The sequence below is a fragment of the Phalacrocorax aristotelis genome, chromosome 4 (assembly GCF_949628215.1).
Source record: "Phalacrocorax aristotelis chromosome 4, bGulAri2.1, whole genome shotgun sequence".
Classification (NCBI taxonomy): Eukaryota; Metazoa; Chordata; class Aves; order Suliformes; family Phalacrocoracidae; genus Phalacrocorax; species Phalacrocorax aristotelis.
This window is the reverse complement of record NC_134279.1, coordinates 71,242,508-72,395,940: the sequence shown is the minus strand read 5'-3', so window position 1 is coordinate 72,395,940 and position 1,153,433 is coordinate 71,242,508. Positions and strand designations below refer to the sequence as shown.

Below are 1,153,433 nucleotides of genomic sequence, written 5' to 3'. Positions count from 1 at the left end.
CTCAGTACTATGCAAAATAAATGTTGTGTTATTAAAATATTGCCCATTTAAAAATTATCTTAGACAAGGTTCACATTTCCTTTAAGAACATACTGATATTTAATTACCTGCCACGTTTCGGGGTAAAACGGCTTGAAAAATAAGTTTTGCAAATATTGTTCCAAGTTAAGAAAAACCTGTAACGCCTACCAGCGCTATATGTGTAAAGATTACTGTTTTTCTTTTCAGCACAAATATTAAATTGCTTCAGTGGTATAACTAAGCTGTAAAAAAGCTTGCTTTATTCTAAAGGGTGGTAGCGATTTACAGAAGTTTGCCAGGCTGCTTTCAGAGGCTGCTCTTTTTCAGTTTGCCAGGATTTACTCATGTATCTCTCTTTTTCTACAGCAGCTGTTACAGATGTGAAGGAAAAAAAAAACCCAACCCAACCCAACCCAACCAACTAACCAGAAAAACACCACCGAAAAAACGACTCCAAAGAGGGCTCCCTCAACTTTTACACCATGGTCAATCTCTCTTTGTGGTTGTTTAGCCTCATACCAGTAACACTACAGACATGGATTAACAAGAAATCAGATAACTTTTCCTTAAAAAATTCTCAGAAGCGCTCAGAAAATTTACTGCAACAAAACCAGCAAAAACTTAGACCATACATGTGGACCTTTTGGGGAAAAAACGTGAAACGATGGTATATATTTATCATTGCACCCCTCGTCACTTCCTCAGACTCTGCCCACTGAATTTTCCTCTTCATATAACATCTGACATCCCAAACCACTGAGAAACTGTAAAAGGCTTTTCAAAACATCAGAACTCCCTTAACCTGCCACAAAATTTTCTCTGCTTTTCCCTAAATGGGGGATTTCATTGTAGGATTTATGGGCCAGAATGGCAATATTTTAGTACACCAGAATGGTGATATTTAACCCCAGAGGAGTAACACATTTCAGAAGTTGAAATCTTTCTGTAGAGGCACAGGTGGCAGCTTTATGCCCCTAATGTATGCAATAGCTAGTTTTCCAGTGGGATATGCAGCTTGCAGGAGGTGACCTGCATAACTTGCAGTGGGAAACAGAGTACTGGTGTCTAACCGCAAAGCCTACCAACGTGATGGACTTTCAAGCTCAGATATTTTTATGTACATAAAAAAGGTATTTGGGAGCATTTCTGGTGGTTTAGGTGTATTTTCCTGTGTTCCTTGCATCTGAATTTATAGATGGGAAAGAAACAGCTTTCAAGGTAAAACAGCTAGAAAGGCAAGTATAATTAATGGATTTCAAGCTCCAATTAGATAACTTGTGGTAGGCACGTCATGGTGTAGTGAGCTTAACACCTGAGTGAGGCAGGATCCGTCATTTTGCTACCTTCGATTAAAAAACCTGCCCCATGCTCTCGTAGATAAACCTAGACAATACCATGAAATAACATGTGTTACTACACTCAGAAAGAGTTCATTTCTCCCATTGCCCTAGAACTTTATGGATTACATCTGCTGGACATGAGACAAAGTTGAGATTCTTTTCACTTATTCAAAATTAACATTGAAATTTAGCTAGTAACCAAAGGCAAAACCTTCATTATTCTGAAACGGGCTTAAGACTGTGGGGTTGAAAGTCATCTCACCTAACTTGGGATCCGTACTGCACAGCACATCGATCCTGGTCATCTGAGGCCCTCTTTACAGGAAGGAGCCCTTATAGAAAATATTGTTAGGATACAACTTTTTGGACCTCTACTTTCTGAGTAGAGGAAAGCTGCTGTTTCTTTCCCTTGATGCTAAGGGACATCTAGACAGGTAGCTGAGATGAAACAACCGTCAGTCTATGCAACACCAGCCCTGGGGTGTACTTCCTTCCACAGAAGGACAGACCACTTGGCACTACTGCTACAGGGCTTCACATCTTCTTGACCAACTGAGATGTTAGAAAGTCATCTTCAAAAGCATTAGCACTATACTTTATAGCTTCACTGTCTGTCTTTGACATTTAAGATCTTACTGAGAAGACAGTTGAAGGCTTCTTGTTTTCCTGTGTGTTGGGTTAGTTGTTACGGTTTGGTTTTGGTTTTTTCCCCAAGATGCTTCTGGGATTTCAAGCAGCAAATCGCATGCCCGGCTATTTATAGTTATGGAGGTAGAAGATCGTTTCATAGTGGAACACAACTTCAGATGGAGGCAATTGAGAAGTCATTGAACTTAGCAGCTGTGCAGCTGCGTCGCCAAGCCCCTTGTGCTGCCCCATTATTTTTCTTGGCGACTGCTTCCTCTAAGAACTTGTTTTTTCCTGACTATGCCTCAGTTGGCTGTTTGTGAGGGCTTGGCCAGTGTTTGTTGAAGAAAGAAAGAGCAAGCAGTTGCTTCTGTTATTCTCCAGAGATCTTTATAGGGAAAATGCTGTTTAATATTGACATATTCTCACAGTCTCGGGGGGAGCCTTTTCACAGAAAGGGGGAGGAAGAAGAAAGGAGGATGGAGGGAGACCTGCTCTGTCTGACCTTTCTCCCCTGAGGATAAAAATCAAAAGAGAAAAAATAAATGTCTTTTTCCTCTTTTTTTGTTTGTGACTGTTGCAGCCTGAAGCTCTACTCCTGTATCCATGCTCTGTGCTCCCCAAGCATTAGTTCACCATTAGTGAACATACTGTTGAGGATTTTTAGTGGAAAATTGCAATATAACATTCCCTTGCATGTTTCCCAGAAGATAAAGAATTGGATCAGCCAGCAAGACCTAAGCAACTCTGCCTTAACTGCTGGTGGTTCTTCTTTCTGCTGAGGTTTACACCCCATGGCATGTCCTGTAAAGTTCTTCTACAGCAAAACGCCACCAAGTGACACAAGCACTGGGAAGGTCTGGGTAAAAGACCAAATATACTATTTACAGAACACCAAAGTTGAAAAAATAATCTCCTACTGTGGGAAGAGGGATGGTAACAAACACAGACCTAGATGCTTTCCCCAGGCATGGGGAAATGAAGTTAAATGAAGATTACAGAAACCCAAGTATATAAGGGGAATAAAATAAACATGCCATACCCCCTTTCCCTTCCCTTTTTAAGTCTTCTTCCTACTTCAAAGCAATCCTCAGGCTTTAGTCCTATACGTGGGTACAGAAAGCGTACCCACACTGTCCATACACGCCCTCTCTGGGATAAGCTCTCAACCTTGCATGTCTTTGAATACCAGTTCCTGGCTGGTGGGGCCTACACAGAGGCAGCATCACCTTCTATATCCTGCAGTGTCTTGCAGGTAAATAAGCTTTTCATCAGCCCACTGCCCTAGTATTATGCTATGGACTTGAAATGCTCAGCACAGCACTCCAGACTTCAGAGCTTGGGAAGAAAAAAAAAATCCTTCCTTCCAGATTTCTGCTAAACCAACAAAGCCTCAAGCAAGAAACAAGCAGTCAAAACAAAATGAAAAGAGTGTGAGATTGCTGTCTCGGATGTATGGTGGTACAGAACAGCTGGTGCACAAGCAGTGGAGAAGAGCAAACAGAGCTGCTGCTGTGGAGGGAGAAATGTGAAACGGCCCCTCTGGAAGGAGCCGTGCGGCAGAGCTTTGCACAGACGAGCTGGTGCACAGGCAGTCACAAGAGATGTCTAGAAAGGAGGGGATGCAGGTTGGGTGTGTGGTTGTGCGGAGCAGCTTGTGTAGAACATACCGATCAGCAAGCAGAGAACAGGTTATGCAGAAGAGCTGCTGTGCACTGATTTTATGTGTGACATTTCTCCAGCTTTTTCAGATCCCCACAGGCCAGAATTCCTGGAGGTGCAGCCAGTATGACTGCTGGACCGTGCCTGTGCAGCATAGCAGCCACAGCCTTTTACACGCAGGCAAAGCCCAAGACTCATTCACCTTTCGCGTCATGTCCGGTTCCCTGATAGAGCTACAGGATGCCCTGTAAGGGAAAGAATTGCCCTGTTTGCAAATATAAAGTGTCTCTCTCTCTCTCTCCAGTGACATATTTTTTAACTGATATCAGAGGTACAAGTGCAATGGAGCACTTGTATAGTGGGGAGGCGGATAGACAGCCACAAATAATCACCCATAGAAGCTGCTCGTGGTGCTCAGGGAAGGTGCCAATGTGTGTCCCACGCTGACTGCAGCCTAAAGGCTCTCTTTCCATTATCGGTTCCTCTCGGGGAGAGTCACTGCTGTTTTGGGATGTTACCGTTCCCTCCCATCCCAAACTGCTCTGAGGCTACAAAGATAAATATAAGATGCCATCCCTGCAGAAAGGGGTCTTCAAGTACCTGGCAGCTGATGGGCCCAGTGTCATGCCCATCTAATTACACAAAAGAAACTAACAGACGTATCTTCTTTTCTTCAAAAATTACCTCCTAAGAATATAATTTTTTCTTGTAATTCTGCACTGTTTCCCTTTCTTGTTTTCTGCTTCACCCACCCCTTGCCTTCCTAACAGCCCCCATCTCTGTTTACATATGGTATTATATTATGCATGGTGTTACCTCATTCCTGTCTTCTTCTACTGTACATTGAGCCTGAGAAGTTGTCTTTAACTTACTGAGCCGCACAGCAGGCACCGGCGGGCAAGCCCGGCGAGGGGGGAGCTCCCTGCAGGGGTTAGGTCGCTGGCAGCGCTGCACAGCTCCCACTGCAGACCCTGCCGGGCTGCAGCGTAGGAACACCCTGAGACGCTCGCGTCTCTTGTATTGTCCTTGCTGAGCTCTCCTTATTTTGCTGACTAGGCCTTGCAGAAATAGTGGGGAGGCTTTAGAAATCTTCATGGTAATGAGTGGTCAGACTAATGAATATCAAACTATTCATCTTGTTGACCCAACCTCAACTTGGAAAAGCTCTCAGTTTCTTTGAGAGATCAAGATCACACTTCGGTTACTTTTTTCCTTTTTTCCTGGCCGACACAGCCAGTAACTGCTTATAACACAGAAGTTGCCTGAACATTTGGTTTTAGACACCCACTGCCATTTTACTTTATTTTAGCCAAGGCACAAAGACAGCAAAGGTGTGTTATAGACTTGAAGTTAACTGCTGGCATCAGCAGATGCTGACTCTATCTCGAGACCAAGCAATTAGCCTTTGCCGCCCTGGCCAATGTCAGGGGGACGAGCAGCAATAATAAAGTCTACTCTTGTATCTCAGCAGTTAAGGGTCACACCGCAGCTGAAGTGACACAGACGGTCCTGCAGCCAAGGGAAGTGACACAGCTTTCTTTCTAAAAGAACCTCATACGATCTTTATTCCCTCAGAAACCTGCTACAACGCAACAGCACTTGCAGACTCTTAACACGTGCGAGCTCCCTAAGAGTTTCAGAGAAAGCTTAGAAACAAGGAACTGTTGGTAGAATACAACTGCTTCTGATGAGTAAGAAAGCAGGCTTTCTCTCCTCCATAGTGCCACGATTAAAAGGCCAAGGCACTTGGCCAGTGCCAACAACAGTGTATTGTTTTAGTTTTAATGCTGCTATGTCACTGACAGACTCTATTCAGTATTGTTGTAATGAGGTGTTACGCAATTTATTTCAAAATCATTACTGTCTTATCTGGAAGTCAAAAAGTGTCTCTTACGACATGAGAAGCTAATTGCTCTGTGGGTCTTCTTACAAAACAATTTGATGGTCAAAAATCTGAGGTTACCAACAAACTAAGGGAAATATTTTGTCTAATATTAATCAATAGACACAAACACCCCTCACAAAATAGAACACAAGATTCCTAACATGGTACAACACACATGGGTAGGCTTGACTTTAGCCATGAGAGCATCCCTCTACAGCTATGGCATGCCATAACTATCCTAAGTTCAGAACATGCTTTTGCTTTTTGCAAGCTTGGATGCCAAGGTTGTATCTTAATGGAAAGGAGTTGATCCCTCTGAATATGGAATACTCAGCAGGTACAACTAAGTATCTTCTGTTGGAGGGGTGAAAACAGCTCTTCTTTTAGTGACAGCATGGGCATCACACCATTATTAGACATGGGTTATAATGCCATGGAAAGAAACAGTGTTCATTTTTAGGAGGAATATACCCCATCTGCCTTTCAGCTGTAGAGTTGCAGTCACAGCCAGACCGCAAGCGATGAACAGATTGCTCTGTTCAGCATGCCTGGTGTTGTACAAACCCAAAGGTGCAAAGCTTGTCACAAACAAGTCAGCTGGTAGAGCCAGAAAGTCTATATGCAACAGGAACCTACGGAGAAGGTTCTAGCTGCTCCAAAGATACACTTTAATGCAAAAAACAGTTAAAGACACAAGAACTGAGTCCAGAAAGCACAGCTTACTGTAGAAAATGCTCCAGATAGGGACGCTCCTCTGTCCCTTTGGGAACAGTAGCAATATTTGCTAAGAAAGAATATAGTTGTGTGGTTTAGATACCAGGGAAATCTGGATTTAGCTCTTAGCAATTTCTGCCCCAGGTTTATCACATAAAGTCTGACACGCTCTAGCTGTCAAACAGGGTTAATAGCGCATCCTTTCTGCTGCTTGTCACGTACAGGCAGAATTGAGGACAACAGGATCCCAACTAGATTCTCTCTATATGACATCAAAGCACAATTCATAAATATGGAAAGTGTAAATAAATCACTTGTGTGCAAAGGATTTCTAAACATAGCCTATATAAGGGCAGAATAATTATACCATAGGGCTGCAAAGGGTTTTCATAACATCAGGGCCCAATTTTCTGTCAAAAAATTTTCTCTTGGGAGAGTCTATTCCAGTCTGACAGAAGAGGGAGGGAAAACATACTTGTTTAAAAAGAGGTTTACACCAACACAGTACTTGTGTAAACTTTAATCTCCTTACAGTAGAAACATACACCGTACAAGCCAAAAGTAGTATAACAATTTTACAGCAAAGCTTACCAGTAAAATGCAAAACTAATTTGTATCAAATTCTTAAAAAAAACTGTGCACTTTCTCAAACTTAACTTTGTTCAGCACATCGTTTTGATTTATATAAAATAAGGCATTAATTCTATAAGAATCATTTACTATATTCCAAAATCGCATGACCTAGGTGTAATACTCTATAGCCTGATACCATTTTTGTTCCTTTCGATATTTACAGATTTAATCTACCTGCATCGACACGTAGCACACAAGCACTAAGAACAAATACAAGCTTTGCCAATACTAGTTTCACATTGAAAAAGTTATACAAAAAAAGCTCAATTGTGCATTGCAATAGCTTCATCCTACTGCAGCCATGACTGTAGTTTAAGAAAAATTTCCCTTTGCGGCACGCTTCCTCACTTCTGGTAGTATTTTGGTATTTCAAAATGCAGACCTGGATCTGCTCTGAACCTTCAGGAACTGGAAGTGGACCCCACTTCTACCAGCTACCCAAGACTTGTTTTCATCCTCCCCCACCCCAGAACAGTTCTTAAATTTCTCTGTAAGTTACATCTTCTATAAATGGCATAACTGAATTCATTCTAGCTACTATGTACAGAAATGGCTCAGGCAATTAAGTTAGTCCACCTTGTCATTAGTCAACAGGAAGTATAATTACTGTAGCTGTAAAGGAGGTATCTAGTGTTCCAGAGTAAGTGAGTTTAATTATGGTGAGAGCTTCCTCAATTCTATTTACATGACAACTTCAGGCTCAATGTTAAATAGCAAGTCATCATTTCCTCTTCGAACTTCAAGTAGTAGAGGTGATTCATTCATCACAGCCTCTTGCAGGTCACTGGAAGTCATCAAAGGACGCCCATTGACTTTAACAATAATATCTCCATCTTGGATCCCTCCTCTGCAGAGACAAGAAGGAAAAGGCAGTAAGTATGCATTCTATGCAGAAAAAAGTACAAAGACTGTTCACCACCTCTTTGGCCGATGTGATAAATTTTCACTTTAGTTTCCATTGAAGGGAAATTCCACCCTTCTGACTGCAGAAGAATGATCGGTAGTACTCGCTAAACGCAACATTAGGCTCCCATTAATTGAGGATTTTCTTCTAAAACAGCAAAAACACACAGACAGTAAAAGTAGTTCAGCTTTCTCTTTGTCTTCCACAGGACTAGAGCAAAGGAGAAACAGAAAAGACTTTTATCCATCACTGACTCACTCCACTCCATCCACTTGCAAACATGCTTTTACTCTCCAGTATGAGTTTCAAACACCAGGAATCAAACCACTCTCAAAATTTCAAGACAAACAAAGTGTACCAACTGAACTCCAGGTAAATTATTTCTCTCTTGCTGTTCAAATGTACTCCAGAATAGCTGCTTTTACTGCCTTTGCATTTTCTTCATAATTCCTAAAGTAATTTTTAGAAGTGTCTTATTTTCCAACTGTTCCGTAGAAAAGTCTCTCTTTTTAACATAAAACATTGTCTCAGATAATAGCTCTGACAATATCTTGTGTGAATGCTATCCTGTTTCCTGTTTAAACTCTATCCAAGTTTCTATTTATTAATCTTCAACATACCTTTCAAAAACATAATTTGGTTCATTGTGTTTGGGGTGTTCTTTAGATTTGCACTGTTAGTGTTTATAATGTCATTTAAAAAGTTCTGATATTGAAATATTTCACTTTTGTAGATGTGAGTAGAATCTTAGCACAAATATTTTAACCTTTTTTTTTAACCTAAAAGAACAATTTTTAGTTGTTTAAATACAAATCAAGACTGGTAAGAGAAAGTACTTGAATAGAAATATTACCTACTAGCATCTATTTGGAGATCTATTTATTTATGGTGAAGAAAATAATGTGCTCTACATACCTATGAGAAGGTGAGTTTGGAACAACTTCATGTACATAAATTCCACTTCGGACATCAGGAAAATCAGCATTATTGTGTTTCAGTTCTTCCACCAAGCTAAAAGAAGAACAAAACTATACAGCATTTGTTTCCACTAAAAAAGCAGTAGCATTCAAAATTTGTTATTTTTTTCTCAATTTTTTGTGACCAAAAATGAATGACTTAACAGTTAATTGTTTGCCCCTTGTTCTTGTGATGAGAATGTGGGGGATTTGATTTTAGAAGAGTCAAAACTACTTACCTGTGCAAAACATGCTATATTTAATGGCCGTGTACACCTCCTGCAAGAACCTGACTTTTGCTATTTGTAGCAGTAGCAGGGAGGGCACTGTAGAAGAGCACAGGGACAGCAGTATGGAGAGCACCGGGACAGTAGTACTCTCTGCCCTAGGTGCTGCACAGGGACAAAGGACATTCCTTCTGCAAAGAATTAATGCCGGTGGTGGGGCAGAAATTTGCTAACGATTTTGCTGCTTTCATTTTGCAAGTCATTCTTAATTTGTCTTTTGCCTAGAACAGTACAGCTTTTGAAAACTTCTGTCATCAGATAGATCAGAACTGTGAGTTTTCCAAGGAAACCAGCTTCCTGAATTGTTTGTGCGTCTCTTTCTAAAGAAAGGAGACAGGAACCAGCTGCAAAAGAGAGACTCTAAAAACATCCTCTCATTTCTGAGGAGACGACCTCATTTCAGGTCTGTGTACATTGTGGGTTAAAACCCTCTTCTAGGAAGAAAGGGTTTTAAACTTATGATGGATAGCTCTGCAGTCTGCCATGAAAACCTGAAGTCCCTCAGACAGAAAGCAAGCCAAAATGTCTGCAACACAGCTTCACTTCATTTGGTTTTGTACTGAGGAAGCTAACAATTAAACGACTAAAGCGAACACTCTAAGGGAAGTAGTCTTTTCCTGAAAACACGCCTGGATACATCTTACCCTGCTTCATTAGACACCACAAAAGCAGTAAGATCTCACATAGCATTCACTTCACAGTTACACAGAGAAACATTCCAAGTTTCTCTCCATAGGTGGTGGCCTGGTGATGTTAATGCCATTACAGAGATTTGTTCCAGCTGAGGATCTGACCCTTTGGGGAGGACTGCAAGAGTGTAACTCAATAAACAAAGACGGCTTTACTACTACGCCAGCTGGAAAGTGTCGTTTTGTTTTGTAGTCTACTGCCACGTCGGAAATGTGCCTACTGCTAGGAAAGAACACAAGTGTAAGAGCCCTCATTTGTTATCCCAGAATATATCTGGGTAACAGCAAGACAAAGCAACGTGAGAGAGAAAAGACAGTAAAGAACCGGAGTAAGGTGTGCATATTCTGGCTTTATTAACATGGAGACACAAAGCTTTAGTTCTGCACTTTACTAACTACTTTCTTTCCAGTTAATGGTTAGGCAACAAATCTCACATCATATGGCCTCCACTGGCACTGATAAAGCTACTGCCAGCCCGCCAGGCAGCTAATCTGACATTGGCACTCATGGTATCTGAAAGCAGCTGCTTGTTTCAATCTCACGTAAAACCTGGTGCAACTCCAGACATCCTCCTCAAGAACCAAAACCGGTGTTCAGGCTCTTCCTGATTTCTCGGCTACCAACAGAGCATCCACTATAATCAGTATTCAGAGAATAACTGACAGCGATTTTCCAGGTCTCAGAAAATATGTTTCACCAATATGATTAAAGTATTTGCAGACCTCCTCGAAGCTAATACACAGTTCTGGATTCTCTGGAGATTTGTAACGAAAGCTGAATGATGAAGTTCTGAACCACTATTGATGACATCTTGTATGCATGCTTGTACAGATTACCTTTCTAAGATACTTACGCAGGTGTTATTGTCAGCATTCTGATGCCAATGAAACGTTTCTTCCCATCTGAAAATAACACAGTGGATAGAAATTTAGGCAAACACTGACAAAAATAACTACTTTGATGACCCAAAATACCTCTCAATTAAAACAGGATGTATCAGCTTTCCACAAAGCTAAACAGAAATCATACACATCTACACTAAGGTAATTTTTTATTTTGGTTAGCCTTGATGTCCCTTCAAGCGAGGGTAAGAGGGACACTCGTTTACACTCCATAAGAGTTTTCCATGTGAGTTTTCCTTCAGGACGTTCAGGAAGATTTCCATATTCTAGTATCACATGACCTCAGTAAAAGGAAAATTTCATAACCAACTACCATCTCGTCTGAAACTGGTCAAGACAATTTAATCATGTGGTATTTTCATTAAAATGTAGAAATGGGAGTTAAAGAAATTAAAATATCCACCTTTCAGAGAAAGGACAACCAAAAGACTCACACTGATTCTAATGCAAATGGATTGCTATTTCTACCCCAAAGAATGAAAAGCAAGTTTTAAAAAAACCCATAGACCTCAGACAAAATGATCTGAGGGCTGGAGCACGTCTCCTATGAAGAATGGCTGAGAGTTGGTGTTGTTCAGTCTGGAGATGAGAAGGCTCCAGGGAGACCTTATTGTGGCCTTTCAGTACTTAAAGGGGGTTTATAAGATGATGGGGACAAACTTTTTGGCAGAGCCTGTTGCAATAGGACAAGGGGTAATGGTTTTAAAGTAAAAGAGGGTAGATTCAGACTAGATAGAAGGAAGAAATTTTTTACAGCGAGGGTGATGAAACACTGGCACAGGCTGCCCAGAGAGGTGGTCAATGTCCCATCCCTGGAAACATTCAAGGTCAGGTTGGACAGGGCTCTGACCAACCTGATCTAGCTGAAGATGTCCCTGCTCACTGCAGGGGGGTTGGACTGGATGACCTTTAAAGGTCCCTTCCAACCCAAGCCATTCTGTGATTACCTAGGACTTTACAGAATTTTAAGTGGTGAAAATTCACTCCTTTAGGAACAGTGCCACATTTCTGTAGTTGGCTTTTAGTAGTCATTCTACTGCACAGCTGTCTTATGAAAAAAATGCAGTTTGATGACTTCCTGAAGGGAGTGCTTCAGTAGTTAGTTATATCCGGTATGAAACAATATTTCCCCTTACTTGTTCCAGCATAACTACTTCACAATTTCTTTGAGCTTCTCCGTGTTCTCATGTGAGGAAAACATTTGAAAAGGAGATGTACGCAGTCTCTAATTCTTATTCTTTCCAAGAAAAATAGTCCCAAGTAAAGGAATTAGTCCTGAATCTTACACATGTCCAATATTGCCATTAGTGCGAGTGAAAATGCTGACTGCTAAACATTGCATCTACTATACTCTGAACTATCTTACATCTGTAACTGTCATCCCTGTTTTTCCCTGAAATGTTCTCTCTCTCCTCTATTTTAAAGTGAAACTAATGAGATCAAAATCAGCTACAGTAGGACTGTCATGAAGAAGTCCAATTACTCAAAAATGAAGTCTCAAAAGCTTTGGGCATGGCCGTGAACAAGTGTGCTCAGAGTTCTTCTCTAGTCTACATGGCATAAATGTAAGTTTTTACTTTTTAAAAATATCCAGACATGATTATTCTCCCACCTGAAAATAATCCCCCATCCTGCAACGTGGACGGTTAAATTATGAAGCTGTCTTCATGAGACACATAGATGACGGACCCTCTGATGACAGTTTACTGTTTGCATTAAACAGCTTGCTGCTGGTCGTCGCCTGTGTGATGTAGAAATATGCAGAAGCACAAAGCATACTCTGGGGGCTGAGTTAGGAATGTTTATGTCAAAGAAAAATGAAAATGAAAGAGGGTCAAAAGAAACTGATCTGGAAGAAACAAAACAGCAAGGAAGAGATTGGGCAAGAACGAAAGGCCACAGCAGAAATGCCTCTGATCTAAAAAAGAATTATTTCCCTAGTGGCTCATGACACATGTAAAAATAAGGCTTTGGGGGAAAAAAAAAATCTGGTAACTACAGAATTATTCACAACTGAAAGTCTCATTCTACCTTCATCTTTGGGCCTGCTGGGGTATTATTTCACTCTTGTTCGTGCATTAAAATTCAAACTAGTCTTCAGCCCTCTCTCCACAGTAAGTCTGCCATACTGCAAATAGCAGTTCGTACTATAACATCAGCAGGTGATTGGATAAAGTAAAACTAATAGCTATGAGCTATGGGTTATTTGAGCAGCAGAGCCTAGATACGTCCCCTTCCCACCCTCCAGCCGTTTTGTATGTCAGAATACAGGTAAAAAAACTTGATGCATTTTGTTTTAGAGAAGTCCATTCCATTCAGTTTAACCCACGTCAAACATCTTGCACAAAAACCAAAAGTTTTCATCAACAGTGATTACAAGGCATATAATTGTCCAGTTTATTAGAAGCATTAGAGACTGAACAGGCACAGACAACCAGCTGTAGTGTTTTATCATCCCCAAAGGACAGGTGCTTTGATGTCAGGGTTAAGTCACATTGGCAGACAGCATGTGGCACCTGGAACCACCACTGTCCTATCACATCTGCTCTGTGAATAAAAACTCTCAAAACCTGTCATTCTGGCAATTTATGCAATCATCAGGCAGAAGAAAAAACAATTAGGAGAACTGGAATAAAGTGAGGTCGTAAATCTAAGAAGCATGTCACCAGGGTGAAGTCCCAGCAGTAGTTAGAAGAAGGTTAATATGTTGAAACAATCAGGTTGAACAAATGTGAAACCTTTGCAGCTTAAAGCTGGAGCAGAGCACAGCAGAGAGAGATATTCAAATCACATTTCATTTCTGTAAACACCAGACTAACTACTGATTCCAGTGGTACAAAGTCAAGCAAACCAGCCTCAACCACTAGTTTAAACTTAAATCTGTTTTACGTTAATAGAAGGTGACAAGCAGCTGACCCCTAGTATCTAGCAGCAGTTCACTGTTTACAGAGATTTCTGTTCCACAGTAAGGAAAGCATTCACTTTACTGTTAAGCTTTTCTTTTCTTTTTATTGATGCTTGTAACAGTGGAAATACAAACCAGACAAACACAGGCTGAAGGCAGAAGTGCTTGAGACTTATGAACTGTGGCAAAAAGGACTGATAAATCCAAATTAAGGGGTCAGGTACTCAAACTCTTACGGGCATGAGTAACTCTGGCACACAAGTATCCCCATTGCAGTTGATTTCGCTGGGGTCAGGATATCACCAACATCTCTGAGTGAAGAAACGAATCCTGCACTTGTTATTCAAGTGGCAGGCAAAACTCCCACTTCTCTGCTCACTCCTTTTGCACTTAGATCATCTTGCAGATTGCATGAGCAGTCCTGAAAGCATTTAAGCATGATATTCCACTGCCAAACAGAAACCATGAAAACAGCTCAAGTCTATAGTGCTGAATTACGTGCAGTTTACCTTCCACATAAAACGTATAGCTGAATTAATCCGTAGTCTGAATCTACACTCAGCAAGCCTCCTAAGCAGCCCTCATGACTACTGGTAATAATTACCAGTAATAATCATACATAGGTAAGCATATAGTTTCAACACAACTAATAAAATGTTCTGGGGATGTAAACAAGGATTAATAAAAATAAATTGTTGGGTGTGGCCAATGCAGAACTCCCCCATTTCTCCTTGCCCATCAGAAACAAGTTTTATTCATTTTCTGCTAACATTGTATAAGAGGCCAGGCTGACCTCTTAGGCTCAATTTTCTCTTCAATAATTTGTCAAATTGCTAACTTACTGTGTTCTATCCTAGAGGATCCATGTCTGAACACTTTCTAGTTTTACTGTTCTGCTCAAGACTAAACTAGGAATAGATGGCAGAGCCAAGACTGAACCTGAGAAATTCCTATGGGATACTAACAAAAGGTTTTTTTTTTAAAAATAAAAATCAGTCAATGCTTAAGTAAATAGATGTCTTCCAGAGGCAAAGACAGAACACACAGATGGTTAAAACCAAGATATAGATGGAGACATAACTTCATGCACCAGTTTAGGAATTCCTAACTATAAAAGGAGGTTAACATTATTACTGATAAATCCAAAATTCGTAAAGGCTTTCAGACCATTCAACAGATAAATATCTCTATGCAGAGTGTAGTAAATCTTTGGTCAAAAATACATTAGGTATTATTACATATTACCCATGTAAGAGGTAATACAGAATGTTTAGATAGTAATAATCAGTGCAAATAATTCATTCAAATGCCATCCGCTCCTTCTTTTTCCCCCTCTCCGTTCCTGTACTTCAGCTGATCATATATTTGCAGTTACATACAATAGATGTGACTTCAGAAATATATAACTTGTAGTTATCTGATCAACTGAGATTTAAAGACTCAGGTCAAGCTTATTAAACAGTATTCTGAGTATCTCCTATATGTCAGAGAAAATCTAGAAAGAGCAGTTTCCTAAGGGAATTTTATCATCGTCAGGCAATATGATATTTAGAGCAAAATGGCAATACCCTTAAACTTATTTTTATGACCTAATTGTACCATTAGGGTGGATCCCACTGAAACTACTGAAATGTAATTGGAGCAAAAGAAAACATGATAAAAACATCCCAAAGATTCTGCTTACATAAGGAATTTATGTCAAGAAATAACGCCTACACAACAAACCTGAAAACTATTACTAAAGGCCTAAAAAATGCAAACTAAGTCTCAAATACGGTGAAAGTATCTCCTAGAAATTCTCCTTCTCTATGCACCAAAGGCTTTAAAAGACTGTTCTTCTCCCTGCAGCAAAAGTACAAGAGGTACTTCAGACAAGCAAAAAAAAATTAAAAAAATAAAATCTTTAAAAATTGCCTGTGACCAGGGTATGCCAAGCGATGATGGTCACACTGATGCTAAGAGTAAGTGTGAATCCTTTTCCTTTGATTAGGGGATTCATTATGATGAAAAAAATTAGACAGTACGTTACAATCACAAGATGAACGTTAATCTTTCTCTTTTTTTTTATTCCTTCTGGTTTTTTTTCCTCTTAGGGTTCCATAGGCAAAGTTATCTCTAGGCCATCTGGATGGGCTCAGCAGGTTCATCATTCTCTGGAGGCAAAGGTGCCTGAAGGAGCAAGGTGGCTGATTTCAGTGATGGCATCTCTAGCTTTCACTGACTTTCCAGCCTCAGTTACCAGGAACCCCTAGCAGATGACGGGCTTTCGGCACGAGGCTTGCGTTCATGCCTCTAGAGCCACATCTGCAGCGTGAGCCATGGTTCCTCCCCATTTTGAGATGAGCAGATTAGTTCTGAAGGGTAACATCACTAATGATACAGACTTGCTTCTCTCAGAAACCAACAGTTAGTAACCTGGATGAATAAATAGTTTTTTTGACTAGTTGGCTGAAACAAAATTGTGTCAGCTACTTTGAAATGTACTTTTCAGAACGTAATTTAACAACTTTTTTCAACTCCCCCCCCAGTCAACACGTGAATACAATCTAATTTGGGGAATTTGGCAAAACACAGATGAGGGGACCCATCAGAATTGTGATGGTCTCAAATCTACAAGCAGATGCATAACTTTTAAAACCTCTGACTAAGGCAAGTTTCAGAAATAACAGTATCTGAAGGAACACAGAGGACAATGGTGTAGGGAAACAACCCCTGGCATCAGCAACTGGATGAACTCAGAAGACAAGATTAATATAAAAAAAGATTCAAGAGAAGCGGCAGCCAACAGTCATGCTAAAAGATGAGGAGGATGTGGACAGATAAATTGGCAAGCAAAAGAGAAAGGAAGGTTTGGCCTGGATGAAGCCTTACTAGATCAGCTTTGGCTGCACTAGGTGCAGCATGCAGTATGACACCTAGTTTAGTGTGACAGATATGAGACAGGCACAGAAAAAAGTCCAGAATACTGCAGTTGTCAGTTGCTGGTATATTTAGACTTATATTCTCTTTGGTGCAGAGGCCTTTCTTTTTTCTGCCTCTCCCCCATGTATTTCTTCAGAAATTAGTACATAGCCCTTCTACCACTGGGGTCTGGGAGTCTATCTCAATATCCAATTATACAGCACTGACGTAGATGACCATGGCAAAATAAAGCTCACCCACTTATAGTGCACACACTACACTCCATCCATGACAAGTGTTTTAAAAAGTTTTTACCTTATTCTCCCCAGTACGCCTTAATCTCCTTTTTGCTTGGACAATATGTGAAAGAGGAGGATAAGACTCATTGAACAAGTCACCATCTGTTCTCAAGATCATTTGAGACTGTAATGACTCATCTGTGTCCTCACTACCCTCAGAGGTCCTTTTTCCCAGATTTATACAGACACTGTCTACTCTTTGGAGGTTTGAGCAATAAAAGATCTGTCCCACTTCTGTGAAATTGTTTGTATTTCCAAGTCCATGGTGTTCTATACTGTAAAATAATGCTCCTCCTTTCAGTAACAGAAACCCAGACCTGTGTCTTTTGGTATTTCACCAACAGATCAGGAAAATAATTGGAAAATGTCACTGTTTCTTGCAGACCTTACCTTTACTTTGTTTGTCATGCGACTCTGTGAGAAACTGAGTGATGCGGTCTGAAGGAATAGCAAAAGAAATGCCAGCTGTGACCTTCAGGGTGTTAATCCCAATCACTTCACCATCCTGTTGAAAGATAGCACCCAATTAATTTGCTCCTAAGTGACAGGGTTCAGCTCACTGCCTAAGTTTAGAGTGTTGTAATCACTCAAGAAATAAACATTACTTCTAAGGGAGGATCTGGGCTCTGATTCACAATTCCTCTCACATTTAACTGTGATGGCCAGAGAGATTACAGTACAGTTTGTTCATCCAAGGTCCATCCCACCACTCGGCAAGAGATTACCTCCACTGAGTGAGCAGTGGAGTCACTACTACCACTACAGCCGCAATTCACTGACCTGCAAAATCAGTGCTGGTTTAAAGCAATCTATTTTAAAATCAATTGTGCGGATTAACTAGGTCCCATCTTTGCCCTGCATCCCAGGTTTTATAGTGTGAATGAGCATAACTGCTCCTACCAAATCCCATTTTCCTCGCTGCTGTATACTAAAATTTCCTCTGCTTTATGGTGAGATGTTTTTCAACAGTGTATGAACCAAGACCTGATTTGCATAGTTTGTGTTAGCTTCACAGTATCTGCCTGCCATTAGCTTGAATGACTGGAAGCTAGTAAGACCTATGAATCTTATTTAAAAAAAAAAAAAAAAAATTTTAATTTCTCCCACTTATTTCAAACTAGCTCTTAAAACAAACCAAACCAAACCAGTCACTTGGACTTACCAGGTTAACTAGAGGTCCTCCAGAGTTGCCGTACTGTAAAAATAACATAAGGGAACACTTAATAAGTAAGTGCTATTACAAAATAAATTGGTGCTTCACTGTAGGAAATGCAATTTTTATTTCAAACAGTATTTTGTTCGTAAGTAAATGAAAGGCAGCGGGCCATTTCTCAGGCAGCACTGATGGACACAATGTTAATCACAGAAGATTACAGCTAGGTCTTACCGTACACATTCACAACCATACCACATCTGACCTAATGATCAGATTTTTTTTTTTCTTTTCAGAAACAGGCCTTAAGTTAGGAGCAGGAACGTACCACTCCAAATAGTTAGATCCTAAGTTTAAAAAGAATCATTAAATAGTTAAAACAAGCATTTTGATTCTTCTAAAAATTGTCAGAACAAGGTTTTGAAATAATTAAGTGCCATTTAAAGTTATATTTCAGTGAGGTGCATGTATGGTTCTTAAGCAGTTTTATTCATCACTTTGGTTTGTAACACTGTCAGTCTCTCTTATTCTCCACCGGAGAAGAACACGGTGCTTTACATGTTTAAATCACAGCATATTGCTATGAGGTAGATACTACTAAGGATTGATTTAGTAACCGCAGAATGCAGCCCTCTCTACGGAGGGCATATATCAGCTCTGAGCAGTCTGAAATTGCCTAATACCTACTGGCCTTCAAAGGAAACATCCAACAGGACTACAGGAAATGGGAGTTGGAAAAGTTCCTTGTCCATCTTCATGCTGGCTCAACAAGTTTGTTTTTGATTGATGCCAGAGTTTTCAAGTAGGTCTACTGAACAGCCAAGAGCAGCAACTTACTACTCAAAATAAATAAAAGCTAAGTGATGCATGACAGCAACATGAGCCGTATAAACTGTTTACACTTTAGATAGCACTGGGCAAAGCTTGTAAATTCTCAGAAGAAGAAAACAGGCATTAAAGTTTTTAAAACATCTTCAAAGTTCAAGTTTAAACAAAGAGATCATTTCTTATGTTGCAGCTTTCCAGTGACCAGAGGCTACACACTTAATTTTTAGGTCTGACTGACAGAAAGAAACCACGATAATGATTTTTCAGCCTTCCTCAGTGTATCATCTTTCATTCACTTGTCCTCTACTTGAAGGATGCGGTAACAGATCTTCAGCACATCAGTATAGCTCCATTTAGGAATGCATGGCCCTGTTTTCTCCTGCCCCATGTTCCTGCTGTTGTAGCATTTTTCAGAAGGCAGCTGCATGCACATTCCTGCAGGAAAGTCTTGGCTGAGCCACAGGAATGCTCTGAATAGACCAGCTCTCAAACTCCTCCCATTCTCAGGAGAAAACTAGTGCATTAGCTAACACAAAGCATCACTATGCCAGGGACTATCTTCATATTTTGTGGTCTCAAATGGCAAAGCAATTCAAACATATTGTCATTTTCCTTACCTCCTCTGCTATCACTATTCCATTTGGTCTAGCATTATCTGAAACACTCTGTTATCCTTGTCTAAACTTGCTCATTAGCTTTTGAGGGCAGTGAATGCCTAAGTACATACAAGGAAGCAGTCTGATCTTGAGGAATGCCTATAGGCGTGAAGTCAAGAATCCCATGTTCTAATTCTGTCTCTGCCACCAATTCAATGTGCGCTCCCAAGTAAGCCATTTTGCATAAGCTTTCCTATTCTCTTTTTATAACTGAAGGAAGTTATTTCAGTTAAATGTCTTAAGAGGTTTGGCTCCTGGATCGTATAGAAGCTTTTTGAAAAAAGCTCACTTTTATGTCATATCTTAGCACAAAAAGTAATTACTCTTTTTTTCCATATTTCTCTCAACAAGTCTGGGATGATAAATATTTGTGAAGTGCTCTTTGTGTGTAAAATGCTAAGCACTATGGCTGATTATGTCAAATTTGATATTGAGGTCCAGCAAATAAATGCTGAAAATATTTTCCTTTCAATGTATAACAGATTTAAGCTGTAAAATTTCAGGCCATTTTCTACCTCAGATATGCGTGCTTTTTTAGATATGCGTGCTCTTTTTAGAATCACCACAAGTTATATGCACATATATGCTCTGAAGGGATATTATTTTCATGTATTTCTATAAAACAGGCAGTGCTAGGACCCTTAACTTTGAACTGTATCTCAAACTTTATGTTATTTTACATCTAGATTCTTACTGGGAGTATGTGATGTGCAAAAGGGAAACAAGAACAAGAACTAAAGAACCTAACCCTCTCCTTAAGTTCTTACCTGGGTGTCCTGTCACTGCATTCAAGAAGATACTATCAACTTGTCTACTCCGTCTGATTCTAATGCATGGAGATGAAAGAAACTTTGGCTCTATTCTACAGCTTGCTTAGCCAGATCAGCTGAACAAGCAGAGACACAAATGTATTGATTTACTACATTCAACCATGTGTTACTGCACGAGATCTACAGAATGAGAAGGGTCTGTCATGTGTAACATCTTCACAGACAACCTCAAAGAGGGCAGTTTTATTTAACATACTTTTCACAACATTAATACCTGAATACAACTTACAGACACTGCGCAGTCTTTTGTGAAAAGAGGAGCCTATCGCTGACTTTAAACAAAGCTGCTTTTATTTAGTGGATTAATCTTTGAGAGCACACACTTCCCTGCTGAATAGGTGGGGATTTCAAGGTCCCACGACTGTGAAGCTCAGCTCCTCACGTACCTACTACTTACATTGATAATAGCATCTGTCTGAATGTAATCCATATCCGAGTCCCGCAGGCCAAGTTCTTTGCCATCTCGCTGAGCAGTGCTGACAATACCTGTTGTCACCGTATTCTGTAAGGCAAATGGACTTCCAATCGCCACAACAAATTCTCCTGGCCTCAGATCAGCAGAGTGTCCCAGTAACAATACTGGTAGTTTTTTCTTAAATAAGCACAGAAAGAAAGAAATAAACATTAGTTATACCTGAAAATAACCTGATTGGCAAAAACTAGCAAGAAGTTAAGAACACACACTTTCCATTATGAAAGAGCCGCTCATTATCATATACCCAAAACTGACACCAGGTAAAATTAGTATACTGCAGGGTGTTACTGCTTTAAACTGTCTTCAGCAACAAACTGCTAGCAGCAGTACCTTTCAATTTCATCCAGAAAAAAAAAGCCAGCAAGATTCTGAAACAGATTTCCCTGCCTTCTAGCATATTGTTCCCTCCTCCTCCTCAAAATAGCGTACAAACAGCTATTGACCAGCCTGCCACTCTCCCTACACTATGTACCACCTTGCAGTCCCTATATTGACACAAAGCTAGAAGGATTACCCAGTACAGCCTGGGTCTTCAGGTAAAGATAGAAGAACCTGGCCACATATTAACTGAGCTGCATTTTTTTTTCTTTTTTTTAGCACTTCCTAGCACAGAAGACAGTAATTTAATTCTAAGATATGATTTCCAGGCCTACAGAAACAGTTTGTTCAGTACATTGTTTTCTTCAGATATATTTCCAAAGAATCCCTAAACATATATTCCAGCCAATCACTCTGTGCTAAATGGAACTGAAATAAGGCTCCCAAATTCATTCACTCATCTGTATATGTCGCTCACCTTAGGGTGAATCTTTATTGTTGCAATGTCAGATTTCTTGTCAATGTCTTTGATGGTTGCTTCATAGGTATCTCCATTCTGTAGCTGCACTTTCAGTTGTTGCCTCCCTGATACAGCATTGGTGCTTGACACCACGTGGGCATTGGTCACAATTAAACCAGAATCAGACATAATAAACCCAGATCCACTGGAAAGTGGGACATTTCGACCAAAGAGAGGGTGCCTGTACAGAAAGCAAGTAATTACAAGTCATAAGGGAAGTATAACTTAGAGAAGATTACACTAGAAATCATTTACCACCTTTCACCCTGCAAAATAGAACATTTGATGACCAATGTTACAACCCTTACAAAAATTAAATTTAAAAAATTGTCGAAGAAAGGACCCTTTTCTGAAAATTGTGACTGCTTTTAGTCAGTCAGGGAGATAGGAACTAAGGTTTTCAGACAACCCACAGGGTCCTTTCCCTTTGGTTTCCAACATTATCTTTATAGGCTTCCTTGCAAAAAGGCTAGGTGACAGAAGGGAAGGAGGAGAAGCCTATCTGATCCCACCGGTTGCTACTTCTATACAGGAAGAAAATTACAGGAGATAATAGGGCTGACAAATAGACTGATCCTCTAACGGGAAAAAGGGAAGAAGAAGAAACCTTGCAGCTGGACAGAGGAGTGAAAGAAGAGGTGACATCTCAGGGAAATCCTGAAGCCCAAGTGTAGACTGGCAGGAAAAAGCATGCCTAGAAACTGAAAGGCCTGGGACCGTGAAAGAAAAGAAATGAAAAACACTAACAACTGGTAAAACTTGGTGGGAAACAACATTTGCTGCAATACAGACTGTTAAAAAACTTTATAAACTGTTCAAAGTAGTATGACTTTTTTTCTATGAACAATTGCTGCAATGACCTCAGATTTGCTAAGGGAACAGAAAGTGCCTGGGCAGAAGATGATGAGAAAAGGTCCACAAATTTTTCTTTCTTCCAAGATGTGGTCCTTACTAGGAAATTGTTTGAAAGTTCTGGGCTATTTAGCAGTAAGAATTGGAGCCAATCCCAGGCAGAAGGTAGTATCACAATCAGCGCCCACCAGGCTGCTGGACAAACATTTACTTATAGGGAAAGAACAAACAATCTTAACCACATATGCAAAGATCTTGAACACCTTCAACTGTAACGTTCTCTCAAAAGACCAATCACCACATACATAAAGCTATGTCTCAGAAAACCTGATTATCTTGATTTTGCATATTAAGAAAGCATATAAAAATTCTCCAATAAATTCTTAAGCCTATGCAAAATTGAAGTACCCCAAGCAGAAAGATATTCAGGTAATGGAGTACATACAATATCTGGAGTAATTTGTTCTGACAGCTGGTTGTTTTGAGCACTCAGTGTTAACCCTGCCTCTCAAGTTGTTTTGCGCATTCAATGTTAAACTTGCCTCCTCAGCTCCAGCGTCAGTACACTGAATATGGGTATGTTATTATCAGCATATTTAGTACATTTATTCCTATCGGAAACCACTTCTGTGTTTAGATAGGTTACATCTGGTCAACACGTTCCCTGTTAATGTTGTCCCTGCCAAAATAAAATCAATTCTCATTTAAAGTGGGATAAGCAAAAAGGAACTATATTTTTTCCAGCTTACCTTCTGGATTTGTTTTTTTTTAAACTGAGGCAATAAACATAATCCAACAAGGAACACATTTTAGTGAAAGCTGAAGAGACCTCCAAACACAAGATAGACTTGTTTAATGGCAGATAATATGTATTGTACAGTCCTGTAAAGACTCTAAGCCCAATAAAATTGATCTACTGAACAGGAACTAAACACACAAATGGGTGGTTCTCTGGACAAATGAGTCTGCTGTCATGTTCAGAGTAGGCTGTGAACTTCAAGAATTCAAAATGAAAGTTAGTACACTGGAAAATCTTTGTAGACCTTTGTTAAACAATGCAATTTAAACATGAAGAATTACAAGTGTTACCTGAGGAAAAGTTCAATATGCACAACTGCAGGTGCAATCTTTTCCACCACATCTGCTATGAAGTTGAATTTGTATCTTGGGCTGCTGGACTGTAGGTGACCTATACTAGCAGAAAGAATTGGATATGTTAATAAGGCAATACCCTTTTTTACCAAGTAGGTGAAATAAATATACTTTGAAATGGTCTGTTTCTCCCACTGAGATAGTTTCCATACAGGTATTGGAAAACGAATCAAAGTCATTAAGATTTGTTCAAAACTTATCCAGCATTTTGCTTGATCCTGAGAAAATAAAACATCAGCATCACTTGGCTATAAATTATTTGACCTTCTTAGAAGTCTACAAGACTTGTCTGGAGTATTTTTCTCAACTACTAATTATGCAAAACACATAGGGCCATAGGATAAGTCAGGTTGGAAGGGATGTCAGGAGGTCTCTAGTTCAACCTCGTGCTCACTGCTGGGTTGGCTACAAAGGCAGTCCAGGTTGCTCAAAGGCTCTGTCTAGCTGGGGCTTGCAAACCTCCAAGGATGGAGACTCCAGAACCTCTCTGGACAACTTGTCCCACCACTTCACTGTCCTCCATGAGGTAAAAGTTTTTCTTATATCTAGTCCAAACCTCTCTTGTTGAGACTCATGTTTCAACTCATGCCCATTGTTTCTCATCCTCCCCCATGCATCACTGTAAAGAGCCTGCCTCCACCTTCCTGATAACTTCCTCATGAGTACAGAAGGCTGCTGTTAGGTCCTCCTGAAATTCTCTCTCCCTCTAGGCTGAAAAAGCCCAGTTCCCTCAGCTTCTTCTCACAGAAGACATGTCTAGCCCCCCAGTCATCTTCATGACCCTCTCCTGAACTCAATCCACTTTGTCAATGCCTCTCTTGTATTGAGAGGTCCAAAATGGATGCGGTATTATAGATGTGGTCTAGCAAGTGCTGAGTGACCTAGCTGCAGCATTTCATTTGGGAACTGCATTTAGAACCCAAGTTAGGATTTTTTGAAGTAGACACATTAGAAACCTATCGTAAATTATAACCTTTGCACCTAAAAAGTTTTGCAAGTTCACATTTAAGCTGTCATAAGCAGCTGGACATAGCAATAGATCACTAAATACTAAGCATTCTGACAGAAGCCAGTGTGGTACTATGTTAAACAGCACTATACACCGCATTTATGAACACCGAGTATCACTCCATGGAATAAAGATCTCAGGGAAAAAAGCCCAAAGCATCCTGGCTTCTAATGTCACAACATCCTGCCTAGCTTCTAATGTCACACAGCACAAAGTAGTAATACTGTTTGTGCTAGAATGTCATGCTTATCTGCAAACCCCAATACATGGCGACATACCACCACATATGTTAACCATATGCTAGGGGACATATCACCACACTTAAACAGCAATTACTCATTTTCGCAGCCTGATGCTTTAAAATTAACTATGGGATCTAGGGAAAGAAGTAAACAGGTTGTAATCAGATACAGCAAAAACATTTTTGGCTTTTTTTAAATCTGGTGCAACAGCACACTATTTATGCCAGGAGATATAATTCTTTTACTGCCACTTAGTCAGGAGGGAGAGGCTCTAAATTCTTACTTCTAAACAATATCAACTCTTCAGAAGTGACGCTTTGTGCCATCATGATTTTCTCTAACTTCAACTCATGCTGAACTTACCACACAGTAGATCTTGCATACCAAGTGAACACCTGATCTTAAGGGTTCTAGATTTGCCTATTTCTAGATCACATAACATAGTAGTGAATCCAGATACAGATCTGTCTTTTGAAAGTACATATTTTTCTTTTATCAGCTGCCCTTTACTCAAGTCTTTAAAAGGACCTTAGGTAGGGGGCATCACGCAAAAGATAGATACACAGAACAGAAAGGAGAGAGAAGTTTAAGAGAGAAGAGTTCTAATACATTTTGGTATTCTGTGTAGTTCTTAATTCAAAGATAATTTTCACTAATCCATATCTACAGATATTTACTGACCACTAAACCTTGTAACTTTTAAATTACTTGCATTGAATGTAAAAATTATAGCACAATGGTGTCTAACCTATTTACAAAAAAGATGTCTCACTGATCTATTCTGTTCTTTGAATGAGTCCATAAGATAGTGGGTGACAGAACTAGTTGTTACAGTTCCTACCCTCTCTCAGAAGGCTTTCATAGTAAGTGCTAAAGGACCTACAAAGCCAGAAAGCGAGCGGCTTTACATTACCACAGTATCCAGAAGACCTGAAGCAAAGACAGGAACTTAGGGAATAGACACAACACTGGTAGCAAGGAAGAAAGTACTGAAGAAACCAGATCAAGACAAATAGGCATTTCTCCATAAAAGTTCATGAGTTCTTTTTCCTGTTACTGGACATGGGATTTACTTCTGAGGAGAAAGAAACCATGCTTACATTTAGCAAGCTAAATTTATATGATAGGGTATAAACAGAAGGAACAACTTGGCAGGACTAGATTCAGTCTATTAATTTTATGTACATTCTCATGCACTCTGAAAAATTCCTCTAACCAATTAAATATGCTTGTTTCACTATTCAGTTTAAAAGTGACACTGCAAACAGGAATCACAGAGGACAGTCAAATGTAAGCACAATATACTGTTATTTATTTTGCTTACTGGGCCACTGAAGCCTTGATCGTACCTTCAGTTCACAAGCAGCTTGCCTGATTATGCAGTATATCCTTTGAAGTCTATCAACACAACCTCAAATGCTTGCATACACAGCAGTGTTCACTGACAGGTTATAACATTATCATTACATTTATCTTAATAGAAATGACTACACATCTATGACAGTTGGCTAGTCCCTCAGCTGATGAACTAGCACAGAAGAGGGGAGGGGGGAAAGCATGGTGAATATAGGCTTTCAGTCAGTGTAAATCAGCATAGCTCTATGTGAGGCAGGGCAACTAAATCCCTTTTCATCTGCTGAGTGCTGAACTGTTCTGCCCATACCAAATTGCTGCAGCATTGCACACGGCCAAAAGCAGACAAGGATGCCTGCCAAAGAACTCAGTTTTGCACTACTCCTGAACCAGCCACCGGGAAAACATTATTTGTGGCAGTGGCGTTCCAGGTAATATTTGGGGAAGGCAGAGAGAAAAAGTCTGAAAGAGGTAGTGGATGAATGTAAACGTGGAAAGAGTGGAAGAAAATAAAATGCAGCAATGCAGAGAGGAGACTAAAATTGAAGCAAAGCTTGTCTTCTTTCCATACCATAGTGAAAGCACTTCTCAGTCTGCAGAAGTCCAGAACCTCTCTGTTGGAGTCAGAAGACAAAAATACTCAAACCTGAAGATGAATCCAAAACTGCACTATATATTGAGGGGAAATTTGAAACAAAGGAGGATCAAGAATAACAGACATGCAAACTTTATAAGACAGGTGTAGCTGAAGATCTGCTGGCCTGATCAGTGAGCTGTTCTTACTATTGCCTGGTGGAGGCTAAGTATTGGTGAAAACTGACGCACAACGTTGAGATGCCTTCATAGAAACTGATCTTTCTTAAATCATCTTCTGTAAGCTAGGAGTGATAAGAACCTTTCAACACATTATATGACATCCCAAAAACTCAAACTGTGGATTAGGAAGATGTAACTGCAAAGTAACATTTACCCTCACATATACAGCCCTATTTAAGGGAACTGAAAAGTTAGTTGTTATTAATAACATTTTAATGCACAATTATTAAACTGTTGGTCTTCCTCAGAAGTTCCCAATATACTTTAGAAGGAATTGCAGCCTGAGAAACCAAAGAAGGCAGCAACATCCAGTATTGTCTAAGTTGTATAAGGTCACCCTGAAAACAAGCGTTATAACTGTTGTAGTAGAATCAGGGCTTTATGTCAGACCTTTGATCTATCCTTTAATTTGCATTAGTTAGTAGACACTAGCTGCTGCTACTGTTCTTACTAAAACATAATATTAAATATGTGCTTTTTTCTTTCTTGTTTCCCCCCCACCCCAAGATAACTCTTGCTGTCTTGCAGAGTTTCATGCAGCTCTCAGACCTCTGCTGGACTGTGAATGTAAAAGCTCTGAGTTTACATCAGCTTTGTGTATTTTGACCTATTGACCTACTGAGATTTGCCACATATTTTTTCAACGGTCTCTCAATAACATCCATTATTTTCCATGTTATTACTGCATGTCCAAAATCATCTCACACTAACCAAAGCTAATTTATCTTGGCAAAAAGCTGTAATTTAATCCGATTAGCTATCTGTTGTATAAACAAAATATCAAAGGTACTCCAACCAGGTTGTACACGAAGTAAAACCAAATTTATACTGCACGAGTCTTTAGCTGTCTACACGTTTCTTAACTGACACAACTAGATTTTCCCAATCTGCTCCATAGCCACAAATCAACAGCAGATCTGAACCCCCATCCTATCATTTCAATTAAGTGATCAAATCTTCAGAAGCTCTCCAGCTCCTCTCACAGAACACTCATAATCCAGATTTGGATATAAGTGCATAGACTGGAGTTAAAGGCATTCAGCCCGTTTTGTAAAAACTTACTTTTCCAGTTTTACGGGTTCCAACTACATTGGATTTACATGGCTAAAGCTACGTGCCTGTCAGGTAGGAGTATCCTTATTATCAGTTTAAGACTTTTCCTGGATAGTAGTTTCATCTACAGGCTATGCGTTCATTTAATAATGTTTTATTTACTTTCTTGCAGAGACAATAGACCCACTCCAATCTCATTAGCACTGCTGTAAAACAGGAACAACTCCAACAAATTTGTAGAGTTAACCTAGTATGAAGAGAACCGAAAATAATTTCAGCAGAAATAAATCTTCATAATCCCACTGAAGACAATAAAGCTAGACCTATTTACATTTGCAAAAGACAAAGTTTCTGAATATCTGCCAACTTGCTCCTTGTAGAATGAAATCAAATCACATTCAATGCTTTCTTAAAGACAATACATTATATTAAAATCCACAATTTTATATTCATCAAGAATTTGTGAGCCTGAGAGACTCATGCTTTTAAGGTTGTTCCCCTGTCCCCCTTTTAAAACCAGCTTCAGAAAAGGTCTGTATGTTCAGCAAAATTATTATGTCTAAGGGAGGACTGCAACCTGGCAGATCTGATCACCAGGGATAAACACTGTCCCTACTGTGCTTTCATGTAAAGAAATGAAAGACAAATAAAAGATTATAATGTCTCTGCTTAAAAAACAGAAACATCTGCTGGAAACATAGGTTCACGGGCAGCTTTTCTGATGAATTCAGCATTAAGATCAAGTTGCATAGCTGTGCACTGACCATAAAGCCTTGGTGAGTTTAATGTCACATTATGGTTCAGGCAACTTGTTTATACAATGGATGTCTACTGTGCACAGATGAAAACAATTTGGTGAACTAACACCAAAGTGGCTTTCTTGTGCAGTGCAGCAATCACAACGGCCAGACAGAGACAGACTGGCACAAGCCTTCCAGCAGACACTTCACTGCCTCACTGAATTCAGACGCTTGTTATTCCTCCTTCCCAAAAAACTCTCATAAGGAGACACAATGAGAACATCTCTTTCCTGTTAGCTATTCTACACAAAGCAGAGAAGCACTATACTCAGAATATTTACCACACTCTGTGCAATATTCATCCTCACCTGCAGGAACTCAAATCAAAATCAGACATAAGGAAAACAATCAGTAATGGAATGTGACTAGAGTTTGCATTTCCAGCCAATACCTTGCAGTGCATTTCCCTAAATACAGCTGGAGGCAGCTGTAAGGCTTTGATGACAATTAAATGAGTAGGAGACAACAGTATCTCTTACCGGGCCACTTTCTCAGAAATGCAAATAACGATTTGCTCAGTTCTTCCTCTGTATCCAAGGCTATGTACAGGCACAGTCCAAACACCCCACGTAGAACTGTATGCAATGGCTCTGCTCATGCATTAACCGGGTTTTAAACATTTCTTTTGGGGAACTGAACTTTTAGGCTCATATCTTGCAAAGATTTGACTGACTCGGGTGAAGCTTTACATGACAACCACTTTCTCACAGTAACTCCAGTTAAACAATGCAGACGACAGACGTTCTTATACAGAATCCTGCAAAGGATCAGTGTCAAAGCTAAGGTACTTTTTTTAACTGGAACTTCTTTCCTCAAAGGTTTTCTAATCAATCTTCTAGTTTTCCTTGTTGCACTGACAAAACGTCACCCCTATTTAAAAAACAAACAAACAACAAACTATCTTTCGCTTCCATGTCCTAGGTAAGAAAATACAAATATTTTGACATCTGAACTGTCTTCACAGAAGCCATTAGCAAATTAACATTGCAGTGAATTATTAACTGTACTAAGAAAGCTGTAATGAAAGATCATGAAGAGCCCTTTGTGCAAGAAAGAGTCTGACATAAACTGGCCATAGATTGCAGATGACCTTGTGAATCCTTTGAGTGAGGAGTCTGACACTTTAATAGGTAGATACATGGCATTGTTAAAACTTAAATTTGCTGCAGTGAGGAACAGGGCTCTGCAAGAATGCAGCTTTGATTACAGAAGTTGTCTTCAATAAATGTTTATGCCATTGCTTATGCGCTAGCCTGTAATAGCTTGTCTTTCCCACACTAGGGGATGGAAGGCAGGAGAAAGCTAGCTGCTTCAGAAAATTCCCATATATTAAGTTCCCATATATCTAATGTTGAAGAGGAAAAAAAATAGTATTTGTAGCATATAGTTTAAATTTGCCTAGGAGTTCTGTGGACTGTTCCTGTTAATATCTCAGAGAAGTCCATTGGTCTGCTCAGATGTATAGGGCTAACTGTATGAGTAATAGTTTTCAGGACATAGACATACTGAAGAACATCAGTGATAGAGGTCCTGTATCCATCTCCATGCAGTACACACCCCCTTTAGTACACTGCAACTAAAACTTGCAATTTGGCATGGTGTTCTTCAAGATAATCCAGGCCTTCAACAAGGAAAAAAAATTAAATTCTGTCAGTTTGGGAATATTCACTCAGTCATCCTGGGCACTTCTTTCCTCCCCTCCTTTCTGCATCCTTTACTATCCATTAGGACTCTTTTTTCATGCATCCGTGTTCACCAGACTTCTGTCACTAGGAAACCACAGTTAAGTTTTCTCAGCCTATCTTGGTTTATCACAGCCAGAATCTAACTTAGCATCAACATAAGTAACTGGAAATGGAGAGGAGTAAAGATTTCAAAAGCTGCTCCTCAGGGTCGTTGCATGTTCTGGAAGTGGCCTAAGCCACGCTATGTAAGGCTGCTGTTACCTGTTGTTTTAATATATGCATGGTTAAGTAAAATTGGATTTACTTCATAACTAGCTTAGCCCTTCAAATTCTGAGTCATCTGAGGCCAGATTTCTTTTGAGAACAGGGAAAAGAGAGAAACTCGACAGTAATTTTAAACTGCCGACTTTCTTCTAAACCTCTCATTACAGCCATTGCATATTATTGTTTAAAAAACAAAACAAACCACAAAAAAAAACAAAACAGAATTGAGTTCTATTCTCGGCCTAACCACCAACTCAGTCTGACCTTGAGCAAGACACTTGGTTTCTTTGAGCTTCAGTTTATGCAGCTGTAGAATTGAATAAAAAAATTAAAACTTAACAAAGAACCAGACGCTTCATCTAAGCCGGTGTTTTCTGGGACAAAAAAATAAAGCCAAAATAAAGAGAACACTAAAATAGCTGCTTGGAAAAAAAAAAAAAAAAGAAAAAAAGTTACCTCTACCTCACAGCTCCAGATTCCCAAGCCTATTAACAGTAGATTCAGGAGGAATCCTTAAAGACAATGTCATATATGGCAAACCCCAAGCACTAGCGAGCCCTTAGATGCAGGCTAGCTCACTCGTTTTGGTTAAACATTCTGATTATTTCATGTGGATCAGTTCCAACCAAATATTACGAGTACTAAAGCTAATGGATACTGATGAGAAAAGGAACAGGCAAACAGCAACATCTAGCTACAAAACACTGAAGAGCCTGATCATTGCAGCTCCAGGCAGGCATCTGGAGCAATTCTTGGCTCTGACAAGACAGTCCTAAAGTAACTCCAAGAATATCATTTGACCTCCTCCCTCTCTGTGACACTGTTCACCTTCTCTCAAGAGCAGGATATATAAAAGGTCCCCTGATTACAGAAAGGCTACAACAGTAGCCCTTTGCCCTCTGACTCCTCTCAATAATTTTGGCAAGTTTGCCACCTATGAATACACAGAATGGTTAGTGGTCTGCTTGACATAATGGAAACACTAGTGCATGATTTAAAACTCCATTATGCATATGACTTTTCTTTCCAGGAACACCATGAGAATGGTAACAGAAGCAAACTCTTAAAATAATGCATCAGTAAGTATGTGAAAAGATATTAGCAGCATTAACACCTCCATAAAGTGACCCATTTTAATACTAAAAAAAAAAATTACCAACGTGACTACTAAACTTTCTGAAGTTAAGCCATTAAGCCTGAAGTTACCATAACATATGACAATACCCAAAGTCAAGCAAAGGCCTTAGCACGTTACAGGAAACAGAGGACCGTTTGATACCCTGACTGTCAATATTTTAAACCGTAAAGGAGGTTCACAGGCATTTTTTTCCCAACTTTGCATTCTGTAAGACTGCAGAACTTCTTGTGAAAAGAAAACAAAAGTGGCAAAAGACTATGTTTTAGGTGTTTTATATACTGCTTGGTGCTTTTTCTGCCCTGTTTGAGCTATGTGGCTTTAAGAGTCATTTTCCACCTAGAGATACCCATCAGGTGAATCCAATTAACTTCCCATACCCCACCAGGAAAGGCCCCGGAGCACGAGTGCTCCCGGGTCCCCACTCTGCTTGTGCGGGCCATGGTGCAATGGATCTGCAGTGCAACCCGCAGGGGTGACGCCACTGAAACGCCTCAGCAGTGAGCGCTGATGTTATGAAACCAATGCGGCGTTGGCGGGACTAGAGCAAACTTGTACTGCTGCCCTGCCTTGAGAGGACGTAACGGCGGCCCTGACAGCCTAAAGCCCTCCACCGAGATTGCTTCCATGACGCCAAGCGCGTTTGCCTCCTGCTCACAGGAGCGGTGCAGCAACACGTGTGCCGAGGCGTCCATGGCCACGCTACCAAGGGGAAACCTTCCAAACCTCATCTGAGGCCTCTACTCCACATTGAGAGTGGTTTTTGACCCTCATTTTGACCCACTGCTGAGGAGAATTTTTGCCGTTCAGAAGGAGCCTGAGCACACAGTGATCACGGGCAGTGGGGAGAGGTGCCTTGACATTGTAGCCTCTTACCTGGAGCCACCGAGCCGTCGCAGGTCACTGAAAACCACGGCTTTTCGTGCCCTGTAAACCAGCACACCCCGTGCCACCCACCTGCCACCCTCCGCCCCAGGAGGCCGTCACCCCATCGGCAGGCCCCGTCATGCTCCTACCCGATTCACAGGCTCCCTTCTGGACCTGGGCGACAGCGGGCAGGCCGTGCTGCAGCGCCTTGCGGCTCACCGCCTTCAGCTGGCAGATGTTGTCGTAGGTCCGGCCGTCGCTGCCGCACACCTGGGCACTGAGCTTGCACTGGCAGACCCCCTTGGCGAAGCGCTTTCCCATGGGGTAGCGGCAGTCGAGGCTGTCCCCGCAGGGCGGGTCCTCCTTGCGGCCGCAGGAGTCCCCCTCGCCCGCGGCGCAGATGAGGCAGCAGTTGCAGCGGTCGGGGACGTAGCCGCTGGGGCAGCTGGGGCTGGGGCACTTGGAGACATCGCAGCGGGTCGGGCACTTGGCTCGGGCAGCCGAGAGCTCCGCGGCGCCCGGGCTGCAGCTGAGGGACAGCAGGAGCAACGGGCTCAGCAGCGACACCCGCATCCTCGGCGGGCTGCTAGCGGGCAGAGCGGCGGAGAAGGGGTGCGAGCCCGCCCGGCTCGAGGGGAGGAGGCGGAGGAGGGGGAGAACGTGCAATCGCAAGGGAAGGGAAAGTCGGGCTTTATGCACACACGGGTGGGGAAGTCCCTTCTGCCCCAGCAGGGCTTCTGCAGGCGGAGCGGGAAAGAGCAGCTGATGGAAGAAAGGAGGCTGGAGTGTAAAGCCGCAGAGTCAAGGCCAGCTCAGTTCGTCCGAGGCGCGGCAGCTCTGCTGCTCCCCGGGACTAGCTCGCAGGGCTGAGGTGCCGAGCCATGGCCAAGCCGCCGCACACAGTGAGCGCCGTCCCCAGGCGGCCGCGGAAAGCTGTGAGGACGGCGCCGAGCGGGGCGGCAGGGTTATATGTGGGACGTGCCCGCCGCCGCCTCCAGCAGCCGCCGCCGGAGCTCCGTGGCGGCAACGACGGCCAGGCCCCACCCCGGCCGGGGAGGGACGGCTCCCCGCGGGCGGGTCGGGGGGGGCCGGTCTGAAGGGGAGCCCTCAGGCGGGCCGGACCAGGCACAGCGGGCAGGGTTCACTCCCCTCCGCTGCGAGGGGGACAACGCCCGTCTGCTGGTAAATCACCGCCCCGAGGGGGAAGAGGCAGAGGGCGAGCCGGCTGCGGCGATCCGCTCGACGCCGCTAGTTGTGGGTGAGCGGGGTGGGCTAAAAAATTGCCAATAAATACATACATGTAAGAGAATTTATCTGAAGAGAGCGGTTGTGACCTATGCGAGAGCTGGGGGTAAGAAGCTGGCAGCCATTTTGTCTTCCCTCATGCTCGTCTTTAATGTCAGCGTTAATAAGGACATCTGTCACCACTGCCAAAGGATAATTGGGGTTGGGCCCCTGTTGTGATATCAAACACAACAGCACTTGGACGTGGATCCCTTTTTGCAGGTGATGAAGGCGAGACACATGGACCTGAACGTACCCCCTGGTAGCCACTGGCTCGTATGTAGCATCACAGCACGTTGTGTGAGACATTTTCCAACAGCCAAATGGGATCCGCTGGGCTCCCCACCATTGTTCACTTCAGCAAAAGATTTGGTAGCTTCTATATGACATTAATTGAACCTGTTGCCAAAGCCTTAACTCTTGAGGTTTGGGGTTTTTTTTAATCTATTATTAATCTCAAAGTAACTGTCAGGTGGAACAGAGCATCTGTAGAGCTCTGTTAACTAGTCACCCAGACAGTCTTCATAGCATGCACAGTAAACCCTGCCTCTACGTGCCATCCTTATCAGCAAAACACATTTGCTCTGAGGTAGCGACTAGTCATAACTTTAAAATTAATTAATCTAGGTATGGGTTGAGTTGACTTCCAGAAAAGTTAAACTGACTTAAGAAAGACCTCTGACATAGCTCACCCAGAGACCATGCCAAACTTGGCGAGTCTTACTTGGTGCATATGAAACTTCCAACCTTGACTTCTGCATGCAGTTCCCCCTTCCCTCTTTTTCATGCAAGGGATAAAAGTCATGCAGTCCTGGAAGGTACTACCTCGGTTTCTCCTGATGGGATCCCATGAACCAGGTTTAAGTATGCACTATTTTCTGACCATCTGCATCTGGCTATAGGGTCATAAAAAGGGAGAAATTATGATGCTGCCTTCTAGTTAAGGACCTCTTGAATGCAGTAGGTAGCATCCAGAATCTCCTGCTATAGTGAGTGTTTTATTGCTTCCTCTGTTATAGGGACAGAGCTGGTCCAAGACTGGATTCTCCAAACAGCTGCAGTTTCACTTATGGAAAAAGAAGGTATACGTGATAGCTAAACACATTACATGTCTTGGGCTTAGAAAACTGTAAAATTTTGCTGTAGAACACATCTTGTCACTTCTCTGAAATATAAAATTTACTAAATAACTTTATAGAGCAATATCAAAAATACAGAAAATGTCTGTTTTGGTATAAACTTGCCATTTAAGGAGACAGTAGACTAATAAAAATGAAAAGCGTTAGGTCTGAAACATGGATCAGAAAGAAACAAAAGCTCTGTGTTTATGTAACATGAATATTTTCATTATTTATGATTACCTTAGTTACGAGGAAGAGGTTGGGGAAAATGTTTCAAATTACAAATAGCAGTCTGTGAGTTACTGCTGAACTACAGAATCTTTCATAGCTGTATTGGTATTCCTATTAATTATCTCTTTCTGTAGTCAAACTTGGAGACTTCACACAGGTTATAGGATAACAGGACTAATATGGACAGATAAATAGAACAACCGTGACTGAAGAGTTTGCAATCTAGGATGAGTGTAAGGATTTTCACAGAATCTTTCATAATTGGCTTATCAGTCTACATCTCATTAATTTAGAATGATAAAAAATCTGAAAAGCATCTTCTGCGGATTGTTGTCTTGCAGACAAAATAAAACAGATGACAATTTCTCTCAGATAAGCATATGTATAATATTGCTGCTGCTAGGACTGGGTATTAATTATATTCTGAGGGATGCCGATCATGCTCCTCTTTATTATAGAAGATAAATATAAAGGACACATCAGTCTGTGCAACCATTTTTTTTTTCTTTCAAAAATCATTATTCCAAAAACAAGAGAGTGATGCAGAGACTAAGGCTAGGAAAAAATGGAAGTCACACCAAGTATTGGGTGTTCCTCTTGGAAATAGTGAGTACGAGGGCTCATGGCTTGATGCTGCTTGTTCAACACCTTTCACTAGGATTTGAATTCATTCAAAATTCAAATGTGGCACTAAAAGCTATTCAAATGATAACTCATTCAGTAATAGTTCTCCATCACTTGGAAAAATGACCGTTTCATGGGTTCTGAATCACTTCCGTCTGTTGGAAATGATGCTTACTGCATAGCTGGAAGGGAGGTGCCTCAAGACAAATCCAAAGCAGTGCAGGAAATGTCACTGGTGACTCAGTGGGTCTCTGTCTTCTCTTTTGAGGGCCAAATTGTAATTTTATGCAAGTCCCAAAGGACAGTGAAGCTCATAAGAGAACATCAGTTTACTCCAAAGTTCACCTACTGCATGCTAAACCCTCTTCTTCCCTTTCTCAGAACAGGAAGAAAGTCCTTGCAGGCTTTTTATTAATTGTCCTGGTGTGCCTGGTCATTTGCATCTCCTGGTGAACATGCAGGGCAGGTTTATGGTCCCTGGCTGTCACTACTTCTGTCTGGATGCGTATGTGTCATTGGAGCCATGGATGCCGGTCTCTTCTGTGCTGTGTAGTCCACATAGATGTGACAGAGAAGTAGGGTAGCACATGACACTGCACAGAATTAATAGTGAAATGCCTTATCTTAGTGCTGCATTAGGGATCTCTATGTTGCTGGCAAAGGAAGTGCCGTTTAGATGATGTATGAATCTAAATTTATGACACTGTAACCATTAAAATGCATACTTATTTGCATGAGTATAAGAATATTTTCCACTCTGTCATGTCCCAATCCAAACTGGGTAATTACGTATCAGCTGATTTAAATCTCTGTCTCTCTCAATTTAAATCACAAAGTATTCTATTTAGCGCACTGTCCTAAATCCTATTATTCTAATTCATCTCTGTGTATTCATAAGGCTTGTAGGTTTCTTCGGAGTGTATTTCTGAGTAACTCAGATTTCTTGTTATTGTTTCCTTAATATGGTTAAAGTTCAGAAACATTCACTTCTGTTATAACCTCACTATAAAAATTGTGTAAGTTAAAGACCACTCTGACCTCGCAGTTGAGTTCTCTAAATTAGGAGCATATGTTTAATATTCATCCTCAGTTCCTCGTAGGAGTATTTTTAAAAGAAGTCCAAAGCACACTTTAAACTGGAGTAATAAACACTGGTTATTTATCAGATTGTCTGCATCTCATTTCCTGAACTGAAGGGCTGAAGTCTGTTTGCACTCCTGACATTGCAAGTCTCACAAGCTGATCCAAGAGAACATCTGTCACTTTGTTTTCAAGACTGGACATTGCAGAAGAAATGTGGGGGGAGAAATAAGACTTTCACAAACACATCACTTCAAGCAAAGTGAGAACTTTCTCGGCTGCCTTCATAAGCCAGGCAAGGTGTGCATTAGAAAGACCCTTTCTTGCTCTTTCACCCATCTCCTACTACTGTTAGTAGCTGAAAAGCAAGGGTCATTTTTCTTCTTTGTGTTTTGCTGAAACTGATGCCAATAAATAATTTTAGGAAAGTGTTAGTGAGTCCAAAAATGTATTCAAGAAGTACTCTCATGGTATACTGAAAGCAAATTAAAAAATCGAGCTTGTGCTCTAACATGAGACAAAGCTACTCTGAACTCATTGCATTTGGTGCAAGATAAAAAAGGTAGGCTTTTGGCACAGAGACAGGATTATTTGAAGGAAATGCCACAGCCTACTCTGTTCTTCACTCTCTTTCCAGCCAAAAGAATAGTTTGTGTTTGTATGTTTAAGGGGAGGAAATTCAGACCGTTAATAACAGTACTGGCCTAGAAATAATATGCTTGAAATTCTGTCACAGTCTCAACAAGTCTTTTTCTAGCTGTAGAAGGGGGAATTTTATCTACAACTTTATCATTAAATATGAGGTTTGCAGTGAAAAAATAAGTGTATATTTGAGCAGGTGTTTGGGATCAAGGAAAAAAATCTTGGTTTTTTATTAGAAAATACTGATTCATGAAAGAAAAAGGTATCTGGAGGAACAAAGCATGACAACTTGTGTTTGGAAAAGCTGTTTGATGTGTGAGGGTGTGTATAAGGAAATGGGTAGATCTGGTCAAAATGTGTGTTTGAAGAGGGAAGAATGGAGAAAGAAAGAAAGAGTCTTCCCCTCCACGAGATCCAAGAATCAAAATTTTGGTAATTTTTCTGAGCTGGAGAAGGCTCACATTCAATTTTCTGATTATCTGGTCAGGAGCCGGGACTTGGCTCTGGTGTTTTGGTGTTGAAGGTAAATATTGATGACACCAAGTTGAGTGGGGAAGTAGCCACTCCAGAAGGGAGAGCTGCTGTGCAGGAAGATCTGGATAGGCTGGAAGAGTGGGCCAGCAAGAACCTTATGAAGTTCAACAAGGACAAGTGTAAGGTCACGCACCTGGAGAAACATAATCCAGGAGTGCAGCACAGACTGGGGTCCACCTGGCTGGAGAGCAGCACTGTGGAAAGGGACCTGGGGGTCCTGGTGGACAGAAAGCTCAACATGAGTGAACAGTGTGCTGCTGTGGCCAAGAAGGCCAACAGGATGCTGGGTTGCATCAAAAAGGGCATCACCAGCAGAGAGAAAGAAGTCATTATCCCGCTCTACTCAGCGCTTGTCAGGCCACACCTGGAGTACTGTGTACAGTTCTGGTCCCCGCTATACAAAAAGGATGTGGACAGGCTGGAAGGGGTCCAGAGAAGGGCCACCAAGATGATCAAAGGACTGGGAAGCTGCCATACGAGGATAGGCTGGGAGAGCTGGGTTTGTTCAGCCTTGAGAAAAGGAGGCTCAGAGGGGATCTCATCCCCATGTACCAGTACTTAAGGGGTAGCTACAAAGAAGACAGAGACTCCCTTTTTACACAGAGTCCCATGGAGAGGACAAGGGGAATGGATACAAGTTGCTCTTGGGGAGATTCCGATTGGACACCAGAGGGAAATTTTTCACAGTGAGGACAGTCACCCATTGGAATAATCTCCCCAGGGAAGTGGTTGACTCGGCCATGTTGGACACTTTTTCAAGAGTCGTCTGGACAGGGTGCTGGGCCATCTTGTCTAGCCTGTGCTCTTCCTAGAAAGGTTGGACTAGATGATCCTTGATGTCCCTTCCAGCCTGGGATTCTGTGATCCTGTGATCTGCTCTGGAAGATTCAGTTTTGTTATATAGAGTGTTAGAAGCCTTAGTTTTGTGCAGAAGTAAGATGACAAGGAATATCAAACTCATTGTCGTATGCAGATTTCCTGCTTTGCAGGCCACCTTCCTGTAGGGGCTTCCATACCATTCCATTAATTGGCCACAAACGTTGTGTGAAGGGCCATTTGGCAGAGCCACAGGTCTGGAGCTACAACATGCAAGCCCAGCTAGCTGCCAAGAGGGGTTTAGGTGGACTAGGCAGACCTAAGGCCGAGTCACTGCTCAGCAGGATACGTAAGTTTGTTATTCTCTAAAAGTGGTGCCATACCGTTCCTTACCTCCTATTAGCTTTCCAGAGGGAGAACAGTGACACCAACTGCTATCAGTTCAGTATGTGTGGGGCTATCTGAAAGCAAGAGAAATTTCCTTCAATTCAAATGACCCATTAGTGGGTTCTTCAGAAAAGACCTGTTGGCAGACCCACACTGCATCTGCTCTAGCTCAGATTTGTGTGTGTGATTCGAATTTGTGGAACCAACAGTTGCATGGAAATGATCATGAGTCATAGAAGCTCCTTATTCTTCTAATAAATGGCTGTAGTGAATCGGAGGAAAACATACAAACATAAATGGGATTTTGCTCCTCTGCTCTGTGCTCCGCTTTGCTGTTCAACAGCTGCCTAGAATCTCAAATAACTTCATCCCACCTGATGAGTCCCTGGACTATACATATCCTGCAAGATCCTGCCACATGCGAAAAGGATTGCACAGGGCATTAAAGAAAGAGGAATGAATTTGAATGGAATGAGTTAAAGGGAAAGAGTCACTTTTAGATGTTTCCTACTCAGCTGGGCCCACTACATTTCACCTTAGGATGCTCTTAATGATCTATCAGAAGTAAGCTAGAAGTGCAGTTCCCAGTAGAGTGAAAATAAAGTCAGTTTATAAGCCTCCAGAAGACCATAAAGTCATTCTTAACAGACATTACGCTTAAGAATATACCACATACATCACAAACCTAGTATCATCTAGAATAGAATAATAGGAATTGCGGACTGAGTAAAAGCTTTGGCTGTCATATAAGTACATACCGACATTACTAATATTTTTGATACCATCTTTGATAATATTTTTTGTAAGCAAATGGTGAAATTAAAGTCTGGGTGAAACTTCATGATGTATAATTTCTTGGAATTCTGGTGACCAAAAAGAGTCATCAGTCCTTCAAGGTCTACCTGAAGTTGTGTCAGGCATTTCCGTAGGAACATATCTTGAGTCCAGCACTGTTATTATTATAACTGTGCCTGACTTCAAGCAAAAGAATAGAAAAATAGAGATTTAAAATTATTTTTTTAAGTGGAGAAATGTTTTCAGTAAATAAGATGCAATTCATTAAGGACAAGTGCAAAGTACTATGCTTTGGCACAAGTAATGAGCAATCCAGTAATGAAACAGGGACTGACTGGTTCAATACAGTTCTGCATACAATTTTCAAGTGTATGAGAGACCGTCAGCCTACACATTGAGGGGGAAAAACACACCAAAATCACCCAAGCTTCTCCCCCTTGTTGAAATGCATAGAACCTTTGTATAACTTACCCCTCTCAAAAAAAACCCCACCCTCATATTTCCTCTTTCCTCACTGCTGGTAAGGTCTCATTTGGAATTCTGTGCCTAGGTTTGCAATTGCTGCTTCAAAAAAGATGTGAATCAGTTGGAGAGAATCCACAAGAGTGTAAAATCATTAGAGGTTTAAAAATATGACTTACAAGCTGAGCTTGAAAAATCTAAAATTGTTTAGTCTAAAACAAAAGAAGACAGAAAAGGGACGTGATAAGAGTATTCAAATATGTAAAAGGTTGCTGAAAGAAGAGGGTAACAAGCTCTTCTCCATTTTCACTGGGGTAGCTCAAGAAAAAAAGACTCAAAATGCTGCTAGGGAACTTCAGGACTGATGCTACGAATATCTTTTTAAATATAAAGGGACTGATATTTCTAAATATAAAGGTAGCAAAGCCCTGGAACTGAGTTTTGTGGAGAGGATGTGGAATCTCTTTGTGTTTTAAGGCCTTCTCAGTAAGAAATCTTGCATAGTTATTTTTCAGAAATTGCTCTAGAAAGAACTGATCCTGCCTTGGGTAGGTAGGATCTTGAACTCCTTTCGTACTTCTTTTTCTGATTTTGTGACCATAATGCAGGCAATCTGCCTGATTAAAGAGTATATAATCAGATAGCAGAAGTCCTACAATGAATTTAGGAAGCTCACTCAGAATTTCAAGAAAAAAAAAGAGGTGGATTAGAATTAGAAATGAATAAGGATTCATTTAAGACTCTTGCAAACTAGTAGTTTCAGTAGTATGATAAAACCAGAAGGCAAAAGCCAAATAGAAATACAGTGAGATTGAAAGTGAGAATGGTTGTACAGCTAGAGTTTGAGGTCTAGGGATGATCAGAGGATAAAATGCTGGGGGTGGGGAGATCAAAGAGAAATATATAACAGATGGGAGGGTGGGGGAAAGAGAAACATTCCCTCCAGATGGCATGTATTATATCCTGGAAAGATTGGCAATTAGAGAATCTTGCCAGGATGAGGATGTACTGTGAATAGAGGTATACCAAGTGTATTATATTGAATTCTATTCAGCAAGTAAGAAAAGACTTCCTGTAAATGAGTTACTGTTTTAAATGTGCAAATTACATGTATTAATCCAAACTGCTCCCTTTGTGCTATCATTATTGGTATCACTAGATACTTAGTATATAACTATGGATATTCTCTAAAACATCACGAAATCTACCTCCTTCTGTCTTCCATCTCTTCTCTAATTCTTCCTGTTGATACCATCCCATTTTCTGTGACTTTTTTTTTCCTTGCTGGCAGAGTAACAAGGTTCAGGGGCCTGCAGATTTTATGGATCTTTTTATGGTAGCTTGGCATTGTAGAAGGGTGGTGTGGATGTCGCTGGATATCAGCCAGTCTTTCTGTGAGAGGGTCTGCACAGTGGGTGCCAAGAGAGATGAGGATTGGAAGACTGAAACAGAATTGTAGAGTTAATTACAGAAACATACAGAATTAATTCTAGAAATCAGAGTAAAAAGTTTAAATTAATGAAAAAAGCTTTATCCTACTTAATCCATGAAGGGACAAATTGTTCTATTTCACTTGGAAAAGGTCAGGGAATTTACCATAAAAATAGTGCCTGCCTAGGGTACATGATGCTTTTCTCATCAAATTTATCTAACTAAACAATCAGTCCAAAGGAAGACTGCTGAAGAAGGGTGGAGTTAGGCGCCTTGCCAACGTCAAGTTTTCAAACTCTTGAGCCTTTTTCTAAATATTAATTTAAAAATTAATTATCTATATTTTTTCTTTTTATTGTCTTCTTTTTGTAAGTCTGGGAGTTGTGTTTTTGAGCTTCCCTCCATGAAATGAGAGCTAGAAATTTGTCTTATTATGGAATGGAGACTCTCAAATTACTGCAGTAGTTAATGTTTAAAGAATACCACCACATTTTCAAGATTTACTGTAAAATTACAGGAGTTGGAAACTTTGATTTAAGTTAGAGGCCTAGAACTTGAAGGTAAGTAGAATTACTTTTCAGGAATTAAAGAAAAAGTCAACATAAGCACAATGAGGAAAATTATAATGCCACCTGAATTCAACCCCTGTGAGGGCTGAATGATGACAGAAGAGAGGAGCTGGTAGAACTCAATAGCCAGGGTAGGGAGGTGATAGGATGAGTGAAACCATAAAGTGGAGAACAGTGGGTCAAGTGTGGAGAAGATAAGAACATCAGTGTGGTCTTTCCAGGTCGGTCCAAAGGGCTGGCGTCCTCTCACTGATGGTGACTTACCACCGGCCATTGGAGAAAAATAGAGCAAGCCTGAACTGTCACTTCTAATGCTAGAATGTGCTGGTCATTTGGGAGCAGCATTTTTCTCACATCCTGCCACCACTACTACATTCTAAACTACATTTAAACTCTCTGCCTAACTCTGCGACTCAGACTAACTTTGAGCAAAAGGGCTAGACTGTAAAGATGGTTGTTAGACCTTCTCACCCAAGCTATGGGAATTGCTAACAGCTTAGCCCTGTGAAATAATTGGCCAAAGCAAGTTAAGAAGACAGGTGTTACTGTTAGACCAAGCCGTTTGCCACAGGGTTTTATTTGCTTACCCTGGCCCGTTCTGTATGATGTCAGCACACAAAGAATGTTTTGCAGATAAAGCAAATAGCAAATGATTTCATGAGCTTGTTTGTGACAGATGTGTGCAGTGTGAAGGAACATTGTAGCACAAACTACAGCACTCGTCAAGATCGTGTTATTCCAGCTCATTAATCACATTTCTCTGGTTTGTCTCCATGGATGACTATCTGTGAAAACTCACTAGCTGTCATGACAAGGCTTTCTGCTTGCCACCCCCTCTACATAGATGCCTGTTGAAATTCTGCGTATCATTATCGAAGCCACACTGAAAGACAGATGGGTGTTGTACCTCTTTCATGTCTGCGTCACACTCCTCTTCCATGCAGGGCCAAGAGCTGCCTTGTATTTGAAATCTCCTGCAGTTTTTCATGATGAAAAAAAAAGTTTTAAACAGTATTGTCACCAAATTATTTTTATTAATGTGCTTTTATCAAATAGGTTAAAACCTATTCATGCTTTTTTTGGTGATGACTGGATAAAAGAAGAGCAAATAATAGGCGCTCTAAGTTAGATGGATTTGTATAATGAAATTACTGAATCATATTACTACACTGAAATCAGAGCATAAAACCTATTTGGAAACGTGCAGACCTTAAGGGTATTTTTTATGTGAGGGAGGAAACAGAGGAGATGCTTGCCTTCTCTCCACTCCGAAGACCCCAAGGGAATGTATATTTACTGCTATCCCCAGGACTTCTGTGTGCTCCTGGCCCAGTCTTTGGAAAATTTTACTAGTCAACGAGTCATGCATGCCTGTTTTCTCATCCTTTACTTGTCATGGAGCAGCTGCATTTCAGAGTTGTTAGGAAAGAGCAGTGACTACATACAGAAGAGAACAAGAGAACAAATGGCACACACTTCTCCCTGTTTAGCTGCCATTCAGTCAGCTCAAAGAGTCTCAAAGCTTTATGTTCCAGTCCCTCTATCCCCAGCTCTTCCTACTATTCATACAGAAGGAAGAAGGCACTGCACTAATCCACAAATCCTCTGTTAGTAGCTTTCAAAGGCGGTAGAGGAGGTGCTTGGCATTACACAGTGCCACAAAGATGTGGGCAACTGAGAAGAGATGGAATTCCTCACAACCAGGTAGCTGAAAATTTTAGAACAGGCTACATGTGTCATTGTTGGCTGGCAGTCACTGCAGTGAAACAAATTCAGGACTGAAATTACTTCTGCGTGTGAGGTGTCTGGGTGTCATCTTTGACTGCACATTTGCCTAATTCTTCTCTTCAGAAGATCTGCTGGAGGAGGAGGAGATGTAGTCATGTTATATATAGCAATATACTCATTGGAGAGCTCATCCTGGAAGCAAGGAACAGAATTCTGGACCATTCTCACCCAGAGGGGATTTCAGCCTGCATCTCCCTTTTTTTTTTTAGCAAGCTGCTGGAAGTTGGCTTTGAGAGCTCCCACCGTTTTCTCTGACCATAAAAATGCAAGGGTCCAGATGGGAGATGGTTTCTAGTCTATTGTATAGGATACTCAGCTCAGTGTGATAGGTCTAGTAAAGTCCTCTAAATACTTATGCTTTTGCTGGTACACAATATTTGTGCACAGCAGTCTAACAGTGCCAAACAACTCTCTCTCCTTCAGTGGCAGGATTTTTTTAAAAATCGGGTGTCTTCCTACCAGCCCTTCCTGTGACAGCCTGTCTGGTAGGTGAGTTCTAAAATAAACCTATACTACAAAATTGCACTATTTTGATAATTTTTGTGTGCATGTAAGAAGGAGTAAGACAATGTTTTTGGTTGTGGTTCGTTGTTTTGGTTTTGGTTTGGTTTGGTTTGGTTTTTTTCATTTGAGTGAAGAATTAGAATTCCATGCTGCAAAATCATAGCAAAGGGTTGAGTCCTTAGGAAGATATTTGGGAGCCAATATGTAGACCATGTATCAAAGAGTAACTTATAGCAATAATGGCTTAATTACACTTATACAGAAGAGCAAAGGTTAAGAAGGAGAAGACAGGTATCCTATAGACTGTCCCCACAGGAGATTTCAGAGGTATTTGCTGTTGGTGCAGAACTCTGCCATTTTTGCTGTGTGATTCCCTCAGCCCCCTCCCATAAGTATTCCCAGGTGGGCACACTGCATGACTCCTCCCTACCACTGGCTTCTTGTGATACACTCATTCTGCTCACTTGAAATTCAAACTTCTTATTCCCATCCCAGTCTCTGGAAATAGTTATTTCTTTTCACCACATCCAAACAAGCTCCTCTTGGCTCCTCATCTAATCTGCCACTAGCGACTTCCACAAGTTGTTGAGAGGTTGTCTCATCACAACTACTGTGTTTAACCTCAGCTTTGTCTTCTCATCTGGCTGCTTGAAGAATCTCTCTCCCCCTCTCCTTCCATTCCCCCACATTTAAAGAGGTGGCTTTTATCCCAGACGCCTGACTTGGATGCGATGAATGTCACTCAAATAAATTACATGATTTGTTCAAGTTCAGTCAGTCCCTTTTCAATCTATAGCTAACTTTCCCAAGGTTTCTGTATAAGGATCTCATTTTATAGTTTTTTATGTCAGACTGAAAAGTTTTTTGAATGGCAAAATATTCCAGAGGATAATGAAGAAACTGCTCCTAAAGGCGTACATGAGCTAGCTTAGGGACTACTAAGGGAAGTTGCGTCTTTCGGTGCAAACTCACACTGGTATCTCAGACACTTAGTGAAGTATCCCATAGTTTTTGTTTGCCAAACTGATCAGTCATGTCTGCCTGTTGTATCCAGTCTCCAAGGTATAACCAACCCATTGAATTGTGACCATATTTGTCCCTACATACCACACTGAAGATATTTTCAAAAGTTCTGCTTGTGTATAAGCAAACCTGTCCTCCTTTTTTTTTTCTCTTTTTGAGTATTCCACATCTTACAATATGTTTCACAGAAAAAATGTAAATGAAAGTATTTATCACATTGAAATGTTTTTATCAACAAATGGGAACTCATCTGGTATCAATATTTAGTAAGTAAATATAATTTAGCAACATTAAACTGTTATTCTCCCCATTTTTGTAGTGCTCTTTTGAAATACACTAAGTGACAACAGTCTGTTTTTTTATTGTAATTGATGCTTTCATTTAATCAGATGCTTTGTTATTAATCAGCATTATCTAAAAACATCTGCTGTGGTCAGAATTACTTGGGATTTAGGTTGCTTTTTGATTTCTACTTCTGTCTTTGGAGTTCAAATAACTCCCACTCACCCAACAGCATCAAAACCAAACTGGAACAAAACCTCACCTGCTTCTGGTGAATTCCCCAATGCAAAGCTGACAGGAGATCTAGAAGGGAGTTGATTCTAGGGCCAAATCCTATGCAGCTTTTAGTTGGTAGAACTCATTTGAATTCAGAGGGCACCAGGAGAGATCCTGGCACCCAACTCTGAGGAATGCAAAACTAGTCCCAAAATGTTCTGGACTTGTTTTACTAGTACTGTATAATCTGGCCAGGATTCCGAGGTTAATGTCTTTCCCCTTGTGAAATGTTCCACGAGATCTTTAATTGACCACAAGTCACCAAGAGTCTGGTTTGTTTCTCAGCAGTACAGTGTCTCTTTGAAGCACATCGGGCAGTAGTTTGGTGCCGACTCGGAGGGAAGTCTGCCATCTTCTGAATCACTACCACCGTTTCACTGCAGCACCTGGCAGTTTTTAGAGATCACAGCTTCCACTCAGATTTAAGCCACTCTGAGACAGCACTGATTTACAAGATCTGGAGTGATCATAACGTAACCTTGTCTTGTGGCTGCTTGAAGAAAGTGCCTTACAATTTAAGAAATCTTTAAATCAACAGCTGATAACTAGGTCCTTTATTTTACAGGCAGGCTAAGATTTTCAGAGTATGTATATGTACAAGTTCCACAATACAAATACAGCTTTTAAGACACAGCTAGAATGATCAAACTGAGTTAGCTAGTAAAAAGGCAAAATGTATAGGGAACTTAGATGTCATATTAAAAAGTATGTCTCTTCAATCTGCCAGCCGCCCCTTAGATACCTATCTGTGGTTTACAGCTGTACTCAGTTTGGTGGAGATGCAGAAAATTTTATGAGCTGGAGAGGCATAACAGTTTTCTGAGGGGAGAAAATCCTTATGTATCGATCTGGAGGCACTGGCAGAGAAATGAAAACTTCAATGCAGTGTTGGTGGTCAATGACAAAGGCTCTTTAGCTTTTTTACTGTTATGGACTTTGAGTTATAGAAGAGCAGCACGTTTAGTTCATTTGATGAATATCTTCAATGAAGTTTAAAGTGCAATTCATTTGATGAAATGGGGGTGTCTACAATCAGATTAGACAAATAATTTTCCGTATTTTACTCATATATTAGTTCCACTGATGTTGAGATTAGCCTGGACACCCGAGTTAACATGCAGACATGTACATTGCAACGACTTGGGACTCAACTCAGTTGCACACATACAAATCTACTGGCATTGGAGCTGCTCCAGGGTATTCCATCTGGTCTGCAAAAGGTCCCCGACACTCCAGAAGGGCATGGCTCTCTCATATGCCCTGTTGTACCCGGCAGCCCTGTGCAGTTGTGTTTAATACATGAAGGTGTTAAAAAATCACAATCTGCACTGATACTTATGAGTTCAGTCCTAAGTTAGGTGAGAGGAATCACATGCATTGTGTCTGGTTTCATTTCAGAGCTTGAAAAGGATTTAGTTCATCTTTCACAGAAGACACCGGCAGTCTTTCCACAGGTTTTGATGTGCATCAGCTCAGCTATGTGTAATAAAGGTAACAGCTTGGGAGACTGAATAGCCCTCCAAACTGACTCTACCTGGACTAGATTTCTTCCTTTTAATTACAAGTGAAGCTAGTCAGAATCAAAACTTACTCTCATTTAATGGCTGTTTGCTATCTCAGTCTTGTGGATAGGTGTCTGCATACCCAGTAAAACCAATGAACTGGCTATGTATCCAAGACTCAGATCTCATAATACAGTAAATGAAGTTTGATTCAGCTTGCTAGCTCCGAAGTTCTGTAGTGGGACACTACTTGGTAGTCCCAGTAGGCCAAGCAAAGGCCAAACAGTCATGGCAGTTACCCTAACAGCTGAGGGTTGAGGCATGGCAATTACCCGAACAGTTACAGTTGAGGCGTATTGTATAGTGGAAAGATGTTGATGTGATGAGTCCTGATGAACCTTTTCAGGAATTTCTGTCAGAGACTAAGCATCCACATCGCTTATTGGATTCAAAGAAATTTGAGAGGGGCTAGAGCATTCCTAAAACATGCTAAACCACCCAACAAATCCACTCTCTCACTGAGGCTTCCCACTGACTCCAGTATGAGCAGGAGTGAGACTCAAAAGCATAATTCTGCTGCCAGAACTCTCAGAGCAGAAGCTGTTTACAACCAAGAAAGTGCGTTATATGAGTTGAAATGCAGTATGTGTCATTTTCCTGTTAAAACTTCCTTACGCATATAAACTTGTGCTTCTTGGCATGCATACAATTGTACTGTCCTGACCAAGCTGAGTATCTGGCTGCCTGGTTCCTGATAAAGCCTCTTACGATTCACACAGTTGGTATCTTTACGCCGATTTTCTTTGGCAAGCTTGTTTTCACTAGGCATGTTCATGTGCACACAGAGAACAATGAACAGCAGGCACCATCACATTAATCCTAAATTCATGCAAAAACTCAAAAAGAAGAATATGCTCTTAAAAGGAGACCAATATATCTTTTTCCTGTTGTTGTAACTGTATTTCAAATTTGGTTTCTCTTTGACAGAAGAGAGAGTAGTAGAACACATAGGATTTATGAATTGTCCCTAGCAAACTTGTTTCATATTTAGCTACATTTTTACATTTGAAAATAACGTCTGCTCCTTTCCTCTTACTCAATAAGACTTTTTAGAAGAGACTAGATGCCACACTTTTCTAAAAGCCGAGTATAATGAAACAGCTGAAAGAGAAGCTTAAAGGAAGGCAACTGAAAGAGAAATGTATTCCCCACCATGACCATAACTCATAGCTATATTCTGTGAGAACTCTAACAAGCTAATCCATCTGGTTTTGGTTTTCAGTCACAGATGAACTAATAGCCTCTCATTTAAGTTACTGCATGGAACCGCTATGAGCTTAAAGAAGCATTAGTCATTTTATTTGCATTCAAAGAGTTCTGTTTTTCTGAATGTAAGGAATATCTCTTCCCTTAAGAAAGGAACATGTCCTGCATAGCAAGTATTACCAGAGAGCAGGAAAATCTGTGTTAGCTAAAAAATTGATTACATAGACTCATTTGGGTTGGGCAAGGATCCTCCTGTGTCATCAATTCCATTCCACTCCACCAGTACCAAACTGATGATACCAACTGGATTGTGGGATGGAAGAAAGTATAATTTCAGAAAGAAAGAACCTAAAATTATTTCAGTGTTTGTGTATGAAATTAAGGGCCTTGAACTGTTCTGATATATCTCCTGTAGAAAACACTAGCAAGATTTGCATGATTTTTGCCAACGTTATCCTCAATATTCTAGTTGGTATTCAAACGATATATTTTTATTCTAAATATTTGTTGTCTCTCTTCTTTTTCTTTCAAGAATGTTGTTAGAAGCCCTTCAGCATGTAGTTGTGAGTAGATTACCTGAGATGTAGCAACCATACTTTAGCCACAGAGCAAAGAAGGTAATGTTTGCTTCAGTTTGCTTCATTAAGGTCTGCAGCAGTTAAGGTACCTCACTTACAGAAACAGTTTTAACTGTGGAACTATGCATCCATTCAAGGAAAACCATACTGTAAGAAAGGAACTTTATTCACAACGGGCCTTCTCCTCCAGCGACTGTTTCAACTCTCAATCAAGTCTATCCTAGTTTTTCCATTGCTTCCATCTGGCATTGGCCTCTTCCCTGATGAGTTTGAAACCCTGATAGATAGGACAATATTTATTCTATGCACTAATAATTCCAAAAATTGCCATGTTACAGTGGAGTATAATGAAGAATTTTGCTGAAGTAGGAATTCTGGTCTTTCATTTTGGTTTTGACCTAGAAATTATCTGACATGCTATAGACAGATAAATCATTTTTTGATTGTATACATAGTTTTAAATAAGCTCAAGCAGCTGTTTTTCAGTATACTCTCTATTTTTTCATATTACACTCATTATCCCTTAGTCCAGTGCTATCATTATAGATTTCGTAGGAAAGCAGAGATTACTTAAAAAAAATTTAAATGACAATATCCTAAACTTACCGCCAATATGTTCTTAATTTAAAAAAATTTATTTCTCAGAGGCTGATAAAGCAGCACTCAGCTAGGCTTGGTAATGCGTTTCTTTTTATTCAACATATATCTAAGCCAAAATATATCTTGTTTTCTTGTAGATAGAAAACCAATCAGATGTGTATACATGGCAATACATCCTTTTGTTTCCCAGACTCTTTAGGACAGTAAGCATTTTTAGGACATCGTTGTGTAAGGTCTCAGGGAAAGAGACTGTGTGTGAGAGAAAGCTGCCTTACGCATAACTTACGTCAAAGATGCCCAGACTGTTGAATGGAAGGACAGAACGAAGCTCTGAATTTCTGTAGCTGTAAACTTCTGTGAAATAGTGACTTCTCCAGTCCATGCTATGGTACTTATGATGGTCATTTGGGGTTTTTAGAGGTTTTTCATTTTGTTTTAAGGGTTTTTTTAAATATGTTCCTTACTCAGTCTGCTTTCACTGGTGGTTCTGTGACTTTCTTAGAAGCTTCAGTATGGTGTGACTTTTGCGGCCCACATCTATCATTAGTTGCTCTTTCTAATTCTTACTAGTTGTGTCACCTTTTGCTATTAGGCTACAACTGTTTAGGGGAGGGGGTTATGGCCTTCAATCTACAGAAATAATTTTGTGGGCATACCCGGGAGTACATAGACATCTGTGTCATGGAATTTATTTTCAGAGCTCCTAGGAGCAATTTTTGGTTCTCTTTTCAGGCTTCGGGGATCTGTATTCTGTGTGCTCTCTACTCTGCTACAGTCTGGGTAATACTGGTAGGGATTCCAGAAGCTGCTTGTGTGAGAGGTTAGAAACTCATTTCATAAACTGTTATGCTCACAACCAGCTTCATAGTTCTCCCCTACAGAAAAAGGGGTTTCTTTTGCTTTCCTTTAGGCCTCATGACATAGGTCAAGATTTTCCATGGACAGACGTCATTGGCATTGGTATCATTTCATAACTCAAAATGGCTCATAAGTCCACAGAAGTTTTCATTGGAGAGAGATCAGATTATCCCCAGAAACCCATTTTTATGAAACCCACAGACAAAATATTCTTGAAGCCATCTACTTTTATATACATGGCAATAGCCATTTTGCCTGAGAATACACTTGGAATTCTTGGATTTTCAGGTTTCAACCTAATGAAAAAGAATAAATATTCAGTGAAAGAAGAAGAGGGAGGAAAGGAATTTCTTGATCTTCACTCCTCTGTCCTCACTATGTCACCAGTTCTATAGAAAGGCAAAAAATTGTGCATATTTATAAAATGGAAAATTATACTAAATACTTCATTTTCCCAATATTTTATTCACTTTCCTTTTTCACCAGAAGGAATGTAATTTTTAATTCAGAAATTATTTTCAAACAATTTCAGATCAAACATAGTGCTTACAGTAATAGACTGGCTATTCTTACTAACAGGACCAGGACCACATTCTCCCTTATGCCACATAAGGGCAAACATGATGGTTGCAAACCGTAGCCTCAGTGTTGTCTTTTCAGTTGCTAGTATCGGGCACAAATATACGTATCCATTAAAATTAAAGGAGCTCAGAAAGAGGAATTAGAAGATAGTAATTAGGATCAAAGGCTTCCGACAGGCATGTTCTATAAATAACAGCAAACAAATAAAAACTGAATGCAGTAAATAAATTCTAAATTATGTCTGCACCTGTGGAAGAGAGCAGTCAGCTGCTCAGCCTGTAAATTTAATATTATTTTGTTCACATTAAGCAAGTCTCCATTTTTGCAGACTTGCTTCTGAGCTTTGCCATTACCTCACTGAGGATTTGTACCCACGGGTGTGTTTGTGTTTGTGTAGCAGTGGAAATTTTTTTTCAACAAGTATGAAAATAAAGCCTGCGTGTTTTTCAATTTTGAAAATATTTTCGTTGGCAATGAAAGTGATAAACTCAGTGGCTAAAAATGGTGTACTTTCTAGGGTATATTTCTTGGTTTATACCTGAAATAGGACACCAAACTCGATGACAACAAATCTCTCAGCTGGCAATATTAGTACAGTAGCATGAACTCTGCTAATTAAACAAAAGAAAGCTCTCAGTAGTCTAGATTTCTGGAGGTACGTAGCCATACAGATAACTTATTGCACATGTTATTGATTTGATACTATGGAGTGGTTGATTATATCCTTGGAAACTTCACAGTGTTACTGAAGTAATAATGGAGTCACTGAAAAAGCAGTTGTCTTTTAGTCTTTAAGGGTGTTTGCCTGAGTTTTCATCAACTTCAAACCACAGTGCCCAAAGCTGAAAGGCCAATGCAGGCCAATCAACAAAGCCAACTGGATGTGTAATGGAAGTTTACAACACTGGGCTCATTGTACTTTTCATACAGCTGAGACCCAGCAAAGATAGGCATATAGTAATTTCCCCGCTGTTTTAGTGGTGTGACTTCGTCTTCCGAAAGAAAACATTTCTTCCAATAAGAACCTGCTTTTGCAACTGCAAAGTCCACGTATGTTTATCTGGGACCTTCGGAAAAGTACTAAGATACTCAGTAGTGGTGCCCATCAGTTTATGGTAAACCACAAAGCCAGAGAGACTCCATGTGATTTCATAGTCTTATTGGTCTATTAGGAACATACCGATAGAACTTCCTCCATTTTCTATTACCTCTTCTCCAAACTTGACAGTGCCTGATGGTTAAGGACAGCAACCTCTTTCAGTTATTCTTTTTAAAAGACTGATTTATTAAGGAAGTTTGAAACTGCTTTCTGGATTGAGGTGTCAACCAAAATGAGCAAAACACTAGCAGACCTTGGTGGGACTTAGACATGAGGTTTGAGCTTCTTGGGGTAACTATTGTTACACCACAAGAAGAACATCTAGTCAAGCAAATCCGGTGGCCAAAATTGTGTCTATGGACTTCAGACTGCTTTAAGCAGCTGATAAGCATGAGTTTGGAGGACTGGATCTTTGGTGTCAGGTGCCTAATTTCTGACCTATTCATTCATCTGACTAGCCCACATTAGCGGGCTAGAAAATACTTTGAAGTATTTTCATTGAGGATGATGGGTGGAAAAGAGATGTAAGCCAGCAGAAACACATAACAAGAAAAACTACTGGAAAAGATTCTGTCATGCTTGACCCACTATTGAATCTGATTCTTCACGATAAATATTGTAAAATTTTAGAAGTAGCTGCATTTTTCAGTTAAAATTAACAACTCTGACATTCTGCTGAAATAAAATTGTGCTTATAAAACAAATCTGCTTATAAAAAGTATTTTGGTAGTGGAAATGGATTGCTGAACAGACCAGTAAGATGCAACGGATGTTATATTTCTGTTCTGAATTACGGGTTTAAGGTCCAAGACATTAGTGACAGTTGTTCATTAGCCTACACTCCTCTCTCAATCTTATTTCCTAGTGGACAGGCAACTGTATCAGAATCATCAGTCTTGGTAAGTAAGTGTTTATGTATCAGCCTGAAGACCAAACTAACCTCCCATAAACTGAGAAAGCCTTTTAGCATTAGCTTTGCCACTGTATTTCATGCTGTGCCTGTGGAGATAAAGAAATTATGTCTGTCTTTTTTGCTGTCATATCTGCTTTCATTCACAAGCACTAAGCTTGCCTGAGCACAAGAATAATACAATGAAAAAGCTAAATCTTCCAAAAAAGATTTGTTATTGTTTAGCTTGGGTAGACCAAAGCCCATTCAGTCACTGTCGGATACAGGATTACTTACTAAGCATCTATCCAGTGTTTTGGTATAACCACCAGTCAAAATCTCTTCTGAACTCTTCAGCCTGATTAAATCCCATGTACGCTTACAGCTTTGGCACTGGCCACATACACATCAGCACTGACAGTGCCAAAGAAATAGCTATACCCTTACAAAATTGAAAGAAAACAGGTTTCCCCTATCTCTCACTCTACTGATGTAAGCATGGTTTGTCCCTACAGAACGTAACCAAATGAAATAATGCCTTTTTAGTTAGTGGTTGGACAGCTAGACATGAAAGAGTCTGAATCACCATCTCCTTTGGCTTATATCCACTAGGCTCTGGGACATTTACAGATGGAGGTCTTTTGATCCCTCCATAGCTTAAGCTGTTCTATATTGTCAAATTAAATCCTGAAAGTATGCAAATGCAAGGGATCAGAAGGATCTCTAGGGATCCAGTGCAACCCTGGTGGCCTGAGGCAGAAATAACTACAACCAGGATACCAAATATAAAAAAAAAAAAATTATCTAACTTGTTTATAAAAAGCTGCAATGAAGGATACTCTCCTTATGTAACAGATCCTGGTACTTCATTACTCTATTATTATGAAAATACACAATATAGATCCTTTCCCCTGCAGATGAGAAGAGCTATCTTCTCTGTAAGAGGCTTTTACATTGTGAAGATTGTTATATCTGCCCTCAGTCTCTTCTAGCCTAAACAAACATTGTTCCTTCACCCTTCCTCAAAGTTCATATTTTCTAAACTTCTTATCAGCCTTACTGTTCCTATTTGTACTCTAACTTGTCAACAACTTTCTTCTGTTGTGTTGTGCCTAAACTGGATACAGTTCTTCATTCAAGGTCTCACTGGACAGAGAATAAATTTCTCTGTGTGTTGTCCGTGACACTTCTACTGATTTGAAGCTTGCCATTTTTGCACTACAGCCAAAATGTGTATTCATGTCTGACTTGTCACCCATTACAATCCTTCATCCTCTTCTGTCACCAGGTCAGCTATTCCCTGTTCCACATTTGTCTTCCATACACAGGTCTTTAACACAAGTTTCCTTTCTCAAAGAGATTTGAATTCTAATCCTACCCTCAGTAGTGCATTTAGCCCCTTAATTTTCCATCATTGGCAAGTTATAGACATCCAGATTTCTTCAAAACATGTAAAAAGGCCCCAAATTACCTCTCTGAAGGCTGCTGTTTGAAATCCTTTCCATTTTGATAGTATGAAGTCCTAAAAACTTATTTTCAAATTTTTAGTAAATCACACATTTCCATTATGCATTCTTATACAAGAGGATGTATGATGTGACACTGTTTTACATAGTCTGGCATTTGTTACTTCACCTTCATCCACTGTCCCATTAAAGGACTTATCCTGGCAAACTCTGCCAGTTTACCATCATCTTGGTATTTCCTACTGCCAGTGGCATGCATTGTGCCTTGTTTTTATTAAATCCCAGTCAGAGGTCCTTGGGGTTCCAGAAGAAAGGTGATTACCTTAATGTTTGCTACGGATTTTGCAAAGTATAAGGATAGTGGTAATCTAGGAATTGCAATGTCATTGTCAAATCCAAACCGCAGAGACTGTGCTTTTCTAGTGGGCTCTTTATATTAATAATGAAGTCCATCCAAGAGTAAGCTCTTGAGATTGAACCAAATTTGGATGTTCTTTGGAAAGGGTGTGTGAAAAAATATGTAACAAAATCTTTTATTTTAATAAATTCAATTATAAGTACATAAACCTATTTCTAAGTGATGATTTAAGCCTCTGTAATAAGGAAATGGTTTATTTGCATGGTGAGTTCTTCAAGACACTTGTATTAGTTTGTTTTTAATCATGAAAGATGAAGTTAAAGAACGAACATGATTTTAATGTACAGTAGAGTATGGACTAAATGAAAAGTGATACTTGACTCCACCCAGCAAAGAAGAGCCACCACCCCTTAATGGACTGAGCATTTGAAAGGAAGAAAATTAGCTTCAGGTTATGTTCAGATGTTTTCTAAAGTTGGATGAATGTAATTCATTTTGTTTCCCACCATTTATTCAGAAATATTGCCTCAGGATATGGGTGATTTTAAACATTGATATTCCACCACACCCTGTAATATGGGATACAGCAACTAAGCATGATAGTAAAAATTCAGATGTTGGCCAAGATTGCGTGCATATCTGAGACATTTGTACTCGGCTGACTGAACCTGTAGGCCTGGGCACCTCAGGGGTCGTAACTTTGGTACATTATTCCATGAGCTCTAACAATGATCTTTGTTTTCACATATCTCTTGCAGTGTCTCAATCCTCCTTCTACTGTATGAAAATGAGTTCAGCAGTCACTTTAAGCAAAATAAAAAAAGGGCTAAAATCTTAACATGAATTGTATGTTTGCAAAAATACAAACACGAAGAATTTCTGAGCTGGAGTAAAGGAACAAAAGTACCTAAGATCTTGAAAATAGATTTATTATACCAAATCTTCGTTCTGCAATCATCCATCTTTTAATTTTTTTTTTTTTACTTTTTCTTGTACATTTTGTGCTTTTTTGAAACGTGATTTTTACCAAGAACTGCACATGGGAATGTAGCTAATGAATGCTTGAATCTTACTGGCATACACATTCTTCAGTTACCAATTTGAGCCTCTTTGCTTAAACTGTGGTACGGGTAGTACAGGAGTGGGTTTAACGGCCTTATTCTTTAGTTGCTATGGCATAACTAATCAATATAATGAGAAAAAAATTATACTACTTTTGAAGATGCAATGAAGATATTAAAGATTCATTGCTCTCCCGTGCTTGCCCAGTGCAGAGATTTAATTTTTTCCTGTAGTCTGAAAGGAACTGCTGCATAATTTATTCTAGAGATTATGCTTGATTTTTTGTGGAGTAGAAATAAAGTCATTAAAAGCAGTGTAGTAATGCTGTATTAGATAAAAATGGAAAAAAAAACCAAAACCAACAACAAAAGGATCTCCAAGTGTCATGAGACTGTTTTTGTTACATTCAAATTCTCCAAACTACTTTGACCACAACGGAAGAACACTGCTGAATATCCCACACACATTGTTACTTCAAAAAAACACCAGATGCATATTCTGTTAGGTGCTCAAAGACTATTTTAAACTAGCTGAGTGACATCGAAAATATATCTGCTTGCTTAATATGAACCTTTCTATTAAGCTGTTTCAGCTTTAAGTTAAAATTTCTGAAACTACAAAAGAATATGAGAAAGTATGCCTCGATACACTTTTGAGAAATAAAAATAATTCACAATTTCCCTTACATTTTCCCTTAATTCAGGGGAACTGAAGGCTCACTTTTACAGTTTCCTGTCCTCCTAATAGTCAAAATTAAATGCAGGATAAAGTTATCCTCCCATTGACAGTCTCTCATATAGTCTAACTGATAGACTAACTGTGCAAGGATTCTGCAGAAGGTGACAAAAGAAGTGAGGAAGATTCCAAGCAGGAATTATGAAAATCACACTCCAGTAAAATCAGCCAGGTATTAGCTTCATGAAATTGTAAATAAAGCAGACAGTATCTTGGCTTATGAATTGTGGAATGGGAGAAGTCTAATTACAGAAATATGAATCAGCCAATGAAGGATTATAGATTTTTTTCAGAAGATAAAAAGGTCTGTAAGATCTTGAACTATAAGGAAAGTGAGAGACTGGTTTTAGAGCATGAACTTGTGACCTTCTTCCAGAGTCAGACCTCTCTAATGGGTCTTATAAACCAAATCCTGTAAAATGTGTCCTACTCTGCAGCCCTCTTTCCAGTAGAACCCTCATATTTTGTAGAACAGTAAAGGGGAGGGGAAGGTCACTGAGAGGACAACCAAGAAGAAGGATGGATGTGTAGGAATATGCCAAAACTTCTGTGTCCTGTGGAGAAGTGCTCCTCACAGTTTAGTGCAAACACAGCGCTGAGGAAGTCGCTCCAGTTTGTCCATGCCCACACAACCTGCTCCCCCAGACTCTCACACGGGAAAACACAGCCACACACCAGAGCTGCTCAGCAGCTATCAGATGGGAGGAAGATGCCGTCTCTCAACCCGCGTACACTCTTTGTTTCCAGGAGTCCATTCGACTTGGACCTTTATGAAGGACCTCAGCACTTAGCTTTAATCTCCTGTGGCAAGAAAACGTCATGTTAGATGTTAGATCTTTAGCCAAATCTCAAATTCTTAATTTCTTAAAGACCCAGCTCTGGGGCTTTATTTCAATGGAGCTTAGCTGATTTATGTGAACTTAGAATGTGGCGTGTTGTCCAAATCAGAATTCCATGTCTCAGGAACTGAGTAAAATAAAACCTTCACTTGTGAACACAGAGGTCTAAAGGCAGCAATGTAAATATTTCTAAATGCTCAATCTAAGTTTATATTAGATTTAATTTGTTATAAACCATATCCAGTGTATTTAATACAGGACTAGTTTATCAAAAGTCCTTTAAAAATAGAATAGAGTTCAGAAAAGACCAACAAATACATTTGGGTAATCAAGGTATAGATTTTAAAGTGAAGTTCAGAAGCACTAAACAATCAGCTTGCAAAACTGCAGATATTTGCACATTACAAAGACCAAAACCATAGAGAAACACATTCAATGCACTGCTTTAAGTTTTACCTCTTGCCAGTTAAAAAGGATGTGTTTTGGGCTGTTTAACAAAAAATAACAGAGAATTCTGAAGCTTGTAATATATGATTGCTGTGAGTATGGGAGACTGGCTGTGATACAGCATCTTCAAAAGTAGCTCCCTTCCCACTGTTATTCATTTTGAGCAGAGGGTAAGCTTTGTTCATACTCGTAGAAACAAATTTCTTATTTTCTGTTGGAAGTCTCATAGCTTTATTTGCTTCACCCGTGTTACAGCATGAAGCGTAGGCATGGCAGAGCCTGCTCACCCCCACAAGGTGCAAGTAGCTCAAGCTTAGTCAGTAGGCATACAATTTTGGTAGCGTGTGTCAAAACATCTTTCCTATGCAAGTTGCAATTTTTTGAAAGCTTGTGACAGGAATACTTTTTGATAGGAGAAAGCCCATTCCTAAAACAACCCCACTTTGCTGGTAAATCGGTGCTCCTGGTCACTAAAGCTTTATAGAGAGCAGGTAAACAGACTTCGTTTGGTTTAAAATAAACATTGACCAATTAGTGCACTTTTCTCCAGACTCATTCTTAGAAATAGGATTGATTTTTTTCCAACATTAACTGGTATGTGGCAGACACCCAGGATTCAGCAAGGGTGATGAAAAGTCTGGCAGACCTAAACCCAAGTAAAAATGGTGTCTAAAAAAGGAAAGCAGCAGAGCAAACATAATTGGCAAAAGGTGCAATAAGGACAATGTTTCTCTGGTTTAATAAGAAAGTGCCATCGTCTGTTCAGTGACCGAGAAAATCACAGATGCAAATTTATACGCGTTGATCAACTGATAGGCAGAAAAAGGGAGCAGATAATCTAACAAAGTGATTCTACCCCAAAATTCCACTTATCTGTGAAAGAAGATGTCAGAAATAAAGACATTTAAATTAAAATATATTAGTAAAGGACAGATTTTAGGCTAAGATACTTGCTGACACACACCTTGGTTTTCTTGAAACGTCTTGTAGGTACAAATCTTTCAAGATTTTAAGAAACCTATAGTTATCAATAAGTAAAATAAAGTGGGAAACTTGAAGAATGGCTGCAACCTCGGATAATAAAGGAAGAATAATATTATAGTCATATAATTATCATTACTTCATAGTGAACAATGTATTTACTCAGCTGTATGATTGCGTGTAAGACTATTGTTATCTTTGGTATGCAGGAAGAACAGAAAAAATTACTTTTATACAATTTATAATTGACAGACCTACAGCAGAGCATAAAAGAAAAACACATTTCAGATTACTTAGTAAGCAATATACAAATGTTTTTTCTTGAGTTCAGTTCTGCATGAATTTTAACTAAGTCTTTATACTGGCTAAATCTTGACCAATATGAGACAAAGCTTCAGGATTTAAAGAAAACTGCGTTGCATATCACTTTAATCTACCAAAGAAGTAAGTACAGAATTATGCCAAAAATTAAAAATTCAAGAAGTAATAGCTTCAAGGGAATAATTTCATAGATAAAGTGGATGTATTTATTTTATTATCCCGTTCCTTTATGATTTGGATGCTTCTGCATAGTTAGTACTAACATGGTTTGAAAACTTTGAAAACACAAGGCAAAATATCCTGACCACATTTTACAATGATGCTCAGTAATTCAATTCTGAATTGAGAATATAATTGCCTCAATAAACAACAGGCTGTTCAAGGCTGAAGATACTCTTTAAAGGGAAAGTAGACTAAAAGCAATTAAATTACATTGGAATTTCAAGCAAATATGGATACTTTGCTGCATTGCCACTGAAAAACAGTGTAGCTGTATTTGGAAATTTTTGTATGCTATTAAATGGATATGAATTCCTAAAGAGAAATTATGAAAAAATGCAGAAATTAACTTGAGGGTTCAGTACTTCACTAGACCTAAGCCCCCAATTCTCCTAAAAACAGTGTTGTGTCCCCCCCGCCACCATTTATTCATCACCAATGGCCAAAATGTGCAAGAACTCCAGAAAAGGGGGCAATATTTTGGTTCAAGGTCACTTTTGGTCACTTCTTAGGTGCTTCCTTGTATGTCCTAATAGCCACGTACTGTCGCTTTCCGACGTTACAAAAAGTGCCCAGTTACACTGGTACCATGTTAAATCTCCTTCTCAAGGGACAGAAAGAAACAGATGTGTTGTGTCTCAAACACATAACTATAGCTTATATTAGAAAAGACAGGCACACAGAAATGTATCTGCACTTTAAGCAAAATATGAGCAGGTGGATAATGGTCCGTAATTCTCGATAGTCTTTCCCCATTTGGGGATGGATTGGCTCCTGAGAGGTTTCTCTCTTCCCCAGTTTATAACCTGGCTGATAGAACATAAGCATCTAACACCAGCCAGTGGTGTTAGAATTACTTCAGGAAACATTCAGAAAGAATCCATGTTATTTTTAGAAAAAGCAAAAATGCTCCATTTATCATTCTTGTTCCAAATTCCAAAAAAGTAAATATTTTCCATGCAATGGTGAAATTCCCTTCTGTTGACTTGGCAAAGAGAGGGTACCCCAAGCAGACTTTGTACATCTGCTACATCAGGAAAAACACCTGCTGAAAATTTTCGAGAGTTTCCCAGCACACAGCTCTTTAAAGTAATTCAGCATCTAAATGGTGTATAAGCTTTATGATATTGTAAGTCAGAGAGATCTTGTTTAGTTTGCCTTTTCATGCAAAGATAAAATCCATTTTGTATGTCAGTGCACTGCAAAATCAACTTAACCTGCCACTCAGTGATTAAAGTGCTTGATAGAGATAAATATTCTGGGAAATTAAACATTTTCTTCCCTTTGTTATCTGAAATGGCAAATGAAGGCAGAAAAGCATTAGAAGCAAAGTATTTAGAGGAATATCTCCTTCGCACACCAGCAGAGAGTAACAGCAGGCAGGCAATTTATATTACATGGGAAAATAGCTACTGACTTTGCTAATATCTTCGGTACATTTTCAGAAAAAGTGGTTTGCTTTGTAGGTGAAGTGTTTTGAATGTCACTGCCTAAGAATACTGTAGCACCAGGTTCATACAAAGCAATTCGTAAGGCATTTCTCTTGGCAAAACAAGCAGCTGTCAAAAGTTGACCATTTTAAACTAACACCAGCAGTTTTCAGCATGTGCCTGCCTCTAACTTCATTTACTAGGCTTCTCCTCTACCACAGTATTCTGTATTTGTGCTCCAGTTTGTCTGTTACCAAATAAAGCCACGTACTACCTCAGAGCAGCCAACTTTCTCTGTGTTGTCTGTGGGCACGTCAGTTAACAGAAGCGTCAGCATTTCAAAGTAGCTTAGAATTATTATCTTCAATTCTTTTTGCTCCCTGCAAGTGCTCTGTTCCTCTCTTGGAGCGTATTTCCTTTGCAACAGAGCACACAGATGCTTGTCTGGGCAAGACCTGCATTTCTCCTGTCCTAGTAAAGGGGCTTGAAGCCCTAGCTAGAATCTAGGTAATAATTTTTGAAGGGTTTTATTGAGTGGGTTTTGGTTTGGGTTTTTTTTAAGAGGTATTATATTTTAGTTAGAAAGGAAGGGTAATGGAAGAACAGTGTGCTACTTTCTCAGGCTTTGAATTCCTTTCTTAACCTTCTGGACTGGAGGCCACTGATGCAAAGCGAGAGAGTGCCACCGCGTGGCTAGAGGCTCTCTTGGCTGGCAAACTCTACAGCTTGGTCCTGCAAAACATGAAGTGTTAAGACTGAATGGATTAGAATCATAGAATCATTAAGATTGGAAAAGACCTCTAAGATTAGACCCTGAAAAGAACAACATAAAGCAGGCTTAACATCTGAGGAGGCCAAAGTTGCAAAAATGGGGACAGGAGAAAGCAGTGGAGCTCTTTAGTACAAAAAGAAACTAATGGAAACCCAACAACCAGGAATCCTGGTGCCAGTTTCCATTCCACAGACTGTATTTTAGGCAGTTGCTTAATGCAGACCTTTCAGAGCATGGGTGATGGAGCCCAGCCTTCCTTTACTGTGAGTGAATTCCGTAGCCATGAGAGGACAGGGCTGCACTCCCTTTTACACATACCCAGAGAGCATGCAGCGTTTGGCATGCCTTTTTATCCAACCAGGAGAGATGGAGAGGACGACAGGCGCTGAGCCTATGAGGAGGATACGCTCTACTTTCCTCTTCAGAAATGTGAGCTTCTACAGGCAGAGGAAAGCACAGGGGTTGAGGTCACCCCTTTCCCGTAATTAAGTATTCTGTACCATGGTAGCATCACTACCATTCCCTTCTTTGTAATTCCATTTTAAAAATGAAGGGGTGACTCTTGGCAACATATGTCATTCCTGACAAACCACCACAAGTATCTGGCTCTATATCTGATAGGGTTCTACATATGGAGCTGCTCATGGGCATCAGTTCATGGCTTCCTGGAAGCAGAAATACCTACAGTGCATCAGTACCTGCAGAGCTTTTAACAGCTCAGCATGGCTTTTTTAGCTCATTAAGAGTATCAAACTTTTGCTGCTGACTAGCTATATAACTAGTTCTGGTTAGAAGCCCTCTGAATCTACATCTGCTTCCTATGCCCTTTTTTCATTTATCATTTAAACATCCCATCCTGTGGGGGATGAATTTGCAAGTAACTTAGCACTGTTTGACACATCCTTGAACTGAAGCAATGCGGCAGTAAAAGACAGAAACAGGAATTTGGGAAATGCCAGGAAGAATTTAAGTAAGCAAAACCAAATGAAGTAGCGCAAATAGAACAGCCTATTAGAACGTAGCATAAGGCGCGCGCTTAGAGCTAGCTGACAAATAACAGAAACTGTTTGTGCGCGTGATCGCGTGAGGAATGTGTCGAAGAGATATATAAGCAATGAAAAGCTGACAATAAAGGTCTTCTGCAAAACATCTGTCAGGAGTCCATGACATTCATCCCTGCACCATCCCTCACTGTCTTTTCTAACAAAAGCATAACACTGCAGTGGTACTCTTGTTACACCCTATCCAGGAAACATCTAGACTCCATGCTGTTCTGCCTTTTTGCTTCATTAAACTAGAATAATGTTCTACCAGATATCTAGCTAAAATTGATCATTTACATAACAGCTATGGGAAAACAGAGTTTTATAATATCTCAGATAATCAGACTGCCATTTATACAGCTTGCACCAGGAAGCACGCTAGCTAAGATTAATCTCACCCATCTACAGAATTCTTCATTGTAGACAGTTGACCATTCTCTGAAGCTGAGAGAGTAGGGCCATCTGACAGGTGTCTCCTGAAGGGAAGATGAATCCCACCACTCCTGATTGAAGGGAACAGAACTTAATGGTAAAATCCTTTACTCAGATTCAGTTCCTCCCAGAATCTGTAAATTCCAACTTTGCTGTCCAAGTGCATTGCATTTGTTATTGCAGAATCATAAAATGACATCATGCTTCCTGGAGAAAAAGATATATTTAAAGGCCTAACAGGTTTTGAAGCCTAGAAGAACCTAAAATGCCATTTATATATCTAAAAGGAATGTGGTTCTTTGAAACCCTATGCCTATGACTCACTTTAAGCACACTGAGTAGGAAAACATAGAATTGCTGTGTCATCAGAGCAAGGAGAGAATTCAGGTACTGTCTTTTCAACAGCGACATACAATTTTTTTATGCTGTTAAACTGGCTTGAAGGGAATGCCAAAGAAATTCAGTGTGGTATACACTGCCCAAGCACAATTTAACAGTAAAGGGTGAATTAATAATAAAGGCCTGGATTGCTATGAAAACAAAAATTCTGTGGAATCAGAACAACAAGATGAATTAGTAATGCAAGAAAGGTAGGTCTTATCAGCAGAATTGATTCTAGATTAGGAAGTGCAGCCTCCCTCCCCAGAACATAAAGAGACTGCCTGTGATTACAGCAATCAGAACGAGACAGATTATAATTTTATCTACTTGGAAAGCCAAATGAAATGGAAAATAGACTGCCAAGCACTGAAAAGCAAGTTAATGAACGGAGAGCAACACCCACAATTTTCCCAGCTCCGCAGAGATTATACAGGACTTTTGTTGAGTTTTCAGGTCAAGACAACGAAGAGAATATGGGATAATTAGTTTCCCATGCTTAGTGGGACACTATTACACCAGTCTGAATCTGAGTCTTTAAGCAAGTTCCTAAGGCACCCTAAAAGTAAAACTTTCAACTCTAATGCTTAGTTCAAGTCTGATTGTGAGTGTCCAAAAAAAATTGTGTGCAGAATTGCTTTGAGCAGTACACGCATTTCTACAATCAAGACATTAGAGGTCTGATTCACTGCCCAACATAAAGCTTTATTCTTTAAAAGCAAAGTGTCAGATATATTTAGCGATGTTGCATATTTAAAAGCAAGGCAGTATCACATTCATTATTTTTAGCCATCTAATCCTCAGCATGAAACTGAAAACACAGGAGCACTTCAGTTCTCTTTACAGTATCAAAAGAAAAAACAAAAACAAAATGCTTACTGTACAGGGAGCCTTCTAGAAATAGTAAATATTAAGTGTTTAACCTCAAAGGTATAGAGCTGAAACCCCAGTACACTTTCTGGACCTTCAAGCCCAAGTCCAGAGCTGCAGAGAGTTACCCTGTCTACCTAAGACATCAAATTTTCTCTTCTAGGTAATTGACAGGTCACAATTATCATGATAGTGGCAACTATCTGTTATATAGACTAGTGCTTACAGTACTCATGGAGGAGGATGATGCACTTCCCTCCTCCCTGGAGAGTATCCTAAGTGTCAGTCTGTCTAGATTATATAGATATTATATATATTATACTAGATTTATATATGAAGTATCCTCTCTCCTTCTAGGAAGTCGAAAAACTAATGAAGAATGCACAAGGTCAAAAAGACAAAAGCCAGATAGCTGAATCTATATATGGGAAGTGATCAGAGTGCGCTGTGAATGACAGATTTTAGGAAAAGAAAGATTCTTAGGAAAAGAACCAAAGCAATGGCACAGACCGGAAAAACAAAAAAACAGGTTGTGTTTCCCCCACCCCCACCCCCTTTCTCCAGGTTTGACAGTGTAAGCAAATAAAATATAATATGTAGCCAACAACCCCTAGCTGGTTTCTGAGTCTGTGTGTGCATCTTCCAAAGACACTTCCGTACTTCTATTCTGTGTAATGTCTCTTAAAAATAAACTGAACTAGCAGTTTCTGTATGAAGTTACACAGAACGAAGAGGCATCATTTCAAAGTGTATCTGAATATTTAATTACAAGATTATCAAACTTTTCAGATATTGACCTTCCTTCTCAAAATATACAGCATTATTTAGTATTTACTGTCTACCATAGCTTTGGTATGAAAATGTTTTGAGGCACAAAGAATTTAGAACTATCAAAATTAACAATCGAGAATCTTTGCAATGAAAGTATAGTATGTTTTCTGAACATAATTAGTTATATGTAAGATGGTAGGAAATGCTGTAAAATAAGTCATTGCAGACAATACTGGCAGTTCTGAAAAGGGTCAGTTTAAAAAAAAAAGGATAATTTGTCTTTGAGAAGAGGGAAAGAGGGCCATCACACGACAACTGAAATCCGCAGAACTACAACTTACGTATTACTAGATACTTCAGTTCTAGTTATGCACATGTTGTAATAAGTGTTTTCAGGACTTTGAAGATAAATCTTAACTAGTGCCCGTAAGTACTGCAGCAGATGAACTTCATAGGAAATGAGGGGTGATGTCTGGGGAATGGGGTCAAACCAATTCTCAAATACCCCGCATACTTTTTTGACATCAAGTAAATACACTAGAGCTAGGTCATACAAGAACTAGATCATGCATAGATAGTCACAATTTGTGTAGCGAAAAAACACTCCATAACACTTTATTAAATATTTTTCATTGCATCTATGCATTCATCATTTTCTAGTATCCATCTAGGCAGAAACTGATAGCAAAGAAAAAATTAGTTAAAAAGACAAAAAGGCACTATTGGGTTTTGGGTTTAGTTCACAGGCTGATTGTTAAACAACAAGTACAAAGCTGTATATCTTGGAGACAATGAAATGTAGTTCACTGTCACATAAACTGGTGATTTACTCTGGGATGCTGAGCTCCAACTTACAGCACGTGCATAGTGACACATTGAATGTATTCTTCATCCTCCCACAAAGCCAGTGCAATATTTCTCTAGGTACTTCTGTAGTTAGAATGCATTTTCCAAATATGCTTATGAGCTCTTGTAGCACTGATCAGGAGCTAGATTTATTCTCCTAACATTCAGCTCTGTTGCAAAGGTTCTTGCCTTTTGATAGAAGAAGAGAGAGAGTTCCCGATCCACAAGGAAGTTATGGTAGATAACTGCAAGTCTTGTGTAAATCTTGAGTTGAGCTTTTTTATTTCCCAGGTCCATGGCAGCAGCAAGTGCCAAATGATAATAGCCTGCTGCATCAAAGGGATCCTGAAATAAGAGACACAAAGATAGTACACTATGTAGTACAACCGGTGTAAGAGGACATCCAAGCTCAGTTGATCAGGTATCACATGAGAGTAACAGAACTTCAGGAGGTTTTCCCACTTAATTATTTACATTCTAAAGGCATAAAACCAGAATGTGGTAAAACCTGATATTATGAAACATTAGTCAATGTATTGATTTTCTGCAGTTTTTGGTATTTCTTACCTTGAGGTCATAGAATATAATGTCTCCTAAGATCAAGTACACCTTGACGTAGTACAGTGTTTCCTCCTCAAACTCCAGAGGAGAGGAACAGAGGGACAAAGCCTTTAAATAAAAGTGTTCAGCTAGTTCACAGTGACCCAAACGATGATGGATGGCAGCCAGCCGATGATAAGCTATTCGTTCATTTAGCTGATTTCCTAATAAGATAATGTATGAGTCAGGATAAAACCAAAGAGGTAAAGCAGTCAAATTGTCTCAAACCAGAATACATCTATGCTATTTTTTTGTTTTACTTCTATATGGTATTGCTGGTCTTTTATGGATCAAAACTAATTTTGCTCAGGAGATGCATTGCCAAAACTTGCTCTTTAAGAAAAATCCCACAGAATTCTTGAATTTCCCAGGGTAGGATTTGACAGTGTCTAGGATTTTCTTAAGAATTAATAACTACATTAATCTCTCCTGTAGATATACACACCCTGCACATACTTACAAAAAGTACAAATAGATTCTTTTGAAAGTGTAGGAGCTAATGGAATTAAAAAGACTCCCTCACCCCTCCTAGGAGGTACTTTACATCAAAAGCTTTGACAAAAAGGATGAATTTTAGACTGATCAAAATGACCTGTCTCTGTGTGTATGGAAGGGTGAGAGGGTTCTTAATCAGTTGAACTGCTCTCAGATTCAAAGAACAGTATTGTTTTGACCACTTTTCTCTAGGTCAGTTCACCAGCAAGGCACTGTGCAAATCTGAAAGAAATATATGAAGCTCAAAAGCCTCTTGATACAATATTATTCATTAGTATTAGAGCTTAGCTGTGAGAACACTCAGTTTGGACTTTGAATCCCAGGTTTAATTCTGTGCCCTACCAAAGGTTTTCTAACTCCAAGATCATATGGAAGAGAGAGCAATAAAAGTTGTCATTCTGGAATAGAAGCAAAAATAGCAGTGATAGTATCATTATGAAATCCTGACAAGGAACCTAACTGAATTCAAAGGAAGAAAGCTTGTTAGCGTTCTGCCTTATTTTGGAGATATCAGTAATATTCAGCTGTAACTGAGATTGGTCTTACCTAAAGTTACACTGAGCATAAGAGATGCTCTTGCATATTCCAGACTTTCCTCATAAGCCTTCAGATTCACCAGCAGTTCCACTAGTTTATTGCATAATCTGAGTTCAGCGTTTTTGTTGCCAGTTTTAACAGCAAGTGGAAGAGCCCTGTCCTGAAATGCATAAAAACAGCTTAGGTACTGCTGAACACCAAGATGTGCACTGACAGGCTTCCATTTATGTCATATCAAGCAATTTCTGGTTTTACTTTCCTCTTTGCAGAAGGCATATCTTATACCACAGTTGCAGCAGGTGAAACCTACTAACACCATGACAAAGTACTCAGCTGCCATAGGTTATAAACTCCTGAGAGGATCAGCTTTTGGTTCAGCATTTGTAGAACACCTGCTGTGATGGGAAGGTAGTCAACTATCAATGCAGTAGAAAAATTGCACAAACCCTGTAGAAAGTCACTGCTTTCTCCTTTTCCCAAGTACCATTGAAAAATATGTCTCCAGCAGCTTCAAACAATTCCATTCCTAAATTTGGATCTCCTGTGTGAAGAGCAGCATTCTGAGCAACCTGAAAAGAAAACAAGGAATGGGAGAAGAAAAAAAATCTTGGTTACTCCTTAGTAAAAAAAATTATAAATATTAGGAGCTGAAAAAAGATCTTGTAAGGCCACTGTAAGACAGGAAAAGCTATATTTTGAGACCATGCTTGGTCTTCTTGGTACCCTGGTTTTGAGGAGGCCAGTGGCAGATGCTGAAGAAGGAACATAAGGACCTGGGCGCACGGTGTTACGGTCTCCCCGTTTCTGGCAACAGCACCCTGCCCCCTTTGTCAGCACATGGCACTCTAGAAACCAATAGCACATTTGATAGCTGCAACATTAAACTTGAATTAAATTGCACTTATCATAGAAATAAATTCTGATTGCAAGTTAGATATTGCTAACAGTGCAGATTTAAAAGCCTTTGAAGTGAATTCTGTAAATAAATACAGCTCCACTATCTTGTTATTCTGAAGTAAATATATGCCATGTTAGCAAAAAGGACTTAATGAAAGGCAGTATGCATCCTCCCCAAAGCAAGGATACCAGGACACTCATAACCGATAGGATAAGTAGTAATGAGAAAGGGAACTTGGACATGAAACAAGCTGAAGAATCTTTGGTTTTGGGATCTTCAGTTTTTGAGTTGCTTTTAATTAATACAAGGCCAGCTCTCTACTGAAGCGCAAAGGCAGCAATTCTTTTCAAGCCTATTTTGGCTTCAGGCATGTAAGGACTCTGTTGTGTCACACTTTTGGAAGTTATTTTACATGCAAGTTAAGATGTGATGACTTGCACAAGTTACTGGCAGAGCAATCAACCTTTTCGTGGGCAGATTCCTGCTTTGAGGCTTTCCTCATGGAGAGGCACTGACTGCTCTAAATATCAGGTTCCGTACATGCACAGTATGGAATGCCCATGCATGTCCGTGGCCCACTCCTGCTCTTGGAGGAAATAAAGCAGATGGAGAAAATCATCCCACATGCCGATTTGGCTTTTGTACCAACCAAATGACTGACCTGTGGGCTATCAGCTAAGATCATTTAGTAAAAGAAAAAAAAAACCAACAAACAAAACTACAGACCTATAACACAGTCCCTTCCTGTAAGCACATTTATTCAGTTTCCTGATAAGAATTGAAAAATTTAACTTAGTGGTGAGAAAAAAAGGTCACTAAAGTAGCCCTAAATATTGTGTCTGAGTTTGTTCTAAATGTGAATGTTTCCTATGTTTTCCTGCTTCTTTGTAGAATTTTTTTCAAAACATCTTAACAGATATGTGATTATTTTACTTAGAAATCACGTTTTTGTACCACTCACACACCAGCCAAGACTCAGACCTTACTGTATCAGGTTCTGTATACTTCCCACACAAGGCAGCACTGTCCCTTACAGCAGGAGAGAAGTATTTTTAACCCCTTACAAAAGCAAGAAACTAGTTCTGCAAATACTTCAGTGAATGGCTAGAAGCTATATAAACAGAGTCAGATCTGGACTGCAGTGCATCTCTGAGGAAGACTCCACATCATCCAGTTTCAGCAGCCACCAGGGCTGGATTGCATTTCAGGTCACCTTTCAGCCTGTGTTAGCACAGCAGTAAAAGCAGCAGCAGATCCAAGGTTGTTGCGGGGGGACCAAGGCGGGCGAGCCACATGCCTCCTGCCTCACTCTTGCAAAGGCAGCAGCAGCTCCAGCTGGCTCCATGCCGTGCTATGCACAGCCACAGAAGGAAAGCTTTAGAAGCTTTGTAAATGCTTCCTCAAAAAGCTGCTCTCTTTTTTCCTGGGGATCTGGCCCACAAGCCAGCATGCTAGGATGATTATTTTCTGTTATCCACCAGCAAGTAGCATGCATACATGGTTCAACCACTGTGGTGCTGTGGAGCTGCTGGACAATGATGAAATACACAGAACAAACAGAGCAGGCACTAAGGAAGGTCACTGCCCAAAATCTTTCCAGAGTGAAGCAACAGCTTAAAGTGGAACCAGTCACCAGAAAATGCTGATGCTTTCAGCTGTTATGCATTACATAAATGGTGCTACTATATGTTCAGAACATCAATTAGCAAAATCTCTGGGATTGTTATATTGAATTACACGCTCTATTACCATGCCACTTGCACCATGTTGACAACATGTGCATGACTAAGTGTTGACAACATACCTGAATGTAAAGATCCACAAGCTCATTCTGCCTCAGAATATAATATATCTTTCCTGCCCGTAGCCAAGCATATGCCTCTTTCTCTTTTTTCTGGAGATCTATAAATATTCCAAGGCTTCTTTTGGTATATTCCAGAGCTGACCTGTAAGCCCTGAAACAGGGAAACTGCTGATGACCAGGGGTTCTTCAGAACTGGGAATGTTTTTCTTCATAATGAAAAAAAGCTTTATGTTAATGCAAAAAACCAATCTGTTTCCTCTATTCAATGCACAAGTATGATTTGTCAGCTATATTCCATTATAACTAGCAAGTCTGGAGAAAAAAAAGAGGAGGAAAAGACCAATCTGTGTTTCCTGTTAGATCATTATCACATTTTATTATTTCAGGATAGTGTATTTTAGATGCGTCCTTCACCTACACCTCAGGCGAGTGACAGATGGGGAGGAAAAAAAAAACCAAACTTTCTTCATCTTTATCATTATCTTTAATGATTATAATTTATAACTTTTTTTCTACAAACCTCAGAAAAACTGTGTCTGTAAATATTTTTTTCTAAATATCACCTAGACCTCAGACTTAAACACAATTCTAACTAATCAGCATTTATGGAAAATCTTGGAGGAGGACAGACAAGACATGATCACTTTTAGAAGCATCTAAAATTATCAGATGCTTGGGCAGAGCAAACTTCTGTAAATGCAAGGGCACTGTGTTCTCTGAAGAGTGGTCATACTTTTCATTAGAGAAATCTGTCAGACTGATTGAGCTTACGGTGCTTTATACCAGGCATAGGAGCCCCACACTTCTGTATTAAATCCTTCTCTAGCTGTCTTGTGATAGACCCCCATCACCTCACCATGACTTGGTGCATTTTCCTACAAGCACAAGACACAAATATATTAAAATAACATGAACTGCGCAGTTACAGTGGATCTTTACACAATGCATCTTTAGAACAGCCTACTTAGACCTCCAAAAAGATCCCAAACAAATCTAAAATTAATATGCTCCCTAGAATCTCACACTACCAAGACTTCAGTTCTGTCTTCACAAGGTATCTTATATGAGGGTTGGGGGGCAGTTTTTACCACTTGCTGATTCTTACAGGAATTGAAGAGACCTGTCACTTTTTATACTTGTGAGAGGAAGATCTACTGAACAAACCTGACATTTCAGTCTTCTCTTCTTTGCTAACAAGCTGCTAACATGAGGAAAGGCAAAATATTTAAGAGTAGTCTAACTCATTCTAATTACTGAATGCCACTTCCATCCCTCCGTCAGAGTTTTTGCTTTTACAGCAGACAGAAGCATGTACCAATCCATAACGCAGCACAGCAGCTAGAAGAGGTCAGGCTGTGGCCCTGACATGGCCACAGTAATTTACAATGGAGGTGATGACACCAAGGACCACGCTGTTTTCATTACTTCATCATAGACACGTATCCTTATTACTTGGGACTGTTAACTCAGATTGTGAGACTATGGTCTAATATCATATTGAGTATATGCTATTATCAGGTAGTCTAAGGTTACACAGCAAACATTATTTGTGAGCCAGGCTTTTAGGCAAGGAGCAGGGAGTCAATGATCCTTATGGGTCCCTTCCAACTTGAGATACTCTATGATTCTATCAAACTCCATGCACTACATGCACACAAAGCAGCAGCTTCTCCAGCTAGTGAAATCCTTCTGCAAATTCCAGGTATTTTGAAGTCTTAACCAACAACTTTGTCTTCAGCCTCTCCAAAGGATTTTCACCAACTATCTCATTGAACATCAGTGAACAAAGCAAAATAAATTAGGTGACATATTAGGAAAGTAGAGATGCTTGGACTGCATTCACTTAAAGCTAAAATAAGTGTCTACTCTTCCCACAACTAAGGATATTGTTTCAACCTTTAGTGGCATGCTTGAAAATACCTAAATATAAAGTGACTCCCTGAAGTGAGGTACAGTAAGAAAAAAAGTCAAAGCTTCCTTAAAAAGCACTTTAAAACTTGTCTAGAGAAACCTGTAAATTTCCCCAGCACCTGTTAGTTACTATACATTGATTTGTGCAGTCTGTTTTTTCAATAAAGCAGAGCAAAAAATTGGTATTCTGAAAATAAGAGCAGTATAGAAATTGCTAGACTGACACTATGCAGTTTTGCACATAGGATTTGTGCTCGCTTAAGTTTTGAAAATACCATTTCCTCAAAGAAAAATACTTACAGAAAATTTTGTCTGACTTCTTTGCAATATGTCATTTGGTTTCTAACTGAAAAATTGTCATGTAAAAATCAGCCCAAACAAGTCACCTGCCAGCAATAATCCTAGAGCTATAGCAATCATCAAGAGTTGCATAAGTCTGTATGTTGTATAACGTATAATTAACATGTATAATTGTGTAATACTTTTTAACCATATTTACACAGATTTTTAAAATAATTTGCCTCTTGAAGTAGTGCTAATCCCTGCTGCACATATTGTCTCTCTCTCGAGATAGTAGTTACTTTAAAAGGAAAAAAAAAAAACCAAAACCCACAAAAAAACCACCAAAGCAAACCCAAGAGAAGTCTTCACCACCACTGGACCTTTCAACTCTAATAGAGTGTATTGGAAAAGCAGAGTGAAAAGAAAAAAAATCTGTCATATTCAGCTCATATCCAGCTCTGGAGCCCTCAGCACAGGAAAGACATGGACCTGTTCGAGCATTTCCAGAGAAGGGGCACAAAAATGATCCGAGGGCTGGAGCACCTCTCCTGAGAGGACAGGCTGAAAGAGTTGGGGTTGTTCAGCCTGCAGAAGAGAAGGCTGCAGGGAGACCTTATTGTGGCCTTCCAGTACTTAAAGGGGTCTTATAAGATGATGGGGACAAATTTTGGCAGAGCCTGTTGCAATAGGACAAGGGGTAATGGTTTTAAACTAAAGGAGGACAGATTCAGACTTGGTAGAAGGAAGACATTTTTTACTGTGCGGGTAATGAAACACTGGCACAGGCTGCCCAGAGAGGTGGTCAATGTCCCATCCCTGGAAACATTCAAGGTCAGGCAGGACGGGGCTCTGAGCAACCTGATCTAGTTTAAGATGTCCCTGCTCGCTGCAGGGGGGTTGGACTGGATGACCTTTAAAGGTCCCTTCCAGCCGAAACCATTCTATGATTCTGTGATTCAGCTGTTGCAAAAATTGAGATCCTTTAGCATGACAGAAAAGTTACAATCAGAATAAAAGCAAAGTCATCCAGCATGTCTTACCTTTCTGTTCCTAAAGACAAATAGAGCTGACTTATGGTTTCCAAAATTTGTCCCTCCAGAATTTTGTTGGACATCTTTCTAGCTAAAGATAGTTGGTATTCATTGTAGATGACACACTGAGCCTCATTGGGAACAACTGTACTGTAGAACTGACACAGCAGTTTAATTGCTTGTAGTTGACCTAGGAGAATAGATTGGAAATACTAACACGAATCTATATTTTAAAATCAAATTTCAATTAGTTTTAAAATACTTAATTTTCACTGTTTCACAAATTCAGCACTGTCAATGAATAAAAATATAGAAGTCAAAATAAGGAGATTCCACTGCCAGTTTCTTCACCCCTGAAGTTAAAAAAAGAGGTCATTTCAAATGATCTCCAAAATAAAAGAGTAAAACAGTCACCTTACCTGTATAAGCTGCTTTAATCATGGTAGCGAGAATAAATAAAGCATGGGTCTTCTAAATACAGCTATTTTATGCAAAAGTAATCCAGATTACCAATTGTTTTCATACCTTTCAACTCAAGTCTGGTGCTGTCTGTACTACCAATGATATCATGACTATTGTGAATATTATTAACGTAGAAATCCCTAGACATTTTACTAATTAAGTTACTTAGAGAAAATGAAGTGGTATGAAAAAGCTGTCATTTCTGACAAACCTAAGTACCACTAGAAGAGCAAGCCCACATGTATTTATTTCTTCACCATTACAGGACAGAGCAAAGATTTCAGCTATTGAAAGTGATTATCACATAACTGGACATAAAACGTTTAAGGAACAACTATAACATACCTATATAACAAACACTCCCCAATAGGGTACATTTCGTAACTTTCAGAGGAAAAAATGTACTTACTTTCCAGGTGACTTGTCTCCATTGCAACTAAAAAAGCCCATTCATAATAAAACCTTCCTTTTTCTCTTTGAGTTCCACGAACATAGTAACATCCCAGCTGAAGGAGAACTTGGGTAAAGTCTTGGCCACAGTCTATACTTGGAAGTCTGGAGAATAGCTTTACTGCCCTGATATAATAACGTTCTGCCAGCTTACTGGCAGCTGCCTGCAGGCAGAGTGCCCCAAAATTAGCCAGGGCTATAGCTTGGTTATGGGTCATATTAGTCTCTTCTGAAAGACGCAGTGCTTTGTAGTAGTTCTCAGCAGCTTCTTTTGTATTCTTTGTTCTTTTCAAGGCAATAGCAAGCATATTGTAAGCACTGCCTAATTGTTGAGGATTGCTCCATGAAGAGTCTACAACAGCATTTAAAATGGCTAAAGCCACATCATGTTGCCTGTAAAGAATGTATAGCCAAGCAAGTGAAACCAAACAGTTGATAGCTTCCTCTGGCTTAGCAGAGACAGAGTCCAGTGCTTTTGTCATGTAAACAATGGCTTTTCCATACCATTTGTGGTGGCTGTACACTTTTGCTAAGCTAAGATAGATAGTGCTGCATAGTCCTTGCTGCTCATTAGTAAACACAGAGGGAAGTGCTTGTATGAGGTAAGGTGCCGTCTGGGATGGCAGTATTTGTCCCAGTTTTCTCACGCTGTAGAGCTTGGGTGCATTTCTGATGACTAAATCAATCCTTCTCAAGGAATCCATTAAAGTTCTGGAGCTCTGGGAGGAGGCAACCTTTATGCAACTTAACACAATGTGCGGCAAACACTTTTCATTGTAGGACTCCGCTAGTTTGAAATAACAGTTGTTCGATAAGTTGTTTTGTAAACCCAAGTCATTAAGCAACAGTTGAAACCTTTCCAAGAATGGTAGTGCCTCTTCATGCTGTTTGCGTGCACTGTAATGTTTTGCCAGTAGAAAGCATGCCCTTGCCTCTGCATGTTTGTTCTGGCTCAAAATTGTCCTCTTCAGAGCATACTTCAGAATATCTGACTCCAGGTCAGCACTGCAAACATAGTTGGGAATTCCCATGAGAAGAGATGTAGCCTTGTCAAAAACATGAGCACATTTTTCTTTGTTCTTCTGTGTCAAGTAGATGACCGATAGGTTTGTATAAAGAGCAATTATGAAGTACAAATCACTAAACCCTCCAGCTACTGCTCCCAGCGCTTCCTCAAAATACACCCGAGCTTGAGAAAACTTCAGCTTTTTAACACTGAGCCTGCCTAAGAGAAAGCATAGCCTTGCTAGTGCCCAGGACATACCTGCCTTTTTTGCTGCTTCCCTTGCTAATCTAAAAAAGCTAACCAGTTCTTCTTCTGCTGAAAACCCGTAGAACATGCTATTGATAAATGTATAAGAGAAATCATACAGGTTTTTGAAGTTTCTCACATACTCTTTCCTATTTAAGAAGGGTAACAATGACTCAAAGACATCAGATGCTTGAACATCTTGATGTATGTGGAAGCAAGGTCCTTCAGGTGGAGGAGATCCAGCTTCCTTATTTGGAGAGCTAGCAGGATCCTTTCCTTCAGTAGTTGGCTCTTCTGCCTGAGCGGCCTCCAAATTCTTTAAGTTCTTCAGGAATTCTTCAACCTTGCTATTCTTGCTAGTGGATCCTGTACTAGAATGTGAAGATGGAATTTCTGAAATTCAAAAATAAGTTACAGATCACAACTTCACGCATGCCTACAAAGATCTTTGATAGTCCAACATAAACATTTAGCAGTAGAAGATGCTGTTAGGAAAACATTATGTAAACATACTGCACGTTAACAGTATGTCTAGGAGACAAGCCAAAGGTGGGGAAAGAGGGAGATCGAGAAGAATCAGGGAGGAACAAGAGTGGGAGGCTAGAGAAGTAGGGGTAAATGGGACTTTCCACATGTAAGCAGGTTGCTGATCAGTATGCTTGCCTAGCCAGGCCCTGTGCCCGATCCAACACTAATCCAACTGAAGTCCAATGTTAGTTCAAACTGGTTTGTGTCTGAGTGTATACTCAAAAAATATACTCTGAGTGTATATTCTTTGCTCTTTCTGTGTGTGTATATGAACAAGAGAGATCTTCCAATGACTTGCAGTTCAGACTAGCTGGTAATCAGGAAAAGGCCAGAATCTGGAAAGACCCAAGGTCTGAACTGGAGGCTGGATAAAGGGCCCAAGGTCAGGGCATGGATACTGGATGGACTTAAGGTTTAAGGGAAATGTGATTTTGAGCATGTATGCGAATTGAGTAAGGGTATGCCCATGTCCTGACAGAAAGCTAAGGCAGGTTAGCTAAGGGGGGTGAGTAAAACTGAGCTATTTGAGTTGTTAAGTCTTGTGGGGGTGCCGTGAGGGTGCCTGCAAAGGTCCTGTTCTCCTGTCCACATTATCTCTGTGTGGCCAGCCATTCCTGTGTAATATAAGATTTCTTCTTTCAGTCAGATACCAACTTGATTCTCTGCTGGCACATCTTAACTTTCTAAAAATTACTAGGTTTGTGGTGATTGATGTGGTCATTGATCTAAATTCTCCTAGTATTGATATTGTTGAATATCTAACAAATGTGAGAGAGACAGACATGCCATCACTTCTTTAGTCCTCCCACTGTTATCCAGCCAAAGAGGGCAGGGACTAGGGATGTAGTTTGCAGTCACAGTCAGTGTAAGGCTTACAGCTGCATATCAACAGGAGCTTATTGAAGTTGCAGATTTAGAGCTCAGTTTCCTTAGAATCTCATTTCTGAAACTGTTCAGCAGAAAAATAAATATAAAAATTGGTATTTAGGAAAATGTAGTACAATACAAGTAATGATAGTGACAGCTTAGCAACTAAGTGACAAAGGGAAATAATTCTGCATCCTCATCAAAATATCTCCTTTAGGAAATATAATTATGGGATGAAGTTTTCTAGCAGATGGAAAATTTGCTGGAATTCAAAGTCAGCACTTGCCAGGTGCCCCATAAACAGTATTTTGCCCTGTTGAACAACATGGAGGGGGGGTGTCAAGGGGTGGTACGCATGTGTCACAGCAGTAAAAATAAGTTATACAGTTTGTAATTGGATAGCAAGGTCCAAGGAAGACATCTGATAGTGAAAACCCACAATGACTTGCAACAAAACTTAATGAGAAGCAGTTACATCAAGATCTAGGAAAGCAAACAATGAGAGAAGAAAGTTAGAATGCAAAGACACATTAGGAAGAAGAAAGCTGGCAAAGATACCAAAAATACCAGAAGTCACATTAATTTTGTGTAAATACTGTATGCATATGAAGTATTACCACATTCACAAGCTTTCTGAAATTCTGGTTCTTCTAATTGGTCTGTAAGAAGGAAAGAAGTCATATTAGTTATGGTATCTTAGCTCTTTTTCAGTTTTAAATATACTAAAATAAGGCTCTCTTAGTTTAGAATTCATCATGTCAGAAGAATTGGCTGCGTCCTGGAAATTTAAGAGAAGAAATTTCTAAGTCTGACCCAAAGCTAAGAGATACAGGGACTTACCCTCCTGCTGATGCGATTCACAGATTTCTACATGGTTATCATCATGCACCTACCACCGCTCAGTACGGTGAGGAGTTAGAATTAAAGCCAACCTGTTCTGCATGAGGGATGCATCACTGCTGCATTAAAATACAAGTGGGCAGCATAGATACAATCATTGCCCACAACACACCCCTAAAATGAGGTAACTAAAAGCCCTTAATGTTACTGAAATAAGTTTAAGCGTCACTCCCAGGATGGGAGGGGAATAATTATTTAGGGCAGTTTGCATAGGTAAGAGTGTTAGACTTCTTGGTGGTTCCAATGTACTGTTTTGTGGCATGGCAGCGAAAAATCCCTATGTCTATCTTTCCTTTTAAAAAGGTTTATCTTTAAATTCTGTAGACATTACTACTAAAGATCTAATTTTAACTGTTTAACATAGCACATCTGTAGAACATTTAAGAATTACAATTGTGTAGAAGATATTTCTCAAGGTATTTCAGTTGTCATGTTGCATTTCAGGATTATATTCACTGTCTTTCATACGCTAGGTGCAATAAGTGGTACTGAGTGTATGAAGGATATATCTAAAACTAGAGACTCTCAGAACTAGGTCTATTTAAGCTAATGGAAGGCTATTTTACTAGCCTTTAAAAATGACCTTTCACTGACTGTTTACTTCTGGATCTACTTTTTTTAGATGCATTCCAGACTTTGGTGGACAAATGCCAGAGATGTTTACAATAGTCATAATTTAATGCTCTGAATGTCTAATTGGGGAAGTGCTCAGAAGTAAATATTTCTCCTTAGATTGATGCAGATGGAAGGAATTGAAAACCCATTTACTCAGATCTCACAACAGAACATCAAGTGAATATTGAAAACACTTCCTCTGGGTAAGTCAAGTTATATTGATCAATTGTGCGATTTAAGAGAAAAAAGTGGTAAAGATAGTACTATTAGCTGGGGAAGATGTGAAAAGAAGTTGGCACTTGTAAAGATTAGGGAGGAGATGAGATGTGGTGAAAAATGTGCAGCAAGCAAAAATAGCAGTATGTCCTTTAAGCCTGTGAGTTTTAGTAACTAAGAGATCTGAGTTTTTGTACCCAGGCTTTTCATTTGGGCAAGGAAGGTGAGACATGGAGTTATTTTGCACACTGACGTGAGTTGCATTTTGCAGCTCAGGTCTAACATGCCTTATTGTTCACACACACACCGACTTGCAGAATTAAACCAATGCACCCAAGTCAAACCTACACACCAGCTCCTTTCAGACTGAAGCCCACAGGCCTGTCTCTTAGGATGCCACTAATGGAGATAAATCTTCATTAGCTATTTGGCAAGCATATGCATCACCACAGAACAGCTTGCGGTGGGATAAGAAATTGCTGCTCCTGTTCAGTTCAGCAAGAGAATTATATTACACTACCTTACACTAAGGCTGTAAAGGTGAAACCCCAAGATATTTCAAAGCAGGTGTAAAGGCTGGAATCTCATTGAAATAGGAAAAAAACCCATATAGCAGGGATGTAGGAACAGCACATGTATCTTCTACAGTAAAAAGGAGTAAAACTCATACTTACCTATTCGATACACAGAGCAAACATCTGTGATGGAGGTTTGTTTCAACAAATGTATCACTTCTTCCAGATTTTTTTGTTTTGAAAAAAAAGATAGCTCTTCTGCTTCAAGAAAATCCAGGTCTTGTGGCCTGAGAAAGAAAGGAGTGACTTTGAAGGTGTCTGAAAGCAGATTTGTCTTGAGGAGCTCACTGCATCAGTCGAATTGGAGCTTGTTAGAGAAACTAATACAGTCTTTACATTATAGGTCCTGTTGTGTTCAAAGTTAGTATCAGTCATATTTATATACATACAAACTGATAGTAGCTATGATTGCAGCTAACAGTTTCTGCCATATCAGAATGTTTTCTGCTTATCTGTGTCATGGTATAGCATTTTATGAGAAAGATCTGTGCTTTTAATAAATTCTAAGAACATTATGATATTGGTTAAAGTTACACATTAAATGGACCTGCAGATGACATTTAAGAACTCCTTGTTTCAGCATGAAACAGTCCAGAGATAAATAGGAGAAGCCTATTTACATGGTGCCAATGTATGCTGAAATGCACACTTTCTAAAGGTTGCTTTCTGCATTAGGAGCAATTATTTTTAAGAGGAGCCACATCTGAAAGAAGTTATGGCCTGTAAATGAGGGTACTAGCAGAAACAGAACTTGGACATTTGATAAAACAGTAAAACCGGAATCTTCTGCCATAGTAAAACTTCTTGGATCTTGTGATCCAAAGAATAAAGACTGAACCAGGTATAACTACAGCAACCCCTTTTCACAGTAGGGAACTCAGGTACAGGCTGACAACATATTCCAACATTTAAGCAGACTTCATATTCGAATTCCTTTGCATTTTTTTTGCCTGATACACATTATGACAATTCTCAAAAAAAAACCCAAAACCTGAGTTTAACTTTCAGCACTTTAAAGCTCAAGAGACTAAGTCTTCTTTTGTTTTTTAGTTAAATACATATCACTTACTTATTTTTAGATAATTCCAGTTTAACATGAGCTGTCTTCACAAAACCTATTTGGCCAGTAAACACATGTCTTCCCAGAAACCATTCCATGCATTCAATGAAGTAGCCAAGGATCTCAATTTTGTCCCCTTCCTGGAAACTCATCTCTTCCAACACAATGCTTTCATAATTCATCACAGCTAGACAGGATCCCATTGCTGTGTAATAAGGAGATTAATATTTGCAGATAAAGTAATTTAACAATACAAACACACTTAATAGACTAGCAACTCAGCAGAACAACATATTTAGCAAAAGACATTCCTGGAACTCGTGAGCTGCACCATCTGATGTGGCAAGATTTAAAGCATCCAAACCTAATCGGTTTGGTTTGAGCCATTAGAATTATAAATAACAGCATAAAAATCCTAATTTCCCAGCCATTAGAAGGCAAAGTCTAAAATGTTTTCAAAATTCTAGTGAATTCCATCATGAAGCAACAAAAAGACAAGTTTTAAGTCCCTACTTTCCCTCTTCTAAAGGGCTCTGAACAAGGGCCAGAGTAAGAATATTTGAAGCAACTTATAAAACCCCTGTTGGATAAATACACCTGTCAGTACAGTATTAAAACTACACGTGTGGCAGAAAATAAGCTATATTTACTCTCTAACCTCAGATCCTCTGTATACATTTTATTTCTCTGGCAGTATTAGATAAAGCAGTACACATATGAAAGATCCATTATGGTTACATTGGTGCATCTTCTTATTTTAAAGTTTGTCATCAAATCTACAGATGCATCCTCAACTTACTCTTTACTATTTTGTGCACCTACTTAATACAGTATTTTGGAGGAAAAAGGGAAGAGATAAGCCTTTAGAATTTAAATCAACTTAGGCAGATATTTATGCTCTCACTAATTTTACTGCAATGTAATTTTGAAAGATGCTTTCCCATCCTATACAATGGAAAAAAGTTACTGAACCCTTTGGACTCTGTCCTAACAAAAGCAAAGAATAAGTCTGGTAGTTTTTTTAATGCTGATGTTTGAATGGAATTTCTTACCAACTTTCATGGTGGATTTAGATTCAGTTTTGTATGTAAAACCAATAGGATTAGAATATGCTTTAAGAAACCATCTGAAAGGAGAAAGAGAAATTGAAGTCAGCATATAAAGCACGTCGCTAAATGTTGTGACAGTAACAGTGACACTTTAAATCCATTTGAAAACAGATTATCTTGCTCCAACAACCAACAGTTATCTTTGAATTTCAGCACTGTCCATGCTGTAGGATTGCTTGAGGATATGGTTTAGTGGTGGACTTGGCATGATAGGTTAGCGGTTGGACTCTATCTTAAGGGTCTTTTCCAACCTTAACAATTCTATGATTCTATGTAGGCAGAGCTATGTTTTGAGTAATATTAGTAGTAAAAGAAGTGTTACTTCAGTTAAACAAACCTAGCTGAGAAAGTCATGCTATTTTTCCCTGCCCAAGGACAACAGAAAAATTCCAGCTTTTTAACTACCAAGAGCACCAAGAATTAATGATTTTCTGGTTATTCCTGAAGCGAGTCCATTGATAAGTCCACTGATGTAATTTTGGCTTTTGAGCAATTATGAGCTTGGACATGAACTTGAAACAAACTGCATTAAGGAGGTGGATGGGTCCTGTTAATAGTGTTGAGTAAAAACACTGCTAGCATGTTATCATCCACATTTCCAAGCATCCCACCTGTTACTATCCATATTTCCAAGCATCCTGAAAAATGAACATTCTCACTTTATATTATCCTTGAAACATTAACAGATTTTATTCCAGACTCAGGGGAAAAAAGCAACATCTAACCCACAAGATGGTAAACCACCTTTAAATACTGCTCCGCAGGCATCTGGATTAATTTCAGTTGTGTAGTATGGAAGGAGATAGAGCATTTGTTCCCAGTCCTAATGGAAGATGGATGGTAGCTTCTTGTTAGCTACCATTTAGAGACACCTATGTTAAGCAGATATGTACATATGAAACATTCATATGAAATAGGTAGCTAGAGTCAGGTACCTACTGATGAAAAGGGATCAATGGTTCCAGAGAAGGATTAGATGGCACAGTCATGTCACCATTCACAGATCCACCTGTTACATCATCTGTAAAAGCCCCGGTCTCAAAAAAAGTGTTTATTTCAGTGTCTGAAGCCAGTATCTTTCTGATCAGGTTGTCAGGACATAAAACAAAAAATGCCCCTAAAAAGCAAGCAGTGGAGCAGATGTCACTTTATGTAATGTTTTAGTGTCATACAAGCTTTAAAACTGGCTTTGAGAGCATCAGTAATATTCAATTAGAGATTGAAAATCTGAGATGTCACAAGAAGTTTCTTTCTGATTGTCAGATATTCATACTCTTCTGTCTAGTTTCTCTTTCAGTTAAAAAAATGCAGAGCTGAGGTGTTTGGTGAAGTGTAGAACCTTCTTCTGCTGCAACATTTTGCATGTTCCTGTTGCAGTAATCAATGATCCATCTAGCCTGTCTTTCTGTCTCTGACAGTGGCAGCAGGTGATGCTATTTAGGAGAAGCACATGAGCCTGGCAACTATCTGTAATCCCTCTCCTGTACATTTCCAGGATCTGCAGTAATATTAAGCAAGTTGGAATGTACATCCCTCCTTTATCCTTTTGATATCCACTTACGGACCAGTTGCACATGAATTTCTTTAATGCCCCTATGATCCTACTGAACCCATTCTGTTTGTTCCTTTCTCTTCTTTGGTGCATTTGGAGTGAATAGATTTAAATTTCAACTTCCTTCAGTATTTGAATAGGTCTTAATATTTGATTTTAGGATTTTAAAGAAAGGTGCTTCTCTAAATATAGCCATAGCATGTACAGTTTTCCTTACCTTCCTGTACTAGCAGGCTTCTGTACATCAAATGTAATGATTTTTCATTTATACAGACTTCAATGCCTGTTTCTTCCTCTTCTTGAGAGCAGAGCCAGAAAGATTGATCTAGGAATAAGTTCTCCATGCAATGATTTATAAAACCTAGAAAAAAAAATCCAATTTGGTTTTTTTTTGCTGTTTTACAGTATTATACAAGAAAATAACCTTTTGGAAAGTCAGACTGGGATGGGCACTCTGATAACTCCATTATTGCTTAACTCAGAACGCGTAACTAGTATTGGCAAAGTTACATCCATTAAGTCATGTGCATAACAGCTACTTTTAATGCTTAGCTCTCACAAACTACACCTAAAAAGGTCCACAACTTTTCTGTGCCTAATCCTGCTGAAAAAGCAGACCATGTCCTCCCCTTATGAGGGTTCCCCATAGTTTAGCTATATTTGAAAGGTTTGGAGTCTGAAAGAGGTAATCACTAGCAGGCTTTGAGCAACAGATGCATAGCACCACTTAATAACAGATGACTGGAAATAATCTCAAAAAATAATCTCTTCATAAATTTCTGTTGCCTGATTCAGCTGTGCCAATTTATGCAGATTCTGTGTCTGGGTATCAGATTTCTGGAATTTCTTTGGGACAGAGAGGATGCTGCATACCAGAGTCATGCAAATCACAAGAAGGTAGTACTTGATCTTGGAAACTAGGACTCCTCACATCAGGACTTAGGGTTTGCAAAGCTATATGGTAGGTATAGGGAGATCTGGATTGGGGTATCATAATTAGCATGGTATAGATAGCAGATTATTCCTTAAGGGGCCAACATTAATACATTAGCAAATCCTTTGTGCAAAGAGTTACGATGAAGAAGAAAGGTGGGCAGATCAGTAATTAAGGTGCTACTCTGCTATTTGGAAGATGCTGAATCAATTCCCTGTTAGCCACAGCCTTGCCCAAGAAGAAACAACTACTTCTTGTGCTTTCTTTGCAAAATTGGATTAAAACGGTATTTTTTCTGGTTTTCTAAGAGCATTTTAAAACACAAAATAGCAAGTAACATGAAACTAAGAATTAAATTCATTATTTTATATTGGCCTGATGGTAACAGGCAAATTCATAGTAATGCACACAAGCTCTCCATATGCAGAAAAAAAATCAGGTGAACAAAATGGAGACAAAGATCTGATTCAAAAGCTATTCTTCAGAAAAGACCTGGGAAGTTAGATATTAAAAATGGAACTTAAATCAGTGACATCACATTGTTAGAAAAGGCATGCTCAGATTTAGAAACAGAACAGAAGCATGCAAAGCATATGAAGCAATCTTTGCTTTACTTGATACTTCCTTTGAAGCCTTACCAGCTCTGTCCAGTTTGCTCACTATTATTCGGGAAATATGTGGAACAACTAGAAGAGTCCAGTGGGAAGCATGATCAGAGGTCTAGAAAATACACTCTGTGAAGGATTATAGGAATTAGGGTTGATTTGCCTAGTAAAAACAACACCACTGAGTGGAAGTGCGGGTTAGAAGTCTCCAAACAGGTATTAGCATGGTGCAAAGAAAGAAGAGTAACCTCAACACATCTACAGTGAGCAGAAAAAGCTGTAAAAGCATTTAAGTTGCAGCACAGGTTAGACTTTAGGAGAAAACCATGTGGGTTGGCATAGACTGCTTAAGAAAGAAGATCTAATCTGATTAGGGAACTTGGACAAGACATCTGCCAGGAACAATAGCTGTTATCTGCTTTGGGACAAAGGCACGTTCTCCTGGATGTTGGAGGGTCTCTCAGCCCTATCGCTAGTACCCAATTCAGGAACATTACTTACTGCAATTAGAAGTTAAAGAATCTCAAAATCTTGTTCAACAAGTTCCCAGTCAATCAGGAATTATGAATGAAAAAGTATATTGAAATGTTTTATGGTGAAACAGCTTTACCCAGTGAGTAGTAGGTTAGGAACTTCCATATTTCTTCAAAAGTTTTAAATGTCACCACAATTAGATCTTGATCACTATGAATAGACAGCAGTCTGGCAGAGAGCTCCTAAAAGATCAAAACCAATATTTTAATTACAAATATACTAGACTCAAGCACAACTTCTCACTAGGTAAAACTTATGCTAAAATGCTACATGTTAAGGATTAAAAAAATCATCCAGGATTTTACCTATATGAGATATCTGCTCTTTTCTACCTACCTACAATATACAGTGAGCCGAGTTTTAATCTAATTTCCTACCAATTGTACCAACAGTTCCAGTAAGATTAATTTACAGAGGAATTAAAACCTCAGAACTGACCACACTGAGTGAGACTAAAAGCCTGTCTGGTTCAGACACATCTAGGTAAAGCAGCCCGTATTCTCCATTTACAGCATGAAAGCCAGGCAAGCATCTAGTGGTACTTTCCAAGAATACTCTCCTAGCACAGAGCAATTTGCAGCTTGGGAACTGCCGTTCCCTGGTATGTGGGTGTTAATATTAAATCTGGAGTTTTTTTTTTTTTTATAAAGGCACAGTAAAATCCTTTTCTCCTCAGAGAATAAACAAGATGCAAAGCTAACAGGCATAATGCTACTGTATTATTTCCCAGTACTGTACCCTTGCTCCCCTCATATCAAAATTGAAATGCATCTTAAAACAATTTAAGGACTGGTCAAGAAACTGATCCTAAATCTGGGGAAAGAAATTGTCCCTCAAACATTTTCTGTAATCTGAGCAAGATGGAGCTGATCCACTATTTTGATGACTGTTATGTCATGATTTTACAAGATCTTGGAATTAATTCTGTTTAACTTCCATCTTTTCAATTCATCAACATGAACAGATTAAAATAGTAATTCCTTTTTGAAAATAGAAGTTCAGCTTAAGCCTCTTCAACAGGCATGCCTCACCACTGCTTTGATCTTCTGCATGCCCCTTTCTACACTAGATTAAATATTAATGAGAGCCTGAAATCTATTAATAAATTGCCAACACATACTAAAATATCTCAGCCTCAAGGGCTTTATGCACTGCTGAATATCAAAACAATATTCTAAGGAAACTTATTATAAACCTTGCTTCCTTCAAAGTCCTTCTCCCAGTCTGTTTCTAATAAGGCCACAAATCTAGTCTATTTATAGTCTAGTCTAGTATATTTTAGGACCTGGAGGTGTTGGTTGGCAGCCGCCTGACCATGAGCCAGCAGCGTGCCCAGGCGGCCAAGAAGGCCAACAGCATCTTGGCTTGTATCAGGAACAGTGTGGCCAGCAGGAGCAGGGAGGTGATCGTGCCCCTGTACTCGGCACTGGTGAGGCCGCACCTCGAGTACTGTGTGCAGTTTTGGGCCCCTCAGCACAAGAAGGACATTGAGTTGCTGGAGCGTGTCCAGAGAAGGGCAACGATGTTGGTGAAGGGTCTAGAGAACAAGTCTTATGAGGAGCAGCTGAGGGAGCTGGAGTTGTTTAGCCTGGAGGAGGCTGAGGGGAGACCTTATCGCTCTCTACAGCTACCTGAAAGGAGGTTGTAGCGAGGCGGGGGTTGGTCTCTTCTCCCTAGTAACAAGCGATAGAATGAGAGGAAAGAGCCTCAAGCTGCACCAGGGGAAGTTTAGGTTGGACATTAGAAAAAAGTTCTTCACCAAAAGGGTTGTTAAACATTGGAACAGGCTGCCCAGGGAGGTGGTGGAGTCTCCATCCCTGGAAGTATTCAAAAAACATGTGTAGATGCAGCACTTTGGGACATAGTTTTATTCTATTTGTATGCTTTTTTCCTTCTTCTGATCCCTTCTCCCTTTCTCTCTCTCTGCCTAAACAAAAGCCAGAGCAGAGCAGCAGGAGTACAGACTGCTTTCACAGCCACAAAATCAGCAGGCTGGTGATGAAAAGTTCACAGCACATGAAAAGCAAATCATGTAGAAACACATGCATCTGAGACTCTCATAAAGCCATAACCAATTAAGATTTCAGTGTTTGGCTTGCTAGTGAAGGTGGCCAGAACTCATGGCTCAGACAAAATGGACACCAGAGGTCAATTGGTATCATCCTGCTTTTTCATCAAGAGGAAAGAGGAGGCTTTAAATTCTATTTGTAGCAAGCCTCATTGTATATAGGAAATCCATCCTCTACAAGCAAACAAATTAAAGACACTAATAAAAATATGCCGACCTTCTTGTATGCTCTTTAAAGCTATGGTTGTTTAGCCCTAGGAAGTCCAATATTTATGCTATTCTCCTTCAGACTTCCTCTTTGGCTTAGCAGTGGGCTTCCTGGGTAACCCACATGCCAAATGACTACAACTGACTGGACACCAAAGTGAAAGAGTCAATGAGGGCAAATTAAAAAAAAATAAAATCAGAAAACCATGATGTCCTTTGATGTAAATCAAAGCAGAACATATTTAAAATAAAAGCTTTCAATGCCTTATTTAGCTGGATTCATTTATTTTACAACAATCTGGTGTTCCAGTCTTTGTCAATGATTTAATATTTCTAATGTCTTTAGATGGTTTGGGGCCATGGGAAACTCTGGTCACTCAAACTCAAACATATAGAATGTAGATGGAAATGGGATCCAAATATCTCACAGATTATTCCAGTAGCACAGAGTGCACTCTCTGAAAAAATAAATTCATTCCCAAGCAATTGACTTACACTGAAAACTGCCATCACCTCCCTGCTGTCATTTTCCAGAAGACGGAGCTGCCCTCTGAGCTGTCTTTGGAGTCTGGGATCAGGACATCCACTCTTCCGTCTTACCATTGTTAACTTCAGGGAGATGTCTGGAGAAGGATATCCATTTACAGTGCTGCAAGTTTTGTAAATCAACCAAAAACTTTGGAGAAGCAGAAAATCCCTCAAAATCATAGAATCCATGTTAAGAACTACTTATTCAGCTTCAGAGACAGACACATGGAAAACTGACTTACTGAATGTTTCTTTTTCATTTTTATTATCCAGTAGAGAGTAGCCTAGCATGAAACACAAGATTTTTTTCAGTTGCATAATAAATGCTACAGCTATATAAATGAGAGTGATGTGAAAGCCTGTAGAAGTTTTGGGAGCAACTGACATCCTTGGGGATGGAGAAGAGAGGAGAGAAAAAACAAGCAGATTGGTAATTTCTCAAATTAGACAGCTCTTTGGACCTTGGGAACAGGCACAGATTTCCAAATATCCCATGCATATTTTAAAAATCAAGGCAAGTAGATACTGGAATTGGAAAAAAAACGTAGATAGTTCAGCATGTTACAACTGTTTATGCTAATCTTAAATTCATGGTTATCTGACACATCCCCCCCACTACTTCAGAAGGCTTCTATAAATTGAATATTGAAACAGCTGTTTCTCAGCTAAGCTGGTTGAACAGTACCAAGATAAATGGTCCAACTAAAAGCTCACTTACCTGATTTCCCCAGCACATCTGAAAGAAGCCAGATACCTGTTCTCAGATCTTGACATCTGTTTATGAGAAGCTTTTACTACAACTAATGGTACAGTTTCAGATAGCTTCTCTCAGATAAAGAGAATCTTCAGTGAAGCTGCTTTCATTCTGCATGTCTGTTAGTTTAACTCAGTAACAGTAAATCATATTCACAAGTTTTCAGAAACCAAGATGGGCACATAATACCCACTCAAGAAAAATTCCAATTGCGAGTGTGTAGAACAGGTCACACTTCCAGCAATAAATGGAGGAGTTGTACATCCTAATGTATTCCAGCTCCTGAGTTTCACCAGGTAAAATAGATATTTTTCACATTCTAGTCTAATATGCTGCCCCTTAGTTTTCAGAGGACTTCCTATGTATGTATTCAGGAGGTTTTTTTTACGACTTGCGCCTGAATTATTCGTTACTTTAAGGCCAAGAAGGGTGGCTCAGAAATACAAAGCAGTGCTACTGAATTACAAGACCTCTCTGTTTAAGCTGTGGTCATATAGTCAGTTGTTAGTACAAAGAACACAAGCTTGAGGCCTTGAACGTTACTTGGATCACCATTAGGTAACAGTATTGTTGACCTTTTCACTTTACCTGAAGCCATAAAAGATACTGGCACAGAAGACTATTACTTAAAAACTTAAAATTTTTTATTACATAATCAAATTGACTCCAAGTTAATTTTTTTTTCTACAGTTACATATGTAAGTCATATAAAGGTTCATATTACTGAAATAATTACATTGAATTAAAACAACTGAAATTTGGCTGTTTCTGCCAAAAGAACTATTAATAATCCCTTTTGGAAATGAAACATGGTCCAAAAACCCATTGCACCTATGGTAATCTTCCTGTCTGCTTCTGTGAGCTCTGATCCATACCCCCGGTTAAGAATCACCCAAACTCTGTACAGAGTGAGACATACACATATATAAGCAAAAATAATAGAGCTACAAATAACCATATTCCTAGGGAGACTGTCTACCACTGATGAGATTTGTTAGGTCAAGCCAGAAAGCAGAGTGGATCCCACTGGTTTTTTGATGGTTATTTCTCTTCCCCCACAAGAAAAGAAGGGAAATGTGACTAGACACTCAATGCACAGAGCAGGCCATGAACCCTCCAGAAGGGAAGCCTGTGGTACCTACTTACTGAGGAACTGCACCAATTGCAACTTCATTGAAAATACAGCATTAAATAAAATTTACTTGGAAAGGCCACAAACTTAAAAATACAACATTTGAAGAATTGAAACCCATGCATAAAGTAAGCAATAAACTTTTTATTTGTTTTTTTTTTTCTTCATTAGCAATTATCATATAGTACATAATTGTTTCTGGCTTTTATAGCAGTTAATAAGTTATTTCTCTCTTTTTATGAGAGATTCTCAAAAAATCTTATGTAGAAGTTGGACACTTCACAGGTGAAATATGTTATAAAGTTACAGGAGTGATGACTGCAAGTGTTGTTGACCTAGCTGTCTCAATTTAAAAAAAATGTAAGCAGTGAGAAAAACATTATATTTATAAGATATGATGAAAACAAAGGTCTTACCAGTTGGAAAATTCTCCACTTGACTGGGAAGGGTCCTTGAACTGACATTCATGCATTTTTCACTTTGAGAACATTCTATTATGAGAAACAAAAGGAATGGGTTAAGTGCATTTTCTAAGGCCATATAAATCACAGTGGAAAAACCCAAAACTAAACACCCCGCACTTTCAAAGCATTTGACAAATTGTATAGTTACTAAAAGAAAATAACTATATTTTTTTCCCCTTCCTGCTATATAATTCCTAAAACCCACAAAAAGTATCTGAAGATCATTTCTCTCCTACTGGGAGGAAGTTAAATCTTGATTTCGTCATTTGGATGCGAAGCTTCAAGATGATGGAGACTTGGTGAAAAAGTTTCTCAGGAAACTGAAGTCTCATTTGGGAGGGAGCAAAGATCAGGCTTCATCTTCCCTGCCCTTACACCTATACTAAAAAGCAGCTTCCGCTGAAGCTTCAGTGATATAAATTGGCAATGATACGAGTGCCTTGTACCAATTCATACATAGAGAGAAATAATCCTTCTCTTTGTTTGTTTCAAGCTTAATACTTGGGAGGGGGTAATGTGAAAACAAGTGATTTGAAGTTTCAGAAAAATAACACAAATTAAGTACATTTTATGTTAAACTGCTTTTCTTTTTTTTTTTGGCCCATATTTCTTCCAGTCCTTTTGGAAATGATACATTTTCATGCTAAAGAAACACAATGCTCCAACGAAATCCATTTTCTCAAGGTTCCCTTGGCAAAAGACAGTGAAGACAAGACTTGATATTTCTATGAATAGAAGTGGGAGAAATAGATCTTCAAGTTTTCAAAGAAAATTTCTGAGGCAATTTTCACGTATCCCAAGACATTTTCCTCTGCAGCTCTGCTTTTAAGATAACACTTGTAATGTAGTAGCACACAGTAATTTCTGAGTCTTCTGCATCTTCCCTCGAGTGCATCTGTTGATGTTACATGAAGTGTCACACAAATAAATAAGGATACATAAACACAGAATTCTCCTATTTCAGAAAAAAAGTAAGCAGTAAAAACAATCTTCAAGGCCTATTATTAGCATATAGTAGAATTAGAAATTTGAGTTCCCTAGCACTGTTTTCTGTTGGGTGTTTGACAGGTGTGATGGGTATTTTTATTTGATTCTTTTTAATCTGGACTCAACAATATTCATTTTTTTTTAAATTGAAATTTGATAGTAAGCTCACTGCAGTGTAGGCTGACTGTATTTAAGGAACATTTTAAATTTAAAGTTCCGCACAACTTCTGGGACCATACTTGTAGTTCTGTTTTTTCTTGTTTTAGACACAAGTACAAAGAGAGCAATTGATAACATATTGTCAAAGATTTGACAATCACTTTGATGATCGTTCAACAGTTGATAAGGACAAATAATTAGCATGTTTTTAGTATGTGAACTTGCCATTACTTTTGATATTACCAGTTATGGACTTTCCTTGAAAGGTATTTATCGAGACATGAATATCAAGCAGGTAATATTTTATTTAAAAACTAAACCTAATTTCTATGACATTTAGGAGAAAGCCAAAACTAAGAGCAAGCATTTTATTACTCATGGGAGTTTAATTACAAGTAATAGTTTGCTATTAAATTTGGGTAAAAGCATGAGTTATAAATAAAGTGCTATAATTAGATTCAAAGACTTAACGTGAACCCCATGCCCCATTCCTAATTAATGGTATGACTTGCATACTTCTTGGCAAGTTGAAGAGAAACTTTACACTGCCCTGGGATGCTTGTACCCCTATTCTTTGGTGTCAGCAGAGCTGCAGTTGTGAACAGAAAGACATTGCCTAAGCCATAGGACATATAATTTAAGATGAAATAGTTTTTCCATGATTGCTTGAAGTATTTTCACATTCAGAAAGCTCTCAGGCCTACTACAAAGTAAGAGTGTGGCCCCTGGTTTTGAGACACAGCTACCTAAGCCACTCCGCCCTTCCACGGAAAAATTGTTTCCAGCTTGCATGTTTTTACTGCATGACTATGTTTTCATTTGCAGAAAGATTATTACGTCTTTTGATGAAAAACAGAAATCTAAGAATTTTAATTAAAATAGAAGCATGCAGTCTAACTTATCTTTTTTTCTATAATTTCTAAGATTCAGAAGCAAAGTGCTAGACAAAGAACTGGTATTTCAGTATCCTAGCTCTTGGGTTGTGATAATTTTCATCTCAGCTTGTCTTCAATAATAGATAATCCACTTGTCTACCCAAAGCTAATTTCAACATAGGTCTAATCTATATTCCAACAGTCCACTTCATGCAGCATTGTCATGGAAGAAATATAGCTGTTTGTTTTGTTGCTTTTAACAGTTTTAGATGTATTAAAAAAAAGCTCAGCTGAAAAACACGTGACAGTCCTCTGCTTGTGCATAGCAAGCAATGTTTAAAGAACACAGTAATTTAAATACAAAGAAAAGTCAAGAGCAGAGTGACCAGGATATATTAATCGAGGTCTTACCCATTTGTTCATGCAACGCGTCCATCCTGACTCCATCTGGGACAGCGCTGATGCCAGCATTGGCCTCCGCATGTTTCCAGTCAGACCTTCCCTGCTCCATTTCTTTCCTCTCCAAGTTCCTGTCTTGATTTCCCTCTGGACTAGGGATGATAGCATTAGCGCCGAGCACGGACGTGCTGCCTGCCTCTGCTGAACTCTCCATAATTTGTAACTCCTCACAGTGATGCAGTTAACATTATTCAAAATCTGAGGGAAAATTCAATAATATATTTTTTTAAAATGTCGGAATACATGCACATAGTCAAGAGCTGTCCCACTCCTGCAAGATTTATTTTTTAATTATAATATACATTAAAGTATTTTCTTTAGACTTCTTTGAGAGGAATTGTTGTGCGACACCCAAATTCATCCCAGAAAAAGCTCCTGCAATCAGGTGGCATCACTGCTTTAGCAACAAAGCAATAGATTTGACTAATAGGAACAATCCAAGGCCTGAAGAGAAATGTACTTGTGCCCACTTGCAATTATTCTTTCTTGGCCGGCTTTAATGCAGAGCCTCCAAGGGACAGCATCATTCACATTAACAGAGGCAATGCAGCGGAAAAACATCATTTTCTAAAGGTGATGAGAATGGAATGGGTACTGCATGCTTAATTCAAACAAGCAGGAAGGTTTTTATAAATCCAGCTTTTTATAAATCAGCCAATGCATCCACAAAGGATGTGACTCATGTAGCCAGCCCATATCCCACTGATATTTAGACCCTTTTCTTTAGTAGGCTCTCACATGCCCCCTTTAGTTGATTTCATAAAGCCACAGGATATATTTTGCTTTAGTCCTGTCACTTGGACTTAATCCAAATTCCTCCATGCTTACTGCAGCCATACTCATTAATGGTCTGCATTCATTATGAGTATACAAACTCATAATCTTTGTGAAATTTCCTCATTTGATTTCCAGCAGAAATTGGTGATAACCAAAACTGTTGATGGAAATCTGCCAAAACCTCAGACTAGTGCCCAGTCACCTAGTGTCCCCTTACAATCTGCCTTTGGACTGGTCTGGAAGTTTCTTCCTTCTCTGTTCACCATGCAACGGGGTATACTGAAGCACATTGTTCTGGCTTGCTCCTTCACATACATGCCTTCCAACACTTCTCGCCCACCGAGCTTCATGCCATAGATCCCTAAACCTGAGCAAACCGAGTGCCAACAGCAGCATGAGCTCCTAGCTGTCTGCCACGGTGGGCAGGAATGCAGGACAAGGCAGTGACCTGCTCACACAGCTTTCACACTGTGCTTGCAGTCATTGAGACCTTTAGCCCATGGAGCACCTGAATAAACAGTGAACTCTATATAGACAGAAGCATGTTATGGAATTATAAAAAAATAATGAGGTATACATACAGGTGGTATGACCAACACAGAATATTGAAGCCTAACCACGTTTGCCACAAGCACATAAGTTAACGAAGTATGAAGAAATCTAGGCTGGATATTGTCTTAATGTTTTCATTGTCCCATTTTGCCATTTATTCAGAAGTGCCTATCAGAGTGGTGAGGCTGATTTTTCAAAAGATGCTTTGTGGTATAGCATCACAGTTCTCCATATAAAGTTGTGTGTATAAATTCATATATACCTATGAAATACAGATAGTAACTCAAACACAAGTGATTTTGATGCCTTTTCTCTGAAAAGAATATTTCCACTAATATATTTAGTTAACATTCTAGTTCTAACTTCAAGTCTAATCACACTTTTTCAGGCAAGTTAGCAAGAGAAACTGAGATCTGATGACCTAGTTATAAATTATTAAAAGTAAAGGCCTGCCAGAAGCCAAACTCACTTTGCTAGAGATATGCTTTTCCATTCATATAGCTGATCTTTTCCTTAAAGTAATGACAGTAGCTAACACCATTCTTTTCAGTACTGTACCAGGATTGTATCTAATGCATTGCAATTCTCACACTTCAGAATTAAACACTCTTCTGCATATATTTTGCAAATACCGGTATCTCCTGTTGATGAAGATGTAAATATTGTGGTATTAAGGATAATTAAACTCCAAAGGTGGTTGTTTCAATTAAATTGTTCTATGAACCCAAAGCCAGTTGTTATTTTTAGACCAGGATTACCCTTAATCCCAGAAATGAAATTCAGAGTTCAGAATTTTTTTTTTCCCCATCAGCTCCTATCTAAAAGAAGAAATATCATCCTCAGCAAAATTTAAGGAAACAAATGTACTGTGACTTGAATTCTTAGAATTCCATCGAGTTGGAAAAGAGATATTGATTAACTTTTCATGTCTTCTGCATCAGTACATGTTGGTAAGGGTAACGTATATAACAGGGTTGTGAATGAACCTATAAGTATGGTGTGGCAAGAGCAAGGAGGACACCTGAACAGATCAAAATGGGTATGACCTGTTTAAGAAGATTCAGTCATAGTACCCTGGAGCCTGTCAAGGGAAAAAAAAAAAATGAGTGAAAGAAAAGCAAAAGTTCTTATCAATGTTTCCTCTTGGCTTTTCCAAGATACACAGAATGAAAATTAAAATCGCAAACCCATTTTTAACAGTCATGCTCCCCCCTACAGATTCCTTTCCCATCTTTAATGTTTGCCTTACCTATCAAATGTCAATTTACGCAGCTCTGTATAAGCACCGAGAACAAGATAGTGAATAACTTTCCTGTAGCTAGGCTCCCAGTCTACCTAGGCCCTTTTGAATTTATTTAGCATCTAAATGTATCCCAAGTAATAGAAATTTGGTCCCAAGTGACAAAGACATCACAGAACTTTGCACCACATCTCTGTCCTTCTACTATTCACCTTTGACCATCTTATAAGTATCCCAAGGAGCAAAACTGTAACATACAAGCAAAGGTGTGGTACAACCACCATATTTATTATGCTGATGCTTTCTCATCAATTATTAAACCATTCCAGTACAAATTGAAACAGATTCAGTGGCACCAAACCAGAGAAAAACATTCATCCACTATAAAACAGATTTAAAGAATATTAAACTTCAGTGCTTAAGTCACTCATCATTAAAGACTTTTCATAAACCTATAATGCTGACTTACCATTATACTTACTAGCAACAAGCCATTTGTTGATAGCAACAAATACAGGATGAAGAAATGAATTAAAGATCTAACACCTTGTAAAGTAAGTTTGTCTTCTAAACCTAGTTCTTACAGTCTACATTTATGTGCACTGACAAAGCATTTTTATTTATAATTTAGACAATATTATTTTATATCACACTCTGAGGCTTGACCAAGAAATTCATATTTGCTGGACATTATCCATAAAACTTAATGATCTTCCCATTTTTTCCAAACCAGGAGCCAACCTTTATTCAAGAGCCATGCAGGCAAGAGGTGGCACTCCTCACCGGTCTGGGGGAGCCTCACTTTCTAAGGCAGGCACTCACAGTGGTGATGAGTAGTGAGAGAGGGGAGGCAGATGCTGGACAGCTCAACAACTCCTATGGGAGTGCTACCAGGTTCACTGGTGTCATCCCTCCCCATGGCCTGAGCTCCTTGGACATGCTGCCCCACACAGAGCCATTGGTAGCACCTGTCCAGGCTTACAAGGCTCAGAAGGTCACTCCACCTTCCCCATACCTTCTCACAGGGCACCACAGGTGGGAAAGGTCTTCAACACCCGTTGAAGATGTTGAACATGAGACACTTTTTTTCCTACTGGAAGTTAAATAGAACAATTTCATTATCACACTTTTCCTTCTGTTGCTGCTTCCTTTTCATTGAGTGCTTTATCTCTGTTTTTAAAGAACAGCTAACCAGAAGAAAAAAAAAAAAAAACATATAGCTTGACATTTTCTATTTCCCTAGCTATGCAGGTTGAGTGTTGTTTTTTTCCTCTGCTTTTTGTTGTTGTTCTAAGAGGAATTGTGGATGACAGGAACACTTTCTCTCTCAACTCCTTCCCATTAAAAGGGGTTGAAGAGGAAAACTAATAACATCCACTCAACACGTTCTGCCTCTCTCTAAAGGTGTTTTTTTAAGTATGAGAGTAGGACCCAGTATATAAAAATGGGTTATATTTGAATTAGTTGCCTAAAACCTGCATGCAATACAATATTTACCTTTCATTCACTATCTTCCCTCTAGGAGGCTCAGGACAACTTACTAACCCCCAGCTTCAAGTAATCAATGGCAACTACAAAAATTGAAGTGTTTACAGAGATGGAAATCGAGACAAGGATTATTTGCAGTCATACAGGAGTGCTATAGAAGTGCTGGAGAAATAGCCAAAGAGCCCATAGGTGAATGTAAAGTTGAATTAATTGATCCTAAGATTATTTGTACATATTGGAAACATCCTGGACAGGACAGGGTTACTGCCATTGCTCCTCTGTGTATCAATTCCTTTCTCACCCAAAGAAAATGAGTATCAGCTGCTGTTTGTTTCTCTCCTTATCTCATCTCACCTGAGCCCCTGGAGGATCAGAGGCAGCTCCTAAAATTTAAGTCTCCCGATTCTTTTAACCACTACTGCTGTACCTGAGATAGTACAACTCTGGTTGCCCCCAGATTGTGACTCATCTCATGCGGTGTGTTGCATTCCTCCAGGGCTCCAATCCAGGCAAGACAGCTAGGGGTACCTGCAGTGCCTCCATTTAAAGGACATTTGACTGTGTGTGCACCCTTGATCTTCCGCTCTGCTTCATCTCCTGTACATCCCACAAGTCATGCAATACCTCAGTCTTGCAACAGTAATGCCATAAGGTAATCTAGGTGATTTTCCCAAACTGATGCTAGAGTAGTCACTTTATTATTCCTTCTCCCCAGTTTCAACTCACATTTGTTTCTCATCTTCTGTATTAGTCTACAAATATATTACAGCCAAGATCATTATAAACTTTGTCCTCAGAGAGAGTAAATCACAGCCTTGATCTCTATGAAATTCAGTGGCAGGCATGGATTTAAAAAAATCCACACTATGTACTGTGTAGGCAACACTTAACACTTTTTCCTCTATTGCTGCTATGTATTACACAAAAAGTAAAGCAAATCTGTAATTAGGGTAAACAGACTTAGGAACCTGAATACTCTCCAAAAATGGAAGATCGACTCCTTTATCACTGAAGTAACTTTAGGTTAGTTAGCAATTCTTAGTAAACCATGTTGCAAGCTCACAGTTTGCCTGCAAACAAAAAAGTCCTACCAAGCTTCAAAGATGCAATAAATCCCCATAGAAGTTTTAACCCACTCTAATTTTCCTCATACCTCAGTAGCACTGAAATATGCTTTCCACTCTCAATCCAGCTCTGTAAGCACCACAAGTCCAAAATTTCCAAGTTTAGATATTTAAAAAATGTAGATTAAAATCCACAATTTCATAGCTGATTAAAAGTTAGCCTAAACTTTAGGGCTGCTTAAAAAAAAGGCAGATCACTATTTAAAAACTACAAAAGGCATCTGTGAATCTCAATACTTCATTCTGAGGACTAGATTTGAGAGAGCTCAGCCTGTGGCAGCTAATGTAGAGGAATAAAGTAGGAGGAATGCTTTTGTTACTGAACAGCAGCTCAGCTTACAGAACACTACCCAGAAGAGGGAACAGAGCAGCACAGGAACTCCCAGCACATACTCATAGCCACGACAGATCATATTTACACATGTTTTCCAGTCATTTCATTATTGGCACACCAGTACTGAAATTATGTCCCTTTGGCTGCAGTTCTAACATGCTGACAATAAACCTACAGTCACCACAAGTACATAAAATACAGCAAAAGAAGGACATGCAGATACAGAGCACAGGAGTTCTCCTACCTTTTCCAAGCCTGATTTGCTATAACATGCTGGTAAAGAGCAAACAGATCCGTGCCTTCCTCAGCTCTGCTCAAAACTGACTCGAGCAGAGCTCTTCCTGTTTGACCTTCTTATCTTTCCTGTTGATTGCACAGCCTGGCTTGGATGTGGCAAGGACAAAAAGTTGTCTATTAACCTATACTGTTAATTCAAAACCTATTTTTTTTAACAAAAACAACACACACTCATGAGCGTGGAGTTGAGCTGCTAAAGCTCATTAGGCAAATCAGAAATGTACCAAGTGTGTTGGAAGGTTCATTCACACACTCCTGCTTTTTAAAGCAATAATTCACGTTGGCATTTTGCATTAGTGGCTGAAAGACTGCATGGGACACATCCAGGCCATTGTGCTAAGTGAGCATTGTTCAGACAAAGTAACAAATAGTCCTTCGATGGAGTACCAGGCTTTGTTTCCCCTTTGCTTTTGATCACAGAATTAGATTTCTTGCTGTCATTCCAGCTAGAAAAAGCCTGATGAAGAGTTGTTTGACAGCAAATTCACTCTGATATGCTTGCTTTTAGATTGCAGAAGTATAGAGTTCTGCAGATCTATCATGCACTATGCAGCCATGTAGTATTAAGTATCAGGTTTTGGAGTTAAGCAAGTCTGTTGTGGAGCAAGTGCAGAGCATATTTTCTGTGTCACAAGGCTTTAGCACTGATCCAGATGCCATATCCTAAATGACCCACAAAGGCAAGGACAAGAGAAACTGAAAATACTCTATCCTATTTCAGACCTGCTTGCTTTTTGTCCTCCACACCTTGAGATGTTTTTATATTCTCTTCCTCCCTAACAGACCGAAAGTTTTAAATACAGTTAGTCACAGTTATGCTACTCTTCTTATAGGTAAGCACTGAGTACCCCACATGCCATCAGCATGGGCTGCATCGCAGCAAGCGCTACAAGAGAAGAGAACGAATAGCATCCACCCCAATACTGTACAACCTCATCTGTACGTCTCGGGCATCTCTAGTCAGCAAAATCCCAACGTTTGAGATACCAGGCCATTGGACTAGTTGTGTGTATTGGCAAGGGGGGTGTTGTCCTGAGACACATCATACAGTTGGAGAGAGCCTGTGAGAGTGGGCAGCACTGGGAGAACATAGTTCGAGGTGACGGGTTGTCCTGCACAGCACTGCTTGCTTCCCTCCTACAGCTCCTGCCAGAGGAATAGAAAAAACTGACCCTTCAAATGCCTTAAAGACCTTAGTCATGACTCCTGCTAATCTGTGTCAAGGAACACGGACTTAAAAGCTGGTTTTTGACTTTATAAATTAAGTATTAATTACAAATCATACCCTCATTTACCCTACTCCATCCCGTCACACCACGTTAACATGAATTATAAATGCTACTTCACACTGATCGGGCAATCTGTTCCTGCAGTACAGGAACAGTTCCTCCACCTTTCCAGATATTTTTAAGTTGGAAGGTATTCAAGTCATTGTATAAATCACAACTAACCAATCATCCCACAGGGCTCTCCTCCCACTGGAATTAATTTGATATTGCGTTATAATGCAGTACACAAAGCATGCCACTTCAGGTTTAATTAATTTATGTAGTAGCTATGCCAACAGCGCAAAATGCCACACTTCTGTCACCATTTGTGACTAATTTTCTGAGTTTCATAATTGTCTAAATCTTTTAATCACATTTATTTAATTTGTATATTTAAGGGTAATTGTTGGTCACATTTTATAACCTCAGTTCTTCACTGGTATTCCTACCACCTCTTTTATGTGGACTTAAGGTAGTTTTGAAAACAAACAAACAAAAAAAAACACATCAAAAAATCATCTAACCCTATATTTTTCCCAATGAATACCAGTCTTCTATCCTCTATTTCTCTGGCCCAGTCGCTGTAGAATCCACCACCGATTAGTGTGTCCCTACAATCTTCAAACAATACAACCAATTTTTATTTGAGAAGTGAAATTAGGAGATGCGCAACTTGCTTTAAGGAAGCAAGTACCAAAATAGCAAAACTGAACTTCAGGCTCCTTAGCTCCCTTTTCATTTTTTCATTACTTGCTTCTTCAGCTGCCCTCTATGATTTTACTCCGAAGTATATTTCCTCACACCATGTGTGGCACTTTGATTCTTGGGGCTGTCTTTTAACATATAGTTTAAGGGGAAACAAGGAAAACAAAGTTTTCAGCTTCAGGGTAATGACATCAAAAGTTGGCCCTAGAGTGGCTGTTGTCTTACTAGAACAGCACCAATCTGCATTACAGAAAGTTAAACGAGTGACCTTATTGAAGTGAACAGCTGCTCTCATGAAATAACTCCAGAGACCAATATATTGTAGCAAACAGGAAAAACACAAAGGCAGCACAGAGTGGCTTCCATATTAGTAATTGTACTCCTTATACTACATTTTAATCACTAGAAATTGTGCTGCCTGTTCAGGTTTCCTTATCCTAAAAAAATAGGCTTGAGAATACTTCTTTAACTATTAAATTTACATGAAGACTTGATCTCCCTGTTTATGTTTGGTTGTCCCTGATCTTTTCAGGATTAATAAAAGAAGCTGCCAGGCGGCTGAGGAAGACATTGCATGTTGAAACAAGACACTTCCTCTAATTGTCTCTCTCTGGCATTGCTTTTCGTCATCCTGTTTGTCTGCCCTTCTGCAGCTGCGTGTTTGTCTGACCACTTTTCATGACAGCGGCTTGTTTTAGGAAAACCAACACATTTTAATAGTAAGGCCAAGTTATACCTTCCAATGTAACTATTATTCCATCACAGTTGGGGACATACCTATGAAGGAATAGTCCACTGCCAAAGGGACTAACTTTACCATGTGATCACATTGAAATGTGACTCTGACTATTTACTGATAACCGTATCAGATTTACGCAAGAAGGGGTCATCCTACCCACTTTACTAAATTCTTGTCTGCTTTCTTTCATCTCAAGTCCACTAAATGTTAAAAAGCTTGTTTCCCCTTGCTGAACCCTATCATAGAAAGATCCTCTTCTGCTTAATCTTTTGCTCAAATTAGCATTCTTCACTATTTACAGCTGGCGTGACAAGCTTGAAGTCACACAAGATAATACTTCCTTGGCTAAATTAGTCTCTATCAGTTCCTATTTCATCCAGTGTTTGAGGTACACTTACTTAAAAAAAAAAAAGTTTAATGCAAGCTGAACTGCAAAGTTCACTGAGAAGTATCAGCTGAGCTCCTAGATGTGAAATCTATCCAGATGGAATCGTGAACTTGCAGTAGTAACCTTTTACTTAGCAAACTTAACCAAATAATTATATTAATTTTAGCAGGATTAGCAGCAGGGATGAGTATTAGTTGTGTTATCATGTTCACACTATAGTTACACAAAACTTCCACAGAAATAGCTTTAGCCATATGTTTCCTTTTGATTAGCATGTTATCTCTCCACAAGAACTGTAACATATAGTTAGCTAAAGAGTTAAAGTGTTTTCTCATGGAGTCCTGACATCTTTTCGTCTGTCTGGTCGGAACCCAGATAGCTTTACTTCCCCCAGGTCTTGAAAACACCACCCCAGCTCCACAGCCTGGTTCAGAAAGGAAAAACAGAAAACATGAAAAGAAAAATATACTGCCATCCATCTGTACGGAAATGCTGTCGCCTTGTAGTCTGCAGGAAAATGCTGAGTCAAAACATCCAGCTGTTACACCACTTAAACAGCTCCTAAACTACGTACCCAGCTCACTGAATAATAGCTAAGCTTACTTACAATTAACAAATGTTAATAATAGACGTTACTGAGCTTGTTATTTCTCAGCACAAGCTGTAACACAGTACACACCTGACAAAGGATCATCCTATATTTAGCAGCTCCCGAGAGTCACTGGTACTTACTTGAGGATATTTTTGGCCATAGCCCAAAAACCCCAACATGCTCCTACCGAGGAAATGATTCGGGCTGATATCCAAATCCCAGCAGGCAAGAAGGTTGTGATAGGGTTCCCTGTTCTGTCTCAGCCATTACACGGACCATAGGCCTCCATGTATTAGAGAAAGAAAAGCCTTCTAAAACAGTTTCATCCACTCAGAATAAAAATTGATAATTAGTACTTACCACTTTGAAGAACAGTCATCTCCTTCCCTTACTCTCTGGGTCACCAGGATTTACTTCTGCCCCACAAGGATAACAACCTCCCCTAATTAGGCACAAGCTGAGTCACACGTGGCACAGAAAGCTTTTGCTTCTCCATAACCAAAAGCAAAAACATTCAGAGAGCGTATATTCACAAACTCCAGTGCAGGGAATGAACTCCCCTCCCCACTCCACTTTTTTTTTTTTTTTAATTTGAAAGTGAAATTGATTTCCTTATACTTCCTCTTATCTACTGGGATTAACAAACCACCTGGTAAACAAGGCTTCTAAAACATCTGATAAGGCCTTAAAAATTTAGGTAATACATGTTGATACAGAAGCAACAATACTGTTCCACAAACCTCCAACTATTGAAAGGGCAAAAAAATTCTACACACAGTTCAATTTACACATAAACTACCATAAAACACCTACTTTAAAAAATTGTGTTTTTTTTACACTCCTCAGGGTAAGACCCACCTTTTATAGCCTTGTATGTGATTTAAGGGAAAATGGGTATTTCCTTTGATAATCAGGTGGATTGATTTGTCATTAAAGGTTAACTTTTTCCAGCTGCTTGGAGTTTGCAAGTAGAAAGAAGAGTTTATGCCTAAGGAAAGATTTGTACTCTTCTTCTTATAGATAGCCAGGAAATACTTATGTAATGATATATTGATTTGAGATCATTTATTTTGTTGTTTGAATTAATTTGGTATATTTTTTCTTTCTGAGACATCTTTTGTTTTACATGTTAAGCAGTCAGAAATGGGCAGTAATCAAGTTTTTTTTCCTGGGTGAGATTTCTGTCACAGTTTTCCTGTTAGCTTTTAGAACAGTGAAAACTATGTCAGTATATCTGAAAACGTTTATTGTGAGGACTAGAGCAGAAAACCATGGTTCCATGATTTAAAAAAAAGAAGGGGGAGGAGCAGCAGCAATGAATATTTAGCTCTGCTTCAATCCTTCTCCCTTCTAAGGATTTGCATAAATGTATACTATTTGAAATATATATTTCTATATACAAACTCACACTTTGTTTTTTTTTTTAACTGGGGTGCTAAAGCACTTCAGGGATGGATAAAAAGGCTTTCAACAGAAAAGCACTTACAATCCTTAGCTGTACACTGAAGCACGTAATTTGCAGTACTGAAATTTTACCCATCTGCTTGGTGGTTCTGCTTAGTGCTAGAAAATGCAGAGCGAGGGAACTTTATTTATGGCATCTTGAATATACATGGAATACAGATATTGCCTGGCTAGTTCTGGTATCGAGGAAGTAAATTTTACTTACTTAGGTATCCAAAGTGGAGAAAAGATATTTCAGTATGGATTCAATGGAAACAAAGGCTCGCTTTTGCCTCTGCTGATGCTCTGTAGAAGAGCATGCCTGAAGGAATAGCTGGGGGGCCCAAAAATATAGATAGCCACCAGGCCAGAAACGATCGTAGAATTGTGATTTGTCATCGCAGAATCTCTGTGCCATTCATGAGGTGCAACACAGTTTAGTGTCAGTAGCTTCTGTGTACAATGGAACGAATAGCGGTGGTAGGCATGCCAGGTGAGGGTTTTCCCTTTGTTCAAGGTAGCCCAAAGTTCTGTCTTCCTATAGTTTGGGCGTAACAACTCCAGCCACTGAAATGTCTACAGGATAGAAAATCCTATATTGATAATTTTGACTTTAACAAATAACTGTAAAAGTCTGCGTCCGTGTAAAACTAGCAAAGTAATCGGGATTTTTCCAAACTACTGCTGCCCTCTAGTTGAGACCTGAAGAAGGGCTCATGTGTGCAAAATGGTCTCCATTTTTTGCAGCTTTATCTGTAAATTGAAGTTACAACTTCTAGTAACACCTTTCTTCTTATCTGTGTCTTTTTAGAACACTTGGCCACAGACACCACAACTAAGTATATAAAAAAGATGGTAATAAACATAACAAGCACAACACTTTTTGTTTCTTAAGTATCCAGCCTTGGCACGTTTGATGCAATATTTCTTAGAAGAAGAATAAAGTCTTTAAAAGGTTCAGTGCAATCAACAATCTTGAGAAATATGAAGAAAGATTTTATATTTATTAGAGAAGATCTGAGGCACAGTGGAGCTTTTGTCAATATGGATCTGAAAATTGTCAAAACTCTAGATGCTTCCAGTTTAAATTTTGGCCTTTGAGCCACCTTACAATTCCATTTATGGACTTCTGATTAAGTGAAACATACTTCCACTTCCCGTCACAGACAATAATGATGTTAAGGTGTGAATGTGTGGGGGCACGCTACAAAAAGATTCTTAACAGTTTTAAGAATATGCAACTAAAAAGAAAAATTGTAATAAGCTCCGTTAAAATGGAAAGTATGTGCCATATCCATTCATTATATTGAGTAATATTTTTTTCCATTTTTTCCCATGTTTGGGAAAAATACTATATTTCCATTCCTCCTTATTTTCTAGTTGACATCTGTGCTTGTGTTATCCACAAACCTCACCTAAAACCTTTAAGTTAGCTTTTAGGTAGGCTTGGCCCAGGCCATTACATCCAGACTGGAAGGCAATACTGATAGTATGAGGCAGCTTTAATGCAGCTGGAGACATAGACAGGAGCACTCAGCCACAGCTGTGTTTTTCTGGGGACTGATGTCTTCGTGCCCAGGTATGTTCCCTGGCAGAGCATGCTGAAAGCTTCTGTAAACTGTTGTGCATCTTACTGGGCAGAGCTTCGCTTACAGATAGTGCTGTGTGGGAATTTTATCACCCAGGAAAAGTCTAAGTTCTGCTAACGTGATAGCATGATACTGTGATACTGTTTTGTTGGGTTTTTTTTGTTTGTTTGTTTGCTTTTTGTTTTTACATAGAAACAGTGTTAGAAATGCAATGTAGGACAAGCAATAGGAAATCAGCATAATTCATTTTGTACTGCAAAACAGAGCTAAACTGACTCAGGGCCAATGGATTGTAACATCATTCACTTGAAGTGAGACGCTCCAGCTTCACATAAGAGCAATTTTCCAAGGAGTCGCATTTGCAAGAGATCACGATATGCTTAATAAGTGTTACTGTCTTGCAACAGGCACAAAAGGGACAGTATTATAGTTCTCGCTTGTTTACTACAGAAAGCACAACATTATTTACATATTTACAGTCAGGAGTACGGGTATCACTGGTTACACAGACTGTGTAACATTGCACTGAAATCCTTGCAAGCTTCATCTGCCGTTCTCAAATTAAAATTAAATTTTTGCCAATGTTTTTGCAAGTGTAGTGATTTTTACATTATTCATGCTTTGTCTTGGCTCTTCCCCAAACCACCCTTTGCATTTGTATTTCTGCACATTTCATTGCTGTAACCTGGGTGCTTGTCATTCTTGTGTATAAATTATATATTGATGCTAATCATTACCTGGTAGACTTCCTGTCATATGCAGCAGTCTGTGATATCAAAATTTATTTGTTCTGACCAACTTCCCAAAAGCTGACCGCTGACATCAGACAACAGTCCTTGATTGTCTGACTGTAACAAAGATTTCTTTCATCCTCTGCCATTGTTCCCTTTGATGTTATTTCATTCTTTCTGTTTTCAAAGTTTGCCTGGGAGTTTTGTTTGACCTACTGATCATAATGCATTTAGGCTTGTAATGGGTAACTGATGTCTAAGTTATAACTGCTGATGCAATATTTGTACTCAGCCTACGATGTGAGAGGAGCTTTGCGTAAAAGTTGTTACAGACATCCTCATAGCGCGATGCAGACATCTCAATATAGTGCTACGTTATTATTTCATTACAGCTGCTTCATGCTAACTCATTATTTATAAACGTGTACTTCTGGCTCACTGAATAGTTGGCAATTTATTTGCATACCCAGAATCTCATTTTAAGATCCCAACCTGTTCTTCTGAAACTTCAGACCTCACTTTTATTTGCTGACAATGTCATATCAATACGACAGACACAGTAAAGTGGTAGAAAAGTGACTACCGTCACACAAACAGGTTACAAACGCAACTGTGGCTTACTTTGGCAGCTGTCCCAGAACCAGTTATTCCCTGATATAGTAGCTTTAATGCCAAAAAGTCATAATTTAGATTTGGGATTGGACATAAAATTACACTAGTTCACGCTAGTTCAGGTCTAATTACAGGACTGTAACCCAGGCAAAGTAGTCCAGCCCTGAATTCTTGAGAGACATATGACTCAGAAGAAAAAAATAAAGTAGAAATGTTTTTAACATAGAGATTTTTAGGGAGGTTTCTTCACACAAAAAAGAATCAGTAAAATCAAGAGGGATCATGATAGAATGTCATGCCAGGTTCTTAGTCTTCTGTGATACAAAAGAATTGCTATTTCTGAAGTATAGGAAAATGACACATTTTTGGAAATTTATGGAACATATTTGTACAGAGTTTGCATGGCAAGGTTTTGGTAGCAGGGAAGCCACAGGGGTGGCTTCTGTGAGAAGCTGCTAGAAGCTTCCCCTGTATCTGATAGAGCCAACACTAGCCAGTTCCAAAATGAACCTGCCACTGGCCAAGGCCAAGCCCATCAGTGACGGTGGTAGCACCTCTGGGATAACATATTTAAGAAGGGGGGAAAAGCCCTGTGCAGAAACAACTGCAGCCAGAGAGAGGAGTGAGAATATGTGAAACAACCCTACATCACCAAGGTCCGTAAATAAGGAGGGAAAGGAGGTACTCCAGGTTCTGGAGCAGATATCCACCTGCAGTCCATGGAGGTTAATGGAGGAGCAGATATCCACCTGCAGCCCATGGAGGTTAATGGAGGAGCAGATATCCACCTGCAGCCCATGGAGGTTAATGGAGGAGCAGATACCCACCTGCAGCCCATAGAGGTTAATAGAGGAGCAGATATCCACCTGCAGCCCATGGAGGTTAATGGAGGAGCAGATATCCACCTGCAGCCCATGGAGGTTAATGGAGGAGCAGATATCCACCTGCAGTCCATGGAGGTTAATGGAGGAGCAGATATCCACCTGCAGTCCATGGAGGATGCCACACCAGAGCAGGTGGATGTGCCTGAAGAAGGCTGTGACCCTGTGGGAAGCCCATGCTGGAGCAGGCTCCTGGCAGGGCCCATGGAGAGAGGAGCCCACACTGGAGCAGGTTTGCTGGCAGGACTTGTGACCCTGTGGGGGACCCATGCTGGCGCAGTCTGTTCCTGAAGGACTGCACCCCATGGAAGGGACCCATGCTGGAGCTGTTCATGAAGAGCTGCAGCCCACAGGAAGGACCCACATTGGAGCAGTTCATGGAGGGCTGTCTCCTGTGGGAGGGACCCCACACTGGAGCAGGGGAAGAGTGTGAGGAGTCCTCCCCCTGAGGAGGAAGGAACATCAGAGACAACATGTGGTGAGCTGACCACAACCCCCATTCCCTGTCCCCCCTGCACTGCTGGTGGGGAAGAGGTAGAGAAATCAGGAATAAAGTTCAGCCTGGGAAGAAAGGAGGGGTGGGGGAGAAGATGTTTTTAATATGTGGTTTTTATTTTCTCATTATCTTAGTCTGATTTGATTGGTAATAAATTAAACTCATTTCCCTGAGTTGAGTCTGTTTTGCCCATGACAATAACTGGTGAGTGATCTCCCTGTCCTTATCTTGACCCGTGAGCCTTTTGTTATATTTTCTCTCCCCTGCCCAGCTGAGAAGGGGAAGGACAGAGCAGCTTTGGTGGGCACCTGGCATCCAGCCAGGGTCAAAGGGTCAACCCACCACAACATTTGAGGGAAAACTTCTCATTTAAAACATAAGCACTTCAAAATAAATTACTATAAATTGTAAGTTTACTTTTGTCTTCCAGAAGGTATAACAGTTGTCAAAAGACAGCAGCTTGGAGTGAATATGAGCCCAATAATTAGAATTCAGTTTAAAAAATAAAGACTACAAAAGTTTCTTATGAGCTTAAGCTCAGTTTTCAGGACTCTAATAAAGGCATGAAATACAGAGATGCACAGTAGGATTTACAAAAGGAAATCTAATTGATGTGGGTTTTTTTTCTGATTTTTTTTCTTCAGATATCCGTTTAGGATATTTTTAGAAGGTTTTGAACAACTAATAGTATAGCTGGTGTGAGCTGACTAATCGTTCTTTAAGTATTGCTCCAAGTTGTTGTTTGACCTGAATATCTTGTGATACCATGTTATCTTTGAACATGGAGCCAAGGGCCAACTTCTTTTCCTTCATCAGGTTAAACATCTACTTGAACTTGTGTTCTCTATACTCTGTATCTGGATTATATACTCTAAGGAGAATACTCTGCATTAGCATGTAAATCACTTCTGGCAACTGGCTGTATGACAGGGTTTTTTCACGGGTGGTTTTTTTTGCTGAAGAGAGAAAGGTGGTTCTTCATTCCCAGTGCAGAAGTACTAGTTCCTCTCCCTCTTGCTGGACCCTCCATCACTGAGATGCTTTCAAAGTATGACCCCTTTCATACTCAATTGGCAATGACCTAAAAAGATTTGCAGGCAAACAATCAAATAAAAACTAATTTTTTTTTGTACTGAAAGCCCATGGTCTCCCCACTGTTGGAAAGTTCAGAAATATTAGAAACAATCCTTTTTGCTTGCTTTAGCTGGACTTTTTCAAGAAAAGTAATAAAAAATATTGTATGACACTCTGCTGTGAAACTGAATTTTAAAATACCAGTACTAGTAATTGAATATTACCCCAGGTGAATTTCCTGAATTTTGAAGGTAATAAAAGGAGGAAAAAAAAAAAGGGAAATATTTTTGATGTGGTTAACTTCACTTAAATATGCAGGGGGGAAAAGGCCCCCAAGCTTCCTGGCTGCTTGAGCTACAACAGCTTCTGCAAGAATGTATATTTTGCCAGTCCATAAATCTGCAGTATACTTAACATACAGAAGCACACTGTCAAATATAATGCTAGTATATATTAATGAATATACACTATAGTGATTGTTCTGGTTTGGTTTATATTTAAAGTGCTTGCTTTTTTTTTTTCCTCCTTTAAATGAAGCCATATACCCTTACTTGTCAAGAGAAGATATGTGAAGGTACATCCCCTTACTTGTCAAGGATGCATTTCTGATAACTGGGATGGTTAGCCATTCAGTAGATACTGAAGATCTTTTTTTTTTTTTTTTTTTTCCATTACAGCTAATGTAATAGAGAATGATGCGTGAATGTACTTAGCACGTGCAGTTTAAATATACCGGGACAGTAAAATGCAGTATAAGTTCTTCCATAACACTGTCCAAATAACATTAGCGCAGAACTATTAGAAACTATTTGTATACTAAAAGGTAAACTTTTTTGCCTTGCATAGAGTTTTCTAAGCTCTTCCACAAAATGATGATGGTCTTGAATTCAGGATGACATTGAGGATGTGGAGGAGGAAGCAGGATCATCAGGATTGCCAAGCGCCAGTTCAATTCCTGTAATGGCAAAAGTGGAGCGAAGTGCTGACAGTTTAGAGGCTGCCTTTTCAGCCGCCTTTGCAGTGGCTGGACAAGCTGATTGCTTTTAAAAATGAAAATCAGGAGATGACTGCCTACTGGCCTGGGAGTTGGATTGGTAACATGAGACTGAATCTTACACTCATCAAGGCACAGTATCTGCCCATTCTCAGGATGGATCATTGTCCTGAAAGGTTTCGGCTGTTTTGTCTATGAGACTGCATGCTCAGCATAAACTGTTGAATGTAAAATGCCTTGCCAACTCATTCTGGATGGTTTCCTTTTGCTATCAACCCTTTCAAACCAACCTCCTTAGCAGAAGAGGCAATGTCTTTCTGGAGAGCAAGGATATAATCAAATCCAACAGAGTTCAGAATAAACTCTGGCAACTATTTTTGCCATAGATATTCTGAATTGTAGCCTCTTCCCAAGTAATGGTAATGCTGTCTGTGCCATCCATGATCTTAAACTGTCTCCAAAAATCATTCAGGCAGGGCTTTTCCTTACATCTTGTCTCCTGGGTAAGCTTGGAGAAGGTCTCTTTTAGACAGTAGGCCCTGGAAGTCATGATTACTCCCTGGTTCACTGGTTGGAGTAACAGGGTCTTACCAGTGGCAGAACAGGACTTTTCCACTGGGTCATGGGGTTTCTTCATGAAGCTTGTGGCTAGTGGCATTGTCTTAAGCAAGGAGAATTTTGAAGTTCCTGACCTGTTTCACACAGCGTTCCCTAAAGTCTGGCACCATGTAGGCACTTCGAGCATTTGTGTAGCAACCTGGGCCTTTCAGTTGTTTCCATGACTGGTAGAGAGAACTTCCAAAATCCTCTCGTAGCCCTGCAATGCATAAGCAAAGGCTTTAGGGTGCAGTCTCCCTCTGCACTGCTGCTCAGCAGAAACATCCAACTAGCTTTTAGCAGCCTTAAAGCCCAAAGCAGTTTCCTTTTCATTACACCCAATATCAATTGCATGCTCACCACCTTCAATACGATCAGTTATGTCTAATTTAGCTTTTAAAGCAACATTTCTGCCTAGCCACAGGCTTGCTAGCATCACTGAAGATTGCCTTGATGGATATTATATGCAAAGATAATTCATGATTAAAACCACAAATTACAGTGATGGTGGAAGCCAGGTCTCATTGGCCTGAATGCAGAATGAACAAAATGGATGCTGCTGCATGGCCACAACTGAGATGCTCTACGCATTTCTACTACTGTGATACATAACATGCACCCACACGTGGATATTCATGCATTAGCTGTGTCTTAATGAAGTTCTACAAGGCCAGCTGCAACTCAGCTAGCATGCTTCAGTACAGCTGGGCAGCTCAGGAGAGCTTTTGATGGGAAATGGGTGGTAGAAGGTTGCAGGATGGGAAACAGGTAATTTTGGTGCTTAGGAAAGCATGGTGTTGAACAATCAACGATGCAAATGCAAAACAAATGACAAAGCGACAAAGAGCAGTGTGGTATTGAAGTCACATGTCGCCAGTTTTAAGGAATGACTAAGCAGAGTAGGAGTGAAGGGGTAGTATAGATTCATGAGTGACACAGAGAAAGTGCATAGGGAATATGTTTGCTATCTCTTCCACTATGAGAATGAGTGGGCGTCAGATAAAGACAGCAAATAGCAGTTTCAAAACAAAAGCAGGTGGTTCTTCACACCACACGCGATGCTGTAGTTGCTTGAAGCATGCATGGGTTCAAACAACTGGACAAGGTAATGGAAGAAAATCCATGGAAGAAACGCCTGGCTCAGGAAGTGCAGTCAGCAGGTGTTCACTGCTGGTGACTGTCGGAAATGGGAAATGGGGCTGGCTTGCCTGATCCCGCACAGCTGCTCTGAGTGCAGGTCCCCATTCATCCCAATGGCAGCGATGACCTCCGGGGGCTCTCGATTCATGTCAGTAGGACGACATGAGAGCCATGCTGTGCTGCTGCACTTACACAGAGATCACGATTCCCCTATCAAATCATGACATGTAAGTGCCGCTGTGGAGCTCATCTCACTTCAGGGACTGGTGTGCTTTGGGAAAGTTGGGTAGGTTTTTATGGTTCCAGCTGTTAGTTAAGTTTTAACTTGTAGATAGCTGTCGGTGGGAAAAAAGCATAATAAGCATGCTGATATAAATGCAAAACAAGCCCTCACACCCCTCTTGCCTTGCGCTGCTCCTGTGGCTGCTCGCCGCCCAGAACCCCGCCTGGACTCGGCATCAGCGGAGCTGTGCGACACCACGCGCTTACGCGACTGCGGCTGGCTCCTTCCGCCGTTGTTACAGCAGGTGTTTGGCGTTTGTTTAAAAAAAATCACTTCTTCCAAGCTATAGTAGATTTTCAGACTGATGAAATACTGAATAAGCTGGCTTTAGTAAGACGCTGTGTGTCCTGGCACTTTCAAATATGACGGAGTAGTGAGTTCACCTGCCCCCGAAAGCACCACCTTCCCCTCCCGCACACCAAGACTTGCTGCCAAGCATCTTTCCGTCTTTCTTCATCTTTCCGCTGCGCCCAGCGGCGCTGCCTGGAGCCTAGGCTGGGCCGGGGGACAACGCCAACACCCCCAGCGGCCCTCCCCGCGCGTTCCGGGGCCGCGCTGGAGCACCTGTGCGCCCGTTTGCTTCGCTCCGGCACCGTACAAACCGAGCGCAAGCCGGGCAGCGACACGCCGCCCTCACCCGCGGGGTGCGGGGCGTGGGTGGGTCGCCGCGACGGCGCGCACGTTTCTGCGGGTGCTCGGGGGGGGGCTGCAGCAGCAGCTCTGCCCGCAGAGGCGGCGCGGCGGGAGCCTCCCCCCGCCCGCAGCAAGGCACGGAGGGGGATGTAGTCCGCGGGGCGGGGGGGGGCGCGGAGCCGCCTACACTTCCCAAGGTGCCCGCCGCGGCGCGGGGCCGTGCCGCGCGGGGCCGTGGGTGCGCGGCACCTGCCGGCGGGGGCGGAGCGCGGCGCCGCCTGCCCCGCTGCGTGGCGGCGCGGGGGGGGGATGGTGCCGGTGCCGGTGCCGCCCGCGGGGGCGCGGTGACGGGCGGCGGCGGCGGGAGCGGTGGGGAGCGGCGGCGGGCGCGGCCCCTCCTGCGCGCCATGAGCACCGGCACAGGTAGGCGGGGGGCAGCCGAGCACCCCCCACCCCACCCCACCCCTTGGATTTTGGAAGGGGACGTTGCCGCCGCCCCGGCGGGGTCCGTCACGTTGCGGTGCGGCTGCTCGCCGGGGTGCGGGCAGGGGGAGCCGGCTGAAAATTGCTAACCTTCAAAAAAGAAAAGAACGAGAAAAGCAGAAAAATGCGTGTATGTGGCTGCGTGCGAGTCTCGGCGGGGAGCCGCCGCAGCCGCGGGCGCTGCCGGGCGGGAGGAGCTGCGGCTGCCGCCGCCGTGCCGGGGCGGCGGGACCCGCGCCCCCGGCGGGGAGCGCCGCGGGGTGGGCTTGGCCGCCCGCAGCGGGAGGCGCCCGGGTCTGGGCACCCCCGCCGCCGGTACCCCTCGGCTCGGCTCGGCTCGGGTGTCTCGCCCCGGCCCCGCAGCCGACGTGTGGGTGAGGGCGCTGGCAGGCTGCCGCCCCCTCCCCGCCCGGCACCGGAGCCCCGGCCGCCTCAGACGGGAATATCTGGGTTAAAAGCTCGCCCTTTTCAGCTGGCCGAGATACCGTGGTGATAGAGAAGGTGACAATCGCGGAGGTTTCATGGAGCCCTAGCTCCAGGATTGGCACCCGGAGGGATCCAGTTGCTCAGGGCAATACAGAAGTAATTTATCATGTTACATGCAGAATTTGGGAACCGACTTGGAATTGTATTTTCCAGCGATTCAGCATTCATCTGTGTTGTGTGGCAGCGGGGGTGGTTACTTCAGAGTGCAGCTGATCGCAAAATATTACAGTCTTTAAGGCAGATACAGGGCTGTGCATGGGGAGAAGGGGGAGGCTTTCAGAGTTGATTGTGTATTTCATTTCTGAGGGTAACTGTAGCTGCTAAATATACCTTCTACCACAAGACTAGGGAGAAGTTGAATAGCTACAATTATGTGGTGACTCTGTATGTCAACATGCTTAATCATATCACATCCTGACGGCGAGCCAGATGAGAGCCTAGTGCAAACAAAGAGGAAAACAAGCTCCCTGTTAGAACAGTGCAAGACCCAGGGTCAGACACCTGCCAGAGACTTCAGCTAAAATGTAGTTTGGCATTTCCTCCTGGCTGTTGAAAATGTAGGTGTTCCCATGTGTGCGGATCATCCACGCTCCGGCGTGGTCTGTGGATGAAACCTGCGCTGCCAGCGTGCCGGTCCTCTCCGGGCAGGGCCCGGGCCAGGCAGGTGTTCAGGAGTGCAGGTGAGAGCAGAGCTTCAGGGTGGATTGAATCATGTGCTAGAAATCCTGAGTCTGTCTTCTGTCTCTAAAGGGAATTGAGATGGCTAATGCAGACAGTGACATCTGCATTGGAGATGATTAAACTCCAGCACAGAATCCTGTCCTTAGTTGCTCTTCTGTAAATTTGAACAGAAGACGATGAAATGCTGTGAAACATTTAAATTCTGTAGCAGTAGAACTGAGGCTGGTAGAGAGAATATCAGAGTCCAAAGCTGTATTTCTATAATATTTAAAATGCCAGTTAAATAGGTTGCAAAGTTATAAACCCAGGAGAAAAGTTGGTGCATACAGTCTAGTGCAGAGGAGACTTGACACAATTCTATCTCAGTAATTGCACCAAACATGGTGTAAATGAAATAGCAAAAATGAATGGTGCCAAGATAAAAATAACATCCTGGGAAAAAAAAAAAGAGTGAAAAAACCCCCCGAGAGTTCTTAGCTCTCGTTTGAAAGTATAACTGGCAGTTTTAGGAGTATTGGTTTTACGTATAGGTTTAGCTTTGATGTTTCCAAATTTTGATTTTGCATGTCTATGTGGACTATGTAAACAATTTGCAATCAGTTTTTAAGATAAATTAAATGTGAGGTGCTCACACCTACTCTGCAAGATCAATGGAAATTTTCCATTAACGTCAATGGGGCAAGTATTGCACAGCATATTTGACTAAAATCACTGTTTCAAAAAGATTTCCACCAAAATTACTGCGGAGAGGCTGTAATTCAAAGTTTGGTGTTTACTGTAACAGAAGGATGTTTCTGGTTCTGCGAAGTAAATAAGGCTGCAATGTGGTATTAAAATTAGCCCCACATGAGGTTCAAGGAGTTGCTGCACTGCTTCGTAACCCAGGAGAAGTCTCCAGTCGTCCTGTTACTCTTGAGGTGGAGTAAACTTTCATGGATTTGTGCTTGTTACTCCAGAAGCCTTCGCTCAGTCTGTGTCGCCTCTCGCCGATGCAAGACATCATCAGCTATCTCTATCAAGAGGGTTTCATGCAACCCGAGACCCTCTGCCATTTAAACATAAGATTTGGCTTTAGATATAGAAATGTGTGGTTTTGGTAAACGTGATTTTGTTTGTAATATATAGATACAGGTAATATCATTTAGAGTGGCCCAGTAGTACATACTTTGAAACACTGTTCTGTATTAAGGGACTGCACACTCATGCTATAGTTTTAAATCTAGAAAGCGTATGATCATGTGGCATAGTAAAACACACCTCAAATGCATCATTATGTGTGTTGTAATTAGATTGTTTCCACACGTGATTTTCCTCAGCTGACTTCCATATACTTACCATTGATCTTGGCTGAAACTGTAAGAAAGAGCTCATTCACTGCCCTTTACACCTGTATTTGTGTGGCATGGCTGTCTGATATTGTCAGACTAATATTTCAGTTCTTTGCTGTCCTGAGATCCTATCAAGAGGAACGGAGTAGGTTAAAAATTTGAGATTGAGAAAATTAGTTTTCCATCAATTCCCAGAAATGGTGTCTATTATTTAAGTGCAAAAAAAAAATGACTTGCAGAGCTAATTACATACTGGGTGAATTAGATTAGATCAAATTAAATGTCATGACACAAATTCACATGGCTGTTTAGTTTTTAAACTATTATATTAGAGGGAAAATTTGATTGCGTGATCAGAGATCAGCTAATGGAGCGTCCCAGCCCAAATGGGGGACGAACATAGTGATTCTGGTTACAAAAGAGGTTACGCAAGTTGGTCACGCAAGGTCCTGCCCTGCTTGGGAGAGGCTTAATTCCTTTTCAAAGTTCACATGCAAATATGCCGATAGGAATCCTCTCTGGAGAGAATAGTTCGACTGTTTCAGACTGTAGTATATTTTTATAGTTAGATACAGTGTTTTACTTTCAGCCTGTCTTTTTGAACACCAGTAGCGCATTGGATTACTAGATACGAGCAGCAAGAGGCTGACTTGCTCTGCAGTTCTCCAACTAATAAATGTGTGCAGATTATAACGTGCAATCCTCCAAGTTTTGTAATTAAACAGAAGAACTACTTCATTTCATTGCTATTTTGGCCACGTTTCCTTGAAAAAATAAGCAATGACATGTATTTCTTGATGGCATCTTTATCCTCTGGAGTGGAATTGCATATAATGTATATAATTTTTTAGACTGTAAAAAACAGGAGGCCATATCTTAGGGTTCTTTAAGGTTTTTGGTTGAAGATTCTTCTTCACAGCTCTTTAGAAAAAGATGTTAGCTCAGTGTATGGCATCGTGTTCTTGGGGTGAAACAGGCCAGAAGAGATGGTCAGGTGACAGTACATCAGCTGGTAACCCCTGACTGCAGGACATCCTGGCTGCCCTGGGCCTTCGCGTGCATCCCCAGCACTGCAGCAGGCCTCTGGAAAGGTGGCTAGTTCTGCTTCAAAAAAACCCAGATATTTGGCTTTCCGAGCGAGGTCTGTTTCTTGCCGAATTGTCTGTTTGCAGTGCAGCATCTGTACAGTAATGAGTATCCTTCGTGGCTGCTATCTGTACACATCTTACTGCCATTTCAGTCTGATGTTGAAGCTGGTATGCTTTCAGTTTTGCTTCTCAGGACGTTAATGGCTTATGTACTTAATGCCCAATAGTCAACTTTGTCATAAAAACATAGAGGGCTAAGAAATGTGAAGAAAGTTGGAAAATGAATCAAAGCATGGCTATTGAAGTAACCTTTCCCTCTCTTACCTTGTATGCAATGGGCTGCCCAACACGCAAGGAGAAGTGAGGAAACCCTGATTTTAATTTTGCCTAATTTGACAAATCATTCCCCCTCTACACGACACAAATTCAGGCTTTTACTAGTGGGAATGCATCTGTCTTGACTATTGTTAACTTTAAGCTCACAGCTGCATTTTCCAGTCCCGCTGGTGCCATTAACTCACCTTTGGACCTTGGGTTCTCAAACCAAGCATCCGGCACTCACAGTAATGAATTAGAGGCTGTGGGGATGGGCTGTGCTGCTTGGGGCTTTTTGAAGCAGAGCTCCCTAAGCACCTGATGAGAAGGGGCCCAGCCAGCAGAGCTGTGTCCCCACACGAGCGGGGCAGCGAGTGCGCCTGGGAGGTTATTGGGCAATTTGCTGGTTCGCTCTGTGCGCCCTTACCTATAACCTTAAGGCAAATATTTCTGAATTTAGATTATTTCTTGTGTCAAGATCCATTAGCAGTGTGTCAAGGTCCTCAGCTGTTATTGTCTGAAATGTTGGGATGTTTTTTTCACAGCTTATTAGTTGATGTTCGTGCTCCGAAAGCTAGATGGAGTATTGTTTTGCATGAAGCACGGTTATTTATTTTTCCATTTCAGAAAAGGAATGTGAGAGGAATATAAACTCCATTCAGTGAATATTTCTGTCTGCTTTAGGAGCCATTTTCCTCCCTTTCTCTGCAAAAGCAAATAATTTTTCTGCTGGCATTAGTCAAATTGGTCAATAACTCTATTTCTGAGATTCTTCTGATCCTATAGGACAAGTTGCTGTATCTGGAGTTGAAGGAAAACAAAGTCTAAATGCAGCTGGCCGTGAAAAATAAACATTCCTGAATTGTAAGGTATCACTAGTGATATTTTAAAGAGACTTTAATGTTCTTGTAATACAGATTATTTTTTTTTTGCTACTTAGAAACTGTTATTTTTAGGTTTAAGTAATACTGTCCTTGTACAACAAGAACAGACTGCAGTTGCTCCCTATGGTGGATATGAGGAGCAAGTGTGGTATCTTGGTTGCCGCTCACAAATACAGCATCCAGTTCCTTGGAAGTTTTCAAGTATCTCTTTTATAATCTCATTTCTAGCATGGGGCATTCTCCGATACTTCAGAAGAGGATGGAATGTGCTTGTCCCATGTTCTTCCTCTTCCCTCTTGCCTGTACATTTGAGCTTGGGGGTGGGGTGGTGGGAGATAAAGTTCCTCACCTGTACTGTTTTATGGATATAGTAAATGTGGAGCACTAAGCATACAGTAGTTGTGTTCCTTCAAGTCTGTTTCAGAGGATGACAATGTAGAATCAAATCCCTGTGATATTGTTTGTATGGTGAAATCCTTGGAGAAGTAGGAGGAGTTAAAGTTTGATGCATATCATATGAAGAAGAAGCCACAGAACCTGTTCTCCTTGAGAGTGTCATGCAAGAGCTTTTGTCATTTAGAAAATAGGTCATATACCTCCTACCCCTCACAGGTATATGTGACTTGAGGATTCATGGATAGCAGGGAATTTCAGAAGTAATATAAAAGGCAGTTTACTAGTTGATATCTAAATATATACCAGGATCTTCTCTGCTGAGCAATGCTAAGTGGGACTAAATGAACAGGCAACTTTATATGCAGTGATTGATTTGAAGAGTTCTTGATCACAGACCACTAAAGTTTTTTCTTAACTTATTTTTACCTCTGTCCAGAGAGTTTATTGAGGAACACTTATAAATCCCAGGTTGCTTCAAATACTGCAGTTTAAAATGATGTGAATGCTCTAGAAGTAATGAAAAAATAATTTTACAGTTTCCTGTTTATTTTCATCTCGGTTACTTTCACTTACTTTGCTCTGTTTACAAATTCTTCATTCTCACTTCCTGTTGGTGCTTTCAGTGTTGCAAACTTAGCTGGGACCTGCAAGTCAAACAGGTATTTCTGTTCTTCACCTCGTAACAGACTGCTGAGGATTTTTGGTGGAGTTCAGCTGGCAAGTTTGGCTTTACGGAGTCGTGTAGGGCTTGCCTCGCTCTGGTCTATCTTTTGGCTTTGCAATGCCAGTGACAACAAAGCAATCACTCGGTTACAATTTCAGATGCAACACGGATACAGAGGATCTAATCTTTAAGGTTGCCTATATAATTGTGTAAGGCACAGAGACCAAAGGAAACCATAGGAATGGGCTGTGTTGCCACTATTACCCGTGATGACAGGAAGACGGGAATGGAAAACGGTTTGCAGCCAAATCCTGTAACCGGGATACAGGGCAATCGGGAACAGCTGGGGCTGCGTATGTCTGTCCCGTCAGTTGTAGTGAGTGTCTGGCAGAGAATCCAACACCTCACCCCTGTGACTCGCACATATGCTCTCTGTTCAGCTATCTGTTAACCTGGCTGTAAGTCATGCTCTAAGAGTGCCAGTTGTAGGGTTTCTGATTGCGGTTGGAGCCTCGGTGTTCTTGGTGGTTCCTGTCCTGCTCAGACTAAATAAAACCTTGTGCTCTGCTGTTGGCTTTGGAGCAGCGACAGAAGTGTGCCTGACAGCAGGTAATGCTGGTGATGAGAGCAGAGTTGGTTTGTGTGCCAGCTTAAACCTCTCCATGACTAACAGTGTACACTTAGGTAAAGCGTTCCCATCCACTTGGTGAACAGAGTCCAGCCCTTAACCCTACAGTGGTTCATGCAGCGAGTGCGATGAGAGGAGCTGCTGTGTGCATCCCTCGAGTGCGGGGCCTGCAACAAGAGGTGGAGAGGTCTGCTGTTGTTGCACCTGGAGAAGAGAAGGCCAAGGGGAATTGAATTGCCGCCCTCAACCCCCTAATGGGTGGGTAGAGGGAAGACAGTGCCGAGCTCCTTTCACAGGTGCATGGAAAAAGGGCAAGAGGCAACAGTCAGGAGTTGTAGCAAGGGAAATTCCTGCTGGTTGTAAGGAAAAGAAAAATCACAGCGAGAGTGCCTGAACCCTGGAGGAGGGTGCTCAGAGGGGCTGTGAAATCTCCAGCCTCAGAGATTTTCAAAATTTAATTGGCAAAGGCCTGCGCAATCTGACCTAACTTTGAAGATTGCCCTGCTGTGAGTTGGACCTCTTGGCATCTGGTCCAAAATTTTCTGTGGGTATCTGAAGCCATCATTAAGCTTGGCTGCACAGCTCTTGTTGGGTTCCTACAGAGATCTCTACAGAGATCAGATTAATCTTGAATGTTTTGCATGGCCACTTACCAGCCAGTCTTCCTGGGTGTGTTTTGATGGCTCATTCCTGCCGTGGAAAATTGGAGGAAAACTAGTGTAAGCTTCGTGTGTGAACATTTGTAAGCTCTCCTGCACCAGGGGAAACAGGGCTTTATATATAGTAATTTTCTTTATGCTGTATTTATTGTCATTATTTAAGATCGTAACACTGTACTGTCTCAGATTAAATGGCTGTGTGGCCCGGTAGCCTGCGTCCAGCTGTGCCCATCGTCCTGACCTGAGAACAACCAATAACAGTGGCTAGTTATGTCCATCTTGGTCTTGAATGTTTTTCAAGATGGTACCAAGTGATGCATCACCTCAAATGCTGAATTTTAACTCGTTTTTGGTAGCATGGCCTGAATTGCATTGTTTGCCGAAAGCCAGCATAACAATAAACTTCTATTTATAGCTTAATAGAGCTACCTAGTTACATTGCCGTAGATTTGACTGTGTCTATATTATTAACTGGATTTTATCTAAGACTGAAACCTAGGTCGTGCTGACGACTCTTAACTCCCGTTACTTCCAAACTTTGGAGTGAAATAATCTTTTTGGACTGAAGTGATATGCTGCATTTTCAGGAAAACTGCTGAAGTGATAGGCACCCATTTCACATATCTTTCCATAGATCTATAATTGTAACTTGTGATATGCCTGAGCTTTTTTCCAAGGTCAAGGCTGATTTTTCCGTGGGAACAACGCAGTCTGTGTCCTGTAAAGAATGAGACTGACGTTAGGGTGATGCTGTCAGCTCTAAAGAAATGCTCGGCTGGGCTTTCTGCATCTCATCTCTGAAGCACATAAGGTCTACATAGATCTAGAAGCATGCCATAGTCATGCCTACTTTAGAAAGCAGCAAGCAGCATGAGCTGCAAAGCTAAGCTGGCAGAAGCAGCCTGGCTGTTAAGGAAATGCTGTCAGAAACTGCCATAACGTTGGTTGGAGACTTGCTTGATTTACCCATCCTGTTATGAATTAGAAAAAGGCAGCTTCTCAGAGCCTTTCTAAACACAAAGATACTTTGTATTTTTGGGAATATATAGGAATGCTATATATGGGAGGCAGTCCCAGCTTCAGTCCTAGCAATTTTGATCTCATACATGTTTCCTAGGTGCTGTAGTGATGCATTTAATAGTGATGGATGCTTTCAGTATAGCTGTTTGCACTGTGGACATCAAACAGCTCACCAGTTTAAGTTCTGAAATTCATCTTTAATTCTGGTTATTTGTTTAAATTATTTTTAGGTCATATTTATATTTATCAATATTTATAGGTCAAATTTAGTTGCTAAACTGTCTAATCTTCTACTGCTTCTCTGTATAACTGGTTGTTTTCACTCACATATCCCAACACTAAATTGTTTGCAAAAGCAGAGCTGTCATCCCTCAAGACAATAAAAGACAATGAACGTATCTCTTCTCCCAATAGCCCATTTCTGTACTAATCACTCTGCTTGCTTAGAAAATGTGGTACTGCTTTATAATTTTTTTTTACTAAAAAAATAATTTTCTATTTTCTACAAGTGAACCCCATAATGTATTATAAGGAGCTGTGCATCCAGTGTTGCTTACAGAGACCTTAGCAGTGGCTAAATGGCAAACCTTGACGTGTCAAAGCAAGCGTTCTACTCTTAGCCTGCTCTGTGGCTCCGTGCTGTGGATCTGGGAGGCAGGTGATGACTCTTGTGCTGGAAGGCAAAGGACTGAAGTTTAGCCCCTATGAATTTTCTAGGGAAATTATGGTAATTATGATATGGAAAAAAGTTATTATATGGAAAGTATTTGCATTGATATTATGGTACTGTGAAGAATTAACAGTCACCAAAGAACCTATATTGGTCACAGGCTATTTGGCATTTCAACTTCACAGCTATGTATAGCAGTTGAGCAGTAGGGAGGGAGGACTTGGGATGGACAGTAAGAGCTATACATCCATGAGAGTGTTGTACTGACCCATAGACAAGTCACCCTATGTGTTTCAGTCCTTTTTGTCGCTAGGCTGCAATATCCTCTGCTGCTTCTGAGATGACCATTGCATCTGGCTGTCAGCGTTAAAGTCTCTTTTTGTCAACTTATTTAGTCTTTGTTGCATACTTCTGTGTAGGCATCCTAAAATGTTATGCCTTAAAGAAATTGTTAGTGCAATAAAACATTGGAAAACTTTTAAATACAAAAAATGTAATTAATAGAATAACTGCTGTTATATTAATATTCCCTGTATTTCATCTGATGGCAGTTTATGTTGTTTATAAACCTTTGGGAGGAGATGCTGTCTCTGGCTTTGTGTACTATATAAACAGCTGTACTATTTTTAGTCCCAAAAGATGACATCACGTCTTTAGGAAAATCCTGCCATATTTTGCAGGAACTCCTTCCTTTTTTGGTAGCATGTATCACTTTTTACATTTATGTTCTCTGATATCTAGGTTTCTTTTTGGTAGAATTTCATTGTGGTACTGTTGGTGCTGCATTTTTTTTGTAAATATATCTAGCTTTTTAATAGCGTTTTTGGTCAATTGACTGCAAAGCTCTCACATGAGAAGGGAATTTTCCTGTACAGGAGAACTGGGAAGAGATTTGTGACCTGTGTTTGGTAGCATTAGTCAAGAGGAAAAGAATCTGAAATACCAAAGTCTGAATTCAATGTTGTGTCCATTATGTTACTCTGACTTGCATGTATAAGGGTTAATACATTTGGGGTAATTTTTGGCATTGGCATGAGTGGCTGACATTTGACTACAGAAGTGAGAAAGGAAAATGAAAGTGTAACTTGTTTGCCACCTTCCACTAAGTTTTGAAAAATAATATCTGGTCCTTAGCTTGTCCAATAGCTGAGGGAGGGAAGAGTTGGGCTCATAAAAACCAACTGCAGCAAAGCTAGTTTCCTGCTAACTCCATGCCCCAGGCAGCCTAAATATTCCCCCCCTTCTTGCTTTTTGCTTCTCTCTGGATTATATCCATGAGGAGATTTCATTCCAAAAAGAAATCAAGATTGCAACTGATGTCACCCATCAGATAAGACTGCACATATAAAATACTTTAAAAAAAACAACCACCACCACCCAAGAGCCTAACCTTGGAAAATGTTTTCCTTATTTTTCCATGGTAAGAAAAGGCTGCACATACTGGCTGCACCCAGGCTGCAAGCGTGCAGCCCCACCAAGGAATCTGTGCAGCCCACAGTGATGCCTGTCCCAGCAGACCCCTGCCAGCAGCTGCCACTGTCACTTGCCAGTTGTTTAAAGCTCTTTAGAGGTGACATAACGTGGCAAAGAGATAACATGCAGCTCTTTCCTCTGGAGGCAGTGTTTCCCCGAAGGCCAGTGTTACAGTGTGCAGAAAAATGGAGAAATCCCTGCTTTTCTCTCCGCTCACCCACCTCCCTTTCCCAGCCAGGCAGGGAAGCTGGGGAGGGAGGCAACTTTCCAATTTTTCAATTTCTGCAGCTTTCATCAGTCACAATTGCAGGAATACAATAGGTGATTTGGAAAATATTTGTGATCCATCCCAGATCAGACCAATAACACGTGTCAGCTTTTTTATCTCCTGGTGACCTGAAAGCTTAGTTATTGGGGTGAAGATTATTTCAGTCCTGAGGGCTTGTACTGAGTCAAGCTTGTTTACTGTGCACATTTGCTTAGGTAAAGGGGAACCTACTCCAAGGCTCACATAGCACTTCTGCTCAAAAGACATCGAAAGAACCAAATTCATGTTAAAAAAAATCTGCCCGAAGTGCACTACACGTATTGTCCCCTAATGCTCTGTGTATGGCGACATCAACTTCCTATGCTCTTGTGTTTGTCATCAAGTTTTGATCGTTCCATCGTTCCAGAAGAGCGTAGCCACCGGTACGATGTAGTACTGGGGGAAAGAGCATCTGCGTAACGAGAACCGTTCCAATGAGATGCGGAGCAGACAGGTCACACCACGGGGTGTCCGCTGGGGACCAGCACAGGGTGTTTATGAAGAACTGCGTTGCTGAACAAACTCATTTCAGCTTTTGTGTTGCGTGAAGCCTTTTTCCAGCGTTTGCCCGTTGTTCCAGAGGTGGCTCACAGTGGGTCGTGCCTGCACCTGCGTATGGGTTGTTGCATTCTTGTTGGTGAGGAGCGGTCATTTGACCACCATCAAGTTGAACGGGCCTGGTGTAAAGAAAAACACAAACAGGCATTTCTTTGCAGGAAATCCTCAATATCGTACAATAATGGGCTTTAACGGGGCTTCAGAAGTGTATGTTTCAGAAGCTATATTTGGAAAAGTATATTCCAAAATGTGTTCAAACGTATAGTTTATTTTAAGGAATTAATGAGGGTTATTTTCAGTGCTGTTGACACAAAGCCACTGGTGAGACAGCAGCCAGCCCTGAAGCCTACAGCTCCCGTAGGGAATGCTTGTCAAAATGCGCCGTGGCAGAGCATCAGGGCAAGGCACGGGCAAGTTGAATTCATCTTACATGTGCCCAGTGAGTCTCAAGAAACCAGAAGTGCTAATGCTAGGGCTGCTGACTTATCACAGGAGTGCAGCGACATGCAAGAGGATTAATTTTACTAATACGTGCTTATAGTTTGTCATGCTAATAAGGCTCTGCAACATCTGATGCAAATCCACAGGAGAGTTGAGTTTAGTAGGCATTATATTGTGCCTTTAGTTTGAAATGGACATTATTCATGTTTACGGCTTGGAATTCCTCATTTGTAGTGCTCATCACAATGTTTTAAAAGTTTTTCTAAAATTGATTCCTTAAAAGTGTTTGAGATAAATAATTTTCAAATTCAAGACTGGATACGCTCTTTGTCACCTGTAGTCCCACTGAAGCATAAGGAGCTACGTACTAATATAAGGAAAAAAACTTCATGCTGCAGTTATTATAAGCTGCCCCTTACCTTAGAATAGAAAACATGTAGGATCTTTTTTTTAAAAAGTTTGATTCAAATAAGAATATTTTCTTCTTGTGCAGACGGACACTAAAATGTTATTCCTTAAAGCTGAGCCCCCAGAGCCTCCTCAGCTATGAACTCTTGTGCTGCAAATTATTAACAGAATATGTTATTCTGGAAGTTCACATCTGGTTTATGTCTTTTAATGCAAATGAGTTGTAGATAAAATATGCTAGGACATTAAATGTTTATTTGAGATAATAGTTCTGTTTATTCAGCTTGAGGAGACTAAAGGTGAAGTTAAGAGTACACTTAAAAACATAGGAAGCAAGAAAATAGGTCTAGAATAAAATTATAAAAGATTGCTGTAGGTTGCTGCATTGGTACATTAACATACTAAACTATTTGGAGTGTGACACATTTTCCACATCAGAATTAAACAAATAGCGGCTTAATACGTTAAGTCGTTTCAGTGACATCTGCTCTGTCAGTTGCCTACAGGCTGGAAAGTTAAGAATTATGGCAAAAGATAGGGGGGCAGCTCCAACAGCTCAGGATTTGCTCCAGGTGCTGGAGGGCTGGGGGCCAGTTTTGGCTCCCTTGAAACCAGTCACGCTGGTGAGGTGCTTTTACCCCTGCCTTGGTTTACTGCGAGATGCTCAGCTACAGACATTGTCAGTGCTGTCCTATTTCTCCCACTACAGCCATAAAATGGGTAGAGTGGAATGAAGGGGCCATTTCTGGTGTTTCTGAGAGGAATATCACTTGCTGTGGGAGTATTTTTTATTTCTTTCCCTAATATTTTTCCCTGTCATTGGGGCTACACCAGTAAGTGGAACTGCCCTGCTTGCTTTGTCTGCTATTCCTAGTACAGTGGGAAGGCGGCTTCACAACAATATTCATGTGATTGGTGTTCTTGCTCCAAAGCAAAGCATTGTAGTGTATCTCTAGGACTTTAAATGATCTTATACTATTTTTTTTAATTACTGTAGTATTACCAGTTCACCAGGTAGTATATAAGCAGAAGCAAAAACCTTATACATATCCCTGAGATCTGTCAATTAGGCCATGTACACACCCAGAAGAAAATTCAGGGAGAAACTGCAAGCAGTAGCATCTGTATTCATAAAGCAGTATACAAGTTGGAGCCTCTTTTTTACCATTTGGATTTTGTTTATGTTGCCCATACAGGAAAAGGATAAGGAAACTTTTTAAAATCTTAAAAACCTTTAACCTTTTTCTTTAACCTTTTTCTGCAACTATGACAGCTAGAACCAAATTAAAATAATAAAAATAATAAAGAGCAGATTGCTGCATAGTCACTTATCTCCCAGTGATGGTATTTAATTGAAAACGTCAAGTATTTTAAGGCTGTGATAAAATTGTGAGACTTAACAATACTTCTTATATTGCAGTCAAAACTCCCAGAGCTCCTATGTCAGAGTCAGCCAAAATTCGAAATGCAGCCAGATTAGCAGTGTTAATCACATTGCCTGTTCTTTAAATTGCAAGGAACCTGTGCAGGGTGTAGAGGCTGGAAACTGGATGCCTGGGCGGTAGTGCCTGTGACCCACAGGATATGTGGTTAGGCGGGATTGGTATGTACTGTCACAACAAAATCCCTGCTTCTAAGGGAAATTGCAATGTCAAATGTGTAACTTTGTAAACCAGGTTGGTTTCTTTGTATGTGTGGTGTATGCAGAGATTTAAAAAGAGAGCTTGACTTCTCCGCTTCACTGTGACTTTTTGGTGGTGAGATCACTGAGGTCATTGTGTGTCTAATATTTGCTTTGTAGGATTGTAATGAAATTCCTCCTGACTTCTCAGGGTCAGTCCCTGGGCCAGGCTGCTGCAAATTTGAAGGCAGGCAGTGTAAATGGAAATAGGCATATTTGTTGTGATTGATAGCACTGTGGGACAAGAAATCTATTCTGACATTTATATCTGGCAAAAAAAAAAGTCATTCATTTAGCCATTTATATATGAGTGTGCCTAAAATTAGCTTCCTTTCTCTTAGAATCCAGTGGTCTAAAGCTACATGTTCAGATCAGAAATGTTGATGACCCTGGGACATCCCAAGTTCCTTATGGGAGATCCAGAGAGAAAAGTTTTGCTTTATTACTTATGATATGTAGTATGATATTGTGATGGATGGTGGCCTCGTAAAAAAATCTGGATGGGCGAAGATACTGCAAGTTAAAGGTGCTCAGCAGCACTGAACACCAGGCCGCTTTTTGATAGATGCTAAATATGAGTTTGAAAGGCTAATTTTAATTACCCTGCTTTAAAGTGTGTGTCCTCACTCACTTGTGGTGATGCTCATGTTAGAGAGGGATTTGAGACAGCTGTGTTTTGCTGTCATGCCTGGGTCCTGCCACTGGGATGAAGTGGAGCAGGTCCATGGATGGGCTGCCTGGACAGTCAGGGGCTGGGTGTATGAGGAGGTGCTGCGGGAGCCAGGCTCCTTCAGGAGGCTGAGGGAGAAAATCACGGTCTTTGTCTTTGTGTCCCTTCTGGTGGGCTGTAGAGAAGGCAGACCCAGGCTCTTCACAGAGGTGCACGGCAAATGGACGAGAGTCAACACCGTGACAGCTTGTAACATAGCAAGTTCTGATTAGATATAGGGGGAAATGAAATTCCCGAGAAGGTGGTAAAGCACTGGAGGAGGTTGTCCAGGGAAGTGGTGGCCTTCCATCCTTGAAGGTTTTGAGGTCTGGATGGGACAAGGCCCTGAGCAACCTGATCTAGTGGGATCTGTGCTGAGCAAGAGGCTGGACTAGATGACCTCCAGAGGTGCCTTCCAACCTGAATTTTTCTGTGGTTCTAAATATAGCATGTGGGAGCGCTAAACTTGACTTTGGCATGATTAAAATTACATTTAAAGCTAGAGCAGGGCAGCAAGGCAACACTTCTGGGACTCTCACGCAGCACTTCCAAAAAATATAGACACACGTACATTTCCAATGGAAACTCAGTTATTCTGTAGCATAATGATTTGCCAGCTGAGAATTACATGACTGTTTTAAAACCATAGCTGTGTCTCAGGGTGTGTGTGATGCTTAGGTGTACTTTGTAAGGGGTCAAATTTAATTCTCCAGGTCATAAAATGAACAGCTGAATGGCTTCAAGGCTTCTATTTCCCATTCTGTGACAGACAATTAAAAGATCTAATCTCTTGTACAGCTAACCTGAGAATAAAGACAATACATCCCCAATATTTTATAGATTTTCTGCATAGTACAGTACCCAGCTTCTTATTTTTAATTTAATACATTGTTATTACAACTAGGTCAATTTTAAGATAGTGTCTTGATTTAAATTTGAATCTTGGGACCGTTACTTTCTTGTGGACTGAATGTAAAATATAAATCTCATTAGCATAAAACTGTCTGTAAAATGATTGTAAAAGATATTGAAGAACAAGAGCTCTTATAAAGATTAGAGCAATTTCAAGTTTAAAAAAGTAAAATTTATTTGATAGTTACTAATTATGTGCATACCTCATCATACAACTAGTAAATGGATTGACACATAACAGAGTTTAAGATTAGCATATAAGCATTAAAACCTTTGAGTAGGTCTGAGTGCGTTTGAAAGGTTTTCGATCAGTGCTTTAAGTAAAATAATTTTACTGCGTGAGTAGAAGAATACACTTTAAAGTGATTGTTATAATTCTACCTTTGTACAAAAGTAATCTCACTGGTTGAAAAGGGAACGTACAGAATGAATGAAAAACTATCTCAATAGTGCTCAGACTGATGATTATTAGTTTCTTTTCGATCTTTTTCCAGTTTCTAATGATTATTAACAGCCCAAATATGGGAGTAGGAAATCTTCTGTCAGTCTGCTGGAGGATCTCTGGGGGACTGCTGTTATAGCTATAGCATCGGGCACGCAGGCTGCCGGTCTGGGAGAACAAAGAGATGATTTACAGCAGCAGGGAAGGATAAGGAAAACTGCTAACTGGAGATCAACTGGAATTGGCCCGATCAATTTGTAAATAAGTATCGGTTACATCTATATAGGTATAACTGTACGAACAGTCAGTCAGTAATTGGACTGATGGCATGAATTAGGTGACGGATTTGACCTGCTATTGGAAAGAAAGTCAAACAGAGGCTTAAAAGCAGCAAATTGTAAAGCACAGTAGAAAATACTCTACATTTACCTTACATCTATAACTAGAGGTGCAGGGATTCTGCTGCTTTCTCAAGTGCCATGAGTGCCTGAATGGCACTTTATTAGTGGTGTATTTATTAATAAAGATAATATTATTACTATGTGTATAGAAAACCTCCATGACACCATCTTGACCAAAGAATATTTTATCAAAAAAAAAGATAATAGATAGCAATCATAGAATGGCACAGTATTGCTGTTTTTTTTTTGCAGATGGTTAGCTAGAATTTTGGGCACTTGTTATTGTTTTGGTTAGAAGGAAGAATTGACAACTAATGCAGGTATTCCTTGCAAAATTAAATTTTCTTAAGAAAAGAGCATGAAGAAAGACCATTTTTGTTGTGAATAGCGGGGCCAAAGAACAGGAGGCAATCTGCTGATTCAGAAACATCCGTTTCAGCTGTTTCTCCACTCCAGAGAACCTGTTGCTCTTCTCTTCCTGTTGGCATTAGTAATTGGTGGGTTTTGCCTCTCCCCGGTCCTTCTGCTCTGTCCTCAGGGCGGTACCTGTGTTTCCCAGTGGTTCCAATATGTTCATATGCAGAGGTTTTCTAGTGTTTCACAGGCCTTCCTCTAAAAGGGGCGGCTTTCTTTTTCTTTCTTTCTTTTTCATTTTATCTGAGTCTCTTTCACTTGATATGAGTCTATACTAAAGACACAGCTTGAATGTCTATTTAATATCTGGTTACATCCTGAATTTGTGTAATCAGAATCTGGAAATAAGTTTGTAATGTTGTAGGAAAACTTCCTTCTTCCATTGCCTAATTTTAAGGCTTAATTAAAGATGGTTCATTTTTGTCATGCAGTGCTACATATTGTTAATTCCTGCCCGAGAGCAGTGCTTAATATCTTATAAATACATTTGCTTTGAATAAAATATATTTGCGTGTAGTTTCATACACAATGTTCTGGCTAAGAGTTTTTGTTTGGGAATTACTAACTTTCTTCCGATTAAACTTGCATAGCTATTGGCAGTAGCATTTCAGCAAACAAAAGCTGACATCGTATAGGCATGCAAAGTAATTATGATCCTTCCTCCAAAGAGCTAGCAGTGTGACCTGCCAAAGCCATCAAGATAAATATCTCTGCAGGTCTTTGACTGTATATGTAGGAATATTTCAGTTGACTTCAGTACAGCTGAAATACTGTGCTAATATTTTTCATTCTTTCTTGATGTTCATATTAGCATATGCTCTACTAGTATGAGCATCCAGAAGTATGAAGGACCATTAACGGATTCATGTCTGCAGAGAAAAAGCAAAGGAAGAGGCTAGGAAAAAGGCTAAATAGCCATTAATTGGGATAATTCACAATTAAAAGTTCATAATTATATAGAGGTACTTGAAGGGGGGAAATAGCACAGAAAGGAAGAAAATGGTACAGTGCATTGCTGAAGTAATGGATCAAAAACTTGATACAGGAGTGTTATCAGCCTCCCCAAATTGTTAGAAAATCTAACTTCCAAAAAACATTATATTTGATTAAAATTACGTACGATTCTGAAATAATTTTGCGGGGGTTAGAAAGCTGTATTTTTCTTTTCCTTGTGAAGGATTAGATTTTCCCATGTTTACAGGGCTCCCATGCTGGAATCACAAGAAGCATTGATGAGAAAGATCAGGAGGGCTGGCAGCTGAGTGACAGTGAGATCTAGAAGATTCAGAAATGGTTTGCGTAGGAAATAAAGAAACTCACAATCCCAGCAAAAACTTTAAACAAGCACAGAAAACAGAGCTGACAGTTATCACTCGGGTTTGGATTTCTCTCAGCATTAGGTGTCTAGCCTGAGCTAGTCCAACGTTGAGTGGAAAGGAGGCACTTCCAGAGGACATTCTGTGCCTACAGCGGTGGTGGGCTTCATGGTGGCAGTTTGTCTCTTTTATGATAGTGGGAACGTATCTTTAACTACTTTCCTAAATTTTGGAACCTGGAGTTAGGTGAGATGACTCCCGCCCTAGCAAAAAAGAGAAGACTGAAGTTTTACCTAATCTGACAAACTGAAAACTTGTTCCTTTGACAATTAAAATTGCCGTTGGAAAAGATGCCATGTTAGTCTTCCTCACAGTGCTTTGGAAATATAAAGCTGTCTAAAAGCACTGTCATTATGAAATCAGTGATATCGTGGTAAAACCTGTCTGCCTTGAGTTGTCAGCGTGGTGTATGACAGTGAAACTGTGACATGATGGGGGTTATCAAGCTGTATGGCTTGGGGCATAAGTGCGTGTCAGTCCCATCTTCCAGACTGAAGTTCAGACCAGACTTTAAACTCTATTTCAGCTACGGACTAAAATTGAGATAGCACTGGAATTTCTGATGCTTAGCAACAGAGTATTACTAATGGAGTAGCTTAAAGGGATGGGACAAATTTGTGGTTGATAGTATGAAAAATGTTGTTAGAATGACTGAGTCTGGAAGCTAGGTCAAATTAACCGTTTCTGCAAGTCATGGTGGCTAATTTAGAGTTTCATGCTTTTGGCACCTAATGTCTCACTGGCTTTTGTAAGCAGGTTGGTTAATCAGCAGAGAGAAGCACTTCCAGAAGATGTCTCATTTTGCACAGAACCAATGACAGTTGTAGCTAAAATTATTACGAATGTAAGGATTGAATCGCATTAAGGAATTGCTCCCAGTTCTCTATTTATTAAATGTGTTAGCCCTTCCCGTGTCCTTTTTCTAGCTCTTATGTAAGAAACTGTATTGCTGAGATAATTCAATCACATCCTATCATTTTTCATACCCTGAGGACCTCATCAGTCTTTTCATGGAGTTGAATATCATGCTTTAAATATGAAATTGATATTCACTTCTTCCAGCTTGATCAGATTAACTTTATTAGACTTTGTTTTTCTTAGGTAGTTCCTGGTGCTATGTTCACATCCAGGTCTTAAGAGAGTATCCAGAAAAGCAAAATAAGTTCTAGAAATTCAGGCCTGTTCCTATAGAAACACTGTTAAAAACAAATAGGTTTTTGTAAAAAGTACAACTTGTAAAAAGAAAAAAAAAAAAAAAAGGTTTTGATGTACAGATACTGATAGTGCTTAGCAGTGCAGAAAACCTAGTCATACTAGAGAGAATGTTGATTTAATTCATTACAAAGCAGAATTGTCCTTTTTTAATTCGGTGAGAGCAGGGCTGCCACTCTAAAGGATAGAGAGAAATGGGTTGCCATAGAAAGGGTATTTACTGCCTGAGTCATTGTTTAATTTATGAATATTTGGACTGGGAAGAGAATTATCTTTGGTTATATTCTGTTTTAGAAATACTGGAAATGTGCTGTGGTAGCATGGATCACCTGCTGTTTCTGTGTGTTGCACTAAACTAAAGTTGGGCTTCTCTCTCATTAAAACCTGTATTTTTTGTGTTATACATTGGGAGTAGAGCAGAGCGGATTGTGCCCTGATGCTTCCTTTATATATGGTCTGCAGTTCGGAGAAGTAAAAAGAGCTCCCATATTTTCACAGCCCTGCAAAACAGTAAGGGAGACTCACCTCCTCCAGCTCCACAGGGAGCCGCAGAGCTGGTGGAAGGACAGTGGGATGAAACACTGCTCACAGGAAGAGGAAGATGTCTGGGAGAAGGATCAAAGATGGGGAAAGGAGGCATCAAGGTGGGTCAGGGAGGAGCATTTGTGGGGAAAATTGAGAGAAATTAGGGATAAACGGGGCTGGCTGCAAGGCAGCTGCCAAGCAGTGCCCTTGCCTGGCTGATCCCAGCGCCTCATGGCCCCAGTCTGTCCTGCCGTCTTAAACTGTGTGTGGGTTTGGTGGGGGCGTGTGTGCTTATTGGGGACGGGCACCCAGCATCATAGCTGGCTGTGCACAGGAGGTATCCCCGCATGCTGTGGTCCGCCTGATTTGGCTATGCATTTTATCCTGCTTCTCCACAGCCAGCCAGCTGGCTGGGCAGCAGTCATCAACGCGCAGACCAAAACCATATATAAGCAGTCATCCTTTGTGGGGTAGTGGAAGAGAGCTTGAAGTGGTTAAGGAGGAACAATTGTGAACACAGCCTCAGGGCCACACATACAGCGAGAAAGGGATGTGGTAAAACATATAGGTGGTGTCATGAGCTGAGTCCATGAACCAGGACAGCTGTGTCGGTGATGGCCCGACAGATTCTCTCTTGCTTCAGTGGGATATAGGTCAAGGAATAGCATCCTGTGTAATTGTCGTCTTAGTAGGTTGTTATTAAAGACTTGAATTGGTAGGATTATTGGCAATTGGAGCAGCTTGCAGCCAGATGAAACGCCCCATTTCCTTCCTTCTACGGAGGAGGAGTGACCCATATCTGCCTGGTGGGGTGTGCGGTGGGGCTGCCAACCTCTGCGTCACAGCAACTTGCTCAGCTTTTCTGTGTTAGGGACAGAGATAAAGGCTTCTTTTTAGACAGAGGAAAAGAAACGTTTTTCTAATGTTATTGCAAAGGTAGCTGGTGTTGACCAAGCCTTGGCTACAATTTTAGATTAATTTTTAAATTAATTTTTTGCATGGAATGTGAGGACTTACTGGCTTCAGGCCAGTGAAACTAAAAGCTAATTTAGATTAACAAAGTACCTCAAAACAGTTTCTTTTGCTTTCTCTTGTTTTGACTTGAAAATGTTCTTTGGTAGTTTCCTCCAACCGTATTTTACAGTTTCCCCCCTTGGAGAACAGAAATAAATTTCTGAATAACACTTTTCATCATAGAGCACTGCATTTTTTTTGCAGAATCATAGACCAACTTGGCTTGGAAGGGACCTCAAAAGATCACCTGGTCCAGCCTGTCGTGAGAAGGGGAACCTAGGAGAGGTTATCCAGCACCGTATTGCAAACCTTCAGCAATGGGGACTCCACCACGTCCCTGGGGAGGTTGTTCTGGGGATGATTGCTCTCACTGTAAAAAATTTCTCCTAAGTCAAGATGACACCTCTCCTGGTGCAACTTGCACCTGTTGCCCCTTGTTTTCCCCATGTGGCTCCTGTGAAGAGAGAGCCTCTGTCCTCTTTGTAGCTGCCCTCTAAATACTGGAATACTGTGATGAGGTGCCCCCTGGGTCTGCTGCTCTTTCTTCTTTTTCAGTGAGTTGCGCTGAGTAAATACAGGCAATGTGAGGACTGTGGCAGCTCCTGTTCGTGCTCACCACAGCCTCACCCTGTCATAGCACCGGGACCAAACCTTGGCCACCAATTTCCCTCACCTCCTCTACACTTAAGGTCTCCATGCAAAAGGAACCTGGGTACAGAGGCTGGATGGGGACTAGTGGGCTCCAGCATCTCCTGCCCCCACAGGGCAGACCCCACTATTGTTCCCTCAGCACAATGAACAGAATTCACCTGTTTCTACCCTGTTAAACTCAGAGGATTTGACATTGCATTTTCATCCATCCTTCACTGAATTGCATTTTTGTATGTTACCTGGGAAAAATGGCATGTGATACCTTTCTTTTATAAATAATAACCAATTTTATCAGATGGTGTTGCTTCTTCCCCTTCTGTCTGCAAAACGCAAATATAAAACTTCAGACCAAAATATTCAGTTTGACATAAAACTTATTTGCTGCCTGAATAAGGTGGCAGGTTGCAAAGCAACCCAAAACTCAGTCAAAAAGTGTGTTGCATAGATAGCTCAAAAATGTATCCGTCGACAGTAGAACTGCTAGTTGCAGAACTGTGCAAGAAGTAGCACAGTGGCTGCAGGCTCTGGGGTTGTGTTTGTGTGAATATAACACATTTCTCCTGTGAATGCAGTGTTGAAAGATAGTAGATTGCAGAAATTGTGTAGCCTGCTTGTGAAAAGGGAGGCAATGTGCTGATCTATCTGATGGGGATGAAGCACTGTATTTGTATGGGTGTAACTGAACCTAAGAAGAAATTCTCATGCTGTGACAACTTCAACAGTTAACTAATTTGCACCTGTTTAAAGTAGTGTGACTTCAGCACCAGCACTTAAACATGTCAGTACCTATATATATATTTGAAGTTACTGTATGATTGCAATAAACCAGTGGCTAATCCCCTCTTAATGCCAAATTAAGCAGAGCAAATAAACCAGTTCAGTTTTATATGGTAACATAATTATTTAAGACATTTTTACATGCCATAGAATAGAGCATAGAAGGAAAGAACCTTTGGAAAGGTCCTTAAATCATTTTTGTAATCCTTTATGGAATACCATTTCATATAGCATTAGTGGAAAGTTAGTAAATTTTAATTTAATTAATGATTGGGGGTGATTCATTGTGGCTTGGCTGGCAAAATGAACTATCGTTTTTTACATTATTTTCTCTTGTTTTTGCTTTTTGCTGTTGCTATAACAAGCAGGCATTGTTACTATTACTTCGTTTGTACCAGGGAATGGAAAGAGAAATGAGCCATGGAAATTCCTTCTAAACTGTTTTCCCCAGTTCCAAACATATGCTCATTTCTGAGCCAGGGAATGTGCTTGTTCCCTTCCTCCGTTCGATGACACAGATGGAGAAATATCAGCGTGAAGAGTGATGCTGAGCAGGGGTGCAGCCCGGTCAGTGCTATGGACCTGCAGGGGGGAACTAGCACCAAAACGTCGGTTTCTGATCTCAGGTCATGGCTCTTTAAAGCTTCATGCCCTAAAGTTGAGGGGACTGGCAGGAATATGACTTGAGTAACTGGTGGAGGTGCTAGAAGTGATTATCAAGTAGCCAGGGAGCTGCGGAGCAGTAAGAGACACAGACTCCATTAGACATAGAGTCCATTAATTCTTTCTTAAAATTTTGGAACTACCTATGCTGGAACTGGGCAGTGAAGAATATAAATTAATTTAGACATACTTCAAGGAAAAAACTCTTTCTGCTTTATTTCTTGATATTGAAGTGAGCTCAGATATATAATTTCATTTCAGATGTTACTGATGAGAAATTGTAACCTTAGGCAAACGGGAAAGGCTGAATTTTCTCGTTGTGTGGAGTGAATTGCTAAGATCAAAAGTTGGCTGAACTGAGAACAGAAATGAATGCTGTTGAAAGTCTTCCACTCAGATCAATAATAGTTTTACTGGTGGGCTTCACTGAGAACAAGGTTAAGTCCAACAGTATCACATTTTCAATGATGGCTTCTTTTTTTATATTTTTTACTTTCAGAACAGCATTCCACATTGTTGACAAATTCCTCGGTAATCACCAACCCAAATGAATGTATTTAGTCTTCTGGATGTGACCTGCTGCTTTGCAGCTACATCCCTTTATAGACAATGGGATTTGGAAAGCAGATGGAGAAATGTTTTCTGACATGGTCACTGCGGGTTAAACGCAAGGATTAAAGTGCTGGGAGTCGGGTGTGTGCACATGGGTCACAGAGAGCTGAAGATGAGGACATGTCTGAAATCCCCTCTGCCCTCTGGGGCGGGTTTCTTGTTCAGGGCTTTACGCTTGGGATTCACAGTCTGGATCCTGACGCTGGTTTCAGTGTCTCTCTCCTCACCTTTGTAAGCCTGAACAGAGCTGTCTGTGCAAAGGCAGGGGTTAGACTCACAGCAGCTCGACCCCCTGCACCTCGAGTACTGCGTGCAGTTTTGGGCCCCTCACTACAAGAAGGACATCGAGGTGCTGGAGCGTGTCCAGAGAAGGGCAACGAAGCTGGTGAAGGGTCTGGAGAACAAGTCTTACGAGGAGCGGCTGATGGAGCTAGGGTTGTTTAGCCTGGAGAAGAGGAGGCTGAGGGGAGACCTTATCGCTCTCTACAACTACCTGAAAGGAGGTTGTAGCGAGGTGGGGGTCGGTCTCTTCTCCCTAGTAACAAGCGATAGGATGAGAGGAAATGGCCTCAAGCTGCGTCAGGGGAGGTTTAGGTTGGATATTAGGAAAGATTTCTTCACTGAAAGGGTTGTCAAGCACTGGAACAGGCTGCCCAGGGAGGTGGTTGAGTCACCGTCTCTAGAGGAATTTATAAGACGTGTAGACATGGTGCTTAGGGACATGGCTTAGTGGTGGACTTGGCAGTGCTGGGTTTACAGTTGGACTTAAAGGTTTTTTCCAACCTAAATGATTCTATGTTTCTAAGTGGAATTTGCAGCTGCGGTTCCCTATTGGATCTAATGGGGTTAAATGCACCCTGCCAGTTTTTCAGATTTCCCTAATTAGGAGAATATAGACTTTTTTTTTTCCCCCCCAAAGAGGGGCTTCTGCATGTGTGTGTGGCCATGCAGGCCTGTCCTGGTGGTGCCATGTGTCAGAGACGGGCTGAGATGCACAGCCTTGCAGCAAGGCAGCCCAGGCTCACGGGGAGAAATGACTTTCTGGCTTTCCTCCAAATGTGCCAAGGACCTGTTGTCATGTTTTCTTGGAAAGCAAGGAGGGTAACTCTTCAGATGGAAGATCCTCATTCAAATGGAAGATCCTGAGTGACACTGAGTAAAAGCATTCACGCTCAGGATATAAGCTACAAAGAAGCACCTATAGCTGCTTTACCATCTGCTACATATGGAAAATGGGGGGAAGCTGAAGGCACTTTCTTGCAGTCCTCAGTGAACAGCTGGGAAATGGGAAGTGAAAAATCAACTTGCTCTGCCTTTGGATGTGCTGAGGAGCAGGTGTGAGAAGGCTGCTGAGAAGCGGGTATTCGGCCTTGTAGATTTAAACTTATGTGTGACATTTAAGGCACAAGTCTTTCCTTAGACTTAATCCAGGGCTCTTAATTCTCAAAATCTTCCTTTTTTTTTTTTTTTAGGGTTTTTATGTGCATTCATTTCTGTTTCTTTTCTTTATAAGACACTTCTGAAGTTAAATTTCTAGATTCTAACAAAAGCATGTGAGAGAGCAGGTTGAATCCTTTTTTCTACATAGCACCCAACCCACATTATCACTTGATAATCTTGAACAATAGGCAGCTTGTGATTGCAGAATTATGGCAATGTCTGTGTAACTTTGCAGAAGAGAGCAAAGCAATAAAGATCCTTTAAGTATATCTGATTACTTAGTTGATACTTCAGTTTATTTTTCGTTTAAGCACTCAAAATTTCCATTGATTAAAAATCCAGGCAATTTTAATGGTCATTTTGTACATAATATGAACATTTAGTGGTCTCTTTCTCTCTTTGTGTGCATGTAGCATCAGCCTACACAGACAAATCCATTTTTAAAAATTTGCTCCATGCATTAATTTACTCCCAGAATAAATACCCAAGAGTGATCTTGGCATCTTTGCAATGCCTGTCATCTTTATCACACCGTTCATGATCCCCAAAATGTCAAATTAATATTATAGTTTAATTCCGCTCATATTAAAGGATATAAATTAGCTTTTCTAACTTTCTTGCTTACTACATGCAATATTTGACCACACCAACTGATATTTATTGCCTCATTCTCCTTCTTTGCATTTGCTCCCATAAAATGCTGGGCTCAGATTCTGGGTTTTATCTCAGCGGTTCTTGTTACAGTACCATTTCCATTGCAGCTGGGATGCCTTCCCTTAATGCAATACGTCCCATTAACCTGCTTGCTTTCCCAGCTTACCACCAGGTATTCAGCAGATGGTTTAAGTTTCCCTCTCGCACTCTCAAGTCCTTTCTCCGATTAGTCCCTTGTAGTGCCTGACCTTTTAGAAACTAATACCTTTTGTTAATTGCTTGTCCTATCCTTATTAAATGACAGTTTTGCTGCACTAAGTGGCACATGTCAGCCTATAACCTCTGCTTAAGCAGGACTTCTCTTATCAGATGTCTATGCCATTTGTTACTGGCCATCCGTATCAGTTTCAAAAGGTCAGCAGATTCCCTGTGAGGCAGGTTCATTTCTGAAGGTGTGACCTGCGGTACCATCTCTGTGGCTCTGATTGTCCCTTCGCTGCTAACCAGACCATATCTCTTTACCCTCTGTCCTGTGTCACTTTGAAAACCGCTTTCTGGTTGTGCTGTTACTGTCACCTCGTTATGAGGCGGGGTTGGGAGTTTTTTTCTGTCCTCTAAGGATTCTCTTGCACCCTGCTTATGGGTTAGATATACCACTTTTTCCCATCACAAATCTCTGCTAAAAGCTTTGCAGGCTTTATGTTTGATTTCTGCTCACTATTTTATGTTTACGGTTTTCTGAAGAATACTAGGTGGTGCTTTTATTCTAGTTGGGGGAGTAAAAGGGGATAATGCACCCTTTGGTCTGGATCCAGGTCTGCTTCTGAGAGGTCCCTCCTGGGAGAAGGGAGCGAGGAGTGGGAGGAGTTCTGGTTTCATTCATCCGACTTGCTGGCCAGCGGATAAGGGCTGCCATCACGAATTTCAGGGCTGAAGGAAGTTGTTTGTTTCCAAGAGATGGCAGGGAGCAGAGAAGGACTCATGACTCACATACCTCTGGAGGAAGCACAGCAGCCTGCTCTCCGTTATGCAGAGCTCAGAGTGGTTTCTCAGCCTGATCTCACATTTTAAGTTTTCCTGCTTCATAAATATGCAGCGCTGTCAGTGTCTTATACTTCAGTGCCTTGTAGTACAAGAGCCCATGAATTGTTATTTTTCTCTGACTTGCTTCTGTGTGTGTTTCAGTTAAAGACATCCATGTGTATGGCTCATTGCCGTGCTGCTGAAGAATGATGTTTTCTCATGCATGGACTTGAGGATGGAGGTGTTTGAGAGCCAGAAGTTTAAATTCAGGCTGTTTCTGAGCAGGATGGGTTTTGGTAGGGTGCGACTGGTTACTGAGGGCATGTTTGGGTCACTCTGCAAGTCCATGCCCAGCAGGGATAGGATTGATGCAAGAGAGGCTGGGCAGAAAGTTGGAAGGCATGGGTTTAGCTGTAGAGATACCATTTATCTGACTCTATCTCATTAAACCTTTAGCCTTTTACTGTTCATTTTCACTTCTACAATGGATTCACCCTCTTTATTTGGATCATAAGTGCCTGAGGGTAAGGACTGTTCAGCAATAGTGCCAACATTGAACACAGCAGTTCAAGTAATAAATGATGATAGTTTAAAGGAAACATGTTTCTTAATTTTATTTTTGTCTTAGTGACCACAGATTGCCAAAATCTGTATCATTGCATACAGCAATATACTTAATTTTGTCGCATGCTTTGTTTGTTTGTTTTATTCTGATCATATTATCCTCAATAGAAAATCCAGATAAACACTAACCTGGATCAAAACCACAGTAAGTCAAAAAGAACATGAAGCAGCCCTACAGCCGGTTATTGTGACTTAGAAGGAAAGATACCTTAAAGCATACTGAGAAAAAAAAATCTGTGAAGTATGGTGATTTCTTGTATTTTCCAGCATTTTCAAAGTAAAATTCATTAATTGCAGACTGTTTATGAAAAGCAAATTTCTTAATCTGTATTGAGACTGGGCTCTGTAGTCTCCATTTGCTATTAAGCAGTCATATATGAGGTTGGTTAGAAACTCAGTGAGCGACTTAAAGTCCAAGAACATAGATTTGAGAATCAGAAGATCCTGAGTTGGAAGGGACCCACAAGGGTCAGAGAGCGCAACTCCTGACTCCAGACAGGGCAACCTAAAATTTAAACCAGCATGCAGTCCCTGAGCAGTACAAGAATTGCTGTATGCAAGCAGGTGCATGCATGTATTGCAAAGTCCCTGAATCTCAGGTGGCTTTTTAGTTCTGATTTTTGAAAAAATTCTCGATTAGGAAGGACTTCATATTTTACAGTGAAGGAAAACATCTGCGTTCTTCCAAATTTAATAAAACAAGCAATTGTTTCTGAAGATTTTCGTAGACAGGCTGTGGAAAAAGCTCAAAATGGGTCTAGTGAGGCGCTGTAAGCGTGGGAGAAAGGAGCGGGATCAGACCATATACCATCACCTTCAGTTACTATTGACGTTAACTTTTAGTGAGAAGAGAGACGTGAGTACAGGTACAGGAAAAAAAGTGAGTTAATTGGGAATAAATCTGAAATATTTAAAAAATGCCCTTTACAACCAATGGTACCGTAGGCTATAAAGAGTTTGCAGCCAGCTAATCCATTTCAGCGTGGCCTAAATTCATTGCTAAGCTGTCTGGCTGCTGTTTGCGTTCACTGATGTCTTTGCATTGACCTCGGTAAAGTAACCTTTGTAAAAAGAAACCTGAAACAGAGGACAGGCGAGGGCATTGCTGTGGCTACCAGAACTTCACTTGAAGTTGTAAGAGGAGCCGTCACTCATCCTTTGCTATAGCAAGGGCAGTGTGCTGTTACTACATTTAAAACAAGGGAGTTACAGGTGTTTGGCGTGTGTTGATTTGAGAAATGAGGTAAAAGCTATTCTGCTTTCTGGATCGTTTGCAGCAGGAGTGTCAGCAGGCAGCGTCTGAGCTGCCTCGCCGGTGCTGCTGTCGCTGCTGTCCCTTGTCACGCTTCCCTGAGTCAGTCCATCACGCTAATGAAGCGCAATAGTCTCGTACTTTGTGCCCGCGAAGCCCGTGACTGGTGCTGGAGTTTCACAGCATCACCATCAAAACCCTCTGGGCTCCTCAGGTATGATTTTTCCTTTGCTGTAGCCAAGTGGTGAGACCGCAGGGGAGGCACAGGGATCACACCTGGAATTGTCAGCACAAATTAGTACACTTTGTGACTGCGTTATGATCGTATAACGTCAAAATGTGGGTTAGATAACATTTAGTCTTGAAAGCCTGGTGAGCGGAGGGAAAGGCTGTGTTAGAGTGAAAGCGCTTTCACTTTTCCTGCCTATTAATTTACGTTCCTTTGGAGCGTTGCTATTTAGCAAAGTGCCTTCTGTGTTTCTGCCAAGCTGAAGTAGCCGTTGGGAAAAACTAAGTAGGCCAAATCCTGCAGATATCTGGAGGCTCAGCCAGGGTGGCTGACGATCCAAAAGAGCGCAGCGAAGGATTTGGCCTCGCATAGACAGCACAACAGCATTGAACAAAATATTGCCATAAGGTTTTCATGCCAAAAGTCAGTTGCTGAAAGACAGTGCGTATATAAGAATTTTTAAAAAATTTAATAATTCATAGTTTTGATTCAATGTGCGGAACCTGGGATCTTCAGATGTGCTCTCTGGGTCTCAGGCCATGGCAGCCGGGGGCTATTTAAAGTTACGGACCGTGCCTGGCGTGGCCCAGGACAGTGGGGGACTCACCGTATGGATTTCTGCAGTCAGAGCTCCTCAGCTGTCCTTGTAGAAATGCTCGCTCTGTTCTCAGTAGTCAGTACTGGACAGACAAATGTTTTGTTTCGTATCCATTACAAAATGGATATTTTCTGTAAGTAAGAAACCAAAGGAAAACATTCTGAAACTTGGGGGAATTCTTGATTTATGCTTTAGTTGATGGGCACTTCTGTAAGGTCTATGTACTGTCAGCTGTTTCTGGCTTCTCATCATGAAATATTTTCAAAGTTGATCATAATTGCATATAGATGCTTTTCAAACATTGATGCTTTTTGTTTAAAAAAAAAAAGCCTCCATCCTCTATTTGGGGAGTTTATATAATGTATAATGTTTATAATATATAATATGTTTATAAGAGTCCATGAGTTGGTAAAAACTTAAAATAATTTGCAAGTTTCACTAAGCCATAAAATTTGCACTTTATTCGACATAAATAAGACCTTTTCTTTCTTTTTGAAACAAAGAAACAAAGCAGTATTTCAAGTTTTAAAAAATTATTTGGTTTTTTTGATGGAGATTGGAAGGTAGTGAACGTTCTGACAAATGATTCAATGTTGGCTCTTGAAGTTGATGGACACTCAGCCTTCAACACGCATGCAGATTGGATCAGTCCAATATATTTCAATATGATTCAGTGCAAAATATTCTTCAACCTGCGCAGCATGGTGAACTCACTGTGCTTTTTGTGCACGGTGCTACGCAAGCTGTGTTGCTTTCCCAGCCCTCCCTCAGCAGCATCGGAAGCTGCAGAGACCTGTTTTCACATTTGCACCCTGACTAGTTTCTGTTTGTCAAAAGAGAGAAAAATACTGTTTCTTTGCTATTTGGTAGTGAAGAAGGCAATGAGTGGATAAAAGCTGGTGAGCAATGGAGGGGGGAGAGGGTTTTGGCTGCTGTGATGCCTGCAGGGGAAAAAAAAAATATCTGCATTGTGAAAAAGCGAGGTGAAATCCTGTTCCTATCCCAGCAGTTTATTCCAGGTTTAGCTAGCTTGTTCTTTAAGCCATCAGTCCCCTTTCCAATGCACAAGTCACATTACTGCCTTCATACAAATTTAGTCCAAAGTGAGTAAGAGCTCCAGATTTTAATCTTCATGGAGTATTCACACGATAATTGGGCAAGCAAGTATTGCTCTAAATAGCTCAACATATTGCTGTTATTCCAGTGATAAACAGTCCAACTCTGTATGAGCAACCGGGAGAGATTTTTGGCTGCCACGTGTCTCACTGACCACCTGCGGGAGAGAGACATGCTTACAGCATCTCCTTCCGAAATCAGTGCAGCGCCCTCCTTGCACCAGGGGGAAGGGACCGCCTGGATCAGGGGATGGCTAGAGGGGCTTCCCGGCTACCTCAGCCTGTATTTTTAATTTGTGGTCAGGCAGCTTGCAGGTTTTCCTTCTTTAAGCCCTTTTCCCCAGGTGCCAGCACCAGCCTGCAGTGGCTATGGAAGGCGGCATCACTCCACGCAAAGACAGCCGTTGCTGGCACATCCTGCGTCCGGTGTCCCTTTGGGACCCTGCCAGCGGTGGCCCACCCCGTGGACGTGACAATATTTAGGCTTCTGCAGGATGCTATTTTTACACGGCGGCGAGGTGTTGGCTCGCCTCCCGCCTGTGCGTGGGTGCTGCAGGAGTCATCTGACCCCTGGGCGCGTTGGTGTCGAAGCGGCTCCCGTGACGGCACGCTGCTGCAGCACCTGCTCCCCCGCCACTCCGGCTGAGCTCCTCGCCGCCGGCCGGACACGCAGCAGCGGTGCTTCTGGAGGCAGCTCCCCTCTCGAAGGGAATTAATGCGGGAATGCCGGAAGATACAGGTACAGTGTGATGACTCCACATTTTGGAGACCCTAGACATGAAGTGAGTTGTTTTTCACCCGGAGCTGTGGTAATGAAATCACTGATACTGTTGTGAGAATAATTATTCTGTGTTCATGTGGAAATGCAGCAGAGTGGAAGAAGATGGTTAAACATTTATTTTAAACTATGCTTTGTATTCTTTTAATTATATGAATGATGATTTGGAAATTACAATGATACCGGTGCTTAGCTGACAGCTCAATTTGAAAACTTTCCTCATTTTATTTAATTTAAATTCACTTTAGACTTTATATTAGATTGTAGGTGGAAAAAAAAAACCACCCCATTGCTTTATGCAGATATATTGGAGTGTTGTTCTATATCCTTCCCTGCTGTAATCTTGCTAAACCCATACAAAAACAGTCTTTATATTGCTGCAGTACTGGGACCTAAAATTCAGCAGAGGTTTTTATTAACTGCCTTTGTCTCTGGTAAATATTTTATTATAATAATGAGGGCAGGAGGTTAACTCGTGCTAGGCTTGTTTATGTGATGTGAATTTTGCACTGAGCAGATGGTGAGATCTGGAGCTCTCGTGCTGGGTACTTGTGCTGTGTTGCATCTCTTGTGCATGGTTGTATTCACATTCTGCTGGATAACACCCCTCCTTCATCTCTGACCCCATAAACTCTGTAATTAGCAGCAAAAGCACAGGTTGCTTCAGTTGTACTGTCTGCCTGCTGTCCTGTATCATCTGTATGATTCTGTTTTGATTATGGTCTCCATAGGAAATGCTGGAAAAGGTGTGCAATCCTTTCCTCAGTGCCAATGGAAAGGCACCATAAAAGCAGTTGTTTATAAGTAGCAGAAGCAGGTATACAGTTCAAAAAGGAATGTGATTCTTGAACCGTGTTATTTTGTATTTCGGGGCTACGTGAATGAATTCAGTTAGATAGAGACCTATTGGCATAAAGATTTATTGAATTTGCTAAATGGTCTGTCTTAGGGTATAGGAACTAAAGAGAGAAGCAGTAGTAGTGCTTTGCTGTAGGAGGCACAGCAGAGGTCTTGGAAAGAGCAGCGAGCATTTCTGGGGGAGCGGCTGGACGTTCTCGGTGCAGAAAATCACCGTTGGGGAAGCGAGTGAATTCATGTGCGCTGGCGTGGGGACAGACCAGCCCTCTGTACGGCCAGTTGGCGGGCTCGAGGGGCTACGTAATGTGGACATTCAATGCAAAACTTCTTTGGCTTTCTCTTTATCCTTGTGATCTTCCGCTTTTTTGCGAGATGTATGGAAGAAAAAGGTATTACGTTATAATGACATGGCACTGCAAAACATGCAGACATGTTTGAAATGGCTTTCAACACAAGCTGCTAACTGAGAGATATGGTAAAACAGGTTACCGCTAGATATGTAACGTGCGGTTGCAGAGCATCTGTCCCTAATGTGTCTGCTCCTCAGGCAGGTTTGGTGCCTGTCGATTTGGGCACACTGAGTTCCCTCCTGACCTGGTGCCTGGACTTACCAGGGTGCACAGCCAGGCAGGGCTGGGGCCGGGGAATTGCTCTTCCCTGCTGCCAGGCATGGTTGGAAGTGTGGATGGGGAAGGCTTGTGGAGTGCCTGTTTGACAATCGTGCTTCTCATCCTTTCTGTGGAAGGACCATCGAGGTCTCAGGCCCCCACAAGGCTCAGTAACGAATCACCAGTTCTTAGGAAAAAGAAGAGAAACCAAAGCCCTTTATCTAAAGTAAATTTGTAGCTCACACCCCTGTAGTTCTCTGATCACTGTATGTATTACTTATTACTGTGTTACATTATCCTTACCCCCACACCAGCACTGGAAGAACTTCTAGTCACTGTATTTTACATGCAGGGAGGGAGCAGGATCCAGCTTTAGGCACTTAAAACCAGGAATAATGCTTCACGGGATATTTAGAGGCACTTAAATGCTTGTTTCCTCTGCTTCGTCTGGATGTTTTTAAATCCAGCCCTGAGTGTTTTGACTGAGGTGACACAAATGTTTGGCAAAAAACCAACTTGAACTCCAATCTCTGATTCTGGTCGGGTGCTGCTGCACTCATCTGCTTCTCCTTTAATCTTGCTCAGAGAAGATTGCAAATTTAATTCCCCTCTGGGCTGCTGTGAACCACACCCTCCCTAAATCGCTTGATACAGCATTTCAGCAATCAGTACTTTGTCCTGTTTCTCAAATACTTAGTAAGTGGCATTTGGGTCTCATATTTGTTTATTTTGATTTTCAGTCACCACCTCTAGCTACAGAGGTGAAATGTTTCAGTGGCAACACAGAGATAATTTTCTGCTAATTCCTTCAATCAGAAGAATATCCATTATCAGAGCTGTGCATTTTTGGTTCAGAGTTGGAATGCAGCCTGAGTCTTTGTTGAAAAAACCTGAACATTTTTATGAACTAAACAGCTGATATTGGTAATTTTAGATATCAATGTCTTTTTGCTCAAACAGAATCTTTCCGTCTCATAAAGTCAGTGTTGTAAAGAAGAACATTCCTGGTGAATTTATAGAGGAGCCAAGAGTGCTGAGAGCTGCTAAAGAAAATTGATGTAGCTTTTCTGCTGATGGAGGGTTGCTGTTGATGGCAAACGATATTATATTTGTACGAGCCTGAAATGAAAGGCTTGCACTTAGAATCACAGAATTATAGAATGGTTTAGATTGGAAGGGACCTTCAGAGGTCATCTAGTCCAACCCCCCTGCATTGAGCAGGGACATCTTTAACACTTTTTTAACGCAACCTCAAGAACAGGATAAAAAAATTCAAAATAAAACACAAAAAGAACACGGGAGGGGGACACCCACCCCCTTTGGTTTTCCTTTTACCGTTGTCTGTAGGCTCTGGTTCTGCACTATCCATCCAGGAACGTTGGTGAGGAATTAGCACTTTCTCTAGATTGAGAGGTAATTTGGGGATTACAAAAACTTGCTATTTAGGAATAAAATATTTATTCACATAAATGTTGTCTATCCATTCAAACTACACCTTAGTTTAGTTCAGAGTTTGCTTTAAAATGTCTATATGAAATGTCATGGAACATAAAGCACCTGTCAGCTCTGGGGCCCCCAGAGTAAGACAGACATGGACCTGCTCGAGTGGGTCCAGAGGAGGTCCACGAAGATGATCAGGGGGCTGGAACAGCTCCTGTACGAGTTGAGGCTGAAAGAGTTGGGGTTGTTTAGCCTGGAGAAGGGAAGGCTCTGGGAAGACCTTATAGCAGCCTTCCAGTACTTGAAGGGGGCCTACAGGAAAGATGGGTCAGTAAAGCTCAGTAAAGGTTTCCATGGGTCTTTATGCTAAGTTAAACCAAAAGGCACCAAACTGGAAAAATCATTAGGACTATGTCGAATTCTGCAGTTTCTGGCCATATGTTTCTTCATCAGGTCTGTAATCTGCCATGAAGATTTTTCTCATTTGGCTACATGAAGCCTGATAGCAAAGGGGTTTGTCATCCTCTGCAGGGACTGGTCCTAGATGGGGTCTTTTGCCAAGGGTTTGATTTCCCTCAGTGCTTTGCTCACAGCAGAGAGAAGATGATGAGAGCACAGTGACATTTTCCATCCCAGACTCCAGAGTGGAGCATGATCAGGGACTTGTGAATCTTCTCCCTTCTGCCACTGCCATCAGCTTGTCTTGTCCTGTTTCCAGAACACTCCTGTCTCGGCCAACTCGCCTCCTTAACCCTGGTACCTCAGCCTGGTTCCCAGTGCTGTTAAATACTCCTCACGCTAGCAATGCCCAAGGAGCTGGGCTTATTCAAAGGGGGATATTTTTATGGATCCAGTGTACCTTTCACAAAGTCCATCTCTGTCAGGCTTCAGCCCTTACTCCAAAGTACTTCCAAAACCAAGGTGCTATGCTTTCTTTTTAACATTGAAAACCAACATATTTTATCCTATCCCTTTTTTCCACCTTTATAAAAAAGTTTAAACACTTTGTCTGAAATTTTCCCTAAAGAAATGAACTCGAGAACACCAAACCTGAAGAATGTCAGTATAAATGGTTGAAGTTTGGCAAAGTTGTAAGTGCACTGAAAATATCATTTTACAGTACCATGAGGTTGATAACCTGCGATATCACTGTCCTGTCTTCCCCATGATACTTACAGCAAGCGAGTATGTCTTGAGCAACCCATATAGAAGTAAATCCTAGGAATGTGTCTTATTTGACAATTTATTTATCAAACCATTGCTAATTCAATAAGCCCTACTTTATCCACAACTGCAGAATTATGTACTGCGTAGGCTGTTGGAGAGAGGTTGAGTCTTGACATCAGAAGTATGGGAGCACTGGACATTTGGCAAGACCATCGGCAGTGATACCCCTAGCAGACAGGTCTCGTATGCTGACGAAGTGCTGGGGAAAGTGTTAGCTAGTTCCTTTCTTGCCGGTTTTTGTCCTTGTCAAAAAGTATGTGCAGTCTGATCTTTTTAGGGTTTAAGGATTGGTGGAGATACCTCTGGTAGAGCAAAATGCAGTCTGGGGGAAGGGAAGTTTGGAGAATCAGGCATTCATTTGGATTTCTGTTCAGAAAAAGTCATTTAAAGTGAAGAAGGAAATTTTTCATTTCATCAAATTCTGCAGATCAGGGTATAATGTAAGCATTTAATTTTTAATGACTCTGTAGTCAGTTGTGATCCTATGAATAGTCTCAGATCATTACGTTCTGTCAGTAATCACTATTTCATTAATTAAATATGTTTATTTTACTGCTTCAAAGACTGATTTTGATGCATAAGGGCATAAAAGTAGAATGCTGAAAATTGCCATGTAAATATATTTCCTTAAATGTTTTGAAACGTAAGTTAAAATTTTAAGTTGACTAATATAATTAGATTGCCAAAATTGTGTCAGTAGTTGCAATTTCAACATAAAGCACAATATATTTTAAAATATTCAAATTTAAATTAATATATTATTAATTACATCATTTTGTTGTGCTAGATGAATAAGTATTTAAAACTGTCTTCAGAAGCACAGTTTTCTAATGAGCCCAAAGGCACTGTATTCCCACTGGGGTTTTGTGTGAAATATTGATTAGCTTAGTTCTGAACTGAGAGGAAAGCAAAATAATTATTCATCTGTCTGCAATGCTTATTTTAAATATGGTTTGTGTTACTTCAAGATTAATGGAAGAATTCCAACAGAAATACTACATCTTTTCCTTTTTAATTTCTTTTATAGCTGAGTTGTTGGGGTTTTTAAAATTCTAAATCTTGATCCAGAGACCTGAAGAGAAGCAAATGCACTAAATAGTCCTGCCCTGTAGCTCTGGACACTGGGCACCGTATGGAACATGGGAAGCAAAACTCCGTTTTCTGTCACTATGCAACAATTTTCAGTTTGCAACAAGTTTCACAATTGTTTCACAATTCACAAAACAAATTTTCAGCAATTTTTCAATTTTCTGCTGCTTTGCAACAAGAGTGGCATCGAACTCCTGGGTGCAAGAAAACAAACAGAAAACTGAAGCTTCCTCTGGAAATGTGAGAATATTTTCACTTTAGGGAGAAGGGGGTATGTTTGGTTCGGAGGGCCACCCTCGGCGCCCTTTGGCGGTGCATCCGGGTCCCTCCAGCACATGCTCTGCACTGCGGCTGGGACTCCTTGGCCAGGTTACTGCCCTGCCCATGGGACACACCATGGCATGAGGCTGCAGCCGTCTGCGTGCCTCTGCACCGGCCAGGAGCTGATGCCTCTGGAGAGATGCTGTTCAGAAAGCCTTAGCCATGGGAAGAGTCAAACATGAAAAAAAAAAGTCATAATGTTTAATCATTCCAATCAGAATTTTGTATTTCAAATATAACTTTTTAGGCCAGAATGTTCTGGGTGTGGTCATCCCTCTTTAAGACAAGTCTTCCATGAATTATTAAATGCTACAAATTTGATGCTCGTTAGTAATTTTGGAGAGAGCAAACCTTCTTCATCCGTAGTTATAAACTTTTAGCAGCTACTCTGCTAAATACCTCAGGAGAAGGCTTTGTTTTGGTTTCTTACAGGATTGATTCTTTTTCAGGGTTGGTAGTTTGTTTTGGTCAGGTTACAATAAAGAGAAATTCTCATGTCGAAAGTTATTGCAAAGTTCAGAGTGTCTTCTGTTTTCTTTTGAGGAATAAGGCAGATGTTCATATTCGCTTGAACCGTGTGAGACGTTTGCGCTGCGTAAATTTGGGCATCTGCTGTTCTATAAACTTCTAATTGCCTGTAGTGCTGCGTTGTTTTTGTTGGAGATGTACTTAATTGTAGCCAGGGCTTCAGCAAGAACTCCAGAGTTCGCATTGCCTTGAGCAGGACTTTCTGATAGTCCCAGGGTGCGTAATTTCAGCAGACAGGGCAGAATGCTAATGGGTGGTGAATAACACTACGGGCAGCTCAATATCGTGTATCTCCTTGGGAAGAAAACTCAAACGCTTCACTGACACGAGTAGAAAGAGCTGGTTTGTGCAAAACTTGCAGAACCTCCCCCAGAAGACTGGGTGGAAGGCTCGGCATCTCATTGAAATACTGACTCCTTAAAGGTGGCGGATGTGGAAAGGCCTTTTAGGTATCACCACAAGGTGCTGGTGATGGTGATGAGGTGAGAATAGAGAAGGAAGAGTAGCAAGGTCGGTTATTAAAGAATAAAAGGTGAATGATGCTCATTTACTGATTTTGGTATCATCTGTTAACATATGTGTTCCTAGTGACAGTACCAACCCTGCCTTTTTATATCAACCCTACCTACGGTGAAGGTATAGACAATACTGGTTTTCTTTTTTTTTTAATTACAGTAAAATTTGAGGGGGTTTTCCCATCTCTTTTTTCTTTCAGAAGCCTTTTTTTTTTCTGAAATAGCAACTCTGATATTACAGTAGGAACAGAAGCTAAAGAACTCAGCCAATCTGAGTTAAATCAAGCCTCTTACAAATTGATTCCTAGTGTTGTAGCAGTCTCATGCAAAAAATTACTTCCCAATTTTTTTTTGAATGCTGATGAAAGAAAAGGGTTACACAGAAGTGACATTCCTGAAGGGAAACACATCTGATTACCTTTTATACCGAGTGTATTGACCTATGAGAGGTTGCTCCATCTTCACTGGTTGGTTCCTAAGTTTATTTTGAAGCTAGAATTTTAAAAACTTCAATCACTTTGAAATAAACAACCCAACCTTAGAATAAGCATGCCACATTAAAGAAGAATGTAATTAAGTATGTAATTTACTTAAAAAGCTTGATATATTTTTCTGTTATTAGTTCTTCACATAGGTAAAAAGGCAAGTCTATTGAGTTACAGTACAGCCAGCTTATAATTAACTGCCTTGATGTTTGCTCTCGAGACTCCTAAGTACACTGCGATAAAATGATGCAAGTACTGCAGCAGAATTACAAGAATAAAGTCATATCTTACCTGTTCCACATAATACATTGGAATGCCAATTTATATTGTTATTATCATCAGCCCAATATATGCAATTTCTAATTTACATCACAAGATGGCAGCAAATTTTTAATTCACTTAATATTTTACTAACCTAGATAGACCTAATGTCTTGAAATTATGCTTTTTTTACAAAATGACAGCCCCCTTTGTTTAATGATCAGATGTATGTGGTATTTACAGAGATGTCAAAGTTTCAGAAGTATGAAGTCAAAACATCTACAGAAGTGTATTTCTCTTAAAAACAATTAAAAAGACTACTACCTTGAACTTTAAGGATCAGTAGCTCACAGTGTAATGGTTACTAAATCCCATTAAAGGTATTTTGGATAAAACCAATAGCTTTTACCTACAGTCTTTAATTTATTGAAGGGAAAATGCAACAAAGCATTGTTCTGAGATTCAGGCGGAGGCTCTCAAGACTTGATCATGTGGATTCTTTCCTCTATAAGCAGTTCTGATTTATGTTTGAAATGTTTGCAGGAGTGAGCTTTGAAAGTTATGAAATGAGAAGCGTGACTCAGCTCCTTTAGCAGATCTTTTCTCCTCTGCTAGCCAATACCAGAAGTTAAAACTGTTTTATCTGCTTGACCTGTTTTGTCCCAGGTGTTAATCATCATCATTTGTAAGTGTTGCAGAAGATGCATCTAATGGCATTTCAAATGCTTTATCTTTTGTTTTCCCTTGCAGTTTCACAACCACAGGCTGTACATAGCCAACTGGAGAAGCCATCAAGTACTGCAATTCTCTGCAATAACTGTGGAAACCCATGCAAAGGAGAAGTTTTGAGAGTTCAGAACAAATATTTCCATATTAAGTGCTTTGTTTGCAAAGGTAAGTGTTAGTGACAGCTGTTCCTGTAGGGCATTAGCACTGGGCATGTGACTTTGTCGTCCTGGAAACTTCACAAACATATTTTACAATCCAATCCATGCCTGAAAGGATTTACTGTAAACTCTATGACTGCTTACTGTAAGATTATAAACATTATAAATCCTAAAAGTGGAGTATGTTTTGAATAGGTCTAAGTCCATGGAGTTTACTATAGAGTTGGGAACTCCATAGGCTTGGGAGAACTGGTAGTGAAACGGAACGGTGGGTTAGGAGGAAATTAACATTTACAAAGAAATTCGGTGGGTAGCCCTGTCCCAGCTTTCTAATGCATGCCATGGGGTGGGCTGTGGCCATGGCCAGGCCACCTCTGTTCAGACTCTCTTGTGTTGGACTGTGATGTTGATATCCCAGTGTGACCCGCTGTGTTTTTCTATTTTGAGGGGGGAACTACTTGGTTGCTCCAGGTTGGTCCCTGACTGTGGTCTAATATTGACACATTGTGAATGGCAGAGGGGGGGTCGAGGGAACAGGGAATTAACCGATAACAACACCCCTTCTGTAGACACTTGATTGTTTGAAAGATTATCTGGAGGTTGCAAAGATCTAATTTGTTTTGAATGTACAAGTGAGTACATGTTAACTGATGTTTACTGGACAACCTGCTTACTTCGTTATTAAGCAGTACTTCAAAGGACATTTATTAATCGTTGTAGCACAGCCTAGAAACATGAGCATGGCTTTTGTCCCAGCTGTGTTAATGTGACTCTTTCAATTTCTATTTAGAGGAAAGTGTCAGAAAGAAAATGGTCATTATCTGTCAGCTATGCTGATATATTTATAAATCCCATGGGATTAAGGATATTCAATACCTGAGTCAGTCTCTAGTGAGTTAGATAGGATTAAATTTTTAGCTCAATAATTGTGTTCTTGGCAAAATTACACAGCAAGAAAAGTAAGCATAGTGCATTTTCCTGAATAGCAAAAAGTTTTTTGGTCATCTATTCAGAACCAGAATGGAATTTAAATACAGCCCGTACATACATCTTTCAAACTCTCTTAAAGCCACCTGTTCTTCTGGCAAATTTTATTATCAAATTAGTTTTTCAGACCTAACTCAGGAGGAGACCAGCTGATTTGTTATTCAGGTGTCTTGTCTCCTGCATGAAGTCTCCGTAACATGCTGGTATGTGCTCCATATAATCATCTTGATGGAATCCAAGCCCTCTTTTTATATAGATCTGCTATGAGAAAACATTGACAAGTCCTGTGGAAGGAACGAGACACAATTATACATCCACATTTTCATTTCATAGGGCATCTCCTTCTAGAGGTTGCCAGGTCACCTGCAAATGCAGCAAGTGGATTCTGAAGCTATTCACTGATCCCAAATTTAGGCAGTGCAGAGGCTTTTTTTCCCACCCCCATGCAGAAGATGATGATGAATGTACTGTAGAAGCTCTATTAGCCCTACCTGTCTGTAAGAGATAAGGAGTTTGCTCGCTTCAGGCAAATCTTGGATAAAATGAAAAAAAAAAAACCAAAAACACAGTGTTAACAAGGAAGAATCAGGGTAGTGTCTGTCAGCCTCCCATCAGACTCAGCTGGCACAGGAGGTAGTGTCAGAGACGTGTGGTTAAACTGCTTCTTTGTGTCATGGTTCATGGAGTGCTTATATTCCTCCTTACTAATCATTTTGCTAAGTGCTAAATTTATACATACGGTTCTTTTTCCCCCCCTCTTTATTTAAATGCCATAATTCCTTTTATCACTTTTCAAGGGTTTCTGTCAGTTTACTGGCATCCTTCTGGTACCTGATTTTGTTTGTTTCTGGGTTTTATTTGTTTCTTAAGAAGTGTAAGTTGCTTTCTAGTGTGAATTTACCCCATTGTTACACGAGAAGAGCTTAGGAACAGAACAGAGCACTGAGCATACATTTCACTAGCAACATAAAGGGGAAAAAAATCAGGTTAAGGAAATGCAATTTGGGTTTTTAATCGTGCTCAAATCAATGGATGAAAAAATATAGTTAATGTGTTAGGATTTAGCAAAAAAATGGTACTCAGTTCTCCTCGTCAGTTGAGCACTTACCTCCTTTCAGCCTTGGAGGAGACATTCGTGCCACGACCCCTTTTCTCAAGCCCTTTTCTTGTCATGCTGCTGGGCAGTGGTGCGTGGGCAGGGTGACGATCCTGGGAATATATTTACCTTACAGTTGACTCCTCCCTGTGGTGCATTTATTTTGATGGTGCTCAGCAATGCAGCTTGCCCACTCTCACCTCATCTGCCAAAGATAGCACCTTGAAAGAGGCAGCGTGTCCAGCATCCAGCGCGGCCGCAGGACAGTCCCAGGACAGATAATCCCGTGTGTGGGCTGGCCGCATTGCCCTGATAAGCTGCCTGCCTGCTTAGGTTGACTGCCTCCATATTAAACTACCTGATAGCCTTGATCAGAAAACCTTAGACAGTTCTAAAGCTGCAGGAAATTACATTCCTTCTCACAGTATTTACAGAGGTGGTGGAGATCACAAACTGACCAAGAGCGCATGAAGAAGAATGACAAATGACCATGTCCTGAGAGGGTGCCTAGAGGTATTTGAGGTCTGTTTGAATGACTTGATCAGTGACAGATGGTATTACGCTGGAAGAAGTCACACTCACCCTTTTGAATATGTGTGAAATGTGAAACTATTTCTTTGATAGTGTTGGATAAATTATGAGGTTTCAGGGGAGCAGAGACATTTAATTGTTTCATTTTTATAGGGTACAAAGGTAGTTTTGTATGTTGCCGTACTGTCATCTGGTTATTCCTATGGGGACTGAGTTTCAGAATGGTAACGGCAAGTATGTAGGTGCCTTTTGTATTTAAATTAAATTATATAACCAAGGAAGGTTAGTATAAAGTCACTAATTCCGATCCAGTTCTTACATTCCCCAGATAATGATTCTAAAATGTTCTAAGAAAAATTTTAAAAAATCGAATAATTTTTCTTATTATTCAGGATTGAGATACATATCCAGATAAAAAAAATTTAATAGCAATACTGTGAACATCTGCTAGCTGTGCTCAGTATCAAAGTTTAATATGACTTATGGAGGTAAATAGGCATTCTAAAGAAGGTTTATACTCATATCTATTCATATATATTGTTTCTTGTTAAAGTACACATCTACTCTGCTAGTAAAAGGCTATAGGGAATGTGCCATCAAGTCTAACTTTAAATTTTTCCTCAGTCTTAACTTGAAAATATCTCCCATTTTAATCAGGTTTAATGAAAATGCAGTTATAATAGAAGTAGATGCCTTTGAAATACAAGGCAAACATTGCATTCAGTAGACTTCAAGGGCTTTGGTTCCCATGTTTGCCAATTCTCTTACCGCTGTAATGAAAGCACCAAGGGAAATGACAAAAGGTGATAAAATATTGATGACTCAGACTATCAAATTAAAACAGATTGTGTTGTCTAGTTCATTCTGAGGGTGTCTGTCAGGACAGCTTCTCATACAGGGCATGGCATTAGGCAAATACTCACTTGGAGCTCGATTACAACAGTGTAATTTAGTGAGCGAGCGGAGGCAGAGACTAGTGCAGAATTGTAGACAGGAGAGATGTAGGTCCTGCAATTATATTATTCTGGATAGCCTCTTTGATCTTTCATAAAGATAGAAATTACCTTGTTTTAGGAGTGTTTGTCAAGTATTTCTTTTTCTGCATCCTGACATTTCCAAAGCAGCAGTAACCTGTGTCAAATACAGTAGTTAGGAAATACTGGAAGCATGAATCAAAGCCCAAGGTTCTAGGGGGTCTGGAGAATTTCATTACTACAGCTTTATATAAAATCAGAAAGTATACTTTACAGTATTTTATATAGTTGCTCTAGCAGACCAAATAATGGATAATCCATAGTATGTTTGCAGATCTGTTTGCATGCAAAAATCCTGCATTCTCCACCCTCATTAAATGGGGAAAAACCATGCAATCCTGCAAAAAGCAGTTCCTTGTACAAGATTACTTGTATGTGAAAAGTACAATAACTCGCATCCTTGTCCTTTACTGGTTTGGTCGTGATGAAATGAAGCAAGCTTGCAATCCGTGCCACAGATATTAAAACATGACCATTGTGCTATAGCAGCTTTGCTATGTATGTGTCTGTCTTGTTTTACTCCTAATCAAAATTCCCTGGATTGCTGTCTTGCTTTGGATGCAGCACGTGCAGTCTTCCACGTTGGCATCCCTAGCAGTTTCAAGTATGCATTTTCCCCAATTAATTTTCATCTGTTTGTTTAACTAACCTGTTAGAACATATAACATCTTCAGCTAGAGTTGGGTATATGCTTTTGTGGGTCAGGGTTTCTGACTCTTGTGGCACTACAGCTTCCCGGGAATTGTGAAAAAGCCCTGGGCTGGATATATCACTTTTATACCATTTTTTCAGTAGGGCATACAACACAACCCAGAGTTACATCATTTATTGTGAAGCCATGTTAACAGGAAGGAGTAACACAGAATATATGGTGAAAAGGTTTAAAAACATCAAGTAACTTGGCAATAGGAGTGATTTGTTTGTTAGGTCAAATGCATCTCCTAGGATATAAATATGCTAAAGCTATGCTGTGTAATCTGAGGGACTCATGTTTGAACATAGCTACGGGGTTTCACATTTCGGAACGGGAGTCATTTACGGGAAGCTCGCTAGTAAGATTTCTGAGTCCCAGCTTTTGGCCAAGCAGTGGCGGCTGATGGCATGCATGGTATCTTAGGCACTGGGGATGCAGCGTAGGGGCTCCTGCTCATCAGGCGCTCTCAGCAACGTGCTCATTGCTTCCCCAGTTTTCAGTCCCAGATCATATTTACTCAGTATAATAGGAAAAACTGTGTTTTTGATGCAACACTCTGAGTCTGTCTTGGGCAGTACCAATGTCACATTAGCTTAATGTTTTATTTCATTGAAATAATGATAATAATAATGGCAATTATAATCGCTTTTGCCTGTGCAAAACGTTTTAATGCAGTGGCCAATGGTTCTATGTTGTGGCTTTGAGATTTTTAAACTTAAACTTTAAAAATCGTTAATCACTAACTTTCTAAAAGCAGCTCAATAATTAAAGCATGAAAAAAGATTTAATCAGTGAACTCTCACAATCACAAAGTAATTGTTAATTTTTGTGTTGCTTTGATCATACCCTTGTTAGTTGCAACCTTTCTTTGGATTCATGAAGAACTTTCTGCAGCCCCTCATATCTTGGTTGTACACTAGCCACATTGGCACTTAAGCGAAAGCTTTATTTCTTGGCATATATTTCATCCAGAGTCTGATTTTTTTTTAAGAGTGTGTTTCATAAATTTTTATAATATTAGTAAAGTGCGGGGAAGGGACAAGGGAGAAATCACAGTTAGGAGTATTGGTAAAGGAATATCTTCCTAACATTTCAGTAAAGGTTATCTATTTGTCCACCACAGGAAGCCAAGACCACCTGGTTTCCAACTTGACTTATCTCATTGAAAGACATGAAATTTCTGGGGTTTTAGGTTTTTAGGACATAGTAAAGCTATACATACTTTACTAGTCTTTATACCCAGGATATTACATAATACCCCTGCCTTACTTTCTTACTAATAGGCAAGTACAGCTTTCTTTAGTCTTTTAATTTCCTTGCTTTTCTCCTTATTTATATCATTCTAGTCCAGAGGCTGAGAAGCTATGCTAGAAAGTTAAGTGCTCATTAAAAACACAGATAGGATTTTTGAAAAAGTAATTGCTGAAATTTATGGGGGATGATCCAAACTACAGATACAGCCACGTGCAGAAGGTGTTTGCGTTGTGGAGGGCTGGTTCCTCACTGGGAAGAGCTACCTGGGAGAGGTGCTTAACCACGCTGGGAATGCTGAGGTAGATTTACACAAAGACACCAAGTAAGTGGAGAGTAGTTAAACACACCCTGGTTGAAATCAAAGTAGAACCTGGACAAAACTGAATGCATTTTGAAATTATGCCTGACGTTTGTTCAGTAAAGTTTTGGATGGTAACATAAACTTTGCAGCAGTAAAGTAGTTATTCAGTTAAGGCAGTTTTGAGCATACATAATTTCAGCCCACATTAAATAGTGTCACCCCCGTGAAGAGCCTGTAATTCTTTCGAATTGCTCAAGTTCTCTTCCTAGGGTGAAGTTTTTCCCCACGCAAAAAATGTCAGTGCAGGAATGCAGGGGGACTTTCTGTCTATTACGCTCTTTCACATGGGGACACAGCAGAGATAGAGTCAGCACGCTGGAGTAGTTACTGGGCATTTCAATGCGCTAAGGTGATGTGAAGCCTGCCTGGAGACCCAGAGAGAGTTGTTGCATAAAATTCATCACTACCAGACTGGTGTTATTCCACCTCCTGCTTTCTGTGACTCATTAACACAAGACCATCTGCCATATCTGTGCATAGTCAGAGCAAGCACTTAATTTGAAAACCTGTAACTGGCACCCAAAGCATCATTACAAAAAAATCAGAAAATATTTAATGTTGTTGCTTTACATGTTTCTCGGGGGAGGGGGGGGAAGAAAAAAGCAAATTGTTTTAATTAGTCTGCAAATGACAGCAGTATTTTATCATGAAGGCTAAAGATGCTATTAGGTTCAAAATGGATTGCAGCACTTAAATCTCTTTAGCATGCTTGTAAATCTTGAATAACAGGTGGATTCCTTAAAATAATAAATCAGTATAAACCAGACAACTTTTCCAGTTTTCCTGGGGGTTGTTTCAGTAGCTTAGAACAGCCTCGTACATAGTGCAGTGAGGATCTCTCGCACCCTTAACATTGTAGGAGAGCTTTTATGGGGCACTAACACTGTCTTTAAGCTACTGGGAAATTCTACTTTCCAGAAGGAAAATGGAAAATGGAAATGCAGTTTCTAGCGTAAAAATGGCTAGATATGTAGCTCCCATAAATTATAGGAGTCAAGTTACATAGTGCACAGGAAATTCCCCAAACTCTCCTTCATTTTAATGAGTACACCTGAGCTGTTAATGTTTTGTCAGCCTCGTAAGAGCATTCTGAATCTCTAAGGGTTTTCCTGCACTGAAGTGTGTACTCCATAAATTAATTTATGGGTACTGTGGCCAGTCTAGCCTGAGACCTTGTGTAGATGTGCTGTAGGCTCTATCCTTTATAGCTCTGTCAATGGTACACATGCATGGTGAAGCGTTGTAAGGTGGATAAGATATAGCCCACAGTTGGCTGTATCTTACCCACTCCAGAAAGTTCTTCTGGTTTTCCTCTGGCAGAAACTGTCTGCCTTCCTGTAGTTCCCGGCTGGGAGCTGTGGAAGGGGCCAGCAGGTCTGGCCCAGACTTTTTTGGTGGTGCATACTGCTTTTGTTTGCCCAGGACTGAACAAAATGAGGTGAGATTCCAGTCCTTGAGCTTATAGCTGATATTTCAGATTTTAAGGCTAAAATGCTACTGGTGACTGACAGGACTGAGTAGTCTTGATTTCCTGGACAACTGCTTGGAAGGCCTTTGATACGGTCGCTCCTGCCTAGGAAGAGTGATTGGATTGTATGGATTATATACCATTGCATCATTCCTTCTGTCTTGCTGCTGCCTCTGCACTTATCGACAGAAGTTTCAGGCGTGAATTAACCAAGAGGGTGAGTGAGATGATATTCCCATGCAGATTTTTGATGGCCAGCAAACTTCCAGCTGGAGAAGACTTCTCCAAAAGCTTACCTGGACTCATCCGCACCAGACCATGCAACAGAAAGAGTATCACAGTCACAGTTATCTTCTGGAAATGGGCTTAGACTGTGTCAAATTAATTGCAGTTCAGTTTGAAGATAAATCAAATCTGTAGCTGTGGAACTTTGCCAGGTGGTTGCTATTGCCTCTCACAGGCATCATGGCCGGGAGAAATGTTCCAGGTGTAATCATCGGCTTTTGGAGAATGGGCTCCCAGGCTGCATCAGCGGTGTACGAAGACATGCAATTTAGCTGCCAAAAGAGAATTACATCAGCAGCATACTTACTACGTGTCAGTCTTGGGATCTTAGTCAGCCACCAGCACCCGTCTCAGGGATGGAGGAAAATACTAGAAATGGACATAAAGCCTCAGTGCTGAGGTAGAAAACTTTCATTTAGCTCTGAGCAAGCAGAGGTCTTTTCCTTGTTTTCTCTGTAACAGTGTTATGAATGGGTCTTTGTTCCTTCTTTTATTTTCAGGGTCCCTGGCTTTCTGTCCTGTGTTGGATTCATGCCTGGTTGATTCCGTCAGGCAACAAATGGGACAGAAAAACAGACTTCATACATGCAGTTGCATGTAAGCAAACTGCTTGATTGTCTGGCAGGCTGAAAGCAGAATGGCACTGTTTCAATGACAAGACCACCAGTGCATTTTACTGTTACAGCCTGCTGTAGTGTACAGCAGCACAGCAAGCTGTCCATCCTCCAGAACTCTCAGGACACAGCCAATTTTTCAGGCCCAGCACAAAGCCAAAGAATTAATCTACTTTCAGTAGGCTCATTTTCCAGCAAGGGAAATAGAGGTTCATTTTCTAGTCGTACAGTGCAAATGGAATACTGATGACATAAAATAGCAGGGTAGCAACATGCTTAAAGTGCATTAATTAATTGCTGTTGCTGCTATTTATTTTTATAGGCTGTAGGCAATAAAGAATTATGGAGTTAGATTGACTGTGAAATCACACAGCATAAATGACAGTGCTCCAGGTGCTGTTACAGACACCAGGCTGGGGAGAAAAGTAGCCTGTTTCTAAGCAAGTAGAAGAATGTCTGAGATCTATATGAAGTATTTTGGTGTCAGGTAACTGCACACCATCTTAATGAGTGGAATTACTGTGTTGTCAGAGAAGCCGTACTGAGGTACCCTCCTCAGAAATGGTGTGTATAACTTCCATCTCAAGTCCTGCAGCCCATCCAGGTACTGGCTTGCTGCCAAATAACATAAGAGGAGACAAACACTTACTCACTACTTAAAAATTTCTCCTAAAGTCATAACTGTTCAGGATAGGGCATTCCCTTGGTATGCAGGCTAGTACCAAGACAGCAGCTGAGTTACTCGGTGTGAGTCTCTTCATTATCATAAGTGCTATGTTTGCAGTGCTTTTCTTGTTTCACTAAGATGAACTTCAGTAATGGTTGGAAACTGTTTCTAGGTTTTAAATAACCCTACCTCCAGATACTCATTTTGGATGACAAGCGTTGGGTAGGAGTGGAATTGTGACATAATGCTGATTTCCTTCCTAGGAGGGTAAGATCTGGTAGTTGCCTTCAGACATGTTCCCTAGACTTCCTCCAGGTTTCCTTTCCCTGATTTCTTGTCTCTGCAGGTGTGCAGGATGATCTTAGCTGGGCAGTGTCTCTGTCCACGTAAACAGCAGGCAAAGGGCACAGCATCTCGCCTGAGGGATGGCTAATGGGTCTGTTTTCAGATCTAGTCTTCTCAGCTTTAAATTGGGACTATTTTAATATCCAAGCCAGTATTTGACTGGTTTCTCCTCTGTTCAGCTGGGTGTCGAGTTAAATTGTATCAGATGGTTCAAAGGGTGCAGGAGCACACGAGGGTTCATGACTCGAGTTGCGGCTGGTGGAGCATAGCTAGCGATGGGGTGATGTGTGAAGAGCAAGGGAGGAGGATTTGGATTTTGGAAAAGCTGTGACTTCCCCCAGCCTGCAGAGTCAGTGGGTAAGAGGAGGGACTTCTTCCTGTGCCCAAGATTCACTCATGAGCTAGATTTTTCTTCATTCATTAGTAAATAGAAAGACTTTGCAGAAGATAGCACCTTTTTGAACTGTCACATACGTGATCTCTGTTAGGGGCGTATGCCAAAACAAGATGGAAAGAAAGGGCCAAAAGCCCAACGTGCTCAGTTTTCTGTGCCAAAAAATGCATTAATGGACTCTGTTTCTTAGGAGTTTTGCTTATAGCTAATCAGTTGAGAGGGAACTCTAGAAGAACTAATGACCATTGACAAGCATTGAGATTAAGGGGCCAAGTGTGGCATCAAGGTCTGATACAAATTATTTTTGAAACTTCTTGGAATGCTAAAAGACTAAAAACCTGTATCACTGATACATATACACAGTTCTGTTGTGGCTAAGCCTGTCTGAAACCTTTTCGTCCCAGCTTTTTTCTCTGAACACATATTTTACAATGTACTTAATATTTTTGCATGAAAAGCCTGTTTTCGTTTAAAAGCTGTAATGAAAAAAATATTTTTCTGTAGTATGGCACATGTAAGATTGCTCTAGCTAAAATCTCCACAAGTTATGTTTTTAGTGACATAAAAGCAGCTGACTTTACAAAAGAAACATTCAAGTAAATTATGGTCCTCCACCATAAAAATGTTCTTACACTAAACTGAATCATTAGTCGTACTGACGTACATCAGGAGATTTAATAGCCTTGCTGAGCAGAAGACGTTATCAAATCTCTGAAGAAGAATAAGCATGTTGGCCCCTAGTCTCAATTCAATTTGTTACAGATCTAATTGGTTCCAAATAAATTTATACTATAACCTATTTTATGTTAGTTAATTTCTACTACTGTATTACACAGAAAGAAGTACTGTCAGTGAAAAAGAAAGAGCTTCTTTCCTTATTTCCCATGCATTTTCCACTGTAACCATAGATTTCAAGGACTTGAAATTTTGTGCAGTATCAAGGAATAGTTTAATAAAACTACTAGGTATTTGTTATATTGTAATGTTTGCTAAGTGGTGATTTTGTGGAGGAAGACAGATGCATCTACTTAACTAAGTAGAAGCATTAAATGGAAGAACTGTATTTTTGAATGTTAATATTTATTTTTTATGGTTGGTGTTAGGTTTAAGGTACTTGAACTCTAAGAAAGTAAAAAACCCAGGGTTTTTTCCTCATTTCATCCAAACTTGTTTCACATTTGCCAGTTTTTATGGTTTTGTGATCTCTTGCTCATTATCATTTAAAAAATAGTCTCTTTAAGCTAATATTTTAACCATATCTCATAATCCCTTGTTAATAACGGTCAGACATCATTCCAAAGCTATAGAGATCCGAGGCCTTTTTTTCCATCTTTTCTCTTGCTTACTGGGTTGCTGTTCCACAACCTCTTTCCTGTGATGGTTAGAAACACTTGTATTCATTTGAGCCTCCCTTTATTCATGGCCAAGGTTTCCTCACTTGTTCTTGTGACAACATTCTCACTGGGTTTAAATAGCTTTTCATCTTTTCTTTAACTGCTCTCTTTAAACCTCAGATGTATGTTGAAATATTAGTTGTTTCCTAAGTTGTTTTTTTTTGTTACGCTAAACAAGCCAAGCTCTGCTTGTCTCTCAGAATAGGCTTTTTTTTCTTTATAGCATCCTGATAGCCCTGCTCTGCTGTGAATCAGTCTTTTGTGAAAATAACTGAGCAAGATATACCCTGTGTGCTCACAAGGTATGCTATCTTTAATACTAGCTAGCTCTGTGGGCCCTGCTTGGCCCAGTGCATCCTTACTTATTACTTCAAAATATGAATGAGTTGTAGTTGTCCTGTGATGGCCAATATTTGCAAGCCTCTCTTTCCTTCTGCCACTCAGAAGGGAATTTTTTTGTTGCTCCTGTTTGAATGAAAGACGATTCACTTTGTGCATTTAAAGTAAATCACTTCTCCGTGTCTCAAGGAATCCAGCTCCCCTGCTATCCAGGTTGCCTTCTGCACTGATAGTGCCTATGTGCTTTGGGTCATGAGTGCACTTCACTGTCATGGATCTGCTTTGTTGTAGAAAGAGCATGGTTCCTACTGGCATTTCACATAGTCATTAATCAGCTTTACTAATAGCCATCCTTGAGGCTGTGCTTCCTCGTTCTTCACAAACCACTGTCATCTCCACCTTGGCCAATTACCTAGTTACAGTCTTACCCTGTTAATTTTTTCTGTCCTATCTATTGCTCTAGAGCTACAGGTAGGTGAGATATACAGCACTTGGTTTATCTAGAAAGTTAGGTATCTTGAAATAGCTCTGTATTGTTGAGCAAGTATGTTGGTAAGTTGTTTTTCCTTCTCGTGGCCCACTTCATTTCTTGTATGAATGTCACCCTAGTGTAGTTAGCAAAAGCCACCAGAAGAACCCATTATTTCATCATGGAGTTCACTTGCAGTGTACCTGCTATGACTGTCAGGCTGAATCAGTTAATATTAACTGGACAGTACAGTAACAGGTATTAGCACAACTTTGGTAGAAAGCAATTCTTAATCTTCATTTGCTGTTCAGATGAGTGCGTGCTCTGCTCATGCTTGCCTGTGCCTAATGGAGTAATTTGTATTCGTCCTTATTGAATTAGGCCACTCGTGTACAGGGAGGTCGAAGTGATGGCAATGCAGAGAGGGGCCTGCGTAGATGGCGCCCAGCTCAGCTTTTATTTTGAAGTCCAAGTATCTTGTTTATCTGGCAGTCTTTGGGTAAACAGTTTCACTGCAGGGTTTCCTGAGAAGACAGGAACTAAGTGCATTAGTGCAAACTGCTTTGGACTAATACAGAACAAGCCATAGTAATTGTAACCTCGGTGATGGAAGAGAGGAAGGCAGATACCTTCAGGGTGAGACAGGGTCCCATCAAACACCAATGACAGGGCTGTCACCAGCCCCTCCTGCCCCGAACCTCAGCATCGGGGGCCTGTTAGCGGTGAGACAGGGCCTGCGTGGCCTCCCTTAAGGACCCACGTCAGCAGTAAAAACATACAGATTTGCTTGTGCTTCCCACTCATTTTAGCAGGTGAGTAGTGGCAAGAGAGCACGACAGATGAGTGGCAGGTAACTTGTGGGTACAGTATCAACTCTTCCTCTTCCCCTTGTTATGGAAGCCCAGCCCCAAGTCCCTCTTGGGTGGCACAGACCAAAATGCATAGGTCGGTGCCTGCCGTGTAGCTCAAAGTGGCTCTTAGCGGCTTTGTTCAGGTGCCCTGCAGTAAGAAGTACTACTACTGGCATAAGGAAATATCCTGTAGGGACGTAACCGCTCCCTGCTGGCTTCAGAAACCCAATTAAGTCCTTTAGCTTGTTTCTCTTATGATCCACTCTACAAGTTTAAACACTGTATGATACAATTTAGAACAGCTCTAGTGCATCATTAGTATCAGCTCAGCATGCTGTTCAGCATCATCTTAAATCCAAAGCTGATTTGTGCTTCCGTCACACCAGTACATACCTAGGTGAAATATATAGACTGAAACTCATAATATTCAGCAAGTCATGCCATATTTTTGAAAAGTCTGTTCAAAACACATGTCCTTAGTAAAAATTAGAGCAAGGGTTAGAAAGAAAAATGTTAAAAGCGAATGTGTCAAGCCTGTGAGATAAAGCACATGAACAATGTACTGCAAGGTAAATTGTCCAATCCATAGTTGTTGTCCATGACAAATGCAACTTAACTGGAATTCTTTTGACTTACAAAAAAGTAACCCATGGTTTTTCAGTTCTTGGTCATATCCAAACACAGTTTCAGCATGATTGTTGTTTTCTGTCACTTAGTGGTTGGGGCCATCTCCAGGGAGAAAGATCAGGATTTAAATACCCACTCAGGGTTTAAAGAGGGCTTTGAGCCCAGGCCTCCTGTGCTGTGGTCTAAGAAAGATGATAAAAGAAGGGCAGGTGATGGGATGTGTTTCTGAATGAATGTCCAGGATCCTATGCGTTCTTGTGGTTTCTGTGCTGTCAGTATGTGTTATTTTGTGCCTTGAGCATGCCTGCTGGACCCATTTCTCATAGTTCAGATGCAAGATGACAGATTGCAGACAGGCTTTGGTGTGATGCTTTGGTGTGAGTTGGGAGGCTTGACATTCAGAAACCAAAGTGCCTGTGGACTCTTAGGTACCTAAGCAGAAATCTCAGTCTTGAACTTTAAACATTTAGGTACTTTTGCTGTTTTGGGACCAAGGCACTGAGCAGCTCTGCTCAGCTGTACATGCAACCCAAATTTGATAAGCAACATTCCCACTCTCCTGTGTGCTGCATGAGAGGAGTGACACTGCCGCAGTCATCTGTTCAGCCTCGTTTCAACATAAGCACTGCTTGCTGCTGGAAGGGCTTCCCTACATGGGCGTCCCCAGGAGCAGAAGTATGTAGTAAAAAGTGTGATGCTGTGAATTAAAGTAGTAGTCAGCACAGCAGCAGAATCACAGAATCACCATTTTGAATTCCAGTTCTCCTTATAAATTAGTTGAAGTCTGTTTTCAAAGATCCTGGTCAAATATGGATGAGGATCATCACCTACATCTCTATGTTACTTCAGCCAGCCTGTTGTATCTCTCCTCTCCAATCTTACGTGTTCTCAAAATGCCAGCCTAGCTCCATCCTTGGTGCAATGGAGAAAGCTGCTGGAAAGTCTCACAAGTCTTTGGTTAGGTCTCACAAGCCTTTCGTTAATCAACTTCAACCCTTTCCTACAGATTTAGCTTTAAAAATATAAATGGACTCTACTTTTGCCAGGAGCAGATGGTTTGGGATAGCCCTCCAATTCATGCTTGGTGAGTGATGTTTATCAGGTAAACATAAGATCTGATTTAAAATAAGGGATCTTGTAAACTTGTGGAAGTTTACAGCAGTTGATATGCGCATCAGACCCTGGGTTCAGAGGGAGCAGTATTTTAACCACTTTTTGTGTCCAGGAGGAATATCAGACAATTGTAACCTCTGAGAGATGTTTCTTTGTAACATTGGTGCTTTAGATTTTGAAGGTTTGTATCCTTTATGCATTTCCTTTAACCTGTTAAATATGACGGCCGTTGTATATGCTAGTCCAGAACTCAACTCCTAAAGGCTTAACTCTGTACTAGCAGCCTCTGCACTGAGGTTAATATTTTTACAGGGAATAAATCCAGACCATTAGTGTACAAAATACATCACTGATGTAATTTACTCTGAAGGTAGTGTTTTTCAAATGCACAACTGTTCTGTGATCATAAGCCCATATATTGAAGTGCTTAAATACTCCACTGGGAGCCATACTGGTCATAGGTGAAAAATCAGCATCGTCGTAGAGAGTGAGCTTTGCTTTTCAAGCCTTCTGAGTCTGCCTTTTCTCTTCCTGCAGCTTGTGGATGTGACCTGGCTCAAGGAGGATTTTTTGTGAGGCAGGGCGACTACATCTGTACTGTGGACTACCAGAGACTCTATGGCACACGGTGCTTCAGTTGTGATGAATTCATTGAGGGAGAAGTGGTCTCAGCACTGGGCAAAACCTATCACCCAGACTGTTTTGTGTGTGCTGTCTGCAGGTATGTTTTCTACATGAAGTTGTGTTTCATTTAAAAACTAGATTTTGAAAGACAACCACCCAGCATTCAAACTTGTAGCCTATAGATGGAAAAAAAAAAATAGTTCTGTTTTCAATTTTCTGCTCCTTAAAAAGTCGTAGAATTTTTTTTTAAATCCAAATTCTGAGCGCCTCTTTTTGTTTCAAATGCATTTTCTGTTTTATGGTAACTTATGTGTGAGGTTTTCAAAGTACTTGAGAAACTGCCATTGCCTGTACTGTCAGACCTTTAGCTCCAAATGTTGCTTTATTTCTCAGGTGTCTGCTATTTTGTCTTTTGTTGACCGAAGTTACAAAGGATTCAAATGCCAGTGCCTGAGTCTTTGGTGAGCTGAGTGGATGCCATATTAATAGATTTAAACCAAGGTTTCACGGTGCTGCTTCCCAGAAACATCAAGTAATTTAAAATAGGACAGCAAGGTCTTGAACTCACAATCACTTGTGTACATGCTGGATTTCACCGAGGGTCTCCAGCAGCTGTGGAGGTGACGAGTGACACAGCATACAAGGTTCCCCAGCAGCCTCATAGAGTTCAGCGGGGATCGTTTCCCCTGGGGGTACATGCAATGTTGCAACCCAGTGTTGGTGGGGATGTTTGCAGGCTCTGCAGTCCAAGCGATTCATGTCCATTTGACCTGCATCTTAATCCTCCTCTCTGGAAGCAGCACAAACAAATCTGTTGAAGGCTTCAGAAGAAACTTTTAAGTCCACCACACCTCACAGTTATAGCAGTTTGGAGCAAATGGAAATGCTGTAATAATTTTTATGGTTAAACTTGAGCCTTTAGCAGGACAAGAAAAGTAACCCCACGTTCAAAGGGAAACCACAACGGGGCACTTACGTACCGCACTGTAGACGCTACGTGTACTGGTGCCACATTCAGGTGACTGTGCAGTCCAAAACCAGCATGTCCGTGCCCTGGCCGTCTGCCAGCCAAATCTGCCCAGCTCGTAGGGCTGCCGAGCTCTGATATCCTCCTGTGCTGATGCAGAAGCAGGACTCCAAATTCCAAAAGAGCTGTGTTTCATGGCGGGATATCAATTTAGTATATCAATTGCAGGAATAATTAGCCATGTTAAGGGGAAGGCTCTGAGACTGACAAGCCTTTATTGTATTAAATTCTGTCCAAGTTTTGCTATGTTTAATAGGAGATATTTTCCTCATGGATATTTTAAACAAACATGAAGAATAAAGATAGCAACCCTAAAAGACTCTTTTTTTTTTTTTTAATAGGAGGGAAAATATTTAATTGGCTAATTGTGGCTCTCTTGAGTTAACTGCTGGCTGCACATGCTCTTGACCTTCAGCCTGTCAGTATTACAGCTCTTCTGCAAATGAGCACAGCTAATTCTTGGTACCTCTCTTCTTAGCACTAGTACCTTCTGTAAAGTGAAGTACTTCTTTGTTTAAGAAAGAAGGAAAACTAGTTGATTTCATTTTCCTGCTAAATGTGCTTGTTTCCTCAGCCACACCATTAGGGTTTCACATTGAGGCATAAGTTATTTACCTGCGTGTTACTGTACTTAGCACCTTGGTACCTAACTTAGGGTTCAGTCAGGCCAGTGGATATACTAAACTCTTGCTGTATTTAGCCAGTCCTTCAGCTGATAGTTTGATGCTTGGTGGTACAATTTTTCTTGTTTCCCTGGGAATTCAGAACATTTTTCCGTGACTAAACTACTTATTCTTAGGTACCTAACAATTCAGGTGAGCTGAATTGCAATACAGTGAAAATACTGACTAGAACATGCTACAAATATCATCTGTATTGAAGACAAGCTAAAGCTTTTAAAAATGAAGTTCCCAATACAATTAATTTTTAATATTTCATATTAAAAAAAAAATCAGAGATGTTCCCTAACCTTCTGTATACCTAAATAGTTGGATTAAAAGCTGTTTCACTGATGAAGTTTCTAATTGCTGCTATCTAAAACTTCAGTGGAAAGACTCAGATTTCCTTCCATTGCTTTCCTTAGAAGGACACACAAATTCATGTTGTCTTCATCAGAGCCAACTAATGCCCTGCTGACCAGCAGGATTCAATTAGTGTCTCCCACAGGGATTGTAACGCTGACTCGTGGTACAGAGCAACAGAAGAATGCTGTCATCTGTTTGTAGTAAAAACACTGGACCCAGATCCTCAACTGCTTTAAATCAGCATTGCTTCAATTACCCCAGTCTTCGCAAGCCAGACATAATTTATGTTTTTTATGGGAAAGAGTGTCCTATCTAAACATCATCAGCATTTATTTTATTGAGTGATATCCTCAGTAAAAATAAAGTGGGTAGACTGTAAATACATGTGGTTTAAGCAGAAAAAATAACCTTTTTGTTTTTTTAAAAAAAATGCAAAAGAACTGAGCCATTGGATTTGAGGTACAGGATTGTAAAGCACTCTACCTTGATGGTTTTTTTGGTGGGAAGAGTCAGGAGTACCACTTGTCCTCATTTCTTACACATGGGCAGAAACGCTAAATAATGGGCCAAAAGCACGTCGCCTGAGGCAGTTGGCTGATGATGCAAACTGCATCTGACACTGACTTTTACAAATGAACTTTAATGTGGGTGCTCTGTTAGAAATCTGACTTCCAGAACAGTGTAAACTTGAGAGGTGGTGGCTGCCCGACAGTGGAGCTGATCCTGCTCTAATGGAAACCAAGCAAGGCTCTTACCAGCTTCAGGAGGAAAACTTTGGCAGCAGAAGGCACTTCACACTTGTGACAAGGGTCTTCAGAGTGGTGCAGGGTCGTTAAGTGCTTTAAATGAGCACTTTTATAACCTGTATTTCTGTAGTCTGAAATAACGCTTTTAAACTGTTCCTGCATTGAGTAGTAAACCAGTCGCTGTAGCAACTCCTTTTTTTTTTTTTTTCTTATTTTCAGAGAAGATAAGATTTGAATAGAAACTGGTGGGAAGTGTATATTGCTTCAGTGAGAAACTTTAATGTACGTACAGCTAGCTGGAGCGGTGGGGAAAAGCCAGTAACACCAGCCCATTTGTTTTCTCGAGCTCCCGGTATTACTACTTTTGAATGCCGTGGTCCAGCCTCACAGAACGGAGCTGTGTTGCCTCGTGCCCTCTGCACTGCAGTGATGAGCTGCTGCCCTCCTCTGTGAAAAAGCTTGGCTGTCAGAAACCCAGCTCACCCTGGGCATCCCTTGGGACTCGGATGCTGTTGCCCTGGGCTGCCCCAGGTCAAAGTGTGAAACAAATGAGTTAGTATTCAAAGAAAAACTGACTGTTGAAAGTACAGTATAATGTATCATCTGATTAGATTGTTTCTTTCTACCTTGCATTGACCAGCTGTCTCTTAAACAAATTCAGGTTGTAATTCCAAGTTTGCTCTGCTGGCATAAAGATTGAGGGTTTAGCCCCTTCTTCCAGCACTGTTTATAGTCCAGTGAAACCGTTTGTTGCCGTTGTGTTTCACGATGATAATGCCTAGAACTAGGAATGAGTAGAAGAGTAACAACATAGATTGAAAAATGTTGCAGGTTAACTGCTTACTCTGAATTCCCAGGAAGCGGGTGAGCTATCTTATTCTTACAGTTTCATTAATTGGAAGGCGCTGCGTCCTCCAGAGGGCTGCCAAAGACATTTCCTCCAAGAGGTTCACGTTTGTGAAAGTGAAATAGAAAGAGGGAGAAGATTAAGGTGGTCTGTATCAGCAGAAGCTGAGTTTTATTAAAATTGTGTACGCAGCTCTTGTATGGCTGTCAGAGACAGGACTGTACGGCTCCCAGGAGTACCTTAGGCGGGATGGGAAAGGGCAGGAAGTTGAGCCTTTCAAAAGGCAGTGGGTGATCGTACCTATGATAATGCTTTTGAAAAGGGAATTTTCAGGGGAAGTCTTAGTATAGTAACAAGTTATATAAATGTATTAATACATCTATGCAGACTGTACGTACATAAAGTCTGCATAACGTTGTGCTATACAAAGACTGTATTTGATGTCAATGTGCTGATACGCTGTGTGTGCACGGGGTGTCAAAAACTGGGTTTTGGTTTTACGGGTTAATGTAATTGGTAAAGTTGCAGGTGTTATTTATTCACCCAGTTGGATGAATGCATATAATCATTATCCATTTAATTTCAGTATTCTTATAATTAAAGTTTGGGATAATATAGCTTTTTGTGAGATATAAATGATGAAGAGAGGACAATTTGACTCTTACTTAGCTGGGGGGATAAATTAGCATGTACATTCCAGGTTAATAACCAAACGGGTACATGTTTGCTTTACAGAATTTGGGTATCTGAGTTGAGTATTTTGTCTGAATTTAGGAATCTTTGTCTTGAAACAGCATATTGACAGAAGTTGAATATGTGCCATGCAGAGGTGAATAATGTGTGGAGGGGCGAGAGGCAGTTATGCATTCTTCAAGGGCTTTTGTGCTAAATCCAGATCTAAAACTTCTCTCAATCCATTCGTATTTATGTTACCTTCAAGAAAGTAATTCACTGTGGCCAGGCAGTGGAATACAAAAATTCAGAAAACTGAAAACTTTTTTTTTTTTCCCCCCAAGAAAGGGTTTTATAGTCCTACATACAGCACTGCTAGTTCTAGAAAGATGCTGAGGGCCTTTGTGTATGTGTGTTCTAAGAAATTAAGACAATATTGAAAATTAGTAATTAGCATTCAGTTTGTTCTGGAACGTAGCAATTGTGTCAGACTTCTCAAATATGCTAAACCTTTTTAATTGCTCACTTCTTCTAGTGCTGCTGAATATTGAAAGGGTTTGGTTCCCACTTAAGCAGCACTGAGTACTTAAAGCATCTCATGAAGCAGGCTTCTTCATCTGGATGTTGAGGCCAAAATTCTGAAACCAGGCTGAGTGGTCTTTTTGGCTTTTTGGTTCTCAGACAAATAGATTTATCAATATATGGTGCTTCCTGAGCAAAGGAGTATTGCTATCCTGCCCTTCAGGTATATGCACGGAGCACACCTATAGCCCTAGAGTCATGTAAGATGGAGGGGACCTGTGGAGGTCCTGTGGTCCAGCCCCTGGCTCAAGGCAAGTCCAGTTTGAGCAGGCTGCTGAGGGCATTGTCTGCTCACATTTTAAATATCTTAAAGGATGGAGATCCCACAGACTCTCTGGACAGCCTGTTCTAGCATTTCAGCATGCTCATGGTAGGTTTTTTTCTCCTTATATTGAATTAGCATTTCCTGTGTTCCAGCTTATGTCTGCTGCCTCTTGTCCTTTCACTCTGTACCTCTGGCAAGAGCCTGGCTCCAATTTCATATACACGTCATCAGGTACTTTTAGACAGCAGTGAGATCTCTCCTGAGCATTTTAAGGCTGAACAAGTCAATCTCCCTCAGCCCTTGCTTATGTGTCCTGTGCTCCAGCTCTGGACCTAGCAACCTCCACTGGTCGCCCTCCAGTAGATCTTGTCCTGAAGAGCACAAAAATGGTACAGAATGCTCCAGAGACAGTCTCTTGAATGATGAACAGCAGGAAAGATCACTTCCCTGGTCCTGCTGACTACACTAGTGCAGCCCAGTACAGAGTTGGCCGTCTTTGCCACAGGGACAGTCTTCTGACTCCTGTTCAACTTGATGTCCCCCAGCACCGCTACATGTCTTTATGGTTTCCAGCTGATTGGCCCCCAAGGTGTACTGGTGCATGGGGTTATTCCTCCCTGGGTGCAGGACTTAGCAGTTGCCCTTGTTGATATTTGTGAAGACAGTAGATAGGAAGTAATGTCCACTTTGTCTCATCAGGTTTAACACCCTGGGTCAAATTTGTCCCTGTGGAGCAACTTGAGGGATGTGATTGTTAGAGAAGTTAGAGAAGAATTTGGTCCTGTAGGTCTTCAGGCTGCAGTCTGACATTACACCTGACCCAGTGTAACTGCAGGCTGTTACTGAAATGGGTAGATCTGTTCTCCCCACATCCCTGGCCATATGCTTATGTTAATTTTCTTATGTCAAATTTAGTTGACTGTTCAGGCACAGAGTCAGAACTTAAAGTCAGCAACTTAAAGAACAGAATGCCATCTGCCTGCTCTGAAAAAAAATCTAATATTTTCTTTTGGCAAAAGCTTGAATGACATGCCCACAGCTGCATAGGTTGAGGCATGGTGCAGAGAAGGATGAGACCAGGTCCAGAACTTTCAGTGTCAGCAAACAGTTACCCTGGATTAGGCTGGTGGTGGCTTGATGTTTTACTATATAATTTTCTTGGTCAGCTCCAGTCATTTCTGGATTTACAAATATTGTAGCAGGTGGACAAAACGAAATTCGTTGGGAAATATATTTTAGAAGATGTATTAAAATCCTACAAGTCGTTTCAGAGAGCTGCTTTAAAGATGTTCTTAATTCTAATTTTAAAAATAGATTATCCAACTGTGAAAATCACACTGAATATTTTTAAAAGGATAAGTAGCTAATTAAAACCCATACCTAGCAATGTTCCGTGGGTGACTGGTGGTGAGATGTCATTATATTTGAAGGCAGATACACTGCTCTTAACCTACAATGCTATATATAGTCCTGCTCACAAGTTAAAGACTCAGAAACTGGAACCTTGTTAACTGAGTGTTACCACCTTCTGTTGTGCCTTCACTCGTACCAGCACTGAAATCTTTGAGTAGGGCTGCTTGTGAAAGGGAGAGGTCAGATGTTACAGAAATAGTGGCAAATGTGTTGTGTGTGAATTCTGGATTCCCAATGAACGAAACAGAGAAGCAAATACCATGACTGAATTACAAGTTTAGAAGACCAGTGAGGGAAGGAAACATCTGCCTGAACCTTTGGGTGGACAGCTTCCACGGAGGATTTCCCTGCTTTTAGAATCACAGAATCCCAGGCTGGAAGGGACCTCAGGGATCATCTAGTCCAACCTTTCTGGGAAGAGCACAGTCCAGACAAGATGGCCCAGCACCCTGTCCAGACGACTCTTGAAGGTGTCCAACGTGACTGAGTCAACCACTTCCCTGGGGAGATTATTCCAATGGGTGACTGTCCTCACTGTGAAAAATTTCCCTCTGGTGTCCAATCGCAATCTCCCCAAGAGCAACTTGTGCCCATTCCCCCTTGTCCTCTCCATGGGACTCTGTGTAAAAAGGGAGTCTCCATCTTCTTTGTAGCTACCCCTTAAGTACTGGTACATGGGGATGAGATCCCCTCTGAGCCTCCTTTTCTCAAGGCTGTACAAACCCAGCTCTCCTGGCCTATCCTCGTATGGCAGCTTCCCAGTCCTTTGATGATCTTGGTGGCCCTTCTCTGGGCCCCTTCCAGCCTGTCCACATCCTTTTTGTATAGCGGGGACCAGAACTGTACACAGTACTCCAGGTGTGGCCTGAGAAGTGCTGAGTAGAGCGGGATGACGGCTTCTTTGTCTCTGCTGGTGATGCCCTTTTTGATGCAACCCAGCATCCTGTTGGCCTTCTTGGCCACAGCAGCACACTGTTCGCTCATGTTGAGCTTTCTGTCCAACAGGACCCCCAGGTCCCTTTCCAAGGAGCTGCTCTCCAGCCAGGTGGATCCCAGTCTGTGCTGCACTCCCGGATTATGTTTTCCCAGGTGCATGACCTTACACTTGTCCTTGCTGAACTTCATAAGGTTCTTGTTGGCCCACTCTTCCAGCCTATCCAGATCTCCCTGCAGAGCAGCTCTCCCTTCTGGATTGACTACTTCCCCACTCACCTTGGTGTCATCAGCAAACTTCATCAGGCTACACTTGATGCCGTTATCCAGATCACTTATAAAGATGTTGAATAACATTGGGCCCAATATCGATCCCTGGGGGACTCCACTAGTGACAGGTTGCCAGTTTGACAAAGAGCTATTTACCACCACCCTTTGGGTGCAGCCTGTCAGCCAGTTCCCCACCCACTGCACAGACCTCTTGTCTAGGCCATAATGCATTAATTTCTCCAGGAGGAGACTGTGGGGGACCGTATCAAAGGCCTTGGAGAAGTCCAGGTAGACAATGTCCACTGCCCACCCCATGTCAACCAGGCAAGTCACTTTGTCATAGAAGGCCACCAGGTTTGTCAAGCACAATCTGCCTTTAGTGAAGCCATGTTGGCTTTTCCCAATCACGTGCTTCGTTTGACTTGTGATGGCCCCCAGGAGGATTCATTCCATAACTTTCCCAGGGATTGAAGTAAGGCTGGGCTGATGGGCCTATAGTTACCCAGATCCTCCCTCGAGCCTTTCATGTAGATAGGGGTAACGTTTGCCTTCCTCCAGTCCTCTGGGAGATCCCCTGTTCTCCACGACTTCTCAAAGATTATGAGAGCGGCCTTGCGATGATGTCAGCCAGCTCTCTCAACACCCTCGGGCGGATGGCGTCAGGGCCCATTGATTTGTAGGGGTCAAGCTCCTGTAATATTCCATGTACTAACTCATCCTTCACCGATGGTGGGTCAGTGTTTGGATAAACCAGCAATTTCATTCCCAAAGCCTGGGACCCAACAGTGCTGGTAAAGACAGAGGTGAAGAAGGTGTTGAGGACCTCTGCCTTTTCTGCATCATTGGTGATTGATTCTCCTTTTCTGTTTAACAGTGGGCCTATGTTTTCCTTCTTTTTCTGCTTGTGGTTGACATACCTGAAGAACCCTTTCTTGTTATTTTTTATGTCTACAGCCAGTTTCAATTCAAATTGGGCTTTTGCTTTTCTGACTGCATCTCTGCACTCTCTGGCTATGCCCTTGTAGCTCTCGATGGATGATCCTCCACTTCTCCATTTCTGGTGTGCTTCCCTTTTGGATTTGAGTAGACCCAGGAGGTCATGGTTGAGCCATGGGGGCCTCTTGCTTCTCTTACTTCCCTTTCCTTTGTAGGGGATAAACTGGCTTTGTGCTTCCAATAGAGTTCTTGAAGAATTCCCAGCTCTCACTAGCTCCTTTGTCTTCCATTGAAGCCTCCCCTCGAATCCCTCCCAACTGAGCCCTGAGTGAACTGAAGTTTGCTCTTCTAAAATCCAGAAACCTTGTCTTAGAGCTGACCTTCAGCACACTCAGCAGGATCCCGAACTCCACAATATCGTGGTCACTGCAGCCAAGGCTATCACTAACCGAGATATTACAAAGCAGGCTTTCTCGGTTTGTGAATAGCAAGTCCAGCCGTGCCTCCTTCCTGGTTGGCACTTCTAACATTTGTATCAGGAAACAGTCCTCTGTGCTTTCCAGGAACTTGGTAGATGACATGTGAGCTGCCATATTGTTCTTCCAGCAGATGTCTGGGTAGTTGAAGTCACCCATCAGGATCAGGTTCTGTTGGCCAGAAGCTTGCTTCAGTGACCCAGGTATCTCTTCATCGGCATTGTCATTGTGGTTAGGAGGTCAATAGCAGATGCCCACTGTGAGGTCCTGCTTGGAGACAACCCCCTTGACTTTAACCCAGAGCCATTTGATAGAGCAGTCGCAATCACCATAGTTGACTTCGATACATTCAAGGTGTTCCTCGATGTCGAGTGCAACTCCTCCACTTCTTCTACCTTGCCTGTCTTTACGTAAGATCTTGTAACCATCCATTGTGATCCCCCAGTCGTTTGAGGTGTCCCACTATGTTTCAGTTACTCCTATGATGTCATACCCTTCTGAGTGGGCAGAAGCAAGAGAGCAAGGTATCTTACAGATGTGAAAAACTGAATAGAGAAGTGAAATTGTTGCCCTCTCCCCTCTGAATGGAAGGGCATAGTGAATAGTTACTAAACTTTCAGAAATAGGAAAGCCTCCACACGTGCCCACCCTGAAGGAGGCTCTGTGGCATGCTGTGGTGCCTCTGAGCTTTGGCATGATCTGTGGGTATCATCTACTTAGCTCTGTATTTGTGCTGTAGCAGGACAATTATCTTATTCCTCTCCAAATTTTAACTGTATCTTCTTTCAAGATTGTTTAATTGCCTAACGAAGCTGAGCCAGTTCAAAGTGAGTGGTCCCTACTTCTACTTTACTTGATACTTGATGTGTCTGTTTCAGATGGGCTTCTGTGTTAAACTGGAAGTTCAGCTGGGTTTTTGTTAGGTAAATCATGGAGTCAAAAAAGATATTAACTTTCCCTCTGGCTTCTGCTCCTAATCTCCTAGATACAAGAATGCTTAGCAGTTGTGGTACTTATTCAGAGCAGTGATTCATTCGTGGCTTCCTGGACATCACCGTCTCCAGGATTATTAACAGTGCAAAGCCTGCCGTTTTACTGAGACCTCTCACAAGAGTCCAGCTGGGCCATTAGCTGAGTCCCAGTCTTGTTCCTCATAAAGAGTATGGCAAACCATACTTGATGGTAATATCCTGCCCAGAGCATGCAACTGTGCGTAAGAATGAAAGATATTGGGGTCACTGTGTGGCAGCGTAGTTGTGTGATTGTATCTGTGGAGCAAGTTACCATTTTTGTGGGGTTTTAATTCAAAATAGATTACCAGTGGTCGTAATAAGTATACGATGTCTGTAAATTAAGATGAGATGTCTTCCTAAAAACACATAGGAGGTCAATTAAAAGTTCTTGACTCAGTTCTGGAACCGTTGAAATTCCTTGGCTTGTGCCTTTCCAGGTCAATCAATAGTGCTTAGGTCTAGACTTGATTTTGTAACATGTTATTAAAATAAAAACATGACTAAATGGTGTCTTTCACATTTGCAGTAGAAAACTAGGACAGCATTTGAATTTTATCACTCCGTTGTTAAGACAGTTTTTGATAATTAGTAATTAATTTTCATTATCTTTATATAAGTGTATCACATTTGGTAATTTTTATTCAAATGAATATATGTTAATGTCCAGAGATCCTTTCCAACCTCAACAATTCCATGATGTTCATTAAACCCTTTTATTATTCCATATATTAGAAGGCTTTGTGACTTTAAGCAGTATACAAATCCATTGCAGATACAGTTATGACCTAGAAAGAATCTTTTTTCTTCTTTTAAGTACATAACAGGAGTTTGCTGCTGTTGGATTGCTGCAAGATGGGACAGACTTGTTGCTCACTGGAGCAGTGTGGCTCCCATCACGTCCTGTCTGTTGTACCAGAGACAGTGTTGTCTTCTTCTGATCACGTTATTGAGTAAGGTCCAGGGTACAAAATCCTCTCTTGAACAGGTGGAAATTTAGGATCATGGTCTGTCCTAATATGGCGTTGGGCCTGTTTGTTCCAGAATCACACATGGAACATTTAGTCATTTCAAAGAGCAGGACAATATTAAAGGTTATTTCCATAAAATATTTTTCCTTAGCTTACCTTTAGGTAAGTAAGAAGGTAGCAAGTCTTTGGAGTATTAAGTCATTAGTGAAGGACAAAAAAAAAAAAAAGTGAAAAGCAGAATTCATTATCAGTTGTCCAAAAATACAACAGTATTTAAACTCCATGTGTCCTCATAATTTTTCAAGTATTGCCTATGGTTCACAGTGGATGACGGTGTTGAAGACACATTTAGCTGGTTTAAAATAGATTTTAGTAACATTATTTAGAAACAAAGGACAGCGTTGCTTTTGTTCTTTTTTAAAATAATAAAATTCTTTTAAACACAACACAAATGTAGAATAAGCCACTCTTGGGTGGTTTAGGGAGCAAAATAATGTTTATGTTTAGCAAGAAGTATCTGCAGCTTTTGTAGTGAAGACAACCTCTCAATCGGTATGGATTTGATAACGTTTGTGGGGGGATGTCATGCGGAGTTTTAATGAAATGGTAATGAAATAATCTGATCATATGGACTTCGCCATGAGGCAGAAGGCTTGCATTATGTTTGTGGCCCACTGAAGCCGTATTTTGATAGCTCACTTGTGATTTAGTTGGACATGAGCTTTAGGTGGAGTGAAATGTGTTTCTAAATCCTCACCATCCTTTTCTGTATTATGAAGTGATTTGTCCATCTGGTCCTCTTAGAGAAAAACCTCAGCAGTTTCTGTGCCCAGACAGGAAAGCTTATGGCATAAATTTTTTTGTTTTAAGGACATTGATAAAAAGGAAGGATTTAATTAAATATAAGGAGAGCTTTGTTGAATAGAGCAAACGAGTAATGTAGACGCTTAGGGTTTTATAACTGGGATATATTTTCTCCTATGCTAGTTCACTGACATTTACTCTCTGAGCATATAGATTAAGAGAAGGACTTCAACAAAGCTGGGAGGACAAGTGCTGTTTTTTTAATGTATAAAAGTCATCACTCTTGTGCAGCATTTTAACAACATAAAAGCAGCTGCATCTGCCTGTACTTACTCCCTGTAATACCGATATTGTTTTCATTCTGTAACTGATCCTGTTAGTGATCAACCCTTGCTGATACTGTATTTCTTAGATACACAAGAATTTGGACTTGAGGGCTCAGTGTGCTTTTGTACCTTTAGATATTTTTTTTCTAAGTAGCTGTAACATCTGTGTTTCCAATTGTCTGTTTGATCCTCTAGCCTCCAAGTGGCTGAAAAATTGTGAATGAAAACGGGGCAAGTAGAGAAAAAGAAACCAGAGTAATAATCAGGTCCTTTATGGGAGGATATTTAATTTTGATGAAAGTGTGAGACTGTAACCTGTATGCTTTTGTTTCCTCTGTCGTAGGCTGCCTTTCCCCGCGGGTGACCGGGTAACTTTTAACGGTAAGGAGTGCATCTGCCAGAAATGTTCTCTGCCCCCTTCCAGCAGCACCGGCTCTTTCCCCGTACAGAACCTGCGAAGTAAGTAGGGGTTTCTGCTCCTTTGTATTGGTACTTCTTAGTCTTCACAGGCTTAAATAACACAGTTTTATACTGTTACATATAGGTGGATTTTTACCACTATGCTGCTTAAAAAGGTGTCAAGAAATGGCAAGTTTCTGAGAAGTATGATATTAAAAAGAAACACAAATGTTGCCATTATAGGGTTAACAATACACAGAACATTTGATTAAAACTGGAGTAAACCAAATTATTTGGAGAAAGGCATAATATAGATGTTAATATTTTCAAGGATTTAGTCTAACTCCAGCTAAAATAAAATCCAACATGATATTTAATCATTTGTAAATATTCCAGGGTTGCTTCAGGTAATATCAGTGACATGGCTGCATGGCTAAATACTGCACAGGAAGGGTTAATGTATGCAGCGTGACCAGAGGGACGTTTGCCTTGACCTCAATACTGTTGTGTACTATCAGAAGATACAAACACTGCAGAGAAGAAACGTGGTCTTTTCATAACGCTTTTTTTTGCAGCAGATCATGGAGTGCCATTGTTGCTCTGAACTCTGTTCCTCTGCTCACTTGTTCACAAGGGGCTGTCACACTTTAACATTTGTCCACCACCTATATGTAATCAAACATCGACAGAAATTCAGTTAAACAGCACAGGCAGAAATATCTTTAACGACTGTCATATAGCATCGAACTGGATTCGGCATGGCTGAGGAAAGACCCCATAGATTGCTCTTCTTTGTATATAAGGAAGCCGTCTCACTTCAGGGAGAAATTTTTCCTTTTTTTTATTTTTTTTCTTTTCCCTTTGTTTTTCCCCACATTTCTCTTTTTACCACCAGAAGTTTTGGCCATCTCCTTTCTCCAGTTTGTCAGCAAAAGTCGCTGTGTGAATGCAGTGAGAGATACTATGCTGATTTCTGTCTTGCTAATGCTGTTCTCTTCTGGGGAGGGGGTGGCCTGCTTCCTTTTCTCACATATTCCAGAGATGGATCATCCTCAGCCAGCTTGGCTGGCTGCATTTGCAGATCCATACTTTAATGGCCTATCATCTGTTTGTCTCGTCATATGGGAAAAGTGGCTTTGACTTTAATGGAAATTATTTGCCTGGTTGAGTACTGACAGAACAACTTCATTTGATTATCTGTGATACAGAATCCTCTAATGTACTTACACTCCCTTTCTTTGTACGCACACACCCACCATAGAGAGTTTTTCTTGGGTTGCATTTCCTCAGCTCCCTCAGGTCACTGCACCAAGCCTCCCCAGTGCACGGGTACCTGCAGTCCTCAGCAAACACTAGCCTCAAAGAGAAGGAGCGCTGGAAGCATATCTTTGTGGCAAAACCTGGCTCTGGAAAACAAGTTTAGCTTTTCCCTGAATAAAATCTTAGAGGTGCAAGTATTTAAATGTCAAATACAGGTCTACTTTAAAAGTAATTAGAAATGGAGGAAATCACGCTTGCTACAGGTTTTTGTGGATTCAGATAAGTCTTCGTTCAAACGTGGATATCTGCTACAGTGTAGACTACACTTCTAAAATGATTTGATTTGGTCTTCACCTGAGACTTACCAGCTCTGCTTCTCAAATGATGTGGTGATGGGAGCGAGCTGATAGGTACCATGGCTTCTCAAAGGGCAAACCGAGGTCCATATCTGGTCTGCAAGTAAATTGTGCTATGATGTTGCCAGGATCCCAGATAAATATATGACCTGTGTAGACTATGTCCATTCTTACCTCTTCCTTACTCCATTTCCCCAGTGTCTTGCAGTGCTGCTGCAGGGCAGCATCTTCTGATTTCCTGAAGATGTGCAGCACCCAGCTGGCCCAGGAGCTGCAGAGCTCCTGGGAAATCGGGTAGCAATGGTATAATGCCGCCTTGGTGTGGGGAATAGAGCTTTGATGGGTCAATGTGAGGCACTGCAGCCACAGATACGTGGAGATGTGTGCATGTGTATGTAGCAGGAGATGTCAGAGCCTGACCAATGACAATATACAGAAAATTAACTATCTAAAAAGATAATAAAGAATTCGGGAAACATTCAGATTAATATGTAATATGTGAATGAGCAGTGTGTATTAACAGCTACTTTCCAAGCACTTAGTAATCCTTAGGCTAGAACTGCTGTTTCAGGAATAAATAAGCAGTGTCAGACATCTTGGTTGGACTGGAAAATTGAGGGTCCAGGATGGCTGGCTGTAGCTGTGCTACATATTACACAAAGCAATAAAGTGTGTTAGTGTCTCCGTGTTTTAACAACGGTCTTCTTGGAAAAGACCTTAATTTTTAAACGAACAATTCTTTTTACAAAAGAACAGTAGTGCACAAAAACACAGGAGTTCAAGCAAGCTAAGTCAAGGACCGAGTAATATGCTGACCTGCGGTTACGCTGGTTTTGCTCTTGGCTCAGAATTGTCTGATACGCACTATGTTATTCATCAGCCTATTTATTTCTGACTTGAGCTCAAGAATGCTTTTAGGAGATCTCTTGGGACTCACTGAGTTCCCAGCATCACTGCCCCTTCTGACCAGTCCTTCTATTTTCATCCTCCCTGTTTGGTTTTGACCTCCTTTATGTATTACACTTGAAAGAAATGAGGAATGTTGAATATTTGCTTTTTTGCCTGAGTCCTTGAATTTTTTCTTATTATATAAATACCTAGATACCTGTTTTGTTTCTTTTATAAAATGCAAACTGAAAACCTCTTGTGGCAGTGTTGATGTTGAAAGAGTACTCAGGGAAGAATATCAACATGTAGCAGCAAATTGATGTGTTCTGCAGAGTTATTGGTTGAAATTAGGTGAGTCAACAAAGGATGCTGCATCCAAGACAGGAAGACAAGGACATTGCATCAATAGGCACTGTTGACATAGCAACCACAATATTTGTTTTTAATTATCTGGAACTTAACAGAGAAAACAGCAGTTAGCAATAAAAAAGTAGCTCGCAAAATGCTGCATTTCTGGTCACCCAAGCTTAAACCAGCTGAAAGGTGAATGACATCTGAGCACACAGTGTTGTATTAAGTTTGTGAAATGAACCCTCAATCAGTGAGATTAAATTAGATTAACAGATGAACCCCTGGTGCAGGGGAGATCACAAAAAATTCTGATTGCACTTAAATAATAGACACTGCGGTATTTATTGTCTTGTGGGACTAAATCCAGGCACACACCCAAATGTTCTCTTTTATTAGCAAAACTCAAATGTTCTGATCTGCGGTGCACGCGCTTTTGTGCTGGGCTTGTTTCCACATATTGGTGCTCTACAGGGTGATATTAGAGAGACATATTATTGCTCCCTTAATCCATTCCAAATCCACTGAAGGAAAATAAGAACTATCCTTTATTGTTGTGTGCTCAGAAATTACACATTTACAATTGCACTAACAGAGTGTCTCATTAGGGTCATGTAACCAACTAAACGATCTTAAATCAGAAAGTTTTTAAAAGGACTGTTTAAATCTTTTAATGAGATCCTATATTTGAAGTTCATTCTTAATAACTAGATAAATCTTTTTTAATGCTTTTGTGTATCTTTGTCTTCCATGCAAGACGTTGTTGTGGGTTTTTTCTCTTCTGGCATCTCTAAATGACTCTTCAAACGTCTTTTGGGGTTTGTCTTCTCTCTAGCAAATTGTTGGTATACATGAAGAATTCCTAAAAAAAAAACCCCAAACCCCATGTTTTCACATAAAATGGAAGACATAATCATATGGAGATACAATCATATGGAGGATTAGAAAAGGAAGCTCAGAGGGGATCTCATCACCATGTGCCAGTACTTAAGGGGTAGCTACAAAGAAGATGGAGACTCCCTTTTTACACGGAGTCCCATGGAGAGGACAAGGGGGAATAGACACAAGTTGTTCTTGGAGAGATTCCGATTGCACACCAGAGGGAAATTTTTCACAGTGAGGACAGTCACCCATTGGAATAATCTCCCCAGGGAAGTGGTTGACTCGGCCACTTTGGACACCTTCAAGAGTTGTCTGGACAGGGTGCTGGGCCATCTTGTTTGACTGCCCTCTTCCTAGAAAGGTTGGACTAGATGATCGCTGAGGTCCCTTCCGTCCTGGGATTCTGTGATTCTGTGATGCTGGGTCCTGAGAAATTGATACTAGAAAAAGTTTATTACTGATGTTTATCCCTGTTTTTCCACATAATCTGAGTATTTTAACATAAAAAAATTATACATAGATCAGAATCTGTAGAGTGAAGAGTGAATGAGAGCTGGACCCTGTAGGGTGACAGAGGATTCATTTAGGATACAGAGAACTAGGTTCAAATCCAGTGTCAGTGTAGCTTCCCTAAATGGAGCCATCGCTGGTGGACTGTTGGCATGGAAGCTAATAGTGGATTTGGCTTTTACTACTATAATCAAATGCATCTGTCATTAAAAAAAAAAGAGCAACCAAGCCCCCAAAAAAGTCTTGTCCTCAATTACTTTTTCTGAGGAGTATAGCTACTTCATGTATAGCCTGTTTAACCAACATAGCCTAGCTTGTGTTATCCAGTTATGAAACATTTTGCATTTAATTTTCCGTACAACTTTTTGGAGCTTTATATAAATTAATTTCTAGAAATAATAAATATATAAGTGAATTTCTAGAAATAATAAATATCTAGCTAGCCATCACTTTCACGTGTTGGGGTGTCACTACTACTCAGGAATTGGTAATGCCTCTCAAGTATTGATGTACTTTTCCTGGTTATAGACGTTCACATCAGAATTTCAGCTTAGATTTTTCCACATCGGAAAAAAAGATTTTTGGACTATGAATAAAGCTTTCAGACCCAGAAGCAAAGTCTAATGTGAATGTTCAATTATTTGTTTTATTTGTCAATTATTTGTCTTTTTTAATTAATTTTATTGGGCTGATTTGTGATGCTTGAAAACTTAACCAGCAAAACTTACATCTTTTAAAACATTATAAATGAATTAAAATAAAACCTAAGCCACTAGGTAACCTAAGTAATTAGTTTTGTCTTTGAATGGTCCTTGTCTTCCACCAATGTTAGGACAATGTAAGGGCAGCACCACTTGCCATCCGTCGGTGAGCAGCCAGCAGTGAGATTTTAGAGCCTGCACGAGCTGTTACTAGGACACCGATGGGTCCTCATACCGCAGTAACCAGTATTGTTGCCGACCATCTGAAGCGTGTGATTCGCTCATCCTGGATTTTTCTCTTGCAGATTGTGGGGGCTGTGGTTCAGAAATAAAAAATGGGCAGTCATTGGTTGCCTTGGACAAACACTGGCATTTGGGCTGTTTTAAGTGCAATACATGCGGCAAGCTACTGAATGCAGAGTACATCAGCAAGTAAGTTGAGTAGATGAGCATTTCCACTTGTTTTCAACATTCTTTTAGTACCAAATAATTAATTCAGTGTTGCATATCCTTTAGTTTGTGTTTATCAGTGTTTGGAGATATATAAACATTAGAGAGTATTACCTAAATTATTATCTAAATTGTATTAACCACAGAAAAATTCAAATTAAGAGAAGTAGAATATGTCCATTTACCTGGAATAGCTCTTGCCAAAGCTATAGAAAGGCAGTGGGTGGAGTATGCCCTTAGTTAGCTATGCTTGACTTTGCTCTATGTGATGCTGTAATGTGAACAAGCAGCTATTTTCCTTTCCATGCGTTTCACATAAGCAAAACTCTTTTCAAAAAGTTCTTATAGGAGGTGTGTATCATGCTTTTGTGCTGCTCCGGACACTTGTGCTGTCAGATTTGGACTGATTGTGACGACAGCAGTCAGAGGCAGCGCAAAACACACACGCAGACCAAGTCCCATGTCAACACTCATATCAGTCTGGTGAGATGCAGGGCTTTCACTGGCCAAGGCACCTGGGATTAATTTCTTCTTCAGAGAAGGGTGTTTTTATGGTGAAGTTTTCAGCTGAGTAACTCAATCACCAGCACTCAGGGATGATGGAGTTCCAGAGCCGATGTCCCATTGACATGCAACAATTCTTTGGATTTGGATTAATACAAGTATAACATCTAATTTCACAGCTTGCACTGGAGGCTGAGAAAACATTATTTAATAAAAGGATGTTCTTAAGGTTTTGCATTACCTCAAATGTTATGCTACTCTGCTCTAATTTGGTACAGTGCTTTTTTTGCTTGTTATTTAATAATAAAACCTCCATAAATTGTACAGATATAGTTATTGTGAAATCCTCTTCTTAAAAAAGCTAAATGCCAAACAACATAACTCAAGAGAAGAAACGTCCTTGCTTCAGGGAATTAAATTAATTATTGTGATAACTTATAGGTTAGTCTCTAAGCAATCCAACTTGTATGCTATAAAATTAATTTTTATGTTTCTCCAGGGAAATGTCCAATCAAATTATGCCTCTGCTAATGTATGTGTCTGATCATGGGCTGTTTAGCATAGCACACTAAACATATTTAACTATGTTAAATATGGACCACAAAATGAAGACTGAGAGAGTGGGGGTTGTTCAGCCTGGAGAAGTGAAGGCTCAGGAGAGACCTTATAGCAGCCTTTCAGTACTTAAAGGGGACTTATAAGATGATGGGGACAAACTTTTTGGCAGAGCCTGTTGCAACAGGACAAGGGGTAATGGTTTTAAAGTAAAAGAGGGTAGATTCAGACTAGATAGAAGGAAGAAATTTTTTACAGTGAGTGTGGTGAAACACTGGCACAGGTTGCCCAGAGAGGTGGTCAGTGTCCCATCCCTGGAAACATTCAAGGTCAGGTTGGACGGGGCTCTGAGCAACCTGATCTAGTTGAAGATGTCCCTGCTCGCTGCAGGGGGGTTGGACTGGATGACCTCTAAAGGTCCCTTCCAGCCCAAGCCATTCTGTGATTGTATGTTTAACTTGTACTTTGAAACAGAAGAGTCTCCAGATTATTCTAAAGCAATTAACTTTAATTCATTGGTTTAGTGGTCTAAATGTGAAGTTTTGTAAAACTGTGATTTAAACATAAAATTCATTTCAGAGCAGTAGCCTGATTGTTCTGGTTCTGACTTTTTAGAGTGAAAGCTAAGACTCTTGGCTTTTTCTTCACACTTTTAAAATTGTACATTGTCTTAAATCACTTGTGGTGAAATAACTGTTCATATCATGCACGAGTGTACTGCAAGATCTTTTCTGCTCAGGTTGAAGTCTCTTAGTCATTACTGGCTTCCACAGAGCAGGTTCCTGAGTTGGTTAATCCCTGACTGTCTTTAAACAAGTCTAGTCAAGAATGTCAGTAGACTTACGCAAGTGTTAATCAAAACTTGGTTTACAGTCAAGATAGTCAATTGAGAAATTACTCTGAAGTCTAAGCTATATACAATGAGATGATAAATAAAGAGGGAGGGACTAATACGTAGAAATAAGTATTTTTTCCAGAGTGCGAAACACACAGAAGAATTTAATGAGTAACAATATCGCAGTAAATGGTGTAGGAGTCTCAGAGGCTGAGTGTTGTGATGGGGGGAGAGGCAATGGCTGAATTCAGTGACAAAGCAGGAAAGTGGGATCATGGTAGACTCTGAAGGGCCAGAATACTTCATTAACTATTCAATTCTTTAGAAAATTAATAAATAAAAGTATCTGGGAGAGGAAAAAGTCCATAAATAACCTGTGAAGTTTGAAGCATTAACAAATTTTAGCTATATAATCTCCCAGTAAACCTGTAAGCCTACCTAAAGCAGTCTCTGTATGACCTGTTGTTCTTCCCTAGGGATGGCATTCCGTACTGCGAAATGGACTATCATGCTAAGTTTGGTATCAGATGTGACAACTGTGCAAAGTATATCACAGGAAGAGTGCTTGAGGTAAGGAGAACCTGGCATTGAAACACATCTCAAAGTGTACAAAGAGACTTGCTCTTTTGGGTGTAGTCATATGCTCACAAATGAGCATTAATGCACCAGTTGAATGTTACTTTTGTGAAATATTAGGAACTTTTTCTATAATACTTTTCTGTTTCTTCTCTTATGGTTTGATAATACACATGCTCCCTAAATGGGTATTTGTGGTACTGGAGAAAGTTCAGGCAGCAGAAGTAATAAGTGAATGGTTTATCAGGCACATTTTAATATTTACACTAAATTCCTTTGTAAATTCTGCTCTTTGATTCTGTTTTGTGTTCCCCAGAGATAGGGTGAAGCCGCTGAAAAACTAAAATGAATGATTTGAAATGTATTTTTGCACCCAGAAATGAGTTATGTTGTAGGGTTTTTTTTGAGTTTGTTGCTTTGAAAAGCAAGGAGGTTGTTTTGGGTAGGTGAATGTTTATCCTTTAAGCAAAAGAGATTTCCACATAACTGACCCAGAGTCAGGAGTGGATATATTCCTGTGATCTGAATGGAATTTATCCTTGGATTTAAGTGTATGGTTATCTAATCAATATTATAATTTATTCACTCTTTCTTTCTGCCTTTTCCCTGGATCTTGTGACCCCTTAGCAGTACTGGAGTTAGGAAGAGGTTCCCCAGGTTGCTCAGTTCACCCCTTTTTCTTTATCAGTTAAGAAAGCCTGGGGAAATCCCAAAGGACTTCCCCCAGAGAAAGGTCTACTGGGAGCTGTACGAAGACTTAACTCTCCAAATGGTGGATAATTATAGCTGTGGAAGGGACTGAGAAGCGAGTGGAAGGAAACAGTAACTCCATACTAGATGGCATGGTATAGTGTTAGGGTTAGGCATGGGAGGCTTTTCCATTATCAAATGTTTTTACAGGCATCTCAGAAACAGACTTCTAATAAGGGATTTGAAAGAGTATAAAGACAGCTTTCTCACTATTTACAGATGGCTCTCTCAAGTGGGAGAGGCAAAACAGGAAAAAAAACATTAAAAAGCATTCAGAAATGTAAGGGTGACCAGTGGAAGCTGCTACGTGTTTTCAGAGATGCCAGCCTTTGACACTGAATGAAAGGTGGTAAGAGGGGGTGGGCTTTGGGGGTGAAGCTAATTAACATACATTTGATGTGATAAAGGAGAGAGGTGAATGCAGAGAGAAGAGTGTCATGGTAAAAGCTATAGTAAATTTGGGGTGCGCTTACCCATAGCAGGTTACAGGGCATGATGTATACTAAGACAGAAGAACAGAAGCTCCAATTTCTGTACTGACTCTTGGCTTCACAATACTGTGTTTTTCTGTCCTGGTTCTTGCCTTGAAATGTCTGTACAAAAATACTCCTTTTATTTGGGAATATTTTACCTGCAATGTGGTTAAACAGTAGTACGTGGTGTGGTGAGATTAAGAACTGGGTCTCTTCTTACTTTGGTACTGATGCAGGCTGGGAGCGACTTTGGTTGAAATCTGTGGCATTTAAGTATGGAAAAAACACTGATGCAAGATTCTGAAACCTATTTAAAAGATGAGAAAGGATTTTTGCCATCTGTAGAAGCACAGCCATGTCAGATAGTGTAATTGTCAAACAGGATGAAGTTAGTGTGAAGCAGGCAATGGATTTGAACAGGTACAATGATATTTAATGTTTGGAGGCTTATTACAACAACCTGGAAACTTTATGGTCTGTAACCTTCTTTCCATAAGATAGTTTGTATAAAGCAGTATGTTGTTTTGTGTGCAACAAAAGTAATGAACTTGCATATGGGTGAATGTCGTATGTCCTAGTGTTCTGCTGTCACGATAGGTCCTCTTCTTCATGACATCTCCCAAAATACCTGTTCCCATCCCCTCTGTTTCCTCATGAAATACCTCAGGAGCTTTCTTTACATTTCCGCTGCCTGTTTGACATGGTCAAGAGGTGACACACAGTGTGAGACTCCTTCCATGGTGATCAGCCATGTGATTTCCATGAGCCTTTGGACCTCTGTAAGGGATCACTTTAAATGGCCATTGAGTATCAGTGTTGACTGTGGAGAGCAGTCAGACGAGGAGGCAGCAACGCACACCTCATTTCATTAGGAAGGTACTCTAAAAGGCATGACCTAAGCAAACAGGTTTGAAAGAACACAGAGACCATATATGTTTCTAACACGGTTAAGTCATTTGTTGTTCGTCTGCAGCAGATGAACTGGTTTGAAAGGCCTGGAATTGGGGCTGATTCTTCCACCTCTCTGGTATCAGATTCGGTGTGTGTTTGTCACTGGCTGGGTTGATGATACATTTGTGTATCTCCTGGTCAGGAGGACAGAAAAAAGAAAAAGTTTTCATAGCTGCTTTTTGTTTTAAGAGGTATTTTTTTGTGGAAATGTCTGGAATCCTGAAACATTTTTCGGAACTTCAGTATTTCTGTTTCCCATCTTGAATATAATTTGGAGATACACAGAAATAAGACGGCAAATTGCTATTAAAGTGGGGGAAAATCCTGACAGCAATACTTATTAGGCAGAGGAATATTATCCCAAGGGAGCTGCTGGAAGCTATCACTTAGATCGTATTAAAACAAGATTGGACAAGGCACTGGAAAATCTGCGTTAGGAAACAGTTCTGCAATGACAAAGGGAGGGAACTATATGACCTAATAGGATTTTTTCCATCTCTGATTTCTGTGATAATGTCAGGAGGACAGCTGCTTCCACGTTTATTCTGTGCCCAGATTTTATAATGTTGTCTCCCTTTCCAACACTTGTTCATTTTAAGTGTTTATTCAGCAGAGGAGGAAGGGAAGAGTCAACTAGTGTGAATTACTGATAACTTGTAAAAATATGGCTGTTTTTGTAGGTTGCCAGCCAAATACAAGGATGATTTAGTTACTTAAATTCTTTCTTTAGCCCATTTTCTGAGGGCCAGATTCATTCCATGCAGTAAATAGGCTTAAACACAGGGTAGGTCTGTTTATAATTCCTTTCTTGTTTCTTTCTTCCCTTCCAGTCCACCTTGGCTTGTCCCCAGTCTCCCAGGGAACTTGTACTGGAAAAGCTACAAAAGGGGCTAAGCAGCTATTTTACGGAGACCATAAGTTCTTCTAATGCTTTTAAAGGCAACAGTTTTGCTGTTCTTTTTACAGGAACCCTGCCCACCAGTGCTTTTATGGGCAAGGTTTGCTTTGCTCGTGAAGCACAGGGGACACTGTTTAATGCAACGTGAGTCCTTTCCTAGAAACTGCTATGCTTTATCCCTGACTATATATATTGATAAACCTACCATCTTAAATGGTGAGAAAGAGGTGGCTGGAGTTTACTTTATAGTTTGACTTAAAATGCAGTGCAACTGAAAACCTTTAGGGAGGAAAAAGTGTTTATTTTAGTGTTTATGCTATAGCTTTATTTCCAATCCAGCAATAGCTAAAAATCATGCAATAACACAGAAAATAGACACATTTTAAAATAACAAGCCATTTTGCTTTTGTCATGTTGCAGTCTATTTCTCTGCATTTGGCACTAAAAATAGTTCTGTCTTCTTTTTATCACAACCGTTATTTATTAATTAAAATCACAACTTGTGCTAATGAGCATATAATAAAAATAGACAAAATAAGTGTAATTGCCATTTTCCTAAAAATATACTATATTTTGCATGATAATTCAGAGCCTGATACAAACCCTTTTCAATCAAGAAAACATTTTCCATTTGTTTCATGATCTTTAATCGGTCTTCTAGCTGTGCTTTGCTTGGAGGAGGCAGAGGAGGGTTGCCTGCCTCCCGGTCCTTCCCACATGGCAAGCTGCGCAGAGGCTCAGAAGGCTGTTGAGGTGTGTGGAGGAGCTGTGTGACAGCCAGTGACTCTTCTTGGTCCCTTCCTGGGAACACGCCTGGGTTTCCTTAACATCTGGTATTTAGAAACTCAATTCCAGCAAACTCTATCTGTAGGTGGTCTCTGTGTAGTTATTAATTCTGCTGATACAGATTGTTTTTTAGCTTTTTTGATATTCTCCCCTTTAATTGATGAACTCTAAGGAGAATTTTGGAGAACAGTCTTTGTTCTTCCCAACTTTTGTTTTACAAAACTGAATGAGCCAAATTCTCTGCTCATAAAGTCAGCTCCAGGCTGTTCTGGTGATGCTGGTGGACCATCTTACCATCTGTTGCCAGCTGGAACCACCTTCTGTCAGCATGGATGGACATTGTACTCAAGATGATGCCTCACCAGTACCTTGTGCAGTGATAGTAACCCTTTCCACTGTTTCTAAAGAAAGTACTTTCCCTACTATATCTCACACTGAGTGTGGTTTGGTTTTTTTTTCTTTCCTGTGGCTGCATTGACAGCCTGTAGCAAGAGACAACTTGGCAGGGGGATTTCTCTTCATCTGCTGGTACAATTAATGATGTTGTTAGAGGAAGCCTTCATATCCAAAGGCAACCTCCTCTTGATGGCAAATGCGGTATAGGCTGTGAGGCAATTAGGAGTGATTGCTTGGATAGGCAACTGCAGCCAGTGGTGGCCCGGCTTAGTTGCCTCTTAGCAGGCCTCCACGACCAGCTGTACCGGTAGCTGATGAACAAACTGGATCTCCACTGCCACTAGCTGGTGTTTTGAATTTCATGTGAATACAAGTTGACATTGTAGCATGTTGGGAATTATACTTTTAGAAAGGTCTCTTGGGGCGTATTTATGTGCAACCCAACTGCTTCTGTAAGCACTGAGGGGTATTTTCAGCATTTGACTAGACTTCTGTCTACAACCGTCCTGTGACTTACAGCTAAACGGTTGTGGTGTAAATGTGGTCCTACAAGTGCTGGGGAAAATGGCTGTATCGCTTACTATCGATTACTAAACGAAAAGATGGGTCCAACTGCTCTATCTGACAGCCTAACATGCAGCACGGCACTCAGTATATGTGGGGGAAGAAACGGTTTTCTGGTTTACATGCATGTGTAAATGTCTAGAAAAGCATAATCAATATATATTTTTAAAATCTATTAATCATAACTGTACATTACTTTGAAATAAGGGAATAAATGCAGGCACTAGACCGGAATGAGACTAGAAATGTCAATGATTTATATGTCAATTAAATGCCTCTTATACCTCAGTGACTTATTAAAACATGAATCTTACTTTTTTTATTTTTTTTAGTTTGTTTTTTTGCTTTGACCTAGGGTTGAGCTGCTTTTGTCTGCAGCCACATCTACTTTGTAAATCAATTGCCTTTCTCTTTGCAAAACTCTCGGTATAGCAAAGAGACGAGACTAATTCTTTATAGCAGGGTGTACAAATTTCTGCCTGCAGTGTGGAAGAATGGTTCATTCTGAAATGTCTGTTACCCTGCTGTTTCGCTAACAACAAAACCTAGTGATGCGTGAAAGGTACTTGAGCAGCTTATAATATAGGCATTAATACTGAAACGTGCAATAAAAGCGTCTCCGTCTATACGAAGGAAGGGTTTCCAGTAGCATGGGCAGCCTTGCGAAGGCTGTCGGAGCAGCAGAAGGATCCAGGTGTCAGTACTAATCTTCAGTTAGAAACTGCTCTCTACGCCAGTTTTCTCCCATCGCAAGAGAAGATGGAAAACTGTTGGAAAAGATACATCTAAATAAATCAGCGTTAGCTCTTGCAAAAGGAAACCAACTAAGGTAGGAAACATTAACTAGCTCTTTCAATGCATAGTGTTTGCAGAGATGCAAGGCATTTTGCAGCTTGGGAACAGCCTCTGTTTTGGTGCCACTTGCATTTGTCTGAGGCTGGTGGTTTGCAAAGGCAGGTTAATCATCAGTGCATAGTATCTGAACTTGGCTGGGTTAGTGTTCATTGACAGTTGACTTAGACTTTCTGCTTTAAAACAGGCATCATTAAAAATACTGTCAACAAGCATGTAAATAGAAATACAAATGTCTTGATCTTAGATTTTAGCTTTTTCTGTAGCCCAACTGTATTGTTTTAGAGACATCCACCTTATGTTTCTCCCACCCTCATCTTTTTCCTTTTTCAACCCCCTCTTCTCTCCAGAAAGGGATACAGAGCTACACCTATCCATATTTATTATCTGTACTGTTAAAAACTCAGAATTGTTGACGTGTCAAGAAAAAACAGTACATATTAAAAGGAACTGATTGCATAATTTTTACCCTGTAAATCAGTTTTTAGGTTTATTGAGGAGGAGCACTGGGTAGCATTTGGTGATAGCTTAAGCCTGCTACATTTTTACCAAAGTAAGGGATTCTGAAAACAATCAAAAGAAAAGTTCAGAATTTGGGGGAAACTGGTTGATAGAGAAGAAAGAATGCCTATTTCAGGTTTTGTGGGTTTTTTCAGTTGCTTGCTTGCTTTTCTTTTGAGGATTTCTTTCATATGTATGGAAGAAGTCCCTGGTAGTCCACCTGCGCATTTGTGCCTATGTGGATTTGTATGTGTTAGAGGTTTAGTGCATAGTTTGACTCCTGAGTCTGGCAGACAGACTGCCTTTTCCCATTATACACAAATGTAATACCAGTCAACTATCTTGAACTGTCTTAACTGATGAATTAAAGCATCACAGCAGTGATTCCAGCAGTCACCTTGGTACCTTCTGAGCCTCAGACACAAACAGCATATAGTATGGCAGTTAGAACGCCTTTCTAAGTGGTCTGTTGCTGTGGTGATGCACTATTATCTAGTACTATTTGCTGGCATTTGAATAATTTGACAACGTGAATTGTTGTGCTTTTTGGATGTTGTCTTTTCCTCATCCTATTACTTTGCATAATTCCTTTCATTTCTGGTGTCTTCTGACTCCTGCCCCAGGCATGCAGCGGTCGGCCAGACCACTGCTCTGCAGTGCCTGTACCTCCCCAAGATCCAGCCAGCAGCACAAGCGCCTCCCTCCAGCTCTCTCCTGTAACCATGACAGTGGTGTAGCAGTAAGTGCACTTAGTGACAATTGGCTTTGTTGATAAAGTGTCTGTAGGATGCTCCTACCCATGTGACAGCAGCTCAGTGTGTCTGCTAATAGCAGGAAAGCAACCTGTGTGACTCGGTTTTTGTATCTTTAAGATTTTTCAACCTGCATAACTTCAGCATTTTTTGCAGTGCTTCAAATTTATTTTTTCGCCCCAAAGTAAGAACTTCTGAATGGTACCTTGAACTGGAAATGTGTGGATGAGTCTGAAAATAGCAACTCCCTACTTCCAGGAATGATTATTAATGTCAGTTCTGCATATGACAGCAGCATTTCCACTCCCAGCTAAATGTGGGGATCCAAAATATCAGTCCTTATTCAGGCACAGAATGAGAGACAGCTTCTGTCCTGAAATGCTTGCAGCCTGGATCACCACGACCAATGTGAAAAGGGCTGTGCTGGCTTCACCTGATAAATCATGCTGCCTCTCCAGGGCTGTTCGGTGTTGGCTGCAGCTTCATTCTTCCCATCTGAAATGGGTGGCCTAAAACCACAGCTGCAAAGTTGAAAAGGAAGGGAAATATGTCTGCAAGTCATCTTTCTCCTTCTTCACTCCCTCTCCCCATCAAGGGATGGCAGAAGTGAGAGCCAGCTGCAGCTCGTCGCGGCCTGTAGTGGGTTTTAAGGAGTGGGAGAGGAAAATGGAAAAGAAATGGAGGAGGTTGTTGAGCAAATGGAAAACAGAAGCCTCTTCCAGTCTCAGTGGGTGGCAAGAAAAATTTGCAAAGCTGAGAAGAAAAAGACAAAAGGGGCAGGTCACTCATTGCATAACAAAAGCAACTGAGTGCAAAATCAGTGATTTTAGGCATGGCGGACCATTTTGGTTTACAAGATTGTGTACCAAATTCTGCAGGAAAAATGCACTATTGTCCTTTTCCAGCTTCTGCCTGACTGTGGCAGGGCTGAATTTACTCCTGAGTCAGAACTTGTTTGCAGATGTCACAGAATGAGATTACAGTTATAATAGTGCTGATTTTTCTTTCAAGTCTTTCTTTTTCTTAATTATTCCCTTTAGGTTTTTTAATTATTTTTTTATTTCTGCCACAAATGTTAGAAACATCTCCTTCTGAGAGTCCAGTATATAGTAAGTTACTATCATTCTGAAATAAATGTTCCCGTTGGTACATTCGATCTGCACTTTATACCTGGAAGAATAGAGTGTGTGGGAGGCAGTAAAAATGACTCAAATGTGGGTGGGAAGTCTCAAGGCTCTGCGAAGTACAGTGCGATGAGCCAGAACCAAGACAATATGGAATAACTGTACATGTGAGACAGCTAAAGCTGTAAGTAATGCTGCAGGTGCATGTATTGAACATTTCACATGACTGTTTCTTGGCATCTAGTGGGTTGATAAATGAATCCAGCAAGGAGAAGATGAGAAGGATTGATTCAAAACATTACGCTACTTTTACGCTGGTGTAAACCCCATTGAAAATGGTTCATTTGCCCTGGCACACTGCTGAAGTGACTCAGTGGTGAGTCAGGTCCACTGTGACTAAGAGAATTAGTAAGAGTTTTCCTCCACATAATTCTCTTTGTCTCCTGGCTCTAACACTTTTCTCCCCTCAGCACTGTTGTATAATACAAGCAATAGATATTTTGCCAAATACCTCTGCCTTGGTAGTTGCCTGTCCCTTCATACCCAGTAGATGACATGACAGCTGTTTACGAACTTAAGCAGTGTTGTATACAACTGTTACTGAGTAATCCTTTCATTACTTCTGTAGCATATGCAAAACTCTGGATTTGCTATAAATGTGAATGGAGATTTTATGTGGTTACACTTAAAGCTGGTAACTGAGCACAGTCTTCTACTCCAAGCAGCAAAGGTTATCATCACTGTATTTTGAAAATACCCCAAAGAATCCAGTTTATGGAGCAAGCATAGTTCACATAACAAATATGCCACTACGTGGATGCAGTGGCAGACTTACGAGTGTGTGGCCTTTGCACAACGCTTGATGGTGCCATGCTGTGCACCTTCTCCAGGGCACTCTTGAGATAAAGACAGAAGGACAAACACCTGGGCCCTAGATTTTACACAGCCTTTAGGATTAAACCCACATCACACAATGTCATGTTGAAGTGCTATATTACCTGTTATATTACCAGGTGGAAATAAGCAAGAACAGCCCCTGATTTCAGCCTGGTAGGTGGAATAAGTTGATAGGAAGACTTTCTGAGCCACTTTTTTGCTGTTAGCTCAGAGTGTTTTAAAATAATAACTAATCTAGTTCTGGGAGCAGGAACTAGAATCGTAGCTCAGCCAAAGGCAGAGAACTGCATTTACTTACATAAATAGTGAATTTGCCTCCATAAATCAGTGCAGTGACTGGTTGAGAAATGGTGTATCTCGTTCAAAAACTTTATTAAATTTCATAAAGATAAATATTTGGAGTTCCTTTTCATACCTGTATTTCATTATCAGTTTCCTGTATGTTTCTGCTGCCTAAGAATAGTTCATTCACGTAATAGTTTAATACCCTGGTAAAAATGGTCATTTGGGGAATGAATGAGGAAGTACAAACAGGATCAATTAAATATTGACTGAAGGAGTTCAGTTGTTTTCCACCTTTTTTGATTTGCATACGCTGAAAAAATTTCCCAGTGAAGGTACGTACTCCTCGATGTTGCACTGAAAATGATGGATAATGGACTTCCCTTACACAGTGTTATGATGTTTTTCTCCTCAGATCTACTCATGAATCTGCAGACATAAGCTGAAAGCTGTAAAGGGATTCATTTATCAATGAGTTATTTCTAGATTTTATGTTCTGTTTCAGTATAATGTATGTCAAGCACATCTTGATTTATTTTGATGTCTCATATTCAATTATAAGTGCTTGGAGATGCATATGGGATATCTGGGGTCCTGGTGGGCAGTCGGCTAGACCTGAGAGCAGTTTCAACAGGAGCACAACCAGTAGATTGAAGATAATCCCTTTTACTGAGCATTTGCAAGACCACATGTAAGATACTGCATCTGGCTTTGTGCCCTCCCATACCAAAAGACGCTGATTAACTGAAGCTAAATTCAGTGGAGGGCTACCATGATAGCTGAGGGGCTGGAGCACACCTTCTGTGAGGAGATACTCAGGGAGTTTGCCTTGTCCAGCCTGGAAAAGGGGGACCTAGTAGCAGCATTGCCATACCTACAAGGAGGCCTTCAAGGGCATGGAAACAAGCTCCTTCCTGAGGTGCATATGGTGGGAGAGCAGGAGACAACTATCATAAATTGAAAGAAGGGAAGTTCTCACTGGATTAAAAAAAAAATAAAAAATCATCACTGTAAGGGTAACTAAGCACTGGAGCAGTCTGCCCAGATGTTGTGCAGTCTCCATCATCAGAGGTTTTCAGTGTCTGACTGGACAAATACCTGAGCAGACTGGTCTGAACTGAGCATCAGCCCTGAGCAGGACGTTGGATTAGATGACTTCCTGAGCTCGTTTCCAGCCTGAATTATTCTAACATTCTGTGGTGCATTTGCACACTTCCTGACTTTAAACTGAATTTTATTTCTACTATTATCTGTATTACGAACTGCACCTGAAGAAATCTCAGTGCCCTTTAATGAATGAATGTGAATGTCCATGTGAATGAAGATTATTCAGGACATGGAGACAAAGTATAGAGAAGAGAATAATTTATTTTCTAATTGACATTTTAAACTTCTGCCCATCACTACAGTACCTAAGTATTTTTTCCCTTCCCATCCCAAACAAATAGTGACTCTCTTCCTCTTAAAAAGATAGCAGCAGACAAATCATATGTCTTTAATAAGAGCTTTAGTCCTTCATTGCAGGGTGAGAAGCTGCCTGTGGAAGGGCTTATTGATTGCCATTGCTTTTATGCTTAATTCTGTTTCCCTTCGCTTGAACAGGTGGTTGTCTGGTGATGACCCAACTCTCCAACAAGTTTGTTCCACATGAAAAGCTTTTAACTAAGAGTGCTTTATACCAGTCCTCTATTGGCTTTGTTTCTGGGTCATGCAACTGCACCATGCCTTGGCATGCCAGCAGGCTCAGTGTTTTGTAGGCTGACTTGATTGTCTTTGTTCAGGATAGGATACAGTTAGGACTTCATCTGGAGATTTTTAGGGTATGAGGATGGCAGAATTTGGACCTAGCTCAATAGATAACACCCAGTGGTAATAACACACTGTTAGAGCAACCTGTTATACCCTTAAAATGGAAAATATTCTTTGATATGATTGAATCATTGTAGCAGTCTAACCTTTCCTCACTTCCACAAATTCTTTACTCCCAGCAGTAAAAAATGTTTGTTACCACTGTGCATTTGATAATGAGATAGATTTGTTGTTGTTGTTGTTCAGAAAAAAGTTTATTGAAAAATTCTCATTCTCAGGAAAGGAACTAAATAGTTACAAGTTTATTTAACACATTAAATGATTTTCTCTATTTTCTTTCCTCTAAATTGGAGAGGTGTGGATTTGATGGGTGGGCTTTTCAGTGGATGAGGAATCATTTGGATGGTCGCATCCAGAGGGTGGTGGTCAACAGCTCAATGTCCAGATGGAGTTCAGTGTCCCTCAGGGACCTGTACTAGGACCAGTACTGTATCTTCATCAGTGACACAGCCAGTGGGATCAAGAGCACCCTCAGCAAGTTTGCAGATGACACTAGCGTGAGTAGTGCGATTGACACACATGAGGGACAGGATGCCATCCAGAGGGACATGGACAAGCTTGAGAAGTGGGCCCATGAGAACCTCATGAGGTTCAGCAAGGCCAAGTGCAGGGTCCTGCACCTGGGTTGGGGCAACTCCTAATATCAGTACAGGCTGGGGGATGAAGGGGTTGAGAGCAGCCCTGCAGAGAAGGACTTAGGGGTTCTGGTGGATGAAAAGCTGGGCATGCGCCAACAATGTGTGCTTGCAGCCCAGAAAGCCAACTGTATCCTGGGCTGCATCAAAAGCAGCGTGGCCAGCAGGTTGAAGGAGATGATTCTGCCCCTCTGCTCTGCTCTGGTGAGACCCCACCTGTCCAGCTCTGGAGCCCTCAGCACAGGAAAGACATGGACCTGTTGGAGCGGGCTCAGAGGAGGCCACAAAAATGATCCGAGGGCTGGAGCACCTCTCCTATGAAGAATGGCTGAGAGAGTTGGGGTTGTTCAGTCTGGAGAAGAGAAGGCTCCAGGGAGACCTTGTTGTGGCCTTTCAGTACTTAAAGGGGGCTTATAAGATGATGGGGACAAACTTTGGCAGAGCCTGTTGCAATAGGACAAGGGATACTGGTTTTAAAGTAAAAGAGGGTAGATTCAGACTAGATAGAAGGAAGAAATTTTTTACAGTGAGTGTGGTGAAACACAGGCACAGGCTGCCCAGAGAGGTGGTCAATGTCCCATCCCTGGAAACATTCAAGGTCAGGCAGGACAAGGCTCTGAGCAACTTGATGTAGTTGAAGATGTCCCTGCTCACTGCAGGGGGGTTGGACTGGATGACCTTTAAAGGTCCCTTCCAACCCAAACTATTTTATGATTTACTAGCTACTTAGTAATGCACTGAGGTAAAATGTACTTAGACTTCACTGGTGAGAGAATCAGTCTTGAGTCTTCTTTCTAGGACTTGTCTCATGCTTCAATCCCTCATGTCTCAACCCATAAGCAGTTGTTGCTCATCAACTGCCATAAAAAAATGACATCAATCACATTTCTAGCAACAGCATGGGAGGCCGGACAAGCAATGTCATTGTGATAGAGTTACAATTATTATACTTACCATCTTTTGTATATTTTACCACTTCATCAGTTATGGCAGCCATAGCCATAGAATAAGCAGAGGTTTTCACTGAGCTGTCTACAATAATGTAGAATCTTTTTCCTGAGTGATGACAGCTAATTTAAAATGCAACCTAACTAATTAATATTATTCCTTCCGGTATGAATTACTCCGGTTTTGCTAGTGCTGCATGTTTTCCAGGCCTGGTGTTCATGCTGCTCTGCAGACCTTAAGGCAACAGCCCTTACTGTCTCCATATTGTGCTTTAAATGATGTAATTCACATTTATCACATCAGGTTCATTCTTCTTTTATCTAGTTCAAGCTCTGAAGTTTTGAGAAATGAGAAAAGGTGCTTGTGTGTACTTTGTTACAGAGCTTTCTGGTCCTGTTTTATGTGAAGCATGGGTTTACTTGTCGATGTGCTGTGGGGCAGGTAGCAACGCTACGGTGCCCCCCATGCCTAAGGCAGGGAGTGTTGGGGCTCACCAGCTCTCCTGGGAGAACGTTCCTCATGTTGACCCAGCCCAGAAGGCTCTGCCTGCTGCATAGAGGTTTACCATTCAAAGCAGACCCTCATACCTGAACGGAGGGAACTAATAGATGATACTTTGTCTCAGAGTGTTAAGGACTCTTTTGCCTCTACCTTTAAATTGCACAGCAAGATTCTGACATGGTGATTTTGGAAAACTGGTGTAGTCACTTGAAGAGAAATAAACTGTTAGTAGTGTACTGTGTTCCTAAGGACATGCTTTGCTATTTGCTGTTCAGATTTGAGGAAATCTCAGTTGAGAAATAATCTTTAAATTGATCTCCATAATAATACTGTCTTCACATCTGGATGTCTGGGCACACAGACCTGGTGCAGTCTTGAAGCAAATGTAGGATATTGAGAAGGTATCTTACAGTCTACCACTTGAACCATAAGAGATCTCTGAGATGGATGGTGCTTCTTCTTTGCTCTGTGTGTGTTGATATTTTTTAAACACTGAGGCAACAATCTGTCAAACTAAGCTTTCAAGCTGTGCAAAGAAGTAACCATATGGTTAGGAGTTTGTTTGCTGCAGTAAATTCCCTCACATCAATATAACCAAGAAAAGAAAAAATAACAAGGCCATCATTACAACTAAGCTAAAAACAAAACAGTTGCTGCATTAAGCTTATAGAATTTCTGGGTTCTGCTGGAGCCGATTGTTCATCTCTGAGATAAAGCCTCTGAAATAGTCTGAAGAGAGAGGAGAGAGAGGCACTAATGAAAGCCTCCTTGGCCTGTACCCAAATAGGGTTATAGTTTGCATTCAGACCCAACACACCCAGGTCTGAATATAATTTATGGTATCTCATCAGGCTAACTGCATAAACCTATCAGGGAGTATTATTAGTTAATTCCTGAAAGAAAGGTGGTGTGGTCTGTTTTAATACTTACCACGATGAAGAGTGTCTGCCATGTCTTGTCTTCTGTGCTTTGGTTAGAAGAGGGACATCATTACAAAAATTTTAAAAGGGGGAACAAAAAAGACTGTCAGCAGTTAGGGTTATGAAGAGTTTGAGTATGTCCCATTTTATTTCAGAGGTAGTTATTCAAAATCCTTGGAGTTACACTCATGTAAGCATCAAAAAAAAGGATCACTACACCTTTTCCCCTGTTTTTTCTGTTATAATTGTATGTAAGTTATAAAAAGAGGTCTCTCTGTGCCATTCTACAGCTAGTTGATATTACTTACTCTACAGAATGAGTTTAAATTATCTATTTAGTTGTGCTGTTAAATTTAGGGGAATAGATTTTATTCTGTGATGCATCCAGGTTATCTGAGAACATGTTCAGACAGTTTATTTTAGCAAAGGAGTAATTGAATTCCCCTAGAGAGTGTTAGCCTGGGAATTTTATCAGCTGTGCTAAATCAATTAAATTATTGAGGCTATGTGTTGTATTAGCAATGCTTGTGCAGTACAAATCTTCCAAAGGAAATTATATTTCTTTTCAGCTTGATGTTTCAAATTCAAGTTTATCTCATGATAGTTAAATAACCTTCTGTTCTTAAACACCTGCACTCAGTCAAGCAACTTTAAACGTGAGGTTTAAATCTGGTACTGATACTTCAAAGTCTGTTACTTTAAAGTGTTGGCACAGGTAGTAGTGACCATCTTCCAAGTCTAAAGTTGCAGAAATCACCCAGGAATCTGCACAAATGACACCATAAAAAGAAGAGTGAAGTGGAACAAAGCTGTTTTCAAAATGGCAATTCTGATGTGATGCATTGCTCCTCCTTATTGCTGATGTAAAATACAGCAACAGATTTTCAGAGGTGAACCATGTTAACACTATTAAAGTAAAACGACAGATTCTTTAACCTAAATTTATTGCACTCCCGTATTTGATATTATGAATGGTAAAATAGCCCCCAGACAGAGAATATGTCCTTTAGTATAAATACCTCTGAAGGCTTCAACATTCAGTTAAAGAGTAAGACAATTCATCCCTGAAGTAACAGTGTTAAATTTCTAGACTAAGAGAAGGAGAATTTACAGTGCAGTGCTGCGAGAGCATATTTGCATGCTGAAGACAGTGGGGCAATACTTGATAGTAATATCTTAAAGGTACACTCTATGCCCTTTCAAGCTTTTCCAGATAAACAGGTTATGAGACATTCTACATGGACCAAAATTTCCTTATTTTTAACTCCAGGAGAGCTTCTACTGATGTCAGACTTAGCTTAACTTTAGGTTAAACTTAGTTTAACTTAGCTCTAAGCTGTAAAGTTACTTGGTCTCCTGGCTTTTGTTCATAACTGAAGTGGCATTGACCATAAGTCACTTAAACCATAGGGCATTCTGGCTATCACAGAAGAGTGTGGGGTGAAAGAGAAGGAAGGAGATGCCAAGATTTGGCTTTCAGCTCTGTAGGGGTTTTGAAGAGTGAGAAGCGCTAAGAGCAAGTGCAAGAGCTGGCTTTGGGCTGTTGAACTCTGTTTTGTGAGTGTCATCTAAAAGATTGGGTAGGGGTGCAGTTTGGAGGGACTGGCTCACGTCATTCACTCAGAAAAGCACAACTCCCTGAATGCTATTTTTGTCAAGCCAACATTGCCTGTGGTGTTGCTGTCCCTGCCTGGGGGAACCAGAGCTAAGAAGTTTGCCCATAGTTGGCCATGGAGTTGAATTTTGGCTAAGCTATCAAAATTGAGTCCTGCGTAAATCCTGTGATCTGCGAATTTTGGCTCCACTGTCGGATAGTCATTTGAGGTTAACTTCACCTTTGTCAAGTGTTACACATTGGTATTCTGACATAGACAAGCCCTTGCTCCTTTTAGCAGGTAGATGTCTCCTCTTGAAAAACACACTGAGGTCAATGGTGAAACAGTTTAAATTAATGGGTAATTGGAAATTTAAATTTATGAAAATTGATGAGTTACTAAGCTGTTCTGAGCAAATTTAGGTCTCAGTCCTGTTCTCATTCCAATCAGTAAAAATGGTGGTACAAAATTATAAGGATTAATCTCGGAACAGTTGGCAAAGCTCCTGGCTTGTCTAGGTGAGGGATTTAGTATACAGTACCCAAAAGTGGCAGCTCTGAACTTAGTCCTACAGGTATGCCACACACAGGGAAACCCTTTAGTATGTTACCTGTAAGCCGCTTTCAAAGCAGATACAAACATTTTTTGAACAAGATGGTTCTTGCTGTGCATTAAGAGTATATGCTCAATGGAATCATGAAGAACATAGCGAGAATTGCAAGTGCATGCTGAAGGTTATGACCTCCCAACTTCGTTCCGCGGGTGAGTCCTATGCTACCTTGCACTTGGTGCACAGTATGGTTGTCTACAGGGAAAATGTGTTCGCTGTGTAGAATTGTTTCGATTCTGTAAATTCAGAGACTTAACTATTGGACGTTAATTTTTTTTTGTGTAGGCAAGACCCTAATTACATTTTAAGTCATGAATTGTCTATAGTCAAAAATAAGCATTGTGTTTGTAGGAGATTGTTGAGCTAACTGCCATTAACTAATTTATTCTGAATAGTCATATTCTAGAGGATGAAAGAAAAACTCCTCGTAGTGAAGCTGTTAAATTGATTAGTATACTTAATCATCTGTACTTTTTTCCCCAAACAGGCAGGAGAAAAACATTATCACCCAACCTGCGCACGATGTGTCAGGTGCAGTCAGATGTTTGCAGAAGGAGAAGAAATGTATCTTCAAGGTAAAAACAGACAAACAAAACCCCCAAACCAAACGTGTTACGCTTGGCAGCATGGCCCTCTTGCCCATACCTGCTAGCGTGGCTGAGTTCTTTTGCGCATATTCTCCCTTCATACAACCAAAGAAGGTGAAGAACGCAATGTGTAGGCTACAGAAAAGCAAAAACAAACCCTTGTTTCTTCTTACTCACTATTACTTCTCGCTTGGTTCAAATCCAATAGTAAGTGTGAATCGCAGAAAGGGTGCGTGGTAGCAGTTATTTCCTGCAGATGGAAGTACTTGACAGTGAAATTATAAAATTTTCCATTTACTAAAAAATGTGAATTTTTTTGCAGTGATCAATGGTCCAGAGGAAATTTAACACACATATGGGACAGCAGGTTGTCTAAAGCAGTCCTAAGTCCAGTTCTGTACCCATTGCCCATTTGGGTACAAGGAGGAAGTCTGAAAGGCCTTACCTGAATTTCCCTCAGTCAGACCTCACTGCCCTCAGAGGGTGGAGAAGACACCATGGTGCTGAAGCCCTTATCAGACAATATGCTTGTACTTTATGTGGCCATAAGCTTGCATCGCTTAGGATAAAGCTATGCAGGGAGAAATACAGTCTTTCTAGTCAGGGAATTTCAGTGGTAGTAGAGGACAACTAGCATAATAATTTATTCAACGGAGAAAAAAGGTTATTTACCATAGGTATGAGCTAAAATCCATATTTCATATGTAGCAACTTTTAGCTGTACTAAACTGATCAAAGAAAAACAGTGTCTGCACAGTTAAAGACAGGGTCAGACACCAGAGAAAATGAAGGCTTTTGCCTATGCCTTTGACTGGCAGTATCTTTTCAAAGGAAAACAGAAAAGAGAAGCTCAGTAGGATGTGGGAACTGCAAGGCTGGTATATTATCCTAAAATCACATGCTTGCCCAGATTTGTAATACAATTTTGCAATTGTCCACAGTTTTCTAGAAGCATACTTTGAAACGATTCATTAAGCTGGAAAAGTTAAACTTTATTTGAAATGCAGCAGTGGTCTCAGTAAGATCTAATTATAACTTAGTATGTTATTTTAAAAGACAATTTTATTGTCACTTTGGTTTGCAACAAGAACTAGCTCATTAAAGGACATAATGATCCTTGTCTGTGCTCATGGGTTCTCCCTTGCGAGCCAGAAAATGCTGTGGTTCTCCCAGTTGCAAAGTAGCTTAGTAGTACTAGAGCCCCCTGAGAAATGAATGCTTTAAAAAAAGATATCAAACTGCGAATTTTTGTCTAGATTTAAAACCCTCTGAAACTGGGTTGCAAGTGAATCTTCTTTTTAAGTTCAGTTTGTTAGAAGGGTGGATATTTGTTAGTTTTTTTGCTGATTTTTAGTTCAAATAATTGTGAAGTATGCTCAGGTCCTGCTAATTTGGACCCATCTTACTCACTTTATTTTCTGATGCACGGAATGTTCGTACCAGCTTAAAATCATATGCTTTTTGTCTTCACATGAAGAGCAGTTTCCATTAGAAGCTGGTGTTAACTTCATGAAAGACCTGTGATTAGGTATTTGGACTGCCTGACCTGATGTGTTAGATAACAAAAAATGTCAGAGCCCAGGGTTTTGTAACATGTTCTTCATCCTCTTAATAAAATACTGTAAAGTTCCTTCAGGTGTTGCATGTTCCTTAGCAGAAATTGAGTCGTCAGTGGTCATCCAGCAGATGACTTTTGGGTGAAAGGACTCTTTTTCTTCTGTGTGAAAAAGTTTCCCAGCCAGTTTTGCTTGACCACAGATAGGAGTAATTATAAAAAGTTGATATAAATTATTCTTAAAACCATCGTGAAGATTTACATCAACTTATGAGGCAGCTGGGAGAAACACTTCCAGTGGGCAAGCTCAGACCCGCTCATAACTGGAAGATAAATTAGCATTGAATTTAAAGGTGCTATGAAGATGTTTCTTAGTGGTTCAGTCCCCAAAAACTTCAGTAACTTAGTAAACATCATTTATCCAGTCTGTACTTATAGATAGTCTTTTACTGCTGGAATCTGTGTTCATCTGGGTTATTTTTGTGAAATAAATTCCAATGATCTCCATCTGTGTTCTGGGAAGTAGAATTTCTGTTTCTATCTTGTTTCCAAAATCCACTGGTCAGAAAACTATCAAACTGCTGTGAAAACAAAGCATTTCCAATAAATCTTGGTGCTCTCCACCCAGTATAAACATTAAATATTTATAACACAAAAGTTCTCAACTTCCCATTTAGTCAGGCAGAAGGTGCAGTGCACTCACGTTATTTAACTGTGCGGAGCTTTAGCTTGGGGCTTGTGTGAGCTCAGACTGGCATAAATGTAAAGGTTACTTTTTACTGTTAAAATCTACAAATAGTTCTTTTATTTTATATAAAGTACACAGGTTCCACTTCCTTTGAACACTGAATATTGATCATTGTGTTAAACTTTTGGTGGGTTTTTTTTTTTTGTTTCTTTGTGACTGACACAAAACTATTAAGTTTCTTTTTACACTTATGGTTACTTCTATCTCTCGAGTTCATAGTCATCTCTTCAATACTTACCTACAGTAGAGAATTGGTTCGTTCTGTATTTCCTGCTTCCTCTAGCATGGATATTCCCCTGAATTTATACAGTTCTTTAGTATTTGACTTCTGAGAGACAAACATGTAGGAAGTGCAACATCAGTACAGTGAATACCTCAAAGACAGGCTGGATTTTCAGCTAGTGTTAAGGCCACAATGCTATTCCATCCCATCACAGTGTGCTACTTAGTATGACCTTAGACAGGCTATTACAAGAATATGTATATAAGGAAAACAAATTGACAGTGTGAGTGGGACAGGTTGCCCAGTGGTGCTGTAGGATCTCCACACTTGGAGATACGCAGAACCCAACTGGGCACAGCAGTGAGCTGCCTGCTGTAATGGGACCTGCTCTGAGCAGGAGGTTGGGCTGGAGGAGCTCTGGAGATCGCATATCGCACTTCTCAGGACTCAGGTTTTGATGTTGATATCGCATTTTGAAGTCCACGTAGCTTTCTGAAGTGTGCCTAATCTTTAATAGGTATGTGATCAGGCTCACTGATATTGAGAAGTTGTCAGTCTTAGCTTTGAAAGTGTCCATGAAATAGTGACTGCGGTGAAATCAGCGAGTGTGCGGTGTCTTATAAAACCTTAAAGGGAGGTTTAATAAGGTTCTTATTTTAAACCTTTTAAGGTTCTTATTGGGAAACTGAATTAAGCAGAATTTTAAATTTACTTTCCAGGTACATCCATTTGGCATCCCGTTTGTAGACAGGCTGCAAAGGCTGAAGAAAAAAACAAGGTAAAAATACCTTATTTTTACCCAGTATTATTCCATTGTCGTGTTATTCTCTATTTCTTTTTTTTTTTTGCAGTGGATATGGAGACAAGGATGTGGAATTTTTTCACTACTGTATAAATTTTAAATGACAGAACTCTAGTAGGTCAATTTAATGTAATAATGTACTATAAATATTCTGCTTTTACTTAGTGATTAAAGCTACAACTTCAGGAGAATGCTGACCTAAGAGTTATATGTATAAGCTGAATAAGGAAAAATGTGAAAATATAAATAAGAAAAAAGTTAACTTTTAACTTCTGTCTGGTTATGATGTGAACATTGCATGATCTCTTCTCTTTTTATGTGGCTCTGCACTTAAAAGATCAGAGGACTTTCACTTTATTTGTTTTTGCAAAAAAATCTCTCCTTGGAATTTCTCTTTTATTATTTGTCTGTAAAATGTTGGCAAGCCAGCCCCAACTTAATTTAATCTCTGGATTTAAGTACCTCCTTAAGTTGGTTGATTTGTGCATCTGTCTGTGTGCAAGGGGAAAAGGGGGGACTTCTGGCAACTTTAATAATTACAAGGTTAGCAGATGAATAAGCTGCCCCTAGGAAATGAAGAATTAATCTGTAGCTGGGGAAATGATCTCTCTGAAGTGGTGGGACTGAGATGCAACTATCTCTTTTAATGCGAGGCCAAGTATGGGGTTTTTCAGTTCCGCTGCTCTCTGATGCTCTGAGTGGTATCGTTGTATCCTTGTACCCTGATATCCTTGTTCATAAAAGCTCTGCTTTGATTCATCAAGGCTTGGATGCAAGGCACATGGGACAAGTCAGAACAGCAGCTATAAAAAGAGTGTTTACAAAAGATTGTTTACAGATCTGGTGTGTTAGCAAGTGCAACTTTGACTAAATTACAGTTTTGAAATAAATTTGGTTTGGGCTTTACCCTGAAGAATCTTGGCTGTATTTTTTGTACCCGTGTGTTTGGGAAGCAGTTGCTCTGGTATTCTTCATGGCGAGCTCTGAATATCAGATAAGTAGCATTTTAGTATAAAATGTATTGTTTAATACATGTGTATTTAAAATTGTCAAAGTACTTTAATAAGTGCTGCTGATTTAGCCTAATACTATTAAGCAGTATTTCAGGCTTCCTAAGGATTTTATTCTGGCTGAGTAACTGCAATTGCAAAGCTAAAACCCCATGTAGTTTATTGAAAATGTAGCAGGGTTTGGGGTTTTTTTTCCTTCCTTCAAAGAAAGACAACAGACTGGGTTGTACTGGGTTCCTACTTGACTGCGTTTTACTCTCAAAGAAACTGCACTTGTAAGATATTGTGTAGAGGCTGACTCATAACACATCTCTCCTGAGGGCACACTCTGGGAGTCTGCCCCTTCCCCAGCAGAGAAGAGGCACCTGTATCTGAAAGTCAGTGGGAGTTTTGTCTGAGTAGGGCAAAAAACCAGAGTGGACCTCAAAGAATTTTTTGAAGTCTAGACATTTTTCCTTTTCTTTAGGTTCCTCTTTTTTTCATATTTACACTCAGTATTGAAAAAATGAACCAAGAAGAATGGATGCCATTTCAAAGAGGGCAGTAATGGGTTTTTCAACATAACTTATAAAGCTGGGAGTGGGGTATACCGGTTGAGAAATTTTCTGGTCAACCTTTGCAGTTGTTGTTTTTAAAAGTTATTTTTCTATATATTTATTTAGATATATGCAGAGCATGTAATTAAAGTGGGTGGCAAAGGCAGAGGGAGTAAGTGGCAGCACACTCCAAAACTTCGGGAGATGGAGTGGAAGGGAAAAAAGTTGTGAGAGTGACAGCAAAAGAAGAAAAATTATGAGAGAGTGAGATTGTAAGCAGAAAGGATGAAGCTGGAAAAGACAGAAGAGATCAAAGTAGCAAGAGAAAAAAATAAGAATTATCAAAACGCATAAAGGAAAAATAAGTAGGTGGAGGGGGAACAAAAAGGCATAGTATGGAGAAAAGAACTGAAAAGAAGCTGGAGTCAACTGAGATGTGAGTTTTTATTGCAAAAGCTAGGAGATTATGTGCAGCAGGCATGGACAGGGGATGCTAGAAGGGGTAATGGATTGCACAGAGAATAAAGAGCATATGTGAGATGTGGAATGAGCAGGTTTTAATCACCAGGAGGAGAAATAGGAAAATTCATGGGAGTAACTCTATAGCATAAAGAAGCACAGAAGCAATGTGCAGAAGGACCTTAGAAAGATGAGACTCTACACTCTGATTGCAAAATTTAGACATTTTAATGAATTGTTGTTCTTATTAAAAACAAGATGGCACCTTTAAGTTGAGGGAAGCCCACAAAAAAACTCCAGGAGTTTATTAAGAGTTATTAAATATGTTCAGCCAGGTATGTTATGCATTTTCAGGTCATGCTACGCTGTGTAATCTTAAAACACACTCCACTGATGCACATGACACAGAAAGAAGCTCTGAAGCTTTACCTAGAGAATCCTGAGGTTAACCCAAAACTGTAATTTTACTTTAATGGGGTTTAAAACATTGAAATAGTGCAGTTTTCTTTAGGTTTTTTTTTTCTCTGCTGCACTGGACTTCCTGTAGGGACATTCTGAAACAGAATTACGGTTTGCACATGACATCAGTGCATTGATGATACATTCAGGTCATTTACATAAGTTCTGGAAAATTGCAATGTGTTTTAAGAGCAATTCAATTCCACTGTCCATGTTGAATGATCATCTCAATGGCAGCTACATGTATTTCTCAGAGAACACTCTATTTCCATGCTGGTGTTTGGCTTGTCCCCTCAGACCTTCTGAGCTTGTCCAGAGCCTCAGAGTGAGACAACTAAAAATGAGAGGGAGAAAATTCCAAAATCCCAGTCAGACATGCCAAACCAATTCAGCTGAGTCTTCTTTATACGGATAAGTATCTCCACATACCGTCTCAGAGAAATCCATAGCACTATTTGGGCTAAAGAATGTCAGTGGAAGGATAGTTGTGATCATTGAGTTTGTTTGCTCTGCTAACACAGTACAGTACAGAGATATTCACATATTGCTTCTAAAAGGTAGCAAATACTACAAGTAAAGACTGGAGAAGTAGGAAAAGTGCTACCTTGACCTCACAGCTTAATAATGCTAACACCCTTTTAAGGGTTTGAAGGTGTTAAGGTGAGAAGTGTCAGTCTTTGGTGAGACAGTAAATGATGGGCACTCTGAGCACATGGAAAAATATGCACTTTTTGCAGTCAAGGTCAGGTTTTTTCTATAGATGGGAAAGAACATTTTATGATGAATACCTGGATAAAAGAGGGTATAAAACCATTAATTTCATAATAAGATTTGTTTAAACTTCAATTACAAAAGTGAGGTCTGTTCGCTCATGTTTAATATCGTGTCTCACAAACCTTCATTATTTAAAAGTAATTACATTTTTTCATCATAGAGGAACCTACCAAAAAAAAAACAAATAAAGGTCCATCACTTGAATGCCAGAATGATTGAAAACAGAGCAAATCCAGCTGAGTATTAAAATTTATCTGGTAGTCTTACAACCAGAGAGGGGAAAGCTAACCCATTGGGTGTCTGATTCAGGATGCTGTGCAGGATATCATGCTCTTTGCTATGAGGGAATGGCACGGTAGCGTGACGTGTTCCAGAAGCAATGTAGATTGGTTTGATGGTATAACATCACAATAAAAATCCTGCTACCGTATCATCTTGTGACCCCAAACTCAGAGCTGCTGTAACTTGACTTGTCCCTGATAGTACCCAAAGGCTGTCCTGGCATCCCAGAAGTGCTCCAGGTCATTTCTTTCTGAAGGGAGGGAAGAAGAAAGTCATACGTAAATAATCTTTACATTTTCAAAAGGTCACTTTGATTGGCTGCAGGTGTTCTTTTATCTTGAAGTCTTTGGTATGCCTGTATATTTTGAGCTTGCTCTTATATGCCATTTTTGAGTGGTAAAGGTTAAATTAAATGAAATATCTTGCATGCTCTTTTTGAAGTAACAGTTACATTTTTGTCTTCCTCTCCTGTATTTCTTATCTGTTTCACTTCTCCTGCCGTAGGAAACAAGGACTTCCTCTGAGAGTATTATTTCTGTACCTGCTTCAAGTACATCAGGTTCCCCAAGCCGTGTGATCTATGTGAGTATTTCATGAGGAAATTTGTTCTGGGAGATGGGGAAAACCCCATGCTTTCTCCTACAGTTTAGCACGTCGTGTGGAAACCTAGTGTCTCCAAACCACTGCAGTTGGTGATTCCTCTAAAATGGAATTTACTCTCTCGTGTTTAAAATGTTTGAATACTGCATTTACCATAACAGATTTCTGGCAGTTTCCTGGTATTTTTTGTGGTGTATTTTTAGCACTTACATTACCCCTAGAGCTGGCTTATACCACAGCATGCAAAATACCACAGTGCTTTCTAAAAAGAAAAGTTTAAGTAAACAGTACAGCCCGTAGGTAGATTACAAGCTTAGATTCGAACACAGCTTGTCTAAATTGAGCTATTGAGCCTGCATCTGATTCCTTATGAAAACACTCTTGCTTGTGATTGCAGGACTCGGGCCTTGATGAATGCCAGTCCCTAACCTCAGAGGACCTTTGATGTGTTTATGGTTTAAGAAGTGCTAGCTCTGGAAAGCTCATAGAGAGATTTTAAAATAACAAGTATGATAAAATCTTATGCTTAGTGGTTTCTCAATACCAGGTGTACCTTGCTTGTCTTAATTGCTGTAGCTGTTGTTCATGTCGAAGTTCTCAAGGCTACCACCGATAGGTAAAAAATACCCATGAGTGTGGCGTGTTTCATACAAACATGTCTTGGAGAGCTTCAGTATTCCCAGGTCTATGTTTTGTCCTGTCCAAGTATCCCTCAGGAAGGCAAGTAATTCTCATCGGATAGGACCATATCCAGAGGAAATTGCTGGAGATGTGATTGCCTGCCAGAAAGGCTACTATACGAAGATTAAGGGCTTTTATCTACTACGCTGAGACAAGCAAAATAGTGCCTTGGAGCCAAACGGGTCTTCTTTCTTCAAGTAAAGATTATTTTGAGCTCAATGTACTCTTTAGCTGAGTAAGACCAAGCTAGAAGCTTAGGAGCTGCTCCTTCTCTAAGCGCTCGTTGGTGTTTGAGCTCTCCTTACAGCAGAGCTCCGTGCTGGTGGGTACCAGTGGTATATTCCCAGTAAAACAATGTTGTTGCCTCAACTCCTATGAAGACAATTCATTGTGCTAGGAGCCTATTATCATGTAAGCACTGTCTTTGGCCAGATGGTCTCTATCTCTCCAGCCATGCGCCACTTCATTGTTTTTATAAGCATGAGCATTCTTCTAAGATTTACATGGTTTTAGTGACATTTATCTAACTGTTGGGTGGTACTGTTTTTCTTAATGTTTGTGATTACAGCTTTAAATATGCTTCACTGTTAAAAGTCAAGAACAAACCTCCATTTTCTTTCTGTTTTTTCAAAGGATATCATTAAATCAGCACATAACTCTAACGGTTGTTGCTATAATATATTTTAGAGGCAGCTGGAACTATGAAAGAATAAAGTTCTGTAGCAAATATGAGTCAATTGGGAAAAAAGATTCCCCAGAGGCATGCAAGTTCATTCTATATCTGTCTGATCTCTTAATATCTCCTCTCATTTCTGCTTAATTGTCAGAAAGCTGTGAGATTGATTAAATCCTATTTTGGCTTTCATGAACAGGAAAGTAAAAAGAATTAAAAACATCTTATTGGACTTCTATATTATCAAAATGATTCTTTGACTATCTTTTGCATCTGTTTTCTATTATAGGAGTGTTATGACATACAGACATGCTCAAGATTTGTCTTGGGTACTTTCATGAATGGTTTTACTAAACCTAAATTCATTCTGCCACTGAAAGGAAGGTCCCACCCACATGTAGCCCTCCTTCTTCAGCCATGTCTTCCCATCTCCACTCTGGTGCTAGTACTAGAACGTACAAAGAGGTATGATCAGTCAGATTTGAGACCAGATTCTAAAAAATAGCCTAGGAAGAAACTCCAGCCAACCAAAGAGGCAAAAAAAGACCCAGCCATCTACATGTCTCTGATGCTAATGCAGAAGGCAGAACAAAGTGGGAAGGTACACACAGGACAGTCACTTTCAGCAGTAGCATGGATTCAGATCATTAAAACCAATAGTAAAACTGTACCTTAACAACTGGTGAGCTCTGCAACGTGTTGTGTTGGACCAAAGAGAATTTAGACAAAATGGTTAAAGCTTAGGAACCGTGACTTTGTAGTGCTCATACTTTCAAAGGTATCCAGTCAGAGCAACTCTATCGTTCTGAACAATGCACCATCTCAGGGGAGATGTGTTTCTGGGTCATGGCTGAGTGGTCAGCTAGGGAAAGATGAATAAAGTGTGTTTTGACTAAACATGAATGTGGTTCATATAGATCAGATTCACAGAATGGTAGGGGTTGGAAGGGACCTCTGGAGTTCATCTCGTCCTACCCCCCTGCTTGAGCAGGCACACCCAGAGCAGGGGGAACAGGAACGCGTCCAGGCGGGGTTTGAATGTCTCCAGGGAAGGGACTCCACAACCTCCCCGGGCAGCCTGTGCCACTGCTCTGGTACCCTCACAGGAAAGGAGTTTTTTCCCATATTGAGGTGGAACTTCCTGTGTTCCAACTTATGCCCATTGCCCCTTGGCCTGTCATTGGGCATCACTGAAAAGAGTCCAGTCCCATCATCCTGACACCCACCCTTCAGATATTGATAGGTTTTGATGAAATCCCCCCTCTGTCCTCTCCAGGCTAAACAAACCCATCTCTCAGCCTTTCCTCATAAGAAAGATGCTCCAGGCCCCTGATCACCTTGGTAGCTCTCTGCTGGACTTGCTCAAGGAGTTCCATGTCCTCCTTAAACTGGGTAGCCCAGAACTGGCCACAGTACTCCAGATGTGGCCTCACTAGGGCAGAGTAGAAGGGGAGGATAACCTCTCTCGACCTGCTGGCCACACTCCTTTTAATGCACCCCAGGATACCGTTGGCCTTCTTGGCTACAAGGGCACGGTGCTGGCTCAGGGTCACCTCGCTGCCCACCAGCACTCCCAGGTCCTTCTTAGCAGAGCCGCTTTCCAGTAGTTCAGCCCCCAGCCTGTACTGGTGCAGGGGTTTGTTCCTCCCCAGGTGCAGGGCCTTGCACTTGCTCTTGTTGAATTTCATGAGGTTCCCCTGGGCCCAGCTCTCCAGCCTGTCCAGGTCTCGCTGAATGGCAGCACGGCCTTCTGGTGTATCAGCCACTCCTCCCAGCTTGGTATCATAACCATCATATAGATGGTTTACTAAAGCCATAACATTTTTTCTTAATCTGTTGATATCAGACTTTGGTGACTTTTTGCACTGAGAGAGGGCACAGGCCAATGCCCTTTGGAGCTAATGGGCATCTTTCATTAACTTCAGCGATGGCTTCGTTATACCCAGACTGAAATTCACCCCAGTGCAGATGTCCCCTCAAAGTCCCTAAATTCCACTTAAAAATCAGTTAATTTCTGAATCATGCAATTAAATAGGGCTTAAATAAAAGTCCTTCTTTATACTCAGCTAAATTTTATGAAGAGGGAATCAGGAGCTCCCTGCAAAGATATATCTATCTGGAAGGTTTAGGTTAGGCTACATAGCTGTGTTGTACATTCTCATACTAGGAATATAAATCACATTATATTTTTATACAGGGTCATGTTTGCAATTATACAATTGTGAAATTGTGTATTTCAAATGAAATAAGTACTCTAAACTTAGAGCATGGTTTTAAAAAATCCAAAATACCAGATTATTGAAGAAATGGCTTAAAGCCTCTTAGCTGTAATTTGAGCCTTCCCTAGCATATTTGAATTCCGCTCACGTATTTGAAAGTAGGTGAAACAAATAAAATAAAACACAATGTTTGTAGAATTGAGTGTTTAGAAAGCAACTGTGTCTCTAAGGTGTTTTTTCATCCAAATTTGCCTACATTTTGATATTTAAACTGAAACAAATTACCTAACTAGGCACGTTTTACTCCTGACAGTTCTGAAGTTAGTGGGAGGATCTCGAGCTGCACTTCTACATGGAGAGATATGGGCTAAAATTACAGTGGTTCACATTTAAATATTTCCAATTCTGAACTTCTTTGGGTTCACTAGAATAATCTCCACAACCCTGGATACCTTAAAAAATAAATTACCACAGCCTCCTTGGCCTTCCTTGTAGGTACAATGCTGCCCAAAGTGTTCCTGGAACAGGCCTGACGGACAGACTCCTCCATATCTTTGCATGACCTGTCGCTGCATCAGAGCTTGCCACTGGATTCTCAGTAGGGAGAGATTTATTTTCATGAAGAGGCTATTTCATTGCTCTTTAGCTTCTTAAAGTAGCTGCAAGGAAGGTGAGATCTGTAGATCACTAAAGAATCACATATTTGATTAAAACACATTTTTTTCATTAGTTCTGAGGATGAGAACAGGTGATGGTTATGGCAGATTTGTTCCACTTTCTTAGTTACGAGAAACCTTCATCCTTTTCATGTTGCTTATGTTTGCACAAATTCATACATTGTTTTAGAAAAAGGGATTAATGAAAGTTTTCACACTAGATTTTTCCTCTATAACCTAAGGGAAAACTTCCCTGGAAAATCTATTGAACTTTTCTTAGCTCCTACTAAGAAAAAAGACAATCACTACACACATAAATCCTGGATGCTTTTATATTTTTGCATGTGGAAAACATTATTACAATTTTACAGCTGATCATACTGAGATTTTCAGAGAATAGTGAGATTCACGCATCATTTTGTGCCAACAAAGAGCTTATCTTTCTGCAAAGCCTGAACGGGGAATGAGATGATTATGCTGCCCGTTTCTCCACTCTCAGTGTGGCCAACTTGTATCTACAAAAAAGTATGTGTTAGATACAGTTTTGGTGCAAGTTACCATTATCCTAAGGACAATCTGTTCAAATGTGGCATTTTGATAATTACACTTTTGGAATACGCATAGTAAGAGGAGAATGGGGAGTGACACAGCCCTTTCCCTCTGTTGGCTCTCCAAGTCTCATGAAAGGATTTGAACTTTATTCAAGTGGCATCTGTGATCTTCCAACTAATCCACCATGATGCAAATCTATCATCTGCTGGTTTGTGACCCATAATTAAAGGCTACTTAGACATAGTCAGGAAAGGAGGTAAAACTGTGGGACACAGTTAAATGGAAAAAATTGAAGACCTGACTAATGTTTTTCAGCATCTGGAGAGTACAGATTGGAAATACCTATTTGGTTATTCCCTAATGCTTATGGTAGGGGAACCCTGCACACCGAAACCACTTTAAAATGAAGAACATTTTCACTGAAAAAGACTGCAATATCTGTCCCACATGTCTCTCTGAGCTAGCGGTAAGTGGGATATAACCAAGGGAATGGGAATATTGCTGTGCTACTCCTATTAGCCAAATGTGAGTGACAAAGAAAAGTAGAAAGTACCAGTATATAAAAAGAAAACAGTGGTAATATTTAGCATTGAATAGTAAATATGAGATTTAAATGCACATGAACAGAAAAAGTGGTTTATTACTATGATGATGACTTTTCTACCTACATGAATCTGTCCTTCTCTAATTGGATCCTGATCATGTTCTTCCTTATTCTCACTGCTTTCTTCCCTCCTTTTCTCAGGCAAAGCTTGGAGATGAAATTCTTGACTACAAGGATTTGGCTGCTCTTCCTAAAAATAAAGCCATCTATAACATTGACCGCCCTGATATGATCTCCTATTCTCCATATATCAGTTACTCCTCAGATGACAGGCATAGTTACGGGGAGGTACTGAAACATGGGTATTTTTTTTACTATGAATTTGAGATTTTATGTGCATCTTTAAACATGCTGCTGAACATTCCTAAACATGCATAATTTTTAAAAAGAAAGTTTAAAACTTCAGTTAAATGATTCATGTCATCCATTCATTCACAAGGCATTTTAGCCTTCCAAAAACAAGTGAGATGTTCATTTCACATTTTAGTTTGTGGAAATTAAAGGATTGCGTTCTATGATTGTTTTTTAAACAGATGACAAGTAATTACAATATGATTTTCTGTGAGAGGAGTTCTACATGCATGTGGTAGGAAACAGGAGCCATTGCTAATTATAACGCAAAAATCAGAAGCAAAGCCAAATGTCTTCCATGATTTTTTTATTTTTTTAAAGTGTACCATGTTATTTTGGTAACCCAACAATGGTATCACTTTCCTATGTAGAAATTTCTTTCAGTTGTCCCTTACTAAAGTTCATCCTCATGTCATGCATGTATTTCAACCTATTCATATGCAAAGCTAGTATTACACAGTTTGTGCTAATGAAATCTAATTTAACATAATCTTACTATTTTGTATATAACTCCTGTCATGCAAGTTAGCTTTTCTTCCCTAACGATATCTACCTTTTCTTTGAATTTCTGATTTCTCTTGTAATTTCAGATAATGTTTTACAAATCAAACTCTCATATATACTAGGTGTATTATCAAGATATGTATGGTCTAGAATGGAAGTCTGCGTTGTTCTCTATAGGTGTAAGTGAATTTGTAGAAATTAATACTATAAATAGCAGCCATACTGTTTAGAATAGCCCCAGTCCTGCTATCACTTACACCTTTTACACTTAATTTACTACTGAAGTCGCAGTACTACTCTCAGGTAAAGTGCAACACATACGTTAGATCTTGCAGGCTCTCTTCCAAACCCTCTCTGCACACTGCTGAACCACAGTAGCTCCATTATTATGCATGCTAAAAAAATTAAGATTGTATCTGGTAAAGGGTTTAAATGGTGTTAAGGTTTCTGAATTCACAAAGCTGAAAGCTGCTTGCTAGCCCTGAACTTACGGAGTACAAAGATTTCCTTTTTGTGTCAAAATTTGTGGGTGCTGATAATATTTGTGGCCCTCCTCAGCTGCCCATTTACATCTAGACTTGGCCGAGGTGCCGTTTAGGCTTGGCAGAGGTGCATAGACTGAACCTGCCACCCAGCTCCTGGAAAGACTCACTCATTGCACTCACTCCCAGGTGACAGTTATAAAACCATTGTACCCAGCATAAGTCTGTGCTGCTGCTGCAGGGAGTTTCCCCCTACCTGCCCTCAGAATGTCCTTGGGCACTTGCTTCTCCGCTCCTTGACAGAGCAAGCACCTGGAGGCAGGGCTTAGGTTTCTTCTGAACCCCTGGAGTGATCTGACTGCATGCCAGCACTCAAAGGCTGGAGATCCCGCCGGCAGGACAACTGCCTGCTGGTGCAGTGAATCTGCCTGCCTTTGCTGGGACCCAGCGGCTGTGAACTGTGGGAACCTCAGCATCGCATTTGCAGGAATGGGATAAAGGTAGTTCCAGTTGAGCTCTAGAAATACCCAATGAACCAAAGATATAAAATCATAGCAAAGAGAATATTACTGCTGTCCCATGCTTTAGTGGGTAGCTTCGTGATGAGATCATGACAGGAGGGGTTTCTTGGGATAACTAGAATCATTGTCCTTTTCAGTAAACATATAACTTAACAGAGGATAAAAGGGACCACATCATGAATGAGGGCCTTTTGCCTTGGGCCTGCTGGAGACACCTACAGTGTTTGCACCACCAGCTTAATGCTGTCTCAGGTAGGTCTGTGCTGATGTAGGCATTTGTGTCAGCAAGACCTCAGTAATATCTTGAAAAAGTGGGGTCCAGTCATCTGTTTCTAGGTGCCTAAACCAGGAGGGGATTTGGGCTGTGCTGGCAATCCAACACGCACATTTTCATGATGCTCCAGATATTTACATCCTTGATGTTGCCAGGGGAAAAAAATATCATAGCATCATAGAATATCTCAAATTGGAAGAGGCATATATTGATCATCAAGTCCAACTCCCTTCTCCTTGCAGAACTACCTAAAACTAGACCACATGACTAAGATTGTCATCCAGACGCTTCTTGAACTCTGACAGGCTTGCTGCTGTGACCACTTCCCTGGGGAGCTTGTTCCACTGACCAACTACCCTCTCAGTGAAGAACCTTTTCTTAATGTCCAGTCTGAACTTCCCCGACACAGTTTCACTCCATTTCGTCATGCCCTACCACTGGTCACCAGAAAGAGGAGATCAGCACCTCTCCCTCTGCTGCCCCCCTTGAGGAAGTTGTAGACTGCAATGAGGTCCCCTCTCAGCCTTCTCTTCTCCAAGCTGAACAAACTAAGTGACCTCAGCTGCTCCTCATATGTCTTGCCCTTGAGACCTTTCACTATCTTGGTCACCCTCCCCTGGACACACTCTAATAGTTTGATATCCTTATATTGAGGTGCCCAAAACTGCGCAGAGGACTCAAGGTGGGGCCCCACCAGTGCAGTGTAGAGTGATGCGATCACCTCCCTTGACCGGCTAGCTATGCTGTGCTTGATGCACCCCATGACACGGTTGGCCCTTTTGGCTGCCTGGATGCACTGTTGACTCCCCTTCAACTTGCCATCAACCCAAACCCCCAGACTCTTTCTGCAGGGCTGCTCTCCAGCCTCTTGTCCCCCAGCTTGTACGTATGTATATCCTGTCTTCCAAATTTCAGCATCGTGGCTACACCTGCAGCTGCAGTAGTTTCAATAGATTTCTACTTGGCTAACTGAGTTTAGCCTTTAATTTTGAAAGGAAAATGAATGAACAGTAAATCCTCAAATTACATTATGTTTAATTAAAAATTAAATAGTACAGGTATTTTTCCTTCCCTTAAAACAGCCAGCGCTGAGCAACAAAGTTCTAGTCCAGATTTTGGAGCTGCTTCAATGAAGATTTAACTAGGGCACATGTCTAGTTTCATGCAGTTGCTTTAAATTTGAGATCCCCTACTGGAAGGAGTCTCTGTGGTACAGTACTGGCCTCACCAGACTCCAGGATTTTGTAGTAAAGAAATCAACAAAAGCTTTATATGAAATTATTTAGATCTTATTCCTTATTTAGTTCTTGAAAAACAAATAAAAATTGCCCTAACTTAATTGACAGGTGTTTTTTGTAACTGTATCATGTGTTATACATGGATATTGATATTCTAAGAGTAGTTCTCACAAGTAACATCATGCATGAATTTGTATCACTAATTTGTTGTGTGTTGCTGTTTGCAGTCACCTCAGTTGCTCTCTCCAACAACTACTGAGGTAATCCCCGATGCCTTTGTTCTCCTGTTCTGACCCATTTTGCAATGCATAACCTGGTCACATTGATAACCAGCAGTGTCTGAAATGTGGGGTTGGCCTCCTGCCTCTACAGTGCATGGGGTTTTATAACTTACGTTTTTCATACTGTTACTTGTGTTGAATACGTGCTCTGCTTCTGGATTGTCATCTGTATGCATCTATCTCCACTGTCACACATGTTTCTTCTTTCCAAAATAAAGGTTGCCTTGTGGCCACTTCTTGAAGCTCTATGAAATAAATTACGTTCAGAAATATGATTAATGTTTGCATTTAAAGCTGCCAGTGTGAGTTGACTTGAATTAATGCTTGCATAGCTTTCTCCTCTTTTTTTTCTTTCTGGTTTCTATTTTTTTATTCTGCGAATAGTTAAACTATTTATATTATTTGTGCATATACACTGTTAAATCATTTGCACATGAACTTCTGTGTCCGTGCTTTGATGTGCATTAATGATCAAAGCCAGTCATTGTTTCAAGAAACATCACCTTGGAAGCTGCAAAAGCATTTCACATAGCTTCCCGGGTAATAACTCAATTGCATATCACAGGCCTGACTAATTTCTCCATTATCCCATTTTTACATTAAGACAACTGTATTGCAAAATTTTGGTAACAGTGGAGAATTGCAGATTTTCATTAAGGCTTGTAAATGACCAACTGACACTATGAGCAATGGTTAAACAGAAAAGTTAACAAATAGAAGTGTAATTTAATTGTTAGTTTAAAGTAAAAATGTGCTTTATTTAATATTGGATTTCATTAACCTGATTGTTCCTTACAGAGACACAAAGCACGCAAAAGATAAGGTCTGAAATAATCAATATAAAATCTTGGTGTTTTGGAAGATTATAATAATTTCCTTTAAATTAGCTAACAGTCATACTATTAAATTCCAGAAGTCACACTGGTATGGAGGTTGGTGCTGCCCTGATTCATGTTATGTGAATTCTCCAGGTTATCCAGCTTTGCCATTCTGTCTTTCTCTAAAGAGTATATTGTCAGCTGCTCAGGCATCATCATCTGCAAGCCTGTCACCAGTTTTGTTGCAGGGATTTTTATGTATGTATGTATCATACAATTGGACACATCCTAGGCTATTAGCTAACACTGATATGATATTTAAATATCCTCACAAGACTTCCTAGAGACATTGCCATACTGATTGTAAATCTCTTCACAAGGGTTAGAGTGGTTATTAAAGAATGTGGCTGCTTTGGGAGGGAAACATCTCAAACTGGGCATAGAGGAGTTGGTGGCAGAATGCCTCCAGAACTCTGCATGCTTGGAAAGGCATCAGTTGTTCTCACTTTTGTATAATTTCTTCTGAAATGGATATTAAAGCGATAATGCTACTTGCCACTATACAAAACTGATTTTACATTTTTGAAAATGCAGTCAGTGGGTTTGGGGTGAGGTGGAAGCAATGGAGCACGTCTGAACCAGAGGAGAAAAACTGATGGTGGGAGAATATTCCACATCTCTGTGGAGTCAAGGATATTCCCAGAGAAGCCAAACAGGAAACTGCATTCATCTAAAGATGAATGATGGATATAATGAAGTTTTCCTGATAGGAATTTGGGAGAAGATGATCAGGCTAAGCACACCTCCTTTGTGTTTAAATTATGAATGATCCAGTGGGAGTCACACAGTTGCCTAGAGATGCCCTAGTATTCATGACAAGTGACTAAAACCTGCCTGTCTTCACTCGCTCCTACTGGAAGAGGATAAGGGAAGCATTTTTTGGAGTATGACTTTCCATAAGGGAGCATCTGCAGGTTACACTGATTTGTTCTCATTTGAAGTTAAGCCAATTCTTGCCCGTCTTGAAAGGAAGGAGTTTGAATTTGCTTTTATAGCTAGTTTACAAAAAGTCACTTCCACATCTAATTCACTCATTAATGCTTTTATTGTTAAGAAGACACTACATGCAAATTGCAACTGTAATTTAACTAGCTATAGAAGTTGGAATGGGTGGACATGGTGTTAAGTGGTTGAAACCAAGGGTTTAGAGGGAAATAGGTTGTATGACTTGCTTTGCACAATGCTGCAGTATTAAGTCTAATGCTATATATGAGTGTTTATATCAGTTACCATGCTAGGAATGACCATGTTGTAATATGGTACACTGGGCAATTTATACAGCAGACAGTCATTTCTGTGATGAAACGAAGCCAACAAATGCTGATTTTTGTGTTGCCTGTAACCATTATGCATCTATTCATGCGGGTACAACATCATCATGGTACTATCACATGAACCTGATCTCATCTTCCACCCACCTGTGTGTGTTCAGGGAATTGTACTGTCCTGAAACAACACTTCTACAGTGTTAGGTTCTTTTCAAATTATGTTATCATTTTAAATTCATGTATGTGCTGTCTTTCCTGGGAACATGACTGTTCTCTGATACTTGGCAGAGAGGGCAGAGCTCCTTCGGTCATGCTGTGGTGGAAGTGCTTATGGCTGAAAGCCGCCTCAATTCGTTGGGATTGCATGGAACGTTACAACAGCATTGACTTCCATCTACACAGCACAGAAACGTGCAAATGGCATATTCTGCCTGTTTTGGAAGTTATTTCTCTTCCCTAATGACATATATTTCTTCTCTTCCTCTCAGGGTGACCAAGATGACAGATCTTTCAAGCAGTACAGGACATCAAGTCCTAGCTCTGCTGGCTCGCTGGGCTGCGGTCGCTACACTCCAACCTCCCATTCCCCTCAGCATTACAGCAGACCAGGTAATTGAAAAGCAGCCTCGTTTATTCTCTAGTTTTTTCCACTACTTTGTCTTATGTTGTAAGTAGGGTAGACTCTGGTAGACAGGGGTTTAAGGTGGAGTAACAGTCCATTGCAGTGATTTACTGTGAACAGAGAGTCCCATGGGGAGAAAGAAAACAAGTGGTTCAGGAATGAGCATCTAAGAAAAGGAAAGGCATCTATAAAGACTGATTTTATGTATCTGTAAACAGAAGATAGAGCAGTTTGAAGGACTTAAGCCTGGTCCCATCCTGCCTGCAGCTACACATTCAATCAACAGCTCTTTTGCGCTGTGTCATGGTAGCAGTGAATGCACATAAAGCCAATAGGATGATTGGGTGACTTCTTGTTACGGTCTGTATGTTACAGTCCCACAGTGCAAGAGCTGGAGGAGTGACTAGTGGTTCTGATGGCTGGATTTTGAAGGCCAAGTTGCTTTAGTTGAGAAGCTTACAGCAATGTTTATTGCAGCCGTGGGCTGTAGTAACAGTTGTGTCTGTGCTTTTATTGCACAGAGAGGAGGGATCTCCTCCTTTTGATCTTTGCAGAGGGGTCCCTTGCAAAAGCCTGTTCATATTTAGGCACTGTACAGAGTTTTGTACTTGGAAATATTAACTAAATTGCTCAAAATTCATTCTAATTTTTCTCCACTCCATCATTTGGTTGGAGAACACAGAGCTTTTATATTATTTTCTTGGCATCTTTTAATTTCATTGGGGATACATTATCATTATAAACTGGTTTGGAAAATTGGGAGTTCTTAATCTTTCCAATGGAAATGAAAATTTTATGGGTAACAGAAACTGTTCTTACAGGAATTAAATATTTGTACTACATAAAGTCTTTGACGAAGTGTAAATGAAATTGAGTACCAAAGATCTATTAAAGAGAGGAAAGACTAGTCTCCGCTGATGGTCTGGCAGCTGTGTCATGCTTAAGCTTAGCTGCACACTGTTAAAGTGAGGAGGAAGGATGAAAGGAAATTCCAAATTAATTCTAATGTTTTGCAGCTTCACTGAAAATTTAGAGGATAGTCATCATAATTGCCACTTTTAATAATTGCCATTAGCCCTCAAAAATATGTTATCAGGTCATTATTACAACAAAGGAAACAAAGATGACTTTTGAGAATGGTTTTCAAAGTACTTAATCACGTGTAACTTTCAGAGCTCAAATAATTTCATGACGTTTCTTCAAATGCTTAAATTAGCCATGTGCTTTAGTGCCCTGGTGCATTGTGAACTAAACCCTACCAGTGTGCACCGACAGCAATGAGACTAGACCCACTTGTAGCACAGTTCTCAGCAGAGACAAGGCTCTCCCCATTTCATTTCATTAGACCCATTATGAGCATATATCATTCCCTCTTGCAGCTTTTTAAGATGCAGATTTTCCCCTGAGTGCAGCTATGCTTTTTGTGGTGCCTTTTCTGGAATATTTTCTGATGCGTTACATTATCAGCATTTTATAAGATACTTTCTGTCTGCAGAAAGTCCGTGTCCCTTGGCCAACCTCATGGTGTGGCCACTGTGACGTTTTTAGCAATAGCCAGAGAAAGATGAAGGCTTAAATATAAACTATATGTTTTCTAAGCATCAGGAGGAAAATGTTCCTGAAAAAAAGGATGGCATTGTAATTTTTGGCTTTCAGTAAGTGAACTAAATAGTTTATTTTCACTTACTCTCTGTTGCCCCCAGCTGGTACTCAGAGTCTTGGTACCAGTAGCTGCATCTCCCTGCCCCAACACCCAAGCCCTACATCTACATTCAGACATCATTACATCCCTTTCTTCAAAGGTAAGGTCCAGGAATGCAAAACCGTGCTGTGATACTGTAGAGTTATTCAGATGTGTTTCACTTTTATGTCTGTGCAAGCATGGCTTCCACTTGGATAAAATTTGTCTTAATTTTGTGCAAGTGCTTTCTTGATGTACTGTGTAAGTTTTAAGAACTGAGTGGGTATGGGTTGTTTTATTTTTGCTTTTTTTCAGTGAGTGTTAAGTGTTTTTCAAAGGGGTGGAGTGAAAGAATTAGCTTTTCTAATGAAAATGAGGGAGAGAAATAATTTTGAAGTCTATTTGTTCTAAAATAGTGTTTACCCTATTTTGATGATGCTAAATAAATATTATAACAAGCTTATACATTGGATCCAATGTTGGATGATCAGTTTTCTAACCTTCTAACCTACATTTAGGGATTCTTCATATTATTTGTAGCATTACCAAAAATTATGCCAGATAAGCTGGTTAAATCAATATACCTGCACTGATTATCAAATAATGTTATAAAACAGAGTAACTGAGTCTAGTCTCTTTGCCATTAAATTTTTTTTGCAGTGAATAGTAACTTTTAATGACCTCCATGTCACGGATGTGAGACAGTAATGAGAAAGGCCAAGAACATTTGAGGCAAAAGCTATTTTTTTTAGCTAGTTAGTTAAATGTCAGAAACAGAAGACATTCAGCTACCCTGTGTGTCCTCCCCTGAGTCTGTCCTCTCTAGTAACAATATGAGTGGGGAGGAGATATGAATGATGAATGCCAGACATTTTCAGTGCCTGTTCCTTGACTCTCATGTACTGTTTGATTTGATAAAGCAAAATTGTTCTTGCCATTGTAACCATTACAGAAAAGGAAGTGACCCTCTGCAAGAACCAGGCTTTTGAACTGGTCTGGCCTGCAAACTCAAATGAATAGCAAGCGCTCATTACCTCTGGAAAAATACTTAATGCATCTGCATTGGGGCCTAATGCATCTAGAAACAGTTGTGCCCAAGGTCAACTGAATTTCACTGGTATAAACAGGAACAGAATGAGGCTCGAGTCTTCCAAACGCGATCCCTGAGAGAAAATTTTGGAAGAAAATACTGATGAGATTAAACTGATTGTTGCCATTTTGAAATCTACGTGCAAAGCTCCTTCCCACACCCACAAGCACTCACTCCACCAGACATTTCTTGGAAGGCTGGCACACACCCTGGTATTCCCTGAGGCACTGCTTGAACAGTTTTTTGATCTGTCCTCTAAATTTGGATGATATTATCTTCCTGAGTAAGAAAAACTTCTTTAGCATGCTACGGTGCACAATTTCACTGTATGGAAAGCTCTTATTCAAAAGCCCGCCTGCAGTTGCTTAGTAGCACTCCTGTTAAAATGAGTTTCTGTTCGGTGCTATCTGCTGTTGCTCAGACCAGCAGCAATTACTTTGTTCTGCTGTCTGGAGGGTGAAAATCTCAAGTAACAGCTCCTTGTGCCCAAATAATTATTAGTAGTGTGATCAAAATTATAATATTTTGCAATTCTGCAGCTCTTTATGTCAAGGAGCTAAAATATTTTGCAAGCAGTAGCTTACAGTGCCTCACAGCACTCCTGTGAGGCAGGCGATTTCCTATACAGGTAATCCTGAGCCCTGCAGAGGTTATATAGATTATCCACTGGTGTACACTGAGTACTCAGACCAAAAGGAGTCAGAAGATTTGCCCCCATCCTCTTCAAGTTCTCTGAATTTTTTTCTTTAAGCTGCAGACTGTATTTTTTCCTTATCTTGAGAAGCCTTCTGAGGGCATCAATGTGCTATTTTTTTCTCTTCGAAGTGGTTTGTGTGGGAAGAGTAGGATTGTAGAAATAGTTGCTCTGTATCCAGACCAAGGTTAATGTTGCCACTTCAGTTTTAAAAAAGTGAAGTCACGCTCATTTAAATTATTTTTATTAAATCCAAAAATAATACACTGGTTAATAATACTTTAAGTAATCATTGTAAAACCAGCACTCCACAATTGTCATTAAAAAATATTTCTTTAAGCTTCCAGGAGGCAGAAGTGTTACTATCCTAGGAAAATTAAAATAGGCAGAATCTTCCTTTTGACTTCACTGTGATTTTATCATATCCTTCCTGAGAATTACATAGTTCATCGTTTTTCCAGCGAAAAATATGATTACTGAGTTCCTGTTCTTTCTTCTGTATACTGTAGTCTAGCTCCCACAAAGTGTAATAGGATGAGCTACTCTTTATCATGCAGACAAATGTTTTGGTTGTGCTCTCTTAAGGATGTTTGTCTTCAAAATGTCTTCAAAATAAATCCTGTGACAGCCTCACTTCAAGAAAGCTTCACAGTTCATGCCCTTGTGAATCATAGGGTGTGATATTCCAAGTACCTACGCTCAGTGTAACTGTTCCTCTTGAGGTGTTTGATTCAGTGAACATACGGGCTGTGCTGAGCCCCACTGAAAAAACGCTTACTTAAAACGTGGTGGAAAGTATCTTCCTTTTCTAGTGCAGGAGCACAGCTTCCAAAGCCCATTTCTTTGGCTTTGAAAGCTTAAAAGAATTAGTCATCAAACTTCAAAAAACTTTGTCGAGCTTAATGCACCATGTGCAGAGATATTAAAGGATATAGTTTCGGGAGTAGGCTCTGACATTTCCCTCACTAGGCCAGGGGTGTCTGTTTGTTGTTCAGTCCCAAACTTAGGCAGCTCTTACTGTATCTTGTTACCATATTTCCCATCCTACCAGATAAGATAAAAGCTGACTGGGAAGGAGATACAAACAATGTGAAATTTTTCCTGACAATCCCTTGAAAAGGGAGCATGGTCTGAGCTCTGGTCGGTTAGCTCCACACACACAGGGTTAAAAGAGCAGCCTACCCTGTCAGCAGCCAAAAGACACGAGGAAGTTTTTGTGGTTGACACTCAAGTTCAAAGTAAACCCTTCCAGGTTCTCTCCAAGTTGCACAAATCCAGGGAAGAGTTCATGATTCTGGTTTTTTACTCTGCACTGACCAGTAGAGCAGATCACAGCCTGCAGCTGCTTGTGGCAGAAGACAAAACCAAAAGTTTGAAAACAATCTTTCTCTCTGGTCGTTTTATTTTCTCTGAGACCCCATTTGTAGTTCTTTTTCAGAGTATACCAGGCAAACCTTGAAAGAGGCAAATTCTTGGCAAAGTCGCATTTTAGGAATTTTTATTATAGGCTAGATTAAACAACTGTCTGGGGTTCCTACACATGAACTTTCTACATGGGTCTTCAGTTTATGTTATTATTAAATGTTTACTTTTGTATGCAAAGTGTGAAATACAACTGCTCTTTTGTGTTTGTCCAAATCAGTGGCAGAGTTATAAATATAATTTAAATGTGCATCCGCTTGTACAAGTGGGCTGCAAGAAGAACCTATTCCCTCATTTCATCCTTAATTCTTCCCTTTCGAGCAAGTCAGAGGTGACGGCTTTGCAAACTGCTCCACCCAGGTGATCCTTGCATCAAGTTGGCAGATTTTCTGTCGGCTAGTACTTGTGCTTGCGTCCTGTTTTCTTACCAGTTTACTCCTCTTAATCGATGCTGATTCCCTGCTGACACCCTACCCTATGCCTGAAGAACGGCTCTCCATGTGTGTATGATGCCAGCACCTTGGGGTCGCTGCTCATGAAGTAATTATTCATGCAAGTCATATATGAATATGAGTGTTTAATAATATGCTAATTTTAAGTAAATAAGGAATGAATACACTGTGAAAAAAACTTGAAAACTTCCCTTTTCTTTTTAAATTAAAAAAAATCCAATAGTAACATCACTTTGGGATCAAGATTTTTAAGGTTATTCAAGTTGTAAAGGACCTTACTTAAATAAGTGACTACTGCTGCTCTTTGCTTTCAAACTTGGAGTGACATTGAGGCTTCTTCCATTTAGTAGGGATGGCCAAGCATCTGGGCAGCAAGCAGCAAAGAAAGAGGGAATTAATAAATGGGCAGTAAAAACCTGTCACCATTGCTTTCCTTCCAAGAGCAAAGCAGGAACCAAGAAACCGGATATCCATCTGGGTCCTTGTCTGGGACAACTTGACTGCAAGCTGGTAGTGACACACAAGGTTTTTAGTAATGCCAGAATTCTTCCCTTACTTCTTGGAAGGCCCATAGGCTATTATCACGTGGAGTTGTGATTTCAGTTTCTCAACTCTTCTGATTACATTTTTTTCAATGCAAAATCACTGTTATTGAGTACACAGTGTAACGGGTGAATAGTTTTTGAGTTTTAATTTTTCACCAACTGTGAAAATAACACACAAAATTTAGAACCTGTCAGTTAGTGTGTTGTCATGAGATACACAGCACATTCTTCTGACCTCATCTGGCGTGCTTCTGCTCCTGTTGAGCTCAGTGACACTACCCTGCTGACTTCAGTGGTTGCGTGTCAGGGCTGGCTTTGGTGACAGACCGATGACCGTGTGTCCACTGCTTGTCAACAGAGGCAAGGGATCAGCAGAGACCACCTCCATGGGCATGGCCTAGACATCTGTGGTAACCCAGTAGTTTTATGGTTATAAAACTTCCCTTCCTGAAGGCAGAACTCAGTTACAGATCTAGTACTCTGAGCTGCTGCGCTTTCTTTACCCCTAAAAAACTTGCTATAATCTCATTGTAACTAGCCATTAAATTTTTGCTCCATCCACACTAAAACAATAACAGCAAATTGACAACCATCTTGTGTTAGAATAAATGTCACGTTTGGCTTCCAGTTGCTTAACAGTGCTGTAAATTAATTGGATTTTACAAGTCCCAAAAAAGTAGAGCTTTACTTTTTTGTTTGCCAAGCAGCACTATAATGCCATAGAGTATGCTTCGGGGAAATAAGCTCAGAGTAAATGAATGGCACCTATGAGCATTTGACAAAACAAGTGGAAGAATGAGTACGGATCAATAATCCTATCTATATCTTGAAATTTGGTGAAGTGGCTATGGCATTATAGATCCATGACTTGATAATCCAACCTCATTTGCATAAAAATCAAATGCTGTGGCATGTTACCTGTGGGAAAAGTTTGCAATTAAGAACCAAATCTCAGCATCTGTTTTTGTCACTGATATATGCAGGAATGTTTGACTTAACCATAACATCTGATTTTTGGTCTAGTCCTGCTTTGAGATAATTTAAACATTACTGAATTATTTCATTACTGGTTTCAAGGGCAGGCATTAAACTTTTTAAAAACTTGATTGATCAATTATTCTTTAAGGCTATGGAAAACACATGACAAGATTGCAGATGTTCTTAACTTTTTATTTTCTTCATTAAAGTGTTGTTAAAAGAGAAGCTTTAGTTTCAAAGTGGGGCAGTTTAATCTAATGTTGTCTATCAGATATTCATTATTGATGAGATGTTTGGAGACTGACCCAATACACTGTGCTGAAAAATAGTACGTTTTACAAAAACCATATATTTAAGGCAGTTGGATTAACAAGTCATTCTGAACAAGCTTTTATGCTTGAAATACTCTACTTTGCTTTCCATTTTTTCTTTTATCTGCTTTCTTTGCTCTTCCCCTTGGAGGCAGTGAAAGTGGTCGGAGCACTCCAAGCTTATCCATGTACTCAGACAGCAAATCTTCACCTTCTGTCTATCAGCAGGCTCCTAGGCATTTCCATATTCCAGGTAGGCATTCACTGCTTAGCTTTGATCTTCAATTGCTCACACCTGTTTATTCTCTTCTGGATGTATTTTTTTTTTTTGGCATTGATTTGTGAATTTTGAACTGCAAGAGAAGAAAATGTCTGTTATGTGAAAATCTGTTATCTGTTAAACTTTGTCTCAGAAATAAAGCAATTAGAGAGCAGGTTGCTTATGCATATATAAAAAAATGCGTTAGAGGAGACTCAAAGTGACAAATGTTGTTAAGCCTACAAAGATACCATTATTTACAGTGCCATGGCTGCATAGGTCTGTTGAATTTGTGTGCAGGAGGGAAGGCTGAAGGGCATTTTGGTTTTGTTTTTTTTCCTTATCCGTCTGCTTAAAGAGTCATATTAACATAAACTTTAAAAATAGCTGGAAGACCTTAGAACTCTGGGCAGCTCACTGTGGCTGTGTCTTTGCATACATACTATACTGTTCTCAAGTTCACATTCAGTCAACAAGCACATTAAATTTATGTCCAGACTGTTTAGCGTTTTGACTGCTAAGCACATCTACCTGCTCAGTGGAATAGTTTGTTTATTTATGTTTAGCTTCTGGGGTTAACACTTCTGTAAACACACCTTAATTAGGAATAGTATCTGCTCAGGTCTGTAGTACTAAGTAAAACCGATGGCTATACAACGTGATATGGGAACCCTGGGCTGTGGCTCTGGGGGCTTTCAAAAAATTCCTAGAAGGCCAAGTTAGCTACACAACTCAAAATATAGACAAGCTATAGGAATACCTATAAGGATATTGGGCATTTCCAGTACAAATGGCCATATCTGAACATGTACACTTTCTTCATCATTAACAGATAAGTCCCTTTTCAAGTGCGGCTGGTATAGCAGTCTGTTGTACCTGTATACAAATTTTATTTTAAGTAGTGACAAGTGTAGCCGTGTTGTCTATGAAGTATACATTGGTAGTGCAGATATAGCCACCTACATTTCAGCAGATGGATGCCACTTGAGGTGCCTTGAAGCAGTTTGAGGGACTTAGTGGGGGTTATGCCGTATAGGTAGGCATAGCCAATGTTTTAAATATCTAAAGATGGGTAAGGCTCCAGCCTCTGGTAATAGCCAGTGAATGACAAACCACTGAATGAACACGTAGTCTTTGTTCAAGTGTTTGCATTTTAGTGTTGTTGAGAGGAGACAAAAGCAGTGTGGTCTGAACTGCTTGCTTACTCTTTTATTCTTTCCTTTCTCTTTCCTCTTCCTCAGACACTGGCGTAAAAGATAACATCTATAGGAAACCTCCTATCTACAAACAGCATGGTACAGTCTGCTTTTCTCTGTTGCAGTTTTCTCTACATGTCTTTATAAAGAAATGCATATTGACTTCCAGATTAGTTTGCTGCATTTCATTATGTCCCTATCTATAATCTCAAATAGAAAAGGAAAAAAAGTAATGTGAAAATTAAATAGCACGTATAACATGCTGTCCAAGGATTCAGTAAGTTCTCTAAAACTGGGATAATGATATTTTGATTTGTCTTAGTAATTCAGAGTTGATACTAACTTCAAAGCAGTTTTCTTATTTATGGAATGATATAAAACATTGCTCTCCTGTTTTCAGACCATGCCTCAGGATATCTAGTTTTTGTAAACAATTCTTACTTCTACATTGCTGGGGAAAATAATAATGTTGATTGATTAGAGGTGTATGTGAAATATCTACTTTTCATCTGCAAGTTCTTCAAGCTGTAAAATGTCAGGAACAAATGTAATCATACCATGGCAGTTAGGAACAAATTCAGTAGCTGATATCATCAGCAAGATATGATTGGAAAACCTTTGGTAGATCCAGCAACAAGACTGCTGTCTGAGTTTCTAAACAGCAGAAAGAAATATGTGATGTTTTATGCCCTGAGGATCTGACTTAAGACTCTAGTAAATATAAAAAATAGAAATATAATGTCTGCATTCTTCTATTATTGTTTTTGCTGTATATTTAACTAATTAACATCAATGCAATTTCCATTATGACGTCAGTGCCTCTGTGTTCTCAGTGATGTTTGACAATGGTCTTGGTTCATGATACAGGCTTAGAAATATAGAATTCATTTTTCTAAACTGAATGCCATTATTCATCTTTAGAAACAAATATCTATGGATTCTGCTGCATTAGGGTGCCTAGAAAGTGCAGAAGTATATTTCTGATTAAAAGTCATGACTGGGGTACTGCTGTACTCAGAAGCAAAGGACAAAAATTAAAATAAGAAGTGTAATATAAATCTGCCCCAAACCAAAAATTGTATCTTAATCACGATTGCTCCCCTGCTTGGGAACGAATGGAAGAGTAAACAGGAGAGATGTTCATCACCCTTTGAGCAGTAGCTAAGGCACTTTGGGGATGGAAGCACGTATCTTTTGGGGGTACAGATGGGAGAACAAAGCTATGCCACTCTTCATGGCAAGGGAAGGTCCAATCTGTGCCTGTGAGTAGTGTCTCTGTGGAGCAACTCTTCCCTTCCTGTTACCTTCTAGCAGCACTGTCTGCCCAGAGGTGACTTCCACGTTGTATGTACGAGTGAGAAAGCTCCATGTGTCTGTTCCTACATAGTTTGGCTTTAGATGATAGCTGATAACTTTCCATGAGCCAAAGGTTAGGGAACTGCAGACACATCACTGGCTTCATGGTCAGAACAAGGAAAATACATTTTACATATTTTTATGTTGTGGTAATAGAGAGTTTTAACTGATTTTAAAATACTCAATTAATATTTAGTCCAAAAAGTGATGCTTTTCTGTAGTTACAATTTTTGTACTGTCTTCTCATGGAAAGCGACATTTATTTCTGTTTTCGATGAAGTTCTAGTTTGGATCTGATACAGTAATAGGAGAAAGAAAATGGTCAGGTGATGTCTCTCAGCTGAGCGAGTCAGCCTGTGCACATTCACGGTAACCGGTGGTTCATGCTAAAATAACTGCATGTTCAAATCATCCAGATTTAGATAACCTCTGTGATTTTGCCGGGTATGGTTTTGAACAAAGTCAGACTTGCTGATGTTTCAGTGCACTTTAGGTATCAGTCTTTGATAGGCATTTTCTGTTCACAGTGTCCTAATCTTGGACAAACTAATGTTACCTCTAAGGCAAAAAGATAGTATAGCTTTGTTTTAGTGCTTGATTTAATGTAATCTGCCAACCTTATAGTCTGCCCAAGCTCCCCAGTTCCTTCTTGTCTTTAGATATACAAATCATTTGAGGCAGCTGCTCAGGCTGAGCAAAAAAAAAAGCTACTGACAAAGGAAGAAGTTGAATATTATGGTGGTGTTCGGAAAAATCATGAGCAAATGCAAAGTTACAATCATCTTGTGTAAATCAGCATGGCTTCATGATTTACACGAGCTGATGATATGGCTCTGATGCCCTGTATCCTGGCTGTGTCATTTGATTTTATAGATATTTTTGGTTTACAAAGAGGATTCTAAGCAGCAGCTTTTTCTCTTCCAGGCCAGGCATTTTCATACCAGTTTTCCATCCATCAGATATGCAGTCCAAGTCTGGATTATGTCAGTTTTGCACTGCTTTATGGAGTTGTTCCTCATATTCACTAGAATGAGCGGAGAATTAAATTACTGAGTCAGCAATCTCTATAGGTTAACAAGGATATACATTTTAAACTTTAGATGTTCTGCAAGGTTGTGTTGAAAACACATGCTCATCATTTTCCTACTGAAGAGCAAAACATAATTTATTCTGACTCAAAAACCAAAAAAAATCAATGAACTTTTCTTCCAATAAAAAAATAAAAAACAAAGACATGAAATTTAAATAAAATTTACCTTTTATTGTGGAAGAACTCCCAGCTAAAGCGTGAACACATGAGCAGCTGATGATTCAGCTCCTCAGGCTAACAGGACACTGAACTGATATGTGCTGAAAAGGAGCCAGAGAACATTCCTTCATTGAAGAGGCCAAGTTTGAACAAACACGCACAAAAATGTTCTTAAAAACTGTAACAAGCTCTTCCAAAACATTTGGCTTTAAAAGGTTTCAGTTACAGCAGTGCCCAACAGATTTGCTCTAGCTACAGCTTCTGTGTTTCTATTATAAACACTCAACTTCAGAATGAAGAAAAGGAGGTGGAAAAATGGGACATATGAGAGATCAGGCTGAGAGCTGGGGTCGGAAAGTGAAGAGTGCAGGAGCCTACGTGGTCGTTCTTTTGTGTGTGTTCATGTTTCAGAAACATTTGGACATCACTCAAAATTTAAAAAACTATTGAAGACGTTTACTCTTCAGCAATACTTGCAGTGATCCGTGTGAAACATTCAGTTCACATTGGGATGAAACTAATGCTCAGTACTGATGAAATTCAGGCCACTTGGATTTATCTGCCAACGATGTGTTGTATAAAGGACCCTCAGAAACTTTGGAGGGGCAGGCCTTCATGGCCCCCGTTGGTTTTCTGGATATCTGTTTAAGTAGTTTGAAGTCAGATGCTCTCAAGATCCCGTGGAACATTTGAAATCTCTGAATAATGCTTTGGATTAAACATCTTTTTTTCCTTTGAAAGCATCAACATCTTGAAACAAAAACAATTTTCAAAAATGCATCAGATTCTCTATATGGATTTCGATTTAGTGAGAGCAAGATCCATACATATAACCTGGAACAACTCATTGACTTGTGATTTAAGGGTATGCCCCCAAAATATCAGCGAACCAGGTTTAAGTTGTCTTGCAATGTAGGAACTTTATTTTTCATTTTTCATAAATGGATATTTCTTCCTATTTCTTTCTCAGAGAAGCAGCTTGCCATCTTGGGAAAATGCCCTGGTCAGGGTGCTATTCGATAACTGTGAAAACTTTGAGTTTTTTCGTAATGCTGTTTTTATTTTATGACACAGCTCTGTTTTGTCACATTAAGTTGAGAAAAAAAAATTCTACAGTTACAGATTTTCACCTCTAACCCATAGATTTTTTTCCTTACTGCAGTTTGTCATTTCTTAAGTATCACCTCCTCAACAAAACCAGTTAAGGTCTGGAAGTGAGCTGTGTAATGGCACCAGAAAAATGAAACAGAATAACACTGAAATGCTAATGGTGGTGGCCTTTTGCCCTTGTTTTGTACAGGCAGGGCAGATCCTCTGCAAACATTCTGGCTGGGGAAATGGAGAGGGCAGAGTTGTTCCCAACTTGCTGGGAGTGTTGCGGCACTTCTAATGGTGCAACTTGATCTTCTACTCACCTCTGTCTCTGAGAGTCTGATCTGAGCCTTAACTTCTGTATTACCGTACTATTCTTACTATTAATAAGTATGTTTTCTGGCTACATTGCGTTGCATGGGGCTCTTGTGTTGCCCTTTTACTCAGGCATTGCAGACAACCTCCTTGTTATGATGACTTCTCATGGGCTTAAAATTATGCTAAACATTACATTACTCCACTTTTGTACCACTAAACTCTCCCTAAAACAACATAGAGTGATACAAAGTGAAGTAAGACTCAAATTTTGGGAATTTATCTAAAACAGTGTGAAATTTGGCACAAAATCTTTCCTTAAGATTCTGAGGCTCGGTGTCTGAAACAATATTCTGGGACATCAAAGACAAAGAAAAACACAGTTCATGGTCAGGAACTATCTAGTCAATCGCTTTAAAGTTTTCAGTTTTGAGTTTTTCTTCTCAGCAAGTTGAAAAGTTACCAAAAAAAAATCAACAGTAAAATATCAGCAATACTTTTTTTTTATTAAAAAGCTCTTTAAGAGGGCAATATAATCAGAAAAGTGGTTGGTCACAGAATTGTGAGTTTGAGAGTCGTACACAGCCTTTCTTGCAGTTTTCACAAGGAATTAATACCAAATTTGTTCCTATCTTCTTTACCATCATTGCCTGTCCCTTTTGGGAATGTAGGAGGCCCAGGTGTGCAGATCACAAAATATTTATGTAACCATACAAACTTTCATGGTCATGGCAACACAGAAGAATGGAGAGATGACTTGCTCCTGTGTGCAAAGACCATATAAATCTGTCTCCAAGAGATAATGTAGGTTTTTTCCCACCAATCATTCCTCAAAAGTAGTTTCTTCCTAAAAAGATAGGTTCAAAATCCAGCAGGAATAGACTGTCTGAATTCACTGTATGCCTGAAGGATGAGTATTACTGTAATAATTTCAAAATGATTTAAAGTAATTCTGTGAAACCGTAGGTCTGCACATCAAATTTTCTGCCCAGCTCTGGGTGTTTTATTAATTTTTTTCCCCCACTTAAAAATATTTGGAACATTACCACAGTCAAAACAGAAGACAAAAAAGATGTCATCTGTTCTAACTTTTTAAATTAACTTAATCTTCCAGCAACAAGAAGATCAGAAGGAGAGGATGGAAGCTTGGATCAGGACAGTAAGAAGGTAATGATGAGAAAGAACAAAAGTAGTTCATTGTTCTTTCTTGAAGCAACTGTTTTTTAAAATGAGTTCATACGCAAAGGTATTCTTTCATATAACTGAAATAATCATTACTACTTTTAGGTCTTTCCAAGAAGATAGAGAAAAGCTTAATCTCTCACCCAGAGTGTTTAGAATCTAGACTCTACAGTAAAATAAATAGGCATATTGAGAATAAGGGCCGTAAGATCATGGATTTTCACTCAGTCTCAATATATACATTGATGATTCAGTTAAGCCTGTGGACTTTTACATAAGATGCATGTTAACATACAAGATGAATGTTAACATCACATTAATTATCCATTGAGGTGTTAAATCCTGAATCTTGTAACAGGCTTTTACCCTCTCCAGCTAAAGACCAGTTGGCTTATTCTGAAAGGCGATACGGACACCAGAACCAATTCCCCGGATTCGGATACACGGTCCCTGTCTCTTACTGCTGGAAGCGACAGAGAAAACTTCCAGAGGGCGCAGGAGGGCATGACCGCCAGCTACTCCCGTGAGTACTGCATCCCCTGGCCCACCGGCACTGCCAACTAGGGATGTGGCAAAGGAAGATAGCCCTGCTGCTGCCTCGTCCACGTAGCTCTCTAGCTGGTGTTACGCTTCATTTCTCTGTCGTAATTACACCTATTTGTCTATTTGTTTTGCTACGGCTTGTAAGCCTTCAGTGCCTTCAGACTTCAATAGTGAAACTATAAATAATTTCATATTAGTGAAAAAAGCAGCTTTGTTTGTATAAAGAAACTGTATTGTCTCTTCGGAGAGCAGAGATTCCTTGCCACAAAAATCTGCCCCTCATTAGTACATAAAAGTGCCTATTTATTATATTTTATCTGTCATATTGTTGACTTCTGCTAATTCCTCCTTGATACAAATTGTGTATTTTGAATATTTGTAAAGCCATTTCTTCTGTGTAGCAATAAGCATAAAGTACACTTTTCTCCAAAGATTAATTTAGTACAGGCATTTTTTTTGTTATCACTCACAATGATACCTATAAGTTCACAGAAATCTTCTAGGTCGAATAACGGGGTTTTGTTTCTAAATTTTGTTACTAAATACTGGTCTGGAGACCATATACCCATGCTAGCAGTCAGTACCAAAAGCGTGTTCTACACATTTCTTACTCCACATTTCAGCAAGTCAGGAGGTGAAGGAAATGGTCATCACAGTTGGGTCTGAATTTTACTTTTAGATTATATAAATGACAAAGAATAGTTTAAATTAATTTTAACAGATAGCTGCGCCATTCCTCTCCCTCCCTCCTCCACTTCACACCATACAGCAGTACCAGGTCATCTGGGGTAAACAAGTTGGGGAAGCATTTTTCCAAAAGAATGCATCCAATGCGAAGCATGTCTGGCAGCAGGGCTCGGATGTCAGTCTTGTGGGCATTTTGGTAATGTGATAGCTGGTTCCATCAACTTATATTAAGGAAATTATGGCTTAGCTATGCAAGGAAGAGGAAAAACAGATGCTACAAAGTCTGTCACAAGGCTGTAACAAGATAAAGAAGAAAAGCTATTTTGGATCATCAGTCCCAGGGTCTGACTTGAAGGGATTTGATTCCTTAGTCCTCACCAGACATGGCATACATGTGCACAAGGTGTATTGTAGGGTTCTCTGTGGAGGGGAAACCACCAAGTCTGACCTTCTCACACACCTAACGTCTGTAAGTCATTGCCCAGAAATGAACACCTAAGCCTTTCTTTGTAATGCACACGTCGGGTAAGTTTGGAAGCTTTCTGGAGTTGATCTGATGCTTTTCTACATATGTATTGAGAGAATAGTTCTTGGGTGCAAATTTTAAGTAGAGAGAAGTACGTAGCACATGAAGAACTGTGTTATATAGGTTACACAGGAACAGCATACAGTGACAATTTTTTCATGAGAATGTTGCTATACCTGTCACTCTTCTATACCGGCGTTTCTTTTTTATTTTTTTTTTTTTTTTAATGATCTTGGGAATATGGAACTATTAGAATGAGAAATGCAAAAGATGGTTCACACCTCTGTCAGGGTCAATATGACCTCCGTGCCAATGCACTATAGGTTATGTAGTTCATTTTCCATTGCTTTTTGTCAGCGTTTTTCTGTCCTTCGTGAAAGTCGGCCCTGTTACCCAATTAGCAGCTACACAGAAATGACATTGAGGAACTTGATTTTCCTGACATGAACAATTTTTTTTCCTTTTAAATGATTTTATTCAGCCACCTGACTGCTTTACTACCCAATGGACATCTAAGTAATTCCCTCTGTACTCAGTGTTTCCCTATTTAATTCTGAATATTTGTAGTCTGTCACATGTCCCTTTGCCCATGGAAGAGTAGCTTCTCTGCCTCTTGCACTTACGGTTGAGGATTCTGACATTCCGCCCCATCTTTGTGGCATAGTCAGTGAGTATCTGAGAAAATAAACTTTTCGTATGGGTTTCGTGCCAAGTGGCTACATGCAGAGTGGAGGGGATTAGCAGGCATCAGACTACGAATCTCTGGTGATATGTCCAAATGTTCTATGCAAATAGCCCTGCATTCATCTGTCCAGCCTCTGTGCAAACCAGAGAAGGGTTTTTCTGCTCCAGAAGGTAAGTAGCCACGTTATGTTAGCTAAATGCCCAGAAGAACACATCTAACAACAAAGCACATCAGTATGAGGCTTGTGTAATTAGCAGGCACTTAGAGTTGAGCTTTCGTCTCCTTACATCCACCTGTGCAAATGTGCTTGTGTACATATGTAGATGTTTAATAGTTAATCCTTTACCAAAATTCATTAAGTGTTACATATTTAGGAAAGCAGACATCTAACAAGGTGTGTAACCCTTGCTGTTCGTGTGTCCCTGATGTGCCAAGAGGCAACCTCAGAATGCCCAGGTCAGAGTGAATGTCATACTGGAAAAAGCAGGAGCTGTATCCATGCAGAGAGTAGCTGATGCTCACATAGTGCCTAATTAGAGGGAAAGAGTGCTTTATCTTGGCCAGTTACTCCAGAAAATTTACTGTGACGGTACAGCTGCAGTTGGATGTGATAATGAGCAGTATGTGGTTGTTGGCTTTTAGTGTTATCCTTTTCCTTTATATTTAAAAAAAAAAAAGAAGCAAAATAAGACGTGTTTAACTTTGTAACTAAGTTCATGGGAAACAGAAGCTAAGTGAAATACAGTTCCCGCTGGAGTCAGTGGGCCTTGCTAGCTTGTTTTGAGCTATTTCGGCTGTTTGCCTCTCGGATTTTTTCCAGCCGGCCACACGATGTCGCTTGTGCCCAAGGATGTGGCTCAGTCCTGGCAGCCTGGGAGGCACCTCCGCAGCTGCTCCGTGCTAAGTGAACTGTGTTTGCTTTCAAGCTGGTCTTTACCTTAGTGCATTTTCCTTGGTAACTGAGTAGTATTAGTTAGCGATAGAACAAAACTGTCTCACGTACGTTCTCAGTAGCCAAGAGGCCAAGAAATTGAACTCCACACTGATGTTCAACACCAGCATCTTTTTTCAGGCAGGAGCAGAGATGATAGTTCTGTTGCAGAGACATTCATTCTATCTCACAGGTATTATACTCTTTGCCCTTTGCTGTCACTACCATTCAGATAAGAGGCAATTTTAAGTTTCTAGTTTCCAAACTGGAATAGCTAAGCGATCCATCTAATTCAGTATTCATCACTAAGTCCCTGTATCAGATGTGCAGGCTGAAAACAAAAATTATGCTCGTAGTTTATACTACTTCTCAGATGGTGTTTGATTACGTTTCTAAAATATATCTTGCTTTTATAGATCATCTTCATTTTACTAGCTTCAATAAGTCAAGTTTATCATGCCTTCTTTCCTGTGATGAGCTTTCATTGCCCCAGTTATCCTGTAGGCTGCTGATCTGGTGGAGTTAATTTAACCTACTCGTACACTGATGAACAAGAACAGCACAAAGGATTCCTCCAGGATCTCCTGTCACTGCCTGAAAATGCTATTATTTCCATATCTGACGTGTATCAGGACAGACATTTCCAACTTTTGCTTTTTCTAACACGTTTATTAGTAACTCAAGGTCATCTTGTGATTAAGCTGTATGTCTAAGCCTTCCCCATTATTTCCAGATTATGAGCTCTCAGTTTAAGTAGCAGAAGTTTGGGATATTTATTAGTCCCCAGTGCATGACTGTTCCCATGATTTATTAAATGTTATCCCATTTCTATTGCCCTAATGTTAAAAGTTATCCTAGTTCTTTACAATATCCCAGTCCTCCTCTATATTGGTAGTGCTTTATAACTTTGTGTAGACAGCAAAGTTTATTAGCCCATTACTATTTCTGGTGCCCAGATTATTAGTGAAAACATGAGGCAATTCCAAATCAACACCAGTCCATGCTGGCACTTTTCTCTGTCAGCTCTGCTCAGTTCTCCTTACCCAGTTTCTACATTTCATTATTTCCTTATTGACCCTATAATTCTTCTGATAAACTCCATCTTCTCCAGATTTGCATTTAATTCCATATCTGGCCAAATACCAAACACTGGAATGATATCACATTAGATGAGACCCAGTAAAATTTATGTTGTGCAGAAGTCATTTCTCTTAACAAAGCCAGCTACTGAGCAAGTCTGGCACTGTGTCTTTAACTTATGTCAAACCAATTAAAATCTATGTGGCTATAACTGATTTTCTATTTACTTCCATGTTTTTGTTCAGTCTTTCCTTAAATTTTCTGTTGGAAGCAAACTGGTAGCTCCTCATTATCTTTTCCCCCTCTTAAATACAGAAACTATAGTTGCTGTTCTCCAATGGTAAGAAGTATTGGACCTGCAGTTCGATGTGAGATTATCGCTGTTTAAGTATATTAAGTGCTTTGAATTATGTTTCCATCACAGCTGTGATGCATTGCCATACCCTTATTCCGCTAGCTTTCCCTCCTTGCTCAGTACTCTACCTTTTATTCCTAAAAATAGAGGTGAAATACATCAGTGTTGGAGCCCTACCTAGGTTACCTTTCACCTCTGCTGCGTACTGGCATAGCGTAACTCCCAGCGATCCTATTTCTTCTTTCCTTGTACTCTTTTTATTTGGATAGCTGGAGAACTTTTAGCTATTTGTTTTAATATAATTTTCCATGTTTAACTCAGCTTGACTTCTGGCAGTTCTCACTTCATCTCAGCACATCGTGAGCAGTTTGCTGATCCATCTTTTGTTTTTTCTTTCTGTATGCTTATTCCTAATCATTTCCTTAGGGTATTTATTAATCCAGTGGGGTCTGGATTCCCTTCCTGCATTCCCCTTTGGACACAAATTGCTAACATTTTTGACAGAAAGAGGCGTTGTACATTCAGTTCTTTGAGCTAACTGACTTTTTGCAACTCTTTGCATCAATTTATCAAAGTTTCCTGTACTGGAATCAAGAATGTTTATTACACACATGTTTGTTCATCTTCTGTTTAATTTAAACTGATTCAGCTTGTCACTTCTATACAACTTTATTTTTATTAACCAAAAACTAATCTGAAACATTTTTTATCCTTTCACTGACAAAAGGAACTTCCAAACTTTCTTATTAGACTCTCAATATTAAAAGTAAGGCTCTTCAGTTATTTCATAGTGACCGCACAGTTTCATCGCCATATTACATCTGGTTTGTTCATGGTGACATCACTTTGCCAATTTTGTCTCTTATAACTTTCTTTCTCTGAGTGTTTATACTCTCACTGATTTATTTTATCCATTGCCATATCTTCATTTATGCTTTTTCCACTTGAAGCAGTAGAAGTTTTAAAGAAAGCAAAAAATTTTTTGTGGTTTTTTTTAAGTGGTAGGATACCAACCCTTCTTTTTTAAGAATCAAAACCAAGACCAGACTGCATACATCATGATCAGAAGAGATGTAACTCTAAAATGATCATACCTTTAATCCCATTTTCAAGTTGTGGTTTAAAACCAAGTTGGAGGGCAGAGATTTCGCAAGCTCTCAAATCTGTTTTGCATCACGTAGCTGCATAAGGCTTCCATAACATGAGTCCCACAACTCCCTTCACGTCATGCCTGGTAAGGTGTTTGCATCCTGGCTTGCTCTTATATATAGACATTTTTACACATGTTCATTTACATTAAATATGGAGAAAAGATGAGCATTACTTAGTTATATTTCATCCATTAATAGAATGTACATACTGATCTTGCAATTGCTGTTTCTGGATGTTTCCCTGAATTCTGTGTTTTAGTAGGCCGTAAAGGATTTACAAAAATACAGCTGTATGTTACGTCTTTTACAGGATTTCCATATTCTAAATCTGCTTCTCTACCTGGCTATGGAAAGAATGGCTTACATCAGGTAGGTATACATTTAAATACATTCTCCAGGCAATAGTGTATCATAAATAGGTAGCTTAGTAACTATTTGAAAATGTACACAGTAATAACACTTCAAAGATGTTTTGGCTGCCAGCCCTGTCTGACAGATTCATACCCTATGTGGGTTACAGTTTGTCTGTCTGCAAAAGTAAGACAGCGTGAGGCTTCACCTTTTAATTGTGTGCATCATGAGCATTAGGTATCTTGATTTTTCTCCCAAAACAAATAAGGTCCAATGTACAATGGACAGGCTGCACATAGATCACAGTACAGCTTGAATTAACGATAGAGAGGGTTGGGCCTATAATTAGGCAAGTAATGGTCTGAGAGCAAAGGTGGAGCAGCCCACATCCCTTGCATTTCTTGAACCATCTGTTCTGTTTTTTTCCAATATGCATGTGCATATACATATACATACACACACAGAGTCATCATACTTTTAAGGCAGGAAGGGAGCAATACAGAGAGAATGGCAGGCAGCAATCTAGAAAGCAAAATGCATAGCAGTTATGATCAGATGAGACTAGGCGTTCTTTTTCTAAACCTTTTTTACAACTTTCGTAAGTCTTCAGGAAAAAGGCATCTTTGACACAGTGGTCTCTCTCTCTCTGGCATCTAGCATTAGGGGTTTGCAGTTCATGGCTTATATTTTTAGGTACAAATCCATTACGGTTAATAGTGATAAGTTGGCGATATGTAAATGCACGTGCATTCACATTTTGAAGATTGATTTGTGTCTAAATTACATGGACATGTTCACATTCAAATTCCCTCCTTTCTCCAAAGGAAGATGCGGAAGCTGAAAAGCACATGAGCAGGATTAAACTTCCCCAGTGATAAGAGTCAAACTGCAGGTCGTTGGAAGGAGCTACAAGAAAGCAACTGTTAGAGGGTAGCTAAATGAATTTTTCAGAAGCTACTGAAATGTCCATCCCTTTGAGTTAATATTACAAGACTAATTGCGCCTGCATTGCTTCAATACATGACTGCTTGAACTCCTCTCTGAAGTAACTAGTGGCACTGCAACTTGATGAAATGAGAGATAGGAATTGGAAGGGGTCTAGATAAACCTGTCCCCAACTATAAGTGAACAGCCTTTTCCTGACTTTTCAGAATAACTGTTACCAGTAACCTAAAGCGAGCAAGGGATCACCCTGTGCTCAGCCACTGCGCTGCTGAGGCACCAAAGCCATCAGAAGGCCTCACATGGATGAGGCCAAAGCAAACTCCATCATCAGTGGGTTGGCCACACTTGTAGGCTAAAGCCATGCAATGTAATATGGAAGCAGCAGATGGCAGCATTTGTCCCACCTAAAGGATCCAACCTCACAGCCAAAAACTGAGAAAGTTGAAAAGGTTGCTCATGGTTAAATCCTTGAGACCAAAATTCTTCTCAGAGTGGATGTCCTCTGTTTGGATTGCAGGTTCATACCCGCTTTTGTGGTTTGTTATTTTTAATCAACCATCCCAGTGCTGCATAACAAAATAAGCCAAAACCAAACAGTAAGGAACCTTGCAGGTTATTGTGAGCATAGCTGTGCACACTGTTGATACCCTAACAGGCAAAAATGAGACTCGAGGGGGAAAAAAATCATATAATAGTGTTTTTCTGATCTCCTGTAGTGTTTTTCATTATAGCATTTGCCAGCAAAGGAAAAAGACAGTGGGTCAAATAAAACTATGGCACATATGCACAGTTGTCCCTGGTCTTAGTGGCACCAGCAGTGTGAAGCAGAAAGCAGAGTGGGACAAGTTTCAGTGCAGCATAAGTGATTTGTGATGATGGCAATAAGACGTCTGCATTGCAAGGAGAGGCATGTGAGAATTTCAATCTAACCTTACTGCCAGGTCTTCAAGTAGGGGTAGCTGGTGACTTTCTGACACCTTTCTGCCTCACTGAAAGCTGCGAGGAACCAGCGCTCAAAAACATCCCAAGGGCTTAGGGCTGTGTTGATACGACACTGCAGTTGCCTCTCTGAATGACATACAAGCTCCAGCTTTCGCTGATCTGTGGGAGTTCACAGCGTAGGCAGCAAACTGCACCTGCAGTGCCTCCGAGGGCCCAGGCACTCACTTGACACTCCATCCTCGCCTACAGGCAGAGCTCCATCCCTGCAGTCATAGATCGACAGCTATTGCGAGCACCCAGGACTCCTGCCTTGAGCAATTGGGTCAAGTTTGAATGAGACTTTATTCTCTTTCTCTCTCACGAGGATCTGTAGTTTTATCGTGCAATACCAACTGGTTTTCTTTTTTATCTCAACAATGCGCAGAGTGATTTTGTGGTGTATTTTGCTGCTATATTGTTTCTTTCTTTCTCTTTCAGCCTGAAAGTATGGGCCAATATGAAACAGACCAAGAGTCGAGCTGGGGGATGAAAGGTAAATTGCAATATAATTTCCACTCCAATTCATGTTTTCTTCTTTTGAGGAGGCTCATTAACATCTTGCCATAAAGGGTTACTATTCTGAGATCTTCCCATAGTTTACGTAATAATGACTAGATAGAGACCCAGCTCAGTATCTCATTTATCACAGAGAATCTTCTTTTTATCTGAGTGAACATAGAGGCCTGACTGAAGTCTTGCATCATAAAGTGGTGCAACTATCTTGAGTCAATCCCAGTATCCTCAATATGTGGCAACAGCCTCTGGTTCTCTTTGCTTAGCAGGTGGTGCTCTTATACCAAAGAGAGGAAGAAATTTAAGATAATCACTCCTTCAAGATGTATCTAATAAAGAAGTCCATTGTCCTTCTTGTTTGTGCTACAGTGTGGTTAAAATGTACAGAATTAAAAAAGCAGAATTTATTTGCATTCATTTTTTTTAATTACAGTTTAAGTGGACTATGAACTTATTATGGAACTTGGGTTGGAATTTTCAAAAGAGCTGAGCAATTTAGGAACATGCATCTACTCATGAGCAAGAGTAGGATTTTGTTTCCAAGACGCTTAATCTCGCTTTAAAAGATCTTACTCTAATGTTCCACTTAATACCTCTGTGTTGATACAAACCTTTGTCTCTGTGTTTGAGTAGTTTAAAGTAGAGATTTTGAAAAGTAGACTTATATCTGATTTCATTTCAGACCATAAAAAGGTATATAAAAACATACTGCCTATCCTGGTTGCATTTAATTATTGATGTGAATAGGTGGCCTTGTGGTAGTCATATCACATATAGTCATATACTGAACTAACTAGAATACTCTTGTGCTAGTTTAGATCCAGGAATCATTGTCCCCACATCCCCAAATCATCTTTTCTCCACTGTCGTTATTCCCACTGCAGTCAGCCCAAGTGCAGGAAGTTGGTATCTTGGAATACTGTATTAACTCGATGGTCTTCATATACGTTCCCAAAATGACACACCTGTAATAATCCATATGTTTTAACTGTTTTCAGTAAAGAACAATAAGGGCAGGACTTTTGGATGACAGACTGACTTAACTCTACACAAAGGCCTCCTGTAAAAAGAAATTCCCAATTTTGCCAGACATACTCACTGTGTAACCCAATGGCATCAGGAGATGGATTTTCTGTAATAAGCCTTTGATTTCAAGGACTGTTGCTTTGGTAATAGACAGTGTCATAGGTGTTCAGAGCGTGGGGGTCAAACACTAACTATGCATGCAGTTATCCAACAACTATTGCAAACCATAAGAGAGATGTAATAGCATAACAAATTGCTGATGTACCTAGACGTTCGTTACGGTGACTCCAAAAGAAGCCTATAAATTCTAAACTGTGAACCTGTTCTCATTCTCTTGCAGAATACAAGGTAAGAAGGGCTTTTCCAACACTGGAAGAACAATCAGATTCAGCACTTCCTAGCAAGGTTACATGTGTTCCTTTTTTTATTTTAGTTTGTTAATTTTTGTCCCAGTGAAATATTTGTCAAATCAGGATGCAAGTATGTACCATTAAATTAGTAAGTTCCCCACACTGTCATTTCCATACATCAGAATCAGATTTGGCTGGAGTTCATATGCTCTTGTCTTTTTAACAGATTTATCCTTATGAAACACTTATTGTAACAAACCGAGTTCGTGTGAAATTGCCTAAGGACGTGGACAGGACCAGGCTGGAGGTAGGAATGATATTTGCTTGATGGCTTTGCAAGTTTTTGTCCTGTTTGTTTACCATCTTAGATATTCCCATGCCCAAGTAATAGCAATTAAGGAAGAGAGAAGAGAGCAATAACATTATATATTATATTTTATTTCAAAACACTAGCAAGTAGGCAATTTAACTAAAAAAGAATAGCCAAAAACCTGGCAAATGTCTGACCAAATGGTGTCTTACAAAGATATTGATGAAACCCATTAGTTTTGGATGATTTTACACGATACCGAAAGTTGGAACGGGGTGGGTGGAAACTTCTTTTTTTTATTTCCTATAAAAAACACCCTCCTAGAATAATCTGTGAATTATAAAAAAGCTGCAGTTATCCTGCAAATGTATAGACCTGTGTTTCTGGTCCATTGTCTTTTTCAGCCTCTCCTTTGGCTGTGTGATCCATGGTCACTATGCTACAGATTTGCTGTAGCATCCACTTCTCAGAGAGTCATACTATAAGCTGGAGAAACGCAGATACAATTTTTCATAAATGAAAGCTTAGTTTCCAAAGGCCAAATCCTGAAGTTGATGTTCAGGCAAAATTCATGAAGTTGATTTTTTTGAGTGAGTAATGACAGGACTGAATAAAGACTCACCTAAATTATTCAACTAATATATCTTTGCGTGAATTATTATTAGGAAGAAGAGATAGTTCAATAAAAATTATGTGATTAACAATATTGGACTTTTGGGAAGGTTTGTATTTAAATAAATTTATCATATTTTTTACTTGATAATGTGACAAGAAAAGAAGAAACTTTAAAGAAAAAAAAAGCTATGAAGTAGCAGAAAGTCCCTCGTTAAGATTTTTTTTTTTAAAAATAATTTTATCAAATACTTACACATGTAGTGTACTTTGGAAATGGTGTTACATTCTTAAATACTTCAATGTGCTTGTTGCTTGATTACCCAGCAAGTGGTATTGATTTGATTCTAAGGAAAAAAGAGCCTCAAACATGTGCTGTTTTAAGCCTGGGGTATAGCAAGGCATGACAGCAACAATAAAAAGCATAATGAGTCCAGAAAAAAGGAGCAGGGAGTTGGAGGGATAGTCATCTGGATATATACCATAAAGGATTCTTTTATATATATACATATATGCGTGTGTGTGTGTGTGTGTGTATTAAAGAATAGAGTCTCTGTTTAAACACATCAGACTGGTCTGAAGAGCAAATGCAGCTCTAAATTGCTTTTTTAAGACAACATATAGTTTGCTTTGGATGGATCATGTCTGTCCTGGCTGCCATTATCCATAACTCATACACTGTCCTCAGCTGGGATCGCTGTTTGCTTAACATTGGAGTTGCTCAGTCTGCCTCACACCAGGTACACCCAGTGCCTGATGGCTCAAGAGCCCGTCCACTTCAAAGATCTCACAGAGGTTTGCAAAAAAGAACAATAAACAAGATCTGCCTCAAACCTGCACCAGAAAAGTGATAAGAGGACCAGGCTGATCCTGCTGATTGCTGCACTACGTTAAACATGTATGTCTGCAGGAGGGAATCCTTTGTAGACCATCTTATATGTATTAGGGATTGGTAGTTTTTTAAACGATTAAATTAGCAGCGTTTTAATAGGATTATAATTACTGGAAAAACAGAGGCAGAAGCTCATCCACACATTCAAACCATATGCAGAGTTGAGTGTCAGGCACAAACTGTTGCCTTCCCTGCTGGCCTCTTCCACTCTTCCTCATCCCTTCCTTCTGCATTACAGAACTGCTGGAAATAGGGAGCTTTGCATAGAAAAGCAGCTTCTCATTATTTCCTCTTGTGGCAAAAGAAGACAATTGTAACTTACTTGCTGGCCTGCGCGTTCAGCAGATTTCAGGTTCGGACAAGACTGAGGGAGTCCTGACTTGGGCAGGACTCCAGGAGCTCAAGACTTCATGGGTTTATAGGTTTGCACAGGAACAGACCAGTATTAGACACACACCCCCATCTGTTTGTAGAGGACGTGCTTGGCATGTCTTGGTATCTTCAAGTTCTTGGGGGCAACACTAGGAGTACTGGAAGCAAGTACTACGGCTAGATTTCACCCTTTCTTGACCTCCATTTCACATTCGCTGAAGGGTACAATTCGATGCTCACGGATTTCTACGAGGCAAGTGCTCTCTCTGAGCAGAATTAATTGGTTGCCAGCTGATCTTCTGTTTTCATCCTGCACAGCCACTGTCACTTGTGAAAGGGCTAGATTGTGCCTACAGAAATGGTGAAGGTGATAGCACTGCTAAGCCCATGTATTAACCAAATTCTAGAGAGATTTATCTAGGAAAATCTTTGAAGAAGAAAATCCATGTTCTAATATTCCAGTTTTATTCTGTACCTAATGTATACCAGCCAAAGGTGATATCTTAGTCCCTGGAAGCTCGGGACTTAAGTTGTCCAAAACAGGGAATTTTCCTCCAGGATACTTATATTTAAGCCCCTGTGTAATAAAATGATCCCTTTGATAAAATGTTCCACAATAGACCAAATTATGTATTTTTCAAATGCTGTTACAGCAAAAACACCAAATAATCCTATTTTGGAATTATATTATGTTAAAGCTTTGTCTTCACAGAATGTACCAACCTAAGCAAATTAGGGACCTGTGGAGGTCTTCAAAGCAGGGCCAACTTCAAAATTAGACCACATCCCTGAGAAGAGTATGTTTTCCTTTACTGCAGAGGTGCACTGCTGACTCATGCTCAGCTTGTTTTCCACCAGGACCCCCAGGTCCTTTTCTGCAGAGCTGTCCCCCCCATCTTGTGTTGTTGAATGGCGTTATTTTGTCACAAGTGCAGGAGTATGGATTTACCTTTGTTGCACTTCATGAGGTTCCTGTTGAGCTATTCCTCTAGCCTGGCCAGGGCCCTCTGAACAGAGGCGCTGCTCCCTAGAGCATCAACTGCTGCCCCCGCAGTTTGCACCATGTGCAGACGTGGTGAGGGTGCAATTCTTCCAGTCCTGTCCTACTGCTTTGTTGTTCTGCAACATTATCTGAATTAACTTGTTCTTCACCATTTCCCATTAGAATAGCTCACGGGAATGCTGCTGTGTTCATCTAACGTTAGAATAAAGAGCACTGTGGTAGAGAGAAACTCCTAAAAGAATTCCTGGGCCAAATCCTTATCTAGTATAAATTCCTTGCATTTCTAATCAGCTTATACTGAAGATCCAGGCTGTTCATTCAAAAGCCAGAGTGTCAGTAATGTATTTAAAAATCAGCAGGTCATTTATTATAATTAGTTCTCAATGCTGCATGCGTTAGTTCACTGTTGGCATAAACATCTCCACGAGGAGCACAAGGAACTGGACTATTTCTGCCTCACTGCTGAGTTAGAACAAGCAAACAAAAACATGCCGAGTGTTTCTACACTTAGATATATGTGCTTTTGAAGAAAGAATTCCTATTATTTGAATGCATTTATTACCAGTTGAGCCTTCCTAATCTCTAGATACCTCTTGGGCTTAGGAAAATATGCAGTTTTCCAAGAAAATATTTTTTTATAATCCTTAAATTTCTTACACAACAGCATAATCTAAAAAATACCCACAATGGGAGCAAAGTTAGGAAAACACTACCACCCATTAAAACCCCACCCTCCTGCAGTCCTTGATCATTAGCCGAAGCCTTCATTGCAGCCTCCCTTAATTTGACCCAGGGAGCTAATACCATTTAGTTGAGTTCATTTTTCACGACAGGAACACTCAATGTAGGAGAGTTCCCTGGAAGAGGGAATCAGAGACAAACAACAGCACCCTTTCCCTGGCATCTATGGTGGATCATTCAAAGTTCTCAACAAACTCTGTTTCACAAACAGGAGCCGCCTTCAAGTCAGCTTGCAAGAGGGCTGTTAAATAAATCTAGCTCATGCAGATTTGGTCACCTTGTTGCTCCTACGTAGACCAGGAAATCAAAAGCATCACATGTGAGATGTTCTAATCATACTGGACATGGTAAGACCACTGATGTGTATTAGCACACTCCTTACCTGCCGGCTTCCCAGTGGTCTTCCACATGGCCTCAGTTTTGGTTTGGGGTTTTTTTTTTCCCCCCAAAGGAAGTTGGGTTTATGGACACTATTGAAAATCTTGACCCCTATTTTAAGTACTTGATTACCTTTTATGATTTAGGCCTTGGGCTCCAAAAAGGATGCACTTGATACTTTTATCTTAGATTGGTTATTGTTTGCCTGTTATTCAGTCATAGCAATGCGATTCAGTGCTTGCACATCCAAAATGATAGTTCATGCCCAGCTGCATAGATTTTTTCCCTCCTGAAGTTGCTTTTATCACAGAGTATAAGATTTCTTTTGTGGTCACAGGACGGTATTTTTGAAAGCCAACACAGTTAGAGTCTTCCATTTGGAAACCATCTTCTAGTGTTTTTGTTTGATTTTCTTATCTTAATGTATCTTAGTTTCTTTAGCCTTTTCTTTTGAATGTCAGAGAGTTAAAAGCATTATTCATTCATGCCTGTCAAATACAGTAGAAAGTAAATGATCCCACTTTTGTTTGAGCCTGTTCATTTGTTTAATAAGGATACACAGAAACAGTTGCTAAGGGAAAAAGTATTCTGGAATGTCAAGTAGCAAACCTTCATCTGCCACCTTGTTCTCTTGTAAACAGAAGTGAGAGATTTAAACACGGGTGTGGTCTTGTTTGAACAGAGCACTGACATTAATTCAAACATGCTTCTCATCCTGAAACTGCTTGTCTGGATTTGTTTTAGGGATGACATTTTTTCCACTATTTTTTATTCAACAATCACCCTGGGTTCTAGCCATTTGGGCTGCAAACATTTTAGGACTGGTTTGCAGTAACTGAGCCTGAATTTATAACAGCCCCAGCTCCTAGATGTCATTCATACATGTAATGTTGTGTGTCCCACCTCCTGTGGAGCTCAGAAGGGGAAAATCAGAGCAAAACTGGAATGCTGTGTGTTTTAACATAGGGAAGTGCCATTTGTAGTTTGGGGCTGGATTTGAGGATGTGGGCCCACTTCACGATGCAGCTCATAACCTGGAGTGAAAAGTGCAGGTCACTGGCTTCAGTGGAACTTCACACTGTTTAACTTGAAAAGCATTGGTGTGGTGTTTCTTATTCTAGGCATATGCTTGTGTTGTGATCAGTGCTGGATGTCTGTGTCAGTTTTCAAAGCCCTTACAAAAGGAGCTGTAGTAAAATGAAAATATGCATTAGAAACTATGTGACGTGTATGAAAGCTAGTTCCTATCAGAGCGGAAACACTGTGGGAATGAACAGAGATTAGATGTGGAGCATTCATATTATAGATGCACTAAAGCCCAAACTAAGGGAAACTGGAAAATCTGCTTTAAGAATAAGGTATATCAAATTAATTTTTTTAAACGCAAAATCCTCTGTATTTTCATAATTCAGTATGGATTCATAGTTTTAGTTGTATTTATTAATTATTTTCTTAATTATATAATATTTTTTATCAGCAGTCTGCTGAAGGCAATTACTTATGTTAGTGGCAATATGAAAAAGATCATTTGGTTGAATGACAGAATGATGGCACAGGTTATCCTCAGAGATGTCCTATGTGTATGGCTGTGTAGGTAATATATTGATATCCCTGAGAGAAACACTCGTCTCTTTTTTGGCATCTCACACATTTATGGATGACTCGGCTGGGGAAAATATTGAATGTACAGTGGAACTACAGAATATTTTGTGTGTGCCGTGTGATATTTCATAAGAGGTTAGATTATAAGTAGCCCACAGTAGTAGCGCTGAGTGGAATGCTGCTTCTCTGTGAAGTTTCATGATACCCTGAGATACTAAATGAGATATATCCACAGATTCAGGAGCCTTGTATAGATGCTTGGGGTGATACCACGGGGAAGGGTTTCAGACTCCTTTCCTCACTGCTTCTGTTACACTACTTTTTCTGGGAGCCTTTTTGGGGACCCACATCGCTATGTGGAGTCAGAGGAGAGAGGGAGATCTACACCTCCTGCTGAGGCTCGGTTGCACAAGTGCTCCAACTGTTCACTGTTGTGACTAAGTGCCCTCATCTAGTGTAACCGCAATTGTAGCTCCTACTGCCTCATCCCCTGATCAATGGAGTTGCTCTAGTTACCTTTTGATTCCTTTTGAAATTCATTAGGTGGCAACACTTGCCCTGTCTTAACTTTCCCTCCCCTCTCACATAATTACTTAATAGTTTGAAATATTTATTGAGTGTGAAGCTTAATTACTTCATAGATGAGCATAACATTCCATACTCCCTTGGGAACATGGCACATGGCTAATTACAGCTCTGTAATTAGACATGCAGGAGGCTTAGAAGAAACCTCTGGAAAGCCTGCTGAGCCCCAGCAGTACAACAGAAAGAAGGGGGAAGAGTGCAAACCTGTGAAAGCAAAATGAGGATTTGAAATTCAGTAGATAAAAGAGAACATTTTCCAGAAAATTATGATTTGGTTTCTGTAAGTAGTATTTGGGCTAACTTTGAGAGGCACAGGAGAAGGGAATGGCGGTGGGGCAGGGAAGGGAATGAGGGAAAGGGGGGGTAAAACTGGAGAAGGGAGGAGTGTATTATTGTTCCAAATGTATTCAGTTGAGCTACTTTTAACATCCTAATAAATACAGGAAGAGACTATGTCCCACGAGCAAAGCCTCCGCACTAACTACCCTGAAGAGCTATGATATGGTTATTTACATGAATGCTTACTTACCTGTGGATAAACCTTCCCCCGTTAATCCCAGTTTAGTTTGACTATTTTGTATTTTGAAGACTCTGGAAAAGATTCTGTAGTTTTACTTCCAAATTTTGTGGATCAGAGGTTGGAAGTGTTACAAGGACTCTGAAGAAAAATGAATTGAAGTGGACAACCACTTAAAATTACACTCTATAAAACAGAGCGCACAGTAGTGCTTCAGAGACTAGCTGAAAGATTCACTATGGACTCAAGCAAAGGCAATGTAATGCTCAGCTGTCATTTCCTATGAACATAACGTAGCAAAAAGCAAAAGAGAAAACAACCTGAGGTTTTAAATGACCTCTAGGAATTAGGAATTTGATTTTTGTAGTCTTCAACTCATCACCTCCTGCCATCCCCTGTGTTGGTTCATTGGTTCAATATTGACTCATGAGGAAGTATGATATCCTCTGAATTTCCTACATCAGCAGGTTTTCACATGAGGACTCCCGTCCAATTACTGACACAGAATAAACATGCTTGTGCAGCATGACCTGGTCACAGCTTACTGCAGTACGGCTGTAGGTTAATTGCAATTTTCCCTTCCTGTGACTTATTCACACTAATGCCATGTTCCTAAGTATTAGCTTTGAAGATCTCTGAATTTTATTAAAAGCACAACTATTCTCAGGGAAAAGAAATCTCATTGAATTAAATAAACTTTACAACTCTATTCAGAATTATTAGCAGCTTTTTAGCAGGGCACAGAAAAATAGAAGCAAACCTCATTAATTTACAGCGAAAAGCATCACTTCTTTCTGATATAACACTGTAGAACAAGTATTTCAATGTGCAATTAATTACTTTTGTTCTGAGACTCAAAAATGAGCGCGTATCTGTACCACTCATGTTTGTGTTTCATAGAGCAGGAGGATTTTCCATTATAGTGGTTGCATTGCAGTAGAGAGGTTTAGCTCAGCCCCTGCTTAGGTCTGTGTATCTTAATAAGAAACATTTGTGGTTTAATTCTTCCAATGGGCATTTGTGTGTTTTTGGAGAGCTAGCTACATAATTACAGCAAGGTGTGGTGACCCTTCTTACGCAGTGCTGTGCCCTATAGGTAACATCCAGGTGAGGAATTACAGCAGCAGCATTCAGTTCCCAAGCTGCAGGCCACCTTTGGGCTTCCCAAAGCAGGATCCCAAGGTTGTGATCTCATCTCTCTAATCCAAAATACTGTCAGTGCAGGTGAGAGATTGTGCTTCTGGAGACACGACTCTCCTCTTCCATACGAAGCCACTGCTGTGACCCACGGATGCATCTGGTGGATCCTCAGCACTTTACTGGAGTCTCACTGTCTTTTTCTGATTTCACAGGCAAGCTGACACAAAATGCTACCCAGAACAAAAGATTGAGCACTAATGACTTTACAAGCCTCAGTTTAATAAAATTTTATCAAAACAATATGATGCAGTAGTCCTTTCTAGTGTGGCAATTTCACACTTAAGTGTATCCAAAATGCTGCTGTTCTGATGCTGTGAGCTCCAGTATAGCAGTCTTTTTAGTGAAGAACCGTCTTTAAACTGTTTAACTTATCCTTTAGCAAGGTTTTCAGGTACAATCATGTTAACATCACTATGCAGTTTCCAAACTGAGCTCACTTAAATACAGTCAGTTCAGAGTGTGGGCAAAAGGGGACCGTAATGTGGTCCTCTGTACCCTCCGCAGTGTCTGCGACATGCCCAGCTTTGCTGTTGATGCAGAGCAGGGAAGTAGACTGAGTTAAGCTGCCTGGATATGGCCAAATTGTCACAAAGGGAATTAAGAATCAGTTACTAGCGCACTGTAAAACACCCAGACTTCCTATGTAAACAAGGCCAACACTAGTAAAAAAAAAGGAATGAATGTTACTTTTACTAATAAGTTTGGCCATTCCTTTAATTGCCCAATGATGCACTGTTAACATAGCTGGATATTTTAAGCTGATCCAATCCTTAAAAAAAATAAAAATCATGTTCTTGGCCTTGTAAAGCATAGCTTTACACATACATCTTCTCTCATACCTCAAGATGAATATCCTCCCTATTCCCTATGCATAATTTTCAATTTCCTTTCTTTTGTTTGACTAATGAGACAAGGTAACGCTTCAGTTAAGACAAATTGATATTCAAATAGCTGTGAAGAAAGATAAATCAATCAAAGATTTCTTAGTGGTGGATTTTCTGTGCCTTTGTTTGGGAAGAGCTCTAGGTCTTAAAGCTATAAGGTTTAGGCAAGTCCCAACAGTAGTGCAGACAAAATTTAACATCACACATACAAAGAAAAGTATGAACATAAACTTCCCACGCTGGCCTATTCCCATGGTGTTTGAACCCTTCAAATACTTGTAGACATTTACCATATTTTCCCGTAGTCATCATTTGGCTAAGCTTATACATACTTAGGCCTTTTAGTCTTCCCTCATAAATCAAACTCTGCAACCCATGATTACTTTTGTTACTTTTATCTGAAGCTTTGCCAGTTTGATGACATCTTTCTGGGATCAAGGTTTATTCCAAAATTTGCAGACAGAACTGTAATCATTGCTGCTTCTAGGGTCAGTCCCAAAGCTAGAGCTCTTGATGCTTAAGAAAAAGATGGTGAAAGTTTCTGAGATGCAGGGAAAACAGTGGGAATTATGCTATGCTGGGCACAGACTAGTGTCCTCAGAGAGGGTTCAGACTAAAGGGGAAGTGTTCCCTTCTACTAGAATTAATTCTCTGTGTGGGTAATGCATTGATTGAGTAAGAAACTTTGCTAATATTGCAGTCTGGTTGTTAGTCCCTGAGAAGAGGGACAGTATGTGGAGGAAAATTAAAAGCAAAGAAACTGCCTAGTGGAATGGGAGATGGAAATAAGTGATCTTGTGCCTTCCCCATCTCAGACTCTGCTACTGCATCCCTGGGCTGGAAACTCTCAACTCATTTTGGACTTCTGTGCGGAAAAAAGAAATGGTGATGGTGTAAAACAAAACTTCAGTATAATTAGAAAATGAGTGCATGCAAGGAATGAAGGTGATGTTATCTGGATACAAGCAGAGGAGCAGAGTGCATATCTAATTCATACTGGTTTGGATAGATACATGTGGACTGAAAGCTTGCTAAGCCTGAGGGTGAAGCAAAATGATAAATGGCAATGTACCGCCTTGGAAAGGAAAGGGGGAGTTACAGAGCTTGTACTGAGACTGGTGGTAAGCTTTGTCAGGGCGGGGAAGTGTAGCGAGTATTCAGCACCCTCAGAAAAGGCCCGTGGCCTGACATAGGGCTTGCTGACTCTCTCTCCATTGACCTTCAATATTGAAACAGATCTGATGAGACCACAGCAATTTCTAGGAAGAAATTGGTAACTCACCTCAAGAAAAAGACAGTGAAAACATTCCTTTTAAAGTTTTGCATTTGCTATGGTTTTGGATGATTGGCAAAGTAGGCTTTCTGATTTTCCCTTTGAGTATGAACTACAGTTTGTCACTGCTTCCTCCTGAGTGAGGGGACGTCTCAAGTCTTATCCACAATCTGGAAAGTAAGGTAAAGTAAAATACGATACACTGTGCTCATCCAGACTTCTTTTTTGATCCCACAACTTACAGACATGTTCGTTGCTGTAAGAAATTGCTGAAGTTAAGCTTGCTTGCATTTGTCCACTGGATTAACAGGAAAATATTTTTTAAAAAAATCAATGCAGAGAGAAGTTACTTTTTCTTTCCAAACCCAGTAGAATTAAATTCTGCCAGTGAGAGATTGTTTCTAAAATACATTGTCAGATGTTGCTCATTTCCATGCGAAACAGGATCTCCTTTGCCAAATATGCATGGCGTGTTTGTTCCATGCTATGCATACTGCTTATGGTGCGTTGCTATCATTGGTCAAATGAAAAATGAAGGCTCAGTTCCAAACTCTTAGTCACTGTTGTTCTGAATATGTGGAATCTCAAGGGAAGGAAACCAAGGCTGTCCTTTTTTAAGAAACCACCAGGGCTCGTAATGACCATTCAAGGTAATTAAAGGTAGTGATTTCTTATAAAAATGTTTCATTTTTTCCTCCAGTAATTTACATTACAAAGATAAACACATTGTTAATACATGGAAAGGAAAATTTTGCTTTCAGATTTGACCAAAAAATAGCTTTGTAAGGCAGGCCAATGGGGCTGTATCTATCCTGGTCAGGTAAACCATCGTGGGATTACCAGGGCATGTTAACATGCTCTGTGCCACAGTTTTGTCTAATAGCAGCAAGTGCTCTTTGAGATGATGCGGGGACCTGGTTCAAATGATAGACAACCTTGGCCTGTTTGAACTACCAGTAAAAACATAACCTAAAGGACCCAGTGGCTCCCCTCCTGCTGGGGAGTGCTGTGCTCCCCTCTACCTTCAGCATCTTGCACTCAGCATTTGGAGGCAGCATTATTCACATTCATGAGGACTGTGTCTCCTTTATAATTACCCTCCTGGCTGGCTCGCTGCATGCATCTCGAGAGGGAGTGAAGTCGACTAAGTGGCAGTTTTGAGTCTCCTCCAAGTGACGAGGACGTTGAACCCAGGGTTCTCACCTCCAGGGAAGTCCTGCAGCCAGGAGGTAGTGAGATGAAAAAAAAAAGGCAATATCCTTCCCTTGAAATAACACAGTTGTCTAATGTGTGATGAGCCTGATCTTCTGTGTGAGGCACATGCGTTTCCTCCACTCAGCAGCTTTGGGGGACCTCATTTCTGGATGCAGGTGGTGCTTCAGCAGGATGGGGCTGCTGGGGTATGCCTGGAAGGAGAGCTGCACCTTGAGAACTTCAAGTCAAAAGCTCGGTTGGGTAGGAGAGGGTTAGATTGCAGGGCTGGTCCCAGGTTTCAAAGAAATCTTTGTGGAAGAGGAGAGTCCGTGTTTAAAAATCGCAATTTGTAATTCTCATTGTACTGAATCTGTCCCTTTTAGATGGTGTGTGCTTAACACATCAAAAACAGCGAACCATAACTGATAATACTGAAATGCTTGAGCAAGAGTTAGTCCACAATTATCAGAAGAATTATATATGATATTAATTTCTAATTCACACGTTTCTCTTTTCTGCCTTTTCTGTGTGTATACTAATAATTGTTAGGCAGTTCTTATCTTACCTCCTTCCAATTCTTTATGTTGGTATTCTCCCCTTTTTCTCTCTATCTCTCTCTTTTTTTTATTAATATTGAATCATGAAAACATCAAATAGAATCTTAGTTCTTGGCATTTTAAAAAAAGCTTTAGCCAACTTGGACTTCTGATACGAGTATATCTCCATGAATAAGCACATTTTGGATGTAAGAATTTAGCAGTGTGGTCTCTCCTTTGTTACAACACTCCTATTAGTGGACCAGTGCAGAGTCCACCGCTCTCATTAAAGATCAAGGCAAAACAAGTCCAACTCTGAAATTGCATTGTTATCAATCTCTTTAAAGTCCTGGAATAGCTTGAATTTGTCTCAGCGTGCTCTGTCATTAAGCACCATGTATGAACACATCTTTTTCCTGAAGACCACAGCTTCTGCTCAGTTGGAACTATATTGAAAAGATTTTTTTTCCCCAAAAGTTACTACTGGCATCAATAATTTAATTTCCCTGCTACTCTGAGCTCATTTGGTTTTGATGCAGTCTTTTCCAAAACTAATTTGAGAATTTAAATGCAAATCCTAATGCATTATTTTGTGGTGTGTTTTAAAACTTAGAAAGGGCAGAAGTATTCCTGTGCACAGAAGAGCTTAATGATTTTGTATTTTCATTTTCAAGAGACATTTGTCCCCTGAAGAGTTCCAGGAAGTCTTCAAAATGAGCATTGAGGAATTTGATCGTCTGGCACTTTGGAAGCGGAATGACCTGAAGAAAAAGGCCCTGCTTTTCTAGCCCCTCCTGGATAAACTATGTGCTTAATCAAAACAAAAATAGTCTTGCCAGAACTATCACATGCACTTGCTGTTGAACCATTGTCCAGCTTCATTGTGTTAGTATGTGTTGGGGGAAACAGGACAGATTAGATGGCGATGTGTTGGAATACAGAGAATTTGCTAATCTTGTATGACCAGATGGTTTTGTCAGTAACTCCTGGTCCTACCCAGTTTACAACGTGCAAAAAATCTAGCTTTAAAGTTATTGTTGCTTGCAGTTATTGCTTGATGCAAACGGAAATTATGAAAGGAAGAGAAAAAGTGTAGCTGTGACAAAGGAAATGCATCCAACATTTTGTTCCACTAAGTTTTACAACACAATTCTTACAAAATCAAGTAAGTAATGAATATAAAATTCTCCAATGGGGGATCACATGCTATTAAAAATATGGTAAAAGCCAAAGAAAAGCATGTCCGCAAGCAATTATTGCAATTGTTTATGTGTGGTACTTTTTAAGAATGAAAGCAAAAATATGGAAGCACCTTAATTCTACTTCTTCTACTTTAGACACAGCCTGCTCTCTAAAAGGTCATATTTGTCTAGAAGGTAACTAGCTATCTTTAATTACAACACAAGAGTTTTTATTTTATTAAGAATATATTGTGACATAAAACAGTTATAATGACTAAAATGTATACAGACCTGCTTAAAAATTTAGTCCCATTCATCAGGAAAACTGAAGCCTTATACAAAACTGGTTTAAAGAGTGTATTGTGCCAGTTAACTGTGTTTTCCTACTACTTTGGGGTGTTTGGAGAACTTTTTTTCTACATTTCATGCTGATAAAAATATCATGTAATCTTAATTATATGTAGATAGATACATCTATCTATAAAATAATTATTTTCATTAATAATACTTTCCTAAGTAAGACATTCTTATTTTCTCCACTTCCTGGCTTTACACAGTAAGCCATGAGAACTGTGATGGCAACTGGTAGGTGTGAAAATGGAACAGTTCAGCATAAAATGTAACAAAAAAAGCTTGGTGTGCTCTATCAATAATACATCCGATTATAATCAAATATATAAAACCCTCATGCACTACTATTTGCATGTTTCTATACAAATCAATTTTTAAAAAAACCTACATGATACTGGTGCAGTACCTTGATACTATCTTAAATAACAAGAAAAGCTAACAAAATCTAAGTGTTTGATATGAGCGTTAGACCTTAATATCTCTTCCAGCTGAAAGACTGTATTAAATTTAATAATTTCATATGGTCAGAAGTACGGTTGCTGACAAAGAATGTTTTAAAGTGAGTTGCTAGTTTTGTGTGATACTAAAAGAGCATTACAAAAACTACATTTTTCAGCCATGTGTCACTATTCTGCATTTTTACTGCCTTGAATGTTTGTACTTACTTCCTACTTCACTATGTCTTTTTGCATTTCCTTAAAGTAACCGGTTAATATATGCACTACAACACACTGTTTCAACTGACCCAGCATTGGAAAAACCATAGCATTGAACACGCCTTCTTCCAACTAACTTTCCAGATCCATGCTGTTGGAAATAAATATTTTCTCATGACTTAAATGTTTTGTCTGATGATACAAATGTTTAAAAAAATTCATTAAAACAAAGGTATAACTGAATGACTTTGCTAACGTGTGTATAATTTTTAGATTGCACTGCTGCTCTGGATAGGATCTCCCCATGATAATAATGTAAATAATATGTAATTTGCATTAGTTTTGCTCAGTGAGGAGAGCGTTAAGTGTACCTCTGAATGTCAACTTACTGTTAAGTTGGTCATGATTTACACGATCCTTTTAGCAACTGGCACATCTCACCAAGCAAAAACTGCTTCACCGGTGATGTTCAGTGTACAGAACCATAAGCCAGTTTTAACTGAGAGCTCCTGATCACCTGTGGACCACATCCATAATGGTCTTCAGCCTCAGAATAGCTTGTTATGTTTTACCTACATGTGAAAATTGGCAGCGCACTGAAATGGGTCAATCTAAAACATCAGCAGCAAGGGCTGTTGGTACTATGAAAATCTAAATCCAGGAGAACAGTTGTTTGGAGAATGATGAGTAATTTTGATGGTGGTGAAGACCACTTTTCTCACCTACACCGTCGTGGGACATCAGATTGATTACAGGCATCTTGTCCATGGGTGAAAAAATTGCAGGTCGATCAAAGAAATGTATATACCGGTGCAGATCAGGTTCAATGGGGATCTTCACAAATAATTTGAAAATTGCTTAGCTGCAACAGCTATTGCACCATTGTAGGATTCAACCTATGCTGCAAGGAAAACGTGCATTACTAAGCAATACATGTGCCCAACAGCTCCATGCTGCTGTACTGTATTTTGCAGATGTATAGCTGATGACAAGTGAGGACAGCTAGAGCATGTGAGCTCTGTTTGACCCATTTATGCTGTTTTAAGCCGGTTAGCCTGCTATAACATCAACAGCCTTAAAAGTGTCTCCTGAAGATCCTTGTCCTACCTGAGCTAAATCAGATACAACTCTAGTTTTACATACCCCGTGAGCATCCGTTCTTATCACAATGCACGACTGTACCTGGGAGCGGTACCCCATCAACTGTCTGTATTTGCTTAAAAGTCAGTTTGTCATTCTGTGCTCCCTTTTATGGTCAGTGAAGAGAAAAAAAGCACTTCAATCACATCCTAACATTCAAAACTAGTTATATGAATTGCACCTATCATATTTCTGGCCACTGAATATAAAGCAAGCTAATCCAACTGCAGAAGTATACATTGCAAGCTATCTAATCTTAGATGAAATTGATTCTATGCCTGCAGTCTGTAGTGAAAATAATAAGCCAGCTTTTACCAAGTTGGTGGAATACCAGTCTTGCAACCATTGGCAATTCCTAGAGCATGTTACCAAATCACTTTCAAGCCATCGGGACTTTGAATTGCACAGATCTCACAAAATGCCCTAAACAGTAATTCTTTGTGTTCATTATACTGTTCACCAAACAGGCACGTATTTGATGCCAAACACACAAAAATGTTTTAGAAGACAGTCAGTTTATCAACTTGCGTGCCTTCTACCAGCCAAAACCAAAAAGGAATTTTGGCTTCCATACACAAAACCTTTGCTGACATTAGATGAACAAGTACTCTTGTGTGTCCTTATTTCGTTTTCCTGAAAGTTTGAAATGGTCTGTAGATGCCTGTTCTGTGCAAAGGTGGCATATAACTCAATAAGCTGTTCTGTTTTTCAGATGATACATGTCGGTGTATCACTCTATATTTAAAGCATCTGCTGTCACATGGTGTAGGAACCTGTTTAGTTATGCTTTCTAGCCTAACTAAATCCTCATTTACAATATGCTATTGTATGCTGGATTTGGTACCAGCCAAACACACCAGTGTAAAAGGGCCATAAAGCGAGTAATGTTGTAATTTACATCACTGCTAAGTTTTCTGGACGTCACCTAAACTCTGTAAACCAGAACATGGCATACCGAGAATATTTCTGTTCCTAAAATCTATCATATTTTCCCCATTTGAAAACTGCATATTGGGATTTTAGTCACGTAGTCTTCTTTCAGGAACTTAAGAGCGTCTTATTAAATGTGAATAGACTAACATGTGCATAATCAACGTTCTGGTTTATTTCTAGAGTTCCATATGCTAATCTTAAATAGCATTATGAAATGGAAAATGCATTTCAGAGTAATTAGATAAATCTTTGCCAGAATACTCCATCTGATAGTGTGGTCCAGCATTGGCAGTAACAAACTGAGAGTTTCAACAAATCATCAGCTGTTTTTTAGATAACACTCTTTTGAGTTATTAAGATACTGTTCTGTAGTCCTGTTTTCAAGGAAATGCTGTCTCTCACCATTTTGGTAAGTATGGATATGGCTATGCAGCTCAAAAGGATCAGTATAGCTCTTGAAGGAACCTATTTGATATGTATACAAGAAGCAAGGGAATTCTGTCAGAGATTTCATTTTCATACTTGGATCTGAAGTGTATGTCTCAGCTGTTCATGACAACCCTGATGTATGACCTAATTCTCACCTCATGTATTTTAAGGAAGGCATGTCTCAAACACAGCAATGAAAGAGCCAACGTATTTCATCATCGCAGTCATTGAGACAAAGGAACACATGGATTTTTGTGGTTCCTGAGGAATATCTGACCAGCAATTCCAGATAGGAAACCAAGCGTGCCAGATTACCATTATAGCTGTCTGAGAAAGCTGGACTTTTTTGTCTGACCTTCTGCTATTTCTTTTACTTGTGGTTCAGGGGAGAACTCTGAAAACTGGAATTGCAGAAACAAGAAAATACATAGCTGTGAGAAGCTACCTGGAATCTAATAACTCTCTGAGACAAAGTCAGTTTTACAAGAACAAAAAGATACAGTTCAGACCGAGAGAGATGCCTTGTCTTATATTCCTCATTTTGATGAGAAACCATGTATTTAACGTTTCCCAAGTGTGACCAAGCCAGACCATTAATTTTATTAGCCTTTTCACAGTTCTGCAGGAAAATGCTGTTCTGCCATTTGCAGATGAGCTAGGTTAGATCCCAGGCACTGCCATCTGTGTGGTGCTTGGGCCCCAGGGTGTCCTTACATTCTCCTGTCCCTTTGACTCATGTGAGGTCATGTTTGTCTAAGAGTCCTAAGATCCAGACTGACCCTTGACCCATGCGATTACTTGATAGCTCACAGCCATGGCTACCGTTTTTCAGGTATCTTGAATATCTGAGAAAAAGACAAATGTTTTTAATATCACAAAGACAGACTGCAGCCCTCTTGTACATGTAAAGTTATATTGGAGGCTTGCATTTCTTCTTCATATCCAGGCCACCTCTGAGGTATGGCCAAATCCTCACAGGCTCACGGGAGGTGCTGGTTCAGGCTTTTGGAGTCTTTGCATGCCTTCTCCCTTTTTCTGTTCGGTGAAACGCCATGTTAGAAAAGGTGGTGCTCAGTAAAAACGCTTACCTTTGAAACATTACGTCTCAATATTTTACTTATCTGGTAATGAAGGATACACAGGAAACTGAAGTTTGTTGGGTTGTTGCAGCTGGTTATTACTGCCTCCTCTTAACCACTGCCTCTGTGAGCTACAGCTAAGAGAAGTAAGTAGTTCTGTGTTTTTCTAAGTGCTCTTACTTTCGTGATTCAGGATGTTTTCTTCCTACTACTCAGTGTCTGATGTCTTGACTACTATGCACGCAGGTATTTGTAAGTAGGTAGGTTCTTTTTTTTTATTTACTTATTTTTCTCAAATGGTTGAACAAATCTCTGCAGCATTCAAGCAGTTTGGAGCAGGCAGTGGCCCTTCCGTGCCAGACTGCCCAACAGCAGCAGCTCCAGAATAGCTGGAGGAAACGAAAACCAGACAAAAGCAACGTGTCCCACATATCTAAATGTATAATGATTCAAGGCTTTAGGGAAGAGTTTTACTGTCTCAGTTATGATGTATTTACCATTTGTTAGAAGTCTGGATATCCTTGATTTCTTTTTCTGAATCCTGTTACATTTGTGTCCTGAATGATTTGCTGTTGACCTGTTTTCTCTGCTTGCTGTGATGCACCCCTTTATAACATCCTCTAACTCTTTTCTCTGCTAAAAATTGCAATGTTTTCAATTTCTTTTGAGATTAAAACTTTTCTTTGCCCTTGGTAATTTTTCTGCAATGGGATCCTCTCAGCGCATTGTGCCTTATACACAGGAGGTGGTCTGACAGGATAAAGGCATTACAGCATTTGCTTTATATGCACGTCAGACATCATTATAACATCTTTTTTTACAGGGGAATAAGAAAGGTAAGAATTACTTTGACTTTTTAATACAAATATACATTATGCTGAAGCCCTGCTAGAGCTAGTCTTACTGTTGCAAACTGTTGGTTCCCCCTCCCCCGCCCCGAGTGGACATGCTCCTGAACTCTGACATGAGTAATTTTAATTTTTTATGCCAATATCTATACATTTTTCTATTAACTGCTAATTAAATAGGTAACATGATTGATAGCAAATGAAACAATCAAAGTTGCTAATGGTCATCTGAATTTTCCCAGTTCTCTGTCCTGGAATAATTCAATTGTGGAACCCAGGATGATACTCGTCGTGCCACTTGGCAATTTTGCTAGTCAGACTTTAAAAAAAAAAACTCTCAAGGATCTGGAATACAGACACTTGGGGTTCCCCAGTTTTTGCCAATTTTACACTAGACATTTTTCATCTCCCAGCTAGTTTTTGATAGATGGCAGTGCCTGCAGGACTTTATGAGTCACTGTATAAGCACCAAATTGTTCGAATTCCATTTTTTTCCTTAATCCCTTTTTTCAGTGTAATAACTGGTTATTTTTATAGTGCAATAAAACTAACATAATAATCAAAGGCTACTGAAAGAATTTATTCCATTTTAAATGCACAGAAGAGAATATAAATACCTAATAGAAGCTGAAATGTGTCTCTTTTTTGAGTAGGGGCTAAAATTAAAGGCTTCTACAGAAGAATGTACTCCTGTTGTCAGTAGTGGGAGGACTCTGCTGCTTTAGGTTATTATGAGGTGCTGAACTTCAAGGCAGACACTTTTGTCCAGGGTCTCTAAATGTTTTTTAAAATATTCTATAAAAATATAAAAATAAGATTGTTTTCTCATTTACCTTCATAGCTCTGAAAGAGGCTCACATATAAATTAGCATATTTTGGGCCTTCTACGCTCACAAGATGACTAAAATTAGAATTTCTATAGTAATATCAGTTTTGCATTTAGCATCAGTTTACTGTTATTATTCTGAAATTAAAAGTATTTATGAAAATTTTCTTAAGCCCTATCTTGCCTAGTAAAAAATGGTGAAACATCTACTGTAAGAAATAGAGTGAGAAATGAAGAGGCCTAATACTTGCAAAACAAACCTTGTAAATACTTATTCTACCTCATCAGAGCTTGATTTCCAAACACTGTACAGAAGGGAAGCATCAGAGTAGCACATGCCCAACCATAAATAAGGTCTTCTTTCAAAATTATTCTAATTTATTGGCTTAAATGGAAATATTAGAAAGGGGTTTTGGAGCAGAAAAAAATATGGCTGTGTTACTTGTGAAAGTATCATTAAAAGGAAACCTGGCCATGCTTTCCCAAAGGAATAAGAAAATGACTCATGTAAAAAAGTGATGTTGTATCACAGTGAGTCAACTCAAGAGTAAAGAAGGTGTAAATAAGGAGTAACGTGAAGTAGCCTCTCTAGTGCTTACGTAAGTGTGTTTCTGTAGGAAAAAGAGCAAAGTAATGCACAAGTAAAACAGCACAGTGGGTTTATCTGAACAGTTGGTATTTTCAATAGAATTACACAGGCATTATTCTGACAGATGATAAGTTTAAGAACTGGCTGTTCCCTATCTTGATGATAAAGGGGAAGGAACATATAGAGTTTCATACATTGTTGAACAATCCATGGGGGACAAGATGCAGGGAAGGGCTGAGATTCCATTTTTGGCCTAATCTTGCTTCAATTCAAAGAAAGCAGGGCCAAGGAGGTGAGATTTACTGGAAACTTTCTCCCAGAGTGTCCAACCTTAACATAAAAATAAAAGTAACAAGACTAGGTTATTTTTTTTTAAATTTGTACTACCCAAAGGTAGCTACTTTTCAGTGGCTCTGGGGGTTTAATATGCAACTAATATAAGGATGTTAGCATAGCATTTTGAAAATGTCAGGCACTAAATGCTAAGCCCACTGAAATCACTGGCAATCTTACCTGCACAAGACCGCAAAGGTCAGGTTATATAGAAATTCTTCTAAAACTAAAATCAGAAGGAGGGGTCGTTTGCTCAAGCAGGAGAATATGAATGGGAAGTAACCATTTTTAGCTACAAATTAAGATTCTATAAAGTATATATTACCCTTTTGTATGTATTCCCTCCCTCATCCTGATTCAAAATCAATTAGCAGTGAAGAACCTAATTTAAGATATTTTACATCTGTGAAAAAAAGATGCAAATAGTTTTGTTACACAAAAGAAGTCCCATTTGTGTAGAAAGTAAGGAGAGGCCTCTGTGTTATAGAAAAGCTGCATTATCCCTCTTCTTGAAGTTTCTATAATGCATGCTTTTACAAATTTGCTTTCTGCAGAAAGGTAAATGGCATTTCTATAAAAGTAAGTTCTACCTGTGTGCAAAGTCCTTGTGGGACACATACACAGTCAGCACTGTGAGATTCCTGAAACAAAATTTAGAAGTATATGTAAAATATTAATTTTTTCTCCCCAGTGAAAATGGAAAGTATGTGGGACACAAGAAAAAACAACTTGTTGAAAAGACACTTCAAAAAGATACTCTTTTGAAAAAAATCAGAAAGGTGCTGAGTATTAGAGTAACAATAGGTTCTGCAGTAACAGGATCACCATATATGATAAAAAAGGGGAAAAAAAAGCCTTTATCGAGAGCTTTCTGTTGTGAGTAAAAGACATTTACTCCTAGGTTGTAAATGCCTCAAGCATCTGAGACAGCTGTAGAAACACTGGTGTTTTCCTTACAGAAAAATCACAGTTTCAAAGTAACAGAATAAGGTTTTTGTTCTAAAAAGCCATAACTTGCGTTCTGTTTTTGAAATCCTGCCATCATTATGTTTTACTGAAGAGAGTGGCAATTACTGTAATGTCACTCTGTCTCTTGACAGCCCAGATTGTGCAGTATTTTTGCCTGCTTTTCACTGTTCCCTGAGACCATCCACTCTCCCCATGCCAAAGCGATGCGATGGCGGGAGGTCGGACACGGCTGGAGGCAGCGGCAGCAAGGCTCGCTCCAGGGAGCCCTCATCTCCCCTGCCCGACCTGCCCATGGCTTCTGCACGGGGCAGTGCCTGGTCTCTACATGAAGTCAACGTTTTGACAATTGTAGGGTTTTTAGGTCTGCTCAAACAACAAAAATCCCTCACCCTCACAAAACCCGCCCCCCCCCCCCCCCCCCCCCCAACCCAAACAAAAAACCCAAAAAACCCCAAAGCAGCAGATTGTGTTGGCAGCCTTTCTGGTACCAAATGACAAGAACATACCAGCTCTTTCTTACAGCTATGATTTCAGTTTAAGATACTAAAAAAAACCCCTCGCATATTCTTGTAGAAACATCTTGAAACGTCTTACTGAAAAGTATTGAGCAGACTTTCAGGGGATACCAATCATCACTTACATCATCCAATATCTTTTCTTATACTTGTTTTCTCACCAGGATGTTGCTGAGGTTTTCGGGCCTCTTAAACTAGCAAGCTGTCTGCTTATGGACTCAGTCCAAGGCAGATTTGAAGTGGAATTGCATGTATCTTTAAAAACTGACCCATACTTTTAAATGCTTAAAGTACTGTTTTCCTGCCTTTTTACATTATTTAAGAGAGCCAAATCCAAATTGCTTGGAGTTCCTTACAAGACATAAATCACAACAAATGGTTGGAGATTTTTTTTTTCATGCCTGTGTTTCTCAGATTTCATCCAATGTTGATTTTCCAAAGAAAGAAAAATCTTAAAACATGCATAATAACTCTTCTAAGCACATCCTAAAGATAATAAATCTGGCCTGTCATTGTCATGACTTTTCTCCGTCAACACACTGGGGATTATCTGATGGTTAAAGTCCCAATCTTGTAACCAACTATATTTGGATACCTTACTGCTGGGGCTACTTGTTTAGTTTCTCTTTTTCACTCTGATTATTTTCTTTTTTAGTGATAACGAATACTGAAAAGATTACAGGAAGATAAGGGTATCCCTATGGCTAAGCTGCATCAAGTCATGCCTAAAGCCTGTGAAGACTATTTCTATGGTAGTGAAGTGACCCTTGATAGAGTGGGAACTTATTGTGAATTATTGAGAACAAAGACAATATTTGGACCACTGCATGGATGTTTGGTCTTGAAGCTAGAAGGCACTTTGTCAAACATGGAGGCTGTGTGGTTCAAATAGGGAAATTTATACAAAATTCCCTTCTACTACTTTGTGTTAGAAGATGATTAGTTTAAAAAGTTTATTGGGTGCCAAGTATGACATACAGTTACTGTGAACCACTATTAATGATGTGACTTCAGTTTCCATGCAAGAAACTCCTTAGTAATCAATTGATTTATTTTGGTCATATTGTATTTGAGGTGAGTTATACGCTGTTCCTTTTGATTCTATAAAATAGAATTTGTATTTAAATAGTGTCATTAAGACTCATGGGAAAGAAATTCACTGAATCACTAAGGCCTATTTTGCAGTTGAAGTAGTTACAGAATGCATATGGCCAAACTCGGAACTGGCAGGGGAAAATGCCATTTTAAAATGCAACATTGTGGAAACTAAGAATTTGAATAAGAAAAAAGTTCTTTTGAGCCCTTCAGCTTTAGAGGGAGCTTGTCTTCAAGAGGAACTGTTTGTGCTGTCTGACATTTGTGATAGATGGCTCGTTCTTCAGTCTCTTTGGAGTTATGACCAGAAGACAAGTCCTCACCAGCCTGTCCCACAGCTGATGGACAAACCCCTTGTTATCTAACCTTCTCATCTGGCATAGGGTATAAAGTGCTTATTTTCTTGCCTGTCTTGCAATGACTATTTCTCATTTTTGTTTGCTGATAAGCTTCCTAACACCTTCAGGACATTTCTGTGGAAGAAATACTCTGCCCTGTTGAAAGAAGCAGGCATCCTGCTTACAGACAGCAGAGGCTATCACTGAAATGTTACTTAATGTAACATACGGGCATTAAAATTTATCAAACCGGAGGCAGTAATGCGACCAAATCCATGAAATGCTCACTGCAAGCATAGGAATCAGTGGTGCTATGCACGGATTACACTGCCTGCGCCAGAGCAGCCAAGAGCTGTGCTTTTACAGCAAACTTTTGGATTGTTCTCTCTAGTGATCATGTTTTACAGGTCATGATACTAATCAAGCAGCTCTAAGACAGCAATAGCTGAAAGCAATTGAACTGTGGAGAAGAGGAGCTACGGTTTAATTTTTCAAGGCCAACTAAGCCCTTTAATATTGCCAGAAAAATTGCTACTTCTAACTACTCCAAACCCCACTCCTGCCAGCTCCCAGCAAGCGGAATGGAAAAAGGCAAGTAGGAGCAGGCTGCTGCTGTCAGAAGAGCACATCCAGTAGGCAAGTCCTTCCCTGCCCGTGCCCGAAGGCCTACAAGAAAGAGAACAGCTGAAACTGAGATTTTAGGCTACATAATTTGTCTGACAAGATTGGGCTGTGAATTCAGCACTTCTGGTTTAGGCATAACCTAGCTGGACACGCAGTGGGAATGCTGAATAAATAGGATTTTCCCTGACTGTACCTGTTACTTTGGGTATCACCCTATTGGAATGACTGGGGATGATGAAACATGATAGACCACACTAAACTTGGCCAGATCAAACCAAATTTTATTCACCAAAATTAAAGGTGCTTAATGAGTTGTATACTCCAAGATGTACAACAACATAAGCTACAACCGCGTACAGAATGATGAACTTGCACGTAGAATGCACCACAGATACTTCTCACAAGAGAACACTTGTGCATCCAGCTGTTACAGTTGAAGTAAAAAGAGACATGCTGTAACATCCAGCTGGACTAAAGATGAAAAAGTATTGTTGCTTTAACTAATGTTCTTCTGTTAGTAACATTCCTCTGTGGCCTCAGTGTTCCAATTTCTTTGTAGACAGAGAAGAAAATTAATACGTGAACTTGTCAGAGTTGGAACATGTTTACCCATCTTGTCCATATGCAAGTTTGCACTGGTTCAACCTGCAATTTTGTTGAAAACTGAAGCCTGCTTTAAGGTCTCAGAGGACACTTCTAATCAGAATAAACTTTAGTCAACATAAACTGCCTCACCCTGCCCTCTTGATTTAAATCTAGCTCGTATCGAGCTAAACTAAGGCAACGGAAGCCAGCTTTAAAGCAACGTTGGGTCCATACATGATTTCACACCATTTAACCAAAGGGTTTAAATTGTGACTTCAGATGAATGACGACGTGCTCCTCGTGCTCCGTTCCACGCTTGGGGTTATTCCCCCCCGCTGAATGCCGGGTGCCAGCGTCTCCCGGGCACGAATGGGAAGGGGCTGGGCTGCACTGAAGCTCCAGTTACGATACCGCAATATTTCAGGGCTTACTCGGGGGAAAAAAAAAAGCCTCCCTCCACCAAGGATGCTTTGCTCAGGGGCAGGAAGCCCCCGTCTGAGCTGCCAGCACCTGCCTCTCAGGGGGCACTTCGGCTCACCTGCCCCTCCCGGGGGATGCTGCGGGGCCGCACCGCCCCCCGCCCGCCTTTGTTCCGCTCGCCCCGCCTCGCCCCGGTCCCCTCCCCGGGGGCGGGGGCTGCGCGGCGCGGGGGCGGCGGGAGCGGGCGGACCCGCACCTCCTCCCCGGCCCGGCGCCGCCTCTCCCCGGCCCCGGCGCGGCGCGGCGCGGTGCTGGCTGCGCTCCGCGGGGCTGCCCTGCGCGGCCGGAGCTGCCCTGCGCGGCCGGAGCTGCGCCCGCCCCCGCTGCTGCGCCGAGCCCGCTTTGTGCCGGCAGCCGCGGCAGGACGGCCCGAAAGGTAGGACGGCTCCCGCCGGCTCCCCTCGCCCTCCGGGCAGCATCTCTCTGCCGAGCTCCGCGGGCGGGGAGGGAAAGGAGGAGGAAGAAAGAGGGAGGGGAAGGGCTGGGCTCAGAAAAGGGCTGCTTCTGCCGAGGCTCCGCCGCTGCCCCAGGCAGCCCCGTGCTAGGAAAGCTGTGGGCTTAGTGGGAAAAAGCCTTTAAAAAAAAAAAATAGTCTCGCTCGTTTTCTTGGCCGGGAGAAGCACATGGAAAAAGCTGCGAAGGGAGCCCGAGCATCAGGCGGCGGCAGCTCCGGCGGCCGCCGTCCCCCTCGGCTCCCCGCCGGGCCCCGGCACCGCTGCACGGCGCGGCCCCTGCCCGGCCTTTGAAGGGGCAGAAATCCGACTGAGATCCTCCGCAACGAAACCCTCGGTTTGCGATCCCGAAACTCGCGTCCCTGCCCGGGGAAAGGCGGCAGTCTGGCAGCCGGGAGAGCCCGGGCTGCTGCTTTGTACAGCTGAGAGTTTCATTATTTTCTGCCTTTTAGGGTAGAAGGAGGTGGTCTCTCTCCAGACTTTGCCATCTGAACCCGTTTCATCATAGCGGAGAGATTGCATCATGTTACAGCCCTGGATTCAGTAAGGGCAAAGGCGAAAAGAACCATCCTTCCAGATCTGTCCCATTGGCTTCCCCGTCCGACCCCCTCCTTTTTATTTCCTGTTTAACAGAGAGGTTAACACTAAAATCAGCCTGCGATTGGTAGGCGGCGGTTCAGTTCACAGCGACGTATTTTGATTTCTTCCACTGAGGGGTTTTTGGAAACTCGATTTTAACTTTGTCGGTTCTATGTGCGTTATGTGTCTTGATGGGGGAGGTAGGGGGAAACTTGCCAAAGATTTAGCCGGTAGGAAAATAGTAGGCAGCAAAAGAGCCAGATAAACAGCCAGAAGCAGACGTTGCTTTACAAACTATAAGGTCTGAAGCTGGAGGAGGTGAATGGATTCAGGCAGGCATCCCTCAGAAACTGAGGCGTTCACCTGCCCAGAAAGGCAGTGTAGATGAACGAATGCACGCTTCTGAACGGCAAGACAAGACAGACGTCAGGAACAGAGAAGTATTTAGCTACTCTCCCCTCTGGATCCTATATGATCAGTTTGATGCAAACACTTGGTGTGTCCTTGCCTGTTTTATTTATCATAGCTTTGCAATGACTGATCTCTTCAGTTGAGATCCGACTGAAAAATAATACATCTCAAAGCCAGAGAGATCTAATTAAATATTGTACTGCAGTCCAGGATTTCCTAAGCCGACAGTTTCTGCTGTTCTTTGTGCAGTTCTTTGTTTTGTTCCATGGGGAAAAAAATGTCACAGCACGGCTTGGTTTGGCTCTCGGAGGTATTTGCCATAACTAGTATCTCGCCCTCACAGGTGCTCTGTTGCTGTTTGCTCCAACTGTTACAGGGCCACTTTTTTCTTTCACGAAAATAGCAGTATTATGAAGTCTTTTTTCTATGCTTCTCTGGGAAGGGTCGGTGCAGGGGGACAAGGGAACAGCTTGGCAGCCAGATGGGTCCATCCATCAGCGCTCTCCTATATGGGCACTTGGTGCCCTTCAGTCATCCCTTGTGCCTCCTGGTGGTTTCTGTAGGAAGAGCTGCACAATTACTTTCTCCTTTTGAACAATTCCTTTTTCCTTTCGGAGCTGGGGTGGAAGAGGAGCGAATCCTGCGTTAGAGCCAGAGGGAGAGCAGTCCTGTCTTTCGGTGGCTATAGGGCACCAGATGGGCTTAAGAAGAATTCGGAATGGATTCTGAAAAGAAGCATCTACAGTTTTCTTTGTGTGTCTGGACAGCCAGTGATAGCAGTGACAAGCCTGCGCACAGAACAATGAGCAGATATTCCCCGTCTTTGGTACTATGTGGCACTGCGTGGTGTTTCCCAGGAAATATGTCAGCAAATTCAAAGTGTTATGTGGTGTTCCTGGGTCTCAGGCAGATTTTTAGACAAAGGGATTTGGAAGATCTTTGGGGTTGAATTTGCAGTGTGCCTTGAAGCAGTGGCAATAAGGAGGAGTAAAATGCAAAGACACTTCAATAGGTCAGCTGCTTATGCTATTTTAAAATCTTACAACCTGAGTAGAGAGGTTTTTCACCTTCATCTCCTGAAGCTCTCAAAATTGAAGAGATACTGTCAGAGACATAAAGCAGAAAACAATATTGAAACCTCAATGGGGCAGGCTGTATTTGGTACATATATGACTAATTGTGCTATTCCTTTCAGTGGTGCAAAGAGAACCTGCTGGAAGGGCAGATCAAGAATTGTCTTGCCTTCCTGCTCACTGCAGACTTCCTTGAGACATTGCCCCAGGACAAAGAGCCAGCAGTTCAGGGCTGGCTTATGCAATCTGGAGTCGACTGATTTAATTTCCGGCCTTATTCAAAAGTTTCGTATCTCATACATCAGTCAATGGGAGTATGGAGCCCGCCTGGTTAACTGCATTGTCCAAAGCTGCGCTCTTTGTTTTGCGAGGAGGGGGCGAGGAGGAGGAGTGGATGTGCTTTATATTCACATGCACGAGACCTCTTGTTGAAGTGGGAGGGTGGGACACAAGGACTTAGGCTTCCAAACTCCCATACAGTTTAGTTCAGTCTATATTATTGTGAGTCACATTAGAGCCTACTCTGTCAACTTTTCAAAAAAAATCTGTGCATCCCTTCCAGTTACTCAATTCAACTTGTTTTACATGTGTATGACACCTAGGTACTGGTATGACCCTGAATTTCCTCTGATTCATTGGTTTATTGACAAATACAGCGTTCCATCTGGCACAGGAACTGTCTGTGTGGGCTGGGCAGGTGACTGTTTTACACACTCAGTAGATCTTATCCCATGTTAGTATACTCTAATGTGAAATGTTCTTAGGCTCACAGTTGAACTTTAAGACTCAAACCCTCCAAAATAATAGAATACTAGATGTCAATCAGAGGACTACAGAGTTACTGCAAACACTGAACCAGGACTGAAAAAGCTAAGTCTTGAACGTTCTCCTATTCTACACCTGTTAAGGTTATCTGTTGACTTTTAGGAGGGATTAACTTTCCTACTATGAAGCATCCTAAGCTGGCCTTAGAGCAAATATAAGTTTTTAATATCATACTGGATATCTTTTTATCTGAATATATAATATTCAGATATTCATAATATAATATATCTGAATAAAGCAATACCGAGAAGAATAGTCTGTCAGCACTATGAGCAGGTAGGAAAACATGCAGCTGCAGTCACACAGGGGTGACCGTGAACACAGTGTGCCCGTGTGACTGTCGGACTACGCCTACACATCTACCTATACGTGAAGGTCTTGTATTTGTATTGCATATGCAACAGATCGTAAAATACTATGTATAGACTAAGCTGCTCTTACTCGCTGATTAAAAGGTAGCACTTGACTCTCCAAGTCATGAAATGCATGTTGATTCTAGTAATGCTAATGAATAGTATTGCAGGGACGTAATGAGGGTTTGTGGAAAGGGAGGATATATCATAGCAGATAACGAACGAACCTTTTGGGACATAAGCCCTGTTTTCCAGAGGTATGGTGAGAAATGAAATCCTGAATGACAGCAAAATAGAGTTGTCTGCTGTCCATTACCCCTCTGCCACCCTGACAGAAAGTTGTTCATGACATACAGTGCGTAGTAAAATTTGACTGCTCAGGGTGCTGAGCACCCTGAACACACAGCAACGCCCGAATGAGCTGATGGCGATCACCTCTCTTAGAGTAGCCCTGGGATTATACACTAGGCTGTGAAAACAATGAATCAATATCTGTTGTATATTTCATCACTGCCCATCAAGATATCTAGGGAAGAAACTCGTAAGAGGACTTTTTTTATCGGTTTGGTTTTGTATAGGTAATGCTCTTTACATGTAGTGGTATCTTAAAAGCTGATGGTGTATGTTTGGCAGTAGAATAGGCAGAACTGCCTAGGACCGTCTTCCTTAAATTTCTTTCCTAAACTGAAAAAGAAGTAAATACTAAATAAATCAGTGCATTATTCCTTTTATGGTGATATAGTGTGTGATTTTTTGACTATCTGGGGGATTTCTGCTGCCAGCATCTCTCTGCCATCATGTATTTTTGAGCTGAGTGATAAAGGCTGTCTTTCCATAGGACAGCTGCTGGTAATGTCCTTATTGTGCCAAAATCTTTATAACTACAAAATGCTGAATAAAAATATTTCCATCCATTAATAATAAGTGCCAGAAAAGAGTATGCAAGCGGTTTCAAATTTGTAGCTGATGTCTCAAAGATAACAGAATTTTACTCCCAAGAAATACAGCACTTTGTGTATATGAGGTAATTGCTATGAGTTGCACTAAATATATATTATTCATTATGGGACTATCATTATATCATGCTTGTGAATTCCCTCAAGTCTCTTATCACTGTCCTAATCACATCTAAACATTTATGGAAAGCAAGATTTTGGTGTCCTACTTGACTGACTGATGTTCTGGCTCACTGAATTCATTCTAGGCTCATAGCCACTTTTAATGAGCATGCTTGCTTGGTTCATCTAAAATGAATGAATTTTGGGAAAGGAGCTTAATTCATGTATTCACCATATCAGAGATACTACTTCTTCACAGAGAATGTGTAGTGGTAGGTTATCTCAGTTTTGCAGAGCAGCAAATAGTAAAGCTCTTTAATATGCTGCTTTCATGCTAAGCTACTATGCACTGTCTTCAAATGTATAAAGGCTCAGTATTTGGCAAGTTGCTGTGGGTGGATTTTCTTTTGTCCATTAAAGTATGTTTAAGTATCTGTTTGAAACTTATCTGGTCTCTCATCAGTTACACATGCTTATGGCATTCGTGTTGTTCAAAACTGGAAGAGAAGAGAAGGAAAGGTAAGGAGGGAATTTCCATCTTCTGAGCAATTAGTGGATCCGGATTTTATTTTGCTGTAGCATTTCTTACCAGGAGCAGCTGCAAACAGAATTACAGTGTGACCTTCACAGCATTTCCTAGTGCAGTCATCAATCAGATCTGGCAGGAGCTTTATCGCATCTATCAGTGTGGCTCATAAGCCACATGCTGTCTAGTCTGGGGAGAAAAACAAACAAACAATGGGAGCTACTGTAGGTTTCGTTTAAAATAAAACAACCACGAGTGAGCTTTTCCCATATGTGCCAGCTTTGTAGGCAGATTTCAGTTTTTACCGTGTGCTTGTGGGCTGATTAATAAAATACGATGATTGTAAAGCAATGGAAGAGACTTCCACTAAATCTCAATGGCATTGGCAAATCATTCACAAGCCGTTGCAGCTTCAGCTTTTCGCAGTCTATATTCTCCAGTCTCATTCTAATCCTAAGCGTTACTTTTACTAAGGAGTTCATGCAGTTAGACTATTTTAGGTGTTTTCTGCACACATAAATGTTAGGAAATAAAGAAGTGTTTTGAGACTTCTCTGATTCTTACATGAAATAATGTAGCTTTCTCAGATTAAGTGGTTTGCAATTTTCTGTGGCCACACCTGGAGTACTGTGTACAGTTCTGGTCCCCGCTATACAAAAAGGATGTGGACAGGCTGGAAGGGGCCCAGAGAAGGGCCACCAAGATGATCAAAGGACTGGGAAGCTGCCATACGAGGATAGGCTGGGAGAGCTGGGTTTGTTCAGCCTTGAGAGAAGGAGGCTCAGAGGGGATCTCATCCCCATGTACCAGTACTTAAGGGGTAGCTACAAATAAGACAGAGACTCCCTTTTCACAAGGAGTCCCATGGAGAGGACAAGGGGGAATGGACACAAGTTGCTCTTGGGGAGATTCCGATTGGACACCAGAGGGAAACTTTTCACAGTGAGGACAGTCACCCATTGGAATAATCTCCCCAGGGAAGTGGTTGACTCAGCCGCGTTGGACACCGTCAAGAGTCATCTGGACAGGGTGCTGGGCCATCTTGTCTACACTGTGCTTTTCCCAGAAAGGTTGGACTAGATGATCGCTGAGGTCCCTTCCGTCCTGGGATTCTGTGATTCTGTGATTCTGTGATTCTGTGATTCTGTGTGTGCCTTTGCAGGCTATTCTAGGGCTCTTTCAGAGGCAAGTTTATAATGTAGTGGCCAAGGTCAGCCATCAGCTGCAACATCCCACTTTTAAGCATGCAAAACATTATTAACACCCTGTAAGTGTTTTGTTTGTTTGTTTTGTGTTTCTTTGTTTGGTTCTTCCTACTAACCTTTGTCTGGTTTTGGAGTTTTACTGAAATTTTAAAACATTTTGTGTTCTTAGATTTTTATTTTTTTTTTTCCCCACTGTTACGCCAAATTCACTGCCTTTTTCAAATGCCTTTGCTCTCCTTTTCTTGCTAGCTGCAGTAAGTAAAGCTTTCTTGCCTTCCTTCCCAGGGCTCAGTACAGTGACTATTTGTCGCTTCACGCCTGGCTTCCTTACAGGCAAAGTCCTAGCTAACAGGTAGATGGGAGAGCACGAAGCAATAGGAACAGGCAGTGTGTAATTCTAGCTTCCTTCATGGGCATATGTTTGTGTGTATGTACGATAAATACAGATATATATGCAGATATCTATAGATAGGTAGGTCTATCTATACTCTAGAGTGAGTGTGTATATGTATAGGTGATATATATGAGAATCATAGAATCATTAAAGTTAGAAAAGACGTTTAAGATCATCAAGTCCAACTGTTAATGTAACACAGCCACATCCACCGCTAAACCATGTCCCTAAGCACCATGTCTACATGTCTTATAAATACCTCCAGGGACTGTGACTGCACCAATTCCCTGGGGAGCCTGTTCCAATGTTTGACAACCCTTTTGGGGAAGACATTTTTCAGAATATTGGACTTAAACCTCCACTGGCGCAACTTGAGGCCATTTCCTCTCATGCCATCACTTGTTACTTGGGAAAAGAGACTGACCCCCATATCACTACAGCTTACTTTGAGGTAGCTGTAGAAAGCAATAATGTTTCTCCTCAGCCTCCTCTTCTCCAGGCTAAACAACCCCAGTTCCCTCAGCCGCTCCTCATAAGACCTACTCTCCAGACCCTTCACCAGCTTCGTTGCCCTTCTCTGGACAAGCTCCAGCACCTCAGTGTCCTTCTTGTGCTAAGGGGCCCAAAACTGCACACAGTACTCGAGGTGCGGCCTCACCAGTGCCGAGTACAGGGGCACAATCACCTCCCTGCTCCTGCTGGCCACACTATTCCTGATACAAGCCCAGATACTGTTGGCCTTTTTGGCCACCTGGGCACACTGCTGGCTCAGATTCAGCTGGCTGTTGACCAACAGCCCCCAGGTCCTTCTCCACTGGGCAGCTCTCCAGCCACTCCCCCCCAGGCTTGTACTGTTGCATGGAGGAGTTGTGGCCGAAGTGCAGGACCTGGCACTTGGCCTTGTTGAACCTCATACAATTGGCCTCGGCCCATTGTTCCAGCCTCTCCAGGTCCCTCTGCAGAGCCTTCCCACCGTCAAGCAAATCAACACTCCCACTGAACATGGTGTCATCTGCAAACTTGCTGAGTGTGCACTCAATCCCCTCATCCAGATCACTGATAAAGATATTAAACAACTGGCCCCAACACTGAGCCCTGGTGATCACCACTTGTGTCCAGCCACCAACTGGATTTAACTCCATTCACCACAACTCTTTGGGCTCAGCCATCCAGCTAGTTTTATACTCAGCAAAGAGTATGCCCATCCAAGCCATGAAAAGCCAGCTTCTCCAGGAGAATGCTGTGGGAAGTGGTGCCAAAGGCTTTACTTTGATAATTTCATGATTGTTATGCCCAAGACAGCCTCCATCCTTCATATCACCCACCAGTCCTTCCCTCTTCACAAACAACAGGTCAATGGGCGTGCCTTCCCCGGTTGGCTCGCTCACCAGCTGTGTCAGGGAGCTATTTCACACACACTCCAAGAGCCTCCCAGACTGTTTCCTCTCTGCTGCATTGTATTTCCAGCAGATATCTGGTAAGTTGAAGTCCCCCACGAGAACAAGGGCTGTAGAATATTTCATCTGCCTCTTCATCCTGGTTGGGTGGCCTATAACAGGCTCCCACCATGATATCTGCCTTGTTGGCCTTTCCCCGATTCTTACGCATAAACACTCAACCCTATTGTCATCATCATTAAGCTCTAGACAATCAAAACACTCTGTAACATATTAAAGCTGCCTTTATCACACAAATTTTCTGAGAAAAATAGCTGATTGCTAATAAATACGTGTATTTACTGTTACACTATGAAGTAAAAGGTTAAGGCCCTGAGCTTCAAACTGGTAATGTTTTATGGCCAAGAGTGGGGTATGATCTATAATTCTTGTGGTTTGTTTTTTTTTTTATAACCAGCCAACTCCTGGTAGAAGCTACTTTGGTCCCAGGTTTGGGCAAGGAAGCTTGAAATGCCATAAGAAATGTGCAATAGCAGGTGCAGGAAAATGCTCATAAAATGTGAAATACTTTTAGCAAAATGGTTATCTACTCTGTCAGGAAAAAAGTCATGTGAATTGGCTAGCTGGCTATGGAAAGAATGACTTGTAGTTTTCCTCTGTGTGTGCCATGTCAGTTTGACAGGTTTTATGGCCCCAGCTGCTGAAATGGCACTAGGCAGAGCAGCAGGCGCAGCCCCTGCCCCAGAGACCAGCAAACCTGGGTGGAAAGGAGCCTGCCCAAAATGATCCTGTGCATGGTCTGTCTTCAAGTGCTGGGGCTGTGCCTGAGGATTTTGCCAGCCGAGGGGAAGAGTTTGACAGACAGACATCCCTGGGTGGTTTCAGATGGTGCTGTCAGTCGCTGCGTGCCAGGAGTGCCCATTCTCAGTGTTGAGCCAGTGTCAGCCCCTGGGTCCCAGCCCAGCATCTCTGGGGCCAGAAGAGACTGCAACTCTGGACAATGAGCTTCAGCACCCAGGCACTGTAGCTGTACAACCACTTGGTAGAGGGGGTTTAAGAGGTCAAAGCCATAAGTGGTCCCGTTCCAGCAGGAGGATGAGGAGGAGAGGGGAGGCTGCCAGCAGGAATCAGCCTCAGAAGCCGAGTCCTGTGTTGTTGTTCGGGGGCTCCTGCTTCATGTGCATGCAGCAAACCAGCTGGCTGCCTGTTGCTGGTGTAGGCCAAATGAAGAGACGTGGTTTCAGCACTGCGAGCAGGGTGGGCCACTATGAGGAAATGATAAAATGGCAGGAGTTGAAAATGAGATAGATAATGTAAAAGGCAAAGTCGTTAGATAAGAAGTAGGGCTGCTGAGTGTCACTGGGGCGGTGGTGGCCAGGAGCTGAGCTGTACCAGGGCCACGCTTTGATGCTGTTCTGTTGCTGGGGCTTAGCATAGATCAAACCAAAAGAAATTGCCCTTGTGGAGAGTGGGATTTATTATTGTAAGCCAAGTTCATGCCAGAGAATAGAGTGAAATACTTACTGGATGCTGTCACCAGCTGGAGGAGATACAGACAGAAGAAAAGGAATACCTGAAAATGTTAGGAGCTAACTGGTTTTTAACTCTGTTAAAGCAAAACCTTATCAAAGAATACCCTTTGGAAAATGAAAAGGTCTGCTTCTTGAAGGGGAAAAAATATTCAGACTGAGGAGCTTCTGTGAATATACAGAGCTCTTCCCGTGTGATCCCTCTGTCTGCACCATGTGTTTGCCATTAGGACCATGAAAAGCTGCGAGTCTCCTTGGACAGGGGATGATGGGTGCATGGTGGGTCCTGCAGGAAGAACCAGGAGTGCTGAAAGGAGACAGAGGCTAGGTCAGGCCATGGCATTTTGTTTTGAGCTTAACGGGAATGAAATCCACCCTGAAGAGTCTTGGGGAAAATTCTGGATGAGGGCCATTGTGAATAATGCTGAGTGCAGATGGGTGGGACCCACCTGATTACAAAAACAATCCTATTTCCAAGGTTAGTTAGTTCTGCTGAAAAAAGGGATATGTAACAAGTAAGGTCTCATTTAAAAGGAAAACAGAAACAGTTGGAGACCTTAAACAAAACAAAACAAAAACAACCAAAAATGAAAAGTCACTCACTTCAGAAATTAATGAAAACAAGCCCCCAAACATGCAGGCAGCTGAAACCATGCACCAAAAGCCTCAGATAAACAAAACAAGTGTCCTCTGGGGAAAGGAAGAGCTGTTCCCTCTCTGGGAAAGTTTGTCTGTTCCTGTGTCTTGTGAACTTTTCATCTTGTCTTGGACTTTCTGCTGTCCTTGGTTCACTTTTTGCAGCTCCTTGGTCTCTCCTGCACTTCTTTCCCTGAGGCTCAGAGAAGTGTTTATGCAAGAGCTCAACTTTAAATAAATGAATCATCTTATTTGATGTTGGTGAGATCAGTGCTTTGAGTTGTGCGTGTGTTTACGCTGCTCTGCTGAATGGCTGCCCCCGCAGACAGAAGTCAGCTCAGGGGGTGTGTAAGTGTGCCCACCCCACATCAACCTTCCTAACCTCAAAAGGAGCTCTCCCACCACCCTCCGCTGCTGCAGCTTGGAGCCACCTTCCACCTTGTGACAGCCACGACCTGAGCCTGATCCCAGAGCTGATCTGGATCAAACTGTATCCAGCACGGCAGAAAGATGCAACAGTTAATTTTAACCTGACTCAAGCCCCAATTAGGCTCTTGGTGACTGCGGTTCCCACCTGTCTGTCTGCAATGACGGAGTCTCACAGCCTCTCAACACTGCAATTTCCTTCACATCCCTGTGGATCTTTTCCTTTATTATTGTTTTCAAAATGCTGTGTCTAGATTTTGCGTATGTGGAAGATCTTGCTGAGAGCTGTCACCCCTTTGACCTCATCTTCTCCTGATCTCTCATTTTTCTGTTTCCTTGCTTATAGTCCAAATATGTAACTTTTAAAAGTAATTTGAGTGTTAAAAATAAGCTATACTGAAGGCTTCCCTGTAAACAGTATCTCTCTGTACAACCTAAGGGCAATTACTTGTACGTGTAGAAGGCCCACGTGACTGTCTCCCCCAAATAAACAACTGAAGTATTGATTTAATTACAAGGAAAGCACCTGAAGAGGTATGATGTTTGGGGAGTTTTAGACTTCTTCAACCCTTTTCAACTCCTTCAACTTCTTTTTCCTGTCAGTAATATATTTCTAAGCATTATGGAACTAACTCTTCTGTACTTGGACTTGGGCATTCCTTTCTGGTTTATGGTCGACACATCTACGGGCTCCAAGATCTAAGTGCAAACTCAGACTGCCCTGAAGTTTATTGTACTTTATGAGAGCAAAGGGTGAAATCAGTCTTTGAGACTCAGGGCCATTTGGGCTATGTTTCCTGACATGCCAGGCCTTACAGAAAAACAGCTGTTCTGGGGTTGTTATTGTGCCAGCTTTAAAGAAAAACAACCAAATAAAGAAAAAATACTCTGCCAAATAGGGATCAAACCTTAGCTTGGTTTGACTGTGCTTTAAGCAGTCTCAGTCTTTGCATTTACACTAGTTGAGTTCTTTCCCTTCAGGGAAGTGACTTGGAAACAATATTTATGAAAAAGTCCAGCCCTTTCCCTGTATATCACTGTAGGGAAGGGCTGCTTCCTATCGAGATCTAAATGCTTTCCTCTGTGAGTCAGGATCTGGGCAACCCAGAGTAGGAACTAAATGTAAATATCTGAAAGTAAAGATGCATGAAATTAAGGTACACAGCTTTCCTAGGTGAGACTGTGGAGCTGCTGTTAGCCAGGAGGCATCACCTGGATGGTCCAGTCACCTGGCTGAGCCAGGACCAAAGTTGCCCAGAGACGACGTAGCAGGAATGTGCCCTTGCTCAAGCTATAGCTTGAGCTATGCATGTAAGGCAAAGTGTGTGCCCTTCTAGTCAGTTGTCATCAGTGACTTACAGAGCACTTGGTAGCCTAGAGCAGCTCTTTACACATTAATAACTCATAAAAAATTGATGACTTCATGAGATGGGATGGGGAGTAGGAACTGGAAATGGCAGATGATCAGGGTGCAGAGGGAAGGAGAGAACTGATTTTGTCTCCCTGAATGCTTGAAACAAATGCATAATAAAGTTGTAAGGATTTTGGTACACTGACTGTCTCATCAGCCCTGCTAGTGCCTCAACACTCCCGAGCTTTCAGTACAAAACTCTAATCCAACTTCACTTCAATGAAATGCATAGCAGGGAGAGAAGCGTGTAAGAATCCTGTAGCATCTTTTCTCTTTTCTTGCTGTAGTCACTCCTGTTTTATAAGCTTTCATCTTAACTCCTGCAACTCAAATGAGTTTAGGAACACTCATAAACTCTGAAATAAACAAGCATTTATTTGCTTTACCCAAGAAATTTAGTTTTTGGAATAATGCTATGTGTTATATCCATAGGACCATTTGTCACACCACTTTTGAACTGTTTACAGGGGTTAGCTTACCTTCCCCTTCTGTCAGGCAGTCTATGGAGCAAACATCACCTGCGGTTTTACAACCCTGTGCTCCTTACATGAGCAGTGTCACATAACGCTATACTATTTGCTGTTAAAATTACAGACAGCACTCTTCTCCCAGCAAGCCAGCATAGAAGAGCTGTGCAAGTGAGCTCACTGAGGTGGGACATGCTGGGATTCTCCAAACATATGCACTTTGATTGCATTCAGTAGGGTCAGCTATAGGGGATCATGACCACCCTAGATCAGTGCACTTCATTACAGTAGTCTGCCAAAATAATCCTTCCCCTATTTAGTTCAGCTGCACCCAGTGCAATGAAGCACCTAAAGATAGGTGTATAATTCTAGAAGGCTCTTACCAGCTCTGGGAGGGGTGGAACGAAGCAAGGCTCGGTGTGTACCATAGTGCTTCACAGGGTGGTTTTGCTACATGCAGTGATGAAAAGCATTTTTTCATAGATCAGAAAGCCATGAAATAATATTGAGCAACTATACCTTGTGATAATATCTGTCAGGGTATAACTACTTGAAAGCAGACAAAGGTCATGCCAAGAAGGTTTTTCCTTGGATTGGAGAAATCGTTACTTGTGGCATAATATTCTGAAACTGTAATTATTGGAGGTAGGCCTACCTAGGAAAATGTTAAATTCCTTATGTAATTTTTTCTTTATTAAAGTGAGAATTTCTTTCTAATGAGGTTTTTATAAGGGAGAAGCAGATACTGCACATTCATCAGTGGAAGTTGTCAAAAGCAGAAGGGGAAAACACCATTTCAAACTGTTAAGAGCAGAATGATAAAAGCCGCCTGGAAAAATAAATGCTCAGTGGTTGCTGATTTCACATGTAAAGTGCATTTTCCTATGGAAATATTGTTTATACTGTAGTGAACCTAATACAGCATTTAATAAGCTTATTCATTTTTTAGTTCAGTGTTATAATTAGAGTGATGCCTCTTTCTTCCTGTGCTTAAGAAATAGCATCCATGCCTACAATGACTCTTCCTCTGCCTGTAGGCAAGTCGGTTTTTGTCATTGACTAACAAGAGAAAGATCAAGGACTCCAGACCCTAATAATAGGACAGCTGGGAAATCACTGAACGCCAGCAGAGCGCCCTTTGAGTGAGAATTTTCATTGTCTGCTGCCATTATCTTGTTTTACATTCAGCTTGTCTGCTGGCTTGCAACCAGTAACGAAGATTACTAGAATCTGGGCTTTTGAGGATACCATTATTTTCCTTTCTTTATCTGATGGCACCATGGAATTATGTCACTGAATTAAAATTCTGATGGTGGTAGACTGTGTTCTGGATGATTAAAAGCTTCGTCAGCATAAAGTTGCGTGTTCTTTAATTTAAGGATCAGAGGTCTGAATCCCATCTGTTCCACATGTGAGGGCTGAGAAATGGCATTATTAAGCTAGCTAAACAACTGTAAAATGTATATTAAGACTAGCACAGGGATTGATTTGGGTAGTTTTATATTGCCCTAGCTTCTTTATCTTCCCAGAGGTTTTTTCCTACCTTCTATTGGTGTGAACCCATTATCAGAATCTTTCAAGGCAACAGCTGTGTATTCTGTAAGATAAAAAATAATGTGTCACCACTCTTTTGCTATATTGTTATTGTAGGTAATTTACTAAGATACTTGTTAGGTCAGATTGTTATCAGTTTCCAGATTAAAAATACTGACTTCTGAAGGGAAAATTTGAAGTGGTGTATTGATTATGACTGATAGCTGCTTTTCCAAACATTTCTAAATGATCATCTATCAGCATCTATTCATACAGGGCACTTTACAATGTAGGATCAGCTCAATCTAACTGCATGATCCAAAGATGACAATATTTCTGCTGGACTTGGAAAACATTAAACTGGTTTGTTTCCACAGTGAAATAACTTCACTTGTAAATATCCTACCCCAAAATAATCATATTAATTATAATTTATGTTTCTGCTAGTTCTTAAGTAAAAGCCTGCCCCATAGTAGAGATTTTTTGGACTTGACATGCATTCAGGACTGAATGGTTCCCTACGTGACTTTGCCTTATCCTCTATATAATTGCCTACCAACCGTTATTTTTTTTTGCCTTGCCTTACTCTGTAGTTGAATACCTGCACCTGCATCTGTTGTGAATTTTGATGTGAGGAGATTATGATAGAGTCATAATGACAAATTGCTTTAGAAGACAATTGGTGAGAAGGTTCCCCCTTGTAAGAACTGAGATCGAGGTTCTCCAGCATGGTGATTTTCAGTCCCACAATACACAGTCTTGCCAATGGGAATTTGTTTGGGGCTGCTTTCTTATCAAAAGACTATGGGTAGAAATTATGTGGGGGATGTCATTTCAGATTATCTTCAATCACTGTCCTTCAGGGAACAGAATGGAACTCGACATGTGCGACCAAAGGCAAAGTGAAGCAGAGGGCAACCAACTTGGACATTGATCAAAGAGGGCAATGATTTCAAATAGTAACAGGGTGGGAGATTTGTGAAATACATGCATTGATGCTTATCTGCATCAGGTATAGAAGAGTAGTGATGGGATATATAACTGCATTATTCAGTGTACTGCAGGGGCTGGAGCTAAATCAACACAGCTGAACTTGTGTTGATCGGTTAGGAAAAGCAAAGGTACTAAGTGCAGTGCAAACCGTTACCCCTGCTTATCTGTGGGACTTGAGGGAATAGGCGTGCTGTTTGTCGAAATGATTTTCATTTTGTTTGTGGTGGCTTGTCGCACTGGTTGTTCCTGACGCGTGGGTGACAGCTATAAGCCAGAAATGTTTTCTTTCCCTCCTTCCTTCTCTTGGTACAGTGGGATGAAATCTTTCATTGGTACGTCCAATCTGTTATGTTTTTCACACCAGAGTTTGGAGGCTGGGAGAATAAGACCCGTGATGGGGCTGTGACAAGAGGAAGCCAAAGTTAGAGTGAAACGAGAATGCATTTTTATGAAGTAATGTTACATTTACTGATCTTGAAGATTATCATTTGGAAATGTGCTTTCTAACTGAGGAGAAACAGTTTGTTTTGATCTATTAACTTCTAAATTAGGACTAAAGTATTGGTACTTGCAAGGCACTAAGACAAGCATTCATTTGGACCACCTGTATTGAAAAAAAGGGAATATGAAGCTAAGTGTCGTCATATGTTCACAAGTCCTGCCTGTCCCTGGTGCTTGTAACAGCAGCCTCATGTGCATGCTGAGTGGGTTGGAAACTGAGGCGACTGTGTGAGCTCTCCTGTGGCTCCCAATGGTGCCAGTTAATGTGCACTTCAGAAATTGTAAGTCTAGATATTTCTCTTACTTCTATTCTCAGTAAAACTGGTTAAGCACAGGTAAAAGAGGACATAAAAATAAGAAGTAATAATAGCACTATTGAATAAGTATATGGATATAAAATATGACTATATTTTAAAAACTAACTGTATTTAAATAGCTTTACTGTAATGAGAAAGCTCTTTTTCACTTTCGTTTTAGTAAACATGGGATCAGATTTTTCAAATTAAAGGCATGTGAAAGCCAGTAGGCACTTAGAGTGGGATACGTCCTGCCATACTTGAGCCACACAAGGGAGAGCCGGTCTACAGTTGAGCTCGTTCCCTGTAGACTTCCTTCACAATCAGGGGATAGAAATCTGCTTCTCTAGGATGTAATTACTCTGATCTGTTCTAAATGTCTATTTTAGGAAGCCTAAATGTCTCCATTGACTGTGCATTGAGCCTAGGGCAACTAGCTGAGATACAGATGACTACACTGTAGGCGCTGGCATTTAGTCAGAGGAATGTCACCTCTAAAGCTCAAATGGTCTGCCTCCCTGCTTTCAACCATATGAAATGAGTAATTCTTCTGAAGTAAAAGAATTTATTCAGGAGACTTAAAACAAGGTGATCATTCTTTGGATTTACATAGATAGGTGGATTACTTGTACTTTTAATTTAGGTTTACTCAGTGGTTACAAAAAAGTCTGTCACAACATCATTGCGTGGCTACTTCAATGCTTTGAAGGCTCAAGGGACTCAGTGAAAACATCCTTGAAGAGAGACTGGAAATCCAGAAATGGCGACTGAGACAGATTTTTGGAAAATGAGTTTTATGATACAAAATTGTCAGCTGTGTATTTCTGAGAATTGCTATATAGTATTAGTTCTCTCTTTTATGAGAAATTTGCCATATTGATATACAAGATCATTTGTATACCAAATGTCGGTTCATTCAGCTCTGAGATTTTCGTTCAGACTGCTGTGCTCAGTGCTTTACTAATTAAGATGTCTTGCATTGGCTGACTGAGGTTCTTCATCTTGAACAGACCGAAAATAATTTGTTTTATTACTACTGTTTAAAATTTTAAAAAAAGAAAAAATTATGCTGTGAAATCACAGAAAAAAAGCATATTCTTAAGACAGAAAACGTGAAAAAGAAACCGATTGTGTAGTGCCTTAGGAGTCATCACTTGGAGGTACATGGGAAACTAGAGTTAGAATTTGGGAAAATGTTGCTTGTGACCTTGGAAAAGGTGCACGTTGGAGGCCATCATTTCCAGGAAGGGGAAGCATCTGGGTTTAACCAATACTTTACTAATCCATTTAAACATGAATACTACGTCTGAGTAATGCAGGGATTTAGGATTTTGAAAGGAAGTCCAGGGAGAACCAGTGGTTTGAATTTATTACCAAAACCTGATTTTTTTATAAGCGTATGTCAGATTTGGACAGGAAGTATAGATATAGATATAGATAACTGAGAAATAGGGCTTTCTTTAGCAGAAATCCAGGTATAAACTATTGTTTTGCAAGGTGATCTCCATAAAGGCTGTTTTTTAACCAAAATTTTGTATGGTTTGGTTTTTATTATATACTATATTATATATTAAATACATTAGATCTATTATCTATATATCTCATTCTCAGGTAGTTTAATAGAGCAATCATTTCCATAGAACACAGTGAGGAGATTTATGCAGAGATGGCTGGAAACTGTAAACATGCAACAGTGCTCATATGTCTCCAGGAGGAAGTGAACACCTATAAAAATAGGGTTTTGCCCATGAAACCCAATGAAGCAAAGTTCCTTGCTTACACGTGTGTGTTTGCATTTAAGCCAATAGGAAAATCCAGAAGACTTAAATATGTCTATTTATGCACCAGAAGGTGAAATAAAACTGCAAACCGCCTAGAAGATGCAGAGTGCCTTGTGAAGCTCCTTCGTCTGGGGATTAACTTCACCCGTCTGGCAGACAGTGTACATAGCCCATGTTCTGTATTTCTTTTCCTATTGACATTTGTTTACTGGTAGCAGCCTTTGTCTGACTTTTTGTTGCTGTTTAAGTCTTAAAAATAGTTCAAAGACTTAAAAATAGTTTAAGCTATTTTTATAAAGAATGTAGTTCTTCATCACTGCTTCAGGCTGAATAATTGCTATCTGGCTACATCTTGCTTATATTACCTATTGTAGGTGACCTCCCAGAAAGACTCATTATTGTTTGAAACCTGATGATTATTGCTGTGTTGTGTTACCTAACTAATTTTTGTTGAAAGAAAGAGATAAGTTAAATATTATTAAGAGCTGGAGAGGTGGAGCATTTATTAGAAAGTGCTATTCATAAACACATCACATTCACTCAAGTGTAGACCACCACATGGTTGCTGTTTCGTTTAGGCAAGCGTGCATTTACATGCTCTTTACAAGGGCTTATGATCTGCTGAGCAGCTGAGTTTATGTTAGCAGTCTGTATTAACCACAAAGGCAAGATAGAGCTAAATGAGGGCATCAAACCTTGGTAGATGTTTCAATGCTTTCCCTGAAACTGTATCCAGAGCCCTAGCAAAACACCACCAGTTGCTACTGGTAGAAGACTTCTATAGCACATATTCACACAACCCTCCTTGCCTTACTATCTAGAGAGCTGCTGATACAGCTTACAGAGAAAGACCTTAGATGCAACAAAATTTAAAAGGCTGGGCAGGGATTAAGAATTTAACTGCAAGGAACTACCTTCTGGAGATGCCTCCCTTTCACTATTGACCTTGACTTGGAAGAAACTGGTTTGTACCTGGAACCATATAGTATATAGGTGCTTATACCTCTTCACCTCATGAGGATATTAATAAATAGGATTTCTTGACTTAAAACTAATTTGAAACTAGTCTCCTCTGAGGTGTAGCGACGTCTGACCTAGTAATCTAGTGGAGTGTATTACAAGTGTAATTATCAAATAAAACCATATACTGTTAAACAAGCCTACATCAAGAGAGCAAAGGCTCTCAGTTTCAAAAGGGTGGATGCATCTAAATTTTTTTTCTTCAAGCAGCCTCAGTTGCTGACCGCAAAAATATTTGGGGAGAATTGGCCCCAGCCTTTTATTAGATGACTCGCTGGTGCCCATCATTCCTCCCACTTCTGTTGCTATTCCACTATCAGTGTCCTACAGAATATGTATATGTGTGTATGTGTAAAAATATATATATATATATTTTTAAAAAAAGATCTGATCCAGGGGCTCCTCTTGGGTCAGTGCAGGGTGGTTGAGAGAAGCCATGCTGTGAAATGACTCTTGAATCTCATGTTTACCCTTGCACTGCACTGCCTCATGCCTAGCACTGAGACTCCTGAGTAACCCCTGGGTCTTTGCAGTGGACCTGATTCTTTTCCTCTTTATTTGGGCAAGCTTCCTTACTTTTCAATAGTCCATGATGGAGCTGCAGGAGTTTGCTAGAGAAACACGAAGTTAAGTTAGTGCTTCCGGCTGATGAATTGTTCTATCTTGAGATAGATAGGATAGGAAAGACAATTACTTAAACTGTGTTAAGAACAGCTGGTCTTCTATATGAATGCATGTGTGTGTAGCCTCTTGCATTAATGCTTCTGCATGCACCTATACTGCATAATAGACATTCATAGGTGGACAATTAGAAATATAATACTGTATATAACCTGTTGCAGTGGAATTCTGACTGCCTTCAGGAGAGATTTCTTCCTATCATTTCAGATACATTTCAATTTTCTCATATTTGGAAGCACCAAAAATTTGCATCTTTGCATACTCTATCCTTAAAGGGTATGGGTTCTTGGGTTCTTTTTGTTTTGTTGTGGTTTGTTTTGTTTTTTTGTTTTTTTTTTAATTATTATTTCCTGCATTCATTTTCCATGCTGCTTGTGGATTCCAAAACCTTGCTAGAAGGTACTTTAAAAACGCTGACTTCTCTTGGTTGTTACATGTCAGCACAAATCAAAATATGTGTCAGCTTTTTTTCCAATAAATAGTTTTATTAAATTCATCTTACAGTGTAAGGATATGTGTGTGTTGTCTATTATTATTACTGCTTCTGTAAGGTTTGAGTAATATCTTTGAGACATAATAACAGGAAAAAAGAATATAGAAGGAATTATAACGTCCTCAATTTCTTCTGGAGACCAATGTCCTGAGAGTTAAAATACATCCAAAAAAATTAAATAAGTCTCCTTGAAATGAAAGACATGAATAACTTTGCATTCCTCCATTTTAGCATTTGCTTATCCAGTTTCAGTCTCTTCTGTTTAATTATCAGGTAGAAGCACAAAAAAAGAAGGATAAAAAGTAAAGGGTAGGTGTGGTGCCCACTGGTTCATTATTTCTGTAAAAAAAAAAGTCTCTACTGATGTTGTATTTATTGACCTTAAGACAAGTTTCAGAAGGGAAAATAAACCATCTCCCTAATGTAAAACATGAAATACTACTGGGCTGTTTAATTCTCACAGAAATATTCAGAATGAACTTTACTATTCTTTGTATGGTTGCTTTGTAGTCTTTAAAAGCACAGAGCTGCATTGTTATCAGAGCCGCTAATGCTTTCCGCAGAGGTGCAGGATAACACCCCTGCTAGGAATGCACGGCCTCAGGGAGGAAAAAGCTAAATGTGAGCCTACTTGCAGCTATTGCTTTCATTTGAAAATAATTATAACATTTAGGCTATTGGTGATATTGCCTCCAGTAATTTCAGCAGTTTAGAGTGCCTGAATGTATTTCACATATAATACACACAAGTATTTTGCATATGTGTTTAATAAATACCATTTTTTACCTTCAAGTGTTTTGTTACAATATGGTCTATGCTGGCCAAAATTTCTGCGTCCGAGTCATGCGTGCGCCAAGCTGAGTATACTGCATAAGAAGAACATCCTTATCCTTGCTTCCACATAGCTACTGAGTCCTACATGTAAACAAATGAAACCCCGTAGGAAGAGGGACTCTTCCCTGAGGAGCTCGGGGTGAGCTGCAGCTTTCCTGCCATACCCCAAGTGCCTGACCCAGGAGATATTTTTTCCCACCACTCGCTTCCTTATAGCTGTTGTGCTTCCACCCACAGCAACATGAGGAAAGTCAGGTATGTACATGTGTATTTGTGTATGTGCATATGTACACACACACACACATAGATATGCACATACATAAGACTAGACCATGTGCAGAGGTCCTTCCAATGTTAACCATTGTGTGACCTCTATACCAGAGACTTGTTCCGCAATAGATTTAAATCTAAATGTAGGCTGCCGCTCAAAGAGACAATGCAACTCATCCTCCTTTCCTTCCTCTTGCCCTGCCTGGGTACCAGCAGAAGCTGCTGCAGGCACATGGTGAGCTGGCTCTGTGCGCTTCTCTGGCACACCCCTGTAGCCCAGAAATGCTAATGTTGGCCCAAAGAAAGGCATGAGAATGAGGGGTCAGAGGTGAGATCAGCCCCTCAGCAGCAGCTCAGACAGAGGTTAACTTTAAGTTTTTGTAAAACCACAGCTTGCAGGAAAGCCAAGGAGGAAAAAAAAAAGCAGAAATAACCATCTGATTTGAAATACAAACGTATTTGCACACTGGTACATGCTTCTTTCACTTGTACAAACTGCACTGAAAGTCATCTCAGTATCTCAAAAAGTGACTCTCCAGTTACTGTTTTCTGAGAGCACTGATAACTCCTATTAAGGAGAATATCCAGCCTGGCCTAAGGATTGCAAGTGCTGTAATTAGGAAATAGTTAAGCTGAAAACACCCCATGAGCATCTTAGAAGGGAAGGAGGAAAGTGGAGAGAGCATCAACAGGAGATTTTTATTTATGTTCAGCTGTACGTGTCATCCTCTCACAGAGTGTATTATTTATCTGATGCTAATCTAAAGAAGTAGATTAATACATTTTGAATTTAAACTCTTAGCAATGCCAAAATTACCTTTTTCTAAGTTTTCTGGGCATATTACTTGGATAATATGTTACAGCTAATGTCTAAAGAACAGCTACTCCTTGACAAACATCAGACAGCTTCCTTAAAAATCTGATTTTTTTCCTACTTAAACAGCACTCTGCAAGATTAGATCTAAATCATTAGTGAGAAACACTTTACTGTGCAAATTATATTGTGATAAACTAACAAGAAAGAAGAGGAGGGTCTTAGGAAAAGATCAGTTACTTGAAGCTCTGCACAGTCAAGAGACTAGTAAACCTTTCAAACCTGACTTGATTAAGAGCTCTGGCATACCCTTCATGGCCAGCTGAAGTTAATACTACCAGTGCATGGCTGAGCTACTTGTGATTCATCTGCTGAACTGCTGGCTGTGGCATTAAAATACTAACCAGAATTAGGGATCTTTTGCATTAACGTGACTCTTTCAGCCGCAGTGGCTCATCAGCTGAAATAAGACCCATGTAGCTTCCATGTGTGGGGAGGAGGGAGAGCGATATCCTTGGCAACTGTGCCAAGGTACATCCAAGCCCTAAGAGATCTGTGTAATTCTTCTGGCATGAGCTGATTTTGAAGGGCCTGTACAGTGTCTCATCCTGTAAATATTCTGCCTCTTTTTCCTCCTGCCTGAACTTTTGTAACAGTTCAGGACAGACAGAAAGGACCCTATAACCTGTTATCTCCGGTCCGTAATTGGGCTTTGTCATGTGTCCACTTCTTTGCAACCTACTAATTTGTCATATTAGCAAAGCAATGTTTCCTCATCATAACCTTTTTTACCATGAAAGGATAAGGTCAGCTGGGCTATGTATGCATTGTCACTGTTAATACTTCAGGCAGACGCAGGCTGTTTCTCTGATTAAAATGATGTGCACTAATACCAGGAGGTGATAGATTATGTCATGTTCTTTCCCCCCGTGCTGACAGTGTTACTCAAACATTGCTTAAGGAGAAAAATAGCAAGTCCAGGCTGAAGACTGCTCCTAGACTCCCAAACACCTCATTTGTATCATCCATTTGCAATCCTTCCTCTTTCCATCACTCTGCTTGTCTTTTATAACATGGAGGAGGAGTTAGCAGGTCTTGTCTAAAATCTTGGCATGTGGGAAGGCGTTTCTCAACTCAAAGCAAAGCAGTTTCTTCAGACAGCTACCAGCTGGGATGTGTACAGCTCTTCTGTTGTCTTGTCTCATGTCTGTATCATAAAAAGATTTATTATTCTAGGCAACTATGGTGAGTTTTCCCCACTCATTTTTTATCTTTGGTATGATGAATTTGGTGATGAAACCCTGAAGACGTTTTCTTGTGTTGCTTATGCAGAGGCTGAAGGCCAGTATTATTATAAAATGTCATACATGCCCCTCCTCTCCATGTTTTTAAGCAACATAAACAACTTAAGGTGAAAGTAAGCGGTATCTCTCATTTCTTGCATTATGTAAAGCAAGAATAAAACGGCTGTATGCTCTGCAAGATGTGTAGATGTGACAGCCATGCCTTGGCCAAGCCTGTAGGGCTGATGTCATGCCATTGCCAGAAAAACAAGTAAACATTTTACTGGGAGTGTTGTCTGGAAGAGATGTGAAATAATCCCTTGAGCCCAAATAAGCTTGGGAAGGCATCAGCTACAGCAGTCTGTCAGTCAGGGCGCTGTACGTGAGGGATAATATGGACTTTGTTTTAGTTGCTTTGTCACCTCTTCTTGACAGCAATGCCTTCCCTTTCTCTCCCTCCCATTTGCCTCTGAAATGGGCAGGAATTGGAGAAAACCATCTGATGAAGCTGCTGTCAGGATGGGACACACTTACTGTTCCCTTCTTTCAGATATTAGTGGCTGGCACTTCTCAATCCCTGATGAGAGTACAGCATTGTAATGAGTCAGCCCACCACTCGTCCTTGTGAGATGCAGCCTCTGAGGGATACAACTTGTAAAAGACAGTCTCCTCAAAGTAACGTAGGAATCTGTGATTATTAAAGCCTAACTTTACAGGAGGAAGATATCCAACTGAGCATTTAAAAGAACGAAGATTGGAGAGGCTCCGACTGAGGAGATACCTCGTTCTGGTGTTGTGGTCTGTCCTTCCTCTGCTCTGTGTTGGTTGTCTCGTCTTGCTTCCTCTGATTGCTGCGGCTTTAGAAGTGGCTTTAGTAGAAAAAAGGTTTTCTTTGAAGTATGGTGAAAATACCAGTTCTAAGGAAACATGACCAGCAAATGTCCAACTCTCTTGTTAGAATATAGCACCAATATCTGCGGTTTTGCCCCTCTGGTGTAACACGAAAACTTTCAGTGACTTTTACAGTTCAATTACTTTTGGCAGACTTAGGTTCTCCATGTTAGACTTGTATAAACATAACTGGCTTCAAGCTGTGTTAAATATAATCACTTAGCTACAAAAACAAAAAACAGAGATAATGCCTAAGATTAAGATTACACTTTTTGTAAACATTTTCGGGGTCAAAATGATGATTTGGAGTGGCAATCACACCCTGCTTGCTAGTATTTTCCCCTTTTGGTTCTTTGTCTCTTGTATCTTGTCCCCTTGTCATCCTTTTTGCCTTTGGTAAAAGTGCATTTTTCTTACTCTAAGCCACTCAGAAGCAGATTCTGCCTAAGTTTTGTCTTAAAAAACATACCGAGCCACATGACAACAGGAAATATAAAGCAAAACCTGAAATGTGACACCACTGCTCCTTAGGGAGAGGAATACTGAATATTAAGTGAAATCCTGAAGTTCCTTGTGCTGCTGCCTAAAACCAGCTTGATATGGGTGGTGAGCATTAAAAACCAAAGTATGTTGTGAAAGGAACAAAATCAGCAAAACAATTCAGAGAATACATTTGCTTTATGTTGATGTTTGAGAGTAAATATTTGCTCTACAGTACAGTCAAAGAAGAAAAAAAAAAAGAAACTAAAAACTATTAAAAAAAAAAGCCGTGTGCAGGCAAAAACCCTGTAAGTGATGGGACAGACAGATTGCAGGTTTTATTTTTAAAGAGGATCTTGGGATGTTTGTTAAAAACACCTCTCTTCCATGCAGCCCTCCAAAGCAATGGATCATGTTAGTCTTTGTTTGAAAGTTAAAAAAATTACCCAAAAGGAAAAAAAAATCCTCTGCTTTTTTGAAAACTGACACTGAAAGCATGGAAATGTTTTTCCGTAGAAATTAGGTCAAAACAGCCTCATCACTCCCCTGGCACTGTACAACCTTGAACTCTCTAAAAGACACTTCCTGAAATTCAGAAAACCCAGTTGCACATTACACGAACATCACAAGCTGTAATAAGAATTTAACTTGTTTTATATCTGTCTTTGTAATTCCAGCCTTTGGTTTAGACAAAAAAAACTAACTGCCAAACAGTAACATTAAGCCTTGCGTTACCTCCCAGTGAGCTGCAGCTTTGGGACCGCTCAGACTCCAGGAAGGACTGATGGACACGAATTAGCTGCTGCTTCTTCTGCAGACTTCTTTCCCACACTTGCCCAGGTGCGAAGCTGTCTAGTTCCCTTCCCAAACACACTTTAAAACCTGGGAACGGAGCTTGGTGCCGCATTCAGTATAGGCAAGCAGGTCGACATGTGCAGAGGAGCTGACAGCTGAGTGGGTCGGAGGTGCGGGTGGCTACACTTGCTGCTTCCCAGTGAGGATGGGACCAAGCTACGGACGGGTTGTTACTCTTCCTGTGCATTCCCAGAATTTACTGTATGTGCCTGAAAGGATGTTGTGAACGTATGGAGATGTGCTTCCAGAAGCTCTTGGAAAACCCGTCTGGAAAGGCAAGAGGTATCTTAACGTATACTTGATAGATCTCCCACACCTGAACTGGATTAGTCCATTGAGCAGTAAAGCAGACGTTCCTGCAGAAGAACGCATGTTTTAGCAGATATTTAAGTATGAGTTTCATGATGATTGGTTGCTTGATTGTATGGAAGGGATTAACTACTGAACAGGCTCTAAAGATTTGTTTAAACTGTAAAACGCACAGAGAACTTCACTGAAACGTTCTGAGTAAGAATTAAAAAAAATACTTGAGGATCCTTTCTAGTTGTTTGTACAACCTGGGTAAAAATTAAGTTGTAAGTTACATTATTGTCTTCTCAAAGGATAAAAATACTCCACGTTTCATAGTAATATAGCTGAATTTGTGAGCAGTCCAAAGGGTCATTTTCTCTGTGATCTAATTTGCTCTGTTGACAAAGACGAAAGCGTGTGGTTAATATTACTAGAGAAAGTACACACTTCTGTTGATGGCACTGCTTTAGTTTACTTGGTTTTGGAAGACATGGATTTACTTAGGGAAAATCCAGACACAGATCATTAGATGAAAGGGAAAACTACCAAAAACAATAGGATGAGACTGAATCTGTGGAGCCACCATAATATATCTGCATATCTGGCACGCTGTTTTCTCATAATGAGTAACAGGACCCGGAAACCCTTTAACATATGTTACATTCATAGTGAATCAACCCATGGTTTTACTCATATCCTTTTTATACTTTTATAAAACAAAATTTGGATCTGGTTCCAGCAGTTTAGTAACGTTTTATGGCAACTGAGTCAAAGAATTTGGCAGGTTTTGCAGCTTGGAAGGCCACTGGAATGTTTTGCAAAGGCTGTGCTAATGTCTTGGTAATAATGAGGTAAGAGTAATAAATTCTTCTGCATTGAAAAAAGTAGGATTCTTTCTAATTTTCATTTGAATATTTAGAGGATTCCTGTAGTTTTTTTCACTTTCAAATGATAGATGCTCTGTAAGGGTAATGCTGGAGGAGTCCATGGGGAGCCTTCTTACTTTTTCTTACACTTACATGGAAATGGATGATTTGATTTGGCAGAGATGGAATGCAGTGTTTTGTTAATATCTTTGTTTAGAAAAGTTTGTTTAGAAATGATTGCAAAAAATTATGGTCTCTACTTATAAAATTAGAAAAAAAAAAGATAAACATGTACTTGTTTTCTAATCCCAAACATAGTTTTTCAGGGAATTAAGTGAGAGACAGTGGAGGACAGAATTTGTATGTTTAATGTAAGGATCAAGGAGGTACATAGTGCTCCCTGGAAATTATGGAAGTATTATAACATCAAAAAAATCTCACACTCTTCCTTAAATATTTAAATGCCAATGTGAACCACTGTGTCCAAATGTTTGATGTGGCCTACGTGATTTTGACATAAGTAACATGATGGTTTTTTCTATTAAATCTGCTCCCTAGCATTTTTCGGTATGTGTCTTTTTTGGCAGTAAGTATTAACAATTCCTGACAAGCAGGATCTGTCACTGGTGCTGCATTTTTTCAGAAGCGCTGAGATGAGGAATGAAAGAACACACAAATGCAAAGGGACAAGGAACTGGTTTCTTGCTACCACTGTGCTGTGCTACGGATTTTAGGAATATAGCTGGATCTTCTCATAGATGGGGGTAAAGCAAGGAGTAAATGCATCAATGGTCACAAAATGTTATGTTTTTATAATCAGTGTGTTAAAAGTGTTGGTTTATTTACCTCATGATACCAGGTAATGTGGCACATGAGGGCCTATTTACAGGGGCTGTTGGACAGTTTCATATCTGTAGAAGTTATTTTATCAGTAGGTTGGCTCTGGTGTCCTTTCTGAGAAGCAGGCTGTGTTAAATGTTTGATGTGATGGTTCAAAGGGGCATGCTGGCAGTCTGACCACTTCTTGCTTTAATCAGGGGACTTCAGCATATTGCAACACTTGTGAAAAGAAGGTGGCAATTTGTTAGTGTTTTCAGAGACCTTAAATAATGTCAACATAAGCTGTACTGGAAGACCATGAAGAACTGAGACTAAAATATTGCAATTGAAATTTCCAGCCTCCCCTATGTGATCACTGAAACCACTGGTTCCCAATTTATGGAGGAATAAATCTTGAAAACCACCAGGAACGCAGCAACGTTATTCCATCTTTACATCAGTTTAAGTGGAGCTGGAGTTATACTGAGTTCTTGTCTTGTACCCAACCCAAGGGTCACTCCTTACTAGCAGTAGAGAAACAATCCTTTTTTGGGCTCTGTTAGACCTTGAGAGTCAACAAAAACATTGAGATTTTTATTTCTTTGCCATCTAATATCTGTCTTACATGTATGCCGCTTGGACACATACAAGATGTCTTTGGGGTTTAATATACCTTCTTATATACTACTGTGATTAAAATATACTTGCAGCATTCTGCTGTGCAGAGCAGGCGTCCCGTCTTCTGAGGACAGCAAAGGTGGGCAACGGGTGTGTTTCATAAGCAACAGATGTGTATAAACACAACTACAGAAAAGGAGGAATGGTTTTTCCTTCAAGTTTCTTAGAACTTTAGGGAAAGCCAATGTTTGTTCAGCATATTCATATTTTTGTCATAAATTGTTAACTCCTTTAGTCCAGGTATGCTCATAAGTGATTAATTTATCACTTTTTTTGTACTATGCTGTGTCACCATCAGTTGCTCATTTCTGTGAGTATGTTTATTTGCAGGATAGGAAGCACGTTATCACTGCAGCATTAAGAAGGGAATAGGTCCAAAAATAGCAACAGACTTTCATAAATTTGAAACAAAGAAGTTAGGGAAAACAGAAGAGCAAGCAGTCTTAGACTAACCTTTAGTGTTTAAAGAAGGCTGTATTTACTTTAAAACCTATCATTTAAAATATATAATAGTAGATCATCATGCAGTTCTCTCTTTGTTTTTGTTGTATTTTTAGTTTTGAATACTCTCTTTTTGGTGCCATATAATCTGCAGTTATTTTAACTAGAACTCACATCAGAAACAATCTCTACAGGTTTTTCATTCTTGCAATTCATATTTACCAAATACTGCTTTTTCTGGTAAGACAGTTTGGTCATAAATTATTTACTTGTATCAAAACAGAATGTGAAATAGTCTGTGTACTTTTTCAGTAGATGCTCAAGAATGAGAAAGGAAAGTTGGACCACACAGTCACCACTGGGAACTGTTACAATTATTATCCTGTATTACAACTTGCACTTACTGAATATCTTTTTTATTGGTCACCAAGCCTTTCCTGGACTTTTAAGATTTGAAAATTGAGTCAGGCATTTCATTTGAAAGATTATAGTCAAAATTTGGAATAAGATTACAATTTCATGTGTCTTTGACTTCATGGCAATTCTAAGTTTTAGACTATTCTTTAAACCAATAAATCTACTATTTAGTTCAGACATTTGCCAAATAAATGGTTTCTGCCAGCCTGGATAAGCATTTTTTCCTTTTTTGTCTTTGAATACAGCGATGAATATCCAGTTAGTGTCCATTTGAAGGGACTCAGTTAGTAATTGGGTACATAGGACTGTTCATCTTTATGTTATTAGTTGAAATCCAGCCAACCTCAGTCATTAACATGGCTGAGGCCATTTGTAGCTAGTGTGAAATGAGCTGGAAGTCTCATCCAGTTATTGATAGGCATCTATAGTAAAATGCTTTTGCTGCAACTGGTGCAGAAAATATATATCTAGTGCATATAATTAAATACATAAATAACAAAATAATACAACTTCCTAGGATGTGAAAAGTTTTTTACCTAGAAAAAGTTATCTCTGTATCATGTTTGAGGTCTGTTAGTGGAGTACCTCTGGAGTTGCATTACCTTGCTGTGCCTGCTGGGCTTCTAGAAAGATTTCATGACTGAGGCACATTTCAGCAACAGTAGAATAACCCTCACTATAATTATGGTGTCTAAGTCTGAATGAAACGTTGAGATGAATGTAACTTTGATCCAGAATGGAAAATATATAAGAACTGACTCTCTCCTGACTCTAAAATAAATACTAGAGGCAGTTGAGATTATGTGTGGGAAGAAACAGGTTGACCATCCAGTCCTGCAAGTAATGTTACTGTCTTCTTAGCTACAATAAAACCTCCATTAATTTCACACCATTCTGCAATTTTTTGGGTATTAGCCTAATGAAAATAATAGAAGTACTGTCAATATGCTATAGCTGTCAGCAAATGTTACTGAGGCCTGTGGCACTTCAACAAAAGGCTTGTTCTGAGGACATGAGCCTTCTGCAGAAAGATCTCTTGGTGTAACTCACAGCCTGTCCCTGGTATTCAGTTAAATGAACTTAAACAGATTAAACTGAAAAAAACCCCAGGTATTTGCCATTGTAGTAGCAAAAATGTAGAATTAAATGTCTTCTGAGGTTTAGACCAATTAACAGGATGGAATCTTTTACAGCCATGTGAAGGTTACAGATGGTAGAGGGAAAAATTATTTACAAATTAGATGTGTCTTTCATTCAAATTACAGAGAAAGTTTTACATACAGATATAGCCTAAAGCAGTGATGCAGAGACACCGTATTAAGCCTGAGGATAGTCTGTGACATGGGATGGAAGGACTGAACCACATGAAAGAGTCTTGCAGCAATTTTCAACCACCAAAACTAGAGGAGATGGGGAGAACCTGTAGCATCAAGCACTGTCTCCTTCCTTGACTTAGCAGAAGCAGTGCTGGGACAGCAGAGAAAGGTTTCAGCTTCACCCTTTTCCTGGAGTGTACGTGAGGGGGAGTCCATGCTGCCCAATGCAGTTTAGTCCTGGACTGGGGAGGGGAGGATGAGTTCTGCCTGGTTCCAACTCCAGGCAGCATCTGATGGCCTCAGGTCCTCAGGGCCAGCAGTTCCCGCCCCTGGGGGAAGTGTAGTTGTGATGGATTTGCTAAAGATGTGAGTACTATCCCGATATATTTGGTGCATTACCTGCCCTGGGTGTGGACAGGGTGACTACAGAAAAGAGTGAGACTGAATCTGTCAGTATGTGTCCTGCTGTACTTGGATGAAAGGATGCCTTCCTGCCAGAGCATGTACCAGCCCTCTGAGGACCCAAGAGAAGGGTTTCATCTCTGAGTAACTGAGTCCAGAAGGAGCATGTGCTGAAACAAGTGACTAGTCCCATGAATTCAGATAATTATGTGTGTGTCTGGTGTATTTTGCTTAGTATGTTGTAGGAGCAAATGTTGATAGTATGGATGAAGGTTCCCCAGCTGCCATATACCCTCCATCAGTTCTCCCCCAAAACATCTCATGTCTAATTCTATTTCTAATTTGAAACTATGTTTTTCACTTTTAGAAACCCTTTTTCCCCTTTTTCCTTAACTACTTCAGCACTAGGTAAAAAAGTGAGCACTGGCTCTGTAGCACAAGGGGTAGTTTCAAGGCATGGCTTTCTCTGTGGATGCATGTGCACAGAGCACTCAGAGGCGTTTGTAGGAGAGAGGGTCAGACCCTGGCAGAGTTGTTTTGTGCCTCAGGAGATGCAACCTGTACCAGGATCAGGCCTGTAGTTTCTACCAGACATTGGCCTAATATAAAACTGCTAGCAGGAGATACTTAATAAAAAATCAAGTCAGTTCCGTGAAGATGGCTCCGTATTTTCTGTATCTCCGTGATAGCAAGAAGTTATCTTAAAATAAAAGTGACCTGCTGAACTGCTTCTGGGACAAAATTTAACTGCCCTCTGTTATAAATTATGTAATGAAATTCAGGACAGTACAATTGAACAAATATTGGAGGAATGCACCTTTTAAATATAAATGGGTTTTGTGATTAAACCGGACTATCGAAAGATTGCATTCTCGACTTCAGAATAAGACATTAGCAAGCGGAACAAAAAGTAGTTGAAAATTGAGTACCTGCCGAGTCATTGTAAAATTAAAGTCAGCAGCCCTGAAGATTACAGCACCTGACTGGATTGCTTTACCAGTGACTTACTTGGATTCGTGATGGATGCACCAGCTCTAACTGCAGCTGTAGGGTGAGACGGCTCTTACTCAAGGCAAAGGAATCCTTCCTTTTGCACTGAATCAAGACACTCTGCAACTGCTCGGTCTTGTCTGTGAGTCAGGGAAAAGCCAGAAACCTGCAGCAGAAACTGGGGGGCAGAGCAGCTCCATCCTTTCCCAGCAGCCCACAGTCACACTGAAGAGCAACAAGGAATTGCATTTCTAGCTAGATGTGCCATAGGAAGATGATTCAAGGTAACTTTTGGGTTAGCTATAGGTTCAGAGCGACGTTTTCCACATGCCTGAAAGAGAAGGCTGTTTATATATATAGCTTTTTTTTATAGCTTTTATTATAATTGTCTCTTTGATTTTTTTTTTCACATTTAACTATATAAAAGTAGTAAATTAGGGTATTGGCACTAATATTATGTCCAAATTAATGTTTTTATTTTATTTAGTAAATGTTCCAAGGCAAAGGCAAAATGCCCCAAGTTACCTTAAAAAAACATAATGCAAAGAAAAAATTGTCCCCTGGATAAATCCCAGCTCTGGGAACAGAGAGAATTCGATTATCTTCCTAACTGGCACCAGCTCCTATGCAATGTTTCGCAGATTACATATGTCAGATTTCATCTGTAGTGTTTGTGACTAAGTGGAGAGGCTCTGTTTTCCAAACATTTTAATATATAATGATTTTTTAACTGATATTAGGGGCCAGTTCTTAAAAGTGCTGAAAACTTTGAACTTTTGGGGAATTTCAAAATTAATCAAGAAGATATTTAAAATAGTGATGAAAAGGCACAGACTTCAGTGTCTTTATATTTACAAAATTACCTAAAGGTATTGTAATGCCAAAAATTAATAGGCATTTGAAAATAATGAAACACATTGCTGTTAAAAAGGTACAAAACAGCCAAAAATAATACCAGCATAATCTTTTTTTACCCTCCAAAAATAAATAACTTCTCTTCATTATAAACGCTACAATTTAGGAGGTAGTGCAGGTTGCAAAATCTTTAATTTACTTTGTTTTGAAGTAAAATTGAAATTGATTTCTGCTTCAGAACAAAAGTTTAGAGGAGGGAAAAAGTTTCTTATGACAGATGATTTTAATTTCCTTCTAATGAATCTGACTCGTAGCATACTCATTCTTCTGGGGTCTTATTGGAAACTGCCTGAGTAGAAAGTTCATTTTTCCTGAAAAGTCACACTTCCTTCTGGATGTGAGTAATAACATGTGTATGTTTATGTAGTAAAAAATTCTTTTTTTTTTATTTTTAACTAAATAACAGACCTCTCCAAACACATGAGACTGCCAAGAAGCAGATACTTGCTGGTAACCTACATTGTAAGTTTCCAGAGCATCTTTTTCTAACATTTAATACTGTATTATTATTCTGAGGTGAAATGAAATGTTCTTGTGCCTTGAAGGCATGAAGAAATGGCTGTGGAGCACTGGCTATAAATGAGGGGACCTTCTGACTCTCTCTCAGTAGCTCCAATTGGTGGAACCTTATATTTCAGCTTCATAAAAGACTTCTGAACAGGTCTTTGGTTCTTGAATGGGGCCTCTCAGCACCCTGTGTGATCCTGCCCTTTAAGCTTGGTATGTTGCAAATCTCTCCTCTTGGTGTGGCAACTTCTCATGCACTTGAGGATGAAAAAGGAAGGATGGTTGAGGAAGTGCAGACGATCAGCTCTTCCTTGTCACAGCATGCAATTCCTGCTGAGGAAACAGTCATCTAACCCCTGACAGCCTCCTTTTCCATACATACCAAGACATACCTCCATCAGAGTGGGATGTGAGGCTGAATTAAAATGATTCTGAAGTTCCTAAAGACCTTTGGCTGTGATCTGTTATGCATGTGCTTATATACAACTGTCTTACGCTCACCGGAGAGTCACAACCACTCAGTTAACTGGGAAACTTTATATTTCTGGGATGGGGCTCCTTTTCTTCCATCCCTCTTGGTGCCATGGTGAAGCTGGTGGCTGTTTCATGCAGTTCAGCATCTCTTTTTTTGTGAAGAGTGTAGCTGAACGGCTACACTCCCACTAGGCGACTACATAAATGTTCATCAAAATTGTAGTTTACCTGCTTTAATGTACCTAAATCCTGCTATAGAGCAGACTTCTGTTTTCAAGAACACAGCATAATCTTTTACAATGCCAAAATAAATAGGGGGTAGGAGACGGGGATGAAACAGAGCTAATGAGGATTTTCTGCTGAGTGAATGTTTGGATTGTAAACTCTACGGGGGTTTGGACTGTATCCACACTTGTGTTCTAAGGAGGCTGACCTCACTACCAGTGTCCAACAATAAATAAGGTTTTGCAAAGAGAATAAATAAAGTTTTGCAAAGAGAGATAAGGCTGCAGCCTGTCCAAAGCCAAAAAGCAGCAAAGAGGCTCATTAAGAGGTGCAGAATCTGTAAGAAAACACAAAGATGCAATGCCTTTGGAAAACATGCAAATTAGAAAAGGATTTCATAGAACTAAGTGAAACACAAAATAATAAACAAATAAACTATGAACCAGACTATTCCTTGCACTCAGCTTCCTCCTTGTCCTCTCTGCTGACTCGCTGGCACCAGGGCATGCTTCAAGTGTAGGGGCAGAAATAGGGCCAATTAGTGATGATGGAATCAAATATTGCTAAGATGCTCCCAAAGCAAATGCAACACTTTACTCCTATCTGTCCTTGTCTGAGCGCAATATTGCCAGAGATCCACCTCATCTAACGAATGCTTAAAAAGAGGTTGCCTCACCCCGTCTGTTTGATCTTGGCATAACCTGCCCTTCTGGGAAGTTTCTTCTGAGAAACAGATAATCCTGTTTGGTCTTTGTCCTACCCAGTGCTCCAGAATTATAAGCAAAAATATATGTTCTTTGCTTCCTTGCTAATTTTTTATATTCATACCTTTCATGTGAAAATCTTGTATAATTTTCTTTTATGTTTGTTGTCTTTCAGTTTTACTATCTTCTTGCTTTTTAATTAACAGGAGTAAATAGAATCCCAGTGCCCTGTTTTACATCATTATCTTTACACTTTTTCCTCTCCTAAGACAAATATTTATGGTTTTTGTTTTTCTGTGAAGCAAGTCTGCCTGATTTTTTAAGCATTTTAGTCTTCTATTCATGGGTTCTGTAAGCAGGATGTAGCATTATAAAAATTAGTGTTCTTTCTGTCCCACTGTTGATAGATTCCCTGCTCTGTTGCTGGTTGTGCTACATGAAGTAGATGTGTTCACTGAATTTTCCTTTTTGTCACGTGGGATGGAGTGTGGAATGACGATGGCACGGACAGAAAGAGACAGGAGGTGCCATAGGGCACGTTGGGAGTTGCTGGGGTGTTGCTTGGAAGTGACATGGCTCTCTCCATGTGGGCCACACTGGGGAATAGCAGGAGGGAGTGATGGGAGAGTCTGCAGCCCTGGTGGGAATGGGCATTTCTTGGTTTTGCGTCAGCTCGTGGGTGAATGATGGGAATGACCTTTCCCACCAGCAGCAGGCAAGCCCACAGTTAAGGCACCCTGTATGAAAGTGTGGTGTAGAAAGCAGCTTCTCAGAGCTCCTTCCTAAACTTTCTTCCCAATTTTCCCCTTCCCAGCCTTCGCATTTTTCAGATTTCTACCAGCTGTATTGCCTCAGCCTTTTTCTTTGATTTGTTTTTACTCTCCTAAAGTTATGTTACTTAGCTTCATATTGTTTAAAGAGGGAAAGGCTTGAAGATAGATATTTATTTGTTCATTTGGAAAAACTTTACCATTATTTAGACCACCTAGGAGATTAAACCCTGCCAGGGTACCAGTGACCCTTCCTGTGTCCCTTACTCAAAGGAATATATTGTAAATGAGGATAAATAGTAACTTATTTTTTTTCTAATGCAGGGAAAGTTAGAAATGACTGAACAAATAAGACAGATACGTTTGGTTGCTCGCTGGCAGACCTTTGAGTTCATACTCTGTTACTTTCATGTGTGTTTTAAAAAACATGGTATAATGATATCTGACTCTAACATAGCATCTTCCTTTAGTGAATGTCAAGGCTCAAAACAAAGGGGATTAAAATTATTATCTCCAGTGATGAGGAACCGGGAGGATAGAAAGGAGATATCACTTGCTTCAGTGCCTCTCAAGGGTCTGTGAAGAACCAGAAGCTGGTCTACTGAGTCCTCTAGTATCTTCTTTTTAGTCCTCTATTTTCTGCGGAGCAAAAATGTTGGGGCACAGCATATCACTCGGCTACTTCCACTCGGGGAGGTGTTTGCCATGGTAGTCCTCAACTGCAAATCAGAGAACATGGGGCTTGCAGGATACTCCCTGACAAAATGTTGTTCTACAAACTTGAGATATTTTCTGAAAAATGCCATCTGGCTGTGATAATTGTGAAAGAACAGTGTTTTTGAGGCACTGTTACTGAACCTAAAATTAATGTCAAGCACTCGGTGAACTCTTTTCTTTCCACTTTTAATTTGAAGCTCGGCAGACAGCACTGCTCTGTTGATCACTGGATCATTGAACTGTGGCCTCACAGAGCACACTTTGGGAAACTGCTACCAGAGCTCAGAAGAGTGTTATTAGCTCATGATTTGCTACACTTAAGTAGTGTTCCCGAAGGACCAGGGTACTGGACTGAGTTTTCAGAGCTCTGGATTAATCTCTGGCTTTGCCATTTATTTTTGCAGTGGTCTCAGACAGTTGCTTTTCTCCACAGTCACTGAGTTGCTCCTCTTTTTACCTTAAAGAAAGATAATTGGTAAAAGATTTGATAAGGCTTTTGAGAAACTACAGTCCTCAAGTTCAATTTAACTGGCTGAAGCTGGGCCTTTATGCCTTGTTTTTTCTTCCATAAAGTGAAGATATCAACACTCCAATCTGAAACCTCCTAAGCTGGAAGGCTTAATGAATATTCATGCCGTGGTCTGAAGAATAAGTGCATAAGAATTTTCCAAATAATAATCACACCTGCTGAGTTTTATTCCAAGCCCCCTTCCACCTTTGCTACTTCATGATTTCAAAAATATGCCACAGAACTGAGACCATTGCTTGGAATTTTATAAGGAACATTTCAGAGTTGTGCATGTGGTTTGCTTGAATATGATGACAATTTTCACCTCTTGCGTTACTTCTCCATGTTCTTCTTGTTTCAGACTTGTAGGCTAAGCTGGTACACTGGGATGTAGTTTAACCGTAGCCTGTGAAATAATATTGGTCAGTGTCATCATGTCAGAGAATTTTGTGATGCACATATGGCCAAGCTGTGCCCTGGAACATGCAGCAATGCCAATTGGTGGCGTTGGTGAGGGAGATGGATTTGTGTGGTTGAGCATTTTTATTCTGAAACATTTATTCTTTCTCACTATGGGAGGGTAAAAAGTGAAATCCAAGTAGTTTTAATTAATCCATGCTGCAGATGATCTCTGCCTTGGCTTGAAATCCAATCCTCTTCATCACTACTCCTGGATTTAGGTAAGCCATTTGCCTGCAGGCTAGTGCAAGCCAGGAATGTAGATCTGGGGGCCCAGCAGAGCCTGTGATTGTCCTCCCAGGCAGGACTCCTTGGATTCCGTGAGGAGCATCGTATGCTGAAATTGGGTGTCCCTCCGAGCCCGTACCTCCCTGTTTGGCAGCAGCACAGCATCCTTCTGCTCCATGTCAGGCTAATTAGGTGAGGGGCCCCGGGGGCTGAGAGCACTGCCAGGATGGCTGTCAGCATCTGACTTTCCGCCAGCCATCTGAGGCAGTTTGGCGTTATAGATTGAGGAGAGGCTGGAAAACAGAAAATCATGAACGCTTACATGGTTCTGCCATCATCATCATCGTTATTATTATTTATTAGCATCTGCACATCTGGTCAAGCCATGCTGCAGCATGCGCAGAGGCAACTCCTGCCAGTGGGGTCTGCCCCCATGCACAGGGCTGTGGCCCTGGAACAGCCCTGTAATGTCAGGGAAACCTGCAAAGTGGGGTAGAAGTTTATTCCTAAAATTAAATATTATTAAAATTATTAATAGCATAATAACAGATTTATATGCTTTGAATGATTCTTTCTAATTCTCTAATACAAATATTTAATGATTTACTATTTATGGGTTTGGGCTTTTTTAAGGTTTGAGGAAAATTTATCTCTTCTTCAGAAAGTCCTTAAGGACTTTCAACAGCATCCAGGTCACATGATTTAGATCCACGTTTTAGTTACAAAAGCCAAAGACAAAAATAGGCAACACTGTCAAAAAAGGATACAATTAGGCAGATTATCTTGAGAAGGCCACAGCTTGATTTGCGTTTTCAGATGTGCTCAGGGTTAGATTATCTCAGCAGCTGTTGAAGTTGGGACAACTTTGCCATTAATGGGAATTGTTAGGAAAATGCTGTTTGGATCTGAGAATTTGTCTCAAACATTCAGTGTTACACATTCAACATGGATATATTTGGTCTATGGAACTAATTTGATGTTACAGCACAGAAGTTATGTTGACACCAAATTTGTGGATTTAGAGAACTGCAGAATGTGCAATTTCCCCCATCTTTTGCTGGTGTCCCCAGGAGGGAAAGACCAGGTATTCCTGCTTTAAAATGTGCACAGAACTGCTCCAGCATGCTGTGTGGATGGGACACCAGCCCTCGATGTGTCCTATCTCTCCTTGTCATATGTCACGAAATGGGACACAGAGGACCACCCGATTCTCTCATATTGAGATCCACCACTATTGCCTGATCCTAGGATAAAAGGGATTTCTAAACAGCCTGAGTTTGGGACTACAGCCTCATGGAGCTCCATGGATCATTAATTTAGGTACAAGTAGAACTATGGTGGTGTTCCACCATAAAGTTACTCTAGCATAACTAGGTATTGTACTTAAAACTGTATCAGTCCCCTGCTCCGGTCCATCCCGTGGTTGCACAAGCACAGGTGCCACGCCAGAGAGGAGGCAGGAATGATAGCCTGGGTCTGGGAGGGGTACACGCGGCTGCTCCTTTTGGTGGCAGCGCTGAGTTACGCTCCGTGAAGGTCTTTGTGATACTAAGCCTGCCTCGGTTTCCCATTTGTAAACCAGAGAGAGTGCTACCTTGTAACCCAAAAGGGTCGTAAGAAAATGAAATAGTTAATGGGTCTACAGTGCCTTGAGAATGTAAATTACTTTCTAAAAGTTACATGATGATATTTGCTCTCCTGCTGCTCTCACTTGAAAAATTGCAAGGGCTTTTTTTTTAGAATCCATGCCTTCATCATAATTCATTCTTGATTTGGCTATTAGTCAGTTTTCATCAGTTTGCCATCTGGAGTGAAAAGAAAGCGTAAACTGATTTTGCCTTTCTTTGTATGTCTCTTAAGAAAAAATGTAGGCAAAAAAGTGTAATAATGGGAAAACAGGTTAAAGCAGCATAGAAGAGGAAAAAAAACTTTACCACATAGGCATGTTTGCTTCTTTCCTATAAACAGACTATTTAGAGATAAACCTTTTTGTTTTTCTTCAAGGAATACTGGTAATACCAACCTCTCTCTTGTTTTCCTTCTCATGCTCCTTCCTATTCATGAGGCAGCCTGGCCTTTTTGAAGCACCTTTCCGCCATTCTCAAATGCTCCAAAACAAAGCCTTATTTAAATAGTTTCCAATTTTCCACTGGACTTTTCTGCCTTTTGCCAGTTGTCTGTCATTGTCTTGCTGCTAGGTTGCAAAGGAGGTAATCCTGCATTATTTTATTGCTAATATATGTCGTGAGCCTCTGCAAATAGGGGGACAGAACTGGAAAGGACTAGGACATGATGGAGTATATTATCCTTTCTTACATTTTTTGAACTTTAGCAGCTTATTTGCTATAACCGCAGTGCTCAAAGTGTAGCTTATGGAAAAAAAATGGTTGCAAGCTTTCATCTTAAAAGTTTCTTCAATGCATTTTCAAACTGCTTTGAACAGGAGGGAAGGGTTTTCAGGGTTTTTTTTTTAGATATATACATTACTCTAGAATTCCCTCAAAAGCTATCGAAGTGGATTTCACTGCTTGCTTTTTTATTATAAATAATTTCTAACTGGAACGATGAAAAGTACATGTAGGGTAAAATCATTATTACTAGGAGGCTTTTAAAAATATTCGGTCTGATAATGTTCCTATAAGCAGTTTCCAGCATCTTACATGGGAAAGAAGATATAAGATTTCTATCTCAGTTTTTCCCCAGAAGCCTGTGAAATTAGTTTGTTAAAACTGGTATGGTGCAATATATATATAGGGAACACTTCTCTGAGATTTTCTGTGGATTAAAGGCCACAGAATTAAGATTCATATGAATATGCTAATGTCAAGCACTTTCTGGCAGTATATACTTGATTCTTCTCACATTTCTGTTTTTCTTCACGCAGTGCAAATCAGCTGCAAATAGGAAACTATTAGGAATAAATGATGGAGATGATAAAATGCAATTTTACTTGTTTCCTTAATGTCCATGATTGGTGAACAGCCCCTAGAAACTGGGCAGGGAGATGTAATTTATACAAGCAAGACCACCCCTAGTTTTCCTTACGTTTACTTTTGAAAATCCTTTTTCTGTTCTTTGAAAGAGATTACCACTTTATTAATTTACTTTTTAGCTCTGATGAAAGCTTATGGGGGAAGAAGAAGAAGGGAAAGTAAGGGAGCACAGATTAAGGTGAAGAAGATTCAGTCCAATTTGTTGCACTGAAACGAAGCATTTTGGTCTCTCTTGGTGAAGGGTCCTGTCACATCAGAGGCCACTGTCACCCCATTTTCAGTTGCAAAAAGAGTTGCATGCATATCTGTAATGCTAAGGAAGACAGATGCAGCATTAGCTTCTGATTCAAGCAACTGCGTATTAATTTTCAAGTGAGCAGCAGCAGAAGCAGATGGTGGGATGAGGCAAGGATGCAAATGTTTGCCATCGATAGCTTTTACCTTTGTCTAATGGCCATGGCTGATGCTGGGCTGACCTGATCACTGCCTGGCTGCACCAGCTGGTCCTTCCCCAGCCTGGCTGCAGAGGGATGCTGCACAGGGCTCATCTGCACACGGCTACAGGCGTGACATGGGTTGTTTGTACTATGATGCAATGGGATAACTTTTATATAGAGTCAGCACATTTTTGATAATAACCGAGACCAACAGATGCAGCAGTCTGTGGTTTCCTAGTTAGGTTATGAGTCTGTGCAAAACAAAGCACATTAAACCCAGGAAAATATGCAAACTTGCTATAAACTGAAATCCTTTCTGTTTTTCTTTTTTTTTTTTTCTTGGGGGGGAGGGTGCTGGGTTTTTGTCCTTGAGAGCTCAGTGGGAGGACATTTGGCAGTGCATCTTCTTTGTTAGTCAGGAATACAGGAAGAACTGGGAGTCACCTTTTGGCAAATTTTGTTGAGCAAGGCGTTCAGGACATTATCCAGTGATACAAGGCATAAGATTGATGCCACACCTAACCCTTGGTGAAGCTCATGTTTATCAGGATACTCCTTTGTCTGTGACAGAAAACTGGTGAGGACAAATGGAGTCACAGTGATCCTCCTAGTCATAAAATGTGGCTTCCTTGCCCAAGTGATACTGCTGGATTACGCTTGGAAGTAGCTGTGTAATTTGAATAGAGGGTTTTGTCTGGATCCAATGGTCCATTTTTATCTTTATGGTATCCATCAGCTGGTGCCACAGGTGAGCAATCATGAGGAGAATATGCTGAGGCTATGTGTAACGTGTGTTTTTTCTCTCTTATGGCCAGATAGGAAGTTTTATATGCCATAACAGTGAGAAGCTGGTGTTGCTTGTGCTGTTCAGTTCTTTGGCAGCACATGTTACAAACACTAAATTAGCTTACTGACCTCAAAAAATATACCCAGCCTCAGGGTGAGTAAGCACATGGGCTGATACCTGTTACACTTCACCTGGAATGACTTTTTTTACCCTAGATGTTGCTGTCTTGGTTTTTTTTGGCTATAAAGTGCTTAGACTGCTATGCTACACCTCTGTTAGTGGTAACATTTTGGACATACATTGTCAGAGCTTTAAAATACTTCTGTATGGGAGAATAATTGTAAATTTCACCTCCGTGTTGGAAAGGGCCAGCTGTGAGGGGGGGGATGGAGCAGGCACAGCCGGCTGGGCAGCGCCCGTGCTGGTCCCAGCAACCGTCCTGTTCTCCCATCCTCCGTGCTGCATCCTCCCGCTGCTGTCCGGATGAACACACATCCGACTGTTTGTCTACTTTGCTGCTATTGCATGGGAATGAAATTACTGCCTTTTAGATCTTAATAACTAAAACACGGATTTTATTTTTTCTCTGAACTCATCCTGTTGTTGTGGTTAGTGAAACTGATCAGAAGGATTAGGACTGGTGGTTTTTTGTTTTTTTTTTTTTTTTCCATGGGAAAATGTTTGCAAGGTCTGGCCTAAAGGTAGATAAAAAAAGCCAGCTGCATGACAAGACTCGGCGCAACTGTGTTAGGCGAGGGGGAATGTGTGGATTATTGTTGAAGGGACTGCTGAAAGAAAGAGGGATTTCATGGGAGAGAGGAGGTTGCTTGGCAGGGAGAAGAGAGGCTGTTCCAAACATATGGGGCAGCGTAACCAGATGTAGAAAAACTGGATAATGTGCAGCAAACAGAATTAAGAGTGCTGTAGTCCACTTCAGTGTCCGGCCTCACACTTCATCTTTCTGCAGATCCAACTCACCATGAGTCTTCAGAAAAACTGTTGGTAGTATGAGAAAGATGGAGTTTTCTTTACAATCTTGTGCAGTATCCATTATTTAACATTTCAGGGATCTGACTGTGCATTTTGAAGGCTACCCTGAAGACACATCTTCACTAATTTCAGTGGTTTTGTCCATCTTAGACACACTATACAGTCAGTAATGAAAATGATATATCACTTACTGATTTTAAAAGTCCTTTAAAAGGACTTTTAAAAGATTTTTTCTATCTTAAAGATAAAAAACTTAAACCATGAGTTCATGGTTTGTATTTCAGGCCATGAAATGCTCAAGTCTTTTGAAATGTAATGGTCTAGTACCTTGTTTTCTGTCTGATCAGTGCTGGAGACAAAAAGCACCACATATCAGTACTCTGGTTATTGAAAATATTTGGCTTTACAATTAGTGTGTTTCATATGGTTCACTGGGTGGCTGTTAGTGCATGGTCACAACTTCTTACATCAGATTTGTGGGGTCTAAATCCATCATGCAAGTTGCTCCAGAGTGTTTGTGATCCTTCCTCTACAGCATACTCTGTCTCAGGCCCCTTCGTGATAATATTGCCTGTGTCTTGTAAGAGCAGTGAACCTTACATGCATGCAGCTGTATTTCTTTAAAACTATCATAGGCGCCTCCAGCATTGTGCTAGAATATTTAAATGAAGATGTTTCTGCATATTTTTAAAGCTGGCAGTATTAATGTGAGATTTTGTGACAAAATAGCATTTTGAATTCTAGCAGAGTCCTTAGCTCAACTGGGACAATATCTGTTGACTTATTGAAGGAGCTTATCACTAGTGTGTTCTTTAGCACCTCTTCTATTCTAACAAATAGGTAAAAATGCACTTTTTTGACTTCTTTTTCTCCTGTTTTAAGGAGATATAACTTGGTTTCTGGGACCTAAATTTTCATAGATTTCTAAAAGGTACTTGCTAACAACTTCTGCTTTTAGAGAGAAAGTGTAACCTTCACTTATAAACACATTTATGGAGACAAAAAAGGAGCCTTGAAGGCTGCTCTGTGGAGCTCCATTAGCAAGTGTGAGTTCCTCTCTTGGCTGGTCCCTTACCTCCAGTTAGTGTGTTTGCTGTGGCCCTCCTTTGGAGCAGTCTCTGTCGAAGCCCAGAGGCATCTGGACCAAATCCAGGCTCCCAGCACTCACTGTGCCAGTTGGCACAGTAGGGTTACATAGGGAACCTTTGGTCAGTCTTATTTTGGATGCTGTAGAGGTGTGCTGAGTGAAGGAACTGAAAGGAATAATTTGCCTCTGGGTGGCTGAGCTTGACTTTTTTTTTTGTCAGAAACTATGATATTAAAAGTTTATTTAATTTTCCTGTCTACATAGTAATCATGAAGGAGGACCAGAAGAGGAGAAATCAGAGAGACATTGATGTATTTCAGAGATTTAACTTGAGGGCTACAAGGGACAAAGGCAATGGAAATTCCCCATTTTAGAATTACATCCTTCCTACTTTATCACAGCTAGCTAGCTAAATCCACTGTTGCAATGCATATATTGCTCTTTTCAATAGCAAAAGTGTTTCACAGCTACATTTACCTGTCAGAGACAGGTCCAAGTGAATGGAACACCAAAGCAGTTTAGCAGTGAGACAAGTTGTGTGTGTGCATGCTGGAGAAAAAGCTCTGAAGGCATAGCTTAGGAGGAGAGCTGTTCCACATCATCCATTGATGGATTCGCATAGGCTCTGCCTGTGTGTCAGCAAGCAGTAGGTCCTCACTTTTATTACCTGCCTGGTGCATCAAACCCTGCTTTCCATCTTCCGCTGCAGACCGGTCTCAGATCTGGTACCAAAAAATTTGTCCATTGGTACCACACAATTCTAGTGCAAAGGGCTAAATACCAAATTCTATATTATTATTGTTGCTGTTGTTATTATTATTATTATTATTATTATTATTATTATTATTACTACATCATAGGTTCTTCTTTGTGAACACTTCATTTACTGTTATCATCTTGACTGTGTCTTGGTTTCTGAGCTGGTTTCAACATGTTGATTTTCAGTTCTCCATGAAACCATGGAGTTGTCCTGGGACAACTTGTCTAAGACATTGCTCCTTTTTGAGCGTCAGACTGTGAAAAGCTGTTTTAGATGGGTGCTTGTGAGGGAGGGCCAGTGTTATGAAAGAAAATCCTTACTGCAGGATATTCTCCCCTAAGGTCCCATACATTTGCAACTGCTTCTCCCTTTGGTCTCTGAAGGTCTGTGTTGGCGATGTAGCAAAGATCACTTTCTTTCTGGCCTGGAAAATCTGTCTAAGGGTACAGACTGATTAACTGGGAAGTTTTATGGTGATATTTATCACAATGGTGGGATTTTATGAAATCTCAGTTGCATTTACGTCCTTATTCAGAGCAGAGCTCTAGGAATGAGTCAACATTGCATAGTGGGAGAACGTGTTGATTTTAGGGCACTTGTTTTCATGTCCTCCAGAACTTTGAACGAGGCAAAGAAAATTGCAGCAGAGAAGGGATACTCCTGTTTTTCTGGCAGTCTAACATTGCCTTAGAGCACTGGATCCTCTGTGTCTTCAGAGTTGTATGATGAGCCAAACATTTCAGACCAGCCTTCCCAGGAGGCTGACAGTGACCAGGTATTCCTCATTCCCTACGCATGGAAATCAAGGTCCTGTGAGCCACGTGATAAAAGTGCAGAGCACTCCTCATCAGCTGGTGCCCGGGAGAGCTGTGATGCATGAGCCAAGTTCCGCATGGTTTCAAGCACTTTGAAAAGCTGGGTATTTCAAACAGGATCCAGAAATCCAGAATCAGGAGCTCCTTCTATATCTACTCTTTCTTTATTGTAGTTCCTGATCTGAAACGAGGTGATACTGCCTGTGCAATTGTTCTTTGTAGCAAACTTAATTTGTGAATCACTTGGGCAATCTAAGGGTGAATGCCATCGAAAAGCTCATAAGAAAACTAGTATTCCTGCATTCCATGCAATACGTAAAAGAGTGTGAAGTTCCTAAAGCCCAGAGCTACCCCTGGATAAGGAACAGAGCACAGGAAATATTAAATAACTGCTATATATATCTCCATGATATTCACAGTGTTTGAGCATTTTTTGCTATGAAGTATTTGTTGAAAACTTGTGGAGCATTCTCTACAGATTAAAAAAAAAAAAAAAAGATTTTCATTTTTATGGTAATGATTCTTCACCTGTGGGGCTTGAGTGTCAAAGCTAACTTAAGCTCCAATATTTTTTTTTTCTGTTGACAATGACCTACCTCTCACATAATGAAATTCTCTAAAATAAGAATAAGGGGTGCCAGTAATGGAGACAGATGTTTCTTGGGGCACTGGTGTGAGGTGGGGAATGATGTATTTTCCATCTGAAGAGAGATTTCAGTTCTCACCATTCTGCTCTCTATCATCAGTGTAAATTATGTTTCTTTAGTCTTATTTTCTTAAGATAAATCTGTATCAATGTGTACATCTATTTAAAGACATTTTCAAAAGCCTGATGGAGGAAGCAGAACATACTTCCCTCCTTGGGAAAAGCATCAGACAATAAGCAATTTATGGTTGAAGTTACTCATTGCATAATGGACACAGCAGTGAGAATGATGCTATTAAAAAAAATTGTTGTAGGATTAAAAAAAATTTATTTTTTCCATCTTCACATACAAATGTGAGGACTTCTGGATCTGTTCTTATAAAATGCAATATTATCTCATTTCTGGCTTTAAATTGGCTGCAAACTGGAAGCCTAGAGCACCAGATTCACACAGTGCAAACTATTCTTGGATTGTACTGCGCATATGGCTGATGTGATCAGGACTTCTTGAACAATTTTTAAGTTTGGAATTTTACATGTATAATAAAAATTGTATTGCTGAATACAAAAAATACCAAATGCTACTCTGCAGTCCCTAGCATTGCCATGTTTGTATTTCTTCGTCATTGTTTTACTATTCTGTTTTTCCATTCCATTAACTTCGTTAACTTACTGTCTCACATTTCTGCTGGATATGTAATTATTCATCACACGGAAAGAAATCCCAACCTAAAACCAGATCTGTGTGCAGCTGAGGAACCAAGCAAAGAACTCGGGAGGTGTACTGCAACCTCCGCTTTCTTTTACTACCGCAGGTTATCTGCTTCAGCGTGACTCAGCCTTAACTGAGCCCCTTCTCCTCCTGGGACCTGGAGTCCGGGGCAGCCTTTCACCTCCTCCCACAGATTTTCTGTCTCCTTTCTGCATCATGAGGGAACTGCTTTTCTTTTGTGGAATTGGAGCCCCTTTATTAATACTGTAGTGGTTGCTTATCTTTTGTGGTTTGGAGTAATGGAAGAGTAGTTGAGCTAATGCAGGGAGCCAGCAAGCAAGACCTCGAATATCTTGTCCTGGTGAGATGATGTCATCTGACACATTTGGAGATGGTTAAATGGAAGAAGTTTCCATTTTCTACCCTAGTAGGATAATGGGAGTCTGAAAAGAAAACTAAACCTGAATGCCCCCAGTGAATGCAGAACCAGGGGGTGATAGTCTTGCCCAGGCTGCTGGGCATGCAGCTGGAGTGAAATCCATGTTCTTTTGCTTTACAAGGTGCGTCACATTTTTTCTGGGAACAAAAGAAACCTCATGTGGAAAGTACACTTTTAGAGAAAGCCTTCAGCAACTCGATAAAGTCCATTATAAGTTTTTGTAGGTAGTTATTAGCATTTTTTTCTTTTTTGGCTAACATTATAAGTCATATGTAGATAATTAATACTTAAATAAAAATAAATGTCTGTAATACTAAGTTTTTTCTTTTTTCTTTTTACCTTTTTATTTTTCTTTTCTTCGTTCTTTGTTCTTTCTCTTATTTCTTCTTTTCTCTTTCTGTCTTTTTTCTTTTTCTTTTTTATTTCTTTTTTCTTCCTTCCTTTTTATTTTTTCTTTTTCTATGAGTCTGTGAACTTGCTTAAAAGGAGGCATTCCTCTTCAAAGTCTGTGGCAGTGCTTAAACACTGGTTTGGACTTCAAAAAATAAACTCTGTATCCATCTACCTTATGTTGCCTTACACTCCTGAATTGCTGTCACTCCTTGCATGGCTGTAGCTGATTGAGTAGGATTTTTGGCAGCTTGTTTCTTGTCCAGATATTCCTTAATGCTTTCCCACCTCTTGTTTTATTACACAAGTATTGCAACAACAGCAGTTGGAGCTCTGGTAGTTTTTTTGGAAAGCTGGTTTTGTGAAAGCCAATTCCTTGAAAACTGAAGCAGAAGGAAGAAAGAAAAAGAGGAATATATGTGGGTTGTGGCTGAAATGGTCCCTTGACACTCATTGAGTTTGATCATAAATATGCATGAGACAGGAGGAGTTTTTAGGAGCTGTGTTTTGCCTCCTTTGCCCCAAGCTGTCTGGAAAGAGAGCTTGTGACAGTCTGGGGAGCTCCAAATTTTAAACAAAAGGTCATTGTTATGAGGTTTTAGAGAGGCTTAACTGTCATTATTTTTATGTTAAAATACTCTGATCACAATCCTTGTATGTGGTTTACTTGCTCCATGCTAAATCTTCTTCTTCAGGGCTTCGTCTGCAATTTAGTGTTCACCCTGTTTTCGTACACTTTTGCCATTCCTTCCTGTAGTACCATGGACCCCCAAGATGATCATGTGCACCTTCTGCAGCACGTTTTGAGCATACTTAACAGGTAGAGTTTATCACACCTCATACACCTTCACTAATAGGACAGCAAAGAAGGGACAATGCAACCATGAGAAAACTCTTCTGTTGAGAAGCCTTGTCTTTTTACTCGGTGTTCATCAAACAGCATGTCTTTTCATTGCTTGCTGGATAGGATTTTGATAAAGTTTTTAAATATGTCATCTTGTCTCTGGTAGCATACTGAAGAAAGTAAAACTTTGTCGTAGTGCTAAACGTACTGCCACTGCCTGCTTCCAGATTTTGTGTATTTCTGTGTGAAATTCTTTTCCTAGATAACAACAACGTAGTCATCAAAGGAATATTTCATTAATTACTGGATTTTTGTAACGATTGAGTGGAAGCAAGTCAAAGTGATTTTGTGTTTTTCTTCATAGCTTAAAGATTTTTGTCTCCTTGTGGCTCTTCATAATGTCTCTGATATTTATATCTTTATAAAATACAGACATGGTTTCCCCCATGGTATTCTGTTATGAGCTTTTTAATAAAATATTCAAATGACAACATTCAAAACTAAGGATGATGACACTATTTCAATAGAAATGGGTATAAAGATGCAGTTCATGCTCTGTTTTTGATTCAAAACTAAATCATATGTCTGGTTTCTCCACTGTTGCTTGTGTACCCAAATGCCAATGGGCTTTTTTTGGCATGGTGGGAGAGTCTGTTTCAAGGCTTTAGTCAGATTTTGAAACAGAATAATTTTTAATCATTCAGCTAGCCAGCCACCACCAGCTTTAACTTTTTTCTGAAGAAAGTCCCAAAGTATCATACTGCTAACAGAACATGGAGGCTTAAATTTTTAAAGGGAGAACATAAATGCATTGAAATTGGCCCAGGTAGTGTATGAGTTAGGGGATATCTTCTTTATGTAGTACAAAACTGCAGCATGAATGTTTTTCAGCGAACAAATACTATTATAGGATTAGGTGTGTATTTCTTTTAATATAGCCTTGCAATAAACAACCATAAAGGCAGGGTTAAGGCTGAGACATCCACTTTGGAAATCTCTTAGTGGTTACCAACTACAGCGTTGCGCGCGTGTGTGTGTACGTGTGTATGTGCGTGCTTGTATTAGGTTGCATTTGGACTGAAGCACACCTATTCTCAGTACCTGATTTTCATACACAGCTTGAAGATTGACATCAATATTGTCCAAAAATCCAATCAATCTTGTTTCAGGAAGTTAAATGGGATCCCCCTACCATGAAAGTAGGGCTCAAAATGCTGACATAGACTTTTGGCTTTCCTGGAAGATGTGCTTTAGGTAAATACAGTTCTCTCCACTAACAGAGGAGTAGCTCCTCTAGATGAAAGTCTCTGGTCTGTGTTGTACAGAAAGTCAGATTAGATGAGTTACTCTGCTGGATCTCATTGACATGGTCCATTTTGGCCTTTAACATCTGTAAATGACAAACTATACAGAGAACAGAAGGTTTAAGCCCAGAGAAATTTGATTCAGCGACATTCAATGAACAGATCAAGAGGTTCTTCTAAAAATTTGAAGCTCAATTTTAATTCATATTTCTAGTATAGATTTGTATGCTGACATTTGTATACGTGCTTTTATAATAGACACGCAAACATGGAAGTGCATTTACTTTGTGTGGGGTTTGTAGTGTACAGACAAGACAATAATTAATAAAAATACTTCTTGTCATCTTTCTTGGATTTGTCTTTCTTTTTCTTTAAAAGTTCTTCAGCAGATATTAGTCAATGGGAAAACACTTTTGGGTTATTTGTGTTATGGCAAGACTAAGAGATACTGTAATTTCTGTGAGTGACCAAAAAAAAAAAATCTGACCATTCTTTTAGTGAGCTCATCCTTGTCTTTTCTTCTGGCTTATGCAACCTTGAAATCATATGTGTGATATAGCACTGCTCTTACAGTTATTTTTAATCAACTGGAAGTGAAAACTCTGTATTCTTTAAAAAACGGTTATAGGCTTGCGCCCATAAATGTAGATTTGGAATAATTGCATCATCGTGCTCTTTCAGTCCCAGTTGGTTTTAGTTCTGGTTTGGAACAAAAACTAAAGTGTGATGTAATTGCCTTCCTCTGATTATTTTTACCTTGGTGTATTCCAGTGCTGATTTGTGTATATAGTTTTTATGTGCTGTCATTTGAAAAACTTTAAAACTCTTGAGAGCCAGTCTTGGAAACCCTTCTGGATGTATCATTATTTGTGCATGGCAATTGCAGCAGCTCATTAGGGGCCTATAATTCCTATTGAGCATAGAATGGACTTCTCATCATTTAATATGGAATGTGATTTTGCTCCTCAGTCAAGCTAAAATCTGCTTACTGTTGTGATTACCATCCCTGGGCTCCACCCTGCCTTTCACCACCTGCCACTTACAAGTAATTCCTTTGGCAATGAGAATACAGCCAAAACTGTCAAATAAATGGGCCCCTTTTTGAAAGCCTTCTGATTATTATTCTTATTTTGTGGTGATGTCAGATTTCCAAGAGTAATCTTTCACTGGAGGAGTATGTTTTTCTTTGGGACTTGCATCATCCTCTCATTTTTAGTCTCCACTTCAGAAGTAATGATTGCTTACTGAAAATATGCATTATGTGGATTTTCTATTATTCAGTTCCATTGCTTTTTGTGAGCCCATCATTACATTTCTAGGAAGGAGAAGAGAAGATTCTTCAATCTAGAAAACAAGCCAAGGATTGACAGCCGGCAAACTTGTTTTTTCCTGAGTACATACAGCTTATTTGTTACCATCTTAGAAAAAGGAGTTTTCAGTTCCTTACTTAAATACTCTAAATGCACTCTATAGCAACATTTCTGTTCTGTGCTTAAGCAGCAAAAGTGTTAAAAAATAAAGTGCATTTTTAAGGTACATGGAAAGAGTGTTTCTTACTAGCTGGGAACAGAGTTTCCCTTTTTTCTTTTTGGATGTTTGACATCATTGCCTATATATAAAGTGAAAATCAGAACTTCCTTCACACTTTGATGTTTGTGATGCTATCAGCTCCCACAAAAGAAAATACAACCTCAATTTAATCCTAGTAGGAAAATAAGGGAAGTGCTGTCTAAGTATTTATGCCTAGCGATTTACAACAGCTGCTAACAATTTTATTCTGTTGCCATACTAACATTTTAAAGTAGCTTTTACAACTGCTTACTTGAAATCAGTGTCCTATACCTGTAAGCCTACAAAGGCAGGAAGAACAAGTCTTCTCATGCTCTGTATTCCTTTATGAAGCACTATTAGATATTTGAACCACAGTGCTGGACACCAGGCCAAATGTAATCAGTTACAGTGAATGTCTTGTTAAGGCAGTGGTTTTGAGATATTTTAAGCATTGTCTCACTGGTATCAGCTTCATTTTGTCATCCTCTATCGGTCCTAACTGAGGCTTGTTTTTTAAAAATCCACTACTGGGTGCAGTTAAACTGCTCCCAGTAACTTAGGTGGCTTTGTCATTGTAGGTCGATGAACTGTGGTCACCAGTGGCAGCAAAGCAGATTTCCTCCACAGATATGGAGGAGGAGGAGGCCACATGTTTATGTGATGAGGCCTCAGGAGAGATTTGGGCTGATGCCAGCTCCCAGGAGTCTCTCCAGCAGTGGTTTGCCATCTCTCCTTCTGTTCCTTCTCTGTCTCTTTGCCTTATAACTCCCTCTTGCTCTGTTTTCATTTCTCATCTGTTTATGTTAGATTATAAGGTCCTGAGTACAAGTATCTTATGATTTTTAATAACTGGAAACAGTTATGCACACTGTTTACATCAATGGTATCTGATGCTTTCATCCTTTTCTTTCTTCCCAGAAGTGAAGGTTCTAGGCAAAGCAATGGGGTTACTGTGGCAGGACATATCCATTGGTGAAGAGGAGAAGGGAGAGTTCCCTTTCAGTTCATTTACAATCCCTTGCCCTAAAGAATCCAGAAAACATGCCATTGCAAAGAAATTTTAGTGCAGTAATATACGTGATTACTGACAGTAATTTATATGGTTGTACAACTGCTTGAAAAATACATATTTCTAGTACTGTGTACTGATTAGGTTTCACAATGACTGCCCAGATTCTATGGTAATGATAGCTTTTGAAATGTATGTATTATAATAAATAATTAAATATGAAAAGATTCCTAAATTCCATCATTAAAGCTCATAACAACAATATTAATACATCTTATAGTCAAAGTATACTTAAAAGTAAGAGACCACTAAGTCATAGGTCCTCCTTCTTTTTCCTTTGGGTCTTGTGATCATTTACCACTTTGCAAATCCAAACCCATATCATTTTGCTTCAGAAAGCTGGGTGCTGTGGGTATGTATATTGCTGTTCCATAATGTGAACAACGCTGCAGATAATAGGGTTGTCATGAAGTACTTTGGATTTCTGACAGACTTCTAGACAGCTTAGATGGCTACAGGTGTGATAGCAAAAAAACATTACCTGTAGCCATGGGATGTTTTTCATGAGCTACCATGTGAAGTGATGTAGGCAGTTTTGCTATTATTCTGGATAATGTCTCTGCCTACTTATTGTAAAAATCTTTGGGAAACAAACTTCCTGAAAATGTGGACAGTTGATATAATGGCAGTGCTACTGCTCAGTTGAATAGAAGAACCTATTCACCAAGAGAAGGCTTGGGCAGGATGGATGTGTACATGCAAATTAATGGTGTCCTTCAGAAACGATTTGCCCAAGTGTACTTCTTATCAGGTATTTCTTTGCTAAGATGCTATCGTGCCTTAGTATTGCAAACTGGCATGTCTTCTGTGCCTGCTAGGAGTATGTCAGGTTTGCCAGAACAGCCTGAACTACTGGCAGGCGCAATCAGCAAATAAATGGGAAAATCTGCGTTCACTGGAGGCAAGGAGGGACCAACAGCCCCTTGTAGGACTGTAGCTACATCTGCAGGTTTCCCTGCACAGTGCCGTTTTCAAGTGTTGGACAAAATAAATGCATCTTGACCAAGGGTTGTTTAAACATCCAGACACATTCTCAGAAATGGAAAAAAAAGGATTCTAGGTTCACTTGGGTAAACAACCCTATCAGAAAAGGTGTTAGGAGTAGGGAACAGCTGGTAAGGGAGTAAATAACAAAGAATGTATTTTTCAGACATCTGAAGGGGCTTAGCATGATTGCCCTGTTAGACCTTGAAAAGACTATAAAAACAAATGTGAATAAGTAGGGAAAAAATTAAGTAGAGCCATTTTGGACTGAGGATAGCACTAAGATTAATCCTAGGTGAGGCCCTGAAATAAAACGGATGTTTCTTCTCATCCTTTAATAAGGATAATGTCATCAGACACAGAAAGTACAGAAATGTGAACTATTTTATCTAAGATGAAACTTAAACTAAAAATAGTGAGTTCGCTTAAGCAAAGGGACCAGAGAATCTCAGAATTATGAGAGAACTGAAGCATGAAAATGAGGTTCAGTACCATGGGCATCTCATGAATGTGCTGAGTAGGTATCATATGATTAAGCTGTAACAAATGTGTTTATATGTATGGTCTGAGATACTGCAGTCATGAAGACTTTAGAGGTAATGTGAAAGGAAAAAAGTAGAAATGTGCTTATAAAGTTTGTTGTTAAAAAAATTGGGAAGCATTGGGAATACAGAGAAGGAATGTTGTTTTTTCTCAAAACAGTTGGAAAGCCTTGAGATCTGGTATAGTAGAAATAGGATGAAATATGAAGTGCACCATCAAGAATCTGGGGAGTAATCAGAAATTATGTGATGGGTTGGGAGCTTGTCTTTGGAAGTTACAAGAAAGACAAAGCACTGTAAAGGAATACCTGCTCTTTTGTATCACAGCAAACAGAAGAAACAGGATTAGGGAAAGAAAGACTTTCCCTAAAGATTTATGAAAACATCGATGTGTCTAGAAGTTTTATCAAACTTTAATTTTGTTCTGCATTAGGAACCAATGTGGCATTACTAGAAAAGCAGATGGCCACCACTCCTGCACTTTTGTCTAGTGTTGGCTTGATGATGTGGTATGTGAAAAGAACTGTCTTTTCTGCATCAGTTTTGACATAACCACTACGGATGCCGGTAGTGCTCACTAAGGGACTATTCTGTTGGTTTTACTAATGAACATCTGTTTCCAGCAGGGAGGACCATACATTTTTAAGAAATCCTAGAAAATAACTATGAATGTGAATAAATGAGAATTAACTCTGTCTTTTTTTCTACTCAGACTTTTTAGAAAAAGTAATTATTGGGTTGGTTTTTTTTTTGTCTTTTAGCCATGGAAGAGTTAATAGTTGAGCTGCGCCTGTTTCTTGAACTTCTGGACCATGAATATCTAACTTCCACTGTCAGGGAGAAGAAGGCAGTAATAACTAACATTCTCCTGAGGATACAGTCATCAAAAGGTCAGTGTCAGGGGTGGGTTTTCTTGTTTGCAGAATGCACAGAGTAAGTCTCTGCTCAGTGAAATAGCTTTAATGGCTAAAGACAAGCCCTAAATTGAAGCAAGGCAGAAAGACAGGGTGAAGCCAAAGTATAACTTTCCTGAATGCTTTCCTTCATGTTCAGCAATAAAATATAGCAAAAGGTATACTGGAAGTATCTCAGGTGCACATAGGTGAATCCAGCCACAAAATTACGTGCCAGATAGAATGTTTTCACTTTTGCTGATACAGTGGTTATTTCGTTTTATTTGTGGCAGCATGCTGTTCATGAGTTTTGATGGAAGAGTAATACTGTGTCAGGGAGTGCTGGGCACAGCACCATTTTATGGATGTGTGGGTGGTGCATGCTGCATCTCTGTCAAATGATCCAAATCCATTAAAAGGCTTGATATTGAGGCAGACTCTGGTGCATGACTGATACAAGAGGATCAAGTCAGAGCTCGGAAATGGCTGTCAGCATGTTCGGTTTACATTCTGCAATTAGAGTTATATTCACTTTCCTCATTTCTTCTTTCTAAAACCATTTTGATTGCACAATTGCTTTTGTCCCCATCAAGATTATGGAACTGAATGCAATATGAAGTATTCACTGCGTACAGTAACCTTTCCTCAGAGCTTATACAAAGGATATTCCTCACTATGTTTCCTAACTACTCATAAGACCTCTGTCTGTTCTACATCAGACAGAAATACTGTCAGTATAAAGCCTTCATGTTTAGATTTTTGAAAAAGACCAGAGTGTGTGGAAGAAAAATGCCACATTGTGGGCAGCTACATTTCTCATGATTTGTTTCTTCAGTGCTAAAAAATATATATCTTTTTTGATGACCTTGTTTTTACCTTCAGTAAAGAAATAATTTTTGCCACAGGATTCAAGTCCAAGGAGGTCAACTTGAAAATATTGTCCTCCTTTCCATTTTGACATTCTTAAAGACCCATCACTATTTTTACTTTACTGCTGAGCAAAGGAAGCAGGTACTGCTTTCACGTATTGTGGAAGGAGGCTTCATGCTCCAAAAGCTAATCAAAATACACCAAACTCCCCCAAAACAAAACCTGTAGGTGAGAACCTGCAATTTCGTATGTTTAGAAACAGCTGTATTTTACAGGGGTTCCTTATCGCTCTCTACAACTGCCTGAAAGGAGGTTGTAGTGAGGTGGGTGTTGGTCTCTCCTCCCAAGTTACTAGTGATAGGACAAGAGGAAATGGCATCAAGTTGTATCAGGTGAGATTTAGATTGTATATTAGGAAAAATTTCTTCACTGAAAGAGTGGTCAGGCACTGGAACAGGCTGCCCAGAGAGGTGGTGGAGTCACCATCCCTGGAGGAGTTCAAAAAACATGTAGACGCAGCACTTTGCGACATGGTCTAGGAGGCCTGGGGGTGTTGGGTTGACAGTTGGACTTGATGATCCTAGAGGTCTTTTCCAACCTTAATGATTCTATGATTCTATGAAAATAACATCAACAATGCTGATCTGACACTGCATGTTCTTGTAAGCTTTTCAACTATATTTATTAAGAAAAATATTTGACTTTCTCAGGAAGCCAAACAACATTCTGTTGCTAACTTTGCAAACACAGGGAAGGGTTGACATATCCTTTTCTTCTGGATTGTGGATGGTGTTTCAGGATGCAAAAGTTACAGCTCTACTAGTAAATTAAACAGTGCTGGGTATGCTTCTGGGTCCTGGAACTCAATTATTTACACTGATAAAGTTATGAAGCAGTCCTTGGCATGGGTTTGGCCTGAGTTGACCTCGTCTCCTCTATCAGTTCCTAAGCATTATTTGGGAGTTAGCACGGGCAAAGATCTGTTCCCAACAAACAGTTCAAAATCATCACCCTCCGCCCTGGTTTTGAGGAGTGAGAGATTTTAACCATGTGGATCTGGGTTTCTCCATACCAGAGCACCTTCCCAGGCATCTTTAATTTATGATTATAGATGTGGCTAAGGATAAAAAGAGTCAAGGACCATAGCCACCTACCTTTTGCGCCTAATGTTTAGGTTTTAAAGCCTATTGCAGGATCTATAACAAGATCCATTACATCCTATTACAGGATCCATCCATTAACAAGATCCATACAAGATGCATATATTAAGCGGTGGAGCTTGGTTCAGTGCAGTTGTTACTGGAACATTATACCCACTTCTAGCACCTACATTCAAGGAGATAACATTTAGACATTTCAAGTAAAGTCACAAAAGTGATTAAAGAATCCAGAAATATGCCTTCAAATTATCCAAAATGAGGTATCATAGTTAAACTTGTTGTAGGAGAGGAATGACTGAGAGCTCTCAGTCTTACACAGCAAAAAGCAGAGTGCAAGGCAGAATGTTTGTTTCCAAGTGGAAATAAAGCACGTTTTGAGCACTGAAGGTATGAACTAGTGGAAGAACTTCATAAGGTCTGCATGCCATTGCTGGCATTTTATCAAGACAGAATATTTTGCTAAAAGATGTTCTGTAGTTCACACAGGAATTAATTGAAGGAAATCCCATAGTTCAGTTAAGCAAGAGGTCATTGGACTGTGCTGTATATGTCTATAAACTCTAGTTTAGGGATCTGCAGTTTAAATAGAGTTTAAGCCAGCATGGCCTCTAAAAAAAGCATCCTGTTTCTCTCCCCAGGCTACTCATTCTCATCATATATTGTGTCTTCCTTTCTCCTAGCACAAGCATTATTTGGGTTTTTTTCTGGTTTAGTCCTAACCAGCGTCACTTCCCTGGTCTGGTTCAACATGAGGCCACACACATGCTTACGCTGGCACAAAGGAGAGGTTGATGCAGGGAGAGGAACAAGGCAGGGAAGGAGAGGAGCTGCCTCCCTGGGAGCTCTGCCATCCCATGCTGGCTTCAAGTGTGTGTGAAACTACCCAGGGAGTCATGTACTTTAATGGAGCCGACTGCTACTTTTTTTATCAGTTATAACATTCAGTACTCCCATCCCTTTGAAACTATTCATCTCTTCATTAAAATTAAAAGCAGTAAAAGATGCATAAACCCACAGTACTCTATAACTAAGCAGAACTGTCATTGAGAGTTTGTTTTTCAAAATGTTTACTCCACCCACATAACTCTACAAGAGCTCTTGGGTCTCTGGCACAGTTTAAGAGGCCTGAGGACTATGCTGAGTTCAGACTCTTTATATGCATTTGCAAAAATCAACTGTGTGAATCCAACAGGATATCTCGTTTGCTGGTGCAAACCATTTAAAATGAGCGGTGAATGGTAATGAGGTATCCGTGCAACTGGGAACTGACTGGGTTCTTTATAACATCTGGAAATGAACAATTATGCTTTTCTTTGTAAAGGTGTGGAAACTGTTATAATGGGCTGGTTGGATTTTAGTAAAACACTTTAAACCTGGTAAATTCTTACTTGGAGAATTCTTTAGAAACCTTTTGCATTGTTTTGTTCCATCTCCCAAATGCACACTGTTTTCTTCATTTAATATCTATCAGCCAGAGAGAACTGGGCCAGGCAGATGTGTTCTTCAGGTCATAGCTGCCTGGCCTTGACCTGCCCCACATCCAAACCAGTGGTTACTCTGAATAGCTGGCAAAAGTATGTACTTCATTTTTCTTCTTGAGCCTTGGCATACCCAATGGATTGTAGGTCTGAGCAACACTTGGCATTTCCTTCTGAAACTCAGACTTTCTTCTAAAAAACAAAGACACAAACAGTTTATTTTGGAGTAAGAACTGTTGGTGGATTTAGTAATTTAATATGATTGTCAACATTGCCTGTTTTCCTTAAAGGGACCTGATGCTGTAAACCTATAATGCTGACTTTGCTGTGTAATTTGGTAGAGGGAAATAAACGTGAGAGCAGATTCTTGCTTAAACGCACGTAGTTTAAAACTGGAGAAAAACTAGTTTTAGAATTCACTTGGAATACCTTTTTTTTTGCAGTAAAGAGTTCTTCATATTTGACTCTGGTTGTTATGGAAAGTATGGGAGACTTGGATATGAATAGCAGTCATAATACGGATTCATCCTTCATAAAGGGGAACAAGTGAAAGTTATACTGGGAAAAAAAAAAAACAAGGAATGTTTTCCAAGACTAATCCCCCTCTTGATTAGTAGGAAGAAAGAAGAATCTGTGGCCCTTAGAGCCAGTTTATTTTATTAGTGTTGTTTTTCAGTCCGTGACTTCACAGCCAGTGGTACTTGGTTATTATGACAAGAAACATTTCATCATTGATTACATTTTTGAGAATTATATGATCTTGACCAAAAGACATCCATTTGACTATGTAAATATATATTTTAAACACTAAACTAAACACTAGGAGCTAAATTCTGTTTAGGGGTAACAGGGTACAATCCACCGACAGAATTTTTGCCAGAACATTGAGGAGATGCACCCTAATCTCCCTTTTGATATTTAGAAAAATAAATGATATCATGTTCCTGTGAAATGAGTTCAACAGGGATTTAAATTATTGTGCCAAAAACTCAGGATGAGTTGGGTCACTTCTCTTTTCCGCTGGGAGGGAGATGCAATAGTGATAGAAAAGACCCTCAAAGCAGATTTTACATTTGGCTCATTTTCTCTTTTCAAAATCACCTGGAAAACGATGGGATTATTTAAAAGATAATGAAAGGAGGAAGGAAATAGTGTGAAAACATGCTCAGTGTGCAGTTCTGTTAATGGTGAGTTGGTTAGAGCAATGTCCCCTGCCAGCAGCAGCATGCGTCAGGTTGAGGTGTCGTACCATCCTGCATCTCCCAGGAATTGTGCAGACTCACACCACAGCTCCATGATCAGAGATGGTGGTGGCAGCAGGGAGCCCAGGGTACATGGGCGCTGTGGGCTTGGCTGAATAGCTGCCACCACGGCTGCAGGGGAGGGAGAGAGGCAGGGTCTCTTCTTCAGTGACAAAAGGAGGGCCAGGGAAAATCTCCCTCCTTTGTTGGATGCAGAAGGTAACCTTGCCACGAAAAAATGAGAAGGCGGCTGAGGTACTTAATGCTTTCTTTGCCTCAGTCTTTAACAGTCAGACTGGTCATCCTCGGGGTTGTCAGGCCCCTGTGCTGGGAGATGGAGCTAGTATGCAGAATGAAGTCCCAGTTGTTGAAGAGGTGGCAGTCACCGACCTGCTCCTTCACCTGGATGTTATCAAGTCCATGGGGCCAGATGGGATCCACCCAAGGATACTGAGGGAGCTGGCAGAGGAGCTCGCCCAGCCACTCTCCATCATTTATCAGCAGTCCTGGTCAACCGGGGAGGTCCCAGATGACTGGAAACTAGCAAATGTGATGCCCCTCTACAACAAGGGTTGGAAGGAGGATCTGGGGAACTACAGGCCTGTCAGCCTGACCTCGGTGCCGGGAAAGGTCATGGAGCAGATCATCCTGGATGCCATTACGTGGCATGTGAGGGAGAACCAGGGGATCGGGCTCAGCCAGCATGGGTTTATGAAAGGGAGGTCCTGCCTCAACTTCCCTGGTCTCCTTCTATGATAAGGTGACCCACTTAGTGGATGAGGGGAAGTCTGTGGATGTTGTCTGCCTGGACTTTAGTAAGGCCTTTGACACTGTCTCCCACAGCATTCTCCTGGAGAAGCTGGCTGCTCACGGCTTGGACAAGTGCACTCTGCGCTGGGTTAAAAACTGGCTGGACGGCCGAGCCCAGAGAGTGGTGGTGAATGGAGTCAAATCCGGTTGGCGGCCGGTCACGAGTGGTGTTCCCCAGGGCTCAGTGTTGGGGCCGGTCCTGTTCAATATCTTCACTGATGATCTGGATGAGGGGATTGAGTGCCCCCTCAGTAAGTTTGCAGATGACACAAGCTGGGTGGAAGTGTCTCTCTGCTGGAGGGCAGGAAGGCCCTACAGAGGGACCTGGACAGGCTGGATCATTGGGCTGGAGCCAACGGTATGAGATTCAACCAGGCCAAGTGCCGGGTCCTGCCCTTCAGTCACAACAACCCCACACAACGCTACAGGCTTGGGGAGGAGTGGCTGGAGAGCTGCCTGGAGGAAAAGGACAGCTGACAGCTGCCTGAACATGAGCCAGCAGGGAGGTGATCGTGCCCCTGTACTCGGCACTGGTGAGGCCGCCCCTCGAGTACTGTGTGCAGTTTTGGGCCCCTCAGTACAAGAAGGACATTGAGGTGCTGGAGCGTGTCCAGAGAAGGGCAACGATGTTGGTGAAGGGTCTAGAGAACAAGTCTTATGAGGAGCAGCTGAGGGAGCTGGGGTTGTTTAGCCTGCAGAAGAGGAGGCTGACGGGAGACCTTATCGCTCTCTACAACTACCTGAAAGGAGGTTGTAGCGAGGTGGGGGTCAGACTCTTATCCCTAGTAACAAGCCATAGGATGAGAGGAAACGGCCTCAAGCTGCACCAGGGGAAGTTTAGGTTGGACATTAGAAAAAAATTCTTCACCGAAAGGGTTGTCAAACATTGGAAGAGGCTGCCCAGGAAAGTGTTTGAGTCTCCATCCCTGTGGGTATTTAAAAGAAGGGTAGATGTGGTGCTTGAGGATATGGTTTAGTGGTGGACTTGGCAGTGTTCGGTTTACAGTTGGACTCAATGATCTTAAGGGTCTTTTCCAACCTTAACGATCCTATGATTCTATGATTCTGCCCTCTTCCTTGCTCTTTTGGCATGAAAGGTGGTTTTGAACTCATTTCTGCATGATGGCCTTGCCCATCCAAAAAGTGCCACGGGAACAACTGTTGCTCTTCTCTACTGGTAAAAGGCAGCCAGGCACATACTGCCCACAGGGTGACCATGTTTTATTCACCATATAGTGCCACTGAGGTATTCACAACTGTGGGTTTTTTCCCCCCCTAAGTGTTTTTATCTGTGTGGTAGATGGCTGGCAATATGTTTGAATTGTAGCTGTTTAAGCCTTTCAGTTCCAGATGGATAGGCTGTTCAGAATGATTTCCTGTAAATTTTTTCTATGTCTGCTTTTTGTTGTTCCAAATAGTCTATACGTCATTATCATATAGAGTAAGTATGTGTTTGTTCTGCTTGATTAAATTCCTGAATTCCCAGCATTCTTCCAGTCCTGCCTCAGTAACCGCACTTGGGAGGTAGGTTGTGAGCAGCACTGTATACCAGATTTCAGTGTGTGACAGTCAGACGTGGTGTCCGCGTGTGGAAAAGATGTCCCATTTGCAACCACTGAAGTGTTAAGTGATATGTGTTGCTCTTCCACAGGTTTTGAAATAAAAGAACATGTACAGAAGCAAGAAGTTGCCAACAGTTTGCCGGCACCTCCTCAAATGCCTCTGCCAGAAATACCTCAGCAGTGGCTGGTGAGTGTTAATTTAAATATAAAAATATATATAAGAGAGAATACATTTGTGATAAACACTAACAGAAATGGTTGCAAGGGGATGGAGCCTGCAGGTCCAGGGGAAGGATTATTCCTCTCAGCTCTGTTGTGGTTGAGGGAATTAGGTTCAACTTGCAGAAGAGAAGGCAAAAAATTCCCTGTGGTAAAATAAGCCCAGGGACATGTCACCTGCAAAGGCTTTGGAATTGCAGTCTTCGGTGATTTTCAAAATTCAAGTGGCAAAAGCCCGAGAAACTTAATCTTAACTTCAAAGGTTGACCTGCCTTGTGATGGAGGTTGGCCTGGCCAAACCCACAGGTCCCAGACAGTTCTTATGATTTTAAGGATCAGCTTTCTCTGGAGCAAGCTTTATGAGGAGACTCCCTCTTGATAGCTGAAAAATGAAAGTACAGAGTTTTAAAATGAAGGAAGAATACTTCCTTTTTTTAATAAAGTCTTTAGTGCCCTTCTGTGGTCAGTCTCTGGGTAGGATATTCCCTGCAGAACAAGTAGAAATGTATGTTCTTGGTGATGTTTATAGCAAAGGTACTGATTGAGATCTGTAATTCAGTGCCTCCAGTTGGGAGCAGCTGTCTTGTTACAGAATAAACTCTAAACAAGTTTTAATTCTCTGTTACTGACTTTACAGTAGATTTGAAGAAAACATTTTCAACATTTTTTTTCCGAGGAGCATAAGCAAATCATGGTTTAGCCTGTTGAAAGGTGAACAGAGTCTTAGCCCTAGTACTGATAAATTATCCATCTTTTTAGTCATTTGTGGAAAATTTTGTCCATGGTGATAAAGGAAAGTCCATGGATACCCATGTTCATTGTCTGAAGCAGGAAATACAGATGCAGCTTACAGGGGCAGAACAACTGGATGACTGGTGCTCTGCTTCATTTTAGTGTGTTACTGTTACCGCATTTATGCCCAGTTCTAAGAGATATATAAGCCAGTGGTATCCTATGAACATAAGAACTAACTTATCAGATCGAACTCTTGGCCAGCCTTTCATATTAACCTTTATTTGATGGTGAATAATGTTATGTACTGCAGAACAAAATTTAAAAGAACAACAAAGAGGTATTATGTAGACTACCTTACTAATAGTTTCTCCATAAGTGCTGCCAGCTTTTGGTTTGTGACCTGAGCAAGTTTTTTTTTTTTTCAATTTCAGTTCTACCTGATGTAATGAGATATGCTGAAACCATTATAGGAAGGGAATGTTTATGCTAGAAACATTCATATCTAGAGCTGATATATATATATTTTGTAGCAAAATTCAACTAAAAGGGATGCTATAACATAATCATGCATAGATTTGAATGGATGCAACATTGGTCTTATTAAACCTGGAGAACTGAGAACTAACAGTGCCCGAAAATTATTATTTTTCTTTAATTCAGGATGCATATAGCATAGATTACAAGGAATGGGTTGATGAGAGGCAGGAAAATTATGCAAAATGCACATGCCTTTGAAATGCAGACTTCAGGCGCTAGCTTCATGAACTGAAGCCAGTTGAAATCCTTGTTCTTTCACATTTATGTAGGATCAATTTAATAAATTGGCTCTGAAGATTCAGGTTGTTTTTTTAAAGACATCTGACCTACTTTGCCTTTCTGCTATACTAATGTGTCAATTCCCTTAAAGTTGGTACAGCTGCAGTGAGTGAAATGGTGTGAAGTATGAATTAGGTCCGGGAGGTCAACACTGTTTGCTGCAGTAGTTCAGTTTGCATTTCGGAGAAAAAAAAGTATTTCTCTGAGATACAGTGGGAATTACCATGGAAGCTGACACAGTTAGAGCTGGCTGGTCCGGAGCACGGTCTTCCCATGTTGAGCCTGGCAAAGTGGAGTTTGAACATGGCCCTGTTCTCTGACCTGCCCGTAATGCTGCAGGTGCTTTCATCTCAGTGAACTCATGAAGCTGAGCTGGTTTTTCCATAGCAGCGGAAGCTGATTTTTGCCAATTTTTCTGCTTTCAGGCAGCAATGGTTTTCACTTCCCTTTCTGGTGTCGGTCCACTTTGAGATCGGCCAGGAAATGTCCCAGGCTTCTTGTTGTCCTGCATTATCCAAATACGGGTTATGAATTGTGCTATTTTAAGACAGTAGCACATCGTAATTTGTGAAAAAGATGACAGACTGCTGCTGTCCTACAAAAGATCCGGTGGAGTCAGAAAGGAAGGACAAAACCATCAGCTTTTTCACCTTTGAACACCGGGGCAAGCTCAAACCCCAGTCTGACTGTGTAGAGGTTTCTCCTGAAGTCACGTTGAACTGATGGAATTGATCATTAGCTGTCTTTCGGAAACCTTTCTCTATTAGATGCCTCTTTGTTAGCCTCTTATTATTACTACATGTGATCAGAGACTGTCATATTATCCTTCTTTTTACACCAGGCTGGACATCAGTGACAGTGGCTAAGATCTAATTTTCTCTTCCATTAATGCTCCTGCATGGTGATTTTCAACCTACCCTGAATCAATGGACTCCTAAATATTTGTAGCTGATGCCAATCTCTGTAAAAACTGTACATAATTACAGTGCTCAGTGGCACAAATACTGAGCTACCTTTCCCAGCCACTTTTCATAGACAGGGCTTTCATAGTCGAGTGGAAGAAATCCCCTGGGCCCACCAGATGCTGGGAAATTCTGCTCCAGGTTGCCCAGTCGTGTTGCATGGCACCTCTTTTTGTCAGCCATTCAGGACAGGAAGAACTTTTTCCACTTGCTGAGTAACATCTAGTGGTTTTCTCAGCCTCCAGCAGAAACACAATGTGCTGCTGGAACACAGGAATTTACTGGAAGTGGGAATCAATAACTTTAAATAAGCTATGCACTGTTTTAAAATCTATGTTTTTAGCACAGCAGTTATTGAGCTTGATGGAAATTAAAGTTTCATTTACACCACTGTTTCTTTTTATGGCACTCAAGGGATTCTGCATTCAAAAATGTTTAGTCTGAATTGATGTTTAAGCTTTTACTTATGTAAAGATGTGTGGGTGGGAAGGAATTCAATACTCCTTAAAGTAGTGCCAGGAGCCAGAATTATGTGTGGGCAGGTGCTGTGCAAGGTTTCCTTTGTAAAACTGTAAATAGACCTGCATATTTGCTCAGGCCAAATCTTGTATCAGTTTTGTTATTCATCAGCCCATGAACAAAGAGTATAAAATTAATTTTATTTAGAGACATGCTGTTAATACTTTAAATGAAGTCTCCAGTTATTAAAACACAATAAAGACCAGAGAATTTTCCTGCACTCGGTGGGTTTTGGAGCAGGCCTTAAAATAGAGGGACAACGTTGAACCTTGCATGTACTTGAATGAAACAAGTCTCTAAGGACACAATCTCCTAGTAATTCTTTTTTCTGTATACATTCCCTTGCCTACATCTGGTCTAGCAGACTTTCTGTCAGGCTTAGAAAGCACAAATCCTCGCTTGCTTTAGCCTGTGCATACAGCTCCTTCAGATGGCTGGCAAAGTAAAAACTGCAGATAAAGGATGTGAGCTTAAGGGCAACTCAGAGTCCTCCTGCAGAACTGAAACACCACTTGCCTGGGTGCATTAATGTGTGCTTGCTAGCACAAATACAGTACCAGCAGCTGGTGGAGCTTCGCCTGCGTCAGCAGCAGAGGAGGAGATCACAATGGCTGAGAGAGAGTCATATTGGCTCACCCCTCTTGAATCTGCCTGCTGCGAGGGCTTGTGTCTACTAGCCTGCTTTCTCCATCTCTATATCAGCAGCTACTTTTATGATATTTCCCTGTACTTGACAGGCAAGCTGCAGTGCTAGATGATGGGTTTGGAGGAGTAACAGAGGCAATGCTCTGTCCGTACCTCACACTGCTGCTGGTGGTTTAACACCTGGGATCCCATCACTGCACTGTCACCAACTTGCCTTGAAGTACATTTTCCACTGAGGCAATAGAATAAGATCCACTGTGTCCTGCTGCTCAGATGCGCCTGAGGATTACTGGCATAAATTATCCACAGCATGACAGTGACAGAATACTTCAGAGATTTCAGTGCGCTGTGCAGTCCAACAAAATCAAATGCAAACAGCACGGCTATTTTGCATGATTTTCACAGAAAAAATTGAGTATACATTTTATTTTCCTTGGAATACTGACAATTTAATAATTATTTAACCACAACAAGTGTGCAGCAAGATGCCAGAACCCCTGTAGGTATAAATCAAAAGGATAGGTCATCTTCCTCCAACCCTTTCCTGCAACGTACACAGTCACTCTGTAGGAGTGTTTCATATAAATGGGTTTCCTATTGTGGAAAAGCAATTTGACAGCCTCCCTTTATCTGGCTTCCTGTCAGGTATACTCTCAGATATTTATTAGAAAATGCTGAAAGGAGAAAATGTCCTTGGAGAAGAAAAATATCATCCTGAAATCAAAGGGATTTTCGAGCTGATACATCACCAATTACATTAATCTTTGTTGAACAATAACCAAAAAAGTGCCAGTCTTCAAAGTTTCTTCTAAAATGTGCAGTGAGACCAGTTCCATAAAAAAAGCAAGGGGCTCATGTGCCAGGTGGGTACCTATGAATCCTTATTTCATCTTGCTTTTTCTTCCAACACTGCAAAGTTGTTATTCTCTGGTCTTCTTAAAAGATAATATTAGCCTTGGAGTTTTTCTCCTTGCAGAAAATTTTTTAAAGCAACAAAAGTAAATTCAACAAAAATTCAATTGTTTCATTCAAAGCTGTCTAATAGCTTCAGTTTGAAGAAATCGCAATGAGTTCTTCCATAATGAAGGGACAATTAAAGGGGCCTTTTCAGTGCACTCTTACTACAGGCAATTACAAAATATTAACCCTTTCAGAAACTTACCAAAGTCCATTTACTACCATTTAGGTTTCTTTAACCCACTATTTGAATTTGAAAGGCTGTTCCACCATCCCAGTGTTCATTGCCAGTTTTTGTCTTCATGTTTAAGTAGCTTTCTTCCTCACCTTGGTACCTGTGCCTCAGATATCTTTTGAAATCACAATCATATTCCTCTCAGACTTCATTTTACTCCATTCTGTATAAGAAGGGCTCTATCAGTTTCATTTTGAGCTGCAGTTTAATTTTATTGAACTGTATCGGTATTTCTCCTATGCATTTGCTGTAGCTTCATGTTGTGGTTTGACCATGAGTGACCAGAACAGCGGAGTCTTCTGGGCATGGTGCCATTGGTTGTGGAATACTTTTGGTCATCATATACGATTGTATAAAGATTAAGGACAAAGGAGTGCTGGCAGCCTCTTCTTTGTTGGTTGTGCCTTGCAGGACACTGTAGTTGCCATTCCCATTTCCCCTGGGTGGGGTTGGTGCCTTGTTGATTATTTATTTCACATTTGCAAGTGATCTCACAGAAAAGTTTTAGTTAAAGTAATTTTCTTCTCAGTTCACTTGTATTATACAGTTACAACAATGCACGTCATTGTATTTCAAAATTTTCTTCATTTTCTGCCAGAATGAGTTGGAAGTTTGCATTTAAACTGGATGAGCTCAGGTGAGATTTAGAGAAGGATTGAACTGCTTTACCAGATTCTTTCTGTGATCGTTGTGAAGCTGTATCGCTCTTCTCGGTTTTTACTAGGTGCTGATGGACTTTGACCTCCACAGATGAGAGCTATTAGGTTACTAACACCACAGTATTGATAGGTTATTGTCCCACCATTTTTCATAACATGCTCCCTCACGTTTTTGGTTTCTTGTTTCTATGCTATATGTGTCCATAAAATACCCTCCTTGTGCTGATAGCTAGGAACCAGGCGATGTACTTTTATAAACATGCTCATTATGTGGTCTTTTCTTGGTTTTGTTTGATGCAGTGCTCAGGCCCTTAGAAAATATTGTTCTGGTAGAAATGGTGTTGCCTACACTTTTCTCACCGTTCTGCCTTTTGTTGTCTGCACTGTCATTTCACGTACCTGGATGAGCTCGTTAACTCCTGGAATGGGAAGGTGATTTTGCCTTTGCTGGGAAATACAGGCACTTCTTTGAGCATGGTTACAAAAACTACCTCTGACGGAGAGCCCCATGCTGCTTAAAATTCAGATTCATCTTTCTCATGTAATATGCATGAAAGTGTTCCCCAGCATTAATTAAAGCCCGTTTTTCTTCTTGGTATACCCAGACCCTTTGCTTCATATGAGTCAACTCTATTGTTGTGTCTGAGTGATGCTTCCAACTGGCTGTGTAATGATCCTTTGTTATAATATCTGAATGATACAGAAATATTGGGGTTTTGTTTATGGCTCATTCTTTTTAATTATTTCCTTAGTTCTTCTGTTACTTCCATGGAGTCTGAAGTTTATTTCTACTCCTGCCTTCCATAGAGTTTGTGTGTAACTCCTTCTAGCTATCTGTCCTTTCAGTGGTACATTCTGTTCTCCAGTCTTGTCAGGTTTTTGTAGTATCTCAAATGTTAATTAAATACAACGGCAAGAACTGAGACGTAAGCTTGTGCATGGGTTAAGCCACAGGCTGATGTTGCCGTAAGAGAGATGTAAGAACCAACTGGGTTCTCTGCTCAGCTGATATACTGTGTTGGTTTCTTACTGTTTCCGTTTGGTCCTCTTCATTGCCATCTTTACCTTCCTCTTGCTTCGGTAAAGGAGTTATCGTGTTATCTAAGAGAACTGAGATGTGCTGTAGTTTGTGAAGTGGTAGCTCAGTTCCTGGTGAGGTTACTGTGTAAATGCTCTCCAGACAAATTTCAGATCAAACTGTGGAGCCATAGTACGCCCTGATTCATTCCTTAAATGCAAGCAAGTCTGTTCAGATCCCTTTCCCATTATCAGGCTGTGCTTTTGGAGGCTGCGATCTGTTTGTAGTCACTATACTTTACATACTAAGCACTTTTCCAGAGGTACCTTTAATTAGGCATTCGCCCCTGAGTCAGCAGACATACTCTTAGGCTGTGTCGGATGTACCTCCACTCCCTGGAGGACTGTGTGCAAAGCAAGTACCTTCTTTTGTGCTTAGGCTTAAACCTGCTTATGTCCCTGTTCTGGATCACCCTAAGGAAAAGCTTCACTTGTGCTTATACTCATCCTCCACTTGGCAGTCACTTCTGCTAGTGATTCCTCCTTGCCTTCATCTGTTCGGCCCTGCAGTAGGAGCTGGTGGGCTACCAGTTCAGCTCCTTGGAGGATTGCTGGGGGTTCCTGGGCCTCCCATAGTGTCTGACTCTGGCGGTTGATTTCTTGGACAATTCCTGTTGTTTTTTTCCTGGTAGCACCAGTGTCCCAGAGGCGTATGCTGTAATTGCTTGGGTACGCTCAGCAGTGGTTGGGCAGGCCTATACCAGCGGCCTGTCATGCAGCAATGATAACCACTTTGTGGTGGGACTGACAGGGTTACTCTGTTCCAAAACGCTGGGTTTGGTGTCTGGCTAGCTGGTTTGCTGTCTTTTGTCAGATGTGCTCAGAAGCTGAAAAGAAAAGTAGTTAGACTTCTTTCAATTGTTTGGCTCCAGGTTTTGTAGGGTCCAGCTGACAAGCTGAGAAATTTATAACTTTGGAATACAGAGCTGAGGTCAAATGAATTATTCTTCTCAGCTTCTGCTTGTCTATGCTTAGGCTGATATTTCACTTCTGCACAGCTCAATATGGCCTTAACATCCCATATAGTCAGAGCTTTTGTCCTGAATAAATCCAATGTCCATGCAGGTCCTCAATAGCTGGCTATAAGTGATGATTTCTTCTTAGCACCTTAGGGATTTTGAGTTTTTCTAAAGGTTTTCATACCAAGTGTGTGGCAAGTACTAGTACCCAATTTCCAGCATTTACAGTGGTACAACGAAGCCTGGTTGAAATGTACAGTCATTAATTTTGCCAGTTATATTGGTACCCAGTTTGTTGATTCATCTTGCTTTCTGGACGTCCATTTTTTTACATGTGTGAGTACTCTTCCCACTCCAGGCTGAGGATGTGGTGGGGTTGTACAAAGGTCAGGTCTAAGCTTGCTCCAAAGGAAATGGCACGTGCATGTGTCAAGGTTTCTTCTTGACAGCTCACATTTGCCTGCTGGCTTCTGAATAGCTTTATTATGCATCACCAATGTGTGACCACTTTTCCAGTCTCATGTTGCTGCTTTCAGTGTTGAGGGGTTACGTAGCAGCTGGCTCCACAGTCCGACTGGATCCGAATTGGTGCTTTATCTAATAACACACATGCGAGCATGGCCCTTGAATTGTTGGCAGCCTTTGCCTGCAGCACAAGCGTTCTGACAGTCTCTGCTAAAGTCACTGCTTTGCACTGGAAATCTCCACATCCTAAATCATTGCATAAAGGGAGGTGTTTCTTTCTATTTCCTACATAGTGTAAGTCTTCATTGGGGTGTAAAGTGATTTTATATCCTCAGGCCCCTATATGATGACATTTATTTTCCTCTGTCTTTCGTACTGCTTTCCACACTATATACTTCCATATTATCAGCAGATATCAGCTAGACTATCCCTAAAAGAAAAGTTACTGCCTATATTGGCAGGTACCCTTGGACAGAAGGGGGAACTAAAGCATTTTATCTCCAAGGACAAAGAAAGAAAGAGTTTATTTGTGGGCTGTGGAACACAGAGGAGCAGGTGGAGGGGAAACCATAATATGCCATAAAATTAATATTTCCACTAAGCCTGTTTCATCGTGTCCAGTAGAATAATGAGCTTTACTATCCAGGTAAATACTGCTTATTATTTGGAGGTATTTGTTTCTTTATCTCAACAATCCCTCCTGTAAACTGGAGTTGGGCATCCCGTGGCCGATCCAGTCTTTCAGAGATCTCAGGTCTGCAATGTAATTATCACCCAGTCCGCTTCTTTCTTTCAAATAAAGCATCTCTCATTTGGTCTCAGTCCCAGCACCTGACGAACACCTTTATCAGTATTGGATCAGTATTACTGGTATTATTCTGGGGAACAATATCTCACTCATCTTTGTCCCTTTTCCTCCAATGAGATAAAAATAATGGTAATTTTTTTTTCTAACTCTTAGAAGTTAGAAACTTATTCTGAGTTTTTTTCCCGTGATCTAGCAAGGATATTTGTCTTGAAAGGCAGCATTCTCTAGTTTTCTTCCCTGTGGCCTGTCATAAAAAAAGAAAAAAGTAGGAATTTGTGCTAATGCCTTCTTTGCAGGCTGCCAGGTCTTTCCTCCTGACACCACTCAAACTACACATGTTCTAGTTTTTTTGAGATGTAATCCTTTTATAGAATATGTAAATAGTTTTGTGGGTTTTATGGTCTTTTTCTTTTTCAGGTAAAATAATGAACAGTTATTGAATCAGGAATTATTTCAGTTCATAATTCATAACTTCATCAAAATTCTTCCACTAAAAAATTGCCAAGTTGGAAGAATTAAACAATACAACTTGCAACAGTAAAAAAAAAAAAAAAAAGCACTTTAAATATTAGTAAGTAATATCAGAATGCTCAGATGTACTTTTTACATTTCTCGATGCTCAAACTTATATATTCCATAGCTCCAAAAAGATGTAGCTGTTTATGGTACAGATTTGAGTAAGGTATTTTTATTTTGTATTTAATCAGTTGGATTTTCTTTCAGCATTAAGACATCCTTGCTTTCATCAGAAAGTATTTAATGTTGGATGTTTCTGTTTCTCCTAAATTTTTTAAAAAATCTTTTTTATAATTGTTTTCGACTTTGTTATGGCAAGCACTGCAAAATGCATTTCAGAAAGGAGGGCCTGGTTAATTCAGCAATGGATTCCATCTGTGTTGACGTTGGCTGCACAGCCCAGCCCGCCCCAGCTGTATGAAGTAACTGGTGCTCCAGCAGGGTCGAACTCAGACAAGCACCATTTGTGTTTCATTTCCTTTTTTCTTTCTTTCTGAATAACATTTTGTCTTAAAACAAGGATTTTTTTTTTTTGCCCCCCTGATCTTTATTGGAACCTCTTATTTGTTTCTGGATAAAAGATAGCTTTGAAACCTTGGTGCTGTGCTAAATCAAAATTAGAATGACTCTCAAGATGGGTATTTCCTGGGTGAATTAAGTTTAATAATGATAGGAATTTCATATATCATATATACACCTGACAGGGAAAATAGTTTAAGGCTAGACCTAGATATTAATATGTCTGTCTTATGAAAGGGGTGGTATGAACCTACATTGCCCCAGGAACAACGCTTAACCCCGACTCACTTGAGCAAGGCTCTGCCCACCTGCGTGAAGGGAGAAAACACAGGCTCTTTGGAGGCTGTTCCCCCATTGTATCTAGCAGTTCAGGCCACACAGAGCTGATGTCTGCAGGTGTGTAGGGCAAAATTCATAATGTGCCATCATTTTTCCAATATTAATGAACATGAAATATTTTTTTGTGTTAGTTACGCTCGTTGCCAGTAGCAGCTAACCTGGAAAGACTAATTTATTTTGTGATTATGGGCAGATTTGTAGTTTGGGGTTTTTTTTCCAGCAGAATCACAGGGAAAATATGCTAAAAGTGGTATTTTTCATTATTTTGCTTTTTGACAGGTAATTTCTCTAGCAAATCTGGTCTGTGAGGAAAACTTACTTGGGTCGCATTGCAGATAACAGTAATTGCCATCTCTTCTCTGTAACTAATTGTGACATATGAAGTTGCTGTATCATTTGATATAGAAGTAGTATTAGTGTAAATCTCAATCTGACCAAGAATTTCTGTGTTCAGTCACAAATCAGTCATTGTTCATGAGGAAGTTTCTGATTTTACTCAGTGCACAAGGGGAAGTCAGCGCTGGATGAGCTGAAGGGCAGGTTTATTCACTAGCTTGTCTTCCTGCACATCAGGAATACACAAGCACTTACCAGCAGGGTGAATTTAACTACAGAGCACACTAAGGGTGGGACTTGTCTTGCTGGAGTCGTTAAGAATTAGGTGTCCAGTATAGATGTGTAATAGGTAATGAGATTTGGAGATGTTTAGCTCTGAAACCTGCAAAGATGAATCCGAGCCTGTAAGTGCCCACAGAATTAATTTCATTACAGCTAACTCACGTTATTAAAGCTCAGCTTCCTCCTGGGTGACTTTAGGTTTTTAGCAAAAGAGGAGTCTAGTCACTGTGGCTTCATTTATATTATGTAGAAGAAGGCTCTGTGCCTCTACTAGACTGTTGAGTCCACTGAACTGCACACCAGAAGCGTCTGGATGAGCAAAGCTCAAGGTGACTAGTTTCATACTTCGGTATCTCTGTTCTTTCCCCAAGTTTAGACTGGATCAGTCCAGTGCAGATAAACATCTCTTTCCTTACATGAAAAAAGAGAAAGATGTATTGCACAAAAAAGTTACTGCAGAAATGAGACCCTGCTTACAAGTTACATATTTGTGATCATATAATAAACCACTGGTGCTGGAAAAATACTTCAGTATTTTTCTCCAAGATGAAAATATGGAATTATAAACCTGTGGCAAATATGAATGAATTCTATAAAATACTGTTGTCTTGGTACTCATTAAGTAAATATAACAGTAAAGTCATATGGAAGAAGTCACTAAATTTACTTTGTTACTGTATCAACATACCAGCAGTCAGTCAGTTTAAAATTTAAAACAGGTTTATATTTAGAAAAGAAGCATTTTAGAACTTGACCTGATATTTGAAATATTTATTTTATCATATAATAGTTCCTTGATGTTCCAAACTTTTTCTTGGTTGTAGTTCAGTTTTCACTATGTAGAAAGAGCATTTTAAAAATTAATGGCTATATTAAGAGTTGACTTGCTATTGAAAAACAAAATACATCATGAAAATATGATCTAAATTATCTGTCGTTTATCTCTGCAAGCCCAGGCTATTTCTAAACTGTCCAACCAAACTGTTGATTGCTACTGTAATATGAGTTATTTTAGATGTAAAATATTAATAAATAACTTAACACTGTAAATGGTCTTTCAGCAGAAATCTCTTTCCTACATAGACCCTTTAAGTTTCTAATTCTTAAATAGAGAACTATATCCTTTCAATATTTTTACCACTTAATGCTGCTGTGGGAAGGACTTCTTTTAATATAATTATCTTGATTTTGCCATCCCTAACAATGGCAAGTAAGATTGTACTGTGTTTATATCCCCAAAGGACTCAGTTGGAGTCTTTTTCTTTCTTTTTTTCTTTTATTAGCCACCAGATAATGGGCCTCCACCATTACCAACATCTTCCCTTCCCGAAGGCTATTATGAAGAGGCAGTGCCACTTAGTCCTGGAAAGGCTCCCGAGTACATCACTTCCAGTGAGTAATATATATCCAGACCAGTTTCTGAGCAATTGGTAATTCCAGCATCCTTCAGGTTTTTTGGTGTTCAACACCTACATCTCTATTAGTGCTGTGTCATAGGTGTGGTTTTGACCATCTGGGGCCGGTTCTGGTTATCCTCACTGGCCATGCATCAGTTTGGTTTGCAAAACTGTTTTGGTGTGCACAAACCAGGCTCTTTTTCAGAAGAAACTAAACCCGGAGCTCAAGGTAGAGGCACATAAACATGTTTCAGCTGCTATTGGACACAGGGGGTCCAAATCAGCTGCTGGTCTTTTGGACAGCTTTTAACCATGAACATGGTGGGGGCATTGGACCAGGAGTCCAGAGTTAAGTATAGTCCAGAGTCTAAAGTCTAGAGTACCTCTAAACTGGTGATACTGTGAATGTGGAGGTCTCAGAAACTGGTGCTGATCTGCAGATCTACTGGTACACCTCTATTGCACTGAATTACTTGCTATAGTAGACAAAAAGGAAAAAGGAATTACTGAAAAGATGTGATTTGCACCATTTCTGATGACACACTGTGGATAGGGATAAATCACCCATACTGGCTCCCACAAGCCACGTTTGATGCACATTACAGCATTTTTGTGACTACTCGTTTAGTGCAAAAGGCAGAGGGCTGCCTCCTAACTGACCACCAGGACATCCTTCTGCAACAGCTCTTTCTCATGTCCAAATACTTATCCAAAGACCTATGCGCTTAAGGGAAGCTACGCTGAGAGCACACTGATGAATCGATGAAATGACTGCTGTGAGCACTTACACGGGGTCAGCCAACAGGCCTTTATGTACCAAAAAATTGCAAAGTTTTTACTTTTTGCTACTTTTTTATTGGCTGGGGTGATTTATTACTTGTGTATGGCTGATTTATCACTAATCGTTATTTCCTATGGCCTAAAGATTAAAGGCATATCTTCCCCATTTTATAGCCGTTTTTATTATTTGAACCAGAACATAAAATTATAAATAAAATTATATCACTCTTTTTAAAACACATGCATAGGAGTCAGCTTAGAATGTTAGTTATTCACTTGTACACTGCACAAACGGAGGTTATCTTCATTTACCTAAGAAATTCAAGGTATCTATATTACTAAGTAAGAAAGAGTTTCATATACTGTAAAGCGAGTGAAGGAACGTACGGTCTTAGTGGAGCAGCAAAATCACTCCTCTCTTCATTTCCTCCCTTGAAATGCGGCAGGGTGGTCCTGCTACACCCTGTAATCCAGTGAACTGCTGATTTGTGTTTTGTCATTAAACAAGAAGCATGCTCAGGCAGAAAAATATTAACAGAACAAATATTAATATCTCTGCTAAAGGATCACCTAGGGAAAAAAAAGGCAAAATAGGAAACTGGTTTCTTATTGTACTTAACCATCCAAATCCATAAAAATATTTAGGATATCAGCCTTTAAAGTTCATCAATAATTCCATAATTTAAGTATATATGTCCAGACATCTAAATCTCTGTTAGTGTAACTTATCATCTCACTTGGTGTGATTTTGCTGTATTTTATTATGTCCTGAACTCCTTATCATCTCTTTTAGTTTGTGTTACAAGTATTCTGCTCTTCATCAGTAATAAAGTTGCTTTTAAATTCAATATGCCATTAGTAATAAATCTCCACTCAAGCAAAACTTCCGCTAAATCCAGTGTGTGTGGTCATTAAAATAAGCCACAAAAGCAGTGTATTAACCAAAGATGTAACCTTAGCTGCTCAGGCTGTTGGAGGTGGAGAAGAGCATAACAAAGAAGTGCTAGAATTATAAGAAGTGCAAGAATAAACTGTTGAACAATGTTGGGATAGATATCATTGTCTTAAGTAAGCACTCCTATGGAATATTTTTATAATGTCATTAATGGCAAGGAGGCTTACATACCATGTGTCCTACCTGTAAAGGTGAACAACAGCAGAAGAAAATTGCAGAATATAGATGATGAAAATGAAATAACTATAACTTCCCCAAGTCCCTGTAATCTTGCATGTAGATGAAAACACTTGCATGTAGATGAAAACAAGACTGTGTATGCCTTGTCTGATAACTCTCTCTTTATTAAAACCTACTGGTCTGTACAGTATGCCTATATTATTACAGACTAATTTTTTGAATATGGTATTACAAATAATCTGAAAGTCCACAGTGATTTTCACCCCCTAAGAGTGGAAAATTTTCATGAATATAAGTATGAAAAGCCAATGTCAAAAGAATCTAGAATAATCAGAAAATGCAGGAGATGTAAAAAAAAAGGTAGATCAGCAGCACTGGAACATGTGTCAGTGAATCTCAGTCTCTGAGACTTCAGTAGACAATAAAATATCTTTATTCTGGAGAGACCCTTTTCACTCTCTCTACACGTATTGTAGTTCTCTCCTTTCTCTCGCTCCCTTTCCCACTCCAAGACCTAAAGAGTATGTTGGAGTGAACATATACACAATAAGATTTCAGATCTTACGTACAGTTTACTGTCAAGCCGGTTTCATTGCTTACCGTGATAAGAAAATTAGAGACGACAGGGTTTATTCACTAGTAGCCTTTCCACAACTTACCTTTACACAGTTTGCTTCCACAAGTTAGAATTTTTTAATAGGAAGCTACTTCCCAAATGCAGCTCACAGTGAATTTTAGGTAGAAGTAATACTGCTTCAAAACCCTTGGAAATTATACGTACAAGCTGGACTTGCCTGCATGACTTTCTGAATGTCTGCTTACGCAAGAGTAGTAGACGGCCTACGCTATTTATGTTAAAATAGTCACTTTACAATGTGTAGAGAGGCTAGTTTGTGTCCAGAGCCTGGAAGCCTTGTTTTGCTCATGATGCAGCAGTTTGGAGAACGAAGAATAGAAGCCGGAGGTGGCAAAGAGCATGAAAGGTTTCAGCCCGGATGGTATGAGTACTCCAGGGTGGTCATCCTGTCTGGTGTGAGTCACACGGCAAACTCGTCTTCCGGCCAAGAGTCCCACAACCCAAGGAGAAGAGAAACATGGGGAGTAGTTAATGGGCGGGATATGGCAGCAGGTCCCCAGAGATCTTGTTAGACTGTGCGAGGATGGGAGTCCAGAAATGTCAGCCTCAGAAGCTCCTGTTGGCTTTCATCCTATGAACAGAGATTTGGATGAACCTGCAACCGCAACTTATTGCTAACATGCAATCTGCACATGGGCTGCTTGAGAGCCACATAGGAAGTACCTCTAGAATATTTAACGTGCAGAATTTCCATCTCCTCTTTGAAGTCTCAATCAGCACTTCCTACAATTAATCTAATTAATTATCTGAAGGTTTTGCCACTCGCCCATATGGAGCTGCCTGAAACTAAACACTCCGTAGCTGAATTAACCAGAAGATGGCAATTCAATTAAATTTAAAAATAAAAAAGTTTCAACAGCTGGAAATTTTATTTTTATTTCACTTTGAACCAAAGATACGCTATTTTGTGTACTTTTGTGAAAACACAAATAGGATCAGAATATCTAGTCTTGAGTCAGAGATATGAGGTCTGGGTATATCCCATACTGACTCTGCACATAGGGAGGAACTGATTTAGAATGAGCTTTCCAGCAATCCACTCTCTTGTCCTTTTCCCGCTCGTCCCAGGTCTCCTTCCTACGTCCCAATGTGGCCTAAATACCTAGCTAAAGCAAATGAGAGATTTTTCTTCCACCTTCTGGCCTAAAAATATATGAAAGTCTACTTGAAATGCTTAGATGAAATTTCAGCTATTGAGAATATTCCAATCAAGTCTCCTCGATGGGAGCACATGCCAGTGGATAACAGGCATGCCTTTGGGTCTTATCATCTGAGGAGCTTTACTTATATGCCCACATAAACAAATAAGTAAGTATCGACGGTGGAAGAGAGGGTTCTTTGATAATAGCAAATTAGTTTTGTAGTTGAGGGAACTGATAGAGCTGATTGCACTGTTGAAAATGAAAGGCCTGAACAAAGATTGTTTAATTAAAAGGAATCTTGCCTTTATATCACCAAACTTAGAGCAGGATTAAACTGTTTAGGCTAACATAACGGTTTTAGCAGAATGCCTGTAACTCCAGCGGAATCCATACTTCAAGAAACAGCATTGTCTATTCAACGCTAACTGTATCAATGCAGGTGCTGTATTTGAGAGTTGTATGGAATGTTATGATAGGTAGATAGTGCCCTATAATTTACTCTTGTGACCTTTGTCATATTCAGCTTTTGTTTCTTAATATGCTGTACAAATACAGACATTTCTGTGCCTGCATTTTGCATTATGCAATAGGGCAAGTTGAAGATGCTTCTCTGTAAAAGAATTACAAAAGATGAAGGTATCTCCTAAGTAATATTTTGAAGATAATAAACAACTACCTAAAATCCTAAGTATTTATTTCCAGCTCATTCTTTCAGTAAAATTCCCAAGGTATCAGTATGGGTCTTCTACAAAATTTCTTAATGGAACAGCATCTCTTATTAAATTAACTTAATGTATTGGTACTCATAAGCACTGAAACAGTAATTTGTTCATGGCTGACTTTCAAAAACCTTAACTTAAAATGAACCCTGTTGAGATTTTCGGTTATTTCAGTATGCTTCGTTGCTATACTTAACACTTTTACGTTTTCCTTAAAGATTATGACTCAGATGCAATGAGCAGCTCTTATGAATCCTACGATGAAGAGGAGGAGGATGGAAAGGGGAAGAAAATGAGACATCAGTGGCCTTCCGAGGAGGCCTCTATGGATCTGGTGAAGGATGCCAAAATCTGTGCCTTCCTCCTCAGAAAGAAACGTTTTGGGCAATGGACCAAACTACTGTGTGTTATCAAAGAAAACAAACTACTGGTAATTTTTATTTTTATCCAGCTATATTTTCTTTGTACCTTTTAGATGATGTATTTATTTTTACAGGAATCTGGTTTTTGGAATATGTTCTGGAAACAGTGGCCAAGTCTGCAGTAACCTTATGAAAGAGTTTGGTTATGATTTACCCAAGAAGCAGAGAAGCACTGAAATTATTAGTGTATCATTTAGCCACTTAGACCTTTGACTTTTATGGCACTTAAACTTAAACCCAGGCAGTTCCCTCATATTGGAAAGAAAGTCTGGCCTATTAGCTTCTAACATATTTCATTTGGAAAAAGAATTGCTGAAACTGTAAATCCAATCTTTCATTCCCTGTGGACCAAAAATCTCATAGGGAGCTTTGTGTATGAACTGTTGGATCAGACCGCTGGAGAGAAAAGTTCCTTGTTAGACTGAGAATTCACTTGGCAGCATATGCTGTGGTAATGTATACATTTTAAACTAAACCTTTGCCATCTGTTCAGCGGTAATTACAGATGCAGTATTCACATGATGCACAGCTGCATTATAGAAAAGAAAGAAACAAGTGGATATATTTGTTCCTTAAGCATATCTGTTATGTTTCTTTCTGACTGGAGGCACCAGTGAAAGATTCCATAAGTTACTAAATGATCTGCTCATAGATGTCTTTTTGTTTTCTGAAAAGAGAGCCTAATTGAGGGAAACACTCATTTCTGTGTCATTATAAGTGAACTAATGCTTACAGTAATACATAAGTTGGGGTCTTAGGCACTCTCTGTCTTCCTGTCTGGTGCTTCCAACAGTTGTAACCAATTATGTAACTAATAATTACTGCAATATCCCAATGTTAAAAGCTGATTAACAGGTGGTAGAACATCTTCTACAGAACTTTATTATTCTACACTCTTACAACATAGCTTTCCAAGTACATTTATGCTCGTGGTGGTATATGAAATCGGGGTATCTGGGTAGGAGGTTTCTGAAAATATAGCTGGAATTCATTTGCCAGTTTTCAATGGTTACTGAAGATTTATTTTTTCCATCCTCCTCTATTTAAGTGCCAGAAAGAATGTTGATTCCAATTCATTCTGTATTATATTGTTATCATGCCATTATGCTTAGTGCACATTTTTATTGACATATACCAGGGTCATATCAAATTTCAGGACCATCTGATAACAGCTTGAAGAAAAGAAAAAAAGAGGGGAAAAAAAAGGTTTTCTCGGAAGTCACACAATATTTCTTCTACAATTATGTTTGTTGTTCTGTACAGAAAAATAATATTTTCCTATTTTCATTTTCTTTAGCCACATGTGTGGTCTGAAAAGCTTTTTTTTTCCCCTGATAGTGATTGTCTTTCAGTAATTCTGTAATGGGGATTAAGAAAGTAAAAATCACAATAGCAGTCTAATGACAAAGTTACACAAGATCAGTTTATTGTTTGAAGGGGGACTTAGACATTTAACTTATGAGATGTGCAAGTAAAACGAATATATGTTCTTAGGGATTAGTAATAGCTTGTGTTATAAATGCAGTTGTCATCATAAAACCAAATATTTTAATTAGAATTAGATATTAGAAATAGCTTCTAGTAGGGAATAATTTTTCACTTAAAGCCCTTTAATATATAAATACTTCAGTTTTAGTAATGTATAATTATTAACAAAATATTTAAATTAATATAAAGCGAATTCTGTGCTGTTTATTGCTTCTTAATGTGACTGATGTTGTATGGTTTCAAGATTTCACAGCTTGAAAACTTAGGATTTTTTTGATATTGCAAACTTAATACCTGCGACCAAGCTAGAGAAACTTTGAGTTAATGGGCTTTGGAGAGGGAAGGAGGAATATGAATGATTTGCAGGGGCTGATTTAGAGTGGCTGTATTTGTTCAGCCTAAGTTGCAAGGTTTAGAACATGCTTCTAACAGCTACTGTCTTCCTGACAGTTGCATCATGACATGAATACTGCTGCAGACATACAAAAGTTCATGTGCTTTTCTCTGTTCACATTTATACTCAACTGTTCTATGTCTGCATACACAAATTAGTTTTCTTTATTATCAGATACCTTTGTGCGTATCTGCATGGGTAAAACCCTAATTTACGTAAGAATATAAAATAACCGGACATGCATATACCCAATTAAATGTTGTCCTCTAGTCTGGCACTCTACGACAACTTGATGAACTTCACCTATACTGATGTGTTAGAAGATGGGAATAGGGACTAGATCTATAGAACAAGTGACGTAACACAAAACCCTTAATCTTTAGATCACCAATTTAAACATAGAGCAGGTCATCAGTGATCCAGCATGAAATAGTTGTTCACTGACAGCACCTACTACTGAGGGAAAAAACTGCAGGTAAGTCATGTAGTTTTGTCCAGGATAAAGGGTAAAGTAACATCAAGATTTATGTGGCTTTGTGCAGTGACTGATTAAACTGAATTAGCTAAAAAGTTACCGTTGTGCGAGTTTGCTCCCTTTCCACAGTGTGACAATTTTTTACTTATCTCAAGAAAAAGAACAGCTGACTAGGGCATGTGCCAGAGCCTTTGTAGCTGCAGTGTGTAGGCACTGGCGTAGGTTTGCCTTGATACATCAGGCTGTTGCTGCAGGGCAGGGTAAGCATCTAGGCTTTAAAGTCATTAACTATACAAGTTTATTCTGCTGCTACATGTGAACAGCTATCCTAAATCACCCTCTTCCTACCTGATCAGGGTCAAGGTTGAGTCATAAGGATAATGCAGAGAAGCTTAATGCTCTCCATACGTTATACCTGTCTGGCAATTAAAGATGTCTATTAATGCCAGTCTGGAAGTAATTTTGCTTTACAGAGAGGATAAGGAGGAGAAAAGCGAAGTTGGCGTTGGCTGAACTCTGTGGTATGTGGTAAAGGGGCACGCGGAAAATATAAAAAATTTAAACATAGCATTTCTAAATAATAACAGCTTTCCCCCAAGGTTCGGAAAGGCGACATCTAACTTTTGAACTTTTCTTATATTTATTTAGTGTTACAAAAGTTCCAAGGACCAGCAGCCCCAGATGGAGCTGCTCCTGAATGACTGCAGTATCACGTACATTCCCAAAGACAGCAAAAAGAAGAAGCATGAGCTGAAAATCTCACACCAAGGAGCAGATGCCCTGGTTCTGGCAGTACAGAGCAAAGAGCAGGCAGAACAGTGGCTAAAGGTAAGGGGAGGTTTCTGACCAGGAGCTTTTCCACCCACAAAAGTCTTCCATTGCTCAGTTGCTGTTAAAAACTGAGATATGAACAGTAACATTCAGGCAAATCCAGACCACTTAAATCCCATCTAATTTGGGACTGCAGAAATACAGTTCAGGCCTCTAAGCAACATCTTGGGCAACGAGTAGCTCAGTATTACACAGCTGCTGCATATGGTTTTCACTGCTAATTACACAATAAGTTGGCACCAAGAGTAGAAGTGGCAAATTCCCTTCCATTTTCATCTCCACCTCATATTCCAGAAAGCTTTGGTGTTTAGGGCACACTGGTAGTGAGCTGAAGGCTCCCATTCCCTAAGGTGGAGGGGGCTGGCACCCAGGTTGCTTTCTGGAGTGGTATATATGCATAACTGCCATAGGGTACCCTGCAAAAACTGGGCATACCAGTGTCACAGTCGCCTTTTTAAACAGACGGATCTCTGATGAGATACCTTTTGTATTGCTCTGGATGGAGAAAGAGCCTTCAGCTTCCTGAATGCAGTTAAAATTTGGTAATCCTGGTTTAGCGGATTATCATCTGCTATGGTTTGTTCTGAGTATGCAGACTTCTGAGAAATAGGATTTTGTCATCTTCCACTCCTTTCTGTTCATTGTCTGCAAATGTGGAAAATCCCAATGCAAGGACTGCATTTTTAGATCCTAACCAGGATACTGGTATTTGTATTGGACTTTGCTAGTCTCAAATGAGGAGGTCAGTGAAGTAGTGTGGGAAACTATCTCTGCAGTTTCTGTAGTTTGTTTTCAGGCCTTGAAATCCAGCCTTTTAAATGCATGTAAAAGTCTGAATGCATAAGACTCATCAGGCATTCTCCATGCTGTGCTCTCATCTAACCTTATATGGTACTTATTCTTCTAATAACAAAATGTATTTTACCAAATACAATTGAATTAAACACAAAGGAATTTCCTGATGGCAGATAGCTTTTCTGCAGAAGAGGGAGACATAAAATGTAACTTAAGAGGTATGAGTTCTTCTGTGGGTAAATTTGCTAAAGCAAAATCAATCTGTAATTTCCTATTTTGCAATATTTGAATCTACTGTTTGGGGGCTTGTGGTTTGTGTGTGTTTGGTTTTTACCGCAAGTTTATATATCTTAGCTTAGAAAACACACTCTCTGTTGTCTTTTTAATAGAAACTAATCATAGACATGTATTTGTTAGGCTTCTTCTAACTTCAGTATCTTGTTTTAAGTTTTAAAATCTAGCACCATCCAAGTGTCCCACTAACTCACCTGGAGTTTCAAAAACACAGATTAGAATGAAAAGAAATTAATAAGTCATATTCTTTTCTGAGGGAATTCCACTGTAATTAGATCATAGTAACTGCACCATTATTTCCTGTGTTCTTCTAAACTTGGGTTTAGTAAAGCTGAATTCATTGGCGTTTATCAGACTTTCATAAAAATAGTTTTCTTTTTTCAGTTTTTTTTAAATCTATTTTATTTTAAATTGTACATAGAGCATTCCCCACACAGGCAGACAGAGCACTTCTAGATTTTTCCATATTCCAGATGCATTCCTGATACTTTAATTAAAAAAAATAAAAAGAAAAATATTTTGTACAGTTGCATGTTAACAAAGTTGTGTGTGCCTGAGGGTGAATGGCCGGACAGTCTGTTATCTGCAAAGCATTTGGAGACAGTCTGACAGCACTTTACTTAGTTCCTTTATGCTGAAAAGCTCCCTATTAATAAAACTCTTTCAAGTACATGGCAGTGCTACTGTACACTCAACTTCCAAGTCCTCAGCACTGCTGCAGCACTCTCTGTACTGTACAGTACAAATTGCCTATCCAACAGCTAACCAAAAATGGTCTGTGCAGCTCTTGCAACAGCTCCAGTGTTTTCAAGAGGAAGTATAGCTTTTGGAGATAAAAAGTGCTGGGTTTTGTACTTTTAAAAATGTATCAAAATTTAAGTTTGGGGTTTTTTTATTATGAAAATAACTATTTTTTGTCATTCAAGCCTTACTTTAAGTAAGCATCTGAAAATCGTCTGTGGCTTTGTGTAGGAAGTTTCTATACTGAGAACGAGATCACTGCTTTGTCTTGGGGGAAGCAGTCTGAGCTTTCCCTGTCTGTCACTCAGAGGGGCAGAGTCACCCAGCTCTGTCACCTATGTGTGATTTCGGTAGTTAATAACATGGGCGGATTCAGAGACCAGCAATGAGAAAGCTCTCTGCAACCACATTTTTTTAATCATAACGTACCTTCTCTGTCAAAGATACTGTACCAATATGTGCCTGTGGAGCCAGGTTATCACCCAGGAACAACGGGTTCTCGTTAACTTATATGTAAGTGTGAAATTAAAGTTTTACTCTTAAGCCTGAAAAGCTCAAAATGGCTTTGGAGGCCTATTTTTCCCGTGAAAGCTAAACCAGATGATTTTTTTTTTTTAAAGTCAGATGTAATTGGTATAAAGTATGTTTATTTAAGCAAATAATTTTAAAATATCTATGGAAGACAAGTCTGAAATAAATGCAGAATATTTTAGGCCTTTTTTGTAAAGATGACACCAAAAAACCCAGCTGATAAACTTAGTGCAAATTGAAGTCTAGACTGGAAACCACAAGGGGAGTTTCAGGTTTACCAGCTAAGAGATGCTTGATAAAAAAGGATAGCTGATGTCACAAAAGAGCCTGTCAAGCTTTTAGAGCAAGGAGCGTAACTAGTATAAATTCAGGCTAGAGCTGAGATCATAGCAGTAATATGGTGGGCAACATAAAGGGGTGGAATTTTCCAGACTTGAGTCCTAAAATGTTCCCACAAAAATGTGCATGAAAAAATGTGTGCAGTTACACACTCAGACCCAAATATGAGCTTTTTCCATGGGCTCTTGAGTGCATGTGCATCTGTGTGCACTTTTGTGCATTTGTGGTCAAGTAAGGTCTTAAATCTGCCTGTTTGTCTCAGCACATCCAACGGACTGGTTGAAACTACATTTGTCAGCATCACTGGGAAATGCTACATTAAAAATAAAAGGACTACTAAGAACATGACATTACAAGAAGATGCTTGTTTAGTGGTTTCATTCATACCAATGAATGTGTTCTGTGTGCAGGACCTTCAGACTAGGCCACAGAAGACTGCTCTTAATATTAAAAATACATGGATGCCAAAGAAATTATGTTCTGAAGTAGCTCCTTGTAGAAGACCGGTCGAAGGAGGAAATGGCCACGGTGTCTGATCCCAAGGCCTTCTCTTCCTCTTAGCATTGCCTCTTGCAGAAATGTATTTCTGATTTATCATGCATGAGAGGTAATCTGTCATTCTGGAGCACTGGCCTTGAGTTTCATTTTTCCCTAATGTTAGGCACCCTTTGTTAACTTTTCTTCATTTTACGGTGTGCAGCCATTTTGCAACAATCTCTTCAGTCGAGGGTTTGTAATTGAGCAGTGAATCTTTCAGGCGTAAGTAGACATTTCTGCATCTATCATTTTGACAATGTTCAGTCAGTTCTGAACTTTTAATAAGCAGGATTTTCTTTTCCCCTGAAGAGGGAAGAAAATCAAGGTTGTAACCGATCTCCAGTCATGCAAAGACCCTGCAACACTCCTCGTAGGGCTGTTAATCTGGTTGTCCTACCCAGAGGCTTGGTAACTGCATGTTGTCTCTCATAGAAGTCTCTGAAAATATCTTTTTTTTTCACTGCCCTGAGCTTAGTGAGGGGAGTCAAGTAACTTCTGGGCTCTGGTCTTAATGTGAACTGAGTTTTACTGAAGAATAAATTACTGCGAGAGCTCTTCTTTTACCAGTTTAAATCAGCACAAAACTGAGCTTGTAACTGTAAACACTGTGTGGCTGGTTTTACTTTCTATGGGAATTTCCAGCTAGAAATCTCAAAACACTTCAGACGTTACTTTCTTGGCTGAAGCAATGTTCCCCAAAGAGGTTATTATCTCCATTTTGCAGCTGAGTAGAGTCAAATGCTGAAAGATCATGCCTTAAAAATGACTGGAAAAAGTGCATTTGGGGCTGCATACTCAGTACCAGAGATTTCCATATAGTGTTTGTTAGTTTATAAGTAACTTCTGGAGCATATTGTGTCCCCAGACAGTCAGGCTGGGTTCTTCCTCCATTGCGCATCATCACCAGCAATGAAGGATTTGCAAACTAAATGAAACCTCCCAGGACTTACATCCCTATTTTTTCAAAGAGAAGGTTTTAGATACCTTGCTACAAACCACAGCAAGGTCAGCATGTTTGCGTAAGAACCATTTAGGGCATGATCTCGAGGTGCAACAGACTGAGCTGTGTGTGACATCTTTGACCTGCAGGACAGAGCCAGAGGACCCCATCCTGGCTGTGAACCAGCGTGTGTTTGTGTGGCATCATGGAAAACAATACATTACTTAAAAAAAGCAGATGCATATGTAAATTAAAAAAAAAAAAAAGCCCAAACAAAAAAAACCCCAGTGAATACAGAACCACAAACATCCTATTTGCTTGTTCTCTCAGGGATAAATTTTCTTTAATTTCTTGGCTAAAATCACAAATGCAAGCTGTAGCCGATCTCCGAGCAGAACCCAGGAGGGCTGAGACTTGATCCCTTGCTTTCCCCAAGAGATAGTATTCATCCTCTCTCCTACTTGCAGCCTTAAATCATACCTAGCTCAGATTTACAGCCTAAAGTGCAGTCTGCATCTCTGCACCACCTGGGCTGGGGATGCAGCTCCCCTTGCACAGGGTACCTCTGCCCTTGCAGCAGCAGTGCATCCAGCCGCCCTCCCCAGCCACCCAGCGCCTCCCTCCCTGGGCTCTGCCCGATCCAGTGGCCATATATGGCAATAGACTTCATGGTAACAGCGCAGGAGAAAGGATACAGGAGTTGTCTTCTTTGAATATGTCAGAAAAGTATTTTTAAGGGGATATACAGGCACTAAAGAAGGCACTAACGATTCTAGTCTGCTAGAATCTCACCCCAGTTTGTTCAGACAAATGGCAATAAGGTAGAAAGATTAATCTTTTCCAGTTAGGGGATGCTTGAGAATGATGTTTTCCAGTACAGAAGGTAAACAGCATTTTATTTTTTTTTTTGAGACTTAAAGCATGGGCTATAATGTGAATCATTTCTGCATTTCCTCTATTTTATCTAGGTAAACTTCTTGGGACATTTCTTCACTGCAAAGTGCTCTTAGCACAGTTTTGGTGCTTTCTTAAGGAGGAACAGATGGATGTGAACGTAGTGTGCAAGGGTCCAAAAGGGAGAGTAAATGAGAATTTAGCCATGCCAAAATAACAAAGGTCCCAGAAAGTCAGTACTCCTCCAGCACTGAAAAAGGGGTGTTTCAGGAATGAGAAATACAGAGTTACATCTGGAGCCAAACCCTTTCCCTCTGCTATGTTGTGCATAAGCAGATTTCAGCTTTACAATATGGCTATCTTCAGAGTTAAGCAGCAAAGACGAGGCAGGGGATTCAGCCTGTCCCATTTCTAGCAATTCCTGTATTTGTGAAACACGTGGGTAGATTGGGATGAGGGGGTGGGTTGTCTGGATAGCTTTCTAGCCTGGTTACATACAGAAGTGAAGCAAATGTGCATTCAGGCATCAGCTTTCTCTCTAATTGCTTTTGAACTTGATCACATTAAACGTGTGAGCTTCTCCTGTGAGTTACATGAAAACATGAGACGAGACAAGGTGCTGTAATCACATCCCTGTGGTGAGCGCAGCCTGCAGCCTGAACTCATCCCACCGGTATCCACCAGGAGAGAGGGTGGCAAGCTCCTAAAATGCAGGAAGACTCAGTCTTATCCCTTATCAGGTCCCAAAGAGATCAACTACAACGAACTAGCTACAAATTTAGCACTTTTACTTAGAATTTGTTGGGTTTCTGTGTGGCAGGGTCTGGCTGGCAAGCAGCTAGCTTTCTGCTTTTACTGCATAGTCTGTGCTTTTTATCTGAAGCCTGGATCTTTGAGGGTAGCTGGAAAAATCTAATTTGATTCTTCTGACTTTGCATGTATGGTGAGTATTTTGCCTCCAGTCATGGTGTGCCATTTAAAATAAGTTATAATAACTACAGAAATTTGTAGGTGACAGCAGGTATGAAGGTCTTACAGTAAATGTGAGTGCTTGTGTAGTAAGATAGTTTTACAGAGAGAAATATTCCAGACACATCACGTGGCAGAAATTCCACTGACTTCACCCATCACTGTCAATGGCATGGGGCAGGAAATCTTTCCAGCTTTGTACCTGTGAATATTTCCCCTCTATTCCTCGTCACTGCAGTCAATGCTATCGCTGGTGTTTATCTGATCCAGCTGGCAATTCAAGACCTTTCTATAACATAAATAAGGAATAATAAAATAGTTCAGGCTGCACAAGTTTCTTCCAGGTCTGCATTTGAAAGAAGCAGTTCTGAAGTCTACAAATTGTAACATTGTAATGGTAATTGCGGTATTTAAAATTCCTGCAATGGAATAACATTATTTTAAACGTATTTAGTTTTGAGACTGTCCAAAGAAATGAAAGGTCTTCAGTTCTCTGATTACATTTGCTTTTGTATTTTAATTATTTGACTACGTAGTCCGTTTATGATCTCAGTTTGATTTTCCTGGCAGATCACCCAGTGAGTGTGTATATGTAACGTACAAAGGATCTGTGGTGAGAAAAAGAGAATGATTTCCCTTTTCTAATGTGTGGGAAAAACTTGTACTATTAGTGGAGTATGCACCATTACAAACTATTCTCAGTATGGCCTTCCAGATTATGCCATTTTATTAAAAATAACACATTTCGCGATTCCTTTTATTTGCTTTCTAGTTTTGGAGCCATGGAGATTAATATTTTCACACTTTTCATTGCAATGGATAAAAGTTTTCTGACCTCCTTTCCCCACTCTCACTCACAATTATTTTTTAACGAAAACAGTGATTTTTTGTTTTCATATGACTCCAGGAGACTTCATAGAAAAAATTTACCAAAATGCCGAGTCTTGTGATTGGAATTATGCAAGTTGGCAACAATGGTGGAATGTTTTATCCTTAAAATTTTGAGTTAAAGCTATAAGCATGTGCAGACCACATCTATAATGGCAGCTGTCCGCAAACCTAATTACAGAGAGTGCATCCAGGCAACCATTATATATTAAAGACATTTCATCCTGGTGACTGTAGAAGTATGAGTTTTATGCTGTGCATCGAACACAATTATGTTGCACATAGAAGGTGATGAATAGGTCTTTGCCAGTGAACCCCTTGAACCCAAATGAAGTGTGGGATCCTTGACTATGCATTTACTTCAGATCTTGCCACAAACTTCTATTTGACAGTGTGTCATCTTTTTAATCAAAATTTAATTACAACCCAATTAAACACTTCAGCCTCTCCTTAAATATGTGAGGTATGATAAGAACCGGATTTACTTGAGTGCATGACTTTGCACATACTATTCAGTTAGTGTTGCCAAATCATTTCCCTCTGTTCTGTCTGTAACTCCCATTACTATCTGCCTTTGCCAAAATTAACTAACTGTGTGGTGTGAGCAGATGCTGAAAACATGAGCCGTTGAATCAGGGTCATGCAGGAGACAGAAATGAATGTTCCCAGAAACTGTACAGTCACATTTCTCTAGGAAGAAAACAGCAGTGTATTTACACTGTACTGAGGACCAGCAACTGAAAATAAAACAAGATACATTAAAAATATGCTTATGATTTTGGGGAATTTAGAGCTACATTTAACTCTGAGGTGCAAATGCTCTGCAACAGAGCTATCTAAATATTCTGTTACAGTGGGTGCCAAGTGCCATGAAATACCATGTGTATGTTTCTGGGACAAGATATAGGGAAGTTCAGACAGTCAAGAAAGGATGCTGAAGTGTTTTAAGGTACTAGCTCAGAAATAAAAGCGTAGATTCATTTCCCTTCTCTGCTTAGATTTTTTTATGTGACATTGAGTGAGTGATTTAGTCTTTCTTTTGTTCACAAGTTCTCCATCTGTAAAATGGGGCTGGTGCTCTTTCTTTCTTTATGGCATATAGTGCCTGTAATTTATGATGTGCTCATGAGTTGTAGCAATAGGGTCTTTGTAAGCCCATAAACATTTGATTTGTTTAGCTTCACCCTTAAAGGGAACTTCAGTGCTGTGAAAGAACTGTTTGGTGCCATCTTTAGCTCTTTAATAGTTTCCACACCAAAACTGTTAAGGTCAAAACTGAAAAGATGTTGCTTGCTGTTTTGCTTTTCCTCTCCTTTAAAGAAATCTGGATTTTGACAGTTAGCTAATTGCTGTTTTCCCTGGAACTGGGGGATCTCAGGCCAAATCCTCCTCTCTGCCAGCTGAGCTTGCTGTAAACAGTGTGAAGGTAGGAGCTGGGTGTGTAAAACACATACATGTACATGTAAAGAGGAAAGTTTGCATGTCTAGAGGTAATGCTTCCAGCAGAGTAGGATGCCTTTCTTAGCTCGCTTGGCTCTGCTGTCCTTGCGTGGTTTGCATGGCTGTAATGAGAGGTGTGGAGCTCAGCACCCCTTCAGCATGAGTCTGGATGGAGAGTCGGGACCTGTTCTCATCAGCACAAGCAATTTCAGACTGATTATGGGCTGGTGGTAACCTCACAAGGGATAAAAAACTTAATTATGCCCGTAGGGAATCATCAGTTGTCTTTACTTATCGCCTTTTTTTAAATTTATATAGTTTCAGGTTTTGAAGTTCTTCAAATTCTATCAAAATCTCAGTGAATTCAGTTCTGGGTTTTTCTTCAACTTTTTAAAAGCAGACTTAATGCCAATCCCGTTTCTAAGAACACATTTACAATTACTTTGACCTATACCTTTATGTCAATGTGCAAGTATAATATAAAAATACCACAAAATATCACCGCACAGTATTAACTGTAAGTCGATCAGCACTTCATTAATTCACCAATAGCAAAGAAAGAGCAGCTGGGTAGTGTATTATGCAAAACCCTTGTACTTTGACAAGCAAGACCTTGGATCTAATCCTGCTTTTTCGTCATCATAATGAAATTAATTTGGTGGTGTCAGCTGAGTTCGTGTTGCAAAACTAGCACATGAAAACCAGCAGCGCTGTTGGTTTCTTTACTCAGGAGAGCCTTGGAGATTAGCTTGTGTAGAAATTGAAACCTTCCATCTCTAGACATTATGTCTCCTCCAGCTTGTACATGAAATTACTCGGGGAGCAAGGGTGAAGTTGGTCTAGTGGCAGCCTGCCTGACACCTACCAGCCTAGTAAACATCTGTGGGATTCTCCTTCCCATATCCCTTCATATTCATATATAATTTCTCTGATTTGTAATTTGTGAATTATTAATAAGTTTTGCCTTGTCTCCTAAGGTTATAAAAGACGTGTGCAGCAACTGTACGGGAGCAGTAGACTCTGATGGGCCATTGTCTAGTTCTCCAGTACATAAGACAGAGCTGGAGAAGGTAAAGTTATCAAAATGGTGAATGCAAAATTCCTTGTGACACTGCATGGTTTAGGGGATGCTCAGACTGCAAAGGTGAAATTGAATTTAGATTCTGGATTTCAAGTATTAACTTTTTCATGTCAAACCATTTTCTGGGGCAATCTTCAATAACTATTTGCTGACTTGTCTTAGACTATTAGCCCCTGTGTTGTTCTTGTTTGTTTGGATACGTGCACACACTCTACAGAATTAAGACTTCTGCCATGTCTATTCATTTGGTCATGAACAACCAGCTGACTGGCTTGTATCCAATAGCAGCTTCTCTTTAGCCCTTTAGGGTGCAGATTAAGCAGGTCTGATACATGTGCTCTGATGCAGAGATGCTCTCCGTCAAGTGCAAAGAGCAAGCAGGGACGTGACCCTCAGGGAAAAATAGCTGAAGAATATACAAAAGATTTAGGGGACAGTCTTTTGTTTTTGAGAATTTAGTTCTTGAAGAGCTCCCTGAGCTTGCTGAGGTCACTGTTCTGGCAGACCCTTTCAAGCATTTGTGCCTCAACACAGAAACTTGGCTATTCACATGTGGTTCTCTCTGCTGCCTTGACTCAGCAGGATACGAGAGCAAGAATTAGGAAGGAGAACAATCCTGCAGTGAGCAATCAGTACATTACCAGCACCGATTTAAGCCCCTGCTCTGTTAAGGCATCCATGTGAGCAGACCCCTCTGCAGACCCTGCTTAAAAGTCACACTGACAAATGTTTTGTCACCAAATTCCTAATGGCAAGTTCTACCCCTGTGGTGGAAGGATGCTACAGTCAGTAGTGTTACGTTGTGTTGCACCTGGGACAGTAAGAACAAAGCATGTCCCATGACAACTCACACCTCCTGAGTTCACAGGGCAAAAGCTATTGTGTTTGTATGCTTGCACACACCTGCAGAGTATGAACAAAGTAACGGAAAGTGTCATAATATAGTTGTTTTCTAAAATTCATGCCATGAAAAAAGGTAACAAACCTACTCATTCTTTTCTTTTCGTGATAATCTGTACATCATCTTCGTGGCGTCCCCACGTATGAGTAATGTTCCCAAAACTGTGCTGGCATAAGCTCTTTACCACATCATCCTATATCTTGTATGCAACCATTACAGAATAATCAGTGCTAAAAATTTATTTCAAAAGCCTCTTTTTTGCAGATATTAAAAGTACTGAAGCACCATGCAGGAATGCACTATTTTCTGATAAGTTGTAATTGTAAATGCATGTGAAGCATTTTTTCAATAAACAATTTTAAAATTATCTGGTCCATGTAATTGTTCATTGCTTACAAGATTAATAAACAGCAACATTTAGAGACTAGATATTAATTCAAAATATATTGTGTAATAAGAGTTATTGAATTAAGAGGCATTTCACCGTTTTGACTATACTTTAAAACCTAATAGACCTATTTTGTGTTTTCTATGTTTTTCTAAAGCCTATATGGCAATATAAAAAAACACTTTAAAATGGAAGTTTTACTGTCTTCTTCTTCCAAGTGGATGAGAGCTTGAAATGTGTTTTATTTTACAGTAAGCATACTTTTAAATTGACTTATTACACTTCATTTGGTGAAGGTGCCAACACTGTATGTCAACTAATCTCTTTTTCCCCGCAGAAGTTGTCATCTGAGAGGCCAAGCTCAGATGGAGAGGGTGCTGTGGAAAATGGCATCACTACTGTGTGCAATGGGAAAGAACAAGGTACGTCTCAGCTCCAGAGGTGCTTGCTGTACATAATATGTACATATAGGGAGCGATAGGTAGTGAAATACCTGGCTTTTGTCTTTTAAAAATAGGCAGTAAAGCTTTTGAGTATTTGTATTAGGATTCAGTTTACCTTGAAAGCTGAACCATGTGAAGAGTGAATCCTTAAAATTCTGCAGTAACAGAAGGCATATGATGTTGTTGTGCAGGTAAAGTCGGTATAAGTAGTATAAGGAAACAGAATATAGAAATTTTGACTTGGCCTTTTGTGTGTTCAGAAGTACAGTTTTTTAGAGCTTGGGTGACCACTATAGGCAACTAACAGTTGCTTTTAGTAACTAACTGTATAGTGGCAACATAAATAGTGGGTGTATAGCTTATAAGCAAAAGAGCTATCATTAAATACTAGAAGAAAAGAACCATGAATATTTATTTATATATATATATATGTACGTTTACACAAATATACACAGCTTCTGTATGTGTGTGTATACACAGATGCATACATCTATAAACTGTTATGTATGGTTATTTATATTAACATACTAAAATTTATATAATCATGTAATATCAGAGGGTTTGTGAGTATATATGTGTATAATTTCACATATGCTACTTTGGGACCATGCATGTTTTGTAGTCCTTATAATCTAACAGAGGCCCATCCCAAATGCAGAGGGAATTCTGAGTTATATCTAAAGAACAGCCCCAATGCCTTTTTCCCCACCCCCTCTCTGCTCCCCAAAGTGGAAGAAATTCTGTGACTTTGTTAACTTGCCATACAGCAATGGTATCATTTAGATCAGACGCTTTTCTGCAGCTGTCAAGCTGAAGGGTAATGTGAGCTGCAGTGAGCACAATGTCAATACTGGCCTTGGTGCCAGCGCTGTCTCGCCTTTTGTCTCATTTCCTTTATCTTCTCCCTGGGTCATTTTCCAACATTTCCTGACTATACAGATCTCTGACATACCTAACAGTATAGAACAATGTCAGGTTTTGTGGTTTCTTGAAGTTGTGGTACATGGTTTGATTTCACCCTATAAAATCTTCTACCAAGCTTTCAGAAAGCACACTACTGTTTTACTCTCTGAAACCTGCTGAGAAGCATCTGTGACGCAAAAGCTGTGCTGTTCAAAAGTGGCTCACGTGCCCCACAAAGGCATGCTAATGGAGCATGTGCTGCTGGAAAACTAGCCCAGCTTAGATGTCCCAAGGAGGGTAATTAAAAATACCAGTTGCTTTTGAAAATTGTGACCTTCAATATGTAGTAATAAAAATAATAGGCATTAATGACTGCAAGGAGATTAAAATATCCCTAGCATCATTTTAAGTGGTTCTGGATGAAGTTACACTATTTTTTTAAAGAATGGATAGGAAACACTTGGGGGAGTACGTGGGAAGGGACACTCCAGAGAGCAGTCATCTCCAGCCGTCATCCATCAGCCAGCCTCTACTCCGCCTGTAACCAGCTGCTCATTTTGCCATGGGGAAGGAAATTAGAAGAAAAGGCTTTTGTGACAACAATCACTGGCAGTCAGGCAATCAGTATAGTCTTTAGACTCAAAAAGATTAAATCGTGAAGGCCTTATTTCTGCTGCCTCTCAGTTCTGCAGAAAAATAAAGCAGCAGTGTGAAGGGAAGATAGGACAGAAGAACAACAAAGCACTGAAATGGGCTAATTCTACTGTCTGTTCATGCTCTTGAGAATGGTTCCTTTGGGCTTCTGTCTCAGAGAGACGAGTTTTTCTCAGTCTCTGGCTTTTTTTTCATGCTTTCCATCTCCTCCCCACTCAACAGCCACAGCTGGACTTGCAGGCAGCTGCTGCGTGGGACAGGAACCTGTCTGCAGGCAGGTGCTGCCTCCAGGTCTTACCACGGGCAGGGCGTGACAGGAGTGGACGGAATGGGTGGCCTTCCTCCCTTGAACAAGGGAGCTCATTGCATGTTTAGAGAGCACAACCTAAGTTGTGAACACCCTTCCCTTGGGAAAAGAGAATTAGACCTCTGCTTGCACATGTGTGTCCCTGTATTGGAGTTTGCTGTTGAACAGCTATCCACACCTGAAAAGCTGCCTTTCCTCCTCGGCACCCCATGCAACAGGCGACAGACTTGTACTGTCTTGGCTACAGATACAATTTCTAAATAATGTTCCATGATTCCTAACAATTAAACTAAGTATGATAAATTATCCCATTGTGAGTCCCAAACTACTTCTCTATTTTCCGTGCATTATTCCCAGTTCATCAGTTCATACAGTCATTTCTCATATGAACATTTTTTCCTTTTTTTCCTCAGTTTACACAAGTCCATAATCACTAAATGGTCCCTGTTGCAAAGAGAATGGATATGTCAGGGATAAAGTTACAACAGCTCAATCAGTAACTATCCTAAATGTATTTTTCATCACACTCATGTATCAGGGCAAGCTGATAGATATTTTTGCTGCCCTTTCAGTTAGCAGAGAGCCTTCTGCTCTGTTACTGGAATCCAAATTAGGCTACTCAATGCAATTTCTGTTCATTTGTTCTGTTTTATAAGGGTCTTTTTTCCCAATTCTGTTTAATATTAGAAACTTTTTTTTAATTTGTTAGGATTTTAGTCAGCTAGGCACTTTTAAAAATTATATCAATAGTCTTTGCCATGTTATGTTCAGCAGCCCAACATGCCTGAGTGCACAGAGCTGTAATATTATTCGTCTCAAGTTAATAGAAGCATAGACTGGGTGTTAGCAAAATACCTCTTTTCAGCAGAGCTTTTTCTTTCCAAGCCCTCATGATCACAAAAAGTGTCAGCTTCTAACCATTGAATGCTTATACTGATCCCACTAATTAGTTAGTAGTTAATTGATAAGTCTTGTCTTTCTAAAAGGTCCATTGTGGTAAGATGCATTAACCTAACTGTACATGGCTGGAGTATTTTTGCTAGGCAAACATATTCTGTCTTTGTTGTCTACTTAATTGTTGAAGTATTTTGAGGTAAATATTTAGGAACAACAAAGGATTGTCTGGCTGGATTTTTATTCTTGTGTATATGAGCTAAATTAATATGCAGGTACCTCAGTCATACTGATAAATTAGATGATGACTGCTGTGGAAAGAGACTTTCAGCTTGATTAGATTAAGTTAAATTAGAAACTTGATTTTTTCCCCTTATCTTTCTGAATGCCATGATTTTTATAGCACAGAGTTTTTTTATACGCATCTCTATTAGAGGGGGCATATAATGTTTATCTCATTGCAGTCTGCAACTTTTGTACAAATGTTCACCTTGCACAGGATGAGTTGTCTGAACCACTGTTTTTACTTGTGTTTTCTCTATTCATTTGTTAATTTAAACACACTAAAATACATAATTTTCTTTTCTTAATAGTGAAGAGGAAAAAAAGTTCAAAATCAGAAGCCAAGGGCACTGTGACTAAAGTAACAGGGAAAAAAATAACGAAGATCATTGGTTTAGGAAAGAAAAAGCCATCCACAGATGAACAGACCTCATCAGCTGAAGAAGATGTTCCAACATGTGGTAAGCGATTTTTCTCCTTGAGTCTTAAATGCACATTGTGACTAAAACTTTATAAAATTCTAGCCTAGAAATTCCTCTAAAATTGCTTTTACTGCTATAATTCTTCCCCAAACATCGGAAGGATGCACTCAGAATGAAAGAAGAGTAATCAAGAGCTTATAATTTGAAAAGAGACTAGAAAAACTTGACTTTTTAAATAAAATGGTAGCACAGGCTCAGAAGGAATACCATTGCTCTCTGCAAAGGTGAGGGGGAAGAGTAGTGTGGACAAAAACAGAAAGGAAAAAGAGCTGTTTTTGAACAAATGGATATAAAATGAGCATAGCTGGACTATGAAATGAGTTTAGGCTAGGAATGAGAAGAAGGTTCTTGGGAAGGGATCAAGTCTTTTATGATGGATCGTGGTGGAGTTTTATGGGACCGCAATCAAGACAGCAGTCATCTGGCCTCAGCCAAAGTTATTTGAGTTTAATTGTGGGTTCCTAAAGTGGTATATATTGGGCAAAACTTGAATGAAGTAACAAATTTCTCGTAAGCTATTTTAACTCCTAATGTTTGTCACTCCATGTGACAGCTGTAGTGCTTGGCAGCCCCAGAGAAGTATTTAAAAAAACATGCAGAAAATGCTTATGTTTTGTATCTTAGCTGTTAATGTTTGCTCACATATTAGGACTTTGTGCAATGTACTTAGCTGATATCCTCACATCTCTGGTATTTTCAAACAATGTGATGTATTTACATCCTCCTGTTTGCCTTCTGGTACTCCAGTATTAGGTAACACTTCCACACATGAATAAGGTAGAACCCATCCTTCTCCCAGTCCCTTCAAAAAAAAAATTCCCCAGAAAGAAAGCTGTGAAGCAGGGGCACCAGATTCTGAATTTGGATTTGCCTTTACCCATTTAATTGATTAGTAAAACTTTGGGAAACCCAGAAATCTGTGATTAGGCAGCAGTTGGCAGAATTCATTGGTGCATGAAGTGTGATAGATGCTTGCCCAATGTGAAAGAAGCAGGCCTATGGACCACCAGCGAGACCTTCATAGATCACAGGTGGTTCTCAAGCCATACTTTGGGAATCATTCGCATAAGCTATCTTTGATTAAATAAGCGTGTGTATGTATGTCTATACATCAGCTAAGTACAGAAGTGATTTATCAACCAGAAGAACAGCTGGAGAAAGCTGTATCCAGCCAGATGCATTGTCTGAAGCATCTGGCTTCCATAAAAACTCAAACTTCCGGGGTCTCATACTCTGTTGATTATTCTGTTTTATGCGAGATGTTAACCACAGCTGTACAGTCCAATTCCTAGTATTTCTAGCGTTATTTCGGCTATGGACGTAAGTATAGCCATTACTATTGCCTGCATTTGGGTCTACTCAAAACCACTTGCAGATTTTATAGGAAAATATATACGTGCCTAGGCTTTGGTCATTGCAAGAGGTCATTGCAAGAAGTCACTGCAGAAAGAGTTTTGCACCACCAGAAATTTGGCTTAGTGCAATGCCTTCTGGGAGGTTGCTCCATAGCTGAAAGCTTTTACACTTTAAAAAGCAATACCTCCCAGGAACAAAGGGAAAAGCCCAGCGGGGCTGCAGGGGACACCCAGCTAGAGTGGAAATGGGAACCCACCTGCACTCAGAGTCACGGCAAGGCTCTTCCCTACAGCACCACTGGTCTTTGACCACCTGGGCTAAGCTGAAGTGCTGATGCCTCAAACGGGAAAACGCTCAAGGCATTTTGGTCATGTTAACTGTTGAAGTTTTAAGTAGAGTTATGTGGGAGGAAAAGCATGGGATCCTCCTTAGTCCAAGTGAAGTAGGAGGGTTTGGAGGAGCTTTTCTGAGAGGTGCGTTGGGAGCAGAGGGGGAAAAAGAATACTATCTGAAAAAAAGGACTCTCGCTCCAAAACAAGCCAGCTGGCTTGCATGTGAAGGATTTCCATTTCTAAGGATTATATTATAATGCACAGCTATACAGGGTTTTGTTACAGGAGGAGGGAGGAGAGCTGGAGAGTGTTATCATCACAAGGAGCCAAAATCAGAGGATTGTGCACATCCTCCTTTTTTTATGGTACCTTCCAAGATGTGCGCAATTCTCATCTGCTATATCCTGTTGGATCAAGCTTTGACATTGGAACCATAATGTTGGAAGGGAAGCCCAGAAAAATTAATGATAAGTCATAGTTCTAATGAAAAACAAAAAGATAGCTATCCAACAGGATTAAATGAAAATCAGGCTTGAGATAGAAGACAAATTTTTTACATGAATTCTGGCCTGTGCAAGAGATCATTTGTTTCCCTTTTCATAGCCTGTTTGGAAGCAGCAACATGCTGAATTCATGTTGCATTCATAATGTGGAAGCAAAAGTAAAAGATTTTTTTTTTTCTTTCCCAAACTAATTAAGGCAGGAAAATTGTGCACTGTCTTGATTTTGAGGTTAGAGTCTGGAATGATTGTTGGTCTGGAACAGAGAAGGAAAAACACAAAACACTGTCCATTTAATATTATATGCCTAGACACTGTATCTGATACAGAGCTTGATAAGAAAAGCAGGTATTTTTAAAGGCACTTTGTTCATGAAATTTTGATTTGTTGTAAGGGTACTATGTTATCCCTGGGGGGAAAAATATATTTGTTTAAACTTTTGTCTTAAAGTCTAGCTAAATTTCATATACATTTACTTCTTGAATTTTATTTTTATTGGCATTGGTAGCAATATTTTAAACTCTTCTTTAAAAGTGTGGCAAACAAAATGTGCATTCTTCTTTCTAAATGAAATTAGAACATATAACAACAATGCTTAGTAGGTCTTTAAAACACTGATTTTGGATGTTACAGAAGGTAGCTCATCACCTAATTATATAATATGAGCTGTGATTTTTCCCAGAAAATTTTGGTCAGCCACAGTATCAAAGCCATTACACATGGAGAAGGTGGTCTTCTGTGTGAGCGCATCAGCTGTGTACATACCTTTTTGTCACCGTCCCTCTCCCATTCTCACTGAAGTCTTGGGGATCGGTGTGCTCCTGCTCATCCAGCCGCTGCAGTGACTAAAAGAACAGCCATTTGCACGTGAGCAGCATCACGTATGGTTTTTTCTAGCTTATTTTCACAGTGAAAGTTTTAATTAAAAGAAGTGAGGCAGGGACATTTATTTGTCTTCCTAAAATCCATATGGACTCTCTATTATAAGAGGTATAAGTTGTTTAAGTGCTAGCATTACACTGAAAAGTAAGTTACCTTTTTTTCCCTTTCAAAAAAAGTCAGGAGCAAAATATCTCACGTTTCTTTTTATTGCAGGATACCTCAACGTGCTCTCAAATAACCGTTGGCGTGAGCGCTGGTGCAGAGTGAAAGACAATAAACTAATTTTCCACAAGGACAGGACAGATCTGAAGACACACATTGTTTCTATCCCTCTCCGTGGCTGTGAAGTCATTCCAGGACTGGATTCGAAGCATCCCCTGACCTTCCGCTTACTCCGAAATGGGCAGGAGGTTGCTGTGCTTGAGGTGCGGTGGTTGCTAATGGCTATGACTCGCAGGAACACCCACAAGCTACATTAGAGAAGCTCTTTCATACAACTTGGCCATTCAAAAATAATCTTTGGAATAATATTATTGCAGAGCTGGATAATAAATAGTGGAAGAAGAAAAGAAATACTAAAGAGTTGTAGGGAAAGAGAGAACTGAGTTTTAATGCAGTTCAGAAATCTTCTCAGTAAGACGCTTTTGTGTACACTGACCTTCCCTTGACCTGTTACTAAAATATCCCTGCTCCTTCTCTATACACACCAGGGGTATAATTACTTTGGGTATATATCTTAGCAATAATTAAATAATGGATCACAGTTGATGGGAACTCTAGAGCCCTTCACCCTCATTTGTCTGCTACTTATGCGAACCACTTTTGCTCGGTCTGTATCTGTATTACGGTAATTCTGCAGTAAGAAAAGAGAGTGTGCCAGCATCCTGGTGAGTCTCTTGACACACCACACGTGTACACACTGGCACCCTGCTTGCACTACGAAGGTCATACCTTTGTCTGTGTTAGGTGGGTCAGGATTTTCTGAGGGGCTTTATTCATATTTTGAAAGCTGAAATGAGAAGACACTTAATGCCAAGTATAATGAAGGTACAGGAGGAGGCAAGCTTTCATTCTCGGTGGCAGGGTGGACCCTTTGACCACTTTGACTTTCCAACTGCAGGTCACATTAGTCTCCTGTCCTTGCAACCAGGCCTGTTACATGTGAGCAATTCAGAGAAGTTGAAAAACTAGAAAGCAGCTCAAGGAAGTGTGAAAGGCAATGAAATATTCAAAAAGAACGAGAAATTTAGAAGCTGCACAGTTTCCTCTCCCTGCCCTTTTTTCCACTATTTATTTTGCTACCGTTTAAACTTGCAATCGGTGACTTGAAGCAAAATATGAAAAATTAAAAATTATTTTAACAGTAGTCATGTTTGTATTTGTGCCAATAGGAATATAAATGCCATCATCTAGACAAATGTATTGGAATTTTTCAAAAACCAACACTAAAATTTCTTCTACTGTTTCATTTTTGTTTCCCTCATTTCTACTTAGGACTAAGATTTTCTTCTTAGGATTCATCCCAACTAAAATCCCCCAGCCTAGGGAAATAATTCTGTAACAGCTTTCAATTTTCTGAGGTCTAAAATAAGCATGGCTTGAATCTAAATCCACTAGCTTTGAACAATTATTTTTTCTTCTTTTTGGAGATTGCCCACTTTGTGTTACATCATAACAGATGAGCACATAGCTTGCTTAAAGTGCACTCCTAGCAAAGCAAATTTAATAAGAAATCCAAGGGGTTTAGTTGTTCAGCAGAGAGAAACCAGAGCCTCTCATACGATGTGGTAGCAATTTGTCAGCCAAGAAGAATGCGCTGTTTTGAAATAATGCACAGCTCAGTGGCAGACTAAAGACCTGACACTCACCCTTGCCCTCTCCTTGCAGGCGTCCTCCTCCGAAGACATGGGCAGATGGATAGGAATTTTGCTGGCGGAAACAGGGTCTTCGACAGATCCCGGAGCGCTGCACTATGACTACATCGACGTGGAAATGACGGCAAGCGTCATCCAGGCTGCCAAACAGACCTTCTGGTGAGAGGTGTTCAGCTATCCGGGTGTTTCCAGTACTGTGAGAATGTATACCTTTATGTTAACTCCGGTGCCAAGGGAGCTTATCAAAATCCACCCCCTTTGCCAGATATTGAACTCCTGAAGTGTTTCAGCGTTGCAGCATGTTAGTTGTGTTTATGATTATCATGTTGGCATCCTGTTAAGTTCTGTAAAAGATGCAGACACCATCCAACTCTACTCAAATCTTTACTCATTTTTTCAGTAAGTCTCCTTATCAAATGCTATATTTTAATATTTTATTTTGCCTGAAGACTTTTAGAACTATCCCTGGAAGAGGACTAATAGCTGAAAATTAAATAAATATGCAACTACGTAGTTCACATTTATTTATTGGCTGTATTTGCTCTGCATATAGCCAATATGTACAGCATATATTGGCCAATATATCCTGTACACTAAAAATGCACTGCAGATTTAAGTCGTCGATAGTCACATCCTCAGTGTTTCCTTCTCAAGTTCTTTTTTGATTAATTAAAAACTTCAACAAGCTCACACCAGTCCAATTAATTTCTGGGGTTTAACTTAGGAGGTGGAAATTGGGAAGGTGGCTAGGGCACAGCACAGGAACTGTTTAAATTGCAAATCAGCACAGTGAATTCCCCAGCACGCATCCTGCGCTAGGAAAAGTAACGCATACTTAGCATATAGAGTGATTTACATGTTCAAATCAATTTAGGCATTAAAGCAGTCTTTGGTGAGAAGAGACTGTCATTTTTCCTTGGCTAGATGAGGTTGTTTAGAAGCAGGAGTGAAGGAACAGTTGGGACAGGCGGGATGCCCTGCTGCAGACCTACCCAGAGGTTTCCCAGGTCAGAAAGTGGGTGGCCTGAGAAGACAGCTGGCAATGGCATCATTCCTCATCTCACTGCAAAATTAGTCTACCCACACAAATTTGGAATTCGTGTGATTTAATATATTAGAGAATCACACCCCATCTGCCCATCAAAACTTTAAACAGGCTGAAAGTGCAAAAAAAAAAACAAAACAAAAAAGCTTCAGAATTTTCCAAAAGAAGACTCTTCTGCCATTAGCGAGGTGTTAAGAGAGCTTTGATGAGAGAAAATGGGCAGCTTCATTCAGGATCTGGTTTGAATGACTTCTGATAGAAATCAAAGTGACCAAAGTGTTACCACGAGCCCAGTTTTGTGAAAAACAGATAATTTTGATAGAATCAAAACGCACTTAGCTTACAGATTTACATTAATATTTGGTTTGAAGTTAATAGGGCTGAAAAAGTTTATCCTGTGTTGACATGTATTTTTGCTTCAGTCAGCATCTGGCAATAACCACATTTAAGAAAGAAATAGAATGGAAACCTTTTCCCCCGAATACTGCTTGGCTTTCCGTTTGTGAACCAATGTGATATTAATTGGAGCCAAGTGAAAAAACATATGCAACTAGACCACATGTTAGAAAGGAATGTCAAGCAACTTGCAAAATAGCAGAATTCCCCTATTAAAAATTAGTTAAAATTCATTGGGTGTCTTTAAAAGACTGTAAGAGCTTGTTGATAAGCAACTAGAGTAGCTGTCTGCTGATTTTCAGCTACTACTAGAAGATGAGAAGGAATTACAATGATACATAAGTGTTAATCAAATACTATTGCTGCCCTTTATAGAATGAATAGCAGTATTCCAGATTAACTGCAGTTATCATTAAAGCTTTGATTATCACAGTCACTTCAGGATTATTTGTTATTCATTTCCTGAGACTGATGCTTTGCAAAACAATTGGCTCTTCATTAATAGTCCCATCAATTTTCTTGACCTAAATCATTAGGTATCTAGGAAAGGCTGAAGAAAAAAGTACTTCCAAGCAGGTTTTCTCCATTTGCTTTCCCATCTAGCAGTTTCAGAATACAATTAACTTACATGGATTCATCTGTAAACAGGATTAATGAGGCTTAGTGACGTAATGCTTATGAAGTGCTTGCAGACACTTAGATAAATCTTGGCTTCCTTTGGTGGTGGAAATAGTTACTACAGGTGCATCAGATGTCATTAATGAATATCCCAGTTTTCAGAAAATATTATTATGCAGCACTCTACTTAAAGAGAAAGAAATAGAATAATGGCTCCAAATGCAGTCCTTCAGACTAACCAGAAACACTTGAGTAATGGTCTTCATTAAGAGGAACGGTAAACAAATGCAGCCTTTTAATAACATCTAATAAAGTATGAGTTTTGATAAAGTTAAAAATATTTTTATAATGGAATTTTATCTTGGGCTTTTTGTTGCTTGTTTGTTTGCTTGTTTGAAGTAAGAAAATTTTCTGTCTAGTGATTATTCTGCCCCTGCCCTGAAAGGTTCACAACAAACCAGGCAGGTTTATCCCTCCTGTGAGCCCGGATCTCCCATGGCTCAGGTGAGCCACGGTTGGATGAGGCCTGTCTCCCGCTGAATGAGACATTCAATGGACTTCATGTTATTCCAAAGCCAAAAGAAAGCAACTGTTGAAACCACAGCATTCCTGAGCTCAGGCCAGAGCTACCTCAGGCCAGAAGACCCTCTCAGCTTTAATATGGCTTTATCATGTTTTATGAATGTCAGCACAGAGTCTGAATAGTTCCATTGTTTGGGATGGAAAGCTTTGTTTTTCCATTCACATACACCTAAAGCTATAGAAATTATTTGGGATCTCACTCCATATCTTGTTCAATTTCAGCAGTTGCTACAAAGGAAAACTCACCCTTGGGGTCATCGTTAGTATTGGGCTTGATTCTGCCATTTTCTGCATTGTTAGATCTTTGCTCCTAACACAAAGCCCAGTGTAGTCCATGAAATAAATAAATGCACATAGCAGTATATATAATAGCGTATATAAGTAACAAGTGATAGGACGAGAGGAAATGGCCTCAAGTTGCACCAGGGGAGGTATAGATTTGATATTAGGAAAGATTTCTTCACTGAAAGGGTCGTCAAGCACTGGAACAAGCTGCCCAGGGAAGTGGTTGAGTCACCATCCCTGGTGGTATTTAAAAGACATGTAGATGTGGTGCTTGAGGATATGGTTTAGTGGTGGACTTGGCAGTGTTCGGTTTACAGTTGGACTCGATGATCTTAAAAGTCTCTTCCAACCTAAATGAATCTGTGATTCTATGATTTTATATATATCTATATGTAAGTAGCTCCCTTTTGAAGTGTCTAGAAGGCTCAGTTCCACGATGTGAGACAGAGCAAGAATGCGCGTATAGAGTATTTTCAAGCACAGTCACCCAGACAGAGAGTTGGTAAGCACAGTGACATTGTGCACACTCTACCCAGCCAAAAGTTCTGATATGGAAATGAAAAACTCCCAGATTTTGAGGAAGAAAATACTCAGCAAATTTTGATAGATATGTGAACTTATATTTCATCAAAGATCCACTTTTTTTACAAATCTTTGCTGGATTTGATTCTTGTTTCTCTCAGTTCCTAAGTTTGCATCCCCCCTGAACACGCATACACCCAGAAACACCTGCTTCTGCCCAATGCAGACAGCAAGGGACCTTTTATGGTACCCTGGCAAGCTGGTTTATAACACAGATCCACAGGTTCCCATGTAAACGTGCCACTGAGCAGTTACAGCTGTTGCCCTCCTGGCTATCACAGAGTCTTATCCCCACTGTAAGAATGGAGTACAGGAACACATGTTGTAATATTGGCTGCTAGCAGCAATATGTGAGTAGCAAAAGAAGGAAAACCGTCCTCAGCTTTCCTGCAGAAAGTGAGAAGATATGTGCTTCCAGGCTACATAATCAGATACAGGGAAGATACCACTCAATCATCATTTAGACTTAAGTTCAAGCACTGGTTTTTATTATTTTTGTTTTGCTTTGTTCAGTTTTATGAACAGGCGAGTTATATCTACAAATCCGTATCGGGGGAGCACTGCCAATGGCTACGCCTGTCCGAGTGGAATGGCACTTCATTATGATGATGTTCCCTGCATAAATGGATCGGTAAGAATTGAATGTGCACAGAACAAATGGTTTGCATGTGTTGAATGCATGGACATCTGAAAATTATATTATCTAAAAAGGCCCACTGGGCAGTTTCCAAATGAACCCTTTTTTTTGTTGATTGGGGGCTTCGAACTTCTCTCACACCTACAGAGTATCAGGGGTGCGGGACATACTGTTTGCATTAACCTGCACATGAGCCAACATGCATTTAGAAAGCAGTTGCCTGTTGACGATTTGTTGCCAAGTCCTTGAATATAATACTCACTTGAAGGGGTATTTTTTTTGATCACACTGGACCTGGCAAAAATAAGGACTTGGTTACACCAGGCACTTTTTGTTGTCTGTTGGAAAAAACCCAAACATTCAAGCCCTGGGGCCCCATTCCTCATGACAGTAGGTCCTGCTCATCCCAAAGGAGACCCACAGTGGTCACTTCCATCTTTATAATTTGCAGAGCTGACGGCAGGCAGATGTGTAATAGGGTTTAACACATAGTGGATGTTAAGCCATAGCAATATGTGGTCCTCAGGAAGTTTTACAGGGGAGTATAGCCTGTGTCAGCTCTTAATTTGGGCTGCTTCAGAAAGGCCCCCACTAAGGCTGAACTCAACAGAAATTCAGAGTTTCAAAGTGTTAAGTGGACTGCAAGTTCAGTCCTCCATCATGTCTTAGTAATGTCAGGAAGATGGTAGAAAACCCCTTTTGGAACAACACACAGCCACACGTGTGGTGAGTAGGCTGTATGTGTAGTTCTTGGATGTGCTCAAGCTTTTGTATGAGTAGTGTACTGCCACAGCCAGGATGGATTAAGGAAAGATATTTGGCAACCAGGTTGGTTTCTTTTAAGATTAATTGAATGAATCACTGCAGTATTGTTGTTGAGCTTTCCATTTTTCTGAAAATAAAAGAAGAAAAAAAGAAAAAAAATAGGAATGGCCTTAGCTATTTTAGCTGGTTAGCTCAGAATAATAATTCTCCAGCAAATAAAACGTAATACTAGCATACCAGCAGCTGGTATTCACTGGAAAGACATATAGCCTGAAGAAAGAAAAAAAAAAACCTCTTGGCTTCTGCTAACTGTTAGGCCATATTACTTTTAACAACTCATGTACCAGATGTAATCCCACAGATTCATCTGTGTAGCCTGTGAGTATCGCTCTGCAAACACAGTCTGCTTGTGCCCCCTCAGTGCTAGAGCTAACAACTGAAGGTGCAGTCTATGAAACAGCAAGGGTGATAGGATAGTACCGGTTTGCTCCTACTATGGAAAATGTGAAGGACTGAGGCTATGAGCTATGTAACGCAATGCTTCCTTTCCACACTGTGTCCTCCCTACTCTTTCTAAATAGTTTGACTCCAGTGTGAGCAATAAGCATATTCTGGGTAAACACCGAGGTTGCTCACCCGTTTGCTATGGTCCAGAAAATTACTAATGTTTTAATTTCACTTAGGAGGTCCTGCATGGTGTATTGTTTACTAACTGCCAAAGTGTATGTGTTGCAGTGGGAACCGGAAGACGGCTTTCCTTCTTCTCGTAGCAGGAACATTGGAGAAGAAATGCTTTATGATAACGCAGGCCTGTACGATAACTTGCCGTCTCCAAAAATCTTTGCGCGCTATCCGCCAGCTGACAGAAAACCCAATAGGTTATCATCTACTGACAAACTCTCCTCTAACCATTACAAATACCCTGTCTCATCCAATCTGTCTTCTGCTCAGTCTGTCACTAATACCTCTGCTGTGGGGAGGGGATCTGGCTCACAGGTACTGTACTATTTAATACTTAACAAAGCTTTTAATTTTTTGTCTGTTCTGTTTATGTGGTTGTTACCTTGAGGGCCTTGGGCTATTTCAGTCCCTTCAGTCCCTGTGCACTAAGCACTGAAGTGCTTAGAGTTTAGCCAGGAGTCCACTGCAACTTAGGTTTGCTAAGTTGTAAATTCTGATGTGGAAGTATTGGCACCTGGGAAAGGCTTTTCCCCCAAGTTCTTGATGATTTACAGACTGTGGATAATAACAAAAAAAAAGATGTGACCTTCCAAACTTAACCTGAATGCACATCTAGCTGTGTTCTGTCTCCTTAGGCAGTGATAATTTTAAAAAAATAAAAAAAGAAAAGTGAAATATGACCTGGCTGTGACAGCAAATTTGCCTCTAGAATTTACTAATCTGTATATTGTATGTGCAGTGGTTATATATTGTGACTATATATATATCGTAACATATATATACACACACACTAAATTATATTGTATATAGTGTGTGTATACCATATTTAACTTACTGCCTATAATTTTCCTGCCCTGAAAAAAAACCCTAAGCCTATGTCGATGCTGCTTTTTGAGGGTGGCCTCAGATGAAATACAAAGCTATGGAGCAGATGAAGTCCTGTGGGCTCAGCCTCAGCAGCAGACAGGCAGACCTCAGCAGTGGGGCAGAGCAAGATATGCCACAGACATGCCAGGCACTCTGTCTAGAGCCCATAGCCCATCTCCAAAAGCTGGTCATTGGCACAAGCCTGTGAACGCATCACAAAAATGGGTGGTTTCCAACCTAATCTGAAATGGAACACTCAGATAAGTGTTTCCCTTGTACAAGGTACCTGTCATATTGCATAACTCACTTAACCCCTACAAAAACTTCATATTCAGATATTAGAATCCAGTGAAGTTGGAGAATCAGAGGTGGACCAATCAATATAAAGCCCTGATCCTTGGCTGCAGCATCAGGCTTTTCATTACACTCCCAGTTCAGTCCTCAAAAGCTTTTAGAAGCAGGTGATCAGAGCATGGCACACGTATGCACTGTGCTTGGCTAAAGCATCCCCCATGGAAACACTGTGATTAGTCAGGGCAGTGTTGGTCTTCCCAGGGTTCAGTTCATTGCAGGAGAGACCTCTAATGGAAACCCTTTGAACATGAAATGTGCTGTTTCTATTAATCTTGTGAGCTTGCCTGGCCATTATAAGAGGTTGCCTTTTTATAAGTAAGAAAAGCTTTTACTTAGTAGCTAACGATTGTATAAGAGGAAATTGGTATGTTAGCTCCTAACATTTAAAACATGAAATAGTTGTATTGTTTTGAAAAGAAAAAAAAAATCCATGCACCACAAGGATGGTAAGGACATACAGTAAATAAGAAACAGTGTTGATTTTTTTTGTGTCGCAAACCCTGTTGGATTTTTCTGTATGACATTAACTCTGACAAATCTGTGGTTCAAGAATCTTTACTGTATAAAATTATTCAAAGGTACAGCTTTTCTGCCTTGCAATGGCTTTCTTAATGTGGTAAATCCATAGTTTAAAATAACTTGGAGACTGTGATGCCACCAGAGATGGGGAGTTCATCCTGTTGTTACCTTGTGATTGCCGGTGTGGCTCCTGCTGAGCAGGCAGCTCTCAGTCGACAGCTCTGGAGGAAGCACCATCTCCAGCTCAATCAATGCACTCTATTAAGGCTCTCTGAGCAAGCTGCTTTTTGTCAAGCTTTGCCCTTGATGAAAGGGTGACTGCAATGCCAGTGGCACAGGAATAACTGCAGCCCATTTATACTTCTGTTTTCAAACAGTTTAAAGGCAAGAAGCCTCCTGCGACTGCTAATGGGATCACTGGAAAAGGGAGAACTTTAAATAGCCAGCCGAAGAAATCTGAATCCGTGTCATGTGTGAAGCGCACGGCATCCAGTAAGTATCTCTCCTCACTGCTGCCTCACTTGTGAGTGGAGTCATGAGGATACCCAAAATAGCTGTCTTCTTAGAAAACAAGATAAAGAACCTTTGTGGTTCTTCTGTGGCCAAAAGGCTGAGCAGGAGATGCTCACTAAGGCTTCAAATAGGAGATATTGTGTGCATTGGTGACTCATCAGTACTCCAGCCATGCCACGAGATAAAGGGTTGTCATATGGCGAATGATAAATATGAGACTGGACCCATGGCTGCAAAGTCATGAGGGCAGCAGAAAAAAAAAGGGTAATGATTCTTCATTTGGGGCAGAGAGTAATTCTGTATTCCTGTTGGAAGAGGCATATGAGGAGCTGAGAAAGGCATGAGACCACTATATTGGTCGAAAGAGGAAGCACTCGTCATTAATGAAAAAGAAAAGGTGTTACAAAATGATGAAGACACCTGCACAGCTCAAAAGCTTCCTCACAGAGAGGAGATTTCAACTGGTGAGTGGCACGTCCAGAAAGAGGGTTCTTCTGGGCAGGTGAACTGACTGTAGGAAATCCCTAACATGGATTGCTTTGCTTAAAGAAGAAAAGACAAACAGAAAATATAATCAGATTTTTAAAATATGGATTCAAAAATATGGCTTTTGCTAGAGAAGAAAAGAATGTGAGAAATGTTTAAGAAGTCATGGATTTAATGGCAACAAGGGAAATTTGGGTTAGACTTTGGGAAAAAAGTATGTATCTTTCTACCCATGCAGGTGAATTGGTACTGGAATAGACAGTTGTGGGAATAAAGGCATTTCAGTTACTAAAGACTGACTAAAACTGGTTTGACAACTATTTGTCAGGAATGGTTTAGTTGACTTTGCCTTCAGCTAGGCCAGCTAACATATCACTTTGTCTGTCTGTGTATTTTCTTTGGGTCTGAAACTGGAGCAGAGGTGCAGAAGGAGCTGTGATATAAATTAGACCACAGATACATGTGAGCCACGAAATGAAAGCATTTATGTGGGAAATTAAAAAAAGAAGAAGACAGCTCTCATGTATCAAAGAAAAGTGAGAACATCTTTGTATTCTCTTATGTCAGGTGAGGAAAGACATGTGCTTTAAGTACTTGAAGTAGGAAAAGAAACCAGGCAAAAAGGGCAAACAGGTAGCTTTTCCTCTGACCCCTTCCAATTAAAAATCAAGGGTTCAAGGATAAAGAGGAGCCTCCTTTCCTTCTTCTGAACTACATAGAAAGGCAAGGCCATTTTCAAAACCAGTGTACTGTAAGGTGACTGGTATTGCTCATATTCCCTGGCTAAATATAAAGAACAAACTCTCTATCGTGTACCATTTACAAAGCTGTGCTTCAGAACTCAGCAGGAATCACGGTCCTTGAGAAAGGTAGGGGGATGGTAAACTGGTTTCTCAAACCATGAAATGCTTCATGTGATGTTCAGTCTCAGGGAACAGTGGAGACCCTTACTGTTAATTTAACCGTAAATACCCACAATCCAACACATACAGATGCGGAGCAGTACAAATATGGCAAGAATCGTGTGGAGGCAGATGCAAAGAGGTTACAAAGCAAAGAGGAGGAGCTGCTGAAGAGGAAAGAAGCGCTGCGGAATAGGCTGGCCCAGCTCCGAAAAGAAAGGAAAGATTTACGCGCTGCCATTGAAGTCAATGCTGGTATGAGGTCCTTTCTGTGCTGAATTCTGCCCTGGGTAGGCTCAGTTATCCAAATAGCTTCGTATTCTGTGCTGAAGACATGCCACTACATGAGGTTTAGTTCTGATGTTAAACCATACTCTGTAAGGTCTACACTTAATTCGTATAAAGATATGAAATAACATAAATATATACGTGTAGGTGTAGATACTTACTTTATATGTGTGTGTTATTATATATATGCATACGTGAAATGACACTGATGGGGACTTCAGACAAGCGGAACATGGGAATAATTTTATTGTGACTGGCTAATTATATTTTCATGACAGGGAAAAAAAACAAATACTGATTTGAAACTAGACAGAAACCTAGGGAAGGGACTTGAAAGGAAGCATTTGACTTTGGTTGCTAAACCTCTTAGGTGAAAAACTTGGGTTTTGCAAAGCATGTAACTTTTTTGTGATGTCACTGATTTTTAGAGACCTTGTTCCTTACTTTTTTTAAAAGAAAATAATTTCTGTAAGTGTCAATTTAAGCTTCTTATTGAAATAATAACATTGTTGTGGATGATAGGCAGGAAGACCCAAGTGGTTCTTGAAGACAAGTTAAAGAAGTTGGAAGAGGAGTGTAAGCAGAAGGAGGCTGAGCGTGTAAACCTGGAGCTAGAACTGACCGAGGTGAAGGAGAGCCTTAAGAAAGCATTGGCTGGTGGCATCACCCTGGGCTTGGCTATTGAGCCCAAGTCAGGAACATCAAGCCCACAGGTATGCAAAGCCATTAAATACGCAAATCCCAGTACCATGAGCTTCTCAGCTCCAGTAAAATGAGTGGGAACGGAGAGTTTTCAATAGCTTTATTAAGCCCAGGAAGTAAGAGCAGAACTAAATGCCTTTCTGCCATATTTGCATTCTTCACCTACATCTGGTGTACTTTCTACAGCAACAGGGAGCCAATAGACATGGCAGTCACAGGTAGTACGTGTTAGGGTGATGTACAAAAGCTGACACCTCGTTGTCATCAGTGACTGTATAGTGCATGAACTGAGACATGACTCCTTCCCAGGGAGATTTAAATGCACCAAGTCATCGTGCAGTGATGGAGGCCTACTTGTGTCAATCCCCTATCAGTCACTGTCACCCGGTGCAAGGGATGCATCCCACACATTCACGATGGAGCATGACTGTGGTGGTTCATGCTGTGGATCTCTGTCAGAAGCAACTGGGTAGCTACGTCAGAAAGATCAGAGGGAAGCGTTAATTCTTCCAGATGACCCAATGTTGTTTAATACCAGAAAACACACTTGAATTTTCATCACAGAACACACACTTTCTTTTGTTTTCTTTTGTTCTATACTATTTTTCATTTATCCATCATTATTATGAACAGGGTTTCTTTAAAAAAAAATCTGCAGTTCACAGTCTAGAGAGAAAATATTGCTCATGTGACTGTTTGGAGGAAACTCAGTGTAGGGTTTTGACTCTTTATCAGTCTCCAATTTTCAAGCACCGAACTTTGGAAAACTCGCCGATCTCCAGTTGTGACACCAGCGATACTGAATGCTCGATACCTGTGAACAGCGCAGCAGCTCTGAAGCGACCTCCCTCATCAAATAATTCTCCTTGTCGAGGCCATGTCCTTCGAAAAGCAAAGGTGAGAAGACTTAATGTCTAATTTTCTTTGTCCTTTTTCTTACTTTTAAAAAAATCTTATTTGCTTGTGGTGAGGCAGAAACAGAGGAGAGATGGAAAAGTTGGTTTCTGCTGCTTCAGAGGGTGAAATTTAGCTTTAAGATGAGAATGTGCCATATCTAAATTATTTGTATTACTACATAAATACTGATGATTTGGGGGAAGCTTTTGCAGAATAATTGGTAAGTGGGTTGGGAGACAGATTTGACACTCTCATTCCCTGTTTTTCTCTGTTCCTTTATAGATTTAATTTGCAAGGTAAGTGGTCTGTGGTATAGGCAGTCCATCTAGATTTCCTAAAGTTACATTAATCTGTGGAGCCGAGAAGTGGTTAAAAGAGCACTGTTATAGTAAGTGTTCTGAAACAACACAAGATAGGGTCTGATCTTTGCCAGCTGGTGCAAGAAAAGACTAGTTCTACATTATAATAATAAACAGTGAGTTGTGCAAGTATCTGCTCTTAATATACATTTAAAGCAGTAATTGAATTAATTTAATTTAGTCTCATGAGTACCAGGTTGAAGTTTGCGTTCCTCTTGTATCGTTAGCGTTTTCTAAGTTTTGTGCTTGAGTTTAAATGAGATTTTTTATGATGCTTCTTTTGGGCTAAATTTGCTAGCAACATAAGCATGTGGGCAGCATATAGTCAAGGGTGACAGTAATAGTGTTGGCCCAAGATTTTACTGATTTAGTAGTTTACTGCTAATGGTAATTATAAATAATAATAATCATAGGCATTTGTCTTTCATACAGTCCATTTCTGTTTTCAAAACAATGAAGTATTCTGTATAGGGATTTTTTTTAAGTTACTTCTGTTATATGTCTTCATTGATTATATACATTTACAGTAACTGAACATGAGCCTGGCTCCTAACAGTAGTAGTAACTGAAAAAAATCATCATCTCAAGAAATGAGTTGGTTTTCTGGCACCTCCTAATCTCTCCATTTCCTCCCCTCAGCCCCTTTGATCTCTCTACATTGCCCAGGCCATGAAATACTTCTCCCACTGTACTGAATGAGAGGGTGAGAGCCTTCTCACCCTTCTTCTACCACTATTTCCTCCATTATTTCGAAAGACATCAACTGCTTTTTCTGCCAGTTAGCCTGATTCATTTAAATTCAAGTAAGAATAATTAAACTCAGAGTAGTAGGTTTCAGTTCTATTTAACTTCGAAGTTTGCTTGTGTGTCAAAGCTGAAGAAGGATTCATGTGCTCTAAAGCTTATCTGTGTATTCCAATTATACCCTAATTTGTCTCATAAAGATATCATCTCTAACTATACACTTCATCTTAGATTTGCATGTTAGCACAGCGTTACTTGGGGAAGTGAGGTCTAGCAGTTAGAGCACAGTCCTTACAAAAAGGATCACGGGTTTGTGCTACATGCTGGACAGGCACATTAAAGCTAGCCATTTAATCTTTAGAGCTGGAAAAAAATGAAGGCACTATATAAACCTAAACATTTTTGGTGTAAAGAATAGCTTCCAGCTGTAGCATATTTTTTATGCTCAGCATATACCATGCAGGAAAAGCCCTGCTGTGTTGTTTGATATCACTGTGCTTTGGATGGCACAATAGGTTGGTCAAGCTCTTTTGTAGAGGAACTTTCTACATAAGATTAGGCTAATCAGAGGGGATATGGAGATACTAAGCATATTTCCCATCCCAGGGGAAAAAAAAACAACCTCAAAGTAGCCAATTCAACTTTAACAACTTCTTCTAAAACCTCATGCACTAAATATTAAGAGCGAAATTTTGCTGAACTAGCTAGCGCAAGCCAAGCTGTACTCAGCCCGTTCGCAAGGAGCTGCAGCCAAAGTCTGCCATCAGGTATGCATCTGCAGCACACCCCGCTTTCAGGGGGCGTCAACTGTACGTGTGCGAGGGTGGAATCTGGCTCTCAGTTCTTTTGGCCTTTTGCAGTTATGCGTGAGCCCAGGCCTTATAGATGTGGCTAAAGAAAGGGCGTCACACGTAAGTATCCCAGAGCAGAACTTGGCTCTCCACGCATGGATGTCAGTGTAATACGTGGGCGTGAAACAGGTTTCAAGTCTGTGCTAACACTTGCATCTTCAGCAACTGGCAATCTCCCAATGTTATGAGGGCGTTGTATAAGCATTCAACATGACAGGTGTTTCCCCCCACCCCCGTATGTATTTGAACACACTGAATGCCTCCCTTCTTGCTCTGTCCTTGCACGAAGGATGCCGAGTCTGCCACCAGCCAGCCTTGTGTTTGCAGCCACCCTCTCATCACCGTCGTGAGCGCGCAGCACTGCACTGCTCCCTGCTAGGGCAGCCGCTGCTGCCAAAGGCGTGCACGGCGCAGCCTGCTCTGTGAGAGCTGCCCGGCGCAGCAGTGCTTCGGAGGGGACGGGAGGCACCTGAGCCAGCAGCTTTGGAAGCCGCTCCACCAAAATCTGTCCCCTCTCAGATGCACTGACGTTAGAATATAGTGAAGCAAGAGGACAGCTCTAGTGTTAAAGCTAAGAACTAGCAGCAATTTGGGGATCGACTGTTTAGGACATGCACCGTACATACACACATACATGCATACATATATTTGGGGTTTTATAACTTTTCTGTTTGTAGCATGCTGTTAATTTTTTTAGAAAGTATTAATGCTTATTTTTAAGAAGTCAGAAGGCATTTTAATTGCAATTTTGTTAACATCTACTTGGCTGGAAATAGAGTCTGTATTAAAATGTGGAAAACAATATTCTGCGTCAGCATTCCTAGAGAAGTAAGATACCTTTGCTGTACAAGAAAAACAACTATTTAAATATTTCACATTTCAAATTAATTTCTAAACCCAAATTTTTATGCGTAGCAAGAAAACTGCAGTATTTCTGATCTGTTTTCAACCGGTGGTGAATGTCAGCAGCTTACATTCTGCTTATGTTTAGGGACTGGAGAAGAAATGGAGCTCTCCCAGTTTCCCAGCTCCCAGTCAGGCTGACAGTGTTGACTTAGACATTCTTTCATTGGCCTGAACCTACCGGGGAAATGGAAACAAAGAAAAAGTTCCTTCTGCACCTGCAAAAGAAGCTACTGCTTTCAAGGCTTATTGAACACTTAGAAAAATTCTCCTCCCAGTTGCTTAGCCAACAACTTCCTTTAGAGCTTTGGCAGTGTATACATAGAAAATATACATTTAATATCCATTTTAAAGTAATTTAGTTTTCACCTATGCTGTGTTTAGGTTTGCCACAATTTGAAGTGCAAAACTAAATATTCAGAATAGATTGTATTTTAATAAAAGTACCATTTTAAGAAAAGAAAAAAAAAAAACCCACAAGATTTAAAAAAATAAGCTATTTTCTACCTGCTTTAAACCCAAGACTTTTTTTCTTATATTGCTAAAGCAGCCACCAGCTGTGACCTTTACTGTTGCTTTACCGTGGTTGAAGAGGTGTCATGGTCATGCAGCTATTCAGCCAAACTAATGCTGTTACTGCTTTCAGCAGCAGAAACAGATACTTACATGGATAAGTAACAGGTTTCAGTCAGAGCTCTTAAATGTTGTGGAATGAGTGTTAAATTCAGGAATCCAAGTTGGGAGCCAAGTCAGCAGGCTGCCTGCAGAGTATCTCTGCAGAGTAGATGGGTGGGAGAGGAATCTGTAGACTCCAGTGCCTGACTAGGAACAGCTGGGCGGTTGCTCCACAGGGATTACTTCAGCGAGGGGCCAACTCCTTTGTATCTTCATTATTTTCTGATCGCTGTAAGGGTGTGATGCAGGGAGTAGGTACAGTATGCATGTTCTAGGCTGAGCCCATCCCTCTTCAGCTCTTCTGCTCCTACGTACTGTTAGGAAATACTCTAGGTATCACCCAGTAGCCACAAGTTTGATTTAACTGGGTGTTTAGTTATAGAAATCTCACAGTTTTCACTTATGTGGCAGAAGAAATAGCAATGCCTTGCTCTGAGACACACAAATGAAAGCGTTACAGATTACGTGCTTTGCTGTGGATGGTAGCTGTCCTCAGCTAACAGGTGGGGAAACTGAGGCACGGAAAGGCAAAGTGATTTCTTTAACTTGCCAAGCAATGGTTCAACTAATTTGTTTTTCTTTACCCTGCCTGTAAGTTTCTCTACCTCAGTAAGGTGCCCTTTTTAGCCATAGAAATGTGTGTCTGCATGAGTTTCATAATAAAAAAATTGAAGCGCAGTAAAGCAATCACTTGGTGTCAGCCAAGAGAGATACTGAGTGCTTCCTGCCGGCTCATGCAATTAAGTTAGAAACCCCTATATGCTAAATCAGCCTCTCTCTTATTCTGCGCTATAGGAGTGCTGTAGACCAACTGGGGTGTGTGAATTTGCTCCATAAGTACCCTTTAGAGAAAACAAACATGGCTTACTTGCACTGTGCTAGGGAAGAAGTTGCTGTAAGTAGTTGTGGAGGGGTGGAAGCTACGCACAGACGCTATCAGGACATACTTGTTAGCATTCCCTAACTAATTTATGGGCAGAGGGCTGGATCCAGCAAAGTTAATGGAAAAACTGTTACTGACCTCAGCTGGCTTTGGCTTAGCAGATCTGATGACATCAGTGAAATATCTTGATTTCTCTTAACATTTTCCATATCTTTTCCCCCCTTTTCCAGGAATGGGAGATGAAAAATGGAACATAAATATAGCAAAACCACTCACTTTCCATAAAGGCCTTATCTGTTATGGACCAAGACACAGGCTGCAAAAGATTCATCTGAAAGGTGGTATCAAACGATACAACAAAGGGGTTTTATAATTCTGTTAAGTTAATGGTAGCTCGGCGCTAACTTGCCTGTATTCCCTCTACTGTATTGCTGTGTAACTATGTGTGCCCCTTTTTATTAGCTGTAAATCTTTATTTTCAACTTCACTGGTAAAGAAAATGAAAACAAAACAAAAAAAAAAAAACCAAACCAACCATAGTAAGTAAAAAGGAGGATAAAGTCACAGTTGAAAGTTTACTTTGCTGACAGTGCATAGACCAGCAATGTGAATTATATTGCATCAGATGGCCTGAACACCACTGAAGACCAGTGCATTAAGATGGATGTGAAATCATTATGGATAAGAAATACTCTTAAAGGTTAAAACTGACTTTGTGAGGTCTGCCACAGAGGTGGCTGAGTGAAGTCTTGCTCATTAGCCATCGCCTTGCTGTTAGTGGTTCACGTGGCAAAAGAAAACTGAAGAAATGTTTTCACAGAAATGGCATGGCTTGCTTGGCTGAGAAGGCAAGAGCTCTTCAGTGCTGCTGTCCTCTACGCTGGTGTGAGACCGTGGGATGACACAACTCAGCTGTGAAGCATTTTTTGGATACTATTTAGACAGATGCTTTTGTCATTGGGAGATAAAAAGCTGCCATACTTTGGGGGGAAAAAAAAAGGCATTTTAGTACGTTCTTTTTATTAGTATTCCAAAACACCAGTCGTTTTCAAAGGTCGTGTTGTTGACCTATGATTTGTTCCTGATTTTTTTTAAAAGGCAAAAGGTATTTTTAGATACTGCTTCTTTTCTACACTTTTAGAAAAAGAAATCATAATTGAAATTAATTCTTAACAGATAATGGCAACTCAGAATAGTTTATGCAGTCAGCCTTGTTTTGTTTTTTATAATATAGTATTGTTAAACTTGAGTTATAGAACACTGCTGTACTTAGTTTCCTTCATCTTTTCAGACCTCAGCTATTATTTTTTGAGGAAGATGGATTGAAAAGATGTTAGTTTCCAGACTCTTTTATAAACAGTTTTACAAAGAATTGGGGATTTTCTTGGACAGGAGTCCATTTCTGTTTACTAGGAAACAGTGTCTTGCATTTTAGTCTGTAAAATTAGAAATCTGTTCGTCTTTGTCTCCATCCATGTCACTCTAGAGAACTTACATGCAGTAAATTGCCAACTAAAGTCCTTCAAAATCTCAAGATTGGCTTTAAAAAATCAGTAGAGAGTGAGGAAAAAAAAATGTAATGAGCTGGGTTCTTTTAATTTTTTCTCTGTGTTTTTTTAAGCCTTTGGAGAGCCTTCAATCACATTCTGAAGATTCTTTTTTTCTCCTCAGCTGTGAGGACTAGAAAAATCACTTTAATTAAAGAAATTAAAATATTACTCGTACTTTGAGATAATCACAGATGTTAGGGCTGGAGTCTTCATAATTAATTAAGACTTGCAATTAAGACCACAGAAGCTGGCACCACAGCAGATATCAAGGATCACATCCCTGTATGGCCCAGCCTGTAGTTTGTCTCTTAACTTTAAGAAAAGGTCAGTGTAATTCTTGAAGGGTACACTGGGATTCCCAGCTGAGCTGGATGCCAGAGGACTACCCACAAGAGCTGATGGGATTTGAAGGCACAGAGCTATCACAAAGACCTGATAGCTGATAAGACACAGGTCCTGTTCCCAAATGCAATTAGTACCAGAGATCCCATTGACCTCAGCAGAGTAGAAATGGGGCCCAAAATGAGAAAAGGCTCTTTGCTTCTTGGGACTATGCTTTGTAAAAAGTGCCGCAGGAATGCAGATACAGTAGGGAAGGAAGTGTCAGTGTGGTTTTCACTGAAAACAGGATTTTTTAATACTACTTTAGGACATCTGCTTACTTACTAACTCTATAAATAGAGGGCACATTCTATGCTGTGTGACTATGGACTAAACAGTATGAAGTTCCCATAAATATGAGCAGAAACAAATTTGAAGCAAAAGTAAGTTCATTTAGGCTTTTTACTTCAAATTAAGTTATTTATTTGTATATTTCAATAAATATTTAATTTATATCTGTACATATTTATGATGCAAATTAGGCTTCTAGTCAACATTTACAATGACGTATCAGTTGCCATTAAGAAGTGGTCCCACATCAAGTAATGCAGAGTAGTCAAAAGCCAAATCACCTGTCTTGTTTACCCAATATTAGCATTTTATCTTTCACCCCCTAAATCCCACAGGAAAGAAAAAAATCCTTGGCAAGGACAGGTTTTAATCCATGCCTGAGATAGAAGTGTGCAAATTTCTGTCCAAGCAAACAGAAATCGCGTGGCGCCGGGACCATGCACACAACCCCAGCCCAGGTGCTGCAGCCTTCTGCTCTGCCGCAGATGCCGGTCGCCCTCGGCACCTCTAGTGCCCACTGCAGCAGGACTGATGGCAAAATGACGCATCTTTCACCATTCCTCCAGCAAAGGCTCCGTAAAGCCACCATCCTCCCCTCGCCCCCAGCGCGGCATGTACTGTAACTGTACGTCTCTAATGTGTAAGCACATCGGTGCCATCGCACGCTGCGTTACTGACATGCCTGTTCTATGTAATGGCCAAGGTTTTGAAAGGAGGAAAAAAAAAAACACCTCGGGAAATAACCTGTCTATAGCCCGCATTCAGTGCTGTGAAATATACTCTGTTTTGCTGAATAGTACTATTGCCGCACAATTTTGTAATAAAAAGCGACAGAGCTTGTATTTCCACCATTTTTAAATTTCAGGATCACCAGGCAAAGTCAGCAATAGAGCCGCATGACTTTTGTTTTAAAGGAAAACTCTTGTATTTTAAACCATTACATTTCTATGGCTTTTAAGAAAATGTTACACTTGTGCTTCCTCAGCAAACTCCTGTTACTGTACCAGGTGCTTTTTAAATTTTTTTTTTTATGGGTGAAGCTTTTTTTAAAAAAAAAAAAAAAAGATCATGACTTTGGGGGATCAAGTTGTTTTTTTTTTTCATGAGATGATTGTGGCAATTTGATTTTTTTCAAATGGAGGAAACTTAATTTAGTATCAATTTTTGTTAAAGACACTTTCAAACTAATTGGCCCAGGCTGTATGTTGTAAGATAATGTTCTCATATTAAGAATGTAATTATTTCCTTATTGTATTTTTTAAAAAACAAAATCATATTTAAAAATCTCTGTGAAAAAAAGCATGAAAGAAACATGAAAAAAGTTTTTGTTTTATTTTTGTTATTGGATATGTTGGCAGTGCCCATTATAATTGACTGTAAATATAGTCTTTCTACTGTTTTTTCTCAATGTATTTAAGTTTTTTGACACACATTCATGGAAACTTCTGTTAAAAAAACAAAAGGTCCAAAATAGACCCACCTTCAAATGTGTGTCTCAGTAGCTTCAACTAACTTTATGCCTTTCCAGTTTACCCTTCAGAAAGTCTTGCAGAGCGTGAAAAAAGACTGGCACCTGGCAGGTGCGACAGATCCAAGACTATTATTAATAAAGTTACCTGTCACAAAAGAAGTATTTGGTATTTGTATTTCTTGGTGTTTGTCAGAATAATAAGTAGGTGGCACCTTAGCAGGACACCTGCAATAGTAAAGGTGTAAAACATTAAAAATTACCCTCAAGAAATTCAAGTGGATCAAAATGAAGCTGAGCTAATTATCAGGCTACTTAACTAAGACTATAGCAATTCCTCATAGATGACTGACAGGTTAGACTGAGAATTGATAAGCCGTAATTACTCCTTGTTGCTTTTCCTAGATTTAGCTCTCGCTCCCATTACACTAAAATTACTACCAAATGTCATACTTAAATAGACAATACATTTCATTTTACCAAACTCAGGGAAGCAATACTATACAGTAGTCTAATCTCTTTCCTTTCTGTACTCACAGCCTCCTTGACCTCAGGAGAAAGAGGTGGTCAGCATATGTAAAACCTGCCGAGGTGATGTAACTAGTACAAACTGTCTCTCAAGTAGACACAGCATTTTGTCCGCTTAATCAAAGCTTATAACCCTTCACTGCTTTTTGTCAATTAAAAAGCTTTCAAAAGCAAAGCAAGTTGTGAGTATTTCTCTAAAGAAAGAAAGAACATCTGCAGAAAATACATATAGGACAAGCTGTATAAAAATATATATGTTATATATAAAAATATGTATTTAGAATAATCGTATTATGTAATATATACTACTATTATAGTATAATAGTATATATGCAAAAATTAGAAAAATGAATACCTTAGGCTACTCAGGCTCATTACCTAAAGAGGCCTTAAAAGAGGATCTTACTGTTTTTCTATAAGCTGCATTTAATATTTCGTCTACCCAGTTGTATCCCGAAGGCATTCGATATGAAGGGCCACACCAACACCAAACTTACTCTGTTGCATTTTATTCTTGCGGGTGGGCACCCACAGTGTAAGCATTGCTATGCCTTAATGTTAAGGTCTTTTTTTATTTTTATTTTTTTTATTTTGTGCAAAAATTGACCACCATCAAACCCCTCATTACAGTACTTGAGCACAGGGCTTTATAAAGAAGGACTCCTTGCTAGAGAATGAACAATGCCAAATGTGACACCATTTTTCAAATGGAGAGGGAAAAATCAGGAAACAGACTTTTACAGCTGTACTGGGCAAATTGATGGATGATGTAATAAAGTGAAGAATTAGTGAACAGACTGAGAAATCAGTGTATTTGGGCAGAGTCAATGCAGGTTTTATACCGGCATGTCATTGCTCATGAAGCGCTAAGAGGTCTGTGAGGCTGTTGGTGAGCGTCCAGGAAAAGAACATATTCTGCTTGGAATTATACAACACACTTTTGACAAGATCCATTGCTAAACATGTTGAATTACCTACCGGAGAAAAGGAAAAGACACAATAGGGTAAACAACTGGTTGGTAAGCAGGCAAAAAATAGGGCATAAATCCTCTATTTTCAGTGGCCTTGGTCTTAGGATCCCACAGAGCTGGGTTCTGAGGCTTGTGTGTATCAGAATAATTGAAATAATTGGGGGAAAAAAAGATTAAAAATTTGCTGTTACTAATTTATTCAGGATAGTAAGCCAACGAAAAGGATTTCCAGAAATACCTTTCACAACTTTACCAGTGATTAAAATTCTTTGTAGATAAATGGAGAAAGAACTGTCTCTGGTAAGAAAAGAAGAAAAAAAATTAAAAAAAACTCAACACAGACAATAATGAGCACCAAAATAGCTCTGACTACACCCAAAGATGATCATGGAGTTTTAAGTTAGGTCCAAGAAAATACCCATATACTGCACAGTATTAATAATTAAAAAAATCCAAATCCAAAAAACCCAACCAAAAAAACAAAAGCAAAAATCATCCCATAACAAACACCCTATGGTCTAAAATGCAGTAGATAGCTCTAGACCCTGCCTAAGACACACATACCATCACAGCATATGCTCTCAGCAGCAAAGCATCCTTGGCTGCAAGAATACCTGCCGTCCAGGGCACCAGACACCCCCACCGATAAAGATAAGGCTAAAACAACTGCTGTGCACAAAAGCTTGCACAAACAAGTGGTAAAAACCACCCACCTACCATCTCTGATACCTCCATCGTCTTCTTCAGGACCTATAGAACATTATGCAAAATCTGGGCACTGACTGTCATAAAAGCAAGAAAGAGATCCAAAAGCACAGAAACCTCCCCATAACAGTTAAAAATAATACTGATTTTTACAATTAAATTCAAAGGGGAAACAAAGATTAAAGGCCTTTCAGTGGGAAAAAAAAAAACAACTCTTAAGGAGGGGAAAGAATATGTTAAAAAGATTAAAAAATCAGCAGCAGAATGTGACATGGGAATGAGTAGTCCTTGTCACTAATGGGACAAACTCTGAGGGTATAAAAATTAATGGGGCAGGTTCAAAACAATTACACAGGGGTACTTTCACTGACTGCCGAATTCAGCTATGGAACTTGTTGCCACAGTATTTTATGGATACTAAAAGCTTATACAGGTCCATAAACAATAAAGAAAACTTATGGCAGGAAAGAATTACTTCAGGCTATTAAGCACAGAGCTACCAGTTCCAAAGCGAAAGGGCCAGCTCCATGGTGGCTGGAGGCTGGAGGCACATACTGAGTAAGTGTCCCCGTGTGCTTCGCCCTCTTCCCCTGCCATCGTGCTATTGATAAATGAAACTGGTTTCTTTCAGAAAAGACTATTTATTTTTTCCCACCAGCAGTTACCAAAACATTCTTTCCTATAAAATAATGTATCAACATATTTTTCAATTTGATTTTTAAAGCAAGCATCTGTCTTAACATGAAGACAATGCAATGCGTTCCTTCACGATATATTAGTCAATTGAAATAATTAAATTACATCAAGGATAGTCCTTTTCAGTAATCTCTCCTGATGACACGGAAATAATTTTCCTGTTAGATTTTGTAGAATTATAACTCAGTAGAATTAGAGCTACACAGTCCTGAGTGGAACTTAATTGAAAAGCTTCATTCCTGGTTTCATTACTGATTTTTAAATAGACTGATAATTGCTGTCACTGAATTATTTCTTGGGATTACTACTTTTTAAATCTTTTGGTTTTTTTAGCACGTACTGCTTCTTCTGATTTTTTTGGAGGTCAGCCTGTGGTGTGTTGCTGTCATGGTGAGAACAGATCCTTTTATCACATTAAAAACACACTGAGCAGCATTTGTAGCATTTTGCCTCAGCTTCCGAAAACATGAGGGTCAGAGTACAGTAACATTTTCACCACAGCAGCCGGATTCAGATGAAAGTAAAGCATCTTTCAAGGCATAAATCACAAAAGAAAAAAATGGAAAAGAAATCAATGTCTTAATGGAAAACAGGAAAAAATATTGGCTGGTGTTTGTAACTCAGAAGTTTTATTATAGAGACATAATTTATGATGATGCTGAAACCAGTTAGGTTTCAAAATAGTGTAGCATTTAATATGCATTTGATGAGGACAGCAAATGAAACAGAAGTGAAGTGATTATCCTATTCTTTTTTCCATGGAAGTTGGTTTCTGAAGTAAAGTAGCCCTTCAGGTTAAATATCTGCAAGTTTTATTTGGTGTCTCATATATGTGAACAGATTGCCCATGTCTGTTCTCACTCCTGCCCTTCCAACTCAGGAGCTTTCCTCTGAAGATACTTTTGGAACATCATTAAAAATAAGAGACACTAGGGTTTCTTTTCATTTTGCTTTTATTTATATCAGAGCACTAAATTTGGAAAATTAAACTTGGCCACTTGAGATTCAACAGGCAGCTTTTTTTAGTGATAAATTGCAGTTTAAAGTGTCAGCTAGCCACAACATAGGGTTAGAGAACCTAAAATGACAACCATCAAAATGTTTTCTAGCTGAGTTACACAAGTCGGGAAAGCCTCAAGCTTCATTTCTGAACCCAACCTCCCATTTAGCATGATGTGCCCCAGGGCAGGATCACATAGCCCATACTGCAGGGTTCCTATGCCTGCTAAGTTTTTCAGCAGTGGCTACAAGACAGTGCTGAACTAGGGCAGACTGAGAAAATGAAGTTTAAACCTGCATTTTGGAACTGTTTCCTTCTAGTTGCCCATCTTCTGATCCTTAAAATATACTCACTCCATTAATAAATAATCCATTCGTTGTCCCATCACAACTTTGTTGTAGTCTACAAAATTTCTATGGCTAATTAAAAAATTGGTAGATGATGGTTTATGTTGTGTTTTGTTCCACTATGAGGTTTAGTAAGACTTCACATTGCACATACACAACTCTCAATTTTGCATGGAAGATGCAGCTTATATACAGCACAGGCAACTCTTCAGGAAGAGTGTGGGATAAAGGAAAGACAAGACAGTTAATAAAGAAAAAAAGAATAAATGAGGAGCAAGTGGTGTGTGAAGAAGCCAATGAAAATGGAAGAAATTGGAATAAAGACATGGGAAAGGCAGAAAAACACACATAGCCTTGTTCTATTTATGGGTGTTTCTTACAGGGAGATCAAGGTTAAAACCTGCTGAACTCTTTAATCCTTTAGCTAGACAGAGATATTCAGCCTTTGATTAAGCGGAGTTCTAGGAGAACCTTTCTTTTTCTTCTGCAGTTGCATGGCTTCAGTCTCGCCACAGAGTGTCACCCTCCACCAGTTACACTGCAGCAACTCCACTCCTAGGGAAAAAGGGAAGAGTCCCCACTCCCCTGCAGTACAGGAGGATGAAGTGGAGTAGCTAAAGTGGAGGAGGATGAAGCTTTGCTGCAGCCTTTGAGTTCAGTGCTGCTGAAGTTGGGGATTTTGCTGCTAATTACTGACAAATCGAAACACACACAGACTCTCGGGAGTGGTTAAACCATTTCCCCTTCACAAATCCCATGAAATGCTTCACAAGAAAAACAAAGCAACCAATAGTTTAGAACCAAATTTTATTAAAGAAAAACCTGTAGTGCAGGTTCTCAGGACAAATGCATACCTTTGGATGCAGTGGAGTACACAGGTACGTATACAGTAGTTTGTCTGCTACATGTTTGGAAGCTGAAAGAGGTCATGATAAACTGTACTGCACAGTTCATCATCACCGTTAAAAGTTGCCAAAAACTTGCTTGTGGATCACTAACAGATACTTGGTTATGTGTGTGCACTACATATTGCACAAGACTTTTAGATTAAGCTATTAATTGTGCAATTGAATCACAGTTAAGTGTTACATTAAGCATATTCAAACATATATTTGATTTTTTTTCCAAAAACAGCACATCACTACAAAACTGCCATTAAATGTTACATATTTACAAAAATATACAAATAACACTTTTCCCCATTTATGACAATGCACTAGTTACGGATTAATTTCGTTCTTCCCTTGAGCCCTGATACTGTATACAGAGAAACCTGCTCAAAGTCAAGGTCTCTCTGAAACAAAATTAGGAAAAGGCATGTACTGTTTTCACAAATACTAGAATGTGCAAAGGCAAAAGGAGAGGACCACGTAGTCATGTATGTTAAAGGTATGGACTATAGCATACCGATGACTGCTAAGAGCTTTTACATGGATTGAAATGTCCCCTTTGTCAGAAATCTGGTTAGATTAGTTTAAGCATTTGCTGATATTTTGGAAAAGCAGTTGCAAGTAGTTCAAAAACTAGGTTCTACCTTGGCTGTAATTAGCTTACATCTCTCCAAAGTACTCACTCGCTAACCAGGGGAATGAGAATTGCAGGTGAAAAGCAGCCTGTCACCTGTATGAGTACAGATGCAGTCAGATGACAACTGATTTTATCCCACAGCTACATTTCAAATTCACCATGCACAAGCACCTTTCTTCCACAACACAAAGCTGAATCCCGATGTCCATGGAACTGTGTGGTCATAAACTGGGGTAGAAGTTGGCTCTGCAATGCCAGATAACTAATGCTCCACATGAACAACAGGGTAGCGAGAAATGCTTTGTGAATCTTTGTATGTCAAGTCTAGTTTTTATTTTATTTGCTTTCATATCTTTACCAAGAGCCGTAGCTCTAATTAGCCAAAAAATACAATTTGGCCTTGGTGTCATGATCAGTTTTTTCTTCTTTTGTTCACATGGGTAATGCCAGCAAAATCTATATGATTTATCTGTCTGAGTCTGGAATGAGAGATTTTGGACCCACCTGGGCTGAAACTGCCACAGATGCACTGTAAATATGCCGTATTCATCCTGTAGTCTTAAAATGGACAATTCTCCCATTCCAACTCTCACGTCTCCAAATTGTCCTCCAATACTTAATCCGGGGTAACTGATATTCCTAGTGCAGCTTCATAAATACAGATCAATGATACTATGATAATTTCATTTGGGTGAGGAAGGGTGATAGTTGATGTCTCCTAAAACCACATTTGCAATGCACTGGTGTGATATTCTTTAGAACCACCTCCCCTTTTGCAAAGAAACATATCTATGGTCAATGGAAAGGTAAATCACAGTAGTCGTACCTATTTGTAAAAATAAGTGGTAAGTAAAGCACAAAAGTGGAAGCTTCCCAAAGGCCCTGCCAGCTGATCAAGTTCCCCACCTCTTCCAGTCTGCTATTCCTTTGCAATTTTTTCTTGTATTTTTCTCAGCCACACAGAAGACGATAAAAATGAGTTAATCCCCTTTTGACATCAACCCAGCTTACTGGCAGAAACACAATCAGAGAAAACCAACTCAGAAGAGAGTGGGATCAAGAGGGGAGAATTCAAGTATACTTCTCCATTTGATTACGTTTTCCCTCCAGAGCCGTCCACACTGCAGCAAGCACAACCCATGACATACACCCATGAGGAAATAAATCATAGCTTGTCAGTGGTGAATAAAAAAAAGAAGCTGTACTCAAATGCCTGGTGCATATACGATATGGAGGAACTCTGTGTTCCTAAAATTAAAATTTCTAGTCACGTGTTCAGTAAACTCCAGTGGCTGCTGTTTACCCTCAGGAATACTATACCAACTCCATACATCCTCTCTAAATGTTATAAAATTACCGCTTGTAGAGGGATTCTAGCAAATTACATTTAAGCGGTATAAATCCAAGACACATATCCTATAAAATAATTCTTCTCCCTTGCCTCTTAGCTCAGTGCTGTGCTAAGGAGGAAAACCATTAGCAAATGGCCTACAATCACCTGTGACCATCTACCAGAAGTAAACCTACATTGGAGCTACTTCTGGAGCACACATACATGCATCCTGGCTCCTGGGAAGCAACCTCTTTTCCATGCACCTCAAGTGGGATGTTGCTGTGAGTCAGATCCCTCTTTAACTATAAGTAGAAATGCTAGTAATTTTGCGTGTTTCTGGTGCGGCATCGATTTAGACTCATGGTTTAAAGTCTCTGTATGCATCTGACAAAACTGAAAATAGTTGCCATTTTGAATTAAAGTAAGTTCCAAGGCTTAAGCAAAACAAAATCAACAACCTATGGCAAAATCATACAGGCTGGTAACACTGACTTGCTCCCTGCGTTTCCTTGTCCTGTTTAGTCTTGTGCTCCTCTCCCTCCTGCATCTTTCTCACATACGCTCCCTCTCTAACACAGGCTCTACCCTACAGAGATATCAATTTTCAATTATCTTATTCCCATCAAATTCTCCAAGCTCCTCCAACAAGAAGATTCTGCCAAACCCATCTGGTGACTTTGCTTAAACTTGCATTTTATGGGTCTTTCTTTAAAACAAGCGATTTGCCTCTGCCTCTAGGAGAGGCATACAGACCCGTCCGACAGGTCAATTTGCTCCAAGGAGGAACGATCCCTGCTCCTGCTCCTCCATTAGCAATGGACCCTCTTTACCTCACCTATTCTTCACCTTCAGGATGCAACAATTTATCCAAAAGGCTATATACTAGCGTGGTCATCAGTATTTCCCATGCTGAAACACAAACGCAGCCCACCGGTCTGGCAAGGTGTCTCTGCCCAACCGTGCTGCAATTCTGTACCTGCCAGTCTGAAGGGCTGGCAAAGCAAGGCAGCCCTTGCTGTGCTCCAGGAAACTCTTTCAAACACCATGTCTTATCCCCATAACCCAAAATTAGGCAGGAGGAGGCATTTGGGATATAATGTATGTCTGTCAACTAAATATATTTTTCCACCACAGAGAGACAGCAAGGTCAATATATACACAGATATGAGAAAGGAAAATGCTAGTTATAGGCTTATTGCTCTTCCAGGGAGTACAACACTCACCCACATCTCAGGCTAGAAAGTATTTGCTCTCTGGGAGAAGCAACTGAAAGAAGTCCTGGAAAGGCAAAATGGAAGAGTTCCAGAAAGATTTAGAGAAAATGAGAGCCAAAATTAAAAGTGAAAGGATTAAAAGAACTGAATGGGGGAAAGAAACAGGAAGGACGTGCTGCAGGAAGACAAAGCATGGGGGAACTACATCCACCCAGATAGTACAGCAGAGCTCACAGGAGAGATAAGGATGGGGAAGAGACCGTGATTCTTCTTGTTATCATTCAGGACACAGTAGGGTGCATATCCAAATAAAACCACAGACAGAACAAAGCAAAACAAAAAGCAAGGAAAAAAGTGGACTGTAGAGAACGGTCATCAGGAGAAGGAGGCAGGCAACAAACAGCAGCAATAATAAAAAAAGAAACAAAAGGACAAAAGGGGGAGAGGGAAGAGATGAGGAGAAACAGAAGAGAAAAAGAACAGAAACTTGGAAAATTTTTTTCTATAAAGTGTCACCAATTACTTAGCAAAATTTGGTAGCATTAAACAATGCAGGTCACTCCTCTGGAGAGTTCAGCATCTCAAAAAATAAACCACAAGCAGAGAGAGGAGTGTATTTACAGTCAAATGGAGCTGGTGAATTGGGCATCTATGTCTGTATATTCTGTAACCTTAACCATTTAAATGCACTTCTGTGAATCCGTGGCATAATGTAAGGGGTGTATTAAAATGTTCTCCTTTAGACTAGCTTTGTCATTTGCAAACCGCCTATGTTTGGGTTGTACACTTCTTCTGCATAGTCCTGCCTGTTAATAATACATTACAAAAACATCTGAAAACTGTGCAGATACAACTCTGTTGTTTTCCTACATGAGCTGTTCTCACTAAAAAGCATCTCTTTCACCATTTCAGAAATATTTCCTTTTAAAACTGTTTTATTTACTAAGCAAATGCTGTGAATTAATACTTCTTTTAAAAAAGAGAATATGCCAGTTCTTGTCCTTTGACCTGCAAGAGCAGGCACTGTCAGTAAGAACTGAATATAAGTATCAAAAGCTGGCTAAAATTAGCAACAAATACATAGAAATAAAAGACATGCTAAGAAAGATATTTGGAATGCCTGGTATTCCTGGTGATTAATATGCTCCTTATACAACTAAAAATATGTGCAGCAAAGGCGTATTATTTAAGTAGCGCCCATGTACTGCTGCATGTATTATTGCTGCACAACAGGGCTTTATGTCCACTGTGGTACAACAGACCAGTGTAAAGATGCAAATTCTACAGAAACCCAGAAATCAACTCTGATCAATAAAGCTAAAGTTTGCTTTCAAGTGTTGCAAGGAAATAATTTTAAACAGAATTACTTGTGTAACAGAAAGAATCCACTTTTTTTTCAGGGCTAGTAAATGTCACTCCTAAAAGAAAATCAGTCTGAAAGGAGACAGACAAAGAATATGCAATTAAGAACATGTATTTTTAGAGATACTATTAAAAAAATTCTTTTAATACAAAACATAACAGCTCTTTGATAAGGATTTTGTTCACATAGCTATATTGTTGCACTTCAGAGTATGTATTTCTAAGCTTTCCAGTATTTCTTGTCTTAGATAGAGTCTTCCAGAAGATCATCTCAGCCTCCAACATGTAAACTAGCTGAAAACAGTAATTCTGACAAGCTTCAAATAAGGAAAAAAAAAAAGACTGAAAGAATACAAATATTTCATTCAGTCATACATGGCTCCACAATTCGTATTTTAAGTAATTTGCTACTCCATTTAACAGGAGGAAAAAGGCCAGGACTGAAGACTTACAGAAATGAGATCTCACATATTAAAAATCATGAAAGTAACTTGCTGTATATATCAATTTCGGAAAAAAACAAAACTTCTAAGAGGAATGCATTCTTTAGTCTTCACACCATCCTCAAGTACCATTACAGGTCCTTATTTCCCTGGTAGTATGTATAATTCTCCCTGACCTATGCAACATACTCGAAAAGAAAGATAAAAACTTTCTCCACACAACATTCCCGTTCAGGTTTGGGCAATGAGCTATTCTAGACCCTCTTGACATTGAGAAACCCTTTTGCACTCCCTCCAGCTTGAGGTTACAAAGAGAATTGGAGGGAAATGAAAGCTGCTGAGGTGATTCGTCGGGTAGAAGGGCTGACTTAGGAAAGAAGATTAAAAAAATTAAGATTTCACAGCTTGACATTTCCCAAAGACTGCGGGGTTAGGCTTTTAGTTGCCAAAGCTAACTGGGGGTCTGAGTTATTTCAAAATTTGTCACTTTGATGATTATAGTCTGAAAATAAGTGAAAAACATTACATAGATATCCATGATGGGAACAAACATGCATTTAAATGGCACTGAGAGGGCTAATACTGAAATACCGGAAGGAAATAAGGAACATGAAAATACAGAATTAACATTAGGAAAATGGTCTGAGCAGATCCTGTAACTACTTCTAGGCAATTAAATGCTATTCTGATGGAAGTTTCAGAAAGACTTTCTCAGACTAGTAAGATCAGGCTATATGCCAGTCTCGTAAAGAAAGTTGTAGAAGCAATGTGCAATTGGGACTAGAACAGAGAAAATGAGCCAGGAGGCAGCTTTTTGGATGGACTTAGAAGACACACCAAAATTTTGCATCCCAAAAATCAATATTTATGAAGGTAAATGGTTATAAATTTCTTCCTGGTGGAAAGCCAATATTTTGAGAAAAACACGCTCTTACTTTCATCTAAAGTTCTGAAATAAAAATGAAGGTGGAAACAACACAGCGGTATCAATCAATATACTATAAGAACTCCAACTGACAGGGACTGTGTGATGAAATAAAAATTTTAGTGTCTCTTTTCCCCCCAAAGTCTCATTAATGAAAAATTACAAAAAATTGTTTTACATGAAACATAGGAAAAATCTATGACTGAAATTGTCATCGATTCTATCAATTTAGCAACACTGTATTTGACTTGAATAACACTAGAAATCCAAAGCTTATCAGAACCATTGGTTCATCATCAAAAAGTTATTGCAAACAAATGCATGTATTTAATATCCTAGAAATAGTAAAAACCCCCCACTCTTCTTTGAGCATATATTGGTGTAAGGAAGAAGGAAACCACTGCACTTGCATTCTGCTGTCCCCTATTAAAGAGACAGCATACAATAGTAGAGTATTCCCACTAAAGGGATGTCTCATTGGACCTAAACCACAGCTAACATAATCATGTCAGAGGAAATCTCCTTTGCACTAGGAACTGCTAATGGCAAAGCGCTGATCTGTCTTTGTCTGTCCAGAGGACAGCGATTTAACAAATAATCTACTTTATACGAATAAACGCTTTACTACTCTTTCCACTGGTCACTGAAAGCAGAAAACTCATTAAAAAGGATATTATTCAGTGAGAATATCTGAAAAGAGTTCAAAGAAATTGGATGTGAATTGGAGATGATAACAACATCTTGCCTCAGGCTGGCACCTTCTATTTCTTCATAGCCATTTCCACCACCACCTTCTACCAGGTGTAAAAACATACATTGGTTTATATTGCTTTTACTTTTGAGAAATTAATTTACACTATGTGTGGATTTTCCCTAAATGCCTTCTGAGCATTTCAGAGCACTTTATATGGATGGACGACTCCAAAGCCGTACAAAACATTCACTGTCAAAAGGGAAAGCGAAGATAACAGCTCTGAATCTTGATGGCTCTGTTAGAATGCTTGGAGCACTCTGAATAGTACAGGGTGTTTTTGAAATTGCAAATACGTCAGAGTTTAAGAAGGCCAAAAGATGTAAATGAGGCCAATATACCACCAGTTTCGTTGGTTTCAGTATAGTTCAGAATCACTGTTGATAAGCACCACTGTGCCCATTATTATAAGGCTTTTGTCCAAATAACACCACAGAAAAGTAAATTTAAGATAATGGTGTGTAACAGCAAAATCACAGCCAATGTTGTAATGCTACCACGTAACAATATGTTCCAATAACAGGTTTTAAAATTACTTTTTTAATGGTGATGTACCTTTTCCAGATTATGTATTTTTTACATGTATACGTAATTGCAGCTGGTTTCAGTAGACTACCTTTAATAACAGCAGTAATGATATGTAAAACAAAGAAAGCAAAACTATTAATAATTTATGCTCACAACATTCTTTCATTCTGAGGATCCTGAACAAAGAGTAATTATTTTAGCCTCACAATACCCCTGTGAGGTCCATAATTATTATCAGCCCCATTTTACAGGTGGGGAAGCTGAGGCACATACAGGTTAAGTAACTTGCCCAAAGTCTGGGCACGGAATCCAGGTACCTGACAGTCATCTTCTGTTTCTTGGCCATCAAATCACCCTTCCTCACTAACAAATTTAACCGGAATATGTACAAATACTGCATGTGCATGTGCATGCATGTGTGACTACTGTTTGTGCATAGAAACAACTCAGGATTTTAGATACATATACAGGATAAAATGTTAAGATGTCACGGACATAGTTCAAGAGATTTGAAACCTAGCACTAGGGAGAGTTTTCATTCAAAGATAAACCAAGACACCATGAATGGGAAAATAGTAATGGTATTTTCTCAGTTTTAAAATAATTAATTTTGAAGTTATTCTTGCCAGGGAATCAAAGGCTTCCTTTATTATCTGCTGGGTATTATAAATACAGTTACGGCAATACTGACATCTCTTTAGAAAACAGAGTTTTTAAGACATGACAAACCAACCTCACAGGAGTGCTGCATGAATCAAATTAATAAGCATCAAAAAACATTATTACAGGCACTATATTGTGCTAAGTGTTAATTAGAGTACCAAGCAGTTAAATATTCTACAGTGTTCCAAAAGACTCCTTTTATCAGACACAAATCATCCTGTATTAAATGTATAAAAGTAGCTGTTAAAGCATAAATTAGATGTGTGACCTAGTTCTGACAGTGTCCTTTGCCAATCAGATGAACTGTGGGAAAACAACCCCAAGACAGAACTTCCATCCCATCCCTTGTCCAGAAGGCTAACCTGCCACTCACCTGCCCTATACAAAAAAAAAAAATGAAACCCAACCCTTCAGATCTATTTCACAGGAACAAGTAAGCTGGTTGCAAGCTGGTTGCAATACTGTTTTATTCTTTGCTCCAGCAAATTTCCACTAGAAAAAGCATAAAGAGCTGGTGAGGAGGGAAAGCCTCTGGTGCAATGATCCTGAGAGTTTCCAATGCACAGCACATTTTGTATTTGCACTTCTCTTCAAGAAACCCAGATCGGATACATGAAACGCCTTGGATTTCTGCACAGTCTGGCATAAAACAGTCAGCTACAGCGTTGCTTCTCCATAAACCAGTTTGCATGGCACTTTACAACCAAATAGGCAGAAATTTTAGAACAATTTTTGAAATTGTTTTCCTGAGCCGTTTGCAAGTGCTTTTCAGAATCTTCACTTTAACTTTTCCATGTAGTTCCTTACAGTAAGTTTATAATCTAGATTTTCTTGTGCTTTACACTTACATCCTGTGGGATTTGTGAGAGCCTACAGTACTATGCTGAATTATTATATCCCAGTCTGTTGCATTTGATGACAATATGCTCTAGGGCATCCACAGCTACATGGAAGAATGACTCCAATGCATATGATAATTTTAAGACAGTTCTTTTCTGTTGTACCAGCATTCATTATTTTCTATTTGTTTATTCAGAGAGATGTAGTTAGCTATCTATATCCTCCTTAAGCAAGGTGGTGGGTGAGCTTGCCACTAGCATCAGTATGACATTCAGTGAGTAAAGAGCTATTTATTCTCTATCAAAGGCAAAAAGTGAAGAGATTATATAGGTTTCTGAGAGAAGCATCCTAATCCCAGGCAGCTGTGACACACAGGATGCCAGATGTTTAAACTCATCACACCACAGTCCGTTTCCTACACAGCTCCATAAAACACAGGGAAAAGGCTAGCAGGGTGTGGATTCACTGCCCTGCTGTTTCCTAGGGATGCAGAGGTCAAGACTAGGAAACTCTGACCCAACTCACAAAACTGGGATTAGGAGACTCTGGCCTGACTCACAAGACTTTCTGCAGGCAGCTCCTTCAGAAGCCCCACCGCCCTCCCTGCAGAAATAGGGGCCAGTGGAGGTAGGGACTGAGTGACACCCTGTGGTGATGGAAAGGAAATATGAACCCCTGAATCAGCCCAGCCTCCCCGTGGTCCCCTGGATTGTCAAACCAACCCGAGCAGAAAATGTCAGGTAAGATTTTGCCCACCCCTGCCTGCAAGGGCAAACGGCCTGGGAAAATCCCAAAGAAGGATGCGGGCAGGGAGGGGATGGTGGGGCACTACCCAGTCCTGCCTGGGGGAGAGCTCTGACCTACCCGGCACCTCTGCCCTAATAGGAAGTTTTTAAAAAATAACCATACAAAGAAAGTGACTTAAAAGAGGTATTTACACTCTCTGGAAATTTAAAAAGAGACAGGCCACCAGCATGGGGTTTTACAGGATAACTCATCCGGCAGCTGCCATCGTCCTAGAGGTGCTTGTTCAGGAGACAAGAAGAGAGCAACTGAAATGACTGTCCACAAGTGAAGGCACCTGGTCTGGAAATAGCATTGAGCTGGTGTTTTTCTTTCACACGGGGTGGGATTGGGGGAGATACTGGTGCTGATGGTTTGTCAGGACTTGCTACACTTAAAAGAGCATTATCGTATATTATGAGATATCTTAACACTTTACTTCCTTTAATCACAGAAGGGCCTAAGCCTAAATTCATTAGATTGTCTCACACATGTTTAAGTTAAGAGCTTGTATCGACTAGGAGTTCATTTGTCTCCTTGCTCAGTCCTCTCCCAGTGCAGAAACACTTGGCCTTCTAACAAAAATGTCATTGTGATCAACCAACCATCTGTTCTGGTCTAGTCGCTTGTGTAAAAATCACCTTTTTGGGCTGAAGAGTCCCAGCCTTCCGCTGAATACCTCAATTAAAAATATAATTAAAAAGTTACAGTCAATCCTTCTAAAAATAAACATAAAGAACTAGAGCATATACAGAAAAGAAATAGGGTGGCATTGAAGGTGCCTAGGGCTACAAATTTGCTACCATAGTTTTGAGTTTCAATCGTAACAAGTTCCCAGGCCATAGAGTGAACACAAGACGTATTATCCTTCTCCCTTGGTAACTGATGATGGACGCTTTTTTCCATGGGACTTATAAGAAACCTCCTCTCCACCAGTATTAACAGCCATATTTGCAATTTTATGACATCACCAGGGAAAAATAAAACGATACAGAGAAGAGTCTTTCGGGTTTTGTGTTCAGCTGTAAATATCAGCTAACCAGGTAACTGTGCATCTCTCTGGAGTTGATGCTCAAAACCACGCCTGAGTGATTGCCTATGAAAATATAGAAACAAAAGGCCAGCATTAGCGTATCTCAGGCACTTTGCAATAAATCTCCCTTTTATTGCAGGGACAAGTCAATCGCATAAAGAGAGTGGCTTATCAAACAACAGGTCAGGTGAAGGTTGGTGCAACAGCTCCATGTACCTACAGCATACTTTCGCGCAAAGCTTTTGCTCATGGTGGTGGATTTGTAGTGAATTCCTAGGGTTTCTATCCTAGTGACAGCATAAGTTGGTTCTCTTTGTGGCTTAAAAAGGTGTAGTTGTCTCGAGGGGTGCAGGTGAGGGAGGAGAATGGAACCTGAGGCGTCCATTCGACATGCCACTGACCTGGGACTGGACACTGACCGGCATCAGCAATAGGGGAACTCTGTAGCTGTTCAAGCTGCCACTTCTCCCAGAAGGAGTCACTGCAAGGTAATGGTGTTGAGGAGTCCCAAGGTGGGGGTTGCGATAAAGTAGGCAACATAAAATATATAGAAAACAAAAGAAGTGGATGGGTGAGTCTGGAAATACTGTACTGTGGAAATTCAAAAGTTATGAGAAGAGAGAGAACAAACAGAAACCCAGGCCTGTAACTCCCTGCTGTGCACAGAGCGGAGGCTGCTACTGACATCTCCCAAGAGGGAGGGAGAAAGCTCACCAGAACTAGAAGGGATCTCCACATCATTGGAACCTTCTGCAAACAATGTCGTAAAACAGAATTTAATATAAAGCAGGAATTATAAACTGTTTCATACTCTAGCCAGATAAAATAGGGGAGTATCATTAACAGGAATATTTTATTGGCAGTACTGAGCAATACCAGAGCTAGCGGAAAGTATTGCAAGTAGCAAAACAGTACAGCGAGCAGAAGTATAATTTTATGTCTTAAATAAAGTCTTGTGTCTGAAAGCTGCACAGTAGCTGACAAATATGGATGATTATGATCCACAGAAATGAACTCTTTACGCTCCGCTGGAAATGCTGCTGGTGTTGACAACCTGGCAGAAGCACAAATCACTTCGAGATCTGCATTTACTAACTGTCTTAAGTTTCACATCAGAACATCATGATCTTGCACTCTTTAACCCTAATAATGCCCTGCCCAGATAGAAGAATTTTTTTTCTCTGAGTAAGGAGGAGTGCTGGGCAAGTAGAGATTATTTCTGAACACACTAGAAATCAGGGTAGCATTCCTTTATTCTGGCATCCCAGGCTGCCTTATATAAATAGGCCATAAGGGATTTCTACCATTAAAAGAAGTTATGCTTTTGTACATTACTAGAGGTGTTTGAATGCTCCACTTTAATAGGCATGTCTGCAAGGTCTTTGTTAGCATTCAGCCTTCTACTCTAAAGACCCTGGAGATGCACTGATCAAACAATTTTAACATTGACTTTGTTTTTCCAGGGTTGTTTTCGGAACTAACTCTGGTAAAGTCAGAAGTGCAATTGAGGTCGTCTTGCAAAATCTGAATGAAAACACAGAGATGCTCATACGCAAAGGTTGTCAAAGAAAAGATAGAAACACACAAAGCAAAGCAGGAGGCTGGATTCTTCCCTTGTGCTCAAAGCTAATGTCTCCAAGAACCTAGAAGCAGCACACGGTTCAGCAAATGAAAATAAAGACATCAACAACAAATGATAAAGGTGAACCCCAAGATAAAGAAATCTCTCCTCTGCCACAGTCCTGTCCTTCCCCAGGTTACCTCTGCTTCAGCTAAAACACATCTTCTTCCGTGGGTTCATGAATACATTAGGGTTGTGTGTTACACCATGAATCTACTGCTACAAATCCCAAAGGCTTTGGGTTACCTGATTTATTTTCACAAAATGCGTAGAATGGAACTGGGGACCTTTTTCCATTGTCCTACACTTTTCAGACTGTGATCTGAAAGCAGTCTGAACACAACAGTAAATTCTACAAAAAATGAACTTTATAGATCAGCACTCCATGTTACATTAAAAATAACCACAGGGTGCCGGGATATACACTTCCACCTGACACTGAAATCATTTGCACTGAGAGACATTCATTCACAGGAAATTTCCCTCATAGGTTCCTTATGACCACCCTATGAATACTAGAAAGTTACAAGCCAAATTAGGAAAGACTTATGATACTTTTTATACAGGAATAAATTTAAGGTTTCTAATCATGAAAACTTTAAATGCCACTGGAATATGATGGCAAATATAGCAATGGATATAGATAGAACCCATCTGAAATCGTGGAAACATTGACTCTACACATCCTTCTTGCCTAAACTCCATTTTCCACTAATTCAGGGGATTATTGAGTTAATTCAACTGTTACCAATTATATCCTGTTCTACCAAATATAATTTCTCTCTTAAAATTTTCCAACTAAGTCTCCTGACATTAAACTGTACTCTGTATTCATGCTTTATATAGCATGTCATCCATATATTAGCCTGTATCACAAGCACGCCAAAAGAAGATAACTGAGATAATCCTTTGTTAGTGGTATACTATTCGCTTCTTCCTGAGACTGAGCAGAAAATGAAAAAAAGCTAAAATGAAAACAAACATAAATTAAAAATCAACTAATTATCAAAATTTATAAACTAAAAATGAAGTTACCTCTTGCGTTACCTAGTGTTTGAGAGTCCAGATCATCATCAATAAACTCCTCACCCTGGATGATGTTCTGGGTGTCCTCACTATGATTAACAGGGCTTGTCATCTCCTGCTCTTTTTCGTTGTGCATCTGGGCATAGACATTTCTGCCTGGAAGTTTCCTAAATCGGACAAGGAGAAAAAGTGTTGCGCACATGCTGCATCAGAGCGGAGCTCCAGCAGAGCAAAATTCTGATTCCAGAATCTCAAAACAGCACCAACCCCACCCTTCCTCCATTTTGTGTTCACAGCCTAAACTTACCAACTCCTTATTCTCAGTCACAGTTTAATGTAACTGCCTTATCATGATGTTCATATTAACATAGTTAATCATCAATTTTTAAGATTGAGAGACAATGAACAATGCTGGAAAAAAAATTCTAAAGCCACAGAAAAACTATTTTAAGAACTCAAGCAATAAAAAGGCCCAACAGGCATTCATCCCTGGTTCCAGGTGTCTTCACAAACATTAAGCTGGCTCATAATCATCATCACATCTCCCTGGTGAGATGGGCTGACACTGAAGCATCGAATGGCACTCTCATACTCCATCAGGGTTGAGGAGAAAGAAGCAGGAGAAATCCAGGAGGCAGGGAATGGAAAGGGAGCAGAGAGTGAAGAATCAGGAGGCCAGGACAAAGGGATAAGGAATAAAGAGGTAAACAGGCATTGATAAGGGCAAATAAGAGGACAGGGGAAGTTAGTGAAATTAAGCAGGCAGCGCTGAAGAAGACAGGGTGTTAAGCTTGGCCCAGGACTACTAGAAACTGCTGAATTAGACAAAACTCTCTATAGCAGACAGCATTTAATGCATTCATTCTGTTTTGAATCTAGAAAAAAACAAAAAGCATGTTATTAAATGTCTCTATCAGCTCTAATGAACAATTAACACCGTGGCTGAGACTGGGAGACTTAAGACAGTATTGTTAAAGAGTTCTTAACTACGTTAACTTAAATCAGACTTTGTAAAATTACAGGGAATATCAGGGACTTCTAACTTTGCAACAGAATTTACGGTTTATACATTTCTCGAGAGCCATACTCTCTGCTGTAGCTGCATTCACCTGCAATGTGCCTGGGCACATAAGGACATCCTTTCCTAGGCACGAAGCAGACATTTCTGATTAGGAAGTTGCAAGTTGTGAGCTCCGTTTCCTACACATCAAGAAGCAGCTTGACAGCTTGATCAACATGACAGCAGATCATGGCTGTCAAAGTCTGTGCTTAAACACAGATTATTGCAATGGGCAGGCAACGAGAAAAAAAGAGAAAACAGGGTTGAACTGCTGAGGTTAAGCTGCAGTTTCTGCTGAGCTCCTTTAGACCGTGAGAAGACAGAAGAGGTGAAACTAATTTTTAGGCATCTCTCTAAAAACTACCGTCTTCTGTTCCATATTCTGGCAGCAGTTTGAAATCTGGATAAGTACATAGGTTGCTCTGTTTTCTCTAGGCTTTTGAAGATGACCTGTCTTTAAATGTCATTTCAGAAGAAAGGTTATTTACCAGGTGGCACCATCTTAGTTTGAGATAAAAGTTACTGCAGCAAACTATTTTGAACAGCACCTTCCATTGCATCAAAGTCATTAGAATTGCTAAACAGTAATTAATAATTATAAATTGCTAAACAATGAAAGACAACTGAAGAGGTTCTTCTCCCTGTAATTTGAACTATCCAAGAGATGAGTTGCATCCTATATACCCATATATGTTCACACACACACCTACCTGCAAAGGTATATGTATACACACACACACACAAAACTATATATGTATACAGAAATCAGGTATTTTATCCCATTATTTATACGCAGCACAAACAAAGAAATCTGATAGCGCTTGCTCTTTCTGTATCTCAGTGAGCATGGAGTAAGTAAAGCATGGGGCTAACCAAATGCAAATGACAACGAGGGAAAGAAGGTCTGACAGCACAACACTGTGCTATTATGACCACTTCAACAGGTCTGAGGGCCTCTCCAACACAAACATACACAAAAAGGCAAGCCCTGCATCACCCTCCTCCCATTAATTGGATGAAAAAAGCCACGTCAAAAGGGGGAAGGACATTCCTCATTACCAGAACAAATACATTAGGTAATTAATTTTGATTTTTTTCTCTAGGGCCAGTAACTTTAGACTGTTTTTAACGTGTCTGTTAATGAAACTGGTCATGTGGAAAACAATATCGCTCTCAATCAGACCTGCATCAAACCTGTCAAATTGCTCACTTTCAGTCTACTGCCAAATGCCTAAGGGAAATAAAACCCAAAAGAATGTCTTTGCAACACACCTGCAGAATTAGCGTATATGTTTCTGCAATAATTAGGGTACCTTCTCAAAACTGTATTTCTGACAGACTGTAGAATCATCAATGGCATTATCAAAATTTTTTCGACATAATAAAAATGTTATCCATCTCAAACTCATATGGCACATCCAACCTTTGCAGTTAAGTAAAGAAAGCAGAGCTGCTAGTCTAACTGTTGTCCGCCCAGGCTGAAGGACCTGTCTGAAACCAGGTCAACAAGGTGCATCCTTTGGTGTAAATCCTGAGGCGTCAACACACGTCTCTGGTAAGGCTTACTAGTTAGAGACCACCACAATCACAACACATACTGTTAAATCTATTAAGGGGTTCCTGTATGAAGAAACCTCACAAGTTCACAAATAGCCATTAAACCTATTGTTATTAAGAGCATTTCTTTATGGCGTATGGATAAAAGGAGAAAAGGTGTAAGCTGTTATTTCTCACTCACCTAAACCTCATGAGCCCAGTCTGCTAAGTACAAATCCTTTGTGGAAGGTATAAAGTTGAGGTATTCAGTGACTCCTCCACACTTTCCTTTGCTCCTCACATTTAGAGGAAAGTATTTTAGATTACAACATGGAGTATGGATAGGAGGAAGGAGAATATTACATGTCTTGTGAAGGCATACACTGTAGGCATTTGATCTTTTATACATTATAGAGAACTCTACATGTTTCATATTGGTTCAGTTTTACAAGAAAGAGACTCAACCAGACTGAAGAAAATGATAGTCCAAGCCTTTTCAAGAGGCGTTTTTAACACATGTGCCGGATGTTCTGTTTATAAGGGACAACTGCACTGTGGGAAGAAACAGGATGTGGATACTGAATCCTTGCTAAAGATGGGCCTGATTCTGGCAATTTTCCAGTCGCTCCTCACTGCTCTAGCATGTAGGAGGGAAGCTGCTACCCCTAATTATACAGAGAGGAACTTGTGCACCCTGATGTGCTTTGCTCTTCTTAAGGAAGCAATTTATGTTGAGTCCAATGTAGCTGTTTGAAGTAGGCAGAGCTGAAACGCTTGGGTCTACATAAAAGACTGCTGTGAAAACATGACAAGACATGAAATTTGACCCAAGAGATTTATATCAACAATATGAAAATTGAAAGCACATTTATAAGAACAGAGAAAAAGATTATGCAATAGTTTCTTTTGGGGGTTTACTCTTCAGCTGCAAAATGCATGTGCTTCACATCCATCACTGGAGACAATTACCTCTGCTGAGCAGCTCTCCATAGTTTACATTTTTAGTTCCTTTTGTTTTCTGTGTAGCATTTAATTTCAATCATGAAGAAGAATATTCATGCCTGCTTTGAGGACCATAAAAATATGAACTGGAGACTTAATTCTGCACAGAACTACTAATGAACATCAGAACACATGGCTTTCACCAAGCTCTCCAGGTCCCACACCTATTAGAAGATATTCCAGAAAGTATTTTTTTCCCCTTGTATTCACAAATTCTAATCTCTTCATACCCGAAACTGTTTGCACTTAAAAATTTTCAGCACTAAGGAACAGCAGGAGAGGGATGAGATATTGATTCCTACTCATTTAAACTCTCTAGTGTATTTGGCTTTCAATTCCTTCCTTGTGGAGCCAATATTCGTTGGCCTTTATGCAACTTCATACATCTCCAGAGACTTGATTAAAATTCTGTTTAATATAAAAAATAGGAACATATTCACATGGCAAAGGATATGGAATAATGTAGCATTCTCTTGGAACTTAAGTAAAACTAACAACAATAATAATCCATTAAATAGAATACTTTATTGTGGTCTTGCCTTTATGATGTTTGGATTAATGTTCAGATGACTGACTTCTTTGTGCTTTAAGGCACTTCTGATTTACTTGCCTCTTTCATGTCAAAAATCTTTTCTACGTGGTATTACTTTGATTTTGGAGGAAGTTTTTATGAAATATTATGGATCATTAAATTAGTGCCTGTTTTTTTTATAACTAAATGGCATGGATTGGGACTAAAGTTGTTCTCATGGAACATAAAAGTACTATAAGCAAGTTGGGGAAAAAAGATAGCTTTTCTTCAGAGACTGAAAATGAGATAGTAAGTCAATGGGGCAGAAAGATAACACTGTTCTGCTCTAGATTGTGGAAATGACCCAGCAGGGGGTTCATTTACCAAAAGTGGCACTTGATAGTAGTGAGGAAAAAAATGAATAAATTTGGCTGAAGTAGATTCAGGGTGATTTGTGAAAACAATGTATGCAGCTTTAAGTACACTATCATTAGTTTGCATAAATACTAAAAGATGAAGATTTTCATAGTCTTTTAGAGAACTGAATTTGCTACTATTAACCAGGTAAAATACCTAAGTGGAAAAGCCAACTATTTGCTCTGGTTTGGCTACTGTACTATCCTGGTTTTATACAGAAGTAAAAAATCAGAAAAGGATGATTTCAGATCTTCCACTAGTAACATGATGATTACATGGCAGCTTTGATGTGGCTAAAATACAATTTTCCTTTCCTCCACTTTGCCTAGTTCAGACAGTGCTATTTGCCTTCTCTATACTGTTGCCCAGGACCCCACACCATAGAGGCTTGCTCTGAAAGAATGAAGAAATCTTTTCTGGATGGCAACTTGAAACCCACAAAAATGTAAACATTGTTTCAAAGGGAATGGAAAAAGTGTGTTTTTACTGAACCAAATTTAGTAAAGATGGAATGGTATAGAAAAAATACATGCAGGTTCCAGATCTGCATTAAAAAATAGGCCTGTTTTCTCAAAAATATTTTCCAGCTGCTTCATATTGTTCTGGTCAAAAGAAGCAGCTGTAGTCCATTTTACCTGGATGCTTAAACAACTGAAGCATACTAGGGAGCATTGTAACATATTGTTTGCTTGAGGCATCAGATCAGTGATTTCCATACTCAGAAAGTAAGAGCAAAGGAAAGGCAAATTATTCCTGGCTTGCCTGCCACCCCTGTTCATTTTCTGCACTGCCTCTTGTGCCACAGCCACGGTCAGATTTAGCAGCTGGGGCGTTACCTCTTGCTCCTTGCTGCCACGCTGAAAATTTCCCCCCCCAAACTATCTAAACCAGTCTTTGTTCATTTGTGGAGTACAGCTAGAATTACTTTTTAAAACCATTAGTTTTTAAAATTTAAAATTTTCTTTTCATCTACTGGGTAAAAATAGCCCTAATCTGAATTGCTTACCTACTCTGATCAGAAAGGATCAAACCCCTGCATGTCTCAAAACTTTTTGCCTTTTTGTTTTGTTGTCTAAAGCAACTAACCACTCTCGGCATTGCCAGGAGTTGCTCCATGAGCTCCGGGGACTCCAGTAGCAGTTTTCTGAGTGCATGTTTTTGGCGAGAAGTGACTGGATGCACAAATAGGCCATTAGATAAAGTGGGGGGCAAGAGAGATGAAATGATAATGCTTGCAATTTTACTGCATATGAGAACAGAGGACAGCAGTCTTCCTAGTCAGTGTTTAAGTATTTGGGATTAGGGCATATCAGAACAGGTGTAACCTACAGTCACCTAATCATTAGTTAGACAGCCATCACAGCTCTGATTATCCAAGCAGACCTTACAAGTTTAGTTTTGTGTACAGTAGTGGAAAATTATACAATTTTAATCTTTTCTTTTTAATGCACATTCCTTCAGGAGTGATGGGACGGCATTAGTTTTTACTATGCAAATAACTAATCAGCCAAAATCCCACTACCTCTACGTGAATCTGCCTCTGTTTTTCCCCTAACCCCCTACTTAATTAGATAAAATACTCTATTCGTTTTCTGCATATGAGGCATCTGACACAGAACCATATGCAGGATTGTTATTTTTAGATTACCTCTCTCCCCCACACCAATTCTGTGAAATTTATGTCTTGCTAGGGATGCCACTTTTTAGCGCTGGGTATTGCAAATTTTTAAAAAATGAGAAATTAAACAGGAGCAGCAAGTTTCATCATAGCTGTCCTGATTGCCCTGAAAGATTCATAAAAAAGAGGTATTAGATTTGTCCCTCATGTCTTGTCAACACCATCTTTCATCTTGCAATTCTGCATGACAAAAGTTAGTGTAAATTAAAACCCTAGTTCTTATGACTTCAGAAATAATCCAGGCAGGGCGGGCAGGTGACCACGACTGGGGACAAGGGGCCTCAAAACTCAGGAACCATTGGGCAGTTTGGACAGGCTTCTCCATTTTCTATTGAAGCTGTACTACTGTCTACACAGAAGTCCACTATTTTCTCTTTACTTTTCATTACAAGTACTGAATAGTGCCTCTGCTTGTTGCAAATGGATGAAATGCTGTCACGGATGCAGCTTTAATCTCCTTGCAAATCCAGTCACCATCTGATCTGCAAGCAAGTCTTTCCATCTTGCTTCTTTCCAAGTATCAAACTTAACCTTAAAGTAAAGAACTGACCTTTGGGCCAGCAAAGAGAGAGAAAGAGAGAGAGAGAGAATGGCATGTCCATGCAATCTTTCACAAACCTCCTGCTTTGCCTGTGCTCCAGTGCCAATTGCAAGTCCTGTAGACCCAATTAGTGTAGCGATAAAACTAAGATTAATAAACGTTTCTCTGACTTGGGGAAAAAAAGGAGTTTTAACCCTTTTCTGAAGGGAGTATCTGAGTATCAATTTACATAAATGGAAGTAAAGCACCACAAAGTGTCTTCCATCTCCTCCTTAATTTTGTATTCATACATAAAAACGACGGGCAGTATTAAAATTTCAACACCTTATACATGCCTGTAATTTCTCTGAGGAAATAATTCCGATGACATCAAATTGGGTGGGAATGCAAATCTGCTTGAGGGTAGGAAGGCCCTACAGAGGGACCTGGACAGGCTGGATTGATGCAATGGGCCAAGGTCAATTTTACGAGGTTCAACTGGGCCAAGTGCCGGGTCCTGCGCTTCGGTCACAAAAACCCCAGGCAACGCTACAGGCTTGGGGAGGAGTGGCTGGGGAGCTGCCTGGAGGAAAAGGACCTGGGGGTGTTGGTTGGCAGCTGGCTGAACATGAGCCAGCAGCGTGCTCAGGTGGCCAAGAAGGCCAACAGCATCCTGGCTTGTATCAGGAACAGTGTGGCCAGCAGGAGCAGGGAGGTGATCGTGCCCCTGTACTCGGCACTGGTGAGGCCGCACCTCGAGTACTGTGTGCAGTTTTGGGCCCCTCAGGACAAGAAGGACATAGAGGTGCTGGAGCTTGTCCAGAGAAGGGCAACGAAGCTGGTGAAGGGTCTGGAGAGCAGGTCTTAACAAGGAGAGTTTGACCAGTTTGTAAACTTACATTCTCACTGTACTGAATTTAAAGGGACTATGTTCGCTAGTATTCCATGGGGATGAGCAATTCAACATCTGTCTTTATTAACACAGGACTTTTTTAAGGGATTAAAGATTTGGCTGGGAGAGGAGTTCACATGGAAAAAAAGTGATTTTTCAAACATAATGCAGACTAGGTGGCCAATATTCTTTGAAGATCAAATTGTAAATGGAAGATGCAACCCAAAAGAATTCTCATCTTGGAAAAGCTTAGCAGGAAATAATTCTGTCAAATAGCTCAGAAACAGATACTATACAGGCTAAAACTGAATACTACTGCATGGTCGTTCATCAATGCCAATAGCAGTTTTCAGGTTACTGAGAAACATTTGAATATATCACAATTCTCCTCACTCGCACCTAAATTAAACCCCCACAAAATTTAAATGCAAATTATTTTTACAAATTATATACAGACGTGTGAGAGACATTAAAGTTCACAATTTGCAAATTTTACTATAGTTTCCTCCTTAATAAAAGCTCTATTTATAAAGCAACGGTTCATTGGGCATTTTAGAAAGAACTCAAGGAAAATAATTTCTTTCTGCCTTTCTTGAATATTTTATACTTCTTTTGCCATGCAGTAATTGTGTCTGTTATTTAATTGCGTTCATTTAAGAGCTAATAAAAGATATAAGTCATACAGCTTTCGAAAGATAGCACAAACAAGTTTTATGATCCCATACTACAAACAGCAAATCCTCCATGTATTGCTACTGAAATAATATAATTACATCACATCAACCATTTTTATGCTTTTCCTTGCTGCAGGCACCTAGAATAGCAAAATGGCTTTTTTTTTTTTCAGTTGGAGACAGTCTGATATAATATTCAGTGCTTTGTCCTTTAGAGCAATCAGCCACTACGAGCTCTAAGGAACTTAGGTGCTGCAGTGAGAAAATGAAGAGGTTGTTAGGAAAACGGGTTTTCTCTATTGACTTAAAAACTCTTTATCTAAACAAACTATTACTTAAATGCTACCTAAGCTTATTGCTAACACAAACTCAGTGCTGCCCCAGTTTCTATAACGTTATGTTTATTTCAAATAAAAATCAACTTTTAAAAAATGAGACAAACCAGTAGGAATCCTCACTGAGTAAGAACATCAGAATTTTATGATGATGAAGGCTTGTTTCTAGTATGCTCAAACCCAATAGCCTCTAAATGCTCCAGAGATACAAAAATACCGTGAGCATAGACAATGATAACACAGACTCATGATCAAGAACAAAATTCTTTAAATTGCATGGTACCCTCATAGCTCTGATTAAAATAAATAGTGGACTAAAGATATATTGGCCTGTCAAAGGATGGCATGGCATCCCTTGTCAGTTTTCAGAATGTGTTTCACGTAAGGGTCACTTCCAGAATTATTTATCCCCTCAATTAAAATGTAATGTGTGCAAAGAAAAACTCCAGAGTTCTACATGTTTTGATAGAACTACTTTTTTAAGCAAATCAGCATTGCAGATGCACTCCGTGTCCCAGTAGCTTTAGTTTATTCATAATTGCTAGGAGTAATGAGGTAGGAATTAATCAGGAATAATATTTTAGCTCAGCTCTGTTTCTTGATGATATTATTTAGACAAGCTGAACAAACTCTCCATAATTCCCCTATTGCTGCTATTTATCTTGGAACACAGCAAGTGAAAGCAAGCATCAGTGCAGTATCTTGATGTCTGAAAAGTTCAGAAAAACACCATTTTCAAAGCTGTGGATTTTTGCAATTCTTCAAGAAATCTCCTTTTCAAATAACAAACTCTGCTTTGCTGATCTGTAGATAAATCTAATTCTTAAAATGTATATGTTGTTGATTAAGGTTTACTTGCCTTTTGAACTTGTAGAGGATGAAAGCCCCAACCACAACTAGACAGATAACAAAGAGAACCACAATAGCCCAGTAGCCACTGCCTCCTCCAATCCTCTGAGAGTCTGAAATAAGAAATAAAAGAACAGCTTAGCACATCCTCTTTCAGACCAGTCTTTTCTATCTAATTGTCTTTTCTATCCTTCTTTTCTATAATAATTGTCAGGTCAAAAATATTTGTTGTTGTTTCTACAACCTCTTCTTTTCACTCCATCTGTAGCCTGTTCAAAAAGGCAGCACACCAAAATTAATCAGTGACTTGTGACCGAAGTACAGAGGATCAATTTAAAAACAAACAAACAAACAAAACACAACAAAAACCAAAACCTGGAAGATGTAATTATTTGCATACTCAGTATGGGTTTTTTCTGGGAACCTAAAGTTGTCATAGTTAAAAATCACATACCCTAATTAGGTGTTGCAAAAGCTGGACTGTACAAATTTCACAGATAGAGAAACTAAGGCTTTGAACAAGAAATGAACCCATCAAAGTCGTACATTGGTAAAGGCTGGAATGAACATGGGCTTATTTTAATGTCAGCCTTTTGTGCTGTCTAACACGTGGTAGCCCTTTAAACCAGATTAAGTACCACAGCGACACTGTAGCATGATCTACATTAGAAACTAGAAAAAAGAGCTTCATCTTCTACAGAGAGGTGACAGATAAAATATCACACCAGCATTTACATAAATTGTGGTCAGTTAAGCTGTTCCTCTAGAACACATTGAAATAAGAAAGAAAGATAAATTATGGGATATGATACACAAATAAAAATTACAGGGCATTTTAAGACAAAGTTCAAGTCAAAGCTGAACTTTCTGGTTAAAACATCATTTTAACTTATCTCTATTCAAAATACACACATGTATGCATGCATACTCTCTTCAACCATTTTCCAGGTACCTAGTGAATGCAGAAATGCAGGAAATGCTCGCAAAAAAAATGTTTCAATTTGTTTTAAACACAGTAGCAGCATATCATTTATCTCAGGGAAAGATTAGCAATGTGGAAACCCTACAGAAAGCTTCATGTCAGTTGATTTGAAGATTAGAGCTAAAAGGCAGAGATGCAAGGCTATGTCCCAGACCCCTGGAGTTATATCTGGCTGAAGTAAGGAGCTCTGCTTTCTCGGCAGCCAGTGCAGCAAAACTGCTTCACCAGATGGTTTTTTTGAAGCGTGGTTAGCTCTTCCTTCAGGGCACTGTTTTGTATAATATAGTTGTTTAGTTAATGGCATGGTTACACAGAAAAAAGCAAGAAGCTTCTGATACAAATCATGAGCTATGACAAAATGGAAATATGTCAGAAATATTTATTTTCTGGTGACTGTTAACAAGTACCAAATGAAAATATAACCATATATATGTGTGAGTATATATATATATTTGCACACACATATATACACATATATATGTGTGTATCTATACGTAACAAGTACCAATATATGTATGTGTATATAGGTACATACATATAGGGATATGAAGATTTCCTCCTTAACTTATCAGAACTTAGACAAGCATTCAAAGGTTGGTCTGTTGGGAGCTTTCTATAAATATTTACCTGAACTGGAGTCAGCTAAAGTCACTAAGACCCAGTATCCTCCCCTCAGAAAGAAACTGATGTTGTGTGCATTCAAGGCCTGCTTTATAGCCGCTATTCTCTGAAAATACAACAGACAGATGTCAGATGTCTTCCACGCTGTTCCACTTTGAGAAACTCAGTGCTCTAAGAAGGAAAACCTCTGGTTCATTAAATCATGAGAAACTCAAAATGCATTTGTCAACAATGAGCTGAAATCTTAAAGAAATTCCATATTTAAAATTTTAAAACTCCACGAGCCATAAAAGCTGAAAAAGTAAAAACTTTATGGCCAAATCTTTCTTTCTACTTTATCCAGTATGTGACAGACAGCATGTCATTTGCACGCACTATTGGGTTTACCTGGGTCGTAACTCACACAATGCATAATCCATATTAAAAACTCCCAATTTTTCTAACCTATCAGACCAAAACCTGCGATGTCACTTTAGATTTCTTGCTATGAAAAGTAACTGCTATTTGATAATGAACTGCATGCCATAATTTACCTCACCTCCTTACCTGTAATGGGATGGATTCCATTTATACCCAATTTTTAACGATACTCTGCAGAAATATATACATCCATCCATGTGGAAAAAATCAGGATTCCTCCTATTTTTCTCCAGTGGATAGAGCATAGTAAAATACAGTCTTTCACATTTTTATGGAGCAGAACCATTAAATATACCATCATATCCTAACCCCAGATGACAAATTGTCTGAATTTTCCCTTCTACCTTCTTGTGCCTTCAACATGGGTAATTTCCTAAAAGATCAAAGCTAGTTTTATACTCCATGGCTTATAATTTAGAATATGACTTCCCACAGGATGCCAAATTAGAAATATGCTTTATATTCATGAAACCTTCACAAGCGACTCCTTTTATGATATTATCAATTATGGTGTTCATCTTTGACAAGCCTTTGCAGTATAATAGATAGAAATCCCTGTAGTCTCTCTGATGTTATGGACACACACTACACAAAAGCTCAAATTCAAATATCCTCACTCATATTGAGGAATAGCTAACTTCTGAAGCCATTCCAGTGACTTTATTACTATTTTTGGGGGGGGAATGACTCAACATAAGGGTCATGTGAGCATGGCCTCAGTTATTTTACGAGACAATTACTCAGATAGCTCCCAAGTATTTATCTGTATAAGCCTGAAGAGAGAATGGATACGACAACTATATTGATCAGCAGCCTTTAAAGTTATGCTGGTACCACTGAAATAGAGTTATTCGGTCTCAGTCCAGGTTCATTCACATGTTCATGGTATACAATGCAAGAGGGACCACTACTTTAGGCTAATCTGACATTCAGCCAGTAAATGAAATTACTGAGTCCCATAACTTTGGATACATCATGTTTTCCTGGCAAGTGTTTGAAGAATTCAACATTTGCTCTGGTTTTTGCTTAAGTGACTAACACTTGTTCTTTATTTCTCTCCCCACCCCTGGGTTCCCACCCAAGCCTACAAGAACTACACTGCCACAGGTCAAACACTTGAATATCTCGGGAATCCAGCCAAAGGTTTTGGCTTATTTATTCACTGTTAGATTGACGGTTGTTTCAGTATTCATGGGGGTCTTTTTCTGCCCCAAGGTATTTATTGAGCACAGTGCTTACACCTCTCTAACTGTTTAAAAAACAAATCCAGTGGTTGGAGCTCCTCTCCAGACTCTCGAAGTTAAAGGTCTTATAACAGCATTTGAATCTTCTATCTTCTTTTTCTACATCCTTTCCAACGATAATATGTGAACATGTGAACACAATGGCTCCTGCATTGTGGTATAAGAATGCAAAGATAATAATGCTATTCAAACTCTTACCCGCTTACTTATACATCTGGGGGGTCTGACTTGCCCTTTTTGCCAAAGCGACTCACTGGGAATTTTCATGTAGTTGCTTGTCTAGATAGAGCCCCAAATCTTCCTCAGAGCCACCGCTTTCCAGGCTATAGTTGAAATGCACTTTAATTGACTCTTTCAATTGGACTTATCCCACCTGACATTAGACATGTAATAGATGTGCATAAATTAAGCGACTAAGTCAATGATTACAATGAAGTACTTTTGACATTGCTGTGTTCTTAAAATCAGGTTAAATCAATCTCAGCTTTTATTTCTACATGCATAAAACTGAAAGAAAAAAGGGCTTTTGTCAGAATGGAACCAAACTTCAGAATTATCCAAAGGGATCCTACCACTACACTCCCAACTTACTTACGATCTTTGTTATTGCTGGCTACTTTTACCAGTAATGACTCCTATTCTAGACTACTAAATTAATAAATAGCACCACATCACAACACTTCATGTAAAACACCAACAGGAACGCCACCCAAGTACATGTGCTCCACCTGACCTTAATTGCCTTTAAACATCCTTCGGAAATAACATAATATCCCAAATCTAGAAGGTTTTCAGCCAAGAACAAATAGGTTCTTTTTAAGGGAAGCCATTTCACAACTATGTCTAAGTTAAAAGTTTCAGGGTCACCTCCTCCAAATGTACAAGAAACACCAAAATGCATTGATGAGTCCTTACTGACTTTGAGAACAGGTGCTAGCAGCATGACAAAGCACATCCTTCCAGTGAAACATGATTAAGACCTGTTCAAGATTCTCTTCTGGTAACAGAAGAGAATGTAACAAATCTTTAAACAGGTGACATCATGAATATTTTCCTGTTGTCTTAACCAGTTACTGCTTCTAAGTTTACTTACTAGGGTATATTTTCAGGATATTTCTCAAGTTACAATGGTGTGCGACACAACATATGTTTTATCAAAATTTGTGCCATTCAATTCTAAATCCATAAATTTAATGCACATATCAATAGCTAAAGTAGTGTCCTTTAGCAATAATATAAAAATAGAAATTTAGGCAGCTGGCACTAGAAGACTTGCTCTACGGCATTGTGCTCTATGAAACAATCAGAGTTGAAATGTGATACTGGCATAGCTGTTTTTTTTATCATTGGACAGCATAGGTTGCTGTAATTGCTCCTGTCTCCCTTGTTTACGCTCCAACCAAATGTAGGTTGTACTATGTTTGCTATTTCCATACATGTAATCCCCAACCACCACTGGGCTGACATAGGCCATCCTAACAATGTCATAGATACAAATCTGTTCTCCAGATTACACAATTATTTTCACCTTTCTGTGCTCCTCTATTTTCAGAAAACCTTTGCAAGGTCTTACTGGAGAACTACTTGTTACAGAAACTGGGTCCTGCTAAAATACTGTAATTTCCCCATACCCCCACTGAACAGAAGTTTTCCAAAATCATTTGCGACGTGTGATTGGTCTTCTTTATGCTTTGGAGTAACTCACAGGGTATTTTATAAACAAAAATGAAAAAAAACCCTTGAGACAGCATTGGTTATAACTGATTATAGTCTTTAAGCTGCCTTGAAACACAGCACCAATGTAACAGTTGAGATTTAAAGGGAACTAATATGAGTAACACTTTGCACTGAAATAAAAAGTTTGCACAACTGAATAATCTATCACTATCGTTTCCCTTAAATTATTAAAGACGTCCATTCCATATATGCTTGGAATAAAACGAAAGAATTTCCTTAAGAAGCTGCACTTCGCTTCTTCAAGAAGTAGAAAGGTGCAAGGGATTTTGAAGTGGTAATACCCACCTGGCTGAAATCTTAGTTCATGAATGGCTCTCTACTAAAGAAACAACCTACTAAAATTAACTGTTTTCTGCAACATAATCAGGATTTCAGACTCCCAGGGAATCCCACTGCCATTACAGTGGAAGGGCAGTATTGGGTTCGGCATTGCCACAAAGCAGAAAATTTTGTGCACTGACACCGTACTCTGTGCATTTTCAAGTAAGACACCTCTTCAAGTTTTTGGACAACACCAACATATTCCTTTGGATATTTCAAAGCGTACCTCATCCATTCCAAACACAATCTACTGGTTTTGTGTTAATATGAAAAGCCGTGTCTCACCTACTTCTCCAGCTCTTTGGATACTGTGACTTTTTCTGAAAAAGTTGTAAAATGTCCTTCAAAATTAATGATACCTTATATTTGGATTCTTTGTAACTGGCTGGACTAGAACTGCAAGATACAGGCACAGTGTTGGGATCTGTTCCTGCTCTATCACAGCAAAAGGATGAATATCATAATTTATAAGTGCCAGTCTTCTGATTTTCAACTGGCCTAAGGTCTTTTATTATAGAAGAAATATGGTTTGGAAATAAGTAGGGAGAAACTAATGTCTGATTTTCATTCCTGTGTTCACTATATTTGTTTCCTGCCAATTCAAAAGAACATTTGCTCATAGAGGCAGAAACTACCTGCTTGATGCTCTTTACATTACAGGTCAACTATTAAGGTTCTGCTTCTGTTTGATCTGAAATCTGATTTGCTTCCAAAGACAGTACAGAGATGGTTCTTTAGAAATATTAGTTATCTAAATACACTCTTTGCTCTACCGGATCTTCACAGGCTGACATGCCATGACTGTTGTTTCTGTTTAAAGAACAGATCAATATTAGTTATTCTTGAGAAATACACTAATATCAGTAAGCAGTAGATTATGCTGGTCTATAGACTGTCAAACGCAGCAGTCACAGCTGTTGCTAGCTTTTACATGTCTCTTGTCAGGTGGGAGCGAGATCTTTACATAGTTAGGGGGCACCACTCAATTTCGCATTGAGACAATGAGAGAGTACAGCCACTGATTACAAAACAGGATGAAGACTGTCCTAACCAGACACACATTGCTCTGGTTACCTTATCACTAGTTACACTTCTCTTCCTTTTTGGTTGGTTTGCTGGTAGTAGCACATGCAAGTCAGCAGTTGTGGGCAGACCGGGTTTCACAACTGTCACAAGTGTTTCTTCGGGTATATTGGTTTCCTGTGAAGACAAAGGCATGTGGAAAACTATAGGACAGCGTGCTTTATATTTTATAGAAAAAACGTAAGTAACTCCACACGTGTCTTCTAGTCTTTGGCATTCAGATCCTTAATATTTAGAGGGGACTCCACTATAAGCGAAAACATGAACAAAGCAAACCCAAATTAACTGAAATGTGAGCTGCTCTTTGAAGACTGGAAGAGCTAAGCATTGTTATCACATTAAAGAGGTTTAGTGGCATCATCGACAGAGGCAAAGTGAAGTATGCAGTTATAGCAAAACTCTACAACGGCTGTGCATTTCTAGGGTAATAAAAAAAAATTCCTAACTGATGTAGGATCCTTTGTGGGCCATTGAGACACTTAGTAGACTTAGAAGGGCATATTCATTACAGCTAACTTTAGCTTAGGGAGGCTACGTTTCCATCTGTGTTTAATGGACAGAGAGAAGTCTTCCAGGGTGACACTAAGAGCACCTGGGTTCGGTTCCTGAAACTGTTATGAATAGTTGCAGCCCGCCCCCACCCCAAAAGTCAAGTGCATTCCTTTTCAAAAACGTTTGTGCAAATTTTGCTTTTAATCCCAACTTCCTCCATGTTTTGTATAATGCAGCTGCACAGTTCTAATGACAATACCCTAGGCAGTTCCCATAGCCTTCCTTTCTCAAACAGATTCTGAAATTCCATTCCATTGTTCGTATTATTTTGCAAACAATTTAGTAATTACTAAAATTCAAGGGCAATTTCATAAGGGATTAGAACATTTGTTTGACTGACATTAGTTATGCAACAGGTTTAAGTTGAAAAAAGCGGGAATTTACTTTGATGTTTGATATAAACCTTAAAATTAAAGGCAGGAAAAAATATAAAGTAAAAATTCCAGAACCTGATTTGCACTACTGCACGTGTAGGAAAAGTCAAGTGATTTCAAAACCAGGCATTTTCAAAATATCAACCTGCACCTCAGTGCTATTGTCCTCACAAAAAGTCAGTGTGTGCACACAGTCGCGGGCAATGTATGTACGCAAAGAGCACAGCTCTAGAGCTCAAAGTTTTTATGGGGTGCTTTCACTTACCTCGCAGAACTGCTACATGGCTTTGTACTTGATTTAACCTACAGGATTCAACTGCTCCTGATCCACATTTCTTTTGATAATATCATCTAAAAAAACAGCTGAACGAACTGTTTGCCTATATATTATATATAATTTTCAAAGTTACACAACTGACATAATAAATATTTTCTTTCTTCTTTGTTTTTTACACAAAGCCTTTGCTTTTATATTACACAGCATCCTTTGCTTAACTTCTAAATATAACACATTTAAGCTACTCTTCCTGTTTTGGCGTCAGCAGTATTTGACAATACATCTATCCCTAATCCCAGAGAGCAATATTTAGCACTAATTGCCAAATAGGCTGTGTTAGACCTAGACTTCCTATGTTACAATATCATCATCTACAGCCTGCACGTAAAAGTGACACTAGGCTCAAACTTGTTTGAAATGTGGCTCATAAGGTTCAGTTTATTATTTTGCTCTGCCTCCTTTTTTCTAAACGAGAAGGCATTAACTTAACCTTCAAGCTTTACGACTGGCGAGGGAACATTTTACGAGCAATCTGAAAGAGCACCTTTGCAAGAAGTCGTGTTACTACCCGCCCTATGTCTTCTCTCCACTCTGGTACGTCAGGGTTATACATGTCCAGGTGCTTAGTAAACTTCAGAGGAAGAACATGAAAATGATCTAGAAAAACAAAAATAAGCATTTTTGAAGAAGTAGCAAACCAGGTTTCAAAAACAGTTTTGCAGAAATAAAAGCTGGAAATATATATTTGGCATTATTTGCTGTGCAGCGCTGCAGTATTTAGGAACCCCACTGCTCTGTGTTGTGTACTCTTGCACGAAGCAAAAATACACTCCTGTCAAGCACTCAATTTCTTTCTGTATTTTTGTCAATGTCATCAAATTTGTGCCTAAAGATAAAAATGCAGGAAATAAAAAAAATAAACAAAGCAGATTTACATACGTGCACTGGGATCATAACCTCCCCAATAATTTTTCCTTAGGACAATACACCACACAGACGTGGTTCGTTTCTTTTATTTGTAATGGGAATGCGCCAATGGATTTTATTCTCACTGAACCACAGACATGTGGGTTTTGCCCATTACATGTTCCTGTTTTTCATGTAAAATGAATACTTTATGTATTCTAGCAACTAGCTACGAAAATAAGAACAGAAATTATATACCAAAGGCTAACTACTGCCCTCCTCAAAAAAATATAAACAATATGCACCCACTATATTTCTCTGGATAATGTCCAAAATATCTCAAATACCAGAAATGGGCTGTTCCTCAGTAAACAATCTCTAAAATCTTCCCTTTCTCCATATAGGCTCCTTGGATGAACACCTGGGGAACTTAATGCAAAGCAGAGAAGGAGATCCTCTGGAATGCATGAGTCAAACCTGGCCTCCCCAATCCTTCTAACAGAATTGTATTTTAAGGTGGTTTTCTTTCCAGAGGTTTCTTTATTTCCCCCATGACCAGTACTTTCTTGTTCTTGTTATCAGGATTGGCCCACACTAAGAGCAGAAGCAGCACTTAAAAGCCAAGATCATTGATCTAGTCACACTAAGCCAGGTTATACTTCTAAAGATTTCTAAAAAAGTGGATGCATTTATAATGGTAGCATAAATGTTAAATTCATTTGTCTTAGGAAAGGAGAAGGTTCATAAAAGCTGATTTAGTATGAGTGTGGTTTTTACCATTATTTTAAATAATACTAAAAGCAAAAATAGCAGAATCCTCTTCAGACAATAGAGATGTATCATGTTGTGTTTTTTATGATATCTGAAGGCTTTTAGCTCTGCACTAAAAAGAAGCTTTTTCACTTATCTTAATTTCTACATGTGACAGCACAAATACAAATGTAAATAATTCATCGACACTACATTTTTTTACAGTATATTATGCCTTGTCACCACATTATAAGGCACAACAAAACACACCAGGTCACAATGTGAAACAAGACTTGAAGGGTTATTTAATAATTACAGTGGAGTTATACTTGATCCAAACTCTCAGATAAACATCAAAGGAACAGTGATACATTGTGATAAAAGGCAATTATTTCACATTGTTTTTAATGCTGAGAGTATATATACAATTTAATTTTCTTTTTCTCAGAGGTATTTAAACTACTTTATTTAGAAATTTGAAGAAACTCTCCAGTCATAGGCCAAACCACTACTGCTACTTAAACACTATTGCTACATATAGCATTTGGGAACCACAGTAACATTACAAGGAAACAAAATATTTCAGATTAAACCCTTCCATACAGCCACACTGTTCAACTTCATGGAGTTATCTAGTGACAGTTCATCCCTCTAATTTTAACAATTAAATGTGCCATTAGATATAATTTTACAATAGGTTCAGTTGTGGCAGGACTGGTTTAAGACATATAGGAAACAAGTACATGTGAAACAAAAAAAATTAACAGAGTAATGTCTCACCAAAAACATGGACAACTTTTGAGTCTTGAAGCATGGAGCTCCCACAGGAAGCCTGCACTGTAACTCTGACGTCACCTGTCTCGGCAAACTTTGTCACCAGAAAATTGTCCAATGTAAGGAGTGGCTTTAAAAAAAAAAGAAAAGTTGAAAATAGAATTTCAGCAAGAACCACAAGAACAGTGTCTGAGGAGACCGTCACTAAAAATATTAGTAAAAAGGTTTCACATCAATTAATCAACATTTTATCAAATTGTTCGGTTACAGTTTTCAATACAGGATGTTTCTTTCCCTAAAAATAATGTTTATAAGCAGAATAGTTGCCAGATGGGGCAAATATTTATTTTAGAATAATCCTTAGAGTATTAGGTTTTCATTCAGATCCCACTGAAATAAACAGATTTTGAGTCAGGCTCACAACTCTCTGCAAGATCATATATAGCAAGCCATTTGCTTCAAAAAATGTGGGGTACAGTCAAGGTCAAAAGGATTGACTCTGTCAACTTAGACCATGGAAATGCACCAGCTCACCATAACCTCCAAGGTGGAACTGAGATACCCTGTTACCTGACCACATGTGTATGAATTACAAAACCCTTCACAAGACTACATTGATCTGCAGTGCCTGTTCTAGCAATGGCAAAGTCAATAATAATGAAAAGGTCCAGGCTGGTATTATGGTAGACAGTACATTTACAAGAAAAAAGTTCATTGGTCTTATCTGAAGCATTCCTTTGTCATACTTAGTCTTCCTCATAAACAAAATATTTTACTTATCTGTGATTGAAAGAACTTCCTTAAAAGAAACCAACACAGCTAGACAAAACATATTCCTAATAGAAACAGTTGGATATTTATTGCTCTAGGATATGTTTATCTAGACTTTCTATCCCCCAATGAATATCACTAGAGTGTTTGAGTGTTTTCACTATTTTAATATTATTTTAGACATCCCCGTAATTTTTGATAGGCCAGTTTATTTTAGAGTTCCAGAAAATATTTATCTATACAATGAATATATATATATTTCTGTACAGCGCTTAAATTTACAGTAGTCACATAATCAATATGGAAGTGCATAAATCCAAGTTTCATCATTCACCAATGCTATGATTCCCAAATGCATCCCCCGCCACAAGTTTTTTTCCACAGGTAATAAAATAGAATAAATTGTTGTTCCCCCACAAAAGAAAATGGTTTAGAAGTTCGAACCAATTCTAGAAAAGAAACTTGCATTTCCACATAAGTAGCAATAAAGGAAAATAACACCTTAAATGTATGTGATAAAACAAGGGAAGTTAGATACTGCTTGCCACTAAATATACCTGGCTATTTGGAATGAAAGATGGTCTAAAAGAAGTCATGCAACATGACAGTATTTCTATTAAAGTAAAAGGTGTCACTCAACCTTTACTGGAAAGAGATTGAAAATTATCTCAGTCAAAAACATTCATGTACCTGAAGATTGCTTCCTATCCACCAGTAGAAGACTGTCAAATTAGGGTTCTTTGGCAGTATGATGGCTGTCAGATTCACTTCCTGGTTTCTCCCAACAACTGGAACCACTTCTAAATTTAAAGCCTGCAGTGGAGCTGAACAAAGTTCCCAAAATATCATTGAACAAGAACCCATCAATTTATTAATGCCTCTTTGCCCAAAAGCCTCTGGCCTGCACACCATAAGGTCCTGAATTTATTACCCCCCCCTCCTGCTTTTACATCTGTGTTGAAAGCTGCGGGCATAATTGGAAGGACCTCATTTCAACCAAAAAACCAACCCCCAAAAGACCCACAAACAAAATCCTACAGCAATGTGATGGATCATCAAAATGTACCTCTCTGATGCACTTTTTTTGGTGCATGTCCAATTCTAGAAAACATAAGCAAATATCCCAGTTTAAAAGTGGAAAAGGCAATCTCAGCTTTTTTTTTTTAAAGTAATAAAAGATAAAATGAATAGAAATCTAACAAATCTCAAACTGCTAAGGGGAAAGCAGAAAACTGAAAAAGAATGTTGCTGACTACTCATTTTCATTATAAAATATCAGCTGTTAGGCTGATAAACTCTCATTAATGCATGCTTTAAAATAGATGTGGACATCAGGGGAGCATTTATTTGCAAATCAAAATAGATAACCTCTGTACTCCAAAATGTGCCTTAAAATAAGTTTTTTCCTTTCTGAAATTTTGCCTAAAAAGGCTGTAAACATTATTATTTGTATAAAAGAAATGCATATTACAATGATTTTATCTGCTTCTTAGTGTTGTATTTTGTTTCATACTACACTAACTTTACTGAAAGAAAATATTTCTCTTGGAGGTTTCCAAGTATATCTTTTTCAGCATGTCTGGAGGTAAAAGCTTTATAATAATATAATGTGATAAATAGAATTCTTAAACTTCAGCTGCACCATCTATCCAGGATACCAAACTGTTGTATGGTCCAACATGCATTCATTACACAGAATGAACACTAACCCATCCATTTTTTTTTCTATTCTAAATATCTTTTAACTCATTCAAAGGTCTTTCATCTCAATGAGAACTTGAAGGTAAATAACACTGGTCCAAAGTCTTTCTCTTACTCTCCTTCATGAACTGAATCATTGCGTGATCACTTCTAATTCACTTTGACTAAACTGATGAAGCTTCTCTGAGAGCAAGTTGTCCAAGCTGTGTACACCCTCCTTTTCCACTTCACTTCAACCAGCCCGTGCGCTGCTTCATCCAAATGTAAGGCTCTACTTTCATTTTGCGTTTTCTCCAATGACTCTTTAACCACCTACGTGAATTCAAGACATGTTGGGTGCTTAAACAAATGGTTTCTTCAATAGCTTCTTTGCTAAAACAGAGATAAAATGCTCTTCCTGTTGCTGATGTCTTGAGGAAAATTCAGAAATAGTAGGAATTCCATTAAATTTGTTCCTCCTAGAAACAGATTTTCCTTCTGATGAGGCAAATTAAAGAAGTCTGGAGGGATCTGTGTCACTGTTTTGATTTTGGCTTTTAAATTTACACTTTCCCAGAAAAAACTGATCATTTTGAGATATGGTTTTGCTCCTGAGGAAGGTTTCTTTCTTTTCAAAAATTTTTAGGAGGGAAGTTGTTTGATACTTGAATGATGACTGTTATTTCAAGTTTGCCATATATCAAAGAGCTAAAAATAATTATTGTGTGTCCTTCTGCTTGTGTCAGTCACACAGTTCCATATTGCATTTGAACAAGCTTCACAGCACCCTTAAGTGCATACAATTAGGAATGAAGTTGACTTATACGATTTCTGTTTAATGAAGCTACAATTTCAGTAGAGTTTTCAAAGCTCCCTGATTTTTCACACATTATAGATATTACAGTTTTGTGAAAAAGAAAATGCATGCCTAGTTCTTCTCCAGTTCTTTTATTCCGGGTTACCACCTCATGTTCATATTGTCAGACTCACTCTAATTTCTCTTACAGTTCATTGACAAGTTGTAGATTGTGCAATCTGGATCAGAAACATAATCTGGACAGGCCAAAGTTCATGTAATTGTCCTGCATTACAGGGCATCCCATAGCAACAGAACTTGGCAGGAGTAAAACAATATTCCCTTTACCATTTGTCCCTGAAAAAATTCCCTGGGAATACATCAGCTGGAGATAGAGTGAAAGCAGGACTCTATGGACTTTTCGTTGTATTCCACAGTGAAAAATGTCCCTGAATGGCTATTAGTGTTTCTCTAGAACATAGAAATTGCAGTGTAATTAGTGCCAGCTGATTTCCTCAAATCTTGTAATTTACCTAAAAAATTAAATAGAGCAAATCACATAGAAAGCATTTATTCAACCACACTGGGTAACATGCTTCCATAAGACTTCTAAACCATGTGTAGCATCCACAGACAAGCTCAGGAATGGACCACGTCTGCTTCAGTGCTCTGCTGCCTCTGCACTTCGGCACCAAAGTCCTCTTAATGCACCAGCCATTTTACTTGTGAAAAATAGCTCTGTCTTCTGCGATTTGTAAATCCACTGCATAAAATACAACTAACATCTTTTTTTTTTTACGGGTTGTCCTGATGTAGGCTATACCAGAAACACATTTTGAGAAAGTGGTTGCTCTGTTTTCCATCAGGGCTTGCTTCTGCTCATCATCCTCTGAACAGTAAGTTGTTCTCCCTGAGGGAAGGATGTTACGTAATGTTTTTTGCTGTCTGTTGCCTGTACAGATCTACCGTTCCTGTGTATCTACTTCTCAGCATCTAGAAGCTTCTAAAAAGTAACAGTGAAGCCCTAAGTATTTTATCTGAGCTCTCTGGAGTTGGCAAATGATTAAAAAAACAAACACAACAAAGAAAGAGATAATGAAATGGAGGTGGAGAATTTGATTCTGATCCTTTCCATTTGATTTTGATAGGAGATTGGCCATTAGCTTTAATGGGTTGGGCTCCATCAGCTAATCAAAGCAGAACTGAAAGCTCTGGACTCAAGGACTCTGACTAGCAAAACACATAAATATCAGCAGTTGCCAGACAGGCTGACATAAAGTGCATGGATCTGTGCAGAGACTTGTATGTGACTCCAACAATTTCCATTGCTTTGAGATTACGATGTAAGACACACCACTCACAATAGAGGGAAACAGACACCTGGAGAATTCAAGATGAGTATCTTTTCTTTTGATGTTACTTGTTTCAGAATTTTTGACACATCTGAAAACAGGCAAAGCAATAGCTGTGTTGAATCTCAAAGGAAGAGGAAAATTCAGTTCCAGTTATGAGTTTCCTTCTTCATTTCAATTATGAGATGACTGAGGTACATTAGGCTTGCAATGGTGCATGATATTCCCTGTGCTGTGCTATTCTTTTCTGTTAAATCTATTTGATGGGGTTTTTTGGTCTTAATTAAGGAGACGGAGAGAAGTCTAAGTCAAGTAATACTGCCTACCAACATGAAGTTATACCCAAGTACCACTTTAAAACTTTGTGAGAATAAACTACCTAAAATCTAGATTCTAGTACTTTAGTAAGTAGCCTGACCTTTAGAAACACTGAGATTTTGATTATTTTTAAAAATCATACAGGCGCTTATACGTTTCTCAACACGTCTGTTCACTTGCTTCACACAGCACCTAGAAGTTCCTAAAAAGACACAGCTTGAAGCATTAAATTTTAGCTGCTAAGACTTCCAACAGGGTCTTAATTCAGGAAGATCTCATCAAACCTGAGATGTCAACTGAGGCATGGTTGCTATTTAAAAGATTAATACACCATCCTTCTCCCAAATCCAAACAAAACTAACTGTGACCTCCTAATACATTAGGCTTACAAGACTCTGCATTAACAACATACAGCACTGCAAGACCATGTGACGTTATTGAAAAAGCATCCATTTTTCCTAATTGTGACTAGTAATGTTCTTTACTACTTCATAGCTGCCATGAGGATTTTACACAGCAGCAAAAGTAAGAAAACCAAAGAGCTGATTTACAGTTGACTTGGACGAACACCACAGCCTCATCATGCCCAGCCACATTCTCAGCCTTCACTGAGACACGGTAAATCCCAGGATTCTCATAGCGGTGACGGATGGGTTCTCCAGTCATTGTAAGGTTCACATATATTGCCTTAAAGCCATCTCCAAGATCCACCTGGTATTTGGTATTCAATACATCACCCTAAAAGGAAAATATATCAAAAATATTTTAAATGGCCAGAACCAAAATAGACAGGACACATGGTTATAACCATTTCCTGAATCACAACAGCATTTCCAGCCCCAGCCAGGTATTTTGACTCAATTGCAATAGTTACAGTAAAACCACTACACCCATGACAAGGATTTTACTGCACAGAAATTGTGTTTCTTAAAAGAGATAATACTAAATTTCCACAGTAAAGTGCCACCTTAAAATAAGACACCCCAGACCACTAACCAAGTTGTATGGCACAGAAACCATCACTCTTGTCTTATTGCAGCTGGACATTAACTAACATAACAATGCAGAGCAGCCCAAGATCTGGAATGATATTTATATGATTGCAAACAACTGAATATTGCTGTTTTAGCAAATTACCACTTATCCAGTGAACTTCTAGCCTATGTAATTATACAGTAAAATAAATTGGTTTAGACCGGCTTCACAACCCTCTGAGTGTCAACCATAAGGCCTTCAAGACCTTTGCAGAGTTGTACTGCATTGTACAGAGCTACCAGCATGTCTAGAACTAACATCCTATACTGCAAAATTAGATGCATGCTTAATGAAGCAGATTACTGAGCTGAATTTGGGAAAGGGTTTAGAAGTCCAGCCAAATAATTTTGTCATGTCACACATGTCACAGAATTTACAGTTCATTGCACTTCTGCTAAGTGCTCCTTTAAATGACACTGTCTTCCTAAACTCGGGCCTAAAATACTGCAAGACTGATACTACTCTCAGAGGACAAACATATGCCCATCACTCGTGTTGTCACTGTTTGGCTGCTCAGGAGAGAATTCAGGTCTGTGCTATGTGGACTGGCAATGTGGATGGAGTCAAGGGAAAATTCATTTTATCTGTGAGCAGCAACAGTTTCTCAATACTAGTGGCAAAACTGCCTTAGTGAGCTGCCCTCCTTCCTTGGTCTTGAGCAATATGTTCGTGCTCGCTTGCCACAGTACATGGCCATCAGAGTCATACAATTAAAACAGGTTGCAGGGCCAGGCCTAGTAGAAAATCCTCTGTACTGTGAAAATACAGCGTTGGTTTAAAAATCTTCATTGCATCTAGGAAAGGAACATATACAACCACATGTTAGTCAGGTGACTTGAATGGCCATCAGAGCAGAGAAGGATTGACACCCACTGAAATATTCAAAAATCACTTCACTTCCCTATAAGCCACTCTCTGAAATAGGTTTATATTAAAATCTAATCCCAAAAGGCAGCACTAATGTAAAATCAAAGGAGGCAACAAAGCCTAGAACTTACATACCCTGGCATTATAAAGGGAAGGAAAACATACTATTATTTCCCCCATTTATTATTTTGCAGTTTGGTTGATTATCTTCCATGTTTTATCAGATGAAAGAGCATTTCTTATACTGTAAAAGAATACCCATAATAAGGAACCTGTTGGGTTACCAAATACCTAAACACCATATTTTAACACACATAAAGGACCTTGAAAGCTGCTTCTCAGTGAATTTTTTTTCCATGTAACATCTTTCTTTTGACAACAGATGGGTAGAATTTAGCAGAGGAGACAATAGGTTATCAAAGTTTAAAGCAAAAGACATGTCTTCTTGCCAGCAATGTGCCAGTAAGTGGAATCTCTTTAGATGACATTAGCTTGCAAACAGTTTCTGTTCGCTCTTTCTTATGCTAACAAGTATACATGCATATTTTTTCAGGTGAGACAGAAACCAGTGTTGAAAGCCAGTAGATGCAAGCTTCTCTTAATGTTTTATTCTGATAGCTTCCCTAGTGTAAATATTAGAGTGCTGTCTTCAAAACACCAAGACACTTCTGTTTCCCTGACCAGGAAGGACAGAGAGCAATGGACAGATGATAAAAGAGTCAAACAGAGAAAAAGCAGCTAAATTTAAAAGGAATTGGGGCTTCCACTTTAATTAAAAAATAAGTGATTGTCATGACATTATTTATTCATACTCAGCCAAAAGCATTTGGGGTAAAAATAATTATAATTCTAAATTATTATTATTATTTCCAAAGTCATTTGCAAACTGCCCAAACATACCCCAAGCCTGCTTTCTTTACTCCACAATGTCTTGCATTCCTGCGCTAGTAACATGCATTCACATAAACTATTAAATTAATTTTGTTCAGCGGAGTAAGTGCTATGTTTTGATTTATCTTGGTAGAGCTGTTTTTTAAACTCACTAATTGTTATGAATTCTTATTAGACTTTGTTGTATAGATTAAATCCTAAGCAATGCTCAGGACGTTTGAGTATAAATATTATTCTTAGCCATAGGGGGCAGCAAACTGTTACATTTCTTCTAAATCTTCCTTCCAGTTCGATGTATTGAGCAAAGACTTCATCAGAAAACACAGCACAGGATTCCCTTCAAGATCCCTGACTTCTGAAGATTTTGAATAGTTTTAAATGTTTTACGTATTGCCACAGAGATTCATGACAGCTTCAGAATCTACAGAGTAAGAAAAGAAATCAAACTGCCAATGAAAATCATTAGAGTCCAAATTTCTACCAGATGTTCTATTCTTACATTAAACATTTCCAAACACATTCTAAAAAGAGAAGGCAGCATAACTTGCCACACAACTGTTGGGGCACTGCAAGCACTGGGATGCAGAGCCTGTGAAGCGTTAAGCAGCCTGGTGCTCTGCACGTAACTTCTTGATTCCATTACAGAACTAAATCCCAAGTGCCCGATTTATATCGCACAGGTTTGCCAAAATGTGTGAACCTTCTTCCAGTTCTTGCAGATCAGTGGGGTTAGCCAGGAAGTACAATACTCTGGTAACCTGAGCGCAAATTAGAGACTAACACTAAAAAAGCAAGCATTAAGATACCCATGGCAAGCAATCCAAGAGTTAGTCACTGCTGTTGGTCATGGCCTGAGGGCATTATCTCTCTCAATAAACAGATCCCCAACCCCCACCTTTGGCAACACAACTAATATGTAATAAATGTTCTTATGCTGTGGTATTTGCTGTTTTCTGTAAAGCTTTGCCTGATTTCTTTCTGAAAGGCAGATTCTCAAAACCACTTAAACCAGAATATTAAATGTTCTCTGCGCTTCTGTTCTTCTCTGATACAGCGGTTTAAATTTTCAATCCAAGGAGACTTTGGTAATTTAGGTTCTTTGATTTTCAGAGAAGCTGATGGCTTTAAGGAGACATGACTGACCACATTGCTGAGGAGACAAATCCCATTCTGTGGACAGAATTTGGTGGTTCACTGAGCCTACTGGACTGTCTGATTCACTCGAAGACAGACGTTTCAATATTTAGAGAGCCATTCATCTTTGACTCAAGCACAACTTAATCTCAATATCAGCAAAGCAGGTAGGAGAGAAAGGAACCATAAAAATAGCAAGGAAACTTTCATAAAGCTAATGTTCATTACTACCTGCTCTTGTCTGACGATGAAGGTGATGTCTTCACCAGGCTTAACAGTCAGACTTTTTTCTCTGATGCTGATCTGAAGTCCCTTGGGAGCAATCAATGGACACATATGCTGTGCTAAGTTCTGCTGCAGGTCTATGCCACCTTCACACACATTAGAAACAACTTTTCTGTACCTGCAAAAACAGTAAGCACAAGCACAATGAATCAGAGGCGAGCAGGAGAATGCCATCAGAGGCACTGAACGTGTGTGTGATGTTAGCCAATAAATATTCCTTGGGTTCATGAACAGACAAGATTGTAGATGATCAAAACCAACTCATGATGCAAATACTTTGATGACGGACACTTCCTTTACTGAGTAAAACCTGTTGAAGAAAGAGGGTGTGGATTACAATGAGGGTTTCTCTTGTATGCATTGGAAGAATCTGCCATTTCAAATTCGGAAACACACCTGACCAGCCCTGCAGGAGCTAGATAGTCTGCTGTCCTCTCTGCCATACCCTTTCCTAGCGTTCAACAGTCTTCAGTGCTCTAGGGGTCTTGGTTCAAACCCCAAAGATTAGGAAGAAATTAGATCAAGCAGCTCCTGCATTAACCCAGAACCAATTGCTTATCTGCTGCTCTCAAATCTAAGCATTTCTTAAATCACTTAAAGCATTTATTTAACGTAACAGTATAAAAGAGTGAAAAGCCCTACACTTTTAAGGAAATAATAATGAAATACTTGGATGTGTACAGTAATTATTTACAGATCAGTTTCACTCAGGTATGTTATTTTTAAACATCTTTTAAAATTGGAGTCAGATGTCACTCTTTTGAACTCATATTCTGTATATCACAGCTGTCATCCACAACCCAAAAGGCATCATTTCCCTTGGTAAAGCAAATATACACAGAAACCATGATTCTATTGCCAGATTTGACATATCATCATTTGGTTCTCATCTCCACAACAGACAGAGATGATGTTATGATAAGCCAGAATAGATGCCAGCTGCAAGTTATTCTCAGCACAGACGTCAGACTACATTGTAGTGTATATTCTATGTGGCATTGTTTACAGTTACTAAAGCTTTCCTTTCATTCTGACTGTCCCATGTGGTCAGGAAAAGAATCTGTTCTCCACAGAACTTCTTACCCCTACAGAAGTGAGAGACTGGGAAGTTCTGTGAGATGTTACCGGCTCCTCAGAGTAATTAATTGGATTCCTATCAGAAGTGTAGCAATGGTTACAAAATGCAGTTACAAAATAAAAACTAAAAATACTGGGAACAAGACATCTCCCCTTTTCTCAAATGGCTTAGTTTTTGAACTGCTGTGAACATGTAAAGTAACATTTCTCTTTCATTAGTCAGTCTGTAGGAAGCCTTTGCTAGTGCTCTAAGCCAGAGTAAGAACTTCTGCATTTCCCATTTTTCTACAGTTTGCCTTATTTACATTTCCTTTAAACTACTCTTGTGGCTTTTGTTTGGAATGTTCTCCCCTGCCCTGGAAGCCTCTGTAGGCAAGTTGAATGCGAAATCAACTTACCCAGTGCTGCTGGTGTACGCCTGCCCCAGCATGCAGTCTTCAGGAGGTGCATCTGGGTTAAACCAGAAGTCAGCAAAGCATTTGCTAGACTCTGACTTCAGAAGTGCAGAGCGCTCAAACCCGTAATCACTGAAAAACATCAAGACCAAGTGTGTTACTATCCCCACTTCATTCAGCAGTTTTTTTAGTATTATTCTACCAGCTGAACATACAAGTTGATGAAGCCAATTCTGGTCTAAGTCTAATTTCAACAGGAGTTGTGTACACCTCAGGGAAAAACTGGTTGTAATTACTTCATCAGTTCTGCAAAATTAACTCTCTTGGTAGCTTAGATTTTTAAAAGGTTTCCTTTGCCACTCAGACCAGCACATCTCTTCTGGTTTGTTTTTTGTTTCTTGTTTTGGTTTTTTTTTTTGCTTTATTTGCAAATAGTAAGGGTTTGCTTGCCTTACAAATTAATCCAACCATCATTTTTCAAGTCTTGATCAATAGAGAAAAACATAAGGATTTGTTCAGTCAGGTGAGACAAATACTTACAACATGGCAACGTCTTTAAATAAAGGCAAATGCAAAAGCAAGCTGCTATTCAAATAGCAGGTTGCCTATTTGTTTATACATGGCTGTGTGGGAAGAGGGGCAAAAGGAGGAAAGTAAACCCATCTCAAACTCTAAGTAACTATTTACTAGCAATAAATCAAAAGCTCCACAGGAAGACTCACCATAAGAAATCAGAGTTCACACATTCACAAACTTTAGATGTGAGAGCTGATGTAAAACTTCTTCCTTTAATGCACCATGATGAAATCTTCCTCTTTCGAAAGCTCCTCTGCTGGCCCATGATGCAGCGATCACCCTGAACATCAAAGCACCGGACTTATTGCACACTGTAACCTACACCACACAGATGTGACCTTATGTTGTCATGAGAAAGGCTGGTCTTGCTGTCAAGACTATGAACTGGTATCAACTCTTTCATATTCAAGTGTATAGGTACACAAAGCTCTCATAGTCACTGCCACCTACTAGCAGGCCATTACAGAGTTGTAACATATACTATATTTCAGGGCACAAATCCAAAGATGTACAAGAAAATGTCAAGTGCAGTTTAACCCATGTTTCATGTGTGCAAAATCTAGGCACAACCCTATGACTGGCCATTTAAAAATTCAGTGTAGATGCAGATGGCTGATATTCTAGCTAAATCACCATGTCTCATGTTGGCAGTCAACAGGAAGCACCAGCCACGTGGACCCAGGTAGAATGAAGACTATCTGAACACACTCCACTGGTAATTAGACAGCTGCAAGTACTCTGTCAAAGTCATTTTAGTAGTTTCTAATTTCAGAAAGACATTTCAATGACAATATCCCAAGATGCTGTTACCCTTTAGGCTCAGATTTGCATAACATTCTTAGTAAATACACAGCATTCCCAAACAAGAAATGTAAAATTAGGCACGAGAACTAGCAAATGAGCGCTTGAGAGCAGGAATAGGACAGAGTATGTACGAAAAAAACCCAAACAAAAACCAACCCTGCAGAGAGCGAGAGAACAAATGTACTGGAAGAAGAACAAACACAATAATCAGAATGATTATGAATAAATATGACATATTACATTTAATGTAAAAAACCCCTCACATTGGTCTCTTTAATCAATACATTGTATAGAGAATGTAGCTTCCCAAAATTGGATTTGGCCAGAGCACCAGGATTAGCACAGCCTTAATGCATTACTGCAGAAATGGTATTGCCCAAAACAACTGGACTCCATTACATGATCAGTCCACTGAGATTCTAAATTACTTCTGGAATGGGCTTTACTTATGGCAATTTATATATAAGTAGAGTATGTGGTCAGGAAGTTGGCAGAACATATGACTGTGTGTTGAAATTGTTTCAATCAATATTACACACTTCAGTTTATGGTATATGCTTCATAATCCAGCAGGACCACCTATTATTATGGCAGAACACCAGATATACTTCCGCATTTCCCAGGACACAGATCACACAACCAAAGGGAACATGAAACCCTCCCCCATTTTAAACTATTGTAAAATCAGCAAATGCCAATGTAAGGAGATCAAAGCCGGGGATATAGCATCCAAATTCTATTTGAAAACATTTTTCCTAGCACACATGAGTCTGGAAGCTACAGAAAAGTTGTGGCAGTTAACAGAAGACAGTGAATACCTGTAAATTTGTGAGCTCCCAAGATTCATAGTCATCATCAGTGCACTCTCTGGGGAAGGATGGTCTGAAGTCCACCTTCACCAGTTCCCAGTCTGAACGGTAGCTAATATGTCCAAAGACTCTGAACAAAAAGATCAAAAGTAAAATCTTACTGGAAAGAAATACCATACATCTGAGATTCCATTTTTCAGTTGTATCTTTTACTTTGGTCATGTTTCCCTACTAAAAGGTCCCTGGTTAGTTTTTCTTCCACTTTTATTCCTCTTCATATACAAAGCATCCAGTTAGAAAACATTTGCCAGTTGCCTATGAAATGTTACAATGAAAATGTATAGCTAATAGATTAGAGACCTTTTCCCAAAGTACCCAGAAATTTAATTGGAAATATACTACCTTTTCTAATTTTGAGGCCAAAATTTTTGTCTATTTATCCTTTTATATGAAACATGCAGAGCGCTCAGATTTTGACAGGGAGCTCAGATCAGGGAGCAGAACCCAGGATCACCGGGTTCAATTTCCAGCCCTGTCACTCATTCCTTGTGATTACGGTACAACTTCTTCAGTGCTTTTTGTTGTCTTTTGTTTGTGTTGTTTTTTTTTTAACTTCTACAGATTTCAGATGGCAATTTGCTATTGTTTAAACTCACAGCAGTGTCATAAAATTGTATTCATTCCTAAGGAATACACTGTATCTACATATTGTGGTGAGGAACTCTCAGACTCTTCTTCATTTCAGATAGTCCAATGTACAACAGAAACCAGCCAGAAACTGTAAATTTATTTTAGAAAAAAAAAAATCTCATTGCTTTAAAAACCAAGCTTCACTTTCAAAGCATCCAACATTTTCAAAGTCAGAATATTTATTTCCAAAACAAAATGGGTAAGTATGACATCCAGCAACAAATTAGAAAGGATAAAGACTCTATTTGGGCAAAAGTCAAACGTATTTGTGGTTTGTATCAGGCTTATGTGGCTTACTTGCCAAAGAATTTAAGGTTGATTCTGAAGCCAACAATTTCAGTGCAGTTCATTCTGCAGAGAGTTCATATTCCAAGCTTTAGTAGCATTTTCCAAACTAATTAATTCCTTTGTTTTACCCTCAGTTTTGTTCGAATCCAGACACAGCAGGAATGGTACAGTTTTGCTAAAAGCATTCTGCTGCGCAGTCTTTTCTCTTGTCCTGAATACCAGGTTCAAAGTGGAACTAGGGTGGACCAGAAGTGAGGAAATGGTGGATTCTCTGCAGAACAGAGGCAACATCATCACCCTAGGCCTCTTCCCAGGTAGGTGGATGTAGAGCTCTGAAGTCTACCAAGGGGCTGAAAAATAGTTGCAGAGACTAAAGATGTACAGTGATTTTCTCCTTTCCTTTCTGGTGTCTTTGCTTCTCAGCCATAGCAGAGAAATGTCAGTGTCTCTATAGTTTACTGCCCATACCGCCCATAATATAATGATCAAAAAATCCATGCTCACAAGAAACTTCATCATCAGAAGTGCGCTTAATTAAACAGAAACATATGCATTTAGTTTGTATGTCTTAGCCTTTTCTTAGTAAGGCTCTGAGATTAAAGGATTTGGATCATCTTACTTCGTTTCCTTTTCAATATAACCATGGTTCAGAAGTAGAAACAATACACAAAACCTAAAAAATGTGGCTCAGTCCACTGGCTGTATGTGCACATAGGTGTGTGGTCCCACTTTTCTCATTGAGAGCTACAGGTTTGGTTCCTTTTTCTGGTTCAGCTGGATCCTGAGAGCTGCTGTTACCATATAATTTTATTCACTTGTAGTTACATACTTGATAAAGTGACTGCTTAGGTGGTCTCATGCTTTTTCCACAATGCCTGCTTCAATATGACTGGCTTTGCTGACAGGCATGAAGTGTCTTTTGCATTCTAAATACCTGTACCTCTTTTTTTAAAATCTTTTTTTCTTCATACAAGGTACTAACATAAGGCAGGCCTCACCATGTGCTTATGCAGCTACCTACCTCAGTGAATGCTTCTTTAGACACCACAAAACTTTACAGATTGGTTACATTTATTAACTTATTTATCAGCAAATATGTTGAAGTGTAAGGAGCCAAGTCCCGTCAAAGCTTCACTCCTGCCTCAAGAAAAGTATTTTCTCTGGAACAGATGAAATTTTCTTCATTCATGTTACTTATCTCAGGCAGATTAGTCAGGAAAAAAGAAAGGAGATGGCTGTTTGAGTTCAGTGCAGAATAGAATAATGAAATTCTGAAAATATAAAACAAAATCTCTGAACTATTAATAATCATCTTTGAGACCTCACAGAGGATGAGGGTGACTCCAGATGACTATGGAAAGGGAAACATATAACCTATATATACACACATACATACATATGTGCGTGTGTAAACATATACATGTATATATAACCATATATATAAATCAACAAAACATAGCCCAGAGAGTTATAGAATTAATTTTGATATCCACAAAGATACCAAAAAAATTATTAAGCTATCCTCTTATAAGCACCTTGGAGATAATTGAAATGATAACAAACAGCCACAATGGATTTGTCAAAACCAAATCATGTCAGACTAATATTTCCTTCTTTTACAGGGTAACTGGCTTAGTGGAAAAAGGAAAGGAGAACATATAGCATATGCTGACCTTTGTTAATACTGTTACGTAGTTCTAGCTGACACTGTCTCAACTCAAAAAGGAAAACATCAGTGCAGATCAAATCATTGTAATGATGAATGAGAGTACAGATCCAATTAGAAAAATCAATTTTCAAAAAGTAGTTATCAAACAAGGAAACATTTTGAGATGTGTAGCATAAAGATACGATGGGTCCACAGTCAATATTTTCATTAACACCTGCATGGTCAAATAACAGACACGCACAAAAATTTGCAGATAAACAGAAGGAAGGAAGCAGACACTGCCTGGTGGAAGCAATGGTCAGAAATCAACATGATTAAATACTCCAAAACCAACTGCTAAAAGTAGTCCTACGAAAAACTCAACAACAAAGGTGCAAAACCAGAATGGAGGGTAACTTTCAAATACTGATAAAAAGACTTGGGGAATTCTGGGGAATTAAAACAAGAATGCAATGTTGCTGCAAGAGAAGAAAGACAAACTCTAGGTTGTATTCAGAACTGGAAAACAGAAGACATGGAGTCAATTATTTTGATAAACTTGGCAGTAGTTGAGCCTCTGAAAGAATATGGTGTCTTATTTTGCATGTTTTATGCATATTTACACACCCACTAAAAATGAATATGAAGAGGGGCAAGGATGACTCATAAGCTGCTTAGAAAATGTAACCAATAAGGAAAGATTCAAAGAATTGGGTTTTCCTCTGAAGAAGATAAAACTGAAAAGTACAACAAAATGTCTTCAAAGAGTCTTGCTACAGATTGAAGAGTTGTCTTCAAAAAGACCTGGAGAAGGGGCAAAAAGGAGGAAAGACAAGAACCAATAAACTTAAAAGATACAGCTAGACAATTCTCTAATTCTTTCTCCTCAGCACTCATAAGGCCACACCTGGAGTAGTGTGTCCAGTTCTGAGCTCCTCAGTACATGAGACATGGGCAGACTGGAGAGAGCCCAACAAAGCATGACAGTGATGATGAAGGGGCTGGAGCATCTCTCCTATGAAGAAAGGCTGAGACAGCTGGGATTGTTCAACCTGGAGAAGAGAAGGCTCTCCTACAGAAGAGAATTCATCCTAAAATAAGGATTTTATCAATGTATATAAATACCTGAAGGGAGGGTGCACAGAGGACAGAGCCAGGCTCTTTGCAGTGGCACCCAGTGACAGAATCAGAGGCGATGGGCACACACTGGAACATCAGGAAGCACTTTTTCAGCTGTGAGGGTGACCAAGCACGGGCACAGGTTGCCCAAGGAGATTGTGGAGTCTCCATCCTTGGAGAATTCAAAAGCCACCTGGACATGGTCCTGGGCAACCAGCTCCACATGGCCCTGCTTGAGCAGTGGGGTTGGACCAAATGACCTCCATAGGTCCCTTCTAACCTCAACCATTTTGTGACTCTGTGATTCTGTAATGATAATGATACAAGCTATTGAGGCTATTTATTCTCCCTCACGAGAGCAAGAAATTAGTGAAACATCAGGATTAGAGCTAGATACTAGATAAACTTTTGAGATATTGCCCAGTCCTGCATCCTATAATTATACAACGATTATAGAAATTACTCTCAAAATTATGCAAATTCTACCAGAATAATATGGAATCTACGTACAAACTATATGTGCATACAGCAAAGGTACTGTTTCAATGGGTGAACTGTAAGCCTCTCGTCTGTGGATTTTTAGCAAAAGACTGAAGTAACCTTTCTGCCTGTTAGTCCAGCATCTTGCAAAAAATATATACTTATTTCCATTATGGCTGTTCTGATTCTACAGACTGAAAACCGTGTTCTGACAGAGCACAGTAACTGCACCACTGATTCCACCATTTTCTGGCTTAAGTAAAATTCCTGAGATTTGACTAACTGTCCCAGCACAGCCACAAACCCCATGAAAAATGCAGCCATACGGCTTTGTAACTCCTGGGGCAAATTTCCTAAAGAATCCAGCACCTTACATGCACCCAGCGTAGCAAGCTGCTTTAGAACATGGCCTCATGATTATTAATACTGTTGCTGCAATAACACTTGTTGCACTATTGAGGACAAGGTTTTGTAGGCACACCAGAGGAGCCCATTTAAATACATTGCCAAATATCACTAGAATTAAAAAGAAGAATTTTTCCAAAGTAAGGAAGAAAGGCATGTTGTAAGTAGGATTAAATGGAATAGACAAAAATATGAGCTACAATAAAGCAATACCTAACAGCAATCACAACCTTATTGCTCAGGTTCAACATATATATATCAAGTAAAATCATTTGAATGGAAAAACTGGAACAGTGCAGCAAGTGTAACTGATGATTAGAAGTTAAATATCAAGATGATAGTAATTCATAAGCTACTAAAACCTTCTTCTTGATTAATTATATTTCATTAGAAAGCCATCAAATCAATTTTGTTGAAACTATGAAAGATGACGCTGTGATAAATAATTTTGGGAAGAAATTCCAATTACCTTGGAAATCCATTTACTTTTATTTGCAAGAATTTGGGATCCATAATTTTAGCTTCAGTGTTTCAGTTGCCATAACAACTTTGTACATTTGTTCCTAGTTCATTTATGAGCACATCATTTTTTAATTTGATTGCATCATTTGATAGCTAAGACAGTTTAATGCAGTTTTCAAGCTAACTCATTTAAACTATTTGCTGGAGGATTGCTGGTTATTTCTGTTCCTGATAAAGCTCATAATCAGGAGGAGCTAATTTAACAGAAATTATATGAAATGATAATCTATTCCATTAAATTCACGTTTCTATTCAATAGAAAAGAGCATCTATTCAACAGATGTTCTTAGGCCAGATGAACAATAATAGCTGTGTCGCCTGCTGTCTGTGTCACTTGCAAACCACCTGACTGAAGCTACAATGGTGCTAAAGCTGGAGACTCCCAAGGACTTATCAGGTAAACATTCAGCTTCCATGGCTTCATTCAGGAGAAACAAGACTGATTTTGACAACACATTGTTCACCTCAGTTGTCACAGACATCTTTTTATAACCACTACACTTGCTTTCCTCTTTAGCTTTTCTGCGTGTTCTTCAGGATTTCTTTCATAGGCTTTCACAGCATCAAAACATTCTTTGTCAGAGCAGACAGATTTTAGCTACAGTGTCCCGTATCATGGATCTAACACCATATAAATTAAGACACACCTTGAGCAACTTTTTGTAATATTATGGTGGTTTACCTTTGAGCTGTTAGCCATATTGTCTCTGACTTTGAGCAGCCTGATGGCCGGTATACCCACCAGATCCTCAGAGCAACACAGCCGAACCTGCAACAGTTTTACTTTACTGTTGAATATTCAAGAACACTCAAAGACCTCAGAGTGGCAGGAGTGATCATGAAGACAGCACATGTGGAATTTATTCAGATATTTAATGTAGCAACTTAAATTGTCCAAGTTTTGCAGTTGTATTGAAGACCAGTGATGACAACTGCGTGATGCACAGCTACTTTTGTTTGAAATCAGATGCCTCTTTCATTCTAGACATGCTGCTTTAATCTCCCAAGTGCTGCGTTAGCTTTTAGTCTCCTCTATATGACTTTGTCATCAACCAAGATATTCGAAACAGCATGCTGCCAAGGTAGCAGAATTTGTCTGCGCAATCCTATACTGCCCTGTTGATACACTCTGCTAACTTGATGTGCCAGTTGGGCATGGAACAGAACCTCTAGTTTTTTTGGGATACCTTTCAAATGTATAAAACAACTGACAATAGAACTTGGGGTTTGAATCAGGGTCAACTGAGGAGCCCACATACAGGTGAAATGGGCAATCTCAGTGCCTTTATTTTGGGTAACACCTAATTTCTTCTGGGCAGCACCTAAGTAAAGATGTCCAACTGTGGTATTGGGTTTATGTAGCGAGCTTTTGACAGAAGGGGGACTACAGGGATGTTTCTCTGAGAAGCTGCTAGGTGCTTCCCCTATGTCTGATAGGGCCAACACCAGCTGGCTCCAAGATGGAACCACCAGTGGCCAAGTCTGGGCCCATAAGCGACGGTGGTAGCACCTCTGGGATAACATATTTAAGAAGAGGGAAATAAACCCTGTGCAGCAACTGCAGCCAGAGAGAGGAGTGAGAATATGTGAGAAGAATACCAAGGTTGGTCAAGAAGGAGAGGGAGGAGGTGCTCCAGGTGCCAGAGCAGAGATTCCCCTGAAGCCCATGGTGAAGACCATGGTGAGGCAGGCTGTCCCCCTGCAGCCCATGGAGGTTAATGGAGGATCAGATATCCACCTGCAGCCCGTCGAGGTTAATGGTGGAGCAGATATCCACCTGCAGCCCACCCCCACCAGAGCAGGTGGATGTGCCTGAAGGAGGCTGTGACCCTATGAGAAGCCTGTGCTGGAGCAGGCTCCTGGCAGGACCTGTGGGCCTGTGGAGAGAGAAGCCCATGCTGGAGCAGGTTTACTGGCAGGACTTGTGATGCCCTGGAGTACCCATGCTGGCGCAGTCTGTTCCTGAAGGACTGCACCCCATGGAAGGGACCCACGCTGGAGCAGTTCATGAAGAACTGCAGCCCACGGGAAGGACCCACACTGGAGCAGTTCATGGAGGACTGCCTCCCGTGGGAGGGACCCCACACTGGAGCAGGGAAAGAGTGTGGGGAGTCCTCCCCCTGAGAAGGAAGGAGCAGCAGAGACAATGTGTGATAAGCTGACCACAACCCCCATTCCCTGTCCCCCTGCACTGCTGGTGGGGAGGAGGTAGAGAAATCGGGAATGAAGTTGAGCCTGAGAATAAGGGAGGGATTTCGGGAAGGTGTTTTAAGAGTTGGGTTTTGTTTTCTCATTATCCTACTCTGATTTGACTGGTAATAAATTATTTTCCCCAAGTCAAATCTGTTTTGCCCATGACAGTAATTGATGAGTGATCTCCCTGTCTTTATCTCGACCCATGAGCCTTTCATTATATTTTCTCTCCCCTGTCCAGCTGAGGAGGAAAGTGATGGAGTGGCTTTGGTGGGCACCTGGTGTCCAGCGAGGGTCAATCCACCACATGTGCAAAAAGGCAGGTACTTGAAGTTCTTTGTGGATCTAAACCTCAAAATCCAACAGTGAGCATATGATCAAGCTGGGGAAGGAAACTAGACTCTCAGAGATGTGAGCTAATTATTTTAACAACTGTCAGTCTGTCTCTTAGAAAGTATTCATTTAAATGGAAGCAGTCAGAGCTATACTAAAAAGTGGTATTTAGGTCTTGATCCTCATATAAGGCTTTCTCTCCTGTAGTAAATCATATTGGTAGCAATCACAGTTGCCAGTGAACTTTCTGTACTGTTAAAATACTTTTTTTACTGTCACACGTCCCTGATTATTTTTATAACACAATTGTAATTTCAGATTGAACACTTAATCCATCTTACAGTTCAATAGATATCAGAGGCCGTTTGCTTTAGAACAGCAGCACCTTTCTCATCTGTCTTTTGCCTAAAAGGAATAATGTTTTACAAGTTTCTTGTCGATTTATGGTAAGCTTAAAGAGCCGAGTCATTTGCTTTACTTCAACCCTTACTACAGATGATGACAATATAATGTAAAAAGCAAATAAATGTGACAATCTTTTTGTTTTGCCTGTTGTGGTTCATGTTACTACAGTGCCTTTTAACATACAGCAAGACACATGACCTCCCCATGCCAAAAATCTGTAAAGACATTACCAGGTTGAGGGATTAAAGTGATGAGGTCATGCCACAAAAGGATGCACTTTAGTCTAACCACTGCCAACAGGTGGCGTTCTCCTTAAGTCACAGAAGCAGTAACATTACTGAAAGATTTTTTCCAAGGGCATATGGGTTGGAAAAGCAGATTAGCAGTGATTATGTCCTACACTTCTGTTTAAAGCCAACCATTTTAAAAAAGAAAATGACAGATGAATCTTTATAGACATGCTTTCCTTCTAACAGTTGTCCTTGCTTCCTTGACACCATTGTAAAATCAACAAAACCTAGATAAGTCAAAGGGTTCATACCAGTAAAACGAATGAAAGAAATGTGAGATTCAAGCTGCAGTCTGTTATACATCAAGATTATAATTCTACATATTTTTCTAATTCCCTAAAAGAACATAACAGAGGTCACATTTTCAGCAGCCTTCCTAAATTGCAGCTACAGAAATGATGAATGCTTCCATGTGCAAAAGTAGACACCTGCCTTCATAAAGCAACTGCATAAAAACAGTGCTTGTGTACACAACAGATCATGCGCAAATATGCGAAGACACTTATGATTTAAGTGCCTTAAACTACAAACATGGATATACTTAATGTGCTAAAGAGAAAAGTAGTTTTTCTTCTTTCTTTCTTTTTTTTTTTTCTTTTGGTTTGGCTGCCAAAGTGAAAAATGAGGGGAGGAAACAATTTCGTTGAAATTGAACCAAAACATGTTTTTTCATTGTTTCCTGCTCCTAAAAAATAATAATTGCCTATCATACTTTTATGCCAAAACATCTTGGTTTCAACTCTTTTGGGGAAAAAGAATGGAAATTAATGCTTAGGTTCTGAGAAGTGCTGGGCAGGAGCAGGATGAGTGTGTTCCCATTTTATCCAGAAGCTCAGTGGCTCCATGATGTTTGTGAATTACCTCCAAAATTTTTTTTCCATCTATTTGGCAAATTCCTGTCCAAGAGCAGCCTTTTAACATGTAAGCTGTTTGGAAAAACTGGAGATTCTGTGCCTAGCCTGATGCTTTATGTAGAAATAAATACAAGGTGGACAATGAACAAAATAGATTAATTTAAGGGGGAACATATGACATTTTGAAGGATACCTTTGCTTCACTCAGCTCTCTGCTGTCATCTTAGTTAAAGATCAAATAAATCTGGGATACTTGCACAGTTTTAAAATTAATTCTTTTGCTAATATTTTTTTTTCTACTCACATAGTTAAAAATCAGATCTCTCTTGCCACAGGTAGGAAATTCTTCATTCAGACTTCACCTGGCAAAGTAAATAGCCTATGGTCACCTAAATTGTATCTTCTTCATTCTGAGAGCAAAATAGAACAAAATGGAGTTCAAGGCCACATCAAATTTAAGTAAAATATTTGAACAGTTTTATTGTTGGCCAAAGTTTCCAATGTCTACCTCATCATCACCATTTATTAGACACTAATATCTAGACACTAAATCTAGACACTAATAATTAGACACTAAAATAGAACTGCCTCCCTGAAAGAGAAGTTAGAGCACCACAGCTGCTGGCACTCATTTGGTAATAGGGGCTCAAAGTGACACAAAGACTCTACCTGAATAAAAAAGTCACGTGTCACTCTTTTTCTCCCCTTCTTTCCTCCTTTAAATAGAGACAAGGTGATAAAAGATTCTTACAGGACATGGATTCCTAAACTTTCAGTTCTTCTATTTCAAATATATTTCCTGGTCTGCCCTCATAATATAGTAAATATTTTAGTATATTTAGCAAAACACTGAATGCATCATGTTCCCATGCTTCTGAATATGTTATGAAAAACTTATGGAAAGAAAAGAAAAACCAAAGCTTTAAACACTGGATTATTTTGAGTAGAGGGAGAGACAGGGGCAGTCTCATGGTCTTGGCCCCAAGACCACAGATTGGCAGTGACACTACAATGCACTGACTTGCTCTACTAACATCCATGGCCACGGAGATGGCAGCAAAAGCACCAGATTTGCCACTAAACAGGCATCTCTACATCTGGATTAGCCAACATTTTGATTAGATTGAAAGAGAGTAAGCAGTTTGCTTTTTCAATTCTCTTTTATCAAGGTCATCATTCTCTTCCTGTATTTCTGTATGTTTCCTCTATCTATTGACAGACAGATAGGTTTCTCATTATGCAGAGAGAAGAACAACCATTTAATGACTGAGCAATGCTTCTCAAACAAGAGATTAACTAGCTGCAAATAAAACCTAGAATTTGCCCTAGGTAATCAGCTATTCTTTTACATAATGAGACTTTATCTATCATTTATCTACCTTTCTTTAAGGGCATGAGAAAGTTAGCAGTGAAGATTTCACAACACAGAGAAGTACCTCCACCTAGTACCATACTCGAAGGCAACAGGAAAGGTAGCGTGCTGCAATGTGTGGCACAACAATAAGCCCCACAAAATACATGTAATGTTGACTGTTATTGGTGGTGTTAAAGGTGAGGTTGACATTCCTAGCAGAATTGACAGTTCAAAAAATCCAGATGGTTCTCCCTAATATCTAACACCTGTTAATATCATCTCCACCTTGTTCTGATTAAGTTTAAACTAGACTATTTTTTTGCTTCCATTATCACCTAGGAACCCAAAAGGAATGCAGCAACGGGCTTTCAAGACAGCAAAACACACATGCATGAGTTCTGCAGTTCAGAGATATCATAAAGTTCCCAGAGCATCTTAAGTTGTTACACTACGAGACCTTAGAAAAAAAATCAATTTGGAAAAAAACAGAGTTACCCATAAGGAAGACTTTGATTCTACCTGACATAAAGAAAAGCAAGTCCTTTTATGTAACCTCTTATTGGCCTTTTAAAAGGGACCATGGTCTGTAGTACCATGGTTATCGTGCCTACTGGGTTTACACTGCAATCTAAATAACCCAGTTTGAGAAACACTCCTAGAAGCTGAACTGTGATTTAGAAGTCATTTTAACAGGTTTGAACTTTCATTATATGAACTACTTCCTCTGAAGAGGAACATCAATATTTCAGACACACAAAAATTCTTCCTTTTTCCACAGAGTTAGGCCATTACTCAGTCCAGTGTTATTCAGTAATTTTTCCAAAATATAATATATTGTTAAGTATTACAGCAGGCTGCAGTAACTTTCATTCTCAAAGAATTTAGAACAAAATAAGGTGTATTAGACTATGCACTATTTTGATGAGTATATATCAATTAGTTGAGAAAATTTCTTAGCTAACCTTACTTATTCATTTAGCAATAAATGGCGGATTTGAGCTCTTCATTTAGAAATTTATTTTTACACAGATCAAGTTTCCTAAACTTTATGAATACTTTATTGTTTATCTTTCCTAAAACTCTTAACTAGGTCTATTTAGAAATTGATTTTTACACAGAATGTGTTTCCTAAAGCTTTTGAGTACTTTACCACTTAGAAGTCCTAAAAACCTTAACCAGGTCTAATGCAGACTACAACAGAATCAAATATATTTTCCCTGGCATTTGAGTGTACATATTTTGAATACTGCAGGGGATTTGGATGAATGATTTAGATTAATGTCGACTGGCAGATGACAACTTATTTTATGAAAACTTTTGACAAGTCAACATTTTTTTTTCTCTGTTTTAGAGAAAACATAAAACTTTCTGAAATGAATGTTTGAGGTAACCAGGTTCACATTCCCCTGTTTCTTCAGTAAAGCTTTCCAGACCACTTCATTTTGGGTAAGTTAGGAAAGGACAGGAATTCCAATGGAAGTCCCTTATGAGTCAGGTCAACATCCCAGTCACTATGCTGGAGAATGAGAAGTCTCTCCTACACACAGTGTTACCAGGTCCCTTAATGTCTTTCCCAGGTAATCTTTCTGAGTATTCTTTTTAATAAAAGTTAAAAACCTTGAAGGAAATCCCTAAGCTGGTTTCAGTGGAAGCAGGATTTTACCCTAGAGTAACAGCTGAATTTCATACAAGTAAAATATTCTTTGACTCTTTTCTGAGCTTATTCTAGAAGCTTTAAATTAAACAGTCTCTGTTCCTCAATTTTGCTGTATACTTTTTCAGTTATTACCTTCCCACTTCAAAATTTATCTCTACTAATTTATGCAGATTTTGACATTGGACTCTTTACTCAAAGTCCTGACTCAAACAAACTCCCTACCACAGGGAGAAAATGAAATTCCTGTACAAGTAAATAATGTCAGACTAGGTCTTTAGTAATGGATTTTCATATTTTTTAGGGTGAAAGGCACTTGTTAATTTATTCACATTACCATACACAAGTTCATCTTACCATGTTCTACCCAGAATAAAGAACATTTTTTATTTCATAGAATCATAGAATCATTAAGGTTGGAAAAGACCCTTAAGATCATCGAGTCCAACCGCCAACCTATCACTGCCAAGTCCACCAGTAAACCATACCTGCAAGCACCACACCTACCCTTCTTTTAAATACCCACAGGGATGGAGACTCAACCACCTCCCTGGGCAGCCTCTTCCAATGTTTGACAACCCTTTTGGTGAAGAACTTTTTCCTAATATCCAACCTAAACTTCCCCTGGAGCAGCTTGAGGCCATTTCCTCTCATCCTATCGCTTGTTACTAGGGAGAAGAGTCTGACCCCCACCTCGCTACAACCTCCTTTCAGGTAGTTGTAGAGAGCGATAAGGTCTCCCCTCAGCCTCCTCTTTTCCAGGCTAAACAACCCCAGCTCCATCAGCTGCTCCTCATAAGACTTGTTCTCTAGACCCTTCACCAGCTTCGTTGCCCTTCTCTGGACATGCTCCAGCGCCTCAATGTCCTTCTTGTGCTGAGGGGCCCAAAACTGCACACAGTACTCGAGGGGCGGCCTCACCAGTGCCGAGTACAGGGGCACGATCACCTCCCTGCTCCTGCTGGCCACACTATTCCTGATACAAGCCCGGATGCTGTTGGCCTTCTTGGCCGTCTGAGCACACTGCTGGCTCATGTTCAGCCGGCTGCCAACCAACACCCCCAGGTCCTTTTCCTCCAGGCAGCTCTCCAGCCACTCCTCCCCAAGCCTGTAGCGTTGCGTGGGGTTGTTGTGACCAAAGGGCAGGACCCAGCACTTGGCCTGGTTGAATCTCATACCATTGGCTCTGGCCCAACAATCCAGCCTGTCCAGGTCCCTCTGTAGGGCCTTCCTGCCCTCCAGCAGAGAGACACTTCCACCCAGCTTGGTGTCGTCTGCAAACTTACTGAGGGGGCACTCAATCCCCTCATCCAGATCATCAGTGAAGATATTGAACAGGACCGGCCCCAACACTGAGCCCTGGGGAACACCACTCGTGACTGGCCGCCAACTGGATGTGACTCCATTCACCACCACTCTCTAGGCTCGGCCGTCCAGCCAGTTTTTAACCCAGCGCAGAGTGCACTTGTCCAAGCCGTGAGCAGCCAGCTTCTCCAGCAGAATGCTGTGGGAGACCGTGTCAAAGGCCTTACTAAAGTCCAGGCAGACAACGTCCACAGCCTTCCCCTCATCCACTAAGTGGGTCACCTTATCATAGAAGGAGACCAGGTTAGTGAGGCAGGACCTGCCTTTCATAAACCCATGTTGGCTGAGCCCGATCCCCTGGTTGTCCCGCATGTGCTGCATAATGGCATTCAAGATGATCTGCTCCATGACCTTTCCCGGCACCGAGGTCAGGCTGACACGCCTGTAGTTCCCCAGATCCTCCTTCCAACCCTTGTTGTACAGAGGCATCACATTTGCTAGTTTCCAGTCATCCGGGACCTCCCCGGTTGACCAGCACTGCTGATAAATGACGGAGAGTGGCTTGGCGAGCTCCTCTGCCAGCTCCCTCAGTATCCTTGGGTGGATCCCATCTGGCCCCATGGACTTGTGAACATCCAGGTGAAGGAGCAGGTCGGTGACTGCCACCTCTTCAACAACTGGGACTTCATTCTGCATACTAGCTCCATCTCCCAGCACAGGGGCCTGACAACCCCGAGGATGACCAGTCTGACTGTTAAAGACTGAGGCAAAGAAAGCATTAAGTACCTCAGCCTTCTCCTCATCTTTCATGGCCAGGTTACCTTCCACATCCAACAAAGCAGGGAGATTCTCCCTGGCCCTCCTTTTGTCACTGATATATTTATAAAAGCATTTTTTATTATCTTTAATGGCGGCGGCCAGTTTAAGTTCCAGCTGGGCCTTTGCCTTTCTAATCTTTTCCCTGCATAACCTCACAACATCCTTGTAGTCCTCCTGAGTCACCTGCCCCTTCTTCCAAAGGCAGCAAGCTCTCATTTTTCTCTTGGGTTCCAGCCAAAGCTCCCTATTCAGCCAAGCCGGTCTTCTCCCCCACCTGCTTGACTTACAGCACATGGGGACGGCCTGCTCCTGCGCCTTTGAGACTTCCTTCTTTAATAACATCCAGCCTTCCTGGCCTCCTTTGCCCTTCAGGACTGCCTCCCAAGGGACTCTGTTAACCAGACTCCTTAACAGTCCAAAGTCTGCCCTTCTGAAGTTCAGGGTAGTGGTTTTGCTGACCCTTGCTTACTTCTCCAAGAATCGAGAACTCTGTCATTTCAGAAAATGGAAAAGATGGCATAGTTGATTCTTTTTTCAGGGAGCGCGTATCAGCGGATGACATTTCTCAAAAGCAGCAAATCACTGCAGATTAAGTCGTGTGCAGCAACTCAGTACAAGCATGAAGTTTTGAGAGAAAATGACCTAAACCTGACAGAATGGCAAAAGGTCTTGATGTAAAGTCAGACAGAGCACCACTGGGCAGATATCATCACCATGAAGGTAAAACCCAATCAAAAGCAGTAGGAGAGACAAGGAAGCTGATATAATGGCAACAAGAAAACACATACTGTAAGTTTATTCTTCCCATTATCGTTAGAGTCTGGTAGGAAGGCTGCAAGTCTTTTCAGGGCCAGTCTGTGACAGTAAGTGGTTGATGTCCTCCATGTTCAGTCGAACTAGCTGCAAAGTAAGATCCTACAAGCCTGGCATTGAGATGCTGGAGTTAGACTCTTGTTCTGCCCTTAGAAACATACAAGTCATGTGATATTTTTTATGATTTTTTTTTTTTGTCAGTCTGGGCTCATGTACCAAATCTAGGTACAGTTTCATATATTTCAGATGGATGACTTCACAAAGATATCATTTTACATGAGCCGTTTAGCCTATTCAGATATTTAAGTACATCTTCACAAAAACACTGTTTTTAATAATAAAAAAACCCACAGAGCACATAGTCATCATTGTTTTATCTGCCAGTAAGTACAATTTAGGATAAGCTCTTGATCCCTCTACTTCCACCAAAATTAATGGAAATCCTTCATTCAGAGGCATAAGTGGCATATATTACACCATTAAAAAACTTGCTTGAGAGAAGGGGGTGATGGTGGAGTAATCCTGTTCTTCTCAGGTCATACATGTATAACAGGATATACGGGACCGTGGAGAAAGCAAGAACTAACAGACCAAAATCACTCCTGTGCAGTACAGCATTATGAACTTGGTGCAATGCTTTTAAGTACATTGGGTAGGATTTCTGTTTTGCTGAGGATCCTTCACAGAAATCCACACTGGGCTATTTTTTTTTCCCCTGGGGAAAATGCTACTGGGACATGTCAAAGGCAGCTCTATTTGTAACTCCTAGGAGAAAAAGCTTGTCATGAACACACTGAGCTCCAACAAAAAGGCTCACACAAGCTGTTCTGATAGGAGCACATGTAACAACCTGCACATCTCTGACTACCTTCCCCTTTCCTGCTGCAGTCAGCATGTCCCCTTCTCTCTAATTGGACATGTATTTTTTAGTCTCAGATAGTTCTAAAATATTAGCATTTATCCTAGAGATGGAGCAAAACATGGAGCTCAGATCCAGATGTCCCTGGCCCTTTTGAAAAAGATAAACAGGGGCCTGAGCTGCAGGATTTCATTATTTTTAACTCTATTCACAGCATCTGCCTCAGTCACTGCACAGAATTAAAAGGTGTATTTGTTAGCACAGTGTTTGATTACACTATGTACTGCAATGCTAGTTACTAAGACAACAACATAGTTTACACCGTGAAGACAATTGTCACAAGAAGGGATAAATATTTAGCATTTTTGAAGTCTGCCTAAGAATCTGTTGAAAACAAAAAAAAAAAAAACAGGAAATAGTTAATTTTTTTACCTATGTTTGTCAGATTTGTATCTGCAGCCCTATTATTCCACTCTCCCTGGTGGTAACTTTGCAAAATTTCACATGAACATAACGGTTCATCTTTACAATCTGAAATACTGCACTGAGATAATTTCAAAGACAGGCTGCATACTAGGGCTTTTTGGACATCAGTGTAAGAGTCTGTGTGACTGCAGGAAGCAAAAGCCACTGACTCAGGACTATCTCAAACATCCACAGTTAAAAATATGCTCAAGTGCATAAGCAGTGAGAGCCCTGAAAAAGGAGGTAAAACCAGAAACTTACGTCATGACCAGCGTCTCATCTCCAGGTTCACTAAGTAATCCATCTACAAAGACTGAAGTGCTGGTAAAATTATGTGTACTCCAAGTCTGGCCTTCATCTATGCTGAACCTGTAAAAAAGCAGAAATGGTTTTCATTTACAACTACTATTATACAAAACAGAATTCATTCATTAAAAAAAGAAAAAAATCCCCTCGCTACTAAAGGATTTACAATCCCCAAAATACAATATAACTGGACAGTGTGTCATAATAGTGTGATCTTTTTCTCAACAAAATAGCCAGGGACTCACATCTTTATTAGAAGGTATATAAGTTTGCCACGACAATGGAAATTCTCAGGCAGATAAAAACTTGAGGTCAACAAACTGTGTTGCAACCTTGTCAGTTCAAGAGCAAGTTAATTTACACTTCATACTTTCTAGAAGCCTCTGAGCTACAGACCTGTTAAGCAGAGGTCAGTGAAACACCAGAGGCAACACAACCCAACTGCTAAAATGTGTGGGAGGTGTGGTAATTACAGGCACCAAGGTGATGGCCATTCACAGCTGCTACCAGCCACCTAAAAATTTTCAAGAGATGCTGATGAATCAGCAAAACATATTTCGAATATTCTGTGCACCCAAAATTTATGAATCAAAGTCTCTTTTGTTCTGTACATTTCTTCCAGGTCTTTTGCATAGTAGGTTAATGATGCCTTTCATTCTAGCTAACCAAGTACATAGTCTAGTTCCTATTAGTATATAGAGTATTACACAAAAATTAACGTAGTCACAAGTGATAAAGATCTCTTACATTTTTTTATGCCAAAGATGATACACTTTTGTATGCCATTACATAAGGTTACCATATTTTGCTTCACTATCATGCAGTTTAAAACTAGATAATTTGTAACAAAATGATTAGCAGCAAATCCTTCCTGCCAAACAGGCTGAGAGGGCCACTTGCTGTGTTATCACTATATGACAGGATCTACCCATACAACAGTTAATTTGTGCATGAATATCTCAGGAGAACTGGGCGGCTTGCATACTTTATTACACAGCATGTAAGAACACATAAGTCCTTTCCCTATTGGCTCCCAAAGTCTACATTATAGTGTTCTTCCCAGAGCAACTCAGGGCTATTTTCCAACGTCTTCATTCACTGTGGCCATTGGAGGGGACAGCGCTTCATTACAGTATGAATGAACTATCCTGAATGGGTACCTAAGCCTTATATGCATCATAGGTTAAGCATCATTGCTATATACTGCTGGTGCAAACCAGTAGCAGATAACAATCATGTTAAGCATGGCTTGTACTGTAGAGATTCAGGATAGCTTTTTAAGCAAAAAATATCTACACTAATGCAAGAAAATTTTATAATGATTTATGTATTATACCATGGTACCTTCAGCACCATGAAGTAATCTTTAAGAAAACATCCACCTGCATTTGGCTGACTTAAGGAATGTTAAATAAAGCTGACTCCGCCTGCATTTCTTACAAGACCACATTAAAATGCTCATCTTAAACTCTGAACTTTGCCTGAAATCTTGCATACACAATAGCTCTACTCTAATTGACTGTAGGATTACTTGAGTATTTTCAGAGGGATAGAGGTGTCTTTGATGGCCACAATAACTCCACCATGGTCCAGGTACAAGATGTGATGCTCTTCTTCAAAGACCTACAAGTGAGACAACAAAAAGCCAGCTAAGCAAATGTACAAACGAGCAGAAATACAATGTATGAGCAAACCAGGATTAAAAGACTTATAAGTTTTATAATGTCCGCACTTCAAATTGAAAAGGACATAAAAGTCAGTTTAACTCTTCTATTTCTCCCAGCTGTAAAAGAGAAGAAAGTTAAGCAGGTGAATCAGAAAATGTTCAGGTTCAAATCACAGTCAGATTAAACTGTCTAGAATGATTTTAGCCCAAGCTTATATTTCTCACAGTATGCATTCTGCATTCCTTCCTATCATATATCACCAAGCGACCTATCACCTTACTTTGGTACTTGCCATATTCTGTGTATCTTGCAGAATAAAATGCTTTGTAGTCTAATTCTAAGGAAAATAGGAAAAGTATTGCTGTCCACTACTTTCTCACACGTTCTCCAGACTCTACAGAACTTGAGATAATTGGTGCAAGCATGTTTTCTGCATTTCCAATGTCAATGATTTATTTAAATTCAAACTTTATGTGATCCCACACAGAGGCCGGGCCGCTCTGAGTTCTGAACCAAAATACATGTAATATTGATTTAACAGTATAAAGGATTCAAAATTTCCTGAATTCTTTTCGTTCATTTTCTAGAGGTTTTCAGCAGTACTAAAATAAATGAACAGGTAAATATCTTCCCTATTTTACATCTGAAATCCATTTTAAGACAGGGTTTACTCATGTTATTAACCTGTGAAAGTTCATTTAACATAAAAGCAGGTGATAAAGCAAGAGTTACTACACACACTTAGCAGTTAATAGACGAACACGCAGCCTCCTACATGCTTTGACAAAGCAAAGGTGAAAAACATAAAGGTTAGCTTCACTTGGCCTTGTGAATGAAAAAACTGTAACAATACTAAATGCTACCTTTAGAGGATTTATCAGCAAGACTGAACTAGAAGGGATCTTACAGCACATTCACAATTACTTCAAAAATAGGAAGCGTTTGATTTGGGATAAGAATTCAGTCTTGCTCTCATCTAGTAAGAGCATATTTTATGGGAATCCTAGGGCTTCAAGTGTCTGATCAGTTTTTCAGTGTTGCCAATTTACAGGCAAAACCTTGATATGAGGCATTTACAGTCCTATCTACTTGTTCCACACAGCTGCATATTTTAGAAGAGAATTCAGTAAAGCATAGACATTAATTTTAGATGCACTTCAGAAGGATGAGATCAGCTGGAGCCAGATAAGCAAGCAGAGTTTTGATCCTCCTCTAAACTTTGAACTTTTGCTCAAATCAAAATGAAACATTTTGATGCTGGGACACAAAGTCTCCAAAAGCTTCACTATCACACTGAAGATAAAGGAAGCTGGTATCTGCATCACTTTATCCAAATTAGGTTTTCCCAGAAAGCACCATGGCACTTCCTCATGCACCACTTCAGTACACCAGCTTTACCCCACATCCACCTGGCACACTGTAAAGCACAGCAGACACATTATTACAGGCACATTATATCATGTTCTTCTTGCACACATTTCAAACATTTAATAACCAAAAGCTATGACATTCCTGATGAAAGCAACTCTTCATCTTCAGTACATTGAAAAGAATTAACAATTTCATGCCTATGGAGTTCAGCACAAAAGTAAATATTTATGTCTACTTTCTAGAAAAAAACCAAGAGAAACAGTTTGCAATGGATTTAGGGAAAGGTGGTCCCAGTGTCAGAGATGAAGTTTGAACCCAGTAACAAGTGATATGTATGTTCACAGTCAGCCATGAATTCTGATATATGTCTCTCCACTAACTAAAGTCAGGTAATAAATTTATTACAATCCTTAACTAGTAGCCAGCAACTACAGAAGTAGGTTTTTATAACCTATTTATATGGTTTTTCTTCTTCTGTAATGTTATGTGCTTTTTTGTTATGTGCAGTTGTAAACTGTGATGTTAACTTCTTTTCTCTCCCTCTCTCTCCTCACTTTGCTCTCCATGTTTTTTCCCATGTCTGTCCTAACAACCTCAGCAGCTATTTCAGCCCAGGCTATCTGTTGGGAGCAATTAGGAGAGCTACATGAAATCAATGAAAACATGTTTAAATGGTCCTATAGAAATATACTCCACAAAATTTTACTCTGAGATACATAAGTTTCAAAAGTAACCAAAAATGCTTGCTTCTCTCATGAAGTGACATCCATTTCTAAAAGCAAATCTGGAAACAGAAGTTTCCTACACAGAATAAGCAGTTGGACCTTCCCAGGGGTGAGAGGCTGGGACTGCAGCCTTTAATGTTGTGTTTAAAGGTGTTACCATTCAGCTCTTAAGATGTCTGCAGAAAAACAAGTAGCCTTGCTTAAACAAAAGTTTTCCAAATGGCTTTGATACAACAGGATTTTACATAGAGAAATAATATTCCAACAAAGCAAGCACTGCACTAAAGCTCCAGAGATCTAGATTCCATTCCTAGACCTACAACAGACTTTCTGTGTAACCTTGTCAGCTTAATTGAGCATTTTCTTGCTATGCTAGCTACTTTGGTAGCAAATCAAATACAAAATGTTTTTTGTTGCTGATTTTTTCCTTATATTTAAGCCATTTCTTTGGAAAACCAGACCCTTCTCTTACTCTGTTTACCTTGTTTCAGGCACAGTGTTATAACAGATGCTGTTGAACTAGCAACAGCAACCATAACTGTGAAGAGAATAAAACAAAAAAAAAAAAAACCAAAACCACGCTCATATGCTTACACAAGGTCATCCTTAGCATTAGACAGAATATCCTAATATTTTAAAAATCAGGACTGAAAAAACAGGCCCCACAGGGGGAAAAAAATTTAAAACCTGTATGGTCTGAAATTGTGTTCAAAGGTAGCCCGTTTCTCCCAGGATGCAAGTTTTATTTATCTGACTCCTACCATGGTAATTAACTCATTTTATGATATTGTTTTCCTGCTATAATAGACATAGAAATCTTCCAGACAGATGAATCTGTCCCACAAGTTTATCTTTGTGGTTCACTTAAGATGATCTAAGCCCATGTAGTTCAGGACAACATCAAGGTGAGATTCCCTTCTCACCTTCTCAGCGATGATTTCAAGAGATACCAAGAGGCAGCTCAGGCATCATGCCATAAAAAGGCAGGAGAACAACTGGAGCCAGCCTAAGTGGTATTGTGGCTACTTATAACTGGAATCCCGGTTTTACTTTTCCATTTATCACCAGTATTTACTTAATTTCACAAAACACTCATTTGGGTATTTTTATTTCTACTAATGAACACTGGCTGTATACCCTACCATAGTAAGCCTTCCTGAATACTCTTCTGACCTTACCATATGCAAGCGATGGAAATACAGGCTCAGTTAAAACCATTTTAAGCATATATAGGTAGTTAAGAAAGTATTGAAGAAAAATTATCAGTAGATTGTTGTTAAATTGAGAACGTATTACAAATTCAGGGACTCAAGGACTGGTCCCAGTTACGGATAACAAACTGAATCTGAGTCAACAATATGATGCTATTGCAAAGAAGAGAAATCTTTTGAAATGAGGTGCCAGTAATGTCAAGACACCAAGGATAATCATTTCATTCTGTTTACTACTGATAAAACTTGTAACTTTGCATCCAGTTTTACCATGCTTCAGGAGAGGGATGTCACATTAGATAGTTCAAACAACAAGCAAAAAAATGGAAAAGAACTTTAGAAATCGGATCCATTAGGAAAATCAGTGGATTCCAGTCTGCTTTTTTCCAAGGGAAAAAACCCTATGCTCTGGGTAGACATGATAATTACCTTTCAACGTCTGAAATGTTATTCAGAGGTGACAGGAAACCACGCCTCTCCAAAGACAAGAAGAAATCAACTTACCTTGCAAAGTTTGTGAAACTGCAAGAAAAACAGCAAAAACATGGCCAGCTTATGTTTAATATTCAGAAAAATCTATGAAGAATGGTGAAACACCACACAGGAAGACTGCGGAATCTCCTGTGGTGGAGGATTAACAAACAGGTCTGACAAATCTCTGTTAGAGATGTTCTTAGTATGTCTGATAGTGCTGTAGGGCGCAGGGTTGGATTACATGACCTTTGACCTTCCTCCGAGTCCTATATTCCTATGAACTAGTACTGCTATTATTTTTGGAAAGCTTTTAATTAATTCCTTGAACTGCCTTTTCTCCAAAGTCCTTCATATTTACTTTCCTGTGCTGCGCTGTCACTCTACGCAAGCACAGACTGCTCTTCTCGTCTGCAGACAGCTCTGCAACATTATGTGTGGCATGTGAGAAAGGTGATAGGCATTCACTAATGATAACCGCAAAGTTTCCAAGTCAGTGACTTAAGCGCCCGAAGAGCTGTGCCAAAACATGAGCTTTGCTCTGCTTTTGCCAGCTCAGGAGACCTATAATTTACTGTCTAAATAATTCCCGTATCATCTGACTGAAGCCTTGTCTTTTGTTGCATGAACTCCAACAGAGAAAGGAAATGTACTGCTGTCCTCTGGAAGACCTGCTTGATCGTGAACACTGAGGCCATAAAATACATACAATAATCTACATTTTCATTCTGATGGCAAATATTAAGGCTGAGTAAGCTCTTTCAAAGGCTTCATAGCAGTTTTAATTAAAATAAAGCTAGCAATGATGTTTTTCATTTTGACTGTCATAATAAGGGATCAGTTTGTGGCTGGTTTTACAGCATGAATAGTCATCTTAAGGTCAAGTTTCATCACATATCATTTGCCTGAATATCTCACAAATAAAAAGCAGTGAAAATATGAATTTGATCTCCTTCACTCTTTCCTTCTTATTTTTCACCCCAGAAAAAACATAGAACTCTAGCAAATGATGAAAATAAATTATTAGAGAGGTCTCTGAAGTGTTGGACAACATGGTACCCACTGTATATCCTGGAATACTTCTGCATTTCAACAACTATTTATCATCTGCTAGAAATCAAGAAGGAATTTGGCATAAAATTTAATCTTTTAAACCTCAGAGGACATTATTATGACAAAAGTAACATAGTTCTTTTTTAAAAGTCCTTCTATGGAGTACTAATGGCACCCTACAATAGCTACAGAAGAAATTGTCTGTATCTTTTTCTTTTTATCTCAAACTCCCGAGCTCAATAACACTAGTGAGAGCATCTTCACACTTCTCAGGTAATAACACAACTGAATTTTATTTTAGCTGAACACTAAAAGACTATTTTAACTGAAAATAAATGACTTTTTGACACACTTTGGTGGTTTGAGCGTTGTTTACTTCCTGGATATAAATTGTAAGTAGATTCCTGAACTTCCTTATATCTTATGTTTATGATTGTTGTTGCTATTTAGACTCAAAAAGAAAATATCTCTGTGACTAAATATTGCTGAGACAGAGCAATTTAGGAAAAAAACACACAATAAAGGTGCAATGTTTAAATTGACACTAGGCGTTGGAAGCAAAAGACATCCAGAATTCAAATGGCATCACAGCTACTACAAAACCAGATTTTTTAAATACTTTGAAGTCTGTAGTCCTAGAATTAATTAAATAATACTTAAAGACATTCAAAGGTTTATTGCTTTTTTCACATCCCTTTTGCTTTCTCAGTTTCAATGGAGAACAAAGTTTAAGCTTAAATACCAGTTTTCAGACCATGAAGAAGAATAATTTCTTCCTTTCTCTCTAAACCATGTCTTTCAGCTTGGAATATTTGTACTGCCAGATCTAGCTGAAGTCCACTTCATCGTAAGCATAGGAAGATTACTTAATTAAAAACCTAAACAGACTCTATGGTTTTTTATGTAAGATACTTCTAAAATCTTTAAAAATACCAAAATATTTGAGTTTCAGCAGAACCTGAGCACCTGACCAATTTGAACCCTTGCAGATCACCTCCTTAATCTCTCCCAGATTCCAAGCAAAACAGTGTACCCCTCAAACAGTGGGTATCGAAAGATTAGTTAAGCATTATAAAATTCATCATATTGGGTACAATAAAATTATTTGCAGGTGTCTTTGATGATTTCTGATTCCTACCTGACGCCATGTGTTCCCACAGTCAGACGTTATGTACATTTCTTCTTTATACTCAACCAGCTGGGACCCCAGGTTACCTGTGAGGAAACAGGAGGAAACAAGGGTTGCATCCACACAAGCAAGAGATTGGAGCTAGTCCCGACTCCCTTCAGAGTGAGAATTTTCTAGGTCAGAGCAAGAACTAAACTCAGATGATCAGCAGACTGACTTCATTTCTGCTAGCACCAGATAAATCCTTTTAAAAACATATATGTATACTTTTAACTTCTTCCTTTACATTGCTAGGTGTCCATAGGTGGGAGCAATGAGGCGTGATTCGAGCATTGGAATGCAGAGGCCAAACCAACATTTTAGTTTTGTTGCTGCATGCTGAAAAATTGTTATAAAAGAACTTGTATTTAAGATGTAAGACTGAAACACCTATAAACTCAGAAGCCATACCTTAACCTTAATCACATTCTGTAAAATTACTCAAGTTGCACTTGAATTGTTAAAAAAATTGTTTTATTTGTAAGACTTTATGAAATGGTAGCAAAACCTAGAAACTGGAGAAATACGTAACACTGAAAAGAGGGGGCAGGGAGTTTGAAAAAGTGTCTAAATACAAAAGAATATAAAGCAGAATTACTTGATTTACCTAAATACTGACCAGGAAGCTACTGAATATTTTGACAAAAAGCACTGAAGAGCAGCAGCTAGCATTCAGATTACTGCAAAGCAAACAGAAGTGTTAAAACAAACTTGTGGAAAATGATCTTAGCATATGCAATCCCAAATACTGAGATCTTCATCTTTTAACATGTGGTATTTCAAATAGCAAACTATTAAACCACCAGGCAGTTTACAGTATTCTAGGGGAGAAGCAATCATAGACATAATTCCTTCTAAATTATGTCCTCCAGAGGATTTTGACTTAAATATATGGTTTGCATGTTTTTACAGTAAAAATAAGATCGAAGTTCCTCTCAAGAAAATCTTCTTAAGCAGAAGAGATGAGGAAAGAAAACACTTGAGAGTATGATAGCAGTATGAAATTTTACTTGTGTGTTATATAAATAGCTGTTTTTACTCACCAAAACAGATCTGTTTATGCAGAGTGTGCTCATTAGTGCTGAAAGGTTCCTGAGAGGAATGACAGTGCCCACTGCCCAAAATACACACTCTGTTTGGACTATCAAGATTGCATGTGCTCCACTGTTTAATGGTTTAACTCTACATCATTTAACCCTAAATACAGCCTAGACAGAATTAAGGTATTTATGACAAATGAGAAGATTTATAGGAGTCAATTAATTTCTTTCAACTGCATCTAACATTTCAGAAGATGCCGCTGCCCCTTCTTGGGCTTTCATCTTTCCAACCCACTTCACGCTCTCTCCTTTATCAAAAAATTCAGCACAGATTTAGTCGGCTGCATCATTTTGAAAATAAGACCCTATTTCTGTAGGCAATGAGGAGATTTGATAAGGTCAGTACAGCATGGATGAAGGTGATGCAGACTGACCACGTACTTAAGAACAAGGCTCGTATGGCCGAAGTAGATTTAAGACCTGTAAGATTGAAAGTGTGCCAAAACCATCTTAGGCCTGAAGTGCAGGGATGACCCTCGTGACTACTATTGGATGTGACAACAGTTGTGCCAAGTGGGAAGGAAAGAGAAATGGGTAGTTGTGGAGCGAACAGCCCCTATTTTTTTTCCTGCAATCATCTTCATCTCCAAAACCAGCCCACCATTAAGTCAGCACCGAGGCCATGGGGGCTTGCCCAGGAGGTGTGTGGTCTCACCTTCCCACCGCTCTGCCTGCTGACTTAGCCCATGCAGCCAGGGTAGCGAGGGACATCATATGACTTCCCAAAAGGGTTATCATTTACACATAAGGCTGCCTAGTTTTAAGAAATAAAGGCTCCGGTGATACAAACAATCAAAATCAAACCTCTGTGACAGAAATGACAGAAACTTACAACCACATCATCAGTGTTAAGGACAAAGGACCATAGGCCTAACACAAGGTTCAAATTTTGGAAAAAAAAGATATATTAAGCTTATAGCTTTATTCTAATCGTCCTTGGAAAATGGTGTGTTTTGGTTACAGTCATGTTATGTTCACTTAGGCAGATCTTCCAGTATACAAGAAAAAACCCAACAATTAAACACGATTAAGCTGTGACTATATCTAATAAGACAGATCTAAAATGAAAGCTTCACACCTGAATTCGGTTGTATTCCTTCCCCAAATTCAAATTTATTTAAATCTATTTGGTTTATGGTCATTTTCAATTTATTATTGCTTTGAATCCTAGAACCCCATGTAAGCAAATATCAGGAAACATGATCTGATTTTACCGAGTCTCACAGACCTCATCAGCAAGTAGGACCAGATCCCATCAGCTTTGTGTAGCAAAGATTAATCTGGTCACTAGAAGGAGGTATGAATGAGAAATCACTTTCTCAGGATGCGTAGGAAGGGAAGGGAGATTTGATTTCCTACTTATACAAAACATATTTCTTTTGCTATTCTTACTTTCTTTCATATACTTTGCACTGATATATGTTTCTGTATTTCTGCAAATGGGTATATAGTCCTGCAGTTACAGAACTTTTTCTTATTTCCTTGTTAGAATCTAAAGCATTGCTGTCAGTCTACACCCTTCTTTTCACAGATACCTTTAATGAATGCACTGTTAGTTTTGCTTCTGGGAAAATACTGTTTATTCTATCTCTTTTTGCCGCTTACTGAAACTTGCTTATATGAGTAGGTCTTTATTTTGAGAATTGCTATGGATCTGCACTTTCAAAAGTGCAGTGGGAAATTGCTTTAGCTAATGGAGAATTAGTCTGTAAACTAAACAGCATCAACTTGTGCTTCATTAGAAAGCCTTTTATATCCAGCTGCTATGGTAATGACTGAAAGGTATTAGCAACAGCTTTGTAATTGCAGCTCTGTAACAAGGCAGACATGACTTCTTCTAGTTTTGGTTTTACCTTTACTGCCTTTTCTAGTAAATGAGCAAAAGGAGCTGGTGGCTTCAATTACAATTACAGAGAAATGCCATTCTGTCAAAAAACACAACTGATGACAAACTTGGCATAGAGGCTGGTGTACTGCTTTGGGGAAAAGGGCTTCACTGCTCTTTAAGCTTTGAAAATAGTCCGTTCCCATGCCAAGGGTGAAAGCCAGAGGTGGGGCATGCAGGAACTTCTGATTGCCCACATAATGTTCTGTGCATTAATGAAGGCTGTAATTTCCACTACTTTCAGATTTTTTAGGAGATGTAAACTTTTTAAACTCTAGTCTTCAAGCACATAGGAAAACCCTTTCTGTAAGGGTTTTCAATTTAGTTGCAGTTTGCTATGTGGGTACTGCAGACAATGTCTTGCTGGAAAAACAGTGTCAGTGGATTCAGAAGGAAAAAGCAGATGAGGCAGCAAGCAGGACACCTGCATCACCAATGGAGACAGGGAGGCTCCTGCAAAGTGCAGGCAGTTATTTGCAGTGGGAAGTGGCTACACTGCCACGTCTCAGGGGTGACAGGCAGAAGAAAATTTCCATATGAACATGGGGCAGAGGGGTGACGGGTTTAAGCCAAGGGTATCTTTGAAAGCCATTAGCCTGAAAAAATAGAACAGGAATAAAACTAAGTCATTCAAAGAACTGAGGAGACTCACCACAGCTTTATTTGCAAACATTTCCATTTCACATGCGTCACAAAAGAGTTATGAGTTTTCTCTATTTAGTTACATTGTTTTAACTTTATCTTTTATATTCTGAGAAAAGAAATAACTTCAAAGTTTTGGGACATTCTTTTATTTTTGAGATTTAAAATAAAGCACAATTTTACTTAAAGATTCTAGCTACCTCGCTGTGTGTCACGTTACTGGATTTAGCCAGCTAACTAGACAAAGCACATGTAATAACACCCTGTAAACCCATTTACAGCAGCTCCGATTCACATCAAATGAAATGCAAAAAGTCCTGACATTAATAACATTACAAACAAATGACTATGAAATCACAGGAGCTGAAATATCCTGAAAGTTTCCACACCATATCCAAGTGGAATTATGAACCTTATCTGTGATAAGTGTGGCCACCAGTTACACATGTGCACAACTGACATCACGATCAGGTGACACAGAAGGCCAGAAACAGTGAAGTTATGCTCAGTCCCAAGACTAGAAGCCAATACTTACAGTTCATAAGCACAATTCCCACCACGACCTGAAGCGTTTAGCCTGTACTGCACACCCACAAACATCAGTCTGCCTGCTGAATCACACCAAAATCTGTGCTCCTTCTTACAGCTTTAAATGTCTGCAGTAACTCCTCAGGTGTGCCACTACAACATGGAAACTTTTTTGTCATTTTAGTGGTTCTGTGTTAGATCCCACAATCCGTCTGTGGTAACAAGTAAAGGCAATATAATACATTGAAGGCAATTCAGGTTCATACTGAAAAAGTTACTGCATCTGGAATGGATAATCAACTGCAGATTATATTAGCCAGAGCTATAAATGGTATCATTTTAACATCACTTTTTGATCTAAACGGCCTGAAAACTCCTCTGACACATAACAGAGTGTTTTGCCATCTAATTTCAAGAAGCTTTGTCTGTAATACAGAAGCTTCTCAAGTTTGTCTTTTATTATTTTAGATTCTTTTTGTAGTTAAATGATGTGAACAGGAAAGGAGATTCTTCAAATTACTGGGAGTGTTTGCTTCAACTTTGCTTTCTCCATTTCTCATGCAATTTTAAATATATTGTTTTAAAAGGCTTTGCTATCCCTAACAAAGGGATGGCATTACTGCAAACACCATGCGTACATAAAATAAAGAAGGCCAGAGACTGCCTGCAGCCCTAAGCCAGTTGGCATGACCTGACCACATTCACACCACAGAGCACGTAGCCCCGGCTCTCCGCAGGGGCTGCTGCAACAGCCAGGAGATGTATTATTGTGAGTTCCCTCCCAGGTTCAAATTACCTGAAATAACATGAAGTTTATGTTATAGGCCATGAAAATGGTGTTTTCGTGTGATGAAACTGGGGATGTGTGTGGCATGCCCCCAGCTGTGATGGATGTGTCAGAAGGTAGAAGGCCAAGGTATGATACCTTCGTTGGGCTGTATCGGTTAGGAGAGGTAAACCTGTTGCTATCTTCACTACAGCACTTACCAGAAACAGTCCCGTGTATGTGCCTTCTCCCAGACCATGGCCTGGGGGACCACATACTACGTCTAAATTGTTCTTACACACTTCCCCAAAGGCTTTTGTCACCAACAGAGCCAGAATACCATGCTAGATGGACTCTTGACCTGGGCCAGTATGGCTCTGCTGTTGTTGTATTCTCATAACCTGTTTCTTAAAATTAGCAAACAAAAGGAAATTTTGGTCTGAATTCTGGATTTTATGATTAAGCACAGTCACCTTTTATTGCTCTTATTTGCATTCTTACAAATCTTTTCAAACTATGCTTTGAGATACAGGAAATCATCTCTTGCTTTTTCACTTGTCCTGAGTAAAGGCTAATTTTAAAGTAATTGGGTAAAAGTACACGTTCCATCCCTGCAGGAGTGGAAGCTCCAAAACTAGAATACATGGGTACTAACTACCCTTCAACATATTTATCCAAGCTATTTGTAACTTTGCATATTGCAATTTAGCAGTTGGTAGCACAGGGGTTTGAAAGCAAGCAATATATTTTAGTGGTGACCGGCAAGCAAAGCTCTCTGGAAAGGTGGTATAGCTGTGAAAAACACATACAGATATCAAGAGAGTAATTAAAAGCTTGTCGTTGCTTAGGCATTTTGGCAGGTTCCTACTGGGTCACACAAATATGGGAGATTAACTTCATTTACAATTTACTATTAATTTACATGTTTTAAGCACTAGTTATCACTGCATTTACCCATATTTTTATACGTGATTTTAGACATGCTTACTTTGAGAAAAAATAATCCCCATATGCAACACTTTGATAACCCTTCTAATACGGAAAATCTTTTCCAGACACTTAAATTTAGCATAGCGGCAGATACCTACTCCAAAGAGAGAGATGTACCTTGCCTAGATTACTGGTAATTAATACAGTTGTAACATCCCTTCAGCCAATGCACAATAAGCTAAAATGTCATGGTTTGTAAATTCGTAGTCACAGTGTAGAACAAGCATACAACCAATTTGTGTGTAAATGTCCCAGACAGACAGTTTTTGCCTGGCAAGCTGAAGATGTGTTTGGCTGAGGGAACGATTGATGTCATCAGCATGGAGGCACGTTGATACAAGAAAAATCCAAGGGGATTGCAGATTGCAGCATATTCACTCCAAAATGCTCTGGGAAATGCTCAGTCATCTCCCTGTTCCTTCATACTGTCATGGTTTTGGCTGGGATAGAGTTAATTTTGTTCATAGTAGCTAGTATGGGGCTGTGTTTTGGATCTGGGCTAAAACCAGTGTTGATAATGTGAGGATGTTTTAGTTGTTGCCAAGTAGTGCTTACACTACTCAAGGGCTTTCCCATCCTCCCATGCTCTGCCGGGTGCACGAGAAGCCGGGAGGGGAGGGGGCACAGCCAGGACAGCTGATCCAAACTGGCCAAAGGGATGTTCCATACCATATGATGTCACGCTCAGTATATAAGGCTGGGGAAGTTGGCCAGGGGAAGCAGCGATCACAGCTTGGGGACTGGCAGTGTCAATTAGAGGGTGGTGAGCAGTTGCATCACTTCTTTTTTTTCCCTGGGTTTTGCCCCTCTCTCTCTTGTTATTTTCCTTTTCATTATACTACTATTATTATTATTGTTACCAGCATCAGCATTTTTATCATTACCATTATTACTATCTTATTTTAATTATTAAACTGCTCTTATCTCAACCCACAAGTTTTCTTTATTTTGCTCTTCTGATTCTCTCCCCCGTCCCACTGGGGTGGGGGGAATGAGCGAGCAGCTGTGTGATACTCAGTTGCTGACTGGGGCTAAGCCAGGACAGTCCTTTTTATAGTGGCATCCTGCTGCTGATACAAATTTATCACAATGTATGCAATGTATTTGGGCCTGATAAAACAAAAAGTGAACTTTCCAGCACTTCCTCAATTTGTGTGAATGTGCAGCATTTACTGCTTGCTTGGTTTGCCATCTGGATTGGAAGCTAAGCAGATAAATATTGTAAACTAGCACCTGAAAAATCTACACTTCTCTAAACACTTTTCATAGAAAAGTCCTTCACAAGTTTATAGTAAAAATTTACACATCAATTGACACACATTTCATAGCTGATGTTGCCAAGATTAAAATGCACAAAAATAAAATGTAAATGAAAAATTCTATTAAATTCCTTAAAGGGAGCAAAGCAGTTATTTAAAAGAAAACTTTAATATGCAGCTATAAAATTTAATATTCTGACTGTACGATATATATATATAAAAGCTATAAAAATGCATCCTTCAGAACTATTTATGCAGCTTTAATAGAGTGGAATTTTTATTTGTAAATATGAGTTTAAAGAGATGCAATTTTAACATCCTATTATTGCATTTGTCCCAAATGCTCTAGGCATTAATGCTGTTCACTGTTTAATTATTTTTTAGATTAAAACAGTATTCTGTATTGTCTGTGCTCTAATTTTCAAGCACAGTATCAAAACTATCCTTAAGTCACAGGTCAGGTTTTCCATTACCACAAGCAGCTGTGTTGTATAAGCTTCCTACAAAGTAGCCAAACTCCATGTTAGAGGGAGGTTGGTTTTTTTCCCTTTTTGACTGATAACCACACTGCTCTTATTGAGAGGATGAACTTCATGGTTTGTATGGTTAGCAACTTTTTTCTAATTTCTATTTACATCACTTCTTTCTACCTCACAGTTACATGTTAATGAAAAAAAAAATATTCCTTTTTGTCCTTCATTTTTCTCAGCTAATGAGGTTCCTCTTGTAAATATTCTCTATTTCCATCAACTGCCAAGCAGTCCCTTTTAGCAACTGCTCATTGGGCCTGAAAATTGATGATCAGAATTGTACGCATTCTTATTAATAAGATTATAATGCAAGGACAGAGAAAAATGAAACAGAAGTAATGGACAAAATCATTAAACATCATTGCTTAATTTGCTCCTAGAAGGCATTCAGGTACAATATGATGAGGCTATAATTAAGAACCTACATTAGAATAGGAGAACCTTTATGTAAAAAGAAGATCCCTAAGACAAGTTTTTTAAATAAATATTAGAATTAATAAAATGCGAATTAAACACATAATAAAAATGTATCTACAAGGACACTGTATAAATTCTTAGTCTCATTTTGTCAATAATAACATAGCAGCATTTTACCAGGTAGGTCTGCCTCCAGTAAAATACTTTAAACTCCATTTACAGTAGGGGAAAACTTTAAATCTTCAGTTATATTGAAGTAATGGCAGCTGTCAGTCTCTTTCAAAACCAAATCTGCTCACCTGGATATTCTCAGGAAATTTTCAATTTAGTAAGCTGTTTATAAGAGACTAGCGTAGGCTAAGGCAGAAAGCATTATTGATTAAAAACAGATATACTTTTAGGAAAAGAGAAGCAGTACATGTGTGTATCTCTCCTAAACATAGTTCATAACATAAGAATAAAATAATGCAATTTTAAAAAGCTTTTAAAACAGTTAACATTTCAGTAATTTTTAAACAAAGAAATGGAAAATTAAATTAAATGAATAGATGAATCACAAGGATATGAAGTAAAACAGGGTTATGTGAATATTTTTCTTGATGAGTAGTCAACACCGCAATGGAATTTCTTTTATTAAATCCCACTTCACATTAGTAAGGCTCCATATGTATGTTATAATGGAGAAGCCACAACCAGCACTGTTCCCAACACGGAGACACATTTGCCTCTTTCACTTCATCTCTCTTTAGGCAAAAAGGGAATTAATATAACTTACAAGACAAATTATCTGTATCTAAGAATAAAGAACAAAGGCTTGGCCACTGCTTACATCAGTCTATTGGATTTGCTGGGCTATTCATGATGCTGGAGGCCCTACACTCCACTTCTATGTGTGGAGAAAAAGAATGCAGGACAAGTCCTTCAGCCACTGTCAGTCCTCCACACCGCACTAATGGGGAAGGAGATATTACACAGCTTAGAGAAGTGTAATGTATTCTGCTATGTATCTGTCTCAGAAGACACAGCTCTGGGACCTCAATTAACTTCTATTAAATTCCTTGATCAAGAGATCCCATAAAGGATTGTTCTCCAGGGAAAGCCTTATACCGGCAATGTTCCTAGCATGGTATCGTTATAAAACAAAAGACTAGATCTACAAAGAACTGTTGCCACATTTCAGGTCTTAAAAATAATTTTATGTGTTTACCTGCCCCCATTATGAGCCCTGGTGCAGTGTCCTTCGTATGGACTGTTCCTGACACATAGGGATTGTCTGCCCAGCGGAGATGGAGGTGAAGGTAGCAATCAGGCTTGTGGGGGAAGAAGACGGCACATTTTTAAAAACAAAGCAAAACAAAACAAAACCAAATCCCTCAAAAAACCCCTCAAACAACTGGTAACAGTTATGCTCCTACAATAGTGAAAGCCCAGCCAGAAAGCAGCTTCAGCACTGTAAGTCTTTGTAGAGAAAGAGAATGGCAGTTTCCCATGGAGTCAAAGTCCAGTTTGAAATATTAACCTTAGCTACCTAACTAACAAGAACCTCTGGTGATGTGTGCGTATTCTGCCACTGTCTCAGAAAAAAAGGTTTCTAAACTCAAAAAAGTCAGGATGAAATTATTGTATAAAAAAAACCCTTGTGACAGAACAATTGCTTAAACTTTTAACTAACAGCACAAGTATTGCTTGTTTTTTGGTCCCAGGTAACTGGTAAAATGATGATTAAAACCAACTGTTTGTACTGAAATGTCTTTTCTAGAAAAAAGGTAGTATGAGAAATAGCATAATGACTTTTGGACACACTGATCATCTCTCCTTGCAAAGCAACTTACCGCTTCCTGCTCTTTGTGCAGCAGCACTCAAAGGTCATTGCTCACGGCAATCTGACCAGGAGCTTTACCAGGAGCAGGCTGCCAGCACTGCCTGGGAGCTGCTGCCACTGCAACCCTCCACTCGCCTTGGAGAGCTACAGATCAGGCCCTGAAGGCTTGAATCATATAGCACAGTCTTAAACTCTTCAAAAGGGAGCCAGCAGCTCCAGCCCTTCATTTCTGTTACGTGGAGAAGGATCAAATCTCTGGCAGTGGCAGGACTAAAAGCATTTATTTCCCCCAGCCTGGAGCCCCAAGGAGCACAGAGTCAGTGAGAAAAATACAAGGTTTTCAGTTCAGACTTGCAAATAACAAAATACTATGGATAGATGGGACATCTAAACAGGCTGAAATAACATCATCTTTCAAAAAGAAAGGACTTTTTCATACAGTTAACTGTAGTGCTTATTTCCAAGCAACCGTCAAGTGTTCCTTTTAACATGGAACCAAGGGTTACCTTTGTTTAAAATGTAACAAAAATATGAAAGCTGGAAAGAAAAAAGATATTGGTAAGCTTTATTTGACTGATGATATGGCCCTTATACCCAGACACAAATGACTGTTGTCATGATTACTCTGAACTGGGATGTGTGTTGACACACAAGAAAGAATGTCCTTTTTGTATCAAAGTAAGCTCTACAATAAGAAATGCAATGTTAACAGAGTCATGGCTACTCACTCTACAAGATGACTGGACTAACAGCTTGTGAAATCACTGCTCACGCAGTCAAGCAGGTTTGCCTACTGGTACGGCTGGTAAACTTGGTCCAAAGCCCTTGGGCTGTCTGAACTACTGCATATTCTACCATAAAAAATAGTTCTTGTGCATTTTAGAGAAAGGACAGGCTAAAAAGAACGACTTACAGGTTTGCAGTTTGTTGGTTTGCCATTCATATCAATGTCTGGAGGGTTTAGAAAATCCCAGTCACGGCCTTTGTTGTAGGTTATCAGAGTTGTAACTTTCCCATCAATTTTCTGGTTGGCCAAAAAGACTCCTTTTACACCTCTGACCTGAAGCATACAGAAGAGAGGGTTAAAGACCAGCACATACACGTTTTTTTCAACAAGAATTATCCCCGATTAGCTGTTCTTTTGTGGCTCTGAACTGTGTACCTCAGGTAGTTTCCTCACTAGGAAAGTGAACGACACTTTTTTTTTTAAAAAAAAAAAAAAAAAGGAAGGCAAAAGGATAAGAGGAAAGGGAGAAGGGAGGAAGGAGAGGATAACTACTAAGCGATTTTTATTTCTTATTGTATTTGAAAAGGGTATACAGTTTTCTCAATTTAAGAAGGCTAATCAAATTCCATAGTTTATACAGCAAAATACAAAAATTATGATAGCATGGCCTTACTGTACACTACTGTTAAAATTGCAGCTTTGCATCTTATTTTAAATATGGGTATCTCTAAAATGTTATTGTACAAATGATGTAGGCAATTTATAACAGCAACCTGACTTTTTCACTGAAGTCATGTGACCCATATCATACAAATATCACACAAATAGGTTACAATAACAAAATACAATATAATATTCTTTAAAGTAACACTGAATTAGGAAGCAGAATTGCCCTTGGTAGGAAATAAATGCAGACAGATCATCTGGGGAAGAAACAGTGAGGGCTGAATCAACCTCTCAGGCACCTGAAATGCTTCCACACCCAGTCTACCTCCACACATTTAGCCTCCCTTCACCTGTTTAACCTCTAGGTAAAAAGAAGAAAAAGTTTACAGGGTCTCTTCTCTCTTGGGCAAACTTAGTTATTTTATTTCAAAACAATCTGTAGTAGAAAATAATTACAACTCAATGTGTCAAAGTGAATGGAGATAATCTTTAGAAGCAACCTGACAGAAATTGCACCCCTTAATATGCTTAGTTCTAGCCCTAACATTTATGTTATATGTTAATATTCCATCCAATGGCATGAGATAAGATCTTGTATTAAATTTGAAGGTTCCTTAAGAGTACTCTTGTTTCCCTTGCAATTATTTATGAGGTTTCTTGAACTTCTGAAAAAATCTGGAACATGTATAGCAACTTATATACTATTTCCAGCATAGCAGAGCTCTCTAAACTGCTTACATGATGACATTTAACAAAACTGAAGCATTCATTACAACTAAATGCACAAGAGAGCCAGCTCCTTGCATGGTAAGGAATATTTGCCTCTTGCTGACAGGATTCATTCCTTGACTTACTATTTATTTTTGTATCTGAAATACTTACTGTTTCCTTTTTATTTCCAGCTACTAGTCATGGACTCCCTTTGACATTCCTTTAAAAAAAGTTTCCATTTAGGGTGAAGAGAAGGCACTCCTTTCATCACGCTACAGATTTGATACCTATTGTTTATAAAACTATGCTTTTTCCTAAGGAACTGACCCAAATCTAGAGAGAATAAGAATGCTCTGCTAGTTATGGTAACAGCCTAGAACTTGGAAATGTTTTTACATTTAGATGATCAAATTCTATATAGATATTCCAATACCCTGTTCTCTCATGAGTTCTTTTTTTTTTAAACACCATGCACATGTGGTTGGCTTACTTATCCAGGAGGTGATTCTGAGCTTCCAGCATCCAAGCCAAACGTACTATAGAAGTCAACTACTTTGCAGTTCAGGTGAGAAAAGGAAGGGGAGGGAAGAAACTAGGAAGCTGCTTTCTTTACTTTCAAAACACTTGAATCTTGCTGGGGCTTTATTATGTATTCTGTCTTCCAGAGACAGCACAGCCATGAATAAGACTGAAAATCCTGGCGGTTCAAATGTTTGATTGGGAAGGCAGACTTGGGGTTCATTTTCTGTGCATGTCTTTCTTTCAGTGAACACAATATTAAATATTTAAACAATAATTAGATCAGGAACTGCAACTGAGGTTTCCCTCTTCATTTGCGGATGGCAAAAACAGTGCTGCATCATGAATATTTTTGTTTCCTCTCTCTCTTTCTCTCATTCTTGTTTAATGAATATTTAACCATTCCATATAACCATTCAATGGGAGTCAGGCTAAAATTTTTCTCCATTAACACTCCCGTCTCTAACCTAACCACGTGCTAGGGTAACCTCTCCTCTCTAGAATACAGGACATGAGTGTTTGAATCTATCAGACAGAAAGGTTACGAAAAATATTTTTTCCAGTGTCTCAGTTAACTTCTCTCACTGCTGCTCTGTAAAAAGATAAAAGCCAACCAGCACTTCAGCCGTTCTATGTTGAATGAAAGGCATAAAACCTGCTTGAAATAAAAAATAAGTTTCAGGCATCTATCTATAGAGCAAGTTCAGAAGCGTGATGTTTGGAGTGGTGCATTAGCCTAAAAAATAACAATACAAAATTATGGTGTGTAAAAAACGGCAGCTTCAAAACACCCCACCCCCTCTGTAGCGTTTTCTTTTTTATTTGTTCTGTGACCTATGTAAATGCATGCTTAACTCCTTCAGCAAATACTGTGAATGCTGTATGTTAAATCTACCTTCTGGATTCAACTGTGATGCCAAGGCACCCAAATTTTTCTGTACTTTCTACTCCTTGACTCAGTTCCCTAATCTAAAATTGGGAGATTAGTATCTTCTTACCAAGAAGGGAAAAGATTCCCATTAGCAATAATTTGCTATGGAAAAGAAGATATTTCAACATTGTGGCGTCTTCAGTTACTCTGATGAGCAGTCCAGTAGCTACCCAAGACAGACGGAAACAAGGACATTCAAAAGTACCTTTTCTTTGATTTTCTTTGGACTTTTGGATTAGTTCTCAGAGCACTTATTTTCCAAAGCAGCTCAGGGGTTAGTGGTTCCCCAGTAATCTTAGAAAAGCACTTTGTACCTTATAAACCTATCTTCTAAACAGGTTTTTTGCTATGACTATTTATTCCATGACACATTAATTGCTGCTTTGTTACATTACTGGTTTTACAGCCAAACAATATGCCATATTACTTGATAGCAAGAAGCACTGTTCAGATGGCCCCACTGCATTTATTAGCAGCAGTTACTGAAATAAAAGAAGTACTGCTCTATAATAGAAGTTTGTGATTAAAACTTAAATATATACTATTTGTATTTGGGAAAAAAGAATAAAGAATGTGTACTGCAACTTGTGTAGTTCTTACCCATATGAGGAGTCATAACAAGATCCAAACTTGAAGTACGGCACTAGTATGCTTATTTTTCAAATCTGCCTATGTTGAATTTGTGACTGGTTCACATTGGCAGCACTTGACAGAATTTCAAGGACATGCTCCTTTTGTACAGTCACAAATTTCAAGGGCATGGTCCTTTTTGACAGTCACTTAATGCTTTACCTTTCTTTTCCTTTCCTTCTTTGAACAAGTATGTGGGAATTTTCTTCCACACATGCAACATGAAAAGAAATATGGTACAAAAAAAAAAAAAATAAAGCATGTAAAAGAAAATGAATGCAGACAGGTATAAACCTATGAAAGATTTTATAGCAGATGTACAAGTAAAAGATGAAGTAAGGTCAGCAGAAGATAACAAAGATGAACAGTGCAAATTTTAAGGAGAATTATGCACTAGTGGAAAGAGAAGTTGTCAACGATTGAGGACTGTCTGTGTTGCACTGAAGATTCCTCTTGCCAAGATGGGATACTTGCATTAAAATGCCCAGACAGAAAACTCAGACTAGACCATAAACAATTCTATCCTCAAGGACTACAATATATGTTATATTTAGTAGCTAGTTTGTACTGTGTAAATAATCCATACATTACTTGTAGATATGAATACTTGATCACATCCTAGTAAAGAAGATGAACACTAATTATTTATCATACAAGCTATCTGGAAGCTGTAGGCTTTCTTATTATAAGCAAATAAAAGCATTCTCCTACAGTGCAACTCTATTCCAAAAATAGCTTTAAAAAATTGAATTGTATGACTCCATGTGTATTGTCTTTAAATTACTCTTCATCACGTGCACATTTTCTTTTTAAGGTGACCCTACAAATTAATTCAGTACCCACAATAATCTAGGATCTCTCTCCCTCTTGCTTATTATCTAATACGCCCTCAGTAACACTGTGTAATTCTGAAATCATCAGAGAAACTGAATTAAGGAAATAACCCCTGTAGACAAAAGGACAGCCAGGAGTGGCATCTCTGTACAACTCATCTGAAATTACATGCTACCGGTGACACCAGGAGAAGAGATTGCACCCAACTCCCTTTTAGCTTTGCATCCCGCAGGAGTGACCAGGAAGGAAGAGCTGCAAACTACTGCTGCCAATAAATCACCCTGTAGGAATCTGGCTACGTACAATGTACAGCTTCACTCATTAAGAAGCCTCATTTCTGAAAAGGTAGAGTCTAGAAAATAAACATTAGTAATGATATACCTTTTGTTTTACTACAGCCATTTGGAAAGAAAAAGCTAAACAAAGATGGAGAGATAAGGTGAAAAAACTACCATCATTTTCCCCAATGTCCTAGTTTTGGCTGGGATAGAGTTAATTTTCTTCATAGTAGCTAGTATGGGGCTATGTTTTGGATCTGGGCTAAAACCAGTGTTGATAATGTGAGGATGTTTTAGTTGTTGCCAAGTAGCGCTTACACTACTCAAGGACTTTCCCACCCTCCCGTGCTCTGCCGGGTGCACGAGAAGCTGGGAGGGGAGGGGGCACAGCCAGGACAGCTGATCCAAACTGGCCAAAGGGATGTTCCATACCATATGATGTCACGCTCAGTATATAAAGCTGGGGGAAGAAGAAGGAAGAGGGGGACATTGGGAGTGATGGTGGTTGTCTTCCCAAGTAACAGTTACGCGTGATGGAGCCCTGCTTTCCTGGGGATGGCTGAGCACCTGCCTGCCCGTGGGAAGTGGTGAATGAATTCCTTGTTTTGCTCCCGCACGCAGCTTTTGCTTTACCCATTAAACTGTCTTTATCTCAAACCATGAGCTACCTCACTTCTACTCTTCCAATTCTCTCCCCCGCCCCACTGGCAGGAGGAGTGAGCCAGTGGCTGTGTGGGGCTTGGTTTCTGACTGGGGCTAAACCACAACACCCCACCAAGAAGGGTCTAATTACTGCCATTTAACAGCTCTCTAAGTGTATGACTCATACCCTGAATTACTACAAACCTTTCCAGAGAAGTCTGGTGCACTCATGAAGAGGTTTGTTCTTTTTATTTTTCAGCTAACACCAGGCAGATTAGAGGGTACCAGTGGCCAAACTGTGTCAGACCAAAGGTCCATTATTTTAATATCCTTACAATGGCCAGTGCTACATGCTACAAGAAAATACAGAACCAGAGCAAATGTACACCTTATTACATTTAAATGTAATAATTAACAGAAATGGAATTGATAACAGTTTGTGTGACTCTTCCAAAATGCTATATTCTTCAGTCTTTTATTTTGCCAAGTGCACTGATATTAAAATCCAAAACATATTTGTTTACAGGAGAGTTTGTCTCATAGCGAATGCTGTTGGCACAGGACACCTACTGAAAGCAAGTGGATTTGCTGTCCAATATCTAATTTTGTTGGTTCTTTGCTTGTCAGAGCTGACAGCCTAGCACAAGGCTCACAGGATTACTGTTTAAGACTCTACTGGCTAAAATATGTCCTGCTCTAAGTCAGGAAGTGTATCACTGAGTCACCTAGAAGAGAAAAGCTGCACGTAGGCAGATGCATAACTTCTTACTTCAATAATAAATTGTGCGGCCAGCTTCATTTTTCAATATCTTAAAAAAAAAAAGAAAACCCCACAGGCAATTCTGGTTTTGCACATCCATGGAACCTCATACCTTGAATCTAGTTCTTAGAGCACACAGCACATTAGCAGAGCAAGAGGGAAACATGTAAGTAATAATGATGCACTACCAATAAGAGAGAAATCCTAGTCTTTTTATATTAAAGATAACCATGAAAGATATATTAATGTAAAGTTAATTATACTGAACCAATATAAAAAAAAATTAAAACTCCACCCAGACTACACACATTGGAAGAGATAAAGGCCTACCTCTAGAATATCTATCAGGACATTCTCTTCTGGCTGCTTTGTGCTTCGGACATTCTCCAGCAGGATAGAGTAGTAAACACCTTGCGGGTCAGACTGGTACAGGTTGTACGTGTCTGTCTGGTACCACTCCTGAACAGCCACAAACACCTGGTTTTCATCTGTACTGATAATCTGTAAATCCTGCAGAAAAATAAGATACCAACTGACTCATTTTCCCATCATTTCTATTTTACAAACAATAAGTTGGCCAGGAGACTTGAATAAGCTGGGGGTTGGGGGCAGGGAAATAAATCTGAAAGTTCAGTGACAGTAATATCTCAGCGTAATACTAATGAAAATGTTGTATCCAACCACTCCAAGATGGTCAGTCACTGCCTTCTGGTTACAGGTCATCACAGTGCAAATCAGCTTAGTGAAGACCAAAAATCATGAATGTGCAAAAGCTGTGATGTGCTTTGATTGTATGGGAACAGACTTCTTGAAAATAAGGAACAAAAGGAAAGAAAAAAATGTAAATGGTGTTCCAAGATCTGGATGAGAGTCAATGGAAGACTGAAACAACATAAACAAAGCTATTAAAAAAAAAAAATCCCCAGGTACCTAGAGAATAAAGAACTATTTTGTCCAGGGTAAAGCATAATATAGCACAAGGATTAGATACAATTTACAGCAGTTACACATAGGAAGTAGTACATATATTGTGACCAGCTCACACACATTACAGTACGTAATGCTAATTTATCTATCTATGTAGACAGATCCACTTAAATATTCAACAGCAATAACATGAGAGTCAACATTCTGCATTCATTTCTCAAGAATTTCAGGCGTGGATATTGCAACAGCTTTCTTTCAGTTTTCCCAGCTTCTTCGCTCCAAACTTCTCAGGCAAAAATAAAAAAGCACAGCTGGGGAAAATAATTTAACACTAATATTAAACAGAAGAAATAAATTGGGAACTAGCAACATGGAACTAAAACTTAGCAAACAGAAAAAATGGACGTCAGTTTGTAATAGGATACAGCAGCAGAAAGGCAGATGTTGGGGCTACGTATGAAATGACATCCTGTCACGAAGACTGAAGGCTTGTAAACTCTTTATGACCTTGATACTTAACTGAGAAACTGTATACAGTTCTTGTCACCTTATTACTGGAAGAATAACTAAGGTGAGGGAGTGAATATGAAATAAAGCTACCAAAATGTCAAGAGAATGTGAATCTCTGGAAGATTGGCTTAAAAATATATTTATCAAGAAAACAACTTTGTAGAACTCTAAGGAAGAAATAAAACAAATTTGGTAAGAATCCAGATAAGACTGAAGAATATGTGTGTAACACTTGAAACCACCGAATACTTGGCAAAGCATGGCAGTCACACTTCAGGCAAAGTGCATGATGCAACTGAGGCACTTAGATTCAAAAAAAGACATTAATAAAAATAAAATTAATACATTGGAGAGATTTCTAATATGAACAAAAGATGGTTATTAAATAACTAATTATTTAGTTAAATTTAATGTATTTTACGTATCTGACACATCTTAACACAAAAGAACCCAAGTGAGGTTTTCTATCAATGACAGCTAAATGCTGTTTCAAAGACTTCCTTGTTGAACTGTGTACTAAAGTAGATTTTTGTTTAGCATCCCATTAATAGATCTCTTTTCTTTTGTACTAATAAATTGCTCAGAAGTAGACAGTCTGACAGAACTTTAATTCTTTCCGTCTGAGTATGAAAGAGTAACTGTTCTGACACAGAAATACCAGCAAAACACAGCAACTGATCCCAACAGGTTCTTTAAAAAGCCTCTTACACATACAGAACACTGCATCTCCTGCCTTAAATGTATGGCTGGGTAGCCCACATTACACCACGCCTAATACTGAATTCACCTTTTCTTTTGCAGTGTAAGAAAAGATCCCATGATTATCCATTAAGTAAAGATGGAAGGGAAGCAGGGAGTGAAGCAACGAGTAAAGGAACAGGGTTTATTCACATTAAAACCTCTAGAAAATGCTTACTCTCCTGTGATGCCAGGAGCTTTCAGCAAAATTATCATCTATATTAGAATACAACATTTATACAGTGCCATAAACCAACACAAAACAGAATGCAGGTAAGGGGCTTTCCTTGCCCCAGGCACTGGTGGGGTGGCAGTGGTTGTATGGGCGGCCCGTGGTGGCGGAGGCAAGAGCTGGGAGGACGGGCGCAGCTGCGGTTCTCCTGTCTCAGGGCGTGTCAGGAGTGCACAAAGAGCCAACATGTGTGTTGCAGAAGGACAGGAAGATTAATTTTCGGCAGACTGGACGGATCTGGTGAAAGAAAGAGGGGTCGGACTGGAGAAGTTTACTGCAACAAACGAGACTTTTCTCTTTGCAGCAACTGTTATCAAGAAAGGGGTGTGTACACTCAGACTGCTGGGTGCCAGTTTTTTCTGAGGCAAAAATCCTGGGTTTAGCAAGTGAAATTTCCCTTCTGTTGCCCTGAACTTTTTTCCTTCCATTCAGAATTTACACTTTCAGATTCCCAGTTCAGCCTACTGCTATTTTCCTTTCACAGTGACTTATTTTCCCTCAAGAAGCAAATCAGTCCTTCAGTTGTACTACCTTGCAGTAATCCTGCACAACACATTCTGCCCAGTCATGATATAATCCTCTGGGAAAATTATTTGACAACAGAAGGAAAACTACAAATTTCAAGCCCAATCGTTAATTTTATATTTTGAAATCCTGGATGACAGTGTCTGCTGAAAATCTAGCTAAAACAAAGCTAAACTGTCATTTCACTCTTGTACTATTCCTATCCTGGAAAGCTGAATTTAAAGAGAGGAATAAGAAATTGATTGACAAATACAGAGACTGGGTCTTCAGTGTGCCACATCCAGCCCTTCAGCCCAGCTACCCGCTGCTCAACAGATGACAAGCACATGAAGATGCAATGTCAGCAAAAATTGCTGGACAGAACTTACTGTCACTAAAGAGTTAACTACTAAGGACATCTGAGAAAGAAGAAATATCTTGATTAAGGGAATGCAAGTTTTTATTGCTTTTTCTAATTCATGGCCACAGATACTACCGTAGGCTGTAATCTCAGCAGATCCTATAAGGAAAGCATTTATTCTTTGACGATTTCATGCTTGGACTTCTGCAATTACCTTCTTGCTGGACCTCCTGCTTTCTCTCTCTACATTCTGCAAGCTACTCAAAGTCCTGCTGATCATCTAATTTTTCTATAATTCTGCTATTCATACGTGATTTATTCAAATTTATTTATAAAGATCTTCTTTACTAATGTTAAATATCTTCAGGATTTGGAACATTCCTTATTGTCACTACTCAGATTTTTGTTTATCTCCAGGCTGCTTTTTCGCATGCATTCAGTATTTAAGCTCTTGTGCTTTCCTTTCATTTTCCTTTCATTTGCCTGTATGAGAGTCTGTGCACTTTCAGGTGTCCCAAGGCAGAATCTTTTTCCAGATTTGCCATAGCAACCATGTTGTTTCTTCTGTGGCATGCCCGTTCCTCCACGGACATCTTTTATCTCACCTCCACTACTTTTGCTCTGTCCAGTCTGCCAGGTCTGCTCTGTTCCATGTCTTGCTGACCCAAGCATCCATGCTCTTGCCATTCTGACCCCTCTCCTTCTTTTTTTGTAAAGCTCACGATTGGCAATTTGTATCAGCGATAGACTATGATTCCCAAATACCAGTACTCTAAATTTACTTTATCTCATCTTATGTTGTACGATTTTGCACAGGTCTGAGATGCTACTAGCTGTATTGTCCAATTGCCTCCTTCTTTTAACCTCTAACCACCCATGAGATTTCTCTGTTCTGTTTGCTAAGGTGCTTCTTGTGCACTATAGTCTGCTAATTTATTCGTCACAATGTTTCCTCCGTCCTCCTCTCTTCACTGGGTAATGTTATACCACACTAAGCACAGGTATCTGTATGTTCATCACTAAAAATCTGCAGAACTTCTCATGGGTTCGAGACACTGGACCTACCCAGGGCCAGGGCCAGGTCTACCCAAAGAAGCCTGCAAAGTGCTCTAAAATCCACTATGCAATCAAGTCATTTCTCTATGGGTGGATGAGAGTAGACAGAAAACAGCCTTCAAATAATATAAGCAGCCACTCCAAGGAGAACAGAATAAAGTTCTAAGTCTTCTTGCAGTTAAATACTGGCTATAAATACAGCAAGGAGATTTAGGTTAAACATCAGAATAGCCTTCTATAGTAAGGCCTGTCATACACACTGAGGATAAAATGCTTAGGGAGGCAAAGCAGTCTTCATCTTTGGGGGTTGTTAAGAGTAGATTAGACAAATATCTGTCAGGAGTGGTTTACAGAGATGACCATGCTTTGGAAAAGGACCTCTCAAGATCCTTTCCATGTCTATTGTCTATGATATTGTGAAAACAGGGGAAAGCAAAAACAGACCTTATTGAGATTACTTGAAATGTTACACATACAAACAGAAATATCATCAAAAAGACAGGATTTGGTTGTTTGGGGGGTTGGGTTTTTTTTTTTGTGGTGTTTTTTTTGTGTTGGTGTTGGCTTTTTTTTTTAATTAAACAGCTATAATTTCTTAACTATGCTTAAAAAAGTAAATAATTTCTGGACAAATATGAATTCCAACATGACCACGGAAATAGAATTAAGTGCAGCTGGAGATCTGTTGAATCAGAATTACTTCTCTACAAAAATGCTAAATGAATCCTGAAAGTGATCAAAGACTATATATTTAAAAACTGGAATGATTAAACAAGGCATCCAGTGACAGGTCCTATCAGTCCTGCTCTCTCAGGGACTTGCAAGCTGCTATGTTTGTACCTTACATCAGTAACAGAGAACACAATTGTTCAAATAAACACAAAGACAGTTTCAAAGTGATACTAGAAATAATTAGACATGTATGGAAGGCCAAATTGTGCCAAAAGATGAGTACCACATCAAAGAAACTTCATATCACATGGCTAGACCTGGTCTATTAAACAAACTAAATGAGTCTGAGGGTGTGCGTGTGACATTGAAAGAACTCTGCATGTTCAGCCATGCAATGGTGAGCAAGAACTCTTCCAGCAAATACAGAGTAACAATCAAATATTACTTCTTAAAAACATCCACATTGCTTGAGAATTATTTTTTTATTTTTATTTTTTCACTTTTAACACAGTGATATCTACATAATCAATCTAAAATTTTTCCAAAATCATATGCTTTTAATGCAGTTCTGTCAATTTTCACAGAAGGCTGAATGAACAACAAATCAAAAATCAGTCAAGAAGCCCAAAAGCATTAAACAATTAAAAGAGGTGGGTTTTGGGGGAGCTGAGGATAGGAGGAAGGAAGGAAAGAGGTTTAGAGGAGGAAGGGAAGGGAAATGCATTATTTTCACTGTATACAGCCCCATACCATCTACATTTAGTAACTCACCAACCTGTAAGTCTGCTAATATTTTATAGAATTTTACAATCAAGAAATGCTCAATATGGTTTACTATATTACTGTGATAAGAAACCCTATAACTCAAATAAATACAATCACAGCCTGAAGCCAGAGCATATAAAAGATGACAAGGATCGTACAGCAAGCCAGTGCTCCTTTGTGTAATGAAATGTGCTGACGGTGTAGGAAATATCATTAAGTGAAAACATTGTAGACAATGTTCAGCATAGCCAGTATAATGCTATGCAGGCAGGACTGTGGCACTTTAGTCAAAAAGGTAAATAAAAAAGAACCTCAAAATTCCTGTTTTTCAAATCTTACCATTTTCAGACCAAGTCAGAATTTTGCCCTTTTGCAATCTTTTAATGCTGTGGTTGGGCAACACGTTAATCTGAAGCAAGGGATAAATTAAACAGAGAATCACGAGGAGTAAATGTATCAGAAGTGCAACAGATGTAAGCACTCAAGTCTGTGTAGTCTCAGCCTTGACCTCCAGTTGCACCACATTTATACCCCTGTAATCTCTTAAGTGCAATCAAGGTAACTGGATGGCACATATCCCGAAGATAATCTCCCTATTCTTCCTTGCCTGGCCAAGTAAAACGGTGCAAGGATAGAAATCAATAATAAGTCACACTGTGAAGAAAAGAACAGTTCCTTGAATCAACCTTGGATGGATTTGTATGACCAGGGAGCCAGACAACTGCTGCAGCTCAGGTTCACTGGCTAGTGCTGTGACACCGCCCGGGGAAAGGAATACTTCTGCTGCCTCAGATGCCACTGCTACCTGTATTTCTATTTTGTTTTCCTTTATTCTTTGTTCAACAGCCACTCCAGTGGGCTTTCAGAATGATGGAGTAGTAGTCCTGCTACAACTGCAAACTGCTTTTCTGCCTCACACAGAGGAGCAACTTCAGCCTAAGCCTCCCTGAGTGATGGGCAGCAGAGGTGGCGAAGGGGCTGCCCAAGCAGAGAAACAGTTCTTGGGAGACTAAGAGTCTTGCTAAACAACATCTCATAGCGTCAGTACTTCGTAATCCAACCATCATGCAGCCAGAGCCTCAAGAGAACTTTGTCTACAGACAAAAGAGCTGCAGGAATCTTTCCTGCCATTTCTGCTGTTAATGAATGGCCCCTTTTAAGGAATCCTTGGAAAAGTTATGGTAAGGGGGAGCTTGATAAAGAAGGGAATACATGCTTCAAAGGATTGATGGCTATTTAGGGAGAAAGAGTAAAACTGCTCAGAATATTTTACTCTTGATAGTGTTGTATCTATTATTGGATGATACAGGCAAGTTTGGAAGAAAATCTGTGATTTATATCTCAGACTGAGGGAAGGAAGAGGTGGGTCTGTTTTGAGCCCCTCAGAAGGGCACTAGGGAATAATCAAATAAAAAGAACATATGGAGTTAATAAAAGGCATGTATAGGAGATTCATATTACCATGAATATATTAAAGGCAATAGGATTTTTTTTCTTTTATTTTTGTTTATTTTTCCCTGTACTCGCTTTTATCTGGGTTACCTGAAAAAATTTATGTTAGTGCCTATTTCAGAAGATTGAAAAGACATACAGAGATCAAAACAGATGAATGAAGCTTTTCCCACACCATATATTTTCAGAACTAAACTTTCTGAATCGCAGTAGGATATAACAGCCAATAGAGCTCCCGCATTATTACGATTTTGAGGCTGGCATGAACCAATGCACAACCAATGAATGCCTTGTATTAGTTCATAAAAGGAGATCATTATCAATGGAGTTTATTTACCAGAGGTGGGAAGGGGACTCAGAATAATTAAACTCTTTCAAATTGCAATAGTAAAACTACCATGATTTGTAGCAGATTCCTTGGTTTGGTCAGCAATTTTGTTAATAAATTTTTTGTTTAAACTGTCAGAATAAACTAGTTCCCAGTTTTACTGTTAATCACATTACAGCATGACTCAAAATCCCAAATAAGGAACAGAACCCCATTGTTCCGAGTGGAACTCTTCCTCCACACCACACTTCTTGAGGTGAGGGCAATCAGAGCGGCAGGAACTTTTATGCAACACAAGTGCGACAACTGTCCAGATGGGGCTGCAGGCTGCGCCCCTCAGCAGACCTGCTTGCCCAGCAGCGGCAGCTGAACCCCTGCTCCAGGCTGAAAACAGCCCAAGGGGCATCACTAGATCTCCCTGGATCACACCTGCATGCCTAGCCCGCCATCTCACAACACAAATACAATCCTGCTGTTCTTGGCTTGATTTTGGTATTAATTTTCTACAACTTATTCACTTCTGATCTAGCTTTAGCAGCAGTGAACAAGAAATCCTGGTAAAATGGAATATAGTATAAAAGCTAAATCAGTTTTAAAACAATTGCTCCACATTTCCTCTTCTGTTTTGGGGAGCATCCAGGCAGCCTTTAATATGGTCTCACCAACCTTAGCTACCACTCTGCCTGGCAGCAGCCAGCACTTGCCTCCTGTCAAATGCAGGAGACAGCTCTGTGATTCAATGAGGTTCCAGTATCAAACACGGTACTAATAAAAAAAAATAAAATATATATCTCAACAGCAGGCAAAAAAGCTAAAAAACCCAAGAAACCCCCCACATCTGAATTCCGTTCATTAGATGGCCCTCAATGGCGCCGCTCTCTGTACATAGAAGGAGCTATGATGTGTTACAAAAAGATGATCTAAGTGGCACTGCGGAGCTGGAGCCTAGAAACTTAGCACTTGTAAAGCTTGGCTGGAAGCTGCTTTTAGCAGCCTTTGATTCACAAGTAAGGAGGCTTTGAGATATGTCCAAAGACAAACATTTATCCCCTTAACCATTCAAGGTTTCTCTTTGGAAGTACATTTGGACAAATACAGACAAAAATGCAAATACAAACAATATAAAACAACTGAATAATTTTTTTTTCAGAATTTCAACCTCTTCATATCAAGAGGAAAACGAGACATCAATAACATTTTGTAATTACTCAGTCTGAAAATGTTCATTTTATCTTCACATATAAAATCACCATGAAACACATCTGTGCTGCAAAAGAATAACATCTGAAGAACGCAGCACTATTCCCTGAGGCTGGAGCCTGGTTTTCCAGCACAGCTCTCCTAATGTTGTTAGACACATCCTTGACCAGCCTGTAGTATCTTCTGACTTGGCTACAGTGTTAACTTCCCTGTACACATCACTGCTCAAAACCTCTGGCCAGTGACATGAGGCACCGTACAGAGACCACTTGGAAAGAGATTTTTTGAAGCCTCATTCCATTCTTTTGAGAAAAAAAATCAATAAGGCTTGTTTCAGACCCATTTAATATCCTGGTTAGGCAGAATCTAATACTTTAAAAAATCCTGAAACTCAGTTCTTTCAAAAGCTATTTTTTTAAATCAAACTTAAAAACCAAAATATTTGTAAATTCTTTCATTCTGTTTATCTCCTACCACCACAGAAGTAGCAACTTCACAGTCACATGCTCTACATATACTCTTAATGTGCCAGTGTGCTTGCTAATAATCTGCTTCTTTGCAAAATTTCATCAGTAATCTGTTCATATGAATATTTTTCCTTCTGTTCAGACTGGAACAGAAGATACATTTCTACTGCACTCTGACGGTTCTCACTGAAATATGGCATGATGAAAAATTTCAGAGCTGTGTTCTTATTTACTGCAGTATCTAAAATTTCTGCTGTGATGTGAAGGTAACAAATCACTTTTTAAAAAGTTTATCTTTTACAGAAGAGGTTAAAATCTCTCACATTCACCACTGTTCTAATGGACGTCTGGCTTCCAGGGCCTCTCAGTGAAATTTTCAGCTCTGTTGTGTGCAGGTACCCAAGAAACTTCTCTTGGAGGCAAAATGCTAGAGACAGTTTATTTCATTCCACTCATCGGGTACTGCCTGAACTAGGCAGAACACAAAAAAATCCTTTTCCAAATGACACAGTTATCCTGTTCCTAGCTTGCTATTGACTCTAGCCAAACTGAAACCATTAACTTCTAATTTATTTATTCAGTCAAGCCTGGAGTTAATCTGCTTAACAAGAAAAAGAAAAAAGATAAATAAACAAACCACGTATTTTCCAAGACAAAGAATTCAGCATGCAGCACTATTTCAAACAATCCAGACAACATATGACAGAAATACTAGTGAGTTATGACTGACATTTTTCAAGTATGTCAGAAATGCTCTCAGTAAGTGTATATGCCTAGTAAACAAAGATCCCTTTGCAGATTAATGGATTTTAAGGCTAAAAGTGATGATTAGATCCCTTAGTTTCAACTGTGCTATCTTTCCAACTGGAATATTTCCAACAATTATTTCTGCATATTTAATAAGATGCAGGAGGAGGAAAGAACTTCTATATGGTTAGAGCAAATCTCCCAGAAAGGCACTCAGTAATGATTTGAAAATTTCAAAACCTAGAATATCTGTCACTTTCCTCAGCACTTTTTCAAATACATGATCACCAGCACCATTAGAAGTTGAGCTCAGTTTCTAACTGGAATGCGTCTGGATTCAGCTTCCAGCTATGATGAGTCTTTCTTCTCTAAAGCACTTTTAGGACTCTGTATTTTCTCCCCATAAGTGGGCTTCTTCAATACAATCAAGTTGCCTCTAGACCTGCCTTTTTGCAAAACAAATTTCAGTTTTTTCAGGGTTATTTTTCAATGAGATTGCTGCGCTGATCTTGTTTATAGTGCGGTCCCACAAACACAACACAGGTCATAGGGGACTGCAGAAGAGCTGCAGAAATAAATGACTGGGGACGACTTCTTAAACTGGTTTTGCTGTTAAGGAAAGGTCCATGGAACAGAGATCTAGGTCACCCACTGTGTGCCGTGTCTCCAGCCCTCCCATAACATTTCCTGCTTTTCACAGCTGATGCAAGCTCACCTGCTACAAATGCAGATGCCTACAAGACATTAACCTCATATAGTTCTTGAGTTCTGACAACCTCCACCCATTTATTGAGATGTGTCAGATAGCCAGATCTGAGCCTAGATAACATGCCTTTTACTAAGAGAGTGGACTGCAATATTGATATTTAAATCAGGGGCACATGACATTGAGGACGTATAGTATACATCCAACTTCTAAAAAAAAAAAATCACTTTTATGGGTGCTTGAATAATTATCCACACATAGAATATTAACCACTGTCTATAATCATAACACTGTGCAACTCTTAAAAATTTAAGTATGTTCATCTTCTACATGATGGCAGTATCAGGAAGGACAAACAGTGCTGCATTGGCCAAATGCAGCAGATTACTGGGAGTGAGAAGGAAACTGCAATGGAAAGGTACAGATTCCTGCACCAGCATCCAGAAGTAGAACGAGAAAATGCCCATCTCTCTCTTACAAGATTTCTGCTCTTCCATTTCCCAACAGACAACATTTTCCCACACAAGTTAGCACAGTCAACGTATGCACCAATGAGCTGACGCATCTTTAGGAAATTTGACATGGGCAAAATATTCGCAACTCAGCAATCCTACGTGATTTAATTTATCGCCAGCTAACACACATTTTTTATTACTGATTTGGGTATTTTAAAAAATACCATAAATAATTAAACATTTAGGTAAACATCCTTCCTACCCCTTCTCCAGTATCAGTTAAATCAAACACCTGTTCTCCTCACTTCCCGCTCTCAAGTCCCGTGTTTCCACCTTGTTTTAATTTGGTTCCTCCCAACTACTTCAGTAAGGCAACGGACTGTGCAGGAGGTTGGGGGCATCTGCAGAAGGGTTTCTTTCTGCTGCTTCTTGCTTATTCTTTGCACCAGCAAGGGTTCCTCAAGGCCTGCAGTCCCTCAGGGTGGGCACATCTGGCATGTTTTAACATTTAGAACTGGACATCCTCCTGTTGTTCTCCTAATTACAAATTTCCCAAAAAAAGTGTAAAGGCTACACTGAAGGCCTTAAAAACACTTAAATAATTATGTGGAAGGTTTGATATATTTACCTGTCCTTGGCTATACATTCATTGTCAAAATCAATAAATAAATCAATCAATACTTATTTATTAAATAAATGAATAGCTATTTCCAAAGTGCTCCTGGGAGCATAGCCCAAATAATATCTGAGGATTTGATGTGAGGGTTTTATTAATACATTGTATATTTAAAACTAGAAGACTACAGACCACCACTTAGATTTAAAACAAAAAATCAAAGATGAAAAAACATTAAACACAATCTTTGTTTTAGAACAATAATAACAAAGGAAGGAAATATGTTGTACTCCTGTTCTTCAATAGATGAGCAATGAATAAAACCTGAGCATTTCAAGATGTGCAAAAACAACATGTCTTTAGTTCTCTACTAAGCAAGTGACAGAATCACATCGAATCACATGAAAAGGCAAGAGCATGATGGGGCCTCTAGACCGACCTCCTGCTGGGACCAGGGCGAGCTGTGAGGCCAGACCAGGTTACCTGGGGCTTTATCCAGCTGGATCTTTAAAACCTCCACGTCATTTTCCTTTGGGATTTTGGAAGCCTTCTAACTATACATAAAGTGATGAAACACATTAAGTGCAGCACAAAAATTCAATTGCATCAGTTAGACCGTATGTAAATATCTGTCTGTGCTTTATTACTAATTTACTATGCAAATACAGAAAGCCTGTCGCTATAAAAATAGGCTAGACTGAAGGAACCTTTCCACAAACCTTGCCTTTCTGTTAAGTAATTAAAGTTCATGTTGGGATTCTTTAATGAAATAGAGCACCATAAACTGGTAAAATTCTCTTATATTACTATTCATGCTTATACCAGAAAGCACCATGTGGAATTAAACTGTAACTGATTCTTGAAAGAACACTTGCTCAATATCATTAAATTGCCATTGGGTGCCTAGCACTGCTTCATGGAAGCAAAGCTCAAAAACTGCTGTGGTAACTGATGACAAATAAGCTATTGTATGTTCTTGCCCTCTTTGGTTTATGAGCTACTACATTCAGAGAACAAAATGAGAAACAGTAGGGTAACAATATACCACAAATGAGATTCAGAAATCTTTACAAGGAGAAATTGTGATCTCAGAAGAATGAGGCTTAAAAGAGAAAAGGACAAAACTAGTTTAGGTATAAAGAGAAGACTACAAATATATAAATAGAAAGAAAAATGTATATACTTACTTTTGGCAACGCATATTTTGGCAATTTCATCTGTACAAAGCCATTCCGACGGTAAGACACGTAATACTTAGTCCGATTTGCTGATGTTGTCTATACAAAAGAAAAACAGAACCCCGCAATAGTTAAGTCTAGAGTCTGCAATATAAGACTTTTTTTTCTTTTTAATCTGCAACTGAAATACATAGCTATTACTTTTATCACAGGCAATTAATTTGCAAGGTGTATTCCTAAAAGAACAAGTTGAAAGTTGTGACAAAAAACACTCCAGATAGACTCAAACTCTTTTGCTCTTCCCTCTTTAGGAAGAAAAATGTGATTTACTTCCCTCTTTTGCCATTGCAACTGTCTTGGTGATACCTGAGACTTCAGCATCTCACTGTCCCCAGTCCTTTCTGACATCTCTGTACCCACTGGCCTCCCACATTTCTGCCCTTTCATAGAAACCCAGGCTGTAGCACCCTCCAGGTAAGAGGAAGGGAGGAGGTACAGTGGCCATGAACACCAGGTACCTCAAGGGCAAGTGGTACTCCAACAGCACTATTCAAAGCAGAGCAAAAGAAAGGCTAAATAAGTAATGTTAATATTATGTAAAGTATTCACTATATTTGAGTAATATTTTCTACCCAGGAAAAAACTTGTCCCAGTGCAAGATGCTGACATGCCACATGGAGGATAACGATGGAATTCTGAATCCATTGGTCGGTCAGTTTGACAGTCGGCAATATGTCCTGAATAAACAATTATATGCTTAAATAGAGAGGTAAAACATGCGCTTCAACTGCTTGCATGTATGGTACTGAAGACACATTAGGTTTTGTGTAAAATACTTGGGGGCTTATGAAGATTTTCACTAAAGAAATCAATCAGAAATGTGCATTGAAAGGAACCCTGCTGTATGACCACTACCCATTAGCCCCTTTCTCCTCTTCATAATAGCAGGTACGCTGGTCATTTTAAGACTTTCACCTTACTCACAAAAAACCCCCAATGCAAATATTGTTCCAAACTACCAAAAGGAATATTTGAAATGAACATTGATGAAAAGAGTTAACTAACAGCCTCCCTAGGTTTTTCTAGTCAGAAATGTATCACCAAAACCTGTGCTGGTATATAAAACGGTACATTTCCAACCAAACCTCTTCAGCACCATCAGATGAGATTAGCAAAGGCTTTAGCCTTTGATAAATAACATTTCACATTTTTTCATTGTTTATTTCCCTCCCAGATCGTCAGCTGGGTAATGGCTATTCAGTCATTTTCACGAGGTTTATAAAGCGTGGCTGCTTTGTAAGAACAGACAGGTCAAAAAAGAAAATGGAAGAAGTGAAGTGAAATGTCCAAAATTTTTCTCTGATTGTTTGCTGACAAATCAGATTGTGGAACAAAAGGACAGACAGACTCGTCTTCTTTCTTTGACTTAGGAAATACATTTAAAATCCTACACCAATCTCACTCCTTTTCACTTTTTTTGTTTAAAAAGGGAACCTGATTTGGAAGACAGCTTATCCTGAAGCGTACAAACTTGACTTGGCTTGGTAAAAATAGATTTGATGCATGACAACAGGTCCACCTGCCTGAATATTTTAAAGATATCAGAGTATTTAATATTGTAATCATTTTCACTCTTTCTTTAAACCAATTTCCTTTTTTCTTTGGTGGTAAAAAGAATGTGATGCCCTTTAGGAATGTGATTTGTTAAACGACGGATTAAGCCAAACACCTCACCATTTATTTAATTAGAGTGAAATAGCAATCTTATCCATCTCTTCATAGCCTTCTTGTTCAATATCCATTTTTTTAAGGTCACTCATTTTAAATGACTGAAGATGATCCAAGGCAGCAGAGAATCGGAGTTGAAGCAGCTAGTCGTGTCTAGCCTTACGGACATTAAAGGCCATTCTGTGCTTAAAAACAGTGTTGAAAATTTAATCGTCCTACTAAAATTACCTCTGAAACTGACTGTCAGTGCATGCTGGAAGATAAATGAGTATTAGAAAGTTCCTCATTTTCATGGATACAGACATACTAAAGAAATGGAGTTGAGATCTTACTCTAAGATGGTAAAAGTCTGCGATCTGGGCCAGGATTAGCCACACTGTGATTCACAGCTGCACAGCTCAGGGAATGTGAGCGATGCCAGGGGCAATAAGACAGTCTCAAACTCTCCTTCCTTTTTGCAGAGATGATTTTGTCCCTTCTTTCTGACAGATATTGTTGTGATATTAAGAGGTGTCCCTTGTCTGATTGTAACTTATATAGTCTAGCAATAAAATAATTTCCAATGCAGCTTCCAAAGTACGCTGTTTCTCAGATATGCAGCTGCTGTGTGGTTTCACTGGAACAAGTAAGTAGTGTCCTGCATCACATCTCAGGGGTGGCTGTGCTTCAGATGTGATTATAGGATCACAGAGTTATCTTCTATCCTCCAATAATACAGACATGGCTAACTGTAAAACAATTCAGCATTGAGAGATTTATATTACATACTATGATTTACTGCAGATAAGTCTGAAAGGAAAACACTAGAGATGTTTCCCCTTCATGTGGAATACATGCACATCTCATCTACTGGCATTGACATGTCTCAAATCTACAGAGACTGCGTTACCAACGGCATAATTTTGCTAGTAGCAACTGTCTATTACTTTGTGCGTACACTTCCAGGTTATACTTCCATTTCGTGTCTGCCCATGCCTGACATGAGACAGAATAACAACAGCTTGAGATGCAATTATACAAGATGTCTGGCAAAACAAAAAGCTTGAAGAAGCAGCAGCCTGGTTTTTTGCTGAGCACAGCAGTCTGGACGTTCACATAGTGAAAAGCACTTCTTACCATCTACACACTCTGAAATGGATTTTAGAGTGTACCTGGGGGGAGCCACAGATAATAATACCTTTGAGCAAATTGAGTGCCATAAGTGCTAGACCTGAGCTGAAAAATGCCTACTTAAAATAAAAAAATCTTTCTCAAATTCATTTTGCTGTTTCTTTGTTGTGCTGAATGTTCTAAGCCATGTGGGCCCATGAAACCACTGTGCCAAAGAAGAGGACAGATCTTTTGTGTCATACAGATCCTTTTGGAAGAAACAGCCACAAGGGAAGAAAGCTGCAAAGAATCCAATCTGATGTACACTGAGGCAGTGGTGGGGACACCTATCCCTTGCCATGAGGGCGCTTTCCTGAAAAAGTCAATAAAATAGGCAAGCCTTGCAACAAGCAAATCATCTCAAAGTAAGGGAAAAATGATAGCCAACCACTGAGGAAAGTACAGCTTCCCTAGGAAAATCTTAAAAAACAGGGAGGACATAACTGTTCTTTGAGAAGATTGCAGCTCTGATAGAGTCAAATCACAACCAGTCCCAAGCACATAAAATGAAGTTTTCAAGTGTGTCTGACCTGTACTGGTGCCCTAAGGCTGACCGAGTTCCAGCCCATCTTTCTGCACACAAGTCTTGTAGTTTGGGAATGAAATAACCCAAATGTAATTTGGACCATTACAAGTTGTAGACACGGTGTTCAGGGATGCAGTTTAGCGTGGACTTGGCAGCATTAGGTTTACGGCTGGACTCAATGATCTTAAGGGTCTTCTCCAACCTAAATGATTCTATGATTCTGTTCTAAGTTACTCTCTAAGCTCCCCAGCTACAGCTGTTTCAACCTTTCACTTCCTAAATACAGCCATATAAGTTATTGCCTGGCAAAACCTCTTCAGAAGAGAATCCATATGAAGAAGCTGAGCCACTACTCTGTCAGTAGCTTTCCTTGGATGCTCTTCTCAGAGAACCTTTCTGTGCTATGGAGGTACTGCAAAGGACCCAGGAGTGATTGCAAGCATAAGAACAAAAGGGTTGCGTTCTGCCTAATACACAACAGTATTTATAAAAAGTAACTTTGAACAACACAATCCACTTTCATACAGTTAAAGCTAGGTCAGTGGTCAATTAAAATCAATAGTATACATAGACACCAGGTTGCACAAATTAAAGATGGTTTTTTTTTTTGTCTAATAAAGGAATGCTTTGTATTATGTAAAAATTCGTAAGTCATCATTCATACTCTGGAACAAGTTTCTCCATGCTCCTTAATTACAGTGCTGCTACACTGTTTAAAATTTTATTTTTGATTCTGAAAATGGGCTGTCTCTCCAGAAAGTGGCAGTACCTGAAGAAATATGTAGTCATCCTGCACAGTGAGGGAATCCCGATCAGTGCCACCAGCAAACTGGACTGTCATTGTCTTATCAGAGCAATTTTGTATCTGGCAAGTGATGTAGCGATAACCTGAGGGAAGAGAGACAGAAACATATGACAAGACTATCAAGAGAAAAAGAAGCAAGCAGTATAAAATGTTATTCATGTAGGGAAAGTGCTGCCTTTGCTAGCTGTAAAATTATTATATTAAACCCTCATACAAGAGTTTTTCAATCTCCAGTGTACTGAGAATATATTAACTGCTTAGAGTTCAGATCATTCCTAGGAGGCAGCCTGTTATTATCCAAATTCTGATGGTCCAGAGAGATTAGGGGTTAGATAAATGAGACATTCATGGGTGGGGATAATAGAAGGAGCCTCTTTTCTCACTTAACCTATGCATAGAGACGAATTATTCACTTGGAGAAAGAGCAGCCTGATACAACATAACTGAAATCAGTAAATCAACCCCAGTATAAACTTGTGATGAGTGAGAAAAGAATCAGACTCTGTTTAACAGACAGCATGTGGAATTTTAAAGGCTATTTTGAAAGCTCTGAAGGAAAGTTAAAGACATGCTATTAACATACCACTGGAACTGTTCTGTTAGGACAGGACTTCTATACCTTGCTGAAAAAGGCCGGACTGATTTCACAGAATCACAGAATGGCAGGGGTTGGCAGGGGCCTCGAGATCATATCTCCAACCCCACTGCATGAGCGGGCACACCCAGAGCAGGGGGCACAGGAACGCATCCAGGCGGGGTTTGAATGTCTCCAGGGAAGGAGACTCCACAACCTCCCTGGGCAGCCTGTGCCACTGCTCTGGCACCCGCACAGGAAAGAAGTTTTTTCTCATATTGAGGTGGAACTTCCTACGTTCCAACTTGTGCCCATTGCCCCTTGGCCTGTCATTGGGCACTAATGAAAAGTGTCTGGCCCCATCCTCTTGACACCCACCCTTTAAATATTTATAAGCATTGAGAAGATCCCCTCTCAGTCTTCTCTTCTCCAGGCTGAACAAACCCAGGTCTCTCAGCCTTTCCTCATAAGGGAGATGCTCCAGTCCCCTGATCATCTTAGTAGGTCTCTGCTGTATTCTCTCCAGTAGTTCCCTGTCTTTCTTGAACTGGGCAGCCCAGAACTGGACACAGTACTCCAAATGTTGTCTCACTAGGGCAGAGTAGAGGGGGAGGATAACATCCCTCGACCTGCTGGCCACAGTCCTTTTAATGCACCCTAGGATACTGCTGGCCTTCTTGGCCACAAGGGCACAGTGCTGGCTCAGGGTCAGCTTGCTGCCCACCAGCACTCCCAGGTCCTTCTCAGCAGAGCTGCTTTCCAGCAGGTCAACCCCGACCTGTACCTGTGCAGGGGGTTGTTCCTCCCCACATGCAGGACCCTACACTTGCTCTTGTTGAATTTCATGAGGTTCCCCTGGGCCCAGTTCTCCAGCCTGTCCAGGTCTCGCTGGATGGCAGCACAGCCTTCTGGTGTATCAGCCACTCCTCCCAGCGAACTTGTTGAGGGTACACTCTGTCCCTTTGTCCAGGTCACTGATGAATATATTGAACAGGACTGGGCCCAGCACAGACCCCTGGAGAACACCACTAGTGACAGGCCTCCATCCAGACTCTGCCCCATTGATCATGACCCTCTGAGCATTGTTGTTGAGCCAGTTCTCAATCCACCTCACCATCTTCTCATCTAACCCACACTTCCTTAGCTTGCCTGTGAAGATGCTATGGGAGACAGTCTCGAATGTCTTACTGAAGTTGAGGTAAACAACATCCACTGCTCTCCCTTCATCTACACAGCCAGTCATGCCATCACAGAAGGCTATCAGGTTTGTCAAGCATGATCTCCCCTTGGTGAATCCATGTCGACTACTTCTGGTAACCTTCTTGTCCTCTGCCTGCCTGGAGGTGACCTCCAGAATGAACTGCTCCATCACCTTTCCAGGGATGGAGGTGAGGCTGACTGGCCTATAGTTTCCCAGGTCCTCCTTCTTGCCCTTTTTGAAGACTGGAGTGACATTGGCTATCCTCCTGTCCTCGGGCACCTCTCCTGTCCTCCAAGACCTTTCAAAGATGATGAAGAGTGGCTTCACAACAGCATCTGACAGCTCCCTTGGCACTCTCATGTGTGCATCCCATCAGGGCCCATGGATCTGTGAGGATCCAGTTTGCCTAAATGATTTCTAACCCAATCCTTCTCAACCAAGGGGAAGCGTTGCATCCTCAGCAAGTCTGCAGATCACAACCAGCTGAGCAATGCAGTTGCCATGACAGGACAGGATGCCATCCAAAGAGAACTAGACAAGATGGATAGGTGGGCCTGTGAGACCCTCATGAGGTTCAACAAGGCCAAGTGCAAGGTCCTGCATCTGGGTCAGGGCAATCCCCAGTATCAATACAGGCCGGGGGATGAAGGGATTGAGAGCAGCCCTGCTGAGGAGGACTTGGGGGTTCTGGTGGATGAAAAGCTGGCATGAGCCAACAATGTGTGCTTGCAGCCCAGAAAGCCAACTGTATCCTGGGCTGCATCAAAAGCAGCGTGGCCAGCAGGTTGAAGGAGATGATTCTGCCCCTCTGCTCTGCTCTGGTGAGACCCCACCTGCAGTGCTGTGTCCAGCTCTGCAGCCCTCAGCACAGAAAGGACACGGACCTGTTGGAGTGGGTCCAGAGGAGGCCACAAAAATGATCCGAGGGCTGGAGCACCTCTCCTATGAGGACAGGCTGAAAGAGTTGGGGTTGTTCCGCCTGGATAAGAGAAGGCTGCAGGGAGGCCTTATTGTGGCCTTCCAGTACTTAAAGGGGGCTTATAGGAAGGATGGGGGCAACCTCTTCAGCAAGGCCTGCTGTGACAGGACAAGGGGTAATGGTTTTAAACTAAAGCAGAGTAGACTTAAAATTTTTTACAGTGAGGGTGGTGAAACACTGGCACAGGTTGCCCAGAGAGGTGGTAGATGCCCCATCCCTAGAAACATTCAAGGTCAGGCTGGATGGGGCTCTGAGCAACCTGATCTAGTGGAAGATGTCCCTGCTCACTGCAGGGGGGTTGGACTAGATGACCTCTAAAGATCCCTTCCAGACTAAACTATTCTATGATTCTATAATTCTTCCTTTCTCCGGATTTTCTCTCCCACCTGTTGGGGCTGGGATCGCTGAGGGCCAGCCTTAGCAGTAAAGACTGAAGCAAAGGCATCGTTCAGTAAGTCTGCCTTCTTTGCATCCTGCATTACAAAGGCACCCACCTCGTTCAGCAGCAGGCCCACAGTTTCCCCAGTCTATCTTTTACTACTCATTTATTTGAAGAACACCTTCTTATTATCCTTGATATTCCTTGCCAGATTTAGTTCGAAGTGGGCCTTGGCCTTCGTTGTTGCATCTCTGCATACCGTGACAACATTCCTATATTCCTTCCAAGTGGCCAGTCCCTTTTTCCACACACTATAAACTTCCTTCTTCCATTTAAGTTTTTCTAGAAGCTCTTTGCTTATACAAATCTTTTATATCAATGGAGGCTATGGCCTCTCTCTTCCTCTCCCATTAGCAATGGGCAAGGAATATCCTCTCTCCCTGGGCTGTTGCAACAGCATCACTACATATTTGAAGCAATCTGCTCTCATCAGAGAGACAGTAATCATATCTCACATAAACTTTGGCCCAAAGATCTCCTGGATTCCAAGCCCTTCTGTAGCTCACCCTTCCTCACAAGCTTTGGAGCACACAGTACTTGAGTCACTTTCCCAAGTGTGTTCAGATCATGAATTCTCCCCATGCTCCAGATACTGTATGAAAGAGCAAATAAGGCACCCCATGCACATTCTTCATTACTTCTGCAGTGTGATAGGAAAAGCATTCCACACTTTATGACTTTCAGTTAGAAAAGGTCAAACCAGTATACTAGATACTAACGTTTGTTTTAAAATCTGGATCTGTTTAAGAGGCAGCTAGAGTTAATCCAAGTTCTCCTGCTTATGTCTAAATCATCACCACAGGTTTATCTGAGCAAGCACAGTTATGGGCCATAGAAAAGTCTTCCAGCTACTCATAATCCACATGACAAGCATTATAGTTCTTCATCAGATAGGTAGTGCAAAAATGCTGTTTCCATAAAATCAATGGCAATGCTTGTACTGACTGTAAGTGCACCAAGTCAGGTTTTTGAGAACCCAGCCAGGAGATACTTCCTGAGAATTTTTCTTTTTCTACTGTTTCTGTTAAATGAAAGAAATTATTTCCATCCAGATCCATGAAGAATCTTCTTACATTGTCTCTAAACAGAGGAGTTTATAAAGCTGTGTAGGGCTTACCAAGCCTCAGAAATCTGTGCTAAAAGATTTAGAAACTTTGTTGTCCAGATTTTAACATGGTAACTTTGATTTTTTAATAGGGCTGTAATGAAGGAAAGCTACTGGATCGGGGAAACTCAAACTGTGCATTCTTTATAACTAATTTTTAAGACTGCACAGGAACTTGGATGATTTGATTCGAGGAATTAAGTTATCTTTCAAGAGTATAATTGGTAACAAGAAACTATACAAGTTTTTGGAATCATGGTGACTCTTTAGTACTGCACATCCTGACTGCTAATCTGCTTCTTCATTTATTTGCCTTTTGAAGTGTCAAAGTATACAGGATACTGCAACATAAGGAAATTCTTGGAGGTGGTGGTTAGCGCAGTAGGACTGACATATGCAACAACTCACTTTAACAGACACTTACCCAGCACTAACATTGCATTGCCATTTTTATTTACAGATCAGGAAAAAATGTTCAATGTTTAACTGCCAGAATAAATTGCACTATTAATGGACATTTTCAGTGGAGCATAGCATCTTGACATCAATTCGTCTTAGAGTGGAAAACAAGTAAATTTCAAATTATACTTTATTTTTATAGAACAGGACAGCTTTGCTGACTACAGATAAACAGGGAAAGAATCTGAATTGCACAATTTCTCTTCTGACTAGTTTTAAAAATAATCCAAAATGTACTCTCTAAAACAAAGAGAAATGATTATACACTAGGGTATCAATTGATAACATTTTCATTTGCATACCTCCACTGGGGTCCTGGATTTCCATATGAACTAAATCAGGGTCTCCGTCAACTCCAGCAACAGCCCTGAGAACATAACATAATCAAGTTATGCAGAGCCAGCTACAGAATAATAATTATGTGTATGGAAGAACAGAGAAGATTTCATACTAACCAGCTTTAACATTCTAGCTGGTAAATTAAAATAAACCCCGTTTATAATGCCCTATTACTAATATCTAGATGGAAACTACTTTTTCTGTAATTGACATTATTGTTTTCTTCAATTTCTTTAGAATCTCTTTTACTAAAATACACATACAAAGAGGATCAGTTGGGGAAAAAAACAGAAATAAGTATGAAATTGGAAACAAAACTTCATAATCATAAATTGATAGATTCACGCATCCACAGATATGCACATAGTCACATGCACTGGCAAACGCTAGAGCATCTTTTTACAATTAAGTTTGACTACAAGGCAGATTTAGTGCTAAAAGGACTTAGATTCCATTCTTAAGAAATATTTTAAATTTGACACATGGCTTCCATAATGAAGTGATATATCTTTGGTTAGTATATTCAAGAGAAGAGTAGATTCTATTTTGTTGAACAAAGTGAAGAATAATTTTGAGAAGCATATCCTGAGAAGGAAATTCAGTCAGAATTGATCAAGGTGCAGTTTAACTTTGAAAAGGTGTAATGGGAATACAGGCTGATTTACTCTTAATATCTCCCATGTCAAATATGCTCAGCTAAAAGATGAGTTTTCTACCCTCAGGGCTTCCATCCCAGCCTGGGAACAGCAGCCCCAGCTGCGTTTTTTTCTGGCCCTTCCATCGTCATTAGTCAGGCAGATTCTGCAGAGAAAGCTTTGAGCTGACAGTTGTGCTCTCACTAAGCAAAGCAGAATCCAGCCCTACTCCCATAACTACGCTGGTCTTCACGAGCAATGTAAGAGTCCATCAAGTCAGCAGATGCGAGTTAAAGACATGCAAAGGAGATAAATTGAGTGATAAAGTGCAGCTTGATGCAGATGTTATAAAAGCCCATTAAAATACTTACGAGAAAATTATCATTTTGATACAATTATTAATAATCAATTGCAATAAAAATATACTTTGGATTGAAATTACATCATTCTTTGATGATTTTAATAGCATTGATTTATGAGGAGTGGTTAAAAGTCAGACTCAGTAATTCGTGGTTCCTTGGGAACACAGGCCAGGGGGAAGAGACTGGATGGTTTCCACTGCTGCATAACAACCAGAAATAATCTCATATGCTGTTTTTCCCTAATAAGATAAATGATCAGTCTGAAGAAGGAAGGGGAGGGATGAGCCCCTGCCAAGCCATGAGATGTGAAGGAAACTTCTAATGGGAATGATTTAGTAAATGCTTGGAAAAACCTTGCATTTACTAAGAAATTGGTCTCTGAAACACAAACTATTTTGGAGGCAACACATTAAGTCAGAGAAGATGGTACATTCATTGAGGTCTGATAAGAATATATCTGAGCAAAGGGAAGGGATCTGTGAACTTTTTTGCTTTGTGCGCTGTATCTGTTTTTCTAGATATTCACAACACACCAAATCAAACCTGCTATCAACTCAGCAGTCAGCTTTTTGAAGGAAGAAAATTGTTTGCTGAGTGTTTTACTTTTTATGCTGGGCCTCATGCAGCTGAACCACAAACTAATAGAAACTTTAGGGGTGAAAATTTCTGAGGCTCAGCTTGACATGCTGATTGGCATCAACAATGCACAGATAGTTTTGGGGTACTTTTGAAACAACTTCTTGTATCTATAATTTATCACACATGATTTCATAAGCACAGTTTGAGCTATTTATCAATACTTTTACTTTCTCATATTACTTTCACAGCTATAGAAGTGACAATGATCTCATGTCTATTGTGTTTCTCCTAGCAGTGGCAGCTTGGACAAGTAGCCTCTAATATCCAGTGTAATCTTTTAGTGCAAGAGGTTATAACTGCTCTGTTTTAATGAACACTGCATGGACACAGAAAATAAAAGTTTACAACCCAGACTACTTTCCTCCTTTAGACTTTTAAGTAGATATGAATAAATCACAAGGAAGTGTTTTTTAACACAGCCAGGATGAAGTAACACCTCTTTCCCCTTGACATTCAGACACTTCCCCTACTCCCCTTTTTAAAACTTCCCTTCATTATACAGAGGAACAGTTACTTGCAAAGGTGTCCTGGTTTCAGCTGGGATAGAGTTAAATTTCTTCGTAGTAGCTAGCATGGGGCTATGTTTTGGAGTTTTGCTGGAAACAGCAGTGATAATGCGGAGGTGTTTTTGTTGTTGCTAAGTAGCGCTTACACTGGTCAAGGACTTTTTCAGCTCCCCGTGCTCTGCTGGGGGCACAGGAAGCTGGGAGGGGGCACAGCCAGGACAGCTGACCCCAACTGGCCAAAGGGATATTCCATACCATATGACGTCATGCTCAGTATATAAAGCTGGGGGAAGAAGAAGGAAGAAGGGGACATTGGGAGAGATGGTGGCTGTCTTCCCAAGTAACCATTATGTGTGATGGAGCCCTGCTTTCCTGGGGATGGCTGAGCACCTGCCTGCCCGTGGGAAGCGGTGAATGAATTCCTTGTTTTGCTTCTGCACGCAGCTTTTGCTTTACCCATTAAACTGTCTTTATCTCAAACCATGAGTTACCTCACTTCTACTCTTCCGATTCTCTCCCCCATCCCACCAGGGGGGAGTGAGCGAGCGGCTGCGTGGTGCTTGGCTGCTGACTGGGGCTAAACCACGACAAAAGGGTAAGTCCTCTCTTCCTAAACCAGCTGGATCACCTCCCATGACATCCATTAACTATAAAGATGGTTTAGGATGATAGCTCCACACTGCAGTTTGACAAGCATTTCTCCTCATTGCTCTACCAGATTAAGCCACCCCATTTGGTGTCCCCAGACTCGCCTCTTTTGCACCACCTCTGCCTTCCCATTGACCTTGCCAAGTCCCAGCACTGGAAACTGTCTAATTTAAAGGGAGAAACCACAAGGCTGCCGAAAGAAATTATTATTAAGCTATACCTGTAGACTTCTAACTTTAAAGAAGTCTAACAGGTGAGATGCACCCTTTAAGTGCAGAGTTTGTCCATTCTGAAAGGCACTAATTAGGTAAGCAGAATAATTCAAAAATATGTTTTGCATTTTTCATTACTCTAATTGTACAAATGAGCTATAACACCAGAGACTATTTGTTCACTGCAGACGTTACACCCTCAAAGTCTACTTTTAAATGTCAGCTATAGAGCAGTTTCCCAACTCTGAAGTCCTTTCAAACAGCTTTACAAACAATTAGAGATAGTCCTTTCTTCTTTTATTGACAAAAATACCCCATCTATTACAGCTGCTAAGAAAATCTTCAGAATAGAGCATAACTAATGCAGCGAACTTGAAGATATAACCCTGAAGAATAAACTAATCCACTCATTTCAGTGGACTCCTGTGCCAACAGTACTTTAAAAAGCAATACTGCTATTTCACTTGTGCTTAAATCATGTACCAAAAGAAAAGTTGTATCATACAGTGAAGGCTAAGCACAGTCTAGGTCCCTCTGCCCATGCAATATAGCTTTCTTAAGATGATGGGAAAAAGATGCATCTACAGGAACACATCCAGTAAATGATCCATTTAAAAGGAAGGCTCAATTAAATGTTGTTTTCATATTGAAGGAGAAATTTAAGACAATTTTTTTTTTAACTTGTCATTTACAGACTTACTACTACCACAACATAAATGCATTGTATCAGTGTGTGAATTGTGCCCACACATCCATTCACAAGCACAGTTTACTGTTCCTTAGCTGGCTTTAGGCTAGGAACTCTGCCATCTTATAAAGCACAGATGGAATGGACCCTGATAATACAGCAGCTTCTTCCTTTCTAGCTCACATTTCAGCATCGATTTTTAATTTTTTTTTTTCCCCCAAAATGAACAAGCACTTTCTCAGCAACTATCTGTTTTTCTTTATTTCAGCAGGGGTTTTGGTTTGGTTAGAATTCCCCCACTTTTCTTCTCACAGTGGTTTGCAATTAAAATGTTCATATCTCAACAATTTGGGACCATTTCTTTGTTTATTTGTTTTACTTGGGTAAAGGAGGGCTCACCACTGAATTTAGGGTTTTCTGGTTTGGGTTGTTCTAGTGTTTTACATTCAGCTGTTGAAATTTCCACTGAAAAATCAGACTTACTTTAATTTTTGGATGAGATAAGTCTTCCACTAGGAAAAGAAATATCTCTTGACCAAGTATATCATGCTGGGTAAGCCAATGCAACATTCTAGCACTTCAGATGACCTAACAGCATGGTTACAACACTTCAGAATTAAAACAGCTCAACTTGATTGTAGGGTGGTGTAAATAGGCAGCCTCAATATGCTTCTTCCCTTTCCTGTGAACACAAGTTCCCATCATCAACCTTGTGCTTGTCTGACACCATATGGAGCCTCTTGGGAAAACTAATCCAGCAGAACATAACTTGGGCACTTTTTGGAGGGATTAGTTTTCTGTTTCTCAAATCACTGGATCATGACAGCAGTTGAGCATCAAACCTCTGCAAGAAAAGCGGCAAGACAGCCTCTTTTGGTGGTGCATGGAGGGGAAATCACCTCAGCCCTGCTACAGCCTTTGTGCATGTCTAACCTCATTTACATTGTAAAGCTGCACCTAATAAAACACAAGAAGTAAAGGGAAATCATGGCACCTTTGTTCCTCTATACACACAATGCAGGCCAGAATTCAGTCACCTGAGGGACACTAGGACCCTTTTTTATGCACATGGTCTTTCAGACTTTCAGGAAAGTTGTCCTGAAATATCAGCTGTTGTATGACCTAATTCTTCACATCTCTGCATTAGCGCTCTGCCAGGTAATTCCACTACTTTAAGAGCATTACATCAGCGTAAATACAGTGCGATGGAGGGGACCAACAAGCCCTTTGCATCTGTCTTTGTCTGTGTATAAATATATATTCCATGATAAAACCATCAGGTATCTTATACTTTTCAATAACAGTGCTAAAATTCTAAAAGAATTCTAATTATAAGACCTTAAAAATCAGTCATTATTTTAATAATAATTTTGCTTTTATTCAACTACCTCACTTCTTCACAAACTGCCCCAGTATTTCCTTACTCCACTTGCATGTAATATCAGAAAAACACCAATGCTTACCTGGAATCTGATATTTATGTTATATATGTGAACAAATTTACCGCTGACATGTAATACTACACATTTCAAACTGTGAAGCATAAGCATCAGTCCCTTACATGATAATTACGATTTTGTATTTCACTTCAAACACGAAATGATTCTTTGCTCCCAGTAGTCTGAGCACATTCTGTAGGGGAGCAGCTGTCTGCAAACATTAATCAAGTAGTCTGCTATGGATATCTATCTTCTCTACCTCCTATGGATCCCTTCATTGTTAAATATTCGATGCAGTTCACCTGGGTGTGTATTAATGAAGAGACATCTTCTAACAGGACATACAAAACCAAAACCAAACCAAAGCAAACCTGTTTGCTCATGTGCAGGAGCCTCCAGTCAAAGGCCATCTGAAAACTTGCCTACCTCCTCAATCTGCCCCTCTCATAATCTCTGAATACAAAGTTTATCCAAAAGGTGACAAGTTCCCAGTTTATATTGATGGATTTCTAGTAAATCACATTACTGGTTTAAGGGCACTGCCTTGCTTAGAAGGCAAGTCAAAAGCAAGCAAACATTTTTTGCTGAGTAGCTTAAAATGGTATTAACTCCTGTCAATGTGGCTACTGAAAGAAACAAAACTATGGTGTGATTCATACAAGCTAAAAATATGTCTGATTATGACTGATTCATGTTTCAGGCCTTGCCTTCTTTGCATCTGCTTTGAAAGACACACCAACGGTTCAGCCAATGCCCTACATAACCAATATGTGCTGCTACTTATTTACTGTCTGTGTTTAAAAGCTTTTTAACAGAAACAATTTTCCTGCCACCTCTATCCAAACAGCATCTCAGGAGTGGTTTGTCATTGCCGTGGGTTGACCTTGGCTGGCCAGCAGGTGCCCAGCAAGCCACTCTATTGCTACCTTTTCTTAACAGGATAGGGTGAGAAAATAAGATTAAAAGCTTGTGGATCTAGATAAGGACTTTGCTCACTAATTACTGTCACATGCAAGACAGACTCAACTTGGGAAAGATTAATTTAATTTGTTTCCAATTAGTAATAGAGTAGGACACTGGGAAACCAACCCCAAAACAAATAAAAAAAAACCCACAACCCTTCTCCTCAGGCTCATCTTCACTCCTTGACTCTTCTATCTCTTCCCCTCAGCGGCAAAGGGGGACAGGGAATGGGGGTTGTGGTCAGCTCATCACACATTGTCTCTGACGCTCCTTCCTCCTGAGGGGGAGGACTCCTCACACTCTTCCCCAGCTGCAGCATGGGTCCCTTCCATGGGGTGCAGTCCTTCAGGAACAGACTGCTCCAGCGTGGGTACCCCGGGGGGTCACAAGTCCTGCCAGCAAACCTGCTCCAGTGTGGGCTTCTCTCTCCATGGGCCCACAAGTCTGTCAGGAACCTGCTCCAGCACAGGCTTTCAACGGGGTCACAGCTTCCTTCGGGCACATCCACATGCTCTGGCATGGGGTCCTCCACGGGACACAGGTGGATATCTGCTCCACCATTACTCTCCATGGGCTGCAGGGGGATATCTGCTCCACCATTAACCTCCATGGGCTGCAGGGGGACAGCCTGCCTCACCATGGTCCTCACAGGAATCTCTGCTCTGGCACCTGGAGCACCTCCTTCCCTTCCTTCTTCACTGACTTTGGTGTCAGCAGGGCTGTTTCACATTTTTCTCACTCCTCTCTCACAGCTGCTGTTGTGCAGCTTTTTTATCCTTTTTTCAATACATTACCACAGAGGTGCCACTAGCATCACTCATGGGTTTAGCTTTGGCCAGCTGTGGGTCTGTCTTGGAGGTGGCTGGAACTGCCTCTGTCCGCCATGGGAGTGGCTCCCAGTCTCTTCTCACAGAAGCCCTGGACACCCCTGCTACCAAACCTTGTCACATAAACCCTGTACAGTCATACACATCACCACACAGACAGAAATAGAAACAAATACCATCCCAAGTAATGGAGTCAGACATAAGAATGAGTGCCAACACATATTCTTGGCTTCCCACACAAGAGCCTTTTCACACAAAATTCGATGTTAAAGGCTGAATGAAATCCCCTTTGCATTTCTCTCTCCTTTTCAGAGCATAACATCTCTGAATTCCCCTCTTTCACCTGACACTTGAATAGCCAGGAACTCTCTACACTTGACACTGAGATGGCTGTGATTGATTGCTCGTGTGGGATTTCATGATGAGAACAGAACTTTAGTCCCCTGAGAACAACTGCTCTACCCAAATAAACTAATCATTTTTCTATGTTCTCACCTCTCACAAAAATAGAGAACCTATAGCTAAAAATAAGAGATACCCACAGCATAGGATCCACACGTTCTGTGAGAATAAAGCATTTCTAAGGCTCTAGACACAGTCATAAAAAAAATGTGCTGGGCCTAATTCTCTGGTAATTACTGATTCATGACTTACTGTCCTGGGGTATATTTGTGCTGGTGTAGACAGCTGATTCACAATCTATTCTTTGCTTGTGTATTACTAAGCTCTATTCTGAGAAATCAAAAGGAACTTAACTGGTACATAAGCCTTGGGGACTGAGAAGAATAGCAGCAGAGCTGGAGGAATCCTGAACTGCACTATTCTCTTCTTCTCAATGATTACCACATAATACACCATTCTCTTTTCAAAATGGGCACCAATTACATACCATGTGATGTGTGGGTGTTTAATGTTTGGCTGGGATAGGTCATAAAATTCTATTCCTAAAGAAATCACTCTGCATTCCCTTCTAAAAATACACCAAGAACTGGAAAAAGTACTTATAAATGTTGGGTAATATAACATCCCTTAATCAGAAATCATCACATTAGTGCAACACTGTAAGGCCAGTTGCAGTTTATATCCAGCAGTAAAACTGGTCACGGCAATCAAAATTTCCTAATTTTAAACACAAGATTTTGCTCAAAATTAAAACTTTTCAAAATAAAAAAAAAGGGGGGGATTTGAATCTTCCTAGCTAGTATTTATATAGAAATAAAAGATTTATTTTCTAAATGTTGTTACAAAATAAAATTTTTTGTTTTGAATAAATGTGACTTAGTATTTCAATTTATTAAGTTAATTTCAAACCCACATTTCAAGATTTTGCTTTTTAAAAGTTTGTTTAATTTTTTATGAACAATGTCAGAGCATTTATTTTCAGTATTTCCAGTATTTTCTGAAGTTTTTTTCCTATAATTAGATTTTTTTAATGTAACTTTGAATGAGAAAACAATCAAAGAAAAATGAAATTTCTAGAATGCATGTTTTGCAACCACCTTTACATCTATCTGCAGCCTTACAGCACTTCTGTTTTTGGAATGGAATGGAATATCTTCAGTTGGAAGGCACCTACCAATGACCATCTCGTCCAACTCCTTGACTGCTTCAGGGCTGACCAAAAGTTAAAGCATGTTATTAAGGGCATTGTCCCAATGCCTGTTAAACACTGACAGGCTTGGGGCATCGACCACTTTTCTAGGAAGCCTGTTTTGCCTCCTAAGATGCTAAGAAGACAAACTGCTATGAAGGATTAGTCAACTTTCCTTTCCAAATGAATAAATGAAACAAATTAGGAAAACAGCTGTGAAAGGGTAAGAAAATGCCACACCATATCACAGATGGGAAGAAAACATTCTGTGCTCCTGAAATGGAGATATTAGTATACACTTTCCACTGATACCAATAATCTTTCCATTAGTTCCACTATCATGAAAGACCAAATTCCATACATTAAATGAAAAGCACTTGAAAGCAAATAGAGCCTAGAAGATTATTTTAATTTATTGCTTATAAACCTAAAGTACAAGATCTGAACATGAGTAGTTTAAAATACTCGGTCCCTACTGACCTTCCTTTAATATACATACATAAGACTTTCCATTAAATTAATTGTATTTAGTTTTCATTGAGTTAAAAAAAAAAATGCTTCTTCAGGAAATGCATGAAGATCTGGCTGCTCCTAGAGCCACAGGAAAAAAAAATTTATACAAAGCACAGGAAAATATTATGACTGATATTATTTGTAGTTATCAGGCTGAAATTAAAATCTTAGGATATATTATCAACCTCAGTGGCAAAGCTCTGACCTTTGATTTGACTGAAATCAAGGAAGAAACATCTGCTAAAGATCTGTCCAGTGAAATGTTCTTGGCACAACCAGCCAGTATCAGCAAGACATATACCCTCATTTATAGTGAGACGTACAATTACTTTGAATTGATTTCACCTATCTTTAACATGTCAGAGGTTACATATTGCCAAGAAGAAAATACTGGACTCAGTGTCCTAACAGACAAGGTATGACAAAGACCACATTCTTATATCTGTTGAAAACTACACAAATACTTGTTTCTATCTAGCACTCATAACTCAGGTGATGAAGGCCATAAAGTAATGGTAAGTTTCCCATAATGACAGAGTAACTCCCACAGGGAGACCCTCACATCCAGCCCTCCACTCACAGCAGATTCTTTGTATATCACAATGTCCCATATGATATTAGAAGTAAAATACATTTATATATCTTTATTTTTATGGAAGTTTAAGAGAAGGATCATTTGGTACTGATGAGGCACTATTCTGCTCCCAAATCCTTGCTGTTGCTGGCTGATACAGTTCTTGAGACAAATCAGAATGGACTGTATAGAGAAAAAAAGGAAAACAAAAACCTAGAAAATATTTCTAATGGTTATAACTGTACCAACTCTTAGTATTTATTATTCTTATCTGACAGGAATGTGACATTAATGAACAACCATGACTTTGAAGTACTACATGGAAGTTATTCCTCTTGAAGCTGTAGGACACTTCCCTGATTGTGTCTGAATGATATAAGGAAACATAAGGATTCTGAAACACAGCAAAATACAAACTTAATGTTAAACAAGCACTTGCTGGCTTTAATTCTTACATACAAAAAACATTGACAGATGGTTTGAGTCAGAGCAAAACTGACAGATATTTCAGTGGTATGCTACATTTTTCATAACTTAAGAGTGTTAAATATACCTAGACCCAGATAAGGGAAACATCATTAAACAAGTCTGCAAGAGAGAGGCTTCCACTGTTGATACCTGTTAGTGACTTTGATGGCTTTCTGACCTAAAACATTTGAAAAAGTTATTTTATAAAGACAGAGTGCCACATGCCCTCCTGATTTACACCCTGTATAATCTTGCTAATGAAAAATCAGTTGTAAGGCAGACATGACATTTCTGACCCACTGTGTTATTTCTAAATGATTATACCCTTTCACATTGTGGTTAAGAGACCTGTAAAGGGTATTGTCTATGAAACTCCAGCTGCTGTGTAGAAATAAGTTCTTCAATAAGGCTATATTTTGCAGGATTAAGCAAGCAGAAAGTGTCAGGCTAATTCAAGTGTTTAAGCAGAAAAGGCTGAGACTAACTGGAGTAAATCAGATGGCTGTTACTACAAAAGAGCTCCATGCTGGTTTACTAAAAGTATGGACAGTAAGTAGTTTGCAGATTGAAAAAGAGGCACCTGGAAGTATGAAGGAACTCCCTTGATATGGCCAGGGATAAATACCAACAGGGCAGCAGAGCAGGTTAGGTCTTATACTCCCAGATCTTCCAAACAGGGTTTAACCTGTTCATGTGTCCCTGCCCTAGGTCACATGCCCCCCCAGCCAGGTGCAGCAGCAGCACACATGCCAGCACACCTTTGGACGCACCCAGCTATGTCTTAGGCCAGTGGCCAACATATCTGTCGGCACCATAACAGCTCTGTACGCTTTGTAAGCTTTACACTGGCAGTTTAAGCAGATTCAGGTTTTGGTTTTCCCCGAGTGTAGCTAAGATAAGTATATATTTCAACTCAAGAGAAAAGCAACTACCTGAAGAACAAGGAGGATCACAGCATGAATGCCAAACAAATCTCAAATCTTGCAACCAAGATCAGGTAAATCCATTTCAATGCTGGCAACACCACTAGCAAACCACAAAATATTGCTGAAAGCCAGATATTGCTCCATAGACATATGGATAATTGTAAATGACACAGATCAGAGTCCTTCTAGAACTAAAATCAAAAGTCATTTAGGGAATGGAAGTGTCTACCATGTTATGACTAATCCTGTAACAAAAAATACCAATTATTGGTAATCACAGAATCACAGAACGGTAGGGGTTGGAAGGGACCTCTGGAGATCATCTTGTCCAACCCCTTGAGCAGGCACACCCAGAGCAGGGGGCACAGGAACGCATCCAGGCGGGGTTTGAATGTCTCCAGGGAAGGAGACTCCACAACCTCCCTGGGCAGCCTGTGCCACTGCTCTGGCACCCGCACAGGAAAGAAGTTTTTTCTCATATTGAGGTGGAACTTCCTACGTTCCAACTTGTGCCCATTGCCCCTTGGCCTGTCACTGGGCACCACTGAAAAGAGCCTAGTCCCATCATCCTGACACCCACCCTTTAGATATTTATAGGTATTGATGAAATTCCCTCTCAGTCTTCTCTTCTCCAGGCTGAACAAACCCAGGTCTCTCAGCCTTTCCTCATAAGGGAGATGCTCCAGTCCCCTGATCATCTTGGTAGCTAATGATACAGTTATGCACAGTCCATACTTACACACTGAAGTAAACAGAAATCAGATAAATGTTGAGTGTACAAATTGACCATTTAAAAATGCTAAATCAGTTAAAAAACTATCAAAAGGTTAATTTTGGTGTAAAAGAAGTTATACACTTTTCAATTTATTTTAATTTGTATAAAAACAGGCATTGACTTATTCTTCAAACATTTTGTCAACCTGCTTAAATCACTTCTTAAACATTTTGAGAGACTGCAAAGTATTTGAGCTGAAAATGAAATAATTTTATATACGTGTACTTGATAAAGTCATACTTTCATATGGTGATATTTTGCACCAGTTTCCTTGATAGTGTAAGTTTATATATGGCTCCAGTTAATAGGTCTGATTCAACCTCTTTTAAAAAAACGTTATAGATTTTTCTCTGCAAAAAGAGTGCTCTCCTTTCATAAGGTCAATTTCACCAGTAAAACAAAGAGCAATTTAACTGGACGCTACAGCTCTCTCTAAATCTTGGGCTCCATAGATCCAGACCTATAATCTTTATATGTGCTGACACTGGCATGCGTATGAATTTACAATAGTGGACACAGCAACAATGACATACTCAATCTGCAAAACACACCACGGTTCATACTGTCCCCATCAGTACACTGGAAATATCTTTCTTGATTAGAATGACATACATTTGCTGTTCATTTTTTTTCTACAATAACAGAGTTCTTACCAAAACATATGATCTTTTGAAACTCGTTCCTGAAGAAGGATCCATTTTTTCCCCAAGTCAATGGATACATAAACCTACAAAAGAAAAAAAAACATTAAAATTAGATGATAGGAAACTGTTAATGATATACACCTTCAAAGACAGGTCCAATGTCTATTAAAATGACAGATTGCACACCAATTTAGAAAAAAAAAAATCATTACCAGGAACTCTCTACAATGTTTTTCAGAGTAATAACCTTTCATAGAGAAAATATTTTAAAATGTAATCTATAAAGAACCAGATACAGTGGCAATGTGTTCTTGTTTACCATGAAAACAATTCACAGTTCCTTTTGGGTCAGATTATTTTTCACCTCAGCATGGTTACACAAGAGGGATGGTAAAAGGACACTTTTGTTCTCCTTCTTCCCATTCATTGACCAAACAAGCACAAATGTTCCCTTTATGCTTCAGGCCTTAATTCCATCAAAAATACTTAAGCCAGGAAGTCAATGGCTTTAAAACTATGCTAAAATAAGAGCAAAAGGTATTAGAGAAATGCTTAAGATATTTGATAAGGAGAGATGCATTTAAGGGCTTGCTTCATGAATACCCATTTGTGATGTGTGAGAAATGGTCACTCAGCAGAGGCTGAAGATGGCCTAAAGGAGAAGGACTCCAGCTCCACCTTCCCTCTGAACAGTTCACCCCAGCTATAAAAGCAAATGCTAATGAGATGGATGGATGTCAAGAGTGCAGATGAAAGCTGTTTTCCCCAGAATAAAGAGGGATATAAAATAGCTAATCAGAAATCTCCCTGCTTCAGCATTTGCCTTCATAATGCGTTTTCTCTAGTTAAAAGAGGAAATATCTGTTAGGCTTTTAAAAAGACAGATTTAAAGTCCCCTGCTGTCTGTATGCATTTCTTATTTGATCCAATTTACATATGATGGGTTTTCTCTTAATATCTCTAATAGGGAAAAAAAGGCAAGTAAAACTGCTCTTCTCTGATGTGGGAATAAGTCACCAGTTCAGTCACTGTTTCTTCTGGGGAAATGTGTCATATGAGGACTAGTAAGAAATGGTTTGTTTTAAAATGACAGGCTCAATGACAAATGGAAAAAAAACCAAAACACCACAACAAAAACCAAAAACACAACCCACCAAAACCCAACTGAAACAAACAAGCCCAAGATTAACTATTACGTTTTACTCCAGAAAACCAGCAATATTAATATGTAAAGGCTGAGGTAACTTATCTCAGCATAAACCCTCTGGACAAATGTACTAAAATGTGAATTAGAGATAAAACAGTATTTCCCAGTTACTTTGCATTTCACAATGACTGGGCTTTGTTCCACTACATGCTCAATTAAAGCAGGGAGACCACAGTTCAGGTAAGAAACTACAATCAGGACTCAGATTGCTTATTTCCCACCACCCAGACAATAAACAGAAATGATCAGGGATCAAAGGTCTTCAACCACAGACTTAAATACTTTAATGATGGGGTTGCAGAGTCAGGCTCCCGATTTGCCTGCTAACTTTCTGATCTTAGTTTTATCACATGGGTTAGGGTTTGCTGCAACCAGTGTATTTTATAGCATATAGATTAGAGCAACCTCGTGGGAGGGGGTGATGTGGTTTTAAATGGGCTAGATGTGCAGGATGGACAACTTAAGCCTCTTCTTCAAATACCTGACAGCACAGGCATTACAGAAAAGATAACCATTGGTTTGACCATCTTTCTAAAAGGGTGCACTCTGCTCAGCTAGTTACCTGCCTCAGCAGACTGCTATAAATCTGGAAGAGATGGTCATTTAAGGCACTGCCCTAACCTTGGTGTCCAAGCTGCTAAAAAATGCCAAGAATTCAGAGGTTCCTGGCAAGAGGGAAAAGAGCTATTCAGGATAAGGGACAACACTGGCACATGAACAATGGGATATAATTTTGTCATGGATGAATTTCAGAAGAAAAAGAGAGAAGATTCCCGCCATTAGAACAGTGATGCCTGTGCAATATAGGCCAAAAAAGGCCAAACCAAACCCAGCCCTCCCACACCAAACCCAAACTACCTCCCCTCATGCACATTTAAGATTGAAGTCTGTGAGCTTATGGGGAACAGTTTGATTTAGTGCAGGGGGAAGCCCTTCCAATCTTACTGTAAGGGCAAGTGAAGTAGGACTGATTAGACACATTCAAACTGAGAGGAATTTTAATCTGATGCACTATTTGAAAAAAAATAAAAAATAATGTGTTACTAACTTATACACACATTCAGCTTCCTTTAATTAAAAAAAATGACCCATATGTGTTTTGGTTTTTTAACAGGTACATGTCGTGAAACTACTAAATGAGATTAGATATGAGGTGAAAACAGTTATATTAGAGGACAGCTAAAATCTCTGGCTTCAGCAAACACATCTAATAGATGTTATAGTTCTGTTTATTGCCACCCATGTAAGAAATGTATGGAATCACTTTTTAAAAACACTGAAACCACTTTTCTCAGTTTTGCCATGTTTTCATCCTTTCAGCTTCCATATGAACAATTAAGATCTACTGCATCCCTACTGAGTTTAAAAAAAAAATCTAGAAGCTTTTATATAGACTCGGTGAATAGTGGATTGTTATTCATTATAACTGTGGTAGCCAGAAAAAGAAAGTATAGATTTGAGGCAGTAAATGGATTAATCCAACCACATTGACTGGATTTGCATTAATTTATAGTGTCAGCTAGAGACTAGAGCTTTATTTAAAGAAAATCTAGGGTTCTGAATGAAAGAACAATGCATATTTTGCAATATAAAATAAGCCTTAAATCAAATCAGAAGTTGTGAGAAAGGCCGTGATGGCCCAGTAGACAGAGAAGCCTGATCGCTATTTGTGAAGGACGTAATCCTTATATTCCTTGTATTCTCAAAAGTGCTTTTTTAAGAAATCATTTTAATTACAGGAGGTAACAGCTTTTCCTGAATTTTAGATTGTGTTACATCCTGACACAACTTACTTTCAGTGAAGGTGCAGTTACTTAACACAAAAAGCTAGAGTTTACCATCTCCCTAGGCCAAATTCAGATCAACACTACCTCTCAAGACCGTTGATTTTAGAACAGTGACCTGTTTTTATGTGAAGTTGCAATCTTCATGTTCAGCTCTTCCTTTGCCAGCATCACTTCATCTTCCTCTCCCTGCTAGCCCAAATATATCAGAACTTATATAAAATTCAAGCAGGTTACTGACCCAGTTATAATCAAAGGCATCCTTCATTCCTACACATCTTAGGTAGAGATGTAGGATTTGTCCAGCAAGTCTTTACAGTGTCGTATTGAAAGCCTATCCTTATCCTTGAAAAGTCTATCAGATTGCCTAACCCTTCCTGCTCGTAATGCAGAGCTATTCTTTACTGAATATTTTTTAGGGTTTTTGTCCAGTCACGTTTTAAACATGGCAAATAATAGTATTACTCTGTTTGGAAGACGATCTGAGTATAAAATATCTGAAAATGTCCCTATCACACAAAATTTGTCAGAAGACAAAGCAAATGCTTCACTTGGTGTTCCTGCCCCTTCCCTTGCCTGGCAAATATTTCTACCCACTTGTTGTGACTGGTCAGCTTCTTCCGTACACTTCTTTGGGCTCTTATACTTAAACTTTCTGCCATTTAGTTTTTCATGACATTTGATCTTCTAACTATACAAAAAAAAGGAATTATGTTTATCATCAGATACAAGAGTCACAGTGAAAAAAAGAGCTTTTCATAAGATAGGCTTTTCATAACTTCAGGCTTCCCTGAAGTATTTTGTTTACATAACATGAATTCCACCATTTGTAATTGAGTTAGGATTTCAAATTGAAGCTGCTAAGTAAAATATTTCATGTAATTTGTGACTGAGTTTGGTTTGCTATATTTTTTACTCTAGTTCTATTCTATTTGCAACTGCCTGTAAATGTAAATTGTTTTGGGATCAGCTATTAATTTATATATCCCAGAAAATATCCCAAAGGATGATGACTTGATATAACATTGCTGAAATCAGTGCAGTATTTGGTTGCTGCATGAAAAACTCACTCTGGCTACTCTCACCACCGAAATATAAACCTCCTGTGAAATCTGACAAGGATTAACACAAACCAGAGTTTATCTGATTTCAGTTTATAACAAGAGTAACAATAGAGGTGAGTCAAGACCACTACTAGGACCAGAATCACAGAAACTTTACAGCTGCAGTTCTGGCACTGTGAAAAGGAGGTGAACTACACACATACAGACTGTGGGCTCACTCATCAGCATTTAGCCTAACCCATCCAGAAAAATGACTTCAGAAATTAACCAGAAGAAATCTGAAAGCTGGTCAAAATATACAAACCACATGATACAACCCCTGAATCTGAAAGTGGTATAAATACGTAATGAGAGAGAGAATTATTCTACATTTCTACAGATTCAGTGGTTCCCAAGATCCTCTTCTGCTGTACAACTGTGCAGTTTATTTTATATTACTTTATTTTACATCCCATGAATTGCCTTTGGAGACACTATTTCAGCTTCATTAACTTTCTACTACACTATAAATTACAGAGCAATTGCTTATGGTCACTTTCTGGGGAGGACCACATTTCCAGGATAGTATTTAACTATGTTATGAAGAGGATAAATACTACCAATATCCACATCAACTGAAAATGCCAGGATTGAAATGACTGTAAAAATGAAGATCTGGACATGAATACAATAAATATTTCAATAAGCCTCTCGGAAAACAAATATGGTTCCCTTCTGGACAACTGATTTTTCAAAAAACCCAACACTAGTCCACATATTAGAACTCTTTCATATCTCCATAACAAAGTAATTCCTAAATTTAAATTTAAAACAAATGTAGTATTTTCAAGCTTTACCTTGCCTTCCTTGGTATAAGCAAGTACTTTATCTTCTTCTTTCGGGTGAAAAAGAAGAGTTTCCACAAAGAAAGTAATGGGTTGTTTCTGGAAAGTGGCTCCTTCATCCGTGCTTATGAAAAGGCTTTGGTCACGGTCATTATGGGAAGAACTTACAAGAATTATCTAAAAGACAAAATCGACAACATATATTCAGAAGACTGTTTATATCAGATGACACAGCCTTATTTTTCTTCTGTAAATGTCAGATTTTGTACATATGTTACTTATCAACATTTGGTGGACAAGAACCTCAAAAGCATCTAAGAGATAAGGACTGCAAGACCCTATTAATCTTTCCTGACCAAACCGGTGAATGTTAAATTCTATAATTTCTCTTGCAAATCACACCCCTCATCTCTACTCAGAATGACTGCCTTGGATTTTGGTGCTCAAGCAAGGTTCATTATGTCACATGGGAAAATCTTCAGACAATCCAAAAAATGATTAATACTAGTAATGACTCATTTTAACATCTCCATATAAATACTTCACTTTATCTAGTGAGGCTGCCTTTATAAATACTGAATGTAAAAATAATCACTGTTACAGTTGTATCAGCAGAATGATCCAGGAGAAAGAACTAGTTTATTTCTCCATTGCTTTACCATTCTCCTCCTGCTGACACATTTTGGATAAAATGGCAGTTCACTTTGATGCAGAAAAATATACCAATCAATTACTTGCATTTCCTTCTCAGGTCCAGATAATGCCTTGACTCAAACATAGTAATAGCTTGAGCTGTCTCCTTGTGTGAACTTCATGTCAGCTACAAAGAAATTCTCCCCATGCAATTTAATTAGAATTTCACTCTTTTCAACTCCTTCACCCTTTCCAGTTGGCCTGCACATTATAGGGTGGTTCTAAAAATGCGGTGTGAGGATGCATTTTCATTGTCTTTCCAGACCAAACATGCTCAGATTGCATTCAAAAAAATACCCTTATCAACTGATAGCCTACAAACAAAGCATGGATTTTCAAAGCCCAGCTGGGCTCTTTTTGGCTCACACTTCAAAAACAATTAAAAAAAAAGAAAAAAATCCTGAATTCAAAATGTATTTAGAACGTTCAGCAAATGATGCAGAAGACACCACAGAATCCTGACCACTGTGATACAGTGACTGTAAATTGCTTACAGAAATACATGGCAACAAGGTATGCAAACCAAATTACAATACAGTGAAGGAAATACAGTAGACAAAACTACTATTTATATGTTCTGACTTTTTTAGAGTAAAGCTGAAGTTAAAAATTTGAAATTTCTGATTTATTACACAGATATGACAGTTGGACTGAGCTTTTACAACAACGGGTCTTAGGGGAAAAACTATAAATACAACATTTGTAGATGCTCTAATTTGACAGGTTACTTAAGCATATGCACTTTTACTTGAAGCACACACACAGTTGCACTAATTTCTACACAGCTTTCATATACCTAAAATGGGGCACATATTGGAGTACATTGTTGAACAAGAAAAAGAATTGCACATAATTCAGGGTCCATAGTCCACCGCTGAAACTCCACACTAAAGAATATATTAAGCCAAACATACTTCTATTAGCTGTGTGACTAGGTCAGTAAGAAGAGCAAGATAATAGCCTTTCTATGATCTTGTATTTTTTTAATGATATACTTTACCCAAGAGGAGGAAATCGGGTAATTTTAATGGGAAAGCCTCTATAAATGACACCTTCACAAATGCCATCTTTTATTCCTACTGTATCCAATGGCTTCCTGTCTCTTGGTAAACTCTCCAAACAGTATCTCTTTAATTTATTACTACATACATTCCAAGTATGCTGCTGGTGGCCTAGATATAGCATTCAATTAATCTCGCAACACACTCATTTGGCAAGTTTTCCGCAGCCCATACCAATCTAATATTGAATGTGTTGTCACGTGCTGCCCTGTCCTTTCACTTGCATCACATGGTGAAAAAGCATTTATGGCCAGCACAGAGAGTTGTACTTTACCACGCTACCGTGTGCAACTCAGGCTCAAAGCATCTAGTTTTTCTTGGAAATAAATGAATTCTAATAAACTAATGATAGTTATGCCCATGCTGAGCAAGCTACATAGCACTCAATCCTGTTGGTTCCTGACCAGATCACACAAAGAAGGACCAGGTCCTGTGCTAAAGCGAATTACACTAGCAAGTCTGCAGTGTGAGCTCCACAATTCCTCCTGAAACTTGTGTCCAGGCACATCCTCGCAGTTTAACGCAAGCACAAGGCTGGTCCTGAGACTCATGCTTAGCGTGCAGTGTGTGCAAGTCCTTCCACGCCATATCACTAGAAGCAGTTTGGCAGTTAAGTCCGTATAGAAAGCTTAGTATCTTTGTATACAGTCTTCTAGTCCAAATAACAATTTCCGTAAATATCATTATTATTTTCATTTTCTCCTGTTAGCATTTTTAAAAATGAATACAATGAAGACAACAAATAAGTATGGCATATACTGCAGGAAAGGCACAAACTGCTCGTGAACAAAATGATAATATCTGGACTACAGGACTGTTGTCTTGCTTTCTTTTTCTGGCACAATAAATCTTACACTTCCAAAAATACCAAAATATTGACTTCAAAATAATAAAGGATTATATTTATAAATTTGGGAGTGGTTTTCACTGTTAATGAGCCTTGAGTATAGGCACATCTAAGTTTCATAATGAGGACCCAAGGGCAGCTTGCAGACAACATCATTCTAGAAACTGAAGTCTTAAGAAAAATGCAAATATGCTGTGTTATTTGCTAAAGCTGTGCTTCAGAGTTAAATCTATCAGAAAAAAAAATAGCCTGAAGATTGTAGACATCTAAGTGTATATGGCAGAGTCCCTTACTATAGTTTTACCCCCCCCATCATAATTCATTTAATGAAACTTTTTTTAATTTCACTCAGTATTCTGATTTATATTTCAATAGTTTAAACTGATCATTATGTGCCAGGCATACAGATTTGCTTCCCACAGCTAACACACTGAGTGCTCAGACTTGCCTGCTGGCTAACACTACTTGCTGAGGAAAATATTCCAGCGTAAATACTGTACCCACATTAAATGCTTTCCATAACAAGTTTTATTTACTTTGTAAGTGGAACAAATAGCAAAACCTTCCTGCTAACAACAGATGAAGGGATGCAACTGGGACATAGTATCTGGAGAGCTGACTAACAGTGATCACTGAGGATTTTAACTCAAAATAAACAACTTGCTTGAATAATTGTATATCCAAAAACTAGAACAGATCTTAATCACATCTAAATTTCACTTAAGCTTCTTTTAAACAACTTTTTACAGAGCATTTCTCCCTCTTGTGAGAATCTTCTAATATTTTTAGTAAATTGTAACTTTATATTGTGCTGTTTATCCCTGACCCCACTTCTTAAACTCCCATCAGCTAAATAAGCCACAATAACACATATGTATACATTCAGATCAGATGTAAATCTACAATTTCCAATAGTTAAGTGGAGGCAAAAGAATATTTTAAGGAGACGAACTATCCCAATCCCATGGATTGTAAAGAAAATAAGTGGAAATAGGATATGGTGTAGATCAACAGGGAGGAAAGCAAAAAATATTTCTAATAAAAATGAAGAATACTACACCATGCCAACATATGAATTAAAGCATTCCAAAAATAAAGAAAAGCTATGCTTTTTCTTGTTCCAGGAAAAGTTAGTGAGGCAGGAGGTAATAGAAAAGCCAAATAAATCTGAAAAGAACATAATCAAATCCATTTATTTAATCAATCTTTCTTTCAGGATTCATTGGCCAACGTGCATGTCTAACCATTCCCTCTACTGGGTGGAATCACAATCTGAGCTACAAAGGATAAAAATACTCTGACAGCTTAGGCTATAGTAGCTTGTGTATTGTACTTCTTCCACTATTACCATGAAGACTTGGAATAATCATAGTGATTACTAGGGAGTCTTAACTGTAGATTTGGCAGCAATTCAAAGCTGTGCTGTAATTTCAAGTGGCAATAAACATAGGATATTATCATGCATCATTTGCACTGTCTCTGAAACATAACACCCCTCCCCACAGTTTAGGTCCAATCAAAATGTAAAAATGTAAACTCAAGATATATTTGATCTTAATCAGCACTTTCTCTAAAACAAGGCAATCTTCTAACATATTACAATTGTGCTCTTTCAGCTTCAGCAACTGATCTTAATTTTAATTGTAGCTTTTATTTTCTTTTCTGTTTCTCTAGTATTAAAATAGGAGAAAAAAAAAGTCAAAATGTCCACCATGAAGAAATTTCTAGACTCACAGCATCTGACTTGCCACTGGAGATTTCTGCAGTAAGTGGTGAGAGAGATGAGACACACCATTTTTTAATTCTATAATCCTGCATATGGTCAGAAATCAAGACACCTCATATTCCTGAGTACTCTAAGCTGACCTTGAGGGAAAAAACCTCCTCCAGGCTGAGTAAGAAATCAAAATACGGAAACTCTTCATTTAATCACTCAGCAGCCATGCACTGAGAAGCTAAGTGTGCCCAGGAACCAGCTACATCTCTTCAGTCCCCTCCAGTAGACTGAACTCCTATTGGACATAGAGGATTTAGCTATGGGGATTCAATCCTAAAGAGTGCCGGACTCACTTCAGCAAAAACCTTAACAATGCAAGCTTATGAGCCATCCCCACTAAGGTCAATTAATTTCCATTAAGAACATGTAATGTTAATGCCTAGATGAAGGTTCTTAGCTAAACTGGAGACAAGACTGCTGGGCACAGGACAGCACCAAACTCCTGGTGATACCATCACATAAACCTGCATGCCTACGTGAGTTTTGAAGATAAATATTCTTTGTGGCAGTACTGCCAGTCTCGGGGCAGTATTTGTAGAGCTTCACAGCACTGCAGTCACACCCCCAACATTTTTCAGATTAACTAAGTCAACTATTTTTCTTGGTTTTACAGTTTACATTATTTATGTGTTATTAGATATGCTTGGCTGATAGAGAAATTACTCTAGCTCCTTGTCCCAGTTGTAAATGAGATGTTGCTTCTCAGGCGGCATTCATAAAGCACACAAAGTAGATTGCCAAGGGTTATGGTTTTTATCTTGGATGGTGTGAAAGACCTGATAACTCAAGAGTGGCAAAGCTGCAGAGTGAAAAATAGTCACTTTGCTCTCACAGGGGTAAAAACAATATCTAAAGAATCAATCCAGGATAATTCCAAGCAGAGAGTAAAATAAAATGCCTTCCAGGTAACAGTTTAATCTCGCAGATTTTCCCTGGAAGTTGCACCCAAAAATCACTCCTCACAAATGTTAGTTATTAGTGAATGTAATCACTAATGAATCACTGAAAATTAACAAGAGCTAGAAAAATCGGCTTGTGTGTACAACTGAATTGCATAAATGCACATTGATGGAATACATATACACATGAATGTACATACATCCCATAATAGACTTTTCATGTTAAGCATTCACAGCTTCCTCTAGAATTCATATTTACTTTCTCTTGAAAAGCCCCTTTCAAGCTGTCACACAGATGCATTTCAAAACGAAGGGAAGGGAAGGGAAGGGAAGGGAAGGGAAGGGAAGGGAAGGGAAGGGAAGGGAAGGGAAGGGAAGGGAAGGGAAGGGAAGGGAAGGGAAGGGAAGGGAAGGGAAGGGAGCTGAAGCTGTAATATTATTTATGTATGAATAGTAACATAATAGGCACTTTAGGATGTGGAATGAATATTAAGAGGTTAGGATCTTAAAATGAGCTGGTTACCAGCTGGAGCAGTTGGTAGCATATGAAAGATGCTGAAGAGGGAATGAACATCAGAGTTAGCACCTTAACAGAAAAACGCGTTCAGAGCAACTGGATGGAGAATGATTGGCTCACACTGCAACTAGGCAAGCCTGAAATGATATAATCTGATCATAAAAGGAAATAGTTTTGAAATAGTTGGCTTTTCTCTAGGCTTCACTATAGTGGAAGCAAGTTTAAGGGTGGTTACATATCATAATAATGAATGCCCACTGAGAAACAGCTATAGGAGTTCTGTCTGTTGTTGATGAACGGACTAAAAAATTTTGCCCTGCTGCACTTGCTGGCAACCTGTATATACCCAAATCTTCCTGATCTCTATAACTGAACACCTCAAAGATGCTGACTGTGCCAACTCTCTAGGGGATACCAATTACAGCTCAATTCTTCAGTCGTCTTATTTAGAGATGTTTTGGGGAGGATAAGCAAGCTGATCATTACCTCTTCCTCCATAGGAAAAAATCTCATCTGTCCGTAACCTGCTGGAACCAAAAAGTTGTTGCCGCTTGACTAGCAGCCAAATTTTCATTAGGAATGCTCTGTTCAAAAACATTTCAGAGCAGTAATTCATTCCACCAGCCAGAGAATTCTGAAAAACTGGCACATATTAAGCAAGTTTGGTATTCCTGCAATATACTGAGAGAGGTGTGAATATGCCAAAGGTCACAGCAGAGGGAGAGGAGAAACAGTACTCAATGTCTTCATAGACGTTCCTTTCTTTAATAGATAATCCTTTTAGTGTTATTTGCACTTATCTTGCAGAACTAAGATACACATACATTGTTCATCTTCTGTAAAATACGCTGGTACTATTATGAGCAAGATATTAATAAGTAATATCTTTATGCAGTGGATCTCTTGACACATGTTGAACTCACAGGTCTGTTACTTTCAGACGGAAGCTTTATTAGGTATCTAAGGTGGACATAAAGGAACTTAATATGATTCTGCCTCCGTTTAAAGTAACAGAAGAGTCCTTTGGTCTTCCTGCAAGGTCCAACATTAACCTGGCTATTGCTAATTCTTCAGCAAAAGTGATCTTTTGATGTATCCTTTGTACAGTTCCTACATCTAAAAAGAGCAAAACTTAATGTTGAGATGTTTTGTGGGACGATCATCACATTGATACCTTTACATATTCAAATGGTTTCATTTAAAACTATGCACTCCAGTATACCAGGAACTAAATCAGATAGTCTTTCCCAGTATGCTCGAAATCAGCAGTTTGAGCAGGGAACAGCACTGGGAGAGGCATAGCGCCAATTCTTGTCACAGCAGGGGAATGTTCCCTAACCAGGTTTTATACTGCCCATAAAATAAGGACATTTTGCATGACTTAGAGGGGAAAAAAAAAAAAGAGAGAGTTGGATTGCACAGCAGAAATGGGCAAGTTTCACTTTTTCTCACCAACATCTCCACAAACATTAGTATTTCCCAGACAGAACAGGCACACACTGATCTTTTTAGCTTGGGCATTCACAGACTAATCTAATTCAAGAAGTTATTTTGCAGAACTCCAATAAATCTGCAAATATTTTCTGCCTGAAGACATCACAGAGCAAAAATATAAAGCAATGCTTCCCAAACAGGATATTGGATGCAGAACAAATGACTGCATATGTGTGTTGATCTAATTTAATGAAGAAATGGGTCAAGCAGTTCCTAGTCACCAGCCACTGATTTGTCAGGAGCAAAAATTGCACTAAGTTCAAAGAGAAATTACATAGATGGTAATTAGTGGATGGGGAGAAAATACGAAGGAAAGGCAGGCAGTTGTGGTGGTTAAAAATATCAGTCATATAGGATTGATCAGAACCTCATCATCTTGTGTAATAGGTGAAACACTTGTCTGCCTTAAAAATATTACATGTGCCTTTTGTCTTCTATTATGAAACTCTTTTCTATTATAAGGCTACATAAAAAATTTCTGAGTAAACTGGAAAAGGGAGCTTTCAAAACATTGCTCTGGGGAATCTCACTTTGCACAAGTTGTCCCCTCCAATACCAAATACTCAACAGCTTCTTGGTGTTCTCACAGCCAAAGGCCATCCCACATTGTGCCCAAGGTATCCCTAATGCCAGCTGAGGCATCAACTTCAAGCACCTCTGTTCCTCTCTCATTTCTAAAGAGCACTTAGAAAAGATCAATGTACTTAAAAACTCTGTTTCAAATCATAAAGAATAAGTAGCATTTTCCAAACCTGGAGGTGTGTGTGTATATGCATCTGCAAATACACACAGGTTCATGCAACCAGATGCCTACACCCAAAGTTGCTGAACCAGCTGCCTGAAAACACAGAGAGCTTTGAAAGGCTCTAGTGACTGGGAGAGGTTCCTGAAGAGTGGAAAACAATAAACATGATGCCTGTCTTAGCATCATCCACCAAGTCTCTCAGATGTGTCTCACACTGTATTTTGAATTTGTCTGTTCCCGCATCTAAAGGCGTAGCTGGCTCTGCAAGGTGAGTTATTACAGTCCTTGCCCTTCAGGAAGTACCTGCTTCCTTTTGAGAACTGTAGGTGCTCTCCTTAATGGGGGTCTGGGTATAGTTAAAGACTGAACAGCTCTTCTCTACTAGATCACAGGTGAAAATGCAAACCTGGGGGGAAGAGCAAGTCTTTCATACGTAAGGCACAACTGACTATATGGTTTTGAATGGGAAAATAGAAGGGGGAGAAGAACGGGAAGCAGAGCAGCAGAAGCAAGCCCTGGAAAAACAGTAATTATTTTTCACTTGATTTTGGCCATATCTCCATTATGTAGGCTACAAAGCTTAATTATAAAGGCTCTTGCTATTGAAATATTTTCCCTTATCTTTGATATCCGGTCCAAATGGACTGGAAAAAAGCCCTTGAAAAGCAGAAAGAAAATGTCTTTTAAAGTAATTTTTGGTCCCATTAGGGAGAATCTCATTAATAGAAAAAGGACTTCACTGAAGAATAGAGCTTTTATATTCAGAAGCATATAGTACTGCTGTGCCTGATCCTAGCAGCGCTGTAGATAATGAACCTTTCTCCATCAGGGCTCAGATTTTTGCAGTTGTAAAGTACCCATTTTATACTGAGGTATGGTTTTAGTAAATCCCCATACCCGGCACTCATTGTGCTAGTTTTCTCTAGGTGTGCTTGGGATGGGTGTTGATTGGACCTTCTGAAAGACAATGTGTAAGCCTTTTTTTTCTTTTTTTTTTTTATATTTAAAAGCATCATTTTGCCATAACTGGAATGTATTGCTGAAAACTTCCATCAGAAGATTTATCAGCATGATTCCTAAGGCCCATGAAATAATTAGAGGGGATGGTATTCCTTCTGGGGCTGTTCCATTTATGCACATAGATAGAGAGAAAATATTTGTTGGGACAGAGACACTGATTTTGTGGATTAGTTGTTAGAGCGCTTGTTCTTGCAGGAACAAGTATTGGTCTCTTGGTACTAAACCTTAGGCAATTGTGTACATATTCTCATCTATGAGAAAGAAAAGGCTGCACGTCATCAAAACTGAGATAGAAATGGAAAAAAATGTTCATTTACTACATTGCTAAAATGTAGGGGCAAGGGTTATTGTTTCTATGTTTATTCCCAAGCATGTTATTTTGGCTTTTTTTTTCAGTACATCTTAGTGAAAAGTTGAATGTAATAAATGAAAATGGAAATAATTAATGTAATAAGGAAAGTAAACAAAAGGAATGCACAAAAATTTCTGCTACTCTCCTTTCTCTCACTTTTACTAACATGTAATCCTGATAAAAATTCTGTAATTACTCCTGGTTTTGGTTGTTTGGTGTTTTTTTCTTAACATAATATTTTACTGAAAATGAGAAGTTAAAGAGCTCAGATCCTGGAAGCGTGTTTACAGACATAGAATGCAGCTAGAAACATATCACAAGCTTTCTCTCCTGGCAAAAATATTGCTGGAGATTAATCTGTGAATTACAGCTGATACTGAAAAAGAAAATCCAGGTGATATTGTTATTTTCCCTTCTATGACAGACAGCTGGGGTACCAATTCTGTTCTCAGTCAGCAGGAACTTTGCAAACTGACTGTTTTGCAGACCCTGGGACTGACGCCATCTAAAGCAGAATTAAAACAAAACATTAGTCTTACCACGGGGTTGGCACTTAGATTTTGTATTAGTTCTTGAGGCTGAAACACAAATTTCTAATGAGACTTTACATATATCACAGTTCCACTACATTTCACATCAATACCAACAGGATCTGAATAAAAATATGTACGTGGCTTTAAAAGGGATATGGAAGAGCTAAAAAAACCAGAGAAAATCAGGAATGTGAACTAAATAGTGAAGAAGATATATTGGCAAGAACTAACTGCATTTCAACACAGAAAGGAGGAAAGACCTCTCTGCTGTTCTTCTCAAAATCTCCATACTGTTCATATTTTGATTTCATTAGCAGAAAGTACCAGACACCATACAAATCATTGGATACCCTAAGCATTTTGGAAGTAGGTATGGGGCTACTGGAAGCAGCATAAACGAATTTTAGGAGTAAATAAAAAAGCAACTTCTCCTACCTCACCCCACAGTGCTGTCAATGAAATAAGTATTAATCATGAAAAAAATGTTCATGTTAACACTAGAAGTTGTTCTTATTAAAAAAAAAAAATTACCTATTGCAATGTAATGTCAAACTTTCAGTTTAAAGTACTATCCACTTACAAAGACTGAATAATAAATTTCATCCCTTTATTGTATGTTAAGACGACACTATACTCATGTTCCAGTGGTCTCAGTACCTTAGAGTTAACTTGCATGAGGAAAGAACCCCTTACTGCTCCAGAGCCAATTTCTAATCTCAGCTGTGCAGATGTGTATGTTTTTGATTAAATCTACTGGTCAGCTGGCATGCACAGCAAACAGAACATGGACCTATATATGTCTTCAGGACTGAACAGGCAGTCATAAATAACCTGGGTTAGACAGAAAAGATAAAAACAATTCACTTCTGTTGATAATTAGGCATCATTCTGGAGGCACAGTTCCAGTGTTTGATAGATCCAGATGGATACTGCCCAGGCGTTGCACTACAATATAGATCTTTGACTTGGAAGTTGCACGTTTTTACAGTCTTTCCCTTCCCTTCCAATGAACATGTTCTTATTCCTAGGCAAGAACTTAGTTCATCTCACTGTTTTTCCCCCTCCTTTGCCTATGCTCCTCAGATCACCTGTTGTGCCAAGGGAAGGCTGTGTGGCTAATGGGAGTTATTTGTCCAGTTAACTCCTAGAATGCCAAAGAGAAGGGAATAATACAAATATATCTAGGTAGGAAAAGGCTTCCAGGGGAGACCAAGTAGAGCAGATAGTTCAGGACTACGTCCCCTGCAGTCCTGAATATCTCTAAGGATGGAGATCCCACATTCTGGATGGCAGCGTTCAACTACCCTAATCAAAAAATCTGTTTCCTTGTAAGCCACTGGAGTTTCCTGCGTTCCAGCTGGTGTTGTTTTCTCTACCTCCTGTCCACACCGCTGAGAAGAGACTCACTCCAGCTTCATGCACAGCTGGTTTTTGACAGCAACAATATCTCCCCTGAGCCTTGTTAAGGCTGAATGAACAAGCCTGGCGCCTCAGCCTCTTCTCGTGTCTCTTGTGCCCCAGTTCTGGATCTAGCTGCCCCTCCACTGGGCTCCCTCTGGTATGTCAATGCCTTTCTTGTCCTGGGGAGCCCAAACCTGGAGGACCTATTCCAGATGCAGTCACAAAATTCCTATACAGAGGGAAAGGATCATTTCGCTGGACCTGCTGACTACACTCTTTCCAGAGCACACAGTTGGGTTTCTTTGCTACACAGGCATACTGCTCCGCCCTTGGAATTTCAATGAGGAACCCCAGATTTTTTTTCCTGCAAAGTAGCTTTCTAGCCAGTCAGCCCCATTCGTACAGCTGCTGGAGTAATTCCACCCCAGATGGAGGATTCTTTTTTCTATTTACCTTTGTTGAACTTCACATGTTTCCTACCAGCTCATTTCTCCAGCCTGCCCAGTGAATGTGACTCTGAAAGTGCCATCCTGAAGAAAAAATATGTGTAGATGGAGGCACTTAACATTTGCTGTTGTTACAACAATGGCCAGCTCGTTGTAACCTACAAATGCCACTCCCTGTGCAACCCATAGCAAAGGGCAAGCCCTGCAGCTGGGAAGACTAGATTTTCCTCTGGATTTTTCAGAAGTTTCTATGTATCTTGTTGGAGAAAGCCAGATGCCTAGGTAAAGTGGGGTCTATTGCCCCAAGTAGTCCTAGTTCCTAATATTTTGATGAGACAGGGTCTCACCCTCCTAAATTAGAACGATGAGATTCCACCCTTGATTTTCTAGCATCAGTTACAATAATTACGAATGTTTAATTGTTCATCTCTGTTCTAGAATACATTCAAATGACCTTTTCTGGTCTTCATATTTGTTTCAAAATTTGTCTTTTTTTTTTTTTTCCTGTTGGTATTAGCCCTTCAAACAACATAGTGTATTTTCTTATGCTCATAAAATCCTTTCCAGTATAACTTTCCAGGAGACCTTGTCCTTCACCTCTTATGTTTTAACCCATTGCAGCCCTGGACCATAGCTAGGCTCTGATAAAAAGTGTAAGAAGATCCATGGTCTTTGATGTCAATTATATTTGAGGTAATGCTCCTGAAAACTTGTAAGCATCATTGAATTCACTGTAATAAAACAACTAACTAACTAGGTGGAGGCTGGGTGATGTGAGCTAGCTATAAAGGATGACACATAAAAAGAGAAACGCTAGGAGATGTGAAAAGCCTCTTTCACATAATTAAAAGTTAATTAAAAACTCTTGGTATAATCTATATCTGTCTGTTTCCCAAGTAACAAGCGATAGGACAAGAGGAAATGGCCTCAAGTTGCAGCAGGGGAGGTTTAAATTGGATATTAGGAAAAATTTCTTCACCAAAAGGGTTATCAAGCACTGGAACAGGCTGCCCAGGGAAGCCATCGAGCCTCCGTCCCTGGAGGTATTTAAAAGATGTGTAGATGTGGCGCTTTAGGACATGGTTTAGTGGTGGGACTTGGCAGTGTTAGGTTAACAGTTGGACTTGAGGATCTTAAAAGGTCTTTTCCAACCTAAATGATTCTGTGATGCTATATCCAGATAAACTGGCGTTTTGTCATTTCTACAAGTAAGTTTCCTGAAAGGTGCACTCATCTGAGACGGCAGCCCGTTCCAGAAAAGTAAATGGAAATCACACAATAATCAACAGCCTGTCCCAGGCAGCATACTAATTTGCTACAGTTCTTGATAATTTACTGCAAGTTAAAGGGGGGGGTGGGGGGGTGGGGAAGAGAGGCTTATTTACTCTCTTGCCTGACAGTGTCTCACAGTCAAATGTACCTTACTTTACCAGCTTTCTCCTAAGCATTTCTTTGAGAGAATTAATAAGCAGACAATAAAAAGTTTGTAGAGGAATATGTTATAACTCATTTATTGCTACTGAAAATAAAAGGGCCTATGGGACTGAAAAGACATAAAAGATGCTGCATTTACCAAAAAAAACCAAAACAACAACCCACCCAAAAACCCAAAACCAAGAGAAAAAATAACCCTCGTTCAAGAAGAAAGATTGCCCAGGTGGATGGCTATTTTTCCCAAATTGCCTTCAAACAGACCTCTGTGTACTGTGAAATAATTTGTCTTTGATTACTAAATAATATTGCATGTTTATACAGGACCAAAGGATCCTAAATCAAAACGTTTTAGAAAGTAATAACCAACACTTCTATGAGTTTTAGCTGTATAAATCAAGGTGGTGACTGTTTTGGATGCAGAAATAATACTGAAGTTAGTATTCATAAACAAAGTAGCAGTAGGACCCACTGTCCTAGCTAAGTTTTTAAAATGCTTTAGCACATCCATTTCCTTGTCAGCCTGATTACAAATTGCCTAGGGGTACACTGTCTCTCTGCTTCACATCTGGACAGTGCCGAGCTCAATCATACCTTTGCCTGTGGGTGCAACCATGATAAAAGTAAATAAATACAGCTGCAAAAACCAGACTGGTCACACCAAGTGCTGAGAGCTGCTGAGTGTTTTTTATACTCAATTTTATTTTTTTAACCCCTAAATGAGAATTTGGCAATTTTAAAAGTGACATCAAATATTTATGGCAAATTAATTCAAATGAGCTACACACTGCCCTTATTACCACTGTCACATACAGAAAACAGCTCCATTAATTTCATTCATTGTACTATTGCTGATACAGTAGTGGTGTGATTTGCAAACTACTTAGCATCAGAAATTCCCAACCGTATCATCATTTTTCATGCTTTCCACAATTTTCAGAGATTTTAAATCTATGCCTACAGAGAAGCCTGAGTCTGCTTAGCCTCCTATTCTGAGCATCTTTTCCAAGGTTTATCCTAGGAAGAGTTTCCAGTATTCTGGAGCTATGAGTGTGACTTCGCAATCATGGAACTGGGTATTAATGAGAGGTAAGATGTAATTCAGGCTGTTATGATCACTGCAGCCAGGGAGGAAGAGAGTAAAAGAGAACTCAGGCTGATGCCCGAACAACCTGTTGTGGCACCATGCTAACTGACAGTAATCACTGCCAGCCTTTGAGAAGCTGAACTGTTCACCTGGAAAACGAGCTCTGACTAGGAAATGTCATATTGCCAACAGCTAGTTGAAACAGGTTGAAACAAGAAGTTGAAGCTTTTTCTTTTTTTATGAGTGGCCCATATAAATTATGTGGAATGTTAAATCCCTGCAAACTCTCAACAACAACATATGCAACATGTCAGGCCTCTGGTAAGACTTGCTCATCTGGTTTCCATTTCTTGCTCTCTGTGACATTGGGGGACTCTCAGGTCCTGCTGCTGCTGAACGGGGCACAGGTCATCAGTACAAGTTTTTACAGAAACCCAACCAGGAGGTGCACAGCTGCAGCACAGTGCCAATACTTTTCTAAAGCAAAACAATTGCTGACATCTTTTTTTATCCACATTGCCATTTACAGTTAGTGAAAATGTTTAGTCTTTGGGTTTGGGGAGAATTTGTGAATTCAGATTTAGATCGCTAAGTTTCTTATGGAGTATGAAACGTCCATTATAGAGAAGCACTCTTCAGTGAACTGGGGCTATATGGCTCAATACAGTGCAGATTTGGTTTCCAGCTAAAACCAGTTCTATGATAAAATAATCCCACTGAAAAATGTCTGCCTCATACCGAGATGTTTCTCAGAAAGACATGAAACAGCTAAATTTTGCACCCTATACACATGTTCATATAATAACCTATTAACCAGAGGTTATTTCTGGTTTTTGCCAGTAAAATGAGCATGGACAAAGCCTTTCCATGTCTCAAGGTTTTGGTAACATTCCTGGGATACAGATCATGTTACAATATGCATTTCAAGTTTGTATTGTCAATCTTGACACTAATGTCAAGATTTACCATGCTCAGCCTGGAATTTTATGTATTTTGTTTCCCTTCAACCCCCGGGTACATCTTTTGGCTTCTCTCCGTTTTTCATGTCTAAGTGAAACTGCAATTTAACTAATTTAACTGAAGGGGAAGGAAAATGAGCAGTGGAGGTTATAGGTTATAGGCAATTTAAACATACATATAAGCATCTCCACCAAAAGTTGTAGTTAAAGAGATGTCTGTGCTGTCCTGTATCTTTATCAGATCTGGACTCCCCAGGAAAGCATTTGATGGTCTGTAGTTCCTACTGTGCAGCACAATAGCAATCGCTGATCCAGCGATATTCTGAATTCTCATAAAATGAAAAATTGTTTGGTTTTATGTCACTATTCTGTCTACACCTGCCTTCAGAACTTAGGCATACATTGCATTTTTTGTATCTATTCCTAAATCCAGCTATTGTACTTATAGGAAAAATAATCAGCGGTGACCTTTATTAATCCACACTCACTTTCTTAAACATAAGGGGAAAAAACCACATTCAAAATTTTATTTCATCGAAGAGTACTTTTTGCAATAGAGTGATGGTAACAAAACAACTTGCTGTGAACGTTGTAACACAATTCAAGCTGACAAGGTACAGTAACTGCTTCCCAAAGCACATTGCACTATGCAAACATAGATCATGGCTGCAAAAAACACGCAGCCTTTTCTCAACAGAAGATCTGGAATAAGATTACATCCTCACAAAGCCTTCCCCCTCAATACAAGACCCTAAAGCTATGCCAACTCTGCTGTGTTTTGAGATGGGTGTCCGCAATCTCTCCACTGAAGGTTAAATTCTTGAAAAGGAACAGCAAAAATGACTGCTCTGGTTGTAGAACAGTGTATTATGACAAACTGCTGCATTGATAGTTCAAACCAGATTCACCAGATGACTCTTGGATCCCAGCAAGGAGGTGGCTGTGAAGGGCAGGCAGCAAAACCAGCTGCTAGAGACTCAGGTTCCCAAGGTGTATTTGAGCTTTTCTCAGCAATTCTCAAAAAGCAAGCAAACTCAGCAAAATTTTCTCAGCAAACTCAACAAAGACTTGGGGGACTGTTTACCTCACTTCTCTGTGCTTTATAATACCCATCAACATAATGAAGATAATACTTATATACATTGTAGGACTAAGATGATGGAATGAACATATGACTTAATATTAAACCGTCCTCTGCTGTAAGCACTTCAGAATATCCCTATGTGCACTTCTCCAAAGAAGCACACAGGTTTCATCCTGTGTGGGTTTCTTCTCATTTTGCATGCTGACATTTTGACCATTTAATGTAAAACTGTTGTTGTAATGGGCATAATGTAGATCAAAATAGTAGCCACCGAACAAGGAAACAAACAGTACGGTGAAGAAAAATAAACATCATTGGTGCTGTCAAAAGAAGTCTCAAAAGCAGATTTTCCATAAAGTAAGAGTAACCTCCACCCATTCAACTTCATAGTTCCCTCTAGAAATGACAGAGCCAAGTACAAAGACCATTAAATCTGCTGAAGCTCAGTCTAACAGATACTAATCTTTAAGAAATAAAATCCCTTGCTATAAAATCCCTTGCCATAAAATCTGGTTCAATCACATTTGCCAGTGTAAAAATTGTGGCTAAAACTATGAAGTCTAGATCTACTCGGACTTTTCAAAAAACCAGAGGGTTGGAGGTAGGGGCCTATACGGTCCTTCTTCACTTTAATATACGAGGTCTTTTAGTGAAATAAGTAATCCTTTCTTATGTAAAAGGAGGCCGCAGAATCAGGTTTGCTGTCACCATCTGTTGAAGTAAAACAACTTGTGATGAGTGTCTTGGTTTTCAGAGGTTTAAGAATTCAGACCTTGGAGCTGGTTTATCCTCTGCAGCACACCAGTATTCTGTGACTTTCCTATTATCAAGAGGTGCTCAACTCAGTGTGAAAATTTAGCACTCCCTTCCCCCCCTGCTAATTTCCGATCTGAAATTTAGCTAATATACCTTTTAGATCTAGTAATTACCAATAGCAGGCTCACCACTCTGAAGAAAAAGTAGAATCACAGCATTCACCATTATACTACAAATTCTGAAAAGACCGCATTTGAATTACTCAGTAAAAAGGACTCAAAAGTCACATACTGTCAAACATACTGACTACAAGTCAGTATAAACCGTTCTTTGCCTCAGGAAAAAAAGACACTCCATCAGCATTGTGAGTTACCGCCGTTTCCGGATGCCAAGTTCTGTATCAGTTTATCAGAATTAATGGAACAATACAGTCTGATCAGAGAGAGATCCTTAAAAATACTTTTCAAGGAGGCATTTCTGCTCAGTCTCCATCTGGAGTTGTATTAAGATATACACACTTCTGTACTCCAGAAATGCAAGATCAAGAGTGCCCCTTGCAGATGGAAGAGAAGACACAGAGGTTGCTGGCAGTTTGTAGCCTTCCCTCAGACCAAATCCCAAGAAAGATTTGTCTTCTGCAAAGACAAGCTTCATCTGTTGGGTTAGGGTGTAATACAATAAAGGAGGACTTCAACACCCATGGAGTCCCACTGCAATAAATGAATAAATGCACTATTTGTAATTACTGCTGAATTACCAGAATTTTTGTCTCCCTCACTCTCCTATATCCATCCTGAATTCAATCCATTCAATTATGAATAGCAATCTGGAAAGCATTAAGTGTGTACCATAGCCTTCCACCTCGAAATGGTCACCTTGTAAAAAGGTAAATGGCTAAAATGAAGGAGAATGAAGCATAATTCTTACTTCAAATCAGTACTACTGTGTTTCAGTGCAAGTGGGAATATATACCATGGCATCAAAATGCGGCAGAGAAATACAGACATGCAAATCACTCTAAGAGAAGTTATTTTGTTTTTATCTACTTAGAAAATGTATTTACTACAGTAATTTTAAGAACCTTTGAAGAACAGTATTTTACTGTTAGATGATCAGGGATCATCTATTCTAACCTTTCCAGGAAGAGCACAGGCTAGACAAGATGGCCCAGCACCCTGTCCAGACGACTCTTGAAAGTGTCCAATGTGGCCGAGTCAACCACTTCCCTGGGGAGATCATTCCAAGGGTTGACTGTCCTCACTGTGAAAAATTTCCCTCTGATGTCCAATCGGAATCTCCCCGAGAGCAACTTGTGCCCATTCCCCCTTGTCCTCTCCATGGGACTCCGTGTAAAAAGAGAGTCTCCATCTTCTTTGTAGCTACCCCTTAAGTACTGGTACGTGGTGATGAGATCCCCTCTGAGCCTCCTTTTCTCAAGGCTGAACAAACCCAGCTCTCCCAGCCTATCCTTGTATGGCAACTTCCCAGTCCTTTGATCACCTTGGTGGCCCTTCTCTGGGCCCCTTCCAGCCTGTCCACATCCTTTTTGTAGAGCCGGGACCAGAACTGTACACAGTACTCCAGGTGTGGCCTGACAAGTGCTGAGTAGAGCGGGATGATGACTTCTTTCTCTCTGCTGGCGATGCCCTTTTTGATGCGACCCAGCATCCTGTTGGCCTTCTTGGCCACAGCAGCACACTGTTCGCTCATGTTGAGCTTTCTGTCCACCAGGATCCCCAGGTCCCTTTCCGCAGAGCTGGATTATGTTTTGCCAGGTGCATGATCTTACAATTTTTCTGTTGAACTTCATAAGGTTCTTGCTGGCCTACTCCTTCAGCCTATCCAGATCTCCCTGCGGAGCAGCTCTCCCTTCTGGAGTGGCTACTTCCCCACTCAACTTGGTGTCATAAATTAAGGAATGATTAGAAAGTGTCAAAATTTATCTTCAGACTGGACTACCTAAATTTTTTACTTAATCACCGTAAAAGCAGCACAAAAAAAAAGATTGCCAGTAATAGAAAAGATTTTTCTTCATAATACATAAATAATACCATTGTTACCAAATTGGATGTCTATTTGCCTGTTCTTTAACAAATACAGATACAAACTGAATCTCAGTTTTATCTGAGAACAATATAGGTGGTTTTTTCCTCCTTCTTCACCTCTTTACTATCCGTCAGTTTGGCTTATTTATTTACATCCAGAACAGAACTTGCAACATTTTACAGGCACAAACCTTTTTAATATTTCAGTAATCTGGATAAGGGGATTGAGTGCGCACTCAGTAAGTTTGCAGATGACACCAAGCTGGGTGGAAGTGTCGATCTGCTGGAGGGCAGGAAGGCCCTACAGGGGGACTTGGACAGGCTGGATCGTTGGACCGGAGCCAACAGTATGAGGTTCAACAAGGCCAAGTGCCGGGTCCTGCACTTGGGTCACAACAACCCCATGCAACGCTACAGGCTTGGGGAGGAGTGGCTGGAGAGCTGCCTGGAGGAAAAGGACCTGGGGGTGTTGGTTGACAGCCGGCTGAACATGAGAGAGCAGTGTGCTCAGGCGGCCAAGAAGGCCAACAGCATCCTGGCTTGTATCAGGAATAGTGTGGCCAGCAGGAGCAGGGAGGTGATCGTGCCCCTGTACTCGGCACTGGTGAGGCCGCACCTCGAGTACTGTGTGCAGTTTTGGGCCCCTCAGCACAAGAAGGACATTGAGGTGCTGGAGCGTGTCCAGAGAAGGGCAATGAAGTTGGTGAAGGGTCTGGAGAACAAGTCTTATGAGGAGCAGCTGATGGAGCTGGGGTTGTTTAGCCTGGAGAAGAGGAGGCTGAGGGGAGACCTTATCGCTCTCTACAACTACCTGAAAGGAGGTTGTAGCGAGGTGGGGGTCAGACTCTTCTCCCTAGTAACAAGCGATAGGATGAGAGGAAATGGCCTCAAGCTGCGCCAGGGGAAGTTTAGGTTGGACATTAGGAAAAAGTTCTTCACCAAAAGGGTTGTCAGGCACTGGAAGAGGCTGCCCAGGGAGGTGGTTTAGTTTCCATCCCTGGGGGTTTTTAAAAGATGTGTAGATGTGGCGCTTTAGGACATGGTTTAGTAGTGGACTTGGTAGTGATAGGTTAGCAGTTGGACTCGATGATCTTAAGGGTCTTTTCCAACCTTAATAATTCTTTGATTCTATGATTCTATGAATAATGGCTCTTCGTAGTTCGACCCAGTTCCCAGCTATTCAGACACATTTCTTTATTTTCATTACAATGCTGAATTAACACATATCCCAGCATTCAACAAGGGGTGGCACTTTAGGTGGCTTAGCTTGATGTTGCTGAATTACTGACATGACAGTTGCTTCCCGAATCACTTGACAAAAGCAATCTCCAGCTCCTACAAGTTTTGCTCCTGCTATTCGTTTCTCTCCCTGCTCCTACACTTTCTTGGTTGCCCTTGGAGCTAAGTTCTTCCTTTTTCAAGCCACCCTGACTTGGTGCTTCCCCTGTTAGAAGCAAACCCAACACTCCTGCTCCTCCTAACTTTGACTGGCACACATACTGGTCATCTTCTCAGAAATTCACAACAACTAAAAGCGGTGTGATCCTGCCCCAGTAGACTAAAATACAACAGATGGATCTGAAGGACTTCTGAATACTTCTATGGCTCTGTACCAAGCACAGCAGATCAGAAAAGAGGAGACAGACCCTGATCATCATTTGTAATGTAAAAAAGAAAATAGACTGAAGTACCAGGCAAAAATAATACCATCACTCTCCATGTTGTGAATTGATGAAGAAAACCAAACACCTGCTCTCAAAAAAACCTTACTTTCCATTGAAGCACGTAAATAAAGACCTGGTTTTTAAAAATGCTGAGCATACAGCAATTGCTGTTGCAATCCCACGAGTACATCTTCCAATTATGTCAGAACGTGGCACTCTAAGCACTTTAAAATCTGATCTTAATCATAGGCACCAAGCAATTTTGATCCTTTCTCTCCTCTCCCACCATCCCCAAAATCCGCTTCCAAAAGGATTCTGTAAATGTGAGGTTTGTTGCAGAGCTGGGTATCGATGCAATGCATTTTCTTTTTCACTCAAAAAAACTAATAACACACGTTTCTTAGTTTCATATGTATATTATTTTTTTATCTTTATGGCATTTAAATACCTGCTCTCAACATGTGCCATTAATACCAAGCACCCACACTCTGAAGACATCACTTCAGAACACCACACTATTCTTATGAGTAACAACTCATCCTTTCAATCAGATGCAAGAGAAATAATAGCTTCTGATCTCAGATTACAGCTGTGATGTCGTTGATGGAAGAATTCTGTATAACAGAATGACCTGTGTTACCTTTTGTTAGAAAAGTGTCAATTATGAAAGGCTTCATTAAAAAGAGAGATTGAAGAAGGAAGACAGAAAAGCCCTTTAAGAAAGTTGGGCTGCCAGGTTTTCTCCGAGGGAAGTAACAGTTCTTTTCACACTGCTGTGTGAACTGAATTATATTTGACATTTATTCCAACTCAAACCTACCTGAAAGTTACACAGTCAATCAACAGTCATTAGAGTCAAGAGTTAGGATTTATTGAAGTGTTTTTCTCTTCTGAATTTCACCCCCCTTTACAGATCCTCCACAGTAACTTTCCAACTCAGTATCATACAAGACGGTCGACTTTTTGAGTTATGTGCATGGAATATCCTTGTTTAGTATGTTTTATGAAGGTGGTATGTACCCATGAAACTTCGGAGATAAGTGTAATTGAGAGGAAGGTATCACTACTGATACACAGCTAACACAGATGTGCACCGCTGCCCTTTAAAGGTTCAAGCCTTTGCAATAGCAACCTACTGCTATCAGCTATTTGCCACTGGGGTTTTCAAGTGAGAGTTCAAAAGGTATAGCATTCGAGATTCCTATTCTGCCTCCCCGGTTTCTACCTCTTAATCTAAGATATCTCTTGTACAGCAGGTTGTAAATTTACAGATTAGACAAAAGAATCAACTCAGCTGTGCTCAGTTTATGAGAGAGTTGGTTTTAGTGCAATGAACTTGGATTGCAATATGACAGCATTAAGCGGTGTCCCTATTTAAATGCAGGGCATGCTTGAGAAAAGTCAAGTAACTGAAAAACCTGAAGGATAAACCTCCTTTATCTCTCTTTGTGTGATATAAAAAAAAAAAAAGGCAATGAAGCCCTGTAAAAAAAAAAATCATAAAATGTTTTGCTGTGTGCCTTAATATTAACTGTGAGCACCACATAGTGCTCAACTGTATCTATTATAAGGCTTCCTTCTGTTGGAGGAGATCTAAAAGGCAGACTGCAACCCATATGTAAACAGCTGAGGCAGTTATGCATTACATTATTGACAACAAATAATTTATAGAAGTACTTATTTACCATTAAAATGTAGATCAATTGCTGTATTTTCTCTAACACTAAAACACCTCACAGATTTGTACCTTTAGGGCTAGAAGAGGGCACAACAGCCTCTTAGGAGTGCACACTGCTGAAACTGCATGAGATAGTACTGTAGATTTCTAATATCACTTTTACACTGGCATAATTTTGCTGGCTTGCTGGATTTTCTCCATACTTCTACTAATTATCTTGTTAATACTATGCTGCCTATACTTGTTACATAAAAACACTCTTATGTAGAGTAAAACTTCACAACAATGCAACTTTATTTCCTAGATTAGTGTTCACTGCATGTGTTCTGCTTTTGCTGTAAAATGTAGTTCATCTCATGAAGCAGAACTATCCAAAGATCAAGAGGGGCTAGTGAGAGTCATACTAACATCATCCTACTCAATATCATAGCAAATTAATTCCCTATGGTGAAATGTAGGAATTACCCTCCATTCTGAAGAATGTGGGATTCTCTTACACCTGAAGAACTTCTGATCTTATCAGGAGATATTGGGACAGTATTAGTATTCAAGTAACTTCAATGCATCTCTACATTAACAGATTCATAGTTCAACTGAAGAAAGGTCTACAGGTGTCAAGTAAGAGTATTATCCACATTAGAAACTGCAGAGGTAGCCATGGCAAATAAATGGTGCTCCTGAAGTAGGTCATATTTTTTGCCTGGGGTCTATTTCAAGCAGTGTTTCAATGCCATTAATGACACCAACAAAAAGTAATAGCTTGTTTATATCACTCAGACCTGAAAATCCCACTTTTTAAAACAAATAAACAAAAATTCCACTTTATATAGCTCCTTTCTTTAATCTTTTTCTCAGATAATGACCTCTGCAAAATCACCCCAAAACATTCTCTCTGGCTTTAGGAGAACACCTGGGGAAAAAAATTTATACAGTAAGATGCAGATACATATGGCTGTCAGTTAGCCATCTGAACTGTTCACTGAACACGTTATCTTGGTCGAAATTCAAAAACTTTCCATTAATTTTAATGGAGTGACTTTGGAATTAAACTAGCATGAGAGCACAATTCGCCCCTTAATGACAGTTATTTGCAAAAGGGAAGCTGTTTTATGTAATCAGTCTGAACACCTGCTTTTGTAATCAGCCTATGCAATCAGACAGATTACATGATTACTACCAAATATTGTGCTGCTACATTCTCAGAGAAGAATTTGTTGCCATTTCACAATCAAGGTGGCAGGAAAAAAAAACACCAAAGAAATAAAAATAAGATTCCATCTCAGCAGGTATTCATAAAAGGAGGATACAAGTGTGAAGATTGGCTGAGGCATGTTTTTGGAATAGATGTAAAGCTTTTAAACCTATTTTTGCCCCCAGAATTTCAGAGAAAAAAATTAATGGTTTGATACATAGAAACTACACTTAGGGCCTGAAATCAACCAGCAATCCACTCAGCATATCCTTAACACCATTTTAGAACAGCAAGAGAACAAAATTGGCAATGTGCAGGATGTCCCCTCAGCTTCACAGTAGGATATGAAGGACTTCAGTGAATGATGAAAATTAAGACACCAAGCTCTTCCCAATGAGCTCTGCTATGAGAATCTACCATTGAATAGAAACACATACCAGAAAAGTTCATGAAAAGTATAACTTTGGCACACCTTTCATCAAGTTACTGGGCATTAGTATAATTTTTGTTGCTCTTTTAAATTTCTAATTCTGCTGTAAAAACAATTTCCTGCAAAGACCAGGCTCATTAATATATAGATAAAATATCTGACATCAAACAAGTTCAGAAACAGCACAAATTAAAAAATCTCAGAGATAGTGAACTTCCCATTAGATTTGTATAATAATTACTACAGAAGTAAGGAATTAGACTGCATAACAGGCAAAATGCTTCAGCAAATTAATAAAGAGACTGGAAAATTACTGAAGGAAAAAATAAATCCGCAATCTATTATCCTGATACACAGCAGCAATACAGAGAATCAACTAAAATATCTGATTGTATGCAACTCAAATAACCACAATAACAGTGATATGAACATTTTCAATGAGTAACTTTAACACTAGACTCAGTACCCTATATATAATAGAAACCATTTTCATATGAGAAGAATATTACTGTCTTGAAGGTATAGTATGATTCAAATTTGAAAATAATATTATGAGCTTTTCTCAGATTTTGAAAATATCTTTGTGTGGTGTTTGGGCCAAATTACTTTGCTTAGAAAAATTAAGCAAATGCAAGTCTTGGAGCTGGTAGACTTGTTGCAGGCAAAAGTTTTGCGGTAAGAAAGACTCTTCAAAAAACAATTATTTTAAGCCTTTTAACAAAATTCCTCTAGTTATAAAGAAAACGCAAGAGGATTCTAGCTTTCTTTTTTTCAGCTTGTTTATGGACTATGGCATGGAAATGTTACTTTTCTGCACCTTTTCCATGCAAAATAATCCCCCAAAACCAAGCAAATGATGGTTGTCCAAAGAACTGTCTCCAAAAGACAGATACTCTTGCAACACTTGAGTTCAGCACAGAAATATGTAGGTGCTCGTGCCTCCAAAGTGCTGCCTGTACCATCTAAAAATAAACAGCTTTCCCATCCATGTGTGGACAGAAGTGTTTCTGTAATCATAAACTGTCAAGCATGTTCTTGAAACATTAAGATGAATGACCATTTTGTCAGTGTCAGAGTAAGCAAAATTATGAAAGACCTGATTTTTTAAAAGTCGCATGTATAATTATGCATCCAAGTAGATGCAGATATGTAACTGGATGTTTATAGGAGTAACTACTGAATTTTCGTAGGTTAGTGTAACATAACTCTAACATAGGTTAGAATTTTGTGCTCACAGAGATCTATATGCTTTTATAAATATATGTTCCAAAACCAGGAATAAAGTTGCTGAAGGCTGTTATTGAAGATAAAATGTAGTCTTCTGTTTTCATATAAATTCGGAAGGAAAAAAAAAAAAAAAAGATAAGATTAAGATTAAATGACAATACATACTGGGTTGCATAGTGATTGAGGTTTATAAAAATGGAACATGTTTCACCTGACAGAAAAAAAGCATGCACAAGCCTCAAGCAGAAATACAGCTATAGTATATTTTCCTTAGTATTTACAACAGAACCACTTAATTTCCTATACCAAAAGCATTTCTAGGTTGATTACTGGTCCATGCAATGTGGCATGATGAAACTGCACATCGTGCCTTGCTGGGAAGGAACACGTCACATGTTGCCATTGCATCAGGTTGACTGAGCACAATTATATTTGTTTGGTCAAGCATGCACGCAACTGCTCACATGGCTTGTGTGTTGCTATATTTGCAGTGTGCTGAGGTGTGAGTATTAGACTATCTTTTTCCCCTTACCAAGAGAAGCCAAATCTTGATATGTTACCTCAGTATTTATTCCCTCCACACTCCTACAAATTCCTACTAGCTTTAACAGAACTTGCTAAAAGTCAAAATTAAAAAGAAATACCTAAATTATTTTTCTTGCCAGGTCTTCTGTCTGTTCTAGAGCTAGAGAACCACTTCTCCACATTTACTCATGGTGAGAGACCTCTTGCTCTATGAGCAGACCCAGTGAATCCACCAGGGCTACTTCTGGACCTAGCTGCTAATGTACATGAGTCAAGTCATCAAAAGTGGGCTCCAACATGTTACTTGTTGACCAGAAAACAACACTTGCTTTCACTTAAACTTTATGGGAAAGATTAAAGAGGTAACATGTCTACCACATAATTGTCCTGGGCTAAAAGAATAAATAGTTCATCAAGGGATGCATTTTTTGGAAAACAGCCTAAAATAATACTGGAGTCAAGTCCCCAGTTTTGGGAGTGGGAGGAAGGAAAAACAAATAATACTGCTATTGACACATGTTGACGGGAGGGTGAAGCACATACACCACGTGAGGAGGAGACCCACAGGATTCAGCACTGTCTTCTCCAGCACTCCAAGGAACAGGGAATGCCTCTTGGTTATCACAGGCACAGTGTTGCACTTGAGCTGAGAGAGGCCTCCAGGATTCACATGTTTGGGGAACAGGGCACAGAAATAACTGATTCTTCCCATGGGACGATCCAGAGCTGAATCCACATGGAACTGCACAGACATGTTTACTCTGAGCTCTTAATACCCCAGCACTCCTATCCCAGAGATATGGGCCAGAAACACTGGAGCTGTAATTGCCAACATTGCGCAACCTTGGCTGAGCTTCTTGGGTATATAATAGAAACGGGCCTTTGAGCACATAATCCTTTCTTGCACATAGTTCCACATACCTCCTTCATTCCCTGGCAAAAGATGTATACCTAATTGTCAAGGGCCATTTACTACCTAATATTACAAAAAAATGATAGAACTTTCACAGTAAATTCAAACAATCACATAGCAGATGTGTAAAAAAAAAATTCAGCCTAACGTTACCAATCCAAAGCCAGACAGAGTTATAAGCAACTGAAAAGTAAGCCCATTATTAGCCAATACTAGGCAACTTTCATGATAACCACAAATACTTGGACCATCCCTCTGACAACATGATTCCATGTTTTTGGTATCTATGCATTTTATTTTCTAATGCCATGGTATCTGCTGGCAATAATGCACTGCCATTAATGGGTTATGAAAGATGTCTCATATGATTTGTTTAAAACCCTTACTATCTAGTCTATACCTGATACTAGCAGGAGGTTTGTTTAGGATGCTGTTGCTCAGTGTTTTGTTCATGAGCCAACACTTAGCTTCATCAGCTTGGAAGGAACGCAGGGAGAGGACTCTTCGCACCACCAGAAACCTTTACCAGCTTCTTCATTTCCACTTAAGGAAAAAGTAAATTTTTAGCTGTTCTTCCCGACTCTATGGACTACAACGTGTATCTTCTTTCACATGAACTGGCTTTATTTCAGCCTTATTTTACGTCTTCCTTACTAGCCCTTTTACAGATGTGTTAGGGACAGATCACATTTTGGTTAGCAAGAACACAGTTTAATTTATTACCATCATGCTGAAAAAACCCTTTATCTACCATTGCTATCAATGTGACGCCATCTCTGGTTTTTGTTTGATTGCTGTTTTTTTGACCTGGTGCATACTCTGATCGTAAGAAGCTACATTTGGTGAAGCTCAAGTTTGAGAGGTCTCATATCTTATTTTGTTCCTGTCCTAGGGTACGTCCATAAGGAGAGTGAGGTTTCTGCCCACTTGTTATATTTGTTCTTTATCATGCTCTTGTTGCAGAGCTGGAGGCTTAAGGCAGGGAACACCAAGGTCTTTGTGGGCATTTTTTATTCTAATGGCTTTCAACTATTCTTCTGTTTTAAGCCACCAGAAGCCTGTAAGTTACAAGCTTCCAGTAATCCAGTTAAACATTGGGAAAGTGCTATATAAGCATTAAATGCAATTGTTAATATCTCCTGAGGACTGCAAGCAGCTCAGATCACTCTTAACTGCCTGCCCCCCCCCCCCCCCCCCCCGGCTGCTACACAGGGCTGTATTATTCATTTCTGGAAGATGTGTCCAGCTGACTTTATCCACAGACAAATATATTTGCTTATTACAACACTTGAGTGTGTTTTCTAAGCTCTTCTGTTCAGTTCTCAGTCATTTCTGGTGTAAGAGGCAGGATTAAAAGAATGCTTCTCAGCATCTTTGGTTATCTTTAAATTTTTCTGCAAATACTTGTACAGAGACAGAAGCTACCCTGTGGCTCTTAGTAGCACAGACAAGTGATTCTCTTTGGCTGTAGAACATACCTTACAGCTGTCCCCAATTTTTACCTCAAAAGTTCACTATCCTCCTCGATGTCAATTGTGCTTTACTGAAAATGTGAGGCAAAGAAATGTCAGTTAACAAGGGAACATCCTTTTGGCAACAATTTCCTGTTTAAGAAAAAAATCTGCAACAAAAAGAAAGGACTTCATGGCTTAGTGCAGAGTTTAACAGTATCTCTGCTTCCAAGAAAAAGCATATTAAAATATTGTTTAAACAATTAATTTTTCTGATGCTATAGGCTCTTAAGGTAATCTCTACATGGAAGGGGCAGAGAGCAGGAAGGCAAGCATTTTTAAAGGTACTCACTAGTAAGTGAAAATTAATGTGTCACTTTCTTCCTCTCTTAACATGTCCTTAGGGAGTGCTCTACAAGCCCAGAATACTGCTAACTGGTTTCACTCTTCCAAACACAACATCACCATGTGAAAGCACAGGTTTCCTCTGAGCGGTCTCCCAGTCCAGTCCTCTCCCATTTTCATCATCCTCTCCTCCTAGCTTCCTCCCCCAAAAGGGAATCCTTCAGATTCAAACCTGGCATATTATGACTGGGAACCCAAATGCAATGGGGCTGTATTTATTTAACTTATGGAACAAACTACCTTTTAACAAGAGTGAACCTGGAAGTGTCTTACTCCATGATGCCACCTTTCTCTTACAGCTGGTCTTTGGACATACTTGCAAATAATCAAATCTTCTGCCTGTCTAGAATAGCTTAGTAAGAGAAAATCCACATGCTAGCATCGCCAGTTAGCCTAGATGCAGATAGAAGCATTCTCTTTGAACCCCTAATACTTAGCATAGCCCAACAATATCTTATATATACATTTGCTCAAAGAGAGTAATTTATTTCCCCAAAAGAAACAGTTCATTCTTATTAAAGAATAGGAAAACCATACTCATGGGGTACAAGGAGCATGAAACGGTTGCCTTCTCAGAAACTGCTGCTTATTACATTATTTGGAGGGCTTATTTCAGATAGGATAGATTTATTGGATAAGGAAGATTAAAGAGGCTATAGCTCCTCAATTATCACTAGACACAGCAGTATATATTCCTGAATCACATGCCATGGTCACGGTTGTGTAGATATGTAGCTTGCCTCACCCTCCCTTCTCTCCATATATACCTGGACTACAGCCGTTTCTAAATTCAACATGTTCACTGGGTAGGGATTACCTTACGTTTTCTATGTGCTGCACAAACATTAATTTATTAACCTTTATAATAACCACAGGAGGTTCATCTGAAACCTAGTTGAAACCCAGTAGAGTATATGGGAAGATTCAGCTTCGAATCAGGCTCTCATGTAACAGATAAGTAAAGCAAAACATAAGAATCTGTTTAACTCAAGAGCATATAGCAACCTAAACTTCAGTCAAGGTCAATTCCACTTTCTCAATTATTTATGGATGTTCCAACTCCTCTGGCTGTTTAAAACATTCCTGTTACTTCTGGTTCTGCTTAAAACTGACACTGAGTGTTACAGCAAATCTCACAGAAAGTATGAAACATTCAAGGCTCCATATGGCTTCATCAACTACTTCTTAATATTTTTAATATTTTTAAAGTGATGCTTATGCTCTGAAAGTGAAGACTGCATCAAAATCACTACTGAATGCATCAGAGTTCTTGATTTGATTGTAGCACGTTTTGCCCTATGCGTTTGTAAAGTTCATCATTATCACAGACTACAGTAAACACAGGATATAATATTTTCAGAGGTATCTAAGCACACCATTTCACTGCTATATGTTCTTGTAAGTCATTTAGTCCCTTAAAAGAATTCTCCTTGTTACGGTCAATTAAGATGAGCAATAGAAAAATCAAACAGGGTGACTTAATGCTATGTCTACTGTGGTTATTTAAGGACGTTTTTAAAATTCAAAATGAACCTAATATTTAAATTAATCAAGTCCTAATATAAAGGCCGCTTTGTATTTTTTTCTTTTGTTTTGGTTTTGGGGATTATTTTTTTTCTTCCTCCAAACAACCAATGGTAGGAATACTTAAACTGAAAAGCATATCACTAAATTAACCCAGTTAAACCACGACCTTATCTTAGAAGGCAGAAAGAGACACAATGATTCTGCTTGGTAAGGTGAATCGCTTTGTGCCCAACATAGTTAAATTCTTCAGGTTCCATATTAAAAATCAGCATTTATTTGCCAAGTGACCAAACAACTGCTACAAACTCCAAAAATCACGTAATGTTAAGGAAAACAGGCCATCACGAAATGGGCCACTGTGACTGTCTTTCCTTTAAATGTTAGTACATATCAATAAACTAAGTAGTTTTGTACTCATGTATTTCCCCAATGCTTTGTTCAGAATTCACAAACCAGAATGACTGAACTGAGATAACCTGAGCCAAGGTTCAAAATGAGAAAGTTCTCTTGAAAACTCACACAGCCATCTGGTAGTTGAAAGGCAGTTGAAAGGCTTTAAATTGTTCTATCAGACTTAGTACCAGAGAAGAACAGATGCCTCCAGTATACATCCAGGGTCTCCTTGCCAAAACATCATTTATGTAAAACAAACTTTCAACTAGAGGCCAGATTTGAAAAGGAAACAAACATTTGGAGGAAAATAAAACACCTTTGCAAGAAGAGCAAAAGAAAAGCTCATCTGCTTCTGTACCCTCTTTTCACTACTCTCTATTACTCTAATAATTTTTCATTCCCTTCTCTTTCAGTGATGATTATTTCAGGAAATTCTGAAGTTTCTTCAGTATTCAGTTGTACAGTAGATAAGTGGCTCAGGCAGAAAAACACTGCTGTAAAAATCCTTCTGTTGGAAGATCTGCATTTCTGATTCATTGGGAAAGAATGTTGCTATTAGAACACAAGGCTGAATATGAAGTATAATAAAGAGGAGTTATTGACAAACTTCTGTATGTCATCTGCAAGTTAAAAACTGTATCACAAATATAGATAAAGGCAAGTTCCAGCCCTGAGCAGCTGGTAAAAACAAATATGATCAGTACTTGAATAAATATACCAGTGCCCCCCTGCAGATCCTGGGTTAAGATTATATTCTCACAACCAGTCATGAAACAAATTGTTCATGAAAATACAACAGAAATCTGGCAGATCGGATGACCCTGTACCACAGCATGAGATGGTATCCTGGGACAAACCCACAGTCACAATTTTAGGCAACTCTGTTTTGACCTCAACCTACAGAACTATGGAACCTCCCAGGGTTGGTTTATCATCTATTTTATTTAATCACTTGACTTTTCACACACATCCAAGCTTGTAAAGGACTGAACCAGTTGGATGCTGTATTATCAGACAACTAGAGATAAATGGTATAGGGGGATCGGGAAGAATTTCAGTTGGGTACCTCTTTTGTGATAAAATTTCACTATACAAAGTCCTTAGGATGTATCATCCACAGGAATCCAAAACCTGCTCACAACTTCATATCACCCTTCAGCTTTTCTCTTAATATGGTACACACTTGAGAGGCTTATCTTTTACAGAAAGGTACACTATGCAGCTTCAAGAAATTTGCTAATACTTTTACGTCACATTGGTCAAACTAGGATGAGACATAAATGTGCCAGACAGTAATAACACAGGATCTCAAATTAATAGGCTAAATGGGAGCTTTTATGCTAAGCTATCATTATACAGAATATAGTTTTTATTTATAAGTAGTGTAGCTGATACAAAATAAGATACTAAATTAATGGCAAAACAATGGGATTTCCTGAGGAAAAAAATGTGAAAGATTACTAGTTTCTGACATTACTATTATTTATGATGCTTATGTCGCAATGATTGAAAATGTAAAAAGATCCATTGGGGTTAGCCAACTTTTTCTCAGCCTGCCCTTGATTTGTGCTTGTACAAAGAGGACATCAGTTCTGGATTCCATTTTTGCTTTCATGTTGGACTACTACCTCTGCTCACATCACTGACTATTTTTTTCCTCACCTGGTTTTAGCTGGAAATATGAAACAAGAAAGAAACACAAATTACACCAGATAAGTCCAAGGCACAGTACACATGCTTCACGGTTTAAATGTTAAAGAAATTAGATAATAAAACTAACTAGGAAAAACTTTTGTAAACTGGATAGGGGGGCTTAAGTGGGCTTAAGCATGAAAACAGACAAGAGAACAGACGACAGTAAATGAACATGAACAACTAAGGTTACAGTCCTCAGAAGAGTGAAGGAGAAAATGGAATAGTACTACTTTCAGACAAAAGTAATCGGTTTAAATTAGTGAGGAAAAAAAAAAAAATTCATTTCTATAGCTGGGATGAGGCAAGACAAATTCTTCAGAACAAACTTAGCAAAGATTTAAATAGAAGATCTGCTGGCAGTAAAGGGAAATTAGTCCATTTCATGACCCATGTCTTGAGTAAAGGAGTTTCGTACTTTCATAGTCCAAAATCCACAGCTGTACAATCCCTAAAGTCACACTTGTTTTCACCTACCCTTCCCTTACACACATGAAGAGAAAAAAACCCAGAATGTGTCATACCCAAAATGCAGAAGATGGGGAGAGACAAGACTTTTTAACCCAACTTCTAGTGCTTGATTTCCATGTTTCTCTAGTCTTCAGTTCTTTATTTCTTCACATATCAGGGACAAAAATATTCTCTGTAGCACAACAGACTGAAGGATGGTGTGAATTGGAAGAAATCTCCTCAAGCAAGACTGAATTAGAATCACAAAGTATGGGTACTTGAATGCGTCCAGAGGAGGGCAACAAAGCTGGTGAAAGGGCTGGAAGGCATGGTCCAGTGAGGAGCAGCCAAGGACTTGGGGCTTGTCTAATTGGGAGAAAAGGAGGCTGAAGGTTGACCTCATTGCTCTCTACAGCTTCCTGACGAGGGGAAGTGGAGAGGGAGGTGCTGAGCTCTTCTGGGATCCAGCAACAGGACACATAGGAATGGTTCAAAGGCTGTGCCAGGGGAGGTTTAGAGTGGACATTAGGAAGCATTTTTTTACCAAAGGGTTGCAAGCACTGGAACAGGCTTCCCAGAGAGGTGGTCGATGCCCCAAGCCTGTCAGCGTTTAAGAGGTATTTGGAAAATGCCCTTAATAACTTGCTTTAAACTTTTGGTTAGCCCCAAAGTGGTCAGGCAGTTGGACAAGATGGTCCTTGTAGGTCCCTTCCAAATGAAATATTCTATTCTATGTTTGGTGTGCAATCAGATTTCTCACTTAAGAAGCGAGTCACACAGAATCACTTGTGAAAAATCTAACTTGAAACTGGTCACCTACTGTGTGGATTCAAAGCAGGAAAATAGGATTAGAGTGATGAGGAATTTCAGAAATCTGATGGCTATGCTTGACACATATCCTGTATAAGAAACCAGAATATGAGCAGAAAACTGTCTTGCCACTAAAAATGGCCATTTGATTCACAGAGCTTTAGCTCCTAACAGATTGCATAGCCTCCTTAACTGGATAGGGATAATTAGAAATCTGGCTGAATATTTATGCTTTCACTTCCCTGGCAAGGAGATACAACAGCTATATACATCTTGCAATAAATACTGCCTCATTTCCTAATGTAGCTGCCTCTGGCCACCTAGCAGCTCTTATTAAATCCTTTTTACCTCTCCTCCCAGCAAGGCAGCATGCATCAGTAGTCAGAATTGCACCCTGGTGACCACCTGCTCTACTCCGGGCGTTGTCATTATCTGGGGCTGACTTTACCAGTGAATCATGATGAAGAAGCCTCTTTCCTGTCTGTTAGGCTCTTCTGTAATGATGATGATGATAATACCTTTTTCATCACAAAAATGAAAGGGGAATGACAAGGACTTTTAATGATTTGTACAACACACTGATAATCTGGAGCACCATTTAAGTGTAAAGTGTATTTGAGTTATACCAGCTATGAAAAAGAGATCACAAAAGCATATTGGAGCATGGAATCACATTTTATGCTATTTATGGGTGGAGAGAGAATAAGGAAACTGGCCTTCCTCTATCCAGCACTAATGAGATTCAAATTATGCGTGCTTTTACATAATCTACTTATGAGAGCAAAGAAAATCCCCACCCTATCTGCTAGATGTATACTGGAATAGATCGCCTCCCATGGAGATTTGCCTCAATCATGGAAGCAACCAGAATGTTTAGACTTTGATGTGAAGATGGAGGCCAAAGAGGAAAATCACTCTACAACTAAAAACTGTGCCTTCTAAAATAACAGTTAGAAAAAATCTTATAGTCAACACCGCATGAATGATTGGTAATGATACCTTGGACCACAAGCTAGCTAACACTTTTCCTGGGCACAACTGTTTTGCTTTTGAAAGTGCTTATATGCTCTGAATAAACTTCAGTTGAAGTTAATATACTAGTTTAACCTTGTTTTCCCCCAAGAAAATACACACATGAAGTTGCACATTGACAACTGCAGTTAACTGAATCACTCCTTCATGCACATGTATTGGAAGAAATTTAAGAGTGTGCTATAAAATATTATCTTGCAGCATCAATACCTTTCCTAGTCAGATTTACTTAATAACCATTTTTTACAGAACCAAACTCACTAGCTCATCAAGCTCATAATCAAGCTACTGCTTATATCTGGTTGTTTAAAAGCATAAATTGCTCTTTAGCCTCAGAACAAAAGTACCAAAATACAGAAATTCACAAAGTAGCTACAATGTAGTGCTAAAAAACACTGAAAAAGCAAGTGGAGACAACATCCTATACACTTGCAGGATGCATAATCAAAGAAAGACCAGTAAACACCGGACAAAAGCTAGTCACCGTTTACCAAAGTATATCCAGCAAAGGTATTGTATCACACATTTGTTGAAAGATTAAGACAAAGTCAGACTAGGTATAGTCAACGACAGGTTTTCTCCAAAGTATTTTTCCAACCAGAAATTAAAACAAATAAATATAATAACAATAGCTAATACAGAAAACACGTTCTTCATTGGCACTGTTCTGCACATTAATCTTTTGCCAAAGTATATTCCCTTCAGGTACACCTTATGGTGATGGTCTCTGAAGTGGGACTCAAAAGTTGTCAGGGCGCAAAGCTGCAGGATTTCCTGGCCAAACATCTGATCGCTCTCAGAGATTAAAAATTTTTTCCCTTATACTACCCCAGTATAATTTTGATATTCACATGTATATAAATATCTATGTGGATATATAAATATTCATATACATACTCACACATATAATATGTCAACAGTATTTATTGACATTCATGCTATCAACATCAGGGCTAGCTAAGCAACTTAATGAAAACAGCAGCATTTGAAGTTCATATCTGGTGCATAAAAATTGACTCATTACATACATCTAGATGATTTAAAGGTGCTTGCATCTACTAACATATCTTCTACTACTACTTGCATCTACGACATCCACATGCACCTACTACTGATTTAAAAAAACATGCAAATAGTTGTGTTAAAGTGCCTAACATGGCAATCAAGTTTGAAGTAATACAAAATTTACCAGATTTCTAAGCACAAAATTTATATATTATTTTGAGCAAACAAAATGAACCTGAAACACATTATTCAATTACCCCTACACATTCTAAATTCCAAGCAGATGATGTGTTACAACCATGCTAAGATTTAGAAAAATATTTGTTTCTGAAGTAACCTGAGTGGAGTCAACGTTGGTGTTTTTTTTCCTAAAAAAAAAAAAAAGCACTTGAAATATGTATTTCAGTGCAAACTCAGTAAATTGAGTAGTTCTGAGTTTTACTATAAGTAATGACCAACACTTCCACAGTAAAGCAAAAAAGGCCAAGATAAATTTTAGTTATTTTCTATTAAAGTTTTAGCTGATTAAGGTAAGTGATGACACAATGTGACCTCTCATTAAGAAACATGAGCAAGTGTTTCTTTGCAGACAAATTATCAATAATGTTTTAATTAATGTTTGATTGAGCCAAAGCAATTATCACACGGCAGCAGGTAGTGAGCAGTGAAGTGCTCGGGGTATCATTCTTTCCATGCAAGGGCTGGAGGTAGAGGGAGTAATTACTATTGACGAGGCTAATCTCCCAGTCTTCTAACGTCAGGCATGCTCAGACGAGACAAATCCCACTCAGCATTCCTTGTCTACAAATTGGTCATTTACATAAACATGTTTTCTCTCCAACATATGCTATTGTAGTAGATTACCCAAAGATGGCAGCAGTCCAGCCACTTACTTAGCAGCCAGTGTTCATGTCTTTTGCATAACCATATGTATTTTTCTAGCCTTTATGTACAAGTCTGGAGACTAAACCTTATTAAGGGCAAGTGGAGCTTTCGGTCAAAATCAACTGATGAGGGTTCCTGCCTTTGAAGTCACTTCCTATCATCATAACAGCATACAGCTATAGTGGTTTTTTTTTATACTGAACACATCCTGTCCCCCCAAGGAAACTTTGAAAGTTTCTGGAAATAAAATTACTATTAGACAGACCATACACAAATTTTTACATACTGGTTTAGCTGTCCAAAAGCATTATTTTAACAGTGCATCTACATTACCCACACAAAGCAGTAACCCATGATGTGCCTTCCCCACATTGTTTCAACGCAGCTTTTCCATTTGTTTTCCAGATAACAAACTAAAACTGGGGAATGGCATTATTTCATTCACATTTTTTTTTCACGTATTTATTACTATTCACCTCCTTGTCCCCACAAATATCAGAGTGACTCCATTCTCAAGGGATGAGAGCACCCTGCCAGAAAAACAGATTTCCTTGTACAAAAAAAAAAAAAAATCAAACATTTCTGTGCATCCAGTTTAAACGTTCTGCAGCTTCTTGATTATTTCCACAAGGAAATTTGCAAATGCATTTGCAAACTGTGATTACAGTCTTCCAAAGCCTAAAATTCCAATTGTCTTATATGGGTTTTTTTTCTACTTTGATGACTAAATTTTTCTGACCCAGCATCCCTGACTTCTCACTGCAGGTCAGGTTAAATTTTGTTAGTATTTATCACTTGCACAGTGCCAAAAAGAAACAGTAATGTACTTCCTACAGACAGATAGATGCTATTCTGAATGGCATAAAATCAAACTAGGTAAAGAAATAAAAGGAGAACGGATAAAAGCATAGCTAAGCTCGGTACACTTTTTGTTGGCTCAACTATATTTGCTTTTCTTTCCACATCTGCACACATTTCTTCGCAAACAAACTCATTGCCTGATAAAAGGTAGGCAGCAATGTGTACAAATCCTGCAGTATAGAATCATAGATTCACAGAATACCCTGAGCTGGAAGGGACCCACAAGGATCGTCAAGTCCAACTCCTGTCCCTGCACAGGACAACCCCAAATTCACACCATGTCTCTGAGGGTGTTGTCCAAGTGCTTCTTGAATATCATCAGGCTTGGTGCTGTGACTGCCTCCCTGGGGAGCCTGTTCCAGGGCTCCACCACCCTCTGGGGGAAAAACCTTTTCCTAATATCCAGCCTAACCCTCCCCTGGCACATCTTCCTGCCATTCCCTCGGGTCCTATCGTTGGTCACCAGAGAGCAGAGATCAGCGCCTGCCCCTCCTCCTCCCCTTGTGAGGAAGCTGCAGACCACGATGAGGTCTGCCCTCAGCCTCCTCTGCTCCAGGCTGAACAAACCTCATATGGTTTCTCCTCTAAACCCTTCACCAACCTTGTGGCCCTCCTGCGGACACTCTCTAGCAGCTTTTTATCCTTACTGTCCTGTGGCGCCCAGAACTGCCCCCAGCACTTGAGGTGAGGCTGCACCAGTGCGGAGCAGAGTGGGACAATCCCCTCCCTCGACTGGCTGCAATGCAGGGCTTGAGGTACACTCCTTTGGTATCATCCATGCTGGGACTAAATGGTAGAATAGTATCCCAGTGCCTCACTTGAATACATTCCCAGGCTGCCTATTACCAGAAAAAACACGTGTTTTGCTCCAGTTACCTTACTAAGGATTTTACCTACATTTTACATTATGAAAGCAAAAAATCACTGAATTGGTCTTTGGTTTCAAAAGGGAATTGTAGAAATGCAGGTGACCAGTGTAACAAAGATATTGGGTATCTTTGGATACAGGTAGTATCAAGGATACATGTAGCCCTGCAAGGAGCAGCACGCTGGATTCTATGATCCTTATGGGTCACTTTTAACTCAAGGTATTCTACAAACTAAACAAGTGAAACTACAAAAATAAACTACCTGAAATATAAGATGTATTTATTAAACTTTACCTGACAATTCAATCCCTTTTGTCCTTGAAAAAGTTTAGTTACAGCTTAAAGATGGCAGCTGTAGATTTCCCTCCACGGTTTTCCAGCAGAGTTTTCTATCAATACATTCATCATGCATTGATACCTTTGTGGGACTAATGCAGAGATTACACTTTCTCATACCTGGTGTCAGATACCAACAAAATGGATGTAAGGATTTGCTCTTAAACTTTTCACTCCATATACCAGTTCCTTACAGAGCCTTGGTGGTGGGGTCAAACAAGGAGGAAGGGATAACACACTGGCTGCTCATCAACCCCAGACTGCTACCGCTTTGGGCATCTGTTTTCAAGAATGGCTATGAACTTTTACATTACATTTCCACACTAATTCAACCAGATTAAATCTTCACAAAATATCCAGGTAGAAATGAAAAATTTCTGCTGTCAGGTTACAACATTGGCCAAGGGTAATACCCTGTAAGGTGCTTCAGAGGCAACGGCTGCCACTAGCCCTATGAGACGAGCCATTGGTGGGGCAGCCCCCTTGGACTGTGTCCTTAGGCTGAATCTGTTTGGATTAACACTGATAAAATTTGCTCTGCCCTGATTGTTGTAAAAGGTGTTGCTTCATGGGCTGCGTAATTCAAAAAAAACTAGGGAATGGTATGTTCTCCTAAGCCAAGCATTGCCTCAGTGGCAGGCACAGGTAGGTGGGATTAGTCAGCACGCAGCTCCAGCCCTCTGGAGCACTTCATTTATCCACATGCCTGTAATTAACCTTTCAGTGAACACATTGCTGTTGCCATGGGAACCCACCCTAGACATAAAGACAGTTTCATTATTTACTGCACAGGCTCAGTAGAAGTTACACTTCTGACAACCGTGTCGTCATGAAAGGGTGTCAAAGCAGTTCTGAGCATCGTCACTTTGGGGAGAGTGGGGATGACAGCTCAGTAGGAAAGTCATGACCAGTCTAGAGAAATTAAGGCCACAAGAGGTGCCAGGGAACCCAAAAAGCCATGTCACACCAGTTCAAATCACCTTTCCTTCCACTTCTCCAGAGTAAGCAGTCACTGCAGAAAATAAAAATTTCCAAGCTGGAGGAAAGAGTGAAGGAAAGCACTCTTCTGTATCTCCATATATAAACGGAATTATATTGAACAACCCCACAAATTATTAAAAAAAAATAATTAGTGCTTTAACCTAATGTACAATAGGCACGGAAACTCTATAACAGTATTTATTTTTAAAATGAATGCAGTAGGTTTATCTCTCTGAAAAAATAAGAAACATAAAATATAAACAGAATAGCACCTTACTAGCTAATATTTAGTTTGCACTCCACAATTTGCATTATAATCAGTCTACTTCCTTCTCAGAAAGGATTTCTAAAGACCAACATAATGAGATTTGCAATTTACTGTACATTACTGTAAGAATCTCAAGCTTTACTGAAATTTATCAAATATTATTTATTAGCATTCTAAGAAGCCTTTAATTCAATATTAATCTACATTTGTCAAACAAAGAACTAAAATACATTGAGGTGCATTATCTTTTCTTTCATGAAAAAAATTGAATTCATATATTCACTAATTTGCAAAATTCAGCGCCTATTACATCTTTAGATCATTAGCTCCTATTGGATTCTAATACACTTTTAATGAAAAGGAAGGTAAAAAAAAAATCCATCTGCAGATTTGATAACTAACTTCTAACATAAAACATTTCATAGCAATGTAAATGTACTTTTTATGTGTGCCTCAATTTTCTTCAAGACATACTTATCTGTCCATATGTAATGGGGCAAAAAAGCACTCAGGCATCCAAAATTCAAATCAGACAGAATTTAGTTACTCCAAGCATGAGAATCTAATAGAATGGAATAGAATAATTTCTGTTGGAAAGGACCTACAACAATCTTCCAGTCCAACTGCCCGATCAGTTCAGGGCTGACCAAAACTGAAAGCATGGCATTAAGGGCAGTAAAAAATTGTTTTCGTTGTAACACCTTCCATACCTAGTGGTCCCTGAGAACTCTTTTCCCAGGAGAAGAGGGTGCTTTGAGTTCATTGTTGTGCATTTGCCATCTTTCCTCAGCTGTGTATGTAAACACACACCAACTCCAGCTCAGATTCATAAATTCAGGCACCCGTGGACATCTGCTAATCTGAGATATACATTCCACACATGCTCACAATCATGAACAGTGCCAAGCTACAAGAGAAGGAAAACAAAGAGCAGAAGACAGCAGTGGTGCTTATGTGTTCCTAACAGTGTGCGGAGCTGGGGCCCCTGCCCAGGACGTACAAAACCTGGCTTCTAGACCTTCACCTGAAAACCACTAATTCATTTTTCTGCTCTTTTTGTTCTTCTTCTGACAGAAGCCTCCCCCATTCTCACAGGGCTGGTCTGAAATTCACAGAGATCAACAGAAAGACCTTTAGTGACAACAGTTTATTTGAGCAGGCAATTTGCAGGCACCTCAACAGTGGTGGGATCAGGCCTTCCCCTGCCCCCAATTTTTGTCTTTCACTGTACAATGAAAAAACAGCCACAACAAAGAGTTGAAGTTGCTCTCTGTGCCAAAATGAAACTCAAAGGAAATACATGCTATTGCCTTCATTACTTCATAAATACATAAAACACTCAGAACCATGGGATTGTTCTGACATCTCAAATGAAGAAACTGAGAAGAACAACATTTATTTGCATATTATCAGAATTCACCGTTAATCTGGATTATTAACTCATGAGAAGCAAATCAACAATCAACCTGTCTCTAGAAGTCCATTCTGCTCAGTAGCTGCCTAGTTCAGACCAAAAGCTTTGCAGAGTTTTTTTGCCTCGTCCAGCACAGACACAGTTCATGCTTAAGAACAGTTACTACAGAGAAGGTATCAAAGCAGTCCTATCATCTCAATTAGTAAAAGATATCCTTTACATTTAATTCTTTTCATGCCTTCTTGAAGGCTTGAGTACAAAGGCAACTAATGGCTGTCATATTGAGTTTTTCATAGTTGGAAGCATTTAAATATATCTACTGTGTTTACATATTAAGCACAGTTCATGTACTCTAACATTAAATAACTTATTGAGTTTAAGATGAAAACATGATAATACATCTTTGCATTTTTCAAGGCACTGTTACAACTATAATCCAAGAGGGGAGGCAGAGTTAACATACTTCACCTGCCCTCCGCTATGTCACTGCTTGAAAGGCACTTAGCTATGTCATACAATAGTTTTTATCACTTTGAGCACTGAGTAATCATTTTTTGATTACCAGTTATGGCTTCCTGAAATGAAAGTGTTGGAAAGCCACTGCATCTCTGTTTTATAGTAAAGCTTACCATTTGGCTAGCATAACTTTCCAAATTGCAGCAGCTGTTTTTGATAGGATTTCTATATGCTCTTGCTTCCAGTTCATTTTTAATGAGACCATGCAATCAGGTACTTAAACCAGAGGATAAAAAGCCTAGGGAAAATTAGGCACTGAACCATGAACTTACTGGGTGACCTTAGGTAACTTTTCCTTATGATTCATCCAATTTCTCGGGGGGGGAGGGGGGGCAACCAAACAAAAACCAAAATCAAACAAAAACCCACAAAAAAATCCCCCAAACCTGTGTAAAAATATCTCAGGTCTTGCAGAAAATTGGAGGTGACACATCAGCTGAGCTCATCTTGCAACACCATCCTACCATCCTATCATGGAGCTGAGCACATTCCTGGGATTTTGATGTTAACTGCAAGAAGATCTAAGTGTAATCCTCATAAGTCAGCAGTGTCAGCCTGCTAAATCACAACATTTCTTTAAACTTACTTTCTGAACCTCGAAATCACTGTAAGAATTCACCTAGTGCAAACTACGGTTTACTAAAAAGCTGAGTAGAAGGAAACATCCTTCTAGTTCACATTCTTGGTGTAACAAATTCATGAGCTTACCAGTGAAACACAAATCATGTTGGAGTAATGGATGTGGATGCTTATCAAACGGAAGTCAATCTATTAAAGAATTTACTCAGTTAACCCTGCAGTGATTTTTTTGAAGCCATACATGCAATGTCTCTTTAAAAGGTGCAGCAAGGATTTAAGACATCAGAACATGACCCATCATTTCCAATCCATGCCCTGAAAAGACGTCCTATTTCTGGAAATATTTCTGCTCTTATTTCTTTCCCTGTGTCCCCACTTCTTTGTCACTTGGGTTTTAAATAAATTTTAAAATTTATTACTTATCCTCTATTCCTCCAAATGCCATTTTCTGTCACTCCCTGCTGTCATCCTCTGCACTTGTCTGGAGCTCTGAGTTGAAATGGATTATCTGAACTCAGCACTATCTCTACAGGAGTCACCAAGATGACAAAATTCAAGGAAATAAAAACATCTCAGTCACTGATTAGCAGGAGAAAAGGGTCAGACAGGACAGGTGGGGAGGAAAGGGAGATGAAGACAGATTATTATAAACCTCCCAAGTGAGACATGATGAATAAAACCCTGTGCCCAGCTGAGAACTAGGAATTTAGGAATCATGGATGACATACTTTAGCAAACTGATTTACAGTGTTTCCCACACAAATGTTTCCCCTTGAAGCACAAGAGTTGCAGAGGGAGTATTTCTGAACTGTATTGTAGAATACCTCACTGACAAGTACACAGCAACACACCTTCACAATTCACCTGTTTGCCTTAATTTACTAAGAAAATCCAAGACATGAAGGAATTCTGGGTTCTACTGCTGTGTAAAAATGATGGAGCTCTTTTCCAAAAACAACTGCAGTGAGGTAACAACAGACTCCTCAGCCTTCTTGAGAATGACAAGCAGTTGGAAAGAAAGCTTACGAATTAAAACGCCAGACTGCATCCATTTGCTCTGAATGGGAGTCAATACTGCACTCTGCAAAGGGTCAAGGAAAAAAATTCACTCAGGGACTGAGAGTGAACAGCACTGATTCAGTATGAATTTAAAAAGCAAACAAGCAAAGCACAAAAGAAAATGTCTTTGTATAGATGTATAGCTTGGTGCTGGATTTTGTCCCAGAATAGACAATTTCCAGATATAACAGCATAGCAACACCCGGAAGCCATTCTTATCTTATGAGAACTTTCTTGTTTGTTTATTACTGATTTTTTTTCTACTGAAATTATAGATGTTTTGGGTTACAGAAACCTCTGTAATAAAATTATATTTAAACATAAAAATAAATTATTTTACAACCTAAACAAATGCCTGCAATGAGCAGGAAATGTTTTACTGAAGAACGATTATTATCATTGTCTTATGCTGTAGCAGACATTTTATAATCCTTATATATATTATCCGAATATATTTCAGCATTTTAGGTATTACACACCTCATAAATCAGAATATTTGAGTAGGATTTCTCTGATTTAATAATCTAACATTTTAATAATACGCAAGGCAACTTGTAAACAAGTTGGTTACCTACAGACTCCAGACGAGCTCTTCAGCTCATCACAGTGGTGACATTCTGTGACCTGTATTACGGAAAAAAAGTTCAATGGACCTTCAAGCCTAAGATTTATTAATTTATGCCTTAAAAAGCAACACAACAGCAGCAGCACCAGTTACAGCTTCCTCACAAACTGTTTCAGGTCTCATATTCTTTGTCGATCACAGGTAGTGCCCTCTACGCCAAAAAGGTCTGAGTTTGACCTGGTAACTTCGTGAATTCTAGTGGTCAAAAGCAGTCTTCCTCCAAAAAAGAAAAGATAGCTCTGACACACTTCATTAGTTGTTTTTTTTTAATACACAGCATGAGAGTGGTGGAGAACCCTCCTCTCCTCCTCTTGATGTCTTAGTGAATGACTGACACTTCATTTCATTTCTTGGATAGTTTTTAATGTTAGATACAAGCATTTTCTTATGAAATTTTCCCTATGTCTGTCATCCCCTGGGATATTCTGCTCTTACCATTCACTTAGTATCACTTTCCATAACCCTTACAAATCCAAATAGTCCTCCCAATGGTGAGAATAGCAGCAGATGGGGATGACAGGAAAGACTGGTGTTCAATACCATCCACAAATTAGCAGCCAACTAATAAATCACAACATTATTACAATAGCTTGCAGGAGAAATACCCCTGTTTAGGGTGATCTATATGAAGAAATACCAATGACTGGCAGAAAGTGACAAAACCTTGACGGATTGATGGGCCTGTTCTAGCAGCTGCAACTCAAGCAATATTACCCCCGTAAAAACACCTGCATGAATGAAAAGGAAGGAGCTGGGGGGAGTTAAACCCTGAGGAAGAGATCAGGTCTTAGTGTTATAACAACTCCAGAAAAGATTCAGAACATAATTCTAAAAGAGATAATTTGGACAAATTTGCAGCCATCTATTTAAGTCATAGTTGGTCAAGTCTGACAGAAAATAAATGAAGAGTAAGAGATAGTTCACTATTTGACTTGGAAAATTTAAAAATGAAACCAAAATGTTCCATCAGTTTTAAAGAATTGGACACAAAGTTTGGGATAGAGTCCACTAACAGTGACACAGATGGCTCCACTTACAATAACAAAGATGACGGGCCAACTGCTTATTCTGTTTGGGATGTAGGGGCGTAGAACAAGCCAGATGTAATTGCCAAGATATCACAAAGAGTTTGTGATTTCCAATTCCCCTGTTTTTCCAGATCTACTGAAGAAAGGCTTTCATTCTGCAAATGAAGCTGAGTTCAATTTTTTGGTCTAACTTTGCCAGTTTAATTTTAATAAGAATTTGAGAGGTTGGTGTTAGCTTAGTTTTGCTAGAGCTTTTTTACTACTTTGGAATCATTGATTCACAGGTTTCTAAGGGAAGGGATCATTAGAACTCTCAGTCTGAAATCAGTGCAGTGATGACTATGCAATACCACTTACTATTATCAAGTTCAACTAGTATTTGCCTACAGTATATTTTATATTATAGAAGAGGGCACTAATTTCAGGCCAGGAACCTCAAGAGGTGAAAGTCACAACCCATTAAAATTTGCATGCAGTATGCAGTTTAAATTGTCTGGCTGTCAATTGTTTCTTGAAAACTATCTCCTGTTACTGTAAACAGAAATCACAGTCAAGTCATATCTTGGTATTTCTTTTGATAATCTAATGAGGTTGTGCTATTTGAAAACTGTTAAAACAATAATCCACAAAACATTCAGCTTTCTAGCAGCAAGACAGTCACCTTATTTGTGACAATCTGGACTTTTTTATTATGCTGCAAAAGACTCATGAGCTGCAAGGTGAATCATGGGTAACTGAAATCTGCCATCTACTTCTCAAGTCCATTGAATAGTAATGGAGGTTACTGGTAATTTTTACTCATATGAGAGGATTACCGGTACAGTTTATAAAAATTTGCAGACATTCAGTCTAGATGCCCCTCTTATCCTACTTTCTGAGCCAGATAAAACAAAGATATGCAAATCTTTCCCTAGGGCCAAGGAGAAAAGGAAGAGTGAGTTTAGTGAAGAAGGAAATATTAGGGTACTGCCTCTTATTTAACTCCTGAAATTAAATGCTGATAGGGTTTTTTAGTACACTGGTATTACTTAAAAGCCCGAGAAGCCATCACCAGGATGGATAACTGCGGCTGAGAGAAAGACTGTGAATGAGGGCAGACACTTACAGATCCTGCTAACAACACACAAAAAACCACTTGAAAAACACACCAGAAAGATTTTTTTTAACCTGCCAGGACTGAAAAATTGCTGCATCCTCAACCGCATGCTCAACTGGTGTTGAGCATTCAAAGCATACAGGCAGTACCTCTCTAGCACCTCTCCTCCTCTCAACAGCTCCTACAGCCTCAGAGCTGCAGCTGTTACACAGTTACACCCGCTGCCCAGTTGCCTAATCTCTTCTTATTTCTCTGACAAATGATTTGGCTACGCTCAGGTTCCGAACTCTCCTGCAATTCCCATCTACCTTCTCCCTTACCGCCCTGTGATATTCTCTTACCAAAGGCTCAACAGAAAATTCAGCTACCATCAAGTGCAAAAAGTATCCATCCAGCTGTAATATTTTCCATTCTTCTAATCCAGCTGTAAAACGGTCAGTGTTCAGTATGATTTGCCTTGAACCCAGCTGAAGATCTAAGGGTTAATAGCCTGCCATGGTGCACCCAGATCCCCAAAAAATCACACAGCATCCGAATTCCTGCATAAATTTTGTAGACGTCGTACAAATGGTGATACTCTCATGCCCATAATGAATTGTAGCTCCTTTTGATTTCTATCCAACCCACTCCTTTTAATTGAAGCTGTACCTTAGGCCAGTAGCAAAGAGTTGTTAAGAGAGAACAACAAATAAAATACCTGCCAATATGTCTGACAGAAGAAAACATTAAGATAATCCATAAGAACAAGACTGCACTCTGGCACTTTTGTTGAGTGTGTGTCACGAAATGATCATTTAAGACACGCTGGTCTCAGAAACTGCCTTTACTTACTTGTTAATTTTTTAAAAGGCACGAGACACAGAAGCCTCGGTAAAAAATTATTCAGGTTGAAGAGATTGTATATTCGCACCAGTAACACTGCTCATGTAAGGCAAAGTCATGATAAAGCATTAATCAGTTTTTATCCAGTCTGCAGAAAAATTCCCTTAATGCTCTTATGAAGAGTCTGACCAAGCTACATTTAGTTAATTTTTATGTTTAAACTGCCATGTATCAAGTGTTCAAAACTTAATTCTGCATCTTTATTAAAAAGTATTAAAGAAGAGAGGAAACACTACATTAAGGATAACTTTATAAAATTCTCAAAAGACTTTGCATACATATTTCTCAATCCTACTTCCAATCAAAAAGAAATTCTATTTTTTCTCTAGTAATTAGCTCCTCTTTATCTACCATTTATACAATCAAAATTTAAGAAGAACTTCTATTATTTACCTTGAGAACACTGACAGCAAGAATGGATAAAGTTGTAATTTAGCCTCTAAAATAACCACACATAAACACACAAAACCATATGAGAGAAGAGCACATACTTTTATCAGAAATCCATCATGTGTACAGAATACAATGGGGACTCAAGTGTCAAATCTCACAGTGGTGGACTTCATCAAAGAAAGAAATACAGCTTTGTGTGTTCTTTGACTAGTAGACCAGGATTTTCTTCAAAGCTTTATGTGAAATCCACTTCTAAGAATCCCATAAGTCACCTTTATTCTTTAAAGTCAGAACCAAAAAAGGTGCATGTTGGGGTTTAACCCAGCAGGCAGCTAAATACGACACAGACGTTCGCTCACTCCACGCCAGTGGAATGGGGGAAAGGCAAAACTCATGGGTTGAGATAAAGGCAATTTAATAGGACAGAAAAGACAGAAAAAATAACAATATGATAAAAGACTATAAAAAACAAGTGATGCACAATGCATTTGCTCACCACCTGCCAACCAATGCCCAACCAGTTCCCATGCAGTGGACCCCCAGCCAGCTTTTCCTCTAGTTTATATACTGACCATGACATCATATGGCATAGAACATCCTTTTGGTCAGTTGGGCTCAGCTGTCCCAGCTGTGCCCCCTCCCAGCTCCTTGTGCACCCCCAGCCCACTCGCTGGTGGGGTGGGGTGAGAGGCAGAAAAGGCCTTGGCTCTGTGTAAGCCCTGAGCAGCAGTAACTTAAACATCAGTGTGTTATCAACATTATTCTCAACATAAATCCAAAACACAGCACTATGTTAGATACTAGGAAGAAATTTAACTGCCCCAGCCAAAACCAGGACAGTGCAATTTTAGAGATGTTAAAAAAACAGAGATAATTTTTTAACCAATTGACCGCTTTTACTAACACAACTGAATTTAAATCCAACTTCCTCTTAACCTAAGCAATAACGAGATCTAAGAATTGAAGCTTTCTCATTAAACAGAGAATATCTCAAGGCCTTGCTTTGAAAACAATACACTGAATGAGATCTGCTACTGCAAGCACATTTGTGCTCCAGAAGAAAACAAAACCTGATGTTGCTGTAATGTGATTGATAATACCTTGTTACCACCAAAAAAAACCCTGCTATAAGATAAAAGGATTTCCCTGCAGTGTAGGATAAATGTGTCTGAAAAAGGAAAGAACTTTCCTGCTTATCCTGAAGTACACTTATTTAGTGAAATTTGCATTATTAATATGACTGCAAAATTTCATAACAGAAGACATTCTCTTTCAGAGATTTTCACAACTATTTGCTGTTCCTCCACTCTAAACACAATCTGGGATCTACAAAGCCAAGCTGAATTACTCAGAAGGTTGTCATCACCAGAAATACAACTTCACTTATTAAATTATGATCATATTTATTCAAACACATAGTGCTTAACCATGACTTTACTAATATGTCAAACCAACTTATTTTAATGAATTTTTATAGGTACAACTGCTTTCATGTCAGTAAATAATCTGACATATAAATAGAAATATTAATGATTTTTCACAAAGATAGTAAAATTTAATACGATACATATAAGACTAATGTTACAAATGGGACTGTTTAGCCTGGAGAACAGAAGGCTCGGAGGAGGCCTTACCAATGTATATAAATACCTGAAGGGACAGTGCAAAGGTGACAGAGCCCAGCTCTTTTCAGCAATGCCGAGTGATCAGACCAGAAGCAATGGGCACAAACTGAAACACAGGAGGTTCCCTTTCAACATCAGGAAACACTGCCTTACTGTGAGGGTGACCAAGCACTGGCACAGGCTGCCCGGAGAGGTTGTGGTGTCTCTGTCCTTAGAGATATTAAAAAACCGTCTGGACACGGTTCCGGCCAACCCACTCTAGGTGTCCCTGCTTGACCAGGTGGGTTGGACCAGATGACCCCTGGAGGTCCCATCTAACCTCAACCACTCTGCAATCACTACCAAGAGTAGCTATAACGCTGAACTAGTGCTGGGCATAACATTTTTCATTACATATCTGACTACCCAAGATCTTCCAAAAGCTAAAGCCTCACCAAGGCAGAGCACCCAATACTTAGAGGATAGGGTGCTCATCTGCTGTATGGGAAGTAAACATTCATATATCAGCTCTATGTGCAGGAAAAAACTCAGATCTCTGTCTCTCAGATGACATATAGTCCAGCCTTATTTTTTTACGTGTGCTTTATCATAAGTGAGATGCAAAACATAGATCGGTTAAAAGCTATTGCCATAGCATGGCCTGACCAACATAATTCCAGATTTCCTTATCCAGTGAAGAGGAGCTCTTAATTCCAAGATTAAATAGAATTTTGCATAATGATGAAAAGCCCTATCTTTACACCCAAAGTTTAGTCTGGATTTTAGAAAAACTGAAGAGAGTTGCAAATGGTCATGAAGTCTCAAATGAACAGCATCAGCAAAGAATCAAAGTGTGTCATATATTCTGAAAAAAAACCCACAGGCCAATTTCAGTGAGAGACCCAATGTTAATTACAGAAAAAATATTTCTCACTACTGTTCTCACCTTCCCTGAGCCAAGAAAGTTTGTATTTGCCAAAAGACTCATTGTATTTATCCTAGACTAATTCCAGTACCTTGAAATGTCATCACTGGAGGATATGGCAGTAGAGGCTCAGCTACATACTACACATTAGTTCAAAATCAGAAACTCAGTGAAGCAGCACCCATCTGCCTCCTCCTTGCCTTTGAGTCCCTTCTGAACAGTCCAGGTTGTACTAGCAATTCTGTCACAGCTTACAATGCATACAGCACTAGCTAAGCTAGTGACAAATTGAATTTTGAGGTAAGTAAGTGTTTAGAAGACAACAAATGTGAGAAATTAATTCTGGGTGTAAAAATTAAGTCTGTGTTGGATTAGAAGAAAAAAGCTTATATTTTAGATCTATACGAATATTTAAGTAGGCTAACAGTGAACATTCTGGCTAATACTGAAATTAGTGAGGTTTTCCTATTGCAATGCATTTTTTTTAATTCATTGCATTAAGCTGCTTTACAAATATGCTGAAACTACTGCTTTGAATGGCTTTAACAGCAGAGAGGCTATTGATTTTTGCACCCAATTCCAAGAGCTGATGAATGTCCTTTTTCCACTTAAGGAGAAGAGAGATGACAGCTCTTCCATCTGTTCGGACTGAGAACCTTTGTGACTCAAAAAGAGCTAGGTCTTTTTTCCTCCTGAGGAAGGAAAACAAGAATAAATTGGCCATGTAGACGTTCTTTAATAGGTTTAAATTGAGAGTCTATAGCAACATGAACTGCTTTCTATAGCGGGTTTGTTTGTGTCTCAGGCACAGGAGCCAAGGGAGATGGCTGCATTATTCACTGGATGTTGCTGCTACTGAAAGATAAATAAGGCATTCTTCTTTTAATCTCTGAAGTGCCTTTCTGACCTGAAGTGAGGCCCTTTGCTGTTTAAAAACAAAACCAGAAGGGATCTATTCTCCCAACAAAAGCAGGTCCAAGCAGAGAGATGGCTTTGGACCTGGTGTTTAAGAACACCATTTCATATGATCCTGACCAGGGTTGCACAAGAAGGGCCGGAGGGGGTGCAGGGCGGAAGGCAGCACAGTGCTAAAGAAGTTATGAGACATTGAAACAAGACTATAACAAGGCTGGAATTTGCAGGACCTTTGCTGTCAGGTTCTGCAAAATCAAAGTCAATAACAAGCTCTGGCCGAGAAGCACGGGGCCCAGTGGTACCATTAGGATGGGGTTATGACAGAACTACAGCTCTCCAGTGGAAATGTCGTGCTCTGAGCTGCCAAGTGTCGAACCAGCATTTTAGGAGGGAAAAAAATCTGTAAGAAAAGCAGTTCAGATTTGTTCTCTATTTCACCTTTGAAAGACTAACAGGTAGAAATGCTTTTGCACAGAAGAATGAGAGAATAAGGGAATAAGTTATGCTTCTCTTCTCAGGTTCAAGGCATATTTAACTGCATTACATGCTAGTATTTTACATATCAGTAATGTACCACAACCGTACAATTACAAACACGTTATTTCCAAGAATCCAAAATAAAGCTAATAGATGTTACTCAGTGCACCTAATACCCTAGGTAAAAGAGCTCCACATGCTCCTGCTATATTCCCCTGATACCAAGTATAGATACTTGTTCTTGAAACCTCAAATAATGGAAATCTCAAAATCTCTCTAGGCTACCTGTTTCAAAGCTTCACCATCCTTATTGTTAGAAGTTTCTTTCTGATGTGTAACCTAAATCTTCCATGCTGCAATTCAAATCTGTGTCTCACTGATCTCCCTGTGAAAGAGCACGAATGTATTCTCTACCTCTTTGCAACAGCCTTTGATATATTTGAAAGCTGTTATTGTGACACCTTAGTCTTACCTTCTCTGTATTCAAAAAAATACAGTTCCTTCAACCTTTTGTTATTAGTCTATTTTTTTAAAAACAGACTTCTGAGGACATTCGTTATTTTTCTCTGAACTCTCCTAAATTGATCCATATCCTTTTTGACCTTAGGAGGTTCAAGGAGGGCTAAAGCATTTCTTCTGCTGTTTAACACAATGTTCTTGTCACACACTCCAGATGGTATTTGACATCATTGACAGAACATTGTTTACCTAAGTTCAAGTTGAGATTGACTATTAACCCACATTTTTTCTTCTATTGCTGATGCCTAAGGAGTCATTACCCATCCTGTGCTTGTACAGTTAATTATTCCTATCTAAATATAGAAGTTTAAATCAGTCCTTTCCACATAGCAACCCAGCTAAGGTGGTTTTTTTTTTTTTTTCCCCCTTAGTGTTTTAGGAACAGAATGACTAGAATGATTTTACACTCACAGAATTCAAACCTTGCCTCCCAAACGTGCTTGTGCATTTTCCCATGTTGTTGTCACCTCAAGACTGTATAACAAGTCTCTATCTTTCATCCAAAGTAGCTAATGAAAAGGAAGAACAGTAATTGAGCTGAAGTCAGGCTCCTGAAAAGTCCCATCTGATGTATCTGTCCATTCTGACAGATTTTCTAATGTGTACGTATACAGGTACGTATGGCTTCTCTTGTATCTGCCAGAACTGTTAAGCTGTCAGAATAGAGAATTAGGTTCATGTGACACATTTTTTTAATGTTTAAACTTGATTTCTTGATTATAGTTATTAAGCGTCATTGCAATCTTTTAGTTGCTTACAAAGAATTTATTTCTTCATTTGTTCCAAAGCTTTCCTAAAAAAATGAGTTAAACTGACAACCTTGTAATGCCAAGACTTTTCCTCCTTCCTTGTTTTACAGATGGTATTACAATCTCCCTTTCCACCCAGGTTTTGGTGAATACTGTGGTAATGAAGGACAGACAGTTTTAAAAAAAATACAGAACAACAACAAAAACCTCACCAAACAAACAAACAAACAGAAAACCCCAGATTAATTCTTGTCTATAAGCCTTTGGAGCCTCAGTCTGGCAGGTGTTCTCAAAGTGCTAATAATGTCTACCACCAGCATAAAAACATGCACAAAATGCAATTGTGACAGAGTAGAAGATTGAAGTCCAACGTCTTCCTCTACCTGAAAGGATTCAAATCCATGTCTCCTATCAAACTGGCTGTGACTATGAAATTACCTGTGAGGAGGACGGAGCAGGGAGGAACAGGGATTACTAGGCCTTGTGTCTCTGATTGCAAGAGCACTTGTATATTTTATAGCAAACAGTCTTTGCTACTTAATACAGAAGCTGAATCACAAGAGTTCATTTCACTCCTGTGTATTCTTTCGTCATCAGTTCCTTCTTCTCTTCCTTGTTGTGCCTTGCACTCTGCGCAACAGCAGGTTCACCAAGAGTGGAGAGTCACAGTGCCATGATGCTGATGACAGCACTGAATATCTCTCATCTCCTTAACAAATATTCTACTAACAAAATCACGACCATCTTCAGAAGGTTCCTCCAAACTAGAGTTAGAAGACCACTGTTCGATTTAGAACTTCTTATCCTCACTTATTCCTATTAGGCTGTACAGAAGAAAGGACTAATGAACATGCTCTTCAAGAGCTCCTCCCGCACAATACGCTTGTCATTTCATTTAGGACACTTAACTCTTCCTGTTTTTCTAGTCTTCCACGGTGCACCTAGCAGTAAGGCTTCTATGTCAAAGACAAGGAGATTGAATGCTAGGTGCTAGAGCTCAGCTCTCATCCACAACCTTTCCACACCTAGCCCTATTTCCATCGAGCAGGCTGCTGCAGCAACTACTGCAGTGTTATTTCAGGCTAGGCAAGAAATCCAGGCATTGCACTGGCCAAATCCAGGTTATTGTACTGGCCAAATCAACGAGTGCAAATACTGCGATGTATAGCAGCCTGCTTAAGTACTTACTTAGGAATCCTGGTACTGGCACTTGTCATGATTCACCACAGTTCCTTCATTTACAGTTATGGAGACCATATACTTAAAGGATCCTGGAAAGGCAAAGTTTTTCCTGTAGTGTGGGTAGCTAATAAGTTTTCACATGTTATGAGGTCTGTCTGAATTTACAATACTTAAAAATATCAATTATTATACATATATATTGTTAAAGTTAATGCTAATACTTAGCAATTCCCTTTAGAACAGCATCTTCTATTTCATCCCAATATTTTATGTTCATTTATGTCAGCAGAACTGAAATCACATTGCAAAAAAACCAGAGTGAGGTCATACACTTTAAAGACTTATTCTGTGTGCCTAAAAACATTGCTGTAAGAATGCTTACTTATTCTTTAGATAAACCACAAGAACAAAGACTATATTAATTTCCTAATACATAAAAATACCTAGCTCAATTTACCCATACACACAAAGCAGTGATTACATTCAACAAGCACAGCCTGAAAAGTAGTTAAATGACAAAAAAACTACAACAAAACAAAAACACCTTTTAATGCTTTTAATGGTATCTGCCTATGGTACTTTTAATTTGCTTCATAACAGTGACAAAAACCCCTGCATTTAACATACCACAGCAGTTTTCTGAGCACCATAGTCATCCTCCATCCTGGTTCACTTTAAATCTTAGAAAAAGCGCAACCAAAACCAGAAGATTGCACCTATTAAACAAAAGTATGTGGAAACTAGGCAAGATTCCTTACTTCAAGATGATGGAATTAGTACGGGCAGAGCAAGGAAAGCAGGTCACATAAGCATTGAAATGTACTGTAACTAAGTTAGGAAATAATAAGAATGGCTATATTTTAAGGTACAAAGCATCAGTAATTGTTTAGGAAAGATGCTTGCAAAAGACGTGATCCTATGGTCACAGAACCTTATTACAGGGGGAATGCCTGTGGGTCTTCCCCTTATACCTCTGTGATTTAGCAGCAATGAAAATGTATACAAATAACAGAATAAGAATCCTCTCCAGACTTTGGTTTAGCTCTGCATGGCCGCCTCTGTCACTCAACCTGATCAACTGGCTGTTAGTGAAAGGCTATTTTGAATTGCCTTTGCGTGTTTGCAGGCTTATTCAAACTGTACCACAGTAGAAACCGTCAGCACCTTTGAAGCCAGAAGCTGAAAAGCTTTTTGGAAGTAACCACGAGATATATATAGCTACATAGTTTATAAATCCAGGCCAATTATAAGTTATTCAGGCTGTTTTATCCAGTCGTCTTTGAAGTCTATTCTAAAAACCTTTAGCTCCAATTTAAAAAAAAAAAATATGTAAGTTTCCTCTTTAATTAATGGCTCAGACAGAGAACATCTTCAACACACAATAGCACAAGAATACATGTCTTGTCTTTGAATTCCACACACTCAGCAACACTTCTGAGTGCAGCAAGAAAGGCCCAAACCAAAGCAAAACATTGTCTTCATAACGCAATGGAAGAAGAAACAACCCCATCTGTTTTCCAGAAAACAGAAATGCCTGTATTGCAATATAGACAAGTTATTTCCTCTGCTTTGATGCAGTTCCTTTAAAATGCTGAAGCTATTTCAGGTTCACCACCATTTCATTAATAACACACAGTTACTGGGGGGTGGGTGGGGGTGGGGGTGGCAGGAAGGAAGACCTTGAGAGTGGTAAAGTCAGTAAATCCCAGTTTATGTATGGCATGATCCCATGCAGCACACTCAGTGCTCCAACTGGAAGGCTGGCAGTAGCCCCATTTAACTCAAGGCAATGGGTAGCACAGCTGAAGTTGAGCTGTTGACTAGGTGTTATGCTGGAGCTAGGCCTTAGTACCCTCCAAATGTCATTAAAATCAGTTAGGTATAAGTAGAACCAAGGGTAGCTCTTCCCCTGGGATAGATCCCAACCAAGTGGTTATGTATCCTCTTGTCTCCTTCCAGTCTATAACACATCAGAGCCTAAAATTCAAAGCAAAATGATTTTTCTGTAAGTTTTAAGCAAACACCAACACGATATTAATCAACTTGATATTGAAACAGAACTCCAGCTGCACAAAATGATACAAGAGAAGCCTTCAACTCAAGGACTTTATGTTGTCTGCTCATAGAAATACTGTCCACAAAACAACAGGCTACATGCAAGAGGTTACACAGCTCCAACCCCAGCTTTCACTGAATGGGAAAAGTCACTCACTTCAGTTAAACACAACAACCCACTGGAGGTCAGCTAAAAGTCTCTGATATAAATGTTGAGTACCTGTGAGAGGATAAAACCTGCTGTCAGATTTCCTAAACTTACACAGAGAAACTAGCATAGAAGCCCCTTTCTTCTTCTAAAAGGATAGTTAACACATCTACATTCTTGACCTCTTTCTCCTTGGAGAGAACAACTCAGACTTTTCCGTTTTATCCCACAACTACCAAACTACCTTTTCCCGCATGGTATAACTGGTATCAGCGTAACTAAACCTTGACAAACAGTTCTCTTTGAAGTTTGCGACTTGTGCTTTGAAATGAACACCCCAAAAAACTTGCCCACCTTTTCCCAGCTCTATGGTCAGCACAACAAAAAGTTACCCAGGCATGCTCTTTTCACTGAGCATTCCCGATGAGAGCTGGAACGTACAGCTTTTTCATGGACTTTGCATGTAAATTCAGGGCATGTTTAATTTATCATTTGAAGAGAGTTTGCTGACAATATTAAGTCAACCACCAATATATTCATGCTACCTCCTTTGTAAGTCTTGGACAGAATAGACAGAAGGCTAGGTCTGTAGTTTACCAAGGTAGGTTTTCAAGTTCTAATTAGAATTCCTATTTCCATACTTGGACCATGTCAGTTCTGCAACTCAGAACTTTGAAGCATCCATGCAAAAACTATCACAATAGCTCATCAACAAATTGAAGAGTGAATCAGCACTTGAGTAAAATGCAAACATTCTGACAGGTAGATAAATAGATAAAATTTGCGATTTTTCTAATTTCTGCCAGGAAATTAGAACACATGCTATAACAACTCAGGCTTTACCACAGCTTAAAAGAATCAGCTTCTTTAGCTATACAAATTTTACACAGTCTCATAAACTTATCAAAGGGGGGGAAATAATCTACAGTCTGACTAACTAGAATTTTTCCTTTCTTCTTATTATGAATGATGTTGAAAATGCTACAATAAACTCAAATGCCAGGATCTATCAAAAACTCCTTGCTGGAAGAGGCTTGATTTTTAAGGGAAAGAATGTATAGAGGTTTGCCTTATTAACTTTTTATTAAAAATTAATTAATGCCAAGAACACATTAAATGTTCATCTCATTAAGGAAAATATAATTATTTCAGTGGAGATTAAACAATCTGACTAAGAAAAAGATGTTAAAACATATTAATGGGATTAATATTTAAAAAGTATTGTCTAGAAACACAACTGCAATGTTGACATGCTAACTAGAAAAAATATTCTCCACAGTTATTTTACAGTTAAATTTTGCAAGCATTTATTTCATTGAGACTTGATCACTTAAGCACAAAAAATTCTATACAAAGGAGCGGAACTCCTCAGCAATCATTTACTTAACCCCACAGTGCTCTGATGCTTACTAGAATTTATTTAATGAGGTTAACACAATGTCATTAAGGAAACTGGGATTTGAATTCCAGTCCTTGAATATTTATTTTGTGAATGTAAGCAAATAATTTTCCTAAAATAATAGTAGTTTCCAAAAGGAGGGTTTAAGGATGGACTTTTGCAAAGATATAAGGCTCTCAGGTATAATTAACATCCATATAGAGATACATGTATAGACAATAGATTAAGATGTGTATACAGATGTTAATATACTTCTATCAGAATTAATATACAATATAAAGACAAAGTAAAAAAGCGGATAAGATCCTTTTAACAACATTTTTGAAATATGATGCTAAACTGCTTTTACCAAGAGTATTTGCTTTCTTCTTGTTACAAAGATGAAAATTGCCTCGTTACAGAACTTCTATTCTGTTATTTTCAAATTATCAAATAAATTGTATTTTGCCCACTTAAATGATAAAACATCAGTTCATAGAGGACAAGCTTATAGCTTGTCAGAGTGGAGGTATCAGTTGCAATGCTGAAATTGAAGTTTTTGGCAGTGTGATGTAAAATAGATTTAAAGTTTGATATCAAAGATTTGCACTTTTCTCACATATGTCCGTTTTAATTTGCATGGACTCTCACCCAAACCATTAGCCAGAAATCACACCTTAAGTGCTAACATGAATACTGAAAACAAAATCTTTTTAAATTTTAATTATCCAGAAAAATAGCAAATATAATGACCTTTCATACTTCTTATTCAGCCACAATTTATTCTAAACTTCAGCAACACTGAGGTATTCCCTACGCTTACTGCAACATCATTACATTTTCCAGGTACCTCTCCCTATGTAATCACATTATAACTTTGTTTCCTGACCTTCTGCTTCACTATTTTCCAAGTACTGTAAGTACTTCTCAGGTTGGTGTCATATCTACAGATTTAATAAGCATGTTCTTGACACACACTTCTTTTTGACAGTGAAATATTAATAACATTCCCCTATTATAGCTTTTTCAACAGTTTTCTACCCACCTACAATAATTTCTTCTGCTGAAGTCAAAATATATGACATCTACTGCCTGTCCTTTACTCACAAGACCTGTTTTTGTATGAGAGATTAAAATTAAATTGGTTTGACACATTTTGTTCTTGGCAAATGTCTGTTTACCATCCCTCCTCTTCATTATTTTTCTAGGTGCTTACAGGTACTTTTTGTGACTTCTTCCAGTATTTTTCCAGGAATAAATCTCACTGAATTGCTGAAGTTCTGTGTAGAATGGATATATTAGCTATTAATTTAAAATGAGGAACATTCTAAAATGTTTAGTTGATTCAATTTTCATGCAACCTAAAATACCTAGGCTTTTTAATCCCAAACTTTTCTTCTTAGAAATACAGTTGTGACATTTGAAGGGTTAGAGAAAATGAGCTTATTCAAATATTTCACTTATTTAAGCATAATAAAAACATAACACTCAAAAACCAACCCAAATTTCAGTGAGACATGTTTCAGCATACTGCAGCGAGTTTTTCGTTGAACTTTTTAAGGGATTGATTTTATTGAGTTCTAAATTATTATGATTTTTACTAAACTCAAGACAGTCTTTGAAAGTACTAGTACTAAAGACATGCGAGATTGGGTATGTATTTTCTGCCCTACAGCAGACCAAACAGCTGTTATCACACCATGGCTTTGAACAGGTGTAATTAGCATGAAAAGTTGCTGAGGTGATGTGTTTTGCATCAGTTGTAACCCCTTATCTTTGGTGAGAGAGACAATGCTCACCTTGCTGTATTTACAAGGTCTGTAAAAGAGCTGTACTAAAAAGAGGTCAGCGGAACTGTGTTACTACAAAATACAGTGAGACAGATCACTTCTTCCCCATTATTTAAAAACAAAACACCAAACCCCCCAAATACCTTAGAAGTTTAAGATACTAATCTAGGGACATCACAAAAAAGAACAGACAGTTTTTCCATTTCCTACTTCAGGACCTCCTTCCCTAGCAAGCCACCTCACTGCATGCTTGACAGGGAATGTTTAACATGCACTCTACTTCAATTTACGTACTACACTGGCCATATTATTATATTATCACTTCTTTAGGTGAGGAAAAAAATAATTCTGGAGAATCTGTACTGTTAGGTTGTTCACAAATCTAGCAAGTTTTAACAATAATAAATGGCATAACTACGTATAGACAATTGGCATTTCACTCTTCAATGCTCACAGTAAAAGTAAAAAAAAAAATCACGCAAACATGATCTTTCCATTCACTTGAGTAACATTTTCATATATGCAAAGATCTGGCTTATTTACAGTTGACCATGACTTACGTATTGCATTGATATGTAACATGCTTAAGTCACGCAGTTTACTACAGACTTACAACTGCAAATAAAAGCAGCTAGGTGACTGTCTTCAGTGCAAAATCAGGGAAAGGAGATTATATTTCTAGCGGAAATATCCCTATTCACAACTAAATTGTGTCTTCCAGGCTAAGAGCTTTAAGAAGATGCATTTCCTTTTCACAGCATCAGGATTTGACGCTGTGACGGGTATATTAATACCAAACTGCCAGAAGTGATTAGTAATCTTCTGCGGGTGCAATCAGCCCTGCTCACGCTCACTTCATCCAGAATGGGAAGGAGGAGTGAAAAGAGTATTACCCCTTATCCTGCAGAGCAGGAGAGAGAGCAGCTCTAGCTGAGGAGCTGAAGGTCTGAAGGGGTCTGGGATGCATCAGAAACCTGCCTAGTCTAGCTAAATCTGTGACTGTTGCTGCTATGTAAGCCAGTGCGAGAGGCGCTAACATACACATGTTCTTGTTTTGTTTTTAACCAAGGACTCTGTATCCCCTTAAAAAAATAAAAATAAAAAAAAAAATACCATCAGCAAAAGCTTCCAAAGAATGATCTAGCAAGCCCCAAAGTTTGCAAGGAGAAACCTCCAGCTAGACAACAGGGTTGTGCCCGGATTCCTGCCATGCTCTGAAGCACAGGCACCTGAGTAAGGGCTTAGTGGCTCCCTCCAAGATACAGGTGCCACACCTGCAGGTAGGACTCGTATCTATAAGCCACATCCAATGGTGGGTGATAATAATTGCTTACACAGTACCCTGTAGGTTAGCATATATAACCAGGAATGGAAGAGGTGGGATCTGGGTCTTCCTTTGGGCAGAAGAAACTCAAACCCGCCTGTCATGCATCTCAGAGGGGCAAGTCTTCCTACACCTAATTCTAGATGCTCTCCTAAACTTGGAGAGATTGTGTTGTGGATCTTCCTAGGTTGAGAGGACACGTGTGTGTGTGTGTGTGTATCCCATGGGCAATTTACCTGTAAATATGTTTGATGGAGAACTACTTCTCTCTTTCTATTTATTATTAAGGTAAGATCATGACCTCATTTTAACATTTCAATTAAGTGTCTAGAATTTAGTGGGAGCAATACAAGGCAGATTGCCTGTCCATCAGGCTAGAGGAAAGTCTGGTGAAGATGCATTTCAGCCCTCTGTGTGCAGCCATGAAGGCAACTGCAAGCAGAATGAGCTGTTTCTATGGCCTCCTACTCAAGGTACTCAGTGGGAAGTGTGAGAAACTAGGTTATGCTCCCTGCATAGTCTACGCATTGTGCATTACACAGGCACCATATGAAAAACAGGAATAATCCCAGAAGCAGGGCTCTGAAGTCCGGTCTGAGTCCCTGGACATTTGACTATGGAGCAGCTTGCAAAGGTGACATGATTCACACCACATTTCCACTATGTGTGACTGAGGTACATGAGCATCCCTACCTTTTTTATTAAAGGATAACAACAACAACAACAATTTCTGTCTCACACTTTGTATTGCAGTCTGCCAAACATTTCATTTCTGGAATATTATTTGTGCAAGGAAAGAACAGAAATCTGTTAAATAAATGTACTGATTTCATGGCTGCAAATGCTAAATGCATCTTTTTCTGGGAATTGTTGCGCTAAGTGCCATAGATCATCCTCATCTGTTTCCAGCTGTGGTCTAATGCTTTAGAGGAATGCATAAAACCTCATGCACCTGGAGATTAGGAGATTTCTCTTACTCCAGTTGATCAGCTTGCAAACCCAAAGCGTGGTAGTTTACATCATTTGTACTTTATATTAAATAGAGTACATGAAGATTTCACAATCAATAAATTTTACTGTTCTCATTTTTGCATTAAAAACAATTCTTCATGTTATTTTCAGACTACTAGCTACAAATTACACCTTTCTAAGGGGTGGAGAGGGTGAGAGGAATCTTGCAAAACAAGACTGGTATTGTTGCTATCATGGAAAGGTTTCCCCCTACCTAGAGAGTACCATAACAATATTAATGACTCTTAAGAGAGTTCTGAAAGATCCGAATGGCTTGCAAGTTTTTTTTAAAAAAAAATAAAAAAAAAAAAAAGGAAAACAAAAAGGGGAAAAAAAAAAAAAGAACCTGTTGTTACTGATGTACTCACACTCTATCCTCATTTTTAATGCACCCTTAGGGAAATATTGCCTTATTGAAGCTGATGGCAAAACTCCTTTGATGAGAAATATGTTGGAGGGAAGCGGGGGAGGAGGGGGGAATAAAGAAAAAGAAGGGAAAAAGTTACATTTCTCTAAGTCTGATGCCTGCTACTGGAATGTTGTGGTGGAATGAGGTTATGCAGAAAAAAACTCGGATGTGTTAGAGTTAAATGCAGCGCTCAGAAAACACAAAAGAAACTGGAATGTTAACGAGTCAGAGAGCACAGTTAGAATGCAGAATTAATTTGTAGTCAAGTGGAGCCTGAAATTTGCTCTTGGATTCTGACACTTGTTGACTGTGCTTTGTGTTAGGTTCTAAGGCTTACTTGCTTGCTTGCTTTTTTCCCTCACTCTACTGCGATTTAGCATTAAAGAATAAACAAAACTTAAGTATGAATCACACAAGTGACCAAGGAGCAGGAGGCTTTCTAATTGCTGTTTCTTGTCCAACTGAGGTTGATTATAGTCTCAATCCTTTCGTAATAAATAGATAACCAGAAAGAGGAGACAGAAAGACCTTTGAATCAAAAAAGCACAGGGTGGACATGATGAACGACAAGAAGCTCCATGTAGCTCCAGACAAACCAGCACACTTGTACTTGTCAGCAGTTCCTCACAAACCTGTAATTTTTGTCACAGTTTTCAAGTGTAGCATAGGTAGCAATACCAGACATACCAGTGCATATGCTATGCTTCTGCATATGACTACTTCCCCAAGCACAGCATTCAAGAGTAGCTGTCTCATTGCTGCAGTGGCACTACTGGACTACTTGCTTATGCTAATTTATTCACCCTTTCTTAGCAGTACCAGCATCTTATCTATTACAAGAACCAACTCTACATTTCTCTACCCTGGGCTCACCCACAGATGCTCATTCTGCAAACAAAAGGTAGCAGAGATTCTGAATTAAAAATACACACCGGCTGCTGCAGGTCTTTGTGGCCCTTGGAAGCATCAATAAGCATTTTACACCACTGCCTCTTTGTCCTGCAATGAGACAGACGCAGCACCCCTCTAGCACACTGGATCCATGGGGGTAGGTCCTCTCCTCATGGAAGTGATTTGCAGTTCCTGAACATGATGAAACACTGCCCTCAGTCCTCGTTATTGCATGTCCTGAAGGTTATTCTCTGCTCTCCATGGTACATCTCTGCCTCTCATTTAGGTGACAAAAGCTTTCCTTACAGCCTTACAACCACTGCCAGGTTCTGCCAGATATGTAGATCTGTTCCTTTTATTTTGTGACTATGAGTTCTCCACGAAGACAGTTTTCATTTTGTGGCTTACCCATTACTGGACATGATGCCATGTCCTTGCTGAACTTGTGCAGTCAGACTGAAGTTTCATAACCTGCTAAACTTAGCTTTTCATCTCAATTCTCAATTATTTCAATTCACAGTGTAAATATTTGCTGTCAAATATGGTTCACATTTAAATTAATGGAATTCCCAGAAGAAAATATAGCCATTAATTTTTATGGGTTTTTCATGCTGAATGGTACTTGATAATACAACTCATTCTCACCACTCACTCATACTGATTGGCAACGACAGGAAGACAAATCAGCTAAAAAGTTTGGGAACTGACCTCAGTGTGGAGAACTGAGCTGGCATTCAGACTACTGAAAATGATCTGGCCACGAAAGAAAACGCTTCACAGATTACTTGGGACTACAGGCACTCTTGATTTCACGAATAGGTCCTGCTTTATATTCTTAGCAGAGTACTATGTAACAATTACTGGGTGCAGAAGAGAAGCTAAGAATGGGAACAGGATAATTTAAGATAAACTATGGAAGAACTTATGAAAAAATAATATATTTTTCCAATAATAACTATAAGAAAAATGTTGGCAACAACTTCTTTCAGCTAAATATTTTAAGTAATGCATATTGCTTTTGGAACAGAGAAGAAATAGTGGGAAACTTAAGTCCTGTGCTGGGCCTCCTTTATCTGTAAACTTTTATTGAATTTCCGTGTTTGCGAACAATAAATAATAATAATAAACCTGAGCGTTTTTATAGCTGTTTTCATCCATAAACTCTGAGGTACTCTTTAGTATGCTTATCTAACTATAGCCAATAATTTTACCTTGTTGACTGGTGTGGAATGCTAAATGCAAGCATAGTCCATTAAAAGGGAAATGTGGATAGTGGTTAGTGCCTGTGACTGGGAGTAATAATTCTTTGGTTTTATTTCCAGCTCTGCCATTGACTCACAGAGTGACCCCAGGCAAGTCACTAAGGCCAAGAGGGAAAAAAAAAAAAAAAAAAAAAGAGAGTTAAGTTCCTATATTTGATTTAGCCACTCAATAAGAAGTTTGATTTTCATAACTGCCACCTATCTGGAAATTGTCCTTGTGGAAAAAGCTTTGCCCTAATCTCTTGTTCCAGTAGTTGACCCATCTGTAATTCAATCTTCATGAGAAATTGAACCAGTTTAACTTGAATAAAATTTAAATTGATCTCATTAATTTGTTATAAATCTCAACTGTATACATGCTTAAACCAAGTAAACTCTCTCTTAAGTAACAGGCTTATTTGGTAAAATATATGTTTTATTAAACAAAACTCAGCAAAGTTCATCAGTTTGAGAGCTTCTGGATTAGAAGATGGCACTGTTTTATCATGGTTCAGACCCAACTTTCCACTCAGGCACCTTTTTATCATGCATCTACATTTTGCAAGCAGTGCATGTCAAATCTAAGGTATGACTTTCCTTTTTTATTATTCAATCTTGTTCAATATATTACACCATCAAATTATTACTGCAGATTTCTTTTTCCTGGCCTTTGCAAATGCAGTCTTCACCCACTGATACTCATGCAAACAACTTTCTTACCCTCCTCTTCACTCCCCCCTCTGGCTCTGTTTTTCCTATCCCTGTGACTGCAGCATTCCAGACTTTTAACCACCTTTAGTTTAACTTTGACCATTCAATGGCTGCTGAGATGTCTGCTCTCAATTCCAACTAGCTGATCCTCCCTTGCAAATGTCTTTGCAGGCGGTGGTGGGGGAATCAAACCATCAAACCTGGAAAAGATTCTAACTGGTAACACCAGTCTGACAGGACTTTGCTTGATTAATTTACTTTCAGTCATAAGAATAGTAGGAGTTGTCAAGAATTTAAGGTTTTTTGATTTTAGATCAAAATTTGAAATGTTTGTTTCCTTAATAAATTGAAAAACAAAGTAAAATTACGAGCTAACATAAATGGCATTGCTCTCAACCTTTTCTATTGCTTACTAGTAAAATCCAAGAGATTATCAATGGCACCATATTGGAATTACCTCTACCCTTTCTGAGATATAACAGAGTGCCTCACGTGTGTTTAACGCATTTAAGAGGAAATTACCATTAGTGAGTACATACATTTTAGCATCAAAGTATCCACAAATGGAACCTTCCCAATTTTCCAGTTTAACAAAAATTAAGTCACATTTATTAACATTTCAGCACAGTGAAATATTGTCTGCAGCTGAATGACTTCCTCTCCTTCCTTGCAATGTACTGCAGCTGGGAGAAGTTCATGCACTGAATGCAGTGGGTATCGCTACAGACCCTGATTTGAGAAACAAATTAGCAACTTGAATTTTTCTATATGCCTTTCAGATCTTCTCACTGTCCTCAAATCTTGCATGTAACAAAGTAATTTGTTTGTTAGTTGACATGGCACTATCCCCAGTAAAATCAATGGCCTTTACTTCATTAATTCTGAGGTCAGCAGACCTCCAACGCATTTAATTTCTTCCTTGTGAATTCTTGATAGTCAATTTGTCAAATTGCAGAACAGAAAACAAATAATACAGAAATATATGAACCATTTAACTTTTTCGCTCTAGTGGAAGCATTGCATGCTGGACATGCGTGCAAACAGGGTAAAGAAATTTTGTGTAAAGCTACAAGCAGCAAAGAAACACTGTTTCTAAAGAGAGAATACAGGGCGGAATGTCCAACTACTGCGCAGATGGGTCAAGAGGGAGTATCTGCCAATATGTTAAGCAGAACTCAGGAATTTTACTTCTACCTCCCTCCACTGTAGTTGGTGCAAATCGGCCATTTCCCTGTAACTTCATGACTCCAAATAGAATGTAAAAAGCATGAGTAGATTGTGGAAGGCTGGGAAGTTTTTACAGACATGGAAAGTCCGTAGACAGAAAAGAGGATGAATAGAGAAGGAGAGAAGCTGATAGTCAGAAAGGTATGGGCACCATACAAGGGAAAAGGAAAAAGGAGAGAGGCTTGAAATAAAAACACTGAAAGAACCAAAATGAAGTTCAGTGCCTCTCTTCTAGCTACGTTTAACAGGAAAACAAGCACAGCAGCTACAGACATTTTGTAATGGCAAACAGATGACAAGACAGTATCTCAGGTCTGTATTATGTTACTACGATGTCACTATTACTACCGTCATCATACAAAACCTATGGTAATTATACTTAACTTGCATTTTTTCAGTGTGTTGCAGGTAAGGACCACGTCTTTTGTTGCGGCTTGTGTGGTGTAAAGTTGGAAGACTATTAATGGTACCAGAAGAATTTAACACTCTAATACAAGTGAGCATGTAGAGAACTGAGTCTTGGCTCCTCCCCCAACACTCATTGTTTTCTGAGCATTTCCAGTGATCTGCGTGCAGCTATGGACTGTAAATTATAATAACAATAATAATTATAATAATTCCCCAAAAGTACACATTTATTGGAGATTTTAGCTCCTGCAGTCAGATTTATGAAGATATTGAAAGCACCCAAATATAAATGTGTACTTAGAATGATCTACAGCAGTGCCCACAATGGCTTAGCTAAACTTTGGTTTTAATCCCCAAATTGTTTAAGCATTTATGAAAATTCTGCAAGAATTCTGTCTGCTTCCTTTGGTGCCTTAAATCTCTGTGTAAACCTTAACCAGAGTCTCCAGTTCTAGTCACATGGCCTTCATGAAATCCTAAACTGATCAACAGACCTTGGCAGAAGGGAGCCAGATCTAATTCCAGAATCTCTACTGAAGTATTTTTTTTATTCTCTGTGTATGGCATGAATTAAAGAAAAAAAAAAAAAAAAAAGAGAAAATGGCCTGTGGTTTGTCCCCACAACGTTATCCCAACTTTGCCCGAGACTGACAAGACACCTCATTATACAAAGCAGCATGTGTACAAACTGCATATGGACTCAGAAATGATATTTATAAGGTCTGCATGAAATTTTCAGTGAAAAGCCCAAGGGACAAGCCCGTGTTATTTGCTATGGTTTGGAAAGAATTTAGTTCATTTTTAGGCAAGCATTGGGTCATGTTGCATAGTAGATTACCGTTTCCCTTCTAATCTAGGTAGCATCTGGTAAATGAACTATTCAAATACACCAGGGATATGCTAAATCACTGAGAAAGAATCATGGAGATAGGAGTACTCTAATTTCTTTAGGAAAACTTCTATTAAGGTGAGAAAATGGTAATTACCCTTACAGAACAGAATCACCAGCATGTGCACTTGAGTAGCTATAAAAGACTCAGTCTTAAAAGTGGTTGGACTTAAACAGCCAAGATAATACATACTGCACAGCTCTTTTGGGGGTTCAGACGTAAGCAGAAAAAGTGAAAGCAGATAAGAATATAGTATTCCAATTATAACAGTAGGTCCTATATTACTACTTCCAAACAGCCTTTTCCCCAGCCCCTTCCCTACATAGCACTAATTCCAAAGCCAGGCTAATTTAAGAAATTCTTAATATATACCTGTTATAAGACCTAGTTTCTCTCTAATGTCATGGCAGAGATGTAGGCACCCTGAAACGGTGCCTTCCTCTACTCATATCAGACACCTATTTCAGGACAGAGCAAATCACCCTCCATAGGTGCCTCTGTCGACTGACTACAGAAACACTAGAAAAATCAGCTCTAGCTAGATACGTAACATTTATACTGCTAACACTAAGTCAGATACCTTCCAACCCTTAACATCTGATGGTGAGAATTCTAATGTTTATGGACTATTAGTTCTAGTAACAGACGTTAAAGCCCTAATTGATATTAAACTCAAGCTTGCCTTTTTTTTTTAAAAAAAAAAAACAACTGAAAAGATAAAGCTTTTCCACCATTTTTGTAGATATCCAGATGGCTGGAAATATTCTCAAAGGCTATCCAATTAATTGCAGTATATGGTTCATAATGGAAAACAGACAATCACTTTAAGCTTGTATGGCTAATTTTGAATGCCTTGAAACACCATTTTATTCTGATTTAATGAGCCTCTCATAATATTGTCAGTTTGTGGTGCTTCCCTTTGGAAAGCAATGAAAAAAAAAAAAAATCATCACACTCACAGGCAAAGACAAAGGTGATAAAGGAAAGCTTTGGCCACCATTTCAAAGAAAATAAACAATAATTCTGAAATTTTAATTAGTGCCACCAAGATCATGGAGAAAACCAAATTAACACATCTATGACTATTTCTGCTGATTCTCAAGACTGCTCATTTAATGAAGCAATTTTTTTATGACGCTTCCATTCCTTTTTTTTTTTTTTAAAAAAGAAAATTAATACACACTTAAGGATACAGTCAGTTGTACCGTGTTGGTGCCAACAATGACACAAGAATAGGTTTCATTTTTTCTTTAAACTTAGTTTAAGACAGAATTCCATTCAGTTTGCCTCACTGGAGCACACCAGGCACTGAGAAGATACAAAGCGTTATTCTGCTTCCTCATCAAATTTACACCAATATCATACATGTTTTACAATAACGTCAAAAGTAAAGAGAATTAAATCCAGCTGGTTGGAAATCAAAATTAATTCTGCTCCATCCGTATGTTTTTATTGCTCCCACTTTCACTTCTCCAGTCACAGTCACGTTTCTCCCTGTTTTTCTCTGCATTGGCTGTGATCACTTTCTGTGGATGCAAGCACAATTTTTAAAAACTAGACAGATGCTACACTGACACAACAGACCAAGTGGACATGCTCTGTGGCCTGCCAGTCACTATGAAACACAGAGGAGAACCAACTATTTAAGATAACCATGCTCCTCATCATCTGCTAATAGTTAACACTTGCCATGACACACTTGTCTCTCAGCAAAATACAGGTTATTACAGAGTCATTCTTATATTTTGCTCCAACTCAACTGTCTTTCAAATGCACGTTTCCTACATCTTCATTCTGAAACATTTCTTCTGCTACAGACGTAAAGCTTTTATTTATATGCACATAATATATAAATATATATATATGTATCTATATACATATACTGGTTATAGACAGCTTCCGGTTGCCTGTTAGGAAGAACAGATTTACTATGATTAATACATGCCTATACTATAGTATATGCATGAAAAACTTTGCCAATTATTAGTTTCAGAGTTTGGGTTTTGCATGGAGTTACAATCCTACAAACTCTCTCTCTCCCCCTCCTTCATCTAAACACACTTTCTCCTCAAGAACTCTAATATAAAGAGCTGCAATGAATCTAGCTGTCTATATTCAGTGCTTGCAGAATTCTAACCAAGTTCAATTTAAATATGCATCCACTCTTTCATTTGGCAGATACCAAGTAAACATCTTATATAGTGATTATATTTAAATCTCCCTCTCTTAAGACCTGAATGCAGGAATATTTAAAATTTTTGCATTTTGTTTACTTACATTATTAACACTTATGACATGGATATAGTACTTAAAAATAGAGCATAATAGAAAAAAGTACATTAAATATATTTTGCTGTAAGAATGAAATAGGTGACAGGAAATTATTACTTTAGAAATTATGCTTCTGGCAGCAAGAAGGTTAAGAAACTTCAAGGAAAAGCTCCCACTAAGTCTAACACATTTGTATTAAGGCCTGATTGTCAGGAGACATAACCAGCATTAAATCCCATGGCAGTCCTAAGAAACAAGCCCTCTTCAGGACCCTTGGAAATCTGGGCATTACTTTCCGTGCACCTGACCCTCAAAAGGATTTAAGAGATTTAATGTAAGGTCCCAGGACAGGTTAATGATGCACAAAGATAAGGAGCTATTGTGCTGGATCATTTTGCCCTGGCAAGTGTCATTACACCTGTACCAACAGTATGAAGGCATACGAGAAAGAAATACAGTCAGAAAGGCTGGAGAGACCCTATAAGAGCAGCTGGGAGGTGCTGTGACAAGGAGGAAACCAGAATCACTCAGGCAAAATTCTGTACTACTACAACTTCTGTTGTTCTTCTGTTTTAAATTTAAGATTTAGAGAGAATGCCAAGAAATACATATGAGCTGTGGTCCACAGTGCTGTGGAGAAGGGCACTACCTTTGCCCAGCCATATAGAAATGCTTTTTGAATTGGTTTAAGAAAGCATAATTATATCGCTTATTCCAGTGTCACAATAAAAAAGAATGCTTAAAAAAATTAACACACTTCATCAGTGACTATCTAATAGCTTGCAAGCCCTTTCTTTTAAATCTGTTTTATGCAGACAGAGATGAATAGAGAGATCACCACTGAAACTGGAAAAAAAAATTCAGCAAACGGTGCTTAAGCTGTTTGGAGCACAGCTATCCGTGGTACACACATTCAGTATCCAGCACAATCTTTACAGGTGCTCTCCAGCTTTTACTGCAAGTCTGTCAAAAATAATAGTCCTCTCAATGACATACATTTTCCCTGGGTTTAACAAAATAAATCCAAAAGATGAGTGGCCCTCCTTCTTCAAACCAGTTTCAAAATTACAGGGATTCACCGGTACAATACAGCAGCCTCTTTGACAGTAACAGAAAGCAGCTGTAAACCTAGTTTAATCTGGTTTGATAATGTTTTCATACCCTTCACATCAAAACAGAGCAGCTGGTAGGCACTAATGAATACAGCCCATCGCTCCCAGTTTTATAATACTTGCTCATTCCAAGTCACATTCTAACCCAATTTGACACTCAAAGCAGCAGCAACTCCATGGAAATTTTCAGTTAGTAACAACGTTAAGGGTTGGACCACAGCAAACTACACTTGGAAAGGAGAAAGAAGTGCATAAAGCCAGAATAATATTCCAGATTAGGGAGCAAAGAAGTCCATAGCTAGGTTCCAAACATCCCCTTTTTTGTTGCTTCCCACCACCTCTAATCAGTGTGCTACCTCATACATATTTGGCATGCCCTTCTGGAAGCAGTTTCCCCATTGTTTTTCCATGGACTGCAAAACGACTGCAGGAAGCTGCTGAGTTGCCCTCTCACACCAATCCCGCGCAGCCCCAGCCCCAGCCCCGGCTGAGGTGAGAACTGGGGAACTGCACAGCACAACGCAATGCCACCCAGACGACTGGGCGATGAGACAAGGACAGAAACTCCAGGTATCCTTGGCCAAAAAAAGAGACACGGAGGAACTTAAGAGAGGGTTCAAGGAGCACCTTGATGCCAGGTCCTTTTTAAAATAATCTTTAGACTTTCAGAAAACTTAGTACAGGACTTCATGTAATTCTGGTGGAATAGACCAGAGCAGACATGGAAGTGGACTGCATTGCCATGTTTCATCCCACAACTGGAGCAATCAACAAAAGATCACATTTTTGCTAGCTGCCTAAGTAAAAAAACCACACTGATATTTGCAACAGATAATTAATGACCTTCAAACAGAACCAAATCTAAAACATTACATTGACCACTAGATACAAGATTGAAATGAGTGAATTTGGTTTCATAAATCTAGACTTTAAGACAAAAAAATACATCTCCCTTCAATTCACTTTCTATTCCTTCAGTTACTCATATAAAGAATAATGAATTCTTATTCTCTTCCTTAGAAGCTCTATCAATAACATTGCAGACAAACCCAATTAGCATTTAAAGGCTGCAACCTGCTTGAATTGCTTTGAGATTCCTTTGAGCTCATCTACCAGCCAGACAACATAGAAACTGATTTAGCCCACTCTTTTTGAAACATTGCTGCTATTTTGCCCTTAATATATCACAAACAAAAATATGCCTTCATTCTGATAGAGGGCCACAACAGATTTTGCATAAAGTTGAATAAATGAGAGCAGATGATAACCAGGCAACATTCAATCTGATGGTTTCTAACGGAACATTTATTTTGCATAAGCAAATTAACTATTGAAAAAATTCCTCAAAACCATTTACTTTCTACGTGGTTCAGAAGTGGTGAAATCTGAAATTATCCCAAAGTCACAATGTTCTAGGAGCAGTGGAATTGCTTTGAACACACTCAAAGCTGTCTCTCGTTTTTGAGGGGGGATGTTACATATTATCAGCACTATAGATGTTTTGCTTTTTCCCATATATATATATTTCCAGTTCCTTTTTCCAAGGCTGGTAAAACACTAGCCTCAGTGCCATCTTAGGGAGATGACTGCCATGGGTTAATTACCCAGTGTGTGAATAAAGTCTTTTCTTTCATCAGTTTTCAATTTTCCCCTTCCAATTTCAATCAGTGTTTCCTTGTTCTTCTATTCATGCTTTAAAAATAAAATACAATTTCCCTTCCCATCCTGCTTTTCTTTACTCCAATCATTATTTTGGCTAGTTTTACTGTTTCCTTCTTATTCATCTCTCCCTAAATAGTCCAAGTCTTTTCAATCTCTTTTCATATGAGAACATTCTCTCCATAACCCTGTCATTCTCATCTCCTCTCTCAACCACTCTATTTCTCCAATGTGTCTTTCTGATGCAGCAATAGGAACCAAACACAATATCCCAGGTGAGGGCACAGCACTGACTTTTCACTTTTTTAAATAAAATCACAAACATATTGTTTTCAGCATTTTTTTCTCTCTCCAATTCCTTTAACTTTTGAACATTTGTTTGTTCTTTGGCAGCTGTTGAACAATACATAGAAGCCTGAATTCAGCTGTCTACGCTGATGCCAATGTCTATTTTTGGCTGGATGCTGTCAAGTTAGAGCATAAAATAAATTTCTAAATTTAGACATCTCCATAAATAGCTATACCTGAGTAAGTTATCCAAATTTCTCTAGGTAATGAAGTAAAATAGGCACTTTGAAGGTGCAAATTCAAACATCCATTTTATGAACTGAATTGCACCCTATAAGTGCAGTTCCTTCCACCAGTTATAACTGAGACGCTGACACCTACACCTTACGCCTGAGGAATTCTACCCAAAAAGTTAACCATCCTTAGTTTTTACAATTCTATCTATTTGTATTTCTACAAAAATTTTAACATTGAAATAACTAAAAAGTATATGAAAGACAAAAATCACAATAATAATTTTAGGGGACTTTCCATGCAGGCTTGAAGCCAGAGTTTTGCGAAGTGGTCATTACCAACCCGAAGAAAAAGAGGATTAGCAGAATGGGTCAACACTGTTTATTTTGATGATAGCATTTGGAAGTTAATGTTATACCACTCACAATTTATCACAGCTCTGTCACATTTTTCTGATGATTTGTTCAAATAATGTTTTCCTTTCCTTAGGAAAAAAAGCTTCCATTTCAGTTTGACAATTTCCAGCTTGAATTACAGAGTTGAATTCTCTGCTACTTCATTGAGTCAGTAGCACTTCCTGAGTGCAGGAGGGCACACAGATAAGACACTCAAAGTGCAGACCAAAGGGATCAGGAGTTTCTCTGATAGGATGCTATTTAAGACTACTTCTCATCTTCCTTGCAATTCGGTTGCCATTTATACCATTGTAAAGAAGTGTAGTTGGGGATGGGAGCAGAGGAAGAAAAGGAGCAAGAATATAGAGCTGAATGGGGAGACAAAAAAGAGAGGAAAAAAAAAGAGTAGAACCATTCATGTAGAAGTTGCTATATTAGTACAGAACATATGAGAATATGTGATTTATATTCCACAAAAACAGCAGGCCATGCTTTCTGTAAAAAAGGTTTTTAGAAAGTTCCTAAAGAGAAGTCAAATTTAATGTAAAAGTCCAAAAGCGCTGCTGTCCTTTTGTGCAAATACTGAAAATTGAAGGAAGATTTCATTTCCCAGTGGCAATGCAGGCAGCTGTGCTCAGGAGCTTTCTTAGGTTTTAATTCTGCTTGTTTGTTTTCCATTAAAGTGCTATTGATTCCCAGTCAGGTGGTACAAAAGGTCTATATAAAATAGACACTGTGAAAATAACCACAAAGTCTTTACTCACCTCCCACCCTCTCCTTCCACTTGACTTGAACAAAGGAGACTTAATGATTCTCCTCCTTGATGCTTTGGACAATAGGAAATTGCACTTAAAACAGCAACTGCTGTTTGCTTACCGAGACTTTTATCTCAAATGCAGGACCTTTAGGAAAATGTTGAGCTGATTTTAAAAACTATGAAAAATTTTTAGAACCTCTTTCTGTATAGGTAAACATCAAAGTTTGATGTGGAATATGGTTTTGCAATAAAATTTCATCCTCTCATTTGCATTTCAAATAAACTGTTAATATCTCACAAAAGGAGTGAGATCCCAGATATCAAAGTGTAAAGTACGTTTTATGTCAGCTGTTGTTCACCCCTGTGACTCTAACCTTTTTCTGCTACTAGAGTTACTACAATTTCACACCATTTTTTTTTTTAATTTAAACTTATGCCATCACCAGTATCTGAAGCTGAAAAAGCAGCCCTGACATGGGTTTCTAAACACCACAAAATGCTATGATAGAGATAGATTATGGCTTCAAAAGCTTTCAAAATGGTCTTGCAGCTTATTTTTCTCTTTATCCCCGTTTAGTGTCCCCAGACTCCCTTCCAGTCCTGTAGCAGGTAGCATCTGCTGCTGGACTCCACATCCACCTCCTGCTGCAACCTTCTGTAATTTGAAAACAAATTTAACAAAGATTTAAAAAAAAAAAAAAAAGAATAAAAGAAAAAACCTCCACAAACAAACAAACCATAGATGACATAAATTATTAGCCTGAGTTACTTCAACCAATGTTGCTGAGTCTGATGATTTATGTAATCTAGGAATGCCACCAGAAAGGAAGGGAGAGGTCAGGTCATCATGGTGGTGCTCGTTCCCACCATCGCCATACACTGTATAAAATATAAGCGAGAAGCAGCTGTAAGTTCACATCACTCTAACTTATACTCGATTATGCACACTGCATCAAGCAGGGGAGAGCAGGAAAGATAGCACATAACAAGTCAAAAAAGATCTGTTTCTTGCCTACCTTACTCATTTAAAAAAAATAAAGGCATTTTTAGGGTCTAAAGATTGTGATTATTCTGGAGATAGCCTCTTTGATTAAGTAAAAGGTAATTTCTGTTTTGTGTGCAGCACAGATAGAGTCTTGTGAGAGAGTTGCACAACTTAGAAACACAAACAGAATGATTGCAATGCATTAGGAAAACAAACAAACTAAAAAGGACAAATACAGTCACACTTCATCCATTTTTCCCAGATGAATGACCTCTGCTCTCCCCACTAAAAAACCACAACCTGACTCTCACCACCACAAATAGAGGTCACAACCATCACCAGCACAACTTCTACCAGAATATTTCTATTCAAAGCCTGTATTATTAGAAATACAGCAGCCAGAATGAGGATACAGACTGCAGAGAGCCCTGGCATCCCTGGCACCAGGTTAAAAATAAGATTTTCCAAAGCCAAAACCACCAGAGCTATTCACACAGCATCATCTGGGGATGGATGTTGAAGGTCAAGTTGAAATAGCGTTTTTCACTTCTTACTGGGTCTTTTCTATCATGTATACCTCCTCAGAAAGCATATGTGTGGGATGATTTTTATCCTGCCTGGTCTTAGTTAAAAAAAAAAGACAACCTTTGGAAAGATTAACACCAGATAATTTTGCCTGTTTTGAGTTATTTAAGCACAAGGGAGAAAGCAGTTGTGTCTTTTTCATTTAAAAAAATCATAAAAATATCTGTACTTTTCTGCATACTGATAAATCTAAGCCTGATATTTTATGTGTAGTTACTACTTATTGTTTATTCAGAGAGTTGACAATATGCTGTGCACTGTCATGGATGAGAAGTAATCCCTGCCCCAGAGAATGAGGGAGATGAGCAGTCTTAAACTCACAAGTAGTTCACACGGAATTAAAAAAGATTACTTATGTGTGTAAAGGTATCATTTACATTAAAGGTATGTAACAGATATTCAGAGCTTAACAGCTGACAAAAAACAAAACAAAAGCCACTGGAAAAGGCAGATGATGGAGTGGAAGGGGGAAAATCAAGAAGAACTTCCTGCCCCTAAAGAAACCACATGAGAACATGAGCTGGCACCACTGTTCAGTTATTCTGTAGCATAATTAGCCACAAACCTTGACATTAATAGAACTGTTCACATGAGCTCAGGTATTTGCAGCAAAACATACAGAAGACATTATGGTTGGAAAGTAGGCTTTATTTAAAATAAGAATAAAAATTGTTCTTTAAGTGAGAACTTTCATATTGTTGGCATTGCACATAATCCTACTCCTGAAGCTTGTATTTGGGGAAAGAGCGAATTGGAAATTATTATCCTTGCTTATATAAATAGTCCCACTTGAGACACACCTCACAAGTCAACTACAGGATTAGGCCTTAATATGTTGTGTTTGGAAACCACTTATTTCTCTGCATTAGGAAGGTGTTATATCACATTCTCACATGAAGCTCCCAGTAGCATCACCAGGACTAAGATCCATTAAACTTCATCCCTCAGGATGTTACAATACAGGACAGCTATATGGTTTTCAGCACACATCCACACAAGAAATTTACACCTTGTGCATACATAATAAACAAATTACTCTGAGATCACCAAGGCTGACTTTGGATCAACATTAGTTAATAGAACTATTCTGATACAAGAGTAAAGTTCTGCATTTTTCCGTGGATACAGCTATTAGAGGCAACGTAATGCCTCCCAACTCGACTAAACAGTCATAAAGGACCTTGTAGAGGGGCTGACGTGATTTAAGCATTGTACAAGGAGACTGTTTGAACTACAGTTTCATCTGAACCCAAACAGAGGGTTTTAATAGCCCACACTGTCAACCTGAAGAGATGTTGCCAAATTCAAGTAAAGGTAAAAAATTAAAATCAATATTATTATAAATTGTATGTTTTCTTGGAATTTGCAGCCACTGAGAGACTTTTCTAGGGAGTCAGATATCCATTTATTTGTAGTGCAGGCCCTTGCACAACAAGGGTGATACTAATAAAACATGCACATGTGTCAATACTTGAATGAGTAGTTGCTAAAAAGGTCACAACTGCAACAATTCCAATCTAATTATAAAAGCAAAAAAACCTCCATAAAATCTATATTAAGAGCTGAGATATTAGTCTAAAACTTCTTTTCATTCCATAGTGACAGATGAATGTGATATCGTCCTCAGTGGTATCTACTGAGTGATGCATTTTTTGCTATCATTTAATAGTCTATTTATATAAAATCAATACTCCCACACATGCTGTCATTCTTCTCCTTCTGTCCCATTCAGGACTGTGGGAGCAAAGAATCCCCATACATAATTATATATCAATTTAAAACAAAATATTGAACCATGTCTTCCAATCCTCTTAATACTATATGACATTTTCAAGATAATTACTTCTAAAACTTCCACAGATTAAGTTACTTTCCTTATGGAAAACGCTTAGGACACTTCAGAAATGCAGAAGAGGATGAAAACACATGTTGAATTCAGCATAGGTATCAATACGGTCCTTTGGTCATGTCTGCAAGGGGAGTCAGTACTTTTTTTCCTAAAAACACTGCCTACACTGACTATAGAGACTGAAGCATATAGAGTGGAATTCAACTACTGTTCATACACTGAAAAGGGCAGAGGACCAAGAGGTGCACCTAAAGGAAGTGACATAAAATTGTGAAAAATACCATGTCTTTCTAGAGATCATCCACTGAGGAAAAGCCTCCAGTTTGATACTGAGATTTAACTGGGATTATCAGCTTTACTCTAAATTCAATGCTTCACTTAGTATAGAGAGAATTGACCTATACTCTTCTTTTTAAGTCAGAGAAAGGGGTGTAAAATATTTTATTTACTATATTATATGGTAAAGTAACTCACGAGGTTTAAGAGTACACCACCCATCAGCTTTCAGCCAAACTGGACAGGGACACACATTAAAGCTTGGCCACTGTATCAGCAACAAGAGGAGGTTCAGGGGAGCAAAAAGGGGCAAGTAGCAGGATCCTGTCTCTAGCTCCATTCTTTGGGGAATCATCTGGGAAGGTGAAGTCCTGGATTTGGCTCTAGCTTTTAGAAGTGTAATATATATTCAGAATCACAGATAATAGGGGTTGGAAGGGGCCTCTGGAGATCATCTCATCGAAACCCCCTGCTTGAGCAGGCACACCCAGAGCAGGGGGCACAGGAACATGTCCAGGTGGGGTTTGAATGTCTCCAGGGAAGGAGACTCCACAACCTCCCTGGGCAGCCTGTGCCACTGCTCCGGCACCTGCACAGGAAAGAAGCTTTTCCTCATATTCGGGTGGAACTTCCTACGTTCCAACTTGTGCCCATTGCTCCTTGGCCTGTCACTGGGCACCACTGAAAAGTGTCCGGCACTATCCTCTTGACACCCACCCTTTAGATAGTTATAAGCATTGAGAAGATCCCCTCTCAGTCTTCTCTTCTCCAGGCTGAACAAACCCAGGTCTCTCAGCCTTTCCTCATAAGGGAGATGCTCCAGTCCCCTGATCATCTTGGTAGCTCTCCGCTGGACTGTCTCCAATGGTTCCCTGTCTTTCTAGAACTGGGCAGCCCAGACCTAGACACAGTACTCCAGATGTGGTCTCACTAGGTTGGAGTAGAGGGGGAGGATAACATCCCTCGACCTGCTGGCCACAGTCCTTTTAATGCACCCCAGGATACCGCTGGCCTTCTTGGCCACAAGGGCACGGTGCTGGCTCAGGGTCAGCTTGCTGCCCACCAGCACTCCCAGGTCCTTCTCAGCAGAACCACTTTCCAGTAGTTCAGCCCGCAGCCTGTACTGGTGCAGGGGGTTTTCCTTCCCGGGTGCAGGACCCTACACTTGCTTCTGTTGAATTTCACAAGGTTCCTCTCAGCCCAGCTCTCCAGCCTGTCCAGGTCTCGCTGGATGGCAGCACAGCCTTATGGTGTATCAGCCACTCCTCCCAGCTTGGTATCATCAGTGAACTTGCTGAGGTTACACTCTGTCCCTTCATCCAGGTCACTGAAGACTATGTTGAACAGGACTGGACCCAGCACAGGCCCCTGTGACAGGCATTAGTGACAGGCCTCCATCCAGACTCTGCCCCATTGATCATGACCCTCTGAGCTCTGCTGTTCTGACAGCGTCAAAAGCCTTGCTGAAGTTGAGATAAACAACATCCACTGCTCTCCCTTCATCTGCCCAGCCAGTCAGAGCATCACAGAAGGCTATTGTGTTGGACAAGCATGATCTCCCCTTGGTGAATCCATGTGTTGACTACTTCTGATAACCTTCTTTTCCTGATCATTTAGAATAAGTCACTAATCACTGATTGCTTAGAAGGAAACAGAAACAGAGAATGGAAATTTAGGGAACACCTCTGAGAAGTGCAAGCTCTGGTTTGAATTCTCTCTAATTAAAGCAGTCCTAAGATCCTGGCTTTCCATTCCCTGGAGAGGTGCCTTTATCACTTACCTACAGGTATACAGGTATAACCACCACTCATAGCAATTACAATAGCCATAGCTTTCCAACACTTTCAGTATAGGTTAGACATGTGCTGAATATACCTACTGGATTATTTGCTTGGGGGACTAAGCAGTGAGATGCCAGCCACGTGAATCACACACTGGCTCAGACACCAGATAGGTGCCAAGACATTTACCTCAGCTGAGACAGAGGCACCTCCGGCCTTGCATGGCAGTAAAAGCCTAGATACTTTAATAACTCTACTTGTGAAAAAAGTTGGACTTCCAGGGATTGTAACTCACCCAGTGACATTCTCAGGATTTCATCAAAATTGTATTTAGATGCTAAATTTTGAGCTAGGCTTACGAGAAAGATGATGAGTGTGCTATAAGAAGAAACAAAGAAATGAATAACTGGGGAGATGTGTGTCATATTAACATAGAAGACCGTATCCATATCTGCTGAAAGAAATGAGAAGATTTAGAAAGCTATGAGAAAAGTTTAGCACACAGTATCATGTTCATCCAGTGAATCCATCACTTAACAGAGAGAATATATAGAAAATATCACATGATAAAGCTATAAGGCAATTCCATTTGAATGCTGAGAACAAGTGTGTTGAATCATTTCAGGTGCGTTCTGGTACATCTGCTTCTGCACTGAATCACAAACTGTGTGATACATATTTCATACTACTGGAACACTTTTAAGTTAAGTAAGTACTTGCAGTTATAGGAGAGTAAACCTTCATTAATAATCTATGCAGATAATAACTATAATATTTAACTTATATTGGCTGCATTTATCATTTCACATTAAAAAAAAATAATATAGCCATAGTGAGCACTGGACAGTGGAAGATGAAGATGCTACACAAGGGCTTTTGTGGTTTTATACTCTTCAAATATTTATAAGATTTGCCACACTGGTGTCAACAGAGGGTCCACATCAGTGTTTTTTCTCCAGGACTGGAGTGGAATAGATTTCTGAGGAAAATTATTATAGGAAAGTAAATCTTTGCCCTACAGCTTTTCTATGCTGCCATCTTCCCACAACTCATGGTTCAGTAGTTTCCAAGACAAGAGCGGCAGCTAGATGTATTTTTCTTCCATTAATTTCTTGATCCCTTTTTTAACCGATACAAATTTACAGCATCCATAGACTCCCGTGCCAATACTGAAACAAAGCAGTGGTGGAAACAGGAAAGTAAGACCATTAGAAAATCCAAGCAGACTATCAACCAAATCTCTTTTGTTCAAAACATTTTTGAGCCATTCAGATTCATATAGAACCCCTCTGATGCGATTTTTTTTCCATCATCATCATCTTTAAAAATGTTTCTAATGATTAGTTGAGGGTAACTTACTGGGTAGTTCCACAGATCAAACATCCTCCCTTTTCTTTTTTCCTCCAATTTTGACACCTACTAGTCCTCTGGTGGCACATCAGCAACAGGTCACAAGGCAGAGCTGTTTCAACCCTAAGTTCCTCTCACTTCCTGGGTGAATCCTATCAGCTCCTGGCAACTCATTTTAGTATCTTCTCTACTGGCACTTTAGTTTCATCCTCTTGGGTGTCTCCTGTGAACAAAGGTGCTGGTACGTGGATCTCTTGATTCATTTCAGGCAATACAAGTTTCTTCTATTCTCTTGATTATTTCAAAGTTTACTCCTGCCACAACAATCAAACCAACTGATTATCTTCCTTGTACATCTGTGAAATGGGTAACAACAATGATGTTTACCTTCTGATTGATGGTTATAATTTAAAACCAGTGTAACTGCTATTAAGCTTTCTCACTCTAAGATTCTATTTTACTGCAAAAAGGACGTTATATATTACAGTATGGCAAAAACCAAATAATTATCCTGAACAGCAATTAAGTTATTTCACAAGCTTAAGTTAAAAATCTATTTCATCCATGCTATGTTAAAACCATTAAGCAAATTGGTCCAATCTGAATGGGAAGAGAGATCAGTTTTCTTATTCCTTGCTGCTGAGGATTATAGGGGACAATAAAACACCCACACACATGTTGTAGCAGCTTTCTGTCCCGAAATACTCCTTGCTCCATATGTTTGGATAAAGCAATTACACTAACTGTACTCTCACTCTGGTTCCATATATACAAGATGATCGAAGAAAAGATATTAAACCAGTTACTCTGATGTGAAACGGGAGACAGTCCTGAACCAAATAGCTGAGTTTGGACACATCAGTAGCTTATAGGGCTTAAATACAAGCAAGGAGTGTTATGAAAAAAATATCGAACAACTGAATTTGACCTTTGTAAAGGTATTTCCATAAAGAATCATATTTAAGTCAATATTTTATGCTTAATTTAGGGAAAAATTTTTGAAAACCAGAAGCTGTTTTGGTTTTTTTTAATCACACAATTTAATCTTTCTTCTGTTAGAGTATTTCTGGACTTTCAGGATTTTGCCCCAGAAATCCAATGGCCTATGGAATCCTTTAGTTTCTTCAGTAGATTTAACTACATTTCTCTAATAACATTACTGTAAAGGCATGTTATTTTAAGGAGGGGAGGTTGTTTGCTTTACATCTTTGTAAAGCTAAACACTTCCTTGACAAGACTGCAGCTCCCCATACAAAATGTTTATTCCCTTTAAAAAACACTTGATCACATTAGTAAACTTAAATTGGAGCTGTCAGATTTTTTAAAAGCATTCTGAGGAATCTGTCAGCAGTGTGACCAAGTGCATAAATTCTGGCATTCCTTTTCACAGTAGATCAAAAACTAGATGGATGAATGATCTGAAACTGTTATATGTGTGCTGCTGTCTGAAAGAGCTGAGCTGTTTGGTTTAATGCCAGACAATGTTCTTCCAGCTGCACTTATACGACATAATTGTGATGTACAGTCAATGGTCAGATATACAGTTTGTGATATAACACCACGTAGCACGCTGCCCATTCAAGTTTCTAGTTCTAAAAGGCAACCTTCAAATACTTCTCACAACAGACACAGCTCTCTTCTAACTCAGAGGTTTGCAGCAGCCATCAGCAAGGAGATGGTTAGAAGACTTGGTTTAGACTTTGAGAGGTTGATCATGCCATTAGCCCTTCTGCCAACCGGAAATTTCAGGGAACCATGCCTGCATTTGCTTCTAGAGTAGAACAAATAGGAAAATGTGCTCAGTAAAATGCGCTCAAATACACCAAACATGTACTGCAATCACAAATAGCTTGTTCATCAAGTTCAGCAGCAGAAGTGCCTTCAAGTGCATCAGTTTGACCATTAGAAGTATATGGCAATGCAACCAAAAAGGAATTGCAGAAAGAATAGAAAGGGGAAAAGCAAGTTGCCAAATGTTATCAGTAAGATTTAAGTACATCTGCTCTTCTTTCAGAATATTTTGACAAAGAAACCAATATTTCCTATAAATAGGAGACACATGAGTAGAGTAAGACACAGCAGCAACCTGTTGTGGGATTAGCAAGTACTGTCCACTTTAAACCCTAGGTTTAGGCTTTTGCTGCTCAAATTGTACCGTGATCTGATCTCTCTTCATCTGGCCTCTGCTAAGGGAAACTGATTCGGTCACTTTAAAGTTGTCCAGCCATGGAGGAAAGTGCTCCATGCTGAACTAATTGCTGTTGCCTTTCTTCTTTTTCTTTTATAAAAAGCTGTCTATTTTCTCCCTGTATGAGAATTCCAAAAATTACCACCAAAGTTTCAAATCTTGTAGCTGCTGGTTAATAGTGGAGAAGTCTTAGAAAGAAGAAAGGAAATTTAAAAAAAAAAGAAAAAAACCCTGAAAATTACATTCTTAGATGTCTTGACTTCTCTCTCACTCAAGTTTATCAAATGCATTATACTTTATTATAGAATAAAGACTGTTCTAAAGTGTCCTACTACCAATGTTACTTAATTTCTTGAGCATTTCCATAGAGCTTCAATATCTTAAACCATTAAGTAACTTAGTAATTGCTAGAAGAACTGTTCAAAATCTCAGACTATCTTGGGAAACAGTTGAAGTTGCAATGATTTTTCCATCACTAAAAGGAAATACTTCTCATGAGAAGCACTGGTGTTATCCTTGGGATCTGTACAGCAATTGACACTCATATTTTTAGATGGCAGAAATGGAACACTGATCCTTCAATTCAGATGGTGGTCAGACATTATCAGCTACATCATCCTAAGTCCTCGGCCCACATATGTGAACCAATACAGAAGCAGACTGCCATGGTTTCTTTCCCAAATGAACGACAGCTGCACAATGATTACGGATTAATTTAACTATGCGATTCTGTGTACTCAATAAACTAGGTGTTTCACCTAGTACAATACCAATGAGCAAGGAAATGCAAGATTTAGTAAAGGAATCTTCGCTGAAAAGATTTAGTAAAGGAATCTTCGCTGAATTTAAGTTAGAGAAAAGGCAAAATTGGCATGTATTCAGCTTTTAAATACAAAAGTGGAAGATACTGTTTTTGCATTTTCCCACCAAATTAACTTTGACTGTGTTTTTATTTTCACTGACAGAAGACAAAAATCTTCTAGTTATCCTTCAAGAATTATTTTCTTGCAGCAAAATAATACTACTAAATATAACAATGATGAAAAGTCTACAAGTTGAATTATATTTATAGAACACAAGTTTGAAAATAGTCTCATTTGCTCTCATTTTACCTAAACTTCCCTGACCTAATAGAAAATTCAAACAACCTGTACTATTATTCTACAGCAGCAACAGCAATCCATTCCTGATTAAAGTGGAAATCTATACTCACAGACACAGTTAGCAAAGATTAAGTCCTTCTTTGCTCTCTTCTTTACTATGTAAAGACCCCTCAAACAACATACGTGTGGACCCTGCTGCATGCAGCCATAGTCTGGCAGCACAGACACTAGTTAGGGAAGATACTCCCCTTGTAGCATCTTCTGACTCCTTGATAAACAATAAAAAGCAGTATATAGGCAGATGTACCAACAACTTTTGACTTGCCCCGGGCTGGCCATGACTTGCCTCTTTCTGACCCATCTTATCACAACAGTTACCAGATTTTGACTAAGACTTCATTACACAGAATTTGACAATCAGAAGCAATTTTTTAAATGAACATTGATATATGGAAACAACTGCTCCTATCAAACTTGCTTTTTCAATTTTTATATAATGTCTTTCATCAAGTAGTCAGACAGCTGAGATCCATCTCCCAAATTGAAAGCCAACTTTTGAGATGTACTTAAATCTAATAATTTGCCAGGGTGTAATAACTGTTAGGCCGCAATTCTGCAAGGACTCAGCAAGTTTGTGTTTAATTTTATACCCCGTAATTAATTCCAATGACATTATTTGTATTGTAAAACAAGACATCTATCGCTATTCAAGAAATATATTAAGCTATAAAACCTAATTTAAAATTACTCTAATGCCTTGGTCCTTTCAGAATATCATTGTGCCTGTGCAACAGCAAACTAAACATATCTTGTGGTTTGAAGAACATCCTGACATGCATTCCAATGCTCTTTCTCATCTGCAATAAAAAAATTGAGTGCTAATGCTGAATTAAAAAACAAAACAACACAACCCTTATCTAAAAGGCCACCATTGGCATAAGAGACTTCTAACTGAAATATTAAAGTTTTGAGATGTGAAAAAGTAAGAGTTTTTTACAGAGAAGCCACTTTCTTGTTCAAATTCCTGAGACAGATACAGATACACAAACACACACCGCCCCTCATCCACCCTCCAGGTCACATAGCTCTCACTGCTCCTTACATAGAAGACTTGGGCTCTAATTCCAGTGCTCTGATTCATACCTACCTTACAGGTCCTCAAGATACCAAGTACCACCCTAAGGTAAACATTACAAGGGGTATTCATACCATCTCAGAGTATGTTTCAATTATTAGGCAATATAATTTTTAAAAACAATTAAAATATTTAAGTATGAAAAAAAGATGTCTAGACAACATGGATGAGGATGACTTCACATGTATTAATTAAGGAAAAGATTAAGACAGAAAGGGATGCTATAATTGGAAGAAGCAACTGAGACAGCAAAAAGAAGTAGTCCAAATGTCCTTATTTAGTCTCATAAATATGTAGATTAACTTTGTTCCTCCAGTGACTGCATTGCCTGGTTTATGCTTCTCTTTGTTATCCAATTCTAACACACTGCTGAGGGGCTGGGCAGTCCAGCATCTCAATTCAAAAACCCAAATGCTCAAATTGCAGATTTTACAGGATATGTTGCCTTTTCCTATCCTCCATAATACAGCAAGATAGATTTTCTCATACTAACTCCGGCTATCTTCAGTCTAAACATAGCAGCGTCAGGTCAATGGACAGACAGGGCATTATTTTCTGACTCCATCTTTTTCCACAATGCTTTGATATAACAGTAATGTTACATTTATCAAACAGTTTGTGCCTAGAACATACTTTTAAGATTAGCCATATTTTTAGGAATTCTTTGTAAACAGAGCTTTTTCCTTTGAAGTAGGATTTGAAAACATTGATAGTGTTTATCCCAGAAGGGAAATAAACAAGAAGATGCATAACTAATTTATCAAAAATAATGAGTTATATTGAGAGAGAGCTCTAGTTCTTTATCTCATGACAGAAGAGTAAGGGTCATTCAAAAAAAACTATCAGTATATTTTAAAAAATTAAGGGGGGGGGATTTAAGAAATATTAACTCTCCCCTTCACTACTTGTTCTGAGATAATAATGTTTTTCCCAAGCAAATTTCTCTTGGAGGTAGGATATTAAACAAAGCAGATCCCATCTATCAACCTTAGATCACATCTATTAAAGTAATTCTTGGTTTCTTAGCACACAGATATTCTAATAAAGTTCAATAACAACAATACTCTTCGTGCACACATTCAGCTTGGGATTAGATTCCAAAGCCAGTTATTAGAGTTTATTCAGCTACCAAATATCAGCTGACCCATGTCAACCATCAGCGGGCATAGTCTAGACTATAATTAATGCAAATTAATGCACTACAACTTAAGACGTAGTGCGAGATGGTTAAAGATAATTTGCATATCTTTGTCAGAAGCAATTTGTTAGCACAAAACCTCGATTATGTGTTTGAGCCATTAACACCAAATTCATCCCACCTGACTGTAGACAACCAAGGGTAATACCAAATCTATGTGTATGAAATGGCATATGGTCCTTCTACAGTGAGTAAAAGGACCAAGCACAGGACTATTCACATTCTAGATGGAAGTAAATGCACCCTCAAAATGCCAGTCCTTCTCTACAGGGGAAGACTATGATTTACCTTCCTAACCTGCCATCTAAGATAGCTATGTGGCTTTTGGAATTAATCTGGACCCCAAAGTACAAATCTTACCCTCCCCAACTTTTTTCTCCAAGATTAAAATAAACCAAGAAAAACTGAAGGCTGGCATTTCCAATGGGTACATGTTTCTAAAAGGTATAAGACTTTCCATTGTGTAGCTGTTTGCTAACTCTTGGGCTGGAAGCCACACCTCCTACTGTTGATTGAGAATCTGACTGTATAAACATTCCTCCTCTTCTTCAGCAGAGACTCAGATGACTTGACTAGGATAACTAGTGAGACCTGATTAAACAAATAAAGTTGATTTTGCATGAAAGCTGCTGAACAGTGTTTGGACAATTTGTTCTGCTACCTCAGCTGTCTTCCAACCCAACCTCCAATGCAAAGGATGATCAATTCAGGGATGATTACACCTCAGACCACTACAGCTGTTTCTCAAAGGTCATCTGACCACAGCTGAAATCCCATTGATTTCACAGAACAAAATCCTGTTCCTCCAAAGCGGGCAGGACCCAACCATGGATTACAGGTACACTGTGAACTGGTAGCATCTCTGTTAAAAACGGTTAATAATTCATTATCACCATTTTATACCAGTCAGCCTCTGGAGAAAAACAAATTAAAAATGCTGCTTGAAATATCATCCTTATCGGCAATACTGGGGAAAAAAAAAAAGCAACTTCTTTTCCTTATTCACTGTATGCAAACACACAAGTAAAATGTCCTTCTTTAAAGGAAAAACAGTTGCTGACATTTTACATTTCTGTTTTTACTTTATTTATAGAGGACTGTCTATTGGGAAATGACATTTTCCTTCAGCTAAGAAAATTAAAATATACAGAAAAATGGTGCAGCTGGCATCTACTGGAAATACACCTAAGAAATTACAGGGGACAAATAACCACCTATGTTTTCTATAATTACACAGAAACATAAATATACCACAATAATACAAATTCTAATTTATGATTCTATTTATGATCTCCAGAAAGCAAGAATGGAATGCTTTTCATAATCTACCTTTTATACCACCAGTCAACAGCAACTACCACAAAGAACGTTTCTTGAAATTACGGTCAAAGTGCGATTATAAGTTTTTGTAATATGGTGACAGAAATATTATAATGATTAATACACCTAAGTATAGCTTGAACATTTGATCAAAATTACAAATGAATTATTATCTCTTATCCAGGAATTACCATGGGTTTTTATTGTAAGATGATGTCTAAATGGTCACATGATTTTATTTATAGCCTTGAAAATACAGGCAGAAAGATGAAATACCAAACTCAAAACAGAATTATTCAATCAAATCTATTATATTCCACTCAAAAACAGGATATCATGCTAACAGCATGCTGGGGTTAGGCAGCACATTTTTACTAAAAATGCCTATTTTTATTCATGACTTCTACAAACTGTCAGCAGTTGTAGGAATACAGACTTTATGTTGCCAATGATAGCTGACAGCACAAGTGAAGTAACCAGCTTTCCCTTCTCTACATGCTTGAAAAATTGTAATATCATTTATCCACTGCAAAGGTTTACAAAGGGCTGGCAGAGTGAGATTAATATGCTTATTTATGAAGCAAGCAGCAATGTTTACATCCTTCCTTCTCCCCGAGTAGTGTCTGACTGCAAACCCTTCACATAGCGAAGCCTGATGTCTGTTACTGGAGGCTCAAAGTCAAAAAAATGCAAAAACCACACTTCAAAATAAACGCAAGAATATTTCTTTATGAAAGAACTGCAGAATTCAAGCAGGATCAGCTATGTTTCTGGGTTGGGATTTACCTTACACCATATAGCCAGCTTCTCCAGCAGAACTGTAGCAGAGGATTGCAGAAATCCCCATGCATTTGCATTGCAAAGCCAACGATACCCACCCTGAAAATCCAAAAGACAGTACTCCCAAGTCAAAGAATCACAGAATGGTAGGGGTTGGAAGGGGCCTCTGGAGATCATCTTGCCCAACCCCCCTGCTTGAGCAGGCACACCCAGAGCAGGGGGCACAGGAACGTGTCCAGGTGGGGTTTGAATGTCTCCAGGGAAGGGACTCCACAACCTCCCTGGGCAGCCTGTGCCACTGCTCCGGCACCTGCACAGGAAAGAAGCTTTTCCTCATATTCGGGTGGAACTTCCTACGTTCCAACTTGTGCCCATTGCCCCTTGGCCTGTCACTGGGCACCACTGAAAAGTGTCCGGCACTATCCTCTTGACACCCACCCTTTAGACAGTTATAAGCATTGAGAAGATCCCCTCTCAGTCTTCTCTTCTCCAGGCTGAACAAACCCAGGTCTCTCAGCCTTTCCTCATAAGGGAGATGCTCCAGTCCCCTGATCATCTTGGTAGCTCTCCACTGGACTTGCTCAAGCAGTTCCATGTCCTCCTTAAACTGGGCAGCCCAGAACTGGATGCAGTACTCCAGATGTGGTCTCACCAGGTTGGAGTAGAGGAGGAGGATAACCTCCCTTGACCTGCTGGCCACAGTCCTCTTAATGCACCCCAGGATACCGCTGGCCTTCTTGGCCACAAGGGCACGGTGCTGGCTCAGGGTCAGCTTGCTGCCCACCAGCACTCCCAGGTCCTTCTCAGCAGAACCACTTTCCAGTAGTTCAGCCCGCAGCCTGTACTGGTGCAGGGGGTTGTTCCTCCCCTGGTGCAGGACCTTATTCTTGCTCTTGTTGAATTTCATGAGGTTCCTCTCAGCCCAGCTCTCCAGCCTGTCCAGGTCTCGCTGGATGGCAGCACAGCCTGCTGGTGTATCAGCCACTCCTCCCAGCTTGGTATCATCAGCGAACTTGCTGAGGTTACACTCTGTCCCTTCATCCAGGTCACTGAAGAATATGTTGAACAGGACTGGACCCAGCACAGGCCCCTGGGGAATACCACTAGTGACAGGCCTCCAACCAGACTCTGGCCCATCGATCACGACCCTCTGAGCTCTGTTGTTGAGACAGTTCTCAACCCACCTCACCATCTTCTCATCTAACCCACACTTCCTTAGCTTGCCTGTGAGGATGCTATGGGAGACAGCGTCAAATGCCTTACTGAAGTCAAGATAGACAACATCCACTGCTCTCCCTTCATCTACACAGCCAGTCATGCCATCACAGAAGGTTGGTCAAACTTGATTTTCCTTCAACTCAAATACACATGAGAAAAACTTTTCTGCACACATGCCAGATAGAACCTGAATACTGAAAGCAACCAGCAGGTGACATATTCCATGTCTTCGGGGGGGAAATACCATAGAATCGTTAAGGTTGGAAAAGACCCTTAAGATCATCGAGTCCAACTGCTAACCTATCACTACCAAGTCCACCGCTAAACCATATCCTCAAGCACCACGTCTACCCTTCTTTTAAATACCCCCAGGGATGGAGACTCAACCACCTCCCTGGGCAGCCTCTTCCAGTGCCTGACAACCCTTTTGGTGAAGAACTTTTTCCTAATGTCCAACCTAAACTTCCCCTGGCACAGCTTGAGGCCATTTCCTCTCATCCTATCGCTTGTTACTAGGGAGAAGAGTCTGACCCCCACCTCGCTACAACCTCCTTTCAGGTAGTTGTAGAGAGCAATAAGGTCTCCCCTCAGCCTCCTCTTCTCCAGGCTAAACAACCCCAGCTCCATCAGCTGCTCCTCATAAGACTTGTTCTCCAGACCCTTCACCAGCTTCGTTGCCCTTCTCTGGACACGCTCCAGCACCTCAATGTCCTTCTTGAGCTGAGGGGCCCAAAACTGCACACAGTACTCGAGGGGCGGCCTCACCAGTGCCGAGTACAGGGGCACGATCACCTCCCTGCTCCTGCTGGCCACACTATTCCTGATACAAGCCCGGATGCTGTTGGCCTTCTTGGCCGCCTGGGCACACTGCTGGCTCATGTTCAGGCGGCTGCCAACCAACACTCCCAGGTCCTTTTCCTCCAGGCAGCTCCCCAGCCACTCCTCCCCAAGCCTGTAGCGTTGCGTGGGGTTGTTGTGGCCCAAGCGCAGGACCCGGCACTTGGCCTTGTTGAATCTCACACCGTTGGCTCCGGTCCAACGATCCAGCCTGTCCAGGTCCCTCTGTAGGGCCTTCCTGCCCTCCAGCAGATCGACATTTCCACCAAGCTTGCTGTCATCTGCAAACTTACTGAGGGTCTTTTACCCACAGGAACTTGGACACTTCATTCCCAAGTGACATTTTCATCAGCCTCCTATGATGCTGCAGCCAGGGTTGCAGCAAGGGGGAGATACGCTACTGGGACTCACAAGTCAGCAATAACTTGAGTGCTGAAGCTTGTTAATCCACCCACAAGTAAAGCAAGTAGTAGGACACCATAGGTTGTATTCTGCTCTCACATAAACACACCATGAATTTAGGACAGATTTGGTAAATTTACTGGATCTGCTCAGGATTGACTCTGGTGTAAGTGCCGAGTACATCATGGTCCCGTGTCTATTGCTCTACTTCCAAAGCAGCAGCTCAGGTTCCTTCTGAAAATCCAGCTTTTCCTGCAGTTCTACTGACAACAATTCACTTGCTTGTATCAACAGTCCCAGTATTTTATAAACTGTAACTAAAAGATTTCCAACAACACAGCTAACAACAGTTTTAAATAATTGCAGTATATTGGGTATTACCTATTTAAAAAAATGCAATAAGGATGCTGAAGAGGAGAATAATCTGGATTCTTGATTAAACATTTCTAATTCATCCCAAGGAGGGCATCTGTGTATACATTCAGAGCACACAGGCACATGCTTACATGCACATATTCTCTTTCCAGAGCATCCAACACTTATTTCTCAGCCCTGGAGGTCCAGAAATGACAGGCCTACAACTGTGTCTTTGTTGAGGCATAAAAGAGCTGCTCTAAGTTATTTTTAGGTTTAACCCCCACCGCCCACCCCCCGCCAAATCATCTTCAGAGTCCTACAGAATCAAACTCCCAGTGGGTGGCTTAGCAGTAAAAAAAGAAACTAGAGACAACCATTTGCTAGAAAATTATCTTTGGTTGTAATTGTAGGGTGGGATTTTCTAAAGCTGTCATTGCCTGCCTAACTTTGCTCCCACTGGCTAAGAGGAGAAGTTTACTATGGTCTCCAGCAGGAGCAGAACTAAGCCAACAAGAACGTCTTTGAAAAGCCAACCTCAGAATTACAATTACATACTCTGTAAAGAACTCAGGAAATAGTCAGCTGTCCCAGTTGTAGCACACATAGTTAAGCAGCATTCAGGGTTCTTTGTCTCCCGGTAACTACTCACCATCACTGATCATATAGATTCTTATACAGTCTTTGCTGGTACCATTTGTAGGTGACAAAAAAACTGATACAGAGTGTTAAGCAGGTAGGGCAGGGTATAGTTAGCAAATAAATTTGCTTGGATGTAAAATGTGATAATGGCACAGGACTAGAAGGAAAAAAGTACTATAGAAATGCTCTAAGGGCTGAAAAGTCAGCTTTACCTTGTAAGGCCTCCAGAGCTCAATTTGTTCAGTAAGAGCAAACTGCTGGTACTTAGACAGTGAAAGATGTAATGGAAGAGAAACGCTCAGTTTCAGTGACGTATATATATTAGGATATCACAGCTGAAAGCAGAAGCAAAAAGACGTGATTTTGTGGTAGTGAAAAGAAACCATTTCAGTTCAAGGTTTCATCTCCTCCACATTCACATGATATCTAGTATTGGGAAGGAATCTTACCCCAGACCATGCTGACAGAGGTCTGTCACCTTGGTTCAGCCAAGGTGTGCAGCGCAGACCTGGAACAAGTACCACCTTCTGCCACTGCTGAGGCTTCAGGCACTGGCAATGCCTGAGAGCCTCCCGTTTGCTTGTAGCGTGCAGTGCTTTAAGGCAGAACTGGTTTGAGGAAACCTCTTGGCCTCAGTACAACACTACTCCACCCAATTTAATAGCCAGTCTGAACTTTGCATGATTTAATTCTCCCCTTTCTGGTCTCAGACACTGTGAAATTGGGATGAGTCTATAGTCAGTCCCTGTGCAGTATGCAGCCCTCTGCTTCCTGTGCTAATACTATCAGCACTCTGGTTCTTCTCAGATGTCTACCCTTGCTTTCTTCCACCTCCTTTCAATTGCAATTTTACTAATTTCTAAATACAGAGATGAACTTTTTGCCTATGGTTTCCTGCCAAATGCTCTTTGTTTCATTTTCTTGCACCCTGGCTTTATTAGCCTTATCTATCAGTATGCCTAGAAGATGCTCTCACCAATGCACCTGACAGACTGTTCCTAACATTTCCTAAAGTACCATCAGCAATGAATTGTCACGCTTCTTACTCTGAAAGAATTTTAACTTTCTCCTCTCTCCTTTAGCCTGTCAGTGTGAAGCATTCCCTCTCTGGCATTAGGCATTCTGCCAATTGATCCAGGGCAATAAGAAGAATTACAAAAGTGTGGAAATGGAGTTACTTAAAAGTTCAGGAATTTTAGAATATGAAAATTCACCTGCAGTAATTCTACACTAAAGGTCTTAATGACATCTGCAGCTGCTGCTTTTATTCAGATTATAATAAATATATTTGTATTTTGGTGCAGATTTGTATAGTGGTCTAGATGCAATCAGGGTTCCCCTCTGCCAGGCATTCAGTCAAAATTGGGGACCCCAAATCCAACACAGTCATGCATTAATATGCAAAATCACTACCTTCCAACAGAATTGCCTTCCCAGCTTGTGCTCCTGAGGCTCTAAGAAGGATTTTCTGAAGAGTGATGCTGGTTACTTATTTGAGAAGTGAGAGGTTCTGGCCACTTACAGGTGGTCTAGGAAAATGTTATAGTGGGTTACCTGCTGCAGACCATGGACAGCAAGGGTGGCATGCTGCCCGCTTTGCTGTGCCCCCATTTGCTCTTGTTGCCTGAGCAACAATATTATTTTTTTCCACATGGAACGTTCAGTAGGTTGGCTTGTATTCTGTCTATATTTTTTAATCCAAGACAAAATGTTCACCAAATATCCCACCATGCAACCTTCTCCATACCTCCTGAAGGGTGGTGACACTTTTACTGACATCTCTGACACCAATAAATCCTAGCATTCTTATTTACAGAAGGCTTTTTCCTTGCTTCCTAATTATTCATTTCTTCACATTGGCTTTTATTGAAGATGACAAGGATTTGTATAATCAGTCAGATAAACACTTACAATTCTCTTTAAAATGTACTCTCCCTCTACGTTGGATAAGCCATTGTGTAGCAGATCTGTAGTCAGTTTAATCCAGCTTTTTTTTTTTTCTTTATCGGATACCTGAATACACCTAGAAAAAGAAGCTTAAGATAATGACATTAGAATATCAGTATACACCTGTCTTCTCCTCTTCCTATAAGAAGAGTTGGCGTGCATCCGGTCTGCCCTGGTCCCTCCTTCTAGTTTTTGTCAAGTCTTTAGATTTAGATCCCTTCCAATTTCTTTCATGACCAGTTGGTAGCAATTTGTGGTACCTGTCTTCTCCTTAAAGCCTTTACTCCTTCCCCGCTCCAGGAGCTCATGTGGTTCAACACGTGCATCACAAGACGGACACGTGGCAGATCCATGGGGTGCTGCTCGTACAAATCCAGAGGGGCATCGGCAGTGGGCTTGGCCACCTCACGGAAAGCAGCACTGAAGGGATTAGTCTTTCGGCTCTCAGGAGGAATAACAGATCTGTGTTTTTGTCATCAGCACTACCAGTAGTCAGGCTGTACCACGGAAACTGCTGATTGAATTACCAAACTGAATTAACTCAGTCATATGTGCCTTTGTTGAAGAAATAAAAATTGATGTCTTTCAAACTACAAAAATCATTCTTTCATATCACTGTTGCTGTAGAAATTCATATCTTTGCCTGATTTATTCCTGAGCAACCTCTTGAATGTCCAAGGATATCACTTGCTCACCTCCCACTGTAAGCCCTGAAGTCTTCCGAAATCCCTATTGATCCAGTGCTAACTCCCCTGAATTCCTAAGTCAACAGCAGCATCGGAAACTATAGCTTGCAGGCCTTACTGCAGAAACCCATCTGTCAAATGCCTGGTAGCACACACAACTGTTTTCTCAAAGAATTGTTAATTTGCTTCCCTGCCATCTGTGACACTTTAAAGAGTCAAAAGCCAGTGTTGTTCATCTCAATACCCAAATCTCTATTGCTGCTGATCCTCACAAAAGTTCACCGTGTAGATCTGCACATTCTGCACATCTGAATTTCCCTGGATAACATGTCTTTTGGTATTTACATTTTTATTAGCAATACTTTAACACAGCAGCTTTGCTCACCCCAGAAGACTTCAAAGTCACGTACAGTGCCAATGAAAAGCTCTGGCTTCTGCAACAGAGTGATAGCTGACAGCTAAAGAATGTGCCTAACAATTACAGACTTCAGCAGATTACAATCTTAATGACAGAAAGAAAAAAATCTGGTTTTACTAAGAGAGCCAGGGAATCTTAAAATCCTCATCAAACAGGTAGCACTCTGATATTTCACCTTCAGTGGAAAATACCTATGTGTTAAATTGAACAACTGACAATTAGTCAATTTTTTTTAGAAAGATGATAATCACACCTGCTGCCAAATCTGACATGTACCACACTGTAGAAGTCCACTGATTATGTATTTCAGAAAGCACGTATTGGTATGCAACTGAGGAAAACACCCAAGTTCTCCAAATATATCACAGTATTTTTCGGTATATCTTCAGTGTTAAATAGTATTAACATATAACACTTATGAAGACTCTCCTTTCTTCATTAATCACATTGAGATTTTCATTACAGCTTCATTCTACAAGGAAGTTAATTACTTCAGTCATACCTTATTGACCATAGTTTCTCATTAGAACTGCCACATTTCTCAGGCAAGGTACCGCTATTAAAACAATGCTCTCTGCAAATTCTTACCTAGCTCAAAATGACCTGCAAGTGGTCTGGATTTACAACTACAGAGCTACCTTTATCAAAAGACCACCTGCCTATGCATTTTTAACATCTCAATTTGATTAACATTAGACACAAAACTGTTATTGCCCTCTATTTGCCATGTCTGCAGGAAAACCTGCTTAATACTAATATCACTGTGGTTTTGAAAAAGCGACAAACGGTACTTCAGTAGAGCCCTTCCAAGGGGAACATGCAGCAAACACTTTTATGTCCTTGTAATCAACAGGAAATGGCCATGGACAATAAAGACTATTTAAAATGGTGTCACATCATCTTGCTGAGTATTTTCTATTAAGTTTTAGGAAAAAAACAACAACCAACAACCAAATTACTGTTAGTAAGAGTGAAAAGTCACTTCAGCAGAGATGGAGCTCAAGTCTAATCTGCCATCTGTGTACATTATTGATTCCACCCCCCACCCCCCCCAGGTGATTTCTTCCTGCAGGTTAACAGCACACACACAACTGAGGAAGAACATAGCTTTTCCAAAGACAAATGACCTGGACTGTAGGGTGATCAGTTACTAACAAACTAAAAGTTAGAACAGATATCCCCATTTCACTTTGTTCACCTCCAGGCATGCTATGTTCTTGCCAAATAAAGGGACTCTTCTAGTTTTACTCTCTTTTCTTTGCTACATCACCCTCATTACACCAATCTGCAATCCGTATCACAGTTCCCCAGATTCAGAAGTCGTATCTTACTGCTTTGAGAGATGTTCAACACACCGCTTGTTGCAAGAAGTACCAACAGCAGCAGACACCCAAATGCCCACCTCACATATCCTTAAGAGTAATAATAATGGCAATTTTTACTGGAAGACATGAACGACTGAGCAACCGATAGCATTGATCTATCATTTCAAGCCAGTTTATGATGCACCGTAGAAATGCATATGGAAATTAGGAATTCTTCATTAATGGTTTTCATTTATCAGACATGGAATAAACTCTGCAAGCAAAATTCTCCTTTGGTAGCATTGATTTAGAAATGCAAACTTAACACAGGCTTAGATGCTTAAGGTTTGAACAGCAAACACACACAAAGAAGTAGCCAATAATGACAATGAAAGGCCAATTTCTAAATCTTCTTACTGTTTTTTTCTAAAAACCTGCCTCTCAGTGAGGACATCCTCAGTCTCTAGACAAAGCTGGTCACTCCGGCACTTCAGTGATATATTGGTCACCTCCATATTCAATTATGTATTTCAACTATCTCTCACTCCAATTCTGTAACATGTCGTGTTGAGATGCCACTGGCTTGTCATGAATTTTGACATTTAAAATGTGCTAAACACTCAACTTTTTGGATTGCTATGGTTGAAGGAAGTGAGTTGCTCATTAACATCAACATTCTTATCGCTTCTAGATCTGGCCCGCTATGTACAAGACTACAGACCTACAGCAGCAATAATTTTATTTTTTCCTTTTTACAAGTCAATCAAATAATTATGGGAAAAATTTCACTCTAAAAAAACCAAACCCAAACATATACAGTTGAAGAATTTCCCCTTTTCCTAAATCATAGGGAACTAGAGGTGCAGTTTAACAAGCAACTTTTCCTTCTTCCCATCCTTCTTTTCTTTAGTAATTTGCAAGCTACTTCTCTGTACAGCATTCTTGATCAGAAAGGACCACTGAGTCCTTGCAGTGATTACAAATAAAGGACAGAGGAATATCATTATCTGTGTTTAAAAACTGCAAAGCTGCATCAGCCAGAAACACTGGACTGTTATATACCAACCCTCGAGTTTCACTGGAGGATAACACAGCACACAGATTTTAATAAAATAAATGATCTAGCAGGAAACAAGATGAGAAACACTGATTACTGTTAATATAAAACCAAATACAGGAGCAAACAGGAAACACTGACACACACCACTGGTGGGGACAGCACAACCCAATGGGGAAGACATCAAACCAGCGCCAGGAGACTCAAGTTATGATTTCTATCTCTACAACCCATCTTGTGTCTGATTTCAGGGAGATCACTTCAGTTTCCACTTCAAAAGTAAACACCATAACATTTAGAGAGGGGAGCAAAAAAGATGTCCAAAATGGTTAGATTACTGTTTAATAGAAAGGCTTTCGTTTTTGTTTTAAACAAAGGGACAGTTGAACCAGTGAGTCAATGTCTGAAGTCAGTGAGTGCCTGGGAGGGTGACAAACCTGAACCACTCTGAGTAGCGTCTGCCTTGCACTTAATGCAGGGAAGGTAAAAGCCACCAAGGTCAGGTCTGCTTTCCCAATTGCCATGAAGATGGAAGCTGTCAGGGGTTAGATTTTCACTGGTTGTACATAGGTATTTAAGTGACTTTACAGTGATAATGGCTGAAAAATCAGCCCTAGTTCCTGTCCATTTAAGTAGCTGTTTGTTAACCGAAAGCTTAAAAATCCAAGGACCTTTTATAGTTGCAACAACGGCTGTGTTATCCTGCCAATATCTACTCTCTCATGAACACCATGCTCATTAGTTGACATTAAGCATGACTGCCATAAAGGTGATATAGCTAAGCTTTAAATGGTACCTGCATTGTCTTATGGATACTTATTCCACAGCTGCTCTGTAATTAAAGGCTTTATCAAGCTCTTTGAGAAATTCACTTACAGAGTTAAAGAAATGTGAGTTGTTCCGTATTTTCACTCAGCAATTCAGCCAACTGCCAGAAAACGCAGCCAAAAATCTCAAACGCTTTTTAGACCAGGAAATGAGATTAGCAACAATCAGATCACACTATTACTATGTTATTTTGAGAGACCATTCAAGGTACTGACCTAAACATCAATTACCCTTCTGCCTCACTTGCATACAAATAAGTGTCTTGAATTCCACAATTTGGAAAAAGCAGCTGGTGATTCTGATGGTTGAACAATATGTTACGTTCAAGGAAAACCTCCAGATTTCACTTCCTTGCAGCAAAACAGAATAAAGTTTACATTTCCCACTCAACCAAGATGTTGCCACACCAAGAGCTAAGAGACAGAGCTAAACTCAGTCAATAACTCTCTTTGACATGTTATCTGGGTAAGAGTTAAGCCCACTTCCTACCCTTTCACAGCTAATTCTTGTCATTTTAAGTGCAGCTAAAATAAATCCACAGCAAATCAACCCAATATAAACAGGAGGTATGACATAAAGACAGATCACCTGAAGTCTACAAAGCCTTCACCTACAAATCAACTCCTTGTCCCAGCCCTTGATTTTAAAAGTAGTGACGGACAGGTTAAATGTGAGTTCTGAAGAATGCAGACACACAGCACATTATATCTCCATTTTAACCTTTCTTAAAGGTAGCCTTAGGAAGAGCAGTAAAGTCAGTTATTTCAGTGAAGCATGCTATACAGATTTAGAAGATTTATTTCTTTCTACGTCCATTGACATTCATTTTTAGTGTAGTTAAACTGCTCTCATAACAACTGAAAGCAGAGCAAGAGCAACCACCAGCAATCTTTTTCTAAGTACATAACCAAACATTATTTTTTAGGCTGAAACACAAAATGCATCTAAAGGATCTCATTTTGTTTGAAACCTGAGGGACAGCCAGAGCATGTGACCTTCTGCGAGACGAGGACATACATCTGAAGCATTCAGAAGGAAACAAGTCAGTCCTTATTACTGCTCTGAGGTTTAAATCTAATTTCTACAGGTGAGACTCTAATGAAAATATAAACCAAATAAAAATGGTAGCTGTTAGAATTAGGCCTTTAGAAATAATATAATCACAAAATAAAATAAATCCAAAAGCCTTAAAAAAAAATCTAAATATTCTGGATGTGTATAAACAAACCCAATTTCCAAGTTTTGTCAAGTTGACAGTTCTTCAAAATCATGATATAATCAGGAAATTAAATGGGAAGTATTATTTAGGAAGCAGAGGGAGGGTAATGAGAGAATGTAGAGAGAAAGTAACCTTTGGTTTTTTAATCCAACCCCTTGATACGTTTTTTTCTGTGTTGCTTAAAATATTATCAGCACTAGTTGCAATGCAAAAATCTGCTTCTGTAATAACACCACCACCACCCCCAAAACAACAAGAATAATTGCATCTAAATACATAGGACACAATGTTTTTTTCCTCAGGGAAACAGCATCTAAGGACATCTAAGTTAGTCATCTTTGGAGAACCTGAGTGTGGACTTTGGTGTTCTTTTCTGACTCTGCCCCAATATTAAACCAATTCTTGCACAGAGCTATCTTGTAAAGGTCTACATATTAAAAAAATCCTTTCACACTGTGTACAGATCCTGCATGAACAGCCTTTATACCTCAAGAGTGACAGTGGAATTAGTGAAGAACGCACAAAGCATCACAGCTACACAGTGCTTAGACCAGTGAGTGATGATGTCCATTTGGTAAAGCTTGTAATTACTCTATTTTTTCCCCATAAAAACCAAAAGCCATTTCAGTAAATTCTAGTAAGTTCTAGAACATCAGTATTTCGGTTTTCAGACAATCCTGGCCAGAGAGATACATATTTTAGATCATTTTGCATACTTTTACATTTGAGTACTAGCAGAATTTAAAGGCATTACCATCACTGGTATTAATAGACTTTGCATGCTTAAATCCCACATAGAAAAGTGAGAGTATTTCCCTTAGCTTCCATTATTCAGTGTTTTAACTGCTAAAACCATCCCTGTTCCACTGCCTCTGCAAGAATAACTGTACCAGGCAAGAGACTAGCTGAGTTTTAGAAATCTCAAGAGGCAGCACCCTATTCAGTTACCTCATCTGAAGACATTCACACTTTATACATGAATGACGTGGAGGCCAAGACAAGGTTAGGACAGTGTTCTACCATCGACTCATTAATGGCCCTGCACCACATCTGCAAGCCTGCTCTCAACACACAGAGGCAGAAATGGTTATTCAATTTTTCAGGATGATTGGAAGCTTCATATTCCAGGTGTAAAAAGAGACTCTCAGTCCGCAGGTTATCTTACATTTATAATTATCATAAAAATAATTCTTCTACTTTTCTGAAAAGAAGAACTATAGCTGACAGGGTAATCCCAGTGAGCAATACAATTACTTGTGTTGGTCTTCTCTTCCTTAATGGTTGCTCATTAAGAGCCTTGATGCTAGCGAAAATCGTGTCAACATTTTCCCTTAATACAAAGCACTAGCTTTCCAGTCACTGATTATTTTGACATTTCTAGCTGAAAAAATAAAATTTCAAAGTCTGTATTGTCTGTAAGGGATAGAGAGAGTGGACAATCTGTTTATTCTTGCACATTTGCTTTCAAGGTCTATCACTTGGTCCACATACAAAGGAAGGGAAAAAAGCATGACAAGCAAGGAAATCACAAAGAGAATACAGAAGAGGAGCTTATCCACTTCCATATGCTGTGAGCAAACTGTACAATTGGAGTAAAGGGGGATGCAGAGAATATAGGGCATTGACTCCATCCCCTTCCTCACATCTAAAGCAGGAGCCAGTCTGGACAGAAAATTGTCACTGTTAGGTGGGCTGAAGATCTCGCTCTGCTCCCTTTGTTTATTGTATATAGATTACAGATTGTACCTCCTAACAGGGTAACATGCATCAGCAGTCTCCGCAATCCCCATGTGAAGGTAACTTACAGGACCCTTTTTATGACACTACACTACCAGTCTTCCACAACCAAAGAATGCATGCAACCCAAAGGCAAAGATGCCGCAGTTCCCACCACAAGGCTGCTGCACTGAGCTACGCAGGGGAAGACGGAAGAAAGCTTCATACAGGTTGGTTTCTGCATCCACCTCACATCCCTGGATAGTCCCAGACAAGTCTTAACTGCTCTGGATCACAGTTTCACTATATAATGCTTGGAAATCGTACAAAAGTGGTACTGAAATGCTTGGATGGGAAGTGCCACAGACAAGCTGATAGCAGCACTCAGCAACAACTACACGTGCATTGGGTTTCCCGCCACAGGACTTGACACACCAGCTTACCCCTTAAATGTGGGGATTTATGGAGAAGGCAACAAAAGGCTGTTCCAAGCTTAGTTTCTCTGCACTGATGTATTTTCATTTTTTATCATCTTTTTCAGCATTTCTGTCTCCTACTCTTGCCCTAGCCTGTTCCTTTGTGCTGCCCTTGATGCTTTCACAGACTTAGCCAAGGAAATATTACTCAAATATATAAAGCTGTTTTCTGCCACTATTACTGATACTAAACAATCCCATATAACATACAATTCTTCCTCTATAGACCTTTTCAGTATGAACGAAGGAAATAAAACACAATCCACAGAATTTAGTATTTTTTTCAAATAGTTTTCATGTTTATCTATACAATTTTATATAAGGAATAAAATTTATCTAATACAGTACAATCACTCCATAGAGAGACAACAAAGGGTAAGGAAAGCAAGAAAGTAAACAAAAATAACCCAGGCAGGATTAATTTAGATCTCACCCTGCAACTCCCCCCACACATAAAAACACATAGCCACAGAAGTCAACATAAAGCATACAATATTTTTTACCAGCTTATTGATACAAATGTGAAATTATTCCTTTTAAGAAAGGATTTAACTGTAAGTTTTGCTTTTATGACCAGTTAATATCTAACTGAACTTATTTTTAATACAAAATCAATGATTTCTAGAGGGTTACAGTCTAGCAGTGACTGTTGCATTTATTATTAGATTTCTTATTCTTGCTTTCCTAACCATGACATTTCTCACAGATTAGTCAGTAGTGGATGTCAGCTACTCCACACCTTTTAGTTCACTGAAGTCTTAAAAAGAAGGCTGACCCACCCGAGACAAATTCTCAAATGTGCTGAGCCACCACAGCTCCACTGCCTCTATCAACGCCACCAAAAAGGTTTCTGGTTCCCCGGCCATACACGGATGTATCTGACGTAACGCCAGTACAACGGTGCCCTTCTCAAGCTCTCCAGCATGCTTCCTATCCTCAACTGCTTGTCTCAGATGCAGCTGTCATGGCCATCACTCTCCTCTTAACCTTCTCAAGTCAACAGATCAGCTCTGAGACAGCCCTATTTGTTTTGCTGCCCAGTATTGCAGACATACACAGGTGCCATCTGTACATCATCTGGTGAGAGCTCGACAGAGATGCACCACTCTCCTCCTTTCTAATTAACTTGGACTAAACACTAGGCTACTTCTGAAAAAAAGATTCTGTGTGGGAATGACTACTAACGTAACAAGAAACTTAATATCTGTATCCATATTCTTAAAACTAGTCTCACTTTTAATGACCAGTTTCTACTTGAAACACTAAGCATCTGTTCTTAAAGAAGAAAAGCAGCTCCAACTATGACAATGCAGCTATTGTGCCTATTCACCAGTTAATGTGTTACAAAGACCTACACACAGATATTTTGTCTACTTTAGCAAAACAACTGGCTGCTCCATCTATTCATTCCATCTCCAGTTTAGCATCTTTGCGTCTCTAACGTTTCTAGCACTGAATTAACCAGCCTCTTTAGTCCTCATAAATGCATTAACAAAGCTTCCCATCAAAGTATGACCCAAAGTACTATTATCAGTTTAGCTTTAATATAGCACAGAAATTAGGTATGCTGCAGCTAGAAAAAGCCTATGTAGATGTTACTTGATGACAGCTTCAGGCTTATTCTCAACACATTAAATAACTCAAAAATGACTCAACCAGCTATTCATTGACATCAACCCCTGCACAGCTGAGTAAGTAATGTTAAGGGCCTGTAAATGGAAGGAAATCCTATTATGAATGCCAGGAGGGGCATCAGTTTTTTCTTCCAAGCCACTGCTCCCTATGAAAGATGGAAACAGCACTATGAACCGAACACAAAGCCTGATCTCCAGCAGCTACACTAAAGCCACACATTCTTCCAAGGTGGGGAGACACAGGAGAAAAGCTCCAAAAGTCTCGGGAGCTGCTGAAATAAAGAAGCAGTACAGGAAACAGAAATCTTAACCATTGAAACTACTACAGTAATAGAAACTTAACAGAAACTATACTAGATAAAAAACACCTGGCTGTTCAAGCTTCTTGCAGTTTTTGGCTTGTTAATTTGCTTCTGCCATTTTCTTCCTTCAGGTCACAACAACCCCAGTGCCATTGGCCAGCCCGCAGCCAGAAGCTGGGCTCTGCAGCCCTTGGTCTGCAGCTGAACCATCTGCACTGAAAGTTATCTTTTATAAAGAAAAGTAAATTGTATTCCTGGGATTTCTGAGTCTGCTATGCCTTCTCCTGCTGGACAGAACACATCCAAAAACGCAGCAGGTGCCATCTGACACAGCAGAAAACATCTAACAATACACTCTCCAAAGAGACAAAAAAGTGGGGGTTAATGGACACTAAACCAGAAACTTTTAGTCACCACAAAATGTCCTGCCAAATACTGTTATTGAGGTGCATATAAGCGTAAGCAGATCCTTTCTGTCATTCCAGTGACTGAGGAGAGGGAGGAAAAAGGGGATGAAGAATGTCTTACAGAAGGGAATATCCTTGCAGAAACAGCAGCTAGTCTGGGCTAATCAGAACACACTAGCTCAACCTCAACGCCAACGTCTAATTCACTGTTCAAAGCAAGGGAATTGGATCCCATTCTGGTTTTACCTTGGCACAGATCCTTTAATTTTAACTTTGAGTTACACCATTTTCTGTGATTAGGATTCAGGGCCATTATTTCTGTCCATTACTATTTCACTTGGAAAGAAAAAAAATGTATCTTCAGAGGATTACTTGTTTCAAAACATGTTTTTAAAAAAGGATTGAACTAAGCTGAGAGTAACTATATTTGGTATTCATAAAAGTTGGGCAACGGGCAAGTTCTAACTCAGATATATTTATCAAAGAAAATTAAAGTATTTAAGAAACATCTGACAATACACAAGAGTAAGAGTAAATGTCTCGCATGTCATGCTAATTGCTTCTGGACTTAATGAAGGACCCTTTCTCCTCTCAACTGTCCTAAGATTTGCATTTTCCTCCCTTTTTTGAATCCCTCTAAAGCATTGCTATAATGACCATTTGTCCTGGAGACTGCTGGACAGATTCAGCATGTTTTGGCTCTCATTTCCACATGACAACAACTAAATTTCATCCAGAGAGCTCATGTGAGCACCACTGCAACGCTTGCTGGATTGGACCACAGTTCAGTGACATTTTAAAAACGGGAATGTTGCAGCTCGCTCACACTGTGGCTTCTTCTCTGCCATCTCAGGAAGAGAGAGGTCAGCCCTGTAACACAGCGTTTACCTGTAGGCCACCAAACTGGCCGTTATATTATTTTTCTCATTAACTGTGGAAAGCGAGAGGTCCCCATATAGCCCAGGGAGAGCCATATCTCTCCATAGATTCACTTGGAAAGAAAAAAAAATAAAATATCTTCAGAGGATTACATGTTTTAAAATTACATCTATTTCTCTGTCATAATAAGCCTGTCATAGGCTTCTCCTCTTTATAGAGATTATAAAATACTGACTGCATATTCTCTTAAAATAACTCTACCCTCAGCTCTCGTTACAAGAATTTCATTCTTCCAGTGTTCACACACAGTTTGAACTTTATTTACACCAGTAAAAAGGAGGAGTATTTAACTTCAAGATTATCTGAATCATACTCGAAATAATTCCTGTAACTGAAACTAAATCACAGCCATGGTCTCAACTCATACTTCAAAATTTGGTGTGATTTATAAGAAGTAACATCCGAAGACATCCTCTCTGAGCAAGGGATACTCAGACTCTCAGATTACTCCCCGTTTACCACTAGAGGCCAGCAGTTTACCTGCTGCTGCTACACTGAGGAGTACCTGGCCACCTGAAGGTAATTCTGCGCCCTCTTCCACCCGCTAAACCATATGCAAACAGGCTAGAAATACATACTCTCCTATCTCACACAGGAGGGATTGCTCCCCTTGATCATAAGGCATGTTATTTGGGAGACGTAACTTAGGCAATCATATCTATAAAGGAGGTACACACACACACAAAAATATAAAAGTATTGAAAGGGGGGGATCCTTGGGTGTTTGGTTTTGAGCTGGTTTTTTTTTCTTTTTTTGTCACTGAAAGCTATCAGTCCAGACAAGAGTATTAAATTTTTCTTATTTTTAATGCTGCCTATGAAACTACTATCTATGGCCCGAGACATGTCACTTAACATTTGGCTGCCCTTCCCTCTAGCTGTAATAAGCTACCTAAGAAGCAAAGACAAAAGGGATTTGATTTCTTGTTCCAGCACATTCACTTGGATGCAATCCCTACTTTGGAAAATGGCAAGCAGTAATCATCTGAAAAAAAATGTCTGTTTAGACATCTAAAAAAGTAAAGATGTTAAAAATGTCTTTAGCACATATTTATTTACCTTTATTCCTTTCAAAGACTTTTACTTCTCAATATAGGAGTAAGCAAGGGCTATTAAATAGCACTTACATCACAGAGCTATCACTTCACAGTTCCAAAATAACAAGGGAAAAACATCAAGTTATCACAGACATTACACTATTATTCAGATACTGAAAATTGCAGTTTTGGACAAAAGCAGCTTAGCATTTTTTTTCAGGTCCCTCTGGACTTAGATAGCACCCATTTCCTAGGAATTTTATAATTTAAGAGCACTTCAAGAAAGCTACTTAAAGAGATTAAACTATTCATTAAAACCTTTATCTGATATTTAAAAACAACCAACAACGTACTTCATGTATTTATACCTACCTCAGGGAGGTTCCATATCTGTGACCAGCTGGTGCACTTCCAGCTAGGCAAACAGTTGGCACACTGTGCTCTTCAAGAGTTGGAAAGCATCAGAAGTAGCAGAAGGTCAAATTCAGGAGACTCTTCAAAATCCAAAAGGAATCTCTAAGACTAAACCCAGATATTTGCACCAACTCACAGTAAGCAAAACAGCACAAGCAAGGTGGGAAAAAAGCAGCCACATGCTGCACATCATCCCCAGAAAAGCCCCAGATCTTCAGGTTCATATAACAAGCAGAGCTCTCCTGAACACAATGTAATTGCATCAATTTATACCAGCTGTGAATCTAGCACATGTTTTTTTCTAACTCTGTATTAACAGCTGGTATAATTCTGTTAAAACTGTGCCTTAGCACAGTTCAGCTGCAGGTCAGTCTGTTTCAAAGAAAGCAAAGATTATAATTTTGGTGAAACGGTTGCCTGAAATGCAATAAAATACTCGTTAGGAAGCTCAGGCTGTTTCTACCCTTGAGAACATCTATTAACCTTTGTATTAGGATCCTCAAATCCATTCTGTTTGCTGTGTAAAACCAGTCCTGTTTCTCTGCTGCCTTAATTTTGTGTTGTCACAGATTTGATGGAGTATTTGTGTGCTTGAAGCTTCTCTTCACAGTTTTAGAAGTCACTAAACTGGTTTCAGGACAGTGGAGAACTAAGCCCAAACAGTATCAAAATCCTGTAGGAAAAAAGACATAACCCCTAAAAGAGGGCAATTCCAGCCGTTCAGCATCATGGAATCCTGCTCTTCTTTTTCCATTGATTTTTCCAGGGGTATCAGGTTTGCTTGTATCACTCAGGAAGAGGGAGGGTAAAGCTATTACATTTACCAAAACAAATTAAGCAAGCTGATGAAAAGAGTTTCTTGCAGCAGCAACACCCGAAGTGCAGAAGAGGGCATAGCAAAGACAGGGCTTGAAATCAAATGCTGTTATCAGTGAAGCTTTGTCTATTCATGGCAACAAAGAATCTGTGCTCCAGAAGAAAGGAAACTGGGAGGGAATGGCTGTAATTCCCTCGTAGGCACCCAATTAAAGGAGGACGTACCTCTAACAGAGCTACTTATGAAGTACTTCAGTAAGTACACCTCAGTCCAGTAATTGCAGCATTCTTACAGCAGTAAATAGATTACTAAAAAGCAACAGCAGTTCTGGGGAAAATGTGATTACAGGAATGGAAGTTCTCATCTAACTGTTTTGTGTTATTTAGCACAAATCTTCCAAGATGTACGTGACCTGCATTTTCAGAGAGAGGTACCTGCTTTACCAAACCCAGGGACAAAAAGGCAGTTTGAGAGCCTTGCCCATTAACATGTAGCACAGTGGTCTGCAGATATCCAGATAGGCTTGATTAAGAGAATTAATTACCCTCAGCTCCAAGACTTTAACTATCAGTTTTTCTTGACTGGTGTTTATTTTGCACAAGAGGCTGAACACTTATACTAATCCCACAGTTTGTATGTGTACTGGAGACTTAAGACTCCCAAAACTGAAGACTGACATGTCTGTCAATGTACAAAAAAAGAACAGGTATACAGTTGTAGAGGTGACAACACAAAATGCATCTCACAGTTCCTAGCACAGTCTTGGAAACAACAAAAAGTATATTTGTATTCAGAAATAAAAATAAAATCAGTGACAGCGTAGGTCAGTTGGGCATACTATAATAACTTTAATATTATTCATTTGTAGGATTAGTATGCTATATTGAGACAGTCTATCTCTCTTTTAAGGTAGCACACTCGGCTGTCACCGTCTACCCTTTTAAAATCTCAAAACATTTGTTTCATGTTATAGTCACTGCTCTGAAGACTGAAGTCACAGGCTCAGATCGTAAAAAGCATGTTTCTCCTTTTCTGCTGCAGAACATCCACCAGCTCACAGCAGTGTGGGAGAAGAGATCTGAAGCAATCCAAATCCTGTCTTGTGACACATGCAAACTGACAGGTGTGGTTGGATATAGCTGCTAGAAAATATAGTACGCTGAGCAATTACAAACGTGGTGTTTGTCTCAGGAAGAGGGAATTGTGTAATCAGTAAATCTAACGGAGTTTTATCGATCGAGCCAGCAATGTTGCCTCTCCAAAAACCTGATGAAAATGCCAATGCAAAGTCCATCAATAGGTGCCCTACTGTTTACGGGGAGGGCTGAAAGGGGTCACCAAATGTGCTGTACAGAACGTACTTTGCCTATAGGTACACTGCAGATTCTCACAGCTTGCCTGCTCTAAAAAGTCTTCAGGAAAAAGAAAAAAGTCCTATACAAGTCTACCTTCAATACCCTGTGTGAACAGCCAAAGACTCAGCAGTTCATGCATTAATAGTGAGGATTTATGCCTAAGAAAGTAAAGGTTGAGAACATGCTCTATTAATTGGCATGCAATCAGCTCTCTGCAAGCAATCCCTGATGCTGTCACACATCGGGTGTGACCTGGACTCTACCTTTCTCTCCTTTTCCATGAAAAAATGCATTCCAGCACCTCACTCTCAGTTTCGCCAAGGGTTAAATACAAATCTCTAATATGCCTTGATGTCTTTGTATGAACAAACTGAAGTGAAAAGTATAAACCAGTTTACCCAGATAGCCATATTTTAAACAAAATTAGGTGGAAGAGGTGAAAAAATCCCTCAATAAACAGGAAAGTATGTAATGTATAGAAATAGAAAAAAAATGTGCAGAAGAGCACACCACTCTGGAAGGGGGTGAACACTCCACATGCACACTAGAGCTTTCTGTTTTGCCAGTGAACTTGGTACAAAGGCGCTTGCAAACCTTTTGCTTAAAGGGAAACCATAACTAATGGCATCTGCCACAGGAACCCAGCAGCATTCACTGAATTGCAAACCACAGCACCATACACTCTTAACTCCTGCACAATAGATCGCCAGTGCCTCTTCGGTTCAACTGGCCTCCAACGTGCCACTTCGACTTCAAAACTGGGAGGTTGTTAGGTGACAAGTCAGCCAAGTGACAAAAACAACCAGTATCAGTATATATAATGCAACAAAAACAAGTGAACTTGGGCCATCTTGCTTACAACAGCATGGCTTTCCGCCCCTGGGGAGTTCAGGATGCACTCAGCCTAACAAGGCACCGATTCTTGTCTCACTTGGGCTCTGGAGGGCAGGACAGGAGGAATCTTTTGTCTCATCAGGGCAAGGGAAAGCAGGAAATCTTTAAAGGTTTAGTTCAGATACATACAAAGAGGAAAGGATATCAAGGAAACGAGAAATAAATGTTTAAAAAGGGGTCTGTGGCGAACTGAAGGACTGAACCAACACATTTCTGCACTGCGAGCGGTGAGAAATTGGTGACTTCAAGACTCAGAGGATCTATTTTAAGGATTTATACTGTATACTTCTTAACATTTTCCTTTCTCGTGGTGTTGTCAACTCTACAATACATAACCAGATTGTATACATAAATGGCAAAATTCATACCGCTTGTCTTATCCAAAAGAGTTTAAGCATTTTTAAATTCAAGTAAAACAACTGGACATCTAAAAAAAAAACACATTAAGTAAATCATAACCTCTGAAGAACCACAAAACTGAATTCTGAACTGAGTGCGGCACTCAGTAACCACAGCAGCCCAGCAACCTCAGGAGGTCTCCACTCCAGCCTCCTGCTCAAGCAGACCAGCCTGGGGGCTGATTGATGGGATTACCAAAACAGCTAACTTGGGTTGAAATGTTTGTGGAAATTTTGGGATGGGAGAGCAGAAGAGGCTTACAGACACCCTGTGGAAAGGCCATAGCCAGGGCTGACCCCCTTGACCGTGGCCTCATCACCACGGATATGCCTTGCAACCTGCGTCCCTACCCCACCAGTGTGGGAACTCCCTTAGCTCCAAGCCTGTTGTTGTACAGGGAACAGCCTCCCCGCTGCACCCTGACACTAAACATTGAAGCTAGAATAACTTTCTAAGACTTCCTTAAGCCAAGGCTGTCACTGTGTGTGGTGGAAATAAGAAGTAGCACTCCGTAGAATTTAAGTATTAACATAAGGGTTAAAAAGATGACAGTATAACTAAAGTAAGTAATCAAGTGGCTTCCCCAAACCTGCATGCAAAGGTGATAGCAAGGTCATTTGTTTAAGAGATAAGGAAAGTTTCAAAGTTAAATAATTTCTTTTTGAAAAATAATTTTTAAAATATACTGTAAAATTAGTTAGTAGCTTAGAGAAGGTATTTTAAATAATGCAAAGAACTTAAAGCAACTTGAGTCTGGTTTGTCAACATTGGAGAATGCATGCTGTGGGGCAGAACCACATCTTTACTTACTGATTCAAATTGGTAATATTCTCAAAGGTTAATAAAATAAACCTTTATTTTGCAAGTTGGTTACACTACCAGACCAGTAGGAAGCAGGTAGATGTGTTCCAGGCTTTCTAGGGCAAGGTATCTAGTCTACTTATAAATGGCATTTATGAGTTACATAACCAAAACAAAGAAAACTGACAGTATATTTCTTTTTAAGAAAATTATTGCAGTTATTGAAAAAAATATCACATTCATAGAAGAACAGTTGCACTCTATAACAGGCAGCTTTAATGACTCTATTTCCATAAAAAATGCTTGATTTTCAGCTTGAAACCAGTCCAGTGCCCTCCCTCAACTCCCTTGTTAGGCACCTTATTAAAAAGAAGTAGTATGAAAAATATGCACTATTTTATTAATTCGAGTCTTATTCCAGGACTATTCCCTGATATTAGAACCACACCTGTTTCCCAGGAAATACCATAGGCCATCCATTGCTTATAAACAGACAGATACACCCCTGCCTCCACCCCCGTTTCAAAGAACATGGATTGATTTATGGATTGTGAAACGGTCTAATATTGCTTACAAAATCTCCTACCTTCTATTGCAATGAAAGTAAACAAAGAGTCACCTTCACAACAGAGACTATTATTTGCCACTTCCACAACAGATGGAGGTTTCATTCCCCTACTCTCCGACTTTCAGTTTAGTCATTCACAGCTACACAAAGCTAAACACGCACCACCCTACCCTCTCACTAAAAATCTGCTGGATCGCTCCTGAGTTCCTACAGTGCAAGCAGAGCAGCCAGCCTCATCCACACCATCCCAGGTGACAGGCAGCACTGCCTCTCCAGCAGGAAGGCTGCTGCATCAGGCTTTATTTTAAAGCCAAACAGAAGAAACACCAGGACTCACTCCATTTAATGTCCCTTGGGTCTGCAACTTTGCCCTTCAGTCATTTGGGGGATTACATCCTTTGCTTTGCAAGAAGAGCTCCTTTGAGGCCAACGTGCTGCTCCCCCTTTTTAGGGGGGAGGGAGAGGCACAAGATCCTTTTCTGGAGCTCTGTGCTGGCCTAAAACCACATTTAAACCCAGCGACTGGGAAAGGAGGCCCTGGGACAACTCCCCGGCATATACATGTCCCTTCATTACAGAGCAGCCGTGGTACCTCTGCATGATCCAAACCCGGCCACCTTCCCTATTTTGGTGGTGCTTCTCATAACAGTAGCTTAAAGTCAGCCCTTACTATTGGCATCATTTCAAACCCCTTCACATTATAGATTTGCCTGAGTTTAAACAGCGCTAAGCCATGCAGTGAAGATATAGCCCAAAATTCCAGCTCTTCCAGAAGAGCTGACCAGAAATGTAACAACATTATGATACTTCTTAAATTCCTAAAGAAAAAATAAGACAACACTTATTCACAAGCCTGATTCACAAGCAGTACGGGAGGGACAGAGAAAAGCAAGACCTCTGCTAGGTCTGCTCTGGTCTGATTTGGGTTCTTTTCTGGAGTGTGCAGTTGCTTTCAGAGCAATGAATTGCCCATCGCTGCTGAAGATGTTGCTTCAGGAAAACCCACAGTGGTTTTAGTCGTTTTATCTCAGCAGAGGTCACCCTGAAAGCTGCATTGAAGATACAAAACAAAAGCACATCTGATGAAATAAGCCTGGCTACTGAGTAGGAAAAGCCCCAGAAGCTTGAAACAAAGCCTCTAGCAAAAGATTTTTGTGTGCCCTGTGACACACACAGCCATCAGCAATTTATGTCTTTAAAAAAAAAGAGCTGAGGGAAGGCTTCATATAAACTGCATTGTGCTATAAATCAGTGACTTCATTTGCTTGGAAAATAAGCTACTCTTCTCATTTATAAATTAAGATATGGAGAGGTTACTGTCCTGCTCCTCTGGTAAAGACTAATTTTTGTGCATTCCATTTTATTCCCCAGTTCCCAAATGCAATTGTGCAAATGCTTAACCTTATGCACAGAAGTCAATGGCATTATCCACGCGCTTAATGCCAAACATGAACAGTTCAAACTTCTGCTGAAGCAGAACACAGAAACAAACCCTAAATTCAGGTCTCCATTCTTCAGTTTTGATGAAACTCTGACTGAGGCTGAACACTGCAGGATGAGGGGACTGCTAATGAGACTGTCCTTAATACCCGCTTTGGAGATACAAAATGACACAACAGTGGAACAGAGAAAGGAGCCCAGGATTTGTAGCTCCTGTTCATGTCAGACTGAGTCTTTAATTTCTCAGACCTACATACTAATGGAGCAGTTTGTTAAGCTGTTTCAGTACTGATCCAGACATGTGAATGCATATATTACTACACACCTTTGCTGAAGCTGCTTGAATTAAGCTCAATGTAAGTGGCATGAGAAGCAGTGAGTAACAAAAATGACTCACAGGTTCCTTAAGCCAAAATCTTACTGAGTTTACAGGACAGCCTTGAAAAACCGAAAACCTAACTAAGACATACATGGATGCTATATAAGCAGTGTAACTTTGGTAAGTGAACTTTTTAAAAACAATTGCAATAGCCCATTTTTACAATGTAAATATATGAAAATATATAATGCAGTCTGCATATGTGCTGTATAAAGTTATCTGACACAGAAATACAATTTTCTAAGGCAATGGAGAGCAACCATTTCCAGAGGCATTGGTGGGAAGAGATGCTGCCCAGCACCTGTGGGAGATGAGGCTCACGATCCACAGGATCATCTCCCTGGAGCTCACACCCAGGGCCTCATACCCTTTTTTCCAGGGCTTTCTAACTCAAGCCTAGAGTAAGAAGATGTCTTTGAAATAGTGAAGCCTGGTCTGAGAAGTCAACGAATAAGGGGTACTAAGCAGGACCCTTTCATTAGCAGTGTTTATAAGACAGAACACCGTTACACAATACAGTGATCTATCACAGCAACAGTGTACAAGCAGGTTTGAAATATCCAAATAAAAAGCAAGTTTACACTATAGATGAGCTTAATATTCCTAAGCAAGCAAAGACTTTGAAAATTAAATATATAGCCATTTCAAAATGTTGTTTTCCAATAGGCAGGCCAAAACTTTCAACCTTTGTACAAGCAAGAGATTACTGCATTTTAGTACAAATACTTGTTCATAACTAACCAAATACCAAAAGCTCTTCTCCCCTTCTTTTAATAAAGAATCGTTTGCTGAGTAAAAACGTGTGCAATGAAAACACTTGAATCCCTATTAAGAGAAGAGCAGAACATTTCACTTTCATTGAAAAATGTGGACAAATTGGGCTATTACTTCTAAAGATTTATAAATCAGCTAGAGATTGTTGTCACATCAGGCCTGAAACAATTTTACCACACTTAGAGGCTCAGGAATGCTTTTGTTTAAGCACAGAACTTTTCTAAACACACTGCAGGTCTGTTAACAGCCACCAGCCCTCAAGTGGAAGCCCTTGGAGAGGTATTACCCTGAAAGCCATTTATCTTTTACTTCAATTTGCAAGCAAACACCAACACAGAGAGCCATTAGAGAACAAGTGCTCTCTGGATGCTGAAAATCAATGGAGGAAAATTAAAAATCAACAAAGCTCTCACATACAGCCTCCTAAATGAAATGGCCTGTGATACAGTCAATCCTTGTTAAGAGGAGAGTAGAATAAATTCTTAATCAAGGATGAGCTCTAGTGACACTTCTTATCATATTTATATTGCATATCATACATCTCTAGCTATATTCTGTGTCATAAGGATATAATCTGATAATAAAGATACTTGTAGTGCATAGAACAATTAAGAAACTATTTTCAACACTCAAGTTCTAGTGGCAGACAAAAGGTTTAGGCTCCGAGAAGGATGATGATGTATGAATGAAGCGGCACAAGTAAACATAGCATAAGTTTTGTACAATGTTTTTGATAAATGCCCTTCACTTATATCCTGAAGAGTAAATCCACCTAATTTACATCTCTGCCTCCCCAGTATTAAGCTAGTTACTAGTCTCTCTAGATCAGCTTATAAAGCAGCACTGGGAACACACACTGCCTTCTCCATGTTGCTTGCAACCTTGGAAACATTAAGAAGATAAAAATATTTACAAAATTTGTCTATGCTGTCTTAGCTGCTGATCACTGTCACTCATGAACTAGCCAAACCACTGCCCCTGAGAACTTGACCAAGTATCGATATAAAGTTGTCAACAGAATGCAATGTCACATGTCACTCATTTACCCTGATAATTGCAATAAACATGCAACAGAATGAGGTATGCTAACGAAATAGGCTATCATTCACTGAGGCAATTATTAACCTTCCTAATGCAACAATTTCCCCATGATGTAATAGCCATGGCACAATTAAGCAGTTTTATCCAACATATATTGAAACAATCTATAGTGATTCATCTAATTTTCTGTATTTTTTGTGAATGAAGAAAAGGTCAGTCTTTCTGCTTTTGGTGATAATTTCTCAACACAATAAGAAGACAAAAGATGAAAAGCTTCCCTAAACCCTTCACAATTTCCATTATAAACATGATTTCTGTGAGGAAAAAGGAAATCGGAGGTGAAAAATCATCAGAAATGAAAAGCCTCTCATCTAAGGCATCTCCTCCCATTTGCCTACACCCTGTTCAGCAAGCACTAGTACTGATGAATTAATGCAAAGTATAATGTAGGAAACTAAGCACAGCAGGTTTGGTTAAGATCAAGCCAAATTTAAACAAGATCAGGTATCTAATTGAGCTACCTTTTAACCTGATGCTGCAATTGCTTCTAAATGGATGTTCAAGAGTACTGCATGGTGCCATGATAAGAGTTGATTGGTTCACCACAGCATTAGGTGGATATGTTCAAGCAATTAACATGTTAATTACTCCAGAAGGACAGAACAGTCTGAGCCTTTGATATCAACATGGTTATGGATTTCTCCATTAAATAATGTGTCACAGTCGCAGCTGAGGCTCTTCCAGTGAACCTTCCACAGTTAGGCGTTGTGGAACCAGCTTCTGCTTCCAACCACTGCCAGCCAAATCTGGGCAAAACATGGTTTCTCTTTCCCTGCGCTTCCAAAGAATCAACGGTTCAGGCTTTGCTATGAAACTCCTTTACCCCACACCTTTTAGTCAGACATCATAATGGAATTACAGATCCAAACAAAGCATGAACCCCTCTGCATGCTTGACTGTTGCCTCTTTTTACCAGGCTGTTTTCACCACCAGCAAATGAAGTCCCTCATCCTTGCCTAGTGCTGGTGATGAAATTGCTTGACCTTCTAGAAAACGTATGGTCTTTGAAAAACATTTCACACACCTGTCATCTTTATCTTGTACAAGGACTGACTATTTTCCACAGTGTTTACAAGCTGCTGGCCATAAAAAGTCTCTAATGATAACCATCATTTCACCTTTTCCAGAGTGAGGAGGATGAAACTGTGGGCATCTCTGACATCTACCACAAGATAGAAATGCTACATGTAACCCTTTGGGTAGTTTAATAAGCTCTTACAACCATGAAGACAGATGGCATGGCGTAACTGAACACAAACGTGACAAATTTAGGACTACATACATCTGCAGAATTGACTCTTCCCGATGTTTGTTTGGCAGTCAAAGTGTTCTTCAAAATGATAAAAATAAAAATTCACAACTTATTTTTTCCAGATTACAGGTTCCACAGGTCTCCGCTCTGGTGACAAGTAAATCTTAGGTGACACACTCAGTAATTTTAACTAGGTGAGAGAACAGAAGCAAACATGCAAACTGTATTTTCGCTTTTTATTTTATTTTCAATTCTAATGTTAAAATTTCAAGATGGTTGGGTGAGGGTGAGAGAATAAGTCAGGATGCATTTCTTGACTGTAAAGCTCAAGAAAACATGTTAGAAATCACGGCAGATTTTCCCTGATTTAAAAAGGCAAAGGTAAAATGGCAGTTGCCAAAATTTTGAAAATGTTGCTTGCTCTTCCCTAGCAAGGCTCATTTGATTGCAACTTGACTCATCAGATGTTGTTTTAACACCTCTTGAGATGCACGAAGTTGATATCTATGCTCCCCTGAAGACAAAAACACATTTCCAAGGCCCTAGGCTGCCAGCCACACCGCAGTGAAACATATGCTGTCCTGTTACTTCAGATAACAAGCAGCTTCTCTTCTGTTCAGTGATTCAGCCACACAAATAACTTATTTTGTCTCCTGAGACCCTTGAAATGAGTGAGGTCTCTTCAAATAGGCAGCAACTCTATTGTGTTTACTGGGTGATATACTTCCAGCGCAGGGCTAGATATTTCCAACCAAGATATGGTAACTGAGCTGCCTTTTATAAGTAGCAGCTGAGGCTATTGGTTGTGACCCCCCTATCGCGGTAATCCTTATGGAAAGACTATAAATATTGCATACCCACGACTGCATGTGATGAGCAAATATTGACAATATACTGTATTCTGAAGTAGTCGGTAAGTAACCTAATTCACATGAGAGAACCCCAATTACGAAGTGTCTTTTAGATCGAGTAAACATATCCAGGATTACAGAGACATCTGCTGACATAGCTTTAGAAACCTGAAGTACTGACACTGGTCACCAACTCAGCCGCATGAGGCACCATTGCTCCTCGTTCCTTTGGCATGGAAAGCATTGAGTCTGGATCACAGGTTCTTCACAGAGAACTAGTCTCATAGAAAGAGGATCACGAGGGGATTAAGAACACCACAGCAACCATTATCACACTTCGTTTTGTCTTTGGTATTTTGTAGCCACCCATCACCACGGTACCCCAGCATGAACGGGATTCATACCCTAGAGCTTTAGAAAGGGAAGAAGTGAATTTACGCAGCGATTTGAACAAGATAATGCCAGCACATTTCTTTGACTGAAGGAAAGAAACGATACATCGTGAAAGCAGAGCACCATTTTGAGGTGATTCTTGACCAAAATTGCATCTGATATTAAATTTTGTATCTGACAGGCAACTCCCTCAGCTTCCAATGCTGCAGCTATTAGCAGTGCCTGTGCAAGGGTGCCCAGCCATACCAGCTGAGCTGAATGCTGCTGCTCCTGGGGTGAGGGTGCCAGGAAAAGCCCCCTCCAGGCCAATCTGCAACTGGAAGGGTGGGAGGAGAAAAAGAGAAGTGGAATGGAAATAAGCTGGGAAGGAAAGCTGGAGGGAGAGCCAGTTACAACAGGCAAACACTTTTTCAGGGCTTTCACACAAGCATACTGGGGAGAGACATGGTTTTTTTTCAGCAGCCCACTGCATGGGAACTGACTTCTTTGCCTAGAGCCATAAGGAATAAAAGCAAACGAGGTCACAGTGACGCCAGTTCTCCTTAGGTTATTATTGCAGTTCTCCCTATCTGGAAAATCAATACTCAAAACACATGAAAGCCCAGATTGCAGCACTGTGCACTGTTAAACAACAGCCCTAGATGAAAGGTCATCAAGCTGGAGTACCCCTGATTACCATATAATATACTACAACAGAGCTGGGCAAGCCTAAATTGGAGGCTTCCTCCTGATTTTTGTGATTCCTTAAGAAATCAAAATGAGCTGGACACTCAAACTCTTCAGGGAAAAATCACAATAACATCTTGCTGTGTTGCAATCAACATATATTTACTGGATTTAAAAGTGGACTAAAAGTTTATTATGTGTTCTTATGTTATTCTTCATCTTTCTAAGATCTACTAAAAATGGCTACAGCCTTCAGAATAGACCTTTTTTTTTGAGATTTCTGGTAGAAGCCTGTAGTCCCTACCACAATAGATGTCATTGCCAGTTTACAACCACAGGGTTCTCTGGGGGTAATTTTGTTAGCTGAAGCTTATCAACTGACCTGCAGAGAAGGCAGAAAGGGGTACTTGGGTTCTGCCACTGCATCACTTGGTAACTTTTAGATAAATTTATTTGCCAGCATGAACACTTAGAGATTTAGCCTCTCTCTGGATTTTAACTGGGTGATATTTACATCTGTAAACATGGCTTAAATGCAGTGGCAGGTGACAGCAGTATTGGGGAACACCAAAGTGTCCAACCTCAGCCACTGACAAGCTGCAGTAGTTGCTCCAGTCAAAGAGGACAGACAAGAGAGAAACTAAAAAAAAACACCACAAAAAAAACCCCACCCAGTGTGCTATCAAAATTTTCAGAACACATAAAACACTGGCAATTACCTAAATCATGGACCACTGAATACAGGAAAAGAAGAAAAACATAGCAGTGTCACCTGCAAACTGTGAGCATCAGCCTAATGAATTTGCCTCCTAACATCTCAGTTTTTAAAAAAAAAGAGAAAGGGATAATCCCCTTCGAAGAGTCCCATGGAGAGAAAAATATATAAGTAAAGCAGAATGCATTATAGCTTTGAGATAAACTCAGTCATATAAATATTATTATAGTCAAAAATCTACCACCTCTCAGAGAAAAAAAAATGTATATGATTCTGGAACTTTATTGGCTATTAAAATGCCAGGGCACTTCCAGAAAAAATAAATTCTGGTCAGAAAATGCTGAAGTGGCAAAGTCAATGTTTTCCAACACACATTTATTTTTGACAGGTTTCCCGATTCAAATATTAATTTTAATTTGGAGCATTTATTACTTTTAGAAGTAAACCTTGACATACTTTTAAAACACTACATTTAAGAGGGTCACAATTTAAACAAAATATTTCAGCTCAGCTCATCTGTTTTTCCTTATTTTGGCTTCATGAACTCTTTTTCAAGTTTTTAGTTTCATCTGTAAGTCAGGATATCATTGTTTTCAGAAATTTTCAGAGTATTGATAAACATTTCTAAGCTTATCCCAACCTAGCCATGTTTTACATGGTAACTGGTTTATGGTAGATAAGTGTTAAGGAAAGTGAATTCTATGAATTGTGCAGAAACACAGGGCCGATGTTTTCCAACAGAGTATCTAAAATTAAGGCCCTAGATGTAAATTTAGGTCCTTTATTCTTCCTCAGTATAACTTTTTAAAGCTGTAGTTCAAATTGCCTCTAACACTTCAGAAAAGCTTTAAAACCTTTTTCTTCTTTATCATCACAGATTAGCTTTCTGTACAGTTACTGTGAAATTTGGCTCAGAAGTCACATCTTCAAATTCTGTGCATTTACCTATTCAGTCTCCAAAACAATAAAACAAAAAATTGTAAAAATCAACTTGGTCCTTGCTTACAGCTAATATGATCTTACAATTGAAAATATTTCCCTTGTTTCAGTCTTGTGGAAATATTAACCATTCTGAGTTTTTTTCAAAAGATAAGCTTTCATATATGACTGCTGCTAATATTTATGACATCATAGACCTTCCACAAGCCCATACCCTCCCTTGAACTGGTAAAAATGCATTTGATTTAATTGATCTATTATCTTGTTGAGGGGCAAAAGGGTAGTTTTGTGCTTGAAGCTGAGAGGCTGGCTTAGACGTGTGACGTATTATTAAATTTCTCTCATTTCTTCCCCAGGCAATTCATTTACATCTTTCTGTTTCCACAACTGTGAAATGAAATCCTATAACCTCTTCAGAATTCCCAGAGCTATTAAGAGGAGACACCAAATCATCTATGTGCGTATAAAATTTTGAGATCTTATGGCAGAGTACAACTCACGAGTGGTTTTAATATGGTCTTACAATATACCAAGCAATATTAGAATGGAACATTACTACCTCCTGAACAGCATTTTATGCCAGAAAGGACAGTTTTATAGACTTCATCTGCTTAAGTCAAGTGAAAAGTTATGGCTGGACCTTGCAGTAATATACAGTGTGGGAGAGTTTCAGAGGAGACTTCGGGCTTCGCAATCCCAAAGCCCAGCAGAAACCCTGTATCCCTGAGCTCTACCTGACAAAGATGTAAAAAATGGAGGCCCAGATCTCCTGCTCCCGTGCTAAAGCACCTTGCAGAGCAGAAAATCATTTCTTGAACCTTCAGGTGCAGCAAGTAAGAAAACCATTGCCTTTGCTGGAGCCCACAGAAAGAGCAAAGTGTGAAACACTATTACTCTCCCAGACAGACTGGAACCTTTAGCCAAACTCACGCTACTTTATGCCTGGTTGTGCTGCATCACAAACAAACTGTAAAGCACTTAAACAGAGAAAATCCTACGAGGTGGCGCAATGCGGAAAAAAACTAGTTTTCAGGTATGGCTGAATGAAACAAACAGGACATATATTAGCACTAAAGAATGACTCCAGTGCATTTAACAACTTAAATTGACAGGAGATATTTAGCTATTCCCAGTGATTCCAGTCCGACTCCTGTAGCCATAGTTACACTGAAAGCACAGCCTTTTTATGCAACTAGCAGTTTTTGGCACCAAGCTTTACAAGATAAATGCTCCACAATCCCTCAGTGCTAACTGAGGCACTTCCCTCTCCAGCCCTTTCCACCAAATCTCCCTGCGTGGACTTAGTGTCTTCTAGAAAAGAAGAAGAGCATTTTAAAGTAAAATCTGAAGGCCATTTCAATGTCCAGACTGGTTATATTGTTTAGAAGACTGAGAATAGGATTGTAAACCTGTAAAGTGTAGATCCAGCAATTGCAGCAGAAATTAATCCTGTTCCATTTTGGGCAAGTAGCTTAATTTCCTCATTTATGTGAGAACAGAAGTACTAACATTTTATTCAAATTGTTACCTAAGTCCTGAACCAGCCATGCCTGATAAATACTAAATGATCTTGGAAAACATAGGAACGTATATCTAACAATTATTTTCAGCATGTTGCTAATCTTAAAATGCTGTTCAGTACTGCAGGAATGTGACAATAAAAATACATTATAAATATGCATTCCTCTTGAAATGGGATAATAAAAATACTCAGCATTTATTTAAGAATCATAGGTGCTCTGAAGACTTCAATATTATTGGCTTAAGTTTATAAATAAGGAAACTAAACCAGACTGATTCTGTATTTTTTTGCAAAACCTTGTAATCTGACCTCAGGGTAGACTGTCAGATCATGTCATATCACAGTGTTTTTGCACAAGGCAAATGATATTACAAGGTGTGAGACAATGGGAAGTCAGGCTTCAAGGAGGCTCAAGCTTGCTCAGGGTCATAGAAACTGCAGTCAGGTTTCCTGGCTAACAGCTCCCTAATCAAATTATCCTACTACTGCTGTTGAAGAGATTAATTATACGAATTATAGTTAGGGATGTACCAGCAGTTTTGTTATTATCCCAAGAAAATTATGATTTTTGAATAGAAACATAGACCCTTAGCGACATTCTTCAAAATAGTATTTTCTCTAGCAATTATAACTTTGAAAGAAAAAGGTTTAATCTGGTCCAGAAATTACTTGCAAGGTGTAAAAAGGATTAATGGCCATAAAAAGAAGAAAGAAAAGCAGGAAAACAAGAATGTGCTAGAAAGAGATTAAGAGACGGAAGGACAGAAAGAAGGGATGAAAGGTTGCAAAAAATCATTATGAAAAAAATGGGAAGAGAGAAATACCAGTTAGACACAAAAAAAACCCAACAGGTTTGCAGAAGATCCCACCTCAAAACCAAATCAGGAATTATGAAGAATCCACCATTCATCTGATAGCAATCTTCTGGTATGAAGGGATGACAGCAATCTAGTGCATTAGTTAGTCCTACAGATGGAAAAAATCTGTCTCTAGCACAAGTCTGAAAGCGGCAACTGTCAAGAAGGCATCAGAGGTAGCTTAGTTAAACACAAGAGATTTCAGTTTCCAGGAGTAAGAATCCTTCTCTGCCTGACAGAAACACATAACGTGAAATGGGCAAAAAAAAATCCTGGTTTATATTTGCATTAATTTTTGAAGACTATATTCAAATAAATGTGTACAGGCTGCAGGAGAAAGACATGATATAAAACATATTTGTCACACAGGTCCTGCCTTTTTAGAAGTTTGCTGCTGCAGAGCGCTGTGGCTGCTGGGAATCAGGGCTATTTTCAGAATTAGGAACAGGTAAGCAAACAGTTAGGTTCATCCCTTCTAGTAATTGCCACAAAGAGGGTGGAATAAACAAAAACACTGGCACAGTTAACTGAGATTCATGGTAGTTTAGGAGTCCTGTACAAATATTACTGCCGTGACAGCGAAAATTGCAGCTGCTGACTGGTTTAAGCAGCAGTTTCACTTGTAGCACTGTAGGGGGGGTAGCAGCCACGGGGATTCTCAGCCGGGCAAGCTCACTGCCAGCCCTGCAAAATGGTTGTGGCAGCAGTTCAAACACTGTTTCCACGCCAACCCCAGGGAAAAAATCCTTCAGCAGCTCTGCTCCTGAGAGGGCAAGAGGAGCTTGTGTGGTCAGCACAAGTCGAGGGAAGTCGAACAGCTGCAGTGAAGAGAAGCAGAATTTGACACACCAGTAGATTGGAAAATGCTAGCAGAGCATGAAGCATGGAAGCTGGGACTTGTGCTGCTGTTCCATCATTGGGGAAATGAGGAGGAAACGCACAGGTGTCCAGGAGATCCAGAAGATCCATCAGCAAGCATGATGAATATGTTTCAAACACACTACACCATTATTTTGGGGCTGTCTGGGGAATATGTCTACTGTACATTGTCCTTGCAGACCTCCTGAATGGAATTACTCATCTTTTTTCAAATACTATTTAGAATTTTTCATATAACTTCCTTAACATTGTCCTCCTAGAGTTTAGTTATTGCTGCGGTTAGACTCTGAGTTAAGATGAAGGAGTTCTCAATTTCCTCTCTTCAATAACACAGGAACCTTGATGCATGCCCCTAGGCATGTTGTGATCCTCAATAAACTGTTAGACAAAAGTAATCTCAACACACAGGATAATTGCAATAGATAGAAATAATCTAAATTAATCACAGAAAAACCTTGTCTTGTATCTGACAGTTTTAGCAGAAACCTGACTGTTCTATAGACTTAGCTGTACCCATTTCATCCTAGCACACTGGGCAACCAATTAAATACTTACTAAGTACCATAAGATGCTTGTAATCTTTTACCATTTCCTCTTTACAATTAGCTTTTCTCTCTTTTTCTCCTCGTCCCTTTTTCAAAGACTCAGCACCACCAATATAATGATCCCTTCCTTTCCGGTTTTATCTTTCATAGGTTTAACACAACCCTGATTTGGTAATTCTCTATTCACCCATCACAGGGACGCCTTCTTCTTTGGAGACTACCCCATATATTATAATTTGACTCTCTGTTATATTTAATTCTGCAAGCTCCATACTGCATCAGCATTAAATTCTCACAGGAACATACAGCCTTCTAAAAAGATGTGCATGATCCTGTGCATTGATTAGAAGACAGTTGTAGCTCTAGGTAGGACATAAGGAAGTCTCTGCCATGCCAGACAAAATCCTAGGTCTTGCTCAGATCTAGAGATCTACCACAGACAATTTTGGTTGGTTAGCTGATTTTGGTTTTCCCCTGAGTACTTACCTCAAGCAGAGAAGGATTTAAGAAGTCATTTCATGCCACTGAGCCCATGGGCAGGCCAGAGGAGGGAAACACACGACCTGCCTAGTGTCCTGCTCAGCACATCTACCATCACCAACCCTAGGTTCTTCTCTGGCCTATGGCTCAGATTTAGATTTGGGCCTAAGTACAAGAATCTACATTTTTAAATAAAGAAATTTGAAATTACAGCCTGGTCTAAGTATTGCAAAATTGCCCTTATTTTCAGACATACCAAATCAAAATCCCAGATCTTAAAAACCCCTCTGGTGTGAAAATCATGCTTTCCAGTTTACAGCTCCTCCCTGACCAGCCACCCACTCAGCAGCACACATGACCGCAGTTGCTGAGGGTAGCTTCAGACCTGCTTTCTACTATATGCTTTTGATTGACTATTCCTATTTCTCCAAGCAATGACCCCTGCTCGTCATAATAGGAAATAAAACCTTGCTGAAAATATGATGCTTGGATTCCTTCTCTTCCCAGAAGTACTGGGAGGTAAATGGATGTCTCTCAAGTGCAGAACCATATGCACAATGGTCTCCTAACACTTGCTCACAGGTCTTTTCCATTTTCACATAAATCTTTTTTATATTGCACTCCCACAAACTAGTCTTTTTATTTTTTGGCTTTACTACACTAAACTTAATTTAACATTACAGCCTTTTAGTAGTTGTTGGTCTGCTTTTATGATTAATGAGTTTTAGACAGGAAATTCATAAAAACAGAACAAAAGAATCGATAATAAGCACGCAGTAAAGACAGGACTATTTTTCCTTAGAATAATTGTATGCCTGAGCACAAAATAATCCAAAAGTTCCACATTAGGCTACAAAATCACAGCGGAAGGTCAATCTCAAAGACTTCAATTGAGATCTCTACATTAAGAATCAAGTAAATTATGGGATAAAATAATAACACAGAATGTCTGTTCAAGCATGCACCCATTTAGCCCACACACCCTCTACCCTGATGAGTAATCACCCTACATGCTATGGCAAACCTACACACTAGTCATGGCAGTCTACTCTTCACTTGTATTGTTAGCAGGTTTGTCGGTTTGAGGTTTTTTCTGGGTGTTTTTTTTTTCTTTTTTTTAAATGAGGTGCAGCCTTTGACCACAGTCTACTCCAGTGCTGGGCTATAAAACATTTACAGGTCACAGGGAGAAGAAACTGAAACAAAAAGGTTTAGAGACAACTTCAGGCTGCATGGTTCAATGTTTTGGTAGACATGCATGCAGAAAAGTATTCAAAGACAACAATGCATCTAATCAACAAGAGCCCTGTACGTAGAAGACCAGGATGGAGGAATGCACAGACAGTGTCTGCAAAATTTTTATGGAAAAAGAAGCCAAACCTTTTCTACCACACTATATAGAAAAATGCTTTCATAGTCTACTGTTTAAAAGAGAGAGTACACTTAAATAAAACAGTACCACTGCTACTATCTTTGACTTATTGGAGGTGTTAGAAGGAGTTAGAATATGAAAATAAGAGTTATAAATTTTTCATGCTGCCCTGTTCATATACAAACTGTGAAAAAGCCCTGGTTTCTCAAACACAGCAGGAATGAGTCCGACAGCAAAAGCTATAGTTCCTGTCCTCTGTTTAGCCAGTACTTAGCTCAAATACTTTCCTAATAGCCATATTCCTAGTGGCCATTCCATGTATGTTTTTAATTTTCAGGTGCTCCACTCTTTGCTTCTCAAAGCTTTATCATACTTTTTCCACATATACCTACTCACACCCCGTCAAATAGCATCCATCAAATCTTCACCCTGTACAGCTTGGTTTCAGAGGTGCTGCATGAACCTCCGACTCCTAGCTAACAGCTCAAGAAAAGATTTGCCTGTTTTACCCTATTTAGTTCCACTTGCATTGAATAGCTTCCTAGATTGACCATAAACTAGGCAACTGCTCATCAACTGTGTGTGAAAAAAATCTGGGATTTCTTCATAGGACTGCCTCTCACAGCAATCCACTTACTGGATGGAAAAAATATATGATTACTGGGCGTACTTCTGGAAACATCTGGAAAATCTGAAGATGAACTGAGCAGTCGTGGACAGAAGTCTTAAGTAAAACGATGCAGTCAGGTTACATCAGTGCTCTGGTGGTGCGTCACTAGAATAAAACTGAATAGTGACACTGCTTATAAAGAAAGAACACATCATGGGAGAGAGGTGATGCATACAGACTCATACTCTGCAATTTCACCATGAAACCCTCCTGAACTAACTGCTCATGTTATTGAAAGGAATATTCCACAGCTGACAATTTTTATTAGTAAAAGTGTAAGACAATTCTGCTCTGTATGTTTGCAGACACTCTGGAATGGTCTCTAAGGAAACAGATACTTGAGTAGAATTACTCTTTAGAAGTAAATACAGTCATACTGCATGGTGACAACTTCCACTACCAATTCTTTTGCTTTGAAAGACAAATATCAAAATGCTGTTGGACTGCATTTACCTGTAAGTGCTTACGAACATTGCTTAAGCCAGTTGCATCTTGGAAAATGGTTTTATAGCTGTGGCAAATACCCTTTTGTGATCACGTGTAATTTATACTATTTTAAAGTATCAGGAGTAAAAATATTGTACAGCATAACCTATATCCTTATTACTATCTTAAGTGTTCTGCATGGTTTGTCAAGCAGGAATACACATTTGTCATCTTGCCTTTTAGTCCGAAAGAACATGCTGTTATTGGTTATTGTGGCAGATGGGAAATACAAGTGTTCAACCCATTTAACTAATAAGTCAGTGTATGCACAATCAACATTTATTTTCTCTTAATATGAAAAGCCTGAACATGCACTGCTTAGCTGCCTCTTTTCCAGAAGCATATCAACAGAAGGATGGATGCATCAGTTGCACTAGCACCAATGAAAATTAAAATATGTGCTGAATGCAGAAAAAAAAATCAGTGCGTTCATTCAACTCCTCCCTAGCAGCATTATACTAAGAGAATTAAAGCACATATGTAATTTCTATATCCAACAGCATATACACCCTATGAAAATGTTAAATATTTTGTTCATAATTTAGAATCCCAGGCTGGAAGGGACCTCAGGGATCATCTAGTCCAACCTTTCTGGGAAAAGCACAGTCTAACAAGATGGCCCAGCACCCTGTCCAGACGACTCTTGAAGGTGTCCAATGTGGCCGAGTCAACCACTTTCCTGGGGAGATTATTCCAACGGGTGACTGTCCTCACTGTGAAAAATTTCCCTCTCATGTCCAATGGGAATCTCCCCGAGAGCAACTTATGTCCATTCCCCCTTGTCCTCTCCATGGGACCCTGTGTAAAAAGGGAGTCTCCATCTTCTTTGTAGCTACCCCTTAAGTACTGGTACGTGGTGATGAGATCCCCTCTGAGCCTCCTTCTCTCAAGGCTGAACAAACCCAGCTCTCCCAGCCTATCCTCGTATGGCAGCTTCCCAGTCCTTTGATCATCTTGGTGGCCCTTCTCTGGACCCCTTCCAGCCTGTCCACATCCTTTTTGTATAGAGGGGACCAGAACTGTACACAGTACTCCAGGTGTGGCCTGACAAGTGCTAAGTAGAGTGGGATGATGACTTCTTTCTCTCTGCTGGTGATGCCCTTTTTGATGCAACCCAGCATCCTGTTGGCCGCCTTGGCCGCAGCAGCACACTGTTCGCTCATGTTGAGCTTCCTGTCCAACAGGACCCCCAGGTCCCTTTCCACAGAGCTGCTCTCCAGCCAGGTGGATCCCAGTCTGTGCTGCACAGACTGTGCTGCTGTTTTCCCAGGTGCATGATCTTACACTTGTCCTTGTCGAACTTCTTAAGGTTCTTGTTGGCCCACTCTTCCAGCCTATCCAGATCTCCCTGCAGAGCAGCTCTCCCTTCTGGAGTGTCTACTTCCCCACTCAACTTGGTGTCATCTGCAAACTTCATCAGGCTACACTTCATCTCGTTATCCAGATCACTTATAAAGATGTTGAATAACATTGGGCCCAATATCGATCCCTGGGGGACTCCACTAGTGACAGGTTGCCAGTTTGACAAAGAGCTATTTACCACCACCCTTTGGGTGCGGCCTGTCAGCCAGTTCCCCACCCACTGCACAGACCTCTTGTCTAGGCCATAACACATTAATTTCTCCAGGAGGAGGCTGTTGGGCACTGTATCAAAGGCCTCGGAGAAGTCCAGGTAGACAATGTCCACTGCCCACCCCATGTCAACCAGGCAAGTCACTTCGTCATAGAAGGCCACCAGCTTTGTCAAGCACAATCTGCCTTTAGTGAAGCCATGTTGGCTTTTCCCAATCACGTGCTTCATTTGACTTGTGATGGCCCCCAGGAGGGTTCATTCCATAACTTTCCCAGGGATTGAAGTAAGGCTGGGCTGATGGGCCTATAGTTACCCAGATCCTCTCTCGAGCCTTTCATGTAGATAGGGGTAACATTTGCCTTCCTCCAGTCCTCTGGGACATCCCCTGTTCTCCATGACTTCTTGAAGATTACGGAGAGTGGCCTTGCGATGATGTCAGCCAGCTCTCTCAACACCCTCGGGCGGATGGCGTCAGGGCCCAGTGATTTGTAGGGGTCAAGCTCCTGTAATATTCCATGTACTAACTCTTCCTTCACTGATGGTGGGTCAGTGTTTGGATCAACTGGCAATTTTATTCCCAAACCCTGGGACCCAAAAGTGTTGGTAAAGACAGAGGTGAAGAAGGTGTTGAGGACCTCTGCCTTTTTGGCATCGTTGGTGATTGACTCTCCTTTTCTGCTTAACAGTGGGCCTATGTTTTCCTTCTTTTTCTGCTTGTGGTTGACATACCTGAAGAAACCTTTCTTGTTATTTTTGACATCTACGGCCAGTTTCAATTCTAGCTGGGATTTTGTTTTTCTAACTGCGTCTCTGCACGCTCTGGCAATGCTCTTGTAGCTCTCGATGGATGATCCTCCACTTTTCCATCTCTGGTATGCTTCCCTTTTAGATTTGAGTAGACCCAGGAAGTCACGGTTGAGCCATGGGGTCCTGTTGCTCCGCTTACTTCCCTTTCCTTTGTAGGGGATAGATTGGCTTTGTGCTTCCAAGAGAGAGTTCTTGAAGAACTCCCACCACTCCCTAGCTCCTTTGTCTTCCATGGAAGCTTCCCATTGAGTCCCTCCCAGCTGAGCCCTGAGTGAACTGAAGTTTGCTCTTCTAGAATCCAGAAACCTTGTCTTAGAGCTGACCTTCAGCACACTCAGCAGGATCCCGAACTCCACAATATCGTGGTCACTGCAGCCAAGGCTATCACTAACCGAGATATTACAAAGCAGGCTTTCTCGGTTTGTGAATAGCAAGTCCAGCCGTGCCTCCTTCCTGGTTGGCACTTCTAACATTTGTATGAGGAAACAGTCCTCTGTGCATTCCAGGAACTTGGTGTATGACATGCGAGCTGCCATATTGTTCTTCCAGCAGATGTCTGGGTAGTTGAAGTCACCCATAAGGACCAGGTTCTGTTGGCTAGAAGCTTGCTTCAGTGACCCAGGTATCTCTTCATCAGCATTGTCATTGTGGTTAGGAGGTCGATAGCAGATGCCCACTGTGAGGTCCTGCTTGGAGACGACCCCTTTGACTTTGACCCAGAGGCATTTGATAGAGCAGTCGCAACCACCATAGTTGACTTAAATTTAGCTTAGGGAAGCTCATTTCTGCTAACCTGTGTCTTCTGCAGAAAGAATTTACTTTGTTCAACTGACTGCAGATTGACACTATGGAAAGCATAATTCCATATGTCATGAATCACGTGCACTGCATCCAAATCACAAATACAATGCTGTTTTGGAAAACAGAGGATACAAATCAAATTACTTCTCCCACATGGCACATTATGGGATGCCTGCACTATTTTACACTATCAGCATAGAATAATTACTGAAAAGGAGATAATTAACATAGGTTCTGCTGTTCAAAGTGCAGCAACATCCTTTATCAATGCACAGCACTTCAAGGCCTGCGTAGAGTAAGGCTATTTTATGTCAGAGATCAATGAAAAAGTGCTTCAAACAGAGAAGTTGGCATCAGAGAGCTTACACAGGAGAAGTCACCGTCATTACTCTGCAACATTTCAAAACCATGTCAGAATAACAGCTTCAGTGTCTTTGGTTGCAGGTTTATACTACACTAATAACAGCCAAAATGCAAAGCAAATATTCATGTGTCCTTAGGAAGTGTGAACTCTTAATTTTAGTGTTATCTCACCTATTATTCCATTGTTTCACAGCATTTAGGGTGAGCCTACATGGTCTTTTGCAGGTAGATGCAAATGCCTTCTACTTGTGCTGCTGGCTGACTGCAATTCAGCTCTGAATCACAATACAGCCACAGTTCATGCCTCCATCCCATGATTTCATCACAAAGGCCCATTCAGAGTGATACACAAAGCCCTCTAAAGCTCTACTCTCAGAGGTTTGTCATTATTTTTCATCAAAACTGTGTTTCATAGCTTGAGTCTTTTGGTAACTGCAGCAACACAAATTCTGCATCCGAGTTCTGCTGCGTTCAGCCAGAAAAAGACCCAAACTGAGTAAATTTACGTCAATTGTCAAAAGACTGTGTAAACATGACCTCAATACAACTCCTTCCTGATTTGTCTCTTAGACCCATGAACAGTACTCATTGCAACTTTTTCATAGAAGGGCAAGAGAGAAATGAAATGTGCCACTTCTTTGCACAGACTTAGTAGGGTTCATAAATTCCTTCCACCAGCTAGTTCAAAGTCCCCAGCATTCCTGTAGTTTACCTTGTGATTTGGTTCTTTTTTTACAGAATTTCTTTTCCATGGAGCACTATATGAAGAGGATGCTGTTGCATCCTCTGCATCTACTAATGCACTTCTTCATGAACAGCATTACAATTCTGTGGAATTTTAACTTCTTAAACAACAGGGTAGGAAAGATAAGATGCATAAACTTTTCTTCCTTTTCAATCCATGTTAGGAAAATGCAAACTAGAGCAATCCATAGGGACTGAAAATTTCCAGTACAATTTCACACTTGCTGTATAAAGCTCATTTGTAAGTCTACTGCTCTGAATAGTATAATTGCAGCTCACAGAGCAGAGGCACGTTGCGTGAAACTCGATAAGTCACTTCAGGAGCTAGTATACCAGCAGAGATAAACTGAAGAAATAACGTCAGTCCAAGACCTAGACTGCAGCATCCTAGCAAATATTTTATCTAATTACATTCCAAAACAAAAATAGTCTTCCATCTCTTTGTATGCCTTTGTGTAAAGCTGCAGTACATCTCTGCTCAGACCCACCATAGTCACAAAGTCTAGGAACCTCCATGCAGTCTTACTCTCACAATTACTCTCACAATTACAAAGAACTATGACTTTAATAGGATGAACTGCCTGGAGGTACCCACGTTTCTCCACTGACTGCAGAGGGCTTGACTAGACACCTAAATTCCACAAAGCTAAAACCAGGTGAGGTTAATGCTCTGATGACATTGAGGTGGAAGTGATAAGCATTAAATTTGCAGTATCCGTTCTTCCACAGATAAGGTCTACAATGGGTAAACGGAAAGCATAGAATAAAACTTAATACACAAATTATTTTAAAAATCCCCATCAAAGATAAAATATCTTTGCTTTCTTGCATATCCCCTCTCCCTAAATGCTAAGTGGTACCATGGGACTACTCATGCTTTAAATGTAAAGTGCACGCTCAGTTCCGGTATGCACAGTCAGCACTCCAGCACCATTTCATTTTCAGCACATTTCCAAAGATGCGAACTGGTTGATGAAAACCCATAACATACCGAAGTCTATAGCATCAGGAATGGGTGAAACCCTGAGACTTCTGCTCAGCTCAGAAAAGGGAGTCAGAGCTCTGAATGTTCTATTCCAACTTACTGCAATTGGGCTGAAACGCATGGACAGGGAGACATTTTCTTCCATCTTTCTAAATAACTTTTGTGAAATCAGCTGGTAGTCTTAGTCCTAATCAAATGTCCAACAGCAGAAAAGTTGCCATTATGACTGACAAAGTTCTTTTGACATGAAGACTTCCTCCTTACCTGCCACGCATGACTGCAACACCTCCAAGACCAGAATTTAACTCCAATGCTTTCATCGTTTTTGTACCCTCTGTGTGTGTATATATGTATATCTGCATGTATAAATATGTCTCCCTCTGGCATCATTTACAGGTCCTAGAAATCCTTTCTGCTGTGCTGCATTTTGTTGTTTATACACTATCAAGCCTCTTTTGAGAAGAAAATCTCTGCTTAAAAACAATGTATTTAATGACTACCCAAAGAGACTTTCTATAACAAATGGATTTCAATATGATGGTCAAACATTGGAACAGGCTGTCCAGCGAGTTGGTTGAGTCTCCATCCCTGGAGGTATTTAAAAGAAGAGTAGACGTGGTGCTTGAGGATATGGTTTAGTGGTGGACTTGGCAGTGATAGGTTAGCGGTTGGACTCGATGATCTTACGGGTCTTTTCCAACCTTAATGATTCTATGATTCTATGATTCTATTATATTAGTTTACTAAGCAGGTTTCGTGTCTCTAAGAACTTCAAATTGTTTTGAGCAGAATATAGATCTTTTTCTAAGATAGGGTTAACATGAGACTCTGTGAACATTGATGTGTCCTTCAGGCTTGAAATTCAGCAGTGATCTTACCACTGTTTATTTTGCCAGACAACTAGCACAACCACACTGTCACTGAACAACCTGTGCTTATGCAGGCTTCTATACTGTAGCTGGGTGAGCTGGGAAAAATCCTCCAGGGAGCTCTCATCTGTCCCTTACTTCTAGCTTTTTTCCCAAAATTGAAAAGGGTAAATTTTATTTTTATTCTTCTAGACTTGAAATCACCAATAGATCTTATCTCTGAGACACAGAGTCTGTTGAAATCTTGTGTTTAGTAGTAGTTCCACTTCAAGAACCAAAGAAATAATTTCTGACTTTTCAGCAGATTAAAAATATATTACCAAGTTCAGGCATAATGTTGCTTGGGTGCAAAAACTCTGGTGACAATTGCAAGAGAAATAAAATATGTACTTAATCATCCAGGCAGCCTCGCTGAGTTCCACTGATTTTTGATTAAGCAGAACAGACAGATAAACACAACTAACATTGTCCTTCCAATCAGTGGCCTCTGCCTGAAATCAATGCTTCTGTACAGGCCTGGAGTTAAAAGGCCCTTATCAAGAGAAAGTTCTTATTTAATGAGACCTACTGTGCTTGTGTTATTCACAATGCATTTCACGATTCTTGCCGTTTAAATCACAGGCATTTTGCAGACATAGAAGGGTTGTTATTGTTTGTTTTCTCATAATTGCTTCTCCTGTTGTTTCCAATATAACATCCATTGTATACACATTCAATGGGTCGATTTTGCTCTCTCTTATAAACTCCACTTAATCTTCCTAGGCTCCAAGAAAAACTTTTTGGTTCAGTAATGATGCAGGAACATTTTTGAAGAAAGAGTTTCAAGGAGAGGGATTTTTATTTTTTAATTAATGTTTTACACAGGATAAACATCATTCTCAATGACCACCAGCAAAATCCCTATGCTTTATATTAAGGAATGTGCAAAGGACTTTGAAATTTTGCATAAAGGACAAGGAGTTTGAATGCTAGTCCCAGAATTTAGGTGAACGTGTGAAAACCTACAGGAGCTGCTTTTCCATTTCTGTGGAAAGTTCCATGGAAACTGCATTTCCAGGGGTCAACATCCTCAAAAGTTGTCATAATCCATCAAGGCATTTCTTCCTTTCTATATTATTTATCGAGGGTAAACATCCCCTTTCCATAAGTCACAAATTCACCTAAGGTGACCTGAAACTTTTTGAAAAACACTTCCCTATATTTGAAAACCTGTAAAACACACTCACATAGTTGCAGCGTCTCAGCTGCACCATATAAAGTAATTTTTTGCCACATACCTTTTTTTTGTTGGTGGGACAAATGTAGAAATTGTCAATAACAGTGGCAATCCCAGGCTGTAGATTCAACTTTGTGTATAACGTCCCAAAATCTGAGGACCTGAAAGAAATCAAACACCTGTAAGTGCTCTCTTCTAAAGGCTTCAGCATTGAAACTCAGAGAAAAAACCCCAAACACCCACTTTGTAGCAATAACTATCCTTTTTCAATGCTTCTCTGCCATGCTTTTCTGCTTTTCAGTGCTCATTAGCTAAAATAAATTTAAAAAACCTGCCGCTATTAAGAATGTTTCTAGGTTTGTTCTGTCTGTGTTTTGCAGCTCTGTGCAGTGCTAGTTTTCATCCTGACACTGCACCGTGCAGTGACAGAAGCACAACACGTATACCTTTCCATCACCACCCACAAGGTGGGAAAAAAGAGCTAAGCAGAGCAAAGGCTCATCTGCAAGTACTAACAGCACATCCTCAGCTATGCAGAAAAAGAAGAGCTGACTTCAGAGCCTGGTGTTGCATAAGAGAACAATTTGGCCTGAGATCTGGAAGACCTGCAGTGGACCTCTACCAGAATTCATACTTGATAAAGGTATCCATCCACTCCTCCAGCTCTTCTTCAGAGGATCACATAATTTTGAATGAAAAAAACCAAAGTCAGTACCTGGCCATCAGTATGTCATACACACAAATCTATGAATATTTTGAATGTGAGCACTCTGCAGAAATTGTTTCATATTCCTAAAAAACCTGCAGTGAAAAATGGCATCTGTATCTTTAATGTCTAATATAAAAAGAATGCACAAGTAAAATGTTAGTATAGGAAAACGTTAGTTAGTGAAACTCAAAGCAAGTCACATCCAAAATTAAATCACTTTGGATGAAGCCTCATTTGTTCTATATAGGATCAAATCGCACCATATGGTCTCTCCATATTTACAGTTTTCCTTTTTTTTTTGGAAGGGGATTCAGGCACATCTAAGGTATCTGTCCCCTCATCACCAAGAAGCCCTCCTTAGGACAGATGGTTGGTGGGAGGATTTTCAGTCCATATGCCCTTTTCTTCACTGGAAAAACAATCTCCTTTAAGAAACGGGGCTGAAGGTGCCCTGCCCAGTACCTCTGTGTTATCCAAACAAGTGGGAACATGCAACAGCTCTCATGTCCAAGAGTGTGACACTGAGGACCACCTGTGCAGTAATTTCTGCTTTATAAACCCATTCTACCATGTTCACTGCTCCCTGGGTGGGCTCTGTTGTCTCATACTCCTCGCCCAGGGGAGACAATGCTGAAATTGGCAGAAACATGACTGAGTACAGCAAGAGTGAAAGGTAAGAAACCAAATCCCTGGCTAAGCATGTACACCTTGACAGGTGGCCCAGAGCCCAAGGCCTCCTCCAAGCCACCAGAGGCAGAACGGTCTCTGAGGGACTGGCGCCCAGAGGAGGCTGCAATGAGCACTCTCTGCCCACCCTCCGCCTGCCTGTGTCCCAGTCCCGCCGCAGATGTTGCTTATGTCAGAGGGCATGTGGTATAAAGCCAGAGGCGGCTACTTTGCAATCACACATGCAGTTTTCCATGTGATACGAGAACTTTCAGCTGTGGTCATGGAGCAGCTTTCTGTGTCTTTGGAATCACCAAGGATATCGGGCACAGAAATATGTGCCTGATTCAGGCCCTAAGGGACACCAAGTAAAGAAGGGTTCATACTTAACCTTGCTTTTCTTCCCTCTCTACCAATCAAAAAGTGACTGGGCATAAGCCTATGACACACAGACCACACTCACAGCCTGAAGCTGAGAGTTTAACTATTTTATAGCAATACCTGAATTAATTTTATCTGGGTTTTTTCCCCATAATGTTGCTTCACCTGCAGATATACAGCAATGCATTACGAAAGTTAATGGAATCACAGCAATTCAGTTTTGACAAATAATTGTGTAGAAATCAAATACATACAACTGCACTGCACTGGGTATTGAGCAGTGAGTTAATTAAAATCCTAAGGGAAATAGGATGGACAGTGCTAAACCTAATTTGCCAGCAGTCTTTGACAGAAAAGAAATTAAAACAAAGACTAAAATACTGACTTCAGCCTGATGTACTGAAATCATGCAGAACAAGTATGTATGATGGAAACAGAACCTCGTCCATTCTCTTTGAGAAAGAATATCAGGTCAGTGGCTTGCCCAGTAATAACATCCTGAAATAATTCTCTGAACCTTAAAGATGATCCAATTTACTTTGAAGAGGCAGTTCCAGGATTAATAAAGTGGAACTACTGGAGAGTGACACTGCAGGAGGGATGGTGGCAGCAACTGTATCAAGGTATCAAAAGAGTATAGGCAGGAAGCCCAAAGAGTCCTGCATCTGGGGAGGAGCAACCCCATGCACCAGTACAGGCTGCGGGCTGAACTACTGGAAAGTGGTTCTGCTGAGAAGGACCTGGGAGTGCTGGTGGGCAGCAAGCTGACCCTGAGCCAGCACCGTGCCCTTGTGGCCAAGAAGGCCAACAGTATCCTAAAAGGAGTGTGGCGAGCAGGTCAAGAGAGGTTATCCTCCCCCTCTACTCTGCCCTAGTGAGACCACATCTGGAGTACTGTGTCCAGTTTTGGGTCCCCCAGTTTAAGGAATACGTGGAACTGCTTGAGCAAGTCCAGCGGAGAGCTACCAAGGTGATCAGGGGACTGGAACATCTCCCTTATGAGGAAAGGCTGAGAGACCTGGGTTTGTTCAGCCTGGAGAAGAGAAGACTGAGGGGGGATCTTCTCAATGCTTATAAATATCTAAAGGACAGGTGTGAAGAGGATGGGACTGGACTCTTTTCAGTGGTGCCCAGTGACAGGCCAAGGGGCAATGGGCACAAGTCAGAACACAGGAACTTCCACCTGAATACGAGGAAAAACTACTCTCCTGTGCGGGTGCCAGAGCAGTGGCACAGGCTGCCCAGGGAGGCTGTGGGGTCCCTTCCCTGGAGACATTCAAACCCTGCCTGGACACGTTCCTGTGCCCCCTGCTCTGGGTGTGCCTGCTCAAGCAGGCGGTTGGACAAGATGATCTCCAGACGTCCCTTCCAACCCCTACCATTCTGTGATTAGCCATTTCAAAGATAAAAAGTTCCAGTCTAAAACTTTCTCTTCTAATTTGCATGACTTACAAAAAGTACTAAAAGTTGTAACAAAAAGAGTATTCCAAGGTAACTAAGGTATTTTCAGACAAAGCTGGAAAAACTGTATAGTCAAAAATCTTTTATTTTCTGGCACCAAAAAAAAAAATCCAATTCCAATCTGAAACAACAGGTTAATGCATGTCCATAAAGGTACACCATGCCTAAGCAGGAAGACCCAGATTGGCAGAAGATCCATGGATTAGTGGAGAAATTTATTCAGACTGTCAAATCTTTTTTAATATAACCCATCCTTGAAGAAACCCAGGAATGTCAGCTACTCTTTGAGACATTTACATACAAGAGGGCATAGTTCAAGGACATTGTCAAGGGAAGCACTGTCCAAATCAGTTGTTTTTTCAAATCTGCTATAATCCAGAGAAAAGAGGTCACCACAGCTTTTTTACTTGAGATATATATTTCAAGTGCCTGACTCTGCATATATAAAGAATTAACATTTTCTAACACACAGCTGGAATGGAATTCCCTGTAATTGCACTACTGGGCTACAGACAGGGCTGGGGAGGATGAATTCTGGGATCTCAGAGCATGCCTATTTTAAAAATATACTAAGAAGCAGCACAAAATGTGTTTTGTACCAAAATCAGGAGAGGAGGAGCCCCTTATGCTCTTCCATTCATAAAGAGATTTTTTGTGTGTGTGTGTTAAAAACCAAATTTGTACTGTCAAAAGTGTGAAGGAGAGGGAAAATTACCCCCACAAATGAACCATCTGTTTTTATCAAGGTAAATACATTCTCTTTCCTCCCTAAAAAATCATTAAAAGATATTTCAAGGTATAACGGAAAGAGGATACACATGTACCTGATAAGAAGAGTTAAAGATCCTTCTATGGCATGGTTTATTTGCAGTGGTAGCACAACAGCACACCTCCATAAGCCAGAGCAAGAAGTTTAAACATTGATTTCATAAAGATGTGCCTGACCTGGGGTTCTGAGTTATCTGGATGCAGTTAGTGACCATTTTTGCTTTCTGTGAGACATCCCAGGATGACCTGCTTCTATCTGCTGCTTATCCACTACAGGCTACAGATCGTATGGATGATTCCTAGTACAGCAAAACTCAGTGCAGAACTCAGGAAACCCATGGTTCGGTGTTCAGGTGATGCGCCATCAAGACAGGTAGGGCTATTGGATGCTGGAATGACATGATTAGTCATGTACCGGTGCAGACATCCAGACATCACACAACCCGTTTCTGACAGGGCTTGTGGCTGGGTAATAGCTTCTTTGAAAGTGTGTACATCTGCTGAAATATGTGCCATTATTCTTTTTTCCCTCCAAGGAAAAATCACTTGTCACTGTAACAACAGCATGTTGAAATAACAACTATCAAAATGAAACAATGATATTACAACACAGACAGAATCACGTCTTTTTACCTTGTTTTAATACTGTGAACTCAAATGATAGTTGGGAAAACTTCCAAGTGGTACAGAAATGTACTTCCAAAGCTCCTAAATTCTGAAGTCATTTGGGACTTATCCTTAAAAGTGTAACTTCTTAATATTCGAGCTAAACTAAATCTATGCCTAACATAATTCAGAACTGTACCTAAACACTGACTCTGGACATCTTCCAAGAGAAATATTAAGAAAGAAGAAAGTTAACAGATACCAAAAAAGACATGAACCCAGTGTTTGCCTGTCTAAACTTCACTATCATTATACAACTCTCCACTGATGCCTCAGCCTTATGATTCAGTATTGCTCATTGTTAGTTGTTTTTCCAGATGATATGTACATGTATATATTAAAATGCACATATAAGAAACATTAAAATGTATATAGTAAGATATTAATGAAAAATTTTAGAGAGATAAAAATTGCATTCCCAACTCAAATTGAATACTCAAAGGAAATGTCAACTACAAATTCTTCCTTCCCTGTTTTCTTTTATTTTTAATGAACTGAAGAGATGCACTGGAAAGAGAATGGTTGAAACACTTAATACATATGTTGATCAGATCTCCTCTACCTTTTCTCCTTCAAAATTAACTCAATCACCTTCCTAGCCAAATAAGCCATACTGTACAAGCTCTAGTAAACTCAAAATCATGGAAGACAATAATGAAGAGATTTCAAATGACCCATGGATTACTTAACTAGTAAAACAAAAAGAAAACATTTGGAAAAAAAACATAGGAAAGACCTGCTGGCTTTGAGTATTGTAAGCTGTTGAAAAAAAATTTCCACTGAGATGCACATGAGAGTGTCAAGGGAAAATGGATCTGCGCATAACACTCACTGGACTACTTCCCACTTAATTTTCTCCAGACTGTATTCAAATGTTTTCTTATCTTCTCCCCTCCTTTTGGTCAGAAGAACAATCCAGTATTTACATCATGACCTTTAAAGTGCAAGAGAAATTAATTCAAGTTCTTGCTCTATCACATACTTCTGTCTAACACCAGGATTGCCTTTGTGTTCTAGTCCCTCACTTGAAAAATAGAGACACCGCTATCTCCTGTACCTCAAATGTCTGTAAGGAATATAGATACCTACAGGACAGAGGAATGAAGGACTGGTTGATGGAGTATCTAAAACAGATATATCAGAAATTCCGACAACAACAAATGCCAGAACAAACCTACTGAACAGAAAGTAACCAGAAGACTATCATTGAAGAAGCGGCACACTGATGTATTGTGTGCCACTTAAACAGCACAGAGGGCTCTTACTCATAGAATGTGGTAATTGCAGAGACAATGGTTAGCCTCACAAAATGTTTTTAAACAACAACAGAAAAAAAAACCAAAATCCGGAAGCCTTTCTTCAGACTAGAAACACACTGTAATGTTAGGTTCCAATATCTGAGTCACATATTCAGAAATGCAAGCAGATGAAAGATCCTCCAAAGGCTGTAGAAGAGTATGACTCCTAGCAATCCAATTAGCAGATTACTCATCAGCTATCAGCTCTGCTGGAGTACTTTCTGAAAATACCTCTCTCTCTGCTTTAAAGAAAAGTTGAGCTTTTTTTAAGTTATATATTTTTACTCTCAAAAACAGATATATAGAAAAGTTTCTTCCTTAATCCAGTTTTACACTAAAGAATCAATGGCATAGAAAAGAGCTAACAGATTTAACAGTTTACCAACTTCAAACTTAGGCAATACAGAGTTTACCTGTTTTTTCCAAAAGCACTATGAGGATAAATGTACCCCAGTTTTACTTACCAATCCATTAGTGATAACATACATTGACCACATATGCTGATAACTTAGATATTTTTAAGAACTGTGGATTATCACAGCAGCCTTTTTGAATGATCTGCAATGTAATGCTCTGATAAGTACAGAACGTGTTGCAATTCTGCATTTATAAAGTTATATGAGATTCCTTCCCATTTTTACAGGTATTATGTGCACATGAAGAGCCCTACAGCCTCAGTCGCTACATAGGAACACAGTAAAGGACAGACAGCCATTCATAGTGGCTTTTTAGTGACCTGTAAATATATATTTGATTTTAAAATACTGACTTAAAAAAATCCACAGAAAAAACCCAAATGAAACCAGAACACTGAACAGCCATATTCATATCAAGTGAGAAATCAGAGGATCTAAACAACACTAATTCTAGAACTGGACTTTTATTTAATGCATTAAATAGACCCAATTCAACTGGCTGCACCAAGAGAGAAAACCAGTCCTCTGTAGCTGACAATAAAAGCAAGGATTACCCTGCTATGTGACTTTAGGGAGTCAGATCCTTTCTCAGGAATGACAGTACTAACTTCACAGTGAGGAATAGGACAAGGCCTTATTTTGCAACGTACTTTAAAATCACAGAAGACACATGCTAAACAATGCAACATGTTGGCTGCTCCCCTGATGCTCCACAGTACCTGGGTTGACTGTGCCCCATACTGGCATGCCAGGCTACAACGTTCTATCCTGATGTTGCAATTATCTTTTCAGAAAGTGTTTCAAAGTCCATGTTTTCCAGGAATTACCTTGTCTCAGAGCTGTCCGGACATGACGCTTCATACAGTACAGGAACCATTCATGTTCTCTTATGAGGGAACATGGACAGTGATATGTACAGATGGGGGTGTTACTTCGTACAGAAATTCAAGCTATACAATATGTACTTATGTACTTTATTATGTTTTCCCTTACTGGTATCTTCTGTCATGCATTTATCATGTACTGGTTTTGGTTAATGACTGAATCTGTACAATATACAGACACAAACTCCAATAGTTAGCAGTACGGTGTTTTTAGTATAACCTACATATCTTTCAGTGCTGTATTTGAACATTCCTACTGCATAGTCTCACTGTACACCACCACAGTTATTTTTTTGCGGCCCTTCATTAGTCTTCCAATATACCACAAACATCCTGCTCATTAGCCTGTAATCGCACTGCTTATCAGTTAGGTTTTCAAGCCCCTCATTACTTTGCTACACAGCTTCAATAATTAGACTTTGTATTTTACAGGCCTGTAATGTATCACATTAGCTTCTAGTAGTTGCAGCCATCAACTCTTTTTCCCAGAAATTGTTAGTTTAGGTAGGACACCTACTTTGAAACTGCTGCCTGGGTGCATTAATTCCATCACCAACACACAGCACTTGCTGACGGCACGTCTTGGAAGGTACAGCCTGTAGCCATGCTTGCAATACACAGATATTTGTGATTAATCCATTCAACCATGAAACAAGCAGTGTCACAGTGACAATGCAGACGAGACACAGCCAGGAAGACAGGGTTATGTCTTACCTTTGGAACTAGTAAAAACTCTGTTATTTCTTCCTTATTAGCTTTGCAGCCAAGGCTGGGCTGGGGCAGGTGGTGGAGCAAGCAGCCTTCAGGGTGCACTCGCCAGACACAGCCGGGCCTCGGGACACCTTAAAAATTCCCCACCATCGTTCTATCCCAGCCATTTGCTCCCATTAAAAACAGAACAACTGAAATGATCCATGTTCAAATTAATGATTTTGAGGACTTATTTTTAACCTCAATCATTTCAGTAATCCTGTTTACAAGTCAGTCCCACAAACAGTTCTAGAGGCCTAAATAAGCGAGTAGTAAATGAGAACAAAATGGTGGAAAACAGGGAAAGATAAATTTCTTACCATACTTTCTTTGCTGAATTCAGTGCATCATGTAACTAACCCTTAGTGCACAAGCATTTATCCTAAGGAACAGTCCTGTGCAGACTTAGTTTCAGTAGCTGCAAATCCTGCATTGCATTAGTAGGTCTCAGCAAGGGAAGGAGTATATCATGGAGTGTTCGAGGGGTTTGCTACTGAGAGACAGCTCTGGCATATTAGAAACATAAATAAAATACCCGAACCGATAACTCACACAGTGCTACAAAAATGATTAATATTAATTTCAGGGGTTTTGTATCATAAAAATGCTAGCTGGATTAGGGTACAGGAAGAATTTTACCACTAGGTGTATATTTTTTAATAAAAAGCCTTTCCTTCACAACCTCAATTTATTATTTCTCAAAGTACTGTGTTGAGAAAAAAAAACCGTGGCTTCACTTAACTATTTAATTACTACCTAGAAGAAAAATTATTAGTTCACTTCCTATACAGTGTTAACTTCCCTCTACCAATTTGAACAAATAACAACCTTTTAGAAAAAGATGTGTTTGTTGAAAATTTAGGGAAAATAAACAAGGAACTGAAGCCTTTGGTGCTAAAATGCCATAATTCAAAATTATGCTTACTAACCAGATTGTCAAAAGTGGAAACATCCTTATATCACTTCCAGTACGGCTCGTCTTCTGTGAATGCTGTGACTGGAAATTAGTAATTGCAAAGGAAAATTTCTCATCTCACATACTTGCGTTCTTTGGGGAAAGAGGATGGTTTAAGAACATTTTCTTGAGGTTTGCAAGGAGCATTAGACTTCTCCACCAGGGAAAAATGTTAGGTATTTTCCACAGTCCAGACTTTTTATTTAAACCACTACACACAGCTGAAATATTTCTGAAACAACTTCATTCTCAGTCAGGCAGCTCCTTGGAAGGCAAGAATGATGTTGGGATGTATGAGAAGAAAAAATCTGGCCTTGTGGTTTCTGACCAGAACAGCAAGTTCTCTTGTAATCACTGGATAGATCTGGCAACATGAGCATTTAGGAAATTAAAAAAGAACTGATAATAATTTAATGAATTGTATGTGCACATTCACATGCGATTATGTATTTCTCTAGTAATGGGATCTGCCAACTATAATAGTCAGCTACTTACTGTTCAGTAAGAGGAACCCTTCTTTAACTCTATTTGTAGAAGTGTTTGCTTTTGCTGACCTCACCTTTATGATTGCTCCTGGGGAGGTAGGAGGGGGAGTGAATTATATGGCCAGGTTGTAGCACTTTATAAAAAGATAAATGAAGTCAATGTTTTGTCAGTAATTTGACTGTGGTACTCTACACCTGAAGCCAAATGTGCAGCAGAACTAAGGGAGTAACTGGACTTTTTTATGAAGAACAAAAATATCCTAAGCAGTAAGTAAATACAGATAAATAGACTCTGGAAGGTATCAGGCCTTGCACTGAGTATATTAGAGACCCATCAGCTGCCCATGGTTGTCTGTTGTGGCTTTTCTGGCAGGCTTCTGCAAAACTGCTAGTACACACCATGGATGGAGGCTGGGCAGCACCCAGGCGCAGCACATGTTCATCCAGGATATCCATTCCCATGTACCCAGTGTCAGAGGAGCAATTATTCTAAGTTATTACAAATGCATCAGGAACAAAAACCTTTACAAGGAATTTTAAGGCATAATTTTGAATTCCTCCCCTTCATCAGAAGTTCACTGTCTATGTCGAAAAAAACACGTGCCTCACCCATGTCTGCCCATGAATGAGGTTGCCATAATGTGTCTGAATACACAAAAACATTCAGACAGTCAAACAAGAATAGCTTTTCCTAACAGCCTTTAAAATCACCGTGTCTCTGTGCCACCTGAACTGGCAGTTTGCACAACACAGTGCAAAAGCCTGCGGTTAATGATGGGAGGAGGCACACCTCAGGGTGCTTCGGCAGGGGGAATTCAGATGCTCACAGTCACTTCAGCAGGATTTGTTTCTGTTACTTGCTAATGATCCCAGTTGTAATCTCCTAATAGCCTTCTACAATTGCTGAAGCTATTTATTTATTTTCTTTAGAGCTTTCATCAGCCAAATTTCCCTTGCAGTTGTTCTCCTGTAACTGCAGTGACACCTGGGGAGAGCCAGGCCCATCAGCTGTAGTTTGGCCTGCTGTTGAACTTGGCAAGACAGCAGCACATAAAGCTCCAGCAGATGTTTCTGCTTTTATAGCAGCTCTTCCAAACCCTTGGCCAGACATAAATCCAAAGTAGATCCAGAAAAGAGACAAACAGTGCCACCATCATGGCTCTTAAAATTAGAAGGCAGAACCAGCCTTTTCTGCAGGACTCTGAGAGACTATTAGCAGCATAAGGTGCCGTGAAGTGTTGCCATAAATTATGCAGACAGATTACGAGGGCCAGCCACAGCAAATGCAGCAGATTTTGCACTGCATCACAGTTTGCTAGGAAACAGAATCCTAAGACAAATACACGCATTTACATTGGAGTTTCCAAACTGAGAAGATCACACTTCCTAGCAACAAGTACAGGAAGCAGCAGTTTTATGGCCATTAACACTTTCACATGGCTCTACGGTGCTTCCACGCCATGGTAATGAATGTTCTAAAAATAAAACAGCAAGGAGGTGACCCTTGGCAGAAGAAGTCTGAATACATGCCATGCTGGATCTATTTTGTAAAAAGAAAGTCACGCTAAGAGTGTGTTCACAGCTGACATTGTGCTTTACAGGAGAGAGGGTTGATATATGCCAGGGTGACGTGCTAATACATTTGTTCACTTGATGATGACTAACTACTCTTAACAGAAGCTCGGTCCACTATAAATTGTTGCCATGTAATTTCAAATGCAATGAAAACAACCCCCACAGAATAAGATTAGCTCTCTATATTCAAAAGAACACAAAGCACTCAAGGAGCTGAAAACTTCAATCACATTCTTGTCTAGCATTAAGGGAGACTAGAAGGAGAAAAAATCAGCCAGTGTCTAAAAAGGAGCAGTTCTTTTTGGAGGAGTGAAGGTTATTACATGTTCTCCTGCTTCCTCTAGCTTCTACCATTCAAGCTCAGCTGAAGCTGCCAGCAGAGGATGCAGTTCTGCAGGTCAAGGGCTGCAGGGGTGTCTGGGATCTCTCACTGAGGTTCGGACAGCAGGAGATGGGCTCCTTCCCTGCAGGAGCTTTGTGGTGACAGACAACCTTGGTCACCAAGTGAAGAGCTGCAGATGGAGGTCAGCAGACTTCACAGCATCCGAGATGACGGAAGAGAGATCCATGGGATCCTCTCTGACACACTGCAGCTATAAGGGCCTGAACTGTCCCATGATGGCAAAGGCTGGAAGCTGGTGAGTCCTGGCACCACGAGGAAAGCTCCTGCTGCATCTACAGATCTCCAACTATACAACAGTTTCCACACCCTGGCAGCACATGAGGGGCTGGGAGCAGTGTGCAGCAAAGCACTGAGCTGGCTGAGCCTGAGCCACGCAGCAGTGCCAGGAGGAAGTGACCAGTGATATTAGATGAAGACTCTCCACTACAGTGGATGGAGGCCCCCATGTGCTGACCTGATCCACCATCTAGAGAGGTTTGCTTCTTGTTGGGGGCTTGGATCCAGGATGCCGAAGACAGTGCCAAGTTTTTTTTCTGTCCCTTAGATTATTAACCCCTGTTGCTCTTCTTCACAGACACCCACATGAGTGAGACCCAGGGGGGACCTGGACTGTACCAACCATGACTACCTGCTTCTGGGGTCAAAGGCCAAGGAGGGACCAGGCTGTTTTCTCCCTGATCCTGGCAGTGTGGACAATAGGCTTGAGGAGGTATAGAAGGATCCTGTAGGCTGATGCTTGGTTGTCCTCCTGGTGTTGACCATAGGGTCCTCCTTAGCGATCAAGGTCTGCTAGGAAGAGATGAGAGTCACCTGACAAACTGAGGCAAAAGCATCTTTGCCAACAGGCTGGCCAGTCTAGTAAGAAGAGCTTTAAACTACAAACTCCAAGGGAGGGAATTCAAGTAAGGAAGTGGTGGACAAAGGGTGCAGAGTGATACGGACAAAAGAGACCTCGTAACCAACAGAGGCGGGCAGGAGCGGGCTGGCTCCAACAGTGCCCACGCAGATAAGGAAGTGCCTGCCGGACAGCATGATGGGGAAGCTCTCACCCTCTTCCTGGGAAATCAGTGTGATTAGGTGCCCATCTGACATGTCTGTACACTAATGTGTGCAGCTTGAGGAAATAAAAAGAGCAATTTGAGCGCAGTTGCAGCACTATGATCTCATTTGGGATTACAACCCTAGAATTCAGGAGAGCAGACTTCAGCCTATTCAGGGATCTACTTAAAAAAATCCCATGGCCTATGGACCAAAAGATGCGTCCAGGACAGCTGTTTGATTTTCAGGGATAACCTCTTCCAAGCGCAAGAACAGTCCAGTCTGATTAGCAGGAAGTCAAGCAAGAGCAGCAGGAGGCCTGCATGTATGAACAAGCTGCTCCCAAACAACACTCAGACATAAAAAGGAAGCATACAAGAGGAAGACTAGAGAAAATGTGGGCCCACTACTGAATGGTGCAGGAAACTTCATGACAAAGGACATGGCAAAGGTCAAGGTACTCAATACCTTCTTCATCTCAGCCTTTACTTATATGACTTGCCTTCAGCAAGCCCAAGGCCGAGACCAGTGGGAAAGGCTAGAGCAAGAAAACCTTAACTTCCTTGGAGGACCATCAGGTTAGGGAACATTTGATAGGAGACACCCATCAGTGCTGATGGAGCTGACTAATGTCACTGCAAGGCCACTCTTCATTATCCTTGAAAGGTCACAGGGATTGGGTGAGGTTCTTGAGGGCAAATCTTGCTATTATCTTCAAGAAGGAGGGTCCAGAGAACTAAAGTCTGGACAGCCTCACCCTCATCCCTGGGAAGGTGGTGGAAGAAATACTTCTGGAAGCCATTTCCACATATATGAACAGAAAGAAGAAGATTGGGAGTAGACAACAGGGATTTATGAATCTAATTGTGTACCCCAGGGGTTAATACTGGCACCAATACTGTTGACCTGGATGGTAGCAGCAAGTTTGAAGATGATACAAAACTGTGAGAAGTGGCTGATACATCAATAATACATCTTGTGGAGATATGGGAAAATAGGAATCTCATGAAGCTCAACAAAGGGAGATGCAAAGTCCTGCTCCTGGATAGGAATAACCCCATGCACCAGTACATGGTGGAGGCCAACAGGCTGAAAAGCAGCTTTGCAAAAAGGGATCTGGGGGTGCTGGCAGACATCAAGTTGAACATAAGCCAGCAATGTGCCCTTGCAGCAAAGAAAGGCAATAGTCTCCCAGGCTGCATCAGGAAGAGCATTGCTAGCAGGCCAAGGGAGGTGATCCTTCCCATTCAGCTGGTGAGACACATCTGCAGTACTGTGGCTCCTCAGTACAAGATAGACGTGGGCATACTGGAGTGAGCCTAACAAAAGGCTACAAAGGTGATTAAGAGACTGGAATACCTACCACACAGGGCAAGGCTGAGAGAGCTAGGACCGTTCAGCCTGGAGAAGAGAAGGCTCAGGGTGAACCTTATCGATGTGTATAAATACTAGATGGGAGGGAGTAAAGGGGGAGACAGACTCTACTTGTCAGTGCCCATTGAAATGACAAGAGGCAATGGGCACAAATGGAAATATATTAAACTCCATTTAAACGTAAGAAAAAAAAATCTTTTTTACTCTGAGGGCAGTTGAACACTGGAACAGGATGCTGAGAGAGGTTGTAGAATCTCCATCCTTGGAGTTACTCGAAACTCTATTAGACAAGGTCTAGAGCACTGTGCTTTGAGCAAGGGAGCTGAATTTGATGACGTCAAGAGTACCCTTCCAACCTCAATGTATTTGTAATTCTGCACTTACTCAAAATTATGTAACTAATCTCTCTTTGCTGAAGATACTAACAAAGACAATTTTCTGTAGACGACTGACACAATTACAGTATCACCAAGTAACAGAAGGAATTTATCTGAGTATTTTCTAGGAAATCCACAACCTCACATAAGTCTTGACCGTACAAAACCCAAAAGCTTTGTCATTTTGTTTTGTCTTTAAGTTCAGTGGGATCAGAACTTTGCCTGGAGTCTGCTTTTGCCAAAGTAGTGCCCAACCATGCAGCAAGTGTTGGTTAAGCCAACAAAAGATACCCTCACATTTTCTGATAAGCAAAGTACCTACAACATAGGGCCTGCGCAATTTTTGGATGTGAAGTCTGAAATTCTAGTCCTATCACAATCTTTACGTTTACAGTTTGAAAGGTGGCACAGAGCATTTTATCTACTTTTCTTCTTGCAGTCACATAACTCTCATTCAACTGTCCAAAGCAGTCAAGCTTACATTAAGAAAAAAAAAAAAAGTGGTTTTGTCCAATGAAAGCTTTTTGTTTTCTTTTCTGCTGTTGTTGATTCCACTCAAATCCAACACTTTGGGGGAATTTAACCTATGAAAGCTTTCGCAAACCTTTTGGTTTATGTGGTCAAGCCTCAGGTTCACAGTGAAAGTTCAGCACAATACCACTACTCCACAAATAAATGTACAGATCCCAAATGCTAGCCACTACTCCCACCAGGCATATTTTATTAAACACCTTTTACACATGACTCAGCAACCAGCTTGATCTTACACCCATAAAATGATAACCAAAATGCCAGTGTTTGGGGAGAGACTAAGATACATTTACTGTTCTTACTTCCAAAACACATCCACTTCAGGCAGTCTTTTTCAAAGAAAGGAAGACTCCAGCTATTATTGGAGACAGCAAAAGCAGGGTGGTTAGGAAGAGTCACTCAATGCAATGCCCCATGTTTGTGGGTAACCCCATGGAGCACAGCAGACTGCGGTCTGCCCTCCTTCACTCAGCTTTATATAGTGTATTTACACATAAATGTATCTTGTGTTCAGACTGGATCTCCCGATATTAACCAACTTTTGTCTTCTTTTTATTGAGACAAACTCTCATTATGATCATGAGACAACGACCAAGTGAAAAAGTCTCACAATAACGATGTGTAATATCTTGAGTGTTGAATGCAGCTTAAGTCCTTTCACATGTAGGTATTTTATATTTTGCCTAACTTTTAATATCCTGTGCTAATAAATTGAGAGATCTGAGTAATAATTTTGTTGCTACTATATATTTACTTAGTAGATAAAGGGAATTCCTTCTTCTAGAGCCATCTGTCTAAATGTAGACTGTGCCCTATTATTAAACTGGTAGACTGGCTGTATTTAACATTACCACTGATTGACTAACCTGTCTGTAACATCTAACCCTGTAGAATAAACGCTACAGAAGATTTAAGGAAATGAAACACAGTGGCACCACAGGGCAAGCTAAAAAGTTCCAGAATTTTTCAGGAGAAAGAAAGAGGAAAATGAGCTCGCTTCTGAGCAGTGTATTTGCTGAATGCATTGACAGTGAAGTTTGGACACTCATACGAAAGAGTTTAATAACTGAGGCAAAGTTGTTTCTAAAGGCTGTAAATTACCATCCTTGAGTTATCACCACTGAAGCCTGATTATTCTTAAATGTGATCTAACCATCTTGCTTATTTTAGTTACTTCAAAATATCTACTTCAGAAAGTTTTAGCATAATAGATTTTTTTTCAATTTCTGAATCTCAGAAGTTTTAAGCTGCAGAAGAGGTTCTCCTAGAGACCACCATATATCCCAACCATATATAACAGTTGTTCTTTATTAACTACTAGTCCAAGGATACCAAAATGGACATCATGCACGTGTATTTTCCAAGATATTATTTTGTCATGTTCTGATCTCTTTTCCTTATTAAGAAGTTGCTAGTAAAACTGATTGATGGGTAGTCTTATTGTACCAGGAGGACTTGTCATTCAATTCTTTGACCTTGTCTTCACACTAACAGTCGAGTGTCTTTGAAATCTGTTTACTTCAGATTTTACAAGAGTATTAATGACAGGATGTCAGCACTTTTCAGGTTCAAAAGATCTAATAATAGTAAATGAGTTCGGACAGTAGGGTCATCTGTAATGTACTTTAAACAAGAGAGACAAACTTTATTATTCCACCTTATGATTAAAGATAAGTACAACAATTCTTAAGCCACTTCTAATTCTTTGGTGGGTGTTTTTATTGAAGAATGTTCTCTATTTTTTGAGGCCAACCTAGAGCACATTATGTGAGAACAAGAAAAAAGCTAGACTGACAAATAAAGGGCTTAACTTGACAGATGCAACACCCTTTCCAGAAACAGCTACAGAACCTAGAAAGCTGAGTCACCTGTTATTGAGCAATCTTTGGGCAAGTTTGAGAAGCAGCCTACATGACTCAAAGCTGTTTTAGTCTTTCATTTTTATGTACAATGTATAAAAAGGGGCTATTTGTCCCTCTGTCACTAACATGGGGCCTGCTGCACTTCAGATTAATGAAAATGAGGCATCTAGATTTAAGGAGGGGGATGGAGAAAAAGAAATCTTTTCTGGTGGTAATACCTTCCTTCCTTCATCAGCAATATCACATAAAAACTACACATGGCAATATTTTTTTCTTGTTTTTCCTACAGACCCTTTGCTTTGCTGCATAACTGCCTCAGGAGGAAAAGTGATCTTTCATTCCAACTCCTTCCAGTATAGTTGCACTCTTTTTGTTTACCTTCTCACAATCTAATCTATTCTACAGCATGAGATTAGTAAGAATAATACAAAATATGATAATCAGATGACCCATCAAATCCCAGAGAAATTGTCCTCCAACATTAATGCTGTGTCTTCAGGAACTGACTAATCTAGCAGAAAAACGAACAGTCACGTCACACCTGTATTTGCATCGGCCATATACGGCCTCTTCAGAAACCATGTGTAGACAGCATTTTGATTAGCACTTAAAGCTTCTGAAGTTTTTTGGGGTTTTTTTTGTTTGGTTTGGGTTTGGTTTTTTTTTTGTTATAGCTTTTGGATCTATCTCAGACTCTTCTAACATTTCACATATATTACATAGATAAACAAATGTGCATTCAACACAACTGAGCTTCAGATTCCTCAAATTTCCTCCAATATTATTACAGGTCAGTGAAACTTCTGGTTTTGCCTCAATGAAGCATAAAAATAAAACGAAGTTGATACTTGTTGCCTCTAAGACACTGAAGAATGTAAAAGTGAAGGATAGTACCACACAGTCAAAGGAAGCTGTAAATGATTATAAAAAGAAGTAAAATAAGAAGTAGCTTTGAGTCACTTATTCTGTTAAGAATGCAAATTTTAAGTAAAGGATGTTAGCTGATGGATTAATAAGAACTTTCAAGTGATTCCAAACCATTAAGTTATTCACACTGATATTCAAAACGTAATTACTTTCAACCACATGATAGAGTTGGATTAATGGAACAAATACTTTATGAGCAACTCATGAGTCATGCCTACTTATTATTATGATGTTTTGGTTACTTATCATTCCAGCTCCGTAGCTTTACTAAATAACAACAATAATAATAAATAACACCACATTCAGACTCTCACATCTTTATGGACATACTGTCAAGTGTAAGAGGACAGAAAAAAAGAACATTTATGCCATATTTTCAATGGAGTGTCTTAAAGAAAATACAGCTTGGGTTATGCATACTGTAGGTGGATTTTCAGGCTTCAGTTTTATGCTTTGCAGTTGCTTCTTCAAACCTTTATGTACAGATTTTTTGGGGGAAAAAAAGTTGTCTTTATTAGTAAACGTGTCAAATGGCATAGATGAATGTGGGAGGGAATTCGTTCTGCTGTTCCACCATCCCCCAAACAGCAGATATGCAAAAGCAGAGTGAAACAGGAATGGAGCAGGGTCATCCGTGCCTTGAAGCTGGAGCGAATAAGCAATACTGTCAGGTACATGAAAACTAGAGTTGTATGTGATTTCATCACTAGAAGATCTAAGGTCCTGAGGAGGAAAAGAATCTGCTATCCTCTGTTGCCCACTCCACTCCTATTTGTTACTTCCTGTAAGCCTCTTGCTTTCTGTCCCCCACTCTTCCCTCCAGCATACAAGCCCATGAGCGACAGAGCAAAATTTGCCTTTGGAGATGGCTGACCTTTAGTAATCGCATTTCAAATTAAGATCACAGCACCAATTGCGCATACAATCTTTCTTTTATACCTATCTTTTCTTTGCCTTCCCCATCAGAACAGCATTGGGTTTTGCTCCTCTTTCTTCCCATTTCATTCTTATCTTTTGGCAGCGATTACACAAGAAGACTTTGTGCATAGCATCAGCAAGGAGAGAGAAATGCATTATTCCTTATTTTGAAAGCTGGACGTGCTAGGCACAGATTTAATCTAAATTGGAGGTAGAGCATCACTAACAGTACTGATAGCAACGTCAGGCATCCTTGGCACACAGAGAAAGTCTATTTGTATTTGCTCCAGAATTTTCTATTATGTTCTCTTTTAGCATATCAGTGCTCAGTGTCAATTTACTGTCCCATCTCAGAGAAGAGAAAACACATGCCTTAAATATCAAGCATGCTGCAGGCAACTGTTTCCAAAAATTTTGGATAGGCGAACCTCTGTCAGAATATTTCAAATATCACTACACTTTATGCTTCCAATTGAAAACCACATACCTGCAACGTCATTCCACAGCTCACCTGTGAAGCATTAGCCCATGAACTTGCAGACCACCAGTGATCCATACCCAACAGGCACCTTACAGATAACTCTAACAACTATTGCTAACTATTTAACACTTTTGATACTCTGACATCCATTCTGGAGAGAAAAACAGGGCCAATGGCTGGAAAATTGTTCCTCTAAGTCTACAGTAGTCTGCTTATTTAACTGCAGCATCTCCATGTACTTACTCTGGATCTAGCTTATCCTTTCTCAATTCACTTGCCACCCTCCCCACCCTATTTTCCATTATAACAGAGCAAAGGTGAAACTCTAAGAATGGTGAGACAAACAGCATTTCCTTGAAAATGGTAAATATTCTGCAAAGATGTATCCAGGAAAGGAAGAGATTCTGGGAGGTAAAGAATAGTCCAACCTCTGAGTCTCCAATAAAAAGGCACCTAAGTAAATCACTAGGAATCAAGCCCTGTGCTTTCTATGTATACGAGCACTAAATTAATCTCAATACACAAGAATATCACAGAACATTGCATTACATTATTTATTCCGCCAAATTTCTCTTGTGTTTGTAAGTTATCTGAAAAATCAACAACAGTTGTCTCAGATTATTTGTAAAGTAACTCCTGACCTGTAGCTTGTTAGCTATAAAATAACTGAGCTCTGACAGGGCATAGGGTAACATGTTAAGTTTGTTTTTGCCTGACCAACTTGTGACTTGTGGAATCAGACTTCCATCCTAAGCATGTGTGATTATAAATTCCAATCACCATCCTTGAGTATTCTGTAATGTGTAGTTAAAATGTATTGATTTGGCAAATCCTACCATTTGCTGAAGTCTATTTGTAGAAAATGAACACAGGACGGGTCTAGACAGGACTGAATAAATTAATTCTGGAATATGAGCTAATATTCAGAGAAAACTTGCAATATTCTGTTGCTCAACTCAAGCAGAACAAGAGATTCAATTACTTGTGCAGCTTCTTTTGTGTGTTCTGTGTCCCAGCAAAGTCTTGGCTCCCCAACCCACTGCCACATGCTTCCTGTCTGAAACGAAACTCAATCGCAGCCTCAAACACACTCAAATACACAGAAGACTTCCAAGGGAAAATTAATGGCCATGGTCACTCATCTGGGTTTCTCCCCCACTGACTCTACTATGGTATCGTTCGGCTTGGCACTTAATACTCGGTGCGAGAAGAATGCTACCGTTTTTGCTGTTAGTTTTGTTAACAGGCTCTGCATTGCAGGTAATATTGTCCATCAAATCACATCATCCACAGAACAAAATGATGCCAGCTTCTAACCTCTGAATAGACACCTGCAGACAAAAGCAGGGTACCACTGCTTGGTCTGGTGTGCTCCTAGAAAACACTCAGAGTTAAGAAAAACAGTGATATGAAAAAAACAGAATCAGCACTACATGCCATAAAGTACGTGGTAACAAGGCTGATTCTGTTAAATGCTACACTGAATCCTAAGTGCACCCAGGAGCTTGAAGGGACTTGCAGGAGACAAGATCTACTGATGGCAGCCCTTTTCAGTCACAGAGGTTTACTACAGGAGCCAGAGCTCCAAGTCACTTTGTGATCCAGAGGAAAGCCACTTGCTCCTCCAGAGCCAAACAAATATTGCGCTGTTATTATTTCATTTCTCTACCAGCTACCAGAATCCCTGCTGATACAGAACAACAATACTTTTTAATCTAACAATTCATTCTCTAAAGAGCGCTTCAAAATGTAAATGATGTGTTCTTATTGTCATTCAATATAGAGAGACATTTATAAATGTATGATTTCATCCTGAAATCTGTTTATCCAAGTGGTTATGAATAATTTCCACTAAGAACATCTTACCATTCACAGCAAGAGTTATTTCCATAATCAAAGAGCATTGTTTCTTCTCCCCAACAACTAGAGTCCAACTCAAGAGTGCAGGGGGAAGGGGGAGCAGTTCAAAAGTTTCTTAGTTCACCTGACGAACAACTTGCAACAGAGCTTTCTAGCCTTTAACGAGGCCTCTCAATAAATGCTTGCACACTGCATGTGCACTAAATAATGCATGCCCGTTTGCTTAAGTACTCCCCAAACACACAGCTCCCCTGTCTGAAACTCATAGTGACTGAACAAAACTGTGAGACACGAGTGATGTGTGATGCATGTAATGGTGAAACTGCCACCGTACCTGTCCCAGCAAACCTAACCCCAGAATGAGTGCTTCTTCATCTAGTCTACACTTGTGCCTCTGTGGCAATGTTTTGCCACTTGGAAACATCCCAAATTCAATCTTAACCTTGGAATTACTTGTTCTAATGTATTTTGGAACAGTCCAGCTTTCATAAACATCTGATTTCACTACAGAAAATTACAAATGTCATCAGTCAGTACCACACAGACTTCTTGGCTCCTCTTCTTCACATACATTTGGAGATTGTTCATATTTGTCTGAAAATGTTTTGAAGTTGTAATGGTTGTAAAACCTAAGTGTCTCATAAACTAAGCTCCAACTCCAGTCCTGTAAGTATTGTCATCCCTGATGCTCACAACCTCCAGTAATCACAGCGGGCTACTGTTAATACTGAAGCCATTGACAGCTTTTCTTTTTTAAAAAACAATAGTTTGGCAATAATGGGGTCTGATTTCAGTGTTGTACCTTTATAATGGAGCTAACATTTGTGTACAAGATCAAATTAATTTACAACTTTGAACAGGGACCAAGCTAGCTAACAGAGCTAAGTGTTTTCTGTATTTGGTGGGATAAAACCATGAGGTAATGCTGCAACTCAGAACGAGCCTGGTGGAAATTGTCCATTCTTCCAAATCTAAAAGATGTAGGATATTTAGGGTAACAAAAGGAACTGAAAATGCTTTAGGGCAGAAATGTGAACATATGCAAAGCATGAAAAATCTAAAAGGAGCTTTTTGATTTGTGCATAAATCACAATTAGCAGTCAGGATTCCAGTTTCCTGTCACAGTGCCTATAAATATTTCTCTCTTCTATACAACTACTGTAAAAACAACTTTCTTCTCAGTGAAAGCGTTTCGGTCCTTGATCCTTCCATTACTGAACTGTGGAGCTAAACACAGGTTTCCAGCATAACTGTAATCCACAATGAAGGTCAAAAACCTGCTTTCTCTCTGAAAAATGAAAAGTCCTGGGGCAGGCAGAATGGCTGCCGATCCGTGGGATTACTGGCAAAATGCTCACCTCTACAGAGGATTAATGCCAGCGGCCCACCTCAGTCAACACGGGATGCCCTGCCTGCTCTGCCGTGCCCACCTCCATCGTGGGTAGGGGACAAAAGAAACCAAGTCTTTTGCCCCTCCCAAATTCCCATCAGATCCTGATGTAGGTTATTCCTCTCTGTGATAAAGATGTCACATTAGTTTACAACCTGAGTTTATACTACTTTACACAGAAGTATCACACTGCATAGAACAGCACATCAGTATGAATGAGACTGAGGCAAATTCTGCTTCATTGTACAAACTTCCACTGAAGTTAGAAATAAAATCTAATGCCACATAGGCTAATGTGCCTATGGAGCCTATTAACATTCTTTCTGTGTTTTGCAAATTACCACTTTCAGGGGGCCACAGTAGTACTCAGAATAAATCTGACACTTAAAAAAAAGCCATAATACTAACAATATATTTTATTTACCATCAAGATGTCAGAGCAGATAAAAGTGTTTATTTTAGTCACAGCCCTAAAAGGAAGTTGTCCAGAAGGAAGCTACAATTTACCACATACTGAAAGGATAACATCTGATTTTAACCTACTGCAGATACATTAAATAATTATCAATCAGCCAGTATTGATCTGCCTAATTTAAGAAAGCCTCTTATCACTTAAATATAAGCAATTTTACCTGTAGGTGTGAAATTTTTCAGGCTTTAAATAAATCAAGCAGTAAGAAGCCCTAAACCCCAAAATTTATTTTCTGATAATATCAATCTGTAATTAGAATCACAATAAACAAACAAAACCACCCAGAAATCCAGAAAACAGGGCTGCAAGTTTTTTCAAAAGAAGCCTACTTCATTTCCACCACTGCCAAGGCTGGTGAATTATACCGCAGTCATCCCTAACAGATGTTTGTTTATCTATTTATTAACCTCCAGTAATGAAGATTTTATAACCTCCTCAGGCAAATAATCCAAATGGCCTATAATTTTATAGTTTTCCCTAATTTCTAATTTACATTTTCTTTCCTAACATGTAAACCTGTTTTTCATCATCTAGCACTACGTATTTGGGGACTGTATCCTCTTTCAGGACATTTTTAATATAGTTGAAGACTGGCAACACATAGCCCATTGACTGCTCTAAAATAAATAACCCATTATTCTGGTCTTTGTCATAGGTCACATGTTAGACCCTCCTTCATCCATGATGCTTTTCTCTAGACTTGCTCCCATCCAATGCCCCACAAGGTTGAATTGACCAGAAGGACTGCTTTGCATCTTTTGCATGTAAACTCATATATACATATATTCCAGTGTGATGTCTGGCTTTTTTGCACCACTAAGACAGGATTGACTTTCGGTTTGTGGTCCATTTAATCCTCAGATTTTATGTGTGTAAAATTTCCTCTTAATCATTATCTCTGAGGCTGGCAATTCCTGTAGAAGTGCAATAGTTTGCACTTATACCTATTAATTAATCCTGTGTGTTTTCCTATCATTTCCTCAGTTTGCTAGGATCATTTTGAATTCCAAAATGCTTACAATCCCTCCAGACTCCAGGACATCTACAAATTTAATACATACACTGCCTACGCCATCAAGCAGATCACTAATAAAAATTGACTGACCCCGAACACAAACAGGTCTCTAGAAAATCCTATTCATTTCACTTTTCTGTTTTCCCAGTGAAGCAGTAATGACGTTCTGAGAAAGTCTCCCAACCAGCTACCCATTTCTCGGTAGTAGCTTCATTTGATTATCATCCCTTAGATGTTGGGTTTTTTTAAGGAGGCCACCAAAATCTCTTGACAAAACTAAATAACTGGATACTCCAAAATTACTTCACGGAAAATGACTGAGTAAAGCCATAAAATTTATATGCCTTTTATATAACATGTACTGATAACCCCATCATCCTACATGCCACGTTCCCATTGACTTCAGTGCTCAGCACTGGAATATTAACAATTCACTTATAATTCTGGCATTGTACTTACAAAAGAGATGTGGTACACAACAGCACCAGAGATGATTTATTGTAGTCCTTTGAATGCTAACCACAGAAAGAGAAATTAAAAACTAGCAATTGTGGAGAAAATATGTTTTCTAGACACTAACTCAAGCACACATCATGACTAGAACTGGTTTTGGTGGAGAAATCTGATAGTGGATCATAGCGTTGTCACTTGTAAGAAGTATAATCCCTCATAGTGTGAGCTCAGGAGATTTCAGGTTTGGGACTGCAGAGCAATCCAGCTCCATACGCATGACAGCCTTGTGCCCCTGGCCAAAAGGACTGTAGTCTTGGACATTTAGAAGCCAATTTTGAATACCATCAGGTTGCATTAGACTACCTACATGAGCTAAACTTCCACAGTTCACATTTCAAATGCATCACTTTCCTTGCACTGGCTTTATTCAAAAGAATATTCACATTAATCTGTCTATATCTATGCTTTAAGATGTATAACAGAAGAAACAGCAAGACATTTGGAAAAAAAAAAATAGAGAGCAGATGTAGTTCATCCTAAAACCAAACTGAACAATCTAATATGAAGGCAGGCCTGAAGAGCTGAATCCATATAGCATTGGGAAACAATGAGTTGCAGAGGATTTTGACGGAGCAAATACAACAATGCCAGCCAGTATAGCACGTCAACTATTTAATAAAAGCAAACAGCCTCAAATGTTGTCATATTTAGGCCTCATTAAATCCAAAATACCAAAGCTTCTCCATATTTAAAGCAGAGGCAGTTTATTCAGCATTGAAAAGGCATCTTCACTTTATCTTTACTGGGACAGAGTTTCATGGGTTTCCCAGTGCCACCAGCATATGCTCAAACTAGAAAGCTTAAACAATTCTAAGTACTTCCTCAGCCTACATCTTTCTGTACATCTGGGTGGGGGGTGGGGTATTCATCTCATAACTAAAGGGAAAGTAAGGACTTTTTTGTATGACATGAGGGAAATTTAAAAGTGATTTCTAAGAAGGTGCTTCATGATGCAAATTCAGGAAAAGGCAACATTCTCCCTTTTCCTTCCTGTCTAATTCTTTAAGGGCATGTCTATGAGGATGTGAACCTAAAACTTGTCTGAACAACGTAATTGTGCTATACTTGATAATGTTCTACCATACCCAGAAATCCAAACTAATGGAAATCATTAATAGAAACCAATTTTAATAAGTGAAAGAACACTGCAACGAAACATTTCTGTAGCACATCTCATGCTCACCTTCTCCTAGGATAGAACGCTGCACAGTGCAACACTTTTTGGCAAATAAAGCATCATATATATGTCTATGTATAAATGCATGTAATTATGTCATCTCTGGCTATGACCTGAAAGGAAAAGGTTGGAAACAGGTAACAACTACCTAGAACATATGAACAAATTACAACTGCATTTCTGAAATAGCACAAACCCAGAGCTATCACATGGCAATAGAGGCACAGTTTTAAATTCTTGATCACCACTATAATTAAGCTTCCCTACTATACCTATACACCAGAGGATGCATTCTGCTTGATCTACAACGTGCAAGACAAGTCTTAGATATACATCTTTAGTCTGGCTCCCTAAGGAAATAGGACACATGATCATTTTTTTCCCTTTTCCAGTTCTTTTCCCCATCCAAGATGGCTTTTGGACTCAGATTTCAGAGGAAGAGACACCTCAAAAATCCTGAACTCCTACAAGTTTTATTAATAGCAATAGCTGGATGAAGGATACGCACCCAATTAGCATCTCCACTGAGGGAAAGGCAAATGGAAGAGGCCATCAGGGGGTCTGGCAGGCAGCAGCTGGCTGGCTCGCTAGTCATCAGCCACAGCAAGTATTGCCTCTTGCTCTTCCAAGAGGCATGCGGAGATGACCACGGGGTATTGCAGGAGTCAAACAGAAATGTCAGGGGAACATAGCAAGGCAGTTCATTATTACAGTGGACAGAAAAACCCATAAGCAAAGTGTTCTGTGACTCCACTACCAGAGCTACTTGCATGGGAATACGGTCTATATGACTATACAGCGCACAGGTTTACTAGAACAAAAAAGTAGAATGCCTTAAGATATGGGGAGAAACTTCCATGGCCTTTCTGTGCAGTGAGTGGGCTTATCTGATGTCCCACTTGTACACAGCAGTATATAACCACAAAAAGGAGAAGCTGAGTATTCTCTTCTTGTTTATGATCTCCCCCTTAATAAGTAGTTGCAAAAATAGTTATAGCAAAATGCAGAAATAAGCAGTTCACCTGTGTTGTCATCGCTTTCAAAAAAGTTATTTCACCCAATATTAAAATACCCTCTTAAAACAAAACATACATACTCTATTTTGCTGATTAAGTACCACTTGCAACCCCATAAGAAAAAAAAGGAAAAAAAAACCAATAAAAATTTACTTATGAACAATTTCTAAAAGATTAATTTTATTTTTCTTTTTTTTTAATCCAGTCCAGAGTACCACAGTACATGGTTCTTCTGTACTTGTTTCTTAGTGTAGTACGTTGAACGTACTAAACTCCTTTAGGCTAGTTCAATGTTGCATCACGTATTTATCTAAGTGGTTATTCTTGATCAGATCTCACAGCAAGGCAGTCTCCATTTTTATTATTAATTTGGAAATTGTGTCAACCTACCAATACACAAATTACTGAGACTTTATAATTTCCTTTACTAACATTTCATAATCTTTCTCACCTTACAATGTCGCTTCTCACAGCCAGGCAGGAAACCATTTTCTTGTCATATGAAAGTTCTGAGACTCCATAAATTGCTATGGTTTGAATGAGGATGAAAATAAAGATGAAACAACACTTCCCAAGGTTTTCTCAAAAAAAAAAAAAAGGAAAAAAAGGAAAAACGACAAAAATCAGAGAAGAAGCAACATTCCAGAAGAGAAAAAAACCTTATGGTGAACATATGCGCTAGTCCTGTGGGAACCTCTGGTTAAACTTCTCGAACCTGCACTGCCTACAGGACCACCTTGCTTTTTCTGAGATAGGTGTTTGCCTGTACACAGCTCCCTCTCCTTTCAGGGTGGAATTCCCAGTCATAAAATAGAAATGCTTGTAAAAGAATTCTTGGTAAAACCAGCACATTCCTGTAATAAGCTTTCATTTCAGTAAATATAAATGTACATTCTTCAAAAAAAGACTGTCAGCCACTTTCAGAATGACCCTCATTTTATGTTCTTACTGAATGCTGGTGAAAGCACAGAACCAAGAAACGAGTACACACACATTTTCCCAGAGTAACTGGTGGCATAGTACTAACAAATTCCAAAGGGAAAAACATCTCACTTTAAGCCTGTAACTCTATTTTAAACCTATTCACAGCAGCTGACTGATAATAAGGAGACAAATACAGTTTTAGTTCAATTACTAAAATATCTGAGTTTTAATGTAGTGCTTTTTAACCCATTTATTTATTGTTAGCTTCCAAACCTGGAAAAACTTTATTTGTGAGCTTTTTTTATTTTAATCACCCTAGCCATCTGCAGCACATCTGTTACTTGCTAGTATACAGTAATTAACTTAAATGTGGACTGGGTACTATTCTTCATCGACAGATATCAAACACCTGCTTTGATAAGAGACCAACACCTCTTTATCAGCTATAGTAGCTGGTCAGGTTAGAGTTAGATTTACTATCCATCCTGGAAACTTCTGTGATATAACTCTATGTAGTAATTGAAAGCAAAGTCTAGGGTTTTTAATGTTGTCTATTCCAGTAGCAAAATGCTGTTTCTTGAGAAAGTGATCTCATTAAAAGACAGATACTCTGATACTAGTATTTATTTGGTTTTAAACATAAAAAGTGAATGTTTGACATTCACTCAATTAGAAATCTTGTGTCACTGCAGTTTTTCTGCTGAGTGTGGAGAAAGGGATATGTCTCTCTCTGTGATCTCTGCTGGAGAGAGAACATTTAATGAATCCATTACGAAAGTTCTCAGAATTGTAACCGATTCATTAGGTTTTTGAAAAACTCCTCACGATCATGCTGAATCCACATAACTACCACCACTTGGGAACTTTGTAGTCAGCCTTGAACTGGCCACACGACTGCAACGGTTAGACTTCCAGGCCAACTGGACCCACCTCTAATTGCATACTTAGTACAAGTCAGTTTTGACAATCCTGTTACAATTTAAACAAGACATAACTGAATCCATTATGAATCCCTGGATAATTGCATTTTGTTACCTTAGAGGTCTGAGGCTCCTATAATTAATTGCATTCTTTTTAAAGTCAGCCCAGAAAAGAATGGCTTTCTGCCAAGAAAGTTTTTATAATGTTCAAAGACTCATTCTGAGGAACAGCAGGTGCTCTTTGTTTTTATTTCTCAGTGTGCTAATGCCAGAGAACCAGGGCGTTCAATTGCCATGTGTCCACAACCTAATGCTCTCTCCATCTCCATAAAAGAGAGAAATTATAGTACCATTCAGAGCAATACCCCAATAAACACAGTATGGATCAGACTATTAGGTAGGCTGTTTCGGGAAGTTGTTCTCTTGGGGAAACACGGTTCATAGGTGCATGTGAAGAAAGTCTGCTACAGTATTTGTGCATCAAACCTTTCATCACATGTGTTACATCCTTAGTGAGGGTGCTCAGCCTGTTCTCAGAACACAAAGCATCTCAGGCTGCCTTCCCTGGGCAGCAGGGAGCTCATTAGTATCACCAGCTCACCATCTGTCTCTGAAGGAGGAAGAGATGGAATTAATATATGATGAAGGGGAAAAAAAAATAAAAAGGCAAACAAAAAATTGGTTGGGAAGCAGCAAGATGTCATCCAGAAAGGCACAGAATGTTTCCTTTGAAATCATCTCTCCTTGTCTGTGTGAAACATGGAGAACGGCTTGGGCATGGCTATGAAATGTACACAAAAGCATCGGTAAAGACTGAATTATAATCATTTTAACTACAGGATCTTCCAAAATCCACAGAAGAGCATCATTAAGCACAGCTGTCTGCAGACAAGTCCTGTGAAACCATCCTGGTTCTGTACTGCCCGAACCACAGGAGCAGACAGCAGCTGAAATGGTGTCTTTCTGGCTGTGAGGCATAACAAGAGAAAAGGTAACAAATAAGAGCAGCTCCTGGTATGGAGACAGCAGCCATCCTGCAGCGCAGACCACGTGTGGGGTGGGTGACAGAGAGGAAAAATGATCTACAACTGGGAAGCGTCGTGCCTGGTCTGCGTACCCAAAATGAAAGCTGTAATCACCCAAATGCAGAACAGTCTCCTTCACAAATGAAGCCTTTACAAATGATTGGGAAATCAACAAGAGACTACAGGAGACAGCCAGGGCAGGACAGAGTCACTGAGGACAATGACAGGAAAGAAAGGATGCAGAGGAAGAGGACTCCACAGGGCAAAAGCAAGGCAGAGCACAAAGCTTTGTGATAAAGGACCAACCTTCTGAATACTTCAAAATTCCTAAAACATCTCTTTCGTAAATGTTAGCCATTTTAATAACACAGTTATCTTTATAAGAATATTTTATATATATACATACTGCAGTATAAAACAATGCATCCTCTAGCACAGCCAGCTAATGGCACATCTCTCTGAGTACGTGAGAATTAAAAAAAATTGTATTTAAAAAAAACTAACCTCAAATTATTTGGAGAAGTTTTTTCAAGTACTAGCAATTATGTTTGTAACTATGCTCACTATATATCCACTTTGTGTCTTTAAAGAACGATGTAGACTTCAAATCTGAAACATACTTAAACTAACCTACTTTGTTAATATGGTCATAAATAGCCACAGGTAAAACAGAACTGAAATCACAAATTATAAAGTCCAGGGCAGCCTGAAAGTCAGTCAGTGAGTGAATCCGCTACCATCTGGTCCTTCAGGAATCTCAAAATAAATATTCAGAAAGAGAATACATCTTACTGAAAATCAGGATTGGTTGCACAAAGCATTTAGGGATTTTTGAGAACTGTGACATAAATATCAGCCTTTCCACTGATCCCACAGATCTTTGGGTCAATGCAGCAACTTAGCAGATGGACAAAGATGAAAAGTCCAGAGAATAAGTGTCCAAAATCTGAGACTCCTTCACTTTTTTGGTGGTATATACTTTGACACTCAGATGCAAGCCTGTTTTCTTTGGTTGTTAAGTTCTATGTTGGTGAAAAGACCCTCCAAGCCATAATGAAATTATGGGGGAAAAAAAATACAAATAACACAAAATCCTTAAGTCAGATGGTGGCATTTACACTCATGTACCTAAGCAGATGCCTTGATTTTAAGAATGGCCAAGCAATTGCCAATAGGTATTGTCAGGCACCACCATTTTTCAAAAAACAAAGTCATTGACCTACAAGGTACTACAATTGACTTTGGGTTTTTAAAGTTTATTTATTTCAAAGCTGTATTCTGTTAAAAGGTGGAAAAAAAAAAAGTGTCTAGCTCTGAATGCCAGAAAATGTTAATGGTATGACCTCAGTTTTCTGCTGATCATGAACTATGTGGAACTTGTCCAATAAACATAATAGACTAGGAAGATGAGTAACAGTTCTTGAAAAAACAAAGTGAGTATGTCATCAGCACACAGAGTAAATGCACTTCCGTGCTACTTTCTGGGTCACAGACACTCTCACAGCCCACAATATCCTCCTCTTGACTATGTCATACACCTCTGTGGGTCTGACCTACCTTGACAGTATGTTATTGTCATATATGCAACTTCAAATGCAGTTACAAAAGCAGCACACTAGAGTAGCACATCGGCAAAACCAAATTTTATATATGAAGAAAAACATGTTAATGAGTAAACTCCAGCTCTGTTTTATAAAGCTGTATAGCTGGAGTAGCTCCCTGAATTTCACTGTAACTGCCCCAGAAATGCAACCACAGAACCCTTTTTAACATCGGTGTAACACAGAGGCGAGTCCAGTTCACTGCCCAAGTGTTTTTGCATTTCCTTGAGAAAAGGGTATCCAGGTTAGTTACTAAAAAAAATATTTTCATTTCTGAAGCTCTACTGTCAGTGATGAGCAGATTATTTGGTTGCATTATGTTATTTTCTGCTTGCCATGCCAGAGCGTGTAGCAATGGGATAGAGGTAAGGCAACTATTGGATGCAAACTCACTGCTGTAGAAGAAAGTGCAGATATACTAATCCTGAGACAGTAAGACAACACACGACTTCATACTGGGTTTGTATCAAGAAATGGAGTGGGTACAGCACTGGAAGGTGTATGTTCACCAGGTGAGGTATATAAAAATGGAACTCATGGAAATCATAACTACTTGTAAATATGGAGACACAGGACAGGTCAGGACAGAAAATATGGTTGTGCTTGTTACAAACCGGTATTTGCTTCTTCTGAAGTCATTAACAAGAGGTTTATTCATATCACCACTGTATATCCCACTTTCATTGTTCCATGCCACACTGCTTGCCTCTAACACAAAACAGTTAAGATTCTCTAAATACAGTAGTTGACCATGACAGCTGATAAGCACCCAAAACTCTCCTCTCTGTTGGCACACAAAAAGCAGTTCTGTAGTAATTTATGACAACTAATGTCCCCGACATTAGTATTTCAGTTCTGCTCAATAGGTAGTATGTTAGGTAACAAAGGCAACGTGGAAAATTATATCTAAAAATGAACCTTCCGTTTTTGGTTAATTATGAGGGATGGTAATTTTGAAGAATGTGGTTGCATTTTTTGAGTAGGGAGTTTGACTAGATAGATGACCTCCACGGATCCCTGTAAGGGCCTGGGAAGCATCCATCTTCCTGAAGAAGAGGAGCATGTGCCAACCCAGAACCAGCTTCCCAGAGTAATCGCTGCTGTTGCAGAAGTTTATCTGCTGAGTAGCATAGACAGGTGCCCCAAAGGCGGAAGTACAATCAAACACACAAGACAGAACTACTGCCAGTCCTGAAGGTAGAGTCCCTTCTTTTTGTTTGCTGAGCTCTTGACTTGAAGCATTTTTCAAGGTTTTTTTTTATTTATTTATTTATAATCACTCTAGGCCTCCTAAAGGTTTGGAATCCTGTTGGTTCTAACAAATTGCACTCATAATTAATAAATGTGCTAAACCTGCTGTCAACCTAATTGATGAGGAAAACTCAACTGGGTCCTAGCAGGGAAGGATTTTCCACTGTTGTGCCTTTTTTAAAAGAAAAACCTACTTCCGGTTGAGGACAGAGGCCTTGAAATGAGAAAAATTATGAAGAAACATTTTGAAACCTCAAAGAAGTTGAAAAAGGATAGGATTTTCATTTTAAAGTTAAGGCAAAATTTAAGTTGTGATTGGAACAAAATTACGCCCCTGGAGAGCATCAAAATGGTAAGTTGAAAACAAGAGAACATTGTCTTATTTCATGTATTGCCTCTCCAAAAAACAAACTTCTGCCTGATCTGGTCTGCTGGTTGCCCACCATATTCTTGTTAATATTTCTCTCTCATGGACAGCTATCACTGATTTTCCCAAAACTACCTAATACCCAGCCTTCTGCCTGCAACTTGCTCTCTCGGCTCCTGCCTCGTCATCTCCTACCACAAGATCAGCAGCTCAAGCTGCGGCAGCTTCTCTGCACTTCCCATACTCCCCATGCTGGCCACCACTGACAAGTCAGCAGAACACTTGCATGCAGCACACCTGAGTCACAGAAGAGAAGCCGCAGCTGGAGGGATATGCACTTGTCAGCTCTACTCAGCCAAAGCTTTACCTATATGAGTTTCATGGAGAAGGGAGAGTATTATTTCCATTTGGTTACCAGAACTTTGTTCACGGGCCAAATGAAAAGCTGACTGACCTGACTGATATTGCAAAGGCACTAACATAACTGAATCAGAAAGTGATAAGTGTGTTTTGTAATCCTGTGCTTGACTTCCCTGTTTGAGAAGGTAAGCCTATCTTCAGTACAGCTCCCTGTATATAATCTTATTTTATCTACTGCATTGATTGCTGCACAAAGGAAGGTGATTTAAAGCTAATGCATAATCACAGTGTAGACTCTCAGACTTCATCAAAAGGAACCCACCAAGGCCTACAGCTGATAATATATTTGGGCTCCATGAAATCATCAGTAAATTAGGAACATCCATAGGTGCTAGCAGGCTAACACACAGTTGTGCTGAAGTGCCTTGCAAAGGAAAACTTCCTAGCGGTAAATCAATGTAAATCAGTTTTTCAGTGTTAAGGGAGTGAACTATCAAGTGCCCAAAGAAAAAATAACAGGTTAATATGAGTGATTTCACCATTGATGATTTTAGTAGAACTGTGCCAGCCCAACCATTTTGTCAGTTCAAAACACAACACAAAGCTTGAGAGGACAGTTAATACCAAGATCTTTGGGGGTCAGGTGGAATAACACAGAAATTTTCTACCCTCAGAATAACAATTACCCTCATTTCTAGGGTGAAGAATAAGGAAAATAAAAGGGAAAAGGCAATAAAACATGAAAAGCCCCCACTCCTTATTAGGTATTAAAACTCCCACGTGATCTAAGCCCAACAACCCCCTTCTGGGCTGTTAAACTTGTTAGGTCACCAAACACAGTGCAGTAACTAGTCATCAATAGATAACCACACTGAACACTTAGAAGTCTAAAATACAAGGACAGCATACATGTGTTAAATACTAACATAGAATAGTTTAGGTTGGAAAAGACCTTTAAGATGGAGTCTAACTGCTAATTTATCTATTATTAATATATTATTAGTTTTTATTATTAAATAACTTATTACATGAATTAGGTAGATTTTGGCCCAGGGCTCTTGTGATAATTGTATTTGTCAGGATGAAGAAGAGAGCCATGCTCCACAATTTCAGTATAATATACTTCAGAAGAATGGGTATTGATTCCATCTAACTGTGGTTATCTAATTGTGGCTATAGGAATTGTGGCACCATTTTCAGTATAGAGATTGACTGTAAGTAAACAAAAACCATGCCTGTGATAAAAAAAATAAAAACAATAATGCTATTAGGTTACATGCTATGCTTTAGAAGCTTGGCTGGAGAATTCCCTCAAGTGAAGCTGGGGATAATATTAAAACCAGTGAATCATAACAGCTGCCATAGGGGAATTATCTGGTACTGTATCCTGTTCGGGTAACCTTGCACCCCATGGACAACTAGATACAAGAAACCACCCTCTAGGGAAAATACTCTTTATTTCTCTTATATGCTATTCTGTAAAGGCCTGAGGTGACAATTTACTATTTGTTGTTGAACCTTTTATTCCCCTTCTTAACCACTAAGCCTCTCTGATTTCACTTTCTGTCGACAATGCTTAGCTCAGGGTCATAAAAATGAAATTCTTGAAGGGCTCCCTTCACCTCAAATTTCCATAATTAAAGGTATGCTTTTGCTAGGAAAGTTGGATTGAGTTTCTGACTTCCTAGTCACACTACTATACACATATTATCTGCGCCTCCTCGAGCTCCATACCAATACTTTGAGTCAAAACAAACTATTGGGTCTGACAGCAGTGGTCAGATATCAATATAAATATTGCCCGAATCCACATGGAAGGTATAGGGTCCCCAGCTCCAAACTATCTGTGCTTCTAAACAGAGAGGTGGCTGAGTAATGCAATATCTTCATACTCCCCAGAACACTTACATTAGAACAGTTTTAAGCAGAAAGGATACGCTGTATTTCTACCAGTGTTATTCAGTATAGTCCATCCCTGCTAAGAATAACTCTCTGATCCAGTAACCCAGAAAGTGGAGCAACATACTCTGCTTTAGCCCTACAGCTAATTATCCCATATGGCATTTACACAGGCTTGTGTTTAATCTCTTTGATCATACACCATATTCACAAATGAAATGGGCAAGTGAAAACAGGACAGATGTGGCAGGAGATAGCAGAAAAACAGGAAAATAAAAAGTATTTACTCCATAAAAAAAAAAGCGTATCTAGCAAGAATGTATAAGAAAGGAATGAAATTTTAATAAATAATTACTCCACTGCACAGAACTTGTAAAGGTTGCTGCAAGCTCGTGAGAATCCACTTTGGAATTCCTTCTTTTATTAACTTTCTCAGCAGCTTTAAACATTTTTTTCCCTGTATAATTCTATGGCTAATAAATTATCATTATTTTGAATTGCCTGAAAATCATGAATCAATTTAGTCAGAAGGCAGGTCTGTTCGATTTAATGTTCCTGTTACTTACTGCCTCAGCGTTGCAGTTTTCCCCCTTTGCTTCCTTTATTTCTCTGCCTCTCCCCACATCACCCTGTTGTAATGCCTTTAATATAAAAGATGGCCTTCATTCTCATGTACTATTTAAATTCATCATGTCTGACCTCTTCAAATGCAGTGAATGCATAATTAATCTTCATTATAAATTTAGAATACTTCCTCTTTTCTTGCCACTTCAAGCTTCCTTTAGATTTCAACAGCTATCATGTTTTATTTTATATTCCTTAAAAAATTCTTTCTTGCTGTCTTCTTTCAAATTTCACTTCACATACAATTTAACTTTTAGGTACACACACACAGAGCAGGAACCTGCCTGGAACCCGATGCAAGAATCACCAGTAAAAGAATAGGTGTTTGGTCCATCACTAAAAACACAGACTACTCATATGGCTGGAAAAACAGCTGGCATACCAGCCTCTGTGTACATCATCTTCCCAGCAAAAAAAGGTTTTAGGATAAATATGCGGAGTCCTTACTGTTAATACCATTTAAGAAAGAGATACAGCACAGAGCTGAAAGCATACATTTATTTCTCTCTTTACATTATGTCATTACTTCAGCATTTTTTATTTTTCACAGTCATTAGGAATGCTCTTACTTCATACTCACATTTCCAAACTCCTGCTATCCAGGCTTTATTTGGATATTGGTTCTCTTGTTAAAGTAAGTTAACAATTCTGTCTCCCTAAAATGCTGCCAATTGCATCTTCAGCATGACAATGGGCAAGTAACATGTATTCATGCAGACAGGCTATCAGCCAGAGATTCTAGGAAAGGAAAGCAGCTTGCTCAGTTCTGACTTCAGCACCTTCCATGACATAGGGACTACTGCTCAAAGGGTCTTCCTTGCAACTTTCCAGCAGTCCAAATTAAGAACTTTGCTGAGCAACATCAGGCTTATCTAATTGACCAGAACAGTTTTGAAATATACTTCAAGCTGAACAAATAGACCTGTGGAATTGCAACAGTCAAAATATTTTCCCATGAAGGACACAGAGGTGAAGACTTGGTTGGTATATATTTATTTCTGCTCAGTATTCCCAGTTTGTAGGATAAGCATAACAGTACACACCAAGAAGTTTTATGATTTGACTAAACCAACATATTTCTTTTATGACAACTGCATTAACTTTAGCTCCTGGATCCTTTTTTCCTGCAAAATAGTCTTCAAAAGACTCTTTTAGAAGGTCTAAAACTATTGCCAAAGGAAATATAAAAAAAACCTTAAAAACTGAGTCATCACTAAAAGATCAGGATACTTCTAGAAACACTGGTCAATTTAGCCGCCTTCCACTCGGTAAAAGGCACCACTTTAAGACTGATGCTTTGGTGCGTGCATCAGATCTACTGTAACTTCACAGGAAAGCTTTCTATATGCAAATTGTACTACAGTAATACTTTGCAGTATAGTTGTACTGCTTTTTCAGGACACCCCTCCATCACACCCCTCCATCTCTATTAGCTCAGTGACTTGAAGAGAGCCCTGTTTCAGATCAGTAAAGCGTGAATTGTTCTTGAACTCTTTCCAGGCTTGTTTTGTTAAACCTCTATTTATGGAAAATATGCAATTTTGCTGGCATTTCCATCCTGCTATTCAAACATACCCGATTTTAACCAATAGGCAAGTTCTTGCCAAATGAGGTCTCAATGACATGACATCAGGGCAGAAAGGTCACACATTGAGAATGCAATAGTGGCTGCAGTGTAAATGTTGTTTTGATTAATTGTCCTAGGAGTAGTTTTGTTAAGGCATGAAGTGCTGAATTTTCCTGTTTATCCATCAAAAAAAAGAAAGCAAAGAGACTGCACAAATACTGTGTACTTCACCTTTTGAGTAAAATTCAGATAAACCGATCTTTTCCAAATGGAAAGCCATCTGCTGAATGCACGATATTGATGTCCCTTTCTACTCTGCTCGGATTTAGAAAAGCTGTAATATGGAACTGAACGATGTTAAAAGTAAGCAAATGGTACAAAGTCCAGAGATTTAACTTATGCAATGGGGATTACTAGAGATATTATTTCATATGCGGTGTCTGACCTAATGAACAGATATAATCCCCCTCAAAAAAAAACCCAAACAACCAAACCCAAAACAAAACATCCCTTAAAAAAAGTTAAACCAGTCACTTAAAACACTCTCTTGACAAAGCGCTAACACACTATTTAGACTACAGTCTTTAAGGCTGTGACTATGTGTGGGAGTACAGCTGTATCATTTTCTTGGTTTTACCATCTATGGAAAGATGGTAAAGTGCTTCATAAGGAAAATGGCGTTCACGTATGGTTACATATTGAGACAACTACCCTGGAAAATATCCTGGGGAGAATGAGGAGAAAGAAGGGAAATCCTTGAGCGGCAAGAAGATTTATTGGATAATTTAATAGGATTTTCTCATCACTAAATTCTATTTTTCTTCTGTCCCTAATCACCTTTCTTCTACCTCATTAAATCCAATTTCACTTCATCATATCTTTCTTTCCTCTCTAATTTCATAGATCATCATGTAATTTCTCTCTTGCCAAACAGCATACATTCTTTTTGCATTATTCTTTACACATCTACTTTTTTTCCACCTTATCATTATGCTGCCTCATTCCCTGCGCATTATTTCTCTTGCCACAAACCGGTCACTCCTGTAATGCTGTCCACCCTATCTTTCTGCAGCATTGTAAAAAAACATCTCTAGTTTGCTCAAATTCTTCCTTTCTTTTGACCAATTTATTGACCAAGACATTTTTAATGTCTTCATTTTTCTTATTTCTAGAAGCATATACATATAGGAATGATAAATCCAAGCTATACAATCATTAAATCGTATTATAGGGAGTTACATCCATGGTCCTGCACACACTGTTAACTATATTGTGGGTTCACTGCGCAAAAGTGGAAATAAATGTAGCACATCTATGTAGCTTAATCTGATCTGCATTTTATTCATGCCCCTGCATTATGCTTTATGTATCAGCAATAAACATTTCAGTAATTCTGAACATCATCTGATTTTACATAAAGAATGAGACTAGTTGAACATTATGTCACCTTGGGAAGATTCAACAACATACTTGAGGCACCACTCAATCTTGTCTGCATTGGAAAGACTGAATCCTGTCAAATAATGTCTCAATAACATGTTTTGTAACATGTCCCCATATATTCTTAATGAAAGTGATAACATCTCTGTACACACACACACAAAAAAAAATTCCTTCTTAGGCCCTGTTCCACATCTCTCAAGGTTGTAAAGGAAAATATGACAAAAGAGAATAACTACCAGCACCGATAACTGTTTTTATCACATTTGAAAGAGTCCCTAGTCTATCATTTTACTAGATCCTTTAAATGAGCCAATATCATCTAAGGCAAGGAAGGGGGCTGGCACACTCCCAAGAAGGGCAAAGCCCCAGATAATCAGACACTGTAAGAGGTTTGACTTGTTCCTGTAATAAACAGACCTGTCTGTCGGAAGCCAGCTTGGCTTGGGTGTTTGGATTACATTACCATAGGCATAGTATCATGAAAGTTAGCAAATGAAAATCCTCCTGGAAATGGAAGCATGGCAATGTATGCAGAGACACCCCAGCAGGACCTGGATAACTATCAGCTTTGTGACATTTGGCTCATGTACCACTTATAAACTGCAAGATGAAGCCCTACCAAAGGCCCCCAGAGCCTGGAGATCAGGGATGTTGGGCAAGGGCACGGGCTTCAATGGGTCAGTGTGGTCAGGATTGAGGTAGAATACACAACACACATTTGACCCAAGCTGGTGTCATCCCGCCCTAACCCACAAAGCATAGATGTATTTGTGCAATGTGCTGCTGAAGTCCTAAACTCTGAATGCTCTGAGCTGTCCCTGCACAAAGCCAGTTCCCAGGAGGTAACACCACTCACCAAACAGTCTGCCAGCTCTTCAGAAACCTGTATATTCAATCAATTGTCCCAAAGGTATGGGCAACCTGGGAAAGAGAGTATGTACTGACCTTTTCCCTAACTCTATTTAATGAGAGGGAAAAGATGTTCAGGGGACAACACTACCAGCAATTATTAATTATTGAAGACAAATTAATAGAAGATAGTAAGTTTCTCCTGGTTTAAAACAAAAAACGGCCTAGGGATGTCCAACCATCAGATGATCAACAAAGTATTTTCAGTAGGACAAGCAGTACTGTCTGGAACTGGACCTATCCTCAGTTTGCCTTTGGCAGAAGGCTAAAATGTAATATATTAATAACCTGATATCTTCAACGTGTTTGCTTGCTCACAAAGGACAATTTAAACTGCAGCTCTGCGTATTTACTAACAGAAATTGGCATGAAGTGTTTAAATGTATCAATTTCAAAGTAAACACTGCATATCCTTTGCAAGAAGCCCCCAAATCCTAATTCCTTAGACCCTTCTGATGAATCTGCTTTGTATACAGAGGACTAGCTAGACACAGCTACAGAAGGATGCAAATCCAAAAGGATCTGCAGAGATGTAAAATGGTTTCAACAACATAATAATATGTGATGGTAATATAAATTTTAGTCAAATTCATACAAGTTCAAAAATGCAGCACATGAATAAATGGGGTTCTAGGGCTGGCATGTCATTCCCACTGTTCTTTCTTCCTGCTGAAAGTGCTTCATCTGCTTTTGTTACTATTTCTTGACTGTTGGACAAAATTTTACCTTTGATTTGCCATCCTTCTTATCATACCATCTCCTTAAAAACAATGCTCAAAAATCTTTGTTTCTTGAGGATAGTATTACAACCTTGATGAAGAAACAACTAATGACCATTAGAAGGGCTTGCTGCACAGCACATATGGATAATTCATTTTAACATTTTTTTTCCCCATGAGTTTTCTGCAAGGATATTTTAAAGAAAGACAGTCCACTATCACTGGTTACTTTTATGTTCCTAGTTCTTTCTGAATAATCATCAATGATGTTGATTAAAATCAATGCTGACATGTAAAATAGTACACTGTCATACCGCACTGTGAATCCCAAATATATAAAAATCACAAGTCAGGCTTCTCAGAAGTACAACTTCATACAACTGTTTTTAATAATTAATTTGGGGTCTACTTTTTAAAACTATATAAAAGAATTTTATGTTCTTTACTAAAGGACAATTCTATTCTTTATTAAAACTATATTTTTGTTGCATTAAAAGTGTTTCATCTTTTCAAGGTTTCACCACCACCACCACAACGCCTATCAATTCAGGAAGACTCTATGATAATAATACCGTGTCAAAGCAGAGAGCATTTGGGATATGTTTGACAGTATTGGGATATTTCTGACAGAAAATAAACTCCAAAAACAAGACCGCAAAGTGAGGACTGCTGATCAACCAAAAGAAGGCAGGATCATGGAAGCAGGACAGGGTGCTAGATATCAATGTAGTAAAGAAAAAAAAAACCACCACTTTTAAAAAAACAGAAAATCTTATTTACTGCTGGCATCTGTCCACTGGCTAGGTGCTGTAGTTGTAGCAGGCTTAGTATGACCACCAGGTAAGGAAAGTGATTCTTAGTTGTCTTTGCACTTCAAAGAAAAACTGGGGCAAATTTTTTTTTTTTTTTTTGTAATACCTATGTAAGATTTTAAGTTAACTAACCTAAAATCATGCTGATCATATGTAAAATGTGGGTGCAGGAAAAAAACCCCAACAAATCAATTTCAGTTTGTTTCTGTACTGTATTTTCCAGTCAAGGGTCTATTGTTATGTTTTATCATATTTAATAATGTACAACTCTATTGGAATCAACTTAACTAATGAGATTTCATAAATATACTTTGTTGCATTTATCTAAGTTAGTTAGAAATTCAAAAATCCTTTAATGACAAGCTAATATATTTTCATTTTGCTTTCAAAGAGTCTTCGAGGTTCTACTATAAGTGAATGCATCTGTTGCATTAAAATTCTTGTGTAAAGCTACATTCATCTTTGCTTTAGAAAAATGCTCTCAAGCATAAAACCGCTTCATCTGGACATAAAAATGGAGAACACCAAGGACAGAAACATGAAGAAGAAATCATTTAGATACAAAGATACAATACTAAAACCTGATGCACTGCTACATGAAAGCATATTGGTGCTTAACTTTATTTTTGAGTTTGCTGGACCAGTAGCTAGTGATTAAAAAGCAAAAAATAAAGATTCATTACACTTCAATATTATACACCAGAAAAGCAATATAATTCCACATATCTCTGCTCCTGATTTTATCTAGATAATAAAGAAAACTTTCATATTTTCAGGGGTAAGCGCATTGAGCATGTGAAAATCAACATCCAGATCACATCAGTCACTTCAGAGCCAGCACATTGACAGCCTCTCTGCAGAATGGATTTTGTCTGGAGACAGATACTAGATTCAAGAGTCTAAGAGAAATTCTTATACAGGACCAAGAAGATGGAAACCCACGCTATGGGACTTTAAATTGAAGAGAAAATAAAAAATTCAGTGAAATGACTGCAACACCTGTGCTTCAACTTTGGAAAATATTTTGGATTTAGGCCCTGATAGCACTAGTACATATTCAAAGATCATATGAGAGCCCTCTAGCCTACCGGGCATGGGAACTGACAGCCAATATTGTAACAACTACTGAATGAAGTGAGTGAAAATACAGACGCAAATGGGTTCTCATTTGTCACAAGCGTAAGAAGATGACAGAATTTAAACAATATAATTTTAATATTTTACCATCCAATTTAGATTTCGTCAAGAATGCAGAAACATTGAAGTCTAACAGAGAGAAAATGTTAACTGGTGTAAACCATTAACTTGCTGCTGTTTTCTAAAAGCATGTGAGCAAAAAATCAGTGGGGAGAAGGGGAGGGATGCAATTCTCATTCTGCCAGATGTATGTTAAATCTGCCCTGCTTTCAGGTCATCTGCTTTGTTCTTTTAAAGCTTCATTCACAGTTGTTTATACTCTGTTTTCCTTTCAAAGCCTTTTTTTCAGCCACTACTTTATATGCCTCTGGTGCATCAACATTTTAGTAACAGCATCGGGCTGGCATTTGCCATTTTCACTCATTCTGTGCAATATCATATTATTCAAACATGGTCATGAATCCCATTGGGCCTGCTCACAGCCTTAACTGAGAGTAGGACTGTAAGTATTTAAACTCTGAAACTGTCAATTTATTTGGAGAAACTGATGATAATACATGCAATTTATGCCATTTGAGGCACCTTGTTTTCCATAAAGAATTTACATGAGCACTGAAACAAGCCAATCTTCCCTAAACCAAGGGTAATTAAAAACACAAAATCCGTAAGGAGTACCAATCTTATATTAAAGACAAGTTTAGATTAATCAAGTCATTGAGATGGGAGGAAAGATGACAACACTGAGGACGATGCTGTTTCCTTAAAGTGGAAGTATTTTGTGATATGAATCTTAATAGCCCTGCAGCGTGCCTCATGGACAAGATTAGTCCAAGTCTCGTAATTCTGCAAGTGGAGAGCTGGAGGAGCGGGAGCAATAACACTGCTGCTATGGAGGGAAGTTCTGGGCTCAGAAGGTCCTAGTTCTGGCACCAGATATTAGTTTTGTGGCCTCAAATTGATTAATTTCTATGTTCTTCAGCTTTGCAGCTGAAAGTGGGGGTAAAATTTTGGGTTTTCCTGATTGTTACTCCTCTTGCCCAATGAAGGTACAAAGTCAGAGTTGCACACAGGCGCGCACACACACACACACACACACACTTGCATACACCTACACAGTCTGGCACAGAGGACTCCTCTCACAGAGAAGCACTTCATGTCAATGTATCCTAAGAAATATTAAGTACCATGCATCAGCTTTGTAGTAGAGTGTGTGGGAATCAACATTGTTTTCACAGCTAACAAAACTATTTTTCTCAGAGTATAGCTCTACTCTACTACAAAAACAAAAGAATACTGAATTAATTAATTGCATGTAACCATATTTCTTCCTCCTGAAATGAGCGTCTAGTTTGGTGATCTCCTCTGCCTTCCTACCAATACTGCCCTTCTCCATCTGTGAAGATATGCTATTTTGGATTACTACAGTGTAATGATGGCCAGACTGATCTGCCTTGGAAAGAAGAGAGGCTGTGTTTTAAAAGAATGCTGCTAGAATACTCAAGAAGATATGACAGAAAAGAAGGACCATGTAGACACTCTATCACTGAGGAGGTCTCTCCTTTGGTACTATAACCACTTTCTGTAGAAAAAGGGATTTATAAACCTGACAGATATTGAAGGGTTCAGTTCTACCATTCCTCCTGTTACGTACCCTACTTTCATCTACCCTTATACGCTAATCTCCTAAATCCTCCTTCTTTTTCCCTGTTTCACCTCTACAGTGGAAAGAACATCACCTCTTGGAACAGAGCATGCGTTAAAATACACTTTGTACGGAGTACTGCTGTCTGCCTCTGTAATTGCATTCTTTCCCTGTACAGAAAATGCAGTGTTTGCTTATAAATGCATTATATTATAAATACAAATACATTTTTTCTACCACAATAGTTAGATATAATAAAATTACATATTGTTTACAAAAAGAAAATGAAATGCTAAAATTAAAAAGGCCAACATGCTTTTTGCATATTCATATTGCAAAGATGTAATTTTTTCAGAACTATTCTAATCAGTGGATTTCAAAAAGAGTGGCATTTCTGCTTATTCTTGTGTAAATTTTATGCCCTTTTCCTTCCTTCACAACCAATTAGTTTATGTAACAAAGTTCTTTGCTGCTGCAAAGATTAAGATTTCAGAGTAAAGTCTTAGGGAATGGAGAACTGCACAAATATTCCAATGACAAGTATTATTTAAAGTTGTAACATTAAGAAACATGTTAACATTTTCAAGACACCAGACTTCATAATTCTTCAGCATTATTGGAATATATTTTCAGCATCCTAGGCAAATTCTATCTTTATCAGCATTTAACTTTTTTTAATGCCACAAGTTGTATTACCCCATTAATCAAATAGTGGTGGCTTGAATTTCCTATTCAAATTGAAGGCAATAACTATACAACTGTGAAGAAATTCTAGATTGCATGTCAGTCATTCTCTGGAGCAAACACAGCATATCATTCACTGCATTTCATTTAGAAATAATTCAAAATGTCTCTTCTAAAATCTTCTGAATTGAGATTCAGTAGTTGTGTCAACAGTACGTTTTATCTAAAATGCTTCTGCTGACAAAATACCTTGTTTGTTTCCATTGGGCTGAGAAAAAAAGTAGCTGTACAATAATTTTTAAATAGTTAAAAAAGGGAATCACCTTTCATATAGGTTCAAACAAAGAAAACAGAGAAGTGAAACACCCCATCTATTAGTCAGTAACAACATGACTTGTTTAGCGACAGTAACATGCTCAGAGCTGCATACAAAAGAAATGAAGACAGGAACCCTGCCCCGAGGCAGCTATAATCACATACAAGACAGACACATAAGAGGTTACAGAGCTGAAGATGACTTTATCTCAAACTGTAAATCATTTTAAGAATATCTAAAATCATTTGCATGGTTTATCAGTATCAATCATACACAGGAGACGAGATCACAGAAAGGGTATGAATGAAGACAGCTTATTTCCCCACTGACTGGGGAAAACCTTCCAGGTGTAAATAAGAGATCAAAGTTCAGAGTGGAAAAATAAAACAAAGAGAAATTAATATTAAGAGCATGCTGTGGAAATAGAAAGTGAGAAAATCTGAAATATAAAGAGCAGCAGAGAACAGAGTATAAATGCATGACATTAGTTTTGCTAGCAAAGAGATCCAGGGAAAAAGAAAGTGAGCAGCAGTGAGGGCAGGAGGAGAGACGAAGAACAGAGAGAGGCTAAGGGCACATCAACAGAAATGCAGAAAAGGAAAAGAAGTTCTAGTTTTGGGGACAGAAACACAATACCAAAAACACACAAGAAAATGCAGTCGAAAAAGTGTAAAAAAATCCCAGAGGCTAAAGAGAACTTAAAAGGACACTCCTCTTGTATATAAGACCTTTCTCTTAGTATTTATTGCCACAACAAGAGACTCATCTGTAGATATTGATCCATAGGTATATGTTGGGTAATTGAAACTTTAATTTACAATTATTGTTCCTTTTGTTAGAAAGGTCACTTAATCTATGTCAGCTTCTGCTTTCTCCAACATTATTTACGCTTGTTTTCAACAGCTGGAGAACATTTTCTGTATGCAGCAGAGCAGATTAAGATTTATTGTACATGGGCCTAATAAGTTAAAAACTTCCTACTATGAACAGAGGAGTATGTAGGTGCTATATTTGCATTTTTATCAAATTTTTATATTTCATACAGCAATTTATATGAATCTAGAGAGAAAATTACTAAGTACCTATTATGTTCTAGCATAAAACAGAGCTAATGACTGTGTAAGGCCGCTAAAACCGTTAAAAAAATTATTTCATACATGAGAGTGCTATTTGCTAAGGGAGAGTTATATTGTTTGGATCAATGGCTAGAATAAATTCAGCACATTCATGTATTTTAAAGTTTCTTTTCAATGCCTCATTTTTTTTTCCTATTCCTCTGTAAGGTACTGATCTTTCCTGAAGAAAGGAAACTGGGCTGGCAGGACCCCTGCCCTGACCAGAGCAGCAGTTCTTATGCTCTTTCCTGAACAAAATTAGGACACCCTGAGAAAAAAAAAAGAAAAAAGATACATTCTGGACAGAAAGGCTGCTTAGAGGCTGTTACACTTCAGATTTACTAGAAGGGAAAGGAGGAATTCACCAATGCCCTTGGCTAGTGGTCTTGCAGTTTTACTGAAATGTGTCAGGATATTTACAGATTTTAAAAAAGTATAGAATCATAGAATCATTAAGGTTGGAAAAGACCTCTACGATCATCAAGTCCAACCGTCAACCCAACACCACCATGTCTCCTAAACCATGCCCTGAAGTGCCATGTCTACACATCTTTTAAATACCTTCAGGGACGGTGACTCCACCACCTCTCTGGGCAGCCTGTTCCAATGCCTGACCACCCTTTCAGTAAAGAAATACTTCCTAATATCCAATCTAAACCTTCCCTGATGCAGCTTGAGGCCATCTCCTCTTGTCCTATCGCTAGTGACCTGGGAGAAGAGACCAACGCCCACCTCACTACAGCCTCCTTTCAGGCAGTTGTAGAGAGCAATAAGGTCTCCCCTCAGCCTCCTCTCCTCCAGGCTAAACAACCCTAGTTCCATCAACTAATCATCAGACCTGCTCTCCAGACCCTTCACCAGCTTTGCTGCCCTTCTCTGGACATGCTCCAGCACCTCAATGTCCTTCTTGTGCTGAGGGGTCCAAAACTGAACACAATATTCAAGGTGTGGCCTCACCAGTGCCGAGTACAGTGGTGGTTTTCCACAGAAAACAAAACCTGAGGCCAAGCAAAAAAAGTACCAAGTCCTATCCCAGTTTACTGCTGACGAGCGCACACAAATTCTCCAGCTATAAAATGGAGCTTGAGAAAAAAACCAATATATGCCACAGAATCATCTGAGCTAGAAACTGAAAAAAACCCACAAATTAAGAAGTCATTCATATTTCCAATATAGTTTTCTAAAACATGTAATCTGATATTTCATTGCTATATAAAATTCAGACTAGTCAACATGCCCTGTCCAGGTCTATCCCTTCCCTTTTGTGATTGCTGATAAGTGTTAAGCCTAGAGAAACTACTGAAATGATTAACAGAAGAATTGAGCAGGGTGCTTTAAATATTTTTCCCCTTCCCAAATGAAAAGGATTACAGAAGCTGTGGATTGGTTTTGACAGTCACCTGGGAGCTGCATGTAAACCCCAGCCCAAGGCCCCATTTTCCTAATTACAGCCAAGAGATATCCTGTGTCTTTTGGAATGAATGGTATCCTAACGCCTAAAATGAAAATTCGGCCTTCTGATTAAAATCCTAAGGGTAGAAAAAGATATTGAACAGCCAATTTAGATTAGAAAAAGTCAACCTTCCCAAAACAAAAACCTGTCTGCAGTTCATTGTTAAAGGTGGAAAGACTTTCATGTATCTGACAGGATAGTGGTTTCACCTGAATTTTAAAAGGGGTTATGAAAATCTGCTGTTGGCCGACTTCAGATGCCTCAGATTAGGATTTTATCAGTTTTAAGAAAAAGTAAGATGGAGTCTAGGTATACAAAATAGCAACTGATATTACATGACCAACTGGCTGTAGTAAAGCAGGGAAAAATCTATGAGTAATTTATTTTGTAAAGGTCAGCCAGAACCTCCTCTGTATCTGGGTTTACCCACAACATCGTTCTTCACTTTAGAAATTTCAGCTGCAGTTGAATTTCATGCAGTCGAATCCCATTTGTTATGAATGGGTATGAACGGCACTCCGAAAGGACACTCTAACTGTTCAAGTCTTCCTGTTACGCAGAGTTTTGACAGATTTCCTTGATCTGCTGCATGTAATGGTCCCTGGGAATACGGGCCTAAGCTTTTACTTGTATGGCACTGCAGTCAGTGGCTCTCACATCGTACTCGCTGATGACTTCTTGCGCACTGGTTTAGAGCCTTAATAACTGAACTCAAAGTTACACTTTGTGCTGGTTTTGACCGGGATACAGTTAATTTTTTCCATAGTAGCTAGTATGGGGCTATGTTTTGGATTTGTGCTGGAAACAGTGTTGATAATACAGGGATGTTTTCGTTCCTGCTGAGCAGTGCTCATACAGAGTCAAGGTCTCTTCTGCTCCTCACCCCACCCGACCAGCGAGTGGGCTGGGGGTGCACAAGGAGCTGGGAGGGGGCACAGCTGGGACAGCTGAGCCCAGCTGACCAAAGGGGTATTCCATGCCATATGACATCATGGTCAGCCTATAAAGCTGAGCTCCATACACGTGATGGAGCCCTGCTTTCCTGGTGATGGCCGAACACCTGCCTGCCCCTGGGAAGGAGTAAATGAATTCCTTGGTTTGCTTTGCTTGCACATGCGGCTTTTGCTTTACCTGTTAAACTGTCTTTATCTCAACCCACAGGTTTTCTTATTTTTAGTTTTACCCATGCCCGGGTCTTGTCAGTGAGCCCTAGAAATCTGTTACACATTCACAAGCTCTCCAGAGTCAATCCACAGGCACTTTTTTCTCAGAAGCACTTGCAAAGAAGATCCACTCTGAAGGACTAGATAATTTTACAATTACAATTCTCAGCCATTTGTGAGCTGTCTGCGTCAGTTACACTGTGAGAGCATTTTGCTTAGTAAAGCAACTGTATCAAGTGCAGTGTAAGAAGCTTAATTCTCATTTCATTTCCATCACACTGTAATGTGTGAACTCTATGGACCTTGCAGTGAATCATGCCCAGATCCTCAAAGGGATGCAGTTAAAAAATCTGGACTTCAGATGTTTTAGGAAAAGGCAGAGTACTGAAAATGCTGTTAATAAACCCAGAATATGGAATACACTTAAATAGATATGCTGCATAACTAAAATTATGTAACAAAAATATAGGAGAAATATTCCAATATTTGTAAGGACATTTCAGTAAGTGAAAATACTAAGAGAAGGCTGCCAAATAACCAAGGCACTAAATATTTGTTTGATCTCTAAAATGGGTAAAACAAGTAAATCTATGCCTTAGAAAACCCTACAAGGAGGGCACTGAAAATGAAATAAAGATAGTCTTGAAAATGTGTACTATGCTGAGATGTGTAATTAGAATTTTTAATGCTAGGAATTACTTAAAACCTTAACCCTTTTGTCATTTCACAGCATCTATTATGGACATCTGCAAGAACCAATGGAGGTGGGAAAACAGAGAGACAAGAGTTGACTGAAGAATTAAAGCCCTTTTCCAGCATAGTACGACAGAACAGAAGGAAGTTGTTAAATTATTACTAATGTACATATACATATCTCACTGAATTATAACTGAAGGTGTGTCCAGAAGGTGGTAATTCTTCTCTGAGTGGCAATCCCATGAGCGTAAAATTATTTTCTAAGACCTTTTCCCATCTGGGATTATAAACATTTATCCCTTAAAATCATGACCCCTGTATAAATTAGAGCTCTTGCCTGTTGCACAGACTTTGGACCAACCACATTTCATGTACTTTTCCTTTCTCTCCAAGACAAAACGAATATAATTTATACTTTCATTGTTTAAAAGATAGATAGGATTTTAGTTCAATTTATGGATTCATTTGACACTTGAGTGTTGCGACTCTAAGCTCATGTGTAGATTAGATTAGTACAAGCGGATTCCTATAGAGTGCAATTGTTTTTCCATTTAGAAACTATAAAGGCAGAAGTCACTAGTCTGTTCATAGATTTTAAAAAGCACTCAAAATTCTAAATGCCCACCCCAACCCTCCCCTAACACTCTCCATCTGTCTTCCCAGCTCTTTGTTTTCTATCTCGTAATTTTAGGAGGGCCATGGTTATCTCTTCTTTCTTTAAAAGAAATAAAAATTAAATAGAATGAACAATATTAACTGCAATTCTGATCGTGACTAAGTTGAAATGCCTTCATAGGTGACAAATGAGTCTCTCCTCAGACAGAAAGAAATTCTTTTTACTAAGATATGAGAAGCAGAACCCTTGCCTCCCAACCACACAATGCTTAGATCTCCACTTTCCAAATAATGAGTTTTTAATGAGAAAGAAGTATGAGGAAAAAAAACTGTACAACTGTGTGCTAGTAAAAAGAAAGTACAAAGAAGTCTTAAAGGCAAATAATATTTCCATCAACACAATCTCTATTGAAGTTAATCAGGAATCTCTCCACTGGCTTCTAAAGATGACAGACATGTTATAGACTTCAAGGAATTTTGGGCACAAATTGCATTTCACCACAGTTTTGGTAGTCAAACAAATGGAAACATCCTTAAATGAGAACAACTCTAACTGGAAACAAAATCAATTAACCATGTCTTAGCAATACTCCAGCTGATGCAAATTTACTGTCTTTTGAAATTCCAGCCTAATTAATGGGAAATATTAATGTTTCTTGCTAAGTTATAACTGCCGTGTCCTTATAAGTTTCACTCAGAATGGACCATTTTGAGGGATTATGAATGAAGGCCATGCACTTCTATCCATGCTGCTGGATTAGAGATACTAGAACTGGTTTTGCAGGAAAGAAAGCCTCCACTGTTTTATTTTCTTCTCAAATTTCCACTTCTCCCATCTTTTCTTAAAGTTGAAACTTAAAATTTCTATTTAACTGCCATTTAAATCAGAAGAAAAGAAAAAAAATATTCTAAGACAACTCTGTCTGTTGCCTTCAATAAGCTTCCTCAACTGTGAAATCTGGGCCTCTCTGAAAGCAATGGGGCCTTTGCAATTGCCATCATCTTCTACAGCAATCTCCAAGCAGCAAAGGAAAGAATATCTATATCTCAGTCCGATATATACCCAAACATATACCTAACAACACCAAGTTAAATTAAAACTGGTTGAAGGGTATATTTTATAACACATTAGATAAAAATAAGTGAAGTTATCCTTAAAAAATACAGATGGAAGACAGTGGTCTTTTCCCATTACCACCATATGTGGAATGCAGAGTGCACAGCTGTCAGGGCTGGGTGTTGTAATTTTGTCTTTAATTTGATGCCTAATAGTGTATTTCACAAAACATAAGAAACCTTCACAAACATTATTAGGTACTGGCATAACTACACTGTGACTTCTTAACAGCTGAGACATGGATATGAAGATACTTCATCTCTGCATTAGGTTACACTGTTGAGATTTACTATACCAGTATCAGCATTACTGAAAATGACTGCATTTTTAACAGGCAATAAGCTACACATTAGTAGAAATGTGAAGCATAAGCAAATCAGTGGGAAGAGAAAATCAGAACAAATTCTGTCTGTCTGGATTAGTAGGACTGGAAAAGTTTGGCCCAGGAGTGCAATGAAAACACGACAAGTTCATATTTAAATCCTCTGCAATTTCAAGACCATTTTTCAAACAATCCTCTATAATCGCCTCACATTTTTGAAGCTTGTTTGGATAACTATGGGTTTAAAAGCGAGTTTCTAGTGCATGTTTCTGATCCATTGATGGTGTTTCCTCATAATATCCTAATACAACGGCACTTCCTTTCAGCATTTCTCTCATGTTCTTCAAGTAAAGTGACTCCTAATACCACATGTCCACTGTCTGCACTGGGGGAATTTCATTTTCATAATGAGGGATCTAAGAATTCAGAACTCTGAATTATGCCTGCAAATTTATATTCATCTTAACTTCTTTTTTACATCTGATTCAAGGTGAATATCTTATTAATCATAGGACTATAGTGGAAAAAAAAAAAAAACAGTTGAAGGACAGGAGTGGTTCTTAGGACTTTTACAGATGACAGAGTGAGGAAAAAGTGGTGCAATTACCTGACTTGAGACAGGCATCTTCCTAATGATAGGCCTTGAGATGCCTCATAGGGGACCCTCTGTTGAAAAGTTTCATCAGGATGCTATACACGAGCTTCTACAAAGGGCACCTCTTGTTATTGTTCTAAATACTTCTAATGAAAACCCCAAAACTGCCCAATGATAATGAGACATGAGATCCTATTGTACGCTTGCCAATGTTAAACAGGGAACCTCCTGGAGCTGCGAAAAAACCATTATGCTTCACTTTATCCCACAAGACTAGGGTCTGAAATTAAAGGTCAGTCCCATTATTTCACATCAGTGCTAAAGGCAGGAGAATTTATTTACTACAGAATTAAAGATTAACCAGATGCTTCATCAGGCATATGACTGTTCATAACTTAGCAGAGAGTAAAAGAAAGCAGAAATCTGAGAGCATGCTGTCTCCGTTCTTTTGCTGGACTACAGAAAGAGGCCAGGGGATCCAAAACAGCAAAGAAATTTGTTTTTTCAGAGCCAACCTTTTTAGCATCACCCAACTTGCTGCAATTTGTGCAGGACATCAGCAATCAGGAGAAAGAGGGCACATCTGCGTATTTTGACAAGTGGCAAAATGGCAGAAAACCTAAAATTACTTGAGTTACCTTTACATGTAGTATGGTTAAACAAAACAAACTCCTCATGTTTTCCCTCCTTCTCCCACATGGAAGATGAGCAAATAGAGCTGTAAAACATACCAGGTGTCTAAAAATACCATACTTAATGTGTAGCTTCCCTTTCTGTTTTTCTTTGCCTACTAGATCCATATGGTCTAAATAGTTTCCAATCTAACTAGTCTGCCACCTAGCTTTTGCCCAAACTTTCCATAGTATTTCCATCTCTAGCCCCCTATAGCTTAGACACTTAACCACTCAGATCAGTGTGATCAGATTTCGGCCAAAACCCAGTAAGTAATATCATTCTCTACCCAGTCACCTCAGCCTGTTTTCAGCTGGGCTGCTTTCTTCATCTTCCCATTTACACAGCCTATAAAATTCTGTCCCATGTTAGCCTTCACTTGGGTTAAAGGCCAGAATTTTAGAAAACTTCATGCAATTTTATAGATTTAGAAGGATGACCTCCTTCCTGTTAACATTCTTGTTCACATGCTCTGACAAGAGCATCATTTCACACAACTGCCCTCTTCTGCATTCAAATTTGTAACATCCAATAAGGTCAGACTTTGCTTCAGTTGCCACAGTAAAAATGGCAAGTAACTCTACTGAACTAAACAGAGTGACACTAAATTTGCACCGGGTTAACTGAAAGCATAATCAAGACATAAAGATTTTACCAAAAAAAGCCTACAACTTATATTTGGGGAAATCTGTATAAAAGGACTCAATGCCAAGGCCTTAGCACAGGAATGCTTTACACAGTTTGTAACTCTTCATTCCCTTCAGTTCTTGTTGCACCTGTCTTCTTTTGCTCTTGAAAAGTGATGGACTTGCTTTCTGCTCCAATGGATGAGCAAAGCTGCTACATCCATGACCGTGACATTACATTTCCAGCTCTTAGACGCTGCTTGGATACTCCCTCAGGCATTACATGTTATTGCAGAGCATGACCCATTTCTATAATTTGCCTTTTCTGCTGTTGTCTCTCCAAATGGGACATGTTCTCCTTTTGTCTGAGAATCTGCAGTAGATCTCCCATGCACATCCAAAATGTTCTTAATTACATGTTTCATCACTGGCTCATTTGTAATGACGTACCAGCACCATTACTCTGACAAACAAAAGGACTTCTGTGACAAAGGGTTCCCTAGCAATCTAAGGCTGACTTAGCCTTAGTCCCAAACGTGTAGACTGTAAAATTATGACAAATTGATTCTGTACCAATGTATGGACATCATGCTTAGCACCTTAATAGTCTGTTTTCGAAAGAAATCACTTAAGTATTGCATTCATTTTTACAGATAAATGTTGAAATCAATTAATAAAGCATTTTTCCCCATGAAAAAACATGTCAGAAAACATTCCCATCTGCTTAAGTGAAGTAAGGTACATGCATCCAAACATGATTTAACAGAGCATGCTATTGGTAACTCTCTTCATTTTAGGGCCCAGTTCTGCCTTTCTTCCACATAATGCTATCAGTGTCGTTTTCCATGCATTACAGCAGGTCTTGAAACCGTGAGCAGGCAGGAGGACACACACGCAGAGCAGTGTACCCCAACCTGTCCCACCACCAGATGTGATCACAGAACATGTTTTGGTCTGTAAACCAGAAGCATGAGGATTTAAGGTGGAAGTTTTACTCACAGCTTCTTCACTTACAGGGAACTGGACATCAGTCTTTGTGACACTAAAGGCAGGGTCTATCTGCTGTTTAATTTTTCCTCTCAATTTATCTTCCAGCTCATTAATCCGTTTCCCAGCAACCTGTCCCCACTTTCTATTCTTACATGCAATTCTTCTCTGAGCTCCTGCTGGGAGGCATCCATCTTTCAAAGCAGTCAAGCTTTAATTTCTTCTTGTCTAGCTTGAGCTACATCAATCCTCCTCCTTTTTTTCTGTCCTGCAAATTCAAGACTTGTTCTCGGATTAAGAAAACAGTGCTGGAATAGGGACAACTAGCCTGAGTAATGGACACCCTTCCTTGGAGAATAAGCTTCCAAGTAGCTAGAAAAGCAACATTACATTTTCTAGCAGAAAAACGATAACACCTCAATAAATAGAGCCTCATTTAGCACAGCAATTCTTCAGAGAACAGAGCAAGTGTCTTCAGTGGCAAAGCATCTTCTAGAACACAATATATAAACACATTTTTTAAGTGATCCCATCTAAAAAACTAATATATGTACTATTAGGTTCCTACATTTGACATTTTTTATTTATCCACAAAACGACTAAACAATTCAGACGTTATTAGTTTAAATTCCCACCACACTGATAGCAGTGTATATAAATAAATGAAAATTTCTTTTTAGAGCATTTGCATATACTGCCAATGCACATTAGCATCTTGACTGCTGTACTATATTGTTTGCTCTGCTTATGCTAACAGTGGAAAATATTTCTAACACAAAGTGCTCCAGGTCACTTCTGGTACCTGATGCAGAGATATAATAAAAGACGCTCTCATAAAGACTCCTTCATCTTCAGTCCCAGATCAATTAATAAATGTTTTCTCTTCATACAGTTTTCCTCTCTGTCCCCACATCTCATTTCGCACACCTAGGACAGCTGCCAGACTAACCAAGCCAGTCCTGTTGCTATCATCAATATTGTAGGGAAGGTACCGTGACTCCTGGTTGCTTCAGTGATAGACACTGTTGCTGCAATATGTTGCTATGTCATTCTTGTGCTCCTAATTATATTGTACTGTTTAGGCAGACACATGCCATATATTTGGAGTTAATTTTATCAGAAAAAAAAAGGGGATTGCTTTTTTTTTATTTAGGAGATTGGGTTTTTGTCTTGCTCACAGTAACGCCAGTGTAGGGCTATGCGTACAAACAAATGATGGTTTGGAGAGCAGTTAACAGATATGATTACAGGAAAAGATTGATTTCTCTCTCCAGTACTCCTTTTTTATTACTATTTTAGGGTTTGAGGCATGAAGTAATTCCCTTATCTGGACCAATATATTTGGCCAGAAGTAGCTCAAATAATAGAAGCAGCAAGAAAAGCTACACAAAAGAGTACAGTGCAAAACTATTGGAGACATTACACCTGGGGAGGCACTACAAAGGCACAGACATGGTGGATGTGGAAATCCACAGGAGACATCATACTGAAAATGAAAAAATGAGAGAAGAGGAATAAGAAGCAATAGCCTAGCTGAACCTTTTTGTATTTCCTCTATACTCCAAGGCTTGGATGGCACACAGCCTCTCAACACCAATTCCTTCTTTATTATTGTTGTTTCTGTTTCATCAAAGATTCTAGTCCTGCTAGAGGTGTTCTGGCCATGCTTGTACTTCGACTTCCATTATCCTTCCACATTTTCATTGTGGGCAGCCTGAACTCCTGCTACCAACGGAAAACCATCTACATTTTTGTTATATAAACTTGCTGGCTATTTAAAAAGTACTGCATGAATGTCTGATGCACATGTGCCAGAATCACAGGATACTGACAGGTTGCATACAAATAAATGCACGCTTGAGCGTGTGCTGAAACAGAAGTTCCCAGAAACACTACTGTGTTACCTCAGAAGCAACCCTGAAGGCATTGGAGAAAATGAAGTATATAGATGATTAATTTCGCCTCAAGTCTGGCCTCAAGACTGCTCCTGCACATCAAGGAGAATGCAGCCTGCATGTACAAATGCTTCCTGCTGTAGAAGTGATACCACATACTTCTAAAGCAAAATTTTTTGCAACCCCAGGCACTATTAAGGGATGCAGTGTCTTTCAATATTGCACAGCTTAGTCAGCCTTCAATGTTGGGTGACAACCAGTGTTAACCACGACTAATATGAAGATAGAAATATGACTTAGAAGACTTTTTTTTCCATGTATCTAAGCTAAATGATAACTCACAGTGGATACTGGGCATTCAATGCCATGTTTACACATATAAACTATTAAAATGCAAACAGCATCTACATTAGAGAGTATTTTTTTTCCACAGCTAACTAGCATTAGATGATTCACTGACCTTGTGAACAGTTCACTGGCATTTTCATTTGGAACATCGTTACTATGAACGAGCAGTTTCTGGGGAATTTTTGAGCAAGAAATCCCTCCAATACTCCTTAAGGGTTGCAAGGTCATAATTATAACTAAGATGGATGTCCTGGTTTCTATTCATTTATCACTACAGTCCTCTGGAGAAGGCTTCTTTGCTGTGAACAACAACAAAAAAAAGAACAGATGAGCCAAAGAGCTGGGAAGTATGACAGAGTACAGGATTCAGCAGCCTGAAACAGTAAAGACTAAGCAGGCATGCTGGAGAAGAACAAGTCTATTTCAGTGCTTGATGGAGTGACTCTCACAAGTTCTGTATCTTAATTTTTCCTTTTCATCTTGTCTTCCTTTTACTGTTTTTTATAAACCTTTTTGTGCTTGATATTCTTCTCCCCTCCAAGGGTATTTTTTGTACGATGTGGAACCAGCTTACCCTCATATAATCTATAAAGGAAACTAACAAAAGCCTAATATTCAAGCTGTGAGTCTTTGAAAAAACACAGAATCAAATATTTATAACACAACTAAGTGCCTACATCTATATATTTCATCATATGACAGCATTGTAAGTTTATTGTAGAGCAACTATCACTCCACAGTAGCAGTTGAGATTGCCTTTCAGCTGTAAGACCCATAAAATATTTCTTACAGGAATAAAAGTTAAACAACCCATCTACCTCTCTTCTACAGTGTAACGAGTTGTTTGCTTTGCACACATATTATGTCCCCTGAAAATAGCAAAATATATGTGCCAACTTCAGTAGAGCTAATTGCTAGATCACAAATACTTCCAATTGAAGGGTAGAATATACTGGAGGCATGAAACGTTTCAATATCAATAACTTATGTAAGCCTGGAACGACCCTATGTGGCCACTAAACCACACATTAGTCAAATCTCTACTTACATGCAATCAATGTATTTGTTAGCACCACAGCTGAACTACTGCCATTTCATTCATCAAAACCTCTTTCTGGCCCATGTGAAAACCTGTGGCTCAAATGTAAAGCACATTACATTGGGACTATGTCTCTTTGAAACATTTTAATGTTTATTTAGGATCAGGTCCAGACCTTACTGAAGTCTTAGAAAGATTCTTATCTAGTTTTACTGTGCTTGTTTAACCCATTGGGCAGTATGCGCTGGCCCAGTCCATGGCTGCTACAGTTGAAGCCCCGGCTCAAGCTGAAGACAAAAGCATGAAGATCTCCATTACCATCTCCTGCACAAGCCAACAGGGAGCCGTCATACTCATAAGAAACTCTCCATACTATGTTCAAAAGTTAACTGAATATTTAAAAGAAAAGAGAATGAAAAAAACATTGACAGATGATGTATTTTATTAGCATAAAGTGTAATGTAAAAGCATGTAATAATGAAAAATTGGCTGGGTCTCTCAAAGTCCAGACTTCTCTAGAATAAGTTTATTCCATCTGATCTTTACAATTAGAAAATAAATTGGGGAGAGAACCCCCAGAGCATTATGCACCTCAAAATATAAATACGCTGAACTAGCAGAAGCCAAGAGCTAATCGTTAGTGGCTGATAATGAGCTAACCATCATCTTGGGCAGAGAGCAAGTGAGGGAGAAACTTTCTATATATTAACTAACATAAACTCTGAACAAGTTTAAAGACAATAAATGCATTTTGCCTTTGGCTCAGAGAACTGAGATATTGCTTCTTACCCTTCTCAGATCATAAAGCAAACCAAAGAACGAGAGTACTGTTATCTTTACTATACCCAACCCCACCTTGAGTTTCAGAACAAACCATGGAAAGTTATTCTCAGACTTTTATGGGCTCTCAGATTGTGGTATCAAGCCTGCTTACGGGTTGGTCACAGAAACATGGCAAGCTTCCATAGCTGAGTCAGAAAACCATGTTAAATGGTCATTTATAATTTAAAAAAAAAAATGTTTTCATAAGACAGCCCAAGTCAGATGAAGAAGAAAACACCTTGAAAATATAATTTCAAGCATTACATACCACAAGATTCAAACAATGTTATACTCATTCATGTCTTGCTTTCTTAAATAGCCCCAGTGAAAGCAACAGGATGACTTAATATAAGGTGCAAGTAATATGGTTTTCAGGTTAATAAAAGACATTCTTCTAGGTATTCTCTTATAATAATGAAGCTCATAAAGAGATTAAGTGATTCTGAAAGGCTTTTTTTTCCCTCTTCCAAAATTCATATTCCTCTTTTCAATTTAACTTCAAGTTACATACTTCATACATTCAATTTATGAATATGAATGTGTCTTACACTCTTAGTCTATGGATCATGGCCCCTCTGGAGGGGGGGGCAAAGCAGCTGAAAGAAGATTGAGAATTGTTAAGCAGCAATCTGCAAAAACTCAGGTCTTCCAAGGTAGAAAAACACAAGCAGGCTGTGACAAGAGACTGTACTTGGTGGTTTCGCTAGCAGGGTAAGGGCTCACAACAGCTCAGATCCTCCAAAATGTTTGAGCAAGCCACTAATTACAGCTGCAGCTCAGTCTTCACATTGCCTACTCAGGGGGTCACATAAAGACAGATAAGCCAAAAGAGGTCAGATATTTCAGTCTGAAAACACCAAGTAGTTGAATCAAATATGCTGGAAGTCTACAACAGGAATTATTGCTGGGCCATACACAATGATTCAGATTTCCATAAGCACAAGTGACAGGAGCTGAAAGTCAATGGGAGCTAGGCTGCAATTACACATTCACCAGCAGTACTGCCTGTAGCAGGTAATCACCTCCTCCATCCCAGCCACTTATTCCTGCCCTTGCACAGCATGCAGTGCTGTGCTTGAGGAGGTGTTTGTGTGCCCATCTGATGACTAGAATCGGGAAACTGGTCAAGCTGTAAAACAACTCCATTAGAAAAGTAACAGTGATTTTTATTACCAGGGCAGTGGCAGCATGTAGAGAGAATCAAGGAGACAGCCCAGAGAAAGAACTGATTAAGTTATGTTGCTACCACAAAGTTGTTCAGCAGATACATCCATCGAAGAAGAGTTGCCGCATCTTCCCTAAAAGCTCTACCACACTGCGTGTCAGCATCCTGGATATCGGATTTCCCGTTCTTGTTTTAACAGGAATATAAGAATAAAGAGTAAAAGAACAACCAACGCACTGAAGATGCAGGCAGCACAAAATATTGGTCTTTACACATTCACCTATCAAGGTCTCCGTGGATTAGATTATGAATTTATCAGTATTTACCCGGATTAGAAAGCACGCTGTACCTTCTACTATAAATCAGCCTAAATTGGTATGATCAATGATCTCTCTGCAAAACTGCCTAATCATTTGCTTTTCTTTTATTACAGAATCCTCTTTGAGTTTGTTTGGGGTTTTTGTGTTTGGTTGGGGTTTTTTTTCCAGAAACAAAAGCAAAGCCAACATCCCAGTGGGTTTACAGAGTCACACAACAAAATAGCAGAAAAAAGAGAGAGGCAAAATACCCTGTAAAGAAAAAAAATTCAGCCATCTCTGGCACCGTATTTACGTAACAGATGCAATTTTGTACTTAATGCAGTTTCAATATTGGAAAATAAGTCTTTGACTATCATCTTCTGAAACTCTTTCACCCAGTATATTCTCTCTCATCAGATAGGCTGATCTCTCAATTCTCAGATTTGTGTTCCAAAAACCAACAGGACACACAGCACTTTTCCCAGCAGGAAGTTAATTGCCAGTATGAGGAAAAGTGTTTTTTTCAGACTTCATTTTCAGTTAGGACATTCCCTTTAAATTGTTTTGCAGAAACAGGCAACAGAGCATGTAGTTTGTGTATTTTGTCTCTTTTCCTCCCTCACCAGGATTTATAATAGAATGAACCTAAAGGAACTATTGAAACACTGGATTGCAGTGTTTGAATTCACGCAGCGGTAATTCTTACTGTTGTAAAACACATGCAATTATCTATAAATTATCAAGGAGCAGCAAGGGGTGACTGCTCCCTGAAGGACAAGGTCAGCAGGGCAAGAACCTCACTGACAAGGGCCCCATCCTACCACATGAAGTGAAGTGAGCTGGACAGATTGCAGAGGGTGGCCAGGTCCAACCATGAGTCCAGATCATAAGGCAATGCCACAGTGAAAGACAGGTCTGAGGTCCAGCCAACAAGTCAGCCTGTGTGTTGGGGTCCAGATCATCAAGGCCTGTGGCCAGGTAGGGACACGTGGTAGCAGAGCTGGAGACAGGCACACCCATGGTGTGGTTCAGGCAGGGGCTGATGATCCCAGGCTGAGCTGGAATGGGGTTCCTGGCCCAAAGGCAGGGCATGAGGAAGGCCCCAGGGGAGGCTGGTCAGAGAGACCAAGGCCCATTGGTGCATTCAGGGCATTCAGATGGGTTGTTTTGTTCTTTTGGTTTTAAAAACACTGAAAGCTGAGGAGATCATGCTTAAGCTCTTCTAAGCGTTTTCCTGAACTGAGTTCTTAACATCCATTTAATCTGGAGGATTCTATTTGCTTTGCTTTTAGAATATATTATATTTTAGAAATAACACAAGGATATATGTGTTTTCCTAGAGAAGATGCTACCAATATGTGACTACATAACATAATCTGTACAAAATTTCAAAGACTGTTGTGAAAATAACCCATGTACCATCAGGTCTTCAAAAGATAATCATGGGGTATTAACTAAATATTATTTTTAATCAGGGGAAAAATCTTGCATTATAGTCATTCTGCATTTGAAAGTCATTGTTTAACTATTATTGAAAGATTCTCCGAATGACACTCAATCAGTAACACACTCCAGGGCCTACAGAATTGGGCGCAGTGGGCAAAAAGTAGAAAATTACTTTGCCACAAGTAAATTAGCCAATCTTCTGTCACCTACTTAGATCAGTTTGCCAAATAATCTTGCTCACAAATCTATGCCTTAACAGTAAATATTTTTATCATCAAACACAAAGAAAAATAATTTTAAAAAATTATTTCTAGTGTGCTGGGAGCAGCATGCTACCACAGATATGCTTTAAGCAAACCTTTGAAGTGTTTTTTCACATGTGCTCTCTCTTTTACTTCTGCCATTTCTGAATACTTTCAAATTCTACCTTTTCTCTCCTGTGATTTTATTTGCTTTTCTCTGTTTGTCAAATTGTTAAAAAGCCAAGCTACACTTTTGTACTACAGTTCAGCATGATGTGCTTGGTTTTCATTATACTGACCTGAAGTTTCTCAGGAAACTATTTGTAGAACGGTTCTCAGTTATTTAATTCATCTTGGTGCAAATATGAATACCCCTTTTACCCCATCCCACATTTTCCTTTTGATATGGTTCCTCATCTTTATGCCATAGAACAGACTTTTGTGTACTTGCCAACACTTTTTCAATTTTTTAAGCTATCCACACCTGTTTCAGGCACAATGATTGAGACATAAGGTGTTTCTTGGGACATTTAACCTTTGTTGACAATCCATGCCAGAGAAATGACTTGTACTCACTTTATTGCTGTCATAAAAAAAAATTAAATGTGATAGACATATAGCTATTTTGAAGCAATGTGTTTTGAATGAACGCTAAAGAAGAAGTAATAAGCTGTATGCTAGCCAATCAAATATCCTGATGTAACTCCAGATATTCTATTAATTCTGAATTACTGTTCTCCTTATGAAATCTTCTTTCAGATATCTGGTCCTTAATATACAATAGAAGAGCACTTATGGGAATTGGAAATAGAGAGTTCATAGTTATGGCTGCAATACATTTTTTTACTAGAAAGTCAAAGCCAGACCATCAGTCAAAGAAATACCATCTCCTATAACTGTTCATGAGGGATGGGATAGAATCTTTCTACTGCATTTGAAATGCATTATAAAATGGCCTCCTTAATTGAGAAATCCTAAAACCAAAGGTAGTAACCAAGTTCAGAATGATGTTTCACTTTGCAGATATAGGAATTACAGCTGATTTGCCTAGTCGATATCTAGCATTCAGGATCAAAATCTGTTGAATTTTCCCTTCAGAATATAGTATCAGAGATACTTCATCTCTAAATCCAGATATATTACACGCTGCAAGACTGTTTTAAATCTCTAGTTTGATATTTGTTTTGTTTTTAATTTAGAGTGGCTGAATTAAAAAACATGAATTATTTACAGAGCTAAATGAATACAGAATTTCAGTACTACTATGTATGTGTATCACTACATTATCTGTATCACCCAACCTGAGGCAGACAGCAAAGCATAGAAGAGGAAGATGGTCTTGACACAATGTCTTACAGTCTAGGCAGTTAAGCCATTGAATATGAAGTCAAAATAACAAATTGCTTCTTAAATAATTTTAAGCAATACTTTCCTTAGACTATTCTTGTAACAGCTTGTAACAAGATTCAATGTCCCTGTCAAAATCCAATGTCTCCAGTCCCACAGACTGTGGCAAGCAGATTAATAACAGAAAACGTAAAGCATTGCTATCCTTCATTGACTCACAGACAAATGATGAGGACCCAGCTACATGCTATTTTTTAAATCTTGTATTTTAAAAATGATATAATAATGAATGAAACCACTCCAAATTTTACTCGACACTTAATCTGTGAAAGACTGTGCTTACACTGTTAGATACTGCTTGTGCTTTAATTCTTGGAACAGGATCCAGATTATGATTTTTGGAATAGATAAAAGATTCTGGTGATAACTCTTGTATTTGCCTGTTTTGGCAGACCTGCCTTGGTTTCTTTTCACTGAAGTGCACTATATAATCCTACATTCTTGCACTGACAAATATCACTCCTGCAATTCTGGCACACGGACAGGACTGGATTGCAAAACTGCATGGCACTTCTGCAAGGTGTTTGTTCTCATTTCAGCTTAAGCCATGGATTTATTTCAATTTAGCTGAAGTTGCTTGGGAACACATTTAGGGAAAATTAAGTTTAGACACACAGCTAAGAATACAGATATATGTGCTGAAACCTCATGAGCAGTAATAGTTGTACTCAGGGTCTTAGATTAAACCTGTTTATCTGAAAGGGAGGCAAAAAATCTCATCTCATATTTGGGATGGATTAAGAGCATGGATTCAGTTGATGAAAATGATCTGATGAGCTGAACTTGTAACACTTCTAATACTCAGAAGCATATCAAAGTCCTCTTAAGACACAAGCCCTCTGCACCAATTTAACTGAGGAAGACTGTGGTAAGACGAGACCTTATGTTTATAGTCATATACCACCAAAACCAAACAGCCGATCTCTTCAAGATCGCATCACCTGACGTTTCTTTGCACAAACAATTTGGCACACACTTACAAAAAAATTGATGCTTCTCTGGAGGTAGGATCAGTTCATTAACAGAGCATGGACTGAATTATTCATAGAAAATAAATTTAGCACCTGTGCTTTAAAGTACTGCATGCCATTTTGCGCACTTATTACAAAAGGGACATTAATAAGTCAGAGAGAATCTAAAACAGGCAAGCAAAACAATGAAAGGGTTGTAAAGATAAAGCCCAGAGGAGAGAGAATGAGAATGCTTTGTTTATACCTGGCAGGAAAGGTGAGAGTACAACTTTTAAGGATAATGCCTTCTGGTAAGGGATTATTTACCATGGTAGGAGAGAGAACTAAAAGGAGTAATAGCTTGATTGTAAAAGTGATCTGTATTAAAGCTGATGAAAGACTCAGAAGGAGGATAAATAGGTTAAAAAAAATTGTTGATAATATAAGCATACAGAAACAGAAGCAGTAATAAAATTGTTAATGACTTATAAATACAAAGGCATGGGAAGATAGGTATTTCAGATATTCTACAATTTCTACAGAGAAATGCAAGCTACAAAGCCTAGTTTAAAATGAAAAAAAAAAAACATAGAAGAATAACCTTAGTAATCATCTGCCACAAGACACTGGGGAGAAGAATCTAAGTGACAAAAGTCTAAAAGGAACAGATCAGACAGGCTGAATCAATGTCATACTCATAAAAGGAGTCATGTTGTGAAAGGAGGGGAAAAGCTTGCCACAAAAGGCATTAGAAGGATTCACTCCACACAAAGACTTGTCTGTACAACGTATAGAACAGGCTGTCAGGCAGCTATAGGATCTCATATAGAGGTTTAAAACATAAGATCAGAAAATATACTGGAGCATTGTGTGGTTTTGGCTGGGACAGAGTTAATTCTCTTCACTCTAGCTGGGGCAGTGCCGATGGCACATTGATGCTTTAGTTGTTATAATAATGGCTCAGTGTCGCTGAGGCAAGAGGCCGGGAGGGGCGGGGCCACAGCCAAGACAGCTGACCCCAACCGGCCAATGGGATGTTCATTCTGTACCATGTGACCCATGACCAGTACAGTAACCGGGCGAGTTGGTGTGTGGGGAGCGGTTGCGGCTCGGGGACTGGCGGCATCGGGTCGGCGGGCGGCTGCGCCACATGCTGTTGGTTTTTGTTGTTCATTCCCCCTTCCCCGGGTTTTGCCTCTCTCATTATTCTCCTTTTCATTGCATTATTATTGCTGTTGTTACTATTATTATTTTAATTATTAAATTGTTCTCACCTCAACCCACAAGCTTTCTCACTTTTACCCTTCTGATCCTCTCCCCCACCCTGCCGGTGCAGGAGAGAGTGAGCGGCTGTGTGGGGCTGAGTTGACGGCTGGGGCTAAACCACAACAGGCATAAAACTAGTAACACACCTCAGTCAGGGAGGGGCAGGGAAGGAAGAAAACACGAGTCTATAGATTCACTTTGCTCACAAGGAATCTTTTGTTCTGTGCTCATTCCCAATAAGTCTGGCATCTAGTGAGAGGTGACAACATTCTCCTCTTTGTTACAAACTGTGCCCTGGTTTATTGTCTATAATAATTACTTTCCACAGAAACTTTGGGATACAAATAAAATTGTATTTATGAAACAGCTTTGACTTCTTCAGATGACTTTTTATTGCAAGTTCAATACCTCTATTAGTGATCTAACATTAACAGTAAAATACCACTTTCAACATTGTTACCGTACTCCATCCTTACCATCTGACATTAATTTTTTGTTTGGGTTGGCCAAGGTGCTTTCCTTTTCCTCTTTCAGACAGAAATTGTGCTACTCTGAGTTTGTATCATTCTAATGTTAACACAGTCCAACTAAAATACAACAACATTCTGTTGTCTCTTCAAGAACAGGACTTGAATCTCGTTCTTCCCACTGAACTCTGTTTACATCAGGAGAAACTCTGCCACACCACCATGGAGCAGTTTGCATTCTGAGTAGTATAAAGAATGACTGAGTCATTTAATGGACCCAAAATTTGATAGGGCAGATCAAGAAATGTAATATTATAATGTAAGTCTGTTCAGTTGGGTGTTTTGTTACAAAGTAGGTAGGCCTGAAAAATCATTAGAAACACTTAGCTAATTCTCAATTTGGCTCAAATTTTCCAGCTGGGGAAAGGTCTTGCCCTATTAAAAGGGCCCTGGCTATGCATTAGAGCACTGGAATTGTGAAATGAAATTCCCTGCTGCTCCCAGAGCTTCACAGCAGCATGTATGCCAGTACTTAAGAATGGTCCTGATATATCAGAGCTTGGTGAAAACTGCTTGAGCCCTTTGCCGACAGGGTGAATTGATATTGCCAGAGAGAATTACAAAAGAAATTTCAGAAATATTCCAAACTGTTCCATACCAGCCAATTAAGCAACAGGGGCATTTTCTTAAGACGACATAAAGAAAGGCTAGTAATGAGCTAGAAATCATTCTTTTCCTAGAAGATGCTGGCAATCTTAACACTGAAATTTCTAACACCTGAGCTGCATCCAGTGAAATCGATAACAATCATTCGATAACAATTATTTAACTAACACCCAAAATTTTACAATTCTGCTGTTACATTCTGTGGTCGAACTGTCCAATATCCTCCAGTCTTTGAGCCAAATGTCTGCTGTAGTGTATATCAACAGCAAGTCACCCCATTCTTGGGAAACATGAAATTACAGCAGCAGCTTGCAGAGTAAGCACTCCGGCACTGGCTGGGGAAGAAAAAGACTTCCTAATTGTTCCAGGTCTGGACAAATCATCCCACAGACTGCAGTCAAGCCAATGACTGTTACTTAGACATTTTGCAAAGGCATAAACACAATTTGGTCAACGCATTAAGCCACAAACATGCCCACTCTAAATTAGTTCCAAGTTATTTCACTAGAAGAGCCACAGAAAGATTTTCTTTGGTGCAAGGTGGGAACCTCACCAACTGCTAATTCTGTAGACTGTACTTTTGCCCCAGGGAAAGTATGTAGAGCCATATCAAAGGGAAGTGCAAAGTGACAGCAGTTGTGAGAAGTCCTGTACCAACATTTCTGTAACTCTATAGCAGTCAATTTTCCACCTTCTCATGCTTTGTCATCCAAAGGTGACTAGTACTTAACAGGCCAAATGCATAGTGGATGTGCAGGGGCATCTCCTCAATAAACTGTCGTTTTAGCTATCGTGACTCATTTGTTATTTCAACACTTTTTAAAAAAAAAAAAAAACATTTCAGAAAATTTACTCTCCATATAGTCAGAATGATCAATTCAGCTTCCTGCTATACAGAACTTTCACGTATGTTTCCACTTTTTACTGCATTTGAAAAAAGTTAAATGCAAAGAGGTAGCATTAACAGTTGCAGCCCTTAATTACCTCTTAGGGTTTTTAAAAGACCTATTATTTTGAATACTACAGTCTGATAAAAGGAAGAAAAAAGTATTCTGAGTCTTCATTCATAAACAGGAAAAAAAGAACTCTGCAGATCTTTAAACAGAATTCTACAAAACCAAAGTCTTATTGTTATTAAAAATATCACATTAAACTTGCTCTAGTGACAAATATCATTTGACAAGCAACAAGTTCAGCTCATTTAAAGACTTTCGTTGCCTAGAGCTTGCTGTCAACCCTGACTCAAGCACCACAGTAATCCTTCCATTTGTTACAGTCTAATTTACCTAAAGTAAAAAATTAGAAAATTACATTTCAATTCATACATTTCCAAAGTAAGTAACAGGTAAAACCAGAATGATACATTTTCCCATTTTTAATGCTTTCAGTCAATGAGAATTCAGATCCAAGAAGTGCTTATTACATAACACCTTTCTACACACATTATAATTCCCTGCAGCAATGCCTCTTGCTCCCAGTACAGCAATAGTGTAACTGATTTCATGCCAGTGTTGGAAGAATCAGTATGCATGAAGTGTTGGTTTCCTACTGAAAAATTAATTAGTGCTATTTGTATGCATCACTCAACTTTTTGTAACAGTGAACAAGAACTGCATAGCGATTTCCTAAATTCTGCTCTAACTTTTTTACTCTGTTTTAAAATTCAATAAGCACAAATCACTACTGTTTTATACAGCTAAAGAACAAATTGCTTTGCTATGACTCCTACATCTATTTACGTAATGGAGACACTTATAATGAAATCCCTTTGAATACCAATGCTTGTTTCCATAGAGGCTCTGTCCTAATTGTAAAGGTTCTGAAAGTAGTGTTACAAAAGAAAAATATAAATTACATTGTACACTAAATTCCTCTAGACTTTTCATATATCATGCCTGTAATTTCAAAATTTGCACTAAAAGCACGGATACAGCTCAACATCTCACCCGCAACACCAGACACTATGTTGAGACAACTGACAGAGTTTGTCCACGTCTCTAAGCATGATTTGGATCTGGGATTACCTGGCACAAAGAGAAGAATGCTGCTGACACCAGCTGATGTAACTCTGCATGAAGCAGCAATATTTTTATTTAACAGGTATTAAAAAATAATTCCTGCCTCACTTAGCATTGTTAACATTCACAGCATTATAAGTAGTGCAATCAAACACTGGATAGCCAAAATCAGCATCCTTGCCTAGCTTCTCAGCACACAAAACTCCCAGTGATGAGAAGCATTTCAATAATGAAATTTAAATACAGCAAGTAGAACTACTATGTATGGCTGATTGTTACGCTAACAAAACCATAAGACATGAGTTAGTTATTTAAGCCTTTTCTAGTACTGCATCATATCACTGGCGGCCTTATACCATTCAAGACCAATCCCAAATGCTTAAACTTTTCAGATGGGCTAATGTTGCATCTTAGTCTTCATTACAGTGGGAATGAAGGTCAAACTACATGATTAATGGAGCATTTCATCAGTTTTTTTCATCGCAAACTGTGAATAGGAGTTTCCATTTGACTGCCCAATTTCAGCCCATTTGGAAAAAGGAGACAATATTGGCTAGATTGGTTGGGACACATGGTGAGTAGCAATTCACACGCAATGTGTTTGTGGAGAGAAAAACTCAGTGAACCAAGATGGAGCCATCAACCAGAAAAGTAAAAACCACCGTTCTTCTACCACCCACTACCTGAAGGCCAAAGTGGCAGAATTGTGATGAATATTAATGTATGGCTCATCAAGGATTTCCAGTATTCAGTTTTTTCAAATATGCCATTATAAGAAAATGCTGCTAACAACCACACACAAAGCAGATTTAACTCTTTGGACACAGGCTACTGCAGATTTCTAAATCAATCTCTAATCTGAATTATATCCACACTAGCAATGCAAAAATTAAATCCCTGCCATATGCAAGTCCTTGAATTTGTGAAATTCTGAATATACCAAGCGAAGATTTTATCCATGAAGGCAACTGGCAAAGCAAGCACAGCTGAAGTTAAATATTTGCTTAACTCTGCATTGGTAATATGTAAACGGCTGAGCTGATAACAATATGTTGTAACAAAACAATTCATTGCCTGATAATATCATGTCTTTGTTCTGAATTTCAAGTTCAGCAAAGATTCTGGAAGCTAAAAAATTAAGGGCTAAGGCAAACCTCTGAAAAGTTAAAATCTACTCCCATTAGAGCAGAATACTAGGAATAATCTGCTGGTATTCCAGGTACAGTCAGTATTTATGCAATCACCAGGTACTGGATCTTATCAAATTAAACTCCGAAATTAAAAAAATGTTAGGATTAATCTGCGGTCCCCTATGATTGTGGTGGTGTCTGTAATTCCCAATAAATTAATATTGAGATAGATACTGGGCTAATTCAAGAGGGTTCAAGGTTTGGGTTCCCCCCTCCTCCTTCCTGTCAGTGCTACAAACTTCAATATTAACATCAGGAAGAAGAGGAAAATATGTGCTACATCCTACATGTAAAGCTCCAAGTGTTATTTATCAATAAAACTTAATGAACAGCTCTTCTGGGAAGAGGTCTCAAATCTCAGCTCAGATTTAAATGGCACTTATCTCTGACAGGTGAAATGAGTATTTCAAATTCTTATTAGGCAGTGCTTATATCTCACGAGGGGAGACCCTATAAGATCATCAAAGCCTCAGATGACATAGATAAACATGTGACCACATGTAAACACCCACTTCCTTTTATGTATGCTTTTTAAATCACATAAAGCTGCTTGCTTTCAGTACAGCCATTTGGTACTGGCTGGCAACTGCCTATTGGATATTAGATGCTTCTCTCCAGGATGCCTTAAGTTTTACCCAAAAGGAAGGCTACTGGCATGAATTCACTTCACCTCAGGCTTGGGCACTTTGTCTCCAAAAACCACTTTTAAAATTCCCAGAACAGAGGAACAAGCAAGCTGACCACACAGCACTGCCTTGCATCTTGCAAGTAAACCCCTCATACCACCCATATTGTCTTGTGATCCCTCACTTGTCCCCTATCCAGATCCAGCCACTGGAATCTCTCACAGTTCCAACTTCTTCCTTTCATTTGCAAAACATCCCCTTACCTGCCATGGGATGTTTCATCACCCCAGAGTGGTGAGGCTTTCACCAGATTTTAGGACCTGAGACAAAGTGCCAGTCTTTGTACAATTCTGAAACGCTGCCCCAAGTTGTGTTATGGGCTAAAGCAATGAACAGCACTGCAGAGTGCCCTATCACAGGAGCTTGAAAGTATTACGTTTTCCCATCTTTCCTCACACCAAGTAAAGACTTGAAACACAAGAAAGCAATCTGATCCTTGACTGAGTTGGCTTCAAACACAGTGCCTAAACTGCATGACCCCCAGTGTGCCCTATCTCCCTTCTGTTGTTGTTTTGAGGACCTTATGCCCCAACCTGCTCCCCCTCCACTGCCAGTCATTCCAAGTATCAGCACTAAAACCTGAGGGAACATCTGGAACATTCTTATGGACAGAAATGCTTAATGAGTATCTCTAGCGCTATAGCAACCTTGGTTGGATTCATTTTCAAAGTGACTTTTATCAGCAAAGACTAGGGGCTGCTAATTAAGAAGTATTAATTCAGGCTTATTATTTTGTTCACAAAAAAGGGCTAAGCAAATTCAACTATATTCAGCCGAGCCATAAAGCATATTTAAAATCTGTACAGAGGACAAAAACAAACTAATAATTTCACAGCAACTAAAACTAAGTGATACTTACTCCTCCTGGAATATGAACTAGGAGAGCATCACTATAAATTTGACAAAGGCTCAGATAAAACACTGATGCCTGATCAAGAATGTATCAGCTGATGGGTACAGAAATACTTCTAAAGAGATCAAAAGAAGGCACATGAAACTCAAGGAATTAACTATATAACAGAGTAGCTGCCAAATCTCAAAATAGAGGAGATCCTACACCGCTTTCCAGTCAAATACACCAGAGAGATGTAGGAACAAGAATATAAAAAGTGCCAAAGCAGTGTTTCAGTTTTTTTCTGTCAACAAATATATTAAGATACCAATTTAGCAAGCTATGCATCATCCCTGATTAGTAGCTAAATTCGTTAGCACTAACACTATCTTAAACATCCTATCTTATCCACCCTTTCAGCTGCCTTTGACAAACCACAATGCTAACCTACTTCTGTAAATACAGTACTGCTTGTTGATGCCTTCAGAAGCAGACCAGCAGGATGCCCATAGCCACGCTTTCCTGCCACAGGCCACTGCTCCCACCTTCGTACCAAACCCCCGAGTGAGAGAAGTCAGCTACAGCAAGAAACTGCTGCTGCAAAAAAAAAAAAAAATCCAGCTGCAAACCATTCTCCTTCCCAAAGTCATCGGCCATCCCCACACTCTGTCCTGCTCGCCCCGCAGCTGCAGGAACATGAGTGCCCGCACAGGGGACGATGTGGGTACAAGTGGCCCGTAACTGGGGAAGGGGAGGGAAACAAGCTGCCCCTTTCTGTGCTGGAGGAATTTCTCATCACTAAAATGCCTGTGCAACCCCAGCCCTAAGATAACAGCAGCAAGAACATGGGATGTAACTGGGACTAAGAAACCAAACACAGCATCTAAACTGTACCCCAGCTTTGCACTTGCAGTCCACTTACAAATAATTTGAAGCTGTTCATAGTAGTGCTTTTCATCTTGTTCAAAAAATGTACAGCAATGTGAAAGCAGTGCTGCTGTGTGGAACGTGTCCACGGAGATGCTCCATTGTCTTGTAGAAGGGAAGCTGTGTAATATATTACACTCAGAGACGACTGCTTGTACATTCATCTAATCCACATGACTACCCTTTCATATGCCGCTCCCCCAGAATACACGTGTAACAAAGCGAAGTGTCCACATTCATTGCACAAGCATGATTATATTCAAAGTCAGACTTCTTTTCAGAATGATTAATTTTAATGAACTTACAAATAAAACCAAGGAAGGCCAGACAAATTGAAGAGATTAAAGTGTAAGACCAAGATGGGCTAGAGAAATTGTGCTGTGAATAATTAATCACAAATCAAAAGTCTTCTGAAGCCAATTATTTTTCTAGACTTCTTTCCATTGTGAATACCCACTACTGAATGACCTACGCCTTTCCCATTTATGCTCTCTGAAGCACATTACAGGTACTACTAGCTATATCAAAGACCTCCTAATTCAGAACAAAAATCCTTGTGGTAGTGGTTCGGGGTAGGTGAGGTAGCTGTCGATGATTGATAAATCTTAAAATTAACTCATTTGGAGAGATTTTCAGCCATGAAAAATCTGTGAGTTTTCAAAAACCTACAGAGCACAATAAATCTTGGGATATTCCATCATTTCTCAATGACATGATGGGCGGGGGCTGCATGAAATAATTTTATGCAAGTAGAGCAATGCTGGAAGACTCCTAATTTCAGCAGTACAGAGGGATATTACACACTAGCATGCAAGTGCTCAGACTTCTAATGCAAACATGCACAACTGCACTCATGTTCTCAACAGCAAATTGGGAACACTGACCTTTTTTGCATTGCTCACTTATATTTTTACAACAGTGTTGTGGCTTAAGCCCAGGTGGCAACTTAGCACCACCCAGCCACTCACTAATTTCCCCCCGGTGGGATGGGGGAGAGAATTATAAGAGTAAAAGTAAGAAAACCTGTGGGTTGAGATAAAGACAGTTTAACAGGTAAAGCAAAAGCCACATGTGCAAGCAAAGCAAAACAAGAAATCCATTCACTGCTTCCCAGGGGCAGGCAGCTGTTCAGCTATGGCCAGGAAGGCAGGGCTCCATCAGGTGTAACAGTTCCTTTGGAAGACAAACGCCATCACTCTGAACGTCCTCCACTTTCCTTCTTCCCCCAGCTTCATATACTGACCATGATGCCATATAGTGTGGGATATCCCTTTGGTCAGTTGGGGTCAGCTGTCCCAGCTGTGCCCCCTCCCAGCTCCTTGTGCACCCCCAGCCCACTCGCTGGCGGGGTGGGGTGAGGAGCAGAAAAGGCCTTGACTCTGCGTAAGCCCTGCTCAGCAGGAACAAAAACATCCCTGTATTATCAACACTGTCTTCAGCACAATTCCAAAACATAGCCCCATACTAGCTACTACGGAAAAAATTAACTACCTCCCAGCTGAAACCAGGACAAACATACATTTGCTTAAGTAATTACTATCTGCTGTATTCTGTGTACTAGGTATTTGGACCAGCCTTCTTTTTTACGTCTTCAAAAACAACGTCTCAGCAGAATCTTCTCTCTTTTAATTGCCTAGTTCGATGCTTTAGTCTTTTCAAAGCGCTCCCTGTGTTCTTTAAATATTTAAGGAGGATACTAACCCCTTCATCTTTTGAAAAGGCCAGACTGTCATCCGAAATTCTTCATTCCAGTGCAAAGCTCCATTGAACTTGGAGCAGAAAGTCCAGGAAATCACCCTGATGTCTCATGAAGTTGCTCCCCTGCCTCCCTCCAACAACAGCACGCCCTCCCCCCTCCTTCCCATGCCCCTCTTACATATGAGAAGCTCTCTTAAGCAAATGATTCCTCTACAGATTTGTCATTGCTCACATCCCTCCTAAAGACCCACTACTTCCATTTATGCTATAAATAAAGTCTTTATTTTCTAGTAGAAGCTTTTTTTGTCTGACAAAAAGCTTGTATGTAGTAACCTCTTTAACCAACTGCTTTCTCCAGTGGTGCTTTTCAGCTTGTAAGTTCTCCAAGGAAGTGTCTTTACCATATGAACAAAGCACAAAGCCCCAGCACAGGCTAAATACTGAAACTCAGAAAGGTGCATTTATCATTAAGCTGGGCTCTTTCTTCTGTTGTTTTATTTGATTTCTGACATTAGGGGATCTCAGAGGAGGATTGCTCCTGAAAGGCTTTACAGAGTCAAGGTAAGGATGCGGGTGAGTTAGTTTGATGCTGAAAGAGAACAAAGGAATTCAAATTAGAAAGGACAGGGGAAAAAGACATAGAAAAAGACACAAGGACATGCAGGAAAGATAAATTCGGGAAGGAAATATGAAGGCTGAGCAGGTAGGGAAATGAGAATAGGAAATGCAAATAGTAATCTTAGCAAACCACCAAATGTCAGAAGAAAATGTTCATAATGTAAGAGCCTGTCCAAACACTTTGAAAGGTCAGTACAAATTAGCTCATCATGTTTTAGCTATAGGACAAAGATCATATCCTATATGTACAGGTTATCTGATCACTTTTTCCTGAGCTGGAAACATGCAAGTGAAATCAAATATTGTTGCACAACATGTGAACAAACCCAACCCACTGCATCACTGGACCTACACAGAAAAAATCTGGTAAATGCATGATTAGGAAAGGATGTGTATTAAATATCTTTTCTTAATATTAAAATATTGATATAGGATCTACTGTTTTCTTTAATTTTCTGTTATTAAAGTACCTCACTTTTGAGTGATCAATAACTCACATGCACTCTTGGTATGGGAAGAAGCTTACAGCAGTGGCAACTAAGCTTTAGATAAATGCACAAAGGGGAGTTGGTTTTGCCTTACAGATATAGGGCAAGCATGGAGGAATCTGATGATCCCCCTGCATGGCAACACTTCTCAGCAATTCACAAAGCTACTATTATGGAATCAAAAAGCTGTGGACTTCACAGGTTTCTTTGTTTGTTTTCCTGTAACTGTAATTAAAACACACATTGCCTGATACGTTTTCCACACTGTGGAAAATTTTCAGTTTTACTTCTAGTATCACTTCTGAAGGTTTATCTCTTTTGCCAGGTTCATTGTCAAAGCTGCTTTTTTCAAGTGTTTACTGAGGAAAAAGAAAACAATTCTCACCTTTCAGCCTCCTACAAGGTTCCTCTGTGAAAACCTTTCACAGCAATAAGCCCAGCTTGCCCCCACTCGTCTTAACAGCAGCTCTCAGGAGGCAACTTAGGAAGGAAGGCAGAGGGCAGACATGGCAAACAAGGTAGAAAGAAAAAGGAAAACCGGAAGGAAAAAGAGCAGGTTCAAAAAACTGAAGACCTGGCTCTGTGCACAGCCAATTGAGGCTGTCAGCCCAGAGGGAAGCAGGTTCAAGAGGGCACTGCACCCTTTCTGGGAGCATTACTGGGCACTAGCTGAGTGAGCGAAAGCTGGAAGCAAAAGATATCCCCACTGCCCCCCCCAGCACACCACCTGCCCAACATCCCTACCAGTGTTAGCCTAGACATGCAGCTCTTTAGTAAGTATAAATAAAATGAAGTGTGGAGGCAAAATGAAGGGTAAAAGAGGACAAAAGAATAAAAGGGAACATGCTGGATTTACTAAATGGTATTTTTAAAATAATATATTATGCGTACAACCTGGCAGTCCTTGCCCAAAGGAATTACATACATACACACACACACACACAAACACTACAGAGAGAATGAGCTGCACAAGCCTTCACAGGTGCTGGAAAGTAATTTTTTTTGCAACAACTGGACCCAGACTTACCTCCCCCCTACCCCTTTTTCACCCCTCTCCCTTAGCATTTCTTGTGAAACTCTTAAGTCTGGTTAGTGGTGCTCATCCCTGCACACTGAGTAACAAACTGTCCAGGAATTGAGGCACCCTGTGTATCTCCTAGTGCGCTGCTGACTATGAATAGGACAACAGATTGCCAAGAGTTTCTCCTACAGTTGCATCATTTCGCATTGACAGTGGCTGAGAAGCTGCTAAGACTTTTAGAAGGTTACGGACTCTATTCACCCCATGGTGACAGGTCTGCAGCACGGAGGATGTCCTCTAAGGACTGACTGCTACACACCGGTTTTCAGCAGGCATCTCTTCTGGAGGTGTTATTCAGGACAAAAACAATCAGAATTCAAAACAGAGACAGGTAGGGAATTCCTGAGGGAGAAATCTCTTACTAAACCCAGATGAAACAAATCGGCAAGGGACATGCTTATAGTTAGTTATTGTTGTGATTAATATTGAAGTTAAGTACGAGATCATGTTGTCTGTTGTCTCTTAGTGTGTTCAGAAACCACAAACTGGAATAGAAACACATACAATATCTTGCCTATCCCAGATACACAGAATTTTAAAATACATGACAATGCTATGTGGTATTTATATGGCAGTACTGGCAAAAAGAGTGAAATATTTACCAAAAAATTTCCCTTTAATGAAGTGCTTTGATTAAAACAGACCTCCTCTCATGGGAAAGAAGCTACCAAGACAGGAAGCTATTTTTTGAAAATGGATGAAAATGAGAAATTTGAAAAGTCGTCAGACATAATAAGGGAATCCATTAATCCAGTCACGGAGATCCCAGCCTTCAGAGGCATTGCCAAAACAGGAGTACCCTACCTGAGGATGCCCAAGAAGCCAGAAGCACCGAGTAGTGACTCGGAAGGCTGACCAAGCCCTGCGAGGGGTCTTGGTAACAACATCTTGAAGATCTCCAAATACATTTGTCAGCATTTTTGTCACTTGTTAATGGGTGACTCAACTGGAAAAAAAAAAAAAAAAGAGTGCAGATGGGCAATGCTCGGTATTTGAATAATGGATCATTTCCATTAAGTTGTAAAAAGAATGTAAAATTGTATGGTGATCTATTAACCTGATTTAGTGATGGAAAACTCAAATGATGAATATGGATTATGTATTTTTAATGAGCGTGAACATTGGTGAGCGTGAACATTGGTGAGCGTGAACATTGGTGAGCGTGAACATTGGTGAGCGTGAACATTGGTGAGCGTGAACATTGGTGAGCGTGAACATTGGTGAGCAAATAGCAAGGCTTATAAAGTTTTGGATCTTCCAAATCTAACCAGAGCTCTTTTTAGCATACATATTATTAGTATCTTGAAATTAAAGAGTACCTAGTGGAGCATGTAATTGCTGACCGATAAAGAGATCTTAAGCCATGTAAGCAGTATGTTTCCTCTTTTTTGTTGAATATACTTCAGAGCCCATATTGCACTGCATGGAAATATTTTACCCTCAGCTGAACCATACTGATCTCTTTCCTGTCATTTACCAGGCTGGTAATGAAAAGAAGAATGAAAAACAGAGTTGTTCAAATGTTAGTACAAGCCAATTAACAGGTATGAAAGGAAAGCTCAGAAGAGGGAATGAAGTTGAGACTCTCAGTTTCATTAGAAGACAACCAGATATCAGGCTGTCCATGCTCCAGGTAAACGAGTCCTGGAACAGAGACCCCCCTCTGCACCAATCCAGCCACCCTTCCAGCTGCCAAGCTCGCCTACAGCTGTTGATTACCACATCTCACCTCCTCCACAGCCTCCCAAGCTGCTCATATCCAAATTCAAGCATGTGATTTTTCATCTATTCAGGCACAATGCAATAAAGATCCTTCCTGGTAGAGCTCCACTAGTTCTCCACCCACTTTTGTGGCAAACACAAAATTCACTTTTTTATCACCTATTAACTGCTTCACTTTGTAGAAGCACCCTTTCTAGAAAAGCCTAGACTTCAGCCTGTTCAACATTGTCCTCTTTCCTTTGTTCTCCCTTTTGCAGTCTTATGTATCTGCTGCAGCAGTGTCAGCAGGTGAAACACAACGTCGTCCTCCTCCTCAAAGCACCAATGATCCCTTTTGAAGCTGTATCAAATAAATAACAAGTTTTCTAGACAGCTTGATGGCAATAAATTGCAAAGAAGTTCCTACACTTACAGTTACTCTTTCACTTCAGATATTTATCCTTCACTCCCTGTTATTCTCACTATATTTTTGGTATCATAACAGTTGCACGCTACAAGGTGGAGACATGAATGCAATCATGTGAAGTTACACAATGGAAAATACTTCTTTAAAAGAGAGAGGAAGAGGTCTTTAGGAAAAAGGTGGAAAAATATTCCCTCTTTGCAGAGAGAACACACCAGAAACAAAGCATGATGGGTCCTGAGAGGAGCCTCTTATGGATCTAAATCCAGATTTCTTGGCTTTCAGTAACGCTTTCTCATCACTCAATCTCATTGCAGCCAACTCAGGGCTTGTGTTTGGGGCTACCTCTCTGGTTTGCTACTACAGAGCTCCTTAGTGCATCCTTTCACTCAACTTTTCCCATGTATTTTGATCTTAATTTTTGAGCTGATTTTTTTTCCCCTCAGCTATCTCAGTCTGCTGAAAAAGTAGTTAGTTACAGAAAGCCATAAGACTTGACTAAATACCATGACAGCTCCAACTTTGCTTAGTTCCCAAATTTTGTTAATTCAGCCACAGAGCCCACTATGCAATAACTACGACGCAGTTCTTTGTTTCACATATCAGTGAATACTGTCTTTTCAAGAAGGTGATTTTCATTCTCTTTAGCACAACTAAGGTTTGTTTCTTTTTTGTTTTCCCACCCTAGGAAGAACAGTCTGCCCTGAACCTCACTGGTAAGCAATTAAAATCTGGAAACTTGCCAGCCTCTGTGGTACTGTGAATTCATTTCCCAAGTAGACATGCAATTCTTGGAGCTGAAGTCGAGACAATAAAATGTGTAAAACTTGACTATAATATGACCCCTCACTGAATGACAAAGCCCCTTTCATATAAAGAAATTGGAGCAAACCAGTCAATAATGAGAAACCACAGGCATTAATTATTTTATTACAAATCTGGAAATTATGCATAAATTCTTTTTTGGAAATTAAATGTTCTACTGATAGTATAATCATTTTTTTAAGGCCTGACGTCATTAGGACTCCAGTTGTCTTTAACATCTCTCAGTAACATAGTTATTCTCACCATTAAAGCTGAGCAATATTCCAAATGTCTGGACTTCAAAAGCTCCTACTCAGCTTGCAACTATCAGTTTGATATTCTCCAGATACTGCAGAACAGGGAAAAACCAAAAAAAAAACAGTGGATGAGAGGAAAGGGCATTGTAAAAGCAATGTTTTAAAGGTAGCATAGCCCAGCAAATGCAATTAGTGAATCTTTGCCACATACATTGAATGAAATGCAAAAAAACAGCAACAGACTTGTTAGAGGGTTCACAGGAAGGTCACAGCCACAGATGTCAGTGCCCCAGCCCAGCCACCTCTCTTTGGAAGGCTAACCGACTCCCAGCAACTTATCCCTGTGGATTGGATGTGGATTTGGGAAAGTTTCAGGTTTCGGGCTGGGAACCAAAGAAAAAAGGGAGGGAGGGGGGAAGAGAATGAGACCCACCAGCCAAACTGTATTACATTTCCCACTGCACTGGCAGCTCAGGCCTTGAAAGAAGGTAATCCTAACAAATCCACATTATAAAACTTTTTTCACCTAATTCATACAATCATTTTATTGTTTGTGTATGTGTACCTATCCCTCACAAAGATTTAAACTGTGGTATGCCTTACATATATTGGAAGATTAACAAAGCTGCTACAGCATGCGGCTTGTTGGAACTAAAGGGAACAGATTTGTTCCAATGTCCTGAACTGCTTTAACATAAATTAAGTTATTTCACCTGTAATCCTATATGGTGTTCTATGCTATATAGTCGTGATTATGACATTATAGTTAAAGGTCAGTCAAGGTTTCTTTTATAGCCATTGGTAAGTGGAGGATTTATTTTCTCAAACTCTTTATACTCCAAAGTTTAGCACTGTATGATTCGGGTCCTAAACTAAATGCAAGTTTGTTTCTGAAATGTGGTGGTGATCCACTAAGGCGCAAAAGAAAACTTAAGGTTTAAAAAAAACTCACCTACTTAGATGGCAGTGCACAAGAGGAAAAAATATTAAAAATAGTCCTTTATGAGATGCTCAGTAATTTTATTAACTTAATCCAAAAATAACTAATAGGAAGTTAATATTCATTCACCAGTGTCTCCATACTAATTAAGAAACACTTCTGATTTAAGCAACATATTCATTTAGGCCAAGGTTCAGCAAAACATTAAAGTACAAGTTTAAATCCATTTCTAGCTGCAGAATTAGTCTGCTTTAGGCTTAATCCATTTATTTAAGAGCTGAGGGGGTTCGGGAAGGGGGGGGTACAAGATTAATTATAGAGTGATAACAGTACTCCCTCAAAAAGAGTGACTTAAAAGATTGAAAGATTATTTTACGAAGATAAAATTAGAGGAAACATGATAAGTGTGCTGTATAACAAAAGCACAGGCTATGGAGGGCTGATCTAACTCTTTTTTTAATGCAGCACCATGACAAAGGTATACTGAACGAAACAAAGACCGTATCAAATCAAACCTGATCAAGCAAAACAATCCATCTGAAGCAATGAATCCATGCATTTCCCTGTCACATAGTAAAGAAATCAGCAGAGAGAGACTAAGAATTATATCTAGGTCATGGCATGATATTTAGAAAAATAACATTTTCTAGAGTTGCTAGCAAGTGTTCCAGCACATTTTGGAAACCTTATCAAACCCAATTCTTCAGGGTCTCAAACAGTTTAGATACCAAAGAAACCTCTAATATGTTCTACACTTTTTCTTAAGCTTTTGGTACTCAGATGTTATACACTGGACTAGCTGGATCGTTGCTCATCCAGTAATCAACACACAGATTTTCTTTTAGCAGCAAGAAAAAGTAATTTGGTTATTTGAAAGTAGCTGCACTGTTGCAAAATTCCCCCTTTCTCCTTTACTCTTTCTCTTCTTATGCCCATCCACACTCTTGTATCTGTTGCCCCTAAATACTTGGCTTTTGGTTTTTTTCCAACATATACCACTAAAAGGGAAACGGTTTTTTGGTTCATATTTTGACTATGGAAAAACAGCTGCTATTCAGACATGGGCCACAAACATAAACCAGTCTCCAAATGACATGCTTACAAAGATCTGTGGTCACTAGGTCAGGTATATTCAACTTAACATTTGGATTTTGTCATGATGACAGCATGCCTTGCAACTAGCATTAATTATTTCTCCTGAAGTAGATCTGACAGCTCTACTTATAATATAGTCAATCTATAACATGTTTCATGCAGCACTGCAGACTGAATACTGATTTTGAAAATGTGAATATCAACAACTCATTTCTCATAACCTAAATTCAGCATTGAACCAGTTACAGGGCATTCCACAGAGTTTCTTTTCAGTGAGATACCTAACCCCGCAGAAAGAGACCAAAGCCATCACTGACTATATTTCGATTTTTATATTTATTTTATATTTTTTAAACACAGTATTTTTCCTTTTGCAAAACATCACAGTTGTGTGAAGTAATATCATTTTTCCGAAATCACTAACAGCAGAAACAAGATTAGTGTTAGCACAGGCCCGAGGAGCAAAGCACCCTTCTAGGCTGTGTTCTCCAAGGGGGCTATAAAATAGTCTTTGTTTCCTGCTGTATCGCTACAGCAATGAACTTCTGCAAGGTCTACGTTAGAATCCAGTATGGCACAAGGTACCTTTTTTTTCCAACAGTAAAGGCAGAGGATGGCAAGAGCAGTTGGGTTACGCCTTTCTTGTCTTCCAAAATGTAAAAGCCATCATTATTATTTCAATACAGTACAGACCATAGATGGAACTGGAACTGGAATCATCTCTCTTTGCAGAGTAGAAATTGAGAATAAAATGCCCTTGCTAGATGAAGAAAGAAAACTTCAGAGACATAATCTATTCATGATAGCCTTTTTAATATGGCATTCTTTTAACATGAAGCTTAATTTTTAAGTTGTTGTGCTTCTTGAGAAAGCATTAATTCTATCCCAGCTAAAACCATGACGCTGATATAAAAACATCAACCTAAGCTATACACTTGATTTACAGCAGAACGTTAATTATTAAAATTATAGCCCTAATTTAAACTTTCATATTTTTATAGCTCTGAACACAGAAAACTCCTCACATACAGAAGAAAATGCTAGAGTAGCATAATTTTGACTACAGAAACAAAGCATTTTTATATTCAAGGACTAAGCTTGACACAATTAAAAGTGTCTGTTCTCATATGGCTGATATCTGTTCAAATATACTTTATTCTACACAAGCTAATGATTTGAATCTCCTCAGAGATGCAAAAATTGCATTGTTCTGTATTTCCATATCACTTGTGTCAGCCCTGGTTGGTAGAGCTTGATATCATTGCAGCTGAACAGTTAAATACTAATCTACAATTCAAATGTTCACAAAAGCACTGCATGTACTTTTATTTTTCTGTAATACCATAGTGGAAAAACAATACAGAAGATAGCCATTCTTATATAGCCCTATTAGCAAATTTTACCTCTAGATCTTTAAAAAAGAACTTAAAAAAATATGGGAAAGAGTCCAAAATAATTAGTACATAATTCCGTAAGCACTCACTCATAAAACCTACTCATCTATCCATTCCCTCTGTTCATATCAAGGAACTCCCATGCAGTGAAAAGCATTTGCCTGTGTTAGAAGATTTATTTCACTTCTTGGAGATCAGGACCCATAGGTTATATTTTCACTCTGCCACTGGCTTGGTCTGTAACCTAGGGCAAATGACTCAATGTCTGTCTTCTTTTATATGGAAACTGGGGCTGTGAATGTGTCCTTTAAGAGGGCAATTTCAAGGATTATTAATGCTTTGTGAAATGCTTTAAGCTTTTCCAATTAAAAACATTGAATAAGTACCATCCAGAGCATAGTGCTAGAGTATAACAATTGCACACTACTATTATAAATGGAAAATATTATTATTTTGAGAACTAACAAGCATAATATCACTACGATTTAAATTACATCTTTAAAAGAGCTCTGTGAATAGCTTTATTTAAGAAACTAGGCAACTATCATTTGTGATCACTTGGCTTCCTAGGTTGCTTTAAGACTAAATTGTCTCAAACAATTAGTCAATAATTGACTGTTCCAAAACCAAGCTCAAATCACAGAATCAAAGCAAACAATGTCCCAGTCCTGTTCCAGTGACAACCAAAATCAAAGCTCTGTACCAGGAAAACACACTCTGGGCCAATGCAAAGCATGCACTTGTTTTAATATTCTTTGGGCATTTCTTGGTATCATTTTTGTCTATTAGGCAAATTACTACAGAGATCAGAAGGGGGGTGGCCCTTAGTAAACTGAAAAAGCCCACCATGTTTTCGAAAATCTGTAAAGCTCAAGAAAAAATTCTAGGAAACCTGTCATCCTGGAGCTGCAGTCTTCAGACCTAATGTATTCCAGTCCCACAGATGTTATTCTAACCTCCCTTCTTTAAGGTCCACAGGAACAGAGATGTTTCAGAGCCGGCCTTCTCCTCGGTTCCTCAAGGACCGCCCTTGCAGTGATGGGGCCCTGCTGCCACAGGACCACTCAGAAGAACATTTCTAAGGAGAAACGTGCTTAGGTCCTGAGCAGAAGGCATGGTCGGAGAACTGACAGTGGATAGATTGCCCTATACTCAGGCAAACAGCCAAGCAAAGGTCTTAATTTAATTTTTTTTCCCTGGTCTGAGAAAAACTCCCTCTAGATGCATAACAAAAAAACATGACTAGGAGTAAATACATCATAAAACAGGCAAGGTTTGTGACTCGTGGAGAATGATACTCAAGCATGTGTACTTGAGCCAGATTTCACGAGGAACGCTGATATATGAGAGTAAAAAGAGCTATATTAAGCAACACAAAAATGAATATTTTCTCACTTCTGAACCTAATCAAAATGTCCCACTATTCTTCCAAGAAAAGGATTTTTTCAACCCCAAATTTTAGCTTTCTCTCATTTTTTTTTATTTAGGTTTTTCAAATTTTTTCTGATTCTGTATGACAGTTGGAAGAATTGTTTTATTTAGTTCTCTCTGCTTAACGACCCCCTTTTAGCTTGAGTTTAGAAACAAAAACAGACACACACACACACACCCCCCCAAAGCAAGAAAACCCTTGCTCTTGGGCAGAGACCAAGCACAGACAATTACAGCCTTTCTAAAGTAGGTACTGGAAAGGAGGAATTGGAATATAAATGGTTTGCAACCATTATTAGAACTTTCTTGTCTGCTCGCTGAAAAACTGTTTTACATCTTCTATCAAGGGATTTAGTAGGTAGCGCAGTCACGCTAAAATATTATCTTCTCTTGCAGTCATGTGTGGAAAATGAAGATCTTCCGAAGGTGCTTTAATCAATACATTGCACAACTCAAAAGCCAACAGAATAACTGCAAAATAACTGATCTGGGATCCATATCAAACTACCTCTGTAATGAAACCCAACAAGTGATACAGGCCCATGATAAATCAATCATAAGCACTAGAAACATAACCCATGTAGTGCTGGTGAGATGTCACTAGAGCCCTTGCAGGTCACGGAACATATTTCACCTCTGGAGACCTTTATTACCCATCTCTACGGATACACAATGGTCATTACGGGTTCCAGAGCCTGACCTCAACCACGTACAGCAGAAGCGATGAATGGTCATACTTAAGACACGCTTGTTTCATTCTCTTCATTACAGAGCTTCAGATAAATCTAGTGTGTAATTCTGGAATAAAAACAGTCAGCAATTTGATAATTCACAGTCTAATGTGTTCTTTACTATCTGGATTAAATTCTGCTTTGACATATCACTACACTCTGATGTCCAGTTATCAAAATCACGTCAAGTTTTGCCTAAAAGCCTCGCATACAGGAAGACATGTAATTCATGAAACTACATGTAATTCACGAAACTACATGTAATTCACCAACTATTTAAACTACTTTACAAGCCTCCTCTGATCTATCTTGTCTATAGAAGCTTTAGCTTTATCTTTTCTTATCAAGGACACAGAATGAAGAGAATAATTTGTGTTTTTTCATATTATTGATAAGGAGGACACTCCACTGCCTTAACTTCAAATCCAGACAAGGAAACATTTGTCCTCACTGGAAAAAACACCCTTAAAACTTGGTTTGATCACCAGTTAGAAAGACTCAAAAAATAAACAATAGAAATGATGAAAACAAACAATTATAGCGGTTCCCTGCTGTGGCTTAGTCACCTACAGCAGCTGCAGTCACTCCCTGCTGCAGTGTGTGTGTTTTCATGGTTTTAGTCCTTAGCAGAAACGAGCATCTGTACACCCTGTTGGTGAGAGTTCAGGCCGCTCCCACTTAAATGAATTAGGCATTCTCCTTTTTAAACATAATATCTACAAAATAAAATCTGACAGATCCATTTAATACTATGTGCATTATGAGGATGATTAAATGTGTGAAAAGTAAGTTTCACCGATCAATAGCTGCTTCTTTTTTCCCAAAACATCTTCAGCACTTTTCTGTCCAAGTTTGAGCTATTTACTCTACAGCTCCCTAAGCTGCACATCCTGCTGGATAATGGCTTATCCATCTACATCACCAGAGATTACAGTAGCTGGTATAAAAACCATCATCTAATTCAACAATCACCATTACATTCTGCAGCAAGCCATGCTTTTTCTAGATAATGAGATTGAATGTTACTTTGATGCAACTTACAGCCTAATTTAGTAAAGATTTGTAAAGCATTTATGAAGTTTTCCCCGCAGAGCTCTCAACCTGCCAAGACCAAAATGAGGAGCAAAGATGAAAAAAAACAAACAAACCCAAAAAAGACAACATGTAGTTTAGCACATTTGTTTGCAAGTCAGTCTAACACACACCTTCGTTTCTTAGCAAAACAGTACTTGCGCTACTTTGAAGATACAAGACAACTTCTAAAATAAGGTATCCAGTAAATATTTTCTTTTCCTATTGAACTTGACCCAGAGAAGAACTGCAAATATGTTATTATGAAAACCTGTCTTTAGACCTGGTGCATACAAAATGACAATTATCTAATGAGGGATTAAAACTTCATGCATTTGGCATTAAACAGACACTAATAAAGAGGCCAGATGAACCAATGGACTTAGGGAGATGAAGCAAAAATATAGAATATGACACAGTATTGCAGGAGGGAAGGAAAAGGAGAAGAGGTGCCATCAAAAAATCATGACTAGATATAATAAATTGCTGTTAAAGCACATCAGTTCATTATTATCTACACTTCTGGCCCCATGAATCAATAAGCACAGTATAGTAGGAGACATTATAACTCAATGCACCAGCTTTTTCACTCTGAAGGTCAACAATTAAAACATTTCTCAGTTTTGTCTATAGAGAACTTGAAAACAGAGGCTGTTCAGTTCAGTCCAGTCCTGAGCTGGCACGGAGAAACTGGCACAAGACCAACTTTGCACTATTCCTGACTACATTGTTTGCTGCATTTCAACTCAGTGTTATCATTTAAGAAATAGGGTACCATTTAAAATTAAAAAAAAAAAAAAAAGGCTAGAATAGGACAGGGTAGGATTAGATAGAATCCGTAATTTAGAATAATGCAAGGAGAAACAATACAGTTTTGACTCATTTACCACAACAGTACATTTATTTTTAGTATCGTTGTTTTTCAGTTAATTTACACTACAACAGAGGATAAATATCAATTTAAAAATAGGCAGACAAGTGAGTGATCTTTCTTTCTGATGTAATGTTCTATATTTTCCCAATCTTCTAAAAAATGTTGCCATCATAAAAAAGAATCACCCCTTGAGGCAGGAGATGGAAGCAGCAGCAGCTATAAGGAGATAACATCCTTTTCAGATCAGGGAGAACAGATTCTTACAGGAACCTTATAGTACAACAGAGGTTTTTCTTCTTATTATAATTCAGTAGTTAATTTTAGAAGCATTTGCTCAGCATCACCCACATGCAAGTAGCCACTTATGCCAGTTAATGGAAATAATTTTCTCTGTGCGTTGCAAGCACACACCCATTCTAGTGTGTGCTTTAGACCAGAAGAAAACATGATGAGAACCAGCCTCTTGCACCGTACTTCAACTTGGAAATAAATGCAATAAATCACTATTTCTCTGACATGTTACAAGGCAAAAATATAGCTTAGCTCTTTCAACAGTTTCAAGAAGAGCTGGATTCAGCAAACTGACTTTGGCATACCAGGTTGGGTAAGCAAGCAAATATGGGCAGCACAAGCTGGTGGAACCAAACGGCTTTTTACGTTTTAAGGAGAGCAAAGCCTGAAAGAAAAGGGGTTTAACAGCTCAAAAGAAAGTTTAGAGCGTTTTTAACCATCATTCAATAAGAGTCAAGTTCTTTAGTTCTTTGCAAGCACAGATATGATGTAAAGAATTTCTACTTACTTGTACTAAAAAAAATTCCACAATGAAGTGTTGTTTAAGAAAAAAGCTCAATGTATTTCAGATGTATATTTCTGAAATGCCAGACAGAGCTATTCAGCTGTGTACTGAATATTCACCACTAGGTAAATTTAAGCTGGCTCCCAAGCAATGTCTCATGATCTCACTGTACTATAAGCTTTATTCACTGTCTAGTTCATGAATAAAATATTATGATATAGTGTGGACCTAGTAGTGCAGTATCTTTAAACATTAAAAAACTTTAAACTCCTCTCTATAGAAAAGTAATATTGCCTTTGCTTCCACAAAATGGATAAACAGTCTTGTTCAAAATCAAAGCAAATCATTGGCAGAGTTGGGAATGAATACTTGGGGGACACACTGTGCAAGCCAACCCTTTGTCTTTAAAAGAAAATAAATCCTCTTGAAAAATGTTATTTGGAAGATGAGGTTTCGCAGAGGTAGTATAGCAAAATTTGTATGCATAAAAGAGGGATGATAACAAAGTAAGTTATAGAAAAACGTGGACAGCTTTCCAAAAGATGTCCTCATAGCAGAGGCAGCAGAATCCTACACCTGTGAGTAATCCTGAAAGCGCACAGGACAGACTTGGACCTTACTGGTGCTTTTGTAGGTCGTCTTCCTCTGTGTTGCATCAGCAGAGGATTCACAAATGGCTGCAGCAATCCTGACGCAACCTCTGGTTCAGTGAGTCTAAAACATTGATTGTTGCCAGAGGCAGGAGGTGTCTCTGAACGTATAACCTATGTTTGTTTTCATACGGTTTCCTAAGCATCCTCTGTAGTTAGTGAGAGAACACAGGGCTTCAAAAACCCTTGCAATGAATATTTTCCAGTCTTGGCAAGGATTTAGGTTTCTTAAATCCCTTACAGTTGTGTTGCCTTAGTTTGGTAAAACTGAACTTCCTAATTGTAATTCTCTTGCACACTGTTGGCGCAAAAGTGCACCCATCCTGATTTCTGCTATATAATCCCATTTAGGTATCAAGACCATTTAGGGACAGTATAATGAGGATAACAATTCCGTTTTAAGGAATGAGAGTATGATCCAGAAAAACTGCTGAGAATAACTTAAAAACACCTTTTCATATCAAAATTGACAGAGCTGTGCTCACATCTGCAGTTATTCAATATTATCTTCTGCAAGAGTAACACTAGATATACATCTAACTGACTCCGAGAAAGACACATCTCCTGATTATGAAATCTCTTTTTCCTGGGAAAAGGTTACCTTGAGATGTAACAGTGATTGCTGGAGCACGGAAAGTATTTGCTGCACAGATATCATTATCTGCCTCAACACTGCAGCATATAAAAAGTCTTAACTGTTGGGAGATGCAAATGTTATGATGCTGTTACATGTTTGTACAGAGACACTAAATAACAGGCCAAACCTCCATCTAAACACAACTGTTCAAGATCATAATCTGATTCCGGTTCATCTTAACACCTGGCTGAATTTTCTAACCAATGGTATTAACACACTGTCTTCCCACAGAACATGCACCACAGCAGAGCCGACAGCATGTGGGTACCACTGAAAGAAAACATTTGTGCAAATCTATGAGACATAACAGCATCTGCTCACAACCCAGACAACCCCATGCTCTCACATGTCCAGCTCCACAATATCGCCCTGGAATTTGGTACCACCATCTTCCTCATGCTCTGCTTGTCTCAACAGCTGCTACCAAAGGCTGCTACTTCTGGGCTATGCAAAACATTTTTTTTTTTTTTAATTTTTTTTTTTTTTTTTTTGTGGAAGGCTACACTGAGCAGCAGCCTACCCAAACGTGCATACTACACCACAGCATTTCATCTGCCACTCCCAGGGACACATTCAGCCCCCAACACCCAACTACTTCAACATTTGTGCTCTGGCTTCATACAAAGCAATTTCACAGACCACGAGTTATCCTACATTGTCTCCTAGACTGATTCCTTAAGGATATGCACAGTCTGTCTGCTTTTGTTAGAGTAGCCGCTGTATTCATAACTGTAAGTGATGGAAAGCAAAGCAACTCTGCAAGCTTCAATGCATTAGCTTTGTGGGCCACCGTGTTCCCACGGGCCTCCTTCAGTCCTCCCTGCTCTAATAGGAACAGGAACAACATACTAAGAGTTAAATGAGCAGAACATTTGGACAATGGGTAGTGTTAAATTCTCTGAAATGCAAAACATCATTTGTGTCTTGGCTGTACATTAAACCCCAAAGTTTTCCATTAAATGCTTGGCTTACTTCAATAGAAGTTTGGTTAGACTTAATCCAGTACTTAATCCAGAATTATTCACCAGTACTCAAATGTAGGTTGTGAAATACACTGGAGGGTATTTTTAGTCCTCGTACAGTCCATTTACAATGACTAGGACACTTACTGAAAGACTAATGCTGATCCTTTCATCAACTGAATTAAACACCAACTAATTTTGTCACCTGAAGTACTTCAAAACCATATAACCAGACCTCAAAGAAATAAAAATAAATGGGAACTACCACTTAGGGTCCATGTTTGCACACAAGTGTATGCACTTCTGAATTCTGCCTGGAATTCAGATATCCAAATTTCTGCTTAATCTGTGTCCAATTCACATTTTGTTACAGAGAATATGTGTGCGTTCGCTAGATCTTTCATATCTTTCCAACCCACAAAACTAAGATCAAAAAAATTAATGGATGACCCTCAGCTAGATAGGAGGCTAGCATGTAAATTGTTGGCAAGGCATTAATAAAAAAATAGAGGAATTGGTAAATTTGCTCAAAATGAACTCATTTTTACATATTTAGATTTTTTTCATACCTAGCTGCATATAGCATGTTGACCAGGTTTTTTTTTTTCTTTCATTACAAGCAGGCTTTATATGTAAGGGAAGAGACAGAGAAAAGAGCAGAGAAAAACAGAACAGGTTTTATTCCCAGATTTGGGCAAAAGTATCAGCACCAATTTTAAAAGATGTGTTGAATCAGAGGGAGGCCTCAGAAGGCAGTGATTTTCCAGATACATACCTCCTATTTGTCCTTTGATATCTTACAAAGCCCAACTTCTGTCTTTCTATTTTCACCTTTAATTTTGTTTCCTTTTTAACCAAAAGCTTACAATTCTGGAACATCAGAAAGGTTTACTTACAATAAAAATCTATATCCATATATAGATATTGATAATGATAATGTGCAAGGGTATAATACTATCTTTATCCTTTAGGGTCTGAATTCCAATAACATTAATTTCTTTTTATTAATGGAATAGCGAGGAAGAAGGTAAGGCAGTATCAGAAAATGAGAAGGAAAGAAATGTGTCAGCTTTAATCAGTAAACTTATTTACATAAACATATGTAAATAATGCTATGCAATAATGCCCAAACAAAGCAAAAAATGCTGAGCTATCAAAGACATACTTTTGACAAGGATTTGCTTAGGGCAGAAGTGTACATGTAGAAGACCATTTTCCTTTTTCACCATTACCACTACCTTACACAGGATGTTCAAAAAAAGGAAGCTTTCTGACTTCCTAACATTCCCTCTTTTCTTTGTCTCATTAGTACAAAGCCAGGTAAAGTTCCCACAGAGATGACATATTGCGGACACTGTATTTAGACAACAATATCTGCACCAGGCTCTAAAGGTAGAGCAGCTCATTCTCTGAGATGCACTCTGAACTCAGGGCAGGGTCTCCTGACTGCACTGTCTGTAAAACAGGAATTTCAGACAAATGAACCAAAGTATGAAACACCAGCAAGATTGAATTTTTAAACAAAAAAGCCAGATTTTTCCAGAAAATCACAGACAGGCAGGAGCCTGACCTACACGCTAGGAAACCACAATGTTCTAAGGTAAGGCTTCCCACTAAATCTGTGTGCCTGAGCACTCCTTGCATTGGCACACCCTGCAACCCCACTCCCTCCCTCCTACAGCTGCTTTCCCAAGGGGGGACCTGCAAAAGGCATTTTCTTCTGTTATGACTCTACTTCAGCTATGTGTGGAGACTGAGCAAGCAGACTTTATTGGTTCCACCAGCAGACGATTTATAAAGGCAGTCAGAGTAACAGGCTGCTTGCCCAAAATCTCTTTGGGATTCTGACTGCCCCAACCCATGTGGGGAACTCATGGTCTTGGTACAGAGTTTCCATAACACACTGGCACCACGTGCCAGCTGTGGGTGCCACAGAGGATCTGTGGTGCCTATAGAGCCCATCTGCAGCCTCATGGTATATAGCCTCCCAGAGGCTCTCACATCCCCCAGATGTGTCACCTGACTCCCTGACTCTCTCACATGGTATCAACTCTCCAAGTGTAACCTGAACATTGCTTCAAATTTTCATGTTACAATAATCAATAATTACTAATGCATTCCAAACTGTGGTGGGTTGACCCTGGCTGAATGCCAGGTGCCCACCAAAGCCACTCTATCACTCCCCTCCTCAGCTGGGCAGGGGAGAAAAAATATAACAAAAGGCTGATGAGTCGAGATAAGGACAGGGAGATCACTGACCAATTACCATCATGGGCAAAACAGACTTGACTCAAAGTTAGTTTAATTTATTACCAGTCAAATCAGAGTAGGATAATGAGAAAACAAAACCCAACTCTTAAACACCTTTCCCCCACCCAGGCTCATCTTCGCTCATCATTTCTCTACCTCTTCCCCTCAAGCGGTGCAGGGGGGGACAGGGAATGGGGGTTGTGGTCAGCTCACCACATGTTGTCTCTGATGTTCCTTCCTCCTCAGGGGGAGGACTCCTCACACTCTTCCCCTGCTCCAGTGTGGGGTCCCTCCCACGGGAGGCAGTCCTCCATGAACTGCTCCAGTGTGGGTCCTTCCCGTGGGCTGCAGTTCTTCATGAACTGCTCCAGCATGGGTCCCTTCCATGGGGTGCAGTCCTTCAGGAACAGACTGCGCCAGCATGGGTACTCCAGGGCATCACAAGTCCTGCCAGTAAACCTGCTCCAGCATGGGCTTCTCTCTCCACAGGCCCACAGGTCCTGCCAGGAGCCTGCTCCAGCACAGGCTTCTCATAGGGTCACAGCCTCCTTTAGGCATCCACCTGCTCTGGTGGGGGGTCCTCCAGGGGCTGCAGGTGGATATCTGCTCCACCGTTAACCTCGATGGGCTGCAGGTGGATATCTGCTCCTCCATTAACCTCGACGGGCTGCAGGTGGATATCTGCTCCTCCATTAACCTCGACGGGCTGCAGGTGGATATCTGCTCCTCCATTAACCTTGACGGGCTGCAGGTGGATATCTGCTCCTCCATTAACCTCGACAGGCTGCAGGTGGATATCTGCTCCTCCATTAACCTCCATGAGCTGCAGGTGGATATCTGCTCCGCTGTTAACCTCCACAGGCTGCAGGGGGACAGCCTGCCTCACCATGGTCTTCACCACTGGCTGCAGGGGAATCTCTGCTCCGGCACCTGGAGCACCTCCTACCCCTCCTTCTTCACTGACCTTGGTGTCTACAGGGTTGTTTCTCTCACATATTCTCACTCCTGTCTTCTGGCTGCTTTTCTGCAGCAGGGTGTTTTTTTCCTCCTTAAATATGTTATCCCAGAGGTGCTACCACCGTTGCTGATGGGCTCAGCCTTGCCCACTGATGGGTTTGTCTTGGAGCTGGCTGGTGTTGGCTCAGTCGGACATGGGGGAAGCTTCTAGCAGCCTCTTACAGAAGCCACCCCTGTAGCCCCCCTGCTACCAAAGCCTTTCTGTGCAAACCCAAAACACAAATATTAAATATCATTTCCTATATTAAAAACTCATCAGTTAGGTTTTTAATTGTAAGAAATTATGCTATTTTTAAGGCTCTAAGTCTGCAGAACATAACTTTAAAGAATGTAAAAATCTCACCGACTGACTAGTTTTCTCTTGCCTACGAATGAAATTTTCTGTTGCACTCAATGCCTGCAATAAATATATGATGTATCTGACAGTCTTAACTTTTTATTACAGCATGATCGATTTTGTCATCTAACAAGTAGTCAATGCTACAAAGTGACACATTATGTTAGTGCAGATACAACTTAGGTCAAACTAGGAGTCAGACAGTCAAGTTTCAGCTTCTTGATATTTGTGTACGTTCTTTTTCACCCCTACTGAACAGAAGTCATGAGTGTGCAACTTCCTTATTTAACAGCATCATCAGTGCGCAGAAGTGAGAAAAAAACAGAGAGGGAAAAAAAAACCCACAAGCAAACACATTATAAAATGGAAAAGGAGAAAAGTCCTATGCTGTTCTTCTTGCAGAACAAACAAACCACACTGGCCTTCACAGGCAGGAAGTATATCTTGAGCTAGAACATTCAAACTTGAGGAGCTTATAGGAGCCTTGAACCAGAGCTATTCAGTTTGCAGCAATCTGAGCTAAGTCATCCTGAACTGAACTTGTAACTTGCATGACACAATATACTTGACAATATACAGCTCATGGTACACAGAAGCATAATGAGACAAACTCTTAGAAGAGATCAGTCTCTCTGTATTAAATCTAATCCTATTTCAATACTTGTAATATAGCTATAAAATATAATAATGCTTCTTTTCGAAAATCCAAAACAGTTTGGTAGAAATATAATCCTTCTTTAATTTCAAAAGGATTTCCCCCTTTTTTAAATTAAGGTTAGTCAAAGCAGCACAACGTAACTTTTCCAATAGCCAGGAATATCGAAAGCAGCCAGGAGGACAACAAAGACATTTTTGGATGGAAAGCAGCTGTACCGAATGAGCTTCTTTGCCAAGCAATGCAGCATTTGAGTAACAGCGATAGCCCTGTGCTACTCATAAAGGAGAGGAGAAAGCAAAGATTTTTAGGAAGAAAATGTGCTGTACCCCCCTCAAAAATACATCTTTTATATCTGATCTATAACGTACATCTGCTAAAGATCCCAAAGTGAGACGATAATAATAACAACCACCCTGTTTAGGGCTAGAAGTGAATTACAACCCAAGTTCGCGAGTGCCCATTGCTGCCCACCACAGCTCTGCACACGGGGAATAACCTTGCTGCATGTTCTGTGGGGAAGATGCCTCAATTCAAAGATAAGAATCTAGCATTTACTGCAATGTAGGGGAAAATCTTGTAGCACTCTGAAAAATAAAATTTCAAAGTGAACTAAATATTCAATGATTGGGTCTGCATTTAATCCCGTATTTGATTTTATACTACATTTGATTAACTTGGGTTGCTTTGAATATTTAAATAATAGAATGGCAATGTAGAGGAAGTTTTGCACTGAAAACACAAAAGGACATTATAAATCCTGTCAGGAAAGGCAGCAAATTTGACAGATGGAGAGGAAATACTGGATGGTTTAGACACCTGAGGAAGCCATCTAAGTTTGGAAATCAAGCATATTATTTTGTTAATTATTCCACTGCCTAATCTAGGCAATGGAATAATTAACTAAACTTGAAAGAGCCACTATTCACACTGGTATAATTTGATTTTTTCCAGGTTTGGCATGTCAGTGAGATAAATGTTTATACCCCTTAAAGACTATTCTTACAGTCAGGCTTTAAAATCAGACAAGGAAAGAGTTGTTGGTTTACACTCCTAACAACTGAAAGAAATTACTGAAGAAAGAGGAGCTTGATTGGTTTGGGGATTTTCTTTGTTGATATTTTGGTTTGGGGTTTTTTGTTTGTTATTGTTGCTGTTGATTTTTTTTTTTTAAGTAAAGCTTAGCTACAGGGCCAGTTTTAACCCAAGGAATCAACTGCCCCATATTATGTGTTGCACAAAGACATATAAAGTGACTGAATTATCCATGCATGCACATACACTCCAGCTCCAAAGCATATACAGGTCAAAACAACCTTTTTTTGTCATTCTTGCGGAGGAAGCAGGAGGCAAGGGCAAAAGCTTCCCCTGAACTCCAGCATACGAAAAAGGAGATAAAATCAATGGGATTTACAATCATGCGGCTGATGTCTTGCAGCTCCTTTCCATTTCACTCCCATGTCTCTGGCACTGAATTTTACCACTGACTTTGACTCTCAGCCTTACTTCAAATATATGCATTGAGGCAAGAAATGAGACAGCACAGGAGATTTTCTGTGCTTGGGGCTGCAACAACAACAACAGAGTCCACTGGCGAGTACACTTTACATTCAAGCCGCCAGGACTCTAGTTTTAATTTTCTTCTTCTAACTTACTTGTTTAGCAAAAACACTGCAAAGTGAGCCCCTCTGGCAAATCAGAAACTCCCTCTTAACAAATGAGGAACACTATCAAAAGCTATTTTGCCTATATCTGTAGGTTTCCACACCACTGAGGCAGGCATTGTTTCCAAAAATTGTTTTTTACTGAGTTAATTAGAATAAATAGGTTTTCCATTTTTTCCTCACCTCTTTGGTGCCCACAAGCACTTTAGTGAATTCTTAGCCCGATTTTATCAATTAGTTTATCAATCAATTTTCTACTAGAGGTGCATGCATTGAAGATGTAGTTGAAGTACAAGGTTATTTAGTCTCCAAACATTCACTGACAGCTAGAAAACAAAGTCCATCTGTCAGCAGCCAACAGCTCAGGAAAGGGAAGTGATTAAAGTGATTAAAAAGGGTCAAACAAACCATAAAGAACATTTGTAACTGTATTTATAATAAAGTCATCTTTACCACAGCAGTCAGAGCAATCGAGGATGCACTGATATCTCCAGGAGTACTAATAAGCAAGGGAGAAAAACACAGGACTAGGAGCCAAAATCTGAAGAGGTGGATGAGACAATACAGAAAATATCGTGGTAAATGTGTCAGATTTTGAAGGAGGCAATTTTGCTTAGGGCATCAAATCTGCACTGACTTAAGTTTCTACATTTCAAACTAGATTTTATCCCCAACTGTTCTCTTGAGGCTAAGAGCAACATACAGCCATGTGAGCCACTTCTACAAGAAATAGGTATTAAAGAGATGTACCCACAACTCAGCTATTGGAAACAATCCAGCAGAGTTACAGGAAGATTTGTGAGACTGAGCTGCTGTGTGCATGTGAACTTCCTCAGTTCAGATGTGCCCTCCACCCTCAACTATAGCCCCTATTCTTCTGGTCCTCTCTGCTTCATAAAAAATCTCAACGGATGTCCTTTCTCCGAGGAGCAGATTTCCTAATCAGCCCCACAAAACCTCCCTGCACACAGCTCTTTCTCACCGTGGCAGTGTTCTGAGCCTAACTGGGGTGACTGAACACTGGAGGAGACTGAAAGAAGAGTGATCGCAGCCCCATCATGAGCAGACTCTGCCGCAGGGTGGCTGTGCCATCTGTCTTGGGTTCACACTGGGCATCAACCGCTTCAGGGTATTTGCTTTCCCTCTATAGCATTTCCTAAATGTAAATCTAAACCTGTGGGCCTCGGAGCTCTCTGCCAAACAGACTAAACACTGCTGAGGGCAGGAGCGGGCACCACAGGAGCAGGCACCATAGGAGCATATGGAAGATGCCAGAGGGAGTCAATACAGCTTAGTAAGACCCCAAAACACACATCCTCGAACTCTGGGAGAGTAGGAAGTAATATTAATACCATTGCAGTTGTAACAGAGAAGGCGCAGCAACCAGGACATCTAGCGTGTTGCATTAACAGCACACGCACGAGAGGGCCTGAATGAATGGGTTTTATTGTAATATTGTGTAAATACCACTCAGTATCATTAAAAGGATGTTATATTTGCAGACACCAGCTGCTGGAATTCACTGATGGCATTGAGCCTCCGTGCTGGCACAGCAGCACAGCTCTCTGCGGGCTCTGCACCAGCTGATTTGCTTAGTTCCACCGAGAGAAGTAAAGGAAATTCTAGGAAAGACAAAACATTTGCCTTCATCCATTGAGAAAATCAATATGTCAGAGCCCCAAAAACTCCAGGTTTGTCACCCACAATCTGTTTCAGATATCTGAATGTGAAACACCATTTTAAAAAAATATGCACAACATCAGACCATGATATTCATGATCATGACTTCACTTGTGCAAAACATCTCTATACAGAAAAACAAATTCTATCTAAAAGCAGAAGCACGCATTTTACAAAACTCTAGAGGATATTTTTTTCCAAAATTTAAAGCAACAGATGGCATAAAAGCTAAAAACTCACAAAATAAATTTAAGTTGTAAGTTTTAACAAAATATGAGGGTGCCTTTACAAATATCCTTCTAAATTCCCAGGAAGTCATCATTACCAGATGCACACAAAAAAGGCCAAGAAGGTATCATTCTTAAAATGAGACATGGAGTTAGCAACAAAACCAGAAAATAAACTAGAACATATAACGCATGCATAGGAAAAAAGAGAGTGTGTGGATGCATAATGCTGAAGAAAGGTAAGCAAATGACAATGCATAAAAGATAACAGTGGGAAGAAAAGATACAGGAGATCTGCAAGGTGTGAGCAGTAAAACTGTAAAGGGTGATGTAAAGTACACAGAGATGTTCAAATGGGGTTTTCTGTTCTGTATTCAGAATGAAGCAGAAGGATGCATTCATCTGACGCAAAGCTGGGGATGGAATAGAAAGTTTGTGATATGCAATAAAGAAGGATGTTAGGCAACATCTGCTAAAATTAAACAATGTTAAAATAAGCAGCCTGAATAACACATACCCCTGAGTGTTAAAAGGACATGCTGAGGAGCTTCCCTGAGTTGCTAATACTAATTTTTAAACAAACCTTTGAAAACTGGGGGAATTCCAAGGAAATAAAGGAGTGCCAATGGAGATCAAATATTTAAATAAGGATAAAAGAGATGGGCTACAGACCTCTAGAATAGTTATTTAGCATTCAGTAAAAGGAGTGATTAATTTGGAATTTCATCAACAAAGAATTAGAGGCTAAAAATCTAATTAATGTCAATCAGTTAGTTTAATGGAAGGTTGGTCTTGTAAAACAAACCTATTGTCTTTTGGTGAAGAGATAACAGGTCTGGTTGACAAAGGCAATTGTATGCAATAGTACACTTGATTTCTCCATGGCATTTGACTTAGTACAACATGACATCTCAATTAAAAAATTATCATGTGGAATTAATGGAGGGCACTTCAGTTGGATTCAGTTGTAGTATACTCACAGGTCTCAAAATGTTCTTGATACCGACAGCTCCTCATTTAGTGGAGCCATAAGGGATTCATTCTTCATCTGAAGTTATTTTTATCAAAAATTAAGATCTCCTGTGGTAACAGTGGTAGGTGAGACAGATTCTTAAAGGTTAGGGAAGAAAATGTAGTGCCTGAGAAGCAATCTGAGTTGCTGCCTACAAGGTTAAGCTAACAAAATTTGTTTTAATAGAACAAAATGCAAGGCAACATAGGAGGAATTAACACTAGAGTTTTAATGTGCCTAATGGGAACCTCAGGATTGTACTTGATTTGCCTACTTAAGGAATTTAGTTTAGATGCTTGTCCAGATTTTTAAAATACAACTCTATGTTTGCTACAGAATTATCAGAAAAGAAATGGACACTTCCAGAGTTGGATGTCTGAAGGCTACCAGTTGGTCACTGCCATGGTCCCTTCCGGAACCTGGAGAAGAGCTTTGGTGGAAGTGAGATAAAAAAGAGAAGTTGAAGGAAAGAGAAGCTGAAGGAAAGAGAAGGATGAGAACCTTCAGGATAAACTCTTGAAAGACCTCCTTCATGAAAAACAAATTCATAGATGGACATTCTTGGGGGAAAAGTAAATGAAATAAAGGTTAGGCAAAGAGGAATCATCTCAGTTTTTATATTATTTGTGAGACCGCTGACAGAATACCAGCATAGTGTCCACAATTTAAGAAACATGTGGAAATACTGGAAAACATTCAAAGAAGAGCCACAAAAATGACTCAAGCCTAGAAAACATGATTTATGGTGTGAGATTTAAAAAGCACAACATATTCTGATCATCAGAGAGAATGTTATAGGCTGACTTCATCACCACGCACAGGTATTTTCACACATAAAGCTCTCTGATAACAGGATGGAAATAGTTAATCATACAGACAATGGCATAACTAACTTCCAGTCGCTGGATCTCATTAGCAAGTTAAACCTTGAAAGAAGCTTTTGATTATTTTTGCAGCTGGGAAAATCAAAATGAAATATTTTACCAGGGGACACTGCATTGCTTGAAGTCTTTAAAAGAAAATTATGCTATCCTTCTAGAATATATTTCTCTTCTTGTTCATTTTTCCCTGCAGATTCTTGAAGAAATTCTCTGCAGTTAGCATGCTTGGTTGGACTGAACAGGAAAGATCATGTTTTGAATTTCAGAGGCAGAAAGACTACACAGGTAAACAGACTCCAAAACCTCTACCTGCTCATCTCTCTTCCTTCACAGGTCACAAGAAAACAAAGTTTCTTGCCTTTCTCCCAAAAGAATCAGAATGACTACTGTTCTCCATTAAATGTTTTTGAAGTCTCATATTTTAGGGCTTCCAAAATCACCCACTGAGGTCAGAAACACCACCTTCTCCCTCCCATGCAGCTATCTAGACTTACTCCAAAGGCAGAGGAAGAAATAACTCTATTTAGCTTATTCCACATTAGAGATTAAGCACATGGAAAAGATAAAATCAGAAAAATGGTGCTATCAACTCTTTCTTTTCTGATGGGCTCATGTAATCATATCTAATAAATTCCCTGTCATTCCAAGGATATCAAGTATTGGAGGTTTCATGATCTCTCCTGCTCTCTGGCACAAAGAATTTAGTCTCCAGAAGACAAAAATTCTTTAATCTGAACAAAGGACATTTGGGGTATAAGAAAAACCTATTATTTCTATTAGTTTCTCTGAAGAAAATCAGAAGTAAATTCTCTAGTGGTTTCTTTGGGCCTGAAACCCTGTGAAGTACAAATTACGTCTTCACATCTAATCTCGTGCTTCCGTGATTTTTGTATCGAGTTTCAGCATGTCAAAATATAACATGAAATATAAGTAAGATTTTCCAAGTGGCTCTGGTGGAGATTATAATTGTATTGAGACTGTGACAATTATAAACAGAGAGTAACATCCAGAAAGATAGAAGAGCATGAAAGTGAGCACTTTGCACAGGATTTGAGAAGCGCAGTATCTGTGTACCGCTTAAGCTGTCAGTGATGGGAGCTGTGTACCCAGCCCTGGCAATCACTTTCCCAGAGCCACGATTGACCATGAAGCCTCATGTTTCCTAAATGTGCAAAACTGGCCATTGAGATCCTTCGTAGCTGCCTACAGAAAACTCCTTGAATAGCCTCTGAGACCTCCACGTATAGACTTTAGAGTAGAGGCAAACCCGGGATTTATGCCTGAACTAGAAGATTATCCAGAATACAAGGCAAAAAAAAAGACTGCATTTTGTTCTCATCTGATTAGCCTTCACTATTCACGGCTAGGCACAAGACTGTTTTTGCAAGATATTTAGCAACCTTTAGCAACTTTAAAAGCAGTAACCAAAAAAAAAAAAACCCCACTTACTGGAAACTCCACGCAAAGAAAATGTTATTCATCACACACACAAATCCTCCGAAAGAAACAACAAAGAAAATGTGTGTCTTGCTTCTATGAACAATAATCCATCATAACTAGCAAAGACTAGCGTATACAACAGGTAGTTAATGCCTTCGTTTGGTGGTTTCCAGAACCATCTGCCTACTCAACAGGATACTAATGGTCTGAGTTACAGGGAGATACTCTTCATTGCATTTGCAGTGGAAAATTTATCCAACATCTGTTATTGAAGGTCTCTCTTATGGCTGAACCTCCACAAGTCTGAGCTATAGTCCCTGTTATCTGCCCACAATATCACATCACCCATCCGGCATCTTCTAATATTTTCACCATGCCACCAAGATGTGTGTAACACCCTCCGAACTGTGAAGTAATCCTAGTGCTTCAAACAATGACAAAGTTTCAACAAAAGGAGTTAGCTCATTGCTAAGTACTCACTCCTAAAAACCAGACCACCTGATCTTGAAGTCCCTTTACAAAAAGACATCACAATGCATGAGGATCCCTAAGAACCTGCTACACCCTGTCTGGGCTGTGAGCCCCTGCCCCGTGTGTCCTCAGGGAACATTGTCTTAAGGAAAACATTCCCAGCTCTTAAACTTGCCAAAATTTTTGCACTAGACTGTGTGTAGCATGCACGTGGATTTCCTCATACACACCGGAAAATGTCTTTTTTTTCCTCAATTAAATAATTTCCTTAGGTTCCAATAAGCACCAGAATGATTTTTATCTTTACTGCAGTTATAAAACACAGCGCAGCTGCCATGGCCATTATTCTCTCTGTAAATGTTTGGATACTCCCCACACAGTTTCTTCCCGTCAGTAAACATTTGTATGGCTGGAAAAGACACTTGACTTCCTTATCTGTTCTTTCACTGAGACACCAAAAAAGCATAAGGTTTCTTGCAAAGTCCACTGTGCCTTGGTTAGGCCTGGTTTACAAAAAAATTCAGGTGGAGAAAGTCAGGGAAGGATCATGAACTTGGGCAGCAAAACCTTCCAAAAGCAAATAAAGCCATCTGTGTTGTTACTGGGAAGTGTCTATATCGCTTTCAGCTGAATGTTGGTGCAAGAAAAGAATATTTTTAATATCAGAACTTTTTCTAAGAGAATACGTATTCCCATGATCAAATCTAATGCAACACCATCAAGATTTGGCTCTAGACAACACCCACAACATTTTATAGTACTTATCAGCACCACAGTTACACGTTGCTGACAAGGTCTGTGCAAAGCGAGCTGGGCAGTCAAGTCACACTGGAAGCCTTTAGGCTCCCAGGGTCTGTTTCTGCCAGGATCAACGTCCACCTTCAGATCACCACGATGTCGTCTCCAAGGGCTTTAATGCTCTCTCCTGCCTTTACTCACTGGGGTGGGGGGGAAAACAAAGAGAGCAGCTAAATCACACGGACACTTAAAACAATAAAAATTGCTGCACAAACCATACATCCTTACACTTAGCAGCAACACATGGTGGGAATTTGCAGCTCCCATATGCTGCAGATTTTTAAGTCCTATTTACTTAAAAAAACTAAAACAAAAAGAACACCCAGAACATCCAGATGTTTTTGAGAAGTCCAAGATTGTTTCCCATTTCACTGCATATATTATTTCATCATCTGATGTTTTACGACACATTTCATATTACCTTTTCTGATCAGCAGTTTTTCTAGCTTAGATGAGTGAGCCGCAGGTCTGTAGGCTCTGAGCCTTTAACACCTCTGCAAGTTTTCCACTTTGGCTTTTTCCCATGATTGGCCACCATCCAAAAACCCAACCTCTACCTCAGGTTGGCTGCCCACCCACCCCTGGTTTCCATTCCTCGGTCCTGATTCTGTCCCACGTTGGGCCAAATGAGAGGGGGAAATGAAAAAAAGTCATCACAGTTTAAGTTAAATATTCAAAAGGGATTCTGTGGTTTCTTTAAAGTTTAATTTAATTTTGCAATTTTCCTACAGGAAGTGTATTCATTTCAGACTGTTCCGGCAGGACAGATAATTCACTCCAACACCTATGAGAGAACAAAAGGACTGAGTTTCAGGAATGAATTCAGAAAGCACCAGAGTCACTACGTTAAAGGTAATCTCTTACTTTCACAGGATGTATGTGCCACAAGTTCCAACACAGTACTCTAGGTTATTAATTCCCACGAGGCATGACTGAAAGCATCCTGCTTTCTCCACTAGCATTAGGATCAGCTCTGTCACACCTGCAGAGCAGCTCACAGGAGGAGGAGGTTCCCAATAAAAACAGCCTGCTATTCTAAACAGTTCTGACCCTTCCATCTTCAACTCCTACAGAGGGAGACGTGAGAGATGGCCAGCATTCTCCATAACCAACTATGTATTTTTTGTCAGTGACGTTACATAAGTAGAATAACATAACCCTCCTGGTTTTACCACGTGCCTGTCTCCAACCTTTGCATTAGATAGTCATTCTGTCAGAACAGAGAGAAACAAACGCATTACCAATCATTAATGATTAGTGCAATCTACTTGTCTATTTCCTGCTATTACGAGATGAAACAGAAACCTCAGCCTGGATACATTACAGTCTCATTAAGCCTTAAAGCCAGAATGGAACAAACCATTGCTCACAAATTCATTTAAACCTGAAATTCAAACCAGTCAGTCGGAATGGGATGGGAATGACAAGCAAATAACAGGCTTTCGTAGTCAGTAAATTATGGACAAATGGGTTTACAGGGCAGAAAATCTCAGTTTTTAAAACCTAGACTGAACTAAAGCAACTCGTGCCAAATACTAGAGAAAGCGGTTTCATTTGACATTTCCTTTTATAGCACAGAACATACACTTGTCAATGTACACAAGTAAACTAAAATGCGCTATTCATAGAATCATAGAATAAATAAGGCCACTGTCTCCCCAAGTCCTCTCCTACATACAAACTAAGCGAACAAGATGATAGCATTTAGGAAAGAATGCAGACTGAGCAAGTAATTGCAGATACTCCTTTACTATAAATTATATAGATCAGTATGAAACTGCACAAGAGAAGAGGATTTAGAAGGATATTATCAATAGTCTACTCCCATTTGGGTTTTGTTAAGCAGATTGTACGAAATCTAATATTAAGTTCACTAGCATAAGAGTGCTCAGACAGTTTTGCAAGCTCAGTAGAGTCTTGGAAAGGTTGCTGCTTAGCATCCGTGACAAATATAAAAACATAGCTAATATTTCCAGAAGAAACTACTTTGAATCAAAAAAGCTGAAAGATGCAACTAATTAGAAAGTGCTGCCGGTGAATTAACACTGTGCCATTCCACTGCTTCCCATTCAGCATTCAGATGCAAGGATATTCAAGTACTATAACAATCAGTCCTTTACATCCTTACTGAGTTCTGGATTTGGGATTTCAAGCCTGATGTATATGCAACTCATCAGCCACTGCAGAGAACTGCAGTATCTTGAACCTAGAACATCACACCCGCCAGGTGAATGAAGGAAAACAAAAATTCCTCCCAGAGCAAAACCCTACCCATATGACGTTTAACAAAGTTTACAGGGAATCCAACTGCTTGCTCCTAATGTTGTTTTTTTTGCATGTTTAAAAACATAAGCATTTATGAATCATACATGTATTCTAAAACTGCACTTTTGGTTCTGGCACTCAATAATTTCAGATGTTATGCTGCTTCAGTTTCATTCTTACGGGTTAGCCTAGACACTGCTTTCGAACTTTAAAATTGAAAAGAAAATTTTAAACTCACTGTGGTATCTTCTTTGCTCTTAAGTGCCCTGTACTGACTACTCCCTGTACTGGGTTTGCACAGAAAGGCTTTGGTAGCAGGGGGGCTACAGGGGTGGCTTCTGTAAGAGGCTGCTAGAAGCTTCCCCCATGTCCGACTGAGCCAACACCAGCCAGCTCCAAGACAAACCCATCAGTGGGCAAGGCTGAGCCCATCAGCAACGGTGGTAGCACCTCTGGGATAACATATTTAAGGAGGAAAAAAACACCCTGCTGCAGAAAAGCAGCCAGAAGACAGGAGTGAGAATATGTGAGAGAAACAACCCTGTAGACACCAAGGTCAGTGAAGAAGGAGGGGAAGGAGGTGCTCCAGGTGCCGGAGCAGAGATTCCCCTGCAGCCAGTGGTGAAGACCATGGTGAGGCAGGCTGTCCCCCTGCAGCCTGTGGAGGTTAACAGAGGAGCAGATATCCACCTGCAGCTCATGGAGGACCCCCCACCAGAGCAGGTGGATGCCTAAAGGAGGCTGTGACCCTGTGGGAAGTCTGCACTGGAGCAGGCTCCTAGCAGGACCTGTGGGCCTGTGGAAAGAGGAGCCCACACTGGAGCAGGTTTACTGGCAGGACTTGTGACCCCCCTGGGGTACCCATGCTGGAGCAGTCTGTGTCTGAAGGACTGTAGACTGTGGGAGTGACCCTGCGCTGGAGCAGAAGAGTGTGAGGAGTCCTCCCTCTGAGGAGGAAGGAACAGCAGAGACAATAGGTGATGAGCTGACTGCAACCCCTCTTCCCTGTACCCCTTCACCACTTGTGGGGAAGAGGTAGAGAAATTGGGAGCGAAGGTAAGCCCAGAGAAGGGTGGGGAGAAGTGTTTTTTAAGGTTTGATTTTATTTCTCATTACCCTATTCTGGCTTTTGATTGGTAATAAATTAAACTAACTTCCCCGAGTCAAATATGTTTTGCCCATGACAGTAACTGCTGAGTGATATCCCTGTCCTTATCTTGACCCACAAGCCTTTCATTATATCTTCTCTCCACTCACTAGGCTAAGGAAGGGAGGGACAGAGCAGCTTTACTGGACACCTGGCATCCAACTGGGTTCAGCCCACCACGCCACCAAAAAAAAATCCTTGGTTTTTCTCCTTCTGATGCAACACATGCATCCTGAATCATTTCCTCCATCAGACATTTGCTTCCTATAGTGTGACCCAAAATATAACACGGGGGTAACTCTATGTGCCCACACAGAATATGAAAAGCTAGACTTCCTGCACAGTGAAGGAGCCATCACACTGACATTGTGTTTCTGCAGAAACACTCAGGGACACAATCCATATTAAGCCCTACCTGTTTAAAACTTATGACTTCTCCTTGTCTCCATGTGTGTAACAGCTCTGCAGCAGGACATGTTACAAGGCCAGAGCTGTTTGGGGTAAAGAGGAAGAATGGCAGCTGGTGAAGCAACCTGGAGCATGAGTTGTAGCTGGATTATAGAATCACAGAATTCTTTAGGTTAGGAAAGACCTTTAATAGAATCAAATCCAACTGTTAACCTAACACTGCCAAGTCCACCACTAAACCATGTCCCGAAGTGCCACATCTACATGTCTTTTAAATACCTGCAGGGATGGTGACCCTACCACCTCTCTAGGCAGCCTGTTACAGTGTTTGAAAACCCTTTCAGTAAAGAAATTCTTCCTAATATCCAATCTAAACCTCCCCTCATGCAACTTGAGGCCATTTCTTCTCATCCCATCACTTGTTACTTGGGAGAAGAGATGACACCCGCCTCACTACAACCTCCTTTCAGGTAGTTGTAGAGAGCGATAAGGTCTCCCCCTCAGGCTCCTCTTCTCCAGGCTAAACAACCCCAGCTCCCTCGACCTCTCCTCATCAGACCTACGCTCCAGACCTTTCACCAGCTTCGTTGCCCTTCTCTGGACACGCTCCAGCACCTCAATGTCCTTCTTGTGCTGAGGGGCCCAAAACTGCACACAGTATTTGAGGTGTGGCCTCACCAGTGCCGAGTACAGGGGCACGATCACCTCCCTGCTCCTGCTGGCCACACTATTCCTGATACAAGTCAGGATGCCGTTGGCCTCCTTGGCCACCTGGGCACACCGCTGGCTCATGTTCAGCTGGCTATTGACCAACACCCCCACATCATTTTCCACCAGGCAGCTCTCCAGCCACTCCCCCCCAAGCCTGTAGTGTTGCATGGGTTGTTGTGACAAAAGTGCAGGACCTGGCACTTGGCCTTGTTGAACCTCATACAATTGGCCTCGGCCCATTGATCCAGCCTCTCCAGATCCCTCTGCAGAGCCTTCCTACCCTTGAGCAGATCAACACTCCCACTGAACATGGTGTTGTCTGCAAACTTCCTGAGCGTGCACTCAATCTCCTCATACAGATTGTTGATAAAGATATTAAACAGAACCAGTCCCAACACTGAGCCCTGGGGAATGCCACTTGTGACCAGCCACCAACTGGATTTAGCTCCATTCAGCACAACTCTTTGGGCCTGGCCATCCAGCCAGTTATTTACCCAGCAAGAGTACGCTCATCTAAGCCATAAGCAGCCAGTTTTTCCAGGAGAATCCTGTGGAAAATGGTGTCAAAGGCTTTTCTAAAGTCTAGGCAGACAACATCCACAGCCTTTCCCTCACCCATTTAGCGGTTCACCTTGTCGCAGATGGAGATCAGGTTAGTTAAGCAGGATCTGCCTTTCATAAACCCATGCTGACTGGGCCTGATCGCGTGGCTGTCCTGTACGTGCCGCGTGATGGCACTCAGGATGATGTGCTCCATAACCTTCCCTGGCACCAAGGTCACGCTGGCAGGCCTGTAGTTCTCCGGATCCTCCTTCCTACCCCTTTTGTAGATGGGCATCACATTTGCTAAACTCCAGTCAACTGGGACCCCTCCAGCAAGCCAGGACTGCTGATAAAGGTTTGAATGTGGATTGGTGAGTACTTCCACCAGCTCCCTCAGTGCCCTTGGCTAGATCCCGTCTGGTCCCATAGACGTGTGTGTCTAACAGGTGCAACAGGTCACTGGCCATTTTCCCTCGGGTTATGGGGGCTTCATTCTGCTTTCCGTCCCTGTCTTCCAACTCAGGGAGTGGGTACCTCGGGAACAACTGGTCTTACTGTTGAAGACTAAAGCAAAGAAGGCATTAAGTACCTCAGCATTTTCCTCATCCTTTGTCACTATGTTTCCCCCACATCCAGTGGAGATTCTCCTTAGACCTCCTTTTGTTGCTAATGAATTTATAGAAACATTTTTAATTGCCTTTGACTGCAGTAGTCAGATTAATTTCTAGTTGAGCTTTGGCCCTTCTTTTCTCCCTGCATAACCTCAAACATCTCTGTAGTCCTCCTGAGTTACCCGCCCCTTCTTCCAAAGGTCATAAACTCTCCTTTTTCTCTGGAGTTCCAGCCAAAGCTCTCTCTTCAGCCAGGCCAATCTTCTTCCCCACCAGCTTGTCTTTCGGCACATGGGGACAGCCTGCTCCTTCACCGCTGACATTTCCTTCTTGAAGAATGTCCAGCTGTCCTCGACTCCTTTGCCCTTCAGAACTGCCTCCCAGGGGACTCTGTCAACCAGGCTCCTAAACAGGCCAAAGTCTGCCCTCCAGAAGTACAAGGTGGCAGTTCTGCTGAGAACTTACTTCTCCAAGAATCAAAAACTATCATTTCGTGATTGCTACACCCAAGACAGCCTCCAACCACCACATCACCCACAAGTCCTTCCCTCTTCACAAACAACAGGTCTATGGGGGCGTCTTCCCTAGTTGGCTCGCTCACCAGCTGTGTCAGGAAGCTATCTCACACTCACTCCAAGAGCCTCCCAGACTGTTTCCTCTCTGCTGTGTTGTTTCCAACAGACATCTGGTAACCTGAACAAGGGCTAGTGATTGTGAGACTTATCCCAGCTGCTTATAGAATATTTTGTCTGCCTCTTCATCCTGGTTGGGTGGTCTATATCAGACTCCCACCATAATATCTGTCTTGTTGGCCTTCCCCCTGATTGTAACCCATAAACACTCAACCCTACTGTCATCATCATTAAGCTCTAGACAATCAAACACTCCCTAACATACAGGGCTACCCCACTACCTCTCCTTCCTTGCCCAAAATCTGCTGATGACACCTGGCTGGGAGCCAGGTATTGATCTGCTGGCTCTTCCTGTTTCTTCCCTGATTATTCCCTGCAACTGGAAGGTTAGATGAGAACGCTACTTGTGCTCCTGATCCCTTAATCAGTCATCCCAAGGCCCTGAAGTTTCTCTTGATTCCTCTCGGACTTCTTGTTGTGACTTCAACACTGCCTACCTGAAAAAAAATCAATAATGGATCATAATCTGAGGGCTGTACGAGGGTAGGAAGTTTTATCTTCACATCTTTAACCCAAGCCCCAGGGAAGCAGCGAACTTCCCTAAGAGGTGGGTCTGGTCTGCATATTGGGCTTTCTGTTCCCTTCAGAAGGAAGTCTCCTATGACAATGACCTGTATTTTTTTCTTTATGGAAGCAGTTTTGATTCAGGGCATAGGCTGACTTAACTTCAATGACACCTCCAAGCTAGGTGAACCATCATCCTCATTATTGTTCAGTTCCACTTGCAGATCCTCATACCTATTGCACAAGGGAACCTGGGAAGGGGGGATAGTTACAGAAGAGATGTGCCAGCTGTACTGGACAGGAACTTGTCACCATGCCCCCATCCCTCAAGTCACTGTGTTCAGCCAGGCAGAGGGAGGATAGGGAATCCTCTGTACCAGATGTCCTGTCTGCCTGTTGGGCTTCTCTCAAGGAAGGTAGGGTGATGTTCCAGTAATCTGTCTCTCTTGCACTCCCTGATAGTCCTCAACCTCCTAACCTCCTTCCAGAGCTCTGTCACTAAGCGGAAGGGGTCCCCTACCTGTGCGCAGCTCCCACAGGTGTGCTCACTGCTGTCATCCTGAACTGGCCTAAGAGCAGGGGACACCCTGCAGCTGGACACCTGGGTGGCAGCATGTTCCTGCCAGAGCACTGTCTGGGAAGCTGCATCAGTCATGGTGATGCAGAGCTTAGAGAGGCCACAGCTTTCTGCTGGGTGGATACCATTGCTCCCTGGTCAAGCTGGCAGAGCTTCAACACCATTTCTGCACAGCCTTCCACATGAACTGCCATGCAAACTGCTGCGCCACGCCCTGTTGGCAGTACTCCTTGTTACTATGCTCCCTAAGGGCTTCTTTTATATATGTCAGCCAAGGGGGCTTGGCTGACATTGCTCCTGGCCCCGTCCAGGTCTCATCAGCCACTGTCGTGCAAGCTATGGCTCCCAGCGGGTCTCTCTGCTCCCCCTGAAGTTCCCTCAGTTCAGGAAACCCCCTGTGCACTGTGCTTAGAGCACTCAGCTGCTGATTGTGCTAGCACCTGAGCTGCTCACCTTGGTGACAATTCCGAATGTCTTCCTACAGTCCTGCTGCCTAAGAACCCATCGGAATAGGAAATACCGATTCCATGACTCAACATACCTTGGCTGCAACAAGTGTGGGGTATTATGAAGAAAGAAGGGAACCCTGCCCTGGGAACAGGCAGGACACAGGTCTAGCCATAGGAATTACCTTCTGCTTCACACTGAAATCTGATGACAAATCTGAGTATCATCCTGAGACTTAAGTTTTTTTTTTTTTCTCCTTTAAATGACCTCTTTCCTTTCAGGGAGATACACAATCACCCAAAAATCCCAGTTTGTTTTTTTTTTTTTTCTTTTCCAAAAGAAAATTTCTAGGTTTTGTGAAAGTAGAAAAAACGTTCAAAATACAGGTCCTAACGGCAAAACTGCCAGAAGACAAGCAAAAAGAATTCAAACTTTATTAAGTCAAGCTTGTTTCTGACTTCTGAATGCATTGACAACACTGCTGAGAGTCCTCTATGACCCCAAAGGATTTAGGGCATGTTGCATCCTTGGATATAAATATAATTGGTTTAAAAAGATATACTTCTCTGTAAGTTAGGAAAGATTTCAGCAGTCACTTAATTCTAATACCACTTGAATTATTATTCTTCACTACTGAAATCTGTTTCTCAGTCTAATTCAGATGTCAACTCAAACAACTGGTCTTTCTAAATAGTCCAAACTTTGACTAACAAAAGTGATGAGAATCCCATACATATATCCCATCATAAGGCCGGTTTGCATATTTATGATGTTAATGTTATATCAGTTAAAGTGGAATCTGAGGTTTCATTGAAAACTAATGCAACGGACACTGCTCTACCTCAGAGAAAATTTGCATTATGACCTGATGTTGCTTGGTGTCTACCTGCTGTTTTGCTATCTCATAAGGGAATGGGAAGCACTCACCAAAATCTGCTGTTTAATGAGAACAGAACACAGGTTCCCAGTGAAGATTAATATCCAAATTTTCATTACATTCGAGTGCATCATTAAATTCAGGGATTTGTTCTGATCCTCTAGAGAGAGGAGATCCAAAAGCAAAGTCTCAGTCTAGATTTGCTCCATTTCCTTCCTTAAATCCCACCTCTGGGAAATATTACCAAGGAACGTACAAAAAGACTACAAGCTACCAGGAAAGTCATTACAAAGGAAGAGCTGCCTGTATTAAGACACACGTTCCAACTGTAAATTAATCAGATCAACACACCTATATTTAGCTAACCAAGATGCTCATGCAATATTATAATAAAACATAATAATCAAATGAAAAATAGATACACTCAGTAGTGGAATTCTGGATTACAAAATGTGTTCTTTGTGTCTAAACAGGCATTAGAAGTTCTTTAAAGGGATAAGAGGAAAGAAATGGAGAATATTGCAAGCATAGACTTGAAATGAAAAATCTACAGAGAATCACGCATGGACACACACAAAAAAATTGTGCAGGCCTTGCACATGCCTTCTTTAGTTTTAAAGGCAGTTTAGTTAATAGCAAGAGATTTTATATTTTCCAGGGAGGCTTTAAAAGTAATTATTGTCCGTATGTTCATTGTCCATAAGTCTTAAGTGGCAGCCAGCAGAATTTCATTTTCTTCCCTTATTTCAGCAATAAATTTCCTTAAAGAAACTCTCTTGTGCCCTGACAGCAAAAGCAGTATTCATAAATGGAAAAAAAAAAGAAAAAAAAAAAAGAAAAAAATAAAAGAAGAAAAGAAAATTTCCCCAGTTGACTCATTTCCACAAAATCAGACTAAGGAAGAGAAGAACTGCTGAGAGCATGGTAAAGGCCCAGAATTTTTAAAGGTTCTCAAATCTGACAACAAAGGAAACAGATCTTTGGGCTCAAGCCCACATTCTGAACATGCCCTAAACGCTACCTCTTTAAGGACTTATTATCAGGTCCATGGCTTTTAGCAGTAAGAAACAATGTTCACAAACTCCGTTTGGATCCAGGGTTAAATTTTTCATTTTGGATAGATCACTACTTAGAAAGAACAAGTGTAATGAGAACTTTTAGTTCATCTAAGTGACATATTCGAACAAGAAACTTTATACACTTTCTAGTTTGTTTATTCATCTTTAAATTGTGCATAAGTAAAAAGCCAATGGATATTTCTATTTCTGTGATACCTTTCCACAAAGATCAACTAAAGACGCTTTTTGCCTCTTACTGTGACAATTTTCTATGGAACGAGAGTTTTATACTCAGTTCTACTATGGACATAAAGCCAGAATATATGAAATTCTGAATACACAAGTTAATCTATGGAGCATAAAGGTTCACTGCTTCCTGACGCAAAACAACTTACTTTTTTTTTCCATCCAGCATTGTATAGCCAGAAAAGAGTGGGAAATATTTCATTCTGCTTATGACTTGCAATGCTGAGATCCTGGGTTACTTGTGACTGGCAGTGCTGTGTACATAGGTTACTGCATGGCTTGGTCCTGTTGGAAAAAATAGTATGGAAAGAAAGAAGTAGAAATAATCTCCCCTGCTGTAGCAGGAAAGAAGAAACAGATGATCCCCTGGGGTTTCTTTTAGTGTGGGAACATCCTGCAGCTTTAAAACATTTACTTGAAAAATTAGTATGACTTTGCAGATTAGAGTCAAATGAAAGTTAGAAAATGGCAACATGACTGAGCAATCAGCTGAGCATTCCTGTCAATGTGGGATCCCTCCAATAACCAAGAAAAATCTTGAACTATATTAAGAACCAAAAGACTAACAGCTTGCACCGTCCCCCCTGCCCCAAGATCTCACTTATGTATCCTGGAAGTTCTCAGTATGTACAGAAATACAGACATCCCCTTGCACCACTCGAGACAAATCCTTAGATAATGGAAATTAAAGTAAAACTCAGCTGGTGGAGGCAAACTCACACATTCAAAGACATAGACGCTTATCTATCTCTAGTTGCTTATAATAATATTGGCTTATGTGAGTCGGTGAGCAAATGCTGGGAGACCAGATGGGCTTATTAATACCTGCAAGTGCAAGAGCCCGCAACTAAAATGAGAATATTAAATTATCATTCCTAGGTGCTGTCAGTGTTTATTTCCATCCAGGTACTCCTAAGCCACAAGCACCAGTTTTCAACAAGGTATAGCCATTAAACCATCTAATTTGGCATTAACAGTGTGCTTAACATTAAATAATCCAGCAAGGCCAAGGAAAGGCTTGAAAAAGTTAATTAGACTCAAAAAACTACCAACACAATTAGTACTAATTGACAGCCTCGTTGGCAATCGCACACTAAATGTTAGTGGTTCAACAGGCAAGAGCAGCAGAGCCTGCACCCTCCCTCTCCTAGAGGTGGTCCTTCCAAACAGTGTCCACCTGAGAAGCGGTTCCTACCATGACCTTCGCTGAACCAGTTCTGCAGATAAAAGGTGGCCTTTACTTCCCAACACAATGATTCTCTCATATTTCAAAACCACTAGGTGTTCTTAAATAGTTCTCCTTCAGATACTGTAAGGTATTTCAGAAACAGGGCAAAAAGGAGTTCTCAGTTATTATCTATCTTCAAAATAATATTAAAGGATAAATATATATTATACACAATAAATCCTGGGGTGCCTGTGAGTATATGCAAGCCTGATTTCCACTTCTGTATTATTTCCCTTATCACTTCATACATGCGCCTCTGTTGCTTATACAGACAGACTAAAACCAGTCTGTCTTCACCTAACGTGTTGGTCAAATATTGCCCCTTCCAAAACAAAAGTTCCCCAAATCCAGTTCCATTCAGAGTTAAATGTCTGGAGCCAAGTCCTGCAATTCTTGTTTACAGCAGTGTTGTAAGCAACAACAGTAGAACGATGCAAACATCCAAGGATTCTTACGTAGATGAATACACCTCAGTGGCTTGATCCCTCTCATAAGCCATTCATAAGGCATCTTTATTACAAGAAAAAGAAGCAGTACTAAAATAAGAAAATAGTAAAATGTATGCATACATATATGCTAAATACCCAGCCCCACAGATACGTCAGCAATAATCCCTCACCTCAGCTTCTGCAGCTGCTGATGGTGAAATTGCCTAACGCAAAGATCTCAGGAGGCTGCACTACATAGTCTCCAACACTCCAGTCAACATGTCTGTGATTCTATGATCTTGCTTCCACAGCTCACTTAACCCTTCCCATGAGCCTTGAACTGTACTTAATGAAGTCTCAGAGACTAGACCACACACAGAGAAATCCATTTCCATTCCCTACAAAGGGAATTTGTGTTCAGCTGATGTCAAGAGACTTCTTGCACTACCTCTGTGCCATGACATCTCTTTTTAAACCGCCATCACTGGTCCAGGGCAGTTTGGAGATATCCTTGGAGATGCCTTTAGCCCAGCTTCATCCTGACACCTGCTGCCTTCACTGCACTCTGTAGCACGTGGACACAGAAGTCTCTCTCATCTGGTAGGAAGCCCAGGTCCCCAAGATCCCCAGGCTGAAGATATAATTACAATATTTTCAAACATACTTCTTCCAAGCAAAGACAGCAAAAAGAAGAGAAAATTGAGCATCATACACTCAGTTCTGGCACTGAACAGAGGAAGAAATTCCACAGCATAAAAGACCCTTGGGAGAGCTCCTATCCTGCCGTGTCACCTCTCTATTTACATCAGCTCCACAACTCAGCTGTGTAATGCAGTTATCTGCTGATAACTTCTCATTCTTGGAGCTGAGGCTTCATTCTAGTCACCATTTCCAAAGGTGAGAATCCTGCTTCTGGCCTGCTTAGCCAAGACAACACTAGATATCATGCAAGTGGGCAACTCCAGCTGCATCCTGATTTGGGGTAGATCTTTCCCTTCAGAGGAGTTTATAAAAAGCACCTGGTATATGGTATATGAAATATGGTTCTTCTTTGGTATATGAAATATATGATATGAAATATGTCTTTTAGACATCACCAGAACTCTGTATCCTCATTTGAAATAAATCCAAGGAAATGGAAAAAAATCCTCAGTGCTTTCACCCCTGTAGGAAGGGCCTGCTAGAGAGATAATCTATGGCTTGAAAAATGGTTTAAGAGTTCAAAAGCATGAGGGGTATCACAAGAATGAATTTTACTTTCCAGGAGAGACATCAAAACCAGACATTTCTGTGGCAGACATACCAGCATATTCTTTCAGATGCCTTTGAGTGTATTTTCTGCTCTTTGTATTTGAATAGTTGGAGCAATAAAACAAGCTCTCATTTTTAAATTAAGTTTCCTGTAGGCAAGGTTGAAGAGGGAATATCAGTGAGTGACTCTGAAGTGGGAGCTGACACAAAGTCCCACTAATAGGCCCATTGACCCAACATTCACAGGCTTTATCATTGCGAAAATATTTTCCACCAATCCAGGCAGCAACAAATAACAGGTTTTGAAGTTCTTAGTAGTGATATGTTATAAGGGAATATACAGTCAACTGCTATATGAAAAGGTTGACTGATATTACTCTTCAAAGTGCATTTATGTATTCCACTCTCTTGCTTGCAGAACCCAAGGTACATACTGCATATTCTAATGGGACAAAATGGAAATGTCGGGGAGCTGCTGCTAGTTATTCACATTATATTTGGGCTGAATTTTTTTAAGATGAGAAATGGTCTCTTAAACAAAGGTGTGCTTACTGAGAGAAAATATTTGTCAAAACTATCTCCTCTCACAGGAGAGAAACTCAAATTGAGTAAAAGGATGTATATCAGACAACCACCTGTAGAAGACTTCAATTGCAAGAACTACAAGATTGTAGGAGACTACAAGTGCAATTCCTTTTGATACATATTCCTGCCAGTCACACTTTACAAAATGGCAAAGACTGGACAGATGAACTTACCTAAGGATAACCAGCTCTTAGGGAATGAATAGCTGATCAGGTTTACACCAATTCTTTCCCATACCCTGCTGCTTTTGGAAGAACTACTCATAGTTACTACACTGAAAACTAAGAATCAGTGATTTCAACTCCAAACACTTAACATTTCCTTATTGCACAGAGTTTTTGTATTATAGTTATACTGAACTATTAAATGTTGCACATTGCAATTACCTACTACTAACTACACTGTCTGCCATTCTGGAAGAGAAGGAACATAAAGCAAAGCATAAGGTTTATTTTCAATTTATACCTACCACAATAACTTTTTATTTTGCTCCTTACAGTTAGCAACAGTTTGGCCTATACCTCAAACATTTTCCAAAATACCAAAACATTCATACTGTTTTGGTTTGGTTTGATTTTTCTAATTTAGTCCTCTAGTTAAAAAAAACAAAACAAAACACAAAAAAAACCCAAAAATATTAATTACATTAATTCTGTCCTCAATTGTGTGGTTAATATATGTTGCCTGTGCTTGAAAACTGCTGGACTGTTTTTAAATTGCTGTACTGAGATGAAACCACACTGTTTTTCTATCAAAAAGTCACTACGCTATCCAGATGCAGAACCATGACCCTAAACAGAGACATCAGAAGATAATAACAGTTATTGCTCTTGTACCACTTTGGTTTCCTTTTCAATGAAATGTAGAGCTGAGAATTTCACGCCTCTACCTCTCCATGTAGTTACATATGCACATGTATAGAAAAATCCTATGTTTTAATAAAGGGATAGATCGATATCACGGTAATCATATTACCTAGAAATAAGGAAAGGGTAGTGCTTATAGAAGCTTTACCCTTTTTTTCTTTTAATATAGATTAAAACAACAGCAGGGAAGCTACATCAATATAATGTTATGCTGAAGATCCAAATGCTAAACTTCCGAAACACACTTGCAATATACACATAAATTTTAAAATATGTAAATATGCACCTTTTAATGATTGAACTCCAAAGTTACAGATCACAAACTCATTAACACACTATTTTAGTGAAGTCAACCTGACAAGAAAACTTGCCAGCTGGTAGAGCTCATGTCTACCCTTTTCAAGGTTTCTAGTTTGCACCAGGAAAGCCTTGAATGTGCACCACCGTTATTCGGGCACAGAAGAAATCCCTTTGCCCTGAAGATTATCAGCATGCCACTCAAACAATTTTATGTACTAAAGTCTGAAAAGGAAAATACATTTCCTAAGTTCCTCCTCTAAGCACATTTCAAATGATGAATTGTAGCAATGCTAAGTGAATACTTCAATGACAACCAGTTTAAAATGAGAACTTCCTCTGCTCTGTACAGAACAGAAAATATTTAATAGAATACTTAGGTAATATATTTTTTCAGGTGGGCTGAACATTTTCATTAGCAATTAAGTAAATTTACACCCTAAGGATAGCAATGAAATTATCAAACACAGTGTCAGAAACTAAACACACAGAGTCTGTAGAATACACAATTTATATAATCGCTTTACACATGGTTGAACTTTAAAACAAACCATGATACCTTCTCCAAGTAAAGATGCCTATTTTACCATATTTTCAGTAGTATAGATATACTGATATGCTGTATCAGTCAAATTATATTCTACAGTATTTTTGATGCAATTCATCAAAAAATATGTTATTATATCCCTGTCACGAAAATATAAAAGATTATTTAAATCATCCAAAGGAAGGCTGTAATTTTTAATATCTTGTTGATTAAATTCCATTTTTCAGTAAGGGTTAAAGTATATATTATACTTTCTACTTTCCTATGCATATTTTCCAATGTGTTAACTCTCTTCTGAAATCAGTTCAGATACTCCTGTTGCCAATCTGCTCAACCAGCAGATGGAGATGGGACACTAAGCTGTTTGTTTCCACAAGAAAAGGAAGTCTCCCTACCCAGAGAGCCAGGAATTTGTTGGGGAGGACTGCTGGGGAGGACTGGTTAATTCTTCTCAAAAAAAATCTAGCAACTCACTGAACAAAGCCGGAAGTGATAGCAGCAACATCCCTGTTGTATCAAGACTGCAGTCATGGTTATCATCACCTACCTAGCAAGACGTCTGAGTATACATCAGCAAATCTTTCCCTACTCCAGACATATCCTGAATGGACTAAGTGATAGGAGTGAATCAGACATGAGCATCATCTGAAAGGTATTCTGAAAAGATTCATTTGGTCTGCTACTATTTTTCTCTCTCCATGACTGAGTCATTCGCCTATTGTATCTCTCCCACCTTCTTTACTGTTTCTTCCTCAACAAGGCACCAAGCTAAACTTCACTGACCCCACTTCTCCAGAATTGTTCATGTTGTATTTTTGTTTCCTCCTTTCTCACATACGTATCTTAGATCATCATCTCTGATTCCAAAACAGGAGAACTGGAGAGCTGGTATCTACTGACTCCTTTCCCAATTGCACTTCTACGATCCAGATCCATACCATTTAAAATTCATCTTGCAGAAATCAGTGGACAGAGAAAGGCAACTGCCATGGTCAGGTCATCACTCCCATCTTCCCAGTCATCCTCTGGAGGCCTCTACTCATCTCCATTAGCTACACATATGACCTCTGGCAACTACATACCTAATTTAGGCATTTAAGTTAACAGGAATGTCAGGGCCTCACAGTAACTTGATGCATTTAGAGGAGAGCTCTTCCTTTAAAAAAATTAAACCTACTTGGAGAGAAGAAAAGGGAAATGGAGTTAGTTACAACTCTGCTCATTAAAGCTGAAGTATCTGTATTTCGTTGCTTTCCTCTTTGTTTCTAGTAGCACTGCTAAATATTTTAGATAGTTTCTGCTGGGCAGAACAAATGAATTCAAGCCCCTACTAATAAGTTCCCCAACTCCAAATTACTCTTTGACTGTAAGAAAAATAGCAAGAAGGGCAATTTAAAATCTGTAACTTCCTTAATATTGCATACAGTCTTCACAAAAATACACAGACAAACCTAAAAGCAGTTAAGTAACTGTGGTCCCTTTGCCATACACAGTAAAGGCACTTCCAGAGAATGATTATTTCTGTTTAGCTCCAGCTGTCTGTAGTTTGTGGGGCTTTTCTGACACAGGCAAAGAGGAATTCAGCCAGAAATCTGAAACCTGTTACATTTAGGAACACATTTGTGTAGTAACTAGATGACCGATGACTTCATAGGAAGCTTCCAAACCTATTTAAAATTTGGGGAAAAGTACCCTTTCAGCTGTTTACTTCCTGAATAATCTGCATACCACAGAAAAAAAGAAGAAAATAAAAGGAAAAAAAGAGAGACAGAAACAGATATGCCCCCAAGAGATCCTACACATTTCAGGGTCTCCCAGAGTACCACGTGCATAAAACCTTGCATACTAAGAGCTGTAGGATGTCTTCTTGTAGCTTTAAAGAAATGCATTCAAAACCAAATTTTTGAAATTAAGAAGATGGATGACAACAGCAGCTTTGGGTGGCTGAGGTCCTACAACTGCTGGAAGTTGATCATGTCCATGTAATCCCAAGGCAGCATTCCTCGTCCCTCTCCAGGAGATGCCAGCAGTCCCTGGCTGCCAATACAGTGTCAGACGGAACAGTGAGTGTTACAAGAAGGAACAGAAAAACAGTTAAAGATGCCTGTTCAAACCTTATTTCCCTTCATTCCCCTAAGGCATACAAATAGAGTCAGAGTTTGCTAGAATACAAGCACAATCATTACAATTTCCTCCAAGGCTGGCACAGTTCAGTTTTTCCACCATTCCCCATCCCCACTTTGCTGGCACGCTGCTTCTTTCTTCTGACGTTAAGGCTGATGGAACAGCCAGCATAGGAAATGGATAAACTGCCTCCTCCAGTGTAAGACCACTGGAAATTTCTCTTACACATTGTCCAGTTTTCTACTCCAAGCTTCTGGATGATATAGCAGCCACAAATTAATGACAAATAGAATACAGCCCCAGAACAATATAAAAAGCACTGAGAAAAATAGTCCTATGTCTACATGTGAAAATGTTCAAATGTGCCAAAAACAGGAAGGAAAAGAAATTGTTTTAAATTTTTGCTCCTTACTCTTGATTGGAAAATGAAAGCATCTTAGTATCCCTGAATCCAACCAATGACAAAAGTACGTTAAGAAATGCATTTAGATCCCAACTGGTAAAGCTATTCTATTTTTGAAGTCTTTGCCAACACAGGTAAAGACCATGCCCATGAGGCGGGGGAAAAAAATCATACTACAAACAGAGCTAGAAATTAGGAACTTAAACTAGGAATTTAATGTGAGCTTTCCTTCAATACTTGCCCCTCCCTCCACATTTTAACAGCGTTGCTGTTTTCCAGTTTCAGATACATGTGCCTCACAGCAATACTGTTAGTATTTAGGTTCACTTAGTTTTAATCTGGAAAGAAGCATTAGAGCCTCTAGCCTGACCTCCTGCATAAAACTGGCCAGAGTATTTTGTTCAAGTACAGCTACACAAGAGGACAGTAACTCTTGTTTGAGCACCACATGTCTTTCTAAAAGTCACCCAGTCTTGACTAGAGGAATCTATCACTTACTCTGTTTGGTTTGTTCCAGCACATAATTATGCTTCCAATTAAAAATGTGTGCCTGATTTCTAATTTGAATTTGTTTTGCTTCATTTTTCAGCCACTGGTGCTATTCATGCCTTTTTTCATTAGAGCGTAGAGCTCTCCAGTGCTTGGTATTTCCTCTGTTTGAAGCTACAATGAATTTAAGTGGTACACATGTCTGAACACAGAAACGCACACATACAAACACAGAGTATCACATCACCATTACTGCGATCAACATGTCTACAAAGTATGAAAAATTTGCGTGTAGCAGTTGAAGTATGTCCAGGATAACACGGTTAAGTCCTCTCCTTTTAAAAAGACTGGGTTGCTAACAAAAGGTAATTCTTTTATTTAGCACTTTATCAAAGAGACAGCACTGGCATCAATGGTCATCACTCAGAGGAGCATTATCAGTTACTTGGTGGCCACCTCTTCTCCCTATTACACTTAGCATGTAGCACTAGGTTTCATATTGCAGTAGGGAAGCCTGGCCTGGCCCTGGTTACCTGTGATAGGACCCAACAAGATCACAGCTTGAAGTGATTACAGCTCCACTGCTCAATGACAGAACAGATTTCTACCTCATGGCAGACATGTTCATCTTCTGTATATATATACACCTGGCACATTCTGAAGTCCCATCCTAAACTGCTGACAGTAAAACCAATTAAGAAGCACTCCTCGGTGCTTAGACCTTGTTTTGGTCCTAATGATGAGGAACAGTGCAAAATCCCGAAGGAAGGACAATCAATCCTGGCTTACAAAGCACTTCACATTCCCAAGTAGCCTCTTCATACAATTATATATCCCTAAATATACACAGCTGAGTTGACATACAAAGCTGACAATCTAATGATGACATAATCCTTAATACATGGTTTAGCTGGCATGCAGCAGTTATTTGTATTTTGTATATTAGTTATTTTGTGCAGAGAAAGAGATAAAGCATGAAATAGGCTCCTAGGAATTCCTCCCACCTCTCTTTTTTCTTTCAAATTTTTACCTCCTACTATTTTTCCCTGTTCCTCAGATGTAGGATGCACCTGATGAAAAATATCCAGGGACAAGGGGACAAGGCTTCCTCCTTTTCTTTTCCTGACAGGTCTGATACAAAAACTTATTCCTGTAACAGATTCCTTGGCAAGAAAAGGACCTTCCACAGTACAGGAAGGTCATGGACAGAGTTTTACTACTGCAAAAACAAATAAAGCCTTGTTCTTAAAAATGTATGAAGTCATGTTTGGAAATGCATGAAAATTAAGACATTTCTAGGAAATTTGATCCATGATTGCCCTCTTCGCAACAATCAAGAATTATACTAATTCTTACAAATGCTGATCATCTGTTATTAACATTTCAGCCTATATTCTAAAACACCCTGGAAAAAATGGGTTGTGGAAGAGATCTCTTCTCGAGTGAAGGAACATAAATTCTCCCTATAAAGGGGAAGGCAGAAGGAACGGAGGCACAGAGAGAAAAGGACTACCAAACGTTGCTGCCCAAATCATAGGCAGACAGGATCTATTACAGGCACAAGTGGTAGCGAGATAAACTACAATCCAGATGACTAAGCTGCTTCTAGCTGTAAAAATTAACGAATAATAATGTTCTGGAGGTAATGTCTATTAGGCATTAAACAGCAGTTTTATTTTAAATGATGCAAATCCATCCCTATGCATAGGGCTTTAATTGGAACGCCAAGGGAAAGTGTTCGCTGCTAGATGGAAGGAGTGTGGGAAGCCGCTGCAGACACGCAAAGTCTGTTTTATTCATGTGCACTATCTTTGTTTTTATTCACCAGCAAAGTTAAAGCCTCTGAATTCTGGTTAGTTTCAACTCAGTTTATACCAAAATACATAACTTAAAGAAAAAAAGAAGGGGCGGGGGGGTGGGGGGGGAAGGGAAGAAAAAAGGAAAAGGCCAGATGACAAATGTACACAAAACAGATGGCCAAGGATTTTACAAAGACTTCCTTGCTCTTAGTCAGAATTTTCCCAGGGAAGCTGCTGGAGTGAGGAAGAAAGGCAGGAATGCTTTTGAGTTAAGGACCCTCTTCCCTAAAAAGAAATGTAATGCTGCCTCATCTTTGGCATCTCCAATGTGTAAACTCAGTCATATGAAAAAGAGAAAATAAAAGAACACCCAAAAATATATTGATAGTAAAAAATTTAATGTATGTGATAATGTTTAGCATCACTTGCCTTTTTTTAACAGAAAAAATAATGCCAATTTCTTCCCCTCATCCTTCTGCTTACTAGTGGATTTGAAGTCAATAACGTCGATAGCCACATGACGAGAAAGCAAATTAAGAAAAGACATATAGATAAAGAGTGCTGAAAGGTGCAGAAGGACATGCAGTTTGGGACAATGGATGTTTTTGAGATGGGAATAAAACACTGTATTCTTCAGCAAAGAACAGGAGAGATGTTGGCAAATCTGAAATAGCAGATGATTAAAAGCAGTCAGATAAAAGAGAGTCCCATTTAAGCAAGCATGAAAAAAACAGAAAATCAGACCAGAAGATAAAGTAAGTAAATGTCCTTCTGTATAAATGTCAGACACCTAAGAAATTAATAGATTGCTTAAATACTTAAATAAGGGGAACACAGAAGAAACAGAATAGCTAGTGAGGAAACCATCCATCAGGAAAAGCTTAAAGCTAAATCTAGTAAGTTAACTGTATGAAGTAACACGCAATCCCTGTGGACTGGAAGTTCAGTCCCACACAGGGCTGGAAGTACAGTGTGCAGTACTTAGCATACCACCACCAGGCTGGCCTGGATGGGAGCAGTGACTCTAACTTGCTTTGTGAACTCAACGATGGCAAGATCAGGAAACACAGCAGTAATGGGAGATTTCAATGACCCCACGTAAATTGCTTAAATATTGTATCTGGGCACAATGCCAAGAGCAAATTTTCAGACCCTGCTTCGTAAGCAGCTAGCCAGGAAACTCCAAGGGGAGGCAACTCTTCACCTGGTCTCAGCAGAGCTGACAATGAGTCACACTGCAACCGTAATCAGCATAGATTCAACATTTCTACATAAGCAAGGAAGCCAAAATATCCACAATGGGAGTGGGTTCAACAGGATTCTTGCACAAAAAGGAGGAAGCTTGGTTAAAAAAAGAAAGCTAAAAGAAGCAGTGTTACAGGTAATATGTTTGTCAGTGACATGGACAGTGGGATTGAGTGCACCCTCAGCAAGACTGCTGACAACACCAAGCTGTGTGGTGCTGTCGACACGCTGGATGGAAGGTATGCCACGCAGAGGGACCCAGACAGACTTGAGAGGTGGGCACATGTGAACTCATGAAGTTCAACAAAGCCGAATGCAAGGTCCTGCACATGGGTCAGGGCAATCCCAAGCACAAATACAGGCTGGGCAGAGAATGGGTTGAGAGCAGCCCTGAGGAGGACTTTGGGGTGTTGGTTGAGGAGAAGCTCCACATGACCGGCAATGTGTGCCGCAGCCCAGAAAGCCAACCGCATCCTGGGCTGCATCAAAAGAAGTGTGACCAGCAGGTTGAAGGGGGTGATTCTCCCCTTCTACTCCACTGTGGTGAGACCCCACCTGGAGCACTGCATCCAGCTCTGGGGCTCCCAACATAAGAAGGACATGGACCTGTTGGAGCGAGTCCAGAGGAGGGCCATGAAGATGATCCGAGGGCTGGAACACCTCTCCTATGCAGACAGGCTGAGAGAGTTGGGGTTGTTCAGCCTGGAGAAGAGAAGGCTCTGGGGAGACCTTATTGCAGCCTTTCAGTACTTGAAGGGGGCCTACACAAAAGCTAGAGAGGGACTTTTTACAAAGGCATGTAATGTTAGGACAAGGGGTAATGGCTTTAAACCAAAAAAGGGTAGATTTAGAATAAATATAATGAAGAAATTTTTGCTATATGGGTGGTGAGGCACTGGAACAGGTTGCCCAGAGAAGTTGTGGATGGCCCTCCCTGGAAATGTTCAAGGCCAGGTTGGATGAGGCTTTGAGCAGCCTGGCTAGTAGAAGGTGTCCCTGCCCATGGCAGGGGATTTGGAACTAGATGATCTTTAAGGTCTTTTCCAACCCAAAATGATCCATGATTCTATGAAAATATCGGAAATGTCTTTTTAAAGGCATAAGATTTAATTTCAGTGCAAGTGCATACTACCTAAAGCAGACCAAAGAAGAAAAAGGCATGATTAAAAAGAAACACTACTGGAAGAAAGACAAACAACTTTAACAAGGTGAATTTTTGTCTAGCTGAAGATAACAGGAGAAAAAAATCCTCAGAAGGATAACACTATAATGCAATAGGCCAAAATAAAAACCTTTGAAACACAGCTTGAAAAAGTTTACACTGTAATAATAAATCTGTCAACCTACCAAAAGATGTGAAGGCTGCCACAGCAATCTGTGGAGCCAACGCATGAACAACATGAGAAAAGAGCACCAAGAGGCAAGCCCACAGCAGAGGAAGCAAACTAATGTTTCGCATCTCTGTTCACCCTGGAGCTGCTCTGAAAGGTTCCCACGTTAGAACTCTCTGCTGTCGCTGTATTAAGATATGTCTCATATTAAAGTGTCAGTGAAAGACATTTTACACAAATCAACACTACTCATCTGCCCAAACCAGATGGTACTCATCCAAATGTTCTAAAGGAACTCAAGGATGAAATCACTAAGCCATTAATTGTCTTCTCATTTAAAATAATATTTGTATTAGAGAAATGGACATTGCAAATATGGATTCCAATTTTTTAAAGATTTCCAAGAGCAATTTAGAGAGGTACTTCAGAGCAGTAAAGTCTGATGTCAGCACTAGGTAAATTAGTAAAAACTACTCCAATTCTGTAATTTGACACACAGAGAAATAAGAGGTACCAAGTGAGAGTCCACATGACTTTGGAGAGGGAACGCATGACTCATTAACGGCCCTGGCTTTTTGACAGATTCAGTGAATATATAAAAAGGAAAATTCAACCAAAAAGCCTACTCTAAAAATTGTTCAGAAAGGTCCCCCACAAAATGTGCTCAATAAACTATATTGCTAGAGGATAAGTGGACGAGAGGACAGGTCTTCATTTTGAGGAATAATTATTCTAAAAACAAGAAACATAAGGTTTGATTCATTTTTGCTATTGAGAAAAGTCATCAAAGGAATCCCACAAGGTACTTCGGTAAGTCCTAACATATTCACCATTACAGAAACAGGGACAGACAGTGACAGAAGTCTGAGCGATGTAGTATTATCAGCAAAGGAGTAAAACAAAGACAACTCAATATCAAGTAAGCCAGTAAGTATGAAATGTTGTAGATGAACCTCATGATACTGATTGACTGGTCATTAAAATAGCAAAAGAAATTAATAGTAGATAAATTTAAAGGGATGTTCTAACACTAAATACAAAATGAAGGCTTTTGCACAAACTACTACCATTCTGTAAAGGTACCTGGTTGGTATGATACAGACTACCATGAAAACATCAATCTGCCATTCAACAGTGATTCAAAAAACAAATAAATTCAGAAATTTTAAGGAAGGTAACAGAGAAAAATGAGAAAATGACAGGATAGCACTGCATCAGCCCCTTCATTGTGCCCTTAACTGTAATACTGTGTTCAGTACTGCTCTACTTACCTCAAACAGGACACAAGGGAAGCACAAGAAACACACACAAGACAGACAAGAGCAAGCAAAGGAACAAATTTACTTCTTTTCAAGGACCAAAGACTGTAGTGTCCATTAAATCAAAAGCTTACAGGATAAAGTAGAGGAGGTGTTTCATCATAACACACAGTTGTGGTAAATAATGTGCTCAAATTAAAAAAAAAAAAAAAAAACCAACAACACACCAACCAAAACCAAAAATGGAATGCCAGATGGAGAAAAAATAATCCATGAAGGGATATTAAACAAAGGGACTGCACCTCAGGCTCAGTAAGTGCCCAAGTCAAAAATTGTTAGAGTCTGGGAGAGTGTTCATGAAAGAATGAACGTCCCTCCTATCTTCATGAAGGGCAAGGAGGAGCATCTGGGGATGTACAGGCATGTCCACCTCACCTTCATCCCTGGGAAGGATGGAGCAAATAATCCTGAAACCCATTTCTGTAGAACAAGAAGGTTTAGGAATAGTCAGCATGGATCTATGAAGGGGAAAATCATGCTTAGACAAACTGATAACCTTCTAGGTAGCTCACAGGATGAGGGAGAGCAGTAGATATTGCTTATTTTGACTTTAGCAAGGCTTTTGACACTATCATCCTAATTGACAAACTGATGAAGTATGGTCCAGGTAAGTGGATAGTGAGGTAGGCTGCAATCCTAGGCTCGGCAGGTTGTGCTCAGCACCATGAAGTCCAGCTGGAGGTGAGGCACTCAAAATGCTCCCTGTGGGCTGACACCAGGGCCAATACTGCTTAATATATCCATTAATGACCTGGATGATGGCACAGACTGTAACCTCAGCAAGTTTGCAGACGATATACAAAACTGGGAGGAGTGGCTGATACAGCAGATGGCCGTGGTGCTATTCAGAGGAACCTCCACAGGCTGGGGAAACAGGCTGACAGGAATCTCATGAAACTCAACAAGGGCGGGCAACATGTTGAACACAAGCCAGCAACGTGCCCTTGCAGCAAAGAAGGGCAACAGCCTCCTGGGCTGCATTAGGAGGAGTGTTGACAGCATGTCGAGGGAGATGATCCTTCCCACTCAGCACTGCTGAGTCAGTTTGGAGTGCTAGGTCCAGGTCTGGTCTCCCCAGTACAAGAGAGACACAGACATACTGAAGCAAGTCAGCTAAGGACCTCGAGGATGGTTAAGGAACTGGAGCATCTGACACACAATGAGAGACAGAGAGCTGGGAGTGTTTATGCTGGTGGAGAAAAGACTCAGGGGGAACCTTATTAATGTGTATAAATACCTGATGGGGGGTGGGGATGTAAAGAAAACTGAGCCAGACTCTTCTCTGTGACGACGTGTGATAGGACAAGAGGCAATGGATAAGCACTGAAACACAGGAAATTCCATTTAAACATCAGAAAAACACCTTTTAATGTGAAGAGGGTCAAACACCGGCACAGGTTGCCCAGAGAGGTTCTAGAGTCTCCATCCTTGGAGATATTCAAAACCCAGCTAAGCACGGCCCTGGGCAACCTGCTTAGTCAACTGTGCTTTGAGCAGGGGGCTTAGACTAGATGATTATGAGAGGTTCCTTCCACACCCAATGATTATGTGATTCTCTGAAGCTTCAGTACAGACTTGTGTCCTTTTCTTACAGTTCATAAGTATTTGCTGTGAGCTACTGACAAAGGACCGTCCAGCTCAGTACTATGGTCATTCTCATTTTCTAGATGATAATTTTCAGTAAACTATTGTAATTTAAATGTTGTCAAATGAATCGTTTTAAGCTGGAGTCAGTTTGTGTTGATGAAGAGCACTCAATTTGATTAATACTTCCCAAAGCTTTCTTGGTTTAAAAACAAAAAAAAAAAAAGAGAACACACAGAACACACTTTTTTCTTGCACAGAAAATCAACGGTAAAGCAAATCACAAATTAAAGCATAAACCTAATGTTTGCTTGCTTTCACCTCATCTGATTAGAGCCATTAAATTTGCATCATCCTTAGCTGTGCAATTATTATCATGGAAAGCTTAGCTTGTTAAATTCAATTCTCACATTGCAAAAGCTTTCCAGGGAGTGATTCTCTTTTTAATGTAACTTCCACAGGATTTAAATGGAGGTTATGTTATTGGAAGAATCCATTTTTCCTCCTTATCTTCCTCCTAAAGGAGAAGGTGCCCGTAGCTGACTCATAAGGACCCAGTGGCTCCTTATTCCAATTCAACGAATACAGGGCTGAAAACGATGAATGCGTAGCTGAGAGCTCTAATGTTGCTTTGCACTACATCACTCTGACTCCCACCATACTCAATGAGTTTATTCTCACCCTCCCCCACTGCTTATCTGATAGAAAAAAGGAAGAAAAATGAATGGCAAAAAAGGGAAAAATGTAAAATAAGATTTTCCTAAAACAGTAATCTCCTAAAAAGCTTTCTCTGCATGTGCAAGGTGTTTTGGAAGGTATTTCTAGGAGGGTTTTTCAAAACCATATCATCCAATAGAGAATTCATCTTGATCTATTTTTCCCCTTCCTGCCCATTTATTTCAAATTATAATAATTTTCAATCCATCTAAATGTAACAGGCCAATTCAGAACAAAACTTGAATAATTTTTCAAATTAGAGAGGACTGCTTACCCAGTGCAGATGCTACTCAAATTGACCATTAAAATCTACTGAAAAGATACAATCTCCACTCAGAGAAATGCCCCGTGTCCAAACTGTCTAACATAATTTTATAACATCTCTATTTAAACCTAAACAAAATACATGATTAGAAACACTGAATGTGGAAGTCATCTGTTCTCCCTCCAAGTGCCAGTCCTTCCTCCTAACAAGTACGTGGGTAACTGGAGAATTTCAAATTGTTAAATGCTACCCAATCTAAGCCACTGGGCATTTCGTCCTTTCTTGGGATTCTTCCTATAAGCAGCAGTGACAAGGAGGACGTGGGAGATTCACTCATTCAGTGCTTTCATTCATGCAGTATTTGCTGATAACCTTGCAATTTGAAATATCTTGTTTCCTCTTAATTATCGCGCTCTTGGGAAAACATTCCCATTCGAAGTGACAGCATACATGGATGAGAAGCAAACAAAACAGGAATAATTTCCTTGTCTCTGCTCCCAGAAGGAAATCACAAAGCCTGAGAGTGCATAGGCACCTGACGGCACACACAAATGGCCTGTACACGTTGCACTTTGCTAAGACACCTTAGTTGCACAGGCTCTCAGTGAACATCACCCGTGCTTGAGTCTGGACTCCTTCATGCCTCTCCACTGCACAGAGGTGATGACACTTTCTTACTTCACATGGTCTTCAAAAGGATCAACTAACAAGGTTTCAGAATTTCAAAATCTAATACTGATGAAACTAAACAGGCAAGAAAATAAAACCAATCATCGTGCTAATGGCCAAAGCTCCAATCTGAATCGTCCACATCCAAGGAGAACAGCATATTTCACAGCTACATTTGTATCAGTACCCTGGTCCTTCTGCTGCAGCTGCCTACAGAACATAAATCAGCATCAGCTCTGGTGGGGCTTCTGCTCATTTTAACAGCTTTGCTGCGAGCAATCAAACCGAGATTACCAACTCTTCCAACGGACAATTGTGCTTATGTACTGTTAATTTTTAAGTGGGATAAAATTTATAAACTAAGTTAATGTTGTTTAAAAAGAATTTTTGGCATGTCAAAATATTAGAAAGCTTTTTGTAAAGGACAGTGATGACTTCTTTCACAGAGTTATTTTCTTACTTGCCTCTTACTACTCTTTGGCCTTCCTTCCTCCTACCCCATTCCTGCAAAAACAATCAGAAAACAAACATGCCCACCCAAAAGAGCACTTACTGCCTCCCTTTCTTTTTCAAGGAAAACTGCTAGAAAATAGTTTACAGGGCAATCTGTTTGGCTAAGGAGCAAGGAGTCAGAAAGGTTTTTTGGTCAAAACAGATAAGATGAGGGATATAAGAGAAAAAAATGAACAGACACGGCCATCATTTCCCTGCAGTCTACTGGCCAGGGTCACCTAGGGTTGAGCAGAACAAACATCAAGCCCTCTTGTAAACTTAACCGTTAGATTAAAGTGCCCTTTGCTTTCCTTTGATAAGCTGAAAGACTGAACTCTGTGCATCTCTCGCAGCAGGCCATTTTCTCCAGCTTTCAAATGCTCCCATGACTCTCTCCCACTTTTACAAAGGAGCCTGAATGTATGGGCAAGAGGCCTTGAAGTATTTCAGCATCACCCTCACAGCAGCGTGCACAGAAAGCATGACATTGCTCTTCTCCCTACTCATGAGTGTGGTTTACATGAAGCTCATAATCACCCAAGGCACAGCCATGAGGTCACTTCTCTGATCCCCTCAGCCTTTTTACCATCATGATTTTCCACTGTACGCCGACATATTTTGTACATCATATCCCACATTTCTTGTTCCCAGATAAATAGCATTCCATTAAGCTGAGCGTGGTTTTAATGGGCCAATGTAAAGCTCTTCTGTCAGTCCAGTTCTCATAACTCTGTCAATCCTTTTTTGTCACCTATAGCCGTAATCAACAATTTGTATTTGCTGCCAAGTAAGTGGTTAAAATGTTGACTAGAAGCAAGGCTGATACTGATCACTGCTAAACTCCAGGCAGTTGCAGTTACTCAATGTTAATTAAATTTAAAAGATCTATGAATTAACCAGCTTTTAATATGTTTAACCTGTGCCTTATGGATACTGCACAGTGCTTCCCCGCCCCCCCCCCCCCCCCCCCCCCCAACAGAGAATAAGTATCAGGAAACTTCAATTTAAAAAGATAGCAAACTCCTAGAATATGATACAGAAAAGGTTCAGTGAACCTGAATATATTAGTTCAAAAACTCCCAGACTAATTTCTAAAGAAAAAGCTTATAGCAGAATTTTGGTAAAAATGTGGAAAAACTAAGTGGAAATCAACAAAATTCATTCAACTTCTAAATTTCTTTTTAGTGATACTTCTTGCTCTATTGCATAAACAAAACAGTTGTCATCCTTACCAGATCCTGAGAATTCTGGGTGCTCAGGAACTAAAACAAATTTTCATGAACACTACATTTTCTTTGTTAACCAAGTGGTTTTCGTCATGGACATCTCACCATTTAATATCAAAGATTATAAAAATCTTGGGTAAATCCCATTCTGAGTACTCAGAGGGAAGAACTTGGTAATTAGAAAGTACTGAACACGCACTCTCTCATAGTTAGGTGGGTCATCAGTAATTATCAGTTATGGAAATGTTGCATTAATTTATTTAGCATGTGAACAAATACAGTGACCAACCTAAGGCACATATACATTGAACGGAGCACTGATAACAGCTTTGGTGGGTCATGCAAGACTCTGGGTGAGCCACGTGCCGATTTTAAAATAAAATATGAGCGCCACGTGCCGTGCCATGCCCAGTGTCAACCCCACCACTGACCAAATTCTGAGCAGTGGCCCCAGACTGCTGGAGGGAATCAGATCTCTTATGCTTACATTTGAACATTAATAACTTTATGCAGAGATGGGACTGATCCATTCGCTTGTTTTCAATATGGAGCTAAGCCAGATGTTTTAGGCAAACTGTAACAGGAAGAAACAATTGCCTTTCTGCAACTGGCTCTCTTGCTGCCATTCAGAAGCCTGGTTGGGGGAAAAGGACTCGGTTCAACACTAGGAGTCTTGCAATTTGCTATCAAACGCAGAAGGAAACCAGGAGCCAGGAATCTATTCCAGAGCCACTTGGCCTCCAGTGCGCCTCCTCAAAATCATCTTCCCATTACACTAAGTGACAAAATGAGTGATAAGGGATGAGGCTCAGCAAAGATCCTTGCTTGTGACAAAGCAAAAATAGCTCAGCAAGCTGAGAACAAACAGATGAGGAGACTTAGTTCTAACACACCAGTTTTCTCCACTTTAATGTCCAAACCAACACAATCATCACCAGATGCATGGAGGAAGCCTTGGCCTTTCCAGCCTACAGGTTTTACTCAGAATAATTTATCCTGTATACAATCGACATTGCCTTCCTCCCACCCTCCCACCCCAAATTAAGATCACCCAATTTCTGCCTAGATGAAAATGCTTTGTGGTGTAAAAAAAAAAAATATTGTGCAAAGTGTCAAGATGAGAAAATTCCTGTTGTTGAGCTCAAGTGTAACCCCTTTTCTGCTGCAGGGCTTCATCTGTGGAACAGACACTCCAGCGATCAAAGGACTGTCTCCTCAGAGGCTACCAAGCAAAGAGGAAAAAAAGAACAGGAACAGATGATTACTACTTCCATAATAAATAACACTGCACTCCACAAATGTTTGCTCTAAAAAATATACAATTGGTACAATCTGCAGTTGAAGTCTGTTGTTAGTTGTAGGACCTGACTTGTAACTTGTGAAATCTTTACAGCCCCAATGCTTCCAAAAGCACTAGCACTCTTTACACCAATTATGCCAATTTATTGCCTTGCCCCCCAGTAGGGTACATGCATTTGTGCCCGAAAATATGGTTTGTTTCCAAGGAGAGACGGTGGAGGGCCATATGCAGGTTAGCTTGTCCCCAAGAGCAACAACACACAGTTCATTTCTGGAGTGACTGTTTTCTTGTACTGAAAACACTGATTTGCTGACGGGGAAATCCAACTCACCTTGAGCACAGCAGAAACAACAGCTGCTACTAACCCATGGGAATTTTACAGAGAGGGTGCAAAGGAAAATTAAATACTGAATATGCTACACTCTGTGGAGCACTACAAAAACTGGAAGAATCCCTGTCTGGACTGGGCTCTGCCTCAGTGTCATCCCAACACTTGCTTTGCGACATGTAACACTAACTCACTTTTCTTCACCACCTGCGAGAGAGCAGACTAGAGCCCCTTCATAAACACCATTCCCAATTAGCCAGTCAAACTGAACATAGAGATTCAAAGTAGGACTGTGTCATAAAAGAGAAAAGCTTTGACCCTTCCTTCTTTAATTTCTCTCTTAAGGAAGCAATATGGCAAAATATCACATTTGACAGAACAACCTTTAATGGAACAAATGCAATTTGACTCCCTTTTGTTTCCTATCCCCAGTCCTAAATGTCCAGATAGCTTGTATCCATCGCATACTCCACACAGAATCCAGATTTGATGGGAAGATGCCAAAGACAAGAAATCCACCAAACTAATGTGCCTCTTGCAATTCCTTCATTCACAATTACTTTTTAAAGCAATCAGCAATTTTTACTCTAGTGATTTCAGGTGTTTATGTTTAAACCTTGAAACCCTGTCAATCAAAAATATACATTTACAAAACTATAAGTCAAACTAAAGACATCCCAAAATTGTCCAAAACGTCATAAATCCAAGGGCTGTAAAAACTGCTGTATGAAGTCCACTTTTTGAATAAGACTAGCTTTACACGCATCCCAGGATTAGTACATGAATCCTTGCCCTCACAAACTCTCCTTTTCATATTTCAATATTCTGACTTAAAAGAACTCTCTAAGTGAAGGATCATTAAAAAAAAAAAAAAAGAACATAATTCTCCTTTCTTTCCTGGCAAAATTAATCTTCCTAACGTTTGTAGCCACAATAAAGTTTACCTGTGGTAGACAAATCTTCGAAAGAAAAATAAAAAAACAAACCCCAAACTTTAACCTGTCATTCAGTCTGATTAATGCTTTATTTAGAAGAGCCCATGTTACAACCAATTACAGCACATCCTGCCTAATTACCTGGGAGTCGCTCCATAACAAACTACAATTCTATGACTAGAAACAATAGGCTTGGCTTTGGTTCGTGGATTACAGCAGCTGCAGCCAAGAGATGTCATAAATAATGTACCAGCAACTAAATCAAAACCCATCAAGAATTCATTCTGCATAACAAAAGTGAGGACAAGAAGTTAATGCTGGCATCCCCACTGTTCTTACGCTGAGGGATTCAATGCAAACAAGACCAGTGTTATCTTTTTCAAGAGGTAATGAAGTGATTTGGGTGTCTAAGTAATTTTTAAAGAACTGAATTCCCACTGTTAGTAATTTTGTTATTTAGAGATTTTTCACTCTTATTTTTATATTCAGATAAATAAGATAACTATTCTAAACCACTCACCCAAGCACAGCCTATTTTATGTGGGGAGAGCAGCAGAGAGGGACCCTGGAGGACAGATCGTCCCTCTTCTACAAATGGGATGAAGCAAGTGTGATAAGTTCTGTGGTGCTTCATAGAAGACAGAGATCAGCAACCTGGAGCAAGTCCACTGGAGGGTCACTAAGAGGGTGAGGGAACTGGAGCACACAACATAGAAGGGACAGCTGAGGGAGCTGTGCTTGGCTAATCTGGGAAGTGAGGCAAAGGAGGAATCTGATTTCAGTCTTCCAGTACTTAAACAGGTTTTAATTAAGACAGGACCATAGTGAAAAGATGATAGATGGCAAGCTGCAAGACGGGGAATTCCAGTTGACATAATCCTTTGCAATGAGAGCAGCAAAGGAGGGACAGAGGTTTCCCAGTAGAGCTGTGGGATCTCCATCCTGGAAGATTTTCAGAACTGGGCAGTACAATGCCCTGAGCGACCTGATTAACTTCTGCAGTGAGCCCTGCTTTGAGCAGGGGTTGTACCTGATGACCACCAGAGCTCCCTTGCAAACGAAATCATTCTCTGAATGTACACAATACAGAAGAAACTTCCCAGTAAAGTAGTTATTTATGTGATCAGCCAGGAATCCTATTCCCAGCCCTACCAAACATGCTAAATAAAAAAAAGACATATTAATGTTTATTGTAATAATATCAACACATATCAATTCCCAAAATGAAATCTGAAAAAAATTTATAAGAACTTAAACATTTGGAAGTACCAAGACTTCCAGTTAACACTGAAATCAAATATAATTTGATACTTAAATATTTACTCATATTTACTTATTGAAGTACTTTACAAATGTTAACATGCCTTTTGAGAAGCTAAGTTCTCCTATCACTGTGAAGTTCTTGGAAACCCAACCATACATTTCACATACCAGGGCACATTAAGAGATGTTGTACCTGAATTATATTTAAGCAAGGAACCAAGGTCTCCTTTAACTGTGACCTATTAAGGTAACGCTGCGATAGGTCAGGGTGCTTTCTTACGTACTTTTCTGATCTTTAAATAATTAACTTACTTTCCTCCTTTAATTTTATTTAAATGTGCTTCTTGGACGCTTTCCACTCTGGAACACTGACAGATTCATATATTCACCTGAGGCCATACAGAAAGCTGAGGCATAAGAGTTTTCACTCTGGGCTTCTGCACTTTGGCAGAAAGCGCTGCCCTCTCACGGTGCAGAGGAATAGCATTTTGCTGGTGTGTCCTTCCCATTAGCACAGAGCAGTCTGAACTAAGCTGAAAACTGCACCAAAATAGCGCCAAGAGTTTAAGTATTACCCACCTGAAAAAATCACACGTAGAAAACTCCACCACATGTATATTTCCTTCAAATTAGTAATATTTTACTTTTTAGCCTAATTTAAAAATATTGTTCTAATTTTATATGTCAGGCTGAAGAAAAAGCAAATTAAAAACTACTGAAATCTGAGAAACCAGTATTTAGCACAGGCACTGCCTAGGGGTAGGGTAAAGGGAAAGAAATTACAAACTCCAGCCAGTGTACTTCAGAACAGCAAAACTCCATTCTTAAATCACATTTTTCCACTCACACTGTATCCCAAAGAGACATTACAACATTAAGGAGTGGACAGCATATGGTAAGAATTAAGATAAACTAGTGATAAGTCTCCAAGTTCTTGGAAGAGAGTAAATTTTAAAATCATTTTCTCTCCCATGTGTTAACATTTTATGTTGAAGTCTTCAGAACAGCCAGGGATCCTAAGGACGGATCAGCATTACAGAAAACTATCTGAATCATACAGAAAGCACGACCATACATCCTCTTCCTGCCAGAAAGGAAAGCTTGAAAGACTGGATATCAAAAGGTTGAATGATGCAGATGCTTTTCAGCTGAACTATTAGTCTTTTTGATATTAAGGAAGCACACTTTACTGCTTTTCTGCTTTACTTGTTTCTCTGGCTTTTGCCCAGAGGTGGCTGTATTTCACTGATACTGCAATGTCTTTTATCAAGGGGCATCATTTGAATTGCATGCACCCTCTCAAAGGAAAACAGTATTGATTTGGCCAATAAAGTACATACCAGATTTGAAAAAAATAAACTAACATAGACAGGTGCTTTTCAACAAATAGACGATAACAGGTACTTTCCACCCCATCAGATTGACATTACAATTTCAGATCCTATGATAGAAAATTGTGGTCGAATGCGCTCACAGGGCATGGAAACATCTACAGTTTGTCAAAGCAACTACCGTGGAAAAGCCCTGCCATCAGGACATCAGCTCTGGAACAGACTCAAAATCCAGCCTTGGAGCTGACATGTTAGGCAAAAATGCAAGAACTTTTGGTAGGCACTTAATACATCATCCAACAAGCAGCTTCTTCAGTCTGTGCTGGAAAAGTCAGGCCCGGCCCCAGGAAAGAGGGAGGGGAACAGCTAGCAAGAGGAGGCCTGTAGGAGGGAATATTGGTGAGAAAGCAAAATAGTTTTTTTTGAAGGTTAGCTCAAGAATGGCTATCTGTTGAAGCAAAATAAGTTGCTATCCTTATATTGCATTCCTTACGTGAAACAGGAAGAAATGATGGTGAAGTGGAAAGTGGTGAGCAGAAGTAGGAAGGGACAAACTATCTTATGAAAACAAAAACAACAACAAAACCCCAAAAAGTAGCTAGAGCAGACCTTCAGTTGACTAATTGACTAATTATCAGTCATATGTTCAATGAGAGGTGGCAGGAAGAAGAATGAAAAACTCTTGACTAACCTTCCATATTTCAGAATACCAAAAAGAATCAAGCCATTTAAATCTTACTGTGAGATGGGTTTTATTTTTGTAAACTACCCATGTCCCCAAATTCTTCCGCACACATGATATTATTTACATTTTTAAAACTGGAATTGTCCCAATCCCTTCCAAATTAAAGCAGAGAAAGCTACCTAACAATACCAAGCTCCTAATAAACAAATTATGTGGGAAATACTGCCCTTGTTATTTTCACTCTGAAAAATATATTCCATACTGCAGTGATAATGATAGTATAAAACATTAACACTACATTTTTCTATACCATTCTGCAAAATTAACTATGCAGCTGTTCATTCATTTGGCCCCAACAACCAAATTAATTTGCAGTCAGTTCGCAGGGGGTGCACAAGAGCAGACTGCACATACTACCGAAGTGAGTGAAGCTGCTCACGTGCCACATACCACATCAGTGACACAAGGTGCCAAACACTAAGAGAAGCAACAGGGGGTTGAAAAACAGCACTTTCAAAAGAGCAGATGAGAAAAGGCACTTCATCATTAACTGCCTTGTAGTAAGAGTATGGGCGTTTTCAGATAGGTCTCCTGGTACGTCGGTACTCTCTGATGGTCTCCTGTCCTTCTCAGACTCAATACAAAAACTTAAAGGAGACAAAACACAAAACATGCCTGAGCTTTACAGCTCCTTCATATTATTTGTATTAATACAGCATTACAGTCCCAGCACTGACAGGTGTCCCACTACTCTTGTACCATCAGTTCTCCAAATTACCTGTATTAAAGAAGCACACCAAAGACCAAACAGAAGAAAGCACAGGAACGGTAGGTTCTTCAAACAAGATCACACAATAGGCTGAAGGTGGAACCAGCAGCATCACTGGTTGCTGAGTGCAATGTCATACCTACTTTACCAGCTGCTCCGCTAAGTCATGACTTCGCCCTTTTCAGTTTTTAAAAATATACCCATTCAGGTTTTTATACCTCATTCATCATCATAAAAACATGTTGAGCAATGAAACAAGCTGCTTTGATTGTGGTTTCTTATTTATTCCATTTTGCAGAGTGGCAAAGGAAACATTGCTTAATATATGTATATGGTGTCATTTCATCTGCCCCTAGGTTACGGGCCCCATACCTCCCTGCTGTGCTGGCCTGCTGACAGCGGGAGTTAGCGGATGACAATGCGGCAAAATACTTCAGATTAGCTAAGAACTGATGGCTCAACTGTTTTTATATGAATTTAGTACAGAGAAATCATGCCACAATAAAAGCTGAGAGTGCAATTTCCGATTTGATCATATAGAAGTAGATCTTGGGCAGTGCCAATGCAAGCTTCCCTCTTTTATACTGGGAGGGAGGGCAAAAACAACACACACACACACACAATTACAAAACCCACAGACAACTAATGCATTGTTTCTCTATTCCTCATCTTAAACCTGTCTGCTGAGGCTAGCAAGAGAGATGATAATTTCTTGTAGGGAGGCTTATGCAATAAGATGCTATGACAGATCTGAGGAAACACCAGTGAAGTGGTTTTTCCGAACTTCCTACTTGTACTGACCTGGATGGGTTTTGAGTAGGTAAGATTGCTTATTCTATTACAGTCAGTCCTAGCCCAAGGGAATCTACTTAAAACAAGAACCTGTGGTACAATTCCCACACAGTCTGTGCCTATAAAAAAATGTCTATGATACCAGTTCCAGTTAAAGTAATCAGAAATCCTATGACTTAGGTTCAAGTTACTCAAACAGGACAGGATTCTTAAATCATTTAGAATAAAGTTATTCTGTCTTAATAAATTGACTGACTCATTATGAGTTATATCTCACAATGATTTAATTCCTTTTCCAGAAGGAGAAGGAGAAAAATAGAAATCAACCTGTAAAGTAGGAAAATTCCCATGCTCCAAGATATATTTAACCTGCTCAGCAGCCATTCTGCAACCAGCTCCAATAAACACAAGCGTACTGCAAGCAAGAGCCTTTTCCTAACTACAGAAATCACAGCTTTCCAACTGGTTCTTAACCCATATGTCATATATTCTATGTGTATTCACAAACTAGTGTAGAAACATGTAAACATTCAAAATCATCACCACTCTGAGTTGTTGAAGACTTAGAAGAGTGGTTATGATGCAGCACTTATCTGTGAGCAACAGATATTCAGTAAAGAATTTTGGATAGACTTCTTTGGTAGCTTTTCCTTGCCTGTGGGGTTTATTTTTTTCAGTTCAGACCTTCATACATACTAGACACAAAAATATTTTCAAAGTGCTGTTATGGTAACGCAGACATAAAAGGACCTCCTTAAGTTAATTCGTGTGCCCTGGAGAGCCATTTAAAAGATATCTCCTTCAGAGGGGTCTACAGGTCATGACTCAGAATAGTTCCCAACATCCATGACCAAAGTTCATGACTTTATTTAATGGCCAAAAGCTACAGCCAAAACACGTGACAGAATGAGTGCAGCACAAAGGTAACAGCAAGGTTATTGCCAATGCGATAGGTCTTGGTCTTAGGAAAGACTATGGTGGGTCGTGTGTCCATTAGAGCACACACTACAGAAGCACACTGCAACAGTGGCACCCTTTAGGTCTCTAAATCAATACCACTGCCCATCAAAACAGCAATAACCATCTCTTCAATATCTTGCACATTCCAAGGTTTGACAAGACACGTTCCTTTCATTTCCTTTGTCTTTTACATATTTTTGTTACCTGACACACATAATAAAACATTGCTGACAGGCTGAAATCCACTACATTCACTTTCTAACTATGGTTTTACAGCTCATTTTAAATGCCTAAAATAAAACTAAAATAGAGACTTTCCTGCACAATTCAACCCATAATGATGCACTGTAGAGTATTAGCAAGACAGAAATTGCAGCAAAGTCTTTGTAATGCTATTAGGTGAATATGGAAATATGATGAAAGAATGCATAAAAATCTGTTGTTCAATAAAAGAAATAAAATTCTAATTGTAGGACTGCCTTTTCAACAGTACTGCCCAAAACTTTTTCACAGTGGAACAGGTGTAAATAAGGATATAATAGGAAGACAAAAGAGCTGCACAGGTATAATTGAGGACAGTCTATTGTGATTGCAGAATCTGCATTACTCAGGATGATGCATTAGCCAGAGAAAGCACAGCTAGACATTAGATCCCAAGCTGAGTTAACTGGGCTAATAATTAGAAAGCCTTCCTTTGTTTGTTTGTTTTTACTTGGAAAGAGAGCAAATTTGATATGGAAATCACAGAATCAATAACTCCATCCCTTGAGGCCATTTCTACAAAGTCACTTTTCAAAGCAGAACCATAATATAAGACCATCTGGAAGCACAAGTTGCTGCAGAATACAGTTGCTCACTTATTAAGCAGCACTTCACAACAAGAAAGAATTTCATTGGGACACCAGACTCTATATTGGGATTTTTTGATTTTGCTTTTTAAATTAATTTCAGGAAACAGGTAAAATGAGTTTCACCTACAAGTCCAAAGAGTTGGAAACAAATGCGAAATGGTGGGCACTCGCCTCAGAGCTAAAACCACTGTTCGTGCAGCAAAAGCCCCTGAGATGTCAGATGCATCCACCCAGATGGGTCTGGTGAGAAAGGAAACATCAGTACAGGCAGTGGGTCACGGCAATTGCCCAAACCCTTCTCCTGACAAAAAGGTAAGTACGTGCACAATGTGTGCACAGGTTGATGACCTGTTATGTCAGGTGGCTGAACTGCAGGGAACGGTTAAGAGGCTGCGCAGTATTAGAGGAGCTGAGGCAGCGATAGACAGGTGGCTTCAGAATCATGTTCCTGTGGCAGACACCACCAAGAATGAGGCACAGTGGACCCTGGTGACTCACAGGAGCAGGATTCTACATCAGCCTGCACCCTCCACCATCACAATCAGAAACAGATATGAAGCCTTAACAACTGAGGACACCCATGAGCAAGGTCTGCAGTGTGCCCTGCAAGGGGAAACTGTACCAGCAACATATAGTGGACATTCTAAAAAGAAACAAGCGCTTGTGGTGGGTGACTCTGTTGAAGGGTACTGAGGCACCCATCTGCCGACCTGACAGGGAGTCACGAGAGGTATGCTGCCTCCCAGGAGCCAAGGGCCGAGACATTGCCGAGACGGTGCCACAACTCATCAGGAAAACAGAATACTATCCACTATTACTATTTCATGTAGGCATGAACAACACTGAGAGCCGCAACCTGAGTAAAATCAAGGAAGACTTTCAAGTCCTGCGGGAGCAAGTGAAAAACATTGGCGCCCAAGTGATCTTATCTTCCATTTTGCCACTTCTAAGGAAGGGAGCAGCCAGAAACAGGTGCATAATGTATATCAACTCCTGGCTACATGGCTGGTGCCACCGTGAGGGGTTTGGCTTTTATGACAATGGGGTGTTCTTCAATGACAACAACATGCATGGGAGGGATGGAATCCATCTGTCTAAAAGGGGTAAGGGAATCTTCAGCAGGAGGCTGGCTAAGTTGGTGAGGTGGGCTTTAAACCAAAGGACTTGTTGGGTGGGATCCATCGTGAAAATGCTCACACCAGCACGTCCAACGGGGGAGAAAGTCAGGCCAAGCAGTGTGATGATAAAGGTTCCTTAGCTGTCTCCCAAGAGGCGAAACAGAAGAGTAATCACCTCAAGTGAATGTACACGAATGCACGTAGTCTAGGTAACAAACAGAAGAAACTGGAGCTCCGTGCCCACTCAGAAGGGTACGACATCATAGGAGTAACTGAAACATAGTGGGACACCTCAAACGACTGGGAGATTGCAATGGAAGGTTACAGGCTCTTTCATAAGGACAGACAGGGTAGAAGATGTGGAGGAGTTGCACTCTACATTAAGTAAAACCTTGAATGTATCGAAGTCAACTATGGTGATTGCGACTGCTCTATCGAATGCCTCTGGGTCAAAGTCAAAGGGGTCATCTCCAAGCAGGACCTCACAGTGGGCATCTGCTATCGACCTCCTAACCACAATGACAATGCCGATGAAGAGATACCTGGGTCACTGAAGCAAGCTTCTAGCCAACAGAACCTGGTCCTTATGGGTGACTTCAACTACCCAGACATCTGCTGGAAGAACAATATGGCAGCTCACATGTCATACACCAAGTTCCTGGAATGCACAGAGGACTGTTTCCTGATACAAATGTTAGAAGTGCCAACCAGGAAGGAGGCACGGCTGGACTTGCTATTCACAAACCGAGAAAGCCTGCTTTGTAATATCTCGGTTAGTGATAGCCTTGGCTGCGGTGACCACGATATTGTGGAGTTCGGGATCCTGCTGAGTGTGCTGAAGGTCAGCTCTAAGACAAGGTTTCTGGATTCTAGAAGAGCAAACTTCAGTTCACTCAGGGCTCAGCTGGGAGGGACTCGATGGGAAGCTTCCATGGAAGACAAAGGAGCTAGGGAATGGAGGGAGTTCTTCAAGAACTCTCTCTTGGAAGCACAAAGCCAATTTATCCCCTACAAAGGAAAGGGAAGTAAGCGGAGCAACAGGACCCCATGGCTCAACCGTGACTTCCTGGGTCTACTCAAATCTAAAAGGGAAGCATACCAGAGATGGAAAAGTGGAGGATCATCCATCGAGAGCTACAAGAGCATTGCCAGAGCGTGCAGAGACGCAGTTAGAAAAACAAAATCCCAGCTAGAATTGAAACTGGCCGTAGATGTCAAAAATAACAAGAAAGGTTTCTTCAGGTATGTCAACCACAAGCAGAAAAAGAAGGAAAACATAGGCCCACTGTTAAGCAGAAAAGGAGAGTCAATCACCAACGATGCCAAAAAGGCAGAGGTCCTCAACACCTTCTTCACCTCTGTCTTTACCAACACTGTTGGGTCCCAGGCTTTGGGAATAAAATTGCCAGTTGATCCAAACACTGACCCACCATCAGTGAAGGAAGAGTTAGTACATGGAATATTACAGGAGCTTGACCCCTGCAAATCACTGGGCCCTGACGCCATCCGCCCGAGGGTGTTGAGAGAGCTGGCTGACATCATCGCAAGGCCACTCTCCGTAATCTTCAAGAAGTCATGGAGAATGGGGGATGTCCCAGAGGACTGGAGGAAGGCAAATGTTACCCCTATCTACATGAAAGGCTCGAGGGAGGATCTGGGTAACTATAGGCCCATCAGCCCAGCCTTACTTCAATCCCTGGGAAAGTTATGGAATGAACCCTCCTGGGGGCCATCACAAGTCAAATGAAGCACGTGATTGGGAAAAGCCAACATGGCTTCACTAAAGGCAGATTGTGCTTGACAAAGCTGGTGGCCTTCTATGACGAAGTGACTTGCCTGGTTGACATGGGGTGGGCCGTGGACATTGTCTACCTGGACTTCTCCAAGGCCTTTGATACAGTCCCCCACAGCCTCCTCTTGGAGAAATTAATGTGTTATGGCCTAGACAAGAGGTCTGTGCAGTGGGTGGGGAACTGGCTGACAGGCCGCACCCAAAGGGTGGTGATAAATAGCTCTTTGTCAAACTGGCAACCTGTCACTAGTGGAGTCCCCCAGGGATCGATATTGGGCCCAATGTTATTCAACATCTTTATAAGTGATCTGGATAACGAGATGAAGTGTAGCCTGATGAAGTTTGCAGATGACACCAAGTTGAGTGGGGAAGTAGACACTCCAGAAGGGAGAGCTGCTCTGCAGGAAGATATGGATAGGCTGGCAGAGTGGGCCAACAAGAACCTCAAAGTTCAACAAGGAGAAGTATAAGATCATGTACCTGGCAAAACTTAATCCGGAAGTGCAGCACAGACTGGGATCCACCTGGCTGGAGAGCAGCTCTGTGGAAAGGGACCTGGGGGTCCTGGTGGACAGAAAGCTCAACATGAGCGAACAGTGGCTGCTGCGGCCAAAGTGGCCAACAGGATGCTGGGTTGCATCAAAAAGGGCATCACCAGCAGAGAGAAAGAAGTCATCATCCCACTCTACTCAGCACTTGTCAGGCCACACCTGGAGTACTGTGTACAGTTCTGGTCCCCTCTATACAAAAAGGATGTGGACAGGCTGGAAGGGGTCCAGAGAAGGGCCACCAAGATGATCAAAGGACTGGGAAGCTGCCATACGAGGATAGGCTGGGAGAGCTGGGTTTGTTCAGCCTTGAGAGAAGGAGGCTCAGAGGGGAGTCTCATCACCATATACCAGTACTTAAGGGGTAGCTACAAAGAAGATGGAGACTCCCTTTTTACACAGGGTCCCATGGAGAGGACAAGGGGGAATGGACGCAAGCTGTTCTTGGGGAGATTCCGATTGGACATCAGAGGGAAATTTTTCACAGTGAGGACAGTCACCCATTGGAATAATCTCCCCAGGGAAGTGGTTGACTCGGCCACATTGGACACCTTCAAGAGTCGTCTGGACAGGGTGCTGGGCCATCTTGTCTAGACTGTGCTCTTCCCAGAAAGGTTGAGCTAGATGACCCCTGAGGTCCCTTCCAGCCTGGGATTCTGTGATTCTGTGAAATGTCCATCCTTATTTTCTCACACTCTGTGAGCCATGCAGGGTCTGGAAATTTCACTTTCTTGGGTGGCATGTTGTTCACTATAGTAAAAGAATCTCCTGCTCTTTATAGTCTAGTTTTTAAGCTTAGTGTAGGCATGCACCTTTGTTTAAATGCTCAAAGCACCCTGCGGTCACTGTGCATTGATTGCTACTGATGGCCATGGGGTTTGTACAACCAGATCTTGCCCGGAATGCACGGCTTTTTGTGGGTACAGACAGAAACAGTTGTGCCACCAAAGAGAGGATTTTACTGAATCCCTGGGCTTGCCGAGGCTTATGCTGTCCATGAGGCTCACCAATTGCTCTCACCTCCAGCTGCTGGCCACTGACCTGGACTCAACACCTCCTTGCAGAGAGCTGTGACTTTGCTCCCTCCTCAGGCCGCTTTTAGAGTAAAGAGTCCCAGGATGCTCAGCTAGGGTATCCAACCATATTTAAACAGTCAGAAGTCTGTTTCTCCACTAAGCATTTTGTTATTGACAACATAGGGCAAAACATCCCAACATCTCTGAAAATGGGCCCACCTGGGGTTCAGCAAGCAATGCTGAGAGGAGTTAACAGTGCAGTTAACATCAAATAATGCAGTTTGTTTTGCTGTGGTGAAGCAATAACAACATGGTGATGCCATTGGGAACAATGGCAATTACACAGCAAGTCACATTAGCGCTACCATATCATTACAGCTTGATAATATGCAATCAAAACTTTATTAGCAGTCATCCTCAGCATCTATTATTCATTACTTAGATCAAGTTAAGAAGGGGAAGGCTGCATTCCTACCAGAAACAGGACTCTGTGCCAGAAAAAGTACAGGGTTGGAAACCAATTCCATGGCCATAGACTGCTGAGTCACTGCATAGCATTCAGCAGTCAGTTACCATCTCAGGTGCCTCATGTATAAATTGGCATAATAATAAAAATTATATATGTATTTCTGAGAAACATTATTAGTATTAATTAACTCAGGTGTGCAGGTAAGTATTAGGATTAATTTCTTAGTGGCTACCCATTCAAAGTGAAAATATTTGATTTTAAGATTCAAATACATACAACTAAAGCTGCAGGCATGCAACATATGCAAGCAGGCAGCTGAGGTTGTAAAATATGAGCACCTATATACTTATGCACCATCTAGTCCATAATGCATATGAAAACACATACTCAAGTATCTACTATCCTAAAATGGTCTGTTTGATTCAGGTCCTTCATGCTGTAAACGTGCTGGATAAAGATGTGTGTGAACTCTGACAGGAACAGCACTAGTACGCAAAGTATCTTCAATATACGCACGATTTGTGAAGCTGATTTGAATACCTGAATTTTCAGTTTTAGTTACAGTATCAGTTTCTTCATGATGCTAATGAAGCCTAACACGACAACCAGCCTGTATTCCCAATATGTACCGCAGTTTAGAAACTCTAAAAATAAACCTGAAGACAATCCTCTGTTCCTTCTTAATAAGTTATTTTAATTTGTATTCAACAGGCAACCAATGTAATATCGTTTACTTCCCTACCTTATTTTGAGTCAAATAACTATATAATTTACTCCGACCTTAGCAATTACTTAATAAGCTAATTAGCAAAGTATCAGAAATAGCTGACTAGAGAAGCACACCCTGGTGTTTTCTAACTGCATGCTTCCACCAAGATTTATGTCTCTTCAGTGTAACCAGTCATGGCTGCTACTAGTAAAAAGTTGTGAAGGCTTTCATTATCCAGCATAACGGTAATTAAAATTTAGCCCTCCCAATCCTGTAACCTGACCTGTGTGGGCAGGCATAAATTACCTACCCAAATTAACAATGCTCTGCAGAGGCACAGAAATTTGTCACCTAGATCCACTTCCAAAAGATCTATCTTTGCATAAAGCCCCCGCCAGGCATGTACCTCCGAATGGTGTTTTTCCCCACCACTTGCATTACTCTTAGAAGTCTGATTGCAACTCCAAGGTCACTAAGAACAAATAAGCATCACTGGACCACTGAGTTACCCTTCCCGTCTCATTCCCTGTTCCACTAAGCAAGGAAGAAAAAAAAAATATTCTGGGTGATGGGAGAAAAAGAAAGAGAGATGAAGAGGAAATACGTTTTAGAGGAGAACAGAAAGATGCAGTTTCAAGAAACAAAAGAACCAATAAATGCCAAGCTAGGATAATATTTACTGATTGGCAAGATAAAAGTGGGAGATTTACAACATTAAAAAATGAACCTGTTGGGAATTGGTCAGGTTATAAAACAAGTTTATTTTCACTTAGAGACTTAGAGAATATGAAGTGTCTGGTATGATCAAGCCAGGCAAGATAGGAAGAACAACATTGGACTGATTCAGGAAATAACCGGAGAGAATCCATTCCCACTAGGGCACAGAAACCTCACAAAGATTAATGGCTTTTGTCTGCTGACAAAAAACCCTATTTTTCACACCTGTTTTCCTGTATACTTGTTCTGATGTAAATGAAAGGAATACAACAGAGAATCAAACTAAAAAGTTTAAAAATATATACATCGTGCATTCTGGGCAGGCTGCCAAAGTGAGTACAACACCCCCGCTCCATAAGCAAACATGGAGCCTCACCAATTTACACCCAACCATTTTGCACAGAGAAAAACACAAAAGTTCCCTGACTTCATGGACAGTATTCTTATTTTATTTAGTACAAATAATGAGCTACATCTCAACAGAGAGGGGCACCATTTGGTATTTTTGCACCAGTTGGTGTCATCTGTGCTTTTCCAGATCCAGGCACTTTTTAACTCCCCCACTCTGACAACCACATGTGCCGCTTTTACACCACAGTGGGCAGAGGAAGGAGGTGAGCTCAGAGCAGAACATACCTAGGGGTGGATCAACTACGTCCCTGGACCAAGTGTTAATCTTAAGCATTTGCTTCCTTTCAGCTTTTCCATCCTAGTTTTATAAACAGCCAAAGCATCTGGTACATCTGGTAAGTAAAAGGGCCTGATTTCCCTGTGATGCACACTAGCATCAATTTTATTTGAATGCAGTTCACACCAGTTCTTCTTTACACCAGCTGTCAGCAAGGTCTGAATGACCTTGTTTAATGTGTTTATGTTCTCAAAATAAAGCAACATTATCTGAAGCCTGTTTTACGTTTATTTTGAAAGAGCAGAGAGTTTATTTTGAAGAGTCTGACTGAATAAGTTTAAGAGACTTCTATGATAGATTACACTGAAGCGTGGATAGCAAAACTTGAAACATATTGCACACGTATAGGCCAGGGGCATATAACAGGAAAGCAATGTGTGCTTACGCAATTATGGGAGTATCCAAATTGCCATTTGGTTGTCTTCTTTTCACAAGATGTTGGACAAAAATTAAAACAGAAACAAATGTGCAATTAGTTTCACATCTTGTAGGTTTAAAGGATAATTACAAATGAACCATTATAGCCCTAAAAAGGCCAATCCTGAGCCAAGCATGGAGACATGAAGCAGTCTCTATTTGATCTTACTCTTTTTCCTGAAAGCCCACATTTTATGACTATAAGTTTCTTTTTTACTTGAAAATACTCTTGTGCTGCATGGACTACTGCCCCTGGCCAGACTGTACTACTCAGCTACTGGTATGACAACAAGGTATTGTAAAGATACGCTGTCACTATGAGAAATCCCACAAGTTTAAAACAGTGCAGCCTCCTTCAAAACAAGTAGCAAGGCTGGTGTGCATGTCCTGTCACAGACTTCTCCCGCTCCCTATTCCCTTGCCCACTCCTTTTCTTGGATTATCTTTGTAAAGCTCCTTACACACTCAGATGTAGGTTGAGTCCCCACACAAGCTCTTGGGACAGTATGAAGTTTACAAGTACCCAAGCCACAAGGTATTAGATAACCTATTTGTTTCTAGGCCTGAAGCTTATAGGCTACGTAAAAATTTCACCTAAGACTCCTCAAATGAGTCTTCTGTCATTTATAACAACTATTTAGATATCCTTGCAGAATATTTCAAGAATATTGCTACTGTCCAGATAACCCAGCAGAACTAGCAGAGCAAACATGGAAGAATATTGTATTTATTGATAACCGTGAAATACTTTCACTTTTGAAGTGTACATAATGGGTCTAGCAAAGCTTTGTGGTAGAAGATTTGTACAGATACACAACAAATTAGAGTGCAATAAGCCCACTTAGCAAAACAAAATTAACACGAAAAGATAACCAGCATGACTAGTATAACATAGGCTTACCCTAGCCCGGTTTTGTGCTGATATACACCTGAGCATGCAATCTGTGCACACATAGGCAACAAGCATATTGATATCTTAATTCACGGATAAGGAAATGAGACTGAATTTAGACATTTTTTCCGATTTCTACATATTCCCAGCTGTCATAAGACACAACGCAACCTGAAGTGGTATTATATTTCATCCAATCGTGACTGCTTCGAAATCAGGATTATTTACTAAGCTCAACACAGTTCAAGAGCAGTAAGAACTACCAACAGACACATCCCAACACAACAAGCATTTCAAAGTTTTTGAGTAACTTTGATGCAAAATTTCTAAGAAAAGGAAAAGAATGGCATCTTGCAAAGCAGCATCAGCAAGGTACCTTATACTCTCTATCATTGTTTGTCTCTACTGTTAAAACTCATTTCAAACTCTTTCCTGTTAAAATGCAGGAACCATATTTAAGGAAAAGAAGAAAGAGCTGATGACAATCTGGATAATTTGCTATATTAGCATCAAACAGCTACCAACTCAACTCAACTCAGCAGCAGTTTGGAAAGGGAAAAGAGATGGGTCTACTCTGAGACCAGGGTAGGGGGGGAAGGCTATAGGAAAAGCAGAGAACTCACCTCCACAAAGAGCTCTCAAGCACTTTCCCCATGTCAGTATGATAATACTTGGTAAGGATCAGGATCACCTGAAAAGAAAATGAGAATAAATATATTTTTATATATATATATAACCTGATATAAGAAACAGAAGTAGATCATGGGCAGGATTATTATTCTGGGGAACGCAAAAGTGAGGCTCCTGAAAGTCTGAACTGTATTTCTCTTCATTTTTACCTCCTACCAGTTTTGCTTTTAGATTAGGTTTTTCTTTTCTCTTTCTACGAAGAGTGATTTCAGCACTCAAAGTTTTCTGCAAACCTGGTGACTTCATGAAAGATTGCCTGTTTCACATGAGCGGCAGAGCTGGAATAGTCACATAAATCCCCCCACCACATGACAGCCCCCAAGCAATTTTACTTTCTCAGCAGGAAGAACCAATCTGGTTGTTAGTTGAAATTTAAGGAGGCAACTCTTTTGGACATCTACAGACACCTTTTTCTTTTTTTTTTTAATTTTAAAATCCAAAGTGTTAAACAGTGGTGATTAACTTTGATTATCCAGATAAATTCAGGCAGAAAATGAGCTCTGGTCTTCCCTACAGGATCAGAAATGCAACTTTCATGGCTGTCAGTTTTCAATCATAGAAGTATCACTTTTTTTTCCTTCAAGAACCAGCTCTGTGCTCTGTAAATTACTCATCTACATCACCAACAGCCAACACACACAAACAAATCTCATCCACAAACATTTTCAACCTATGACAAGAGTCAGCAAGAAACACTTTCCATTTGACCAACATTTGACAAATTCACTGGTCAAAAAACATAAATCACTAGTCCATGACTGGTGTATCAAGCTGAATGCTATGTTTTATATTTAGACCATTTAAAACAGATTTCCTTCACTTGCTGCCAGTCCATATTAGTGGTTCTTACACCCAAAATCCCATAGCAACCCCACAGAGGTAGAATAGGAAGAACCTCTGGTTTCTTGCACAGCTGTTGTCTTTCTTTAACACGTGGGGTCAATGTCACCAGTTTGGAGCATGCTGTTATTTAGCTGGCACTTCCTCTGATGCTGACCACCAGATGAAGTCTCCAGCAAACAGCAACCATAGGCATTCACTTTGATTATTCAGATAATTAATATGCTGATGATACATTTATGCTGCAGTCTCTGCATGCTGGAGCTTGTGAGAAAACAGAATTGCAGACCATTGATGTTATGTACACGGCATTTTGGAAATAACACAACGTTTTGCAGAACTGAGCTATAATACCAGTCTCTCTCAGAGTTATCTAAGCCTAACAAATTAACAACATGTATTGCTGGATGTACACTGATATAAGTAAAAGAACAACCAATCCATAATTCACAAATAGTATTAATCTTGCCTATTATCAAAAGAGTCACTATCTACCAGTACAGTTTGCTAGAATTTGATGATTTATAAAAATAAAGGCTTGGTTTAAAATAAAGCAAGCAAGGAAAAAATAAAATCTTTTACTTTTAAATAGCTTACTACGAGACTTACAAAGCCAAGAGAAAGAACCATTTCCCAAAGGAGAAAGTATCTACTGATGAGATTCCTGGCTACAGCCCAAGCACGCTCCATCAGGTCAGCTATTTATTCTATTGTCAGTGTCTTAACTACAGCTTTCTGCTGGTGCTTGCAATTAAGGAGAAAAAGAAAGGAACTTCACTACTCGGAGCATCTATTGGTGCCAATTCTTAAGGAAAAAGTTTCAGACTGTGCTTTTCTGAACAATTGCAATTCCTCTTAGGCCACAAAAATTGACCTAGGAGTTTTTTCTAAGAGATACAAGAGTACATATTTGGTACATGAAAATCAAAAAGGAAATATCAAAAGAATAAGACATTACACTTTGTTTCCTTACATTCACGCAGAGCCACAGACGGAACCCTGAACTTAGTAAGCCAACATTCTTCATCCCTGTACACCGTACAACCATAACTTTTTAAATTCAGATGATTTTGAGCAATGTAGATGTATGTTGGAGCCACTCCACCACAGGGTAACCCCAATGTTTCATTCCTGAATTAACCTGGTTATTATTGCACACAGAACATCCTATTGCGTTACCCTCAGTTCACCTGCTTTGAACTTAACCTCTATGGAACCATCAACAAAGCACCTTCCAGATAAGCCATTTCTGTAACTTAGCACCTATCCCGAGTGTTCAAGATTTGCAGGAACAAGGTGTGGGTTCACTGCGTGGCTTGGCAGCTATAGTTCATCTAGGGAATGCAAACACTAAATCATAAAGCTACTGTTGTTCCACACACTTCAAACCAATGGCTTTCAGGTAACTGCAGACTGCATTGGGGAGCAGCCATATGCAGCAAAATGTCTTTCGTACGCTGCAGGATTGGTGCCTTAATCTGAGTCATAGCTCTAAGACACACATGTCAGTATTTTCCACTTTTTTTCTGACTGGTAAATTCATTCAAAAATCAAAATACCTTATTTTGTGTTTCAGAAGTATGGGGAATGACTTAGTAGGAAAAACAAAACCATAATGAGCCACCTTTGAATTCTTAAGCACTGTTAGCAGATTCCTGTTGCAACCCAAGAAGCACGAGGCTGATGCAGGTGGGGCTGACCACTAAGTCAGCTATGGGATTTCATCCCAATATCCAAAAAATGTAGGTCAGCTATTTAACAGATATTTTTTACATAATTGTCCTCTGGATTTTCAGGCTAAATAGTGATCCTGCTAACCAGAACAGTGTTTCTTCTCAATTAACAAACAGATCATAAGAACAGGAAGAATCATTTCACAATAAAAACATAAAGGTCTTCAGGATCTCCAGATTCTGTGCATCATTAAGAGCAGAGCCCTGTTTTACTGATTTCATTTCAATGGGACTCCATAATTACAAGCGTTTTACAGGTTGGGTGGAAGCCAATGGTTCATACACATGGCTGTCCTAGGGAAAGCGCTTGAGTGGCCTGTAGATGGAGAGGGCTTGAAGCAAACAGCAACTGAGCAACAATCAAGGGTATGACTCTTAACCAGTTCATACTACCAGAAGTCATGGACAGCTAAAACCAATTTAGCTTTTTTGTGTTAATGTTTTATAGCTAAAATAAATATAGGCAATGGAGAATTAGACTTACCAGATTCTTTATTTAACGATGGATTTATAGGGTTGCCTAGAGATCTCCTAGTCCATCCAGTCTCCTGTTTTATGAGGAGACTTGTGAAATTATTTTAAACCATTTAATCTTAAATTCACCCACAGTTCTTGGAGTTAGTTCCCAGAGTATATCCCCACAATTATTCACTGTTGTATGCTAGGGACCTACAAACACCTGATGGTGCTTCTGGTCAAATATACCTAAGAAACGTATCCCTTCTGCTTTCATTGCCCTGAAACAAAAGTCCCTAAGCATTCTTTCTTCCCAGATTCCTCAGAATGTGTCTGTTACCAAGGCCTTTCTACCCGCAACCCCTAAAGAAGGAAAACATTAACGAAGCGCGAGGATTGGTGTTTTGGTTGTTTGGGGGTTTTAAGTAAATACAAGTAAGAATACATACATACTTTGGTCCAAAATAGAGACATGGATGTCTGGTACAGATCCCTTGCTCAGTATCTGAGTGTCACAGATGTCTCTTAGGAGCAGTCCTCACTGCACCTTATAGCTTTCTGATTACCTTTCTACTGCTTGCTCTGATCCCAGCGTGTTCTGCCCCTTTGCAGCAAGGTGACAGAATGCTGCAGTTTCACCTGCCTTCAGGAACATTAGAATAAACAGAACATTGTATCTCCAGTTCCCTGCCAGGTTTCCTGCATATAATTCAGGAGACAATATTTTCACCCTTTTCCTTCCAAGAAATTTTTTTATATTGATACTACATGACAGGCATACACCAACCATGTCACACAGTACAGATTTAGAATAGAAAAGGCAAAAATAAAAATTACAACTTTCAGCTTTTATCACAAAAGTAGTGCTCTATTACTTGCTTCTTTACTAAAGCCCTTGACATCTCCATAAACCCAGAGCTGGCCAGTATTTCTGCATATGGGACAAGGTATGGAAGACACATCCCCTTAGGATTCCAAAAGTCATACACAATGTGCATTGGAAGTACATTTTCAGTGGAAGTAATAACTGTAATTCTGGTAAATTTGTCCAGGCTGGGAGACCTTAACGTTCAGAAATTCCTCTACCTCTACATTTTCATCCTCCCTTCACCATTTTTTTGAGGGGTGGTGGGTGCACAGAGAGTTTTGATTCTCCCACGTCATTCCCCTGCTTCCATAACTTAGTTCTTGCCTGGGTGGATTCTCACTGTTACAGTAGTTACTGATCAAAACTGTTCTCCAAACAAAAGAGTTGTAGAAGTTTCTGACCCAAAAATCCTTTCTGGATATAGACCTCTTTCAGTTTTCAGTGAATGATGGACAGGGAAAACAAATGGAAAATTCCACACATATTATTATCCATGAATAATTAGAGTTAGAATGATCTACATATTTTCCCCCTCTCCTTCTCTCTTGCTCTCTCCTAAAAATGCTTTGTAGCAAGGCTAGACCAGAAAGAGCAAACCTTCACTTTAAGAGATACAATGTGCTTTTAATAATTTCCTAATAAAATTTTGGCTCTAAAGAAGCCCATTTTAATCCTCTCTTTTCATCACCATGTCACCTAAGAGGGGTGAGAAAGGAAAAAGGAACAAATTCTAGATAAATCACTTCCCTGGTGTTTATATTTTATCTTTGGGTTTTTTTTTTCCTTTTCTGTGAAGGATTTGCTAAGATCCTTCTCTTTTTTGATCAACACTGACTTATGAAAAAAATCCTTTTTTTCCCATGCTCCATGATGTTTTCTTTCATGGACCATTTGTAATAGAGATCTCTCTTTGTCTGTCTACATGGAGTTTCTTATGGATTAAGCTTTATTTCACACACACACACACACACACCGCCATTTGTGATCTGATGTAATTATTTCTTTTTGGCATCTATTCAGAAATTTAATAGCAAAAGACTCATACTTTCAAATGTACAACTGCAAGTATGATTGCAAGAGTTTGTGTTTTCCCAAGTTTATTAGAAGGTCAGAGCACACTGAAATACTTCTGGGCAGCCAGAGCTATCAGGAAAATAGACTGCTTAGACAGACTCAAGTTCCTGCAAACTTTTTAGCATCTGCTTAGCTCGATTCATGTGAACGAACCTACTGAAATCAAGAGAAGCGTTCATGAGAGGCACTTGCTTGAACAGATACTTAATACTCTATATGGAACATAAGATGCTGTTTTGTTCAAGAGCTCAGCCTAACTCACCTTTTCAGCTATTAAACTATAACTGTTTCACTGTAAATTAACTATTTCAGGGAGATCAAGATGTTCTAGGCACAGCCTATTAATTTGTCACCACCACCCCCTGTACTTTTAAAACTTTGACAACCAATAATCAAAAAAATCCCTAACAAATTATAGGCAACCACCTACTGCTCCAATCCCTCAAGCCATTTCCACTTTCACAGCAGCAGGCTCTTCAATCATCATGCTAAGGTTGACATTAGCTTTTACATTCATTATTTAAAAAAGACTCTTATGAGAAAACTAAAAACCAAGAGATTAATATGAAGTTATATTACTACAGGCCTATCATATGGACCAACTGTCATAATACTATTAACAACTCCATAATAATTTGATTACACTGGGAGAACTGTAAATGGAGAAAGAACATTTGGGTTTACTCTGTTGCAGCGTTACAATGAAGGGTGAAAAAGGAGACATTTAGACCATTACTAAAGCTATTAAGAATTCACTGTATAAGCTTCTACTCCTCTCTGGTAATAAGGTTCATAAAAGCAACCCATGACTTAACATGAAAGACCTAAAGAATTAGATTTATAGTTCTTCCAACTAAATTGTATTGGAAGAAGAGAGGACTTACTGTGTATGAAGTCACTGACTGGACCAGTGCACTTATCTAAGCATTAGTAGTAATTCTGTACACTGAATTTATTCAGAATTCAAGGCAAGACACAATAATGGCTCAATTCCTATTCTCTAAGAGGTATTTCTATTCGCAAGAGCTGAATAAGTGCATAGCCTTCGAAGTGGTGGCTGTGATTCAAAACCATGTTAAATATAGTACTCTACACATTGACGCTGTAAACACTTATACAGAAGAGTACCTTTAAGATATCTAATACATTTAATCCACTATGTAGCACAGAACAGGATTATACACTGTTATCACTGTACAACCACAGAACAAAAAGACAACCTACTGCCTTCAGGAGTCTACAGTCCAAGTCCAGAAAAGAGAAGCTTCCACTTCATCAACAACTGATACCAGATTTTCAGTGCAAGCTCTTAAGAAAATTGTTTGAGATGGCACTGCACGTGCACTGTACATATACATGCTCTTGGCTGCTCATCTCTACCTGATAGTTCTAAATCCACTGACTGATTTCAATCATATTTGACAGCCATATGCCTGAAGTAGCTCTATCGGTTCATACCATGGGTCCATCTAGATGAGTAACCTGTCTCCAACAGTGGGAAACAAAAATATAAGAATGGGGCAAGCATATGAATAAAGATGTTTCTCAAACATATTTTCCAGCCTTCAGCAATTTGCAACTCAGGCAGTTGAGCTGCTACTTCAGTTTTTTACAGTCGGCTGCTTGGATAAGAACAGGCTTCTAGGTGGCACTGCCTGACCCATCAGCACAATAATAGAGAATATTGTGTTTGTAAGTTTTAAAGTTTTGTCTTCAAAAATCAAAGCATATGTAGAATTGGTCAATGAATCTGGGCTGTTGCTACTCTAAGATGTTGCTACTCATTTCTATAATCATTAGATGCGGCTCTGAGATTTCTGGGCATGACCCAGATGCAGGGCTCGCTCAAGCAACCAGGAACTCATTTTGAAGGCCTCAGAATTACAGGGCCCAAAATTCTAGATTAAATCTGCAGTTTGGGAAACAGCATCTAACATTTTAACTACTTGTTCAATTAAACTTCCTGTTCTTTTTCAAAGAGCCCAGAACGATGTCACCTCTGACACAAAAATCTCCAGTTCTCTGCCAGCCTTTTTCTAAACAAGCAGAGTATTTTTTAGGTTTAAATATTTAACATAGCATTTGATACACTCTTAAAACCACATCTGCAAGCATGCCAAGAGAATAAATTTCTAAAGCATGAAGCAAGAATATTTTTTTCCTAGTCTGGCTTGATTCCTAATTGTAAATTTTTTTTAAAATATAGACTACCTTTACTTATCTTCTCTAATAATGTGTTCTAAATTGAATTAGCAACCCTTCCCGCAGAAGCAAACCTATTGTCTGAATATTCTTTTCCATTCCCATGAAAATTCAAGAGGAAGCAGAGCTGATATCCAAAGAAGACATATATAAAACATCTTCACTCTCTTCCATATATTTCAGGAATCCAGTATTATGGATAGGCAATTCACCTTGATCACCAATGTTATACAGCTATTCACTACAAGAAAAGAAAGATCAAATTTTAAGTCCTGTTTGTGAAACATTCCTGGTCTGTCATGCAGTGTTACTGCTCAAGAGTAAAATATAAAAATTGAATGTGAGTTTCCAATCCACAACACTAAAACCTTTTCCAAAGCCAGAACTTTTTTAATATTACCATATAAAATAATTATGCTTTTTATTTAAAAAAAAAAAAAGACATTATTATGCACGACATATGGAAACATCTGTAGAGGATACCACAAGCTGGGAAAACTGTTCGTTTGACGCAGGCCTGTTGGCAGATATGTTCATACTGGTTACTCTCTCTCACAGCTGTTCTGTCTTCACCAGAGCCGCAGGATTAAATATCATTGTACCAGATAACATCTTATTTATCAGAGGTTGCATCAACCTACACTGACCTCAAAATTACGTTTAATTATCTCTGAGAACGGCTTATGGTGTTCAAATAAGACCTAATTGCCTACCATAAAGAGGCTTTGTAAGACTGTAAATGGGAGCAAGGACTTTGACGCTGCATTAAGACCAGCCAAAGAGTCACAATATTTAGTATTCTTCTTATCATGAATAAGGACTGGACTTTATATTTCCTGAATATTGTAGGCACCTGAATCTGTTCTTTATAAATGAGAAAGATAAACATGGTTACATGATCTACAGACGGGGACAACAGCACACTCCTACCTGGAAGGCGTACTGCCAGGACACACATGCTAAAGACCAAAGCAATTATATTATAGTGACAGAGTGATGCTGATTAATATTTTAGTCAGAAGACCAGAGACATAGCAGAGGCAGATGCAAAACTTGTTTCGCACCTTTTGTGGTATGGGGCATGTGTGTTGCACTGAACAGCATTAACGTGCTCAGGGGTACTTTAACACCCCTTTTCCCAAAGACAAAATCAGGCCTGGGCAACGACACAAAAACAGTGAGAGAAAGAAAACAAAAAAGTCAGGGGGTTGCCTAGTAAAACAGGAATAACACAAAACAGATCTGGGCCTGTTACTTCCTGTGCTGTATAAAAAAAAGTCCTCTAGTCCTCCCGCACGACCACCCTCCCAGCGGGGTGGGCCCGGTGCCTCTCCAAGCAAGGACTATTTGCTCTGCGCTTCACAATGAGATGGACTAGGCCCAATGCCACCCCCTCGCCGTCTTTGTACTGGTTGGAAATTGGTCTCTTTATGTCTGTCTTTCGTTTTGACTTCTTCATTCCTACTTATCTTGCTAAAATAAGTAATTTCAACAGAAGTACCAACACACTGCCCCCAGTATGGTGTGAAAGGTGACCATTCCCACTCACATGCCAAGCCCGTCTGCTCCCTGTGGCCACATTCAGAATAAATTTGGAACACCTCAAATGACGTTAACAGAATTCAGCTACTGTAAAATACTGGGATTGACCCCTTTTGAGAGGAAGAAGGATGAAAGCACATTTATCTTCAGTGTTATCCCTGAAGCAGCAGAACTTCATATTTGTGCCAAAGGAAAGGGCGTAAAGGAGCTGAGGGAACATCCAACTGGGTAAGGAGCCTATTAGAAAGGGCTTGGGAGCAGTTGGGAAAATTGGTCAGGGGCCAAATATGTCAGAGAAAACATTGGAAGGGGCTGGGGGAGTGCTGGAGAGTTCTCCACATTCAGTTCAAAGCCAAACCAGGAGGTTTCCAATCTGTGAGCACTGAGTTTTTGCCAGCGTTTTGTATTTCCTCACCCAGCCTCTGCCCCAGGTGTTCACTACTTTAAGAGTCATGGGGCCATTAAAGTTAAGTGGAATTACACAGCATTATCTGTGAAAAGAAACAGCTATTTCACCAGGCAATGCCACGTCATTTTGGATCCCTAGCTAATGCCGTCCTGTCACACGGACACTATGCTTTAGTTTAACCAGTATGAAGAATATTAACACAATCAGTCATGTTAGAGCCAGGTTTCAAATTAGCCTTGCATTCCAATCTTAAACCTCTAATACTTTTTAAATGACCTTCAGATCAAGTAGATACAAGCAGGAAAAGATTGTAGGCCCTGATAAATGAGGTTTGTATTTCTTTTCTTTACTCCAGCAAAGACTTAGGCATTCGACAGATTCTTTGGAGACAGATTTTTGTATGTCAGCATTTAGCAGGCTGTAGCTAGGGCTGCAAAGCAGTTTCAGTAACAAACTCTTAATGTGAAATTCTCCCCCTTAGAGAGTGATGTTTTTCATACTTGGTCTCTCCCCTGTGATCCCAGAATGTTTTAGAAATATGTTAAGAGCTTCTTTCTTCATGTTATATCTATGAAGACAGAAGACAGTAGTTATCATAAGGATAGGTACAACAGTTCAGCACCACAAGACTTGGAAGGAAAATATTTTTAATTCATGCCTAGAGATAACTGTTCAGAAGTATGCTAACACTTACACCTTCTCATGGCTCTTTTCTGTAGATATGCAGTAATTTCAGGCTTCTCACATCCCCTTAACATAAGATAGTAGTACTGTCTATTTTACAGTAGGGAAATGGAGGCAGAGATGTATCACTGATTTATCCTACCTAACTTCGGGATGTACCAGCCCGTAGGGACAGAGATAGATACCTCTGGAGATCAGTTCTGCCTATCTAGATACAAATAGTCCTTCGGAAGTACTTTTTTCCCTACTGATTTATCATGCTGAGGACCCACACCTCCAGCTTGAGGCTCTCAGAAAGACTGGATTAATTCATGCTTAAATGAGAGTTGCAGAAGTAGTGTGGGCAAAGCAGAAAGCAGCATATAGAGAGAGAACAAACTGAGAAGCAGAATCAACAGACACGCCATAAATTCTGTGTGCCGCTAAGCTTAAGGATCTTCTTTTCCAATACATGATGCTCCCAGACACAAGTCTTGCATCTGTTCAAAGACCACTTACCCTAACACTGGTACCTGTGACTTACAGCAATGCACCAGCACTTTGTAGAGCTAGGAGGTCTGACATACAGTTATGTGCTTCTATACCACAAATGTCCTGACACACAATGTCAACTGTGCCAACAAGTCAACACTTTCGATGTCGGAAAAATTAATTTTTCCCTTTACCTGCCTTTTCACCAAGGAATAAATGGAAACCTGAGGAAAGGGTTAGAGGACACTTATACAACTATGTATCATCTCAGAAGGCGCAGCCAACTATAGTTTTTGTAACTACTAAAACACCACATTTAATTTCTTCAAAACGGCATGTTTGACTATGATGTGTTTCATTTCAAGGTACTTTATTACAGAACCTAATAGTATTAAACAGTTAAAACTTCTGTGCAGTGCACATGACATTTACTGTTGTCCTTCATTATATTGAGCATCTCTCTGGAACTGCTATTTATTTTCCAATCTTTTCCTCTAATGAGTTTGTTCTATATTTGTATTATAAATGCCTGTCTCTATTTATATTCTATTTCTGAAACTCACAGCACAGCCTTCTCTGTTTACAAGTCAAAAGTCTTTTTCTTATGGAAATTACCTTATCCCAAAACAAAGAAAAAATCTGAACCTTGTAATTCTTGCAAACTGTTTTTCTTGAGTTCGGGGTTTAACTGATGCCATGACAGAAAGGCACTAAAAACCAGAGCACAGAAGATACAGCCCAAACCCAACGGCAAATTTTCAGCTCAATGTTGTTAGCAAATGGACATTTTTCTTCCTCCCTCCTCACCCTTCCATACCCATGCATTTATTTTGAGTCTAATCCAAAGCCTACTTAAGTCAATGGGAATCTGGATTAAGCCCATTCTAAACATATTAAAAGTAAATCAGATCTTGAAATTTCTTTCATGAAGGGAAGGATCCAATTTTGATAAAACCAATATTTGCAATAGTCTCATACATTCTGTGCACAGGAAAAACAACCATGCTGCATTTTCCACAAAATGTGCATAGATGTACAAATTTATGACTTTAAATGCCAAGTTATAAGGGACATGAGACTACTTAAAGAGAACAGCTAGGGTTATACTTAATGATGCAAGATTTTTTTATCCTATAGTGGGAACTTGCACGTCTGAAGATTTCTCTAGACATTTCTTAAAGTAAAAGTTCACTCACAATGTAGAGGAGAAAGTGAGCAGAGGTAGACTACTGGAAATTAATTCAGACCGTTCATGTCAATCCTTGATCACCTACATGTATTTGTTTTTTTACAAAAAATACTGTATTTTGCAAGAATTGTACAAGATTAAAGGACACAGGAAAAATGTGTCACCCACACATCTAAACATTCAATTCCTTAAATTTCCCCACTTTGGAACAAAAAATATCTTTCATCAGCACAGAAAGAATATTGCAACCTCTGCCAATCCCATTATCTTCTTACACGGGGCTGTAGACCTGTATTTTTCAACAACAAGTAGAAAGGAAAAGATGCTTTCAATACAGCCCAAGAAATAGCTTGAAGAAGTTTACTTTGTCGACACAATAAAATGAATAAAACATCCATTCAAGATTACTCAGCCACCTCCTGAAGACAGAAGCATGTCAAAAGCTGATCAAGGTCTGGGGGTGGGGGAGAGGGAAATTATTGTCCCTGCCAATTTTTCAATGAACTCTCTTTCTCCCACTGGGAGAGAACGGTGACATTTCTTCAGGAAAAGCAGTGTCAAAAATAAGGAAACAAAAGTTCATTTCAGCTAAAATTTGACTTTCAACAGTCAAATGTGTGGATGGTATCCCAATGAACACTCTTGTGCACCGCATAGGAAAAATACAGATCAAAATAGCTTAAGCGTTCTTTCAGAGACTTAAAATGAGCAGGCATAACACATTACAGTATTAGTTAATTATACAGCATTGTCATTACTGATGTATGAAGAAAGAAATTATAAATGTTAAAGTTCAGTGCTGGGAGACGTTAACTCAGTCCAGATATTTCCTACCTATATTCACAAACCACCCAACTCTGAGAGCTACCCACAGAAACCTATGCAATCTCAAGGGCATTGACTCCCTAACAGCAGGGAAAGAAATCAAGTCCCCTTTATATTCCCTGGTGCAGAGAAGGAAAATCATCCTTTAATCTCTGTGACAACAAATAGACCGCAATTTACCTGAAGTGATATTTTTTGTAGGTTCCCTCTCCATTCCCCAAATCACAACATAAGCAGCCTAAAGTGCATTGCTCAGGGAGGAGATATAACACATACCACTCTTAATCAGTTTCACTAATTAACTAAGGCATAACAGGATGATGATCAAAACATTTTTGAAGAAAAGAAGAGGTCCAGAGTAAGGACATAGAGGACTATAGTGGGGGGAAAAAAAAACCAAACACCAAAAAAAACAGGAACCATCAGATACCTGGAAATAATGTGAATTCCCCCTGAATTAAAAAAAAAAAAAAAAAAAAAAGGCAGTTAACGTGCTATCAGAGAAATGCATCAACCAGAAAGGGGAAAACAGATGCTCAAATGCATCAGTTCAGTTCCTTGGTTCCTGTCCAACTCAAGCAGTGTCCATTTTCTCAATGGGTTGAGCTATTTGGAAAACTGGCAGTCCCTAAGTAATAGTTATCCCTCAGTGCCTTAAGAAAAATAGCATAGGGAAATGTACAGGGTCTCTGATCACAGCTCAGGCAAGTTTTAGTGTTCTGGTACCTAAGGTTGTCCTTCCCCTTTTATTTTTTTTCTTCTTATTTTCTCAGAGCAAAGAATACTAATGGTCTGTGGCTGTGCATGACCAACTAACGTGAACAAGGTCTGAGGGATCTGCAAACTGAATACGGAACTCACCGTACCCAGGAGCAGCATTATTACTAATAAGCAGCTTGTAAATGGATTTGTGTCTAAAAATCAAAACTAGCTGCTAAGTCTTACTTTTCTTAAAAAAAGAAAAAGCAACTTACATACTCCCCCCCCCCCCCCCCCCAAATCAATGCATTATAATACATTCCTCTGGATCTGTCTTTAATTATTAATTACCATTCAGCCTTGCAGTGACTCTCATGGTTATTTCACACCGACAGACTAGAGAAATAGGTCCATCCTACTTCAGCTAGAAGAGGGGTAGGGGAATGGACAAAAGTAAAAAGGGGGGAGGGGAAAATCAGTAAGCCTCCAAGACAATCTGTTTATTTTATAGTTTCAGAAGATGATATTTAAAATTTTATTTTCGACACCAAAGGAAAAGATCAGAAATAAAATATTAAGTAACTGCCTGTAGCTAAATGTTTCCTATCGAGAATGCTTAGAATTGAGCTGCAAATCCATGAGAATAGATATTTCTTAAAGGAATTGCAACTACAACCTAAATCCAGCAATGTTGAACACCATAAAGTATAATGGTCCTCATAGCACGTAATAGCAGATAATGATCGCGAAAGCTAAATGTTTTCTGTCTAAATTAATAATGAATCCAAGTGGATAAAGGCTACAAGGTAAATGTTTGCTAGGCTGATAGACAATTCTTTCCTGAGCTAAAAAAAACCCACCCAACCACAAACCCAAAAAACAACCCACAACAAAAAACACCCAACCCAAACAAACCCAAGAATACATGTTTTTATAGAAATAAAATGTTTTGCTTCCCAGCAGTGGTTCCTTTTTATTGTAAAGTGAGTTATTTCTGTACTTGGGGATCTCAGACAGCTTGTAAGGCATTTTGTAGTCTAACTTTTAGATTCACTAAAACATAGGTTCTAGCTCCCAAGATGTACCTGTGGTGTAACTTACCCTAATATTATTTGTGTAAGATCCTATGATCTTTTCCAAAGGTTTAGGCATCAGAAACAGGCATGATATTCTTATCGATTCTAAATAATTAATTTGATATTTTGCCCTTATATTGGGAAGGGGTGACAGGAACAAAATTCCCAGCGTCAAGACCATTTAGCCTGTGACACAGAGGTAAGGAGAAGATGGTCTCTTGGTGGAGCAATGAGGCAGCAACAATTCTGGGCAGTGGAAATGGCCCTCGTAACGCACAACACACAGTTGTATTTCCTAAAAAGTCTCTCTTTATAAAGACATGGTAAGTCAAAGATCTAGGTTCTTTGCATCCATTATCTCAGGCACTGTCTCATCCCAGGCTGTGGCTCTCCTCAACTCCCTGAAGGAACATAATGCTTGTTGGGGGGTGCACTTGGGCAGACGGGACTGCAACTAGAGCATGCGTGCAGGAGGAAAAGGGATCTCTCCTGACCTCCTGCAGATTGATGCTCTGAGGTGTCAGATTATTATCATCTTGCTTGAGATTTGCAGCCATTATGAACACTCAAGTGACAACACTTAAGGGGCCCTTGAATGGAAGGAATAAAATGAAGGCATCTCAGATGCAAAGTCCAAAACTAGAAGGAATCACCTGGACCCTCCTGTTCAGCTTCCTCTCTTCCTTCCCTTCCAGACCCAAATACACGTAACTCAGAAACATGCTTAGAGCACATTGCTCAAAATACAGCTACCTACATTTCAAAAAACATACAGCTCCTACATCTTCCTCTAGTAAAGAGTCCCAGTATTTATAATTTCCGGCTGTCTGCATAAATGACTTATTATTTCTAGAGTAAATTTGTCTATCTTCGATCTTTAGCTATGGGATCTTGTCATGTCCTTGTACAGGAGGTTAAAAGGCCCCTACTGACAAATGTGTTCTCCCTACACACGTACTTATAAATAGCAATCACATTACTTCTTGACCTCTTTGATAAGATTAATAACTGGCCTCCCTACATCTCACCTCAAAGCTTTTTTTTCAGCATCTGGATCACTTTTTGTGGGTCTTCTCCCCACCCCTCACCCCTTATCTTCAGAGTATGCCCTCTAGAACTGAGGACACTTCTGAGGTGAGGGCACCAGGTCTGAACAACAGCAGCTACCAGAATCAAAGGCAAGTTAATTTTCTGACTTGTATTTGATATACCCTTTATGGACAGCCCACAAACAGCTTACAGGAGCCCCATCACAGGTTTCTGTGAATAGTGATTCTGGGATAAGCCATCATAGTACCGCTGTTGGAAAGTTACGTTAAACATTCTGTTCTTCTTCCCCTAAAAGTGCAAGATCACTTGGCAAACATGCCTAATAAAATCAGGGCAAGCAGAGGGGGGATTAAATGAATGCAGATACATACAAAAATAATCATAATTTTTTCATCCACGTCACCAGGTTCTTCGCAAGAATTGAAGAACTTTACAAACCCAGACATTATTCATCTCTCAAACTCCCAAGCACTGTTTCTAATCTGTCTCCTCTTGTTTAGCCTTAGGCTTTGTAGACCTCCCCCTACAACTCCAGCAATAATTATTCTAACTAGTTCTGCTTCCCTGGGACAGGTGCCAGTAGAATCCAACTGATTTTCTGCAGAAGAAAGAGCAAGTTTGTCATGAAAAAGTCTACAGCTGGAGACAGGAGGAAAAGAAAAAAAATATATATATGAGAAAAAAACCTGATAAGTTCAGTTCACAAATACAGATAGGAATTTCAGCATCAAGAACTGACCTCATGATCCCTCTTTGTCATACTAGTTCAGTTTAAGTACACGTTGAGCAAGCTACCCCCCCAGTAACCTACATCGACTTCTGCGTTGGCACTTCCCAAAGCAGCCTTCCACCCCGAGAGGTTGGTTTTTTTTTTTTTGACTTCCTGATGTACAGTTCTTCACCTGGCTATATTAAAATGAATTTTGCTGGAACGTCATCATCCTATCAGCCGTTTCAGATTATCCTTGCAACAACCTTCATTATTTTAGCAATTTTTGTACCGTCTGTAAACTTAACAGCAAAATTCACATCAGTGTCCATATCAGTGATTGAAAATAAGGAAATACTAACTGGCACTGGATTCAGAACAAAAGCCTAGAAACTAAGGTAATGAATTTTCACAAAATTGTGAATTAAGTCCCCACTGCTTCCCCAAGGGAGATGTCTTTCCTGTTCTGGCACTTGCCCCAAAAGTAATATTGTAGCTGGAGGAAAACACGCTCCACCTTCTGTAGCTGACAGACCTGCCTTGGATTGTAAACACCCAAGATCCTTTTTTCAACACTAAGCCGTCATTTTAATTCACAGCTTTTAAGGAAACACCATGTGTTCTGACTGTCATATTTACCCAACACTAAAAAGCCTATGAGGAAAAATAAATTTTATCCTCATAATACAATGGATTACTTTCCTAATTGCAGAACTGGAAACAGTTAAAAAAGGAAACTGTTCACTGCATTACATCATGCTTAGCAGTAAAGTGGCTCCAGTGTTTCAGTCAGCTTGAGGGCTTGCAATGTGCTTGCTTCAATCAAAAGACACACTCTCACTCATCTCTTCATAACTCACTACTTCATCACCTCTCCAGGAAAATGAAGCTTTAGAATTTGTACTTAACATCACCATTACAACTGAGGACTGTCTACCCTTGTCTCTTCTTTCAAACTGTGTTTCTCTCCTTTTTTTCTCAGAACTGGAACACAAGGCAAAAAGGCAAGGATTTATGTAACTCATCCTTCCAGGTTGCATTTAGCTTCCTGCGGCAAGTTTGGCATGTAAACTAAGTCCCCTTACCTCCAGGGAGTTGTGGGTATCCCACCATTGCTATTTATCATTCCACAACTCTCTATTGACAACTACATACAAAATCTAGGATACTGTGTCCATTTTTGGAATCCTACTACAACAAACATTGGCAGATGGGAGTGAGTCCGGTAGAGGAAGCACATGACAGATAAGGAAAAGCAAGGGAGCTCCCTTTGTCTAGTGAAGAAGAGAGGACTAAGGCAGCATCTTCCACTATCTAGAGAGAAGAGACATACTCTTCCCAGAGTCTAGAACAAGAGGAAAAAAAACACAAGCTGGAGGGCAAATTCCAGTGGGATATAAAAGGAAAAATATTTTCATCATGAGAGTAGTAAGTACTAGGACAGGACACCTAGTGAGGCTGAGGAATCTCCATCCTTGAGGATCTCAAAGTGTGCCTGGACCAGGCCCTTCACAACTTAACCTTATTTTTGCTATAAGCCCTACTTTGAGCAGAAAGGTGGACCAAATGACCTCCAGATGTCCCTTCCAACCTCAATTATCCTGCAACTCTATGTCATATAAACTGCTTCTAATTTAATTTCTTTTTAAATTTTTTATTTAATTTTAATTTAATTTAAATTAATCTCATGTGCCTTAGTATCTCATATGAATATCATATTTTAAGTCATAAGATTTCTTGATCAAATTTCTAAGTCCAAAACTTCAGAGGAAACCAAGTATATTTTAATACCATAACCATTTTCACCACTTTGTAAAGAAAACAAAGTTTTTATTCTCCTTTTAATAATGGCTTCATAGAAACATATTTGAATAATTTATAATGTATCAACTCTACTACTGCTAATGCAGTTAGCTCTTCTCAATACGATAAGCAGACAGTACAAAGTCTTGTTTTTCCTGAGATAAAGCAAGTTCAGAGATAGCATTTCTGCTCAGACTTTACAACCTCTAACTCAGTTTCATGGCATAATTCGTGGGCAGAGTACTGAGCACATTACTTGGTTTCAGCTCTTTTTTACCTTTGCTGTTTTCGTATCTTTTCTCGTTATCACAGTATGGCAACAGAAACCCTATAGCTACAATAACTTAAGGTTAACCTAAACCCATGGCAAAATATTTAGTGTGAATATACTCACTTTACTAATGAGTATGACTGATAACAATCTCTTCCCTCCCCCAGAATGACTTACTTTATTACACCAATAGTTGTACCCACTGATTTGGTCCCAGTCATTAAGCAGGTTAGTGGCAGACCTGGGACCAGAGCCAAGGCCTTTTAAGTATACCACCTTTACCTCTAGACCATCCTGCCTTCACACATCTCAACCACTTTTTCCAGTGAGATACTATAATTAATTTGTATATATGGTTAAATAAATATCAACAACAGGCTTTAATAATTTGTGTTATTAAACATTATTAATTTAGGGGTATTTGTTATAGAATAGCAATTATATTTTTAATTGTGATGCTTAGAGTTGAGCCAATAATTTTCCCCAGAGAAGGAGCAAGAAATATTCTCACTTCTTTTCCTAAGCACTGTTACATACACTCTTTGCAAAGGGGGGACACTATATACCAGTGATAAACAAAGGAACTTCCAGTACACAGTCTATAAAATGTTTTGAAATATTCTTGATGAAACATTGCATTGAAATCTAAAATCACATCATATGCTGTCATTTTAGAAGTAAAACTATATGCTGTTGCAGTACGCTTTTCACTCAAATTCCTATCACTGAGAAGGCAAGGGGAGAAAGGTAGTGGCAGGACAGCTCATTTTGACAAAGTACCCTGTAGCAACCATATCAATTAGGTTTGCATAGATCTCCAAGTGTGAGGCAGTTAATGAAACACTGATCATTTTCCCCAACTATAACTTAGACACGTTAATTAAAAATTAGAGGAAATCATCATCATATAAAATGAGTTCACTGAGAGAGAGTATAAAAATACCTACCAGGCAGTGCTCTGTACACGAGACTTCTTTTCAACACTAATTAAAATGGATATTTCTGTGCATGCAAGTCTACCCAATGAAACGCAAATAATAGTGTGAGTTTAACATTTAATGATTTCTCTGTTAAAGAGAAGACTTTCATTCAGGAACGCTATAATTTACTCTGAGTAAGATCCATTTAATCATCATGTTTACTGCCTCCTTTTTCTTCCCACATTTCCTTTTTCTAGCCAGCCATGCAATTGGCAATTTAAGATTTAAATTCTGACCAGTTAAGCCTGTATCTATTGCATTTCCCAACCCCCACCTTTATTTTCCTCCTTGTACCACAGATGATCTAGCTGAAAATCTTCCATAGCTGACAAAATGAGCTGTTTCCACTGGCAAATAAAACACTGACGAATACAGCTTCACCCACAGCAGAGGAACTCCCCGCAGCAGCAGGATGAGTTCAGTTTGGCTGCACAAGTAAGAAGGGGGGCTACAGAAAGCTTTGCAGATGGATGGGGGAAGAAGCCAGGCCAAAGGGAAGAAGGAGAAGAGGGGAACTGGTCTGGAGGCTCACCTCCTGGACACAGAAAATTCAGATCAAGTTCCTCTGATGGTAGATTTTCAGCCGCTTAAGGAAGTCTCTTTCACCTTAACTCCTCATGAGCAGAGCAAAGATACAATAATCCTTTGCTCTCCTAACATAGTCCTGGTTTGCTAAAACTTCATGGTCTTTTGGACAAATGCTTTCTCTCATACATCTGTAAAGCATGCAGTGGGATGAAATTCTGACCTTGACTGAGATCTTAAGGAAATACACAGTGGTTAGCAAAATTAAAGGATGCAACATCAAGCACTCCATAGACAGGCAATGCTAGGAGTAAAACCACCACATCTTTGTCATCTCTGTCTTTCTCCTGTCTGTCTCATCCCAGATAGCCCCAGTTCCCAGTCTACCTTGGGAATCTCTTATTACCCAAATCAGCTTCTCTTGCCTGTGTATTTACAAGCAAAGCTGCTAACTTAGAGAAGACTATTTTTAGCTAGGGTGCCTGGTTTCCCAGAGCGACCAGGGCTATAGCTGCAAAGCATATCTTTCACATCTCCTACCGCAATGAGGTGGAGCAGCCAGACCGGGCAGCAGAGCTGCTATAGCAGGATGAGCGAGCAGGGTCTGCCCTGAGCACTCACTTGACTCTATGATAACATTAACTCTTTTGTACACATTTGCTTAAATGAAAAATATCAATGAAATTGCAAACTAATTTCATTGCAAATGAAAACTGCAAAGACATGACTGAATCTATACCCTGCATTCATAACACAACGATTAAACAAACTTCTTTTTATTAAGAGGTACATGAGTGGATGAGCAAGGGGACATGACTCACTTTTCTTTTTGAGCCCAGAGAGATTTCTGTTAAATCCATCCTGCTACTGCAGCAGAAGTGGAAGGAGTCTGGGCTAGTAGCCTGCTATGAAGAAGAAAGAAAATAATGGTGTATTGTGAAAACCACAATGGAGGCTAATGGCCAAAAATGTCCTCAATTGCTGTCTTAATCAATGCTGCTGATCAAAAAAGGAAGAAGAAGAAGGAAAAAAAAAAAAAGGAAAAAACCCAAAAGCCACTGACAAAGTATTTTTACTGTTAAACTGCGCACAAACACACAGAGAAGACCTCAGAACCTTTTGGAGCAAACAGACCCATAGCTTAAGGGAGAGGGGGGCAAAAAACCAAAAACCACTACACTAAAGAAAAGCAACGCAGCTGCAGCGAGTGGCCGCAGCTCACTGCAACAAGCATGGACTTGTTCAGCTGCGTGAGCAACATTTTCCAAGCCTCAATGGTGACTTTCTCAAATAGTCACCGTAAGCTTAAAGTGACCCTTCCCTACCACCCTGTGCAGGGTGCTCACAGGGGACAGAAATCATGACCTTTTGGAAGCACAGAAACACAGCCTTCTATTTAACAAAAGGAGTTTAACATACTAGTTGTGCCACAGAAGGGACAGGCAAGTTCACATAGTTCCCGACTGCACAAGACGTTCCCTCAACAAAAAAGCTCAGTCTAAGTGCGCAGGATTCCCAGAATCAGAATCCCACCAGCCAACACTCTGCAACAGCCCAAAGGGGCTTCAGATTAGGAGGAGCTAACCCTGTACTTCCAGCACAGAAACCATGATTCAGCAAAGCACCCAGGCACATACCAAGTATTCATCAAATTAGGGCTCAGCTCCTAAAGTTCATTTTCTAAAGAACAACTGTGTTGCTGACCTAGACAGCAGCAATTCATTCCAAACCAACTTTTATTCCATTCATATCACGGACTAGCAAACGTCATTCATCAGCTGCAATTCAGAATTAAAAATAAATAAATAAATAAAAATGCATTGCAACAAGGGTTTTATTTGTTAGTTGTATTTTAATTCTGATATTCCTACTGCAGGGGTCAATTCTTCAAACGTGACTGAATTTTAATGTAATAAAGAAAAGTGCCATTTAATTGATGCTCAACTAAGATTTCTTTTATAACACACACAAGAATTTTGTAAGTGATCTCCTACATGCCTGTAGCACCTTAGAAGCACCCAATGTTTCAAATCTATTTATAGTGTTAAAGTGTAATTGGATAAGCTGTGAGGGTGTTTCTGTCATGCTTCTATAAACAGCAGAAGTGTCGTGGGATATTTTTTATTAAAAAAAAAAAACACAACCGAGACACTTTCGAAGTCTTGCCCCTACAAAGATGACTGTATGTTCATTACACTGATGAATTTCTGCTTTTAAGAATGTCTCAGTGTGAAAGAATAAGACTGGCCATTGCAGTTAGGATAAAACTCTTCCCAGAATACCAAAATTGGCTGGTCTGATTCTTTTTTCTTTCCTTCTCTAGAGAATCAATCAGTGTTATATGAATATCTCCTGTTACATGAATGTGATCACTTATACAGTCCATTGTGATGCATCAGAATAAGTCCCATTACATTCTACATGAATATATCAAAAACCCTATACCTTGTTAAAGCTCCATCTCCTTTTCTGAACCAGATCATTTCATTTCAAACAAAAAGCATTGGTGGCTTGAAAAGAACCTTCTAAAAGTCATCTGTCCACAAGCCGTTCAGCATACCTATAGATGATTTTGAAAAGAATCTCTCAAATATCATATACTCTACTGCTATAACATCTGGTAACTGCAAAGCACTGTAAGTCATAGGTTATCGTTAGCTTTTGTTTCTACTATCTCCAAGAGGATAATGCCAGATATATTAAAGCAAGAAGTCCACCCTTAATAGTTATAACCTGCACCACAAAAGGGAGTGAACTCAACTCAATCTTTAAGACCAATTTATATCCTTAAGACAATGTCGCTGTAGTTTCAGCCTAGAAAATGATCTACTTTTGTAAAGAATAATCCTTAAAATTTACAAGAGTTATCTGCACCAGTGAGATCCTGCTATGGCCATCTATCTCAGAGAGATGACTTTCTAGAAACTTCTACTGCAGACTGTAAAATTATCATCTGTTGAAACAATTGCAGCTGATCAGGATTTGGAAGTAACAATATTAACTAGTTGAAAACTATTAAACAGCTCTTAAAATTGTGCTTATAATTTGCACCAATTTACAACCAGACTTGCCTCACAAAACTCAGCATAATACACACTTGTGCTATTTTTTTCTTTTGGTGGAAAGATGTATTTCCAAGCACACCTTTCTTTTATGAACATATCTAACACATTACTCGACTACAAACATTGCCCTTAAAATAGCAAATTCTGTTGCCAATAATGTGAAGGAACAACTCATTTTACTGCAAATCCCCTGTTCCCGCTGTGGAAAAGAAAAAAGAAGGAAATCGGAACAAGCTCAAAGTAACAGTAAAGTTTCCTAAAAAATTTAAAGCTAAGAAAGAAAAATAACATATCCAGCAACGTGCCTAGTGGTGCTTCATTTGCAGTTGGTTTCATTCAACAGCACCGCATACAGGCAGGACATCAGTAGCCATGCTCAGACTGCTGCCTTTAAATCTAAAATTAAGACGAGCTGAGTCCAGTTGCTGCTTACGAAGAGCTACAGTACGGAATGTGTGCAAACTCCTCTCATGGTAAGCTTTGAAAAGCAGTCGAGGACATTTAACCACTCATTTTCTTTCAAACTTCACTACCTGCCTTACATAAACAGCTGCTGAATTGGAGTTAGGCTGTAGTTTGATACCACAGCAGAGCTACCCCGAGGGCTCCTAAAAAAAAACCCCAAGCACTGCATCAGTGTTAACCCACCCTGACAGTTCAAATCTGATGAACAAACACTGAAAAGTTAATTTTCTATTGTCAAGCTTTATGTTGGCTCAGGTATCATCCACCTGCACTGTTCCAATCACCCCTATGGATCAGGTAACATCTGTCTTCCAGCATCAGGCACGGAGCCAGCACGGATTTCACGCTGCACTGCCTGGCTAATTTGACAGTACTGCTTCAGATCACACTTGGGCTGCTGGATGATGAAGGAGCGTCTGGTCTGGGATTAATGATCACGGAGCCCAACTCTTATTTCTGATTCACATCAACCTGGGAGAAGCAACAGGCTCCTGGAGAGGACAGAGCAACACTGTGCTGGCCAACACGCTCCTGTCCTGCAGGATCATACAGCCCAGGGGCTAAGGGGAACAGAGCAGACAGGGCCATGCCCAGAGCCCGCAGGAAAACCCTCCCCCAGGACTGTGCGCCGAGGCAACCCCAGTCATGGGCACCTAAAGGCAGTCAGAGCCCATGCACTGCTACGCAGCTCCAGAAATCAAATTTCTCTTACCTAAGGCAGGGACAGACCAACACCCTCACAGCAATCTGCTTGTGGTGCGGAGCCAGAAATGTGGGTGAATTCACTCCCCAGCCATCCTCAATGGAGCAGCGCTGTACAGGTGTAATTCTGACCAGACCAGCCTGGACCACGTCGTGTTGCAAAATCCAGCCATGGATTTCAGATGCCGCTCAGGTTATTTCTTGTTCAGGGGAAAATGTCAAGACACACCATCAGTCTGGGACCCCATTGCTGGATCCAGTTTAATGGTGTTATATGCTGGTAACAAAGATCCCTGGCATTTAAATTTCTTTCTTCTTAAAACCTCCAAAAGACAGAAATGCCAACACTCTGAGTCGTTAACAAACTTACGTGAACTGCGAGTGTGTGTTAGAGCATAACCTCCACAGAGTGCAGGAAGCAAGTTTGGTGTAAAAACATTTGTAACTCTTGTTCTCCAAGGCTCACCTCCACTGCAAAAATTATTTTAGGTTACAAATAAGCAGAAAGTCTATAACAACTGAAGTGTAAATTATTTATTTTTACAGACTATTTGAGAAAAAAAAATCCACAGTTCCCCTATGCTTCACTGCTAAGGTGACTGACCATAACTGGTCCTCCAAAAACACAAGTGTCTGTACCCAGATGTTTTCCATGGTACAGCAAGAATGAAGGTGACTGAGTCACATCACTTAATCCAGTGATGAGCTAAGTAGCTTGTTAATGTAAAGAGAGTCCTACTGTGGAGTTTTTCTCTGGAGACTTTTTTGGAGTTTTACTGTGGAGTCCCACTCCTACTATGGAGTTTTTCATGTTGGGGTCATATAGATTTTTGCTAGTAAGTAAATAGGCTTCAACAAAATTGTCCCTAGTCACTTTAAATGAAATATATGCATCATCATTAGAAAATAAAAATCCTAAAGACCTTCCTTAAACAGTGACTGTCAGACTCAAATCCTCCCTGTTTCAGACCCACACATGGACTAAAAGAGCATCTCCATTCTGAATACAATACCAAAATAGTGCCTCAGGCTATTGAGTCCTGCAATACGTACACACTGCCTGATATTGGGGTGGGTTTTGGGTTGTGGGTTTGGGTCGTTGGTATTTTTTTTTGTGGGTTTTGTTTCGTTTTTTAATTCTTGAAATTATGGGGGAGAAAATACTTTTACTATAGCTGGTCTTGTTTTTCATTGCCCACACACTTGTTTTTTTTCAACAAACTTAAACACGAGGCACAACTCTAAGTGCTATTAAGTAGATGAGATGAGGTTATTAAGTAGATGAGATACTAAAATTAAGAAATAATAATCTTGTGCTGATTTTGGCTGGGGCAGAGTTAGTTTTCTTCACAGTAGCTAGTACGGGGCTATGTTTTGGATTTGTGCTGGAAACGCTGTTTTTGTTATTTCTGAGCAGTGCTCATACAGAGCCAAAGCCTTTTCTGCTCCTCACCCCACCCCACTAGCGAGTGGGCTGGGACAGCTGACCCCAACTGACCAAAGGGATATTCCATACCATATGGCATCATGTTCAGTATGCCACCATATATACGGTGCACGGATACCACCATAAAAACCACAGAGTCACGATTTCATGCAGCATGGTACCAGAGAAATACAGCTGTCTCCACCCTGTTCCCAGCCTTTGACAGACACCAGGACTTTACACACTGTAACAGGAAACAACCGTACGCCCAAGAGCTGCTGCAGGGGGTCAGAACAATTCCTAGGCATAGTGACAACCAACTACTGCCTGCTGGAACGCTGGGACAATGATACAAAGGCGCTGGCAACTCTGTCTACTATTCCCAGCCGTGGTCAAATTATTCAAGCTGCCAATTAATTGTAAGGGGTTATGGGTAGCTCTCCACAGAACATGCTAAGGTTTATTTGCTGAGATGCAGCAACAACTTGTTTTTGCTGCTTCTTGCTCAGGTTTTGTCTAGAAGCAGAACAGAGGTATTTGATGTTCACAACCTGAGCTAATTAGTCTTTCCAGAAACGTGGGGAGCTCAGGTGATTCACAGGCCTTTAAATTGCACTCCAAGCATATCCTGGACGAGGTGCATTAACCAAAGCCTACGCCAACCTTTCAGTACCCTGGATAATGGAGAAATGACTACAACCATGATCTCTTGACTTATTATGCAAGGATTTAATCACTATACCAAGTGATGAGAAAGGCTACCCAAGGCCTTTATACTGCTATAGGTCCTCAGAAGAGTAAATTAAATCAAACACAAGGCACAGATACAATACACACAGCAATCCTGAGCTTCGCATGAAGAATTCCATGTCCGTTTAAATGTAGACAAGAATACTGATCAGACATAGCTTTTCCAAAAAAAAATAATTTTTTTTCCAAATCAGAAGACTTTGCTTCCATTTTCAAGGCACTTCATACAGTTACAACCAGTGTTTAACCCTCCATTGTCTCTTTTGCTTTGGTTTTAATTCGTATCGTCTGAAGGTGTCACCTGAGCTTGTTATCTAGTGGCCACTTGAGTATATTTTATTTTATTCCCATTCTGTTTATTCAACACAGGCCTCTTATACCACACTCCTGAAAACAATATCTGAGCACATTACAGAGTATATTAAACTGTGATTAAAACCTGCTATGTATGAGCCTTCTCCGAGTTTCCTCTGGCCAGAATTCTGCATGCCATCAAGAATTTTATTTTAAAGCTTTAAAAAAATAACACAAGTCTAAGCTGCTGTGTGTTTGCTTTCTAAAAAGGCGAGGAGAAAAAGTATGACTTGCACAGGGAAAAGAAGTTGATGAGCTTTGCAATGGTCCAACATTACACAGAAAGATACCCATTTCCACAGCCTACCGCATGTTACCCCTTACTAGTCAACATGAGCAACCATCCCATACTGCACAAGTTCAACTAACTTCTTTAGCCAAAGGATTTCCCTCTATATTATGATAGGGGATATTTCTGTGTTGACCCTCCTTGGTCAAACCCCTCCAGGGGGTTGCCTTTATCTGAAGTCTGAGACAATTAATGTTCACATTGCTTAGTGTGAGACCTGTGACAGCATCACATCCTCTTCAGTGGATTCATTTGCCTTCTGGCACCTGAGATATGTCACCCAATCCACTGAAACCCAACTAGCAGATAAAGAAAATTTACTCTGGTGTTACCTTTTTCCTTAATAACTATTCTGTTTTGCTTGGAAGCCTGGTAACCCTAGCAATGAAAGCCATCATAGCAACAAGGTTAAAGAAAAAACCAACCAATTTTCAGCGCGTGATTCAGCAACTGGCAATCCAATTTAAGTCATAAAAGCCATCTTTTCCTTTCCCACCCCCTTTTCTCTACACCACCAAATCACCCCCCAAATGCAACAAAAAAAGTGCTCGTCCTCAGGACTTTTTCCTGGGACATACATCCTTAAAGGCATTTCAGAATACAGTTGAGTCTCAACTGGGAAACAGTGTCACTCATCTATGACAACATGACAATTCACGGCATTTCCATCAAGTTGACAAAGATGCATAACTTAAATAAAAATTCATGTTCAAATTATCAACAAATGAAAGCTAATGATGGATCAAATTTGGCAGAACTATTCTAACATGTAACACAATTTGGTCCCCAGCTATAAGATGTGAAATTTAAGTGATAAATGGTTGCTGGAGACCTTCTCAAGATAATTGACATGCTACGGTGCATTAATATTTCTTTCATTAGTATCAGTCTGGAGCGCTCATCTGTTGGCAGAAGGCCAAGTGCATTGTGTAAAAAATACCCCTACCACAAGAGTCTTCTACTTCTGAGATGACTCGGGAAACCAAATATTTTTACTGTTAGTCAAATAGTATTACAAATCTGATTTTTGACCTTGGTTCTTCACTGTCATCTCCTTTGCATTCATCTCTTTCACAGAAATTATAATACCAGCAATTTAAATCAGTTATTATTTTAAATACTTGATTTCTGTCTGAAACCACATATTCTGATATGACTATGACCTGAATATCACCTGCTTGTGCTTTCACAGATCAAAAGCACAAAAAGATTTTGGAAAGCCAGGCTTTTGTAGCAAGTGTGATGTAAGTCCATTGACTATTTTCAGAGTAATTAAGTTATAATCTTTTTAGCTGTTCTAAGAAATAAACCTGTCCTCTTGTCTTACCAGGCTCCTCTACTGTACAAGAAGTCTTGCTAAAAGAGGACATGAACTGGAGTCATAGGTCTCTGTAGGCTTCATCCAGCCATTGCAATACCTATGACACTATCTCCTCTCCATTTTTCCTCATAATTGCTTGGTTTGAAAGCTAGCATTCATTCATCATAAGCTCCTCACACTCATCAACACATTCAGCATCACCCACCTTTCAACTCTACTCGGTACTTCTAACTCCTCACAGTGACTTTGGCCATTAGATTCTCCCAGTAAACACTTTAAGAACGTTAAATTTGTCAGGGTCCTGAGAGCATCAATAGGCTTTATTTGCCCTGGGCAATCTCACCTTGGACCCCAACCCATGCACCCTCTTGTGCACAGCCCTGGGATCTTCATTTCAGCTCTGGCACAGGGTCCAGGCCTGATCTATTTCATAGGTATGCCCATTCCCACTTCCATTTCCTGATTGATGTTCCTGGATCATTGCTTCATCTTTTGGCTTGACTTGTTACCTTGGCTGCAACCAGGGAAATACACAATTTTACATAATTTTTATCTAGGTTTGCTATTCCCACATCAAATTTAAAAAGCATGAGAAAGCCTAAAGTTTAAAAATTTTCAGACACTGGTTAACCTGCTCTTCCTAGCATGCTCTACAATATTCTTCCAGGCTCTGAGAGGTGGCTACAGCATACACTGGCAGCTGAGCTGAGCACCACAATTCCATTAATGTTAAAAATCTAATAAAAATACTTTTAAACCAATCATTGGTATGAAGTCAAATAAGTACAAAAGAAAGAGAAAAGATAAACCATGTGGATTCCCCTGAGCCAGAGGAGCCTTGAATTTCCAGCATCAATAAAAGGAACAGAACAAGAAGAAAGAAATGCAGTTGTCCCTTGTGTTATCATATAGAAGTTAAAAAGCACAAGACCCTTTTCACCCTGCACAATCACAGTTCACTTCTCTTTGAAAAGATCTAAAGATCTTCTGAGAGATGAAAACACATCTATTTTCTGCTATTATGACCACAGTAGAGTGATCCTCGCATGGGTTTTATGCCCACACACAGGCAGCCAAAAACAGATAGTGAAGCGAGCAGCTGCTACCCAAGAACAGCAGAACAAATGAAAAAAGACAACACCATAGGGTAAGTTTCTGGCTGCCAAAGCAAATAGCTGCTAATGGTGTGGTGCAGGTACTGATTTGGGACCCACATAGTACCAACCAGTTCAGCTACCAAAGCTTCCATTGTCTGGAAAAGGAGCATGAGAAGCCAAATTTTTTCTATGACCAATCCATAGCATCACATATGGATTTCAAGGGAACAATAGTAGAGTAAATCAGGAGTATCCTGAAGCAGATTATTTTAGCATAGGAGACTTAACTACTTCTACCACAGAAAGAAATTTTTTCCCCTCACAAAAAAAGTAGAGCTGATCGAATGGCCTGGGACAAAAAGCTAAACAAGCGGGCAGCAAGTGGAAGTGCAAACGAAGATTATGCTAAACACATGTGGGACAGAATTCAGAAAAGTAGGAATGTTGCTGAACAAACAGCATACATCCACCATGCTAGACAGCCACTCAAGGGACAGAAATCAGAAGAGAGCCTAAGTTAGAAAGAAAATGGGGTAGAATAGCATACATAAATGAGAAAAACATTAATAAAGAAGAGCGTATTGTGCATTGCTTCTCAGTTATGCAAACATCATTGCCACCCTGCTTAATTTGTGTATAATTCCATGGGATGTGAATTCACCCTGGGATCCACACACATCCCTCTTCTTTGTTTCCCATTTCTCTTACAGTTTTAGCATGTATTACCTGCTAAAATACAAACACATCACTTGCTTCCAGCCACACAGACCTCTTCCTGAGTTTCCTGAATGTCTTCTATATGCACTTTCCCCCACACAGTTTTTTCCCATTTGGAAATCCAGTAACACTACCTGGAATCTTTTCCTTTTTACCTATTCAGTAACGATTTTTTCCTGCTGCTTCAAAACTCTAGCAGTCTGTCCGATTCCACAGAGTTTTCAGTATGTGATCTGTATCAGAAATGGCATAATTCATTTGTATGAGTGTTTCCTGAGCAGAAAGGCATTTAGCAATACAGACCTTTGAACTGAGGCTGCTTAGGGCTACACACCTCATGAAACATACCAAATTCCACATATGCTGATGATTGAGGGTACAGTGGCAATGTTATACTGCAGGAAGGTGAACAAAATAGAGGGAATTAGACCTTATATTCAACGAATATTCCATCAAAACACTAACAGGCCAAATGCACACACATCTCTAATCAGAGCAGCTCTCAAAGAGACGTATAGAGAGAGCGGGAAGCATTACAGAGATGCCCAGCAGTGACAACCCCACAGAAACAGCTTGGTCCTTACAGAAAATTCAGCCACCACACGAACTTTGTCATATGTAGAGAAATAAAGGGAACATTGATCAGCCAATACTGGTTTTATGCTTTCTTTCTATTACATATATCAGAGAAGCAGGAAACTGTCTCATTTGGGGTTCAGTCCCCATTAAGTCACATTATGGAGGCTTGGCCCAACTGGACTTCTCATACTGGATTTCAGTAGCATCTTGCTTAACATAACATCTATCATGGCTGACAAGTTGCTTTTCATAAGTGTATAAATTCCACTTAGCTGGGTGCAGCTGCTTTTGATTTGGTCAAGGTGAACAGCCTGTGCTTCCCTAACTTATTGACCCATAAGAAAACTAAATATAAGTTTTGTAAGGCTTTGATATAGAGCAATGTTCAGTGAGGGTACCAATAAAGGAGCAGGAATCTTCATTAGACCTATGGGGGAAAGGTATATATTTATTCTGGTTTCCATCAGATAGTGGAAAAGGTACACCAACAGTATAGGAAATCCAGTCCTTGAGTAAGAGCATCTGTAAAATCAAAGACTGAAATGGGTGGGGGTTGGGGAGGTGGGGGCTGTGAGATTAAAAGGCCTCATGTACCTCTGAAATACAATGATTTGAGACAGGAAATTGGTATTACTATAGCAACCAAAGTAGTGTCATGAATGACTGAAAAATAATTTTTTAAACCTACGGGGCAGGAAACTATGGATGCTCAGGATATAAGAGGAACATTTTGTTTACAGTTAAGCAATAAAAACCATCAGCCATATATTACATCATATTTCTAATAATTTTTTCCTCAAACTTGGCATTATAGAGCTTTGTTATATCTAATTAGTGAGAAGTAATTACAGATCACAGATGGTGAATTCTTCAACTGGAATACAAAAGGACTACTTTTAATCAGTCAGCATCTTTCTTCAGTAAGTCTGCAGGCACGATATCCAGATGTAAACAAAGTTTAAGGTGCCAAAACATCTCCTGTGAAGGAATGACTTGCAGGAGCTATCAGGAAATGAAAGCTTGCAGTAATAAGACCAAATATATATAGAATCCCAGTAAAAGGTACATACAGGTATTAGCCTTGCACAATGGCTTGGAAATTTCTCTTCCAAACCACTGGCAAGAGAAGCTAGAAAATTATTACAATTTCTCCTGCCAGTCAAATTCCCAGTTAGTGACGAAAGTCCAGTCAGGGGAAGGAAAATTGTTCTAAACCCAAGAAAACAATGATAGGCCTATAACAACAGGTTGGGAGCTCAGAAGCGTTGTGACAAAAAAAAAAAAAACCGGAAATAGCTGATTTTTGAATTGATGGGGAAGGATGAAAGTGATGTGAAAGCATCTGAAAATAAATAGGAATGACAGGGAAGGCCATACTACTCTGGTGAGTAGTATGGAGCCCTGTGTCTCCTCTATAATTGTTCTGTATATTCTACTTTTGATTTATCTGGAGGTATTTAAATGCAAAGGTCATCAGAGAAGACAGTGAACCTAAGATTTTGTACAAGATAGGTAAAGAGAAAGATCTGGTGGTTTTTTTTTTTTTTTTTTTTTTACACTTAGGCTGGCCCCTGAACTTTAACAGACCATTAGTTTCGACAGTGATGCTGCTCATTAGGTCTCAAATTAAATCCACTGTGCTACATGCTGCTCAAACACTGAGCCCAAAGACCCCCGCCCCAAAGAAGTCATCTAGATAACCCCGTATAAAGTCTAAATCCCATACAGCACGTGTATTATTTTACAATATTGCAAGACCCTAACCCATGAGCTGAAGCAGCATGAAGAGGAGGGAAGAGGAAATTATTTTACATGTACATAAAATAACTTTGGATTGCTCAATCTTTGCTTCGTCAAAAAACGTGCTTTTTCAGACACAGCAACCTCTCCAGCTAAAAAGCCAAGCCAACCTTTCCATACTCGTGAAACAGGCACCCAAGGGACAACAGCTTTTGTGAACCATCTTCATGGGCCCAGGGAAGCCACCAAACCTGTACATCTATGTTGAGGATAAGGGACATCATTAAGGTTCTAGGAGAAACGCAACTCTACCGGTAATGATCTGATTGGAAAAATGAGTCAGAAACTCCCAAAGACTGAGTACAGGTTTCTTTCTTGTTCCATAAGCAATTATTTCAGCATGCTAAGAGCCTGAACAAAACACAATACCCCTCTAGAAGGGTAACCTCGAGATCAAATATTGTGCCCAGTGGTGAGATGGAAAAGAAGCATTCACCAGACTTCCTCAAAAGTTTGACCAGCCAAAGAGAGTGCATAATTACAAGAGAGAGAGAGAAGGGGAGGGAGAGGGGGAGGGAGAGAGAGAGAGGGAGAGAGAGAGAGAGAAGGGGAGGGAGAGAGAAAGGGGAGAGAAAGAGAGAGAGAGGGGAGAGAACACCAAAAAAAAAACCCACACTAAACCACAACAAACCGAAAACGAAACCCAACACTGTAAACACCAGAACAGGGGCTGGAAATCTCACCAAAACCAGGGAGTAATGGATATTCTTGATAGCAAAGAACCAAAGACAGTGGCTTAAAAATCCCAGTTTACCTAGTATTTTGCAAACCATACTTTTCTGCACTTAACAAATGTAGATGACCAACAGAATCAGGCAACTGCAGCATTCGATACTACAAAAAATATGTTTTTAGTAACAGAAAAGACATGTTTACAACTGACAGACAGAAAATTATTAACTTCTTTGTATGCAAGCCCTACGATATAAACAGAAGGGAACCCTTAATTACTGTAGTAGGGGTTTAAAATGAAAACTGAAAAAACAGGGCAGACATTTCTGCTACAGCCAGGAAGATTCTGCATGATGCATTCAGATGAGACTTCTCTGCACTAGGACTTGTACCAATTAAGAAAGTCTGAAACAGAGAGGAAAAAAAAAGATGGAGAGACTGTCTAAGATGAAAAGATGGGAAAGAATCTGTGAGACAGTGTTTTTCAAATATTTCAGTCATGAGATGGGTCACATTGTTAAGCTTGCAAAGCCCGAGACAGCACTGACATAATTTTCTACTCTCTGGCTTATGATATTTCCTTAGAGCACCAAATATATTTCATTATCATTATGGCTTATATGATTGCAGATCGAAAATAATCAGGATCAGAACAGAGTATTCCTGCCAGAAGAATACAGAATGCTGTAGGAACTACTAAGAACCTATTTTTAAACATGCATTTCTTGGCTAAGATGTGGTGAGAATTATTTGTACTCTTTTACTGTCTAAGTTAGGAGAAAGATCATAACAACTATATGAAATTAAATGTTTCTATTTCATAGTGCTGTTTTGATTAAAGTAGTAGGGACCTACCTGAAAACTTGAGTATTTTGATCATTACAATTCTGCCACACATGATGCTATGAACATTACATATAATAGTATCATCATTTATTTTATGGTTAACAAATATTCCTAATCCCTAATGATTTTAAGTTATGCAAAATCATACTTAAATTGCAAGACACACAACCCCAGAGATAAATGGTAACCCAACATGCTCCAGGAGGAGTCTGCTTCAAGACTAGATCTTCCAGCTATTAGTTCCCCTCATCTCTACTTATTTTAATGGAGCTCTGCATTTCCACCACAGGTAACACTAAACCTTAGTGACAAATCAAATTATAAGGAGTTTTTTTAAGAAAAAGACTCAAAAAAATATTTTTCAAATTTAATCAACGTGCATCCATTTTCACTTCAAATGCCTGAGTCACGTTACATTATTGAAATGAGGATTTTAATAAGGTTACTATTTTGCTTCTGTCTCCTTAGTGATATTACTAATTGCAATGATTGATATCAATTGTAAATATTAATATAAGATACTTACTTGAAGGTTACATTCAGGCCAAACTGTGATTCAAATCTACACTTTATTAAATTTAATTGTGTTTCTCTGATACACGGTGCAGCTATCAGATCTACATGGGATGTGCTATGTCTTGAATTACTCAGAGCTGCTAAGGAATTCAAGTAAATTCAAGATCCTCCTTTCCCCTGGAAACACAGATATTTCCTGTTAAGGTAGAATCAGTCCTGATTGTTTACTCTGTATTGTGAGGTGCAGAGGGAGATGTAGAATCCTAACAACTCATTAGAGATGCTGTAAGAAAAGCCCTTCATCCTTTTTTTCAGGGGGAGGACAAAAACAAGGGGAAATTAGCTCAGGTTTTTGTGTCCCTGCAACACCCTTCATTCAGAATTTCACAGCTGAAAGTTCACCACCCATGTAACAAGTTCAGCAGAAAGATTGCAAGCTCTAAAGTTAAGAATTCACTGCAACTGCATTTAAAAGGGAAATTAGGAAACAAGGCCAGCCTTAGCAGGGTACTTATTGACAACAGGGACTCTGAGAAGTTCCAGTCAACCTTCCAACCCACAGATCCAGACTAACCAAACTACAACACAGTATTTTCCTCATCAAATAAAAAGCTGCGTGCTGTAAAATGACAAAGCTACTTTGGTTTGTCCTTGGCAAGGCTATCTTTCATTTTCCAGCGGCTGAACTTCTTTGCCCACAAAAATCCTCAAGAGGTGTGCATCTTCTATATTAAAAAAATACCAGAGCGCATCTGTGGTCACAGCACAGCCTGCTGTATCCAGCTCACAGCAGCCACGCACACCTACAGGGGCTATAAAGCATGTGATGCTAGAGTGGGATTGAGGGCAAAGGGAAGAACATCACCCAGGACAACTTAGTACTGCACGAGAACTGCGGGCATCTGTTTGTCTATACCATCACGCAGGGACGTCGGCTTCAGTGGAAACAGTGATGTTTCTGACATTTCTCTCCCGACGAAACGTATTAACATTGTTTGTCAAAAAAAAAAAAAAAATGCTGGAGCATAGAGTGAATTTAAACTCCAAACATCCTGAAATTACTCTGAACTGCCTGGCAATTTCCCCAAATAAGTGCTCAGAATATGAAAGCTCTACAGCTTTAAATAAAAATGTGAAGAATCCAGCAACAGATAATAGCCCTGGTAGTGAAGCATCTAGTAGTTTTCATTTATTTAAATGCATCCTATTCTTCCTTTAGAGGAATATGTACATCATAAAAAAAAAAACCCAAACCAACAACAACACAGCACATCAGCAATATTTTCCTAAAAATGTTTAGCACAGTTGAAATGCACCTCTGCTCAACCTTTTTGCCCATGCCAAGCATTTCTTTCACTACCACTGGAATACAGGGCTGCTGCTATGCAGATTGCTCTTTCACTTCATGGAACATGAGGCCTAATAAAAATAATCTGTTAAAAGTTTTGCCTCCCAATTAAAAACAGGGATTAGTGCTTGCAAGGAAATCCAAGGAACATTTTCTTTGAGTTCCAGATCATGAGATTTATTTTCCATCTCAGAGGCAGAGGATGCCAATAACCTTGACTCCAGGCTTGAAAAGAACCTGCATTAAAGCGGTTCCCATCAGAGCATCCTACTTTACAGCTGAAATGGGAAGCACTGGAGGCCGGCAGGAAAAGCTGTCTCTCCTGGGGAAAAGGGTTTGATCGTGGCCATTTGGAATGAGATGAGTCATCAGTGTGCACTAGCTGTTTTGTATGATTTCAAGTACTTCTTATTTAAAGGGTTTGAGATTTTCACCCCCCATGTAGACACTGAGTGCAAATAAAATGAAACAGTAGGAGGAGGTCTCATTGCATCTGCAGGAAACACTGTCCAGCAGCAAGACAAAATAGCGAGTCTTCTTTGGGCTTCCAAAAAAAAAAACCCAAACCCAAACAACAAAACAAACAAACAAAAAACACAAAAAAACCCAAGTTCTCATCTCTGCCTCCCATTTCACCTAAGATTTGTAAATATTAAAGTTCTACATCAATAAAATGCAAATCAGAGAGAAGTTTTAAGTGGCCTTTCCAAATGGAAAGGAATTCAGCATCAATAATTTGTAACTACTATTTTCAACTTTTTGGATTTTATTGCAATTGAACACTTATTACAGAATTTTTTAAGTTCTAACTGGTTGTGTTATAGCATTTAAGCTCCAAGAAAAGTTCAAGAGGCTTTAGCAAGTAAACTCTAGCTGTTCAGAGGTCAGAAATTAAACACTGATAGAAATATCATATACACTGATTACAAGTTTATATTTACACTGACTACATGTATATACTGATCATAGAGAGAGGATGTATACACATACATATGCACTCAGTAAGCTGCTTACTGGTTTCTGAATGAGTTTAATCTGCAAACTGCAGGTGATCAGAAATCAGGAGAATACTGCAACCTTTCTGCTTTCACATTACTTCTCTGCCTACAGGGTGATCCTGTTGTGCTCCTTATGAACATTTGCTTCCATTGAGAGACTGCACTTGTGCTTGCATTTTAGCATGCCAGGCTGAAGATATTGTTGCCTGGAAGAACAGCTTTCTTTAAGACCTTCTCCTCTCTATAGAAATAGTACTCTATGTTATTAAAAGAAAAACTGACTTAAAGACTATTTACAAGAATCTGATTTTTTTTCTTCAATATTAAGTGTTTGACTTAGAATCGGATTTTGAGCTAAAGCAGAAGGGCTGACACGTCCAGCCTCCACTCACATTTCTGTAAAAATAAAGAAAGAAAAGTCAGGACTGATTATCAACACAGATTTTCAGCCTTAACTCTGAATGTCCTTGAAGTTTTGAGCTTAAGCCAGACCCTATTTGTTTATGTTCCTTAGTGGAATCTCCTCTTTTTTTGGTAAGTTTTGTGTTTTATTTTGGTTTGGTTTTTTCCCTCCTTCAGTAGTGTGTATATATACATACATATAAAGCTTTACAAGTAAATAATGCCTTTCAAATTCTACACATGCTTTAACAGTGTCTTAACTACCTAATTATTCTGTAATAGTATCTAACAGCTTCAGGCAATGCAATACTAAGAAATTTGTTTAAGTGTGTTATTTTAATGAATAAAAATATAATTAGGACTTACAACATGCGATGAGAAAAAAAGAAAAAACCTGAATAGCTCCTTCAGGTCTGTAAGCAAGCAGGGTCTTCAGACCACCATCCTGTCTTCCCATACCATGAGACAGATTCAAGTCACCAGCCTCTGTATGCACAAAAATCTACCAGTTTACAAAGGACACTTCAAATGAATGGATGTAAGTGGGTATGTGTGGTTTTTTAACCTATGAACCAAATTCCCTTGAGAAGATGTGGTAAACTATGTCAAGAGAGAGCTTCTTAGATACAAGCCATGGGAATTCGGTTTCTGCTAATTTCTGCTGCCCATCCTTCCCCCCTGCAATAACCCCATAAGCAGGAGTTAGCTGCTGAGCTTCAGAGAAGGGGAATTTCACTGAGATGCACAGTGTTGAAACCATGCTCACATTTAGGTATTTTTCTCTGTATATTGGTGAGCCACACACAGCATCTCTGTTGAATCAGAGAAACTAAGCTAAGACTAAGGCTACATGTGCTACCAAAGCATCCTGAACCAACAAGACCTTCTGCTCTGAAGCTGAAGTACTGCAAGCATGACATGCAGCTTTTCAAAGCTAAATTGTTTCAGAAGAGCTGAGTCATATTTCAGCTTCTGGGAGGCGTAGGCCAACCTGCATTTGGCCACACCAGCAGAGGAACCCACACCACCCTTGTAGTCAGTGCCTGCCTTCACCCCCAGTGTCTGCCAGCGCTGGGAACATGCGCCCACCTGTACCTTCCCAGCCCAGGTACACCACTTGCCAAGGTGACAACAGACAGGGCTGGGTCCAGCCCCATGCTCCTTCTCCGGTATGGTGGGAAGCCTCTGACCACAAGCCTCCACCCACTACTTCAGGGGCAAGGAGATGCTGGCAGGCTCTGCAGACAAGCTGGGTCCTTAAGAAGCAGGAGCCACAGTTATGCGTAGGGGTACAGGGCCAGGAAGTTTGTTCAGGCTTGGCCCTGAGCCATGTTAGGATGGCAATTTGCAGAACATCCCAGTGATTTTGTTACCTCCACCAACCTGCTCTCCAAACACCTACTCTACCTTTGCTGAGATGCAGGCACCAGGCTGGCTTTCAGGTTTTCTGCAGTGAGGTTGAGTACAACCCACAAGCATACAGTGCAATTTTCCCGGACTACGCTCCATCCTCTGCTAGTTTGTTTTTAGGAGCATGAAAGGTGCTGTTTCTCTTGTTACAAAACTGCTTTATGCACCTCATCTGCCTGACAGTTGACAACTGGCTGGGCAATTGGGATTACTGCTAATGATGCAATTACCACCAACACATGGATTTCTGTCCTCTCCTTTCCTGGCTTACTTATTTCACTCATCTACTAAAAGTAGTGCAAGTTTTCCAACATTATATGGTTATACATGTCTAGTATATCACGGATGCAACGTGGTTGTGATTTCTTCATATAACTGGAAAATATTGCTATTCTGCCATGGAATTATACCAACACGAGCCCCAAGCTGACTTGGCTCTTTGCCTTTTCACCCTTGCAATACCAAGTACATACCCATTTTTGAGTAAACAGTAACCTTATAAAAAAATACTTTTCTACCTTCTTATCCTTTTACATTCCGAAATTCTTCACTTTCTCCATATCATATTGGCTATGATTACCAGTATAGCCTGCTGTGTCACTTCTGGGTGAACTAAAACAAGAAGCCAGCTGCATTTGCCAAGTAAAAAATATACCTACCCAGCCAAAAAACTCAGTGGACCTGCATCTTACCATTAAAGCTGGATAACAGGACAGTAGTTATCTATTACAGAAGATAACAACTAGTTGCAACTAGTTGTTGCAACTGTAGTTGTAACAACTCTGCTGAAATTTTAAATTTGTGTTCAAAAATTTTTATCTTTCAAGATAATAAGTGCTGCCAGCAGATTCAGGTGGCAAAAGCATCTCCATGAGATTAAATTTACTGATCACATTGATCACACCAAGCATTTCCGTACTTGAATTTTGGAGTTACCACTTTACATATATGAAAATGCTAAATAAAAAGCTGCAATGTATCTATCAGATTTTTCTATAGTGATACCAAAATCTCCTGCTTTTGATTTTTCTTAGTGGGTCTTAGAGATAGCTATGCAAGCTCACAGCAGTTCCAAGCAGGGGAGGAGGCAGGAAAGACCAGCTTTCAGAAACATCAAAAGAGATGGCAAGCCAGAAGGCAGACAGGAAGAGTAATTCTGTATGCCTATTTGTATGCACTGCAAATACTTGCATACAGTTTTCCTCATGCCAGTTGTCTTAAAAGACAGCTCAAGTGAAGTGAAGCCAGCTGTGCCAGAGCTGGCAAGGGCATCCCAGCCAGAGTTCTGTGCCCAGATGTAAGACATAAGAGATCGTCTGTGAAAAGTCAGTTTGCTGACAATTAGCAAGGGAGCTTCCTAATGCACTGGTGAGCAATGCAAACACACTGCACAAACCTACAGGCCAAGTTGTACACAGACTTATAAAGCAGGCACTGAAGCTGGGGTTTTCTTAAAGATATCATCTCTAATTCTCAGCCTCAAGGCAACTACTTCACACCAGATGTAACAATTCAAGAAATGACTGCTAGGGAAGTGGATAAAAAAATTGGAAAAGGTCCATGTGCAAGCTAGTCCCTGGTATCCAGGCGTGGGGAAGAGTGGCTGGAGAGCTGCCCAGAGGAGAAGGACCTGGGGGTGTTGGTTGGCAGCTGCCTGAACATGAGCCAGCAGTGTGCCCAGGTGGCCAAGAAGGCCAACAGCATCCGGGCTTGTATCAGGAATAGTGTGGCCAGCAGGAGCAGGGAGGTGATCGTGCCCCTGTACTCGGCACTGGTGAGGCCGCACCTCGAGTACTGTGTTCAATTTTGGGCCCCTCAGGACAAGAAGGACATCGAGGTGCTGGAGCGTGTCCAGAGAAGGGCAACGAAGCTGGTGAAGGGTCTGGAGAGCAGGTCTGATGAGGAGCAGCTGAGGGAACTGGGTTGTTTAATCTGGAGAAGAGGAGGCTGAGGGGAGACCTTATCGCTCTCTACAACTACGATTCTATGATTTACAAGGCAAGTTCACATTATCTCTAAATGTCAGCTGGTGGGGAAGTCAACAAATACCAGAGATTGAACTGCCCAGATACCTGTTGCTAGACACAGGGAGACACCAAAGGCTGCAAAACCAGTGCGGTCTGATATGAGGCCCTGAAGCAAGTCCCTGTGTGTGGTAAAACTCCTGAAGTGGGAACGAATTGAGACTTTTTCTTTACTTTTCAAAAAGTTAAAAGTTAGTCAGAACTCATCACCAGCCTCTGCAATAAAGAAAAATTTACTGTCAGTGGAATGAGAAGTTCTGCTCACTGTATATATACATACACAGCCTTGAGAGAAGGAGGCTCAGAGGGGATCTCATCACCATGTACCAGTACTTAAGGGGTAGCTACAAAGAAGACGGAGACTCCCTTTTTACACAGAGCCCCATGGAGAGGACAAGGGGGAATGGGCACAAGTTACTCTCGGGGAGATTCCGATTGGACATCAGAGGGAAATTTTTCACAGTGAGGACAGTCACCCATTGGAATAATCTCCCCAGGGAAGTGGTTGACTCGGCCACGTTGGACACTTCTAAGACTCAGCTGGACAGGGTGCTGGGCCATCTTGTCTAGACTGCGCTCTTCCCAGAAAGGTTGGACTAGATGATCCCTGAGGTCCCTTCCAACCTGAGATTCTGGGATACACATATTTAAAAACCAATATTTCTAATACTTCTATACTAAAAAGAAAGTTCAGCCCTTGATGACAGCATCATAAGAATTCCTAGCATATTAACAGAACAAACTTACTTTTGGGTGATGTTTAACGTGATCCCACCAGATGTCCCTCCCAAGCCGTCCTCTCTCATTCTCAGACTTTTCAGCATGCTTACTAAGTGACTAGTCAGTGAAGCTGGGTGGGGGGGCTTGAAACACTAGGACAGCAGCTGAAACTAGCTGAATACATGTTGTCTTGTGTAATACTAACTTGGAAAGAAAAATGCAGATGGCTGAGAGAATAGTAAACTGAAGGGACTGAAAAAGCATTACATTGGTCTTCTGACAACATGAAGCATAAACAGCTTCAGGAGCTAGTGTTGGCTCATCAGTATATACACCAAAGGAAACTAAGGCTGCTGAGCCTGGGGTAGTTCAACAGCAGTTCAGTCTACTGATTTAGTTAACAATTTGCTTTTGTTCGCAGGTTTGACAGGACTGTGTTCTCAGTAAGGTCACCCAAAACAGTACAGGGAAGTTTCTATAATACAGCAGAGGTGGTTTGTTGGGGAGAATAACATGCAGATCTCGCTGTCTGCAGGTATTCAGATATGGCTACCAGGTGGTTATTTTTTGTTGTTGTTTGGGGCTTTTGGGAGGGTGCTTGTTTGGTGCTTCAAGAAAAACACCTTTTCTGAGGCCCTATCAATTTCTATAAGCTGGCTTGAAAGGCCCTGCTGTCTTCTCCAAGTATGCAACGGAACAGCTGCAGAAGAATAAATAAGCTAAAACAATTATGGATACAGCAGGGAAACATATAATACTTCAGACCAGTCCACTAACCTTCATACAATGAATGATGAGGAATTTGAACTTATGACGTGTGCCTGTCCAATAACCAGAGTCAGGACTAGAACTGCCCTCAGTGCAAGTAGCTTGGGATGGGAGACAATAAGTTCATTCCAGGCTTTGAGTCTGAATGACACCAACAAGATATTAACAGAGAGACTTTTGCCATCTCTTTCAGACATCAGCCAACACAGGACAGGCTGTCCCCCTACCTCACAGATTACTTTTGGCCTCTAAATATATGTTCCACTGTGAAATAACTATTCAGGCAACAAGGGTGGGGAAGGTCCTTCCTGCTCACAGGCAAATAACGTAACAGTGCCTTGTGGCTTAAGGACAGCACTCCTGAATATGAAAAAAACGAAGTGTTAGAGAAAAGAAAGAAATGCATGCCATACCAGGAAGAAGAGGTGGCCCTGCAACTGGAAAGTAACTGGGGGAAGAAAAAATTGAATAGAATTTTTTTTTTTTTTTTTAAACAAAACTTGTACATAGTCATTAAGAAGCTAGCTAGATTATTCTTAGTGATTAAAAACATGGAGTCCATACATGAAAAACCACCTCTGGATTCTCTGAAAGGAAGGGGAAGATGAACCATCCCACACGGACACACGGAGCAAAGTACAGTAACACGCTGACAACACGCATGCATGCTTCACTACACAGTAGTGGGGTATCAGGTCTGAAGAACTGGCAGAATAAACCCAGGGTCTCAACTAACAGAAATCTTCAAAAAGCCTTTTTGCTGCCTAACCATGATCTCTTTGCTCTTCCTCACCCTAGTGGGCAGGTATACACACCTTCTGCACACCTGATAAAGTAGTTGGATTCCGGTAAGTAGTAATAGAACTTCTACTTTTGCTTTCAAACTCTTACTAAACAAATGTAAATAAATGGCCTGGTGAAAACAGTCTCTGCACCATTAGATGCTACTGCTCCTTTATCTTCAAGGCCTTTGATGTTATATTGTTATGGATTTAAAGGATTAAGGATTTAAAGAGTGTTAATTACTGCTGATTCATAGCAGCAGTTGAAGTTCTTGAATTCCAGTAAAACCTTTGATTCAGTATATGAATATTAAAAGAAACACTGTTTCATTGAAATGACTAAAAAGACAAGCAAAGAGGAAAGCATGTGGAGATCAGCAGGCAAGTAGGATGAATAGGCTGAAGAGGAAGATGCCACAACTCGTCAACTCTGTCCCTTTTGATCCAGGTTACTTAGGAAATGTGGAGGCACATCCTCGCACCCCCAGAGAGTGGGGGGAAAGAGTGGGAGTTCTTTGTGGGAAAAACAACTGAGGAAGTCATCTGGCACACAGAGAGGTAGCTTCATCAGGGCTGGCTGTTCCACAGCAAATGGGACTTCAGATGCAAGGAAAGAATTTGGCAACTGTTTATAAAACAGACTTCAGCAGCGGCTGGGAAAGCAGAAAGAAATAGGTATCCATATTGACCTAGGAGATGGCAGGGCAGAAGAACCTGACCGAGGCACATCATCTCTTTATTCTCAGTAGAAAGGGAACTAAAGAGGCTGAAGTCTCTATTACGAAGATAGAGCAATTGGTTTCCACTTTGATAATTGTTTCAACCACTACATCCACAGCGTATGCAGCTTTTATCTTTCTTGCCAACTCCACTAAGGTGTTTTTTTCTTTTTTCATTTTAACAGCAAGTGTACGGCAAGAACTTCAAGCCACAGCCACCACTGCAGAAAGGGCAGTCGGGGACCTCCCCTCCAGCTGCCTAATGCTTACTACCAAAGGCCACAGGGATGCAGAAGCACCACCTTCAGGCTGAGGGTCTACTGTGCTGACTTAGTCTCCTGTTCTTCCAAATCCGGCTGTACCACACACCCCTCAAGCACCCAGTACCCTTTTTTCTAAGCGCTTACTTGCCTTTCTATCCAAAGCAGCCCAAATCCCCATTATTTATGCATTCTTCCAATAGAGGCCCCTCAGTTTCCACAGACAACCTAGCTGTCAAATACCCACACAACCCATATGATCTCAATGCACACAACCAGTCTCGCAAACCCATTTTCAGTGCCACCCACCTCCTGGTGACTAAGTAGCCCATCTACATACAACTTTCCTGTCAGATGCCTCAGGCATCTCCCTCGCTTGCAGGAGATGTCAGTCAGGGGTTGTACTTCTCATACACTTCCACAGGGTCTGATGTCTGAAGTCCCTCCTTGACGTGTGCAATATTTTGAGCAAGATTCACCGATGAAAATCTGGATTTTTATTGTAAATTCACTTACGGATAGATAGATTTTACTTCTTAAACCCTGACAGAACAACCTGCAAGACATTTGACAGTAATTTTTTGGCTGTGGGTGGTTGTGGATGTGTGCTGAAGTGATATTTTCCCAAAGAAATCTTAACAAGTATAGCATTACAGCTATTTATAAAATTAAACTCTTGTTGACAGTTTCTCCACAAGCTCAATGTTTTCTATGATTAAGATCGCTATGCTGAAGTCAGAAGTTCTATACTAACAAAGTCACAGATGGAAACCAAAGTACAGCACTAAAAAGTATCGATATTTACCACTATTAGCTCAGATTAAAACAGATAACATGTTTTCCCACAGGTGGACAGGTTATCAACAGTAGGAGTAAATAAAAGGCAAAACCACACGTACTTCAAGGTACGGTAACAGGAGTCCCCAATTCCAGCTACAGAAAAAACACGCTCAGGTTGAAGTTTGCTACGTAAACCACCATGAACACTTTTAATACAAGTTATGCATCTGCCTACAGACCCTGTTGAAACTGAGATTTTGGAAATTCAGGTATCATCAAAATTGCTGCATGTTTGCGTCAGAAACTGAGGCCGTGCTCATGCTGAACTCCCAGCCTTCCAATTCTTTACTGGTCAGCAGGACGTGGGCATGCTCTTCTCACTAAAAATTCATGGAATGATTTAAGCTAGGCTGACAGAGATTTATATCTGTTCAGAGGTTTTTTAGTTTGCTTGTTTCCTAGCTTTATTTATTGATTGATTTACAACTGGATGTGGGGGGCAGGGGAACACTTTCCCCCATTATTTGTCAGCGTCTAATTTTGGCCAAGATATAAGTCTGCTGTTAAAGCTCTGGGTCCATCAGCAATGCAGCCCTAGGAGCCCTGCCCTTTGTGCTGCACATACTCCTGTAAAATTTTGCTGACTCTGGGTTTCTAAAGGCTGTCATTCATTAGTAGGGGCACAGGACAAAGCTAATGATGATAATGACAGCAAAGAAAATAGAAAGTCTACGCTTTCAATTAAAGGAAAAAAAATATTTACATTAAGTGAAGGTCCATAAAAACAAAGTTATGTCCTTATATAAAAGAATAAAAGAAAAATAATTTTCCTTTAAATACCTTCAGTATCTACAATATTTAGAGCATTTGCTATAGTACATATCTGCATGCACAAAGGAATAATGGAGGTTCTTAAGACAGCTTTATTGTTTTGCATCACGTAAAACCGGTAAGATAGAGAACAACAAATCTTCATATTTAGTCACTTATGATCAGATGATGTACCTGGTAATTTATAGAAAACTATTTTCATTAGCACATGCCCAATGTCCCTTCTAAATATGCAAGTCAGACACTTTATAGACACCTCCCTCTATCCAAATCATATTCAACGTATTCCAAACTGGGACACTAGTGAAAGCCTATCCTGTCATTTAGCCATCAATCTGTCTGATTTCAAAATGCAGTAAATATCTTCTCCCACTGAATTCAGTAGGAACTGCAAGTTATCAGCATTCAAGAGATCTAAGTGATTTCTATTTAGCAACCTAAATTAATTTGAAAATGTTTACCTGCTGGGCCCAAACCTTGAGTAAAGGACTTGCGACTTGAACAACATCTTCCAGAACATAATTAAGAATATTCACTGGTAACGGAGCACTTAACAAGGCAGCAGGGGGCCTATACGTAGGCTACAAATGGGGAAATTTCAATTATTAAGTTGTAAATTCACACAACCTACAAGCAAATCACTGCTGGACAGGAAAATTAGCACAAAAAGAAAAAGAAAAAAGGAAGTGGTCAGGGAGGAGAGTTGCTGCGATTCTGTTATCTATAAATGGATCGCTATTTTTAAGCTCAGGACATCTTTACTCCATCCTCTGAGTTCTTCTTTGTTAGGCTTCACTATAACCAAGCCTTCGTACCAAATTCTTTTCTATACAGAAAAACAGCAGCCAAAACAGTACCAACAAAGCACACTTACAACGGAACATGAACTGCTGGACTTTGTGGTTTGCAGAGGAAAAATGTCAAAGAAATGCACCTGGCGATGAAAACTTCTGCTACTGATTAATGGATAGATCAGCATGGCTTCCCCTTCAGAGATCCGCGGAGACTTCCAAAAAGGGTTTCAGAAAGTTGAAAAACTCACCTCGGGCCATACAGCAAAAATCAGACCTGTGCCTGGCTCCTCAAATGCTTCAGTCTGTGCTGGAGTCCTCTCCACTCCCACCGATGCAACGCATCAGTGATTCTCAATACTGTCATAAATAGCGTTATGTTGAAATTCTGCTAGAACTGGAGGAGGGGATGAAACCATTGTTTTAGATTTCCAACAGAAAGCAGAAAAACCTTAACTCACAGAAAAAAAGTCTGAAGCAGCAGGAAAAAAGCCATTTCTAAGGATATACAGTCAAATCGTCAAATCCGTAATATTATGAAACTTATGCCTGCTTTACAGACAAGACATTGTTATCATTTATTCTCACAATCAATTTGAAAAGAAGTCAGCAATTATTCTATGTAGTACACTATAAATGCCAGTCATGGAAAATATAATTGGACAACCAGAAGAGACAACTGTACATCCAGGACAAGTCCTACCAGGGCCCAGCATCTAGCACAGACAGCCTGAATGCCCTTGGTTCTCATTGACACAATTCCTCAGGGGTCCTTTGCAAAGCACAGAAGCAAGTCTTCAATTTTTTTCTTCTAAGCTAACAAGAAGTATTTCCTACACAGAAATACAATACAGAAGAAGTATGTATGACCTAACATGTTTACTTCAGTTTCCCATCATGCACCTCTTCTTAATTGTTAAATAGTGCTCCAAGAGTTCATTAACTAATGCTTGTAAAAAGTTTTGGCGATGAACATTATTAGATAAGGACAGCTATTATTATCCAAGGACAGAGCAGGGGTGATCAAGTCTCCAGCAGATCTGTGCTGCATGATAAGAGCTTTACTAATTCTTTTCCCTCTCTTTACAAATTCTCTCATTTCATTAAAAGATGTTGCAGCAAGGACATACTCCTTGTCAAGCTCTTCCAACGCTACTTACTGACACCAAAACAAAACACCAAAGAAGGCTGTGGCGGGGAAGAAGTGTTTTAAAAAGAAAACTTTGTCCTTGTATTTAAATCTAGCACCAAACTTCTACTGAAAATGTTGATGGACAGAAACACATCAAACTTATCTGTGACTGAGGTTCTATTTGTCTTGTTCTACCAGTCTGGTAATTCTGTTCACTGGTGACATGCATACATATCTCTCTATATGTATAACAAAACCGAACTGAAATAGATCTGCAGTAGTTGTCACTTTAATTTATTACAACATAAATCTTAACAATAAAGAAATACTTCTGTTGAGAAAACAGATAGGAAAATGTTAATATTGCCGCAAAGACCCAAACCATCCAAGTGCAAGATGATTTCTCACTGCAGCAAGACCACATGGACATGCAAAGAACATCCTAATTTGAGATATCAGTAGGCAGCTAGCTCCTCTCCAACAGAAAGGACTCAGGATTTATCACAGCTCCCTCAGTCTGTTCTTTAAACAGAGAGAAAAATGGTACAGGAATCTGAAAATACATCTCCTAACAATTGCAGCTAATTACCATTCAGGCTCCTGCTCCTATCCCAGCTGCTCAAGGATAATTACCCTTAATGAAAGTGGTGGTTGCAGGCTTCTTGGCTCTGCTAAGTTGCCTTATAACAACAGACTGCCAAACACATTTGGCATTCTGTACACCTTGCCACAGAGGAACAGTATTGATCCACGCACCGTGGCATCACATTCAGACTAAGAAATTCATTTGTGAAAAACATATGATACACTCAAAAGCAGAGGAAAACATCACTCCCCGAGACCAGACAGCTTCTCTGTGCCAAGACGCTGTCTGAAATGCAGCTTGTGCACAGGGCAGCACAGCTCCTAAACATGAAGCCATTTCACACGACAGAAAAGTAATGCTCTTGTTTACAGAGCAGCCACAACAAGAGGGTGCTAACAAACACAACATGCTCAGCTAAGGTTGGGCAGACCCTGGCCTCTTTGGCCATATCAGTAGAGGGAAAGTTTTGCCACTACAGCTATACTGCTGTATTACAGCAAAAAAATTGCTCATGGTGAAGACATGGTTCAAAGGGAGAAACCTGCATTTTTCATCACCAGGGATTATTCCAGTTCAAATTTCCCTTCAGCTCTACATTGGCTCTTTTGGCAAAACCACTTTTTGCTCTTTACCCAGGTTGTTACTGGCACAGCTACCTTAGCTGCCAATCTCACCTCCGCCTGGCAGCGCTTTGTCACACAGACCTTGCCTGCGGACACGCTGCCGATGGCCATGGACAGCTGTCCAAAGGGATGTAAACCTACTGTGCTCCTGACGATACTCACAGCCCACACGTGTGATTCTTTTGTACTGTGTAAACAGGGAATAATCACAAGAAACACTTGAATTCATTCGCATGTTCAATTCTGAAAGTATTTCCAAAGAATTCAATCAAACTAAAGTGAAACAGGATTCAACAGCACTGGTTTTCTTGCAAGAGATGTCAGTAACACGCTGTATTAAAGTTTCGGCTCTAGAAAAGTACTATCAGTATTTCCTGATCAAGATATTTTCCTGTGATGGCTTCTCCTTACATGTGCTACACAGCAAATGGCTGCATAAGACATTCTTATGGTTTTGAGAACAAATTATTCTCTTTTGGTCTAAGAGAAATAGTAGAAAAATAAGGCTGCTTGCCCTCCCTTTCTATGTAACCATAATCAACATAGATAAGCCAAGCTCAAGATGCAGTTTTGCATGACAGAGCTGGGAGCTGATAGGGAACATTTCCAGAAACTGAGCCTCATTTTTTTGCAAGAAGAGAAGCAGCCTGGGGAATTAACAGAAGAAAGCAAATATTATACAACTTCATCTTACACACTATGTTTTTCAAACAAACTGTACCCTTCTTGGTTTTTACCTTGAAATTATACAATTAATGACTGTAATACCAAGACAGAGCAGAATGACAAAGAAATGAAGATACAGACAAGGACAAGGGTGAAAAATACGTTCTTAGATGAAAGGTGAAGCACAAGGGATAGTCAATAAGTGAGTTGATGAGGTAGAGAGATGTGAAGCAATTGTTCCAAATAATGGAAGCCAGAACTAGGGAGTTTCACTGACAGCAGGAAGACTTTTTGATTTGACAGTGAAGTGGTCATCAAGACACAGGCACAGGAGGCTGGGGAAAGTGATACAGAAAAATACAACTGGAGAATGTGGAGGATTTGGGGAACCTCTCAGGCTTTTTTATTTTTTATGAATGTGAAAATATTCAAGTCCTACTGTTATTGAGATCAAGTGACATTTTTGCCTCGAAGTATGAAAAAGAAAATGAACACGGAAGGGAATAGTATGATGAACAGTTAAAAACAAAGTCAATAAAAACACTGGTTGAGAGGATAGCCAATCAATACACCAGCTAATGTTATAAATAATGTTTTGGAGAGAATACTATTCCACTTCTTTCAGTTTGTGTATGATAAGCCTCAGTAATGTTGAAATTTATGTTTATTTAGCAGTTACCCTTACTGGCCATTTCTATCCCTGCCTTTGGAAAAATCAATTACTACCTGGCAATAGAGACTACAGGAATCACACAGTTGTTCTGACGCAGCATTGCAAGTTTTGCATTCTCCCCATCTGTGTCTGGTTTACAGTCATGTTCAGAGTTTTGCCAAGAGAGGTGCCTGTGTGGATTGTCCCTAATCCCACAGAATTTGAGTATCACATTGCTAACTTTTGTTTATACTCCCAAAACACCAAGAATTATAATCTGAGGCCCCAGAGATTGTAGTTTCCTACAATAGCTGAATTGTAGCATCCTAAGTTATGACTATACATCGTCACCTATAAGACTAAAGAACACATAAGTGATCTGTAGTTAAATACGAGCCTTCTGAGATAAGATCATACCTGTAAGGCCCATGACAAAAATGGAAAGAAATTCGAAATCAATGCTAGGAATCCATTCTTGATGTTCCTTCCAGTGTTTGGATAATAAGTCGTCTCAAAGCGCTGCGTGACCTCAGTAAGAAGTGGCATGGTTAAATTGACGAGCATTTCCATTTTTATGACATCATAGATAGAACACCTGCAGACAATGTAGTATAGCAGAATCTAATTTAAGTCTTGATTATGTATTTCCCTGATATGCTAGATTTATATTTATCTCTGCTGGAACTTATTTTACTATTATTCCAAATCCCAACCCTGCGCTTCAGATAAACAACTTGTGCTTAAAGCATTTAAGGTTGGACACGCACAAACACACCCATCCCTATTTAGAAACAGCTTACTCTGCTCTGACAGTACACACGCTTAAGTCTTTTTCCTCCTCTGAACAAAGCTGTTGACTGACTGACAAAACTTTCTTTGCTTCCTTGGAGATTAACAGGTTATCTCAGACTTTGCTCAATTACAGGCATAAAAGAACTCCCCAAGTCCTCTCACATTCGCTCCATCCATCTAGCATGACAACCATCCCCTGCTCGAGTTAGGAAGGAAAGAGGATCTTTACACCTGCCAGGTTCTGTGCAGAGGGTGATATGTGACATTGCAGCCTAGTCCTCAGTAAAGATCACCCACTCCACTGCACTCAATTTGCTTCCCATCAGCTGTAAGAACACTTTACTTTTCTTGTGATTTCTCTTCTCTAGGGGAGAAAATAACAACCTTAACTAAATTGGGGATGCTGGTAGGAAGCCATGAACTCCAAACAACAAGGAGACCCACTGATCTTTCTTTTAACCTTTTTCCCTCATACAGCCCTACCACAAAGCCCAGTGATCTGCAAAGTGAGATGTACGCTGCAGATCTCTGCACTATTCAGCTCGCAGTGAATTATCCCTCGAAGACACTACGTAGGTACTTAACTGCTTCAGTCGCAGCCTCATCTGATCTGATTGGCAAGGGATGAAAATTAAAGGATCGGCAGCATTCAGAATTAGTCTTCTGTGTCAGCTAAGTGTAAGGCAAGGCAATAGTTGAGCCCACTCATATGTTCTTAGTTCAGTTCTCATTTGGAGAGCACCCACCCTCACCCTCAGTGAACGGCTCTGCTACCTTGTCTCTCTGCCACACTACTTGGCCTTCTTACATTATGATACACACGGAGAAGGGTAATTTCTAGGATACAAACCACAGGTCCCAATTTACTTTAATACAAAAATTTGCATCTTTCTGAAGGACTCTGAACTCCCCCACACAAATAGGTAGGTCCTGTTTCATGACACTACCTAAGCCTAATTTAATACATCATTTTAATTATTGCTAAAAATGAAATAAGCAGCACACTAGTTCTGTCTCCTGGGAGAGACGGAAATTTACATCTCCAAAAATAATATAATTCACAGCAAAATTAAAGTCCCAATGCGTATAATAATTTTCTAAAATATACCCACCACTGTCAATCAACCAAAGCCTATCTAAACCATCCTCTAATGCACCAGATAATTTAAACACTAAAATATCCTTTAAAATCCCATAGAATAAATACAATACCTCATCCAAGACAAAGTGATTATCATTTTCATTTCACTTCTTAGGCACTTCCTAATAGGGTCTACTCTCCTAATATATGTCTGCAACATCCATTAAGGATAATGAGAACAATGCACATGAATCAAATGGGAGACTGCAGTTCACATTTAACTGGTAGGGACCAGACCGTGATCTCCTTTACCGCACCAGTCTAGAATAATTCAGCTGAGCACAGTTACTCCAGACTTTGACAAAAGAAAATACATGAGAATCTTGCCCTAGATTGCTAGTATTTACAGAATACTAACTATATCAAATATTTCATGAAAGGAACCTCCCAAATCTGTGTACAGTACAGAAAAGTAAAGGTAAATATTGTGCCCAGCTGACAAGAGAATACAGATCTACTGCAGGTGTACATCCTAATAGACAGGTATATTTCCAGATAGCCTATGGAGCAGGTATGAATTATTCCTATTATTTTTATATTAATAGATACTACCATTTACACATAATTTTTAAAATATTTTTTTCATATCATTTTCACTACACAGCAAGGGGCCAACAATGGCCTTGATCAAGGAGCTGAATGGCTATTAGGCACTTCAGAAATGTCACTTCAGTAATTGGACGTGTCCTTTCACAGCTACAGTGGAACGTTACTCTAGTCACCTGAAAAGGTCTACAGAATTATATTACATTCACTGAATTAACGCAAAGACCTCATTCATTAGGATTCAGTGTCAAGCTTTTGTTTTGTTATTTTTAACAGCAGCATGAAAGTCAGTTTTTACAAAGCTCCACATCCGCTAGTGGTATTACTCTGTTTAGTGTTCTGAGTTGCACTATCAATTTAAGCCAGCCTGGTCTTTTGGAATAGATGCTGGTGCCCAAGTTACATCATACAGCCCCCCTATAATACCTGCATTATAAAAATGCTACCCGTAGGCAGCAGGTTCTCCAATATGATCATAACAACAGCACCCAGTGTTGTGTCATTATTACAGCCCATCCACAGTGCACAGATTCCCAGCAGGAATACACCAGTCTATTTGACAAGCTCCTCTCTCTACTTTGGAGATGGCTTATACAGAATTCCATTACACTTGGTGCAGGCAAACGATATAAGCAGCAAAAAAGCTTGATGTGGTACTGGGGAAGTTATTCTCTTTTGCAGGTTGAGCTCAGCACCAAATCTACTCACATAACTCTATATTTACATGACAAAAAGCCTGGTGCCAGAACTACCAGACTGTGATGCAATGTTTCATTTGTGGAGCCATGGTGTTCGCAATGGTTCACTGAGACTATTTCTCATAAACTATCACTAAAGTACTCTTTGTAATTATGTGCAACAATTAAGCATAAATTACCAAAAATCACAGAATGGTAGGGGTTGGAAGGGACCTCTGGAGATCATCTTGTCCAACCCCCTGCTTGAGCAGGCACACCCAGAGCACAGGACTGCGTCCAGGCGGGGTTTGAATGCCTCCAGGGAAGGGACTCCACAACCTCCCCGGGCAGCCTGTGCCACTGCTCTGGCACCCGCATAGGAAAGAAGTTTCTCATATTCAGGTGGAACTTCTTGTGTTCCACCTTGTGCCCATTGCCCCTTGGCCTGTCATTGGGCACTACTGAAAAGAGTCTGGCCCCATCATCCTGACACCCACCCTTCAGATATTTATAGGTATTGATGAGATCCCCCCTCAGTCTTCTCTTCTCCAGGCTGAACAAACCCAGGTCTCTCAGCCTTTCCTCATAAGGGAGATGCTCCAGTCCCCTGATCATCTTGGTAGCTCTCCGCTGGACTTGCTCAAGCACTTCCACGTCCCTCTTGAACTGCAGGGCCCAAAACTGGACACAGAACTCCAAATGTGGTCTCACAAGGGCAGAGTAGGGGGGAGGATAACCTCTCTCGACCTGCTGGCCACACTCCTTTTAATGCAGTCCAAAAATAACACTGGGCAAAAACGTTTGCACGGATTAACTCTGCTGACCCCCATGACTTGACACAGTTTAGAATTTGGAGCTAACAAAAAATATTACTTAATCAGCAACTTGGAGCTAGGCAAGAAAAATAAATTAATATTTCAATCCTATTTAATTTAAAATACATCTATTAAAGGCATTCATCCTAATCCAGACTCTTTTAAATTATTTACCGAATATCAAAATATCCTGAATTTAAAAAGCCATTTAAAAACAGTCACCTTCCCAAAGTGAAACAAAGGCTTTGCTACATGTCTGGCAAAATTCTGCTGGAATTGCTGTTGGTGTGTTGCAAACACAGCCCCTGCTGCTGAACAACAAGAAAGAGAACTTGGTTTTTTGTTTTTTTTTTTAAAGCTTTGTACAGATTATAAGAAGGTTGATTTTGTTTCCAAGTGTTGAGGATTTACATACACATGCCCCCACCATAGATTAATATATGCTTTAAACCATCTGTAGAAAACTGAACACCAAAAGTTTTTTTCATGACTTTCAGTGTAAAAACTAAATGAATACTTGGAATCATTTCCCTATCTTCCTTGTCTATAGTTCCCATTTTCAAAAGGGATGGGTACCATAAATCTCAAATACAGATATAGCATTTAAGAAACCAAGAACGAATGTTTTCTAAAAAGTAGTGTTAATTATTTCTAATTTTTTAAGATTCCATAAAAATAAATATTTAAATAAGCTTTCTCTCTCTTCAAGAGAAGAGAGGATAAAACTAAAACTCCATTTAATTTGAGCAAAACTCAACATAAGATAAACAATATATATTTAAAACGTGGAAAGCAAAAGCATTTCTAGTAATTTAAACATTGTAAGCTCTAGAGAATAAGCCAAAGTATTTTCTCCCTAATATTAGGTAACTATTTCTGGGCCTGTTCCACCAAAGTCAATGGAAGTCACAGTCAGATTATACTAACCCTACAATCTTTAAAGGCTCCAAAACAATACAAATACTTGTCATCAGCATTTTGTTCAAATTCTCAAGTGAATTGGTACTTTGGTACAGTTGAAAGCATTTGTCAAGAAATTAATATAATCACCAATTATCCTTTTAATGAATTGCACTGTATCAACTAGGAGGCCTTTTCCCCTCTTCTCTAAGTGTAGCTCCACGTGCCCTGATCGAGTTACAGGAATCACATATAAGTGCTCAATGGATCTTACTCTTCCAGGGAGCAATCTACAAAATCCTAACCTTCATTAGTAGGTTTATCTTTAGACTCCCTATTAATCCCATGTTCATTACAGTTGCTGATACTTAGTGTATTAAACATACATGCCCCTGAACATCATCAGAAGAAAAGAGTAGTATGAACTTTGCTTTGTTCAACAAGCGTTTGTTGCGATCCACTGAGATTTTCACTTAGAGCTTTGTTTTGTTTGGATGATTCTGTGTGTTTCACAAAAGCTGGGTAATAGCTTAATACCAGTGTGCAATGCCAATATGATGACTGACAAGAAAAAATAGTGTGTGTTCAGAAACAAATACCATCCCTGGAGACTTTCCAGATCGTGCATAGAGTCATTTGGGACACGCATCATGATTTCTTCAGCTATTTTCCATCCACTCCAAAAAGATAAGGATTGACAGATGTGAACATTTAACACGCTTCAGGTTTTTTTCTTATGACCTCTGATATGGCCACCCGTTCTTTATTATTCTAGTATGTGCAGAAACTGTGCATTGACTGAAAACCGTTTGTGGTGATTTAAGTCATGGATGGATTCTATTCCATCCTGCTCTGATCTATTCTACATCCACAAATAGCTGAAGACATTCAACACCTTTTACCTCTCACTGATTTACCTCCAAGGAGAAGCTACTCCGCAGGGTATTCAGGAACTGCCAATATAAGGCTCTAGCTTTTCTCTGATTGTTCACTTGCTATAAAGGCATATCAAGTTTCTAAATACTAAAACACAGGAGTTCCAGCAACACAGAGCAAATAAATTCCATCTTTGACCTTTTTAAACTGCTCTTATAGCATCATTCTGTAAGACTGAATTTATTTTTCTACTCAATATATTCCATTCAATGGCTGCAAGGCATTAGGTGGGATTAAATCAGGTCAACAGCACTAAGAATAAATAGCACTTTAACCTGAAGAATACAAAGGCACCAAAACACCCAAAATGGCCATACCCTATCTGTTTGTTCTAAAAATGAATATTCTCAGTGGCAAGTCAATGTTCCTCCTGTGTTCTTTATGAGGAGTAACAATGAACACCATTTGAAAGATAGATATTTCATAGAACAACATGATGAGGTCATCGCAGGCTTTAAAGGTGGAAATAACATTACTGTTATTAATGATATGATAATGCCCAGGGGCTCCAATCACAACCTGGGCACCACTGTACTAGTTGTTTTACAAAGAACAGGATATAAATGAAGCTATTGCACAAAAACATTATAGATAGGGCCTCAGGGCTACAGTGCTACAGTGTCTCATGTGAGAATTTGGGTCCATACAGTCAATCAACACATTTACTGACCTGACCACAATACCAAACACCCCTTTTAAATTAGTTCCTCCCTTGCAGATAGTATGTCTATATTAGATGTACGTGACACCATCTAGGCAAATAGGGATATCACAGAGAATAGCTGCATCTAAAAGTCTTGATCAATGAGGACGAAAGTATAGTATCTTCAGTTATGTCGAACTCCAGTTGAAGTGGCTAAACTATACCAGATATGTAACACTTTTCCCCCTTCCCCACCTAATCTCTAAATATCAATATTCCATATGGATAGCCCAATTATGGATGTATGGATATCCCAACACATTATCTGCAAATATTCTTTGCCTTTTCAGCAGAAAATAGTCTATCACAAGAACTATCGTTAGTGGAGTTAGATGAAGACCTCCTGACCCAAAGCAAGAGGTCTACAACATGTGCCGAAGAACTAAGTCCACTTGCTGGTAGCTCACACAGACTTATGTTAGTGGTGGATAAAGCACTGTGGCAAGAAATACAACGTATTCTTGCCAGCAAGTCACACCAAGTTGTGTCGTTTTATTTAGGCTCTTATGGAATGGGAATGCACAGCTCTGTACTATATAGACATCTACCAGTGCCCTCTACTGGCTGTCATTACAAAAAATAAACAGCATTTATTAATAAGAGGTTGAGACAGATATCTTCTCACATATATTCGTTCATGCTGACTTGTCAGGTACAAGTCTGTCATTTTAGTATTGAAGAATTTAGATATTGTTCTTCATGCGCGTACCTGCAGTTATCCAGTGACAGGCATATTAGCCTGTGATTGACTGTAGATAATCACGTGCTTTTTTGGGTAAGCTATGCATGTACTATGCTTCTAAACCTAATAACTGTTATGCCTGCCCTGTGTTCAGCAAATGTGTGGCTGCTTCTTTGTGGCATTTTCCTGAGAAATCAATATAATATCAATGATGAAAACCAACACTAGGGAGGCAGTTCAGTCTAGTGACCAGGAAAACTTGCCCTGGAGCCCAGGTTCTGTTCCCTCTGCCTCACCAGGTGACCTGCTGATATGCTTTATTTACATTACAGTAGCATCTGGAGACCTCAGGACCAGGGCAGGGTGGGGGCACTACTGTGGTATGAACTGTAACAAAAACCAAGATTGGCCTTCCTACGTAACGAGATACAGAAGAAAGATGAAATAAATATATCGTAACAGGTACCCAGAAGCACCGCATAACTAATCCGTGTTCCAGTTTCCCCATCTGAACAGCACTGTCGGATGTTCACATGAAAGGTGAACACATTTTTAAACGCTGGTATTACATTACAGGGAGTGGGGTTTGACACATTTTCCCACATTAGGTTTTTTCCACTGGAACAGGTAAGATGGAAACTTTCGGTAGACTATGTTTCCATGATGACAAGATACAGGACCGTGCAATACATTGTCTGCTTTATGACTAGCAGTTAAAAAAGCATATCCAATACTTTCATCCTTGGTACTTTGCTCATCCATAGATGCAAATGATCACTCTTATAAGTGAGACTCAGGGACAGGACTTCCACACAAGGGTTTTGCTACTTAAAGAGATGCCCACTGAGCTGACAGGAGAATAAAACCCTCAGAAGTTTAAAAAATAAAAATAAAAAAAAAATCACAGCAGGTTTTCTTTCTTTTGATATCACCCCCTGCAGCGGCTGCTTTCTAAGAATGTGTGCCCACAGTTCCCTTCTCTTGCCTGCACACACACAAAACCATCATTAATCCACAAGTTCAATCCTCAGTATCAGGCTGTCACTGCACTAAAATGAAACTGCTAATTTTTAAGCAAACGAAGCTTTTTTATGGCTCGTTTCCCCAATAAAGCCATCATCCCATGCTAACAAGGTGCCGTGAGATAGCTCACATGGTAAAGTGGAAGCGCTGCTCCTCAGGCTGAGCAGGAAGAGGGTGAGGAGGCTCAGCACAGCTCAACCTGCCTGCTCCCTCCTACACAAGGAGAAGTCACCTCATCCTGACCCTGTTCTTCGAGGAAAATTAAGAGACTTTTCACTGGAACGCAGTGCTACAGGCAAACATGCCCTAAGGAAATAAGAGCTATTCAAACGAGTAAAGCCTTGCAGGATGAGGTTTTGTCTGTATCTTTCCCTGATATTATTTCCCGTTCTCAAAAGCTGTGTCACTGCCAAACCTCAAAATTGCAGCTTCCACATCACTGATGTTAAAATGAAGGGGCTTGTGGGTTTTGTTCAGTGAAGTAAAATTAATACACTGTAAGCTAAATTTTAATAAATGTCTTTAAGTAATTGCAGCTTAGTTGCAAGTTTGTTAACACGTTCCTAAACGCAGGTTGAAAAAAAACTCTGCTGCAGTTTAATTTTATTTTTTTAAAAAAATTCTCTCAACAAGATTCCTAAAATCCTACATTTATCAGAAACACAAATAACAGAATTAAGGGGAGTTACTCAGTTACAGTGGTAGCTCTGATTTTTTTTTTAGCTGGTAGAGATCTCTGCAGAAGACTTTGCATCTTCTGCAAAGCGTGTGTATACATACACACACACAATAGGATGGAGTTTTGAGCAAACAGTATCATCCCAAACCAGGTCAATTTTCATTAATGTTATGAGGATAGTATTATGAAAAAATGACATATTTGGACAAAATATGCTGGAAGACAAAATATGACAGTGATCTTTAATAGACCTTATAACAGTTTCCCCACATGCTACTTTGGCACAGCCTGCATCTGTCTGTCTCTGTGAGCTTGGGAACAGCCACCAAAATCCCCACCAAGGGCTAACATCATGGTAGTGTATGTGCTATCCATGCTTTGTACAGCAGGGAAACAAGAGTCTAAGATTCTGCTATGGGTTATAAAGGTCCAAAAGTGACAGACCCCACTTTTTCCAAGATAAGATCCGTACCAGTAAGGAAGTTAAACCATCTAGCTTGATGGACCACATCTTGTAATCATCCACAAGAAACACCTGTTGGCCATTCAGTTGCAGAATTACAACCACTGCTGAGCTTGAATTTTCTCATTCCAACAGTCACATCGGAAATGGGACAGGTATGCAATGCCTTAAGCCTGGACTGAAGGGTTGCTGCTGTGAAGCCAGGGCTCCTTAAAATGCCCCTACCTATCCTCCTGAATTCTTGCAGGACTGAGTCTATAATTTAGTCCAGGTCTAAAATATTGCTTTGATCAGCCAACATGCCCTGGAGACATCTTCTCTCAAATAGGCATGCTGAACTGCTTAAACCTGACCTGCATGTGACTGCAAATATGCACCTGAGAACTACTGATTTATGAAGCTAACTGAAGAACTGCTTCACTTCTAGTACAACAGGCAACCACAACTCTAGATATATATGCTCTGAGGAAACCATTCTCAAGAAAATACATATCTCACATCCACCACCTCCAACCCAACAGTTTGCAGTCCCTGCTGCCCCTTATTTTATTTGGGACCCAAAACTACATGTAGGCATACTTCTAACTTTACACCCCTGGGATGTCCCAGTCTATTTAATGGGAAACACCAAATTCAGCTGGACAACTTGCAAGAAGTATCATGTTATGCATGTGTTTAAAAAAGGCAAGATTAGGAGCTGGCAATTCATAATACAGCCTAGAACAACGAATCACCTTCTATCATGTAACAAAGGTCAACCGACTTGGGTTCTGTGGGACTGAGGGTGGCAGCAAGATTTTAGACATAGATATTTGTGGATATCTAATACAGAGCCTATGTCTTGTGCCTGTTAATAAATGTGTCCTTGTAAAATCCCCGTGAAGTAGAAAAGTAGTGTTATTCTGATTTTTCACAGATGGAAAATGGAGACACAGAGAAATTAAAGGGGAGAGGCTGTCTCTAGGGTAAGCATGACGCAAACCAGCCAAATCTTTATAGGTCAAAACTGCCACTTTGAATTGCACCTAGCAACAGATGGGAAGCCAGATTCATTCCGCTATGTGTCCTTTTCACTAAGGAGACAGAAAATAACCAGTGTAAAAAAACCGCCTGATTTTTGCTATTATTGTTTGTTAGGCACTGCTAGAACAGACTGTGCCGTGGAAGGGAAATGGTGATTATTGCAGGAGTAACATTTACCTACAGATCTTGTAATCAAGGAGTCTCGTTTTGCACCAGTTTATTCCCAGCAGCTCTGAAATCTCCCAGATGAGTAAAGACATTTGGCCTCTAGCCCAGCGTTCGCTTGAAGGCGGTATAAACAGAAAGCCGGCAAACAGGCAAAAGCCATGCTTATCAGGCTGTTGCTGCTCTATCTCTCTCTTGCTGCCACAGTTTGCAGGGCACATGAAAAGTAAAATAAATACCCAGTTACATTTTGCTTATCATCTGACACATTTCACAAAAAAATAAAGGCATCCACTAAGGGTTTCTTCTTTTTATTTCTGTCTGCTGCTGACAGAAGGGGTGCTTAGAATTAGACAGAGAAGATAAAATGGTTTTAAATATGCATATATTTAAGAGGTTATCTCAAAGGAAAAAAATATTTTTCTGCTGGGGTTGGCTACTATCTTAGCCCCGCTTTAAACATTTATCTGATTAAATCATTGCATTCCTCAAAAGAGGCAGTTCACGAATCCTCAGATTCTTACAGCTAACAAATAATTAAATAGCACAAACTCTGCACTTTTAACAGTAAAGTGTCTGACTCATGATGCCTAGTTAAAAACCCAGCAGGTTCAGCATGCCACCCCAGCCTGGCTGGGGTAACGCACTCTCACACAGCGAACAGCCCGATAGCGTTTTGGCCAGCAACCTCATCTCAGGAATCCCACACCGCTTCAACAAGCCCCTGCAAACAGCTCGCAGGCGGTTTCATCATGGAGCCACACAGACACCCACGACAAGAGGCCATAACATTGCAGAAATTACACTGAGATGAATTAAAGACAATCAGCTTTTGTTTGCTATTACCTGGTTTTATAGACCTTGGAAAAAGCATTGCCTTTTTAAAGCAGTTTCTCATTTAGGATTGCATGGTTCAAGAGCCTGTCTTTAAAGCTATGGTGCTTACCCCAGTTCAGACAGCAGTACAAATGCTCTAAGAACGAAGAGGTATATTTGCTAATATTTATAGTTCTTTGGCATCCAGGTGTCTCACAGCATTTTAGAGATATTTGTTAGTGGAATTTCTAGAAACCGTAAATCACGCAGGTGATGGGACGGACAAACAGGTACAGAGAAGTTAAATATTACTTCCATGATGTTGATGGAACATCTGAAAGTCTAAAGTCCTTTACACCCCACTTCAATGTGTTTTTATTTCATAGTAATTTAAAAGTTCTGTCCGTTCATTCAGTGGCAGAGCAGCGTCAAACACTGTGTGCTTGCAACTGCTGTTACTGTTTCACTGGCACTTTTGTTTTAGCATTTTGTATAGGATAACCTGTCAAATTGCAGGGGAGGCAGGAATGTACCCGGTACTTTATAAGAGGAATTGCAAGTAATTAGATCATTTCTACATGTACCCAATAGTAGGAGGGAAAATTACTTTTAAAATTATACTATATTGTTTTAATCTGCAACAAGCCATGTAAGGGAGGAATAATATGACTTGTCATCACTTTACAAACAAATATTCTCAACAATAAGCTAAGGCCAGCTGACAGACTGATGGAAAACCAGAATGATTAACACGAGATGACCGCAATGACATTTTCTATCCAAAGAAATCTCTGATGTCAACCAATTTACAGTCTCTCTAATGTATTTAAAACTCTTCATATTTACACACGTAACGGTCTGCCTGTGTTAGAAAAACATCAACTGTTGGTTTGAGATGCTAGTAGTCTTCCACAGTGCCTCCTTTCCCTGACAGCGTGAAAAGAGGTGGCTGGCACAACAGCCACAACTTTAATTACCTGTGAGGACATAACTCTACACGCACACTGTCTTCAGAGCGAAAAACATATGCCATTTCTTAGGCTCCAAACCAATCCTGGTTTTAACATGACAAGAGAAAGCTAAAAAACCTGCAAGCTGATCTGAATGAGATACAAGCTCAGATATCCTTCAGAAATTTGTGGGAGGAGGGAAGATCTTGAACTAGATAAATTTAATTAAAAATAAACCACTATTATGCAGTTGATGGGAGATGAGCACTAATAAGCCTGCTGAGAATTAAAAAGGCTTGAAGTCAAGGATCACAGTTTATCTGGCATGGCAGAACGCCTGCCTGCTCTAGAAGGAGCTTGGCCAAATCCATACATCCAATTCAATTTCCTAACAGGTCCTACAGAGCACCTTGCAAATTAATTGCAAGACAGTAAAGATTTTAGCTTCATGAAGGAGATGATGCCTTAGATGGTATTGCGATCTCTCACATCCAACATCAGTTCAACATAGCAGCCAGGGAGGGATCTGCAGGAAAACACAGAAGAGAAACTGGGAAAAACTTCCTGCAGCAGTGTTTAAGCAACCAGTCCAACTCTGCTACATTTCATCATGTGTTCCTGGAAATGACCTAGCACCCTTCCACAGGCCTTTTCCTTGCTTCCCTAAGCATGGCAGCAGCAGCAAATTGGAAGGATGGACAGGGGCGGGAAATAGCAGTGCCTCTGAAGTTGACAGGAAGTCCATGAAGGGCAACTCCGGCCTTGAGCACTACAAATAGGAGTTCAGTGGCTTCCATGGGGTAAGAGGTACCACCTGGGATGAAAAGGAGGGATTCTGTGTTCTGCACTTTAGTCATGCCAACACCTCACTGCCAACCTAAAGACCAGTCATTATGAACAAGAACAGCTATAGCTGTTGATATTATTAATATCCAAGCTGCATTTCTTCCAAGATCATAAAAAACCTCTCATTTGCTGCAAAACGTTCATTACCAGAGATATATGATGTGGCAATAGCACAGGAGTGGAGTTTAGACTCCTGTAGCTCAGCCCAGGCAGGGTGGGCTCCACACAGCTCCAACCCTGCTTGGCTGCAGCTGAAGATGAGCCACAGCAGGTCAGGTCTCTATCAACCTTTTCTTCCCAAAAAAGCATCCTCACTATGAGAAAACATTAAAAGCAGCTGCAGAACATGGAGCCAGAGCCAGGTAGTTCTGGATATTCACAAGTCTGAAAAACACTCTTATTTTGAGCGTATCTCCATAACGGTAATTCTCAACACACCAAGGCCATCACAATTATGTCTTCTGTCCGACTATAATTTTGGATACAGCTCACTAATCAAGAATTAACTTGAAAACTGTGCCTTTAGGTTAATTTGACCAGTTCCAATCCATCTGCAGTGCCTGAAAGTTGTTAGAAATTATACACTATATATCTTGAAGCTCTTAAGTTGTCCAATTTAATGGAGAAGTTTTATAGTCCACTTCTACAAATTGTAACAGCCCAAACAAATTTTAATCATTTTTCCCTTGTATGGAATCTCTTTATTTGCAGCTAATTAAAAAACTGGGTCCCAGATTGCCTGGCCTTGTAATACCATCGGGGTGGGGGGGGAGGAGTACAAAATTTTCAAATTGCTCAAACACTTCTGGAAATTACCTCTCCAAACGTTGCCCAAGTGCAAATATGGACAGAACAGAAATAAAGATAAGTCAAAATAGACAAGCCAGGTCATTGGGAAATAACTTTACTCCTTACATTACTATGTAAACATATAATGGAGGCAATCTAGCACCTGGAGATCACAGTGAAAAGCCTAACAGAGGTGCAGTACAGTCAACGGTTCCCAGAATCTGTGTCAATGAAAGAATGTAACATTTGTTTCCTTACCAAGTGAACAGATTCTTGAGTCGTCCCTACTTCAGTCCATTTAAAAACTTCTAATAAAAATACATTGTAGACTAGTAAAGGGGCTTAACTAATCTATGCAAAAGTGGAATTTTTCCATGTTTGCTCTTATTTAATCAAGTGAAAAATTTCACTTCACTGAAGTTTACTCTGTATGATTTCATCAATGCACAACAGTAGCAAGTAACTTAAGTATATGTGTTTCACAGACCTAAATCTTTACAATGCAGTTTTTAAATCTGTCACTTTCCTATTCTGAGGGTCCTAACAACACAGCACATTCATTCAGTTTTTTCCCAACCAAGCAAAACACTCACTGGGATTTCCTTTTCAAGCTTGCTAATTGAAAACATTCTGCAGCTTATTAGTCACTATACAGATTATGTGCTGACATGCAAACTCTCTCTCATTCCAGACTTGTTAATTAACATGTAGTTACAGATCCCACAGAGACTGGACTGCAGGTGTGATGCTCTGGGTCCTGCTCTAATAACCATTGCTCTCGGATGCTGGCACTGATGGAATACACAGCAAATGCATTTTCCCGGAATACTGCCCCACCCTCCCCACAAGTGCTCACACTCTGTTTTGGTTTTAGTACTTTTGGTTTTTTGTCTGGGTTCATTATGTCCAACATCCACCTACAACCTCTCACAGAAATCAACAAAAATCTGCACTCTCCCATCAGCCTGGCTCAGCAGGAGCTGGCCCAGGGCAGCTGTTCTGCATGATGAATTTGAATAGGAAGACCTAGAAGAAAAGAATGGCAGAGAATGAAGGAGAACATAACAATGAGAGAGATATGTCCAGTCATTTCTGTGACTACCTAAATTATGATCTCACCTATTGGTTTATTCAATGCAAGGCGATACTCAGTCAAGTTTTTCATACAGAATAAATCTTGCCATTAAAATACCACCTTCCATTCAATTACTCTTATACGAAGCCTCATGGCACCATAACTATTCCCTCTAGGTATAGCTGGATAATGGGATGTTCAAAGAGAAAATCTCTTCACACTGAATTTCCTTAAAGATTTTAAGTGTTTTAAAAGTCTTTGCTCAAGTAAGGGAAAAACATTACCAAACAGTAAAAGTGAGAGTATAAAGGCACTGCCATGGAAAGTTAGAAGTTTATAATTCCTTATTAGCAAGGGTACACTCATCATGGGATACGGTCAAGAACAAATTCAAAAAGGAACTTTAATAAGCAAAGTACCTTTGCCAGGTAAGTGTAACCAAACTTAAAACAATTAGGGAACTGGATTGATAAAAGCATGTATAGTTAGCACATAATTCTATTCTCACTGAAGTCAGCGGTAAAGCTACCTTTGATGCCCCAATGGGAGCAGACTATACTTGACAGTTTTGAACACTCCATCCTACAAATATAGGGATTAACAACAAACAATTTCCATATCCGTGACACAGAATGTCTGATAGAAACATGACCAGAAGTCATGAAAATTACCACCCCAGGTAGAATCCCAAAATATTGTTGTACTGTGGTTCATTATGAACATTGAATCAGTGAATATGAACATGACAGTGAGCTTTCCGTACTCTTCACTTCTCACATTAGAGGAAGCAAAGGATTTACCTGTTCTAGGTAGGAGCCACATTCAGTTTGAAAGCCCAAGTTTCATTTGCTGGATTTCAACAACAACTAAACCTAACAAGAGCACTGTGCCACTATTAGGACCTCCTAGACCTGCATCGACTCATCTTTCTATGCATTTGCTGTCAATTCACTGTCAACTATACCATTAGTTTACGAACCTTTCTAGAAGGAAATGTTTAACAAAGATGGTGCCAGTACAACTTGGTTAAGAGAGTCACTAATTACATCTGGAAAGGGACTTCTGGGATTAATAAATCATTTTTATAGGATAGAGATACTATCTGGGAAGTGGCTGTACATTAGCATCAGAGGAGAGAGCAACTCTGTCTAGAACAAAGACTCCAAAAGGAGGAAAGAGAAACTCCTGTGTGATAGATGATTCTGAGATTGTCAGATCCAGGGTATTAAACTGGAACAGAAGTAGTTGCTTTTATTAAACATAGCACCTTAATGACCTTAAAGGCCAACAATGCCTCAACAGCCATGGAACTGGTAGAGAAAACTGTAGCAACACAGCCTTTCTGTACCAGAGCAGCAATATGTCTCATTCTGGTCTTGTATATGGACATTATAGGATGCACTGTTTCAAGTCACTAGCTTCAAAAGACCTGGCATGCAAAGACTAAGCAATAATATAGGTCACTGCTCAGATGTTGTATGACAGCAGCCTTTTGAAACTTGACAATTCTTGGCAAACTGTTCGGCCAAGCATTGGGTCCACAGTCACTAACTGACCCTGACCTTGCAACCACTTTCTACTAGAGATTTGCTTGAGAAGGGTCTGTTGGCAAACCTTCCATTAATAAAGGTTTTAGAATAGACTCCATGCCATGTGCTTCACACAACTGAATCTGCTGATATCAGTGGACATGTCATGCACTGTAGGAAAGTTTTTGCACTGGAATTTTATGGTAATTCCTACTTTGGCTACAAGGAAGACTTTTTATGCAACTCAGTAACTGAACCAAAAAGAAAACTAAAACTCTGAAGAAGAAGGGAAATGTAAGATAGTTGTTCACAAAGTGATGATAGGTGGGAAAAACAGATTTATATAATCAGTGATTAAGGTGATGTATTCAGCTTGACAGTAGACACTTTCTGCGAACTGCTCCACTGCTGAAAATACTGCCTACCATGTTCGAGTTAGAGTGAAATCCAGCTCTTCAAGAGTTAACACAATTCTATGAGAATGAAGCAAATTCTGCTTCTGACCCTGTCTGCGATACATCAGTCTTCATGGTCTTTAAGTGGCCTGACCTCTTCCTCCTAGCAGGATGATGAAAGACAGCTATTAAAGCTACCCAATTTCAGATCTCAGCTTCTAGGAAAGAGGTAGTTGTCACCCTTTCCAAGTAAGAAAACATGGAAAAGAATTACCAGAAAAAGATACTCAACTACATCTATAAAAAGGTTCAAAGGTTTTTTCATACCTGGATAACATTGGAACAGGCTTGTCAGGAGAGCAACAGCACTGTACAGCGCCATTGAGCGCCTTCCAGCCTCTAGTTTGCTGCTGGAAAACTAGGACAAGAAATGGTGAAAGGAAACAAGTCAGGTGCAGTCCTATTTCTCTTCACTTTGCTGACACCGTCATTCACAAGCACTGGCCTGAAAGTGCTCCTCTACACTTCCAACTCCAGTACTCACATAGGTTTTTATAACCATTCTCCTACCTTAATTTAGTTTGAAATAATATCAAAATAAGCCCATCAGCCTTTTGAAAAGATGACAAAGAGCCTGCCTATACCAACAAACAATCACATAATGACATTTGCAGCACACTCAAACCTGTGCTTCCAGGTCATGTCTTGGACCCTTTTTTCCTGTAGATTGTAATGCTAATATAAAAAGTATCCCTTGGAAGAGGAGGAAAAGAGATGACATCAAAAAGAAAATGCAAGCACATTTCTGTCTTCTAAAATAAGGCCAGAGAAGACCCGAGCTAGAAGTGAAATAGATATGGAGGATCCTCAAGTCCAAATTACTCTGTAAGTGAAAAGAGGAAAAACCCAAGTAAAGGATTGATTAGCAGCTATTCTTTCCTATGTAAGAAAAACAATTTTTATTATTCCTTAATCTTCTATCATCTCTTCCTTATTTGTTAACCTCAGAAAAAAAAGAAATGTATTTTATTGTTTATGTGGATTTTTTTTCCTGGGATGATATTCACCTCTGGAAGAGTTACAGTTAAGCTTGGTCAGTCTGGTATTTCTGCTCAATAATTAACAGAAGGAAGTGAAATCTGGTGTCATGGTTTAGTCCCAGTCAGCAATCAAAGACAAAAATCCCCCGAAAGCTTTCCTTTACCCAGACTAGGGTTGTTACCTAAACTGTTGTTCATAAGACAGAGAGGTTTGCCTTAATTAGCTACTGTTTCAATCTTAATGTTTACAGATCACTACAGTATCACAGAAATATCAACATTAAATACACAATTCAGACTTACTCCAAGACACTTCCCAACCGTGCATGCTCACTCAATGCATTCCATGGCAGAGCTGTCCTTTTGAACTAGCACAGTACATAGACGTTATTACAGAGGCTACAAACATGGTGACAGTAATAATGAATTGAAATTTACATAAAACGTAATCTCATTAATTGTCTGATTATATCCGAGTTTGAATATTTAATTGCATTAATAAAAATATTCTATTACATGACAGTAAAGATCCTATCTTGGTTAATTTCCTAAAAAATATCATTCCAGCTTACTACTGCATCTTCATTTTATAGATCTTAAACACAGAGTACTTGGATTTGGAAAGACATTTAATCAAAGAAAGAAAACCTGAACATTGCCCTAAATTGCTGAAGTCTCAAAGGAGTGCTCTAGTCTACTTACTTGCTTCCCCATATACTCTGATAGACACCAGAGATGAAGACAGACAGAGATGACAGAGTGGCAGCATGAATCCTGCCATCCTCAGGCTACCAACAGAGCAGGACCAGCAGGACTAGCCACAAGCCTCTGAGCTCACCTGAAGGGTCTTCAGCAGAAGAGAGCTTGGTTTGGCTCCCGCAGCTGGTGCGGCACCATCAGATTGCCACAGCTTTGTAAGGCAAGATAAATGCACATGCAGGAAGAACTATAGTACGGTCTTCATCCGTACTTCATACCCCCCACCCACCTGGGAAAATAACACTCTACACCAGCTTGGGCTGTATGTAACTTAGGTGACTGGATTCAAGTCAATGGGAGGATGCCTGCAGTCCTGACGTCCTGATTTCTTTTTCTTTTTTCAAGTTAAGCACCACGTGAACAAATGTACTTTAGACTACTTTTTGACACTGCGGGGAAACAGATGGTGAGTTGGGAGCACTGCTTCACCTCGCAGAAAGGAGCCCAAGTCAAAATACTGGTTTTTAACATCTTTTATCTTTTAGAAGAATTTAGGAGATGTTACATCTGTACATAAATGAAATGCTACCAATTACACAGAGTCTGAATTTCCACCTGCTGACCTGTATTGTGCAGACTTCAGTCCCTGAGCAATTCTTTCTAACCCAAGCCACTATGCTTTGTACAGCTACAGAGGGGATCGCTGTACAGGAATACCTCTCCAGAAGCCCTTCCATTGCAGCATGAAGTATTCTTGAATAAAAGTTATTTTTAAATAGGCAGTAATAGCTCAGAATCAATTACAGATTGCGTTAACTTCCCTTTATCTTAAAGATATTAACTTTGTTAACGTAATAGACTTTGGACCATATCCTGAGGGTGCTAAAACTAGGCTCATACATTTTATTAAGAGCCTAAACACATGGCTTGTTTATGAAAAGTGCTCAAACTGTAGCAACTTCCAATGACTTAATTACAATGAATGGAGCCCTAAAAAGTTCAACATTTTTTAAAAACATCAAGGTATATAATTTAAACTTCTAAACACAGGCCTAATGGAATTTGCAAAGAAAATTCAAATTAATACTTATGTAATTAATTTATGGGATTTGGAGAGTGCCACAGGAAGAATTTTACTAGATTCTTCATTTACAAACCGGTGGCTGTAACCCACTGAGGTTTTTTAATGCACTAGGAAATCAGAGAGCTTACCCTGTGCGCTATTTATTATTGTCTCAGGTTCATGTTACCAGAACTCTGTTATCCTTATGCACACTTATAGCCCACAGCCAGGTAATCCCATGTAGCTCAAACCTCTTACACTGAGATTTAAGGCAGATTATGTTGCTGCACTTTCATTGCTGTGCCTCATATGATGCACAGTAATTTATAAAGCTGTAATAAACTAATTATAAGTTTGAGCTCTAAGTTTCTCCTGAAGATACAGGCACTTCACTGAGAGTCATGGAGTTACAATCACTTAAAAAGTTACCACTTACCAATCATACTGTATGGGTACATATATTAAGCATCCCTACAGATGGTTTAAATCAATTTGCTTTACCTTCCAATTGGAGTCATTCCCTACTCAGTTGTACCCATACCATAAACTACGTAATTTTAAGCTGCATTATTGAACCCCATGGGGTTGCCCTTAAAAAAAATATCTGACTCAGGTAGGTTTAACATCCGTAAGTAAACACTCAGATGCAAGTTAAATTGATGTACCTGGTTTTAAAATAACGTACAGTTTGTACATGGAAGAATATGCATCCATTTAAATACATCCGTTTCTTTTTACCCATTCTAAAATAAAAGTAAATTTCAAACTAAATTTAGAAGCACTTAAACTGTTAGATAAGCATAACAGAGTTCTAAAAATACCCAATTAGTTTCACATAGCTTCTTGGATCTTTAAGGATTAACAACCATAACAATTATCAGAGAGTCAAACAGCAACTATCCATGTTATTCTTTAAATTATATTATTTTAAATACAACTTTATAGGGGAAGCTTCATTATACTAACATAGGAGATAAAAGCTAATCCAGCCAGGAAATGTTGAAATAGATTTCCAAATCCTTCAGGAACTGCCTGTTAGTGATTTGCTGTAAGGTTTGCATATAACATGCTGTTCCACGATTTCAAGAGTACAAGCAGCAAATCTGCAATTTTAAACTGGTACACCTGCAAATAAATCAAGACAGCTACATATTTTTATGAGAATCTGTGGATTTGTGCTCCACAAGTACCAACACAGTAAAAAGTGATTGGCGCCAAAGATACTTGTCCATAAATGTACATTTGTTTTCATTCCAGAAGGAAAAGACTAAACCTAGAGAAAGTGTATGCAAATGCATGACTTTCACAAGAAACAAGAACATCTGCTCTTTTCTAGAACAGCTTTTATCAGCTGCCGAGCTGGAAACATGAAGAGAATTTGGTACTAAGAACTCCAGCATTTCTATGTAAACTATCACAATACTGTGCGTGGTACCCAGCAGCACTTCTCCACTGAATGCTGCAGTCAACACTGCAGAAAAGGTCCATAAGGGAGAAGCTGGAAAATGAAATGTTAGTTATTTGTTTAGCACCTGTGTAAACAGCAATGGATGCTTTTTCAACACAAGTGTCCAGAGTCAAAGCTGAATTTATCTAGTAGCAACCAGATGCTGCAAAAGGGTGTATATCAGATGGTCTTAGGGATATTACAAACGATTATGAAACAAAAATCTTTGTCATTTAAAAACCTTCCTTGGGTGGAAAGGAAGAATGACAGAAGTCTGTGCACAATATATCTAATATACACCTAATTCCTTTCAGAATCAAGGCATAAAGTTACAGATTTAGAAAGTATTCAGATTTTATAATATTTAAACAAGGTATTGAGCTGATAATCTGTTGCACCTAATCTTGTCTCTCTGTAAGACAAGGACCATAGTGATGAACTGTAACTGAGCTTACCATTTGGACATTATTTTAAATGTCATCCAATCACTAAAGATTATAGTAGAGCACCACATATTTCATTATACTAGTCTAGATCCTGGTTGACAGGATACCAAGCAAAGACTGCCTGCTTTATCAGAAGAAGCAGGAGAATCTCCCCTGGATTTTGGCAGAAGATCAGTCCAGAGTTATTCGAGTATAAAACTATTTGCAAAGCATCTGCAAGATTACTACAGACTGCAAATTAAAAAGCCTCTCTTTCTCAGCTTTCCAGAATTCAATTAAAAAACTGCACACCAGTAAAAGAGGAACCAAAATGTGTATATTATCTAAATCATTTCTCTCTCTCCTCAAGCTGCGTGGACATAGTCTGGGTCAATACTTCATTATTCTGTGAAATTAGAACCCAAAATGTTAACCCAAATATCAAAGGAATTCTAGAACCCAGGTGGATTCACGCCCGAATCCAGAAGATATAACAACAGTGAGGATACGACACAGAGCAAATAGAAAAGAAACAGATTTCTTTGTACCTGCACAGCCTGTATCTGCTACTCCAGTGTACAGAGACCTATGAAAAATGTTATTTTTAAGAATTATTCAAAGAGTCTTGTTTCAACACTGTCAGAGCTTGCAAAGTCGATGTCCCAAATTACTGAACTCCTAAACGCAGTCATACGGCATTAAAACCCGGAATCTATGTGAGAGAGGGGTGTAGAGACTGCACTGGCATCAGCAGCAGGGAGCTGTTATTCCCTACATCTGCTGCAGAACACATCAGGTAGTCAAGACACAGGAAAATGAGTATTGATGAATCTATGTAACACTTCCTTGAAGTGATGGCAAGTTCGCACACAGGTCCAATCAAGGCTTTCAACATGCAAAAAAAAAAAAAAAATTCAATGCAGGGCCCTTGAGGTCCTAAATATAGCTTCAACTCTAAACCTTCTGAGAAATGTTACTGTATAAGAAAATTGATTTATCCTAATACAGAGTGTGTCTTTGGATACCTGCCTATCAAGATATATTTTAACCAATTGCCTCCAGGGTTTTAGTTCATGTCTTTCATTTCTCCTTAAAATGGCTATTACAACAACTACTATCAATTTGAATCTGGTAGTACAACCCACAGTCTGGTGCTATTAAGAAAAATACAGCAAACAGGATTATGTACTAGATCACACTACACACCCTGAAAGCATTTGCTGAGAAACTATAGCATTATAGCTTTGAAAACACTGTAGCACATGCACTCCCACAGACGTATACATTCATGAGCTCATACACATGTGCACACTTTGCAGTGGCTCACGTATATAAAAATGTGTGAGTATTCACACTGTAAGAGAAAATGACAGCATGAAACAGTGTTTGATCTGTGAGTAAAATAGCTCGACTGTGGTTTTTTAGCAACAGATCAAGCTAAGGAAAAATGAATTAAGAAAAGAACAACTACATCAGATCTGCAGTGCAGGCACAGCAATTTACACTTGGAGAGCACTGTTAGGCTGCAACTTCATTTTTACAAAAAAATTAGGAGCAGGTAGAACAGCTCAGCAGGCTTGTGGCACAACCCACCCTGTTGTCCCAGCTCCGGCTGCAGCACAGTGCGGTTGGTTGTCACCCCCAGCTGAGTGCCTTCCCTCACTTTATTTCACAACCCACACCTCCTGGACCACGCGCCTGCTGGCTTGGTGATGGATTGGGTTTGGCATTTCTTCTGCCAGGCTTGCTCTGTTCCAATGGCACTGAACTTTTGCTACAGCTGTAGTTGAAGTCTCAGGGCATTATGCACATATGATCTGATTGATGATTAGAACTGTAAGAGGAGGAAGGAGGAGAAGGAATAGAAATCAATGACTCACTGTACCGAGAACGAACCAATTATTCAGCAAATCAGCTTTTGATAATTCTGTCACACAACCTCATCTATTAAAGTTCCATCATTATTTGAATTAACTGTTGCTGTCACAGCAATAATATTCACAATCAGGCACTCGCATTCTGCAACTACCTAGCTTATATTAGAACCAATCTAGTGATACTGCCTGCATCTAATGAACTGGTTTGTAGCTTAATTATAGTGCTTACCAGTAATTTATTAGACAGCAATAAAGTTTAGATTTACTTCTCACACAATACTGCTGCATTATTAGAAGATGTATACATGAAGCTGCATTTTACTCTCAATTACACGAGCATACATCTTGAGAAACTCTACTGAAGTCAATATTTTAAATTGACATGCAACTACTTTGCATTTGAAAATCTGTAATAAAGAGCAGTTTTGTTCCATGTATGTGCATTACTTAGAGCACTCCAGGTGGTTACTTTGATAATGATACAGAACCTTTTTGTACTGTTGAAATAAATGGCAATCCTATTACAGAAAGTGGTTTTATTAACTGTTTAGTGCAAGAAGCAGCATTCAGACAATTCCTGGTATACAGTCAAAGATGATTAACTAAAAAGGAAAATAGTTCTCAAAAAGGTAGATTTCATTTGCCTTAAAACCAACTCAGTGAAATATTAGCAAGCAGAAGCTATTGTATAAAAATCAAAGTATTTGAAATCAAAGATTTTTGACACAGACAGAAATAAACATTTAAATAGATATATTATAATAAAAATATTATTTATCAGATTACAATACTATGTGGTTTAGTTCTAAAGATACACAGGACCCAAACTCCAATGTTTTCACAGTCTGAACCTGGACAAACTCAGCACTAACTTGAATTATTTTTTTTTATTTAGAATAATGATGGAATTTTATAGCTGCTTTGATCACATATAAGCATATAGCAGCTTGCAGTCTTTCACATACCTGCCTTCTAACTAAGCAGTGGCATTTAATACTGAAGACTGATTCTGATCATCCCAGTGGTGAAAGTTGAGCAGGGAACTACTGTGAAAGCAAGAAGATTCCTACATTAGCCTTATAATGCCTCTTTGGGATGTCTGGCTTGGGAATGCCACAGAAAGCCCAATTCACTTCTCTATCAGTTCTCCTTTCAGTAAAACAGGCGTTAGAATACCAACGGTTAACTTACATTGCAGGTATTTGGGGAGAGCATCTTCTGCATTATTCTTAAATAATTCTGACCTATTTAATGGCAGACCCAGTCATATAACACAGATTAATATTTTCAGAGATTTTGCAGAATGTGGGCTCTGTTCCTGGGGATCCAGGCCGTGAGCAGATGCAGAAAATGCAAGCCCAAATCACTGCATTTCCCCATGCCTATACCCTCTATTTGCAAAAGGGAAATACCAATATTTCCTTCTCCTATTGCTAATAGTTCTATATTTAGACTGCAAACCTATTCAATCACCATGGTTTCTTGGTTCGTTTTGTAACAGACAAGGTACTAATTTATGGTGGAACAGGTAGATGCCAACAGCATAAAAATAATTAATTACAAAAATAGTAAAATCAGTTCTTCTGAATGCTGCACGGCATTTTTTAACATTGGGAAAACACAATAAAATGCACTAATTTGAAACACTTAGGAAGCATTAAATACCTAGACATTTAAAAAACATTACACATTCTTTCCCATGGCCTGCTTTTAACTCTCCACTTCGGTTTAATGATCAAGAGCCTTTTGACGAGAACACCCCACAAGATCTCAAAGCCCATGGCAGCTTCCATCCTATCAGCCCAAGCTGTGAAACTTTTGCAGGCAGAATGACTTTGAAGTAGCTGGAGTTCTGTGAGAAATGTGGTTTTGACCTAAAATTTGAAATTTTAGCAGAGAGAAGCTGAAAAGAAATCCAAATGGCATCCAACCTCTGCCCCAGTCCTTGAAAACATGAGTTTTATTTCTCAGTCACTGTCATTCTTCTGAGGCTGGCCTTCTCCTCAAACTAGAGTGCCTTCAAATGGTCTGTGCGTCTGCCCACGCAGCAGGTAAAGAACAGACTCTTGGTTTAGCACGCTTACCTCTGCAAGAATTCCTATTACACAGCATCCTGTATGTGTTGGAAATGGCAGAAAGGCCTTGGACAAAAATAGGAGGAAAGAAAAATTACAGAAAAGAGAACTCTAAAATACTCGGGGGGGAAGTATGTAGGTATGCACACATTCGCACACACAAAGTCACTACTAACTAACTTACGTTTCAAAGCTGTATCTGGTAGGAAACCAGAAGAACTTCTTCCCTGAGGTTTAAGTCAGCCTACTCTAGCGTTAGGGGCCCTTTGCCAAGTCAGATCTGAGTTTGGATTTCTGATATATACAAAAGCTTAGGAGTAGGACTCACCAACAGAAGAAGTAACATCTACCACACGCACATCATCTGTCTGCATATTCACCATATGCCAGAGGAAAGTCAGACTCCCTACCTCTTTAGCCAAATTCCCAAAAGCCTTCGGTTTAAATGCCATTCCTTAGTGTCATATAGCAATGAAAGAAGAATTAATAAAAGAAAAATAGATGAGAAAGAAGAGACACAGAAGAGAATGTGTAGGGGGGAGGATGGAACAGTTCATTTTCACCTCTCAGCATCATTCACCTACGTATGCACACTGAAAAAATGGCAAGAATAGCACTTGCAGACCACTAAACACAAAAGAAATCTAGTGGAGGGGGTCAAAAAAGAACTGAAAATGTTGAATTCAGTCTATCCTCCTATCTCCCACCACTAATGAGCTAGAAGTATACACGCCCTGGTGAGACTACAGTCAGTACTTGCTAGTACAGCTAACCTTGCCGGACCTTCACTGGAGAAAAATTATTAGATTGGATTTTATCATTGTAGCTTAAGCTCCCACACATGAGACCATAAAAATTATGTTCATCCATCAGTCCCTAAAAACCACCTACATATTGCACTTTGCAAGAAGCAGCCAAGTATTCAAGAAAACCAGTTATTCATGCCATTCTTGTCTGCCTTGCATTTATATATTGATTGCCTGTGTGAAGTGACCACATGGCTTTAGCATACTCCAGTCACCAATGATCTGTGTCAAATCATTTACAAAAATGCAATGATCAAAGGTATTATTGATCTTTGTCTCCACACTGAAGGCAAATTCTTCTTTTCTTTGCTGAACTCCTCCACCTCCTGCTAATTCTCCCTTCAGGCTGCCAACTCCCAGCATTTGTCACGAACAGAAAGCATACATTTAGAAATAAGGTACCTAGAGAAAGCTGAACAATGTCTTATTTAAAATGCTGAAAAATGTTCCTCCATCATACCAAATGCAAAATATATGTGACCTCATACTGATGCTAATAAATGAAGCAGGACAAATCAGAAGTGCAAAGAAAGCAAAATCTTCCCTATACTGCCCCACTGTAAGTCCTTTGCCAAGTCCACGTCTGTGTTGGTCTCTGAGCTCTTTCAAATCTCTCCTAAGTCTAATGTGTGTAACAAAGATTTTGACAATGATGCCTGCCACCCGCGATGCTGCACTGAGCCCAGTTCCACTTTCCTGTGGCAATCCAGCAGACCTCAGAAGTATTAGTCCCTTCTGACCTAGGCTAAACCAAACTAGAAAAATCTCTTAGTTTGATTTTCCTATTCCACCACAAGCCCCAGGAGTCACGGCTTTGAGTGGACTCTCCAGTAATATACACATGCAAAGTTAATATTAATAGGCAGTTAATAACTTTTCATTGATTTTTGACCAACCTGCAGTTTAGGCTTCACCCAAAGTGGCAAAGCCAAGAAATACATATAGTCAAGTTCCACAAACCTAGTTAGAAACTGAAACATGTTATCTGAAACATATTGGTACTACAGAGACATTAATGACAAAAATATGTCAACCTTCAATATAAAAAAGGAAAACGGTTCAAGCAAGAAACTGAGGCTTGCACAGCCTTGGAGTTTGGCACCAGTCTGTTCCACATGCATACAAGGTGCATTCAAGTTACTTAAATACAAGATGTTGGTCACTTAATATATCATACCCGCAGGTTTTGTATTTCTAGAAGCCTTTTTTGTCAGAGTTGTTGGATTTGTTGTCATCTAAAATATAAAGCTATTTAGTGATAAATATTTACAGCAGCAGATACCCTCTGTGTGACTTTTTCATAAAACCCCTATCTTGATTTGAGCTGTATTGAATATAACTATTTTAATGATAACCACTCTCATCATGAGGTCATGCAATACTGTTACTCAGTCTATAGGGAGAGACTGCAGCTGAGCTGAGACAACAGTACCAATGAAGTATGAAGCAGAGATGCAGAAAACTGTAAGAATGTATCTTTCACACCATTTACCTGCTAAATATCATATGAATATTTGTCTCAAAAATACACAGCATAAGGCAGGCCTATACTACAAATTTACTACTTTAAGTTACTGAAGACCTCTTTAGAGGTTTGATTGTTTTAACTCAGCCACTAGTTTTTACCCCCTCATAAAACAGAACGAGTCAAGCACAAAGCTACTACATAGCTCCCTGTATTCTGCATGTATAATTATCCATAAATTCAATGAGTTAAAAGGACCGTGTCAATCAAACCAACCGATACCTCAGCAAATCTGGAAGGCCACCACCAAAGTCAGCAAGCCTTTTTCTGCACAAGTTTTGTACACAAGTGCAATGTCATCAATCCAGTAGATGTGCATGAGCTTAAGAGAGACACAAGGCAATGGTTGGACCGCTGTGAGCAAGATGAGGATTGCATTTGTGGTCCCAGCCTATACACATTTTAGTTTCTTATTTTGACAAGTATCCCAACTTACCAATAAAGCAAGAACCTCTCTCCTGAAATTTAAACCAAACAAATGTACTTTTTGCAATCATTCTGTGTACCACAACATAACAAAATACACATTAAAGAAGTCCCAGCACATTACTTACTGCCAAATCAACACTGAACAAAGAAACAATGACAGTAGATAAGCAATAATTACTGTTTCCTACTCAGACCCTTCACACTAGGCTTCTGCCAAAACTTAGGTTAATTTTCAAAGTTTAAAATTCTTCGAAATCCAGAAGCACTTTGGAGAGGTTTCCTGCTCCTCTGAATATTGGATTATGCTATGTGCATGCAACTGACCTTGACAACTGAAAAAAAGTATTATTTATGCTGGAGTAAGACCACAAGTGTATACAGCAAACATTTCTGACAAGATCAAGACTATTCCTGAATAAGCATCCCATGGAATTGGAGTGGAAAGGGAGAGCTCATCTTCAGCTCTTGTACAGACACTATTAACTCCCTAATCCTTCCCAGAGCAGAGGAAAGCATGAGGACTGGAAAGATCTGGAGTCAAATGCTGGCCCCAATGATTTCAGATGAGTCAACTTTTCATCCGACACTGAATATGGAAGATTATTTTATAAGCAAACATAAGGAATGGACAGCACAAAGCAAGTCAAGAAATGCAGTTTCAGAACGTGATTGCTGACACTTCACCTCGTGAGTCTGCAGGACTCTCCAGAGTCTGAAGGTGTTTTATTAGCCTTGATCATCCAGCATCTAATACCTAGAGGAGGGCTAGACTGTCCCACATACAGCACTGGTGTAACACAGGTCACTTCTCAGTGATAAACAGCCCAGCAAACTGCCAGAAGCACTAATGAGAGTGCACGTTGCTATGAACTCAGTCAGAGCCAACCACAAAGGTATTCTAAGTTGGGCATCAGAGTTAAGACTGTTACCAGGAGGTGAAGAAGATTTTGCAACTCTCCTTCGAGCAGTTACGCTGGTGTAACCTGCTGCATGATTCAGAGGCAGTGGTGAAACAGAGACACAAGCTGCAGCAGAATGGCACAAACGTTACCAGGCTGGCTGCCACTTCCTATACAGCAAGTGTTTGGGGTTTTAATCCTTATTAATGCTATTCTCATTTAAAATCCCTCTGGGAAAAAAAGGTAGACTTCCCTTTAGGTCTCTACTTTCTGCATTGTGAATGGAAGCATATAAAAGGTTTTACTTACACTTTTAATTTCTAGTGGTCCCGCGTTGCCACTTATATGTCAGTCTTAGAAAAAGGTATCGTGCAATCTGCATCAACATACCAATGCCGCTCTGCCCATCTCAGCACACCATAAATCTCTCTCAGGTCTACTTAGTGCATTCTCCAATGTATTTCTAAAACCTGTTAAGTGACCACATTTGCTTATGTGTCTTCAGAACCTTTACGTGTGTCCTACTCATTCCTGGTGACTTAATCTCACACTGACTAACCACATACTTACACACACAAGGCATGGTTGCTAAACTGTGACTTCAACAGCTGATTTAATTTCTTTAAGACCCACACTGCGCAAACCTAGATTTGAAGAGAGGAATGAGATGGCATAAATAAGGTCAATCATAGCAAAAGGTGGGAATTACTCCAAGTGAGGATATTTTGAATTAGGTGCAAGCGCAAAGTCAGACCTCATGCTGCCACAGCCCTGGATCAACGCTTTGTCTCAGTATGTGTGGATGCTGCAAATGGCTTAAACAAATTGCATGTAAGAGGACACAGCTGCATAAATCTGCACCCTCTGGGCATGCAGTGCTTACAGCAGTAAATACCTAGAACAAAATAGGTGCCCAAAGTACACATGGGGAATGAGCTATACCCTGTTTGACCTGAGATACTACTCTCCACAACTGAAGATAGCAGAGTTCAGATTTTACCAAGCAAGGAACACATTTGACTTGGAGAGCATTATTCAGCATGTCATGGTAGTCATTAAGTGTAAATCTACAGGAATTCCATTAGAGATGCTGGAATAACACCAGTTTTAAAAAGGTGAGATTTAGAAAAGAATTAGGCAAACAACCTCCTTGCTTTGTTTTGCATGGACTAATTAACAATAACTGCAAACTGCACTAATGAGGCAGTCTTTATCTAAGTGTAAGCAGCAAAAAACAACCTCCTAAACAATTCCCTGTCTAAACATTAGGTCTTCCTCAAACTTAAAAATGCATTCCATACCAATTTATTTTAATTACCCATAAGCAACAGGGGGGAAAACCACTCACATCTTAGCCATTTAAGCCCAAATTTCACTAGTACACAGATGAGTTAAAGACCTCTATAACCCAGCTCAGGATGGAAATGCTGACAAGCTGTTGAATCTAACTATGCAACAGAGAGATTAAATTTACCTCACAAACCATTTGAATCCAGACAGAGACAGATGGAGAAAGTATATCAAATGTCAGTATTTCAGGGGGAAAATTTGAAATAGTGAAAACATAATTACAAAATCAATTTAGGAAACATAAAATCTACTAAGGTCTGAATCCTCTAGTCCACAGAGGTCTCAGATGCAACTGCTGAAGGATCAATGCTACAATTTAATTGTGCAGATATTCTGAATATGTATATTACAAATAATAGATGTTTCTACCCAGCTGCTCCATACCCCGTGAAAAGAGAGCCTAGCCTCATTGTCCAACCACAGGACCTGGCTTCAAATCCTGGCTCTGATTCCACTCCTTTCTGGGACTCTGGGAAGACAATTTAACTCCTAATGGCCCAGTATTAAAGCTGACTAATCCTGTGCAAACTCTGTGACGTATCAAGATTTAACTAACGAATTCTTTTGGCACACACAATCTAACCTGATGCTACTTTCTTCTTGTCCACTGGGGTAGCAAAAATTCAGCCCCTAGAAGACGTCCTTTGTTTTTCCAAGCCAAGAGGGAGTCTTGAACAGACACAAAGTCACCATCTCAGCTCTAGTCCTTGTGAAGTGTTGGACCCTGGCAGACTGCATGTTACTCTGGCTGCTCTGTCATGCAGGCACAAGTTCAGGCAAACCAGGAGCCAGAGCCACCTGCAGGTGACCCTAGCATAAGACAGGCTCCTCTGTTGGTCAAATATTGTACTGAGAAAAACTCAGATAAATTTCAGTCATCTCAATCTCCTCCATTTACAATGTGAACCTAAAATTACTTTTCTTTATCCACTGGATAATTATGAAACCATGCTATTTAATGAATAAGAACTGCATATCCTAGCCCACAAATCTGTATCCTGGTTCTTGTCACTGCATTCAAAGCCATAGAGAACCAAGAAAAAATGAGCAAAATTCTTCTCCCATTTGCACTCTCCTTCAGCTACAAGGAATATTAATGCTACATATCCTTAAACAACCTTTTTCAACACTTCAGTCATCTTCATGATTAAAGTAAAACCTACCTGTCCACATGCAACAGCCTCTCTCGCTCAGAGGATGTTCACCCCCTGCTCAGTATCTTTATTTTCATGCTGCTAACAACTCATAACTAATGATGGCAGCGACATCTGCCTCTTCCACCTATTCTTTGCCTGAAATTACAGTACGTGACCTGCACAGTACATTTCTGTAGGGACAGAGAGCTAGCAACACTATATCTAACTCCCCACAACATTAAAAACAGGTGAAAAATGTATCTCCTCCAGTACTGACCTCAGCTCTCAGCAAGACACACTTTACCCATCAGTAAAGAGCTGCCCACCTCACAGCAATGACCCTCCTCTTCCTGGCTTTGTAATTAGCATCCTTGGTAGAAGCTACAGAAGAGAGCAGGTACTGCTGGGCTCAAAAATTCCTTTTCCCAAATGAAGGATTCTACAAGAAGTGGGTTGCAGCAATATGAGCAATACATTCTTCAGGTGACAGAGGGGACGTCAAGACACTGCTGCGTGTTTACTGTCTGGTTGGGGACAGGGAATTAGAGAAGAAACAAACACATGCAGAGGAGCAATGAGGGTGTCCCAGCTGTATGCATTTGCAAGCCAACATGCACAGCTGTCAAATGGTTCACAGAAGATGACACAGCAACCCTGACTATACCACATGCTGTACTGGATTATGCAGGTCTTCTGAACCACCCCCTTGAAACGGTCAGATAAGCCTTTTTCTGCAACACTTCTGGTTGCTCCGACTTAGCATATAAGATGAAACTCACAGCCATAGAGGAGAGAGGCTCACAAAGATGCCTGAAAATAGGTTTCATAGATTCTGACTTTAAGACCAAAAGGACTGCTGTGATATCTCATCTGACTTCGCCTCTGACAGAATGGAGCGTCTAAATCCCAGAAATCTTCTAATTCCTTCCAGTACCCCTTCCAGAAAGCCGTCCTACCAACGTGAGACATCAGGTGATGGAGCTAGAGCAGCACTCCCTGATGAGACATTCCTACGGATAACACCCCACACACACACCCCTGTTCAAAACCTGTGCTTTCACCTCCTGCTTGAATTTGCCTAGCTCCAGTCTCCAGCCACTTGATCTTGCCGTGTCTTTGACACCTGGATGGAAAATCTCTCTACTCTCAAAAATTATTCCCTGTGTGGGTAATTATAGTTGTCACACCATTCAGAAACATGCTTGATGTTCTCACTTCTACCACAGTAATTTAGCAAGTAGAACTAGTAAATTTTTTTTCAAACAAGGTGTTTGTACACAAAAATGGCCTTCTCCATAATTAAAAATATGGGAAAAAATATTTTGGAAAATAGGTTTGGATATTTTAAGTTACTTTGACAAAACTTATAGGTCATCTTTTTTTTCCTCCACAGTTGGTTTGTCTTCTCCTTTTATCTTTCCACTACTGAGAAAGGAGAGGATGTGAAGTAAAAAAAAAAAGAAAAGGGAGGCAGCAAGATGAAAGTGGCATTGAAAATTCAAACAGTTTTAAATTCTCTGAGTTTATAATTATCTGTTGAAGTTTTCAAACATAAAATAGCGTAAAAACTGAAAGCACAAACAGTTTATTTTGCTCTTTGTTTAGGAAACTATCTTGGCAGGTTTCAGTCTCCCATTAAAATTATATTATTGAAATGAAAATACATTAAAATATTTTTTAAGATTTCTCCTCTGCTACCCATCCTCTGCAATGTTCTTTTCCTCCTCTCTTCTCTTAGATTTTCCTTTTATTTTCATTGTTTGAGATTTTACAGTAAGTTCTTTCATTGTTATAAGACAAAAAGAAAAAAATTCAAATGCCACTGAAGAATATTTACAGACTAACAATCATGAGCAGTATAAATTTATTACTTCTGGCTGTATAACAGCATGACTTTATTTGCAATATATCATATTCGTTGGCTGTTACTTAGTGTCTTTTTGAAATCTGTTAATTCTGCAATAATGTCTTAATAATATCAAACTGTGTGTATTACATAGCATATATATTATCTCATGTATTGAAATAACTTCTCATTACAGCATTTCCTAACTCCTCCATCCCCATTTGACAAACATTTAAACAATTTTTACCTCATATTTTAAAGTATGGCTGACAAATGCAGAAGATGAATACCTGGACGAAAATAGGGGAATACTAATAAGTATACTTTTATCTATGACACTGCATTTTTCTGTTTTCACCATTCACAGTGCTAACGCAGCCCAGAGAAGACAGTGCTGCTTCAAAATGCAGCTACTGATAGAAGCAAATCATTAATAATGGCACAGTCTTTTTTCCAAGTATCTGCTCCCTCAAATCTGAATATTTCTAAAACTAAATTATATTTTAAATATGAGTAGTACCAGGAAGCCAATCAAAAGAACATAGCTAGGCTTTATTTTTCTTATATCCTCATCCAGCAAAATTGCCATTTGGTTTCTCTCAGAAAAAAAGAATCGCCTTCCTGCCACAGTAACAGGAAGAAAAGAGCTAGATTTTCCAATCCAAAATTATATTTTAAGACCAGGAAGTAGAAGGAGGGAATAAATACAACACACCACAAGTCATTTTTGCAGTCACCTTCGGAACCACACACCCATTTTTCTGACAACAAACCTACTCTAATCCAGAATAGAGGTTGACAATGATGTTCCTGTGGTCACAACACTCCATTATATCAGGCAAATAGGTGTTTCCTTTATTCATAATGTCCTTGTGTTTTTCTGTTTGAAGTCACTCAGGTGAATTTACTGAATATATTTTCACAACAGTAGATCAATTGCAAAAGCTTAGGAACACATAATTATTCCATATCATTGCATTTTACTCCTGCGATGGGATAAAATTATCCAGTGGGGGGAAAATCCATTCCAGAGCACAGAGTGTTTATTTCTTTCTATTTCTCTCCCCCACCCCCCCACCACAACGTCCCTAGCTCTTATACTTTCATGAGCAAAATTATTCACTGCAGGAAATGAAGCGTTAATGCAGCTTCATGACATTTTGAAGCTACAGCTGTTTCAATAGACAAGATTTTTAGCCCTGAATGTACTAGTAGTACTTGGAGCTGAAAGCATCTATTGAGCGAAGAAGGGCTTGACCCTTTGCTCAGTGACTTCAAAGTTGTGAGTCATATGGCCTGGAAAGAATCCCCGAAGTCTTCAGAAGTAAAAGTGCAACATAACCATTGTGCTACAAATGCCTTCTGTAAAAAAGCATGTTTATCATTATGCACCAAACTACATGAATGAGTCTGAAAATTTTAACCGCACTTTTCAAAGGATAATTGCAAAGAAATAGGAAGCTGCAGGCCTGGACAGCTAGACTTCACTGATCTGAGAGGAGATGGTTCAGCTCCCACTGCCATCTGCAGCAGGGGTTGACTCTAGGATGTGCTCTCCCCACCACCCACAAGAAAACCCAGGCCAGGAGCAGACAGTCCATGCATGGGAGATCTTCATTAGTACAAGAAGGCCAGTGTACCTAGAATACCATTTGATAACAGCTACATAAATTGCACTGCCAAAGAAGAGTGGGTAGGAATCAAAACTGCCAACACCCATACTGTCTTCAATCTTCTTCAGCAGAAACTCTTTCATTTACCAATTGCAGAATACTCTTTTCTTTGCCTCTTAACAAACCTTCTTTAATAGCTTCAGTGAGAGCTCCCATCTCTCAGAGCCTCAGCCAGGGCCAACAGGCAATAAATGAGTCTCTAAAAAGGAAGGAAATGCCTCCAGGTATTGCTTAACAACTGTACAAGAAGTAAAAGCTACTACCAGCAGCATCTCACGTCCAATATAATCAACGTAGAGGAGGGAAATGTATTTGAACTACCTGCATAAAATATAACCGAGATGGAAGAAAGGACCTCTCAAACAAAAAGAGAGCGAGCATGAAAAAAGTGAGGGGACTAGGGGAAAAAGCTGAGGACATTAGCTATTTAGGAAAAACTGGGTAATTACTCGTTCCATTGAAGGAAGGGGGGAAATAACTGGAAAGGAGACAAACCGAAGGAGAAAAATACTGCAGGCAGTAATATCAAAGATGACAGGAAAACTGGTAGGAAACGAGATAAAGGAGAACCTGGGGAAAAAGGATGGGAATGAATGTTTATTCACCCAAGAGCTGTGAACACCAGATATTGGTCTAAACAGACAGTACCACTGTTTATAAAAGCATTTGTATAAGAAATTAACCAACAGACATGCTTCCATGGATTTAGTAACTTTGGGTTTACTTAACATCTTCATTAGAAATATAAATAGTCAAAACAGATGTCTGTGGGTGACACAGCATCATTTAGGTCGGACTCTGGAACGACCTGGGGAAAACTACTAAAACCAAGCAAAGTAAAGTGTTCCAGCAATATAACAAAGGGAAACCACCATAATGAAATGCACTTTGGAAAGATTCAACGTATTCAAAATCAGTCTTGACTCCCCAGGAAAGAGATCATCTACAGTCATATGGGTACCTTAAATAAAATCTTTTGCTCACTATTATGAGAAAGATGCACTTTGATCTGTCAACCAAATTCCTTTCCAGTGAAGAGGCAGTGGTTAACTGTCTCCCAAAGTATTTTAGTTCCAACAGACCCCAAGCAATTCATGATTCTTCTAAGATGTACAAGATGAATGAATACTAAAGGATACAACAAAAACTTTGTCTTGCTTTAGATGGGTCTTTTAATTCACCAAATCCACAACAAAAATAAAAGCAATAAACAAAGCTGAATCTGATTGGAAAGAACTGTTTTGCAGTTGGACAACAAATAATAAAACATTCCCCAAAAAGACTGGCTTGCCAGACATAGAAGGGCCAGATGACCCAGTCTGGTGACAGCCCATCCTTAATTTTCCTGCCTACAACTGGTGTGACACTTCCTTGTGTATGCACACTCTAATGGGTTAACTACATGAGGGTTTTTTTTACTATTCAAAACTCCCTGCAACCTATTTCCTTACCCACAACATCTCATCATTGTGCTAGCACACAATGAAACTATTCAGAAATTCTTATGATTCAATCTTCTGTCATTGGTTTTAAGCTTCTGGCTAGGGAAGTGTTACTGTGGAATAAATCAAGTTCTCTGCTTAAAATTACTTCAGGTTTTTAATTTATCTCTTCCAGACGTAGAGTGGCACAAGCTGAAGCAGAATCTGGCCCCTTCTATTTCTCATGTCCTGACAAAAAAAAAAAAAAAAAAAACCAACTATGAAAAGTGGCTTCATTAGTCTCTTCCTCAGATACAGGAACAATACTGGGTTAGATCATTAATGTCAGAGGGTCACTAAAGCCCAAAGCAATACAATGATTTCGGCCAGCTGAGGGAGCAGGTCTGTTGTTCCTTAACGATTCGTGATAAATCTTTTCATTCTGGAAGGATGCTGCTATCAAACGTGCACCGGCTTCTTCTGATATAAATATGCATTTGCATCTGAAAAGATACTCTTCCTAAATCCTACGTGGGCTCCACAAGTAACACTTCACAGTAATCAAATAACAGGGCTAAGAGCAACATGAACATTTGGTACACATCTGTACTTACGGCCACTGATACCACAAAGTTAACCCATCTGTAATTAAAGATGATAAAGAAAACCCCTGCAAGCCTCTATAACCCCAGAAAAACGTAGAGAATAAGCTAATACAACAGCATGGGCAGGGAGGTGTCTCAGAGAAAGGCATTTTGTGGCTCCATCTCAGCTTGTCAGGCCTCTAATTACGACCTACGTGATCTTGCTCCTGGGTCAGGTAACCACACTAAAGAATAATCTGAAATCTAAGGGTCTGGTTTGTTTTATTTAGAAAATGCCAAGAAAAAAAAGAAAACTCTCTATGAAAACAAAACTACAGAGGGTGGAGTTAATTCTTTCCAGGTTTGGATCCAGGCTGATCCGACAAGCCTAGCTTTGCCCCGCATCTGTTGGAAAGATGGAAAATTTGCTTATGCTTGCCCTTGGAAAGGACGAATTCGGAAGCAAAATGATGGTGGCTGAGAAAAATACAGGGCTTGTGTCCAACTTGTTTCTCAGACTGCAGAAGCCAAAGCTTTAAAAGATTATGGTATCTCCTTGCTGGTCGACAAAAAAACAATGCTGGTTTATTAAAGATGCTGTATCACAGAGGATTTGCCGCCACGCTCACACATCCTTCCAATTTTGATGAAAGTCTCATAAATAAAATTAACAAAACTCTCTCTCTCTGGCAGGTCATTTTTTATCATAGCCAAATTTCTTAACAAGTAGCAATTACCAAGCCGCGTTGCCTGTAAGTACACCCAACAGTCACAGACTACAGGATGACATATTATATCCATGAATACCTCACAATTGAAATACATTTTCCCTGCAGGACTACATCACTGCTTGATTTAATTTTTCCTGACATTTGGCCTGGAGCTTCTTTAAAGAAACGAACTTAGGATGCCTTTGCTGACAGCAAAGGACAAACCATGGCTGTATACCATATCCTACTTAAATCATGCACACTGTCTTTTTAAAATACTAATCCTGCCTAAATTGCAGGATAGTCACCAAGATCTATTAGTCTGAGTTCATCTTCTGCTGTTTGAGGATGAGCTATAGGCCCACATATACAGCCCAAAAGGTCCACCATAAATCAGACAACTGTGAAGGAATAAACACTTTCACCAGTGACAAATCTATCAGCGTGGAAGGAGATATCAGAATCGTTACTACTAGGGTTTTTTTGTCAGGTGGTTTTTTTTGTTGTTGTTTTACAACCTCTACAGTTCTTACTATGAATCATCCATATTCTGGTTTGGATTGGTTTCTTTTTCCTTTCCCTCCACAGTATTCTCTAAGAAAACAGGTACATAAAAAGATGCCATCTCAAGGGTACTCCTAAGAGGGAGAGAGGCAAATGGAGTAACTTACTGTAAACTGGGGGAGAGGAGATGGATTACGAATTGGAGTACTACAGTGCTTCTAATAAATCTCCTGCTTGAAGAGCAGCCAAAAAGTCTACATTCATTTTCCAATTAGGTTATATCTTTCTCTTTAATATTATGAAGCTGTTATTAATATTACGAAGTGGTGTGTCTCTCCAAATATTAAATTTAATGCCCATTATAAGTGACTCACTGACAAGTTCAGAGAGGGAAGTGCTCTGGCTGTGATACAGGCACAATAACGCCACCTATGCCGTATTGCCAGTGGTTTCCTGAGAGCATCTCTCAGTCCTGTGCCTGAGGACCACCATACAGCTGCATGATCCCCAGTGCTGTTTGAATCTTTGGTTTCAGTATTGAGGGGAGCCGCTTATATCATAAGAAGGGGAACTACATACTTTTAACTGTGTAAAGCTTTAAGAAGTTAACAAAATTACAAGTAATTTATTTTCACAAAAACAGGTAGAAATGGTTCCTAAAGGCTTTAGAAAAGGAAAATTATGGAAAAATGAAAATTAGGACAAAATCACGCCTGAGCCTAGTCTCATTTCTCTGAGGACAGTTATCTCTCAGCTCTGCATCTTCACCTCCAAGTGGTCTAACAGTATATGTTCCTCAACACAAATTGATCTTCATCCACAAGAAGACTGGTCACCCAGGAACTAGCAAAACACTGTGACAAGTCAAAGCAGGACAAATATCAGCTGTTTGCAGTTACCATTACACTAGATGCACTCTAAATTTTGTGATGCTCCTTTGACATCTTGAAGCACTTGAAGAAATCTTGAACATCTTGAAGAAATATAGAAGTTTTTCAGGCTTTGAATAATCTGTTTCATACAAGTATCTCTAAACTCAATTTTTCTCATGCTTCTTTGTTGTTCTCCCAATACTCTTTTATTCCTGGCTTCTAGAGCAATTTGACCACCCCCAGCATTAATGGAATAACCCATTTTGGGGTTAAAACTGGTCAGTTCATTATTAAAATCAGTCATGTTGACCAGTCTTTGAACACATGAATCTTTGAATAAAGGGCAGAACTCTTAAAAGCAGCTTAGATCTGCTCCATGAAGAGCAACACAAAGAAACCAGGCCTGAGTTTATCACACTTTCAAATGCCCGCTACTCATATTTCTCACTCTTTCAAATGCACAGCCTGCTTGCTTGTGGAAACCACAGGATAATATGCTCCAGCTTTATGCCTTAAGAACCATCTCCTTCCTTTTTCATGCATCTACAAGATTACTTTTGTACCTGTTATCAGGATATCTTTCAGGCCCTGAGCAATCTTTAAGAATGTAGAGAAACAATCCCAAGCAATTGAGTTCCTGTTTATCTGGCAAACCTTGGTCACTACCCGATCAAATGTTATCACCGAAAAAATGAGGTGAAAAGCACTTCAACTCCCACAAAGTAAAGAAATAGAAAGGTTTCCTAGATAGAAAGATTGCCTACACCAGCCACGTTTCATAGTGTTGGTGAAATCTATATGTTTTGGGGGGAAAAAAAATCTCCCAACCCTCAAAACTAAGCCAAAAAGTCTCAATTCAATCTTTGGAATGGCCAAAAATGCCTTTTAAGACTTTAGGTTTGCACAAAGCAACTATTCTAAATCATATATCTCAAGAACAAACAGCTCCTTCCAGTTCAAATGAAATTAATTCTTTTTTCCAAAAATTAATTCTTTTTGCTGAGCTCTTACTGCCTGTTCTGTCCCTCTAGCACACCTCACCCACAGCTCCCTTTGCCCATGTTACTCTCAATAATTATTTTCACTCTCCAATACTGTAACTCAGGCTCCTAGTCTTGTCCTAGGTTTCTTTCGCTCGGGGCAGTCAGAACTAGAAGACAGATAATCTGTTCTAAGACCCACATTTGTACTTAGGGATATAGCAGATCCTTGGTGTGACCAAAGCAAGTCATTTAGCTCTCTGCCTCTGTCTCATACATTTAGGGAAGAACATCAGGCAGGGAAACTCCTTGCATCACAATTCTTTGCGCTCTATGGAACTATGACTTCATTAAAGGACCCAAAACATAATATTTCTGTGCCAGATTTTAAATTCAAACAAGTTTTGGTTTGCAAAATAGTAAGTAAAATTGTTTTTTAACAACACTGTAAACCTTTTAAATCATATATAAGCAGCAGAACAAAAACTATACATTGCTAGGGCAGAAAAAGATATTTTAGTGCCAACTCTGGTCCATTAGATTTTAATTGGCTCCAGCTGGCAGTCCCATAAACTATAGCATTTTTCACCTGAAGCTGAGCAGCTGTCCACACAAAGAAAAGAAAAAAAATTTCCTACCCAGGAAAAAGAAGAAAATATGTTGCACATAACTTCTTCCTTACAGGCTAACACAGAACCAAGTAGTCAGTGTACCAGGTTAAACAGCTCTTTCAGAGTTCCTTTTTATCCAAACAATCTCAAAATCTTAAATTCTGCAATAAAATTATGCAAGGACAATCAGTCATTCAAACACTCTTCTCCAAGGAATCTGTGTAATGCTGTACTGGTGACAGAGTTAAGTTTATATGTTATAAACTCAGAAACACCAAAGATCAGGATTTTTCCAGATCTCTGTCTCTGTTTTACCTGCCCAGCTGGATGTACTAGAGGACAAAGCACCTCACTGCTTCTTGCTAGCAAGCTCGACAGGCGCTACAGCTCAGACCAAACAATTCCTTAAATTTTTCCTGACTCAAGTAAAAAGGATTTAGTCATGGAAACTGTGGAACTCAGTTATGCCACCGCTACAATGAAGTATAGTTTTAGTCAAGTACAGGCAACTGTCCACATATTGCCTATGGATACGTAGATAGGCAGACATATACCAATTAAAAGCAGTTTACAAAAGTTATAGCAGCTTGATCAAATTCCAATCTCACTGTAGTAAACCCAGAGTAACTAGCAAACCAACATGAGATTGCAGAGCTTCACTGGAAGACAAAGATCAAAACTTGGTCTGCTAGATTAAAATTGCAGTATTACCTTCTCCTTTCATTTATTCCCCTTTGAGAATGAACAAGGAGAAAAAAAAAAACCCAAATTTGTCTGACCTGCAGAGGAGTCTTTCCAACTAAGTAGTCTCACCTGTATTACTGCTAGCAGTAGTAGTAACAGACATAATACTGTCTCCTGCAATGACACAGAAAAACATCTTCCACCCCTCCAAGGAGATAGTGCTTCAGAGAAGCTAGACAAGCCTTTCAGAAACACCATACTGTTCCCAGCACCACTGCTGAGCTTCCCCACCGCCACCCAACTCCACAGGCACTGCTGAATAATCAATACACAAAGAGCTGGAATAAATCCCCCTTCACTAATTGGTATGTGCAACACCTGTAAGAAGAGGGATGGCACAGACTCCCCTTTAAAAGCTTGAAATGGGGGTTGTGTTGTTTTCCTGCTGAGCACACAAGTCCTGTTCTCTTGCTGCCCCTGCCCTTCTCCCGCTGTCACAAGTCTTTTGAGGAACTGGAAAAACTACATTGAAACATGTACGCTTGCAGTGGTGTGCAGGCCTTCAGAGCTTGAAGCCTCGAAGATTTTCCCTGCTCAGGGAGCACCTGGGAGGATGCAAGGCTCGGCTTTCCGCTCCACTCAGAAATGAGCCGTGCTCTCGCTCTGGCATCCCTCCTCCCAACACTGAGGCCGGCAATAAAGCAGACAGACAGGGCTATTTTAAAAAATGACCCTAATGATGTAAATTAGACAAACATTAATAAACTCAGCAGGTTATTTCCCTACTGGAAAAACCACCATAGATCAGAACAGCTTTCATGTCAGTGATTCATTTTGTTATACAAGGCCTGTGTCTGAAAATAAAGGTTCCACATGAGACTTGCATTGAAAACACCTTATCCGCCAGGATCGCCTTTATTATTTCTGAACTACAAAGAGGCCAATAAAAGAGCTGTATTAAAACAGGCCCCCTGTTACCAGAATGCTGTGATTAAATGTTTGACTTACAGTTTGCTTTATTAAGCAACGCGAACACCAGCAGCTTTCCAGATTTCTGAACTTTGAGTCATGTTTTAGCATTAGGGCTGACCCAAACCTGCTCACATCCTACAAGCCTGGAAACTGCACATAATACAAACCTGTAGGCTATATTTTATCCTACTGTAAAGTGTTAGATGCCTGATTATATAACGGTTAATTTCCCATTACGGGGATCTCTTAAAGCTACACAACAGAGAGACTAAAGAATCACAGGGTTTGCTCTTGATGGCAGAAGGCTTATGCCAGACACCTACAACTTCTCATTTTAAAAGAAAGACATAATCTTTTATTAAAATCTAGTCTAAGAATTCTCATATTCCTAATATTTTTAGTTAATGATGTCATTTCTATATGTGAAATAATATATGATACTCAAAAGAAAAACACTAAGGGAGTACAGATTAACAGCCAAAAGACTGAAACACCACAGCTAGAGTAAACACTGTTTTCCTACCTCCATACTGGAAAAAAACTTAAGCATGAAGAGAAGCTCCTTGAACACCTGTAACAGAATCCCAATCAATGGGACTATCAGCATGACAGTGGAGGACGATGCCTTCAAGCACCTACCAGCCAAGCTCCACCCTTCCAAGCCTTCTCCAAGCTACAATCCTAACTTTGGAGACATGATGGACATTTTAACACTTGAGATCTCGCCCAGCTCTGTCTTCTACTGTATCCTAGTATGAATAATTAAGATCATACAACACAACTGTTTCACTCTACACTAGCAACAAGAAATATGGAAAAGAACCAAACTACCACTCCAAACACTGTTTTTAAATGTGATGTCAGCAACTACTGCACAATGCCAAGGCCCATATCCTCAAAGATATGTAGACATCAACCTCTGTTTCAGTACCTACATTTATTGTTGAGGTCCTATGACAGCCTCAAAATCCTACTGCTCAGCTGTTCCTTCAGTGCCTCAGGTTGTTAAAGCCTGCACAAATCTACACAGAAAACAACCCACCTTTGACCCTGGGTTCACCTGATCCTGACAGCTCTATCTCAATAAGCCAAACCTTCCCCCTCTGTTGTGCTGCAATGGTCCAGTTTCTTCCATGGATTATGCGAAGGCATACTCATCTCACTGTAAACAAAGAAAGGCTTGGATCCAGCTGACAGATGGACACTTAAATATAGGTGTGGCACACAGGCATTCACATGTGAAGAAGCCACCTGAGCACTCATTACAGTCAACGGAGTCCATGTCAGCTGCTCAGCTCACCCTAAAATAGGCACTTAAATTTGGTTAGCTGAACAGCCCCAGACTACATTGCTTTAGAAGCTGAATAGCTTTAGATTCTTACAATGAGTTCTTTACTGACTTTATAATAGCAGCTTAGACTCCTGCTTCACATGTAGACAACTCTATTCAGATATTTAAATTCACAAACAAAATCTTACCCTGGAGTCTAGAGAGATGATGCAGGTTGAGATTTTACTGAATGTGTTGTCATCCAGACTTTTCCACACCAAACGGCTAAGTGCCCTCATGAGAAGTGTGGGAAAGTTCACAACCAGAGACAGATTTTACAATATATCCATTTGTCAGTTACAAATTAAAATAGTGTGAGCTGTTCCTTCTGCCTGCAACTTGTAAGATTAAACTAAATTTTAGATACATAACTTAGACATTGTTGCTCACTTAAGGTATAGCAGTTCTGTTCCACAGCATCATCAAGCCTGTGAGACCACAAAGGACTTAAGCATGTCATTTAATCATTCTCAAAAAGGCAAGCTGAACAATGTCACATCTTTATCATTGCATATGGCATCACTTACCCTGATAGCTGTAAAAGCAAGAATCACTGTTAAGCATTTAATCCTGTCAGACAGGGATATTAACCTGCTATTTTAGAAGCCACTGCCATCTGATCTGTGCAGTACTGACAACGATGGCTTCCCAAGGAACAATTTTTTCTGCCAAAAGAAAGAATGGTACAAATAGCTTTGAAGGAGATAGAAGTCTAGACCTTGTGGAGAAAACTTTTGATGGAAGTTATTTCAGTAAAGACAGTGTGTAGTTAAAAATAAGTTCTTTAAAACATTCATTAACTTTCTGTATTATATAATAAATTCATCTCTTTCCCTCATTTGTAGGTATACACGTGTATATTATTCACTTATCTGTGCCTAAAAGAATAAAAATCAAATAATGAGCTCATGCCGCAGTTAATGTCCTAGCAAGGATCTCAACCCTGAAGCACACTTCAAGGGGGAGAAAGTGAATAAACAGAAGATTTCAAATCACAGACTAGACATTTGCTCGAACAAGTACTGAGCTGAGACTAAGCACAGCAACTGAAGAAAGCAACTGGATTCTGGGCAGAATACAGCCATACCAGCTGGACTCAGTTGACAATGACTCTTTCAGACATGAGATGTTTCATTCATATTTCACACAATGGCTACATGAGTAATGAACAGATGGTTTTGCTATTCGCACCACTTAGTGGAGCATGAAGTGATGCACTGACAGGTACGAGAGAGAATTCAAAGCAGGTGTTGTAGTAATACTATGGCAGTGTACAGTATGTCAAAATCCAGGGTGCAAAATATTTAATAAAAATGTATTCAGTGCTCCAAAATTAGAGGTATTATTAGCTCATTTTTTAAAAATTCCTCTTTTTTTAAGCTTAAAGGACAAAAATTATAATAAGCAAGGACATTTTAGAGTCACCTCAATAACTAATCCATTCAGGCCGGTATGTTCTTCTGTACAAATGGAAGAGAGACAAGGATCACCCATATATATATATGTCCTCCAAGCTTGACTACTGCAGCACACAGTGCATGGGACCGAAAACTAAGAGGTCTAAACAAACTCCAGCTGGTGGAACAGGCAGCTGCCCAATTAGTAACAGATTCACAGTCTCACAGACACATTGATGCTCTGCTCACTGTAGTTGCTGATGAAAGTAAAGTAAAATAAATTAAAAAGAAATCCTAAGGTTTTATCTTCAAATCTATCCTACTGTTTGACCCTCAGCTGGAAACTCCACCACTGAGTTTCTGCCATTGCATGATGGTGTCTGGGACTAGAAGTTGACTTGCCTTCCCAAGCTAACATGCAGACAACCCAAAGCAATGTTTCAAAGTACCCCTGGTTTCTCTTGGAGTAAGTTTAACCATGCAGAACCTCAGTAAGAAGCCAAAAACACCCAACTTCAAAACACATTTTGGATTCTTTTTAAGTCTCATAAATGACTTTTTAAGTCTAATTCATTAATTTGGGACTGTAAGTTTTCAATATTTTAATAAGAAATCTAGCAATGTATACCAAATTTCATTTCTTTGTAAAATATTTTAATAAAATATTAACCAATAAATTAAATCTTAGTAACAAAATACAAAGTAAATTCTTTTTGGTACACAGCGTAGGTTTTTGCTGCAACTATCGCAATGTGAATGAAATTTAAAAAAGCTTCTGTTGCGTGAGGATATCTGTGTCTGTGTAAGAAGCTGCACTTGGGAGCAGCACACCTCCTCCTATGTCATTTGTCATTAGGGTTTTACGCATATTACTTACCTTCATGGGCCTCTTCTCACATTTCTTGAAGACAACCTTGCTGAAAACATGTTGGGATCCACTCTCCTTCCACTTCCATACTTGAATGGAGAGCTCCACTGCTTCACAGCTACCTTTAGTGAGACATGGCCTGGATCTCATGTCTGTATTGTTTCCAAACTTTATGGTACAATAAAAATAGCAACTGTTACCTTGGAAAGATGAGAAAGGTCTAGCCCCCTGGGGTGGAACACACCTACTTTCACAAAATCACGTCAGCAACCCTGTTGTTTTGAACCCAAGGTCACCAGGGTGTGGGCTTCACATCTTCTCCAAAAGAGGGCATCTGCAGAACTGCCTTGTAGCTCTAGCTCACTGCCTCTCTGCACTACTCAGAGGAAAGAGACTGCCACCTACTGAGTTAACCCCTCTGTTAGCTAAAAGGCAGCTAAAGCAACAAAGAGGAGGTTCATGGTTAAGGCAAAGAGGTTAAAGGGTTTCCACAGGCATCAGCTGTTCACACTAACAAGGATTCAACAGAGAACAACAATTTTAAGTAAGCCTTTTTCTTCTCTTCCTCCCCAGCTACTTTCCCTTAGTCAACAAACTGATTTTCTAATGGGAATTATTCATTCGATGTATACATTTACAACATCTAACCCCTGTAATCCTTTTGCTCTGAAGGACAGATATTGCTGTGCCTGCTGTTTTGCTGCACTGAAGCAGCAAAGCAAAAAGGTGGAGTATCAGAAAAAGAAAACAGAGAAAAGGATAGTGGAGAGTTGTGAGAAGGGAGGCTTTTGAGCACTCACAGAGTTCACCAAAACATTTATATGAAGCAGTCATTGGAAAAGATCAGAGAAAAAGCAGTAAAACATATCATGAATAAAAGAACGTTGCCACAAACTGCTAGTCCCCACTGACAGTGCAGTTGGTTGCTGGCATTAAGATAGAGCTTAATAAGCCTTAGCACTTGAATAGCATCTCAAAGCAAAGATCTCAAAGCAATTGCAAATATTAAGTCCCTTTCTTGCACCAGGTGCCCTGCATGCTCATCTGTTAATATCCATCAGAGCTGACGATGTTCAATATCTCGCAGTACACAACTCTAATTGATTAAAAGCCTCACAACAACGCAATGAGATATGAACTGTTGCCTCCAACTTAACCAGGAAGAAACAAAGAAACAAAAGAAATTATTTTAGGAGATGCTGCATGCCTCTAGGTTCCACTAATTTTCCTTGCAACCCAGAGAGTTCCTACAGCAAAAATAAAGCTGAAACATTCAATCCCAAATGCCTGTATCAATATACAGTTGATTACCCAAACAGCAAGTGCTGGGAACGTTGGGTGTCCATAATGAAAAGCAGAATGTGGGTTTACCTGAAGAAACCAGATGGCTTATATAAGCACCTGGTTGTAGAGCAAGTAAACTCAAATTTTGTCCATTTGACTTTTCAAATGTCATGCAGCAAGCTGATATCAAGGCCGGAATGAGAATATATGATTTTTTTATTCCTAGCCGAAAATGCCATCCCACTTCTCTCACAATGGAAAGCGAGTGAAAACCAAGAAGGTAATTATTTTATCCCAGGATATCTCAATTCCATTTAGCCAACTCTGCCCCGAAGGAAATAAAACTTTTCCGCTTTACTTCTTCCCAGTGCTGTTACAACAAGCATTACCACATAATTTCAGCTGGCTGCACCTGTTCTTGACAATGTCACTTTCCAACTGTGCAGAGATTTGGAAATGGTTATTAAACACTCATCAAAGAATAAAAACAAAATTGAATCTAAATGGACTGTACTACACTCCATGGAAGAGAGACAGCTGGCAGAGCTACACTGTACCAAGGCATCCTGTCAGGCTCCACAAGGAATGCCATCCGGCTCCACCAGTGGCATCACGGCTGTAGTGGCAGGCTCCCACATTCCAGGCTATCAGCTCAAATTGATTCTCCATACATAGTAAGAGATGTCTTGGTTGGTTTCCTTCTGGCAAGCTGCTGAATATGGCCATGCTTAGGAGCACCTGAACAGAATTAATTCAGCTGGTTTGTTAAAAAGAAATACATATATATCAATATCACTGTTCACTTTTCATCTTACACTTTTTCAAGTAGAATCACTCATTCTCACTTATCATTCAAGGTGGAAATGCCTGGAATAAAAGTAATTTCCTATACTACATACCCTCCAGGGAAAAAGAATAAGAAAAGTCCACTATTTGCTTATTACAGCCGACATTATTTTTATTGAAACAAATAGTCTCTTGCATAGACTCAGAGGTGCTGCATTCTCCCATCCCCCAGGGAGGTCACGTCATCAGCCTGGCGCTCTAAAGAGCAGTCTGTGAAGGCTACAAACATGATGCACCCTGTTCCCACCTGCAAACTGCCTTGCAGGCAAGTTAGAGCAGGCTCCAGGGCCCAGCAGGCTCAAGAAGATGCACTCTGATGAGACCTGTGTTCCCATGTGCCAGCTTGCTGTTGGTACTGCCTACAAGCTTGATAGGAAAGGCAGCTTCTGGGATACCTTTAGAGATACACTGGAACCATAACCACTGCCTCAGAGCAGAAAATACTAAGATAAATAATGTTACTCCACTTTTTAAAATTTATCAGATTTCCCACAGTTACAGCCAGTTCCGAAGTTAGTCCCACTCAGCTCTACACTAACAAACCTCAGCAGCACCTGCCAGTAATAAAAACGATTACACGACTAGTGACTGTAAAACTGTGAGAATCACAAAGGATAGACCCAAGCAGCCAAATCTTCTTCCTCACGCTAATAAAACCTACAAGAAGAATCTGGCCTACAAGTAGCAAAAATACCACTCTCAGAATAGAAGAGGTGCAAATATTAGGAAATATTCATATATAGTCATCTTGGCTCGATTGCAAAGCTGTTGGCTACAATTTTTCTGCTTGCTGCAGTCACGGATATTTCCAGCCATTTCAAAGCAGTGTCTTGAATGATCTGGAGCTAAAGACTGTATTAGAGAGATGTTGTGACTTTTTTCTGCTCAACTACTGTAAAATATTAGTAAATAACTGATTTCTTCCCCATCCAAACTGTCAAGCTACAAGTGGAGAGGGTGAGGGAGAAACACTCGGGGGAATGGGTCTGATCTCATTTGTTACCAACAGTTCATTTCTGCCAAATGCAGCAATCCTTAAACAGTTAAAATTGGAAAGACTGAACATCCTCCAGAGAATAGCTAATGGGATGCAGAGCTTTTCACCTCCTCACTGCACTGGCTCAAATCTGGCTTCTCTCAGGAGCGATGAGGCTGCTGGGCAAGCTCCTCAGCCCGGGTAGAAGGATACTCTTAAACCAGCTGAGGGCTTGCTGCTAGTCAGCAAGTTTTGAGAAATAATCCATTGCACACCAGTCCTGTTCTTAGAAGAGGCTGTAACTTCTGCATGCAGAATGTCTTACTATCACAACCAAAGTATATTAGAGTTGAAGGTGAGGTAGAAATACACTGCCCAGGACGCTTATTTAAATTTCAACACTTTCATCTTCTGTCATGGTTGACAGTTCCCAATCCAGCGTTACGTACTAAGCTCTTTTATTCAAGATGGTTTTTTTACTGTTTCTGCTTCATATAAATGGTCTGACAAACTCATATCAAACCGCAGAGGGAAAGCAATGGGAAGGAATGCAAATAAAAAAGTAGATAAACTTTTAGACTACAGAATAGTGTTTTTTTAATACTGTGATACCGTGGAATTACCTCCCACACACTGCTATAGACATCACACATATAAATGGATTAGAGAAATTAGAGAAATTAATTAGAGCCATAAAAGGTCTGATTTAATGGGCACTGAAACAGGACTACAGAGACTCAGAACTTGTACTAATTCCAACTGAAGTCAAAATTAACATCTCCACCTGCTCTAATGGCACACGGACAGATCTTTTAGAGAGAATTTAGTGAAGTTAGTCATAACAAGTCATAAATTCATCTCCAAATATCCAGACACATATTTAGAATCCTGGAATAAATGAGAAGGGATCTCTGGAGGTCATCTGCTCCAACGTCCTGCTGAAAGCAGGGTCAACTTCCAAGTTAGAGCAGGCTGCTGAGGGTTGTACCCAATCAAACTCTGAGTATCCCCAAGGGTGGGGATCCCACAACTTGTCTGGGCGCCTGTTCTAATGCTTAACTACCAATGGCTTTCATGGTGAAAGTTTTTACTAATATTTACTAATGAAATTTTTATGTTCTTGTTAGCAGCAAAGGACAAAGAATGTTCCTGAACTGTTGTCAGAGGTTTCCTGATCAGATCTGATGACATTCTGTATCCTCTCCTCTTTTTTTTCCCCTTTTTAACACGAAAAATGCAGCTGAAAAGGGGGAAAAAATCCGCTTATTTGGCATCTCAGAATCCAAGACATTAACTGCTGTGATTGTTCCTGACACCAGCAAGCAAAGTCTGTGTAAGCAGTCAACAATAGCAGCATCAGATTTGCAGACGGTGAAGCCACCTCTAGGTATCCTCTTCTCAGAGACACAATATATGTATCGTGTCCCATTAATATCTATCCTATGTTTTTGGAAATATTCATTCTGAAGTTTCCAGTCCTGTTATTCAAGAAACCACAGAAATTATGCCTGAGGAGGTTATTTCCACAATGGCAGCATGTTTTTAGTGACAGCACAGTTTGCCACAGGTGATGTTATGACATAAAAGCTCTGCTATATTAACTTCATCACAGTATACCTTTGGGATACATTACTGGAGTGTCTTCTTACTATAAAACTCAGTTTTTAAAACAAAAATGACCAGAGCTATATTTAGTCCTCCATTCTAACTGACCAGCTTAAGGTGCTGCTAGAAATGTGTCTTCAATGTCTTTACGAATTTGGTGCTTAGCAGTAACACAGAGCAGAGCATGCACATGATAAAATACAGTTCTCACAAAGCATTTGATGGAATAAAAAGTAGCACCACTTTCCTCTAACTAGAATCTGTTACAGTATTAATGATTTAGATATTCAAAAGCTTTCTAACTAACACTCAGGCAACACGACGGAACATAATGTCAATATTTATAAATATATTAACACATTAAGATAACAGCAACGAGAATTCTCTCCTACTATTTGACTCCTTTCCAATAAAGACTTAGCATGAACTGCCGTTTTTCCTGATTCTTCTAAGACATGTATTCTCAGGCAAATGCAGCATTATGGGGGGTGGAGGAGGAGAGGGTATTTTGTCAAAAAGGGAGCCTTTTTTTTTTTTTTTAATAAAGGCATTGAAATTTACCATCGAACAAAACCTACTCAGAAATTGCTGAATTTCTGCTGAAAGCTTAGTTTTTCCAAAATAACTGGTAATTTCACATGCTTAATTTAACAAGAAATACTGAAAGGACTTGATTTTGGTAAGTGTTGAGGATGTGCTCTCTTAGAACTGGATGTTTTTACGGGACAACAAGATAGACATGTAAAATCATTAGTGATTTTCCAAAGGTTAAATCAGTAACCAGCTCCTAGAATCACAGGCCCAGGAGACTGAGAAACTAGTATTACACACTCATGCAGGAGAAGACTTGAATACGGTACCTTACACAGTGGAAGCTGCTCACAGAAGTCAGGGAGACAGCACATAACTACCCAAGCTGGAATTTTGGCCAGATACCCAAACCAACAACCTAGAACATACATACCATGGATATTTAATTGCCACCAGTGTTCGCAACCTAAGTTTTATGCATCATCTGAAGTCTGCTGTGGGAAATAAGCAAAGCATCCACAACACACCATCGAGTGAAAAACAGTAAAAATTCTGGTGACTCCTAGGGAAAATGGCAAAGTGCTGGTCAGATCTGCAAAGATCTCTCTAGGAGGGTAATATGGATGCAGAATCTGATTTTTGTCTCAAATGATTTGCAGCTAGCAAGATTTCTGGGAGGAAAAAAGGATTGGGCTCAGACAACCACTCCTTTTCTTTCATCAGCCAAAGCAAGTTTGATGATGCTGTCTGTTGATTTAACGTTGCTCTACCCAGGTATGAAAGCAAATTTGAAAGCTACTCCACTATTTTAATAAACTCTTACTGCCTTAACGCTTTTAAAGAATATACTGATTGCATTACCAAGAGACAAGAAACACCAGCTTTCAAAGAACTTCTGTTGTTACCATCTTCATCTGACTCTGATTTTCTTCTGTTTTTCATTTCCTTGCGTGTTGTGACACTTAAGAACAGTGAAGTGTTAGACGTACTTCTCGTTGAAAAAGGTTTTATTTGTTCATCTCTCACAGAAAACATGTTGAGGCACTCTTTTTATTATGAGTTAAACTGTTTTATATAAAACACCGTTTAGAAAAGAGGCCTACCAGAGAGACTATGGAAGGCAGAACAAAACCAGGATTTTCTTTAGCATCTACTGTAATTCTTCAGAGAGCTGGCTACTTTTTAATCAGATGGGACTGTCTTGTCACTGCCTGTCTGTTCGTACCACCCCACTGCAACAGTGCCCACACGTCACTTAATTTACTTTCACGTGAGAGTAGGGACCAATGGGCAGGAAAAAAAAAAAAAACCAATGGCTTTAACCTGATTAAAATCTTTTCATTTGGTCTCCAATTTTTTTAACTCATTTTAGCTAGGAAATTGGAATAATCATTATCATTCATTCAGATTTACTTGTAAGACCTAGATGAGATCTTTGACCACAAGATCATCCATCTTATGCATGCTGGAGTGAAGGAGCTAGTGAACCAGCCATTGGTACAACCACATGTGCCTGTGTCAGTATCTGACCCCCTTCTCTAACACTGTGCTGAATTACACAGGCTACGGTGTAAAACGATGTGTTCAATTCCTTATTTTTTCCTTGTTAATGTTTTTTTCTGGAGTTATTTTTCTCAGTATATTTTGGCTACAGCCCAGATGACCCATTGTAATTTGCCTGCAAAGTCTCACTTTGAAGGTCTCAGATGTTTGGCTTTACTCGGAAATGTGACTGCATAAAAACTTCACATTTTTATTGCTATTTTTCTTTTACTCTACTGCCCATGTACAGTCTGAGTGAAATCTCTTCAGTGGATGAAATCTGTTCAGTGGAATAACATGAGCAGGGCATGCTGCTTTCTGCTTCTGCTCATCCTGCAAATCTAACTCAGCTAACAGAAGAGGAACTGGATTTTATTCTGGCTCACACTTCATCAGCAGGACTGTTAATGAAGTCCCAGCATTTACACCTGCACCACCACATTAACAGAAACTTGTTTAGCACTGCAGCAACAAAGAGCAAAAGTACAGTAGAAACCTGCAGTGCCGCTCTGGCATTCACTTTATCCTCCAGTTCTCTTTGAAGGAAGGATTAAATCCACAGCTGAAATAAGTATCTCGCTTGGAAAAAAAAAAAAGGCGCCAAAAAACCCCAACACACAGAATCCCTCTTAACTGTCTGCGTTAAATCCGGCTTTTCAATAGCATTACTCTCTGCTATAAAATCAAATAGGATCTGCAAATGGCAATAATTCCTCAAAAAAGGAGATTTGTTAGTTAGTTGTTTATAATATGTGTTACTCTTCAGAAATACACCCTGTTAAAGTAAGAAGTTGACTGTTTTGACACTGCAAATGTTTTTTTCAGTTTCTGGTTTTGCAAACAAATAATAAATCACAAGGTGGCAAGTACTCTATCTTCAGGCAACAGACATTTTAGTAGGGTCTTGGGGTTTTTTGGGTTTTTCAGGTTTTTGGTTTGGGTTGTTTCTGGGGCAGGGGGGTGGTCAGGATTTCGTAGAAAACCATGGTGTCAGTAACAGAGCTATGGTATTACCTCGGGGCGGGGGGGAAGCCAGGTCAAACTTTTATCTTAATTAAGATGCAAGAACACGAATGTTCAAGAAGATACTCGGGATTTAAAAGACAAATGCAGGTCTAAAAGCAAGCAGATTGACAAAGTTCTCTTACGTATGGGCAAAAGGACAGGACAAAAATCTGGAAACTCTAAAGTTAGGTCACCTACCACCAAATGCATTTAAGTGCTTGCACAGGCAATTAGAGAACTAGCAAGCAACAAATAGCAACTGAATTAGTACCATAACTCTGATACCCTTTTTGGCTTTTAGGCACATATTAGAAGCTTAAAGTTTTTGTGAGGGTTTTTCCTACAATAAGCCTTAACATCTGCAAGCTGTGTTCAAAATCCTATTCATTACTAATGCCAAGAATATGAAAGGACATTACCCAGCACACACAGGCAGGAGCCAATTCATCTAAACTCAGCATGAAAATGTGCTGTTACTATTCAAACCAGAGGGCACAACAGGCAATGAGGCACTGGCTGGCCTTTGTTGCTGCAGTGTTGATCAAATTATCAAGTAATACACATTCTGATTTAAAAAAAAAAAAAAAAGAGACAGTAAACTGAATCTTAAGATGAACAAAAAACAAGCTTTCTCCAGGACTGGCAACTGATTTAAAATTTCAAGCATATTCTGACTTTGGAGTACTAACACATCACTGAAAAACAAAGAGAGCAGGCAGCAAGCTAGTGCAGTCAGTTAAATCAGAGATCTGCCTCGAGATCTCTGTGAAGCAATTAGGGCATTCCTAAGGGCTGAGACTCATGATCAAGCACTCACAGAAAGTCACCATGGCTCAGCTGATTTACAGTAACTGGTTAAGCAACAATACCTATGGTATGTCTGAGTCCTCTGAAGAACTACAGTGCAAGGGAGAATGAGACTCCACTCCCAGAAAGCCTAAATCTGGAAAGTCATCTGTTAAAGAACAGCAAAAAAAACCAAGAATAGCTAGAGCAGGTACCTATCCTTCCCTCACCTTCAGAAGCAAGATTCCTGGGGAGACATTCACAAAACAAATTATGGCCTGGGGAGACAAATCAACTTTCAACACATCTACAGATGGTGAAGTCTCCAGAAGAGAAAGGAAGTCTCCAGAAGGTAATTCAGAATCAGAGCCTGTTTAGTTTCGAAAGAGGCAGACAAGTATGAAATCTGGCTCCTCAGCATCACGTTAGCTCATGAACATCCCTTTAATACCATTTGCCGACTGCTGTCTAACCACAGGGCCACAGATGTACAGAGAAATGTCACAGCACCAGTGTCACTCCCAGTCAGGAGGCCAGAGAAAGTCCCTCCTTCAGGCAACTGACACTCCAGACACATGCCAGAACAACTGAAACAGAAAAGACTGAAAAAGTGTTCAGCAATCAGAAGATTATTTTCAACCTTAATTGACCAGAATATTATATGCAAACTGTAATTTTATCCTGATGAACGTTGTGTGTAGGGACCCCTCTGTTTCCAGCTCTGCTATCGGCACAGCCAGACACTGCAGCCCCTTGCTCTGAGGTTACTTAAAGTTGATCCCAGCTCTGCGACGGGCCCAGTAGCTACGGCATGCCATTTAACCTTCCTGTGTTCAGATAATTCACCTATGCATTATTTATAATACCAAAATACATCTTCTGTATAATTGTTAACTAATGTATCTGTTACCTTCTTAGATGTAGGACAATATTCATATAAATTACATCACACTTACATACATCATATATACTGTTCTCACTGTGCTTTCATTAGATAATCCAAGTATAAACCCACAGTGTAGCTGGGCAGTGATTTTAACCTCTCCTTTTAGCATTTCATTCCCTCCTGTAATAATCTTTTACCCTGAAGTTTCCTGGGGACTTTTTTCTTCTTTTTTTTCCTTTTTTTTCTGCTCCTCATTACCTTGGCAGCCCAAGGGAAGCAGAGTTTGGATTAACTTTCAGAGACTGCATGGAAGAAGTACAAAATCTTAGAACTCATCCAGCCCAATACCTATTTCATTTAAGGTTCACTGGAATATTTATAGGTCACGGCATTTTGTTAGATGTGAGACTGTATGCAAGGGCACTTTATCTTAAAAATAAATCTGCTCAGGATAAGAAAATGAGTTTGGATACACTGTACTTATAGGGTGTTTTTTTCATAACAGTAATATATTTGTCTCCTACAAGCAATTATTTCAATGGCCAAAGAATACAGGAAAGTAGAAAGAGCACTTACAAAAGCAAATCTCATTTTGTTTTGCAAATCATTATTAAAAAGTCACTCTTGAAAAATAAAAGAAAGACCAGGAAAGAGGTCAGGTATAATGTAACCTAGCTGCTCAGGAGGAAAATTCCCATGTTGAGTGCAATGTTAAATCAATGAAGCTTAGCAAATTTTAAAGAGGAACGTTTACAGTTACTTCTTCATGAAGTAATTGAAACATGTTTTTGCAGCACCCTCTTCCCTTGCCTTTGCTTCCTCTTTATTACTCTGAGAGCAAGCTATGGAAGATGATTTGGTATAAACAGGGGATTAGTTTCCTCTCTCATTGCTCACTCCCCATTTGGTCTGTTTTGACAGCGCAGCCCATTACTAAAGCAGTAACACAAATACAATTCTGTTTGCTTCACAGTACGCAGGGGCCACAGGTACTTTTATTTACAGAAACTGAAGTAGAAAGGGATGATCAGCAAGCCAGCTCATTCCCAGCTTTTATTTGGATCGTCAAAAGCCAGAGGAGGGTATGAAGACAACCAATCTTTTTATGTACTGCTCTTCTCCTCTGCACAGTGGGGCCAGGCCAGATCAGCATCACCCACTGTGCCAAAGCCCCAGGGGCAAGAAGGAAAGCAAAGGAAAGGAAAGGGTCGTGGCACCACTCTTGTGGGCCACTCCACTTTTCTGTGAGCCCGTGCACAGGGAATGCAACAACTACATGCCCGTTCTTGGAAGCAGTCTGCCCATTAGTGCTGCCTTTGAAATACTCTAACTTCACGTTACAGCTCCAGCTGAGCTGTAACGGTACTGCTAAGTCCTAGGAATTCAGAAAATTAATACATTTTCATAAATCATGTCAAGTTTTAAAATTTTCCCTTCTGCACTCAGCCTGGTCTTGAAAACAATGATCAGTTCCATTTCCTGAGTTGGGTACAGTTGTTTGTGACAGCTATGCAAATCTGGAAGGTGTCCACGTCGCTCTAGATTTACACCACTGAAACAAAAGCAGAATCTAGCCCTACGGTTTCACCCTTTGAAGTGTTTTCTGGCATGTTTCATTTTACTGAACTGCTTTTTATTTTGGGTTTCCAGTGCCACAAAGACTCAGTCAAACAAAAAAGGCATTTAGCAAAATTTATATCGCAGCAAAATTTCTAATTAAATTCGCTTTCATATGGCCACCTTTTCCTTTCACCCCTACTTGCTGAACAATGCCTACATTTAGGGCACAGACTGTATGGTCTAAAGATGCAAGCAAAGAATCCTACTGATAATAAAAACTATTTTCACATGAGCAAGGTGAACAAGATTTGGCCCAGAATCCCTAATTGGGAGAGGCTGAAGGCAAAGAAACCAAAAATGAGAAATTGAATTCCGCAAGGCTCAGTGTCGCCATGTCAGCATCAATGTGGGCACTGCTACATTTTACTTTACACAGAGATGTGAACTTTAGCTACATTAAAAGCCAGCTCTATCTACAGCTGTTCTTTGATGTCTAAGGCCAGATGGTTTCCAAAAAAGACTTATTCAAGCCATTGTAATCCATACTAAAATGGAAGCCAGTAATGCTAATAGTAGGATAATGTGAAAGAATGTACAGTGAGAAATGGGACAGAAAAAGCAAAGCTGATCAGAATCAATTGCTCTGCTCCATCTATTTGATGTATGGCTGCTGCTTAGCCATCACAAGTTCTGTTATAACGTGTTCCCTTAGCGTAATTCCTATTTTTACCCCTTTCTTTTATTTTAATCTTTTAGGCTGTGAAGGCCCAACTTAATTGTTTCTCTGCAGTAAGTACCATTTTGTCTGATTATCACTGATGTTCTGACAACAAAAAAGAAAAAGACATTAACTCCTGACAGCATCGCACTTACAGAGTTGGCCTCAGTATTTGTTTTCAGCTTCCCTCTTGTCCTTTCCATTTCAATTTTTATTCCCTTGCATATTCAGCAACATGCTTTACAATGTGTCTTGTCCCCCCCACCAAGCTTTGACAGCGTTCATTGCTAATCCAACAGTTTGCACAAGTCCATAGCACAAGGTCAAGTCTAATTATCTTCTCCACTTTTCCCTTACTCCCTCAAGGCAATAATAGCTTCAGGGAATTAAACACAGGATCAAAAATGAGAACTCTGCTCCTATTAATTGACCTGCATTTTCAGCAGCACTAGAAGGGGAATGTCAGGGTCTCAGGTGCAGCAGAATAAAGATATTAACACCCGCTGTCACATATTAGGCCTCCTTACTCCATTTGTAATGTTTGGAGCCCAAACAGTATTCTTCTACTGTCTTGTAGCAGAGGGTGCAAGAAGTTTAGGCTATAAACCAGATGCAGTTATGCCTAAGTGAGCTTTCATTTGACAAGAATTTTTTCAGTCCCACTTTGTTCCATATACTCTGTTCCATCCTTCCCTGCATACGTGCAATTCCTCATCTTCCTTGCCCGTACTCTTATGCAGACAATAACATGGCATCCAAAGTTCACCAAGTACCTTAAAGAAGGCAGAAAGACAAAGCTAATATTCTTACTCTCTTATGGTTTAAATAAAGAGAAGACTTTGGGAAGAAAGACATACTGAGAACAAGTAAGAAGAAATTAAGTAAAGGTCAGATTTTTGAGATTATGAGTTTCCTTGTTTGTCCTAGAGGCAAGTCATGTCCTGCCAGAAGCATGCTATAATCTATTTCACAGTGTTAGGATTAAAATTCATGTTTAAAGATTAGCAGTATGTATTAAAAGAAGCAAGTAGTTCTTTTTATTAAAAATTGACACAAAAATCCCCTAAAGCAGGCACCAAGCTGAAGTTTAGAGAAGTATCTCCCATCTTACCTACAACCATGGAACAAGGTCTCTAGGATACTTCCTCATAGAGTGCTGCAAAGGAGCTAAACTTATCAAATTCTCTCCAGATGTTTTGCTGCCATATTCTGCCACAGATTGTATCTTCCTCCTCACAGAGGAGGTGTAGCACCCAGCATGCATACTTGCCATTTTCATAACACCCAGCTCTTCTCCATGAGGACCATCATAAAGCCCTGACACATCATCCTTATCATCAAAGTCTCTCCATTGGCTGTCATTCAAGGACACCTTCCTTGTCCCCTGCACTTGCACAGCCTATGTTTCCACTACTTGTCCCTCTCCAGTATGCTCCAAAATACCAATAATGTAAACCTCAAATAGCCACTTGTCCTCTGGCACCTCAAACTCTCTGACATATCTAGCCCTAGGAATGCTGTCTCAGGACCAGCTGAAAAGGTTCCTCTCTAAAATCTATTTTTCTTAGAGGTTATTAGTTAACTGTGGCCAGACACCAGCTTCTCCGTACCCTTGTAGGGACTGATTTTTACCTAGCCAGCTGTGGGCCATATCATGGTTGCCCTCACCACTTTCCATCCCTTCATATGCTTTGAAACACCTTCTTTTGGTCAAGATCACAAACTCCCTGGAACATAATTTCTCAGTTACTATGTGTTTGCACAGTTCTCAGAACACCATCGACCAGACCTGACTAAGAATGCTCAGTGCAACTAGAATATAAATACAACAACAGCAACAACAGTTTTCAATTCCTGTTTATATTAAGAGTACCAGAGAACACAAATGCCATAGTCTTCTTTTTAATCAGCAAATTAACATGCTTTTTCTATTACCCTCAATTCTTATCCAACCCCTCTGAATGACTCTGTCTGTGCTGAAGACAGAATTCCTACTGAATTTTCTGCTTTGGGAGGTTTGTCCAATGTGGGTTTAGCATGAGCAGCACCCCTCTCCATTGCATAAGTAAGAAGAGATGTGCCACTGCCCTCTCTGATCTTTCGGTAGAGCCTCCACCCAGGTGTCAGGGAGGAAAAAACCAATACCAAAACCTCCCTTGACAAGAGCAGACACAAAGAGCTGCTGCAGAGGGAACGGCACCTCAGAGGGCTGGGATGCGGGGGGAGAGGGGGGGGAGGTTAGTGCTCTTCTCCCACCAACACTAACAAAACCACAGCAGAACAGAAGAGACTTTTGTTCTGCAGACGCAGACTCAGCTGATGCCTCTATCCTCAGACTATCCATCGGCAAGACAGAGAAATTGCTGGACCAAGCCTGCCGCAACCTGCACAGCCGGGTGCCCGGAGAAGCAGATGCAGAGGGAAGCCTGGACATCAGTGTTGTCATCAGCATCTATTTTGCACAGCTTTTACTGACAACATGCTTTGCCTGGGATCGTCTGTCAGCCCCTTCGCTCTGTAGTCCCCAGAGGACACCCAGGGTGCTGGTGTGGAAGGAGTTAAGATAAGGAAAGCCATCAAAGCTACAGGAGACTCTTTCAAATTGCTTCTGTGGGGCAAAACACAAATGTACACATTAATTTTCTTCCCCATAGCAGGAGCTTTGCAGATATTGACAACTCTCTCAGGATGAAGCTTACGGCAGCTGCATTAATTTATACTATTGAGCTATAATGCTTTTAATTTATTTTCTAATTTGCTTCACATCCCCAAATTCCCTAAACTGCTCTGTCTGTTTAATATGAAGGTTAGCCAAGGCTCCACCAGATAAATCCACCTTAAGGCTATCAGAAACCTTTTGTGAAGCAAGAGCATTCTCCTTCCAAAGAGGCCTTTCTTCTGTTCATGAAAAGACTATTAATAACACAATTATTCCTGTTGAAAGAAAAGGCCATAATTAATAGACTCAAGAGCAAAACATCCATCCTACAGGAAAACAGACTTTCTACTCCTGGAGGCAATATTTTAAATCCAGAATATTGCTTTGGATTTAGAAGCAGCTAAGTCTAGAGAATAATGGAAAATAATAGACACCAAAAAGAAAAAAAAAAAGTTGCAGATTCCATGAATAGCTCAGCACTGAAAGCAGAAAATGAGAGGCTACACTTCCTAGTTCCCAGCAGTCAACTAGAATTACCTTTCACACCATGGCTTGAGCTAAATGATCTGCAAATATATTTTACACATGTTATACCAAGGCTCAGCATTTTAAGTATATAGGTCTATATTTTTAAGGATACAGCTACTTCAGGAGAAGTATTTCCCTTATTTGCAACCTCATTCTGTTAGCTGGTAGCTGAACAAAATATTAACAAGCTTTCTGTACAGGGCTAGAGGAAAAAGAGCATGGAAAAGAAGGGTGAGACAAATGAAGAGCAGAAAGCAGAGAGCTACCAGAATTTTTTGAAAGGTCTCCAAACTTTTGCAGCATTAGCTGATCACCATCTCACTTTTACCAGTGATAACATACCCAATCTCAGCTGTGCTTAGGGCGAACAGTTCGAGCCTGCTCCATACCTCACCACCTTATAAAACACAGGCTTGCAGAAACTGAGCCCCGTTTTGATTTAAAGAGAACCTAATTAAATAGGATGTATGCAGGGTGACAGAGAGACTCATTGACTAGGTAAAGAGTAGGAGCCTAGAGCAGCAGAGATAAAAGTGAAGTACGAGGGGTGGCACCCCAACCAGCTATAAGTTCATTTCAATTCCATAATATTTCATTGGCATGACAGCTGCTCGTCTGTGGCGCTCCTAATCAGCTGCAAATGTCTGGGGGGCTGCTGTGTGCCCATTTGTCACCACTGTCTTCTCCTGACTCACATCCAGGACTGCCAGCATCTCTGCTTTTGTGTCATATTAATCACAGTGTGGATTTTTGTTGGGGTTTTTTGTATCATTTTTTCCATTTTTCCCTTATAACTTTGGCACTGGAGAAAAGATCTCTGTTTCATTCTCTCTCCTGTCATAATTTACCATTATCTCACCCTGAGCAGTGTTTTGGCTGTCCCACTTTCCAACGTTACTGTATGCTTATGGTAATAGACACTAAAAATAAAAAAGTGAACAGTTGAAAATTTACTGTCATTTAATCTTACCGTGTTGCAGGAAGAGATTTCTTCAGGGCAGACAATGATTCAGCACGTCTCTTTATCAAAATCACACCAAGGTGTTTTGGTTCTTTGCCTGAGCCCCGTTGGCCACAGTGTAGGTCACCCAACACTTACCAAATGGAAACCGTCCAAAGTCATACCACAAGCGTCACAACTCACTCCTCAGAGTAAAATGCATAAACCAGGACAAAACACTTCACCTGTGTTGCAGAAATAAAGCTGCTGTTCTCAACAAGCATGACCTTTAAGTGTTCAGTGTACAGAGCAGAAAAAGGATCTTTTGTGACCACTTTTATAATAAAAGATTCCTATTATGTTCTACAGTGTCTAAAACCAGAGCTTTTGGTGGTGAAACTGCTGTGTCAGCATTGTTAATTGTACAAAGAGACACATGCCCACATATAGACTTACACACAAATATACTGAAGGATGCTGTAGCACATAATGCTTTGAAATAAATTAGGTAGTTACCTATTTCATTCATATCCTATAGCTCTATCAGGTACTATACAATCAAAAACAAATCAACATGGAGCACTGCATGAATTACTCTGGGATGACAGAAACTAAGAAACAATCTGCAGAGGTGAGGAGAAGCCTAGGGACAAATTTGGCTTTGCGTACATATTTTGTGAGGACTAATTATTTAATATTTATAAAGTGTTTTGCATATAAAACCCAGTAACTGTAGATATTTTCTACAGCAAAAAGTCAAAAAGCAGTGACAGTACTGCTGGGTCTGCTCTTGGTTGAGTTGCACCAAAAATGCATGCTTCACTTGCAAAATCTCATATGACAACAGCTATCACTAAAATCTGCTTATTCTTTATAATGAAGCGTTGTTTCAGTCTTAGCACATATCCTCTGAAGTGACAGGCTATACAGGCACCCTTCAGGGAAAAGTCTGCAGAGTATTACTACGTTTGGATAGCCAGGCTTAAGGAGAAAACACTCATCAGTATAAGCTTGTTAGCTTATAAATCTGCTACCGTTTGCAATGAGTCTAAAACAACCCTTAGAGGAGTTCAAAAGATGTACACTGAACTCAGAGGACAGCATCTATCGTAGGAAAAGGTAGATGAAACACATTTTGCATTAATTCAGCACACAGTCCCCACAGACTCTCCTGGCAGGAGTTATTCTGCCATCGCCCCAGGAGACAAAATGGCAAAACAAGGCTCCCAGGCTTGCCCTGTGCCTTCCATCTCTCACACACAGACACACATCTGCCAGTAGCCTCACCATGCAACACAACGCCCAGTTGCTGCAACACAAATCTGTGGAACAAGGCAGCAAACCAGAGTTAAGGAGACACATGGAGGCTGTCCATGCCTCAGCTCTGGCAATTCCATCCTTTGCATTTCCAAATGCAAACCATTTAGCCCTCTCCCTACAGCTCCTGGCTGTCTTCTGAAGGCATGACATCCACGTTTTCCACATGCAAGTACATGCAAGCCAAGCTGATATAGCTCATGAGCTTTCTTTCACAGGTCTTTTCAGAATTCTGACTATCTTTTATTAGAAGTCTGTGAAATACTTTATTTGTCACCAGGAGGAAAAGGAGAAAAAAAAAAAAACAAAACCCCAAACACCAAACTATCTGTCCCTGCTAGATTAATTCCTGTAGACTACTTTCATGGACGTTTAGTGAATTTATATACATATAAATCAAGAGACTGCTGTTGTTATCCTTCCATAAAAGAATGATCCTCTTTTCTTTCACCAATGGGTTGGCAAGATATTCTGATGTCGCTAGTCTTCCACTTCCAATGTGAGTGCAACCGACTGCATTGAGGTCAGAGCTTAGCTCACCTCAGCTACATCTAGCACAAGAGCACTCCTTCGACTGGCAAAAGAAGATGGAAGGCAGCATCCAGGAGAATAAAAAAATCTTTCATTTTGTATTCTAATTTTTGGTCATTGGAGGTTGCTTCTCTATGGTGATGCTAATTTGTTTTTTTAAAAATGAGACTCCCCCCCGGGATGAAAATCTCCTCAGAGGACTCTGGCCTTTTGTTTCAAATTCCTTGTGAAATCCTCAGGGTTGCAAATGCGGCTGCTGCTTAATATATTCAATTTTCCATGCATGAGGGTCAGTAATCCAGTCCCGTGCAGAGCAGGATCTCCCAGTTGCTCTGAGCTTCCATGACGACAGTGAGCAGGGAGATAAACATGACAGAGACATGCAGAGCCCCCACCAGCAGCACCTCACAAAAACACCAGCCGGCCTGCGTTTTCTTCTTTTCTTTTTTCTTTAAATAAACCATCAGTGATTATCTGGTTTGTGATTAGATTCCTATGAGAAGCCATCTGACAAATCATAATTCAAAACCACATGAAAAATCATTCACCGCATTTTTAAATATCTGCTTGTAAATCCCCTTCTAGACTTTCCTACCTATTTTGGGTGCATAGTATACGTAAAACCCAGCACACTAAGGGAGAAGCGTTCATCTCACACCACTTTATCTTTGAAGTGCTGATAAGAGGACCTAAAAATGCTAATACATTTGGAAATTCCCCACAGAGCCATAATGAACAGATTTATATAAACCTCAGTATTCTGCCAGTGTCTCAGGTGTGAGTATTCTTCACTAAAAGCAGTTTTCTTCCTCATCTGAGTTGCAAGCTTCAGACATCAAGCAAGCAGAAGAGCAACACTTTTCAAAATCTACATTTACTCTCCCTTTCTGCATGTATGTATTAAGAGGTTATATGTTTAAATTCATGCAGCCCACCTTGAATTGCCCAGTTGCCATACTACTGGGAGGGGGAGGGAAAAAGCAAGAGCTAAATCAACTCTAGCTCAGCACAGAGCAGTGGTCCAAACAAGTACAAATGTGAGAGAAAGTGGATCAGCCTAACCTGAGGGCAGGACGTGACTCCCTAGCAACCACAAGCAGCAGATGGCTTTTTCATCCGTCTCTCTCTGACAAAGAGTAGCGAAGTTGTCTAGCGATTAAAGCTGCTGGGAGACACGAACCTGGACCACTGAGAAATATGTATAATCGCCAAGAATGATCTTACTCTTTACAGATTCTCCATTGCTACATCTGTAAAAAAGAGATAATGTTATCCTCCCATCTTTATAAAGTGCTAGAAGGTTCCTGGATGTAAGGTATACACATGAATTTTTGGGGGGAAATAAACAACAACAGGTTGGAGAAGGGCTTACTGTTCTCAAGGAAAGAGTGTATTAATGACCACACTTGGATGATAACAAATACTTGGAAATGGCACAGCAGGTTTCATTAAGAGATGTCAAAGCACCGTGCAATGGATCTCTGCCTCCTTATCTTTATCTTACAAATGAGGACAAGACAACATAGAAAAGATTTGCCAAGGTCAGCCAGCATGTCAAAACTAAGACGAGAGAACCAAACTCTGTTACTAGCTACCAACCATCCAGGAGAAACAACTTTGTCCAAGAAAACAAACCTGACCTGGACTTCAGTGTGTTTTATTGCCTTCCTAAAATTCTGGTGTGCATGAGGCACTATTTCAGAACAGAGTGGAAGCTGAATTTAATAGAGAAAAATAATTTTAAGTGCACACCTCTTTTTGTCCCAAAGCATCTCCTAGGTTTTAATATTCCTTACCTGCAACATCAAGAAAATGAGGTGATAGAGGGATATAGCACCAATGTAACTTCTGCGAAAATGTTTAAAGTGATGGAAAAAAATGTGTCCAAGATGTCTAAAATAGACTTACATTATTACAGGATCGCGTGATTTTAATAATAGCACAGCAAACACAGGAACTGCGTTATACAAACAATCAATTCTTGTGCCCCACTCCTTTCCTCCTACACACACTAGCACTGCATACATAGGCACAGCTCATAAGCTGCCAGATACAGAAGCTCTGTTGATTCTGTGTGGGGTCTTTGCACAACAAGGCCTTTAAACTCAACAGACCCTAATCCGTGAAGTTAGTTTTACTTGCTGTATTTAATTGCATGGTTCTGTGCTTATCTTGTACTACCTTTGCTTTACTGTGTTTTGTGCCTAAATATTTCTGCCCAGCTGAATTTTGTTTACATTTGCGGGTTTATTTAATTATTTTCCAATTAAAGGAAAAATCAGTATTAAACATAAAATCCAACACTTTTATGGGAGACTATTTTCCACAAACACTGAAACACTGAGACTGAAAAAAGGATTTTCAGTTCCAACCGCTGAGCTGGGCCTTACCTCTGTAGTTAGCATGGAGTTCAACAGCCTTGCCTACAGAATCGGGATTATCTAAGCTCCACTTTATTTGGGAATGCAGAGCAGGGTGTAAGGAGAAGACAATCAAATTTAAACACTAAAATTTAGGTGCTAACTGTGAACACAACATTACCTAACTCCTACTTATGGATGTTCCAAAGCACAATGTACTGACCATTTCTACTATGACAGATAGAGCATTTCAGTAGCGAGAAGATCAGGCTGTGCTTGGCACTTGAAAATCTCTAGCCCTAAATTCTGGTGCTGGTCACTGACAGGGACAGCTACAGCAAGGATCTATCTAAAAGTCATTCGGGTGCGTAAGAGAAATAAATAGTTCTTAAAAAGGCAGAATAAACAAATCCATTTGTTTAAACTTCTCTTGATTCATTTTAGGGTTATTCTCACTTGATAGAGTTATAAATGCCTGAGCAAGGCAATAGACGCGTGGGCTGTCTGCTGATTCAGGCTTCTGCAGAGCAAAACTGCATTACGTCTACTGCATTAAGGCCTTACCCAACTGCCGAAATGGCCTTGGGATTAGGTCCTATGGGAAGTGAAAACAAAAGTAAAATACTTGAGTGCAAAACTAAATCAATAATCCTGAAGCTTTTTATTCCTCTCAGTCAAGAGTCAAATGAAAGACAATCAATACAATTATTGTAACTTCTTCCTGAAAAAGCAACAGATAATCTAGTCTGTGGAGCTGGGGGGACCCAAAGCACAGTGCAAAAGATCATGAGAACAGCAAAGGATGCTCAGTGCTTTTCTAGCCTGTTCTGCCAAACTCACAGGAAGTAGAAACAAATTCCAGGGTAGTGCCATTATTGCCAATGGCTGCTTTCTAAAAGGGACTGCATTTCTCCACTAAATCTAAACCTGCATGCCAAATGGAAACACTCGTGCACACGAAGCTCAAAACAGGTTTTCTGCAGAGTAAAACTTTCATCAATAATTATTTTATGCTGCAGGACAAGAAATGTTCAACAATCCAATATCTCTGTTCACATTCACAGCGTCTTTGCTTTGCTCACCACCTCCCCATTTTTTTCAATTCACACCTACAGCCTCCCATGCAGAATTCCCTTCCCACAGACAGCAGCTGCACTAACAAGAACAGAGCATCTCGCATTATTAGACCTTTTTTTGCTACAGAACCTTTATAGAGACTAAATAGACTACAAGCAATACACAGCAATGAAATTTAAACAACCTTGGCAGAGAATCAGAAAAAAACAAAGCACCGAAAAAGGAACTGAAATCTGGGAGTTATGAGCAGAGTCTTTAAAACTGGTGACAAGCATAGTGGCTTTGTAGCAGGAATGCCTCTTTTTTGAAGGCAGTTTTCATAGCAGTAGTTTCCCAAGTATAAAAACCACACATATTTCCCCCACAAAGATCTGTCCTGCCAGTCCCCTGCCTAGCCAGCCTCCCCAACAGGTCTGCAGCATGCAGAGCTGACAAGTGTAAGAGGTTCAGGTGCACACACGCACCTGCTAACTGGGAAAGCTGCTCCAAGCTGCCCCTCCACTGCAGCTGGGATTTAGCCTAAAGTCTGAGGACTCAGTTTCTCTTGACAAAGACTGGCTCTAGGAACAACCTGGGTGGAGGGTGTAACAGGAGTGTTTCTCTTCCACCCAGAGACCCCTCTGCTCTGCCACTACAAAGCAGAATAACTCCAACTGCTGTATATACCCAGCCTCCTCTCATCTTATGACCTTAGCGTCTAAATATAGAAATATCAGCTATGATGCCTCTGCCAGATTTATGCCTTTGTGTCTTCCTCATAGGTGACTCAGTTTTAGTCTTCCACCTCTTTGTCTAGTACATATGATCATTGTGGCAGTGAGAGAACAGTTTTTCTGACAGGTTGCCCCAGTATCTTGCACTTCAGTCCTCCGGCATCTCCTTCCAATAACATCTTTCTGTCTGCTTCCAATATTACTGCTGTCCTGATTGCCCCTCTATGGTTTCTTTTTGGCTCTATCAATAGGCAGATTTCCCAAAATCATTTTCCCAAGGACTTCAAGGAGAGCACTCCATCCCAATGGCAAAGGCTCCCCTTCAAACCAGTTTCCCTCCCTCTTTTCCGTCTTTTTACTAGAAGTTACACAGAACAAGTTTCTTTTGGTAAATCTGAATCACTGAAAGCAACAAGGAAAATGCAAAGCTTCCCAGCAGAGGAGTTAATTCTGCATTCAGTTATGCACTTACCTACATTTGTTATTCTCTGTCTTTTTACCAGCATTCACTACTTTCAGTTATTCACAATTCTGTGTATTAATACCAAAGAGAAAATATTTATCTAGTAAATATTGGTCCTACAGTGCAGCCTGCGTCTCTTGCTTTGGTGGAAGGTCCTCTAACCACCAGGTTATTAAAAAGACTGGAACAGAGATATTTTCCAACACTTCTACTGCCCATGTAAGAGACTACTTAGGTATTTTACAATTGAAAAAGAAAAAAAAATAAAGGGGAGAGGGGAAATAAACAGCCAAAGAAGCAAGTACTGGGACTCAAGTCCTTTTATGAACCAAAAACCGTTGCCCGCAGTTGCACAGAAAACCTGTGGAAGAGAAAGAAATTGAGTTTCAGAGGCACAAGGTAGTCTTTCCTTTCTATGAACAGCACAGCCTCCATATTTTCAGCAACAAACAAGTACTGTGATTGATAATCTGTGTTAATGTATTAAGCCATCACCTCTAAAAACAGCCTGGAGATCTACATTGGTTTGAAGAGCAGTGTAATTATAAACTAATCTACTATGTTGGACAGGAATTAAAGCACAGTGGTATAGACCTAAATCCACGAAAACAAAGAGAAAGTGTGTATGAGAGTATTCAGGAAGACTTCACTGCCTCTTGACACACAGTTTCCATTGGCTCACTATTTTCACACCTTAGCTTAGTAGTATTAGAAGCTTGTAGTATCTCTAATGCTGCAGGGTATTGTTATATGAGATAGTCCAGGCTTTGCCTTCATCCTTGTACTATTTTTAAAAGAATAGTATTAATGAGGAACAACGTGTAATTTTGTGCTTGGAAGCAGGTGACATCAGAAATGTGTCCCTGTGCTTTAACATGCAATTCGAATAGACCTGTGAGTTAGTCACATGCAATGCAGCATCAGCTGTTATATTTATTGTAAGAGTCTTTCTCCCAGGAATTTAACTGGTTATTTGATTATGGATATGTAACTAAAAGGGGTTTATCATGGCTCAAAATCCTGACTGTGAGAACCACACCTCAAAGTCTCCTCCAATGCCAGAAGGTTTATTTCTGACATACTGACAGCTTTTAAAAAAAAAAAAGTTAATCCCAGGAGACTTACTCGTAGAGACCCTTTAGTAATAATGAATAAAATACAAGAAAAAATAGGCTGTAAGCTCACCAAGTACAGGCATAGAATTGTGTGTGGAATTTTATCTTGGATTCAGAGTCAAATTCCACAGTTTTTCCTTGCTGTAGTTTCACGGATTATACCAATAGATCTGAACTTCCCTGAATACAAGATGAGAGGGAATACAAGGAGAATGTAGATATCAATCTCAGGTCCACACACCAGAATCAAATGTTTTCCTTTATTTTAAACCAGAGATAAGTTATGCCTTACGCTATCTTGCTTAATGAATTAAACACATTTTGAGACAATGAAAAGACTCACAATGTCAGTTTTTATTCAAAAATTAATACAATTAAGTAATTAATTAATGCAACTATAATTCTCTTCAGAAACCAATTCATTGTTGTTTCCCATAAAACTTCACTATCTGTGAAGGTCTCAGTGCAGATAGGGCCTCCTCTACCATGACATCCTCCTATACTTTTTTGAAGCAGATATAAGAATCCATCCAGAATGGCAGAAGTAAATAGCACTCCCGTAAAGTCACAGATGAAATTGGAGAACATGCAAACAATTGTGTAATATAGAAATGTATTTGCCAATATGCTACTGGTCAAATTTACTTGTATTAACATATGAACACAACTGAAAACATTTAACTCACTTATTAACAGGCCATATTAACAGAGATCTAGTTGGCTACCCAGCACTTCTATGCATAATATTATTTGACAGATGAGATAAAGTGGAGAGCTCTCACAGAGACTAACAAAACATGATCAGAGCTGGAGGGACTCGCCTACAATGACATAACAAAGCAAGCTAAACCTGTGAGGGTTCTGCTGAAGGAAGGAAGAAGGAAACATGAATGTAGTTGATGATGAACTGTGAAAAGTAAAAAGGAAAGAAGGGAAGGACTTAGTACACGTAAAATTGAGTGCAAAAGGATAAACTTTTTGAATACCTAGGAAGTGTATAATAATCCTCCTATAAAAATGACAGCAGGCATGACTTTTTAGATACTCAAAAGTATTGTTCTGTTCTGAAGAGCTTCAAAATAAAATGACACCTTCTTTTCCATGGCATCTGCTCCTTGCAGAGACATACCTGAACAAAACTAAATAGTACTGCTTTCATTCCTCCTAGCCTCATTCTCACTGCACAGTCCCATTGCCTTCAGTGCATAATTGGAAAAAAGTGGATTTTTTTTTTCCCTGATGACAGTCAATGAACCTTCCACCTGAAGAAGTTTATCTCTTACTGGAGACAGTTTTAAGTGCGCACACACACACACACAGAAAAAGGAGGAACATAACTTAATTCTCATATTTCAAATTGAGTTTATGGGTCTGACAGAAAAAAAAAAAAAACCAGAGCTTTTCACTAGTAAACCTGAAACTTAAAACATTGAGAGGCTGCAAGTGTAGAACCCCAGGATGAACTGACAAAGGCATTATTTGAGAGAGGAATTTTGGACTAAACAAAACTCAAAAGTAACATATCATGTTAGAGCAAACATTCACCAGAAATCACAGTGCTCGGATGATATCCTCAACGGTATAAAGTAGCTACAGCAAGGACCATACGATAAACCAAGAAAGGTCTGCAGTCATGACAACAGCTCCTTTCAGTGCAGTAACAGCAATTCACAGGCATGCTAGAACTATACATAGGTAAGATGACAGTCATCTTATATAAATTTTTTTAAACCATTTGTCCTGGTTTCAGCTGGGATAGAGTTACATTTCTTTGTAGTAGCTAGCATGGGGCTATGTTTTGGAGTTTTGCTGGAAACAGCAGTGATAATGTGGAGATGTTTTAGTTGTTGCCAAGTAGCGCTTACACCGGTCAAGGACTTTTTCAGCTCCCCGTGCTCTGCCGGGGGCACAAGGAGCTGGGAGGGGGCACAGCCGGGACAGCTGACCCCAACTGGCCAAAGGGATATTCCATACCATATGACGTCATGCTCAGTATAAAAAGCTGGGGAAGAAGAAGGAAGGGGGACATTGGGAGAGATGGTGGTTGTCTTCCCAAGTAACCATTACATGTGATGGAGCCCTGCTTTCCTGGGGATGGCTGAGCACCTGCCTGCCCATGGGAAGTGGTGAATTAATTCCTTGTTTTGCTTTGCTTCCGTGCGCAGCTTTTGCTTTACCCATTAAACTGTCTTTATCTCAACCCATGAGTTGCCTCACTTTTGCTCTTCCGATTCTCTCCCTCGTCCCACCAGGGGGGAGTGAGCGAGCAGCTGCGTGGTGCTTGGTTGCTGACTGGGGCTAAACCACGACACCATTCCAAAACCATTTGCTTAGGTAGCCTTAAGATACTTGTTTGAGCCTGAAACCAAAAATACCAATGTATTAAATAAGTTTTAGAATGTTATTTTAAGCAGAGTATGATTTTATAAAACAGATTTATGGCCTATGGCAGATAATCACAGAAAAACAGTTTCTTCTCATAGTCAGAGTTTGCACTGATGTACATTTACAAGGTTAAGGATATGAGTAAAATCTAAATTTCTTTTAATTGTGAGTCTTATTGAAGAAAGTTTATTAATATCAATTTAATAGTCTGGATTTATACTGAGTTGGTATCAGACCACACTCCACAATGAATGCTCTGTTCAAAAAGGCCAGTTAGAGTCATATTTTCTAAACTGGAGAGTATCCTTTTGAGTGCCATAAATGTGACTTAAACCACTAAGAAAAAAAAATCCCAACCACCCAGAAATGCTGGGAACCCAACCCCTCACAGTATTGATTCTCTTGCTACATTTCAAAAGAAATCAAGAGGGAGAAGATATTGGTGATGATGTTGACACACTAGAAAATCTAGTCTCAATGCCACTAATAGCAAAACCATCAATATAAAACAAAATGTGCATTTTTATTAAGTTAACATAAAGTGGAGTCAGGGCTTTCCCAAAGATTCTGCTGGCATTATAGTGGAATATGGGAATTCATATATGAAATATAGTTACTGCTATTTGGTTTTGTGACCAAAACTGAGGGGGGGATCATTCCTATGTATTTTATTTTTTTATTCTTGCTGCTTGGGATTATTGCTACTGATTGTTTGATCCCAAAAGGGGAAGCATGTAGAGAGAAGAATGAAAAGAAATGAATGGGTAGACAATTATACTCCACCAGATGTACTTGAAATCAATCATGATGCAGTTTACTCAGGCTGTTTTCCTGAGCTTGCTGTCTCTATGAACTGTTCAAGAGAAAACCTCAGTAGTGATCCAGCTTTCTGCACATTGATTTTTAACAGCGCTGTCATTTCAGCCAATAGAACTCAGGTAGAGACTAAGTGGAAACGTTTTCTTTTATTGGGGAACTAGCAAGCGCATATAGGAATTTCCCCAGAAAATACAAAAGAGAGAGAAAACAAAAGGGGTGCCAGCTCACAGAATTACTGGGCAGTGCTGCAATGTAAGAACAAGTGAAGGGGGAAAACAATCAGTGAAAAGGAAAAAGGAATATTTCTTTTTTTGTTATTAATGAAGTTTTTTAATGTTGCAATTCTGCTCACAGTTGTTACATATGAAACATTCTCCAAATAGTAATTAAAAATGTCACCAGTCAGAATATTTTCATGCATTATGTTCACTCACTGCATTCACATATTTGCAACTCACTAGCTCTTGGGACAAAGGAATCACACAGGGGCAAATAATAATTGACCCACCTTTCACTGTTAGTATAAAAGAAATTCCAGTATAAGGTATGATCAGTAGTAGATAAACTGATTTTTTTTAAATATTTTCCAGTTTAATAACATAAGTTACAGACTTGAAACCAAAAGAAAATGTTATTTTTATATCACCTTGTATCTGTTTAACACCCAAAGCAATCACTTCTAATAAAATGGGGGTGTTAAGAACGGGAGAGGAAGACGTCCACTTCAGCAACAGATTTAGTTTTACCATTTTAATAACCAGTAAATTCAAATTGTGCTAACATGCCAATCCAGCAAGCAAAACTGTCCAGGAAGCTGCACACTCCGTGGAGAGTTTTGCCACTGCAATGGGCAACAGATACTCTCCATCTTCTGAGTCTGAAGATCCACTAATTACAAAACATATTCTATACCCGGAAGGCTTTCAGGATCGGATCTTCACTTCTAAGCACAAACATTCAGAAACTCTGCACATTTTACTTGTAAAGGTTATTGAATACAGCAGTAACATGATTACTAGAGAACAGTTGTTATATTGGTAGTGCATGAGACTGACTTCATATTGAAGGGTCAAATATCAGGAAGATTGATGTAATATATGTAATTCAAACCTAATCAATACATTTACTTCGTTCTGAGTGCGCAAATTAAATTAATTTTCTTTTAACACAGCACTACTAGCATCTAGGCACTTCAATTTCTAATCCAGTGATTCTTCTTCCATCTCAGTTTCCCTATTTGTAAAACAGAGATAAAACTTACCTTCCCCACCCAGTGGATGTGTGGATTAGCTAGAGAGGCTGAAAACCCTTTGAAGATGAGAAGTGCTCATCATCATTATCCAATGGCAGCATTCCAATTACAGTCTCTCGTCCTTCTTCCTTTAGAAGCTGTCAAACATAATATACCGCTCCATGCGTCACAAAGATTAAATATGTCTAATATGACAGGTTTAAGATGGACAGGATACTATCTTAACAAGGTTACATGCAAATACAATTACTTGTTTGCTAATTCATTTCATTTAACCTACAAATGCTGTCAGTCTGCTTTCTGCAAAGAAGGACCCCAGAGTTCTGCCATTAAGGGGACATTTTTTCTTTAGAGGAACATTTTTTCTTTAGAGTGCGGAACAACCTCTTCTTCATTACTACCTCCGCCATGTCAGACCTGTGTATTTCATATTAGTCTTATAAAGGCATTATGAGAATTTCACAGTTCTTGGATTTCTTGGAAGTTACTTTTTGTCCTAAGCACACTGTCCAGCTGCCACACATTTTCCATTAGTGACTTAATCCTGATTATATTTTCATTTTACTGAAGGAATATCTATAGTAGAGAAGAAACAGGGCAGAATTCAGAAGCATTTAGGCACCTGTAGTAATTGCAGGCTAAGAATAGTCTGGTTTTTAGAATTTCACAAGGTCTGAATATTTAAGTAGCTACACACCCTTTAAAAACCTTCTTTCCTTGAAGTCAGAGACAAAACATCTAAACAAGAACTAGAATTAATGTGTTTTGATATCAGCAGGATACATCTTCCGCATCTGATTCATTAAACTGACTTCCAGAGCAACAAGTATCACTTCAGGACAGTACAGTCACTGGCAAAGTATACGTACTCCCAAAGAGTCCTTCTGCACAAAGGTGCTCCCTTCAGGGGGCAGGTTTTCTGTCCTGGCATGCACGCATTTGGTGCCATTTCTGCACAACCCAGGCAAAGCCGCTGTACCAGGGTTCAGCTCCCTGGAGTTAACATCACTTCTAGCCTTGCCACTTCGCTCCCTCCCTTGCCACCAGCAGCCCCTGCTCTGCTGGACGCACCCAATGTGGGCAATGCACCAGCAGCCACAGCCTTGCCAGCACAGTAGTCAATACCCTCATTAGCAGCAGAACGAGGCCATGTGGCCAGGTGCCCTACACTGCTAAATGACAGACGGTTGATCTCGATTTTGCAATGTAATGAAGGAAGTGAAGTAAATGAGAAGAGCTCAAAAGGCATGTCAATAGGATAAAGAGAACACAGAATTCTTTGCTTTTTCAGAAAATTTTTCTGTCGGCCCAAGCCAAGACAAAGGCACCAGCTGACAACCCTCAGTTAACCTGCTAGAAGCCAAGTTCCACAAGTTAAATTCCATGAGTGTTTTAGAAACCCACTTCACTCCTTATAGCAATCCAACTTTATTACAGACTTTCCAAACATACTATAGCGTTGAAAAAACAGGTGAGAGCACCTCTAGCCTCTTTACAGAACTGGATTTATAAAAAGCCATGCAAAAGGTGCTGGTTTTGGCTGAGAAAGAGTTAATTGTCTTCAATGTAGCACCTGTAGTAAATAGTCATGGTCCTTTCCAGCTTCCCATGCTCTGCCACATGGGCAAGAGGCCAGGAGCAGCAGGGCCACAGCCAAGACAGCTGACCCCGACTGGCCAATGGGGTGTTCATTCCATACCATGTGATGCCATGACCAGTCCATTAACTGGGGCAGCTGGCATGCAGGGGGGTGGTTGTGGCTTGGGGACTGGTGGCATTGGGTTGGTAGGTGGCCCCCTGGGTTTTGTGCCTCTCATTGTTTTCCTTTCCATTGCATTATTGTTGCTGTCATGGTTTTGTTTTATTTATTAAACTGTTCTTATCTCAACCCATGAGCTTTACCCCTCTGATTCTCTCCCCAGTCCTGCCAGTGGGTGAGTGAGTGAGCGGCTGTGTTGGGCTGAGTTGCTGGCTAAACTGCAACATCTTCTAATCAGTTTAGGAAATAGAGAATGGAATTTTTAAGGCTCACTTTGCTGTGAAACTACAACCATGCTCTTTTATGTGGGTCTGTAGGTCAATCCTACAGCAAGTGCAAAGGCAGACAAGACCCCTTTTTGCTGCAGCAAGACACAGATTCACTGGAGCCTGTTGCCTTTTCAAAAATGGCAAGCAATGCTGCATTTTGACCTATTTTGGGCACCCCTGCTACACTGTCGAGCAATTCAATTCCATAGAAACTTTCTTGCCATTGATAAGTAGAGCTTGCTAGAGAAACCTGGGCAACTGAGAGGTTTGGGGTCTTAGTGGGGTGGGTGCATTTTTTGTAGAGAAGCCCACTTAAGAGCCATCCTTCTGTTACCAATTGTTAATTTTTAGAAACCAATTTTTAAAACCAAGTTTAATTCTTGTTCATTACTTTATAAAGACACAAAGTGTTATGGGTGAACAAGAGTGCTCACTAGAATTATAATTTCCAAGCCATTTGAAACCTATTTTTGCAGAGAAGCACACACATGCGCTTAAAAGTTTGATGTACAGGCCTACAATTAATTTGCTATCATCTTATGACAGCAAAGAAAGAGGCTGAGAAATGATTGATAGGTTACACTTCAGAGAAACAGAGGGATGTCTGTGTGAGCAACTTATCATCGTCTCATCGGTTACTCTGCAAAAGATTGACCTTTTTAATTCCCATATGAACCTGAAGCTAACTTAAAGCAGAAAAGCCCTGTTACACACACAGCACTGACAGCTACAAATTTTTTTTTTTTCTTCAGACCAGAACACACATTCCTTTATCTTAAATTCTTCAAGGGCAAGGCAGTTAGGTTTGGCCAAAAGAGAGACTGCTGGGATAGTGGCAGTAGCCCTGCGGCTACAAGCTGAAGCAGTATGGCAAAACCAGAGCATAATTTCTCTGCCTGCATCCTTCACACTCCAGTGTGGATAAGCGAGGCTGGAGATCCAATTTCAAAGCCATCCATCTTGATCTGATCGATGAAGGTAGAGTCCTGTACGACTGCAAGCCTCAACAGGCAACCCTGCATTCTGATTTAAGTAACTTCCAACTCCAACCGTCTCAGTGGCCACATCTCTATATTAAAGACAGCAAAACACTACAACTCCAAGGGCTGTATCTGGCAGAAGACCAAATACAATAATGCCATATCTATATGGTCTTATTTCTATCACTATGTTTTCATTTCCTTAATGGCTTAAATATCTTCTTTATCTCAGATAAATGTGCAAGCTAGACTCCTTGTCTGCATAAACTACAAGTTTCTTTATTGGTGTGCACACATCCAATGTAATCTTTGCAATCGTCTACAATAAAAAAAGCAACAAAGGCAGCACAAAGGAATCTGAAATCTTTGCTGTTCCCCTGAAATACAGTGGCTAATTTTCTTTAACCATCTGCTCTGTCTGCCTTAAACTAACCCTAATCCCCTATCTCATCTGAAGACAACCTTTTGTGGTATCCAAAGCTCTGCTACACCAAGCAATACGTGTAACAGATTTTCATTACCATGCTAGCTGCCACCATTAAGACCCATTTGCTTGGACTGCTCAGATAGAGCAGCTGCCGTGATTTAAGATCTCTGCTCCAGCTCAGCTCTGATCAGAGGAGCCTCAGAAAACTGGCAGTATATTTAAAGTTATTTGCTGTAATGAAGCCATACCACACACTTTAGAAGTCTATTGTCAAAGCATAATTGCCATTGCTGCTACACCTCAGGACCTCCGGACTGGATTACTGTATTGATTTTTACACAGAGCAGCTGTGGATCACTTCAGCATTGCAAGCAATGGAGAAAGCAGCTATCCTCAAGGAACACAACATAACAATTTTTCAGACCATATGACTGTCCTGTTAACCCTAGTACAGTTCAAGATGTTGATGCTGAGCTATGAAAGTCTTTATATGGGTTAGGTCCAAGCTATTTTTAAGATCACCTTTCTTCCTCTGAGTGCTGTACCTGTAAAGGGAAGCCTCCTAGTTTTAATTAATAATGCCAACAGCAGGACATTTTTATTGAAGCAAATTTGACAGCAGACTACGGTTCCCATACCTGTCTGATATAGCCCTATCTGCCTACATTTAGCACAAGGTATATGACTATGAAGACACACATGGCAAGCAGGAGTCTACACAAACACATCTCATCAATACAGGAATGTTTCTTTTTAAACTCAGAAATATTTTAAAGCCTTGTCTTAAAATTGCAAATCCTTTAACCAAGATGCCTCTACAATCCCTTCATTCTCCATGATCTTGCACGATAGCTCAGCTCCCAACAAACAATGTAGCTTTGAGCGAAGCAGCAAGGACTGTGTATTTTCACTGGCTGGATTCCAACTATTAAAGTCCTTGTCAAAAGAAATTCTCCATAGCCTGTGTTTAACTCCAAACACAAACTACATTTCAGGGAAAACTTTTTCTAGGTGAAGCATCATTAAAAATCATCACCACAAGCAGAAAAATTAATGTTTCATTTATATGCTTGTGAATGCAAAGAAATAATGATCTTGATGGGAATACATACTGATATTCTTTTTTTTTTCCTAAATAAAGCTTAATAAACATCTTGAGTTTCATACTTCGTTGGAAACTAAATTGGATTTCTAAATCTCTAGCTATAAATCCTTGAAACTACTCAGCATCTGATGTCAGGAGATCCACTATTCAGTGCCTTTGAAAATAAAACTACGTGTATTTCAAAGCCCAGAGAGGATTTAAGAAGGTAAGCTAAAAAAACGCCCACCCACCCCAAAAGCCAAACAAACTTGAAAAACTACCCTTCAAATCATATATGCCCAAAGAAAGGAAGAGTTGCATGGTATAAGTATATCTTAATCCTGGCATGCATATATTTATTTCTACTGCCTTTCATCAATAAGCAGTAGAAATCCATGCACCTGGGAAGTTAAAACAGAAATCACAACCTGACTCTGCACAAGTTGTACACAAAGTTATATTTCCAGAGTGGGTTCTGCTGACAGGATTACGCACAGGAAGGACTGTTCAACACGGAGGAAGGCTAGGGATCAGCATCAGTATATCACTTGGGAAAGATGAAGGCAAACAGTAGCATCCACTATAGCATGGGAGGCACGTGTTTGATTTGTGTTTCCATGGGTGGCACGGATTAACTACTTATAGCACAGTGAAAAACAAAATGAACCATGAAAACTGTAATGGACTGGTATAATTTCTGGCCACTTAGTGGCTTTACACTCTTGGCCTTTTCCCCACACACTGGAAAATAAACAAGTACAGGTGCGAGTTCCTTGTAAATGGGAACACGCAAAGCTTCCCCAACAGCTGCTTTATCTGCTCTCTCTGAGATAATATTGCAAGTCGAAGCCCTAACTAATCCAATTGCTGAAATAAAAAGGCTAATGTCATCATTTTTCTAATCACTTCAACAAGCTACATATACACAAAGTGATTATTACATACACTATGCTCCCTTTGCTTGCAGAAAACTCATCATCCTATTGATTGCACTTTATATTTAGATTCCAGAAATGAAAGTACTTCAAGCTTAGAAAGCAACAGCCTGGCCTTCAGGTTGGGTAGTTCCCTATCAGATAGTTAGTAGGGACAGACAGACAAAAAAACAGTATCTACATTAATGTCTATGACTCACTAGAAAATTCCCCCCCTTAAAAACTTCCACTCTGGACAGCTATGCAGTGTCTCCACTATGAAGTACAATTTATTTCTTCTCCACCCAAGACAGAGCTGCATTTCCAACCACAACCCCTACAAATACACCGCTGCCCCATCAACAAACCCAGTGAGAGTGTTATGGCAACCGCATAATTCTGTCCCTTGAAGAAAAGGGTTATTTTGAACACACAGGCACCACTGCAAGTCCTCAATGTTACTGAACCAAAAGAAAAGAGAGAACTCACATTCATGCTCTGAAACTGGTATTTTAAATATTGCTTCATCCTGCCATATGCCTTTGCGTTTGGATGGTACCAGATCCCAAATGCCACAAACCACAGGCCTGAAATGGTGTGGGAAACAGCTGCAGGCTTGCCTCAAGCGCAGCCAGCACTCCTAACATGAGACCAAGCAATATGAGATATCCCAAACTGCTATTTTGGTAGAAATCAATCATTTATTCTTCTGAAATGTTATTATGTTTATTTGAGGGTGTTAGTAAAATGCATAAGACAGGAATATATTAGAGAACAAGCGCACTGTGAAACTCTTGGCATAACCACCAGGTGAAGCCCACAAGTTTATATTCTACTCTTTTTTTATTCTACTATTTTCTATTATGTTTCTCCCAAATAGTAGCTATTACATGAAGTTGACGTTGCAGGTGTGCAGCACAGGCCTCTGTGTTATCAAGGCATTATGGAATTACATAAACCAAATAATTTAATTGAAATAATCAAAAATTACTTATTAGAATTGAAGTGAAATATGAGCAGAGCTTGGCTTTCCTCCAATATGTGCTAGCAACAATATCCCAACCTTTTTAACATATTGCAAGATTTTGTATAGGCAAGAGATCACAAGATAAATCAGTTCCTCTCTTTGTGCAGTACACAAATCATGTACTCATTCAGTACATACCAAAACCTTCACAGACATCTTGAAGTTTTCTTTCTAAGAATACACCAGGCTGACTAATAAATTAAAAGTGTCTTCCATGGATGGACCAAATTCCCAGTGAGATTTAGAGAGTTCAGGTACATCACAAAACAGATCCTTTCAATGAGTTAAGCAAAGCTAGAGAAAACCATCAACACCCAGTGAAAGAAATTCAACTGTTTTGCAAAGTTCACATAGAATTTGATGAACATATATGAAATACGCCTTTTTTGCTAATGGGCATGAAACAGTTAGTCCTCTAAATTACTTGTTCAAACAGTTAACATTTTATATCAATTCAATTTTTTCAACTTACCTTGTCACCTTGCATATCAACGTATAAAAAAATAAGTAAGTAGACAATATTTAGCATTAGCACACACAAAGAACACTATTACTTGTACAACACAAATGCTGCGTTAGCAAATGAACACATTAAAAACCTCTGCTCTCCACCTTAAAAGACTGAACCAGCTAGGTTGTCTATGGAGAGGTGTCCTTGCAAACAGAAATCCTCATAGTGTCAAAAGTAGTGTTAGTCATCCAAGCTATCTACGTGGTAAGGAGCAAAGGCATACAATGAAGACATCACTGTATTCTGAAGCTTAAAAATGAACATTACTTCAGTATAACAGCCTCAGCCTCTAAACACAGGCAGAGGCACAAGAGTGTGGAGCTGCTGGAAGACAATGATACAGGCTCCTAACAGCTCCTAACACACGGCTGCACAGCTCATCCCCGCTCTTCGAGGCAGCTCTGGGTAACAGAGTAAAATATCAGGGTGGAGAGGAATCATGGTTATGTCTTCATTTGACAGTATTCACTACGGCAGCCTCAGATGAGTGCAAGAACAGGAGCTATAACTGCTCAGGGGATTGTAGATGAGACAGCAGGAGGAGGGAGGGAACTGACGAGATGATGCATCTAAAAGACTATTCCAGAAAACTGCACTGATGCCTATATCATTGATATAAAGGCTGAAATTCTGAAGGCTTCATCCTAAAGCTGGAAAACCAAGACCATATTTATATGAATACCTTGTTTTCAAATTATGAACACCATGAAACTTATGAAAGTTATCAGAGGCTACAGGTGCTTAGCATTGATATAGGTCAGGTCACTCAGTTATTCAAGAGGGAGTGATAAAACCCCATGTGTAAGATGTGCGACACATCCCAGTTTTGGGGCTCCTCTCATAGGCCAGGCTGACGTGGGAGTGACAGATCTGAGTGCCTTTCCATGTACAGGAGGAGCTAATCCCCATCTCCTCATATTCCTCTTGGGGAAACAGAAAGCAAGCAGTAGAGGAGTCCAAAGACCACCAATTAGATTATGCTGATTTAGGGATGTACCTTTAGATGTGCCTGGGATTTGAAAATTTTGTTTGCTGTTACTTTATGCATGAGCAAAAGCACTCCTCTTTCCAACCCCTCAGGACAGAATAAAAAACATAGTAAATCAATAACTGCCACTAAATATAAAACTATTTCTGAATCCTCACAGCAAATAAAGAACCTGTGTCTTATCTAGCCTTCAATGTAAAAAGAGATCAAATTCTTAAGGCCATATTTTATACTCCCCTGATAGCACATGGTACGATTTATTAGCCTGTGGACGGCAAAGAATATCTTATGATATATTAGTGTAGGCAGAGGATAACCCACCTCTGCCAGTTAGACCCAGAAGGCACTCAGAAGTTAATTTTCCTCTAGTGTCTTCCATTCTGAAGATCTGGGAAAATGTGAACCCAACTGATTCCACTGACTCATCTTCTCCACGTAAATAGCAATTTAGAAGACAGAAATGTTAAAAGGCTGGTGTCTGTTGAGCTCAATATATTACATCTGGAGAGAAGGCCATTATTGACCTGATAAATTGAAACTGATAAATCTTAGGCTGTATCCATATCACGAAAAAAAAATTAATAATGTGGACTGAAAAGAAAACCATAATTTTATATTTGCCTCATCTCCAGGAATATACCTAGAAATGTACATTTCAGGAATTGAACATGAACTATTCAGCAACCCTTATATTGTGACTGGAAAGGACTACTCTGTTTCAAAAAATGACTATACTGTGTACATCAAAAGAGGAATGAAAGCTCTGAGAGTTTATGCCGTATTTAAATATTGATGAACTACAAATGTAATGGCTAATTCAAGACAAAAAAGTAATCTATTTCTTCAAGACCGAGCAGTCGTAAGGGTCTTGGCTGGTTCAAATGATCAAAAACTACAATGAAAGTGTTTCCCTTGAGCTGTACAGTTAACACATCATGTGCTTTGCAGAGTACCCAGCTATAGGCTCTATTACCTGGGGATAATATCCACTTATATGTTCTCCAATTCTCCTGTGCACTTTTGTATTAACAGATTTGTACCATACAGCTTGACTACCATTATTTCACATGCATTAACACAGAAGAGAGTGTTCTCAGGAATGGAAGTGTTCCTTTTTTGACTGGTTAAAAAAAATAACTATGATAGCAAATTTTACAAATACTTAGTCATGGAAGGCAACCACATTGTGTAACACATCCAGCACTTAAAAATTCAAAATAGCAACTATAAATAAAGTCAGTAAGCAAGTTGGATAAAATCTCATTGCCAGAACTAAAATGCAGAGTTGACATATGCTTAACACTCATATTGTGGAAGTGCTGCCAGGCCAAAGCCAGCTGAAGCCTGTTAAGTCAGTAAACCCCAAGGACTGTATCATATTAAAACCAGTATATGTTTGGAAAGGCTGGGCAGAACATCTGGAAAGGCTTCTCAGCTCTAGCTGGCACTCTTCTGGCATGAAACCTTAGTTTAACACAGACTGATGTAAACATAAAGCATTGAACTGAACTATATTCGTCTGGGAAGGAAGCTTCTTATTCTCGATGGGGACACCCAGGGAATAGCACTTATTTCCTGCAAGATGAACAGAAGGTTACAACTTCTGGATAGCACTGCCTCTATTCTTCACAAAGTGTCTCAAATAATTTAATTATGAGAGAGAGCACAGAATCAGAACTGGAATCACTCTACCATATTAACTTCTGATTATAGATGGATGTAAATTTTGGGAAATGAGCCTAGTCAGATCCACAAGATAACCATCAGGACAGAGTATCATTAAGCAAAGACAGAGATGAGCTGGCCAGACATTTGTCTCCTGTCTCCCACTGTTGAACCACAAATTCCTTCAGTTTGGTTGGGTTGTTTTTTTTTAAAGGCTTAGAGGTATCTTTTCTACCTCCAAATAAACTCGTTAAGGTAGAGAACAACTCAAAGCATACAGTTGCAAGAGCCAGCAACTGAGGAATAGTCACTGCGGTATCTTCTCAATGTAGTTTTTAATATTCTCTTCCTCCTGCTGTTTTTCAGAAATAGAAAAAACCTCAAACTGTAATTATCCCAACAGATGAAAGAATATTGGCCAACTATTCACAGGGGCACCCAACTTTGCTACACCTGTGAGGCCTTTCTGCTCGTAAGCAGTCATGAATCTCTTCTGCACCACCATGAAGAGCTCTACTATCAAAGTAAATATATGGGGGGAAAAGGGACTCCCATGATGGCCATGTCATTGTAACCCCCTTTCTAACCCTTCAGCTTCAAGTGCCTTCATCCATATCAAGAAAAGCATACACAAGCCAAAAAGCCTCATAAAACATTTCACTTACTGCCTTTTCTAAGAATTCAACAAAGCGGAGGATATTACATGACTGACAGGTGTTTGACAAACTATATCCCACGCGGAGTCTCAGAGTGACTACAGATCACTATGCAAAGAATCAAAAAGTTTATTTTCTTTTTAGAGTCCTCACAGAAACATTTGTACCCATGCTAGTGAGGAGAATAGGGCAACACAAAATTCATTCTAGAAAGTTCATCACCCTGCTGGAGACTGGAAGGGATACCAGCCTCAGTTTCTAGTACAATCGTTCAATTCGCAAAATGAGTAAAAAAATGGTTCATTCTGAGCATTTGCATTCTCTCAAAATAATCGATATATGTTGCTATTTAAAAAAAAAGGACCTCAGATGTCTGCTTCGGTGAGCAAACTCTCAGAATGGAAAACACACAGGAAGATGGGTCCTCCCCTTGGCTGGTTTACATCATTGTAATTAATTCAGGTACTGAACCTCACCAGTTGAGAATCTCGTATATCAAATAATTTAATTTCATGGATGGCCCTACATGGTGCAGTTAGATGTAGCTGCCGTTAATGTACAAATGTTTGTGGGTTTAACAAAGTCTGTTCCTTTCTGGATTGCAGGAGGGTGCCAGGGAACAGCAGGGTACTTGGTACCCCTCTCCTCGCACAGCCATCAGTGCGGGGACAGCCGCAGCTTTCAGCTGGTGCACAAGGGCACCAGGGCAGGATCCAGGAGGCAACTACAGGACTTGAAGTCCAAACTGGGATCTCCTGTGCAAAGCAAAGCAGGGTTGCTGGTTGAACTTCAACAGGGAGGTGCAAGCCTCCCTGCTTGGTTCATTCCAATGAAAACCTCCTCACCATTCTACCAAGGTCATGTAACAAGAGAGTTTATCTCACAGGATAAAAAAGGTTTCAGTATTAGGAAATTTGTTGCTGAGGTGATGTTGATGATTCACCCTTAGTCTGTGGCTTTATACCTAGCTACCATGGCACAAACGTCACACACACAACACTATCAGACTCTTGCACTTATGTGTGGAATAGACTCCAGGTCAGCAAAGCACGTACACCCACACTCCCCTCTCATGGTAATGCAGTGGGACTTAGTCATGCGCTTAAGTGACTGGTTGACAAAAATGGATTAAACCCGCGCCTGTAGTCAAATGCATGCTGAAGTGTTTGGCTGAAGGAGGGCATAAATCTGCCTTGAGTTAACTTGCTTTGCTTCCTTCATCTGTGTAGATTTGTGGTGGTAGTAGTTTTTACAGGTTCATAGACAGAGGGATAAATATTCTTCTACTGTTATAACATCTCCCAGGACTAGCTGGGAGATCTCAGGCTGGAAGAGAGTACACCAGTAACACAAACCATAGATCATAAGTAGAATTTTGCAAGAAGTATTAAAATTAGCTCGCACAATTTTATTTTCGAAATAAAACTGTTCAAAGATAGGGAAGACTCCCAAACCACGAAGCAATACTTACTTTGGCTCCCTTGAAATTCTTCAAGCAGCTGAATATCATTAGATGGATTCTAGTAAAGAAAAAAGAAAAAATAGGGCTCCAAACACCAATGACCTGACTCTGACCTTAGTTATTCAGGTGTAAATGGAAAGGAACTCCACTGAAGCCACTAGAATAAGAGCACCATCTTCTCCTTAATTACAGTACACTACACAAACCGCATTCAATATTTGTCAAAGATCAAAGGTCTGAGACTTATCTAGAAGAATGCAGAACTTGGCCTGGAAACTCCAAATTGAAGATTATAAAACAAATACGCAAACAAAAGCACAGTACTTGCACTACTGCCCAGTACAATTATTATTTTGTAGACAGTTACAATGACAAGCAATGGCCCGACGCTTGCGTATTTAGAATCCAAATGGAGCAACATTAAGAAAGTTAATGTTAAGGTGAGAGGGTCATTATATTCTATTGCCCAGACCCCAAAATGTTGTCATTCTTATGCAGTACATAGTAAGACATGATCCATTCCGTCAACTGCAACAGGAACATTTTGACACACACCCCCAAAAGAAGTAGGCAAAGTGTTCAGCAATCACTCCACACATAAATTCCCAGTGAAAAGACTTGTTTTGTTTTGTGTGGCCTCTAATATGTCCACTATGAGAAGACTTTGGCAGCACCCTCTATAAACTATCTGGAAGAGCCTGTTCTCAAGCACAGAAGGAAACAGGGAGACACATACAAACCATGACAGCTTTGATTCTGGACTGTTGCCAGTGTTCAGCAGAGCTTTAACGTTGATATAGAAAATTTTCCGCCTGTAGATTTTATAACATGTTTCTTACCCATGGGATCCATATATCTCCCTCAGACATCTATAATACAAACAAACGTGCATATAACTTTTTTCCAGGAGTGAAATGCAAACTGCATTTCATAGATAACACATTCCCTGATTATACACAGATCTATTGCACAGGACATTTATGTTTCAGTCACATCTTCTGAAAACATTTAGAGGAAAGAGGGGTTTGCATGTGTGTGCGTTCATTTGCTCCCAAGCAGCTAGTTCACTGCTAAGAAATGCTGATGAAATAGATTTTTATTGATCAGCTTCATGCTTCATCTAACATACTAGGATGTTTGGTGCCTGATCCACAGTAACTGAAAAATCAATTTCTTGCTTCCTTAATAAATTAATTTATTAAATGCAAAATATGTACAGCTGACATTTCAAGGAGCTAATTTGCAAAGTAAGGCAATGGTGGGATTCTTTAAGGAGGTGACCTATGTGTTTCAAAAGGCTGGGGACATATAGTAAAAAAGGGAGTAGCCAACAAAGTAATAAAATATTTTAAATATACTTGTCTGAATTTAGCTAACATAATTTTATTACCTGCCTTAGAAAAATTACTCTGAAACATACTCACTAATAAAGAATGTAATTTTTTTCATCTATTTATTTTTTTTATTTCAACATGTTTGCTAGCCAAGCCTCCCCTGCATTCTCAGAACTGTCGGCAGTTTTATTTTTAACCATAAATCACAGAACAAAGGATAATACAACACTTGCTACATAACAGAAATAAGCCCATCAACCACTATCATCATCACCTCTGCATTAGTGTTCATCCTTCTAAAAATGGAAGAGAAAATTCCAAGTGGTTCTAAATTAGGGAGGAGAAGCAAGGTTAGTGCAATTGTCTTCTTTTTTAAACTCTTGCCAAGAGATTCCACCTACAGCTCTCCACGATGGATCTTAAAAGCACCATCATGTCTAACACTTTCTGAAGTGATGCCAGCAGGTATATGTCCTACAAAAAAAACCCAGCTTCTCATCAGTGGAGAACCCCACATGAAAATGGGCTGACTGAAGGGCAGGGGAGAGGGAACAGTTTTAGAGCCTTCCCTCCCTCCCCTCTCCGAAATTGCCTCCCCAGCTGCAGAGCAGGTAGTCCCAAGTCAGGCGATGCAGTGAGGGGCCACTGTCCATACAGGCACCGACAAGCCTCACTGCAGCTGCGGCGGGGTGTGCTGAGGTTAGCACAGCCTCATTGCTTCCAGCACACATACGCTAGCTTCTGCTGGTACCGCAGCCTTTTAAAGGCTTAGATACAAAGCCTGTATCCAAAAGAAAAAGTTCTTATGGCACTAGTTGCCACAGGCACTAAGATGTCATTGGAAATTCAGCTGTTAGAGAACAGATAAACACCTTCAGGGCAAGCAGTGGTTATATTCTCTGCAATAACTTGCCGGTAATCTGTTTAAATGGTCTCTGCTCCTTCTCATCTACGTGAGGCTGTAGCCACCTAGCCCCCATCCAGCATCAACCCATTTTGAGAAAGAAACTTGGTCACATCAGCTACACTAGCACAGAGTCGCGTCTTGTTGACAATGGTGCTTAAATCAGACCAAAACATGAGGGAGAGCCTTCGCATCAGCAGGAGAAGTACCAGCCCCACCAGAGTGACACTGAGAAGATGCTGCCTTGCTTTTGGCAGAGCAACTAGAAAGTAGCTTTCCCCTATCTTCTGTTTTGGCCCCAAGCTTCAACATAATGATGATAACTGCAGTCCACACTTCTTCCCAACAACCGCGTGGTTATCGTTGCAACAGATGAGATTAGAACTCAAGGAACGCCATGTGCAAAAAAATACCTTTGCTGTTTGCAAGGTCTCCTAAAAGAAGTGATAGTTAAGAAAATCTGTTCCTGCTGTCTGTTCTTGTTCTCACAGAGACTCCTGGACAAATCCTCACTACAGCACGAGCAGGCGGCAGTGACGCAGACAAACAGGAGACGTACTGCCATGCAACTGGTGCTTAATCTACAGTCTGTACCTGCCAACAGAAACAGTGTGTCTTCACACTGTATCAGACTAACAAGCATGACAGGAAATCTAAAGCACCTAGATACTGTAAACTGCTGCAAGCATCTAAACAATCGTAGCCCAAGATAGAATATTAGCCATTTAATGGACAGTGGACATTTTTAATGATCACATGTGACTGACAGCACTCTCAGTCGAGCATGGTAGCTTACAACATACACTCCTAGTCCTTTGCAAAGTAGAATAAAACAAGGACATTTAAAGCACCTTCCCAGCAAGTTTTAAAAATATGGCCACTTCATTGCTTGCAAATAGCTTTTCATGTGGGAATGTTTACTCTGGAATCAGAGGAGAATATTTCAAAGTAGTCACAAATTTGATTTGTCAGTCTAGGAAAAAAGGAAAAAAAAAAATCATTGTAGCACAAGGATATCCCCATAGGGACATATACCGGTTAAACGGCAATTGTTTAAAATCCCACTTTAATTTTTCCAATAAAGCTTTTTACAAGCTATACCATTAGCTAGCCATGTACAGGACACTGACTGACCAGACTGTGAGAAACTAATTATGAGACCTTGAAAAACAGTCATAATAAATTAATACAGCTACTGATCAAATAACCATGATTCACATTTTCTTAGAGAATGAGAGTAACTGCAAAAAACATGGGGAAACACTGAAGATCACAAGAGCTATGAGCTCTGCCAAGGCATTACCCAGCCAGGAAAAACAAAAGTTTGGAAGAAAATTCTTCCAACATTCCCAGCGTATATTCATGCAACAAAACTGGAGTTCATGGAGATACTCCTTATTTACATGTCCCATTAAAATGTCATCCTTATATCATGGAACCAGAGCAATTTTCATAAAACTCAACTAAAAAAGAAGTCAGGTTTTCTTAGGATGGGACAAACAGGAATTATCCATGCAAGGCAGACAAATTAGATCAATCAGTTGGCATGGCACCCAAATAAATCTGCTGAGCAAAAGTTTGCAGGAGGTTTTCTATGGGCAAACAAATTGTTTCCAATCCCACCTTTTCTCCATCTTGTTCATTTATATCGATAACTCTACTACATTCTATTTTGTAGAAAACAAAAATGTCACATTATTTTTAAAAATGCTGAAACAGGACTTTGCAAGTGTATTTAGGAATAAATCTCAGAAGACTTGCACTGTCTCAGCACTTTTATGTCAATTTTATTGTATTTGTACTGATACCATTAAGCATTCTATCTGGCGGAATTTAAATGTAAGCAATTCATAACAGAATATTTTGAAATAATGTAACACATTAACTAGAACTTTCAGTTACACCGTACAATTTGTCAAATTGCCAACAGAACAACTCATTTGAAAAGACAGATTGTTGCTTATTCTTTAGCTGTCACTTGTGTTACTTCACTTCAGCTACTTTTGCCTGACACTTGGTGCGGAGTTAGTCAATCACACTGACGGCTGCCTGATGATCTCTGATAAAATGCACAAACAAAACAGAGATTCTAGTGACTCATCCGTCAGCCCGGAGAGTAACTTGATACCCCAGATAGTGGCTCTAGGGAAGAAGCTCCTGCCAGCCCCACATGCTGGTAGATATTACTGACACAATCTAGTCATGGCATCCTTCCCAAGACTCAGAAATTACTGGAATAAATTACTTGGATTTGCTGGATTAACAAATATCTTGAGATTCTGAATCTATATCTTGCCTGAGTATTTTTGCAAACTCTGCCTGCTACGGGCTTCTTTTGAAGCTAAGGCATTTAAAACAGCTATCCAATATGAAAAAAAAAAAAAAACCAAAAACAAAAGAAAACAAAAAACTTGGCAGAGTATGTAGAGATTCTCTGGGCTTGGACCAAACACCTCTGGAGATCCAACCAGACATCATCCACCAGGGACTCCACTGAGACCACCACCACCACCTTTGGTATTAGCTACCCAAAAGTTACGATGCAACATGAGCATCCCACCAGTCTCCCTTCTCAGAGGCTCAATTTTCCTTTCATGTGTTTAACTCATCCATATATTTTTATATCCTGCCTAGTGTTCCACAGGTGGAGCACAAATAAGACCTTATAAAACGATGCTGTTACAGAAATAATAAGAGTATGTCCACTGTCTGCCACTTTCCCTCCCCCTTCCATATGCACATATACAGCAAAAACCTTCCTGCATCTTAAAGCTGCAACTGCTCACTCGTGTGTGAAAATGAACCTCAGACTTCTACCAGTGATGAGGACAGAAGCCTAATGGTTTCGTCCAAATTAGCTCTTGAATTGGGTCATATATATTTTAATGAAGTAGAAGTTAATGTGGGGGCTGGAGTCAGGAAACTGGATGCTAGATGAGAGCCTGCGATTGCTTTTGTCCTTGGTTTGATTAGTTTAGCAATCGCAATCATTTACATAAATTGTGAATAACTTACAAAGGGGAATCACATCCCAAGGAGGTGGGAGAAAGGAACGTACAGCCGATTCATAAAAAGATTTTAATGTGCAATAAATACCAGGTAATTTTATTCTTTGCCCATGTGTTCCTCATTGAAAAAGCAACTCAGGTGGCTCAGGCAGTGCCGCACCGACCAGGACTGCCTTGCAGGCCTAAGCACAGATTACCATGAGAAACACAACGAACATCAGATGAAAAGAGATGGAGGGGTTTCCCTCTCATCCCAGTTAACGGGTGTTTACATCCTAGCAGCAATTATAATCTCCACCAAATATACCACTAAACAAACATATAAAATTTGACCTAGCTTGTCAATATGGCCCTGTCTCAGTGGATTCACCCTTCTGGAGCAACACTGCAATTCACTGGCTTGGTCACAAAGCACAGATGTGCACAGAAAATTGTTACCCAGAGTTACCCAGTTTACAATCCGGCATGAATCCCAATAGAATTAGACAAGCTTTCGGATGTAAAAAACTTTCATTTGCCCACAGAACTGATGCAGGCTGCAAGCTTTTTCACTGAAAGCACTGGCTGGTGTGCGTTCAGATATGAACTCAGCCCATCCACCTCGGAGGAGAACACATAATGTGTATTCTGACTGCTCCTTCCTCATCATTTTGACTGAGCATACGGAGAACCTAATTACCCTTCACTGGCTTATGGAAAAGGTCCTTTCACACCTTTTTTTCACATATTGGACTGAAACAACCAAAACATTTCATCTTCACTGAGCAGTTAGCTAGCAGGTGTTACCAACTTCATGATCCCCCCAGTTCTTCAGGAGAAGTCTTTTCTCCAATTTTTTTATCTGTTGCATAGATGAGTCAACATTATGTAAGAAGATATATTAATTAAAATAATGACAATATGTCACAGATGACTGGACTGGGCATTAAACCTGACTCAATGGGATTATCCATTTCAGCACACTAAATAAGCCCTATCGTCTCCTCTAGGAAATTACCATCTTCCTGAAACCCTCAGAGGTTAAAACGCTGATGTAGGAATATGCCAATGATACTGGTCCACATATGTTTCACTGAAGGCATCATGGCTGCACCTCCTTCTGTGAATTAAAGAGTGGCAGGGAACATGCCTGAGCACTGGAACTCACCTGCCCATTCTGGGAGCCATTGAGGGGCCCCACACTTATTTGGCTCATGACAACTCAGCCAACAAACCCTAGACATGGCCTGAGAACCGTGGTGAGCCAGGGACCAGACCCAGCAGGATGAGCAGCTGGAGTTACCCTGGTTTGGAGGATGCACTTGTTCAGCAGAGGTGTGACAGTCCTGGGCTGCTCCCACAACTGTCACCCTCCAGGCCAGTGTGATCCCAGGCCCATTCGTTTTGGTACTACAGGTTCCTGCCTATGGACTTCGTGATTAACCCAAGTAGGAAAACTGTGGGCCTCCTTGCCAAAAGATCTCATGAACACCACCATGATTTTACTCCCTTCAGGGGAGTACTTGACTTGGACAAGTACTTAAGATATCCACTGAGAGTTACTGTGTAAATGAACCATATGAGATTCAAGAAATCCCGTGAGCTAAACATTGTCTGAGGCTGAGAGAACATTCATGGAAGTATCAGACATGCTTGTCCCCTTTTTACCCACTGGGTCTGCTTATTATGGCCACTGTTGGAGACAGGATATTGGGCTAGATGAAGTCTTCGTCAAAACCAGTACAGCTGTTACGCTATTATGCAGAAGTAGTAACATCCATAAGGGTTTACTGTGACAGAGCAGATGTGAGGAAACGTTCAAGAAAACAGAGGAGCCGAGAAGTAATCTGGCAAGTAACATTTTGGCAGCAGTGTTGGCTTAAATAGCCTCCCTTCTCCCTGACCTCACCCACTTATTCCCACCACTCCCTTCTTTGTGCTTGTACAGCTGTTTGTGTAGCCACACCGTGAACCAGTCTAGAAAGGCATTTGGATGAGACACCTCTCTTCTTTTCTTTTTTCCCCCCTTTCTCTGGGTTATTTTTCAGCCAGATCAGTATCCAGATTTAGCTGCTGCACAGCTGAACAAATAGTTTGCCAGGACAACACAAGAAGCAGCACAAATCAGGAACACATGTCCAGGGCCAAGAGGTGTTTATGCTCAGCATAAGCGAAGCTTAATCGGGACCAGCACCAGCACCAGCACCAGCCCACAGCCTGAGACTCCTTTGGGTAATGGAAGAAGTGGCTTTGCCCAGAGCGGGAGCAGGGCCTGCTGCCCAGCCACAGCAATGACTGGGAGGACACTCTGCCCACCTGGTCCAGAAAAGATAGACCTTCAACAGGGATCAGACAGTGAGAGAAGTTGTTTGTACAGACATTCCCTGCATCATAACTCAGACAGAAGAGCTCTCCTAGGAGAAACCAAGCCACGTTCAGTTTAAAAATGGGACATCACCCAGGTACCTGTAAATCACCTGAGGATGTTTGTGCTAAGCAGAATTACTGTGTCTCTTAAACAGTAGTTATTGAGTACATTTGGCTTTAATTAGTTCTCTGGGCAACTTCCCAATTAGGAACATCCTGATTAAGTGGAAAATGATACATTGCCTTTGCATTCTCTATAAACAACACATGGTAGTTTACTACCTAGGTGCACACAGAGGCTGAGCGGGACACGAAGCAAAGGGCTTGGGTACTACTAATGGCTGCTTTCTGAACATGGGCACTAGATGAAAGTTGGCCTCCACCTCCTTGCACAATCCAGTCTGACACCTTTGCCTCACAGGAAACAGGAATAATGCATTAGGGAACAGCAAGATGCCATTAAAAGCACACGCCTTTTCTTTCTCACGTATGCAGCATTTAAAGGCAGGCACCGCTGTTCATGTTGCTTTTCTAGCAGGCTGCCAGAAGTAGGAACCAGCTCCTGCCAGAGGTTGTGTTACTTTGATGCGGGTGGACCAACAGAGCAAAATGCAGTATTCAACAGAACACCTTTACCGCCTTAAAATAACAGTTGCAGACACTAAACACGAGCGCTGGCAGCCAGATAATGCAGCCTGAACGACTGGAGGGCTCCAACTGCATATACTCAGTCCTCTCAGACTACATATTAGCACACCTTCCTGGATACTATTTCTCATGTCAGCTAGAGGAAACCAGCAAAGGCTGGTTTATATGGGTAAATTAACAAATGAACTGGGACACTACAGACAGCTTAAACCCTGGATTTCATTATGCTCAAAACACAAACACAAGTCAAACCCATACCCAACAAGCATCAATCAAAGTATTGATGTTGTCACCCTAGATTGTCTCCCTCTGACAAACTCTTTGAAGGTGAAGGAATTAGGTAAATTCCAACAGAAAGGTCATAAAATATGACTGTACAAAACCATAAGAGAAGAAACAGAATTCAGACACACCAACTGATTTCTAAGAAGCACCAATACTAAATTCACTTCACCTCTCTCAACCCTTGAGATGCAACTGTCTCTGGTAGATTCTCCCAATACATACATACCAGCTAAAATTAGGCTCATGATTGTGACTCATCCAAGTGGCTGCCAATCTCCTAGCTAAAAAAAGAAACAATTCCAGCAGTTGTGTACCACACACAGTCCCCCTGTGCTGCACAAGACACTTGAATCCAAATTGGAGCAAAGCAGCTTCATGGCTTTAGAGTGAAAAAAGCTAACATAGGCAGTGCGTTTCTTAAAAGTCAAGATCCTTTCTGATACATTATTGAAAACTGAAGGAAACACAACTGCCTGTGCTGATTCTGCTCAACAGCTGGATTTTGAAAGATTGATCAAGTATCTGATAAACCCATTTGCTTGAAGAACCTTTTTCTGGCAGTCAAAATGATTCTGTGTCTGTACTGGTTCTCCACCTGTTCAAGAAAAACTGCACCATGTTAATCAAAATAGACAATGTTTTCAGTGTTAACCCAATTATGTGAAAAGCACTGTCACACCTCTGTATCAAAACACACCAAACCAAACCAAGCCTGACTCAAGACAGTCTCATTGGGAGCCAAGGGAAAAATTGTTTCTGGGCACCTATGTCTGTCTGTTTAAACTGGAATCGTCTGCAGGGAAGAACTCCACCTTCCAAGGGTGATAAGCAGTCAGCTCATGTTTAAGTCACAAGAAGAGGCAGTCAGTACTTCTGGACATAAACTCCTAAAAGAATAAATTATAACAGAAGGAATCCAGTGGGGCTGCCGCTACATTTAAAGACAAAATTCCCATTGAATTCAGCAAGACAAAAGTAGGCTTTGATACGCATTCTGCACAAAGTTGCAGCAGACTTTGGTCTGTCCCCAAAAGGGGCAGAGTTGTCACAGCAGCCATGAAATGGAAGGGAGAGGGATACTAGACTTGAAGATGCTTCTGCCTGCAAACAATATTACATTCACTGGGAACTTCTTTCTGAACGTGAGTGCTCTGGAGCTTAACTCTGTAACAAGCTGAAAGCTGCAACTGCACTTACTACCATCAAATCTAGTCCTTTAAAGTATGCCACAGAACTCACTCCCTTTATATTATGAAGCAAGATTAACACGTCCTTGCCACTGTAAACCTGGACCAGAGGAATTTAGGAGAGTTCTACGCTTTGGTCCCTACATAATGAAAAGGAAGTTAGCCCCAGTTCTCTATGCCAGAGATATGTGATGAAAATGAGATTGGAATCTGGCCCCAAAACTTTACCAAAACGGTGGAATTTTTTTTTTAATAAAATGCTCAAACATCCTGCCCCAGCCCAAGGAGCCAGCATGCTTATGAATCCAGAGTACCACAAAGGAGCCCTTATCTCATCAGTATGACATTGCACATGCCTCTAAGAAGCTTTCTAACTGCTCATTAAGAAAATGCAGTTCATCTGTTTTGGTGAAGGGTGGATCAAACCAGGCTGTGTTTAACAGCACAGTCTTGATATTCAGAAATGTATTAGATTGCTATATTTGCACATGACAACTGCGCTATGTTTGGGCAATGGGTTTGAAGAAATCTCCCTCCTTATATTGGAACAGTAACTGTCTTTGTTCATAAACCAGAAAATATGGTTGATCAAAACACTTTCATAATCAGAAAATTCACTGTCCATCAGTCCTCCCGGCATCCTCTTCAGCCAGGTAAGCATTATTGGATTAGTCTAACAGAGTGGCAAAAACTTAAGCTTGTAGAGGTCGAGGCTGACATTCTCAAACTTGGCTGTCTTACATTACGCTCCTAAATTCACATTTAGGTTTCACTAATGCTGCAAACCCCCACACAATATAACACATAAAGACACTGTGGGAGTCAGCATCTATAAAAATCAGAGGAGTCCTACTTACACGCTTAACTGCAAATTTGTATGTCTAACTTCAGACATCGACATTCAAAAAATATTGGCCTTAGTGATTTATTTAAGAGTGCAAAGACAGTCAGGGTTAAGCACTGGACATGAAACCAGATGACCTCATTTACAGTGCCTTTGCCTAACCAAGGCCTTCGCAGCATGCAAATGTACAGTTATCTGTGAGCTTCTAGTGCAGAAATAAGAGTTAGAAAAGACAGACAGCCATGGAGAGAGGCTTTCAATCTTCATGAAGAGGATCATGCATGGAAAGCTCTCTTTCCTTCCGTATGGGAGCTTAATAAGCAGGGTCCTAAAATTAATATATCCACTTCTCAAAGGCAATTACATTCTGTTTCTCCAGCAATGAACTTCCAGAGTACACTTCACACTCCTACAGTGCAAAGCTTACATTAGGAGATGTGCCCAACTCCAGCACCCAAAAGAAAAGAAACCACAGTTACTGGTTAGTGTGTTTTTCACTCTCTATTTTATCAACATCCAGAACGACAATTAATGACAACTAATAAATCTGCAACCTGTGTGCTCTGCAGAAGAGGTGGCTGTGAATAGCTGCTGGAACATAAGCTTGCAAAGCGCCGCTGTTTGCCAGCCCTGCCCTGCTCTTCTCTGCTCTCCAGGAGGCCGGAGCCATGTGGGGCATCAGGGAAGCCCTGGTGCCTTCCCTCTCGCCAAGCATAATAGGCATGTGTGAATCAGCACCAACACAGAGTTTCGCTCTGTATATTGCAAAACCATGGAAAATTAAAATTTAAGGCCATAACTCTGCCCACCCCGTGCCACTGTGCTTAGCTGAGGTAGTGCGTGTTGTGTGTCATGTTTGATCACTGTGCTCTCAAGGACATCAGCAAGAGCCAGGCATGAGAAAGGGCATTAAAAGCTGTGTATTTCTCATATGCCACAGACCACCTCGCTTCTCAGACTTCAAAATGGATCAACATTGTTTCCTTAGCACACTCTATTATTTCCCAGGCTCCAGAAGGTAGGGTGGGGCCCAGCCCCCTGGCAAAATACCCAAATCCCCCACCCTCTGAAAGAGTCCCAGGTTAATGGTATGATTCAACAGTGATTCAGGCAAATGGAGGAGACGAGACGAGGAGACGAGATCTGTGGATAAAAACAACAGCACAATGCTTAGTTTGGCTGAACTGTCTTTAACACCACCTATTTCTCATAACTATATGCATATTAATTAAAGATATTTCATAAACTGTTAATGTTTTGCTTGAATGGCTTCTGGCAAGCACTGTGATGTGCTTGAGTTTTTAGGGGATAAGGCAATGAAAAATATTGCAGGTATCAGGTTCAGTACTGAAAGGGGCCGATATAAAAACGGCCAAACAACACAGCTTAAAGAGAAAAGAAGATGGGAGGAATGTAGTAAGAAGAATTAAGTACTTTTCATTATATTTTAAGGTGGTAACATGAGGTTTATTTCTTCAGGAGATGGGATTGTTTCTCAAGGAACTGAGCCAAATCCAACAAAAAGCTAACAAGACACAGACAATAAAGTACTGCCAGTGAGTAAAACAGCTGTTTTTCAGCTTGCTTAGTTTAACCTGTCCTTGCCTTTGGCAGAAGATTTTGATTTTAGCAAGACAACTAGGATTTCATAGCAATGATGAACAAACATTTTATTGAGAACATAGAAGAAAACTGTTTCTTCATTCTTTGTGCACCGTTTATCCAAGATGGACACTGGGTGTTTCCCTCACCTTTCTCCATTTGAAGTGAAGTGTAAAATTCACAATAAAGAGCAGAGTTAAGCCACCACAAAGAGCTTCTGAAAATCTCACCCTTAGTATGTTCCAGTGTTTCTTTTTACACCCCCTGAAGTGGTAAATTATTTTATCACACAGATAGTCTACACTGGAACTAAAACAACTTATTGCAGGTAATTCTTAATCAGCTTCATCAAGCTCAAGTGAAAAAAATACTTAGCTTGTTTTAAAAAGTTCCAGTATTTGCATTTAAAGGATTATTAAGTAGGAATTAAATAATGTTCCTGACATATCTGGAATTTGATTAATAAGTAATAAAAATGTCTACATTAAATCTTAACAAAATCCAGAGTTGCTGCCTTAATAAAATACTATCACACAATTTAAGCTTGCAGAATATTTTGCTGATTTTAAAATCCCATACCCAGTCCTTGTGCCAGGTATGCATTAAATCACAAGACATATATATTGCTTCTCTCCTGAAAGGAAGATGAAGGGGGCAGCTGGGCTAACGTAACAGTCACCTGGTTAGAGCAGCAGAAAAGCAGAATCTTCTCCTGGAAGTTCAGAGTTCCACCACTGCTAAATGTTTTTTCTGGTGCCAGTAAAGGGAGGATGTGTCACAAGGGGAATATCTGCCACTTCAGCTGTAATTAAACTTGTTGCTAAGTATGATCCACGTAAAAGCAATTCTTGATCCACTTCAGCTGGTGATTATTCCCCATAGGAAAATGAAGGACTTTTAGCAGGCAGTGATGAAGGCATGGGGTTGAATACTAGCACAATAGACCTACTTGGACAGGAACAGGCCTGTTGGAGGTTTTAATCTTTGCTAGTGTTTTAAAGCAGGGTACAAGAACCTGCCTCCTCGTAAGACTACTTCCAAAACAAGCCAATTGTACCTCCTCACCAGGGGTTGAAATAGCATCTTTCCTCTGGCTTTTCCCTGATAACTGGTATTTACCACACTAGTTATTACAGTAAGATCATTCCTTCATGTACAACTTTCTGCATTTAATCTCTAAGTGTGCCTAATAAAAGGCTAGTGAGCTTGGTATCTTTCCCAAGCACAGCTGTGCAGCCAGTTGTGAGCTAACTGTCCATAGATGGAGCCAAGGGAGTTACAGGCATTACAACTGGCATTCAAGTATGCAGTCAGTGCAATTTCAGAGGCCTTAGTGTACCCCACCTCGCTGATCTAAAAAGGCATGTATTTTTTTCTGCAAATTTAATGTATATACATAGGATATTGGGCTTTCAGACAGCCAAAGTGGCACTAGGTCAGTGTGTTAAACACCTGAATTGCTCCCCAGTGTTTAGATACAGCATTTCTTTGTCTGCACCCTCATGCTGGGCTGCTCCTTCCTCTGCCCTGGTCCTGACAGCAAGGAGGAAGCCAAGGGGAGGTGGGATGGGCTGGGGGTGATGAGGGGCTGTGATGTGCCCGCAGCCGCAGGCAAGAGGCTGTCCCCACACAGGCAAGAGCAACAGGGGGCTGTCTGTGTAGGCCATTTTCCCTATAGGCCTGAGTTATCAACTGTCCCACTGCATTTGACTGAATCTGAAGAGCAATAGCCCTTTTTCCCTGGGCAGCTGAGGGCTGGGCTTTTTATTAGCCCCTGGCACCCCCCTCCCACTGGCCCTATAGCAGCTGTGTCACAGCACGCAGGACGGGGCAGGGGCCATGTCACAGGGGGGTGTGGCACGGCCAGCCCAGGGAGGATATAGAAAGGGATGGGCGATGAGCCATCCTAGGCTGGAGGCAAGGGTGAGCAAAGGCTGAGCTGAGAGGGCAGGGATGAGGGCCAGGAAGGGGAGGGCTGGGCCGCAGGCAGGGAGGCAGGGGTTGCCTGTGGTGTGACAGTTCGTGCCTGCTCTTCCTTTGCCTTCACAGGCCAGAGGCCCCGAAGAGGATGTGACCGGACCATGGCGCACCCCTGTCCTCAGCTGCTCAACAAGAGAGATTTGCAACTTTCTACAAGGACACCAACCTAAAGGCAAGGAATCAAAATAACATCTGGCCATTGCATTTTGGTGCCTACTATACAAAAAGGATGTGGACAGGCTGGAAGGGGTCCAGAGAAGGGCCACCAAGATGATCAAAGGACTGGGAAGCTGCCATATGAGGATAGGCTGGGAGAGCTGGGTTTGTTCAGCCTTGAGAGAAGGAGGCTCAGAGGGGATCTCATCACCATGTACCAGTACTTGAGGGGTAGCTACAAAGAAGACGGAGACTCTCTTTTTACACAGAGTCCCATGGAGAGGACAAGGGGGAATGGACACAAGTTGCTCTCGGGGAGATTCCGATTGGACATCAGAGGAAAATTTTTCACAGTGAGGACAGTCACCCATTGGAATAATCTCCCCAGGGAAGTGGTTGACTCGGCCATGTTGGACACTTCTAAGACTCAGCTGGACAGGGTGCTGGGCCATCTTGTCTAGACTGTGCTCTTCCTAGAAAAGATGGACTAGGTGATCCCTGAGGTCCCTTCCAGCCTGGGATTCTGTGATTCTGTGATTTTTGAGCTATCTGCTTTTGGCACCAGCCCAGCCACCCAGTGGTCATGTCAGAGTGGGGAGCAGGTTCGTGGTGGGGTTGGTGACATGGTCACCCCAGGACGGGTGTCTCCAGGCTGCTGGGGAGATGTGGGACTGACAGCCTTGGCCTGAGGCTAGGAGAGCCCTTGGCAGGGGTTGCTCATGGTGACCAAGGGTGGCTGCTCCCATTGTTTGCATATATTGTCCTGTTTTTCACAGCCTCGGGCCCAGATGGAGACACAACTAGACCCTGGCACACTCCCGCCCCCCTCCCTCCCCACCTACTCAGCTGGAGATTTCTGCAGCTTTCTGCAAAGCCCTTGACCTGAGGACAAGGAGGCACATATAGCCCCATTCTGCACCACACCACGGTCATAACAGCTGGAAGCTCCCCACAACAATGGCCAAGGAGAGCTTCACCACACCCACCTTCTCCATCTGAAACTTACCTTGAAATAAAGTGTCTGATTTATGGGAGGAAAGAAAAAACAAAACTCCAAAATATTTGTAGTGAATGGATCTGGCTGGTCACCAGCAGTGTTCCTCAGGGTTCAATTCTAGGGCCAGTTCTGTTCAATATATTTATCAACGATCTGGATGCAGGAGTTGAATGCACCACTAGCAAGTTTGCTGACAATACCAAACAAACTGGAAGGTGCTGTTGACTCTCTTCAGGGACAGGAGGCCTTGCAGAGGGATCTAGATAGATTAGTGCATTGGGCAGTGATTAATGGGATGAAATTTAACAAGTCAAAATGCTGGATTCTGCACCTAGGATGGAGTAATGCTCGGCACAAGTATAAACTGGGAGAGGAGTGGCTGGAGAGCAGCCCTGCAGAAAGGGATCTGGGGGTGGTGGTTGACAGCAGGCTCAATACAAGTTAACAGTGGGCCCTGGCAGCCCAGAGGGCAAACTGCGTCCTGGGCTGCCTCAATCAGTATAATCAGCCAGCCAAAAGAGATGCTTATCCTGCTGTAATCAGCATTGGTGTAGCCTCGCCTTGAGCACTATGTACAGTTCTGGGCCCCACAATTTAAGAAGGATGTGAAGGTCTTTGAACGCATCCAGAGAAGGGCAACAAAGCTGCTGAAAGGGCTGGATGTCATAGTTCAGTGAGGAGCAGCCAAGGACTTGGGGCTTGTCTGGTTTGGAGAAAAGGAGGCTGAGGGGCAACCCCATTGCTCTCTACAGCTTCCTGAGGATGTGGAGAGGGAGGTGCTGAGCTCTGCTCCCTGGGATCCAGAGACAGGATACGTGGGAATGGTTCAAAGGCTGTGCCAGGGGAGGTTTAGAGCAGACATTAGGAAGCATTTCTTTACTGAGAGGGTGGTCAAACGCTGGAACAGGCTTCCTAGAGAGGTGGTTGATGCCCCAAGCCTGTCAGTGTTTAAGAGGCATTTGGATAATGCCCTTAATAACACGCTTTAACTTTTGGTTAGCCCTGAATTGGTCAGGCAGTTGGATGAGATAGTCATTGTAGGGCCCTTCCAAAAGAAATATTCTAGTCTAGTCTAGTCTGCTCTGTTCTAGGTGATAAGTCGCTTTTACTCTTTTTTTTAGTAACATATTTTGCTTAATAAATGAATAAAATGCAGTTCAAAAGCACTCATTTCATGTTCATATTTCAACTAAAATGAAACCATCACCTTGCAATAATCTTGTGGCATATACACTAACCACAGCCAGACATGAGAAAGGAGAGGCACTGGCAACTAAACTCTCAGCTAGCAGGAGTAAACCAGAAGTATTTCCACCAAAGTGAATACGGACTCGCTGGTATAAAAAAGTACTGGCAAATCCTTGGACTATTTCTTTAGAAAAGCAATAGTTAACGCAGGCTGTGAAAATCAGCTCTGGTTTAAAACATGCCATTGCTGACAGGCTACACTCAACATCACCTGAGGGTCAGGTGTTAACCTACCCTTTAAAAGCTAATTTATTCTTATGGATATTTTCTTAGAGAATGAGCTCACTAGGGCTCATAAAAAACACATTATCCAAAGGTGAGGATCACTAGAAGACATCAACATACTTCTGTGGTCCCACATTCCCACTGCCCAGTGGTCATCTTCCCTCATCAGACCCTTTGTCCAGAAAACTACTGAAGACATTTCATCTCTCGCTGTGCTGTTCAAGCATGTGGTGTAACTTCAAGTCTATCTTAAACAATCTCCTAACTAGTGTATCACTGTCACACTTTTATTAATCCTCTCCTGGTTTAAACAGAGAAGACTAGATACTTATGGGAAGTTACTCTTTGGTAATTAGCGTAGGACTTCAGATCAAGCCCTTGCTCTGTACACTTCTTGTGGAAATACCTACATTTTCCTGTTTGAGAGTTAGGTCTGTCAGTACTTCTGTAAGGGCACAGTGAAAAAAAACGTATGCTAAAAAGCAGAGATTATGGTAATCAGGGCCATGCAAGTAGCCATGATACACAAATACGAGATGTTAGAGAAGATGCACAAAGCACATATGAGAAATAGCTGACTTCTAATCATACATTGCTTTTTCTGGCACAATAGCTCAGATAGGCATTTGGGAAATGAAAAGAAGAAGGTGAATAAAACTTGTATTCAGAATTGTTTTGACTGCAATTGCTTGTGCTAATTGCTTTAAAAAGGATTTTGTTTGATTGTTTAGATAGTATTTTAGGAGAGTAAAATCCAGCACTGAGACACGTCTTTGAGCACTTAAACATTTCCAGAGGGATTTACAGACAAAATCTTTGGTGATCAAGAACAATCAAATACAATCCAAGTCCTGAATCAAAACGCTAGCCTACTTAGAGCTTTTCATCTCCCTTGAGAAACCATGGTCCCTTGAAAGACTTTGGCAGACCTGGCTGGATACTTTGGTACTTAATATGCAACAGCAAGAGCGAACAAGCTTGTGAACAGCCATTAAATCACAATCAAGGATAGAGTCTAATCAAGTCTAAAAAGAGCAACATTACATTTCAGCATGCAGTTTGTTATCAGCTGAACACATTAAACCATTAAAAGCATTCACACAGGAATCTGATGAATAATTTCATAGATAGATGATACCAAAATTTGAATATGAATACAAGCCACAAACTCAGTCTAGGTTGAAATGCCTGCACCTCTCAGCTACACTGCAGCACCAGATACAATGCAGGACACAAATGTGATGTCAATAGAAATATTTTACAAAGTAAGCATTAAAACAAGAGAGGGAAACAGCTTTAAATTTCAGCTTAAGGGGACAGCAGTGTGGCAGAGGGAACTCAAGCTACAAAACCTGGAAAGGGAGAGCTTATCATAATTTTCTACCTCCATCAAGTGGTTTCCATTCCCCACAGAAAAAATAAAGATTAATAGCAAATAATACCATTGTGCTCATGTTAGAGAGATATAGATACAGAAAGGCAAAGTACGGCACCACTAGGGGCCACAATAATAAATAAATTAATACTTAGAGGTGTAATGCATGAAGTATTCAGAGTTTTTCAAAAGTATTAACTCTGACAGCAACATGTTGATGTGTATTTTCTTTTAGCACCCTGTAGAGAGGGATTAAATGAAGCTAGAAAAAAAAAAAACAGCATCAGTGTTTCCGAACAAGGATCTCAAATTAGGCTACTCAACATTAGATAGATGTAGATTTTTAAAAGTGACTGGTGAGCTGACTCACGCTCATCTCAATTTTAGGCAACCTCAACTAGAGCTAATATTCAGAAAGCACTGCATTCTCTGTCCTTTCAAATGATCCTTTAAAAAAAAAAACTCAAGATGGGTTTCCAAAAATCTTAAATATTTGAAATAAAGACCTGTAAATAAATTATTAGAATTAAGCTTTAAAACTCTTTGTTTTGCTTTCTTAATTTATTTCCTTAAGAGCCAGGTCCTTGGCCTTTGTAAGGATGAAAAAGCAGCGTACCACTCCCGGGGCAAAGAACAGCCAAGTTCATTTAAATACTTGAGTGTAAATGTTAGAGAATTAATTTTATTCACACGAATTTGTAAAGTGATCCCCAAACCACACTTTGTGTTGCATGTACAGAGCACATAGAACAAAGATGTTCTGCTCTCTGCCTGGGATGCTTACACACTGTGGTAGCACAAGAAAAAGCAACGACAAATCAGCAGGACAGCCAGAACCAGCATCCAAGTCTTCACTCCCGTTATCTTATAAATCTGCCTGGAAAACCGAACCCAGGAGTGCCAGCCCCTGCTCTGTGTTCTGACTGATATTCCACACTAAATGTGACAGTTGTTAGGTATGGCACTTTCTTAAAACTGCCTCTGCTCTGGAGTCTGTCAGCAGACAGAACAGCAGTGTCGTGCATGTGACAGCACACCAAGGATGTATGTAGTTTCACTGAACTGTCAGTGACCACCAGCTTAACTGATCACCGATGTGATCCACTCTTCCTAAATAAAACTTAATGAAGCAGCACCAGTGCATTGCAAGGTCCTAAATCAAAAAAAAAAAAAAAAAAAGATGCACAAACAGTGACTGCTAAAGGGAAATGCATTAGGGATGGGACAAAGGGTGAGAGTCTCATACACTCTGACATGTTAAGCTGCTAGACACTGAATCAATGTGCCATTACAAATTAATTTGGCTGCAAAAAGTCTTCTCAGCCCACCAGATCTTCACAGATTGAAAGTTTCTACTCCCTCATAGAAGGCTTCCCATTAGGGAATACAAAGTAAAGAGGTAGCATAAAACTTGGTTAACAACCTAGAATCAGTCATGGACCTGAGAATATTCAGGGTCCAAAACCAGACGAAGAGAACAGTTAGCAAAGAAGAGAGAGGGAAAGAAGAAACAGTATAATGAAAATATAAATATTGAGCACTGCAGTGTATTTCAGCTCGCTTACATAGTCCTAAGGGACACATCAAACACCGAGCCATGGCAAGGGCACTGAGGATTGGCAGGAGGGTCCAGCACACAGCAGCACTGAGCTCTCTAACACAAACCAGAGCTATTACCATTACGAGCATAAGTTAATCAAGGTGTAGGCATGTATCCATTGCATGCTCAATGCCTACTGGGAGACAATGGAAACATTATCTCACTTTTGTTTTAATTTGGACCATGGTTGGGAAGAACAGAGTCTTGGGTTCCAAAGGAAGAGTCACATGAACTGATAGTCTTGAAGAAAAACAAGAACTTCAGATTCCACTTTCGCCCTCATCTCAGTGTAGTCCATAGTACCAAACTCTAGAAAACCTCAAAAATAGCACTATGTATTCCATGGAATCCAACTGGATATAGTATGTATGTAACCATACCTGATACCAACACTCCCACCACATACTTGTAGGCCTCCCACCACCAGCAACTGATATTAATGAATTAATTCTCAGGATAACTATACAAACATAAGGAACCATCATTACACTCATTTTACAGATTCAGAGCAGAAGGTCAAGATCCCAGAGACTGGACACTTTGATCTCTCTTCTGTTGATCTAAAACTATGGCATTCATCATCAAACACAAAGGATCACTATTACTATGACTTAAAGAATTCCATTTAAGTCAAGCTTCTAACCAAAATTCTCAAGAAATTCCATATAAATAGTTCAGGAAAAAACTGCTACACTTTATGGCACAGTCTACACTTAGAATATTCTGCAGTTGTTCCACAGGATGGTTAAACTCAGCCCTAATATCTGGTTTAATTCTCCTTGTAAAAGACACGGTCCTAATACACCCACACTGTAGATGAATGAATGTAGTCACTCTCTGTGATCCCAGGTCTAAACAAGCTTCAGCTTAAATTCATACTTACTTCTTAATTCGTTCCGAGGGTTTGACATCAAGTGTTTATAAACCTCACAAGAAGGGAGGCCACTGCAATGACAGCTAAATGACAAAAAGGTAACTAATATTCAGGCTAGCAGCAAAGACAACATGGATGCATCCAGAACCACCACTTCTAAAAATTCTGTCCTTATACAGTCCTTAGCCAGGGAGACAGTGGATCACTTCACGTGAGACAAGTATCAACATCACAACTATAGACACTAAATCCACTGCTTTAGTCACCATTTATGCACCTTTAACCAATGATCCTTTAAGGAAAAAGATATAAATAATGCCTACAACAAGCAGCTGAAACAGCCTCCACCCTCCCAGCATCCATGCTCCCATAGCATCCCACCTCCTCTTGCTTACTCTGCATCTGGCCCCCTTAAACCTCTTTACCCAGCAGCAAAAGCTCAACCAGAGGATGCTGCGCAGCCTCCTTCCAACCTCATCTATTACTTGATTAGGAAGTAACTGGCACTGAACGGAGCTGGATACTTGTCAAAGAGCAAGTATGCTGAATACGGTAAATTACAGGCATATTTACTTTAATTTAGTCCTTATGCATCTCAAATCAGGAGGTGGGAAGCATAACCTTTCCTGTATTCAAAGTATTCATACTGGTTCCTAATCATCATTCTAATAAAATAATAACAGTGAGCTTGTGGAAGGTATTTCTTGCCCGTTTTATGTGCTCAGCCATTCTTTTGGTGACCGCTCCCCCTCTTCTCATTTAAGCTCAGGCTACATAAAATCTAAAAAGTTTATTTTATTTCCATAGGTAGCACAGACAAGTATTTCATGATACTTCTGCAAATAAACACTTTTTTATTCATGCTATGCAATATAAAAGACAAGACTATCAGCTGGCTATATAACCTAAACTAGTTATTTGGTTTTCTCTGTGAAATGATGCAAGGATAGAAAAATGAAGGTAGATGGCAAAAGCAAGAGCCAGACCATCTCCTCTAATTAACATCACACTAGCTTTCTTGTTTCCTGGCAACTTTGGAGTTTCAGCCTTGTCAGATGGAAAGTATTTGCTTGATAAAATTTTCAGAAATTCTCATCCCTCTAATTTGCCAGTAAAACAGATTTTTACAGGAAGAAGAAGGGAAATTAAATTAGATCCTGTTTTCTTCTTTAATCAAACTGATGAAAACAAAACAAAAAAAAGGGGCTGATAAAATATTATGCCAATTCCATCATTTATCTAAAACTTACTCCTTGTCTCACATGAAAGATCCAGTGGTTTGACCTGGGTGCATACAACCCCCTTGGGCATACTGTAATAAGGCCTTAACCTGCATGAGTGAATCTGACCCTTAGTTTTGCCAAAAATCTGTACACTCATTTGTGAACATAACAACAAGCATTTAATGTCTCAGCCATCGGTACAATAATGAAAAATGCCCTTTCCACTTGGCTGTTAGAAAGCTTGTAAACTTCTAGGCAACAACACTAATATAACCCCACACAGATGGTCCAAATTCAGAGTAGCACAATCAAAAAAGATGACAAGAGGCCAACCTCGTAATATGGTCAGAGACTTTGTTGTCATATAGAAGTTGTTAATTCAGTCCAGTTCAGATTGCTATACTGCATTTCTCAGTACAGCATCTGAGCATGTCTGCACCATAAAATGGTAGTAACTCCACTGTAGTCACAGGAAGTTGGATCCCTGGAGAAAAGCCTTCACAATCCCCCTGCTCTGCTTCTGTGCCATATGGCCCAACTCACATCGCAATTTAATAAATGCGAGACTATGCAATCCCTTTGGTCTCTGAATCAGGCTCTGCATCCAAGAGTTTGCATCTTGCAATAGGATGAAAACAAATCTGCTTGAAAAGCCTTTAGGAAAGAGTATGACGGTTCCCAATTTCTATTTCTCCCATTCATCTTGTCCAGGCTCACTCCAGTGAAGGCACTGCATGCCTGGGCCAAATCCCATGAAAAGGTGCTCCTGGAATCATGTCAAAACCACTTTGTGGTAATCCAGGCACAAATCATGCTGTTAAAAATACAGTGCTCCTAAGATGACTTTGCTAAATACCTCTTCTACCAGTATCTAAGTACTGCTAAGAGACCTTGAATGTTAGCTTGATACTGTTATATGGAGCGTTGCTATAATCAAAGTCCTTTATCTTTCAGAATTGCATGATTAAATGGTCAGTATATACTACAGGTGCTTTTGAGGCTTTACATCCATTAGCCCAGCATATACTATCAATGGTAAAAATATTAAATATTCCTTCCACCACACACAGAATGATGAGTTATTCTCATTTCAATTATCCCAAGGGCCAAATCTTTACTTTGTTTTGTTCTGTTTCCCAGCTACAAAGAACAAAACATGTCCTTTCAGTCTGGCTGACTTTCATCAGTGATTAAGGGGAGAAAGCAGAAAACCTATCCAATCTAAGGGACACGCAGCAAAAGCCAAGATGTTCATTCCTTAGTGCCATGCTTGGACTAGGTGAGCACTCAGTGCCATGGCAGACCACCAGCTTTCAAACCACACTGCCCAAGGGAACTGCCACAAGCTGAACGACGCCAAGAGTTCAGGGAGGGCAGACCGAGATGGAGGCTCACTTGCTCCCAGCAAGGCAGAAGCTCCTGCTCTTACAGGCACTGTTCGGTGCAGAAAGCCACAATCTCCCCAAAGGTGAGGTAAGCCTGAGTGAGACTGCAGCAGAAGGCAGCTTGCTCTAAAGAGGCCAGAGGAGGAGGGAGCTGCTACCCCAGCAGAACATAAGCAGAAATTTCTGTCTTTCTGCAGTTGCTGCCTTTCAGCTCCCCTTGAGTTCACATGCCAATGCTCCATATTTTTATTTTGCAGCTTTGAGCACTGCCGAACTATGAGCAATCTTTTGGGGGGGAGGGAAGTAAAAGTGCGGAAACTATTATTTAACATGTAGGATATAAAGAGTGGAATCATACAGAAATCTCTTTCCAGCTGGCCTTGTTCTCCCATTCATATGATAGTTTTCATATTCTTCTGGATTTCTGCTTATTCAAACTGCTGGAATATGGATGCTTGCCACTTTAACAGAGCAAGCAAACTCAGCATCTATCACTGACCTGCAGAAAAGGCATCCTCTGATAAACATGAAGTTGCTTTGAAAAACCCATCAAATCTAAAGAGATTCAAAGCATCGTTTCTCCTGCAATTTTTCTTTTTCTTTTTTGCTTTCATTTTTTTATTTATTGCAGAAAACTGGGTCCTGTATAGTTAGGCAAATGGCATCTTTTCCTTTTAATTTATCCAACACAGCACAGACATTCAAGCTGGTGGTTCAGCAGAAAGGAGGTCAATGTACTAATGGAATCAATAAACTTAAGTGTGATGAAGCAACTGCCACTTCAATTACTGTATAAGTCGTAAATCATTTTCAAACTCAAGAAATGTCCTTCTATCAATAAATCACCTGTTTAAGCAATTGTTTAAAAATCAAAGTGTGATTTTGTAAACATTTTGGGGCCCAGTTACGCTGTATGTCTTACTCACAACTTCTATGTATTCCTCATTGCTTATTCCTTATTGACTCAGATTCAGAACAGTGTAAAGACAAACTGAAGGAGTATCTACAGTTAGAAATTATGATAATGGCCTCTTCCTCCCCTCTTGTTCCCTCTACTCCTCAGTTAGTCACAGCTGGATGCTGTGATAGTAAATATTTCTCCCAAGAAGACTAGAAGCATGCAGCCATACCTGTGCCCACTGCAAGCTACTTGTGTTGCCCAGACATAGAGAGTACCATCTTCAAACAAGCTCTCTGCAAGCCACCATCAAACCACTAGAAACTCTGCAGGCTGATCTCCTGCATGCTGATATGGACCAATGGCTAAATACTCCTGTTAAGCTCCATTGCCCCATATGACATGTCTCTAAGTCAGCAAGTGAAGGCCCAGGCATTTTTTTCCTACCCCAGAAGTTTAAAACACACACCTTAGGAGGCAGAAGTCGTGTCTGCCCAAGTTAAAGAAATACTGCAGCATGATATAGCATGGCACCCTCTTAACAGTCCTTGTTCCCCAGTGAAGTGCAGAAGAGCAAGAAAGTCCAGAAAGAAATTGTTACTGTTTAAGTAGTATATATACAGCCGCATGAGGGTGCACAGCAACCCTTAGATGGAGCAAAGGCTTATCATCCTCTAGTCCAGGACAGATATGAATTATTACACAGAAAGTGATAACCACTGGCAACACTATTATCTAGCCTGAAGGAGAACATATATGGGCCCACAAACTACTGAAGCATAGATTATTAGACAAGTGGAGACAACGGTCTCTCTGGAAACTTTTCCTGAAGACCTGCTACAGCTTAGCAGGCAAAATAATTTGCATCGGCCCTGCTTTTGGTGAACCCCTCTTTCTGCATTGTAGAACTTCAAAACTCTCTTCAAATTTGGGATTCCTCAGTGCTTTGTGCTACAGAAATGCATGGTAAGAAACTGCCTTTTCTCTGAAGTTTTATCTCAGCAGAGAAAAAGGATCAAAAAGAAAATATAAGGTAGATTATCAAGGTCAAGAAAGAGATTGATTACAGGATTTGTTCAAAAATCAAATCTGGCTCTAGTAAAGCCAAAGTGAAAAACTGAGCCTGGTTATGGTTATGGTCTGGCCATAACACAGTATCACCTTTCTCCATCTCTACATCTCTAAATATACTCACACTTTCAACATGACACCGCACTCTCCCAGAGCTCAACTTGCTAGCTCTCAGAGAGATAGAAGACCTAAAACCACAATGGCAACTCCCACTGCCACAATCTCCTCTGTTCTTAGTTTCCAAAGTTCTCCAAAATTATTTTCAGAGCCTTTGTTACATATTTACAAACTTCACCTTTATTTCTTCCTACAGCAAGAACACCACAAGTTCCAAAAACTCACTAACCATATTAAAAAACAGTCCAAACAGTAACAAAAATCAGAGCCTTCTTTAATTTTCAGTAAAACTACCTAATGCCAAGTATTTTAGGATGCCTTTTGAAGACTCGTGACCTCTGTCCCCTGGCACCCTAAGCCTTCCTTCAGCACTCTCCTAAAGAGCACTGGCTTTGCACAGCCCTCAGCTAGTGAAGTCTGCATCCTACCAGTAGCAATTCTCACAGTACAGCTCTTAGTGCTTCTTTACAACACAGGTCCCCCAGGACAGCATACACAACTGCTGATACAGCTTCACTGACCTATGTAGAAACACAGGGGAAATAGACAGTTCCATTCCTTCAGCATTTTGGTTTCCTCATGCTTAGTGGCAACCCCTGCCCGTTTTCAATCATCTTCCACCTACACAGATGCCATTAGTAGCCTATGAAACCTACTCAACTTGCAATGTAGAGCATGCAAGACAGTGAGGCATTTTGTTACACATAAACCACACCAGAAACAGTCATTTAATGTTGTGTGTAATGACCAGAGTATTCCTGTGTGCATAGCAGACACGCTTTGCTCACTGGTGTCCCCTGTATCACTGGATATTCTTCAAAAGACTTTCCTCCACAGCGTCATCATACTGTCTGTAGCAACAGCTCGGTATGAGCACCAGCAATGTTTCTTCTTTGTTCTGTTCAGCAAGCTATGTACTTCTGTTTATCAGAAAAATAAGTTTAATTCTTGTAAACATAAAGCCCATGGACATTCTGCTATTTTATTTCTGTTGTCTGAATGTCTCTGTAAGAAACAATCAATGACCTGGATGAGTGGATTGAGGGCACCCTCAGTAAGTTTGCAGATGACACCATATTGGGTGGGAGTGTCGATCTGCTCAAGGGTAGGAAGGCTCTGCAGAGGGATCTGGACAGGCTGGATCAGTGGGCAGAGGCCAATTGTATGAGGTTTAGCAAGGCCAAGTGTCAGGTCTTGCACTTGGGTCACAACAACCCCACGCAACGCTACAGGCTTGGGGAGGAGTGGCTGGAGAGCTGCCCAGAGGAGAAGGACCTGGGGGTGCTGGTTGACAGCTGGCTGAACATGAGCCAGCGGTGTGCTCAGGTGGCCAAGAAGGCCAACAGCATCCTGGCTTGTATCAGGAATAGTGTGGCCAGCAGGAGCAGGGAGGTGATCGTGCCCCTGTACTCAGCACTGGTGAGGCTGCACCTCGAGTACTGTGTGCAGTTTTGGGCCCCTCAGCACAAGAAGGACACTGAGGTGCTGGAGCATGTCCAAAGAGCAACACAGCTGGTGAAGGGTCTGGGGAGCAGGTCTGATGAGGAGCAGCTGATGGAGCTGGGGTTGTTTAGCCTGGAGAAGAGGAGGCTGAGGGGAGACCTTATCGCTCTCTACAACTACCTGAAAGGAGGTTGTAGTGAGGTGTGGGTTGGTCTCTTTTCCCAGGTCACTAGCAATAGGACAAGAGGAAACAGCCTCAAGTTGCATCAGGGGAGGTTTAGATTGGATATTAGGAAGAATTTCTTTACTGAAAGAGTGGTCAGGCATTGGAACAGGCTGCCCAGAGAGGTGGTGGAGTCACCATCCCTGGAGGTGTTCAAAAAACATGTAGATGTGGCATTTCAGGGCACGATTTAGTGGGCATGGTAGTGTTGGGTTGACCATTGGACTTGATGATCGTAGAGGTCTTTTCCAACCTTAATAATTCTATGTTTCTATGATGCTATGAAATTCTGCAGCTCTGAGGGTTTAACCAAACACTTGGTTTTACTGTAACTCAGTGTCTGGCATTCGTCACAACTTAATTTCACATTACTCTCCAAAGTAGTTTTGGGTTCACCAGCAGGATGGGAATTGTGTAATTGTCAATGTTATGAAATCACATTTGTCACTTCTTCCTGTAAACACCCAGAGGATTTTACTTCGCTCAATAAATTCCAGATATCTGCCTAGGAAGACACAGGGGCACATAAAAGCTGTGCAATGATAATAGTTAAAGTGAGAAGCCTGCCTTTGAACTCCTATGTTTAATGCATCAACATTTGCTTAATATTATTACCTCTTTACTGTAGCACCTATATGCCCTACTCAAAGATCAAATTCAAAATTATACTAAGGGACACAAAAGGTACTGTTCCAGAAGCATGGATTTCATATTGGCCACATGTGCAAAGCAGTAGGGAAAAGTAAACATACAACCAAGGCAAGAGAGGTCATTATTTGTAAACATTTCAGTGATTTTCTGGGGAGAAGAAATTAAATGAGAGGTTAACTCACAAAGTATTTCAAGTGAGACATAAGTATATATGCATGCACACAGAGCTTCTGATCCTTCCCTGATTTTAACAGAACTTGTTTTTACCAGCTGTGTATTTTGCTCATACAAAATTTACCTATAAATGTCTATAATCCAGAAATGTATTACGAAGCTCATGCAGGTTGAAGAATTAAGCATGCAGCAACATATTACGGAAGACCAGGAGACATCCCAGCCGTAAAAGCGCAGTGAAGCAGAGGTGAAAGGAGGTGTGGGAGGCCATATGCTGTGTGCCCATATGCCAGTGTGGAAGAACATCCAGGCAATGGCATGCAAAACCCAATGACACTATGCAGGCCTTGAAGCAGATACACTAACTCAAAGCAGAGTCTGTCATGTGAAATAAAAGCCACAGAAATATAGAAATTCATATTTTTATAAAAGATTCCTGTCTTTGTATGTTATTTTAATCAGCAAAAGAAATAGTTCAACTCATGGAGTTTACCAATAAAGCAAACAAAGCTACCCAAAAGACATATTAAAGACATATTTTGTAAAAGGAATGCAGCAGGGGGCAGCCTCTCCCAAAGTTTCCTGTCAGTCACTTCTGGACACAGACTTCTCCACATGCGACTCCCCCAATGTGGGGGTGGGGATTAAGGGGGGGAGGGGCATGCAAAGCATGAAAAGGAAAGTCATTGTGTACAATGACTTCTGAGCTGCTCTCACCCAAATCAGTTCACTCAACTGCTTTACCACAAGGTCGCACAAAGAGCTGTGGTGACAAAGCTAAGTGAAATGCATTGAAAAGTAACAGGTGCCTGGAGATGGAGAGAGGTGAAAAAAGAGTTTAGGTATTTTAACAAAGAATGAGGAAACAGAGGCACACTGGTAGGTAAGGTGGAGATGAACATCATTCTCAGATACTCAAAGACTGCCGTTAAATTTTGAGATTGTTTCACTCATTTCTTAAAGAACTAGTGGAAATTGGGGTGCATACCAGATGACCAGAAAAGGACAGACATTGAATTTTTTTTATAAAAAGAGAAGAAGGGGTAGGAGGACTCTGGAAAGCACCAACTAGTCAATGTAGCTTCAATTCCCAGAAAAAAATCTAGAAGCTATCACTAAATAAACTGTGTGCAAGCAATGAGTGAAGTTCAACTTGAAATTCTCAAAAGTAAATACTATCAAAATTGCCTAATTCCCTCATATAGCAGAGTAACAAGCCTTAGGGATAACAGAAAGGCAACAGATAATCTATCAGGTGGGTTTGCAAGGGAACAAGTCCTTAGTCTGGTATTATTTAACATCTGCATGAAGCGGCTATGCTTAGTATATCCGAGGATGACACCAAGCTGAAACATAGAGACTGAGGTACAGGATGAGAATTCAAAGTGGTCTTCACAAATTGGAAAAATGATCAAAAATGGCTGGTGCCATTCAGCAAGAATGATGGCAGTAAATGAGCATAGATACTGAAGTGCGCATAATCAGAATAGGCAAGAATGAAGTACCCTCAGCAAAAGAAGAGCTGGGAGCATTAATGAATCATGAGACAGTAATGTCTGTCTTTGCCATAGCAGCATGGCACCATAAGGTAACGCATAAAGAGGCTGCAGGACACATGCCTACTGTGAGTCTCAGAAAGGAAACTTCTAATCCAACGTGAAGACCTCAGTTGGAAGAGTGCGTTTGTGTGAGAGCATCACAGGACTAATGTGGATTAATTGGAGAAAGCATGGAAGAATGCAATAAAAATGATGAGAGGTCTAGAAAAACAGCACCAAGTGAGCAACAAGGAAAGGATGATGATGCTGAGGTTATTAAATCTAAAGAACACAAGACATTGGAGAAGCATAATAAAGGCTTTCAGATATATTAAATCTTGATGGAAAGAGACAGGGAATAAACTTTTCTCCATATCCCCAGCGGATAGCAAAAGAAGGAAACTGAAGCAAGGCAGATTTAAATCAGACTTTAAAGAAAATAGCCTAACGCAGCTGTCCAGGTTCTTCTCGTTATGATCAATTCTCCAGTTTGGTTCTCCACAAACAACTATACTGAAACCAGCTGAGAGGCTTTGTACAGGCCTGGGCATAGAGCGCTGCTACACAGAGAAACAGGTAGCAAACTACACGTTAAAGAATCTGTTTCACAATACACTGGCTGAGCAGTGAAGCTACTTCCCAAAGCTCCCATTTCCCTGCTGCTCTGGCCACCTGTTCTCAGCCCCTTGCCTGTGTCCGATGCCCTTTCAGTTGTGTCAGTGCAATGGTTGCGGAGCTGCACTGTACACCGCTACGGTGAAATGAGCTAACTTAAAGACAACCCTGGGTTTGGAGAGTTTGTTTCAAGAGGGCTATGACCTGGGAGAATGCAAAATCAGCAGTCTGCAAAGCTTTAAATCCATACAATAGACAGGTGAACATAAATGGGGCATGCGTACCACCTTTTACACTCAGAAGTTGCTTTCATCCAAAACCTAGACAACAAGCTCTCATCATTCAAAACTGAGCTGGGGATTATACACCCACCACAAACTTCCACATTTTCTTATGGCTTTGTACTATGATACTTACAGGGCTGTTTCATGTCCTGTAGATCTCTACTGAGACCAAACAACTGGCACTTCAGTAATGGAGGTGGAACACTACGATGACATATTCTAAAATTAAAACATTAACGTGACTTTCTCCTAGACACTCACAAGTGAATGGTGGCACTTCCTCTATTCGGCAGAACACTTCAAAGCAGGTATCCTTTGAAACTAAACACATTATGAGCATTAGCAATGCAAATGCAATGCCCATTTAATAAATGCATTTTCTACAGATCATAAATAAAAATCCCTTTCAAAAATAGAAAGATACCAAGATAAGTATTGAGGTTTATTAGGGCTATAATTATAAGCAGAAGGCTAGCTAACACTGTCTAAACACTTAACCTTTCAGAGCTCATTGCTGGAGTACAATGGTCAATGTTGTACAACATGCATGTAGATCCCAGGCCTTCCAGGGAACCGATTACAGTGATTACAAAGCAGGTAGGTTAAATTTGTTGTCTAAGTAGCTTAGCACTTGGCCTTGAGAGTGATAGAAATGAAGGTACAGTTAATTTTAAAGATATACAGATCACGTTGCTAATACAGTTTGAACAACTGGAACAGGAACAAAGAGCATTGTCCCAGATTACAATGACAGTCACATGAAGATTCAGGAATTAAAACAGGGTCCTGCTAAGCTCACTTTTCTAGACCACAGACATCCCTCATTATACCTTGAAGACTTCATACGGCAATTTTTTTTGCCCAAAGAAAAATTCTGCAGCGCTCCACTGATTTGTAGTTCTTCTGCTCTGGAGGAATAGTCATATTCCTTCACAAACAGTTTAAATACTAATTATTTCTTTGCTGAAGCCTGCAGTGAAACTCATATCTAGAAGGGGCCATGTAAAAGCACTTCTAATATTTCTGCTGCTCAAAGAGCAATACTCTCCATCCGCTTCAGTGATTTTCTACCCAACAGGTACAACATTGAAGTAATGAGCATTATAAAACTTAATACAGTGCCATATATATTTTATGGCTCTGTAGATCCAGATCAGAGAACATCCAGATTGTTTTTACAGAACTAATGCCAGACACATTTCAAATTATTACGTATGTAATGATTCTAAGAAATTTGTAACTGTTACCAAATTCAAATTTTTTTAAAAAATATAGTTGAGAAAAATAATTTTTAAATTCCTAAACATTCTTTAAGGAAGGTGGAATTTCCCAATGATTTTTTAAGTAGATGTTATTATGAAAGAAAATAATATATATCAAAATAAAAAGTGGCTCAGTAAAAAGCTTATTTCACTAATGCAAGTATCAGGCATTAAAAATATATGTAAATGAAAAATCATTCATAATGTTCTGTTTCTACAGGACAGCATTCAAAAAGCAGTCCACTGTAGGATGTAAAGCCATATGAAAGCTCTGGACAAGGGACTGTAAAATGAGACTCCCTTATATCAGGCTAACATCAGAAAAATAACTTTCCTGTGTAGCTTGCCTCCCTTCTGTTTACCTATGGTAACATGATCACACAAATTTCCAAAGTATCCACACACTCCATGATCTTTGATGTTGCCCTTTTAACTGAAGAGGCAGAATAAGACTTCCCTATGTGCCATTTAGATACAGAAAGATTCAGGTTACCTGCTCAAGGTTGAACAGAAAGCCTCTGGCAGCCCCACGAACCAGAAGTGGCTCTCCTGAAGCCCAAGAGATGCAAAAACAACCAGACCCACCTCATTTGCCATTTCTGCAGGAACCGCATCATGTTGCAACCACTGATAGTCCTCTGTAGAGAAATCACAACTCACCTGGAGCCTGTCTTTGAACTGACACAGAAACTACAGAAACGGAAGTTTACGCTGTTGGTAATGTGAGCAAAAATGTCCTACTTTAGGAATTTGCTCAGGAGAAAGACTGGCTTTGGATCAGTTCCAGACCAAATGGTTTTTAAAAAGTACACGATGTCCAAATATCTTGATTAGAAAGCTCTTCAAAGTTTGTTCAACACTGTTCATTTCCCTCAAATACTCTGTTTTTCCTTCATTCAATTTCTCTTCCTTAGCAGCAAGTTACAGTCTGGCACAATCACGGAGCATTAGCTCAATAATGGCCAAGTATAGCAAGCAGAGCCTGCATGAGCACAGTTCTCTGGTAGTAGCGCCATACTTAAAGCTGACATAAGTTGACAGGCTTCCCCCATCCCAGCCTCACTTAGAAAATTTTACAAGAGAATACACTATGTTTTATTTATATTTATATTTATATTTATCTGTGCCTTCAAAGAACAGCAGCTCAAACTTCTGCATTAAATCTACAAACTATACAGGCAGAATAAGTGCCTGAAACCACCTGCATATACAGTTTCACATATACTACATACACAAAACAGAATTTCTGTGTAAAGACAAAGTTGAGAATATACAGATTTGGAAAGCATCTGAAGTTTCAAAGAAAACTAAAGAAAGTTTCTGCAACTGCTGAAAGAAACAGCAGTTTCATCAGAACTTTTTCCAAATCTAGCAGAAAGTAGTTTCATACAAAATCACTCAGCTGAAGTCCAGCTTAGAATGAGCACACAGCTCTTCAGGACCAGAGGGCAGGATACTTGAGCTTTGATTTTCCGACCCACGCTTGAGAGAATAAGCCTGCATGCTGCCACCACTCTGAAATATGACTAGGCCTGTCTAAGACCAAATTTTATTATTAAATCCAGAAACATCTCACCTAAAAAGCTAATCTATGATTTCATTATTCTGTGCTTGGACAAACAAACTTTCCACTGAGTCTATTTCTACAGAAGCAGAAATCTACCATTCCCACAGAAAAAGCTGCAGCCTTCAGTTCTCGCCAGAATATCCCTTTCATATTTAAGAAACCCAATTCACATGCTCAAATGCTTCTATTTCAGTGCAAGTTACATGCCTTAATTTTATTTAAAATATCTTCTGAAAACTACTGAACATCATCTTCTTTGATTGAAACAAATTGAAACACAGGAAGTTCAACTTAACCATGAGAAAAAACTCCTTTCCTGTGCGGGTGCCGGAGCAGTGGCACAGGCTGCCCAGGGGGGCTGTGGGGTCCCTTCCCTGGAGACATTCAAACCCTGCCTGGACGCGTTCCTGTGCCCCCTGCTCTGGGTGTGCCTGCTCAAGCAGGGGGGTTGGATGAGATGATCTCCAGAGGTCCCTTCCAACCCCTACCACTCTGTGACTCTGTGATTCTGTGATTTCTTACAGTACATCTCAGGCATACACAGGGAACTGCCCAGGAATATGCTACAATACCAAATATACTTCTGGTTTGGTTTCAGTGTGTTAACAAAGCACAGCCATCCCAGCTGAATTTCCATTGTAGATAAGGTACAAGCAGCACTGCTTAGTATGCTTCACAATTGCTTCTAACAAGGTTTGAATGAAGGACAGAACAAATACAAACAAAATTATCTTACATCCTATTGCACTTAAGTTTTGACAGACTGGAAACTTTCCAAATTCTCCTACTATTTTGCAGTTAAAATAGGAAAATCCAGTCTGCCACAGATGGAGAATGGTCCAATTAAACATGTTAGCTACTGAAGAATTGTCATCTCTGGAGCTGCCTTGAAGCATGATGAGTCAACAAATTTGCCTGCTAAGGAAGCATCATGTATATAATGACTAAAGTTTGTGACATTAGCAAAGACCCTTCAAGAATGAAAAGTGATACAAATTGCTGCAAGCTTTGCTTTCTAAACTTCTGATCGTTCCTAAACATGACACAAATAAAATCAGTCTAAACCAATTCATTTTTCCAACATCAGTTAAGGACTCTTAAAAAGTCTATCCTTAGGGACAATTTGTCACATCACAAAATGATGACATTTGCGCCACAACATGCTGACATTATACTATCCCATCAACAAGTAAATGTCACAATTTGTGACATAAATACTGTCCTATGACAACCTTTTGTTAGCCTCAATGATACCATGTACAAATATTTGACCCTGTAATGCAAACAGAATCAATGACACCTTTGGGACCAAAGCAGAGGAAGTCTGTTCCCTTGTGTAAGCCAATGTCAGCTTATTTGTTCCTAATTCTACAGTATCAGAAAAGCCACAAGTGCTACATGCTCTGATCCAGCGACACAAAAACCCTACTTCATATCCAAACAAGAACAGCCTGACGCACGAGGAGTTAGGTCATTGCAATAGCGAAGCTAAATGAAGCAGGAACAGAACTCTACAGGCAACATCTTTAAGCGATAATAGGGAAGGGTGACTCCAAATTAGCCTTCTAATTATTTTCTCTTTAACTTGACTATTTAAGCCATTACCTAAGTTATACATTATAGTGCCCTGAAAATTTTTATTATAGAACAGATCTGCTTTGCTGCACTGCTGTTCCTTTACCAAAAAAAATGAAGGAAAAAGTGAATGCACCATGATTTCTTCCCCATGTAGATATAATAATGATGCGTACTAAAACTGTATGTCATTCCTCAGAATTATTAGCATGCACATGGGTCAGAAACTACAAAAAGCAGCTGGATATACTAAAAAATTAAAAATAAAATTGGTCCTGCTTTGTTACGAGGATAAGCCTCATGCTGTTAGCAATAAGAGATCCTTCCTAATGCTTTTGGGACTTAAATGCCTCTTAACTAACCTGGTGACTAGTATGGTTGCAGCACTAGCCCAAGGATCTGATCCAAAACACACTGAAGCCTGCTCTTGCCTTTTACAGGCTGTGGGTTCAGTAATACTGGAGGGAGAACTGTTGCTCTCATAGCTACGTGAGAGCAGAGTGCATCAGCAAATTCGGAAGAATGGGACTCCACTATGGGGAGCCTTCTACAACAGGGAAGCGATGAGGACTCAGGTCTCATTTCTCTCTGTTGAACTGATTGCCTGCGCAAGGAGGTTGATGCAGAAATCAATTCACTCATGCCAGCTGGTTTCCCTCTCTCTGCAGTGATGGTAAGTTGATCAGGATATTAGTTTCCTTCAGCTGATGTGCATTCCATATGTAACATGCTGACCCTAGTGATGCTGAACAAACCAATATAGCAGCTAGATTAAATTAACCAATCCATAGAAAGGAAGGCAGAGGACTAAGAAAGCAAGAAGACGAAGAAAGGCAAAAAACAACAAACCTCTGTTTGAGCTAACAAGCTTGCTTTTTCTATATAAACTCAATAATACGGAAATTTTTAGGGAAAAACTGAAGAGGAAATACAGTAAGAAAGAACACTGTGGAAGCCAATATTTAAAATATAATTCTTGTGATATTACCTGGTTTTGTTTACTTTTCCCCATTTTGTTGGCTCCTGCATCTCTTCTTTTCCTTTACTGTGAACACTCCACTAACTGTGAGACAAATCAGAGCTAAGAACCCTTCCAAAATAGGTGAAGTTTAAGTAAATTAAATGGTGCGGCTCTACTCTAGCTGAGAAATCTAATCACAGCTCAGGTTCCCGTGGAGCCTACAGACAGTCCACTATATTTGAATGTTTTTATTGATATCCTTCAATCCAATATTAAAAATTAAAAGAGAGCACTAGAAATCTTTATTTAAAAATAATGAACTATTTGTAGATAGGAATGAGCAAGAAGATTTTCAAAATTCAGCTTCAGCACTTCCTAAAAATCTAAGAAACTTGATCATTCCTGTTTAATAATTGGCCTTAAAGTAACAAGAGAAAAGGATTGATTTTCATTGTAACAGAATCACCAATTTTTGCTGAACAAAAACCTAGCTTAGTTATGCCATGCAAACTTGGAATGAACAAGCAGCATTTCATGTATGTATCAAAACAACTTTATTATACAGCACACCAGAAGATCAGCTGTTTTAAAATCAAATGCTGAGACATCAAAGGCATTTTTTAATACTTGAAAGGGTGAGACATTTGAATACTTTCAGGTAAACTTTCATAAATTAAAAATGAGACCCACTTGTTGATAAGAACATATACTGCATTGGTTATGTACCAAGAGAATAATGGCTTGAATTTAAAATTAATCCTGGCTCAGATGAGGTTGTCAATTTAATAAACATTCAATTTTAAATAACCAAGGAAAATATTCAGGATACTTAGTACTTTTTCCATATTACAGTACCATCATCCAACACTTCTAAAAAGATGTCTCAATAACTTCCATAAAAACAAAAGGACATCTGAAAACTGCTTTTGTCATGCATCTTTCTTTCTAGAAAAAACATTCACTCAAGAGAAATAGTACCCTTTGAACTTTAGACTTCCCAAATTGGTGAGAAAAAACAATACAATCACAGACACAATATTTACATCAGAAAAGAAGTACTTTGTAAATTATGCCTACTTGTTACTTTATATAATTAGGTTGAAATTAAATACTATTTAAACCAAGATTGTAAGAAATGGGTTTGAAGTTCTAAAAGGTAACTACAGAGCCATAAAATTTACATTGCTCAGAGAACATACCCCAAAATTGGAAATCATTTAGGTTTGGGGAAAGGAGGATGTGATCAATAGAAACTCAGTACTAGCAATTTTGGCTAACTGCTGCATTTAAGTACATAAGCTCATCTTCCCGCTCATTTTCATGTTTATAAACAAGGTGTGTTTCTTGCGCCTGAAAAGCTTTTACAGTTATCCCTGAGCCACAAATTGCTGTTGCCCAAAAAAGCTGTCTGGGGAAGGATCACAAAATATTCATCTGAGTCTGGTGCTCTTCCCTAGATATCCAGGGGTCTAGCCTAATACAGACATTCTTATGTTCTTCTTAGAAGTCATTCCCGTAAGACAGTATCAAGTTCATGTTAGAAAAAAAACACTCTAAATCTGTTCATCTTCTTTCAATCCATGAACTGTAGTGACTGCACAGCAAGTGCACTTGCATCAGAGAAACAAGCTATGCCAAGACCTTAGCACTTTCCTGCTTTTGATTCCCGTGTTTTCAAGGCTCAGCTGATGCCACAGAGCTTGAATATATTGAGCTGCAGAGCTTCCTTCCTACAACAGCTCCACGCTCATTTGCTGTCTTTACTTTCTTCAGCTTGTGTTTGTTTTCAAAAGAAGCTTCATTCATTTAAATTCCTGAAATAAGTAATGGCTTGTAAATATTTCATTTCATTTAAGCAAAAAAGAATTCATTGGCTATAGGTTGCAAAAAGTAATATTGAGGCATACTTGGCAAAGTCACATATCAGAATGACTTGGGTGATATCAGAATCACCGAAATATCAGAATGACATGCACTAATATCTGAATTTAATCCAGACAATAAAATCCATGGCAATAGACATCTGAGAAGTAGTGTTTTGCTTACAACACCTCATTTATGCATTCAATCTAAGCCCGAATAGATGATGATTATTTTTCAATTAAACTTGGATAAGCAGCAGCGTAATTCCAGTGATGGCTAGTATACAAATTCTTATTAGATGGCATGTGCAGATTACAAAACTGGATGACTGAAAATGGAATTTTGAGTCTTTCATTTCTAATTATGCTCATTTAAGCTCACCCAGAAGCTTGACACAGAAGCAGTGTATTTCACTTCATAACCCCCATCCAAAACTAACCCTAGGTGAGCTTAAGACATCGCTTCACAGCTTTAGGCTGGGGGCATGAGATGAAATACACTGCTCCTGGGCCAGTTTCAATTTAGATTATATGTTTTGGGGACAATGTTTTTTTAAAACATCTGCTATTGCTGTCCTCTAGAGCTACACATACTGCCATGAACGCAAGATTTCCTTAAGCAATGCCATGCTGTCTGTCCAAGCCTGCAGACAACATGTGACCAAGTGTGAACATCTATATTCACTGGAATGGCAGCTCCCAAACTGATGACATGTCTGTGTCATTACTAACCATGTCTTTGAAGATCGTTTTTTCCAGATGGAACCAGGAGGATGATGCTGTTTAAGCCCTCGGGGGTGAGAAAGGTGATTTAATACACAGAAGGAAATGAAGGGAGAATAACAAAGGAGACACAGAGACAGAGAAAAGAAAGGAGGGAGGAGGAATATGAGAGACACAAAAGAGCAGACAGAAAAGTAACAGAAACAAAGGACAGACACAGAAGTTGCCTAAAGGGGTGCAGAGTTTCTCACTGAGTGATAGTCACTGTGACAATCAGGTTCAGTTAATAAATAAAAGTCTATTTAGTTGCTACAAAAAATAAAAAGCTTGCATATTTTGTGCAAACCCTGCACATACAACGGACTGTAGATCAAAGACTGTGAACTCTTTATAACATTTCCTGGCACACAGTCTATGCCTAAATGTGAGTTTCAGTACTCTCTTCTCAATGGGCTTGACTTCTGAGCCACCAACCCCTGTGAAACAACACGCTGGACCGAGTCCTGCTCCCTGAGGGAGCTTCAATATATTTCACAAAATACAGCAATGCAATAACCAGACTTGCTGGCAATTTCTGCAAGCAAGATAAAGATTATATCCTTCTCTAGCCTTACATTCCCCTCTCCAGGAACAGTCTCTTCGCAGTCACGAACATTAGAGCCAAGATGTAATCCCTCACAATAATATGGACATTGATTCAAACAGGAAGTGGAGGGTCATCTCTTGCCTTAGTAGCACACACAAAAGCAGCTCAAAAATCCCTGCGTGCTTGCAGACTGATCAAGCTGAACCAAGTCCACCCACTGATGAAGAAACTTGCCTTTCATTCAATTCTTAAGTTGTGCCAGTTCGTGCCAGTTTAAGAAGTGGCTTTTCTGCAGCTAGCTAAACTAAAACCAAAAAAAAATTTTTACATCGATAATCTACCAGCTAACAAGCTACCTCTCACACCAATTACATATGGTAGCCTGATATCAGTCATTTCCCTCCTCTCCCCCATGGGTTTTTTAAATAAAGAAATGGAACATAGGGCACAAGGTGCTTATACAGTGAATTTTAAAAATGCTGTCTCTTAGAGTTCTCCAGGAGCGATGAGACTATTAAAAGGAATACCAAGGTTCACAGCCCTCTAAGTAGCCCACTTTATAAAAAACCATCTGTTTCAAAGCAGTTGGAAGAGGAGGAAGGAACAGGAGATCTTGTTAGTGGCCCTCAGTGCTCCGCACAGTAGCCCTTGAGAGATGCTGCATGAGGATGAACATATGTATTTCATTATGAACTCCAAATATGTTCACTGAGCTACATCTTGCAATTTTTAAGCAGAAGTGCCTGATTCAGCCTAGGTGCAGGGGAATGTATTCCTGCTACATCTTCCTTCACAGAAGCTGATGGGGGCCAAGAGCTTAACCAGTGAATCACAAAGTGGGTTTCACGGAGCTACAAAAATGCTGTTCGGCTGATGCACAAACATACTTTCTTACTTCTCTTCTTTACAATGGTTTTAGACAGAGTTTTGTAATAATATCTGTGACCCAAGAGAAATTTAAAATGTTTATAGTGAGCTGCTTGCTATACAAATATGGGCACTTCTGCTCCATCCACACATCCTCCTCCCTCCTGCATGTACTTAGCAGCACCTCTGTGGATGTCACATACAAGAGAGAAAAAAATAACTCTGGATTCTTCATACTTGTTTTCCATAGCAAGCTGCAAAACCTCAAAAAGAACAGGATCAGGTCTCAGCTGACTGTGCGAATATTGGCCTCCCTCATCCACGGAGAAAGAAAAGCTCAGAACCCCCAATAGTAACAGCTTCCCAATTCTCTACCCCCAGCGCCAACACAGCCAAGGGCAATCAGGGAGTTCACTGTCAGTCCTCCATAGTCCATCACTAGTGCTCAGGACACAGCTCCCCCTCCGAAGCCACTGTACTCCCAACATAGATGTTTTGCATAGTTTCTGTTCACTTTGTACTTCTCATTCAGGGCAATGAACGTGTTTCAAGACTGCTCTCAAGGCAACTGAGACCATTTGACGTGCTTGCCATTATGTGGTTGGGTAACAGGCAGGGAAACATGTGAAACCACTGATTAAAAGCCAAACAAATTAACAAAACAAGAAATGGCCCTCTAAATCAAAAGCTGCAGTTCTGATGAACTGCCTGTGTGGGGGTATCTGAGCCTGGGAGAGGAAAGCTTTTAAGTTCATATGCCTGCTTGTTTCTATGCTCTAACCACATGAAATACTACAATACCTAAGACTCCAGAGTCCTATACATATCAATTAAACTTGTGTGATTTACATGGCTGAAATGAGAGAGGCCAGAAGGAATGATGTTCACATACCACATCCACAAAAGAACATGTAGCAGCCAAATCTAACGGGAACCCTACTAGCCTCAACAGTTCCTCTTTATGTGAGGGAGCAACTGGAATGTATCGAGCTCTGCCTAGGGGTGGAGGAAGTACAAGTCGAGAGCTTATGGATAAAAATTAAGGGATAGGCAAATATGGGTGACACTGTTGTGGTCATTTGCTACAGGCCACCTGATCAGGAAGAGGAAGTCGACAAGGCCTTCTACAGACAGCTGGAAGTAGCCTCACAAAAGCAACTCGGTGAGCCATGCACACTCCAGAAGGTTCCCGCAGAGCATCAAGGGTAACTTTTTGACACAGGTGGTGGAAAAGCCAACAAGATGAGATACACTACTGGAGCTCATATTATCAAACAAAGAAGGTCTGGTTGAGGATGTGAGGGTTGGGGGTAGCCTTGGCTACGGTGACCATGAGACAGTGGAGTTCAGGATCCTGCATGGCAGAATCAGGCAACAAGTAGGATTACAACCCTGGACTTCAGGATAGCTGAATTTGGCCTCTTCAAAGACCTGCTTGGAGGAATCCCATGAGTTAGGGCTCTAGAAGGTAGGGGGGTCTAAGAGAGCTGGTCAATATTCAAGTACCACTTCCTCCAAGCTCCAGATCAGTGCATCCCTATGAGGAAGAAGACAAGAAAAGGAGCCAGGAGGCCTGCATGGATGAGCAAAGAGCTTCTAGAAAAATTCAAACAGAAGAAGGAAGTTTACAGTATGTGGAAAAATGGACTGGCCACATGGGAGGAATACAGGAATGTTGTCAGGGCATGCAGAGGCGCAACAAGGGAGGCCAAGGCCCACTTGGAATTAAATCTGGCAAGGGATATCACAGATAGCAAGAAGGGTGTCTTCAAATACATCAGCAGTAAAAGAAACACAGGGGAAACTGTAGTCCTGCTGCTGAATGAGGTGGGTGCCCTGGTGATGCAGGATGCAGAGAAGGCAGAATTTCTGAATGCCACCTTTGCTTCAGTCTTTACTGCTAAGGCTGGCCCTCAGGCATCCCGGCCCCCAGAGGTAAGAGAGGCAATCTGGAGAAAGGAGGACTTCCCTTGGTTGAGAAGGATTGGGTTAGAGATCTTTTAGGCAAACTGGATCCTCACAAATCCATGGGCCCTGATGGGATGCACACATGAGAGCGCCAAGGGAGCTGGTGGATGCTGTCACTAAGCCAATCTCCATCATCTTTGAAAGGTCATGGAGGACAGGAGAGGTCCCGAGGACAGGAGGATAGCCAATGTCACTCCAGTCTTCAAAAAGGGCAAGAAGGAGGACCTGGGAAACTATAGGCCAGTCAGCCTCACCTCCATCCCTGGAAAGGTGATGGAGCAGTTCATTCTGGAGGTCACCTCCGGGCAGGCAGAGGACAAGAAGGTTACCAGAAGTAGTCGACATGGATTCACCAAGGGGAGATCATGCTTGACCAACCTGATAGCCTTCTGTGATGGCATGACTGGCTGGGTAGATGAAGGGAGAGCAGTGGATGTTGTTTACCTCAACTTCAGTAAGGCATTTGACACTGTCTCCCATAGCATCTTCACAGGCAAGCTAAGGAAGTGTGGGTTAGATGAGAGGACAGTGAGGTGGATTGAGAACTGGCTCAACAACAGAGCTCAGAGGGTCATGATCAATGGGGCAGAGTCTGGATGGAGGCCTGTCACTAGTGGTGTTCCCCAGGGGTCTGTGCTGGGCCCAGTCCTGTTCAACATATTCATCAGTGACCTGGACAAAGGGACAGAGTGTACCCTCAGCAAGTTCACTGATGGTACCAAGCTGGGAGGAGTGGCTGATACACCAGAAGGCTGTGCTGCCATCCAGCGAGACCTGGACAGGCTGGAGAACTGGGCCCAGGGGAACCTCATGAAATTCAACAAGAGCAAGTGTAGGGTCCTGCATGTGGGGAGGAACAACCCCAGGCACCAGTACAGGCTGGGGGCTGAACTACTTGGAAAGCGGCTCTGCTGAGAAAGACCTGGGAGTGCTGGTGGGCAGCAAGCTGACCCTGAGCCAGCACTGTGCCCTTGTAGCCAAGAAGTCCGATGGTGTCCTGGGGTGCATTAAAAGGACTGTGGCCAGCAGGTCAAGGGAGGTTATCCTCCCCCTCTACTCCAACCTGGTGAGACCACATCTGGAGTACTGCATCCAGTTCTGGGCTCCCCAGTTCAAGAAAAACAGGAAACTACTGGAGAGAGCCCAGCAGAGAGCTACTAAGATGATCAGGGGACTGGAGCATCTTATCATCTCGTATGAGGAAAGGCTGAGAGATCTGGGCTTGTTCAGCCTGGAGAAGAGAAGACTGAGGGGGGATCTCATCGATACTTATAAATATCTAAAGGATGGGTGTGAAGAGGATGGTGCCGGGCTCTTTCAGTGGTGCCCAATAACGGGACAAGGGGCAATGGGCACAAATTGAAACAAAGGAAATTCCAGCTGAATATGAGGAAGAACTTCTTTCCTGCGAGGGTGCCAGAGCAGTGGAACAGGCTGCCCAGGGAGGTTGTGGAGTCTCCTTCCCTAGAAATATTCAAAACCTGCCTGGATGCGTTCCTGTGCCCCCTGCTCTGGGTGTCCCTGCTCAAGCAGTGGGGTTGGACAAGATGATCTCCAGAGGTGCCTTCCAACCCCCACCATTCTGTGATTCTGTGAACAAGGGCCCCATAAAGTGCTCTGAAAGAGCAGAGTGGGATCATTCTCAAAAACAGCTGGGAACTCAGGTACAGAAGTATGTTAACAAGAACCTGTTGTGGACTGGGATACTGGGGTTTAGTTAAGAACCATCAAGAGTAGAGCCTGTGAGTACAAACACACAGACTCACAGAGGATCCTAATCATTCAATTTTTATTTCCCTTCCCACTGGGGAGATCACTGCAGGTCGATGTGAGTTGGGCAAAAGAGCGTTAGTGTTTCTGTGTCACCCAACTGCAAGTGGTTACAGGTCTCCAGCATCACCAGCCAGGTCCCCGGCCATCTCCAGGCATTTAACACTACAGATCTGCCTGGAGTTCAGCTCATGAGCTCATTTAACAGGCTGAATGTTGGAACACTGTGTATGTCCACTACATCCTGATGGGTCCCCCTTGCCTTGTGGTCATAACTGATTGACAAAGATATCCCTAAGCACCCAGAATGTAATCCACCTGTCGCTGGCACATGTTGCTTTTGTTTGGTTTATTTCTGGTTTTATGCCTCATCCCTGGAGCCACTCAAAAGCCATGCATAAAAAAGAGGTGCCCACACAAAAGGGGTTGATGACTTCCCTCAGGATTATACTCTTATCTCTACCCATGCTAACACCGATGCCTACTTATGCTGAACATCCAACACAATACCTAGGAGCATAAAAGATGAACCAAGAAAAGAATATTCTGCTTTCCATAAATGGCTAGATTTAACAAGTACTGCTGCAGATTTAGATGCCTTAGACTCACAGGTGGTTCAATGCTCTGAAAAGAGCAAGTTACAAGGTATTTTCCTCTAGCAAACACAGGAAAAATACCTTATTGAACTTTGACCCAGCAGGATTTTATGGCAACTTACCATGCCCTGATACAACTGTGTTTTCAATGAAGAAACAACTATTTCTTCAGAATCAGTCACATTCAACACTGTGAAAAGCTGCCCAAAGCTCTACAAGTGATTCCAACATATTCCTCTAAACCTCCAGCTCCATCCCCCTGAGCATCTGTCTTGCAGTGACAGTTGCTGACAGAGGCAAGTGTGGGAATGCATTAACCATGAACAGGCTGTTCTCCAACACCTGAGAACAGCAACCTTTCTCTACTGTAGTTCTTCAGTTAGGGAGGCCAGGCTCCACACTGCTAGAATTTACAGTGGAACAGCGCGGTCCTCAGTCATCATCATGTTTACTTATTGGTAGTACAGAAGCACCTAAATGCCATCAACTCAGAGCAGAGCCCCAGTATACAACACCGTGCTCAGACACCTGCAGAGGGAAGCCTGCTCTTTCCCTCTGGCACTTTCAGTCAGGGGAGCAGAGGAGACAGTAACAGTGATAAAAAAAACATGTTTTCACAGAACATAGCTCACCATCTGCTAAAACTGAACACACCGGCCAGTAAACATGGGCCTACTGCTCAGTAGGAATAAGGACATGTCCCAGTAGCTGGTGTTCGCTAATACACTTCTATGACACTTCATGCAGTTTACCATACCTCTGATGAGCTTCCAAAGACCATGAAAGAAACAGATTTCATAAAACAAACACAGAAAAATAAACATTAAATACATCTACTTCATCTACTAGGACAAACTTTTAACAACGTTTCTGCACAGAAACCACAGAAATTACCTTTTTTGCTAATGACTAAATTAAGTAAAATGTGTTTTGATGACTTATCTTTTTTAAAAAAACTACTTACTGTTCTGTGGTTTTCTTTTTAGAAAACATAGGTAATCACAAGGACATTAAAAAGGTTAGAGGGAAGCCAGAAATGAACCGTAAAGTCTGTGTGTATGCACATTTCCAGAAGCGTGCCAGTCAAATACACAGTAAGTTGGTACTATTACATGTAGGTACCGTCCTATCCAGGTGGTGCAATTAAAAAGCTAGGAAAAGTGAGTTGTAAAAGAAAATTTTAAAGGCTAAAATGTTATTCAGAGAAATAATTACTAGTCTACAAGAGTAGGAAAGGTACAAACACCAAGAAAGAAGCACAGTTATTGCAGTGTATCAGTAAATGAGGGCAGAAAAAATCATGTTGAATACAGGTTAAGTTTCACTGAAAATGTTTTTAGTCACATAATCTTAAGTCTGATGATGTTGAAGTGCTATAGTCTAGGCATTTAAATTAAAATGGACAACAAATTAAAAGGAGCCCTGATCAAAACAAACATCAGAACAAGTAGAGAAGCTTGCATGACCTGTGAGAGCTTTTTCTTCTCTAATTTCTACACTGTGCTGTGAAACAGTCAAAGGAAAATAGAAACTATAGGTGTGGTCCCACCTCTTTTAGGTGTTTAGGTGATAACCATTACTTCAATATCAAAGTGCCCTGCTTACTGACAACAACAGCAATCCTAAGAGATAGGGAAGTACCGTTACGCTCCCAGTGCAGGTAGGAAACTGAGGCACAAAATCACCTATGTAATGCAAGTGCTATTTCAGAGGATACTGGTGAGGTAACTGGCAAAGTTCCTCGGTACTCCTGTTCAGCTTGAATTTAACCTCACGCTCTGCCTCTGGCCAAGCCTCAAATTTCCCTGAGGTATCACTGTGAATACCACAGCACTGCTTCAGAGCTCGCAGATGTGGTGACAGGGCTGCGCAGAGCATCACCAGCTCTGCCAAGGGCAGCATGCATGCTTTCGGTCCTGCAAGACAGCAGCGCCTCAGCATCTCTCCTCTTTCCACAGCAGCTGCACTCAGGGCTGACGAAATCCAATGGGATCCATAAACACCATACTTCTCCACTTACCTTACCGAAGCCAGCGAGCCCAGCAGATGTGCCAGCACACGCCTACAACACTGAACATTTCACAGTGCACAGTGGCAACTCCCTTTGAAACACGGCTTCTCACAGGAGGTGACACTGCCCTCCTTACCTTTGCACAACAGCACCGGGCTTAGAGTGCTCACCCAGCAGAAGGGTCTAATTCCCCCTCTGCATGAGGAGTCGAAATACACATCTCCTGCCACAACAGAGGCTCACAACCTTTACTGCTAAAACTGTTCCACTTTTTCTTGACGCATTGCCTATCTACTGGTTTGGATGAGAGAGAGACAGAAAACCATACCTACATACATACACACAGAACAGGCACGTTTCTGAACTCCTGATTAACTCTCAACTTGGAGGGGAAATTTTAGGCCTTGCCCCAATGACTGCTTATTTATGAATATTCCAAGTCATTAGAAAAAAAAATACTTAAACAGCTGTAGGAGCAGCCCTTGGACTGAAACTTAGGCCTTTGTGTAGTTTCTGTCATGTGCATCCTTTAAGCATATAACTCTGCTTCTCAGGGATGTATGCAGGTAGAATTGTAATTATAAAATCTTTAGAGCTGCACCTGTATTTTTGCATTGGGGTTGTGCAATATCTGCCACAACAGGGTCTTGATCCGTAACTGAAACTCCAACAACTGTGCTACAATAAGTAAGGAAGGAAATAACCGCAGCAGCAATAAACTCCAGTTACCTGGGTTAAGGATAACTTTAAATAAATTCTGTGTTATCAAAGTTTGTCGTCTAGGCCCCTCTACAATAAGCAGAGAGAGATACATGGTTTCAGACGTCAACTCACCCAAGCTTTCTCAAATACAGATGTTAAGATTGTCAGGGGAGAGATCAATCCAGGGACCATCTCCACCTCCTTCCTACTGCAGAAGTCCAAGCTTAGACTTGAAGGCTGAAGTTAGGCACAACAAAGGATCCCATCCATTATTTCTTTCAAAAGTGGTTTTGTCATTGGTGATTTGTTAGGGTTTTAAGTTATTATTACTGGGGCAGGGGGTTGGGGATGGGAATGCTTGGCAAAGAATGTGAGACTATGGGAATAAAAATGCTGAAGGAATGTTGCAGGTCATCAAGTTTCATCCTGAGCTACGGCGAGCCGTCATATACAGCAGACTCCTTTCAACCTACAATTTCAGCTTTTGCTTAAATGAATGTGTGCTTTCAGGAACAAGAAGGATCTCACATTGTACTGCAGATTATCTCTCCTTATGCTAACATCCTTTGGTTTTAACTGACAGGACCATGGTGGACTTGGCAGTGTTGGAGGACTTGGCAGTATCAGGTTTACAGTTGGACTTGATGATCTTAAAGGTCTTTTCTAACCTAAATGATTCTATGAAAATATTTTATTTGGACATAAAAAGGGTTTGGCATAAAAACTTCCGTAATCTGGGCAGTTTCATGTTTTAAATTCATAAATCAGTACACACCTCACAGAATTTCCCATTTTAGCAGAACAAATCACAGGTTTTTTCTGAAAAGTTCATAATTTTCCCCTTCTGTTCTTTCAAAAAGAATCTACTAGTCTATTGAATTTTAATAAAATCAAAAGGGATGTCCCTATTTCTTTCTCCAAAGATCTGTATCAGTAGATTCCTAACACCATCAAGCTTTGGAAGAATGCGTTATGGTTCTCACTGTGATATGGAAACCCGCTATGAAGACCCCAAACGCATATCTAACCATTGGTATTAAGCCAGATTTGGTTGATCACGCTAACATAATAAATGAGCAGTATCAGAGATAGGATTTCAATCCGGTCTCTCTCCTTAGTGTTCATTGCTAAATTTCCCTCCTAGATTTAAACTCTCTGTGCTCGTCCCAGTGCTGGCACAGCAGTACCTCCTCACGCTAAGGCCACCAGTACCTTGCTCCTAAGCCAACCAGGCAACACCAGTTAAACCAGCAAACCAGGTAAAAGCAGATACGACTGCAGGTGTGGGGGGCTGCACATGGAGGTGGACTTTCAAGCATGTTTGAAACACACAATTGCTAATTAAAGTATGTATCCATTTTAAGTGTCTACTCAGGGGATGAGAAAAGGTGCTCTCTCTTCTTAGCAGCTAGAATTTGCTGAAATGTGGAGAGAGCTCAGCAGGCAGCGACATGACTAGCAAGCTGTAGGGCTGGAAGAGATGGAAAACAGCAAATAAATTAAGCAAGCCATCAACTTTATATCACACACAAAAAAAAAGGAAAAATAGTTAAATCCAGAGTTACTTCAGTCAGATGAAAATCTTTCTGCTTTCCATGTGGGATTCTGCTGTTTCATTCAAATATGATCACTAGGTTTGGTTGCTGTTTGGTTTTTATTGCACTATCATCTCAAGGAATTTAAAAAAAAAAAAAAGCCCTCGCTTTGGGAAATGTGCCTTTCACTTTGCGATATATCTTCCATTTATCAAAGGTCTGAACCATCGGGATTTTTGACCTCACGTTCCCTTCAGTTTCATAAAAAGTAGTCTGGCTACTCTGGAGAAACAGCACCAAAACCTTACCAGAAATGGACTTTTGCCCAGTTTGAATAGATAATTACATTTAATGTTACAGATACTGCTACAGTAATATTGAAGTCGATGCTTTTTATAGATCCTCTCAGCAAAATTTATTGCAAACTGAACAAAACAGAAAACCAATTAAATAAAATATCTGCCAGAATAATACATTTAGTGATCACTGGGCTGTATAAATCATATATGGTGAAACTGTATCGCAGAGAGTAATATTTTCTAAATTAAACAAATATCTGTATATCAAATACAGACAAGTCAGGATCAGCTGAAGTTTTGTGCGGAGCAATTTCTGTAGATGTGCGATAAACCTTCCTTTCTGATAAGGTGCTGCTAAATATTAAGTCTGGAAAAATTGTGTATATATTTATGTCTATTTTCCATAACAAAGAGCTACATGTTTATGAGGGATCATGACACCAACTTACTGGACAAATAGGTGCCTGCATGGACTTGATATTTTGACAACAAACAAAACAAGGAAATACTGGCACCATGAAACTGCAGGCTTGGAACTAGTTGGCCGAAGTCCTGTTCACAGCACTTTAGCAGTCTGCACACAGCATGAAGAGCAGCCCATGAATCAATTGTGAATAGAAGTCTCATTCTCCCCGTATTTCTGGTTTGGCTTTGATTTTTTTTTTTAAATCAGCTAGTATTAAGGCACAATGGGAATTCTCTAGGAGGGTCAAAAAAAATATAGTTTTGTAAAGAAAGTTGTTTACCTAGCACAAAAAAGCTCCTGGGATGACTACAAGGTCTAAGGAAAAGTAGGATTTTTAAAAGCTGTAATCAATTGACTATTTTTCCCCAAATCAGAAAGGGTAGTGTATTTTTAGTGAATCTGGGAACATACATATTCAGCTTAACACAGTAAGAGGCCATTCTGTAAGCACACTACCTGTATATACTCTGCTGCACAATGCCATGTTATTCATCACTTACACAAATGTCAATCACTAGCCCTTACCAGAGTAAATGGTGCGCTGCACCACCCACCTGTCATGTCTTCAGTTTATGATATTTTAAGACTGGAAAGGAAATTAGTTCCACTTGCATAAGCCTTTGTTTGAAAGTAATAGTGCACAACAGATTTCCATGGGCATAGGGGACAGAGCAGAAACACTAATTGTAGGAATGCACTAACCAGATACACTCTTAATTTTACATGGACTAGCTTTGCAAGACTTGCATCACTAGTGATGGCTTCAACTATGCATCCCACTGTCAAGAAAGGTCAGGGACAGACTTATCGTTTCTGGAATTTATAAATAATTTAATTTTAGACCACAAAATAAAAGTAATGAGGACACAAAACAGGAAGCAATTTGCATACCTCCCTGCACAGCTCTCTCTTGACAAAGCAAAGAAGTGTACAGTGATCTCCCAGTTATTCAAGCTCACTTTACAATCAGCGCAACCATATACTCTGCCGTGCTATCAAATCCACCATTTCTCTAATTCACAAAACTAATGGCATTATATGGGAGGATAATACAGTACACATCAGACTTCCACAGTACAGAAAAGAAGAGGGAGGAGAGAGAACCAATTTAAATAATAGCCTCCTTAGTTTCTTTCGAGACATCTCATGCAACCAAAAATCACATGCTCCTATTATTGCAGCACAGGAGGATTTACAAGATGTAAATAAATTTTTTAAAGCTCCATGTGCACACCAACTCAACCTCTGCCCCTTTCAAATTTATTTATTTGCCCTTGATCCACACACACAAATATTCCATGGTAGCACGTTCAATGAACCATTCATGCAGGTGAAGATCCCTCTGAGCAGCAGCTGCCCCCTCTGCTTTTATGGTTATTTGTCTCTCCATCATGGAGCTCAAAGAATAATCCTACTGCATATTTCTTCTTTATTTATTTTACTAGGTGAGGTGTTTAAGAGGATATATGGTCATCTGGGGCTCATCACTGTCAAATTTTCAGCCACGCAGCTGTAAAGGGTAAAGGAACTAGTTTAGCTCCTTGGTTTACAAAGTGCTGAGTACCTCCACTGAGGTGCCAAATGGGCACGGTGACACTTTAAGATCGCTTAGCGCCTCCTGAGGTTCACAGGGCCAGATCTAAACCCCCACTGTTAGGAATGACAGTCCTCCCCTTGACTGCAATGTGCCTGGGACAGAACTGTGCTTCGTGGCTCAAGCCTGTGCTTCTGAGGCAAGGCAAGATTTGCCATAGATTTAAGAATACAGGGTAAGATGCCTTGTTTGAGAAGCACTGGATCTTAGCAGTCCTACCTCCAAATACTTAACCCAGAGTAAAATAAATAAATACATACATACATACACACACACATATCTGTATAAACAAACATTCAAGGCTACCTTTAATATGTTTTGGATCAGGTACTTATTTTCAATTGTTTTAATCTCACATACATACAGGCAGTAAAATTCTCTCCAAACCCATTAAGCCCATCCTGCTTCCATTGGGCTTAATGTATTTCTTCCACTTCTTTTCAAATAAAAAAAAGATAAAAACAAAGATTCTACAGACTGTCTTTACAAATTATTTTTTTCTGGAAGCCTGTGTTAAAATCAGCTCTTTGACTGGAAGCATGCAATAAAACAAAGCTAACAAGAAAAGAAGGTGCAAAAAAATGCTGACAGTCATACTGTAACACATCCAGTGCAAAAAGACCGGCTGCTCTCATTTGGGTTAAGTCAGCACAGAGTCTTTCTTTACCAAGTCACTCATTCAAATCCATTCCTGCTGGATGGTAACCACCTAATGGCAGGCAGAGTGAGCAACATACTTTTTAAGTAACTCTGCCAAAGTATTTTTTATTCGATGTGTAAATACTGTAAAGAACGTCTGCAGGCATCCATGAGAGTATCATCCTGCAAGACTGAATGAGTAGATAGTAACTAAGCAAACAAAAAAGAAGTTGCAGCAAAGACTGTTACCGCTTTCATTTATTCTGACAGTTGCCATTTATCTTTGCTTTTGAAGAGACTATTTGGTAGTATTCCAGTAAGTGAACTGTGGCATACTGTGAAAAAATAATAACATTTTAGTAATACAAGCCCTCACTGCAGCATCTGTTATTAAATCTTTGCAGAGGCGAGGAGAGACCACTAGTCATAAACGTGGATTAGCAAGGTTCTACTATATTCGTTTTAGAGTACAGAGCGCTTTGCATGAAAGCTGTTACTTGCCTTTTATGTCAAAAAAAATGAACTTATGCCAACTTTTAAATATGGTATTCTTCAAGGCAGTAGTCCTAACAGCCTGCAAGGACTGTCCACAAAGAACAGCAGTAGTCTAATAGCCGAGAAATGGAGGAAGGGCAAAACCAGAAAAGCTGATGCTGCTGATTTCCAACATTTTCTTTTCACAGAAAATGGCCATTATCTTATGCTTCCACCCTGAGCAAATCAAAAACTGCCTTTCAAAGTGTCAAGCTTTCTGATGCGGACCCCAACTCTGACACATGATTATACAAGAGCATTAACACAAGCACTCGGTGTACTCCAGGGAATCACTGCACCCTCACCCACGGGAGCCTCAGCAGCTCCACGTTCTGGGCGACTCCTTAGCAAAACAGGCGAAAACCAGGACTTGAGATCCTAAAGAAAGATCATTCACATACTCAGGAGAGGTACAACACAAGCTCTCTGAACTGAGCCAAGTTTAAGTAAACTTTATGCTAAATTCACAAAGTTCAAGCAGAGTCGGAGCTTAGCTGAACTGTAGTAAAAACACTCAAGAGTCTTCCAGAAACACTAAAATCCTCCACGAGAAAGTTGATCTTGAGCCTTCATAACGATATTTTCCTGTCTATGAAGTTACACAGACGGTGCAAGGTGCTATGTAATATTTACCTATGACGCCCACTGTTATGATATAATGTTTCAGCGAAGGATAAATCAGAAGCAGCAAATCCCCAAAACCACCCGTGCAAATACACACCCATTAATGGCTCGATACATAAAGAAATGAAGACTGGCTGAAATTGAGTTAAAAATAAATTACGGGTGCTTCACCGTGAGAGTCGCCGTCTAAAATAATTACATAATAAAGGCAAGGCACGCGGCTTTAACTGGGGAAAGTTGTGATGCTCTAAAGCAGTAACACCGCTCCCAGCGCGCGATTTTTATCCATCGATGAGGCTGTAAAAATCCTCGCAACGCTGCTGCTGCTCCCGAACCTCCGCGGGACACCCCCGGGCCCCCGGCCAGGGCAGCTCCGGCCCGCCCCGGCAGCGGCCCCAGTCCCGGCCCCAGCCCCCGGCTCCGCGCCCGCCGACCCGCCCCTCCGCGGGGCCGCCCCCGCTCGCCCGCCCCGGCTCTCCCATCCACCTCGAGCCCGGCGCTGGACTTCATTTGATTTTTGGTTTGGTCCGGGTTTTTCTTTAGCCGGTGCTTGAGGAGGCAGAGCGCGGCGCGGGGAAGATTACAGGGGGAATGACTGAATCGAGGTGAATCGATTAAATCTCGACAATTTAATCTGGGGCTTTACGCGAGGCTGGAAGAGATAATCCCCGCGCCGCAGCTCGCCCCCTGCCTCTCCTTTACCCGGAGACCCCCGCACAGCCCCGGGGGCACGCCGGTCGCACACGGACACCGCCTCGCCGCTCCGGGGCCAAGCCCTCCTCCTCCTCCTCGCGGCGCGGCGCGCACCGCGCACCCGGCCCCTCTGCAAGATGCGCGCTCGCAAACTTTCCAAACTTCTGGGGAAGTGGCGGAGGGTGCGCGGGGCCGGCCCGGCCCCGGCGGCGCTTCCCCTCCCGGCGGCACCTCAGCGGCCGTCGGGACGCCGGTCGCCCCCAGCCCGGCCCGCGGGGACCGCCGCACCCCCGGCCGGGCGGCGGGAGCTGCGGGCTCCGGCCGCACCGAGCCCGGCGGAGCGCAGGCGGCAGCAGCAGGCTGCGCCCCGCAAGTTGGGGGAGCAAAGCAACGGTGATGGCAGGGGTAAGGGCAGAGGAAAGGGCAAGAACCCCCCGCACCGCCCCTCGCACTCACGCTGCTGTTCTCGCCCGTCCAGTGCACCATCGCCTGGTTGTGAGACGCGTCCCCTTTGAGCACGAAGGAGGTGCTGATGAGGGAGACCTGCTCCCGGCCCGCCGCCGAGGATGCTCTCCTGGAGCGGCTGCCCCCCACCGCCGCCGCCCCGCCGCCGCGCCGCGGCTCCGGCGGGCTGCGCGCCCCGCGGGTCAGGGCTCCGGGGCGCGGGCGGCCGCAGGGCTCCGCGCAGCGCAGCGCGGCGGCGGCGGCGGCCAGCAGCAGCGGCAGCAGCAGCAGCAGCGGCGGCGGCAGGCGGGCGGCTCCGCGCGGAGCGGCGGCGGCGGACACGCGTGGCCCGCCGTGCGCCATGGTGGCTCTCCGGCGTGGTAGTGACAGGCGGGGAGGTGGCGGGGAGGGAGACACCGCCGCGGAGGGCGGGGGCGGGGGAGGGTTGTAACCGGAGCGGGGCTCGGGCGGCGGCGTGCGCGGGGCTGCGCGCCCAGCCGGGGCGGCGCCGCCATCTGCTGGCCCGCGCCGAAACGCCGGGCGGCGGTGCTCGCACGGACGGACGCACGGACGGACGCACGGACACAGGCGGGGACAGCGGCGGCGGGGACGGGTCTCTCCCGGCGAGGCGGGAACGACCCGGCGTCGGCAGAGCCCGCTGCCTGTGAAAGTTTCCCGCCGTGCTCCCGTGAAAGGCTTCTGGGGAGCGCTGGGAGCAAAATCCGCGCAGCCCCTCGGGGCGGGCGCGCTACGAGTCGGGGGTCGCCCGGGACCGGCAGGCAACCCCCGCCTCCGCCCGCACAGGGGGTGGTCCTGGCCCGGCCGGCAGGCCAGGGAGGCTGCGGTGCAAAAGTCTAAAGGTTCTGCTTCTCATCAGCTGGAAGCCGAGGAACAAACGAAGCAGGTGCAAAAATACGGTCTGGTGATTGAGCCGAGAAGTGCTCCTGTGGAGAGTGGAGCCCACCCTTTCTTCAGCCCCTCGGCTCCTAGGAGGCGCCGGGATCGTCACCTGCGCTGTCCAGAGCAGATCGCTAATCCAGGATTTACCACTGTGGAGACGTGTGGCTTGTAATTTGTGACTGATCCGTGAAAGTGCCAGGAAATGCTCAGGGCTGGGGTGTCATGGCCAGGAGGGGCAATGACAGGGTCTCTGCAGTGTGGCAGAACTCAAAATAGGCAGGTGAAGTGGTGGAGGAAGATTTAGGCATCACAGATTGGATGCTCTTCCTGCTCCACTGCAGCAAGTTGTGTAACTGTGAATAAATCAGTGCTTGTGAAGCGGTTTGATGCCGTGAGAGGGAGCAGGTTGGGATCACAGGGTAGCTGAGATTGGCAGGGAGCTCCAGAGGATCCCTGGTCCAACCTGCTGTCCCCTGCAGTCCAGGGACACCTCTGAAGCTGAACCTATCTTGACGGTAAGATCAGGTTGCTCAGGCCTAAATTTCAGAAACTACACTTGAAAAACCACTGAGGGAAGTAATGACTCCAGCTACAGGACACCTTAGGTGACACCTAACAGATCTGGGCTCGGCAAAACCAAGGTGAGTGAGGTCAGTAAACCAGCTTTAGTTGTAATCTGCCTTTACCCTAATGGCCTAGAAAATTAGGATTACAAAGGCTTTTCTAGGAAGATTAATAGAAAAAATAGCATCCACTGGTTTAACTGTACCATTTACAGCCCCAGGATGACTACTGTAATAACCTAAAGTAACCTGGTCATCCCAAATTAATCTAAAAATGATGTTCAGCAAGCTGTATGACTACATATTAGCTGTACACCTTCAGTGCTAGGAGACCTATGGTAACCTGCCCTGTTATTACTGCAGTGGCTCAAACTATAAGGCAGCTTCAAATTCAGGATGATTCTCACAATTCGAAAGGAATAAAGATTAAAAATAATGTTTTAAAAAAATCCCATGTGCTTTTTCCACAGCTCCCAATGAAGTCCTCTTTCAGAGTCCCAAGCGCAGTGTCACAGCCTCACAACACCCTCTGCGCAGCCTTCCCCCTCATTCCTCCAGTGCAGTGTCTGAGTTAACAGAGGAAATTGCCCCTCCTCTGGGAATCTGCAGCTGCCAGTTTTGGAGATTCTGCCCCAAACACCCTGCCAGGAGAAGCCCAGGCAGCCAGGAGGACTCAGGCAGGCAGCACCACCTGGCCCATGCCACCAGAAGCTGACCCTGGGTCTCTTGATGGGGCTGTATATTAAATTCACTCCTGAAGCACTTTACATCTTGTGTAAAAAAGCAAGTCAATTTTTTTTTTCCAATCTTGATTTCCAGAGACAATACTGAGAGCTCACAAGGCCTAGAAGAAACTATAGGGAGCTGTCTAAAGGAAGTGAAACACGAGTGTGAGGCAAGAATGATCTTTGCATGCAGTTAGTTTCCTCAATAAGTTAGTGTCTTATCCCTCTGAAACACAACCCTTTTAAGGGGAAAACCACCTGGTTTTCTGTGGCAGAAAGTTTTCCAGACAAGTCTCTTGACTCTTGCAAACTAATCACAGTGACAGGTGGTGGTCAAACGCTTGTCTGAGTCATTGCTGTTTGGACATGTTCTTCAGGGGTGCAGAAATTAGGCAGTGATTCAACTTCTCACAGAAAACACCCAAGTGGAAAGTCATTCCTGCTGGGGTAACACTTGCATGTTGAGCACAGCACTTTCCATCTTGTGCAACTCTGCACAAAAAGGAACAAGGGAAAAAATACAATGCTGAATTGTTAAGAAAACACTGACTGACCACAATTATATCAACCAACACGAAGGGGTGATTTGTCCATTATTAGGAATTCAATAATTTTGCTTCTGCAGTCCTGGGCTATTTTCTGTTAAATTTTGAAGATTACTCAACATTTGTAGAATAACCTAAAAATACTCAGAATAGGTGGAAGGGCCTGAGTTCCTACATGTTAAAACTGTCATACAAAACCTAATACTTCACCTGAATGAATACAGTCACACTAATTCATTTTGCATTCACCACTGTCTTTGACAGGTGGGGCTCCCAGTGAGCAGCAGGTAAGAGAAGAGATTATAATATCCGCGCTCTTAAGAGTTAAGCTCTTTATATCTGTGGGTAACTGACATTTCCACAATGAGACTGAAAAAGAAAACCAAGCAGTGGTTCTAGAACTAATGAAGCCCCGTTTCCTCCAGCCTTGAATCTTATGGTCAACTGCAAGGTCTGCTTGAATCATTTCCCACTGTCAGAACATCTTTCGCATGTATCTTCACAGGAACCTAACAAATCCACTGATGAACTCCTCCCTTGTCTGCCCAATCACAAAACTTGCCATTTATTTTTGTGACCTCCCCGTTTGCCAATTACTCAACCTACCACTGTGCTTGTCACTAATTGAATCCCTTAGTATCAGGCCCTTAGAGGTCAAGGATTAAATGGAAACAAAGGTAACGTCTCTGTTTTCCTTCTTTAGAGACTATCATAACCAAGACAGATGTGTGGGCAATGCTATGAAATATTCACACCATCTCTTCTCTCTGCAATAGACATTCTCAGGATACATAAAGAGAACTGCTGCCACTAAGTGAAAGGCTTTCAGCTGGCCACTTCTTCAATGGCTGTTGAAGCTGTTTTTACATCAGTCAGATTAATACATACTAACTGAATCTTCCAGTCTAATAAATAATGCATATTTAACATATCAGTAATTCACAATAATAAAAAATTGTAACTCTAGACTAGGCATATGGTAGCAACAATACCTGTATTGCATGAAATCACTACTCTGTACGCTTAACTACATTACAGTTTCAAAACACAAGTATTGAGCAGACTGGATGAGAAGGCTGAGGTTTGCAAAACTGAAAAAGAAGTTTCATTATAGAACTCCCATTAATGTCATTCAAAGTCCTGTAGCTAAATCACCTAAGAGGTGTATTTGTTCTGTCCAAAGTCAGGGGACTGCATCACAGATGAGGGTCCAGCTGCGTCAGGTATGTACTGTACAAAAGGAGAAAACAAAGGTTGATACAGCTTCGTATAAATGTTTGGTTATGCAAAAGACAATCAAAATAACATCATTCTCGTCCAGAGCATGGCCAGAATACTTAATTAATTCTTCCTCTGTTGTGACTATTCCAGCTGAAACACAAACAGAAGAGAACAGAATTGCTAGTGACTAGGTTTGTTAACATCAAGTATGTTAATAAAGGAAGGAAGCTAATTTACAGGCCCACGAGTATGATTTTGTCTAGAAAGCCCAAGCAAGCTAAGCAGTGTAAGAGACCAACTCTGAAAGGCTTTCCCAGTTTCAAACCTTGTTTAACTGGAACTTAAGGGTTGCCAAAAAGCGAGTTTGGAGTGAGTGAGGATACCTAAAACAAAGAGGCTTCCCTCAATTTCTGTCATCTTTTATGTCTCCTATAAACTCTGGCTCAGCAAATCACACAGGCAGACAAGACAAATAACCTAGAATCAGACATCTCTGAGCTCCTCTAGTCCCAGAATAGAAATAGAAAAAGCTTGAAAAAGAATTAGTGTGTTGTAAATCCAAGGCAAGTTTCTTCCTGTTAATGGCAGAATTATTAGCGCTATACTAATAAAGTCTACTCAGATTTTTATTGACTGTCAGATTAGATTAAGATTAAAAAGGCTTCAATTAACCCACTTTATTTTCACCAGGTTCATTTCTGATCAAACACTGAAAATATTACAGAAAGCTGCAAGTTCTGCTTGAGCAGAAACCAAGATGCAATGCTAGTATTCCTTTTGCTACTGGATGTCAGAAGTACTCTTGCAAATAAAAATATTGATAATAGTTTGTTACATGTTTCATACTCACAGCCTTCTTAGGTTGATAATGCAAGATGACCGCAGATGCACAACATGGTAGAAAATCACAAAAGAATTACCCATTTAAGCATGCTCCTTATAGATTGTTTACCTCTTTTAAAGGTTGATTTAAATTACCGTACCAAGATGCATTCAGGATACCTTATTCTATTCATTAGATACAAAACAATTTCCATTTACATTGTGTTTAGTTTAACAACATCATTAAGAGCACAGTGACCTGCAGGGTTTTAGACAAAATGCTCACACATGAAAACAACTTAATCTCACACATGTCTTATCAAATGCCTGACTCCAGAATAGCCTTATTACTCACTCTGACCACATTCTAAGCTAAGAAATTAATAAATGGCAAGGCTTTATTGCCTTGTTACTCAATTAACAAAAAACAAATGCTTTCTTCTGTGTTAAATGCAAATTATTATACATAATGCCATAGCCTGATTTCCCTTATGCCAAACAGTAGAGTTTTTATTTAGCTAGGCCTCTCAGGATCCAACATAATTTCTATTTGTATTACTACAATTAAAAAAATAATCTTTCTATAGTCAACAAATCTAGGTGTCAATGCTTTTCTCAATAGTTTTTCCATTTGAGAGAATAAAAAATCAAGCAGATGTCAGATTGTTTGTTTCGCATTAATTCACTGATACATTGCTGTCAGCAGCTAGCCCAGATGCCCACAGAAGAAAGCCTAATTAATAGGAAGCCATACTTGTCACTAGAAAAACAAAACTCTACTTCTGTGGGCAGTTCTGAAGTCAAAGAAGTGAGTAGCTGCCTTTGTTCTATTAAGGGCTGAGTAAGCTACAAAGTACACATTCAATCATTCTATTCAAATTTGAACAATATAAAAGAGCGTGGCTTTCAGTATAGTGTATTATCTCTAATTATTATGGAGAGCTGTGATCAGGTATGAGTATACTGACTGACATACACCTATGAGAAAAAAATGGAAGAGCTGTAAATGATCAGAGGGAAAGTGAAATACCTTCTAATTTTATCAGTATCAAGTTAGCAAACAGCATGTATGCAGAGAAAACTGACACAACCATCCACCTTTATATAGGCCAGTAGCCCTTAAACAAGAAGTCGATGAGGTTGTCTAGAAACCTCATCCTTTGAGCATCTTTAGCTCTCATCTAATTCAGTAAGAGTAACTGAACATCTAAGCACCTCACAGGATTTTTACTAGTAAGTAGGTAAATATACACTATAATTTTCTATAGTTCTAGCTCATAAAATGAAAGAGAAAAAAAATTGTAAAATTACTGTCACTTGACAATGAAACAGGCTGACAATACAAGCTGCCTTAAGCCCCTCAACTTTTCCATCAGTCAGAAAAACTGAAAATACAGCTAACCTGTATAAATTTGTTATGCCACAGAGCCTGAAACAGTGACATACTCTGAAATAGAAAACTTATGGTGAAGCATAATGCGTGGTGGCTATTGTAAGATTACCTGTCTTCAGAATTTCTCACCAACAATTAACGGAGAGAGTTCTGAAAACGTGAGAGAGTTGGATTAATTGTCTACACATTAAGAGCTCGCAACAGAACAAGAAGAGCTTTTTCTTTTATGTGGCTAGCTAGACTGTGGGAGTTTCTTTTTCACAGAATAGCTTTGCACTCATGCTTTTTCTGTCCTAAAATTTAATGAAGCTTATCTGAGAAAATATGGAAAGCTGGGAAAGATTTGGATATTTCAGCAAGTAAAATGTGGTGTGAAGGATGTAAAGCTCAGGTTTACATTCAGCTTCATACAGGTACAGATATGCAGTTCCTTTTATTCTAAAACTACTGTTAATGCCTTACCAAGCACTTACATTCTGATCTAATCTTACTAGTAGTTTTACTAGTGTCATTTTATGAATCAGTTTGCTGACACGGCTGCATTTCTGAGAAAACGGTATCAGAAAAATAAATAAATATTAAGCTCAACTAAAACCAATCCATTCTAAATCCATCTTTTCGTCTCATACAAAGGATCCCTGAAGGCACCATTTTTCTAATAGGAGATCTTCCCATCTGGTAAACATTTAGTGGGAACTCAGTATGACAGGTCTACAGCTACCTTGGTCCTCTCAAACTCTTCATGGAAGGAGCTAAGCAAGGAATGCAGATGCGAGTAGGCTCCAATTCGTGGTTAATAGGTTTCGACCAACAGAGCAATCCTTTCTATGGCAAGCTTAAGTTGGTGTGGGACTGGGTACTGTGAGGTCCTGCGTGCCTGTTTGAAGGGGTGGGGAAGGGCTTTGCTCTAAGTTTTCCAGGGAGTTTCCTAAATTTTGTCATATGACTGAGGTCTGCAGCTACAGCAGTAGCTGGTTCAAAGCCAAACCAACAAAAATGAGCGAGTTTTGTGTAGAAGACATATTCAACTAAAACATTATAGCAGACCACGCTATTTTCAGTCTGTGAAATAGATTTACTTAAAGTAACAACCTTCAGGAATAGATGCTGAAAATAATTGACAGAATAGGACATGAATTTTGTTTAGCTAGTACCTTTTCTGAGCTGGCTTATTCTTTTTTGTGTCTTTTTTCTTTCCTTATTTGTTTGCAATATAGATTTGCATGGTCTAGATGAATGGATAAAGATAAGTCTTCCTCCCCTTCCCCCAAAAAGCAAGTTTCTGAGACTAATGTAGCACTGTGAAAAATGTACACTATCAGATGCCAGGGAACCTGACTATCACACATTTCAGAGAAGACCATTTTCAAAAAAAGCCATATGGGTAATAGTGAAAATTAAAGTATTAGAAACGTAAAAGACAACCAGCACCAATTACTCTCCTACAAGCTATTGTTCCTGAAAAATGGAGCAGCTGAAGGCAGATGTTTTGTGTAAGAGGCTGGAGGGCGTTGGAATCACAAGCTGGAGAAATACAAAGGACTTCACACTTTCCAAGGGTCTCCTTATCAATTCAGTTTCTACATTTAAACATTATGTCATTCTTGCTCTATGTTTGAGCTAGTAAAACAACAATACCACTCCCCCCATATTCTGTAACATCTTGAAGTCTTGTTTTATGCACCAAGCCAGGTTACTTATATCAAGATAATACACCACTTCTCCCTGAAGTAAAGGTACCTTTCAGTATTGTGCTATGAATATAGGATGACCTAACTAACTTGAAAAAACAGATGCATAAATATCAAACTGTTTTGAACAGCCCTCTATACATTCCATTACCAATACCTCTTATAAAGACACAGAATGAAAAAAAATATCCAAAAGAAAAGCATTCCTCTATCTTTTTTTTTTTCCTATGCAATATTTTCTCTCCAATCCCCAAAAAATTGCAGCCTACCCTGAAGTTCCCTTTGATCCAGAATCTTGAAAGGACCTAAATCTGTAAAGATGCAGGTAGGCATTTTCAATGCTTTTGGCTCCTAACTTCTATGAAGATTAATGGGAGCTAAGAGCTGAAATGCTTTAGAAAATGAATTTGCCTTTAGAAATCCAGCATGAGTAGCTGTTGCAATTTTCTTTGGGATTACCAAAAAGCAGGGAAGTCTGGGAAACTTTTGTGGTTTTCCATATGACTGCTGTACCATTCACTTGGAAACTGGGAATAAGTACTGTGTGAGAGGTAAATAAGAGCAAATGTGTAACCATAGGAAACAATATATAAAGCTTATAAAGCATCTTATAGATTCACAGTATTTTTCTTAGAGCTTCAGCTGTTGGAATCATGAGACTGCATAAAAATCCTAGTGTTGGCATTTTGGAAGTGTGATAGTCCTCATGTTTTCAAAGAAAGATCGAAAGCACAGAATAAATTAATCCTCTAGACTCAGGGTACTGGAAGACAAAGATAGGCTTTTGTAAGGCCTTTGACACAGTCCCCCACAGCATCCTTCTCTCTAGATTGGAGAGATATGGATTTGATGGGTGGACTGTTCATTGGATGAGGAATTGTTTGGATGGTTGCATCCAGAGGGTAGTGGTCCATGGCTCTATGTCTAGATGGAGACCAGTGACAAATGGTGTCCCTCAGGGGTCCGTACTGGGACCAGTAATGTTTAATGTTTTCATCAATGACACAGACAGTGGGATCAAGTGCACCCTCAGCAAGTTTGCAAATGACACCAAGCTGAGCGGTGAGTTGACATGCCAGAAGGATGGGATGTCATCCAGAGAGACCTAGACAAGCTGGAGAGGTGGGCCTGTGAGAACCTCGTGAGTTTCAACAAGGCCAAGTGCAGGGTCCTCCACCTGGGTCAGGGCAACCCCTGATGTCAGTACAGGCTGGGGTGAGAGCAGCCCTGTGGAGAAGGACTTGGGGTACTGGAGGACAAAAAGCTGAACATGAGCCAACAATGTGTGCTTCCAGCCCAGAAAGCCAACTGTATCCTGGGCTGCATCAAAAGAAGTGTGGCCAGCAGGTTGATGGCCGTGATTCTGCCCCTCTGCTCTGCTCTGGTGCGGATGGGGGCAATCTCTTTAGCAAGGGCTGTTGTGACAGGACAAGGGGTAATGGTTCCAAACTAAAGGAGGGTAGATTTAAACTGGTTATAAGGAAGGAATTTTTTACACTGGTGAAACAGTGTAAAATTTTTTACAGTGGTGAAACACTGGCACAGGTTGCCCAGAGAGGTGGTCAATGCCCCATCCCTGGAAACATTCAAGGTCAGGTTGGACAGGGCTCTGACCAACCTGATCTAGTTGAAGATGTCCCTGCTCACTGCAGGGGGGTTGGACTGGATGACCTTTAAAAGTCCCTTCCAACCCAAGCCATTCTATGATTCTATGATAGTGGAGTCAAGAATTTCATTTTAATGTCACATTCTTTAAGACATTCTTATGATTTTTCAACATATTACGTTTTTGTTGGGGTTTTTTTTGCAGCGCTGTGGCAGAAAGTTCTAGCATGAGCTTCCCACCATCTTCTTCTCCTGCCTGACTAAATCTGCAAAAGCTTTTAGTGGTTATTACATTACAAGACCTGAGCTGATTTCTTCTGGTTTTGAAATGATACTTGGGAAATAATTTCTAAGAAAAAAGGACCTTAACTAGGATTCTTTTTCCATCTTTGGTTGATAATTCTGTATCCCTAATCTACAGAAGATGGAAGCAGAAATCTGGGAAAGATGGACATCAGAAACACCTAATAAAACAAATCTGCTTAAGGCTCATGAAAGAGCACATGAAATCAGAATTAGCATCACTTAAACTGTAAAAATCGACAAAGAAACAGAGAATGACTTTTTTATATATTTTAGTGACAAACCTAGTGCTAAATTCCCATACTTCACTCTAATTTCATATATGATTCAGAGTGTAGCACCCAGAAAAGCAGTACATTTATCCACCAAAATATTTAAAGTAAATACAACTGGGGGGGAAAAAATCAATCAAATAGAATGATCAGACCTTTTCTCCCAAGACAACTTGCTCAAGAAAAATAAGTAAAGCTGCAGATTTATTTTTGCTATTGTAAATATTCTGCAATTTTAGTCTGCTGTAATCATATAAATTCATCCATCAATAAACATAACTACTCTAAGTCTTATTCAAGAATAGCCATTAAAAACACCTGAATGGTAGAGCAAAGATAGCAGTCTGAAAAGCAAACATACCGTTCATAGCTATTTTTATAAGACCTAAACCACCTACACCATACTGTCAAAAATTACTTTTTCCCATGAATTTCAAAGCTGTTTCATGTGGCAAAAATAATCACCCTTTGTGCCTATAGTGCAGTGTTTATATGTTTTCCCTTGTTCAGCTTTCAACCCAGGAATAAATCATTGTTCCTGCAATTTTCCAGCACTGCTCTTGTAGTTTTAGCCTGCATACAACTGCATCAGAGGACACAAATCTTCTGTTTTGGGAAGGAAAAAAAAAAAGAAAGACTTCTCATGGGGTCTCTGTGGTCAGCAGAAAAAAATATTAGTCAAGATATTCAGTTGTAGCTGGCTTGATGCAGAATTTTTCTCATCCTCAGTTTATTTCTACCACTTTATTTTCAAAGCACTTTCATTGTCTAGGTTTTCTACCTTAGCTGTAGTAGTAGTTATTCCTAGGGATATGAGTAATACTGTGAATAGGGTGCATACTTGATCTTTTTTTTTTATATTGGCTGAGTCCCATCCCCTCCCATCTCCAGAAACAGTCTAATTCTTTGTCAAGCTGTGGAATATTGCACATGACCCTGGACTTCATTAGTTCAATCAGTCACTACAGCAGCATTTGATACAGAGCTTGTCACTGTTGGGTTATAGATTACATAAAATATGTTGAATACATAACTGACTTAGCAGTGACAAAAAAGAGCTATAAAGGAAGGTCCTGTGCTGAGGCTCACAAATCAGCACAGACCTTGAGCATACATTTAATTTAAGTCGTGCAAGTGGATCCACTGACTTCAACAGGAATCTTCCTTTGCATCCATTGAAACATAACATAGAATCATAGCATCATAGAATCACTAAGGTTGGAAAAGACCTCTACGGTCATCAAGTCCAACTGTCAATCCAACACTACCATGCCCACTAAACCATGTCCCAAAGTGCACGTCTACACAGTTTTTAAATACCTCCAAGGATGCTGACTCCACCACCTCTCTGGGCAGCCTGTTCCAATGCCTGACCACTCTTTCAGTAAAGAAATTCTTCCTAATATCCAATCTAAACCTCCCCTGATGCAACTTGAGGCCGTTTCCTCTTGTCCTATTGCTAGTGACCTGGGAAAAGAGACCAACACCCACCTCACTACAACCTCCTTTCAGGAGGTTGTAGAGAGCAATAAGGTCTCCCCTCAGCCTCCTCTTCTCCAGGCTAAACAACCCTAGTTCCATCAGCTGCTCCTCATCAGACCTGCTCTCCAGACCCTTCACCAGCTTCGTTGCCCTTCTCTGGACAAGCTCCAGCACCTCAATGTCCTTCTTGTGCTAAGGGGCCCAAAACTGCACACAGTACTCGAGGTGCGGCCTCACCAGTGCCAAGTACAGGGGCACGATCACCTCCCTGCTCCTGCTGGCCACACTATTCCTGATACAAGCCCGGATGCTGTTGGCCTTCTTGGCCGCCTGGGCACACCGCTGGCTCATGTTCAGCCGGCTGCCAACCAACACCCCCAGGTCCTTCTCCTCTGGGCAGCTCTCCAGCCACTCTTCCCCAAGCCTGTAGCGTTGCATGGGGTTGTTGTGACCCAAGCGCAGGACCCGGCACTTGGCCTTGCTAAATCTCATACAACTGACCTCGGCCCATTAATCCAACCTGTCCAGATCCTTCTGCAGAGCCTTCCTATGCTCGAACAAATTGACACCCCAAATGTATTTTTGTGCATTTTAAAAGAGGGTTAATATGGAGAAAATCCCAACTTCATGTCCATTGCATTCACTAAGCATTAGCATTAGCACTAGCACTTCAAAGAAGAAGGACTGACTTCATAGTGGTATTTCCCACACAAATGATGCCCCAATATAAGCTGTCATATTTGTCATCTGGACTTTTTATTTCCAGCTTACCCTAAAGTTTTATTCGTGTTGTGACCCCTAACCTAGGTTGGAAACCGATCTGTAGCACAGTTGAAAGGCGCGGCCGCTTAGTAATCTGAGGTTTGTAGGTCTTGCAGGGCTGAAACCCTAGAGATACCCGGATTCCAGGAATGTCATCAGGTCAATAGATCAGCCAAATTAATGGGCATTTCTGTGTGGGGGTTATAGAAGGGATGCTAATCTAGGACAGGTCGTGCAATGCCACAGAAATAGAGCTGCTAGTTCTGGTCACCAAACACCTACTAGAGAATAAAAGTAGCCTCTAGCCATTCAGAAGTTAACCATGTCTGACATATACATCAAATTTAATCATGTCTTAACAGCTACTGCCATTCACTTTTTTCTTCTTCTACTATAAATGTTGTTTCTGAACCTTAGATAGTCTTACTATCATACAAACCAAGCCTCCAGTGATCTTTTTAGGTGGACATATGCCTTAAATGAACTCAAGCATAAGAAAATGTGACTCCATTAGAACCACAATGCAAATGAAATGCATTTCCTAACAGTTTCAATCTCTCTGAAAAATTTAATTCCCTCCCTTCGTGATGTATATTCACTTTAAATAGTTCTGCCAATATTCCCCGTCATCATCTTGTAATTGGGGTTTCCCAAAGTTCTACGTATTAAGTCAGATTCACATCTACTGTTAAAAGAGATGGCCAAACTAGGTCTAACCAAGTTCAGTCCTGCCTTCCCCAGCTACATTACGAAGGCTGCTGTGCTTATGCTCACTTACACAGCTGAAACTCTAATGGTAACTGCACTAACTCCTTCCTGAATCACTTGTCTCACTGGACACCCGGAGGCGATCCATACACATACTTGCTTTTTCCTTTGGGAGCTACCTGGAGGAGCAAGTCAGGATCTGACTTCTCTTCATAACAGGTTTACTGATTATGAAAGTTCCATATGATTTTTGATCCTCTTATCTTCTCCTTGACCTCCAGAAGACGCATATTAGGCACCTGTATGTCCAGTACTACAAGAGGACCTTGCTTTTCAGCAGCAGAGCTTTCATGAGGGTCTGGGCAACTTTCAGGGAATATTATCCCCTGTGTGATTGATTCTTTTCAAAAATACAATTTACCAAATTCCTATTTCATTCTGAACTAACATCTTCAACAACACTGCAACAAGCAGTGTTCAAAGCAGGTTTTCCTACAAAACCTGAGATTATTAATGCCAGATTTTGCATCTGAAGACACAAAACCATGTAGATTGTCAACTCTGCATTTATAACCTCACTGAAATTAGTAGAATAACATACCACTTACTCCTGTAGCTATTTTGACCCTGTAATTTTGAGTGTTAGAAAAAATGTGAACCTACAATAAGATAACAAAATAATGCAGAAGAAAGGCAGGTGGAAATGTTTAAATGTTTCCTTTTACACAAACAAATACGAAAAGAGATATTTGCAAATATTTTAATTGGAAGTTCATTTATGTGATCTATAATCTAATGAAATATTGCCAAGAGATGACCCATTAACGACAACAAGATATGAACATTGTCATTGACTTCAGTGGGAGCAAGATGAGGCTTAGTAGATAATCATCTATCAGTCTACTGAGCCAGGGCCAGATTCTGCAGGTAATCAAATACCTCCTACAAGCTGCTGTTCTGATGAGCATGAGTAGATCACATCAATTTCTGTGCAATAAGCATGCTTTACACTTCTCAGAATAGCACCTTCTTCTTCTATGCATGTGTGCATGTGTATGCGTCTTTCAAGTGTTTGGGTAGGGTATCCTTGGACAATAATATTTTAGAAGAGCTTTTGTTGGCTGTATTTATTTTCCAAATGTGCAGGTGTGAGAGAAAGAAAAGTTTGGCTCTTAAAGCCAAATCATTTCTCATTTGCACACCTGCACTTCTGGCTAAAGATCAGAAATGCTGAGAGCCTGTAAGTGGCACTGCTGTATGATTATTATTAAACATTTACTAGCCCTGTGCATTGACTAAGCTAATCAAAACTAAGTAATGTGTGGCACTTTCCAACTGGCTAAAAATAGAGCAAATTACATCAAAGTCTTATCCCTTTATAAGTCAACAGAGTTAATTGTTCCAAACACCACGTGTGTTGAGAAGCTTAGGCTTGATTATAGACCAAGGACAGCTGTAGCACTGACCAGTACAGAAAAGGCATTCATCTGCCATGTTGTCTGAACATCCTTCCTTCCAAACCCTCAAGGAGCCGTGTTGGATGAGATATCTAAAAACAGTCTTCTCCTCAATCAAAATTTCAACGTAGCATCTGCTGTTTCAGTGTGTTCAACAACATCCAGATCATCAATACATTCCAAATCTATAAACCCCCCATGGGATTCCTGTGATATGCATGTGATATACTGATTCACTCACTCAAGATACTTTGCCATGTGGCTGGTCTGTGGTGCTAAGCTTTCTTTTTGGAGCACTTTTTCTTGCTAAAGAAACCTGTGAACACGTGTATACTTCTAGAAAAGCACTGGGAACAACTTTCTCAGTGATTGTTCCATAGGAGAACTGAAATTGCCTCTCTGCTATTTTTATTCTGTGTTTCTCAAGTAACTATCAGTAAGCACTCCATTGTCGGAACACTTTAGACTAAACACATTCAAACTAGAATTCACCAGCTATGAATGTTTACCCCCTGCCCCCCAGGTTGTATTCCCATTGATTTCTCTAAAATGCATTCTCCTTCTCAAGCCAGCATTTTCCTACAAGCTTAATATGGAGGATTTGTACCTTTGTGATTGGCTGTTAGATATCCAGGGTATCAGCCAAAATAGTAGCTTCTAGTAGCTATCAGGCCAATGTGCAAATATTTCTGTGCAAAATCCCTTAGACAGAAATATGGCACCTGTACCATTTTGTCAATGACCTGAGTTCCCTCTCTACAGGTGAGCAGGTCACTCCAGGCTAGAGGCCAAGGGTATCATACAGACATTAGGCATGACTGTGGGAGCAGAGAAGTGAAGCCTGAGATTCAAGCTAATACAGCAGCAAGATCTCATTCTTGTCAGCTGAGGATGTAGCTAGAAGTAAAGGGTCCAAAGTGCAGAAAGAAGTATTAAGATGAGGTATAAGGAAAAGTTCCCTAAGGTGAACTGGCAACTTTTGGAAGAGAATGCGTCTGTGACTGCAGATCCCCACACAGGTTTTTACAGACCAGTAGAACAAGGTTCTGTAAGAATGGCTGAGGTACAGCTGATCCTGGTTTGGAGCCAAGAGGTTCACCAGATGACCATTACCAGCCATATTTTATATATGTATTTGCCTTATTTTAACACAGAGTGGGAATTTAGCCCTCAGCTGCATGGATGCCATGAGCAAAAGCACTCAGTAACACCTTTGGCTCAGCTCTTCCTTGACCCCTTTTCAACCAGATATTCCTTTTACTCCTTTCAAGCTACAGTCCTTCACATATACATTAGTTTCCTCACCCATTTGCATAGAGTTTTTCAAAGCTCTTCCACGGTTTAGGCTTATATTATCGTTTAGTCTTCCAGTCACTCTGCTTGCTAGCTTCTTTACCCTCCATTACCTTGTCTGATAGAATTTAGATTGCTGTTCCAGCATCTACTTCACCGAACCATTTAAAAGTCATTCTTAAGCACTCTTGTATTATTTCTATAGCAACTTTCATGTATTATTTTCCAGAACCCTTACATGTTGTACATACAAGTCTAAGATAGCACCTTACATTAAGATGCTATAAAAAATTATGAGGAGAAAAGTATGTCTCAGGTAGAAGTTTGTTAATAGTGGAATATTTTATGGCTTTTTTTAAGCAGATGATTCATCTATCAATAATAACTTTCTATCATGTCATGGGTGCAAAAGACTTCCTGTACATAAAACCATTAATACCATGCTAGGGAATGCTTATTAACCTTACAGCGTATTTGCAGTTTTTATTTAGTGTTTCTAGTTAGCATGTTTATTGCTATAGCTGCAGAAACTTTTTTTTTTAAAGTGTTCACTTGAACATGGGTCTCAGGCACAAGAAAATATTGTCTCTGTTTTAACACCCTCTTACCTTAGTGCTTAGTGGTAACCTAATCAAAGGTTTGATTCTGCTGTTACAAACAGAAGGACTATTCCTTCCACACCACATTTCAGTACTATAGGTCTCCAGGTTAGACTTGGACCTACGTCTACTTACAGTGCCATTGTGACTACCTCTAGTTTTTACAGTTCACTGCTCTGCTCCATTTCCCTTGTCAGAGCCCCCTATTACCTTTAACTTACATAGTAAGCTCTTATGAACTAAGATTACCTTTTCTATCAGTTTGCATGCTGCTTGACAAGATTGGCCACAGAACTCCAATCTCCCATCACATTAAATGCTTTACCATTGATTTCTGAAAAAAAATATGAGAAGGGGAAAAATAATACAAGCAAAGTAATGTAGAAGTGGAAGACCCTGCAAGGAGAGCAGGTAGTGAAGGAGGAACATGGCACTCCATGTGTGTGAAAGCAGTAGGAGGAGTCAGATAAAGCAATGGAGAAGGAGGCCCTACTGGCATGTATCAGCTGGGAAGCAGCTTTGCATACTTAACATGGGGGGCAGCAGTTACACCAACCAAGCAGCCAGCAGTAGCTGTTTGTGAGGCTCAGAAGTGAAAGGGCTAAAGGAAGTACTGGTCAAAGTAGTATCTGCTCCAGAACCAGTCATATCCAGTGAAGAGAATCCGGACATTTGGGAGCTCTGAAACTCTTTTAAGACGAGGAAAGGCTGCATTAGAAGAGATCCAAGGGGTAAGATCTCATCTTCCTGGGTGAAGATTGCACAGCTGATTGTAACGTAAGTGCCCTGTAAAGACCTTGTAAATGGCATAAGGTGCTCAAATGTTCTTTTCCCCTAGGATGGCCACATTTTTAGAAAAGAAATTCAGAACAGATGCAAAGACAGTTTTCACTATTGTACACATATATGGTGTGTCTACACTTTAAATACTGTGTGGAGTGCTGATCTTCCCATCTCAGAAAGGATGTAACAGAACCAAAAGAAGGAAATGTGCAACAATGATGACTGGAAGTATGAGCAACATTTGTTTGAGAAGAGGCTAGTCAGACTCCTGAGCTCGGATGAAGGATGACTGAAGTATAGTTACTCAAGTATAGACTGAAGTACCAATTACAAAATAATTGGTAAGGAAAAAGTAGCTGTGGATTCAGCATGCAGCAGGTCTAAAATATACAAAATGAAACACTTCTTAACATAATTAAATTCCGCATGAGATGATGTGGAACCAGAAGTAGAAAGAGACATTAGACAGAGGTAATGACACATCAAGGCTTTTGAGCATCCTGGTATAGATGAAACATCCAGGACTGAAAATCCCTAAGTTGCCATTTACAGAAAGGTTGGATGGTACCAGGGAAAGATTATTCAGTATTTGCCCTGTTTCCTTTATTTTTCCCCAAACATCTGGTACTGGATATTGAGAGACAGTGCTCTATAGCTCTTTGCTCTGTTTGTATCACCATTTTAACTTTGTAAATGCCAAGTAGCTTAGCTCTAAAAGGAGATAGCAGCAGCAAGCACACCCTTCTATTCCATGAAGCTACACTCAGATATGGAGCAACAACAAAATAACAATGCAGGCATGTGAAATTCAAGTATTTACACGTCATTTTCCACTACTATCAGATGGCATTATGAAACTAGCCAAACAACTACCAGAATTAATTCCTCTTCCCAATAATTTCATGAAACAGAGTTCACTTTTGCAAAACATTAAGCAAGCCAGCCATCTGAACATCTGGGTCACAAGAAACTTGGTGCAAAAGCACGAAGCTTAGTTAAAGTCTCCCTCTTATTGCGTATGTTACTTCAGTGAGGGAAATGGTGCAAGATTACTGAGTTGCAAGAAGTTATCATCTAGTCACAGAGGGATTTAGGGAAATGAAATGATTCAGTGTCTCAGAAATTGCGAGGGTGGACTGGAGTACTTGTTCTGGACAAATAGGATTAAAGACATAATGGCAAAAACAGAACTGCAGAAAGAAAGTATGTATCTGTTGGATAGATTACTGTTAGTTACTGGCCATTTTCAGCAACAATTTTGATTAAAATGTATTGAACACTTCCTAGTGCATAGTGACGGTAAATTTCTAGTAATGCTCACCAGCAAAAAGGGCCTGCAAGCTATCAGCTTTCTGAACAATCAGTTCTAGCCCCATGCAGGGTGACAATTTCAGTTTTAGGGTTTTTGCTATGCATTAATCTTCTCTACATTGCCTACTGTTCTAAAACATCACATGGCCCCTACCTGCTCCTTTACTTCATAATAAGGTGCAAAGTCTATTCCAGATTTTTTGGGGCAAAGTCTTGTCACCAACTGATAATACCAGAAATTATGGTCTCTTCCATATAATTAATACCCGCTTGAATAGAAGTATGGTATAGTTGCTACTTGTTAAAAATCCTAGATCTAAAACATGAAAAACATGTATAATTAATTCCATTGAAAGAAAGCACATTCTACTAAAATCAAGTGCCCTCTCGTTAGAGTGGTGGTGAATGTTCTGTTACTTATGGTCTGCATATGACTTCATTTAATTGATACTCATTCCTGAAGCTTTTATTATCCTAACTTACAATATCAACATAGAAAAAGTGTTGGAAGCTCTGATTTTACTCTGTTTAATGAATACTGCTTCTGAAAATTATCTGCTTTGTTGTTTGAATTACAGCTTCTGTGTATGAAGTTCAGAATTTTTCCCTTCGTTCACACTTAGACCCTTAGCGTACCACTTGAAAGACTGAACAGGAAGCTACAGAGTGCAGTCTATTTCAATAATGAAACAAACCGCACAGTGTTTCAACAAGGAGGTAGAAAGAGGCTGAGAAACAGTTAAATAAATTGCAGTCCTAGTGATCTGGAGTTTAGTCAAGTTGTTCAGCATAAATGGAAAGAGAACTCCAAAAACCACAAAGGTAGGCTTCAAATTTCAGTCAGACAAATGATAACGTTGTAAAGATTAACAATACAGGTCAACACGGTTCCATCTCCTAGAATAAGTCTTTATTACAGATTCACATACCGAAAGCATCATGATGTACCTGTTTTCTATGAGCTTGAAAAATGGATCAAACATAAGCATCCAAGTGCTATATCTGCTCTTGAAGAACATGAGAGGTGATAGGCAGAGGATTCTTCAGGACCCTGAGATATATGCCTTGAGCTCTTGCAATGGAAACTCTTCTTTACAAATAAATAAATTGGAATTGTAATTTTCAGTAGTTTTAAAGCCATTAAGATCCTTTACAGTTTCACCAGTTATTTCTTGTGCCATGTTTAGAAGCTGTATTCAAAAGGCTATCCACTTTAGAAGGAAGTAGTTAAGGAAAAAGTGACAGAATGCAGTTATTCCCAGACACAACCTTTCAATGATAAATTACAATCAAAATAAACCACCATTTAGTGAGTCCCCCTGTTTTAAAATATGTACTTCTACAATTACTAGCATTAAGAAAACCTAATACTCAAGATGGGTTGACAGTGATGCCTGAACACATTTGAATCAAAGGTATTCTAACACTAAGAGGTCACACCTTCACCAGCGAACCTCTTCTGACAAAGCATGCAGGAATGTAATACTTCTGATAGGTTCGCTCCCTTTCAAATTCAGGTGATTTAAACATTACAACTGGTGAAACCAGATGTGACTGTGTCATTTGGGTGGATGACGGGATGAAGTGTAGCCTGATGAAGTTTGCTGATGGCACCAAGTTGAGTGGGGAAGTAGACACTCCAGAAGGGAGAGCTGCTCTGCAGGAAGATATGGATAGGCTGGCAGAGTGGGCCAACAGGAACCTCACAAAGTTCAACAAGGAGAAGTATAAGATCACGCACCTGGGAAAACATAATCCGGGAGTGCAGCACAGACTAGGATCCACCTGGCTGGAGAGCAGCTCTGTGGAAAGGGACCTGGGGATCCTGGTGGAGAAGCAGGTCAACGTGAGTGAACAGTGTTCTGCTGCAGCCAAGAAGGCCAACAGGATGCTGGGTTGCATCAAAAAGGGCATCACCAGCAGAGAGAAAGAAGTCATCATCCCACTCTACTCAGCACTTGTCAGGCCACGCCTGGAGTACTGTGTACAGTTCTGGTCCCCGCTCTACAAAAAGGATGTGGACAGGCTGGAAGGGGCCCAGAGAAGGGCCACCAAGATGATCAAAGGACTGGGAAGCTGCCATACAAGGATAGGCTGGGAGAGCTGGGTTTGTTCAGCCTTGAGAGAAGGAGGCTCAGAGGGGATCTCATCACCATGTACCAGTACTTAAGGGGTAGCTACAAAGAAGATGGAGACTCCCTTTTTACACAGAGCCCCATGGAGAGGACAAGGGGGAATGGGCACAAGTTGCTCTTGGAGAGATTCCGATTGGACACGAGAGGAAAATTTTTCACAGTGAGGACAGTCACCCACTGGAATAATCTCCCCAGGGAAGTGGTTGACTCGGCCACATTGGACACTTTCAAGTGTCAGCTGGACAGGGTGCTGGGCCATCTTGTGTAGACTGTGCTCTTCCTAGAAAAGTTGGACTAGATGATCCCTGAGGTCCCTTCCAACCTGGGATTGTGTGATTCTGTGATTTCCCTAGGAAAGCAGGCTGTTATTATTTATTGTCACTAAATGACTCAGACAAATTTCTTGATGCTGCTCTGAGGACAAAGGAGGCTTAAACCACAAGTGGTACATCCATCTGCAAAAACACATAATTATCTAGAAAAATAGAATAGACATAGCTGCAGGGGGAAAAAAAAAGCGGGAGGGGGTGGGGGGGGAATATTCCTAATAGCTCAGCATCTGACCCTAAAGCAAGGGGCTTCTTGTCACTGTAAGATTGGTCATGGAGGAAAGTCAGGACGTGGTACTAGACTCCTTTCTCTCTCCCTACACTTCACAAAGGTAGATCCACTACTGTGGGCATGGGGAAAGCAGTGGACCAAGAGGAGCAGAAGCAGTCATCCAGCAACATCCCTTCTCTCACAGTATGGCTGCATCTGGTACTGGCTTTCTTCTTAAGTCTATTTATAGCATTCTGTTGTCCTTTTCAAATCTCTGAATAAACGCAAATTGTTTTCAACAGTTTCAAAATCATAGAGACGATTCTCATTGCGGTGGTACCTACTGAAATCAAAAGAAAGTTTATTGGAGGTACACTATGTCTGTGCAGGGAAAAAGGTGGAAATGCAGCTCCATAACACCTTGACAACCTCACTGTGATAAGGAAAAGAAGAAATTAATAACTAACTCATATCCCGCAGAAAAACTGAAAATGCATTTAAAATTAAAGATCATTAAACTTTTTAAAACTTCAGATGAACATTATTTTTAAATCCCTTCCTTGATGTAAGGAATAGTAGATTCTGTATTTTACAATCACAACAGAAAACATAATAAACAAAATAGAAATAAAAATGCATTTCTCCTGAGATTTTTTTTCCTTCTTATAAAAACACTGATAAATTCTGAGTTCCTTGCAGAATGTATATAAGCAGAAACAAGTAGTTTGAAAAGATGAAAGCTGCTCAAGTGCTGCAACATGTTGGCCTTACACAGAAGATCACCGTGTGATGAGAATGCTATGATCAATCTGACAGTTTCCAGACACACTGAGCAGTAGCAAGGCTGAATTAGAATTTTTAAGTTTATCACCAGAAACTGTGGCTATGGCATTTGCCGTGCAGTGAGCCAATCTAAAGATGAACTGATAAAATCCAAGACAAACTAAACTATAATAGCTGGCTGATACCACACCAGCTACAGAAACAATAAAAGGAGCAGGAGAGATGGAAAGAGCAGGCTGCATTTTGCTTACTCAGTATGCTAAGTCAATCTTCCTGCATCACGAAAAATTACCAGTTTGGGCACCTACACTTCACATAATTAAGATGAACATACTACATGAAGTTAAGAGCAATGTAAGAACAAATTTGTATGAGAACTGCCAGTATAGCCAGGGCCCTCTGTGAATACAAACCCAGAGAAGACTGGGACAAGGGAATGACACTGGTAACCTCTGGAGGTCTCTTTCAGTATGAGTGTTTTATGATTCTAGAATTTGTCTATCTGACACAGAGATTTAAACTCCAACCAGGTTAGAGCAGCAGCACCTGGATCATGCCTTTTTTTATCACTACCGCTGTCATGATGCCCAGAAGAAATGAGCTAACAAACTAAATGGTTAGTTTCTCTTCTTAAACTAGCAAAAATGTGTGCCCAAATACGTGCATGTGTGCCCTCTACATATCTAATGGTCATTTGGTTTGGATATTTATATGCTTCTCCACTTGTCCCTTGGCAACTTCAACCTTAGGCTGTAGAAGCCAGACAGTTTCCTACCAGTCTTACGCAACATTAAACTCAGAAAAGCCCTGGTCCTCTTCAGGTCCTCCAAATGAGACAGACATTATTAATAATGGTGATCAGTAGCAGAGTTCTGAACTCCAGTACCAAGACAGAGTAATGCCTTTCTAATGCCATATGTCTACGATGAGTCTTGCATGGACTATTTTTATAAGGAGGGAACACTGGGGATGAATGCTGAACTTGTAAGCAATAGTTGATGATGTTTTGTCATGACAGGTTGACTCATGCAATAGGTGAAGATTCTTTTATAATCACAGAAACTATGTAACAAATCCCCAGATTTTTATTGCTTTGCACTCGAAACTTCTCAAAGGAATAAATTATTTTTCCATCACACATAGTGCTGTTTACAGAAAATTTGTGCAATTAGTCAGATTTCAGACATATACTAGGCAAAGATATTTTTTTATTTTATTCCTGCATCTAATATATATGTGCATATACTAGATATATCAATCTATATACTATATACTTACTATCTATATAGTTTTAAAATTATAGGTAACTACTCGTATATTGATAATTCATGTACCCAGTGTGTTGTGTCTATTTCACTCTTTGAATACACTGTGTACACTGTTGCCACGAAATGAGATTTCCATACCTATATGCACTACAGAACTCAACCAGGTAATAGGCTGTACGATGTACTACTCCTGTACAGACATATATCTATTGTCCATTTTAAGTGTTTTGAGCCAATGGGATGTAAACAGTAATTTTCTTCAGATTTTTCTCATCTTGTGCTCTGTGGAATATTTCAGCTTGTTGCATATTCATGCTAATTGCAGCTAACGAAACTACAGTCCTCAGGCATAGGTGCCTCTTAATCAGAATGTATTATTACTGTTGGCTCCTTTGGCCATGTCCACAGTCACCAGCACATCTTTAGGCTGAGTTTGGTTAGGTTATTAAAGGAATGATACAACATAGTTGTCTGACTCATTGAGCCAAGGAGCAGGACATCATTTTGGGGAGGGCAGAAATATAATTTAAGTCCCTGACTGACAATGAAAATACTTCCCTGCCCTTCCCCAGGGCCTTTTTAGAATTAATAATGCAGAATGAGCAGCAGTGGCAGCTTTTTCACTCCACCCCACCTCTCAGAGACACCTGCACAGGCTCTACTTCATGCCAGCCTTGGCCTCTTGGTGAACATTTTCTAAAAACATACCAACTATGAAAAAAATGCCATGATACCACTACAAACTCTGTTTGCATTGGTGAAAATTTTTGGTCACTACCATGTCAATCCACCTTAGAACTGAAAGGCATTGCATGCTTTCACCAATCCACACAGCAATCCAATACACGAGGGTTTAATCCAGACACAATTCACTATACATTAATCCTGTCTGAATTACTTAGGCACTGATAAATTCTAAATTAATTAGAACCTTTCAGGAAAGACACAGGAGCAGTACTGTAAACAGATTGAATACAAAAGCTTCTGATCAACACACAACTGCAAATAAAGAGGCAAACAATGTGTTAGGATTATGGGAGAAGGAGGGGAAAAGATGATTTCTTAAGATTCTCAGCCTTATTTTCTGTAACAGAATGATACAGGAAAGAATAAAAATAAGGTTAGCATGCCATTTTATTCTAGTCATTAGTATGTCTTCGGCTGAACTAGTGCATTTAGTTCTAGGCATTTTATTTTCAAAGATAATGGAGGAAATTAAGTGCTTCAGCAAGATGCCAACAAGGAGATATATGATTATTTTATGTATCTTCATCAAAGGTATATTCACAGTCAGTCAGGGTTTGGTATACCTTCTCTCAGTGAAGTAGAGAAGGTAAAAGGCAGAAATATCTAAAATATAAAAATTGTCAGGTTAGCCTCTGAAACTCATCACTATAAGGCATTAAAAGCAAAACTTAAATGATTATATAAACAGGATTAGCACACAAGTTATATAGCAGGAGTGAAAAAAATTAAACCTCATGTTTGGGTGGATTTCTCAGTGACAGCTATTACAAACATGCCTCCCCCAGAAGAAAGTCACCGCGTGATGGTTCAGGAAAGAGTTTCTTAAACCTCACTCTGGAACAGGACATCGTCAAACATAGGACACTGGACTAGGTACACAATATTTTGACCTACATGGCAATTCTTGTGTTCATATACTTCATTGTTCACTAAATTGATACTTCGTTAAGGCGAGGGTATTGTTTATCTTCAGTAACCTGATCGAAGATAAAACAAGTATCGGCAATTTTACCTTTTTAACCAATGTCAAGCAGTAAGAGGTACAGGGCTGAATCGGTATGTAAAGGGATTATATGATCAAATTGCCTGCAAAAGCAGGGGACATGATTCACTGATGACCTAGGACCCTTCTGGTCCTAAATTACTAAATGCATATTGTACTGGAAAAGCAAAGAGTTTCAGGATTATTACATTAGAACCACAACTGCCATTCAAGAAAATCAACATCAGTTATGCCTGAAGATCAACCAGTTTGATTCTGCATGCAAAGCACATACATAATAAAAACTCTATACCTTTATGTCTGAGACGACAGAAAGCGATGTAGTGATGCCTGACAGAGCCTGAGCCACTGGCAAGACATCTGTGCTTATTAAAAGAAAAAGAATGAAATTCATATTAATTTTTTGTTTTATCAGAATTTGAATTTCATATTAGTTATGTTTGTTCAGATTCAGAAGCATCTGTCATCCGAAACCACCAATCAATATTTTATTCATCACATACCATTTAAATCCATTGAGAACCAACCTCAAGTAACAGCATAGAATTTAAAAGTGTTACAATTAAAAATATAGCTCAGCCTTTTCAGCCCAAATTAATGGTCTTCTGAAGGGTTTTGTTGTTGTGCCATTAAGTTCGTAACCAAAGGTAAACTGCTTTTGTTGGCTCAATATCCTTATGGTGGTCAGTTTATTTCTATCTTAGAGTTAAAAATACAGAGAAAGTGTTACCAGCAGTAAGAAAGAAGAAACTAAAAAAGCAAAAGACCATCCATAGTCTTAGACTGACTGACTAACCACCACACTGCTGAACAAGACGCTGAAACGAATGGGATTTCCTGTAGAGTAAATTAGCATTTCAGTATATGTAAGAGCAATTCAGCTTTAACTGCTGAATAAGCATTTTACCTCTGAGGAATTACTGAGAATATAATTGTCAGTCTGCTTCCACAGAATCTTTCTTCTATTTCCCATATTGCCACAGAAATTTCTTTGAATACTGAGACTGTCTGAAGAGTAAAAAAAAGTTCTGCTGCTGCCTTTGAATTACTGGTAATTTATTGCTACGCTGATAGTCACAGATTTTAATGATAATCTGAATTACCAAGTAGAAAACCTTAAATAATCATTACTTTTGTTTTGCAACTTTATTCTTTACTTAGTTAACTATTTTCATTGGTGGTGCGCATTGTTATTTTCTCTTTGCTGACAAAAATTAATTAAGACCGTATTTGAGTAATACACAATTATTTTGACTCTTCAGCGTCTTACAGTCGGACTTTTGTGAATAGCATGTCTTGTTTATCAAAGGTCTGCTTTTGTGTAATTTCTGTCAAACAGAATTAGATTAAAAATTCTAATTCACTCCAAATGCCTAAGACAGCATTTAAAGCTATAAGTAAAAACCTTCAATCTGCTGCATACCTGAAGAAAAAAGTTTTTCAACTCACGTTTTCTTTTCAAAATCTTCCAATTGATAAAGAAGGCTTTACTAATCTCAAATTAGCAAACTAATCTGATTGTCTTTTACAGCTGTGGTCTCCAAGAGTTTAACTAGATCTGATCCTCCTATCCTACCAACAGTTTGGGAGAGAAAAACAAAATTTTCTGCTTTTTCAGCACAGTTCAGTTTCTCAACTTGGAATTAAATACTTATTGAACCGAACTATTTCAAAAAGCCAAAATAAAGGAGATTTTTTTTGTGGTAGCAGAAAAAAACTAATCCTGAGTTATAGCTTCAGTAACCTATAGTTTCAAACACTTAGTGACTACAGTGGTTTGACTACTGAAAGTATTGACAACAATATAATAAACTTTTAATGCATAAAAATAACTGCAAGTATTTTTTACTGAAGTCAGGTCTTAGTATATACTCATGTTCTAAAGGTATTTTTAAAAGATGTATTTTCAAAATAAAATGTTTCATTTCCATTTTTAAAATAATTTTAAATTACCTGGGGTTTATTCTACTTTATCCTTATGAGCAAGTTTGATAAATAACTCATCAGAATTGTTTGTTCATTATTACACAAGACAAAGAGGAAGAAAACAAGCCAAGTCTTAATTACAGCTGGTCACCTGTACCAGCTGTACATAGTTCATAGTTTATGTACTAAGATTAAGGTTGGTACTGTTCTCGTGGTTTGCCTTTATTAGAATGAAGTTGAAATTAAGGGTAAAACATTAACAGAGAGAGAAAACTTTGTAGTTTTCTAATGTAACAGCAGATCAAGATAAACCCTTGGCTTGATCCGGAAACAAAACAAGCCTGCACTTATCCTTGTTTTTGTGGGGAGGAGGTGGGATCCTTAGCATTGCTGTGCAGACCTATGCTTACCTAGAATTAAAACACTAAACCTGACACAGGGGACTGGTGATACTGGCTACAGCAGAGAGCAGGTAAAAGAAATACCCCTCGATGTTGACAGTTTTTCGCAGGAGTCATCTGTGGAATTCAGCTTTCCCCTCAGTGGCATTAGAGGCTTAGTTCTCCTCCAAGATCCCTGCATGATGATCCCAGCACTGACCCAGGGCACAAGCATCCAGGTGGATTGCAGCCTCAGAGCTGTGGTCCCAGCTGAAACGCTGTTCAGATGTCCTTAGCAGGGGTACACCCACTGAATCACAGAATCTCCCTCTCGTCTCCAATCGGAATCTCTCCAAGAGCAACTTGTGCCCATTCCCCCTTGTCCTCTCCATGGGACTCCTTAGACTCCTTGTAAAAAGAGAGTCTCCATCTTCTTTGTAGCTACCCCTTAAGTACTGGTACATGGTGATGAGATCCCCTCTGAGCCTCCTTCTCTCAAGGCTGAACAAACCCAGCTCTCCCAGCCTATCCTCGTATGGCAGCTTCCCAGTCCTTTGATCATCTTGGTGGCCCTTCTCTGGGCCCCTTCCAGCCTGTCCACATCCTTTTTGTAGAGCGGGGACCAGAACTGTACACAGTACTCCAGGTGTGGCCTGACAAGTGCTGAGTAGAGTGGGATAATGACTTCTTTCTCTCTGCTGGTGATGCCCTTTTTGATGCAACCCAGCATCCTGTTGGCCTTCTTGGCTGCAGCAGAACACTGTTCACTCACGTTGACCTGCTTCTCCACCAGGATCCCCAGGTCCCTTTCCACAGAGCTGCTCTCCAGCCAGGTGGATCCTAGTCTGTGCTGCACTTCCGGATTAAGTTTTGCCAGGTACATGATCTTATACTTCTCCTTGTTCAACTTCGTAAGGTTCTTGTTGGCCCACTCTGCCAGCCTATCCATATCTTCCTGCAGAGCAGCTCTCCCTTCTGGAGTGTCTACTTCCCCACTCACCTTGGTGTCATCTGCAAACTTCATCAGGCTACACTTCATCTCGTTATCCAGATCACTTATAAAGATGTTGAATAACATTGGGCCCAATATCAATCCCTGAGGACTCCACTAGTGACAGGTTGCCACTTAGAAAAGGAGTTATTTACCACCACCCTTTGGGTGCAGCCTGTCAGCCAGTTCCCCACCCACTGCACAGACTACTGGTCTAGGCCATAATGCATTAATTTCTCCAGGAGGAGGCTGTGGGGGACTGTATCAAAGGCCTCGGAGAAGTCCAGGTAGACAATGTCCACTGCCCACCCCATGTCAACCAGGCAAGTCACTTTGTCATAGAAGGCCACCAGGTTTGTCAAGCACAATCTACCCTTAGTGAAGCCATGTTGGCTTTTCCCAATCACGTGCTTCATTTGACTTGTGATGGCCCCCAGGAGGATTTGTTCCATAACTTTCCCAGGGATTGAAGTAAGGCTGATGGGCCTATAGTTACCCAGATCCTCCCTTGAGCCTTTCTTGTAGATAGGGGTAACATTTGCCTTCCTCCAGTCCTCTGGGACATCCCCCATTCTCCATGACTTCTAGAAGATTATGGAGAGTGGCCTCGCGATGATGTCAGCCAGCTCTCTCAACACCCTCGGGCGGATGGCGTCAGGGCCCAGTGATTTGTAGGGGTCAAGCTCCTGTAGTAATTCACGTACTACCTCGTCCTTCACTGATGGTGGGTTGGTGTTTGGATCAACCAGCAATTTCATTCCCAAAGCCTGGGACCCGGCGGTGCTGGTAAAGGCACTGTGTCTATCTGAAAGTGTAGTTATTGTTATCAAAAGAACCTTCATCCTCCAGCGCTTTTTACAGCACTGACTGCCAGCCCCCTCACACCTAGAAGCTATCCTGAGGTTAGCAAGCAATTTGTTCTGCCACTGGGCTACTCTGTCACCAGAGAAGTTTCCAGCTTTCTCACAGTACAAGATAATAAACATGATTATATTACTGGGGCCACAGCATGTACCTTGTTGGATCTTCTGGGAGGCTGAAGCAGCACGACATTTCCACCTGGCTGTGGAATGATTACTGGGGGTGAGATTATTGAGGTTGAAATTATTGAGGTTAAAGTTCTATCCCCATTTCATAAAGTTAACTGCCAGGGTGGAATATGGTTGGCATGCTGGAAATAGGTCCAGTGATTGTCCCCCAAGCAACACCACCTGCACTCTTAGATGTTAAGAACACTGGAGGAGCTCAGTGTCCTAATCTAAGGGAAATAACTGGAGGAGGGAGTGAAGTGAAGGCTTCGTGGCCAAACTTGTCCATAAATCACTGTGGATCTGGGGGCTGGCTGGAAACATGGAACCATGCCCAGACATCACGTCCTGGGGGTGAACTTTGCTCACTATAACCTCATTATAATATACACCTCCATCCCAAAGTTACCCACCTCCAAGGTATGATCACACCTCACTGCACGTGTGCTCGAAACTCCTCCTAGTCTATACCTTTAAATTGAAACGAGGAATTTCTATACCAATCAATAACAAAAGTATGTACGACTAGAGTCACTCAAGCTCCACCTAAACTTAAAATAGTATAAAAATCACCCCAAGAGAGGGGACGTTGGGGAAGATACCATCGCAGACTACTGGGATCAGTTGACGGGCTGAACCTCTCTTCTCCCCCATAGGGACGCCTATTGGGTAAGACTCAAAACACTTGGTTATAATGAGTGATTCCCTGGGAAATTTAGAGAACAAGCTCATTATTTTGTGTTTTAGAACTGTATACTTGCACGTGCTTTGCAGACAGTGCATTTATCACTGGCAATCCAATAAGAACCTGTATTTCGGTTGCTTCAAAAACACACTCTTAGTGAATCTGGCCGTGAAGCATTATTGGGCATGACTAGACTAATAGTGATTGTCCTGATAGTGAATGCCTCACGGACTAACCGTGCTGAATTGGGTATCACTCAGAATCTAAGCCCAGCTGCCCCCAGCACCTCTGACATCTGAGGACCAGGTGGATCTCAAGGGCGTTTATCTTCTGCCAAATTTCTTCATCTGTTAACGCAACACTGGCAAGACAGTGGGGAGTGGGCCGCAAAAATAAGATTGGTAAAAAAGAGAGATACTGTAAAAGAAACCGAAGTTCTGTTCAGAACTAGGTTCAGCAAAGACAGACTGCAACACAAGGTAGTGCTTATACAGAAAGAAAAGAATATTGAGAATATTGAGTTGTCCCAGAAAAGAAAAAAAGGAGCAAATTTCAAGGTGGTCAACAGCAGCCAACATCAAGGCGTACTTCCCATAGGGGCCTTTATATAGCACTAGAAGTACTTTATGGGTGCTGCACAAACTCTTAAATGTCCAAGAGCCTCTTCTTGGTGTTCATTTGATTCATGCTGATTGACTTCATGGTGCAGAGGGCAGTTCATGCTTTCAGTCCTCATTATTAGAGATTGGGGCATATTTGATACATACCCGCACTGGTTTAGTTTCCTCTGAAAGCAATCTAGCTCATCCAAACTGCAGCTGCTCCATGATGCACATAAATGCGCAGTAACTGTTGACAAGTGGGAGGTCTGCTTCAAAAACACTCTCCTGCTTCAAAGGGGGCTAACAGTAAATCCACCAAATGAGACATCACTGAGCCTAGATCTTCCTTCCACCCACACCGTCATGCTGGTCCTGCCACATGGTAGGATGTCATGGCACAGGATGAAGAGGACGAACACTGCTTCATGTACAACATCACACAGAGGCTTAACTCCCTATTTCATATGATGTCAGATGGGAGCCCTTCACATCAGGGTTGCACATGCCTCTTTTGGGACAGGTAACATTCATTCTGGCATTTCCTGAACTGATCTTTTGGAAGCCATTCCTAATATTTGTGTGTGTAATTAAACACATTTGCACAATTCCACAGTACCATGACGATACTAACCTAAAGAAAATCCTCTCTTCTTACCTGCAGGCAGGTGGGGGAATACAAGGAAGCAATAAGACAATATTGATCTGCACAGTAAGCAGCATGCTGCAGAGTGGAAACAAAGACACAAAATACAGCCTTCTATTAAGGTTCCATTTATAAATATTTTATAAAGGTTAAATGACTATAACATGTTATATAGATAGTCTAGCTAAAAGATTTACTTATTACAGCTGAGAATATCATTAGAAGGTTTAATGGATAATTAAAGGCAATGATCATAAGCAACCTATTGGACTGTAATTGCTGATTTGCCTTTTACTCAAATACCTGTTAAGTCTTTTATTAACCCTCTGGACGGCCCTCACTATAAATTATCATTGTCATAAGGATTTTTCGGGTCCTATCCATTTGACAATTTCCCTAGGTTAGAAAACCCATTTTAGACAGGACTTGTAAGTAGGTGTTATCAATACACTATGTTATGCCACTGGAAGAAAACCTAAGTTTATTACAGTTCTCAATAGTTCAGCTCTTTTCCACTTGGAGGACAGCACTGCTTACAGAAAGCATGCTTCAAAGCAGTTTAAAATTAGTTCCTTCTTTCTGCTATTATAGTTTACTGGCACTCTCTCCTTTCTCTTTTCCTTTCACTATGTTCCCCTTGGGATAGACAGAGTGAGTAACAGTGAATAAAATGATACAATTAAATTAAATGCAGCAAGCTTCAGCAGGCACAATTCCTGATCCTGCAAGATGCCAAGTACTCTGAAGTCAAGATCAGGTACCTAGAGCTCTACTATAAATGAAACAATCATAAAAGATTAAGTATCAAACTCATTAATATGGAACAGGCACCAAAGAAGGGCACCTCTTCCCTTACCTACAGGACTACTACCAAATTACTTCAATGGTCAATTACCCAGGACATCACTGCAATATCAATTTCCATTTTTGACTCCCATAGTCCTATGAAAATCAATGATTATTCCATTGGCGCATATTGGCTTTCATGTACTTTGACACTCCCATTTCCCAAAATTGCTGAAGCCAGTAATTGATATTACAGTATGATCTTTATAGGATGCTTAATAACAAAATATGTTTTTAATGAGCACAGTCATACCCCATTGTTTTATTTATTTTTTCATAAAGCCAAGTAATGATAAGGGAGTGACTGATGATAACTCCATAGGCCACATCCAAAGCAATGCCTGTTTTTCTTGGCATTACCAAAGAACAGCTTTTCACTTTTACAACACTCATATGCGGATTTCAAAGCAGTTGAGAAACACCAGTAACACCTCCCATTAGTCAATCAAACACTTAAAGGGAGACACAGAGATCACAAGCAAACATACGGAGTTGGACACAGAAGCTGATTAACAGCACACATGTGTACTATTCTATGTCAAAGCTTAGAACAGTATTCACGTAAAACTGCATAGGGAAGTTAAGTGGATTGCACTATTTTATAACCAATCTAAAAGCATCTAAACCTATCAAAAATCTTGAGTCTTGTGAGAAGTTCCACTGAAATTAATTAGACCACTTGTAAGAAACAACAGTAAGGAGTTATCTTTGTAGAGTGTTAATATGTCATGGACAATATGCTTTATATCTGTTCTCAAATCTGGATTTTATCAACACAAATTTCAATGATCTAGAAGGACAAACACATGTAAAGGTACCAGAATCATAAACTTAGGGAAAATTTTTTACTCAGACTTTTCTATGCTACAGGTCAATCCACTAGCCCCATATCATAGAAACACAGAATCATTAAGGTTGGAAAAGACCTCTAAGATCAATTCAACACTACCATGCCCACTAAACCATGTCCCAAAGTGCACGTCTACACAGTTTTTAAATACCTCCAAGGGTGTTGACTCCACCACCTCTCTGGGCAGCCTGTTCCAATGCCTGACCACTCTTTCAGTAAAGAAATTCTTCCTAATATCCAATCTAAACCTCCCCTGATGCAACTTGAGGCCGTTTCCTCTTGTCCTATTGCTAGTGACCTGGGAAAAGAGACCAACACCCACCTCACTACAACCTCCTTTCAGGTAGTTGTAGAGAGCAATAAGGTCTCCCCTCAGCCTCCTCTTCTCCAAGCTAAACAACCCTGGTTCCCTCAGATGCTCCTCATCAGACCTGCTCTCCAGACCCTTCACCAGCTTCGTTGCCCTTCTCTGGACAAGCTCCAGCACCTCAATGTCCTTCTTGTGCTGAGGGGCCCAAAACTGCACACAGTACTCAAGGTGCGGCCTCACCAGTGCCAAGTACAGGGGCACGATCACCTCCCTGCTCCTGCTGGCCACACTATTCCTGATACAAGCCCGGATGCTGTTGGCCTTCTTGGCCGCCTGGGCACACCGCTGGCTCATGTTCAGCTGGCTGCCAACCAACACCCCCAGGTCCTTCTCCTCTGGGCAGCTCTCCAGCCACTCCTCCCCAAGCCTGTAGCGTTGCCTGGGGTTGTTGTGACAAAAGTGCAGGACCTGGCACTTGGCCTTGTTGAACCTCATACAGTTGGCCTCTGCCCACTGATCCAGCCTGTCCAGATCCCTCTGCAGAGCCTTCCTACCCTTGAGCAGATCGACACTCCCGCCCAATGTGGTGTCACCTGCAAACATACTGAGGCCACACTCGGTCCCCTCATCCAGATCATTGATAAAGATATTAAAGAAGAATGGCCCCAAAACTGAGCCCTGGGGAGCACCGCTTGTGACCGCCCACCAACTGGATTTAGCTCTGTTCACCACAACTGTCTGGGCTCAGCCATACAGACAGTTTTTTACCCATCAAAGAGTATGCCTGTCTAAGCCACGAGCTGCCAACTTCTCTCGGAGGATGTTGTGCAAGACAGACAGTGTCAAAGGCTTTGCTAAAGTCCAGGCAGACAACATCTGCAGCCTTTCCCTCGTCGACTAGGTGGGTCACCTGGTCACAGAAGGAGATCAGGTCGGTCAGGCAGGACCTGCCTTTCATGAAGCCATGCTGTCTGGGCCTGATCCCCTGGCTGTCCTACACGCGACTGGTGAGCTCATCCAAAATGAACCGCTCCATAACCTTCCCCAGTACCAAGGTCAGTCTGACTGGCCTGTAGTTCCCTGAATCCTCCTTCCAGCCCTTCTTATAGATGGGCTTTGCATCGGCAAGCCTCCAGTCATCTGGGACCTCCCCTGTTAACCAGGACCGCTGGTAAATGATGGAGAGTGACTTGGCAAGCTCCTCTGCCAGCTTCCTCAGTACTCTCAGGTGGATCCCTTCTGGCCCCATAGGCTTGTGAGTGTCCAGGTGGCTCAGCAGGTTGTAAACTGCTTCCTTCTGGATTATGGGGGGTCTGTTCTGCTCTCCATCCCTGCCTTCCAGTTCAGGGGGCTGAATACCCTGGGGATAACTGGTCTGACTATTAATGACTGAGGCAAAGAAGGCATTAAGTACCTCAGCCTTCTCCTCATCCTTGGTGGCAATGTTCATCCCCTTATTCAACACAGGATGGAGATTCTCCTTGGCTCTCTTTTTGTTGTTAATGTATTTGTAAAAACATTTTTTGTTATCTCTTACAACAGTGGCCAGGCTGAGTTCTAGCTGGGCTTTTGCCTTTCTAATTTTCTCTCTGGAAGACCTAACGAGATCCCTGTACCATTCTTGAGTTCCCTGCCCTCTTTCCAAAAGTGGTAAACTCTCCTTTTTTTTCCTGAGTCCCAACAAAAGCTCCTTTTTCAGCCAGGCCAGTTGTCTTCCCTGCTGGTTCCTCTTACTAAATATCCTTCTAAAAAACTACAAAATCCTTAAAAATACAGAAACTTTAAAGGCTTATTTAAAAATCACCATACCGAAGAAAATGTATTCAGGAATCAGAATTCTTTACACTGCTGTTAAATGGATCTGTGACTCCAGCATACAGTTTGAGATCAGTATAGTTCAACTGATCCTTCTGGCTCTCTTTATCACTTTATCTCCCTCTCTTTATCACATAAAAATACACTACTCATAAAAGTCCAACTATATTTTATAGAAGTATGTGCACAGATATTTCTTTTTCAGCCAGTGTAACAATAAGCTACAGTATCATAACTGTGTTTTAATAAAAAAGGAAAAATGATACATTATACTTTTTAATAGTCTCTCTTTACTTAGCTCTTTCCCAGGTGTCACCATGCACAGCAGTCACCGTAACCTACAACAAAATGAACCAACAAAAAAAAATCCTTAATCAATACGAATGTTGTCTTTGATAAAGAAGTCAGGTTACTTCTGGCCATCTGTTCATCTATTTTGTGTGCAGGATTAAACTGCAGATCACTTCTCCCAGGATTATCACAGGTCAAGAATTTTCTGTCAGAAAATTTGCTATCGGAAGAGACCTCTTCTCAACTATCTATTTAGTCAAGGTACTCAACTTATAGCCTATTAATTTCAGAAAGGTTTAAGGTCCTATTCTGAAGCTACACTATAATACTGACCATCCTAAAAACTGTTATTGTGACTACAGATAGCAATGTTGCTAGAGCATAAAGGCAGAAGCTGCATTATGCCATATCTCTTTATAGATTTCAGGCATTGTTGCTATTTTTCTACCCGTGCATGCACTTTAATCCATTTTCCAAACAACAGAACTAAGAGCAGCAATGTTTTTACAACAAACATGCTACCTGGGTGAGCTCTAAATTTTGGGTTGAGACTTAAAAATCCATATCACTAACTTTCACACAACAGTCCATTAAAATTCACCATATCTGTAAAAATATTGAGCCTCTGTTGTACTTGACAGGGATTCTGAGCCCACTTAAACAGATAGGTACTGTGAGACACCAAAAGCCAGCGACTTGCTGGAGGCCACAGAGGTAATGAAGCTGAAAGAACCTACATCTCCTGCCATCAAGTCCTGTGATTTATCTGCAAGACCAGCATTACCTTTCTAGTTGCGTATAATTATGAATTACTCATAGATCAAATCCTGGAACTTTATGAGGAATAATGAGGCAAGCAGGGACAGTAACAAAATAATATTCAATGCTTTCTGAGTCACCTGCCGTATGTTCATAGTAGCTCTGTCAGAGCAAAACTGAGCAACGGACAAGTTAATATAAACCTAAGACTAGTATTAATTTTAGAAATACCATCTCCAGAGTAAATTAAATCACAACTTTATACTCTCAGTAGCTAAGAAACCTTTTTTTTTTTTTTTAAAAAAAAAAAGAGGGGTAATTCTGACAAATAATTGCTAGCAACAGAGATCTTTAAAAGCTTCAGCCCCACCCTGAGCTGTCTCAGATGTAGGCTTTCAGTTTGGGCAAGGTAAGGAAATCAGCAGACATGGTTCACAGTTGCCTTATCCAGTGGTTAGAAATTAGCTTGGCAGCCGTTGTGTGTGGGAGCCAAGGAGAGCTATTCAGGCATTTAACACGCTGACGCACTGTGTCGTGTCCAGTCGTACCCACAGTTGCATGGCCCAGGAGAAAGTAATAACACAGATCTACTAAATCACCTGTGTGGCAGCAGGTCACAAACCCTTCCAAAAGTGAGTTAATCTTCCCCTGGCCATGGAGTGGGCTTTATGGCTGCTCTTCTATTGCCTCATGGTGGAAATGCAACAAGAACTATTTGCTGGGTCTCTGAACTCTTCATTTCAACAATTGTCCCATCTCTCTTTGTAAGAAGCTGCACAGAACACATGCACAGAGCATGATCAGACATTTTCTTTCATTTTGGAAAAGGAAAAAAAGGAAGCTGCAGTACTTTGCCAGAAACAATTCCAGTGGCAGCAAAGTTGGCTACAAGAGAATCTCAAGAGCCTATGGCAGCAGTCCACATCAGTTATTTTTCTTAATTCTGGCTCATAAATCCTGTGAGCACTTAACATCAACATTAATTGGAAGTGAAGGGTTCACCATAGCCTGCAGGAATTAACACTACAGAATCAACACAAAGTCTTCCACAAAGTCACATAAGGATTTCAGCCTCAAGTAAACCCCTGTGCTTTATTTTTATTTTGGAAGGATGGAAGAGAAGGGAGCAAGGGAACAAGCAGAGTCTTACAAGCAAATACAGATTCTTCTCCCTTGTCTTGCCCCATTAACTGTAACAAGACTCTCCAGCCTCTCTCCTCCCAGATTACTCTAATTCAATCCCCATCTCCAGTCACTGTTGCTAACATTTCCATTCATAATATGAGGTTTTCTAAGTCTCTTACTGGGAGCAACACAGCACTAAGGACTTTCATTTTCTCTCAATGTTACACAACAAATGTAGTCTGAGGGAAATTCCAGCTGTAACACTTTGCATTTTTACAGCATTCTTCACCTCAGATGGTGTTTTACAAAAAAAAACACTTATAGACCTATCCAATATGAGGTCCTGGCGTGCTGTATGCTAAACAGCTAGTAAAAATTCGCTTCCTGATCCAAAAAGTTTGCAATCTAAATAGGGAAGGAATGGGAGGGGGAAAACAAACTAGTGATTTGTGCATTATCAACTCAGCAGGATGGTCTAGCCCTGAAGCCAGCTCAGAGTGGCAGTCTTGTGTCCTGTACACTGGACCATGCTGCTACTCAGGCATTAACAGAGCTCTGCGATACTTCTGACGATTGGCACACCCATGGAAATTAGGAGGAGAGCTGACTCAAGGACTAACCTAAGATCTAAAAAATCTTCTACAAAAGCCCACAGAATAACTTCCAAACCTCACACTTCTTTCCCATCTCCTTGCTACATCTCTCCTACATTTCAGAAGGATGTCATGTCCAGAGGTGAAGACTTATTATAGAATGGGATAATTACAGAATAGTTTAGGTTGGAGAATACCTCTGAAGATTGACAAGCCCAACCTCCTCCTCTAAACATGATGAGTTCCGAAGTGAAATTGGTTGCTCAGGGAGTTATCAACTTACAGGATCTGCAAGGATAGACTCCACAACCTCTCTAAGCAACCTGTTCCAGTACTTAAGCACCCTCCCTGTGAAATGAAACTACCTTATATCTAAGAAATTTTCCTAATGCCTTTGAATTTTCTATGTAGCAACTTGTCTCCATTGCATCTTGTCCTTTTGCTGTGCAGTTCTGGTTCCATCCTATCTATATCCCTCCTCAAGGTAGTGGAAGACTGCAGCTAGATCCTCCCTTAGCCTTAACTTGCCACGGGTAAACAAGCACAGCACTCTCAACTTCTTGCACTGCCTTAACTTTCCTTAATTGTCCTATGCTGCAGCTTCCTAAACATCTTATTCACTCCCTGCTGGACTTGCTCTGGTTTATTCACCTCTCTCTTGCACAGGAGGTCAAAACTGAACACACTTCGCTATGTGGGGTCCTGTAAGTAATGGAGGGAAATAACACCCTGACGTGCTGGCTACAGTCTTGACAAGGCAGCCCAGTATGCAATTGGCTTTCATTGCTCTAAGGGTGTTCCTGCTGACTCATGATCACCTTGCCGCCCACCAGGACCCCCCAGGTCTTTCTGCAGAGCTGCTTTCCATCCAGTTGGCCTCCAGCCTGTACTAATATGTCTTGGCAGAACAGTGTGTTTGCATTGTGAACATTATGAGGCTTCTGCCAGCCCATTCCTTCCATTTGTTGAGGTACCTCTGTATGGAAGCTCTGTTCCAATCTAGCATATCAACTGCTCCCCTCCCACACACACAATTTGGCATCATTCATGAACTTGCTGAGGGTGCATGCTGCCCATTCATGCTGATGATGTTCAGCAGTATCAGCCCCAGTACTGATCACTTAGGAACATCACTTGTAGTCACCTGCCAGTTTTATTCCAAACCATTGATCACTCCTCTTTGAGCCAACAGTCCAATTTTTCATCCACTACCCAATCCATGTCTCACCAGTTTAGCTACAAAGATGGTATGGGAGACCCTGTCAGAAACCTCATCAAGGTAAACAACATCCACGGCTGTTCCTTCAACCACAGAGCACTCGTAATGAATTGGTCAGGCATCATTTGTCCTGGTACATCTGTACTGTTCTCAATTATCTTCTCACTCTTCAAATGTGTGATAAGTAGCTTCCAACATGACTTGCTCCATAATCTCTTCAGGGACTGAGGTGATGCTACCAGGCCTGCAGTTCACATAGTCTTCCTTTTTGTATTTTTGTAGAACCTCATTCATTCAAGAAAGTTGTGGAAGTGGGGATGGGAGGTAAAATAGGAATAACGAGAATGTAAAGCAGCACCATGGAACATGAAACCACAAAATCCTTACAACGCCTCCTGTGTCTGACTCAGTAGCAGAGAGAGGAAGAATTCTGAGTATCCTGAGCTGACACCGGCTGTGCCGATTTTCCAGGTGGAATGCTATTTACAGCCAAAGTGCACAGCTTTTGAAACAGGGTTATTAAATGCCAGATCTTTTCTATGGTGTCATGCAGGGTAACAGTATAATCAAGCAAATATCTGGCTAGAACAGAAACAAAACAAAATATTTCTGCTTCTTCAACTCCTGCTGTAGACTTAAAGATGGGTCTCTAAAAGCTTTCTCATGTTCACAAAAAAGTCAGGAGAGATACCTAAAACTGTAGAAAGGAAACTGGATGCCAGATTCTGATCTCAGAGGACAATTTTCTTTTTCTTTGAGAATTTCAACTCCTACTAATCAATAGAATACCTCCTACTGCTTTCAGTATGTGTTAGACTGAGGCATTGATTGCACTGAGTACAAGACTAACATGAAGGCAGAGTAGGGACCAGCACATATACAAACTGATGTTGTTTGTTCTGACAGAACCAGAAAAACAACTTTCCTCTAGAAAACAACCTGGAATTCAAAGTTAACCACTAAGTACTTGACAATCAAGACCACGTGTGTTCGAGGATGCAGTTGAGACAGAGAAAAATCTGGAAAACACTATAGTATTCAGCTCAATAAATTAAAGATGTTTATTTCAGCATAAATTCAACTTCAGTGAACTATTTCCCCAAGAATTTTAAGTATGTATGAAAGCCTCTTTCAGACCCGAACTACACTTAAGAGCTGCAAGTGTGTCTGCCTCTGTACGTATCATTCCTGTCTCAGAACTCATATGGCGTTTGACACCTTTGGTTTCTTTGCCATAGATCACCATTTGGATCACCTTTAGTTTGTGAGCCATTTTTCTCTTAGACCCCTTGCAAGCGTATCAATATTTAAAGAATCAAAGAATCAGAAAATCAGAAATGGATGGCCAGGGAGTGACTGCTCCTTTCACAGGCATTAGTTTAATCTAGATCGTTTCCCAAGAAGATTCAGTAACATGTACAAAATGAGTCACTATTTAGTACAGCGCATGACATTTAAAATAACCTGGGTTACCCAGGAGCCAAGTCTTATTGACTTTCCATGACATTTACTCTTTCCAATGCCTAGGTTGATTTAGACAGTGGGGCTTAGTAATTTTTGTAATATAGTACCATTTCTTCCCCCAGAATGTCTCTGACTTGCATGGGCTTAATGAATGATATTTTGAGTGATATTCATTACACATTAATATTATGACATTCTTGCTTTACATCTAATCTGGCTTACACCTGTGTAATTTGCATCTGCTTCTTGGACTTTATGAGAGTTTATATCTACATTTTTATGGTACAAAACTAACAGATATAAATTAGATTTTTAGCAGCTCTCTGGAGCAGTTCCTGTCCTAACACTGCCTTAGGCAGGGTCACTGCCCTAAAGCTGCATGTTGCTGTCTTTTGGCTGGAAGTTATACCCCTTGCATCAGAGCCAACAAGCCAGAATGTGTAAGTCCTCCTCATTTCTTCAGGGCAAGGTCAAAGCTCACCTTAAACTATGCCACTCGTGGCTGGACACTGGCTGATTTTGCACCAGGTTGCATATATACCAATCTGATGCTCTGCATCAGGTGTGCTAACCTCTAACTGAAGAGTGTTATCTGTCCCTTTACCCACCTCTGGATAGCAGGTCTACCCACATTTCATCAACATGCAGACTAGCACCCATTCAAATACTGGTTCAATAGTGCTGTTAAGTCAAACCAAAGTTGACAAAGCAGGTAGACCAGTTCTTGTGCAAAGGCCAACATTTCAAAAGCACAATGATAATTACTTGTAAATGTTACCTTAAAAAGAAACAAAATTATGTCTGCTATAGAAAAACAGGCTGTACACATACCCACATACACATTAGGTTTTTTACATGTTAGTTATCTCTTAGTTAGCACAAATCTCTCTACCTACTGTGGAAATACCCCAAAGCCCCATAGTCCATAGCTCAGCATAATTTTCAGCAATTTAAAATAAGGCAGGAGTGTTCACTGTAATTCACAATAAAAGTGTTTTGCATTCACATTACACTGGTATAGACAATCTGCATCACAACTCACACTGCAAACTTACAGAATAAATGAGCATATTTGTAATGCTAGAAGTTGTTTTTCTATTCCAAAATAAGACTGAAGTATCATTGAACAAGTGAAATGGAAGTTCAGGTCATGATTCACATTCATGTTGCAAGGAAGCTTGCTAGAATGGGTATCAATAAATTACAGTGGCTTGTTACTATCCCTTCGTATAGGCTACTGCCCCCAAACCTTTGCTAGCAGAAGAAACAACTAAATGCTTCTCCTTTCCTTCAATGCAAAGCTGGCTGACTCAGTTGACTTTGCCAGGACATGATTTGAGATCACCTGCACAATGCAGAGCATAGAGCACAGTGCTGCTGTTTCCAGGGGCTGTGGTGATGACTTCAATTGATGCAGCTTGATCCAGATGGCCATGCCTATCTAGCAATAGCACTACATTCTTCTTGTCCATGCTCTATCTGTCCTAAGAATAAACACAGAATTTTGCTTACAAGGTTGCTAACTTTTATAAATACTAATTTCATTAAGGAAAGATTCTTAAATTAAATTCGGTGACTAAAATTTCTGTGCAGAAGGAAAGCCCATAAAACATTTAAAATGGCAACAAAGCTATTAAAGCAATTTCACGTTAGAACTAAAGTTAAGTGAAACAAATAATAAGCTGACTAAGCCGTACCCTTCGCTGTAATGTCTGAATTGCTTTCAAGTGAACTCTTCATGACAGCATTTGACATAATTAGGAAGTTCCACATTTTAATTCAACATTCAGGGCTTGAAAAAATATCAGAAGGCATCTATCTATTTATTTTGTATAATTGCTAGAATTTAAATGAAAGTGGCAAAATGCCAATTTAGGTCCCAGCTTGGTTACTGTAAAAGTGATGAGAGACTCTGCTGTCATTTTACAATCAAGAAGTAATTCCACATGGAGACACTGACAGTGAGAACAATGATGTTTCTGGATTTGTTGTTGTTGTATAATATGCTAGGAGAGAGCTCTGTTTTTATTAAGTGGGTAGGGAATTCTGCTCACTGAAATTTTTCCATTCCATTTCCAAAATGGAACCCTTAGTCTAATTTATATATAAAAATAAACATTGTCACTAGACTTCACAAATTGTGTGCTGCGTTATAATTTCTTTATTTAGAAATAGGATAGGGAGAGGAATTTGACAGAGATTGACCTTTGCCTATATCTATAATTAATGTTTTTAGAGTTTAGTTTTTTAAGTGCATTTATTGATTTGTGGACTACAAAGAGCACAACACTACTAGGTCGCATATAACATTCTTCTGTCATAAAATATCACTGGAACCATTAAAGAAATCAATTAACAAATCCAGATCGGCACCTTGTGAAAAACTGAATGTGGGTCTGCTAGAAGTCAAGTCACTTAAGACATAATTTTTCAGTACTGACAGAAGAAAAATGTGAAATGCTGTTGCCTTCTTATCAAATACATCCCACAGAAGTAAAAGAAACTTACTGCCAAAGTATTACATAGCCAAATAAACGTTAAATCCAGGTACACAGTAAGTCATAACACATAAAAGGTGAGGCTGCAAAACTTAACCATCTCAGTTGGGAATGCACAGAACCAGCAGAAAGACCTGGGCTTTTGGGAGCCAGCTCAAAGGCACAGGACACTAGTAGTAAAGGTTATATTTCAATAGGTTACAAATCAGCAAAACCTAAATGGTGTTTCATGAGAGCAGCAGAAAAGCAGCCTTCTTACGTTTGAAATAAGTACTGAAATGCATCAGGCAGAAAAGCATACAGTACAGTGAACAGGAGTATGGAGGAGAGGCGTGCACCCAAAATCAGCTTTCCTAAGTGCTGTTCTTGCAAACGGGTTATAAGATTTCACTCTACAAAGAATGTGAAAGGACTATGCTTTATTAACACCTCAGCTGAAAGAACCAGAGACACTAAACTATTTGAACTGTTTATCTGTATTTTTTAAAAAATCCCCAACGTGATTTAAACTAAGGAATTAACAATTTGAAAGTGTCAAATTTAATGCTGCAATCACTATGGTATACTATATGGCAATATTTGTGATGCATTTGGGGTCTTAATAATGTCCAAGGTGAAACGGAGCTGAGAACACACTTATTTTCACAAATAATATAGTAACAAAGTACTGTTTCTTTTTAATATAAGGAACTTCGGTCCTTTAAAAAGAGGGATCAGAAAGCTTACCTTGAAAGTATGAAGCTTTACTAGTCTCCTGTCATTCTGCCAGCAGCACTGTTCTAGCAAAGGGTGAATAGAGCTGTTAAGTCAGCGTACATATACATATGACCTTCACTATGGAGTGTTTTTTCCAGCAACCGTGAAGTGTCTACAGTGGTGACAAGTTATTTTCTGAGTAATCTTGTGTATATATATCACAAGATGATATAAGATTTCATGTAGTAATCTTACTCTGCTCAGTGGAGTTAGCGTGACATATGCTGCTTTGTGATATAGAACAGAGTAAAATTGAGTTTTATAATATAAGTCCTGACAAAAATAGCAAGTGAAATGCCGCTATGCAATGAAGATGGGGCAAACAGAGACGCCATTATGGGCTTTGTAATATCTCAGACACAGTCCTTGATTTTTAGAATTAATTTCACTGGGAAATGGAATGTCTGACAAGACACAGAGGTGATTTTTAAGAGAGCCATTGACAGAAGTGACCTCAATTTAATATATCAGCTGAAAAATAGTACCTTTCATCATGTAGCTTCTTCTGAAATCACTCTTCAGTGACAGCATCAAATACAAGTCAAAGTCCCAGGGCAAGACAACAACGTCATAACTTTCTGCTCCAAAAGTGAATCCACAGTATAAAATTAACAGTTGGTCGTAACACCAGCAACTTCATGGATGAACAGAAATTTGTCAGGAATCACAGGTTATGCAGAAAAGAATTTCCATTGGACAAAACCACCACCAAAAATACTTCTGTTTCCTCCTCTCCCAAGAAAGAAAGTAGCACTGGACTCATTTCACAAACAATCTAACAGAGGCTGAAGGACATGAGTTTTAGATATAGGATACGTCTAGAAAGGGGCATTTTAAAGAACTTCCTGGCAAGTAACTCCCATTGAGCTCAATGAAATTTGGGCAACTGGGAGTTTTCAAAAATCTTCCTAAAATTACTTTTTTAGCACAGTTAGACGTACAGTCATTTATGAAACTTTGGGAGGCCAACCCTGTGCCCCTCCCTGGATTGAAGCTGGCCATGTCTCTTCACGCTCTTTTTTTTTTACTGGATTCAGCTGAGCCAATTGGTCATACTCTGATGAAAAGAACTGACTACAAACGGTCCAGAAATGTAAGGAAGGAGTTTAAAACTTGAAGATTTGTTCCATGTCATCTCTGGTATTAACTTTCAGCCACTTATGTCTGATCTCCTATTGTCTTAGCTTCACGTTCCAAATATCCTACATTTCTGTGCCCTTAGGCTGCTGTACTATCACTTCAGGACCTCCTTCCCAAGACATGTTGCTTTTCTCATTTTTAATCCCATATATTATTTCTATCACCTCAGGAGCAGGAAAATCTCCAAAGCGGTGTTAACATCTCAGTTACCAGCTTCTCATGTTTTAAATTAATATTTACGATGTTAATAAAAAATTCATATTTACCATGGCAACCTGTATCATACATATGCTACTGATGAGAGAATCCATTAAAAATAAATAAAAATAAGCAGGCACAGAAATATACATATACATTTCTGAACACATGATGCTTCCAAGGGAGGAGACAAAAAATTAATCAGCTCTATTAAAAAAATCCAGATTTCCACATCAATACAAAGGAGACTGGAAGATGAAATGTTGGGAGTGAATTATGTATCTCCAGTTTAGAGAGAACTTGCTCAGATTGGGTCTCTACAGCCTAATAGGGAGAAAATGAATAATCTCAAAATAGAAACTGGATGTCAAATTTCAGCTTGGTCCCACTTCTGTGTAAATCTTATATTCCTCTATTCCTTTCTGACACATTTATTTCATTAAAATAGAAGCTTTGGAAAAACTCCCATCAGCCTATTTTCTTTTGCACCACCTGTTTCTTTTATAACCACAAAAAATTCTGATGCAATGCTAGAAACTTATTTATTAAAAAAATCAAAGCTCTTCCCCCCCCCGCCCTTGATTTCTGGATCCTCTGTAGAAAATATCAGTCCTGAACATCTCATGAGTACTAACCCCAATTTGTTTCTAAAGAAGGCTTCTGCCTAATCAAGTATGTGGTGAAGCATTTCAGATGAAGTACCTGATATGGACCAGCATCCTTCCTTGGAACTGACAAAAGCCTATCTCATCCACCTCTTACAGCACTCTTCTATCTGTGCTGGCTATAATCATACAGACAGTTGCAGAAGTAAACACAACTGAATGTTGTGTTCAATGTATTCAACTGAAGGGAAGAAACTCTGCTCGAGTGTACTCTCTCCTAGAACAGCAATACAATCAGAGCAGGTCACTCTCACGCCTAGCAGAAGTAACTCTGCTGATTTCAGAAAAATTACCTGCAAGGATAAATTTAGCTCTGCACAATGAAAATGAGAACTTTACTGCAGCCGAACAATTGTCTGTACCCTATCTTCTCTGAGTAGACATAAAACATCAGAGGAGGAATACTCAGTATGGCTTATATTTTTTTATTGTTATTCATGATGCTGGTTACTGTCAAAAAATAGAAATTCTTTCATAGCAGTAGAAAACAATCACTCCTACACTTCCTACTCTTCTTTAACTAGGGGAAAAAGATATTAAAACATTGTGAATTACTATTTTTAATATAGGGTTTTTATATGCAGTGACTTTTTACCAAACATTAATAAATCAGAGGAAAAGGCTTGCCCTTCTTGCAAAACACAGAATACATTAGGTACAATTTGTTTTTATTGATTTTCAGAGGTATTTATAGAACACAACATACAGTATAAGAATAATATATTACTTAAATATTTTCATAGTTATGTTCTTTTCACTGCAGAACTTTAGAAAAATAACAGATCTTTCCAATCTGCTGGCTGCTGGCTGCCACTTCTGCGTGGCATATGAGGCAGCATTTCTTCCAAATTCAATAGGATTTATTTTCAATATGGTACCAGCACCAGGTAAGTATTCACGGTTTAATCATATAAATAAACATTATGGGTTTTTATATCAAGTAGGAACAAACGCACCGACTTTCACATGACTGAAAAGAAATCTTTGTGATGCCATTACTAGCACTAAAAGCTTTCTAAAGAGAGAAATAAATTTTAAGCGTTCAGTTCACTCTGTGATGCACAATGGCTCGTCAAACAGCCATGGTAGTGTCCTGATACTACATTAACCTGACCAGTACATGTACTTCTGGATGTATGACATACACACATCATCTCTGGCACCATGTATCTTAGAAAGCCCAAGAAGCATAACAGAAAAGCAATGAGCATTTGGCTCATCACAAATCTTGCTGAAGAAAGATGATCTGCTACGGAAATAGCAAACTCAACTTTCACTAACATTTATGAAGTCCTTCTGGATATTAAATACTTTTTCACTCATCCCAAAAATCTGACCTTCCTTCCTATTCACTTACAAGAAACTAGTTATCCATTGCTAATGAAGGAGGCTCTCAAGGAGCATCCCAAGCCTTCTTTGGGGAACATTTGCATGATTGATTACTAGAACTCAGCCTGGCCACTGTTGTAAGAGATAACAAAAAATGTTTTTACAAATACATTAACAACAAAAAGAGAGCCAAGGAGAATCTCCATCCTGTGTTGAATAAGGGGATGAACATTGCCACCAAGGATGAGGAGAAGGCTGAGGTACTTAATGCCTTCTTTGCCTCAGTCATTAATAGTCAGACCAGTTATCCCCAGGGTATTCAGCCCCCTGAACTGGAAGGCAGGGATGGAGAGCAGAACAGACCCCCCATAATCCAGAAGGAAGCAGTTTACAACCTGCTGAGCCACCTGGACACTCACAAGCCTATGGGGCCAGAAGGGATCCACCTGAGAGTACTGAGGAAGCTGGCAGAGGAGCTTGCCAAGTCACTCTCCATCATTTACCAGCGGTCCTGGTTAACAGGGGAGGTCCCAGATGACTGGAGGCTTGCCGATGCAAAGCCCATCTATAAGAAGGGCTGGAAGGAGGATTCAGGGAACTACAGGCCAGTCAGACTGACCTTGGTACTGGGGAAGGTTATGGAGCGGTTCATTTTGGATGAGCTCACCAGTCGCGTGTAGGACAGCCAGGGGATCAGGCCCAGACAGCATGGCTTCATGAAAGGCAGGTCCTGCCTGACCGACCTGATCTCCTTCTGTGACCAGGTGACCCACCTAGTCGACGAGGGAAAGGCTGCAGATGTTGTCTGCCTGGACTTTAGCAAAGCCTTTGACACTGTCTGTCTTGCACAACATCCTCCGAGAGAAGTTGGCAGCTCGTGGCTTAGACAGGCATACTCTTTGATGGGTAAAAAACTGTCTGTATGGCTGAGCCCAGACAGTTGTGGTGAACGGAGCTAAATCCAGTTGGTGGGCGGTCACAAGCGGTGCTCCCCAGGGCTCAGTTTTGGGGCCATTCTTCTTTAATATCTTTATCAATGATCTGGATGAGGGGACCGAGTGTGGCCTCAATATGTTTGCAGGTGACACCACATTGGGCGGGAGTGTCGATCTGCTCAAGGGTAGGAAGGCTCTGCAGAGGGATCTGGACAGGCTGGATCAGTGGGCAGAGGCCAATTGTATGAGGTTCAACAAGGCCAAGTGCCAGGTCCTGCACTTTTGTCACAACAACCCCAGGCAACGCTACAGGCTTGGGGAGGAGTGGCTGGAGAGCTGCCCAGAGGAGAAGGACCTGGGGGTGTTGGTTGGCAGCCAGCTGAACATGAGCCAGCGGTGTGCCCAGGCAGCCAAGAAGGCCAACAGCATCCGGGCTTGTATCAGGAATAGTGTGGCCAGCAGGAGCAGGGAGGTGATCGTGCCCCTGTACTTGGCACTGGTGAGGCCGCACCTCGAGTACTGTGTGCAGTTTTGGGCCCCTTAGCACAAGAAGGACATTGAGGTGCTGGAGCTTGTCCAGAGAAGGGCAACGAAGCTGGTGAAGGGTCTGGAGAGCAGGTCTGATGAGGAGCAGCTGATGGAACTAGGGTTCCATCATATTGTGCAAACAGAGCAAGATAAACGTATCCTGTCTTTTCCATTCAGTGATTCTGCCTGAAAAGCTGAGACTTAAGTCATCATCTAACTTTATCAGCATTTTGCACATACCTGGTGATCTGCAGAGCCCTTACAAAGGCAGGTAATACCTGAAAAGGAAAAAGCTGCGTAAATTTGCTTGCTGCCTCAGAATTGCCCCTAACTGGGAATTTATTCCTTACAAACCATGAGCTATAACAAGGAAATCACCATTAATGCATAAATACTTCCTGTGCTGTGCTCTTGCTTGATCTTGCTTGTAGCTGCGCTGGCCAAATGCTTACAGGACCTATATAGTTTAGCTGGAGTTTACTGAAAAGCTGGCTCTGAAATATGGTTATCTGCAATGTGGAGTACTATGAGAACAGATCATCTGCATCTGTCATGCCATCTTCTGTACAACATCTCCTTCACAGCTCAGAGTTAACTCTGAAGCCTCAACTTCTTGTTTGTACATCTTTTATGCACTTGATGTTGTATTAGGGTATGAACAATTGTTATTGAAAAACAAACCAGCAGTCCAAAGCAGCTCCTTCTGTTCCAAATAACAGAAAAGCTGTCAAATCAATGTCTAGACGGTTGCTAATGTGTCTGCAGAGTAGTACAGAGCTGTATGAGGTACAAGCTGCCTCAGATACTAGTTGCTTTCTGGAAGCACAACCAGCTCAGGGCTAATTAGCATGACAATGTACCATAACACTCAAGCAGGTTTTCAAGCACATACAGAATTATTTGGTTCTTCCAGGCTACTGCCAGCCTTCAACTTCTACAAAGTTAGCCTGAGTGGATCTGTCCACAAACATCACTGTAATAATAGTACAGACATACCCTTTGGCTTGCACACATAGTGTAGAATTAGGAGGATCAACACATTACAGTTTGTAACTTCAAAATAATTTACAAATATTTTTCCTCTGTATTTACCAGATTTTACTTAAAATAACTCCAAGACTATATTTCTCATTTTCCTCAGCTTCTTCAAACTTGCGCACCCCATTCCAAGGAGGGAGTAGATTTTTATAGCTATAACATGACAGTAATTTTATTCATTAGGACTTTGCCAGCCAAGGCACTTGGGGAGTCATAGAAAAGTAATAAACACATATTTTAAAAGACACAATAGAAATATCATTTTTTAAATAGCTTAAAATACAAATTAAGCAAGCAGAAAAAAGTGGTCTAATAAACTACAGACAGCACTAGTCATAAAAAAGCTATAAGCTCTTTGAAATGGAAGAATCTGCTTTCTTCAGTAATAAAATGAATTAAAAGAGAAGCCACAGGGGGGCAGGGATTCTCCACCTTAACGCTTTACCATAGCACAAGCATAATTATCACGAATGCTAATATCATGAAGAAGAGCAGGGGATACCAACCACACCATCTCTAGAAATGAACACAGTGCTGTTGAAGCGATGTTTAATATCAAAAAGATGAAGGTGATCTTGATCACAAATCATGGTGAGATCTTTAAGCGAGGATAGCTTTAGCAAAACCTGAGAATGAGTAAGCAGAGGTGGAAGCAGTGGGGTAAAGAGGCTCTTCTACTCCAAACACAGCAGATGAGGTGATGGAAAGTGCAGAGCAGAAGGTAAAAGGGGAAAAGGAGAAAGGACAACATAGGCCTGGGCAAAATCAAAGGACCAACAATGGGCAGTAAAGGCAAAGAGAAGCAGCTTGGCCAGTCAGACCAGAGAATAGTGCAGAGACCAGGAGCTGGTATTGGAGTCTGAGGGAAAGACTACACTGTTTCAGCTACAGCTGCAGAATTCCTATTTAACACATAGCACGGAAGCACAGACTCCCTTCTTGGTATGTTATTCTATAAACACCTGGCATGAGAGCATTCAGTGCTGAACCAGTAAGTTTCAACTGGTTTCTCATTGATTAATAACATACTAACCTGAGGTGATTCATAAATCTGAGGTGCCCTTTTAAACAGCAGTGAAAGTACTTTGGGTGGCAACTATTAGAAAACTTAAAGGCAGACACACGCTTGCTTTCTAAACAAGCTGCAAGTACTGTGGATGTAAAACAAGGGCTTTCATTCAGTTCTGTCTGTACCTGCCTGGCACAGGTTTTATGGTCTAATGAACCCAAAACCTGGAGTTATACCACAGATATCAGCAACAGAACCCAACTGATCTTGAGGAAAATCTGACAAAACAATTTTACCAGTCTAATTTTAATGATATCAGCTCCTGTAATAGGGTTGAAGTTGTGCCTTCACAGATGCTTGTGGAAAGGGAACAAAGTACGAAGCAGTCGTTTTAGGGACAGGTTTAAGTCTAGGTTGAGAGATTGTGACCTCTACATAAAGGAGAAAAATGTCGTTAGGTAGATCTTATTTATGAGGCAATCAGATTTTTAGAAGCTTTTTATTCCCTCCTACTCCAGGTGTTTTTAGCTGAACTCTTTGTCCCCATTCTGGCCCAGCCCACTTAGCTAGATTAGGATTGAATGAAGCACAGCAATGGTCCCACAGGAGTGTTCACCCACTCATTAATTATGCATAGAAACACAATTAAAAGCTCTTGCTGCTTTCTACAGGAATCGAATAAAAGTGGAAGATAATCCTTTTAAATTTTGCTTTATGCTTCTTGTATTCATAGATTTTCAATACCCTTGCAGGATGAGCATTCCTCCTTTGTTAGCCAGCTGGGTACATGAAGACCAGCCTGCCTATGAGACTGAACTGTGAATCAGAGTTCTAAAACATCACGCCTAAACAGAGCTCCGTGCACTGGCCCAACTAACCATGCAGTTCAACATCCTGTCAGTCATCAGAAAAAATATGTAAAAAGCAAGGGAGAAACATTTGCACAAGTCACACTTGAGCAATAAATAGCCAGGCCTCAGGCTTTTACAGCACTACCGGCAGCCCATTTGCCTAGCACCTGGCTTGGCAGTCCTTCACCGTACAACAAATTTGTATTTGACTAATACAAATCACTTGTACACAAAGGCAGCAGAAACAGGCCCACAGCAACTAATTCATCAAATCTTAAACTAAAAATAAGACAGAAAGAAAAATGTAAATCCAAATGTCAAAATACCATTCCAATACCAGCATTTCCATTGTTAGCCTTTGTACAGAAACAGATACCAACAACTGCTGTCTTCTTGGCAAATCTGGATGTGACAAAAGAGAGCTGGCCTCCTCTTCTATCAACTCATTCTTTTAAGTTGAAAGGCAACAATTTATTTTTAAGAAAAATATTAAGAAAATCCGTGACACCACACTAAGAAAATCACAATTGATTTGCCAACTCTTCTCTCAAAGCTCAATAAATTTGTCTCAAGGTGGAAAGCCACATCAGCATGATAGAAGATTGTTTCTGTGCATTTGAACAGCTTGGTTTTGACTGGTAACTAGACGAAAGTAAGCCAGACAATGCTTGATTGACAGAGTTTTTCCATTTTTAGATCTCCAGGAATGTTACAAGGCATACACGAGTGCCCCTCATAACATGAGGGCTAAGAAAGCAAACTGTACTAGATAGCCAGATTTGTAAATCCATGGGATACCAAATGAATTATGCAGGAATATTACAATAAATTGTCTCTGAAATTGTGGCATGCTGCTTTGGGGAAGGATCTCTTCAGTGTCCTCCCAGGAACAGAACTTTTGCTATTCTAAATTGCTCTAATTAGCTCTTTGCAGAGCCCTGTGGGTATAGCTATTAGATTTCCAACACAGCGACAACATTCTCCAGGCAACAAGATAGTTACAAAATGTACCTTTCAAACTAGTTAGCAAAAAGCTATGGGAACTCAGAGTACTCCATAATCAGAGCAAGATGTATGATTCTGTATTTTCAGCCTAAGGAGAAACTAGGCAGAAAGTAGGTATTACACATTCTCTCTTGGGAGAGATTTCTTAAAATGTTTGCATTAAAAATTACAAATTCTGAATGTACAGATTAACCATCTTAGTACTGCTCTCATTAAAAGAATGTAAGGTTATCTCCCTGCCATGCTCCAACCTGCATTTCAGGATTTAAAGTTTCTGGATTCAAGTAACGATTTAACCTTCATTGTCCTCTGTATGAAATGGAACCAGGGTGTAGCTGATCCTCAGTCTCAGTAGTCCTTATAGAGGAAAATTCTTTATTATTTTACACACAAGGATCAACCCCTTAATTTTACACTAGACAGCTTCGACAATGGGCTATGGATTACTATGGCTAAGCTGTCTTATCTGCAATCTTTCCTAAAGGGCACAGGTATGGGTAACCAGTTTGTCTTCACTGCTGAATTGTTCAGTAACAGTCTTACAGCTAAATTAACATTTTTTAATTTGATTTAGGTATTTCCTAGTAATTGGCCTGAAAGGTCATGGCTACAATATTTACAAAGATACTTTGTTTTGGTTTCTTTTCTCCACTTGCTCCCACCGTAGCTCAATATTTGGCTCTGATAAAGACAACATATAACATATCTGATCGGAGAAGATACGATACCCTTTTGTTTTTACACTCAAAACATTAATAATGCAGTTCATATTTGAAACACAAATGTAATGGCATTCCATTTGCCAGCTGAATATCAATGGACTATATCTTCGCATGAGGAGACAGAACTAGCTTTTTACTTTTTTTAGAGAAACAGAAATGCCTTAATTTTTCATTTAACTTTTCAAGCACAAATCTTGCATTTATGGCATTTTTCATCTCAAAGGATTACAAGTCTCTTTACTACAAGTGCAATGTTAATAATAAAAAAGAGACTTATCATTCAGCTGACATTCTGAATTTTCAAAATAGCACAGAAATTCCCTCATGCTCTCTAAACAACTTTCTTGTAAGGTACTGAAAGATCACTACCCTTCATTTGTAGTTCTAGAAATGTGGAAATTAGGTTAAATAACTGACCAAGACCACAAAGTGAACCACTAGAGGAACCACTAATTATATCCAGACTACCTGATTCTATCACTAGTCCACAGAGATTAGAGGTTAGAGTCACTTCTAATCACATCCAGTTGAAAAGCAGCAGCTGGTTAATGTTTTAGAAATCAAAATAGGCATGACTTAGCATCAAATCATATTCAAACCTGGTATTTGTGTGAAGACCAAAATACCACTTGATATGGAGAGGGCTGCTCAAGAACAAAACTATGCTTGTTACTGGACTTCTGTGACTGCCAACCAGGTCAAGCAACAGATGCTGAACACTCATTAGTTGAGTTTTAAAAAAGCCCAACCCACTAGGTGGCACTACAATTAAAACAGAACAGACTGCAATAGCATAAGTCAGACCAAAGCATGAAAAAGTGGGGGATTTTTTGGTCAAAAGGGGACAGTATGTACAGCCAACATCAGCCATGATTCAAACAAGCTCCCCACAAACTTGCACGCTCTTATTTTGTGCTGTATACGCTGTTTAGGCTTGACCCATCAGTATCTGTGCTAGCTGTCGGTTTTTCTTGACAGATGTTCAAGTTGAGAAAATCGCAACAAAATTCATATTCACCGTGGAGTATCTTGAAAATTTGCTTGCAAAAGGCCTATGAACTGTCATTTGGGGTAAATGGGTCCTAATACAAGAAGGAACTTGTTTCCGAAATCTTGAGTCCAATATATTTTACTTGGTTATTAGTGAGACATACTGGCAATGGGCTTTTCTCAACTTTTTGTTATCAGTTCTGTGATTTTGTGATCAATTATTAACCAAGCACAACTTCCAGAGATGGTAGGCAGCAGAGAATGAAGAAAGGCTGAAATAGGAAGGCACATATTAAGGGTGTCAAGGAAAAACAACAGGCAGGAAAGATGAGACAGGCAGACTGCTTGTCTAGGTTTTGTGAGGAGCCAATAATCTTCCCAGGAAACATTTTACAAACATCAGACCTAAAGATCCACTTACCTTCTCTGTCTCATTACTTCGTGGTTTTCTGTAGGTATCGTCCTTTATGGCTATTCCTATTCTTCTCCTTGTTCTCTCTGATCCTTGCTCAGCATTATCAGCATCTTTAACAGATTTCCTCAACTACTTCTTCCAGTATTTCTGAGGATGAAGCTTGGAATTTGTGGCTTGTCTACATTTCAGAAAGCAGATACTAACAGCACTACAGCCACTCCATGTATGGAGAGCACACGGCATACACCTTTTCTGTTTGCTGTGCTCTGTTCAGGCAAGCCACTGGACTGTGCCAGTGTCACATCACAAAACAGCAATCACCAGAACATCACCACCGCAGATTGCAAAACCATTTGGTTCTTATTTTAGCGCTGTTGCTTGTTGTCACCCAAGAGTGTTTATTGGTAGGGTTCTAGCTCTTCCAAACCTTCTCACAGGAGGAGAAATCCACATCCAGGTAACTCTAAGAGACAGCAAGACTCCTTGGGATCTAACAGTTCTCACAGTATGAGGCCACTGGCCTTGTTATACTATTTCTTCTGCTTTCTGCAGAAACTGTTAAGCAACACATCATAGACAAGCAAACCTGCCAAATAAAGGCCATGCTGAAAACCTAGTGCACTCTGCCAAAGTTTGATTTAACTTAGCAAGGTCCTAACTTCTGCAGGATTCTCATGCGGTGAGCCAGAAACATCTTCTGCACCTTCTTTGTTGTAACTGAAGTTAGTAATACTTTAATTTTACGCTTGAATATAACATTTACTGAATTTACATTATGGAATCTGCATCCTCTCTATCCTTCAGATTTCATCTGGAAAGTGCACAAATGCATGAAAAAATCAGGTTAACAACTGGTGTCCAGGCTAGCACTCAGTGTGGGACTGTGCAATAAACACGTGACCTTGGGGTTTTTTCCCCTTTCAACAGGATAATGACAAACTAGTTGATGCCACTGCTGAAGTTGAGACGTTGTCCAAGTATCACCAAGCGGGGTTTCTGTAGCCTCCAGTTACACGGGACACTGGCACAAACATGTTGCGCAAGCAGGTGGCCAAATTCGGAAACGGTGGAGTAGCAACATTATCCTTTTTAATGAAAGCTCAAGATTTTAGATCATGCTTATCCACCAAGAGTGCATACAGCAGTTACAGTGAGCGTGTATAGGCACACATGATAAAAAGCTCTACATGGAGGTTTGCAGACAAAACTATTGGTAGATGCCACAAGGTATTGCTGGCAACAGGGTTATTCGGCAGTTTAAAAAAAAAAGAGCTGCAATTTTCAAACGTTTTCAGTCACAACTCACACAGGAAAGATGTGGGTCATTAGGACCAACTGGAGCTACCAAACTGCCTCCAGCTTGCACTGACCGGTTTTGACAAGAAAATACCGACTCCAGACCCCGGCTAGCAGCCTGCTGACTGCCGCAGGCTCCGGCCCCGAGATGACGCCGCGACACCCCGCGGAGAGGCCCCGAGGACCCCCACCCACCACCAAGCGCCTCCCTCACACAACAAAACGGCCCTGGCGGCGCGAGCCCCGTCCCCTCGCCTCGCCCGCAGCCACGCCCCCCCGCGCGTCCCTTTCCGCCAGAAGCTCTCCGCACCGCCCCGGAAGAGCCTCGGGCTCCACCTCCCGCCTCACCTGTTTGGCCTGAGGCGTGCATCCACCTTGCGGATTGGCCTTTGGCCGCGTCACTCTTAACCTGCCCGCTGGCTGATTGGCGGCGGTCTCGGGGAGGCCCGGAGGGGCGGGCCGAGGTGGTGGGTGGGCAGGAAGGCGCTATGGCGGCGGTGGCGCGGTGCGTGCGGGGTGCGCTGCGACCGTGGTACCCGCTGGTGAGCTTCTCCCTGAGGTGAGGTGAGGGGAGTGTTGTGCCGCGCAGCCCCGCCTGGGTCGGGAGCGTCGGGACGGGTCCGCGCCCGACTCCACACTCACCGCCTCGCCATTGCCCGGCCGGGCCGGGCCGGGAAGAGAGCGGGCCCAGCCCCGCCGCGCTGGGGTCCGTCGCCATCCGAGCCCCGGCCTCGGCTTTGCGCCGGGGAGCCCCTTCCCACAACCGGGGCGCGTTGTTGAGCCGTTCCGGTCTTGCCTGACTGCTCCTCCCGCCCTGCCCCGGGGAGGGCTTGCGGGGCCCTCCCGGGCCGAGGTTTCGGTGTGGCGTGCAGGGCTCCGAGGCCTCTGTCATTGCGGCACGGAGTGTCATTCCGCCTCGTCCGCGAACCGGTTTGCTCAGGCAGCTCAGCTCCTTCAGCCTAAGAAACCTTAGGAAGGGGTAAACAGCCATCTTCATGGAGGCGGGGTCCTTCCTGGCGTGGTGTTTGCGATATAGCAGTGAGGCACAGCAGTGACACAGAAGGCGCCTTCCCGTTGCTCTCTAGCAATCGGCGGCGAACGGCTGTTCTCGTCGGTGTGTTTTTTGGGAGACTGTTACAGATTGATTGCATCACGTAAGCTGGATTTGCTTCCTGATAAAGTCCTGTGCTGCAAACGAGCTCATATTCCCCTTAAAAGCACTGCAACTTTACAAACTGAATATAACGAACACTTACTGATGCCTCGTGGTTGTTATCTTGCAGTAAAGTTACTTTTTGCAACAGTTTAGGCGGGCTAAGATCAGTTAGTTGACAAAAGGTTCTGCAAGTAGTTTTCACAGACCTAGAATTGTTGTATTACTTTGTGCTTTAATGTGAGAATTTTGTAGACGTCGACATGCCAAAGTGTGCAGTACATCCAGAAAATGCTAATATCTTACAAAGTAAGGCAACTGATTAATATTGTCCACGTGTTTCTGCCTTAGGACTTCTCCACGACTGCTTTGTGTAGCCACGCAACAGAAAAACACTGGCCAGAACTTGGAAGAGGACCAGAGCCAGAGCCAAAATGAGCAGAAGGTTGAACTCAGCTCTGCTGGAAAGATGTTAACTGAAGAAAAGGCCAAACTGGAAGAACAGCTAAAAGAAGTTACTGTAAGTGTCCTTGCATCAGGTTGCACGCCTTACAAACTGCATACCTAAGAGTGTTCGTTATGGGTTCTCAGTGCACAGTCTGGATATAGTGTGTGACTGTGGTTTGCTTCATTATTGAATAAAAACCTGCAATTGGATCATTTCTTTAAACTTAAGCGTAGGTGTACTGTAAGACCTGAGATGCATCCCTGGTCCAAAATTAAGATTTTGGATAGTTTATTTCCAATTTCTCAATGGAATTGGACCTTGTCCATCCTGAAAATTCGTTCCTGAGTGTCACTGCCTTCGGTTCACTTAGGTTTTGCTCAGTAGAGAAATAATTTTTGGAAGCCCATGGAAGGGTTTGAAGGTGTCTTTGATGTATTTGTGTGTGCGAAGAGTAGGCTTTCTGAAAACAGTGGCTGACTTTCCAAAGGTCAGGGTTAATGATGCCTAATTTTTATATAATAGTGTACTTATTACATACTTAGGGAGTGGATGTTTCAAACCTCCTCTGTTAGAGAGCCCAACAGGCTGCTCCGTCACATTCCCTCTGTCTGGCCTAGTGTATCTTGCATTCTCTCCCATGTGTGACTTCACCAGAGGGTGAAGGATGCCGTGAGAGGTGACAGCATGGATTAAACAAAGGTGTTGCTTTTCTGGATGAGTGTTTTACATAAAATGTCTTTCTAGTGTGTTTGAGACTTTGGGAGGTAGCCCAGAACCTTCTATAGAAGCTCTATAGAGTTTCCTTGCTGTTGCACTTCCCAAAGCACTGAAGGACAAAGCTGAGATGTCATTTAACATCTCTGTTGACAGCATTTGCTATTGGCTACCTAAAGCGGCTCTTCAGTCAGCTCATTGACTATTTTTATTCTGTTTTGAGATTGTTCACTAGCATGTAAGGGTCAAGTATATCTGGGGTGGAAGTCCAACGTGGAGTTGTGGGTTAGGTGATGAAGCACTCAGCCTGAAGGGCCTAAGTTTACTGAATTTCATTCTTAGTACATCTGCTGCTAGATGGTCACATTGCTAGGAATAGACCAAAACTTAACCTGAACAACAGAGGACTTCATAGTTTGTAAAGTTTGAAAAAAACTGGAGGATGCTTTGTGGTATGCATGGAGAGGGAAGAGAGAGTCTGAAAGTCATGGCTGGGTTGATTCTTCTTTACCATAGTGTCAGAACACCTTATGACTGATGAAGGCTTTCTGTGAACACTCATCAGAAAAAGCAGATTCATAAAACTTGATATATCCATAGAGTTAAAAAGTTCTTCCAGCTGATTTGTTGACATAACTGTGAGTCTGGAAACGCATCTTACCTCCTTTCCCTGACTTCAGTCTGCTCTAAAGTGAAGCAAACATCTGCCGTGGTAGGAAGGATGCTGTGATAAATGGTATGTTGTCTTCAGATTGCTCTTTAGATGGTAGGTTTAGATCATGTGACTGTTTAAAATGCTGTTTTATACTGACTATGCTCTCTTGATTTATTGTCAACTACCGAACCACCAGGAATGAAATCTCTTCTGTTATGGTTTTTTTCTTCTTTAGGACAAGTACAAGCGTGCCCTGGCAGATGCAGAAAACATGAGGCAAAGAAGCCAGAAGCTGGTAGAAGAGGCAAAGTTGTACGGTCAGTGGAGGCTCCTTTCGTGTATCCTCACAAGACCCAGGAAATGCAAAGCCTGGAAAATTTTGCTCACTGGCCCACAATTTGACAAGTCATACTTCCCAATGATTTGGGCTACTTGGTTAAAAACTGTATTTGAGGTAGAGAGGTTTAAACGGTTCCTCACATTGCTTCAGAATTGTAATCATCTCGCTAGACAAGGGCAAGACTGAAACTGCTAAAGTCAACAACTTCACATTTTCTTTAAATTTGGTATCTGGTTTCCTATAATATGTACTGCACTGGTAGATTTTTTTTTTCAGTAAGGTTTGCAGCCTGAAGTTTGCCTTTTATTTTTTTATGCACTTTGCTCTCATAACTGACTTCAAAAAACTGAAGCAAGAGCAGGGAATACTAGCGTTCCTTCTGGTCTGGGTTATTTGTTCTTGCTGTGTGTTCTGGGTTTGGTTCTTTTTTGGGTTTCTGTTTGGGTTTTTTAGCCTTTTGTATTTTAATAACTTTTCTGTTCTGTTGAAGGCCATAGCTTTCAAACAGAGATATTTAGATGGGTGGATACTTTTCAGTGATGGGAATGCACAATCACTGGCTACAAGGAGTGCTAGAAACACATCTTTCTTCAAGAGCCAGGCTACTGCCATCTGATTTAGCTTTTTGACAGGTCAAACACAAATCTGTAAAATAGAAATTGTATGCAAATACTGCAACAGAAGAGTGCTGAATCATCTTAGTGTTTGACTGTCACTCTGGGCTGAAAAACTACCTGGCCTGTTTTGCCACATGCTGTACACAGCTGTGTAGTTTGATTCTGAATACAGAAGTTTTAATTTCTGAATGCAGGGTCTTCAGGTAATGTGTACTGTAAGAAAAAGCATTTCTCAGTTACATAGTATTCTTGCACCATTTTCATGGATGTTTGAATGCTTCATCCTGAAATTGCTTTTCAATAAGCATTGTTTCACTAATAGGCTACTTAGTGCAGGAGGGCTTTAAGTCATATCTGAGCTCAGAGATGCTACAATAGAAATAAAGACTCAAATAAAATTTCTCATGAAAACTAAATTATAGATAATCTGCATGATTGTAAGTTTTATCATTTGTATATGACTGCTTTTTCTGCTGAAGGAAGAGAAACTAATTTCTGAGACTTGCATAAGTTCACAGAGATGCAGCCACAGATATCTGCAGAGATAACTTACACCAAAAAGAAACCCAAACCACAACAAACCACCTTCTGAAGAGTTTGGGTATTTGGTTTGATCCTGATCACTAGACAACTGGTTAATCTATGTTTTGGACACTTTAGCCCCAACCACCACAGTTTTAGTTTTAATTTAAAACATTGATTAATTTGTTCATATTTTTGGAACTACTTGGACAGTGTTAGTTACTGTTACATAAAAAGCTCGAGTCTCTAAGGAGTTGTGCAGTTGTTAAAGTAGACCCTTTCCTGAGAACTAGCTGATCCCTATAGGTCTTGCAAGGTGTTTCTGTTGTTTGGGTTGTTTTTGTTTAAACTGAAGACTTGTCCTCTGATAATGCTCCTTGTTAAGGGAAAAAAAAACTCTAAAAGCTGAGCTAGAATTAAAAAGGCTGTCTGTTCCTGAAAAAAAAAAAAAAAAGAACAAGGCTTTGTATGTACCAACATGCAGTAAGGTTTGTCGTTGGCTTACCTCTATGTAGAAATGTGTTACTCTACTGAATTGTTTTGATGTTTCATTATTTCTAGAGACAGTTTGCCTTAAGTGACATTAGTCCAGATTCTTTTAGTGTGAGACAAAGAATAGCTTCAGGACACAGACTGTCATTAGCTTAGGAATTGCTTGGTCTTTCCACGGAACAGCTTCTGACTCTGTAAAAGTGGTTTGTAGTGGGAGGGAGAGGTGTGAGTTCTTTTCATTCAAGGAGGAATCCCTGTTCATCTCTTGGACTCCTCATCTGTCTGAGTACACACTTTCTCTTCTGCAAACATTTTAGCACATCAGATTAAAAAGGTAGGAATAGGGCAACATAATATTTTGAACTTCAGGTGAATCCCAGGATGAGAGAGACGTGAGGAAATTACATTAAGCCATCTGAAGGTTTTGTGACTTCAGTTAGAATTTTAACTGTTAATGTCAGGCCATCAGCATAGCTTTAGCTCTTCTAAGTATTAAGTTGAAACACTTTTTCTGTAGAACTACAGGAGGTGGTGTGGATTTCAAGGTATCTGTAATAGTTCTGTATCATCACATAAAATTGGGAAGGACACTGTACCCCAAATGTCTACGGTATCACATCTAAAAAATCTAAGAGAGTACAGATTATAGCTGTAGGTTTTGGGGTTGTGGGGTTTTTTTTAATGCTTGTTTCCCTCAGTGGTGTAATCCCATTCCCTTCTTTCTTTTTAGGGATCCAGAGCTTCTGTAAGGACTTACTAGAAGTTGCAGACATTTTGGAGAAAGCAACAGAGAGTGTTCCAAAAGAAGAAATTAAGGATGAAAATCCTCACTTGAAGAGTTTATACGAAGGCCTTGTTATGACAGAAGTACAGATTCAAAAAGTGTTTAAAAAACATGGCCTGCTCAGACTGAATCCTGTCGGGGCCAAGTTTGATCCCTATGAACACGAAGCATTGTTCCATGCTCCTGTGGAAGGGAAGGAGCCTGGCACTATTGCATTGGTATCCAAGATTGGTTATAAGCTGCATGGGCGTACACTGCGGCCTGCCTTGGTGGGTGTTGTGAAAGATGCTTAGCTGCTTAAACTGAGAATTTAAAATGCCATACAACTATTAAACAGCTGGATGGTTTTTCTCTGGCACCATGCTTTCCTCATTCCTTTGCCCCCTGGGAGGTGTAAATGAATTGGTTGAGGTCTCCCAGAGAAAGTGAAGCAACTGATGAAATTCTCCTGCTTAGTGGCCTTCAACATCACTGTTCCTTCCATAAGCCCTCTTCTGAAGTGTAAAACACATGAGCCGTTAAGCCCTCTAATGCTTTAGATTAGATAACATTTTTTTTTGGCAACCATTGCTACTGAAAGTGCATTAAATCGAAACGAATGAAATGCTGATAAGAATTTTGCAATCTCACATTTATCGCCGTGCGTAGATTGAAAAATCCAAATTGTGGTTCAAACACTTCCTTCTGTTTTGTTGAATCTGACATTGCAGAAGTGGGTGAAGTAGTACAAATAACCCATTTTCTGCAAGCGTCCATCAGCTTTTACACACTCGTGCGATAAATGCCCATTTTTTGTCTCCTCAGAAGTAATAATCTCTCAACAACTGAAACCGAAACCTTTGTGAATTCTGACCTGTAAATAAAAGGCAATGGAGAGCAGACATCTTTCGTAATCGTTCAACCCTTGTTCTGTAGTAATATTGACTCAAGAAAACCATCTAATACTTGTATGGCATTGAAGAACCAATAGAATTTATCCTATCTCTGGATTTTTAATTTAATATTGTACAAATTGGTTTAAACAATTTTGATAGTCTTGTAACTTCCAAGCTTTACAATCAGTTTGTTATGCAAACTATAGTTAGTTATGACCCTGCTGAAAGCCAGAATAGCCAAAGAAGCAAGTAGCTGAGAGTTTGATACATACTGTCTTTCAGAATGACATAAATAATTGCATGTAAGTGGCTCAAACAAAAATGTGAACTTAGCTTCATCTTAGTTTCTTGCATTTACTCAGTTGGATCTTAAGTTGCAACAGAACTTTTCCCATACATGTCTAACTCCACGTGCCGCTCCCAGTCCCGCAGAATCAGGCTAAAATACAATACAGGATTAACTGAAAGCTTCATCCTACATTTATTTGACTGGTCACCTGGATAGGCAAATTACAGCACTGACAAAGCATCTGCCCTCTTGTATCCTCAAAGCCCATACATTTAAAACATGGGATGGCAACCTCATACTTAGGCATGTTATTAGGACCTGGTACTTGTGAATTTTTCACCCTTGTTTCTGGTTGTCTTGGATTAAGGAGCTTCTTACTTTAAGGTCCAGTATAGATTCTTTTTTGTTGTTCAGATGCAGCGGTGCCCACAGCTTACTGTACACTAGACCTACTCATGGTGAGAAGTGATTACTTGTTCTTTAAGACTAACTTTCCAGTGCTGGTTTTCCTCAAGGGAACCAGACAGTTAACCAGGAACAACCTAAGTGCATACTACTGTTGGGGTTAGTCATGTTTAAGGAGTCATTCCTTCTTTCTCAACTCTAAGAATGAAAAATCAATGCTTTGATGGGCAGGGAGGGAGAATAATTTTTGGTGCATGTGAGAAGGCAACTAGTGTTCATTTTTTAAACTAATCAAATACAGGGATCAAAATCTTCAGTGTAAAACTAGAGGGGAAAAAAAGCAGGGGGGGATTCCATATACTCTAGTTTGGAAGTAGCTTCTTTCCATCTGGGTGAGAGCACACTGTAGCTATGTGAAGTAGGATTGAAGAAATGGTTTTGTTACACTTTGACTGGAACCTATGCTCAACTGCTATGCTATAAAGGGACAGGGTCAATTTATGTACTTCTTAAGAACTGTCACATTGGTGTTTGCCTCCTGCCAACCCCTCTGGATTTAAACAACATCTAACAACTACTTCATCAGTATAGAAGTTTTCCAGTAGGGCAGTCAAAACCAAAGGGACAGCTTCTGCCCTAGCACATTAAGATTTTGTTACTGAGCTTCCCAGTGCCTCACACAAACTGTCATCTTTGGACTACATTACTTCATTCAGGGTGTTCTTAAACACAAGTTACTGTTAAGTGTTCAGCACAAGACTCAGAAATATTTCCAGCTGATAACTATTTAATTGAAGTAGTTCCTCTTCCTTGGCCTGCCCTTTCGGAGAGGCTTGAGCATGGAGAGCTCAGACCACCTGTGCACTCTGCCATACAACAGTCAGCAGCACGGAAGAAACTGAAGAACAGAGGGAGGTGGTTCATGAAATTTAAGCATAAAAGCATCCAACAAAGCTACCACCAGCACCTCTGTTCAGCTATTTCATAAAGACTCCTTCTCCACCCATCATCATTGGGCTAAAAATGCATCTCCATTTGTTACTGCAAAGACGTAAGCCGTTTTCTCATTATGCAAGCTACGTTACCATTAAATCAATAATGGAAAGAAACTTTAATACAAGTTTATTTACCAATATACAATGCAAAAACCTAGTAAAATGCTGAGTGTGCACAACATCACTTAGGTTTTACATGATTTCCGCACAGGCATTTGTGTGTCTGGCACAGCTACACCAGTACACTATTCAAATGAGTGCAATGTTCCCTTTAAGGAAGAAGCTGATGAGCTGAATGTGCTCACCAAGTACCTTCCTTCACAGTATTTAATGTGTCATCACTTAAGATCAACTGGGGCACATGCAAAAACATTTTGCAAGAAGGAATACTAAACCAAAAGGTTAACGAAGTCCATTACAGTTGCAAAGAAATTGGATGCAGCTGCCACACAAGAAAATAATGGCAGAGTGCTTAGTCTGCGTGATTTACAAGGCAGTTCATGGTCAAAGACTCGTGCAAACCTACTGACACTGTTCTTAATGCTTGCTGGGACCACAACGGAACATAGGGCAGGAGGGTCTCTATCCAGAATACTCTGTAATGAGCCCCTCTGCACTGGGTAGTACACACAGAATGGAGATTAATGCTCCCTTGTTACCTAGTGAGCAAGTATTACTGTAAAACATCACTGGGACTGGACTGATTGAAGTAAACATACAGCATTAAAACAGACATATTGCTGCCTCTATCAGTAGCACAAGATCAGTATTTTGAACAGCTTATGGAGTGTTGCTTTTTCATAAGCTTACATCAACGCCGTTAGGACAGATACTATCATTAGTAATATCTTTAATTAGAAAAGTCAAGAGCATTAAGCATATAAAACACCTTTTCATTAGCAACATGAAGGCTAGGTTATTTGTATAGTACAGGAAGCACTTCCAGATCAACACAAGATACAAGTTGAAGAGCTCTTTGCCATGTTTTTTCTCAGCCCCTTCACCACAGAAGAGAAGCAGCATAGCTCTAGTGAGTTGCTGGATTAACATAACTGTATCTCAACTTAAAAAACAAACAAACAATCAAAAAAACAGCAGCTCATAACAAAGGAATGCTTAGGGTAAATCTGTTCCATGTGAAAATATGGAACAGCAGCATCCTCTAGTGCAAGTCACCTTTAAAATTAAAAGCATAGCTGACAGTGAGACATTGCTTCTAGGGAAGCCCTTTCCAAGGGACTAGTATTTGCTAAAGCAAACATTTACCACCTTGAATTTGCTTGCAAGTATAAAATAAATATTGATATCCATATTTCATACATTAAAAATACTTTATTTTACATTCATTTTGATGTTCAATAAGTTACGTCTAGCACCAAAGAAACATTTTGGAGGGGCTGAGGACTTAAACTACAAAGTGTAAATGCAGAATTCACTTCAACATTTATATGACTCATTGGTGCCTAGATTTTTTTTAAGTTATTGATCAGATGGGCTTTAGACTATTGCTTTAGTTAGACCTCGATGTGCCAAACAGTGTAGAAATTTAAATATATATTAAAAATCACTGATTTGAGAAAAATAATCATTAATAAAAAAACCAAACCAAATCAATTCTTTTAACCTCCTAGCTACATGCAGAGTTGAGGCTCCAGAACACTATCAGTAATGGTATGTTATGGCCGTTAGGTAACAAGTTACAGGAAGAACCAAATTGCACAACTAGAACACCAGAAAGGCTGAGCTTCCTTTCCACAGGAGTAGGACAGAGAAAATAACCAAGGGTTTATACCTTGTGAACTTGAGTGCTGTTTGTACGTGCATATAGGGTGGAAGTGGTTCTTAAAGCTGCTCAGCACACTGCAGTTAGTTCCTCTGCTGCCAAGGAGAGACAGTTTTCCCTCGAGTATTCCATGACAAGCCACTTAAAGGTAAGCCAAACAAAGTATTACATCCAAGAGGACATAGCCCTTACCTTTTTTGAAGGGACATAACATCACAAGCTCAAAAAAAAAAAAGGCACTAGAGTTTTGGTTTTTTTCTTTCTTAGAAATGCTGGCTTTGTAATTTTACCCCTTTTATTCTAAACTCACTGCTAACACTATTTTGGTAATGCTGGATATATTAACTAAACCCCACTTCTGAGCAGTATACCTCTGCCAAGTCACAGAATTAATACTGTTTTAAGATTCTGTGGTACCCTCACCGACTACAGCCCAAAGCATCAAACCCAGGTGACATTTCCAGTGCTTGCACTTGCTCTGAAGCCAGTCCAGTTCCACCTTTTGGCACACCTGCACTCCAGAAGATCTGCCCAGCCGGCCTCCCCTCACAGTGTCCTGGTCTGGACGTGACCGGTAGAGAAGCTTAGGCACAAGTAATACCATGCCATCCTCCACCTGGCAACCACCACTTTTCATTGATTTGGTTAAATACCAGCATGGGAATTTAAGGATGAAATGAGCATAAAAATCCTTTTCTAGTCCTCCTTCAACATCTTTTCCTGAATCAGTAGATCTTACTGAAACAGCACCACAGATCTGGCATTTCTGCGATGTGCTGCATTGCATCACCAGCCGGGGCCTGTCGTGAACATCCAGTTCAGACTCTAGTCATTACGAGTTACCTCTCAAGATGCACTGTTCTCGCTGCAGTGGGCTGCATTCACAGTTCTCCTACCATGTCAGTAATTTCAACTTCAATGGGTTTAGTCTGGTACGTTTCAAGGTATGTGCAATTAGAACCCTGCAATGGCACGTTTCAAGGTATGTGCAATTAGAACCCTGCAATGGCTTGATTTACAGCTCCGTACTGTAGGAATACATCAGCTGTGTGTTTTGACCTAATCTGTATAACTTCTCATTTTTTGTTTTTAAAAACTAATCTCCGTGATCATTCTCCATTCGAGAACCTCGCGCCTTTTCCCTGTCTCTCCCAATCAAATTCAGGAGATGGCAGCTACACCTCCTCAGCCCATACAAGCTCAGAAGTTACTGGCACCAAAGGAGGAGGAACAAGCTCCCCCAACAAGAATAAACAGTGCTTTTGCTGCCCAAGGCTCCCGACCACTGCCAGACAACTCACTGCCTATCGTCCCAAACCCCATTTCTGGCCCAAATTGGCCACTTCACAGTAGTGCTGACCCTTCTCTGGAACAGAGCACCACAGCTGCTCTGCACTCCCACAACTTTGCCATTAGCTAGTTAACATCAAAGCTTCAGTGGGGTCTGCTTCAGCAAAAACTCAAGTCAAAGCTGTATGTCCGGACCAGCTGGGTGTGACAGTAGCTCTTCAAGAACCCTTTCCACAGCACAAGTGCCTGAAGGCATCTCGCCTGCCACCTTTCTTTCCTTCCTCTCCCCTGCCACAGCTCACCCCTGCTGTATTCTTGACAAAACTCTCACCCCACTTGTCCCAGCACCTAGGCTGTAGTTACTAAGGAAAACATTCTGAAAGCTTAGCGATGGTCACAAAAATCCCCACTCACTGAGCTCAGGACTTTTGTAAGCTTCACTTTGCTGCCAGCATTACACCAAAAAACAAATGGAGAAGAAAGTTTCATTTGCTGGAAACTATCTCCCACCTTCAAAGAAAAGCAAGGATTACACTGATATTCATTTGTCCAACAGTGAGAGGAGTAAAGTAACTACCCTGGCACTACTGGACTTGAGCAATGACAAAAATCTGTTCTAGTAATGTACCAAAAGCAGTGAAATCCAATGAAGAAGTTTGCCGATTAAGTATTTCCCATGATCCAAAGCAGAAGTCTATTTGAACCATGGATCATGAATACTGTGGGGGTTTATGTATTTGCTTTTTTTGTTGCTGTTGTTTTTGTTTTTAAGTGACATAATTCCTGTATCCTTGGGGAAGGAAGGCAAAAATAACAGAGTCCTTGAGGCTATAGCGGGCCTCTGCTGGGTTTTTTCAGCTCAGCCGAGTTTCATGAAGCATCCCTGGATATCCAACCGCTTTCTGTTAGAAAGTTTAAAATCCTTTTCTTCAGTACCTTATCTAAGTAACTCGGAAGGCGACTCTTGGAAGGAATTCCTTGTCTTTTTTGGAGATGGTCTTTAATGATTATAGTTTTTACAGTCACATAACGTGCAGGACTCAAATTTAGAGAACTGCAGAGCACCTTTTCCCTGTCCGATAAGAGTTCAAAGCCAGGCAGGTTTTCAATGGCAGCAAATTCACCTTCTTTGCCATCTTCCTTCCCTCTCTTGGAACTAGCGATGTTTTTGTTCTCCTTCCTCTTTTCCCGTTTATGCCTGGCTGCCTCGTATTCTGCCGACTCCTCCATCTTGGTGATTCCATTTCGACGATACCGCTGCAGCTCACGGATCTTTGCTCGAAGTATCCTCTCCTTGTGCATGTTCTCAAAGAAGTCTTCAAACTCCTTACAAGACATGAACTGGTACAGAGGCCTCAGTTTCAGCCTCAACTCTTTCTCTTCTTTTGTGATCTTTCGTTTGGGAGCTTTCTCCTTGTCCTTTTTATCCTTCCCCAGAAAGGCTGGCACCAAGTTATAGTCTCGTGCAATGTTCTTCCGCCGTTGCCTCTCCTTGAGTTTCCTTACGTACATATCTACGTGAGCTCTCTTTAACTCTATTTCCACATCATCATCATCATAGTTCACTGAAAGGCCACTGATCAGAGTCTCCGCATCTTGATCGTATTCGATCTCATAGTCATCCCGAAGCGGCATGTATCCCAGCTGCTGCTGCTCAGCCACTGAAATATCCAACGGTGGGAGCGGCGTGGTCAAGCTAGGAGAAAGGGGGCCGCCACTGGGACAGGTGTGATCCGTGACTCTGTTCGGAATAGTGTCAGGGATGCAGGCTTTTCCCAGGTTGCCGTGGATGTACATGCTCACGTAGTGTTCCATCACCTCCTGAGGAGTTCGGGATGCTCCCACATGAGCAGCCATGTCCTCCTAAACAGAAAACAAGGAGGAGTGATAAACTGATTCCCATTATATCTCCAGCATAATGTGCACTCAGGGGAGAACATGACTTCTTGTTCCCTGCTCCTCAGAAGGCAATTCACAATACCCAAACTTTTCTAGCAATACTGATATTAGCCAAGTTTCCATCAGATCCGCATTTTTAGGTCCAGACAAGTATTTACAAGTGCACAGGGGCCTGTAAGCCATGAAAACAGCACTGGAGACATCACTAAGGCAAGCTGTATCAGATCCTCCAGGTACAGGAAGACCATTGAGAGACTGGATCCATGTGGTGATTCCCAAGCATCCATCACTCTCTCAAAATGATCCAAGGGCTGGAGCACCTCTCCTACGAAGACAGGCTGAGAGAGTTGGGGTTGTTCAGCCTGGAGAAGACAAGGCTTTGGGGAGACCTAATTGTGGCCTTCCAGTACTTAAAGGGGGCTTATAGGAAGGATGGGGGCAACCTCTTTAGCAAGGCCTGTTGTGACAGGACAAGGGGTAATGGTTTTAAGATAAAGGAGGGTAAATTTAGACTGGATGTAAGGAAGGAATTTTTTACACTGAGGGTGGTGAAACACTGGCACAGGTTTCCCAGAGAGGTGGTCAATGCCCCATCCCTGGAAACATTCAAGGTCAGGCAGGACGGGGCTCTGAGCAACCTGATCTAGCTGAAGATGTCCCTGTTCGCTGAAGGGGGGTTGGACTGGATGACCTTCAAAGGTCCCTCCCAACCCAAAGCATTCTGTGATTCTATGGAACAGCCAGTTTACTGTCACCAGGAAGATTTCTCAGTCCCAAGCCAGCACTGAGATCACTACATTGTTTGGATTTTGCTCATTTATATTGCATCACTGAAGTACTTTTCAAGCAATACAGAAATAAAGACAGATAGTATATACTGTAGGAAAGATAGCATTTACTCTTTTTTAGTTATTTAAGAGCTAAAATTAGCTACAGTGATCATAAACATTTAAGATTTTGAAAGAGTCTTTACGTTTAAGGGAGCAATGCACAATCCAGTAACAACTAATGGATCAGCCGACGATGCTTTTACTGCTGTCCTTCAAAAGCGAGCCTGGCCGCAGGCTGAGGCGGCAGGCAGACAGCACGCCGAGGGCCGCGGCGTGCGGGAAGACAGGAGGGACGAGCGGGAAGGGGAGGGTGCGGGACCCGTGACAGAAGCCGGCGGGGAGGCGCGCGTGGGGCCGGAGGGACCGGCAGGTGCGGGAGGCCGGCCGCTGCTCCGGCCGCGGCTCTCCCTGCGCTCGGCAGCCCCGCTGAGCCGCCCGCCCTTACCCAGTTGCCGAAGCCGAACTGCTCGATGGCGTCCAGCAGCAGCTGCTCCTCCCGGCTGCTCCAGCCGCCCTCGGCCTCGGCGCCCCAGAGGGTGAAGCGGCCGCCGTCGACGAGCTGGTAGCCGTGCCATCGGCGGTGCGGGCCGATCTCGGCACCTGCCGAGAAGCAGTCGGGGCAGAGCTCGATGTCGGCGCACTCGGTGCAGCGGAAGCGCAGAGGGCTCACCTCGGCCAGGCAGTACACGCAGTACTTCTTCCCCAGTTCCGCCATCTTACCCCGCCCGCCCGCCGGCCACGCGCACGCGCCGGCACGCCCCCGCGCCGGTCTCGCCAATGGCGGTGCGACCGGCGGGAGGAGACCCACTGCGGGTAGCCAATGGGAGTGGAGGGCTTGGCTCCCGTCTCGGAGATCCGGCCAATGGAGGCCGGTCCGCCTGGGCGCGGGGGGTATTAAATAGAATAAAGGGCTAGGATTGGCCGATCAGGACCCGTCTTCCTTTCCCGCGACCAATCGGAGGGGTGACCCCGTTGCTGAGTGGCGGTCCGGGGCGAGGGGACGCGGCCGGGCCGGCGCCGGGGGGAGAGGGGCGGGGCCGAGTCCCGTTGCCCGGGCGACGAGGGAAGCGGGGCGCGGCGCGGCCATGGCAGCGGCGGGGCGGGCGCGGCCGAGCCCGGCACCCCCCGGGGGGTCTCCGGGGCCCGAGGATCCCGCAGTGCCGGAGGAGCCGGAGTTGGTGCCGGTGCCGGGGTCCCCTGCGGCAGCAGCCGGCGGTGTCGGCGAGGAGGCGGCGGCGGCGAGGGGCAGGGACGTAGCCGCGGGCGAGGCGCCTCCCGCTGCGCCGGCTGAGGAGGAGAGCGAGGAGGAGCGGCGGGAGCGGGCGGCGCTGCTGGAGCAGCTGGGTGGGCTGGCGGAGGAGCGGGAGCGGCTGCGGCAGGCCAGCACCCGCCTGCAGATGCAGCTGGGCCGGCTCCTGCGGCGGCGGCGGGCGGAGACGGAGACGGCGGCGGGCGGGCCCATGGCCTACGGCCAGCGCCTCCTGCGGCTGCGGGAGCTGCGGGAGCTGCGGGAGCGGGAGGCCGCGGCCGGGCGGGAGCGGGCGGCGGCGCAGCGGCGCAGCGGCGAGGAGCGGCAGGCCCGGGCCCAGGCCGAGTGGGCCGCCTTCCAGGCCCGCAAGAAGGCGGTGGCCGTCTCCAGCCTGGGCCGGCGGCCGGGCGGCGGCGGGGAGGCGGCGGCGGCGGCGGTGGTGGACCGCATCCAGGCCAGAGAAAGGGAAAAGGAGCAGCGAGTGCGTGAGGTGGGACCCCGCGCCGCCCCGCCCCGCCCCCCCCCGAGCGGGAAGGCCGCCCGGAAGGCACGCGCCTTCCTCTCACGGCCACCCCTAACAGGAGGTGTGACGTGCTTTTCTCCCCTTTAAGCTGTATTACTGTCATAACTTATTTTAACCAGGATCGCTTCTTCCCCGGGCAAGGCAAGGATTAAAGAAATAGAATGATTCTTGTTTTGTTTTTCTTCTCCTCCTCCAGGCTCGTGTGGAAAACATCAAGCTGAAGCATGAAATCCAAAACCTTGAAACCAGCTTGAAAGCTCAGGGAGAGCGGGTCGAGGGCCAACATCTTATGGACTTGGAGCATATGAAGAAAGAGAATCAGAAACACAGCGAAAAGATTGACATTCTCAGCAATGAAGTCTTGAAGCTCAAAAAGAAGGTATCGAATGCGGTGCATATTCTCAGCCAGTTCAGGGAAAAACTACAGTTTGTGGAAGCTGAGAACCAAGGCAGAAAAGCTGAACTGATGGACATTGAGACCACCTTGGCACAGAAGAGAGACATCCTGACCAGAACCAAACAGGCTAGAGACAGACTGCGGAGAAACAATTTGAAATTGCAGCAGAATCAGGGATTGCTTGGAAATGAGATATTGCTTCGGGACTTTGAGGAAAAGGTGGATACCATAGAGCTGCTGAGTCAGCGGTTGGAAACACTGAAGCGTCACCATGCTGGTCTGATCCTCACTTGTAGGGGAATTCAGGAAAAAATCAAGGAAGCCAACTCCCCTTTCCTTCCTGAGGATGACTGGAGAAAAGAAGGCATGAGAAAGAAATAAACAAAGGAGTTTTCCATAATTCTAACTTTTAACATGCAGGGTTTTTTTTCTTTTTGCTAAGCCCTGGGGAATACGTGACACACATGCTCCTGAAAAAACCTTTTTTAAGTGATGTGTCAGTATTATGCATTCAACAAAGAGATTACAGCAGTTACTCATTTTGAATGAGACCAGATGCATTTGCCTATCTTCAACAAACAAAAAAAGCCACAGACAGAAGCCTGTGCTTCTAGAAAACCATGCTGGCATTCAGTCCTTCAACGCCTTGGCAATGTTGAAGCAGAGCACTCACCCCATACCCTAACTCAAATCCTCATCCTGCCACCCTCTGTATGGATTTTATAATTCCATATCAGCCTCATCTGTACAATAAATGCGCGTGCTGTCTGGGTACGTGGTGAGGGGTTATTTTCATAGATGTGGCTGAGACATGGAGAGAAGCTCATTGTCAATACTGGGCACAAGCTGCCTTCAGCCAATGCACTACTGGAGCGCTATCTCGCTTGCCCATTCCATGAACATAATTGGCTGCCAAGTTTGCCTTGGTGGTGCACAGGAAGAAAGGTATATTAACTATTTTTATAGTATAAATATAAACTAGTTTTCAGTGATAAGATGCCTGTATTTAATTCCTTTGGCCTTTCAGATATTACAGTTTTAGGGGGTCCTCAGCCTCATCCTCCTTATTCACAGTGTGTGAAGAGGTCAGAGTAGTGTTAATCCATCACCGTTTCAGTCCCCTCTGCACTGCTCAACTACAGCGTATCAGAATTCCAGAAAAAAAGACTGAAAGGGAGGGAGCAACAAACAGTTACGCATTTATGACAGTACAGCTGACAGAGCTTTAGCTACTGGCAGCAGCTTCCCCTTTCAAAGCAATGTGTTCTTTAAACTCCAACTCCTCCCTAGCAAACAGTGACTATGAAGCTGATCTGCATCTTGCAGCTCTTGCTGCTGCTACTGTAGCAATATTTTTGATTTAAGGCATGAGATGGATGTCAAGAACATAGAAACATCATCATAGACCAGTAAAACACTGTAGCTCCGATATCCTGTGTTCTCATTACTGAAGGAATTGCAACCTTCATGGCTCCTTACAGGCCATCACTAGCTGCTGTGCCCCATTACTGAGTCAGTTCTACCTAGCTGATTGTTAGTTTCTACATGTGATGCCACCACTTTTCTTCTATAGACCCATTTCTCATAGTTGGAGTTGGGTATTAAAGGCCCAGATTTAAGCTTTCAATGGCTGTGAATTTGGCAGAATGGAAGGCACATCCCAGTGATAAAGAGTAGGAACAAAGTCTTTTAGGTTTCCACCCCAGGTGGGACTCAGAGCCTGTGGGACCTGTGTTGCTGAGATGCATTTGAACTGCTGGTTCTAGTTCCAAAATAAGTTGCAGGTGCATTTAAACAAAGTCCACAAGTCACTGAATGACATCATGTGGAGAGAAAAAGTAGATAAACTACCATAATGACATTTCTAGAATGGCTTTACACCTTCTCCTTTTAAATAATCTCTGAACTAGGTTATCTGAGTTGCCTGGATATTTAAAAGACAAAACATAATTAAAGTGGTTATTACACTACTGAAGACTTCAATCTTGTTCTTTTGTCATAGTGAAATGAGAGACTGATAATTCCTTATTCTTACTGCAACCCTGCTGTAGCAATTTGGTCATATTCTCCTGAGGTCCTTACAGTTCTGCAGAACTATTGCATAAACACAGTGGAGCAGTGCAGGCTCTTGTTCTGCAAACAACTGAAGTACTCTGTATCATCAGTAGCTCACACTATTCATGAGGAGACATTACACAGCTAATATTCAAAAGCTTTCCACAACATACCAGTAGATCTACCTCTGTCTGTTGTTGCTGGACACTAAAAGGAGACAAGTGTAACTGCCAACCCCTCAGAATGAGAGGCAAAAATCAGTACCTTTCATCTTAACCCTCCCTACCCAATGTGAGCTCTGCTCTTGCTGACAGAGTAGCGATCGGGCAAGGCAAGCAGCCTCTGGTGTTCCACAAAACCATTTTCATAAATGATTAAGGATGATCAGCAGTCATGTCCCCAAGACAGGTTACTCTCTCCTGTTTTGACTTCTTACAAATTCCTTCCAGGAAAATTTTTACACTTTTTGCTGCTTTTGGCTTAAGGCATATAAGCCTTCCTTTAATTCCTTAAAACACTGTCAAGCAACTACCTGTAGACAGATAAAGGAAGAGCAGCAAGGAAAATACGTGCTTTTTGTTGCTGCATGTTTGACGTCTGGAGGAGGCAAGAAATGAGGGTGCAAATGAGGTTGATATTACTTTCCCTGTACTGAAGCAAATACTACAAGACACTGGCTTAAGCTTTGCACACTGTCTCCAGGACTTTTCGTAGCACTGACTTGTTGAGACAACCCACTGCTACCTCAGCCTTCCGATGACAAAGATTAAGGACTTCTGTTCTCCTGTAAATATAGGAAGACATTCCGTCATGAAGCAGTATCTATCTTTCCTCATCTCGTGCTGGCATGCAGGCAAGCACTTAACTTCTCTTCAAACCGACTGGAATTCATACTGGGAAAACAAGTAAGGAAAAGTAGCTCTAGTTTTGAACAGTTTGGGGCAACTCCTGCAGTACATACAATATACAGCCCTGTTGGTATCAAATTGGTATAGGCTTACATAAAGCAGCTCTGATTTTACATTCTAATCCAGCACATGAAGCAGTGAGGTGCTTCAGTACAAGGAATTGAGAGACGTGTTTACTGGAGAAACTAGAACCATGGCAGCCGTCTTTGATGGCGTTCCCCACAGAGTCTCATTGCACAGGTACTATCTTCTCTCCCCTGCTTTTATCTATCTTTTATTTGGTGCTTTAACTTCATTTCAGTTAAGTAAGCAACTGAAAGCTTCTTCACTTTGATCTCTCAAGTTATGCCTATGTAAGAATGTAAGAATTGAAAGAATACTGCCTTGAGCACAAAAATGCCCCATGATTATGATACCTGCAATAAACCCAGATTTCTTCTTTTAAAACAAAGAAAGGATAAGGTATTCAAGCATTTCCGAGTTCTGCGCATCTCACAAAGATGTATTTACATCTATTTTTCATAATAAATTTATCAGATCTCAGACCTAGTCCAGAGAAAGGCCTACAAAATGGATTAAACCATGGGCACCGTAAGTATCAAATCTTATAAATGTCCCATGTAATATAACAGGTACTTTAACATGAGACCTCGGAAAGCATCACCAAAAATCCTCCACCTGCAATGCTTAAATATCCTGAACTCCTGATTCTGGACAGACAAAAACCGCTAAAGCAGCCTGTGGAAAAAACCAGACAGGTACTTGAATTTTTCATTTCTGAATTACACTGACAATAGGTGATTAAGATAACTTTACATTACTTTATTTAACAAAACCATATATTTACAGTTGAAAAAAGTTCCAGTTTGATACACATATCTAAACAAAACAAACTTCATAACTACATAAAACCGATTTAAACATGATGTACAGGGGATGTATCAACAGTTGTCTATATGTCATCCTAGTTTTTAAAACATTCAAAAATAAGTTGTTACAAGGTACCTTTTTTTCCCAAATTAATTTCTTTACTAAATGAAATACCGTTAATGATTGCTGATTAAAGTTGCAAAACGGCTTTATTATAAAGTGCAGGTCATACAGAATTCCAAACCTGGTTAAAGTTTTCTGGTTTCTCTAATCTGCTGCATGAGCGGTGGTAGTTGCAGGCTTCCGATGTATTGCAGCATTCTTATTTTTCCTTAAACCCATGAAGAAACAAAACTTTGCTTGACAGGGACACTTGTTCAATGAAAGAATATCTCATGCATCATGTTACAGATACTCTCAAGCACCTGAACAATAACATTGTCAAAATTTTTTGTGCAATCCCTGAACTTATTACAGAAGTCTTCCTTAATAGCTAATTATTAGATTTGGTATGCTGCAAAAAGCTTGGAAAGCTCAGTGGCAAGTAATTCTACGCCCTTACTACTCATCTTGGTTTTATCAAAATTCAAGCATTACCTTCAAATCAAGTTACTGAGAAGTTGAGACAATTGCATCTTTAGGCAGGTCATTTTTTAAAAAACATGTTACTTTGTTTGAAAACAAACTGTGCAAAGCTCCTTATTGCATTGCTTTTCTTCATTAAAGAACATACCTTATATACACAAAGAAATAATTCAGAAAATATATACATCTTCTAAAAACAGAAAGATCAAATCACAGAACAAATAATTACATTTGCAAGTAACAAACAGTGCACATGTGTTGCAGCAGGCCTTTTCCCCTACAACTATGCCCATTTTCACTGTTACATTCAACATCTTACTAAGAAGAGAAAAAGGAGAACAGGCTGTTGATGGCTGCAAAGATACCTAGTGGCTAAAGAATGTATTTTAACCAGACAAATGAGCCACGCATGTAGACTTGGTTTAAAAGGAAATACAAATCCAGTCGCAATGAAGACTTAAATCACAAAGCCAGTTACAGTACAACCAAAAAATGTACAGTGAGGAAAAAGTTGTCTCTGTGTTTGATAAATCATTTAAAAGCATAGTGCAAATGTTTCAGATGGTAGGCCTCTCATATCCTTCAGAGAAAGGCATATTTGTTGTAGTAATAGAAAAAGTAATATTAAAAACACCCACTTACTGACCTTCCAGCTTTCTATTGCACTTCAAAGCAATGTAGCATACACGTACCGGTCATGGAAGGACCAAAGCCACACAAATTCTGGGAGAATTAACACGTGTTTCGTATCATCATCTTGATGTCTATTTTCAGTAAGTGATGACCTAGAAGAAGTCTTATGGAGGGGTTAAGATGGCCAACAAAAACCCACATCCATTACGCCAGGTACATGAAGTGGACAGGAAAAGAGGCCATTGAGGTATCAGGCTTGCAAACTGCATTTGCCTTACACATCTTCCAATGAGATCACGAGTCTTCACTTACCAGGGAATCTTGCCCCCACTCTCTTTAATATTACAGTCAAACTATCCCTCACAGAAACAATGTTTGTACTAAATGACAGTATTTTGAGTATGTCCCGCAGTCCTTTACGTTGTATGTTGAGTTGAGCAGTGTGCAACTATTATTCTCCTTTTTTTTTTATTCAGACAGTGCCAAAATAATCAGCATAAAACAGACCGAAGAGCATTGGGAAACCGCTGACTATATAGCTGGAGGATTTAGTAACGCCTGTTTACAGTTAACACAAATACTGCTTCAGTTAGTTTCCCTTTTCAATGATCGTCATTATTTATAAAACAGATTTTACACCATACAAACATTCTTGTAAATCAGAGGCACTCGTGATTTACAGTTCAACATTCATCTGAATGTAGAGGGGATCTAAGCTGTATACATGCAACCAGAGTTTGCCGTCTCTGTAACTTGCTTCCATGTGTTAGAGGCTGGATAAAATGGTAGGAAATGACAGCTTGTACCTATCCTGATAGTATTTGTCTGGCACATGCCCCAACTTCTTTCACTTGTTGCCTCGTATGGATCAGCTCCATGTAACGCTCTCCCGCTGTGGCGGCAGCAGCTTCAGGAGATGCCACAGAACATTCTCTTTTCAGCAGCAACGCTGGCTTACCTAACCTCACCCCTACACCCTTCCTCCTCAGTTTTGCCAGTGAGCAGAGCTGGGTTTAAAATAACTATTAAATTGCTTTTAATCATTTCTTAATTTATCTGCCCAGCCCACAAGTTTTATCAGCACAACTGGAGAGGCAGCACAGGAATAAGCAGCCGATAAGCAAGAACACCCTGAAACAGCACTGCCCCAGAAGAGGGAGACATGGAAACACACGTTTAGTAGTATGTGACCCTGTGTTTAAACAAAGAGAGCACAACTGGGAAGTGATGCCAGCTTAATATCAGAACCTCTCTGATGAGTTTGGAATCTAGTCTGATTAATGGAACTCCTTATATATGGATTCAGATTGGACACAAAGGTTTCCAAGGCATCTTGAAGAATAATTGGCTTTGCACTGCTAGCTTGACTTCTCTTCCAAGACTATTTTCTACTTAACTTTTTCTTATTAAAGAATGGAATGTAGTTCTGTATCTACACAATTTCTTTGGTAAATGGGACCCACAGCCAATAAAACAAGAAGCATTTCTAAGGAAATGGTCCTTACATCATTTAACTATAAATTCCAGCACCAGTTATTTAAAATCCAGATCCAGCTACTCTTATGGGTATGGGAAATATATCCTGCCTAAGAATGAAACTGGGGAACAGCTTTCAAAGCAATCGATTTCGCTGAAGGCTGTCTTTTGAAACATCAAAAGAAAAAACCACAAACTTAAATAAAACCCTTAATATTGTTTAGTTTCACTGCCCTCATCAGAAGTACAGAATGTATACCGCTGTCTACAGCAAATGCTCATTCCACTAAAAGTGTAAGGCTAAGCCTCGATTTCACTTATAAGGGTTTTATCCCCCGATTTCCTTCCTTCTCCCCCCTTCTCTTTTTTCCTCTCTCCCCTTTAAGGCTATCCTACTACTAAACATAAGTCTGAAATATTACTTTGATTTGCAGGCTCACACATGTCAAATAGTACTCAATAATTCTGCCACTTCAGCTCTTTTCCCGTGAGTCACAGGGGGCAATTGTAGTTTTAACGTTTGAGTGAAGGACTTCCTTTTTCCATTTCCCGGTTATCTTTCTGCAGAGCAGCCAGTATCTAGAAGTTTCAAGGAATGACAGAGAAAAAAATATTAGATTTAAAAAGTGACTCCATAAATCACTGTCTGAAGAGTTTCCAATTTAATTATCTCTGAGCAGTGCTATTTTAACTATTAAATGTAACTAAATTTAGAGAACCTCTCCACTGATGGAGACCTCTCCCCTAAGTTCTTGTGGCACAGTAGATAAAAATGGATTTAACGAAGGTTTAAACTCAATCTCCTCCCAACACACAGTTTTGAAGGCAGGAGATGAGATTCTTACCCAGATTACACAAGTCTAGCACTATTAAAGGACGCTTTCTGAGGGGAAGTTATAATTCTCAAGACAAACGGGCTGGCTAAAAACACAGCAAGCAAGCAGCCTGAGCAATATGACATTATCTAAGAGTTCAGGACAGACTAACCATAGCGCTGCTTGGTGCTTGTCTAGAGCACATCACTGCCTCCAGATCTGCTTACCTTTTTTTCTGAAGCAAAAAGTCTGCACTTGCACCCACAATGCAAATTTCTATTTCCTATTATCTGATGCACAACTTTGTTTTGTTAGCCCTCATGCTGCTTAGCGCACCCCCTGCCCTACAGTTAGTCTTTGCTGAAGAAGTCCAGCAGCATCCCCAGAATCACCCTGGAATTGAACGTACTGAGGGACATTTCATCTCAAAGAATTGCAGTTATAAGTAACCAGCCTTCTTTTCTCTCTCTGACCGACTTCAAGCCAACCTCTGCACCAACAGAATTAAAAGGAGGTAGATCTAAATTGCTCATAGGGCAACCACACAACACTGCCTATGCCTCAGTGTGAAAGCAACCATAGCTGTTGCAACAAAAGAGTGCAACTTGGGTCTGAAGAGAGCCACAGCTGGCTGGCCATTCAGCAATTTCTACAACTGAAGAGAGATTTCCACAAAGTCCTCTTCACAGAGATTCAGGGTAAATCAACAGCTCCTCAATCAAATGGCATTAGGAGAGTTTCAAGTGCCATAGTAACAATGTCCTTGGTGGAAAAACGTTAACCTTTTTAAAGAACTAGAGAACACCACCAAAATACTGATCCAGAAAAGCAGAAAAACATATCAACATTAAGCCAACTAACAGAGCTCAGATTCTTTAGTTATTTGGAAAACCTTATGGAGCTAAGATTAGAAGCATAGAGATTACAGAAATGCCAAGCCAACAGTCTAGTCTGTTCTGCCATCTCTATTTCTCTGCTGTTGACAGTGAAGCGGTGGGTGTATCAATAGCCACTCATATTTCAGGCTAAGGCTGTATTGGCACAAGGCCCTGGAGTTCTTCATAGGTAATTCCAGAAGAAAAACAGAGCCTGCAGGTTTCTCTTGATAACAAGAGTCCTTATTATCAGAAGTGCCATGTCTGTGATTTACTAGGACTCCTTTTGGTATTTAGTTTCCTGATCACATTGTCAGTGACCAAAGGAAAATGGAGTGAGACGGAAAACATAAACCAGCTCGTCTGAGGAGGGAACCAGGACTGTGGGATCCAGATTCATAAGCAGCCCATAACATTTTAGATGAGTTCCTACACACATCATCACGCCTGAATGTGACCCACAGGATATCAGGACCATAATTACCATGGTGCGGCAAGATGAAAGGTTCAGTAAGTGGACGTTTTTCTGAGTGCCAAATACACCTCCTGTTGAGATGTGCAGCTGAATTTGACCAAATATACTCCTACAAAGAAGCAGAACCTCAACCTCTGCTGCTTGCTTATGCAGTACAGTTACTGTAACCAAACAAGATGACGCTAGAGATGGGAACACAAAGCCCACTTTCCTAAACTCAAGAGCACTCTGCACCCTCTGGGAACTAGTGCCCCTGGTCACTCAGTCCCCCTAGAGTTTATCTTATAGGTAGTGCATCCATCACACCAGACATTCATTGTGCTACTTTGAAAAGGTAATTCCCTAAAGAAAACACATGGATACTACAGCGAAGCATCTGACCCCTGCAACAATAGTCAGAAATAATTACCCACCTAGGGAGCGTCCCAACTGCAGCCAGGCTTCTCAAGCATATTGTGGGGCTGCCACAGACCCAGCGCTGCTATGAGTCCGCCTGTGCAACCAAGTCACAAGCTACCAAAAGCCTGTCTGTCCTAGGACTGCAAAGTTCAGCTTTCTGAGTCCATACTCATCCCGATGAACTTAAAAAACCAGAAGACAGGTAAGAGGTCATCACCGGTAGCATCTTAGTAATAGAAAACATAATCCCAAACACTCTCTGTCTTTTTAATGCTTCTAGGTTGGTTCCAACAGCGATACCTCAGCAACTGAGAAATCCCAGGATATGAGCAAATTCATAGCCCCTACCCACTTCTGGCTTGGAAAAGGATAGCAGGCTAGAAAGTGAAGAGGCCTTCCTCATGCAAACATACTCAGCAATGGAACAACCTGGTGAAGAAAGCCAGTTGGTGCAGAAGTCAAGGCAGGTAAGAGGTCAGGCAATACCAACCCTGCAGCATGCTAACTGTATTGAGATCTATCTGCACCACAGTTCAGCAGCATTTTTTTCTTCAGTTTGCCACAACAAGTGAAAACAATCAGGAATTCTAGATGAAGAGCCTGAGGAAGACTGCTTGGGCTAGGTTACTTTGAAGTCTTCCTCCTGTTGTGATAATCACCACTAAACCTTCACAGGTGTCAAAGACTGAAAACCACTGGCTAGGCAAGCCTATTGCTTGTATTACTTGGCAAAACAGGACCACCATCTCCCCTCCTTTGCAAAGGAAAACAGCAGTAGGCTGAGAATTGATTTGGTATATGATCCTCCTCCACACAAGACATTCAAAGAAAGTGAATCACCTGAACAAGGAACAAGACTGGGAGGTTACTTGTGGAGGCATTGCTGGCTGAAAAATGTTCTTAAGGATAGAAACAAAGCTGGATCTGTACTAGCAACTTATGACCAAGACTAGAAAGTAAATGCAAAATAAGCTGTGAGGAAAGCCATGTCAGGGAGGAAATGCTGGCAGCATGCTGCTCTTAGCTGGGCAGCACAGGTTGTGCTCCCCCTGATGCCCAAGATATGGCTCAGAAAGCTGCGATCTAATCCTACTGTGAGGGTTCAAAATTCTTATCTCAAATAGCAAGCTGGCAGTCCCCCCCATCTACAGGCAGACTTTTACTCCAGTAAAGAACCATAAACTCCCATAACCACTACGTTTAACAACGCCTTTCAGTTTCACTGCAAAAAAGAATGCATAAACTGGGCAGAGCTCTATTACAGCTTATTTCACGAAGAGGCTGTAGTACTGCTTTGAAGGGACCAAAATGGAGTTTACACTCCAAATGCTATGGAGTACATTTGACCTAACTCTCCAGCACGATGGCTGTTACAGCCACTTAATTTCCACATTCAGATGATGCACTTCTACCTTTTTTATTTAAGCTGGAATTTAGCTGGAATTATAGTAATGAGACCACAATTTTTGAAGTAAAGGCTTTAGTGATAAATTCCAGTGAAGAAGTCAGAGATGTAGTCACCTCTTCACAGCCCAAAATGAGGCAAACTAGATCCTCAAGCATAATAAGACAATGCCTGTATGATGATGTGTCCTGACAAGTTGTCATCTTCTCCCAAAGAGTGAATTTCTGCTCTTAAATATTAAGTTGTAATGCTGCTAGCAGCCTCTGAAGTAAAGTATCATACGACTTTAACTTATTAATTATATCGACTCCACCCAACATTTCAATTTTGAATGTTGACTGAGCTCTCCCTTTCCAGAGGAAAAAAGCTCAGGGAATCCACTCTCCTGACTGTATACTAAAAGCATGGAGTGAGCTACATAGTCCTACCTACCTGTAAAATCGAACACTAGCCCTGTTAAATAATTCTTCCAGCTGTTGCCAAACCCCGTTTTCATGAGTACAGTACAATCATCTGTTATCAAAGATCCTTACATGCTCCTTACCTGAGCCCACTTTTTGTTTCTACTTTGCATCTGAATGGCAGCAATAGATGTGAAGAATTCTTCTGAAGGCAAGTCCTCTGGTAGCTTTGTTAAAAACTGGGCTATATGAATGAAGTCCATTTTGGTCAAAATATCTTCAAAAAGTTTTAATATTCCCAGGGCTGTACGGAATAAGAACTCTTCTCCATCACGGCAGAACACATCCCAGACGCGACATGCCAAGTCTAGTGGCAAAGATTTGCTGTACAATGTGAATATCCTGAAAAGGAGTAAAATTTTCAGAGTTACTGCACAAGAAAATGTCTTGGATACTCACAGAAGTACACAGAGTGATTATTAGTTAAATCTGAGGCTTCTAAAATATTTATATCTGAATGCTTTTTTATTTCTAAAGTACTTCTATTAGTTGTTGCATAGCAATACATGAAACAATATAAAATTGTACACTAGTTAAGGGATCTTGCTATCAGTCTGGGTCTCCAGTTTTCTCGGATCACACCAGAAGAAACAATATACATGGTTTTACCACAGACATGCACTGGCCACAGGTATAATCAAAGGCATATTTAATCATCACTTCAGAGTTGAGGACTGATGCAGCTTTAGCTGCGAGAACACAAAAAGCTGAATCTTAAGACATACTGCAAAGGGAATTCTGTGGATCAGATGAAGGAGATGTGCAGAATTAACTCTGTGTTCCAGGCCTGATCGATTGGAAAAGTAATAATAGCACGAGTTTTGGAGAAAAGATCAGTTTAAACTCTAGTGAGTTGAGAGGAAGACACAAGATGTCCAGAGAGCATGCATAGATAGCTGTGATAAGATGGTGGCTCAGCATGCTTGAATGGATGAGATCCCCAAAGAGTAAAGGTAACAGCAGAAGCAAGCACCTCCTCGCAGTTGCTAGAACTGCATTTTCATTAACTGCCAAGAGCACATTTCTCCTTTCCTCAAAATGCTGACAGCCTTGCAGCCAGGAACACCAAGATGTTCGCTACTCCCTCCTCTACCCAACACTTCACTACCATGCAGAGCAGTTTTCATTGCCACTAACAACATCATACAGCAAGTGAATAGAATTAGATTTCCTGGAATCACATTGTAGTATTATAAGGGAAAAGAGTTACAGTGATTTTTTTTCCTTCAGTAGAAAGAGACCATTTCTCCCCAGATGCACTGCAGAATTCTTTGCAGTTTTACGGAGATGTTTTATTTCTCCAGCAGAGGTCAGCAAACCCTCAAATTTAAAGAAATCCTTTCCACATCTTTTAACGCAGAATTTCTTTAAGTATGATGGATCGAACAGTGGTTCTCTATCCCCTCCCATTTTTTATTTAGGAAATTCGGATTTACATTTAAAAATACAATGGAACTGATACACACATACATATATATATAGGTATAGAATATGAATGAATGTGTTTTCACAACAAATTCTAATAATCAAAGGTCTTCTGCAGTATCTGCTTTTTAATACCTAAGATTATTTGAACAATGTGTCACCAAGTATCCAGTTCCTCTGCAAATCAGCGCACTTTAGGAAAATGGGAAAATACATTCATTTTACAAGCAGCAAGACGAAACTAAACCATTTGCACAAATTCAGGTGACAGGTTTAGGATCCTTAGGATTTTACTTTTTCTCTATTTTTACATCTCATTGCGATGTTTTTATAACGAGTGGAAATCGTTCAAATTCTGCCCCCTCTTTGGGTTACTGATCATGCAGTGCAGATTTTGTATACTCTTTCGCCATTTTTATACAGTCACACGCCATATAAAAATGTCTTGGTACAGAATACTTACATGGCAGAATTAAGACTTTTTGTCTGTACACACACGCGCACAGGAAACAGCAACAGCTTTCCCATTTAAAAAGAACAGTGTAATAGGAAGCAATTCAGCTGAGTCCTTTCCTGGTCACCAAGTAGCAGGCAAACACTCAGCCAGAAACTAGTCCTTGTTAAAGATAAGTAACAACGCTTATTTTTCTGGATCTGTTTTTATTCACAAAAGCTATTAATCTGTCATGATTCAGACCTAACCTGAATAACCCACGTGTATTAAATCTGCAACCACGCAGAAAATTAACTGTCAGAAGAAATAGTCAGAACTATTTATTAGAACACTACTTTTTGTAGGAAAAGATTTACTCGCATCAAAAAAGCTGTCACATCAAATAAGTTATTTGACATTGATCTCTTCATAATTTGAAAGGAAGCACAATTTGCAGGAAATTCGCAAGGCAATTAACTTTCATTAATACTAGCATGGAATTAAATGCATCAAGCCCTAAGAACAGAGACTGGGCCCCCTAGAATAAGCAATGAAACGACAGTAGGAATCATAGCTGCTAAGAATGGATTACAGCATTTGCTCCCTTCAAATATTTCCTACTGAAAGACATTTTATTAGACATCTGAGCTACTGGTCTGAAACCCAGCTGAAATTTATTATAGCAATAAAGCAGCTGCTAGACTAAAACAGTTACAGCAGCGACTCTCAGCAGCACTAGCACGCTACTTGTACATGATCTGCTCTGGCTGTACTGCAGGATGATTTCCTGTCTGCAGCTCTCTTCCGACTCACTAGAAGTCCCAGGTGCAGACAACACGGCTAACTAGCACAGAGAGGTCCAGTGTCAGAGTAATGCAAACGCACTGTTTGCACAGACTAACAGTTTGGGGCGGGGGGGACTACCAGATGCTCCTGCTCCTCCAAGCCCTGCTTATGATGAAAGCGTACTTTGAGGTAGACGCATGAAATCCTGGCTGGTTTACTACTCATAGGGAAAGTGTATGACCATAATTTTATCAAGAAAGCGCTGTTACCATGATAATCATAGGCTCTATGTTTTCTTTCCTTTGTTCCTCCTTTTTTTCCCCCCTCCTTTCTTTAATTAGAAAGTCTTCATAAGCTATTGCTAACAGCAGTGAAGGCAGCTATGCCAGATTTTGGATTGACAACTCACGCACAACAATGCTGACGCAAATCAGATCTTATATATTCTTGCACTACACATTCTCTTCCTGTGTCTGTAACAGCACAAAAATATTTCTGTAACTTCTGATTTCAGCTGTTGAAACTGATGAACTAATGCACCTTTTAAACCTATTCTTGGATCCTCCCTCCTTCATCCTGGTACTAATTTTCAGTTGTTACTTTCTGTATCAATTTCAACTACATTTGCTTTGAGACAAAGACTGCACCTTCCTAAGTGTTCATGCATTACTTTATTGTGTAGCGGCATCTCTGTTCTCATTAGTGCCTTTATAGTTATTGCAATAAGCTTGTTAGTAACAGTTTATTTAGTACATTTTTAAAATAATTGGAGTTGCAAAAAAGTGGAAGTATTTACTTTGTTCCTTATTAGGAAAAGAAAAGCTTAAATATTATATACTATATGACACTGACTGCAACAAAGCAACCTCTTAGCCCTCAGCAAATCTGACTGCATTGTAAAATGTATCAATATAATACAAATACTGTGTGATTTTCTGAGCAATTTCCAACCAGTCAGAAGCACCCAAAAAGCCCTGCTCTCTCCCCTAGGAGTACTACACAGCAGCGTGATATTTCACTTGATTCCACCCTAACCTGCAGTGACGTAAGGATGAGCACACGCTAAATTGGGCAGAAGACTGGGATCCTTTGGAGTCCGGTAACAACTCCAATCCAAAAAAAAAAAAAAAAAAAAAAAAAAAAAAAAAAAAAAGGTGTCACCAGAAGCCTTTGGACAGAATGACAGTCCATTTTTATTTGAAAAGGAGACATGCATTTAAAGCATTACCCTAAGCTTCATTTTCATGGGAGGTGGGGGGATGGAGTTGACATGGCATGACATGGACTACGTTTTTCTTAATGTAACACATCACAAGCTTATAAATACTTCACTGGAAGTGCCCACTGCAAGCATCCACACAAAGTGGCTCAGACCTTTATCATAACAAGCAAATGGTGTCAATAGAAAGTTAGTGTTCACGGTGCACAATCACAGTCAATGTAATACTAAAGAACCACCGATCAATCCATCAGTACAAACAAAGCCTTTGGCTATAATTATTGCCAAAATAATTTTTCTGAGTAGGGATAAAGAGGTGTTTGTACAGCAGCAGCAGGCCATAAATAGACAGCATGTGTCCTTTGCAAATCCACATTCTGCTCTGCTCACCAGAGCCTGCAGTACATCAGCTGACAGAGCTGAGAGGCCAAGACCAGGCTATTCATATACACTATTCCCCTCTATTCTCTGTGAGCTAGACTGTACATTGCTCTTTACACCCCTCTCACACTTGATTCCTTTTATATTCTTCAGAAAAAGCAAAATGCTGTCCAGCTTTTTAATTCTTACTGTGAGATTTATCAGTTGGCATTCAGGCTTGGAACACATGGGTCCTTTTTAAAAGAGATGCCTTACTTCTGGCAGGTATCCGCTCATAATCACGCCACTGTACCTTTTAATTAAATTCTTAAGTCCTTGGCGTCTTTCCATCACAGAAGGCAGCGGTGGAACTGAAATGGCAGGGGGCCTCCCCCCCCCCAATCCTTTACCAGCCCCAAGAAAACCCGAAGCAGCATCGCATCACCTGCATAGCTGGGCCCATCTACACACACAGCACTTCTTTTTCTTGGAACGTACTGCCTCAAAAATTATTTAAGTGTACCAATTTTACTGCTGTTCCCCACGGCACTGGTTACAGGAAGCAGCAAAAAGGAGACCAGTTGATTCCACTGTAATTGCAGCAGGAGCAGGAGGGTTTCCCAGCAACTGGTCTGTGCAGCAATGGCTACTGGAGCCCTCCCAGAGCTGGCCCCAACTGAGATTTACTGCACACATGCCTGCACAGTAACCATGCCAGCCACCGGAATAGCAGCAGGCATCCCTTTGGAGCTCAGAACAAGTGCGCATTTAAATAAACATAATGTTGTTAGAGCAAGGCTGTTTCACAGAGATTTTTACCTACAACCAAAAGATCTGTCTGTTCAGAGCGACACTGTACCATATTCTTCCCTGACTTTAAACACACATTCTTATCTTCCCGGAAACAGTTCTGGTTTTAATGGAGTGGTATCTGTACTACAGCAAATTCACTGTCAGCCATGAGCCGCAGGCAACCTTATAAACAACATTTTCCAAAGTCCTTAGCTTTAATACTTACTTGTGACAACACAGACCCACCTCATTTTTCCTTACATCTTTTCTATATTACTTCCTGGAAGTAATGGAAGGACAATACACATGAAGTCCAATTCACTAAGTTTTCAGTGGACGTTTTAAAAACAAAACAAAACAAAAACCTAAAACCTAAACTAAATCTGCTTCCTACAGGACCAAAGTATTTTAAAGCAGAAAGTACATATATATGTATACACATACTTATCCACACATGCACACATACATATTTAAATATTATACCTAAATATTACACAGTTAAATACCAACTCCACTGTCTAACAAAATTAAAGACAGAGTGGGACAAGCTGTCTAGCTCAAGACAAGTGTGAAAAAAGTTTAATATAGGATTGGGCAGGACTACCTCAACTAGCCTACATTCCTGTGCAAGATCATAGTGTTGTGACTCTCTAGGGATGGGGAAGAACAACTGATCACATAAATCTTTACTCCAGAAAATACAATAAAGAGTAGTTTATCAAAGCCTAATTGCTATGGGGAATGTAAATCCTCAACCTTTCATCAAAACAGTCTTTTTCTAAATCCCCAGTTTCTGGTGTTGTTCCTCAGGATTTCTTCTTTACGATGTAAAGCTCAAACTTAGAAAACAAAGTGATATTAACAAGCCTGCACCATGAAGACAGGGTTTAGTCTCTCCTACGTGTAAAAAAAAAAAACAAACAAAAAAACTTATTTATGACAGCATCATATTAAACTAATAATGCATTAAAAAGATAACCTGGTGATTTTAGTGTTGTCTATCCAGTTATTCTACAACACGTTTACAGTTTTGCTATTCTGATATCCCTTTAATTCAGTTGCTTCCTCCACACACAGGCTTTTCACAACGTTGTCTGAGGCAATATAATTTCAACATCTTTCCTCTTATCATTGAACATACCAGACTCTGCCCTCTTCCTTCCCATTCTATTGTATTCCAATATTTTTTCTAGCATCTTCCTGCTCTGTGCATAGACCTAGTTCAGTTTAATATTCTCAGCCTTCACTCATAAAACTCCTTCTGGTGGTATTTCTCCCGCTGGTAGAGTACTCCAGAGTTTGATACTCATCCAATACTTCTAACTGTCTTCATTAAGGACGTAGATGATGTGTCAGACTGTACCCTCAGCAAGTTTGCAGGTGATACAAAACTGGGAGGAGTGGTCGATACACCATTCCATAGGGACCTTGAGACACTGGAGAAATGAGCCAATGTAAGTCTCATGAAGTGCAAAAGGGGAAATGCCAAGTCCAGCACCTGGGAAGGAAACAAGCCTCGGCACCAACACATGTGGGAAGCCAACAGGCTGCAAAGCAGCTTTGCAGAAGATGACATGGAGGTCCTGGTGGACAGCAAGCTGAATATAAGTCAGCAACATTTCTCTGCAGCAAAGAATGTCCACAAACTCCTGAGCTGCATTAGGAACAGTGCTGCCAGCAGGCCAAGGCAGGTCATCCCTTCTCTCCACTCAGCAGTGGTCAGCCAGCTCTGGGCTTCCCAGTATGAGACAGACATGGATATACTGGAGCAAGTCCAGCTTGCCACGAATACGATTAAAGGCTTGGAGTATCTGAGAGGCTGAAAAAGCTGGGACTGCTTAGCTGCGAGAAAAGATGGCTCAGTCCTAAATGTGTAAAAATATTGATAGGAGGGTGTAAAGAAGGCAAAGCCAGACTCTTCTCAGTTGTATCCAGTGAATGGAAAAAAAGCCAATGGGCACAAATTGAAATACAGGAAATTCCATTTAAACATAAGAAAATAAAAAACTTATTCACTGTGAGAGAGTGGTGGAATGCTGGAAGAGGTTGCCTGGAGAGGTCATGGAGTCTCCATCCCTGGAAATATTCAATAACCAACTGGACAAGTTCCAGAGCAACCTGCTTTAGTTGACCCTGCTTCGAGCAGTGGGTCTAGACTAGATGACCTCCAGAGGTCCCTCAGATATCTGAGAACAGGAGAAGTTATTAACAATTTAAGGGCAAATCAATTTTTCACAAAAAAGATTTCCTATCATCCTGAAACTGACAACAGAGCCTTGGTAAGAAGAGACATTTCAGTTGCCCCAAACCAAAGCCTGATAGGCACAATGCAAATGCTCCGTTTGGAGTGCCTTATTCCACATTGAAATTTGGCAGGAGTGCAAGTAAGATCCTTGCCTTTTGTCGTCTCTAAGGAAAAAAGGTTCTAATTACACCAGAACTAGAAAGGAAGGCAGTTTCACCAAATAAAAAGATTGCAATTGTCTGGCTGCAAAGTGGAATAGCCACATTAATTAAAAACATGCTAATGCCCTTTAGCTATCCAGTTGGACTGTGTCAAGATCAGGTTTAAGCAACCCATACTGGGATCCTCTAAACAGGATCTGGGACTACCTAACATGAGCGAGGTACTGCCCAGGAGCAACAGCCATCCTGCCAAAAGCTTAGGTTTGCTTTTCTGTAACTTTTACCTTTTTGTTGTGTGGATAGAAATGCTATGTTTTAAATACTCTTTTTCCTGTTCTGTTCAAGAGGACAGACTATAACTTTCAAAAGCAACACTACCAATACTGTCAGAATATAGACCCCTGGTACACACCTGCACATCAAGTAGAAAAACAACATATTTTCTCAGAAGATCAATCCAAATATGCACTAATTATAGATAAACAGTGCTATACAGCTGTATTTCAAAATAAGCCTCAAACTCAACCAAAGTATGATAATAAAGGTTAGGCAAATGTTAAACATCACAGAAGTATGTGGGAATGAGTTAGATTGACAAACTCAAGTACTGAACAGAAGATAAAGCCTTATATTAAAAGAATACCAAACCAGGTAAGAGCACTCCAGCTTCTGTCATGAACACTGACATGGAACTGTATGCTAGTATGCGTGTTAATTACACTTTCAATGTCTTACCAATCAATAAGATAGATGTCTGGAGTTAAGTTATTTTTTTTGAAGTGAGCAAATAACTTTGGCAGATTTTCTTCAAAGAATACCTCAAATGCGGCGAAGTAAGTCAACATCTGGGAAAATACAATGGGAAGAAAAAAGCTGTTAGCTGTATTAATAGGCTTAAATGTATTAACTCTCGCTGGATGAACACTCTTCAAAAACAGGATTGTATGAATTACACGATACAATAAAGAGCTAAATGTTTACATAAAGGACAGCATCAGCAAGCACACAGAGTTTAAGATCCACCCTGTATACTGTTCTCATACTGAATAAAATTATTGTTTTGGGTCTTGGCCAGCTTCCTTTGGAAAGAAAAATATCAGCAGGAGACAAGTTATTTGCTGATTTCTGAAAATAATTACGATAACAGAATGGTGCTTTATGCTTGTGACAGTAGTTTAATATTACACTGAATAGAATCCAAGGCCCAATGGATTACAAAATGAAATATGGAACTAAAATAATTTAACAGTCCACAGCAAGAGTGAAGCGTCCAGTTGGCTCCAATCATAAATCATATTCTAATCCTAAAGCTTCTTTTATACCATTTTTTAAATGAGATAATAGCATTTCTAGTGCAAAGAGGAGAGATGAGGTTCACACAGAAAAGCCAAAGATCAAGGCATAACACCTACGCAAGAGAAACAGACTGTAACTGCCATCTGATACCACAACCCCTGAGCCGTACGCCTTTTAACATGAAGACTTTCATAGTATTTTAAAATGTGAGTATTTCGGTGAAATTTTGTAATGGAGGGCATGGAAAAACAAAATCTTCCAATCCAACTAAGAGTTAAAAACAAAAGGGTTTTTAGGTCTTCTCCCTCTAGTATTAAGATGATACGGCAGGGAAGTTAGCAAAGTCCTTGAATGATTCACTAATTTTAATTACAATATCCCAAGAAAAGCAATAAAGAATGGCTGTGATTACTTTGAAGTGTAAGTTGTATCAGCGCACTGCTCCCCAAAACACCATGACAGTAAAGGGAAGAGAGGAGCCTTTTGTCTGAAATGCCTTTAAAGGATGACAGATTTATTTACGAGTTTTTTTCAAATGTCCTTACAGAAACTCTTCCCGTTTCATCTGAATGAAGTGACAGATGGTGGACTACCTTTATTAGCAGCGGCAAATATAAGAAATTGATCCTGGTAGTCAGTAAGAGTGCAACAATTAAAAGCCAATCAGATGGGTGTATTCTACAGAAATAGCCATGAAAAGTTTCATAAAATCTCTGAGCTATCGGTTACAGTCCTATTTCCAAAATGACCTGTTTACATGCTAACACCACAGTAAGAGTTTTCTGCTAAAGCATTTCAAAAGTGCTTTAGAGAGGGATTTTACATATAATTGCTACAATCACATCTATTGATAGTAATGCAGGCACCTCTATTAGAAATGCAATAGCAGTTCAGGTTATTTATCTTTATCAAATCAACATTCAACAAGACATTTACTTAGTAGTAATTAAAAAAATTCTAGTTTAATAAAACTGTAACCAACAAAAGAAATCAAGATAAATCAGCTCAAATTACTATCATTTCCACAACTAATTAACACTGGGTTTAGCTTTTTAATTTATTATATGTTAAGACAGATCAGCATTTGGTTATTAAGTTGTAAAACTGACACAAAAAGATGACAGTAGACAGCAGATCGGTATATGAACCACAGGAAGCCCAAACTGTCTCACTTTATGTCTCACTACTCTGTTTGAAATATTAGGCACAAAGTTTTTCTTGTGGAGTGAATCATGGCTTTGTTAATTTCACGGTATGTTAATATTCTTTCATGTATCACCATCTCTACTCTTCTGCAAGCATTCATTTACCATGTAGCCTCTATTTAGCCAGGCTAACAGAACTAAACAGCACTGTCCAAGAGTATACCAGAAAAAAAGGAAGCCAATCAACCCTATTTCAGCTAAAAAAAAAATACCTTATTCTAGCAAATTTAATTCCAAAATCATATTCACAAGAACCATATTTACACACTGAATGCATGAGCACGTCCTCTTTTCCCAAGTACAGTAATGGAGATGGACTGATACTGCTTCTAGCAATGCTGTCTGGACTGTGGTACATCTCCCCATGGGCATTTACAACTGATGAGATTCAGGGGCTGCAACAGGGAATTACATACTGTTTTTCCAGCAGGAAATACTGATAGTATCCCTAGTGTCCTACTGTTTAAGCAACAAAAGTGATTGCTGTTGATGTAATCCACTCCCTTGCTTTATTTCCCCCATTTGAACTCTTGAGCAGCAGATCCTATTTTCATAGTGTTAAAAGATAAATAAGTGAGAAAGAAATACCGAATGCCATATATTTTACCAAAAAAAACCCCAAAACAAACAAACAAAACCAAACCTGAACAAAACCCCACTAACTTTAAAGTAAATTAAAAACACATTTCAGGAGATGTGTCTTATTTTGCTATGGTACACAAGCAGCCCAGTGTACATGGTAACAAAGAATTTTAGAGACTCCAGAGAGAACCAGGCAACCAGCTCCCACTGCAAATTGGAGAGGTCTGTTCATCTGATCCCTCCAGGTTCCTTTTCAAACACAGCTGCTACAACAAGAGATGGGAAACCTGGTTCTCCCTGCAACAGTCTATTTTTAGCAACCTATTAGTTTGGGATAAAAGAAAACACCTTCAAGACACTTCTTCAAATATTAAGGTGTTTTCAGCTTTCAACTACAGTCCTCAATTTGAAAAACAACTACAATAATATTCTCACAACTATTCCCCGAGCATCATAAAATAGCAGCTGAACAATTTCATTCACCTGCCTGTTCAAAAAGGTTAGCGGGTTGTTTTTTTGTTTGGTTTGACTTCTTTGAGGGGGTGCGCACATGTGTGTGCTGGGTTTTTTTTTTTTTTTTTATCAAGCATTGTGCTTTAAAATAAAGTCTGGCTTATTTTTGAAGCTCCTGGGCCCATCAATTTTTTTTTTTTTTTAAACTTACCCTAAACATATCTACAACATGTAGACTACAGTTTTCTTGCATACTTACAAGGCCATGGTCCACACGGAAAAACGCCATCTGGCAGGGTTTATTTAAAAGGTTAGAAAAAGCAATGAAGGCATCTGCAGTATCCAAGTTCAAGATCAATACAGCCGCTATGAATGACATGCCCTGTACCTGAAGAAAGGAGAAGTGTTACCATTCAGCAACAACTGTATTCTTCCAAGAATCCTGCCTCATTTTGTCCTCATGATCACTAGTGTTTAATGCACTCACTGAGCTGCTGAATTTTGCGACACGACCAGAAAGGCAGGATTTTTTTAACCCACATGACCCTGTGGTATTCAATGTTCAGAGCTTGGACGCTAATGATCCCCATATTTCCTCCTTTCAAAGACTCTAAGTAAAACTCCTAAGACAGGCTGGGATGAAAGCACTTTCAAATATGCAGAATAAATATTTTTTTGATGAATAAGCTGTTTCTAAGCAATTCCTCTTCTAGGGATGGGACATATATACTTTTAATTGTGGGAAGCTGGACTAGGACACCAGAGACAACGCCTGTTCTTTCCTTTTTCAGTCAATCACTGGCCATCACAGACAACTGCAATGACTCATTTGACAAGCAGGAAGTTGCATTTTAAGATTAAACTCATGTTTCATTTACCATAAGCTCATGATGTTGTTGCACTATTCTACAAAGTATGCAATGGAATCAACGCTGAATCTAGGCAAAGCTTGCTCTCTCAGAGGGTGTAACGCTGCCATGGCAGAGTCACACGGACCAAGGTGGGACAGTCCTTCCTGCAAACCTGAGGAACAAGCTCCTTCGTAACCAAAACGTTCCATGCCAAATGAAGTGCAACACCTGGTCTGACCTTTTTCTAGTTTCCTGACAGTCATGTTCAGCAGTTTTTGCCAAGCATCACACGCAGAATAGGAATGTTATCTTTCTACATTTTCTTGATGTTTAGAGAACATTTTAGCTCTCTAAAACAACTGCTCCTGAATAAAGAATAAGCTCCTATATAGACCCCTGCTCTGGGAAAAAAGACTAAATGAAGTATTGAAATCTACTTAGTCCTCTCATAATCACTACATCAAACACTTTGAGGGAGCTCACATAGCCTTGATGGGCATTGCTTTAAAGATTATTCCACAAACTCATAGTGCTAAAGCTCAGAAATGCTTATCAAAAGGACTAAGATACTCAACTGAACAGAATAGTCTCAGTAAGGCTGCCATTAAGAACAGTATGTACTTCAAAGGAACAATTTAACTACATCTTCTCTTTTGACTCCAATTTTCAAGCACTATAAATATGTACTTTTGAGTTTGCCAATTACTTAACCTGCTAAAAAGATTAAATCTAGCAACAGAACCATTATGTACACTTCTCAAGCATGTGTTGGAATAGAAGAAAGCACACAGAAACCCCACAAGTATTCACAAAAATAATTTAATACTGGTCTACATATAACTGATGAACACAATCCGCCCTCCCCACCCCCAAAAAAATGTTTGTCACTTACGTAGCCTACATCAGGTCTGTAACAAGTATAGGCTCCTAAAATACTGTGCAATGTGTCATGGTAAGGACCACCCTATAATTAAACAAAAACAAGACAATACATCTGAGTACGTAACAAATGTTAAAAACCCTCCTGTGCTACAGACAGTATTTATTACTTCTGATGAAGGGCACATTACTTCTTTATGCAGCTTGGAACAGCCCCAAGCCTTTCAAAATAATTTTGGCTTTAAAAGCATGAAACAGCCCTCCATATCACATTTATTACAAATGCATGCAGTTCATCCAAGATATCAATTACATATTAAATCCTTATACAAGAAGAATGTAAAGCTAGAAGATTCCTTATAGCATAGCAGCACTTTGACAACAGTGCCAAGAAAGCAGAATACTAACGAGAACTACTTGTCTATTAGTCTAGAAGCAGAATTCAACCATGAAGAAAACACTTAAAACAACTATATGCCTAACAAACATAGAATGACATGTACAGCTAAAAAGAATTTCGTACTGTTGACTATTAACAGCTGCTGTATCTTACACTAAGTACTGTAACTGGCTGTGAATTTCCAAAGGGAAGGTTTTCACCCAAGAACGTTCACTTATCACAATCTAAACATTTTAGGGGGCTGCTGAAATTTGTGTATAGAAGGACAAAACATCTAGTTAAATGAGTCATTAAAGCACACCAAAAACATACAAGTGAAATTGGTCTTGCATGGAGCCATAAAAAGGCCACCAACTCTTGTTTGCTTGAGCTGTTCTCTCTCTCGCCTTACCATGTATTTGCAACCCAGCAGTGTTGATTCACTGACTTGGAAACACTCACCTGCATCACTTCATCACACAGAAACCAGCAGAACTGGGCTAGATGAATCATCATGATTAGCCAACAGACTGGTTTTTTGCCTTTTCCAAATGTAGAGTACCTTGAGGTTACTCTTTTCTAAATTATTTATAGTTTTCCAAAATCTTTAGGAATTTTTTCCTCTCAAGATGTCCTTCAGATTTGAGCTCAATGGGCTGTTTCAACCAACTGGCAGGCAAGAATATGTAAAATTTGTTTCTGAGAAGACAGAAGTTAGCATTGCTTACCTGTTGGAATATACAGAGATTAGGAAACGTTCTTGAGATGTCCAGTTTTATTAACTCCAAGCTTGCTTCTCTGTCAGCTGCAGAAAATCCAGCATCTACAAAAATCAAAGTTACTGCTCTTATTACATGGATCAATGTATGCTCTCTAACCCTGCCCCAGCCCCAGTAAGGGTTAGTTTTTGCACATTTCATTTATTTTGATGCAAATGCTAGGGAATAAGTATAAACAGGACAATTCCCTGAACTCGGCACACAGGCTAAGAAGCAAGGACGTCCTGACTCAGAGCAACCCTACAGTGCACATTGACCCTCAATATGTTTTGAAGCAATGGGAAGAAAGATGCAGGACAAGGCAGGCCAGGCACTTTACTGGAATTTGCTGACAAATCATTAGACAGACACAGGTCTGTTAACTTGTGACCCGTGCCCTCAAAAAGGCTTCCCAGTGGCTCCTGAAATAGCTGCCTCTGTGGAAAGGTTGTAGTGGGTGAGAGAAGTCGCAAAGGAGGCCAGGAAGGCTGGATGTTATTAAAGAAGGAAGTCTCAAAGGCGCAGGAGCAGGCTGTCCCCATGTGCTGTAAGTCGAGCAGGTGGGGGAGAAGACCGGCTTGGCTGAATCGGGAGCTTTGGCTGGAACCCAAGAAAAAAAGGAGAGCTTGCTGCCTTTGGAAGAAGGGGCAGGTGACTCAGGAGGACTACAAGGATGTTGTGAGGTTATGCAGGGAGAAGATTAGAAAGGCAAAGGCCCAGATGGAACTTAAACTGGCCGCCGCCGTTAAAGATAACAAAAAGTATTTTCATAAATACAGCAGTGACAAAAGGAGGGCCAGGGAGAATCTCCCTCCTTTGTTGGATGTGGAAGGTAACCTTGCCACAAAAAATGAGAAGGCGGCTGAGGTACTTAATGCTTTCTTTGCCTCAGTCTTTAACAGTCAGACTGGTCATCCTCAGGGTTGTCAGGCCCCTGTGCTGGGAGATGGAGCTAGTATGCAGAATGAAGTCCCAGATGTTGAAGAGGTGGCAGTCACCAACCTGCTCCTTCACCTGGATGTTATCAAGTCCATGGGGCTGGATGGGATCCACCAAGGATACTGAGGGAGCTGGCAGAGGAGCTCGCCCAGCCACTCTCCATCATTTATCAGCAGTCCTGGTCAATCAGGGAAGTCCCAGATGACTGGAAACTAGCAAATGTGATGCCCCTCTACAAGAAGGGTTGGAAGGAGGATCTGGGGAACTACAGGCCTGTCAGCCTGACCTTGGTTCTGGGAAAGGTCATGGAGCAGATCATCCTGAATGCCATTACGCAGCACATGCGGGACAACCAGGGGACTGGGCTCAGCCAACATGGGTTTATGAAAGGCAGGTCCTGCCTCACTAACCTGGTCTCCTTCTATGATAAGGTGACCCACTTAGTGGATGAGGGGAAGGCTGTGGACATTGTCTGCCTGGACTTTAGTAAGGCCTTTGACACCGTCTCCCACAGCATTCTCCTGGAGAAGCTGGCTGTTCACAGCTTGGACAAGTGCACTCTGCGCTGGGTTAAAAACTGGCTGAACAGCCGAGCCCAGAGAGTGGTGGTGAATGGAGGCAAATCCAGTTGGCGGCCAGTCACAAGTGGTGTTTCCCAGGGCTCAGTGTTGGGGCCAGTCCTGTTCAGTATCTTCACTGATCTGATTGAGTGGATTGAGTGCCCCCTCAGTAAGTTTGCAGATGACACCAAGCTGGGTGGAAGTGTCTCTCTGCTGGAGGGCAGGAAGGCCCTATAGAGGGACCTGGACAGGCTGGATTGTTGGGTGGGAGCCAACAGTACGAGATTCAACAAGGCCAAGTGCTGGGTCCTGCCCTTTGGTCACAACAACCCCAGGCAACGCTACAGGCTTGGGGAGGAGTGGCTGGAGAGCTGCCTGGAGGAAAAGGACCTGGGGGTGTTGGTTGGCAGCCGGCTGAACATGAGCCAGCAGTGTGCTCAGGTGGCCAAGAAGGCCAACGGCATCCTGGCTTGTATCAGGAATAGTGTGGCCAGCAGGAGCAGGGAGGTGATCGTGCCCCTGTACTCAGCACTGGTGAGGCCGCACCTCGAGTACTGTGTGCAGTTTTGGGCCCCTCAGTACAAGAAGGACATCGAAGTGCTGGAACGTGTCCAGAGAAGGGCAACGAAGCTGGTGAAGGGTCTGGAGAGCAGGTCTTATGAGGAGCAGCTGATGGAGGTGGGGTTGTTTAGCTTGGAGAAGAGCAGGCTGAGGGGAGACCTTATCGCTCTCTACAACTACCTGAAAGGAGGTTGTAGCGAGGTGGGGGTGGGTCTCTTCTCCCTAGTAACAAGCGATAGGACAAGAAGAAATGGCCTCAACCTGTGCCAGGGGAAGTTTAGGTTGGGTATTAGGAAAAACTTCTTCACCAAAAGGGTTGTCTAACATTGGAACAGGCTGCCCAGGGAGGTGGTTGAGTCTCCATCCCTGGGGGTATTTAAAAGAAGGGTAGACGTGGTGCTTGAGGATATGGTTTAGTGGTAGACTTGGCAGTGATAGGTTGGCGGTTGGACTCGATGGTCTTAAGGGTCTTTTCCAACCTTAATGATCCTATGATTCTATGATTCTAAGTCCTAAAGCAGAAGTGTTTGATGGATTGCAGCTCTCCTTCCAAAACCATGTCTCTCTACTTTTTATGTATTGTTAAAGATTGTGGACACTGCAACACACTCTCCATAACGGAAACAGATCTCATACAAAGTAAATTTCTCAAGTATTCATTTTCTTTCTGATATCAAAAAGTTTTATTTGTATTTTTTCTGGTCTGGTAAGTATAGTTGGGAATTACTGCTACTTATAAACAATCAAAAAACAAGAGCTGACACTAGCCAACGCTTACACCAATCACATGCGCATATACTCCAGAAAATACATGCAAGAGGAAGCTGGAAATGTACTAGATGTCATCTCATTTAAGCGGCAGACAATCTTTAGAACAAAGTAGGGGATTTCCAATCAAAAATATTTCTCCGTTGATAAATGCCAGTATGTATGTTCTACTTTTTCTGCTCAGCATAATTACTTACCAAAGACAATTTCAAGCATCTGCATGCAGTTTTATACTCCCTCAAAACCAGACTTTTCCAATCAATTAATAAACCTCAAACCACTTGATCTGCAAAAATAAATCGCTGCTCTCCAAAACACACCCAAGAGATGGGCTCCAAGCTGCAATAAGGGACTGAAATGCAATTTCCTGCTATAATTTGAGTTTCAACTTCAAAACTACAGATTCAGAAAAGTATTTTAGTGTTGCAATTCAAATTATAATCCACAAACTTCCCTCATTTTTCCAGAAATTAGCATCAAAAAAGAACTTTATAAACTGGAGGTAGTTTATAAAACACATTTGTTAGTTTTTCTTTATAGGAGACTGTAGTTTCATTGAGAAGAAAAAACATACCTATTTCTTGCTTCCACAAAAAAGCAGCTTTCCTTTTCTAGAGGCATCTTTACAGCTGAATGTTTTTGTTTAAAGTATGTGATTTTATTTTAAGGAACAATTTTACAAAATCTCTTATTTTGTAACACAGCATAAATCCTTCATGAAAAGCATACCTTCGCATTCTACTTCAGCCCCTCCTGTGCTAAGTGATCGCCATTTCTCTTTGGCACGAGCCAGGCAAATATCATACAGTTCTGGAGAAAGAAAAACAGAGAAAACCAAGTCCACGATTTGTATATGCTCACGCCCACTGTCAGGTAATAACTACCCACCGTCACAAGCAATGCTGCCCAGGTCGTTACAAGTAACAGTATCTCTAACACAGTAGTTGAATTTCTGAGTAGGTTATGGCTTTGAAAGACTTGTTCTACTGACCTATACCTTAATCTTAAGTGAAAAGGAAAGGCAATCTAGGCACAAGCTGCATTTTATGTTCAAGCGTTTAGCTTTCCTGCAGAGCACAGGTGTTCAAAATTATAGCCTGAATGGATAATTGGGATAAATCTAGAAAATTCCATGTAAGAACTATACCCGAAGTAACTAAGCCGAGCACAGAAAAACAGCACAATACAGCATGAGTACAGGCAGTCTACCACATTTCCATGTTGGGATTAATTACATATGTTAGTCTTTCAGAGCTGAGTTTTTCTGTACTCTGAAGTAGCACACTATTTCTGTTTTCACAAGCACACATAAACCAAAGTACAAATTTTCCCAGGGGTCTTTTAATCTCTCACAAACCTAACGTCTCGCTCTAAGTCAAAGGAAGTATGCTATATGCATACACATAGGCACTACAAAATTAGCAACAATTCTGTTACAAAAAGAAAAAAGCTTTAGTCATTAATTCTGACCATGTGCATCTGACATCAAAGAAAGACACAGCGACAGCAATAATCAGAAACAATTTACAGCAGCAGTCCTAGAGCAGTTACGGGGTGAAAAGACGCCGTATTTTTCAACAAAACACCTCAAAGCACCACTGAAAAAGCATTACTAGGTAACATCTCCTCACACCCACACCTCCGGTTCTGACACACCGTAATAAATAGAAGACTGTCCCCTTACTATTTCTCTTTGCAAGACAACGTAGACAAAACAACTTCCTCACCATGAGTGATGTTTAACTCGTTGCCAATTGCCAAGCTCCAGACTTTGCCTCTCACGCTCGGTGGGATGCCCTGCCACCACAGCTCTCGAACTTTACGGGAACAACACCTGTTTAAAATAAAACAGATTATTCTAAGAAATATTTCATTACCAGCTGAACTGTGAATTTGTCCTCCTACCACTGCTGAAGGGATCCAAACCAAAAACAACATCAACAGGCCAAGAAGTCAAGCGCGGTTTGCACAAAGCCATTCTTCAGTACTATTTTGCTTTGAAGCTTAAAGGAAAGCTTGCTTACTTCCTTCCAAGTTAATGGCTTATTTTGACAGAAGCACTGCAATCACAGTATCCATAACCACACTTGACCAGCAAGAATCACAGGGACAGAAATAAACAAATTGAAATTAAATATATATATATGCCACTGCCTATGCTAAAGACAGGACAGACTTAAATCTCCCCATAAAATTAAATACAGAAACGCGTTATGGAAGTCTACCCTCTCCCCCTCTGACACCACCTTGCTGTACAAATGAGACACACAGTTTCCCACCCAGCTTCGCAGCTCAAACCCTCCAGAAAAACGCATGAAGGTGTAACATGTAACACCTTTTAGGTGGGAGCATGAATGATGTTTTAACAACACAAGCTTTGAAATTGCTGCAGCTGATGTTCACCAATCTGAGAGCACAGAAGAAGGAACAGAATAGCACCTAAGCACCAGTGAAAGTTTGTGGTAGTGACAAACACCACAAAAATCCATTTATCTGAAAGCAGAATCTGGACTAAAATGTTAAATAGTGAATACGTTGAGGAACTTCTGGATTTATAAACCAATATAGTACAAGGTGCCCTTACTCTAGCAGCAGCCATAACAGATGCATCTTCAGATACTGCAGACAGACATGTAAATTGGCAATTTGCTTATACTTATTACTTCAGTTCTCCAGAAATGTATTTTCCAACAAACTCCATCCAGATTTTTAACATATATCCTCAGAACAACTGAATTCCATGATTAAGCAAATTGCAATTCTGAGTGCTGTGGAGGCTGGATTTTGTTGTGGTGGCCATTATATCGGGGGGGGGCGGGGGCTGTTTTTTTTTACATGACTAGCGAAGTCCATGAGAAACTAGACTGCAAAGGCAGCTTACCAACTGTCTGTGCTCTTTCTTTGTACAGGAAATCTTTTAGCACTTAATACTTTTTTAAAATAACTTTTTCCCTACTTCTCTTTTCCATCACTTGATTTCCCCAGCAGGTACACCACTCTGTAATTAAAGTGCCTTCATAATACCATACACATACTTCAATCTACATCTGATATTATAACATGAACAGCTCAAGTAGTCGAAGAAAACTCATTTTCAATAAATGCATGGTGTTCAAGCATTATGCTTTCTGTTTTTACATTTTCTACTACAGATCACTTCTCAGTGTTTCCCAGTTCCTGAATATCCTGAACCTCCATTAAAGATAAATAGTAAGAACTGCATCACTTCCAGCCACCCTGTAGAAATAATGAAACATATGTTGCTCATTTTCTTTGTAGCTGTCCACAAGCAACTTTCAAACACAAGCTTCCAAGACTATTTAAAATTATACTTCCTAACTTTGTAACTTCTTTTCAGGATACAGACTCGGCAATTTTAATTAAAACTTAGTATAACATACTGTCTTACATATTTTCCCAGTTGGGCAAGATTTCATTGTTCCAAGTTAAAACAGCACTGCCGATGCTGTCTTCCAGTTTACAGCGTTCTTCCAGTTGTTTCTTTCTCTTCTGGGCTTCTTTAAGCTCTGCAGAAAAGCAATTTCCTTTTTATGTTAATAAAACCAGAAACCAAATATTCAGAGTTAGCTATTTGTGGCTATATAGCCATATAAAAGCACACTATATTCACCTAAATGTATAATAGACTGTTCAAAATCTAAAAATTTCCCAGACATACAGGAAGCTAAGCAGTGACGCTAAATGTGAATAAAGAAAAAAGGTGAACTTTGCATAAGGCTCATTTTTGATGGATGGGACAAAGGGATTTGGATGATACACAGCTCCTCTGACCCTTCAAATCTAACCACAGTAGTAACAGCAGTAACCTCTGACAGCCAACAGCCCCACCTAGTAGGACAGGTCAGAGTATTTTCTATTAAAGCCCCACCCCTTTTTTTATGGCAGACTCACAATACAGGCTAAAAAAACACAGATTTTGTATTTTGTTTTCACTCTTATGTGTTAGTCTGTGTAAATTATGATTTAGGTATACTCTTAGGAAATCAAGAGCCACGTTTTTGATGCCACTTAGCGTATGGTTAATCTAAACGTCATACATCAAATATATATAAAGGAGACTTTTTTCATGTTTACCTTACACATATTTCTCACTATTGCATTATCAGTATTTTTTCTTGCATCATCAACTGCTATTTTTCCCACAGGCAAATTTGTTAGACATGCAATTTAACAAATGCAGGCAGACACTCTTTACAGCAGCACAGTGGAAATACATGCACACACGATTACTGTCTACAATACAAGAAGGTACTGACCTGGCAAGGAAAACTAATTGAAGAACAAGCAGTACCATGAACAAGGTCTTTGGAATAAATACACACAACCTGATGGGTCCACTTTACAGCACAAGAGAAGCTGTGCCTGAGCAGAACCATACCAATTGCCTTCTAATATGTTCAGCTTTACTAAGAGGCTTTGAATTGAATGCAGGCTTTGAATTTTTTTCTAAACAAAAAAAGGCTGTTTACACTCTTTGATTTCCTGTCCTCTACACAATACTAATACACTCTGCTAAGTTGTTCATCTGAGTGCCTTTTGGGAAAATGGGTTTGTCGGGGTATTTATCTGGACAAAATGACATACTCCAGTCCAATGAAGACAGCACATGGACCTGGCCCATTGCCTAACCTGAGCATCCCCCCATTTCTTCCAAACCATCTACCCTACATGCAAAGAAAGAACAGAGAAGCTCCTTTGGACTGCTACATGTTAAGTGGATATATTAACAGGAGAGTCACATGAAGTTAGAACTTCACTGGTAGGTATATGAAGTTCAAGACAACAAGAGGATACTTTTATTAATATGTCAACTGCAGAAAGCAAGCAAGTCCTGTGTTCGTATCACCCTTCCACTGTTTTATATGGCCCAGAGGTCTGGCCAGCTGGGAAAAAAAAAAAAAAACATTTCCAGTAGCTCTCACTGGACACAAAACTCCTAGGAGTCCAAATTTCCTGTTATTGCAATGCTTGTTTTTATCAGAAAACCCAGATGGTCAAAAATATCAGCAGAAGGAAACCACAACTGTCAGCTCTACCTGATGTTCATGGTACAGTGGTGCTGGGACACTTCTATGAACAATGTCAGACAAGAAATTTTAAGCAAAACCTTAAGAAAGCTGTAAATTTTAAGTGGGAGACGAATTACCAAATGAACATAACTACATATATTCCACCGATGTGGAAATTATGTATTTAGGTACTACAGCCTCAACTGGTTGTTCCCAGCATGAAACTATCAAATATCCTGTAGTTATCTAAATAAGTCTAGTCTTCACTAATTTGACTGATAATCTACTTCAGTACATTAGTAAGTTTTTAAACCCAGAAACAAATTTAAAAAATTCTTTCTGCTAGATTCCAGGATTGTTTTCTTTTCAGCTCGGTGCAGAGCTTTTTAATGAAACTACCATCGCCCCTCTCTCTTCATTGGATTGATTCTTCTTTGAGGGGAGGTACAGATCTGTCACGTTACAGAGTAACAGACTGACACAAGTGCATGTCAGGTTTAGAAATACCCCTTTACTTCTCTCCTCTGAAGACAAGAAATTCCATCACCTCTTTTTTTTGCTTGAACCACCATTTCTTCGTACTGTTGTCTGTGTTTCTGAGCTTCTTCTGCTGGTTTTGCAGGGAGGTTCCTTAAATTTAAATAATAATAATAATCAGTATTTAAAGCTGGCAAGCCTGTCTAAAGAAAATTCTAGATGCCTCTAAAAGAAAAGCATATACTGCTTCCTGTCAAAATATTTGATCAAAGAGCAGAGCAACAGATCCTTGGAAAGAATTTTTTTCTTTTTGCCAGAGTCAGCAGAAGAGAAGAACACTGACCAGCTACGACTACTTTTATACCCAAAATATGCTGAGTAATTTCCTTATGTTTGGAAATTTCAGCGTTTTTATTATTAAACCAACTGAACCCACAGGCTGATCTTCATAAATAAAGGGAATATACCAATATATACCAAGCTGGTAGTTTTGATTTAAACTGATCTCTACAGATAAGATACAAGACCATACTCTCTCTTACTGTGCACATCATTTAAGAGTTACACCCACAACTTTCTTTACCCATGCAGTAATGACTCCCTACGCTAGCTTCCCTTTCCCCTCTGCTCTCTGAGACCCCATTTCTCTTTCAAAGCTTTAACTCCTCCCCCTCACTTCTACAGCAACAAGTGGCACTGGAGTCATCCTCTATATTCTCCATTTATTGATACCAACACAGCCATTTTGATTTGGGATTAAAGCCTGGACTCGTAGCACCTCTGCCATACAAATACACCTGCTCATACGTCGGGCCACATTAAGCTAATCATATTTGTAATTAACATAACCACCATGCATCTCATACAACCACAGGATCACCAAAACATCAGAACAGGAAATGACCACGTATTTTTTTTTCTTCTGTATTGTAGAACACTGTATTGTATTCCTAGGACAGTTTATATCTTTGGTTAATAAAAGGGATAAGCAAAAATTCACTTTCACATTCCTATAAGGTGCCACACATAAAAATGGTATGCAAACTGTAAGTAAACAATTTAAAAAGATTCTTTAGAAAGATTCATCAGAGGACAGCACTGCTGTCTGGAACAGTTTTCCCTACTAGACAAAAGAAATGATGATTCAATTGTCCAGAACCTTAAAAATACCTTTTCTGCTATAAGTTCCTCAGTCTATCAACAGTAGGAAAGAAAGCAAAAATCTGAATGCCATCCTGTACTCTATCACCAGTTCGATCTATCTGAACACTGTACTTATCAGATGACCTCACATAAAGAATGATTTTTAACAGACAGGTTTTAAACACAACAAATAAGCTAGCATATATTGTTTCCAGCTGTACACAGTAAAACACGCTGTTAGAAATAATCACTCTTATATTGTTCTAGATCCCCCAAGAAGTCTTGTCACATAGTCTACCAGTCAAGCCAAAAAGTGTCTTAAATGACCCTACAACTAGGCTACTTTGATACGAGCTTCTCCATACAGATTTGTCATGAAAACATAGACCTATGTTATGTCAGTTCTTTACACCAATGCACAGCTATGTCAAAAATGCAGGTGCCATGCATGTAAAGTGGGGTACCATTCGTAAATTGACTAAGCATGACTGAATTCATGTCATTCAGGAGCAAGCCATGGCAGAGCAGCTGCCAGTAAATTGTTATGGAGTTAGTCTGCATATGAAAGAATCTCCCTGCAGTAACAGAAACATGAAACAACTTATCACGTTCTTGACAACCTTTAAAATGCAGTGCTCAACCCACTGCAGAACAATCGTATTGTTTCATTATTTATGGAGGTGTGGTCTTTCTCTGTGTAAACAGGACACTGTATCCTTGCTTCTCAATTTCTTTCGCAGATACCAGCTCCATTTTTATGCTTACGTTCTCTCAAGGAAAATACAAATCCTTTATTCATGTTTAGAAGCTAGAATTACTCAAAACTAGAGCTCTGCTCTCCTAATTACCTCCTTTCACACAAAGCCATTGCTTTCGTTATAAAATAAGGTTACTTTTGTTTGAATAATTTTTCTCATAATTATCCCACTTTCATATTCACTAGTCTGAAAAGATTTTCTACTTTAAATTTTCAATCATGTATTTAAGTTAGAGTTATTAAATACAAACAGTAAGAAATGCTTTCCTAGCTTAATTTTAAAGGGACCCTCTCTGTGGTACTTCCCAAAACTTACGCTGGTCTGTCCTCTAAAATAAGTGCTGTAGTGGAGAGTGGTTCAAAATCAAGATTCTTCCTCACGTTCTGTTTAGGAGAGAGCGGTCTGTGAGCTCGTCCAGTTTTTTCTTCATATTCCTAGAGAAGCAAAAGCCAGGGCAAGTTAAAAGAGTAGAGAACACCAAGGTGATGCACATGAGAATTTAAACAGGGCCTACAAAAGTCTTCTAGACAATGTTTTCACCTCTCTGCCCAACTGCAGTCCCTTTAAAGCTTTCCAATTAGAGCAACCTCAGAATTGAAAACAGTGTTAAATTTTATGTTCAGGAGTGGGGTTTGATTGTTTTTTTCATTCCTTCTCTTTGTAGAAACATCTTAAGTTCCTCTGACTGGCAGCCTGCTTTTACAAAGTACTGCTAAGAATGAGCTTATAAACAGCAGATACTATCTGAGGTATAAAATGAGACCTATTCAAAATAGTTTGGCTTTGATTTACATGGTTTTGAAATTGAAGCCAAAAACTACCACAAGCTCCTTGTCTTAAAATCTCATCGTAAGATTTCTCCTAACCAAGCTGTTTTCAGATGCAACAGCTCACGATGGAAAAAAAAAAAAAAAAGTTTAAAATCATGGTTAGACAGAAACTCCACACTTGTTATGACGCTTTGAAGTACAACAACCCTAAATCATAACAGTACATTAATACATAAATGTATTAATTTGTGTTTGTAATACAGGCACTGACACACTGGAGCAAGACTAGCAAAGAGGCACCAAGATGACTGGGGGTCTGGAGCGAGTGACGCACAAAGAGAGGCTGAGAGAACTGGGCTTGTTCAGCCTTCAGAGGAGCGGGCTTTGTAGGGATCTTTGGTAGACAGCAATAACAGGACCGTGAAGGCCAACTATGAGTCTCTGAGGTGCTTGTATAAAGAACACAAAGCCAACAGACACAAACTCATACAAGGGGAATTCCTTGTAAAAAAAAAAAATCACTAAGAAGGTAGTCAAGAACTGGGACAAGTTTCGTGAGTTCCTGGTGGAACCTCCGACCTTGAAGGCACTCAACGCTCAGGCAGACAAGCCCTGGGAAGCTGGCTAGGCAGACTCTGCTCCATGAGGGGAGTACACCCCTCAGAGGGTTCCTCCACCCTTAATTACTGTATCACTATGATCTACACCAGAGGACATGGCATTACATGTTATTTTTACTTTTCCTACAAACACCGTTTTGGAAGAAAAATGTTCCAAAACCATGACATAATGGGATAAAACAACCTCTACACAACTCCCGTCTACTCCAAACCTTGAAGTACTATGTTAAGTATTAACACATGTATTAATACTTCAGTATTAAGTATGAAGCAAATATTAAGTATTCAAAGTATCAATGACAAACAGCAGTCCTACAGAAAAAACTAATCCATACTATAGATACTTCTACATTCAGCTTTGTAACGAATTTTCCCACTTCCAAAAACCACCTACTTTCACATGTAGCTTGTTTATACCATTTCTACTAAAATTAAAAAAGAAAAACAAAAAGGAAACTGTGACAACTAATCACTATAAATGAGCACAATGAACAGTGTCCCAGCTAGGGACTTTTTCCCGTTAGCACAAACAGCTCCTCAAGTTGTACAGGTTTCTTCCTCTCAACCTAACCTCTCAATTATGTCAAAACTTCCTTGGGCAATAGATCCAACACAATAAGAACAGCCTGGACCATTCAGAAACTGAGATCCCTACCACTTCCAGAAAGGCCTTCTCTTCCATTCCAACCCCATCTTTAAAAAAAAAAAAAAAAAAAAAAAAAAGGCTGGCTGGCAACATACACATGAACGCAGAGCAACACGGCTGTGGCTTTCTAGTCTGCGTCATACAATTCTAGTTCAAGCTAGTTCTGTGGGACTCACGGGTGCAGGTCTGTGAAGCTCTCAGGACACAGAAAACCCCTCTTTTTCTTTGTTTGTTAACTAGGTACTGCCTCAATCATCAATCCTATGATGCCTGCATTGCTGTGATGGGAAACATTGTCATGAATTTGGAATGTCTGGCTCATTAATACCAGTTAATACTGCTATGCATGACATCAGTTTGAAAACAAGGAAAAGAACCAAGAAAAACTTATTTCAACTACTGAATAGTACTTCACTTTGTTCAGTAAAGGGATAGTGCTCATGCTGACAAAGCTGTTCAGAAAAAAAAAATACCCCTCCAGCGAGAAAATAAGCAAAGAAATATAGTAAAAAACGTATTGTGATCAACAGCATATTCACAAAGCTAAGACATTATTCTTGCATTAATAACTCCCTGCAAGCAGCCGACAGTGACCACTGTATGAGTGCATGACTATAATATGCTTCAGCTGCACCATCAACTGCGGAGTATAGCCACTGTGCTGACAGGAGTGAAGCAAATGGCTCTTCTTTCTCCTACTTATCTATTATGAGACTGATTTTTTTTCATTAACTATTTTTCACAAATCAACATAGTCAAATATTAACCTCCATTACTGCTTCCACAGACAAGGTGAACCTTGTCCCTAAATCTTGACGTTTTTACTTCTTTTGAGACCCTCTGGTGGAAGAAAAACCACCCAGCATCCACAAGAAACTGCTAATATGCAGGAATCATCACATATTGACCGCCTTAAAGCATCACGGAACTTGACATTAGAATACATGCACCCAATGCTTATTAGAGTAGAAGTTTCAGAAAAGCTGCTTAATTTTGGCTTACGGTAATTATTTTCAGGGTCTTAATTCATTGAAAGCCAACTGCAGAGCAAAATTCCTTTTGGAAGGTGAGAAAAATTGACACACTGGGCTGCAATGGGGAATTTATTCCGTACTGCAGAATTAATTTGGAAATCTCATTCACCTGAGCACAAACTTTTCCAGTCCAGCACTACACATCATTCTTCCAAGAATTTCTTGGTTAAGGTATGTTTTATTTTGGACTATGGGTGGCTACATACAATGTTGGCACATTAGTACAGTTATTCAAACCTCTTGGAGAGCAAAAGCCCACCCTGCATTTCAGCAAGCATTCACTGATCTGTTCTACTTAGCACTACCCTACAGTAAAGAAACCAGACCAGCACAAAAATGGGAGTGGCACATTTTATCATATTATGAGTCCTTTGTAGTAACGTCATCCTTCTCATTGGTAGCCAAAAAATAAAGATGTCTGTTGGTGACAGTTGTTATCGACAAGACTGTTTTTTAATTAGGGAAAATTAAAAAGCAAATTAAAAAAACCCCACTCCACCCTCAAAAAACCCCAACAAAACACAACCAAAACAAAAAAAAGCCCACCCAAAATTCACTGAAGGCAAAAGCTCCTGAAAATGACCTTTTATTCCAGTAAGAAGAGGAGGCAATTTAGAACAGAGCACAATGTATGATATAGCAATGAAGCAGACTGAAGCCTCCACAAACTCATATTAACAGTATCTGCTGACTGAGCAAGTACTAGTATTTGCACATACCGGCATACTGCAATAGGCTGAACCACACAATAGCTCAGTCTAAGCTGCTTCTTTTTTTCTGTTTAAAAAACAGGCTCAAGTCTCTCACAGGTACAAATAATTCAGCATCTATTTAAATCCCATACTGTGATTAAGGGTTACTAACCTGATACGGTTGCAAGCTAATTTTAGGATCAATTTAGGATGAACTGATCGTTTATGCTTTAGAATACATCTTTATCACTGAGATCACTTAGGCTTTCTTCCAGGTTTCGTCTTAACCTATTCAGCATTCAGCCACAGTGGCTGAACTAGGGTTTGAAGATGTTCTAAGAGAGCGTGCTGTAGATTAAAACATTGATTTAAAAAACCCAAACCAACCAACCAACAAAAAACAACCAGGGAAACGCACACCCCCGAAACCAAGTTTAATTCTGGGCAGAACCTGGCAGCTTTGCAGCTGAGATGCGAGAGGCTCAAGTTGTGGTGATCCTCCGCAATTCTTCAAGGAAGCGAAGCTACCCTGCAAAGGGATCCTAAAGCCTCTCTACGGGGAGACACAAGGAACCCCCCCGAGCACAGGGCGAGTGCGGCGAGGCCGGCTGGGCCGCGGGGCGCGGGGCTTTGCGACCCCCCGGGGCCAGCGCCGCGGCACGACGGAGCCCCACGCACAGAGACCGCTCCATCAAGGTCACCTCGCGTCGGCCCTGTTTGTTGGAAGGTAACCACCCTCCGCGGGAGTCGGACGTGAAACGGCCGCGCTCGCCGGCAGAGCGGCAGCCGCCGGGCGTCCCGGCTCCGGCTCCTGCTCCTCGCCTTGCGGCTTTGCCCGGGGCGGGAGAGGGCTGGCCGTAAGCGCCCGTCGGGTCTCACCGAGCAGCCCCAGCCCCCGGGCGGGTCTGTGCCGCCGCCGCCGCTCCGCGCACAAAGGGGGTGCCCTCCCCGGTAAGCTGGCTCCCCGCCGGGCCCAGCAAGGCGATTTCAAAACGGGCACGGCCGGTTTTACCGACGCGCGTTAAAGCCCGCGCCCGCCCGCCCCGTGTGCCCCCAAGCCGAGCGCCCCGCCGCGACCCCGCTCACCATGAACGCTGCGGCCCCTCACCGGCGGCGCCGCCGCAGCCCCATGCCTGCCCGGCCCCGCACCGCGGGCCCCGCTCCCCGCCCCGCCGCCGCCCGGCCTCGCGGGCCGCCCGCCCCGCCCCGCCAGCCCCGCTAATCACCCGCAGAGCCGGCGCGCGCGATCGGTTCTCTCCGCCTCGCACAGCGCTGCCTGAGCGCGCCGGGCCCCGGCCCCCGGTGGAAAACCGACGCCCCCGAGCCCAGGGGCGTGAGCCGCAACCGGCTGTGCCCTTGCCGAAAGAGCCGGGGCTGCACGCGCCGTGTCAGGTTTCCCACACCGGCGCCGGTGCCCCCCCCCGCCGGGACAGCCGCGGTAGCTGCCCGCAGCGCACGAGCGGCTCGACCCCGCCGCTGCGCGCCGAGCCCAGCCCCGGCGGGGCAGCAGCCGCGCTACGCTGAAACACCGAGCAGCGCCGGCACCCGGGGCCCGCGGCGCGCTCCGTCCCCCCGCGCGGCCTGGCGCGGCCCGCGCCTCCGCCGCCGCCCGGACAACGCCCACGTCGCGACACGGTCAACGATTCACCTCGATCAGATGAAATAAGTTTGCCGTTTCTCCCCTGTCCAACAGCTCCGGTATCTGAGTCCGGAGATGCCCCGGTTGCCGTGGCACCGGCGCCGGCAGGCCCACATTTTACCCCATTACCTATTCCTCTGCAGCCCTCAGTTGTCCTCTTCTCGGCCCTGCGCCAAGGATTTCATGTTCCTTAACCTCACGGACTACGGTTTGCAGCTGCCTGGCTGCGATGCCGGAGGCCTGATCCTGAACCACAAGACGGGCAGCAAAGATGGACTTGAAAACGACCGAAGGCACTGAGGTATCCTGCTTTCAAGAGGTGGCTTTGCACAAGCTCGGAGAACCGGCTTTCTCAAAATTGCTGTTATATCAGCTCGTGTTTTCAACTCACGACTCCGCATCTAATTCACAGATGCGGCAATATCATACCAAACAAGGAACAGCTCATTGCTTAGAAGTATCTTAGCTTCGTTCCCGCCAGCACCAATTACTTACAAGCATCTGCCATCCCAGCATCTGGTGCCAGAGCACTAACAATTACCACCACAGTGGCAAGTCAACATAGCTCATGAAAAGCACTTCAGCCTCCAATGCTAATGCTTTTTCTCATGAGCTAGCTGAAACAGTAAATTATTGTACATTTATGTAAAATCGTAGCTATTAACACAAAAAAAACTTCAGGTCATGAGGAAGAGCAACCTTAGGTAGACAACAGTATTCCTGCAGTAAGTCTCTGTGGTTTCACATGCTGGAAATATAACACAACTGCAGCTCTTCTGGACATAGGAATTTGTCGATCCACAAAAAGAGGAGCTTAATCAACTGTGCATTCTGCAAAACACTGACCGGGAGAGCGCGATGCCTGGTGAAATGGGAACATACTTCCGAGGGTGAAAAGCCAAGTACACTCCGTAACTCAAGCCACAGCCAGCCACATGTTACACAGATGCCTGGTAGCAGTCACTATTTTTAGGCTGCTGCAATTGTAAGAGTACCTGAGGCTACTCAAACAAGTTATGCACAAGCTTTAATTACATGGTATTTTTTCCACTGGACTTCCCGCCTCATTCAGCGTACAAGACAGGAACTGGACCAGGACTGCACAAGCAAACACAATATTGTTTTTTCCTGGTTTTTGAGTCTCATTGCTACCTAAATGTTGCTTTAATGTTCCCTTTTGTTGCTTCATAGCTTTTTACTGCATGTCCATCTGCAACCTCTTGCCTTTTATTTATATAGTGGTTTACCAGATAAGTTTAAGCTGGTACATACCCAGCACTTCACCATCCTCCCCTGCCCCTCGCACCATTTTTTTGTGCCGCCATCAGTAGTTGTGTGACTGTACAATACACTAGATTGGGGAAATGATACTGCTAAAAACTAACCTTTTGTTTTGGTGGATTAGTTTGGTTACTCTGGCAACGTCTGCTGTGGGGCAATGTAAATGTGGAAGGAAAAGGAGCAAGCAGCAGGACTGTTTCTTTCAGCAGCTTAATTGAAACCATGAGATCATGAAACTTGTGATGCTCTTCATATTGGGAAACCAAGGTCTGATTCTTGATGTGGCACCAGGCCATAAAAAAGTAATTTTAATGGAGGGTCTGACATAATACAGTAATCAAAGATTAACTTAAGGAGACTGACACCTCAGGTAAAGATCAACTTCTGAGAATATCCTTCAAAGCTTAACAGAAAGAGAATACAAACTGCTGAGCTCAGATATTAAACTTCCAAACAACTCCTTAAGGGATATATAAAAGGGCTTTTTATATAACTCCAAAACCAGTACAGAACTATTCTGAAACGCAATTAGTTTATTAGTTACTGATCTAACAACCTGAGAAGTCAGAGTTGCATGCTCAACCCGCACAGTTTGCCAAAGCAATCTGGCAAGCCCTGCAATTAATTAATGATCCAAGAACCGTCAGCTCTACTTGCTTTACCCATCTATATATAAATTTAATCCACTTACATTATAGAAAGGATACGAGAGCAGAAGATAGCAATGTGATGACACAACTGATTGAAATAACATTACATGCTTGGAGTTTTATCTTCCACCAGATATCCTTCTCATCTTCAGTACCATAGTATTCTCCTGTTCCATACTTAAGAAATTAGGAATGCTTATGCAATTTAAGGGTAAGAGACTACGGCCAGTTCACATGAGGAGAACCTCACGGTACCTGTTTTTAGGCATCATTTCAAGTACTCTGAAATTTCCCCCTTTTACCCTGAAAAGTATTTATTTTTCTCTTCTGATTAAGGGTGATACGGAACTTGGGCTTGCAACTTTGGTCCCATGCAATCAAACTGAAGTTAAATGAATAAAATAATGCACACATTTACCAAAAGGTTAACAGTAAAGAGAGAACTAGAAGCCACATACTCTGCTTTGCAGTCCTGTGCTCCAGCCACTGGATTATTTTAACAATTTTTACATATATGTATTTTTAGAGCATCATATTTTGAGCAGTGGAGGCATCGAATTAAGGAACATTTAAAACCTAAGCCTAGATAAGGCCAAATTAGGTCTCCTAAGAAAGGGTAACAGTTTGCTGGTTTGGAGTCTGTCACATCTCACCATGCAACCCGCTACACATCAGATGGCTCTCACCCTCAGGGGTCACATTTCATTAGTGCTGTATTTAAGGAATCTAAGTGCTTTTTGGTTCATAGAGTGACAAGCTTTATTTAAAAAAAAAAAGTGAAGGAACCTAAAATAGTTGCCTGTATTTTAAGTACTCTGTGACAAAGCATACCTATGAACCATGTCGCTCAAGAGCAGCTCTTTATTGTCTTTAAATCCCATTAAGTGTGGGATCCTTAATCAGATGATACAGCATATTGTTTGTTACAAGTGACTCCAATATGAGTCACAGTAACAAAAAAACCACTCTACTACTTAGAACACTGAAAAGGATGTAATTTAATCTGCATATACAAACATGTGCAGTTTCCCTATATGCTGATACTATCTGACGCACTGCAGTATCAAACAAGTGGAAACATTGACAAGAAAGGCCTCCAGCAGGGCAAGCATCTGATAAATGCTTGAACAAGAGAACACAAGCTAAATGGTTATTTTACCCCCCCCTTTTTTTTTTTTAAATGAACATCTGCCAGAACAAAATACTACCAACACCTGCTTTCTGTATACCCGTTAAATGTCACTTCCAGGGACCGGGATTATCCTGAATATGGACTTCATGTAAAAATATAATTTTACATAAACTTTACGTCCACTCACTGATCTCTCCACCTCAGTTTTCTGCATAGCCTCAGCACCATACCCTTCCAAATAATCCCTCAGCAACTTTGTCTTCCGGCATTTCCTATCAGTGCTGACAGTTGCAGAAGAAAACTTATCTTTTCGATCTAGTCTCAGATAACATGCTCTTCAGCCAGACTGAAGAGAGTGTCAGAACCTTCCCTCTCATTCTGAGCAGGACACAGAAGTAAAAGGACTCTCCATGCCACGTCAGCTTCATGCTAACGCCATTCTGAAACAACCAAAGCACCAGGTTAACCCTGGGATATAGGAAAGGAGCTACAGGAACACAGCATTTTACCTTGCAAATACTCAAATCAGTTGCAGATATGACCTCAAACACTTGCAATCTTCAAGACAGCGTACAAGACACCCAGGAATGCCACCTACTTTACAATGCACAACAAACGTATTATGCTGTTGCGATACCCACCACCGCAGCACATGGGTACCATTTCTGTTTGCAAATAGCTCCCTGTGTAGGTAAGTATGTGCAGGCTTGTCTTTAGCTACATGACTTTAGTGCGTACACCAAACTAGTGTGAGAAAAGGTACTTTACTTGATACTTTTAACCATATCCCACTCCCCTCACCCTTTTCAAATCCATCCACTAATTCCTATTCTGCTTCCTCATCAAAATTTGTGCATCTCTAAGGTTCTCTGACCTTTAGAGGTCTGATACTTGTATGCCCTTAGAAATCACAGAAAAGCAAGGCAGTGTCTATTGCACTAAAGCCTCTTTGACTGGTTTTCTTCATCCATGTTTGCCTCTCTGACCCCTGAAGTTACCTTTGAAGCAGTTACTGATGCCAATCTCTTAGGTACCTAATAAAAGCTTCTTTTATACCCATACTGATGTTGTGCTTCATATTATCTCTCATCATCTGTCTGGACTGGTGGACTCTTGTGCATTCGGTATTTAATTTTACAAAAAACCTGTATCAACATGTCAATTTTCCAGAATATATTCTTAAGGTTCAGTCTTGAGGAGAAGAGATTATAGCTTTTTTAAGCTATGCACAAACCTAAATAAAATATATGAAGGCAGGCAACATACCTTCAAAACCTAGCTCAAAGCGATGACTATTTCCAGGCTTTAATATTCATGAAACTGTTTCCACTGAACTTTATCATGCTAAAGAGACAATTTAGTAATACAGCAAAAGAAAATTTTTGTGTGGAAATCACTAGCAGGCACAAAGAGTGTGTAATAAAATCACATCAAAAAATGAGAACAAGTGTCCTCTGAGAGAGAGAGGGAGAATGAGAACATAAAAATTGAAGAAATATTTTCCCTGTCTTTCTTCCGAAAGACACTTAAGGAAGAAGTACCAGTCTGTTTTTTTTTTAAAATCCTTACATCCAGATCCTCAGGGTTTCCAATAACACTCAGAGTAGCTCCAATAATTTTGCAGAGCCAAAGAGCATCAGCTTTGTTGTTCCTAGTGAGCATGATAAGAGTTAGCCTTTCAAAACCTTCACCTCCCTCCTGTTCTTTAATTTTAGATGAACTTTGAGATGTATAAACTGGAAGAGACAAAGAAAACCTTTGGGTCGGGTTTCTTGGGAGCTTGTTATTTTTATGTTAAACAGAAGCATGCTGAAGTCTAGTAAAGCTTTCTCAAATTCATTTTACATTTTAGCAATGCAAGTTCTAGTCTCCTGTTAGGATAGGTCATTCTACCACAAATATTTAGAGGCTAACACACCTGCCTTCAAGGACTTGTCTCCAGCTTTGCTTCACAGGAATATTTTGCTAAGAGTTTGTGCATTGCCACGTTCAAACGTACGTGCCAGTATTTCCAGGCTTGCTCTATACAGACTTCTACTTCCATTCCAAAACCCACAAGGGGAAAAAGAATCCAAAAGCCTCCTGTGTGTTATCAGCATGCATCATGGAAGGTTATTACGTGCAAAAAACATACTGGCTGTACAAAGATATAGGTGTTTTAAGCATCTATTAAGCACTATCAGACACACAAATGCCAGATGCAGATTGGATCCTCATTGAACAACAAATGAGAATGAACTTCCACCAATGTATCAGGTCTTCTGAAAAGTTGTCTTCCCTGGCCTTGAAATTTTTGGGTAGGAAGGGTTGTTTACTTCACCCTCAGAAGTCAAGTATTTTTTCCGTGAATTTGTGCCTTCCTGCATTTAAAAATAACCTTGTGCCATGTGAATTCATATTCCACCTAATGCTAACCATCAACTGAGGCTACAAAGTAACTGATTCAATTAAGACTGACAAACTTTATGATCTCACTGGACAGCTTTAAACTTACTGCATTTCCCCCAAGACATACCTTTGGCACTGAAACAGACCCTTCAGCAGAGATTAGCAGCTGACATTTTAACTGCAGTAAGAACTAAAAAAGCTTATACTTCTATCTATTTAGTATCTTTCTTCCAGAAAGGAGATACCTATCCTTAAAAACTGCCTGTTACACTTACTTAGGATCCCTCCAGCTTCCAGGGCTTTTCACCAAGACAATTTATGAGAAGTCCTAGAGAGTGATAAAACTAAAATAAAAGCTTTAAAACTGGAAGGGGGGGGGGGGGGGGAGGGAAAACCCTCTCAACTCCCTTTCAAAAAATACTTTGTAGCTTGTTAAAACTGATATTCAAAGCCTATTATCTTCTATTCACCTAATGTTTGTGACATATTCTGTGCTTTCACATGTTCATAAGATAAGGGAAGAAGTTCCAAGAGCATCAAAAGCAGCACTTTGACAGCTAGACTCTGCTAGATTATGATACCTGGGTGGGTCCTGTTTCATTCTTTTATTATTAAAATACTCAGGAACAATCCTCCTGCCGTAGTATTAAATTACCCTTTCATTTACTGTGGATGGAAGCTATTACTCTTGCTTCATCTGTTTAAATATGATAGTAGATTTGTTTGAAGCAGGTAATTTTCAAGTCAGGACAAGGGCAACCCACTTTTTGTAGAGCAATATAGCCTACTGGAATTGCTGAATAATCCATTTAGTACAGTTCTTGTTGGAAAAAAATTTTAGGACTTCATAAGTGACAAAATAGGTTTCCTTTCTTATTTTTATTTGCTTCCACAAAAATTAGATGGCCATTACATATGATTACAATAAAATAAAAATATTTTTAATTGGATCAGAAGGAAAGACATGAAATTGCAGTGCTTTAAGGCAACTTGCAAGTTTTGGGTTATAATCCTTAGTGGGAAAATTAGATTTATACCTTTATTTCTAGAGATTGAAACAAGAATAAGCAGAGGTTAGTTTCAGACTAACCACAGTAACTGTGCCTTCTTACACTGCAGTTATACTTTTTTTCATTGTTCTTAAAAAAAGGATCTCAGGCACACCACGACAGGTTTAAATCCTGCCTTTCTGAAGGCTGACAAGTAGAAATGAACCCAGAGGAGGAGAACACAGGAAGTGACTCATTTACACCCTCAGACTTCTACTGCGGAACAGACAAAAGTGCGCTAGACAGCTCATGGCCTACCAGGCTTTAAAGTGTGAATGAAGCCTACGTGCAAACACTCACCCCACCATTAACAGCTATAGCCACTAGTCACAATGATTTATCCAGCGATCTATCCAAAGACAAACTCAGTATGAGCAGAAAACAATGCTTTTTACAAAATTGTAGATCTAGCTCCTGCCAGAATCGGTAGCCAGCTTGCACCAATCACTTCCTCTTCAGAAGGCCCTGAATCGTCCATCTGAATTCAGCTAACTCATGGCTAAGACAAACACTTAGAAAAGCTCAGTATTTTTAGAAAACTGCTGCCCATCAGTAGAGGGTAAGGGGAAGCAGAACAGATGGTAGCAGCTAGCCATGCTCCACAGCTTCCATCCGGAGTGCTCCTGCACATGGAACTGCATGAGAACCTCCATACATCAGCAGCCGGGGGACTTTTCTCTGGGTTGGCTTTTTTTGGTTTTGTGGGTTTTGTTTTGGTTTTTTCCTGGATAAAAGACACTGCTCTCAACAGGAGCTCTTATCACTGTCTGCCTAAAGCATGGGTTGTAGTACTTTCTTTCAGCATTTCTTGCTGGGTGTTGTTGCTCTTGCAACTCTTTTCCACCTAATAGGTCCAAGCCAAAAAGCAGGCTCTGAGTAAAGTCATTTTATTAATCAACTAGGATTAAAACTTTTAAAAAAGAAAAGGCAAAAATAAAGTGAAGATCGACTTGAATCATAACTGATCCAAATCAACTTAGAAAGGTTTTTCTTACAAGCTTAACTATCCACCCCATAAAGAAGCATCACTATGAGCCATGCAATGCTGGTTTGAGAGTTCATTTACTCTTTATCATATGCTGCAGAGTAAGCCTCTTAAGTACAATTGATTTTAATTGACTGGAATGTTGATCCCACATATAGTCATGATCTAATTATTACAGAAAAACATAACCGGTAAATGATGCTGATTTATTTCCTGTTAGTGCACTACTCCTAAAAGAAAGCCTGTTGTGTCTCCAGCTGAAGACAGCCCAGTTGGGAAATTTTATCATTGGTACCAGAAAAGTATAACGCTTTTCAATCTCGCTCCTTCCTTGAAAGAAACAAATACAGGAGCGTTTTTGTTTTTTTTTTTTTAAATCAAATCAGTTTGGTAGGAGGGTGTGGGAACACGCTGCTGGCAGCTTGTATGACAGAAGCAATATTGTAATCATGTCATTACCAAGACTGAACAAGCTGACTTAAATGACTTCACTGTAATGGCAAGTGCAGAACAAGCAAGGTGAACTGAAATGGCGGCTATAAGCTCTTACACTGCCGCTCCACCTACTGCACTCCTGCAATCTGCTCCTCCTGGGGCCTCGCAGAGACAAACTTGTTATCCACAGCTGCACACAAACCCCTGTAGTTTTCCACTGCATCTGAGGTGGGCAGATTGTTTTCACCACTGGTGGCTTCATGGCTGGAATCCAACTCCCCAGCAATTCATTTATTTGAATCCTTATCTCTACAGGGAAAAAAGAAAAAAGAAGTCTCCCCTGCCCACCCACAAGAGCACACTATGGCTTTCAAAACAGAAATCCTTGTAAGTTTGGGAAGATGACAATCCCTAGGTTAAAAATCACAGCTACTTTCTGTTACTAAGGTACTGCCATTAGAAATTTTAAATATTCTGATATGGAATGTCAGCAAATGAGATTGTAAAATACTTAGACCTGAATTTATGAGTAAAGATTGTTACTGAAAGGCCTCACGAGTTATATGTGCTGAATTTTAGTGGCTTTGAAACTCAGAGAAAATTGAGACATTCCATTGAGCTCTTACTGGAATTCACATACTTAAAGTTAAATTGAACAGTCTCCATAGGGTCACAGCACATTTAGAAGGGAAAAAAATTACACATTGATTACAAAATAGATTTTCATATTACAGGAAAAAAAGAAGAGACAAACTATAGAAAAACATAATTTTATTTATGTTATTTATATTTCCTTTGGGGAAGACAGCTCTAACATGGTATTAGGATATAGCTAAAATCTGACTGTCCTCTATACACATTGGCTTCTTAATACACAAGATCTTGACTGGCCAGTTGCAAACAAGTTCTGTGAAGGCTGACGACATGAGAGAAGACAACCAAATCTCATGCTGAGAACCATGTTATCTTTTTGTGAATTTTGAAAGGAATTTCTTTTTCAGGAGCATTCACTAACAAAACCACTGGGAAGGAAAAAAAAAGTTGCAAACATATGATATTTACATCTGCTGTCCTTGACACTCCTCAAGAGTTCCTGAAGGAAGCAGTGGCTGCAAAGCCTACCTCAGCTCTACAGTCTATTGGAAGGGAAGAGCATTTAAATTTGGTTATTACTTCCAGTGAAGTACTGTCATCTGACTTATAGAGCATTTTCACACATCAATTATAAAAGCAACTGGCATAACCAGTTCTGCTCAAGCAGGATTCCTAAAGATAATTGATACAAAAAATTAATCATGCAAACCCCTGTTGTAAATGTACTTCCAGCTTCTCAGATGAGATTACTTGTTCTGACAGCTTTTAAGCTTTTATACAGTTAACTGTATAAAACTGTATAAAAACTCTAAAAAACCTTAGTGACAATGCAAAGCAATCCAACCTTAGCCTATGCCAACACTGATTCTTTATCAAGAGAGAAGTACTCGTGTATATTGTCAGCAGTAAAAGTAGGCCAAGCACCAACTTAGCTGGAGTGACTTTAATTCCCACATTGTTAAAATAGACTATAATGCTATGTCTTGCGTATACTAGTTGAGCAAGTGAGTGCTGTTAGTAGTTTTTATAGGACTTGAGAAAAGGCTTACGTGCTCAAAAACCTGTCTGACTGTTCTTTTGGTCAGAAGTCAGACAGGAAAAAAAAATGTTACTGCTTCTTACAAATTGTGTCTGGCCTCAGTTGTATACGTACAGCTATCTTCAGCTGTGGTTATACACTCAACTTATGAATGGCAACTGAAGTTTGATGGTCTGGAGTTTTCATCACTTATTTATTAAGTAGCAGGCCAGAAGGAAGTAAGAACTGGTATTTCTAAGAACAATCTTTAGCCACTTCACAGTTCAACTACTTCCTCCCACCCCTTCACCCTTTACATAAACACACACCTTTCAATTGCATTCCTTCCTGCAAATTTATTTCAATCCCAGACAAGATTATTATGGGGAAAGTATCAATACAATGTGAATATGAATGTATTTAAAGATTACTCCCTTCGTGTAAGTTTGAAAAATGGGTACACAATCATCCCTATCTTTCAGAAGACTATGTTTGCAGTTAACTTTGTTCATCTCATTCGGGGGGGGGGAAGGTATCAAAAGATGGAACCATGGAACCATGAATACACCAATGAACTCACTATAGGAGCCTACAGCCAAATTAATGGGAGAGTCACAGGGCTCTACTTAGTAACCTGGCGCAAAGGATTTCTTTGATGCCTGTCCAGAAGCAAAAGAGGCTGAGTTGAGAAAGGATTTCTTAGTGGCTCAGACACCTTAGTTCCTGTGCACAAAGAGCTTCATACCAAGCAGGTACGATCAGATGGATTTCTCTAGGTATGTGAAACTTGAGGACAGCTAGAAACAGAAATTGTAGCTACTACTACAGTCAGACTATTTTGTGGCATCTTAGATTATCCAAAGGACTTTCAATAGTCTAAGCAAGGTACACGCAACTTGAATTCCACACACACACCCCCGCCCCAAGATGTGAAACAGTAATCAAGTAAAAATCACAATGAAGAATTTATCAACTTTCCTCTAAGTTGCCTTTCAGAATTAACTTAGACCAAGATTTCGCTAATAGAAACACTACTCAAGAGCATCTGTAGTCAGTCAGATTGAGTCTTCTACAATCTATGGGCTAATGAGTATTTTACCACACAGAAAATAACATCACTGTGAACAGACAATTTGCAGGAAGACCTGGACTCCATGGTACAAACATATTTGGGTTTTTTTTTCCTTGAAAAGAATCATTAAGTTAAGCCTGAGGAGCCAGAGAATGGAAAGGCTCTTGCTCAATAAACAATCCCTGTTTCGAGTACCAGCACCAACAGAGGCAGGAACTGGAATAGAAAGGACAGGGTCAAGCTCAAGAGGAAGTTACAGTCTACATCTCCACGCTTTCCCAAACTTGAAGCATCTCAAGTAACATTCTCAGAAGCCTGTCAGTTTTCTGCCACCAGCAAACAGGCACAAAACCCTTCAACAGGGCACAGAGTATCTCTTCGGAACAAATCTAGATGAATACCCAAGAGGCAGAGTGATGAAAAGTTAAGTTACAAGGGTACACCAATGCACTGTTCCTTTGTTCATCATGTCATAGCACAAAACATTAGAAATAAGTCTGCCAGTGCACTGAATCCCACGAATATAATGTAATCCTGCACATACAGAAGACGGAAGGAATAAAGTGTACTATGGGAAGGAAGCAATACCCGTGATAACCACGGTCAGTAGCACATGAGCAATTTCTCATCAAGTTTACACATGCCCAGTTGTGTAATATAATCAGAAATTCACAGCATGGTGTGACAGGTGTCTGCTGCTACGAATCACTATGTTAGCTCAAGAGATCAACCGACAGCAGGGTTCAAAACCCTGCTGATTTCCCAGGATGTCAGAAAAACCTGCTGTGCCCTTTCTCCCTCCAGTTTGTTTTTTTGAAGTGTAGAGTAAATTACACACAATACTATGTTAAAAAAAAAATAAATGTAGATTTTGAATTAGTCCCTTCTGTCTAGGTGGCATTTTTCTCTCGGGCTGTGTGCTCTACGCACTTCACTCAATATGTAGAGCTGACAGCATTCAATTAACAATTACAGTGTTACCCTCATTGTTCAGGACCTTGCAGCTCCCCACACAGTCCTCAAGACCCAGTTCCCGTACTGACAAGTTCATGTCAGAGTGTCCCACAATGTTTTCCACATCTCTCTGGATGAGACAGTGTGGTAGTCAAGTCACTTAACACTGGTGATCAAGATACAGAGTGTCAAGCACCAAAACAGTGACCAACTTTGCATCCCCAAACAATTGGCTTCTCAGGGCTCCTAGTGCTTATAGTGGTTTTCATGTAAGTGTAACTCCCATTGCAGTGCGCTTTAAGGGAGGCCCTAGCACTTCTGGGAAGGAAAATAAATTAAAAAAAAAAAAATTAAGCCCAATTTCACATAAAGCATACATAAAGTGCAGACAATGAACAGCCACTTACAAAAGAAATATTTTAGGCACCTCATCTCACTTCCCACGGGAAAAAGTGCAGACACTGAAACAATTTACTAGGACACTAACCATCTGCCTTGACCACAGCCATCTTCTTCCCCAGCTCCCACATTTCATTGCACATCTCCAAATTCTTCAATACATGAAGCCATGATGTCACCTTTCCACTAGCACACATTGAAGTTCTCGGCACAAGTCAAAGAGCTAAAAGCATGCCTCTAAATGGGCAAATAACTCTGCAACACAAGTGCTACTTTGCCATTGTCAAAGCAACCTGCGAGGGGTAACCTAAATTGGGATGTGCTTTTGGGTGCTGGTGAGGCTGGATTCGTTATTTACAGCACTACCCACGTCTCTGAAATTCTACATGTCAAAAATAACTTCAGGAAAGCACTAACTAAATCAGGAATAATTAGTTATTGTTATCCAAGAGGCACTGGAGACAACTGTTTCAGACTTGCAATCTTGCCAGAAACTCGCTAATGGTTGGGTACCATACCACATAATTCTTTAATAGCTACTATTTTCTAGCAAATTTAATACAATCACTCAAAGTTGTAATGTTCTAGGAACACTGAATAATCACGATGTAAGATAGTTTGGATCTAAAGGAAAAATATTCATAGTACCAGCAACCACCACAAACGTATTAGTAAATTATTTACCAAAGATAAATACTTATCAAAGAACAGATGTCTACAATAAAACACACTGCTAAGCATCCCGAGTACCACAATCTCCTCTTCAATTGGGTCATCAAGAATCTTTGGTGAACACTCTGGAACTGTTAACTGCATCAAGATAAGCTGTAGGTAAAGCCTGAACAGCTGATGATAGTGACAACTTCAAAAGCTGCTTGAGCTTCACTTAAATTAACAGCCTAGCTACAGCTAAGAACAGTCACACAAGACACCTGGATTTCCAGAGCACTTTACCCAAAATCGAGCTCCACAGTCCTTCAAATCAGCATTCTCATTTCACACACAGCAGATAGTTTCAAAGTTCTAACTACATGGTCTCCCTCCATACAAACCTTCCCAGTCCCACAGTGGTTTGAGCAAGGAAGCGAGAACCAAATGAAATATAACAAAAGCCCCAAACATATAAAATGCCTATACGCAATCCAAAAATCCCAGATCATGTGAGGCAGATTAAAAGAGGATCCCTTCTTCTCACTGAAAGAGCAGCTCATCAACTAGAGACCACATAGTTGGGTTTCACAAGATCTTCCCCCGTTGGGAAGGCAGGTTATTTGATTGACTAGCAACATGCTTGGGTTCACCTGCAGAACCAGCTCCCCGAAATGTTATGTTTTCAACAACGTTACAATGTTATAGCTTGAGATGTGATATGCAAAGGAGAGAGTTTTTTTACTCTCTTATGACACACTAAGGAAGGACTGAAAAGATTTTTTAATTTTTTTTTTTTTTTTTTTTACAACCCCTTCCCCCTCAACTCCGTCCCCAAAAACAACCGTTAGCAGTTTGACAAATCATGATCTAACTACTGGCAAATACAAGTAGCGCACACACACAAACAATGTCAAAGCCGCAATGAAGACAGGGAGAAACCTAAGTTCTTTGGTGTTTCTGATGCTTTTCAAGTTTTTCTCTATTCAGGGAACCACTTCAATAAACAACTGTAATTCACACTCCCTTCTGAACTATACTGCCCAAGGAAAAAAATAAATCAATTTTATTCCATTTACTTATCCTGAACTATGTTATATTGTTCCAAAATTTTAAGTCAGTAACCAAAATTTCATCAAGGCCCACACATGGAAAATTTCAACTCCAAATAGCAAATACTTTAGAAAACAAGGAATGGGTGAAACCAGCATTCCAACACAAAATTCTGGCATGCTACCACATTCACTTTGTCTTGATTTTATGTATTTTTAATTACTATTTAAGCACAAATAAGTCAAGGCCCAGCAGAACACAGTTTTCCTTCAAAAAGCATAATAAAGAAAAAGATTTTCAAAATACCGGCTAAGTTTGATTATAAAAAACAAATATGCATTCATATACTCTGAATCTCCATACGAAATGCTTTAAACCAGTGGTATGTGTTTTCATGGAGCACTCAATGTAATGACCATGTAGAACACATTCTTTTGAATGGCACTGTTATAATGGGAATAAAAACAAAAATTCCAGTGAAGAACCTTCTCTGATACCGTCCACGAAATTGTACACAACTCAAAAAACAGGCCGCAGAGTCATACATACAGATCATAAACTTAACTGGCTTCTACATTCACCACTAATGCTAACACAGAATTAAACAAATACCTTTTGTATTTTCTTTGGATCTTTCTGTGAGTTTTCTCTGAGAGGTACTTTTCCAAACAACTTCCATCCCATATCGTTTTGTTTTTCAAATCTTGCACTTTGCTTTCTGGTAAACAAATTCCTAAAAAAAAAACAACAAAGTTTGATTAAAAAAGGGTTGATACCTTATAATAAACAGAAGGATAGACAATTTGCTAAGCTTATGTATCCCAATCACATATTCCAACTCTTCCTATGGCTGTGCTGGCAGGCACTGTTTCTCATCCTCAGGAGGTACATTATGCAGTTCTATCACCATATCAGGCAATGGGCTTGGTTAAATAAGAATTTTTAGTAGGTAAAAAGAGTTCATTTGTAACTTTCTAAAAGTGCCCTAACCTAAAAGGTTTTAGCCTCCCTCTAGATCATTCAGCCTTGTTCTTTTAAAGACTAAGATACTAAATCTTTTGCTGCATAAACATTCTCCACCTGCCTGGTACAACACACTAGTACAAAAAAAAAAAAAAATCATCACAAAAAAGTTGCAGACATAGTAGCCTTTTACTGTATTTGATCTGCTTTCGTAAAAGATTATTCTTGCTGAATAACCTTAAAAGCAGCTATCAAAACACATTAATTCTGAAGTCTCTAAAATGTCTCAAATTAAACACTGTAGTGAGAGTCATAGAGCTAGACATAAAGCCACTGAAAATGAAATTATTTTTATTGACTTTGCTAGTTTTTAATCATAAAGTGATATGCCAGGCTTGTGTCTTCTCACCACAACTACGTTCTTCCAAAACTGGACACACGGTACAGACCAGTCTTCATGCTTTTGGTAGCACTCAGCTCCTCCAAGAGCACAACAGATATTCTATACGCACAGCATGTCTGGATTATTGAAGTAACAGATTTTCTTTTTTCCTACTGTCTAGTTAGTTCAGCAAATATTCAAATATGTCCAGGTTAGCTCAGTTATTTGCATACTTTGTGGTAGGTTTTTCTGGGAACTTGACTATAGGCTTTCACTCCCTCATTTAAAAGAAAAAAGACGCCAGAAGTTCCACTGAGACTAAAATGCTTTTGCTACTTCAATCAGCAGGCAGCTATAGCACCTTCATACCACAAATACTTCCAGTTTGGCATTACCGCTTTTCCTTACCATTACTACCTTAATGCCCAGGTGGTTGACCCACCAAATACGGACTATTTTTTATTCATAAAGTATGGCAGTTTGGGAAATAAAATAATACTGAGCTTCATGTTCTAAAAGGGCTGAATACACATCTGCACTAGGAACAACCTGGACACTAAAAAGTTGTTTTTCCTGGCCACTTCAGATCAGCTAACATGAACAGTATCATAAATACACCAACAGAGATAATATCACTTGGAATACAGGAGAAAAGTTTAATACGAGAAAAACAGTCGAGGCACAAACGTTAGAGTGTGCTGGAATGTATTATAAGGTTAATAGGGTGCGCTGCCTTCCTTAAATATGCATATATTTACACAAATGATCACATGCTTCTAAATCACAAGGGTACAGTTACCTTGAAACCCAAACCAGGAACAGATTATCATATTAAAAGATAAGAACAAAATGTTTAGGTACAGAAATTACACAAGTCAATAATGTCAAAGCTAAACAGTAACTGTAATTCTACAAACCCCTTTCAGCTTTCCCCTACTCCACCTCACACAAAATAAAAAATAGTATAAAGATGGAGCAGAAACAACTGTAGGGAAAACACCAAAGAAGAACAGCATGGAAAACCTCGAAACACATTTCCATGTTTTCCCTCCTTCCACTTTTTTCAAAGCATAAGGTTATAATTCTACAGGTAAACTACTGGATGAAAGATTTACTTTGTCTCTATAACTAGTATACTCTATGTCAGTGTTGTGAAGCTCTCCTGTAGCTCATCATTACAGCTGTAACACTACTTAGAGACTGATAAGCTAACTAGAGCATTAATCAACAAGTTTGACTACTCTCCTACCACTACAACTGCTAGTGCTGTGAAAGAGAGACCATCATAAAAACAACTTGCAAGAAAGGTATCTCAGTTTAATTTGCTTTCTTTTTACTGGCAATTCCTTCACCTCGGCAATATAAAGAATCACAGAATCACAGAATGGTGGGGGTTGGAAGGGACCTCTGGAGATCATCTTGTCCAACCCCCCTGCTTGAGCAGGCACACTCAGAGCAGGGGGCACAGGAACGCGTCCAGGCGGGGTTTGAATGTCTCCAGGGAAGGGACTCCACACCCTCCCTGGGCAGCCTGTGCCACTGCTCTGGCAGCCGCACAGGAAAGGAGTTTTTTCTCATGTTTAAGTGGAACTTCCTGTGTTCCAACTTGTGCCCATTGCCCCTCGTCCTGTCACTGGGCACTAATGAAAAGAGCCTAGTCCCATCGTCCTGACACCCACCCTTTAGATATTTATAGGTATTGACGAAATTCCCCCTCAGTCTTCTCTTCTCCAGGCTGAACAAACCCAGGTCTCTCAGCCTTTCCTCATAAGAGAGATGCTCCACTCCCCGATCATCTTGGTAGCTCTCTGCTGGACTTGCTCAAGCACTTCCACGTCCTTCTTGAACTGGGGGGCCTAAAACTGGACACAGTACTCCAAATGAGGCAGAGTGGAGGGGAAGGATAACCTCTCTCGACCTGCTGGCCACACTCCTTTTAACGCAGCCCAGAAAGAATCCATTCTGTTTCAGCATTTAGTACCCTGAAGGGCTTCTGCATATAATTATCTTCTTACCCCTGCCCAAGTTACATACATATTATGAAGACAGCCTGAGATGATGGTTTTATAGGATCATTTAAGACAGCTACCGGGGAAAAGAAATGTAAAGAGAGACAGACATGCAGTTATTTTTTATATATATCTTTAGTTAATTTAACATGGAAAAATAGCAAGCAAGTTCTAAAATGTATCTAAGAATAAGACGGAAAGCATGACAGGAATAACACCATCACTGCAGGTAAATACAATACACAATGCAAGACAGGCTGGCTGTTATTGCAAAAGGATTTCTTTCAGGTTGTTACTACTTCAGAAGCAAGTAAACGAAATTCCAGACTACATTCTGTCTTCAGAGAAAACAAGAACTTCTAGCATTAGGGACACCTGAAAGAGCCTCACAAGGAGGTACACCTGTGTGACAGTTCTGTGCACATTCAAATCCTCTCTTTTGCAAGTAAAAGGCTTTCACCACAGTTCATTGGCACTGCAATAATATGAAAGTTAAAGGACTAACAGGCAATTTTCTCTCCCTATCTACCCCCATTAGAGGTTACTAGCACAGTTATATTCAAGCAACAATCCCCACAATCTCCTCCGAGGCATACTAAGAGCAGCAGGTCTTTATCTTCAGAGCAAAATAAAGATTAATTGTAATAATAAAGTATAATAGCTCTCTGCTGCAAATGCATGTGTAAGATGAACTAAACCTGAGAAGCTGATCTCACATACTTGCTTTCAATTCAATTCTGCAATCCTAACTATCTGTTTTCCCTTTACAGGGAGCATCATAATAAGTAATCTGTTCTACAGCTTATCTAGCAGATGGCACAACACTTGCTCAGCTCACTCTTCTCTGTCCATGTGATTTCCACTCTATGTTCTAGGGCACCAGGCAGCTCTTCCTCCCTCTGTACTATGTCAGGGATTTCCAGTTCACCTTTTTTTTTTTAATTTAAAGTATATATTGAACTGAAAGCACCAGGCACAGTCAAGATACAATTCCCATTCTCTACCGAGCAACTTACTCTCCTTTTCCTCTTTTTTCCTTGCTCTGTCTCTTCTGCCTAAGTCCTGGTGTTTTGCTGGTGTCCACACTCTTTACACACTCCAAAAAGTCTCAAAGCTCCCAAAAGGCATAACATTATCAGAAGCCACAAACTGGCACAACCAAATGTAGAACTACAAACTACAACCTGTTCTTGCATTGACTGAGGAAACCCAACATTGCTAAACCCTGATATGCTCCAGACAGCAACAAGCCAAAGGTAAAGCACATGGCATTTGGGCTGGCATGAAAGGAGCAGAAGAGCTCCCTTTGCACCTCATTTTAGAAAACCTAAGGGGGAAAAAAAAAAAGAAACTACAGAATGTTTTCTTGTCCAATTTCTGCAGAGCTTTCCAATAAATCAGGACAATACCACAGGTACCTGATAAAGCCACTACTAGAGACTTGTGGACTGAAAATAGACCCTTAAAATATTCAAATCCCTTAGAAGGAAGCAATGGTTCCTGCCATATATATATATCAGAGCAAATAATTCATAGCAAAAGCTTTCATTTTTCTGCTGCCACACCACAAAAAGGAATTCCTTTTATCCCATGCTTACTTGGCACCCCAGGATTTTAAGAAAAAGCTGTAAGGAGTCTCACTTCTGACCAAACATAATTCACAAAAAGAATTCCACTCTAAAGGTAACTTAAGGAGATCTTACCTAATGGAAAATGCAGGTTAACTAGGAGCAAAAATTATCTATTTGAAAAAAAACAAACAGATCTTCACACCAAAGACAAGCTCAGAAATCACAGGGTAAAAGATCTCAAAGTTTAATCACAAGTGTTTTAAGATACAAAAATTAATTTGAGATCTTGGATATGAAAAGGGTTGACATACCTTGAAAGAAAATATCACATGCTGATCATTATCTCAGTCTCGCTGTCCTCTTCACAACCATTAGGGCACATCAGGCTGATTTACAACAGGGATATTAACAGGAATATCTGACATGATACATCATGTCTGCAGTATCATTAGTGTGGAGCCATTACAGTGTCATGGGTTACATTTGCATTCCTATTGAACATGTTAACTATTTTACACTAAGTGTCTGCAGCTGCTTATTTTAGGAAAATCAAGCACAGAAGTTAAATTGAGATCACATTTCAAATAGAAAATTACTTTTGCACAGTCCCCTAAAAACAATATTTGGGACCAAACAGCTGTTTAACCTTGTTATTTTAATTGAGCTGTGGAGAGGAATTACTTGCCTGAAGAGAGTTCTAACTCCAGTGTTAGCGTTCGCTTACATACGAATAGCATCCTGTGATACAGGAGAGATATCTTTTGCTCTCAACATACCCATACTGCACCATTACTATACACTGATCTGCCCAACTGCCTTTTTTGTGGGGAAGAGAGGAAGTTAATGCCAACAGATTAAGTTCAGCAGTGTCAGGAAAACCTTATTTTTTTAATAAAACTTAAAAACCACTTCATTTTGGTTCTGTAAGTACTGCTAAGATTATGGTAATTACTGAATAGTTGCCATATATATATACTGCACATTCATATATTGCCAGTATTTATGTAGCCTTGTGTGCCGTCATGGGCAGGCTGAAGCCTCAATCAAATAAAAAAAATAAAAAAATATTAGAACTACATCAGTAACAAGTAATCAAGCCAAACCTAGCCATATAGCATCTATTGCAGCTTTTTCAAGCTTATGCTTCTAAACAAAGTCCCGCATCACCACAGTAGCAGAAAGGTTATCTACTTCAGCCCAATTCTCTTTCTAAAAAGACAGGAAGTCTGTACCACAACTGCCAGCAACTAGTGCTGCATGACGGCTCCACGAGCGTTCAGCTATTCACTTCTTCCACATTTCAGCTGCGGTTTGTCCCAAGGAAGGTTAGGCACTTAAGTGAAGTCCCCTCTCAAAAGGCCATCCCTTCCCTCCCCACCCCACCTCCCACTTCAGTATACCAACCTACCCACTACAAGGAGCAGAGGCAGGGCTGCCATGGCTTCTGTTGCCAATTTAGTCCAGATCTTAAAAGTCAGCTGTAAACCTCCTCCCTGAAAAGCCTCAAAGGCTTCTCTAGCCAGGCGGGCTCAATACTGCGCCCCTTGAGACACCAGAGTCAGGGACCTACTTCTCTGGCATACACCACGGTAGCTGTCAGAGGGTGAGGTGGACACACATACACCCACTGACACCTGTTGCTGCACACACACACATCCTACACCTGGACTTCCGGGCAACGCACAGTATTTTTTTCTACCAGAACTCCCAAGATACACCAGTTGCCTGAAATAAAAGGGTACAGGAGCTTAGGACTTTGGAGTTGTCATCATTAGAGTATTTGGGTTCTCCAGAAAATCAGAAATTGATGAGTTTTAACTATTTTGATGTTACTATTTTGACATAGCTCCTTAGACAAAGTTCCAAAGACCAAACTACTGGCATGCAGCATGGAATGATAGTTGTGAGCAAAACAGAAGTGAGACGGCATACATTGCTCTGTGGTAGACTACTTTAACACTGACCTAGCATAGGGATTATATTTACAAATAAATGGGTTCCTTACTCTTTAAAAAAAAAAAAAAAAAAAGACAGTTGCTGTGAAGAAACAAGCATGAGAATTAACTAGAAAATGATCCAACTCATGCACAGCCTGCGTTTTTCCAAAACTAATTTGCAATTGCACGTACATTTTCGTTATGAGTGTTAAAAACACATACAACATTTCCTGTTCTCAAGATGCATGCTCACATTCAAATTTTAATTAGTCTTTCAGTTAATAAGGTTATTTTCAGAAGACAAAACAGTTAGAATAGTCATGCAAATTAACACCTGGAAAGACTTACCAGTCTCATGAGTAGAGCAGATGAAAAAATAAGGGCAGTGGAGAAAGTTCAAAAGGTTGAGATTTGGTAGAACAAAACTATCTTGAAAAACAATTTCAGATGAGTATCAGAGTCACATGTATTCTTACGAGGCAGGAAAGAAACAGAGGCAAGCCAAAGTTCATTTTAGCTGCTTCCAGAGGAAGATTCTGAAATTTCCTGATAACTCTAAATGACAGGAGGAGAGAGCACTAAGGTCTTGAGCCCCTCAGCCTATGCAAGGCAGTCATGCTGGAGCGTATAACGGACTTTATCTAAAAAGTTTGACAGCAAGCAAATATTAATCGTAAGAACTAGGTAAACCCATGTCAAGAACATAAGCACAGTATAAGAAATGCCTCCACAGACATTATTCTTCAAAGCACCCAGAAACCTACGTTGAAACAAGACATTTCAAGTAATGTACAGCACTAAGCAAAAAATATATTAAGAGAAATTTAATTAAATATTTGCTGCACTGTGAGCAAAAGTGTTCAGCCACCTTACCTGGCATGGTACCAATTCAATTAACATTATCTAGGAAACATTCTCACACTATTATGGAATCTAGGCAAAAGGTATACCAACATTGCTTTCTTCTCATCCTTCAACCCTTTGTATTCCATAATAACCTTCACAACTTACTCTCAGTAAACAGAAGAATGATTCTTGCCTCTAGGTGTTACAAATTTGCACTCTGGCCACTTAAACAATTTCCAGAGTCACAGAAAATAAATCCTGAAAAATCAGCAACGTATTCTGTCCCAGCAGTTTTGGTTATCTGTTTAGCAGAGGAACAACATACATAGATCATGATGACTAGGGAACTGATGGACTTGAGAAGAAATTCGTGTCGGAAGACGTACCAAAATCTCCTGAAGAGCCCTAAATCTACAGTCTTCACAGGTGGAAGCCAACAGCTGGTACCCATGACCAGACAACACTGGTTTCTACAAAAAATTTACTAAATGCAGTGATTACAGTTCTTGTATTCCCCCCCCAGTCAATCTACTCTTTTCTTTAATACAAAACAAAAAACCCAAACAAGAAAAACAGAAAAAGCCAAACCCAAACCAACAACAGAACAAAATGTCATCAGAAAAGCCCATGTATTTGTATTTTGGCCATGGCGAAGAACATTCATCAACAAGTCAAAAGTTACGCTTCGATTAAGATTCCAAAAGCACATACGAAAGCAGGGTTTGCAGAATTTAATCTCTGAGAGGCTGCCAAAGGTCAAGGTAAAGAAAGGACAATGCTTGGTTTATGGATAAACAAACCCAGCAGAAGTAGAGCCAGACAGCCTAGAAGTTGACCTTCCTATGGAGGAGATAACTAATGACAAATCGTGTTTTATAAATCCCTATCATATTTTATAAACAAAGTTTTCCAACCACTGACATTCCGGCACGTTCGGTAAGAACAAAGAATAATGACACTTTACAACGTAACAGATACCTGCAGGTGTAGAAGAAAGATTTCCACAGTTGAGGGGGACAGTAATACAATACAAGTTAGCAGTACAGCATATCTGAAAGCTTGCAGTAGGGTAGCTTTGAAATCTCTCTTTAGATTTCTGGGAGAAAAGCAGGGCTTGATAAAACTACTTATCAAGGCTACAATGTTATGCATTTACCTTTTTCCTTAAAGGGTAGCCCTCATTTCAGAGGAGAACAAACCAGAGCTGCCCGCACTGAAGTGTCAAAGGCACAAAAAGATAAATCAGACAGTAATCCTGCACGTTAGCAGTTAGGACTGGTTGTAGCAAACCAAGAACTGTTTTGCATGTGGCTGATGCACAGTGCTAGCCTACCAGGCCAATGCTGCAGAATTCTCAGAAACAAGAGTTTCAGCCAGTTAGGACTCTCATACAGTAGCAACATTTGCGCCCAAGTTCAAACTACTAGAGTCAACCAGCTATACATAATGGTTCTTTTCTAGTTGGCAAAATTCCCAGTTTCCCAGTGTTATCAGAATAACCTAATATTCTATTCCTAGAGTCTGCAAGCAGATTTCTTCATTGATCTGAAGTACTCTTACCACACAGATCAAAAATGGAATCCTAAGCAAAAAGCTGAAGCTGAGCCAGCAGTAAGAGCTTGCAGCATTAAAGATGGACTATGTTGTATTAGCAATATCAAGAAGAAAAAGAAAGATTCAAAGCTCTACCTGGTACCCATCAGACTGCATCTGTACCCAGTTTAGGGGCCCTGAACTAAAACAAAGAGAGAGCAAACGCTGGAGGAAGTCCAATGGATGACCACTATGATGGCTGGGTGCCAAGGCCTATGATACACAAGCAGGGGCTCTGAGAGAGGTGGTTTCATTTAGCCTGAATGACCATTCTCAGAGATACAAACAGTAAAAAGGAAAAAAAAAAAAAAAGAGGCAAAGCAGCAAGCTGCTGCAAGATCAGTTCCAACTGCATGAAAGAGGAGAAAAAAAAATTCACAGCGATAGCAGCAAATCCTGGATGACATAGCCCAGAGAGGTTGTGGTAACTGACCTTGGATTGACTGGACAAGCTCCTGAGGAACATGATCTCATGCTGAAGCCAGCCCTGCATCAAGCAGGAGGTTACACCAGAGGGCTCCAGAAGTCCCTTCCGACTTGAACTGTTTTGTGATTCTGTACTTGCGAAAGGCTGCAGCTCACAAAGGGGAGCCCAAGCACTAAGGAAATGCCTTGTCTTACCTCACGATTGTTACCAAGTTCTTGTGGTTATTCTATTAGTTGTAAACGTAAGGTGTGAATGACTCCTTATTTACTGTAGGGTTTTTTCTTTATTATTCTTATGAGTTGTGTGAAAACTTTTGAGGCACTTAACGACTAGGAAGAGAGGCTTAATATGGATAGCTCCTTAAAACAGCAATGTAACTAATGCCCAAATTGAGATTAACGGTTCATAAAGAAGAATTCGTAGATTTTTTTTTTCCTGCGAGGAAACTCAACATTTAACAGAAGCCTGAATATCCAGAGCAAGACATAAGAACAGATATTCCTGCCTCAGAAAATCCATGGTCTCCAAATACTATTTCTGTTAAACAAATATTCATCCATAGATTGCATTTTATTAACAGACCATTTCTTGTTTGAGCCTTTTTAAATATGTTTAAAAACAAAAGTCAATGTTGACTCCAACTTCCCCACAGATTACATAACACAGGGAAAGGAAGTGAGACAGGATTAAAGAAAAAAATAATCAAGGAGCAAGAATTTATATTTGTTTCACATTGCTCACTGCATTTTTCAGAACCTCTAAGTGTACATAACATTCCTTCACAATGTTGACCCTGAATTAAGTACTCTTTACAATCAATTTTTTAAAATAATTTCTGTACTTGCAATACCTTAGAGCAGTTGATATTGCTGATAAGAAAGGGATGGAACAGAAAGTCAGCTGAACATTAAAGGGTATCTTGATTAGATAGAGAGATAGACAGAACGTTACATGACAGTGATTGTGCTGATATTCTCCCTCTTCCCAAGTGCCTGTCCACTTCTTTTCACAACTCCTTTTAACACAGGGAAACATCAGGAACGTTCTTGCAAATTAACTGGAGATTGAAGCCCACCTAACTCACTGATTTACAAAACCTTCATATAGACAATGAATCAGAATGAAAACTGACCTTAATTTCATTCATCTGAATTAATTCCTGAAGCCTTGTATACATCTATCAAAATGTATGTAACTATTACTCTTTCTATTCAAAAGCAAGCACGTGGAGTGTGTAGAACTGAACAAGCTTTCCAAAAGGCAGCCTCACACAGGAGATGAAGGAGAAGGCACAGGGGGGAAAAGCATTACAGCTGAATGCTGCAAGTGACGTATGACACCCCATCTATGCTACAGGTCTCATTCATTAGCCGGTGTGAGACTTTTTCAATGCTTCCCACTAGCCACTAGAAAAGAAACATACACATTTGCCTTTATTTAAAATAACTGGATCACATTAAGTCCTCACTTACCACATAGTTTTGTACCATTACTAAGAAAAAAAAGCCAAAACTCAAAGTACTGCTTAGCAGATTTTCATTTAACTTCTTTAATGAACAAATATCTTCAAGAAGCCTCTTAGTTTTGCTGTTGAGTAACTGAAAACAGTTTTGCACAAACAGGTGTTTAAATAAAGAAGGTTTTATCTGCAAAAGCAACTTTCCTTTAGAATAAAGAGCCACATCTCAAATAAGATTTAGTGCAAAATTTAAGGAAAAACTAACAGAACAGTAATTCTAAACAAAAGTTATATTATTTCATGTATAAAGGGAAAACAGGGATTAAAATTAACGTGGACAGTTTCAGTTCAACACCTACTGGAGAACAGGCCACATGACAAAGTTCAAAACTTGACACAGTAAATTAGAGGATAGGAATTCTGAAAGCCGTATCATTCAATATTCAACCTTTATCAAAAGAAAAAGCTGTTGTCTTTGGAGAACTCCAACTCTGCACCTAAGGAAGATTTGCTTTGAGAGAGAATGTTTATTTCAGAAAATGCTGCAACTTTTTTTTTTCTACACAGAGACACGATAGTAAGTACAGATGAGTTCTATCATTTCAAGTAGACAGAAAGCAGCTTTCAAATAAGTAGTATTCAAAACCATATTGTGAAGACTAAAGCACCCATGAGATGAGAACACCTGAATGCCTCATAGGCTGCTGAAATATTGTTGCCAGCACTATCTGTTAACACAGATCCTTGGTGCCCATGCTGCTTCCCACACCACTGAAACAAACTTGTTTGTCTTCCTCTCTCCCCAACCCTTATAGATGGCCTGTTATCGACAATGATTAGCTCAAAATGCACCCAGATAAAGTAGTGGGGAGGGATGAAACTGCCACCAAATTTCTCTTTTCCCTCCAACAGGTGAGTGAATCCCAGGGGTCAGGCAGCGAAGCAGCCTGTGCTGGGTGTCCCTGTGAGTCCCCCCCGTCAGAGGCTGGGCTTCTGGAGTCCTTCCTCCCAGCTTCTGGGCAACTCCACCTGCAGCTCAGCTACTTTTTGTTCATTTGTGGTTAAAAGCAATGTCCTCATATCCTCCTCCACAGCACATCCAGCTCTTTCTGTCCCTCCTCCTACACACTTCAGTCCTGTTCTCAGCTTGTCTCCTCCTGAACAGTCTATACTCTAACAGGCTTCATTTAACAAAAAACATGCACAGAAGAGGAGACAACATCACATATAAAGTTTAATATCTCAGATTACTCAATCATAATTATTTTAATCCGTTCTCTTCACTTCAATGGTCAGTGAATTCCCTCTTTGGAGAGATGAAAGTAAGAAATCAACACTATAACGCTCCTTGCTATTCTACCTTAACACCAAAATTAGAGAAGTACAGTAAGCTGTTCTCTCCTTAAAATCAACAAACGGCCTTATGAAAGGGTCCTATTCATTAGCACAACTGGCTTATCAACAGACCTAATTCCTTAAGTTCAGAACTCCGAATCAAGTATGACCAGTCACCTCAAAACATGTGTTTCGTGTGTGTGCATGCGATATAAATGTATGACTTACATGATTTCAGACTTAATGCTGAAACAAGTAGTTATTGATAAACCTAAGCCCTTTTTCTTTTCAGACTACAAGTAAGAAGCACAAACCTGTGCTCCTGTGCTAAAGACTGTGGCCTATATATGGCATAGGATGCCAACCCTGCTTCAGAATCTCAGAAATAGAGATTCTTTGGAAACAGTAGAACATAATATTCTTCTTAAAGCCCTCTATTTCATGTGTAGTCCCTACTCCCTGAAGAGGTTTCCTGAGATCCTGCTGCTTAGAATATTCAGATCAAAAACTTCTAGGAGCAGCCTGAAAAGAAAGAGGATCCAGATAGACAATATCCACAGCAGTAGACTAAGTAAAGATTCTTGTAGTCCGTTCAAAAGGAAGGGAAGTGCATGGCTTATTAACTGAACATAGTCGTAGTCGTTTTCATGGTCACTCTGTGTGTCACCATAAAAAGCCTCATCCTAACTCTCCAAATGATAACTGAAAAGTATAACTTGTACAGTAAGACCACAACAGTCCTGATTCAGCAAAGCTGTTTAAAAACCCGTGCATTTAAAAAGTCTGTTTCAGCAGTACCATACAGAAGCGAAGTCCAAAGGTAAAACTGAGTAAGCTATGCTACTGTGCATCACTAAGGCAAAGGGACAGACAAGGCACTGACTTTTTCGTCTCCCAGGCAATTATTTGCTCACACCTTCTCAAACCAAGTTCCTGCATATATTCAAATGAAGGAAATTAATTCAAACTTGAGCTGATACAAGCACACGTGACACTTGAGAACAACCAACACGTCAGGTTTCTTTGTCAGCAGTCAGCATTACAGCTGCTTTCAGAAGCATTTTCATGTGTTAACCTGGAGCCTAATGAGAGCACTAGTGCTCCACCTAGCACCGTACCTGTGATGCTTTAAGCTCTTTCAAGAGGAAAGCTATGCATAAACAAGCAGGTAAGAGGTCTCTTTTTCTCACTTTGGATCCTCCTGCCACACCCAAAGATGCATGTAACAACCTGAGGAAACAACCAGACCTTTCAGAGTCTCAAACTGCTGAAGAGACAGCAGGTGAGCCAGCAGAGCAGTCCAGGAAACTTTTTTCACCACAGTGCTCAAGCAGCCAGGGCAGGAGCCCTCCATTGCCACGTGCCCTTGAAGGTGCTGGGATTGACAGGCAACAGCCAACGGGGTTCTCCTTTCTTTGATCTCCTCTATAACTCAATTTTCAACTGCAGCCTCAAGCCAACACCAACACTTCATAACATACCACAGATATTGGCATAACTGATGTGGAACACACAGCCTCACGCACAGTGCACATATGCGTACTCTCTCACAAGGAAATGTAAATCTACTGAGTGCTAAGAAATAATTTTACATTTCAAAGCAGATGCTTCCCCAAGCATCTTCCTGATACCACAGAAGATTTACCCTTAATTAATATGTAAGCAGCTTAGGTGCATGTGACCAAGCACCAGAGGCATCTAAGATTTGTCAGTATTATGTCTACAGGCAGCCACAAATCTTAACTGACACATCCAGAGCAAACTCGGTCTTGACAAGAATCTCCCTTCTCAGAAAGGCACTGTTCAAAGATATTATTCCAACTGCCTCCTCCTCGCCTAACACTGTACATAAACCCCAGCACACAGCATAGGGTGAGCTAGGTAGGAAGGCCCCTAGAAGTCAAGTTACTTTCAAACAAAATACAACAGGGCCCAAGCTCATTTATGGAAGAATCCAGGGAAGAAACCCTGAGAATCCAAGGAGCCCACAGGAACTCCATGGAAGGGGGACTGTGTGGGATCGTTAGACAAAGCAATTACAACCCCAGAATTTCTAGGTTGCAAATAGGAACAAACCCTAGTAACAGCATCTTTCAATCCTTAACAATGTTGACAGCGTAAATATAGACAGTATTTCCCATGGCAAGGAAGGACCCTCAGAAGCTCCCTGCTTGTTCAATACCTGTGAAACTCACCACCAGGTTGCACAACATAAGAGAACAGATGCATAAAATATGGGTGAGTGGTGTGCAAGTACAGGCAAAACTTTTGTTTTCAAAACAGAAAGAGCAGAAAGTGGATATTAAAGGGAAGGTTATTAAAGGCCAGGTTTCAGACAGAACAGACAGAGCACCTGGAATTTCAAAGCCGATCACCTAGTCTGAACTTAATCCTCATATGATGGCATCACGTGGTGACCATGATTACCTGTTCCCCATTTAAAAGGCAGTAAGGACAGCTTTTGTGCTCTGGAATTCAATGTAGCTGCAAAGATTCAGGTTAAAAACCTCAGTCTAGTGAGTACCACCATTTCTGTAACACCGGCAAAACTACTAGAGACCACACTAGAACAGAATTTGGACAGATGGCTTTAGTTTGTTGGATGAAAAAAGTTGAGAAGCAGTTAAACATCCTACTTTGAGCAGGGTCTAAGTACACCCATTCCACATGCTCTCTCCAGGCTGAAGGACCACATTTGTTTGAGTTAGCAGTTGTGCTACCAGAATGGGTAACGAAAGTTCATGCTTTGAAGTGCTGAGAAGCCTCCTGCTTCAGAATTAAGTCCGGTTCCATGGCAACAGAGGTCCACAAAAGCTTCAGCACCTCAAACATGACTGATGACTGGAGTTCTGCTGCACAGCACGCTACTCTAACTTCAAGCTCAGAATAAAAATCAATTAAGGCTTCAGCCAGTTTAATAGACCTAAGGAAACTACTTCTCTTAAGCTTTGCAAATAAGAGCGCCTTTCAAAGAATGATGTTTGCCAATTATCTAAGTATTGTATCAGCCTACTCATATCAGCCTATTCATCTCATGCAAAAAGAAAGGTTTATATGAGGAAAAAGATTAGCTGAAGCAATCACATGTTCAAAACAGGCTAGATACAACCAACTCTGCTCAATGTCTCAAGTTTATTTCTAGAACCCTTTCTTCAAAATGTATCATACTTCAGACATTATATCCTAAAAATAAGAAACACTATGAAGGCCTTAAATAAAAACCAAAAAAACACCAACAGACAACCTAAACCCCAAAAACTAGATGAATCCTTTTCCTCACTGACCATTTTCACTGGGTATCTGCATTTAGAATACCTTACTGTTCATTTAAGGGCCACATTTGGAAGATGTCATGTAACTGCTTTGAGTAGCCAATGCTTTCATTTCAACAACTGAGTGACAAAATGTCAGATGTTCTCATTCCATACAAAAATGAATGAAAACAGGTATTAACAAAACTATAACTGAGATTTGGAAAAATCACAGCAGTCACGCAAGTGTTTGGCAAGTATTTGTATTTTAAGCTTCATACGCTTCCATTGATCAATAAAATACTCCATCACTACTTGACCACTCATTAATCCTTAGATGTCAAAGCTCTTCAGTGCTGGTATGGATCCTACCTATATTGACCTATTTGTGGGACATGAGATTAAGGACCTTGGCCAAAATCACAAAAGGCATCACTGGAGAAGCCAGGAAGAAAACCCTTGTTCAGAGAAAAAAAAAACCTTGTTCTGAACTCCTTCTACTGTAATGCAGACGGAATCTTTTAAGTAGATTTAAGATGCTTCCATACACCATAAAGATAATACAAAGCAGGGTTCAGAGCCTTAGTCCCCAGCAATATTTGCCAACTTTCTTTAGCACAGAAGTAGTATGTTGTTAATACCAATTTAAAATAAAATGGCAAGCTATAACCTCTTTTGAAGTAAAATATCACACAAGACCTTTCTCCCATGATCTTGGTTAATCTCTTTGTTAAAACATTACCTGCCAAAGAAGTTCGTAAAAGGTCCCAATATTTTTCGTTTACTGTCCACGTCTGTCTCTTGACAACCCTCCTGCTGGCTCTGATCATTGGTCTCTCTAGTGGAATTCAGGGTAACATCCGAGAAGTGCGCCTCATCAGTCTCAAGATTCACAATTGCACTTGAACTGCTTGTGACCACAAAGTCCAAAATGTCCTCATTGCTAACTGATAAAGTTGTTGACAGTTCTGTGCTAAGACTAGAAACGCTGCAGACAGAGATATCATCACTTCGATTTAGAGTTTTTGAAGTTGGACTGTAAAGTTTGACAGTGTCATACCCAGTTCTTGGGAACGTAGAGGATTTTCGCACAGCGTGGTCATGTTCAGAAGTCAGAGAATGTGGAGGCACGTAAGATGGCAGTGTGCATGCACTCTGAAAAGTCCTGTCAGGCACAATCTCAGGTTCTGACTGCTTTCTCTTCACATTTAACACACTGCAGTGAACAGGCTCTGGATTTCCTATTTCTAGAGTTGGAATACCAGAATCCACTGATTTAAGGCTATGGCAATCTTCTAAAGCACTGGACAGCTGGCCAGGCCCATACTCAGGCAACGAGAGAGATCTCGGGGTCCCGGAGTTCAAGTTTTGAAGACCCTGGATACTGCTGCCCACTCTTGCATCCAGAATTCCCATGAAGCTCAAACCATTTAAGGAGTTGGGTAAATTCATATCAGTTGTCTTGGCCCAACTGGGAACTGCTTAAAAAGAAAAGACAAGATTATGAGTTTGCAGGAAGGTTGTGCTTTGTTGCCGGCTGTTTGTTGGGTTTTTTTCAATATACTCAGTCCTGTCATATTCTAGGCTTTTAATTAAAAGCTATTAGTTTACTATCCCTTCCCCCTGCTTAAACAGGCAGGACAACAGCAACTTAAATTAGGCTTCTAGAAAGTGTCAAGCATGAAAAGCTTTTCATAAGCAGTTTTTATGCCAGTGTTTGCTTTGTATGCCTCTCCTGTGAGTGAAATTACATACTACAAAAAGGGCAGTACTTTAATGTTCCATGTCAATATTAGTACAAGTATTTGAAATTTATTTTTATATAATCATAAACACATATTTTCTGATGTCAGGGGGCTACAAAACTTGGTTCCATACACTTAGACCAAAATTCTGAAGCATTCGTTTGGATAGAATTTCTTAGCACTCTTCTGGAAAACATAAAACTGACAATCAATTTGTCAGTAAAATAGAATGCATAATATATCAGTTTTGCATTAAGCAAGAGATGCAAAACCTGAATAGCTATGAAGCTATCCATGCAGTCAATGTTTTGACAATACACATTATGCACTTCACCAGTGCATGCACAGTAAAACTGACACTTGCAAATATACTGTATTTACTGCACTCAGGGATCGCTATCCTTCGTATTTGCAAAATACATATATTCACACTGTCTCCTCAGGGGCTGCCAGCCGGGCAGTTAATCCAGTCAGTGTCCCACTTCCACTCTAAACATCAGCAACCCTCAAAACGAGGGCAGTGAAGTACAAGCTGCAGGTTAGGTGCACTGTCCTTGTGGGCGACTGCAGCCTTTCATAAACCTGCAACACCATCAGGACTGCTGCCCTGGCTTCCAGAACTGCTACTGACCCTTTAAAACTACACAATTATTATTGTGACATTACATACATCTTCTCTTTCTATATGAAGTTATTAGTTAAATTATTTACAGCTCTACTGAAGTTTGCAATGTAATTACTCTGCAGCAGTTGGCAGAAAAAACATGCACATATTGCTTTAGTTTCTTCACTCTGAAATACTCTGCGCTAAGTGTGAAGGAATGGAGAATAGTCCTCCCATCTTGCAAACAGCTTGCTTTCTAGATGGATTTTTCTCCAGTTCCTGAAGCCTGGTCTCCTACTCTGGCCTCCTATTCTCTCTCAATAATAGCAACTTAATTAAAGGTGCCAGTTGCCCTCTAGGAGGTCCTCCCCGCATTCTACTTTTAAAAAACAAACAACATTCCCCACCCCCAAAAACAAGCCAAAACTTAAATCCAACATCTCATTTGGGAAAACTGGTTCCTCACAGCAGTTCCAAACCACTGGCTAATGGCACCTAAGCCCTGCCAAACACTAGGGTTTGACACACTGTCTGTTCTTAGTCCTGACCCATCAATACACTTCTGCTTAGTGATACTGACAGGCAGTAAGTGACCAAAAACACATTTCAAACATATTCCACTGGTCCAAACCGTAATGATTTTTTCCACAAGCTTTCAGACACACGAAAAGTTCATGAATCCAAACGTACTTTGTATGCTATACCAACTCTTTAGCCTACTACACAAAAGCTATTCACTAGCTGATCCGACGCTCCAGTTCAGTCCACTCCTAAGTGTATGGAAAAGTCAAGTAGAAACAACCCTGGATATTTCATCTTTTAGACCTTTTCGTAACTTTTTAACGGCCAGCTATGTGCTACCCATCCAAATCAATCAATGCATCAATTGCCTAATCCTTTGGATATGCAGGGTTTCAAATTTATTGTTTTGACTAAAAAGCTTGTGAAGATGTACAGTTTTCTTATAGAGTTGCTATAGCAACTTTTCTTTTTTCACATTACTATGGTTTGAAAAGTTTACATCCCCTGCAATTTAAAGAACTGATGTCTGTGAGATAGCCAGCATACAAACAGCACGCATTACAAACACCTCTGTTAGCAAATTAAAATTGCAAGGGCCAGCAAAAACACAACCAAACAAAAAACCCTAAACAACAATCCTTGAATACAGGCAACAAACTATTCTACTTCATGAAGTCATCTGTGATAGTCGAAGTGGACAAACATGACATAACATGGAGCAGTGGATGTAATATGAGATAGATCACTGTTGCGCATACTTGGATCTCCTGCTTTCACACCTTCTTGCTTGGATTCACTTATTTTTCTAATGTAAGTCTGACTCTCATCTCCTCCCCATGCTCACCCACCCCTTCATACACATTATATTGCTCTTTAAAACACCAGCCCACCCAGCCCCAACGTTACTCTACAGCATATACACACACACTATCGAACGGTATAAGCAAGGGTGCATTTGTTTGTTATATCACAATTCATACTTATTAATGTATCCAGACAATGGAGTCCAGAAAACAAGGTTCAGAAATGTAATCAGCCAGGAATGACTTTGCTGTTGTTTGGGTGAACAGCACAAGCATGTTCCCATAACAAAGTCCTTCAGTGACTGCCTTCCCTTCTGCTCCCCCAAGCAGCAGCCAGGCCTCAGTGTAATTGCATGGCTCTTCTTGACTCAGCTTACAAATGGTAAGCATTCAAGTGGCCTTGGAAGAGCCAGTAAATGCAGCAGCTCAAGTGGCCAAACAATTCTGTGAACAAGAGAGTTCAAAGAGAAGTGAAAATAAATATCCACGTGTGGTACTGAAGCTATTTTAACTTGGTATTTTTTTTTAAGCAAGAGATTTAACAGGAAGAGATCCTTTAACGGACAACTAGCAAATGCAGAAGTATGTAACAGCTATAGCTTGCTGGAGCAAATTATGCAATAACAAGCTACAAGGGTTTTACACAGTTCAGCAAAACCGTGGGAAGCTTTGAAGTATACCCATCAAGGGCTTTAAATGAAAACTTAAGATGTAATCAGCTGTCAAAAACATACATGAGAACTCCTTGATTCATTTTGCATTAGGTTCTTATAGAATTATTTTTAAGGTTATAGTGATCTTTATACTCCTTATTTCAGCTCCTCACTGGTAAGTGCAAAATCTGACAACTGATGTCAAACATTCTAAGTGTCATGTGCTCCAATCCTAAATTCTTGTCATAAATAATTTATTAACATAACATTATTGTAACATTATCCTAATAAACATAGCGTTATTAAAGTATTCCTAGTATAATAAACTATTGAGAAAGAATAAGCCATTTTCTCTGCACAACATTCATAATCCCCATGGTTTACTTAAAATATATTATCATCTAAATAAAACTGATTTTTGTAAAGTCTTAACATCCTATGTCTTATAAGAACCATGATCTCGTAAGCGTGAAAATCCCAGAAGGGAGATAGGAAACTGCAGCGGAGGTCACAAGTGGGACTGAGAGCATAGGTACATATTATTTACTCATTAACTCTTCCAACATAAGCTCTAAGGGGCACCAGATAAAGGTAGTTTAGTAGCCAGGTTCAAAATTAACATCAGGAGGTAGCTATTCATGCCAAGGGTAGTTGAACTGCGTAACTCCTTGCCGTAGTACACTGTTGATGCTAGAAGTTTACATGTAAGCTCGGGAAGGCAAAAATCACTGGGGATTCATAAACACAAGAAAACTCAGGAAGTCTCTGAATTGCAAGTGTCAGAATTTCATGGAAATATCAACATACGTTAGCCCTGCTTTTAGGCCCTCTCCCAGGTCAATTCTTCTGACAGGTGGAGTTTTGGTCCGTCCCAGTGCGGCTGCTGTATGGCCTCACGCTCCCCAGATTCTGACCACGGCATGCAAGAAGGCATGTTCTGACAATAACCAGAGGCTTTTAAACAGATCTTGACTTTGCACATCACTTCGCCACACAGAGGGAAACAAGTCATACTTAATTATAATTTCTGAGATCTAGAATAAAATAGCTTTTTAACCCATTTTAATGTAAAATTTAAAAAAAAAAAGTTAACAGCAACACCAAACCAGCACAGTAAAACAAAGATTAGAAAGATGCCAGCTCAAGCCCCATTCTTCCAAGTTTGCTGTGACTTGCAATGCAATTTAGGCAAAAAACTTGTTTATAAGGAAGGATAAGACAGCTGTCTACCAAACAGGCTTTGTGTTTTCTTGCCTCACAGGAATGAGGAATGGCATACATACACTGCTCATTTCTCAAAGAGTTAACATCTCAAATTTTATCACATACCTTATCTCTTCAACAGTTCTCTCTGCAAACAATTTTTTTTAAAGTTCTTAAGAGCAAGGAATTTCCTCAGTTACAAAGTTGCAACTGTTTTTTTTTTCTTCTTAAAGGAAAAAATTAAGGGTTTATATTCTCCATGCATTTGACAATACTTTTATTGAATGTACCAAGAAACACATTGCTGCTATCAAGTGCAACTGCAGGTGACTTCAGTGCACAAAAGCATCAAACCCAAGGGTTTTTTTCTTAAACATTTCTTGGTTCCGATTATGTTCACATCTTACAGCCACAGCACTGCCACCAGCGAAGAATTCCTGAGGCTAAAAAACAGTCTCGCTTTCGACAACGCATGAGATACAGTGATAAAAGCTACATATGTAAGCACTGCCTAAAGTTTAATGGCAGAAAGAAAAGAAACAAGTTGGGATTTATTTTTATTAAGAAGTCTTTTATCTAACTCCCAGCCAGCGTCCTTCACAAAGGGTGCGCTTTACAAATCTGGCTTCTGAGCAGAGTGCTTGGAGAGCGACTGTAAGTAAGCAAAAAAGTGTAAAAATGGTTATGTCAGGCAAGCAATATAAATGAGTCACAGTGTTCTTTTAAAGCCTCTGCTCCAGATGCAGTTTAGAGGGCTTTTTTTCCTCCCCACGCTAATATTACTGAAAAAATCTGAGGCCACGTTAAATTAGCAGCAGCGTCGTGAGAGCTCCAGCTAAGGTTAGCCGTAGTTTTGTTTGGTCTTTGGGAGCTGCCTGGGAGACTTCGACAAGAAGGAGAGGCAGCGAGAGAGACGAAAGTTTCTTCCTTTTCACGAGCTCAGAGGCTGGCCCGACACTGCGAAGGCTTCCTCGCTGCTGGCCTTCATTAAAAATAAAACCCCTAAACAAAACACCACAACCAGTGCCTTTCCCCAAAGCCTTGGGGAAGCAACGCTCACCCTCCTCTGCGGTTGTACACCCCTCGGTGAACACTCCAGCGGCGCCGAGCTGCCTCTCTTAACTTTCTAAGGTGGCCACGGTCGGGCAAGGCGAGCCACCGGCCACCGTGCCCCGCACCGCCGGGGGCTGATCCCGCCTCCGCGGCGCGCAGGTGGCGGCGGCGGCACCGGCCCGGCCCGGCCCGACCCTCCCCAGCCGGCCCGCTTGCGTCCCGCCCGCCCCGCCGGGCTCTGCCCCTCGCCCCGCCGGGTGCCACCCAAGCCCCCAGTCCCGGGCGCGCCGGGCCCCGGCAGGACGGCAAGCCGCCGCCCGAGGAGGAAGAGCCACGCAGAAACTTTGACGTCTCACCGGGGTAGCGCTGCCCTCCATCTCTCTCCTCGTGCTGGGCCATGCCCAACCCGTCCCACAGCCGCCGCTGCGGGACTAAGAGGCGGCTGGCGGCTGCGGCGGGCGGTCCATGTCGCTCTCCGGCCCCCGCGGAGGAGCGGCGTGTTCAGCGGGGGTGAGGTGGTGCGGCCCCCGCCCGCCGGGCGCCCTCTCTCCGCGGCGCAGGGCCTCCCATGGCGCCCGCCCCCGCGGGGGGCACGGCGTAGCGCGGTGCGGCGCACACCTGGCTGCCGGCGCGGCGGCGGGCTCTGCCGGCGGGGCAGGTGCCGGGCTCCTCCCGGGACGCTCCGGTCCCCGCAGCTCGGCCGCGTCCCACCCCGCCGCCGCTCCCGTTTCCCCCCCCCTCCCCCCCCCCCCCCGCGGCGCGGCGGAGGCGAGAAGCGCCGCCCGCCGGGGAAGGAAACGCCTGCGCGGCGGGGGGCGGGGAGGCGGCTGCCGGGGCTGCGCCCTCGCCGCCATTTTGAGTCGTCTCAGCGCGGTCGTGCTGGGGGAAGGCAGTCCGCGGCTGGCTCCACCGCGGCGGGGTGATCCAGGGGCGCGGCGGTGGCTGGGGAACGGTGGGCTTCAGCTGAGGGCGGCCGCTCGGGGGAGCTCTGCGCCCCGCGCCTGGGGGGAGTCGCGCTTTCGGTACCGGTGGTCGCAGCCCGCCCTGCGGTCCGGCCAGCGGCAGCGTGGCGGGCCGAGCTCTGCCGGGCCGGCCTCCGGGGAAACTGCGGTGGGACTCCCGGTTTGTATCTGGTGGCGTTTAAAACAAAATTTGGTGGTTTCAGCAAGTTTGGACTGTGAAAGTTGTGGGACATCAAGTGAAGGTGCATCCATAGCACTGTGGAACTGACCTGTAACGCCAGAAGTGGAGACTAGGATAGTGATTGCTGTTCTAATCTGTTTGATTTATATTTCAGTTCTCGTGTCTTTACCTTCCATCTCAAGCTGCTCCCTTTTGCGTAGTCGACCTGTCCTGCGCACCCCTTCTTCTCTCCACCCCCACACTGAAGGGAGTTAGGAGCAATCAGCACCTTGCAGCAGCAGAGTTCTCATGTTTCCTCATCATCTTGGAAACTCGTTGCTCTTTTCTGCAAAGGCCTTGTGCGTTTTGCACATAGACTCAGTGATCATGTCTCTAGAATAGTGGTAAAAAAGTTGTCCCCCATCTTAGCTGAGGATGCAAGTACCAGCCTCTTGTCACTTCACACCTGAAGCTGGGAGTGTACCAAATGCAGAAATATCTGAACTTGCATTGGTGTAATTTGTTCAATATCAGGAAGAGCAAATCCATGATTGTTCAAGCTTCGATGCGGGCAAGTTTCACCTGAACAAATTGTGAGAGGCTGAGGTAAACTTGTACAGAAGTACTTGCCACCATTGACACCAGTTCCATGCTATCAAGGTGAGAATGAGGTAATTTTCAAGATAAGTAGGCACTGAGAACCTACCATCAACCAAAAACGCACCTCTGCAGATGCTTTCTGTGACTGGGACAGAGACTGATAAATTTCAGTGCTTATTCCACTGGATTTCTAAGACGGGTATCAATATAATTAAGACTGGCACAAATTTCTCCATATCTTTCTTTGAAAGTCACTGCTTCCTCTGCAAGACAGCTTGCATATTACTATTAAAAGAAGGTAAATTAAAGCAAAACAGCTTTGAAGCACTATAAACTTGTTTATATGCAAGAGACATACTATTTTGGAGCATATGATATCACTCACTCGTTTTTCAGTATTAACGTTTTCACTCTGGTTTTGAGAGTGGGAATCCGTTCTTCTGCTAGAACAACCAGAGGAGTGTATTGTCATCATGGTGTAATCAATCTTGGGTCGAAGTTGTCAGGTTCCTCGGGTAAATAACAGAATGGAACTACACAGTCATGAACTGTAAGTCTGCAGAGTGTTGCCAAAGGAAATAATGATACTTCCATCTTCCTTATATTATTTTGGCTGAAGAAACTATTAGAAAAATCTGCTGCAGGAAATCTTTCAGCAGTAGCAGAGCACAGAGTACACTTAAAAGTTTCAAGTCGCACAAGGATTTAGGTGCTTAAGCACTTCTTGAGTCAGCACTTATTTAAGGACAGCATTTTGCCTAATAATCATGATACCTTTGAGATCCCATTCTAAGTGATTTATCCTAGTGGATATTTTCCATTTCCAACCCACAGATGACTCTTCCTATTCAGCTGGTAGGTTTTTTGATACATACTTAAAATTATTGCTGTTCTTCGCACTGAAGAAAAACAGAACAGCCAGGGTCCCAGCGTGCTAGGCAGTGTAAAAACACCTGCGTCAGCCTCAAAATATTCATGGAAAACCACAGCCTAGTATATATATATATCTAAAAAATTACTCTATTGCATGTGAATTAATGTATAACTTGTGGAAAAGAGTAAATAGCATTTCTGGTTGCTGTGAGCTATTGGCAAAAGTTGACTTTGCATTAGCAGTTAGCACCAGTTCAGCTGAAGCCACCTCCATCCAAGATAATGTAGTTTCTGTCTGGAAGTGTTGTGTATTGGTAAAATTTCCTCTGTATTGGTAAAAGCTGAAGGGCTGATATTATGGGACTAAACACAGTGTCACACCATCAGCTCTTATGGAAGCGTGGCATGTCCTAATTATTAAAAGGAAACAAAACAGGTACTACCAGGTACCGGAAGTATAAATCCTCAAAAGCACGATAAGAAGTTAGTTGTGGCACTTACTCCACGTGGTTATCTGCAGTGCTCTGCCATTGATTCAGAGCTGGGTAAACCTGTAAAATACTTAATTTTGTAAAAATTCTTGGGACAAAATCCTGATGTTTTGTTCAAGAGTGCCTTGCCTGTGGCTGTTGTGTAGAAATGAAGCACAACGTAGAGCAGCCTCAAATTGGCAGCCGATGTTCACCTAGTGGGCAAAAAACACTGATGTGGTCTAATAGTAGATTGGTGCTAGAGAATTTAATTTTTTAAAACATTCATTTCGAAAGACCTGCCATACAAAGTCATATTTGTGCCAGCAGAATTCAATATGCTAGTTTTATGGTTACTCTGCAAAAGAGCTTGAAGCATTCATGCTCTGATCTGTCTCACTGATTTCTCCAAAATCTACTACATGTTGAAAAAGTAACAGTCTTTCCTTTGTTCCTTTAGAACAAGGTAGAGTTAAGGAGCCAAAACGCAGGCTTCCCTCATGCCTCTTATCCCTGTAGATGTGGGAAATCATTCTCTGCTGAGGCTTTCAGTTCTGTTTTGAAGCTTCAGCAATTTTGCAATGGATACAACTTTAATTTTTTTTATTAACTAGATGGGAACATCTAGATTGAATTTTCATTCATCAGAAGCCAAGTATGATGCAAGCAGCTTTCAGAGACAGCCAAACTGAGCTTCATTTGAATTGGCTGTGCAGCTCCCTATCCACCTTGAGGTCAGTAATTCTGCCACAAACTAGAAGTCATTTCAATGTAGTGTTTTTTCTCTAGTTAACCAAATATTTGCATATTGTGTAGATACAGCGGTTGCACATCACTGAATACAAGCCGATCAACAGCTCCTTCCTCCATTTCCATTACTGTCATTTTAGGTAGTTTTAGCTCACACAAGCAAGAGTGCAAGTGTGCTAAGCGTAGCAAGTGATGGATAATCTCTGTTACCATCCATGCCAGAGACAGTAAAGTTGTCTCTTGAAGGTAAGTTTTAGAACAGATGAGACATGCATCTTCTTCCGCTCTGGTTTACAGAATTACTTGTATGTATGGTAAAGTAACTAATGCATGTTTTATGGCACAGGAAAAGGGAACAAAGATTAAATTCAGGTTTCTGCTGACTTGTAGCAATGAGCAAGATGATGATTTGATCAAAAATATCGGTATCAAATGGAGAATACTATGTTCTTCCAATTCACAAATTAATTTTGTGCTCACAAAAGTATTATTTGCCTGTGATTTGCACATCTGTGTTTGATAGCAGTCCACTTCCAGCACAGCCACCATCTGCACGGGCATTCCGACTAGCAGTGGAACGTCTGTGCACCAAACCATTTTAATGGGTTTGGGATGAATCAGGAACAGCTGGAGGATGTGCCTTTTCATTGTCCCAAAAGGCTGCCTCCTTCTGTAGGAACTTAAACCTGATAAAGGATGAGGAAAGCGAAGCCAGGTCTGTAACTATCATTACTGTTAACCTTTCCGTTACCACTGGGTAAGAACAGACTTACATGGTTTAAAGCTTCCCTCCATGAGACAGCAAGAAAATGAAGAGTGGGAGAGGCAGGGGAAGATAGGGCGAGACTTTCCAAGCACGTTTGAATTGGTATTACTGAAACATGATGCATGTGACTGGAATGTTTCTATCACTGCCTACAAGCTATTCAGGAAGGACAAAACGAGTACCAAGGTGTGAAGGAATAAGACTATACAAGCTAAAAATATTGCTACTTGTATTAATATCTCAGAATCTTAAGTGCCCATAAATAATTGCTAACAAAGCGTCTATAGTACTTTTGTTACGGATCATAACTCATCACTAAATCATACCAGAGAAGGAAACAAGGTTTTTATTATGCACCACTGCATAATGAAAAGTTGGGATGCTATAGCAGATTTATTCTCTTAAGCAAGCAAATTTAAATTGCATTTCCAAAGCAAATGGATTAATTCTGTAACACAAAAGGCATTGCACCCAACATGTGGTAACTTCCTACTGGAACTCGCTAGGAAAAAAAAAAATAGAAGTACTGGACTAAAAATTAGTTTTTGTCTAGACCTAGTAATGATGAATGAAACCAAGTAACATTCAATTTGGGCAGAAGACAGATCCAACTAATACATCTGTATAGGTCTGCAGTGCTTCAAAGAACAGTATTTTTGTATTGAGTAAAATTATACAAATAATGGAGGGAAAATATTTAAAAAGCATGAATGACAACTGAGACTTCCTGAAGAAGACTTTGTTGTCAAATAGATGAGGGTTTTGGACTCAAAAGACTGGACTAAAACCCCATCTCAAAGTGAAGACAATCATCAATACAAATATTAGAAAATATAAAATGTAAAAAAAAAAAAAAAGAGAAGGGAAGAATCCTGCTAAAAGGGCGTTACGAACAAAAAGCATGCTAACAGTCCTTAACATTCATTACTGCCTGAATAAAGTAGCTGTGCAAAAAATAAACATTCAATACTGATTTCTGTCCTGTATCCAGAAGGGATCCGGGTGGCCTACCACAGCAGGGAGGGAGCAAGGAGGCAAACTATCCTTTGGACCATGGGCTTAAACCACACACAGGCTGCACTTCTTTCAAACACAAGTTTGGGATCAATAAAGGAAAAAATGGCACAAGCTTTAGTGTCCCACAGGCAGTCTAATGGTTCTTGCTTCTCTTTAAACTATGAATCAATTTAATAGCCCTTCTGGATATAAGCTCTTCTTGTATGGAAAACCCAGTTCAGACAAATCTGGAAATTAGTTCCTTGTTTTTTCCCCGAGGCAGGATGTTTGTGTACATACCTATGGCATTTCTGACACGTGTCTAATTGTTCCTAAAAATCTCTAAAGGACGACGTGGCACCCCGTTTTTTAGGCAGTTGGCTCTAGCGCTTATGTATTTGCTGTCAGTATTGCTGCTGTAGTGCCATGTGCTCAGGCATTTCTGTGGCTATGAACAAGAAAAGCACTGAGATGAATATGAAAATATACTCATCTCTACTTTTTAACAGGCTTGACTGTTTAGATTGATTTTAGAGGAAATTCAAGAATTTGAGACTGCTCAATTCAGTGACACAAGGGAGGTTGCTATATCACACCGTGTGTTTCCTCGTAGTGAGCAAAATAAGGTCTACACAGAAATGATGGGTAGTTAAGCCTTCTCATTAACAATTTCTAAAATCTTTATGTGAGAAGCAATTGTAGCAATATTATATAGCTGTTACTACTGTTAATAATGGTGACCCTTCCTTGTAGTGACAGGGAAATGGAGACTTACTGCTGCCTTTGCACCTCCTCACGTTCTTGGGTTAAGCGGGTTCTAGAGTAGCAAATACATCGCAGGAACAGGAACAGTTCTTCAGTAGCGCTTGCCCTACAGGAAGGCTGTCAGGTAGAGAGGGCAGCGTATGTGAAAGTCTCTCATCTCAGTCTGTCCTCAGTGCAATCTTTATAGGTGAAGCTAACCACAATCAATGTTTTGCCACCCAGTCACTCTTCCTCGGCAGCTCGCTGACCCACTGTTACAACTCTGTCGTTCCTTTTAATCCCATTATCATCATATTGCAGCACAGGTAGCTCCTAAAATCTCTAAGTACTTGCACATTATAATACATTTTAAGAGCAGCTTGAACAATGGAAAAGGGATCCTACTGTAGGAAGCTAAAATGTGTCAGTTAAGTTTAATTTGTCCCAAACCTCTGGAACCTTGGTTGCCTCTAGTTTCACAGGTCATAAAGGAAAGTAACGTGAGATGCTGTTTGTGAAAGGTAGATGACAAATTCAGTGG

The 1,153,433-nt window shown here is 40.1% G+C and overlaps 9 protein-coding genes across 35 annotated transcripts; 4 read left to right on the top strand and 5 right to left on the bottom strand.

Moving 5' to 3' along the window:
* Positions 1–6,754: 6,754 nt before the first annotated feature.
* Positions 6,755–33,733, bottom strand: HTRA3 (HtrA serine peptidase 3). The gene is made up of 9 exons (XM_075091960.1): positions 32,884–33,733; positions 23,448–23,547; positions 21,465–21,687; positions 20,591–20,785; positions 17,889–17,921; positions 17,117–17,231; positions 10,573–10,621; positions 8,702–8,797; positions 6,755–7,729 (listed from the first exon to the last, which is right to left on the bottom strand). Exons 1-9 carry the CDS (start codon positions 33,305–33,307, stop codon positions 7,564–7,566), a joined length of 1,401 nt encoding a protein of 466 aa, XP_074948061.1. The 5' UTR covers positions 33,308–33,733; the 3' UTR covers positions 6,755–7,563.
* A 32,317-nt stretch (positions 33,734–66,050) lies between these two features.
* Positions 66,051–103,767, bottom strand: SH3TC1 (SH3 domain and tetratricopeptide repeats 1). Of its 12 annotated transcripts, XM_075091958.1 has the most exons (20): positions 99,537–99,645; positions 93,730–93,975; positions 91,250–91,324; positions 89,666–89,683; positions 88,915–89,042; positions 86,221–86,326; positions 84,289–84,432; positions 83,459–83,636; positions 82,463–82,536; positions 81,420–81,615; positions 80,450–80,577; positions 78,662–78,703; positions 76,793–77,042; positions 75,357–76,402; positions 74,495–74,675; positions 71,262–71,412; positions 69,006–69,128; positions 68,569–68,719; positions 67,495–67,691; positions 66,051–67,272 (listed from the first exon to the last, which is right to left on the bottom strand). In XM_075091958.1, the coding sequence occupies exons 2-20, from the start codon at positions 93,929–93,931 to the stop codon at positions 67,042–67,044; spliced, it is 3,621 nt and encodes a 1,206-aa protein (XP_074948059.1). In that variant the 5' UTR covers positions 93,932–93,975; positions 99,537–99,645; the 3' UTR covers positions 66,051–67,041. The 12 variants fall into 12 exon arrangements, 10 of the variants coding, with proteins under 10 accessions (XP_074948059.1, XP_074948056.1, XP_074948053.1 ...); XM_075091955.1 differs by lacking the exon at positions 99,537–99,645 and adding an exon at positions 103,642–103,767 and having other exon boundaries at positions 75,357–77,042; positions 88,915–89,068; positions 89,666–89,721; XM_075091952.1 differs by lacking the exon at positions 99,537–99,645 and adding an exon at positions 103,642–103,767 and having other exon boundaries at positions 75,357–77,042.
* Positions 103,768–114,083: 10,316 nt separating this feature from the next.
* On the top strand, positions 114,084–263,897 carry ABLIM2 (actin binding LIM protein family member 2). 9 transcript variants are annotated; one of them, XM_075091941.1, is made up of 22 exons: positions 114,084–114,177; positions 153,428–153,571; positions 168,625–168,808; positions 181,358–181,473; positions 186,664–186,790; positions 189,179–189,272; positions 206,070–206,157; positions 209,415–209,473; positions 213,522–213,599; positions 219,144–219,290; positions 222,600–222,632; positions 225,288–225,408; positions 227,125–227,223; positions 232,746–232,847; positions 234,095–234,148; positions 239,176–239,228; positions 239,619–239,766; positions 245,512–245,570; positions 247,917–247,971; positions 249,358–249,422; positions 249,594–249,674; positions 262,141–263,897. In XM_075091941.1, the coding sequence occupies exons 1-22, from the start codon at positions 114,162–114,164 to the stop codon at positions 262,252–262,254; spliced, it is 2,037 nt and encodes a 678-aa protein (XP_074948042.1). In that variant the 5' UTR covers positions 114,084–114,161; the 3' UTR covers positions 262,255–263,897. The 9 variants fall into 9 exon arrangements, 8 of the variants coding, with proteins under 8 accessions (XP_074948042.1, XP_074948043.1, XP_074948044.1 ...); XM_075091942.1 differs by lacking the exon at positions 222,600–222,632; XM_075091943.1 differs by lacking the exon at positions 227,125–227,223.
* A 10,739-nt stretch (positions 263,898–274,636) lies between these two features.
* Positions 274,637–394,583, top strand: AFAP1 (actin filament associated protein 1). Of its 3 annotated transcripts, XM_075091940.1 has the most exons (18): positions 274,665–274,813; positions 328,743–328,871; positions 336,085–336,182; positions 348,327–348,435; positions 353,072–353,283; positions 356,281–356,460; positions 365,809–365,901; positions 367,539–367,623; positions 370,996–371,145; positions 374,450–374,661; positions 376,124–376,269; positions 380,132–380,249; positions 381,756–382,016; positions 383,819–383,933; positions 385,433–385,597; positions 386,153–386,343; positions 387,068–387,229; positions 391,875–394,583. In XM_075091940.1, exons 2-18 carry the CDS (start codon positions 328,745–328,747, stop codon positions 391,899–391,901), a joined length of 2,451 nt encoding a protein of 816 aa, XP_074948041.1. In that variant the 5' UTR covers positions 274,665–274,813; positions 328,743–328,744; the 3' UTR covers positions 391,902–394,583. The 3 variants fall into 3 exon arrangements, with proteins under 3 accessions (XP_074948039.1, XP_074948041.1, XP_074948038.1); XM_075091938.1 differs by lacking the exon at positions 381,756–382,016 and having other exon boundaries at positions 274,637–274,813; XM_075091937.1 differs by lacking the exon at positions 381,756–382,016 and having other exon boundaries at positions 387,083–387,229; positions 391,875–393,328.
* Positions 394,584–408,288: 13,705 nt separating this feature from the next.
* SORCS2 (sortilin related VPS10 domain containing receptor 2) lies at positions 408,289–998,429 on the bottom strand. Of its 2 annotated transcripts, XM_075091935.1 has the most exons (28): positions 998,079–998,429; positions 809,182–809,249; positions 660,411–660,510; positions 526,560–526,724; positions 521,678–521,751; positions 509,222–509,286; positions 504,127–504,245; positions 499,964–500,053; positions 487,371–487,550; positions 481,256–481,402; positions 479,728–479,830; positions 470,374–470,450; positions 464,269–464,360; positions 462,693–462,800; positions 445,945–446,065; positions 444,469–444,602; positions 443,750–443,878; positions 442,221–442,392; positions 438,614–438,800; positions 434,607–434,740; positions 433,152–433,275; positions 431,260–431,372; positions 429,504–429,629; positions 424,714–424,813; positions 423,115–423,217; positions 413,640–413,797; positions 411,385–411,464; positions 408,289–411,046 (listed from the first exon to the last, which is right to left on the bottom strand). In XM_075091935.1, the coding sequence occupies exons 1-28, from the start codon at positions 998,427–998,429 to the stop codon at positions 411,023–411,025; spliced, it is 3,444 nt and encodes a 1,147-aa protein (XP_074948036.1). In that variant the 3' UTR covers positions 408,289–411,022. The 2 variants fall into 2 exon arrangements, with proteins under 2 accessions (XP_074948036.1, XP_074948037.1); XM_075091936.1 differs by lacking the exon at positions 411,385–411,464 and having other exon boundaries at positions 410,889–411,046; positions 413,694–413,797.
* A 55,809-nt stretch (positions 998,430–1,054,238) lies between these two features.
* Positions 1,054,239–1,059,962, top strand: GRPEL1 (GrpE like 1, mitochondrial). The gene is made up of 4 exons (XM_075091934.1): positions 1,054,239–1,054,438; positions 1,055,384–1,055,552; positions 1,057,085–1,057,166; positions 1,059,551–1,059,962. Exons 1-4 carry the CDS (start codon positions 1,054,368–1,054,370, stop codon positions 1,059,895–1,059,897), a joined length of 669 nt encoding a protein of 222 aa, XP_074948035.1. The 5' UTR covers positions 1,054,239–1,054,367; the 3' UTR covers positions 1,059,898–1,059,962.
* A 2,316-nt stretch (positions 1,059,963–1,062,278) lies between these two features.
* On the bottom strand, positions 1,062,279–1,068,873 carry TADA2B (transcriptional adaptor 2B). The gene is made up of 2 exons (XM_075091933.1): positions 1,068,416–1,068,873; positions 1,062,279–1,067,104 (listed from the first exon to the last, which is right to left on the bottom strand). The coding sequence occupies exons 1-2, from the start codon at positions 1,068,683–1,068,685 to the stop codon at positions 1,066,112–1,066,114; spliced, it is 1,263 nt and encodes a 420-aa protein (XP_074948034.1). The 5' UTR covers positions 1,068,686–1,068,873; the 3' UTR covers positions 1,062,279–1,066,111.
* Positions 1,068,874–1,069,042: 169 nt separating this feature from the next.
* On the top strand, positions 1,069,043–1,072,108 carry CFAP184 (cilia and flagella associated protein 184). Its single transcript, XM_075091932.1, has 2 exons — positions 1,069,043–1,069,709; positions 1,069,939–1,072,108. Exons 1-2 carry the CDS (start codon positions 1,069,056–1,069,058, stop codon positions 1,070,518–1,070,520), a joined length of 1,236 nt encoding a protein of 411 aa, XP_074948033.1. The 5' UTR covers positions 1,069,043–1,069,055; the 3' UTR covers positions 1,070,521–1,072,108.
* A 1,795-nt stretch (positions 1,072,109–1,073,903) lies between these two features.
* TBC1D14 (TBC1 domain family member 14) lies at positions 1,073,904–1,147,297 on the bottom strand. Of its 5 annotated transcripts, none has more exons than XM_075091927.1 (14): positions 1,146,928–1,147,297; positions 1,140,731–1,141,466; positions 1,124,828–1,124,948; positions 1,105,472–1,105,590; positions 1,103,326–1,103,408; positions 1,101,158–1,101,275; positions 1,099,476–1,099,582; positions 1,098,478–1,098,558; positions 1,094,891–1,094,985; positions 1,093,797–1,093,868; positions 1,092,313–1,092,441; positions 1,089,253–1,089,362; positions 1,081,180–1,081,438; positions 1,073,904–1,077,245 (listed from the first exon to the last, which is right to left on the bottom strand). In XM_075091927.1, the coding sequence occupies exons 1-14, from the start codon at positions 1,146,968–1,146,970 to the stop codon at positions 1,077,180–1,077,182; spliced, it is 2,139 nt and encodes a 712-aa protein (XP_074948028.1). In that variant the 5' UTR covers positions 1,146,971–1,147,297; the 3' UTR covers positions 1,073,904–1,077,179. The 5 variants fall into 5 exon arrangements, with proteins under 5 accessions (XP_074948028.1, XP_074948027.1, XP_074948030.1 ...); XM_075091926.1 differs by having other exon boundaries at positions 1,140,731–1,141,469; positions 1,146,928–1,147,122; XM_075091929.1 differs by lacking the exon at positions 1,146,928–1,147,297 and adding an exon at positions 1,145,123–1,145,299 and having other exon boundaries at positions 1,140,731–1,141,469.
* Positions 1,147,298–1,153,433: the final 6,136 nt, after the last annotated feature.

What these genes read in the sequence shown, in the direction of transcription:
- HTRA3 (XM_075091960.1), bottom strand. Translation starts at nt 33,307, where the DNA reads ATGCGGGTGTCGCTGCTGAGCCCGTTGCTCCTGCTGTCCCTCAGCTGC. An exon ending in GCATGACAAACAAAGTAAAG is followed by an intron (nt 10,622 to 17,116) that starts GTAAGGTCTGCA and finishes TGTTATTTTCAG; the next exon opens with ATGGGAAGAAACGTTTCATT. An exon ending in CCAAACTCACCTTCTCATAG is followed by an intron (nt 7,730 to 8,701) that starts GTATGTAGAGCA and finishes TTGTCTCTGCAG; the next exon opens with AGGAGGGATCCAAGATGGAG.
- TBC1D14 (XM_075091926.1), bottom strand. Translation starts at nt 1,146,970, where the DNA reads ATGGCCCAGCACGAGGAGAGAGATGGAGGGCAGCGCTACCCCG. An exon ending in TTTACGAACTTCTTTGGCAG is followed by an intron (nt 1,124,949 to 1,140,730) that starts GTAATGTTTTAA and finishes TTTTTTTTTTAG; the next exon opens with GAATTTGTTTACCAGAAAGC. An exon ending in GAAACAAAAAGTGGGCTCAG is followed by an intron (nt 1,077,246 to 1,081,179) that starts GTAAGGAGCATG and finishes TGAAACTTCTAG; the next exon opens with ATACTGGCTGCTCTGCAGAA.
- ABLIM2 (XM_075091941.1), top strand. An exon ending in AATGCAGAGTACATCAGCAA is followed by an intron (nt 186,791 to 189,178) that starts GTAAGTTGAGTA and finishes GTTCTTCCCTAG; the next exon opens with GGATGGCATTCCGTACTGCG. An exon ending in TTACATCCCTTTCTTCAAAG is followed by an intron (nt 227,224 to 232,745) that starts GTAAGGTCCAGG and finishes TTCCCCTTGGAG; the next exon opens with GCAGTGAAAGTGGTCGGAGC.
- CFAP184 (XM_075091932.1), top strand. Translation starts at nt 1,069,056, where the DNA reads ATGGCAGCGGCGGGGCGGGCGCGGCCGAGCCCGGCACCCCCCGGGGGG. An exon ending in AGGAGCAGCGAGTGCGTGAG is followed by an intron (nt 1,069,710 to 1,069,938) that starts GTGGGACCCCGC and finishes CTCCTCCTCCAG; the next exon opens with GCTCGTGTGGAAAACATCAA.
- SORCS2 (XM_075091935.1), bottom strand. Translation starts at nt 998,429, where the DNA reads ATGGCGCACGGCGGGCCACGCGTGTCCGCCGCCGCCGCTCCGCGCGGA. An exon ending in GCGTACACCAGCAGCACTGG is followed by an intron (nt 442,393 to 443,749) that starts GTAAGTTGATTT and finishes CTGTTTTTGCAG; the next exon opens with GTACAGAAAAGTTGTTTCTA. An exon ending in AACACTAGGTAACGCAAGAG is followed by an intron (nt 411,465 to 413,639) that starts GTAACTTCATTT and finishes ATTACCTTGCAG; the next exon opens with TGACTCCTTCTGGGAGAAGT.
- TADA2B (XM_075091933.1), bottom strand. Translation starts at nt 1,068,685, where the DNA reads ATGGCGGAACTGGGGAAGAAGTACTGCGTGTACTGCCTGGCCGAGGTG. An exon ending in AGTTCGGCTTCGGCAACTGG is followed by an intron (nt 1,067,105 to 1,068,415) that starts GTAAGGGCGGGC and finishes TTTTCTGTTTAG; the next exon opens with GAGGACATGGCTGCTCATGT.
- SH3TC1 (XM_075091952.1), bottom strand. Translation starts at nt 93,931, where the DNA reads ATGGAGAGTTCAGCAGAGGCAGGCAGCACGTCCGTGCTCGGCGCTAAT. An exon ending in AGGTGATGGCAGTTTTCAGT is followed by an intron (nt 86,327 to 88,914) that starts GTAAGTCAATTG and finishes TTGATCTTTTAG; the next exon opens with GAGCTCTCTGCCAGACTGCT. An exon ending in TTGTCTTTAGGAACAGAAAG is followed by an intron (nt 71,413 to 74,494) that starts GTAAGACATGCT and finishes TCCCTGTTTCAG; the next exon opens with GGCTTACAGGTCAGCTCTGG.
- GRPEL1 (XM_075091934.1), top strand. Translation starts at nt 1,054,368, where the DNA reads ATGGCGGCGGTGGCGCGGTGCGTGCGGGGTGCGCTGCGACCGTGGTAC. An exon ending in CTGGTGAGCTTCTCCCTGAG is followed by an intron (nt 1,054,439 to 1,055,383) that starts GTGAGGTGAGGG and finishes TTTCTGCCTTAG; the next exon opens with GACTTCTCCACGACTGCTTT. An exon ending in AGAAGAGGCAAAGTTGTACG is followed by an intron (nt 1,057,167 to 1,059,550) that starts GTCAGTGGAGGC and finishes CTTTCTTTTTAG; the next exon opens with GGATCCAGAGCTTCTGTAAG.
- AFAP1 (XM_075091940.1), top strand. Translation starts at nt 328,745, where the DNA reads ATGGAAGAGTTAATAGTTGAGCTGCGCCTGTTTCTTGAACTTCTGGAC. An exon ending in AAATACCTCAGCAGTGGCTG is followed by an intron (nt 336,183 to 348,326) that starts GTGAGTGTTAAT and finishes TTCTTTTATTAG; the next exon opens with CCACCAGATAATGGGCCTCC. An exon ending in AGAAGATGTTCCAACATGTG is followed by an intron (nt 371,146 to 374,449) that starts GTAAGCGATTTT and finishes TTTTTATTGCAG; the next exon opens with GATACCTCAACGTGCTCTCA.